The following is a 1,153,433-nucleotide window of genomic DNA, read 5'->3' on the forward strand; positions in this document are numbered from 1 at the left end:
GCTACAGAAAGAGATGTCTCACGAAAAGGAATTTTGGTGTCACACAGCTTCTATCTTCATGATATAAAGGTGGGGTGCAGCTAAATAACAAAAATATCCGAGGTGTTTGAACCAAGATCCATGCATTTGTTTATTTCTCACTGTAGCAAGATGGTAAACAAGTGAAATCCAATCTATAATGAGTTACAAATGATAGTAAGCCCAGGAACCTTGAGCATATATATCTATAACACAAACAAAGCAAATATTTTCCAGAATGTGGGCATTATGCTTTACCTAACGTAGGGAGAGCCACCTCAAGCTCCCAAAATCATGACACCAAGAATCATTCTCAATCGGTTGTTCTCCAAACAAAAAGTAAAAAGGCAAAACTGTAACTAAAAATAATAGAAAAAGAAAACTTTTGTCTAGAAAGACTGGACGCTCATCAAAGTCACATCTCTTCCTCCGAATCTTGTTCTCGTTCAGCATTTTTCAGGAGTTCAACTTCTGAAGGGCAGAACCTCGTAAATCGAGATTTAACCAACCTGAGGAGAATGAAAGTCATCTCACATTATTCCATTTAAAATTAAAACCCCAAACTATCTGTATCTATAGTATAACAAACTCCAAATTATCTGTGCAAATGGAAGAGGCACCCCCAAAATGAAAATCACTTTTATTTGACTTTGGATCTACCTGCAAACATTTTGTGGATTAAAGCAGTCTATAAGCAAACAGACACAATAAAGCTCTACTATGTAACATGATTGGTTGCATCATATTCAAAATTCATAACTTTAATCATTTCTAAGACAAACAAGAGAATCTCTGGACTGTAGTAAGCCCTGAAGAAAGTGAACTCAGCTGAGTATTACAAAAAGGAGCCCTGTCCTGAGAACAAAGCCCATGAAGCCATCTCCTTCCCCACGTCGAGCCCCACGTCAAGTCTGGGCTGTACTGCAGCCCTTACTGCATCTTCAGAGAGCTGCTTCTGTGCTGGCCCCAGGCTGTCCTTTTGCACGTGATGGTCCCCAATGCACTAGGAAGTTGAAAGAAGTGACCTCTATCCTTATAACTGTTACCATAGATTAAGAAAATCTGTAGGTGCTGGGGGGGGGCGGGGATTACGATTTCAGCATTGGAAGATGCCAAGTTTCTTGGTAGCAGAAACTCAGCAGGCTGTCAACTTTTCTGATGTAATCAGAACTAGGTAAAGCTTTTCCCATGCAGGATTATCTGTTAAGAAATGGTGCTGTGCCTATGTCAATAAAAGATTGTTAACTTGCAAAAGTACATAAGGATATGCGAACAAACTGATAAACCAAATCCAAAATCATTATTGTTTTACGAAAAATGTCACCAGCCTATCTGTAACTTTACACTTGCTTTCTGTCTTTCCCTCCCAATGAAGGTCTGGCCCATCCCTCTCAATACACCAGGCTTTTACTTGTATTCTGGGTCTCACTAGAATATGAACTTCCGAAGAGCAGAGGCTTCGTCTTATTTACTGCTCTAACTCTTGTCAGTCTAGAGCAATGTCTGGTTCATAATACTGGTTCACCATGTACGTGATGATTCAGTGGGCTGTGGAGCAGTCCTGTAGGAGTTCATATCACTCATCTACCCAGAGATAATTCTTCAGTCACTTCCAACTCAACATTAATTCCTCCAACACGCAACAATTGAGCGGTATCCGTAACATCTACTGACTCATCAGAAAGCCGAGAAAAACTACTCAAAATCATTTGCCTTGATAATTAGTTGACCATTGACCTTGTTCCCAACGTTCTCAACTCTTCAAGACACTGTTTTCATGAAAAGCTAATAGTTTTAACTAAGGTTAAAACTGGGACAGGGTGTCATTTTTTAAACCCTCACGGTTATCTCCACAATGCACAACCTGTGTAGGTGCTAAATGAAAGGGACTAATTAGTTAGCATACTCATTAGATTCATTCTTGATGACTCTTCTGGAAAATGAAACAAAGAACTAGCTATTTATTATAGGAAATTGCCTACATGTGAAACTTCAAGTTGAACACTTTCAAATATGTGAATGTGTGTGCCAGCCCCCATATGCCAGCTGTCGTCCTATACTACTGTACTTTTCAAGGTACTGTATTGTAAGGTTAAAAATATTTCTTTATTTTTGTGTTTGTTTTTTATGTACATATTACTTGTGTGAAAAGTATTATAAACCTATTACAGTGCAGTATTATATACAGATATATATACACAATTGTGTGAGTTGGATTCCTAGGCTAATTGTTGACTTGCAAATTGGACTTTATAACATGCTCTCAGAATGGAACTCGCTTGTCTGTAGGGAATTTGCTGTAGAAATTGCTTTCACGGTTAACAGTGTTAACACAGCGACGACTCCTGTTCCGGATTCCTCCTCTCTGAGTTGTATCTGCTGTTGTTAGATGCTATCAAGCTGAGGCATATTCAGGCTCTGTCGACACCCTGAAGCCCTTGGTATTAGCACACACAGAAATGGCTACTGGGGACAGATTGAGGGATGGAATAAAAGAGGAAGTGTAAATAATTGCTAGTTCCTGGAATGGTGCAAGTTCAGGAAACGAAGATCAGGGTGTGTCTGGGCTTTTGCGCCCACATGGTCTCGTCAGTTAATATAAGAGCAGAGCTGAGACTCTGGGTATACTTCCAGAGTTGAAGTGGAAATCAAACTTCCAAAAGGAAAACTACCATCTGCCATGAATTTGGTCATTTCTATTTTGTTCTTCAAAATGGCTCACAAGAATCGTCTGCTTGAAAAACCTGAAAATGGTTTATATTTCTCTGTCCATCCAGAGGGGCTTTTGAAATACTTCTGTCTCACAGTGATGTTTATGTAAGTTTAAATGTGAAATACAGTAAAACACACAATAAGATTTCCCAACAGATAGGTCTCTCCTATGAGCTGTTACGAGAACAGCAAGCATGGGACTAGATGAGGCAAGCTTTAAACCATTATTCCATTATTCAGGGAAGCTGGGAAGCACAGCTTCATTTTTCAGAGATTTGGGGGCAGGAGTTCCATAACCCAGTATTGTTTCCATGGTGATCTTTGTGCTCTGTCAAATAAATTCAGATAGAATGTCCTTAAAACCTATCACCTGTGATTGAGTTACAATCCACTTCACAGTCAAATGCAGATGAACAGATTTTCAAAGCTCTTCATGACTACAAGGTCGAATTGAATTATCCTACATATAACTGCACTGTAAGTCAATATTCAATCTTCGTGATATTGTTTAATCTACTGCCTAATATTATTTAATTATATATATTATATTATTATATATATTATATATATTATTATATATAATATAATATATTATATTAAAATATATCAGAAGCTCTTGGCCTTATATTTCTAGGAGGTATATAGAGGTATATATAAGCAAGGAGGTATATATAAGCAAAACTTAAAAGCAGATAAAACATGACTTCCAAACAACTGAATCCTGTTTGAGTAGTTCTGAAACAGAGCTGTTAAAATAGAAAATAAATGTTTCTTGAGAGTATACCAAGAGCTGTGAGAGATATGAAAAAGGTCTTTTCCTCCAGGTAACACAATCTAGTTAGCAGATAAGCCTAACATGAGCTAATAGTAAATATCACAAGATAGATCACCACTGTTAAAATGTGTGATCAGACTAAAGTACTGTAAAACTCATGCAAGGAAATAAGCAATCATATGAGTTTTCATAGAAGAGATGAGCATTTGATTGGATATACTAGGTAGAACTACGTGGTCAAGAAGTCAGGAGTGCTGGGGGAGAAGAGGCAGTTGAAAAAGTAAACATGGAGTTTCTGGTTTCTAGAAAACTATACGTGGATAAGAGGTTCATTAGGGGTCTGAAGGTTCTTAAAACAGAAAGAAACAATAGTCTTCTTTGGCTCTAGAACTGACATGGAATAGAGAGGCTTCTTGAATGCCAGCTTTATTCTTGGAGGCTGCCCAAACCCCAAGGAGATGAGGGCCAGAAGTCAGCCTAAAACAATAGAGGAAGAAGTCAAGTTTCACTCACAGCAGAGTGAACCTTAACCACCAGTGCATACACATGCTTTGAGAGAACTGAATAGGACTAATAGAAATCATTCAATGAGAAGGTAGAATCTCAAGCAGCCATAGCACTTAGACCTCTAGAAGGAGGAAACTACAAATCAAAGCCTACTAGAGACATCTGGGAGCTAGACAAGGAAAAGGTTTTTTTACCCAGAGACACAGCACCAAAGCTTTTTAGCAATAAAGCTCAAAGAAGCACAGAGCAATAGAGGTAGCTGGGGAAACATCTAGAGAGAGGACTAGAAAGCTAGTTTGAGCAGAGGCTGAGACCCCATTGGGCCTCGAATCAACTACTGAATTTAGGGATCTAGAGAACATGCTAGATTTGTACCATCCAAAATGATAGTCACTATGTATATATGAAAGCTAACATTAATTAATGTAGCACTGGGTTGGGAAGATCCTCTGGAAAAGGAAATGCCAACCCACTCCAGTATTCTTGCCTGGGAAGTCCCATGGACAGAGGAGCCTCAGGGGCCACAGGACAAGGGGTCACAAAAGAGTCAGATAAGACTTGGCAACTAAATAGCAACAACAATAACTAAGCACATGTCAAGTGTGCAATAATCACACATAGATCAAGGCTACATGATGGAGACTGCAGATACAGAACATTTCAATCAATGCTAAAGTCTGAAGGATTGGAGCCTGCATGGTTAATAGCTGGAATCAGCCAAGCCAACTATGGCTTGGCATTAGCTACCATACTAATGGAAATAAGGAACCATGCTCATTGCTCTCTACTCCTACTCATCCTTCAAGCTGCAGCTTATTTCTCAATTGTGAGGAGGCCTCCTCTGTGTTCCAATAGCGCTTTATTCTTACACTAGTTCTATTTATCGTACTATAATTAAAATGTCTCTCTCCCCCCATAGGGTCTATACGTCATACACTTTTTGATACAGAAGAAGGATGAGAACAAGAACAAGAGGAATAATAAAACGAACAAGGGTGGGTGGGGGAGGTGTTTCAAGATAGCAGCCTAGGAAGGTCTTGAATTTACCTCCTCCCATGGACACAGCAAATCGACAACTACATAAAGAACAATTCCCTATAGAAAAAAAAAAAGAAAAAAAAAAAGACTTGAAAACTAGCCAAACAGTTCCTCTACAACAAAGGACAAGGTCCACAATGAGATGGGTAAAAGAGGCAGAGACAAGGGGTCACAAAAGAGTCAGATAAGACTTGGCAACTAAATAGCAACAACAATAACTAAGCACATGTCAAGTGTGCAATAATCACACATAGATCAAGGCTACATGATGGAGACTGCAGATACAGAACATTTCAATCAATGCTAAAGTCTGAAGGATTGGAGCCTGCACCCAGTGTGGAGACCCACGGTCAAATAGATCTCACAGATAGAGAACTTCTTCCTGAGGAGCAAGGGTTTCTGCCCTATATCAGGCACCCCAACCCTCGAGACTTGCATTGATGAGATCAGCCCCCAAAACATCTGGCTTTGAAAGACCACCAGGGCTGATGTCGAGAAGAACCAAAGGGGTGTAAGGAATGGCGATTCCACTTTTAATGGGTTTGCATGCTGACTCACCCACCTGGCCATACAGCACAAAAACCACAGTTTGAAGAGTCCAGACCGTATGTGAATGGGATTCGTTTGCTAATCTTAAAGCATCTGCCAGCAAGGAAGAAATTTGTTAGGATTCTCTCCAGGAATGGAAGCACTGGCAGGTACCACTTTCGCTTTCTTCCGGCTCTACTTTGCTAGTGCCAGCACTTTCGCCACCATCTTTGTACTCGCATCCTAAATTGCTAGCACCAGTGTGAGATCAGAGGAGAAATTAAAAACCACCTGGAGACAAGTGGAAAATGGAAATACAACACACCAAAATCTATGCAATATGCAACAAAAGCAGTTGTAAGGTGGACATTTATAGCAACAGGCCTACCTCGAGAAATAAGAAAAATGTCAAATAAACAACCTCACTTTTATACCAAAGGGAACTAGAAAAAGAAGTGCAAACAAAGCCCAAAATTACTATAAGGAAGGAACTAGTAAAGATCAGAGTAGAAATAAATGAAATAGAAAGTGAAAAGACAATAGAAGAGATCAATGAAACAAACAGCTGGTTATTTAAAAAAATATAAGCAAAATTGACAAACCTTTAGCTAGACTCACTAAGGAAAAAAGAAAATGAAAATGAGATGTTAGTCATTTAGTCATGCCTGACTCTGAGTCCATGAACTGTAGCCTGCCAGGCTCCTGTGTTCATGGGACTCTCCAGCAAGAATACTGAAGTGGGGTGCCATTTCCTTCTCCAGGGGATTTTCCCAACCCAAAGATCAAACCCAGGTCTCCCACATTGCAGGCAGATTCTTTACCATCTGAGCCACCAGGGAAGGAATAAAAGAGAGAAGGCTCAAATAAAATCAGAAATAAAAGAGGAGAAACCAGCATTACCCTCACACCAAAATCACAGAAAGATATCACATACGAAAAAGAAAATTATAGGCCAATATCACTGATAAAAATAGGTGCAAAACTTGCAACAATGTAAGTAAACTTAATTAAAGGCTATATTAAAAGGATCATATAACCTGATCAAGTGGGATTTATTCCAGGGATGTAAGGATAGTTCAGCATCACAAATTAATCAATGTAATATATCACATTAAGAAAAAGAAGGATTAAAATCATATGATTATTTCAATAGCTGTATAAAAACATGCGACAAAATTCAACCTATGAACAAATTTAACCAAGGAAATGAAAGACCTCTATGCTGAAAACTATAAAACATTGATAAAAATAACTGAAGAAGACACAAGTAAATGGAATGATATTCCATGCTTACAGGCTGGAAAAATTAATATTGTTAAAATGTCTACATTGCCCAAATTGATCTACAGATTCAATGCAATCCCTATCAAATTATGAATGGCATTCTTCACAGAAATAGAACAAACAATCCCAAAGTTTGTATGGAATCACAAAAGATCCTGAATAGTCAAAAAGAAGTTGTTGTTCTTAAAAAAGAAGAACAAAGCTGCGGGGAATCATACTTTCTAATTTCAGACTATACAACAAAGCTATAAAATCAAAACAGTTTGATATTGGCACAAAAACAAACCTATAGATCAATGACACAAAATAAAGAACTAAACTCATAAATGCATGGTCAATTAACTTATGATAAAGGAGGCAAGAATATAAAATAAGAAAAGGTCAGTCTTTTTGTTGTGCTGGGAAAACTGTACAGCCACATGCAAAATAAGGAAACTGGGACACTATCTTATTCCATCCATAAAAATTAACTCGAAGTGGATTTAAGTCTTGAATGTAGGACTAAAATTGTAAAAATCCTAGAGGAAAATATAAGTGGCAAGTTCCTTGATATTGCTCTTGTTGATATTTTCTGGATCTGACTCCAAAGGAAATGGCAACAAAAGAAAAACTGAACAAATGGAACTACATCAAATAGAAAGCTTCTGCACAGTGAAGGAAAACACCAACAAAATAAAAAGGAATCACTGAATGGAAGAAGATATTCCTAAATGATATCTGATAAAAGGTTATACCCAAAATACATAAAGAAATCAAACAACCCAATAACAACAACAATGAAAATTCAATTTAAAAATTGTCAGAGAATCTGAATAGACATTTTTCCAAAGAAGACCTACAGACAACTAAAAGTCACACCTGCAGAACAGCTGTTATCAAAAGGGCAAGATATAACAAGTATTGGCCAGGATATAGAGAAAAAAGAACTCTGATGTACTGCTTGGTAGAAATGTAAATTGGTATGGTCACTATGGAAAACAGCATAAAGTGTCCTCAAAAAATTAAAACCAGAAGTACCATACAATCCAGCAAATCTACTTCTGGGTATTTATCTGAAGACAATGAAAACACTAATTCAAAAAGGCATCTCTAGGTTCACTGCACCACATTTATATATAAAAACCAAAATATTTGGGCTTCCCCAACGGCTCAGTGGTAAAGAATCTGCCGGCAGTGCAGAAGATAAAGGAGAGGTGAGTTTGATCCCTGGGTCAGGAACATCCCCTGAAGAAGGAAATGGCAACCCATTCCAGTACTCTTACCTGGAGAATCCCATGGATAGAGAAGCCAGCAGGCTATATTCCACAGGGCCACACAGAGTCAGACACAACTGAACACATCCACACACACAACCAGGATATGAAAACAGGTGTCTATTAATTGATGAATGGATAAAGGAGATGTTTTATATATGTGTTTATACAAGATAAATATTTCATACTTATAAGTATATAATAGAATATTACTCAACCATAAAAAAGAATGAAATGGACCTTGAGGTATTACGCTAAACACAATAAGGCAGAGAGAGGAAGACAAACACCAAATGATTCCACTTATCTGTGAGATCTAAAAAACAAAGGAACAAACAAAACAAGGAATAGATTCATGGTTGCCAGAGTTGGGGGAGGTAGGCAAAAATGGGTGAAGGTGATCAAAGGTACGAACGTCCAGCTTTAAAATAAGGAAGTCTTGTAGTTTTTGGAATACAGGTCTTTGGTCTCCTTAGGTAGGTTTATTCCAAGATATTTTATTCTTGTAATGGGGTTGCTATTGTTATTACCAAGATGTTATTCTTGGTAAATGGAGTTGTTTCTTGAATTTTCTTTCTGATCTTTTATTGTTAGTGTATAGATAAGAACAGACTTCTATGTATTAATTCTCTAACCTGCAAATTTACCAAATTCATAATGAACTCTAGTAGTTTCCTTTCAGTGTTTTTAGGATTCTCTATGTATAGTGTCATGTCATTTGCAAACAGTGACAGGAATTTAACTTCTTTCTCATTTGAATTTCACATCATTTCTTTCTCTTCTCTGATTGCCGTAGCTAGGACTTCCAAAACTAAGTCAAATAGAAGTAGCGAGAGTGGACATCTTTGTCTTGTTCCTGATCTTAGAGGATACGCGTTTTGCTTTCACCGATAAATATGATTGTTAGTTATATTTTGTCATATATGGGGTTTATTATGTTGAGGTATGGTCCCTCTATGCCCACTTTCTGGAGTTTTTATCATAAATGGGTGTTGAATTTTGTCTAAAGCTTTTTCTGCGTCTAATGAGATGATCATATCACCTCACACCAGTCAGAATGGCTATCATCAAAAAATCCACAAACAACAAATGCTTGCGAGGGTGTTGAGAGAAGGTAACCCTTCTACACTGTTGATGAGAATGTAAATTGCAGCCACTAGGGAGAACAGTATGGAGATTCCTTAAGAAGCTAAAAATAGAGTTACCATATGATCCTGCGATCCCACTCCTGGGCATACAACCAGAGAAAAGCATGATCCAAAAGGATACATGCACCCCAATGTTCATTGAAGCATTATTTACAGTAGACAAGACATGGAAGCAACCTAAATGTCCATCAGTAGAAAAATGGATAAAGAAGATGTGGTACATATATATACAACGGAATATTACTCAGCCATTAAAAAGAATACTGCTATCTGCAGCAACACGGGTAGACCTAGAGATTGTCATACTTAGTAAAGTAAGTCAGACAGAGAAAGAAATATCATATCTTATTTATGAAACAGGAATAGACTCACAGACTTAGAGAAGGAACCCATAGTTACAGGGGAGAGTAGAGGGGAGGGAAATTTAGGGAGTTTGGAATTGATATGTACACACTGCTGCCTCTAAAATGGATAACCAAAGAGGACCAACTATATAGTATAGGGAACTCTGCTAAATATTCTGTAATAAGCTAAGTGGGAAAAGAATTTGAAAAAGAATAGATACATGTATATGTATAACTGAATCACTGTGCTGTACACTTCAAACTAGCACAACACTGTTAATCAGCTGTACTATAATATAAAACTAAAAAATTTTAAAAACAGAATAAAATAAGTCATAGGGATGTTGTAAATAACACAGTGACTATAATCAAAAATATTGTATTGCAGATGTGAAAGTTGGTTTAAAAAGTAAATCTCGAAAATTCTCATCACAAGAAAAAAATTTTGTACCATTAATATGGTGACAGATGGTGTAACTATTAATACACTGACTGTGGTGGTCATTTTGCAATGTACACAAAAGTTGAATCACTATGTTGTACATAATGAAACTAGTATAATGTTGTATGTCAACTGTGGTTGTTGTTTAGTCTCTGAGTTGTGTCTGACTCTTTGCAACCCCTTAGGCTATGGCCTGCCAGGCTCCTCTGTCCATGGGGATTCTCCAGGCAAGAATGCTGGAGTGAGTTGCCATTTCCTTCTCCAGGGGATGTTCCCAACCCAGGGACTGAACCCCCATCTCTTGCACTGGCAGGCTAATTCTTTACCACTGAACTACCAGGAAAGCCTATGTCAATTATACTTCAATGTAAAAAGAAATCTATCATAGGAACCTAAGCGGGGGAAAAAAGAGCAAGGGTAAGAAGAGTTTCTGTTGAGCTCTTATTACATTAAGGGCAGTGTAATGATATGATCTCATTTAGGTACCATCATTATCGCCATTTTGCAGACAACAAAACTGATGTTTAATGTGGTTAAATAATTTACCCAAAGTCTTTCAGCTGACAAGAAGCTGAGCTGGAAACATGGGTTCTTAGCAATCTGTTACACTGCTCCTCACCCATCACGAAACACTGTATCAAAGTCCTTGTAAAAACATGTAACATTCAACTTAATCTTACTGTTACAAATATTATAGTAAATATCAAATTAATCAGCTATTTAAAGTTAATGAGAGGCATACATGTTGGTCGAAAACAGCACCACATTTGGGAAGTGTCATAACTGATATACACGTGGGCAGATGGAGGGGGCTCACTGCAGGCATGTTGATGACCATTTGGAAAAGAAAACAGAATATGCAAAGACATGAAGGCACAGAACATATTGAAGGGTGATGCACAGGTTCAGAGTACAGCAGAGACACTCTTTAGCTATTCCAACCTTAAACCAGCATTTATTATTTTAATTGGAAATGTTTGTGTTTGTAGATAATTTTCTGCTATATTACCCTGTTTGTGGAATGCTAAGGAATAAAATACCTCTTTGAACTTAAAGTTCAGACTGTCGAGTCTTGATGATCATATACCCAAAAAATAGAACTTCTATGAACAGAAATCACTAACTTACCAGGTGACAAAGGCATAAATTGCTCCAGTGATGATAATGGCTGTTGCATAATGCCAACAAAAACATATGGAGAGAAACATAATATTGTTATGATCCATTAAATCCCATGGAGGGCCTCCATTGAAGGGATAAAGGACAAACCCAATCTGTAATTTAAAAGAAAAAGAGAATATTAAAGCACTTGCAGCCGTATTCCCAAAGATGGCGCTGTTCAAAATGCTTTCTTTCAAGATTAATGGTGACAGATAATTCCCATTATCTGAGATGCTACAGATAAGGAACTGCTATCTTTTTTACTAAGATAGACAGTACCTACTAAATCATATTTTTGCAAAAATGTTTAGGATATTTACAGATAAATTTTCAAAATATGACTAGTAGTCATCCCTGTAGATTGGTAGACTTTCAGAGAATTTGGTAGGATTTTAAGTTGCTCAGTTTGACTCAGTAATGTCAAAATCAGAGTTCTTTTTTAAAAGTTTTTGAAATAAACAAAGCCCACTGGTAACATTATATTTATACTGAAAGCTTGTATCCTAAGATCAGGAGCAAGACAGAGTGTTTGATTTTACCATTTCTATTCAACACTGTACTAGAAATTCTAGCCAGAGCAACTAGTAAAGAAAAATAGATAAAGGGCATCCACACTGCAAAGGAAGAAGTAAAACTATCTATATTCACAAATAAAATGATCTTATGTACAGAAAATTCTAAAGAATCCACAAAAAGCCTATTAGAGCTAACAAATGAATTTAGCAAACTTGCAGGATACAAAATCAACACTCAAAACATGTAATGGACAATTCAAAGAAATAAATCAGGGAAACAACTACACTTATAAGAGCACTGAAAAGAATAGAATATTTAGGAATAAATTTAATATAGGAGGCTCAAGTCTTGTAACTTGCAAACTATAAAACATTGTCAAAAGAAATCAAAGATCTAAATAAATGAAAATATACTGCATGTTCATGACTGGAGCATTTAATATCGTTAAGATGGCAATAGCACCCAAAGAAATCCACAGATTCACTATGATCCCTATCAAAATCCCAATGCTCTTTTTTTTGCAGAAATGGAAATCTGATTCTAAAATTTATGTGGTATTGTAAGGGACCCCGAATAGCCCAAATAGCCTTGAAAAAGTAAAGCAAAGTTGTGTTTTACCCTTAGTGATTTCAAAACTTATAACAAAAACTACAGTAATCAAAACATTGTGGTACTAACATAATGGTAGACATACAGACCAATAAAATAGAATTGTGAGTCCAGAAATAAGACCATAAACCTGTAAAAAATTGGTTTTTGACAAGAGTGCCAAGGCCATTCAATGGGGAAGTTAAAGTCTTTTCAACAACCGGTGCCAGGACAAATGAATATATACATGCGAAAAAAAAAATATTTACCCTTATTTTACACCATATATAAAAATTAACTCAAAATGAATCAAAAACCTAAATATGAGAACTAAAATCATAACTGCTACAAGAAAACATATAGGAAAAGCTTCATGTCCTGGGTTTTAGTGATGATTTCTTATACATGACACCAAGACACATTAAAATTAAGAATTTTTGTACATCAAAGGACAGTATCAAGAAAATAAAAAGAAAATCCTCCACATAGAAGAAAATCCTTGCATTCATGTATCTAATAAGGAATTGATATCTAGAGTATATAAAGAAATCCTAAATCTCAACAAAAAGCCAAAAAATATTTTAATGGGCAAAGGACTAGAAGACTTATTTCCCAAGAGGCATACAAATGGTTAATAAGGTCAAAAAAATTATGAACATCATCAAGTTATTAGAGAAATACAAACCAAAACCACTATAAGATACCACTTCACTATGAGATATTAGTACCCCCTAGGATGGTAGTAATAATAAGTAACAAGTATTGGTAAGGATATGGCAAAATTGGAATCCTTATACATTGCTGGTGAGAATGTAGAATGGTATAGCCATGTGGAGTTTCTCAGAAAGTTAAATGTAGAATTATCACATGACCTGGCGATGTTATTCTAGGTACTATATGTGCCCCACATAATTGAAAAGAGGTATTCAAATAAAAAATCCTCCACAAAATTACATGGCAGCATTTACACAAGGGCCAAAAGCTGAAAAAAATCCAAATGTCCATCAACTGACGATGAGTAAGCAAAATGTGGTTATTCCATATAACAATGTTATTTAAACATAAATAATGACATATTAATACATAATACAACATGAATGAATATAACATAATGAAAACGTTATGTTAGAGAAAGAAGCTAGACACAAAAGGTAACTGCTTTAACATTTTATTTATGTATTTATTTTTGGCATTGCTAGGTCTTCATTGCTATGCATGGGCTTTCTCTAGTTGCAGCAAGCAGGCGCTACTCTTGGTTTTGGTGCATGGGCTTCTCATTGCCGTGGTTTCTCTCATCAGGGAGCACAGGCTTCAGTAATTGGGGAGCACAGGCTTAGCTGCTCTGTGTCGTGTGGAATCTTCCCAGACCAGAGATCGAACCAGTGGTCCCTGCACTGGTAGGCGAATTCTTATCCACGGCGTCACCAGGGAAGTCCAAAAGATAACATGTTGTATGGGGCAGTGTGAAGGACAGTGACTTGGACACAAAGGTCTATGTAAGTCATCTCAGCAGTTTGATACAGTTTGAACAATTGGTACCGAGACAGAAGTTGGTCCCATGAAAATATGGTACTATTTCTCCCTTATACCACAGATTATAGACTAGCAGATCCTGAGTCAAATCTATATCACAGACATGCTTTGCCTGCCCTGCACATTTTTTAAATAGTTTGAATTAGTTTACAACACTTCAAAAATTAGGGAATTTTGCCCAAAAGTACGTCACAGCTTATTCCCAAAAATAGAAATATCTGACCACACCAGACCTGTGTTCCAAAGCATGAACAGCAACAGGTGCTCTCCATCGATTCATCATTCAGGTTGGTAGCTGCCTGACCAAGTGGAGTCTTTTCCAACACCACAATTCATTTTTTTTTTTTTATTTCATTTATTTTTATTAGTTGGAGGCTATTTACTTTACAATATTGTAGTGGGTTTTGCATACATTGACATGAGTCAGTCATGGATTTACATGTGTTCCCCATCCTGATTCCCCCCTCCTGCCTCCCTCCCCATCCCATCCCTCTGGGTCCTCCCAGTGCGACAGCCCTGAGCACTTGTCTCATGCATCCAACCTGGACTGGCGATCTGTTTCACACTGGATTATATACATGTTTCGATGCTGCTCTCTCAGATCATCCCACCCTCGCCTTCTCCCATAGAGTCCAAAAGTCTGTTCTGTACATCTCCAACACCACAATTCAAAAGCATTAATTCTGCTGCGCTCAGCTTTCTTTATAGTCCAGCTCTCACAGCCATACATGACTATTGGAAAAACCACAGCTTTGACTAGATGGACCTTTGTTGGTAAAGTAATGTCTCTGCTTTTTAATATGCTGTCTAGTTTGGTCATAGCTTTACCTCCACAGTGCAAGCATCTTTTAATTGTATGTCGGCAGTCAAGTCACCATCTGCAGTGATTTTGGAGCCCCCCAAAATAAAGTCTCTCACTGTTTCCATTGTTTCCCCATCTATTTGCCATGAAGTGATGGGACCAGATGCCATGATCTTAGTTTTCTGAATGTTGATCTTTAAGCCAGCTTTTTCACTCTCCTCTTTCACTTTCATCAAGAAGTTCTTTAGTTCTTCTTTGCTTTCTGCCATAAGGGTAATGTCATCTGCAAATCTGAAGTTATTGATTTTTCTCCCAGCAATCTTGATTCCAGCTTGTCCTTCATCCAGCCCGGCATTTTGCATAATGTACCCTGCATATAAGTTAAATAAGCAGGGTGACAATATACAGCCTTGACATAATCCTTTCCCTATTTGGAACCAGTCTGTTGTTCTCTATCTAGTTCTAACTGTTGCTTCTTGACCTGCATACAGATTTCTCAGGAGGCAGGTAAGGTGGTTTGGTATTCCCATCCCTTTAAGAATTTTCCACAGTTTGTTGTGATCCACACAGTCAAAGGTTTTGGCATAGTCAATAAAGCAGAAATAGATGTTTTTCTGGAGCTCTCTTGCTTTTTTGATGATCCAGTGAATGTTGACAACTTGATCTCTGGTTCTCCTCCCTTTTCTGAATCCAGCTTGAACATCTGGAAGTTCGCAGTTCATGTACTGTTGAAACCTGGCTTGGAGAATTTTGAGCATTACTTTCCTAGCATGTGAGATGAGTGCAACTGTGTGGTAGTTTGAACATTCTTTTGGATTGCCTTTCTTTGGGATTGGAATGAAAACTGACCTTTTCCAGTCCTGTGGCCACTGCTGAGTTTTCCAGATTCACTGGCATACTAAGTGCAGCACTTTCACAGCATCATCTTTTAGGATCTGAAACAGATTCCAGATCAACTGGCATTTTATCACCTCCACTAGCTTTGTTTGTAGTGATGTTTTCTAAGGTCCACTTGACTTCACATTCCAGGATGTCTGGCTCTAGATGAGTGATCACACCATCATGGTTTTATGGGTCATGAAGATCTTTTTTGTATAGTTCTGTGTATTCTTGCCACCTCTTCTTAATATCTTCTGCTTCTGTCAGGTCCATACCATTTCTGTCCTTTACTGTGCTCATCTTTGCATGAAATGTCCCCTTGGTATCTCTAATTTTCTTGAAGAGATCTCTAGTCTTTCCCATTCTATTGTTTTCCTCTATTTCTTTGCATTAATCACTGAGGAAGGCTTTCTTGTCTCTCCTTGCTGTTCTTTGGAACTCTGCATTCAAATGGGTATATCTTTCCTTTTCTCCTTTGCCTTTAGTTTCTCTTCTTTTCTCAGCTATTTGTAAGGCCTCCTCAGGCAACCATTTTGCCTTTTTGCATTTCTTTTTCTTGGGGAAAGTCTTGATCACTGCCTCCTGTACAATGTCACAAGCCTCCGTCCATAATTCTTCAGGCACTCTGTCTATCAGATCTAATCTTTTGGAACTATTTCTCACCTCCACTGTATAATCATAAGGGATTTGATTTTGGTCATACCTGAATGGTCTAGTGGTTTTCCCTACTTTCTTCAATTTAAGTCTGAATTTGGCAATAAGGAGTTCGTGATCTGAGCCACAGTCAGCTCCCTGTCTTGTTTTTGCTGACTGTATAGAGCTTCTCCATCTTTGGCTGCAAAGAATATAATCAATCTGATTTTGGTATTGACCATCTGGTGATGTCCATGTATAGAGCCTTCTCTTGTGTTGTTGGAAGAGGGTGTTTGCAATGATCAGTGCATTCTCTTGGCAAAACTCTGTTAGCCTTTGACCTGCTTCATTTAATACTCCAAGGCCAAATTTGCCTGTTACTCAGGCAGCTCTTGACTTCCTACTTTTGTATTCCAGTCCCCCATAATGAAGTGGACATCATGTATGGAGAAGTAGCGGGAGAAAAAAATTGTGAAAAGCAAATAACAGTGTAATTTTATTAGCTTGAGATAGAGTTTGGGGCATAAACATTCAAAGCAATCAAACATAGAAGCATAATAAAATCACCTAAGTCCTTGAAACATTTTTGTTTCAAAAGAATCCAGCACAGAGGGGATGAGGGACTTTCCTATCCTGACAGTATGCTTGCTTGTACTGGTATCAAATATTCATTTTTCTCTAAGTCTCAAATGTCATTTAGTCTGACCACCTGGTAAAGAAAAATACTAGTCTGAACATAATGATGGATAGAAAGTTTTAAAAATAATCTCAGATTTATACCCTCAAAATTTAACCTCATGTATCTTCCTTAGAAAAGTTCTTGGGGACATATGAAAACATTATTACTCTGCCAAAAGGGACAACATTAAACCAACCTTTGCTCAGTTGCAAAAGCTCACAGCTTCCCCCTCAGATATTTAATTAATTAATCATTAACTTTTAATGGAACACTAATTAGTTTCATCAGTTCTGCTCTTAATTGTATTATTACTTTATTCAACTATCTTTGGGTTTCCCCCTTTTGTCTTACTTTCTTTATTTGAATATTTAGCCCTTTAAGAATCTGGATTGCATAAACATGTGGATAATCTTCAGCCCAAAAGATGGAATATACTTTCTTCTCTAATATATAGATTATTTACTACCACTGACACTGGGCTACATCCCAAAGAAATCTTGACACATTTCAAAGGGAACACATACAAAGCAATTGAAAACAAATAATAAAAGAAAAAGATATTTTTGGAAATTGAAAAGAGTGTTTCTAAATAACTCATAAATTAAAGAGGAAAGCACATAGAAAATGCAACACTCAAAATCATCCAAGGTGAAAGCTACGACATACAAAATCTCATAGGAGGTAGCTATACTAGTGTATAGGAGGAATTCTATAGTTTTAGGAATATTTATGTAAAAATAAGAAAAATTAAATATAAGTGAATATTCAACTCAAAAAACTACAAAGAGAGGAAAAGAATATAGCCTCATGACCTTAAAGAAAAAACTGAAAATTAGGAGAAACTGACAAATCCATAAATATAACATACAATTTTAAGAGACCTCTATCAGAAAGTGAATGATCAACTGGATGGAAAGCAATTAGAAATAGAGAATATTTAGAAATATTTCATTAAAAAGAGTTCAAAGAGCCTGACTTTATCCCTACAACCAGAGAAATCTTTAATTTCCTTTTAGTTCCCCTAGAGACAAATAAGCAACCATCATGCCTACCCCAGACCTGGAGTCCAAAGGGCTGCAGCCCAGTTCTGCTCAGTCTGTGAATTTCTATTCTACTCTATTTCTATTCTATTCACTGGTGGCTTGCCCTGTTTTTGTTTGTGGTATTTAACGTGCAGCTATGTATTTTTAAACTCTCTTACTTTCATTTACTTTTCTATTCTTTTAACTTACTTTTTATTTTAGAGATATTTTTGATAGTTTATGTATCATTGTCACATATGTGAAGCAGAGGTGATACACTGAAGCATAAACTCACTGTGTCATCTTGACCTGAAGTTATCACTGTTAAATTTATTAAACTTTATTTTTAGTTTTGAATCAGCAATGCTAGAACACAGTAAAATATTCCAATCAAGAGATAAAGAATGCATAATCACACCTTACATGCCATTCTATTTAGCTTCCCAACTGAAGATAAATAATATCACAATACAACTATCACAATACATCTATATACCAACTGGTTAAATTCACTGATTATCAAATTATACCATGATAAGGTATTTGTTATTTTTCCAAATCATTTTGTCTTCAAAAAATCCCTGAATTTCGGCCCCTATTTACTAGCCTGTGCTGCAACAACCTTTCTACTCCCCCACAAGCTTAAATATCACATCTTTCCTAGCCCCGATTTTGACCACGATGTTTCTCTGAGTCTACCAGGGCTTTCTTATCAATCTTCACTGAAATGCAAATCCCTGAAAGAACCTCATCATCCCAAATCCCTGCACTTTACTGACTAAAAATCTCCTCTAAGAAATCTTCTGTGATTAAACCACATTCTCCTTTCATCCCAGACTTTCCTTATATCCATGAATGTATGTTCGGACAGAGGATTAGATGGTTGGATGGCATCACCAACTCAATGGATATGAATTTGAGTAAACTCCAGGAGTTGATGATGGACAGGGAGGCCTGGTGTGTTGCAGACCATGGGGTCACAAAGAGTCAGACATGACTGACTGAACTGAGCTGATAAAGTATATGTTCACTGATTGGAATACATATTTTCAGCAACACTCCAAGGTTAGGGAGTCAACAATTAAAGTGCCTGGGATTTGGAGTCAGATAGACCCACATTTAGATCCTAGTTCCAATACTGTGTGATCCTGAGAAAGCAACTTGCTCTCTCTGAGTCTCTTTATCAGTCAACTGGGGATGATAATATCTAACTTCCAAGTTGTCATGAAGACAAAATGAAAATAAAACAATATGTATGTAAAAGTCGTGTCAGGGGCTGGCACACACTTATTCCTCAATACATAATAATTCCCTCCTTTTCTGCCTCCTTTTTGTTTCTCGAGCTTATTAACCAATAGGCTTTAAGTGACTTTAGCATCGGGAACTGCTTCCAGCTAAGCACCAGCTCAGAGTTCCTGCAAAATGGATATCCAGGTGTGTGATGAAGGTACACCTCCCACCTCCTTCCCTGCTGCTCTGCCACTATTCCCACCAGGGCCGCTGGGCCCCTCAAAGGCCTGCATTCTCACTGCCAGCAGCATATCAGAAGGAAGTCTCTGGGTTTCAGGGCACAACACCCACAATCAAAGAGAGAAGGTCATCAGTGCAGACACCAGGCACACAGACTGGAGGCCCCAGCTCACCTGCCAGAACCAGCTTCCCTGAAGCAGGAAAAGGCTTGTCCGCAGAAGTTCCACAGTTATCCTGGCCTGTATAAAGAGCTCCAAGAAGGCAATCAGGCCTGTAAAAGAGATGACCAAGACCAGAAGCTTGTGCACAAAGATGTCCAGCATTTCCCGGCCATGAGTGTGATTGTAGAAGATAAAAGCTGTCAGAGGCAGAAAAAAATGGTTTGTCTTTCTCAGTGAAACTACTGTTCCTCCCCTATCTCCACACAGCTTTACATAAAACACACACATTCATCCAAAATATGAGGTGCCCACTGCTTTCCATAATAATGGAAATCTCTAGCATTTTTGGAGCCATCATTATACCTCTTTAGGATGTAATCTTTGAAATCTCCTTTTCCCTTCCCCAGTCTTTAGTCTCTCCTCCAATACATCATGACATTTTCAACTAACTAAATTTCAAAGCATATTTTATGAAAAAGGATAAGTAATAAGCATGATGAAGGCAGGGGAGCAGGAGTTAGGGCAAATGGACAGATGAATGAAGTAAAGTCTTTCCTTAAGTAGTTTAGTCTACTGGAGGCAGCAAATATAAACACAAATCATAAGAGTAGACTTTGATGGGTAGGGCAAGGTTCCCTGGAAGCTTCCAAGAAGTAGTATATAACTGTATTTTTAATCCTATGGACAGATACTGGCTTCAACTTCATCCTTTTCATTTGGATGAGGAGGAAAAGATGTTCATTCAAAATATGGTAACATCTGGAGAGTAGTTTCGGTGTGAATGGACACATGCAGATATGTATAGTTGAGTCCCTTTGCTGTCCACCTAAAACTATCACAGCATTGTTAATTGACTATATGCCAATATAAAATAAAAAGTTTAAAATAATATTATAACATCTGAGATGATGAGAATCATGCTGTTAGTGACTGTTGCCCAACTTTTATCTATCCCTTGTTCTCAGAGAGTATTTGGCAAAAGTGCTTATCTTTAGATGTAGGAGGCAAGGTAGACATTAGAGATGACTGCCTCTTGATAATTAGGGGCTTTTTAGTTCTATGACCAATCTACCCCTTACATATAAAATGTTGTGGTTCAGTCACTAAGTCGTGTCCAACGCTTCTGTGACCCCATGGACTGTAGCCCACCAGGCTCCTCTTCTATGGGATTCTCCAGGCAATAATACTGGAATGGGTTGCCATTTCCTTCTCCATACATATGAAATAAATGAAAACAAATCATTAAATATTTGTTATCAGTGTTTTCTTACACAGTAACAGGAAGGCCAACTGAACAAAAAGTGTTAGAACCTCAATTTTATGTGACTGGATTTTTTGGACTCTGCTTGTCATGTAATGGTGGAGTTTCAATTTATCAATATTAAAAAGGCTACTCCGTAGGTACAGAAGCTACTCTGTTTTGAGTGGTCTCTTTGTTGGAGGATATTTATGCTTTACTAACTCCAGAGAAGGAAATGGCAACCCACTCCAGTATTCTTGCCTGGGAAATCTCACGGTCAGAGAAGCCTGATGAATTTCATTCCATGGGATCACGAAGAGTTGGACACAACTGAGTGATTAAACAGCAAAAACAATGCTTCACTACTCTGAGCTCAGTTTGTTGTGTTAAAAATGGAAATAATGATCATCTCCAGGATAAACCTGAGATAAACATGCATAGCAGGTGGTTCTTTAAGGTATATGTGAAATTTGAATAAAATACCTGAATGATTGTGCTTGTACAGTTTTACTAAGTAAGTTAGTAGGGAAGGGAAATCTTCGGCATCCTGTCTAGGACACCTCAATAGCTTACCATGGCCCGAACCGCTGGCCTGCGGGTCAAGGCTGTACCAGGACACCAAAGGCAAAGTGCCCTTTATTGTTGTAAAGGGCTAGACAAATGTCCAATAATAATGAAAGGTAAATGAAAATACTCATACTTACCCTCCACAAATAAGGCATTTAATAGCATCAACTTGTTAAAGGAGGCAGGAAGTGACCTGATGGTGGAACATAAGATGTTTGTCACACCCAGCAGCCCAAAGAAGAGGTACATGGTAAAATGATGCCAGTCTAGGAGTCTGACCCACTGATCCTTTTTATAGTCGTATAAGATCAAGTGTGGTCCTCCAGGAACAAACTGTCCTCCAAGGATGCCTGCAGAGGGATATATCACACTTTAAACCATCTTTCCACAACTTCACTGAAAACAGAAGATGCAGAAGGATCAGCCTACAGCTTAGTCCAATATATTGTCTTTTTATGGCACTGATTCTTCTTTCTGGGCCATTACTTAACAGCTGAGCACTGGTTCTTTAGACTAGTTTTAGAGCTTCAAAGACTGGTTTGGATAATCCCGTTTAGTCAAAGATAGCCAATTTTGTCAAACAACTATGTCAGATCTTCAAAGCTAATGTTCTTAGTTCCGCTGAGTTCCCTGATCAGTTCCACTGATGGACTAAGTTCCTATTTTAATCTAATGACTAGATAAATTCTGAGTAATTTTAGATTTAGATTTGTGAGATTAATCCTATAGCATCTGATGACTTCCTTCTTACACAATAAGCCTTTGGGTTGGGAGTTGTGCTTGGTTCAGGATTAAAATGCTTGAGTTCAGCTTCTCCCCACTTAAGGATAACCAGACACAACTGAGCAACTGAACTGAACTGTTAGAAAACCAGGCTTGAAAAAAAAAAAAAAGAAAACCAGGCTTGAACTGAATTGCTACATGACCAAGCAATAAAAAACAGAAATACAATTAGAATATGCATTCAGATGTATTTGAATAAAAAATTTATTTTAGTATTGTCTTGTTTTGATATTCAATCTTCTCTTTGCATGTGAAAATACTCCAAGAAAACAAACAGAATACAGAAAAGGGTCACTCACCAATTGCAGCCATTCCAACTAGTACAATTCCCTCCAACAGATCTATTCGACAGAATAGTGCTTTGGAATTATAGTAGGAAGTCCGCTTCTGCTTTTTGAAGGCATATTTCAGAACACACTTGGTAGTCCACCAAATCCCCAAAGTAATGAGGAAGAATCCAGGGAGAGCATGGCCTTTGAAATCCCCCATGACTACCAAAATAAGAGCACAAAGAAGATGAAGGCATTTCATTTCCAGAACTTGACTTAAATGTCACTTTTTCTGTGAAGTATACTATCTCTGATAATGGTAGATATACCACTGAGTCAGAGGATCCAGTATTATTGCTGACAGTGGTAGATCCATTACAATATCAACAATACCAACAAGTAGGAAAATCCACATTTGTTGAACACTTACCTTTTTCTAGGCACTATGTCAAGTGGCTTACATGTGATCTCTAACTTAATTTTCACAACATACCCATGAATCAAGGGTTAAATCACATTTTTCAAAATTTACCAAAACCTCACAACTGTTGAAAAAAAAAGTTCATTGCTTTTAACAGAGAACTCAAAAGATCTCTTAAAAATGATAGTGTACTCAACCAACACATTTTAAATATATTTGAAAGAAAGTAATGGGAAAGTTTTATCTTTATGTTTAGAACTTGAAGTGAAATAAAATTGCCTACAAGAATTTTTAAATAGGTAATTTCAAAGTATCAAACGTCAAGAGCATGGAAGAGATCGTTAGTACTCATCAAATATCTGTGTACTCTTCCACACTTTTCCCAGCCTCTTTACCTATATGATCAGAATCACATTTCCAGTTCTGAGCAGTGTATTGTGGCATTTGTCACTTCCAGGCTGAGTCAGTTAAGAACCTACATGAATCCTTTAACTTGCTTCTCCCCTGCCTTGGCAACCTGGGCAAAGCATTTCTACAAGATAGAAGACCATCAAACATCAGATTTCTGCGAGAAACAACCCTTTATTGGGTTAAGTCATTTAAATGCTGAGGTTTAATAGTTTAATCCAGATGGTCCAGAGGGAAACCAAGTAAAATAAATTGTAAATTCTGTTCATTCCATTATACATGATTGAGCAATAAAAAGCAGACATATCCTCCTTTTTAGTCAGCACTATACAAAACCACTGCACTCATCTCACATGCTAGGAAAGTAATGCTCAAAATTCTCCAGGCTAGCCTTCAACAGAACATGAAACAAGAACTTCTAGATGTTCAAGCTGGATTTAGAAAAGTCAGAGGAACCACAGATCAAATTGTCAACATTGGTTGGAACAGAGAAAAAGTAAGAGAATTCCAGAAAAATATCTATTTCCGCTTCATTGACTATGCTAAAGCGTTTGACTGTGGGGATCACGACAAACTGGAAAATTCTTCAAGGGATGGGAATACCAGACCATCTTACCTGCCTCCTGAGAAATCTGTATGCAGGATAAGAAGCAACAGTTAGAACTGGACATGGAAGAACAGACTGGTTCCAAATCAGGAAAGGAGTACGTCAAGGCAGTATATTGTCACCCTGCTTATTTAACTTATATTCAAAGTACATCATACAAATTGCCAGGCCAGATGAAGCATAAACTAGAATCAAGGTTCAGTTCATTTCAGTCACTCAGTCATGTCTGACTCTGTGAGCCCATGGACTGCAGTACGCAAGGCTTCCCTGTCCATCACGAACTTCCAGAGCTTACTCAAACTCATGTCCATTGAGTAGGTGATGCCATCCAACCATCTCATCCTCTGTCATCCCCTTCTCCCACCTTCACTCTTTCCCAGAATCAGGGTCTTTTCAAATGAGTTAGTTCTTCGCATCAGGTGGCCAAAGTATTGGAGTTTCAGATTCAGTATCAATCCTTCCAATGAATATTCAGGACTGATTTCCTTTAGGATTGACTAGTTGGATCTCCTTACAATCCAAGAGACTCTCAAGAGTCTTCTCCAACACCACAGTTCAAAAGCATCAATTCTTCTGTGCTCAGCTTTCTTTATAGTTCACTCTCATATCCATACATGACTACTGGAAAAACCAAAGCTATGACTAGATGGAGCTTTGTTGGCAGAGTAATGTCTCTGCTTTTTAACATGCTGTCTAGGTTGGTCATAATTTTCCTTCAAAGGAGCAAGCATCTTTTAATTTCACGGCTGTAGTCACTATCTGCAGTGATTTTAGAGGTTCCCAAAATAAACTGTTTCCCCATCTATTTACCATGAAGTGATGGGACTGGGTGCCATGATCTTAGTTTTCTGAATGTTGTTTTAAGCCAACTTTTTCACTCTCCTCTTTCATTTTCATCAAGAGGCTCTTTAGTTCTTTGCTTTCTGCCATAAGGATGGTGTCATCTGCGTATCAGAGGTTATTGGTATTTCTCCCAGCAAACTTGTGCTTCATCCAGCCTGGCATTTCTCATGATGTATTCTGCATACAAGTTAAATAAGTGGGGTGACAAAATACAGCCTTGACCTACTCCTTTCCCAATTTGGAACAAGCTATTGCTCCATGTCCAGTTCTAACTGTTACTTCTTGACATGCATACACATTTCTCAGGAGGCAGGTAAGGATGTCTGGTATTTCCATCTCTTTCAGAATTTTCCATAGTTTTTTGTGATACACAGAGTCAGAGGCTTTGGCATAGTCAATAAAACAGAAAGAGATATTTTTCTGGAACTTTCTTGCTTTTTCGATGATCCAGCAGATGTTGGCAACTTGATCTGTGGTTCCTCTGCCTTTTCTAAATCCAGCTTGAATATCTGCAAGTTCATAGTTCACATACTGTTGAAGCCTGGCACGGAGAATTTTGGGCATTATTTTACTTGCATGTGAGATAAGTGCAACTGTGTGGTAGTTTGAACATTCTTTCGGATTGCCTTTCTTTGGGATTAGAATGAAAACTGACCTCCAGTCCTGTGGCCACTGCTGAGTTTTCCATATTTCCTGGCATATTGAGTGCATCACTTCCAGAGCATCATCTTTTAGGATCTGAAATAGCTCAACTGGAATTCCATCACCTCCACTAGCTTTGTTCGTAGTGATGCTTCCTAAGGCCCACTTGATTTCACATTCCAGGATGTCTGGCTCTAGGTGAGTGATCACACCATCATGGTTATATGGGTCATGAAGATCTTTTTTTATATTGTTCTGTGTATTTTTGCCACCTCTTCTTAATATCTTCTGCTTCTGTTGCTGCTGCTGCTGCTGCTAAGTCACTTCAGTCGTGTCTGACGTGTCTGACTCTGTTCGACCCCAGAGATGGCAGCCCACCAGCCACCCCTGTCCCTGGGATTCTCCAGGCAAGAACACTGAAGCGAGTTGCCATTTCCTTCCCCAATGCATGAAATCGAAAAGTGAAAGTGAAGCCGCTAAGTCTGTCCGACTCTCAGCGACCCCATGGGCTGTAGCCTACCAGGCTCCTCTGTCCATGGGATTTTCCAGGCAAGAGTACTGGAGTGGGTTGCCATTTGTTTCTGTCAGGTCTATGCCATTTCTGTCTTTTACTGTGCTCATCTTTGCATGAAATGTCCCCTTGGTATCTCTAATTTTCTTGAAGAGATCTCTAGTCTTTCCCATTCTATTGTTTTCCTTTATTTCCTTGCACTGATCACTGAGGAAGGCTTTCTTGTCTCTCCTTGCTGTTCTTTGGAACTCTGCATTCAAATGGGTATATCTTTCCTTTTCTCCTTTGCCTTTAGTTTCTCTTCTTTTCTCAGCTATTTGTAAGGCCTCCTCAGACAACCATTTTGCCTTTTTGCATTTCTTTTTCTTGGGGAAAGTCTTGATCACTGCCTCCTGTACAATGTCTCAAGCCTCTGTCCATAATTCTTCAGGCACTCTGTCTATCAGATCTAATCTTTTGAATCTATTTCTCACCTCCACTGTATAATCATAAGGGATCTGATTTTGGTCATACCTGAATGGTCTAGTGGTTTTCTCTACTTCCTTCAATTTAAGTCTGAATTTGGCAATAAGGAGTTCATGATCTGAGCCATAGTCAGCTCCCCGTCTTCTTTTTGCTGACTGTATATTGTTTCTCTCTGGTCCCATCACCTCATGGGAAATAGATGGGGAAACAGTGGAAGCAGTGTCAGACTTTATTTTTGGGGGCTCCACAATCACTGCAGATGGTGACTGCAGCCATGAAATTAAAAGACGCTTATTCCTTGGAAGGAAAGTTATGACCAACCTAGTTGCTGCTGCTGCTAAGTCACTTCAGTCTTGTCCGACTCTGTGTGATCCCATAGACAGCAGCCCACCAGGCTCCCCCGTCCCTGGGATTCTCCAGGCAAGAACACTGGAGTGGGTTGCCATTTCCGTCTCCAATATGTGAAAGTGAAAAGTGAAAGTGAAGTCACTCAGTCGTGTCCGACTCTTAGCGACCCCATGGACCGCAGCCTATCAGGCTCCTCCATCCATGGGATTCTCCAGGCAAGAGTACTGGAGTGGGGTGCCATTGCCTTCTCTGATGACCAGCCTAGATAGCATATTAAAAAGGAGAGACATTACTTTGTCAACAAAGATCCATCTAGTCAAGGCTATGGTTTTTCCAGTGGTCATGTACAGATGTCAGAGTTGGACTGTGAAGAAAGCTGAGTGCAGAAGAATTGATGCTTTTGAACTGTGGTATTGGAGAAGACTCTTGAGGGTTCCTTGGACTGCAAGGAGATCCAACCAGTCCATCCTAAAGGAGATCAGTCCTGGGTGTTCATTGGAAGGACTGATGCCGAAGCTGAAACTCCAATTCTTTGGCCACCTCATGCGAAGAGTTGACTCACTGGAAAAGACCCTGATGCTGGGAGGAATTGGAGGCAGGAGGAGAAGGGGATGAGAGAGGATGAGATGGCTGGATGGCATCACTGACTCGATGGACATGAGTGAGTAAGCTCCGGTAGTTTTTGATGATGGACAACGATGTTTTGTGTGCTGTGATTCATGGGGTTGCAAAGAGTCGGACATAACTGAGCGACTGAACTGAATTGAACTGACATAGTTTCTCTATCTTCAGTTGCAAAGAACATAATCAGTCTGAATTCTGTATTGACCATCTGGTGGTGTCCATGTGTAGAGTCTTCTCTTGTGTTGCTGGAAGAGGGTGTTTGCTATGACCAGTCCATTCTCCTGGCAAAACTCTATTAAACTTTGCCCTGCTTCATTCTGTACACCAAAGCCTTATTTGCCTGTTACTCCAGGTATTTCTTGACTTCCTTCTTTTTTTCAGTCACCTGTAATGAAAAGGACATCTTTTTTGGGTGTTAGTCCTAGAAGGTCTTGTAGGTCTTCATAGAATTATTCAACTTCAATTTCTTCAGCATTACTGATTGGGGCATAGACTTGGATTACTGTGATGTGATTGGTTTGCCTTGGAAATGAACAGAGATCATTCTGTCTTTTTTGAGATCGCATCCAGGTACTACATTTCAGACTCTTCTGTTGACTATGATGGCTACTTCATTTCTTGTAAGGGATTCCTGCCCACAGTAGTGGATATAATGGTCATCTGAGTTAAATTCACCCATTCCAGTCCATTTTAGTTTGTTGATTCCTAAAATGTCAATGTTCACTCTTGCCATCTCCTGTTTGACCACTTCCAATTTGCCTTGATTCATGGACATAACATTCCAGGTTCCTATGCAATATTGCTCTTTACAGCATCAGATTTTACTTCCATCACCAGTCACATCCACAACTATGTGTTGTTTTTGATTTGGCTCCATCTCTTCATTATTTCTGGAGTTATTTCTCCACTGATCTCCAGTAGCATATTTGGCACCTACCAACCTTGGGAGTCCATCTTTCAGTGTCCTATCTTTTTGTCTTTTCATTCTGCTCATGTCAAGAGAAATATTAATAACCTCGCATATGCTGATAACACCACCCTTATGGTAGAAACCAAAAAAGAACCGAAGAGCCTCTTGATGAAAGTGAAAGAGGAGAGTGAAAAAGTTTGCCTAAAACTCAAGTTTCAAAAACTAAGATCATGGCATTTGGTCCCATCATTTCATAGCAAATAGATGGAGAAACGATGGAAACAGTGAAGGACTTTATTTTCTTGGGCTCCAAAATCATTGTGGACAGTGACTGCAGCCATGAAATTAAAAGACACTTGCTCCTTGGAAGAAAAGCTATGACAAACACAGACAGCATTTTAAAAAGCAGAGACATTACTTTGCTGACAAAGGCCCTTGTAGTCAAATCTATAGTTTTTCCAGTAGTCATGTATGGATGTGAGACTTGGACCATAAAGAAAGGTGAGCACCAAAGAATTGATGCTTTTGAACTGTGACGTTGGAGAAGACTCTGGAGAATCCCTTGGACTGCAAGGAGATCCAACCAGTCCATCCTAAAGGAAATCAGTCCTGAATATTCATTGGAAGGACTGATGCTGAAATTGGCCACCTGATGCAAAGAACTGACTCATTGGGAAAGACCCTGATGTTGGGAGGGATTGAGGACAGGAGGAGAAGGGGACGACAGAGGATGAGATGGCTGGATGGCTTCAGTGACTCAATGGACATGAATTTGAGGAAGCTCCAGGAGTTGGTGGAAGACAGGGAAGCCTGGCTTGTTTCAGTCCATGGAATGGCAAAGGGTCCAACACGACTGAGTGACTGAACTGAACTGATGGAAAACCAGGCTTGAACTGAATTGCTACATGATCAAGCAATAAAAAACAGAAATATCCTCCTTTTTTAGTCAGTGCTATAGAAAATCAGAGTCTTCCCTAGTGGCTCAGACAGTAAAGAGTCTGCCTACAAATTGGGATACTTGGGTTTGATCCGTGGGTAGGGAAGATCCCCTGGAGAAGGCAATGGCATTCTGCTCCAGTATTCTTGCCTGGAAAATCCCATGAATGGAGGAGTTTGGTGGCCCCCAGTCCATGGGGTGGCAAAGAATCAGACACGACTGAGTGACTAACACACATAGAAAATCAGTCTTTAGTCATGTATGTATTGAGTTACATGAGCAGCTTTTTGTTCAAAGGTATTGTATCATCTACAGAATAACAAAGAGAGTGTTCAGAATCACCCCTGTGGATCTTACAGTGGGCCAGTGCAGGAGAACTCATGAAAGGGGATTTCAGGATTCCCTTCAGCTCAGCAGGGGTGGGTGATGGACCTCTCAGTTCAGGGCAAATCCCTTTGAGTTACTTCCACATCCCTCTGACAGAATTGTGACGTTTGAGTTACTTCCACATCCTTCTGACAGAACTGTGAAGTTTCAAAGGTGAACTGTGAAGCTGACTCAAACACTAAAAGGCTCTTAAATCTCCAGCTGAGACCCCAGACAGACATTTTAGCAACCCCAGAATCATCCATACCATCCTAGAGACTCTGCCTCAGTGTATCCCAAAGTGCCAAATGCAGCTTCTTATCCAGACTGACTCTGATGAGGGGTGTGACCTAGATGAGGTCCCTTAAGCTCTCTGAGCCTTGGTCCTTAATTAATAAAGAAGGCGGTGGCTACCTGACACCTGGAATTACTTCCTGCCCTAAGAGATTCACTGATTCATTATTCTAACCACCATCTTTATCACAGTGTTACTGAGTCCTGTTGCATGTAAGTCATGGCTTAGACGATCACATGAGATTGAAATACACTTCTATGTGGGATTGAGAAGTACACCTGGACTCTAAATATTTTTAACTCTTCTGAAAAAGAATCTGATATATTCTAAAGGAGGCTTAAATTTTACATTGCTTGGTTCAGGGAATCCACTTCCAGGAATTTATCCTAAACATCTAATCAGAAATCAGGGACCAAATTAGAAGCAATATACATGTCTGAAATTAAGAAAGAGGGGATATATTTACTTAAAAAAAAAAAAAAAGATTGTTTTTAAAACTGAGAAGAGGCGAGTTTAGATTCAGATTGGCTAGAGATGAATCCTAACTTTACTGTTTAACAGTTCCATGACTTTGGGAACGTTGTTTAACCTCTTGGGGTTTTAGCTTCCCTTTCTTTAAAAATAAAACAAAGTTTCAACCTTATAAAATTAAAATGAGTTGTTCCAAAGCAAATAACCCACAGTATTATTAAACAAACTCTGGCTATACTCAACATCCCAAACTATGAAAGTAAAACCAAATGAGAAATTCTACTTGTATGCCAATTGCATAAAAGCAAGAAGCACCTATACAATTCACTTAGCACTCATTCACGTACTGCCTGTAACATTGCTCCTGCTATCGACTTAGAGAGTTACTAGCATCTTCTGTGGATATTTAACTCTTTGACTGGAATTAGAGAATAAGCGCCTTGAAAGCAGGAACCGTAAATCTACCCTTCCATTACCCACTGGCCCTGTATAGTGCGCTGGATACTCTGAAGTTTTAAGTTAAGAGAAAAGAAGTCCTTCTTGTAACGCAGCATCACATATTTACTCAACACCGCCATTAAACTAATCATCTTATTTACCGCCCAACACCAGAAAATAATTTTTCCTCCACTTACCACCATTCACCCGCTTGCTCAAACCCAAAATATGCAGGTCATCCTAGAGTCCATCTATGTCCCTGAAAACTAGCTGGGATTTACTGCCTCTGGTGCCTCTGTGAACCCTCTCCTGCCGCAACAACGCTGACTTCCCTTAGCCTCTTGAATTTTTCTGCTTGGTGAATCTGCCCTCATGGCCCAGACAGGAGATGCTAATACCTTCTCAAAGTACTGAGTTCTTGCTTTACTGAATTCTCTCTGTAATTAGCCACTGGAAGTTGGCCTGCTCCATTAGTCTCTACATTTGTTACTATATTGTCAGTGCCTGTGAGGCAGGCAATTGAGGCCTCTCAGAGGTTAAATGCCTAAACCATCCTTATTTATTTTTTTAGGCTTCTGGTACATGGGAAAAAGGGGAAGAAAATCCCAAAACAGGTTACCAAAACTGGCTGCTTTTAAATGTTTAGCTTTCCCTAGTAAATACTTTGAATCCACACATAAAATGTATTGCCTATCTTGGTAATAACTTGAAAATTTCTGAATTGTGTAGCTCTAGTCCAAACCCACCTCTATGACCAGCTAACAGATTACCACACTCTCAAAGGCTGAACATACCAGTGTATCTCAGAACAGCCCCTGGGATGTGATAGGGTGGCAATGAGGAACAGTTGAAAGATTTTGAGATGATTGTAATGGGGTGAGAAATGACTTCTTTTCCTATGTCAGTTTCAGATCTCTTGTATCTTTAGCCTTTTAATCTGAAATACTCTGATGGTTCCAATCTTTCTCTGTTTAAAAAACCCAAACAAAATGAAGTAAGAGCAGGTTTGCTATATTCACCAGATTCAGGGACCCAGCAGACCCAGTTTCTCCTAGCAACAAAGATGGCACTCACTTGATTTCACTTCCATTGTGGAGAGAGAAAACTCACTCAGAACCTCAAACATCACTCCAGTCAACTTCTAGAACCCCACCACCTGTATATCTGTCTATTCTTCCCTGCTTTACTATTGCCTGCAGGTGCAACTGCTGGTAAGAACCTAGTAATCCAAGTTTAATTAGATCTCAATCCCAAAAGCAGATATGTTGCCCTTGGAAGGAGACATGGGGCCCTCCTCCACAAAGCAGAGCATACTTGCCAGACAGACAGCAGAAACCCCAGGGAAGTCACCAGGCTAGCAAACCAGATGGTCCTTCCTCAGCATCCTCCCTGCTTGATTGCACCACTTGTGATCTTGTGCGGAAGAGGTTCAGGCAGCCCTAAAATGGTGGGCTTCAAGATTCAACCACTAGCTTCCAGCTGCCAGCCATCCTAAAAATTTATACCCTTCCCTATCAAGAAAAAAAACCTCTGCTCCTAATGATACCAAACATCACCCCCAGAGCTAAGACAAGAAACAATATCTGCAATCCACATTGGCTGCTTTTTTCTGAACACCCCCTGATATACACAAATACTCACTCACCACTCAAAAGGGAACTGTTTTTAAACTCTTTCACTTAAGGATAATGGGCAAATCTCAAGATCTAAATCAGGTGTTACATATCCATTCCCATTAACTAAAGTCACTTAAACCAATGGCCAGGCCTGTGTGTGGGAGAACTCAAGATAGCCTAGAGATAGAGATTCTACAATTTACTTGTTGGATTTTCAACTTCAATATAAAATGAATACTATGGAGAAAAATTTTAACAAAAAATTCAGCTCGAACCATCACCAAAATGGAGTATTCTTAAATCTTAGTGATTGATATTTCAATACATTTACATATTCAAATACACTAAACCAATTTGAACTATTTCCTGAGCTCACTTTACCACTTGTCTTAATTCTCAAAGCAACGTATATACAAGTATATGTAGCTTTAATTATATTTTATTTTCCATCATTCCATACCAGTTCTTTCTATCCCAAATTTCAACTGTTTTTAAAGACTTCTTATTTATTAGTGCTATTATGAATAAATGTATTATTAATAAGTTATCCTTACATTCACACTTTCCTCAGTGTCAAGTCCTATGCAATTCTCTTCTCCCAGAAGAGAATTTACAATGGTCCCAGTCTCAAGAAGGAAAAGCAGAAACTGACTGAGTTAAATCTACAACTGCCCCCTCTTCCTTCTTGGAGACTATACCAATGTGCTCATATCTTCCTAGCTTGAACCTGAGCAGATACGTCTTCAGAATATGTCACAATGCCTGCATAAATGTGAACCTAAGGACCACACCCTTTTGAACACCCTACCTTCAGTCCAAACGTTGTGCCATAGAGTATTTCCCAATGAGACTCACCTTGACACCCCACCCACATGACCACAGTTATGTCCCACCTGCTGTGAAAACCAGACCCAGGGGAACATGTTTGATCTTTACCCTCTCTCTTCGAGGTCATCAAGATGGATAGATGACAAAGCGAATGGCAATAGCAGCAGTAACATAATAAAGCCTGACTGATAAGACTGATAAGGACAAACCATCTTCCAACATACAGTACCTCAAGCAAGAGATTGGCACAGGTGCTTAAGTTGGCAGTCACAGCCAAATCAAAGTTATAGAAATAAAAAAAGATGATGGGCAAACATTTAAGTACGTCAACACTGAAGGTCACTTGTCCTCAAGGAGTACACAAACTGAGGTGGGTGAATAAATAATTTAGAATAAATTTTTCTAAATCAATATGAAGCTTGCACCAAGTGAAATGTGAGCAAGAAAGAAGCAATGATCTGACTCTAACCTGGAGAGCCAGCAACGCTGCTACCCTATCTGCATTCGAGTCTTATTTCCTCCTTCAGTGTAAACTCTTGGTGAACAAGGGCCATGTCCCCTAGAATGTGTCACACCTAGTTAGCACTTAATAAATAACCAATGAATGATGAGCTGCTACTTGGGACCCAACTCCCTGAAACACTGGCCTGGGTGGCAACCAGGATCAGAAAGATTCAGGTGACTACTTGCAAATTCCTGCGTTCACTTCATATCTACTAACTCAGATTTAAGTGTGGCCTTCCCATCAGCATACCCAGAGGCATTTGTCTCCCATCAGTACATAAGCCGTGATGTATCTGCTTATATCAGTCTTCGTATTAGACAAGGGTGAATGGTGCAATAGCTACTCTTGAGACCAGATGATAATCTGGCTCTGTCAGATGACAATAACCATTCTAGAGTGCTTCCATTCTATTTATTTTACTCTATTTCATCATGTATTATTAAGACATTATTTTATTTGCTCTCTTCTATACAGCTCAGTTAGGTCCAGTCACTCTTTGCCCCCACCACGGACTGCAGCATGCCAGGCTTCCCTGTTTGTCAACAACTCCCAGAGATTTCTCAAACTCATGTCCGTTGCGTCAGCAGTGACATCCAACCATCTCATCCTCTGTCATCCCCTTCTCCTGCCTTCAATCTTGCCCAGCATAAGGGTCTTTTCCAGTGAGTCAGTTCCCTGCATCAGGTGGCCAAAGTACTAGAGCTTCAGCTTCAGCATCAGTCCTTCCAATGAATATTCAGTACTGATCTCCTTTAGGATGGACTGGTTGGATCTCCTTGCTGTCCAAGGGACTCTCAAGAGTCTTCTCCAACACCATAGTTCAAAAGCATCAATTCTTCAGTGCTCAGCTTTCTTTATAGTCCAACTCTCACATCCATACATGACCACTGGAAAAACCACAGCTTTAACTAGATGAACTTTTGTTAGCAAAGTAATGTCTCTGCTTCTTAATATGCTATCTAGGTTCATCATAGTTTTTCTTCTAGGGAGCAAGTGTCTTTTAGTTTCATGACTGCAGTCACCATCTGCAGTGATTTTGGAGCCCAAGAAAATAAAGTCTGACACTGTTTCCACAGTTTCCCCATCTATTTGCCATGAAGGGATGGGACTGGATACCATGATCTTAGTTTTTTGAATGTTGAGTTTTAAACCAGCTTTTTCACTCTCCTCTTTCATCAAGAGGCTCTTCAGTTCCTCTTTGCTTTCTGCCATAAGGGTGGTGTCATCTGCATATCTGAGGTTATTGATATTTCTCCTGGCAATCTTGATTCCAACTTGTGCTTCATCCAGCTCTTCTGTACACCTGGCTCTTATTCCCATAACTCTTTGAGTTAAACATTGAGATGTTTAAGTAACTAAAACCATCCATGTCACATACATGGGCTATTCTTGACCAAACATTCAGAACAACAAACAGAACACTTAACCTGAAAATATAAGACAGGATAAGGCAATCCAAAGACTTATATCTTGAAAAATAAAACCGACAAATAGTAAGAACAATATCATGTCACATTACCTGCCTGTAGCCAATTCTTCAAAATATAGAAGCCTAGATTGTTTCTGTTAGAAGTGTTGCACCTGAGGTAGGTAGGAAGCTAGCATCTACTATGTGCTAAACTTTTCATGTATTTGATTATTCTTTGAGAAAACCCAAGAAGTATTCTTTCTACCACAGGCATGAAGAATATGACACACCAAGAGATTAGCTAACCAACACTAGGGCACAGAGGCTCCTCCCAGGTAAAGAACCCTCCTGCCAATGCAGGAGACCTGGGCTCAATCCCTGGGTCAGGAAGATCCCTTGGAGAAGGACATGGCAACCCACTCCTGTATTCTTGCTTGGAGAATCCCATGGACAGAAGAGTCTGGCAGGCTACAGTCCTTCGGGTCACAAAGAGTCGGACATGACTGAGTGACTAACACAGGGCACAGAGTTGGTTAAAGATCAGAGCCAGGATTTCAAGGTTTTTATATGTCTGACTCCAAATCCCATTCTGTCCCCCTAGACCAGGGCAAAGACGAGAAAAGCCTTCTCAGCTAGCTCCAGAAGACAGTCTTCATCAACTGCATGTGTGTAGGTTAAACACGGTAGTGAGAGGCTCCTCCTGCTAGGACCATCTATGACTGAATTGTCAGCACATGTGAAGGAGGTGAGGCTTTGCACATTGTCAGAGTACTTATTTACCACTGTGGTAATCAAAGTCAGAATGCACAGGGTTGCCAACAAAAAAAAAAGAACTGAGTAGTCTGAGACATCATTTGACAAAGGTCTAGACATTGAGATGAGTATCAGTGATGTGGTAAGAATCTAAAGCAGTCATCTATAGTTCCAGGCTTCATGCTGCTTCACAAATCACATCAATGAAAGATGTCAAAAATATTGTCAAAAATCATCAAATTACATACTTAAAATTTAGGGCTAAACTTTATTGTATGTAAATTATACTTCAATGAAGCTCATTGAAAAGGGAGAATGAACTCTTCTGCACTTCCTTCTCTCCTGGCAGCCGGAACACAATTTTGATGGATGGAGCCTTAGCAACTATTTTAGATTATAAGGTCCATGTTGAAGAGAAAGAGCAGTGAATCTGAAAGAAGCTTATTCCTGACAACTTTGTCAGGATCCATTCCATTCCTGAATACTTCTGTTTTCATGAATATTTTATGTGATATGCAAGTAAAATTCTATTGTATATAAAAGAAAAATATTTAACTCTATCTTGTATAGCAAAAAAAATAAAAATTATATGTGTCAAAATAATAGCTACCATTTATTGACTGCTTTCTGTATACCAGTCTCCATTCAAGTAACTGCTTTGCATTTTAACTAATTTAACCTTCATAAGAAGCCTCTGAAGTAGATACTATCAGAAAGTATTATCAGTCTGATATTGCAGATGGAGAACCTGAAGCAAAATTAGGAACTAAAATGTCTACAAACACAGAGATGATAAGTAATAGAACTGGAATTCATATCCAGCCCTGGGTCTATAGTACCTCTATGACAGTATACCATAAATACAGTTAAAAGACACATGACCAAGAAGATACTGACAATTGATGTAAAACTGACAAAGGATGAGTAGCCAGAATGTCATTTTTTATCAGGGATCTGTTAAAAAGAAAAAAAAAAATCTGCTCCCCTACACTCCTCTACCATAGGCAAGGAATTGTTCTTAACAGACAGTTCAACACAAGAGAAAACCTTAATGTCTGATAATCAAATGAAAAAATGTCCAATCTCATGAGAAATCAAAGAAAATTAAATTTAAATCAGAGCTATTTTTCTACTTATTAAATTAGCAAAATTAAAAAGATCTATTATATCAAGGGTTGGTGAGAGTATGAGGAAATGGGAATGCTTACACACTGTCAAAAGTATAAATTTGATTGCTGACTACAGTCCAGCACTTCCATTTGTACTATGTACCCTAAAAATCATAGATATGTTCTCTTGAATATATAAAAAGTTTTATTGCTGCATTGGTAGTAGTGACATGAAATTAGAAATAATCTAAATATCCATCAATAGAGAAATGGAAAAATAACATGAAGTAACATATACAGCAGAATATGATGTGTCTGTGTGAAAGTCGCTCAGTCATGTCCGACTGTTTGCGACCCCATGGACTATAAAGCCCATGAAATTCTCCAGGCCAGAATACTGGAGTGGGTAGCCTTTCCCTTCTCCAGGGGATCTTCCCAACCCAGGGATCAAACCCAGGTCTCCCTATTGCAGGTGGATTCTTTACCAGCTGAGCCACAAGGGAAGCCCAAGAATATTGGAGTGAGTAGCCTATCCCTTCTCCAGCGGTAGAATATGATATTAGAGTTTAAAAAGACTTTTTTAAAGATAAAAGCATTAGATCTATATTGAGCAACATAGATAGGTTTTTTTAAAGCATTAAGTTGGATGAAAATTGCTAGTTGCCAAACACAATTATGGTTTGATGTAACTTACGTATTGTTCTTAAACACCTGAAACACAATACAATTAATTGCTCAAGCACATATATGAATATAAATACATAAAAGCAAGGATAGGCATTAGTAATAGCAGTTTCCTTTGGGGAGAGTGAAGGAGACTAGAACTGAGGGATGTCATGGAGTGCTTGCTCTGTAATACCTTATTTCCTTTATTTAAAAGAAAAACTTGAAGCAAATAATACAAAATGTCAGTTCTGCATGGTAGGAAGACTAGAGTATGCCATATTATTTTTGTACTTTCATTTTTTTTCAAATTAATAGACTTAATTTTTTTAGAAAATTAAGAGAAAACTGAGCAAAAATTACAGAGTTCCATGTTTTTTCTCCCCAACTCTCACAGTTTCCCAATTATTTACTTCTTGTATTAATGTCATGTATTTACTACAACTGGAGAACCAATCATGATACATTTTTATTAACTGAAGTTCATCATTTACATTAGGGTTCACTTTGTGTTTTACAGTTCTTTGCATTTGACAAATGCATCATGTCATGTATCTATCATTACAGAAACATGCAGAATGTGCCACAAAATCCTCATTTGTTCCACCTACTCATCACTTTCTTCCTGCCCCTGAGCCCTTGGCAGTCTTTTTACTTTTTCTATAGTTTTGTCTTTTCTCAATGCATTTAAAGTTCATCCATGTCTTTTTCTGGTTTGATAATTCATTTCATTGTAGTGCTGAATAATATTCCATTGTATGAGTGTATCACTGGGTTTTTTGTGGGGTTCTATTTTATTTTTTTTGCTGTTGTTGTTGTTGCTTGTTTTTGTTTTTTATCCATCCCCCTATTGAAGGACATCTTGTTTGCTTCCAGTTTGGAGTGACTATATTATACAGCTACTATAAACATTTAAATGTTTATGTGCAGGTTTTTGTATAGACATTAGTTCCCAACTCATCTGAGTAAACACCTAGGAGCCTAATCCTGAATCGTATGATTAGAGTACGATTTGTTTTGTAAGAAGCTGCCAAACTGTCTTCCAACATGGCTGTATCATTTTGCATTTCCAACAATAAATGCAGAGAGCTGTTTCTCCAAAGCTTCTCTAGCATTTGATTTTGTCAGTATTCTAGATTTCAGCCTTTCAAATAGGTGTACAATAGTACCTCATTGTCATTTCCATTTGCAGATCAATCAAGATATACAATCATCTGCCTATCTCCTTTGATGAAGTGACTTACTTTTTGCTTGGCCTATTTGTTTTCTTATTGTTGACTTTTAAGAGTTCTTTGTATATCTGGACACCTATCTTTTCATCAGACACATGAATTGCACGTATTTCCTCCCAGTTTGTCTCTTGTCTTTCCAGTCTCTTAAAAGTTGTCTTTCACAGATTAGAAGTTTCAAATAATACGGAATAATTTATATATGTTTTTCTTTGATGGGTTGTGCACTTGATGCTGTATCTAAAAACCTCATACCCAAGGTCATCTTGATTTTCTCCTATGTTAACTTCTAGAAGTTTTATAGCTTTGCCTTTACATTTAGGTCTATGATCCATTTTGAATTAATTTTTGTGAAAAAACATAAGGATTATGTATAGATTTCTTTTTTGTGTGTGTTTTCATGTGGATATACTGTTGTCCTAGCACCATTTATTGAAAAGATTATTCTCTCTATACACAGAATTGCTTTTGCCCCTTTGTCAAAGACCACTTGACTATATGTGAGTCTATTTACAGGCTCTCTATTCTGTCTCACACATCTATGTGTCTTTTTTTTCACCGATACTACATCTATTCTGTCTCACTCATCTTTGGGTCTTTTCTTTTACCAATACTACACTGTCTTGATAACTATAGCTTTAAACTAATACCTGAACTTGGATAGTGTCAGTCCTCTGATTTTGTTCTCAAGATTATGTTGCTTATTCTGGGTCTTTTGCCTTTCCGTATAATACTTAGAATAAGTTGGTCAATATTCACCAAAAAATTGCTGGGATTTTAGCTGGAATTGCATTGAACCTATAGAGCAATGACAGCACTGAATCTAAGAATGACCGCTTAACAACACTGATTCTTCCAACCCATAAACATGAGTATCTCTCCATTTACGTGGATCTTTGGTTTCTTTCATTAGAGATTTGTAGTTTTCCTCATAGAAACCTTATACATATTTTGTTAAACTTACATTTCATTTCTTTTCCCTCTTCTTTTGGTGCTAAGGTGAATAGTATTATGCTTTTAATTTCAAACTTCAATTATTCATTGCTGATATACAGGACAGCAGTTGACTTCCATATATTAATTTTATAACTTCAACTATAATCACTTTTTAGTTCCAAGCATTTTTGGTTGTTGTTGATTCTTTGGGATTTTCAAAATAGACAGTCATTATCACCTACTAAGAAAGATAGTTTTATTTCTTCCTTCTCATCTTGTGTATTTTATATTTCTTTTTCTTATATTATTGCAGTAGCTGGAATTTCCAGTATGATGTTGAATTCTAGTGGTGAAGGGGGGCAACTTGCCTTATTCCCAGTCTTAGGGAGAAAGCACTCAGTGTTTCACCATTAAGTAAGTTTACTGTGGGTTTTTCTGTAGATATTCTGTATCAAATTGAAGAAGTTTCTCCCTTTATTCTTAGGTTGCCACTTTTCAGATTAAAAAAAAAAAAAACTTTTCTAAAAAATTTTTTGAAAACTAAGATGGTCTTTAGAACCAGAAAATAGAGAACCTTAAATGCTAGGTTAAGAGCATTTAAACTTTATTTCTTGGACAATAAGATGCAACAGAATGCTTTGAGCAAAAAAAAAAAAAAAAAAAACACAACAGAGATATGCATCAGACCCCTTAAACATTTCCACAATACAAGAATATAATTTCTATCTAAAAATGTCCTGCAAACTCCTCCAATTCCTTCAATACCTCATTCTGTTGACATTCAAATCTCACTCTCCTTTAGCCCTGCCTCATAACCAACTTGAGTCCCTTGGAGGTCCCAGGGAAGATGCAGAATATTCATCAGTCTTGATAAACTGCTTCCACACAGACCTGACTTGCAAACTCAGTATTCTACTACCCACTCCCTGCCCAGAAGAGAAAGTTAGGTCACTCTGGTTCAGAGCAAAGGCACAGGCACCCCATGGCCCAGACTCACTAACCAATGTGCAGTCAAAATGCAGTGACCACATCTGAATCAAGTGTTGAACACTCATTTGCACCATATACTCTAATGAAGGAGTTGTTGTCAAGATCTCTATCCGTAATGGTATCTGGATGCCTATTTATAGAGAACACTCTGTACCCTAGTTCTATCCTCTGGGGACATGAGATCAAACTAGAATCCTCATTTTAGCCAGATTGCCATGTGACTCATATGCACACTAAAAACTAAAAACACTTGTCTGGTCTAGGGCAGAATTTCCACGGTACTATTGACATTTTATGCACAACTATTTGTTTATTGTGTAAGGTTCTCCTGTGCTTTCCAGAATGTTCAGCAATATCCCTGGCCTCTACCTACCAGATTCTGACAGCACTTTACTCCCAACAGTGACAAAGATATCTACAGATATTGATAAATGTCCCCTGAAGGGCTAAATCGTAATCCCTTCCCAACAAGAAGTACTGGTTTAGAAGATCCTTGGTCCAAACTTTTAACATAAAAAAATTTTTTTTCTTTTTCTTTTCACTTGAGAAAAAGAGAAATGTAACAAGTTTAGCTGTTAACTACTGTAAAAGTCCAAACAATATGATGTACACCTTCTCAAGAAGATAAAATATATGTTATTGCAACTACTAGAACAAAACATCCTTTGGAAAAAAATGACTTGCAAAATTCCCATGACCTTTCATTCAAAAATTTTTGAAGTTTAAGTTTGATATTACTATTGAAGACAAAGGAGGGCTAAGTGTTAAATATTCCATACGCGAAATAAGGTCCAAGGACTTATCCTTTCATGTCATCACTGCAAAAACTTTTGCCCTAGATATCATCATATAAAAGTCTATCTAGAACATCTCATTTTGAAAATGATGATCTATGAGGCATCATAACCTGTCAGTTTATAGTGTTAAAGTGTTAGTCGCTCAGTTGTGTCCAACTATTTTTGACCCCACAGGCTGTAGCCCTCCAGACTCCTCTGTCCATGGAATTCTCTAGGCAACATTACTGAAGTGGGTAGCCATTACCTTCTCTAGGGGATCTTCCCCACCCAGGGATCAAACCCAGGTCTCTCTCATTGCAGGAAGATTCTTTACCATCTGAGCCATCAGGGAAGCCTGTCCAGCCTCAAATAGTGGATGTGGTGACAAGGTAGGGGAAGTCATGTTCAAATTCATTTTATGAAAAAACATATTCACAGAAGCTGAAACCAGTGTGGTGATATCTGAACACTGCACAATTTTTGTTGGCATAGAGGAGGAAAAGGTTGCAGAATAATTCTTTGGTCTCCTAGTCTCTTGGAGTTAGTGAATTTAGGTCTCATATTTATTCTAATTAATTTTTCCATAGAGCCCATCTAGGAAATAATGGCTCCTAGTTTGGGTGAGTGACTATGGCAAATAAAAAAAGAAACAAGACAATTTCAGCTATTGATAAACTAGCTCAGGGCATCATGAGGGAGGATGGGGACTCTGGTTCTGCTTGGAAGTGCTAGCTGGGCTGTGCTGAGTCGAAGGATCGAGGCCAAGGCAGGGGAAACATCTATGCAGTGGATGAAGCCATCGGCCCAGTACTACCCTCAAATAGGTATGTATGGTCATATTGATTCCATTACACAGAAGAGACAGCTAAGCTTAGAGACGTTTGCCACTTGTCTGAACGTTTGTAGCAGGGCAGAAAAAGAAGCCTAATCTCCCGAGTACTAGTGGACAATGTTCTTTCTATCAATACAACACCATATACCCCCATTTTAGTTTCCTGTTGCTGCTCTAACAAATCACCATAAGCTATAACAAAAGATTCAATATCTTACAGCTCTGGAGCTCAGAAGTCGGAAATGAGCCGCACCCAAATCTCAGCCTCTCTCTCTGACGCTGCTCCCAGTCTTCTGTTGCTACGTGTCCTTTTTGACTCTGATGATTCTGCCTTCCTCTCATAAGAATCCTTATGTTTACATTGGCCTGACCGGTATAATCCAGAGTATAGTCTCCTTATCACAGATCCTTAACTTAATCAAACCTTCAAAAGCCCTTTTATCATGTAAAGGAAAGCAGAATACGTCACCCCAAAGTATGCCTCTTTGACATAAAAGTTATTTTTTGCTGAAGGCTATTAAGAATGCAGGGGAAGCTCTCTCTACCTCCCCTTTCCTACCTAAAGACAGAAGACACATTCTCCTTCCACTGGAGAGTCTTACCAGCCCAGAGATGGCCCCAGAGGAATCTGTAAACGAACATTAGCCACTAAATTCCCTGATGTATATTTTTCTTCCCAGTTTGCTGCCCTCAGAAGCCTAAAGTTCCTTTCTTTGTCCTGTCATTTCTCTCCACAGTTATTGTTGTTTGTTGAAGATGATCTAGAAATTATAGTTATAAGTCACTGCTTTGAATTACTTTTAACTGAGATTTCTCCCACATGCCACGCACTGCATGAGTTAATAAACTGTTTTCCTCTTGCTTGTGGATCTTTCTGTTACAGAGTCCAGGCAGAAAATCTAAGATGAGTAAAAAAAGTTTTGTCCACCCTACTTCCTGACATTCCACATGGAACCAGCTGGAGTGTCCCACACTCTCTGAAACCTGCAGATTGGATCCTGGGATAAAAAGCCAGCAAAAGGAAAGAATTCTTACCCATGTCTGCTCTCTCAGTCCCTCTGTAGTTCCTGGGCAAGAAAGAAAGGTAAAAATTTCCCTTATCCCCTCCTCTGCAAGTGTTTTTCCAACGAAATATTTGTAAAAGCTAGTTCTTTTCATTGTGACTCTGTGGATTTGGTGGCGCTAGTAGTAAAGAACCCACCTGTCAATGCAGGACACATAAGAGACTCGGGTTCGATCCCTAGTCTCTCGGGAAGATTCCCCTAGAGGAGGGCATGGCAACCCACTCCAGTATTCTGGCCTGGAGAATCCTCATGGACAGAGGAGCCTGGTGGGCCACAGTCCATGGGGTCACAAAGAGTCGGATACACCTGAAGCGACAGAGCATGCACGCATGCACGCTGTAACCAGACCTCCTCACCTCTAGATCTTCCCATTTTTTGGGCCCCCATCACACACACACACACACACAATCATGGACTATCCTTAAAATTTCTTAAATAGCAGTTGCTTTACATTTCTCACAAGGAAATGTGCCCCTGAATTTCTTTAAAATCTTTCTGGTTTCTGCTGATGTAAATTTTACCACACCTCCAAAATATAAACATCAGAGGAGTTAATTAAAACAACTGCCTACAACCACCTGAGATTGGAGGGGGAAGAAAGAGAGAGACTTCAAAAACAAAAACAAAAACAGCTATGAAAATGCCCTTGTTCAAAATCTAGTCCACAGCCTCTATGAGATTAGCTGTGAAAAGTAAATTTTAAAATCTTAAAAGTTTTCTCTACAAATATTTGTAAAAAGTTTGAACTGTGTAAGCAAACAACCTTAACTTGTTCCAACTGCCAGAAATGCAAATTGAATTCAACCTTCTGGTATAAGCTAATGAGTTTTATATCCCATAACTGTTTTTAGCCATAAATGGCTAAAATTTTTAAATGAAGCTGCAGAAGGGCATGGCAATCCACTCCAGTATTCTTGCCTGGAGAATTCCATGGATAGGGGAGTGTGGTGGGCTATAGCCCAGGACTGCAAAGAATCAGACAAGACTGAAGTGACTTAGCACACACGTAAGATCTTTATTTGCACCTGTCTGTATATTTATGTATGTCTATTCCAGTTGAGCTATTTCAAATCCTGAAAGATGATGCTGTGAAAGTGCTGCACTCAATATGCCAGCAAATTTGGAAAACTCAGCAGTGGCCACAGGACTGGAAAGGTCAGTTTTCATTCCAATCCGAAAGAAGGCAATACCAAAGAATGCTCAAACTACAGCACAATTGTACTCATCTCACACGCTAGTAAAGTAATGCTCAAAATTCTCCAAGCCAGGCTTCAGCAATATGTGAACCGTGAACTTGCAGATGTTCAAGCTGGCTTTAGAAAAGACAGAGGAACCAGAGATCAAATTGCCAACATCTGCTGGATATTCAAAAAAGCAAGAGAGTTCCAGAAAAACATCTATTTCTGCTTTATTGACTATGCCAAAGCCTTTGACTGTGTGGATCACAAAAAATTGTGGAAAATTCTGAAAGAGATGGGAATACCAGACTATCTGACCCACCTCTTGAGAAACCTGTATACAGGTCAGGAAGCAACAGTTAGAACTGAACATGGAACAGACTTGTTCCAAATAGGAAAAGGAGTATGTCAAGGCTGTATATTGTCACCCTGCTTATTTAACTTATATGCAGAGTACATCATGAGAAGTGCTGGGCTGGAAGAAGCACAAGCTGGAATCAAGATTGCTGGGAAAAATATCAATAACCTCAGATATGCAGATGACACCACCCTTATGGCAGAAAGTGAAGAGGAACCAAAAAGCCTCTTGATGAAAGTGAAAGAAGAGAGTGAAAAAGTTGGCTTAAAGCTCAACATTCAGAAAACTAAGATCATGGCATCTGGTCCCATCACTTCATCGGAAATAGATGGGGAAACAGTGGAAGCAGTGTCAGACTTTATTTTTTGGGGCTCCCAAATCACTGCAGATGGTGACTGCAGCCATGAAATTAAAAGATGCTTACTCCTTAGAAGGAAAGTTATGACCAACCTAGACAGCATATTAAAAAGCAGAGACAGTTTCTGGTCTTACATTTAAATCTTTAATCCATTTTGAGTTTACTTTTGTGTATGGTGTTAGAAAGTGTTCTTGAATCAGTTCTAATGAGATGGATGAAACTGGAGCCCATTATACAGAGTGAAGTAAGCCAGAAAGATAAAGAACATTACAGCATACTAACACATATATGTGGAATTTAGAAAGATGGTAACGATAACCCTATATGCAAAACAGAAAAAGAGACACAGATGTACAGAACAGACTTTTGAACTCTGTGGGAGAAGGTGAGGGTGGGATGTTTTGAAAGAACAGCATGTATATTATCTGTGGTGAAACAGATCACCAGCCCAGGTGGGATGCGTGAGACAAGTGCTCGGGCCTGGTGGGCTGGGAAGACCCAGAGGAATCGGGTGGAGAGGGAGGTGGGAGGGGGGATCGGGATGGGGAATACGTGTAACTGCATGGCTGATTCATGTCAATGTATGACAAAACCCACTGAAATGTTGTGAAGTAATTAGCCTCCAACTAATAAAAAAATTTAAAATAAATAAATAAAAATAAAAAGCAGAGACATTACTTTGCCAACAAAAGTTCGTCTAATCAAGGCTATGGTTTTTCCAGTGGTCATGTACAGATGTCAGATTTGGACTGTGAAGAAAGCTGAGTGCAGAAGAATTGATGCGTTTAAACTGTGGTGTTGGAGAAGACTCATGAGAGTCCCTTGGGACTGCAAGGAGATCCAACCAGGCCATCCTAAAAGGAGATCAGTCCTGGGTGTTCATTTTAAGGACTGATACTGAAGCTGAAACTCCAATACTTTGGCCTCCTGATGCAAAGAGTTGACTCATTGGAAAAGACCCGGATGCTGGGAGGGATTGGAGGCAGGAAGAGAAGGGGACGACAGAGGATGAGATGGCTGGATGGCATCACCGACTCGATGGACATGAGTGAGTAAACTCCGGGAGTTGGTGATGGACAGGGAGGCCTGGCGTGCTGCGATTCATGGGGTCGCAACGAGTCAGACACGACTGAGCGACTGAACTGAACTGAACTGAACTGAGTTGTGTTATGTGTATGTGATATTCTTGTACCTTAGGATGGTACTGCCAAAAATAACTTATGCAAGAGCTTAATAATCATGTATATAAATTAAATTGTTCTGAAAAGTCTCAGAAATATAAAAACTAACCTAAATGTCTTTCAAGTTCACATGACTGGGATAATCTTCATTAAATAAAAGCTAGTTTAAGTTCTTCAAAAAACTGGCATGTCTCCAGAGCTTTCAACATCAAATTTAATGCATACATATGACTTTTTTTCCTCCCTGGATTTAATAGTCAGACAAGTATATGTTATCTCTATTAGATATTTAAATTATAAAATTATAAATTGAAACCAAGAAAAATACACAATAAAAATAAATTGCTTAATGTATGTTAAGCACAACAGCCAAAAAAGGAAAGAAAGAGAAGCCATGTGTTTAAATTTTTAGGTACTTTACCTCTATGATGTTTGATGCTTGCCTAATATATAGATGTTACAATTATTAGCAAGAAAAGTAATTTAAGATGATGGCTACTTTTGTTTAATATTATGAAATTGTCATGAGTAATCTAAACATAATTTTTTAGAACAAACAAATAAAATAAAAATATGTGGAGAAAAAAGCTTATAAATGAACTTTTCAACACTGATTATGTTTTACTTAAAAATAGTTTCCAAAAATCTTTTTGGTAAAATAAAGCCTTAAAGCTATCCTGTATTAAGTGATGCATAGTTATTGAATATCTAGATCATTTCCAGATAAGATAAAATACTGTAACAGTATTACTAAACATAAGTTTATTTACTTTTGACTTCTTATAACAGAGGGACAAAAGATATTTGGGTCTATTAATAATATGTTTTTCTTGCCATGTTAAAAATTTGTAGTATAATAGAAGGCATATGCATCTAGAAATTATGAAATGGTTTATTCATAGTTTGCCAATCTGCTGTAAAATGTTGGTATGTGACAGTTCAAAGTTGTGCTTCTTGCCAGACAGGATGGCTGCTATCCAAAAGTCTACAAGCAATAAATGCTGTGGAGAGGGCGTGGAGAAAAGAGAACCCTCTTACACTGTTGGTGGGAATGCAAACTAGTACAGCCACTATGGAGAACAGTGTGGAGATTCCTTAAAAAACTGGAAATAGAACTGCCATATGACCCAGCAATCCCACTCTTGGGCATACACACTGAGGAATCCAGATCTTAAAGAGACACGTGCACCCCAGTGTTCATCACAGCACTGTTTATAATAGACAGGACATGGAAGCAACCTAGATGCCCATCAGCAGACGAATGGATAAGGAAGCTGTGGTGCATATACATCATGGAATATTACTCAGCCGTTAAGAAGAATTCATTCAGTCCTAATGAGGTGGATGAAACTGGAGCCTATTATACAGAGTGAAGTAAGTCAGAAAGAAAAACACCAATACAGTATACTAATGCATATATGTGGAATTTAGAAAGATGGTAACGATAACCCTGTATGCGAGACAGCAAGAGAGACACAGATGTATTGAACAGTCTTTTGGACTCTGTGGGAGAAGGTGAGGGTGGGATGATATGGGAGAATAGCATTGAAACATGTATATTATCATGTGTGAAACGAATCGCCAGCCCAGGTTCAATGCATGAGACAGGGTGCTCAGGGCTGGTGCACTGGGATGACCCAGAGGGATGGGATGGGGAGGGAGGTGGGAGGGGGGTTCAGGATGGGGAACACATGTACACCCATGGCTGATTCATGTCAATGTATGGCAAAACCAATACAATGTTGTAAAGTAAAATAAATAAATTAATTAATTTTTAAAAAATAAAAAAGAGTATCAACAGCTATCTAAAGCTTAAAAAAAACAACAAAGTTGTGCTTCTTAGTTTTCACTGAAAATTAGGGTTACTAGAGATTAAAATTTTTAATAATATATGTAATTAAAACTATTAAAATAATAAGAAAGCTCTGTATGCAAAGTATATAAGGAAAGTAAGATGTATTTTTGGTAAGAAAAGGCATGAGGTATGAAGATACTTTTTTGTTCATGGAAATGGGGAGTAATTTTGTCCTGATTTAGAGGTTATTTAAAGGCTGTTTCAGAATAATAAAGGAGAGAAAGAGAGAGAGGAAAAAATAAAGGAGAACAACTGAAAATATTTAGAAACTTTGAAATAGAAAATCTTGTGTGGTCAAGATGGTTTAAATTGAATGAATTTATCAGAAATTTCTTTTTAATAAGCTTTAATATAAAATTGTGCACATATAAAACTAAAATTTAATTTTCTTTCTCTGTTCAAAGAACAAAGTCTTTTTGGGGTTTTTCTCTTTACCTTTTAAGAAATCCGCTTAGAAAAAAGTCCATAAAACCAAGACTTTATGTCTTATCAAAATATTTCTTATGCCTCATGTTATCTTCACCTGGTATTCAATTACTTAAGAAAAACTGAGTCAATATTAAGAGAGCCAAGATTTTTATTACAACATGAGTAATTATCTATATTTGCCTTTGAAACATTTTTATTGTCACCTTGGTTAAATGGATAAATATTAATTCACTGTGATCTGTGGTCCTATTAATATTTCAAACCTTTTGACTTTTTTTTTTAATAAACTTCCCAAAACCAAATTCTAAGTGAAATCTTTTATATTTGGAACTAACTGTGGGATTTTTCCAGAAAGTCCATGGAAAACCTTAAAGAATTTGTTCTCTCAAAAGAAAAATGTTAAATTACTTAGGCTTATTTGATATGTTAAATTACACGAGAATAAGAAATGATGCTAAACTTTCTTTAGGTCACATTTGTATGACTGCATGTTACTATTTTAAGTGTTACCGAGTCCAAGCTCACTCTGCTCACCACACGATAGGCCAACAAATCCAAGAAATGAGTTGCTGAGGCAAAGAATGCAACTTTATTCAGAGAGCTGGCTCACAGGGAAGATGGCAGACTCAAAGTCATCATCTTGTTGGAGGCCTTGATGTCAGGTTCTTTTATGGATCAGAGATGGAGAGAGGCGAGGAAACAAAGTAAAAGGGCCATTGAATTCTTGCAGGTATCTCTGAGAATGACATGCCTCAGGCAGGCGCATGTGTTAGGTTTTTTTCCTATTCACAGGTGGGCAGGGTCAGATTGTCTCCCTGTAAGCTAAGTAAAGGGTCAGGCCGAGGGGGCTGGATTCTCTGAGGCATGCCATTGTGTGTGATTTTAATAACAAAAATGGCAAAAATAAGGTTAAAGTCTTAGCATCAAGTCAAAATTAACCCTTCCCAGTTACAATTCCCCACTGTCAATGGCCATCCCACAATCTTGTGAGAAAAGGGGGTGACGACTGTTCTGCTCGTCAGATGGATCTTTCTGGGAGTGTCTGTCTTCAGTGCCAGTGCTTCAAATGTCATGATTTGTCTTCTTTTGGTTCTTTTCTGAAAAGTGTCCACTTTACACCTGTAGACTGAGAAATATCGAACTTCAAACCCAAGAGGCAGCATCTCAAGTTAAGAAATTTAGCGCTTTTCTATGTATGGGAAGATGCAAGAGTCAGGGCTGATTCAAATTATTTCCTTGGTGTGTACCTTATCTGTCTGGGGACCGCACGCCTGTATTCTCAGAGTTTCCTCAGGGTCACCACAGGAAGTGACTGCAGTCTAATTCGCCTTCCTCGGGGCTCATTGGCTCACGTTGAAGGGCTGCAATCACTGATTCCATTTCTCAGGTCTTCCTTCTTGGTCATGGATTTGACCAATATTTGGGAAACATTTCCTGATCAACTTTTGTCACACGGTCCTGAGAGGCTCATCCCAGATCAAGCAAAGATGCTTGATACGTCACACCAGTTGGTAAATTTTGGACCAGGCCCCATCAATAATTAAAATTCTCTGGTTTCTGTCTAACTGTTAATATAATCCAGGAGACATTTTCCCTTGTTGCTTCTTCTCATACCCAGAATCATATTATTACTATTATTTCCTCAAAAGATGAAGCCACAGAAGTTTCACTGGAGGCCTGATTTACACATTGGTTACTGAAAGAGATAGCAATTTTATAAATTGGACAGAATATAAGTTGTGTAGCCAGTAACATTGATAATGACATAGCACAGCAGTGACAAAGCACAATTTGAAGACAAAGAACAAATTTAAACAATGATTACATTTATAATCCAACCACAATAGTTGAGATACCAAAGGAGGCATAACTGAATTGAGCTGTTTACAGTTTCAGCGTACTGGCCATGTGTACTTAGACATGCATGGCTTAATCTTTGAGACAAGTATATGTGACTGGTAGGATCAACAAAGTAGAGAGAAAAAGATACATATTTCAATTTTGCTCACAAAAGATATAATTTACCAAGTTGTTATAAGCCATAACTTAAGGAGAAGAATTTCCTTACACTTGGAAAACACAGATTTAAATCAGTCATCTTTTTAGATAAAAACCATAAAAATTACAACCATATTTACCAGTTTACTCAGTCCTAGGTAACTAACCCTTTTTGTTAACAGCTTTATGAGGTCATCAACTTTCTCTTCCTATGTAACTAATCCTTTTTGTTAACAGCTTTATGGAGTCATTAACTTTCTCACTAGAATTCTTTGATTTCTTACTCTGTTCATCATTATGGTCTGAAAGTCAGAAACTTGTATTTATCCAAAAGTTCTTTTTATAAATCTTGAAGAGGAGACATTTTTGCAAAGGTATTAGAGTGAAACCATAACTGTGTGCAAATAACTTTTAAAAGGCACAGTTTAAATCTGATTACAACGCAGTTGACAAAGCCATCTGGTTACTACTGTGACATTCAACACTTTCAGAAAATAACTAGAATTATGACAGACAATATTCCACTAGGATATATCAGATTATTAGGAACTCAATATAATCTCTAGACTATCTGTACCACTTATCATATAACATAAAATTTATTAGGTGGCAATAGTGTTAAAGAACCCACTTGACAATGCAGGAGACATTAGACATGCAAATTTGACCCCTGGGTTAGGAAGATCCCCTGGAGGAGGGCATGGCAACCACTCCAGTATTCTTGCCTGGAGAATCCCATGGACAGAGGACCCTGGCAGGCGATAGTCCATGGGGTCCCAAAGAGTTGGACACGACTGAAGCAACCTAACATGAAAATTTATAATTCATTTGACATCTCCCGTACAGTTAGAGCTTCCCTGATACCTCAGCTAGTAAAAAATCTGCTTGCAATGCAGAAGACCCCGGTTCAATTCCTGGAAGATCCCCTGGAGAAGGAATAAGCTACCCACTCCAGTATTCTTGGGCTTTCATGGTGGCTCAGATGGTAAAGAATCTGCCTGCAATGTGAGAGACCTGGGTTCGATCCTTGTGTTGGGAAGACCCCCTGGAGGAGTCATGGCAACCCACTCCAGCATCCTTACCTGGAGAATCCCCATGGACAGAGGAGCCTGGTGGGCTACAGTCCATGGGGTCACAAGAGCCAGACACGACTGGGCGACGAAGCATGGCATAGCACAGCCCTTAGAGATAAATATACCAAGTGAGCATAATTAATGTCTCCCTTTGGTGTGCCTCAGGGGCCCTTTGAAGCACACCAAAGTTAGCTTGAGGTCAAAGAAACTTTATTATAATTTGATATGTGAAGTTTCATCAAAGGAACACCAAAAAACTTTTTTAAATACATAGGACCATGAGGGTGAAAGTGAAAGGGTTAGTCACAGAATCCTGTCAGACTCTTTGTCACTCCATGTACTACAGACTGCCAGGCTCCTCTGTCCATGGAATTCCGTCCACTAGAGTGGATAGCCACACCCTTCTCCAAGGGATCTTCCCTATCTAGGAATCGAACCTGGGTCTTCCGCACTGCAGACAGATTCTTTACCTCCTGAGTAGCAACGGAAGCCCATAGGTCACTGTGAAACTTAGCCAAAGTGACAATAAAAGACTTCAAAGGCAAATACAGATTACTACAGAGGTAAATAAACTTAAAATCTGTTATCAAAGTCAGCTTAGCATCTTCAGAAAACTTTTAACAGGGAGCAAAGCCCAATTTATGTTTTGCCTCAGTTTACTTTAAAGTTTCATTTAATGAATTAAAACTTGTTTTAAACTTGGTCAATCCTGACTGATTATGTACAAAACCCTTTTGGGGGGTTCCATTTTCCATAAACCTTTCATCCCTTCAGTTATTTTAGCACAGTTTTAACTTTTAAGTTGTAGATTGTCTGGAGAGATCCTAAAACATGTATTTCTAAAGGTCTACTCAAAAACTCTCTTCTCATTTGCACTTTCTTTTCTCAAAAGTTTCTTCACATTAAGTTACTTTCCTTGCTGACAAATTTGCAACAGATATAATAAATCTTATTTAGCTGATACTGACTGGAAGAAGCACAAGCTGGAATCAAGATTGCTGGGAGAAATATCAATAACCTCAGATGTGCAGATGACACCACCGTTATGTCAGAAAGTGAAGAAGAACTAAAGAGCTCTTGATAAAAGTGAAAGAGGAGAGTGAAAAAGTTGGCTTAAAGCTCAACATTCAGAAAACTAAAATCATGGCATCTGGACCCATCACCTCATGGGAAATAGATGGGGAGACAGTGGAAACAGTGTCAGACTTTATTTTTTGGGGCTCCACAATCACTGCAGATGGTGACTGCAGCCATGAAATTAAAAGACACTTACTCCTTGGAAGGAAAGTTATGACCAAACTAGACAGCATATTAAAAAGCAGAGACACTACTTTGCCAGCAAAGGTCCATCTGGTCAAGGGTATGGTTTTTCCAGTAGTCATATATGGATGTGAGAGTTGGACTGTGAAGAAAGCTGAGCGCCAAAAAATTGATGCTTTTGAACTGTGGTGTTGGAGAAGACTCTTGAGAGTCCCTTGGACTGCAAGGAGATCCAGCCAGTCCATCCTAAAGGAGATCAGTCCTGGGTGTTCATTGGAAGGACTGATGCTGAAGCTGAAACTCCAATACTTTGGCCACCTCGTGTGAAGAGTTGACTCATTGGAAAAGACCCGGATGCTGGGAGGGATTGGAGGCAGGAGGAGAAGGGGACACCAGAGGATGAGATGGCTGGATGGCATCACCGACTCGATGGACATGAGTGAGTAAACTCTGGGAGTTGGTGATGGACAGGGAGGCCTGGCATGCTGCGATTCATGGGGTCGCAAAGAGTTGGACACGACTGAGCGACTGAACTGAACTGAACTGAAAACTTGATGTTGGGAAAGTGTGAAGGCAGGAGGAGAAGGGGATGACAGAGGATGAGATGGTTGGATGGCATCACTGACTCCATGGGCATGAGTTTGAGCAAACTCAGGGAGATGGTGAAGGACAGGGAAGCCTGGTGTGCTGCAGTCCATGGGGTCTCAAAGAGTCAGACATGACTGAGCAAGTGGACACAAAACCTAGGCACAATGAAAGTATTATACTTAATATTTTATTTAAAGTTGATATAAGACATGCCTGTTAGATCAACTAACTTAAATTTAATGTGCATGCATGCTAAGTTGTTTAATCATGTCTGACTCTGTATGACCCCTTGGACTGTAGCCTACCAGGCTCCTTTGTCCATGAGATTCTCTAGGCAAGAATACTGGAGTGGGTTGCCATTTCCTTCTCCAGGGGATCTTCCTGACCCAGGGATCGAACCTACATCTCTTACATCTCCTCCATTGGCAGTCGGGTTCTTTACCACTAGCAGCATCCGGGAAGCCTAGTATTGAATATTTCCCATTCATGTGAACCTGAAATTTACTTTGCTTAATTTCTCTTGTATTTAGAATTGTTTGGTTTGTAAGTGCTAACTTTTGTTTAAGTCAATTAAATAAAACTCTTTTACAGATCAACCACCGCAATGTTATCCAAAGACAAAGACATGTACAGACACGCAAACAGTGAGGTCTCAGTTCTTATTTTAAGACTTTAATCCTGAGTCAGGTACAGCAGTGTAAAACCTATGTTTAAAAAAGAGGCTGGATTAAAATTGGGTTTTTCACAGTTGGAACAAATCAAGCCCACTCAACTAGACAGCTAAATATTTGCAGGAAAAAAAGCATTTAGGATTTCTATTTGTCTTCAGTTCAGTCACTCAGTGGTGTCTGACTCTTTGCAACCCACGGACTGCAGCATGCCAGGCTTCCCTGTCCATCACCAACTCCCAGAGCTTGCTCAAACTCATGTCCATTGAGTCATTGATGCTATCCAACTATCTTGTCCTCTCTCATCCCCTTCTCCTCCTGCCTTCAGTCTTTTCCAGAATCAGGGTCTTTTCCAATGAGTCAGTTCTGTGCATTCAGGTGACCAAAGTATTGGAGCTTCAGCATCAGTGACCACCTCAGTGAAACCAAAGGACAGACACACCCATTCACCCCTCTTGGACAGCTTCACCCCCTCCTACTAAAGTCAAGGGGAGAAGGCCTTCTGCTAAGAAACCAGCCTTACAGGAAGTACTTCTCATTTTCCCTTGAGCAGTTAGTACCAGAGGTCTGTGTTAGCAAACCACACTAGCAGGAAATCACCAAAAAAAAAAAAAAAAAAAAAGCAAATAGCAAAAAGATGCCCAAAAACCAAATGGCAAGAATGCCCCAAAGGTGACTCCAAGTCCCACTAAGCCTTGGACATTTCTCTAAAATTTGTAGTTTTCCTTCACTGGGAGAACTCCCAAATTGGAGCTGAAGCTCCCACTGCCAAAGTTACCTGGGGCTCCTGTAGGGAAAATTATAATTGGATGTCTCAAGTCCAAGGGAGACCCCAGGCCTGTATTATCAGAGTGTTCCTGTCCTTGGCAAAGCACTGCTAACTGCAAGCTTGTATACTTGCAAGTCACTCAGGGATCTTCTGATCTTAACATATCTAATATGCTCCCCAAAGAGCTATCCTTTGGGATAGATGAAACATTTCCCATTTTTATAAGTTTGGTAACAGGAAAACACAAAAGACATAGGCAAATCTCAACAAAAATGGCACAAGCAGATTGCATCATTGCACAGATGAACCAGCTCCCAACTCAGGTAAATAAATTTACCCTACCAAAAAAAAAAAAGAAAGAAAAACCAATGAACTAATTCCAACCAGGTCTCTCACCACAACGAGACTAGCTCCCCAATGAACTGGTTCCCACTCAGGTAGAATCCAACAAAACCTACCCCCTCCAACAGGGTGCCCCAACCAAATTGGCTTTTCCCATAAAGAAAAAGCCCAGACTGAGGGGGAAATATGTTCTTGATGTGCACACCAGAGCAACTTAGCCTACAAAATTGGGTTCATCAACTTGCATCACAAAAGGATACACAAAACCACAAATAAACAAACCGGCTGAACTGGCTATCAAAGTGGGTAGACTTATCCTACGAACAAGAGGCTTCCCTGGTAACTCAGTGGTAAAGAATCCGCTTGCAATGCAGGAATCATAAGAGAAGTGGGTTCCATTCCTGGGTCAGGAAGATCCCCTGGAGGAGGGAATGGCAATCCAACCCAGTATTCTTGCCTGGAGAATCCCCATGGACAGAGGAGCCTGGTGGGCTACAGTCCATGGGGTCGCAACTAGTTGGACATGACCGAGCACATACACATAGGAACCTATGAATGAAATTGAGCCTATTGACTCTCTGTTTTGTCAGTTCCTTACACCAACTGCCAAACTGTACATCCAGTGCCGCTTCAGGGTGTCTTGAAGGAAGGGTCCTCAGGACAAATAGCCCTGGTAGATGCTTAGGGTCTTAGAGCAGTACTCCCGGACCAGGGCCAGCTAGCCACAAGCAGCAAGACTCCTGGCTGGCTAAGCCAAATTCGTTATCGAGTCCAAGCTCGCTCTTCTAACCACGTGCTAGGTCAATAAATCTGAGAGACGAGGTGTTGAGGTAGGAATACAGCTTCAGTTGGAGAGCCAACTTTTCTTTCTTATCCACCTATTAATAATTTAAGCAAATTAAATTATACTGGTAAATTACATCTTTGTAAACAGAATTTTCTCTCTACTTGATCCCTCGAGAATTTAGAAACTCTTACTGAGTGTTCTTATTTTCACTATAAGAAAATATAACTATTTGCATAAAATTATGCCACATAATTATTTGCATAGACTGAGGGATAACCTGTTTTCCTTATTACAGAACACAGTGGGCAATATTGGTTATATTACCAGGACTTTGACTGGAATGTTATATTTGGGAATGATGTAAATAGACTAAGGCATGACCAGACAGTTTTTTTTTAAAAAACTAAGATTGATTTTATGGAGCCATTAAAACTTCCTTTCAAAAAACTATCTGGTGGTAACAATGGCCCTATATGCAGGGCAGAAGAAGAGACACAGAAGTACAGAACAGACTTTTGAACTCTGTGGGAGAAGGGGAGGGTGGGATGTTTCGAAAGAACAGCATGTATATTATCTGTGGTGAAACAGACCACCAGCCCAGGTGGGAGGCATGAGTCAAGTGCTCGGGCCTGTTGGGCTGGGAAGATCCAGAGGAATCGGGTGGAGAGGGAGGTGGGATGGGAGACCGGGATGGGGAATTCGTGTAACTCTATGGCTGATTCACATCAATGTATGACAAAACCCACTGAAAAATAAAAATAAAATAAAAAAACAAAACTATCTGGTATCTTGTTTATAGGGTTCCCAGCCTAACCAATGAGAATGGGAAGTCATTTCCTAGTAGACCCAACATCTTATGACATCTTACATCTCAAGAAAAGAGGAGTTCACCTAAATCTACAGGCATTGCAAGTGAGTCCTTGACTTGGCTTCCAGAATAATCTTATATTCTCTATCAAAAATTCTAGCAAAACAGACTTAGAAGAGCTTACATGATCAGTCTCTATTCTTGCTTCACTTATGTAAATAATCAGACCAAGTTTAATGAAATTAGACTTATTTAGCAAAGCGATTTGTCTTATTATGACTCTCTTTGGTAAAAATGGGGGTAACTGTAGAGATAAAAAAAAATGATGTTTCAATGGAAAACTATGACACACCTTTATGGATATTAGATCCTAGTCCTCTTCACTATCATTGAGGTTTTGTCATTTACCTGTGAATCGAAGTGGATCCCAAATTCTTTTAGATTCTGACAATATCTGGTCACAACTCTCCGAACTAACATTTCCAGTTTTTCTCCCACCCTTCTAACTTGTAAACACTAAGAAATAAAACTGCCCTTTTCCCAAAACGCCTGAAACTAGACAACCTGATATAAACAGAAATATCACCCACAACAGCTCATGAATGAATAACCTTCAAGCCTGTTGCTGTGTAAGTCACTCCAAAAGGCTCACTGGAACATACCTGATGAGAGCCTCAGAGACATTCGAATTGCAAAACATACCTTGAGCTCAATATCTTGAAATCTGCTCAGCTGGCGGCCATCCAGACTCAAAAACCAGTTTCATAGTCTACTCCAACCATTAAACTTAATTTTCCTTTTGTTTCTATAGAAATGCCTCTTACTAAATACCTGATTGCTCAAATCGTATAGTGGAAACCAACCCACAACATCACCTTCTGAAATGAGACACAATTGTCGAAGCAAACTGATCTATTACCAAATTAACAGACTGACTCAATCAAACAGAAAACAATGTTCTTAAATTCACTCTATTCTGCTTGTTCCTGTCTATATTTTTCTCCCCCTGTGCTGATCTCTTATCTCACAACTTTTAACCCAATTCAGCTTTTAATATGTTCAGTTCAGTTCAATCACTCAGTTGTATCTGACTCTTTGCAACCCCATGACTACAGTATACCAGGTTTCCCTGTCCACACCGACTCCAGGAGCTGCTCAAACTCATATCCATTGAGTTGGTGATGCCATCCAACCACCTCATCTTGTCATAATTTTCTCCTGCTGCCTTCAATCTTTCCCAACACCAGGGTTTTTTCCAATGAATCAGTTCTGTGCATCAAGTGGCCAAAGTATTGGAGTTTTGACTTCAGCATCAGTCCTTCCAATAAATATTCAGGATTGATTTCCTTTAGGATGGACTGATTTGATCTTCTCACAGTCCAAGGGACTCTCAAGAGTCTTCTTCAACCCCATAGTTCAAAAGCATCAATTCTTCAGCGCTCAGCCTTCTTTATAGTCCAACTGTCATATCCATACATGACTACTGGAAAAAGAGCTTTGATTATTTTAACATGTGACACTTTCTAAAAATAAAGCTACAAATTGGGAACTAAAGGAAACTAGAACACTCCATCCCAAAGTATGCCTATTTGACATAAAAATATTTTTGAGCTGAAGGAAATTAAGAAGCAGCAAATGGAGGAAAAGATTTTTCTTTTCCCTCCTTTCTGCCTAGAGGCAGGAGATACATTCTTTCACTAGAAACAGATTCTTGTCAGCTCAGAGGTGGCAAGTGGAATCTGCAAACAAATCTTAGCCAAACTTAAACAAATCTTAGTTCCCTCCCATATGTTTATATTTCCACAGTTCACTGCCCTTGAAAATCAAAATTGCTTTCTTATGTCTTATCATTTCTCTACAAATTTATTTTTTTGTTGTTGAAGATGCTCTATAAGTCGGAATTCTAAGCCTCCACTTTGAGTTATTTTTCACTGAGGTTTCCCTTGCATGATGTGTGCAGCACATGTTTAAACAAAAACAACAAAGACTGTTAGCTTTTCCTCCTTTTAATCTTTTTGTTAAAAATACCAGTTGAAAAAAAAAAAAATACCAGTTGAAAATCTAAAATGCGTAGCGGTCCAGTGTTGCCTTCCCAATATGTATTGTTCTTGTTGTTCAGTTGCTCAACCGTGTCTGACTCTGCAACCCCATGGACTGCAGCACGCCAGGCCTCCCTGTCCATCACCAACTCCAGAGCTTGCTCAAACTCATGTCCATCACGTTGGTGATGCCATCCAACAATCTCATCCTCTGTCGTCCCCAATACATGTAAGACAACACATTCTAATTTCCAGAGATTAGAACTTACCGATTTGGGGGGCTGGGGGGAGGAGGGCTTTGTTCAGATTGCCATAACCCCTTAAGAATGCCAGTCAGAAGGAGGGCCTCTGACTGCCATAAAAGTAAAAACTTTAAAAATCACCAACAGATGGTGGGGGGAGAAGAACAGGACTAGAAATGTTACAACAGAAATGGGAACTGGGTTTTTCTGCTAAGTGAAAGTGAAAATGTTAGTTGCTCAGTCGTGTCTGACTCTTTGCAACCCCATGGGCTGGAGCCCATCAGGCTCCTCTGTCCATGGAATTCTCTGTCCATGGAATTCTCCCAGGCAAGAATACTGGCGTGGGTTGCCATTTCCTTCTCCAGGGGATCTTCCTGACCAATGGATTGAACCCAGGCCTCCTGTGCTAACGAGCAAGGAAAACAAAGGAATGAGTATAGAAACCCCCAGAATAGGCCTGTAGGAATTAAGCAAACCTAGTTTTACTTTGACTGTTTCTAATCTTCGGTGCACATAACTAGACTTGTCCTTCACAAAGTTAATTTCTTAATCACTCTCTGACCCTAGGCATCCTGCACCTGCATTCTTCCCCCACACACCCTTGTAACACACCCTTGTAACATTCTTCAGAAAGAAAGTCACAGGCCAATAACCTCAGGGATGACCAAACCCAGTGGTATGGCTATGTGAACTTTGCAGAAGAAAGAAGAATGTAAAACCATCACTGCCCTGATCCTTATCATATGCAGCTGATGAAGACATCAAACTGTAACACCTTTCCCTATTTCCCAGGGAGTGAGGCACAGTTGAGGTGCTAGCCTGATGCATTCCCTCCTTGCCTGGCAAAGGAATAAAGCTATCCTTTCTTTCTCCTCCATAACTCTGTCTCCGAATTTCTGTTTGTCATCAGCGCACAGACAGCCAGATTTTGGCAGCAGAAGGAGCCTCTTTAGACTCTCAGATTCCATCATTGAAGAAAACTCAAGGGCTTAGCATTGTTTACTTCTCAATCCTGGCTGCACCAGAGAATCTTCTGCAGAGCTCATAAAATATAATTAATGCCTGGACCTCAATTCCTAGAGATTCAGCTTCAATTATATCAAAGTCTGCTTTTATATATATAAATAAGTCTGCTTTTGTATATATATTTTAAAAAAAAACTAAGATCATGGCATCCAGTCCCATCACTTTCATGGCAAATAGATGGGGAAAAAACGGAAGCAGTGACAGATTGCCTCTTCTTGGGCTCTAAAATCTCTGCAGATGGTGGTTGCAGCCATAAAATTAGAAGCCAATTGCTTCTTGGAAGGAAAGCTATGACAAACCTAGACAGTGCATTAAAAACCAAAGTCATCATTTTGCCGGCAAAGGTCTGTATAGTCAAGGCTATGGTTTTTCCATAGGCTTGTATGTATGTATCCAGCCTCACATGTATGGATGTGAGAGCTGGAACATAAAGAAGGCAGAGCACCAAAAAATTGATACTTCTGAACTGTGGTGTTGGAGAAGACTCTTGAGAGTCCCTTGGACAGCAAGGAGATCAAACCAGTCAATCTTAACGAAAATGAACCCTGAATATTCATTGGAAGGACTGATGATGAAGCTGAAGCTCCAATACTTCAGCCATCTGGTGTGAAGAGCTGACTCATTGGAAAAGACCTTGGTGCTGGGAAAGATTGAGGGCAGGAGGAGAAGGGAGCGGCAGAGGATGAGATGGTTGGATGGCATCACTAGTTCAATGGACGTGAACTTGGGCAAACCCTGGAAGATACTGAGGGACAGGGAAGCCTGGAGTGCTGCAGTCCATGGGGTTGCAAATAGTCAGACACAACTTGGCAACTGAACAAAAACAAAGAATATCTACATCTCCTGGCTCCTCTTTGAAGCAGTTCCTCAGAGCTTTGGCTATTTTCCAGACTAGACTATAGCCTCAGTAAGACCCTGAATAAAGCTCAAACTCACAACTCTCATGTTGTACATTTTTGTTAAAATGGACAGTTTGTTAGCTCTCCAGATGATGCTTGTTAACTAGAGATTAAACTGCTAAGCCCTCTTCTTATGCCTGGTATCTGAGTTTCATTAGCCTCACTAATTTCAACAGTAAATTCAGGAAGGGAGGGGAGAGAGGGGCCCACCATGAACAACTGGTTCCTATTATGTGCCGACACCTAATACATTCTGCAGGCACCAATTAAGTTAAACCTCTTGATTATCATTCCCATTTTAAAGATAAGATGATGATAAAGAGGTGCATTTCATAAGGATTACAACACCTATCACAATAACGTGACAGAACCAAGATTCAATTCCAAAGCCTAGGTCCAAAGGGGACAAAGAGGAAAAATAATATTTTTTGAGCATCCACCCATCTAGGAGCTCTATAGAATCCTCTCAATTCCATGAGGTAATAGTTTCCTCCCAGGTCAGTAACTTGAAAGGCTAGCTAGCTTGTCCAGGCCACACTGCTGACTACTTTTTATCCTCCGGGTGAGAAAGCACAGCTCCTATAAGATGTTACCTTGAACCTCACAGACACTCTCATTTCAAATATATAGTCTGAACATTGCAGGTTCACATGGGAGTGTCCCCTTCACCCTTCAAACTTATTTTAGAGGAATTCTTATCCCTCTGCTGCTGTCCATTAACGCTCTGCTATGCTCAAACAAAATAGTGGCACCTAAAGTTTCCCAAATATTCCAAACTCTCTAACATGCTTCCTTAGCTGTCTACAGTTTTACTGCTGCTTGGAACCCTTCCTTTCCTCAACCAATGACATACATCCTGAATGACTCAGTTCAAGAAAAAAGGAGGAAGAAAGAGATAGAAAAACTCCATTCAGCAGTCATTTCATCTCAACGAAGCAATCTCCCTGATCCACCGAGCAAGTGTGAGGAACCCTATTCCGTGTTCCCAAGGCACTGTCACGGAAATTTCCTGAATGCCATCATTACACATCTAGGGTTTCTCACCGCACTGTGAGCTTCTAAAAAGTAAGAACTATGGCTCTGTCTTTACGTTCTCATTGCCCAGCATTTATTGAATGAGTTGTTAAACAGGTAAATAAATGATTGGTTGGGTCGGTGAGTGTGCTTATAGCTCTGTCTGAGTATAAGAAGCAATACCTAATACCACACAGTCTTAAGAGTTAAAAGAGAACTAGAGAGCTCTTGCAACATCGGCATCCCAACACACCAGTAGACAGGGTATTTGTCATAGTGACAGGAGCAGACAGTTTCTACAGAGCATCTGGTGATGCCCTCAACCATTTCATAAGAAGCAATGTTCTAAGCCACCAGTCCTCAACCTTTTTGGCACCAGGAACCAGTTTCACAGGAAATTTTTCCATGGGCGGGAGTGGGATGGTTTCAGGATGATTTAAGCACATTACATTTATTGTGCTCGAGAATCTGCTGCTGCCTCTGATGTGACAGGAGGTGGAATTCAGATGGTAAAGCAAGCGATGGGGCGTAGCTGTAAATACAGATGAAGCAGCCCTCCTTGGCCACCGCTCACCTCCTGCTCTGCAGCCCCGTTCCTAACAGGGCCCAGACCGGCACTGCACCATGGCCCAGGACTGGGGGATCCCTGCTCTAAGCTGTGCAGAAGATGTAACAAGCCTGGGACCAGCCCCATGTTAGCTCCCAGGGGGCAGGCATATGCGGAAATGGTGAAATCCCTAATAAAGTAGTGAGTAGGAAGACGTCTGCTAAGCATCACCGTGTGGTCACAGAGGCAAGGAGCCCAGGCTCGCTGACCTGGAAGGGAAAGGGGCCAGGAAGTGTTGGCATCCATCTGCATCTAGAATGGCAGATGGTGGCAAACTGCACGGAGCAAGGGGCAGGACCACAGGAACTTAGTTCTCCTTAACTCACGACACTTGGGTAAGTATGTTGAGAGATGTTTCTAGATACCTTAAAAGACGTTTAGAGATGTTGACTGCACTGAGATAGTGGTCTATACTAGGTCTCGGACCTGAACCTCTAACCTTCGATGCAGCATGCTGGTGTGCCCCTGAGGGGTACTGCTGTGGCAGAAGAAAATACAAATGCACTCGGGCCCAGGAGCAGTCAGGTGAGTGTAAGGGGAGCCAAAGCCTATGAAGCCAGACCTCCTCTGGCCTGTTCTCCAAGAGTGAGCCCTCTCATCTACATGGTGTCATGTTCTATGTATACTGTGACAGAAATAAATGACGAGAATCGTTGGGATAGACTGTATGAGACAGATGATCAGCACCAGGGGTTTGGGATGTCAAAAAATGGATTTCACTTTGTAGCTAGGACAACAATTGCAAACTCTCAAATGTACAGACCAAGGTCATCCTATTTGTGTGAGTGTTTCTGTGAGTTCAGATGGAAGATGGAACACTAGAGTGTTGTACCATTAAAAAGGACTAAACAATAGTAACCCACAAAAGTAAGGCCCATGTTCTCAGCGAAGGTTCTCAGCGGGAGTTATTTGCTCCTGAAAAGCAAATAAATCAATGTGAGTGACATGTCCTCCCCCAAATAGCCCATATTTCCTCATCCCAAGAAGAAGATCAGGGGCCAGAGCAGCCTACAACCACTGCTGGCATCCACTCGCTTGCCTCTACTGCAGAATGGCCCAGGGAGAAATTAGTTCTTAGGAACTGGAAATTCTCATGGGATTTCTCATGAAAACCATCATTATAGCATCATGGGCCAGGTGGCAAGTGAGGGGGAAGAGGCCACGATTGTCAAGGAACTGATGGCTCAGTGGTAGAGAATCTTCCTGCCAGTGTAGGAGATGCAGGAAACATGGGTTCAATCTCTGGGTTGGGATGATCCCCTGGAGGTAGGCATGGCAGACCACTCCAGTATTCTTGCCTGAAAAATCCCATGGACAGAGGAGCCTGGTGGTCTACAAAGTCCATGGGGTAGCATAGAGTCAGACATGACTGAGCCACTGAGCATGTACCCATGGGCCATAATCCCCATGGCAATTTACTCACCAAGCTCTGTTTGCCTTTTCTGTTTCTTTTTTTTACCTCTGCTTATGGGTTCTCAGTTCCCAGACCAGGGATGGACCCAAGCTTGGCAGTGAAAGCCCAGAGTCCTAACCACTAGGCCACCAGGAACTCTCTGCCGTGGTCTTCTTGAGGGCAGATCTGAACTCAGGATTGGACACCGCTTGGCAGGGATCCAACCAGAGAACCAGTGTTCCCTGAGAGAGGCCTAGAGGTGTCAGGCTTCTATTGAAATCCTGTTCAACCGGAAACAGCAAATAACCAACAACAAACACCCCCCCACACACACACATTACTACACATTGTGAAGATTAGGTATACTCTTCATAAGTCATGCTAAATGGGCTTAGAGATACCCTGGAGCCAGGTGCAGGAGCCAAAGCTGGCAAGGAGGCTCCGGTCACTCCCGTAGGTGCCAGAGCAGTCCCTCCTGTCAGAGTGGTTCTGGCTGCCATCGCTCTGCTGTGGCCTGAGTGGGCAGGAGAAGGCAAGATCCAGCTGGTACAGAGTGATAAGAGTCAATAGCCCCAGGGGTCTGGGTGTACGTGCTGTGGCACTATCACAGCCCTAGCCAAGAAGCAGCTAGCTCAGAATAAATAAATAAACAAGTGGGTCATCTAAAAACGCAACTGACAACTGAGATCCAAATACACCCTGCAAGGGTGGGGCTGATACCAAATGGAGGAGCTAAAGCTAATTCCCACACATCCAGCCTCGGCCAGAGGTGCCGATGTCACCTGTACTGCATCTGTAGCATCTGTCAAATACTGCCAGTGGGATTTAAACTCTTCTACATCCCACGTTAAAAGACATCCAGGGCTTCCCTAGTGCTCCAGGGGTTAAGAATCTGCCAGCAAATGCCGGGGACACGGGTTCGATGCCTGATCCAGGAGAATTCCATGTCCCGTGGAATATACATGCGTCACAATTTCTGAGCCTGCACTCTAGAGCCCATGAGCCACAACTACTGAAGCCCACGCACTCTACTTCCCATGCTGAGCAACAAGATAAGCCCCAGCAATGAGAAGACAGGCTCCCGCTTGCTGCAACTAGAGAAAGCCCACACACTGCCATGAAGACCCAGTGCAGCAAGAAATTAATAAATGAATGAATGAATAAATAAATAAAGCAAAAATACCATGTGATATAGCAATTCCACTTCTGAGTGTTTACGCAAGAGAAACAAAAGTCACTATCTCAAAAAGACATATGTACCCCCATGTTCCCTGAAGTATTATTTATTGTAGCAAAGACATGGAAACTATATAAGTGTCAATTGATATAAGTGTCAACTGACAAATAAATGGATAAAGATGTGATACACATATCACACACACACACATACATACAATGGAATATTATTCAACAATAAAAAGGAAGGAAATCCTGCCGTTTGCGATAACATAGATGGACCATGAGGGCATTATGCTAAGTCAGACATAAACACAAATACTGCTCCATGAGAATATATGTAATCTTAATTATACATGGAATCTAAAAAACCATAAACTCATAGATAGAGAACAGGCTGGAGATTGCCACAGGCTAGTGGGAGAGGAGGGGTAAAATGAATAAAGGTGGTCAAAAGGTACAGCTATCCAGTCATAAGATAAATAAAACCTAGGAATGTAATATTCTGCACAGTGACTGTAGTTAATAATACTATAGTGTGTATTTGAAAGTTGCTTAGAGAATGGGGTTAAAAGTTCGCATCTCACACACAAAAAATATGTACCTGTGTGTGATGATGGATGTTATCTAAGTTTTTTGTGGTAATCATTTCTCAGTAGATATGGGATGGATAAAACTGTTCACTTCGAACAGCTTATGAAAAAAGCCAAACTTTTTGGTAAACCCAATACATATATCAAATTATTATCTTGTATACCTAAAACTAATATAATGTAATCTGTCGATTTTATCTCAATAAAAAAGGAAGGAAAACAAAACAAACAGCCAGTTTAAAAGTTGCCAAAAGGGCTTCCCTGGTGGAATCCACCAAAGACACCAATTGTCTCTGCCAATGCAGAGACACAGGTTCAATCGCTGGTCTAGAAAGATTCCACATGCTGCACAACCGTGCCTGTCCCCCAGCCCCGCAGCCTCGGGATCAGGCAGGTAGTCACATTTTTACCACCAGATGTGAAGGGAAGAGACCACAAGCTCTGTACCCCAAGAAAGGCTCCCTGTTTGGAGTAGCACCCCATCCTGCTGGCTTGGCAGCCCATTCCAAAAGAATTGAGGATTGCTTACAACGATTAATGGAATTGGCAAAATAAGATTAAGATGAATCAGAAAAATGGGAAGTTGGAGGGCTTGGTTCCTCTGGATTGGGAGTGAGGATGACTTGGAGCAATTTAACAGTCACTAACTTCATTTCTCCCTACTTCAACCTGTCTCTTCTTTACTGGACCTACCTGATTCTAGCTCCCTTGTCAAGGTCACTGGAATCCCAGCTTGCTGCATTCAACAGCCAATTCTGTCCTCAGCTTACTTGCACCACTAGCAGAAATTCACAGAGTGGATCAGGGCCTTCCGCTGGAAAATATTCTGCCCCTGTTTTTCCTTCTCTCTCGTTCCTCCTGCTTTCCTGCTTTCTCATATCTCACAGGTCCTTAAAATTAGCAGGTCCTCTGGCTCAGTTTTTAGAACTGTTTTCTCCTTGCCCTCAGCACTGGGGGATCTCATTCTGCTTCACAGCTTTAATTACTACATCACATGTCCACCACTCCTAGGTTTGTATCTTGAGACCAGCCTTCACTGCTTAACTCTCGACTTCCATATCCAGCTTCCCACTCAGTATCTCCACTCAGATGTCTGAGTGGACACCTCAAATCCCAAACCATCCAAAACAGATCTCCTAACATCCCGGACGAGATCTGCTCCAGCTTCTCCCACTCAATGACAACTTCATCTTTCTGGCTACTCACCCCCACCCTAAAATGTAGAGTCATCCTTCACTCCTCTCTTTCTCTCACTACTCACATCTAACCCACTAGAAAATCCTGTTGGCTCTATCTCCAAAATATTCCCTGGGGCTGTCTACTCTTCACCCCTTCCCTGTAACCACTTTTATATAGGTCTGTGTTATTACAGTGGTCGAAGTAGACTCTGCTTCCACCTCTGCCCTTCACATTGTTCTCAACAGAGGAGCCGGTGTTACTCTATTGAAGTGTAAGTTGCACCCAAGATTTCACAAGAACCTTCGTAGCCCCAAGTGATTTAGCCCTTGTCACTTCCCCAGCCTTCTCTCGTCTTCCCCTCCGTCAGCCACACCAGACTCACTGTTTCTCCTTGCACACCAGGCTTGGCTCCACCTTCCAGCCTTTGCACTTGCCGCTTCTCCTGCTTGAAATGCTCTTCCCCTTTGCTCCTCCTTAATCTTTGCTCGAAAACTTTCTCAGGGAGGCCTTCCCTGATCACCCTATTGAAAAACTGCAGAGTGCCTCAAACCCCATCCCCTTTTCTTGCTTTACTTTCCCCGTAATAATTCCCCATCTAACACACTACAGACTTTGCTGATTTATTTAGTTGATTGCACAACGGCTCACTGGAATAAATGCTTCAGGAATGCAGGATTTTTTTCCCTGTTTTTCTTCACTTAATCTCTGGCTCTTAGAACTGTGCTTGGCATACACGGATTCAGTACACAAATGTTGGATTGATAAAAGGATGAATGGATAGATGGATGAGTGGACAGATAGATGGATAAATAAATGGATGGATGGATGGCTGACGGGCTGGCTGGCTGGATGATGGATAAATGGAAAGAGTGGGCAGCAGAACCTAGGCTTTAGTTGCCACATCCTGAAAGATCTCAGAAGGGAAAAATGCTACAAACCAAACGAAGTAGAATTCAACATTTGAGACACATTCCTTCCCACATTTACTCTGCCTATCTAACTGCGATGCTAGATTCTAACATAAAAAGAAATGAAACATCCATATAATCATTAAATTAGGCTAGTCTTAACTTTGTCTTAATCAGCCACAACCTACAATAAGTAGGCTGTGGAAACACCACTAACGGAGTTGAGACTGGCAGGACATGACCCCAGCGCTAGGGAAGCTGAGCTAGAGAAAGAGTTGATAAGCTAGAGGTAACCGTTGCTGAGTTTCTACCAGGAGACAGCTGCCACACTAGGCTCTTTGCTGGCATTATTTCATTAAATTCATACCACTCTGAAAGTTCAGGAAGATTAAGTTATTTGCACAATGTCACACATACACAGAAGAGTCAACCTAGGTCAATGTGAATGAAAAGTTCTTGCTCTTTCACACTAAAGACTTCTCTAGAAATGGTGAACTACTTTTGACCATTTCAAACCAGTTCTCCCTTCTACCCATTCATCATCCATGGTCTGAGTAATACCTTAGATTTGAGGCAGAAGAGTTAAGGAATAAGAAGTTAAGACAAAGCCTTCAAGTGTCAGTTAATGCCAACAATTTGCCAACAGAATAAAAAAAATCAATAGACTGTAACCTGCCACATTTCAGCCAGTTTTATACACATACACACATCCAGGTGCACACCAAACCCAATGAGTAGGAAGAAACAATATTAAAATATACCACACTCTTACCTTTGCCCGCATTCCCCATAGCTCACGAGTACGGAGAAGTGCTTCTTAGTAGCTGACAATCCTGGCAGATGCTGCTCTAATGCTCGAGAAAGACAAGCATCTTTCACCAGCACCAGCCTTGGAACAGCTCCAGAGAAATCCTTTTTCTTCCTCCCACGCACACATTTCTCTCTGGGCATGGCATACATTGCCAGTGGCCTCCACCTCCACCCAACCTACAGACGCCTGGCCCATAACACCCTGTAATTAATGTCATCAGACGAGCCAGACCGAGTGTCACTCCACTACACATGCTCTCTGCTTGGCAGAAGACACTGTCCTGCAATCAGGGAGGCATGCCCCAGCCACGGTCAGCAGGTGCTTCCCCAGGTCCCGAGAAGGACTGACAGCCTTTCATGCCCACTCTCACCAAGGCTGCCTCCTGACTAATCATTTCTATGAAACTGCTCAGTCGTCCAGCTTAGGTGGCCAGTGTGTAAGCACAGGAAAAGTGGAGGCTTCCACGCAGATAAGGCCCACCCATGACCCCGCTTCTCTCTCCTGGGCCAGTCCACTAAGCCAGGCTACTCACACCCATTCCACCCAAGGGGAACAGATGAAAGCTGCAGAGAACACCCCTCATCTGAGCACAGCCTATGAAGATTAAGAAAACTCAGGAAAGAATATTCACAATCATTGCGGCTAGTTTTGGTATTTGGACCCAGTAGCCAATAAGAATATTTCTTAGTTCTTGCTTAAAAAATAAGACACATTGAACTGTGTGTAAAATGCACCCATGAAATTGAGATTATTCTAGATAAATAGCATAAAACAAAGTAAACCAAGAAGATGTAGAAAATTCATCTTTTCAAACGATGTTGCCAAGACCTAAATCATTCTATTAACTAGAGTTTCCAAATCAGTATGGAAATAGTTTTAAAAGGGGAAAAGAGACCTCCAAAAACTTCCTCTTAAAAGTTAAATATGCTATCAGTTAAGATCAAGGGAAGGAAAAAGTGAAAGTAGTGACAGATTTTCTCTTCTCGGGCTTCAGAATCACTGTGGATGATGACTGCAGCCATGAAATTAGAAGACGCTTCCTCCTTGGAAGAAAAGCTATGACAAACATAGACAGCATATTAAAAAGCAAAGATATTACTTGGCTGATAAAGGTCTGTATAGTCAAATCTATGGTATTTCCAGTAGTCATGTACAGATGTGAGAGTTGGACCATAAAGAAGGCTGAGGGCTAAAGAATTAATGCTTTTGAAGTGTGGTCCTGGACAAGACTCTTGGGAGTCCCTTGGACAGCAAGGAGATCAAACCAGTTAATTCTAAAGGAGATCAACCCTGAATACTCATTGGAAGGACTGATGCTGAAGCTCAAGCTTCAATACTTTGCCCACCTGATGCAAAAAGCCAGCTCACTGGAAAAGATTCCGATGCTGGGGAAGATTGAGGACAAGAGAAGAAGACGGCAGTAAAGGATGAGATGGTTGGATGGCATCACCGACTCAATGGACATGAACTTGGGCAAACTACGGGAAATAGTGAGGGACAGGGAGGCCTGGCGTGCTATCGTCCACGGGGTCACAGAGTCAGACACGACTTAGTGACTGAACAACAACAGAGATCAAGGAATGGTTAGCAGTTTCATTAGGTGTGTATCTGGATACATAAACTTGGAGGAAGGTGACAATAGAGGTTCTTGATATTTTTTTCTCACTCTTGTTACACTTGTGTGACCTTGGATGCATAGAACCAGAACCAGCTTCAAGATTTGTATGTCCAAGAACAAAAATGAAAATGTGGGTCCCTTGTTTATAAATTGTTGGGATGTTGACAACAGTAACCGCAGAGCATTAAAATAAGACTGAGGCTCTCCCATCTAAAACTGGACACGGTACAACTATACAAGTTGCACAAACATGAAGCTGGCCCTGAAGATAAAGCATTTCTCTTCTGGTTGTTGAACAACCTGCATGGAAACTACAGTGTTAATAAATGCTCCTGGGCATCATCCATTCTGGGTAGAGTGCCCGAAAACTCAGTGTCCCTATGAAGCATCACTCCATGCTGGTATCACTTGGAGAGAAGAGTAGTTCCTGCCATCTGACAAAATCCTGAACTGGACTTCCACAAACATGGCTGTTCCACTGGAGATTCAAAAGCTTTCTGCCCCCTGAGACTAAACAGACATTTCTCCAAAGAAGACATACAGTTGGCCAATGGGCACAGGAAAGCATGCGTGACATCACTAATTATTAGAGAAATACCAATCAAAACACAGTGAAGTACCACCTCATACTGATCAGAATGTCCATCATTAAAACTTGTAGAAACAAGAAAAACTGGAGAGGATGTGGAGAAAAGGGAACTCTCCTATATTGTTAATGGGAATTTAAATTGGTGCAGCCACTGTGGAGAACGGTATGGCGGTTCCTTGAAAAATTAAAACAGAATTACCACAAGATCCTGCAATCCCAGCCCTGGGCATCATACAGAGAAAACTATCATTTGAACAGATGCATGCCTCCTAGTGTTCACAGCAGCATTATTTACAATAGCTCAGACATGCAAACAAACAAAACGTCCCTCAACAAATGAATGGATAAAGAAGATACGGTGTATATATGCAATGGAATACTACTCAGCCATAAAAAATGAAATAATGCCATTTGCAGCAACATGTGGACCTAGAGATTGTCACACTAAAGGAAATAAGGCTGCTGGCGGAGGGCGGGTTGGGCAGGGAGGTCCCTTGGGCTGAGCCGCGCAGCAGGGTTTTAGCCAAATTGGGCGAGGGCACAAAATAACCACTTACCCTTTCTCACCGAGGAGGAGCGGGAGAAAGGGCATGGCGCAGTCCCAAGGCTGGCTGAGAAGGTACTTCAAGGCCTTTTGTAAAGGCTTCCTTGTGGCGGTACCTGCGGCAGCGACTTTCTTGGATCGAGTTGCCTGCGTGGCAAGAGTGGAAGGTATATCGCTGCAGCCTTCTTTGAATCCTGGGGGGAGCCAGTCGTCTGATGTGGTGCTTGTGAATCATTGGAAAGTGAGGAATTTTGAAGTACAACGTGCTGACCTTGTGTCATTAGTATGTAGCCTCCCAGGCTCCTCTGTTCATGGAATTCTCAAGGCAAGAATACTGGAGCGGGTTGCCATTTCCTTCTCCATGGGATCTTCCCAACCCAAGTACTGAACCCACTTCTCTTAGGTCTCCTGCATTGGCAGAATTCTGCCTATAAGGATGCTTTATTGACAACATTTAAGCATTAAAATCATAGAAAAAGCAAGAGAGTTCCAGCAAAACATCTACTTCTGCTTTTTTGACTACGCCAAAGCCTTTATTGACTCCATCAAATCCTTTGATTGTGTAGATCACAACAAACTGTGGAAAATTCTTAGAGCCATGGGAATACCAGACCACCTTACCTGCCTCCTGACAAATCTGTATGCAGATCAAGAAACAACAGTTATATCTGGACATGGAACAATAGACTGGTTCCAAATCAGGAAAGGCATACATCGAGGCTGTATATTGTCACCCTGCTTATTTAACTTATATGCAGAGTACATCATGAGAAACACTGGACTGGAGGAAGCACAAGCCGGAATCAAGATTGCTGGGAGAAATATCACTAACCTCAGATATGCGGATGACACCACCCTTATGGCAGAAAGTGAAGAAGAACTAAAGAGCTTCTTGATGAAAGTGAAAGAGGAGAGTGAAAAAGTTGACTTAAAACTCAACATTCAGAAAACTAAGATCATGGCATCTGGTCACATCACTTCATGGCAAATAGATGGGGAAACAATGGAAACAGTTACAGACTTTACTTTTGACGGCTCCAAAATCACTGCGGATGGTGACTGCAGCCATAAAATTAAAAGATGCTTGCTCCTTGGGAGAAAAGCTATGACCAACCTAGACAGCATATTAAAAAGCAGAGACATTACTTTGCCAACCAAGGTCTGTCTAGCAAATCTATGGTTTTTCCAGTAGTTGTTTATGAATGTGAGAGTTGGACTATAAAGAAAGCTGAGCACAGAAAAATTGATGCCTTTGAACTGTGGTGTTGGAGAAGACTCTTGAGAGTCCCTGCAAGGGACTGCAAAGAGATTCAACCAGTCCATCCTAAAGGAAATCAGTCCTGAATATTCATTGGAAGGACTGATGCTGAAGCTGAAGTTCCAATACTGTGGCCACCTGATGTGAAGAACTGACTCATGTGAAGAGACCAATGCTGGGAAAGATTGAAGGTGGGAGGAGAAGGGGACGACAGACGATGAGATGGTTGGATGGCATCACCGACTCAATGGATGTGAGTTTGAGCAAGCTCTGGGAGATGGTGATGAACAGGGGAGCCTGGTGTGCTGCAGTCAATGGGGTCACAAAGAGTCGGACACGACTGAGCGACTGAACTGAACTGAAACATAAAGAGATATAAGATGACAAGCATGCATAGTCATGATCAGATGTGTGTTATGTGCTGGAAGTATGAAAAGTGATGTATTCCTGACTTAAGCAGTTATGAGAACAGTCTTATTGAAGGTCTCTACCCAGTTTTTGTCTCTTTAGATATTGACTTTATAGACACATATATGCCTGGAACTCCTTTCTACCACTGTTCTTTGGGACTTCCAAAGGAAATTGTTGGTAGATAACAGTTTTGTTCAGAACAGATTTATATGATGTGTGTTTTCTCTTGGGTGCTTAAAAAAAAAAGAAAGAAAGAAAGAAACTGGCTCTGAAGGTAAGCCTAAAAGAAAAATAAATAGACAAATAAATGAAATAAATCAGAAAGAGACAAGTACCATATGATATTACTTATATGTACACTCCAAAATATGACACAAATGAACTTATTTACAAAACAGAAACAGTCTCAGAGAAATAAAAAACAAACATAGATACCAAAGGAAAAGGGAAGGGAGGATTAAATTAGGAGTTTTGGATTAGTGGATACAAAGTACTATATGTAAAATAAATAAACAACAAGATCCTACTGTATAGTTGTGTGTGTGTATATATATATATATATATAAAACTGAATCACTTTGCTGTACACCACAGATCAACACAACATTGTAAATCAACTGCACGTCAAATTTAAAAGAAAAAAAGCTTTCTTCATTGCCAGGAGAAATATCAACAACTTCAGATATGCAGATGATACCACTCGAAAGACAGAAAGTGAAGAACTAAAGAACTTCTTGATGAGGGTGAAAGAGGAGAGTGAAAAGGCTGGCTTAAAATTCAACATTAAAAAAATTAAGAGCATGGCATCCAGTCCCATCACCTCATGGCAAATAGATGGGGGAAAGTGGAAGCAGTGGCAGATTTTATTTTCCTGGGCTCCAAAATCATTGTGGATGGTAACCACAGCCATGAAATTAAAAGACACTTGCTCTTTGGAAGGAAAGCTATGACAAACCTAGACAGTGTATAAAAAAAAAAAAAAAAATGAGGAGACATCATTTTGCTGACAAAGATTTGTATAGCCAAAGCTATGGCTTTTCCAGTAGTCATGTATGGATGTGAGAGCTGGATGACTAAAGAAGGCTGAGTGCTGAAGATACTTTCAAATTGTGGTGCTGGAGAAGACTCTTGAGAGTCCTTTGGACAGCAAGGAGATCAAAGGAAAGGAAATGAACCCTGAATATTCATTGAAAGGACTGATGATGAAGCTGAAGCTCCAATACTTTGGCCACCTGATGTGAAGAGCTGACTCATTGGAAAAGACCTTGATGTTGGGAAAAATTGAAGGCAAGAGGAGAAGGGGACAACAGAGGATGACATTTTTAGGTGGCATCACTGACTCAATGAACTTGCGTTTGAGCAAACTCAGGGAGATCATGATGGACAGGGAAGCCTGGCGTGCTGCAGTTCATGGAGTTGCAAAGAGTTGGACACGACTTACCAACTGAAGAAGTAATATTCCTGATGTCCTTGGGTTTACTAGAGGTCAAATAAGACCTTATTCTACCTGTTACAAATTTGTCAACAAGAAAAGTAACAAACTTTAAGAAAACTAAGATTTGTCCTTTCAATAAAGGGAAGTATGAAAAATAAATAAAAATACGGAAATGAGCACAAAATTCCTTTCTCAAGATCCACTTTTCACAAAACTTTCTGTAGCATTCACTTAATTTATTCTAGCACAATTTAAACTTTTTAAGTTGTAGAATATCTAGAGAGCTCCTAAAACACATAATTATATCTAAACATTCACCCAAAACTCTTAACTCATTTTCACTTTTTTCCCTCAAAAATTTCTTCACATCAAGTTACTTTCCTTGCTGACAAATTTACAACAGATGTAAAATCTTATTTAGGTTATATTAAATGTAAGGAAAGCATTTTGCTTAATATTATATTTAATGTTGATGACTCAAGACATGTCTATATTAATTAGATCAACAAACTTAAACATCAATTCAGTTCAGTTGCTCACTCAGTCTGACTCTTTGCAACCCCATGGACGGCAGCATACCAGGCTTTCCTGTCCTTCACCATCTCCTGGAGCTTGAAACTCATGTCCATCGAGTCAGTGATGCCATCCAATCATCTCATCCTCTGTCGTCCCCTTCTTCTCCTGCCTTCAATCCTTCCCAGCATCACCATCTTTTCCAATGAGTTAGTTCCTCACATCAGGTCGCCAAAGTGTTGGAGCTTCAGCTTTAGCATCAGTCCTTCCAATGAATAGTCATGATTGATTTCCTTTAAGATTGACTGGTTTGATCTCCTTGCAGTCCAAGGGATTCTCAAGAGTTTTCTCCAGCACCACAATTTGAAAGCATCAATTCTTTGGCGCTCAGCCTTCTTTGTGGTCCAACTCTCACATCCGTACATGGCTACTGGAAAAACCAGAGCTTACCAGGTACTAATTTAATATCGACAATTTCACAGTTCACATGAATCTGAAATTCAATTAACTTAATTTCATTTGAACTTAGAATTGTTTGGTTTGTAAGCGTTAACTTTAAGCCAATAATAATTTCCAGTTGCTTAGAAACCTCTGGAGAAACCTGGAGAATCCCATGGACAGAAACCCGAGTAAAAAAACAAAAAACTGGCTTAAGGAGCTTCATTTGTGGTCTTTGCTTCAGTTCAATGGGTCTTACAGATGCTAATAAAAGCATTATAATAATTAAAAGTTAACAGAAAAAGTTTGTAAGGAAAGTCTAGGTATTATTTCCAACAAGGAAAATTTTTAAGGAATTTTCTCAATGAATAAAGAAATCTTTGGATAGTTATTTAAAATGGGAAAATTAAAATGGACAGTTATGTGATTAAAACAAGATTGGTATCAGTACGCTACATAAGAAATTAAATGGGCCAAAAGGGACCCCTGTCCTGTGCTATGCTGAGTCACTCAGTCGTGTCCAATTCTTTGCGACCCCATGGACTGTAGCCCACCAGGCTCCTCTGTCTGTGGGGGTTCTCCAGGCAAGGATACTGAAGTGGCTTGCTATGCCCTTCTCCAGGGTAACTTCCCAACCCAGGTATCGAACCCAGGTCTTCCACAATGCAGGCAGATTCTTTACCATCTAAGCCTCTAGGGAAGCCCTAAGAAAGTGGAGGAGGACAAAATCTAAATTTGGAATGTTTACTCTCAAAAATAGTATGGCAAAAGCCACGTTTTCAAAAAATGCAAATGAGCAAAATACACAAATACAGAACAACCCAAGAAGATCAGATAGAACATTTACATCTCAAAGATACAGAGAAATGCAAGTGTTTGCCTAGAACTCCTCTGTTTGAAGTCTGAAAAGATATTTTTACTAAGCTAGCTCATAACATTAATGTAACTTAACTACATATGCAATGAAAGAGCCCCTCAATTTTTAGGGTGAGATTTCCTTTAATTTCCAATTAAGTGAATACTTATAGGTTTTGTACATACATTAACCCAGCTTGGGTGTTGGCAATCTGTTGTTCCTTTTTCTTTTATTTTGAAAACTTTATTACCCATTTTGAAGTCAATGTTTCAAGATAAAATTGCTAGTGACAATCATGTGATGGGCCAGTGTGTGCTGCTTCGGAGCTTAACTTCTATGGTTTTGCTCCAGAGTTGTTTTAGCCCCCTCCTATGTGTCTTCGGTCTCCCAGTGGAGTATAAGACTTCCTCAGGTGCTCAGATCATGGAATGGCCAAATATTGTGCATGTCCATGGTTGAACGCTTTGTTAATTACATGAGTGGGTTTCCCTTTAGGGATAGCGTCACAACATGAGGTCTTGCCTCAACCTTCAATTTCCTTAAAATTTCTCAGTTGCCCGAGGAAGCTGTTGCTGGCGAGGAGGATAGACTCCCTTCTTCAGAGCTCAAAACTACTCATAAGATTTCTGTTTTATTTTGACACGCTCTACTAAGGCAACCAATTCAAGAAAACACAACGGGCCAGTTTGCTCCCTAATAACTTGGTCCCCCCTTGGTCAGTGTTTAACTATGTGTTTAAATAAAGTATTCCTAGTCTCTAAATCGAGGCTAACAACCACGCAGTGTCCAAACTGAGGCTTTGCAGTGCCTTGCACACTGAGGATCACCTACTCAAGGAAAATCTTCCCAGTGCCTTTTTACACTGAGGGTACCCACTCAGTACCTAAACTGAGCAAAATCTTCCTAGTCCTACAACTGAGGATAACCCACTCAGTGACTAACCTGAACAACCCAGGTAGCTCTTCTTGAAACCAAGTTTCAAGGATAACCTCTTTTCCCACCAAGTAAATCTTAGGATCATCAACCAAAACGGGAGATCTGGGAACCAGGAGAGGCTCTTTCAAATCCGTCTGGACTCCCCGAGCAGGCAGATAGGCATGAAGGGCCTCTGCTGATACCAAGGTCCAGGTTTTCCCACAGCTCAGGTGGAGGGGAGAAATCTACTCTGGTCCCTTCATGGTCACCATAACTGTCGACTTGAAAAACAGTCACAACCTAAAAGTTGAGAGCTGTTTCATTTGGTGGGAGTTTTTAGGACTTCAAGCCCGGGAGACAGCATCTCAAGTGACCCTGAAAGAACTGTTCTGAGGAGGCAGGGGGAGGAGTCAGGCTATATAAAAGCTTGCAACAAAGGGCAGGTAAAAGAATGTTTGTGAATTAAAGAAAATCAGATATCTCAAGTTAAGGAATTTAGCACTTTTCTATATATGAGAAGATGCAAGAGTCGGGGCTCACTGAAAGGATTCCTTTCATGTGCATCTCAGCTATCTAGGGCCAGTATGTGTGTTTTTCACATTCTGAGTTCCTCTGGGCTCGCCATAGGGAGTGGCTGCAGTCTGATGGCTGCTGATCACAGGGATTCTTCTCCTTCCTGAGTATCCTGGAGGGCTGGAATCACTGAAGACTGAGACATCTTTGTTTATTGACATGGCAGGAAATATTCCAGTTCTCAATAGAGATGACCACAAAACTAAACTAAATTAAATTAAAATCTTAGCAAAGAAAAGGAAATGAGGTCATGCATTTTGTGGTAGCAAGCAGTAGTCTTCTCACCTTGGTGAAGAGAAAGCTCATGAGAACAGCAAAGAGAGACAGGGTAGAGATCACAGCAGGAAAAATAGGACATCTAGCACATACCCAAAACTTACTCAACTTGGTCTTACTCAACGCTATTTGTCCCACTTTGCCAGTTTCAAATTAGACAGCATCTAGGCTTTTGGTTGTTTGGATCCCAAGAAAGTTCAACTGTGTGTTGGATAGGATCTTGCCCCATCTCACATTAGAGGGGGAAAGTTTTAAACTTGGATTTCTCATTGCTTCTCTGGGAGAATGAAAGTAATAAGTTACAGTACACATGCTTCTCTCTTGTGGGGCCCAGGCTCCAGGGTGCATGGGTTCAGTAGTAGTGGCGCATGGGCTTCGCTGAGCCTCAGCATGTGGAATCTTCCCAGGTCAGGGATCAAACCCGTGTCCGCAGCTCTGTCAGTTGGATTCTTAGCCACTGGACCACCAGGGAATTCCTGCACGCTCATATTCTTAAAGTTTATCATTGCTTTTAGGGAGCCCAGCACTAAGGCAGTATCTCCTACCATTAGCCCCAGCCTACAGTGGATGGCCACCACTTCTCTAAGACCCACTCCCTTACTAGTGCACTTCTCATTATCTTAATGAATAGAGTATCCTCTGCCTCCTCTTGGATAACATGATAATGGATGTGTTCTCTGGTCTTATAAAATGAGACCACTTATAAAACAAGACCACTTAGTAAATCCACTTTAATATTCTCAAGTTTTGGGGCCCTCTGGTGCCTTCTGCAGTGCTCTGCCAAGGCAGTTCTATTTGTTACCTTTATCATGCCCAGGCTTTGAATACTCATGCCTAGTGGCTTCTAAGACAGGCTCCAGATATCCTTGCCAGGTCATTAAATTCTGAGTCACATAAGTTCCCATGTCAATAAACTTTCCCTATCTGACCAATACCCATGTACTCCAAAATTCAAACATATTCTTCTGGTTCCTGTTGGTTAATATTAGCTTGGTCCCCCAATTTTGGGGGGAGGCAAGGTATTTCATCTTGGTGACAGAAGTGTATTTCTCTCCTAGGCTGTTGCCGTACAGCCAGTGAGGTATAGTGGTGCAAATCCTGAGAAGGCTGATCATTCTGTGAAGCAGCCACCTCGGGGAGTCTTCCATGGTTTCAGGTGAAGAGAGGCGATTTTACTCTAATAAAGAAAAGGCAACTGCTTCTGCCAACTCTAAGGGTTTAGAAAAAGAAATCAGGGAGGTCCAAATTCTGGGACCTATCCGCTCAAATACCTTCACTGCAGGTCCGAGACCCACTTCTTGGTCAAGGCTCTGACTTCACCCTAAGAGACACATCAAGGCTACTTTGCCGCTCTGCCGTTTTCAGTCAGATTTTGGGTTTGAGTTTTATCACCATCTTCTGATCCTTGCCAGTGATGGAGGTCTCTATGAACACTGCTGTTGAGGCCCTCGGTTTTCACAGCTTGGACTGAATTTCTAGTTGTCTGAACTGAGCCTGTCATTCTCTTCAAGGTTTTTGAGGCAATTAAAATATGCCATCTCTTCTCCTAATACTATTCAAGTGCTGGCCCTATTGCATATTCTGTTTCCTCTTCCACTTATACCTCATCTTGTTGCATGAAAGAGGAGGCTCTAAGTAATGTGATGTGAGAACATGCCAGAGATCCTGCTCCTTTTCCACAGCAATGGAATCCTTGCTGACATCTCACCAGGAAGTGATCTGACTCTAGACTTTCATCCCAACTATTGGCTTTTCACTAATGTTTCCAGGAACACGTCTTACTTTATGTCCTTCTCCACAGTCAAAGGATTTCGTACAGTTAATGAAACAGAAGTAGATGTTTTTCTGGAACCCCCTTGCTTTCTCCATGATCCAATGAATATTGGCAATTTGATCTTCGGTTCCTCTGCCTTTTCTAAACACAGCTTGTACATCTGAAAGTTCTTAGTTCACATACTGCTGAAGCCTAGCTTGAAGGATTTTGAGCATTACTTTGCTAGCATGTGAAATGAGCACAATTGAATGGTAGTTGGAACATCCTTTGGAATTGCCTTTCTTTGGGATTGGAATGAAAACTGACCTTTTCCGGACCTGTGGCCACTGCTGAGTTTTCCAGATTTGTTGACATATTGAGTGCAGAGCTTTAAGAGCATCATCTTTTAGGATATGAAATAACTCAGCTGGAATTTTGTCACTTCCACTAGCTTTGTTCTAAGTAATGCTTCCTAAGGCCCACTCAACTGCACACTCCAAAATGTCTGATTCTAGGTGAGTGACCACACCATCATGGTTGTGCAGATCATTATGACCTTTTTTTCATATATATAGTTCTGTGTATTCTTGCCACCTCTTCTTAATCTCTTCTGCTTCTGCTGGGTCCTTACTGTTCCTGTCCTTTATCATGCACATCCTTACATGAAATACTCCCTTAATAGCTCCAATTTTCTTGAAGAAATCTCTAGTTTTTCCCATTCGATTGTTTTCCTCGATTGTTTTGCAATGTTCACTTAAGAAGGTCTTCTTATTGCTCCTTGCTGTTCTCTGTAAGTGTGCATTTAGTTGGGTATCTCTCTCTCTTTCTCCCTTGCCTTTTACTTCTCTTCTTTCCTCAACTGTTTGTAAGGCCTCCTCAGACAACCATTTTGGGTTCTTGCATTTCCTTTTCTTTGGGATGGTTTTGGTCACCGCCTCCTGTACGATGTTATGAACCTCCATCTATAGATCTTCTGGCACTCCGTCTACCAGATCTAACCCCCTGAATCTATTCATCACCTTCACAGTATAATCATAAGGGATTTGATTTAGTCACACCTGAATGGCCTAGTGGATTTCCCTACTTTCTTCAATTTAAGTCTGAATTTTGCAATAAGACATTCATGATCTGAGCCACAGCCAGCTCCAGGTCCTGTTTTTTGCTGACTGTATAGAGCTTCTCCATCTTTGACTGAAAAGAACAAAATCAATCTGATTTCAGTATTGACTGACTGGTGACGTCCACATGTAGAGTGGTCTCTTGTGTTGCTGTTTCCTTCTCCAGGGGATCTTCCAACCCAGGGATTGAACCTGGGTCTCCCGCATTGTAGGCAGACGCTTTACCGTCTGAGCTACCAGGGAAGCCCCGAACACACAATACCATGTATCAACTACACAGAAGAGAAGTTAGAAAGATTTAAAAAAATAAAAATAAAAAAGGAAGGGAAGAAGGGAGAAAGAAGGAAGGGAGGGAGGGTCAGAGGCATGCAGGAAGCCTGGGAGGTACCTGGCAGACCCATTGCAGAGGGAGCTGTTGCCTCAAGTAGGAATTTGGATGAGACAGTCTTGAGTCAGATGACCCCTCCCTGCCCCAGTTTTATTCAGATATAAATGACATGCATCACTGTCTGAGTTTCGGGTACACAGCATAAAGTTTGACTTACATATTTTGAGAAATGATTACCCAATAAGTTTAGTTAACATGCATCCCCTCATATAGATACAATAAAAAGAAATGGGGGGGGGGGAGGCAAAAAAGCATTTCTCTTTGTGATGAGAGCTCTCAGGATTTACTCTTAATAGCTATCATATGTAATACACTTGTCCTTATAAAAAGCCACTTGTTTATAAGAACATAATGAACAATCTTTACATACACAATTTCTAGTTACGGGTGACAGATCTATTAATATTTGAGAGATAAGAGAGTCCTGGGAAAGTACTTCACTGGCTCCTTGGTCAGGTTAAAATGGTTCATGGCAAGTACATTATTATTACCCCTTCTGAGTCGCTAACCAGCACCCATTGCAAATGGAAAATCCAAACAAAGAGACATAGTAATCATTATGAAGACTTAATTTGTTTGCATTTATCTCTCTACCAAAACACCTGAAGGTGATTTACACAATAGCAATGAAATCACCTATAGCAATTGCAATGAAATCGCTCTTAAGAGTCCCGTGGACAGCAGGGAGATCAAACTGGCCAATCCTAAAGGAAATCAACCCTCAATATTCATTGGAAGGACTGTTGTTGGAGCTGAAGCTCCAATACTTTGGCCACTTGGTGCAAAGAACTGACTTATTAGAAAAGATCCTGATGCTGGGAAAGATTGAAGGCAGGAGGAGAAGGGGACAACAGAGGAGGAGATGGTTGGATGGCATCACCAACTCAATGGACATGAGTTTGAGTGAATTCCGGGAGATGGTGATGGACAGAGAAGCCTGGTGTGTTGCAGTCCATGGGGTCACAAAGAGTCAGACATGACTGAGCAACTGAACTGAACAAAATCATCTGCTGTGAAGAAAGATGTATAGGACACAGAACAATGAGGAGGGAGGAGAAGAAAGAGGAGGTAAGAAGAGTTGGAAATAATATCTTGGTCATCAAAGTTTGAAAACCAGCTCCATGGGGTGTTTGATGCCATGCTGGGAAGTTTTACTTCTGTAAGGAATGAGGAGCTTGCTAAGGGCTTCAAGCTAGAGAGTGATACAATCTTTTTTTTTTTTTTTAATTAGTTATCTCTGAGGAAGTGATGTGTAGACTTTCATTGACTGTTTATCTTCCTCACTGCAGCGTGAGCTCCTGAAAGAGTTTTTTATCTGCTTTGCTCACCGTTGTATACCTAACACAGAGCAGGAAGTAAAACAACAACAAAAACTTCTCATCGAATGAACAAGCAAATCCTGGCAATTAGTAAAAAGGGAGAGACTTAGATCATGAGCCAAGGCGAGGTGCGGCTATGCTCTGTGGTGTAAATCACTCGAGAGTTTCTGGGCACACACGTGTGCACAGGCTGAGAAGAGGCTGGCTAAAATTAAGGAGCTTCACAGTTCACTATTGAATTTTGTTTGTTTGCTTGTTTTTTTAATCTAGATAAAATTGACCTATAGCAGAATACTCATTTAAGGTGGACAATGATTCTATATCTGTATATAGTGCAAAATGATCACTACAATGTCTAATTAATATCCACTACCACACACAGTTACAAATTTTTTTCTTGTGATGACAGTTTTTAAGATTACTCTCTTAGCAACTTCCATTTATACAGTATAGAATTGTTAGCTGTAGACACTATGCTGTACGTGACATCCCCAGGACTTATTTTATACCTGGAAGTTTGTACCTTTTGACTCTCTTCACCCATTTCACCCACTGCCTACTCACACTACTTCCAACCTCAGGCAACCACCAGTCTTTCTGTTTGTTTGTTTTTGGCTTTGGGGGAAGGGGTTGAGGTACAACTGACATGTAACATTATATTGGTTTTAGGTGTTCAACATAATGATTTGATATTTTTATTTATTGTGAAAAGATCACTACGATGTCATTAACATCCATCAGCAGACATACTTACAAAATTTGTTTTTCTTGTGATAAGAACTTTAGGATCTACTCTTTAAGCAACTTTCAAATATGTTTTACAATGCTGTTAACTATAGGCACCATGCTGTACATTACACCCCGTGACTAATTTTTTTTTATAAAGCTGAAACTTTGTACCTTTTGACTATCTTCACCCATTTTGTACACATGTCCTGCCCCCATTCTCTCCACATACCCCATCCCAGCTTGTTTTTTAAGATTCCATATGTAAGTGAAATCATACAGTATTTGTCATTTCTAACTTTATTTTTCGGGGCTCCAAAATCACTGCAGATGGTGACTGCAGCCATGAAATTAAAAGACGCTTACTCCTTGGAAGGAAAGTTATGACTAAACTAGACAGTATATTAAAAGGCAGAGACATTACTTTGCCAACAAAGGTCCGTCTAGTCAAGGCTGTGGTTTTTCCAGTGGTCATGTATGGATGTGAGAGTTGCACTGTGAAGAGAGCTGAGCGCCGAAGAATTGATGCTTTTGAACTGTGATGTTGGAGAAGACTCTTGAGAGTCCCTTGGGCTGCAAGGAGATCCAACCAGTCCATCCTAAAGGAGATCAGTCCTGGGTGTTCATTGGAAGAACTGATGCTGAAGCTGAAACTCCAGTACTTTGGCCACCTTATGTGAAGAGTTGACTCATTGGAAAAGACTCTGATGCTGGGAGGGATTGGGGGCAGGAGGAGAAGGGGACGACAGAGGATGAGATGGCTGGATGGCATCACCGACTCGATGGGCATGAGTTTGAGTAAACTCCGGGAGTTGGTGATGGACAGGGAGGCCTGGCGTGCTGCGATTCATGGGGTCGCAAAGAGTCGGACACGACTGAGCGACTGAACTGAACTGAAGTGATTTGACTTATTTCACTTAGCCTAATGCCCTCAAAGTCCATCCAAGTTGTCGTGAATGGCAAGATTTCATATATATATACCACATCTTTATCTATTCATCCATCAGTAGAGACTTAGATTGTTTCCATGTCTTAGCTGTTGTAAATAACGCTGCAGTGAACATGGGAGTGCATATGTGTTTTTGAGCTACTGTTTTTTTCCTTCATATCAATACCCAGAAGTGGAATTGCTAGATTATATGGTAGCTTTATTTTTAATTTTTTGAGGAAACTCCATACCCTTGTCCACAGTGACTGTACCATTCACCGTTGTTTTTCCCTCACATCTCCATAATCAGATGGGGCAGAACTATGCTCAGTCAACTAGTATAACTGGCTCCAAAGTTAGCAGGATTTCAGTCAAAACAGAGTTATATAATCCCAGGTTACAACAGAATGTTAAAAACTCCAAAGACAAAGAAAATTAGCGTTTATAATCCCTCCCTTTGCTAGTTTAAAATCTCCCATTGTGTAAACGTAAACAATCTGCACAAGTATTCTATGCCTTCTTCCTCTTCTTGTGCCCCATGGAGAAAACCAGTTCATCATTCCCCTCATGTGTACCTTTAAATACTTTAATAAGTCATAAAAATTACCCAGTGTTTAATTAGATTAATCCAGCCTCCATCAGTTTTGATAAGAAATGCTGCAGTTCTTTCCTTTCTGTCTGAAAGCTATGGGAGTGATTCTGTCACTGCCCAGCAGGGAGGTTTCTCTGTGTCCAGCGTTACCGTCCAAAGCTCAGCTCAGGTCTGCCCCCTAGAGCGGAGTAACCAGTATGCCCTCACAGTGATGCTCAGCTGTGTTCATTTCATTTTCGACACTGGTCCTTTCTGGAGAATAGCCACTTCCTATTTTATAAGCTTCTGCATCATTTGAAAGTGTGACAGGTGCTGTTTTTATCAGTGAAAGAGTTTCCATGGAGGGGAGAATATTATTTACAAATGCAATTTTTCATTTCAAGAGAGTAATATATGACAGTTTCTTGCCTAAAATAGGCAGAATTTATTCAAGTTATAGAACTCTGTTCAGAGTCACATTCTCAGACTATATATATACATATATAGCCTCAGTACTATGAGATAGGCACCTATGGGGCTCTGGGAATGCAAAGATGATTAAGATATGGTTCCTGTGAACTCAGAGTTCACAGTCTAGATGGGAAGACAGACTTGTAAGTAAGCCATTACATGCTAAAACCGACATGAGCTATACTACAGCACAGAAGAGAATATGATCAGACAGAGGTATTTTCATTTGGAGAGAAGGATGGAAGGAAAGAAGGGAGGGAGGGAGGAAAGAAGGAATCAAGTATAATAAACTTTAAAATGTTATAACTACTATTAGGCCAGTTAACACAAAAGGTAACACCATGGATTAATTAAATTCTGACTCTTTTTAAACTCCCTAGAATTTAAAAAATAAAATTCAAGTAATACAAAAAGAGGCTTGAGAATCAGTCAGAGTAAAGATCAGTATGGCCCCAAAGAAATGAGACAGAGAGGTAAATTTAAGTTTTCTAATATCCATGTTAAAATAGGGGAGGGACTTCTTTGGTACAGTGGCTAAAACTCTGTGCTCTCAATGCAGGGGGCCCAGGTTTGATCCCTGATCAGGGAAGACATCATTTTGTTGGAATCAAGCCAAGATATATTATTATCTTTGTTGCAATCAAGGGGCCTGAAGTGATGTGGTGGCAGTGAAAATGGAATTTAGTAGGTCCCCAGTGATATTTACAGGCAAAATAGGCAGGAGTCGATGATTACCGGAATGGAGAGCAAAAGAAGAGTACAAGATGGTTTCGACTGTTCTTAGTTAGTTAGTAAATGATACTAACCATTTACTGAGATAGGGAATGTAAGAGGGGAGAAAGACAGGGGGCAAGAAATAATAATTTACATTTTAAAAGTGAGTTTGAGGGACTTTCCTGGCAGTCCAGTGGTTAGCACTCCATGATTTCACTGCTGAGAGCCCAGGTTCAATCCTGGGTCTGGGAACTAAAATCCCACCAGCCTTGTGGTATGACCATAAAATTAATTACAAAATGAGTTTGCAATGCCTATGAAAACTGCAACTAGATATATGTCTAAGGTCCAGTTGTGTGTGTGGGTGCGGTGCTCAAGAGAAAGGTCTGCATCACAGGAAGAGATTTAGGGACCATTTGGGGCTTCCCTGGTGGCTCAGATGGTAAAGAATCTCCCTCAAGGCTGGAGACCTGAGTCCAATCCCTGGGTGGGGAAGATCCCCTGGAGAAGGGAAAGGCAACCCACCAGTATCCTTGCATGGAGAATTCCATGGACAGAGGAGCCTGGCGGGCTGCAGACCATGGGGTCGATTGGACATGGCTGAGTGAATAACACACCACATAGGTAGCTGACCCCATGGGAATGTTTGAGATTGCTCAAAGAGAATAAGGGGAGTCAGACACAGGCCTAGAACACACGCATAGACAAAGTCTAGAGGAAAGCCAGCATTTAAGGGTTAAGGATTCCTCAACAAAGACTAACCAAGAATGATCAGTGAAGTCCAAGGAACCAGAGGAGAATACAGATCATAACAGCCAAAGAGAGGACTTCAGAAGGGAGAGAGTGGTCAGCAAGGTCAGAAGCTGCCAGATAGTCAAGCTAAGGAAGTAGAGCAACGCTTTCATACAGTTTGACAGTAAAGGGGACAAGAGTGACTTCAAAGCGAACAGCTTCCAAAGAAGGTAAGGATAAAAGTCACATTGCCACAGGCTGAAAATCTAGGGGGAAATGTAACAGATAGTCTTCAGGAAGTTTTCTGTGAAAGGAAAGATAGCTAAGGTATCAGGGGAAAAAAATGTTCGTCACTCAGCCATGTCTGACTCTTTGCAACCCCATGGACTGTAGCCCACCAGGCTCCTCTGTCCATGGAATTCTCCACGCAAGAATATTGCAGTGGGTAGCCATTCCCTTCTCCAGGGGATCTTCCGACCCAGGGATCAAACCTGGGTCACCTGCATTGCAGGCAGATTCTTTACCATCTGAGCTACCAGGGAAGGCCAGGGTGGTAACTACTGGCTATTAAAAGTGGTACCTACTGGTATGTTATGAGGGAAACTTTCTAAGATAGAACAGACTTGAGCACCTTCTAAGCATGTTTCCTTTGAAATAGCCATTAAAATTATGTACTCAACTATTTTATTGACTTTAAAATATGTTATATTGTTAACTGAAATGAGTTTATGTTTGGAAATAAGGGGTGTGTGTGTTTGTATGTGTGTGTCTGTACACAAAGATAATATTCTGAAAAGACAGAAAATAAAGTATATCTCTGATTAAGTATAATAAGAATTTTTAATTTTTATTCTTTTTCTTTTATATTTTTATTATGACAAGTATTGTTTTATTTTAAAACAAATTTTAAAAAGGCAATAAATAGGCAAAGTCATATTCAGAGAGTCCCCACAATGGTCCTGAAAGTGTGCTGAAAATGGACTTTCCCCCAATTTGATAAAATGTAGAATAAAATTCCTAACTCCGATTTTTCCAGGCACCATCATCCTCGAAGGGGAAGAACCTTCACATGCATCCTGGCAGGAGTGGAAGGTGGCTGCTCCCTCAGCCAGCCAGTCAACGCGCCCCGAGAACTCCAGGTATTTCTCCTTCCCATGGGTGGGCCACTTCTTCCCAGACCTTTATATTGGGGCCACAGCAGATGTGTAGACCATCCCCCCATCTGCAATCTGGTCAGCAAGACTGAAAAGTACCCACGCGAAGGTGGGGAAACCAGTATCTTCCCCACAACTACAGCAGAACACAAACCTCGAAGGCAGTCAGGTCCCATTCTCCCCCTTGGCGGCAAACACACCAGGTAATAGAGTGAAGTCATCTTTTCCTTGTGTGAAAAAGCATCACCGAGAGGCTATATGAAAGGATCAACCCAAAATGGTGATGGTGCAAGTTGTAGGAATTCAAAGAATGCAAGTCAATGATCATCAACATTTTACTTTTATTTCACTGTTTTCCTCTTCTCTTTTTCTTTCTTTTTACTAACTATGCCAAAGTTAGTTTGCTCTTACATAAGCAATCAGTTGTGATATAGTTCTGGGAGATCTTCTTTACAAAATAGAGACTCTTGCTTCCCGTGGGCATGTAAAGATCCAAGACAGAGATAGAGAATAAACAGGGGGCAGGAACAGAGACCCAGATGTAGAGAAGAGGCTTGTGGACGCAGGAGTGGAAGAACAGGGTGGGACGGATCTGAGAGAGTGGCCCTGAAACCTGTACATTACCATGTGTGAAAGACAGAGCCAGTGGGGAGCTGCTCTGTGACACAGGGAGCACAAATCCAGTGTTCTGTGACAGCCCCGGGGGGCAGCCTGGGGAGGGGAGGGAGGCCCAAGAGAAGGGGACATGTGTATATATATCCAATATACACTTATGGCTGATTCACACTGTTATACGGCAGAAACCAACACAACATTGTTAAGCAATTATCCTCCAGTTAAAATTATATTTTTTAATTTAAAAAAAAGAATAAATAGGGAGATTTCAACTATCTCTTCTTCTAGGGAGAAAAATAGAATATGGGCTCAATGTGTTTAATTAACCTGACGGTGGTGATGGTTTCACAAGGAATGTCATATACATACACGTCGATCATCATGCTGAACAATTTAAATATACACAAATTTATTCATCAATTATACTTCAATAAAGCTGGGAAAAGAATAAGAAGTGCCTGCTTCAACAGCATATACAGTAAAATTGGAACTTCTCTGCAGACAGAGACGCTTGGCACAGCCCCTGTGTAAGGGCGACGTGCAGAGACGTGTGAAGCATTCCATATGTTTCAAATAAGTCATGGGATGCCATGTACAGCAAGGTGACGGGAGTCAACAATACGGTATGGTATATTTGAAAGTTGCTAAGAGAGTAAGTCTTAAAAGTTCTCATTATCAAAACTATAACCCAATTCCAAGTCCTGCTTTTCTCATTCGCATCTGTCCATTCACAAGCAAATCACACACAAGGTCTGGACCCACCGCCAAAGGGAAAGGACGCCCTGCCTCAGGTTAGGAACATGAGCCAGAATGAGCTGAGCTCTGGCCCTAACTCTGCTTACCACCTCTGCAGTGAGAGACGGAACTTTCCTAAACTACTGCTTCCTCTGCCAGCAAGTGAAAAGACAACGTCTCACCTCGGGAGTGGTGAGGACCATTTCAGGTCATGCATTCAAACTCTCCTCATGGTACCTGGCACCTTTAATTACCAGTTCTCATTAAATGATGGCCATTAGACATACTTGTATAATCACTTCTAGTAAGGAGTTCGAGTCACATCAACGACTTTTATTTAAGATTATTTGTGAGGCTGATGTGCAAGAAGGGTTGGTGAAGATGTGTGGGTGGCTCTTTAAATATCTCTCTTTACATTTTCAAGAATAACTTTATTCTATTAAAATATCTTTTATTCTTTTTAATCCCCTAAAAGGGCAATAGAGTAGATCATACTCTGAAAAGCAGGTGGGGTATGATGCAAGCTGTCTTGGGGTGCAGCTGAATCAACCACCCACCTGAGTCACTCAGCATCTGCAGACCCTCTCACAGGTACCGTTCCTGGGTCTGGTGAATTGGGGCTCAAAAAACACAGCAGCATCGGTAGTCGTGGTGTAGAAGCAAAGGGTTATTTGTGCGCTTTTTCAGAAAGGGTGGGCAGGTACGCGTCTCCATGCTCTTCCTTCCTAGAGCTCCTTTTTTCCTCCGCTTTCTTGCAAGACCTCACTTCCAGAAACTGGCGTTCTCTCTCATTTCTCTCCTTTCTGCTCTCTGGTCCCTGATAAAGAAAGGTTGGAAAAAGGTAGAGAGCTGACAACATTCAACATTTTTCCTAATTATCAGAAATGTAGGAAACTCTAATCATGTAGCAGACTTTCACATCTTAGTTTTTAGTAATAAATTAGTACAAGCCTAAGGGTGTTGCTAAAGCTTTAGTCATAAAAAAAGGAAGAAGAGCCTTGGGCATCAAGCAGATGGTCTGTGGAGGAAACTCAGCCTGTACATGACTCTGCCTCTAAGATACAAAGGGATGGGATTTCACAGTAAAATTAATATTCTTCTGGTACTTTTTGAAAAAGACTGTGGCAAGGGAATCATACATTGCATGATTCTAACCTCCATATGGTCACTGAGGGTTTGCACTAAGTTGTCAGATAAGGACTAGGTAAAGAAGGAAGCGCCAAGAATGACATTCAACCACACCGACATCCCCCAACGAGTTGCCCAGGGGTCCACAGTCAATGATCAAATGAACACATGCTGTTGTTCTAGGATGGGGCGCTATGACGCCAACTAGACTAGAGGTCCCACTTCCTAGATTCTACACCCAGACGGAGGGAGACAGACAATCAACCAATAAGCCTGAAAGGATATAAAAAAATAACAGGTGGTTATAAATGCAACGCTAACTATAAATAGGGTGATGTGACAGGGAACTGTGTGGAGACGGGGGGCAAGGGGAGAACTGTGCTTCTTTGGTTTCCCTGGTCAGAGGGGTACTTTCAAAGGAATTACTTCCAAAAGACTAGTATTGATAACGTGGTGATGGTATCTATTTACACTTCAGTTTTTTAAATAAACAAAATCATTACTCCCCTTCGTCCACTTGAACTGGAAATGCTGCAGAACTCCTCAGGGCCTATGAAGTGAACATACGCAGTGGCACTCAGATGAGCAAGGTCATGACGAGCCCAGCAGGGTGAGTTAATGGGGATGTCTGGTTACTGAGGGGGTGTTATCCGCTGTAGAGTGTTAAATTGTTTTCATACTGAGATTAGTTCACTTCTATTTATAATGGTCCATTAGTCAAAATCAGAAAGCAAAACAAATGATGAAGCTGAGAGACAAGTTAAGAGGGGCTTAAAAATTGTACTAGCCCTGTAAATATGCCTCCAGATTATTTTCATTAGTTCCAGCACTTGTATTAAATCCATCAATCTGATCATAATTCATATTTAGCAGCCGTGAATGTCTCTAATCCTTATAGGAACAGTATAAAACAGAGAAAATATAGTGATGATTATTTGCAATTTGGCTTTTCCCTCATTGAGAATAAAGACTACGTGAAAATTGCTCATAATAATGACATGAAGTATTTTTTCTTATCAGTTAGAAACAAAGTGAGAAAGATTATTTTAATAAGCCAGTTGAGTTTTTCAATGTCAAAAGGAAAAACTTTAATGTTGTTGGTCATGGACAGATCACAAAAGCAGTTTTCTGGCTCTTCTTGATTCTAAAAGATGTAAAATTTAAATCTACATAGTCGTATACACTTGGCCCCCAAATAAAAGGCAATATACATCGTTTTTAAATTTCCTGACAAATCACGCTTTTTAATGTAGTTAGTTTCAGAAAACTGCATCAATTGTTAAACAGAAAAATGTTTTAAAGTATGCATTGTTCCAAATTTTTTTATTTGGAATGAAGAAAAACTTTATAATATACTGTTAAAAAGAAATATAAAATTTTAAATATTTAATTTAAAATTATTTATCATATATATTGATCACATAATATGAAAAGAGTTTTAATGATTTTGTAAATTCCTAGCAAGTTTCTAGGTTATTATACACTTGTCCCTCAGTATCCTCAAGGGGACTGGTTCTAAAACCACCCGTGGGTACCGAGATACACAGATACCCAGTTCACAAGTGCAGAACCCAAGGATGCAAAGGGCCAACTATATATAACTATGAACAGAGTTCTTGAGTCATAAAAGTTGAAAAGGCTGCCTTGGTTATCTTGGCACTCAAAAGGAAGAACTTGAGAAGTGAATGAAACAAACATTATTATATTTTAAGGATAAGGTAATGACATCTCTTTAAGTAAGAAAATTGATTTCACATTTACACACTTCTGTAAACATGTGATATGAATTTTTTCTGTGGCCATCGGAATCAACAAAGAATTGTTCTGATTAAAATTTTTTTCAAAACATATTTATATCCTTCCTTGTTCTAGAAAGAATTTAAAGCAAGTCAGTTCCCTGATTAATATAATTAATGACTTTAACAAGCAGTTTTGAAGCAGATGTGAAAAAAAAAATTTTATTCCTGCCAAAAGCTCATCATGTGAAGCTAATCATGAGGAAATATCAGAAGATTTCAAACTGAGTGTCATTCTAAAACATAACCAGCCAGTCTTATCAAAAATAAAGACTGAGGCATTGCTGCAGAAATACATTAGCTTAAAGGGACACGAAAATCGGTTGCAACACATGATCTGGAATCTTGATATAAAAAATATTATTGGGACAACTGGCAAAATATGAATAAGGCCAATAGATTGTATTGGTGTTCATTTCCTGAGTTTAATTACCACACTGCATTTATATCCTTGTGCCCTTGTTCGGGGGTGGGAAGGAAAGAGAGAGTAAACGTAAACGCAATAATATGTTCCCGTTTAGAGGGAATCTAGGTGAAAGGTGTAATCCTGGCACTCTTCTTGCAACCTTGCTCTAAGTCTGAAAGCATATCTTTAAAAAAAAAAGTAGTATTTTAAAAAAAGACAAACTAGAAACCCTTAATAAGGTTTAGACGCAGTAAGTGACAGCTGTTCACTATTCTCCCTTCCTTCTTCCTTTTTTGATCCTGTAGAGACAGCACTTACTGAAGGTGGTCAGAGATACACAAGGTCACCGTGACAGAAGTGATGTGCCACTGTGAGGCAAAGATGCACAGTGACAATCCCAGCAGCCATCTCAGCTGGGCAGAAAGCAGCGAGCTCGGGGGACCATGAGGTAGGAAGCCCCTGAGTGTCCTCCCCAGCCAGTCACAGAGCACAGCTCAAGATCCAGGTGGATCCAGCCTTACTATTCGCTCCATCTACTACATGGCAGAAACATATCATTGTTCTTCGTTTGCAAAATAGAACCAAGATCAAAGACCTACCAAAAAAGAAGTAAGTTGCTCCAAGGCTGCTCAGTGAACACATTGCAGAGCTGAAAACTAACCTGCAATTAATCGGTCTCTAGTTTAGTACTTTGTGTATCAGCTTTGGCATCATCAGTGGCACTTCTATCCTTGCCCCGTTCCCTGCCTGCGTTTCCCTCATGCCTCACTTGGGTTCCCACGAGGCCACTGTGACGGCTCCTGCTCCTGCTCTCCATGGGGTCCACAGAGTTCCTTCCACGTGCTTTTTAAAGATACAGGGGGCACAATGCCATCACAGACTGTTTCCTACCAGGTTACATAGGCGAGGACAAGAGCATTAGGGGCAGTGTTTTCTTTTTCAGATAGTGAAAGGAGAACATATCACAATTATTTGTAATAAGGGTGGTAGAAACAGTCTCAAAGAACTAGAGGACATTGGTAACAAAAACATTCCAACCGGTACTTAATTCTTCCTACACCTGATGTCTTTAAATAATAATAATTTAAAACCTTTATGTACATCTGGGCTATCTAAAACAGGTATCATTTTCCAAAGATCTCAGTGCCAAACTGTAAATAAGAAGTTAGATTTGTTCTCCTCAAACTGGGAGAGTACGAACGCTTTGAGTTTCCTTTTCTAAGACAGCTTAAATATTCAATAACTCTGTTACATACCAAAGAGACGGAACGTTTGGTTCTAAAGCACAGCTGCTGTTCAGAGGAGTCTGCAAATGACTGAATTTTGGAATGGGATCTTCCTTTTGAATCCAATGGTTCCTTGAATGACCCATCCCCTGAGCACTTTCTGTGATCCCGCACATGAGTGTGGCACCGGAATCCCTGGTCCTCATAAGAATACCTTCTAGGATGGCTGGCAGAAGACATCATTCTGGGAAGCACAGGAAACTGGGAATACAGAATGAAAAATGTTACAATATAAAGAGACTGCACAATATTAACACGGAGACAGAATGTCTATAAATTACTAACCAAACGAATCTCATGTTGAACTGAAATTTTATCTTCTTGATCAGTAGGACCTTTCTACAGCAGTGAGGCAGTGGAATCAATTGGTCAAAACATTAAACATCCTAAGATTAGCTTTGTTGCTCCTGTATTATTAGGGTGGCATAATCAAGTGTCCCAAGCCTTAAACTGACATGTAAAAAAAAATTTCAAGATAATCAAATGAAAATTTTAAAGAAGCCATAAACATTAAAAAAAAAAATACAAAGATGAATAGTTGTGTGATTACTGTATGGAGAAGGAATTTCTAAGAGCAAAGAACAATATAAGAAGTCAAAAGGAAAAAATTAATTACATAAATAAAGCTAATATACATGAAAACAACATAAAATTATGCAGAGGACAAAAAAACAAAATATTTGCTGCAAGTTACTAATATTTAATAAATACTCTGAAGACAAGTATATTCACATATACATACAAACATAGAGGTCAGGTAACACAATGACAGCAATAGAAAATGATCAATAACAATTGGAAAATGATCAAAGACAGGGTTCAGAGCAGCCAAACTTTTGAAAGAATTGTGACATTTGTTCTCTCAATTTCTCTTACTCTCCAAACCACTCCAATCCAGCTTTTGCAACCACATGTTAGTTAGGGTATTGGTCTCCATGTTGCCAAATACTGTGATTGTTTTAGCCTTTTGTCCTTTACGTAACCTTCAACCCAGGTACCCAGGCAGCCGTTCTGGAAACAGTCTTTCTCTTGCCTTCTGCCATGGCACCTTCTTGGTTTCCCCTTCACCCTTCTGCCACTGTGTTTCAGATGTCTGCTCACTTCTCCCTCCTGTCTGCTCACAGCTGTCGGAGTCCCCCAGCGCTCTAACGAGTCCTCCTCCCCTTACTTCGCTTTCTCACTTACCACTGTCTCCCTAAATGTCTCACCCCCAGACTTCAATTTCTATCTATAACCTAGTTTCCTCATTGATACTGACTTCTCCTCTGAGCTTCTGCCCACTCAAAACTTCCCCTCTTGGTTTCCCATAGGCACACAGTCTGACCTGTCCAAATTCAAACTCATTGCCTTTCCCCCCCAAACCTGATTCTCAGTTCAGTTCAGTTCGCTTCAGTTGCTCAGTCGTGTCCAACTCTTTGCAGCCCCATGAATTGCAGCACGCCAGGCCTCCCTGTCCATCACCAACTCCCGGAGTTTACTCAATCATGTCCATCGAGTCGGTGATGCCATCCAGCTATCTCATCCTCTGTCGGCCCCTTCTCCTCCTGCCCCCAATCCCTCCCAGCATTAGGGTCTTTTCCAATGAGTCAACTCTTCGCATCAGGTGGCCAAAGTACTGGAGTTTCAGCTTCAACATCAGTCCTTCCAATGAACACCCAGGACTGATCTCCTTTAGGATGGACTGGTTGGATCTCCTTGCAGTCCAAGGGACTCTCAAGAGTCTTCTCCAACACCACCGTTCAAAAGCATCAATTCTTCAGTGCTCAGCTTTCTTTATTGTCCAACTCTCACATCCATACATGACCACTGGAAAAACCATAGCCTTGACAAGACAGACCTTTGTGGGCAAGTAATGTCTCCGCTTTCTAACATGCTGTCTAGGTTGGTCATAACTTTCCTTCCAAGGAGTAAGCGTCTTTTAATTTCATGGCTGCAGCCACCATCTGTAGTGATTTTGGAGCCCAAAAAAATAAAGTCTGACACTGTTTCCACTGTTTCCCCATCTATTTCCCATGAAGTGTTGGGACTAGATGCCATGTTCTTAGTTTTCTGAATGTTGAGCTTTAAGCCAACTTTTTCACTCTCCTCTTTCACTTTCATCAAGAGGCTTTTTAGTTCCTCTTCACTTTCTGCCATAAGGGTGGTGTCATCTGCATATCTGAGATTATGATATTTCTCCCAGCAATCTTGATTCCAGCTTGTGCTTCTTCCAGCCCAGCACTTCTCATGATGTACTCTGCATATAAGTTAAATAAGCAGGCTGACAATATACAGCCTTGACGTTTTCTGCTTTTCCTTTTCCTGCTTCTCAAGTGCCCCTCAATTTAGAATAGGCACCACCATTCACCTGGCTACTAGGGCCACCTTCCACATTCAATTGCCAAGTCAGTAGAATCCACCTCTCAAGTGTCTCTGAAAACCATTCACTCTTTTCCAGTGCCCCTGTTACTACCCTAATCCAAGTCATCGTTACCTTTCGCCCAGATTACAGTAGCAGCCTCCTTCCTGGTTGGAGCTATCCTGGGTTCACTCTCACTCACTTTATTTCACTTTCCCCACAGCGGCCAGCACAGTTAAAACAACTGCAGCAAACATACCCCATCATGTTTCATCTTGCACCACCCTCACCTCTCAGGGACACAGCCTCACTGCGCACTTCCCCCTGCTCACTTGCTCCAAGCCAGCCAGCGCAGGCGTTTTCCCAAGAGGTCCTCTCTGGCTGTGGCCCCACCCCTTCACTTCATCCCCGGCCAATCGCGCTTCACTCACGTGGAAACCACACCCCGCAGAAAGCCCTGCCTACCCCCTGATTGGTCCAGGCCCCCGCAGCACTGTTAGACGCTCTTCCCGAGGTCTCATACCTCGTGACACTTTTCACCACCGCCGTCGGCCTTTTGGTTAATTTTGTTACACGTGTCTCTTCTCCAGTAGCCTGTGCGCCACCACGTCAAGGGCCACGCTTCATTCTCTCCTAGAAACTCAGTACAGCACTTTGCTGCCTTCACAGCGTGAGTTTATTAAATAGACATTCAGTGAGTAAACGTATAACGAATGAGAGAAAAAGAAATACCAAGTGGTGAAAACTGTTTAGGCTTATTAGTAGTCAAAATTGTGTTACAATGAAATAACATATAATTTTGCCTTTCGGGTTAGCAAAAAAAAAGTTCTGTGTTTTTTTTTAAATAATACTACCACTAGCAAGAGTGCAAGGGGACAGGCACAGTCATTCCTTGCTGGTAGCAGGACTATAAATGGATACAGCCTTCTTGGAAAGCTGTTGACAATATGAATCCAAAGTCTTTAAATAAGGTCCTCATTGCACATGGGCCAAATTGTATCACCCCTCCCCCACAACCTGCCCCAGCAAATTCACATATTGAAGCTCCATGTGAATAGGTCACAATGTGACCGTATTTGAGGGTAGGGCCTTGAAAAATTAACTTAAAATGAGGCCATCAGGGTGGCCCTAATCCACTCTAACTAGTGTTCTTATAAGAGGAAGAAATTGACACACCAGGGACATACTCATACGGAGGAAAGATTATGAAAACACAGGGAGTAGACGGCCGTCGACAAGTCAAGGAGAGAGGCCCCAGCAGAAACCAAACCTGCTGACACCTTCGTCTTGGACTTCCAGCCTCCAGAGCGGTGAGGAAGTGAACACCTGTTGTTCAAGCCACCTGGTCTGTGGTATTTTGTTATGGCAGCCTGAGCAAACTAATATACATGTCTAGAAACTTACTCTCAAACAATAATCAGAAATATGGCTAAAGATTTATAAAACTGCTAAGATACATGAGGTAAATCTGTACATATTGGCCCATTTACTCGAGGTCAGACATGGTACTTGGTGGAAGATAAATTGAGAAGCAAAACAGGGTCCCCCTCTCAGATCATATGTCTACATGGGAGATAAGTAATAAATGGGGCACGTGCCTGCATCCTTGGTCAAATGCTGTAAAGGGAATGTTCGGGGTGAAATGAGAGGGTACAGTAGGGTAAAACCACGAATGTTTGGGTGGGTGTTGGGGCAGCTGGATCAGCAGAGACTTCTGGAAGGCCTGACAATTAAGCGACAACCTGAAGCATGAACAGGGTTCATTGGGGAACAGAGGATGCTTGAGGAGGAGACAATGTGCGCAGAAGTCTGCCGCAGAAAGAGCCTGCTGGCGTGGAAGGAAGAGAAGCCTGGTGGGGAGCGCCTGAGGGGAGTGGGGAGTCTGGCATGTGAAGGCAGTGAGGGGGGGCTGGAAATCAAGGGACATCATCAGATGGGTAGTCCTGAAACATATCCAGGTGTGATAAAAGGCTTTGTCTGTAACCTGGGGTCATTTTCTTGCTTTTCCTTTTTAGTATTGTACGTGTTTTCTATACTGATCACTTACTATATTGTCAGTAAAAAAGAATAATAATATGCTAAAAAATTGAGACTGGTACACAGAAGGACAAACACTTCATGATTCCACTTACATAACGTATCAGAAATGGTCAAGCTCCTAGAAGCAAGGAATAGGATGGTGCTTGCCAAGGGCTGGGGAGGGGTATACTGGGGCAGTTGCTAATTAACAGGTATAACATTTCAGTGCACTGGTTAAGACTCCACGCTTCCCCTGCAGGGGGCGTGGTACCACCCTTTGTCAGAGGACTAAGATTCCACATGCCTCAACGGTGCAGCCAAAATAAACAAACAAATAGTAAGTTCTAGAGTTCCACTGTACAACATTATGCCTAAAAGTGACAATACTGTATCGTACACTTAAAAATCTGCCAAAGAGGGTAAATCTCATGATACACGTTCTTACCACATCAAAAATCTTAAAAATAAAATTTAAAAGATGTGAGACTGGGAGTGAAATGTACGTGTTTGTACAAATGTCCTCTTCCATTGACAGGCATGAAAAAAATGGCAAGGGTTTCCATCACAATGTAAATAAAGTGTACCCTGAACATCTCCTTATGGCAGATGAAATTTCCAGTTAGTCTGTTTAGGTGTGGAAGCTTGTGAGAAACAAGCGTTAAAAGCGCTCTAATTGGTAACATGGAACATGTATTACCATATGTAAAATGGATAGCCAGTGGCAATTTGTATGTGTCTCAGGGAACTCAAACTGGGGCTTTTTGACAACCTGAGGGGTGGGCTGGGGAGGCAGCCGGAAGGGAGGTTCAAGAAGGAGGGGACGTGAGTATGTGTATACCTACGGCTGATTCAAATGCAGAAACCAACATAATACTGTAAAGCAATTATCCTTTGATTAAAAATAAATAAACACACACACACATAAAAAGCACTCTAATTGGTTACATGGAAAAACTTCTCACTTTTAAAAATGTTTTCTTATTAAGCAAGCTCTACTTTTGGAATTCTATATGCCCTTCTAATGCAATTTCCCCCCTGCCCAAAGACTTGAATCAATGCCCTAAATTGCTTATATTTTTTTCAAGGTGTGGAATGTCATCTCCATGTCCATGGATCAACCTTATCCATCTATCTCCCATGCTGTGACACAGGTCCTCATGTGAGGCATGGGATCCCCCACAATCTAAGCTCACGACCTGGGCTCCCCGGCTCCCAGGCTACAAAGCCTGCAGCAGGCATGGACGTGTGGAGCAATTACCACCCAGCAGTTAATAGTGCTGACTCTCACTAAAAAATAGTGCTCTGAACAATCCTGCTATTTCCCACAGGGATGCCAGAAAACCATTTCTGTCAAAAAAAAAAAAAAAAAATCCTATGCACTCTTGACTCCAAGCCATAGGTTCTCGCCTTTTGAAAATATAGTTATGTAACACCTTCACTCCAAGAACTACTTGAAGGTTTTTATTCTGGGTTTAATTATACTGCTACTGCTGCTGCTAAGTCACTTCAGTCATGTCCAACTCTTTGCAACCCCATAGATGGCAGCCCACCAGGCTCCGCCGTCCCTGGGATTCTCCAGGCAAGAACACTGGAGTGGGTCGCCATTTCCTTCTCCAATATGTGAAAGTAAAAAATGAAAGTGAAGTCGCTCAGTCGTGTCCGACTCTTGGCGACCCCATGGACTGCAGCCCACCAGGCTCCTCCGTCCATGGGATTTTCCAGGCAAGAGCACTGGAGTCGGTGCCATTGCGTCCTCCGGGTTTAATTATAATCAGCCTTCAATTGTACCCCTCTGGCCTCTGAGTAAATGCAGGCACCTGAACATGATGGGAAATAAGTGGGGAAAAGATCCAGGTGTGAGATAATTAAGAGCCACGTGGAATCTTAGTGCACTGTGTGTACCAGGCACTCTGGGGACCAGGCCTTATGTCTAATCTCTGAACAAATCCTACCAGGGAGTCATTCTTTCCTTCTCACAGATGAGGAAAATGAATATTAGTTTGGCTAAGAGACTTGCCTAAGACTTACATGATTAGTGACTTTACGGAGAGGTAAATGCTTCAGCATAAGACGTCTCTTCCTTGGATTGTTGTTGCTGTTATTTAGTGACTAAGTCATGTCTGACTCTGTGACCCCACAGAATGGAACCTGCCAGGCTCCTCTGTCTATAAGATTCTCCAGGCAAGAGTACTGGAGTGGGTTGCCATTCCCTTCTCCAGGGGATCTTCCCCACCCAGGGATCGAACCTGCATCTCCTGCTTGGCAGGTTGATTTTTTACCACTGAGCCACCTGGGAAGCCCCTTCATCGGATTAATAATCCCAAACTTTTATCTTCAACAACAGCAACAAATTCATTCTATTTCTAAGTGAAACACGGCTTTATATAATGTACCGGTTATGACAAAATCCTATTACAAAAGTAATAATAATTTGTAGGTCTTTAGGAAATAGTCTAAATGAATTTTATGTGAGGAATATTTTATAATGTAGTCTAACTGCCTATCAACAGAGCCAAGAGATTTATAAATTAGTCAACCAGCATTATATGGAAACAGCATCAGGGAAGAAAGATTCAAGTGTTCAACTGGTAAAATGGTAGGTCAGTACCATCCACTGGACATCCTTTAGGGAAACTAAAAGACAATTTAAACTCTGACACATAAGGAAAAAGAGGAGGAGGAGGGAGAGGGGGTGGGGAAGAGAGGGGAAGGAAAAGTGCTTTCTAGGTCCCAGGCACTGTTCTAAGCGCACTGCGCACATTACTCACTGAATCCGAACACCATCTGCAGATGTATGTACTATTTTCATCAATCCCATTTACAGAGAGAGGTTACGCTGCCAGTGTAGACACTGGGAGGCACCTTGGAGCCCTCACTCTCACCCACTCCACTCTGCTCCCTTCCCAGAAACTCCTCCATCTTGGCCTCTACTGATAGTAGAAGAGAGGAAACCAGTCCAGGGAACATTATGATAAAAGCTCCCCTGTAGAATTGTCACTAATGCCTGAAATTTATTACTAATTTTTTTGGATCGTTTGTCTCCTCTTTAAATGGAATACAAACTTAAGCTGATAAACAAGAACCACATTAGTCACGAAACTTTCGGGCATTCCCCTCTCTTCAGGTGTGAGCAATCCTCCAAGCGGGCCAAGGCCCACCCTGCCCCTGCAGCGAGCAGCTAGTGGAGAACCACCGGTGCAGCGAGATACCACGATGGCGAGAGTGTGTAACAACCTGAGGTCAATCAGGGCAAAAACTAAAACTAGATACATCTTCTACAGCTTCCTTCCCTGGTAGCTCAGCTGGGAAAGAATCTGCCTGAATGCAGGAGATCCTGGTTCAGTTCCTGGGGCAGGAAGATCCCCTGGAGAAGGGATAGGCTGCCCACTCCAGTGTTCTTGGGCTTCCCTGGTGGCTCAGATGGTAAAGAATCTGCCTGCAATGCAGAAGACCTGAGTTCGATCCCTGGGTTGGGAAGAGCCTCTGGAGAAGGGAACAGTTACCCACTCCAGTATTCTGGCCTGGAGAATTCCATGGACAGAGGGGCCTGGTGGGATACAGTCCATGGGGTCACAGAGTCGGACATGACTGAGCGACTTTCACTTCACTTCTGCAGCTTTAAATTGAGACTATAAAGACAGGATATAAAATTGGCTAAAGGTGATTGTTTTTAAAAAGAAAAAAAAAAACCCTTGGGGTACAGATAGCTGAGGTTTATTTTGAAGCCCCTCAAATGAGATGATGTGGACCAGTGCATGTTGGGGAAGCCCAAGGCCGGGAACCCAGTTCCTCCTTGAAGAGGCTTGTCATTCAGCATAATCCTCACTTCCACTAGGCCCTAACTGTGCAGAACAAGGCTAAGAGAACCACATTAATCTGAAGATGAGAAAGTCAAATCAACTATTTAAAGTTCACTTTCGGTGAGTAGAATAAATAAGGGATATGGAGGTTTTTCTACTTCAAGTTTGTGTTCATGTGACAATGGGGGAAGGAAGATTCGTTCAATAATGAGAGAGGCGAAAATATCTTTTTTTTTTCACCCAAGTACCTCAGGACAGTAAAGTTAGATTTTTAATTTGATTTAAATCAGCAATCACAGATTATAATGAGCCTTGTCAAAAAGTAGTGTGTGTTCTCTACTCATCTAAGAAATTAGTAATAAGTTTCAGGCGTCAGTGACAATTCTACAGGGGAGCTTTTATCATAATGCTCCCTGGACTTGTTTCCTCTCTTCTGCTATCAGTAGATGCCCAGAATAGTAGTGTTCTCTAAGATGGGTCAAGCTTTATGCCTTGTCTACCTCATTCTTTCTGCCAAATTTGTATTTTCCACTAGCTTGGACATGCCACAAGCAGACACCATATATGTCTTCTCCCCTGTAATCCTATTGTGCCTTGAACACCAACTGGCGCACAGTAGGTGTTCAGTAAATATGTTTAATGATTTAATATTCCATCACTATGGTTCTGCAGGAATCGTGAGGCTGAAGAGCCACAGTGGAAACCACATGCAGATAGGAAAGAAGGGGAAAATTCTTCACATGAATATGAAACTGATGGATGCAGGCTACTAATAGGCTGCAAGGGAGGAGCCTTTGAGTGGAGCATTGGGGAGAGAAAGAAAAAGATAAGGCTAAGAGTAAGCTTTTTTAAGTTATTTTTTCTGAGTTCAAAGCAAAACACAAAACTTGAAAACCTAATTGTTTTCGTATCTCAAAAGGGAGAAAAATTTGAGCACGCTTTAGAGTTGGGAAAAGTTAAGCAACCGACTATAGTCACTGCAGAAATCCGCGGCATTGCGTGAGCAGGGGTGAAGAATCAGGCCCTCCTCTCTCTAGGGCTCTGCCTACTTTGCCCCGGGCCCCCCAGTCTCGGTTCTGCGCCTTCTCTAGTCAGCTTGGTCATCATGTCTCACCTGCACTTCGTTTCCTTAAATAAACACGTGCTTTCTGCCTGCCAGTCTGCTAATTATGGAATTCACTGTCAACTCAGAGAATCTAAACAGGTTAACTCAGGCAAGTGCCCAAAGCCAGTATGAGCAGGAAGACATATGGACCCTCTTTAGAAATGTTATACAAAGAAATTCTGCTATTCCCCGAGAGTTTAAGGCACGCAATATTGTAACGCACAAGTGGATTCTCTAAATGAGGTGGATCACCCTAGTTTTTAAAGTCTAATAAATGCTAAAATCTATTCAAGAGACTATATTTTATGTCCTGTTTCTTTGTTTTCACATTTTGGTGGCTCCAGAGGGCTGCTGTGATAAACAGTGAACCTCACTTTTTTCTCCTTGTCTCTCCCTGGTTCTCACTGTTTGGCTAAACACGAGTCATATTCCTGGTTCACACATCAATAATACCTCCCTCAGTGTGGGCCATAAAAGATTAAAGCATGAGCACAATAAGCAAGGGTTTATTTTATAACAGAATTATGGAAAGTAAGACCAGAAGGGTTCTTGTAGATCATCCAGTGCAACCTCTGTCCGTTTTCACTTAAAGAACCTGGAGTTCAGTGAAGTGTTGAAACGCTCCCTTGGCCCCCGACTACACTTTTTAAGAGAACTATTTTCAAATATTTGTGTCTCAAAGAGGTCTCATTCCTCAAACTTGCTGACCATTGGGAGTAAAAGACTGCTTTTCATGCTTTAATATACTTCACATGCATTATGCTTCTGGGAACTTTAGAGCTAAAAATAAAATAACATCACCCCCAAAACTTATCTGGTTCTGGAGTTAGCATAGCAGGGGGTTGGGGAAATATTCCCTGGTAGCTGGAATTCTAAGTGCACGTGTGCCCACTGCCGAGTCCACCCCTGCTCAGGTCCACCCATTCCCCTCTCAAGAGCTCTCCTGTCCCCTGCCTAGCCGTGGAAAAACAGTGCTGAGGGTGGTAGATGATGGCTGTCTCTCCCACCAGGAAACTAAATGAGAACCAGAAGAAAGAGTACATCAAATTTATCAGGGGTAGTGATTTATTAAGTAGCATCCCCAATTCCTTAGATGCCACCAAACAGTCGAGCTATTTTCAGTATTTCAAAAAGAGTGCTGGAGATCAAACAGTGATCCACATCAGTGCTACACAGACTATAACATCAGGTTTATTTCCTTTGGCTTGAATTATATTACCACTCAATAGGATTATCCCAGGCTTATCAGGAGCTCGGAGTAGCAGTTAAATATATCTTAGGTTGCTAAAAATGAAGGAATCATTACTTAATGGATGAAAATCAGGTCCCTTGGAGGACAAGATAAAATGATAAAAGGGTTTTTTGTGAATATAAAAAAAGGTTTGGAAGTACTCATTTCCACCAAAGAAAACTTCATATCATAGGACCCTCAAAAAAACCGAAGAGAAACCCCCCTCCCCTGGTTTGGTTCTCCCCTGGTTCCATTGTAACAACTCACTGGGCAGGGCAGGGAGCTTTTCCTGTAACCGGCGTCTTGTGATCCACGGCGGTCCCGGAGTCCTCGCTCATCCTCCTCTATCCAGCTGTGACCCCAGAAGCTGCTCATCCATTTGGCAAAAGACACATCATCATCATCATCATCATCTTTGTGCTCCATGTAAAGGCGCTTCAGAATATCCAAGGCCTGTCCCTAAATCTAGCAGAGAGAAATATCACCCAACAGGGCTGACTTGATGAAACCCAGGATCTCCCCAAGAGACAAAACGAAACTGATGTTTTCAAATGGTCTCTGATAATGGAATCCTTAAAGGAGAAAGATTTACTAAACAACCACTTCACAATCAGGCAGCCTCTGGTAATGTCTATTTATAAATTGTGCAGCCCACATTCCCCTCCCCTCCCCCTGTCTTTTTAAATTGAGAGGCTTTTTAATCCTTCCATTGCTGGGGTTGTGCCTCGCAGCCGAAGGGTGGGAAGTACAGTCCGCCGCCTGGTTTTCCCTCTGCTTTGTTGCTGATGGCATGTGATGGCCTCTCCAGCTGTCAATGGTGATAGAGCATGACCCTCGTAACATGCCTGTCAGCTCCAGGCCAGCTCTAAAACGGGGCCACTTACAAGGGACAGACTGCAGCCTGCAAGATAGCCGGCTACTGGCATGTCACATCTAGAGCCAGAGATTCTCCTAATAAACAAATTTGATACTGATATAAAATCTAGCTCCTGGGGCAAAAAGAAGTTTTGTCTTGTTTTTTTTGATGTGCTATTTATACATGTACAAAGGTAAAGGATGTACATATGCAATGTGCAAATCTTAAGTATACAGTCTGATGAATTTGTACATACGTATACCCCTCCAATGACCACAACTATGCAAGTGACGGCAACATTTCCAGTACCCTGGCAGTCTCTCTCTTTCCCCATTCTAATCTCATCTCCCTCCAAAAGGTCAAGATTTCTGACCTCTATCACTGTAGATTAATTTGCCTGTTTCTGACCTTTCAATGGACTTATATAGTATGTATTATTCTGTATCACTTAACATTATGTTAGCGAGATTTATCCTTGCATTTATAGTTTATGTTTATAGTTATAGTTTATGTTTATAGTTTACTGTTTATGAACAGTAGTTCATGCTACAGAGTATTGTATAGTATGATTATTCAACTTTTTAAAAATTCAGTCTACTATCAATGGACTTTTGGGGCTATCATATTTGGGTTGTTTCCATCTATGAACATTAGAGTCCCTGTCTCTTAGTAGGCTTTTTCTTCCCCAATGTAAGAAGAATATTACATTTATTGAGCCCCTACTTTGTGCCAGGGATGGAGTCAAGTATCTTACATATGTTATTTTCATTATTAACAACCCTGTGCTTGGCGTATTTTCATTACATTTTTAATAGATGAGGAAATTTAATTCATAGATCATCACTTTGCCAAAGTGAAATTACTTCTGAGCAGCATAGCCAAGTTTGAAGCAAGAAGTAAGTCCAGGTTCTCTCCACTGTTCTGCCAGGATTCCAAGAAATTTTTAACAAATCTTATATTTTTAAATAGAAGCATTCTTGGACATTTTCTATATAAAGTTTCTTCCTTGAGCTGTAAAAATTGACTTAACTGTAACCAATGTTCCTAGAGTACTATTCTACAACTTACCTTACTAAGGGAAAGTAACCAATGCACAAGATGGCTTACATTTTTATTTTTTGCTTTAAATTATAGGGTTCATGCCTGTTACTTTGTAATATTTTTATTAAAGAATGGAGGAAGCCTGACTTCTCAGTGACCCAGATGAGAAAGGAAAATATATAATTCTATGTCATCATTGTTGGTTGTCTCTGTTATTAAAGAAAGAAATCAGATAATTTTCTTTGGGGAAATAGAACCAGATCTATCCATAAAAAATGACTATGGATGGACTTCTTTTCTTCTGTTTCTCTTAAGACAAAACTGTGCTTTCTTCCAATTTCTGGGGGAAAAAAAAAAATCTGGGCAGGGGGTGGAGAACCCAGAGCAGATATCTAATGATTTCAAAGTATTGTAGGGAAAAAGAAATAGGACTTTATCTTAAAATCTCTTTGAATAATATCTGTCTCTTGCACTTCTGAGTGTGAAAGTCACTCAGTCAAGTCCGACTCTTTGTGACCCCATGGACTATACAATCCATGGAATTCTCCAGGCCAGAATACGGAGTGGGTAGCCTTTCCCTTCTCCAGGGGATCTTCCCAACCCAGGGATTGAACCCAGGTCTCCCACATTGCAGGTGAATTCTATTTTTTTTTTTTTTTTGCAGGTGAATTCTTTACCGACTGAGTCACCAGGGAAGCCCCAAAATACTGGAGTGGGTAGCCTATCCCTTCTCCAGGGGGTCTTCCTGACCCAGGGATTGAACCAGGGTCTCCGGCATTGCAGGCGGATTCTTTACCAGCTCAGCCACCAGGGAGCTCTCCCCTTAACACCTTATGTGCCCACTCAGTCGCATCCAACTATTCGAGACTCTATGGACTATAATCCCCCAGGCTCCTCTGTCCATGGGATTTTTCCAGGCAAGAATACTGCAGTGGGTTGCCATTTCCTACTCCAGGGTATTTTCCCAACTCAGGAACTGAACCTGAGTCTCTTGCATCTCCTATCTTGACAGGCAGTTTCTTTACTATTAATGCCACCCTTAATGCCTTACAGGCAAAAACAATTCAGATATTGGAAATGTGCAGAAAAAAGGTATGTGTTTATATGTGTGTGTGTGTGTGTGTGTGTGTGTGTGTGTGTGTATTTATCATGAGGAATTGGTTCATGCAATTATAGACTGGGAAACCCCACAATCTGCCAGTCTGCTAGCTGGAGACCCAAGAAAGTAAGTGGTGTAATTCAGTCTGAGTCCAAGGGCCTCCATGGAAAGCAAGGCTATAAGTCCCAGTCTAAGCACAGAGAAGATGAGATGAGATAGCTCAGTTCAGGCAGTGAGGAAAGAAAAAAGGGTGACTTTCACCTTCATTTGCCTTCTGCTCTATGCCAGTCCTCAACTGATTGATGCCCACCCACAGTGGCCAATTTACTTTACTGAGCCCACTGATTCAAATGCTAATCTTATCTAGAAACATCCTCACAGATATCCCCCCCAAATAATGTTTAGTGTAGGTACCCCCATAGCCAGTAAAACTGACATATAAAATCATCACAAAGGAACTAATCCCATTCCCGAGACTCCACCCTCAGGGTCTACTTATCTTCCAAAAGGCCCCATCTCCAAATACACAATGAGGGTCAAGCTTTAACACAAGAACTTGCGAGGACCACAGACATTCGGTTCACAGGAAGCTGCCTACATGACCATTACCCAGTAAGAACTCTGGGCATTAAGTCTTTAATGAGCCTTTGAACAATGTTTCACACATGTTACCACAACTTATTGCTGGTAAAATTAAGCACATTTTACGGAAGTGAAATGGAAAGGGAATTTTGGAGGCTTATTCTTGGTATCCTTCAGACTTCACCCAGTATGTCTTTCCCTTTCTGATTCTACATCCTCTCAGTGTAATAAATTTTATCCGTAAGTACAATGAAGTGACCAGTCTTGTGGATTATTCCAGCAAATCCCTCAACTGGGGGGTGGCAGCTGGTGTCAAAAGTGGGATTCACTAAAACAACCCCAACTCACTGAAATATGGCTAAGCAGTGTCTGGAAAAAGGATGAAGGGGACATAATGATAAACTTTTGATGCAAACTGGCTACCTAGTCATCTGTGGTATGAAACATCAGCAGAGATGGTGTCTGTTGTGAAAGGTAAACATTACCTATGGAATTTCAAAATGATACACGCAACTCCAGGAGAATCATTGAATGTCTTGATTGCTTTTGGCAATGGTAGCTAAAGTGATAAGATTAAAAATTGCAATTGCAAACTGGATGATGCCTTAGGGTTTTGTTCTTTCCTCCCAGTGGGAGGGGAAAAGACTGTCAGTGCCAAGGCTAAAGCAAGCTTCAGATAAACCAGAAATAAAGGAGAAGGGAAAAGCAATACTCTGTCCTCTGATATAGCACCCCTTACATTCCGGCTGGGATTTCTCAGCAGCTGTAATGCCAGTCCTGAAAAGTGTTGAGGGGGTTGTACAAACTTGCAATGAAAAAAAGAAAGAGGGAGAGAGAAAGAATGGGAGAGACTTTTTAAAAAAATGACTTTTTTGTGCGTGGCTACTACTTCTGGATGTATGACAAAAACTGATTAAAATACTATACGCCTATAATTTCATATATGTTAGAGGGATTATCCCAATCAGGGAAAGCTCCCCAACAAAAGGTGTTGGTAGAACATAAAATCCTTGCTTTTTGCTGCTGGTGGATGGGTTAAAATTTAAATGCTGGCTATTAAAACCTCACAACTGATTATTTTTGCTAAGATTTTTGCCTGTTGAAGCCTATGAGAAAGGTAGACAACATAAAAGGAGAGAAAATCTCTATAAGAAAATCTACTTTTGAGTTTTAAAAGTCAGGTTTTAATTTGCTAATAAGTTCTTGCAAAATCAGATGTCTAATTCTTAGAGGCTGATGATTTTCCAGCCTAATGTGCATATTTTTGAATGGGTCAATTTGAACTTTAAGTTTGGCAGGATAAAAGGGACTTGGAACCTCACTGTCTGACCCAGTAGTCTCTTGGTTCTGCTGCTGCTAAAGAAAAAAAGTCCTTTTTGGAGTCCTGGATTCAGAGATCCTATTTACCTGAACCTAACCCACTCCAGTACTCTTGCCTGGAAAATCCCATGGACGGAGGAGCCTGGTAGGCTGCAGTCCATGGGGTTGCAAAGAGTCGGACACGACTGAGCAACTTCACTTTCCCTTTTCACTTTCACACATTGGGAAAGGAAATGGCAACCCATTCCAGTGTTCTTGCCTGGAGAATCCCAGGGATGGGGGAGCCTGGTGGGCTGCCATCTATGGGGTCGCACAGAGTCGGACACGACTGAAGCGCCTCAGCAGCAGCAGCGGTAGGCTGAGGGGCTTGCCAGCTGGCTCAGTGGTAAAGAATCTGCCTGCCAATGCAGGAGCCACAGATGTGGGTTCAGTCCCTGGGTCGGGAAGATCCCCTGGAGGAGGAAACAGCAACACACTTAAATATTCTTGCCTGGGAAATCCCACGGACAGAGGAGCCTGGCGGCTCCATGGAGGTTGCAGTGCTGGACACAACTGAGTGACTGAACATGCATGCAACATCACGTAATGACTGCGATAGACTGCTCCAACTTCTGAAAGCAGACATAGACTCAATGAATAGAATTCAGGCTCTGGGAGATCTAAGGCATCCTCCCCTTCCACCTTGTGGAGCCATAAACTATAAAGACATTATGGATGCTACTGAACCCCACAGGTCACTTGCAGATGCCCATGGGAAAGGGTTTGTTCTCTGACAGGACCATCTGAAACCAAGATGCTAGTAACTCTATCTGATGTAGGGACTAATTGCATGTGAGATGATTAATCATAAGAAATTTGTGATTCCTGTCAAAACTCCAAGTTGGGAGACAGCATATTACGGGGAGTGGTACTCTCCACCTACTCCTAAAAGATAGGGTTCTCACCCCGCTTCCCAAGGATATCTCACAGTTACTGACTTGTGTTTGGGTTTTACTAATAACATTACTGGAAATTGACAACAGTGGACTGGGAACCTGATTCTAATTCACTCACCTTTCTTTCTTGGTTAGGAATTTTTAGTATTAAATCCCCAAACAGAGATTGAGCTTCTCCAGGCTATTTACCAAATAAATGATCAGGATGATAGGGATTGGGGTTATGTAAATCACATTCTGCAAATTTGAAAATTTAGGATTTTGTCCTACAAGTTCCTGAACATGATGTGTCTTTCTGGTTAAGTTTATTAAAAATGTTTTTCTATGTAAATTCATCTATTCCTCTGTTTGAATGTATTAATTTAACACTTATTAGGTGGAGTGCAGGGTGTCAGTTGTGAGCCTCACTTCAACAACAGATCACAAGAGGAATTAAAATAGAGAAAAATTAAATACTTACAGGTCTTGGAGGAAGTACCTGGCATGCCTTGAGAGGTCCCATGGGTAGGTCAAGGCAGAGTGCAGACGGAGAGAAGCAGGGCCTGCGGAACACGTTTTTATGAGTCTATAGGGTAGAGTGCTTTGCAGTCCCCAGGTAAGGCCAGATTGGTCAGTTCAAACCAAAAGAGCAGTGCTTTGATAAGTCCCATGAAGGTCTTATTGGTCTTATCTAGGAAAGTGTATGGAGAAGGCCATGGCGCCCCACTCCAGTCCTCTTGCCTGGAAAGTCCCATGGACGGAGGAGCCTGGTGGGCTGTGATCCATGGGGTCACTAAGAGTTGGACATGACCGAGCGACCTCACTTTCACTTTTCACTTTCATGCATTGGAGAAGGAAATGGCAACCCACTCCAGTGTTCTTGCCTTGAGAATCCCAGGGACGGGGAAGCCTGGTGGGCTGCCGTCTATGGGGTCGCACAGAGTCGGACACGACTGAAGCGACTTAGCAGCAGCAGCAGCAGCAAGAGAGTGTAAGGTGGTACTGGGAAGCAGGGGAGACCGTTGATTGCAAGGGCCTTTGAGGAAGTCGTATCAGGAACTTACACTTCCTTGTGATTCTGTGAGCTGCCGTCTAGGGCATGGGTTTACCTAAGGGGGCTACTGTCAGTTTCAGGTCACTGCTGGCCCGTTGGCCAAACAAAATGGATGTTGAGACACAAGAGCATGGAGTAGCTTAGCTAAATTCTCAACACTCTCCTTATTCCAAACCCTTCCTGCTGAAAAGTCTAGATCAGAAGAAAAAACTGATTGGGAAAAAATGTAAAGTTAAGATGACTGCATGAGACATACTGATTAAGTGATAACAGAGGAAAAAACAAAACGCCAACACCTGTGAGATGCAGGGATAGGTGGGCATCAGTGATTTCTATTTTCTATAACTGCTGTCTTTCAGAACTGCTCCTGGGGGAATTCTCTGGCAGTCCAGTGGTTAGGACTCTGTGCTTTCCCTTCCAGGGCCTAGAATTCAATCCCTGTTCAGGGAACTAAGACCCCGTAACTCTCCTGGCACAGCCAAAGAGAGACAGAGAAAAGAACTGCTCCTGAACGCCAACATTGCCTTCACAAGATGCTCTGAGGTCTCGGATGCAGACAGACTGCTGAGCCTACGATCACACCTAACAATGCTGACCGTGACACAGCAGGGAATGTCCTCAGCTTCTGCATTTCCAGGAAGAACACCTGTAGATGCTGTCCCCACTCATGAAGCAAATGAACTGACGTCAAAGACAAGCAAAACTGATTGAAACTGCCTGCCTCCTGGAAATGCTTCCAAAACTAGGGACTTGGGATGTTCCTGGCGGTCCAGTGGTTAGGACTTGGAGCTCCCACTGCAGGGGGCATGGGTTCAACCCCTGGTTGGGGAACTAAGATCCCGATGCTGAATGGTGCCATCTAAATAAATAAACTAGGAACTCAACTGAATTATCTGGACCGGACAGAAAGCCCTAAGCTCAAGGACTCACAGTGGGAAGCCGCACTGGAGGCCCCGTTAACCTGTCTTGCCTGACTAATGTGTGCCTGCACTGGTGTGACTTAACAACCACACACTTTTGTTTCCAAGGGTGCTCTCTGGAATTTATTTCTTATATGTGTACCCTGACTATTATGGACCACCTCAACGTACCAGAATTGTGTTGTGCCTAAATTGATGGCTCAGGCCAGGTTAAGAAAAGGTTAATATAAAAACTTAAGGAGAAAGCCGCCTAGCTTTCTAAGACTGACCTTTATTTTTAATAGGATTTGTTTAAATTGGCTAAATCCAGGATCCCTGGAGGGCCACAATGAAGAGTCAATATTGCAGCATGCTTTCATCCTACTGCATGGGCCCTACAGATAATAATTTTGCTCTAAAAATGCCTTGACCAAGAAGGTGGGTGCTGCAGAAAAAAAGGTAACACAGTAGTCTGATGCTGCCTATCCTTAGAAAGGACTCCGTGCAAGGTTGGCCCTTACCTGGTATCTGGAAACTTGGCTGGCCACCCGTCCTCTGCAGTGATGTAAAACTTTCCCTAACTGGAACCCTCCTACACTGTTGGTGGGATCACAAATTGGTGCAGCCATTATGGAAAACAATATGGAGGTTCCTCCAAAAACTAAAACTAGAGCTGCCACATGATCCAGCAATCCCACTTCTGGGCATATGCCGTTGCTGCTGCTAAGTCGCTCCAGTTTGTGTCCGACTCTGTGCGACCCCATAGACGGCGGCCCACCAGGCTTCTCTGTCCCTGGGATTCTCCAGGCAAGAATACTGGAGTGGGTTGCTATTTCCTTCTACAATGCATGCATGCATGCTAAGTCGCTTCAGTCTCTGTGCGACCCTATGGACAGCAGCCCACCAGGCTCCTCTGTCCACGGGATTCTCTAGGCAAGAATACTGGAGTGGGTTGCCACTTCCTTCTCCATCTGGGCATATATCCAGACAAAACTATAATTCAAAAAGATAAACGTAGCCTTCTGTTCAGAGCAGAGCTGTTTACAAGAGCCAAGACATGGAAACAACCTGTCAGTTGACAGATGAATGGATAAAGATGTGGCGTATATATACAATGGAATATTACTCAGTCAGAAAAAGCACAAAATAATGCCATTTGCAGCTACACAGATGGACCTGGAGATTATTGTACTAAGTGAATAAGTCAGAAAGGGAAAGACAAATACCATATCATAACACTCATATGTAGAATATAAAATATGATGAGAATGAATTTATTCACAAACAGAAGCAGAGTCACAGACGCAGAGAAGAGACTTGCTGTTGCCAGAGCAGGGGGCAGGGGATGACGGGACTGGGAGTCTGGGAGCAGAAGATGCAAACTGCTATGTATAGAGTGAATGAACAAGGCCCTGCTATATAGCACAGGAAACTATATCCAATATCCTGCAATAAACCACAAGGGAAAACAATATGAAAAAGGATACATGTATAACTAAGTCACTTTGCTATACAGCAGTAATTAATACAACACTGTAAATCAACTAGGCCTCAATAAAAATAAATTTTAAAATATAGATATACACAAAACTAAATCAATTTGCTATATACCAGAAACTAACACAATACTATCAATTAACTATACTCAGTTTAAAAAGAGAGAAAAGAAACAAACTTCCCCTAATGGAGAAGAGTGGCCTAAACTGCTTATACAACCAATGTGATTTATACTGAGCAACTGCCTTTCTGGTGAAAGTCTAGAGTTTCGGTACATGCCAGGCGGCGCATGCCTCCATGGCCAGCACCCAGTCAAAGCTCTGGGTTCTAGGCACCAGTGAGCTTCCCTGGGGGACAGCGGCTGGCACTTGTAGTTACACCTCGTTGCTGGGGGAATTAGGCACACGGTGTATGATCCACTAGGAAAGGACTTCTGGAGGCCCGAGATCCGTTTCCTCTAGACTTGACCTAGGCGCGTGTCCACTTTGCCGATTTTGCCTTGTCTCTCTTCACTGTTATAAATCTTGGCTATGAGCACAGCTACATGCTGAGCCCCATGACTTTCTCAGTAAGCCAGCAAACCTGGGGGTATTTTCTGGGACTGCCCAGGGCAGGAAGGAAAGACAATTCTTCAAACAACGTGGCCAAAAAATTTTCCCGAACAGATAAATTTACCACCAAAAGAAAAACTATTTGGCCTACATTATATGAAATTAGTCCATCTCCATTTCCTCCCCGCCCCACTCACCCCAGTTAAGCCCGTTTCTTTAAAAGTGTGAGCGAAAGATGGTTCTCCACTCTGCCTGTCCTAGAGTTCTTACGACAAACCTAGCACCGCAGAGGAGCCGCAGCAGAGGCCGAGTCTCAGCAGCTGGGGGAGACAAGCTCGTCGCCCCGTCCTGGAAGCCAGGGCCCGAGAGGAGGCCACGCAGCGCTCCGGGAGCCCAGCTGCCAGCGTGACCGGGCAGAGGTTTGGACGCCGGCCTTGGGAGATGCCGCCAGGGCCGCGGGGCCAGAGGGAGCCGCCCTTAGACCCTGCTCCGCCGCGCTGCCTCGCCACGCCGGTGTTCGCACAGTGCCAAGTGGCTGAGCCAGCTGCAGTTTCTAGACAGTTTGAGCGTGCATCTTTTAATTTTTCTTGTACTTATTGTGAAAGGAATTATCTTCTCATAGAGGGTAGGACACTAGTAGTGTGTGTGTTCTCATAAAGGGATCAGACACAAAGGATGCCCAAGTGACCGGGATCCTTGGCCTGCGTAAAAATGAAGTGGCTTCTTTCACACTGCCCTCTTTCACATTTGCTACTTCAGAAGACTGCAGTAATGAAAAGATGATCTTGTTTTTATTTCATTCTTCTTTTATTTCCTTTTGTTATTTCATTTCACTCCCTTTATTTATTTCATTCTCCATAGCCCCTACCTATTAATTTATTTTTCGTTCATTTTTTCTTTGTATTCTTGACAGTTAAAAGGAAGAATTATTCATTACACTGCTTTCAAGTTTGCCAAGCCAGTTTCACTCTGGAAAAGAAATGCTATGTACAGAGTTAAGCTGCTACCTTTTTTTTTTTAAGTACATCAATGGTTTTGAGACAGTTCTCACTGGCCAGAGAGCAGCGCTTGACTTGACACTGTGTGCTGTGTTCTATTGATGTCCTGATTATCAGAACGCTCTTTTTCATGCAACATATCCTAATATCATCCATTTCCATGATTCTTATCCAGTTACACTTTGAAATGTGCAACCCTTTTGAGGTGACTAACCAAAGATACTGACTGTTGCCTAACCAAGTGTCCTAAAGCATGTATATGAAGGTACGTCATGATTTTTTATTCTACAAAGTTTTGTAATTTATACAATGAAAACTATTTCAAAAGTATTCAACTACAGATCACCAGCCCAGGTTGGATGCATGAGACAAGTGCTCGGGCCTGGTGCACTGGGAAGACCCAGAGGGATCGGGTAGAGAGGGAGGTGGGAGAGGGGATTGGGATCGGGAATACATGTAAATCCATGGCTGGTTCATGGCAATGTATGACAAAAACCACTACAATATGGTAAAGTAATTAGCCTCCAACTAATAAAAATAAGTGAAAAAAATATTCAACTGTTGATGCAAAAACATATATGAGGGAAAGAAGGTATATTTTCAGAGGTTTGCCTACTAGATTATTGGTTGTATAAATATCCAGTTACTTTGGCATTAAGCATCATTAAGTTTTGCAGGACTTTGGCTAATGAGACTTTGGGATAGTCCAAGTTTTTAGATGTTGTAATAGGTTTTTAAAAAACAATACCTCACCTGTTTCACAAGAGACCTTGAGAGACAGCATTAATTCTCATCTGCCAGAGATGGAACCTCTGCAGCTTTGTCTTCAGGAGTATTATTAATTGTATGATTTCTCAAGATCTCTTTGATCTCTGAGCACCTATTACTCTATAAAAGACTAAACACACTATTTGTTAAAATTTACCACTTTGTAAAAAGCTTTATCAGTTCAGCTCACCAATGTGTCATACATACTTCAGAAAAGACTTCTTCCCAGTTATTAACTGCAATTTCACAGCGTATAAGGGCAGTGCCTTAGCACCTCCTCTTGTGTCCACAAGCCTCCCCATAAAAAGTGCTCCAGAGAAGAACTGGGGGGATTAGACTCCTCTGAGCCTGACTTCCCTTTTTTTCTTTTTCCACACCGAGTAGCACGTGGGATCTTAGTTCCCAGGCCGGGGACTGGACCCGTGCCCCTGCAGTGGAAGCGCGGAGTTTTAACCACTCGATTTCCAGGGAAGTCCCTGTGAGTCTCACTTCTTAATAGGGTCAAATTTTGCAATGTAAAATAAAGAAGTGGGTCACCAAACATTTAACAGAAATTGTGACAAAATACTTAAGACATTTAGAAAAATAAATTGGAAAGATTAAAATTTGAGTCAATCGACAATGGGAAGTCTTCAGAATATTTAAAAGAAAAACTTTAATGAAGCTCTAGAACAATCTCTTCTGAGGATCAAATGCCGTATACTATTAGTCTGAACACAGCTTTTCTGAAAAGAAATATTGCAAGGTTTATTAAGAAGCTTTAAAAAATATTCTCATCCCTTGACTAAAAAATTTCACTTCTAAGTATTCTAAGTATATAATCAGACGTTCATACAAAGGATATTTGTTTACCATAACATTATTTTAAACAGCAATAATGTGGAACTATCTTAAGAATAAAATTGACGATCAGGCTAATAAATTATGACATACTCATATGATGGAATTCTATGCAGTCATTAAAAAAATCTTAGGATTTAATGACACAAGCAACTTCTCAGAATAAAATATTTGGTGACAAAATCAAAATATAATATAGTGTGATGGTTAATTTTATTTATCAACTTGGCTAACCCATGGTGCCCAGATATTTGGTCAAAAATTATTCTAGATGTTTCTCTTTCAAAAAAATATTCCAATTGGGATGGGGAATACATGTAAATCTATGGCTAATTCAAGTCAATGTATGACAAAAACCACTACAATATTGTAAAGTAATTAGCCTCCAACTAATAAAAATAAATGAAAAAAAGAAAATAAAAGCAAACAAAAAGAAAAAAGAAAAAAAATTCTGAAGAGTGTTTTTTGGATGAGATTTAAAATTAAATCAATGGACTTTGAGTAAAGTAGATTGATCACCATTCTGTGGTAAGTCTCATCCAAATAGTTGATGGCCTGAACAGAACAGAAGACTGAACTCAGAGCAGGAGGTGACTGTGCCAGCAGACTGCCTTTAGGCTTCACTACAGCACTGCCTCCTCCGGGGTCTCTGGCCTGCGAGCCCACCCTGCAGACTTAGGACGTACCAGCTTGCACGGTCACGTGAACCAATCCTAAAATCAATCAATCAATCAATCTGTCTCTCTATAAAAAGCAGTGGTAGTCGCACAAAGCTATACATGTGTTAAAATGTCACCGAGTTCTGTGTGTGTATTGCTGGTGAAATCTGAACAAGTTCTCCAGATTATATCTATGTCAATTTCCTGATTTTGATATTGCCCTATGGTTATGAAAGTTGTCGATTTTGGGAACGGTGGGGGTGAAAGGTACATGAGACCTCCACATACATTTATTTGCAGCTTCTATAATTATTTCATCGTAAAAGTAAAATGAAAAATTACTGCTACCAAGAAAAAGTTCTCTAAATGGATAGCGACTAGATCAAAATGCTATTAAACTACAGGTATTCTTGGAATATAATAAAGATAGCATAGCTTTTCAATATCTTTGAATCCCCACAGAAAAACCAATAGAGCAACCTCTAAATGAAATCATCCATGGACAACTCTACAACAGATACAAGATGTCCCCCCACCCCCAAGTGGAAGGGGTGGGGTCACACAACCAACTGTGAGTTGTCCACGCTGAAGGAAGAAGGAAGTAAAAGGCCATCTGCTAGATTTAAGAATCAGAGAATCACAAAACAGTAAATAGTTCAGAAAGCACAAGTAATCAAGCTAAGAACAGTGCTATCCTTTTATCCACAGTGTTGTTGAGCTGTTTCTTTTGATCTAGATTATAGATTTTCTTGGATTTTCAATATGGAGACATATTGTCTGTGAATAATAAAAAGTTACTTCTTCCTTTCCACTATTCTTTTATTTATTTATTTGTCTTATTAACACCTTCAGTAACATGTAATACACCTAAAAAGCTTGACTGGCTCTTAACTTCATAAAGACTACTACTGATGTTTCATTCTTAGATATGATGTTTATTTAGACTTTCAGATGATCTTTATCAAGGTTCTATAATGAAAATGTTTTCTAATTGGATCACAGGTAGATAGGGCAAAACACAACTTTGGTTAAATCTGGGTAGAAGATCATGGTATATTAAAAATAACTGTAATTTTTTGCTACTTCTTCCACTGAGAGTTGCAGTCTAATTCACTTCCCCATGAGTCTGTGCTGGTCTTACTAACATGCTTGACCCACAAAATGCAGTAGAAGTGAAGTTTTGGAAAGCTTTGCAACTTCTGCCTGCAACTCTTCAGACACACTCACGGGGAACCATGAGACACCACGGAAGTCTGACGACCCTGACTCCTACGCTGAAAGACCACTTGATGGTCTCAAAGGAGTCCAGTCTCCAGGTCATCTTCACCAAGGTGTCAGACACCGAGGGAAGCCGCCTGGAACCCTCCAGACCTGCCCATCCACCAGGAGAGTACATTCTGCTGACACCAGCAGAAGAGAAGAATCAATCAAGCCCTGCCCAAATTCCTGAGTAACAAAATTGTGAGATATAGTAAAATAGTTGTTTTAAACCACTACCAGGCTCCCTAGGTGTCGCTAGTGATGAACCCACCTGCCAAAGCAGGAGACATAAGAGACCCAGGTTCGACCCCTGGGTCAGGAAGAGCTCCTGGAGGAGGGCAAGGCAACCACTCCAGTATTCCTGCCTGGAGAAGCCCGTGGACAGAGGAGCCTGGCGGGCTATGGTCCACAGGGTCACAAGAGTTGGACAGGGGTGAACAGACTTAGCACAGAGGAGCAGAAACCACTACCACTCAGGACAGTCTGTCAAGCAGCAACAGCTGACTGGAACACAGATATATAAACTATTTTTATGGTTTTACATTTTTTCATAATTTAACAAAATTGAGTCTCCTCCTCATTATTGGAATTGAGGCAATTTCCCACTGGTTAGGAAAAACAACAAAAGGTAAAGACAGGCGAGTGTAGCACAGAGGATCTCAGGGTCAGTACCAGACCAATGCTAAGAGCGGGTCTGCATAACAAGGGCTACTAGTCTAGTAGGAATGAATTAGCAAATGGGAAGCTACTCCACCGCAGGCCCATCACTTGGTGATGGGCCAGCATCTTCATGCAAATCAGAAAAGTGAATACCTTTTTTCCTAGCCACAGTCTGACACGAGACTGGGATGAACAAAGTGCAGGCTGAATCTCAGCCTCCACTTCTTCCAGCTTCCTAGCACAAGGCACAATTAGTATAACCTATATGCAATACCTTTGATAAAGCACAAAGAAATATTTCTATATTTGCAAATGACATAAATTCTTGTGGGCGGCAATGAGCTAAGTTGATGAGGATGGAAAGATCTTAGGAATCTGTGTGAGTGGGCAGAAAGGTGGCAAATGAGTGCACAAAGTATAAATATGAGCTAACAGTCACAGGTAAGGAGAAGATGTAAGGCTGTTGCAGATTGTTCCTCAGATTGTTCCCTGAAGATAATACAGAGGCTTCCTTTGACAGCAAAAAAAGCAACTACTTGATTGAATCATTAAAGTGACATTCCCCCTGAGAAGTAAAGTAGTACCACCCACTCAACTGATGCTCTGATGGAAACTGAATAAGGCAGAAACCATTAAGAGTGGAGAAAAATTAATAGCATGAGGGCTCAGAAGAAACAAGGCCTTCTGTATATGAGTAGAATATGAAGGACAAATTAATGAGGTCCCAGGGAAAGGAACTGCAGTGGTGGAGGAGGTAGCTGTGAATACAGCAAGCCTGGGACTGGGAACTAGTAGCTATGATGATGGTGGTGATGGAAGCAGACAATTTCTGGTGATGGCAGGAGTTGCAGCAATTGAGTTGGTTTCCCAGCTCTATCAGTGGTCTTGACAGCAATGTGGCACCAGACCATCAATGCTGACAACAGCAATGCAGATAGAGCAGTAACAAGGAAACTGTCCAAAAAATACTTCATTAACTCTTTATTCAGCACTGACCATATTTCAGGTTCAGTAGATAAATGTTAACAAATAATCATTATATGCCCAGTCCCGTAATAGATGTGGGAGTACAAAGATGATTAGATTAATGGTCCCCATCCTTCACAAACTCAAAATTGAGTATGGGGAACACACATGAAAAACAAAAAAATTATGGCAATGTGATAATTGTGAAGAAGAACCATAAACTTTTGTGTAAGCCAAAGTAAACAAAGAAAACATATTCCTTTGTTCTGACACATGGCATTAGAGCAGGCACTGTATTAGGCACTATATAAAACACAAAACAAATCAGATATATACTCTGATCTGAGATGCTTATTGTCCAGTTGATGAAGGAGGACAAATACAATTCTTAAAAACAAGTAGGAAAGTGATATGTTTTAGAAAGTTTCCAAAAAGTATTTCAGGTTTTTAAAGGAAAGCCTGCATATAGTACTCAGTATTGTCTTAAGTAAAGGTACATTCTACCTACTCAATCTTGAATACTACTTTCTCCGTCTTTGATGCCCTTTATTATAGTTTACTTCAAAAAATGTTTACTGAGTGCCTCTTATATTGAGTGCCTGCTCTATACTGAATATCCCCCCTCAATCATATATTGAGCCCTAACCCCCAATGTGATATATTTGGAGGTGGGGCCTTTGGGATGTAATTAAAATTATATGAGGTCATGAGAGTGGGGCCCTGGTCCACTGGGATTAGTGTCCTTATAAGGAGAGACACTAAAGAGCTTGCACCTTTCCCTACCTTGAGAAAAAAAAAAAAAGAGAAAGAAAAGAGCAAGGAAGGGAAGGATGGAGCAAGGGCAAGAGTGAGGAAAAAAAGAAGAAAAAGAAACAAAGAAGAATGAAAGAAAGAAAATCACCTGAGGACACAGCAAGAAGGTTGACACCTGCAAGCCAGGAACAGAGCCCTCACCAGAAACCTAACTAGCCGGAACCTTGATCTTAGCCTTCCCAGCTTACAGAACTGTAAGAAATAAACTTCTGTTCATTAACCCAACAAGTCTAGCACATTTGATTATAGCAGTCTAGTACCAATAACCTCAGATATGCAGATGACACCACCCTAATGGCAGAAAGCAGAGAAGAACTAAAAAGTATCTTGATGAGGGTGAAAGAGAAGAGAGAAAAAGCTGCCTTAAAACTCAACATTCAAAAAACTAAGATCATGGCATCCGGTCCCATCACTTCATGGGAAATAGACGGGGAAACAGTGGAAACAGTTTCAGACTTTACTTTTTTGGGCTCCAAAATCACTGCAGATGGTGATTGCAGCCATGAAATTAAAAGACACTAGCTCCTTGGAAGAAAAGCTGTGACCGACCTAGACAGCATATTAAAAAGCAGAGACATTACTCTTCTGACAAAGGTCTGTATAGTCAAAGCTATGGTTTTTCCAGTAGTCATGTATGGATGTGAGAGTTGGACCATAAAGAAGGCTGTAGAATTGATGCTTTCAAAATGTGGTGTGTTGGAGAACACTGTTAAGAGTCGCATGGACTGAAAGGAGATCAAACCAGTCAATCCTAACAGAAATCAACCCAAAACATTCATTGGAAGGACTGATGCTGAAGCTGAAGCTCCAATACTTGGGTCACCTGATGTGAAGAGCCAACTCATTAGAAAAGACCCTGATGCTGGGAAATATTGAAGGCAGGAGGAGAAGGGGACGACAGAGGATGAGATGGTTGGATGGCATCACCAACGTGATGGACATGAGTTTGAGCAAGCTCTGGGAGATGGTGAAGGACAGGGAAGCCTGGCATGCTGCCGCAGTTCATGGGTTTGCAAAGAGTCAGACACAACTGAGTGACTGAACAACAAGCCATCCCTCCCAGACTAATGTCCTTCTCATCCAAAATTCACATCCTTCTCACATGCAAAATACATTAATTCCATCCCAATAGCCCCCAAAGTTAACTCATTCCAGCATCCACTCAGAAACCTAAGGTTCCAAGTTTCACTTAAATATCATGTAAGTCAGGTATGGGTGGGTCTTGAGACATGAATCGTCCTGAGGCAAAAATTCCTCTCCAGTTATGAACTTGTAAAACCAGACATGTTACATGCTTCCAAAATATAAATGGCCCTTGAACAAAAGAGTTCTGAACTGTGAAGGTCCACTTACACATGGATTTTTTTCAATAAATGTGTGTAACACTATGGTGCTTCCCTGACAGCTCAGCTGTAACAAATCCGCCCGCAATGCAGGAACCCCAGTTCAACTCCTGGGTTGGAAAGATCCCCTGGAGAAGAGATAGGCTACCCACTCCAGTATTCTTGGGCTTCCCTGATGGCTCAGATAGTAAAGAATCTGCTTGCAATGCAAGAGACCTGGGTTTGATTCCTGGGGTGGGACAATCCCCTGACAGAGGGCATGACAATCCACTCCAGTATTCTTGCCTAGAGAATCCTGCTGGACAGAGACTGGCCGGCTACAGTCCATAGGGTTGCAAAGAGTCGGACGTGACTGAGTGACTCAGCATAGCACAACTCTTCAGAGGTAGTTGAATCTGTGGATGCGGAACCACACCCGTGGAGGCAGAGCCAACAGTAAAGTCATATTCAGATGTTCACCCGCACAGGGTGGGGGCAGCACCTCTAACCCCCACACCGATCAAGGCTGAAGTGCACAATGACAGGCATATTACAGATATGCCCATTCCAAAAGGGAAAAACTAGGAAAGCAGGGCTGATGGGTCCCTAGCAAGCCCAAATTTAGCAACGCAAATTGCATTGTATCTTAAAGCTCAGTAATGAGCCTCTTTGGTTTGACACTCTGCCTTCCAGGCCCACAGGGGCGGCAGTGTCGCCTCCACAGCCTGGAGTAAAAGGCGGCCCTGCTCATGAAGCTCTCCGCAAGTGGGGTCCTGTCTCTAAGGCACTGGGCAGACGCATCCTGGTGGCCTGCCCCCGGGATCTGTGGTAGGAGTGGTAGCCCTGCTATCTGAACAGCTCTTAGCATTCTTCCTTTTTCCTGAACATAAAGCAGGTTCACATCTGAATAACTGTGTGGCCCTATCCTGTAAAAGCCCCAAACTACAACAGCCTTCTTCATTCCACCCTATTTTGCAGGGGGGGGGGGTCCTCTTTAGTTCCAGCTGGCGGTGTATCTGCTGATAAAATCCTGTTTCTATTCCTGGCTTCTGCTGATATTGACAATTAAGTTCATAAGTTGTACTAATGATCCACCAAATGATCTTTCGGCCACATCCTAGTGTTCGCTTCAGAATAAGGTTCTCTCTCTCTTTGTTTTTGCAGAAGGCTTGGAATTTTTCAAATCTCCTAGTTCCTTTACACTTTACTATAAATAGTAAGGACTACCCAAGGCACACCTTCAATACTTTGCTTAGAAATCTTCTCTGCTAAATATGCAATCATCACTCACACTTCTAACTTTTACAAAACACTGGGACACAATTGAGCCAAGTTTTTTTGGATGCTTTACAAGAAGGATCTCTTTGCTCCAATTTCCAATAACCTTTCCCTCATTTCTACTTGAGACCTCACTGGAATGGCCTTTATCATTCATATTTCTACCAACATTCCAAGACTTTTCATGTATTTCTGTAAGATGGAAGTTTTGTCTCCTGTTTGCCTCTTTTCTTTCTGAGCCCTCACCAAAAACACCTTAATGTCCTCATATCTATCAACAGTTTCTTCATAGTAATCTCAGCCTTTCCTAGCACATGCCTCAAAACTCTTTCAGCCTTTACCCATCACACAATTCCAAAGTCACTTTCACATTTTTGGTATTTGTTACAGCAGTACTCTACCCTAGAACCAAAATATATAGGTACTTCTTGGGGCTCTCCAGAGAAACAGAACCAGAAATTTATAAAAAGGAACAGGTTCATGCAATTATAGAGGCTGAGAAGTCCCAAGATCTGCAGTCAACAACCAGAAACCCAAGAGAACTGACAGTATAAATTCCAGTGTGAAAGCTGGCAAGTTCAAGACCCCAAAAGAGCCAATGCTTCAGTTCAAGCCCAAAAGCAGAAAAGATCAAAGTCCCAGCTGAAGGGAACACTGAAGTTCCCTCTTGCGCAAGGAAAGGTCAGTCTTTTTTTCTATTTAGGTCTTCAACTGATTAGGGAAGGCAATCTGCTTCATTCAGTAAAACTGATTCAAATGTTAATTTCATCACCACCAACAACAGCCAAAAACCCAACCCTCTCAGAAGCACCCAGATAATGTTTCACCATATACCTGGGCACCTTGTGGCCAGATTGACACATAAAATCAGTCATTAACACTGACTATTTTTTGGGCTCCGCAGGTAAAAGATGAACAAAGTTTCTACTGGTATGGAGCTTATGTCCTAAATAAATAATTTCAAACACTTGTGCTAAGAATGTGGACCAAGGAAACAGAAGTGTGAGTAAGGAGGTGGGGGTGGGTAGAGACATTTATAGGAAGTGGAGCAATCCTGAAAGTCTAAGAGCTAGAGAATGAAATCGGAGTTACACTTTGGGAAGAATAATCTAGTATCAAGCTGCAAAGTGGTACCTGGGAGAGGTACTACAAACAGGGAAGCTAATACAGCATACAGGAAAGATGAAGGTAATGGGAAAAAATAGAGGAAGAAGGGAAGAAACTATTTATTGAGCATATACTAGGTGTCAGACATCAGTGTTTTCACATATTTGAGCTGGAAGTGGCAAAAAGCACAAAGAGGAAGAAAAATATCAGAAAAATATCACCAACGATCAGCAGACAAATGTCTAAGGTTTCAAGTATGAGTAACCAGTAAGACAATAGAGATGTTATGAGAAAAAAAAAGGATTACACAAAAGAAGAGAATGAGGAGCAAGAGAATGTGTTATATTTTTTTAAAAAATGAGGCATCCAGGTAAAGCTGCTCAGTAAACAGTAGGAAATTACAGGGCTAGAGGTGAAGAGATAAGTCATACCAGATGTGAAGATAGAGATTATCTTCAGATAACCTCTGAAGTTGAAGCAATGAGATGTACATCAGTTACTAATGCAGATAAAGAAGAGGATATATTTTTATGGACTCTCATACTTGAGGAAGATCTATAGGTGTGCTGTCCATAGCAGGAGCTATTAACCACATCAATTTAAATTAAAATGAAAAATTTAGTTAGTTGTACTAAATACATTTCAAATGGCTACCATATTGGATATCAGAGATAGAAAACATTTCCAACATCACAGAAAGTTTTACTGGGCAATATATATCTAGAGGTTTGTCAATAAATGAAAGAGGAGAATTTAGTCTCATGAAGAGACCAACCCAGACAGCATATTAAAAAGCAGAGATATTATTTTTCCAACAAAGGTCCATCTAGTTAAAGCTATGGTTTTTCCAGTAGTCACGTATGGATGTGAGAGTTGGACTATAAAGAAAGCTGAGCGCCAAAGAATTGATGTTTTTGAACTGTGGTGTTGGAGAAGACTCTTAAGAGTCCCTTGGACTGCAAGGAGATCCAACCAGTCCAACCAAAAGGAAGTCAGTCCTGGGTGTTCACTGGAAGGACTGATGCTGAAGCTGAAGCTCCAGTACTTTGGCCATCTGATGTGAAGAACTGACTTATTGGAAAAGACCCTGATGCTGGGAAAGATTGAAGGCAGGAGAAGAAGGGGATGACAGAGGATGAGACGGTTGGATGGCATCACCAACGCAATGGACGAGTTTGAGCAAGCTTCAGGAATTGGTGATAGGGAAGCCTGGTGTGCTGCAGTCCATGGGGTCGTAAAGTGTTGAACACAACTGAGTGACTAAACTGAACTGACTCTCCTGAAAGCCAGGGAAAACAACATTTCAAATAGAGAATGACCCATGGTATCCAGTAAAATCATATGAAAACTAAAAACAATAACTTGTGACCTCTAAAGCAGTTTCAGACTAGTAATAAAGTTAGAAACTGCTTATAAGAGATTTTGGATGAAATGAATGATAAATAGGTTAAGCTAACAAATATAAACAATTCTTTCAAGTAATTTTTCAGTGAAGAAAAACAAAGAATGGAAACCTAAGGAAGAATTGAAAGAGAATCAAGCTAGATGTATACCTAAAACAAGCACGCTTGTGGTCTCATTAGAAGGCTTGGCCATCAACCAATCAACCAGCTATCCACTAACTTTACCAGTCAAAAAGCCTTTCATATGGCAATGACAATTGAAAGGACAGAATTATACAAAGTTAAAGCTATGAGAAGCTTTGTTCTTAGTCACTAAGTCGTTAACCACTCTTTTGAAACCCCATGGACTGTAACCCACTAGGCTCATGAGTCCATGGGATTTTCCCCAGCAAGAATACTGGAGTGGGTTGTCATTTCCTCCTCCAGGGGACCTTCCCAGCCCAAGAATTGAACACCTCCTGCATTGCAGGAGAACTCTTTACCTCTGAGCCACCAGGAAAGCCCCAAAAGAAGCTTTGAAAGGGTAAGTTTCCTCATCATGTCCAACTCTGTGACCCTATGGACTATAGCCGCCAATCTCCTCTGTTCAATTAATTCTCCAGGCCAGAATGTTGGCGTGGGTAGCTGTTCCTTTCTCCAGGGGATCTTCTCAACCCAGGGATCAAACCCAGGTCTCCCACATTGCAGGCAGATTCTTAACCATCTGAGCCACCAGGGAAGCCCAGAAGCAGCTTTAGGAATCATCTAATCCACTGGTTACATCATAAGAAAGCAGGTGTCCGGTCACACCCACAGCCTAGTAGTATTAAACTCTAGATTAAGAACTCAAGTGTTTTGCATCCAACACTATTAGATGTTCAGCCTCATTCAAATGCCTCCTAAGACACAGACCAGAGAAGTGAAGAGAGTTTCATCTATTGAGTTCCTTTAATCTAGCAAGAAATTATCTGTTCACATACATAAAACTTCAATTTTTTAAAAACGTAACATAATTCTTTTACTTCTCTCCTTTAAAATTTAGAGAAACAGAGAACTAAGCATTGAGTGTCTACTATCTTACAACAAACATTACACTAAAAAGACCTTAAATACCATCTAATTAACTCTTTAACATATAACCTGTTTTCAGTATTTCACAGCTTAGAAATGCATGCATCAATTCAATGAGGTCACAAAGGTAGTGACACTTCTACTCAGTTTCACATTATATTCAATTAGGAAATGGAGAAAATGGGAGGAAAGAGATGAAGAGGCTAGGGAATGGAAACTATATGTTTAACAAGGTAAAAAAGTAACAAGGACAAATTCACTTACTGATGCCAATCTTATTAAAAATAAAACCAACTCTTTAGATAAATAATAGCTACTTAAATAAAATGTTTCAATGTTAACATTGTCTTTGGAGGGAACCCGGTGGCTGTGAAACCGGGTAGAAAGGAGACTTCACAGTAACTTTTGTAACTTTTGATTGCAACTATAACAATCCACTGCCTATTCCAATAAATAAGTTTCCTTTAAAAATTTTAAATGTTTTAGTTCCTACCAATAATTTGTAATTATTGGCATTCAACAATCCCCTGAGGCTGCAGAAAAATGGAAATTTCAAGAAAGAGAGAGTCTAACTTTGTTCTGAAAAGGCTAGGGAAACATTACTTTAAGGGACCAAGGACTTGCCTTGGGGGTTGGGAATCAGGAAGTGAGAGAAGCATTGCCTGCAACAATCACTATTTGATCAATTCTACTGCTATTATTTTTAGCTCATCTTTTTAGCCTGTTGCTAAGGAACTCTACAGCCTGAAAGCAATGTACCAATAGGAACCCATATGAAGCAAGAGAAAAGCAATTATCCTGACTTTCAAATTAGGCCATTCAGTCTATTTTGGTACCATTTAATAAATTATTTCCTTTCAATCTTTATGCAGCCGCTATAGTGTGCACATACATATTTTCGCTGTGTCGAAAATCCTCGGTTGTACCCAAAAGCAAAATCTTCATTTGTAAATTGTTATTATGAGGGTCTGCAGATCAGCGTACCTGAAATGGAGAGCCATAGTTCTGGACTCTGATTTTCTATTAATACTTGTCTTTTATTCTCGCAAATACTTTGAACTCTAAACTTCTTGCAAGGAAAATTTTTGTATTTTAAGGAATTTGGTGCAGAACGCGGTGACAGGACTTGACAAAGCTATTAGACACATAAAGCTGAAATTTCTACTTGGGAACATGGCATGACAGTAGGTGGATCAGAGCATTGGGGAGGGCGCGGAGGCTGCAAAGAGCGAGGTGTGGGCTGGGGTGTCAAGTGAAATCCGGTATGACACAAATACGTACAGGAAAGATGGGCACTCTGGGTCTTCTCATTTCTACCCACTCACTTCGAGAACCTCGCAACACCCAGACGTCATCGCTCTCGTAATTGGTGCAGAAGGTAAGTCGCAGGGACCCCGTTCAAGCTGTTTCAACTGGAGCCAACCTAGATTTCCACCGAGTCTGATTTCTGCCACCCGCCGTTGCCCTCAATAACCTCAAATTCTTCCAGACTAAAATCTGACCATGGTAGAGCTAAGAAGACCGGTGGTATCGGGCTATCTTCAGCTTTTGGCTTTCCTCCCACATTTTTAAAAGTCCTTCCAACCCTATGGTTTCCCGGGACACGCGCACAGACAGCCGAGCTAACGGCCGCCGGGCTCTAAGCAGCGCCAACGTGGCGGTAACGGGAAAACGAGGGGTCCAAATTCCACCAATGAACAAGGCAGCTCGGCCTATGCCCCGCCCACCACTCCTGCCAGCCAATAATCTTCAAAACTCCTGTGTTACTCCCGCCCATTCTTAGCGCAGCTTAAGAGCCTGAAGCTTCCTCTGCTCACCCGAGCACTTTAACCCGCTGTTTATGCGCCCTTCCTCCGCTTCGCTAGCTCAGAGGGCCCTCGGCCCTTCTTTACTGAAGGCGAAGGGAGCGGCATCGGCTATCACCGGAGGCCCCGGACCCCAGAAGTTAGTCTTACGATCAGCAGCGGTACGAAAGGATTAAAGAAAAAAAGGGCTGCCTGGGACGTTCACATCACGCCCAGTTTACCTTGACCCGGAAGTGATTTTCCACTCCTCTTTTCTCCCTGCCCCCCTCCCTTTTTGAGAAGGGAAAAAGGACAGCTAGGTCTGGCCCGGCATGCCTTGGGCTTCCGGTGACCTCTGGCCCTTTTCTGTCGTCCGCTCTTGCTGCCTAGCGTGCTTGTTCGCTCACTGCTTTCCTTCCCTCCCTCTCTCCCGTTTTCCTTGGGACGCTACCTGGTGACTGTGGCTCCCGCGACCAGCAAGGAGGCGGTGGCGGAGGACACTCGCTATGGCCGCCTCTAAGCCTGTGGAGGCGGCAATGGTCGCAGCGGCTGGACCCGGTTCCGGGAATGGGGTGGGCGGCAGCAGTGCGACTTCGGGCCCGGGCACTGGGGGCCTGCCGAGATGGCAGCTGGCGCTGGCGGTCGGGGCGCCCCTGCTGCTAGGAGCGGGTGCCCTGTACCTGTGGAGCCGGCAGCGGCGGCGCCGGGAGACCGGGGCCCGAGGCGACTCCGGCGGCCTGAAGCGCAACAGTGAACGGAAGACCCCGGAGGGCAGGGCCAGTCCGGCCCCGGTCAGCGGACACCCCGATGGCCCCGGTACTCACCTGGAAATGGTGAGAAGCAGCCCCGGGCATGGAGGTGGAACCCGGCGGGTGCAGCCTTTCCTTGACGGGGTTGTGCCCCTCAGGGGGCTTCCCCTCAGGTGGAAGCTGCCGAGCGGCCGCGCATGGGTTTAGGGAAGCTCGGTTCTGGCCGCCGTTGTAGGGAACGGAGTAGCCCGAGGGCACAGGTTAGCACCGTTCGTTGACAGTTTCCTTTTGGTTTCAGAAAAGTATTTGCTTTTCTTCTCGGTGACACAGCGTTTATCTCTATCGTTGTGGGTAAGGGGTCATTTGCTAATGTGATGATTGTCTTTAACTAGTGAAGGAAGCCAAATTCACTTAAGGATCGGTACATTGTGATGTGAATTGCCCTGATCATTTCTAAGGCCTAGGACTTAATCAGTTAGTAATCTTTTAGTAACCAATGACTCCCTTGGTTGGGGAGTAAATACAGTGACTTGGTGGACAAGAGTAAAATGGTGTTCAGAGGCATTTATTTCATCTGTGGGAATGAGTTCTTAAACTTGGGGTAGAAGCATCTTAAATTTATTTTTTATTAATTTTACCTGGCAACTTAACATGACCAAGCCTGACTGCGTAATAACGGATTCTCTGACGTTAAGCCAAGCTTCGGAGTGCCTGATAAACTGCTCTGTATGGTTTTGTTGGAACTATTAAATCCTTCTGGTATCTGACAGCTGTTGGGGGAGGTGGGACGGAGTGGAATTGGCCTGGCTGCATTTAACAATACAGGAGTGAGCTGAGGGGGGTGGGGAGGATTTTTCTGAGTCTGAGATTGTATAATGGCAGTTACAGAGTGAATCAGTTCAGAGGGAACTTTGGTCAGAAAACTCCCAGTTATATATATTTTCAAGTTATTTCTATATTATACTATCTTCTCCAGAGGATCTTTCCAACCCAGGAATCGAACCGGGGTCTCTTGCATTGCATTTGAATTCTTTACCAGCTGAGCTATCAGGGAAGCTCCTAATAAAAGTATAGCAAAGATGCAGTTCGACTGTGCTGGAAAGAACCTATGGGCCGTGAGAACCAGGAAATGTGTGTTCTATATTGGGGTCTCCAGCAGTTAAAAGTCATTTTCTCTCTCTGCTGTTGGTGTCATCCCTGTAAGAGAAGAGAATTAAAATATTAGATCTCTTTTATTTCAGTCCTGGGAGTGGTGATCATGGCAGCATGAATTGGTCATCATTTGTCTTGTTTTCATGTTTCTGAAATCCTCTGGCCATTTCCTGTTTTGTTTTTAAACCCGGGAGAACAGTGGCTGAATAAAAACACATAAAAGTTCTCAGCTGTGTGTGCTGTGCTTGCTAAGCTGTGTCAGTCGTGTCTGACCCTCTGCGACCCCACGGACTGTACCCGCCAGGCTCCTCTGTCCGTGGGGATTCTCCAGCCAAGAAGACTGGAGTGGGTTGCCATGCCCTCCTCCAAATCACCAAAAATGGTTTCTATTTAAAAAAAAAAAGTTAGGGTTTGATATTGCAGTTTCAAAAATGACCTACTCCACCTCACCTTTATGGCATTTGATAGGATTTAGCATACTGTCAGATTTTAGATTTCCTTTAGCCCCCATTTTCAGTTTTTCAGCATTGTCTAGGTCAACACTGTGATAATTTTTAAACTTTATGGCGTTTTGTAGTTTTACCAGAACAATTTTCTAGTTCATGTCATTGCTGCTAAAAATTAAACTTCAATATTGACTTCTTTGTATAACTTGAACTGCTTTAAAATGATTACTTCTGACCCAAAATAAAACTGAGCAAAACACTTGCACATACTGTTCTTGTGGAATTTATGGAGTTGTACGTATAATCTTACTTTGAGTTACTAGATGATACTTTAGTAAAGCAACAGTAAAAATGTCTTTGCCATTTTTTGATGGAAGTTTGTATTGTAACTGATGATGATCAGTGTATACTGAAAGACTTTGTTCGTTTTTTATAGCCTGGTCCTTAGAGTTATTATTAGACTATTAGACCACAAATGGTAATTTATTATTTTCTGTGGTTGGAGAAATTGTTTTATATTTGAATAGCACCTTTAAATTGTCAACCTCAGTGGGCTTTGTAAATAAGAAAACATTTGTTTGAACTGATGGGAAAACTGGCAGAATCCTGATGCTCAATTCTTTTCCACCTAATCAATAGTTTTAATTTAAGGGAATGCAGGAATGGACAAATATTGTCAGTTTAGGGCTCAGTATCAGTGAGCAGAATGGAAAATCAGTGGTTATTGTTTGTTGGCTTATGTTTGCCTTAATGTAAAACTGAACTAATTACTGGGCTTCTGTCTATTGGGTTTGTGATACTCATGTACAAACAGCCTATACCAAATTGGCTTTTTCTGGGATAGCAAATACTTGTAAAGCAAAAAATTCATATTTTTGTTTAATTAATGGGATTTCAGGATATCACCAAAGGAAGGCATCTAATCATAGTTGATAGTGTGAGACAGAGGTAAAGTATTAAATCATCTTCCACTTTGGGTCATTATAAAATCTACCATGACATGCCATTTTGTGTCAGTAATTTATTTTGAAAACTTGAGAATTAACAGATTTTTCAAAGTTCATAAGGTTCTTTGTGACTCATCTAATCCACAGGACTTCTCAGTCTCTGGGCCTGAGTAATCACAGGGCAGCATCATATTCAGATATACACCAGCTATGGTATCTGGCTGCACAAATGTCTTACATATTTCTTTTTTCAAACAACTTGTGAATTTTTAAAATGTGTGTTTATTTACTACTGACTTTATAGTAGTGTTTTATCCAGTTGTTCATTTGATTACTTAAAAAAGCAGTTATTCCATAAGTTCAAGTTTTTTTTACTGTTGCACAAGAGTGAAATATATAGGAACCAACATGAAATGTTTAGAAACCACTAATCTAAGTCAGTCCTTTAAAATAGGAAGGGAGAGATGTGTGTAAACATTTTAATAAAGAGGTCAAAAACTGATAACCTGCTGTTATCAGTCATGGTTGAAATTAAATAATTCCTACGCCAGCTCCAATGATCTATTTCTAATCCTTTTTTTTTTTTAAATCAGGATCACCAGTGACATAAGACCAGTGAACACCTTTCACTCTTCATCTTACTTGAGCCTTCAGAGTATTTTCTCTTAATTTTGTGATTTTTCTTTTGGTTTCCGAGACACTCTGTTCTCTGATTTTAGTTGGTTACTTTCGTGGTTCTATCACAGGCTTTCTTAATGTTCCATACCTTCCCTGGATGCTTATTTGCCCTCCAGAAGCTTCACTTAACACTTACATAATGATGACCCCCTAATTTCTTGTTTATAGCCCAGACCTCTCAAAAGACACAAATTTAAAGAAAATCTTCACCTTGTTACCTTAAGTGTTTAACATCAGATTCTCTTGAGAATGTTCCTTATTAATGTGGTTCATCTAACTAGTTTTCCAAGCCAGAAGCTTGTATATCTATCTTCCCTAACTTTCTATTCTTTTCATGTTCTCCACATCCAACCTAGAAAAATAACCAGAACATTTTAGTTCTTGAGTATCTTGACTACTCTTCCATTCCCACTGCTATTATATCTTGAATGAATAACTGATACTCTCTTTATTGTCTTCCTCCAATCCATTTTGTCACTGATAGGGTAAATCCTAACAGTTCCATGCTTAAAACTGTTAAGTGGTATTCTGTGCATTGCTCACAGATAAGTTCAAATTCATCATGATTTAAAACTATGTGGTCTTGTTCTCATTCATCTCTTATCTTCATTTCTTGCACTTCCTCTTGTTTCTTGCCTTTGGATGTTCTGTAACACTGTCCATTATGCCTACCTTCTTATCCCTCAAGTCACAGTATGTAGGTCATTTCACCTTTTCTGAAACCCTTTTATACCTAAGCATACTGTTGTGTGATTGATTACATCACACTCTGAACTTTTCTCTTCCTTAGCACTGGAGTACTAGAGTCATTTATTCATGTTGTTGCTACTAAACTCATGAATCTGAAGACTGGGACTTGCTCTGTCTTTGTCATTTTTCAGAACTGGCACTTAGAAGGTGTGAGTAAATGAACCAGTGAAGCTTCATTATTTGACATTTTTTTTAAAAATTCACGCAAATTGAATATTATTTCAAAATTTCCAGCTTTTTGTTTGTATTCTATCTTGGGGAAATTTGTGTTAACAGTCTTAAGCCTCATTTAGGCATTCTTTTTATAAATTGCTTGATTTTGTATGAATTCAAACCATAATCCTGCAGAGGTAGCACCCTTACAAGTGAAAGTGAATGTCACTCAGTCATGTCTGATTCTTTACCACCCCATGGACTATAGCCCACCTGGTTCCTCTGTCATGGAATTCCCCAGGCAGGAATACTGGAATGGGTAGTCATTTGCTTCTCCCGGGGATTTTTCCCAACTCAGGGATTGAACCCAGGTCTCTTGCAGGCAGATTCTTTACCATCTGAACCCCAGGGAAGCCCTTCTTACAAGTATATTCTTCTTAAAGAGTTCTCTGTATTATGATTTTGTAGGTGGGGTTGTAGATTTGTTACATTTCAGGACATAATCTAGGAAAGAACTTTCTTGTTATCTTTAGGTATCTTTTATCTTGATTTTTATAAAAGTAGCAATTGGTCAATAAAGTATTGAAAGATTGTTTCTTATGTGGTAAGTGTTCCAGACTTGATTGCTACTTTTGTAAAGCTATGTAAAGTGTTAGGTAAAGTTTCATAATCACTATGTTTTGTGACATAGTAGAAGGCTGGTGTTGATTGATAAGCTCACATTTTGTCCTAAATTTTATCATTGGGCCAAAATAATTAGTTTTTCTGTATTGTCCCTGTGGTGATGCCATTCTTTCTCTTCATTTTTATTAATGAAGGGAAGCAGTTAGAAAGTAATGTGGCTGTGGAGGGAGAGTGTGGTGAGCAGAAGGTGACAGGTTCCCAGAGACGTTGCTCTTCTCAGATGTGGTTTGGTTGCCTTCTGGAGTGACAGTGGATGAAAATTTGCAGTTTGGTGATTTGCTTGTGTAATTTGATCCTTGTCCACTCTGGCATTTTTTCCCCCCTAGTACAGTAAGGAAAAGAAATTAAGCACATTCTGATTTTGATCCTAGGAGACAAAAAATCTACAATAATTTTTAAAGGGAATCTATTGTAAAACTTGACTAAATGGAGGGAAATGGTAAGTGAAAGAAGTAAACAGTCCATAAGTGTTCTTGAATGTTTATGTTCAAAATGTCTTGGTTGGTTTTAGGTTGATTTAGACTTTGCTGATAGCTCAGTTGGTAAAGAATTCGCCTGCAATGCAGGAGACCCCGGTTCGATTCCTGAGTTGGGAAGATCCCCTGGAGAAGGGCTAGGCTACCCACTCCAGTATTCTTGGGCTTCCCCGGTGGCTCAGCTGGTAAAGAATCTGCCTGCAGTGTGGGAGACCTGGGTTTGATCCCTGGGTTGGGAAGATCCCCCGGAGAAGGGAATGGCTACCCAGTCGAGTGTTCTGGCCTGGAGAATTTCATCTGACTACAGTCCATGGGGTCACAAAGAGTCAGACACAGCTGAGCGACTTTAAAAAAAAAAAAACTTTGCTGAAATAAAAATAAGAAGTACCCATCTTTCTAAGGAGAGGAAGCCTTGTATACCTTTCCATATTTCTCTCTATTCTTTTAACTTACCTGCACTCACATGACTACCTCTCCTTGTATTCTGTGTGATATCTTTTATGTAGCTTTAAACTTCCAATGGACAGGAAAGAGCTCACTGCCTGTTTGTGCTAATGAAACAAAGTCATTACTGTGACCCAAGAAAGTTCTTAATGCTCAAATCTTTAGTAAAAATAATATATAGTCAAACATACTTCTCACAGGCATTTAATATAGCAGCTTATTTTCTGTGTCAGCAGTCCCTAGTGTATTAGGTTGTGTATTAGCCATGTTCTCAATGACTTAGAAACATTGTAAACTTTTTATAAGAAATTGAAATAATGTTTATCTTGTATTTAACATCAAAAGTAATTGAGTTTCATTATTTTGAAGTTTTTTTTGGAGCACTTAAAAGTTTGTGGTCATGATGTTCTCTTGGTAGATTGTTCCTTGTATCAGTAAAACTGCCCTTCTGTGCTCCATCCCTGGCATTTGAATGGTATTTGTCTGATACTGCCTTCTTTGTTTTTTGCAAGAACTTGTATTCTGTAACTTTTTTATGTTCTTTTTTTGACCTGTCATTTTGTTTTAGCTCATGCCTGTAGGTAGCATGTAGTTGTTGGGTTTTTTTTTAATTTTAAATAGGTTATTTTTAATAGGGAGATTTAAGCTACTCACAGTTACTGTTGTTACTGACATGTTTGGTGATTCTTACCATATTTACTCCACCTTTTTGTTTCTTCCTTTATCCTCCCCTTCCTGCTTTTTTGTTTTATTGATCATCTCCCCCACTTTGGAGTTCATTTTTAGTGGTAAGAAAGTTGTACACCTCAGTTTCTGTTCTTGTGTTAAACCTTAAATGCTAATTTAGCTAGGTATAAGATTTTAAGTTCAAGATAATCTTTCTTCAGAACTTTGAAGTTGTTGCTCCATTGTTTCTTAATACATGATGTCGGTGATAGTCTGACTTCAGTTTGGTTCTTTTTTCTTTGTAGGTAATCTGTATGTGTGAGTGTGTGTGTGTGTGTACATATAATTTTTTCCTACCTGAAAACTTTAAGGATTTTTGCTGAAATTTGCATGAAATTTCACCATGATATATCTAAAAATGTGTGTCGGATATTCTGATATTTCCTCAAGACACTCCTTTCTATGCTTTTCCTTCTAACATAGATAGATGTTGGAACTTTGGGATTTATACCCCATATCATCTGACTTTTTTCCAAACTTCTCATCTCCCTGCCCTCTGTTCTTCTTGCATTCTGGCAGATTCACTTGCCTCTGCCTGCTTGTTTGCTCCTCAGTTATGTCCATTCTAATATACAGTCCATCTATTTTTATCATAATTCTTTTTAATTTTTAAGATGTCTAATTGGTGCTCTTTAAAAGCAGCCTTTTTTTAAATGAGTGGAGTTACCTCTTATTCCTCTGATGTTAAATTTTGTTTGCTTTGTTTATCCTGCTTCCTCAAATACTAGTTTTTTAAATATGAGTGGGGTGCCTCTAATGTTCCTTTATGTTAGCAATTCTTGACAATATGGTTTCTTGGAAGACAGACATAGTGTGTTTGTCACTGGTCTTCCTGGTGGCGGGCTCCTCGCTCCTTCTGAATGATGCAGACCTACTGCAGTCTGACTTCTGTTTCTCTAGTGGAATGGGAGGATTGATGAGGTTGCTTCAAGTGCAATTTTCCAGCAACTGGAAACCACAACTACATTAGAAAGTACTAGTTGTCTTCTATCATGAATGTGCTAAGGATTTTTTTACTGTCAAAACTTTTGCAAGATGGTGAAGGCTCTTTACAGGTAGATTTCATGTTCGTATGTTACTCTTTTTGTGTCTTTTTTGCCTCCTTTCATCCTTCTGCATCTCATTTTAAAATATGCATGTGTCTTATTGGCTTCTCTGGTGGTTCAGCTGATAAAGAATCCACCTGCAATCCGGGAGACCTGGGTTTGATCCCTGGGTTAGGAAAATTCCCTGGAGAAGGAAAAGGCTACCCACTCCAGTATTCTGGCCTGAAGAATTCCATGGACTGTATAGTCCATGGGGTCACAAAGAGTTGGACACGACTGAGCAACTTTCACTTCATTTCACTTACACAAGCTATCTTAAACTAGCTATTATATATTCTGAACTTAGAGTTCCCTACCCATCCTTTGCAAACTATACTTTTGAAAAACTAACTGTAGTTTCATTTAGACTAAAGGAGAAGGGAAACAAAAGGTAAATGGAAGAAAAAAGTAGCAAAAAAAAAAAAAAAAAGAAGAAGCATGAGTAAGGGAAGATAACAGATGCAAAAGCTTACTCTCCTCCCATCATCTCTTCATGACCGAGATGCCCTAGGTCCCAAGCAGCTTATCCTTCACAGGGGCTCTGTGAGTTCATTGTAGGGGCAACCGCTTCTGCTTTTGCTTTGTCAGTGTTTACCTGTTGGAAATACATGAGTTCTTTCATAATCACATATTTGTTAAAGCTGAATGATGTTGACAAAGTTTGGGGTGAAGATATGCCACAGAGCCCTTGGACCTAGTAGCTTGAACCTGAATGACTGGATTTATCCACAAAGATGCTTCTCAGATGTTGACTGAAGCTTTTGCAACTGTCCTCAGTGGCTATTAACTACCAACTCATGAAGTATGTGAATTGGGTCCTCTAGGAAGCAGATTCTGAGACAAAGATAGGACTGCCAAAACTTTATTCATTTGCAAACAATAAATTTGGGATAACAGTTGTAATGAGGATGGCAAAGTGTTTCTAGTGTCTGTTCTACACTGTTGACCAACAACCTAATTGAGAAACACCAATACATGTGATTAAATGGTTTTCAGAATGAAAAAGTCAAATAACCAATAAACATGAACAGATTTTCAAATTCATTTATAGTGGAGAAAAATGTGAAATAAAATAATATCAGAATATTATGTTACACTGGGTTTTGGCAACTTGGCACTATTGACATTTTGGATTTGGTAAGTTGTACATCACAGAATGTTAGCAGCATTCTAGTATCTACCTACTAGATACCAGGGGCATCTCCCCCGAGCCCTAGGTGTGAAAATCCAAAATGTTTTCAGACATTGTGAAATGTACCCTAGAGGGAAAATCATCCCTGATTGAGAACCACAGTTTTATGCCCCTTAGACTGGTTATGAAAACTCTTCCTAGCAGAGTTTGGTGGAAAAGTGGTATACCTTAAAGCAATACAGCCTTTTGGCGGGGAAGAGCGTGAGTGTTTTTCAGGTTAAAGATTTATAAATTTTTGACTTAGCAGTCCTATTAAAGACTCTGTCTCCCAGGAAGATATAAGTATGAGTGACTTGCATTGTGAACACCCATTCTGCCCTTCCGTTGTTTTCTCCAGTATGTCATTTGGTCACTGTGATCTGAATCTGTTACTGCGTATTGATAAGTGTTTCATAATTGTTCCCTTGTGTTTCAGAACTCTCTTGATAGAGCCCAAGCAGCCAAGAACAAAGGCAACAAATATTTTAAAGCAGGAAAATATGAACAAGCCATTCAGTGCTATACCGAGGCTATCAGTTTATGTCCTACAGAGAAGAATGTTGACCTTTCCACATTTTATCAAAACAGAGCTGCTGCCTTTGAGCAATTGGTATGTATCGTAGGTTGGTGTTTCTTCTTTTTGTTTCTCTTTATTTGCATAATGTTTCAGCTAATGCCACTCAAATATATCTAATACACTTTTTGAAGTTGTTTTGAAATTATAGGGTTTTTTTTGTTTTTATATCCTTTAATTACATAGGTTTTTAAGAACAAATTTTAGTTTTGCTCGTTCCACATATAATCCAAAGTTGTATATATCAAATTTTATAAAATTAGATAATAAAGTTTCTGGTGACCCCATTCTCCTCAGCAGTTTAAGTCTATTTCTTCAACTTTTGCCTCCATATATGTAATAGTAGCATATGTGGGGGGATAAAAGACCAACAAAAGATTAATTCCCATTACATTGTTTGCAATGTATTTTTCCAGTTGCCACTGTATCTGGTACAACTTTTTATAGCACACATAGATCTGTTTCATTCTTTTTAAAGCCTATAAGTAGTAACTGTTACATAGCTGTATAGTGGAAAACATCTCCCTATTGATGAACATTTGAATTACTTCCTCTTTTCCCTGTTGCATTTAGTGTTGCGGTAAATATTTTTTAAATACTTTTTTTGGCATACTTTTCTGAGAATAAAATTCAGAAATGGAATTATAAAGAGATAGTATTAGTACCTATTCTAATAATATTTGAGCATGCTTGTTTTCTAGTATCTCACTGTGTGAATTGTCAGTCTTAATATTTTCCACTCTAGTAGAAGAAAAATACTGTCTCCTCATTTTAATTTGCCCTTTTTGAGATGTTGGTGAAGTGGACCATCTTCTTCTGTGTTTATTGGTCATCTGTAGTCTCTGCATTTCTTGTTCAGCCACGTTTTGTTGACTGTTATATACGGAAGGTTACTGTAGTGGGAGCGGGGTCTGTAAAAGCAGACGGTTATGCATAGAGCTCAAAGATCACTCAACAGTGAACTGTTAAATGACATTTGGATAAGCCTTTGATTCTCTAATAGAGGAATGATTGAGGTTGGTGTATCAAATAGTGGAGAACAGAGTGTTACAAATGGAGAAAACAGTGTATGTAACTGCTTCTGAGGCAGAAAAGAGTTTGCCGTGATTAAAGAAGTGTGGATAAAGGATCCTGGGATATAGAGAGATTAAATTGGAGAGGTAGCAGAGGCCAGATCAGGCAAAGCCTTGACATGGTGAGAAGTTTGGATTTGATTCTGAGTGTAGTGGGACGTATTTAAGGATTTTTAATAGGGCAGGAGTATCATCTAAAACTGTCTCACTGTTCTGTCAGTATATTGGAGGGAGGCAAGAGTGGAGGCAGGGGACTGAGGAAGGATGTTGTAGTTGCCTCCGTGAGACAGGAGGGAAAGTTGAAAACGATAGAACTTGCTATTGTATTGGATGTGAAGGGTGAAGAGAAGCAGGAGTTTTAATAACAGTGGAGTGAGGAATGCTTGAGACAGCTAAGCAGATGGTTGAATTGAGAAATGTCTGTATTTTAGGAGAGTGATTTGGGTTAAAGAGATAAATTTGGGAGTCCTCTAATTTTAGATGTTATAGGACCATAGATGTGATTACCTAGGAGAAGGGATGCGCCCTTGAGCATTCCAGCAGAAATCAGATAGGGGGGAGAAGTCAGCTACAGAAACTGGGAAGGAGCAGCCAGTGGAAGTAAGTGGAAATTAGGCAGAGTGACTGCTCGTTGGAGGTCTGGCAATAATGACAGCTGAGAAATGGGGTAGTAACTGTAGGGAATTACGGAATCAAAGGAGGGTTTTTAAAAGATGGGAGATACTAAAGCAAGTGTTTTTTATGCTAATAGGAATGATTCCGTAGAGAAGCAGATTGATGCAGAGGCAGGAGAGCTAACAGTGAAGTCCTTGACGTGGGGGGAGTGTGCATCCTCCTGCAAGTGAAGGGTGGGCCTTTGATGAAGAGGGCGCTTCCTTAGTTTGAAAAAGAGGGGAGAAGGAGATGACATGATCACATAGATGCAGGTAGGTTATAGATGTGGTAGTGGAAAGATGGCTTATTTTTAAAAATCAGATGCTTATCTTTATTGCAGTTATTTGTATGGAGCTATTATAATGTGTTGTGGATATTAACTCTTTGTATGAATTGGGAATATGTTTTCTATTGTTGGACTCTTAATATTCAGCTTGCTGAGTTTAGAAAACTGATTTCTGTTGAACAGTGCTTCCTTCAGTGTGACTTTTTTTTGTTTTTTAATACTTTCGATTACAGCAAAAATGGAAAGAGGTGGCACAAGATTGTACAAAGGCTGTTGAACTTAATCCCAAATATGTGAAAGCTCTCTTTAGACGTGCAAAAGCCCACGAGAAGCTAGACAATAAGAAGGAATGTTTAGAAGGTGAGGGTATTTTTGTGTTTACATGTAAAATTACTAAAGGTTTTGTAGTCACTGGTAAATTTATATGCAACTCTGCCTATGAGTAGAGAAGTCAATTGTGTTTAAAAGTTTGACTCTTCCCCAATTGAAACTTTGTTCTATAGTTTCAGCTGACACTGCTGATACTTGCGTACCATCTCTGTTCCCAACTGTGGAATTAAATGATCTAAAGTTTATATGCTGCACATTTTAAACTTGGCAACAGCATCAGTGCAATTTCATGAATAAAAAATCAGAAGAGAGGTTTAGTTGAGTGTTACTAAGATCCTGCATATTTTCAATTAATATTCTGTATCAATATGAAACAATTTTGAGATGAATCATTAAAGAAAACATTTGTTTTTTGCCCTTGCTATCTTCAAACATTATCCTTTACTCAATTAGAAATTTTGTAGTTGATACAAAGCATCAAGTGAATTTGCCGTTCTCAGTAAATATCATAAGTAGCCCTTGGCCTCTTATTAGCCATGTCTGTTGCTAAAACCTCAGTTAGGGTGTTGGCCGCTGACCTACAAAGTACATGGTTCCAGTTGATGTAGAGCTAACCCAAAATGCAGATTCCACAGTCTAAAAGTGTTTTCCTGCTACATATTTAAATCTGCTTTAAAAGCATCAATAATCAGAAATTTAGCCATAATTATTTTTTTTAATAATATCATTATTTAAAAGGAGAAAGCTATTTTGTTTTTTAAAATATGGGTTACCAGTTGAGAGTGGTTTTAGAGAACATTTTAGAAAAAACTTGAGGTTTGGCGATATCATATACTTTGGTGATGTGTAGGAGGAGTGTTGCTTTTTGAAAAAGAGATTTCTAAGTTTTGAACCAGACCTTGAAGTTATTAAGAGCTAATCATAGAGAGGCGTTTAAATGGGTTTTAGATGGAGAAATGGGATGGGGAAAAGACACTGACATTGGCACTAGCCAGAGTCTCAGGGGAACATGCAGTAGATTGGCTTGTTTGGAGGAGCATGGGTTTGCAATTGTGAGAAATTGAGTTCAAAAAGAGAGAGACTGTCTTGTTGACTACTTTGAATGAAAGGTTGGGAGGTTAAAGAAACATTGATCTTTTTCATTTCAAACCACTGTATATTGAGTTATAGCATAGCCAGGTTAAAATGATATTTTGAAGCAGATTTCATTGAGAGTTCTGTGGCAAGATTGCTTTGGAGACAAGGAGTAACCCTGAGGCCTATAAAACAAAAGTAAGACCAGACGTGAGAGAGCCACATTATGACTTGGCCTATGCTTACTGTCCAGAAGAAAATATTCCTGGGTTACTTGTTTTATTTGCTATGTACAATGTTAGAACAGTGAGAGACATCACAGATCGTGTAGCATAGTCCCTTTCCTTCCACAGCTGAGGAAAGTGAGTTCTGGAGAAGTAGAGTGACTTTCTGAGCTTTGAGTTTGATTGTAAAGTATGTAAAACCAAAGTGTTAAGAATAAATTTATTGAAAATGATAGCCACATAAAGCTATGAATGTAGTTTGGCTTTCTGTGGTAACACTGAGCCCATTTGATGCTGCTAGTCATCTTTGCAATAATTTTCATACTCTTTATTTTTTTGCATCATTTCTAGATGTCACTGCTGTGTGTATATTAGAAGGATTCCAAAATCAACAAAGCATGCTGTTAGCTGATAAAGTTCTTAAACTTCTTGGAAAAGAGAAAGCCAAAGAAAAATATAAGGTAAATTAACCTGCATTGGTTAATAAAAGAGGAAATAGGCATTGTGAAGGGTCATTGCTAATTTATACTGCTTAAATTGGGGCATAATGGTAATGACTGAAATTAGATCTGGATTATATTTATTTTCCCTATAATATTGGGCTTTTGTGGCCTTTTAAAATAAGAATGTGAACTTTGTCTGGATTGTACCTAGAGAATATTAAAAGAATTCACGTGTATTAGGGGTTTCCAAACAGTGGCCTACAGGCCAGATCCACACCACCACCTGTTTTATAAATGTGCCAGTAATGTTTTGTTGGAACTCAGCCATTCACACATTGCTTTTGGCTGCTTTTAAACTACAACAGCTGAGCTGAGTGGTGGTGACACTATATGGCATACAAAACCTAAAATATTTACTATCTGGCCTTTTACAGAAAAAAATTGCCAACTCTTGCTTTTTAAAGTTTTTAAAGGTATACTGTATAAACTGGCACTGGTCTTACACAATTAGTAGATGGTTTAATTTACTGTGTGGTTATAAGAGTTCTTGACATTTTACATCTTCAGAGAGAAGAAAGGCTGTCATTCAAAACGTTTTTTGAAAAGCTGGGACCGGCAGCATTACCATTCTCACTGTCTATTACCCTACAGTTTGGAGCCTGATATTCTTCAGTTATTTGAAAATGAGGTGCCAGTTTTTATGGCAGTGGTTCTGTGTTCTACAAATACATCTGCTTCTTTGGTTAGTGTTTTCTATTTTGATGTATTCAAACATGATTAAATTTCAGAATCGTGAACCTCTGATGCCATCTCCACAATTTATCAAATCTTACTTCAGTTCTTTCACGGATGATATAATTTCTCAGCCAATGCTTAAAGGAGAGAAGTCAGATGAAGATAAAGACAAGGAAGGGGAGGCTTTAGAAGTGAAAGAAAAGTAAGTGTGTCTCAAGTATAGTATCTGCTTAATGCTTTTTGTGGGGGAATTGGATTGTGGGTTTTTTTGCTGCCATAAAGCCAAAGTGGGACTCTGAGTCATCTCTTTAAAAAACCTATTTATAAGTAGATATGAATATAATAAAATTATAATATATAATAATAATATGATTATAGTAAAAATACTTCTTTTCTCACACATATCTATTATACCCTGAATGTTACGTCTTTGGTAACTCAAGGATTTACTGCCAGGAGTCTGCCCAGCTTTTAAGGTCTACATAATATTCTCAAGATTGAGTTCCCAGAGAGTCAAGTGGTTAAGTATATTTGAGCAGGGGGACTAACTTAAAAAATGATTGTGTAGGTCAATATCCAGATGTTTTAGTGCAAGGAAGTTTCTAATTTAATTTTTAGGAGTGCCCAAAAGAGTGACTGTCTTCAAGGTTTTTCCTGCATGCCTAGGAAAATGCCATTCTTTGGGTTTGTGTTTACTCTTGTAGAGAGCTGAAATCAAAGTACAAGGTGCTGTGTTTACAACTGGCAGTCAAGTGATGTAATGTAATATATAAGCTATCTAGCCTGCTTATCCATTTATATTTAGCAATACTTTTATTTTGCTGTTGAGGCTAGATCACCTCTCCAAGAGAAGACACATTATTACCAACATGACATTTTCTAATGAGTTTGGAAGAAACGGGAATGCTGTTCCTATAGCAAAGTGTAATTTTGCCTCTATAGCATATTGGGATGTTTAAGGGAAAAGACTTCTTTTGGTTTGTATCTCTCAATTTTTCTACCATTATTGGCCACCTTTTAAGGGAGGATACTACGCATAATTGTGCCAAGATGTTCTGATTTGTGTTAGTTGATGGACAATCTCTAAGAAAATTGTAGATGTGAAGTAAATGTTAAGGATGATGCCAATAATTGCCTCTTCTGATTAGGAAGTAGTTCTTATCCCAGAAAAATGACAATGAAGTTTTAATACCATTATTCTAAAAGCTACATTGAGAGGTGGTTGGAGATAACTATCTCACCAGAACACTAACTGGAGTTGGTCCTGAGTTTTTAAATTCTACTTTACTCTGAGCCTTAGCTTTATCAATTTTTGAATGGAGAGATAATAATTACCTTTGAGGCTTATTGTGAGGTTTACAGGTCATGTTTGTAAGCATCTAGAACTTAAGGTTCTCAGTAAATAGGAACCATTATTACTTCCGATCTAATTATTTTGCCTTAACCCTGCTGACCTGAGGAGTAAAACAAAGAGTGCAGGAGTATTAGAATGTTAATTATGGGAAAGGTTAGCACAGAGTTTCTAAGTTTTAACTGACATAACTTTTAAGTCACTTGCCAATTCTCTCTATTCAGAATAGGTAGCAAATGAAATAAGAAAACATGATTTTCTTACATAATGTGCCTTATATTGTTTCTTACGTAATATGCCTTATATTTGTGAGACCCCTTAAAGACCATCTAGTGTAATTTTCCTGTTCAGTTCAAAAACTCTCTTCTACAAGTGTTCTCAATAAAATCATCCTAGACAGGTGATGATATTGTGGTCACTGCTTTTTAAAAAAGTAAGAGAAGGGTGTTTTCTTTAAGTCCTATTTGATGGAAGAGTCTGCTGCTTTGATATTCCCACCTACTCATTCTGAAAGTGATGGGCTTCCCTGATAGCTCAGATTATAAAGAAACTCCCCGCAGTGTAGGAGACCTGGGTTCGATTGTTGGGTTGGGAAGATCCCCTGGAGTAGGAAATGGCAACCCACTCCAGTGTTCTTGCCTGTGAATTCCACGGACAGAGGAACCTAGTGGGCTACAGTCTGCTTCTTTGATATTCCCACTTATTCATTTTAGGTCTGTTCTTCTAGGTGAAATAGCACTGCTAGATGAGAGCCTTTAAGCTGTTCCCTTTGCTTAAATTCTTGCTCCCTTAATGTTCAGTTTTCACAACACAGCTGGAGTAATGTTTACAAAGTACTACTCAGGTCACACCTCTTCTCTGGGGTTCTGTACCCCCAAGCCCTTGATGACTGTCTCTCTCTGCTCTCTCTGTCCATCATAAAGTAACTGCTGAGTGCCATCTGCGCACTGCAGATAAGAAGGTGAATAAGACAGGATCTTTCCTGTGTTGCATTTCAGTCTGTCATTGGCTTACTGTTTCATGTGTCTAAATGTTGAAGCTGGACAATAACCCTAGGTTTCTGCCATTTTCTCTGCTGTTTTTTTTTCCTTTTTAAAACCCTATCTCCAAGGCAGCAAGAAGATCCCAGTCTACATCAAAAATCCTAAGGTGTTACCCCACATGCACCCCACCCCCACCTCCAGTCCCGCCCTGGCTGGTTAACTTGTTAAGGGGGAAAGGACAGTTGTTTACCTCAGGTATACTGAGTGTGGCAAGGTTCAGCATTTGATCCTTTCTTGGTAATTTTTTATGCTCATTTTATTAGTAATAAATGATAAAATTTGTAATTTCCTCTGTTCATTTTATTTTCAGTTCTGGATACTTAAAGGCCAAACAGTATATGGAAGAAGAAAACTATGATAAAATCATAAGTGAATGCTCAAAAGAAATAGATGCTCAAGGAAAATACATGGCAGAAGCATTGTTACTACGAGCTACTTTCTACCTGCTTATTGGCAATGCCAACGCGGCCAAACCAGATTTAGATAAGGTCATCAGCTTGCAAGAAGCTAATGTGAAGGTACTTTTAAAACTCTGTGTGTGTGCATGTGAAAAAAATTAATAATAAAAATGAGGCTTTTAGGTATGTTTTGCCAAATTTTTGGCATTGCAGTTGCCATTCTCCAAAAGACTAATTTTTTATTTTGGAAGGAAGTGCACCTAACAATGATTGAATTGATGCGGTGAAACTAAAACAGAGATATCAGTGATAGTTACCTTTAACTAAGAAAGGATTGTTTTTTCTACAGCATCTTTTGGCTTCAGCTTCCCTAGACAGCTTCTGCCTACTGTATTGGACTATATTTGGGTAGGAGTAAGGGTGATGTAGCAATGCTATAGATAGTATAAATAACTTGCAATATGTCATAACACTATAAATAACATGCAATATGTAGTAAAGAATATACAATGCATTTAATAAAAAGTAAGCACATTTAATGTATTCTGAAAGAGTTTATTTACATGAGGAAAAAAACAAGATCTAAAAATATATTGTAATATAGAAACATACCAAAAGTTTTTGCAGTTGTGTGGTTGGAACAGCTTTTCATTTTCAAAGTGTTCTTGTGTATATGCAGTTGTTTTCATAATTGAGATTTGGTAGGGATCTGTTAAATTATATGAGCCCTCTATTTCAGCATAATAAGAACAGAGGTTGGCCACCAAAGTACTGTTGGTTGATTAACATCTCTTTTTCCTCACTGAATTAAGTAAACTCTAGGTTCCTTCACCTCCAAAAGAATCATTCATGTATTGTGTGGAAAATGAAGGCTGTTTTCAAGGCTTAAGTATTTGCTAGCAAATTTTATCTTAACTTCTTGTAAACAAAAGTAATTTAAACTAAGTATTTGTTAAAAGTCCTTTTCAAAATGAGATTTTCACGTTGAAGATAGCCTTTTAATAATTCTTTTTTTCCTGATAATTACAGATATGTTCTGTTTTTTGTTATTACCATGGGGGCATTCTTACTTGTTTCATTGAGGACATTTGTGTACTTTTGCCTTGAAAAAAAATTTGTAGAAGAATCTTATTTCTTATTTCCTGATCATGACTTTGTTATAATGGCAGGTAGTAATGTACTTACCATGCCATGTACAAAAATGAGCTCAAAATGGATCAGAGACCTGAATGTAAGAGCCAAAACTATACAACTCAGGAAAAAACATAAGGAGGAAATCCTCAGTGCTTTAAATTACGCAGTGGTTCCTTAGGTGTGACCCAGCAGCACAAATGACAAAGTGGTGGTGGGGGGCTCATCCACAGAATGGGAGAGAATGTTCACAAGTCACATATCTGACAATGCGCTCGTATGCAGACAATGTTAAATCATCTTTACAAGGCAGCAATAATAGGAAAGGATCTGAGTAGACATTTTTCCAAAGAATATGTACAAATGACTAATAAGAACAAGAAAATATACTCAGCATCATTAGCCCTAAGGGAAATGTGAATCAAAATCACAATGAGGTTTAACTTTATACCCACTAGAATGGCATAATCAGAAATTTGGACAGTTAAAAGTATTGATATAGATGTGGAAAAAATTGGAACTCTCACATACTGATAATAGGAATGTAAAATGGTAAAATCCCTTTGTAAATTAGTGGAGGGTAGTTTCTAGAGTTACCATGTGACCCAGAAGTTACTCTCTTAGGTATATAACTATGAGAATTTATGTCAAGACAAAAACTTGTACATGAATGATCTTAGTAGCATTATTCATAAGATCCAAAAAGTGGAAGCAACTCAAATGTCCACCAGCTGGTGAAGAGAGAAATAGACTGATTTAGAAATAGTCTATTTAGAAATAGACTGATTTATCTATACAATGGAATATTATTCAGCCCCTAAAATAGAATGAAGTACATATTAGAACTTAGATGAACCTTGAAGACCTGCTGTTTGTGAAAGAAGACAGACACGAAAGGCCACATAGTTTACGATTCCATTTGTGTGAAATGTGTGGAATATACAAACCCGTAGAAATAGAAGATAGAATGGTGGTTTCCAGGGACTGAGAATTAGAGGTGAAATAGAGAGTGCCTGCTAATGTGTTTGACGTTTCTTTTGGGAGCAGTGAAAACATTTCTAGTGGTGACTGGCTGCACAACATTTTTAGTCATATACTAAAAATGACTCTTACAGTATGTGAACTATGTCTCAAGAAAGCCATTATTTAAAAAAAAAAACTAAATTAGAATAAAAAGTAATGATGACTCTTTCCTCATTTTGGGTGTGTAGCTTCGAGCAAATGCGCTCATCAAAAGAGGCAGCATGTACATGCAGCAGCAGCAGCCTTTGTTGTCTACTCAGGACTTTAACATGGCTGCCGACATCGATCCTCAGAATGCAGATGTTTATCACCACCGAGGACAGGTAAATTAATTTTCTTAAGGCATTCTGATCCTTGAGGGGTTTGATAGCATTTTTGAGAATGTCTTAAAGTTTTCTTGTATCACTTATGATAGCTGTGAACAAAGTATCAGGGTGGTTTAGTTTGGGTTGACATTTTGAACTTTTGTCCTGATATTTACTAGTTAAAAAAAGAGAGGGAAGAGGAAGGCTGCAAGTGTTGGCTTGCCAGTTCAAGTTTGGTTTTTAGGCATTTCTGCTTCATAGGTTTTCAATGAGTAAAGCATTAAAAACTTAGTGACAAATTAAAAAAAAAAACTTGTAGTGAGCATTTTGAGTTAACACTTAGAATCAATAGAATGATTTTTGTAGGCATCTTGTAAGGAATTATTAACTTGAGCTATCTAGACAGTATCACAAAAAATCTCTTCTGAATAGAGTTTTATAATTCTATGCATATTTGGTTTTTAGTAAAAATTCATAGTGAAGAAAACAGTTCCCAATTTCAGCCTCATCTGGAAAAACATGGCTTTATAAATCTGTTTGTGTGATGTGGCTTCTTGGAGTGCATTAGAATGGAAAGTATGGACTAATCCATATAATAACAGAAAAGTTCAAGTCCTTTCTAATGGAAAATTTTACCTAATATTTCTGTCTGGAGCATCTTAAGAAGTATCGAGATAACCTTAAAATTCTTGATATTTTGATCCTTACCGGGTGTGTCTTAAGATTAATATGAAATGTAATTATTTAATGCTTGATTGATCCCTCCTTTAAGTTTGAAAGTACAGACATATTCTAGAAGAAAAATCATTTAAGAGTGATTAAAAACTGGTAGGTTTATAGTGCTTTTTTAAAAAATTGAACACCAGTTCTGTTTTAGCGCACCTTTCTTTTAAAATTATAAGATTTTCTGATTCACGGTTTCTAGAAAGTAATTCTATATTAATAATTCCACGCTTAGCTTTTTGCTGATTGTGCTAAAAGTCACGGTACATGCTTAACTGGTGTAGTTTTTGTTTTGAACCGCGCTTATTTGCATACTTTTTTTCCTTAGCTGAAAATACTGCTTGATCAAGTTGAAGAAGCAGTGGCAGATTTTGATGAATGTATTAGATTAAGACCTGAGTCTGCTCTGGCACAAGCTCAGAAATGTTTTGCTTTGGTAGGTTCTATTTTCTTTTGTATTTTCCTAAACATCAGTATTTCCCATTGTTAACAAAAATGAGTATCTCATTGTCTACAAAATCTTCTGTTTTTTCCTTCAATCTGTGATGAACAGGGAGAAAAACGTCAGCTTAAAGAAATAGAAGTGTGTATGTTACTTGAAGTACTGCTGCAGTATTTCTCTGGGTTCTTTATTTGGTTCATCTTGGTAGATGTTTGTCCCTGATTTTATGTGCCCCCTAAACAACACTCTTCTCCCTACTCTTTACCATAAGCCAGTACAAAGAACAAAAGCATTTCGAGGAAATAACTTGGCGAACATGACACCATATAATGCACCTCTCATTTCACCTTTGTAGAGCTATTCAGAAACACAAAGTTGGAAACCAGGTAAAATAAGACCATTTCTAATGAGATGAAATATTTCCAATTAGCCCCATACCCTGAGTCCTAAAAGAATTTTCCTTTTAAAGAAAAAAGTCAGTTTACAAACAAGTGAAAATGTTATCAGATGAAGGATACTATCATGCTTTTAATAAAATGATAATAAATTTCATTGAGTTTAATATTCCCCTATTTATATGCAAAGTTAACTTCAAATTAGTCTGTCTTCTAGGATATTGAGCATCTGGAAATTGTATAGTGGCGATGAAGCCCTAATTGTACATAACCTTTGAATCCCTGCTCTGCAGATATTCCTGTGGAACCGTTTTAGATGCAGCAAATTATGTTAGCAAATTACCTGCTTTTCTGGAAATACTTATGTAATTTTGTGTGACCATTATGTTAACATTTCCTGAGTTTTTGAGTTCTTGATTTGACAGACCTGTTTTGATTTTTTACACAGTATCGCCAGGCATATACAGGAAACAATTCTTCACAAATCCAAGCAGCTATGAAAGGTTTTGAAGAGGTCATAAAGAAATTTCCAAAGTGTGCTGAAGGCTACGCATTATATGCCCAGGTAAATGTCATTTTTCGTTTTTTTTTCAGTTGCCAGTTCTTTTGTAAAGAAGTGCATTTATATCCTGAATCCTAGAGTGGAAATCAGAAAACAGTGCTCTTGTTGCAGCTTTTGTGGAAGCAAACGACTTTGTTCCTGGTTCCCAGGATGGTCCTGAATCACCTCAACAGGGCTTCCTTTCTGTGTTAGATAATTTGAAAACTGTGGCCCTAAACTTGTAACCTGGGGAAGCTTTAATAGAGCATTTCCCTCATGTTTCCATTTGGATTGGATTTATAAGAAGTTAATTACTTTAGGAAGATTTACTGTATGCAATTGGTGGGGAAGATGTCCTTGGAGACAGTTTTCTTTCTCTTTGATTACTGTCTTTTAAATGGTTAGTCTGTAACAGCTCATTTTAATCTATGATTTGTCCAAAATTCTTGAAGCTTTCCTTGATTTAGGATTGAAACTATGGAAAATTGGATTTCAATTTGCATTATTTTCACTTTTAATCATAGTTTGAACTCTTTAAAAGTTTATTAACTTTAAACCATCCATTTAGAGGAAAATGATTAGCTTCTTATACCCACAGTTAGAGTTTTCCCTCTAACTAAATGATATCTGAATGACTGTTACTTACTCTTTAAGTTAAAAGCTGCTTATGATATCTCAAAACCCAGCCATCTCAAAATTCTATGTATTTTGTCTTTTCTTTTTATTTTTTAGCCTAAAGAAATTTGTCTCTCCTTCTTCCTTATCCCCCCAAACATCACAGAAACAGGAAGCACTTAGAAATGACCATCCATGGTAGACTCCTACCTCCAAACATCCTTACGGTTTATTGTCTTGTTTCTCATTTCCTTCATCCCATCATAGGTCAAGTTATAAGAAGATTTCCACAGGGGCAAAATTTTCTTTTTCAGGGATTATTGAGAGGGACTGTGAGAAGACTGATTTCTGTTGGATCTATTCTGTAAAAGTCCTACATACCCCTGCATAGGGATTGAAATTCTGGGATATGAAGTACAACCCAGGAATTCTTTAACCTCAGTTTGAAATCTTATCTGAATATTCAGTCTTTAATTCCTAGACAGAATGACAATTAAAAAAATGATACATTGGTTGCTGACTGCATGCTGTCTTAATTAATTGTGAAAGCATGTACTATCAGTTCAGTTCAGTTGCTCAGTCGTGTCCAACTCTTTGTGACCCCATGAACCACAGCACACCAGGCCTCCTTGTCCAACACCAATTCTCGGAGTCTACCCAAACCTATGTCCATCAAGTCAGTGATGCCATCCAACCATCTCATCCTCTGTCATCACCTTCTCCTCCTGCCGTCCATCTTTCCCAGCATCAGGATCTTTTCAAATGAGTCAGCTCTTCGCATCAGGTGGCTGAAGTATTGGAGTTTCAGTTTCAACATCAGACTTTCCAATGAACACTCAGGACTGATCTCCTTTAGGATGGACTGGTTGGATCTCCTTGCAGTCCAAAGGACTCTCAAGAGTCTTCTCCAACACCACAGTTTAGAAGCATCAATTCTTTGGCACTCAGCTTTCTTCACTGTCCAATTCTCACATCCATACATGATTACCGGAAAAGCCATAATCTTGACTAGACAGACCTTTGTTAGCAAAGTAATGTCTCTGTTTTTTTAATATGCTGTCTATGTTGGTCATAACTTTCCTTCCAAGGAGTAAGCCTCTTTTAGTTTCATGGCTGCGGCCACCATCTGCAGTGATTTTGGAGCCCAAGAAAACAAAGTCAGTCACTGTTTCCACCTTTTCCCAATCTATCTGCCATGAAGTAATAGGACAAGATGCCATGATCTTAGTTTTCTGAATTGAGCTTTAAGCCAACTTTTTCACTCTCCTCCTTCACTTTCATCAAGAGGATTTTTAGTTCACTTTCTCCCTTAAGGGTGGTGTCATCTGCATATCTGAGGTTATTGATATTTCTCCCGGCAATCTTGATTCCAGCTTGTGCTTCCTCCAGCCCAGCGTGTCTCATGATGTACTCTATATATAAGTTAAATAAGCAGGGTGACAATATACAGCCTTGACGTACTCCTTTTCCTGTTTGGAACCAGTCTGTTGTTCCATGTCCAGATCTAACTGTTGCTTCCTGACCTGCATACAGATTTCTCAAGTGGCAGGTCAGGTGGTCTGGTATTCCCATCTCTTGAAGAATTTTGCACGGTTTGTTGTGATCCACACAGTCAAAGGCTTTGGCATAGTCAATAAAGCAGAAATAGATGTTTTTCTGGAACTCTAGCTTTTTCGATGATCCAGCGGGATGTTGGCAGTTTGACCTCTGGTTCCTCTGACTTTTCTAAATCCAGCTTGGACATCTGGAAGTTCATGGTTCATGTACTGTTGAAGCGTGGCTTGGAGAATTTTGAGCATTACTTTACTAGCGTGTGAGATGAATGCAATTGTGAGGTAGTTTGAGCATTCTTTGGCATTTCCTTTCTTTGGAATTGGAATGAAAACTGACCTTTTCCAGTCCTGTGGCCACTGCTGAGTTTTCCAAATTTGCTGGCATATTGAGTGCAGCACTTTCACAGTAACATCTTTCAGGATTTGAAATAGCTCAACTGGAATTCCATCACCTTCCCTAGCTTTGTTCATAGTGATGCTTCCCAAGGCCCACTTAACTTTGCATTGCAGGATGTCTGGCTCTAGGTGAGTGATCACACCATCGTGATTATCTGGGTCATGAAGATCTTTTTTATATAGTTCTTCTGTGTATTCTTGCCACCTCTTCTTAATACCTTCTGCTTCTGTTAGGTCTATACCATCTCTGTGCTTTATTGAGCCCAAGATATCTTTGCATAAAATGTTCCCTTGGTATCTCTAATTTTCTTGAAGAGATCTCTAGTCTTTCCCATTCTGTTGTTTTCCTCTATTTCTTTGCATTGATCACTGAGGAAGGCTTTCTTATCTCTCCTTGCTATTCTTTGGAACTCTGCATTCAAATGGGTATATCTTTCTTTTTCTCCTTTGCTTTTTGCTTCTCTTCTTTTCACAGCTATTTGTAAGGCCTCCTCAGACAGCCATTTTGCCTTTTTGCATTTCTTTTTCTTGGGGATGGTCTTGATCCCTGTCTCCTGTACAATGTCACACACCTCCGTCCATAGTTCATCAGGCACTGTATCTATTAGATCTAGTCCCTTAAATCTATTTCTCACTTCCACTGTATAATCATAAGGGATTTGATTTAGGTCATACCTGAATGGTCTAGTGGTTTTCCCTACTTTCTTCAATTTAAGTCTGAATTTGGCAATAAGGAGTTCGTGATCTGAGGCACAGTCAGCTCCCGGTCTTGTGTTTGCTGACTGTATAGAGCTTCTCCATCTTTGGCTGCAAAGAATATAATCAATCTGATTTCAGTGTTGGCCATCTGGTGATGTCCATATGTAGAGTCTTCTTTTGAGTTGTTGGAAGAGGGTGTTTGCTGTGACCAGTGCATTCTCTTGGCAAAACTCTATTAGCCTTTGCACTGCTTCATTCTGTACTCCAAGGCCAAGTTTGCCTGTTACCCCAGGTGTTTCTTGACTTCCTACTTTTGCATTCCAGTTCCCTATAATGGAAAGGGAATCTTTTTTGGGTGTTAGTTCTAAAAGGCCTTTTAGGTATTCATAGAACCGTTCAACTTCAGCTTCTTCAGCATTACTGGTTGGGGCATAGACTTGGATTACCATGATATAGAATGGTTTGCCTTGGAAACAGAGATCATTCTTTCGCTTTTGAGATTGCATCCAAGTACTGCATTTCAGACTCTTGTTGACTGTGATGGCTACTCCATTTCTTCTAAGGGATTCTTGCCCACAGTAGTAGATATAATGGTCATCTGAATACTATAATATATAAAATTTTATAGCACGTACAGAAATTAAAATGAGACAAACACACATAATTTTATGAAGTATGTACTGAATAGTACACTTGGATTTAGGCCTTATGTTTAATTCGAAACAAACCAGAAGGTAACCATCCTCATCACTGAAATAAAATTCAGAAGGGCTTTTTTGGTTCAGATTTCTATAAGCAGCTAAAAGAGCAAAGGCCACTGACTAGCTTTTAAAGAAACCAACATTAGGAACAACTCTTTAGCAGAGGTTTCATAATTGTATATTTCTGTGTCCTTGTGTTACCGTCAAAGTAGGTTTTGCCTTCCTTGAGCATTGTCTTAGCAGCACTAGCACTATTACAAGTTTGTTTGCACTAAATTTCTATCTTTTGGTCCCTCTTCTGATGTTTGCAACTTTTAATTTATATATATTTATAGAGAGTTATATTTTAGTTACATAGTGTGACTTTTTGCTTTGAACTCAGAAGCTTGAGCTTAGATGTCAGCTCACTCTCAGAGTTACAGTTTGAATATGGTCTGGTTTCCACATAACCAGGCCTTCCATTTCTGCCATGGGATTTGCCTTAAAAGTTGACTGTAGCTTTTTTTTCTTTCACCAGTTATTTTTAAGGATTGACTTTGACAACCATTAACATACCTACCTGAATTTATCTTTCCAAATAAGTATTGTTTTTAAGGTTAACATTTTTAATTAAGTTTAATCCCCTAAACAGGACTTCCCAGGCGGCATCAGTGGTAGAGAACCCACCTGCCAATGCAGGAGACATAGGAGACTCCCTGGGTCAGGAAGATCCTCTGGAGAAGGGAATGGCTACCCACTCCAGTATCCTTGCCTGGAAAATTCCATGGACAGAGAGCCTGGCGGGCTACAGTTCATGGAGTTGCAAAAGAGCCAGACACGACTGAGCAACTAAACAACAGTCACCCCAAAACAGTAATTTGGTAATGAACAATTAAATGAAGTAACTTTTAATGATTAATAAGCAACATAATTTTAACTCCTTAGGGATACAGTTACCTAAATTTAACTGAAGTATCTCTTCACATAGGCATTAACAGATCAACAGCAGTTTGGCAAAGCTGATGAAATGTATGATAAATGTATTAATTTGGAACCAGATAATGCCACAACATATGTTCATAAAGGGTATGTATTTTTGGGGCCTCTTTGTTCCAGTAAAAAAGCTTAATTGCTTGCATAGTAATAAAATGGATTTGTTTTGCTCACTGAAAAAGGGGATTGTGGTAGAGTCAGTGAGCTAACTGAAATTGAAAAATTTTTTCATTGCTATGAATGCTCCACTGTTACTTTTTTTTTTTTTAACTTTTATTTTTTTAATAATATTTCATTATTATATAATAATTACTAAATGTGCTACTTGAACTCTAGCTTAAGGATTTCAGTTCTGAACATCCTGTCAAATATTACTTGTATCAAAATAAGAGACACATAAATAGGTTTTTCCTGTTCCAGTATACTTATCATTTGTAAAACTTTACTTAAATTATACAAATTAAAACATTAAGCTGTGCAAAGCAAGATAATAATAGACCCTAGACCATTATAATAGGGAATTTAGACTACAAAACCACTATAAGTTGAGGGAGAAAAAACTGATTTGGTGCTGATTCTGTACTGTTTTAGATTTTGTTTTTCCTAATTAATTGAAATAAAATTCATTGAGAGCAGAATTGATACTGGGCCATGGTCACATCTGACTGCTGTTTTGTATTTGCAGTTTACTTCAACTGCAGTGGAAGCAAGATCTGGATAAAGGCTTGGAGCTCATCAGCAAGGCCATCGAAACTGACAACAAGTGTGACTTCGCCTATGAGACCATGGGGACTATTGAAGTGCAGAGGTAACTCTGTAGTCTGGCCTCAGGGAAGCTAGGGAAGCTACGCAGATGTTCATTTGTGTTTTTTTATTGTATATACCTTATTGTCATTATTCATTGAATGTTTAAGTCTTAACATGCCTTGGGAGGCACGATTCCCTTGAAACTATACAACTTTGATTTGCTTGGTTTCATATTTTTTCAGTTTAAAAATCAAACTTACGAAAGTTGTTTAAGTCAAGCATACGCATTAAAGGGGAGCTTGAGTTTTCTTTATTCGCGTTGTTTGGTTGTACCTCCTGTCACCTGTGTCTCTTCTGTCGGAGGGGAAACGTCTGCACTGTGCGTAGGCACTGCTCTGTAGCATGAGGCTTGGCGGCCACATTGCCCAAAGACATAGATCTTGCTTCAGCCACGTGGCTGAGCAGCTTGCACCATCACCTCTGAACCCTCAAGTTTTCTTTCAAATCAGGGAGTTGGGTAAAATTTTTGCAGTTCTTTTTCATAACTTCTTAATTTCTGTAAATGTTTATCCAGAATTGCACTTGAGATTCACCATTAACAGATGACACCTGCATATACCATCGACTTTAATGTAGTATGCCATCTTGACACTGGCATTGTCACCCATTTGAGTATGTACTCTAGGCCAGGTACTGAACTTTAGGTGCTTTCCAAATATTTCAGTTGGTTTTTATCTGTCTTTATAAAGGTTGAGATTATATGGTCCTCAATTTAATTGAAGACTATAGAAACTGATTCCTCAGTCAGTCAGTTCAGTCGCTCAGTCATGTGCAACTCTTTGCGGCCCCATGAACTGCAGCATGCCAGACCTCCCTGTCTGTCACCAACTCCCAGAGTTTACTCGAACTCATGTCCACTGAGTCAGTGAAGCCATCCAACCATCTCATCCTCTGTCGTCCCCTTCTCCCAACTTCAATCTTTCCCACATCAGGGTCTTTTCAAATGAGTCAGTTCTTCATATCAGGTGGCCAAGTATTGGAGTTTCACCTTCAGCATCAGTCCTTCCAATGAATAATCAGGACTGATTTCCTTTAAAAAGATGGATTGGTTGGCTCTCCTTGCAGTCCAAGGGATTCTGAAGAGTCTTCTCCAACACCACAGTTCAAAAGCATCAATTCTTTGGCACTCAGCTTTATAGATCATCTCTCATATCCATACATGACTACTGGAAAAACTACATCTTTGACTAGATGGACCTTTGTTGGCAAAGTAATGTCTCTGTTTTTTAATATGCTGTCTAGGTTGGTCATAACTTTCCTTCCAAGGAGTAAGCCTCTTTTAATTTCATGGCTACAGTCACCATCTGCAGTGATTTTGGAGCCCAAGAAAACAAAGTCAGCCACTGTTTCCACCTTTTCCCCATCTATCTGCCATGAAGTGATGGAACCAGATGCCATGATCTTAGTTTTCTGAATGTTGAGTTTTAAGCCAACTTTTCACTCTCCTCTTTTCACTTTCATCAGGAGGCTCTTTAGTTCTTAGCTTTCTGCCATAAAGGTGGTGTCATCTGCATATCTGAGGTTGTTGATATTTCTCCTGGCATTCTTGATTCCAGCTTGTGCTTCATCCATCCCAGTGTTTCTCATGGTGTACTCTGCATATAAGTTAAACAAGTAGGGTGAAAATATATAGCCTTGATGTACTCCTTTTTCTATTTGGAACCAGTCTGTTGTTCCATGTCCAGTTCTGTTGCTTCCTGACCTGAATACAGATTTCTTAGGAGGCAGGTAAGGTGGTCTGGTATTCCCATCTCTTGAAGAATTTTCCACAGTTTGTTGTGATCCACACAGTCAAAGGCTTTGGCATAGTCAATAAAGCCGAAGTAGATGTTTTTCTGGAACTCTCTTGCTTTTTCAGTAATCCAACGGATGTTGGCGATTTGATCTCTGGTTCCTCTGACTTTTCTTAATCCAGCTTGAACATCTGGAAGTTCACGGTTCACATACTGTTGAAGCCTGGCTTGGAGAATTTTAAGCATTACTTTACTCATGTGTGAGATGAGTACAGTTGTGCGGTAGTTTGAGCATTCTTTGGCATTTCCTTTCTTTGGGATTGGAATGAAAACTGACCTTTTCCAGTCCTGTGGCCACTGCTGAGTTTTCCAAATTTGCTGGCATATTGAGTGCAGCACTTTCACAGTAAGATCTTTCAGGATTTGAAATAGCTCAACTGGAATTCCATCACCTCTACTAGCTTTGTTTGTAGTGATGCTTCTTAAGGCCCACTTGACTTCACACTCCAGGATGTTTGGCACTAGGTGAGTGATCACACCATCATGATTATCTGGGTCATGAAGGTCTTTTTTGTATAGTTTTCCTGTGTATTCTTGCCACCTCTTAATGCCTTCTGCTTCTGTTAGGTCCCTACCATCTCTGTCCTTTACTGAGCCCATCTTTGTATTCCTAGACTGGTTAAATTAATAAGGTGACATTGTGAGCCAGTAGTAGAAAGAGGAGATGAACCCATATTTCACTGATGCCGAAAGCAGCTGATCTTCCCACCATCACTTGTCAGGAACCAGTAGGAGTTGTCTTAATAACATTCAGTCACTTCTGGAGTCCTCTTCTCTCTCAGCTCCAGAGGAAGCAGAATATATGTGTGTGTGCGTGTGTATATATATAGGCCGATGAAAATTTTTGTGATTCTTTTGAACCATTCTGACAGTTGCATATAAATATTAAGTTACTTCTTAATTTCCAGTTAATGTGAATAGAACATTCCTATGCTAGAATATGATTGGGTAGTAGTTCCTAATCTTTTGAGCAAAGATGTGGACTTTTCCTAGAATAACGCATATATGGAAGCTCTCTGCACTTAAGTTGTTCATAGAGCCTGGGTTAAGGGCCCCTAATTTATGGAGTTTGATGAATTGTGTTTGAATTGTACTTTAAGAAATCCACTCTAAATCCTGCTTTACAAATAGATAAATGTTAATGAATGAAATTGCTGGTTAATGTAAGATTCAGCACATCTTCTGTCGACCTGATATCTGAACATGCACTGTTAGGTTTTAATTGTCTCATGCACCATATCGGTATGTGTAGCAGGAGATTGACTGCAGTCACCCAGCAGCACATTTCACTTCTTAGAGTGTGACTGTCATGTGTGTGTGTGTTAGTTGCTCAGTTGTGTCCCCCTCTTTGTGACCGCATGGACTATAGCGCTCCAGGCTTCTCTGTCCTTGAAATTCTTCAGGCAAGAATACTGGAGTGGGTAGCTGTTCCCTTCTCCAGGAGATCTTCCCAGCCCTGGGATCAAATGCAGGTCTCCTGCATGGCAGGCAGATTCTTCACCATCTGAGCTACGAGGGAAGCCCATTATATATATAGTGGGGACTTAATATTTAATGTAAGATTATAGGCACATATGCATGTATACATATCCAATACTAGTTACTTTAAAACAGCTCTTGCTTCTTAGTAAGTATATAAAGCCTAGTCACAGACTGTAAGAGGTAAATTTTAGTTTTTTGACAAAACGTATTCATCCATTTATTCAAAAAATGGATAATAGTTACCAAGCATTGCACTTGGTTCTGAAAATTGAAAGGTGTCCATTAAGGATCTACTTCTGCTTCACTGACTACACTAAAGCCTTTGACTGTGTGGATCACAACAAACCATGGAAAATTCTTAAAGAGATGGGAATACTGGAGTACCTTACCTGTCTCCTGAGAATCCTGTATGCAGGTCAAGAAGGAACAGTTAGAACCGGACATGGAACAACTGACTGGTTCAAAACTGGGAAAGGAGTATAACAAGGCTATATATTGTCACCCTGCTTGTTATATGCAGAGTACATCATGAAAAATGGTGGGCTGGATGAATCACAAGATGGAATCAAGAATCCCAGGAGAAATATCAATAACCCCAGATATGCAGATGATACCACTCTAATGGCAGAAAGTAGAGAGGAACTAAAGAACCTCTTGATGAAGGGGAAAAGAGGAGAGTGAAAAAGCTGACTTGAAACTCAACATTCAAAAAAACTAAGATCATGGCATCTGGTCCCATCACTTCATGGCGAATAGAAGGGGAAAAAAGTGGAAGCAGTGACAGTTTTTATTTTCTTGGACTCCAAAACCACTGTGGACAGTAACTGCAGACATGAAATTAAAAGACACTTCCTCCTTGGAAGGAAAACTATGACAATCCTAGACAGCATATTAAAAAGCAGACATCACTTTGCCAACAAAGGTTGATATAGTCAAAGCTACAGTTTTTCCAGGAGTCATGTAAAGATGTGAGAGTTGGACCAAAAAAAAGGATGCGTGCTGAAGAACTGGTGCTTTTGAACTGTGGTGCTAGAGAAGACCCTTGAGAGTCCCTTGGACTGCAAGGAGATTAAACCAGTCAGTCCTAAAGAAGATCAAACCTGAATATTAATTGGAAGGACTGAAGCTGAGGCTTCAGTACTTTGGCGACCTGATGGGAAGAGCCAACTCATTGGAAAAGACCTTTGATGCTGGTAAAGATTGAGGGCAAGCAGAGAACGCAGGCAGCAGAGGATGAGATGGTTGGATACCATCCCCGACTCGGACACAGACAGAGGCAGCTAGCATGCTGCAGTCCATGGGGTCGTAAGGAGTTGAACAAGACTTAGCGACTTACCAACAAAGACCCATGTAAGCATATATTCATCTGAATGTGCATAGAGTGGTGATAGAATTACGGGAACAATGAAGAGGGAGCAGCCAATTCCTGCTGGGAAAGGGAAAAATATTTTTCATGAAGATATTCTAGTCAGTATTTGAACTGGGCCTTAGAAAGGTGAGGATTTGACTAGAATCAGGCAGAGAAGCAACAAGTAATCTGACCACTGTTAGCATGAGTGTACTCAAGGAGACCTGTGTGACTGGAGCAGAGATGTGGGGCTAACGATTGCTGGTAAGGGTTGCACAGATCTGTGAAGGTGAGGTCCCTGAATGCCCTTAATGTTCTCTCAGCTCGCATCACTGCTTTGTAAAGGAGCCTAATGATGGAGTAGAAATGAGCAGAATTTACGAACCAGATGTGATTAGGATTATAAGTCATTGAATTTTTCTAGTCTCACTGTTCTTATCTGTAAACAAAGGCCACAAGAAACATAATATAAGCACATACAGTATTCAGTCATGTCCAACGCTTGGTGACCCCATGGCCTGTGGCCCACCAGGCTCCCCTGTCCATGGACCCCTCCAGGCAAGCGTACTGGAGTGGGCTGCCACTTCCTACTGACCCGGCAGTCAGGCCCGGGCCTCCCGCGTCGCAGGCAGATTCTTTCCCTCTGAGCCACCGGGGGAGCTCTGTATTTGTAATAGTAGCTAACAGTCACTGTTTCCTATATGATGGGCATCATCTTGTTACAAAGAAGCATTTTATTAGTATCATGGTTGAAACTTAAAGGTCAGCTCCATGTAATTTTTGGTTTTGTTTTTCTTTTAGAGGAAACATGGAGAAAGCCATTGACATGTTCAACAAAGCTATTAACCTGGCCAAATCAGAAATGGAGATGGCTCATCTGTACTCACTCTGTGATGCTGCCCATGCCCAGACAGAAGTTGCAAAGAAATACGGATTAAAACCACCAACATTATAAAACGTGGGGGAAGGAAAATGACCCTCTTTTTAGAAGTTTACCCCTCTCCAGCTGAACCCTGAAGACACTGTTGTGAACTGTGCTGAACGGCGGGACTCCGTGTTTGCATTTGCGCTGCTGTCCTCTTACCGCGGTCTCCTGTTTAGGTGTGGGAGTGGCTGCTGGAGAAAGCTTGCGGGGTGGCAGCTTTTATTCCCTGTGCGACAAGAGCTTAGAACCTGTTAAAGGGATGTGAAAATAAAGTTGCAAAGAGTACAAATGACAATTGGCCATGCAAATAAAAACTTTGATTTGTTGATTTGACTTTTTTTTGAGGGGGTGGGAGGGTGAATATGTGCTGGTTGATTTTGTCTTTGTGTGTGTGTATGTGTATATATATGAATATTCTACAGTTTTACAGCATGTTGGTTTTTTAATTAACATAGTACGTGCTGTAAAATAGGATTCTTTTAGATTTGGTTAATCCCTTTCAGTTGATTCCTCTGAAGGAAACAAAGCTTAAGTGGGGATTTTGTTTTTACGGCAGCAAAATTGAGACCCTTTAAACCACTGTCAGCATGCACAATGCCTCTGATTGTGCAGAATGTTAGACACGGTGGCAACGCTTAAATCTTCTGACCCCCTTCAACTCTAATAGATAATGTACATCATTCTTAAAGTCTACAGTAGCTCTTTTTCACACAGTAAATCATGCAGAAGCAAGATATTCTAGTTGATGTATGTGCAGAAGACTGAGAATTAGAGGGAGAGCAGACCAGGCATGAGGTAAGATGAAATGGAAATGTGTTTATAATTGCCCATGGTTATTTTCCCCTATTTAATAGGTACTACTATTTAATAGTGTACTTTTTAAAGAAAACAAAGATTGGTTATATATATATATAAAGATGAAATGTAATAAGTAATTAGCTTAAAATTTCTAGTGAAGAAACTGTGGCTAACAGTTCAAAAAGGATGAAAGTCTCATGTCTAGAAGCATACTATTTCCTGAAGTGACAAGTTTAATGCTTCTTAACTACGGCTATGTGTACTTAAGGGATTTTGAGCCAGTATTTTCAAAGATGCTGAGGACATGTGGCCTGTATTTTAGTTTTGAACTAACTTTGGTCTTTAAGTATGTCCAGGTCTGTACTGGGGATACCGATGACAGGTTTTTGTTTTATTCATTTTACCTTTAGCTCACCCTCTTCCTTAGCAATCACTTTGTTTTTTCAACATGTCACTTTGATAGATCATCCTTTTCTTATATGCTGGATTTTTCTGGTGGGGGGTGGGGTGTTCTTACAGAATATCCTCCTTTGAGATATTTATGGTGGTTTTGAGATATTCAGGGTGGGAAGAGGTTTACTTAAGTCTGAGTAGAGTAAAAGAGCAAGCTGTCAGTTATACTTTTCTGGAAATATTATCTAATTAGAGTTTACATTTTTGGGAGTAAATGAGCATTTTACCCCTCTTTAAAAAGGTGCTTTATCCTATTGAAACCAAAAAGATTTTGTCAAAAATGCTATCTTTTTAGAAGCTACTAGAAATGACTCCCTTCCAAAGTCAGAGTCTGGAAAATATTGAGAGGCCTCTAACTAACTGGTGGGGGCAGTGAACATAATTTAGGATGGCTTGGATAATGGACAGTGGGAGAGCTCCGCACTGTAGTTTTTAAATTAAGCACCTACTGTAATAACCCCTGAATACAGAAATGCTCTACATTTCTGAACAACCTCTGGCTTAAAACAGTTTTTATTTGCATGGCTGTATTTACATTAACACTGATATTTTCTTCTCTCTTCCTACCCCTTGGGGTTTGGTAGAAAACACACAAAGGAGACAAGCATGTACCATTCGATACGATCATTCCAGATCCTCATGGATATTGCCTGTTCTGAAAAATATTTGAAACTGCGCTGAAAGCTGCATCTGTCTGTATCTTTTCTTTTGTAAATGACCTCACATGTAAATTCACCAAATAAATATTACCATCAAGCTTTTCAATCTATTCTTTAAATAGAAGGATAGGCAGTTTATTCATTTGCCATAGTATTCGGTAAATTCAGTCATTCTCTTGTGGGTCCAAGCTAACTTTGACATGTTGGACACGTTTGATTATGAAACACAGTAAGTTTTGGGTATTAAAGATGGGAGTTTCCCATTCTTCCTCCTGGTGAAACAAAAGCTCTAAGGAACAGCTAGTAGAACCAACTTACTCTTCCTACCTTTACCTTACTTGCACTGCACAACAGCCTGGAAGGTTACCAGGCAGACCTGAGCCCCGTGACTCAGCTTATCCTCAAACTGGTTTCACCAGTGAGGGTTTTTTTTCCCCCCACCAGTGAGCTTTGATCAGTCTTCAGTCACTTGTTTTGTAGTCTGAAAAATCCTACCATCCTTAGGTATTTGTGGTATGAATAAGTAAGAGATCTCAGTGCAGTACTAAGCAGCTTTGGCTTTATAACACAATTCAGGTAGACGGAAATTCACATTGTAAATAGTCATTTTTCCCAGGAGAGCTCAACTAATTGTCATCTTCTTAAGGCTGTTTATAAACAGGAAGACTGTATAATTACCCCAAAAATTTTTGCGTAATAATTAAAGTAGTAATTACCCAAGACTGTCCTGGGTAAATTGAGTTGTATGGTCTTTGTATTTATAAAGAAACAATATTGGAATGGTGATGGTAATGGGAGAGCTAATAACTAATCAACCCTACCTTTAAATCTCTGCAAAACTGTTTGAACAGTCAGTTCAGTTCAGTCACTCAGTCGTGTCCAACTCTTTGCGACCCCATAAGCTGCAGCACGCCAGGCCTCCCTGTCCATCACCAATTCCCGGAGTCCACCCAAACTCATGTCCATTGAGTCGGCGATGCCATCCAACCATCTCATCCTGTCACCCCCTTCTCCTTCTGCCCTCAATCTTTCCCAGCATCAGGGTTTTTTCAAATGAGTCAGCTCTTTGCACGAGGTGGCCCAAGTATTGGAGTTTCAGCTTCAACATCAGTCCTTCCAATGAACACCCAGGACTGATCTCCCTTAGGATGGACTGGTTGGATCTCCTTGCAGTCCAAGGGACTCTCAAGAGTCTTCTCCAACACCACAGTTTAAAAGCATCACTTCTTCAGCGCTCAGCTTTCTTTATAGTCCAACTCTCACACCCATATGTGACCACTGGAAAAACCATTTCCTTGACTAGACGGACCTTTGTTGGCAAAGTAATGTCTCTGCTTTTTAATATGCTGTCTAGGTTGGTCATAACTTTCCTTCCAAAGAGTAAGTGTCTTTTAATTTCATGGGTGCAGTCACCATCTGCAGTGATTTTGGAGCCCCCAAAAATAAAGTCTCTCATTGTTTCCACTATTTCCCCATCTATTTGCCATGAAGTGATGGGACCAGATGCCATGATCTTAGTTTTCTGAATGCTTTTTTTTTTCTGAATGTTATTAACTTGGTCTATTTTTAAGGCTTTACACACAGTGATAGAATGAATAGTGGTCCTCCAGAAGATATTCATGTGATCCCTGGAACCTGTGTTACCTTATAGGGCAAAAATGGACTTAAGGGTGTTATTCAGTTAATCTCGTGATTGGGAAAATATCCTGGGTTATCTAGGTGGAGCCCAGATACAGTTACAAGTGTCTTTGTAAAAGCGATTTCAGACAGAAGAGAAGACAGCGTGACAACAGACAGAGATCAGAGTGCTGTGGCCTCGGGCCAAGGAATGCTGGCAGCCCCCAGGAGCTCAAAGCGCAAGAATGGATTCTGCCCTAGAGCAGAGCGTGGTCCCGCTGACACCCTGACTTCAGTCCAGTGAAACTGATTTTGGACTTCTGGCCTTCAGAACTACGAGAAAGTAAGTTTCTGTTGTTTCAAGTCACTAAATACGTGGCAATTTGTTATGACAGCCGCAGGAAACCAATTCTTTCGCTATTATGTACAAGGAAGCCTATAATTGAATTATTTTTGAGTACTGCGAAGTTCAGCATGACCTCACGTGCACTTACACTTTGGCCAAAGGCATTTCAGGCAGAGTGAAGATTTAGTCAAGAGATGGGGCGTTTGTGATGGAAAATCCATGTGATCATGGTAAAATCACCAGGTCAAACGCCTGCTCTTCATGAGGTTAAAAAAATTGAGACGCCTCTGCCAGTACCAAGAAGAAATATCAAAAGTAAGATGCTATTTCCAAATGTTTTCATTTATTTCAAGGAGACAGTGCACAAATTCTGTTGGGAGTTGAGAGCTTGTATTAGTAGACCCTTCTAGACTACCTTCCTGCCAGCTGGGACTCAAGGGACAGGAACTATGCCAACCAAAGGAGGGAAGTTCAAGGTGAGAAGAGGCTGGGGGCAAATATGACAGCTGCCTTTCAGAGGCCAGGGACATGACTCGGTTTCTCCAGTTTGGGTTTTTTGTTTTTTTTCTTTTGCTAGCACTGGAATACACCATGAATCTGCAAGTGCTGTCCTAGAGGCCACGGGAGGGTTTGGCAGATAAGATTTCTATGGCATAGAGGGGAGGAAGACCACAATTCAAACAGACTCCTGGACAGCATCTGGGGGACTAGAAACTAAAGCAAGGGGGGACCAGATAGAGCAGGTGGGCGCCTGCACAGATGACCCATGGTCTAAATTATCCATGAACCGCTATATTAAGCAAATATTACCCAATTTTAATTCTCAGAATACCTGCTTTACATCAATAACTGGAAAGGGTCAGATTGTGCCCTACTTACTAAGTAGTTTCATGAAGGCTAGCAGAAGATGTGAGACCCTAGGGTAGAGATGATGGATCTACTTACTTAGAACACGCTAAGCAGCTGAGCTTCATGTTCGCTTTGCACCCGCGCCTCATGGAGGTGCCCTGGAGTAACCTAGGTGGAGGTCACATGTGGAGTGGGTCTGTGTCACAGCTGAGAAACTCTAAGCTTGGGAAGCCCAAATCTTAATGAACTGGCCCCTTGAAAACCTGCCTAACTTTTGCATCAGTGGGAAACAAGATTATTATTGTGCTGATTTATAAACAGACCTGTCTAATCTTATGCTTCAGAAAAGACAGTTTCTGTCTTCTAAAGTTGTTCACTTTATACAGACGTCTTTGAAAGGACAGTCTGGAAGAAAAGCTATCAGTGCCTCTGTTTGCAAGGCATGCAGAAACTTTTAAAGCGACCTGTGGAAAATGGGACTGCTCATCTCTCATGTTTTTAGCTTTCATGACTTCATCTCAAGCTTAACCTTCATGAGTTTAGAGGATTACAGTGTCTATTCTGGGCAACAGCATAGTGCAAGCAGAAGCATTATTGGCCTGAGCATCAGTGACTTTGGTTCTACAGCTTTCCACTGGCTGTGTGATCTTAAGTAAATGAAGGTCTGATCCAGTTCTAAATTATATGAAGCTACCCTATGTCCTGGATCGTCCCAAATTAGAATCCCTTAATAAGGGAACCGCTCCAGAATATGAAGTTGATATTTCACCAGAAAACCTGCACATGTCATGTCCAAGTACAAACTGTAGGAATGAATTCCTTTCAACTCAACACTAACCAAGAAACCCATCAGGTGGCTCCAGGAGCTCCAACACTGAGCTCCTTTTATGGCACAGAGTTTTGGCGCCATAAGATCATATAAAGTTACATGCACCACAGCATGGAGACACAGGCAGGAATAACTTCCGCCAAGCCTCGCGTAATGACGAAGATTTAGGTCAGGAACTTTCTGGAAGAGGAGGACACCACAGAACAACATGGAAGACTAAGTGAAGGGATGTTCGTCCGAGCTGAAAATAAGTCATCCAAGCTGAAGTGGAGTCCAACAAGATGAAGCTGTTTTTTTTAAACTGGTGAGGAGACACCAAGAGTAAAACTACATATGAGGATTACCAGCATGTGGTCTTGAATAGACCATGTATGTAAAGGAGACTACACCAGCACAAAAAGTACTAAAACTGGGAAACATGAACATCTAAGGGACAGAGACGGCCATGAAAAAGTGCTCAGAGAGACGGTAAGACCAAGGTCAGGTGGATGGTGGCCAAATGGACAGGTCTGCAAAGAGATCACCAGTAATCTGACAGAGAAGTGTGACTAGAATGGTGAGGGGGAGAATGTGGCTTCAAGGACCTGAAAAGAAACTGAAAGATAATAATTAACGAGTAGAAATGACTCCTTTAAGTAACCGGGTGAAAAACAATGAGTTTTTTTACAGATGGCATGGTTTTTGTTTTGAGTGAGAAACTTTGATCATACAGACAGGATATTAACAGCACACAAAGGAATACATTTGAAAAATTATGTCAAAAAGAGCTCGGATCACAACACTGCCCCTTGCCCACCGTATTCCATTCTTCCAGATTCATACTCATTTGGGGAATTATGAACTAGCTACCAAGGAATCACTGAACAGGAGGCAATGTTCTCACATGTATGTGTTTTAGTGATTTGACTGTAGATCTGGGGCCAAGTTTCTACTTCCTGGTTTTAACAAGACCACTTTATCCCTAAAGTGAATTTTCTTCCACAGCTACCTTCTGCTTACCCTCCAGTCTCCACTCAGGAAGCAGCAAAGGTAATCGGTCAGGATTCTGACACGAAGGCGTACGCATAAACGGTGAACGCCCGAACCAGGCCTGCTGCCCCGGCAACGCGTTCAGCCAGCGCGGACATCACCGGACACATGCCTCGTCCCTTTTCATCTCCTGGCTTTCTTCAAACCCACTCACGTCCAAAACCTACACAGCAGTGCGTAGGGAGCAGCATAAAAGACTAAAAACCAAAACCAAACCAAAACCCAGCGCCCGCGCAGAGGACATTCCCTCAGAAACCTTCCCCACTCGGAGTACTGTGCGCAGACCTACCTTGGGGGCAGCAAGGAGTCCTTCCCTACACGCCCACTTGACGTCACGACATGACCGCTGCTCAGTCATTTTAAAACATGGAATGCTAGTAATTTATCAATTTGTAACCAACACTACACCTGTCATCTGTTAGCTCAACTTCAAACACCTCGGCTAGAGTCAAGTCACATTTTCATGACTGACGGCACATCCTGGCTTATTTCCGCATCTGTTATCAAGCTTGTGAGGGAATCAGTTCCATTAGCTAACGTATTGCCTTACCTAAACTGCAGGGGACAGATGCCCAAAATGTGACGGCATACTTCAAAGTATTCACACAAAAAAGCATCATTGCCTAACTCATTGAAAGTCAGGGAGTGAAGGAAAGAGAGTTAACACCTTTTTCATGGCCTTATATTGCAATGTTCTTCCAATTCAGGTGGACCAAGTTCAAGGTTCATTTCGGTCAGATAACACTTTCTTCAAGGTGAAATCAGAGACTGTTGCCACTTAGTTTCTAAGAATACAAACAATGTTACTTCCTAATAGGAGATGCCTACTTCATTCATTGCAAGGTGTTCAAATGCACCAGAAGGCAAGATGACCTGATAATAATAAAAGGACGATACGCACATTTAGTAATGAAATACAAAAGCAAGTTTTAGAATCCATCTGCTACTATCTGTTGTAGGAATCCTATATAAAGGGAAAATGTCTTTTCAAAGAGGAAATCAAGAATACTTTAGACATATAAAAATAAAAACACAACATTCCAAAATCTATGCGATGCAGCAAGCAAAACAGTTTTGAGAGGGAAGTTTATAGCAAAACAGGCCTACTTCAAGAAGCAAGAAAAATTTCAACCTACATCTAAAAGAATTACAAAGAACATACAAAGCCCAAAGTCAGCAGAAAGAAGGAATTAACAAAGATCAAAAATGAAACAGAGACCAAAAATAAATAAATAAATCAATATGCCAAGAGTTAGCTTTTGGAAAAGAAAATTGACAAGCCTTTACCCAGGCTCTTTAAGAAAACAGAACCCAAATGAAAAATGGAAAAGAAATCAGAACCAGTATCACAGATTTAAAAAATTACATGCAAGAAAACAAAAACAATTATATGCCAATAGGAAAACCTAGTAGAAACATAAATTTCTAGAAATGTACACTCTTTCAAGAATGAATCAAGAAGAAACTGATAAACAAACCAATCATCAGTAGTAAAATTTAATTAGTTATCAAAACTCTCAGCAAAAGTTCAGGACTGGTCAGTTTTACAGAGGAATTCTACCAAACATAAAAAAGAGCTAATATCTATCCACAAGCTACTTTTTAATTTTAAATTTTTTAAATTACTTTAAAATTGAAAAGGAGGGAACAGTCCCCTAAATTCATTCTATGAGACCAGCATCACCCTGACACCAAAATCAGAGAAACACAACACACAAAAAGGGAATTCCCTGGCAGTTCAGTGGCTAGAATTCCACTCTTCCATTGTGGAGGGGTCACAGGTTCGATCCCTGGTCAGGGAACTAAGACCCTGCAGGCAGCACAGTCAGCCAGAAAAAGAAAAAAGATATCACATAAAAAATTTGAGGCCAATGTCTCTGATGAATATAGATGTGAAAACCCTCAACAAAATATTAGCAGACTGAATTCAACCATGTACAAAAAGATCATACACTGTGATCAAGTGGGATTTTTATTCCAGGGATACAAATTGTTAATTTCATAATGAATAAAAATGACATTCAACAAGATGACATACCAGCCCTAAATATGCACCTAATAAGAGCTTCAACACACCTGAAGCAAAATGAAAGAATTGTAATGAGAAATTGACAAATCCACAATTATGCTCCAAGATATCAACACCCCTCTGTTCATAACTGACAGTTGTTTTTTGTCTTAATTTTTCTAAAGATACAGAAGACTTAAAAACACTATCACCCAGTATGACTTAATTGACATTAATAGAAAACTACATATAACAGCAGCCAAATACACATTCTTTTCAAGGGCACATGGAACATTTACTAAAAACACAGTATGGGCCATAAAACAATCTCATAAAACAAATTTAAAAGTATTTAAATTATACAATGTATGTTATCTGGCCACAATGGAATCAAATTAGAAAGCAATAACAGAAAGATCTGGAAAATCTCAAATATTTCAAAATTAATATACATATCCTTGGATCAAAGAAAACATTAAAAGGGAAATAAGACAGTATTTTAAACTAAATGAAAATGAAAATATATCAAAGATTTGTGATGCAACTAAAGCAATACTTAGAGGGAAATTTATAGAGTTTCTAAAACAACTCTATTAGAAAGGACGAAAGGTCTTCAATAAACCTAAGCCCCACTTTAAAAAACCAGAAAAGAAAGAGCAAATGAAACGCAAGCAAACAGAAGAAAAAAGAATAAGAGCAGACCTTAATATACTGTGGTCAAGTGAAGTTTATCCCAGAAATGCAAGGCTGGTTCACCATTCCAAAATCAATACAATTCACAAAGTATAAACATAGACTAAAGGAGGAAAAAGATGTTTGTCTCAATAAAGGCAGGAGAAGCATCTGAAAAAAATCCAACATCCTTTCCAGATAAAAACTCTCAACACACTAGGAACACAAAGGAATTTCCCCAATCATAGAGGGCATCTTTGAAAGACTAAATGCTTTCTCTAAATCAGGACCAACACAAATACATCCATTCACGAGTCTATTCAGAACTGTACTAGAGGTTCTAGACAATGTTACAGGCCAGAAAAAAAAAAAAAAAAAAAGAACCAGATTGGAAAGGAAGGAGCTTATTTATTTTGTATACTGTATTTGCAGACATGATCATCTATGTGAAAAATCTTATAGAATACAAACATAAAAAGCTGCTAGAATGAGTTTAGCAAGGTTGCAGAATAAAAGAGCACATATAGAAATAAATTCTATTTTATACACCAGCAATGAAAAAACAAGAAATTAGTTTACAGAACTTACTTTGTCAATAGTGAGCATTAAAAAACTTGTAGGCTTTAGGGATAAAATGGACAAAAGATCTGCATTACCTTCACTCTGGAATTAACAAACACTGTTGAGAGAAATTAAGGAAGGCCTAAATAATTGAGGAGATATCTCATATTTCTGAGTCAGTGATTCAATATTGGTAAGATGTCAACTTTCCACAGAGTCAATGCAATTCCAATGAAAACCCAGACAGGCTTATGTTCTATAGAAATTTACAATCTAATTCTGAAGCTTGTTTGGAGATAAAAGGACTTAGTCTAAACCATTTTGAAAAGTAAGCTGGAGGACTGATACTGGCTTCAAGACGTACTACTAAGTTAGAGTAACCAACACAGTTAGTTAGTTCGTATGTATGTAAGAATATATATGGCCCATTCATTTTAATAAAGATGCCAAGGCAATTCAATGGAACAACTGGATAGCGAGAGGCGAAAAACAAAACAAAACAAAACTGGACTCTTACACCATATACAAAAAATTACCAATTCAATATGGGCCGTAACTCAAATAGCCAAAGCAATCTTGCGAAAGAACACAGAGCTGGGGGAACTAGGCTCTGACTTCAGGCTACACTGCAGAGCTACATTAAGCAAAACAGCATGTTACTGCCACAAAAGAGAAATACAGATCAATGGGACAGGATAGAAAACCCAGAAATAAACCCACGCACTGAGTCAATTAACCTATGACAAAGGACGCAGTGGAGAAAAGGTAAGTCTCTTCAGTAAGTGGTACTGGGAAAGCTGGACAGAAAAGCGTGAAATGAGGACATTCTCTTAACATCATAAACAAAAATAAACTCAAAATGGATTAAAGACCTAAATGTAAGAGCAGATACTATAAAACTCTTAAAACAGGCAGAATACTCTGACATAAATCACAGCCAGTATTTTTTTGGATCCACCTCCTAATTAAAAATAAAAACAAATGTGACCTAATTAAACTTAAAAGCTTTTGTCATGAGCAAAGGAAACCATGAACAAAACAAAAAGAAAACTCACAAAAAGGGAGAAAATACTTGCAAACGACGTGACCAACAAGGGATTGACCTCCAAAATAAGGACCCAATACAATTCAGTGTCAAAAAACAAACAAAAAATTCAAACAACCCAAATTTAAAAAATGAGAAGACCTGAACAGACATTTTCCCAAAGACATACAGATAGCCAAAAGGCACATGAAAAGATCTTCAATGTTGCTAATTAATAGAGAAATGCGAATCAAAACTATAATGAGGTATTACCTCACACCAGTCAGAACAGCCATCAAAAAGGCTACAAATAATAAAAGCTGGAGACGGTGCAGAGAAAAGGGAACCTCCTGCACTGTTAGTGGAAATGTAAATTGGTGGCGCCACTAGGGAGAACTTTAAAAAACTACATTTGTAATTTGCCATATGATTCAAGACTTCCTTGGACTGCAAGGAGATCAAACCAGTCAATTCTAAAGGAAATTCTAAAGGAAATCAATCCTGAATATTCATTGGAGAGACTGATGCTGAGGCTGAAACTCCACTACTTTGGCCCCCTGATGCCAAGAGCCAAGTCACTGGAAAAGACCCTGATGCTGGGAAAGACTGAGGGCAGGAGGAGGAGACGACAGAGGACAAGATGGTTGGATGGCATCACTGACTCAATGGACGAGTTTGAGCAAGCTCCAGGAGATGGTGAAGGACAGGGAAGCCTGGCGTGCTGCAGTCCATGGGGTCTCAAAGAGTCGGACACAACTGAGCAATATGATCCTACAATTCCACTCTAGGCCATATACTCAGACAAAACTAGAATTCAAAAAAATACATGCACCCTAATTATAACAATACAACAGCCAAGACATGGCAGCAACCTAAATGTCCGTGAACAGATAAATGGATAAAGATGTGGTACATATATATAATGGAGTATTACTCAGCCATAAAGACATTTGCAGTAACATGGATGAACCTAGGGATTATCATACAACTGGAAGTCAAAGATAAATGTCATATCACTTATATGTGGAATCCAAAAAAAGATACAAATGAACTTATTTACAAAACAGACAAAAAACTACAGTATGATTCCACTTGTAGGTAATTTTGGAAAATTCCAACTAGTCTGTAGTGACAAAGCTGACCAGTGATCACCTGGGGATAAGAGTAGCAGCCAGAGAGATTACAAAATATACAAGGAAGCTTTTAGGGGCGGTGAGTATATTCATTATCTTGACTAATGTGGTTTCACGGACATATTCACGTCAAATTTTGCCAAATTGTACACTTATTTTTAAAAGGTCATTTGATTTTTCACTGTTGAACCCTTCTGCATATACAGTGCTGTTTTTCAAAGGTTAAATTAAACTCGATAATGTCATTATTCTTTTTTTTTTTTAATATTTATTCATTTATTTGGCTGCACCAGGTCTTAGTTGCAGCATGTGGGATCTAGTTCCCTGACCAGGGGTCGAGCCTGGGCCCCCTGCATTGGGAGCTCAGAGTCTTAACCACTGGGCCAGCAGGGAAGTCCCAGATAATGTCGTTATTCTTACAGCTAATGGGATGCACATTCATGTATTCTTTTGTTTTAAATTTTACTTTCCAATATGGCAAATATCTATATACATGTAAACAGTGGTGTGCGACAGCAGACTCACACCAGCTCACAAGAGCTAATTATACTTCCAGCTATGTGTTTCGAGGTGCTGTATTGATAGCTTGAATTTGGCAGTAAGTACACCTTGGAAGTTGGGAAATACTTCCACAGAATCGACTTTCTCAGACTGCTGGTCGTTAAAGATCTATCAACCCATCACTAGCTATAATACACATAAAGAAAAGCTCAATGGAATTCTTCCATTTTAATTGTGTAAAAGGATTCTGAAAACCACTAGGCTAAAAACTTGACTTTATCAAGCTAAAAGTGTTACTAAGGAGAAGGGGAAAAAAGAGACTTTCAGACATTCAACCATATTAAGAGAATCTTGCAGCTCACACTTCAGTTGCCTTGACCAAATTATGCCACTGCCAGGGGGCTCATTATTGAAACGTTTCCCTTAAAACTAGCTGGGGGCGGGGGGGGGGGGTCTTAAATCCTTAGCTCCTCCCTGAATTTGAAGAACCCTAAGGGTGCCAGGGAGGGCAGGGCTGCCATCTCCTCTAGCAAACATCAAGGATCCATCCCACAATTACTCACAGACCAAAATGTTGACATTAAGATACTGCTCAAAGACCACTCACAGACCAAAATGTAACATTAAGATATTGCTCAAAGACCAAGGTTTCTGCATAATGTATTCCAACTTCAGCAATCAGATAAGAGATTCACCACACAAATACACTTGTATCAGGTGGATCAACCATCAAGGATACCAGGATCTGATATTTTAATAACTGCTTGAGACAACTTGAATATGGAGGATTTAGAGCCGCCCCCCACTCCTCCTCCTGCTCTCCAATGCCAGCCTGAGTCCTTTTTGACGGTTTTATATGGTGGGGAGAATACCAGCATCAGCTTCAGCATCCCAACAGAGCTTCCCTTTCCAGGAAGGGAAAAGGCTGAAATTATTTAACAAGAAAAAAAAAATTCCATTAATTCATAAGATTGTTGATTATCATGTAGAAACATATCTTCCTGTTTCATGACATGTTGGAAACATCAGGATTTTTTGGCCTCCACTGCATAGAGGTCTGATCGCTTCTGGCTAAAAATGGGGATTTGCTGGCGTATTTCAGCCAACTTCTTCAGGTCTGCAAAAACAGAAAAGTGCACTATTAGTAGATGTGATTCCTTACTCGCTAACAGGAAATTCTTCCCCAAACAGTATAGAAACAACCAGAGCCAGTAATTTACTCATGAGCCTTGTCTGGAGGCACATTCAGCCTGGCACTGCTCCTGGTGTCATTTCAAACCAAACCAAGAAAACTCAGGCTGAGACAGAGCCCAGGGCTTAGCCAGAGAACCAAGGATAAATGAGGAGGGCGGGGCATAAAGGAGGCCCTCCCTGTTCTACAGCTAGAGAACCTAGCCTGGGGCAGCAGGGACACCAGACACCTAAACTGGGCCAGAGTGAATCTTACCTATATCTGCATACACGATCGTTTCTTCAGTGCCAGCTTTGGCGAGGATCTCCCCCCTGAAAAACATCCAGGGGACAATGAGTCAGTTCCCTGATGTTTGCTGTTATTTACTATCTCTTTTTCCTCCCTATCTCACAGGCCAAAGAGGAAGGAATCTGAGATTTAAAACAAGAAAATATGGGCATAAATTCCTGTGATGCTTTTGAATTGTGGTGCTGGAGAAGATTCTTGAGAGTCCCTTGGACTGCAAGGAGATCCAACCAGTCCATCCTAAAGGAGATCAGTCCTGGGTGTTCATTGGAAGGACTGATGTTGAAGCTGAAACTCCATGAAGCTACCTCATGCGAAGAGCTGACTCATTGGAAAAGACCCTGATGCTGGGAGGGATTGGGGGCAGGAGGAGAAGGGGGCGACAGAGGATGAGATGGCAGGATGGCATCACTGACTCGATGGGCATGAGTTTGAGTAAACTCCTGGAGTTTGTAATGGACGGGGAGGCCTGGCGTGCTGTGATTCATGGGGTCGCAAAGAGTCGGACACGACTGAGCGACTGAACTGAACTGAACCACTTAAGTACCTATGTGGTATTCTGGCAAGCCATGTGGAATCTCTAACTTTCTAATCTATAAAGTGGAAATACGAACTCTGTGAGGGCTTAGAAAATAAATTTTTTTTTAATCTTGAAGGAATGTGCCTGTTGTGTTTGATGTTCCTTGCTCTGATAAGATACAAAAGTGCTGCAAACAATGCTTCTTCAGAACAATTCCTCACAGCTATCTGAGAAGCTGTCTCTTGGGCTACAGTTCTCAGTTTGGCTTGAATAAAACTTTCCTATTCCTACTATGAAAGTGAAGTGAAGTCGCTCAGTCGTATCCGACTCTTTGCGACCCTATGGACTGTAGCCCACCAGGCTCCTCAGTCCATGGGATTTTCCAGGCAAGAATGATGGAGTGGGTTGCCATTTCCTTCTCCAGGGGACCTTCCCGACCCAGGGAACAAACCCGGGTCTCCCACATTGCAGGCAGGCGCTTTACCGTCTGAGCCACCAGGGAACCTACTTCCACCCTGTCGTGAGAACATTCAAGACCCCTCTCCAAGGGCAGTGTAGCTCTGTCTCCTCACACCTCCCAAGGCTGCTACATAACCCTGGGGGTGGAGAGCGAAGGCGTGGGTCTGCCTGCATCTCTGGGCTCGTGTCTGTGATCCTTGGATCCCTACGCTAACGGCTTTGGGGTTTGGAGGGAAAGATTTCAGCCTACGAGGGCTGAGTGGAACCATGCGCCGCAGGAACCCCACACTGGAACCAACAACACTCCACAAAATCTGAGGAGAAGCTGATTGGGAAAACCATTTCCAATGCTGAGTCTCTTGGCCCAAAACAGGCCTCCAAAAACAGAGCTGTGGGACTTCCCTGATGGTCCGCTGGTGAAGAAGCTGCCTGCCAAAGCGGGGAACACGGGTGCAATCCCTGGTCCAGGAAGATCCCACCCGCCGCTGGGCGACTAAGCCTGTGCTCCACAACATGTAGCAGCCCCCACCTGCCACAACTAGAGAAAGCCTGCGAGCAGCAACGAAGACCCAGCACAGCCAAAACTTAATCATTCATCTAAAACAACACTGTCTGTGAAGTTTACCCAAAGCACAAAACAAAATGATCTGATACAGCAAACAACCTGATAAAATAATTGGTTCCATCTAGGGCCACAGATTTTTGGCACAATAAGCTACAGGCATCATCATTCATGCCGCTTACCTGAATCCTTCTCTAGTCTCTTTCTTTTATTTTTTCCCCATTTGCCCCAGCATGCAAAGATCTCTACGTTAACCCTAGGCACCTATCACAATGACAAATAAGTCACACAGCTCTCAACCAAATGGGGGAAATTTTGCAAAGGAAGAAATACAGGCAAATCTTATGTAACCAACTATGTCAAAAGCAGCCAGCCTGATGAGTAAGGGTTCACCAGGAGAACCAGCTGGGAAGCAGAGCTGCCCAGAAGGTCAGTAAGCTGATCACTAATGTCTGCAGAGGAACCCAGGTCAAGTTTAAGAAAATTCTGAAGCCAACTTGATCCTTCCAGCCTTCCAACGCACCCCAGATCCTAATGTGCGGGAGGCTCACGAGACTCTCCCACTGGCCATATCTCCCAAGGCCTTCCCCACCACACACATCATCTGTGAGTCCTACAAAGTCAGAAGAGAGAAACTCTGGGAACCCCACAGTGACGTGGAAGCCTTTGCAGCCTTGTTACTGATATGTTTATCCTGAAATTTTAGAAATACATATCTGTGTGCGTGTCTATAATCACACAGACATACTGAGAAGTAGTGTGGAATAAATCCAAGTTCTGAATTCAAAAGTCTTGGCTCCAAACACCAATTCTAGCCACTTCATCCTGTGAACTTCAAGTCTACCATCTATTAACTGGCCTAAATAAAGATAAGTCCTTGAGAGCTCAAATTGAGATAATGTGTGTGAAAGCACCACGTAAGCTGCACCAATGCCGGTGAGACACGTCTATCACCATACGGCTCTGTGTGGATCTGGGCAGACTTCCGTGCTGATTTCCCTGAGTGACAGAATGCTTTACCCTCTCACAGCGCACAAGTTCACCGTCCCCCTCAATCCAACCCATCCTCCACTCTCCTCTACGCGTTATGCTGGGAGCAAAATCCTTACCCTCAACTCACTCCAGCCCTAGGTCCAGTGACCCGGTCTAAATTTTAACCCAAAGCCAAGAGTTTGGGAGCCTCTTTTACGAAAAAAACCACCCACCCGTGACTTCTGCCTCATTTCCAAGTTTGGCTGAGAGTGAACGTCACTCAGAAGCTCAGAACGGGGCTGAGGCCGAGCACTCAGCAGGAGAGCTGGGCCACTTCCCTCGCGCACGGAGGGAAGCTCCTGGCACAGAGGGACCGAGTGCCCGGGCAGGCCGGTGGGGAGACGGGAGCGGAGGGAGGCGCGGGGTCCCCCGGAACCAGACACCCCACCTGCCGAGCACCTCTCTCCCCCAGCGGGCCTGCCCTGCAGGGCCAACTCACCACGGACTCACCACGGTGCTGTGCCCCCAGGCCACATAGGAGGCGCTCTGGTCCCGGGCAGGAGATGCCGTGGCCACGTACACCTGGTTATCAACAGCCCTGCAGTAACGACAGAAAAGAGGCAAGCCGCAGAGAGCAGATCTGAGACGCGTTCATCCCGAGTGTCCGGACGCTTCTTTCAAAAACCAGCACAGGACAGGCGGGCTCGGACATGGAAGAGACATTCAAAGCCACAGAACCCTTTCTTCAAAAAAGACCTTTCGGCACAAGCTAGTTCTCAACCGGGGCCACTCTGCCCAGCAGGGGACTTCTGCCAGGGTCTGGAGCCATTTCTGACCAGGGGAACCCAGGTGACCAGAGAGAACGGCCTGGCCTCGCTGGGACAACACCCCGGGCAGGGTTGCAGGGCCCTTCCACGCCAATGGGGCAGTCCCATCACCTCAAATTAGGCAAGAATCCCGGATGGGAGCGCGGCTACACCAGGCCACCTGACCCACAGCCCTCTGGGCTCAACAGACAGATTCATACCAGGTCACCCCCGGCTCTCTCCAGCTTTTCCTGCTTTCAACAAAGCAGCATTTATTAATACTCACGGGATCACATACCCCTACCACCTTCCATCATGCAACCAGCCAAACACTTCTACGTCCCCTTCCAATAAAAACCACTGTCATCTCCAGATGGGAGCCTCGTGGCCATCCCTGGGCAGAGAGAGGAGAATACTGACTGGGACGGAGAAAAGGGGAGTACTCCAAGGGGCTAGAAATGTTCTAGACTTGATCCTGATCACAGGTGAATCCATATGCAAACATTCGCTCATCTGTAAACCTAAGCTAGTACACTTTTGTGTAAGTATCTAATACCTCAATTAAAGAACTCTTCATGAACCACCATCATCTCTGAGCAGCACGTCACGGTCTGCAGAGCACCTCACGCATTCCTGTCCCCTCCTGTGTTACACCCAGCTCTGCTATCTGCCCTCTGCCACTCCTCGGGCGACTAAGGAAGCAGGACCTGTCCCACGCACAGCACAGCCACGCAGCGCTCAGGACTCAGAGGCTAGAAGGACAAGAACCTATCACACGCGTCTTGGCAGAGTACCGAGGCTGGCAGGAAACCATGGAGGATGCGGTAGCACAAGCGCCCCATCACAGCACAGGGACCGCTGAGTGTGACCGCAGGCCTCCCCCTCGGGCTGTCGGACTAAAGGACCCTTGCCTTTGCCTTGGCTCCAGCCGTGTACACTCCGTGGGTCTCCAATTCTCGGTAAAACCTGCTGGCAACTCTATCAGAGACACAAATCCATATTTGAACATAGGAAAACCAAATCACTGCCCGCTTGATGCAGTGAACGCTCCTGGAAATGCAGACATCAGTCCTCAAAATCCACAAGGCTGGTGCTGTGGCTTCTAGGAGGAGCCCACAGCAGACGCCCTCCCCTCAGACGGGAAGACAAAGAGTCGCCTTTGGGAGCTGCCTCTGGGGGCCAGGGCAGCCCGAGTCAGAGGCAGCATTCTGTACGGGGAAGGCTGATGCTTCCACCTAACTGCAAACATTTTCGCAGAGAGACACTGAGATGCTTTCTTACCGGCCTCGCTGAAGCAACTCCCAGTGGGCTGGCCCGGTGGTCAGATTAAAAGCTCCAGGATACACCAGCAGCTGGCAGCCTTGGGGCGAGAAAGGCCAAAGACGACGGATGCAGGTGGACACCCGCAACCACATTAGCCCTCCCTCTGCTCCTTACCTAGCGGGGACCAAACTCAAACTCCCCCAATGTGAATAGATACAGCAGTGTTATGCATGGCTCTGAATTTCTCTAGAGACACACACAACACATACACACAAGTACAGCGGTCCTGACAACCACTATTCAAGCAAAGGTGACTCTGCTTGAAAAACGCGGAGAATCTGTCACTCAGACTTCTCTCACACCGTGTGGACGGCTCCCAGGGTCAAGGACCATGTTTTGTGACGTTCATCAGCTGAAATGAGGAGAAGTCGAATTGCTCTGCTTCTCACAGCTACGACTCCACTGAGACAGCCAGCCTGGAGCCCCTGCCCCGCCGTCTCCTGCCGAGCAGGGTGTCAAACCGTCTGCACCCACTTCACTTCGCAGTGACTCAAGAACTAGGGTCAGAGTGCCTCTGGCAGTCTAGTAAGGATGCTAGTACTGTGGAGTACCGTATGAGGAGCTTCGAGAGTTCTCTGTCTGTAATCCTCACATCTTTCCTATGAGAAAACGGAGACCCACAGTTCTCCAAAGGTTAATTTACCCAAAGCACTGTGCCAATTAAGGGGCAGAGCTGGAACCAAAACCCAGGACTTCTCCCCTGACCTGGGCTTCTCCAGGTCGGCAGGATGGTCCTCTGGACCGAGGTGGCACTGACTACCTTTTTGCTGTTCCCAACATCAAGGGCGAGTGAGTGGTGAAAGCCACGTGCAGGCAGACCTACTGCTGGGCCCAAGTGCCTCTCCAGACACGGCAGGAAGGGCTCTGACGGCGGAGCAGGCGTTTAGTTTAGGAACATGGCTCCTGCCTTAGCTGTGTGGTGTGTTAAACCACAACCTCCGGAAAGCCGCACTGCCCATTCGCAGAAGCAGTCTGAGAACTCACACAGACGTGGAGGTTAAGACCTCCTCCAGGTTTTCTGACCAAGGACTCCCGCCACCCGCAAAGCCCAGAGCCAACCGATCCGAGCACCTACATGACCCGACCCAAGGCAGCCTCACCTCTCTGTGCGTAGATCTGCGCCAGCTCTGCGAAGCGGATGTCGTAGCAGATGCCCAGGCCCACCTTGCAGTAAGCTGTTCTCCAAACAGAAAATGTACAAAGTTAAATCTGCAGCAGGTGCGGCCAGGGAAAGTCTCCAAGATCCAGTGGTCCCAGAACACTGGCGGGAGTACATGCATGCAGGGGCCGTGGAAGGACAGAACGTGTAAGTTTGCTCCTGCGCGGATTTTGCCTCCTGAGAACATCATTTACGTCGGTAGAGCAGAAATGAGAAATTCACTCTAATTATTAATAGATGTTTCTTATCTCAGTGGGAGGGGTTCAGTCATGGCCTAACAGGTACAGGCCGGAAGCTATCACAGCAATAAAGGCTGTGACCAGAGGGAAAGCACAGTCATGTCAAACCCTTAGCTCTCCATTAAACGCCCCGCTCTCCAGACCTCGCACCATTCTCTGCCCTTCTCCCCCCGGCCTTGCAGTCAGGTCTCTGTGAAGAAGTTGGGAAGCAACACAAGGAGACACAAAGGACTGCCTGATCCTGGTCTACGGTCCTGCTGAAAGGGGAGAATTTATCTGGTACGTACGGGTGTCAAAGACAGAGAAACTATCACCAGGACTCAAGGTTTCCGATTCTTGAAACGTGATTTTCCCAGGAACATCGATGTCAAACAGATGGAGCTGAGACACAAACACAGGATTCGGTTACCTCCTTTCCGGCAGGGCTCGTGGCAGTAACAGCAAACACCTTTCCATGGCCAGTCATATGGGGGGTGTTCTAAAATCAACTGTGCAAAGGGCAGCCCCAACCTGCCCACAGCCCACCCCACAAGCTGACTGACATCCTATGAAAACAACTTCTAACACAGGGAACTGGAAAAGTCATGCTGTAGATTGTATGATCCTTCTTCCCTTGGTGGTGTGCAAATCACCGTCTAGATTTCTTACAGAAAGCAATTAATATGCTGCTTTTTTGAATGTCAAAGGACATACACAGGTGAATCATTAGAATGAATGAGTTTAAGCAAGGGTATTATATACAAGGTCAATATTTTAAAAATTTGCTGTATGTCTCCTGTAAGACCAGCTTTCTCACAGGTAACCCTGAACTCTGGACAAAACAAAACAAAAATACAACTACTTAAAAGCACTTGACAATAATCAAAATCAGGCAAAAATTAGACAGAAGTCGACTTCTGGAAGACAGGATCTAGTGTTGGGTCAGTTTCCCACTTGTTTACAACTTTTATTTGGAAGCAAGGCCCCAGCTGTTGCCGGGAGTGGTGATCACAACTACCCACCAACACACCAGCCAAGGAATCAGAGGACAGAGCTTCACAACAGCTGGAAAGTGAGGGGGAAATACTTAAAAGGAGAAAGCAAAAGAAGAGCCCTAAATTTTACATATAAAACCTGTCCAAATCTCTGACTAACCAAGCACTAAAGGTGTCTGGGGCAGACCCTGAGCAGCCCAGCTAGAGCTAAACTTTACAAGAGGCAGAGCAGCTGCGGCTGCCACCCACCTCACCACGGAAGAGTTTGGTCTGTGAGTACGCCCCACCTCCCCACCTGCTCAAATAAAAAACTCAACACTTTTCGGGCGAATGCAATAGAAGTTAAGAGTCTCAACAACATATAATCCAATATACAATCCAAAAAATTGGACACGCAGAGGTATGAGCCAAACTCTTGGAGAAAAGGCAGCAATGGAACAGACCCAGTAAGACCCAGATGTGATCACTACCAAAGACGATAAAGCAGCCACTGAAACTAACCTCAAGAAAGTAAAGAAACAGATGCTCTTAACAAATAAACAAAGAGGAAACGCAGGGGAGAATAAAAGTTGTAAAAAAGAGAATGAAATAAAAATGTGAGAAATGAAAAATTCAACATCTGACATTTTAAAAAAATTTCACTGGATTACAGGAGAGGGGAGATTACAGAAGACTCAGTGAACATGAAAGATCAATGGAACACATGCAATCTGAAGAAGACAAAGTGCTGCAAAACAAAAACAGAAAACCACAGCCTTGGTGACCGGGTTTGGTGAACAGTATCAAAACTGGAGTGCCGTAAGAATCTGAGAATGGGACAGAAAAACATTTAATACTTATTAAATATTTCATTCTAACAATCTCTGCCTTTTAACTGGAGTGGTCACTCTATATTCAATGCTCCCAAGTTTCCCAAATATAGTGAGAAACTAAATTTACACATTAAAGAAACACAAAGCAGGATGGATAAAAAACAAACTTGTATCAGGAATATAAGAGTCAAAACACTGAGGACTAAAGATTATGAAAAGACCTTGAAGGCAGGTAGAAAAAAACACGAATTACATGCAGGAGAATAATACAAATCACCACTGACTTCACACGTCTGTGCATGCTCAGTTGCTTCAGGCATATCTGACTCTGCAACCCCATGGCCTGTAGCCCACCAGGCTCCTCTGTCCATGGGATTCTCCAGGCAAGAATACTGGAGTGGGTCACCATACCCTCCTCTGGGGGATCTTCCCCAACCCAGAGATCGAACCAACATCTCCTTCATTGGCAGGCAGATTCTTTTACCCACTGAGCCACCTGGGAAGCCCTCCTAACTTTGTATCAGGGGGAAAAAAAGAGGCTAGAAGATAACTGAATAATGAATAGTGTCTCTCAAACATCTGAGGGAAAAAAGAAAACTATCAACCCAGAATTCTATTCCACCAAAAACATCTTTTAAGAATGAAGGCAGAAACTGGAGCCCATTATACAGAGTGAAGTAAGCCAGAAAGATAAAGAACATTACAGCATACTAACACATATATATGGAATTTAGAAAGATGGTAACGATAACCCTATATGCAAAACAGAAAAAGAGACACAGAAGTACAGAACAGACTTTTGAACTCTGTGGGAGAAGGTGAGGGTGGGATGTTTCGAAAGAACAGCATGTATATTATCTATGGTGAAACAGATCACCAGCCCAGGTGGGATGCATGAGACTGGTGCTCGGGCCTGGTGCACTGGGAGGACCCAGAGGAGTCGGGTGGAGAGGGAGGTGGGAGGGGGGATCGGGATGGGGAATACATGTAACTCTATGGCTGATTCATGTCAATGTATGACAAAACCCACTGAAATGTTGTGAAGTAATTAGCCTCCAACTAATACAAAAATTTAAAAAAAAAAAAAAAAAGAATGAAGGCAGAGACTCCCTGGAGGTCCAGTGGCTAAGACTTCACCTTCCACTGCAGCTGGGTGGGGGTTCGACCCCTGGTCAGGGAGCTAAAACCCCACATGCCTTTTGGCCAAAAGACCAAAACATAAGCAACAGAAGCTATACTGCAATAAATTCAAAAAGATTTTAAAAACAGTCCACATCAAAAATATCTTTTAAAAAATGGCAAAGTGAAGATATATTCATAAATAACACTGAGAGAATTCATACCTAGCAAATGCTCACTTAAAAATGCTAAAGGTCTTTTTGTTTGAAGGTAAACATACCAGACAGAACTAAGATCTTCAGGAAGAAAAGAAAAATACCAGATATGGTAAACAGTGGGGTAAACATGAAATATTTCTCTTATCTTTAAAATACAAATGACTACTGAAATTAAAAATTAGTATTTTGTGGGATTTATAATGTATATAGAGGCAATAGGTATGAAACCATAGCATGAAGAATGGACCAATATAATTGCAAGGTTCATAAATTTCACATGAAGAAGATTATTAACTAAGAAGCCTATGACAAGATAAACGGTGTATATTGTAATCCCTAGGGCAACAACTTAGGGGGGAAAAAAAAGCAACTACTCAACTCAAAAGAATGCAGGAAAGAGGAACAAAGGGAAACAGTAATTAAATGTCTACATGCTTAAAATCCAATCATATCAATAATTACATTAAATACAGAGTGACCACTCCAGTTAAAAGGCAAAGGTTGTCAGAATGAAAAAAGACCCAACTACATGCTGTCTGCAAGAGAAGTATTTAGATGTAAAGAGACATCTAGATTGAAAATAGATTAGAAAAAGATGTACCATATAAACAGTAATTAGAAGAAGGCTACAGTGGCTTTACTAATATCAGAGATAAACATCAAGGCAAACAGTATACCAGAAAAAAAGGACATATCATAATGAGAAAAGGATCAATTTACCAAGAAGACTTAACAATCCTAAGTGTATATGCATGCATTACCACTGCAAAGATGTCAACTCTCCCCTAAGTGATCACTATGTGTTTAACACCATCCTAATCAAAATTCTTGCAGATTTTTCCTTGACCAAAATTGATAGGCTAAGTCTACAATTTATATCAGCAGGCCAACAGCCACGTATAAACACCTGTGCCAACTCATCCAATGTCTGATGGGTGTACCACGGGGCAGGTCCTGGGAACCTCAGCGCAGATTCTAGAGAGGCAGTGAGACCTGCACATCCTCTACCTACCTTTCTGTGCCTCACCAGCAAAGTTCCGTCAGGCCCGAACACGGCGCAGGTGTTATACAATCTCCCAGCATCCTCTTCAGGAATGGACCCTTTCGTAGAGAAAGAAACACAGAAAGAGACGCAGAGAGACACAGAAAACATTCTGAATGAAGCATCCTTTCGTAAAGGACAGAGCCTTGTTAAAGTTTACTCTCTTCTTGGGTCCAACAATAAAGTTTACTGTCTTCTAGGGGTTACGTAATCATGATTTTTTTCTTCTGGAGTACCATTTTTCAGAGACCAACTTCAGAGTGTGGGTTGAAATGTAATTAAGTCAGAGGCCAAAGAAAGGTTTTAAAACAAATCAAACTATTTCTCAGTTCAGCTTTGCTCTTGAGCAACACTTAAACCGAAGCATTAGTGCAACACAGGGAGCTCACAGTTGCTCAACTTAAATCCACCAGGTCCTGCAACATAACTGCATCCAAAAAGGCCTTAACGTGGGAAGGGATGCCAGTGTTTCCATCACTAAATAGGGTGCCTGTTGCTCCATCTCTGCTTGCTCTGTCCTCTTTTCTCTACCCCTTATTTGTGTCTAATTCTCACTCTGTCAGAATACAGAAATAATTTTGTTTACTGTATTAAACAGAGTTTTACTGTATTTTTATGTAAACAAATAGAACATTTTTATTTAAACAAGCCACATAAAAAAGCTACTTCTTAAAAATTATAGTTGATTTACAATATTACACTAGTTTCAGGCATACAACATAATGATTCAATTTTTTTTTTAAATTGCACTCCATTTAAAATGATTACAAAACGGTGGTTTTATTTCTAAGTGCTGCACAATATATTCTTGTTACCTATTTATTTTATACATAGTTGTTTCAATCTCGTCCCATCCCTAATTCCCCCTCCCCTTTTCCCTCTCCCCACAGGTAGCCACTATTTTGTTCTGTGAGTCTGTCTCTGTTTTATTACGTACATTTGTTTTCTTGTTTTAAATTTCACATGTAAATGATAGCATACAGAATTTGTCTTTCTCTGATTTACTTCACTAAGCCTAAAACTCTAAGCTACCTTCGATGTCAGTGGTCTCTTTATGGGGGAAATAAAAAGAAATTCTTAACACTGTATTAAAGACTTTCAGATACAGTTTTTCTTTCCACATTTCCACCTGCCCTTGTACCCCCAGAGAATATTTTCAGCCGTTTGGTGTGTGTCCTTGTACAATATTCACTATGCCTTAATACATAAATACATATAAAAATACACAGCCTTTTATGTGGATCATTAATCTATAGGGAAGGACCTGTTCATTTCACACCAAACTTGCTCGTTTTCCACCAAAGTGTGTCTTGAAAATCCCTCCACAATCCGACATAGACAGATCTACCTCATTGTTTTCAATGGCTAATTTGTATTCCATGGTTCAAATGAAACAATAGTTTCTCGGATGTTTTTTCAGGCCATTATACCTTGAAGGTAGGACGTTACCTCCAATGACATACATGCTGCACTCCTTTGCCACTTCAGAAAGCTTCTGTGTGGAGTCACCAGGAATTTTCTCTGCATATTCAGGAAAATATTTTGTGCCATATGGAGAATTAAAGCATTCCTAGAATAATGTTGGAAGAGAAAAAAGGGGGGTGGGGAACCAAACTTATTTTAAAGTTCTGCTGTAAAAAGACATAGTTCTCAAAGAGGTAAAAAAATACAACTGATAAGAAAAACACAGACATCTTAGGCTGAAGAGCCCGTGGCCACAGACAGGACTCGGCCCCAGGCTCAGATGGGGCTGGAGTCTGTGCTCAACCGGAAGCTGTCACCTTGGCAAAAAGCTGCACGTGTCTCTCCCTGAATCCACAGAACCACGACTCCCCAGCGTCGGGCATCCAGGACCCACTACCACGGGGCTCACTCGCAGGATTGTAGGTGTTAAGATGAATGCCGAGTCTCAAAACTATTATTAACTACGTAAAGCAAGAAAGCCTGTGTTTTTTTAAAAATACAGAAGCTGTGAAACCCACCGAGGTTAAGACATTTCCTCGTGTATATGGGGGACACGAGGGGATGTTTCTAAGCTCCCTTCCACGCCATCATCCTGATCCTGCAAACTCTCTCACTTCCCTCCCTGAATGTGTCTCAACAGCTCTGTGATAAAAGAAAACTCATGGAATTTCACCTCCGGTTCATTCATTTACATTCACTGAGACTGCTTGTCTGTGCTAGGGAACTCAAGGCCGAGGATCACCAGTTTATAGAAGACCCGTTAGGTCCAGGGGACACATGCAGAATTCAAGTGCTTTCACTCCTGGCCTTTAGGCTCTGACCCCCAGCAACCTAAACCAGCAAGAGGCCATGACTGGATACAAGCACAGGTGAGTTCCACCACTGGAGCGACATGAAGACCTCAAGCGCCCCTGCTGACGACTCCTGTTCACTGGCCTTACTGGTAAATCGCCCCGGGAGCCTAGAATATCAATACAAGCTAGCCCTGAAGAGTCTCCAGGGCTTGCAGAGGGCTGCCTCCTCCCCACCAAGAGGGCGGGGACGGTCAGGAACAGTTCCACCGCTCACCCCTGCAGGCCTCTGCCAGCAGAAGGGGCCGGGAGGTGCCTCTTCTGACCAATGTGGGACTGTCCGTGGGGCTGACCCTGTACCTGCTGACAAACAAACGTGGCCCCATCTTCAGCTGATCCTGTCTTAAACAGGTCACCTAGCGAAGCGGTGCAGCATCCTTTGGCTCACTACATAACTACAGGCTTCCTAACAATTTTAACAATTTTCAACAATTTTTTTTAAAAATGTTGGAAGCTCAGTGCTAAAATCAGTGTCCTGGTCTCGTGAAGACTAGATTATACAAGCAGAGAAGATAAGTACCTGAGGCACTGAGTATTTTGGATTTAGGTAAGTCCCTCTGACTCCGAGGCTTCTGAACAGAGCAGGTGACCTGAAGTTAAAAACCTGTCACCAAGCTGGCATGTACCATCACAAAGACCCTTGCTAGGTCACCTTCCATATGAACGAGGAACCATCCTGGAGTCCAAAGGGAGTAAGCAGACACCGCAGTACTGGGACGACAGTGCTCAGAAAAGGGGTGGCCACCCCAGACTTACAGGCAGGGAGACTATCTGGGCTCCTTTCTTCGATGCCTCCCGGATGAGGCCACAGGCTCGAGTGAGGTTCTCTGACTTGATGGAAGACACCTGAAGCTGGATGAGGGCCAAGCGGAAAGCTGAGGAGGAAGATAAAAGAGAAGAGCGGTCAGGAGATCTGACAGCAGTTCTCAAAGGAGGGTAAGTCTGACCCCCAGGACATGTGGCCGCATCTAGAGACACTGCTGATGGCCACGACGGCTGGCGTGCTACTGGCTATATCCCGTGGGCAGAGGTCAGGGACACTGCCAAACGTGCCACAAGGCATACGACAGCCCCCGATGACAGAGAATTATCCACCCTGGGTTGCAAAGATTCCTTGCAGGAGGGCAGGGCAGCTCACTCCAGTATTCTTGCCTGGAGAATCCCATGAACAGAGGAGCCTGGCAGGCTACGGTCCACGGGGTCGCAAGGAGCCAGATACAACTTAGTGACTAAAGCAATAGCAGTAATAACAGTGCTGGGGCTGAACAAGCTTGAGACAGAGCCACAGCCTGAGCAAGCCTTCTCCAGGCACAAGAATCTGAAGTGAAGCCAGCAGGGCCGGCCTCTCCTGTACAAGGAGAGGGGAGATTGGGCTTGAACAGGGAACTATCCCTTATCCTGCGACCCCGGGCCCTGGTCCATCCTCAGCGCTGCAGGTGAAGCCTCTCTGGCGGTCCCCGCCCCACCGTGAGCCCGAAGGAAGCCGCCACGCCTAGCTAAGCGTCCCCATCGCCAGCCGGGACACGGTGCATCGGTCCAGCCACTGGCGGACGGGGAGCCTGGCAGCCGGTGGGCTGCACACGTGCCACAGGGGGGGACCCTGGGAGGGCCTGCCCACCCCCCGTGAATCTCCCGGTACCCAAAGGAGCACATCATTAAGTAGTAAACGAAAAGCACCATGAAAGACTGAAACACCGTGGAAGGAAAACCAAACAGCACTTCCTGCTGTCTGAACTAGCGGCTCCACACTTGCATTGGAGACCGAGTCCCACAAATCACGCAAGCGGACCTGCTGTCAGCCTGGGGCAAGGTCACCGGTTCCCCCGGGCTTATTCCCTTCTTGAGGCTGTCACCACATCCGACACTTGCTTTTCCCATAGCGCTCTCTCTTAGCTCTTACAATAATCACCTTTACTGGTTAATACTCCTCTATATAAATTTTTTCCTGTTCAAGGGACTAGTGTGGTTTCCAAGTCCCGCCTGGACACTTACTGACAGTTTCTGCTCACGGTCTTGATAGAAGACTACATTAAAGGTTCCCAACCAAGATATAACCCACAAAGCTCTGCAAAACTTCCGGAATTATCTGTAATGGCCTGGCCTTGCTTCCCTACCCCAACTCTGCTGAGGAGTCTAAAATCCCACCCTTAGTGACTTCCCTGAGTATCTCTCCTGTACCTGTAAAAACATCCCCAGGGAAGCAACACTGACAGACCCTGGCCTTTGATGAAGACCTGTTTGGCTCGGGGTTAACCCTAAAAATAGGAAAACTCAATGTCCATTCCTTGTTGTTGTGGTTCAGTCACTCCGTCGTGTCCGACTCTTTGAGACCCCATGGACTGCAACACACCAGGCCTCCCTGTCCATCACCAACTCCCGGAGCTTGCTCAAACTCATGTCCATCAAGTCGCTGATGCCATCCAGCCATCTCATCCTCTGTTGTCCCCTTCTCCTGCCTTCAATCTTTCCCAGCATCAGGGTCTTCTCCAGTGAGTCAGGTCTTCATATCAGGTGGCCAAAGTATTGGAGCTTCAGCCTCAGTATCAGTCCTTCCAATGAATATTCAGGACTGATTTCCTTTAGGATGGACTGGTTGAATCTCCTTGCAGTCCACAGGACTCTCAAGAATCTTCTCCAAAACCACAGTTCAAAAGCATCAATTCTTAGGCATTCAGCCTTCTTTATGGTCCAACTATCAAATCCATACATGATCACTGGAAAAACCATAACTCTATTTGGATGTTTGTTGGCAAAGTAATGTCTCTGTTTTTTAATATGCTAAGTTTGTCATACCTTTTTTTCCAAGAAGCAAGCGTCTTTTAATTTTATGGCTGCAGTCACCGTCTGTGGTGCTTTTGCAGCCCAAGAAAATAAAGTCTGTCACTGTTATTTGCCATGAAGTGATGGGGCTGGGATGCCATGATTGTAGTTTTCTGAATGTTGAGTTTTAAATCAGCTTTTTCACTCTCCTCTTTCACCTTCATCAACAGCCTCTTTAGTTTCTCTTTGCTTTTTGCCATAAGGGTGGTATCATCTGCATATCTGAGGTTATTGATACTTCTCCCAGCAATCTTGATTCCAACTTCTGCTTCATCCAGCCCGACATTTTGCATGATGTACTCTGCATAAAAGTTAAATAAGCAGGGTGACAATTTACAGTCTTGATGTCCATTCCTTGGTTTCTCCTAAATACAATGAGAAGAACTAAACTGAACCTGGAACGTAGCTTGTCAAATAGTTTCAAAGAATGGATGAAAACAAAACAGGAAATGAAAGCTGGGATGATTACTTTGGGGCAAACAGCCCAAGCTGTCACCAGAACATCACAGACCCCACGAAGTCCCCACTGTAACTGAGAGGTGGGGCTTTGTCTCTGCTTCTGCGGGAGGGTCAGCTGAGACCCTCCACGGCTCTCGGATGGCCTCCTCTCCCCGCTCCCACTGGGAAGGTAGCTGTCCAGGACCAGGGTGGGGACTGGCCGCCATCGTGCAAAACACCCACTCCACAGAGGGGCCAGGGCAGGACAGTTTCACCACTGCAGAGTTCCTTGAGGCAGAGGATGGGATCCCAGTCACTTCCTCTCAACTCCAAAATGAACACACTTTTCACTTTCCGGTCCCTAGTAGTAGTGTTAGTCACTCAGCCATGCCCACCTCTTTGCAACACCCACGGACTGTAGCCCACCAGGGTCCTCTGTCCGTGGGATTTTCCAGGCAAGAATACTGGAGTGGGTTGCCATTTCCTTCTCCAGGGGATCTTCCCCACCCAGGGATTGAACCCAAGTCTCCTGCGTTACTAGTAGATACGTTACCGTCTGAGCTACAGGGAAGTCATCAGGACCCTGACTATACCATACTAATCCTTGATTGTTAGATTACAATGAATAGTGTTCATGTCCCTGGCTACACTAACATTCATTGTAATCTAACAATCAAGGACTCACCAAGGGGAAGGATAAAATATCTTAAGCAAAGAGACCAACAGGGAAACAGCATAGGGAACGCACAGGTCTTTTACACACATAAGCATCCGTGGATTATCGTTGGCGGTATTTTGTATGAAGAAATAAGAGGCTTGCAGAGGGAAAGGTCCAAGAAACCAGTCAAAAAATTAACTGGCACAGCCATGATCAAGCCAAAATCTGCACTGCAGACAGGAGGGGCGCCTTGTTTGTTGCTGGATGCGTGGGGGAAATCCTGTAACTTGAAAACACTCCTCAATGGAGTCAGATCAACGCTGCCCTCAACCTCACCAAGAACCACAGCTCTTAAGTTCATTAGTCTCTTCTGAAAGACACAGTCACACTCAGAAGGAGGTGTGTTAAAGGACTTCTATACTCCAGTCCTGAAGGTTCATTCAGGCACCAGCTTGCACTGCACTCCAGGATGTTGAAATGAAAATCAGAGAGCACTCCCACAAACACTACCACCTTGGGAGAGCCTCGCAAGACCTCAGTAGGAACAGTTTATGTTCATTTTAAAGACGGGAAACTGAGGTCCAAAGCGATCAAATGACTTACTGACATGGCCTGCGCCAGGACTGTAATAATCCAGGTCTCCAGGCTTCTAAAGCCCAGAGCACTCCACGGCCTCGTGTCAAAGAATCAGGCACAGACTTGGGAACAGAGCCAGAACGTCATCCCTGGGGCTGATCCTGAGTGGGGATGTGTAAGCAACCCGTGACACCAGCGTGCTCTGCTGTGTCCGACTCTATGGACCCCGTGGACTGTATCCCACAAGGTCCTCTGTCCGTGGAATTTCCCAGGCAAGAATACTGAGGTGAGTTGCCATTTCCTTCTCCAGGGGATCTTTTCCACCCAGGGATCAAACCTGCCTCTCCTGCATAGGCAGGTGGATTCTTTTACCTCCGAGCCACCTGGGACGCCCCCAAGAAACATGTTAATACCTAACCTGAACGTTCAAGGTCCAGGGGCAGAAATTTTTGCCCATTATTGTTGTCGTTGTTGTTCCAGAGAAGGCGGCACTGCCCAGTGGGTGTGAGGGGGGCGCAGTGTGGAGCAAATTAACGAGTTCACTTACCACACAAGCCCGAATCAAAAACAGGCGCTTCATTTTCCCCTGACAGGGCTCAAACCACAAATAATCAGGGCTGGTGCCTTTGCAAAACCCAAGTCCAAACAATCTAACACTAGCAGCAAGCTCCAAGAATCCCACGGGACAGACTCTCACCCTTGAGGTATCGTGAGTACTGAAAGCCTGACTGAAAGTGCACAGTCTTCGGGTCGTGGAGCGGGGGTGGCGGCAGGGAATACGAAAGACCAGCTGGGAGGGTGCGGAATTTGCATTCGAAACAAGCACCCTTCCCGCGCCGATGAAGCCGGAGCGAACCGGCCCGGAACGCTCGTGGGATCTGCCTCACGTATCACACGAGCCCGCGGGGCCGGGAGCAAGGTGCGGGCCCTTCCGGCGCGCGGGGCCGGCGCTCCCGCGACCCCGCTGGCGCTTTCGGAAGCCCAGGGCCCCCGGCGGGCGCCGCGCTGCGCTCCGCGGCCTCCTCCTCCCCGCCGTGCCCGCGCCCACAGCCCCACGAACACCAGAGCAGAGAAGGCCACGGGCGCGGCGGGGACGAGAGATGGAGAGAGGGGCTGAAGGGCGAGACGCTCCGCTGGCGTCGCCCCCGAAGCCTCCACTCCGGCCCGAGCCTGGGCCGCGGCGCTACTTACAGGCCATGGCTCTGCCGAGAAGCACCATGGGTACCGCCGGCGGAGCACTGGTCTCTGGGCCAAGGCCGCGGCTCCGGAGACGCCGCCGGACGGGGCGGGGCCAAGCGGCGTGAGGGGCGGGGCTTCATCGCCCGATGCCCCGCCTCTCGCCCCGCCCCGTCCCTGGGCCTTTTGACTGGGCTCAAAGGTTGTCTTCTTTCCAGCGCGCCTCAAATACCTGCTAATCTCTTGCTGTTTCAGTAACATCCTCGTAGTCAGATACAGAAAGGCCAGGGACAACCTAAATCGGGGTGGTGTGCTAGTAACTGCTTAACAACCGGCCTCTCCGAGTCTCAGCGAAAGGATTGAACCTCTTGCTAGTTGAATCACGTCTGTGGCCAGGGGAGATACTTTACCTTATACTGATTGTTGTTTGGTCGCTCAGTCGTTCGTGGCCGATTCTGTGACCCCATGGACTGCAGCAGGCCGAGTTCCACTGTCCCCTATCTCTCCTGGAGTTTGTTCAAATTCATGTCTAATGAGTTGGTGATGCTATCTAACCAGGTTGCCTTGGGGGATTTGAACAAGTCCCCAAAAGGAGTATAGAATTATATCAGTTGATTTAGGCACTCTGGGTTTGGAGTACAAGGCTGCTATGTGATGCTGCTGCTGCTAGTCGCTTCAGTCGTGTCCGACTCTGTGCGACCCCATAGACGGCAGCCCACCAGGCTCCCCCGTCCCTGGGATTCTCCAGGCAAGAACACTGGAGTGGGCTGCCATTTCCTTCTCCAGTGCACGAAAGTGAAAAGTGAAAGTGAAGTCGCTCAGTTGTGTCTGACTCTTACTGACCCCATGGACTGCCAGGCTCCTCTGTCCATGGGATTTTCCAGGCAAGAGTACTGGACTGTGTTGCCATCGCCTTCTCCACTATGTGATGAGAGGAGGGGAAAAGAGAAACTAGGTTCAGACAGAATATTGTCAACAGCAGTTCAGTCTTGCAAGGAAATCCAACCAGTCCATCCTAAAAGGAGATCAGTCCTGAGTGTTCATTGGAAGGACTGATGTTGAAGCTGAAACTCCAATACACTGGCCACCTGATGAGAACAGCTGACTCATTGGAAAAGACCCTGATGCTGGGAAAGATGGACGGCAGGAGAAGGGGACGACAGAGGATGAGATGGCTGGATGGCATCACCGACTCAATGGACATGGGTTTGGGTAAACTCCAGGAGTTGGTGATGGACAGGGAGGCCTGGCGTGCTGCGGTCCATGGGGTCACGGAGAGTCAGACACGACACAGCGACTGAACTGAATATGCTGAAATCTGCTAATGCTGTTTTAGGATATTTGCATTTATTAGGACTGATTTTTAATTTTTGTGTTTGCACTTTCGTCAAATTCGGGGAATCAAAAAATAATAAAACAAAAACTTGCTACTCTTTAAAATTTTTTAAGTAATTTATTTTTGGCTGTCCTGGACCTAGATGCCGCACAGGTTTTTCTCTAGTTGCAGTGAGTGGGGCTACTCACTTGTTTCAGTGTGCTGGCTTATTGTCGTGGCTTCTCGTCGTGGAGCACAGGCTCTCGGGTGCAGGGTCTTCAGTAGTTGCAGGTCCCAGGCTTTAAGGCACAGGCTCAATAATTCTGGCACACAGCTCAGTTGCTCCATGGCATGTGGGATCTTCCCGGATCAGGGATTGAATGCGCGTTCCCTGCATTGGCAGGTGGATTCTTCACCACTGAACCACCACAGAAGCCCAATTTGCTACCCTTTTTGATGGTATGGAATAGTTCAAATTATATTGAAATATATCTTAAGTTTTTAAAAGGATACTATAAAAAACATTTTGAGGACAATTAAGGGACATTTAAATATGAACTGGATATTTGATGCTTTTATTGACTTTTGTGTGAAAACTGTGATAATGCCAGACAGTCTTCATCGGAGAAGATCCATGCTGAAGTATTTAGGGGTGAAGTGTCAGAATGTCTGAGTTGAGAATGATCAGCAAAAAAGAAAATATGTTCTTATATAGAGATGTCAAATATGGCCAAATAATTACCAAATCTAGGAGAAAGTTAGAAAATTGTTCATGGTACTATTTTAAGACCTTTTAAAAGCTTAAATTTTAACACTTTCATGATAAAAACTCAAGAGAAAACACATAGTAACAAGCTTTTTGAAGCTTTAACAGACTAACTGAACTTGGCTTTGCAGCAGGAAGATCTTTAATAACCTTCTAAACTCTATGTGCCGCGTGTCTAATCGCTCAATCATGTCTCTTTGTGATCCCATGAACTGTAGCCCGCCAGGCTCCTCTGACCATGGGGATTCTCCAGATAAGAATACTGGAGTAGGCTGCCATGCCCTCCTCCAGGGGGTCTTTCCAGCCCTGGGATAGAACCCGGGAATCCCGCATTGCAGGCAGATTCTTTACCATCTGACCCACCAGGGAAGCCCAAGCATATTTGCAGTGGGGAGTCTATTCCTTCTCCAGGGGAACTTCCCAACCCAGGAATCGATTGGGGGTCTCCTGATTGCAAGTGAATTCCTTACCAGCTGAACTACCAGCTACCAAATTCTGCTATTCTTATGGTCTACTGAGGTTCCATATCAATAACCTCAGATACATAGATGACATCACTCTTATGGCAGAAAGTGAAGAGGGACTGAAGAGCCTCTTCATGAAAGTCAAAGAGGAGAGTGAAAAAGCTGGCTTAAAAGTCAACATTCAAAAAACTAAGATCATGGCATCCAGTCCCATCATTTCATGGAAAATAGATGGGGAAACAGTGAAAAATTAATAGACATTTACTCCTTGGAAGGAAAGTTATGACCAACCTAGACATCATATTAAAGAGCAGAGACATTACTTTGTCAACAAAGGTCCGTCTGGTCAAGGCTATGGTTTTTCCCATGGTCACATATGGATGTGAGAGTTGGACTATAAAGAAAGCTGAGAGCAGAATTGATGCTTTTGAACTGTGGTGTTGGAGAAGACTCTTGAGAGTCCCTTGGACTGCAAGGAGGTCCAACCAGTCCATCCTAAAGGAGATCAGTCCTGGGTGTTCATTGGAAGGACTGATGTTGAAGCTGAAACTCCAATACTTGGGCCACCTGATGCAAAGAGCTGACTCATTGGAAAAGACTCTGATGCTGGGAAAGATTGAAGGCAGGAGAAGGGGACGACAGAGGATGAGATGGTTGGATGGCATCACTGACTCAATGGACATGGGTTTGAGTAAACTCCAGGAGTTGGTGATGGACAGGGAGGCTTGGCGAGCTGCGGTTCATGGGGTCACAAAGAGTCAGACACGACTGAGCGACTGAACTGAAGTGAACCAAACTCATAATACTGCAACCCCTGCAATCCTGGAGGGTACACAGAGGTGGGTATTCCAGAGTAAATTCTAGTTCTCTGGGTATCAGACCAGTGGAGAGAGGATACAGCTACATAAGTGCCTGGTACAATCAGTGACAAGTATTTTCATTTGATATTCATGAATAATAACTGGGCTATTCAGATGAGTAAACAATTTTAGATGAGTAGTTCAAGGGAGTAATTGACTACATGTAGAATGTAATGCCATTAGTTTTAAACTCCCTCGTTCCTCTTCCCCATGTGGATGAACACAAAGAAGAATCTAATACTTTCAAACCTGAAATTGGAACACTTAAATTCCACTGTAAGGATAGCTCTCAATTTCCTAATTTTGTGGTATCTGTAGAGATTTACAAATGGGTGGAAAGGGAGAAAGAGAGAGATACTGTCATTAAGAACAAAGTTTTGAGGACTTTCCTGGTGGCCCAGTGGTTAAGGGGCTGCACTTTCAATGCCTCCAATGCAGCAGGTACAGGTTCTATCCCTGGTTGGGGAACTAAGATCCTAATGTGCATGTTGGCATGGCCAAAAACAACAACAAAAACCCACAAGATTTTGAGCAAATTGTACTGATTTATTTACAACTGTAATTTATAAAGAGTAACACAAACATCTTTACATTAGTATTATGAAAAAAGTCCCATGGCTGAAATGGGCAAAAAATGAGACTTCAGGACATTTCTAAAAGGGGCACCAAAAGAAAGGGGGAAATGCAACACAACAGTCGTGGGGAGTTATAAACATCAAGTATTGTACCAGGTGCAGTTTCATGCAAATGTCTTCAACCACTCAAACTGTTTTTATTTAGATACGAGAATAAAATATCTTGAACTATGTTGCCTTTTACTCACGTGATTTCCTTTAAGTAAATTAAAATAACTGGCTGTAAACAGGATACATATGAATATTTCTATCAACCCCTAGAGATAATCCATGACATTTTAGGACATGGCGGGCTGTGAGGATTTGTTACTTCCCAAACAGATTTTTGTAAGCAGTCATTCCACGGCCCCAAATGTGTTCCTGGATTTCTTTCCCCAAATGTGTCTAACACAAACCTCAATGAATTAAACTGAGAAAGCTGCAAAATAAAGCAGACCACTTGCAGTTTTGTCATATTAGGAGAATAAAAATCATTTCAAACCACTAGAACTTTAATAAGAAAACAAAAAACAAGAGAAAAATATTTCATGAAGTGATGATAAAAACTAGTTTATACAGATCTCCGATCACCTAGCTTTTCTTTAAATCAGTATTAGTGTGGTCACAGACATAATCTCACAGAAGATAAATCCATGTGTGCCCAGCACCTGTTTTGAAATATCCTAAATCAAATACTCCTCTTGTAATAGAGACCAATGACACTTTTAAAGATACAATTTTGTCCCCCAAGTGTTAATTTTAATCGTAACATGCCTACCTACTTATTATAATGCTTTTAACTGCTCCTTTGATACAATTAGGATGAAGTTTAGTATCTAAAGCACTCAGTGTTAAGATTATTAGCTAATGGTACAAAGATGACTCAGAAACTGACGTTTCAACATTTTACTAGCTGGTCTGAATTTGAGTTGGCTGGAATCTTCACCCATTTTATTAAAAAGATTTCACTCTTTTTAAGAACAGAAACAGCAAGCTAATTATTGATCTATATAATACTTTTTAGTTTCTGATACTGCTCAGTGGGTAAAACTAAATGTAGCCATTAAAGGGGTCTCTTCAGTGAATTCTATCTCTAATTTTCAGTGAAGACATTGCAAATACACATGGGAATGGTTGTTTTTAAATCTGAAACTGATGCATGTTCTCTTAAAACAGCTCTTCAAAACAGAACTGCATTCTGCACCCTTAGTTTATAAGGGCACAGGGTCAGCTACTTTAAAGTCATTTGATAACTGACCTTTATAAGAAATCATTTTACAAAACCAAAAACGCAAAAGAAAATTAAAAAAAAAATTTAACTGTCCAGAGTTTGATTATAATAATTTACACTTTCTTAGGCTTGCTATTTAAGCATCCCCATAAGCAAATGAAAGTCTCCAATTAGTATTCAGTCGGGGAAATATGTCCATATTTCTCTTGGTTGCCTTAATTTCTTTTGAAATAATTTTTGTTTGCATTAACTTTCCAAAGCATCCAAAACTTTCATGATCTGTTGTTTTATGGCTTTGGTAGCATCTCCTGCATTTGGAATCAAATACCTGAGGGGGGAAAAACACACATTAATAACGGTGCCTTCTGCTGAGGACTCAAGAGTCACTTCCAATGGGGAAGTAACCCACACATCCAGCACAGATGCCCGCCTATGTACTCCCCCCATCACTTATCCCAACATATACTCAAAAGTGCTATTTTGAAAGAAAGAAAATCCAAATGCAAACTGATTTTTCTTTTTGTGTAGAGCAAGGTGGAATGAACGGGAGATCAGGAGTCAGGAGGGCTATACTTGGTTCTAAGACAAGCTAAGTGTGAAGATCTGGAAGTCACTCAACCCCTCTGGGCTTCACACTGTTACCTGTAAGATTAAAGGTGATTTAGCTTCAACAGCAACGTGGCTACAGCCTTGGTGCCAGTCCAAGCACTGTTAGTCACTGGTTCACAAGGAGGCGAGGAGGAGCGTGCCCCAGGCTGTGAACTAACTACATCATCCAGCACACTGCTCAGTTCACTGAGACTTTCCAAAACGAGAATGTTTTGACGAAGGAAAATAAAAACACTGACTTACATTCCAAGAAAAGCTCATTTAATTGCAAAGCAGCATGTAGCGAGGCACTGGTGTAGAGTATTCCTGAAGACCCTCCTGTCAAAGTCTGTGAAGTTAGCTATGGCATGTGCTAACCTAATGAAACCATGTGCTAATGCCTAATCCATATATTACAACAAATTTGTAAGGAAAAGATAGCAGGAATACCAATAAAAGTGGTTCAAGTATCCTATTCCACCATCCATTTCCCCAAAGAGAGAAACAAATCATGTTTAATAATGAACTAATTCAGTAATTCAGATAATATCATCCTGAGATAATCTTACCTTTCGATTGCCAAGATTTCTATTCCTGAAGCGCTGCTGTTTCCATACTTGAAGGTAATTAGCTCAGGATGTTTTTTTTTGGATGTTATTTTAACTACAGAATTTAGTGCTTGTCGAGACTGTATATAGGCCAATCCTTTCCGTGAAAGAATCTCCCTTAAACAGTACATATGTGTTGCGGTAACCAACAGATGACTTGAGAGAGACAAAAGATTAAAAAAACAAAAAGAAATGTCATTCAGACAGCTGTTACTTCAACAGTCCCAATTATAAAAAATGTTCAACTCCAGATGAAACTATTTTTGTAGGCAAAGGATCACTATTGATTTAAATAAGCTACCTAGTAAGAGCTTTTAATTTTCCTTCAGTTGCAGGCAAAATAAGTGTTTTATTGACAGATAATCCTGTAACTATTTAAGAGTAAAGTTTATATTTAATACAATAAAAACTATAATTAGAAATTATTAAAATAATGGATTTTCAGAATCTATTCTACATGGTTTTTGAAATATACTACCTTTCAGACTTTTAACAGCAAACTACCCTCATGCGACGTACCACAGCATATACTTTATATCAAAGACCACCAAGCAATACCTGGAATGCCTTACATATTTAGTGATATTCTGAAATGGGTCCCCAAGACAAAACAAGGATAGAATTATTAACACCCACCCATGCCTTGTGTCTCGGCTCACTTTTAGTAAGGGAATAGTACTCACACACTTTTATGAAATACACTAAGACAGATATCCAGAATGAGGGACATTCTGCAGAACAGCTGACCTAGACTCAAAGGATTCACTCATCACAAAGAAAAGCGGGAAGTATGATGAGGGGAGCAGTACTGTTGTTCAAGGGGTGAGACTAAGGAGAGAGAAGGCAAATGCAATGTGTAAAACAGGACTAGACCTTGGATCAGGAAAAAAGGATAAAGACTATAAAAGAAACCTTGGAGACACTGAAAAATTTCCAAGTGGTCTGCATGTTAAATGATGCTCATTTTTAAGGTTTTTAAAGATGTGACAGTGTTATTGGAATTGTGGAGGAGACTATTCATATTCTTGAGAGATTTACGCTAAAGCACCTATCATATTTATAAGCTTCTCCTGAGTGGTTTGACAAGAGGAAAGTGTGTATGTGTGTATGTATATACAAAGATATTTAAACAGAGAGATGGGATAGTGTGAAAATAAAGTTAAAAGTAGGTGAGTCTGAGAGAGGCTTATATTCAATGTACTATTCAACTTATCTGTTTAAATTTTTCCCAAAAAATTACCTAAGAAACATTTTTTTAAAAACCAAGATATATAATACAAGCTGACAGAAGAAATTATATCTTACTGTACTTAGATACATACAATTTCTTTTGCAGTTAACCTTCATATCATGACTTCCCTAAATTCAATTTTACTTCTGAACAAGGCATTTTAAAAAGTACCGAGGGACTTACCTGGTGGCACAGCGGATCAGAATCGCCTGCCAACGCAGAGGACACAGGTTTGGTCCCTGGTCCAGGAAGATTCCATTTGCCATCAAGCAACTAAGCCCAGGCGCCACAACTAGTGACGCCTGTGAGCCCCACCGCTCCAGGGACACAACCACCGAGCCTGCGTACTCCAACTACGAGGGGGCCTGTGCTCCGCGAGGAGAGAAATCGCCGCAATGAGGGGCCCGTGCACAGCCACAAAGAGCAGCCCCCACGCCCAGAAAGCCCAGGCGCAGCAACGAAGACCCAGTGCAACCAAAAATAAAATGTAGAAAAAAATTCAACTCAGATAAAAAGTACCTAGGAAACATGTGTCCACTTTCTTTCACTTCTTTACAAGGAAAATGATGCTTGACATCTGGCTTGTTTATCCAAGTCTGAATGTTCACAACCTCTTTTCTATCATCATCTGACATTGAAGAACTGTCAATTTCATCTGTAAAGAATTTAAGATGTTAAAAGTGGGTATCACCAACTTTAAAAATGACAGCCTGAAAAAATTTCACTAGTATTTTAAACACACAGGCTGAAAAACAAAACAATCAATTCTAACCCAGCTACTATATTTCCTATGCCAATGACACTAATATAAAAGTATTATGATGAAACATCACTACATATGGTAAGAAAATCAAGTGAAAATATTACATATATACTTTTATTATAATATTAAACTACCTGAAGGATTTCAACTTTCTTGATTTATACAGCATAACTCTAATCTATGACTGGTCTGTAGGGGATGGTGGAATTGTCCACTAATAATATTATCACCTATCTTGAGGGCAAAAATGGCTGAGTTCTTTTTCTCTTGCTGGTTTCTTTTTCTTTTTTGTTTACTGAAGTAGTTGATTTACATAATTATATCAGTTTCAGGTGTATAACATAGTGATTCAATATTTTTATAATAGATTACACTCCATCTACAGAATTATTGGCTTCTGACTCTGGGGGAAAATAACAACAAAATAATCCTGGGATAAGTAAGTCTATTTAGTGGGGTATTTTGTGAGAGAAATGTAAGACATTCCTGTTATTCTGTATTTCTAATTTAAGAAAGGAAATTACACTCCCTAGAGTTAATTGCAGATGTTCTCCTCTTCACTTTTCAAGAAATCAAAATACAAGAGACACAGTAAAAAAATGAAATCTCACGTAACTATTCACTTCTAGCTTAAATAAAAAAGTGAAGCCCTCATGGGTTTCTGCTCAATCACATCTCCATTTCTTTTCCACTAAGAAACAGTGACTATCTGAATTTGGGGTCACATCTTTACTTTTAATCAAACAAGAATATTCTTAAATAATATACAGTACTGTTTTGCATTCTAAGTTAACATAAATAATAGACTGTTCAACTGTATTCTTCTCCAACTGCTACCCTACGCCCAACATCATAAACTTTAGCTATGTTGATAATCATAGCTCCAGTTTTCTTATTTTCATTTCTGTGTAATTTTTCAGAGTGTAAATACTTATGTATATATATACAAATATGATATGTGAAAATACACCAACATTTATTCATCCATTTCCTTCCTCCCTTTGTTAATGGAATAACAAGTATTTAGGGAAAGAGAGAGACTGATCGGTAACAGGAAAGTGACAGAAGACACAGAGGAAAAAGGAGAAAGGCAAACAATTACAAGTAGCATACAGAAATGTATGAAACAGAAGAATAGCTAGAGAAGGTGTTGGGGGAAAAGCTATAAAATAAAATACAAAGTACTGATTATTTGTTACACTATAAAAAGAGAAAATGTACTTTCAGAGTTTTTATACAGGAATATAAAAATATTATACAGAAGAAAAATAAAAATTCTGTGTATTTGCTTCAAAAAAATTACATATAGAAAATTATCTTCCCTTCAATGCAGTTTTCAGGAAAGTGACTATAATATCCATTAAAATGTCAAATGTGAGTCCATCTAACCTGGCAATCTTACTGTGAAGTATTTACCCTCTAGATACACTTGCAAAAGTTCACCTAGATAGATGTGAATATACGTTCATACACACACACACACACACACACATAAAGATAGCCACTGCTATTTTAAATAGTAAAAAAAAAAAAAATTGGATAACTACCAGGGTCAACTGGGAAAAGACTGATTTAATTATGGTGCTTTTGTATATAACAGGAAGTCAGCTGTGGGCTGAGGTGGAAAATACACAACATATATTACTAAGTGAAAAAAGCAAGATGAGATTTGGGAGTATTCTTGTTTTGTACTTTTATATACAACATATACTTAATATACAATATATATTTTTTCTAACTCAACACACATTAATACTAATTATGATCACTTAATCAGGGTAATCTGAGCAGTGAGATTATGAACAAAAACAAATTATTTTTTAAAACATAAAGACTATCACGAATTTCTCTGGCACAATATCCCCATCTTGTGGCCCTTTAGGATATTGCCTCTAGTTTCAAAAGGCTCTTTTCAGATGTCTCAATTTTGAGATTTCCTGGACTTTAGTCCCACAACTCTTAATCCCCTACATGGGTGAATCAAGGGGATTTACATCCAATCCCATGGATTTAAAAACTATTTATACACTGATAATCCCCAGATTATCACCAGCTTAGACATCTCTCCTCAACTGGACTCCTATAATTACTGCCTATTCAGCATTTCTACTGCATAATTTAAGGCATCTAAAACCAAACTCTTAATAGAAAAACCACAGGCTCTCCAATCTCTTCTACAGAATCTCACTGTGTCTTCTGCCTGGTCCCAGAATGATCTCTACAATCACCCCTGATGCCTGAGGAAAGCGGTCTATATACAGAGAAGTGCAGTACTACACCTGTGTCGTATTCTTCCTCATCCCCGATGCTGAAAACAGGCTTCACGCCACGGTAAGGCTTACCCACTCTGTCACTGCTGCTCACATGCCTATATTCAGAGAATTGTAAGAGGGAAATCATCACTTAAGTTTCTAAAGATTTTCCCCAAGTATCATCTGAATCTTAAACAAAATACAAATGTTCTTTGTCCACCCCCTACCCCACCATGAATCACCCAGTTTCAGGACAGCTATGTTAAGGAAATTGAAACAAGATAAGGAAATTATGTTAGCAAAAGTGGCACAAGGTCTTGGTGTGCAGAATGCTTTCAAATCTGTAAAAATTAAGTTTTAAGCAATTTTAATGTTCATGTAAACCAACGCACTGGGACATTCCTTCACCTCTCTGTGCCCTGTGTCCTCAGCTGTAAAACGGTAAGGACAATATCTACTCTTCCTGGTTACTGTGAAAATTAAATCAGTTAATATTTGGTAAAGCTCCTGAAATAATGTCTGGCATACAGCAAGTGCTACATACATGTTTCTTAAGACAAAACAGTTTATGAAACCAAATATTCAAATTCTAGTAGGAGTGCCTATCGGTTTCTCATTTGAGTACATATGTCTTAAGGTTTTGCCTCCCATTTTTTCTTATTACTGCTACTTCTGTTTCAATAGAAACTAAGACGCTACTTCTTTTACATAAATAAACCATGAAAATGAACTTGCCTTTCACTCTCAAGTGGCAGAAACAACCAACATGTAAACTCAAACTTAATTAGTTCTATAGTAAGTTCTCTTTTTAATATAAAAATCAACACCTTGTTACTTTTCAGGTAATCTCCAATAAAACAAGAAGTAAAATTAAAATATTTAGACAAAATATTACATGTTTTTAGAGAAAGAGTACTGTATTATTTGTAGGATAAGGTTCAGCTAAGATAATCTATGATGAAAGAAGATTGTGGCTTGTTTTTTCCTTTGTCATGTATCAAGAGAGAGTTCAATTATGTGTCTTAGAATTCAATTTTTCCAAAAGACAGAGATCAAATCTATATTTTAAATAATTTCTTAATACATAACATAAATAAAAATCATGACATAATTTGGTTAAAATATGCTTAAATCTTTACTTCTCCCAAAACAACAGTCCTTAATAGAAAACCAACAAAAGTTAAGGGCATGACAGAATTGTAAGTTAATCAACATACTGCTTACAGTTTAAGTTAAAATCATAAAATCATTTGATTTTTATGCTAAAGCATATCTAATGTAAAGTTATCCTGTAAATTAACAAATTATACTCATTAAAGACAAAAAAATGAAAGCAATAATTGAAGTAAATCTATGCAACTCAGATTCAGCTTTCTTACAAAAGGCAAAGACAAACATAGCTTTATGTAACAATACATTTGTGTCATCTAGATTATAAAACTGTATGAGATTGTGTTATTGGTTCTCTCCTGATATTAAAGCATAATTAAACTTCTATAATATAGAAAGTAACAAAGATAATGTTTACAGTAAATGCTTGTACCAGAATGTAATATGAATAAAGTGACATCCAAAAAAAGATACCAAACTATACATTATTGAGCAAAATGTATAATACAATGCAGCTTTTATAAACAAGATGGCTAAAGATAACTAGTAAAGTTCTTAAAAGACTATCAAAAACTGAAATTCAATGGCTGGACTCTTTAAAAAACAGTCTGTCTATGCTTTTTTGCAGAAACAAAATCTACAAAATAGTCTGAATAGATTTTAACTTTATTTACTGGGCTCATATTTATTCTAACTTTTCATTAAATTCTGTTTTCAAAATGGATATATCTCTAGGAATCAGAAAAGATAATTCTAATTTTTTTAAAATTCTTTGGGATAAAATTTGGAAATTAAAAAAAATCAGAATAATTCGATGGTCCTGTACGTAACAGGAGAAAACAGAAAGATGATTCACAAATAGATTATAATTTCAAAAGAAGCCATCCCCTTTAAAATTATAAAATTGTAATAGAAGCTCTGTAACTGGCATCACTCAGGAGTAGTCATAGTCAATAAAATCTTATACATAAGTTGAAAGTAAACTATTGCTAAAAATGCTATTTCTAATTCACTAAAAACATTGAAATGATCTGCCAAAAAAGTCAACTCCATTATTCCAGAGCTTAACTTACTTTTCAAAGTATGACTAGAATTTCTTTTTAAATGTTCATAGGTCTTGCTATAATTGATATTCAAATTAAAATCATAGAAAAGTCATGCACATAAAAATGTGAAGCCATATAGTATAATGTTCTATTGTTTATCCTAATTGAAGATCCAGTAGATTTCTAAACTTTAAACCTATGGAATTTAATAACAAGTACCCTATTTTACCGGGATCAGAGAAGAGATGCATTACATATTAACATGTCCACTGTGGCCTAATTTCTTTCAAGGAAAAGCAAAGGCAGAACCCTAGAACTGGAGTTCTTTGGAACTAATTTATATACTGTTGACTCACCAACTTAAACACATACATCTTATTCAGAAAATTCTAGTGATATTATCAAATTACATACTGTACATGAAATAACAAAAAATTTGAACCACAAACTATGCTTTTCTTCACGTGCTACAATTTTCCCCACTGTTAGGGCATGAGACAGAAGTGAATCATCTCCAAAGCTAACAGCCTCCCAACTCTGAGACTACGTAATTTCTTTGTTTCATCTTCCTGTCTTAGAATAAAGACATGAAATTTGTTTTATGAAATTGGTGAGTTTGAATGTATGTGATTTTCATCTGAGGAATAGGAGACATTGAGGGGGAGGCAAGGACAAAAATTTAAATGATGGAGCAAAAAACCGAAAGGAAAGCACATTGGCATCGCACACTCCTAAAAGCAGAATGGGGCGAGTTCAGCATCTGAGACAGCTGCGCGGAACCTGAGCCGGGACAGCAGGAGGCTGAGAGCGTGAGGCATGCGACAGGGAGAGGGTGGGCCAGAAAGCCGCGCTACTCGTAGGCTTACCGCTCGGTACACGTTCTGTCTGGCCAAGGAAGATTGAAAGACATTCTACAGCAAATCGAGGCAGAGGACAGAACAATACGATTATTAAAAACACAACAGCTTTAAAACAAAAATATAGAATAATCAGTTTTTCTAACCCAGAGTGTATATCAAAAAGAAAATGCTTTGATGATCCCAAGTACAAAGAAAAATGAAGAAAAGCCAGTTTCAAGTGATTCTTTAACAAACAGTATAGTCTTTTCAACTTAGTATTATCACCAATTCATTTTAAAATAAAATTTAAGTGTTCAGCTACAAAATGTAGCAGTAATAGTACCCTAATTGAGAATGCACTAACTAAAAGTATTTTTAAAAATAAAGCTTTTGAAAGCGGACACAATTTTAAGGAGCAAAAAAAACTCTCAGGCTTGATTAAAAAACTTATAACATTATTTATCAGTTGCCCATTTTAGACAAAGTATAGTTTTCTGGATTAGTGAAAAGAACCTACATCTTGTTATTTACTAAATGAAAAAATATATATACCTCTGTATGCATATGTACTTTACTTAATAAAATGAAAAACAGTACATTCCTTATATTTAGTTCTTAAAGTCAAATACTTCAACTCTCCTAGGATATTGCCAGTAAGATATGAGATGAAGTTAAATACTATAACACATTTGCAAGATCAGGCTTGCTTAGAAACGAATTTCACCCAGGAATTATTAGGTTAGCTTTGAATTCTAAGAACAAGAGAGATCAATGAAACCAACATGTGGAGAAAAAGAAAACATATTGTGCACTCACAATCCCAGTGAGAAGTAATATAATAGACATTCTTAAACTTCTTTATCATTTGTGAGCTGGTTACTTCATTTGTAATTCATGGGAGAAGAGAGGTCACACATGCTGTGAACAAAATTCTATGAAGATCTATGAACTCAAGAAAATGGGGTTCTGCTTTATTTAGTATGACTAAATTTTCTAGGTTTTAAATTCCTGAAGCCAAGAAAGAGATTACTGCTATGAGATTACTGCACTTAACAGATGATTCCAACCACCTGACAGGTGGGATATATATAATAGTGTTGGAATATTTTTTTCTAATGAATGGCTTGAAGGGGCAGAATTATTATATGCCACCTATTCTGGGCAGTGGGAGAAGAGAGTAATCTTCATAGTCAGACTTTACAGCAATAAAGAACATCTCTGTGATGATAATGAAAACTGGAGTCATCTAATTAAAAAATGTAATTTACAATCCTTTTTTAAAGTACATTCTATTCAACACTAACATTTACTGTAAGGTACTTTTTTTCAGTTTGAATTACTCATCACAAATTCATACTATAAAAGTAACTCACCGGTCCACAGGAGTTGATGTATTCTCAATAAAGCTGATAACTTTTTCCCTGACATTAACGGATTTTGTCTTCAAAGCAACAGTCATTTTATTAACTAATGATTTCATTCCTCTATCATTTGAACCATTAGAAGATTCACCCTGGGGGGGAAAAAAAAAAAAAAGAACTTACTGACGAATTAACTGCTCTCCAAATGACTAGCAAGACACACTACTGCTGAAGGTTAGCTTGATGTTATGCACTGAACTGGGTGCACCTCTTCCCACAAAATCATATTTCAAAGTCCTAATTACCCAGTATACCTCAGAAAATGACTGCAGGTGGAGACAGGGCCGTTAAAGAGTAAATTAAGGTTAAATGAGGTCATGCAATAGGCCCGATCCAAAATGACAGATGTCCTTACAGGAGGAAGGAGAGACAGGGACTCACAAGCCCAGAGAAAAGGCCACGTCATCTGCAAGCCAAAGACAGGTGCTTCTGGCGAAATTAAACCTGTCAACCTTTGATCCCAGACCTCCAGCCTCCAGGACAACGAGGAAATAAATTTGTTGTTTAAGTCACCTAATCGATTGTATTTTGTGAAGGCAACCCGAGCAGACTGACGCGCTGGGTGAACCATTTTAGGAATCGAAGGCAGAAATGAAAAGTGAGGGTATGTATTACACACATAAATGTGTGGAACCTGAAACTACCTTTTATTCAGTAAGAAATAAAATTATTGACCTCTTCTTAACTCAAATAACTCTACAAAAATAAGTAAAATTACCGAGTATCATTCATATAGCTAAATTTTGAAGCATTTATTCTTTGTAAATTTTTGCTGTTTAAGACATTATTACTTAGGTCTCTATTTCTCAAGAAGTCATCTTTCTGTACCCAGCGTAACAGATCTGAGTGCAATTCCTGAATCGTGTACAGCTGTTCCCTTACATCCTACAGCAGCGGCTCCCAGTCCTTCTGGCCCCAGGGCCCAGCTTCGTGGAAGACGCTTTCCCCACAGACGGGGGCTGGGGAAGAGCTCAGGCGGGCGGGACGAGCAGATGAAGCTGCCTCGTGGCCCGCCTGCCCGCCACTCACCTCCTGCTGTGCTGGGCAGGGGGTCTCTAACAGGCCTTGCACCTCTGCCCTACAGGCAAGCTGGTAGCAGATGTCAAACGTTTAGAATTTGCCTGTCTTCTGCCCATTAATTCCTCTTCAGGATTTATGGGAAAGAAATAATCAGAAAATGCCCTAGGATTTAGTCACTAAACTACTTTTTTAAAAGTTTAAAAAACAAGCACTTAAAAATGCTAGGCTTTTCTGGTAAGCAGCCTGAGCTGACCCCTAAAAACGGTGCGCTATTCACTTGACCCAGAAAACCCCACAAAATCATGCAAATCAAGAGGTTCAAATCTTCATGTTCACTTGAAGAACACTCGTGAAACTGTCCAGGCATGCATATCTGAAAAGCCACCAAGTGTCTGAAGGAGGTCACTTTAAAGAAGCAGTGTATGCCATTCCGTCGTTACAACGGCGGAGTTGGTAGGTGTGCACAGGCCGAACAGTGGGGCTGGACGCAGGGTCGGTGGCCCAGAAAGAGTGCTGAACTTTTACTACACATGCTCAAAACTGCAGAGAGTAATGCTGAACTTAAGGGCTTAGATGGAGATTCCCTGGTCATTGAGCACATCCAAGTGAACAAAGCCCCCAAGGTGCGGCGCAGGACTTACAGAGCTCACGGTCGGATCAACCCCTACATGAGCTCTCCCTGCCACATTGAGATGATCCTCACTGAAAAAGAACAGATTGTTCCTGATCCTTACTGAAAAAGAACAGATTGCTCCTAAACCAGAAGAGAGGCTGCACAGAAGAAAAAGATATCCCAGAAGAAACTGAAGAAACAGAAACTTATGGCCTGGGAATAAATGCCACAGAAAATAAATGCAAATAAAAGTAAAAAATAAATAAATAAATAAAAATAAAAATGCTAGAAAATGCTCAAACATTCAGTGAAAAGGCAGAAAATAAACCTATTTGTACACTCTGAGCACTACTTTTAAAATATAATACTAAAAAAAAGTATTATAAAAGATGTGAAGAAAATATTTCAAACTATGAACAGTTGTTATCCATGGTTAGGTAACAATTAATTTTGCTTTCTTTATATTTTTAATATTTACATATGATGCTACAATGAAACATATTATTTTTTATTTTTAAAACAAGTCATTAATTAAAATGTATTATTTTTACTTTTAAAACAAGTCATTAACTAAAATGTTACTTTTATTTTTAAAACAAGTAAGGTATTAAATAACATAAAAATCATGTTTCCATTTTCATATCCAACTTCAAAACCAAATTATACTGACCATGTGATTCTTTGGTACTTTAGAAGATAACACATCTTTAAGAGTTTCTTTAATAGCCTCAATCATTGCTTTTCAAATCTGAAGATAAAAACTTCAATAGAGAGACTATCCAATGCTGTGGGTGGGAATATAAATTAGAATGATGCTTTTTGCAGGGCAATTTGATAATAATGCAGAATTCTAAGGATTTTGATATGTAATCTTTTGATCAAGTTATTTCACTTCTAGGACAAAATAATCATGTCATATGCAAACATTAGTACAAAAATTAATAGTAGTGTACACAACAGAAAAAGACTGGAAGCAATGTAAATATTCGATAAGGGACTAACAAAACAAATTATAATATATCCATAGTATTTAGATATTAAAAACGAAAACAGCAAATATTTATTAAATAAATGGTGAGCCCTTAGATACCTAAAAGATCATGCTGAAAACCTAATTCTCAGAGGAGCTTTATCTGCACAATTTGACAACAACATGCTTTGACTTACAAGGCTGAAGAAAAGCCTCAATTCATCATCTAATGAGTTACAAAGTTTATCTGAGCCACCAGGGAAGGAAAAAGTATGTCAGTGACAGGTACTACACTTTACATTCACTTGTACATTTAATCCTCATGTCATTATTGTGAAGACAGTTCTGGTATTATCACCCCTATCTGCACTGATGGAGAAATCAGAATGTAAATGATCTTGCTGGAGATCATGAAGAAAATAAGTTCTGGAGATAAAACCTGAGTATCCAGGTAAGTCTGACTGGTAAGCCCAGGACGGTACTGGACTTTTCCTTCTATTTCTGATTTAAAGAATGATCATCAGGTAGATGAGGACCATTACTTGTTAAGGAAACAATTTAATGACAGATCCAGGCTTCAGCAATATGTGAACCGTGAACTTCCAGATACTCAGCTAGATTTAGAAAAGGCAGAGGAACCAGAGATCAAATTGCCAACATCTGCTGGATCATCGAAAAAGCAAGAGTTCCAAAAAACCGTCTATTTCTGCTTTACTGACTATGCCAAAGCCTCTGATTATGTGGATCACAACAAACTGTGGAAAATTCTCCAAGAGATGGGAATACCAGACCACCTGACCTGCCTCTTGAGAAACCTATATGCAGGTCAGGAAGCAACAGTTAGAACTGGACGCGAACAATAGACTGGTTCCAAATAGGAAAAGGAGTACGTCAAGGCTGTATATTGTCACCCTGCTTATTTAACTTATATGTAGAGTACATCATGAGAAATGCTGGGCTGGAAGAAGCACAAGCTGGAATCAAGATTGCCAGGAGAAATATCAATAACCTCAGAAATGCAGATGATACCACCCTTATGGCAGAAAGTAAAGAACTAAAGAGCCTCTTGATGAAAGTGAAAGAGGAGTGAAAAAGTTGGCTTAAAGCTCAACATTCAGAAAACTAAGATTATGGCGTCTGGTCCCATTACTTCATGGCAAATAGATGGGGAAACAGTGGAAACAGTGGCTGACTTTATTTTTGGGGGATCCAAAATCACTGCAGATGGTGATTGCAGCCATAAAATTAAAAGACACTTACTCCTTGGAAGGAAAGTTGTGACCAACCTAGACAGCATATTCAAAAGCAGAGACATTACTTTGCCAACAAAGGTCCATCTAGTCAAGGCTATGGTTTTTCCAGTGGTCATGTATGGATGTGAGAGTCAGACTATAAAGAAAGCTGAGTGCCAAACAAGTGATGCTTTGAACTGTGGTGTTGGAGAAGACTCTTGAGAGTCCCTTGGACTGCAAGGAGATCCACCAGTCCATCCTAAAGGAGATCAGTCCTGGGTGTTCACTGGAAGGACTGATGTTGAAGCTGAAACTGTAATACTCTGGCCACCTGATACGAAGAGCTGACTCATTTGAAAAGACCCTGATGCTGGGAGGGATTGGGGGCAGGAGGAGAAGGGGACGACAGAGGATGAGATGGTTGGATGGCATCGCTGACTCAATGGACATGAGTTTGGGTAAACTTCGGGAGCTGGTGATGGACAGGGTGGCCTGGCGTGCTGCAATCCATGCCTTCGCAGAGTGGGACACGACTGAGCAACTGAACTGAACTGAATGCAGATGATACAAAATACAGAAAACACACAAAAGACTTATTGCCCAAATATTTCCAAAGTAGAACAGAATGGATTTACCCTCACTATTCTCCTGGGACAAACTAATTGGGAGAGTCTGAAAATCAACTCACTTTAAAGTCCAGGTTAGTCACAGGACTCAGAATTATCTCCGTTGATGTTTAAGCAGAAGTAGAAAACTGTCACTAAGTGATGCCAAGCTGCAGCTGGGGAGGGAGAAGTCTGAATCCAGCAAGGAGACCACAGAACTCCTGACTAGTTCAAATATGCAGGTCTGCTCCTGCGATTTCATTCACCTCACAATAATATGCTTCCTTAGTGTATGTGTTTGAAATATTTTGACTCCATTTCTGTTACGGTGAGTATTTGGATGTTTATCATCCTTTCTGAGCATTCATCCAAATCTGGTGACATATTCTACATACACACTTACATCCACAGAAGAATTGATGCTGCTCCTGGAGCCTGAGGTGCTAGCAATCCAATGGCCATATCCGTTTTCTGGCCCATCCACATTGATGTCTGCCAGGTGCTGCTGCAGTGCTTAAAGATAAAGAGGAGAAAGGAAAAAAAAATCCTGACATATCAACCCCCCTCAGAAAGATTCAATACTACAGAAGTACGATAAACACGCCAGACATGACTTAGCAACTGAACAACAGAAGCGGAACAAAAAAGATCCAAGGGCACAATCGCAGGTATTTCTTTCACAGCACCTCTGTAAAGAATAAAAGATGCCAGGCTACAAAAAGTTTTCCTTTCCCTCCTCTTCCTTCTAAAGCCCTCTCTCCACACACATATAACTTTTCTTAATTGGCCCTAAGGGTGACAGTAACCATGCACACAGGTTTGATGTCTTCCTCTTTGGAAGGCAATCTTTCAAGTATTAATAAATAATTTTACCAACATTCTAATGATATAAAGGATTAATGGAAAACCTATAATGGCTTTTGTTTACCGTAAGGAGACATCAGTTAATCCTTCCAAGTAATAAAGAAGCAATCTTAGGCATTAACTGCTATGGAAAGCGAGATTATTCTTGAAAAAGAAATAATTCATAGTTTAAAAAAATTTTCCTAAAACCTAGCCTATCTGTGCTATATAAAAGAATGCTTTTCAGACACTTTTGAGAACAATAACCAAGTTTTGCATTATGCTGTCAGAACTTCCAATAAATAACACTAGGACTTAGGACAATACTTGCTTAATACCAGTACTTATTAAAATAAGCCCTTTTTTTATATCACTCTGGGTATGAGCCTCAAGGGTAGTTAGATAGTTATCAGGCCATGATACAAAGTATCTCCATGATAGGAGATAAAAATTCTTGCTAATATCAACAAAGACCAAGTTGAAATAACCTATCAAAACTTCTCATTTATAACATAAGATCATATTAAGGCAGAACTTAAGCCTGTTAAGACTTTATGATTCAAACTCAGGATTCTACTGCCTCCAACAAATATTAATTTGACTTTACTATTAATTTTCCTAGTAATTACAGATTCAATATTTTTATATCTCTTTTACTAATGAAAGGCTCTCTATCTTTTAATTAAAATACATTTGACATACAACACTGTAAGTTTAAGGTATACAAAATGTTGATCTGATATATTTATATACAGTAGCAACAGGTACACCTCTATCATGTCACACAAGTACCATTTCTTTTTTTGTGGAGCAAATAATTAAGATCTAGTTTCTTTGCACAAGTTTGGCGATTATAATACAATATTGCTGCCCACATTCACTATATTATGCATTAAGTACTCCAGGACTTATTTACCTACTAGTTGCAAGTCTGTATTCTTAAGTAACAGAATTTGTTTAAAAAAAAAAAAAGTCTCTATTTGGACTCTTACTACCATGACCTACTCCTTCATAAACTCTCAAATATTTGCTGTAGCGATTCTGTTATCCTGAATTACCAGATTATCTGCAGTCGAAAACATCAGTTTATTTCTTATTCCATTCAGTCAATGTTTTTCCATCAGCTAATACTTTCAAGTAATTAAAAAATGAGAACAAAACAAAAAAGCAAACAGTAAGAAGAGTTTACAGTGAAAAATACCCCTCCTACTCTTGTCTCCCAGTCTTAACTACCCCTCCTTCTCCATAAAAACAAACCATGTGGGCAGTTTTTCACTCATCTTTACAAAAGTATTTTTTACAAATTCAAGCTAATTGGGGCTCTTATTTGTAAATACAAGCTGGTGGCTCAGACAGTAAAGAATCTACCTACAATGCAGGAGACCTGGGTTGGATCCCTGTCTTGGGAAGACCCCCTGGAGGAGGACACGGCAACCCACTCCAGTATTCTTGCCTGGAGAATCCCATGGACAGAGGAGCCTGGTGGGGTACAGTCCATGGGGGCTGCAAAGAGTCGGACACGACTAGGCACAGCACGGGACATCCATTTTAACAGTCTTCTCCTGAATATTCTCTCACTGCAACTGCCTACTATATTTGTCTTCATCTATCTGTCCTGCTGGCCTTGCCTTTTCTGAAAACAGTGAATGACTGAAAAGAAGGTGTACCCAATAACTAATTTGGTCACTCCAAATCAGCTCCAGTGATCATATAATTTCCTCTGAAAAGTAGGGTCAAAGGAATTAATAAATTAAAATCTTACCCATAAATCCTCCACTGGCAATGCTCACGTATTCTTTGTTTTTCTAAAGTGGAAAATAAAATTTAAATTACTTCAAAATGCAACTCAATTAAAATTTCTTAAGGTTCTATAAGCATTGACGAATGTAATAAAAGGTTATATACTAAACTTCTGGATATTTTTTACATTTTAGACTTTGGCACAGAGAAGTACAAGCATTTACCTTGTATACTATAAGATCTGGCGCTTGCAGAGGAACCAGGGGACACCTTCGTGGTTACTAGTGAGACTGTACTACAGTCCCAACGGTGCAAGAAGTCAAACAAAATCAGCTACACTGTATGTTCAGATGTAATGAAAATGGTTTAAAAGCTTTCAAAAATATTTTGGGTTCTTTATTAAAAAGGAAATACAAAAGCAAGTAACACAGCTAATTATGAAGAAATGACAGAATGTCAACATTTTACAAACTATTAAACATTAATGAATCTAAGTAATGATAAAAGACACCCGAACGGTACCCGGGCAGTATTCACTGCCTGAGGAAGTACACACTATCCAAGACCTCCTGTCGCCCACCCTCAAAAGTCATCTAACGAGACTCCAGGTCTAATCACTAGCTTACGGGAAACACCAGGGGTGGAACCTGATAAACAACACAGTGTGACACAATCAGTAAAATCCAGATAGTGGGAAACTGTAAGACAAAGTAACCAGTTTTTCCAAACAAATAGATGTAAGGGGAAAAAACTGGAAACAGAGCCAATAAAAAGAGACGCAAAAGATATTAACCAAGTGCAATGTCTTGTTTTAGATATTGAGAAAATCAGGAAACTTGAATACTCATTAGATTTTTTATAATCAAGTGTAATAGTTATAATGTAATTATATCTTTACAAAGAATTTACAATTGAATTCTCCCTACTTTTGAATTTGTTTGAAATTTTCCACGTTAAAAATTGGGGAGGGGGAGGGATTTCTAAAACCACATCAAGAACTCAAATTATTAAAAGAAGTCCACAATATTCCAAATTCTTGCCATCTGACACCCTTTGTAATATATAGCTTGTTTCAGAGCATTTTTAGAACAGGTCAATTAAATTTATAAGAAAAATGAATTTGAGTCCCTATTTCTGTTATTCTGTTTAAAGTACTAAAATATCTTTACTCCAGTAAAGCATAAAGTTATCTTATAATCCCTCTCCCAAATACTTCGTTCCCTTTCTGATTTTGTGTTTCAAGGGTTGTCCTTTCGACTAATTTTCTCAAACCAGATTCCCACTTAAGTGGATACAAATTGAGTGGCCTGTGTCTCCTGTCTTCCTGATGCCATAGTTCAGGGTCACACAAAATGAGGACTTTAATATATAAACTCTAAGGAATAACTAATAAACAACTATTTTTATAAAGCAAGAGCTGTCACTGAGTGAGGCTTTGTATAAAAGGTAGATGGACAGGGTGCATGAAATCAGTGATACAAATTAGTTGTGCTAAAGGACAACACTGAAACACAAAAAGGAAAGGTGGTTAAGTGTAGACATATACATGTATATTTATTCAATTTCAAAGTGAAGATATTAAAATGAATTATATAGCAACTGTAAAAAGTATTAAGGCATGAATAGGCACAGAGAACAAACAAAAGCATAATCCAGAAATGGACCCTGATGCATTGAAGAATTCAGTCTATTAAAGAGGTGGTATTTCAAACTGATAGCACAACTGGTTAGCTATTTGGGGAATTTTTTTCGTTTAGTCCTACCTCATTTCTTACAGAAAAATAATTCTAGATGGTCAAGAAGATTTAAATATAAAAAATAAATCATAAAAGCATGTGAGAAAAAAATGAGGGAGAAGACTTCTTGGCAAGCCACAAAACCAATAAAGTGTTTAAAAGAAAAAAAAGATAAATTTAACAAGGTAGACAACAGCACAAAATTGTCTAGGAGAATTTCCTAAAGGTGACAGCAAAAACCAAGGAAAGACTGAAGTAACCTGTCAGCATACCTGTAAAAAGTGTGCGAGGACCATGTTCATATACATGTCTTCTTCCTCTCTGCCGCTGCCCATGAAACAGAGGTGCTCCCCACCAGCGATGGAGCCAGACTCAATGGACTGCTTCTGTGCTTCCAGCAGGGATTTCACAGACTGTGCAAACTCGGATGGATTCTGGAGCATCTGGACAATTAAAAAAATTTACTGTGGCAAGCTTGTGTTTTCTATACATCTGCAAAACTTGAAATATTTTCCCAGGGGGCTGGGGAGAGAACAATGTTTATATTCCCACCATGAAAATTTTTTAAAAAAAGGCTTTTTTTTTGGCCGCACTACACAGCTTGTGGGATCTTAGTTACCTGACCAGAGACTGAATCCAGGCAGTGAAAGCTCTTAAGTCTTAACCACTGAATAGCCAGGGAATTCCCAAAATAAAGGCTCTTATAAATAAAATCCCCGGATAAAATAAATGTGTATAAATGTATCTATAATACATCAGAAAACAAAAGCTGCCAATTCATGGAAAGATTAAATTATGCAAAAAAAAAAAACAGGAAAAAAATGGTTTTGCTGTTTGTTTTATAAGTTTCAGTGTCTTTAGGGTATCATGACAAGAAAAGTTTAACAATGAGTGGAAGGGTCCGTGACAAAAACAATCCATTGAAACAAGCTATATTTTTTAGTCTCCACTTACGTGGCAAACCATGTTATTTCTTAGAGGACAGTTAGAAATAGTGGAAGCATTTATCAGAACTTATTCTAGGTACTAGAGATATGACGATGAAAAAATTCATTTCTCACCCTCAAGTAAATAAACTTGCCAATAAATACAAAAATTTGTTAAAACTGTTTTAATAAAAAGCACAGTGAAAATCCAAAAGAAAAATGGACAAACCACAGAAAAGCACTTTATAATAAAAAATATACAAATTAACAGCACACTCAAAAACATATGTGCAACATCACTAGTAACGACCACTGTTTTCCACCCACCACTCTTGTGTGATGTCCAATAATGCTTAGGTGTGAAACAATCATTCTCACTTACAGTTGTAAAGTGTAAGGAGATACAGCCTTTCTGTATGGCAGTATCTACCAAGGGCAATATGGCAGACTCTACCAACAATTCTATATACCCACATTCTGTATGCCCACATTCTATAGTCTATATTCTATAACTCTTACCCCAACAATTTTACTTTTAGGAGTGTATTTTACAGAAATATTTGCACAAGTCCACAAATGTTAACTACATTAACTAAATGTTAACTGCAGCATTGTTTTATTACAAGAAAACTGAGAACATTCTAACTGTACATCAATCAGGTGATAAACTGTGGTATATCTATACCAGGGACCACCATACAGCCATTAAAAGAAATGCGCCAAAGTGAAAAGACCTCCTAAGAAACTGTTAAGTGAAAAATCAAGTGGACCAAAAAAAGTGAATAAGAAATATGTAAATATATGTTAAAGGTCAGGATGATTAAACAAGCTGACAATAATTGTTAACTCTTGAGATACTCTCTGAGCTTTTTTAAGAATAATTAAAGTTATTCACAAACGACTTGAATAATAAGCATAAAAGATGGACCATCTAGGTCCTCCAGGGCTTCCCAGGTGGCTCAGAGGTAATACGCCTGTCTGCCAAGCAGGAGACATGGGTCTGATTTCTGGGTAGGGAAGATTCCCTGGAGAAGGAAATGGCAACCGGCTCCAGCATTCTTGCCTGGGAAATCCCAGGGAAGGATAAGCCTGGCAGGTTATAGTCCATGGGGTCACAAAAGAGTCGGACATGACTTAGCAACTAAACAACAACACATCTAAGTCCTCCAAGATGAATAAAGGATGAGAAAGTCACAGAATTTACATTCAGGATGCAGACAAGCTAGAATCACCTTCTTCACCTATAGCACCCCAAACTCTCTGGGTTGTTTTACCTCCATTTTCCAGGAGCTTCCTCCTGACGCCACTGAGGCCTTTCCACATGCCCTTTCAACCTCAGCGTCAACTTTTTCAGATAGGTTAGGGACAAAGTTACTCCTCTTACTGTCTTCCCCATTCCTGAGGCTCTAAAAACTCCAGAAGAGCTTAAATGATGTCAGTCCCAGTCTTACCAAACGCTCTTAGCATCTCTGACAATAACTATCTACATCTATTCCTTCAATCCAAGTGATCCTAGGACAGTAACTTTAACAACTGAGGCCCTATATGCCAGAGACTACCCTTATTACATATCACTTTATTACATGCACAAGTACTCATGACAGAAGGAGGCTTACAGTGAAAACCTTCAGACTGACTACCCAGTCAGAGCAAGAGCGAACATTCACAGAGTACTTACCAAGCTCGAGGCACCACGCTGAGTGCTGCTTGAGGCAGCTCACAGCAAGAAGTTTAGAATCTACTGACGTAACAATGCAAGCAACAGTAAGCCACACCTAACAGGGCTCTCAGCCACCCTTTATGGTGCCAAGGGGGTGTCCGTGGTCAAAAGGAAACCTGAGAGCAACACTTGAGTAAGGGCAGAGACTCCCTCTTTAAGCAGAAGGAAAAGCGTCCCCAAATCTGGTACATGTATATTTATTCATGGATTAAAGGAAAAAATCCATTTTCTCCTTATTTTTTCAAATGTTAAATCACACTTATACTAACCAGATCTGAATCTAGATGGAAAGCAGTCGATAAATGCCCAGCATTATACTGCTCTGCAGGACGGCAGTCCACCACAAAGAACCGGACTCCTTCCTAAAAGGGAAACATTTGATATAATAAAATTTGCCAGAAGGAGCACATTTTACACAATATAATATTAACGATTAATCAAAAAGGGGGGAACAAATGGATTAAAAAATGGATCTCACATATAGTTAGGAAGTCCCATACAGTATAGACTCAAGAAAATATCCTTAAGATCTTAAAAGAGTTGTATTCATTTTAAACAGTAGTTAAAACAGTTTGTATATATTATCCTTGATAAAAAGTCTTAAAATATATAGCAGGAAGAATGTTAGTTTGGGCTATAAAACTAATTTGAATTTACTAACTTAATGTGCATCACGTTAAACACTTTCAAAAACACTATACATAAACACAGATGTAGATACAATTCCTATTTCTGAAAATAAGCCCACAAATTTATCAACAAAGTAATTCACATAAGGATTAAATAAATGTCTTCTGGGGTGACAGCAGGTTCTCCAATGCCAATCTGAACTGGAGATGTTCACATGGGTCTCTTTAAACTGGATTACAAGTTTTTTTTTAAATAATGGTTCTAATGAGAAAACCACACAAAACTCTTGTTTTAAAAATATCTATTGTAAAAGGCCTATCTTCCCATGTTCTTTCCTCTTCTGTCTTTGAAATACATCCCACCTTTCATATATACACACATAATTAACTCCTGCACTATTAGAAATAAAGAACTTATATTGAAAAAACTGGCTCATCAGATTTTCATAAATACAATAGAGAAAAAATTATGGTCCTCAATTATCCTCAATTCTCCTTTGTAAATGCCTTTTGGCATTAAACCATGTAATTCAATTATCTATATAAGTGTCTAGAATTTAACTATGAAATAGTAAATTCACCCTTTCAAGTACTTTATATAACATTCAGTTGCCCTGTTAAAACATGAAATACGATTTGGCAATTTACAAAAACTAGTGTCAAAAATAATGAGTTGTTTGACAAATAAAATAACAGACGAGCTGGTAGTTTAAAAATGATCATAGGGACAGAAGATTTAACACATCAATCATTCAAAAAAAGCAAAAACTACATTGTTATAATAAATGATTTTGTGATAATCCAGGGAGGAGACATTGATTCCTTGCATTTAAAGGGGATCATCCTTTAACGAACAGTAGGCTTTTTTAATTTACCCCTTGAAGCTGATTTGCTTGAAGGATCTCTGACACTGAGATGGCCAGGCAAAGAGCCTGACTCAGATCTGCATCATCGTCCTTAATTCCCAACAAAGTACTGCCAAACAGGTGGTGATTATCCTGTGTGAAGAGGAATTTTTAAAACTTTATGAAGAAAAAAATAAAACCAAACTTCCCTCCTAAAACGATTCTCAGCAGACCAAGATAAAAGGTAAAATAATTATATAACATCTTTGAGTCATGTGATTTAACTTATTATATCAAATCTTCTAGGCTAAAAGCTACAAAAATGTTACATACAAAGCCCGTGTTTGAGTTCACACAAAATGAAAGACTAAGAAAAAAACAACACATTCTACACAGCTATTTTCTATACTATTACATACATTTAAATAGCAAATTTTTAAATGGTTACTCACAACATTTTACACTTTAATATTGAATAAAAATTGAAATATGGCATAAATTACATAATATGCTAATAAAACCTGCTCTAATTAGCAATTGCTAGTGCAGTTTATTTACTATGTCTGAAGAATAAAAACTATTCTCTTAAAAGGCTGGAAAGTAAAGGATAAGATGTCTTTTTCATCTAGTATCATAACCACTACCTCGCCATCTAACTTAGTCAACATTGTTTGGATCTGAGGTAATCTATATAAGGCAATTATTAAAATAACTGAAATTAGTCCTGAAAAACAAATCTCTTTTATAATTAGTTTTGAGGGAAATGTTCTTAAAAAGTTTCCATCATCTGCCTCCTGGACACACTATACTGAACATAATTTAATCTCATCTTAATATTTCAGGGATATGATAACTTCCAACTAACAATCATGATTACAGAATGCCTTAAAAATCAAAAAAACACAATAATGTTCTCATGAGCACTTGAGGTCACAATTTGTTTATAAATGGTACTTCCATGCTTCCTCCATTACTAGCTTTAGAATCGATAGTTTTAGTTTCTAGAAGTTCACAGCGCTTGGACTTCTAATCTGATGTCATTTCTCTTGAAAGCACTTGACTGACTGAGAAGTTCAAGGTCTCCATGAAGCTTAAGTGACCCTTTTTTTGCATAAAAGACAGCTCAGCATCATTAAAAGTTGGAGTTTTAACTTTAACTGCAGATAAAGAAGGCATAATGATACCTCCTCAATCAGATTTCTGTAACACAATTTTTGAAGTCAAGGAAGCATTAATTTAAAAAATACCTTATAGTCAATTTTCTTATGATGAGAAATAATAATCAGAGGAGAGGTAAAATGGCTCCTAGTATATTTGTATACTATCTTTTTAAAAAGTCTATTCCACTACTAAGAATATTTACAGTGAAAAAAAATCACACAAAACTGTAATACGTAGAAAGAATGACAACCTAGAGTATTTTAACTGAAGTGGATACAACATAAACATAAAACAATGCACAAAATGTGAAATACTGAAGTAGGTCATTTCCTGTCCGATACCTTCCTAAATGAAGCTGGTGTTTTACTGCAATAATACTGAGCCAGAGAGAAAAGGTCTTCTATATCTTCTAGATTCAAACTGGATGGAGTATTTTCCAAGAACTCTGAAATAGGATTATAAATAAATTATAATATTTTCAAAAAATTTTGCTTGTAAAGTGTACAACAATAAACATTATTTACATATCAAAGTTGGTTTATCTTCAACATTATAGTTTTATAAATGGAATTTCAACAGTGATGCACAGAAAACTGCTTGAAGAGATGTGGATTTTCCCCAGAGGAGCTGAAACTCTAAATATAATCCTGCTATTAGTGACTGATGGTGTCTGGCAATCAAATCAAATTCATTAACCTTGATTGGAATACTGTGATTTACTTAACAGACACAAATGCATGGGCCCCTGCAAAGAAAAAACAACCAAGAAATGGTTATTTCTTAAGGAACTTCAATGACTTAAGGAACGTCAACTAAATCTGTGCGGGCTGGAGTGGGGAGAACCCAAAAGGAGGATCAACGTTTCAACAATGGAGATACTTACAAGAGTCGGGTATTCAAAGGAAAATTAAGGAAAGAAGGGAAAGGGAGAGAGAGAGGAGACCAGTTTATTTAAACATTGAAATCAAAGAAATAGTGTACAGAAAAGAACTGAATGAGTGAAAAAAAACATGTAAGGGATAAATGAGGGTAGCAAATCAGGGGAGACCATCTTTAAGGCCTGTATGTGGACAGTGTGTAAGATTTGAAGGGAACCTCAGAGCACTTCTAGACTAATCTTCTAAATTCACATAACAGATGAGAAAACTTGAGTTTTAGAAAATTAAGTGACTTGAAAAATGTCTTCTCCACATTAAGTTATACTTACGGATCACTTCTTCTTTGCTGTCAGACTCCTGCCCTAAAATGACTTCTCTGTAAAAGAGAATCACATGAATTTGAGTTAAATATTAAGAGAGCACCCTGAGAACAGAGAGGAGAAAAAGCCAGCCAACTTGACACTTACTTTGCATTAACAAGGATTATTAACATTAAGAAATAAATAAAAAATGGATCCGCCTGCTGTAGATATCCATCCCATATTGTCTGAGTGACTTCAGTGGAACAGTAACAGGCAAAAAGGCTTCCAAGCTATAATCAGGAAATGAAATGAGAAATATAAACCACTGGAAATGACTTGCTCTTTTTAAAGTATTAAGGCAAATGCCTAAGTAACCTTAGAACAAACTGCCCGTACCTGATATTTAACGTGGACCTTAATCTTACTGTATGTAAGCCAAAGGAAAGACTACGTGGATTCAAGGCACAATGAAGCCCCTGACCAGCTGTGTGCCTTAGGGCGCGTCACTGAACCTCACGGGCTTTACAGTTCTACTTCTTTTTTTTTTTAAAGGATTATTACCCATGCTCTACCACTGCTGTGGTGAAGAGAAAGATAACTAACCCTTAATATCTAAAGTAACTTAAGTTAGCACGTATCTGCCACAGCATAATAACTAGCGTAATTACCGATGAGCTCTATAAGGTAACTACTACAGTACTTAACTCACTAAGTAATTGTGAAGGTCAAGCATGGTAATTTCAGTTAAGAGCACCAAATGAAATTCTAATAACAATTTAAAGGCCAACTGTGCCCCAAGCTTACTTGTACATAATTTGAAACAAATGAGACAACAGTGATGTCCTGCAAAACGTTTCAAGAGCTCTATGGTTTTCTATGTCAATTAAAGAATTGTTAACGTATGTAAGTTTCTCTAGGGCCCAACTGTGTTTTAAATTCATGAATTTAGGGATATTTTTAGTTTATTCCATTTTTCTTAGATACAGAAACAATTCCATCTAGAGGTTTAAATTTAAAACATTTTTAATGGATAAAGGAAGCTAACAAGAACACATACATTTAGTGAATACTTTGTGCCAGGTACTAAATTACTGCCACATATCTTTTATTAAACGTCTCTTATTTTAAATATTCTCATCACAGGTAGACATTTTCCTCCCTGTATTAGAGGTAGGAAAATAAACCTGTATGAAATAAACTTTCTAACATCACAGAGCTCGTGAGTGGTGATACTTGGACTAAAAAAAAAGGCCTGAGACTCCACAGCTGATGTAACAGCTGTTACAGTTGACCACAAAACTTTTAAAGTACAATACATAATGCTTCTAATGTTTTTTGTAGTTGTTTAAAATTTACTATTAGAAATCAGGAAGATGCAAATACAGACAGAAAAGGTACGGTCAACATTGACCTCACTTAGCCAAACTAAAGCTACCTCCGCATCATCCTCAGAGATGAGTTCTCAAATCACAGGAACTGGTTTTGCTTTATCCCATGACTGGACAATAAAGATTCCATTCCACAGACAAGATACTGGAAGCAAGAATGAACTACGTGGGAAACTGACAAAGAGAAACTGGTTGCTTCCAAAACCAGTTAAAATCTACAACCAGCACTGAGTTCTAACCCAGAGTTCTGGCCACAGAAATGGCATTTCTCAGGCATGATGTGACCAGAAAGACGTCTGTGAAAATATTCAAATTCTTAAAAGAAAACTCCTTACTTCGATACAAATAAGTAGATTTAATAGCAACATATGAATCTCAGAGAACCTACAATTTTATTATTTTTACTCAAAGTGACAAGACTGTAGCCATGAAGGAACGAAAGAGCAGGCGACTGCAGCCTGAGGCTTAGTACGCCAGAGCTGAAGCCAGGTAGGGTCTCTGGTCAGCATCTCCTGCTGGTGTCCTCATCCCATCACCCTCTGAGATAGATCCTATTACCAGTCCCATTTTACAGATGAAGAAATCAAAGTTCAGAGGCCAAGTGTATTAAATAACACAGTTAATAAATGGCAGAAAAGTTAGGTAAGACATCATCAAGAAACATGTTAAAATTCTTGAATATACATGTGTTTTCTTCTGGAACCTAAACACTAACAGCAGTTCTCAAAGTGTGGTCTGAGGCGCCTCGGACATCTCCAGGAGCATTCACAGGGGCCTCTGTGAGAGCAAAGCTGTTTTCACACTAACACTCAGATTCTGCCCTTTTCACGTGCATTCTCTCACAAACGAACAACAGAATGTGCCAAAGGCTACACGAAACTTGGTATCATCACACTGAATAAAGAGCCAGATATGAGAATGCACAAGCTGCCTGTGATCTAACCAAACGTCAATGAGGTTTGCAAATTTTAAAATGCCGCTATTCTTTCTTTTTGGGAAATAGTTCATTTTCATTTAAAATATTTATGTTAACATGTATTGGATTTATCACTACTTTTAAATGATTACCTAAAATTTCTTAATTTCTAACCAATGTGATCCACATGAATTATGGATCCTCAAAAAATGTTGCATGTAAGAGGTCCTGAGACCAAAAGGCTTGAGAACCACAGACCTAAAATAATAAAACTTACCATTTAAAATATAAATATAGAATGACAGAGTACTGAGATGCATTTTATATTTTTTTATATCAATCATTTGATAATCTTAAGTTATTTTCTTCGTGACTGTAGATCAATTCTCAAACACACTATCAACAATTTAATCACACGGTTTTAAAGTGAACTGATAAATACCATATATATATTTACATATATTTCTAAAACAACAAAGGCTAAACTTCATATTAAATAATTTAAACTAAAGGAAGAGCAAAAAAAAAAATCTTTGAAGTGCTAAAAATTTTAATCCTTTGCCTTAAATAATAATGGTCTATAATTTAGCACTTTTCTTTTTCTTTGGGGGGGGGAATTAACTATAGTTTCACAGAAAGCTATTTTTCATTAAGTGTTCCTACTTTCACTTTATTACCCAGTTGAGTGCATAGGAGTCTGGAGTAATTTTCTTTGTATCAAGAAAAGAACAAAGCTCAGGCTCATGGTATTGGATGAGTAATCGGAAAAGATGAAATGGTCTCCCCTTCAGGGAACAATCCCTAAAAGACAAGAGAAGCAAAGTTTCTTGCATTAATAGGTCAAAAATGATCGCATCAGTAACCAGTACTCGTGCAATACCCTCCTCCCCTCCTTACCCCAGAACATCCGACGTAAGAGCGTTCACGGCAAGCCTAGCGGCCACAACCGGGGCAGACCCCTCTTGCTTACACCTAACATATCAGACCTGACAGGAAGAAAGGGCACGTCTACAGCCAACTCTAGGAAGATTCTCTCCAGGTGAACCCAGGCCGCACTCAGGAGAAAGGACTACAGGGACCAATGAAAACAGAGGGTCCACTCAGGTTGTTTTGATAAGCTTTGGATCCCAAAGGGAGATCTGGAGAGCCCCGAGGAAGTCCAGCTCCCTTATTTTTCTGCCAAATAAGAAAGATCTCCCAGGAAGGCTTCGGGTTAGCGCCATAGCAAAGGTCCAAGTCTGAAATGGCCACAGACAAACATTCCAAAAGAGTGGACCCAGAGCTGTGACTGAAGTGGCCTGAGTACCAGAAGCTCAGAGAAAATCCCAGGAGGTGCCAAACACTGACCTTACTGAATAATTATACTACTTCTTGCCTTGTTCCCTGGTGTCTAATAAATCTGTCTAATAAATCATTAAAAATGTACACAGCTCAAATTGCAGGCCACCTTAATAAAAGTCAATGAGGAAACATCATGTGCCAGACACTACAATAGACAGTTTACAATGTTATCTCATTTTATCTTTACAAGAACTCTATGAAAGATACTATTATCACCCTCAATTTACAGATGAGAAAACTGAGGCTTCGCTGTGGTCAAGCAACTCAACCAAGGTCACGTAGCTAAGAAGTGACAGCACTAAGACTTGTACACAGAGACTGGGCATTAAACCATTATACCACGCTACCCTTCCATATATGGAATTTAATATCTGAACTAGTGGTATTTTGGTAGACATAGTCTTTAAAAAGCAAATTGTAAAAAAAAAAACACTGAAGTAAGGTGAAAGATTTCATGTAAAAACATTAATGAAAAGCACTGATAAAGAATGTTTCAAAATGCTATTCAAGTGGGAATAATGAAAAATAATCTCTGCAAAACTAAGGTCTAGGGTCAATGCCAGGATTTGGTATGACCATTCATCTACCATTTTTAATACTGCAGGTAACAGGGAAGCTTTGAAGAAAAGGCCCTAACTTGCTAATTCAGATGCCCAAAGATAGAATTGGATTCATACTGACAAGACCACCTCCTCCTTAATCTGAACACTCTCCCCACTCTACAAGGGCAAGGCAGTAGACTGCTCAAACAGAACACGCAGACACAGTGGTCAGAAGACTAGGGACACACAGTAAGGACAACTGCCTAGTCTGTGTGTCTCATCCTCGGAAGAAGTGGGACATCTCAGGGGGTCAGCCACTGCAACAGCATCTGTTCATTTAATAGCTGTGCGCTGCAAGTTACTCTCCACTGCAGAGCACTGTGCCTGACAGAATTCCACTCATGTTACATCTGACTGTCTAGTAAGATATTCTACAGTGGGGTTGTCTGAGCAGACTTCCTGGGGCTGGGCCCTGTGCAGGGGTAGTAACACTGACGCTGGCTGGAGTACTGTGTTACACCTGGCATTCACGGAAATAGTAACTGGAATCACCTGACAAGGTATGTTACAGCCCAACGTAAACCTCTACAATGTAGCCTTTACTAGTAACTGCCACCGCCACCACCCTGTAGAGACACAGCTGGAGCATCAAGTCCCTTGCTATCACTAGTTCTGTTACACTGAGAAGGGGTAAAAACATAAGCAGTTGCGAGGCTTATACTAACACAGTCACTCAGGCGAGTCCGACTCTCTGCGACCCCGTGGACTGCAGCCCACCAGGCTCCTCTGTCCACGGGACTTTCCCAACAGGAATACTGGAGTGGGTTGCCATTTCCTCCTCCATTAGTATAACAGAATGACTCCCAAATGTGAATTCTAGCTGCTGCTTTACCATGAGCATAGCCCTGAATTCTGGCATCTCTAGGTTTGCTTTCCTTACATGAAGCCCGATCGCTTCAAGGTCGCACCAAGGTTCTCCACTCTGGTGTGTATTAGAATTGCCTGGGAATTTAAAAATCGACATGGCTCTACACAGTCTACTTATATTTGAAACATCAAGGGTCAGTATGTTTTAAAAGTTCTTTGACTGAACAGACATTTCTCCAAAGAGGATATACAAACTGCATCTAGGCACATGAAAAAAATGCTCAAAATCATTAGCTGTCAGGGAAATGCAAACAAAAACCATGAGATACCACTTCACCCTCAGTCTGGCCATAATTAAAAAAAAAAAATATTGGCAAGAATCTATAGAAACTGGGATCTTTTTATTCACTGCTGGTGGGATTGTAAAATGCTGCAATTGTGGAAAAGTCTGGCAATTCCTCAAAAGGTTAAACCTAGATTTACCATATGATCCAACAATCCCACTCCTAGGTACATATCCCTAAGCAATGTCCACACAAATATTTGTACAAAAATGTTCATAGTTGCATTATTCATAACAGTCAAAAAGTGAAAACAATCCAAATGTCCAGCAACCATTACATGAGTAAATATAATGTGCTATTTTATTTCACTGTACATACAATGAAATGTTACTCAGCAATAAAAAGAAATAAAGTAATGGTATTAATGTATGATGTAATACATACAGATGAATCTTTAAAAGACAATGCTAAGTGAACAAAGGTAGTCACAAAAGACCACATATTATAAGGCTCTATTTATATGAAATATCCAAAATAGGCAAATGCACAGAGAAAGATGAGTGGCTGCCTAGGGCTGAGAGTGCTGGGGGAAAATGGAGCTGACTGCTATTGAGTTCAGGGTTTCTTATGGGGGTGACAGAAACATTCTAAAAAGGATTGTAGCTATGGCTGCACAATTCTGTGACTATACTAAAAGTCATGGAATTGTACATATTAAAAGCATGAATTTTATATTATGTGAATGATATCTAAAACTATAAAGGAAAAAGAAAAGAAAAACAAAAAAAAAAGTTGTTTAGTTGATTCTAATAAGCAACCAGGGTGGAGAAACTTGTAAGTTAAAGCACAAGTGTCCAATCAAACTTAGGTTCAAATCCTGACTTAGTCATACACTGGAAATATAATGCTGGGTAAGTCATTTAAAGTCTGTCTTTGCTTCAGTTTCTGTAGTTGTAAATCAGAGATATCTACCTTATAGTGGTCACTGTTAAGTGAGAAAATACAAAAAGCACCCACAGCTAACATAAGTGCTTTTCACACGAAAAGCAGGGGAAAAAATGGTAGTCATTTAACTGTCAAGCTCTAGAATAGCAGTCCTCTTACCTTAGGTGCAAACTGCAATCAACCAAGAAGCTCTACATCTATCTAAACAAACATCAGGGCATGGCTGGCCCCTTCAGAGACCTGGTTTAGTTAGTCAGGTATGTACGAGGGCATCAGGACTTTTTAACCTCACCCCCAGTGACTCTCCAGTGCTCTTGCCTGGAGAATCCCATGGACGCAGGAGCCTGGTAGGCTGCAGTCCATGGGGTCGCAAAGAGCCGGACACGACTGAGCGACTTCACTTCACTGCCAGTGACTCCAATGTGTATCCGAGGTTCACTGCGCAGCCCAACCACTGCTCTAGATTATGTCAAAAGTGCCTTTCGGCACTAAAACTCTGACTACCTGATCCACACCTGAGAACTACAAGAATTCTTTCTGAATTCCACCCCTCCTCCTACCCACCTCCCTTCTTCCCACACCTCTTCCACCCCCCCAAAACAACCCACACATCTGTCTAGACTCAATTTAAGTGTCACTGTCCCAGAGAAGACCTTCCTGACCTCCAGGTTGAGTCAGGTCACCCCCACTGTACATTCCCACAGCACTCTGTATTTCACCTTCCTAACACTCTGCACTTCCAGTTACTTCTTCAACATCTGTATTTCTAGGACTATATTCCAGGCCGTAACCCCAGCACCTCACTGAAGATAGGAGCACTCCAAAACTTTTACTTAGACACTATAATGTTATTTTTATAAGTAAAGAAATCAAGATAGAGATATCATCCAAAAAGTATGAAAAGTTATACTGCACACATAAACTCTAGAAGCACAAATTCTTAACTAAAGAATCCTTTAAAAAATATTTGTGACCACAAAAATAAAGTCAAATAACAACTATGGTACAAAATTACTATGATTAAAAATTACTTGAACCTTTTACTTTACCATCAAAATATACCTAACAACTTTACTTGAAAACAAACTAGAACTTCTTTCATTTTACAGCTATAATAAAAAATCATGTCTTACCTGGGAATGTACTTATTCATGATCGCATAAAAGCAGTTGTATAAATCGCTGCGTGGCAGCTGAAGATGCACCAATGGTTTGAGGAGATGTATCCAGCTAAGGGTTGAGCTATACTTAATGTTACGGGATTTACAATAAAAGGTAATTACAGATTCAATATCCAAGAGTAATTGTGCTGCCTTCTCTTCTGGCACTGAAAGCTGATCTAAAAAATAAGAGTCAAAATTACCAAGGGGCTGCCAGACGCTCAGTTATTGGACAAAATACTTGCTTACAAAATATATAATATGATCTTACTGCATTTAGAGCATGTTAAGGAAAAAATAAAACTATATAAAAGTATATTTTTCCTTATACCTATTCATATTCACTAGCTATTCAGGATTTATTAGCCTAATACTGGACCTACATACATGTTTCATATATGTATACATCATATGTGTGTGTACATGAAAGTAGTGAAAAGTGAAAGTGTTAGTCACTCAGTCATGTCCGACTCTACGCAACCTATGGACTGTAGCCCACCAGGTTTCTATGTCTATGGGACTCTCCAGGCAAGAATACTGGTATGGGCAGCCATTCCCTTCCTCAGGGGATCTTCCCGACCCAGGAATAGAACCTGGGTCTCCTGCATTGCAGGCAATTACCAGCTGAACCACCAGGGAAGAGGGGTGTGTGTGGGGGTGGGGTGTGTGTGTGTGTAAAAGAATGACAATGTGAAGCAGGCATCACCCACATTCCTGGAAAGCAAAAACGCATTTTCCAAATAGCAGATTATGAGGCTTATCCTCTACCCCAGGACGGGCAGCGGCCACTATGGCTTTGTTGAAGGGAGGGAAAGTGATTCATTCTCCACCACTAAATTCCCTTTCCTTCACCTAGCAATAATGTTTCTGTTGAGGTTAGCCCATAAAAAAGTCTATTTAGCCAATAATCTAACTAAAAAATGACAGAGAAACAAAAAGACACCAATGGACTATAGATGAATTAAAAAAGAGAAATATAGACCAAAATAATTTAGTCTTCAAAAGACAGTGTGGGGGATCTGAAACCTATTCACCCATGATCTATAACACCTTTCCTATAACAGATCATGACTTATGACTTACAGAGAAACTTTTGGAACAGCTCCTTTTAATCACACAGATCATCAATAATACAAAAAACAATTTAAAAATACTAAAAATCAGACTCTCTTTCTTAAATGTTGACATTAATTCATAAGAATTTCTAAAGAGATGTTCTAAAACTATGCCCTTTCAATATATTCCAAATTCAAGAAATCCCCAATTTTAACAAGTTCATTCTACTTAACAGTGACTCCTCCATCCAAAAATTATTATTTGCAGAATTTATCACTGTTTGAAAACAATTATTAAACTTACCAATGAACTCCACACAATCTTTGTGAATAGTGTTCTGTTCTGGCAGGTCTAAAATACCATCCCATGATGCCAAACTATCACCTTTTCCTGCAACATTTAGAGCAATCTGGAAGAAAGACAAAAAAAAGCAACTGGCTCCTTATGTTATTTCTCACTTCTGAAAAATATGTTATAACAATAATAGAAGCCTGGATATAGGGATAATAATGTATACTTCAAAAATTACAAAGTAAAATGTCTATATCAAATTTTACTACTTTATGTTAAACCAGTGAATAAAACGAATTACACAAAGTATTTACATAATATTTTATGTAAGCCAAACATTATTAATGCTATAGAATGAACCTTTGAGTCCCCTGCCCCAAATTCATTTATGTTGAACAAATTCCCGATGTTTGGGTATTTACAGGTGGGGCCTGTGAGAGGTGATTACATCTTGAGGGTAGAGCACGCCATGAATGGGACTGGCCTCCTTATACAGAAGACCCTACTTAGCTCCCTTGTTCCCTCAATCATGTGAGAACACATTAAAGAATTACAATTCTTTTTAATAGTGTTATGATTATTTTTAAAGTCTTAGACTTTCATACTAAATATTTTAGTGCCCTGCCAAGGATTTGCTTTAAAATAATACAGTGGGTGGGGTGGGGAGAAAAGGATAGAATTCTAATCAAATAAGATCAGCCAAATGTTCAGTCCAGTCACTCTGTCATGTCCATCTCTTTGCGACCCCATGGACTGCAGCACGCCAGCCTTCCATATCCATCACCAACTCCCAGAGCTTGCTCAAACTCATGTCCATAGAGCTGGTGATGCCATCCAACCATCTCATCCTCTGTCCCCTTCTCCTCCTGCCTTCAATCTTTCCCAGCATCAGGGTCTTTCTAAGCAGTCAATTCTTTGTATCAGGTGGCCAAAGTATTGGAGGTTCAGCAACATGGCCAAACGCTGACAACAGTTACAACTCAGTGACGGGTACATGGGGGTTCACTAAACAAGTCTCCAAGTTTTTATATGAGTTTTAAATTTCTGTAACATTTAGAACACTAAGCACAGGTATAATTCCATTTCTGTTACATATATATATATGTGCAGAGGGGAAAAAATAAGATGTGACACTGAGCTATTACTATGTGTTTTACCTGTAAGTGGTAGATAACAGATGATTTTTTTATGTTATCCTTTGCTTATATGTTTTAACAATGGGAACTACTTTTTTTAATAGTAACAAAATCTTAATTTAAAATTAAAAAATGATAATACACATGTTCTAGAGAACAGCTGAAGCAGAAAATGGAATAAAGGAAAATCTCCTGTAATTCTAACACCTGGAGACCTATTTCCTCTCCCACCTTTTTAATTTTTTTTTTAATATAGCTGAGATAATTCCATATCTGCAATTATATATCCTATTTTACTCACTGGTTGCATTTTCCCATTTCACTGAATAATCTGCATAAACATAAATTCTAATGGTTACAAAAGGAAGCACTGCCTTTCAAAACCTAAATTATTAAATATACCAAACACTACAGAGACATGGGCTTCCCTGGTGGTTCAGACAGTAAAGAATCTGCCCACAATGAAGGGAGACCCAGGTTCAATCCCTGGGTCAGAAAGATTCCCTGGAGAAGGAAATGGCAACCCACTCCAGTATTTTTGCCTGGGAAATCTCAAGGACAGAGGAGCCTGGCAGGCTACAAAGTGTCAGACATGGGGTCTCAAAGTGTCAGACACTAAAACTTTCCACTTGCACAGAAACACACACTTTAGCAATCTGCTCTATTTGATAAATTTTCTATAAATAAATTGCTCTATTTGATTAATGTGGAATGCACATAACATTATAAAGTCCTCTGCAACTAAGATAGCTGAAAATCAAAATTCTAAAATGTTGTTCTTAAGTGATTACATTCTATTTGTTTCAGTTTCCAGTTACCTTCCAAACTTTAGCCCTCAGATCAGCAGGCAGTGGCCTCCCTTGAATTATATTTCTCAAAGTTTCAAGATCACAACCTCCTGCTTCCAGAGCTTCTTCAAGATCTTTTTCCCTGAAAAACAAGTCCTCTTTATTAAGACAAATCTTTGGTTTTTTTCCTTCCTCAGTACTTCCTCAATAAATATTGGCCTATTAAAGGTTAGCCTGCAATGCAGGAGATGCAGGTTCGATCCCTGGGCTAGGAAGATCCCCTGGAGAAGGAAATGGCATCCCACTCCAGTGTTTTTGCCTGGAGAATCCCATGGACAGAGGAGACTGGGGGCTACCTTCCACAGTGTTGCAAAGAGTTGGACATGGCTGAGCGACAGTACATACCAAGGAAAAAAGGTTCTCAGGAGCCAGAATGCAGTTTCTAAGCATATACTGCATTTTGTTTTCTTGAAAGGAAATCTCAGGTTTCAAATAGTCAATCTACTCTTATTTTACACTTAGTTCTAGCAAGCTTAGTTATCTGTTTTCTAAGATTAAAGAAATTTAAAAAGAGTAAACAGGACAAACAGTATTAAGAATGAACAGTAATAGTAATATTCACAGTAGTGATAATGACCAATACCTTCTGTAGGACTGCCCTTGTGCCAGGCACTGTTCTAAACATTGCGCGCACGCGCGTGTGTGTGTGTGTGTGTGTGTGTTTTAATTCCTGAAATAACCCTATGAAGTAGGTTATATTCTGTAAACTGGTGTGTGTGTGTGTGTATGTGTTTTAATTCCTGAAATAACCCTATGAAGTAGGTTATATTCTGTAAACTGGTCCCAGTTTTGAGACCAGAAAAACTGAGGTGAAGGGAGGTTGTATAACTTATAGTCAAACATCCAGTAATAGCAGAGCCAGGATACAAATTTTAACAGCCTAGTTCTAGAATTTATGCTCTTAACATTATGCTCAGATAGAGGCAGGAAGGAGAAGCCATAAAATTGGGCCAAGAATTCAAGGTATGGAAATACTAGTACAAAACCATATAGATATCATGCCCAAAACAGTGCCTGGCTTATAGTGAACAGTCAATAAATGTCAGAGGAACAAAAAAATACTCTAATGGCATCCCTGTATTGATTACATATGAAAGCAAACTAATCCCACATCAAGTACATTATCAAGTAAATCATCAAGCAGTTACTATGTTTAAGGAGAAAGTTCAGTTCAGTTCAGTCACTCAGTCCTGTCCGACTCTTTGCGGCCCCATGAACTGCAGCACGCCAGGCCTCCCTGTCCATCACCAACTCCCAGAGTCCACCCAAACCCACGTCCATTGAGTCGGTGAGGCCATCCAACCATCTCATCCTCTGTCATCCCCTTTTCCTCCTGCCCCCAATCCCTCCCAGCATCAGGGTCTTTTCAAATGAGTCAGCCCTTCACATCAGGTGGCCCAAGTATTGGAGTTTCAGCTTCAGCATCAGTCCTTACAATAAATACCCAGGACTGATATCCTTTAGTATGGACTGGTTGGATCTCCTTGCAGTCCAAGGGACCCTCAAGAGTCTTCTCCAACACCACAGTTCAAAAGCATCAATTCTTCGGTGCTCAGCTTTCTTTATAGTCCAACTCTCACATCCCTACATAGCCACTGGAAAAACCATAGCCTTGACTAGACAGACCTTTGTTGGCAAAGTAATGTCTCTGCTCTTTAATATGCTGTCTAGGTTGGTCATAACTTTCCTTCCAAGGAGTAAATGTCTATTAATTTCATGGCTGTGACCACCATCTGCAGTGATTTTTGAGCCCCCCAAAATTAAGTCTGACACTGTTTCCACTGTTTCCCCATCTATTTGCCATGAAGTAATGGGACCAGATGCCATGATCTGAGTTTTCTGAATGTTGAGCTTTAAGCCAACTTTTTCACTCTCCTCTTTCACTTTCATCAAGAGGCTCTTTAGTTCTTCTTCACTTTCTGCCATAAGGGTGGTGTCATCTGCATATCTGACGTTATTGATATTTCTCTTGGCAATCTTGATTCCAACTTGTGCCTCATCCAGCCCAGCGTTTCTCATGATGTACACTGCATATAAGTTAAATAAGCAGGGTGACAATATACAGTCTTAACGTACTACTTTTCCTATTTGGAACCAGTCTGCTGTTTCATGTCCAGCTCTAACTGTTGCTTAAGGAGAAAAGCATGAAATAAATTTTATTTTCATTTATATATGGTCAAAATTTGTAAAATTATTTGTAAGTTGAAATAATAACTTAAAAACCTTCACAAGGGTAGGGATTATTTTTTAGCTGGGAAATAACTACTTAAAATAGCTAATTCCCTCAGAGTTCTCAAAAGCTACGGTTCCAGTCATTATTTATAATTTTAGTATACAATGCATAAGAAATGTGTAAATAAAAATCCCTAAACCAGGCAATTTCTAAAATTCTTTGGAGTAGGCCAAAAGGCAAAGCATTCCACTAGGATCAGGAAACCAGGATTTTGTCACATGTTTCTGGTTCTTGAAGAAAATAAATCACACCCATTACATATTCTCTCAGTAAGATAACATAAATCTCCTCTATTCATAGGATTCCAAGAATATTAGTTTAAATATATAACTTTCCTAAAGTGCTGTCCCATTAATGGGAAGGAATTAAATGAAAATGTAATCACTTGGGATTATATCTGACAGAAAATCTGGGATCAAATCGGAAAGATTTTAACAAAGCTACTACAAATTCGTATGTTTAAGAACATAACTAGTAACCACACAAGAAACATTTCATTCTTTTGCTATTTGGTCACCAAAGTGTTGGACCAGAAAATGAAAGAAAGAGACTTCAGTCTACAGTTGAGAAATAGTTACGGTCTATAATTGATACAGACTGGGCTTCATCTATTTTGTTTGGCCAAAGTGTATGAGACAACTCTTCAGAATCTGAAGGACTGCTTGTAACTATTAAACAGAGAAAATTTAGTGGCATCTTTGATGAATAAATACAATTAATTTTAAATGATTAAATGTGTAAGTGAGCTGAAAATACCATTTAATGAGATGAAATTATTTTTATCAAATTAATGAAGAACTAAAATTTTTTTTCATTTTTCAGTGCTAAATCTTTGGTTTCTTTTTAAACTTTGCCAAATTCCCTACTACTGCAGACAACAAAGTCAGTACTTTGGGGCAAAATGTCCAATTCTCAATATACTTGATGATAATAATAATGCACAAGCACCTCTCTGTTGATACAGCCGCTACTAGATTCTCTGATGCTGTCCCCAGGGAACCACAAATGCGGTTTCCTGGAGCACAACCATAATCAAGAAACCAGAAAATGCTCCACTGTAAGTAGTCAGAGGCACTTCTCACAAACTAAATAATTAAAAGTAATGTTATCTTCTGAACAAGGAGTTCAAAGGCTCAGTTATCAGAACTTCCAACATTACAAATGTGCTTATAAATGTAGTAAAAAAGCTGAAACCAGTGAAGCTAAATAATTCATTTAAGAGTCAATTTCCTATCAAGAGACAGTATTTAGCTCTCAGAATTTTCCTTCCCCCAGAGCAAGTTTCTTCTCATTTTTGAACAAGCAATACCTATCATTCAAACAAAAAACGCATGTCTGGTGGAGTATGACCGAGTGAGCTATGCTTTTTAAAGTCTTCTTTGATTATGGTGGCTTCCCACTATCCTTATAAGCTAAAAGTTGACAGAAATGTCCTAGACAGTCTGACAGGCCTTAAAAATAGACAAGAACAGGCCATGTTTAATCGTCTTAGTAAACATAAAAAACAATTGTCGTCTTTGCTCAGAAGGTCTATGATAAAACAAATCCAAACATTTGGGGTTGCAAAGCAGCAGGAATGCATGTCTTCCTGCCTCTGTGACCCTGAAACTATAACATTTGTTTGCATAATGGTTTAGGGCTTCCCAGATGGCGCTTGTGGTAAAGAACCCACCTGCAAACGCAGGAGACACAGGAGACAAGGATTCAACTCCTGGGTCGGGAAGGTCCCTTGGAGGAGGGTATGGCAACCCACTCCAGTATACTGTCGATGATCTATCAATGATATATTTTTGAAATTTAGATAAAATCTAACAAAATTTCTCCGGAGTTGACGTTCTGTAGCAAAATCACCCAATCTAATAAGCATTGTAACCCAAGCTGCTTTAGAATTATAGCAAGGCAAACAGTATATGACAAACTTTGAAGGAAGTTAAAAGATGTAAAAATATTTGGTTCTATTTTTGAGCATGGAAGAAAATTAATTTTGGTGAAGGGGTGTCCTCCCCATGTCCTCCTTCCTGTGTAAGGAGTTAAAAGTAGAGGGTGAAAGGTAGCACAGATTTGTTAGAAGAGTTTTCATGTTGCTTCATCAGTATTAATTCCATGGCCTAAGACTTCAAGCACATTCTTAACACCCTGAAGTTCACTCCTTTGCCTTTCTAACACATTCAGAAAGCTGCAAACTCCTAACACTGGGTTATTCTGACCAGCTCTGCCTTCTCTGTTCCCATACTTTGCTCTAGAAGGACTTCATCAGGAAACAGAGACAACTTCATGATGCTATCCTAGATTCAGCACCATTTATTTCTTTTAGGCATCAATCTACCTGAAAATCTCCTATCTACCACTTTCTTCAGACTCCCTCACCCAGTCACTTTACTCCAGGTGACTTTATTTCCGATTCCAAAGAGAAAATACAGGCCAGCAGGCTTCTCTTCCCTTTGATCTCAGCCACTCTCCAAAATAAAAATAAGTAACTGATCTTTATCCCAGACATCATTTCCTTCTTTTCTATATGCACAGATGTCTAGGGATTCTTTCTCCAGTCTAACACTGATAACTTCACTTACCTCCCTGACCCACCACGCCCGCCCCACCCTGACTCCTCTGGAGCCATGGGCCATCAGTTATCCCCTCTCTTCTATCTTCTATTTTCTCTTTTGCCATTGCTCTTTCCTCTGAGCCAAAATGCTCAAGGACTGCTATCAGAAACAGCATCAATAACAAGCACAAAAACTCCTCCAAACTTTCCTCTCTGTCCACACTCCTGGCTGTTCCTTTCCCAGCAAAGCTTTTTGAAAGTGTTCTTGACAACATGTTACCACTTCTCCCTCATCTCCACTCATCTCCTCCTCTTACACACCCAATCATTCCTCTTGCTTCTGTAATGCCCACAACTCCAGTGGGACCACTCTCCCTATGCTACTTCGAATGATCAAATCTTTACCTTGATATGACGTTCCCAACACATCTGACTACTTTTCTTTCTCCGAAAAAAAAAAAAAAAAAAGATACACACCTGGCCAATAAGCACCCGAAAGGCACACGTCATCATTAGCCATTCAAGTGTCAAGGGTATCAACTGAAGTCGCTCAGTCGTGTCAGACTCTTCGCGACCCCATGAACTGTAGCCTACCAGGATCCTAGGTCCATGGGATCTTCCAAGCAGGAATACTGGAGTGGGTTGCCATTTCCTTCTCCAGGGCATCTTCCCAACCCAGGGATCGAACCCAGGTTTCCTGCATTGCAGGCAGAGGCTTTACCCTCTAACCCACCAGGGAAGCGTTAGCCATTAGGGAAACTCAAATCAAAACCACAATGAGGGACTTCCTTGGTGGTCCAGTGGTTAAGAACTCATCTGCCAATGCAGAAGATACGGGTCAGTCCCCGGTCTGGCGAGATCCCGCATGCCCTGGAGCAACCAACCCAGTGCTCTAGAACCCAGAAGTCACAACTACTGACCCCGTGCACGCTAGTGCCACGGTCTGCAGCAAGAGACGCTACCACAATCAGAAGCCCACACGCCACACAGCTACAGGGAAGCCCCAGCAAGGACATGAAGATCCAGCACAGCCAATAACAAACAAATTAAAAAATGTTTTTTAATCCATAGTGAAAACAACAACAACAAAAAAACAACCCACAATGAGACACCACTTCACACTCATAAGGACGGCTAGTATCAAAAGGTCCTAATGGAAACTGGAAGCATCATACATTGGTGGTAGCAATGTAAAATGGTACAGCTATTTTTGAAACTGGTTTGACATATCCTCAAACTGTTAAACATATATTTTTAAAGTGTTGATACAGCCACTATCAGATTCTTTGATGTGGCCCCCAAGGGAACCACAAATGTGGTTTACCGGAGTACAACCGTAAGCAAGAAACCAGAAAATGCTCACGTAAGTAGTCAGAGGCACTTCTCACAAACTAAATAGTTAAAAGTATGACCCTCCCATAATTAAAAATATGACCCAGCAGTTCTATTCCTAGCTTTGCAGTATACCAAAGAGAATACAAAACATACACCAAAAACTCGTACATAAGTCACAAGATACTACATAACAGATTCATTAGAATAGCTAATACCCAAAAAAGGGGAGGAGGGCAAGAATATGGAGAAATTAGAATTCTTGTGCACTGCTGGTGGAAATGACGCAAAGTGGTGCAGTCAACTGTGGAAAAGTTTGGCGGTTCTTTAAAAAGTTACACAGAATTACCATATAACCCAGCAATTCCACTTCAGGGGGATATACCCAAAAGAAATGAAAGCAAGAACTAAAACAGGTGCTTGTACATCCATGTTCACAAAAATATTATTCACAAAATGGCCAAAAAGTGGAAACAACCCAAATAATCATCAATGTATGAATGGATGAGTAAAATGTGGTATATATAGACAATGAAATGTTAATCAGTTTTAAAAAGGAAGGAAATTCTGACACATGCTACAACATGAATGAACTCTGAAGACAAATGCTAAGGTGGGGGCGGGGGGGGGCAGAAGTCACAAAAGGGCAAAGAGTGTATGATTCCACTCACATAAGGTACCCAAAAAAAGGGAAATTCAAAGAGAAAGAAAGTAGAACAGATACCAGAGGCTGGAGGTAGGGGACAATGGGGAACTATTGCTTATTAGGTAGAGAGTTCTTGTTTGGGATGATGAAAAATTCTGGAAATGGACAGTGGTGATGGCTGTACAACACTGTAAATGTACTTAATGTCACTTGATTGCACCTGTTAAAATGGTACATTTTATGTTATGTATGTTTTACCACATTAAAAAAGGTAACAACAAAAAACTTTTAAAGAATATCTGTAACATTAGTTCTATATATTGTTCATAATAGCCAAAAAGCAGAAGCTAATTTGTAACCTAATTTGTATGTATTATCCATAAAAGCCAAAAAGTAGAAGCATCATCATCTGATGAATAAATGTGTACTCATACACTAGAATACTAAGCAATAAAAAGGAATGAAGTGCTGACAACATGCAATCCATGCATGAACCTTGAGAATTATGCTCAGTGAAAGAAAACAGACACAAAGGCCACAAATTATAAGATTTCATTTACATGAAATGCCTAAAATAGGCAAATGTATACATACAGAAGGTTCATCATTAGGACCTGAAATGATAGGGGAATAAGAGGGATACTAATGGGTATGGGGTTTCTTTGGGGTTAATGAAAATACTCTAAACTTAGATCATGGGTGATGATTGCTTAACTCTGGAAATATACTTAAACCACTGAACTGTACACTTGAAATATGTATTTCATAATTCATAAATTACATCTCAATAAAAATACACACTGAGGAAACCAGATCTGAAAGAGACACGTGCACCCCAATGTTCATCGCAGCACTGTTTATAATAGCCAGGACATGGAAGCAACCTAGATGCCCATCAGCAGATGAATGGATAAGGAAGCTGTGGTACATATACACCATGGACTATTACTCAGCCGTTAAAAAGAATTCATTTGAATCAGTTCTAATGAGATGGATGAAACTGGAGCCCATTATACAGAGTGAAGTAAGCCAGAAAGATAAAGAACATTACAGCATACTAACACATATATATGGAATTTAGAAAGATGGTAATGATAACCCTATATGCAAAACAGAAAAAGAGACACAGAAGTACAGAACAGACTTTTGGACTCTGTGGGAGAAGGTGAGGGTGGGATGTTTTGAAAGAACAGCATGTATATTATCTGTGGTGAAACAGATCACCAGCCCAGGTGGGATGCATGAATCAAGTGCTTGGGCCTGGTGGGCTGGGAAGACCCAGAGGAATCGGGTGGAGAGGGAGGTGGGAGGGGGGATCGGGATGGGGAATACGTGTAACTCTATGGCTGATTCATGTCAATGTATGACAAAACCCACTGAAAAATAAAAAAATAAAAAAATTTTTAAAAATGTTACAAAAGAGTAACAGAAAAGGTTTAGAGACTCTAATTTAGGGCTTTAAGAGGAAGCTTGTGTGTCTTCATTTACCATTTCAATGACACGAGCACATCACCATGAAGGGTCCAAACCACATACCTTAGGGTTGCTGAGGGAAAGAGTTTGCCTTGCCTCTTTAACTTCTCAAATTGATACTACTTGTTAAATAACTACCAGTGTGGGAAAGAAACAGACTCCCAAACAGTTGCCATGGCAGCTCAATAGCAAAAGCATCAAGAACCAGGAATATAATGGCTTAAAGACAGTGTGGTACAGAGAAAATTGTACAAAGTTTAAAGTCAGAAAACGTGACATCAGATTCCACACACCTTTAACAGCTGTGTGACCTAAGATACAAACTCAGTTTCTTCTCCTATAAAATGGCATAGAATCAGATACCATCTAATCAAAAGAAATGGAGAGAATTTATACAGCACATGAATTATCTTCTTTTCTACTATAATATCACTCCCACTCTCTGCATTCTATTTCGTCTTAATAACTACACCTTACCTGACTCTGTCTTTTCCAACTTTCTTGCTCAGTCTTGTATAAGACGCCAAAGGCAGAGAAGATTCACTGTTTCCCCAAAAAGAAGAGTGTCAGACAGTGAGTTGCAGCTCACATGAACCACTGCTGGGAACATGTGTCACAACTCAGGAGGCACAAATGAAACAATAGTAAAATGTGGAAAAAAACTGAAATTAGAGGATAAGAGCAAACATGAGTGTAGGAATACTAAGTCACTCTTCATTTAGTCAAGATTAAATCTTCAAAGACAAAATAAGCATTCAAGAAACGTGGGTTTTGCTTTTTTTTTTTTTCCTATAGTTAACACACATGAAGTAGCTCTAGAATTAGGCAATCATTCCCAGCAACTTATCACACGGCCTATATGATTTCGTATGGCGTACTCAACTTCAGAATAGACTCTGTCACCCGAGCTTACTGAGATAAGTTGCTAAAACACTTAAAGTAGAATATTTTCTAGGTTGGAAACCAGTTGTCTTAATTCTCAGTCTATCAAGTAAATAATACCAACTTTATTAGCTTTCAAAATTCTTTAAAATCTAACCCTTTTCTATTATTATTTTAAAAATCAAAGATTATAGTAGTTCAAAAAAACCCACTTAGGACCTAGAATGTATATACTCACCTAAGCTTAAATGCAGAGTACAGAGAAACTAGAGAAAACCCAAATGACAAATTTTAAAAATAAATTAGTTTTGTGTCCAAAGTGGTCAAGATCTAAGATACATTATTATTTGATTAAAATAAAAAGACAAAAACTGCATTACTGGGGAAATCAATAAAAGCCAACACTTGCTGTGTAGACACCTTAAGTATGTTATTTCTACTGCACAGGATATCGTCCAAACCTCTGACTGCCAGCAGGACGACAGTCGTCCCTTGGTGTGTTTAGAATGGAAGCCTCTATGAGCACAGGTTAAGCAATGGGAGGCCAGCTTCTCCATGCATACATGGCACAAGCTTCTGATCAGTTATTTAAAACTAAAACAGTAGCCAGCTAACTAGTTGGGAGCATCAGCAAACTGTGTAGCAGTGGCAAGCTGCACGTGCTGAGCTGTGGCTGCAAGACTTAACTAGCGCCATCGCACTTCGGGCGGTCCCTAACGCCCAGGTCAGGAGACAGCAGCACCAAAGCTCCGTCTGAGCTTATTTTCCGTGACATTTGTCAGAAGTGAAAACAAGAGAACTTCGTTACAGATTCAATTGTACAGTAGATATGGATGGAGTTGACCATAATATGTAACATGCAACATGTTTTTAACTACCAGCCCCAAACTACCAAAGCATTCCAGAACAAACAGTATGATGACACATTTGGAAATGGCCATGACACCTCACAGTCCATGAGAGCAAAATGTGTTAATTGCGAAATCTTGAATTTATCTGGATTCTTGTCAGAGTCAGCCACACTTGTTACAGTATTTTAACAAAATGTGTATTTGTTAAAATATACAGATGGGAAAAACACCACTCCACCAGCTTGAAAGAAGAAACAGTGAAACTGTTATCAGGATCACATCTACCAAAGCAGTTTCGGGAGATTCCACTATCAAACACTGTAATCCTCTGCAGAATTTAACCAGGAGCGGGCTTCCCTGGTAGCTCAGACGGTAAAGCGTCTGCCTACAATGCAGGAGACCTGGGTTCGATCCCTGGGTCGGGAAGATCCCCTGGAGAAGGAAATGGCAACCCACTCCAGTACTCTTGCCTGGAAAATCCCATGGACTGAGGATCCTGGTAGGCTACAGCCCATGGGGTTGCAAAGAGTCGGACACTTCACTCACTCACTCACTCACTCACTCAGCCAAATAAAGCAAGTACTAAATCTAGTCCTCCTTGTTTGAGAGGGCAAGCATACATGATAGCTGCAACATTTCACCACTGTGTTGCTCTGTAAACTACTAAAATCAACTACAGTACAAATGGACCAGATGCTTTAAATTTTCATACACTTATTTTTGACCCATAATCCATGTAGATCAAATTGCACCAATGGTGTACCAATGGTGCCCCTTCCTCTGCTAAGAATAAACTCAGGAATTTTTGTGCAAGCATTAAAAGAAAAAAGTGCAATGCGTTTACTGTAAGACTTGGCTCACAAAAGGGAGGACTCCTCTCCACTATTGAGAAGTTAACTTTAAGAGAGTGTTCTAAATCCTTTTCCTCTTCTATGCTTCCTCAAAGCAAAAAGTCCCCAACACTCTGTTCTTTTCTATACACATAAGGTGATTTTCTAGCACATTTAGTGCACAAAGAAATGCATCCCAGTCTCTCCCCAGCCCAACAACCAAAGCACTAGCTTATCTGGAAACTGAAAACAGTGCACCTCTTTTGCCCCAGAGAAAGAACGGGAAGAAAGAGCACAAGTCAACACAAAACAGCACCTTACCTGCTTCTCATACAAACTTCCACTTCACTCGAACTGGATGAGAGAAAGACACAAGCATCCCACTGTCCACTGCAGCACTATTTACAATAATCAGAGCATGGAAGCAACCTAGATGTCCATCAACACATGAATGGACAAAGAAGTTGTGGTACATATACACGAGAGAATATTACTCAGCCATAAAAAGGAACACATGTGAGTCAGTTCTAATGAGGTGGAGGAACCTAAAGCCTATTATACAGAGTGAAGTAAGTCACAAAAAGAAAGATAAATATCGTATACTAATGCATACATACAGAACCTAGAAAAATGATACTGAAGAATTTATTTGCAGGGCAGCAATGGAGAAACAGACACAGAGAACAGACTTATGGACATGGGGAGAGGGGAGGTGAGGGTATGTATGTGAGGTGAGCAGTAGGTGAGGCTGAGATGTATGGAGAGAGGAACATGGAAACTTACATTACCATATGCAAAACAGACAGCCAACGGGAATTTGCTGTCTGTCTCAGGAAACCCAAACAGGGGTTCCAGGTCAACCTAGAGGGGTGGGATGGGGAGGGAGATGGGGGGCGGTTCCAAAGGGAGGGGACATACGTGTACCAACGGGTGACTCATGCTGAGGTCTAACAGAAAACAGCAACATTCTGTAAAGCAGTTCTCCTCCAATTAAAAAATAAAGAAAAAGAAACAAAAACTGGAATGAGAAAAGAAAGACCACCGATATTCCTTTTCATGAAACCACTATTTTGGAAGATAAAAGAACAGTTACTGCAAATGAGGTGACAATATTCTGCAACATTTAGGCAGCTCTTCCCAAAGATATTTTACCAATGGTGATCAGAGATGGGCAAAGAAACACATAATGGATTTCTTTTTTTAAACCTGAATTCCATCTATCAGTGATAACTTATTCAATAGAAAAGGAACTCAATTTATTTTCATGTCAGTGGTTAGATGTAAATGGAATCTACAAAATAAGTTCAAGAATGTTTGGTATTCAACTGCTCATAAGATGAATACATCCTTCTATGTGTCACTTTTATGCCTCAAAACAGAGAGTGGAAACTAATTAAAGGAGGATAGTGACCACAAGGAAGCTATTTTAAAAGCAAGTTTCTTATTTCCCTAACATCACTGAATATAAACAACAAAAAAATTACTGAGGTGATAGTAATTAAAACTATATAATTATTTATATGTCCTAATTAAATATCGCTATTGAGTCTCACAGACTAAATAAGTAAATAAAAATAAATAATTTTATTTCCAAATGATATAGATACATATATATTACTTATATATGCACATATATTTAATATATAATTACACACATATATTTAGTTAAATATATAAAATATTAAATAAATAATCTAGATGATATTTGTAACAACAGTATCTCAAGACAAAAAACTAATCTGTTTTAAGTGATTTTTGGCAAGAGGCATGAGAACAAATTATGAAAACCAAAGAGATAGGAAGTGATAGTATATAACACTCTGTGTCACATCCCACCACAACAATCATGAATTATCCCTTCCTGTGGATGCAAGAGAGACAATGTGGCACACAGCCTATGCATTTCCTCACAGCCTTACAGGTTCCACAGATAATACACGCCCGTGACCAACAGAGCACATCTTTAAACACTGTATGTTCAAAACACATGGGTGATTGAAAATAAGATCAGCATATTTCTAACTGGGTTCTCTCTAGCTGTCTGTTAAAGTATCTGTGAACTATACACGGTATATGCAATCTACTTGAGAAAGAAAGGGCTTAAAGAGTCACGAGTTTAAGTCCCAGGTTTTCCACTAACTGGGTCTACTGTCTAAACTCCCTATCCCTATCATCTCATCCCTAACAAGGAAAGGACAGTAACTCACAATTTCCCTTTCTCATAGAATTGTTCTAAAAGCCAAAATGAGATAGTATATATAAGCATTATACAAAGGATAAAGTTCTGTGCAAACATATAGTATTTTCTTACATGTTTCCTTCTTACTAAAATCATTAAATACTACTACAGCAACTAGTTTTATGTAACAACTGCTTTAAAGTAAGGAACGCACACATTACAGCATCGACTTGGAATGAAAAAACCAACAAAATGCTATGTCAGCTTAAAGACAAGGAAAAACTCCTTGAATCATCAAGAAGAAGGAAGATGTGAAACAAATTATTTAATTAGTCATCCTTTTCTCAACTCAGGTGAAAAAGGTGAGACAGACCCTTAAAAATAAATATACATTAAATTTCAGGAAATAGGTTTTCTTCTAATTGGCTCTTACTGCTCTTGCATTCCCAACAAACAACAATTTGCTCTTATGAACGTAACATATGGGGCTGATTTGTTTTCCGTATGTAATTCTCAGTATCTAAATATTTAAAGTCACTGCAAGCACTGCCCCTTTCCAAGTTGTAAAATCCTATTCTACTCTGCTAGAGTATGTAATTTTCAATATCACATGTACTTAGGTATCTTCAAAAGATATCTTCAAGTATTATTCCTAGGGATAAAATGATGAAAAAACTGAAGTGCCAAAGCAAATCAGAACAATGCACCGTTCTGGTTTTAAATGTTTCAATTTTTAAACACTACAGAGCAGCTTGAATATAACCAGTATTTAGTTAATGTTAGCTGAATTAATTAAGAATGCTTTGCTAACCTCTGTTTTGCTTTTTAATTAATGGTGTGGGAGGATTGGACTGCCTTTGATTTATATCAAGTAGAATCCACATTTCACCATAAGTAGCAGAAATGACTTGCCAGGCATCCTTTATCAATTCTGCTCAGAAGACACCTACTTATGAGTTGGCTGTGTATCGGAGTACACTTCATTAGTGCAGAACTACTTGAATTGCCTCACTGTACTTAGATAGGAATGCATCTGTACTCCTAGCAGTGAGTACAAATACATGGAAATAAATTAACTGCATACATTTCTTTAGCATGCAAAAACCAATTACTAACTATTACCTGTGGATATTAAAACATCCACAGGAACAAATGAATTCTTATTTGGGAATTACCTCCAAAATCAATAAAACCTGAATCATAATAGCATTCATATAAACAGCATAAACAGAATAAGTCTTCATAATTTCTAACTTCTGTCTGCCCTCACAAAATCAAACAGTTGTCAACTTAAAAACTCCTAATTTGAACCAATACTGTTTACGTTCTCTTCATTTTATGTAAGATAATATCTAGTCTTCCCAGAGCTACACGCTATCAATATTCTAAGCAACAGGGTTCATTCTCTTTCATATTAAATGTATTTCTTTATTGATTATATCATTCTGAAATTGCTACCACTTAATCCCTGAGTGATCATTTAAATCTCTATTTTGATGCTTATGAAATGGAAAGCACTGAGAATACTATTTACAAAGTGCACAAAACTTCAAAAAAGACCTCATTGTCCTCAACAATTCCTATTCACATCTCAAATGAACAACAACAGAAGCCTCTTTATGAAACTGATATTTCTACAATTTTAACAAAAGTTTAGCAACAATTTAAGAAAAGCTGTGCAAAAAATTTAACTTAGCAAACTCAAAATATCAACAGTTGTTGCACAATGTGTTCACCAAAAAAAATCTTTTAATCAAGACTTTAGATTTTAAGGAATTATTTCAGAAAGAAAGCCTCAGAAAATGAAAGCCACAAACGCAAACCTGGTTTCTTCGATACCGAAAAGAATGACCAAACATCGAACTAATACAATAATTTAATACAATATTTAACTTACAATACAATACAATAATTTAATACAATACTTAACTACAATAATTTAACACTTCTTTTATTTTCAAATCTGTAGCTTATATTATTTAATTAAATTTAAGTCATTTCAAACTGTAAACAATTTTCAAGGATTTCTCCATGCTCTCTGAGTTTACGTGGCTGCAATTTCAGAAAGTTTGAGAGCTGAGGCAATTTCTGATAACCCTAGATTTCCATAAAAAAATGAGTATTACACCAGCAAACAATAACACAGCTTACAAAAACCCTGGAGTCAGAAAATTTATATGAAATGACATCTTGGTATATTACTGCACGTGATTTTACAAAACTCTGTATCTTCAGACAATAGACACTTGCGCCGCCTGCCATCAGCACCGCCCTTGAGAAGTTCTCAATCTAAGAACAGTAACTGGACTTCCCTGGTTTTGTCGTGGATGAGAACCCGTCTGCCAATGCAGGGGACACGGGTTCGGGCCCTGGTCCAAGATGTCACATGACACAGAGCAACTAAGCCCGAGCACCCCCAAGCACCGAGTGCCCGTGCTCCGCGGCAAGAGAAGTCCCCGCGATGAGAAGCCCAGGCGCCGCAACCAAGAGTGGTGCCCGCTTGCCACAACTGGACAAAGTTCTCCCAAAGCAACGACAAAGAAAGAAAGAAAATACAGAACAGCGATAAGACACGTAATCAGATTAAAACTAAAGGATAATTATGTAATACATACAGTATAACATGTTAGATGATACAAAACAACATAGCAAAGAGAGAAAAATTTCCCTGACCAACTCATTGGAGATATACATCACCTCAAACTATGAACCAGAAATGCCATCACCCAGTAGCTGGTCAGTCAGAAATATGGAATTCAGGTCCCAAGCAAATCTACTGAATCAGAATCTGAATTTTAATAAGCTCTCCAGGTAATCCCATTTAAATTCTGAAAAGCACTGATCCAGAACATAACTAAAAACCAGTAAATAAGTAAAAGTGACATGTTGTACTTGTAAGTTCTTCAGGCCCCACCCTGAGCCTCTTTACAAATGAACAGATAATTTAACAAGTTCAACTACCGAGTTTCACAGCCCAGGATCAAACACCACTGACAGCAAAGAATACAGGAAAAACTATGAAATGCAAACTCACAGAGGGATGGCTACAGGGGGCCATTCAAAGAGCAAGTCTACCCTTTCTGCCTAGATAGGCCTTAATGGTCTCAATGCATCACAGACATATAACAGTAAATGATGTTCTTAAACCTGCCTCCTCTAACTAGACCACAAATTCCTTAAGGACAGGGACCTAGTTTTATTCTTATACACTCACATTTGTAAACTGAATGACCCTAAATCATTGAGTTCGGTTACACAATGAGATGTTTAACACATTTCAGAAAATTTTCTATCTAAAAAGATTACAGTAAATATTCACAGCATTTTTTTTTTTTTTAAAGAATAAAGCTGCTCCAGTGTATACAACAAGCACTCTAGGGACAGAGGCTTTACTGAATTTGTGGCTCCAAATGCAAATGTGTTTTCTGACTCTATTCAAATTCACTTCGAGGGGATCAGTGAGTGGAATGAGTAGAGAAAAAGGATAAAGGTTAGAAGAGAATGGAGGGAGAATAAAAATCAGAGAACATTCGGGGTTCTTCCACCCATGAAAATGAAAAGAGCAAAAATGGGAAGCTTCACCAAAGAAACAGCAAGGCTGCTGCTGCTGCTAAGTCACTTCAGTCATGTCCGACTCTGTGTGACCCCATAGACGGCAGCCCACCAGGCTCCCCCGTCCCTGGGATTCTCCAGGCAAGAACACTGGAGTGGGTTGCCATTTCCTTCTCCAATGCATGAAAGTGAGAAGTGAAAGTGAAGTCGCTCAACAGCAAGGCTAGAAGATAACAAACGCTACCACCAGCAACCATTCACTCCACGGTCCTTACCTCTCTGAACCAGACACACACTCACAATCCTCCTAACCTAGGAACTGCTCAAAGACACCTTATCCCTAGAAATACTTTCCCTCCTGGCCTTCAGTCAGTTGATGACAGACAGTTTACACAAATTCACTCTTCCAAAACAGCAAACTTTATGACATTCTAGTCATTACTCTCCAAACAAATCATCAATTTTCTTGCCTATGTCCTTGCTCATGCTATTACTTCATTCAGAGACCTTTCTGCTCTGTTAATCTGACCCTGCACCTTAGCTGCCAGTCACGTGTGGCTATTTAACATTTGAAACATGGCTAGACCGGACCGAGATGTACAGTAAGCGTAAAATACACATCAAATTTTGAAGACCTGGTACAAAAAAGACATGAAAGTATTGTTTGTTTGTTTTTAACAATGATTACACGTTGAAATGTTTTGGATATATTCAATTAAAAAAGATAATAATTAAAATTATTTTCACCTGTTTATTTTTAGTTTTTAACATGGCTACTAGAAAATTTGAAATTACGTATGTGGTTCACATTGCATTTCTATTGGACAGCACTGGTCTAAATCCTACTCATTCTTCAGTGGCTAATTCAAACACCCCCACCTCCATACAGCTTTCCCCAATGACTCCAAGTGGACGTGGTTTCTGTCTCCCAGAACTTTCACAACACTTTTATTAATACTCCAAAGAACTAGGGCAATTTTATCTTCTTACCGAGCGTACCTGTTACAGCTCCCCAACTCCAAGATAAACCAATTGAGAAAAGAAAGTACATCTTGGTAAGTTTTCATCTTACACCTTGCACATCAAAAATACATATATTGATGCTAAGGTGATGCCTGATGTCTGCTAAGTGACAGCTGAATTTTTCAATTACTATTACTATATTATCTATCCCTTTCAACGATTTCCATTTCTTTCAGAGGGATTAAACTCCATGTCTACAAATGTCCTGGATTACTATTAGACAAATGGAGTGCTAGTGAGTTGTACATATATGATCAACAAGCAAATTCAAAACTAATACCTGTGGTAAATGCACTTAGATCAATTGTAAAAATTCGACAAGCCTCTAAAGATTCCACTTTTTAAATCATGTTATCCCTAAAAGTGTACTATGAAGATCAACTATTTCAAAAATAAGGGATTTTCTCAGAGATTAACAACACTGGGTGACTAAAACCTACCAAAAACTGTCAGAAGTCCTCCCCACAACCCTGACTGTAAATCAGGTAAGCGCGCAAAGGCTTGGGGACACCAACAGGGGTGTCCTACACCGCATCCAAAGCTCTGATAGCGTGCTGTGAGCAAAGTGGCAGGAAGGAAAAAGATGTGTGAAAGAGACGAAAGGTACAAACTGTAGGAATGAGAAATGAAAACTAGGACTGAAAATGTCTCAGTTATGTGGGAGGGAGTCATCCCTAGGTGTATCGCTCACCCTCTGAACCCTCAGGCAAAAGCAACGGCAGTCATTTCAAATGGTCTTTTCTTCAAATAGTATTCCAGTGCCTGAGATCAGCCCCGCGAAACTTCCTTCCTAACCAGCCTACTCTGACTCCCCGGGCCAGGGACTCCGGCCAAACCCAGCCCCGAAGCCATCCTTCTCCAGCACATTTTGGAAGCCGGCGGATGAAGCTGGAAGGCCGAACGGAGGCCCGGCACCGGGACGAGACCCCTCTCCCTCCGAGTCTGGCTTCAGCCCCTAGGGCAGGACCGAGCTGGCAGGCAGAGGGGGCGGGGCAGGGCTCCGGGCTTCGAGCACCGGCCTTCCCGTTCCACGCCGGCGCCTGCCGGGGCCGCGGGGACGGGCAGGGTGGTGACAACGCGGAAAAGAAGGGCAGTGCGAGGCAGCCCGGGGCTTCCACTCACCAGCCTTCGTCGCCCGACGTCGGCAGTGGCAGGACCTCTTCTCCTTCCGCCATTGCTGTTGACGTCCACGTCACTTTGCCGAAAAGTGGACCCGGCGCCGAGACCGACTCATACCCAACGTCGTAAAAGGTCCTCGGAAGTCTGGGACCAAGCTTCAGGAGAGGGAAAGGAAGAGGGAGGAGGCGAGCGATGGGAGGAACGCGACGTCACGACGTCCCGAGGGCGAAAGGCAGCTTGGCGGAGGAGACTTGGAGCGCCGCTGCCCTTCCAAAGACTACACGTCCCAGGATGCCGCGGGCCCTGGGCCGGGCGCGGTGGGCGGGGTTTGGCGAGAGCGCGGGTCCCAGTAAGAGGCCCTTGGGAGCGTCCCTTTTCGGCGTCCAGTTAGCGTCTTCCTTGCGTCTTAGCGTCCTGCTTAAAGTCATATTTGACAGTTTTAGGTAGTGGAGGGAGAAGTGGAGAGGAAATGTCACAAGGGAAGGTGGAGCGGTCAAAAGTGCAAATGGAGGCCACATACTTTATGTCTGAATGTTTTAAAAGTTGTTGTTGTTGTTGTTGTTTAAAGCTAAACAGTAAAGGAGATATGTTCTAGGCTCCCATCCTTATAAACATATTTCATATATAAACATGGAAGTGAAAGTGAAAAGTGGCTCAGTCCTATTCGGCTCTTTGCCACCCCATGGACTGCAGCCCACCAGGATCCTCTGTCCATGGAATACTCCAGGCAAGAATACTAGAGTGGGTTGCCATTCCCTTCGTCAGAGGATCTTCTCTACGCGGGGATCGAACCCTGGTCTCCTGCATTGCAGGCGGATTCTTTACCGCCTGAGCCACCAAGGCTAGAATGATAAATTTGGACTTGACATTGCATGTTTATAAACATATTCCATATGTAAACACAGAAAGTCAAGTCCAAATTTAGAATCTAGAACTCTGGAGTTCCAAGCAGAGAGAGCTGCCACGTTTTGTATCTTCCCACCCTACTTGCCCTTTACTCCCCGTTGGTGGCCACCTCTGCCTGCACATCCAAGCTCGGTTCCCACCATCACCGCCAAAGCAGGGGCTTTTTGTTCCACTTTGACCATCCATGGACCTCGGAGACTCCGGAGGATGGACCTAGGGAAATGCTTCTCCCAACCCTGGACACAGTACTGATGTAGTAGAACCACATGTAACAATACGGATAAATCTGGAAAATATGATGTTAAATGAACAAGAGTAGGTAAAGTATGGTGTCATTTATATTTGATTTTAAAAATAGGCAGCACAATATATTTTTTATTCAGATACATGTCTGCTTTTCTAAAGAATGTAGCAGAATGATACACAGAACAATTGGGATGGCAGTTCTCAAACATAAACACGGACAGCCCGTAGTTAAAGCAGTGAAAACCGATGTTATTCAGAAGCTACTGGCAGTAGGGGAAACGGCTGACCTCCATTCTGATTTTTGTGATTAGGGGTTTTAAAGGGAGAATGAGGAAGCAGGGAGAGCTGGACTCATTAGAGTCAGACAAGTGAAAAATCACAAAGCATCGGTCAGTGTCATTGTGATTAAACCCGCAGTGTCTGCTAGCTGGCAATTTTCAAGGTTAGGATTCTTCCCTCCCACAGAGACTGGGAAACAGAGACCCTGTTCTTCTCAATGATTACATTTCAAAGAAATGGCTCTCAGGCCTTGAGAAAGACACTTCTAAGTTGTAGAGATACAGATTCACAGTTGTGAGTCTTTTCTCTCTCCAAGAGAGATCAGCAGCCTAACATCAGGTGTTGACTTGATCAAACAGTAAATTCTCCTGACAGCCATCGCACTTCCTCAGTCAGGCATTTTAATGGGGTTCAGTGGGGACCCAGGTCATCCTAGGGACACAGTCTTAAGTTGCTAAAAAATGATGCTAGCGTTTAATCAGGTCTCTAGTGCAATGGTTTGGACAGAGCTGTTAAGTTCTGTGGTTCTCACAGTTCCATTTGTGGGAGGAGAGAAAATGGCTTCAATTATATTTTTAATATTTTGTTTCTAAAGAGCTGAGAAGAGGCTATGTAGGTATTCTGTATTCTTTAGAGAGTCTATACTTGGTATCTAAAATGTTTCATAGTTTTTACAACTATTTGATTAAATAAGCTCTTTCACTTCTAAGCAAAAACATGTTCATTCTCTTCCCCAAAGGAAAGATAACACAGAGCCACATTATTGCATCCACTTGTAAGCCCAGGATGTCTGCATGATGATCAGTCCTATGGGGAAATTTCTCTTAATGTGGAATGAGAGTCTAGATGACAGCTTTCAAAATGAATAAAAGGCATGGATTTGGGTCAAATTACCATCCCGATATGCAGGATCTCTACTGGGTCTCTTCAGTTGTTGTCAGTGGGTTTTCAGAAGCTTTTCTAAAATGTTGTTTAAAACTGTGAAGCCGGTGACATAACAAACAGTTGCTCATCAGTTAAGGTGACCCTAACCCTCAACTGTAATTCATCTGGAGAGTAATTAAGCCAGTGACTGCTTTATACTCCATGTGGTAAAAATATTATTCCACTAAAAATATATCACCTGACATTTTCAAGCATTTTTTTCATTCTGTAGAAGATGAAACTCCCAACTTCCATTCTCTTGAATAAGGCCAGGGTCAGCTTCATGGGCGTGTCGTCTGTGCAACAGCACAGGGCTCCGTGCCATCTGGAAATTCTTTTTTTTAATTTTATTTATGTATTGATTGATTGATTTTTTGACTGTGCTGGGTCTTCCTTGCTGTGTGGGCTTTTCTCTAGTGGTGAGTGGGGGCTACTCTCTAGTTGCCATGTACACACTTCTCATTGCAGAGGTTTATTGCAGAGCCTGGGCTCTAGGACAAGCAGGATTCAGTAGTTGCAACTCCCCGACTCCAGAGCACAGGTGGCTCATGGGCTTAGTTGCTCTGAGGAATGTACAGTCTTCCCATATCAGGAATCAAACCCATGTCTCCTGCATTGGCTTGTGGATTCTTTACCACTGAACCATTAGGGAAGCCCCGGAAATTCTTAATAATTTTGGAACAGGAGGCCCCTCATTTTCATTTTGCACTAGGCACCCCCACAAATTATGTAGCCATTCCCAATAGGATCAATATGACATTGATATATACCCCCATGGGGACAAGATTTCAATAGAAATTATTTAGTGATGTATCTTCTGCAGTATTTATATCATCTGTTCCTTACTCATCAAACCTTTCAGTGTCATACCAAGTACTCACTCTGAATTCATGATATCCACCAGGATGACATCCTCTTCCTCCAGTGGTAATTCTAGGAATCTGGTTGTTAGCTAAAGTCTTTGAAACTTGCTACGCCTTTGGTTCCTCTTGCTTGAACATGTTGCACTGGTCACACTACACTCTTTGCAGTGTTTGCTTGTGTTTGGCTTGTGGATATCCAGGTTGCTGAATCCTCCAAGCAAGGCTTCAAAGGTCTGTGAACCAGGACTTCCGGATGTTCAAGCTGGATTTAGAAAAGGCAGAGGACACAGAGATCAAATTGCCAACATCCACTGGATCATAGGAAAAACAGTTCCAGAGAAACATCTGCTTTATTGATGATTTATATGATGATTTATTGACGCCAAAGCCTCTGACTATGTGGGTCACAGCACACTGTGGGAAAGTCTTCAGGAGATGGGAACACCAGACCACCTGACCTGCCTCCTGAGAAACCTGTATGCAGGTCAGGAAGCAACAGTTAGAACTGGTCATGGAACAACAGACTGGTTCCAAATAGGGAAAGGAGTACATCAAGGCTGTGTATTGTCACCCTGCTTATTTAACTTATATGCAGAGTACATCATGCGAAATGCCGGGTTGGATGAAGCACAAGCTGGAATCAAGATTGCCGGGAGAAATATCAATAACCTCAGATATGCAGATGACACCACCCTTATGGCAGAAAGTGAAGAGGAACTAAAGAGCCTCTTGATGAAGGTGAAAGAGGAGAGTGAAAAAGCTGGCTTAAAACTCAACATTCAAAAAAATGAAGATCATGGCATCCCCTCCCATCACTTCATGGCAAATAGATGGGGAAACAATGGAAACAATGACAGAGTTTATTTTCTTGGGCTCCAAAATCACTGCAGATGGTGACCACAGCCATGAAATTAAAAGATGCTTTCTCCGTGGAGGAAAAGCTATGACCAACCTAGACAGCATACTAAAAGGCAGAGACAATACTTTGCTAACAAAGTCCATCTAGTCAAAGCTATGGTTTTTGCAGTAGTCATGTATGGTTGTGAGAGTTGGACCGTAAAGAAAGCTGATGCTTTTGAACTGTGGTGTTGGAGAAGACTCTTGAGAGTCCATAGGACTGCAAGGAGATCAAACCAGTCAAAAAAAAAAAAAAAAAACAGTCCTGAATATTTATTGGAAGGACTGATGCTGAAGCTGAAGCTCCAATACTTTGGCTACCTGATGCAAAGAGCTGACTCATTGGAAAAGACCTTGATGCTGGGAAAGATTGAAGGCAGGAGGAAAAGCATCACCGACCTGATGGACATGAGTTTGAACAAGCCCTGGGAGTTGGTGATGGACATGGAAGCCTGGTGTGCTGCAGTCCATGGGATCGCAGAGTCAGACACGACTGAGCGACTGAACTGAACTGAACTGAACTGAGTTATTGCAGATCTCGGTGGTGGTTGAGTCTTCTGCCCATAAGCCCTTTTTCCTTTTTCTCTTTTTCTGGATCAGGGTCATCCATGCTTCCCCTTAACCTTGTCTTGTCTTCTGAAAGGACAAACACCACATTCAGTTGTTGATCTCCAGTCTGCTAAGTTAGTTTTCTAACTCATGAGTTAGAGAAAATGAGAAAATTCATTTTCATGAGTTTTCTGATCTTTCCTCTTGATCTGGATCCAGTTTATCTGCATTTTCCCCAACATGCCTCACTTCCTGAGATGACAACAATATTACTATGCCCAGAAAACATTCTCTAGCTGGCTACAAGTTTTTATGCTTGTAACTTTCCTAGTATTTTTGTGCTTTAAAAAAAAAATCTCAAAGTCTGACCTTTCACCTAGATGGTTGTGAACTTAAAAGATATATAAGCATGAGGTTACAGTAAAATTTCTTAAATTCCAGTAGTAAATCTCTGCTTAAATTTTTTTTCAAGAGCTAGAGAAGATTTTATTATGAAATTATCTAAATGTATTTTCTTACATTACTCTTTTCTCCTAATTATAAGAAGGTCCATCAATGATACTAGGAGCTCTCTCAGCTTTTGTACATCTTTGGTATCCTTCTGGAACAGAAGGAGTTGGAATTTCTTTTTCCATAGACCTGCTAATGCTAATAGTGGTGACCACCTGGTACACAATGGAGCCATTCCAAGATATGTCTTCAAGAAATGCACATCCAGTCATCCACATAGAGTGTATCATCTGCCCGTGCTTCACAGCTATTTGTATTTTCTTCCCCAAATAGGAAGGGGTAGTGTTATTCTATATTATCCTTCGATAAAACCAAATGCATAAAGGGAAAATTAAACTTTGTTGTTTTGAATGAAACTGTAAAAACCAAAAATATGTTTAACCTCTTATTGGTGTTCTGTGCCATATAATTATGTAATTCCTATTGTAGTAGATGTACATAAGTCATATTATGACACATAGCCTATTCTCAATACATACTTGTGAAATGAACTGAAGAATGTTTTTAAAGTATTTTGGAATGGATGAAGTCATTCACCAATATAGAAACAGCTGGTTGGGACTAGAGGCAGGTGAGGATTATTACCTCATCTGTGTGGTCAATTTTTATGTTAGGGGTAATAGTGTTTACTTCAGCTTTCATTATAGTATTATCATAGCATTTCTTTTAAAAGGGTAGACAGAAGCAGTCATAGCTCTTGATCTTTTATTCCTTCTCAAGCAATCTTTTCTAAATTCTCATGCATTCTTAGGTGAAGATGAACACCTAGTAATGTGTATTAATCCATTACTACATAAAAAATTATCCCCAAACTCAACATCTCCGAACTGTAAGCATTTATTTATCATGATTTCTGTGGGTCAGGAATTTAGAAGCCACTTAGCTAGATGTTCTGACTCAGGGTCTCTTGAGGTTATAATCAAAATATTGGCCAGGGTTGCAGTCATGCAATCATCTGAAGGCCCCCCTGGGCTAAAGAGTCTGCTGGGACAGTGGCTCACTCACATGCCTGACAAGTTGGTGTTGGCTGCTGGCAGGATTCCTACGGTGCTCTCCAAATGAGCCTTTCCATGGGCTACTTGACTGTCCTTTCAACATGGAGGCTGGCTTCCCCTAGATCGAGAGTTAAGAGAGACCAAGATCAAAGTTGCAGCATTTTTTTTTTTTATTACCCAGCCTCAAAAGTCACACTCTATCATTTCTGCCACATCATTGGTTACCCAGGTCTGCCCTATTCAGTGTGGGAGGAAACTACAAAGAGGCTTAAAGACTCAAAGGCAAGAATTATTTACGGCAATCCCGCAGGCTGGATGCCACTTGAGGTAACACTAGACCCTACAGATTCTTCATTGCCCAATCAACTGACCCCTGAGGTTCCTGCCTAAATTATCTCAGCGCTCCTCAAGTTCTGCCTCGTCTGAACTTCTGAAGGACTAGCAGCAGGCTCTCTTATCTGGGCACTGGTTCATATAGCATCTTATTTTCTTTAACTCTGAGAATGACAACTAGCTTTGAGTTCTTTTGTGTCCTCCACTACACCAAATGCAGAGCTGAAAGGGTAGATGGTGTCCAGAAGTTTCTGTTGAATAATATAAGATTGATTTTTGTTCCTTCACGTATCATGTGAGAGTTTCAGAATTCTAAACTTTCCCAGGAATTTTCCTTATCTTACAAGGACAAATCTTTCCACAATTTTCAAAATTACTTTAGTTATTTGTAATTTTAAAACCCCATCAGGAACAGCATTCCAAGACTCTTTAAACTACTGAAGCCTAACATTTAATTTAATGATGAACAAAACCAAGTTAATTCCCTTCCACAGATGACAAGTGTACAGTTGGCAGCAATTTCAACATCTGCTTTTAATTCATTTAAAAGTGTTGAGAAAACAGTGATTTAAAAAAAAGAGCTGGAAACTATAACATTTCTCCATTATCCTTCTAGTAGTTGTTTTTGCTAATTGAAGTTGACTCTTAATAGGCTATATGGATGGACTCAAAGTAAACATTTGGACAGGGATTGACCCATTCTTGGGTTTGGGATGGTTATGCTTTAAAGTGGGAGCCTGTTTTACTCTTTCCTCTTTCCAAATTTGTTCCCAGATGTTCCAGATAAAAGGCTTTCATTAGGCTTGAGACATTGCTGGTTAGAAACAGAGATAGTAAACAATATGTTAGCTGAAATAAGCCTTTATTTTAAAGACAACTTCCTGCTTTTTGTGAGTCCACACATTCACAATATGTAAACAATATCCTTAGATAATGACCGTGCTGTTCTTTATGTATCATCTGTCTCCATTCTCCTCATACACTTATACTCACCCTTCCTTTTGGGCATATGTCTTTTCAAATAAAAGAGTTAGCAAGTAACCACCTAAGGTAACTAGATGAAATTGCATTATAAATGCTTTTAACAATATGTGTAAAAATACAGGTATGTATCACAATTTTTATGAATATGTTATTTGTAGACTGATTTCTCTAATATCCATGCTAACTTGTATAGCTTATCTCACTCCTGGGCATATACCCAGGCAATTCAGAAAGATATAGGCGCCCCTATGTTCATAGCAGCACTGTTCACAATTGCCAAAATATGGAAACAATCTAAATGTCCATCAACAGATCAATGGAGGAAGAAGATGTGGTACATACACACAGTGAAATACTACGGGCTAAGTTGCTTCAGTCGTGTCTGACGCTCTGTGACCCTGTGGACTGTAGCCCACCAGCCTCCTCTGTCCATGGGATTCTCCAGGCAACAGTGCTGGAGTGGGTTGCCATGCCCTTCTCCGGGGGATCTTCCCAATGCGGGGATCAAACCCGTGTCTCCTGCAGCTTCTGCATTGCAGGTGGACTCTTTACCGCTGAGCCACCAGGGAATAATAGTCAGCTATAAAAAAGAATGAAATGATGTCACCTGCAGCAGAGATTATCATACTGAGTGAAGTCAGACAGAGAAAGACAAATACCATATGATATCAGTCGTGTGGAATCTAAAATGTGGCACAAATGAGACCCCCCTGGTGGTGCAATGGATAAGACACCCCCTTGCAATGCAAAGACACCAGTTGGCCTCGGGCTCTATGCTCCACAACAGGAAAACCCACTGTGCGGAGAAGCCCATACACTGCAACAAACAGCCTCTGCTCAATGCAGCGACAGAAAGCCTGCGGGCAGCAACAGCACCACAAGGGAGAGTCGCTCCGTCTTGTCCAGCTCTTTGTGACCTCACGGACTATACAGTCCATAGAATTCTCCAGGCCAGAATACTGGAGTGGGTAGCCTTTCTCTTCTCCAGGGAAATCTTCCCAACCCGGGGATCGAACCCAGGTCTTCTGCATTGCAGACGGATTCTTTACCAGCTGAGCCACAAGGGAAGCCCAACAGCCACAGCCAAGATAAATAAATAAATCTTTTAAAAATATGAATAAAACACGGCACAAATGAACCTATCTACAAAGCAGACTCAGTGACACAGAGCTCAGACTTGTACCTGCCCCGGGGAGGAGGGCAGGGGGAGCGGATGTGGAGCTGGTAGGTGCAAAACGCTACGTTTAGAAGGGGTAAACAGCAAGCTCCTACCGTACAGCAAGGGAACCATATCCAATCTCCAGGGTAAACCGTAATGGAAAAAGAATATTTAAAAAAAAAGAAAGTGTGTATATATATATACATATGGATAACTGACAGAGAAGCAATGGCACCCCACTCCAGTACTCTTGCCTGGAAAATCCCATGGATGGAGGAGCCTGGTAGGATGCAGTCCATGGGGTCGCGAAGAGTCAGACACGACTTCACTTTCACTTTTCACTTTCCTGCATTGGAGAAGGAAATGGCAGCCCACTCCAGTGTTCTTGCCTGGAGAATCCCAGGGACGGGGGAGCCTGGTGGGCTGCTGTCTATGGGGTCACACAGAGTCGGGCACGACTGAAGCGACTTAGCAGCAGCAGCATGTATAATTGAGTCACTCTGATGTCCAGCAGAGATTGGCTTAACACTGAAGTCAACTCTACTACAATTTTAAAAATGAGGAAAATAAAGAAAAGAGAAACCGTACAGCTTATCATTGTCATTTCTACATTCCAAATTCACCCAAGAATTTAAAAATTAAGTAAAAAGAATTCTTAGGATGGGATGAATGTGAACATTACCACAGAAAACAAAAGCATTTAAAACATTTAGATGAAGAATTTCTTCTCTATAATTTTGCTCATACTTTGTTCTGGACAATATCAGCTACTTCTCTGTTGTTAATTACCATCTGTAACCTGATAACTCCTAGGTCTGTATTTCCAACGCTGGCCTTTTATAGTTTGCATCATAAATCTGGCCATCTACTGGAGCATGCACTTGGATGACCCACAGACACTCCAAACTCAGTATTTCTAAACCTAAATTCATTATGTCTACCTGCTCCCCAGTCCATGTCATTTCCATAGAGGTAAATGGTTTTATTACATTTATTTATCTAGTCATCTAAGCCAGAAACTTGGAAATTCTTCTAGCTTTCTTCCCTTCTTCCTTCCCATGGGTCATCATGGGCCTATCCATATTTTCCTCCCTAGAGAGTTTTCAAGTCAGGTAGTTCTTCACCAGTTTTTCCTCTTGTTTTTGCTCCTCATTATGTTTTACATGAACGGATTCCTTAATTAGTTTCCAAACTTCTTCCACTGTCTTCCCCAGTCAACACAGACTCTATATCCAGTGTTCATACTGACAGTCCTCAGATTTGCTTAGCAACTTTTATCCTGTCATTTTTAATCACTTGAATATCTTTATACACTTTTCAGTCTGTCTCCTCCACCACTTCAGACCAGCCCCCAACTTACACATTTGTCATTTGCTTGGTCTTCAGAGGTATTTGAATTTGCTCCCTTTGATGGAAATCTACCTAAAATCCTTCAATTGCTCATTATCCCCTACAGAGGATGTCTAATGTTCTAACGTTCTTTATCATGGAAGCAGTACTCTCAGAACCTCAAGTGTTTTCCCTTCCCTTTCAACATGCGCTTCAGTCATTCTATGTTTACAGGCCCCCAACATGTCCTGCTGCTCCAGGACTTCATGTCTTTGTTAAAACTTCCTTCCTCTGCTTTGTTACCTCTAACTTCCTTCAACTGGTTACACTTAGCCATATGGTTTGAGCAACTTTCTTTGTAACCCTCTCTCTCAAGCAGAATTATTCACCCCTGCCTTTTGACTTTGGAACTTCCTTCAACTGGCTACACTTAGCCTTTGGTTTGAGCAACATTTTCTTTGTAACCCTCTCTCTCAAGCAGAATTATTCACCCCTGCCTTTTGCCTTTCACTTCCCCTTAAATATACGTCAAATTTTAGATGCTTATGTATTTGTTTCTCTGCTAGACATGATATCCTTAGGACCAGCTAGTGCCTAGCATAGTATAAAATACTATAGCTGTATAAAATACTATGTATAAAATACATAGCTGTAATCTGTTGTATGAGTAAATGGATGAATGGATTGTGTGTGTGTGTGTAACATTGTTACTGCAAACACTTAAAGAGTATTTACTATGTGTTAGGCATTGTTCTGATTTCCCAGGAGGCACAGTAGTAAAGAATCTGCCTGCCCATGCAAAAGATGCAAGAGATGCAGGTTCAATCCATGGGTCTGGAAGATACTCTGGAGAAGGAAATGGCAACCTGATCTAATATTCTTGCCTGGAAAATTCCATGGACAGAGGAGCCTGGTACAGTCCATGGGATTGCAAAAGACAACCCCAGAAGTGAGTGACTGAGCACACATACATACACTCACACAGAGGATTGTTCTAAGCACTGCTAACTCATTTTATCCTCCCAACAACCTTATAAATTACTAATGAATAAATATGAAACCTGATACAAGTTAGATCAAATAAGTGAGTACTTTCTATTACAATTTAAGAAGCATTTCTTTAGAAGTAGAAATGATTGTCATGTTAGTATGAAACAAAAAAAAAATAAGTTAATGAAGACACACAAAAGATGAAGAAGAGGCAGGCCATTACATCAGGGTCCTTATATATCACAAGTAGGTGCTGTTGCTCAATTGGATGTTCCTGCTTCTGCTTAATGAAATCTTTCCTGGGAGAGGCAAAAGTCTTGTGTCATCATTTTTAACCTGAAGAAAAACAATTTCTCCTTGCCATAAAAACTTTTATTATTTTTTTAAATCATGGATTTGTATAAAGCACTTGGTGACAATCTATCAGCAGAGACAAAGCCTGCATTCACAGATAGTGATAATGCTTAAATTTTATCTAGTCACAGTCTTGACAATGTCCTACCAAGCTCTACATAATCAGCAACTCCAGTGGTCCCTCCATCTAGAAAGCTCTTTCCCCAGATATGTTTATGGCTCACTGGGTGGACAGTGCCTAGGTAGGCAGAGATAGATACAGAAAAGAACTTCAAGGAAGAACTGATGCCATCAAATGCAGAAAAGCCCCAGGCATGTCGGCCAGTGACAGGAGAGACAGCTCAGCCAGGATCTGGCAGGAATGAAGAGTAACTGAAAGTTCTCAAATAGGAGAGGACTCTGTGACCCAAGGGGAGTTTTACAAAGATGTCCAGGGGACTGGGCTCAGTTGGACTGAAGGTAAAAGAGATCAGAGAGAGATAGGGTGGTCAGCCCGGAGCTGATAAGATCCTAAAAGGGGATATGATCCACAGAGCCACAAGAAAAGTGATGAGTGAGAAAGATTGTGGGAAGAGAAAGATGATGAGAGACCGAGTTCCTGATCAGATATGAGAGACAAGAGAAGCGGGGGTGTGGTCCAGATGCCAGTGGCCACAGCAGGACCAGAGCCCTCAGGGGGGATCCGTTGGGGATGGAGGTTTGATGGAATTCTGGTATATTAGGCAGCTGGAAATAACGCTGTGGCCCAAAACATGGGTTAGGTCTAAGGATACAAATTCTGTGAAATTCTGATTCTGGTTCTTTCTGTAGGATGAGAGCTAATGAATCAAGAGACAGAGAAGGAAATGGGCACTCTCACGTGCCACTATGGGAGGTGAACTGATGCAGTGTTTTGGGTTAGAACTTGGAAATACTCATCAATGTCTAAAATATGCATACCCTAAATATTCTCTGGAGAATTTATCTTATAGAGATATTTGTACAATTGAGCAAGAGTATGGACAAGGATGGACTTTCCAGGTGGTGCTTGTGGTAAAGAACCTGCCTGCCAATGCAGGAGACACAAGAGACATGGGTTCAGTCCCTGGGTTGACAAGATTCCTTGGAGAAGGGCATGGCGACCCACTCCAGTATTCTCGCCTGAAGAATCCCATGGACAGAGGAGACTGATGATCTACAGTTTCAGGTTGCAAAGAGTCAGACACAACTGAAGCCTCTTAGCACGCATGCATATACAAGGATGCTCATTGATGTATTGTCTGGCTTGTGATGGCAAAAAAAAATGAGTCAACCAAATTGTCCATCATCAGATGGTACCTGTATATGAGAAATACCATGTTGCTGCTAAACAAAATGACGTAAAGCTATGTTTAATGATACAGAAAGATGTCTATGATATATTAAGTTGGGGGGAAAAAAGCAAGTTGTAAGTTGTAGATATGTTAAATAACTAGGTGTGAGGAAACTTTTTTCTTTTCATGATGTGGACCATGTTTAAAGTCTTTATTGAATTTGTTTCGATATTGTTTCCACTGTACGCTTTGGTTTTTTGGCCTCGAGGCATGTGAGATCTTAGCTCCCCAACCAGGGATCAAACCTGCACCCCCTGTATAAGAAGGCGAGGTCAAACACTGAACCACCAGAGAAGTCCTGGGAGGAATCTTTTCACAGTGAATATGTACATCATATTATCACCACATACACTCCTTTTCCATGTACATTTTAAATATCTTTCCATTTTACTTGTCAATTACATCTCAATAAAGCTAAAAGATTAATTTTTTTAAAAAAACCCTCTTAAAATCCCCACCCCGGCCACTGACAGAACAGTTCAGTGGTGTCTGTTCTTGTTCTACCTAGCCTTGAAAAGCTGGGTCCAATAGCAAGTCACTTCTCCGTCCGCCAGGAATCGTGTTAACCATTTTATTTATTTTTAAGTAAAACAAAGGGGTGGTGAAAAAGCAAGTTGCAAAATGATGTGCCTAGTGCAATTCTACTTCTCAAAAAGACAGTGAGATGTGTATTTGGACATGCAGCTAGGAAGGTCTGAGAGAATATGTGGAACTGTTAACTGTGACAATTCAGGTTGGGCTCGACTTGAGTGGGCATTGACCTTCCACAGCTATAAATTGTTAGACTTTCTTCCACTAACCGTGCTTGATGCTTGTAATAAGAATAGGAGTTTGGAATGTCAGGAAAACCACTTTCAGACTTTGTTAAGGAGGTGATTCAGTCGCTGGCACTAAAGGTGAGATAAAAGTAGGTCGGAGCAAGGCAGGAAAAGGTGAGCTGAACTCACTGCACGAGGTACGCGGGGTGCACGTTTGAAAACAAGAGGACAGCGCCCTACCCGTCTAGCCTCCCCTCTCAGCACCTTCCCCACCCCTCACACCTGCCTCCTCTGTGCCTGGACCAAGCCTTTCAACACATGGCCTCTGCACACTCTGTCTCTGCCTTGAAAACACCCCCAAGCCCCGAACACACACAGCCTCCAACATGCACACAGCTTGCTCTTACTTCGCATCCCAGCTCAGCTGTCACTTCCTCCAGAGAAGTGATAGGATAGGGCAGGCTTCCAGAATATAATAGCAGGCCCCTTTGTTATATGAGTTCTTGGATATGTCACACATGATTTGAATGGGGAAATGAGAAATTTACAATGGGAAAAGAGAAGGAAGGCAGAGAGTGCCTTCCTTTAATAGGATTCATATTTTGAAAGCTTTCTTCTTCTTTCAAAAGATTCACAGTATTTTTTAGATAATAAAGCAGAATCCACATAAACGTAGATCCATATTATTTACTCTGCCTGCTTCTCCTACTTTTAAGTGTATCTGTGGTTCTTCTTAGATATTTCCCATGAAGGACAGCAAGAGAACCCAGAAATTGTTAGTAGATTGTTAGTTCCTTCAGCGTCATTTACAATTTCTCTTTGGACAAGTTCTGTGGTTGTTTATTGAGCACTTTAGCGTGCATCAATATTAACTTCTATTTGAGACCCTGGGTGGAAATGACCTTATCTGTCTTCCATCTTCCTATTTATACCTGTTCTACTCTCTTGTGCAGTGCAAGCTCAGCCCATCACTGTGATTGTCAATCTTCTGAGCAGTGGAATAACCCGAAGGGAAAGGGAAAGTGTGTTTTTTTTTTTTCAGTTGCGTTTGACTCTTTACGAACCCGTGGACTGTCTCTGTCCATGGAATTCTCTGGGCAAGAATTCTGGAGTGGGTAGCCATTCCCTTCTCCAGGAGATCTTCCTGACCCAGGAGCTGAACATGTGTCTCTTGCATTGCAGGCAGATTCTTTACCATCTGAGACACAAGGGGAGCCCAAGGAGTTTTTAAGTGTGAGAATATACCCACAAGGATTCTGACTCTGCTGGTTTAGGGTCAGACCCAAGCACAAGGGTGTTCTGAAAGTTCCTTGGGTGATGCTAATGTGCAATCAGCATTAAGTACCATTGGCCAAGATTAATCTTGAAACAGAAACTCTACTTGGAGAACTGCAGAACACCGGACTCCTGGAAATCAAAGCCTGGGTGGTTGCAGTGGCCCTTGTCTCTTAGATGGTATCTGAGTTGCTTTGTTCACAAAGGTAGAGGCTGAAGGCAGACGTCACAAAAGGGGACGGCTGAAGCATCACCCTGAATCAAGGCTGAGGATTTTGGACCCTAGCACTTGCTTGTAGGAAAAAGCTTGATCACTTGTACAGCTGGAGTAGGGGCAGGTGCTCATGGACCAGCAGGCTAAACGCTTCTGGGGACCTTCACTAACTTTCAGGTTCTGTTCTCCGTCACTCATGTGTCTCAAAGACTTTCAGAACAAGCAAGCATGCTTTTAACAGTTTAATACATGGGGCACCCGAGGCCCTGGAAGGTTTATGTTGAAGAACATTCTTCAGCGCAGTCCAGCTCCCAGGACTGCTGACTCCCAAACTCCAGAGCTTATCACCATTGTCCTGCCTGAAGCAGGGCCTGAGTCCTAGTCCTGGCTCAGCCGCTGAGCAGATAGATGTGGGCCGCTTAAATCACCTCTTCACTCAGGGCTTTCGCTCCCTCGGATGAGGTCAGTTAAACCAGATCCAAATCCCCTTCAGCATGAACAAGGGACGCTAGGTGGCACTCGTGTAACTCCAATGGGGAGCGGTTGAAACGTGTTGTCTGCCAGGCTCGTGCCCCTGAAAAGACCCGAGGACATGCTAAGTGCAACTTGGGAAATGATGCAGTTTTATGAGGACTTCTTGGGCCTCCTTTCATCAAGAAGTTTTGAATCGGTGAATGTCTGTTGTGTTTTACCAGCGACTTTTTACTAATGCACTTCAGATTTCATAGTCCTCTCCTTTGCATCATCTCAAGTTTTTAAATGCTGTAGAGAGAACTATTTCCCATGGCTGAGCTGCACACACGTGCTTGTGTGACGTAAAAGCACGTGCTAGGACTTTAGCAAGGGCCAGGTTCTCCCTGTCATGTGCCAGCACGCTAGTGACTTCTAGGACAGAGACTCCCTGTCCCAGCAATGAACTTCAAGCCAATGGGATTCTTCCCTGCCATGAGTCGCTACTGGACAGGGAGACCCAGACGCGGCTTTTGTTTGAAGCCTTGCTCCCCACCGCCGGTTTGTTCTCATGTTTCCACATGTTCATTCTGGTCCAGGTTCATTTCAAGTATACAGTCTGGCTCAGCTTGAATTCAGGCCTTGAGCTTCATGATCAGGATATTATCTCAAAGGGGATGCTTTCTTCACTGACAAAAGTCACCTAAAACATCTTTCAGATGCTTCTTCATGCAAGGACCAGAGTGGTAGCATCCAAGGATAAAAGTGAAAGTGTTAGCTGCTCAGTCATATCCAACTCTTTGCAACCCCATGGACAGTAGGAACAACAGACTGGTTCCAAATAGGAAGAGGGGTACGTCCAAGCTGTATATTGTCACCCTGCTTATTCAACTTATATGCAGAGCACATCATGAGAAACGCTGGGCTGGAGGAAGCACAAGCTGAAATCAAGATTGCTGGGAGAAATATCAATAACCTCAGATATGCAGATGACACCACCCCTATGGCAGAAAGTGAAGAAGAACTAAAGAGCCTCTTGATGAAAGTAAAGAGGAGAGTGAAAAAGTTCGCTTAAAGCTCAACATTCAGAAAACTAAGATCATGGCATCCGGTCCCATCACTTCACGGCAAATAGATGGGGAAACAGTGGAAAGAGTGACAAACTATTTTGGGGGGTTCCAAAATCACTGCAGATGGTGATTGCATCCATGAAATTAAAAGATGCTTACTCCTTGGAAGGAAAGTTATGACCAACCTAGACAGCATATTAAAAAGCAGAGACTACTTTGTCAACAAAAGTCCATCTAGTCAAGGCTATGGTTTTTCCAGTGGTCATGTATGGATGTGAGAGTTGGACTATAAAGAAAGCTGAGCGCCAAAGAATTGGTGCCTTTGAACTGTGGTGTTGGAGAAGACTCTTGAAAGTCACTTGGACTGCAAGGAGATCCAACCAGTCCATCCTAAAGGAGATGAGTCCTGGGTGTTCATTGGAAGGACTGATGCTGAAGCTGAAACTCCAATACTTTGGACACCTGATGTGAAGAGGAGATTCATTTGAAAAGACCCTGATGCTGGGAAAGATTGAGGGTGGGAGGAGAAGGGGACAGCAGAGGATGAGACGGTTGGATGGGATCACCGACTCGATGGACATGAGTTTGGGTGAACCCCGGGAGTTGGTGATGGACAGGGAGGCCTGGCGTGCATGGGGTTGCAGAGAGTCGGACACAACTGAGCGACTGAACTGAACTGAACTGAACTGGACTGTAGGCTGCCAGGCTCCCTCTGTCCATGGGATTTCCTAAGCAAGAACACTGGAGTGGGTTGCCATTTCCTTCTCCAATCCAAGGGTATAGCAACAAAAACAAGCATAGAGGAACTACGTTTGGCCTCCAAACCTGTGAGATCTGAGAAGAGATTTAAGAAGTTTCATGCTGTTGATTCATGTTGGAAGTAACAGATAGATTTCAGTGACTTCACCATTAATATAAGGGACCTTGGAATCGCATGAATGTCCTGCTGAAGTGCAGTCACGACTTCCCGATGGAGCATGGTGGTAGAGTCAGGGTAAGGGAGTGAAGGTACGTATGCATGCGCACTGGTAGATGTAAAGATCTAAAGCCAAAATACTAAAAGCAGTGGTGTTACGGGTAACTTTTACTGTCATCTGTATACATTTCTGTATTTCCCAGATTTCATTTAATGACTATGAAATTGTTTTTGCATTTTATTATTTCAAAGTTCAAGAGAAAAAAGAGGGAAAGAGAAAAGAATGATCAAGCAGGTTTCAGCAAAGAAACTGCTATTTGTAACTTACCTTGTTTGTGGTTTAAAAAAAAAGCTAATAATAGTATGATTTCGAAAGAGATAGTACTATTTCGCTAGGATGTAGAAATTACTTGACTCTGGTGTGATCCACTGATAGTGAAGTAATACCTGAAAGTCTCACATTAACATTACAATTTTCCTAAACATACATGAAAGGAACTGTTAAAATGAATGCAAGTATTTAGAATAATTTATAATTCTCCTCTTGTTTAGACAATACATACTAGGTTAAGTGTGAGACTGTTTTCAACCATGATGTTTTACTTTTCAACTTTATGCTAATTCTACAAAGCTTGGCAGATTCCCAATTGTGACTTCTTTTAGGACTTTTTGTTACCACTCATTATTCTGCTTAACATCCCCCAAGATAAAGAGCACCAAGCTTGGAAACGATTTGGAGCACGGTTCTAATCCAGCTTTGGTACAACCCAGCAGTGTTAAGCATCGTCAGTTTACTTAAGTGCCCTGGGTTTCAGTTTTTCCATTTGTAAAGTGAAGCATGGTTCTTCTTACTAGCTCTACCACCTCAGTTATTATAGGGATAAAATAAGATAATGGACGTGATAGGACTCAAAATTCTATAGTGAATTCTTTCTTAAACACATGGTGAGATAAAGTTAGGAATAAAAAAGGTTTTCTGAGGGTGTGACCCTCATAAAAGGAAAGGGAAGTGAGCAGGATTGAGGCGGGGAGCGGTCAGAGTGCATTGCTGTCTCAGCAGCCCAGCAGAGAGCACAGAGCTCTGACGGCCAGTTCCAGTTCCAAGAGTCCATGTTGGATGGGAATGGCCAGTTCTTACACCACTGCCTCGCTCAGTCATGGCCTCGGGGGCTAATCTCATGAAGAGAGTGACTTCAGCTCCAACACAGAGCAGGTTATGGAAGGAGCTAACAGCTCGAGGCTGTCAGCTAACCACACTTCTTGAAGCTGAATAGCAAGTCCTTTCTGGAAAGGAGGATGTGAGCAGTAGATCTCACGTCTGCCACACTGGGCCCTAATACGATTCTACTTGGGGTGACCACTTGAGACAGGTGTAGATGATATGTCAAGATTAATTGAGTTCCCTTCCTCTGACCACAGACTTCTGTCCTTTGATACTGTCCACTCCTTCTCGGAGCAGTGAGCATGCCCCTCCACCTTCTGTGACCCCTCTCCTTCTCTCCCTCCCTATCGTGACAGTCATCTCCTTCTGATTTCCCTGGCCTCTCTAGCAAGGTTAACCAGCTTGGACTCGAGGGTCTGGCATTTTTAACGCTGCCTTCTCTTGCTCCTCTCGACCCTTTGACTGTCTCTCCTGCTTGCCAGACTGATTTCTAATTCTGAGTCACCCCACAGTCTTCTGTCCTCTGAAACTTGAGTGCCAAAACTTACTGGAAAAATTCATGTAGGGAATTCCCTAGAGATCCAGTGGTTAGGACTCCAAGCTTCCACTGTCCGGGGCCAAGTTCCATCCCTCGTTGTCAGGGAACTAAGATCCCACAAGCTGCATGGTGCAGCCAAAAACAAACAAAAATAATTCATGCAAATCTACTGAGTGGTAAACTATACTTCAATGACAGCCAAGTTCACCAACACATGTACTGTACAATCCTTTTATCCAGGTCTAGTTGTCTTCCACACAGTCGAAGGCTTTGGCATAAACTGCAAGGAGATCCAACCAGTTCATCCTAAAGGAAAGCAGTCCTGGGTGTTCATTGGAAGGACTGATGCTGAAGCTGAAACTCTAATACTTTGGCCACCTCATGCGAAGAGTTGACTCGTTGGAAAAGACCCTGATGCTGGGAGGGATTGGGGGCAGGAGGAGAAGGGGACGACAGAAGATGAGATGGCTGGATGGCATCACCGACTCGATGGACATGGGCTTGAGTAAACTCTGGGAGTTGGTGATGGACAGGGAGGCCTGGTGTGCTGCAATTCATGGGGTCGCAGAGTCGGACACGACTGAGTGACCGAACTGGACTGAACTGACTGAGTTGTCTTCCTGTTCCATTTAAACCGTGGGATCCTCCTGCAGACCAGGGATGGAAACCCGTGTGCCCTGCGTTGGCAGGCAGATTCTTAACTGCTGGACAACCAGGGAAGTCCCTATATGGTGATTCTTGCGGGTTGAGCTATGACCTTTGCTATCTTGACTCTTGTTCATCACCCAGAACAGTGCCATAAGCTTATCTGGCACTAAAAATAATTGCTGAATGAATAGCTGGATGAAGAAGAACAACTAAAGTTGTTTTGCTATATGCCTATTACAAGTTAAGGACAAAGTCAAGTAATTTATGGATGTCACCTCAGTCTGCACAGGACTCCTATTTTGTAGGTTTTATAGATTTGTTTGTTGCCTGTTTCATGCTGCTAATATAAATTCCTTGGGGGCAAATAACAAGTCTGATATGTTTCTTTGAGCTCCACTTTCCAGGTGATGCCTGACACAAAGATGATGCTCAATAAAAGTTAGATGAGGGCTCAGATAAGTGACAGGATGACAAATGAAGGGTCAGTGTTAGGACTCTGCTCAACATCAAAGCCTGTATGCTGTGTGCCATGGCATGAGGCTCTGTCTGTTTTAAGTGTTGTCAATTGCACAAAGCGTCACAACAATTTCATGACCAAATATGAATCAGAAGAAAATGATCCTCCGTACCATACTTCAGTCAAAATGGTGACAGAAATTATAGTTGTCACTTGCTTTATTTACTTCTAAAGAATGCATCTAACGACATAGGAAGGATAATGGGCCAGCTCATGAATTTTCTGTTTCTACCTCAAACATCTGACTGTAATTGTTTCTTTACCTTGGTCTGAGGTCATTCATGATTCAGTGTATGTTTGGGTATCATTTGGGAGCCATTTGAATTCATAAGTCTTCTATTTCTTACCATGAGAATAAGAGTGGACAATATTTGCATATGCTAACCTTAGTGAGAAAATTATAAAGAATGGGTTAAATAAGATGGTACTTAGCAGATAGTGATAATTAAGTTCTTAATTAATCTTTCTGCCAGAATTTGGCTTTTAGTCAACCATTTGATAATAGTGAACATAATGTGGCAAGTACCAGAAAGATGGTTCTAGACAGCTCATGGATCCTAAAAGTATGCAAATCTTTGAACCGATTGTTGGAAATTGAACAACAATAGAGGTGATATTCTAGAATTCCATTCTTACTACTACTTATAATGGAACCAAACAACTGTGAACGCATTTTAGAGATTACTGAGGCCTTCATTAATAAAGCATTTTATGAACATTTTCATGTAAATACCAACTATTTTTAAATCTTATGATTCCATAATGAAAATGTTTTCCCAAACAATTTGGACCACTCCATAACAGTTCTAATGGTTTCCCTATTAAGTACCTTTCAAAAATAGCCACAACATGTCTTTTTTAAATAGACGAGTATTAACCAAATGGAAGCATGCATTGAAAGTTTCTGCTAAAGCAATGAAACCAAAATAGTCTATAGAATAAGGAACTCAAACTAAATGACCACTAAGGTTGCTTTTAGTCATGGGGAAAAGAAATCTATGGCTGTAACCTTGAAAAAGTTTAGTCAATGCTAAAACCTGAATACGATTCACATGCTCTGTTATTCACGCCTTACATGATAAATTCTTGCCCATTTAACTCAAATCTGAAAGGAAGTTAGCAACTCTATGTGAATTCATCCATTTGTTTTTATTAACTCGTCATTCTATCTACATGTTTAATAAAATGGTCATAACCTAACAAGAACTTCCAGTTAAAGGAAGAGGCATTTTCAGAAATGTTTTTTCCTTGTTTTTAGCACAAGTGATGACATATTTTCAAAATCCAGTTTTATGTTCCACAGTTATAATTTTGTGCCATATTTCCATGTAAAAAGAGCTGATATTGCAGTACCTCTTCCGATAATATCTTACATTCCTATCACACTTTACAGTTTAACAAATTTATGTTTTATTTATTTATTTTTTGGCACTGAGACAGGATCTCAGTTCCTTGACCAAGAATGAAACCCAGGCCTTGGCGATGAAAGCGTGAAATCCTAACACTAGGCGAGCAGGAAACTCCCCAAATTTATTTTTTCAGTTTTTAAATTTCCTATCACATTCACCACACTAGCTCCTCTAAACCTTCTCGTCACTCCTTAGGCACCCAGTCTCCTTGACGCCTCATTCTCCACCTTTGATCCCCTCGGTGACCCTGAAGAGAGAGCTTGGCAGGTATTCTCAGCCAGAAATGAGCAAACCAAACCTCAAGGAATCAAGGAAGCTAGCTTGTGAATGATGATGCCTTAGATTACAGTTTATATTGCATCCGTGAAGTTAATTTGAATAAAGTCTTGAATGAAAAATAGTCATTTGGACAACTCAAAGTGGCTAAAACCATTCTAGGAAAGTTGACAATTGACAGATCCGTTTCAAGACCATTTGCCCACCCACAAGGACCCACAGGGACTTGTAAACTGAACTCACTGTCTCCTGACGTATATTCTTCCTGCTATAACGTAGTCGGATTGCTCAGATGGATTTGAGTTTAGACACTGCTGACTCCCTAACTCTGAGACATGTTGGATGGATGGCACATAACTAAACAAATATATGTTGAATTAATAAGTGGACTTAAATTCTTAATAAGCCCTCATTTTTTATTAGCTGTTTCTTTGGTACAACTATTTTGGAAAACAATAAAACAACATATAGCAAGAACCATAGGAATATCTGTGTGATACTGTTTGATTCAGGAATTCAACACCAAAGAATTTTTCATAAAGAAAAAATCCTATAGGAGTAGCATCCTTGAAGGTATTCTCAAGATTATTAATCATAGGCAAAAATACTAAAACAACTTCAAAGCCCAGGATACAGTATCTATGAAGGATATGATTTCTGGCTGCTAAGCATGTTTCTTCCCTATCACTTCTTCATTCCTTTCAAACATAAAGGTAGACACAGGACCCAAAGTGGCCAATCAAATTGTCGCATTTCCACAGGGCACAGTGATTGCTTTAAGGATGAGCCAATAAAAGTCCTTTCCTAGGAATTTTCCTTTAGAATTAGTTAGGAAGACATTCTTTTGCTTCTATTGTCAAGGATTGGAAAAATACAACTCCACATTGCCAGCCACATGGGGAAATTCCGGCTGGCTGCAGCAAAATCAAGCAAGGCCAATGCACAAGTAGACCCAAGAGGGGAAGAGAGACACTCAGCTGGCACATTCCCGAAAACAGAATTTGAGTCCCGAATCCTAACATCTCTCCCCCTCATGTCTACTCCAGTTACATAGGCCATTAAGTCTCTATTTTTGTTTAAGCTGGGTTTCTGTCACTTACAATTAAGAGCCCTGATTACTACATCCACACAAAGGAATGCTATGTAGCCTTTAAAATAGCAATTTTGCAGACACATGAGAAAATGTTTACAGCAAATGTTAAGTGGTAGTAACAGAAGACAAAATAGTAGGTGTGTATGTATGAGTATACAGGAAAGAGGTGGATGTGTTAACAGCGCTTACTCCTGAGAGAGAGCGAGAAGGAATAGAATTTTCCTCTACTTTTGTATGCTTCCACTACTTAAAAATATTTCAGTGAACATGTGTAATATTGCTACTGTCACTTAAAAAGAAAAAAAGTATATACCTTGGGATTACCATGAGGTAAATACACTTAAACCACCTGAAAGATAATATGAAAATAGTAATTGGGCTAAAATGTGAGATTTTCGTTGTTTAAATTTTTCAAAAACATCTTGTAGATGACTTTACTTATTTATTGGCTTTTCGGTAAGAAAATAAACATTTTAAAGAATAAAATGAATAAACTCTTTCAGGTGATAACTTGAAAGATTAAAATTAACAAAGAAGAGGAGTAATCCCATCTATTGGGAATTTGTTTATAAATTTTAATTCCATTTCAAATTAACATTTTACTTTAACTTTATAGTGTTTGTGGGGACATTCAGTGCTAGACTGTTGATTTTCCTACCATTTACTTTCCACTTTCTCCTAGTTCATTTTGATGATTGTATAATTGTAAAATTTGTCCAAGTTAATTTTATACCAAGACTGGTTGTGGAGGAAATCATCTTTTCTTTTGCTTTATTTTAGTATTAGCCCTGGTAGTTAATTCCAAGTACTATATCTCAGCTCTCTACTGCTTAGTTTTTCTCACGTGAAAAATGAGAACTTCAGGTGTACACTTTTGTATATGAAATAAAGATTTTACCTGATGATGTGATTGGTTGTTTGGTTTAGAAAAAAAATTTACTAGTCAACGATTTTCGATGGTTACTTCTTTTGGTAAATTTAGAATAATAAACTTCTATATACTTTATTTTTACTTCTACTAAGAGAAGTGAAATATATCTTTACTCATTTTTTCTACCTGAATATCGGGATATATGAGATGTTGGTATATAATTAGTAACATATGATTCTGAAGCACCACTTCCTACTGAGAGCGAAAAAAAAAACCATAATTAAGACAAGGCGTAGCATTTCTTCACCTTCGATACAATAAAGCACTGTTTTAGCCCCAATCCACAAAGTAAAAAGTAATTTATGTACTTTTAAAAGGTTATTTATCTTCTCTTTCCCTCATTTTTCTTCGGTTATAATACAGAGACATAATAATAGCTTCCTTGACAAGTTCCTAGGGTTTGTGTATCTACTGAGATTATAAACGAAATATTATTAGAGTATATTGCAGAGAAAAGTGCACACTTTAGAAGTGTACAGCTTGATAAATTTTTACCAACTGGAGCGTGCTCATGTGATAAACATCTGAGAAACAGGATACCACCATAACCCAGAAACATCACCCACTCCCCTTCAACTCACCGCTGCTGCTAAGTCGCTTCAGTCGTGTCTGACTCTGTGCGACCCCACAGACGGCAGCCCACCAGGCTCCTCTGTCCACGGGGTTCTCTAGGCAAGAGTACTGGAGTGGGCTGCCACTTCCTTCTCCTATTCGAGTCACTAGTCCCTTCCAAAAGAGTGTTCACTACCCTGATCTCTAATACTATGGATTTTGCTTGCGCTTGAACGTCGTATAAAAGGACTCACATGGCTGGTTGTCCGTTTTAAACAGAGCAGTCTGTACATGTCCATCCCAAACTCCCTCACTATCCCTCCCTCTCCTATTCCCCCGCACACAACCATAAGTTCTTTCTCTAAGTCTGTGAGCCTCTCTCTGTTTTGTAAGTGAGTTCATTGACATCACTAAGGCCTACTGCAAACTCTGCTCAAAGTTATGTGGCAGCCTGGACGGTAAGGGAGACTGGGGGAGAACGGATACATGTATGTGTATGGCTGGGTCCCTTCGCTATCAACCTGAAACTATCACATTGTTAATTGGCTATACCCCAACAAAGAATTAAAAGTTTTTTTAAAAAGGACTCATATAGTATATACTTTTACACCTAACTAGTTTCACTCAACATTCTATTTATGAGGTTCATCCATACTGTTTATGGATAATTCCGCTTCCTTGTTGTATAGTGACATTTTATGAAAGCATATACCACTATTTATTTATACGCTTCTCTGCTGATAGTCATTTGGATAGAGTTTACTCCTGGCTTTATGAATGGGAGAACAAATGTTTATTTCTGTTGGGTATATACCTAAAAATGAGATTTCTTGGTCATAGCTTATATGTCTGCTGGATTTCAGTAGATACTGCCAAGCAATTGTTCAAAATAGTTGACCCAGTCAATCTCCCCCACAAACAATATATGAAACATTTGGTTGCTGCACATCTTTGAGAACACTTGGGATTTTCTCTGTTGAGATTTCAATATATATAAAATAATTTCATAAGCCATAAATCTCCTCTAAATCCAAGATGTTTCCTAGTTTTATTGTACTTGCTTGCCTTGTTCCAAAGTAACTTAAGGTAAATTGAAGGTAACTCCGTGTATTCCATTTCACTACTTGCAGCTTCTCTTTGGACTGTTACTGCCCTCTGGGGCAGTCTTAATTAAGCTACGCCTTTATTAATCTAAATAAAAGCAAGTCCAGTAACCAAACTGAATTACATTTCCCTAATTTTACTAGAATGTTTCTCAGAGATGCTAATTATGTCCCTCAGTTCTACAGACAACAAAGACTAATTATTTCCAATTTGTGAAAACTAGGAGGAACTCAACTTTATACCACAGGCTAGGAAAATTTAGCACACAGCAAATATACTCATGTAAATGCAAATCTAATTTCCTCTGCAAAGTTAGTACTTAAACACTAAGAACAGAATCCACCCCATTTCTTTAATGCCCACTACTTGACTTCACTACTCTGACTTTGCCGGCTCTTCTGAGTAATTCGGTCAAAGTTTCTTTTCAAGAATTAGAGCAATGTTGGCTGTGGAGAGGAAGGGGAAACCCTGTGTTTAACAATGGCTATCTATGGTTTTCACAGAACAAGAACGACTGAGGGTCTATTCTGTAATCTGACAAAAGTGCTCAAGCTCTGGGAAATCGAATGACCAATTGTAATCTTCCTCCTCACTTTTTGCACTTGTTGGCCCTGACCTTCCTTCCTCACTGCCAGTCTTGCTTTAAATCAATGAGGGTTGGTCAGTTTAGTTCAGTTGCTCAGTTGTGTCCAACTCTTTGCAAACCACCCTGTGGACTGCAGCCTGCCAAGCTTCCCTGTCCATCACCAACTCTTGGAGAGTACTCAAAATCATGTCCATTGAGTCAGGGATGCCATCCAACCATCTCAACCTCTATCATCCCCTTCTCCTCCTGCCTTCAATCTTTCCCAGCATCAGGGTCTTTTCCAATGAGTCAGTTCTTCACGCCAGGTGGCCAAAGTATTGGAGTTTCAGCTTCAGCATCAGTCCTTCCAAAGAATATTTAGGAATTATTTCCTTTAGGATGGACTGGTTGGATCTCCTTGCAGTCTAAGGGACTCTCAAGAGTCTTCTCCAGCACCATAGTTCAAAAGTATCAATTCTTTGGCACTCAGCTTTCTTCATAGTCCAACTCTCACATCCATACATGACTACTGGAAAAACTATAGCTTTGAATAGATAGACCTTTGTCAGCAAAGTAATATCTCTGCTTTTTAATATGCTGTCTAGGTTGGTCATAACTTTTCTTCTAAGGAGCAAGTGTCTTTTCATTTCATGACTGTAGTCACCATCTGCAGTGATTTTGGAGCCCCCAAAAATAAACTCTCTCACTGTTTCCATTGTTTCCCCATCTATTTGCCATGAAGTGATGGGGCAGGATGCCATGATCTTGGTTTTCTGAATGTTGAGCTTTAAGCCAACTTTTTTACTCTCCTCTTTCACTTTCATCAAAAGGCTCTTTAGCTCTTCTTTGCTTTCTGCCATGAGGGTGATGTCATTTGGATATCTGAGGTTATTGATATTTCTCCTGGCAATCTTGATTCCAGCTTGTGCTTCACCCAGCTAGGCATTTCACATGATGTACTCTGCACAGAAGTTAAATAAGCAGGGTGACAATATACAGCCTTGACGTACTCCTTTTCCTTTTTGGAACCAGTCTGTTGTTCCATGTCCAGTTCTAACTGTTGCGTCTTGACCTGCATCCAGGTTTCTCAGGAGGCAAGTCAGGTGGTCTGGTATTTCCATCTCTTTCAGAATTTTCCAGAGTTTGTTGTGATCCACACAGTCAAAGGCTTTGGCGTAGTCAGTAAAGCAGAAATAGATGTTTTTCTGGAACTCTCTTGCCTTTTTGATTATCCAGAGGATGTTGACAATTTGATCTCTGGTTCCTCTGCCTTTTCTAAATGCAGCTTGAACATCTGGAAGTTCACGGTTCACATACTGTTGAAGCCTGGCTTGGAGAATTTTGAGCATTACTTTGCTAGCGTGTGAGATGAGTGCAATTGCGCAGTAGTTTGAACATTCTCTGGCATTGCCTTTCTTTGGGATTGGAATGAAAACTGACCTTTTCTGGTCCTATGGCCACTGCTGAGTTCTCCAAATTTGCTGGCATATTGAGTGCAGCACCTTCACAGCATCATCTTTCAGGATTTGAAATAACTCAACTGGAATTCCATCACCTAAACTAGCTTTGTTCATAGTGATGCTTCCTAAGGTTAATTATCCTCATTTATGTAACAGCCACTCCAATGGAGAGTGTGACTCTATCCTGAGATGCTGTTTTGATTAGTGAATTAACAAAACATATATTTACAAACTGCATCCCATGTCCTTGACACTGAGATCTCAGAGGTGAATAAGATGAAGGAAGATAGGCACATACCTGGCTACATGTATTAAAATAAAGCATGTGTAAACAGAAAAAGGACCTTATTTTATCACACAAGTGGATATGGGACACATGGAAAAGATCCTTCCTGCTCCCTCCTACGGCACTTTCATTTACTTTGTCACCTCAGTTTCAGGTTACAGTAATTTATTCAAATAGGAAGCCACAATCTGGCAAATACACTAATGTAACATCAAGGAGGGACAATGCTCATCTTTCATATTCTTGTTCTTTATTTTGGGTTGTTTTGGTTTGGGTGTGTGTGTGTGTGTGTGTGTGTGTGTGTGTGTGTGTGTGTGTGGTTTTCTTGCTTTTGTTTTGTTTTTTTCTTTTTTTTTTGGCATCTTTCCTAGCTCTTCTTGGAAATCATTTATTACTCCTTGACTTGAAGCTTATGAGCTATTTTCCACTGGTCATTTCTGACTGATGCAGGCTCACAATCTTCTCCAAACAGCTGTTCATTGGCTTCCATTTGTATGTGTCCATTCCACCCTTTCCATCCCCAGCTCCCAAGTTCACAGACTTGTTACATATGTAAGAATTTAGTGAACAAAAATAAAAAAATATATAGAATGCCAACAGATTAGTAGAGTATAGCGATTGGTAGAGTGTGCCAATTGGTAGATTGCAGGTTGGTATGGGGCACACTAGCAGGTCATAAACCTTAACTGGAGTGTTAAGTCACTGGAGTGTTAAGTCACTGGAGTGTTCCAAATGCAGATTTCCACGTCCCACTCCAAGAAACTCTGATTCAATAGTTTTGACTCAGGAGTCTTCATTTAATAGTCAACCCAGTTGATTCTGATGGAGGTGGTTCTTGAACCTCATTTTAAGAAACCCCACTTTTTTTCCCACTTAATAAACACACAAATACTCCACAGAGAAGATGCAAATCTCCGCTTGGCTCCTTCTTTATGCATATAGGCATTGTGCGTGTTTGTGTGTGTATGCGTTCTCAGTCGTGTCCTGACTCTTTGAGACCCCCTGGACTGTAGCCCATCCGGTTCCTCTGTCCATTGGATTTCCCAGGCAAGAATATTGGAGTGGGTTGCCATTTCCTCCTCCAGGGGATCTTCCTGACTCAGGGATCAAACCCGTTTCTCTTGCGTTGGCCAGGGGATTCTCAACTCTCTTGTCAGCAGCTCTTTCATGTTTTTTTTTAATACATTTGATTTTTTTTAGAAGAAGTTTCAGATTTATAGAAAAATCAAATCAAAGTACATAGAGTTCCCATGTGTGTGCACTAAGTCGCTTCAGTCGTGTCTGACTCTTTGTGACCTTATCGACTGTAGCCTGCCAATCCATTGGATTATCCCAGCAAGAACTAGAGTGGGTTGCCATTTGCTCCTCCAGAGGATCTTCCCAACCCATGCATAGAACTCTGTGTCTCTGGGATCTACAGGAAGCCCAGAGTTCCTATAGATCCCTTAAAAATCCTGTGTGTTCCCCCTATTCATCCTTCCCTTCACCAAATCTGTGATGACCACTGATCTTTTCAATTGTTGGCATTTGGCATTGTCAATGCCTGGACTTTAGCCTTTCTAGGGGCTTCCCAGCTGGTGCTAGTGGTAAAGAACTGGCCTGCCAATGCAGGAGACATAAGAGGCTCAGGTTCAATCCCTAGGTTGGGAAGATCCCCTGGAGAAAGTCATGGCAACCCACCCCAGTATTCTTGCCTGGAGAATCCCATGGACAGAGGAGCCTGGTGGGCTATAGTACATAGGGTCGCAAAGAGTCAGATATGATTGAAGCGACTTAGCATGTATGCAAGAGGTATGTAGTGCCATCTCATTGTTTTAATTTGCAATTCCCTAATGACATATGATGTTGAGTATTCTTTCATATGCTTATTTGCCATCTGTATATGTAACTGCTGCTGCTAAGTCGCTTCAGTCATGTCTGACTCTGTGCGACCCCACAGATGGCAGCCCGCCAGGCTTCCTCTGTCCCTGGGATTTTCCAGGCAAGAACATTGGAGTGGGTTGGCATTTCCTTCCCCAGTGCATGCATGCAAAGTTGCTTCAGTTGCATTTGACTCTGTGCCACCCCATGGACAGCAGTCCATGAGGCTCCTCTGTCCACGGGATTCTCAGGCAAGAGTACTGGAGAGGGTTGCCATTTCCTTCTCCAGTGTAACTGCTAACACCATATAACTCCCATTCTGTTTATTTATTTATTTTTTTTATATATGTACCACAGCTTTCTTTTATTTTTTTTTAATTAGTTGGAGGCTAATTACTTCACAACATTGCAGTGGGTTTTGTCATACATTGACATGAATCAGCCATGGAGTCACATGTATTCCCCATCCTGATCCCCCCTCCCACCTCCCTCTCCACCCCATCCCTCTGGGTCCTCCCAGTGCACCAGGCCCGAGCACCAGTCTCATGCATCCCACCTGGGTTGGTGATCTGTTTCACCATAGATAATACACATGCTGTTTTTTCGAAACATCCCACCCTCACCTTCTCCCACAGAGTTCAAAAGTCTGTTCTGTACTTCTGTGTCTCTTTTTCTGTTTGCATATAGGGTTATCACATTACCATCTCCCATTCTGTTTAAATATCTCCCTTGGGATGATGTCTCTTAATTCTAATCCCAGAATGCTGTTGGTTTAAGGCTGTCTGTCCCCAATAGACACCTTGCTCTTTACATCCTCTTTACTCCTACATTTCATTGAAACGAAGGGCCCATGGATCTTTCAAACAATATACCAGTTCCTCTAGAGGCCTTGACTTGGGTTGCTGACAGAGAAATCTTTATTAAACCTTTAAAAATGATATTATTCAAGACACACGCAAGGGAAATGAATGATGAGAAGAGGAGGTACTATTACAAAAGTGGTCCCAGGATATTAGGTTTATCACAAAATTCTTTCCATGAGTCAGTTCATCTTTTCCATTTTCATTTCAAGGAAGATATTTGACCCCTTGGAATTAGAAGTCTTCTCCTACTATAACCAAATCACTAAAGCCAATGAATATTCAAGTGAAATCTTGTCCAAATGCGGGGCTCCCCTGACCACAGAGGACCCTCTGCCTGAATTATTGCTCCTGAAACTCACACAGCTGTCTCTGGAGAGCACAGATGGAGGCCAAGTTTCTTGCATGAGATGCAGTAAGTTTTCCAAGGAGGTGGTTGATCCCAGAAAACACACAGCTAATTCATAAGTAAGCAGCCACCTTGAGGATAACATATGAAGAATTCAAGAGGTCGAAAACTGACCTCTGTCCATATGGGAAACTCACTGGTTTTGACTGAAGAAGCTTACATGAAGCTATAGGCTCTCTAAAACCCCTGATGATGTTCCTTTATGTTTTAGACAGAAAGAGGTCAAAGGTAAAGATCCTGGCTAGAGATTCTCCCTCTGCATTGGCTGGGAGACTCATGGCCCCTGAGCTGGCTTGAAGGAGGCTGGGGAGTCGGAAATGCATGCCTAATGCAGGCTAGTCCTAATCCTAGGATTTAACTGTTATTTTCAGTTTAAAAGAGTCCAGCAGGTCTATATATTTTAATAGAAGGGAATTTTTCCAGTCTTAGAGTCTCTCTAGAAGCCAATAAATCATGTTAAAAGAGGCTGAGATTATCTGTCCTCCTTCATCCTAATGCCTCCACAAGATCGTGCATGACCTCATAGGACTGGTATGTGACAGATTCTATTCTGAGTCTTCCGATGAGCCCTTCATTTAGTCTTTCTTGAGAACCAGAGTTCAGAAAAAATCTGTGCAACTGGAAGTCACCCCCAGTCCCCTGGATCTTGCAGCCCCAGTTTCAAAGAGGTCAGTGTCTTCTTAAGGGCCATGTGGAGGCTCCGGCGTGTTCCCAGGAAAATGCATTCCTTGTACTAAGAACTTATCTACAGAGCATCTTAGATGGAGTTCTGTTCGGTGTTGTAGTGACATAAGATGTCTGTGGCTGAAGAACTTTTTGAGTTGCTAAATAATGGACTGTTTTAGTGAACCCAATAAACCCTAGTTAATAAAACTCTCCATTGATGTGGACAATATTCATTTCCAATGAAACTAGCAAGACAGGACTCATACAACAAGCATGCTGTCCTAACTTGTTGGAAGATAACTACAGCTGAAAACTACAGCCAGTTTTACTCCATCTTCCTTACTGATATTTGGCTTGATCAGATGCTTAGCACAAGTGCAAAAAGCCACTCAAAACGGCCTTTTGCCTTCATTCTAAATTCCACGCAGGGCACACTGACTTTGAGATTTTTGTTTGTTTTGGTAGTAAAATACATATAACATAAAATTTACCCTTTTAACCATTCTTTAGTGTACAGTTCAGTGGCATTAAGTACACGCATACTGCTGCACAATCATCACCAGCCTGTATCTCCAGAACTACTTCATCTTCCCAAGATGAAACTTTGTACTCATTAAACGACAACTTGCCACTCCCTTCTACCTCCAGCCTCTGGCAACCACTATGCTACTTTCTGCCTCTATTTGACATAAGTACATCTAAAAAGTAGAATCCTACAATATTTGCCTTTTTGTGTCTGGCTTATTCTTTTCACTTAGCATAATGTCCTCTAGGTACATTCATTTTGTAGCATGTGTTATAGAATTTCATCACTTTTAAAGGCTCAGATAAATACTATTGTATGTATATACATACAAATATACATATACACACACAGTGGACCCTTGAGTAACATGGAATTGAATTGTGCAGATCCACCTATATACAGATCTTTTTCACTAAATATGTGCTACAATATTACATGATCTGTGGTTGACTGTTCCTTGGATCCTGAACGGCAGATGTAAAGTCATATGCAGATTTTGACTACTCCTAAGGTCAATGCCCATAAACCCTAAGTTTACAAGGATCAACTATATGTATATGTCTGTCTGTCTGTCCACATACATATATACATACACACAAAACAATACATTTTGTTTATTCATTTGTCTATTGATGGACACTTGAGTTGCTGCCACCTTTCGGCTCTTGTGAATAATGCTACTATGAACATATATCTGGTGTACAAATATCTGCTAGAGTTCTTGCTTGTTTGGGTACACACCCGGAAGTGGAATTGCTGGATCATTTTGTAGTCCTATTTTTATGCTTTTTGAAAGATCACCATACCATTTCCCACAGCAGCTGCACCATTTTATATTACTACCAGTAATGGGTTCTACTTTCTTCACATCCTTGTCAACACTTGTAACTCTGCTTTTTTTTTTTTGGGACAATAACTATTTTAGTGGATGTGAAGTGATATCTCATGGTTTTGATATGGATTTCCCAACTGATTAGATATTGAGCATCCTTTCATGTGTTTAGTGGCCATTTGTACACTTTTAGAGATGTCTATTCAAGTCTTTTGTCCATTTAAGATTGGATTGTTATTTTTTTGTTGTTGGGATGCATTTTTAAATTATATATTCTGGATATTAACCTTAGACATGTGATTTTTGTGACTATTTTATCCCACTCTTGAGGCTCTCTTTTCACTCTGTCAGTGTGTTTTGATGTACAAACGCTCTTAAATTTGACAAAGTCCAACTCAACTATTTTTCTTTTCTTGACAGTGCTTTTGGTGTCATATTTAGGAAATCACTGCCAAACCCAATATCATAAAGCTTTTTAAATTATGTTTTCTTCTAAGTTTTAGCTGTAACATTTAAGTCTTTGATCCATTCTGAGTTAATATTTGTACATAATGTAAGGTAAGGGTCAAACTTAACTTTTTTGCATTTGCATTTTTCTGCATTTTGAAATGCAGTTTTCCCAACATTATTTGTTAAAAAGACCATCTTTTCCCCATTAAATGGTCTTGGCACCCTCATAGAAAATTATCTGACCGTATTTATGAGAGTTTATTTCTGGGTTCTCTATTGCACTGCATTGTGCATATATCTGTCTTTATGGTAGTACCACACTGTTTTGATTGTCATAGAATTATAGTCAATTTTGAGATCAGGAATGTGAGCTCTCAAATGTTATTCTTTTTTTCCAAAGATTGTTTTGACTATTTCAGGTCACTTGATAAAATTCCATAATAGATTCAGGATTAATTTTCTATCTGAAAAAAGTGTTGAAATTTTGATGAATCTGTAGATCTTGTTGGGTAGTATTGACATCTTAACAATATTAAAACTTCTAATCTGTGAACACGGGATGTCTTTCCATTTACTGGTGCCTGTAATTTCTTTCAGGAATGTTTTGTAGTCTTCAAGTGTAATTAACCTCCTTGGTTAAGTTTACTGCCACGTATTTCATTCTTTTTGATGCTGTAAGTTGAATTGCTTTCTTCATCTCCGTTTAGACTGTTCATTGCTAGTGTACAGAAGCAAAACTAATTTTTTTAAAGCATGACTGGTGTGTGTGTGTATGTGCACACTCGTGTGTGTATATGTGTGTGTGTGTGTGTCTGTATACACATGTGCTTGTGTGTCTGGTGTGTATGTGTGTGGTGTTTGTGTCTGTATACATGTGTGCATGTCTGTCTGTGTGTGTGGTGTGTGTGTCTGTGCTTATGTGTGTGTGTGTAGTGTGTGTAGTATGTATGTGTGTGCATGTGTGTATGTGTGGTGTGTATGTGTGTGCATGTGTGTCTGTGCTTGTATATGTGTGTGTAGTGTGTGTGTGTGGTATGTATGTGCGTGTGTGTGTGTGTGTGTGTGTGTGTCTGCACCACACAACATGTGGGATCTCAGTTACTTGACCAGGAATCAAACTCATGCCTCCTGCGCTGGGAGTACAGAGTCCTCACTGCTGGACAACCAGGAAAGTGCTTGTGTGTTGATTTTGTACTCTGCAACTTTGCTGAATTCTTTTATTGGTTCCAACAGGGTGTGTGTGTGTGTGTCTGTGTAATCTTTAGGGTTTCCTACGTATAGGATCTTATAACTTGTAGACTGAGATAGTTTTACTTCTTTTCCAATTTGAATGCCTTTTATTTCTTTTATCTTGCTTAACTACTCTAAACAGAGCTTCTAGCACCACGTTGCCATGCCCTTCTCCAGGCGATCTTCATGACCCAGGGATCAAACCCCCGTTTCCTGCATTGGCAGGCAAGTTCTTTACCGCCAGTGACACCTGGGAAGCCACGATGTCGGGTAGAGGGGGCAAAAGTGAGCATCCTTACCTTATTTCTGATCTTGCGCCATTGAATATGTTGGCTGTAAGTTTTTCATCTACGGCCTTTACTATGTTGAAGTAACCTTTTCTAACTCTAGTTTATTGAGTATTTTTATTAGGAAAGATGTTGAATTTTTGCAAGTGCCTTTTTTTTTCTACATCAGTTGAGATCATGGACCCTGAGATTCTGTAACAAGGGAAATGGCTTTTTTTCTTGCTCTACCACCCACTGCCCCCAACTGGCAGAAGCCTCAGCAATTAAGAACTTGCAGCTTTATTTCTTGAAACCCTGTTCTCTTCCACATCTCCTAGTGAAGCCAACCACTGTTGTCAGTTACAGCAATCAGATCTAGGTATTCCCTTCCCTTACCGAGTTACTGTTTTTCTTAAGCTCAACAACAGCCAACTATAGCACATCCTCTTTCTTGTTCACAATTATATAAAACAGTAAATCAATTTGGACTTATTAATGAATGACTGCCTAGAAACTCTTTCTAATGAGATGAATTTAATTTGTAAATAATCACATAGTGATCATGTACAGTGTGGGGCATGTATAGTCCTAGGAATAATCACAGGTACAGAGTCATGCAACTACCACCACAATCAGTATAGAGCTCATTTCCATTACCCTAAAAAGGCTCCCGCATTCTATTCTTTTATTATTATTCCCCTTCCTTGAATCACTATTTTTGTCTTTTTGAGAATGTCATACAGTGTAAAACATGTATTTGTGAAGGGAAGCCTAAATGTAACTGATGGCTTTGCTAGTAGCCATTATGAATAACAGAACTATACTAAACCGTGAATCTGGAACCATCAACACGGTAGGAGACAATAATCACAGATTCATACATTATATCAGCCTCAGAACTTCTACCAGTTTGCTAGGAAGAGTGTTAGCCAAATTATAAGACTAATGGTTAAGGACTGGTGCCAATCTTTTAGCGACTGAGTCACAAGAAATAATAGGATATAAGGTTACCATCTGCAGTACGCGGTCATTTCACGGGGACTGTTAACATGTTATCATCTACCCGTGGGCAGTGAGGAGGAAATGCACTAAGCTGAAAACTATAGAACTGCACAAGAGATGATTTTCAACAGATTAGAGAGCAACTAGGTTTCGTTTACACTGCAGTGATCAGCAATATAATTTTCTGGTCAGATGACACACATTTAGTGCAGTAATATGGAAATCATCACATTTTTATCTATGAGAGTGATTTTGGCTGCAAGTAATAGAATCTGAAAGTGGCTAAAAAAATGTCTCACATAAAAAGTCTCTAGAGATAGGTAGTTTTAAGACTGAATCAGTGGTCTCAAAAATATCATGAGGAATCCAGTTCTTTAAAAAATACCCCACAAGATCATCTCAATAGATGCAGAAAAAGTATTTGACAAAATTCAACACCCATTCATGATAGAAACAAAATCTCACCAAAGTAGGTATAAAGGGAACATATCTCAACATAATAAAGGCCATTTACATTGACTCCACAGCCAACATAACACTCAAAGGTGAAGAGCTGAAAGCCTTCCCACTAATTGAACAACAAGACAAGGATGCCCAATCTTACCACTTCTACTCCACACAGTATGGAAAATTCTGCCCACAGCAATCAGATGGGAAAAAAAAATAAAAGGTATCCAAAATGGAAAGGAAAGAGCTAAACTGCTACTATCTGTGGGTGACACTTGGTTTGTCATCTGACCAGGTTTTTGTCTCAACACAAAACCCATTGGAACTAACAAATGAATTCAACAAGATAGCAGGAAATAAGATTAACATACAGAAATCTGTTGCATTTCTTTACACTAACAATGAAATACCAGAAAGAGATGGTAAAGAAACAATCCCATTTAAAACTGTCAGGGAGTTCCCTGGTGGTCTAGTGGTTAGGATTCTGGGTTTTCACTGCCGTTCAGTCCCCAGTTGGGGAACTGAGATCCTGCAAGTTGTGTGATGTGGCCCCCCCTCCAAAAAAAGCCACCACCAGCGTAAAAAAAAACAAACAAAAAACACCTAGGAATAAACGTAACCAAGGAGGTGAAAGACCTAAACACTGAAAACTATAAACACTGATAAAGAAAACGGAATATGATTCAAAGAAATGGAAAGATATTCCATGCTCTTGGATTGGAAGAATTAATACTGTTAAAATGGCCATCCTACCCAAAGAAATCTACAGATTTATTGCAATCTCTATCAAAGTACCCATGACATTTTTCACAGCACTATAACAGCTAATCCTAAAATTTATATGGAACCACACAACATCCAGATTTGCTAAAGCAATCCTGAGCAAAAACAGCAAAGCTGGAGACATAACCCTTCCAGACTTTAGACAATTCTACAAAAGTTACAGTAATCCAAACAGCATGGTATTGGCACAAAAACAGAGATATAGATCAATGGAACAGGACAGAGAGCCCAGAAATAAACCCACAAACCTATGGTCAATTAATCTACAACAAAGGAGGTAAGAATACAATGGAGAAAACACAGTCTCTTTAACAAGTGGTATTGGGAAGCCTGGAAACAACTGGTGTTGGAATTCAGCTACATTTAAATCAATAGAATTTGGGATACTCCCTCATATCATATACAAAAATAAACTCTAAATGGTTTAACTACCTAAGTATAAAGACACGGCACCATAAAACTCCTAAAATAGAACATGGGCAAAACATTCTTGGACATAAACCAGAATATTTTCTTAGATCAGTCTCCTAAAGTATAAGAAATAAGAGCAAAAATAAACAAATGGAAATCTAATCAAACTTAGAAGCTTTTGCACAGTCAAGCTTATCGTAAAAAAAAACTTAAAAGCTTTTCAATAGCCAGGATATGGAAACAGCCCAAGGGCTCATCAACAGATGACTGACTTAAGAAGGTGTGGTTATATATACAGTGGAATATTAGTGAGTCATTAAAAAGAATGAAATATTGCTATTTGCAGCAGTGTTGATGGACCTAGAAAATATTTATACTAAGTGAAGTAAGTCAGACAAAGACAAATATATGATATCAGCTATATGTGGAATTTTTAAAAAGTAATACAAATAAATCTACTTACAAAACAGAAACAGACTTACAGACATAGAAGAAAATGTATGGTTATCAAAGATTATAAACTAGGAGTAGGGATTAATACAAACTACTATACACTAAACAGATAACCAACAAGGATTTACTGTGAAGCACAGGGAAGTGTGCTCAAAGTCATATAATAACCTATAATGGAAAATAGTCTAAAAATATAGATGTATATATAATAATCACTTTGCTGTACCCCTGAAACAAATACAATCTTATAAATCAACTATTCTTCAATTAAAAATAATTTATAAAAAAAGAATCAAGCTCTTTCCATCCTTCATGCCACCATCCTCGGTATGAAAACTTTGAGCCCTCAGATCTTTTACCTCTTGCCACAGCTCCAGGCATCATGCGTTTATATGTAGGAAACAGGTGGCGGGTGGGTGACCAGAGAGCTCTTCCTTTCCCAGTTCCACCAAGAATCTTTCTCTTATGTCCCATAGTCAGAACTGGATCCCTTGGCTATTCCTACCCAAAGGCAAAGAATATCTCTAGTGGGCTTTGACGGGAGGGAAGAAGGGTAAGGGAAGTGATTCATGGGAGGGTAACAGATCTGTCTCATCCCTTTTTTGTGAAGATGAAATGCAGTAATGTAGGTAGCGGGCATCTAATTGGGCCAGAGACACCCTTAATTCTTTGTTTCATTTCCCCTCTTTCTCCCCCTTCAGGGGAGAGCTTATTTTTCAACTTGAGAAGAAAGACGGAAATCCAGAAGATCTGCTCATCTTTCCTAAACCGAGGTACTGCTTGTCTCATCCTCCCCAACCTACTTCATGCAGTTCTGTGGCTCTTGTTTCCACAAACCATTTGGAATCTCCCCGACCTCTCAAGAAAGTCCCTGACCTCAAATTCAGGAATATATTTTTATGGTCAACCCATGGATGTTGATTATAAGAAAGAAACAGAGAAATCTTTATAAACAAAAAAAGAGAAAAAAAAATCGGCAGAGTCTAAGTTATTTCTGCCATGTTAGCCTGCACGAAAAATCATCTGTTTCAGTGGAGTGAAGCTCTTTCCATAAAGAAAAGGGGCGAAAGGCGCCCCCATGCCTGTCTGCACAGACTGCTGGCTCTGTGGGTGCTGCAAGATGTTTCTTACCATCAGAGCGATGACTTCAGTTTTTCCATTCCAACTGCGGTGAAAATGAATAAGAAAACTGGATCCTGTCTCTGGAAGCAGGAGACAGGCTCCACTCTAATCAGAAAGGGAAGATTCAGTGTAAGACAATATTTCACTCCCCAGACTTTGAAGAGCTCCTACGTTTGTCGGCGTGGCCCTGAGTCATGTCGCTGAATGCCACAGGATTAGAATGGGGACACCGCACAGGCCTGAACCTTTGCAGGAAAAGTCCCCCTCCCCACCCCCCACCCCCCACAACCTAAAGAAGCTTTGCTTGCTACTGGGTCATTGCAATCCAAATCTCCTCATTTGACCTTCTTTCTTCTAATCATTTACCAGATAGCTAGCTATTTTAAGGGAACTGTCGGGCAGGGCAGGGAGGAGTGTAGATAAAGCATGGCTCATCCTACGTTGCATTTATCTAAGAAGTGTCAACGATACTGACACTGTAAACCGGTGCAAGGAGAATGAAGGGTTTTGAAACCTGGTTAGTAGGGATAAAGACGTCAAAGTGCTGCGCTTATTTGCCAAGCTAAGGCTGATTTAGCTACAGACTCGTGAGCCAGTGCTGAGGAGTGGGACCCCGGGCTGAGAGCCTGAGCGACTCCTGGCAGCAGGAAAGGGGCATGGGCGTCCCCGTGCTGCACCCAGTAAAGAAGCCACAGAGACCTGCTCTTCTGTCCTACCACTCGGGAATATCCAGAGCCTGAAACGCTGACGACTGCAGGCTGCGGCGCGGTCCTGCGACGGAAGACCACCAGCAGCTGTCTGAAGCTGGTTTTCCTTTATTAACATTTGGTTAATAAAGCCTCTACATGAAACAAGCCAGCTGAAAACCCAGGCTTCACAACGAAGGCTTCAGTGCAGGCTGGGAAGGATTGTATTTTTTATCAACTTAGGAGCACCTCTGTGTGCCCAGCGTGGACTTTGGGGTCCTGGGATCACACCGCGGAGGTGGGGGGCTGGTGCTACCCCGAGGGGGGATGGTCTCTCTTCAGTGCTGGAGGCCTGATTGACATTTCAGCAAGCTGCGTGAAACCCACATTAGGCGACTGGGGGATCCACGCTCAGCTGGGCGAATGGGACTGGAAGGACAGAGAGACCCATGAGAGAAGAGTCCCTTGAGACCAGGGCCCCAGCTGGCTCACTTTGGTATCCTTGGCATCGTGGATTTGTCACGTAAGCAGGGGTTTAATCGGTTAAATTTCCAATAAAGGTTAACTCTACACTTTTATTCCTTGGTGGCTCTGATGGTAAAGAATCTGCCTACAATGTGGGAGACTCAGGTTCAATCCCTGGGTTGGGAGTATCCCCTGGAGAAGGAATAGGCTACCCACTCCGGTTTACTTGGGCCTCCCTTGTGGCTCAGATGGTGAAGAACTCACCCGTAACGCGGGAGACTCAGGTTTGGTCCCTGGGTTGGGAAGATCCCCTGGAGTAGGAAATGGCAACACACTCCAGTATTCTTTCCTAGAGAATTCCATAGACAGAGGAGCCTGGCGAGCTACAGTCCATGGGGTCGCAAAGAGTCAGACACGACTGAGTGACTATCACTTTCACTTTGACGGGGCCATGGCGCCTAGATATTTGGCCAAACATTGTTCTGGATGCTTCTGGGAGGCTGTTTTTTAGAATTAATTATTTATGCACACTTTGGCTGTGCTGGATCTTTGTTGAAGCTTTCTCTAGTGGGCTTTCTCTAATTGTGGAGCACAGGCTCTAGAGCATGCAGGCTCAGTAGATGCGGCAAGCATGTGAGGCTGCTTTTGGACGAGATTTATATTTAAATCAGATTAAAGCAGATTGCCCTCCATATGTGAGTGGGTCTCATGCAGCCAACGGAAAGCCTGTAGTACAAAGTGCTAACCTCCCCTGAACAAAGCGAATTCTCCAGCTGACAGACTTTGGGCTCCACTTGCAACACCAGTTCCCACTGGCGTTCTAGCAGACGGTCTTCTGGCTTGAACTGCGACCATTTCTTAAGCATCCAGGCTGCTAGTCTCCCCCATCACATTTTGCACTTGCAAAGCCCCCACAATCATGCAAGCCATTTCCTGAAAAGAAATCTCCCTACACACACACACACACACACACTCACACACATCTCCAATCTGTTTCTCTAGAGAACCTTGACTAACACAGCAGTTTATAAGCTGACAAACTAGACTGAGATGTAACAGATGTCTCCATGACTTTTTCCAATCAGCATCATAACTGAGGAGTGTGGACTGAAGGGGCGAGAGCCCAGAGTCTGGAGTTGCTGGGTTTGGTTCCTGTGTGAGCTCTGCTCCTGCCTAGCTCTCTGCCCTGGAGAGGTCACCTAAGCTCAGGAAACCACAACTGTTCAGACGACAGAGCATTGCGAACCCACGGTGTTAATATGTTAGTTTCCTATCGCTACTATAACAGATTACCATACTTGTGCTAAAAACAGCATAAACTAATTTTCTTACAGTTCTAGAGGTCAGAGCTCTCAAATTTAGGTGTCAGTAGGACTTTTAGCAGCTTGTGTCTCTTGCTTTTTTTCAGCTTCTAGAGGTTGCCTGCATTCTTTGGATCACAACTCCTTCTTTGTATCACCCCAACCTCTTGATTCCATAGACACTTACCCTCCCACTCCTCTGATCTCCTGCCTCACTTTTATGAGGACCCTTATGATTACATTAGGCGCACACAGGTAATCCAGTACAGTCTCCCCATGTCAGTATCCTTAGCTTAGTCACACCTGCAAACTGTCTTCTGGGCTTCCGAGGTGGCACAGTGGTAAAGAATCTGCCTGCCAATGCAGTAGGTGCAAGAGACGCAGGTTCAATCCCTGGGTCGGGAAGATCCCACTCCAATATTCTTGCCCAGAACATCCTATGGAAAAAAGCCTGCGCCTGGCAGGCTACAGCCCATGAGGTCACAAAGAGCTGGACACGCCTGAGGGACTGAACACGCAGCCACACTAGTGTCTTCTGGGTACAAGGTCACACTCACAGGTTCCAGGGGTTCGGATGTGGGTATCTTTGCAGCGGGCATTACTCAGCCTACCACATCCTGGTCAAGCGAGGTCAGAGGTTGGTACCTGAAACCATTTTGGTTTGTTTGGGAAAGTACTTGACCGTTTGGTGAACATAGAAAGTTGCAGCAAAGAAATGCTTTCTTGGCTGCTAAAAAGACATCTCTGGATTGGTGCTACATTTCCCTCTAACAACGAAAATTCTGCTCTTAGAGTCATCACAGAGTGAAGCTTCCCCCAACCTCAAGAAATAAAAATAATACATAAACATGCTTTTTACAGTACAGTACACTGGTTATCTAGTTATGCGGATCCATCAAGTCTCCTGCCCTGGCAGCCTGACCAAGTACGGCTGATCCTCTAACAGCACGGGTTTGAAGGGCAAGTGTCTACTGCGACACAGATTTTTTTCAGTAAACACTTCAGTACTACATGATCCACAGTTGGTTGCATCCGTGGATGTATTGATAGAACCATAGGTATTAACGGCCAACTGTAAATTTATAGGTGGATTCTCGATGGCGTGGGGGTTCACACCACTAACCCCTATAGTGTTCAAGGGTCAGCTGCATGCCATTCAGTCTCCTCTAAAGTGGCCTTTAGCAGGACTTCAAATCTTTTAAGATGGACCCTAACAACTCCCTCAAAATGTGTAATTCAAATCTGCATCACCACCCACATTCTACCTAGAGTGTCATTCCGATGTGAGTTTCAGAGCCATGTTGCACCCTCACATGCTGAGTACAGCTTTTGAGAGCATCAGCCACTTTCAGTACTTCCTTTTCGGCCTCATGGGTAGCTTTAGGGAAATTCCTGGACTTTCTTTTTGGTGTAGCGATGTATTTTGGGTGCTTTGAGGACTACTGCCATAACCTTCACTTGGCTTACTCTTAGTAAGAAAACTTCATTTTGACCCACAGAAAGAAGAGAACATTGAATAAATCCATTTTCAAAAATCATCCCAATTGCTCAATTGAGTGATCAAAAATTGTGGCTGGGGAGTCTATAATTTCAACCAGCCAGGGAAGGCACATGGTCTGAGCCTGACTGATGGTTAAAAGAACTCACCTAATCTTGGGGCCCCAGTTTTACTTCCTCTCATCTGCTGACGCTACCCTCCTAGGCATTCACCTATTTTCAGGCACAAGGGCTTCAAATAAATACCCGAGACTTGGTTTAGAACTCAAGGATGATTTATCCTCCCCATCGCAAGGACATTTTACTATACCTAACTATGCCTCCTCCTCTTCTTTTTCTTTACTTTGAAACTCTTATTACGTATGTCTCTGGAAGAGTACTTGGTCGGTCAGTCCAGCTCCCCTTGGTAGTAGACCCCATTTTGAGATCTTTGGCTCCATTACTTCACTGTCCACTTCTGTATCTTCCGTTTTTCTTTTTAGTGCTTGACTTTACTACTGGAGGAAGAACGTTTTCCTTTCTTTCAGCTTCAGGTGAACTGCCATCATGGAAAAGAAGGCCAACAAAGTCACAGCTCCCGTCACCAGATAGGCGAGGCCTAAGAAAAGGCTGCTGCCTCCACTCCACGTCAGGGTGGAGAGAACAAGTGCTTTTTGTCCTTGGAACTTGCTTACGGGAAAGTCTAAGGAAAGAAAATTTGTTAAGGATCTGTCTCAGCACTTCTCAGCCCCACCTCGACACCTAATATTGCTGTTTTTGTAGGTGATAAATGGTTGACTATTCAATTTCATTTAGCCTAATCTTTACCAAGCAGTATGTTTTATCTTGCTGGAAAGAAACTAAGCAAAAACAAGCTTTCCCTCTACATAGTTGTCATCTACAAAAGAAATGGACACAAACGGATCTGAATGACTTACAGATAACTCAATAATATGAAAAAATACAGTTAATTTACAAACCCAAGGAAATGAAAAGCCTATAGACAGATTGTGCAGCAAGCCTAAATTTGTGTTTGTGGATCAGGACACCCAGGGTAGGCTCAAGTCCTTTAGAGGCTAAGGTTTAAATTTGTACCTCAGGGAAAATTCTTCAAGAGGAGTGAAGAACAAAAAAAGTAGTGAGAGAGATGGCAAAACATTTTTGGTGGTATATTCAAGTTTTGAAAAGGCCAGCAACCCTCACTGCTAGGGAGAAAGTGTTTGAAGTGGCTTTGCTATCATTAGTATTTGAATTATGTCATTTTGATTATGCATGTGGCCTGAGGTTTTTAAACATCTGGTGCTTTTTGTAAACCGAACTAATAAACAAATAAAGGCTTCTCATAGCAACGGCATTTCCCAGCAAAGCTCTTAAAAGGCCTCAAATCACTTGGCAACATGCTATTTAAAGGCACAAAGAAACTAGTTAGGAAAGCTAGCTTGCTTTCTTTTCCATCAAAATTCCTCATGGTCCCCAGGTCCCTGGGCTCCTTGGGTGCAGGTCCTCAACGAGCCCTCTGATTCTTTCCTCCCCCAGCCCCCCGGTTTCATTAAGAGGGTCTTTTCCTCGCACGGGGTCAGTGGGAGAACTATCTGCAGCTCAGGCTTAGTTCTCTGCATATTAGCCAGGCTGTTAGGCTGGATGGGTAATACTCACACAAGGGTTCAACGTAGGTGGTACAGGCATAGGGCTGGAGCTCAGGATTGAGGTTCTGAGCTCAAGATGTAGGTTGGAGAGGTGTCAACATTAAAATATGGCGGTGAATAAACACATCCCAGGAGAGCGTGTTTCACGCAGAGAAGTGGTGTCTCCTTTGTTTGGAAGCGGACGCCCTCTTCCATCAACCTTACACTCACTGCAGTGCCTTGTGAGAGTGACAGCACCCAGGGGGCTTTTCCCCTGTGTCTTGATTGCTCCCCTAACTGCTTTACTGGTAGGGTCATCACAGAAAAGGCTGGTGAGAACTGAAGGTCCAACTTGAACGACTACTGTTGAGCAGCTTTCAATCTCAAATGTTCTAGGAGCGAGAGAGGGGTGCTGAAGTCCTGTTGCAAAGGTCATGTTCTGTGGCCTGGTCTCTGGTCTGTACACACAGAGAGACATTTCCGACTTTCCTTTGCAGAGGCTAGCGTTAGCGACCATGCTTAAGGCACTGCTGAGGGCGAACCGTACTCCGGGTCAGCAGACACGAGGAAGCAATGTGCTGAGAGGCAGAGATGGTGCCTCTTCCGTGGAGGCATCTCTGCCCAGGGAACATCCCCACTCCTCTGTCAGGGAGGAAACCTCTGCTCTACGACAGAAAAGGAGAAAAGATGGAGCAGGGAACTGGAACACAGGTCATCATTCACCGACCCAAGAATGTTTCAGGCAAACTCCTCGAGTGGTAAAGAAACAGAAAAGGTAGAGAGCTGGGTGTTCAGATCCTCTAGCCTGCTGGGGGTCCCGTGAAAAACTCCAGGGGCCCTGAGATGCCACGGGGGTGGCTGACGTCTCAAAACTGTGTGCAAGTCCTGGAAAGACCTGCCTCCGGGAGAATTCTGCCTCAGAGAGAATCAGGAAGGGACGTGAAAACTAAGTCTGAAGACTAGAGCTGGTACAAATTATATTTATATATATATATATATATATATATATATATTTAAAGATAGTGTTTGGTGTCCTTTTGAAGTTAAGAACTGTTTGTTCTTAACTCAAGAGTGACATTTATATTCTTAAAGTAACTGAGAACACTCAGAATCTCACATTCAAGTATGTCTCCGAATGTGGGCCACATGTCCACAACCGAGGCCTCGGCGCCTGCTAGCCGGCTTCGGACCAGCAGAGGAAGAGCAAGGCCTCCTCAGCGCAGAGCTGGTGGGGCAGCTCACGTGGGCTGGAGGGACCCAAGCTGCTCCCTGAGTCCAGAGCTGCTGCCTTGGCCCCTGAGACTTCCGCCTAAAATCAAAGGCTCTACCATCACTCTCAGTTTTCACTGCTTTGAGTCCATATTCAAATCCACTTCTTCGTAATCCTCTCTATCTTTATTTCCAGGGTCCTCCATGTCATCCCATCCTATATGACAGGCTTTTCTCCTCGCTGTTTTAGATCTCTAGGCCCAGTGTTACTCAATTTTTCTCCTGGGGAAGAAACAGTCCTGCTTTACTTACCCATACCTGCTTACCTAATGTTGCTACTGTTACTCCTTAAAAAAAGTGCACATTTGATTATATATAAAGTAGAGACAAATAGCTATGTGGTGATGGAGTGACAGTATTGTCTATAAGATAAATATGTATTTCTTTTACAGCGTATATAGATTTGACTGGAGAATAGAGAAGTATAGAATGAAATAGCTCAATAACTAGTATGCAGATGGACACTGATTTTCCTTCCACCCTGGAATAAAAGGATACTGTAGTTTATGATGAAACTATAGCTACCAGCAGGCAAGCCTTCCGTAAAATTGTCTATTCGATGGAGTCGCCGGTGCAGTTTCTTGAAAGTGGGAAAAGCGGCTGTCCGCATCCACACGATGAAGTCATCATTGATGAAGCCGTTGTTCCTTGGGTCCTCTTCATCTAGTTCATAGACAGGCTTGGGCCAGTTCGGAGGCTTTGCAGTTCCTGTGGGAAGTTAATAATGGATGTGGTTGAGAAAAATCATCTACCGCCTTCAGTTTTTCTTAACAGGTAGAGAATGAAACAACTTTCATATTCTTGAGGAATTGAAATTACACTTTTTTTTTTTTTCAAGTATGTGTGTGTAAGCTACATGAACATGCAACCTTTAAAGACAACGATTACAAGGCTTCCCTGTTGGCCCAGGAATAAAGAATCTGCCCGCCAGAGCTGGAGACCCAGGTTGTATCCCTGATCTGGGACGATCCCACGTGCCAGGGAGCAACTAAAGCCTTGTGCCACAGCTACGGAAGCCCTCCCACTCTAGAGCCTTGCTCTGCAACAAGAGAAGCCGCTGTGATGAAAAGTTCGTGCCCTGCATCTAGAGAGCAGGCCCTGCTTGATACAACTGGAGAGAAGCCCGCTGGCAGCAATGAAGACTTTTGACTCAGTGCAGTCAGAAATAAACAACTATATAAATAAAATAATAAAAATTTAAAAAGATAATAGCTATAAAGACTCTAAGGAAATGTCCAGGGCGGGGAATGCTGATGATACTGTTACGGGGTTAAAAAAGCAGAATATCATGTTGTCTGTGTTTTACACACCCAGCTATGTGCTGTGCTGCGCTCAGTCACTCAGTTGGGCCCGACTCTTTGCGATCCCACGGACTGCAGCCCGCCAGGCTCCTCTGGCCAGGGGGATTCTCCAGGCAGGAGCACTGGAGTGGGTGGCCATGCCCTCCTCCAGGAGAGTTTCCCAATCCAGGGATTGAACCCAGGTCTCCTGCGTTGAGGGTGGATTCTTTACCATCTGAACCACCAGGGAAGCCCATATTAAATGTATAACAGCACATTGAAAAAATAGGTACAGCAAAATGATAATCGTGGTGGTTGGTACTCAATGAGAGCATCATGGGTAATGTACATTTTCTTTAACCTCACTGGTAATGTAGAGAACAAATTCAAACAAGATACCATTTCACCTCAAAATGGGCTAATATTTAATGAAAGAATGATAACCACTAATGAGGCAGTGGAAATGGGAATTCTTGTACAGAGCAGACAGATGCATGGATTAACAACATCTTCGGTAACCTAGGAACAAGCAGTAAAAGATCAAATGTATTTTGCATATATTTTAGTCCAGGGATTCTACTTCTAGGACTGTATTCTAAGGAAACGGCCATGGGAAGTGCATGAAGATTGTGTTACACAGATATTCCCTGCAGAACTGCGTCTAAGAGCGTGAAGTTGGAAGCAAGGAAGAGGAATCAGTAGAAGGGAGGAGGTGGAAAGCAGAGGTGTGGCAAGCCTGTTCTGAAGCCAGGGAGCCTGGTGGGTCGGGAGCAGGCACTCGGGGTGGAGGGCTGGAGGGCTGGCTCCTTGAGTCCAGTCTGTTGAGTTTACACTCATCCTCTACTTCCCGCTTTACAGTGGTGGCCATGTGTCTCTACCACTGGACAGTAGACTCTTGAGTTCAAAGTCTTCCTCATTGTTGTTTCACTGGCATTTAGTCCAGTCCCTGGCACATGGTAGGTGTTCAATAAATGCCTGATAAAGGGATGAGCGATTACGATGAAAATTGACAGAAGTTGATAATTAAAAAGCATTCTGAATTTTGAAATAGTCAACAAGAAGTTGTTCAGTGAGCCTTTCACTTCTATAAAAATGGTTCTACTATTTGTAAGAAACCATTCTTTCTTAACTCTGACCACTGACTATTTTCTCTTAAAAGAAACACAAGTCTTATTTCTAAGCATGGGCTGTAGTGCTTATAAAGGCATGTGCTAAGTTTGGTTGGATTAATCTGCTGAAGTCTGTTTGTAGACTTATACTTCCTCTGGAAATAACCCTTTGCTGGAGAAACTTCCTCTCCAAAAACTGTGGAGATGTTGGCTCTCCCAAAGACCTCAATGGTTGTTGGTAGAAGAATTTTGATTGACACTGAAACTGTCTTTGGTGCCTGCATGTGGATGAGCTTCTCTGGTAGCTCAATGGTCAAGAATCCACCTACAATGCAGGAGACACAGGAAATGTGGGTTTAATCCCTGAGTCTGGAAGATCTCTTGGAGAAGGGCATGGCAACCCACTCCAGTATTCCTGCCTGGAGAATCCCCATGGCCAGAGGAGCCTGGCGGGCTACAGTCTATGGGGCTGCAGAGTCAGACGTGACTGAAGGGACTTAGCAAGCATGCCTGCACATGAACCACACACTCTTAGCCAGAGCTCATGCTCCAAGACAACGTGTCCTGTGGACCAATGACATCCAAATCACCAACGGAGTGAAAAATGCAGGTTCAAACATGCCTTTCCTTACCAACCTCCAATCCCACCCTGTCCCATGTCTCCAGAGAGTATGAGAAGCATAGTATAGGGAGAACCAATTTCTTTCCTTTTCCAAGTTCAGCTGGGTCCTTGGTATCCCTCCATTCACTCCACAATAAGCATTTCTTGATTGCTCACTTGTATCAAGCACCAGGGATATAAAACTGTATGAGATCTAATCCTTTTCCTCAAGGAATTAACACACCAAGTGGGAATGACAAGCATTCAGACGGATAATTACAGTAAAGCATGGTGACTCCTACAACAGAAGTTAAGAACAAAGTGCGGTGGGAGATAGCCAAGGATGCTTTATGTTACTGGCTGTGGTTACGGTAGGACAAAACAATAGCATGTTGCCAAGTTCCTCTCTAGGGATTTAATTACAGATACAGTGACCATACCTGCCAGTTTGCCTAGGACAGTCCCAGCTCATGTTTGTTGTCCATTATCTCATCTGACTTAGCATTTATCCCAAGCAAATAATGTAAGTATAATTCCATCCTTCCTATTCTAGTCATGGTCTTAGCTAGTAGTGAGAGATACCTATGTATGGTGAACAAGAGTGCTTCCTTTAACATGTTATTGATGGAAGATAACCAGAGGCTTTTCACAGCAAAACAAAACATATCCCCATGACCCCTGCCACTGTTTGGCAGGACAGCCAGTTAGACCACAGCCTCTGTTCTAATCTGTGTGATGTATTAATATGGAGCTGCCAGGTTGCAAGTCATTGGGCTTAGTTAAAAAGTGGGATGTTGCAGTTTATGTTACATGGACATAGCATGAAATACAGATAGTGTGAAAATATATAGTGTGAAAAAAATATACAGTGTGAGAATAGCATGAAAAACAGATCCTGAGCAGTCTTGCTGAGAGTAGCTGGAACTCTCTTGCAACAGCATTATTTATTATATGGTGTAAAAATATAACTATTTTATTGTTCAGTATCCATTTTTTTATTTGCTAGTAAATTCTTTTAGCTGCGAAGAGCTAAAAAAAGAACACACATGTTCAATGAAATATTAACTACAATTTTTTCAAGGAAGTAGATGAATGTGATACTTGCAATGTTGGTTGACATTTACTCCCTACCACAGGTACCATTATGATGTCAATGATCACGTGAAAATCAAAAGATATAAATCTGCTGAAGAATATCAGAATCTACTTCAAAAGTTTGCACTTATTTTTAAAAGCGTATATTCAAAACAGTGCTTTGCCTCATGCAGTTACAGAAAGTTCATTTATATACCATTATGTGAACATGACTTTTCATTTAGATCAAATAAGTTTCTGTCTAGTGTCATTTAAAAAAAATTTTTTTTTGTAATCAAAGGAAAGTTTTAATGTTTTGGCTTTCTAATCACATAAAGAACCTTGTAAATGGTTAAATGAAGCCAGTTTTACATCAGTCTTTTCAGATGTATTCATCTCTGAATACATTGGTTTGATTTTATTGATTTGATTTTTCACGGAATCAAAGCAAAGATTTTCAATATTCAATACTGGAAGACAAAACTTTTGACACAGTTATAAATATTACTATAAATTCAGTTAAAATATTCGACAATCAAGTGTAAATTTTTTGGTTTTATAGTGATACTATAAATGCAAATTTGGTAGAGTACAGGCAGAGTAAATAAAACGTTCTTAGTAAATTAAGAAATTTATGGAGAGATGGGGCTTAAAGTTGGTTGTGAAACATAAATAATTAATAACTATATCCAAACAAGCTACAATATTTTGTTAATCAAGAGAGCTGTAATTACACAAATTTAAATATTTTTATATATTCACAGAGAAAATGAACTGCGAAGTTTTTACAATGACAAAGATGTTAAAGAAATGGTTCAGCATGATAGTACTTGTGGTCTATCTTTGCTACACATCATCAATCAAAATTTTAGAAATCTTTGAGCCTTCAAAGAGCTATTTTCGACATCAAACGATGAGTCCTACAATTAGCCTGCACTTTTTCTTGGTAAATGAGACCTCCAAATTTTGGTGAAATTTTATTCAAAATAGCTGAAAAGTTTTAGACAAAGTATTCTAAATGTGGAATGCCAGAAATCTTAGTTTTTGAAGGTATAGTTAATTGTAATTATCAAAAATCAAGTTTGCGAATGAGAAGGTATTGAAATTTACCCCTATGAAAGCAAGGGAACAATTTAACATATTATATAATGATATCATATAATGATAGTTCAAAATGTGTACAAGATTTAATTTTTAAATTCTATAATTGGGCTTTGGAAAATCTCAACTTATGTGAAAAATATTTTGATGGAGCTCCTGTTTTAATAAGATCAAATTTTCTTCTCGATGAGACTTAAATGATATCCAGAAAGTCTAAGATTTCGTACCATCTAAAACTAGTAAAACATTTAAAAAATCATAGAAAAAAAGTGAAGTTAAAAAAAAAGACCTATCCTATAAAAACACTTGGGTTGCAATACTAGCATATTCTAATACAAAAGAATTGGAAATGAGAATATCCTCCATTTGGTAAAATGACTGTGAGCGTAATAGGTATCTCAATACCTATAGATATTTTCTTAAAAAAAAAAAATGGTCAAAGGAGAAGGATCAACTAGAGGTGCTACAGTTGAAAGTGATTAAGCATAAAATGCGCTTCAAAAAAGACTGCGGCTCAGACAGGGCAGGGTCGGAGGAGGACCGCGGGCGGGGATCCGCGCGCCTGCAGCCGGGGGCGCGCAGGGGCGCGGCGGCTCTCCGCGCTCGTTCTCCTGCCTCCGCAGCGGCGACCCGGCCTCAGAGGCCCTCGGGGGTGCAGCCCGGTCCCCCCTGCACGGGCGGCGGCCGCGAGCGAGCTTCACAGCAAAAAAACATCCTCAGCACCAACCAGGCACCTGGTCCAGAGGAAAGGGGGAGAGTTGGTGATGCCCAGAAGGCTGAGGAGGAGGAGAGGTCCGACACTGATCTGCCAGAAGCAGAAGGTCTTCCTCGCTGTTGAGAACTTGAGGGCAAGTTCTGGCCATTGCAGAAAAGGAAGAAGGATCCCAGCTCCCGAATAACCAGCCTTACCCTTCCCTCTGCTCCCTTCTCTGCCCTCTCCACGGCTCTGACTCCCGGGACTCTGTGTCTCTTGGTCCCTCTAGCCGCTGGGTGAGGCATGTCCAACCCTTAAACATTATTTTCTCTGCCCCGCCAAGCCATCTCTGGCCCCTTAGCTGCAGAGGCACAAGGAACGTGTGTGTGTGGAACATGTGTGTGTGTGTAAAGGTGTGTGTGTGTGTGTGTGCGCACGCGCGCGCTCACTCGCTCTGTCCTGGGACTCTCTGTGACCCCACGGGCTGTAGCCCGCCAGGCTCCTCTGTCCATGGGACGCTGCAAGGCAAGAATATTGGAGAAGGTTGCCATTTCCTCCTCCGGGGGATCTTTCTGGCCCAGGGTCCACCAGGCATCTCCTGAGTCTCCTGCACCGGCTGGAGGATTCTGTATCACTGAAACACCAGGAAAGCCCGCAAGGAACGTGGGGAAGATGAACACAGGCATTCCTTTGTCTAAGGGTGGGCCGTTTTCTCCTGGAGATGTAGCTCCTACGCATGCACGGTGCCTCTGCCTGCCCTTTGAGGCTGAAGAGCAAGAGGTTTTGAGGTTGAGAGAGGGGCCCTCGGCAATGTGGGAGGGAGGGAAGAGCCTTCAGAGTAGGGTGTTTGAGGGTGGGGCATGTGCGCTGTTCCGCTAGTTACAACATTCTCATTGCAGATAGCTTTCTTTCCCCTTCACGTCCCCTTAGTCCCCCAATGAACTAAGCCACAGTGGGACCTGGAGTCTGTTTCCCCTGCTGCTGCTGCTAAGTGGCTTCAGTCGTGTCCGACTCCGTGCGATCCCATAGATGGCAGCCCACCAGGCTCCCCCATCCCTGGGATTCTCCAGGCAAGAACACTGGAGTGGGCTGCCGTTTCCTTCTCCGCTCTTTCCCCTAGGCAGACCTAAAGAGCTGCTTCCATGTTAGTGCCTGATGAGGGACAAGGAAAAGCTCCCTCCATCCTCTAGCCTAGAACCGTAAGAAGCAGAAGTGAAAGAGGTTCAAGGAGCCACAGGCAGGGAAATGGGAAGACTTGGGAAGGAAAGGAAAATGGAGGAGGAGATCTCTAGACACAAGCCACTACGGGTAAAGGCGTGCTATGTGAGGGATTCCCGGGGCTTTGCTAACCTGCCGACCTCTAACCCCTCACGTCCAGCCACCCCCGGAGGCCACACAAACCACGTGGGCCCTGTACCTACCACCTGCCCCGCTGTGGCGTCAGAGCCAAGCTGGGAGCCAAGCTGAACAGCCACTCTATGAAGACAAACCCAAAGAGCCTCAAGTGGGGCCATTGGGGAAAAAGAAGAAAAAGATTGTAGATAATTTTGTGAATTTTTTTTTCCACAAAAATTCAAATTTTTCATTAGAAAAATACAGGGGCATGTAATTAAGACTTATATGGCCAAGAAACTGATTAAAGTATGTGACTCCATATCCAGAATAATTATTCTGTTATCTTTTAGCATTTAGGTAATATTTAAAGCATTTTTAAAGTTGGTTTAATGTACACAGATATATTCTTTTACCTTTGGAAAGAATTGCATTTTAGAAATAATTTTTAATATAATTACTTTATTGGACCATCAATATGGTAATATCAACTTGTTGATCAATAGACACCACTTTCTAATAAATATGTAACTTTAGTTATTCCTGTGACCCCTTTGACTCTCAAGAGTGCACTAGTTTGGACAGTATATTATGTGATCACTCTAATTATAGATGAAGGAACAAGTTTCTTAAAACATTGCCTTTTTCCTGAAGGTAATATAGAAGGAACCAGGGTACCAATCATTTTGTGTTTCTGACAGGTATGTGATGGAGGTGCTTACAGGCAGGAAAAGTTGGAAACAAAGGTGATCAACAAAGAAGTAAAGGAGGAGGAATCATAAACATCCCCCCCAGACAGCAAAACCAAAGTTTCCACAGAGAGAGGGGAATACTGAGCTAACGTACGGATCTTACCTTCAAATGCATGAGAAAGATTTTGGTAAGTTGGATTCTGAAACTTGACGTACTTGTCTGTCCACCATGCAGTTGCAGTCCTTACCATTGGGACTTTGATCTGTGTAGACGAATTAAAGTTGTACAAAAAAACAAAGGTGTCTGTGGGGAAATTAAAGACAGTGTTAAGAGATTCAAGCAAGCGTTTTGCCACACTTGGAGGTGCACAGCCAGACACAGCTGAAAAAGCGGGGTTTGAGTAGCCTCTCTGCATGCCTGCATGCCGTAGATGCTGGAACCAGAAGACGATTCCTTTTCTTTCTAAGGCCCCGATTATTGAGAAATACTCTTAGGCTCCATTTAACTAATGTTTCCTGACTACTTCAAATCTCCAGTGAAGAACTTACTTGCCAATGAAGTTATCATAAATTAGTGGATAATGCATACAAACATTAAAAAAAAAAAGACCTGCCACTCAGCTGCAGGACTAATCCTCTGGACATTAGGTTTTACACACTCACGAAAGGAAACATGCTGGAGACAGGAAAAGTCACCCACCGTTGAACAGGCTGTTGGCAATCGCACCGCACGGAGCGATGGGGAGCCCTTCGTCAGAGGTTTTGAACGGAGCACAGTTTCTAACATCCTGGAGGAAGAATGACGCAGGAATCCGTGATTTTGGTAAACTCTTACCGTGCTGGAAGTGAAAACACTGGCGGTGTGAGCCAGCCCACGCTGATCCATTGGCACAGCCCGAGGTCATGGACCTGTTGTTCCCAGGCTGCTGGCTCACCCAGACTAGAAAACGTTTGCGTTTTGAAGATATTTATGTGTGTATACACATGTGTGTAGTTTCTTTCCTCATTAGCAGTACATAGCATACTGAATACGTCTGCAGGAAGAAATTTTACTTTCCTGGCTGTGCTAAATATCACGCTAAGCCTACCTTGGAATACATTTTAAGAAGTTTTTCTTATTGGAGTATAATATATTCTAAAAACTATACAAACTGTGGGTCTACAGCTAGATGACAGGCCACAGGGAAATCCATCTACCGAGCTACCAGAATGTATTTTAAAAAGAATGGCTGCTAAAAGCCGTTTGGTTATCCCTTGTATATAGTGTCAGTACAGAAAAGGTATAGCTTTTCTTGCCAGTATGTTGAATATCATCTACCTGGAGTAAAGTTTTGTAATCTCAGGCCTGAAAGGATATTCAGTAAACCAAAGGCTTTTATTCAATCAAGTAGAGCCCAGTTTCCTTAAACCAGGCTGCCTGAAGGCCCCAGTTATAAAAAAACAGTGGTGGATACAGAGGGAACCAGACAGAGATGAACCACTCAAGGTTACTGTCAAAATGGTTGGTGCCTCCATCTACTAAAATGGGGAAGTTTAAAGAAAACTACAGAAATCAAGTGTGCAAAAATAATACTGAAATCTATTTGATATGTCAGTCATTCAAAGAAGCAAGCACTCTGCTGTTTGAAGCAGCTCCAGTATGCCATCAACTTATTTACAGAAACAAATCCTGAATTGTGGTTGAAAAGGTACTTGCAGATTTGCCCTTCTGACACAGTCATTATCACCAAGACTCGGACAGTCCAGTATGTATCTGGCTTTAATATAAGATGTTGTTAAACTAAAAAATGGGCGATGCATGAAAGGATAACCATCTCATTGGAGAAGACTCACATTCCTGCTCTGAGGAGGGAAAGGGCTCGTTCTCAACAGCAGTTATCCTGAATACTCAGCCCCTTCAGTTCACAAAAGAATGAAATGAGCATTTCTGTCTTGTAAAACCTTAGCTTTTAAGTTTATTTTCTATACGCTCTTTTAGACTGAAAGATCTATCTGGTTTAAAAAAAAAACACAGAGTATTATACCAAATTTAATAAAGCCCTACCTTTACATCCGTACCCACCAGCTGGATATTACTTCTGGACAGAATATACCGATAGAGGTTCTGATAGAAGCCATACAATTTATAGTACAGATAAACATTACCCTGTGGAGGAGAACATCAAGATGTAAGAAGAAAGAAAAATAAATGGAAATATTAATAAACATGGATGGGATTTTTTAAATATAAGTAGTACCAAGAATATTAATTGGGAGCTGAAAGCTTCCTTATTTCAAATAGAAACCCAAGAAATTGTTTCTAAAAATCAATGTTGGAAAATCCTAGTATATAGTATATACAGAATTATTAAAATGAGTAAATAACTTATTTTTAATGTTTATGTAAGGGTTACTACATTCCTGCCTTGAAAGAAAAATTTATAACTAGGCTTTGTATTCTCAATACATAAAATTTGATTCTTCAAATATTTTCCCAAAACACTAAGAAAGATGCTTTGCCTAGGGGTTGTAGTAAGCATCAAGTTCACGCTTCAAAGCAAATCCATGAAACATAATTTAAAACTGGAGCCACTAAGCATATTTAGGTGCATGTGCCCGCTGTCCAGAGACAAAAACCAGCTCCGGTGCTGTGCCCGCTGTCCAGAGACACAAACTCGGCTCCAGGGTTGTCCTTTTATCTTAGGATCTAACACAGACCCATGGCATGTAACGCTTGACCAAGAAATGGTGATCCATTTGTTATGGAAAAAAAGATGGAACAGTTTACTAATCTAGAAGAAAGATGATTTTCCTCTTAGCAATAAGTAGTCTTGGTGCCATGAGAGATATGCCTGTTCATGGATGCTGCCTCGAGACTGCCCACTTACAAGCTACCGTCACGCTTCTACCTTTGTGGTGACATACCAGGGCCCTAAGTCTTCTCTGGGAGGGCTTGATACCGATTTTACTAGCAGCACATATGATGCAAATGTAAATGTCCAGTGTAGCTACTTAATATACTATAGGCCTCCAGGCTCCTCTGTCCATGGAATTCTCCAGGCAAGAATACTGGAGTGGGTGGCCATTCCCCTCTCCAGGGGATCTTCTTGACCCAGAAGCCAAACCCAGTTCTCTTGCTTTGCAGGCAGAGTCTTTACCATCTGAGCCACCAGGGAAGCCCCAAATAATATACTACCTACCTCCAAAATAATAAAGGCGTGCATCTAAAACTATGAAGGTCTAAGTTTTTATTATGTGGCTCCTAAATGTTAGGTGCTACATTCAGAGCTAGAAATACAAAAGTATTCCGTTACAGTTCCCTGAGCCGACTGATTCTCTTATGCTATGCAAATCTGCCCTTGCCTTTAAGGACCTTTAAGAGGATGAGTATGGGAGATGGGGTCTGGGACCCAGGGCAGGCTGAAAAGCAAGGTCATAGTAAGTGTGGCCAGTGACAGAAAACCACAGAGCCTGAAGGGCTTCGTCCCTGGTAAGAGAAAAGCCTCCGGGACGCCGAGAAGGGGAGATGCCGGGCCCTGACAAAGAGGCAGTTTGCAGCATCATAAACGGAGAGCATGGAAGAGGGCAGACAGGCCGGGCGTAGTGGGAATGATGGATTACGTTTCCTCACACAGAGAGGTCACCTCTCCTGGTGACCCATAGCTACAGAAAATAGGAAGTCCATGGAATGGAACTTACCATACATTTTCTTGGGAGCTAAGAAGAGAATTCTACTTACCCAAAGTTATATGTTCGTATAAACATGACAAAATAAGCAATGAACACTCACACTTTAGAGACAGGAGTGTTTTTAATAAACTTTTTTCAGTGATCCTTTGTCCAAGATTTCACAAGGCCTCCTTGATCGTCATCTTTCTGATTAGTCCTGGAGGCAAATGCACTGCATGGTATTTCTTTCCTTTAGTGCCGGATTCCTAGTTCAAGGCCGAGAGCCTTGCATGGATTTGTCATCTAGCATGTGTAATGTGTGTGAACTGGCGAGGGGAAGGTGCCGTGGTTGCCCTGAACAGTTTGGTTAGATTTTTATGAGAAAGACTCTGTCTGAAAGAAATGGTCAGCAGCTGGTAACACTCATTTGCCTTTAGGATTTCCAAGGACACAGACAGATGGGAAGTTGAAGCCTTTTAAGGTTTTATCTTTTGGATTTTTTTCTTCAAAAAAGCACACCGAGCCCCTAAGAAGAAACCAATCCTGCTGACACCTTGATTTCAGACTTCTGATTTCTAGAATTATGAGAGAATAAAAGTCTAATGTTTTAAGGATGAAAAAAAAAAGCAGCGCTAACTTTACTTTTGGGTGGTAGCAGCACGGTGAGCTGAGGAAGGCAAGAAAGGACACAATTGTAGACAGCTAGAATCTTGACCTCTAACAAAAGAACACAGATATAAAACTTCCCCGTGGACTTTATACACACATCACTTATGACCCAAGTACTGATTCTCCTATGCTACACAAATTTGGCCTCGCCGTAAGGACCTTTAAGAGGATGAGTATGAAAGATGGGAGCTGGGACCCAAGGCAGGCTGAAAATATAGGTCATCGTACATGTGGCCAGTGATTCAGTAATTTCCCTGTAATTTCCATCTGAATTACTCAAAAAATGATTAAAGATACAGTTGTATTCATACTATTACTGATGCCAACACGCTTTCATCTGGGATCAAGGGGGAAAGGGACCCATAGAACCAGAGCTTCCTAGAGCATAAAGCCGTAACATTAAGCACTTCATCTTTTTTCCATTTGTAAAATGTCAGCGTCTACCGTGTACACGGTGCTATGCACTGTGGAGGAAGCACAGGTTCTTATGTTCACCCCATAACCAGTAACTGGGAAACTACAGGTTGCCAGGCGTAGTTAGGGGTGAGCGCGCATGCTAAGTTGCTCAGCTGTGTCCGACTCTTTGCAACCTTATGCACCATAGCCCACCAGGCTCCTCTGTTTATGAGGTTCTCCAGGCAAGAATGCGGGAGTGGGTTGCCACGGCCTGCTCCAGGGGGTCTTCCTGACCCAGGAGCTGAACCCAGTGTCTCCTGCATTGGCAGGTGGGTTCTTTACCTCTAGCACCACCTGGGAAGAACAGGTATAGGGGAGAGACAGACAATAAACAGTACATATAATAATCTGTTCATTTATATAGTAAGTTCGAAGGTGATAGCATTGTGGAAAAAATGGAAATTACAGCGAGGTAATGGGAATCAGGAGTGCAGGGGCAGGGTGAGTGGACAGGCAGCAGTATGAAATAGGAAGGTTAGCTGACACCTGAGCCAAGCAGGACCGGAAGGCAGCAGGGGCGGGCGTGAGCCGAGGGGATGCCAGGCATGGGGACGAAGAGAACGCCTGACTTGTCCGAGGAACAAAGAGCCACTGTGGTCAGAGAGTGGGTAGGGAAGAGAATGGAGAGAGGAGGTCAGAGAGGAAATAAGTAGTCAGATCATGTAAGGCCTCAGAAGGACTTGTGGTTTTTCATGGATTGGAAAGAGAAACCATTGCAGGCATTTTTGAGCAAAGGACTAATATGATAGGACTCAATGGTTTAAAAAGTTCAGTCTGACTGTTATCCAAGATTTGGATATAACAGGGAGATCTGGTAGGAGGCTATTGCAGAAATCCAGGTGAGAGGTGAGTGTGGAGCTGAGAGGTGGGTAGAGGTGAGCAGACTCTGGATATATTCCAAAGATAGAGCCAAGAGGATGGATTGGATGTGAGCTGTGAGAGGATCAAAGTAGTCAAGAATGACCCTGGGCTTTTAGCCTGAGCATCAGAAGGACAGAGTTGTTGCCAGCTGAGACTGAGAAGTCTGTAGGTTAGAATGGTATATTTTTTGGGTGGGGGGAGGGCATGGAATAGGCAAGGGGGAAAAGTGGATAGTCATTCAGTTTTAGAAACATCAAGCTTCAGATAGCTATGAGACACCCGGATGTTGACATCAGGAAGGCAGCTGGAAGTACAAGTGTGGATATTGGAAGAGATGTTTGGGATAGGGAGAGAAAAGAGAGTGCTGGTGATGGAGAGTGTTTAAATCTAGGAGGTAGGTGATGTTTCCTAGGGAGTGCAGACAGAGAAGAGAAGATAAAGACCAAGGCTGCAGCCCTGAAGCTCTCCACAGAGAGGGTCTGGAGAAAACAAGAGGAGCAGCAAAGGAACCAAAGAAGGGCAGTCAGGGAGAAAGGAGGAAGACCCAGGGAGTAAGATCTCTGAGAGAAGATGTGTCAAGAGGGCGTGATCAGCCGTGTGCAGTGGGTGTGCCAAGGCCCCGAGGACTGAGCCCTGGGTTAGTCCAGGAGGAAGTCACGGGTAAGTCTGCAGCTTCTCTGAGTGACAGAATGAGAGGAATTAGGAGTAGCTACCACAGACGCCTCCTCTGGCGACTGTTCCTGCTCATCTGAGGAAAGAAACGGGCAGCCAGCAGGCTGGGAAATTTGGGAGAATAGAAGAGTGCTTTGTTTCGTAAGAGATAGGTGAGGGACTTCCCTGGTGGTCCGGTGGCCAAGACCCTGTGCTCCCAATTCAGGGGGCCTGGGCTTGATCCCTGGCTAGGGGATCACATGCCACAGCTAAGAGTTCACATGCTGCAGCCAAGATCCTGCACAGTCAAATAAACAAAGTAAATATATATACATATTTTTTAAAAGATAGGTGAAACAATGTGTCTGAGAGCTGGTGGGAATCATCCAGTAGACAGGAAAGGTGAAGTATGAGAAGTGAGAGCTGCTGAGTTAAATCTGTATACAGGCAAGCAAGACTGGCATCCACCGCACAAGTGGAGAGGTGAGCCTTCAGATGGGAGCATGGGTGGTTCACCTGTGATCGCAGCTGGGAAGGCTGAGCATGTAGTACAGAGATGAGTGGGTGTGTAGCTGTGGTGTGGCATGTCAAGCACGGTCCCTATCCTCAGGGAGGTTCCTGTGAATAGAGGGAGTACAGGATATTATACGGCTGATTGTTAAGTCCATCAGAGGAGAGGAAACAGTGCTCCCAGAATACAAATGTGGGCAAATTCTTGCTGGAGGCATGAGTGAAAAGGAGGCTCAGAGAATATTGGGGGTGATATTAGAGGCTCAAAACTAGTGAGATCTTATAAGTGCAAGTGAGAGGGGAGACTTTCCAGGCAAAAGAACAGCAAGAACATAGTTATATCAAGGAAAAGCAAACTGGTCAGTCTGGCAGGAGTACCAGGTCTCTTGCAGAGATAAAGATGAAAAGGTAGCTGGTCCTCAGGTGTCGAAAAGCAATCTGAAAGAGTGCACATTTTGAGGGGGTGCAGGGCGTGGTCTACCGATTCTGCAAATAACAATGGGAGACAAATAGGAGAAGCCAAAGGCTAGACGTGCAGTTAAGGATGCCAAGACACAAGACGAGGAGGGCCTGAACTCGGGTGATGCCAAGAGACTGGAGGGAGAAAGTGGTTGGGAGAGACACAGAATATAGACCGATGCTTACACATCAGAGGTGATGAAATGAGAAAGGAGCGGGCAGGGTGGAGTTAAGGAAGGAAATTTTGAGTCTTGGTGATGAGATCTTTCCCAGAAGTAAGGAGTCTTTCCCAGAGGTAAGGAGGATTTTTTTCAGGAGATGATGCTAAGTCTGGTTTGGGAAGGAAGCAGGGCCTTGAGGTTGGGATGGTCAGTGATCAACGCAAGAGAAGTCCTGCCCACAAGGGAAGACCCCCACGCAGTGTCCATGCAGGGGAAGGAGAGGGGATGAGGCAGTTTGGGGAGGGGGGCGCTGCCGGGGGAGAGGTGTGGAGTCCAGGGGACAGGATCTTCGAAAAGTTGAAGGAAATACATTTTAATTTGATCATGTCTTTGCCACCTAGAAAGACTGGAGGCCCTGAAAAGGAGCCTCTTGATCTCCTAACTGCAGGGCGTGGAATCAAGGGACCGCCCTGGTGGCTGCGCTCCGAGGTTGTCCTGTGTTTGCACCGAGCTCATGCTGCCCATGGCGGGTCCCAGCCATCGGCTCAGCAGTAGCGATCCTGAGGCAAGGACTCTCCGCTGGCCTTGCTGAAACTTTCCTAAGCATACACTGCATCTAAGACCTTCCTCCCCTCCTCCCTCCTATCCTCCCTGTCTCTCTACCCTCCTCTTCCTCTGTCCCTCCATCCTCCCTTCTCCCCATCCTGCTCCTTCCCCGAGGGGTGGGAGCTGTGTTGTGGCTCGACAGCTCTCCCAGCCTGCCCCGTATTTTCCTCAGTACATCTCCTGCATGTCTAATCCTGTCCTGGCACCTGGTTCTCAAGAGGACCTGGGCTAACACGAGACTTTAATCAGCGCAAGAGCAGGGACGGCTCTTAATATTTCTTCGGCATTTCTCAGTGTCTGACAGCCAGGCCAAGAGTCGCCTTAGGGATTAGGCAACTGCATGCAAGGAATGACTTGGAGAGGGGCCCAAGAAGAGTCCCACCAGGTGTGTGACCCTTGACACTAACTCAGTGTGACCTTGGCCAAGTCACTTAGCCTTTCAACCCACTAATTTTCTCACTATAAAACGAATGGCCAGATTCAGAGATTTCTATGGTCTCCTCCTGTGCTGCCATTTGCCATACAATCTGTTTGACTACAATCTGTTTGACTGATGTTAAGAATTATGTTACAAACTTGAGTAAGTAAAGACTGGAAATTTAGACATAAAGGAGAAGAATGAAGATTCCAAGGTGAAAAAAAAAAATGGGTAAGGAAGAGAGTTGCACACAAACTCAATACTTTATAAGACCCGCCGCCATTCCCGCCCTGCTTGACTTTTTTGTATTTTCAGTTTTGGAAAGCATTCGGTGGAGATCACAAACTCACTGCCGTGTGTTAATTAGGAACAGAGAAGCATAGAGCCAGATGAAGGCTCCTGAATCTCACCTCCATTTTCTGCGGAAGGTAAAAGGAAACAGAGCAGTTGCATTCTTTGTCAAAATTAGTGGCATCTTCTCGAAGTTTTGCACAACTTGCACATTTTTCTGTATAATTAATCTGTCAGACAGGGAAAAAGATAATTATTAATTAAAAAGGGATGTGAGTACATATCTTAAAATCCTGAGTCCACTCAAGTCTCCAGGCTCGCCGGGTCAAGGGCATGCTGTCTGGGACATGAACCAGCTCCCTGGATGCGCAGGAGGAGGGGGCCTCCTTTCATTTTGGCACCTGGCAGTATTCTGCCATGTACTGGAGCTCAGACTTTCTACTGCATGTCTAGCCTGTTGTGATGAAGTCACCATTAGGAAAGTATTAGCCAGTGACTCAGGAGAACTGGGCCCATGGCCCAGGTCGAAATCCGCTTTCTGGGGAAGTCACTCCACTGGTTTTCCATGTTAGCCTATGGAAAATACTTATACTAGTGAATTCTTCTGCATGATGTCTTGAGGAAGTTATTAAAAAATGACCAAACATAGAAACAGAAGTGTTTCAGAAATGTAGAGTTGCTGATGTGTGTGAAGCAATTGTTTTAAAAATGCCGTTGTTCTGTAAAAGTTAAATTCTGTGCAAAATGGAATAAGTGGACTCTTTAAAAAAAAAAAAAAGGGTAGTGTGTCCCACATGGGCAGATCCTGTGAGCTCTGGCTCAACTCAGTGACGTGAAGATGGAGTTGCAAGGAAGGTTGGGAAAGGAGGCTCAGAGAGAGGCCATGGGGCCATGCACTTCCCTCTGCTCCAGGGAACACTCGTCTTGGGCACCCAGGGGTGGTGTGGGTGCTGAGGAGTAATTAGAAGAGTCTGCAGATGGGAGAGGAACAGGGGCTGGCTTTCTTCCCAGTAAGTTACCAATCAGATTTTAGATTCTTTGGGAGAGAAGACTAACAAGAAAGAAGGAATTTTGAATACTTGCAAAGCTGCTGGGTGTTTGGAAGTCAAATGGGTTACGTGTGAATACTAAATTAAAGATTAGCCAAAAGGCTACTTAGCTGTACTCAGTTGCTTATATTCACTTAAATCATTCTTTAAGTATGCAGAAAAACTCGAACGATTATTTTTAAAAATACTGACACCTTTTCTGTTTGTGAAACTGCATTCTAATTTTTTAAAAGCAATGAAGAACAGGGCTGTATCTAATCGAGAGCTAGCGCACGGAACTGTGTTCATCCAGTCTCTGACCTTGAGTTAAACAGTTAACCTCCAGGGCCCACATTTTGTTCATCAGCATCACTTTGGCTAGCAATGAATTGATTTGTGAGCTCACTCACAGCAGTGTACATTCTACTTCACGGATTCTTGTGAGAGTTCTATAATGCCAAAACGGAAACAGTGTCTTTGTTGATGAATACATTTTTGAGTAGATGACATCCAATGTGCTTTCTGGCTCTAAAAATCTTATGAGGAAAACATATCAAAAATCAACGTGTTTAATCTGCTTTGCTGCATGAGTGCTTCTGTAAGCGTGTAGCTCTAAAATGACAGCAAAGATCATAGTCTGCTCCTCTTAGGATTTTGGAGAGGCAGGAATTATCATTCTTGCTTAAAGTGAATTGCAAAAAGGGCCCTTTCTTGCTGTGCCTCAGGGCTCACTCATGAGAAGAGAAAAACCAGCTCAGGACTCTTCTACTAAGTGTGTGTTGACAACACTGGCCTGAGATACACGCTTCATCTCATCACCCATCATAATGAAACACTTTCATGTGCAATAGAGGACCACACTCCATGGGCGGCTTCTGGTTTTTCTGTATAAAAACTAAACATTTAGAAACAGTCCTAGCTGAACTGGATGAAAACAACAGTTGATTGAAAAATCCTCTGAAAATCATGATAAAACCACTCTGTTGGAACTTGTCTGCAGAGTGGCCTCGGCCAACCGTGGGGTGAGGTTCTCCTCTCACGCATAAGGCGACATCATTCAGCAATGGCTGCCTTGTAATGGAGGCTGCACTTCATCGTGGGTGGGGATGGGTCCTCAGAAGGGAGGAAGCGGGAAGGAAGTGGGAAGAGGAGGGGAAGAACGAGAAAGAAAGGGGTTGGTGAAGAATAAAATGGAAAAGGAAACAGGATGCGCTCTTTGTGGGAATGAACATCAACCTTGCAGGTCAATTACTTTGCTGCCGCCTTCAACAAGGCAAGCTTACTTTCCTCCTCCCGTCTTGGCCTCTGCCACATGGGAGGGCCGGGTGGTTTATATGATCGCACTGGCGGACTCAAGAGGAATCAGGGGCCCTGGGAAGACAGCCTGCCAGGAGGGGGAGGGGAGAGTAGGACATTTCAGGGGAAAGGCAACAGGGCAGGATGTGTGGGTAGGAGGAGTGGGACCGGAAATGGCATTTTTCTTCTTTGAAGTCCCACTGCTTGCTCAAATCCGTTCTTTTGATAAGTGAGTGCCTGTTACGCACTGGCAACCTGCAAGGAAGGGGCTGTGGGTACAGCAAACACGCCAGCCGCAGCTGAGCGCCCTCTTCCTGGCACCCACTGTCTTGCTTACTCTATCATCTTGTGCTCACTGAAGGCAGGAACTGACTCTTACTTAGAGTTTACTCATCTGCACACCCAAAAGAACCCTGAGCATGTGCATACACTCATGGATGTTAAATCAGTGTTGCCAGACTTGGCCTCCATGGTAACTTTGCCACTAGCCTATGGGGAGAGGGACTAGACGAGCTTTCCACGGCAGCCTTCAGAGTAGAGGTCATATGGTCTTGGTAATCTGCTCAGAGCTGATTGGCGTGAAGCATTTACTTAATTTATGAGACCAAATGTAGGCATGGCATCAGGCCAGATCTGAGCTCCCCTCCCCAGACCAGCTTCTGGGCTTCTCATTCTCCAACGGCTTGTTAGTCAAATTGGCAACAGGCTTATGACTGAGGGGGTCACAGCTTAGCTTCAGCTTTTCTCACTCTGAGTAGAACCTGATTTATTTTAGTAAGAATCCTTTAGAGGCCAGAAGGATTTGCGATCTTTCCTTTCCTAGATTAAGACAATGATCTGAGGGAGTCTGTTTGCAAAGGGAGAGGCAAACGCTTGAAAGTAGCACAAATTTGAAGACCTGGGTCTTTGGCTCTTCACACTTTTTATCAATATGATTCACAGGTGTCTGCAGTCCTCTGGTCTTGCCTCTCCTCCCACCTCCACCGTCGCTTGCTCGGGTACTCCGCCAGCATACAAAGCTCCTGAGTTTGCCAGGCCCCTGTAAACAAGTATGGCTGAACCGACCAGGCTGAGAGTGCCTGTCCTCAAGAGAGAGGAGGGATGAGTACAGCACACAGCGGCTCTATCACCATCTGCAAAAGGGAAGCTCCAGGCTTGTCTAGTTCCCTACGAAGGGGCTGAGTTCTCTCTAACCATTCTTTATAGTCCCAAAGCTCAAATCCTTAGAATGCATTAAAATGTCAGATGGGACAAACCTCTATTTCTCTGATGCTCTTTGCAGACAACAGAAGGATGACGCCCATGCCAAGGCAGAAGACCCCTGTGGCAAAAAAGCCAGAGAGGATCTCATTGGCTGAGAGCTGGAGCCGGAAGGCAGGCAGCTGCTGCTGCTTCATTGCAGAGTTGTCTGGCAATCTGGACTTGCAGTCCTGGGATTTCCTCTTCATTCTGGTCCTGCAGGTGATCCACATGTACTTCTCAGACATTTATGACATTACTGCTCAAAGTAACACCACTTAATGTTAAGAATTATGTGACTCTGCCTTTGTGGTGGCAAAGTACCTCTGCTTCCTAGAAAGATGCCTTAATCAGAGCTCTGTTCAGTGAGAGCGTGGCTCCTTTCAATCAGCCATGGCTTCGTACATTTTTCTTAGGTTCAAAAACCTTGTGCTAAGTACCCTGCCTAGGAGGAACAGTCCCCAGCAGGTCAGTATAAACCCACATCTGGTGACACTGGGAAGCAGTTACAGCAGGCTATTTCCGGGATGTGGTGACTAATTCAAGACAAGCCTTTTCTGAAAGGGGAAAATGGATTTATCTTTAAGAACATGCCCAAATCCTTGGAGATTAATACAAAAAATAGAAGTGAGTGCAGTCAACTTTCAACAAATGTGACTGTCCATTAACATGAATATAAACCTAAGTTGGGAAAATGCTCTCAGGCTATAGCTAACTTTGCTATTTGTGATAATGAGGGAGGGAGAAAGAAACAGGAATTGCAGAACATAGATGTCTAATCTCAGTAGTTTCCAACTCTCTCATACATAAGAAGGACTTTGGTAAGAAGGTGTAGATGAAAAACATCTCCTCCTAACCTTTCTCCGAGCACCTGCTTTGGTGGAGCCCAAATTGAGATAAGAGAAAGCAAGAGGAAAATAATCCTTTAAGTGTTCAATATTGTAATATGGTATCATTGTTTGGTTTGGTTTTGCCTTTTCACATATTAGAAATCTACTAACATTATTTTCATTAGGCTACTAATAGTTACTTCTTCAAGATGCATTCAAAATGTAGAATTAGGATTTTCAAAAAATTAGGCAGCATGCGAGTTTCTAATCTTTTTTATTAACATTAGGCAGAGAAGCCATGCTGGACTCTTTTTATATTAAAGAAGAAAATGACTTTGGCAAATCTACCTAGTTTAAAAGAAAACAGAACAAATGCAACTACTTACACTGGGATGTTTCCAATTCAGAGTCAAAGTTTCCCCTTGCAAGACTGGAAAAAAGCAGAACACCAATTGGAACTTTTCAGCAAGCCATTTGAATCTGGCTTGAGGGTAGTGATGAGTACGGCTGTTGGTATCTGATTTGTGTGAGGAGACAGTAGTGAACACTTCTAGTTCACACCTACTATTTGTTTTAATAAGTAAATGTGGTCAAGAACCTTAGTTCAGTAACAGCTTGTGAGATTAGATTAAGTGTGCAGAGTTGGCCTACAAAATATCAGATGTGTTTGCTATCTAGGTACTTGTTTCAACATTGGGTGAGATTACAGTAAACAGGTAACGTCTACCTGAGGGGTCATTACGATAACAAATCAAGAACAGTTTTTGTTACGCTTTTTATAAAGCAACAAAACCAACCTAACCAAAATCCATAAGGTGCTTCACAGGAGTACATTAGGATTGCCAGAGAAAGAGAATAGATCTACCACAAAGAATTGGCTCACAGGACCATGGAGGAGGTTGACAAGTCCAAAATCTGGAGAGCTGATGTTCCTCAAGTCTGAGTTTGAAGGCCAAAAGCTGCTGAAGAACCAGGAAATGGCGGCATGTCAGTTTGAAGGTCATCAGGCAGGAAGAGGTGATGTTTCAGTTGGAAGGCGGAATTCGCCCTTGCTTGGGGGAGGGTCAGCCCCGCAAGGGTTACGCTGAGCTATGTATAGCTTGGGTGAATTTTCATTGTGTGGAGGCTTTCTTTCTTTTTCCTCTAACTTGTGGAGTTTGATCCGGGGTCCCGCAGAACGGCACTTGCTCTGTTAGCCTTGGAATTCGTGTGTGTGGCTTCTAGCCCGCAGAGGTGCATGAGCAGCAGGCGGCTGGTGGGAGGAAGCAGGTAATTTGCTGGAGTGTGATTTGCCATGCTGCTAGGCTCGTTTAAAATTTCACAAATTTGAATGTGGAATGCACTAATGTTTGCTTCATTTTCTCGTTTGTTGTATATGGCTGACTATCCAAACAGATAACCATGGTGTCCTTAAGTGAGTATGGGAGATCTGGCTTTGCCTTCTGGTTCTGCTGCTTAAACTAATGTGTCCTTTCTGACATTCAGTTTCATCATCTAGAAAATACAAATAATAAGCCATTTCTTCCAGAATTAATGATTAAATGATTAAATGTGACAGATTATACATATTTTTCTAAATATATTTTCTAAGGAATGACAACTATATGCAATGTGGGATCCTTGACTGGATCTTGGAATAGAAAAAGGACATCAGTGGGAAAACTGGTAAAAATCCAAATGAAGTCTGTAGTTTAGTTAGTTGTACCCATGTTGATTTCTTAGTTTTGATAACTGTACTACGTAATTATACAAGATGTTAACATGGGGGGATGCTGGGGGAAGGGAATATGGGAATTCTCTACACTATTTTTGCTACTTTTCTGTAACTATGAAATTATCTCAAAACAAAGAGCTAAACAGATGAATAAGGTAGTTGTAGTTATACTGTTGTCTTTTATTAGTTTATAAATTGCCGCATGTACTTGCAGCTCTTCCCACCACTACACCCTCCACACTGGGACGAGGCATTGCAGTTGACAAATCTGTCCCACATGTGCCGTCTCATGAAATACTCAGCAATCCTGCAAGGAGGTAGTCCCATTTCATAGATGATGAAACGGAGGCTCAGAGAGGGAAGGGGCTTGCCTGAGGCTGCCCGGATGCTCTTTCCCTTAGCAGGTAGCCATTGCTGCGCATCGTGACTCTGCATCCTGTTACCAGGCAACAGGTCCTGCTCACCCATTGGTCCGTGCCTCAGTGGGGCCCTGCCCACAACCAACCGTCAGTGGGTGACCATTAGGGAAGTGATTAGCCGACAGTCAGCGGAGTGGTGGTCGTCAGGTACAGAGTGAGATGAGAGGCGAGTTCAGGCCTTCTCCGGGAGGCCCTCCAGTTCAGCCAGCCCTGGGCCAGTGGGCAGACTGGGGCTGTGTCCAGCAGGACTCCAGAGCCCCCCCCAGGGCCACTCATGGTCTGGAGGCTGTGGTGAACCTCTCCCCCACCCCGTCTCTGCTACCTGATAGCAGTGGCCTTCTGCCGGGGTCGCAGTCTGAGGAACCTGGTCCCCCCTGCCACGCCCGCCATCCCGTGTTTGGATGGCCTGAGGAGCCTGAGGGCCAGCGGGGTTGGACATCTGGCTCCCTCAGCAATGACGGCTGGGCAGGGTGTGGGAACCTGGCTCTGAGGAAGCTGCCAACTAAGATCTGCCTCCTCTTAGCCAGGACCAAGACCCTGAAGGATGATAGCTATTCCTTGGGACCTTGCCCTTTCTTGTCAGAACAAAGAATAACATTTGTTTGGTAGAGATTTATAGGAACATCGTGACCTGATCATGACCTGACCTCAAGAACAAAGGATCTGACACCAAGAAGTCTGCAACAACTAACCACACTTATCCCTCACCTTTCCTAGAAAAGGGCTTTGCTGGAAGCTTTCAGTAATTTTGGGGTTCTTAAGGGATAAGCTACTCATCTCCTTGCATGAACCTGTAATAAACCTGTATCTGTTCCAAACTCCCCTGTTTCAGTATTGTTTGGCCTCACTGTGCGTCCGGCATATGGACCTGTGATTTGGTAATACCGTCTCTTGTATAGTCATATCAGAGGCCAGCTGGTGAAAGAAAAACTCAGTCTCCTTAGCAAAAATCACACACAAGCCAGTGATGCTTTATTACACAAGGGATTTGGCAAAGGACACATTCATTTTGTAAAAAAAATCCCCACCTAAGATTCCTAGTGAGCCATCTGGTGATACAGTCAACTTAATAAACAATAGCTGGTATTTACCAAGTGCTTACAATGGGCCAGAGCCATATAAATCCCACCAGGAAAACAGGACTTTTCATTAGGATCCAGATTTAGAAAAGGCCCAGCTTCAAAGATTCTGTCTTGCACAGACTGAGGATTCCCATTTCCAGAAGTTCAAAAACCTCCTTTCTTATCTAAGGGAGGGAAAAGAAGAAAAAAAAAGGTTTAAGATCAAGAGAGGATGAACTTGGTGAATAAATTCAACTATCTGGATCCCCTGGTATTTATGCAGCTGTTATGGCTAGAATCAGGAAAAGCAAAACCTGCATTTTATTCGGGTTTGAAATATTTACATAATTAAAGGAAGAGGAACTACATAAGACATCAGTTTCATGTAGATGTCCTCTTGTTTGTAGCCCTTCAAAATAAACTCTCATAGAAAAAATCTTACACAACGGTGTTTCAAGATATCCAAAGTATGTCTAGACTATACACAGTATTTTAATGCAGGGTAACTACTAATAATGACATCATCACAATAAAAATAAGTCTGGGTTAAAAGGGTTTTTGTGAATCCCATTTCTTCCTCATTATTATACTTAGAAAACTAGTGGTGGCTTACTCAGATTTAACATTATAAGCAAAATCATCAAATATGCCCTCATGTGCCTTACATCAAGTTGGTTAAACTGGTTTCAAGAAACCAGTCAGTTCGGGAGACTCTGTGTGTGTGTGTGTGTGTGTGTGTGTGTAGGAAACTCAGACAATGGTGTGTGTGTGTGTGTGTGTGTGTGTGTGTGTGTAGGAAACTCAGACAATGGTTTTTAGCCTAACTCACTAACCAGTTAAAATCAGGTTTGGCCATTCTGAGGATATAGTTTTAGACAGCAAATTAATTCAGCATATTTGGATTGCAAGCGTCTTTGATTGTCACTGTCATGATTTATTTCTGGCTGGGGACTGGCAGCCATGTATGTTACTGCACAACCCTCTTCCCTCCAATCGCTACTTCTAAGCATCAGGCTAGATTGAAAGATCAGTCCCATGATAACATGGTGGGTGTCAAGTCAACTGTCACATTATGTTGATGATGGATGACTTTCATAAATATATAATCAGCTAGTGCTGGTCCCACAAAGGTATTCAATCAGTTTGTTAATTCACTGAGACATCAAAAAAATTTCCCCACTCTTCAAAATGTAAATTGCTCATTATGTAAGCAGGCTTTTGGGTATGTGGAGATGCAGGCAATGAGGCAAGTTTGTGCCCCTCACCTCCAAATGCACTTCTAAGGATAAAAAGGCAAAGATGATCATGTCTCTAAAACAAGGCACAGCGAAATATGCCAAGTCCTCCAGACCTGCCTGTTTCCCAAAGGTATAGATGTGGACCCCAGTGGGGCAGAGTCCACTGGGCATTTAATGAAGAACCAAAGCTGATTCCTATGAAACACATGGGAAGGATACAGTTATGTGTAAGGGGTGAGATGGCCTCTATAACTGTAGTTACTTCAGAGTTAAAAGAAATCATTTCAAAGGCCAGAGTGTGCTGGCTCCCCATGTCAAAGACTTTATTGCTGTGTTTGAACTCAAGTTCAAATTGAAAAGAAAAAGATTAAAGGGAAGTGCTGGATTGCTGGTTACATGGTACCTCGGGAATGTCCATCATCCTTCTCAACTTCTGATCTCTCCAGTTCCAGTCAAAAATCAGAAACTTTAAGGGGTTCAAATGAAGGCCACCTGAAAGAGACAGAGAATTGCTACATTAAAGAACTCATGACATAAGCTTATTAAAAGGATTTTTTATTCCTTTGGTTGCTTTTTTTTTTGGCCTCATTTGTTCTTTTCTCCCCATCCCATCCCCCCAACACTGGCAACTAATCTCTGCACATTAAGTGCTGTCCCTGTCTGATGGAAAACAAATGCAGCACTCTGAGACTTGCTCTCCTTATAATCTTATCACTGATTCTCGGGGAAGCTGCTCTCGCTAAGCTTGTGAAATGCTCAAGGGCTGGCAAAGAATCAATCCCAGGCCTCCATTTCACCAAGCCCCAGAGGGTGAAATCTCATTCCGACAGGAATTTGGTAAGATGTATCCTATAGTTCATGAGTTTGAGTAAACTCCAGGTGTTGGTGATGGACAGGGAGGCCTGGCGTGCTGCAGTCCATGGGATCGCAAAGAGTCAGACACGAGTGAGCAACTGAACAGAACTGATCCTACAATTCAGGGCAGGGACCCTTCAGAGCAGTTGAATCCAGTAGAGTCTGCCTGTCTCTGAAAAGGTGAATCAGCAGAAGGTTGAGGACAGGGTTGGGAGGTTAATTTCAGGCAGAAAAGAGAGTTAAGATGAATGAGCTCTAAAGTCTGCTGTTCTTTGAAAAGACTGGTAAACGACTCATTCCTACTGTCTTCCTATCTATCTGGTGACAATATTGAAATGTGGGGTGGAAGCGGACCTCAGAGGTTGTCTGTTCCTCAGAGGTCCCAGAATTGGGCAGTTAGCTTTTCCCCACTCCCCACGTTCTGCCCACTGCTCCCAAGCTGTCACACCTGGAAATGTAAATAACAAAGCCTTCTTTTATCCCACAGCCCTTCGCCTCAATACTGGTTTATTTCAGTAATTTCCTCTCTCCCCAAAGACTTTTTCATGCTTCTTATAACTACATTGCCTCTTATTTAAGACTTTCTCTGTAAATTAAAAATGATATAAATGAAGAAAGACAATGGGTTAATAGTGTTCCCTTAAAAATAATTGACCTGATGGTGGGATAGCAAACAGGTACAGCCTCTCTGGAAGGCAACTGGACATGATATAACATGAGCTTTAAAATGCTTGGAGTTTGATAAAATAATTCTTCCATTTCAATAAAACACCAGAAACTTAAGCATGGTTACTTAAAATGATGATAAATGTGTACCCACTTACATGAGCAAAAAAATTAGAAACAACCCAAATATCCTGCCTTAATAGAACTGTTAAACACCCATGTAACTTGGAATCAATATTCAAAATATATAAAGAACTGGTACAACTTCATGGCAAAAAAAAAAAAAAAAAGATGATTTGATTTAAAAATGGGTGTAGGAACTGAATAGATATTTTTTCCAAAGTAGACATCCAAATGGCCAACATTTATATAAAAGGAGCTCAACATCACTAACCAACAGGGAAATGCAAATCAAATCCACAATGACCTATCACCTTTTACCTGTAAGAATGACTATTACCTAAAGACAAGAGCTAACAAGTACAGGCAAGGATGTGGAGAAAAAGAAATCCATGTGCACTTCTGGGGTGATTGTAAATTTGTGTATAGCCATTATGGGAAACTGTATAGAGGTTTCTCTGAAAATTAAAAATAGAACCACCCTACGGCCCAGTAAATCCACTTCTGGTATATATCCAAAGGAAATGAAATCATTATCTTGAAAAGATATCTGTAGCCCCATGTTCATTGCAAAATTACTGCTAATAGCTAAGACACAGAAATGACCTAAGTGTCTACTCACTGACAAATGAATGGATAAAGAATGTCAATGTTCTTTGTCACACACACACACACACACACACACACACACACACACACACACACACTATTCAGCCATAAAAAGAAAATCCTGCCATTTGTGACAAGATGGGTGATCCTTGATGGCATTAAATTGAGTGCAATAAGTCAGACAGAGAAAGACAAATACTGTATTATTTCACTTACATGTTGAGCCTAAAAAAAAAAGAAACAAAACCAAAAAATGAACTCATAGCTATAGAGAATAGATTGATGGTGGTTGCCAGGGGTGAGAGGCAGGAAAAAAATAGCTGAAGGTGGTCAAAGGGTAAAAACTTCCAGTTATAAGATAAATAAGTGCTGGGAATGTAAAATATAGCATGGTGATTACAGTTAACAACACTGTACTCTGTATGTGTGAAAGTTGATAAAGAGAGTAGATCTTAAAAGTTCTCATGACAAGAAAAAAAAAAATCGTAACTACATGAAGTGACTGATGCTAATCAAACTTACTGTAGTAATCATTTCACAGGTATCACATGTACCAATCATGCACACCTCGGTTGATACAATGATATATGTCAATTATATTTCTGCTAAACTGGAAAACAGCTCAACGGGATATTATGCAGCCACTAAAAATGAAAAAATAAAACTATTTCATGACATGGAAAGTTCTCATGAGATACTGACATATTGAGTATTGTACTCAGTCATGTCCCACTCTTTGTGACCCCATGAACTGTAGCCTGCCAGGCTCCTCCGTCCAGGGGGATTCTCCAGGCAAGAATACTGGAGTGGGTTGCCATGCCCTCCTCCAGGGCATCTTTCCAACCCAGGGATTGAACCCAGGTCTCCCACACTGCAGGTGAATTCTTTATTGTCTGAGCCACCAGAGAAGCATATTAAGTAGAGAAGACAATTATAAAGTTATGATATGCAGTATGATTTCCATTTGTAAAAAGACATAGACAAATGCATAGGAAAAAAGACTGAAAGATATATAATTAATACTAACTGATAAGTGGTATCTCTAAAGTAACTTATTTTTTTTCTGTATCTTTTTGCATTTTACAAAGGCTCTTATAATTAGAAAATCCCCTTATTAAGCAAAACAATACAATTCTGTCTGTAAGTGTTATGGGATAGCTTTGGCGTTTAGAAACTCTCCTTAATATAGCATATATATAAACATCTCAAGTCATAAACAGCTACATAAAGTGTGTTATGTGCCATTTGAATTACTTTGTTAAATTTTCAGTTTTTAGAGTGATGGAATTGTTTCTCTTTAAACACTTTGTATATAGCCTAACATCTGTAGTCAATGAATATTAAACCATTGGTTCAGTCAGAATCAGAAGAGTTATTTTCCTTTTATAAAAAAATCAACAGCTCCTTAAATGATTTTTCCACTTCTTAGATGAAGTAAGCTTTCACAGTGAGTTTTCACAACTCTGTAGAACTCTAATTTCAACAATCTGGACAACTTTGCTTTCTCTGCCTCCCTCTCTTTTAAATATTAAATATGGAGAAAAGTGACCCTGCTGCCTGGGGTAGGGGGTGGGGCGGTGGTGGTGACACATACAAAACCTGTGGAATACAGCCAGGGAGAGGGAGCCTTCGGCTAAGCGGTGGCGAACATCGGCGCATCCCTGGGCCTCCGGCTGCCCCGCCAGCCTCTCCTGACTCCCTGTCTCCTGGATGGACTGTGAGCACTCTCATCTGCTCTTTCACTTTCAACACCCTCCTGGGGCCACAAGACAAAAATCCAGCCAATCACTGTGCAAGGCCTTCCTCCAAAATCTGACCTGCTTTCCAACAAGTACAGGCTACCACAGCCAGTAAAGTCTCCAACCAAGAAAGGCGGCCTCTTTAATAAAAGTAGTAACTAGTATTTGCTGAGTTCCTAAGGAGTGACACTCACTGTGTTTAGCTTTTTACTGGCATAACATATCCCTTACTGTTCAGTCGCTTGGTTGTGTCCCACTCTTTGCAACCCCAAGGACTGCAGCACACCAGGCTTTTCTGTCCTTCACCATCTCCTGCAGCTTGCTCAAACTCATGTCCACTGAGTCAGTGATGCCATCCAACCATCCTGTCCTCTGTCGCCCCCTTCTCCTCCTGCCTTCAATCTTTTCCAGCATCAGGGTCTTTTCTAAGGAGCTGGCTCTTCCCATCAGGTGACCAAAGTACTGGAGCTTCAGTCTCAGCATCAATCCTTCTAATGAATACTCAGGATTGATTTCCTTTGGGATGGAATGATTGGAACTCCCTGCAGTCCAAGGACTCTCAAGAGTCTTATCCAACACCACAGTTCAAAAGCATCAATTCTTCAGTGCTCAGCCTTCTTTATGGTCCAACTCTCACATCCATACATGACTACTAGAAAAATCATAGCTATGACTAGACGAACCTTTGTTGGTAAAGTAATGTCTCTGCTTTTTAGTATGCTATCTAGGTAGGTCATAGTTTTTCTTCCAAGGAGCAAGTGTCTTTTAATTTCATGGCTGCAGTCACCATCTGCAGTGATTTTGGAGCCCCCCCAAATAAAGTCTGCCACTGTTTCCACTGTTTCCCCATCTATTTGCCATGAAGTGATGGGTCTGGATGCCATGATCTTAGTTTTTTGAATGTTGAGTTTTAAGCCAGTCTTTTCACTCTCCTCTTTCACTTTTACCAAGAGGCTCTTTAACTCTCCTTCACTTTCTGCCATAAAGGTGGTGTCATCTGCATATCTGAGGTTATTGACATTTCTCCTGGCAATCTTGATTCCAGCTTGTGCTTCATCCAGCCTGGCATTTTGCATGATGTATTCGGCATATAAGTTAAAACAGGGTGACAATATACAGTCTTGACATACTCCTTTCCCAGTTTGGAACCAGTCTGTTTTCCCAAGTCTGGTTCTAACTGTTGCTTCTTGATTTACATACAGATTTCTCAGGAGGCAAGTAAGGTAGTCTGATATTCCCATCTCTTTAAAAATTTTCCACAGTTTGTTGTGATCCACACAGTCAGAGGCTTTAGCATAGTCAATGAAGCAGAAGTATATGTTTTTCTGGAATTCTCTTGCTTTTTCTATGATGCAACGGATGTTGGCAATTTGATCTCTGGTTCTTTTGCCTTTTCTATTTAAATTCAGCTTGAACATCTGGAAGTTCTTGGTTGAAGTGCTGTTGAAGCCTGGCTTGGAGAATTTTGAGCATTACTTTGCTAGCATGTGAAATGAGTGCAATTGTGCAGTAGTTTGAACATTCTTTGGCACTGCCTTTCTTTCGGATTGGAATGAAACCTGACCTTTTCCAGTCCTGTGGCCACTGCTGAGTTTTTCATATTTGCTGGCATATTGACTGCAGCACTTTAACAGCATCATCTTTTAGGATGTCCTTCTCTGGTGTCTCAGCTGGCAAAGAATCTGCCTGCAATGCAGGAGACCTGGGTTCAATCCCTGGATTGGGAAGATCCCCTGGAGAAGGGCATGGCTACCCCCTCCAGTATTCTGGCCTGGAGAATTCCATGGACTGCATAGATGTAAAGAGTCAGACACAACGGAGCGACCTTCACTTCTTTTAGGATTTGAAATAGCTCAGCTGGAATTCCATCACCTCCACAAGCTTTGTTCATAGTGATGCTTCCTAAAGCCTACTTGACTTCACACTCCAGGATATCTGGCTCTAGGTGAATGATCATACCTTCGTGGTTATCTGGGTCATGAAGATCTTTTTTGTATAGTTCTTCTGTGTATTCTTGCCACCTTTTCTTAATATCTTCTGCTTTTGTTAGGTCCATACCATTTCTGTCCTTTATTGTGCCTATCTTTGCATGAGATGTTCCCTTGGTATCTCTAATTTTCTTGAAGAGACCTCCAGTCTTTCCTATTCTATTGTTTTCCTTTATTTCTTTGCATTGATCACTGAGGAAGGTTTTCTTATCTCTCCTTGCTATTCTTTGGAACTCTGCATTAAGATGGGTGTATCTTTCCTTTTCTTCTTTGCCTTTTGCATCTCTTCTTTTCTCAGCCATTTATAAGGCCTCCTCAGGCAGCCATTTTGCCTTTTTGCATTTCTTTTTTTGGGGGGTGGTTTTGATCACCACTTCCTATATAAAGTCATGAACCTCTCCACAGTTCTTCAGGCAGTCTGTTTATCATATCTAATCCCTTGAATCTATTTGTCACATCGTAAGAGATTTGATTTAGGTCATTCCTTAATGGCCTAGTGGTTTTCCCTACTTTATTCAACTGAAGTCTAATTTTGCAATAAGGTGAGTGCACTCACCATCTCTGTCATCCAGATAAAGAAATAGGCTCAGAAACATTAAGAAACTTGCCGAGTCACAGAGATGGTAGCTGCCAGACCTGGGATGTGCATCTAGAGGCTTCAGTCCCTAGCAGAGGCTCTTCTCCCTGACACGGTATTGCTTACACACTGCCTCCTCTGGATATAGACTGTGTATCTACCTATCCACTTCTGATTCCGCTGTTCTCTCATTCCTGAATGCTTTTCTCACATCTCCATACTTCAGAGATCCTATCTGAATCCTATCCATACTTCAAATATCAGTTAAACACTCCTTTCTCTATAAAGCCTTCCTTGCAGATTCAGCCGCCGAAATAAGCTCTCCCTCATTTCAACTCATGCAGACTCAAGAGCTGGTTTGGCCCTCGGCACTTACTGCTGTCACCCCCATTCTATGTCCATGCATCTCTTCAGCCAGATCAGGAGCTCTGTAAAGGGGAAAGGCTCTGGAATCAGGAAGGCCTAGAATGAGAGGGTCTTGGGAGGGGCTACGTAACCCTTCCAAGCTGCAGTTTCCTCTCTTAAGAAATAAGCATGCTAGCCTGCAAGGATGCTGTGTGTGCTCAATGAGATATGTAAGGGTGTTTAGCATAGCACTCAGAACAAGTAGGAATGCAAAAAATATTTGTTTCCCTCTCCTTGTCTGGGTCTACCAAGATTGCTACTTGTAATTGCACAGACTTCTGCATATAGTGGGTTCACTTATGCTTGGTTTTCATCTGGAGAGAAATAACAGTATTTTTAGCTCTTTTTTGCTTCCATGTAAAAGACCATCTCTATACTGAGATACTATGTTGATGAACGCATTACTTTTAGACACACAGAAATCAAGGAACAGCTCCAGACAGTTATAAAATAAAGTTTTGAGCAAGTCATTTGGAAATGAGCATTTAAAAGAAATACTTTAATCTGTCTGGCAGGTAGAAAAATGTACTAAGATCATCAGGAGGCCAAAAGGTTTTTAGGCTACTGGCTTTGAGAAAGTCATCAAACTATAAAAACCCACCAGTGGATGCTATCTGGAATACTTTCTGGGTAAAGTACTAAAAGGAAATGAACTCGCGAGAAGTGTTCTAGAATACTTGAATTTCATCCATAGAAACTGCATTTTCTTTCAACATATTTTCTATACCAGCCCTCAACTGGAATGGGAGCCTTGGGGAGCCAAGCCTCAATTAAGTGAGAGGGAAACACCCAACACATTAGCTTACAAAGTCCAGGGGCTGCAAACGGGTGTAATAAACTGTGACTCTACCAACCCGCTTAAGTCAACGGAATGTGAGTATTTAGATGGGCACATACACTGTCGCTTGCAACAGTCCTTATCATTCCCCACTGCACTACAGCTGCTGGCTGCTTTCTTGCGACTAAAGGCTGAGTTTCCAACCCTGAATTAACTAAAGACACAGAGGTCTGGCATCACTGCATCACAAACATGATTTCCCAGACTCACACAGGGGGAAGCGGACACTCAGCTCTGAGTAGGAGTATCACCACCTCTTTTCATACCTTGTTTGATGAGTTCTTTAATCCTCCCTGGGGTTCCTACACCCAGGTGTACTACACGCTTCTCCAGCAATTTTACCTGCTCCTGGACCTATTTCAACATGGAGGAGAAGAGAGAAAAGAAGAGTCATTGGAAAGTTCAACCACAGCCCAATTTTAGAGAACGTCTCCCTAGAAAACGGGTCAAGCCTCAGCTTCTGGACGGGAGTATCAGAGCGCAGAGGACTGGCGACTGGTGTGGGGAGAAAGGCAGGGGACGCAAAGAAACCAGACTGGGTGTTAATGTGTAAGCGAGGCACCAAGGAGCTAGCTAAGGGGCTAAGGTGAAGCGGCTGAAGTGAACAAACAGGTCTGAAGGGGCCCCGAGGCATCACTTCCACTCCTCACCAGGAACCGCAGGCCCTTGCTTACCTTTATGTGTTTGGCAAATAATTTCATAACTTTGCTGTCTCCTTTGAATGCGGTCATTGACCTAATGAGAAGAAATAGATTGACTCGTAAGAAAACTCACTCATTCAGGGTCATGCCAACTAACTTTTGTATTACACTTTGATTTATTTAAAAGCATATGCACATTTATGTGTGTATATATGTATATACATATGTGGATATACACACATACACAGAAATACTGATTTTCAGCCCGTCTCTGGAACAAAAGTGGGGTGGCCTTTATTCAGGTCTGCATCTGGGTTGGCTTTTAACTTTCAGACACAAGGTTAACTTTACTTAGGTTTCCGTGATTACTGAAACATGTGGACTTGCCTTTTACTGGTATTAAAATGAAAACCACAGTCCCAATATGGTATCACTCATGCTAAAAGCTCATGATACTGAACCCAGATTTAATATTTGGTCTAACTACAGTTTCAACTTCTCTCAGAAATGTAATCTTAATCAACCAGTCTGAAATTTCTGGTCAAGCCCCAGCAAGGTACCCTGTTCTGTGGGCCTCTCCAACCCCCAAAGGAAGCTAAAACCTTGCTACTTTCTCCCTCACCCCAAAAGATGTTTTGGCCTAAAAATAAGTCGTTCTGCTCTCCCCTTGCTCCATCCTTTTTCCAAAAAACCTTCCACTGTGCACAGCCCCTCAGAGTGCCCTTCTAGTAGCTAGATGGGATGCTGCCTGACCCATGAAACGTCGATCTGATCTTTAATTTACTTGGTTGGATTTTGTTTTTTAATACCTTTAATACAAAAGTTCTGTATTTTAGATCCCTGGCAGAGAATTTATCTTCAAACTCTGCAGTATAGTTCCCACCCAAAATCTGGCTGTGAGAATCTCAGCAGTGAGGTCAGCCTGTGCTCCCCGGAGCCCGAGGCCACGTGCAAAGGCCTGTGTGTGGCTGCCCAAGGACTCAGGGTGAGCGGGCTCGTGTCCTGCATTCAGAGGAGCCCCCCATTTTTACTGACTTTGCAGAGTGAGCCTATCTGTAAAATTTTATATGTGGAAATGCTTCGGGTATAAATGTCTAAAACTGGGCATAAAAGAACAATCTTCTAGTTGGTGTTTGGGACGAGAACGTGGGAATACTGCTTGGGATAGTACTCTCCTTTATATATCACTATTATACTTGGGAAATATTACTGACCAGTGGGAATATGTGAATTTACAAAGTGGTGACTCATTCTACACAAATTCTGTTACAGTTGAGTTTGCACCTACACGTGAGCTTTCTCCGTGGTGAGGTTAACTAAGAAGACAATTTAGGGGACATATTTAATATAGCTCGTGGTTCTCAAGAGAACAGGTAATCTTGCAAAATTTAGAATTATTCAATATTCGCCTTTATGAATAGGGTTCATTGTGCCTGCTCAGAAGTCACCTTCTGCAAATCACCTAACCTTGGCATGGCTCGGAATATTACTGAAGACACAGGAAAACACTGAGGGCTGGCTAGTGAGGCCCAACACCACAGTGCTCCCACGCCCTCAGAAAGGCATTTGTGTACGCAAACCAACGCGATGACTTGTGTTTAAGAAGCCACCTTCAGGCCAACCCCTTTGTCACTAGTGTTTGAGTCTGAAATAAGTTCTGCAGCGGTAGTTTTTCAAACACTGGAAAGTCAATGTGAACTCTTACGATTTCAGAGCCAGCAAGTACAGCTGTCCAAAAGCAGTACGAGTCTTGAGGATCAAGATGTTTAGAGCAGAAAAAAGGAACACTTCTGTTTTACTGAGAGGGAATTTTACAATTTAATGTAAGTGCCGAGCAGGAAAGGATTTGAAGGACAATTAACAATCGTTAAAAACTACTCATGGTCAGATTACTTCATTTAGAAAAATAGAGGCTAAATAACTACCAAGAATCTACTTTGCACCTTAGTCTATTTGATCAAGTTCCTTTTTCTTCAGGACTTGGATTCTACTTTGTTTTGTCTCTAGTCAAAGCTAAGCAAAAGCCTGGCTCCCGGAGAGGGTTGAGTCCCAGTAAATCCCATTTTGCTCTGACGGCTCTTCTTTGAATACTGAATGTTACTACAGATTCAGTGGAAGCCTTTTTGTTTATTCTACAAAAGCTACAGTAAATGAAAAGGTATGTGAAAGCACTTAGTAAAGTACCTACAAATTATCTATAAAATGTAATTTTTATATTTAAATTTTTGGTCCATTTGGCATTTATCTTGGTATAAGAAGTGAGATGTGGATCCAAGTTAATTTTTTCAGATGGCTACCTGGTTGTTCCAACACCAATTATTAAAATCTATCTTTCCCTACTAACTTGTCACTTTTGCCACATTCTGTACATATACATACGGGTCTGCTTATGAATTTATAATTCTGCTCCACTGTTTTGACCTGTCATGCACATGCCAGTTCCATACTGTTGTGATTACTGAGACTTTGCAATATGGTTATTAATAAAACAATCTGATGGATACTATAGGCCTTCATTAGCATTCTCTTTTAGAATTTCCACAGCTATTATTTCTTCTGTATTATATGAATTTAGAACTACTTTATCTAGTTTAAAAAACACCTTTATAGAAGTTTCATTGGAAATCTATGAAATGTGTAGATTATTCCAGGTAAACAGATATATTTACATCAAATTTTCCAATTTAACAACATGGTTTCACCTTTCTGTTTAAGATGTTCTGCATCCCTTGTGTAATATTTTCTTTATCTAAATTTTGAGAGGTTTATGAGTTGGTATTCTATTTTTTCTTGTTATATGGTTTTAAATTAGATCTTTTCTTTCATTTATTTCTCCAAGTTGGTTATTGCCTGTATAATCTCCCAGCTTTTACCCTTGCCCTCTACAAAGCGTAGAGGCTTACACAGGAGCCGAAGTGATCCTTTAGAATGATAATTCAGATCACATGACTCCTCTGCTCAAAATCTCCAGTAGCACTCCATCTCAGGGCCTTTGTACCTACTATGCCCTCTGCCTGGATCACTCTTCTTCCAGACATCTGCTTGGCGTTCTCATTCACTGTGTTCAACTCTCTGTCCAAATGTCAGTCTCCTAAGAGAAGTTTTCTGCAATTATCCTTTTAAAAGCAGCCCCCATTCTCTTCTCCTTTGCCATGATTTGTTTTTTTCTTACATAACTTATCACCACTTGACATTATAGTATGTATTTTATTTGTTTATCATCTGTCTCCCTCACTGGAGAGTAAGTTCCATGAGAGAAGGGACTCTGTGTATTTCGTTCATTGCTACGTTGCCAGCAAATAGAACATATCAGCTTGGCATACATCGGTTACTCAGAAAATATTCACGAAATAGAGCAGGTGGAGCTTCCAACCAACCTAATGAGCTCCAGAGCTCGGACGGCAGAGCCACAGACAATCAGCATCAAGACTGATTTCTTCTCACTGTGGTTTCTCCGAAGTTTCACCCATTTGGGGCAGACTGAAAAGAGACCGTAAGAAAAACATTACCCTACATATAGCAAAATAAGGCCTCCAAAGTTGAATATTCTCCAACTACTTCATTATTATTTAACATAATGAGCATTGTTTAGATACTATTCTCTGGTTATTCTAGATATTAAAATGGAACATCATTAATTTACACCACAATATAATATGCCAAGTAGCTAAATGTGACCAGTTTTAGGACTAAGTAAAAACAGTTTGTACCAAAAAAAAAAGAAAGAAAGACAAAGAAAACTTAATAATCCAGTGAGACTGATTCTATTACAACCTGCATTTACATTAGGCTAAGAAAGGCTTATGAACTCAAGTTGAGTGTCATCGGAATTGGTTAGAATTTGAAAAAAGAATGTTAAATGTATCTAAACTAGTTCATTATTGGTTCACAATAAATGACTATCTAGCATGAATAATCTAATTATTACTGCCTACATACAATTAAAAAGACAAAGTCAGACTGAGCAATAGCCATGGTCTGAGTTCTGAACATGGGAACAGAATTTCAGAATCTCAGAGTTGGGGTCAAGATTATAGTCCCACTTCCTTGTCTTTCAGATAACAAATAGAATTCTGGAGGAGTCCTCAGTAACTTGTGCCAAGTCAAACATCAAATTGATGAGGTACTTGGGACGAGAACACTAATATAATTCTCTGGATTCCAAGAGCAATACATCTAATGTGCTGTACAACAAAAACAAGACCGAAACTCAAATCCCCAAAACCAGAGAAAAACAAGAAAAAATTAAAGTAAATAAAAATTAATATCAAGATGGACCTAAAAAACATTAATTTAAAATCCACTTAGGATGGAAACTTCATTTTAAATTTGAGGTTTTAAAAGTTTTTATTTTAAAGAGACAGCCCTCATGTTTTAATGGAAATAACAATTTGATGAATAGCTTTTTAAAAAATGAGTTTACTTACCTTCTTTTAGATATGATGAAAGACTGTGAGTTAAATCATTGGCCTTGAGGAAGCAGGAGTCTAGAAATATGAGAAGCATACTTTGTAGAGGATTTTGCAAACACAAACTCGAAACATTAAATGTGAATGATGTATTCTTGAATAGTTTGTACAAAATTGGTGAGTTGAGGACTCATTTATTTTAAAGTGTTGTCTAGCATTTAAAACAACAGCAGCACCAACAATAAGACTTTTAACTGTCCATCATTTTTTAGAGTAGTGAAATAGAAGCTTGTTGTATCATTCAATGGACTAATGAAACATTTGTATTTTCATATCCATGGAAATAGGCAATACACAAAGTAAACCTGAAGGAGCTCATGGATCTATGTGGAGATGCCCGAACTCACCAGTCACCATAGACATGCAAATTACTATAAGAGGAGATAACATTTTGCATATACATTAGAATGGCAATTGTTAAAAAAAATGTATAATCTACCAAGTGTTGCTGAGAAGGTAGGATGATGGAAATTCTTGTGAGCTACAGGTGGAAGTGTAAAGTGGTACTGCTATGCTGGACAGTAATGAAATTAAGGTGCGTATATCCTATAAACGCAGGATTACATTCCTGGAGCGTAACGGAAAGAAAGCAACATTATGGAAAGAAATTCTCGTGTAGTCTACAAAGACACACTCAAAACATTGTATGAATTATTTGTAATGCTGGAGAACTAGAAGCAACCTAAACATCCATATAGGAGAAAATGCATGAGCAATAAGTGGTAGATGAAATGATTGGAATAGTATGTAGCATTTTATAAGGAATGAGCTACAAGTACATAAAGCTATACCGGCATCCTGAAAAAGCGTTAAGGGGGGAAGGAGAATGAGAGGCTCAGAACAACTTCATTTAAATAAATTGTAAAATGCTTCCACATGCAACAACATGACATATGCATATTTAAAAATGAACAGTAACCCATAAGAGTTGATGCCCATGGAGAAAGGAAATTGGGAGTGTGGGTGGGGAAGAGCAGGAATAATACATCAAAATACAACATTAACACAACACAGCACAACACAATGAAAGACAATGAAACAAACTGCAATAAAACATAGGGGCCTTGATCAACCAATGATGATCATGGTCTAGCAATTAAATAGCATTATTAACTCTGTACCTAAGATGTATAAAAAAGCATGTTTATCATCTAAATTCTTTATACCAGAAGAAGTATGTCTATAAATACATCAGAGTGTTAGGGAGTAAACTACTGCTGAATTAAATGAGACTTATGTTGTGACCCAGTGTATACAAATTCACAGTATGTGAGTAACTTCAAAGGTGTTGCCCTCTATATCCTGTTGTAGAGGCTCTGATGATCTTTAAAATTGTAATCTCCCAAGTCTGGATGTGATCAGACTCACCTGCAGAGCCTTACAATAGATACAGATTCCTGGAATGGCGTCCCCTTGGCACAGTAAGTCAGAATTCCTTGGGGCTGGGCCTGGGAATTTGCTTCTTAAGTTCCTGGGTGATTCAGGGCTTACAGGCACTTCGCACTGATCTGAACTACAATGCAGCTCTCAGGAGGACAGCTGAGTTAGCTCTAAGTGATCTTGCTTCAAAACTCTAATTACGTTCCCATGTATATGACATTAACAATGTACAGTGCACAGTATTAATTGAAAAGACATGCTCCTGCCCTACAGACACAAACAACTTGCAAACCACAGCCAAGTCAGACACTGGGCAAACTAAACAGGAACAATATTTTATTACTTATATCCATATAAGTAATATATGCCCCTTCCTGAGACTCTTCTGATAACCTGTGGCATGTCCCTCCTTCAAATAACAGAGACGACCTCTCTGTCTTGGCCCTGACAGTGTAGTGAAGGGCCTTTTCTCTAAAACCTTCTTATGATGTTTTCCTACACTGTGACTCAGAACGGCTTAACTTCTTAACTAAAAATGAAAACCTGTTCCCTTTGGCTACAACAGTCTTCTTTTAACATATTTTAAATATTTTCCCCTAAGTCAATCATGACCACATATTCTTATCTAACTATATTATTGAACTCTAATGATGATATAATATAAACTCACTATGGAACTCAAGTGACTCCTTAAAGATTTCTTCTGACTTTGGACTCTCTGCAATTCTAACAAAGAACTAGAAGGGAAAATTGACTGCTGAGTCACAGTGAAATCAAACTTAAGTTAAACCTTGAAGAGGCTTCGTTACAGCACCTGGTTCCTGTACAGAGGAGTCAGGAGGAGTTGCTATGCTTAGAAGAGCCGTCTCTAATTGCTCCTGGGGTTTCTGAGCTCAGTAAGAAGGAAACTTCAGGACTCAGTCATGTGGAAATGAGTTCCTTCAATTCTCTACAGGGCATTTCTTTTGGAAAAGGAACAGACAGGGGAACTGGTGTCGTCAATCCAGTGTGCATTAAAAAAAAAAAAAATCATGCACACATCATTTTATAAAAGAATTATAAAAATTCAGGGAACGGGCTGTTTTGCAGCTTCTCAAGTCTCCAGAAAGTATACAGTTGAAATGGAAAAAGGAAATCAAGCTGCCTTTGACTTTTTCCAAAAGCGGTGTTAGATATTCCTGCTGCTGCTGCTAAGTCGCGTCAGTCGTATCTGACTCTGTGTGACCCCACAGACGGCAGCCCACCAGGCTCCCCCGTCCCTGGGATTCTCCAGGCAAGAACACTGGAGTGGGTTGTCATTTCCTTCTCCAAGGCATGAAAGTGAAGTCGCTCAGTCGTGCCCGACTCTTAGCGACCCCATGGACTGTAGCCTACCAGGCTCCTCTGTCCGTGGGATTCTCCAGGCAAGAGGACTGGAGTGGGGTGCCATTGCCTTAGCTCATCTGAAGCAGTGGTGCCCGACCGACTTTTTGTGGTTTGATTTTATGACATCTTTTTTCTTCAGTCTCAGAACAAAAGAGTAATAGATTATGTCATTATTTTGAAATTAATTAAAATTGGTTTTAAGAAGAATTTTCCAATTTTTTAACTTAATTATAAATATTCTAAGGTAGTTGATCTCATATAATAGTAGATTTAAGAGTCATACAGGGTGATTTGTCAGCCTTGCTAAAAAGTGTAGAATTTTGTTCATCTCTTTAGATAGTTTACTTGAGAAAGTCTTGGTTGGAAGCTAAAATACTACCCTAAAAGCAGAACGATAACTAGATATCCACGATGAGGGCAACAACAAAACTAAAATGTTATTAAAGCTAAAATTCTTGTCTATAAAGGATGAGTAAATTAATCATCTATACTTTTAAATGTGTGCTTTATTTTTATTTAACTTCTTATTCATTGAAAAATCTGCCCCCAAAACACACCCAATACCTTTGCAGTAAAAAAATTTACAAATCTATTAGACTGAACAAATACCATTTAGCATCTTCATGAAGAAATTATCCAACAGTTAAAAGGATAAGGTTCAGGAAAGGAGTACTAGCACACGGAAAATACATTCATTGGAGGAAGAACAACAGGAAGCCTGGCTGTACCTGGGAGGGTTAGTTCTTCTAATTCAATCACGGAGCGACTGGTGCTATAATAGTCCTTCATCAGCTGCTGTAGGTCTTCAGGTGTCCCTGGTTTGGGCTCTGATTTTGCAAGAATATCAGTAATTTTCTTCTGATAAGAAAGAAGTAAAAATGGGAAGACAGATTTTTAGAGTGGCATTTGGCTGAGGATAGGTTGATTCCTCTGGCATTTAAACTGTGAATAGGTTCTGGTGATGGCCAAGCGCGAACGGGAGTGCTCATAAATACACTAGAGAAAACTTGAAAGATACTTTTTAGACATAAGTACTGCTTTGAAAAGTGAATGATCTAAAAGACTCCTTGCTCTATGATTTCTAGGAGAACTAAAAATCTTGCAGGAGTCTATAATCGGTACTATTTTCTGTTAAAAGTCAGTAAGTGTTGATTTTGTGATTCTTTCACTTACTTGTGTTATATACATAGAGCTTGCAGTCAGTATGATACTATTTCTTTAAAAACTGTTATTGATATTTGCATTATGCCCAGGTACGTGGTCAGCTTCTGTAAATGATCCTTGCGGTTTTTTTTTCTTTTTTAGAATTTTTATTTATTTTACTATTGATTTATGTACTTTGGCCATGCTGGGTTTTCAGAGTGGCACAGGCTTTTCTCTGGTTGCAGCAAGCAGGGGCTGCTCTGAGCTGCGGTGTGCTGGCCCCTCATTGCGGTGACTTCTCCTTCTGCGGGTGTGGCCTAGGGTGCTCGGGCCTCAGCACGTGAGCGGAGCCGCTGTAGCCCCGGGCTCCGGAGCACAGACGCCACGGCTGTGGCGCACAGGCTTATTGCTTTGGACATGTGAGATCCTCCCGGATCAGGGATCGAACCCGTGTCTCCTGCACTGGCAGGCGATTCTTTAATCCCTGAGCCACCTTAGGCTTCCCTGGTGGCTGAGATGGTAAAGAATCTGCCTGCAATGTGGGAGACCTGGGTTTGATCCCTGGGTTGAGAAGATCCCCTGGAGAAGGGAATGGCTACCCACTTCAGTATTCTTGCCTGGAGAATTCCATGGACAGAGGAGCCTGGTGGGCTAGAGTGCACTGGGTCACAAAGAGTCGGACACGACTGAGCAACGTCGACTTTCACCGAGGAAGCCCTAAAAGCCCTAAACCTTGTTGCTTATGGAAACCCCTTTCTAAGCTTCAGACAATGTGTATTCCTGGGAGAGTAGAGTTTGAGAATTTCTTGTGTTACCTGGTTATTAAGGCAGTGAGTTTCAGTTTGGCTTTCTGGGATTAAAGTAAGAGCTGCAGAAGTAATCTCAGCAAAGGAGCACGCTGAAAAAGGGCACTTAAGACCCTCAACGCTCAAGTCTTGGCAGAGACATCTCCAACTGGCCCCATGGAAAGCAGAACAGGAAAGGCTCTACAGCATCTATTTTGATTTGGATTTATTTGTGTAGCATATACTAAATGCCTGCAATGTACTCGGAACACAGATTGTTCATTTAACTTTCATCATGAACTTCCCTTCTATCTTTCTAATGTTTCACCAAAAATTCAGAAAGAGCCCTTCCTTGCCTCCGACACCACCTTTTCCCCCTCGGTCCATACTATCTTCTGTTTCATACCACTGCCAAGAACAAAGTTCTGTCAAATGAATTAACTTAACAAAAAAAAAAGAAAAAAAATGTCATCAGTGGGCACATTTCACCCAGACCTCAAGCCAAGGCTAAACTATCTAGCCACAGTTCTGACCTTGAGCCCCAAGAACGTAACACTCTTGAGGCCATTAGTGTACAAACTATCAAAGAGAAGTTAAAGTCATTTCTTTAAGGACTTGCCAAACCTCAGCCAATTTGGCATCTCCCATCTTCCCATTTGGCCATATGCAGGCAAGGAAAACATATGCACACACACTCTCAGTTTTCTAAAAGCTTGCTGTTAAGTAATTGGTTTGAGTCCATCTTCTTTCCTCTAATCCCAATCATATTTCCTCTGCTGACTACAGCAGTAGACCCTTCTTGGCAGGGAGAGAATTACACTGCTGTTTTCACAACGGTGGTAGAAGGTCAAAGCTAACCACACTTTCTTCAAGGCTGAGCCATAAGAAAGTCTGTATAGGAGCAACAGTGTTTCCTATATGTTCACAGGCAAGTCTGAAAATGCAAGGGGAGTCTTTGCTTTAAATTATGGTTCAAACTTAAGAGTCAGAAATGCCTTATACTTACACTACTTTCATCTGCTTAATCTTTTCTTATTAATACTCTAAGATATAAGATTTTTAAAAAATGAAATGGTTAAGAAAAGAAGGTTGGTAAATTTCTTTTCTTGGATAAATCCAGAGGGGCCAGAGGGCAGGACAGCTCTGAACCCCTTCTAGAATTAGAAACCCATGTCTGACTTCTAACCACAGTGAAAACACAGGGTAACAAAGATGCCTGGTAATCCACAAGACTGAAATAGGAATTCGAAGAATTTATTTTTAGCTCCAGCAGAAACACTTCTTACTCCTGACCTTAAGAGAGTCACCACACCTCAGTGAGTTTTACAACTTCTGTATCTCTGAAGTGGGGATTACAATAACTGCCTCACCAAAGTACACTATATGACAGTGTGACGGGAACCACGCAGGGCCACACCACTGTAAAAAGTGACTAATATTACCTTTTTCCTCTTCCTGGTCTTGGCGGCATCTTCATTTGTTTCCTTCGGTTGTATCAAGAAACATTCTTTAGGCTATAAAGAAACATAGATGAGAAAACTTCATCTTAGCATGATGAGCCATTCCTTGGTGGCTCATCTGGTAAAGAATCTGCCTGCAATGTGGGAGACCTGCATTCGATGCCTGGGTGAGGAAGATCCCCTGGAGAAGGCCAGTATTCTGGCCTGGATTTCTGGAGAATCCCATGGACTGTATAGTCTATGGAGTAGCAAAGAGTCAGACACGACTTCACTTAGCATGATGAGGTGTCAACTGACGGTATGAATCCCGAAGTACCTATTGTCATGCATGTATTCTTCAGAATATCTTGTTAATACGGACAAAGAAATGTTGCAACATCCACTGTAGGCTATTTTGCTGGGGCTGGCTGAGAGAATTTGTAAAAGTGAGAAAGTGCAGATGACCTAAGACAGGAAAATCTATTAACAAAGGTCAAAATGTGTGAGTGAGTGAATATATGTTTTGAGGTGGTGGTGCAGGGTATTAAAAGTGGAAGACAGTGGCCAGGTTTGTAAAATACAGGCAGAAAGAGATATGGTTAAAATTAACATGTAGTAAAAATAAGAGTCTTTGACTAGCATGACTGGTGTGGTCTATGAACTAGCAATGTGTGAGACTGTATTTCCAAGTTACTGACTTATCATTTTGTTATCCATTCCTTTCCTCTTCTCAATAGGTATAGAAAATCTGAAGGATATATTTTCTTACATCTTTATAAAACCAGCTGCACCAAATGCCTTATCTATAGTGACTGCAAAATGAATGTTTCTGCTAATGGTCTGACAAAAGTCTCAGCACCATGGCATCTTGAGTAATTGATTTTGCCTGTTGCCTTGACCCCTGAAGTACCCTATACAGTTTAGTGCTATTTTTACCCTAAGGGTTTTTTTTTAAGTGTAGAAAAACAGGAAATTTGGGCTAAGACTTTGATTTATAAAATGGAATGCTTCAAATTCCATATTTATTAATCATAAGCAGTTGTATAAAATGTTTCCTGTGTTGGATCTTTTATGCAACATTTTCAAACCCGTTGCCAAGTAAGATATAAAATGTAAGTGAAAACTTATTCTGAGTTTTTTCTTCATTGAGTTTCCATTCCAACTAGAGAGTACTCAGTTTGAGCTGGTAAACTACTAACTAAAGCAATTTTGTCTCCACTGGTTCTGTTTAAAATGATTACAGATGAAGCTTTCTATTAAAGTTTTCAGACAGTCTGAAGATTAAGAATGCCTAGGGCCTGAAGCCAGAGAAATATAACGCTATATAATTTCTTCAAGACATGGGGCCAGGACCAGCAGTTTCTAGACTCTATTTCAGTGATAGAGAAGTAGATTCAAATGGGAATCTTGAAATCTCAGCTGCTTCTTAGTTAAAACAAAAACCCTGTAAAGTACAGATGCATCATAGCTAAAGAAAGAAAGATATTATGATCTCTCTTGTGTAGAAAGTTAAACTGTCTTGTGGATGCAGATACACTCTAATTTGATGCCAATTAGAACTGGGGCCAAGGTTCTAATATGTTACAGAAGCTGCCAGACAGTCCTAAGAGTCCAGTTACAGATCAGGTCAACATCAGCTCATGCTCCTGTGGCAAAGCCTGCATACGATTAGTAGATCCCTAGGTGCCTCAAGGCATGCTGCAGTATCTTGTCACCAGTAGCAAGGTTTTGGGGCAGCCTATGTAGAATCTATTTCATTTCCCTATTTAGCAAATGGAGGTGCTCTCTGAGTGTATGTTCAATGTGCGGAATTGTATTCAAGCTAGGTTTACAAAGCCAATTAAACACAACAGAAATTAAATGTGGAATTGAGCTCAGTTATAAGGACATGGATTCTCCAAAGGAAAACAAAAACAAAAACAATAATTCTGAATCATGCAAAGGAAAAAAAATACAGGCTTGACAATTGCTTTTGTAAGATTCTGTATATTAGGTTCAAATTCCTACATCATCTTAAAGGGAATACAGTATGATATTTATTTTCTGGGAGCAGTCACTTTAGCTGAGTGCAGTAGGATGCTAAGGAGGATGCAAGTTTGTGGGGTCAATTTCCACAGAAGTAAGATGACTTTATGAAGAAATACAAATCCCACAGTATTGAAACTTCTTAAACTTTGCTAACTGCCTTTCCAATGCTGATGTTTCCCCTCAGAGAGACTAGGTAAGAAAATGAGGAAGCATCATAGCAGGCCAGGTAATCATTGATAGAATCAATTCCAACAGCATCTATCTTTGGCAGGTAATAAGCAACATCAATTGCATATCTGAGGTTATTGATATTTCTCCCGGCAATCTTGATATCCAGCTTGTGCTTCTTCAAGGAGATTCAACCAGTCCATCCTAAAGGAGATCAGCCCTGGGTGTTCACTGGACGGACTGATGCTGAAGCTGAAACTCCAATATTTTGGCCACCTCATGCGAAGATTTGACACATTGGAAAAGACCCTGATGCTGGGAGGGATTGGGGGCAGGAGGAGAAGGGGACGACAGAGGATGAGATGGCTGGATGGCATCACTGACTCGATGGACATGAGTTTGAGTAAACTCCGGGAGTTGGTGATGGACAGGGAGGCCTGGCATGCTGTGATTCATGGGGTCGCAAAGAGTCGGACACAACTGAGCGACTGAACTGAACTGAACTGAAGTCAAGTCATTTCTTTATATAGTGATTTTTAAAATATGTACTTGGAGTATGAAGTTAAAGATTTAGAAGAATCACATTTGCTCCAAAACATTTAACAGAAAAACATATTAAGCATTTAGAAAAGCAATTAATTGGGGGTACGCTTTCAACTACTTAAAGTGTCAAAAATTATATTCTTTAAGAATGAGGCTTCTGGTTTTAACCATGGCAAATCATTTTTCAAAACATTACTAAAACGAAAATAAAGGAAACTGAAAAGATATAAATCTATAAGGACCAAGAAACCAGAAGAGAGGACAACAGTAGTGGAGAGATTTCAACAATTTTTTGAAAAATGGAAAGTGGCTGAAACTGGATGGACACTATTTAGCAGAGGGAGAGAGACAGCGAGGCCCTGGGTTTCTAGAGAGGCGGCAGATAGCAAGAAGTGTGTCTGTTTCACTTACTGGGCCCTGAAAAGGTTGAACAGTGGGTGGTGCAAGGTACTACCTAGGGGAAAGGGCTTGAAATAAAGAGACTGGATGAAAGTTTACACTTAAAATGATGTGCCTCCTTCCTACTCCCATCTGGCTCTATCTTCTGTCCAGGCAGCCAAGCAATTATCCTATTACTGCTTCCTCTCATCTTGCTCTTCCTGACGGAAGACTGGAGATTTATGCTCTGGAGAGAATAAGAAGACTGAGAAGTCTAGCACAGGGGAGACAGGGCGGAGATTGAGACTCAGCTCCTTTTCTCGTCCCTCTTTCAGGGTGTCTCAAGCCAGGTTATACAGTACAGGCAGGAGACTACTGAATTCTTCTCTGGAAAAATAAAATAACCTGAGACAAATGCTCCAAGAGAGTGACTTTGGGGGTTCCATAGTAAAAGTCCTGCTTTCTTTTCATATCACCCTACCAAGAGCTCTACCAATTGGCAAGCCCCACTTACGTACAAAAGTTTTCCATCAACTTTTTAGCGTATCTCTCTTTAATATGACTAGACAGCTAAAGTTCATCAGACATCTAAGGAAAGTCTCTAACATGAGAGCAAATAAACAAAAAGAAAAAAGAACCCCGAGGAAACAAATTACAATTACAATACTATTCTTAGAAGTACAATTACAAACAAAATGATTACAAATTATTCAAAACAATTACAATTAGTATTCACAGAGAGATGAGGGAAGAATTTCCAGCTATGAAACAAAAACAGGATGATATCCACATGGGAAAAAAATCATAAAAAAATTAACCATTAAAACAAATAAGAAAGTTGGAATAAAAATACAGGAGGAAGGCTTAAAGAAAAGTAGAAAAATCTTCCAGAAAGATGAAAAATAATAAGAAAAAAGTAGTAACAAAATTAGAGAATCAGCTTAAGAGAGTCAACATGACAATAAAAGGTATTATAGAAAGTAAGAGTCACATAAAACAGTGGGAAAGGAGTGACAAATAAGAAAAACTTTCCAGAACGGAAAGAAACTTTCTAGAACGTGAAACTCCAAATTCAAAGTCCATTAAGTATACGGTACAATGGATAAGAAAAATACCCACACTAAAGAAAATTACTGTAAAATTTCAGAACATCATGGACAAACAAAAGACTCTAAGAACTTCAAAAGAAAAACAGTAACATAATAATAAAGAGTTCAAAGAAAAGAATAGTGTCAGACCTTGCAACAACAGTAATGAAAGCCAGAACTCAGTGGGACAAAGCCTTCAAAATTATGGGGAAAATTTATCTACAAATTAGATTTTTTTATACCCAGAAAAACTATCAGTCAAGTTAAGAGGAAAATGTTTAGATCTCAGTAAACATTCTCAGATATTTAAGGTCTCAAAAAATTTACTTCTTATTTGCAGATACTAAAGGCTCCATTCTAGCACAATAAAGGGCTAAATCAAGAAAGAGGATGATACAGGATTCAGTAAATAGAGAGACCAATCCAGATGACAACTGAGGGAATAGCAAAGAGAAGTCTCAGTTGCTCTGAAAGTCTAGAAAATAACCAACTCCAAGTGGAAAAAAAGTGTGGAGAAGCGTAGGAAAGAACAATAACTGTTCTACTTGAGCATATGGAAAATATTATTTATGGGCATGTGGAAGAGATGTTGTAACATATGGGAGCAATTAACAATAGGAACACAGCAAGTCAGGCAAATGAAGAAATGAGGTAATTATTAATGCCATGAAAATAAACAGTTGTATAAGAAAGCAGAGATGATTATAGCTTCTCTTTTCCTCAGCATTGAACAGTGTTTCCATGGTCATAATAATCAGAGAGTGACAACTGTTCTAACCAAAATATAATATCGTGTTGGCAGAGGAGGCAGCAGCTGGAGAGGGAATAGGGCACAGACGACAGGATTACGCCCTTGTGTGCCACCTCAGGAAGATAAGGTCAAAAATTGGTAAACCAAGAAACTGCAGTATGAAATATAAGGTAGCAAATAAGAAAAACAGCTAAAGACTGAGAGTGGTTGCCACTGAGGGAAGACTCAGATAAGAGAAGGGAAGAGACTGCTGTTTTTCCACTAAAAACCTTTAACAGTGTTCGATTATTGCCTTGGTAAAAAGATAAAATTTAAATTGTCATTTTATAACAAAAACAAGCATGTTCACTGTAAAAATTAAGACAAGTTAGGGGCCTCCTCGTGGCCCGGTGATTAGGAATCTGCCTGCCAGTGTGGGGGACGTGGGTTCGATCCCTGGTCCGGGAAGACTCCGCGTCATGGGGCAGCTAAGCCTGTGTGCATGAGTGAGCCCTCAGCTCTGGAGACTGTGGCCCGAACAACAGACGCCACTTCGATGGGAGGCCCACACACCCTGGCTAGAGAAAGCCTACGTGCAGCAATGAAGACCCAGCACACCCCAAAATAAATAAAATAAATGAGTAAATAAATAAAATATTTTTAAAAAAAGCAACTTAGAGCTGCTTATTTGGTTTGGTCAAAAGTTATTCAACATACACTCACTGAAATGTTTAAATTAAAAGATTGATAACTCCAAAAGTTGATAAGAGAATAAGGCAAGTAAAACTGATACACTGACAGTGGAAGTGGAAAAATGGAACTCTCATTTTGAGAAAAATTCTAGCAGTTTGTACAAAACTAAATATGATCCAGCAGTTCTATTCCTATGTGTTTACTCAAGAGAAATAAAGATTTATGTTAACAAAAAGGCTTGTATATGAATGTTGATTGCAAATTTATTCATAATAGACCCTAACAAGAAATAGTCACAGGCATCCATTAACAGAAGAATGGATAATAAATTGTGACACATTTATATAATTGAATATTATTTAGTGTTATGGACTGAATTGTGACCCCCCATAATTTATATGCTGAAGCCCTAATCCCTAATGTGACCATATTTGGAGATAGGGCCTTTAAAGAGGCAATTAAAGAGATCATAAAGATGAGGTCATAATCCAGTAAGACTTGTGTCTTTGTAGGAGGGGGAAAAGATACCAGGAATGTACGTACACAGAGAAAGGCCACATGAGGACACAGTGACAAGGGAGCCATTTACAAGCCAAGGAGAGAAGCATCAGGAGAAACGACACCTGTCAGTACCTTGATCATGGACTTGCATCTTCCAAAATTGTGAGAGATGAGTTTTGGTCGTTTACACCACCCAGGCACTTTGTTATGTCAGCAGTACAGACTCACACACTCAGCAAAACAAAAAAGAAAGAGAAAACAAGAAAAGACCTCCATCATCAACACAGATGAATCTGAATAACACTGTGCTGAATAAAAGACGTCGAGAGCAAAAGAGTGTACCCTGTATGACTTAATTTGTGTGAAATTCTAGAAAAAGGAAAACTGATTATGGGGGGAAATCATCAGAACAATGGTTGCCTCAGGGGCAAGCAGTTTTGAAGAGGACTTTCGACATTTCTGTATTTTTTTGTATGTTAACTTTACTTTAAAAGGGAAAAAAAGAACTTTAAAATTTTTATTTACTTATAAATATTTTAATAATATTTATATTAAATATTAAAATAAGTATTTTCAATACTTATTTTAAAGTAAATATTGAACTTTAAAAAGTAATATGCATGCTGAAGCATCTGAGCAGGCTGTACTGATTTTTGCAAATAACTTTGAAATGTATCAAAAATAAGGTGATAGATGGATAGTATCTGAGCACACTGTTCAAAACTTTTGGACAGAGACACAATCACCTAAGAAATCTTGAAAGGGAATTCCCTGGCAGTTCAGTGGCTAGGGCTCTGTACTTTAACTTCTGAGGGCCCAGGTTTGATACCTGGTCAAGGAACTAGGAGAAGGAAATGGCAGCCCACTTCAGGGTTCTTGCCTGGAGAATCCCAGGGACGGGGGAGCCTGGTGGGCTGCCGTCTGTGGGGTCGCACAGAGTCAGACACGACTGAAGCGACTTAGCAGCAGCAGCAGCAGCAAGGAACTAGGATCCCACAAGCTCCACACTGCAGCCAAATTAGCAACCAAACAAAAGTCTTTAAAGAAATTAAAGGTGTGCCTTGGTGATTCTCTCAAGCACGAGTCTAGGAAGCTTGAGGGGTCTTGTCTAGTAACTGTCTCAGCTGAGGCCCAAGGTACAGAAGACTTTATCGAGTCTCTTTCTGTTGTGTAAGTTCATTTGTATCATTTCTTTTTAGATTGCACATATAAGGGATGCCATACAGTATTTCTCCTTCTCTGTCTGACTTATTTCACTCAGTATGACACTCTCTAGGTCTATTCATGTTGCTGCAAATGACATTATTTCATTCTTTTTAATGGCAGAGTAATATTCCATTGCCTACCTAGCACATGGAACTCTACTCAATGCTATGCGCCAGCCTGGATGGGAGTTGGGTTTGGGGGGAATGCACACATGTATATGTATGGTTGGGTCCCTTTGCCGTCCACCTGAAACTACAAACATTGTTAATTGGCTATATCCCAATACAAAATGGGCTTCCCTTTTGGCTCGGCCGATAAAGAGTCTGCCTGTAATATGGGAGACCTGGGATTGATCCCTGGGTTGGGAAGATCCCCTGGAGAAGGGAAAGGCTATCCACTCCAGTATTCTGGCCTAGAGAATTCCATGGACCATATAGTCCATGGGGGCACAAAGAGTTGGACATGACTGAGCGAATTTCACTTCACTTTGATACAAAATAAAAAGGTTAAAGTTTGAAAAAAAAAAAAAAAGATGGTTTATCTGGAAAAGATTTGTGGGTGTGACTTCTGTCTAATGGAGCAAATCCCAGAAGAATCATAGGAAACCCACAAAATTCCTAAAGGAGTTATATATTCAGAAACTGAGAGGATCAGAGATGAACCCTCAGATTTCTATTGTCAAGAAGCAAGCTGAAAGAGCTGCTTAGTTGCAAATACATGTTACCTTTCTTGTCTTTTTTTTTTTTTTAAAGAGAGGATGACTCAAAGGACAGAACAAGAACCCAAACAGCAGAGCCAAGAACCATGAGACCCTAAGCCTTAAGACTTAATCAAGAAACTCCCAACACTTTCTGAATGTTGTGGACCAATGACTCTTTGTTCCTCTGGTTTGAACAGAAATGTCTATAAAGTCATCCAGTGTTTGTCTCACAGATTGATGTTGGATACATAGAGGTTAGATAACTTGTCTCTTCAGTTAACACAGGTTGAGAAGAAATATACTCAAAGAGCTATACTTAAGGGACTAAATCCAAGGAAACTCAACTGCACGTGGACTTGAATACAATGAAATTCTGGGCACTGAACTCACACTGTAATGGCATGAGATTTTTGCAAGCCTTGGGAGGGGTGAATATATTCTGCATATGTAGTAGAAGCAGTGTTAGTCGCTCAGTCGTGTCCGACTCTTTCCGACCCCATGGACTGCAGTCCGTCAGGCTTCTCTGTTCATGGGATTCTCCAAGCAAGAATACTGGAGTGAGTTGCCATGCCATCCTCCAGGGTATCTTCCCAACCCAGGGATTGAACCCAGGTCTCCTGCAATGCAGGCAGATTCTTTACCATCTGAGCTGAGCTACAGGGAAGAACCATTCTGCATATGGGAGGGATCTAAATCACTAGGGGTCAGAGGGCAGACTGTAGCCAGACCCTAGGAAGTGTGCAGTGAACATTATATCCTGGAATTCATCCCCTCCTCTTAAATATGGATCGGATTTACTGATCTACTTCTAACAGCATATGGAGGAAGGGATGTGATGTCAGTTCTGAGTTAGTCTGAGATTAGTTCTGGTTTCAGTCTTGAATGATCTTGCTCATTCCCTCATGGGTCACGTGGCCTGGAGGAAGCCAGGGGCAATGTTTTGAGGCAGCCATAAGGAGAGGCTCATTTGATGAGGAAGTTCAGTTCAGTTCAGTCGCTCATGTCCAATTCATTGCGACCCCATGAACCCCATGGACCCCATGCCAGGCCTCCCTGTCCATCACCAACTCCCAGAGTTTACCCAAACTCATGTCCATTGAGTTGGTGATGCCATCCAATCATCTCATCCTCTGTCGTTCCCTTCCCCTCCCACCATCAATCTTTCCCAGCATCAGAGTCTTTTCAAATGAGTCAGGTCTTCACATCAGGTGGCCAAAGTATTGGAGTTTCAGCTTCAACATCAGTCCTTCCAATGAACACCCAGGACTGATCTCTTTTAGGAGAGACTGGTTGGATCTCCTTGCAGTCCAAGGGACTCTCAAGAGTCTTCCTCAGCACCACAGTTCAAAAGCATCAATTCTTTGGCACTCAGCTTTCTTCACAGTCCAACTTTCACATCCATACATGACCACTGGAAAAACCATAGCCTTGACTAGACAGACCTTTGTTGGCAAAGTAATGTCTCTGCTTTTTAATATGCTGTCTAGGTTGGTCATAACTTTCCTTCCAAGAAGTAAGCGTCTTTTAATTCCATGGCTGCAGTTACCATCTGTATTAATTTTGGAGCCCCCCAAAATAAAGTCTGCCACTGTTTCCCCATCTATTTGCTGTGAAGTAATGGGGCTGGATGCCATGATCTTAGTTTTCTGAATGTTGAGTTTTAAGCCAACTTTTTCACTCTCCTCTTTCACTTTCATCAAAAGGTTCTTTAGTTCTTCTTCACTTTCTGCCATAAGGGTGGTGTCATCTGCATATCTGAGGTTATTGATATTTTTCCTGGCAATCTTGATTCCAGCTTGGGCTTTATCCAGCCCAGCGTGTCTCATGATGTACTCTGCATATAAGTTAAATAAGCAGGGTGACAATATACAGCCTTGACGTACTCCTTTCCCGATTTGGAACCAGTCTGTTGTTCCATGTCGAGTTCCAACTGTTGCTTCCTGACCTGCATACAGGCTTCTCAAGGTCAGGTAGTCTGGTATTCCCATCTTCCAGAATTTTCCACAGTTTATTGTGATCCACACAGTCAAAGGCTTTGGCGTAGTCAATAAAGCAGAAATAGATGTTTTTCTGGAACTCTCTTGCTTTTTTGATGATCCAGCAGATGTTGCCAATTTGATCTCTGGTTCCTCTGCCTTTTCTAAAACCAGCTTGAACATCTGGAAGTCCACGGTTCACGTATTGCTGAAGCCTGGCTTGGGCTTTACTTGGGCTTTACTTGGGCATTACTTTGCTAGCGTGTGAGATGAGTGCAATTGTGTGATAGTTTGAATGTTCTATGGCATTGCCTTTCTTTGGTATTGGAATGAAAATTGACTTTTTCCAGTCCTGTGGCCACTGCTGAGTTTTCCAAATTTGTTGGCATATTGAGTGTAGCACTTTCACAGCATCATCTTATAGAATCTGAGATAGTTCAACTGGAATTCCATCACCTCCACTAGCTTTGTTCATAGTGATGCTTCCTAAGGCCCACCTGACTCACATTTCAGGATGTCTGGCTCTAGGTGACTGATCACACCACTGTTGTTATCTGGGTCATGAAGATTTTTTTTTGTATAGTTCCTCTATGTATTCTTGCTACCTTTTCTTAATACCTTCTGCTTCTTTTACATCCGTCCCTGGAGAAGGAAATGGCAACCCACACCAGTACTCTTGCCTGGAAAATTCCATGGACAGAGGAGCCTTGTAGGCTATAGTCCATGGAGTCACAAAGAGTCAGACACGACTGAGCAACTTCACTCACTCTGTTAGGTCCATACCATTTCTGTCCTTTATCGAACCCACTTTGCATGAAATGTTCCCTTGGTATCTCTAATTTTCTTGAAGAGATCTCTAGTCTTTCCCATTCTATTGTTTTCCTCTATTTCTTTGCACTGATCACTGAGGGAGGCTTTCTTATCTCTCTTTGCTATTCTTTGGAACTCTACATTCACATGGGTATATCTTTCCTTTTCTCCTTTGCTTTTTGCTTCTCTTCTTTTCACAGCTATTTGTAAGGCCTCCTCAGACAGCCATTTTGCTTTTTTTGCATTTCTTTTTCTTGGGGATTGCCCCTTTCTCCTGTACAATGTCACGCACCTCCGTCTATAGTTTATCAGGCACTCTGTCTGTCAGATCTAGTCCCTTAAATCTATTTGTCACTTCCACTCTATAATCGTTAGGGATTTGATTTAGGTCATACCTGAATGGCCTAGTGGTTTTCCATACTTTCTTTGATTTAAGTGTGAATATAGCAATAAGGAGTTCATGATCTGAGCCACAGTCAGCTCCTGGTCTTGTTTTTGCTGATTGTATAGAGCTTCTCCATCTTTGGCTGCAAAGAATATAATCAGTCTGATTTTGTTGTTGACCAACTGGTGATGTCCATGTGTAGAGTCTTCTCTTGTGTTGTTGGAAGAGGGTGTTTGCTATGACCAGTGCCTTCTCTTGGCAGAACTCTTATTAGCCTTTGCCCTGCTTCATTCTGTACTCCAAGGCCAAATTTTCCTGTTACTCCAGGTGTTTCTTGACTTCTTACTTTTGCATTCCAGTCCCCTATAATGAAAAGGACATCTTCTTTGGGTGTTAGTTCTAAAAGGTCTTGTAGGTCTTCATAGAGCCACTCAACTTCAGCTTCTTCAGCATTACTGGTTGGGGCATAGACTTGGATTACTGTGATTCTGTCATTTTTGAGATTGCATCCTAGTACTGCATTTCAGACTTTTTTGTTGACTATGATGGCTACTCCATTTCTTCTAAGGGATTCCTGCCCACAGTAGTAGATATAATGGTCATTTGAGTTAAATTCACCCATTCCAGTCCATTTTAGTTTGCTGATTCACTCTTGCCATCTCCTGTTTGACCACTTCCAATTTGCCTTGATTCATGGACCTAACATTCCAGGTTCCTATGCAATATTGCTCTTTACAGCATCGGACGTTGCTTCCATCACCAGTCACATCCACAACGGGGTGTTGTTTTTGCTTTGGCTCCATCCCTTCATTCTTTCTGGAGTTATTTCTCCACTGATCTCCAGTATGATATTGGGCACCTATCAACCTGGGGAGTTCATCTTTCAGTGTCCTAAGTTTTTGCCTTTTCATACTGTTCATGGTGTTCTCAAGGCAAGAATACTGAAGTGGTTTGCCAGTGGTCCAGTGGACCACATTTCGTCAGAACTCTCCACCATGACCCGTCCATCTTGGGTGGCCCTACACGGCATGGCTCATAGTTTCATTGAGTTAGACAAGGCTGTAGTCCATGTGATTAGATTGGTTAGTTTTCTGTGATTGTGGTTTTTAGTCTGTCTGCCCTCTGATGGAGGATAAGGAAGTGAGGCCTGCCAACAGCCACCTGAATGAGTGTTGAGGAGCATTCTTCACAGTGGAGCCACTAACCCTCAGCTCATAACCTGACTGACGACTGATGAGATATAGGTAACAGAAGCTGAGATTAGGAATCTTTTCTGTTTGAAGCTACTAACTTTGGCGGTAATTTGTTATGCAACGAGAGATTACTACTAAGAGAGACAGAAATGAGACACCATATAAAGGAAGAAGGTAAATCAGAGAGTGGACAGGACACAGTCCTCTTTCTTCTTCATCAAGAATAATACTGAAGTTAAAGAGTAGGAGAGATAATGAAACGACCACTGTGAAAATAATTAGTAAAAAAATGCTGCAGTGAGAAAGGTAAGTAAGAGGGGAAAGTGATAAGTACTCTGCTGAAGATTCTTCTATGATCCAAGGAGATAAACAAAAAGCTAGTTCAATAAAAAAGTTCAGTGTGGTCTCTGAGGGGGAGAGGATGGGTCATGGAACCATTAAAAGGCTACTGACATCATGGAGGCATCAATGAAAAGTCATGAAATCCCTCATAAGGGATTACATTCTGGGAACCATAATTACAAAGTCACTAGGGCAGGCTCTGAAATGACTGATGTTTAGGAGGAAAGAGGGTGATGCAATCTCTAGAAGTAGGGGAGTTCATGATTTATTTTGGAAGCAGTATTTGGAAAAAAAAGAAAAAACAGAACTCTTGGCAAATCTTTATACTCACATTATTAAGGAGGCCAAGGATGATTATTCAGATGTAAAATGGTTGCTAGAGATGATGTAGTTTTAAGGGTAAAAAACTTTTATAAAGTTATAAATCTGCTGCTTGAAAAACTGGACAGATGGGAGATGTAGACTCAGTAAGAGAAATGCAGGCCCAGCCATGGCAAAGGAGGAAACGCCATCCAACTGGACACATACTCTCACCTGGTGATATTAAAGTCTAAACGCACAGTACAGCTAGCAGCATAAGGCCAGGCAGCTGCTATGCAAGTTTAAAAAAACAAAACAAACACAGAAAAAACCTTAAAGAACAGCAAACGATTAAGTGAATTTGAAAAAAAAATTCAAAACTTAAATAATTTAACTTAAATAATTTCTTTTATTTTTCTTTTTTATCCAGCAAAAAAAAGTAAAATTACTGTTAGAAAACCAAGACTTGGTTATATGTGCCAAAGGCACCTGTGGCGGAGCTAGGTTACCACAGCAGACACAAATGAATGCTGGTCCCTAGGGTGCTCATGGACTAGTTGGAGACTCCGGCTTTATGTGCATAAACAACTCGAGAAGGACTCGAGAAAGCAGTCAGCCTGACGAAAAGGCGGTCCTTGGGGTGGTGACATGAGTTCCGGAGGGAGCAGAGCATCAGGAGACAGGACGGGGAGGCCAGAGAGGAGCTCGAGGGACTGTGTGGTATTCGGGCTGGAAGAGGGAAGATTCCCAGCTCTAATGTCAAGGTCGGGGACCCTTCAAGGAGGGGCTGATGACAGGACAAGGGTCAGGGAGCCGATGCCTCACAGCTGGGACATGGCGGGTTGAGATGGGAAGAGTGGTAAGAAAACTGGGATTCCAGGCTAGTCGTTCATGCCTCCTTTTCAGAAATGAGTGTCAGCTCAGTGAAGGTTCTGTGCCAGGGGCAGTGGAGATGCACAGAGGTATACAGCCTGGGGGGGAGACCAGGGAGTGAGATGGATAACACTTAAATAAGGCAGAGGGCACAGGGGATCCCCATGTGAACTCTGATCAGGGCAGTAAAGACAGGCCTGGGGGAGGGATTAGGGCACTGTGTCTATCTAGGACCTTGATTCTTCAAAGCAATTTGTTAGCAAAAGAAATCAGAGCAGGTTGAAAGAGGTTAAAGTGAACAGTAAAATTTAACTTTTTGTGATTTTTTTTTCCCAAATACCACTGGTATGTGACCAACAAAGCCCTTGATGACACAGTAAATCTAATTTTTCCAAGCTGAACGAGGAAGGACAGGTGGAAAGAGAACTGGAAGCAATGTCATCCTCAGGAGGCGCCCTGAAGGCAGTCAAATGGGTCACGACTCCTGGCACCCCTCACTCTGAGCTTCAGGTTCTTTGTCAAATGGGATCTCCCTGCCCTCCCAGGGCAGCTGTGATGATTGTGAGTCATGACCTTACACAGCGCCCGTGCTGAGTGCTCAATAATTGTTTTATTAGTGTTGAAACTTGGGTTGCTGAAATACAGGTGAACGCTCATGGCAATTAAGAATGTGCTTAACTTTTTCTTCCTCAGTTTTTCTCTTTTCTTCCTGTGGTTCCCTGTCATTTATCTAACTTGATCGTGGGAAAAGAAGACTCAAGGAGGAAGAAGGTAAAAAATAGGTGGATATACAGCAAGGCGAAGGCTCTGCCAATAAAAAGACAGTAAAGATTCATACCTGAGTGAGTTTATTAATGCAAATTTATTCTTTCACCAAAGAGCCCAGAAAAAGTGAGGTGCAATCAAAAAGAAAATCACGGGAGAAAGTAAGGAAAAAGAAAGTCAATGGCTACAAAGGATACTGGGAAACAAGTTCTGCAGGGAGGCATCTATTAGAGGCAGAGGTTAAAGAAGGCACGACTATGGTGTGGTCAGTGGAGTAAGTTAAGATAAAAATCAAACCCCATCTTGGTGAGATCAATTGAAAAGCTAAAGATGTTAACCTGTAGGTCTTAGAAAGAATGATTAAAACTGAAATTTATATAGGACCTTGGAGTTAAATATTTAATGGCTGGAGAGAAAACCAAGGTGGATTATACATTAACTATGTAAATTTTTCTGCATCCCCCACCCCACAAAGAAAAAATAAAAGACCTGAAGTATATTTCACTATAATATTTATCACTTCAGTGCTTACTCTCTGCCAACCACTATTTAAAGAGCTTAATAAGTATTAATCATTTAATCCCCAGAGCAACTCTGTGAAGGAAATACAATTAACACCATTTTACCAATAGAGAGATGAGGCACAGAGAGTTTAACTTGCCCAAGGAATCACAGCTTGCAGGTAACCACAATGCAAAAACTGCTTCCCACAATTATCCTAAGTCTGGTCACAAACTTTGGGTAGAGTCACCCTCTAGTGGAATGAGTTTAGGGCCACCTACAATAAGAATGGGCTTCCCTGGTGGCTCAGTGGTAAAGAATCTGCCTCCCAAAGCAGGAAACTCGGGTTTGATCCCTGGGTTGGGAAGATCTCCCAAAGAAGGAAAGAGCAACCCACTCCAGTATTCTTGCCCGGGAAGTCCCAAGAACAGAGGGGCCTGGCGGGCTACAGTCCAGAGGGTCGCAAAGACTAGGATATGATTTAGTGAATTCACAACAATGAATAAGATCACAAGTCATTCCTGAGAAGGAGATGGTGACTTTGGACTGACAGTAGGTAGTCCTCTAAAAATCACACATGGTTACCAATTCGGTTGGAGGGACACATTAAGGTGAAAAAGCTGCAAATGGATGTGAGTGGCCAATAAAAAGAATGAAAAGGCAATAAAAAGAATGAAAAGGCAATAAAAGACCGTTAAGTCCAAGAAGCAAAGTCTATCAGATTCCCACATGTGGTAATACGAAGGTGGAGAATCTCTGATAAGAATTCACACAACAGACATGATGCTAGGCAGTCATGAGGCCCTGAGAGCCTCCTCACAGCATGGTTTGTCCCTATGATCATGCATTGATTGTGGGGCTCATCTTGCCTATATTTATGCTATTTGTCTCCTCCTAGGAACTATACCCAAAAGAATAAGGCGGGGTCTTTGGTAAAACTATACTACAAGAAACTGAGATATCATTATTGTACATTTCTCTTATAAACAAACAAACAAACAAAAAAAAGCATTAGAGGGAAAACAGACCTTGTTGGTCTGTAATTAATGAAGCCTGACTCTTTCAAAGGCAGAGAAGGTACAAGCTTCCCTCAAAGCCCACCCACAGCTGGCAATGCAACAGAGGGAACGCTGCAGGAGGGAAGAAGAGGCTGATTGCAGAGCCAACAACTGTGACTCTCACCGGTTTGCTTTTCTTGGACAGGGCAGGACCTGGAGCTGTCTCCTGCTGCGCCATTTCCGTGTCTCCTCCTCCTTCACCATCTGATGCTCCTAGGAAACAGAAAGACTAAAAATTAGTGAAGCACCTTGCTCTTTCTCCCATTTCTAGCGTAATCTTGGTACCATCTTTTCAGAAGGTTCTGTCCCTTGACTCGATAATTTCACCTCTAAGAAGCTGAATTTGAGAAAATGATCCAAAATGAAGATGGCGATTGAAGAACCAAGGTGGCAGCGTTACTTATAAAACTACACAAATGAAGATTATCCAGATGTCTAAAACTGAGACTGTTTAATCAAGGAACACACACTGAGTTACTCTCCCTTTTCAGATGGAAAAGTTGTTGCTTGGAGGGATAAAGTAATTTGCCCTAGGTCACACACCTGGGGACCCACATCTCTCTGAGTCCAAAGTCTTCCCCCATAAGCGATGCTGCCTGTACTGAGACCCAGCCAGCTCTCAACACCTGTGTGTTGGCCCCAGAGGTAACGAAAGAGAACGTGACAAAAGGATTATACATCGTGAGGAATTCTTATTTTAAATTTATAAAATCTTTCAACACTGGAAAAAGTAAATTCTTATCCTAAGAATCAGGAAAAAAGTTTTTAATAATAAAAGTTTTTAACAATTTTTCTGTTTAAAAAGTTCTTTTAAAGAAACATGGCAAAAAAAAAGAAAAAAAAAAGTCTATAAATGCACTCAACTTCCATTTCTACTTGACAAAAATTTTATAAGAAATAAAGAAATTTAACATTTCATTTGAATTTGTACTTCAGATTTTCAGGTCTATTTCAGAATAAAAGTTATATTTTCCACTCTAAAAAAAAAAAAAAGAAACATGGCAACCATAAGCTTTTTGCTTCCCATAATGCTATCCTGTCTTTCAGATTTTAGTGGCTGTTCTCTCTGAACACATTTTTGAATCTTTGAAAGACTTCACTCACTCCCTTTGAGTTTTTCTGTATATCTCCAAGCCCAAAATGTGAGTCTTGAGTAATACTGGTCAGAATTCATATTTAGGTACAGATTAACTAGTCCAGTGGTCCTGAGATGGTTAGTTCTATGTATCAACTTGACTGGGCCACAGGGTGGTCCGGATACTTGGTCAAACATTACTCTAGATGTTTCTCTGTAGGTGTTTCTGGTTGAGATAACACTGAATGGGCGGACTGGAATAAAGCAGATTGCCCTCCCTACTGTGGAAGGGATGGCCAATCAGGTGTGGCTGGGATAGAACTAAAGGTATGACCCTCCCTGAGTAAGATAATTTGTTCTGCCTTTGGACTTGAAACATTTGGCTCTTCCTGGGTCTGGAGCCTGCAGGCCAGTGAGCTGGAACTATCCCATCAGCTCTCCTGTCTCTCAAAGCCTTCTGACTAGAATTGCAGCTAAACCATTGGCTCTCCAGGATGGCCAGCTTGTTGTCCACACTGCTGATCTTGGGGCTTGACAGCCTCCATAACTGCATGAGCTAACTCCTTTACACACACACACACACACACACACACACACACATGACAGAGAGGCAAAGAGAGAGAACAATAAATATAGATAGATATGTAGCAAAAGTATCTATTTCCCTATTGCTTCTGTTTTTCAGGAGAAGCTTGCCTAATAACTGTGTAGAGTGAAAAAAAGGACTCTACTCAATGAAGCAGTAGCAGGTAGAAGATTAACAGGGCTTTTTAAATGAATGATTAAGTTGGCATTAAAAGTATTTATAGAACTGTTTCTGGGAAGAAAGCAGTAGTAGTCATATTTTCCCCTATTCCTCCTGTTAAGTTACAGCAAAAAACCCTGAACATTATACATAAAACAAACAGAGGAAATCTCTGAAAGGTGGAGAGAAGAAGTGAGACGGGCTAGGGATCTGGAGGCCCACAGGAACAACACAGTGGTGAGCTCAGTAGGTTTTCTTTTAGCTCATTATCTCAGACTTGGAGCTAAAGAAGCTAGTAACTTGGAAATGCTGAGTGAGAGCAGAAAAAAAAAAGCCCCTGCAAATAAATGTATGCTCTATTTAACAAAATGACCAGGAAAAGGACAGCCTACCAAGACTGAAAACCTTTAGATAACAACTACTTATTCCAGCCAGACACAACGGAAAAGCTGTGACCCTGCCTACACCAGCAAAGGCTGAGTGGGGAACCGAAGCTTCCACCTTTGTCTGGCTGTAATGAGGCATCCCGACTTCTCTTCCACCTTCCGTCAGGGTGGTGGTCAGAAGTGGTCAAGTAGGGACTGAACTCCTGAAGAGATTTCCGTCCCTGAAGGGTGGTGGGAAACCCCTGTTCTCCAGCACCACCACCTCCAGTGCACTTCGGTGGACACGTCGTGAGCCTGGACTTACACCTCCTCCTGGTAGTAACGAAGGGCATCTCTTTCCCACTAGGGTCAGAGAATCAGGACTCTCCAAACTGCCCCGTGGTAATGAGGCCAACCCCCACACGAGTGTTCTAGTAACCACTAAAAAAGCTATACAAAGAGGTACACTCAAAAATATTAAGACAAATCAAAACAGAATTCTAAAAAGTTCAAGTAACTCACAAGAAGGCAGGGAAGATAAACGAGAAATAGCAAATAAACAGAAAAGATGAAATAAAATGACAGATTTGAATCCCAACATATCAATAATTATATAAATTTAAATGATCTAAACACACCAACTTAAAGACCGAGACTGACAAAGCGGATTAAAAAACATGACCTAACTATATGCTGGGGCTTCCCAGATGGCTCAGGGGTAAAGAATATGACTGCAATGCAGGAGACACAGGTTCAGTTCCTGGGTCAAGATCCCCTGGAGTAGGAAATGGCAACCCACGCCAGTATCCTTGCCTAGAATATTCCATGGACAGAGGAGCCAGCCAGGCTATAGTCCATGGGGTTGCAGAGTTGGACATGACTGAGCATGCATGCGGCTATATGCTATTTATAAGAAACTTATTTCAAATATAACAGTATAGCTAAAAGCAAAATGATGGATGAAATGTAATATATATTGATAAAATAGCAGGGGTTATATTAATACATTATACTCTATTAATTATATTAATATCAGCTTATATTAACATCATATCTATATATATCAGATATTAATATCAGACAAAGGTTGAATAAATTGTTTCTTTAGCCTGTGATGCTTTTTAGTTCCAAAAAGAAAACTGCTTTTCTGAAGTCAAGATGCTAGTTCTGTGATTTCCATTAAGAAAGTATGACAAGAGCAGCATGGGGACCCAATCTAGCCAGCATGGCTCCAGCCGCTGGATCCCTCCAGGACTGCCGGCATTTGAGGAACTGAAGCCAGGACCGTGCCGCTCAGTTCTAGCGGGCTGATTCAGCCCACGGTGTGGAGTCACCACGACGGGGTCGCCTTGTTTCCAACTCCCGGAGGGGCCACATCAAAAAAAAAGGAAAAGAAAAGAGGACACGACCAGATGGGATTCGTTAAATTCTTCCAGAAGTGCAGTCAAGTACACTGTTCTTTTTCAACCCCAGGCGAAAAGAGCAAAAAGCTAAAATTAAAAGTTGCACATATCTTTTTCCTTCAATCCCTGTCTTTGTCCTCTTTATGAGAAGTATCAGAAATCTAATTTCTCAGCAACTTCTGTAAGCTTCTAAGTATTTGCTTGCATGGACTCCTTCAAGGCCCTAGGGAGAGTACTGGCAGTGGCTCATAGTTAATTTTTCTTTAAAAATTAGCAAAAGAAAGCTATATGGGGACTAAAATAAGTACAATAGACCACTGTCTATTTCCACTCAGAACTCATCTCTGTCGCTCTCCTACTGAGTGATGTTGGAGCTGGAGTGAGCATTCTGGGGATCCAATTAGAGGGAGCTGATTGGACAGACTCTGAGTTTAATGAAATATTATAACCTTATAATAAGGTTCACAATCACAAAGCCTATAATTAAACTACTGCTAGCTGTCCTGGTGTAGGAATGTTTTCAGGAATATTCCTACCACCCTAAGCCAACTTACCAGACGTCTGACACAGAGTGTGCAGGGCGAGAAGTTGTGGATTGTAACACAAACACACTTGTAGCCTCCTTCCTTGGAACAATGCAGGAAGTGGAGGAGAAAGCAGATTTAGGATGAACAAAACCAGAAACTAGTCAGTGGAAAATTCTTCTAATCATCAAAAATGTAAAACTGTAAGCCAAAAATTAGGTTCTTGTTTCGTGTGTTCAAAATGGAAAGTCTCTCATATAGGAATATATTAGACAAAGCATTTTACAGTTTAAAAATAAACACAGTTTTTTCTTATCTAATGAAAATGAATAAAATAAAACTTTTCAGAATTCTTGTGTTTATAACAGTACTGTTTTAACAATTTCTTTCGTATCTTATTTTGTATCTGTAGTTTTGTATTCTTTTCCTGAGAGGCCTCACCCTGCCACACTGCGTAAGCTTTATGCCTCACAAAAACCTAGATCTGCCTTAGCTATAGACCTGCTTAACTCTCCTATGGTTCTCATATTTTCTCAGCAGAATAAATTACTGAAACACACAACCTGGTAAGTTTCAAAAGCATGACGCTAAGCAAAAGAAGCCAGAATCAAACGCCTGTATAATGTGTGGTACTGGAGAAGGCAAAACTATAGGAATAAAAAACAGATCAATAGTTACTGGGGACTGGAGATGGGACACTTCTGGGGCTGTTGGAAACATTCTATGTCTTCATTGTGGTAGTGGTTACACAACTGTCAGTCATTCAATATGTGATCAGTTGTGTCTGACGCTTTGTGACCCTATGGACTGTAGCCTGCCAGGCTCCTCTGTCTATGGGATTCTCCAGACAAGAATACTGGAATGCGCTGCAATACAAAAAAACTCATGGAATCATACACAAAAATGGGCTAATTTTACTATGTAAGTTATTTACTATGTAAATTATTCCTCAATAAGCCCAACTTTAAAAAATAATGATAGAAGTTAACTTTCTAATGTCTGAGTCCACAAGCTTAACCCTCACACTACCCTTGCATGAGAAGATGGTGCTTATCACTAAATGTTTAGCTAAATGATGCTTCCTTCTATTCTGGTTGCTAAGAGGTCTGTTTGTCCTTTTATTTTAAAATCATGAATAGGTGTTAAGCTTAATGCAATGCTTTTTGTTTTTGCATTTACTGAGATGATCATATAGGCTTCTCCTATAATCTGTTAATGTGGAAAACTGTAAAAATATGTTGTCTAATGTTAAAGAAATCATTCTTGCTATTCCTAGGACAAATCCCAATTTGTCAAGATATATTTCTTTTTTAATAATGTTGGTTATATTGTGGCTACCATTTTATTTTAGACATTTATTTACATAATTTTCCTTCCTAGTATTGTTTTTGTCTGGTTTAAGTACTGAGGCTATATTAGCTTCATAAACGGGCTTCCCTGGTGGCGCAGATGGTAAAAAATCTGCCTGCAAGCAGGAGACGTGGGTTCGATCCCTGGGTGGGGAAGACCCCTGGAGAAGAGAATGGCTACCCTCTAGTATTCTTGCCGGGAGAATTCCATGAACAGAGGAGCCTGGTAGGCTACAGTCCATGGGGTTGCAAAGAGTCAGACATGACTGAGCGACTAACACTTTCACTTTTTTTAACTTCATAAAAGAGTTGGGAATGTCTTGGAGATGTATTTCTTAAAAAAAAAAAAACTAGGTTCTTTATTATGTTTTCTATTGCTTCTTTGATTTCTAGTGCACTAATTAAGATTCTTCACTTTAAGTATACTCTTTTGAGTTCTTACTTTTTGTAGCTGGATGTTTAGCCCACCGTTTTTCTCCATCTGATGTAAGCATTAAAGATATAAAATTTCTTGTGTGTGTGCTTAGCCGTTCAGTTGTGTGCAACTCTTTGCGACCCTTTGGGCCGTAACCCATCAGGCTCTTCTGTCCATGGGATTTCTCAAACAAGGATACTGGAGGGGATGCCATGTCCTTCTCCAGGGGGTCTTCCCAACCAAGGACCGAACCGTTGCTTTCTGTGTCTTCTGCATTGCAGGTGGATTCTTTACCTCTTGAGACATCGGGGAAGTCCATATATTTTCTTAATGCTTTATAACTTAATCTGAATACCATACACTTTAATATTATAGCATTTTCATCATTATTTAATTCTAAATATTTTTAAAGACTCTATAATGACTTTCTTTGACTGATGAGTTATTTAAAACAGATTTTTCAAAAGTTACCTTTTTGTTATATTGTGGTTGGAAAAATGGCCTGCATTTTTTAATAAAAGATTTATTTAATAAAACTTTTTAATAAAAGGCTTGTTTTATTTTCTAGCACAGGGATCAGTGCACTTTTTAGGTTTCTAGTGCCACACAGAAAATAACTGTAGGATTTGCAGAGCAATAAGGTCTCTGTCAGTAATTATTGGATTCTGCTATTATGCAAAATCAGATTGGGTGTGGCTGTTTTCTGACAAACTTTATTAACAAAAATATACCCAGGCTGGATTTGGTCTATGGGTCATAGTTTGCCAGCTCCTGACCTAGTAGATAAATATTTATTTAACATATATGTATTTTTTTAAATAGCTGACATACAATATCATGCTGATTTCAGGTAAATTACATAGCAGTTTGATATTTGCATACATTATAAAATCATCACCACATAAGTAACCATCTGCCTCAATACACAATCAATTACAAAATTTTAAAAACAGAATAAGGGGCACAGTTCTATACATAATTATGGATAGACTTTAATTATGTTTTTCAAATCTTCTATATGTTTATGAATTTCTATGTTTTATCAACTGGGCTTCCCTGGTTGCTCAAGTGGCAATTACTGACATGTATATTAACATCTTCCACTCTTGTTTTGAATTTCTTCATGTTTTCTAGTAATTCTATCAGTTTTTAGTTACACATCTTATAGGTATATTAGATATATGCAAGGAGAACTGTTACAAGTGCCTATTGGTTGATTCTTCCTTTTATCATTATGTAGGGACCCACCTTGTTTAAAAAATCCATCTCGTTTAATTTAGTTCAAATTCACTAATTTGGGGAGGGGTGTTCTATATTTCTAGCGGTGGTCAGCTGTTCTCTGGGAATTCTAACTATACACATTGAAAACTCATGTTGGAGACGCAGCTGTAGTTCAACAGTCTAAAGTGTTTTGCTAAAATTACTCATCCCTAGGAACCAGAATGTTTTATTTGGCCAGGCGAGGCCAAGCTGGGAACTACTCGTTAAGAACCGTGTTCCCAGCTCATTAAGGGACTCCCACCAGCATCACTGAGAAGGAACACAATTCCCACATCCAAAGAACAGGACCCTGTGAAAAGTGAACTCAGTGAAGGCCCAAAGCAAATAACACGGGGCAGGAGGGAGGAGGGGAAGGGAGAAACAGTGAGAAATGTAGCCAACGGCAGAAGACGGCTCTCAATTCTGACTCCACGTGCACTAACAGTCATGCAGTGAAGGAAGCTCCATCCAAAATAATTACTACAGGTATGCCCAAAGGTAAGGGCTTACAATCAACGAGTCCCTGCCAGAAAAGAATCCGACACCTGCAAGTGCACCTCTCATTGACTCTTGGTGTGCAGAACGCCTGCTTCTCCCTTTATCTCTTGTCATTTCTTCTCCTCTAACAAAATCTTAGTCCCACCTTCTAAAATTCAACACAAGTCATGTTCCCCCACCCCCCATCGCCACCCCATGTAGAGACTTTCCAAAAACAGAAACAAGAATATCTTAGGGCTATAATCTAGCAAACAGCTGCAACTTTCGCTGGTTAAAGAAAATGCTGAGAAAAGAACAGGAGCCAGCATGCAAACGAAGAATTACATGATCAGCAGCAGGAGGAATAACAAACCCTAGGCCAAGTCTATCGAGCCCGATCCAGGGCACCTGGCTGTGTGGAAGTGCTGCTCTGAGAAGCCTGGGCAGGTTGGATGCTTAGCCTCCTGGCCTTCTCTGACCGCAGAGTCCCCACCTTGGATACAGGGACACTGGACCACTCAGAGTCTTCGGTAGCCTAGTGGTGGTGCATTAGACTTTACATCAGCATGGCATATGCCTCTCCGATTTTTTTTCATTTTTCTGAGGTACCATCGGCTTCTTTCTCATTTGCATATGCAGCAAGAAACTGGGCATGATTCACCTTTTCCAGCTCTCAGGCTCTTTAAGATGTTCTCTTCCTTGCGCCAAAAGATTTGACAAAACAAATGCTTCTGAATGTAAATCCCCTGTGAGTGAGTTCTTCCCATCAGAACTTTTCCTTGCATTGTGAACTGGAAGGGGGAATGGGGTGGGGAATCCCTTTTCCCATTAAATTTTGCTATTTCCAGTGGCAACTGCTATAGCCAATAACGTTCCTATAAAGTTCCTATTTTCTGAAGATGTCCCTAGCAACAGTTCCAGACTTTCTTTATAAAATATGCTTCCAGTTTCCGCAGAAAACTTTAAAGTTAGATGGTACAACTCTAAACTCTTGTCATTTTAAAACTCTGAAAGAAGGTAAAGTACTAAGACCAATAACATCACCGCAAAAATACATGACCAAAGAAAAATATTTCACCTTCTATGGGAATCTTAAACACTACACAATTTGCTGCCAATTACTTGTAACTATACATTACACGTTGTAATGTATAGAACTATGTAATCACTCTGTTGTGGACTGGGAACTGACAGAATGATACAGGTCAGGGAAAAGTAAAAGCGTTAGTTGCTCAGTTGTGTCTGACTCTTTATGACCCCTTGGACTGTAGCTGACTAGGCTCCTCTGTTCATTGAATTCTGCAGGCAAGAATACTGGAGTAGGTAGCCATTCCCTTCTCCAGGGCATCTTCCTCACTTAGGGATTGAACCCGGGTCTCTTGCATTGCAGGTGGACTCTTTACCATCTGAGCCACCGGGGAAGCCCAATTATACTTCAAAAACACACACACAGAAAAAGGGACCAGCTTTGTGGTCATCTGAAGGAGGGGGTGGTGGGAGAGAGAACTGGATGAAGGTGGCCAAAATATACGAACTTCCAGTTACAATGAACAAGTATTAGGGATGAAATGTACGACATGATTATTTAACACTTCTGTATGTTATATATGAAAGTCGTCAAGAGAGTAAATCAGAAGAGTTCTCATCATTAGGGAAAAAAATTCTTTTTCTTTCTGTTTTTATCTATATGAGATGATGAGCTTCCCTGGTGGCTTAGTGGTAAAGAATTCATCTGCAGTGCAGGAGATGCAGGCTCAATCCCTGGGTCAGGAAGATTCCCCTGGAGAAGGGAATGGCAACCCACTCCAGTATTCTTGCCTGGAGAATCCCATGGACAGAGGAGCCTGGTGTGCTCACCCCATAGGGTGTCAAAGAGTCGGATGTGACTTAAGCGACAGCACGAGCGTGCATTATGCAATACCGCTGCCCCTCTGACTTAGAAAGAGAACTAAGCGTCTCTCAGGTGGTACCCGTCATTAAACTGGGTACTGGAATCACAGGCCTTTGTAAGCAGAGCCCAGTTTAACAATAACACATGTTCTTACATTTGAGTAACACTCATCTGACTGGAGAAGGAAATGGCAGCCCACTCCAGTGTTTTTGCCTAGAGAATCCCGTGGACAGAGGAGCCTCATGGGCTGCAGTTCATAGGGCCGTGGAGTTGGACACAACTGAAACGACTTAGCAGCAGCAGCAGCAGCATCTAACTGAGGCAGAAGCTGCTGGTCTGGTGACTAGCTCCTCTCCTCCAAAACACACACACCCAGAACCTGTTAGCAACTCTCCCCCACCACCCCTGCTTCCACCCTGTACTTTGGCTTGGGAGAAAATATATCCTGACTTAGCGAGGGTATTCCTCATTTATGCTTGCCCTTCCCACATCCCATCTGATTTAGCATGTCTTATTGCAGGGATCCCTTAATGTGTTAATACGCACTACTGCTCTCCAAGTGTGAGGACAGAAATGAGGTCACCCTTGGGTTTATGTAACCCCCGAACTCTGCTCTCTGCAGCGCAACTGTCAGCAGCTCCCAGAACAGCACTCTCTGCACACCTTTTGGGAAGTCCCAGCATAGACGAGTGAAAAGGGAAGTTCTGGAAGTCTCAGTTTCTAGTTCCAACTTTTGCGATCTTGGGCTAATCACTTATTTTATGCCACAGTCTTCCCATTTATGCAATGATGAAGTCATACTGCTATGATTTATGATTCTCTTCTGGTTCAGGCCAATTTCTATTAAGAACGGTGCATGCCCTGGACAAGTCAAAATTTCCAGAGTGAGGTGAAATGTTGAAGTACAGAGGTATAGGGTAACATTAAAAAAAATATAGGTGAACGTGGCCTGTTACATGATTATGTGAGTTACGTCATGTCCCCTGAACAGAAATTTCATAAGGAGAAGGCCTATGAGGCTGCAGTTAGACCTGCTATCCATTCACCCTTGTGAAAAAGTATGAGCCCAAGAGGAGAAATGTTCAAGGGAAAAGCACACTGTTTCTGTTACGGCTGCCCTAAGCCTTCACGGAGACTTCAGCTACCTGCTAGATGACTTCCTGTAGGCTGTTAATGTGCTTCCTGTGAACTGTGAAAGGTGGGGGTAATTAATGTTCACATGCCCTGCCTGCTCCAGGGTCCTTAGCCTTCTCGCCCAGCTTTCTCAACGGAAAACCCAGATCTTAACTGCCTTTCTGTATACCTTAGGAAAAGGTACTTTATTGCTTTAAAGGTACTTTAAAGCTTCCTGCAGGCAAACTGGGCTTAAGGATGCTAGTGAAAGTTGCTCCGTCATGTCCAACTCTTTGCAACCTTGTGGATTGTACAGTCCATGGAATTCTCCAGGCAAGAATACTGGACTGGGTAGCCTTTCCCTTCTCCAGGGGATCTTCCCAACCCAGGGATCGAACCCAGGTCCCCCACATTGCAGGTGGATTCTTCACCAGCTGAGCCACAGGGGAAGCTACTTATCAACTAATTACCAGCTACATGGGAAACATACCGAGAGGGGTTTGTGTTGGGAATGATCTTCCAGAACTGTAACTCTGAGAGGTCTTCCACGATAGTGCGGGATAAATCTCAGATTTAACAGTTAAATGGGGTAAATAAATAAGAGATTAAAATAGGACTTGATTTGTCAACCTTATGCTATCATTTTGATGGGGTCATCATTAAAATATTTTTTTAAACCTATTTCCTTGATATAAAGTCATACATGCTAATCAGAGAGAGTTCAGAAAATACATAAAAGTAAAAAGAAAAAGTCTGGCACTACCATAAAAAGATAGTCCCGCTATAATAAGAGATATATTCCTATAATTGTGATACAATACTTCTACTTTTAGTTCCGTCTCTGTGTATATGAGTATGTGTGCACGAGTGCTAAGTCACTTCAGTTGGGTTTGAGTCTTTGTGACCTCATGAACTGTAGCCTGACAGGTTCCTCGCTCCATGGGGATTCCACAGGCAAGAATTCTGCGAGTGGGTTGCCATGCCCTTCTCCAGGGGATCTTCCCGACCCAGGGACTGAACCTGAGTTTCTTACGTCTCCTGCATTGCCAGGTGGGTTCTTTACCACTCGTGCCACCTAGGAAGCCCATGTATATATATACTATACATATGTGTGTGTGTGTGTATACACACATATGAGTATGTGTTAGTCACTCAGTCATGTCCAACTCTTTGTGACCCCAAGGACTATAGCCCACCCTCCAGGATCCTCTGTCCATGGGATTTCCAGGCAAGAATACTGGAGTGGGTTGCCGTTCCCTTCTCCAATATATGAGTATATGTATGTATATATATGGGGCTTCCCTGGTGGCTCAGACGGTAAAGAATCTGCCTGTAATGCTGGAGACCTGCGTTTGATTCCTGGATTGGGAAGATCCCTTGGAGAAGGGAATGGCTGTCCACTCCAGTATTTTTGCCTGGAGAATCCCATGGACAGAGGAGGCTGGCGGGCTACAGTCCACGAGGTCACAAAGGATCGGACAGGACTGAAGTGATTTAATACAAACAAATACATATGCATATACATCTGGAACTACATGTTATATACAAATACTTTATCTTTTAATATTATATCATGAGCATTTTCCCACGTCAGTAGTACTGAGAAGTATTTTTAATGGCTATATGACAAACTATTGCTTACTTACAGTATATTTAACTTGTTCTTCTATCATTAGTTATATTATTTCTAAACGTTGCTTTTGTAAATTTATTGTAATAGACATTTTTATAACTTTTATGCATTTATTATTAGAGCAGAATTCTAGAAGAGAAATCACATTGTGAGAAAGTATGCATGTTTCTTAAGAGTTTTAACAACTTCTAAACTGTAACTCATCAACATGTATAAAAACACTTTTTGCATCACACTACAGCAAATACTCAACTTTTGGACATTGCTAAGAGGTAAAAATGATACTGTATTCTAATTTGCATTCATTTGACATGACAGAGAGAGAGAATTTTGCTCTTTTTATTAGCTTTGTGTATATCTTATAGGAATAGAATGGTCTTCACCTCTGTTCATTTGTCAAGAAGGGTTTTAATGTTTTCTTTGTATAAATCTTAGTATTTGAAATACAAAATACAAATTTTTGAAAGGTTTGTATAAATCACTCAATGTTAAGGTTAACTTAAGAAGTTGTTTTATCTCTTAATTTTTAAAATTATTTTTGACCTAGAGATGCTATCAGTTGTAATGAGATCAAATATGTCACCTTTCTTCATTGCAATTATGCTTTGCAAAGTTCACCCTAAAGTAGATACTTTTATTTAGTTTAAAAAATTATTTGATCCTTTTTTAAACATTTAACTTAAATCCTATATAGTAGACTTTGTTGTATAGTATAAAGTAAAGCTCTAAATTTATTATCTTTTCACATATTTAATCAGTTGTCCTAACCTCTTACTGAAGGATTCTTTTTTCTCTCATTATCTTATTCTAGCACTTTCACTTAATGAAAACACAAATCATACACATTCTTGGGTCTGGTTCTGTTGATCTGCATGTGAGTCTTCTATAGGTACCACACCATCATGTTATTTAAAAGATATACTGAACTTTTTAAAAAGTTTTCTAAGTGGCTAAAGCATTGGGGTGCAGTGAGTAACAAAACAGGGAGCACCAGATTCAGGCCAAGATCTCTGGTAGAGGTAGAAAGCGCCATGGATGATGGAGGTCAGTAAGAATGCAGGGACAGAAGTTGAGCTGCTTCTCTCCAGAATCTCACACCACACCTCTGTCACTCCATAGCTGCTTGGCTTTGGGTAAGCTAATTCACCTTTCTGTGCCGTGATTTCCTTATATGTAAAATGAGGTTGATAAGAGGCTAAATGAATTAGTGTAAAACTCTTAGGACAATGCATAGCTCATGGCAAATATTATTGTTAGTTATTTGAAGCTATCTTCTACTTCCATCGGGCTTCCCTAGTGGCTCAGATGGTAAAGAATCCGCTTGCAATGTGGAAGACTCAGGTTCAAGCCCTGGGTTGGGAAGATCCCCTGGAGAAGGGCAAAGCACTCCAGGATTTTTGCCTGGAGAATTCCACGGACAGAGGAGACTGAGGGGCTACAGTATTTGGGGTTGCAAAGGGTCAGACATGACTGAGCGACTGATACACTTTCCGCTTCCATCATGCCACTGACATTACTCTTGCTAAGGACATCAATGATTCCTTAATTGTCAAATTAACAGGGGACAGGGATTAAAAAGACAGGCTCTCTAGAATCAGGCTGCCCAGATTAAAACAATACCTCTGCATTTTAAAGCTGTGTGACTTTGGCAAAGTTACTTGCTCATTCTGTGCCTTAATTTCTTCATCCATAAAATGGGAATACTAATAGAGCTAACCTCACAGGGGTATTACAAGGAGTCCAGACACAATAAAGGTAAATTGCTTGATGCACAGTCCTGACATGATAAACGCAAATTTCTTGGTGCACAGTCTACCACACAAGTAAATTCTCAGGAAATGGTCATTATAACCATCACCTTACCTGACTGCCTTGGGGAATTTGGCACTGATGCTGACCCTCAACTTTTTGATGCCCTTTTCTCCTTTGTGTCTGGCACACTATGCTTTGGTTCTCAATCCATCACTTCTTGCACTCTCTTCTTTCATCTAGCCGGTGAAGTGCTGGCATTCTCCAAGGTGTCCTCCACTTACCCTATTCTTTGGGAACCATACACTTTTCCGGTGTTCCTTCTTCTAACCCAGGGGTTGGAAAAATTTTTATTAGAGGATCAGATAGTTAATAGTTTAGGCGTGTGGACTCTACAATCTCTGTCAAAACTACACATTGATCATGTAAACATTCACTGAAGACATGTAAATGAATGGGCATGACTGTGTTACAACAAAACTTTGTACATAGAAACAGGCAGTCAGAAAATGGGCCAGAGTTTTTCAACTCTTCCTCTAAGTAGCTGCTACAGCTCAGGTATCCCTTATTTAGACTACGCATCACGCAGTGTCTGTACTCCCTTCTGGACTGTGGGCTACCCAAGAGCCCAGTGTCCTTCCAGCCTTGCACGCTCTGAATGCAGCGTAGAATCTGGCCGCTACAGTAACTCACCGTCTGCTGAAAACACTGCCGGAGATGAGCGTGTAATATCAGTCTTAACAGTTAAAAACTTTGTTGTGCTGTGAGGAAGAAGGCACTTCTTCCACACGGACCCTTCAGCAGCTACCAAAACAAACGATAGAGAAGACCTCATGGCCTGTATAACACACTGAAATGCCTACTAGAATTAATCTTTCTTTCCCAAATGTGAAAGGGAAACTCAGGTCCAGGAAATTCGTAATTTCAAGGACCAAGTAATATTGCAGACATCAAAACAGAGCTGTCCAGCATGATCTATAAAACAGGACACACTTTATAGGAATTGAGAAACAGCTGTTTCCCCATTTCTGCCTTAAAAAGGAATAGGCTACAGGGCTCAGGGGTATATGGTAAGCATATGGAAAAAATTTATTTGCTTAAAGAAATGTGACATGGAGCTGGCAAAGGGCTCAGTTTGTAAGAGATAATGTCGTGGTGGGTAAAATTAAGAGTATTAGAAGGATATATACAGAGTCATTTCAGCATTGTGATTAATGAAAGAGGAAACACCAATAAACACTGGAGGGAAAAAAAGAAAAGCAAAGCTTAAGCTGAAAAGAACTGAATATACTCCAGGGAAGACAACTGGCTGGAGGAACCAGGTATCACTTGCAATAATAATGACTTTAGTAAAATAAATTTTAGATAAAGGTGACACTGGTTTAGTGGAAAATAAGGAAACCAAAACTTGAGTCACAAGTAATAGTGTGACTACTGAACTTCTCTAAATACAGTGCAGAGAATACTTAGAGACCTAAGAATAACTGGAAAATATATTACAGGCTCTGGGAAGAATTTTAGACTTCTGAAATACCCTCAGAATAGGTAATAGGCAAAGAAGCATGTTTAACTGTTTCCTTTTAATTTCCATGTTTAAACTTAACCTGTAGTAATATTTTCAGTGTAATCAAACATTTGTTGAACTCCTTTTAGGGGTGATTACTCATTTGTGTGACTCAACATAATCTCTCAAGTGGCCAATTACCAGGCCGCACTCTTTAGAATTTCGTAAAATTATAAAATTATTATTGCTATGAAAAAAGGACCTAAAGATTTTCTTAAAAAGAACAGAGTTAATATTGATTTTCTTCAGCTTTCTATTTACTCTTGCCTCTTAAGAATTATGAGAGGATTCATTATGTGGCCGTGAAAGCTGATCAGTCGTGTTCAGCTCTTGCAACCCCATGGACTGTATACTCCATGGAATTCTCCAGGCCAGAATACTGGAGTGGGTAGCCTTTCCCATCTCCAGGGGATCTTCCCAACCCAGGGATCGAACCCAGGTGGATTGCAGGTGGATTCTTTACCAGCTGAGCCACAAGGGAAGCCCAAGAATACTGGAGTGGGTAGCCTATCCCTTCTCCAGCAGATTTTCTTGACGCAGGAATTGAACTCGGGTCTCCTGCATTGCAGGTGGATTCTTTACCAACTGAGCTATGAAGCCCTCATATGTGGCTACATGGACATTAATTCATTCATCCTTCAAGTAATTAATAGGCACCTGCTTATGTACCAGGTACTGTGCTAAGCACAGATGAGGCAAGAGGAATAAGGTAGGATCCTTACTCTGTGAAGTTGATAGTACAGTGAGAACAACAGGCATGTGTATAAGCAATTAAAATGCAATGTGGTTAGGGACTTGGGGTGGGAGGAGGGTAGGACTATAAAGGGAGCACCAGGGAGCTTTCTAAGATGACAGGACTATTTGCATACTGATTGTCGTGATGATCATGTCTGTCAGCATGTTAAGATTCACAGACCTGTATGTCAGAAGAAAAAAAGGATAATCTTACTGTACAACCACTTAAAAAATAAGATGAGAAAACATAATAGATGTTCAACAAAAGGAGAAGAGATAAATAAACTCTGGTATATTCGTATGATGGAACATTAATGAGCAATAAAAGGAATGGACTATTGATAAATGCAACAAGGGAGATGGATCTCTGAAAGCACGGAGTGAAAGTTGAGTGAAAGAAATAGGATACAATGAAACACAGCCTGTTTGAGTTCATTTATATAAACTTCTAGAGTAGGTGACATTAATATGGGATGGCAGAAATCAGATCAGGGTTGGCTTTGGTAGGGAGGGTGAGGGTGGGCCAGGTATTGACTGGGAAGGGAGCTCAGGGAACTTCAGGTGTGACTGGAATGCTCTGGGTCAAAACTGAACCTTAATATATGTAAATTACATACCCCATTAAAAAATATGCATTGAGCTATCTTCTCTTTCACAACACAGAATTTATAATTGTGTTTAAAGTTGTAAAAAGAAAACATTAACAACCTGTCTATTATATGTTATTTTTTCTTTTCAAGATAAATTAGAGTTCCTTTTGATTTCTTAATGAAACAAATATAATAGGCAATAGCAAATCTCACGACAAACATAAAATGCAAGGCAGAGTATGCAGCAGTAGGAGGGCAAGGAGGTCAGAACCCTGCGTTCTGCTGGGTTAAGGATGTGTTACCAGGGAGGCCTTCAGAAAGACGTGAATCTCATTGGGATGCTGAAGAAAGAGTAGGAAATGCTCAAAGCAGAGACCAGGGGAAGAACGGCCTTCCAGGACGACATGTGCAAAGTCACAGATATGAGGGTGGGGTATGTCCTTCTGGGTGAGGTGCACTCAGGGGACATGAAGCTGTAAAGGAGGGCTGGGCCCGGACCATAAAGACCACCCCCTTCCCTCCGCCACCCTCGAGCACACCAGTGCTAACTAAGCACTTTATGTGGACAGTTTAATTTAATCACAACCATCTCCAGTTTTCAGAACTGGGGTTTGGCAAGGTGCAGGGCCCTACGCAGGGTTCTTGCCCGATAGCCTTCCCACACAGACAGCCCAGCTCCAGATTTCACTCTCATCCTCAGCTGTGTGCTGCTTCCTATTCCCCACGCTGAGAAGTCTGGCCTTGATTATGACACTGATGGGACCTAATGGAAGCTTTTCCTTGTCCAGAATCCGCTTTACAGAGACAACAGGCCTCTCACAAGGATGCATCATTTGAACCGTGGTTCTCAGTCTTTTTCCCCCTGCCTCAATTCCCTTGAGAACTATTTTTAATATCATTAGTAATGATGGTTAAGCAGTGAACACCAAAGGCTGTCTCCATGCCTTTCTCACCATTCTACAAATATTCCCCCGCCAAGAGGTTCTAATTTGGGGACTGGGTCAGCAACAAGATGATCGCTCTGTAAGTCTTTAAGTGGGAGATGGGATATCTTTGGAATCTTCAAATCTACATGGGAACATGTGTGGAGTGGAGGGGATGGGACTGGGGAATTCTGTGCAGAGTCTGAGATCCTAAGGTAAGTGGATTTGTTGATCAGCTATTTTCCAGGCTTGGTGACCTAGACGGTCCTGGCCCCTGGCCCATTTGAGCTATGGAACTCTGTCAGGTTCGGGGTGTGAGAGACATCCTTGAAGAGAGGACATCGGCTCTGTGGTGCTTCAAGGATTAATGTAAGGAAGCCCAAGAAGGCTCTGATCTCAGAGTAGACACTTCCTAAGAAGCGCCACCTCCTGGGCGGAGATGAAGACGGAGAGGGCTTGGCACTGGCATTGGAGAATTGCCTTAATCGATAATGGATTTAAAATAATCACAATAAAGCTTCACAGAGCTCTGTAACCTATCAAGTGTGTTTACATTCGTTATCTAAAAATAATTTTGAGGCCCAAGAAAATGCTGGAGGGCAGATGAGGAAACTGAGGCTCAAGGAGGTTAAACTGCTAAACCTTGCATGGTTTGCCTGCCTGCCTTCTTTTTTTCCTTAGTTCTCTTCCTTCCTAACTTCCTTCTTTCAGTTTAAAAAAATATCTAGCTATTTGAGTTAACTATGGGCCATCTTATTCTAGAAAGGATTCAAGGCAACTTGAGTGAGTGAAGTTGCTCAGTTGTGTCCGACTCTTTGCGATCCCATGGACTGCAGCCTACCAGGCTCCTTCATCCATGGTATCTTCCAGACAAGAGTACTGAAGTGGGTTGCCATTTCCTTCTCTTCAAGGCAGCTTACAAGGTTACAAAAAGGAAAAAAAAAAAAGATAGTATAAAAGTGGGAGTGAATATGAAAGAAAAATAAGTATTAGAACCAAAATCAATCCAAGAGTTACACTAAAGATGTTATAATGACATATATATTTGTTACTGATAGGGCACAAACTGGACTCTAAGTTTCTAGTTGTCAATGTGAAAAAAGGAAACCATAACACCATTCAGAGTGGCCACTGGCTAAAAACTAATAGCAGTAGCAGAACAATCAATTCCTTAGAAATATGGCTTTGGGTTCTTAATTACAACACAAGCCAAAATGCATAGCAACTTTCTTTATAATTTAACAGCTTTGAATTAGGCCTTAGGGGGCTTACCTGGTGGCTTAGATGGTAAAGAATCTGCCTGCAATGTGGGAGACCTGGGATTGATCCCTGGGTCAGCAAGATCCCCTGGAGAAGGGAATGGCTAGCCACTCCAGTACTCTTGCCTGGAGAATCCCATGGGTGGAGGAGTCTGGTGGGCTACAGTCCATGAGGTCACAAAGAGTCAGACACGATTGACTGACTAAGCATGCACACAACTAGGCTATAAAAGGTAATTCTGATTTTCACACGAGAGAAACTACCATGTCATGTTTTAAAGAACATGAGAAGTAGACCATCTCTCTGAACTCCTGTAGCAAATTCTATTTACAGAAACTAAAGCAGGTGAGACCCCAGTGAACTCACTAGTTGTTGAAACAGCTTTAGGACCAAGGGAGACAGGCAGGGTGACTATTTCCATACCTGCTAAGGGGAAGAGACAGAAAAAAAAAAACCCACCTACCTACCAGGCTACAGGAATAAGTAGGTCTTCGTAGTGATAGTTCATCTTATTTTGTAAATTATTTTAACTTCATGATTAGCACTTGGTGGCAAATATTAACATGACCTTTTTTTTTTTTTTAACATGACCTTTTTAACTCTTACGTTTCTAATGATGACTATGCAGGACTGCCAGTTTCTATACTGTACATCTTGGGCCTTCAGGTCCCCAGGCCAGGTTTTATTTCTACTGGTTATTTTCTACTTTCTTCACTCAACCATCCAGTTTCCCTTACTTTTACGACAAGGAACAAGCACAGAGTTTTTCCTTTCTATAACTTATGTATGCAGAAAAATAAATCCAGGTCTGGAATACCCCTTGCATCCACAAGAAGAGTCTGGAGCCACCTGACTCATTGACACGGCAAGCCCAGAAATAGAAAAAGCAATCTGGATGAAAGGCAAAGATGAGTGGAAACTTCTAAGCCAGCACGAAGGAGCTATGTCATATGAAATTAATTCTCTGAGGTCAGCGATTAGAGTCAGGTTACACCCCAAATGTAATTCTGCCTGCTAATTACTTGACCCAATATTTATTTCGTTGAGCAAGATGCCCAGCCACAACTTCCCAATGTGGGCTTGGGGGCAGAGGGAGGGGAGCAGACAGTCAGAGAAAGAGCAGCTCCTTTCTTTTACAAATAGATGTGTCTCCCAGGTCCCTAACTGAAACGATTTACCTTCCTTTCTAAAGTGAGAGATCAGATGTGTCATGCTCTTCCCTTTCCAGCAAAATGAGGCACTTGAGATCAAGGAACTCTATAGCCAGTGGATAAGATGCCACAAGAAACAGTGTTCTGTTGCAAGAAACCTGGAGCTGAGATGCTAACAAAACCACCCTTTGTAAGGCAAAGAGGAGGGAGCCAGGTGGGAATGGAATGGTGGATGTATGTATCTTTTGACTTCTGAAGATGTATTTCCCCCAATAAAGACACTCAGAGTGGCAGTAAAAAGGAACGCACTCTCCAGATGGAAATGTTGGATTAATGAGAGTAGCATGAACAGGAATGACTCAAATACAGGGAGTAAATTAGGACAACAGCCCTTCCTTAAAGGAGGTGTCACACAGTTGCCCGAGGGGTTGATGAGGGTGCAGAACAAACAGCAGAAACAGGATCAGAAAGCTGGAACCTGACCACGTGAGACTCATCAATAATAAAAATAATGGCGTCAGCAGGTGCTGTCACCCTGCGCTATCTGACTCTCTGGGCCAGGCATTGCACCAAGAGCTTTATGTCTATGACCTGCTGTCCCCTCCCTTCCCACATGGCTACCAGGGGGCATTCTGCCATCTGGGGACGTTTCTCCCCTTACGGGATGTCCCTGATATTCAAATAAGCTAGTGGCACCTAAATAACAATGGTGGACGGAGAGGAGACATCTACCCCATGACTGCTTTGCTGCTGGCCCTGAATCATGAGGCTGCTGAGAGAGTCAAGGTCACCAGCTGTGTGACCTGGGGCTGATGGGAAGGCCAGAGTTCCCCAACCTCTTTCTTTCTCCCGTCGTTCTCATTTTTGCCCCTAAATCAACACACAGTGAAAGAAAAGAAGGGAAAGACTGATGCCTATAGCTGAAGTGTGCAGTTTAATGGCCAGAAACCAGACTTGTCACATGTAATCAAATCATCATAGTGTTGGTGACAGAGTTAAGACAGTTGAAAAAACAGTTGCTATTCCAACTTCCAATTTTCAAGTTATTGTTGGGGCTGAAATTTCTCTCACCTCAAGAGTTTTTATTTTGGAAAATCTCCAAAGCACACTTTTAGCCATATTTGGGTAACTGAAACATGAAAAAAACAGCCATGCTTTTCAGTCATATTAAATTCTAACCAGATGCTCTTAAAAAACTTTTCACACGTACACAGCACCTTTTATTCTAGAGGAGTCATTTTCTTTCACCCTGAATGGTATTCACCATAGACTGACATACTAACTCTTTAAGAGATCTGTCACCCCGGTGACGCACGATCTCCAGAGAGGAAGTAAAGAGGACCTCATCGGCCCTCCTCATTCTCACTCTACTCACACTACTGGGAATCCAAGTCAAATCAGTCTAACAGACAAAACATTTACCGAATACTTTCTGCATGCTGGGAACAAAGCTGATGAACAGTGGAAAGTTGGCATGAATTTAACTGACCTGCAAAGTGAAAATGACATGGAGGATTCCTATAAAACAGTGCTAGGTCAAGAACCCTATCTGAATAGCTCATCTATCTGACTGTTTGACTCACCTAAAAGACAGTGCTTCTGGCATCTTTTCATCTATGAACCTCTAGGCAAAGAAAGAAATGGCTTGGGTGTTTGGAGGAAAAGCATATTGGAGAAAAATGAATGACATTGTCTAGTGTCCATGGGATCTCAGGTCACTACCCTCAGGAAAACCCCAGAGCGAGACCCAGCAGTACCTTGCCTGATCCCCCACTAACCACTTTAACCTCTTCTATTCTCTACATGAAAGCCAGAAAGACCTTTTGAAAATATAAACAGGACTACACAATCTTCCAGTTTAAAACTCCACAGAAGTTTGCTTTTACACGTAGAATTACATCCACATTCCGTACCAGAAACCACAGGCCCCGCCGTGCCTGGCCTCCACTTTCCCCTTCTGCTCCCTTGGTCTCCTCCATGGCCCGCTGCACCCCAGTCACACTGACCTCCTGAGGCTCCTGGAGCATGCCAACCCCCTTTTCGCCTCGGAGCATTTACGCTTCTTGTTATCACACCTGGACTGCTCCTCCTGGCCTAGCTTCTTCACAATACTCAGGTCTAGCGTCAGTGTCACCTCTTCAGAGGTCTCCTCTGACATCCAAAGTGGGCCCTCTCCTCTGCCTCAATTTTCTCTTATTTTCTCCCATAGCACTACTGCAAGTTGTCATTACCTGATTTATTGATTTGATCCATCCATGACTTTAAATTCCAAGATGGCAGGAACCAATAACATCTGTTTTTTTATTTGTGTGTGTGTGTTATATTTGCAGGGTTCAAGATAGTCTCTGGACACAGCAGAAAGGCAATAAGTAACTGTCGAATGGACAAATGAAGTGAATATAATTGCAAATAGTAAATCGGAAAAAACAATAGAAGAGGGTCATCTTTTTATGTTTTTACTACCATAAATACTGTTATACTACTGCAAATCTTGGATTTGTTTGAGGTTTTTCATGCATTCATTTTAACCAGGACCACCCTCACTGAACTTAAGAGGCTAAAAGAATGGAGACCTAACTTATGGCTACAATTAGAAAGTTTCAAAATGATTGCTTTATAACACCAGGTTTGGCAGACAATACAGTTTTACTGAGTAAGAGGGGGATTAGCCCTTTCTGATTCAGAGATACTTGTGGTTGAAAGCAGAGCTGCTATTATGCATGTAGCACAGTGTTCCTCAAGAAACATGACAAAAGAGTCAGAGTCAGGCCCGGAACAGTAAGGATGGTGATGGTACAAGGCACTCCTGGGAAGCTGCTAAGAAGCGGGTCCGAGGGGAATGTCCTTGCATCCTGCCACGCGGCCCTGGCCTGGGATGCTGAACCACGGAGCTGCCTGGAAACTCAGACGGACCCTGGGTAGCAGGACTTCCTCCCCAACTCTGCCCAGTGACTGAAAAATAGCATCAGGACTGTTCTGCCTGGCTCTTTGGCGTGTAAGAACCATGACTGGTCTGGCCATCCTAGAAAGGGAGCCTAGAATGGCCTTCCTGCCTGGGGACGCTCCCCAGAGGGCCTGCAGTGGCCCCAGCTCCTTGTCCACTAAATGTAGAGCAGACTTTGTCCAATCACCTCCTGATCTGTCCAGCCCTTCCTTTGGATAAAATTTTCTCCTTGGTTTCCTCAGCATATTCGGCTTTTCTGCTGGGACTACAGCCCTCGGCACCTAGTTATTTGGATGAGGTTCAGCTTCCTTGCACAGATCCTGTCTCTCCCTGTCTCCTCCTCCCCATTTCCTAGCTGCTGCTTGGGATCTGGTCCCGCCTCAGGCAGCTCACTTGGCACCACGCCTCCCAGGTTCTCCCGGCAGGGCTGAAATAACTGCACTGTAACGCACGCTGCCCGGCCCCCACGCTGGGGCCGCGTCCCCATTCCTCATTCTCCGCCCCACAGAGGTCCTAGCATCCTTCATCAGTCGAGTGCCCAGAGGTGACATCTGTGGTCCCCTCAGGTCACAGGGACAACCTTGTTTAAACCCAGGAATGACTCTGGGGAATCTGTGACGTAGTGGCTTCTTTAAGGCTTCATGTCAAGTAGAGGGCAACCCGGGGTGTGAAATTTAAACCTGAGTTACACAATTTTCATGAATAAAACATGAGGCTAAAATTAGATGAGCACTGAGCTTCTTTTCAGGAGAAACATCCCGGAGTCCCACACAGAGCCCTTCCGGGTCCAAGTCCTGAAGGTTTCCCACTGTACCTCTCTGACCGTGACTTTCCGCTAAAATGCTTCTGGTGGCCCCCCACTGTCTGTGCGGTTGTAACATCTGGCATCAGTGCACCAAGGCTCCCCCAAATAAAGACTCCACTTTACCTAAGACAAGGCTGGACACCATACCCCTGTCCTCGGGGCATGGGAGCAGCTCTCCTGCCAGCCTGCCTGCGCTCACACGGTGTCCTCTGCTGAGAACGCTCTCCTTCTTAACCCTGCCCCTGGCAGAAACCCACTCCTCCTCCCTCAGGGCGTTCAGTTCAAACATTTCCACCCCGCCTCCACTCCGTGCAGCTTCCCTGACCTGCAGTTTGAGTAGACTCAGACGGCATTACGTTAAGCCCTATATTACAATGCACAGCCCATCAAAATTATAATTGTGATGACTGTCTCTCCTACTACATTCTGAATTTTGCATGGCATATTGCGGGCAACTCAGTAAATATCTGTGGAAGTGGGCTAAAAACTGTGTGCTTACACTTGCATAACTGGCTATTAAAGACAAAAGTTACTCAGCCAAGATTTGAGCTGAGAAAGGAATCAACTTTTTGCTGATATGACATGTCTTTGTAAGATGTGTCATTAGAAAGGAAAACAAGACTGGACTAACACAACATTGTCAGGAGAAGAAGGGCTGAGAGGGGAGAAATTCTTCTAACTCAGGCATTTTCCTGTTCACAAAGGAATTTTCTAGTCAAGGAGAAAACATTGATTCAGTTTGAGATGTTGCTGGAATTCTCTCCTTTTTCCTCTAGTTTTGGGACTAGTATCCATTTGGAAAAGTAATGGGGATGTAAAAGTGAAGACAGCAATGCAGCGATATGTATAAACAAGGCTATTGAGTGATGATATAGCTATGTCAAGAGAGAAACCTTACAGAATGACATTAAAGCAGGACATTTGAGGAATGCCTTAGAACTAAGACAACTGTCACCTGATATTTTGGCATTCTTGAAGTATATGAAGAAATAACACCTGGAAACTGAAAAGTACAAATGATTTGTAACAACGACATTCTGAAGTCAAAAGTATATTTTCCTCATCTTTTAAAAAAGGTTAACCTGTTAGCATCATTCTCACTTTAGAAAAATGTGAAACCCTAAAATACGTACAATTCTAGAACATTGTCTACAGGTGGCTTTCAAAAGAAGAGAGAGCTGCCCTTCACTGTACCAGATTTTCCTAAACAGGCCTGTTTACCTGGAGGTACTTTTCTGTTTTGTGGATTATCCAGAACATTTTTTCCCACCTCTTAAATTTTTTTAAAAAATTGGAATATAGCTGCTATACAGTGACATGTTAAGTTTCAAGTGTACAGCAAAGTGAATCAGTTATACATGTTATACAGGTCTTTTATTTTTATGTATTAAGTCATTAATCCAACCCTTAGGGAAGATGAAAGAAAGGATAATATGTGAAATTTAAATCTGTCAATTTCTCTGCCGATAAATGTCTACCAGGAAAAAACGTAAAAGCCTGGAATTTAAAAATGACTGATGTGATAGGTTTAATATGTGAGCTTTCTTCTTTCGTGACCTTTCAGCTCACTGAGACACTATTCTAAAGCTGCGTTACCTGAAGGTTGCTTCTTCCTCTATCCACCGACGTGGCCAGGGATGCTGGCTCCATACAGTACATATTTACCGAGCTCTGACTTTGTGCTTGGGGCTGGGGCTACAGCGTTAGAAGGTGCTCTCCGCTCTAGGGACTCCTAGAGCGGGAGGGGGAGAGACAACTGTGCTGGCAGTTGCAATGAAACTGGGATTGAGGGTAAGGTACACTTAAGCTCTGGGTGCCTCGGGAGTACCAGGGAGGAACACAGTCCACGTGGGCCGGGAGAGGACAGTGGGAAGGAAGGGTCTGGAATGTGAGTCAGCATGAAGTGAGGCATGCCCCGGGAACACTGTCTTGGACGCCCGGTGATCCAGCTCTGCTGCTGAGACCCCTGCACTTCTTCTTACAGTTCACAGAAATAAACAGACAAAAAAGGACAAACAGTTTTAAAAGAGTTTAAATCTCACTATATTTTTAAGAACTGATACTGATACATCTCTCAATACCCTGCAGACATCCACAATGATAACTATTAGTAAGAGTTGAGCAAAAGGCATAGCGTCAGTGTCTTCCTGGATCATTTTCAGGTCATCAATTGACAGGGTCATGGAATATTAGTGCTTAACTAGAACCAAGATCTTTCAGTCCAAAACCTTCACACAGGGGGAAATTGAAGCTCAGGGTCAGTGAATTATTTGCCTAAAGTTAGTCATGTATGGATGTGAGAGTTGGATTATAAAGAAAGCTGAGCTCTGAAGAATTGATGTTTTTGAACTGTGGTGTTGGAGAAGACTCTTGAGAGTCCCTTCGACAGCAAGGAGATCCAACCAGTCCATCCTAAAGCAAATCAGTCCTGAATATTCTTTGGAAGGACTGATGCTGAAGCTGAAACTCCAATACTTTGGCCACCTGATACAAAGAACTGACTAATTTGAAAAGACCCTGATGCTGGGAAAAATTGAAGGTGGGAGGAAAAGGTGATGACAGAGGATGAGATGGTTGAATGGCATCACCAACTCAATGGACATGAGTTTGAGTAAGTTCTGGGAGTTGGTGATGGACAGGGAGGCCTGGTGTGCTGCAGTCCATGGGGCCGCAAAGAGTTGGACATGACTGAACAACTAAAGTGAACTGAACTGAACTTCTTTGCATTGTTCATTTAAGAAGGGCTTCTTATCTCTCTTTGGTGTTCTCTGAAACTCTGCCTTCAGTTGGGTATATCTTTTCCTTTCTCCTCTGTCTATAGCTTCTCTTCTTTCCTCAGCTATTTGTATAGCCTCCTCAGACAACTCTTCAAAAACATCACCAAAGACATCACCAAAACGTCACCAAGGACGAAGAAAGACTGAAAAACTGTTCAAGATTGAGGGAGAGCCATGACCACTAAACGATACACATAATCTTGGAACAAAAGAAAAAATAAAATTTCCCTCTGCAAATGATACTATTGAGACACTTGTTAAAAAGCTGAATGGGGACTATGGACTAGAAAATAATATGGTATCAATATTAATATACTGAATTTGATAGTCATACTATAGTTATGCAGAAAAGTGTACTTGCTTTTAGGATAGTAACACTGAAGCACAGAAGTTGATTCAGAAAAACATACACACACACATATATAAACACAAGGGGATAGGTGGGAAGAGGGAGATTAGAGGGAAAAAGGGAGAGAGACAGCAAACATGGCAAAATGCTAAAATTTGGAGAACCTGAGTGAAGAGTATACAGTTCTTTACTATTCATGTGTCTTTTCTGTAAGTCTGAAATTATTTCAGTGATAATAGCTAAAAACAAAGAGCATGAGTTTCGGTGTGACTCAGATCCAAGTTTGAATCCCGAGTCTGACATTTATCACCCAGGAGACTGTGGAGGAGTTAATTATCATGAGCTTTGGTTTTCTTATTTGATCACCAATTCGGGACCAGCTTGGTGGTCCCAGATGGCGCTAGTGGTAAAGAACCTGCCTTATGTAACACAGGAGACATAAGAGACGCAGGTTTGGTCTCTGTGTCTGGACGATCCCCTGGAGGAGGGCATGGCAACCCACTCCAGTATTCTTGTCTGGACAGAGGAGCCTGGCGGGCTACAGTCCATAGGGTCACAAAGAGTCGGACGTGCCTGAAGCAACTTAGCGTGCACGCACAGGACTAACTTAAAGGGATGCTATGCTGATTAAGGAAAATAATACATAGAATGGAGCACCTGGCTAGTGGTCAGTCTGCCTGGCAGAGGACCTGATACCCAACTGGTGAGGAAGTAAATACCTGCTCAAGAAATGAACAAGCTCCTTCCTCCTGCCCCTCCCTACCAATCAGATTAAGTGATAGCCCTTAGAGAAAACAAACAAATTTTAATGAAGTATGAGATTTTTCTTAACATCTGCATAACACAAAACAGAAACCTTGATTAGTCATAATAAATATCATCATACATTTGAATGCTGCTCTTAGGTTTCCTCAACATTTTGCCCTCATGTCTCATATGACACTGAATGGAACAGGCAGGCATTCAAGTTGAAGTTCAACACAGCGTTAATAACAGCGAGCCTCTGCAGTGCCTTGGGTTGTGACTGTCACAGAAGAGGGCATGCCCTTGTTACTTAAACCTCAAACAGGGCTTGCATCAGTTCTTGGCTGCAGGGTACAAAACGAGGTGCGGTCTCACGTCCATCTGGGCATCTGTTCCTCAGATGCTGGCACCGCTGTCTGTTGTGGTTCCCCGGTGTGTCTGGGGCAGTGACGGGGCAGCACAGAAGGGGGCCCAGGTTGTGCCTGGGAGGTTCCTTCTCTCGGCCAAGATGTGCACATAAATTTGAAATCACCCAAGAGGGTGGTTTCAGAGTTGCCTGCCAAAGAGTGGTGTCTTCTAATCTGGAGAGCAGCTGCTGGGCATAGGCATGCAGACACACACACACACAGACACACACACACCCAGGCACCCCCACGGAGCCTATACCTGCCTCTACTGGTCTGCTCTGGGCAGATGGCTCCCGGGTCTTGGGTCGCCTCATTCTGCACCTCAGTCCAGCTAGACCCTTTCTTCTGCGGCGGCTGGCAAGCTGTGGGGTGAGGGATTCAGCCAGGTCGCCTGCCTTCTGAGTATGAAGGACACTGCCTGGAGAGGCAGGAGGGTTATATTTAGTATTTGGGCCCAGGCAGAGCTGGGCTCCCCACTGCCTCTCCTCTGCGGAACTGCCAGGGGACCCTGGTTGCAAGTTCTCCTTGACTTTGAAGCCCACGAAACAAAAACTGAGAGACTGTCCAAAAAGAAAAGAAGAAAACGCTGTTGGTCCCTGGATTCCACTGTCGGATTTGGCGGGGATGAGAAGAGAGGACCAGCAGGTGTGAGCAGCAGAAGCACCTGCGCGGTAAGGTAAGCGTCCCCAGGGCCACTGAGAGGCTTTGGGGACCTGTCTGTCACATGCAACGTCCAGGAACTGCGTTATGCAAGGGAAGAGAGTAAATCTCAGGCATGATTAAGGGCTTGTGAAGGGTGATGACTTTTTTTTTTTTAATATATGAAGAAGAGCTGCTTGCAAAATAGAGGAACTATCCTGACAGGAGATATGAAAGGAGATCAAAATAAAATCTTAAATTGCTATCCTCTTTAGAGTAAGACAAATAGTCAAAAATTCTTTTAAATGGTTTGGGCAGATGACTTTTGCTTGGTAATAGCTTGATTTTGCAAACTGATGTAAATGATCAATGCATAATTTGAAAATCATCCCAAATGTGGTAACAATGGAGAAGTGTATTGGATAGGCTAGACTGGTTAGGAGGCATTTTCTTTTTATGGAAAGACAGAAGGAATTAACATCTTAAAATGGCAACTTAGAGGTATTCCGTTTCATTTTCTTTTGTTCATATATCTTTGGTTGCTAAAGATTTGATGAATGGGGAAGATCTGATGGATAGGGGCCAGAGAAGAGAAGCAGATTCTTGAGGTGGGGTTTTTTTCGAAGGTCTTGGAAGATACCTCTCACCCCAAAGCATGACTGGATATTTAAGGCACAGCAAACCTCGGTGTCAATGGGAAATGAAGCCTGATTGCTGCCAAACGATACCAGAGAAAGTTCTGCTCACTGTACTTGCTCAGTGGGAATATTAGTCAGTGTTTAGGGTGAATGCATAGTTTTGAATACAGATCCAGTTCAAGAAATACGTGTTCAGCTAAAATTTTTGTGACACATTCAATCACTCTTTTTCATTACACCTGATGATCACATCTTTCTTCAGTATCTATGCAACTCTTACGAAGGACTGCAAGAAATGCAATGCATACACTGCTTGGCTACATTCACCATGTTCTATGTGTGCGTTAGACTTGTAATAAAGAAGGGCAAGCGGAAGTGTACTACTGGTGAAAACTTTTCCAACCTGTGGCGATGCTCCTCTTGCTTCAACTAAAAATACTTTTCCTATGATGATACTTTCTAATACATCAATCTTATATCCTCCCAAAACAAATATTCCAAGTAAATACATCTCTACAGTCATCAGTTGACACTATTATGAAACTCATATTATACTTAATTAAAAATCAGCATAAATACTTGAAGAGCTCTTTGCTATTGAAAATTTCTAAAGGCAGCAATAATATTCATGGCTATTTCTACTTCTTTAAAACAAATACGTTGGGCAATTAAGGACAAGTCTATGCTTACAAGAGTTTTTCAGGTAATTTCCCAGAGCAACGTTGAGTTTGGCTTCTTAAGATTACCAATGCAAAAATATTCTGTAAAATTCTAGGACAAAGAAAGTATTGATTATAAGCAAAAAAGTGTAAAAAAATTTTTTTTTAAAGAGTTTAGCTTCTGTTAAAGTTTGTATGTAGTTTTCTTTTTTCACTTAAACTGTTTGTTGAATAAAAAAATTTGTTAGCCAAGAACTGGTCTTAGGTACTGACATTGTTACTGGAGATACAGATAATTTATTGCAGCTTCAAAATGATGATCCATTTACCTATTGTATGGGATAGAGGCTGCAATGTGCCAAGAGTTCAGGGGTGATGGGGATGAGCTCCAGGGATGGGGAAAAACAGAAGTAAAGGGCCCTGTATTCTTCAGAAGAAAGGCCATGTTATTCTTGTCTTAACATAAAAGAAAATTTTCATTACTACTGAAATACATGCCTCGCCTCTTCAATATGTTACATTAAAAAACCTGTAAAGAAAAAAATGGTGCTTTTATTTGCCTCTGGACAGAACTAAGTGACCACCAGCATTTAATAGTCATTCATACAGAGAACAACATAATTTTTTTGTTTTGTTTGTTTCATTATAATTAGGTAAAACACTCTTATGGTAGGGCTTAATAAGCTTGCTCACTTGTTCATTCATTCAACAAATGCTTAGAGTGCCTACCACATGTTGGGTTACCAGAGATACAGCAGTGAATGGAGGAAGAGTGGTTTCCATATTCTCTGAGTATAGAGATATTTACAGAGGGGCCAATTATTAGTGATTTGAACCTTAATACTGTTCATGTTGCTTACTATGATATTTTCTCCTTTGTTTCTAATTAAAAGACTAGGAAAAAAAAATTCCTACTTACAAAGGTTTATTTAGTGTCTGCAAGATAGGAAGAGAATTCCAGGGACCAAATAATCAGATTGGAATATACATTTTACTGAAACTACTTGAGCCTTCTTTGAGGGATGTTAACATTTCTGTTCTAAATTACAGATGTCAGACAAAGATATCAGATATCAGACATACTGATCGTTTGCACCTTCAGAATTGGGTTAGACAAGATGTCTCTAAGGAGGACAGTAGAGCAAAATTTGTATTAGATAGCCGCATGGCTATCTGGGGCTCAAATCTGATGAAAGTTCAAGATGTTTCTGTCTCACTTGTCTGACAGAGGCAGACAATCACCGGGGGCTACGACAGAAAGAGGGGCAGTACTGAGCTTCTCACTGTGGCTGAGGACTCTTTGGATAATGGTGCTATTCGTAACCACAGGGTCATTTTATACCTGGGAGGGGTCCTACACTGTGTACAGAATTCGAGGATCAGTCACTCACTTGATCCCAAGGTGACCCTGCATGATAGGAAATGCAAGTATTATTCCCTGTTCAGCTGATGGAAAAACTAGGTTTTAGACCTTTAAGGAACCATCCCAGCTAATGTTCCCTCTAATGCAATCTCCTTAAATAATTTCTCAAATGAAGTCTAGGAAAATTCTGAGTTTTCAACATGAGTACCCACAGCTCCGAGCACTGGCTGAAGGCGGCGGGGGCCAACTGGAAGCTGCCAGTGGGAGAGTTTCAGGCCTTCCCGAACCCCACTGTCTTCCTGCCTCCACTTCCCTTCTACACTCACCCAACAGTCCTTTCCTCTGGCCCTCAAACTAGTGTGGTTTCTAAACAAGATATAAGCTACTGCTTTTTTCTTCTTTTTACGATGGGAGCAGGATAGTATAATAGTATACTCATCTACATGTGAAAGCAAATAGAATTTTAAACTGCTGGTTAGGGCCAAGAACTCTGGCAACATAAAAAGCCGTCAGATCAGATTAGATCAGTTGTCCACCCAGCCCAGATCCTGCTACTGGGGGATGCATAAGTGGGCCCTTGAGAGAAGCAGTTTATCAATGGTAAGTGAAGATATCACAGGACAAAATTATGGGGGAAAATGGTAAGCTGACAGCTATATCAACTGAGACATATGAGCTAACTGAGAGCTCTATCAAGATAGGCAGAGCTGAACAAAGTAGTCTTGAGTGAAGGTCTTCCTGATGGATTTCAAGACAGTAAACTGATCTGCTGGTAACTGGGATACTGAAGATAAGAGGGTGCAGGGTACCACTCATAGCTAGTGTTCTCTGTTACTACTAGCTATGATCAATCAAATGCACTTTATTTCTTCCTTACACTTTTTCCTGAAATTTAGTGTACCTATTTCAGGTTTATTATAATTGTTTGGAGGCGTTTAGCTATTGGGTTGGCCAGAAAGCTTATTTGGGTTTTCTCGTAACATCCTATGGAAAAACCCAAACGAATTTCTAGGCCAACCCAATACTTTGCTCTCGCGGCTTGGACAGAATGTCCTAGATCCCCGTGATGGACCCAGGGACAATCCTCTGACTAGGAAAGTAGAGTCCAAGGAGGACAGGAATGTGGGTAAAGTAGAGTCTGTTTCTGCGCTTCTTCTAGGAGCTGCTGCTCCAGGCCTCGAGACAGAAAGAGACAGAGGCAGCTGCCTCTGAGCCGCGGTATCAACTGCCAGGTTGTGACTAGGGACACCAGCTCCTTGGTTTTCAGCTGCTCCAAACATCTTCACCCGGAGCTATTTTAAGAACCTTTGCACTTGATCAGGGAGCATGTGGGGTTAAGCCTTGTGTTTTCCATTTCAGTTTTAGATCCCAAGCAGGTGCAGTTAGTAGTTCAGAGTTTAAAAACTTATTATTGTATTTATCCCCAATCAATGCAAAAATAACTTCATATTAGGGGAGAAAAATCATGTAATTGAGACGGAGACTTGTTTCTTAAATAAAACTAAAAGTATTTAGAACTTGAATTAAAAAAAATCACTAGCATTTTCCATTATAATTCTTGTTTGTCAAACTTGGCTAAAAATATGAAAGAATAAATAAAATCATTTGCCTAAAGTAGTCACATATGGATGTGAGAGTTGGACTATAAAGAAAGCTGAGCGCTGAAGAATTGATGCTTTTGAACTGTGGTGTTGGAGAAGACTCTTGAGAGTCCCTTGGACAGCAAGGAGATCCAACCAGTCCATCCTAAAGGAGATCAGTCCTGAATATTCATTGGAAGGACTGATGCTGAAGCTGAAACTCCAATACTTTGGTCACCTGATGCAAAGAGCTGACTCATTGGAAAAGACCCTGATGCTGGGAAAGACTGAAGGTGGGAGGAAAAGGGGACGACAGGGGATGAGATAGTTGGATGGCATCACCAACTCAATGGACATGAGTTTAACTCTGGGAGTTGGTGATGGACAGGGAGGTCTGGCGTGCTGCAGTCTATGGGGTCGCAAAGAGTCGGACAGGACTGAGCAACTGAACTGAAATAAACTGAAAAGTCAAGACAATACATAACTATTTGTGCTACTGTCCATTCATCTCAGCGTGCTCAGTTGCTCAATCATGTACAACTCTTGCAACCCCAGAGACTGTGGTCTGCCAGGTTCCTCTATCCATGGAACTTTCCAGGCAAGAATACTGGAGTGGGTTGCCAATTCCTACTACAGGGGATCTTCCCTACCCAGGGACAGAATCTGCATCTCTTGCGTCTCCTGCATTGGCAGGTGGATTCTTTACCACTGAACCACTTGATAAGTCTCAATCTAACCCTACATTCTACTTATTATGCTTGGAATACTGCTGATAAGGACATCTTTGTATATTAGGGACATTTATGATGGTCTGACAATCTCAAACGGTGATTTACCACTTGAACTTTGACAATCAGAGAAAGGTTTCCTCTAAGACTCAGCCTACTCCCTGAAGAGACAGAGTTGAAACAAAAGTGAAGGCAATATAAAACAAAAAAATTATTTCTTTTACAAATCTTTTAAGCTAAGTATCTGAAAATTCCTCCAAAATTTATATAGGTCTTTCTTGGTCTGTTCAAGTTCTGTATCTCTAATGGTCCACTACACACTTACGAATCTGAGCCAGAGTTTCCCAATTTGTTAGTTTAAAAGATTTATTTGTACTCTTTAGGAGATTCAACAAAGCAGAAGTGCTGGAATCTGGGGCTTGGATACAGCTCTGGAAAAATAAAGGAGGTAGGACAATCATTGGTCAAATTATATTTGGAACTGAGGAATTTTCTAGGCTTCAGGACTTTCACCGCTAAAATCAGGATTGTCCTGGGAAAACTGGGGCAGTGGGTCACCCTGAATGGAGAACACACAACTGAAATGATCAAATTATAGTGCCTTACTGCTGTAAAGGATTGGGGTATAGAAACCAGGTGTCCTAATTCTGTTTGGGGCACCGTATACATGGCAGACTCCTTGTTTAGGAAGATGTGGGGAGAGGTTTGGTCATAAGATTCACCTGCTTATGGAATCTCATCCTTCCTAACACAAGAAGAGATCAGAAGACATAATAATAAAGTGCCATCTTGAAGCTTGGGAAGTTCAAGTTTCCCAGCGAATTGGCTCAGCTTCCCACCAAAAACAACCAAGACTCCAAGATTATACAGGCATTCCACAGTTATAGTTTTTGTTTAAAATTTTACAAGGGTAACATAAACATGTTCACACAAATTCAAGGGGAAACAGTGCATAAAGTGTACAAGTCCGCCAAACTTCTAGACCAGAGTAGGAACAGAGTAAGGGCTATCTGAACTGAATATACCAATATCAAACAAAAGCCAGTTATTACAAAACCAGCAAATGGATGTACTCCTTAGCATAATGCCTAATGCCTAAGAGCATGGATTTTTTCCAGATGACATCATGGGCTTTAATCTCCAAAAAGTTACTTAGCTTCTCAAAGCTTTAAGTTTCCTCATAAAATGAAGATAATAACTGTATTTGTCTTTTGGGGAACAATAAATGAGAAATATATAAAGTGTTAACTATAGTTAGTGACAAATAATAAGTGCTCAATAATCAGGATATACTTATGGCAGCCCATTCCAGTATTCTTGCCTGGAGAATCCTATGGATGGTGGAGCCTGGTGGGCTGCTGTCCATAGGGTCACATAGAGTCGGACACAACTGAAGCGATTTAGCATGCATGCATGCATTGGAGAAGGAAATGGCAACCCACTCCAGTATTCTTGCCTAGAGAATCCCAGGGACGGAGAAGCCTGGTGGGCTGCCATCTATGGGGATGCACAGAGTTGGACACGACTAAAGTGCCTTAGTAGCAGCAGCATTAATATCATTATTAATAATATAGAAAATTCCCAGTCTTATAGATTGGGTCTAACAAAATTCAGTCTTGAAAATGTGGCATGTAATGTCTTCCTGAAAAGCTGGTAAACATTACAAGATCCCGGATACACAAAGACAAAATTTGGGCCCCTTGAAACAAATTAAGAAGTCTTGGGCTAGAAGTGTCATCTAGAAACCAAGGGAACTGGTATTTGAATAATGTATTTTCTTAGGGACCCTAAGAACCACTGCTTTAGATACTACATGCCCACAGACAGGTATGAATTTAAAATGCCTAATTTTGTGGTTTGGGCATAAAAAAATTTCCAGAAAGTTGATTATTGAAAGTAAACCACAAATTTCCTTGACCTATGTTAAATAAGCAGGAATATTCTTTTCCTTTCCTTGAGATTCTCTAACCATATGCAAGTCACTACTTTTTTGCAATTCTCTTGCTCTCTCCTTCCATAAAAGTTAGATCGTGTAATGGAAGTTCCATCAAAAATGTGATAATTTATGGGCCCACAGCCCAGAGGATTTTGAGGAGACAATGAAATTCCTAAATGTGTGCAAATTATTCCAAGAATGGGAAATGACTCTTCCGGTGTGGCAGTAATTATTTATGTAACATTACCTTGGGAGAATGTTAATGGTAGAGCATTAAATTCCTCCTGTTAAAACAAAGGCATTCTACAGGGTTCTATATCTTCTTTCCTAATTTGGAAAGACAGCATTTGTACACACAGAATAGCAAGTTTTACTATTTTACTGTTAAGTGGTTAGGTCAGGTTTCAGACTGACTGTCCTGACACATTAAATACCTGCAATTTGTGTGAAAGGAAAACTCTAGTTCAAATTGTGACAGAGTTGCAGATCCATCACTTTTAAAGTAAGCAAAGTAAGCAGCAAATTCCAATACCAAAAAAGTGCCAAAAGAGGCCATAATGCCTACTGAAGGGAGAAAAACTTCAATTTACCTCAAATTCACATGCACTTAGTAATTTCCCCAGATGGCATCATAAAACTGCAATCATGACCTAAATAATCTCAGTTATTTCAGCACGTAATTCTATTATTATGTTCCCATCCACATCTGGATAGTTCATTTGTACAAGGAAATTTCAGTTGAAAAAAGAACTCCAAAAGTTCAGCTAGGTCTAGTGGAACTAATCTGTGTATAAACAAGGATTTTTTTTTTTAAAACAGGATGGAAGAATATAAAGATTTCCACCTGCACTTGCAGCACTAAAACAGTAGTTCAGTCTTAACTGGGAGCTACAGATTTACTTCTCTTGACTCTGTCACAAAATTCGTAAGAACTTAATACTTTCAGGGTTAGATCAGATACAGTCAGTGGCAAAACGCCAGCCACCATCTTAGTGGGGTTCTTGCATTTCAACCCATTGCCCTAGTGACCAAAAAACATTTTCCTTAGAGTTTCCTTTAGTATACTTGTGTTATCTTATTAAATTTCAGCAGTTTTTTTTTTTAAACAGTAAAGTAACCTCTGGCATTTTAAAATTTCCAAACATGTGAAAACATACTATGGGGATCAGAGTATCAACCCGGGATTACAGAACAGCCAGACACCACTTGAGTGAATCAGATGGTGCTGAACTTATCTAAAGGATTCCAAAGGAAGCGAGCATTCCCAGCAGAAAGGTGAGCAACACGCCCTAGCACAAGCAAGGGTACGAACTTCTGAACTGAGAACTCTCACAAGGACGTGCCTGCGTGCTAAGTCATTTCAGTCGTGTCCAACTCTTTGCAACCCTATGGACTGTAGCCCGCCAAGCTCCTCTGTCCATGGGATTGTCCAGGCAAGAATACTGGAGTGGGTTGCCATGCCCTTCTAACAGGAGGATCTTCCCAGCCCAGGAATTGAACCTGCGTCTCCTGCATCTCCTGTACTGCAGGTGGATTCTTTACCACTGAGTCACGGGGGAAGCCGCTCTCACAAGGACACACAGTTACAGAAGATGATGCCTGTGCATGAAGGCAGAACTTAAAAAACAACAACAACAAAACCCACAACTCAGTGATCATTCTCTAGCTTTTAACTCTTTTCTGGGTAAAAAGCCAAAGTAGGGCTTCCTGGAAGAATCCTTCACCAGGTAGCTCTAGATTTCCTGCCATTCTTTCTCACTATTTCCACCACAGTCCTAGAAGTCACACTGAACCCTGCTTAATCTTGAAATTAATGAATCTGTCCACATGGGAGCACAGTTAGAACAGATCCAGATTAGCAGGCATGCAGAATGGATTTAGTCTACACTGGCCTGGAGGAGAAATGAGCTTCCAGCAAGTCTGGCATTATCTGCAAGGGCACAGCTCTGGTGGCATTCTGCAGTCTGGAAGCAGGTACCCTGCCTGTCACAGCATCCTGGCCAGACCGACTTGTTTCTGTGTCCTATGATGATCAACCTCTTCAGATTTACTGAGGTGGTGTCTAGGTCTGATTGTTCCATTAGCCCCAGCCTACCACTGACAGTGACTGCAGCCATGAAATAAAAAGATGCTCAGTCCTTGGAAGAAAAGCTATGACCAACCTAGACAGCAGGTTAAAAAGCAGAGACCTTACTTTATCAACGAAGGTCCGTCTAGTCAAAGCTATGGTTTTTCCAGTAGTCATGTATGGATGTGAGAGTTGGACTATAAAGAAAGCTGAGCGCCAAAGAATTGATGCTTTTGAACTGTGGTGTTGGAGAAGACTCTTGAGAGTCCCTTGGACTGCAAGGAGATCCAACCAGTCCATCCTAAAAGAAATCAGTCCTGAACATTCATTGAAAGGACTGATGCTGAAGCTGAAACTCCAACACTTTGACCACCTGATGTGAAGAACCGACTCATTTGAAAAGACCCTAATGTTAGGAAAGACTGAAGGCATGAGGAGAAGAGAACGACAGAAGATGAGGTGGTCGGATGGCATCACCAACATGATGGACATGAGTTCGAGAAGGCTCCAGGAATTGGTGATGGACAGGGAAGGCTGGTGTGCTGAAGCCCATGGGGTCACAAAGAGTTGGACATGACTGAGTGACTGAGTGACTGGACTGAACTGAACTGACAGCAACTTCATATTTCCTGCATATCTTATGCCTTGAATGCACAGATAGGTTATTTAACTGAAACTTTAGGAAATATATTCTGATTGCTTGGATTTCTAGACTCCCAAGCACAACTATGTTCACACCAATCAATGAGTCTGATGGTGAGAAGCTATGTGAAAACAAAGGACTTCCAAGATGAGTTTCAGTTGAGAAAGAGTGTGAAGAGGAAGCCAGCTAATAAAAAAGATTTTGTTTGTGGAGAAGCGGGATAAGAACAGTAGTTAAGTATGGGCTTCTGCAAAGGTAACATCTTCTGAAACATCTCCTGGGACTGTATCATCTTGACCCAGCAGTTGTTTTTCATTCCCACTTTCCAAGCTACCTTTGTGTAAGGCTTAGTGACCTTCCCTCAGCCCATTAACTCACAGTGTCATTAGTCTCCAGGAAACACCTTGTCAGTACTGCCTGAAGGATCCATGAGAAATGCTATATTTGAAGTTAAAAATGGCTAATCGTACAGCTCTTTAACTACCCTTTCCAACGATTATGGACTCTTCTTGGAATTCTCTTTGCCCCAGAATTTAATATTTTAATTAAGAGTCTTAATGTGTAAGCTGTGACGTTGTTAAATAGGGACTGCAATTGATTCAAAAGAAATGTCTTTCTGGAGGGTAAACTGAGTTTTCAAAGACACATGTGAAAAAGGATTCTACCAAACTAAATTCCTGTAATTCCTATGTGTCTTATGAACTTGGAACCTGAATGTTGCCAACCCCAAATCTGCATTGTTGGTCAGCTCCAGTCATGGCCTATTTCAATTTTAATCTTTGGCAGAAGAATACATCATCTACTAAATCAGCTTTGTAAAATGTCTAGAAAAGTTGATATAGGCATAAATATCTGTATACTTTTAGAGGAATGTTTAAGAGACCTAAATAATACTTCCTGTTAAATGTTCTTGAGGGTACTCCAAGAAGAGGCTAAAAAGAGTAACAGCTACAGTCAACAACAGCAGGAAAAAAAACTCATAAATGAGATTTCCTATAAATGTAAATTATCTCCTGAGGAAAAAGTTAGATAAAGGGAGATTATTTTAATAGAAATATTAGAATGAAAGCATAGCGGAGATTCTGGCTGTTACAGAAAGAAGTGATGACAGAAGCTGAAAGCATACAAGAACGAGGAAGCCAGTGGTCGGGCAGTGAACTAGTTATGCTAAAATCGGTGGCTCGGTCTCGAGGTAAGGGAAAAATACCCGAAGTGATTGTTTTCATCCCCACTTTTCCTGAATTTCTCTTCCACTTGAGGAGAGTTAACAAGCTGAGGGCACTGGTGTCAATCAGCTAAGCAACAGGGCCAAACTCACTGCCATCCCAGCCCAAAGGGAAGAGGCCCTCAGTGCTAACATTTGGATTCCCGGCTTTTGCCAGAGCAGGTCTCAGCCAGCCAGCTCTGAACTGGATTCTTCTTTGCTTTGGTCACTGTCCTCTGGGTCCTGAGAAGATTGGCCTGTGCTCCAAAGCCATTGTTCTTTAAACAAAGCTGTGAACCGCTAATAGTTTTGTTTAAAAGTTTATAAAATGGTAACCACATTGCTACATCTTTCTGGAATATCTCAAACAAAATGTGGTTCAAATTTCTTGTTAAAAAAAAAAGAAAGAAAAAAAGAAGTTCGGAGTTCCCAAATAAACAAAGACAGCCAATATAGTTAACAGGCTTTGTGTGGCCACGCAGAGTAGGAGCCCCTGATAGTCCCACCGCTCAGGAGGAGCCTGAGCAAGCTTCTACGCGGCCCCCGTCCTGCCCCTCGGCAGGACTGGTGGGGAGGGGTGGGCAGAGAGGCTACCTTCCCTGGAGCCTGCCCCCTCCTACCTAGACACATACACAGCAGTTATCTCCATCTCGGGCAAGTGAGAGGCCAGCTCCTTGCGGAGGATCACGAGGAGCCCCAACTTGGTGATTTGGCCTCTGTACCTATAAGCAAATAAGAGGTACAAATGGACACCTCTACTAACTGAAAACCGGTGCATTGATGGAAATCTTGGCAGGGTCCTGCTCATGGCTTTTATTAATAGACATTGATCTTTATATAAAGATCACTGATAATGCCTTAAACACACAGGGTACAAAGATTCTTTTCTTTAGGGTAGATGAGACAGATCCATCTTAGTGCAGCAATCTCTTATTTGGACAAACATGCTTACCCCAAAGCCAGGCCACCCAAACCCGAGCAACCACTGGGTATGACCATCTTGGAGCTTCTTGTACAATGCATGCTGCAGGCAACGTGCATTTCCCCATCCCAACTTCAGTCCTTCACTGTCCATCCCTCCTTTCCGCTGGACATTCAGGATGACTGTGGTTACTTGCCCAATCGATGCTTCAACTTTCCAAGAAAGGCCAAATTCAATATTTGAGGGGGAAAAAACCCCTAAAGACTCTAGCTCTTTAGTTTCACAGAGGGACTCATGCTCAGAGTAGATTCTGCAAACATTAAAACGGCTGTCCTGTGGCTGATTTGGTTTCCTGTCAATGTCTGTGCAGCAGTTCCTGAAGGAGCAACAGTAGCCCTCAGGAAGGAGCTCTTCTGCCTAGGACTTGGGTCTCCACCTGTGTCCTCCTGGCTGGCTCCCTCCGTTCCCTCTCCTCTTGCCATTCTGAGCGTCTGCCATCTCCCTGGGCTAAGTGGGTCCCTCTTAAAGGGCCGCTCACCCTGCTTATACAGTGAGACCTCTAGTCATCAGCTGCTTTCGGAAGACTCTGAGCCTTGGATCTATACAGAGCTTGGGGAAGGTATTTCAGACGCACGTAGATCTCTGCACACTGCTTGGCTGGTCGGTTGGCTCATTTTTACAGCACTTAGCATCCCGAGCTGCGATCACACGCATTTTCCTTCTCCCCTGGCACCTGTGCTGCTGAGAGCAGAAGGCATTACACTGCTTTTTCCTTTGAAACCACCCTTGCCAATCTGTTCTGCCCTGACGGAGCTTGGACGTAGATGGAAAGGCTATTTTTGATGAGAGGGCTTAGCAACATTCCCTAAACAGAAAGGATCTCTCCTGTACACTCAAAGCATTATAGCACACTTTTTATCTACTTTAGTCCCTGATCCTAGAAAAAGGAGAAAGCTGGATTTGTCAAGTGTCATCTTTGGTGGCCAAGTAAAGAGCTCAGTAAAGAAATTTAGAGGAATCACAGTGTCCTTGGGTTCGTTCTTTCAGTCAAACACCGAAGAGCTACTGAATGCAAAGTGCTGCAGATGGTACAAAATGGAAAGCGTACTATCGCTGCCTCTGAAGAATCACCAGGTCAGTAGAAGCAAAAAAAACAAAAACTTCAAAAGAGTGTGGAAGGTGAAACATGTCACAACAGAGCTGGAGATAAAGTGCCAGCATGATTCAAGGGAAAAGAGAACCTTCCGCCTGTGAAGAAGCAGGGATCACGTTTACAACAAGGATCCAGCTTCTTCTGCAAGCGGCCCATGCCAAGCACAGGCTTTTAAGGCTGTTTCCCCTTCTGTTTCCTTGTTATCCCCTTTCTGAGGGCACGTCTTCATGTTCTCACTGCCCCAACCCCTCCTGGGATGAACGGGATCAGATGGGACATGTGTTACTGTGAAGGGCATGTTTATTTTTACTTCCATCAAGAATTCCAGCAGGAAGACCTTAACTGAAAGCAAGGTTGTGAGACTCATAACTCTTCTTCAGTTCCTTACTTGTCCCCTTTGCTCTTCTTTGGGTCTTCTAACCTGATCTCTCTCACCTGAGGCCACTCTTACCTGGCTGCAGAGCTGACTGCTACCACTCCCCTCAGATATCAAAACCTGATTCCAGCAAAGTCTCTGGTCCTGGCCTGTACCCATAAATGTCAATGTATAATACTATACGTGGGATTGCTGTTTTAGCTGCAGCATTAACTGTCCTCTAGTAAAGGAAAGTAGGACATTAGCTGTGCCAGGATGCTGAGGAAGGAAAAGAATACTTTCTTCCCCCGCCTCTGTTAAAAAGCTGTCTTGGACAGTAACTACTAACTGCCGCCTGGGAGAGGCTGACACATGTGTCTGCTTTTCACCATAGTCTAATGAAAATTCCAGCTTGCCTCACACAGCTCCAGAGGTCCCCAAGCACAAAGTGGCCAAGGCACCTCAATATCGGATGGGCTCCCACCCTGCATGCAAGTGAGAGGTCATCTCACACGTTCTTCTCTGCCCTCCATTGTCTGGGCTGCAAGACTGATCACGAACACTTAGGAAGCTAAGCCTCTTTGACCACCCCTCCGGGAGTGAAAGAGCCAGGAGAGGTTGACCTTTGTCACTATCTGCCTGGGAGAATTTTCTTCAAAAGACATTAGAATACCTTGACAGTCGTGCTCCCCCGGGACCTGCAGCAAGGCAGGTCACTAGCCTCACCAGGTCTCATCTCTGCCAGAGGTCTCAGTGGCTCTCATCTTCACAGCCCTGTCATTCTCAGCCACCAGCAAAAATGCAAGCATCTCTAGGCGATAGTCCTCTATTGTATCTTCATTCCCATGTGACTCTGCTTCCTCCCTTGGGGTCTTCCCTTCTCTGATTTCCCTCCGAATTCCTCCCATGGTGCTCTCTGAACCTCTCTGAAGACACGTGAAATGGTACAAAAGCTCAGCTTTGCAGTCAGGGAGATCTGGGTACGGAGATTCTAATGTGGACTTGCCGTGTGACCTTAAATGATACATGTGACCTCTTTGGACCTTATGCCCTCGTTTGTAAAATCCAGAGGACAGGAACTAGCTTGTAGCATCCTGTGAAGGCTAACTGTACAAAACAGCCAAACACAGCTCCTGGTACGTCCTAGGTGCTCAATAAACAGCAGTTATTGCTACTACCGGAAGCCCTACAGCTCAAGGGCTGCCCAGGTGGCTCAGTGGGTAAAGAATCTGCCTGCAACGCAGGCGACACAGGAGATTAGGGTTTGACTCCTGGGTCAGGAAGAGCCCCTGAAGAAGGGCATGGCAACCCACTCCAGTATTCCTGCCTGGAGAATCCCATGGACAGAGCAGCCTGGCGGGCTACAGTCCGTGGGGTCACAAAGAGTTGGACACGATTGAAGTGACTGGGTATGCACATGCAGGCCACATGCTTACCCTTCTAACATACTCGTCTTCCGTCCTCCTGTTCCACTTGCTGTCCAGCTCTTCCGCCAGGACTTATACTCTTCCAGCCCCTCAAGAGAAGACTGGTCATGCTCCCATAGCCCAAACACTAAGCCTGGGGCAGTACCATTCTCCAGGCTTCACAGTGATGCTTCCTCGCCATTCCTTGCCATCTTCACATCATCGGCCACCCGCTTCCCTTGAGGTTCATGTCTTCTGCCCATGCACGCTTGTCCAATTCCCAGTTCTGCCATCGACTGATTTTTCTTCATCATTCCACCTATTTAATAAGGACTGGCAACTGGATCAAGCTTTTTTTCCTCTTAATTCCCTCCACGTTGAGGGTAGTTTCAACTTGAACATAGATGATCTTTACAATCATGTGTCTTCAGTGTTTCTCACCTCCAAAGGCACGGTGCACCTCAGTAATTCAGTTCCACTGCTACCCCTGGAATGTTCTACCTTTGCACACCTGTGATGTTTCACTGTGGCTCCCGTGTGTCTCTCCTTGGTGAACTGTTACCCAGTAAGTGTCTGCACACAGTAGGTGTTTAATAAATATTTATGGAATGAATAACATGGTACATCGGTATAGTTTTTTTAGAGCTTACAATATGCTTCTCTGTCCATTATCTTATTTGATCATGATTTTAGGAAGGCAGAGACATGATCACAATTCCCCTGTATAAATATGGAAATGAGGCTCAGAAAAACTAATGACTTACTCAAGGTTACCTGGTTAGACCACAACAAATACCTATTTATTATATATAGCCCATAGATGCCAGCTGGGGCTTTTCTTGCCAACCTAGCAATGAAAACAGTCCTGTTCTTCCCTGCCTTCCTTATTCCTGTGTACTTATATCCTTTGAAAACTTAAGAGGAAAATTGGAAACACGATCGCTTGTTCATTTTAGGTACATACAAACAGTTCTAAGAGGAATATGTCTCTTTGTGTTCCCAAGGGTCTCCTGCCATCAGACTGTACATTAAACTCTCAGGATCTTCTTTAAAGAATTATGTAATGTTATATTTCATTGCCCCACTGTGAACACTAACATGATAAATGTTCAGTCTATTACTAACATTATGTAGATTTCAAAACTGGAAAATGCAGAAACCCAATCTTGCGTTCTCTGATTAATTCAATCCTGGATTTAAGCTCCCCGATAAAGCCCACAAAAAGACAACTCAAAACTCCTCTGGTTACCAATGAAAAATGATCATTGGCAGAAATATGAAAACTCTCTTTTAATATATAAAGATGAGTTCTGCAATTGGCAAAGCAAAAACAGCTTCCTGAACCACTCTGCACCACGTCCCACACACACAGCTGAATCCAATAAGTTCTTAACTGGAATTTGATTTACAATCCCAAATTACAAAGTATCTAGTTTCAGGCAGTGAATGAAAAGTCTTTCTTATCTGGGCCATTTGCTATCTTTAAAGCATTTTCCTAGTTTAAGGAAGCCATTTAAAAAAAAAGGGGGGGGGGATTATAGCTAATGGGTTCTTTTCATGGTAAGATTCCACTCCTGTATATGGCAATGATTTTTGTGAAATTCAACATCCCTTAGGAAGGTACTGTGCTAGACACCTAGACGTAAACAAAGTCTGTAAAGTACTTGTTCCCTGAAAACTACAAAATGCTGATGAAAGACGTCGAAGATCTACATAAACAGAGATACATACTATGTTCATAGATTGGGATACTCAATACAGCAAATATTTTATTGTTTAAGTGCTCAGCCGACTCCTTTGTGATCGCATGGACCGCAGCCCACCAGGCTCCTCTGTGCATGGGATTTTCTAGGCAAGAATACTGGAGTGGGTTGCTATTTCCTACTCCAGGGGATCTTCCCCATCCAGGGATCCAACTGGCATCTCCGGTATTGCAGGCGGATTCTTTACTGCTGAGTCACAGGGGAAGTTCTGCAAATATTTTGATTTGCCCCCAATTGATATACAGGTTTAATGCAATTCCAACCAAGATTTCAACACATTTTATTTTTTCTGTCGATACAGACAAGATAATTCTAAAATTTACGTGGGAGGTAAAGAAATCAGGAAGCTAAGATACTGTTGAATAAGAAGAAAATCGGGAGCTATCAGTGTACTTAATTTCAAGATTTATATAGCTGCAATAATCAAGACTGTGCATATTGAGGGAGGGACAGACACACAGATCAATGGAACAGAACAGAGGACCCAGAAATATTCTCATGCAAATATGACTGACTGATTGTCAACACAGGCGAAGAAGGAATTCAACAACAACAAAAAGATATGCCTTTTCAACAAACAGTTCTGAAGCAATTGGACATTCAGAGGAAAAAAAATGAAACTCAACCTAAGTCTACTGCCTTACACAAAAACTTAACTCAAAATGGATCACAGACTTAAGCATAAAACATATATCTGTAAAACTCTTAGAAAAAACAGTAAGTGAAAATCTTTGGGGTTGGACTAGGCAAAGAGCTCCTACATTTGACACCAAAAGCACAGTGCATAGAAGCAAACATAGAGACATCAGGTTTAATAAAAATGAAAAAGCTTCTGCTCTGTGAAAAACTCCTTTTAGAGTATGAAAAGAATCTTGAGATTGAAGGGGAAAAAAAAAAAAGCAAACCACACATATAACAAAGGACTACTGTCTAGAATATAAAAAGCCTCAAAATTTAACAGTAAAAAACCATACAATCCAATTAGAAAATAGGCAAAAGACAGGAACAGACCATTTCATCATTGTGGATATTCAGATGGCAAATAGGCATATGAAAAGATAGTCTACATCGTTAACCATTAGGGAAATGCAAATTAAAACCAAAATGATGTATCACTACATGCCTCTCAGAATGGCTAAAATTAAAAAAAATAGTAACAATAAATGCTGGTGAGGATTCAGAGAAATTAGATTACTTCCCACTGCTGGTGTGAATGTAAATTGGTATAACCACTCTGGAAAACAGTTTGGGTTTCTTAAAACTAAAACACGGCTCAGCAATTGCATTTCTGGGCATTTATCCCAGAGAAATGAAAGCTTAGGTTCACACCACAGGTTATACACAATGTTTATGGCAGCTTCATTTGTTAACAGTCCCAAATTAGAAATAATGCAAATGTTCTTTGAAGGTGAGTAGTATGGTATATTGGAGAAGGAAATTGCAATCCACTCCAGTACTTTTGTCTGGAAAATCTCATGGACTGAGGAGCCTGGTAGGCTACATACAGTCCATGGGCTCGCTAAGAGTCGGACACGACTGAGCGACTTCACTTTCACGTTTTACTTTCATGCATTGGAGAAGGAAATGGCAACCCACTCCAGCACTCTTTCTTGGAGAATCCCAGGGACAGAGGAGCCTGGTGGATTGCCGTCTGTGGGGTTGCACAGAGTCAGATATGACTGAAGCGACTTAGCAGTAGCAGCAGTGTGGTTTATAACCATGCTATAGAATATTACTTGGCAAATAGAAGGAACAAACCATCAAGACACACAGCAACCTAGATAAATCTCCAGAAGGTTACACTGGATGAAAAAAAATTAATCTCAAAAGGTTATATACTACATGATTCCATTTACACAACATTCTTGAAATAATAAAATTACTGAAATAGAGAACAGAATACTGGGTGCTAGGATTTCAGAAGTGGAGGTGGCAGGGGAATGATTGTAACTATAAAAGGTCATGTTCTGTATGCTGGCGGCATCGATGTTAACATCCCGGTTGTGACGCTATACAGCAGCTTTGCAAGATACTACCACTGAGCGAAATGGGTAAAGGACACCTGGGGTCTCTCCACGTCACTCTTACAACAGCATGTGAATCTGTAATGATCTCAGAGTGAGAAAGTTAACTAAAAATATCAAAGTATATATTTCATTTTTTTTTTAAATAAGAAAAAGAATGAGAAGCTATGTATCAGAATCTTTACCCTTAGGTAGTGGTGAACCAGTGACTCTTATTTTCTTCTTTTGCATTATCTGACTTTTTCTACAATGAACATTAATTGTTTAGTGTTTTTAATTAATTAAAAAGGAAGACATTGGTTGTAAGAAAAGAACTAAGTTCTTATGTCTTAAGCTGTCCAACTTGGAATACTTGGTAATATGTTAGACCAGGGGTTTCTGCCTTGACTTTGAGATTTTAAAGGGTCTCGTTTAAAATGAGCCAAGCTTTCTTTTTTAAATTTCATATTTCAATATTTTCAATTCAGTATTCTATTTTTTTCAGTTATCCAGTAATATCTAATCTATTAAGGTACTTACGAAATTGCACAGATTCCCAATTTATGGTACTTTTAGCATTAGGCTGGATCCATACATCAAGAAAATTATGTGTATCTAGGAGAATAAAACACTTAGGAACAGCCAAACTAAATGGAATTTGACCAGAAAGTTTCAGTAGTTATACTTGGAGTGAGTTTGTCTCAGGAGAAGAATGAAACTGTGATCCTAACAGAGGTAACAGATTTTTCTGATAGTGGCTTAATTCTAAAAGATGCTGAATGCAGACAGGTAAGGCTTGAGGACAAGGTAGAAACTCAAAGTAAGTAGGTATAATTCTTTCTGGAGGGGGAACCTAACAATAATAATAGTTACAATAACTTACTCTTTGCTCAGGGCTTATTAGATAGCAGGAAATGTTCTAAGAGCTTAACGTTTACTGATTCATTTAACCAACTTGTGGTCTTCCTACCGAGGTACTAGATATGCAAAGGCAAGGGTATTTTAAAGAAATAAGTCTCCAGACCTTAACTTTCATTTGTGCTTTATTTTTTAACTGCTTGAGAATTCACCTTGCATTCATATCAGCCCTTTCTCTTTATTAAACGGCAAATGCTTCATCCAAGACAAGTATTATAATTACTGCCTTGGACTGCACTGTCTTTGGAGTGCACAAACTCTCTGGAATCCAAACATGCTGTGATTAGCAAGCGTCCTGTCTTCTATCTCATACTCATTTTTATTGAGTGTGAGACTTGGTCAATATTGAGGTGTTCTGAATTCTTAACAATGACCAGAGTAGAATATGTAAAAGATGCAGATTTTTTTTACATGTTGTGTGTATCATTTCTGAGAATGAAAAATTACTCAAATACAGATTTAAAAAATATGAATACCTTTTTTCATTTCTTTCCAGTTTTCTCTGAGTTACTCAGCAAAGTAGGTCAAATGATTTTTCAAATCATGTTAACTATTTCAGCCTTATCAAATCTCATCTTAGTTCATGTTATACTCCTTTATGCCTGTGCGTGTGCTAGGTTGTTTTCAGTCGTGTCCAACTCTTAAGGACTCCGTGGACTGTAGCCCCCCAGGCTCCTCTGTCCATGGGATTCTCCAGGCAAGAATACTGGAGTGGGTTGCCGTGCCCACCTCCACGGGATCTTCCCAACCCAGGGATTGAACCCAGGTCTGTTAACTGTCCATCTGCATTGGCAGGTGGGTTCTTTACCACTGACACCACCTGGGAAGCCTGTTTACCTCTTACCAAAAATACGCTTTGAAACCTATGATGAAAAGTTTTAGATCTCAACTTGAAAATGTGTGAGGATGTATACGGGTCTTAAAATTTATTTTGGGAGTACATTTTTCAAGACTTCTCCTCATAACACTCTATGAGGTAGATATAAATATAAATAGATAAGATATTAATATCCCCATACCCATTTTACAGAACTAGCGTAAATGAAGCCCAGAGAGGTTGAGCAACTTGCCCTAGAACACACAGCTTTTAAAGGTCAGAGTTAAGATTCTAACTGGTAGAATCTGGCTCAGAACCTGAGCTCTTAACCACAAGACATACTATCTTCAGGGTTTCAATTATATTTACTCAGGCCTGACACGGAATCAGAACTGTCTACCTCTGATTCATGATAGAAGATACTGAAAAAAGACTCTTTCTTAAGGAAATGTTGGAGAATGTCCATAAAGAGAAGTTTAACTCGTACCTAATGATACTGGTAGAAAATTGTTAGTTTTCCAAAATTACTCGTCTCTTCCTGAGATGACGGAAACAGGAATTTGGGATACTCAACTGGGCTCAAATACAAGAAGTATTTGGAAAATTGAGGGGCCCATGTGTTTTTCAAACATGCCAGGCACTTACGTTAAAACATGTTTATACTTCTAGTGACGGAATAACTTGCGATGCTTATTACTTGGGGATATGGAAGAACCCATACATGCTAAGTATCTTTAAAACTGGATGCTCTTTTCTTGTTAACATTTTTCACACTTTGCTTCTTCCCTTACAAAACACTAGGTCTTTCTAATCAAATTCCACAAACATTCATGAAAGCATTTTGTTTTAAGGGAAGTGGACACACACACATACACATATACAGACAAACACACACCCCTTAAAGACAAGGTACCAAGAATGGCATTTTCCAAATGACCATGGGTTAAAATTATTTGTAAGCCCCAGTCTCTTTGCAAATGTTTAACCTCTACACTAAGTTCAAGTTTTAAGATATACTTTAGACTATGTGGGATGGGATGAAGTAGGCCAGCCTGGGGAGGGTTGGGGACACCTGGGGTAAGACTGATCCATCACACCGGTACAGCGGCAGGGAGCCCTCTCTGCTCAGAGAGTGCAGTGAGACAACTTCTGTGGTTCCTTTAGAGAAGTTCTTCTCAGCATTCAGACAGGCTAATCATGTAGATCTCGTTGTTCATGCTGACAAAACTCATGCTCAGAGTGAGGCAGGGAAGGCAATGGGAAATGCTAGAGGGAACATGACTGTAACCCCCAAACAGTCTGCCGTGGCTCTGGAAAGGCTGAGACCGGTAACCCAGGGGGAGGGCCGGTCGGAGGTCCCAGAACAGCTTTACAACCGACCGTCCCAGAGGCCCTGGGCAAGTCACCTATCTCTAGGGCCTGCCTTACTCTCGAAGTCTGTGACTCAGAAAATCCGAGATGGAAGTTTCTCTAAATTTATTAGAAAACATTAGAGAAACAGAGAAACAGAATAGGTAGAGAAATAACCTTTTCCCTGGAAAAGCACGCTCAGCATGACAGAATCGCATGCTTGCATTCCCAGCTGCACTTTCCCAAAAGGTGTTTTCAATTATTCTCAGTGAGCTAATGTTCCCCCGACTATCTTAAAGTCTTAGAAGCACAGGACAATTAAATCTGAGTCTTACAGAACAGCTGCACAGTGGCCCTGCCTGCGGCTGGACTGGAAGTGGCCCTCACAGAGCGCTGCCCGGTCCTCGGAGCCACGGCCCTGCAGCATGCCCCCCGTGAAAGGAGCTCCGGTGGGGCGCCCACAGTGAAAAAGCAGAGCAGAAAGAGCTCTGAGAACATGTGAAGGTCTTCTGTGGCCGCACGCACCTGTACTTGTATGATGAGAAACAATGGCTGGCTTTGGGGTGGGTGTAGGGGAGGAAACTCAAGTGTGTGACTTCCACCCTCCTTGAATTTTGTTAAGAACCAGGAGACCTTAAAGATCATGGAATTTACTTCCTACATTTCGCAACTGAGGAAATGTAAAATGAAGGCCTAGCTGATTGGCCCTAGGTCAGCTAGCCAGCTGGTTAGTAAGTGACAAATGGAGACCAGAACTGGTTGTTTTTACCACTCATGCCACTTAAAGAACATGCCCAAATCTTCCTCAATTTTGCACCAAGTGTTTTCTCCTCCAGATTACTAAGGAACAATGAAACATTACTTTATATAAATGAAATGGATGTTTATACTATTTATATTACTTGCATAGAGAGGTATCTTTTCCACCAAGGGTAAGATATCAAGTGCGTGTTGCAGTCATAGAAGACCATATAAAGAATCGTAATGAAGAATGCTGAATTCCACTTTGTTAAACTAAAGCATGATGATTTTAGAAATGTTTCCTGCTTCACATGCTTTTTGCTTGACATAGGCTTTGACCTACAAGTGAACACAGAAAAATCTTCATATCGCCATTTCCTCTTTAATGCTTTTAATTAGGTTACTTCATTATTTGTATAAAGTTCAGTTCAGTTCAGTTGTTCAATTGTTGTCCGACTCTTTGCGACCCCATGGACTGCAGCACACCGAGTTTCTCTGTCCATCACCAACTCCTGGAGCTTGCTCAAACTCATGCCCATCGAGTCGGTGATGCCATTCAACCACATCATCCACGGTTGTCCCCTTCTCCTCCTGCCTTCAATCGTTCCCAGCATCAGGGTCTTTTCAAATGAGTCAGCTCTTCACATCAGGTGGCCAAAATATTGGAGCTTCAGCTTCAACATTAATCCTTCCAGAGAATATTCAGGACTGATCTCCTTTAGGATAGACTGGTTGGATCTCCTTGCAGTCCAAGGGACTTTTAAGAGTCTTCTCCAACACCACAGTTCAAAAGCATCAATTCTTTGGTGCTCAACTTTCTTTATGGTCCAACTCTCACATCCATACATGACTACTGGAAAAACCATAGTTTTAACTAGATAGACCTTTGTTGGCAAAGTAATGTCTCTGTTTTTTAATATGCTGTTTAGGTTTGTCATAGTTTTTCTTCCAAGGAGCAAGCATCTTTTAATTTCATGGCTGCAGTCACCATCTGCAGTGATTTTGCAGCCCGAGAAAATCAAGTCTGTCACTGTTTCCATTGTTTCCCCATCTATTTGCCATGAAGTGATGGGGCCAGATGCCATGACCTTCGTTTTTTGAATGTTGAGTTTTAAGCCAGGTTTTTCACTCTTCTCCTTTTTCTAACTTGTATAAAGTTAGTAAAACTAAAAAGATTTAGTTTTTAAGAAATTAGCCATTATTAAGTTGGAAAGAATTGGAAAGTCATGTAAACATCTTGGATGGTTTAGACTGTGGATATGCATGCAGTAGTATGAGGAAAATGAAACTGAGGCTCAATAAATAAAAAAAACTTCTGTTGGGAAAATGCAGTCAGAAAATTGGAAAGCAAAACAGTAAAATGACTAAATTTCTTTAAACTGCTAAAAATAAAGGTTAGATATTGGAATGTATTAACAAAGTAATCATGTCTAGAAACTGTTAAACATAAAAGAAGGAACAGAGTGTCCCTCACCATCCAGAAACTCAAAGGGTTAAGTTACAACCCACTGCCGCTGCCCACCAACAGGGCAGTGCACCCCAGAAGGGAGCTCTGATGGAAAAAAACCAGGATGAGGCATGCAGTGCTTTGAGTAAATGGGCCCGCAGACAGTTACGATGCAGATCTTAGGAAGAACTTCAGTGACTCCAGATTTCTGCATCTTTCCATACAAAGAAAAGCACTAAGGTATCCACCCCAGAAATCTGCTCTTTGTGAACAGCAGTAATCTTTTACCAAGACACTTTTTCCGCTACATGTTTTTCCGAGCCAAAAAAAATTCATATACATACTGGTTCCTCCCCTACTTCTCCGGAACAGTTTACTCAGCGCTAGCTGAGAGGCTGTCTCCCAGGCTACAGTCCTCAGTAAGACCTTGAACAAAACTTAAACTCACAACTATCATGCTGCATGTTTTCCTTTAAGCCAGCAACACCTAATGTTAATGATATCAGACAAATTTTTAAACTGGGATATTTACTGGCAGAAGATGGGTAAAAGAATCCTTGATGGCGCTTTCAAACATTGATGCTTTGCAGAGCAGAATAGCTAAAACAAGAGAAAACAAACAAAACCTAACCAACCAATCAAACAACCAACCAACCAACCAACCAAACACTGACAATGCCAAATGCTGGTGAGGATGTAGAGTAACTGGAACTCTCATACACTGGGAATGCAGAATGCTACAGCCCCTTTGGGATACATCCTTATAAAATGTTAAACATACAGTTTACAACAAAATACAATAGTCTTACTCCCGGAGAAACACCCCAGAGAAATAAAAGTTATGGTTACTTAAAAACCTGTTCATGAAAATTTATAGTGATTTTTATTCATGATGACTCCAAACAGGAAACAACCCAAATGTCCTTCAACCAATGAGTGGATAAGAAAATTATGGTATGTCTATATGATGGAATATTACACAGTGGCAAAATGGAAGAAGCTATTGGTATAGACAACAACCTGGGTGAACTGCAGGTACATTATGCTAAATGAAAGAAACCAGATTAAAAATGCTATTACTTGATTCATGTGACGTTTAGGAAAAGGTGAAATTGGAGGAGGAAACAGAGTGGTTGCCGAGGGTTGAGAGTGGGGGTAGGGGTTGGCTGAGAAAGCCAGCAAGAGGGAATTTCTTGGGTGTGATCAAAGTGTTCTGTATTTTGATTGTGGTGGTGGTCACATCACAGTATGCATTCATCTGTATCACAGAACTACACATAATAAAGTGAATTTAAGTCTATGTAACTTTTTAAAAAGTGAAAAAACGGGTTACCTATTGCTCTCAACTTTCCAGGGAATTTATTAAATATTTTTAAGAGGTTCTACACTAAATGGCTGTAATGATCCATAGGAACAGACATCATATTTTGGACTACAGCCTGCTGGGTAATATATTAAAATTAAAAAAAAATTTATTTAAATTGAAAAAAAAAAGTGCTCACTGTGTCGGCTAGGGGTCAGGTACTGTTATTAAATGGTAAAAATAGAGCCATGAATAGGATTTGTTTGGGGCCTTGTGCAGTGTTAGAATTGGAAGGTGATGGACTAGGGGGGAAGCTGAGTCAACGGTGTTTCTCTAGAGCCAAACTTGAAATGACACAGTCATTGTTGTTGATGTCCAAACAAGCACAGGCAACTCCGTGGCTTTTCGCTCCCTTTCATATGTAGTGCTGACAATGAATTGTTCTGCTAATCAGCTCAACAGGTTAACTATGTGAAAGTGAATAAAATAAAGCAGCATGTGGCAGGTTAAAGATTTCCTGCCACTGCCAGTAAAGAAAAGTAACTACGCTATGTGCTTTACGCTGGTCTGCTGCAGAAAGGTACACGTTTATTTCATTAAAAGTTATTTTATTACCTGGGGGAAACCAAACGTCAAGTTTAGCTCTCTAACACGAATCGTATTTTATCCAAATGCAGATGTACTTTTGAACTATGGCAGTCATTTGATTAACTTGTCCAATGACAAAGCTCATGACCTTCTATATTAAATGTAGTGATCTTTATGCCAAAGAATCTAACCCAGAGCACAGTTATCCACTAAAATCCAACTTGGGACTCTGTTACTCTTCACGAAAAAGTAACCTCCTCTGTTTCTGCTAGTGGGGGTCTCCAGAGAAACACCAAATGAATAAAAGACATATGTAATTTCTTTTATTTGGCCATTTAGGAAGGGGGTCATCAACACACAGAGCTCTGATTCTCAGGTAACAGACAAAACTGACAGGACACTGAGGTGGCTGGAGAAAACTTCAGAAACACTTCAGCGGGAGGAAAGGCATCCAGTGTCCTCATGAGAGTCCGGAGGCCCACGTGTGAGGAGGTCATTTGCTTGCATCTTAGGGCTGTGTTGACATGCAGGATAGAAGAGGACCACAGAGGGGCCCTGGGGATAAGGGAAGACGGAATAGGAACCTTTTTGCCTCTGAACAAAAGAGGAAAGAAACTCTGGACTGACACATAGTTTTGAGAAATCATAAATGCCTATAAAAAGCATAGTCCCAAATGGGCAACATATATATGAAAAAGACTCTGCTATATCGTAAAACTCAGTCATTTTCCCCTAAGTGAGTAAAACATAGTAAGAAATGAATTCTTAAAGAGAACTCACGACGTCATCTGTCTTGCTATGGTATATTCTCATTAATTTACAGTCACATCAAGTATTATAATAAGCTATCCCCTCCAAAAATCCATGTTCTGTTCAGGAATAGTTATCCACTCTGCCTGCACAGTAGAATCACATTAAACACCTAAAAATATTCCACCACCAGTGAGTCTAAAGCCATTGATCCAGGTTGTGTACAAACACCAGCAGTTTCCAAAGTTCCTCTTGTGATTCAATTGAGTAGTCTAGGCAGTGAACCGCTTTAGGGGATAAGACTTGATTATAGGACGATCAACTCTGAATCTAAAGAAATGGACAGGGAATAAACTTCTACACTATGAAATGATTCCTGGATTCGTTCCTTAAAAGTGGCCCTTCATATAGTGGCTATTTTATAGTTCACTAACTTAATGCTAAGCTGGGGATAATTGGGGATAGGTGTTTTAGCTGCCATATTCTAGCTAAGCTAGCAAAAGGGAAGATACAGCATCTATAAGATGATAATATGAGCCAACTAAAAACTATGATTTGATTTATAAATATTGTTTTCATCTGACTTTTTAGGAATACATCTAAGTGGAAAAAGTGAAGAACACCTGTATATCCATATGCTTGTGTTTATACATAAGTGATGATTTCTCTAACTTATGATTTTTATAACCAAATCCCTTGCAAATATAGAGTAAAACCACAGCAGTTCCTGTTTATAAAGCTTCCTTGAATAGACACAGTCACCATAAGGTTCTTATTTCCCATAATATCATATTATCTTCCAGTTTTTAGAGGATGCTTCCTTGAAGCAAACCTTTGAATCTTTAAAAATCTTAACTATTCTGTGTGTATTTCTTTGTATCTCAAAGTGAACCCAAAATGTGAATTTGCAAGCAACCTGATCAGAATTCACATTTAGGACCAAATTAACCTGGTAGGTTGATCTGAGTTTATCAATGCTGGCATACTTGAAAGAATGTAGCATAAAAAAAAAAAAATCTCTACCCAATGGGATAGTGAGAAATAGTGGGTGGGAAAGTAAGAAGGCATTTTAAAAAATGAGCCATTCAAAAAGTTTGCATTAAAACCATTTATACGTGTGCATGAAACAACAATATGGAGCTTTTGGTACACATGAAGAATCTGGAAGCCCAGACATGCAGTGAATGAGATGAATCTCAGGGTCCAAAGTTTTCCTTTAAAACTGAGCACCTTTCTGGGGTTCCCATGGTGGTCTAGTGGTTGAGAACCTACCTTCCTGTGCAGGGGATGTGGGTTTGATCCCTAGTCGGGAAACTAAGGTTCGATATGCTGAGGAGCAACTCAGCTCGTGCATCACAATACTGAGCCGTGCACTCTGGAGCCTTCATGCCGCAACTCGAGAGAAGTCCATGCGTCAAACAAAAGATCCTGTGTGCTGCAGCTAAGGCCCGATGCAGCCAGATAAATAAATAAATATTTTTAAAAACTAACCCCCCCCAAAAAAACCCCCCAACCCCCCAAACTGAGCACCTTTCTGTTGGCATGAAGTAATTGGATCCTTAATGCAAGTACTATTCTTATAACTTTAAGAAAGGAAGGAGTAACACAAATTATCTATCACTTAGTGAAGTGAACCTTATATACCAGTTGTCAACTTCAGAATACATAATTTTTACAATTGTGTTCAGAACTGTGATACTTTTGTTCAAAAAGCTACTGAAGATCATCTATGGCAGTATCAAAGAAATGGTGATGCTTAACGTTTTTTGTAAAGTTGAAAACAGAACTTAGTTAAGACTGATTATTCTAGTATCCTTTTTAAACATGAGAGTAAATGTAGACCTCATTTATTGTGTGTGTGTGCTCAGTCATGTGTCCAACTCTTTCTGACCCCAGGGGCTGTAGCCCACCAGGCTCCTCTCTCCATAAAATTCTGCAGCCAAGAATACTGGAGTAGGTAGCCATTCCCTTCTCTAAGGGATCTACTTCTAAGTAAATTATATTTTCTTCTTGATAAAAATCTGCTTTTTACAGCATCAGAGAGAATGACCATCAAGTCAGGTAGGGGAAAAAAGTCACACTGATTTTGACAGTCTAAAACAATGGTTCTCAAATCTTGGTGTGTACCAGAACTGCTCAGAGAGCTTGTTAAAATACAAGATTTCTGGGCTTCCCTGGAGGCTCAGTGGTAAATGGTCCCCTGCCAATGCAGGAGACACGGGTTTGGTCCCTGGCCGGGAAGCACCCCGTGTGCCCCGGAGCTGCTATGCTGGTGCGCCACAACCACGGAGTCTGCGTTCCAGAGCTGGTGAGCCGTAACTCCTGAGTCCACGGGCCTCAACTGATGAGGCCCGCATACCCAGAGCCTCTGCTTGCAGAGAAGCCACTGCAACGAGAAGCCAGAGCACAGCAACTAGAGTGGCCGCCCTCGTCGCAACAAGAGAAAAAGCCTGCACAGCAGTGAAGACCAAGCATAGCCATACATAAAAATACACAAATAAAAATTATTTTTAAATTTAAAAAGTTTCTGGCTCTCAACCCCAGAGTTTCTGGGGTTGGGTGCAGAAATTTTCACTTCTAATAAGTTCTCAGGTGATGTTAAGTCTACTGTTGGAAGTAACATACTTTGAGAACAGTTCATCTACAGTAATCCTTTTGCAATTAACTAGTTGGTAAAGATTTTTTCTTTTTTTTTAAAAGCAGCTACAGGTTCAAGCACCCCTGAGATTCAGTAAAAATCCTTTCCTTGAATCATTTTCTAGACAACTTTGACCCCAGTAAGGCATTGACTACCAGCATGTCTGACCCTGAACAGTAAAACCCACATAACTTTTCAGAGATTTAAACTGCTGCTAAAGAATTGCAATTTCATAAATGTAGCCAGTCAGATGTATACACTCTAAATTACTATATTAAATTTGAACTTTTCTAAACAGTAAATAAAACCACAAGGGCAAAGAGTTCTCCATTTATTCTTTTAAAACCACAGGCAAGTCAATCCTACAGATCGTGGAATGTACGATGGGTCATTCTTACAAAAGAAACCCCAACGGGTGAATTATCTCTTCAAACTAGGTGGTGTCTTAAGTCAACAAGGATAAGTCTTTGAATATCATGCTGACAAGCAGACTTTGTGACATTTATGGACCTCACAGAAATAGAAACACATAACAATAAATTTAAGCAAGGGTATAAAAAAGTAGGTGTGTTTGTGTGGTGTCTATAAAGTTTCCCTAAGGAAAATTTGTTGCAGCTTGACTGTAACTAAAAAGTGGCTACTCTGGGGAACTGTTTCCCAGAGCTCATTCTTATGACCAGAAACGTGGATACCATGTTGCTATTATCGGCCTTCCTAGTTGGCTCATGTTTCAGCCAGATTTTATGGGCCATCTTCTCCAAGACGTTTCTGCAAATGAATAATATTTTGCTGATAGAAGGGAATAAAAACCATTAACTAATTACCAGCCTTAAGCTATTAATGAATGAGTTTTCTCATCTGTAATGATAAAAAATTTTTTTCTCCCTAACAGTATAGAAGAGTTCCTTTAAGTTTCTGCTATACTGTATTTGTAAATTTTTGCCTGTGAGTTATATGATTGCTAGGTAATATTTACTTTTTACATGTGCAGTTTCAGTGGATTAAACAAAAACAAACACTATTTTAAGAATTCCACGTGGCCTACTTTATTCTATGACACTGGACTCCTTAGTTTAACAAGAATGTTCTTGGCGTGTTAGAAACAACATGATGAAGAATCAAGAGGGTACTGTATTTTGCACCTCCATTCTAAAGATTCAGTGGAACTAAAAAAGTCTAGAAGCATGCCATCTTTGGGTAACAATACTTTCAGAACATTACACAGTACTTTTTTGAAGAAGGAGAGGGAATATAGTAAATTCTTTTCCCAATAGCCTTAGGTCTAAATATGCCATGCCTCATGTTCTAAAATAGTGGTTCTCAGCTGCAGGTGACTTTGTCCGTGGCAGACCTCTGGCGGTATCTGGAGACATTTTTAATTGCTGCAATGGGAGGGGACTACTTGCTTCCGGTAGGTAGAGGCCAGGGATGTAGCTAAACATCCTACAATGCACAGAACAACTTCCCTACCCCCACAACTTAGATATATCGAGCCAAGATTTCAACAGCACTACTGCTGAGAAACCAACTCTGCTCTAAAACAACTAAGGGACGACATCATTAAAAAACATGATGTAATGTAGTAACAGCACCAGCTTGACCATCCTGCTAAAGATTCTATTATTTTCTTGTGTTCATGTATATAAAAAGTACACTTCCTAGAGAACTTTTGGTGACAGTCACACTAATAAAATCAAACTACACTGGCACATAGGCTTTAAGGGTGCAACAGTTAGGGTGCAGAGGCCAAGCTACAAGATTTCAGTCCCAAACCAAGAAATCTTCATGAGCAGTTAATCCCTAAGCTACCCACAGAAATCTTTCTACACAAATCTATATATGGGAGATAAGGGGTGCCAAGTACTGTTTCAAGGGATTGACATTGAGAGATAAGATTAGTCTGAGCAAGAGTGTGACACTGGGCTTTCAAAGAATACTGTTAGGTTTCCAAGGACATAAATTAACTATCAGCATATCTGCTGGATGATAATAAAAGGTGGTTATATAACTTGCTTGATATGAAAGGTGACCCACTGTTCTCCACTGTTATTGCTGAGAAAAAATAGAAAGTCTTCTTTAATTGCATCAATGTAGATTAAGATTAGTAGAAGACAGGCAGAGATTGTGAAAAATGTCAGATTGTAAATTATTTTAAAGAATCTTCATCTCTTGAAAATGTTAGGAGCAGAAGATGGACTCTTGGGTAGTTTAGGCAAGGTTCACTTTAGGAGCAGATTATGTACCATGGAAGTAGTGTGAAGTCCCTCAACTTTTTCCCTAAAATTAGGGAGTATCAGATGAGGGCCCAGAGTAACAGCAAGTTTAATGAATAAAACACTGGCTGTTTACAGCACCTAAACAACGCCTTCCACATACAAAATGCTCAACAGAAACGTCTTGAATAAATAATAATGACAGAAAGACATGAATCTATCTTTTGCAAACAAACCTAAAAGCAGTCTGTGGTCGAAACTCGTATTTTAAGACAGCAATATGAGCCAGTTGCATGTGGACTGCTTTGGGAACCACGGTGGGAAAGCATACATATATACCCCAAAACAGGGCCAAGCAAGAAAATCCAGTCTATGCCTTATTTGGGTAATAAGTGACAGCATTCCTTATCTATCCTCATAAGCCTTCCAGCTCCAATGCAAATAAATAATTAGGTGAAGAAGCCCAAGAAATAGTTAGCCCAAGAAATGACATCATTGTAACTATTCATAGACCCATACTGTCTTCATGTCACTTTACTGCATCGTGTCAGTGAGGGACCAGAAAGAGGCATCCACCTTCCAAACCTCACCAGTTTCAGTCTTTCTAGGACTGGTAGGGAGAAATTTCAGAGGGATTTCTCAAAATGAGGCCCACAGATTAGCTCCACCTGCATTACCCGAAGGATTACATTCATATTCCTGGGCTCCACTTCTTACTACAGAACTGGAGATGACTGGGGTGGGGTGGCGGGTGGGGGTCCTTCCAGGAATTTACATTTTAACATGTTCCCTGGTGATTTTGATTTTTGTAAAGAGAGAGTCTGCTCAGGGAGATTTAGAACCCTAGAATTAGAAAAAGTTTTTTTTTTTTTTTTACCCCTCTAAGCTAGCTTATGAGAGCTTTAAGGATAGCGGCCAACTTAGTTCAGGAGAAGGATGCAGTAAAGGTTAAAAAATACTGTGGAAGACCCAAAGCTGAGACTATCTATCACTTTTTAAATGCAATTTCTCACATGGTTGCTTGATTGATCCACTCCAAGATTCTACTCTTTCTCAACATACCATGGGAATCTTTGATGGAGATTACATTACACCACAAGGAAGTTTGTTATACTTTAATAAAGTAAAAAAAAAAAAAAAAAAAAAAAGGAAAACCACAACCATGTCCATTTTATTCTGTGTGAATTCTTTTTAAATAATGGGGATATCAAACCTTGATTTTTATTTTTTAAGGTTAACATAAAGGTTATGAGCCATAGAAATTTTAAAATGGCAGTAACCACCCCAGCCTGGGCTTCATCAGGGAATTTTTTTGTTCTGCAATATGAACATAGGTATTTAATATTTTGGGAATTCACATGATCTCACTAAAAGTAATAGAATCCACAAATGAAGAGAAAATCGGAAAAATTTGGAAGACTGTTTTCATTCCACACACTTATAAAGAATTTTAATAACCAGAAGTGACATTAGCTGTAGCTATTCAAAAATTTTAAAAATCTACTTTCTTGCTGATATGCTGAAACAATTTTGATTTTTCATGAAATACAAAATAAATTCTTCCCCTACAAAGTGACAACATAAGCATCACCTCAAATGCAACCAAGGACATTAAGAACTTCAAATATAACATTCATATAGTCAGTCAGTCAACAAATATTTACTACGCAACCATATGATAAATTAAAGATGGCCACAAATTCTTTGCCATTCATGACGTCAAGAGATATTGGATATTTCCTTTCCCCTTGGATCTAGGCTGGCCTTTTAACTGCTTTGACCAATAGGAAGTATCAAAAATGACCCTCAGCTGTTTCTGGCTATAAGTTAGCCTTTTTTTTTTTTTTGGCTGCACCGACTCTTAGCTGTGGGACGCAGAGTCTTCAGTCTTCGTTGAGGCATGCAGGATCTAAGTGCCCTGATCAGGGACTGATCTCGGGCCCCCTGCATTGGGACTGTGGAGTCTTAGCTACCGGACCACAAGGGAAGTTCCCGTAAGTCAGCCTTGTAACGACTTGGTGCTTCCACTTTTGCACTCTTGGACGCCAATCACCACCCTGTGAAGAAACCTGCTACAGGGCGCTGGATACTGAGAAGGATAGGGATAGAGTCCTTGGAGGAGGAGGGGCTATTTTATATGTTTTCAGCCTCAGCTGAAGTCTCAGCTGAATACTACTTCAAGAGACCATGGCCACACAATGTGGAGAAGAGCCACCTAGCTTAGCCCTGTCAATAAATAAACTGTTGCTCTAAACACTTGGCGTGGTATGCTATGCCGCAACAGAGAACTAAAACAACCACCATGGACCACATTCTTTGTTGCTCCCAGTCTCAGAACTAAAACAGAGAAAAAAGTAGACAAATGTTTCATATTTGCTCTGATTTAATCTACTGTGGGCTAAAATAAAAATATGTTAACTATGAAAGGTTGTTATTTCTGGTGAGCATTTAATTTTATTAAGAACTGTAATCTTCTCTGCAATATACTGAGACTTTGAGAAGTTCATTTTTCTCTATCTTTAGTTGTTCCAACTGAGAAGTGGGTCTAAATATATTAACACCAATATAATGTTTATCTCCTGAAATACTGAGATGAAATGATCAAACCAGTATTTATTACCATCTTAAAACAAACCCGATTCTAATTTATCAATAGAATAATATTGCTAGTATAATCAATAATCTTCTAGCTGGTCATTACACTGTGCTGTGCTTAGTCACTCTGGTGTGTCTGACTCTCTGTGACCCCGTGGACTGCAGCCCGCCAGGCTCCTCTGTCCATGGGATTCTCCAGGCAAGAATAATGGAGTGGATTGCCATGCCTTCCCTTCAGGAGATCTTCCCAATGCAGGGATTGAACCCAGGTCTCCCACATTGCAGCTGGATTCTTTACCATCTGAACCACCCACTGACATTCTATTTTAGAGTCTGAATGAATGAAAGCACATTTCTCCAATTTCTATTTTAATAATTCCTTATTGTTAAAAAAATCCATATTCTTGTTAACAAACTTACTTCATTCTGTATTATTTACACAGCAAGTTAACTCAGGAATACAGGTTATTTTGTAATTCCTCTACCTGGAATGTTATTCTCCCCTCTTCATTTGCCTAAATCATCCTTACCTTAAATATGCACTGCCTTGTATTAACTTTTTATACAATAAACTCCTTGAAGGTGGAATCCAGCCGTGGTCTAGTAGCTAAACACCTACGTGTTTAAGAGCTATCATTTGTCGAGTCCAGTTGCTGCCCTGAAACACTCTAGTGATGAGCAAATACACTTTGCTTCTCAGACTGTAACTGAGAGCCAACACTGGCACTTTCCTGGCGGTCTGCTTCTTAAAAGCCTCACGCCCACAGGGTCTCTGCATGAGGGTGCGCTGCCGTTTGCTCCCACAAACCTGTATATCTGCGAACAAAGGTGCATAACTGGTTTTCCTAAGGTCTTTGCATGTCAAACGAGAGCTGTTCCAACATCTACTCTTCTTTCAAAGGGCCCAAATTTCAAAACACAGCTGTCTGTGATGCTGGGAGACCTAACCAGAATTTGCAAACAAGCTTACGTAAGCATACACTGGTCAGCCTTGTACTGAAAGGCCTATGTGAATGACGGTTTTGGTTTCTCTTGTGGACAGCAAAGGATCTTCTTGAAAGAGGCATATCCTGTCTGAACTGTAATCTGAAGAGTACTCTTTCGATTTTATTCTTAACTGTACAGGACAAAATGCTGGGCAAGAAACAATAGCAGAGATGTAAAACACTGAGTCTGGATGATGTCCAAGCTGCGGAACACTTTCACTAACAACTTTACTGATGACCTGGAAGCTTGAGTGGATGAAGTCCCTCAGATGGCACTAAATGTAGAGTTGGCAAAGGAGCAGAATTGAAGAGAAAGTCGCTCTGTCATGTCCGACTCTGTGAACCTATGGATTATACAGTCCATGGAATTCTCCAGGCCAGAATACTGGAGTGGGTAGTCTTTCCCTTCCCCAGGCAGGGATGGAACCCAGGTCTCCCACATTGCAGGTGGATTCTTTACCAGCTGAGCCCAAGAGAAGCCCAGAGGAGACAGAGGTGAGGCCAAATAATATTAACGGACCTGTGGAGATTATGGGCAGTAAAGTACACCGTGAGTTCAGTTTGGGAAAAACACAGTCAAGTACGAGCATCAGGGAAAAAATAACACAGAAGACTGACATTCACTGGGTAGATGGAACCTCAAACACATGTCAAGAACAGCCAGAGAGATATTATAACCCAAAGAAGAGATAGGATTTTGCTGTGTCATAGAAATAGCAAAGTAAGAAGTTTATAACAAGCTTTTCGTCAGAGGGCCTTAACAAATGATGGTGGTGGTGGGGAGAAAAAAGTTAGTAAAAGAACTCAGTTCTTGGGTACAAGAGTCTGAGCACTTGGGCTTCTGTTTTGGATTTAAACAATCTTTCAGGAAGATGAAAGCGCCTGAAAGAAGTAAGGGATTTTTTTTTTTTTTTAAATAGAAATAAGCTATAATGGGGTTTCCCTGGGAGCTCAGTGGTAAAGAATTTGCCTGCCAATGCAGGAGATATGAGTTCGAACCCTGGGTTTGAAAGATCCCCTGGAGAAGGAAATGACAACCCACTCCAGTATTCTTGCCTGGGAATCCCCATGGACGGAGGAACCTGGTGGACTCCATGGAGTTGCCAAAGAGTCGGACAGACTTAATGACTAAAGAACAACAAAGCCTATGATGAGACAGTAAAGAAATCAGACAAAGCTCTGATGAGTAATGACCGAAAGGGGTACTTAACTTTGATAAAAGCTGTTATTTACATTTTAAGGGTTTTCCCAGTAAGACAATAAATAGATTTTTTAGTTATACATATGGCAGACAAAATACTGAGTTTATGGGAAGCAGCAGCCTTGTACAAAGCCATGCAGTTGAAAGAAGACCCAGGATCACAGAATTTTACAGAAAAGGGGATGTGAGAGATAATCTATTTTGTTGTCTTCAAGGCAAGGTCTGAGGGCCACCTAATTCAGAACTGCCTGGAGAACCTGTTAAAAATTATTTCTTAGCTCCTACTCAGCCCTCCTGGATCCTAATACTGAAGAACTGCCTTAAAAAGCTTGCAGCGCTTAAGGGCCTCTTCCTATTAATAAGGAAACTGAGACCCAGATGCGTAAGCTGCCCAAGGTCAGGCACCAGTGAGTTCTGGTTCCTGGTCCAAGGCTGTTACCACCATTTGGGGGTGAAACTTTCCTGAATCTGTAACTTGTCTTTATTATCATATTATGCAATTTTCTGAAAATATAATTTATAATTCATATTCTAGATGTTGCTTCAAATAATACGGGAAGGAAGATGAAAGAAAATAGAGAACAAAGATTGGGGTAGGAGGAAGAAAGGAAAAACTCAGACAGGCAGGAGCAGCAATCACAAAGAGTCTCTGATGAAGATGACATAATATCTACATGGGTGAAGTTAAATCACAGTCTGAACAGAAAGGCCTTGCATCCACTCCACAACTAACTCCCCCCATCCCTCACCAAAACACTTAGAAGAAAAACATCTGAGGGAAGTTGGCCCTAAAAGGAACCTGAGGTTAATAAATAGGTTTGGGTTTTGGCTTAATCCTCTGGGCCTTGTCCAAGTTGTGTTGAAAGAGATGGACACGAGATGGGCTACCACACAGGGGTGGTACTGTGAGGCCCTCTTCTCCAATCCTAAATTGTTTCTAAGCACAGAGTGCCGTGTAAAACACACAAAGACAGAACCAGATGATGTGCTGCAGTCAAAGACTTTTCTTACAGCTTTTCAACTCTCACAGACTTGTTCCCACAATTCAAGAACTACTGGCCAAAGTTTTAAAGAAATTAAATCAAACCTCCCATCTTCCTGTTCCCGTAATCGCATGACAGTTTTAGAATTCCACCACCTTCTAGATTCTATGATTTATATTAGCTTTTAACTTCTCAAGAAAAAAAAATTTTTTTTAAGTGTAATAAAGCTTCCATGGAAAGAGAACATAGGAAAAAAAAAATGAAAATACTGCCTTATAATCACACACCTTTTGCTCCTATGGGGTGAAGGTCATAGGGATAAGACGCAGATTGTGGGTTATGCCTGTTACTATTTCTGCGGCAGCGATTGGCATGTTCTTGATAGCTCTCCCATCTCATTAGGGGCCTGTTATTTGAAAAGTGATCGTGTTGCATTGACATGGTATCAGAAGCAAGAGTTGGCCAAGGAGAATTTCCAGGTTGGCCATTTCTGGTTTGACAGTTTCTAATCCTATAATGGGAGTCTGGGTCTGTCCCCAAGGCAAACCAAAACAAAAAAAAGTGAAGTAACATTGATCAATAACATAAATCATGAAAAATACAATAGGTTAAAACAGGCTTTATTAAAAAAAAAAAACACTTATTATCAGAGACCTTATGTTTGGCATGCATAGAAAATGAGATGATTAAAAAAAACCGTAAACTGAACTTTAAAAGAAAGATGTGTTACTAAAGGCACGGGTTTTTATTAGTTTTCAGGAAAAAAGAAAGCTCATTGTACTATAATTTGCCAAAATTACTGACTATAAAATGGACTTACGAAAAGATTTCTGTAACATAATAAAAAGATCTATAGAGAAAATAGTGGAAGGAAGATTATGCATTCAAGTTACATTTTAGAGTACAAAAGGCCTCTGGAAAACAGATCTCAAAGAACATATTCATACAGAGGAAGAAGAGCCTTGATTTCTTATAAAGGCACAAGTCTGACATCTTGTCTGTTCCTGGAGGGCAGGAGGCAGATTCCGTAGCAGAAGTCTCTGCCTTACGTTTTGGAACAGCCTTGGGAGAGCAGCAGAGCTCGCCACAGTTGGCCTGGAGGGCCCAGGGGGGCTTTCCGATTTCGAGCTCTGGTACTCTTCTGCAGGATAAACAGCTCCAAATTCTTCTTTAATGACAACAGCATATCAGCTCCTTTTGAGGTTATAGCATACATAAACAGGATCTGCCTCATATTTTCCAGTTGTGGAGAAGGGAAGGCCAAAAAAAGAAAAAAAAAGCCCCCACAAACCTTTTCCTGCAGTTGAGTATGGAAGACAGTTGACCCACATGCAAGATTAAAAAAAGGTAAGAAGGGAGAACCACAGAACAGAAAGAAACTATTTCCAGAAAGGAAACAGGAAAAGCATTACTTCCTCTGTGTGTGAGAACATCAGGGAGCAATCAGAGGGAGAAAGGTGATGCTGAATGAACGCTAGGGTTTTAAAGTCGCTCGGTCGTGTCGGACTTCATGACCCCACAGACTGAAGAAAAGCCTAAGAAGAGTGAGCAGAAAGGGTTCCTAATCAAGTCTTCTTGGTGCCAAAACCCAGAGACACCAATTGGGAAGTCTTGCCAACACGCCCCCTGCTCTTCACTTTGAATGTCAGAATGAACACCGACTGTCAGGTTAAGGAGACACGCAGGCTATTTCCCAGGATCCCTTGAGGAATCAGCTTGGCCCTGAAAACTTCCTGGCTTTCAAGAAGCCCTAACAAAATGTGCCAAATGAAGATATTTGCTCACAGGACTCACTTTCTTGCATCCTGAGCCCAAATTCCTTATTTGGTTTTGCACATAAGGTTTAAAGGAAAAACCTCAAGATTTCTGTTTTATTGACCTAGGCTTATCAGTCTCCCTCCTCACCTCCCCGACCCCAACATTTTCCAGAAAGCTGCAAAGGAAAGCTATTTCATTTGTATTTAGTGAAAGTTTGCTTCATTTTTCTATCAATCAGGGGTCAGCAAACTTTTTCTACATCATTCAAAACAGTGAGTTGACAAAGTAAGAGTCACAAGAAAAAAAGAGAAACCAGTTAGTTAGGATCAGAAGTAGAGAAGATACCAGCCAGAGACAAATCTGAATCCCCAAGCCTGAGCCAAAGGGAGCTCTCAGATTCAGGCTCAAGTTAGAGTCTGGATCTGGAAATGCAGGGGATCAACTAGGGCAGATGGCCATTGAGAAAACTGTCTCCCACCTCTAAGAACATTCCCTTCACAGCTGAATAATCCATGGGCCTGTGGAAACAATAGGTGAAGGATCTTCGCATATGAGATTTGAAGTGGCTAAGATCAGTGAGCTTCTAATTCACAGATTACTGCCGAGTGCTCGGTCCTAAAATATGGTCCGTGCAGCACTCAAAGAGTGGTAACTACAACTTGCTTATCTAGAAGAGTGACAGTTTAAGGGTGACATTTTTACCCTGACATGTGCTAATTAGCTTGCCACAGGAAAGACTAGTCCTCTACCTCTGCAGGTAAGAGTACTCTGTATTTCAGCTTCGGTCTGTGGATCAAGTTTTGGTCTTGCATAACAAGTTATAAAAATGCAATTAATTAGTTGATCTGGCAAAGCCCTCCAGAAGGCACTTGATTGAGAGCTCACTGGTTCACAGTCGGGAAAAAATCCAGTTGGGGGCCCAATCCGTGTGAGAACTTTAATCACCTCTCCAGATGGAAAGCTGTCACAGGGACTCTTCTAGAGGAAATCAAGAGCCAGTGGCAGCTAAGAGAAAGAGAGACGAGAGCAGGAAGAAGAGGACAGGAGTTGAAATCATAGGGAAGGCAGACATGGATCACTCAGGGAGAAAGCGTGTTGGCTGGGATGGTGAAGCAGAGTGACAGAGAGGCCTGAGCATGGACCAGGAAAGGCGTGATCAGCGTCAGCCTCCAAGGCCGCCTGTCCTCCCGCAACACACACACACACATCAAAGACGTGCCTGGGCTCTGACCGAAAGCAGGACTTGGAGACTGACACCCTTGCTCTTTCTAAACTTCCTCTATCTCCCTTTCCAAGGAGGTTTTGATGAATGCCTTGCAGCCAGGGAAGGCTTACCAAGAGGCTGAAACAATGTCCACTCTGAGTGCTCTGCTCAGGCGGGGGCATATGGGAGAGGTCGACAGTCTTAACAGGGACTGAACACCTACTGACGCACTTCGTCCCCAGAGAAGAGCCCTATTCCGGACTATCTTCTGGGCCTATACGTTTCTCAATTACATCCAGCTATTGGTGTGACAAGTGCAAGATTTTAATTAAAAGATGCAATGGGCGAGAGAAAATCAGGATCAAATATACTTTCCCCTATTTCTCCAACGTAAATTGATGGTGATATATCTGAAACAGGGGCAATCATAAGAACTTGACATAGAAAGGGAGTTTAGAAATGTTAGTGCACCTAGTATCTTTAAAAACAGAAGTTTCTTAAGTCTAGGAGAGGGGTACTACATAGGAGAGAGTTCAATAAGCAAACTCACAAAGAGAGAAAACCACAATATTACTGGTGTAACATATTTTTTCATGGGCAACTTCTGACAGGTTTGGGGTAGCAACTTATCACAACCCCATATATTCTCTTAAATTGGCACAATTGATCTTTAGGTTATATAACCTTGTGATGTACTTAGGCTGACGTTTAAGCAGATTAGGAGAGTAAAGCAACATGCAGAGTATTGGAAATCAGTGCTAGTGTGAAAAAATACTTCTAATTCACTGTTTGGAAGAGAGCAGAAATCTTTTCTGAGGTCTTTTATCAGTTTTTCAGTCTTGACCACAGTCTTTTAGTATTACGGTGATCAACTTCCCTCAAAAACTTGCATGGGAAGAGCAATGAGCATCCTTACCCCAGTCAAAAACGAACTTCAATCAATGTCCTAGAGCAACATTCACTATCTCTTACATTAATGAGATTCAGATCTGTGCTCTGGCCATAACAGGGGTGAGCAAAGAGCGCCCAGAGTTAGCCATTTGGTAATAATTATCCAAAGCCGTGGCCTCTTTTATGCATACCTTATGGCAGTACCACATGCGCATCCATAATCAAATGCTATTAATTTTTAATGCGTGAGTTTTCTATTTGAGGATCAAAAGAGTTCAGAATTGTGTTTGAAATAAGAAGGCAGAAAAAAGAGGGAAAAAAAAAATCTCCCAGTGAACCATAGACTTGAGTTGCCTTGTCATATCGGATTTTTTTTTTAAGTTTGCCAGAACGAGTTGGAATTTGTTTATAGCTTTAGAGCCATCTACAGCTCGTGTTCAGGGCAGGCATCACCTCTCAGTCTTCCGGCAAACGCACGATTTCTTCCTAGGCACCCACAGATGGACTGGCGTGCCATTGCCCCGCTCCCTACGCCAGTCTGAAATCTCTGGCAGAAAAGAGATCTGTCAAAACACGTTACTTGTATTTTTATTGGTTCCTCCAGACCATGACGACATTTCCTGAAAGGCAGTGCCAGGAAACTGTTTTTGCCTGTGAAGAAGAAGTGAAAGTTCTTATGAGCATAAACTGTCTGGTGGCCCAGGAGACTGCAGCCTGAAGGAACCACTGGTCTCAGACTACGACACTGATTCAACTGGCTGATACACTGGACCTCCAAAATAAACCCTCAGAGGAGAGGAGGGAAGAGTCCTTCCGAAAGGAGAGGCCTGGCAGACACAACAGGCTACTTCCTTCCCCCTTTCTCTTAACCACTTGCTTGCTTAGAGGATCTGGGCGGGCAGCTGGTAATGACTGGCTCGGTCAAGGCCGAAACACCAATTAGTTATTTCATTCAAGTAGTTAATGGATCCCTTCCCAAGCAGGAGGGGGAATAAGGCCTACACCTGGAAGAGGAGAGCGTGGCCTTCTCCACAAATGGGAAGAGAGAATCCATTCTAACATCCAGGGGCAGAGCCAGGATTGTACCTTTTCATAGGACCTCAGCACTCTGGTTAAGGCTAGAGTTACAGTGCTGTGAGCACTTCACACGGCTGATCTTAAAGGAAGAAGGAGATTTACAGAAGACTGGAAACTAAACAGAACTTGTTTGAGGCACTAGACCTTTAGGAGACTTTCAAGTATTTCAGCTGATATGTTATTAAGTGCCGAAATCACGTGGGTCCTTGCTAAGGTTGTAACCGGGTTTGTGGAGCAGAAAGGCAGCTCGCTGCACTGCCATATCCCTCTGTTTCACAGCGCCACCTGCTGGGGAAGGGTGGAAAGAGCTGAACTTTGTTCCTTGGATTGGTGAATAACCTATGAATTCAGAAGGGGACGACAGAGGATGAGGTGGTTGGGTGGCATCACCAAGTCCATGGACATGAGTTTGAGTAAACTCCGGGAGCTGGAGATGGACAGCGAGCCCTGGCATGCTGCAGTTCATGGGGTCGCAGAGTCAGACACGACCGAGTGACTGAACTGAACTGACTGACTGATAATGAATTCAAAGAAAGAAGAGAAGTCTTCACCCTTTCCACTGTATACAAACACTGGGAAGGTGCTCTCCACAGAGGCAAGTTCACAAAGAAGGGGACAGCTCTGCTCATCGTTGCTGCTGTCCCAGCCACCCACAGTCCAGTGATGTTTTCTTCTGAAGTGTCCAAACAGGAAACAGGAGCATTAAAACCAAGAACATAAAATTTGGGCTTTGGCATGTTGACTAACTACATGCCTGTCTTAACAACCAGGTCTTCTGAATCATGACCTTTAATATAGGAATGTTTTTTCTTCATTATCTTTAATAGAGCATTGTGTTCTTTCCAGATGAAGTTAATTTTATTCTCATAATTAACCCTCTTTGGTTTCCCTGATAGCTCAATTGGTAGAGAATCTGCCTGCAAGGCAGGAGACCAGAGTTTGATCCCTGGGTCGGGAAGATCCCCTGGAGAAGGAAATGGCAACCCACTCCAGTATTCTTGCCTGGAAACCCATGGATAGAGGAGCCTGAAGGGCTATGGCCCATGGGTCGCAAGAGTCGGACACAACTTAGACACTAAACCGACACTAACCCTCTTTAGGAGAATATTTAATATCCAGCCTCAGCATATGAATAGTGAACACCTAAACTCAGGGAAACTAAGAAAAAAACTGTGGCTAGACAAACATTCACTGTCACACAGAGCACTGGGTTCCATACCTGGAATGTTAAAAGTAAGTTAATCCATATCTGAAGCCCTATTGTTCAACCTTGAATAGAGATGCCAATTTCTCCTTGCTGAAGAAGCTATAGGCCCCAAATGCCTCATCAGAAACTCCTAGGCCAAAAAATCTCAGAATTTTTTAGATTTTAGAAAAGTAAAATAGTATATACATTATTATATAACACTTCCAGCGGGTTCTTGGGCAGGACCCACTAATCAAACAATATTCCTGCAGTGAGATAAATGAATATTCACAGCCAATGATTAGAGACTCAAAACAGAATTGTGACAGTTCAGATCAGGTTTTGTTTTCAAATGAGTCTGTATAAAACTTAACAAGTTGCACTTTGGGGTACTTTTTGAATTTCAGAATTGAGGATAAAGGATTATGGACCTGTGGCAAGTCAGTCTTGGTTTTAATGAAAAAGAGGCAAAGCAGCAGAAAGGAATCCTTTAGAAGGCTGAAACCCAGGCATTTATCTTGATTATTTGATTTTGTGGCCCTTACTTACTAGTTTTGGCCTTGGCTTTCTTGCTGGTTGCACTGTGGTGGGGATAGAGGTGGGAGTGGCAGTGGATGGGGGTTCCAGGAGAGGTAGGGGTGAATCAGCATTCATCCAACGACTACAAAGTTTCAATCCTGTGTTAATTGCTTCTCATTCTTCAATATTATAAACAGTAGTGTGATAAGCAGTAGCTAAATCTTTATACATGTCCCTTATGAATTCTTTGGGATAAATACCTTAAAATATAATTACTGGATCAAAAGACTAACTGCCTAATCGTCGTCCATCCATCATCCATCAATCCGGGTTTATGCTAACATTGCAAAACCGCCTTTAAGGTAACTTACACTAACAGCAGAGTGCAAGAGCACCTATTTCCTGTACCTTCAGAAATGACAGGTATTCCTGTCAATGCCAGGAATGACAGTAACAAAATTCGACCCAACTGAAATGTGAAAAATCTATTTCTTTGATTAAACGTGCATTTCTCTGATTGTCCTGCATTTTCACACGGGCTCCATGTAATCTTCCATAATTTTGCGAAGCAGTTATTCCGAACTTTGCATCATCAGCAGTAGATCCAGGTCTGTTTGACTTCAGAGCTTAACCTCCTTCCAGACTCCTTCCGTGAATCTTAAGCTGCATTGCAGAGGGGCTTGAAAGCGGCCCAGAGGTGAGCAGGGTCCTTGGAACACAAGGGCACGAGGAGCTGTGGGGACAGCTGTGACTGTATCTGTGCACTGCTGTGCTCCTATACGGCGCTTCTCTGCCTGGGGGCTTCCTAGGGGGTCAACAAAACCTCTTTGAAACGGCAGCCCTCATGGCCTAAGGCTTGGGGAGAGGCCCCGGGGAATGTATTTTATATTACTATTCACCAGAACTCAGAGCAAAGTACATAGTTTTAAAACTAGCTAATCATTAATTTATTAACCCAAACTAGTATACCACTGACTTGTTGGATAGGCTAGATAATCTTATTAGTTCTAGACATTCCTCCCTCCCCATATGGGTTTATACTGGCATTAAATAAACCTGTAATACAAAGCTCAGATGATATGACAGCATTTTAGATAAAGTGACTGAGGTCAGACTTCACCTGCAAATCACACACTATTCTCAGTCATATACCCCCAAGGAAGAATGGGATGAACCAGACCCAGGGATTCAACAACATTCCAAAAGCCGTCATCTTTCTTTCTTATAAAACCCTCAGCAGGGTAATAGCCACTAGCTTTCCAATGTATGAGTGTCACATTCTTTCTCTACTCTGACCTGCTCCACAGGAGAGCCATAAATAACTTGTGAAAATGCTGAGAAAGGGCAAGAAGGTAAAGTGTCAGTGTAAATCAGGCTGAGTAAGAATCTCCCACGTTAGGCCAACTGTGAGCCCTGGCAATTTTTCTATTTCACAAACGCAGGCAGGGCGACAGGGGGGCAGAACTGCTGCAACTTACGGGACTGGGAGTGTGAAACGTGGAGCCCGTGTATTGGGCAGCCCAGTCACAGTCCAGGCTTGCTCTTCTGTATACAAAGCCCACCTGAGTGGGAATCTGTGGGGATCCACATTTTCAGGTGTCTCTCTGAAGAAGACAAACGCATTTCTCTTGAAATATAATATCCTGAGAAAAAAACCAGCAATGACTGGCTGTAAATATATCAACCAAAAATCTTTAACTGTGACCCAGGATTTCAGGAGTTGGTCTGGCCTCAGGTTATTTAGGGAGCACAGCCTTCTGCATTATCTTTGCTTTAATCCTCACTGTCCATGACGTCACCATCCAGACCATTTATTTAGTCTGTTTTCAAGCTCACCACATGGCAAATGACTGCCTACACAACAAAACACTTCTGTTCTATAAGAATTCTTTGCAATTGAGACCCACGGAGAGAGGGGAAAAAAAGTGTAATTGTCATCTAAAATGTTGAAATTTCTGTAACTGGTTTTATAAATAAGTGACTGACTCTCATTAAAAGAGGAAGGAAAAAACCCCACAAACTGCTGCAGAAGGCATTTCTGAATCTTGCAGACACAGTAAAGCAAAATCATAATTCCCCCATGAGCTCTTAGTTATCAGAAATCCCAATTTGAATTTAGCCATTCACAGGTGGGCAAGGTAACACAGATAAAGTCTTTCTCAGGGAAGACTAGGTCTCTAACTTCTCATACCCCTTCCAGTGCTGCATGTGTGTGCACGTGCTAAGTTCCGAGAGTTTGCATCCAACTCTCTGTGACCCCGTGGGCTGTAGCCTGCCAGGCTCTTCTGCCCATGGGTTTCTCCAGGCAAGAATACTGGAGTGGGTTGCCATGCCCTCCCCAGGGGATCTTCCCGACCCAGGGATCGAATCCACGTCTCCTGCACTGGTATGCAGGTTCTTTACCACTAGCACCATCTGGGAAGCCCAACCAAGAAAGAACTCTTCAAGAGAATGTTTTTCATGGTTTTCAAACTTTAGTATGCATTGGAGTCATCTGGAAGAATTTTAAGAACAGGCTACTGGGCCCCATCCCCAGAGTTTCTGACAGAAGGCCCAGGTAAGGCCCAATATGTGCATACGTAACAAGCTCCCAGGTGATCCTGCTGGTCCAGGGACCACATTTTGAGCTGTTGCTGCTGCTAAGTCACTTCAGTCGTGTCCGACTCCGTGCGACCCCATAGATGGCAGCCCACCAGGCTCCCCCGTCCCTGGGATTCTCCAGGCAAGAACACGGAAGTGGGTTGCCATTTCCTTCTCCAGAGCATGAAAGTGAAAAGTGAAAGTGAAGTCGCTCAGTCGTGTCCGACTCTTAGCGACCCCATGGACTGCAGCCTACCAGGCTCCTCCGTCCATGGGATTTTCCTGGCAAGAGTACTGGAGTGGGGTGCCATTGCCTTCTGCCTTATAATGCGGAGCGCACCATTAGGCAAATGGTAGGTGGAATATATATATAAACATATGATGATTAAATAGAACTCATCTTCAAAAATGAGGTTTTCTTCCTCATCCCAAATCTGATTTGTATGGACAGGCTGGTGCACCCATCAGGCACAAGGATGTAGTTGTTGGAGATGTCAGCTGATCATCTGATGATTACGTGGCCAGGAAAACAAACCTCAAGTGTCATCTGCACCTTGGCCTCACGGTGACGATAGCTATGGGGCACTAGGGCAGTGGCAAGGTTATTAAAGTCGGTGCTTTCTATGTAGGCAGAGAGAGGAACACGAAAAGTGGAAAACCAAGAAAGAACTCTTTAAGGGAATGTTTCTCATGGCCGACGCTTTCTAGGATGAGGCAGTAGGTGGTGGCGTGAGGTCGCATGACATAGATTTGGTTTTATGAACTGTACATGTGTATATCGTTCTATGAACTGGTTCTGAGAACCAGAACTGTGTTAACAATATTAATACTGTTGATACTATTAACAGTAATATCAGCTGTTACTTTTGGCAAAATTAATCTCTGACACTCCCATTTCCCCTCACCTGTAATTTGGATGATAATAACTACCAGGAGAATTAGAGTAGCCTGAGGAACTAAGGCGTGGAATAACGGTTCTCAAATTTTAGAAGGCAAAAGAATTACCTGGAGAATCTTGTTAAGACATAAAAACTTCTTAAAATACAGACTACTGGGCCATCCCCTACCCAGAGAGTCGGAACCAGCAGATCTAGACTGGCCCTGAGAATCTGCGTCTCCGATGCTGATACAGACAGCTCTCAAGACTACACTTTGAGTAGCGCTGGGGCGACAACCCACTTCCAGTGCCACAAACACACCAAGCAGACTTCTCAATGTATATCTCAATTATATCACTTTCCACATTCTATTTCATCAATTGGGCTCATGGGTTTCATCCCTATCAGACTTACCCTAAAGCAAGAACAGAGTCTGGTTCTTCCCTATATCAAACACAACGTCTAGAATAGTGTTTTGCTATGCACACACAGGGCTGAGTGCGTGACGTATGCTAGGGTTGATATATCCTGCATACATGGGTAAGCAACAAGAATAAACGTATTGTTTATTTAGGTTTCTTTTGGTTCAAATCTGCCTTCTACCAATCTGTTTACTGCATACAAATCTAACCGCTGAACTTCTTAAAAAAATTAGTTATTTGGAAAAATCAGTCTTATGTGGTAGATGGCAACATGGACCTTATTAAAAGCATTCTTACGAGTGTGATCTGCCAACATGGCCTCAGTGAATCTGAGGCTGAAAAAAGCCAGCCGTGGAGACCACAAGTCCCACTGGGGCTGCGAGCACTCTCCAAGCCCTCTGCCAGGGTCTGCCTCCCTCCCTTCCAGGGCCTTCTGGCCCCAGAGAACCAAGGGGTCTTTAGGTCAGCTCTCTGCATTTAATACTGGGCTGCATATGTCAAAACGTAAAGAATGAAAACTGGCTTATACCAGTGGAGTGGCTCATAAAGTCGCCTCTGGAGGGGCTTTAATGTTAAAAATAAAAAAGTGTGTGTATGGGTGTGTGTGTGTGTGTGTGTGTGTGTAGTGGGGGGTCAGATGGGTGAGAAGTTGAAAAAAGACAGGCAGTGGGTCTGGGGAACTGGTGACAAATTTGTTCCTTAAGATATACAGGAAATAGTCTGAGGTTTTATCTACTTAGTAAGTAAACTGCAAAGCAGAAGCTCGTATAATGTTTACTTTGGTATATCCTCTGTCTTCCCAGTCCACTACATTGCAAATACATTCTCAGAAGAAAATCTGTAACTCCAGAAGAGAAGAGTCCTCGAAGGTTTAAAGTAGACTGAAACCCACTTTCAAAATCTCCCTTACTAAAAGAAATTTTTTAAAATAATAAAATAAAATTCCACTCTTCTGGGATCTCTGACATCAGAAATAATAAAACGAAACCCAAACAAAACAAAAAACAAATAACAACAATGACAAAACCAAGGACTCTACCACCTGATTCCAGAAGGTCCAGGAGTCGAGTGTGAGAGGAGGACTAGAAGCGACCTCTCTAGTCTTTGGTGTGAGCACTCAGTACCAGCAATGGTTATGATTGATAGTATTGATTTGCAGTGATCTTGGAGGTGGGGGGAACATGTGGAGAGATTTTAACATTTGATTAGGTTTCATCTCCATGCTTCAAACAACAGGACAGACCGGTTTCTCTCTTCAACTGGAACCCTCTTTACAGAGGGAAGGAATGAGACGGTTTTAAAAATTATTTTTCCCACTGTGCCCCGAAGCCCAGAGTTTTAATGAGATTTTTTGCAGACTGACTTTTCTTATAACCGTGTAAACTAGAAAACAAAAACTAGCTAATCAAGTTTTTTAAAATGAAAAGTAAAGTCCCCAAATTAAAACGATCCTTAAAATAACTTCTAAAGACTGTCAAACTCTGGACAAGAAGGTATTCATCTCTGTACATTAGTTGCTAGTTGTTCGGGGTACAGTAGAAGCTCAAGAGTTTTTAAATTTGGCTTATAAAGTTGCTTTAAAAATAAAACTATATGTATGGATGTGTATACACACCGCCCCCCCCCCCCCCAAATTCGCCCAGAGAAAATTAAAACTATCATTCTTTGAATTATGATGATCCAGTCACTAAGTTGTATCTGACTCTTGAGACCCCATGGACTATAGCCTGCCAGGCTCCTCTGTCCGTGGGATTCTCCAGGCAAGAATACTGGAGTGGGTTGCCATTTCCTTCTCCTCTTTGAATTATAGTAGTAAGCTGTTTGCATAAGACAATAGTAAAAATAATAACACAGTAACAATAATTATATTCACAGTAATAACACAACTATTCAGATATACAGTAATAAGACATTCAGATTCGTACTGGTTGACTGAAATCATTATTAAGGATGAAGTCAATTTTAAAATTTTTTGTTAAAAATTTTTGCTTTAAACTGGGAAGACAGGGGAAAAGGAAAAGAAATACCAGGGGTTGTTTGAGAATAAACAGAACAGAGAGAGCATCTCGGGGTGAACAGGTTTTCAGTGACCAACAAGCAGGTAAGGGCCCTGGTATTTTGGCAGTAAAGTAAACAGGGTACTAAGGGGTACCGTAACGACAAAGCTTTACTCTAGCTTGAAGCTCTTTTGACTTTGACAGCAATGCCCTCCAAATTCCATCTTGAAGATGCTTGAGAACGCCTAGAATCTTAAGTCTCATGACTCAAAAGGAAACATCTATTTCTATGCTCCTCTCTTGCTGAACAAACTGCCTACTGGCTCAGAGAGATTAAACGAGCTGCTCAAGCTTATAGAACCAGAACCAGGTTTTAAGATGTCTAGTCTGTCCAAGCAACTCAGAACTGGGAGGCCGGTTATGACAGTCATCTAGATTGGAGAGATGAGGCTTGGATCAGAGTGGAGGTAGGGGGAATGCTGAGGAACCACAGCAAAGCTACTTCAAGCGATACCTTGGCCTGGAAGAAGACTGGATTTCCTCAAACCTAAGACACATGGCTCTTAAACTTCTATAGTTTAAGAAATTTTGAGATCAGGATGCAGGTTGCAGTTAACTAAAAGAGAGGCTGGAGAGGTAGTGTAGCTGTCAACACCTGTGCAGGTGCCAACACGAATTTCTAGGAAGAGGTGTGCATGTGAGTGCTCAGTCATGTCTGAATTTGGGCAACCCCATGGACCGTAGCCCGCCAGGCTCCTCTGTCCACGGGATTCTCCAGGCAAGAATACTGGAGTGGGTTGCCATTTCCTACTCTAGGGGATTTTCTTGACCCAGGGGTCGAACCCTTGTCTCTGGCGTCTCCTGAATTGCAGGTGGATTCTTTACCTCTAGTGCCACCTGGGAAGCCCTAGGAAGAGGTAGGGGCATTTTTAAGCTTGGAGGGGCTGGTGTGACTCTGTGAGGGACTGACTGTAATGCACACAGTGGCTCAGAGGGCAGGTCGGGGAGGAATGGATGCTAATAATGGTAAGTATTAAATCCTCTGTATTAAAAGAAGACAGTTTTACCACAGAGAGTGGTGGACTGTTTCAGACCTCTGAGTATCATTAGGCAGGCAAAAGAGATGGTTAAAGTGAAGTAAAGCAGAAAGAATAAGGATAAGTAAAATAAGAGCCTCAGAAAATTAATATCATGCATGATCCAATCTGGAATAACCAACAACTGCCTACATCAACTGGACATTTAGATTCCAACCGCCAAGCAAAATTGTGTAGGGTCCTGAACCAGCTATGAAGATGTTTAAAAGTCCACAAGCCTGGCCCCATCTGAGCTAACCAACGCCGAGCGTCTGAGGTGGGACACTGATGTACAAGAAGAGCCTGCCACCTCACAGACACACTCTGTACTTAGCAATGACTCATCTTTGGTACTTTACAATTATCTGCAAGACGGCTATATATTGTAACATCGGAAAATGGGTGCCTTCCTCTCTTATAATGGCACCTTTCTGTATTCTGTGTGCACATCTATTGGTCACTTAAGTAAGAAAATTTTGCTAATACATGTTAGGTGGTTTCCGACCGTGGTGCTGGCTGAGCTAGTCCTGATTAGCTAGTATACCCAATGAGAATGCAGGTCTGTGCCTTCCCGTGCCCATTTGAGAGCCATGTAGGCCTTGCTTATTACATAGATCTGTGTCTCAGAGAGATGCCCCATTTCTTTTTTAAACTGTGTTCCCCCTCCCCGGCCCCGCTTAGGGAGAGGCGGTGGCTAGAGTGTCTTTTTATCCTTGGTGCGGGTGCCATTCTTATCTGGTCTGATTTCATTTTCCTGTTCTGCTTTAGGGCGCTGGCATACTTTAAAGCTATCTTGCTAGAGGGTGGCTTCTTCTCTTAGAAGTACATTAGGTGGACAGTTTGGGGATGTGTGCAGAGAGGTGGAAGAGGAAGTGGCGTGGAAAACAGGAAAGCACAATGGCAAGACTCTGCCGATGGTTTCTTCCTGCATGCCACTTTACCCCTTATGCACCGACGGCTTTCATTTTCTGAAACAGCACATCAACAAATCCTCAGTGGCTCCCTGGGACCTGGGAAGTCGAGTCCAAGCTCCTCAGCCTGGCCCTGGAGGCCTCCCACCTCCACACGGCAACAGTGGGTCTCCACATGCTTCACACACACACACCCCAGTTTTCTCACACCCCTCACCTGCCTGCTGCAGCCCCCGGGGCCCCCTTTCTCCCGTCTCCTTGGTCCTTCTTCTCCTTTCTCTGAACTTCTCCAGCAGGCACTGTCTGTGTCACTCATTAGGCCTTAGTCATAGAAGCCACATTTTAAATTAGTGATTTCATACATGTATGATTTATCTCACTAGCCAGGCCAGAACTCCCCAAACTGGAGGCCCATGGGTTGAATTCAGCTCACCAACATGTTTTGTTTGGCCCACACAATGTTTTTGAAGAATCTGAATTAGTTGCCAGAATTCTTTAAAAATCGGGAGATGGCATATCATAAAAATTTGATTTTGTGACTTCTCTCGACAAGCCGGAGGCTCTGACAATGCTGGGCTGGCGTTCTAGGATGGCTCCAATCAGCTGGAGCTGCTGAGTGGAGTAGTGATGGTCCCTTCAGAGTGATGGTGTCCTTTCCACCTTGGCAGGGTCCGAACCACGCCTCGGACCTGCGCCAGGCCCCTTCCTGATCCCACAGGCCTTCCTGTCTCCTGCAGTCATTTAAACTTGCAACCTCTGAACTACACCCCATGTCCGTGGAGGACACGGCCTTTGTCTTCATTTCCTCACCTCCTCAGTGCCTGGACCGAGGCACTGTTATTTACATGACAGGTGCTGGGAAAATACTTCCCGAATGGAAGGCCAGAATTGAAGAAGCAGATGAAAGTGACAGGGAGATGAGGGTTAAAGGAGGCCGAGGCTAAGGACAAATGATGAAGTGTTTTCCAGGGCCTCCAAAAGGATGTGAAACCAAGACTTTAGAAATCCTACAGATATGATCAAAATCTAAACTGCTTTGCTTCAAATCTTTTTTAATATATCAAAAGTCCTGCTTTAGTGACATGTTAGTCCTACCATAAAATAACCCCAACGCCCCCTTTATAGCTTCAAATGGCAGTGATTTATAGTTTTTTTAGAAAATAAAAAGAGGTACCTTGTTTTTAAAATGATAATTTCCCAGAAGCGGGACAAGAGAAACTCAGATTATCTAGTGAGGCTCTTCAACTCTGAGTGTACTTTACTATGTCAATGGTGAAATGAGTCAGTCTGTCCTTCTTAAAAGAAAAACCACAGCACTTTAAGCCTTACTTTGTACTGCTGACTAGGTAAGAGAAATGACCCTAAAGGCTGCCTTCACTTCACATCTGTCTACAAAATCTCAAAAGAAACACACTGTTTAAGAGATGCGTGTTGCCAAGGACGTTTTCCTGAACTTGCACCAAACTCCTCCTGGGTGGCATCCAAGCTGCCCCTTTGCACTCAAGCGACAGTGAAGTTCAGAAGATTAGGAAGGGCAGGGCTCCAGAATACTGGACACGCCATTCAATGACTGAACTTGAAGTGAAACTTCACAGATGAACCTGTGGTTCCAGAGAGGTTGGGCCTTAACTCAGCGTTCTAACACCGGAGGTTTTACAGCCTTCCTCTTCTCTAAAAAGTCTCTGAACTCTGTTTTGAAGGGAACAGGAGGGAGAAACTGGTCTTACTGATGCCTCGACGCCTCTGGGTTCGAAGGCATGAGTGGAGCTGGCACTGAGGCGCTGGGGAGAGACGAAGTGGAGAGACTTCAACTCGTCCACTATGAGAGTTCGTGTTTGAGCTAGAAGTTTGAGGAACCAAAGCTGAGAGAAGCTTTAGGTCTGGGATGTGAGTATCTCAAGCTGCTGGGAGAGAGGAACTCACTAATGGGAGACGTGTAGCGGCGTCCAAGAACAGACATCTGCCTCACTTGACTCTTAGTCAAATTTTTTCTTCAGTCTGCCTGCTGAGGCGATCTCATTTTTTCATTTCAAGAAATTACAACTTAAAGCCCATACCCATTATAAGCATCAGACGGTGCAGTTTCATTCTGCAGGCGGGGGCTTACCATAGTCTTCCCAAATCCTGGCGCCCTGAGCGGCAGCAGTGCGGCGGTAACAGCACGCGTTCTGGGGCCAGGCAGGACTTGGGGCGGAGTCCTAACTCTGCCCGTCAGAGGGTCTGCAGCCCTGGCAAAGTCAGGTAACTTCTTCCAGCCACGCTTTCCTCACCCCCAGAAGGAGAATAAAAATAGTACAATTGCATGGGATGACTCTGAGGTGTGAGTGAGGAGCGCGCGCAGACGGCTTGTCACAGCGCCCTGCAGGGAGCTGGCCACCCCGAACACGCTGTTTTCATCAGGGTCTCTCACAGAACAGGAAAACTCAGATGGTCAGCTGGGTGAAAGGTCACCAGGATCTTCGAGGAGTTCATAAATTGGCTGGGCATATTGCTCACAGTTCGTAATTCTAAACAAGGCTGAGGTCAGTAACTCCTGTCAGAACTTGGGCTGGAAGTGATTTTTCCAGTAGGAGGGAGGTTATGCTGAGCTGGCCACGCTCACACCTCTGCCCTCTGCGATCAGATGTACGCATCTCTGAACCAGCCAGGCAAGGCGAAGCTGCTCTGCAGGAAGCCAGCTGTCCCACACGGGGCCTGTCCCACAGCCCTGAGTTTTACCTAGTGGAGCTAACTGGTAAGAGATAGCCAAAGGCATGCTCCCAACTTGCAGAAGACCAGCAGACTTTTACAGGGACATAGCACGAACACTTTAATAAGATGCAGAACACGAAATACATTTCGGTAAGACCCAAGAACATGTAATCTTTCAGAGTTTGGAAAAGACACAGCTACTCTGTCCATTCCAATTTATAAGCAGATTCTACAGCCTGAGAGGTCTGGGCTTTTACTGGCCTTTTTCCCTGATGATGTAATGAGTGTCTGAAACTGACAAATCTAAGGCTGTACAAGAAACTCAGAACTAGAGATCACGTCATCTTTCCTTAAAGTAACATCTCCACTGCCTGCTTACTTTGCTGCAGAAAGACTGGACTGAGACTCCCCACAGTAACCAGTCATGTCACACGTTCAGCCAGTAACAATTCTTGGTACCCTAACATTTTCTATTTAAAATGCACCTAAATGGCTTTTCTCTCTATTCCCTGCCTTTTCTCTTTAAACCCCACCTTAAGATCTTGGTCCATCATAGCTGACACTACCATGCATCTGGTTCTACATACTACCTTTCTCAAGTATGAATCTTCTTATATCCACAACCACATTAGTCAGGATCCCTTTCTTGAATACTATCTTAGTTTAGACTGCTCGAATAGAATACCATAGACTGAGTGGCTTATAAACAACAGAATTTTATTTCTCACAGTTCTGAAGGCTGGAAGTCCAAGATCGGGGTGTTAGCATGGTCACGTCCTGGTAAGGGTTCTTGTCTGGATTGTAGATCGCTGACTTTTCATATCTTTCCACAGTGAAGAGCAGAGAGAGGAAGGAATCTCTCTCATGATTCGTTCAAGGGCACTAATCTCATTTATGAGGACTCTGCCCTCATAACCTCATCTAATCTTTATCACCTTCCAAAGGTCCTACCTGCTAACATCATTACATTCAGGAAGAGGGTCGGGGTTCAACATGCAAATTTGGGGAGGGGAGCACAGTTCGGTTTATAACAGAGGTCTAAGTCAGGAATCTACACACATGGGTTGTCCATGATATAATCTATCCTATACCAGAAAAATGAGAGGACTATACAGATCATCTGTAGACTCCTTGGGGGTAGTCATGAAAAATCTAGAATCACGTGGTGGAAGGCTAAAATAATTTAACATAAAACAAGCAAGAATGTATATAATGTTGAGAACATTCTGAAATGGTTAAGGCTAGAATTTTCTCGAGTTACATAACTATTTCTTCTAAATTTTTGGGCTAATCACAGAAATTATCCTTCTCTCAAGGACAGCCTGTGGACCCTCCTTTAGTCTTATTTGAGGACTAAAGAAGTGGGCAAGGAAGAGATTAAAATGTAAAAGAGGTTAAAGTGAAGATGAAATTAAAATAAAAACAAACATATCAAAATGCTAGCAGTCAGTTGTTTCTAGGTGCTATGGTTATGGGTAATTTTGATCTTTTTCTTTGCATCTTTGTGTATTTTCCACATCCTCTACAGTGGACATGTGACTCTGATAAGCAGAAAGAAATTCCAAGAAGCTGTAAGGTAAAGATAAAGATGAGGTCTTCCAAACATTTGATGAAAGACAAATTAGGGTTCTTCCATCATCAGCTGGTGATTGCCATAACATGATAATATAACCTGTGAATTTCTAGGAGGAGTATGTGGTCACAAAAATCATATAATAAATACAACTTTCCATGGGCCATAGGGATTGAGCACGCCAGTGGTGTTGGGGATAATGAATAACTGAATCTTTTAGTGTTATCGATACTTTTGGGGAAAGCAAGAGAGGCACTGTTCAGGACTCCAGGGGCAGTGCCTTAGGTAACAGGCTTCTACTGAAGCGCTGTGAGCACAAAAAGAAACTGGGGACAAGACAGGGAGAACGGGAGACCCTAAAACCAGACATGTTCTACAGGGAAGACACTAGTGAGAGTCTGAGATAAGAGACTTCCAGAAAGACAGCTGCGACGTAAAGTCAAAGTACTGTGGGACAAGGGGAAAAGAGTGGAGCGTGGAAGCAGTGCGGATGCGTAAGAAGGGCCAAAGGAGGGTCCACAGGCTAGAAAAGGGCATTTAAAAGTGTCCAGAAGGGCCTATGCTGTAACTGATGAAGTCCAAACTTCATTAGAGAAATATGAGGCTGAATCTGAAATTAATTTGAATTTGAAAATTTCAGTTCTTGCATATGAATTCAACTGTAACACCACAGATGGTGAGAAAAAATAAGGGTGGGAAGGCTATGGAATCCAGAGGTCCTGTAAAGGATACTGAAGCGTCCTTGAAGGGTATTAGTGGAAATTTGCCAAAAGACGGCGCAAAATAGAGGGAGGGAAAACCAGTGATTTGTCCTCCTTCGCCCTCGTGTGTTCCATATAGTTTCTTCGAACAACACGAGGAAGAAATGAAGGCTGGACTCCTAAGCCTTTGGGTCAGACAGGTGACATGAGCAAATGAAGTAGTCCAGTCCAGAGTGGTCTGCAGTGTAGGCAAGAGCCCATTGTACTCTGCTTGAAGGGACAGCTCTGGAAATATGGGCCCAGGGTGGCCAAGTCTGAGTTTTCAAGAAAAGCCAGATACCTAGATTTCTCTGAGAAATGTTATTGTTAGTAACTAATCAAATCTCTAAAAAAACCACTGAGTAAGTCAAAGAAAACATACATGGGGAGGAACATGGGGTTGGGGGCCTGAGTGAGTTTTCGACCCATTCCCGGACCCCTTCCTCAGTACAACTGCAACTTTGGCTAAGGAATGGATTTAAACATGACATGCTATCTAGAAATCACGCAAATATCTGACCTTTGGCCAGTCCTGAGACTTCCAGGGACACTCGAGTGGCAAAAGAAATTGGTATAATGGAACTCATCACTGCTAATACCTTGGGGAGAAAATTACACAAGTTTAAGTAAGCCTAATGTCCAGATGTACAAAGAACAAAGTATAGAATCTGGGAATGACTTAAATGTGGGCCAGAGTCAATGCCTGAAAGCACTTGCACGCTATTTTCTAGTAGAAAGTTGCACTTGAATACTGAAGAACAAAACCAGCCCCTGGGGGCAATTTTACAAAATAATACAGACTTAGCATACACCATGCTAGTGACCAGAGGACTGATTCGTTAGGATTTCTGTGGCTTTGGATGCATTTCCAGGTTAAGAGAGATATTACAGTGAATACAATTATCCAGGTCCCAAGTGGATGGAAAGCTCAAGACTGACTGCTCTGTTTCAGGTTTGAAAGTAGAGGTGCTTAAGTGCAGACCCCCTAAATGCTCAGAGGAGTGACAAAATTCAACTAGATTCCTACCACCTACACCAGGTTGACTAGTGCGTCTCCCCTTCTCACTCCATTCATGTTCACTGAGACCCTGTAAATCTGACTTCATTTGGAAATATGGTCTTTCCAGATACAAACAAGATGAGGTCATACTGGACGCGGCGGGCGGAGGCGGGGGGCCCTGATACAATGATTGGTGTTCTAAGAAGAAGAGGGAATTTGGACACAGACACACATTGAAGGAAGGCAACCACGTGATGGCAGAAGCAGATTTTGGAGTTGCCACCACCGCCACCCAAAGAATGCTAAGGATTGCTGGCAACCAGGAGATTCCACAAGAGTCAAGGAAGGATTCTTCCTGCAAGCTTTTGGAGGAAGAAGCATGGCCCTGCTGGCACTCTGATTCCTAGCCTCCAGAACTGAGAGAGCACATTTCTATTGTTATAAAACACCCAGTTTGTGATAATGTGTTATAGCAGCCCTAGGAAACTGAGATTTTTTTCAAGCTACTTCTGGAATGAAAGGCTTGCTGTGGTGGATTATACAATGACTTACAATTACGCCCCAAACTAGAGCAATATGGAGGGTACAAGATAGAGGCACAGGAAACATTCTGCCAACAGAGCATGAAAACCCTTGCTTTTGGAAAGAATGGAAATGAGGAATAATGACTAGTAACCAAATAGAGAGCAAGAGAACTTCCAGTTCCAATGGTGTTATACATAGCATTTATCCCAGAGTTGAACTAAATTTAATTTCATTTAAGGGAAACTACACATTACAGATTTAAAAAATTCTAGTCATCTTATCCTTTTCCAACTTAGTTTCCTTTCTGTGAAGAAAAAAACAAGCCCTGAAAAAGAACTACAAGTCATTTTAGGTTCTTTACATATCTGAAGAACAAGATTAAATATTAAGTTATTTATAACTTTATCCCACTTCACATGCAGAAAGTTTTCCTAATATACCCTTACATGATTGCTGAGGGATGGGGTGCTTTTCATTTGCCTTTGTAAAAATTTAAAGTATAGCTATTTTTAAATCTGGTTATATTAGAAATAAACATAGTATTGGTTTACCTATGGGTTCGCGGTGTTACTTTTTCTTTGGTTTTGTATTTCATGTCTCAGGCCTCTTTTCTTATATCAGCTAGTCTATGCCAAGGGAAAGGAAGCAGAGGCTTCATTTACCTCACTTAGAGGTTCAATTAATAAAACCACAACAATAACACGTACCAAGCCATTAAGGCCTATAGTCCAACTAGATGTACTCATCCACATTATCACCACCAACTATAATTACCACCACCACACAGACCTTGGACCAAAAGCCTCTCTTACAATTTTGGTACATGTAAGTGAATTTCTTTTAAAAGTGCTGTTCATTAGGAAGGGTATTGCTCTATATCATACTTGAATGATATCTAGACTATGAGTGTCTGCTCATGTAAAGCTCCTGGGTACTTCGCAACCATAACATACGTGCACCATACTCCGTTACATATCAAGAAAGTTTGAACACATCCACCTATTTACAGGGGTATATCATATGATCCTGGCCAGCTCTGTGAGAGCTGACACCTCAGACCACAAGTTATGCCTACTGATAGCCTAAATGACATGACAGATAACACATATGTCATGATAATACTACAGATCATTTAAGGGTGTATAGGTAAACTGTGTGTGCTTCCTGTGTGATATGTTTGTATTTATTATACATTTATAATATATATGTATAAATGTTAATATTTGATATTTAATATCATGAAAATATCATTAAACAAAATATATGCTTATAAATACATGATATATAAAATACTGGGGCTGACAGAATGATATCCATTCAAATTTCTGATTTGTGGAAAGGGTTTCAGTGGTTTCAACAATTGTCTTGAAAATAAATAGTTTTGTGACAATCTAAAATTAAATTTAGAGTAATAAAACATCACTTACGTGTATTCTGTATGTTGAAGGTAGACGACTGTTTGGAGGAAAGAATCTTGCTCCCTAGAACATTTGAAAACGTTTTGTGGAGGGCATTCCCTTGCTGCCTTTGGACCAAATTCTGACTCTGAACACTTTCATCCACAAGGAACCACGTCTATGTTCCAAGAAATAAGGCATCTTCCAAGGTCCTATGTGATAATTAACAAGACCCGGGAGGACAGGGGGAATTTACAGAGACTTCTCTTAAAAAAAGAAAATCATGAAAATGTACCTGATCTAATTTGGATTTAGCCATAAACAGGTAAACATTCCATTTTAGCATTAAAACATGGCTAAAATCAATTTTAAGAGATTTTACATTTACATACAGAGCACTTCACACAAATTTAATAAAGATATGCTTTTCTCTGAAATTGCCTGAAAGCTCTGTCATTAGAAGCTCCTAACACATTAGAAGGTGCTCAAGGAATGTTCGTAAATGAATGAATGGATAAAAAACCACTGCTCCTGAACATTGCCCTGTGATGCCCTTAATAAATTTATTCCACGGGATGACTCTGGGTGATTAAAATGGTATGCTCCCTTTCACTTAGGCCACTAGGAAGCTTAGAGCTAAATTTGTGATTTACTTCTAACAAACATAAAGGACCAGACAGTATATTTCGGTTTCTCATTCTCATCTCTGGTTTTATATTCCAATTACTGATTCCCTCAACTACTTATCTTATTCTTCTGTATTGTATGTTCTTTAGAAGTGAGGTATAAAAGAGACTAATAAAAAGAAGAATCTTTCTTAAAACCATAACACCTTACTAACCTATCCTATGACACTCAGTGATTTTTTTTTAAAGAGCTCTCCCTAAATTAACCATTCTGCTCTGTTCTTAGTTGCTCAGTCGTGTCTGACTCTTTGTGACCCCATGGACTGCAGCCTGCCAGGCTCCTCTGTCCGTGGGGATGCTCCAGGCAAGAATCCTGGAGTGGGTTGCCATGTCCTCCAGGGTTCTTCCCAACCCAGGGATTGAACCCAGTCGCCCACATTGCTGGCAGATGCTTTACCGTCTGAGCCACAGGGAAGCCCGATTAACCATTCTATCTTTGGTAAATTCTAGAAAACCCTAGGGTTTAATGGGAAAGTTAGAAAAGCAATGGCCTAAGCCTCTGATCGTTGTTGGATCTGCTTGTCCCTCAAAAGGGAGGCTATTCCTCTGAAGCAGTATTAAATGAAACAAGAGATTGAGCTGTTTGCTCTTGTGGCTTATATTTGCCACTTTCCTATAGTGTACATAAGCCATATGTTCCCAAAGGCTTAACTTTAAACACCAGGGTGAGAAGGTAAGAGAAACGAAAGAGGAGAGAGAACTGTCTGTGTCAGAGGCAGCTCTCTACAGTTCTTTCCCACTGAATGTAGACATCAGCTTAATTTTGGCCTAACAAATTTATGCTTAGTTTTTTTTTTTTTTTTTTTTCTGTGCTCTTTGATTCTCTTTAAGATGCAATCCATTTAGGTTTCAAAATAGACTATTGTGTATGTGGTAACTTTCATTCCAAGACACAAACAAAAGTGCTTTTCAACAATTGTCCATGTCCACATTTAAGCAATTAGTTTAGACAATCATGTCAAGCCTTATACAATTCTGCACAATGGATTTTCTTTAAAGAGTAAGATACAATTTAAGAAGCTGAAAGTAAGCTTAACTACTACGAGAAAAACCCCAGGGGGCTAGCCAGGAAATTCTGGAAACCCAGTCTCTCTTCACATACAGGAGTTAAGAAGCATAAAACCCACCTGGACTTGAAGGCTGCCTTTAGCTGATACGTCAAAGAGAGGAATGGATTCCTGACTTGGGTTTTGTTTTCCCTGTCTAAATGGGTCCAAAAAAGTAGAGTAAGAACGTGCTGCTTTGGCTCTCTGCAGCCGGCTCCACTGTCCCTTCCTTCTCTTCTCCCCTGCACCCCCGCCCGCCCCCGCAACTAAAGTTTCAGGCAGCGGCTCTGAAGATGAGGGAAGGAGGGAAACAAGGGGAGCTCTGTGACTAAGGCAAACCCAACTCGGGGACGGGTACGTGAGCTCAGTGTAAGCCTGCTGCTAGTCTTCCTGGTAAAACTGAGACCACAGAGAAGGTATGTGGCCCAGACTTGTCTGTCTGCTTCCATGAGGGCTGCTTAGCAGAGCTTGGGATTCCAGTGTTTGAGAGGAGGACAGCACAAGAATGGAGGAAGGCAATGGAAACAAAAGTGGACGTGGACTGTGGCTAGGTGCTCCGTACATCCCGGTCTGCCGGAGACAGCTCTGGCATTATTAACTGTCTCCCTTTGACTCTCCACAGCTCTGACCCGGTGCTTCTTAGGAGCGCGCATTTGTGCTGGATGGAGACAATTCTTCTTTTCAGGAGACAGCTTTGCTCAGTGTAGAAAATTTAGCAGACCCACTTCTGTCCACTAAATACCAACAGCTTACCTCCCTCCACCCTATCATTTTTTGCACACCCTGTCATTCTGACAAGCGTAAATGTCCTCCCTCTTTTCAAATGCCTTCTGCGGAGAGTAGGAAAGCCCTGGTGAAGCCACTGAATGCTTTCTCAGTGAAGAAATGAGTAAGGTGAGGTTCAGAAAGGTGAAGTGATTTAAGGCCATTGCTAGAAAATCACCCAGGAATTAACTGTTTCTTAATTTTACATACTGCGCTCTTTTCAGGACAAAATTCTACTGTTCTATGATACACCTGTAGCTGAATCACTGTCTACAGAGGCCCAAACTGCAGGGAAGAATTTACATGTGGTAAAAGCAGTGTTTAATTTGTGACCACTTACTGGTATGTAGTCAGTAGTCAAGCTTCATCACCTTGAAAAATACCATTATTATTAATAACCTTTGAAACTAGCAAGGGTTAGGAAGCTACTGACTTTATACTTTAGACTTTAAAACACATGACATTTGGAGGTAAGTCACAAATACTTTCCAGAAAAAGCGTAAGGTTGTCATTATTTTTTAAATGAATGAAGCTTAAGGAGGGATTTACCAGTTAACAACAATGGCACCTATAAATATGCTTTTGAAGAATCTTTTCTTCAAGGAACTAAAAATCTTTTTTTCTTCTAAAAATGTTTAAGATTACAGTATTCTCAAAATGAACCAATAACAACACCTTACCTCCCATGGTTATTAGTTTGACTTTCTGAATAAGATTTAATCCTGAAACTGGCTCTAGGAGGCAGGCTGAGAAAGTATTAGTCCCATTCTGTCTGCATGCGTGCGTGCTCAGTCACTTCAGTCGTGTCCGACTCTTTGCGACCCCATGGACTGTTGTCTGCCAGGCTCCTCTGTCCATGGGAGCCTCCAGGCAGGAATGCTGGAATGGGTTGTCATGGCCTCCTCCAGGGCATCTTCCTGACCCAGGGATCGAACCCACACCTACTGCGTCTCCTGCCCTACAAGCGGATTCTTTACCGCGGAGCCATCAAGGAAGCCCAATGATCAAGAAACGGGTTGAGAAAGTTTAGGGGCTTGCTAGAGGGTCGGACCTCCTCCAGCACCCTTATATCTTGGAAACTCAGGTCAGGAGCACTGTTCAGAGTCAACTATCACACTTGCCTAAATAATTCCACCTCTCTCTCCAGCATTTAGGAGAAAACATTTTTGTCCTTCACATCATTACTCACGGTCGTTTGTAGTCAGTAGCAGCAGGACTCCTGAGCCGTGGGGAGCGGGCAAACCGGGTCGCTGGCACGCTCACCACTCACTGGGCATTTTCTTTGTCTCAGGCCTTGGTTGAGGCACTGAGGCCTCAGAGGCTAATCAGAGCCAGCTTGCCTTTGATGGGTTCAAAACCATCCTGAGAGCACCTTTAGTATTTTCAATCAGAGCTGACTCACTTCTGTTACCCTGAGCAGATGTGGCCAGATGGTTCACCATGACTGGCTGGCCGTGCCCAAGCCAGGATCCTCCCCTGGGATGCCTAAGTGACCCCTCTTTCGCTCAGCCCTCCCCTCACAAAACCCTCAACAACAACAGACTGTAACATGAACTCCAAACCCTGGGACAGTCTTTGTGTAGATAAGTCCTAGAAATACACCTATGGCACACCAGTTGGACTACTGCTGCTACATTAAGAAAAACAAAAAGGCAGTTTATTTGGTTTTGCTGACGACACTGAGAAGCAGATGAAGAATGATCTGACACTTTTGTCTACTTTGCCAAAGAACGATGATTTTCAATTTCTCTTTTTTAGACACATTTTCAGTTGGAGATGGAGAAGGCAATGGCACCCCATTCCAGTCCTCTTGCCTGGAAAATTCCATGGGCGGAGGAGCCTGGTAGGCTGCAGTGCATGGGGTCGTGAAGAGTCAGACACAACTTCACTTTCACTTTTCACTTTGATGCATTGGAGAAGGCAATGGCAACCCACTCCAGTGTTCTTGCCTGGAGAATCCCAGGGACGGGGGAGCCTGGCGGGCTGCCGTCTACGGGGTCGCATGGAGTCGGACACGACTGAAGTGACTTAGCAGCGGCAGCAGCTGGAGAAGAGGCGGAGTGTCTAGAACTAGGCTTCTATACAGCTCTAAGTGGTCACTGGGATCTAAGCTGCTGCAATATGCTGTGCTGAGCAATGTCAAATATTCTAGAGATTAGATTCATGGGCTTACCAGTACCCTGGAGATTTGATCCGCTTGTTACTGTGAACACTGGTAACTGCAGCTTCGGGCGGGGCAGAGGGGAAGCTCCCATGAAGCAGTTCCTCACCATCCCCTAGTCTCTCCATTCCCTCTTAATAAACAAAGCAAGCATGTGGCGAATGTGTTTCTATTTTTCCACCAAGAATACAGATGTAAAGCTTCTTCCCCTTCTCTGCCCTCATCCTCCCTGCTCAGCCCCATCTTTCCCCTCCCTACCAAATGACCTCATCCCTGCGCAGAAAGGACACCAGCTGCAGGGAGGGTCTGCCTGCACCAAGCGGGATCATTATCAGGAGGAATGCCAAGAAGCTCAGACGGCCTCGTCCACAGGGCCACTGTGTTATAGCTCTGCGGTCTCCCAACATCCACAGCCAGGCTGCTGTCCGGAACTGGAAAGGCTCGGCCTTCTTGAAAATAGTGTTACTAAAAAACCATTTAGGTATCTCTTAACAAATCCACCAGTGACAGGAGCAACAAGGAAGAGAACCTGCCAGGATGATGCACCTGGTGGCAGCCTCAAAAGTCATTTGGGTACAAAATTCCCATTTAAGAAAAGTGTAGGAGCTTGTTTGCAAGGGGAGGGCTGCCTAGAAAACAAAAATTAGAAAAAGAAATCTAACATACAGGCAATAATAGAAGGTAACGTTATGATCTCTGTTTTCACAGGCACATTCCCATAGATCCAGGTGCGTTTCTTCATGGGCTCATTCGCTCTTCTCCACACTATTATCTGTTCATTAGTGCTAACGCATTCCAGAGAATGAGGCTGTGAGGTTTTATGAGACACAATGGGAATAGCAATTACCATACACTGCGTGCCTACTATGAGCTGGACATAGCGCTACGTGCTAAATGCATGCCTCTCAACCTCGTTGCACAGACAGATCATTACTTCCATGTTACAGACGAGACAGCTGAGACTCAGAGAGGCTTCCTAGGTCCTCTTCTCCAAGCAAGCACTCTTTCTCAGGGGTCTTGTTTACACTAATAGCTTTAAATGTCATTTATAAGCTATTATCCAATTTACATCTCTAGCCTAGAATCTCTTCTGAGTTCCAAATCTGTCCTTATAATTAAATACCTGCACGACATCGTCATTAGGATGAATCACAAACATTTTAGATCAAACATACCTCAAACTGAATGTGGGATCTACTCCTGCCCACCTCCCCCATCTCACCCCACCCCCAGGCTAGGTTCTACTCCAAAAGTTCTCACATCAGGAAATAGCACCTCATGTCAGAAAGTGGAAGTCATCAGGGACACCCTCGTCTTCTGCAGTGCCACCAATCCAGGGAGCCATCAAGTCTGGTAAACTCTATCTCCTAAATCTGTCTTGAATCCATCGATCTTGCCATTGACTGCCACCATCGATCAAACATAAATATGATCACGTTTATCCTCCTCCCACCCCTACAAAAAACCTTTCAATGCTTCCTCCTTGCTATTAGAAAAGACCCGAAGTCTCACCAGTGCCTGCAAGGCCCTCTGTAACACCCCTGCCCCCAGCCCTCAACTTCACTCCGGAGTCTCTCCGCTTTCCTCTCATTTACCAGGTTCTAGGCTGGCGTGTCCTCTCCCATTCCTTTCTTGCATCAAGCTCCTTCTTGACTCTGGTTTTGGACGCTTGGCCCTCAGCCCGCGATGCTCCTATGCTGCCTTTTCATCTGGCCAAGTCCTACTTATTTAAGTCTCAGCTTAAATATTACTTCACAAAATTGTTTTCCCTGCTCCTTTGACTCAATTAAATATCCTGTGTGTTTCTTATTTTTTATATTTACTATTATTGAAGTATTTATTTGAAAACTTATTCTTCTTTGGCTTTCCCAACTGGAGTATAAACTTAACGAGGTAAAGAAAGACCATACCTGTCTTGTTAACAACTGCATTCATCATGCCTAATGTAATGCCTGGAACACAGAAGATAATCAATATCTGTTAAATGAATAGAAGAGGCAAATAACTTGCTCAGGGTCACAGGATTTGAACCCAAATCTCTCTGTCCTGAAGTGCATTCTCTTTGAAATCCTTGCAAAGCAGAAAAGAGGACTTTATAAATTCAACATATCATAATCAGTTTTAGGGATGTAAATTTCCCAAGTCTCAAAGTACTGACTGACTGAAACGGATGGATGGATGGATGGTTATATGGCTGAAAGGAATGGGGCCTGGGAATAAGGTGGGGTTGGGAGGAAACTACCTCCCACAGTCTACATGACATAAAAACATCTACCGACCTTCATGAGTAATAATAATAGACAAACGAGAGTATGGATGAGAGAAGGGAGATCATTAGAGATTGCTAAGCTGCTATAAGCCTGAACAAAAAAGATTTAAAACCAAGGGAACAAATCTTTAATAAGGCTGAAAAGAGCAAAGGTGGAAGATTTTGAAGAGACAAAATATCATATTTTATGAAGGAAGAAAAATTACTGAAGGTTGTTTTTGCATATATCTTCTCTCCATGCGTGTGTGTGTGCGTGTGTGCGTGTGTGTGTGTGTGTGTGTGTGTGTGTGTGTGTAGGATGTGGTACAGATAAAGTAAAAGAGGATGAAGAATGGACTGTTGGGAATGCCTGAAGAAAGCTTCTTTGACCTTTGAGGAATGGGGAATATTTCTTTTCCATCTGAGACCTAGGATAGTTGCCTCTATCAATACTTTTCTAAAAATGTTTTCTGCTTGGTGGGTTGTCAAGACCAACACAGGGTATTTAGGCCCTTATTCCTTGAGTCTGGTCATGCAATCCAATTTCCTTCTAAAAAATGCAAGACTTCACATTTTTCGACAATGAATGTGGACTTCTTACATTTGCCCTAGTTGTCAAGGTCTGGGAACTTTGGCTTTGTTCCTCGACTTCAACCCTTTTATTTTCTTGAACTGTCCTAGCTTCTCCCAAGTTTTCAATTATTAGGAACTTTTAAAGGAAAGTTTACTTCTCATGTTGCTGTCCCTTTGTGAGGATGAAATGGTGTGATAACACTTAGGTTATCAGCTTTTTGGCAAAAGAAAAAAAAAAATCTGTTCTCCATTTCCTCCTTATGTTCTCCATAAAAGGTAACAAAACTCTTCAGTAAATTCAGTGTCATCCAACATGGTTGAAATTGCTCTGATTAATTACATACTCTGGTTAATAGTGTCTCAACCACACATGGAGCACCAATTTTCAAAGAATTAAAATAACATATACTTAGTAGTAAAATGACACAGGATTCTAATGTCATCTTTTGATGAATCAGAAGGTGCATAAGATCCTGTAGTTTGAACATTTTGATCATTTTACTGCATGATTGTGCTTAGTGGCTGGCTAATGAAACATTAGATAACAGACTTTACAGTATCTGTTATTGGCTGGTCATACAGCCAACTGCATTTGCTACTAGTTGGTTTTCTATTAGAATAAAAAAAAAATGAAGCTATACATTGAGTTTGACATTTATGGTACTAAGTTCTGTAATTGGATAATTCTGTTTGTTTCAAGGTTTGGGGGGCATTTTCTGATTTCAGTGACTAAGTTTTTTTCCTTCAGTGTCATGATTTTTGCCCTTTTCAGCTCCTTTAATATTTGATAATAACTTTAAAGACAAAGGTCTAGCATTTCTATTGATCCGACAACATTTTAGGAAAGGATCAAGATCCTGGGCTTATGGCAAGAGAAAAAAAGACATAGAACGAGATCTATGTTAGAGGAAGAAGTGACAAAGAATGCACTTCCCAGGTGGCGCAAGTGGTAAACAATCCACCTGTTAATGCAGGAGATGCAAGAGACGTGGATTCTATCCCTGGGATGGGTGATCCCTGGACTGGGCCGATCCCCTGGAGAAGGGAATGGCAACCCACTCCAGTTATTTCTTGCCTGGAAAATTCCATGGACAGAGGAGCCTGCTGGGCTACAGTCCACGGCGTTGTAAATGAGCACACCCACGCTAGACGAAGCGACAGAGACGCTGGTACAGAGAACAGAGGAAGAGACGCTGGAACAGAGAACAGAGGAAGGAAGGACTCACGCCCTCACAGCTCAAAAGCTGCAGACTCTGCCTTTCTACTGAATCGTCCATGGCCGCTATTTTAAAAATCGAATTGTAGCTGGGGTCTGTGTACACGAGAGAAAAGAAGAAAAGGCTGAGAGAAACCAAGGCACAAAGTGAATTAGATTTCCCCTGAATTTTATAGTTTAAAAAGATCCCCAGAAGACTTAAAAGCATGCCATGTAGCCAGAAAAATACTCCATTTTGTCCCACAGCTTGGCTGTCTGCACTCATTCCCCACTCCCCAAAATGAATACATACAACAAATTCTATTTTCTTTTTTTTGGGAGGGCAATTGTTGATTAATGAATCATCTTTCCTGTAATTTTTATTTTTTGTGGACTTTGTTTGGCTAGGCTCCCTGGCATTCCTGTTGAGATATGTAATGGAAAATTTGACCTCACACTCTTTGCTTTTTTGTAACATCACAAAACACTGATATAACAGTTACAAAAAAAGTAGCTTGGAAATGAAGCCATGCACACAAAAGAGAAAACTCAGGGTGGAAAGGAACAAAGATACATTAAATCATCTGGAAAGTAAACAGTTAGCTTTACAGACATGGAGTTACATTTATCTTTAAGAACAGCTCATTTGTTACAGCCTAGGATGTCACAGTGTTTCCATCGTAATTCTGCTTTTCTAAAGAGATTATAAACCAGACATAAAAAGTCATTCTCAAAATTCACTTGGAACACAGGCAGCCGGTTTTGTAGATCTTATAGCTTTTTCCCAAAATGGTGATTTAGGGAGGGGCAGACAGAATAAAGGTGTCAGGAAGTGACTTCTTGCATTTAGTCATATCTGAGTTGAAATAAAAGCTTGGCAATCATCCTTCTGTGATCGCATCCAAGGGTCTATGGAAAATGTAACAGGTCATACAGAGTCAACTTTGGTACCGTGGAACTTGGGATCTGGCAGTAGAGACATGCTTTAGGACAGGTCTGTCAGCAGAAGTCACGGAATGAACAGGCTGTTAAGACTGTCTTTTTACATTTTAATATAGTGAGACTGTACTACTCAAGATGAGGCTATACTCTCTTCCCAAAATTAAGAGAATCAGTCCTTTAAATGTACAATCCTAAAAAGTTTCTAGGTCTTATTTGGTCTCTGGCTGTCTGATTTACTCACACTGAAGCGGACATTGACCCAGCCGCTGACTATGAGCTGAGAAATGACTGACTTCAGAGGCCCACAAAGCTCCCACCACCAACCTCTCCAAAGGGCACAGTGCCCTGGTATAGGGCATCCAGTGAGGTGTTTCATGATAACAACACAGGGTGATGTGTGTATTCTCAACCTTCACCAGTACCCATGGTTGTCGGGATGCATATACAGAGAGTTCAGTTTATGAATCATCTGGACGTGCTGAAGAAGGAAGAGAGGGAAGAGCAGGTGCAGGGAAGGCTGTGCACATCACTACTGGTTACTCAGGCTGCTGGGAAATGCACAGATGTTTTCTGATGTCACCTAAGTTGTTTCTAAAACCACTGCCACATTGTGTAGTCTTCCCTATAAAAATGCATTATTAACTGGAACTATACAAATAATTTTCAGTGGAAAAAGTTTTATTATATACAACTGATGGACTGGATGAGTAGTCTTTATTTCAATAATAATGATTTTTATTTTTTTTTAGAAGAGGGAGTTACAACAGGAGAACCATTAAGTATGCAAATAAGCCACAAGAGAAGAGTTTCTCTTTGTTTTTATGTTGTAAGTGGTAACAGATGGCTACCTATTCCAGAGAGTGTCTTAGGCTTTACTTCTCACTGATTTTGGCAGATGCAGACTAAAAATGTATTCAGACAGCTTGGAATAATTGTATTTATCCACTTATAAAATGCAGGTGGACTGATAAAGAAAGCTTTTAACTGCAAAGAGAACCACTAGGGGAAAAATTAGTATGTGCCACTTAATACCCTGTTTAAGGGAAGTATGAGATTTTGGTTGAAAAAAAATTGGTGATATATTAAAATATCAACTCCAGGGAGGATGTTCTTCTAGAGTCTTCTGGATTCCTAAAAAAATTTCTAGGTCTTATTTGGTCTCTGGCTTCTTTGATTTACTTACACTAACCTTACATTAATTTGAAATAAATTTTACCCTATACTTTTCATGGGGTATTAAACCAAATTGGTATTTTGGTAGAACCCCACTTAAATCAGCTTTATACTTTTCAGCTCTTAATAGTCCTGTGAGTCTTGTGTTCATTCATGGGATGTACTCCTATGACCAAAAACACTTAAAAAACAAAAACTGATCAGTCTTTTTTGCAATCAAGTTATGTGAATTGAAATAATTGAATCAGACAAAAAGCATAATGATTTGCATCATTACAGTGAAAGAGCTGGATGTTTTTGATAAACTATCATTTTAAGAGAGCAATTTTCACAACAATAAAACAGAGGTGAAAAGTACCACTTCTTATTTTCTTCTATAAGTATTAAAATTAGGAACAGCTATTAATGCTATAGGGCTTCCTGGTGGCTCAGACAGTACAGAATCTACCTGCGATGCAGGAGACCTGGTTCAATCCCTGGGTCGGGAAGATCCCCTGCAGACGGGCATGGCAACCCACTCCAGTATTCTTGCCTGGAGAATTCCATGGACAGAGGAGCCTGGAGGGTCACAGTCCACGGGGTTGCAAAGAGTCGGACACGACTGAGTGACTAACACTTTCACTTTTCTCTCACCAATGCTATTGGGCTTCCTAGGCGGCTCAGTGGTAAAGAATTCACCTGCCAATGCAGGAGATGCAGGACACATGGGTTTGATCTCTGGGTCAGGAAGATCCCCTGGAGGAGGAAATGGCAACTCATTCCAATATTCTTGACTGGTAAATTCCATGGACAGAGGAGCCTTGAGGGCCCCGGTCCATGGGGTTGCAAAGAGTCGGACACAACTGAGTGACTGGGCACGCATCAATGCGGAAATCAAGGAAGTTGTTCCCCAACGTCAAATTCTCACTTCCTTACGCAAATAATTTTGTATTCATGTATTTTTTCAGAGACATTTCATTCATATGCAGACAAACATACATATACATAGGTACTTCCCTGGTGGCTCAGACCATAAGGCGTCTGCCTACAATGTGGGAGACCGGGTTCGATCCCTGGGTCAGGAAGATCCCCTGGAGAAGGAAATGGCAACCCACTCCAGTACTCTTGCCTGGAAAATCCTCTGGATGGAGGAGCAGTCTACGGGGTCACAAAGAGTCAGACACGACTGAGCGACTTCACTCACTCACATATATATACACATATACATATTATTTCCTCCTTTTATTATATGCAATTAGTGGCACTCAAGATACACTGCTCTGTCTGTGCTTTTTGGACTTAGCATTATACTTTGGAGAACTTTCTATATCAATATATAAAGACTTTTTCAGTCTTTGTTTATTGTATTCCACCAATATTAAACATCCTTATCAAAGTACATTTATTTCCAATCTTTTGCTATGACAATGTTAATTTTTAAATTAAATCAAACTGTTTATAAGAAAATACATTTGTCTTATGAGTTTTTGCTTGCTGCTACATTCTAACCCAATTCTCTATGAACAGAAAATGAGCTAAAAAAAAAAAAGAGGAAGAGGCAAGATGGGGTCTTGGCTAATCGGTTTTTGGATAACATCTTACTTTTTTTTGTGATTAGTAAAGCAATATTTTTAGGATAGCCTTAAAATAATAGACATGTTATCTCATTACCATTCTTATTATTTCTGTAACAGTTATATTTTAATGAGAAGAAGACAGAAAGAAGGGAAAACTGAAGAAGTTCAGAGCTAGTTAGTGCAAACAGCAGCTCTCCTAAGGCATGGGTTCAAATGACCTGAAAAAAACTACTCAGGTAATTGGAAAAGAGAAATCTGAAGTACAGCCTTAGCTCTGCAAAAGCCTTAATCTGTATTTTGGAGCAAGTTATCAATCACCCTCATTTTCTTCAAAAGCATTTAAGCACAAATATAGAACCAACTCTATGTTGTGAGGAGCTTCACAAAGCAAGTCAGCCAGATACAGCAACTCTTCGTGGAAGAGAGCTAAAAGAAATGTAGCTATACCTTTCTTTACAGATGGGGTTTGGGAAATTGTCTATATTCATCACATTTTTAAAAATCTTATACTGTTAACAGAAAAATTATTAAATGATTTCTGTAGCAAATTTGCTGGGAGAAAAATTTTATATTCCTCAGCTCATCTTTTAGTATGAATTTCAGATTTCCATATTTTGAATTAGCTTTATTTAAAGTGAAGACAACTAACGTTCTGTGCCTGTGTGTATGCATATGTGTGTAGCTGCTTTGTTTTAGCATTTAAATTTTTAAAATTTTGAATCAACTTCAAACTTGAGAGAAGTTGCAAGAATAGCATAAAAAACTCTTCCATGTTCTATCCAGATTCACCAAGTGGTAAAAATCTGCTTCTTTTGTAATTTATTCTCTCTTTCCATACATACATTGTTTTCCTAAGCCATCTGAGTTGCAGATATCATGTTCTTTTGTCACTAAACATTTCAATATATATTTCCCAAGAACAAAGGTAATCACTTAGTTTATGACAGTACAATAGCAATAAGGAGACTTACATAGTCACATTATTATTATTTAATTCACAAAAATAACTTGACTTTTTACCAACTATCTCAATAATGCAACTTTTTTCCTAGTCCAGGATCCAAACTGGGATCAAACATACGTGTAAATATTCCTTTCTCTTTGGTCTTCTTTAACCTGAAATAGCTCCTCAGCTTTTCTTTGGGTTTCAGGACACTGACACTTTTGAAGAGCATCTTTCACTTTGCATTTGTCTGATATTTCCTTAACATTAATTTTGCATTTGGGGGAGCAAGGATTTCACAGATGTCTTTCTCAATGCATAACATCAAGAGGCACATGATGTCAGTTTGTTCAACTACTGGTGAATGTAATTTTGATCACTTGGTTAAGGTGTGACTACCAGGCCCCTCCACTCGAATGCTACTATTCCCCATGGATGTTATTAGGTTGGTGCAAAGTAATCGCGGTTTTGCATTGTTGAGCTTGGCATGTGACATTGGAGTACATTCTTAAATGTGGTTGTGTTTACATCATTTTAATGCACATTCCCTCGCTTTATCTTTTTTTTGCTAATGACTTATTACTTGCTGTTTACTTTATATTTATTTTAGACCATGGAAATAATGTTAGACAAAAAGCAAATTATAGCAATTTTTAAATTCGATTTCAAAATGGGTCATAAAGCAGTGGAGACAACTCACAACATCAACGATCCATCTGACCCAGGAACTACTAATGAATATACAGTGCAGGGGTGGTTCAAGAAGTTTTGCAAAGGAAACGAGAGCCCTGAAAATGAGGAGTGTTGTGGCCAGCCATTGGGAGTTGACTATGACCAACTGAGAGGATCATCGAAGCTGATCCTCTTACAATTACATGAGAAATTGCTGAAGAACTCAATGTCTACCACTCTACGGTCATTTGGCATTTGAAGCAAATTGGAAAGGTGAAAAAGCTTGATAAGTGGGTGCCTCGTGAGCTGACCACAAATCCAAAAAATCATCATTTTGAAGTCTCATCTTCTCTTATTCCATGCAACAACAATGAACAATTTCTCAATTGGTTTGTGACGTGAGACAAAAGTGGATTTTATATGACAATCATTGATGACTAGCTCAGTGGTTGAACCAAGAAGCTCCGAAGTACTTCCTAAAGCCAAACTTGTACCCCAAAAAGGTCATGGTTACTGTCTGGTGGTCTGCTGCCTGTCTGATCCACTACAGCTTTCTGAATCCTGGCAAAACCACTACACCTGAGAAGTATGCTTGGCAAATCGATGAGATGCACTGAAAACTGCAAACCTTGTAGCCAGCATTGATCAATGTAATGGGCCCAACTCTTCTCCATGAAAACACCCCACTATACGTTGCACAACAAACAGTTCAAAAAGTTGAACAAATAGGGCTATGAAATTTTGCCTCAACTGCCATGTTCACCTGGCCTCTCACCAACCAACTACCACTTCTTTAAGCATCTCAGTAACTTTTTGCAGGGAAAATGCTTCCACAACCACTAGGAGGTAGACAATGCTTTCTAAGAGTTCATTGAATCTTGAAGCACAGATTTTTATGCTACGGGTATAAACAAACTTTTCTCCCAGAGTTTGTTCAAACTCATGTCCATTGAGTCAGTGATGCAATCCAACCACCTCATCCTCTGATGTTCCCTTCTCCTTTTGCCTTCAGTCGTTCCCAGCATCAGGGTCTTTTCCAGTGAGTCAGCTCTTCACATCAGCTGGCCCAAATATTGGAGCTTCAGCTTCAGTATCAATCCTTCCAATGAATATTCAGGGTGGATTTCCTTTAGGATTGCTTGGTTTGACATTGCAGTCCAAGGGACTCTCAGGAGTCTTCTCTAGCACCACAGTTTGAAAGCATCAATTCTTTGGTGCTCAGACTTCTTTATGGTCCAGCTCTCACATCCGTACATGACTACTGGATGAATCATAACTTTGACGATACGAACTTTTGTCTGCAAAATGATGGGTCTGCTTTTTCATATGCTGTCTAGGTTTGTCGTAGCTTTCCTTCCAAGGAGCAAGTGTCTTAATTTCATGGCTGCAGTCACTGTCTGCAGTGATTCTGGAGCCCAAGAAAATAAAATCTGTCACCACTTTCCCTTTCTCATCATTTATTTGCCATGACGTGATTGGACCAGATGCCATGATCTTTGATTTTTGAATGTTGAGTTTTAAACCAGCTTTTTCACTTTCCTCTTTTACCTTCATCAAGACGCTCTTTAGTTCTTCACTTTCTGCCATTAAAGTGGTATCACCTGCATATCTGAGATTGTTGATATTTTTCTTGGCAATCTTTATTTCAGTTTGTGAGTCTTCCAGCCTGGCATTTCACATGATGCACACTGCACATAAGTTAAATAAGTAAGGTGACAATGTACAGACTTGATGTACTCCTTTCCCAATTTTGAACCAGTCAATTGTTCCATGTCTGGTTCTAACTGTTGCTTCTTGACTTGCACACAGATTTCTCAGGAGGCAGGTAATGTAGTCTGCTATTCCCATCTCTTTAAGAGTTATCCACAGTTTGTTGTGAACCACAAAGCCAAAGGCTTTAGTGTAGTCAATGAAGCAAAAGTAGATTTGGCATTTTTTGCATATCTCTTACTTTTTTGATGATCCAGCAGATACTGGCAATTTGATTTCTGATTCCTTGGCCTTTTCTAAATCCAGCTTGTACATCTGGAATTTCTCAGTTCACATACTGATGAAGCTTAGCTTGAAGGAATTTGAGCATAATCTTACTAATTTGTGTCATTTAAAAAATTCCATATATAAGTGATATTATACAATATTTGTCTTTCTCTGTCTGCCTCACTTTAATCTCTAGATCCATTCATGTTGTTGCAAATGGTATTATTTCATTTTTTATTTTTTGTGGATGAGTAATATTCCACTGTATGTATGTATGCATATGTGCATATATATATATATATATACACACCTATATATAATTTAAATAATTGATAGTCAAAACATTAAAACCAGAAAGTAGAAAACTACAGTCATTTAGATACCCTATTCTCGGGTGAAAAAAGCCACCCCAGACAGATACACACACACACACACACACACACACACACACACACACACACACACTGATGAGTGCGAACATTCTCCTGAGGCTGCTTATTTAACAGGAAGTCTTGGCTTGTAAAGCATAGCGCTCCTTCCCATTAGGAAAACTGACACTGATATTCTTGATCAGCATAACTTCAAGAAAGCTGGTTTATACACCATAAATCTGAACTGACTTACTAGTCAATATTTTCTGTTACATTTAAAACAACATGTCTGCTTAATCTGACTGATAAGGAAGACTTAAGTGACCAAGAATAGCCAATTCAGATGGGATTTGAGGCCCCCAATCATTTTTTCCTTTATTCAGGCAACAGAAAGAACCTTTTAGGGTTCTGAAACTAAATGACAACCTTTTATCCAATGTTGATTTAAAAGGTGCATTCCTTACAAAAGCTAGTGTTAAAATGCTAGTGAATTCTTTCCATCTGGGTACAATCAGAATGCTCACATTGTGAAGCTTGCACATTTTAAATAAATACAGACTAAATAACTTCTTATTGCTGCCATGAGCATAGATTTTCTCCAGACAGTAAGTGGTACATTAGCACATATTTGTTTCCCGGCTGCAGCTGTTTCTTCCTCCCTGATTTCCTTGACATACTAGTGGGACAGTCTAGAAAAATCAATGTTGTGATACATACAGATCAGGAAATTATCTCCTGATGGAGTCTTGTGTCTGTAATCACCAGCAGCCAGTCTTGCCAATTTCAATGGATGATGATGCAAATATACTTTTTTTCTTAAGTGTATTAATAAGTTATTAAGCTGCGATTCATGGGGTTGCAAAGAGTCAGACACGACTGAGCGACTGAACTGAACTGAACTGAATTTAAGCAAAATAAAGCACAGCAGGGTGAATAATAGCAACCATATTTCTTCAACTGAATATCCATACTATACGTCTGGTTGTAGTTTCAAAGAAATCTGGATTAAATAACAAGATTCACATATGAAAAGACTGCTAAAAACTGGACTTCGGTTTCATTCATACACAAAACAGCTACTTTTGCCACATTTAGAGAAAATGAAATTGCTTGCTCTGAGACATGTATACTGGACACCTGAATCCTGAACATAACTCGTAGAAAGAATACAGTTGAGAGGGATAAGAAGAGGGCTAAATCACCTCATATTCTTGGTACACCAGGGATTTTTATTTAATTCTGATCTGTCAAAGAGGCACTATCGGAAATTCATTAAGCTTTCCAATTTTGCTACTGAATATCTGAAATACTCTCATCCTAATAGCTGGCTCTCCAGACTACTGGGTAAAAATTTAGGGTCTAGCAGTTGAGGGGCAGTAAATGTCTTGGTGTGGAAAAGTTAACACGGAGCTCAAGTTAAGGAATCCTGGTCTTGCAGACAGTGCTTTGCAGGGGAAGTTTTACAAAGTTACAAGCATTAGTCATAACCTTCAAGATAACAGCAAGCTCTAGGAACTGTGATTTTCAAAGGGGATGTGGGAATGAGCGTTTCGATGGAAACTTTCCAGAGCTGCAGCTGCCGAGCGTGTGGGTTTTGCATTGGCTGTCACTTGATAGAGGTAGGGTGGGAGAAGAATTCTTTGAGGGCAAGTTCAGACAGTGAATAGTTCAAGGCTGCAGCCTGCCTAAGACCTGCGAGCAATAAATGGACACGCAAAACACAAATGTTAAAAGACACAATTGGTTTGATTTCTGAAGGTTTTAAGGGGCTGAAATCATTCTATTACTGCACAATAACCATGCAGAGTAGAACTAACATGAAATAATAACCATCAACAACAGAGCTGAGGACGGTTTCTCCAAATTCTGTTCTTTTTGGACACCATTTCTCATCACGGTAATGGTGCAGTGGAAACAGCATCAATTTCTGTGTCAGGAAGACAAAGATTTGGCCCTGCTGCTTCGTGTGTGTGTGGCCCGGTCTCAATTTCATCTTCAATAGGGGAGTAATACCATCTTGCAGGGTTGTTGTGGGAATAAATGTATGTTAGGTAGCAGCAGGTAGTAACAGCAGCTCAAAAAAAAGTATGTATTACCATTATCATAAAATTGATGCTCTTTTGTTGTAATAAGTCCACTACCACCTATGCAGTTGCTATCAGTAGGCTGACCTACAGAGCTAGAAAAGCTGTATTCAACAGCATGTAAATCATTCATACTGTTTTTCAAAAAGGTCCTTTATGGTTTTGAGTTTACAAGATTTTTCAATTTAAATTTTATCAGTATAGCTTTTATGTCATTAAAATAGAGATTTTTATGGGTTCTTTCAACACAGTAGAAAACATATTCTGTGAGTTTTACAATGTCATTAACTAGTTTCTGCCAAAGAAGAATACACTTAGCTGTTTCCTCCCTGCCTCAGACAGATTTCACAATGATTCACCAATAATGAAAACCACCAGCTGCCATTCCTAATAACATGGTCTACTGGAGCTGCACGCCTTATGGTAAACTCTAAGTCACGTGCCCTCTTCTTATTTCTGCCTTTCTTCTCGAAGGCCAGTTGAAACTTGTCTTTCACAAATCTTAAGAGAGTAAATCAAAATAACCAACCTGGAATTTGACCAAATACCAACCAAGATTACCTAAAATAGAATCAAGGGTCAGCACATCTCCATATATGCATAGTTGCCAGTCATTTCCCTGACGACATTTAAATCATCTGTCCTTCAGGTATCATATTTTGTCTCTTCATGTTTTATCACCTATAGTCTTGTATTTTATTATTTATTCCCAAAGGGCAGGGGTTAGCAAACTGTGGCCAGTGGTTCAAAATATGGATCACAATCTTTTTTTTTTTGTATAGCCCACAAGAATGACTTGTACATTTTTAAACAGTTAAGAAAAAAAAATATCAAATAATCCTTCCTGACATGTGAGCAATATACAAAACTGAAATTTCAGCGACCATAAATAAAGCTTTATTGGAACACATCCATGCTCATTTGTTCACATATTATCTGTGGTTGCTTTTGTGTTACAGTGATAGAGGTGAGCAGTTGTTATAGAGACCATATGGCTGGCAAAGCCTAAAATATTTACATCTGACCTTTTACAGCTGAAGTTTGTTGACACTGCCTTAGGAGGTCTTTCTCTTGAAAGAAAGTGAGGCAAACACACATAAGCTTGACCTCCCTGTCTAGTCAGCCTTGGAAAGGCAACAGAGCCTAGCCTGACTTTTCAGTAAGGGTGGAACGGAACATTAGAAAAAAAAGAACTGGCATAGGAAACACGAGACATGGGTCTCAGGTTTTATTTCTATGGTTGCTCTGAACAATCATGTACTCAACTTCCCTAGACCTATAACAGGGCTTCTCTCTTGCTGCGTTCAGTTTGTTTGGAGAAGTCAGTCCTTCACTGCCTTATAGAATCACCAGGATAATATGTGAAATATTACCCTCATCCTCTCCCTTACTCCATTTCCTCAAATCAATCCAGGGTCAGCAGAATCCAAGGAAATGAGGTATTCCCAGAGGACTATGGGATGGAAGTTTAAAACTCAGTTTTCAGCCTATGGAGATAAACCCCCAATCACATATTTACAACAACGAATAATTCACCTTGGTCTCTACTGTATTATGACAATAGTTAGGGCATATGAAACTTTCTGGAAATTCCCTATTATAAATATGCCTGCTATCTACATAGTCTGAAAATATTGATACCTGAGAAAATATCTTCTAAATTACAGCAGAAAAGCAGATCTAAAGCTGGACAAAGGGATGGTGATGGGATGAATAGAGATAACTTAATATTCACAGTAGAGCCGTGTGCAGACATATGTACATTCATACAGATATCATCAAATGTCAAATACATTTCTAATCAGAGTTCCTATCTCATGCATTTTCTACTGCAATGAGAATCTACACATTCTCATTCCTAAGCCAAGATTAGGCTATATAACTGCACAGTAAAGAGCTTTTTACCATCATCTAATTAAAAAATACATTTTACATTATTGGGTTATGAAATACCCAAAACTTTTTATCATTCCAATTACTTGCTATAGAGTAGGAGAGGTGATTGATTTCATTGCATAGATTTTCATTTTGCTAACTATCCAACCAGTGTATATTGTGTGATAGAAAAAATCATTAATTATTGGATACTAGTTTAATGTAAGGAGAAGGCAATGGCAACCCACTCCAGTACTCTTGTCTGGAAAATCCCATGGACGGAGGAGCCTGGTAGGCTGCAGTCCATGGGGTCGCAAAGAGTCAGACACGGCTGAGTGACTTCACTTTCACTTTTCACTTTGATGCATTGGAGAAGGAAATGGCAACCCACTCCAGTGTTCTTGCCTGGAGAATCCCAGGGACAGTGGAGCCTGGTAGGCTGCCGTCTATGGGGTCACACAGAGTTGGACACGACTGAAGCGACTTAGCAGCAGCAGCAGCAGTTTAATGTAAAAGGTTAAATGAGTTATGGGTACAATGACTACTCATCATTAAACAGGGCAGGGAGTCTTGGCATTCTTTCTGGTAACACTGCATTACTAAGTCACTTTGGAACAGGTGCTCTCAAAGGGAAAGCAGGTTCTGAGAAAAGGCTACAGTGAATGACACAAGAATAGACGAGAATGAATAATAATTTCTGTAAGTTGGGAGGACAAATAAATACTCTGCTACAAATATTATTAAAATCACCCAAACTCATTAAAATAGAGTTGGAAAAGTTCTTAAAGGACTCTGCACCCAAGTTTCCTTCATGGAAAGTCAACATGCATGTCGGTAGCCATTTTTCAGTTTCTACCTCATTATTCATTTCTTCCCTTCCTCATGCATACCAACGCACTCCCTTTTGGTACAACTCCAGTGATTACACAGTCAAAAGTGCACAAGAAAGTAGATAAAAGAATACTGAAACAGAAAATAGGAGTTCCAAATTCCAAATTCAGTCTCCATTAACTCTAGTTGTGTGGCACCGAGCAAGTCTCTGGTGCTCTCTGGACCTCAGTTTCCTCACTGTAAAATAAGGTCTTTTCCAGTTCTCTCTGGCCTTTTCCAGTTCTGAATTTCCCTGTGTCTATAATGTGCACCTTATGCTATAGAAATGAAAGCTACACAGAGCTGTAGACTTTCTTCTTACATTTCTTATTTATGTCAAACTTAGGCTGCCTCTGTATATTCCAACACTTTCTAAATTTCATCCTAACACTTTGTCTTTACCTCAGCTTTCCAGATTACCTATAGCTTGATTTTTCTAATCAGAGTTCCTATCTCATGCATTTTCTATATCTCAAGGCTACCATGATTTAGAATTTGCCCTTTTATAGTCACTCAATAGTCAAGGCTTAACTACAAAACCCTTCATGTGGCTTAGTTTGTCTTGCAAAATTTTGAAGTTACAAAAACAAACAAAAGATCATGAGAAATGTTTTACTGTTCTTAAACAAAACTAAAAATGTCTTCGGTCTTCAACAGACTGTTAGTAAACTGCTCAATATTTAATTTGACTCTTTTTTTCATGATGAGAACGGATGGGTCAGAAAAAACTGTGAGCTCAAAGAAATGCTATCCTTTTTATAAAAATGACAATGTACATTTGATATAATCTAAGTATATATAAAAATTTTTTTGGAAGCAAAAATGCTGTATATTTTAATATGATAGTAGCTTGGCAAAGGTTACAAATGCAACAGGAGAATGACTATTCGGCATTTTCTTTTTGTAACTAGAGTGGGTAGAGTTAAAAAGACTAAATGTGTCTGGGGAATCTTCCTCTACTAAACAACCATTATAACCTATATCTACAGTGTTATATAACTAAAACCAAATTTATTTTTTTGCTAAATAAATACATTTAGTTATGGAAATAAGATATTTAAAAATTAACTTCAATATTTTAGTTATAAATGTGAACATAAACAATATTTCTCAGCTATTTAAGTTCAAAAACAATTTTTTTAAAGCAAAAGGAATGGAGTCTAGGTGATAAAATGACTGCTAACAATTGACTGACTTGTTTGAAAAACATCACCAGGATATAAATATGCCATACTTCAGTAAAAAGCTGCATCAAATAAATTACCATTATGAACAGTTTATAGTAATGTAATGAGTTTTGAGTCTTCCCACTGAGCTGAAGAATCAAAACTCCTTATCACGGCCTGTAAGATTTGACCCTGCCTGCCTCTCCAATACCTTTTTCTATATCTTTTCTCCTTCACTTCCTACTTACTCTTAAGTTTCACTTGATCTATTCCAAAGAATCAAACTTTTTTCTGCCTGTGTGTTTTTATATATGATTTTCCCTCTGTTCCCGTGGGCTTGCCCACGGTGGCTCTAGTGGTAAGAAACCTGCCGGTCAATGCAGGAGATGTAAGAGATAACGGGTTTGATTCCTGGGTCAGGAAGATACCCTGGAGGAGGGCATGGCAACCCACTCCAGTACTCTTGCCTGGAGAATCCAATGGACACAGGAGCCTGGTGGGCCACAGTCCACAGGTTCAAAGAGTCGGACAAGGCTGAGCGACTTAGCACACACTCAGTTCATGGTGCTCCTCCTCTTAAATCATTGCTTGTACAACTCTAAACTCTGATGTGAAAAAGCAAGTAAAACTGTTTAAATGTTTCCTACCTTCAGAGGTTCGGAAGTTCACACAGGAAGCTGAACTAATCCACCTACCATTTTCTAGATTCTAAACAGCAGTGCATCAGGACAAAGAGCGTTGAGGGTAAAAGAAGCAGCAAGCTCTGAAGTTCAGCGGGGTGGAGCAGGAGGACACCGTGTGCAGGGATGAGGGAACGCTTCTGTTGTTTTCTGGGCGGGGCAGGTGTGAGGCAGTCACGAAATCTGTCCCCAGGCCACTATATGCAGCTGAAAAAGTCTCTCTTCTTGACCCTGTGTCAGAAGGCGACTTGTGTTTGGCCCACTGAAGAGTTTTGTCTGGCCAGAAGTTGAAAATCGGGAAAGGAGTACGTCAAAGCTGCATATTGTCACCCTGCTTACTTAACTTACATGCAGAGTACATCATGCGAAATGTGGGGCTGGATGAATGAAGCACAAGCTGGAATCAAGATTGCCGGGAGAAATATCAATAACCTCAGATATGCAGATGACACCAGCCTTATGGCAGAAAGCGAAGAAGAATTAAAGAGCCTCTTGATGAAAGTGAAAGAGGAGTGAAAAAGTTGGCTTACAACTCCACATTCAAAAACAAAGATCATGGCATCTGGTCCCATCACTTCAGGGCAAATAGATGGGGAAACAATGGAAACAGTGACAGACTTTATTTTGGGGGGCTCTAAAATCACTGCAGATGGTGACTGCAGTCATGAAATTAAAAGATGCTTGCTCTTTGGAAGAAAAGCGATGACCCACCTAGACAGCATATTCAAAAGCAGAGGCGTTACTTTGCCAACAAAGGTCCATCCAATCAAAGCTATTGTTTTTCCAGTGGTCATGTATAGATGTGAAAGTTGGACTATAAAGAAAGCTGAGCGCCGAAGAATTGATGCTTTTGAACTGTGGTGCTGGAGAAGACTCTTGAGAGTCCCTTGGACTGCAAGGAGATCCAACCAGACTATTCTAAAGGAAGTCAGTCCTGAATATTCATTGGAAGGACTGATGCTAAAGCTGAAACTTCAATACTTTGGCCACCTGATGAGAAGCACTGACTCACTGGAAAAGACCCTGCTGCAGGGAGAGATTGGGGGTAGGAGGAGAAGGGGACGACAGAGGATGAGATGGCTGGATGGCGTCATTGATTCAATGGACATCAGTCTGAGAAAGCTCTGGGAGTTGGTGACGGACAGGGAGGCCTGGCGTGCTGCAGTCCATGGAGTCGTAAAGAGTCAGACATGACTGAGTGACTGAACTGAACTGAGAAGTTGAAAAAGTTGCTGTTGTCTTTTTAAGATTCATTTATTTATCAAACATTTATTGAGCATCTACCATTTATTGAGGCACTTTTCATAATGTTAACTATACAGGAGGGACCAAGCACAGAAAAATATACAAAGTTCCTACCCTTTTGGAATTTACAGTCATGTGGAAGACAGGCAATAAACAAGAAAAATGTGTCGTGCATTAGATCATGATACGTGCTAAAAGCAAAGCCAAGGGGGAAAGCAAGGCTGTGAGTCTGTGTGCGTGTGGCTACAGGTTTAGAAAGTGTGGCCAAGGAAGGCCTCACGGAGAAGGTGACATTTCAGAAAAGGGTTGGAAGGGATGAAAGGGTCACGGAAATACCTGAGGAAAGAGCATTCCAGGCAAGGGAACAGCAAGGGTGAAGGTCTTGAGGAGGTAGTGAGTTGGGATATTTGAGCAAAACTGGCAGGAGGCCGCTGTGGCTGCAGAGATGACATCAGAGAGCCTCACGGGGCACCGGGAGAACTCCGGCTTTCACCCTGAGTGAGACGGGAAGCCAGAGGCTTGTGAGCAGAGGAGCAACATGATCTGACTTGTGCTTCAGTAAATAGATCCCTCCGGCTGTAAGAGAGAAAGCATGGGTGGAAAAAAAGTTGGGAGACTACTGCAGTAATCCTGGAGAGAGAGGATGGCGGTTTGGGCTACAGTAGTGCAACAGGAAATCACTAGCAAGTGATCAGATTCTGAATATATTTTGAGGGAAGAGCCAACAGGATTTCCAGATGGATTAGATGTGGGTTTTGAAAGGAAGAGAGGGGTCAAGGACAACTAAAAAGTTTCTGGCTTAAGCAAGTGGAAGAAAGGAGTTGCCAACATTCAAAATCAGGAGGCTTAATAATCCACACTTCTATCTTCTCTCAAAACACTAGAAGATGCAGTCAACGGTCTATCTGCGTTTTTCACAAGACGAAAATCAGCTGGAGCTGGGAAGCAGCTGGTCCCTGGAGAGGGGCCCCTGGCCCTTTGGTGCATCTAGGTCTCACTCCCTGTTATCTTCAACCAGGCTTTTTGTATGAGCAGCTGTGTGGGCCAGCCTGACTGCAGCAGACAGCTTGGCTTCGGGACCCCTGACCAAAGCTGTCTCACAGCTCTGCTGTCACAAAAGTACACTGTAAACTTGCCCATAATTCTGGCTGAAGAAAGTGAAGTTTTGAGAAAGTATTTATTTAAAAACAGGGTATAAACAGCACACCTCTTATTCTAGCTTTCCCCTCCATTAGTGATTTGACAGCAACCTGGGACAGAGGTCTACCCTCTGTCTCTCTTCTCAGTGAAAAGAGAAGAAAACCCTCTTCTGCACATTCTGACTTCAAGTCTAAATGCCACTCACTTGATTGTCTGTGGCTCCAATGCCCAGCAGTGACTCTGGTTCATGTGGTTCTGCACCACACCAGGTCAAGCACCACATCTCACTCTACCCATAAATTACAATTTCAAAGTGATCGTAATTCAGAATTTGACCATAAAAGAGTAAGATTTATTTAAATGCATCAATATGACCTTTGCTCAATGCAGCATACATTTATAAGGCCTCCTCATGTTTAAGACATGTTATGAATATTTTCTATTTGTAAATTAGATTCACCATAAACATGTTCTATGATGATTACCTATTTCACTCAGCTCAGTTCAGCCGATGAGTCGTGTCTGACTCTCTGTGACCCTGTGGACTGCAGCACGCCAGGCCTCCTGTCCATCACCAACTCCCAGAGTTTACTCACACTCATGTCCATGAAACTGGCTGAGCATAAAGTGCCTGGTAACAAAGGCTCTGTGCAAGACCTGCTGTGTTTCCCTTTAGCAAATAAAAGTAAGGTGAACCCAAGCATCTTGTTTTGCTTTATCTATCAGGAAGCTCAGAGCTAAATGTAATGTTCAACAATAGCTGAAACAATAATACTAACTTAAGTACAACATTTCCCCCTTTCCTTCATATTCATCCTAATGGTTTTATTTTTAGCTGCTCAGTTCTAAGCACATTTTGACTCTCAGTTCAGTTCAGTTCAGTTGCTCAGTCATGTCCAATTCTTTGCGACCCGATGAATCGCAGCACGCCAGGCCTCCCTGTCCATCACAAACTCCCGGAGCTTGCTCAAACTATGCCCATCGAGTCGGTGATGCCATCCAGCCATCTCATCCTCTGTCGTCCCCTTCTCCTCCTGCCCCCAATCCCTCCCAGCATCAGGATCTTTTCCAACGAGTCAACTCTTCACATGAGGTACCCAAAGTATTGGAGTTTCAGCTTCAGCATCAGTCCTTCCAACGAACACCCAGGACTGATCTCCTTTAGGAAGGACTGGTTGGATCTCCTTGCAGTCCCAGGGACTATCAAGAGTCATCTCCAACACTACAGTTCAGAAGCATCAATTTTTTGGCGCTCAGCTTTCTTCACAGTCCAACTCTCACATCCATACATGACCATTGGAAAAACCATAGCCTTGACCAGACAGACCTTTGTTAGCAAAGTAATGTCTCTGCTTTTTAATATGCTATCTAGGTTGGTCATAACTTTCCTTCCAAGGAGTAAGCGTCTTTTAATTTCAAGGCTGCAATCACCATCTGCAGTGATTTTGGAGCCCCCAAAAATAAAGTCTGACACTGTTTCCACTGTCTCCACATCTATTTCCCATGAGGTTATGGGACCAGATGCCATGATCTTAGTTTTCTGAATATTAAGCTTTAAGTCAACTTTTTCCCTCTCCTCTTTCACTTTCATCAAGAGGCTTTTTAGTTTATCTTCACTTTCTGCCATGTTGACTCTAGGCAACACCAAATCTTTCCTGATAGCGGGTGGGGCAGGAGGGACACACTGGAAGGAAGGGTGGGGAAAAGGAAAGTGATTAAAAAAAACTTTCCTATTTGATATTAGAAAAGTCAGCATATATACGTCTGTGAAAGAGATCAAATAATATAAACCTCACTGCCCTGCCTCAACCCCAAAGCAGCTTTGTCTCACAAAAGCAGTCATGAACAGGCCAGGGCTGTAGATTGGGGAGGAGGGTAAGTCCTGCCAGGAAAACTCTTCCCCACAGTCTCTCTCTCTTACCTAATTATGGTCATTTAGACACAGAAACAATAAATCTCATGACACATATTAACTCCCTATAATAAAGAAGGATCATTTTTGATATCAAGGAGAATTTAAAGAAAAACATGTGCTAATCAGTAACCCCAAAACTATGGGTAACATAAGTGTCAAGACAGATACTTTGTGGTAATAAATCAAAATGCACTTTATAAAGCTGCATTCGGCCAGCAGAAGGACAAGCACAACAAAGGGCTTGGATATCAGTTCTCCTCTGGTGTCACAGGAGAACTGTGGCTTGGGAGTCAGGACACCCAGCTCGGCTTCCATTTAGTCTCGTGACCTTGGGGAAGTCCTGCAACCAGGCCAGGTCTTGTCTGTAAAATGAAGCGTGTGAAGAGCATAGACACAGAAGCTTTCATACCTTAGAGCGCCACTTATAAAATCTGGTCCCTCTGTTTAACTCAGGGACGAGCCCACACATACTGAATGCTGGAGGCTGGAACCTCACCAGAGTTACAGGGCACAGAAGCGACACGCAGGCCTTGCTGACACTGCTGTCACCAGCATCCAGCTCTCTGAGAAGGAGATTAAGTCCGTCCCCCTTCCAGCAGCAGAGGAAAGGGTCCGATACCCGGGGACACGCAGCCGGGGCCTCCGGGCAGGTTCTTACCCTCCCTGGGCTCCGCAGAAGGCTATTCTCCACTGAGCCCCCTGCAACTTCTTCCAACTGTTTAAAGAGTGGTGTTTGCTCCCAAGGCTGGTAATGCCTGTTGAACTTTCAGTTACATAATTTAATCAAATATTATGTAATTTGATGAAACATGACAGTGAAAGGCAGAGTCGTTTTCCACACAAACTACACGTAGTAATTGAGAAGACCTGATAAAGGCACATCACTTAAAATGGCTATCAAGGCAGATAAAGGTCAGACAATTCTACAAGAATGGAAAACGCATTGTAAAAACCTAGGATTCTTTCTAAAGCCTTTTTCTACTTTACAAAATTGGTATGGGAAGCCACAGAAAATGCAATCAGTAAGGTATAATTAATGCGAGGAAAATGTTAGGAAATTATAATCAGCAGATCTATAATCGAAGAAAAGGTCTTGACCCTACATCAAGGTTTCTACTACAATGGAAAAAAGAATAAGAACCATGGAGAAATGTTACCAAATCCCCACGTTCTTATTTAAAACCAGATGAAATAGGCAATGACGAAACTGAAAGAGCTTTCCAGTAAGTGGCTAGGGAGGGAGAGGGAACGGGGAAGACTGGGTTAGGGTCATGGGAAGCAGGGGCAGACAGACACACAGACACTACTTTTGACAGTCTGGCATGTCCTTGATCCACTTCTTCAGAGAGTCACAGGTTCATCTCTATTACCTTTCCAAGTAAAGATTTCTTTAACTAGAAATCTTAGTAGATTTTAGTTAAAAGTTACTAACTGTAAAAAGTTAGTAACTAAACTCTGCCCCTGCATTCTCAAGATTTAAAATTATATATTTGATAAATTAATGAGTAATAATGTTAGTTGAACTTACTTGGGAAAGGAGCATTGAGAACAAGAACCCCAGATGCTTTGGTTTTGTAAGAGTAAGACATGCAGAGTGTGAGTAGTCCTAGGTAGAAATAATAGTTTTCAACAGCAAGACCAGGCCTATAATTTTCTGCAGCACACTATGACATCATGGTTTACATGAGGCCAACTCCATAAATCAAGATTTACCTAATTAGAGATTCTTCTGCAGATCTATTCAATACATCATTAGAGCAAATAATTAAAACTGCCTAGGCAATAATACAAGCCAGATCTGTTTACAAAAACATTCTTTTCCCCCCAAAAAACTTTTAGTCTCACCACCACTTACAGACCTTTCACATTTAGTAAATTATAGACTTAGAGCATTTCTTTTAGTCTGACTTCACTTTCAAGGAATTCTTCAATTAACTTTACGTTGCTTTAAGCTGTTCATCCAACGAGAAAACAATCTGTGGCTTCTGACTCCTTTGCGTGCCAATGGCTGCCATCCATGTTTGACTTTCAGACACACTGTCTCTTGAGAGCCAGGCTCTGTTTGCATAAAACCAGTCAGTTGTCATAGCATTCTGACAAGCAGTATAGAAAAACAAGGAACAGTACTCCAGAGTGGCTACACTGGGAGAATTACCACTGCAAAGCTAACTGCATGCGGGACGCACAGGACAGCCACACCCAACCACCTGGCCCGAGCCAGAAGGTAACACGTACTGCACTTCCATCTGTGAACTCTCCATTTTCAGGCGTCATCTCTTTATCAATTCCTTCTTGTCCCTTTTCCTCTTCTTTCAAAATGGATAAAACACCAGAAACTCATGGAAAAGTGTGGTTACTCTAACAGGCAAAAATGCCAGTGGTGATCTAGGAAGCAAGAGATTGTACTGCCTTTCCAATGGTTACAATGCATCTAGTGTCAGATCATCAGCCAAATACAAGTTAGAAACAAAACAGAAACAGGAGCTCAGAGGTGGGACCTTAGTCGCAAACTTTGAATTTTCTGAGTCTGGTAGAGCACCTCAACCTTCTTTGTTTCTTAAGGCTCACTCACTGATGTTTTTTTTTTTTAAAAAGAAGAACAAAAATAACAATTGGACAGTGGAAGATAACCATGGGAACAAATGAAAACAAATGATGATCACTGAAGAAGAAAGATCTTTAGGCTTTCTACCCCTTACAGCTGACTCAGGCAGCATGGAATCTCTCTCTTTCCTTCCCCCTGGGTTTTGGCAGTTTCTCCATGTTCCTCACCTATGTCTGTCCTATGGAAGCACCCGTGAAGCCAACAGAATAATAAACTGAGAATGATGTTTTGAAGGACTCTTGAATACTCAGGCTCAATGTAAGAGGCACAGGAGATTCCCCCTCCCCCCAGTTAGGCTCAGTGCTGTTCCCATAACAGGCTGTGCAACTGTAGAAACTGCAGGCCTTTCCACAGCAACAGAACGAACATCTGGCAGAGCCAGGCCCACCAGCATGCAGGCAGAGCCGGAGGAACAAGAAAGAACGCACAGGCCCGGTGAAGCCCAGTGGCTGACAGTGGGCTTGGCCCTGGTTCACCATGGGCTGACGAGGGATGGGAGGACCTAGGAAAGTCTACTCTTCAGAGCAGAACAGCACCTGACCCCCCTTAATGTTACCGCTACTGTACCTGAATCAAAAGACCTGTAGGACTCCTGGTAGGACTCCCGAGGTACCCGAAGTTATTCTAATAGCATTCTTTCCCCTTGGTCTTGCCTCTCTATTTTTATTTAAAATCCCCACGTGAATTTGATTGTGTTTAGTTTGCAAGCTATTACAGTTTCTCCGTAGGAGAAGAGGATGGGTAGAACTGTGTCTGTCTCATGTCTGCTCTCTCTCACCTTCTGAAAGGGACCAACACAGACACACACACACACACATACAGAGCGAGCACCCAAGCTATACTTCCTTCTGCATTAAAAATGATAAGAGTTTTATAAAGTATCAGGTATTTTTTTCTTTAACTAACAAATAATCATATCTATAGAATTATCTTTATGTCTGTTCTGAGATTTTAAAAATACAAACCAATGATATCTGATATACTAATTTGTTCAAACTGCTGCTTAATGGATGGCCAGCACTTTTCTAAAGTAGGGGCATAATGCAGATCTTGCTTCAAACTCAAGAGCTCAAGAGAGCTCCTCTCCAACCACTTTGTTTTCCCTAATACTCAGACTCTTCAAATAAAACAAAATGTTCTACAAATTTTCTTTGAAATGAGGCAATCCTGAAATTTGGAAAAGGGTTCCTTTTCTCTTGAAGCTTCTTGCTTAATCTTGTGTACCATTAGCTTACTTCTGGAAGTAAAGGTGGTTGAGATGCCTAACTTGGAAGGAACAAATGAATCAAAATGGATAGTTGAGGGTATAAACATATTACATCCCATTTCTTGGAAGCTCCAAAGGATAAAGAACTTACACGTATAAGGAGAACTCTAGAGTATGCCACCAGCAATTCAAGTACTTGTAACAGCTTTGTTTGATCCCCAGCAAAAGCAGTGGCAAAGGGCTGACTGTGTTCTCGATTTCTAGGTGAGAGCAGTGAGCCGGGGAATTCTGCATTGGTATTTGAGGTCTAGGCAATGGACAGGCCTTGAAAAATAGAGCACATTGATACAAAGAAAACCCCATTACCTTCTAAGGAAACAGCTCTTCCTAAGTAAATAGCAATACATTTAGTGACTTAATAAGTTTTAAGTCATTAAAAATAAACGGTTTTAAAACACTTTAAAACTTATGTGCAAAAAACGTTATCAGTTACTATTCAACTCTAACTTGACGTCCCCCTTGGTGAGAGACAGGTGAGAGAGGCTCCTCTCTTTTAATTTACATCTTTATGTCTTCTAGGCCTTGGCAAAGATACCACCCCATCTGCAGTTCTCAAAAAAGAATGGTCAAAACAATGTTGGGCCTCACAAACTCCGTATCAGACCTTCAAAATACTACAGAGCTTAATAAATCAATTCTGTTTCTTTGCCAATGGCATCTAACTTCCTTCGGAAATTCAGGGGCCAAAGAGAAAATATCTTCGCTTTCTAGTGTAAATTTGCACAAATTTTGAACTTACAGTTTCTGGCTATAAAGCTGTCTTTCACCAAGAAGCCACGATACTAGACCATTAAGTGAGATGAATCCACTTTTAGAAAATCTGCAAATGATTTAAGATTTACTTGAAGAATAGAAAAGTGAATTGCAAAGAATTGTCTGAAATAGAAAAGAGGGTATAGGAGCAAATAAGATATATGAGGATACAAGGTTTTTGAAAGGTTGCATGGGGAAATGAAGACATCAAACATCACGATTTCAGAAAATAAAAATTACAAGGTACATGATATGCTAGCAAAGTTCTCCATTATAGTAAGGCTTTCCAGGAAGTAAGAAAACCTGTATGGCTGTTACCCAGGGTGATTACTGAATCAGAGATATTACGCAGAAAATAAAACTGCATATAATACACAGGCATCTCAAGCCAGTCTCCTTATACCACACTCCCCCTGCCCTTAATCTCACACTAGCCATTTCCTCTAACTGAAACAACAAAACAAAACAAAAAACACTGTGTAGCTTTCTGAGATTTATGCATAAATTCCAAGTGAATTTTAAAAAAATGAAAACAATCCATGAAATCAGATGACAATATGGTGAAAATTCTCTTACTCTTTAAGGCTGTGATAACAGCTTGAAAGAAAGATTATACTCCCACAGAATATAAATGGCACTCTAACACCCTCATGTGTTTACCTTTATATCATTTAAAAAGAGAAGACTTAAATAGAAAAGGGGTGGAAAGAGACATTCAAACATTACAGTTAAGAAATCCTAGAAATAATTTCAGAGAAAAACGGGTCATTAAGTAGACCAAAATACAAAAATGGCAGATGACCCATGACTCAGGTTTCTTTATTAATTGACTCTTCAGAAAAGACCTCAGTACACGTGTTGCTGGTAACACAAAGTACATAGAGAGGAATTTCATTTTTCAGTTACTGTGTCGCCTCTTGCTCTCATATGGTAAGGTGGGTGTGGGTGCCAGGTGGGTGTGGGTGTCAGGTGGGTGTGGGTGCCAGGTGGATTTGAGCATACAAATAGGGCAGAGGGTTAAAGAGGATACAAAGGTGCTGAAGAGATGCGAGGCGCTAACCAACAGCTAGCAGTGACCGGTGATACAATAGCAGTACCGTCATGATTAACATGAGGGCTTCCCTGGTGACTCAGTGATAAAGAACCCGCCTGCCAACGCAGGAGATGCAGGTTCAATCCCTGGGTGGGGAAGATCCCCTGTAGAAGGAAATGGAAACCCACTCGGGTATTCTTGCCTGGGAAATCCCATGGACAGAGGAGCCTGGTGGGCTGCACTCCATGTGGTTGCAAGAGCTAGACACGACTTAGCGACTAAACAATAGCAGCATGATTAACATACGTTAAAAAGCTCATCTAGCTTTTTTTTTTTATTGTTCTAAACCATATCAGACCCTCAGAATCCTTTGCTGATCTAACATGTTAGTTCTTTCAGCTCTGTATAATATACAGACTGAGTTCGACTTTTCCCCAGAACTTGCTTCATTTTCAGCTTAACTGGTATTCAGAGCCATAAGATTTTTAAAATAGTCTGTAAATACTGCTTTTTAATGATAGATATTCTCAGGACATATCATTTTGACAAAGGAGAAAATCAAAATGAACCTCTTAAAGGAGACTTTTTAAAAATGGAAGTGTACTTGATTTATAATATTATATTCATTTCAGGTGGACAGCATAGTAATTCAGTATTTTGGGAGATTATACTCCAGCATAGGCTATTACAAGATAGGAATAGTTATAATTCCTTGTATATAAAGTATATCCACATTGCACAACTATTTCATATACAGCAGTTTGTATCTGTTAATCTCATACTTCTAATTTGTCTCTCCCCCAAAAGCCTTTATTAAGAATATACACACACAGTCTCACAAACTGTGAATTTGAAAAATGAATACAAACTCATTTAAAAGTCTCCACTGTAGCTCAAAATTAAAAGAAGTCTCAGGGAAATATGAAATGGTTCATAAGGAAGATGTGGACTATAATAATTTGATGAGAACACTAGGATTAATATTTTAGACACAACTAATGCTCACTTGGTCCTTGGATAACAAAGGCCAAGGTGTTGTAAAACCTGAATCTGTTTCTAGAAGCACTATTAAGAAAGGGAATAAAGGAAATGTGTGCTTCATAAGCTCATAGCAAGATTTCACGTAAAACAACTCAAAAGATTCAAGAAATAAGCAAAAGGATAAAAAGGAGCCTTGAACAAGCATAATCTACAAATTTCATGGAATTTACATATACTAGAGAGCCTCTTAGTCTGGGCTTAATTTACATGCATCTTTGTATGAACGGCTATTTTAGCTTCACACTCATAGAAGGTTAGAAGTACAGACTAGTGAGGAAGGTTCAAAGAGTTACCCTCACCGGAATATGCCAGTCTGCATACCGACAGTCCCAAAACACAGCAATCTGAAGCTGTGTAGTATAGTGGTAAAAAGATCTATGTTTCCAAAAGTGGCTGGGAGGGCCATCACACATAGGGGGTGCTAAATAAACACAAGCTGAAATGAACTGAATTATGACCTTGAGTTATCAAAAAAAGTTTAACTGTGGTTAGTGTATGTTCTTTTAAGGCACATGAAGGGCAATATTTTAGAAAAATTTTCATCTCAATCAGTTAAAATAATATGCATACTCTTGAAATGGCAACCCACTACAGTATTCTTGCCTGGAAAATTCCACGGACAGAGCAGCCCATGTGGTCACAAGAGTCAGGCATGACTTAGCGACTAAACCACCACCAATGTGGTTGACATTATTTCACATTTTTGGTACCTCCTCTCACCTATCAGATCCTCAGTGAGTGACTCCTGTGCCCTGGCAGTAAGCCAACTGTCACAGACACAGAAACGAACAAAAGGAGACAGTCTCTAAACACGCGGCTTTGGCCCAGTGAGCGTAAGAGCCCCTTTCTCTTCTCTAATGTCAGTCATAGCTGCAGCAAATTTTACTTCCATAATCTCAGCATTCAGTTTCAAGGACCATTAGAATTCTAGGAGCAATGCACTTGAGATTGAGAATACTTTAAAAATATTTTTCAAATGTTTAGAAATAACTTATTTCTAAACACAAAGAATATGGTCATTCCATTTTCTATTAAATTTAATTTCAAATATTTTCCGTATATAATTTATTGATCTTAACGTGGGACTGCTATCAAAATCTGCTTGGAGTGGAGTGAAAGCTACTCAGTCGTGTCTGACTCTTTGTGACCCCATGGACTCTACAGTCCATGGAATTCTCCAGGCCAGAATACTGCAGTGGATAACCTTTCCCTTCTCCAGGGGATCTTCCCAACCCAGGGATCAAACCCAGTTCTCCCTCATTGCAAGAGGATTCTTTACCAGCTGAGCCTCAAGGGAAGCCCCAAAATCTGCTTAGTGGATACAGAAATCAATCCACCACTGGTGTTTTAGTCTCAATAAGAGTTGATAAATCAACTCATTTTATAATTATCAGCCATATACATCTTTTTTTTTTCCCCCGAGGGCAGTTTAGCTGAGCTGAAACTGAACTGAGTGTCTACTTCATGAGTGCATACTTACTTTGGCATGGGGTGGGGAATCCGGAGTCCTCTTTAAGCATAGAACTTCTCCCAGTCTTCACAGTATTAGGAAGGATTCTTATCACTAGATGATCTAACCCTTTGCTAAGTGATACATATTCTTCAAAAGGCTTCTGTTTTTCTCTAAAGCTATAACACTGGAATTTTCCCTGGATGACCAATCTCTTTGGAAATGCAAAAATAATTTTCTTGGTTTTAGGCTTTTAATAATATTAATGAGAAACCAGAGAGATTCTCAGCAAAGAAAAAGGGGAAACAGTGTTGAAATTAATTTATATTTATACAACTCATATCTAGCAGACTTTATGAATGGTTGACAAGATAGTAATTTTACCAATCTTCTTTCTAATAAAGGGACCAGACAGAATTTTTAGATATTTTATCTTTTTGAAATATAGAAGATAAATGAAGATGTTAAAAATTCAACTTAGGTATAGAATCAACCAACATTTTGGTTTTGCTTAAATTGTTTTTTGAATACTTTGAGTTAAATCCATTTCTGCTCCTCACCTAACATTCCTCTCACAGAGGTTTTCAAAACACATCTAATTTAGGTACATGCTTATTGATAGGGAATGGCCAGAATCTCAATATGAGAAAGAATTCACACAAAAGGATATGCCGGACGTAATGTAGCTATGACTAAAATGGGAAGTTCTCCATTAAAAAATTCCAGCATTGCAGGCCAATATCACTAATGAACATAGATGCAAAAATCCTCAACAAAATTTTAGCAAACAGTATCCAACAACACATTAAAAACAGCATACATCATGATCAAGTGGGCTTTATCCCAGGGTTACAAATATTCCTTAATATATGCAAAGCAATCAATGTGATTGAAAAAGAAATAAAAGAAGGCAAAGTGGTTGTTTGAGGAGGCTTTGCAAATAGCTGAGAAAAGAGAAGTGACAGGCAAGGAAGAAAGAGAAAGATATACCCAACTGAATGCAGAGTTTCAGAGAACAGCAAAGAGAGATAAGAAAGCCTTCTTAAGGGAACAATGTGAAGAAACAGAGGAAAACAACAGAATGAGAAAGACTAGCGATTTCTTCAAGAAAATTAGAGATATCAAGGGAACATTTCATGTAAGAATAGGCATGATAAAGGAAAGAAACAGTAAGGACCTAACAGAAGCAGAAGGGATTAAGAAAATGTGGCAAGAAAAGACAGAAGAACTATACAAAAAAGATCTTAATGACCCGGATAACTATGATGATGTAGTCACTCACCAAGAGCTAGACATCCTGGAGTGTGAAGTCAAGTGGGCTTTAGGAAGCATTACTATGAACAAAGCTAGCGGAGGTGACAGAAATCCAGGCGAGCTACTTAAAATCCTTAAAAAAAAAAAAAAAAATGATGCTGTCAAAGTGCTGCACTCAATATGTCAGCAAATTTGCAAAACTCAGCAGCGGCCACAAGACTGGAAAAGGTGTTTTCACTCCAATCCCAAAGAAGAGCAATGCCAAAGAATGTTCAACTACTGCACAACTGTGCTCATTTCACATGCAATCAAGATATTGCCCAAAATCCTTCAAGCTAGGCTTCAGCAGAATGCAAACCGAGAACTTCCAGACGTACAGTTGGATTTAAAAAAGGTAGAGGAAGCAGAGCTCACATTGCCAACATTTGCTGAATCATAGAAAGCAAGGGAATTCCAGAAAAACAACTACTTCTGATTCACTAATTACACCAAAGCCTTTAACTGTGTGGATCACAACAAACTGTGGATAATTCTTAAAGACATGGGAATACCAGACCACTTTAGGTATCTCCTGAGAAACCTGCATGCAGGTCAGGAAGCGACAGTTAGACCCAGACATAGAACAACTGGTTCCAAATTGGGAAAACAGTAAGATAAAGGCTGTATATTTTCACCCTGTTTATTTAACTTATATGCAGAGTACGTCATGTAAAATACCAAGCTGGATAAATCACAAACTGGAATCAAGACTACCAAGAGAAACATCAATAGCCTCAGATATGCAGACGAGACCACCCTAATGGCAGAAAGCAAAGAGGAACTAAAGAGCCTCTTGACAAGGGTGAAAAAGAAGAGTGAAAAAGATGGCTTAAAACTCAATATTCAAAAAATGAAGATCATGGCGTTCAGTCCCACCACTTTATGGCAAATAGAAGGGGAAAAAGTGGAAGCAGTGACAGATCTTTTCTTGGGCTCCAAAATCACTGCAGCCATAAAATTAAGACGCTTGCTTCCTGGAAGGAAAGTTAGTTATTACAAACCTAGACAGTGTATTAAAAAGCAGAGACATCACTTTGCCAACAAAGGTCCATATAGTCAGTAGCCAACAAAGGTTGGTATAGTCAAAGCTGTGGTTTTTCCAGTAGTCATGTATGGATGTGAGAGTCGGATCCTCAAGAAGGCTGAGCACCAAAGAATTGATGCTTTCAAATTGTGGTGCTGGAAAAGACTCGAGAGTCCCTTGGATTGAAAGATCAAACCAGACAATCCTAAAGGAAATCAACCCTGAATATTCATTGGAAGGACTGATTTGAAGCTGAAGTTCCAATACTTTGGCCACCTGATGAGAAGAGATGACTCACTGGAAAAGACCCTGAATCTGGGAAGGACGAAGGGCAGAAGGAGAAGGGGGTAACAGAGGAAGAGCTGGTTGGATGGCATTACTAACTCGATGGACATGAGTTTCAGCAAACTCCAGGAGACAGTAAAGGAGAGGGAAGCCTTGTGTGCTGCAGTCCATGGGTTGCAAAGAGTTGGACATGACTTGGCAAGTAAACAACAACATATTCACAAATTGAAAGATAAAAAACCATAAGATCATCTCAATAGATGCAGAGAAAGTTTTTGACAAAATTCAACACTCATTTATGATAAAAACTCTCCAGAAAGTAGTCATAAAAGGAACATAGCTCAACATAATGAAGGCCATATACGACAAACCCACAGCAAACATTATTCTCAATGGTAAACAAGTGAAAGCATTTCCTCTAAAATCAGGAACAAGACAAGGGTGCCCACTCTCACCACTATTATTCAACATAGTTTTGGAAGTCCTAGCCAGAGCAATCAGAGAAGAAAAAGAAATAAAAAGGAATCCAGACTGGAAAAGAAGAAGTAAAACTCTCACTGTTTGCAGATGATATGATACTATACATAGAAAACCCTAAAGATGCCACCAGAAAATTACTAGAGCTAATCAATGAGTATAGTAAAGTGGGAGGATATAAAATTGATACATGGAAATCCCTTGCATTCCTATACACTAACAATGAAAAATCAGAAAGTCACCTCTGTGCCACAGAATCCTGGTTTTATGCTTCTAAAATTATGTTTGTTTCTTCTACTTAATAATAATGTTTCAAAATGAAACAGATTCTGAAGACTTACAATTCTGATTCAAAAGAAAAGCTCTCTGATGATACAGAATGAATTTCCCAAGATGTAGATCAACATTTTGAGGAATGTCAGATTTTCACCAAATATAATCAAGAAACTACAGGTCTAAAACTTAACTGAATTGTCTGAAGTAAGCCCAATCTTTTCCAAATACAATTAAATATAATAACTCTTTCAATTCCTGAAGTTATAATGAGCAAAACTGATGAAAGTAGTTATAAAGATGTAGGTTTCTTTCAACAGTGGGGTTTTTTTTGACATAGAAATAATCTTTAGTTGTTTGCCTTTTCACTTATTTCCTAGTTCTTCTCCCTTTCTCTCTCTCTCTCTCTAATTTTTTTGTCCTTAAGACAGAGCATATTCTAAAGGTCAATGTTGTGGGAAAACACAAATTGAGAAATCATAAAAACCAAACTTTATATCATTTGATAAAAATAGTAATACTTTACCAAATGGAAAATTCCATCAAATGAAATGTCTCTCCAATCAGATGACTTACCTAAAAAACAAAAGTTTAGAAGAAAGTGAGCATTTAGTATTGTATTCAACCCTCAGTAGACTAGAGTTAAAGAACATGGCAGTTATCTTAAATTGATGGACTATCCAAAACAAATAGAAAGTATACCAGGTCAGGAAACACCAATTCCTTCAGAAATGGTAATTAATGTTAGGAAGGAAATGCCAAACGGAGCAAAAGCAATGAAGAAAGGAAGTGGTATCTACTTTCAAATCACTTGACTCATATATATTTTAAGAGGTCAGTTTTGAAAATGTGGACACATATGTGTATAAATGCCATAGCTAAACTGTGGCGGTATCTGCATGTTACTTTCTCTCCCAAGACTTCCGGTTACTGTCTTATTAAAGAGAGGCTGTCAAAGCTACAAACTTTCAGGAAATTTCACCTCGTATGACTCAAGAAAATGGAGCCACTGTGTCAAGTGCTCCTGTAGTTTCCTCTGTTGATTTTCTTTCCCTCTTAACACTTAGATGTTTTGGGTGTTTGCTTTTTTATTTTCCAAAGCGAACACTGATGTTCATGAAAGGTGCCAGATTAACAACCAGGGGAAATTAAGAGCTTGCTCTATCGAGAGAAAAGGCTCAGGGTAGCAGAGGTGATGAAAGCTTCCCCTATACTGTGCTTGCCTATGTGTGTTAGCTCTGACCCATGGTCACCCCAGCTCTCCAGTGTTCACGGTCCATTAATGCCTTTGATTACTCACATTGCTAACAGGGGCAGGCAATCTTGTTCCTGCTCTTAATGCTATCATTATTGTTACCACTACCGTGAGGTCTAACTATGTGAAAATTTGTATCAGCCATCATTTTGTTTAAGGATAACAGAAAAATAAACTGCAGATGAATCTTGTATTCTTAACTAAATTGCAAGTTTGGTTAAAAATCCCGTAATTTCTTCAAATAAGAGTGAAAGTCCTGAGTGGTCAAACTGAAACAGGTCTTGCTAAATTCAGTCACCTGCACTCAATCTGAACTCCCACTCAGGGGCATCCTAACATCTAAAGACCACAGATCTTTTATTTTTCTTTTGAGTCTACCATAAGCCAGTCAACTCTATTACTCATTAGCAACTATGGTAAAGGTTTGGTGGATGTTGAGGCTAAAACTGTCATTATATATGAGAACTGGAAATCACTGTCAGCCAAATAGAAAAAAAAACACCTTTTCCTTGTATTTATGGGTAGGTGTTCCAGGTTGCTGGATGGTCTGAACATCTGTGAGCATTGATTATTAATTAACCTTCCCTGTGCCCAGGGGTCTATGAGTCCTTCTGCTCCCTCCAGTCAGTTCCCCAACAGCTGTTTATTTTGTGTTGGCACTTTCTGTGCTACCCTCTTCTTTATGCAAAACATAAGGGCCAGAGCAAGATTACAGTGCTGCCTCTATCTAGACTTCATAACAATAAGGGAGGCAAAGCTAACAAGCATACACAAGATATGAACCTAACAATGAAGTACAACATTGAATGCTGCTAACAGACAATTATTTGGAATGATCACAGTATTAATCCCATCATTGTTCCATCTGCCTTTCTGTCAAATTCTCTGTAGCTAGAGTAGATGTCCATTTTGACATGGCTAGCACTTCCTATAATTTCTAATCTCTAGAAGAGCTGAAGAATGAGAATTGCAGGGTACCAATGACTATGGCAAACACAGGGTAACTATTAGATGAAGGGTGTCCTAACTGCATCTCATATGGAAATCTTGAAAAAAAAATTGGGAATTTTGTTTTTTCCTCTGCCATGCATAGCCTTTATCAAGTGAGTCCTTATGGCATTAAAACATTTGGCACTCACTCAAGTCTATGCTATTGCTGGCAGGGGATCTAACTGGGAAGGAGGGGTGGAGTCGTTACCTTTATCAGGAAAGACCTTAACTTTATGGAAAAGCTCTTTCCTCCCCATTGCTTAAGTAGCTTTACTTAAAGAAAGACTTAAACCCAGATATGAGAAGAGAGATTATCTTCAAGAGCAGCAACAATTTATTGTAATTATATTAGTACAAAGATTAGGAAGGTGGAAAATATTATGCTAGTGGATGAGAAGGGCAACACCCTGTATAGGGCCCATGGCAAGGTTGTGCTAGGAAAATCAGCTCTAACCCTGAAGTCCCAGGGAGGCCTCAGTTTCCCAAACTGCAAGAAAGTAAGAACCTAACTACTTACAAAACCAATTAACCCACAGTACGTAGTAACCAATGGGTGGGGGCCATAAGAATCTGCTTACCAATAGATATGACTTGATATCTGCCTCTATTCTCTCAGGGGCCAGCTCTTGCCAACTCCCTACTGCTCCCAGACGACTCATACATCTCCTGTCCGCCCTCTATGACAAGTCATCACGGTGGCTGTCAAGGTAACAAGGTAACAAGGTCCATTTTGCCTGTAGGACACTCTAGCTTCCCTCAGTGAAGCACTGGTCTGATTTAAAGTACTTAGAGGTTGGCCTTGTATATCGCTCAGTTGTGTCCGACTCTTTTCGATCCCATGTACTGTAGGCTGCCAGGCTCCTCTGTCCATGGAATTCTCCAGGCAAGAATACTGGAGTGGGTAGCCATTCCCTTCTCCAGGGGATCTTCCTGACCCAGGAATCAAACCCAGGTCTCCTGTACTGCAGGCAAGTTCTTTACTGTCTGAGCCACCAAGGAAGCCCTGCAACTAGAGCAAAATCTGTATATATTCTGGGTCAATTCTAGGCTTACTGTGCCTCAGCCATCCAGCTGAGTATATTTGTCCCTAACTCCTTTCTGCATTGCATACTGGATCTCTCATTAGTTTCTCCTGACTGAACTTTTGCTTCCTTCATCATTTGATTTGTCTCATTGTACCAACTTTTTATGGTGGGAGCTGTATAAGCATAAATTTTCAGAATTTGGTATTTCATACAAAATGGATCAGTGAATACAGCTAAAACTTTTCTGTGGACAAGTCAGTCTACTCTCCATGGTCTTCTAGTTAAACGAAAATCTCAGGCAATAAGACATTTTGATTTTGGTAAGCAAAGATAAAAAGGCTAAAGAAACCCAAATTATCGACTCTCATGGTCATGAAGATAAAAACAGGAAAAGTAATAAAGCCTTTAGAGCAGAAAACAACAGGTGATTTCTTCTTTTCTTCCCATTACAAACATCTGACAATAGGATAATGGATGCCAAGGACACAAGAAACACAGCGAGTCAGAGAAAATTATAGGCCACAAGATGGTATAAACTTTATATGAAAAAATACTAGCTAAGGCACCACGAAAGTCAGTAAATACTGAAAAAGTAATTAAGATGATTATGCTCAGGTTATGAACAAAGAGTACATAAAATAAGACCAGACAAAAATTACTTTAACAACAAGTTTGGGCTTTGTTTTGCTTCTTACAATGCACATTAGAGCTCAATTTTAACAGCTTGCAGAGGTTTAGTAATCAAACAGCTCAAGACAATGCATCACGGTTCTACCTATCAAGAATGCTTGCTCACTTTGGCTGACATGCTGCAATTATTAATTTGATTATCTGATGCTAAACAGAGTCAGGAACACTTGCTCTTAGCTTTAATTTCTTCGCTTAAGGAGCAAATTCTAGGAGTTATCACGCTAAGGGTTGAGTGCATTTAAAGTTGGAATTTTCTTACGGGAAGAGAAATTATAAGATAAACAAGCTGAATTCTCATCATTCCAAAGCCAAGTTTTAATAATATAAAATTAAAAGGGTAAAACTAAAATGTCTGGAATTTGGATGACGGATGCCATGACTATGTAGAATAAATATTATTTTAAAAGGAGCCTTTAGAGCAGAAAATTGCAGATGATTACCCCCTGAAAAGGGGTGAAAGGAGGGACTCAAACTGACCAATCTGTGGGTAGTTAAGGATGTTGATTACAAGGAAGGAGGAAAGGAGTATGCTGCTGAATGTTCTCAAAGGAGCTACATAATTTAAAGAAACTTTGAGATTATTTAGGGAAATGACTTATAAAAAGGTAATAATCAAAGACAACAAAAGCAAAATTTAAAATAAGAGCCAAAGAACCGAGGAGGGTTGAGGAAGAGATTAGTTTGGGTTAGTTTCTGAGGCTATCAACAGGAGCAGTGGAATTGGAGCCAGTCTTTCTTATTGCCTCTACCCCTAGCACTTCCCCAAAACGCCTACATCCCATGTAGTTTACAACCACAACACACGGTTTTATCCAAAGAGCTATGGCTAAGGGCTTTCTGGCTTAAGGCTTCAAGTCTCTTTAGAAACTAGAAATCTTGCTTCCCTCCTTTCTATAACTTATACAACTTCAATTCTATTTCCTATCAAATTGCTTTTCCCTGTTCCAGTACTATCCACTCCAGTTCTGGTGCATCAGGGTTGAAAAAGCTGTAGTGGAGGTGGGGATGAATGGGACACAGCTGGCTTGTGGAAAAGGACTGTGAGTAGGAAGCAGCTGTACTTTAGAGCAAGAAGAACAAAGAATTAGGATCTTCAAAGCTAAGGAAAGCTTCTCCCTGTGTTCTTCCCTCCTTTCACCTCTTCCCCTTCTTGGGAAAAGACAGAAACTTTACAAAACATACAGTCTTTGTGAATTCATAACAATCTTATTTTCTTCATACCCACATGTTTAATTTATTACTACTGCTAACATTTTACATGTAGTTTGTATTAACATTTTTCTCTTAAAGAGTTTCAAAGAGGTTTATAAATTTTCATTGAAACAAATATGCCTGGGTATATTTTTATATTAATAAAATTTAACTTTAGAGTAATGGGAATTCAGTCTGTTAAAATGTTACTTTTTAAGAATTTGGTTTATCATGCCACACATATATTTCCTAGGTCAGTGGTTCTCACATTTTAGGCTTCATAAGAATCCTCAGGGGCACTTATTAAATGCATATTCTTGAGCCACATCTGATCATGGATTTATATTTAGGTGGTCTAGAGTGGAACCCTGGGATCTACATTTTTAATAAGCAGCCAAAGAGATTCTCATACACACAGTGTGGGGGGGGGGGGTTGAGGGGCCCCCAGAGGCCCTGTCCTAATTGGGGCATCCTGGCCTCCCAGCTTCAAGTTTTCCAAGGCAGCCTGTTTCTTAGGGGCAGTAGTCAAGCAAGCAATCTCCTATAGTCCACGCAGAATAGTGAGTCAAAAATACAAAGTGAGCAACCCGAGAGAAAGAAAATGATCAACAGCCAGATTTCACTTTTAACAATGCAAGGTGCTATTAGCTGCACAAACCCAGGAAAGAGAGGGAGGTGTCCCCGTTTTAACTCCACTTCCCTGAATCTGATGAGGGTTGGTATTATGAATGAGCTGGTTTTCTATTCATGAGAGCTGAACCTTTACTGGCCCTCCAGCTGCGTATGCTGCATTCTGGCACCCCTCTCCCTAACCCAATGAGAGCCTTGCACAGCCAGCTTTGATTTCTCAAATTGCAAGCAAATTGGAACCTAACTACTTAGAAAAGCAATTGTGTGAGATCCAAAGTGCAGGGGTAGAAAGCTAGGAGAAGCAGCTTGTGAGCACACACCCAAAACCCCCTGCCTCTGCTCCCCCCGGCTCCATGCTTGCCTACCAGCACTACACGGGGAATCTCAGACAAACCCAGAAGCCAGGATTCTTCTTGAGGATACCATGTGCTTCTGCTTTTAACCTCCAAATCCTACCTTTTAGGTGCTACTGTCAGCAACTCCTGTCCTCAGCTCTGTGACCCCGTGCCCTGACTCCCTGCTGGCCCATACCTTGCTGACGACTTTGCCCTGCTATTAGATGACGATGAACTCCTTGTGCTTCCCTGCTGCCGCCGTGGTAGACAATCCACCTGCCAATGCAGGGACATGGGTTCGATCCCTGGGTCGGGAAGATCCCCTGGAAGAGCAAATGGCAATCCACTCCAGTATTCTTGCCTGGGCAATCCCACAGACAGAGGAGCCTGGCGGGCTACAGTCCAAGAAGGTGCAAAAGAGTCGATACGACTTCATGACTAAACGATATAACTCCTTGTATCTTGCTTCTGACCTTATGGCTGGTCACAATGACTCTCTCAAAGGTAACCAGTGGCTAAATTCAGTGGACTTTTCTTAATCCTCTCTCTCTCCACCACTGTGTTGAGTGACTCCATCATACTTTCCCTTCCATTGATTCTCTTCCCCTGATTTCAGTGATGACAAAACTCTCTTGACAACACAGTTCTTTCATAGTGAGCATCTGATCTGCTTGGTATTAATCCTCCCAACCTGGCACAATACATAGAAAATGAAAGATACGTTTAGCCACCAATATGTACAATGTTGACGAGCCCAAGACAGTTTCAGCTCAACCTAAAGAAAAATTCCCTGCCTGATTATATGCAAGCCAATGTCAACCTAGAGGAGTTGCATTTCACTTGGGGTTTGGGTTTTTTAAATAATATGTAAGGAGAAACAAACAAACAAATAAGTTGTGTCAAAATTACTTTGAAAATACCCTAGGAAGGCCCATGCTGGAAGCCAATATACTGTCTCTCAGTGGGCCCCATCCAGGTGGGGATGGGGTTGGTATAGATTATTACGTCTTTGGTTGACTACAAAATGGAAGAGTTGGCTTGTATTTAAGATGCAGGTTATACCAAACAGGACACTGAGCAAGGCAAGATACTCACCCTGCGAGAGAACATGGGAACAGACATGGACTGAGAAAAAACAATATACATCTCAGGTTCACTCCTGGGCACAGACTCATTGAATGTAACTTATACCTGAGTAGACTTGTCTGCAAAATGCAAATTATTATCCCTCCTCTTTTTATTTATATTTATATTCATTTGCTGAGCAGGTGTAGTTGAATCCATGCAAATTTAATGTCTGTATGCTACAACTCTACCAAATGACTTGAGTGGCTGGTTATTTTGGTAAATATACACATGCCTACTCTCTTGACTTCTAGTATCCCAAGGAAAAAGAACAGGGGCGGATACTAGATCAAGTATGAACATCAACCAGAGAGAACTGGATATTTTTCTGGCAAAAATTTTTTTGATTATATAAATAAAAGTCATTTGTTAAGTAGCAGGAAAAGTACTATATTTGGTATAGACCGGGACTCCAGTCCCAGTTCCGACACACATTAGTTGCACTGGGCCAGGGTCCTCACCTCTAATCCGAGGATGAGCAGTAACGGCTCTGAGGTCTGCAAGAGAAGGCGTGGAGCGTGCATCACAGTCACTGACACAGCTAGGTACTTGCTGCGGGTTTGTTCGCTGTGCACCTGTTGAACTGAGGCTGAGACAAAACAGCCATCTGAGGAAGGAGACCATCAGCAATAACACTACGGGGCTCAGAGTAAGTGCCATGTACGCGTTCAACGATCCTTGTTGGGAGATCGAGCTGATCTCACCAAGTCAGTACGTCATTCTCCCATTCGAACATTCTTTTCTTTTTCTCCACATGGCCATCGGTACAAGTCCAGTTATGGCTTCCTAAACATGGGCTCAAAACAAAAGTGCTTCTAATCAGATCTGGCAAGGAAAGGAGAGAAACACGGGGTGAGGTAAGCGCGAGGCTCCAGCGCGGGTGACAGGGACGGCAGTGCCTCACACTGAGTCACACGGACACAGAGCCTGCTCCGCTAGGGATAACTCTCAGGTAAACGCCGCAGGAGCCACGACGTCATCCCTCCTCGGCCCTTCCTTCATCAGTCACGTCGCCTAGACTCTGATGCAACCCAGCAAGAATGTCTGATTTGCAGACAGTAGAGAGAGCCTTAGAACACACACATACTCATCACGGAGAGCAATATGAACCCAAGCTAAAGCTTCTGGCATTTCCTTTTGTTTAAATCAAGCTTTAGAGGGGAAGTCTTATGGGTGGGATGTGTAACTACAGGTTAAGCCATCTGGTCTGAAGGCCTCAAGGACTAGGCTTCATCATTTCAGACAAGTCACTCCACGTCTCTAGGCCCTTTCCACATCTGTACAATTAGATGATCATCAAGGTCCCGCCCAGTTCTGTGATTTCATCATTAAAAATCCAGGCCAATCACACCCATACAATAGGCAGCTAAACATTTAGCTGTATAAGTCAGCTTTATTCGTTCTCAGCCAGACAGGTCATTCAAATATTTGGCTACCTCCATCAACATTCTGAAATACTGAAAGAATGTGTAGCTATGTACAAATCTTGTTAAAGCACAGAAAAACTGGTGGGTAGGAACTGGTGCTTCAGAAAATATGAATGTTCATACCTGAGGCAATGTGCCTTGTCGCTTAGTCGTGTCCAACTCTTTGTGACCCCATGGACAGGGGAGCCTGGCCGGGAATTCTCCAGGCAAGAATACTGGAGTGGGTTGCCATGCCCTCCTCCAGGGGATCTTTCCAACCCAGCAATCAAAGCCTGTCTCCCGCATTGTGGGCGGATTCTTTACCACATGAGCCAGCAGGGAAGCCCAAGAACACAAGTGGGTAGTCTATCCCTTCTCGAGGGGCTCTTCCCGACCCAGGAATCGAACCAGGCTTACCTGCATTGCAGGTGGATTCCTTACCAGCTGAGCTACTAGGGAGATCCTTCAAATCACATAAATGTAAAAGTAAATGCTCCTCAGGGGATATAATGCATTAACACCTGCTTTTCTGCAGGGGCGATGGTTTAAACAAAAAAGAAGAGTCGCAAGGGATGCAAACAAGAAACGGGGGTACGAAATGGGCAGTCTAGCTTCCAGATAATTCAGATTTAAGAGAGATGTTATAATCCTAACTCTAAGCCAAATGCAGGGCCAGTATGTACAGGATTTAGTCAGGAGCTACCGGTTTGTAAGCTCACACACCGCCAGTCCAAAGGCGGCGCTCGGCAGAGACCAGGAGGACCTGGAGAGCCTGTCTCACCATAGCGCTGTCCATCTGTCACGGCGCCACGTCCTTCCAAACCGACCAGTGCAAACACTTTAAGACCTATCTCTGCAAGGTTTGCAATGGAATCTCCGGAGAGGCGCATTTTCAACAAACTTGATCGGGGCGGGGGTGGGGGGGGAATGGACAAGCTCAGTGAAGAAAGGACCCGAGGACCTTCCCTGGCAGCCGACACTGTGTGGGGCCCACCCTGCGTGCTGAGTGTGGGGCGGGTGCGGGGCGCTGCACCTGGAGCAGCGTTCAGTGAAGCGCCCAGCCCTGTAACTGTTCAGCCAAAGATTTATGAGGCTCGGCAGCCAAGACAGGGCAGGCTGGGTTCAACTCAAAGGCTCCAACCTACAGGTATTTTGAAAACTTTGGGCGCATCTGTAACAAGTACTGTCCTCCTTGGGAGGGGAGAGAGGAGGAAGGAGAAGATGTGACCTGTGGGACCCAGCTAGACAGAACATGCCTGCCAACCCCTTTCCTATCCTATCACTCACCCATCCTCTGGCAGACTTCCTTGCTACAGAAAGCAGACAGACATATACAGTCAGTTCTTTCTTTAGCTAGAAATGTAAAACCTCAGAACCATCAACACATTCTTAGCCACTGGGCTCCTGTGGCTTATTCTGATTGTTTCCTGATTGTATAATATTTTTAATCAACTGGGGCAGAAATCAACCAACTTTCCCCCCAAAGAACCAGACAGTAAATATTTGAGATTTTGTGGGTTTTGTGATTTCTGTCACAATATTCACCTCTACCATTACAGCGTAAAAGCAGCTATAGATGATACATAAATGAATGAGCACAGTTCATTACTTACAAACACAGGCAAAGGGTTAGACTTAGGCTGCATGGTCCAGTGATCTTTGAACCAGTATGTTTCCAAAGAGCTAAACTGTGATAAACTGAGGAAGTACTACCAAACTTACCACCCTTAATATAATTTAAAGCTAAGACTCAATTTTCAGAGGACTCACTTTAAAATAACCTTCATTATTAGTAGGTACAGTAAGAACTCATTTTCAGGAAGTGTGTGTGTGTGTGTGTAAAATACAAGATGAATCAAGATAAACTGAACACTTTCAATCATTCAGTAACTTAGGTTTTTTGTTTTTACAAAATCATCAAGTTACCCTGACAGGTGTCTTGCCAAAGGGCAACTCCAGGCTTTAACTACATGTTTACATACATCACAGTTACTGAGTAATACATTTTTTAAAGTGTTCAGTTCTGTTTTATCCAGCTTGTATACTATTTGTGTACATATTATAAAATACTTTAAATGATAAACACTAAACTACAAACAATGGTTACTCCTGGAGAATGGGGGTTAGAAGTTTCACTTTTAGCAGTGTTGCCTGAATTTGTAACCACTATATACTACTTAGCGAATAAAAAGGTATTTTCTTTTTCTTTTATAAAGAAGTGGTCACAGTGGGTAATCTTTGGCATTGCAATTTATATCATCTACTGAAGGCCAACTGTGACTCTCTTCTAACAGTAGATGCCAATAAATATCCCAAGAAGTTCATAACTTAGCAACAGGGCCAGATAATAAACAACAAAAAAAATCCATAAATACGTAAGTTATTTTCAGATTATGGTAAATGTCCTGAGCCACAGGGTAAGGGAGGGGGCCCACAGAAAAGCTGACACTTAGGTAGAGACCTGAAGGAAAAGGAGGAGGCAGTCATGTGAGGTAAACTCCCAGCTAAGGGTCAGGTTTTCTGGCCTGAACCACATGCCAAGTCCTGGTTAAACGTTAAAAGCAACTGGGGCACTTTCAGAAAATACTGATGCCCAGGCACTGATGCAGGCCAGTAACTCTCTGGAGGTGGGGTCAGGTATTGCTTTTCCTTTTTTTAAAGCCAGGACTGAGAACTGCCTAGACACCTCTATGTCAGCAGAGGCCTTCAGAGTTTAGAGCGAACAACAGTATGGGTGAAACTCACCTGGCAACCTTTAGAATGGTGTGGGTGTTTTTCTGCTTTGTTTTAACCTATCAAGATTAACTGGATACATTGTTCAGCAATGTGATGAAGGCCTGGGGATTCTCCCCTTAACAGTTGAGCAAGAGACCACAGCAACACATAGATCTTTTAATTGGGACCTTTTGCCTGGGCCTCTGGCAAGCTGTAAAGCAAATGAACCATCAAGGGACAGCCTTTGATGTATTTAGAAAAGAGCTGACTGAAAAGGCGAGGCCCTGAGCTCCTCCCTGAAGGCTAACAGATTCATAACTGGCTGAACCGCAAAGAAGAAGTTCCCATGGCAAATATCTACCCTATAGAGTGATAGGGCATACACATGCTCATATTCATACTAACCTGTTCACCTAATTCTCAATGAATTTGGCAACAGATGACAAGGAGGGTAAGGATCATGAGAATTTGACCATCATCTCAATAATTTTAGGCAGCTGCTACAATTTCCTTTCATTCACCTATCCATCCATCCATCCAGCTGGCATATAACTACCATTGCACACCTACTCTGTACTTCCCACTGTGATGTATGGGATATGCATGCCTTGTGTTCCACTGGGAAACATAAGTAACAATCACAAAAAATTGTAACATGAGCTATGAGACAGTGTTCAGAGTCTTCCTCCCTGTTATTTCTTCCTCCCTGTAATTTCTCTTCTACAATGCAAAACTTATTACACTTTCTATAATCTGCTTAAATATGTTTTCTCAGCTAGAGGTCTTTAAAAAAACAAGGGCTGTTTTATTCGGTATTCTTAATGCTAAATATAATTCACAGCTGAATCCAATATGTATGTGTGTGTGTGTATGTATACATATATATATATATGCATGTGTGTATATACACACAAACGTGTGATCAAATCAAGATTATACAATATAGATATACATACAGTGGAAAAAGTGCCTATAGAAACCAGGGAAGGCTTCACAGAGTGATGTCTGAGAAAAACCTTAAAGGATAAACCAAAAATCTTCTAGCAGAGGTTTCCTCTCAGAGTGTGTGTGGACTTTGTTCCAAAGGCAGTGGAGAACTACTGAAAGTTTCTAAGGTGAAGGGGAAGATGGTGTGGTGTAATCAGATTTGATTTTAAGAATCATTTCTCTGGAAGCACTGTGGGAAGTGAATGGGAGGCTGGGAAATCAGTCAGTTTGGGGCAGGGAGGGTGAATAGAGAGGCTGTGATATTGCCTTGCTGGCAAAGAAGAATCCAGAGCAATTCAGGATGTTGAACTAACTGGCAGGATGTAGCTGGCTGGACTTCATGGCATGTGTTCTGTGTACCTATCTCACTTCTGAGTTCATCTATTTTTCTTATTTCTCTTTTGCCCAGATCCCCTCCTTTACTACCACTGTGAGAGAAATTATTCTGTCCTGTCCTATATACATATTGTTGCATTGACTAAATCTTCTGTGAAACACGGTGGAGACATCCATATATCAATAGATGCAGAAGTGCTGGCTTTCTGCAAGGATGATAGGAGAATGGTGGGGCTGTTAGCCAAAGCATGGACTAGGGCAGGAGATCGCTGGATTGGGAGAAGATAATGAGTTCCATTTGGGCATTCAAGAGAAGCTGGCCAGAAATCAGCTGGAAATAATGGCTGGAGCTCAGAAAGTGTGAGACACAGGTTTGGAAACTGGCAGCATACACGTCATTGCTGAAGCTAGTGGTATGCTGCTAAACTAGCTCTCAGAAAATAAAACAAAAAATTCCCCCTCCCCGGTTTGTAGCATTTGCCTGTTTCTGGGGCATACATCCTCCCACATGGACCAATTTCAAACTACCAAGATGATGGTTACTGAACAAAAAGTTGAGACGAGATGTGCACAACCGGTTCTTACAAACTGGCTCTAACACACCACTGACTGAAGCCAAAAATGAACAAAAGTATCCAGGGACTAAATGCAAAGCAAGGGAGCTGGGAATAAAACTCTGGGAAGTACGGACATTTACGAGATGGACAGAAGAAGATGAGCCATCAAATGGACTTGAGAAAAAGCAGACATAGGAGTAGGGAGAAAACAGGAGCAAAAGAAGTCATAGAGGACAAGGGAAGAATTAATTCAAGATGGACAGAGTGGTCTATGGTATGATTAATAAATGTTATTAAACGGTGAAGTAAGATAAACAAGGGTAAAAAGTATCTACTAGTTGTGACTACAAGGATACTAGAGGTGACCTGCATGGTGGGAGCTCAAGTGTTAAAATGGAAAAGTCTTAGCCATGTTTTTAGCTTGAGAGGATGATGGGAAGAAAGAGGCTGAAGCTACATGGGTGAGAAGGCCAACTTGAAGTTGTCTGTTTTAGAATAAATCAGCTGTTATGGAATTGAGAATGCTGATTACAGACAAAATGAACTCACTGTGGGTAGGAGAAGGAACCCTTCTTTTTCTAGAAATGGGATACCAAGTGATTATTAGGAAGACTAACAATGTTGAGTTTCATCTCTCTTTAATTAGCCCAAAGAAATCTCAGTAAGTTATATGATCAAAAGACATCAGGAGATGAAAGGAATAAGAGGCTAACAAAAGGTCTACATAATCCACAGAACTAAACTCTAAAAAATTGTAAATAGGCTGTACTTTTCCCCGAGAAAATCAGCACCACCCATAAACCCTACTTCCCTTGGAAACTGTGGTTGGTAAAAGTCTAATTAAAAGATGAACATTCTCTATATATGTATATAAATATAGCTCTTCCTCTCCATTTTAGAGTATATTTAGAGACTGTGGTGGTACACACACATTTAAACAGGCGCAAAATGGATTATAACTCATCTTATTTAAAGATGCTTCCAATAGGCTACCATGATAGAAAATGTCACCTAAAAAAAAAAAACCTTTTTAGACCTATAATCCTAGTCTAAACTAGGACTATCTAGGCTAGATCTATACTTTACAAATAGTATTACTTTATGGAATTAAGTAATTTTTCAGATAGAAACAGATCTTGCTTAAATACTTTCTTTTTTTTTTTGATTAAATACTTTTCAGTAATGCAATATGATTCTGAATTTCCATACAAGACTAAACTGGTTTCAACTCTATGGTCTAGCAAGAGCCTGGAGTGATTGGTCTGAAAAGTTTTATTCAATTTGATCTTGACTCGTGATGTGGAAAGCCTTAGCCCACATTGTCAAAGCCATTTTCTTCAGGATACATTACATTTAATTTACATTTTAATATGGTTTATATAATAAAAGAGTGACTTGTGACTTAGGTTACCAGACATTTGGTATGTATGGGATATCAAAAGTCTGTTACTTCATGCTACCCTTATTTTATTTCTTCATAAAAACTCTCTAGTTTTATAGCTATGTACAAAGTTTTAAACTATTAACTAATCTATCCTAATGTTCACTTCAAAGGAGGTAACACTAAGGCTCACTGAAATGACACATATTTTTGAAGCACCTATGTTATTTCCCTGCTGCCCTCCCCGTCTTCATCTCCCACTGCTCCGTCCGTATATTACAGGCAATACTGATGAGCTGGTCCCTGGTAATTTTGAAAAAGTTCCTTGAGTATTCTGAGGTGTACTTAAGACTGAAGGCCACTGGATATTTGAAAGAACAATGGACTTGGAAGATTTAAACTCAAAAACTAGATTTGTTACTTAACAGTGACTAGTGGCTCATTTTCTCAATAATGTCTTTGTTGAGGATTAAATAATATGTGAAATCACTTCATGTATTTTCAACAGTAGGAATATTTCTTGAAATAATTATTATATTCCTAAATGTATTCCTATTTATAAGTATTATTATGAAAGTGAAAGTTCAGTCACTCAGTCATGTCTGGCTCTTTGTGACTCCATGTGCTGTAGTCCACCAGGCTCCTCTGTCCCTGGGATTCTCCAGGCAAGAATACTGGAGTGGGTTGCCACTCCCCTCCCCAGGGGATCTTCCTGACCCAGAGATCAAACCTGTTATTATTATATTTTTCAATAAATTCCTATTTATTCCTAAAAATATCACTGGGAACATTCATTGACTGTTGTCAGCCTTTGGAGAGGCATGTGACCTGCAAGTAGATATCACAATTCACAAATTGGTATTAATAGATCAGCCATTTGAAATGGTTATATTTATTGCTAATGAGAGCATCTTCTCTTGCTTCTGGAGTGAAAGGGCATGCTTTATACTTTTTCCAACTCCCCTCCATTCGCAGAAGGAGTCAAATGTTTATTTACTGGATAAAAATGGAAGGAAAAATAAGTGTCTACTCCCCCACCTTCTTCATGAATTCCAGAAAGGTATTATCTTTTATAAACATGAATGGATTTTTCTTCTTTTTAATTTATTCTCCCTTTGAGCACCTGATGGGAAACGCATTCTCAACCCAGGAGGTATATCAAAATCACACCAGGAAGCTTTGGAGAAATACTGATGCCAGGATATCATCTCCAAGTTCTGATTTAATTGGTTTTAAGAGGAGTATGTGGGAAAGTGTTAGTTGCTCAGTCATGTCCAACTTTTTTCGATCCCACAGGCTATAGCCTGCCAGGCTCCTCTGTCCGTAGAATTCTCCAGGAAAGAATACTGGAGTGGGTAGACATTCCCTTCTCCAAGGGATCTTCCCAACCCAGGTCGGGAATTGAACCCGGGTCTCCTGCATTGCAGGCAGATTCTTCACCAACTGAGCCACCAGGGAAGCCCAAAAGGAGTATAAGCATTGTCTGTTTGTTTTTTTTAAACGGTTCTGTTGTAATTCTAATCGTAGCCAGCAGTGAAAACCTACAGGAACACATAATAGGTGTCCACTAAATAAAGAAGTTGAGAGGTGTGGTTGGGATTAGGGGGGTAGAACACTTGCCCTGAAGGCAGCAGCTCTGTTTAACTCTGGTGGGACAGTAAGCAGGTAGGTGAACAGATCAATGTTAAACTCTCTGATGCGCTATAGTTCCACCGTGGTTGTGGGTTCAAGTTCTGATATGGAAACTCTGTGTCTATTTCTGTTTTTACCTTTCTCTCTTCTCTTGACCTCTTTCTCCTGCCTCCCAATGGAACTGTCAGTAGGGCTGGCACTTTCTGATTTATTCGTCACTGTATTTCTAGGGCTTACAATAGTATCAGACATATAATTGCTGTTGGTATTTAGTCACGAAGTTATGTCAGACTCATTGCAACCTCATGGACTGTAGCCCACCAGGCTCCTCTGTCCATGGGATTCTCCAGGCAAGAGTACTGGAGTGGGCTGCCATTTCCTTCTCCAGTGGATCTTCCTGACGCAGGGATCGAATGGACAACTGCTGCTTGGCAGGCACTTTCTTCACCACTGAGCCACATGGGAGGTCCCATCTGGCATATAATAGACACTCAGAAAATATAAGTTCAATATACTTCTCTTTCTCTCTCACATATAAACATAAAATGCAAATAAGGAATTGCAAAAATAATCCTTTTATGAGATTTTAAGACCCAGCCTTCTTAATATTACATTCAGATACAAAACACTGGCATTTCTGCTCTTGTAAAGTAAAATTCATTCTTCCACTAGCAAGAAGGTGCCAGATGATTTAGAATTAGTTCTGGGGAAGAACTACCCCAGTTTCTAGAACTATCTGAAACATAGTCAGTCTTAACATAGAGTCAAAGAGTCAATCTTAACATTGACTATGAATAATATGTCTTGCTAAGACTAATCTGAACAAGTCAAAGTTTGTTTTTTCTACTTTATTTTCCCTCACATTAATGCCTAACTTTTAATAGTAACACACCAATACCATATTAGTATATTAGAACTTGACTACTCTTGCACCTTAACTATTTTTCTGTAGGAAAAGATACAAAGGAGAATAAACTGATGAATATTAATAAAAACACTGCTTTGGCTGTAACAATTCCACAACTTAAAAAATGTTTCATTACACGGGCAGAGTGCCTTGCAGGAACAGCGAAAGGCAGGAAGAGGACTAAGAGGACAGGGTCGAAGCTTAGAACAGTGAGTGGGACTGAGGGCTGGAGTCACCTGCAGAAACCAGATAAAACGCAAGTGCTGCAGTGCTGGGGCCTCAGGAGAAACAGGCTGTTACATAGGAAGAGATGCTCTTCTTGACCAGGGGGTTTTCCCTGTTTGTCCCCTTGCCGCCCCTGCCTCCCCCCACTCCCCTGCCCCCTACTGAACTGCCTATAGGCCCAAACACGTGGCCTGGAGTCCCTGAGAAGTCAGAGCAGAGCTCAGGACTGGAGCCCAAAAGGCAGGAACCAGAGCACCTGGCTGTTAACTTCCGGAGGCTCAATTTGGACTTTGTGAGTTTCTGAGCCGTAAGCCTCACTTAAATTGACAGTTCATTTATTTCCAAGAAGAGTATAATAATAACAGTCCCTTCATACAGTTGTTGCTAGATCCAGACAAGAAAATGCTCTGTAAACTGTGAATCATTAGGTAAATGTTATTCTCACTGTTAGATTAAAGAATTTGTTGAGGAAAAAAAATCACCACTAATTTTTCCTTCGCAATCCACAAGAAAATGTACCTGTGCTAAAGGTATAATCATAGTTACACCACGTTACTAACAATCCCATACAAAAATCTGAAAACACAGAAAGTTTCCAATTACTTGGTACTATGAAATATGTTTCAATAGAAACCAAGATAGCTGCTTTTAGCCAGGGGAGTGAAGGCACCTGCCAGATGTAGGACTAAGGCACCGATTACTGACTGGAAGTACTGGTCCCTACAACGAACGACTGGCCATGAGTGCGAGTTAAGGTGCATACATGTATAACAAGTGTTCCTGTAAAAAGGACAGAGCTAATCTACACAATTCCATGTGTCCATGTTTTGAGAAAGCTAACAGAAAGGGTTATTTTTGTTTATTTGTACCATCTAGCTACCAGTCAGAACTAAACTGATAGAAATGGCTTTTAAAACAGTTTTCCTTACAAGAGAAACTCAGAAGACTGAAATTTCAGACTTTCTAAAGAAGAGAAAACATATGGTTTGGATTAAAATCAAAGGCCTCATAACAATGCTTTTAGTTTTTATTCATTTATTATAGGAATAAAAAAAGTTAAAATAGAACAATAGTAAAAAAAAAAAACTAATTATGAGCATGTATTGACAAACAACGAAATTAACCCATCTTCGCATTCTGATGTACCAGCTTTTAACTTTAATTTGATTAGTAAAACATAGATATTCCTCAGAAACAGACTAATGACCTAGACAAATATAATCTTTGAAATCTTTTAAGAATCTAACAGGATGAGAGATTGGTGGCTCTTTTTTAAAACTATGTGCATTATTGTTTGCCAGATCAAGTTAATGAAATGTTTACTGCTAGAGTGTTATTTTTAAGTTAACAAAAGCATTTTTGCTGACTTGCTCATTGGACATACGCATGCAATTTAAAATGGAATTTCAAAATACTTTTATTACATGCACCCATCAAGAGAACAACCGAGGTCTCAAGACTGTGCTAAACTAATTCTGACTTTGTGTTAATAACAGAATTATTAGGATTGTCAAAAGTGTGGCTTTCTGTTTTTAATAAGATTAATAAGGCCTCAGGGTTTAGGCTTCTTCAGTTTGAATTTCTTGCACCTCACGATTCCTTTGTACAGTCCCCCAGTGTATTCTTGCTCTCTCAACTAGATCAAGCTTTCTCAGCCTTGGCACTCCAGATGTTTTGGAATGGATAATGCTCTGTCGTGAGGGGCCGCTCCGTGCACTGTAGCATGTCTAGCAGTAACCATGCCAAATGCCCCGTTCAGCAGAGGAAGCCCCATTCCCCTCCCTCGACTGGAGTTCTTGGGTCCACACCCATGACCACTTCATTTCTTCCTAGTAAGTCTCTCTCGCCCCATCTGCCACCTGCGCTTTCTCTCTTCGACAAACTAACATCTCAATTCTTCCCACTAAGCGAATGTAAACATGCTAACCAGCCAACCTCAAGTAAATTCTATAACTCGTGTAGCTACTCTCCCCTTGTTCTCTTTCACTAGAAATTTTTTGGAAGACGAACGTTCACCAGCACTTAAACTGAGCTGTTAAAAATAACCTATGCCAGTGATATACTTCTCCTTTACTTTTTTAAAAGCAACAAAAAGCACCAAACACACACATATCTTTACTCTCTTTATTTTACAATGGTATGTCTTTATGATCATGAGATGGAGGGACGGCCATATATTTCACGTACCAAGCTTCATGAAAGACTCCCTAATCCAAGATGTATTTATCATAATCAACTTACACACTGATGCCTAAGCACCATCCATCAAGCACTCTGTTGATGGAAGCCATCTGTATGTATTATAATCTCAGTACATTTGGCATATTTGGTTCTTATTAAAATAAAAATGATCAGAGTTTTCTACTTTGTATCCTGTTACAAAACTCAAAAGAGATATAAAAGAATATAATATCTTTTATGAATACATTTCTTGCTATTGACTTAGATCTATGTGCAAACTGTATCTCATTAAGGTCGTATTAGTATCAAAAGACCCTGATGCTGAGAAAGACTGAGGGAAAAAGGAGAATGGGAAAAACAGAGGATACGATGGTTGGATGGATTCAGTGATTCAATGGACATTGAGTTTGAGCAAACTCAGGGAGATAGTGAAGGACAGGGAAGTCTGGCATGTTGTAATTCATGGGGTCTCAAAGAGTTGGACACGGCTTTAGGGACTGAATAATAACAACAATTAGTATCAAAGCATTGTGATACAAATATGTCCTGGGATCACAATGGCTTTAGTCTTCAATGTGCTTCATGGATATATGCAACAGGAGTTTAGAAATGGCCTCTGAAACAAAGCTTCTTATGATGATAAGACACACTTAGAAGGCTGAAGGGAAATTTCAGACTTACTTTAAAAGAACGGTTTGGCTAGCTTACTTTCCTGGCACTTATATCTTACCAGACAACCAATTCCATTTGGGAGCTCTTTAAATATTTTGAATCAATGTCTCTTAACCTTAAAAAAAAAAAAAAAAAAAAAAAACTATGACCCCTACTAGGATTTCTCACTCAACTCTCTTTGCAAGTCAATGAACCCAAGTCTTACTGAGTTTAATTTTGGCACTCATGTTTTACAAAGAAAAAGGCATTGAACACACTAATTCTAACTACATATATGTCCTGCACGCCCACCTCCCTATACCTTCCTTGTGGCAATCACCTTAAACATTTATATTTCACTAGATTTATTTTGCTCCCACTAATTTTTTTCTTCCACAATCAAAACCCACAATTTATCTCACTCTGGAATCCCAGCTGCACAAATTCCCTGTCACTGTGGTCACTGGCTTGTTAATACACCTTCTAAAATATGGCACCCAGATCAAAGTGTGTTATTTCATATGCACATTGAATTAAGAGATGACTTCAGTATTTATGCTTCCCCGGTGGCTCAGCTGGTAAAGAATCCGCCTGCAGTGCAGGAGACCTGGGTTCAATCCCTGGGTTGGGAAGATCCCCTGGAGAAGGGAAAGGCTACCCACTCCGGTGTTCTGGTCTAGAGAATTCCATGGACTGTATAGTCCATGGGGTCGCAAAGAGTCAGACACGACTGAGCTACTTTCACTTCAGTATTTATTCTGTACACTATGCCTTGGGCTGGTACTTGGCAACACAGAAGGTCTTCAATAAGTATTAGCTGTATATGACTTTAACTGAGCTTCTCAACCAGGAAGGATACTGAATAGAAAATAGACTTTTCTGTTACTACTGCACAAGCCTTTCCTTTCGACACACTGGGATTCTGCCCCCATAGTGGTTAAAATGGCTGGTCAGAGAGGAGACCCATTCTTTCTAAAACAAACCCAAAGGAGGAAATTCTTGGCAAAGATCCTGAGAATAGAAGTCCCTTGCAGTGACCAGGGATAGAGGACAACTGACCACATCAGAAAGCTGCAAGAAAGTTAATGCAAGTGATAGAATTTCACAAACCTTTAGAGCTCACAAAAAAGTTATCCAGGGCTCATGAGCTAATGCAGACCAATTGGTGCCTTCTGCTCCTGCTCTGCCATTATCTATCAGTAATAAATGGTTTAATCCTAAAAATATATTATGCGGTTTTCATTCTTGGCTCTAGATTACTCGTGGAGAAGACAAAATACAACCTTTAATTTGATTTGACAAGACATCCTACATAATAAATAAATGAATAGCTACTAGTAAAATTGCACTCAAAGAATGCATTTTTGGCTCCCAAACAATCACATTCCAATTTCACTATATACGTATATAAAAATCTGCTTAAGTCAATTTGTGATGTACTTCCAGAAGTATGGATCAATCATACTATACCTCAACATTTGGTAAAACTCAGTTTTATGTTTCCCTGTGTTTTATACCTGAACACACACACAATATATATATCTTTTTCCTTCTGATTAACATATCACAGAAAACAAAACAATAAAAGAAAACCTATTAGGTAACTGATTTATATCATGTAGTACAGGAATTTTTCCCCATCTGGCCTTCTTCCAGCCTGTTCAAACCAAATCCACATTCTTACTTCTTTTGGCAAGTTATTCTACATTCTGAAATTATTCCATCAGATGGTCTCTTCTGTACTTTCATCCTCTGATTTTACTTCTCTCAGTAACTGCTGTAGGATCCAACTGCTTTGAACAGTTGATAATGGAGATTGTAGGTGAACAATGGGATGCTTCAATTTGTCTATATCAATACTAAAGAAATTTTTCTTGGCTACTTCAATAACTCAGAGAAGTCAGAGAAAAATATCCTTGAGAAATTATTTTCAAAAGTCTTTAAACACACTTGCTGTAAAAAAGGTTTTGACCCATCTGAAAGGCATTTTTGATTAGGTTCATTATCGTGGTTTTCATTCCTCATGGACACAGAACAATGAATTCCCTCATATTTGTAGAGTGGGTACAAAAGCTCGGCTAATATGGGGGTACTTCAAAGACATCCTCCCCACACATTCTCAAACAGCACTGTATGTATTACTTTGATGTAAGAGACTGAAAAACACGCTTAACACAGCTGCCTTCAGCTGCAAGCCAACATTACATGGATTTATTTATCTTTTTATTGCTGCATAAATTACCATTTCATAGGGTTGGGTTGTTCAATTGTCATCACAAATTTTATAAGCACATTTTTGAAAACTGAGGATGGATCTTTCTATGAAATACTACATATGGCATTACAGAATCATACAAATGAGTGGTGGTCTGGAGAGTTCCATGGTTAAACAACTTAATGGTTCAAAATAGTTTTAAAAATCACCTGAACAAAAATTTGCACTCACTCATAAAAATAAGGTCTCAGATTAAATTGGTGGCTGCAAAATGTATAATAAGCATGACTGGCATAAGAAAAAAAGACAGCACAACAAAGAAAAGGTAATATTTGTACTTCTATACAATTAAAGAGCGTGTGTGTGTGTGTGCGTGCGTGCTAAGTTGCTTCCGTCATGTCTGACTCTGTGACCCCATGGACACAAAGCCTGCCAGGCTTCTCTATTCATGGAATTCTCCAGGCAAGAATACTGGGGTGGGTAACCATTCCCTTCTCCAGGGGATCTTCCCGACATGGGGATAGAACCTGCCTGCACTGCCGGCAGATTCTTTACTGTCTGAACCACTAGGGAAGCACATATACTACAGAGCATATATCAAAATAGTTCTATGGTGTACCACTCCAAATTTCTACATGTCTTCATAGGAATAGAATCTTTAAAACTAGACAACAAATATTATCAATTAGTACTAGAATAAAGCATGGAGAATGAATTGCTCGTAAACATCACTGACCTGAGCACTCATCTCTGAATTCTTCCAGATAGGCTGATAAGTCTACAGGACAAAAGCTTTAATTATCTATGAAGCATTTTAGCATGGGATACGTTCAGATATGAAACATATTTTATATAGTCTCAAACTTTAGTTTCTATGTAGCAATCTCCCAATAGTACCAGTTTCAGAAACATACAGGAACAGCAGGACGATTCGTTGTCTTTTCAGTAAAAAATGAAGATATCTGCTGCTCTAATTACTGAGATCACTAAAGAATTTATCAGTTCATATATATTATATATATGATATAGTCTGCTGGGTCTCCTGTATTGCAGGCGGATTTTTTGTCATCTGAAACACCATAAAACCCCACTTATGTAAATTATGAACACAGGTCTTCGTGTATGGAGAAATATCTAGAATGAAGCTCACTAACATCTTATATTTTAGCTCAGTTCAGTTCAGTTACTCAGTCGTGTCCGACTCTTTGTGACCCCATGAACCGCAGCACGCCAGGCCTCCCTGTCTATTACTGACTCCTGAAGTCCACTCAAACCCATGTCCATTGAGTCTGTGATGCCATCCAACCATCTCATCCTCTGTCATCCCCTTCTCCCAGCATCAGGGTCTTTTCAGATGAGTCAGTTCTTCGCATCAGGTGGCCAAATTATTGGAGTTTCAGCTTCAAAATCAGTCCTTCCAATGAACACCCAGGCCTGATCTCTTTTAGGATGGACTGGTTGGATCTCCTTGCAGTCCAAGGGACTCTCAAGAGTCTTCTCCAACTTCAGTTGGACTCCAACTTCTCAGTTCAAAAGCATCAATTCTTCGGCGCTCAGCTTACTTATCAGTCCAACTCTCACAACCATACATGACCACTGGAAAAACCATAGCCTTGACTAGATTGACCTTTTTGACAAAGTAATGTCTCTGCTTTTTAATATGCTGTCTAGGTTGGTCATAACTGTCCTTCCAAGGAGTAAGCATCTTTTAATTTCATGGCTGCAATCATCACCTGCAGTGATTTTGGAGCCCAGAAAAATAAAGTCAGCCACTGTTTCCACTGTTTCCCTGTCTATTTGCCATGAAGTGATGGGACCAGATGCCATGATCTTAGTTTTCTGAATGTTCAGCTTTAAGCCAACGTTTTCACTCTCCTCTTTCACTTTCATCAAGAGGTTCTTTAGTACTTCTTCACTTTCTGCCATAAGGGTGGTGTCATCTGCATATCTGAGGTTATTGATATTTCTCCCGGGAATCTTGATTCCAGTTTGCGCTTCCTCTAGCCCAGCGTTTCTCATGATGTACTCTGCATATAAGTTAAATAAGCAGGGTGACAATATACAGCCTTGACGTACTTCTTTTCTTATTTGGAACCAGTCTGTTGTTCCATGTCCAGTTCTAACTGTTGCTTCCTGACCTGCATACAGGTTTCTCAAGAGACAGGTCAGGTGGCCTGGTATTCCCATCTCTTTCAGTATTTTCCACAATTTATTGTGATTCACAGAGTCAAAGACTTTGGCATAGTCAATAAAGCAGAAATAGATGTTTTTCTGAAACTCTCTTGCTTTTTTAATGATCCAGCGGATGTTGGCAATTTGATCTCTGGTTCTTCTGCCTTTTCTAAAACCAGTAATAGGAGGTTATTTCTGGGTAGTGGATCTTGCATGGTTTTTACTAACTTCTTCCCATTTCTCTATATTGTTTTAGTGTTTTAAACTAATGCTCATATTAGATTTACAAAAATTAAAGGAGGTGTGAAAGGACAGGTTAGGAGTCAACAATTATTTCAGGGACTTTTCTGGTGGTACAGTGGTTAAGACTCCATGTTTCCACTGCAGGGATTTGATCTCTGGCTGGATAACTAAGATCCTGCAAGCCATGTGGAGTGGTAGGAAAAACAGGAGGAGGAGGAGGAGGAGGAGGAGGAGGGGAAGGTGAGGAAGAGGAAGTAGAAGAAGAAGAAGAAGAAGAAAAGAAACAACTATTGCAAAGCATAAACTTCTACTTATATTTACAAATGACTAAAAGGGCATATTGTACTGCAGGAAAGTACAATACAAAAAACATACTTGGCTTTATAAGACTCTACCATGTACCTTCACTAGTATTCACACATGTACGTGTCTGAGTGAGTATCTATACACATTTTTTTCATCCATTAGGTGAAGATGAGAAAATAAAACGGACTTTACAAACAGGCATACCTGGTTTAAACCCCAATTCCAACCAGACTGCACAACGTTTTTGAAAGGCTCTGACTTTTCCACTTGGAAAGTGGAGATTCACACAGTGATTAAATCTGTATTAAATGTCAGTTGTGTATTGTTGAGGATGCTGGGAATCCTAATGGGAATGGGAAGACTGTTCGAACACACAGATGAGGAACAAAGGCAACATGCTGTGACAGAAGCCTGGATGGAGGAAGAAAGCGGTGACTCCTCCTAAATCATTTAAGGAAGGCTTCACTGAAGAGGTAACATCCACGCTTTGTCCCTGGTGATTAAGCAGGAGTAGGCCAGGAGGCTGGGGGCAGAGTAAAGATTGGGGCAGCAGAGGTAACACGGTTAAATGTAAGGAGGTGTGAAAGGGCAAGGTCGGGTGCCAAGAAACTACAAGCAACACACCCCAGCATAAGATGCTTGTGAGGGTCACCAGAGCAATGCTCGGGACAAAGCTCTTGACGGTATACCCATGCAAACCCGCAACGTCATGTTTCCCAAACCTTGGGGTCCTTTTTACTTCCTCCTCCACCCTCATATCTCCTACCAAGCCCACTGCCTCTTCGTTCTCACTGTTCTCCCAGGCTCATCACATGTAATTTGGTTGGAAGGACTGTAACTGTGCAGCAAACACAGTATGTACTTCACCAGTGTCGAACGCTTTCAACTGCCTGACTCTAGCCTGGCTAGGGACTGTGGAAATGTCATTTACTCTCTCCTGCCACTTGCAACTAGGAATGCACAAAGAGTAACAGCGAACACTTACCAAGTACCAGGCAGCCTGTGAGCCCTTCAAATACACTGTTCCATCTGAGTCTTACAATAACCTTCTGAGATGGAACCACTACAGGACTCGAATCCTTTATCCATAATTTTGAGATCTAAAAAGCACTGAAATCCAGGACTTCTCCCTTAGTTTGTAGCAAACTCATTTGGATAAAACCTGAATTGAATGCATATAAGGCCATGTATCATTTTTATTCCACTTACAAATTCCCACGTTGCCTGCTGTGAAAACACAAATGCATTGGTTCTGAGGCTCTGCCTGAGCCTTGTTGGGGAAGTTATCTAACACCTCTAGTCACTATGGAATATAATCTTTCTGAAAAATTCTGAATTTGAAAACATCTGATGTAAGAATTTTATTTCTTATCATAGATGAGCAAGCTGAAGCACAGAGAGGTTAAGTAACTTGTCCAGAGTCACACAGCTAATATTTAGCAGACCCAGGTCTCAAACCCAAGCAATTTGACTAGTTCCTAGACTCTCTTAACGTTTTAGTTAAACTTGGTCTGAGTGTCCAATAAACTCCAAAGACTTCCAAAGACATCTATAAGGTACCGTTAAGTCTCACTTTATTATCCTTATTGCTTCATCTGAAATAGGCTCTCATCACTTCTAAGACATATTCTCTGCGTTCCAACTTCTACGTAATCTTGGCTCAGATTCCCCTTCACTCCATTGCCGCGTTAACACTTTCTTCCCATCCCTTCAGGTTCAACTTCAATGTCAGGTTTGTCAAGATAATGATCTGGTTTCCCTCAGCCACAAACGAGTTTAGTATCTCACTCTTTATAGTATTCTGTATTTCTTTTTTTCAGGCATTGCGTGTGTTTTAGTCGCTTGGTCGTGTCCGACTCCTGTGATCCCATGGACTGTAGCCCATCAGGCTCCTCTGTCCATGGAATTCTCCAGGCAAGAATACTGTAGTGGGTTGCCATGCCCTTCTCCAGGGGATCTTCCTGACCCAGGGATCAAACTCAGGTCTCCTGCACTGCAGGCAGATTCTTTATCATCTGAGCCACCAGGGAAGCCCCTTGAATGGAACTTTGTTAGGAGACAATTCTCTCCTGCAGCTGAGCTGGGGAAAGGAGGGAGGAAGCCTAAAGGTGCTGGGGTGCCCTGAGAAGGAGGCCACCTTGGGGAAGCTGAACCGGAGGTGGAGGGGGCCGCTGAGCCTGACAACATCCCTGAGCCCCCAGACAAACTCAACTCCGTGTCACTGTTATTTGTGAACCTGTGTCCCAAATAAACTGTGCCCTCTTTCAGAGCTGGCAGGAACCATGTCCCATTCATTTTTATATCCCCAGAGCACTAGTCAAGTGCTACGGATATTATCATTGCCCCATAAATGTTGGTTGCAAGAATAAAAAGCTAACCATATTTTAATTAACGAGTTTCATATTGATGTACAAAGGTGATGTTCTAACACTCACACAATGACAGACTTAACCTTTCTCTTTTAAAAACATTACCATCTTCAAGTGGAATTTTCATGAAGAAAGAATTTTCTCCTGTTTCTTATGAGACTGAACTAAAAAAGCAAAACAAAACCCCCCAAACAGGGAAAGAAAAATAAACCATTTCTACTTATGAACATCTAGACTCCAATGCTGGCTCGTCACCGTAAACTTTAGTTCCCAAGAAGAAATTATCCTATTAGGAAAACGAACATGATATAGCATCTTATTAGAATCTTTCCATTCTGATGAATTTAGTTGGCAGAGGGAATTATTGAAAGGAGCAGTTCATATTTATATTCTATTCTGAGTATACAAATTCTAAATGCTTTACTATTAAGAATTTATTTCTAATATTTTCCAGAGGTAGGGCTTAAAAATATCTGCTTTTGAAATGTCTGTTTCATATTTAATGTAAAGGATGGCTATAGGTGGAATTATGAGGGGCTTCAAAGTGGAATAATAATCTTAAAAAGGACCAGCTGATATAATAATTTGTACATGGAAATTTTGGCCTGTTCCTATTTTCCTTGCAATTTTTTCTTTTAGGTTAATGATGTATATATGGATATTATGTGCTTTGAACTGGCTTTCTAGCAATGGCAATGGATTCCTCTTATTCCATCTACATTTATATTCTATTGTATGACTGGCTAGGATTAGGCCATCAAATAAAAATAAGCAAACTGTTTCATAAAGAAATCCATCCAACAGTTCTTATCTCAGAAATCTCATGCTCCATTCAAAAGATTCCATTCTATAATTTTTCTGAAAAAATTTGGAAGTTAAATAAACTTGGTTAAAATATACTATTTGTGATATACATTTTATAGCCTCTATGCTAAAATCAACTACTACTGTTGTTGAAATGTATTTCATGGAAATACCAAAAAAGAATTTTATTCCTTTTAAAGTCAAAACCCCATGAAAACAAATTATTTTGGGTATATTTACTAACTTCCTTGGGCTTCCTCTGTAGCTCAGTGGTAAAGAATTTGCCTATAATGCAGGAGACACAGGAGACCTGGGTTTGATCCCTGGGTCAGGAAGATCTCCTTGGAGGAGGGCGTGGCAACCCACTCCAGTGTTCTTGCTTGGAAAATCCCACGGGCAGAGAAGCCTGGCGGGCTACAGCCCATAGGGCCACAAAGAATTGGACATGTCTGAAGCGACTGAGCACGCACACACTATCTTCCGTAGCATCTCTCATATTCAACTCATCCACCTCCTCTCTGACTTCACTGCTATTGCCTACCGGCTCTCATCATATCATGCTGAACCACTGGAATATAGTTTCAATTTGCTTTTCCTGCCCTGGGTCTCTCTACCCTCCTAAGCTGTCCTCCACTTAGATGCTAGGATGACTTCTAAAATGTGAACCCATTAATGTTGCTTTTTGATTTAAGTCTCTTCCCTGGCTTCCCATCGTCTCTGAGATGGTCAGCTGCACTGTGTGGCATACTTTCTTTCCATGCTGAGCTGCCTTCCTGCTCACCTAGTTGGACGCTCCTTATAATGAAACTGTGTGCAATTCATGCCAGTGTGCCTGTTCTCTCCATCCAGAAAACAAGAAATAGCAAATTTAAACATTTAACGAGCTCTCTTGACATTTGTTGATTAGCACTGGTTGGTGTGGGGCTTCCTAGGTGGCACTAGTGGTAAAGAACCTGCATGCCAATGCAGAAAACATGAGACATGGGCTTGATCCCTGGCTCTGGAGGATCCCCTGGAGGAGGGCATGGTAATCCACTCCAGTATTCTTGCCTGGAGAATCCTATGGACAGAGGAGACTGGCTGGCTACAATCCGTAGGGCTGCAAACAGTTGGACACGACTCATGTGACTTAGCACGCATGCACGCACTGGTTGGTGTGGAGCTTCTGGTAAACATTTATTCTCAACTCTAGAGGTCAGATGACACCATCCTTATGGAAGAAAGCGAAGAAGAACTAAAGAGCCTCTTAATGAAAGTGAAAGAGGAGAGTGAAAAAGTTGGCTTAAAACTTAACATTCAGAAAACTAAGATCATGGCATCTGGTCCCATCACTTCAAGGCAAATAGATGGGGAAACAATGGAAACAGTGGCAGACTCTATTTTTTGGGGGGCTCCAAAATCACTGCAGATGGTGACTGCAGCAATGAAATTAAAAGACATTTGCTCCTTGGAAGAAAAGGTATGACTAACCTGGACAGCATATTAAAAAGCAGACATTACTTTACCAACAAAGACCCATCTAGTCAAAGCTATAGTTTTCCCAGGAGTCATGCATGGATGTGAGAGTTGGGCTATAAAGAAAGCTGAGCGCCGAAGAATTGATGCTTTTGAACTGTGGTGCTGGAGAAGACTCTTGAGAGTCCCTTGGACTACAAAGAGATCCAATCAGTCCATCCTAAGGGAAATCAGTCCTGAATATTCATTGGAAGGACTGATGCTGAAGCTGAAACTCCAATACTTTGGTCACCTGATGCGAAGAACCAACTCATTGGAAAAGACCCTGAGGCTGGAAAGATTGAAGGCAGGAGTAGAAGGGAATGACAGAGGATGAGAAGGTCAGATGGCATCACCAATGCAATGGACATGAGTTTGAGTAGGCTCCGGGAGTTGGTGATGGACAGGGAAGCCTGGTGTGCTGAAGTCCATGGGCTCACAAAGAGTCAGACACGACTGAGCGACTGAACTAACTGACAAGAGGTCCAATCTCTGGCTTCCCTGGATTTAGATCATTGTCATCACGGCAACTTCTGTTGGTCCCTACCCCATATGAAAACTCATTAGGATTACCTTCATCAGTGCTTGTAATCCAAACATTTAATCAGAAATGACTTTTAGGAGAAGCCTACCAGAAATAAAAGATGCTGTATACACTGCTTTTCTCTAAAACTAACCCAGAGTTTAGTATTCAGCACAAAAAATTCTGAAATGCTCTACAGTAACAAATCACGCTATCATAAAAACACTCATTTTTTTTTTTCATTCATTTAACAAAGTTTCACAGTGTAACTAGGCTTTTTAAAATCATTATTTGGAGAAAAAATTTCAGCAAAATTTTCCTATGGAAAACGTTAGCCAACAAAGAGGCATGCTCTACAGCAGAAAGAAATTGTCAAATTATAAATGAAGTTTCTTAAAAAATGTGTAGAATATCTTCAATTTATGCTATATATGCCAAATAATAAGAGTTAATCTTTTGAAAGAAATATGATTTCTCTAAGTATATCTTTATTTTTATTATTACCATCTAACCCTTATGAACTAAAGCTTGTAAATCCAGTCTCCTAAGATATGGAGATTTCAATAGCTTTCTATGAAAGTGTCCATTTTTGACTACTTTGTGATGTTTTCTATCAAGGATAAACCACCAGTTGACATTCAGAATGAAGATGTCTAGAACTATAGAGAAATACCTGATAGCAGGAGATTCAATGTGGCTTCCCCTCCTGTCCATTATATCATGTTTACCAAAAATAAAAAAGTCCTTTCAAGCCCCAGTCAACCATAGTTTAATTTGATTCTCAATGACTTGGCTTTCCTGAAATGCTACTTTACTTAAAGGAAAAAAAAAAAAAAGGTACTTTGCTTAATTTCTTCACTCTAGAAATATTATTTTTCCATTTAAAAAAGCCCCACCTCAAAACTATAACCATTAAAATTAAATACTATCCCTTAGGGACTTTTCTTCCACAGCAAAGACTTTTGACTGTCACTTAATAAGCACACACAATGCCTCAACTGTGAGCACCAAGACAAGGAACGCCTACCAGTAAGGGAACAAACCTTAAGCGACTTAATTTTCCAGACCTAGCTGCTCAGTGCCTCTGGCACTCAATAAGTGTTCAATGAGAATATGTTCAGTGAAGAATGAATGAAAATGTCTGCAGTAGCAAGTGGAGGTAGTGGAATGAATAAGACTCTGTTGATACATATGCTATCCTAAATTTACTCTGAAAAGAAAATAGAAATAGACCAAAACAAACCTGCTTTCCATAATTATGCTACAGTCGTCTGGCCTTTACTTTCCGACTCCTAAAGCATTTAAAAAAATATTTACTGTATTAAGTCTCATTGCATCCTGAAGGGTAATAGCATAATTATCACTTAATCTATAAGTGGAAAAATGAAAGTATAGCTAGAAAAAAAAAAGGCAACATTGAGAGAGACACACACAGAGACCTCTATTGTATAGGAAAAGAAATAAAACTTCACAATGAATTCAGACTCCCACTTAAACATTCTAATTACCAGCATGGTCCATGGCCCATGGTCTACGGTTTGAAATCCACACTCTGGAGCCAGTCTGCCTAACTGTGAGTCCCGAGTCTGCCCTTTACTGACTGCATGCCGGTGCTAAGTCTCCTCAGTCATGCCCGACTCTTTGTGACCCCTCCTTACCCATGGGACTCTCCAAGAACACTCGAGTGGGCTGCCATGCTCTCTTCCAGGGGATCTTCCCGACCCAGGGACTGTGTTATCTCATATATACCATATACCTATTCCCTCATCTGATTAGTAAGAATGATAATAGTACCTACTTCATAGGCTTGATGTAAGGATTAAATTAATAATACATATGTAAAATGCTTAGAAAAGTAGGTGGCTCATTGTAAGGTCTATTTAAGTATTTGCTAATATTATTATTCTTCCTACTAAATCAGTGAAAATTAAATTTATTTCTTGGGGCAGGCATATATGGCAGTGGAATTACTGAAAACCAAATATGCAGAACCCCAATAAATAAACAGATAAAAGGAGTTTTGACTTAAAAAATTATCTCATACATTAAAATGTATAATGCAGTCTAAAGTTCACTGGGTTCATAATGAGGATGTTTTGTCATAAAAATTTATAATTTGTAAAATGATAGTCACAAACTTCAGTTATCCTCAATTTCCGTCTTACTTGTTTTCATACTTCATTTTTGTTGCACCATGTCAAGACAAGCTTGGTTTACACAGATAAGTAGTTGCTTTTTTTAAAGTCTTCAAAGAAATTGATTCAAGGGCTTGACAAAGGAATAGAAGGAACTTTTTCCCAAGTAGAATTATGAGAAATATTTGAAAAATTCTTACACTCCTTGTGATAAATCAAGAAAAGAACAATATGTGCTAATGACATAGAGTCATGATGCAGCATGCTAGCCATTCACTTGTTCCTGCATGACTAACCAGCGGACAGTGAAGGCGGGTGTCACTGATGCTGCTGGCATTTAACTGACCGCTGCGTATGTGTGCTTGCAACAGTAAGCCGTGCCTTTGAGTTTTACATGTGCAGACGGGTACAGGGCTGGACTTGGATACGCAAGGTTGTACCCTTCCTAATCAATGCCATGGGTACTACAAGTTCAAAGACAGTGTGAAGTGGTGACAAGAGACTTCTTAAGGTCTGAAAAAAAATAGTTAACAAAGCAACACAGTTATTTAAGTTGGCAGTTCTCCAATGTGACTTTAGAATATAAGACATTTTAGTGATTTATTTTATTACAATTTTTAGACAGTTAAAATATTTATAAAATAAAATCTGAATTACATGTTTGTGAAGCTCCTAAAGCACATCTGTAGAATAATTTAAAAATCACTGGATTAGGATTCTAATTCCACCCAGCATATAGAAAGCTGGAGTGACACATTCACCATAAAAAGAAGAAAAAGTAGAATAAAACATAAAAACATAACTTTATTTGAGTCCAGAAAGTTCAGAAAACAGGGTAAGCAGTCTGAAATCCAAGAAGGAACAGGCTCCTCCAAGGAAATTTGGAAACTGTAGACTGGTTCACTGCGGCAGCACAGAGACACCACACGCTACACAGTTAAGAAGAAACCAGCTAAAATATCTAAGAAACTGCCAAGGACAAGTACAGGTTAGACTGAGAGCATAGGGCTTTTGGGAGCTGCAATCACCAGGGCATTCAAACCCACTCTCCACCAGGTGCTCATGAGAAAGATGGGGGAAGGGTGGGAAAGAATAGGAGAGAAGAAGAAGAAAATGGTCAAAATCTGCCCCCCGCCACCCCCGCCCATAGAATTAAAGACATAAAACCACAGGTCCGAGAAACTCAGAGAACCCTGAGTAGGATAAATAACAACAACTACAAAATCATACAGTCAAATTCCCCAAAATTAAAAATAAAGAGGAAATTTTGAAGGCAGCCAAAAAAGAAAGGATAGTATATTGAGAGGAACAAGCAAAAGAATTGTACCAAACTTCTTGCCACAAACTATGCAAGCCAGAAGACAATCAAGTGACATCTTTAAAGTGCTGAAAGAAAATCACTAGGCTAAGACTTTTTCTTGGAGTCTAGCTTAGATCCTGGAGAAGGGAATGGCAACCCACTCTGGTATTCTTGCCTGGAAAATCCCATGGACAGAGGAACCTGGTGGGCTACAGTCCATGGGGTCACAGAGAGTTGGACACAACTGAGTGTGCACACACAGCTTAGACCCAACAAGAGTCCTACTAGTAATCTGGCTGCACTTCTCATGAAGAGTTACTTTTCCTGTGTCTATATATTTGCTTTGAACATGGCTTAATGATTTACCTAAAATATCCAACAAATAGACAATACCACAGTGTTGCTGTTGTTTAGTTGCTAAATTGCATCAGACTCTTTGTGACCCCATGGACTGCAGCCTGCCAGACTCCTCTATCCATGAGATTTCTCACACAAGAATACTGGAGTGGGTTACCATTTCCTTCTCCAGGGGATCTTCCCGATCCAGGGATGGAACCCACGTCTCCTGCATGGGCAGGTGGGTTCTTCACAGCTGAGCCACCAGGGAATTCATATTACCACACTACCATTCAACTGTATTCTATACGTATGGTTTCTTGCAATTGCTGTTTAGTTATAAACAGAGATGAGTAGTGTATGTAGGTTACAGTATCTTTGTACTATCCTCAGATAGACTAAAAACAGCACATACTCACAGAGCCTCCCCATGTTTTCCTTCTAAGAGTTTCATATTTAATAAGAGACACTATAGTATTACTGTTCGCATGCTAGCCCAAAGCAAATATACACTAATATATGTTCTTGATTTTTCTAACCTTTCTTTCTACAACTCACTGCATATTTGATTTCCACAACTGAGTAAGAATGTTACTTTTGGAATGACTCTGATACTCAGGCTGCTGAAATGTCTCTTTCCCTAGATTATACTATCCAGAATAGAACTTTCTTCCTCTTCCATGCTCCTGGTATTGCAGTCACTTTCTATCTGCTTCTCTATTATTTTTTTTTCATAGCACTTATTATTACATGACATACAACATCTTAGGTATATTTACCTGTCCACTGTCAGTCTCCTGCGCTGGCACGTACAACAGTAGGGACTTTGTTTCTCTTAGTCACTCACTGTTGTATCTCCAGCACTTAGAACAGTTCCTGGAACTAGGTGGAATTCACTATGTATTTGTTGAAACAGCGTGTGCAAATGAATGGGAGAATACATGAACGAAAAAAGCACGATCCCTTTTGCCTGAGGAATCTGGTAAGCTTGGGATGGGAAAGAGCAGAAGTCGGTAGAAGGTGAATGCCTGCTCTTGAAAGGGGCTTCACTGCCTTCAGCTGAGATGTCCAGCATAGTCTGTGGAGCATTAGCAGACATTCAATATTATTAGTTGTAATTACCAACTGTCCTTATCTCATGAACTCCTCTTAGCAAAGTTGTGAGGACCATTTTCTGGTTTTGCAAATTCATAAAAGTCCAACAACACGTTCATGTTTACAGAGGACAGAAGTGGTTGTGCTGAATCCACCCAGATGTGGCAGGCACCAGAGCCCATACCCAGAGGTGGGAAAGAGAACACAGAACTGTTGATTGTCTATTTCCTTGAAGTTTGCTTCATGCATTCATTACTTCATCTTGCTTCCTGAGGGCTAAGTTGATCTTTAGTTGAATAAAACTGAATGAATTTTTTATTATATGTCAAAAAATAATAGGCTCTTTACTCTAAATTTGGATTTTTATTCTTGTTTCTAACTTGTTTGAGCTGACAGTGATAACTTTAAAGTCAACAAGGTTTAAAAAAAAAAAAAAGGACTTTACTAAAGTTACCCAAAAAATTCAGTTTAATGAAACCCTCTAAAAACTGCAGGTCCATACCATAATAAATCAACCCTGTATTTGAAAGCACAAACTGTATATACTGGCACCCCATTCAGCTAAGATAAAAATGACAAGCACTTCAATGATAAATTGTCCTCTCCATATTATCCAATGGAAATATTCAAATTGTCCAATACCTACAAGCAACCAGAAGGATTGAGTTTAACTTTCAAATTAAAAGGACATTAAGATGGAGCACAGTCCCTCAATCTGTCTCTGAAAAAATATTCACAGAACCTGCTTGGTCTTAGAGCTTGGGAGGAATATGGTACGTTTTCAGATAGCAATTCAGCCAGCTATTACAACTGCAGACCACAAGAAACTAAGGGATAAAATAAAATGAGGAACTATGCAGGATCTCTTAACAGTTGCCTGGAGTGGTGGTGGTTTAGTTGCTAAGTCGTGTCCGACTCTTGCAGCCCCATGGACTGTAGCCCGCCAGGCTCCTCTGTCCATGGGATTCTCCAGGCAAGAATACTGGAGTGGGTTACCATTCCCTTTTCCAGGGGATCTTCCCAAGCCAGGAATCAAACCCGGGTCTCCTGCATTATCAGTCAAGGAGAGCTAAACTTTGAGCAAACCTGCTCTCTGCCTCCCTGGACCACAAAACTAGGCCTAGAAAAAGAGGTACCAAACACGTGACAGGATACCTGCATCACCAATCTCTGTTTTCCTCATTGTTCCCCAAACTAGGAAAGATGTGCTGAAAAAGAGGTTTGAGTATAAGTCCATTTATCTCTTATAATGTGTGTAGTGTGTTCTCTACTCCCTTTACTATGGTGGGATTTTGCTTTTCAATCTCTGAGCTACCTACAGGATGAGAGTATGAACTCTATAAGGCATGAGGGGAGATGTTGATAAGTCCCACACAATGAAGCAGATAACAGATGTCTACCAAGACTTGGCAATACAATTTGAGTATCTACCCATTGATCTCAATAAGGAGTTCTCAAATGAGTATTGAAAATTTATTAACACACCCACTAACTCCTATAGAGATCACAGGAAGAGAGATAGAGAACATTTTTATTTCTTTCCTTTATGCTATGTGTACATAATGCTCCTAAATTCTCATGAAATTCATTGAGTTCTAATACCGATCTCCAAATCAGCTTTACCATTCAGGTGGACTCTTTTTGCCCTTCAACTTTCTTAACAATTGTCATTTCATCCACTGTGCCTATAGTTCTGCACCCAATTCTGTGAATAGATAAAAGAGAAGCCTTTAGTGGTGTCTGCCCCAAATTCTTTGGCCAATTTCTGGCTCTCAGCTTTGATTGCCAAAGGCGTGAAGATCAAAAGATGTTCTCTGCTCAAGTGTTTACTGTCCTCTCACAACAAAGGAGTTCTTTATTTACATCTAAGATGAAAGAGTAAGTTACAAAGTAAAAGGCCTACATCAGACAGATGCAGGTGACAGAATTTGCTTGCCCCATCCTCAAGAAAATTCACATCATTTATATAAAGTCAACCCAAAAGCCCTCCAGAGCAAAATACACCTCTCAGGGAGGAGGTGCGGCTCCGGCTCTCAGGGATTTCCTTGGCTTTGCCCTAACTTCAATCTTCCCCAGCAGGGTGGTGACATGCGCTCATTTCACAAGTACAGCAACATCTCGCGACAGTCCTGGAAACACGAACCACTGTTTACACTGGAAAGAATGACTGGGAGCAGCTGTGCCCAGCAGCAGACAGCACTCGGGGCAGAAAACGGGCTGTGTTGCCAATCTGCTATTACGGTAATAACTGATGGAGAGGAATAAAATGGATTACCAGTGCTAAATCAAACCGGGAGGTTTCTGATGCTGCTGCAGGACATTGGCTTCTCACAGTTTATGATATCATCAGGCTTCCTGATGAATTTACAGTCTGGTAATCCCGCCATGGCATTAGTTTTCCACATGCAAATCCTTGGAATATAAGTCAACTCCGCAAATGAACAGGACTAGGGAACTCCATTGGGCCAAGTTTATTTCACCCTCAGGGAAACCTAAGACTGGTTGTCTTCCTGTTCCTTACCATGTTTATTAAGCCCATGAAATGATTTGTTTGAGTGGCGTCTTTCCCCATGCTTTGTATATTCGTTGATTCTTAATATGTCTGAGCAATCTTGTTCTGTTCCTCTCAGAACCAGGCCCCTTCCCATTAATAACACTGGCACTGACTCACTCACTTCTCAGCTAGACTGCATTATCTGTACTTCACCATTGCACCCATTTGTTGACTGTATTTCTTGCTGGTATGCTAGTTATATGCCTAATTCACAGTTTCCATCTAGGCTACAAATCCTGGGCCAGGAACTAGGTCTACACAATTAACTTGTACCAGACCCACCAAAATAGTATACAGGTGGCTTTTTAGGATGACTTAAATTCAGTGACTTCAATGTGATTATTCACTCATTCATTCATGCTAGTGTAAAAAAAAAAAAACCCCAGAGTGTTGCTCACCATCCAAATATGTGAAGGGTTAAATCTCATCCCACTGCTCCCTGAGGGGAATTCAGGTTGGGGTGGGGTAGGGGTGCACAGGTTGAGGTATTTCATGCTAAGGATAAAAGGCTCTTAGATAGTTAAGATGCATATCTCAGGAGGAATTTCAATGACCCGAGATTCTTGCATCTTCCCACACACACAGAAAAGTACTAAAATCATTAACTTCAGATATCTGTTTTTCCTGATTAGTAGTGATCTTTTATCAGAGATGTGTGTTTGACTACTTGTTTCCTTCCCTATCTCTTTGGGGGAGTTCCTCAGAGCCATCTGTGAGGCTGTTTCTCAGGCCACAGTGCTCAGAAAGAACCTGAATAAAACCTGAACTCACGAGTTTCCTGTTGCACATTTTCCTTTCAGTAGGCACTAGGACGCTGCTCTTCCCCCCTTTCATGGGAATGATGTTGTAGGGAGACAGCTGCTCTCAGCAGCTGGAGGCTTACTGGGTGTCCCAGACCCTACCCTGGACCCTTCCTTGCATGATTCCACAGGGTGAGGCCCTGAGGAAGGCACCTAGCCCAAAGCGACAGGCCACTCAGGTCTCTGTCTCCACATTCTGGTACTTAGAACAAGGAATGGCCACAGGGAAGATACTGATGGAGACAGTGGCAATTTTGGAAGTGACTCTCAGAAATACCAGGGAATACTAACATATTTTCATTTGCATCTCCTACGATACCTGGTTCCTGAATCCCAGATCTGTATTTCTACTTGGATTCTAAAGACATCTTGCACTCAACATACAGGAAAAGAGGACTCCTTCTAAATCAACTTTTCTTGCATGGTGACCTTAGTTGCTGGTTTCAGGAATCCACACTCTCTTAGGCACCAAAATCTGCCCATTCTTGCTGTTAAGTACCTCGGGGAATAAACCCCTCCTTTTTAGTTACAAAGCTAGGATCATTGCCAAGCCCTATTCCTTCACGAATGGGCTTCCCAGGTGGCTCAGTGGTAAAGAATCTGTCTGCAAATGCGACGGACAGGAGACATGGGTTTGATCCCGGGGTCGGGAAGATCCCCTGGAGGAGGAAATGGCAATCGTACTCCAGTATTCCTGCCTGGGAAATCCCAGAGGAGCCTGGCGGGCTCCAGTACACGGGGTCACAAACTGAGCAGCTGAGCACTCAGGTACTCCTTCACATGGATAACTGCAGCAGCTTCCTAATTAATTTCCCGCCTCTAGTCTTTCCCCCCCTTAAACTGCATTTTTACATTTATCTACAGTTGACCCTTGAACAAGGTGGGGGTCTGGGGAACCAACCCTCCCCATAGTAAAAAAATCTATGTTTAACTTACAGCCCTCCATATTTGTATTCACTCCACATCCACATTTTTATGACTGTGGGTTCAACCAACTGCAGATCATGCAGTACTGTAGTACTTACTGCTGGGGAAAAAAAACTCCATGAATAAGTGGATTCAGGGAGTTCAAACGGTGTTGTTCAAGAAGCACCTGTATAATTTGTTCATGGTATTTCACTGCTTAAAATCTTTCCGATGGTTGGCTACAACATGGAGAATAATGTTTCAGTTCTTCAAACTTGCAAAAAGTCTTTCAAGACCCACCCCCGCTTCTGGCTTAACCTCTGTCACTCCGTCTTACAAACTCTACCTCTCCCACTATCCTGACTGATGTCCTATAATATAGTATGCCTTGTCATTTTCTGAATGAATTCTTTGCTCTTTCTCAAATTCCTATGACCTGGTAAATAAGATGTTTGGAATTCTCCTCCCTGTCAACTAGTAAACCCCTTCGAGTTTACTAGAAAACCAGGGACACTTCAGTTTCAGTTAAGGAGAGAGAGAGCACTCTCCCACTGAGTCTGGGAGTGAAGAAGAACACAGTAGAAAGGGTGGGGAAGCCCAGAGCATGTTGGTATGAGATCCTGTGAAGGACTAGACTATGCTCATTTGCCTTTATGGCAGGGGTCCCCAACCATATGCCAAGGATGCATACTGGTCCATGGCCTGATAGGAACCTGGCTGCAGAGCGGTGACTGAGCAAGCAAAGTTTCATCTTTCCTGACAGTCACTCCTCTTCACTCCTATTACTGCTTGAGCTCCGCCTCCTGTAAGATCAGCAGCGGCATAATAAATGTAATGTACTTGAATCATCCTGAACAACCCCTCGCCCCCAGCTGGGGAAAATCTGTCTTCCATGAAACTGGTCCCTGGCGTCAAAAAGGTTGGGGACTGTTAGGTTGTTGTTGTTTAGTCGCTTAGTCCTGTCCGATTATTTTGTGACTCCATGGACTGTGGCCCGCCAGGCTCCTCTGTCCGTGGGATTTTTTGAGGCAAGAATACTGGGGCGGGTTGCTATTTCCTTCTGCAGGACTGCTGCTTTATGGCATTTATCTCAGTTTATTATACACTCGAGAGGAATTCAGTCTCATATATCTCACTCCCTGCTCGGGTTTAAAGGGCAGTGGGGGAAGGATGGGCATTCTCTACTGAGAGATAGACTGCAAGCTCTGGAGCCAGACTGCCAAGGTCTTTAGCTGGGCTCAACTTCTATCAACTTCTCTTCTCCAGTTATCTCCACCACTGCTATTAATACTTATCAGATGACCTTGGGCAAGTTACTTATTATTCCTGTGGTTCTGCTAAATGTGTTTAATTGCTAACTGGCAATCTACTTCAGAAGGTGGCTGTGAGAATGAATGAGCTAATACATGTACAGTATGAGGCTGAACAGTATGAAATTACCCTGGTGGCTCAGACAGTAAACAATCTGCCTGCAAGGCAGGAGACCTGGGTTCGATCCCTGAGTTGGGAAGATCCCCTGGAGGAGTGGGCATGGCAACCCACTCCAGTATTCTTGCCCGGAGAATCCCATGGACAGAGGAGCCTGGTGGGCTACAGTCCGTGGGGTCGCAAAGAGTCGGATATGACTGAGTGGCTAAGCGCAGCACAGCCACATGAGGCTATTGTATGAAAATTACCATTTTTATAGATCAAAATGCCCAAATCTCAGCAGGTGCATATGGTTCAGCCAAACATTTAAAATAATGTCTAATGAACAGTACACACCCCAAAAATGTGATTATTTCTTCTCATAGATGCTTCTAAATGAGCTGTTGAGATTTATATCACCCAATGGTCTTTTCTCAAGGATGTCCTCTTACTAATCTCCTGGTTCCTTTAAAACAAGACTAGGCCACTTGGCTATAATCTTTAACACGTCCCTTGTCAGATCACATCCTGGATGACTTCAGTATTCATCTAGAAAACCTATCCAACTCCTCACCTCCTTCAGCTCCAGCATCACCCACATCAAGGTCACCTGAAATAAATCAGCAGGTGGGGCTCACTTGCCATCCCACACCCAGAGATAGTGACAATCTGATCCTTCCAGTCCTCCTCGGCTTTAAGGACCTCCTTTCTTTGTCCCTGGAGAGCCTCAGTTTCTTGACCCCTCTCCTGGCCTCACTGCTTTACTCAACTGGGACAGCCTGGCTCGTCACCCGAACCACCCACCAAAAGCTTCAACTACATTGGACCTCACTTCACGTGTTTAGCAAAATCTCAACACAGGATCAATTCAAAAATATACTTTCTCTATTTCATGACCCAGCTGTTAAACCCAGCTGGTGAAATTCAGTTTTCAGACTGATGCCACTATAAATCTGCAGCCCTCAATCTCTGCTCAGTCTCTCACTCATCTTTGTTTAGCTTGCTTTTATTTTACTTAGCAACATATCAAAATTGTCATTATGCCCAAGACTCCAGCCAAAGCCACATCCCTCTCAGCATATGACATCACTTTCTACTTCAAGGAGACAATTACACATATACACATAAACACACATACACATAGGTCAGCATCTGCCTCTTCCTAGATATCTCTGGACCCATTCTTAAACTCTTTCTTCCTGTTGAGAAGATGATGTATCCCTTACTCTGCTTCAAGGCTCTGCTCTCCACACATGGCCCCAATCTCCTTTCATCTCTCTGAGGATCTTGTTCTATCAATCATCTCCCCCTTTCCCTAAATATTCAACCTATTTGCTTTTTCCCTTAAGCCTAGAAGCCTACATAAATCTTTCATCATATTAAATTTTCTCTCCTTCTTGAACCTAGTTGCCCCTCCCAGGAACCATGCCCTTCCTTCTCTTTTCTTCCAAGTGATCTGAAAGACAGGTCGGCACTCACTATCTCAATTTCCTGACTCTTTCCATTTATCTTACAACAAACTATAGTCTAACGTCTACCCTGTCCATTGGGCTGAAAAACTTTTCTCATGAGCCCACCAAAGAACTTCACAATACCATCCTGATGGACAAGGATCAAATGTCTGTTTTCTCTTTTTCTCTGCTTTTTCTTTCCACTCTCCCTCATGGGTTCCTTTTCTTCTTCTTTTTAAAAAATTTTTATTCTATTTACTTTTAACTTTTGCAGGATTTCTCAAGTTGCAGCAAACTGTGGCTATTCTCCAGTTGAGGTGCTCGGCTTCTCATTTCGGGGGCGTCTCTTGTTGCAGAGCGCTGGCTCCAGGGCGCTCGGGCTTCAGTGGGTGTGGTATGTGGGCTCAGTATTTGGGGCTCTGGGGCTCTAGAGCACAGGCTCAATAGTTGTGGCACATGGGATCAGTTGCTCCATGGCATGTGGGATCTTCACCATTGATCCTCCAGGGAAGTCTGGTTCCTCTTCTTTTGTTTGCCCTTGAATGCATTTTTCAGGGCTTCTCCATTGGTATTTTACTCTGCTCATTCTACATACTCTACTTGTACAATTTCATTAGCTCCTGATTTTAAATATCATTGATAAGCGGTGACTTCCAAATGTGTATTTCTAGTCCAGAGTCTCTTCCAATGCCTGTCACATTTATTTACTTGGAAAGCCCACAGGGACTTAAACCCAACATATTTTTCATTCGGTCTGTAAAAAAATATTTATTGACGACCCACACTTCATACTAGTATTTAGTAGTAAATAAGAGCAAGATAGACCCTTTATCTTAAGCACTGTTTCTCACTCCCACTTCCAATTAACCTTTGAAAAATGAAAGTGTTAGTCACTCAGTCATGTCTGACTCTTTGCTAGCCGATGGACTGTAGTCCGCCAGGATCCTCTGTCCATGGGATTCTCCAGGCAAGAATATTGGAGTGGGTAGCCATTCCCTTCTCCAGAGGATCTTCTTGACCCAGGGATCAAACCCGGGTCTCCCACATTGCAGGCAGATTCTTTACCATCTGAACCACCAGGGAAGCCCCAATTAACCCTTAGGCCATAATGATACCGGATTTTCTGTGGTCTGCCATTTTCTGTTGAAAGAAGGCTAAACACTGGGGGCCTCTGAATCTTTCAGCCTCGAATTTTGGTTTTGCATTGTTTTCAATTTTTAAGACTTTAAGAGAAGTCTTGCTCTCCAGAAGCCTTCTCTAAATTCCCAACCTGAGCTAAGTGCCCTTCATCACAGCATTGGCTAGGGTGCGCTAAAACTAGGTATTTGCATATGTGTTCCCCACTGGATCTTCAGGGCAGGAAAGATGGCTCTCCAGAGAACATGCTTGGTACATAGGAGATAAATGCTTGGGATTACTCAGCTAAATGCAATCTTTCCCCTCTTCAAACACCTGAACTACTGTGATGTGTTTCCAGCCCTCCGGTATGGCTGCACATATCAGCTTGTAAATCTCATTCTCCGCCCCTTGTTAATACCAGGTAACCTTCTTGAGTACGCTGAGCCTCTTTCGTTCTCTACACTCCTCAAAATGATGTATATAATGGACACTCAAGAAACAATGGCTGAATTGAGCTGAAATGAACAGAGAAAACATTCTCATATTATCCTTTTCTATCTCTGGAACCCTTTAGTGGCATTGTGTATTCCAGGGCTAAGATTTTCCAGGTGTCTTTCTGCCACAACCAAGGTCCCAAAGTGCTATCAAATGTGTTTTGATTGTCCTTCAAGATCTGGATAAGTCCCAAGAGACCACTCTGATGGCATATATGCTGCTGCTGCTGCTGCTGCTAAGTCACTTCAGTCGTGTCCGACTCTGTGGGACCCCATAGACGGCAGCCCACCAGGCTCCCCCGTCCCTGGGATTCTCCAGGCAAGAACGCTGGAGTGGGCTGCCATTTCCTTCTCCAGTGCATGAAAGTGTAAAGTGAAAGTGAAGTCGCTCAGCCGTGTCCGACTCTTAGCGACCCCAAGGACTGCAGCCTACCAGGCTCCTCCGTCCAGGGGATTCTCCGGGCAAGAATACTGGAGTGGGTTGCCACTGCCTTCTCCAGATAGCATGTATAGAATCTCCCATTCATGTATACAGACTCTTGTATTTTCTCAATTCACAAAAAAAAGGAGGAAAGATGGAACTCTTATGGAATAAAAACTCATTTGGTCACTGGATCACTATGTACCATATGTCCTCCTGCAATACATTAAATTCAGACTCTTATGACTTAAGTTCATTTCCAAAAAATGAATACTTGCATTTATTTCTCACAAGAAGCTTCATTCTCAATATACATAAAATGCTTTGAGCTCTCCATGAAAGGAATGACGTAAATACAAGATATTATTACTAACATTCTCCTCTAGATAACCTCATGAGGTAAGTATTAATGTCAGAGGGAATATTATTTTACAGGTGGATAAGTCAGTTGACTTGTTCAGAGTCAAGGGTAGTGGTAAGAGCCAAGAACATACTCCAAGAGTCCTATGCTTATATTTATTGCCAGACTTAATCCAAGCTTTTCAATAAGTGTTCCTTCTGGTGTGAAGGGAATCTAAGAACTTTATCTCTGCTTCTTTTGACTGTTTTTGCCCTATTCCTCTTCACTTCTTATCAATTTTCCTTCTCCAGAGGGAACCAAAAGAGAATGCAATGGTCACCTAGCAGTCATCAAACCCCCCATCTGTGTAGCATCTGGTATAATACAGACAGTCTATCAGGCTTACTCCATTTAACTTCTTATCCAGGGCTCCCAATCAAGGCAGCTCAGAGCTTTGCCAGCTTGAGTTAATTCAGTTCTAATAAATTGCTCTGTCGTGCAAGTGCGGCATGCTCCACTGCATTCATCCTTCAGTTACATCTCATGCAGGTGGCCTGCACAAACTAACAGCGATCCCACTCTCCAAACAGCTTTTCAAATCTGACACACTACATTTATTAGGACAATTCTGACCAAGTCTCTGAACTATTTTGATGGGCCCTGTACAACAGCAATCATTTATGGGGAAGTAGAAATTTGCTAGACTGAATTATATCTAGATCCATGCTCTCAAAACTTTACATAGTCAAAAAAGTCACTGCTGTCTGGAAGGATTCAGGTCTTAGGCTGAGAAGGAAAAAGAACAGAAAGTGGAAAAAGTAAAGAAGATAAAAGGAATAACACTTTTCTTGGTAATAAACAACAACAAAAAATAAACAACAAAAAAACAACAAAAAAGCTGATAACTTGTTTCTTATATTTAAGAAGAGTTGCAGAAATTAAAGTGTTAAAGTGCTATAGTTGATCAATGGTATGTTTAGATTCTGGGAGAAGGGCACACATATCATTTCCTTATAAATTATTAAGGGCCCATTGTATACTTTACACTGGGGATACAAAGATAAATAGAAATGTGAACTATTACTGTTCACCGAGGTGGTAGCTTTAACTGCCACTAGGCACTTTTGTACACAACGGAAACAGAGAGGAGGGAATCTGAAAGTCATTATGCCTCCACGTTGTCTTTTTTGGAGAAGGAAATGGTGACCCACTCCAGTATCCTTGCCTGGAGAATCCCAGGGACAGAGAAGCCTAGCGGGCTACAGTCCAAGGGGTCACAAAGAGTCAGACATGACTTAGTGCCTGAGCATGGCATATTGTCTTTTTTAACCTCAACCCAAGTAGGCAGCACCGTCTAGGATGAAGATATGTAACCTAGAGACAACACACTTGGTCTCACCGGGATAAACACCACATCCCTCCTTCCTACTTGTTGGCACACGGTCATAACATCCACTGGTGTGATGTTAAATGGTTAACAACTGGCTCTCTGGGAAAAAGCTGATTTGCTACATTTGTTGATTTCCATGGTGCAAATATTCCCATGATGGCTGATTTCAAGCTATCAACATGACATCACTGAATACAGAGCTGGGAAGAGAAGAGGCAGAAATAACCTTGAGAGCACAGTGTAGTAACTATTAATAAGTGACGAGTTTGAGCATTTCTTAGCCCTGTTTTCAAGAATTTGCCCATTTATCTGACATTAAAATTATTTAATTTTTAATAATGACTGTGCTTAACAAAGCTTACATAGTTCTTAAAAACTGAATAGCTGTGAGTCAGTAAGGACCAGCTGCAACATACCACTGGACTCACACCCTTGGCACGCCAGGGGGCAGGGACAGTGATCCAGATCCATGTTTACCAAAATGCTGTGCCTTGCTTCACTCCCTGCTGTCCTCTTCCCACCCTACCCCAGGCCAAGATAAGAAACAGCTATTCCAGGTTCACTGCGGCACTCTCCACCCTCTTCTCTGCCTCCAATGACCTTCAATAATGTGCACCACCCTCCACGGGAAGAGAGACTTCACATCCGGGTGCTGAATACCAGACTGCATTTGCTGATCACTAGTAACTTTATAGATGAAGGTGAAGTTGCTCAATCATATCTGATTCTTTGTGAGCCCATGGACTGTAGCCTACCACACTCTTCCGTCCATGGGATTTTCCAGGCAAGAATACTGGAGTGGGTTGTCATTTCTTTCTCCAGGGGATCTTCCCGACCCAGGGATCAAACCCTGGTCTCCCGCATTGTAGGTAGACACTTTACCGTCTGAGCTATCAGGGAAGTCCCATTAACCTTATAAACTTTTGGCAAATGGGCTCTTATTATTACTGCTCTTCAATGCCCTTCCCTCTCTATTTACAGTCTGATTCAAGATGCCAGCATATTTAAGTGGCATTTTCAAGGTTTAAAGTGAGTCAGTATTAGTATCAGCAGATTTTCAGTCAAGGTGTGTGATGGAGCAGGCAGAAAGAAGGGCCACTGGTGGGGGAACCTACTTCACTCCAGAAGATTTGCCCTTTAACTCCCAGCCCCTTTCAAGTTCCTAAGCCCACCCTCTACAGTTGGCTTAGGTGTCCTCTCAATCTACAAGTTCTCTAAGGACTCATATATCCTATAAACTGTGAAAATTTTATTTAGCTGTCTTAAGAGATATCGTGGAGAGATATCCCTATAAATAAGCCATTTATCTGTTAAAATACAAAGGATCCAGAAAAGTACCTGAGACGAATTCAGAGCTACAAATTTATTATTTATCTCAGTTCTAACGGCCTGGAAAATCAGTCACGACCTTCAAAGAATAAGGTCCTACATCCAAAGAACACGTACGATGCTGGACAAAGCATGTGCCACATACTCGACTGAGCAACACAGATAAACGCAGCAGCCTGCACTGATAAAAAAAATGAGCTCTAACCTTTCTTCTCAGACTAAAAATATTATATAGTGCCCCCCCCTAGATGAAGAACACAAGAAAGCAGGTCATGAACTGCTTAGCCTCGAAAGAAAAAAACTGACCCATGTATTTGCTGTTTCACAATCTAAGCTTACACCCTTAATCTCATGGTGGACAGTAGGATTTATATTTTTTCACCACCACAGTGAGAAGCCCACAACCATGGAGTAGCCACCACTTGCTGCAACTAGGGAAAAAGCCGGTGTGCAACAATGAAGACCCAGTACAGTCAAAGATAAATTTCTTCAGAAAACATAGTCTCTGGAACCAATGTAATCTTTCAAGGCATTTACCAGAAAAGTTGGGTCCGAGTGATGTAATGTTAATTTAGGGAAGCGGTTTCCAACTGTTGCTGGAAACTCAGTGGATGAGAGAGAAGTGTATGAAGATCTGATCCCTGGATCTGCTTGGCAGTGCCTGGGCCAGTGAGCGTCCTTAGGGGCTCCTTGCTTCAGCTGCCCTCCAAAAGCCTTCATTGTTTACCCTAATGTCCTAAATAAACATCACCATTTTCTCCGTGAGCCAAACTGGGAAATACAGGCTGGGAAGCACCAGCTTAGTGAACATCGGCTTCCTATGGGTGCTTGGCACAAACCCAGGTCACTGCAAGAACTTGACTCATGAGCTGTGTCAGCATGATAGGGTATGAAGAGCTGAGGTGGGAATAAAACTTGGGTTGTGGCTCAGGCTTCGTCACTGCTGAGCCCTGATGCCTTAGCAGATCACTTTAAATGTCAGGACCTCAACTGCTTCAGCTGTAACATAAGCTGATTGGCCTAGATCCCTGTGATGGTGAGCGCCATAAACCTTGTATTGGGCTGGGTGTCGTAGAGGGAAACTTACAGGAGACACAGATGCTGCCTCTGATCTTAAGGAAGCTGTAATCAGCTAGAGATAAGATCGTTAATAAAGATAAACAGCAAGGAGTAAATATAAAATCTAACTGAACTATAATGAGTTTCGAGGCCTGAGAATTATCATGGCTTATAATACCTCAACAGCACTTTCCACTGGGCATATAAATCTATAGAGTAAAATTTACATCATAGACTAGTCTATGACCTCTCATTTTATTTTGTCATGCAACAGAATAAACAGCATGTTCAAATATTCAAACATGTGCTCCAAGATTACAAAGTCACATGAACTTAAAAGATCAGCTTCACCTTGGCTGTACCTAGGAGCTCTGACCTGACCTATTTTAAATAGGTCATATGACATTAAGACATACTTTAATTAAGTTATTAACAGACTGGTATATGTTCAGATAATAATGACCAAGTCAAGGATGAGTGCCAAGAGTCCTCTTCTGAAAAAAATTTTAAACATTTTAAACATCTTGTTCATGGAAGATTTGTCACTATTTCTCCAGTCCTTTCATGCAATTGCTCCTGCCTCACTTCTTTCCGGACCCAGAGACTCCAGTCCCTCCACTAGATCCTTACGCACCAGCCCACACCTATTTTCATTTCTTTTCCTATCCAGCACAGGCTCGATGCATCATCACTTCAACCTCTCTTTTACTTATTTTCATCCCTTCTGTCCCCAAGAAACACTTGTCTGCACATATTCAACATGAAATCAATCAGTTTAACAAAGAAATCATGCATGCTAGAAAACTGGGATAGCTATACATTCATGGTTACCGGCACGGCCTGGCCTGGGAATTCTGTAGCCTTAGAATTAAGGGTATTTCAAACTTTTTCTGATTTGAAAGTGAAAGTGAAAGTTAAGTCGCTCAGTTGTGTCTGACTCTTTGCGACCCCGAGGACTGTGGCCCACCAGGCTTCCCTGTACACGGGATTCTCCAGGCAAGAATACTGGAGTGGGTTGCCATTTCCTTCTCCAGGGGATCTTCCCGACCCAGGGATGGAACCCAGGTCTCCCGCATTGCAGGCGGACGCTTTAACCTCTGAGCCACCAGGGAAGCCCTACTGTTACCCTAATTCTCCTTCCCTCCCTAGGCAGGCTAAGCCCTCTTTGAAAGTGGCAGGAGGCAGGGAGGTCAACTGAGGTTGCGGGCAACCGTAACTTCTAGTGAGACACGTTCAGGGTGAATCCCTGAATGCCAACGGGAGAGTGGTCTCCTCCATACAGTAGTGCCTGTGGATTAGGTATGAAGTGTGGAGTTATGAATAGGTGCTCTGTTGATTCTGGCCATGACCACACCAGCAAGTGCGTGGCTCTGACCGTCAACAGCGGCCAGGAACCATTTCCACAGATGTTTTGAGTCGTGCGGGCTCAGTGAGCTTCCTTTACCTAGAACTTCCGTCTTTCTCCACGTGTTCTTAGGGCTTGAAATCAAATCCTAGCTCTGCCACTTAGCTTGCTATCCTCTGGTAAGTTATTTAAACTCTCTGTATCTAGGGATGATACTTAACTTGTAGAGTTAATGTGGGCATCAAATTTGTTACTATTAACAGGGCCAAGCCCATACTAATATAGAAGTGTTTGCTATGCTTACTCTTGTTTGTCCTATGTATAAGAGTCATCCACATTTTCTCACCGTCATAAGAATGTTACAACTGTGTTATCTCTTTCCTCCTCTTGTTTCTCCAAATCCAGTTAAGAGAAATGGTCTTTCTACTGAAAGATCCATACCTGTCTAATCCTGATGACTGATGACATTCTTTCTCTAACAAGAAAACATAATGCACAAAATATTTCCAAACCTGTATGACCTCATACAGAACCTGTTATGTTCCCATAGTTGTTGGGTAACCAAGAGAACAATAAACAGTCTTCCTAATCAGGACAATCTCTCCTGTAATGTCTGATTCCGTCCCCCACCGTTCCATCTGTTGGCTCTGCTTTCTGCTTCCAGCACTTCTGCATTTTCGTCTCCACTCACCACCTCCCATTTACTGCCTTACCTGAAGGGAACTACTCTCACTTCCCTGAACCCCCGTTCGGCCTTTCTGGCAAGCTGGTTCTTTCACCTGAACCCCCTTCCTCGCCTCATTCACACTGCTTCCTTGGGACACTCCTTGTACCTTCTGGCCTTCAATTACACAATGCCTCACCAGAGAACTCTCCTTGACAAGTTCAACCTCCAATCAGCAAGGCTGACTTTGGTGCTCCTCCGATAGCCCTTATCACTCTATAATTAATTAGACCACAGGTTCCCTAAGGGCGGAGATCACAGCCTACTTTATTCGCACAGGCTCCCTAGTTTCTGCACCTAACATATACGCAGTTTGTACTCTACAAATGGACAAATGACTATCATGTAATACTTTCACAGACGTACGGATGTGTGACACCTAAAAGGGAATGGGGCAAGACCACTGTCATCGTCTTCAAACACCTACAAATACCATGGAAGGAGGAGAACACTTCTTTTATGCAGCTTCAGAGAGAGACATCCAGAGCAACACTGTAGACTCTGGGGAGTCCTATGTCAAAACAACACAACAGAGAACTTTCTAAAATGCCAAGTGTGAGACAGTCTGGTCAGTATCCAGCTGCATATAGCTGGGCAGGTTTACACAGGAGCTGGCAAAATGAACTGGGTAATGCCTAGTCTCCTTGCAGAGTTAAGAATCTGATTCACAAAATTCTGCTTTGGGCACCTGGGCATGCATGCATAGGATAAGAGTCATGCTGAATATATAAAAGAGATCAAAGGTTATATATTAATGTTACCACAAGACTGCCACACCATCGAGTACTGGGCAAAGGAATAGTTAGAGAAGTTTAAATAAAACAAAGTAATCCAACCCAAAGCCAGCATTCCAACCCAGGGGACAAGCCTGCTGAGGGGCAAAGCCAGGTCCCCTGGGGCATTCTCCACACCACCTCCCTCATCCTGGAGGAGGCAATTTAACTTTACAACTTTCGAGAAACTTCCCATTAGAAGTGGTTTTAGCTTTAGATTTATTGCATTTTCCAAGGTTACGTCATTTGGGCTGTGCACAATCCAGAGTGACTCCAGGGGCTGCACTGTAAACTGTTACAATAAATATTAACGAAGAGTAGGCCTGATAAAACCTGTAATCTGCACCCACGCACCCACACAAAAAGGGACTTTTCACCTTATATGGTTACTTTGAAAAATCGACGCTTTTTCCGTTCCACTTTGTTGGTCTGCCAAACACGCAGAGTACATCTACTTTAAAAACACCAATTAAAAACATTAACAACACAAAAATACATAAACGGTGGTTCAGAGCCAAGGGCGCATAAATTGACATGGATTGAGATGGTAAGTAAACATAAAATGAGTAACAGAAACTACTACATCATCCAAAAGGAAGCAGGAACAATAGCCCTACATGTACAAGCAATCCTCCCCGCCCCCCGCCCCCACCCTCAGCACTCCAACTCTCCCACTCCAGAGGGCAAGGTAATGATTAGGAGGCAGGCAAAATGATTGAATGAGGGAGGGAAAGAGGACAGACCTGCAGGAGGTGGGCAGAAAAGCAGACAACCTCATTTCACACTGTAAGCTTGGACAGCCCCACGGGCTTTTTTATTCCTTACTAGAAACACTGCACCCCAAGTGCTCAAACACGAGGGTGGTGGGTGTAACTGAGGAGCAGCCGTGGAGAGGAAGCTGGGTTGGGAGTCACAGTCTCTGGACTGGTATTACTATTATCATCCAGTTCCTGCCACAACTTTTCTAAGTTTTGTTGTTCTCGCTCAGTTGCTCAATCATGTCCGACTCTTTGTGACCCCAGAGACTGAAGCACGTCAGGCTTCCCTGCTCTTTGCTATTCCTCATCTTTAAAATGGGGATCCTAAAACCCACCTCATTACAACCTTGACAGGAATAACTAAAACCAGATAGGCAAAAGTGAAGAATCTAACTAGAAAAATACAGAATCCCTCAATGATTCCATTTGTCTGTTCAAAGAGAAAAGAACTACTTCCCTCTCTGGTACCTGACAGGTTGAGCTATCACTTTTCCAAAACTGAACTCAGCCCAGGACAGAGTGAAGCTCATCAGTATAATACGAGAGGCATGATGTTATACACACTGCAGACAATTAAGGTGTGATGATAGGAGGGAGCCAGAAGATGAAAGGTGAAGGAAAGAACTAGGCATAATCCCAACACTTCTTTCTGCAAGAGGAACAGACATGAACCCTCAAGGCCATTCCCCTGCACTTCCTAGGGGTGGTCTCAGTCTTACTACTACCAGTGAATGAGCTTGAGGTCTTGGCCAGAGAACCATGTTCAATGTTGTTCATCATCTTACTGTTAGGTAGTTCTAAAAGAAATCATATTAGTACAATTCTTTCCTTTAATTGTTCTCTACACAATTATTCCAGACCCTCTGGGAGTTAATCTGGAAAATCACTGGAGACCCACTACTATTCTATCTCTGGAGTCTGTTAGAAATAAAGTGTTTCTATTAAATCTAATTTTGTTTCTTCCATCGCTAAAGCCTCTTTATGGGCTGTCGCATTTTGATCTATGGATTACTAAATTCGATTTATCAGTGTGGAAAAGAAATTTTACATGTGGAAAACTAAGGCTTGGGAAAGTCCAGAGAATTGATACAGCCCCTATAATGAATTAGGACTGCCTGAACATTTATACAATATATTTTTAAAAATTATGATCATATCGTAATGTGCTTTCTAGTTAGATTAGATTTACAAGATATTCTTTTTAAAAAGCACTATTTCTCTCTTTTTAAAATTGAAATATAGTTGATTTACAGTGCTATGTTAGTTTCAGGCATACAGTAAAGGGGTATACACACATATCTATAATCTTTTTCAGATTGTTTTTCATAGGCTATTACGAGATGAGTATAGTGCCCTGTGAATAATATATTCCAGTAATTTATCTGACAGAAAAAAAAGATGAAATGTCTATTAAGGCATGACAATTTGCTATACTATTACCCATAAGATCTCAGTAATGCAGAGGTCATTATCCCCATCTCACAGATAAAAAAGACTACATCTGATGACTTCCCACTGCCTTAAGCAAAAAGGAAACAACTCCTGAAGATGATAGGTTAGTCCCAAAGAATGGCTCTCTCTTCAGTTCATTCTGACATCTTCCCCTGTTCCTCCCGGGCCTCCTCTGTATCACGAGCCCCTCCATACCCTGCTCCTCAGTTCCAGAACGAGCTCTGCTGGTTCCTGCCTCGAGGCTTTACTCTGCCCCCAGCAGTCTCCTTCCCCTGCACAGACACTGAGATCCCAATGAAGCTTCACTTCAGGATTCTCTGAAATGCTCTCTCAGTCCCCCATGCTCCATGACAACTTCCCCTAGGGGCCCCGCTGACTCTTCTGTGGCACCTGCAACTGGCACAGTGCTTCTTGGCACAAAACCTCTCCACTCTGTTAACTTCTGCGAAAGGAAGGGTGGGGTCCTACGGCAGCACTTTCCCGCTGGGCCTCAGCAAAGCCTCAGCCTTTGACGAGTTGGCTGTGCTGAGCCCGAGTTCTATACAGTCATGACTGCCCCAGAAGGGCAACACGCTCTGGGTGAAAACAGTCACACACACTGAAAACACACTCTGGGGAGCTGACTGTTCTCCTTTTTTGTTACTATTCCCCAAATAAAAATTAAACCTTCTTCAGTCTGCTTCGAACAGAGAAACACCAGACTCATAGGGTATGGGGAAAACGAGGTCAAAGGGGCAGATGACAGTTTTGTAAAAGGAAGAGGGAGAATGGCATGCAGGCTGACCACTATAGCTTCACTTTCAGGTCAAGGACTGAACAGGTTTCGAGAGGTTCACGGATGGCCCCACAGTGAGGGCATTCCAACTATACGGTACAGAAAAGTGATTAAAAGACTGCTTTCTTCCTTACAGACTTCTGATGATAACGTGACACAGAAACTTAATGAGGATCTTGTATACATATGCAAATACATAAATTTTGTGCTGGTATTTCAAAAAAATGTCATAACTATTTGTGAAAAGCCAGAACACTCTGGCTCAAAGTGTTGGTTGGGTTGGCCTTTCTTCAACTAGATACTTTCTGTCAGTGCTTAGAATGTGGAAATCAGAATTTTTAAGAATACACTGCTATGCATACAATGCATGTGGTTCATTCATGACTTTTACTGCTTTCCATACTTTCTCACTGGCTTGGCCTTTTGCTTCTATCAACATCTTACTCCCAAATGAGATCACTCTGATGAATATTTTTAAGTCACTCCTCTGCTTTATACATTATCTTTTGTTGTATTGTTGTTCAGTTGCTAAGTCATGTCCGACTCTGCAACCCAATGGACTGCAGCATGCCAGGCTTCCCCGTCCTTCACTATCTCCTGAGGTTTGCTCAAACTCATGTCCACTGCATTGATGATGTATACCTTCTAAAAAATAAACTTACACATATAAACACAAGTCTTTTTATTCTTATAGAGGGGAGTATGTTAAAGGGAAAGGGGTGAGTAGAAAATGACACCAAGATTTCTAGCCTGGATAGCTGGGGAAAAGAGCATAATTAAATCCAGCTAGAAGCTTGGGCTGGAACATGAAGACCAAAAGGAATTTCCTGGATCTGGAAATTCGGAAGCCACTGGTGAGGACAGGAGCTACATGACAAATAGTGGGGTGGGAAGTTAAGAGGCTAACAGAATGAGGTCACAAAATATGAACACGGAAGATAAACTGGCAGTTAGCTATGGGAGCAGTGAAAGCCAAGATATTAGAAAAAAGGGCAACTGGGCAAGTTATGAAGTTACAGAAAATTATCAGCAGTGAGAAAAAATGATAGGTGCACAAGGGAAAGGAGGTATCTGAGTGGCAAGATTCCAGAGGTGATGCCTGTGATCCAAAGCTCAGATGAGGGGAAGGATCTGGAAAGCAAGAGGAATATTCTGTTAAGACAGGGAAAGAAGGAAACGTCTAAAGAAGGGGAGAGGTTTTGAGGGCAGAGGAACTGGGCAAGACAGGTGAGTAAGTGGGCAGAAGGGAGGCAGTGGGAAGAACGGAAAAGATGTGAACTCACAGTTTAGCAACGAGACAGATTCCAGCAACAAGGAAGGAATGAATCTATTATTGATAGTAAGGGTCCACAGAAGCTGGAAGTTTAAAAACATGTTCTTTAAGTCGGTCAGTCAGTTGGTGAATGAACATCTACTGAGCAGCTCCAAAGGTGCAGGCACCCTGCAGCGGTAGTCGGAAAGTCGGGCAAGAACACAAGCCACAAGGCAATAGAGCAAGCTCTTTGTTAGAGGCCAACATAGGATACACGGGAGAAGGGAGAAGAAGCATTTAATCCAGGGGTATAGTTTCCTAGAGGGGGAGTTGCAAATTACTAGAACAGTCCTATCTATAAACTGTTGAGAACGAAGGACGGGCCATTGGGAACGTCATCTCCTTACCCTCCTCGATACACTAATGAGGACGGTATCTGACCACACCCCGTGTGAAACCAAGTAATTCCACACATCACACTGAGGGGTCCTGACCATCGGTGCTTGAGGATGCAATTTCATGATCACCAATAAGTTAAATTGATGGAGTTCCTTAGGATTATGATCAAAACAAAAACTTTCACGGACTTTCCCAAGCAACAGAGTTTCTGGCTGTGGCTGAATATCTTGTTAGAGTTCTCAAACTTTGCTGGAAACTGTTCTGGGGACCTGGCTTCCTGATTCAACTTGGGCTACTAAATTCCGGGTTTAATAATTACTTATATTCTATTATTCCCTGGAGCCAAGCCCAAAGCAAATATTTCCTTAAATGCCTTTGCTAAAAAAAAATCAATTATCTGGCTTTTGTTTCCATCTTAAAATGCTGTAGGTATCTTATCTTTCCATGAGAAACAAATACTCCCAAAATCCTCACTGTTTATACTCCTTGTCATTTACAACTCTGAAAATCAAAGCCAGCACTCAGCTTTGCTAATGGGCTCTGTTCACTCCTCTGTGAGAGCAAAGGACATCTTTAGTGTGGAAAGCACTGGAGGTTCGACTTCAGATTTCTTAAAGGAAAACGCGGCCCTCCATTGCTAGAATGGTATAGTTACACAACTGGAAGACACCTCAAAGCCACCTGTGTAATTGCTTAGGTGATGAAGGACAGATTACCCAACGCTTGATCTAACTTGTTTTAAATGAGAGAAGGCACCCTTTCGTTTACCATTAATATAATACAATCTTTGTAATATTGAGATAGATAGTGGAATAGCAGGACTTTTCTATTCAAAGTGATTCTGCCTTTGCTATGCTGAATTAATTATAGCTAACATTTATTGAGGGGCTTATTATGTGCCAGGCACTATGGTAAGCACTTTACAAGAATGATCTCATTTTGTCCTGAGAGACTGGTGCCATTATTGTTATTATCTTTACAGTGAGGAAATTAAGGCTTAGTAGAGAAGTTAAGAGTTAGAGCTCCTGTTCCGAATTTGCCCTTAACTGATGTTGTGACTGTCATCGGGTTACCTAAACTCAGATGCCTGTGAGTAAACTGGGAATAATTTATGATACCTACCTCACAGGGTAGATGGGAGGATTACATAGCACACCGGCCCAAAGCACGTCTGCCATGAATCCAATTTTCCTTCTTGGAGGGACTGTGGGTGTACTAGAGAGAATTTGGGCTGTGGAATCAGAAGATCTGGGTGCAAAGCCCAGCTCTGCTTCTTGTTAGGATATGTGATACTGGGCATGTACTTCACTCCTCTGAGCCTCAGTTTCCTCATCTATAAAATACGAAGACAATACCTCATGAAGTTACTGAAGGATCAAGTGAGATAATCTCTCACAAAGAGCTTGCTTAGCTTCAGGCTGCTACAAACGGCAATGCTATCTCCTTTTCTTCTTTGAGGGTCACATAGTAACTCTCTTAAGAGCATAACAAAACTGAGGAATGTGACTTCTAAGAAGACTGCAGGGAGTTGGTTTAAGAGAAGTATTATGTGGGAAAGGATGCACTGGTCAACCACAGAGTGGGTCAGTATGGAAGGTGTTCCTTGTTGCCTTCTGATCCCAGCATCGGCAGGTTATCTGGGCATCAAAGAGGAGACAGGAGTCCCCATAAATGGGTATAACTGAACAAGCTAGCTAACTGCTCATGTGGACTGCTTCAGGCAGTTCTCTATCAACATCAATGGAATTCTTAGGAAGACTCTCACTGTGATTTCACATCTATGAAAAGCACATTCCAGCAGAAATGATGAGTAAGAAGTGTTTCAAAGATATTTATAGCATCTTCCTATGAGCAGGACAATTGGATAGTCACCTGTAAAGTCACCTTAGACAAGACAGGTTGGATTTGATTTATTCTTTTGAAATGTAGAAATTTAGGACCCTACTCAAAGGTAATATGGTCCACTATGTCATGATACAGACACACATCAACTGCCATCTTCCTGGGACACAATTTTTATACAACTTCAATCTAGATAGAGAGATGTAAAGATATCTGCACTTCAAATGACTCTCAGAACTTCTACACCAAAAACATTACTTCATCCTTTAGAACCTTGCTAGTTACCTGATTTCTTAGCCCATGGTAGATCTAAAAGCAAAAACCAGATACAGGTGGAAGGTAGAAGCAGGTTAAGAGGAGCAAATAAATGACTGGTTATAATATGATACAGAGGAGGCAGAAAACAAAATAAAAACTTAATACTTCAGTAGCTGTTCATATAACTAACAGTGAACTGCAAATAAGCAGGAAAGTATGGCTTTACCTTTAAAAATATCTATCAAACTTTAAACTTTATTTTTTAAAAAAGTTCTGGCACTTGACAGTGTAGACAGTTGTGGGAAAACCTACCTTTGCTGACAGCGTGGTTTAATGACAAAAACCAAATCAATAAAATATTATTGTGGATTCTTTCTAAACCAACCTACAATTCTATTGCCCATTTTGGGAATACATTTCTATAGTGTATACTTTGTCACTATGTAGCAGGAAATCAATTAAAATATAAAGATTAACATCCTCAACCACCTCAAATTAAATTCAAATTAAATACATGAGAAAAAATTTCTTGTGTTTCCCTTTAGGAATATTAATGAGCAATTTAATAAAAAATGTAAGTGTTTCTCTGTTTTCTTTCTTCTTCATTCAAAACTAGTAAATAAAGATGTAAGGGAATCTGGGGTGGGAGAAGGAAAGTTGTGCTTCTTCTATAGCTCTCTTACGTGTGTGTGTGAGCTTAAAAAAGCAGTGTATCTATTTCTGTAAGAACTGTGGCATAGTGTTTTCCAGCACCAGAAGTTTAAGAAACTGAGAAAATAAACGATCCATCTCATTTGGCTTTTATTCCACAATGACCAAACCAACCATGAATGAACTCCACATAGATAATTCTTTACACAGGTTCTAAGAGTCGAAATTTCTGGGCTGTGTGTAGGATGAGCCAGAAAATTCTTTTGTTTTCAGGATTTGAAAAGACAGAATGACTACTCAAGAACAGATGAGGAAAATGTTCAAATTCTGTAGCACAATACCATAATTTGCTCATTATGAAGACACTTTAGGCATCTAGTTAAAGCCAAAAAGAATTCCACTGAAATTGCCCTCGTTTGTTTAAGACACAGATTTTGTGACCAGAGACTATCAGATCTCAAATATAAATTGCCCTTTATTTCCCTTATTCAATCAATGGGAAAAAACAGAATCACATTGACAGGAGACAATGGTCTATGAAACATCATAGCTCTCACAATCCTAGGTGATGCCCATGCCACATCTACATCACCTATTTAAGAGTTTCATAGTTGGCCCTAGGTCTTACGCATAGTTATACACATCCTGCAGGAACAAATAAAGACTTTGTGAATAACTTTCATCTAAGGGGATGGAGAATCATTCTTTCAGATCGACTTATTTGTAGGTTCCTTCATGATTGCTTCATAATATCATCTAAAGCAGGGGTCAGCAAAAACAGCAAAACATGGCTGTTTCTGTAAATGAAGTTTTACTGAAACACAGCCATGGCCACACATTTGTTGCCCAGTTAGTGACTGAATGTCATTAGGGAACAGATGTCATGTAGCCAAGCTAAATATAGTGGTGGGGGTGTGTGGTGGGTGAAGTATCAGAAGAAAGAGTGCCCTGTTAGTACTCGTGTCATTGCTTTTTCCCCATCTTTCTCCATTTTATATCCAACTGCTTTGTAACACATCAATTCTGCTAGGTCAAGTCTGTGAATCTGGCCATAAAGATTGGACTAAAAATCTGGTCCTTTGATGATGAAACAAACTCATTCGGGTATTCAGTAAGTCATTCAAAAACTGAGTACATACTATGAGCAAAGTACCAGGGACATAATGACAAGTAAACGTACTATGTGTGTATTCATGGAACTCACAGTTCAGTAGGAGAGGTCAAAATTCTCTAGCTAATATAGATGTATATAAAATTGCTATTTTAATTGGTATAACAAAGAGGTCATAGTGCCACTAAAGTGTCTAATAGGGTCATGACCTAGTCAGAGATATCAGAGAGGCCTTCCTCAGGGCCTCACTAGAGCTGAGGGTGGAGGGCTGAGATGGAAGGGCTAACTGGGTGACGAGCGGAGGGAAGGCGTCCAAGCGGAGAGCACAGGGCAGGCCTGGAGGTGGGAGGTAGAAAGGTGTACTAAGTGGCCAGCATATTTGGAGCAGAAAGAGTGAAGAAGGGAGGAGAATGAGGTGAAACTGTGGGCCAGATCAAGCAGGGCCTTGGGAGTCCTATTAACAAGTTGTGAGTTAACCAGGGTTAAACCTAGTAATTCCTGGGTGACAGTCTTTCTCCCTTGGGCCATCCTGTTTTCCTGACCAGCGAGTGGTTTTCTCCTTTTTCCACTTTTTTCTCCTTTCCTTCTTTTTAAAATCCTGAGACAAAAGACACTCTATTTTGAATATTCACTTAAGTCTTCATCATAGTCAATGGGCATAAAAAAAGGGGGGAGGGGACAAATAGTAAAAAATTTACTTGCACATCTTTAATACAATGCTATATATCAGCTATACCTCAAAAAAAAAAAAAACGGAGAAATATTAAGTTGAAAAGCAAAAACAAGAATTTACTCAGGAGCTTTCTGTGAATATATTAATAATACATAAAGGGAACTGTGTGGGCTACCTCCATCAATCTTTCTAATTGGGGAGGAGAGTGGGTAGGAATATTCATCTAGCCGGGGGCTGCCTCTGCTGGGAACAGTGAATTTTAAAACCTCAATTATACTATTTGATGAACAGTACTTTGTAGCTGACAGGCAAAGAAAGGCACCAGAGGAGATTGAAAATAGGAGGTAATACCAAAAAGAGAAAAAAATTCTAGGAACAAGGCATTTGCACCATGGCTCAGTCATTTAGTAACTGTTTGATCTCGGGCAAGTTACTTAATTTTTTTGACTTCTGGATTCCCCATTTGTAAAAATGAGAATAATCAGGTGTCCACCACAGAGTTGTCATGAGGATTAAGTCAGATAATGTACAGGTTTCTAACAGGGCTTTCCAGATAGCGCTAATGGTAAAGAACCTGCCTGCCAATGCAGGAGACATATGACACGGATTCAATCCCTGGGTCGGGAAGATCTCCTGGAGGAGGGTATGGCACCTCACTCCAGTATTCTTGCCTAGAGAGTCCCATGGATAGAGGAGCCAGGCGGGCTACGGTCCACAGGGCTGTACACAGTTGGACATGACTGCAGTGACTTAGCACACAGACATGCAAGCAAACGTTTCTAATACTTAGTATGAGATCAGATATCATTTCCTCCCTTTCCCAATAGTAAAGTCTATTTCTGATATATATTATGGGAAACCAGGGTAAGTGGTAATAGAAGCTACAGATAAGGAAGTAAAGGTGGAAAAAGTTTTATCTGTAGTTATAGTACGTGGCTTCCTTGTTGGCTTATAGTGCTTTGTAACCTTTACCAACTTTTGTTCTCTAGTTTTGTGACTGAAAATGACTAATACCTTAAAATGACCATATTTCCAATCCTATTAAGTAGGTAAAAAAATAAATAAGTAAACAAACCATAGAGTCAAAGGTAGAGATGTATCTTTGGTTATGGAATTAATTTATTATGGGTATATTTATAAATTAAAAAACAGCAACATGTGTATATGCTGCCATGTCATTGTACATGAAGTAATGTAATATAACTACAGGTAAGGCTTTTTCCACCTTTACTTCCTTACTGGTATCTTCTATTACCACTTACCCTGGTTTCTCTGTCCCATAATATATATCAGAAATAGACTTTACTATCAGGAAAGAAAGAAAATGATATCTGCATACCCAACTGGTAAGAATGTCACCGGTAATCACTGTGATTGACTTTAAGGTACAATTATCAAAGGAAATAATTATTTCTATACGTGAAATCAGTCTTACTCTGATTCTCAGAACTCAGAAGAACTAAAAAGTAAAAATTATGCTTTAGACATAGAGTGGCCTAAAGAACCACTATAGATGTCTTATTGTGCAATTCTAACCCTCTTTTAAGTGTATTATACCTTTTGATTAGGAAATGCTAACGTAAGCACCATGCGGTCCTTTGTACCTTTTAGGAAAACATTAAGTGCTTTGAAATGTAGCCAAGTTAGTGCTCTGAAAAGGAGCCCAAGGTTGCTATTGGATTGTTCTTCATTCTTTCAACTAATGAAGGACACAGAGAATGAAGTGGCTTATTTAAGGTGGTAACATAGATGGAAACATGAACAGTCATGGATTTCTGGCTTCCCCAAGTGAAGATTCAAACCATGCTGTACAGCCGAGCATTCAGACAAAGTTCAAGGACAAAAACTGAAAGCATATTTAAATATTTCAGCAGGAAGCCAGCTGTCAATTATGCAAGGTTTTACTTAAAGTTATTTTATTAAAAACGAATAGACTGAATAGTACCAATATGCCAAGACAGAATTTGGGGAAACAGCCTAAAGTTTCTTGGTAGGCTGAGCGATAGCATTTTTAGAACCAGGAACTTACAATGTCAAAATTTTCTTTTAATTATATCCTTAATGAAAATCACTCTGGCTACTTGCTCAGTTTGTGGGAAACCTTCCCCATCTTTCATATTTAGGAAATCTTCCTTCCTTGAAATTTACTCAGCATAATTTATATTATCAGGTGGCATTCAGTGAATAAGAGGGCCAGAGGAAGTATAAATGGCACAAATATTTTGGACACATCTTGAAAGAACTGGCTACGTTTTCTAAAAGCACAGAGTTATGAGAAATGAAGGCTCACAGAATGGATAAATGCTTGTCAGAGCGGTGTCCCTTCCCCACTCACTGCCTGCTTGCAAGAGCTGGGCAAGCCCATCTCCCAGCTCTTCCCACTGCAATGCTGTTTTATGATTTATGTTTTATGATTCTGAGACTCTTTTCTAGACCATTTTGGTACTTCTCTGCACATCCTAAGTCATGAAATAATTGAATATTTGGTACATTGCTTGGTAACCATATTTATGCACAAAGTACTGTCTTTTGGTAACAAAGGAATATTAAAATGAGGACACACTCACTCCAAAGATCAGAAATAGAATGTTGTTGTTTTAAAGGAAAAAATATTTATCTTACCACCACCAGTCTCTAGTCAGCTTTGCTTCTACTCTTTATGAAATATACTCTCCAAGCCTGATTCTCATTTTTTTGAATTCAAGTCTACGTAACAAAGTAAATTGTGAATAAAATAGTAGCCTTTTCTATGAGGAGAAAACATTTGTGAAAGTAAATATCCTTCAACTGTTAAAGATGAATTACTTGAATACATTATTTCAATTCTTATTTCATCTTCAAACTCTCAATTTTCAGGGCCTGAAAAGTTGTTAGAGTGGACTACTCTAACAGTATCTAATGATTTCTATATTTTTTTTACCTTCTTAAAAGTATTCAAACATTTTTCATGTTTAATTTGGTAAAGGGGAAAGAATTTAGAGAGGAGATAGAATAACAATTATGAGCTATGATTAAATCCTGCAGAGGCCAAATTCATGACTTTAAAATACAAACAGAGATTTTTCTGAGCCAAAGCCAGTTTTTACAGATCCCAGCCAGTTTCATTAAATCCAGACAGTGGTCAAGGATTCTTGTTAGTTCTGGATCCTTTCTGGATCCATAGGATAAAGGCTTCTAAAGTGAAGGTTGGGGAGTAGGAAGGAAGGACTCAAAAGAGGATGGTAAACTAAATATCCAGAAGGAGGAGAATGGTTATTAATAATGACGCTGTCATATAATGAAATGCAACCATTAAAAACTGTGGCTTGGAAAAATGACAATGAATACTATTCTCTAAACAACATGCACGTTAAAATAGATACAGAAGAGAAGAAAGTGCAGAAGAAATTACACTAAAAGATGAAGAGCTCAGCTGGATTAATGATGAATTTTTTTATTCTTTATGTTTGTGTCCCTGTTTTCAGTGCTTAACATATATTGCTTTTTAATTAGGACTTTTTTCTCTCTTTCTTTCTTTATTTTGAAGTTACTATTTTCATTTTTTATTATTAATCATGTATTTTGAAATTCTCAAATATTTATTAAGAGCTTATTATCAGGCATAGCATTTCTTTTTCTTCCTCTTTATTTAGAAAAGGGAAATGTTGACAGAAAAGGAAGAAGAAAAAAATACAACAATAATAAATCAATCAGAGCAGAAGGCAGGCATTTGTCAGTGCCTATGCAATGAATGCTGTAACCCCCTGAAGAAGAAAGTGTCTATGCTTGGCAATTTGGTCCTTTATATTAAAGAGCCAGCAAACTTCTATTTTAAAAACTATAGCCAAGATGCTGGAAGAAGCAGTCCCTACTAAAGTCTAAAAATAAGAAGCCACCACCAAGTTAAACTGCAATAATTTCTCACCTGAAAGTAATTACCTTGTGTATGATAACTTGTACTAAAGAGAGGAGATGCATGAATTCTCTTATTATACTAAAACAAACCTCATTTATAGTTTTTAAGATCAACAACTGGAAAGATCAAATGTCTTCAGTCCACTTCTCAGCTTCAAATGCAACCAACAGGGGGTTCTGATCCAGATGTGAAATGATGTAGGGTCAGGAAACACAGTAGTAGAAGGTTCAGTAACAAGAAAACAGGAGCTTCCAGCTTAGCTGCTACAAAAAAGTTCACATACTTTTTACTCATCCTTTCCGGGATAATTCCTTTTCCATAATAAAAAAAGTTTCCTAATTCTCCACTGACAGTAGTTGTAGCTTTTCCCATCCACAGAATGAAGACAGACATAACCACACAAGCCTACAACAAATTCAGAAAACCTTTAAATGACTTCTATGCTCTCAATCACAACAGCCTCCAATCTGGAGAGACAGCACACTTGGTTTCTCTCAATGCGTTTGGAAGATGACTGGAAGCCTCCTTAGACAACTTTGAAAGTTCCTAGGGGTTCTGGGTTCACAGGCTGAGAATCACTACTGCAAAGCATATGTTACATAAAGAATCTCAAGAACTTTATCTTTCCAGTGGTTGTCACTGGAAATACAGCTATCAACCATCTTCAGGCACAGACTCACAAAAGAAATACACGATTTCATGGTGAAGTGCTAAGTGGAGGAAATGAAAACAGTCACGAATGAGTAACATGCTGAGGGCTTCGAAGTGTGTGTGGCACTTCTGAGCCCAAGGGGTGCTTCTGTTGGCTCTGTGGCAGAGGTTTAGCATAGAGGGTAAGGGCTGAGAACCCTGATGGGGAATTTCTTTTCTAAAAAATGCAGGGTTTTAGTTGCCTTCTTTTTCCTTATAAAGGCTTCCTGTGTCAATAGGCGATCCGCCTGCACCGCCCCCGCCCCCCCCCCCCCCCCAGCAAAAACAAGGGTGGCCCCTACATGCCAAAAGAATAATTGTCTGGGCTTTGCATGCTGAAATTGACTTGGCAAGCTCTCCGTCTTGCAAAGAACACAAAGAGCTTAGTTTAGTCTCTGTGTTAATGCTTTACAATCATTACCAAAATACCCAAAGCAACATGCTCAAGGGAGGGTAGTGATTCTTTGTCTCTTCCCCACCCCTCCCCTCTTAATTGTAAGCTCTGACATCCATTTATTTACTTATAGCTCCTAGCAGAAGCCGCCCTCTTTGGTTAACACACACTCATGGCTGCCTTAGGCACTTTCAAACTAAGGGTTATATGGAACCACACACAGTGGGTAGAACCTCCGAGCTCAATCTATCCCAGTCCCATGTCCTCACGTCTGAGGTCCAAATCTATTCAATAGGACTGGGAAGGGGTCTCCCCTAATTAAAAAGTGCTGGAAATGTATACTTTCATAAGATTAATGGGACTAGGGGCTTGGTGAACGCTTCTTAGAGGACACAAAGAGAGTTCTGACACCAGTTAGAAGAACACTGATAATTAGTCTGACCCAAGCTCATAGGATCTAGGCCAGTCACACTATCTAGGCTGAGTGTCCACCCTGCTGCATGTGGTTGTCTGGACGCTTCTGGATGCTCTCTGATGCTTCCTGACTAAAGAAGAGTCAGGAAGCATCCATAACTGCTCCATAACTCCCAAGCTAATACTCAGAAAAGTGAAAGTGAAGTCACTCAGTCGTGTCTGACTCTGTAACCCCATGGACCGTAGCCTACCAGATTCTTCCATCCATAGGATTTTCCAGGCAAGAATACTGGAGTGGGTTGCCATTTCCTTCTCCAAGAGATCTCCCTGACCCAGGGATTGAACCCAGGTCTCCTGCATTGTAGGCAGATGCTCTGAGTTGGATAATGGAGAACTGTGAAGGAACAAGAACTTGATTCACACTGGGCTCCAATATGAGATCCGACCTAGCCTAAGTAATTTTTCTTACTCCCTGGAGATATGTTCTCTTCTCTTACTGCTTCATCATATAGGTTTTTGGTGAAAGGATTCTGACCCTTTTTTATTTTGCCAATGTAGTCAAATTTATGCCATGAGTACTGAAGAGACTTCTCCTCCCCCTTTACACAGATCATTATTCCGAGTGAGAAAGAACTCAGGCAATGGAACATAAGCTTTGCAAAGACTAGGTGGGTTCTAAAGTCAGCAGGAATTCCTGCCCTGGTGTAGTGTTCTGTGGCTTGGGGGCAGACTGACTTTACCTCTTTCAATTTAAATTTCCAATAAAGCACAGGTTAATAGTAGTATTTGCTGATAGCCTGTTCCAGTAGCAAGGGAATAGTATATCTAAAGTGCTTTAGCAGAGTGCCCAGCCAGGAAGACAGTAAGTTCTATGTTGCTGTGGTATTACAGATTTAAACGTCTTGGTTGGTGGAAGAGGCACACCAGTAAGAGCTTGGGTGCGCCTACCCGTTTGAATCAGCAGCCTTCGTCATCTTGTTTGGGATAGTTACGCCAGTTTGGACTGAGAAGCTAGTCACTTCATGTAAGTCCCTCCAGACTGGCAGGATCACGGTTCCCTCTTACCTCTCTGCTAAATAACAGGCACTGGTTCTTGGTCAATTTCCAATTTCTTCAGCTTGCCAATCTCCATCTTGGCAAGGAACAGAATAACACACTTTCTGAAAATACAGGTTTAGTAGTGAATGAAAGAACTCCCCTTGCCTTCAGCGATGTTAGGCTGAGTAATATATTCTCCTCATGAGGCTAAAAGGCAAAAATCCATTTGTTATGTTCTTATCTCACTTGATGTCCCAAGAGGAAAGGTATGTCTGATGAATCAAGAGATAAAATTGTATCACTATGTCCCTACTGAGATAAGTCACATGTCCCTGTTGTACACACAGCATTTTATACATATGATCTCAAACCCTCCCAACATCCCTGCAAAGACACCGAGCCCGAGAAGTGAGGTAACTTGCCCCACACTGGACAGCGTGAAGGGATGGCGACAGGCCCGCCTCGTGGCTGGCCAGCTCCAGAGCCTGCACTTCTGCCCCTGCCACACACCATGTCGTCTCCTACTTTTTGGCTTGTCCGGAAGCTTTGGACACCAAAGATCTGACATATAACCAAAGTAGATGGAATATTAAAAACAAAACAAAAGCTCCAAGTGATAAATCCATTTGTGTCACTCTGTCAAAAGTTTTTCTATACGAAGCTTATTCTGATAATGTGTCATGGCTGACAGGTTTTGGAAACATCTTCAAAATTGGTTCAAAGACCACATACAAAACCCAATTTCATTATTTTAAGGTCACAGTTGGTTCTTTGACCAAAAACAGTTTTCAGTTCAGTTCAGCTCAGTCACTCAGTCGTGTCTGACTCTTTGTGACCCCGTGAACTGCAGCACGCCAGGCATCCCTGCCCATCACCAACTCCCGGAGTTTACTCAAACTCATGCCCATCGAGTTGGTGATGCCATCCAGCCATTTCATCCTCTGTCGTCCCCTTCTCCTCCTGCCCCCAATCCCTCCCAGCATTAGGGTCTTTTCCAATGAGTCAACTCTTCACATGAGGTAGCCAGACTATTGGAGTTTCAGCTTCAGCATCAGTCCTTCCAATGAACACCCAGGACTGATCTCCTTTAGGATGGACTGGTTGGATCTCCTTGCAGTCCCAGAGACTCTCAAGAGTCTTCTCCAACACCACAGTTCAGAAGCATCAATTTTTCGGTGCTCAGCTTTCTTCACAGTCCAACTCTCACATCCATACATGACCAATGGAAAAACCATATCCTTGACCAGATGGACCTTTGTTGGCAAAGTAATGTCTCTGCTTTTTAACATGCTGTCTAGGTTGGTCATAACTGTCCTTCCAAGGAGTAAGCGTTTTTTAATTTCATGGCTGCAGTCACTATCTGCAGGGATTTTGGAGCCCCCCAAAATGAAGTCTGACATTGTTTCCACTGTCTCCTCATCTATTTGCCATGAAGTGATGGGACCGGATGCCATGATCTTAGTTTTCTGAATGTTAAGCTTTAAGCCAACTTTTTCACTCTCCTCTTTCACTTTCATCAAGAGGCTTTTTAGTTTCTCTTCAATTTCTGCCATAAGAGTGGTGTCATCTGCATATCTGAGGTTATTGATATTTCTCCCGGCTATCTTGATTCCAGCTTGTGCTTCTTCCAGTCCAGTGTTTCTCATGATGTACTCTGCATATAAGTTAAATAAGCAGGGTGACAATATACAGTCTTGACGTACTCCTTTTCCTATTTGGAACCAGTCTGTTGTTCCTGACCCAAATCCTGACTTCATTCACTAGATTTGGCTCCAAGGAACTTTTCCCTGTGGTAAGAAGTCAAACTCACCTTCAATGAACCAGATTTTGCCATGGCTGAGAGATATTCCAAAAAACAGAAAACTCCAAAAGTAGAGTTCCAAAACTGTTCTGAGCAGTGGCAATGTTGTTTAAAAAAAAAGTCACAGCAGCTCTCTGCTCCTTGAAATCATTTTCTTTCTTGGTTCCTGGGACACAGCTCAGTTTTCTGCTTCTCTGTCTCTGGCAGACACCCCGAAATTAGTGTCTTCTTTCTCTTTACCTTGCACCTTTTGCTCCCCTCCTCTTTAAACTTCTTAAAAAGTTTATGTATCCAACACTATGTCTCTGGTGTGTGTCTATTTAAATCTTTAGTCATGAACATTTCCAAATTTATAGAAAGTAAAAAGAATATAACAAAGACCATGTACTCACCCACGCTTAAACAACCGTTAATATTTTGCCAAACTTATTTTGCATCTACTTTCTGCCTTTATTTTTTCTGAAATATTTAAAAGTAAAGTGCATGAGCCACTCCTGTCTGAGGCCTGTCTGTCCTCCATAGGTGTTAGAGTCTGCAACCCTAGGCCTGCAGTCTTCTCATATGTGAACATATGAGAAGGACATCATATCATTTCACAGTAGAATACTTCGCTACGTATCTAGAAAAATAAAAAAGGACATTCTCTCACATAAATATGATGTCATTAATACAGCTAACTAAATTAACAGTAACTTTTTATTAACATCTAATACATAGAAAACACATTCAAATTTCCTTGCTGGTCTTCTCCTTTACTTCATATCAAGGAATGACTTGGTATTTGCCACACACTATTCTTCATCCACATTCAGCCTGTACATATGAGCCAGCTACTCTTATCCTCCAAGGTTCAACTTAATCTCTGAGGTGCTTTCACTCGCCAATCTTTGGCACAGTTAGACATTTCCTCTCAAATGCTCCCAACACACTTTTTACACTGGACATTATTTACAGCATTTATTGGTATTCTGTATTTAGTCTTGAACCTATATTTCTATTCAATTGTGAATTTATCAGTGTCTCAGTTTTTTCATCTTTAAAATAAGGAGAATAATATCAAGTCCATGAGTTTGAATTTTTTTAAAAAAGAGATGTAAAGAATAGAAAGCATGAGTCATATCATCTGGCAAATAATCGGAGTTTTACAAATTTAGTTTCTTTCTTTTCTCCTAATAAGATCAAGGGCACATGAGCCAGACTAGACGCAAATGCCTAGCAAGCAGGAGGCAAGCAGGGACCTGTTCCCCAGTACAGGAAGATAGACTAAGTAACGGTAGATGTGGGAAAGGAGAAATAAAATGGCTGCAAGGTTGAGTACTGCTCTGGGACGTTACCAGCTGCAACATTTGTTTTAGTAACACACTATTGCTCTATTCCAGTCACAGGTCAGTAGATAAAAGAAAAAGGAAAGATGTCATTTGGAATCTGTAGATGGAAACTCCTGATCTCAAATCTCCCATTCGTCTCTGAGCTCTTTATCACACTAGCTAGGTCTAGGCAAGAGGAGGCCGAAAGGCAGTCAGGGTGACTTACTGTCAACTAATGGGTGAGGAAGAGGCTGAGAAAGTCAACAAAAATTTGTGGGACACTTTGGGTTCTATGGGCTCCAAAATCACTGCAGATGGTGACTGCAGCCTTGAAATTAAAAGACGCTTACTCCTTGGAAGGAAAGTTATGACCAACCTAAATAGCATATTAAAAAGCAGAGACATTACTTTGCCAACAAAGGTCCGTCTGGTCAAGGCTATGGTTTTTCCAGTGGTCATGCATGGATGTGAGAGTTGGACTGTGAAGAAGGCTGAGCACTGAAAAACTGATGCTTTTGAACTGTGGTGTTGAAGAAGACTCTTGAGAGTCCCTGGGACTGCAAGGAGATCCAACCAGTCCATCCTAAAAGAGATCAGTCCTGGGTGTTCATTGGAAGGACTGATGCTGAAGCTGAAACTCCAATAGTTTGGCTACCTCATGCGAAGAGTTGACTCATTGGAAAAGACCCTGATGCTGGGAGGGATTGGGGGCAGGAGGAGAAGGGGACGACAGAGGCTGAGATGGCTGGATGGCATCACTGACTCCATGGGCATGGGTTTGGGTAGACTCCGGGAGTTGGTAATGGACAGGGAGGCCTGGTATGCTGCGATTCATGGGGTCGCAAAGAGTCGGACACGACTGAGCGACTGAACTGAACTTGGATTCTATAAACATGCATTTTTTATCTTTTAAGATTCATATCTTTCTAGGGCTGAAGATGTAGGGGCTGGCCTGTTGAACATAATAGTTTTGCTAAGGAAACAGCAACAGAGCTGTAGGCAAGAGTTCTGGCTTCTGGGTCTGCATCTGGTCATGACCATGGGCACATTAACTTCCAATGGGTTTCAGAAAAAGGAGATTGGAAGAAATTGGTTCCAAGAGCCAAAGAGACAAAAATTCAAAGAGAATAGAAAGGTTAAGTGACTGGCTCAATATCACCATGCTTCTAAGAAAAAACAGAGAACAGACTTGGAAGAAATATGAAAAGTGATGTAGTTTGAAAACTGTTAAAAGAATCATATGATTTTCAAGAGCGCTGATCTAGTGCTGGGAGTGTGGCATTTTAAAATGCACTTAAAGTTAACTTGGACTATATGAAAATAATTTTCTTCTTCTGTTCTATTCCACACAGATCTGGAAAACATTCCCAGTCCTGTGTCAACCTTAAATGAGAAAAGAATATTTAAAGAGCCACTGATTTGTAATGGAAAACTTGGTTAAATCAACTATTTATACTCAGAGATTTTTATATTTCTTTTTGTCCTTTCTTCAGAACACACAGCTAAGAAAAGCCATGATGTAAGTCTGCTCTATTAGACCCCACTGGCAGGCTGTTTATTCTGTATCTACAGCATAGCAGCTTCTCTGACTCGAGCACTTTGCAGACAAGCAACCAAAGAACATATTCAAGTTTATAAAAAGCACAGTGTTGAGAAATCTAGCATGAGATGGAGAGAAAGGGATGTCAGAATGCCTGAGCTTTCAGTTTTGGCTCAAGGTTTATTAACCAAAGTTATTTAAGCTTTCTGAACCTCGAACTCTTCATCTTAAAAAACAGGGTGAATATCTATTTGCTGATATAAAGAGCAATGTACACATGAAAGGTATTACAAGCACTCATCTGATAGGCAAAACTGGAATAAGTCTTCATTAAATGCCTACTATCAAATTATCTGATCTATACTGAGATCCAATATCAGAAGACTGAGGTCTTCCCTAAGTATATATTCTTACCATTTCATTACTTTAGTTGTGTTTATTATCTGGGAAATCATGCCCAACTCTATGCATTTCTTTAAGAAACACCTAACGTAATGAAGTGTAATTCAAAAGGGATGCAATCAAAATGTGTGGTGAGATGGTGTGTTGGATGAGGGAGACTAAACCACACAATGTGAGGTGTGGTGAGTGTTACATCTGGAAAAAAGAACAGAGTACTTCCCACTGAAGGGCCACCATGTGGCAAGAGAGGCAGCCTTGCTTGACTTAGCTCCTGAGGCAGGAGAAGGATAAATGAATAAAGATCCTGGAAGCTATATTTCAGCTCACAAGGAAGCACTTTCAAGACACTTGTGTGTGTTAGTCGCTCAGTTGTGTCTGACTCTTCGCAACCCCATGGATTGTAGCCCATGAGGCTCCTCTGTCCATGGGACTCTCCAGCAAGAATACTGGAGTGGGTTGCCATTTCCTTCTCCAGGGGATCTTCCCAACCCAGGGGTCAAACCCAGATCTCCCACATTGCAGGCAGATTCTTTACCATCTGAGCCACCAGGGAAGCCCTCAGACACTTAGAGCTATGTAACAATGGCATAGATGGGCACAGGACAATGTGTAACAATGGCGTAGATGGGCACAGAAAATACCTAGCGCCTGATATTATGTTGACTTTGTCAACAAAGGTCCATCTGCTCAAGGTTATGGTTTTTCCAGTAGTCATGTATGGATGTATAAAGAAAGCTGAGCACCAAAGAATTGATGCTTTTGAACTGTGGTGTTGGAGAAGACTCTTGAGAGTCCCTTGAACTGCAAGGAGATCCAACCAGTGCATTCTAAAGGAGATCAGTCCTGGGTGTTCATTGGAAGGACTGATGTTGAAGCTGAAACTCCAATACTTTGGCCACCTGATGTGAAGAGCTGACTCATTTGAAAAGACCCTGATGCTAGGAAAGACTGAGGGCAGGAGAAGAAGGGGACGACAGAGGATGAGATGGTTGGATGGCATTACTGACTCGACGGACATGCGTTTGGGTGGACTCCGGGAGTTGGTGATGGGCAGGGAGGCCTGGCGTGCTGCAGTTCATGGGGCTGCAAAGAGTCGGACACAACTGAGCGACTGAACTGATTGAACTGACTGATACTATGGGAGATGGATGAGATGACTACACTGCCTTCTGAACCTCAAATTTGATGTGAAAGTAACCCTGAATTTCTTTTAGGAATCAGAATTCTTAAGAATATGGACCTGAATCACAGATCCCCAAGTTCTATTCCCCTCTCTGAAGCCCTATTCATGCCTTCCCTACAAGTAAAAACACCTTTAAGGGAATGTGTCAATGACTTTTACTGAAAATGGAAGAAAAAGATAAGGGGGGGGGGCATTGCTAAATTAGGTTATCTGGTTTTCAATGTGTCTTTTTTAGCCATCAGATAGCTCTGCTTAGCTGGCTGAATTTAGTGTCTTCAAATGTGGGTGACTAGGGCAATAAAAGGAAACAAACTTTTTTTTCATTTTAAGAGAAACCCAATAAAATACTCAACAGGATTTTTCTCCCAAATGTGGCCATGCAAGCACAACCTGGCTGATCTGCAACTGAGCACTATTAACATCTATTTATAGCCAGTATTTTCATAGATGAATCACATTTACCACGGGACAGTTAATATTAAGGGCTCAATCAGCTCTGCTGAGAGCCCCATAATCTTACTACTTCTCTTTCCATTCTCCTTTCAGGGAACTAAGTTATAGCTTTATGGATCCACGCAGAGAGAGGGGGAAATCCAAGTGGAAATGTAAAGCCAGCCGACAGTCTGCTCCCTAAATGTTAAACACATTCAAGCTTAAGGCACTGAATCCCTTTCAAGGTTGTCCCTTGGTGAAGAGCATCCTCCAGTTGGCACAGACTGACTGTGCGTTATGCAGCCATCTTGCCATCAAAACAGTTCATCCCCCAAACTTCCTACAAATGAGTTTAAATGGCACTGCATTATGTCACAGGCATAAAAACAGGACTAAGGACTGTTCAAGGTGCCGTCAAATAAAAAGGGGTGTGGCAGATGTTGAACTCATTTTACGCATGTGAACCTGTAATCAGGGAGGTGAGGGTGAGGTGGAACCAAGGGTCAGGGTATGTATGATAAAGGTTCTGAGAATTCAGTGACTTTAACTGCAATTTTCTAGTCAGTCTTGGGGACCGAGTGTCCCGTCTCCACCCACATGTGCGCAAACACACACTAAACTTTGTGGAGGTGCCCGCACTACCCTGATGGTTGTTGTTCAGTTACTAAGCTGTGTTTGACTCTTTGTGACTCCATGGACTGTAGCATACCAGGCTTCCCTGTCCTTCTTTATCTCCCGGAGTTAGATTAAACTCATGTCCATTGAGTTGGTGAGGTGATGCCATCCAACCATCTCATCTTCTGCTGCCTCTCCTTTTGCCTTCAACCTTTCCCAGCATCAGGGTCTGTTCCAATGAGGTGGCTCTTCCCATCAGGTGGCCCAAGTACTAGAGCTTCAGCTTTAGCATCAGTCCTTCCAATGAATATTCAGCGGTAATTTCCTTTAGGGTTGACTGGTTTGATTTCCTTGCACTCCAAGGGACTCTCAAGAGTCTTCTCCAGCACCCCAATTCGAAAGCAACAGTTCTTTGATGTTCAGCAGAATTCTTCTTTACAGTCCAACTCTCACATTGTATATGGGTACTGGAAAAACCAGAGCTTTAGCTACATAGAACTTTGTTGGCAAAATGATGTCTCTGCTTTTTAATATGCTGCCTAGGTTTGTCATAGTTTTCTTTCCAAGGAGCAGTGTGTTCTGTTTGTAAAATTCTGCTAGCCTTTACTTTACTTCATTTTGTATTCCAAGGCCAAACTTGCCTGTTATTCTGGGTGTCTCTTAAGTTCCTACTTTTGCATTTTAATCCCCTTTGATGAAAAGGACATCTTTTTTTAGTGTTGGTTCTGGAAGGTCTTGTAGGTCTTCATAGCACTGGTCAACTTCAGCTTCTTTAACATCAATGGTTGGGGCATAGACACGGATTACTGTGATGTTGAATTGGCTTGCCTTGGAAATGAATCAACATCATTCCACCGATTTTGAGATTGCACCCAAGTACTGCATTTCGAACTCTTTGTTCACTATGAGCGCTATTCCATTTCTTTTAAGGGATTCTTGCCCACAGTAGTAGATATAATGGGCATCTGAATTAAATTTGCCCATTCCTGTCCATTTCAGTTCACTGATTCCCTAAGACGTCCATGTTCACCCTTGCCATCATTGTTTGACCACGTCCAGTTTGCCTTGATTCCTGGACCTGACATTACAGGTTCCTATGCAGTATTGTTCTTTACAGCATCGGACTTTACCTTCACCACAACTGAGTGTCGTTTCCACTTTGGCCCAGCCACTTCGTTCTTTCAGGAGCTATTAGTAATTGTCCTCTGCTCTTCCCCCGTAGGACATTGGACACTTTCTGATCTGGGGGCCTCATCTTTCAGGGTCATATCTTTTTGCCTTTTCATACTGCTCATGGGATTCTCCAGGAAAGAATACTGCAGTGGGCTGCCATTTCCTCCCTCAGCAGACCACATTTTGTCGGAACTCTTCACTATAACCCATCTGTCTCAGATGGCCATCACAGCACTATGTCCTTTTGCCGCTACAAGGCTGTGATTCATGAAGGGGACTACCCTCATCTTGATATTAATTTTTGTCTTTGAGAGTCTCCACCCTTAGTTTAGCTTTACCATGCCCTTTCCTACAGTCTTTACTAAGGGTCAAACTCTTTAAGATTAAATGATGACTTACACAAAGCATTTAAGATAGCACCCGGCATGTGGTAAGAGGTCTATACACATTAGCTGCTTCTATCAGATTCTCAGTGCCATTTTTCTGAATTTCTAGCCCGGGGTTCACAGATGACTCATCTTTACTATGAGGCAGTCCCTATTGATACTTATAGCCAATCAGCTCTATGGAGGACTGCATGATTCAGTCATTCCAATGAAGCCCTGCTGAGGTCCAACTCTGTTGAACACTGCAGAGACAGACATGAACAACAGGAACCCTAAGCTCACAGAGCATGAACAATAAACTCATGACCATGTAGCATTATCTCCATTTTACGTCTGAAGGCTCACAGAGGTACAGTACATTGTTCAAGGCCACAGAGCTAACATGCTGGAGCAGTGATTCACATCCAGATCCATGTGAGCCCATAATCTCAGTCTTTCTTCCCAAGCCCCCTCTGCCCACACCCAAGACGCTAGCCAAGTGTCTGAGAAAAGTCACTTTGTAGCTTAGTTTCTGCACATAAATGATGCATGAAAACAAAATATCTCTACTGAATAGACCAACTGCTGAAAGGGCCAGAAGCTGTGAATTCATTAATATTCAGATTTTTGTGTAATTCTGGGTAGCCAGAATTAACTGTACAAAAAACTGTACAAACACATCAACAAAAGACATTAGTCCAGATACAAAAATAAGCTTGCACAAATTAGCAAATATGATAACTGATAGAGTAGGTACTTCAAAAATGTTTATTGAATAACAGTGTTGAAGCAGGGTATTTTCCTTTACTAAGTATACCTTCTTATGAGACCCTAAGTAGATACAGCATAGTGATTTGCTGAATTCTAAAGCCAGACACCCATGCTGGGACCTGGCTTTGCTACCTTCTAGCAGTATGACCTTTAGCAACTTAGCAGCTATGCCTCAGTTTCCTCTATTGCAAAACAGAGAAAAAGTTTTTGAGAAGACTAAAGGAGTTAACCAAAAGAAAGCACTTAGTATTTATTTACTAAGTACTGAATGTAAGCTATCATTGTTATTTTCTTCTTTAAATTGGAGTAGTTTTGATTGGTTACCCAATATCATAGTAAATGATCAAGACCACAACCAATTTCTTTCACTGAGGCATTTTGAAGTTCTTTTATACAGCCAAATAACCTCTTTCCACCATTCAAACATGGAAATACAGAGGTATGCAGAGACTAAATTATGTCTAAGTAGCATCCAATTATGTAGAATAAGCAGTTTTTGTTATACAAAGAAAGATGATTAAGAAAATTCAACATTTATAATAAGGAGTTGACTAGGGGCTTGTATGCTGGGGGGAGGTGGTAGTTAAAATGGGCCTCAAATGACATTTGGCTATTTCCTGTAACTAAATTAAGTAAATAATTGCAAAAAATTCTATTTGTCCTTCTTCTGCATGAACACATCCTTACCAAAATATATCACAATTTCAACCAGCTTACGCCAAAGAAAAACTGACCGAGGTCACTGCGTAGGAAAACAAAGCAGAATCTGCTTCTCAGGGCCAACTGCACTGTATTTGTATCCATAGATACAAGACAACAGAGAAGCACAAAATTCTAAAGCGGGAAGTCCCAGGACCTCAGAGATCATCTACTCTCAGGCACAAATTCTGTAGTAAGGGGGGCCCATTAGGGAGTGAGGACCAGGGTAGAGGTTAAGGAAAATAAACCTTGTTTCATCCTGAATGACCTCATGGGGCCAACCCAGCCTAATATCCTTATTTTACAAACTACGACCCAGAGCCTAGCTAATTAAAAGCAGAATTGAGATCAGAAGTCCTGTTTTGTGATTCCCAGTCTATCACTCTCTTACATTTCTGAAGGAGAAAGAAGGAGCCATTCTATGGCTCCGAGAGTCACAGATAATCAACACATTAGGCTGTGTTAAACTTGACAGCTAGGCAGGTTTCCTCTTTGCAAAACCATCAGGCATGATGTCACTAGCGACAGTTATGCAAAGAGCAAGGCATCATAATTTGTTATAAACAAAAGCAATTTTCCATTCCATTTTTTCCCTTTGCAACCTGAAAATCCCAAACCACCGCTGCTATTACAAAGTTTTTCTTTTCCTCAGTACGCACCCCTGGGCCAAGCCCAGATGCATAAAAATTTGCCAAGAGAAACAATGAAGTCAGTGATAATACAAAGCATGAGAGAATCATGAAATCCACATCTTTGTTGTCTTCCTCTCGATACTTAATTACTTCTCATTACTGGTCGTTTTGTGGTTGTTGGCAGAAGCATAAGGAAACTCCACCACTGTAAACACGCGGAGACACACACTCCTCAGTCAACCCGAAGTCTGCACACGAAGGGTCTGCTCACAAACCCAACTGAGCACCAGCCAGAATGCTGAAGCTGTTTTCCCTAGGCCCCAAAGAAGATATATGGTTTCAGAAAAACTCTAAACAATTTAAAAAGGATAAACATAACATAAAAATGTTTCAGCTCATTCCTTTTTAAAAAAAAAAATCATTTATAAATAACATCATTGGCAGATGATCTGTGCACTCCTGGAGGATTTCACTCAACTCACTTTAACAACGAGGTGAGGAGGAATATAGCCAATATTTTATAATAACTATAAATGGAATACAACCTTTAAAAATGATGAACCACTATATTTTACACCTGTAACATATAATATGTATATAAACTATAACTCAGTTAAAAAAAAAAGAATGAGAGGTGAGGGAAGACAGCGCGTATATGGAGATCCGTTCAGTTTGCTGTAGCAGTCTGTGCTTCATGCTAAGTCGCTACAGTCGTGTCCGACAGTGCGGCTCTACGGACTGCAGCCCGCCAGGCTCCTCTGTCCATGGGATTCTCCAGGCAAGAAACGTTGCCATTCCCTCCTCCAGGGGACCTTCCCAACCCAGGGGTGGAACTTGCGTCTGTTACATGTAACTTGCACAGGCGGGTGGGTTCTTTTACCATGAGAGCCTCCTGGAAAGCCCTGTAGTAGTTCAGAGTTGCCTTAAACTCAACGAGCACTGCTTACGAGCAATGCTTAGCAAGCTACCCTGCTAAACAGAAACTTACATTATCTTGGAATTCTGGAAGGCATACCTTGGATAAGATTAATGGTGACAGAGGAATCCTTAATAAATAGTAACAGAATACAAGTTGATTCTTATCAGTAGGCCATTGTTCCACATTTGACTACCTGGCTAAGACAAAAGCACAGAAATGCACCATAGAAGTCACAAAAATAACCCTATGCTTCAAACTAAAAGAAGTAAACAACCAAACATATCTGACCTCTTTTAAACTAGGCTTCTATTTGATTTTCACAGCAATATGAATCTGTCAGTGTGACGGACGAAGCATTTTTCAAAAATGGCTGCAGTTAATTCTTCCCAGTCCCCTGCAATGTGACTCTGCAGCTCCTTCCATCAAGAAGTGGAATCTGTTTCTCCACTTCCTGAATTTGGGGTGGCCTTGTAATGCTCTTTTACCAAAAAACCTGAAGACTTGGAGTAGGGGAGAATAAGTGATGCAGGGGAGAGTCGGTGACAACTACTGCCACAGATCACCGTTCATCATACTCTTGGGATGCTGCCCTGAGTCTGCTGTATGGGGAAGCCTGGTGTAGCCCACCGGAGGCTGAAAGCCCACGTGGAGCAGAGATGAGATGATCTGGCTGAGATCAAGTTTGTCTAGCTGAGAGTCAGATATGTAGTGAGCCCCATCTTAGTCCATTCACACCCAGTTGAGCTGTAAGATGACTGAAAATGCAGTGACCTACAGAGTTTTAAGCCACAGTTATTTAGCAATGTTACCTAAATTGTGGACAGCCCACAAAGCAGAAGGAACAAATCAGTCATTTTCTTGAATAGCTGTTAGGCATGAAACACCGGGTCAGAAATTCCATGGGACACATGAATGGAGACTATTAAATTAGACAGAAGAAACTCAAGGCCTGTCTTTCATGTGAGAACATTTATATAAACAAAGTGGTACATAATATTTAAGTGTTTTAGACATATCTACTCTACATTAACAACCTTCCGTTATGCCTATAGGCCAGAGTAATGATCTCCCTGAGGTGATCAAGATAATCCAATGGGGTGGGAGAAAAAAAACTGGATTTCTTATTTTTTATTCATATTTTTCCTTTTTACTTTTGAGTATGTTTTCATAAGGTACACGGCATTTATTAATATGCTAGTATAGGAACATTAATTATTAGTACACAAATATACACATAATAGGGCTTTCTACAGTCAAAAATTCTATATATCTTAACCTTCCATCCCTACATAAAAATATACTCCCTTTATGCCTGTGCATTTCTCAAATAAATAAATCCTTTCCTGGACTTATTATATGTAGTGGAGTGAAAGTGAAAGTCGCTCAGTCATGTCCAACTCTTTGCAACCTCATGGACCATACACTCCATGGACTTCTTCAGGCCAGAATACTGGAGTGCGTAGCTGTTCCCTTCTCCAGAGGATCTTCCCAACCTAGGGATCAAACCCAGATCTCTTGTACTGCAGGCTGATTCCTTCCCAGCTGAGCCACCAGGGAAGGCCAAGTAGTGGACAGTCAGGGACAACTACTGCCACAAACCACTGACCATCTCCACTGTAGTTATTCATGAGTCGTCTCTTCAGCATGGCTACAAGCGTTCTTCACACATGATGTCTGTGCCCGTCTCAGACAGGGTGTTTATAAGCACCTGTCTTTGGCAGTATAGCCAGCCTGATGTCCAGTACAGTATGACAGCATGAGACACGAGTTTTAAGAGCACAGCTGGTAGAGCCAGGTCGTCTGGATTCAAATCCCAGTTCTTCCACTTACAAGCTGTGCAGGCTTCGTTGGTGCTTCCATTTCTTTGTTGTAAACAGAGATAATAATATCCCCACACTTCATAGGGCTGTTGTGGAGAACTGAATGAGTTAATAAACGTAAAATGCTTAGAAGAATGCCTGGCATGTAGTAACTACTCATTAAGTATTAGCTATCATCAACATTACCACCACCATCACCACCATCACTGTTGATCTCTAGCAGCTAATAGAGGAAATAAATGTGTGATGGAGGGAAGTCAGAATGAACACGAATTATAGAGAAAACATACTACATGACTTGTTAAAACTTTGAAAATGAATGTTTTAAATTTCTCCAGATAGACACTGTAACTTTAAGGCAGGGTGTCCCACTAGTACCACTTGATAGTTGGTTTGTTACTGACAAAATACATAATAAATGGGTAAGCCACTAACACCTTCAAGTTCTGCTTTTACAGCCTGATTATTAGGATGAGGCTACTGAACAATTCTCAGTTGGAAATTAATTCTGGGACTCTTTCCTTAAGCGCTGTCTTTTACCTGTGATCTCTACTTTGGTGAAAACCATTAGTCACAGGTTTACTGCATATCCATATGCAGCGTTTAGATTTCTGTGGATTTCCTATAGGGTGCAGACCCACAAATTCATGTCTTTGAAATACACTATTGACAATCTATGCTAAAAGAAAGGCACAGTGGCAAGAATCATTATATATCCTAGGAGAAAGGGGGCCGTAGAGATCACCTCCTCACCCCCCTCACCTCACAAATCAGGATACTGCACTCAGGAGGGTCACGTCTTAACGAAGTCCCACAACTGATTTGCGACAGAATTCTTTTCACCTGACTTCTGTCTAGTTCAGTGCACTTTTCATGACCCCAGATTTACAAACTATTTCCATAAACTTTACACTTGAAAGTGTGCCACCTGTATTAAGAAAATTAAGACAGTCACACCATAAATAACCAATTTAGTGCAGGACACACAGTGGGCCTTCAATAAATGCTTGTTGAAGGATGGGTGGAGAGATGAATAGAGGCTTAGCTGGTTGGTTATGAAGTCCTCAGGGTTCCTAAACTCTTCTGTACTCTGATTTCTCAAGTGATGCCAGCAAGGTGGAACTGACTTCTTCAATAGAGTACCCAGGAAAGACACAAAACCATTCTTTCAAACTTCTTTTCTTTCTCCCTGAATTCATGGTTCACAATTCATTAGATAAAACAGATAATCAAATAAACTTGCTTTAGTTCTTAAATTTTTTTCTAACTATAAAGGTAATACAGAATCACTATAAAATTGGAGGGAATAAAAGTAAAGTTAATAATGCTAATAATAAAAGCTAATGTTTATTTGGTGATAACACTGTGTTAGGCATGCGGCAAGCATATGACATGTATTGACTAATTTAATCCTCACAGCAACTTTAGGTTATGAATATACTACTATTATCATCCTCATTTTACAGATGAGAAAGGCAGAGAGGTATCAAGTAACTTGCTAAAGTTTTATAGCCAGTAAGTAATGGAGGAGAGGTATGAACTCAGGCAGAGTGGTTTCAGAGTTCATGGTCTTAACCATTCTATTATACTGCCACTGCTCAAATTTTGGTTTCCAATGCAAATTATAAAGAAAAGAACTGATTTATTATTAGAGAAATGCAAATCAGAACCATAGTGAGGTATCATCTCAAACCAGTCAAAATGGCCATCAAAAAAAAAATCTACAAACAATAAATACTGAAGAGGCTGTGGAGAAAGGGAACCCTCTTGCACTGTTGGTGGGAATATAAACTGATACAGCCACTAAGAGGGACAGTATGGAGATTCCTTAGAAAACTAGGAATAAAACTTCCATATGACCCAAAAATCCCACTACAGGGCATATACCCTGAGGAAACCATAACTTAAAAAGACACAGGTACCCCAACGTTCACTGCAACACTGTTTACAACAGATAGGACATGGAAGCAACCTAGATGTCCAATGACAGATGAATGGATAAAGAAGTTGTGGTACATATATACAATGGAATATCACTCAGCTATAAAAAGGAATGTATCTGAGTCAGTTCTAATAAGGCAGATGAACCTAGAGCCTATTATACAGAGTGAAGTTAAGTCAGAAAGAGAAAAACAAGTATCATATATTAATGCATGTATATGGAATCTAGAAGGGTACTGATGAGCCTATTTGCAGGGCAGCAATGGAGATGCAAAAATAGAGACAGACTTGTGGACACAGAGGGGAAAGGAGACAGTGGGAAGAACTGAATGGGTAGCACTGAAGCATATATTTACCACAAGTCAGATGGCGAGCCAGTGGGAATCTGCTGTATGATGCAGGGAGTTCGAACCCAGTTCTCTGTGACAGCCTACAGGCGTGGGATGGTGGGAGGAAAGTTCGAGAGAGAGGGGACATGTGTATGCCTATGGCTGACTCACGCTGACGTATGGCAGAAGCCAACACAATATTGTAAAACAATTGCCCTCCAATTAAAAAATAAAGAACTGATTTAAAAACCGATTAACTTGACTAAATTAAATTGAAAACTTCTTTACCACAAAAGACATAAAGTGAAAATGTTTAAGCTACTATCAGAAGAAATAACAGCAAAACATTTAATCAACAAAACAGTAATTTATAGAATATGTAATGAGTTTCTATAAATTCAGAAGAAAAAGACAACTAATATTTACAAAAGGAAAATGGGCAAAGACTATGAACAATCAATTTATGAAGAAACTCAAATGGCTTCTAAACACATAAAAGGATGCTGCTCTTATTAATTCAGGATGCAAATCAGATACCACTTCATTTACCAGATTGGTATAAATTCCATAATAGCATGTATCGTTGAAGATTCGGAGCAAGGAGAACACTTATACTCTGCTATAAATTGGTACTCCACTCAGGAGAGCAGTAATCCCTAGCAATGTTGAGAACACAATATGGCAGAGTCCAAAAATCCCACTCTTATGCCATAAAGAATACCTGAAGAACTGCATGTACACAGGAAGAAAATATAAAAATATGTTCACAGCTGCATTTTTTTCTAATATTAAAAACATGTAAATTATTTAAATATCCATCAACAGTAAAATGGATAAGTAAATGGTGGATTATTCATACAGTGTAATACCATATAACAGTCAAATATGTAAAATAAGTAAAATGGAACAAGTAAGAATCTCAAAAATATAGTACAAAAAAACTTTCAGAATGCTACACTCAATATGCTATGTTTACATTAGGTTTGAAAATCTGCAAAGTAATACTATAAATGGCTCAGCAATATATACACATGCATTAAAAATATAAAGTATAAAACATGCATGGGAAGACTAAACACCAAATTCAAGACAGTTACTTATGGGGTAGGATATGTAGAAAGTGAGTTAAGGAAGACGTACATAGGGGATTCTACTTTATCTATTATATTTTACTTAAAAAACTATTTTCTGATGTATTGGATTCTTTGGGTTAATCTGTAAGATATTACCCAAATATGTAATAAATAGAGATTTTACAAATCTGTGTGGTAGCATATAATGATTCATTATATTTTCATACCTCTCTGTATGCTTGAACTTCTCCAGATTTTTTTCTTTCTTTTTGGCCATGCCTAGTTCCCCAGCCAGGGATAGAGCTGTGCCCCTTGCAGTGGACGCCAGAGCCCCAGTCACTGGACCACCAGGGAATTCCCTCCAGAATTTTTTTTAATGTCATTTTGGCTGTAGGGGTCTCTGATGCAGTGCACCGGCTCTTCACTGCTGTCCGTGGGAGTTCTCTGGCTGTGGTGAGCGGGGCTACCCCCCAGCTGCGGTAGTGAGGGCTTCCGGCTGCAGTAGCTCATCTGATTGTGAGGGACGAGCTCTAGGTGAGCGGGCTTTAGCAGTCGCAGTGCACGGGTTCAGTAGTTGTGGCACGCGGGTTAAGCTGCCCTCCAACATGTGGAATCTCAGTTCCTAGGCCAGGGATGGAACCCATGTCCCCTGCATTGGCAGGCAGATCCTTTTTTTTTTTTTTTTTGGCAGATTCTTAGCCACTGGACCACCAGTGAAGTTCCACCCTTTCTGATTTTTAAAGAAATATTATTACAAATGAAAAGCAAGCCACCAATGATGATGATAGTTTTTTGACTTGTAGGAACGAGTAAAACTAACAATCTCTTTGAACATCACTGAAGTAGACTGTAAATTCAACTGATATTTTCCTTTTTCATTAGAAACCTCAAAGGTGGAACAAATTATTGTGCTATTGTAAATTAATTTCAATACCTATATACTAAGATGTACAGCTAAAATTGTCCCTCAAGTATTACTTTATTTTATATTGTTTTCATAAAAATCAACTACCATAGGCACTAGGGTTCTTATTTTGGAGATAAGGGTTCTAAATATAAAACCTTGACTTATCCAAGGACAGTTCTGGAATTTTAACAGAATGTCAGGGATGCAGCCAGGAACCAAGCCTTCATTCCTTTAATATTAGACTTTACCATCATAACAAAATAACCCAAAGTATTTTGTAGCAGTAATTCTTATAATTCTATCTTAAAGCACCAAAGGCTAAGAAATTTAAAAACATTTTTTAAGTTACACAAGGGTTTCCTTGTGGAACCACAATGTGAATCTGCAGAAAGTTAGAATAATTAGCAAATTTACTGTTTTATAATTATGTTAAGCATGTCTTAAGTAGGCACTTAAGCCAAGGTTGGAGGTATGACCCAGGTCCCTCAGGTGGAATGCTTGGTGGACGAAGTTCAAATACGGTCTGTTTACCCATGGACATAAGTGGCCTTAATCAAAGCAGAACACATTTTTTAAAATGTTGATTTTAAAAACAGAAGTGTAAATAAGACTGTGATTTATGAATCTGCTAATGCCCTTCTCTGCTGTAGACTTCAGAATGACTGAGTCTTTGGCTGCGGTAAATATAACATGAGTGCAGACTTGTCAAAGCAGTAATAGGTTCTCCTATTAAAATTCCACTTCCACTAAGCGTTACAAATTGTCTTTCTTCTTTCCAGCCCTTAAAGAATGCGTTCCAAAAGCAGTGACAAGGAGGGCTCAGCCCCAAAGCAATTTCCAAGACCTGGAAAAGACCACAGTTTCCAAGGGCCTGAAGACAAGAAGCAGAGACAGCAAGACAAAGACCCCACCAGTGAGTCGGATGCAATCCTTCCATATCCTAAGTCACACAGTGGTAATGGCCACCAAGGAGAAGACCTCTCAAGAGATGACCTCTTATTTCTTCTCAGCATTCTGGAGGGAGAACTGCAGGTCAGCTGGCTTAGAATTATCGCCCTCATGCTTCCAGGGGAAGGCTGCTTATGAATTTGGCGTCTAGGCGGCCACAGACGTAGCTATCTGTGCTCCATACTTGTATGCACATGAAAGCAAAGCGTAAGGACACATACCCAGAATTCTCTTCTGGCAACACGAAGAGTAATTAATCACATCTAAAAGGGCTGTCATGATGACACGCGATTGGCATGCACATGTGAAAGGTCACATCCTGCGCTCACCCTGCTTCAGCGCACAGGCACGGAAGGGTAACAATAATAGCTGATGACTTCTGGGTCAGTTTTAAATGACAGTAGGTGCTTCTATACCTCACATGCACTGGCTCCTAGATTTGCCCCAGCATTAACCTACACAAAATAAACAGCTGCTATATATACAGGACAATCTTATTTCATATCCCTGAATATGAAAATACCAGTCCATTGAGGAATATCATGTTATCTACTTGTCAAACACAATGAAAAATGTAGAATTCTCTCCATGTTGTCTAGTTACCACAATAAAAAGCATTATTCATGTGTAACTAGAGTGTAAGAAGGATAAATGGACATAGTTTTGCTACCTTTTCTAAAAGGTGCTATGCTATAACGGAATATGATGTTTATATTTGAAAGAGAAGAAAAAAGAAAAAACATTCAACACAAGAAATCACTTGCAGAGACTGCTCGTAGATAAAGTGGGCTTTCTGAAATGCCTTTTGTTCCTACAGGCTCGAGATGAAGTCATAGGCGTTTTAAAGGCTGAAAAAATGGACTTGGCTTTGCTAGAAGCTCAGTATGGGTTTGTCACTCCAAAAAAGGTGCTAGAAGCTCTCCAGCGAGATGCTTTTCAAGCAAAATCTGCCCCTTGGCAGGAGGACATCTACGAGAAACCAATGAATGAGGTATGTATTGTAATCAGGAGTGTGCACCTAGGGAGATGAAGTAAGCGCCCCAGCTAGTAAAGCACTGGGCCTGGCAGGTGAGCAGGACATGTAACTCCTTTCTCGGTTATTTATAGTTGTATGTTTAAAACCTACCCAAGGTAGATAAACACTGCATGCTCTACAGGAAAGAAAAGGAGAATAAATCATGGACGGGAAGCAGGATGTTCCCACTGGGTTTGTTTCTTGACATCAGACTAAAACCTAATAAATGCAAGAGAATTCCTCCCTCTTTCTCTCTCCGCCTCTCTCCTTCTTGTACAAACACAGACACAGACACACACACATGCAAAGAAACACAGACACTTGGACCCAGACACACACACACACACACACACGGGTCTGTACTTCTTTTAGAGATCTGAAGGCAATAATAAAAAACAGATAAAGTTCAACCATGGAGGTTAATTTATTTGAAAACACTGGAGTATTATGTCATAGAAATTCTGAGCATGAATGGAAATGATCTGAAGAACTGTCCAAGAAACAGAGTTTTAGGAAGTATACATTGTAGATGAGTACACATCCTCCTTTTCTTTCAATAGTTTAATGACAGTGACGACTGTGCCCTCCACCAAGTACGCCCAGCAAGGACAATGGCAAAGATGAACAGTTTCCACACGGCCATCACTGCCCAGATACAGCACTGCTTGCTCTTTTACTTGCTGACATTTCTGAAACTCCTTTGCATCCTTAGTTTATTCTTCCATTTTCCTCTGAGACCTTGATGGAAAATTTCATAATTTTTCATTTTTATAAAAAAGAAACAACTAGGAGCATAAGCTAAGGCTGAAGAGAGTGAAAGCAAGTTTTGGACAAACTTCCCCCATGGTCTGGCAACCTACCTCAGGAATGACCTCTAATGTCCCTGCTATTCTTGTCTTGGGTGTCTCATGAGAGAAGCCTACCGTCTTGCCAAATTGTTAAGGAGTTTGGTCATATGGATCTGCTTCTCAAAGGGGAGAAGATGAGACCACCCAAAGTATGTTGATTGAGCTTTAATCCAAATTTTAAACAAGAGGAGCCGAACCCGCATTCAAGTCAATAGTGTTAAAACTGTATCCAAGCTCCCAACACAGTGACTGTGAAACAGCATTAAGCACAAATTTCACAAATGCAAATTAATGATCACTGAACATATCCTCACAGAACTCCACAAATGGCATAGCCCCTCAACACTTCAGTGTAAAATGAAACAGAATAATCTCAAACTTATCTTGAAATCAGTAGAAAAAGTTTTAGTTACAAAAACTACTGCACACTGCAAAACTGGAAATACCCTCTCTGCAAAGGCTTGCAGTCCTAACTTTGCAGTGTCCCTGAACGTTAATCCTCATGTGGCCCTGCTTTATAAATCCAACCTTCCCTGATTACTCTTCCAAGAAATACCCTCCCCCTGACATACACCACACACACACACACACACACATCTTATATTCCCACATCTATGATTTGTCCGTTTTCTTCTCTTGCCTACTACGTCCCTCCTATAGATTTTTCTCCTCAGCTACAAGACTCTCTCAGTTCCTTGAAGACCATATACACCCAGTTGCCTGCCCTCTTCCTCTATCTAGGAAGTGATGGATGAGGGAGATATTTAGACAATAAACAATAAAGGGAAAGTATGACAATGAGTCCCTAGATAGGGCTGAAGAAAAGAAAGGGCAAGTGTTCCCACTACAACCAGGGAGCACCGTAATTATTACATCAGGGTAAGGATGCGCATACTAAAAATTTATCATTTAGTTTTCGTCCATCCTTCTCCTCCCCACCCCCCGCCATAATGTTCTTTTAAAAAAATGTAAAAAAATCTCAACTATGTCTAGGGCAAACTAGAGGAGATTTATCTATTCATAATGCAAAATATCTCAGAAAAACAAACTGTTCTCAGCTACGTCACATGTTAGGAACACTGACTTAAGGTGGAGGTCTGCAAGATAGGCCCACAAAGGGTATGGATAGGGAGATAGTGAGGGAAGAATACCGAGTCCAGGACTGTTTCAACCTCCTATTTCTTTCCAACCTGCTTACCTTATTAGCATTACCTTAAGGTAATTCTTAAAGTACTTATTTTAAGAAACTGTATAATTTTGCTTTTAAATTTTATTTTATAATTTTCACTGTATAAAAATAGTTGTGGTTTCTCTTCAGAGTGCTTAATGTCTAAAAGAGTGACAGACAACAAAAGACCATACAAAAAGTATATTTTACACACACACACACACACACACAATGTTAATTTTTGTAGTGAAAATCACAAGGCAGTATGAGAAAGTGTAACAGGGGATCGAGTTTAGTTAGGAGAATCAGGAAAGCCATGCACCAGAGAACGAGCAGGGGTTAGTCAGGTACAGCATAAAGAAATTCCACCTCCAGCAACGCTGTGGATGACATATGAGGAAACCGTATCACTAAAAAATACATAAAAACACTAGAGAAAATATCTAGCATACGCTCACGTGCATGGATGAGCTTTACATGGAGCTAGAGAAATCCTGAAGCCAGGAACTAAAAAGGGAAATTTCCAGAGACTAGCTTCTGGTTCCACATATTTTGAACCTTTCTCTTTAACAATCCACACACTTCCAGTACTAGGAGCCAAAAGACACACAGTGTTCATTTTGCAATACACTGGTCTTTCATTTCTGATGGTGGCTAGGTGAGCTGGCACACGCAGCATGCTCCCAAGATTGACAGGAGAAAGGTAGATTGCAAGAGTGACCTGAAGCTCAATAGCTGACTGCATACGAATGACAGAGGACCATCACCACTCAGGGGACAATAAAACAAGGAAGGGCTTTCGGAAAGTCTGGCAGTGGTAGTGCAGAGCCAAGACAGTCATGCCCCCATTTCCAGCGCCTCAGATACTGAGGCAATGGGAGAATTAACAGTCTCTATTTTAGGATTCTACTATTATCCAAGAAGACCAGGTTTCAGTAGAGACAGAGAAGAAGAGGGCACATTTTATGAGTAGCATATTTGGTTACCTTTGATCTACTAAAACAGCTGAATAATTTCTCAGCTGTCTGAACTAGCTTTATCTCTACCACTACATTCAAGGTAAGCAAAGAAAAAGACAATCTTCAAAGGGCCAACCAAAAAGAACAAAGAGAACCAAAGCCATAGCTCAGAAAGAAGATCAAATCCCAAATTAGGGTGATCTGTGACTCAGGAGTTATTAAAACAAAGGTCATTATTTTCTAAGCATATATTAAGTGACCAAAAGCAAAAAGATTGACAAATTCTCTGTTCTTCATTCTGCTTAACCACTGGGACAATCCAACCTATTGGAACACACTGGATTTCCTTCATCCTGGGCAAGGAGTTGGATTGTGTTAGGGTCTGCGGGCAGGATATGACATCAAGGAGACTAAAATGATAAGCAGGAAGGTTGTCACTGCATGGTAAACATTAAGGAGCCACTGTTAAATCTTTCTGCACCTGCTACTCCCTTAAAGTGACTAAGTCTTCCTGTTTTCTTCCCCAGGCTTCATTCAGTCTGCAAGTGGGGCCAGATCAAAAAGGGGCAGTGGTTCTCTGACAGTCCCATAGTGGTTAAGGATACACCACCTTACACTGCTCGTAATTGTTTCATGTGTATATCTTACCTGTCTGGTAAGAGTATAAGCACTGAGACTTTAAAATTCTCCCATGGCAACTATCATAGTACTAAGTACATACAGCATAATAGACACTTAATAAATAGTTTTTACCTTGAGAAAACTGTGGCAATACAACTGCTTTTAGAAATCAAGCCCAATCACTAAATTTATAATTTAAAAAACCCCCAGAAGTACAGAACACTTAAGCGGTTTCACCAAGTACACACACACAACTGGTGGGAAAAGAAATGAGTTCAGAAGAGCTCGGGTCCATCATCTGAGGTGGCAGGAATGAAGAAGAGACTGAACTCAGAACCAGTGGCATATTTCTAAGAAGCATTTGGGGTATGGAGAAATGAAGGAACAGAATAAAACGTCAAGCATAAGCTAAAATAGCTCTAGAATCACTTACACTTCCTTCAGGAACTTTCCCTCTGCAAGGTCACTATTCAACACCTTTCCAATTTCTGCTGTTGACCAGCATGAGGTCCTTACATGTTGCACCAAACAGCATGCAGTAAATTTAGGCCTTCCTTCAAGAGTCATGGAAGGTGAGAGAAGGAAATCCCAGAGAATCCGACATTTCACTGATGTGAAGGAACACACAATTCTACGCAGGAGTGAGCAGAGAAAGTTATAAAGGAAGAACGGGAAAAATTTGGGGTGGAAGGCAGAAAAGGTTTCCATGTTCCAACACTGAAAAAAAGCAGTACTGAAGCACCGCCGTGTGCTTTAAGAACTCCTTGAAGTCTGGTGTGGCTAAAGACTAAGTGAGAAAGACGGGAAAGTATGGAATAAGGATGGGGTAGAAAGGTCAGGGGGCCAGATGGTGAGAGACGCTCAGCTCTGAATAGGAGAGCAGAGTAATCCCACCAGTGGAAGATCATGCTATCACTGATGAGGAAGGCCTGCGGGGGGCAGTGGGTTGAAGGAAGGGACAGCCCTTACAAAGTTATGTAATAAATAACAGGTAATGATTCTTTCCAACCTTCCTTCCTTGTCCCTACAAACAAACTAAGTAGGGAAAAACACAACGGAAGGTAATAATAGATGAACTAAAGCTTCTCTTTTTTCTTTTTTGAGCTGAACAAAGTTTCATATTCATGTCCATTTAACTACAAGAAGCTATCTGAGGAAGCTTGAGGAAGCTGCCCTGTCATTCATTTATGCTTTACTAAAATACCTACTGTGAGCTTCTCTGATGGCGTAGATGGTAAAGAATCTGCCTGCAGTGTGGGAGACCTGGGTTAGATCCCTGGGTTGGGAAGATGTCCTGGAGGAGGGCATGGCAACCCACTCCAGTGTTCTTGCCTGGAGAATCCCCATGGACAGAGGAGCCTGGTGGGCTGCAGTTCGCGAGTTTGCAAAGAGTCGCACACAATGAGCGACTAAGCAGATACCTCAACAGTAATTATTCATTTATTAACTTTAGGGCCAATCTTGTGATAAACTGGATGTTTCTCTTAAGTCGAATGTCAAGATCTCCAAATGAAGGCTGATTCTATCACTATTTCACTTTCAAATTCTAAAAGCAGTTGATTTGAATTTCCCTTATAATGCATTCTAATGTTTGGGCAACTGGAAGGAGTTTTCAGAGAGCTATTGTTTCTTGAGACCCAGGACAGTTAACACTGCAACCTCCCTCTCAGAAGGTGGTCATTAGTTAAAAGTGACTCTGCCAGCAGGCAATATAACCAAGCAATTTCAGCTCCACAAAAGGCCTGGTCACATTTATTAAAAGTCATGAACACCTGTATGACATGAAGTATTTTTTTGTGTGTTAAATCGTCATTATAAACTCATATTAGAAAACTAGACAGCCAGCTTAAACGTTTAGAGGTCAGCTGATTCTGTCTGCTGGGATACCTATATTCCCTTCTTTTTCCAAAATGATTTGGCCATTTTTGTGCTTTGGATGCCTATCAAATACGTGCTTTTTAAGGATGTACAATTTAAACTGGCTTCAAATTCAAGAATCACAAATTTTAAATCTTCTATGATAAAAGCAAACGGCAAGATTAACCAGTATTATGGGTTATAGTTTTGTGTTTAGCTCATCTAGAAAGCCACATGCTTTCAAACCCATGGTCTTATATGGATTTGAATTTATCACTGGCCAAAGCGCCTGAGCTACTTTTGTTTTAATCAGCCTACTTCCCTCTTTTCTTTTTTTTAAGTGTTTAACTGGAGCTTTACAGTACTGTGTTGGTTTCTGGCATACATCAACATGAGTCAGCCATAGGCACAGGAGTTCCTTCCCTCTTGAGCCTCCCTCCCACTTCCCGCCCCATCCCCTCCTCTCGGTTGTCACAGAGCACCAGACTGGCGCTCTGCGCATCATACAGCAAACTTCCACCGGCTATGTATTTCACAGATGTTGATTTACACGTTTCCACGCTATTTTTCCAATTCATCCCATCATTTCCGTCCCCCACTGTGTCCACAAGTCTGCTCTCAGTGTCTGTGTCTCCACTGCTGCCCTACAAATAGGCTCATCAGTACCATCTTTCTAAAGTCCATATATACGCATTAATATGCAATACTTGTTTTTCTCTTCACTCTGTATAACAGGTTCTAGGTTCATGCACCTCATTAGGACTGATTTAAATGTATTCTTTTTAATGGCTGAGTAATAGTCCACTGCATGTATGTACCACATCATCTTTATCCAATCATCAGTCAATGGACATCTAGATTGCCTCCATGTCCTAGCTGTTGCAAATAGTGCTGCAGTGAACAGTGGGGTACATGCATCTCTTTCAATTATGGTTTCCTCAGGATATATGCCCAGCAGTGGGACTGTTGGGTCATTCGGTAGTTCTATTACGAGTATTTTAAGGACTCTCCACACTGTTCTCCATAGTGGCTGCATCAATTCACATTCCCACCAACTGCAAGTGGGTTCCCTTTTCTCCACACCCTCTCCAACATTTATGGTTTGTAAATTTTTGATGATGGGCATTCTGACCAGTGTGAGGTGATACCTCATCAGTGTTTTGTTTTGCATTTCCTCAATAATTAAGTGGTGCTGGGAAAACTGGACAGCTACACGTAAAAGAAAAAAAACTAGAGCACTTCTTGACAGCATACAGACTCAAAATGTACTAAAGACTTAAATGTAGGGCCAGAAACTATGAAACTCCTAGAGAGAAACACAGGTAGTACACTCTTTGACGTACGTCATAGTAAGATCCTCTTTGACCCACCTCCTAGAGTGTGTGCTGGGTTTCCCAGCTGGTGCCAGTGATAAAGAACCTGTCTGCCAATGAATAAGACAAACACTAATGGAAATAAAAATAAACAAATGGGGCTGAATTAAACTTAAAAGTGTTTATATAGCAAAGGAAACAATAAGCAAGATTAAAAGACAACCCTAAGAATGAGATAAAATAATTGCAAATTAAACAACTGACAGAGGATTAATCTCCAGAATACATAAGCAGCTCGTACAGCTCAGCATCAGGCTGTCTTTTCTCCACTGTATATTCTTGCCTCCTTTGTTAAAGATAAGATGCTCACAGGTGTGTGGTCTATCTCTGGGCTTTCTGTCTTGTTCCATTGCTCTACATTTCTGCTTTTGCGCCAGTACCATACTGTCTTAATGACTGTTGCCATTGTAGTGCAGTCTGAAGCCAGGAAGGTCATTCCTCCAGCTCTGCTCTTCACTCTCAAAACTGCTTTGGCTATTCAGGGTCTTTTGTGTTTCCACACAAACTGTTAAAATTTTTGTTCTAGTTCTGTGAAAAATACCATTCGTAGTTTGATAGGAATTGCATTGAATCTATGGAGAAGGCAATGGTACCCCACTCAGGTACTCTTGCCTGGAGAATCCCATGGATGGAGGAGCTGGTAGGCTGCAGTCCATGGGGTTGCTAAGAGTCGGACACGACTGAGCGACTTCACTTTCACTTTTCACTTTCATGCACTGGAGAAGGAAATGGCAACCCACTCCAGAGTTCTTACCTGGAGAACCCCAGGGACAAGGGAGCCTTGTGGGCTGCCGTCTATGGGGTCGCACAGTCGGACACAACTGAAGTGACTTAGCAGCAGCAGCAGCATTGAATCTATACATTGCTTTGCATAGTATAATCATTTTCACGAGAGTGACTCTTTATCTCTCCATCTGTTTGTGTCATCTTTGATTTCTTTCATTAGTGTCTAGTAGTTTTGGCCTTTTGTCTCTTTAGGTAGGTTTATTCCTAAGTATTTTGTTGTTGTTGTTGCAATGGTGAATGGGATAGTTTCCTTAACTTCTAATTTTTCACAGTTAGTGTATAGAAATGCAAGGGATTTCTGTTTTTTAATTTTATATCCTGAAACTTTACTATATTCATTGATTAGCTCTAGTAATTTTCCAGTGGAATTTTTAGAGTTTTCTACACATAGTTATCAAGTCATCTGCAAACAGTGAGAGTTTTACTTCTTTTTTTCCAGTCTAGATTCTTTTTATTTCTTTTTCTTCTCTGATTGTTGTGACTTGGAGTTCCAAAACTATGCTGAATAATAGTGGTGAGAGAGGGTACCTTTGTCTTATTCCTGATCTTAGAGAAAATGCTTTCAGTTTTTCAGCATTGAGAATAATGTTTGCTGTGAGTTTGTTGTATATGGCCTTTATTATGTTGAGGTAGGTTCCTCCTACACCTACTTTCTGGAAGGTTCAATATACACAAATGAATCAATGTGGTACACCATATCAACAAACTGAAAGATGAAAAACCACATGATTATCTCAATAGATGCAGAGAAATCTTTCAACAAAATTCAACACCCATTTATGATAAAACCCTCTTTTCTTTCTTGATTCCTTGTTGCTTATTTTGTTTTCAATCTGTAACCATATACTAGGCACCTATTGTAGGCAAATCACTCTATTAGATGGTAAGAATTTAAGAAAAATAGAACGTAGGCCCTGCTTTCAGGGAGTTCACAGTCCAGTAGAGCAGACAAATGTAAGACAGAGAGGACTTGGTGTTTGTTTACATTGGGTCACATTCACACTCTATACCATGACAGAACTGATTCTCAAGTATTTCAAAAGAGTACGCCAACAGTTTCATACATAATGCTGTGAAAAACTGACTGTGGGCCCAAGAAACATACATGGGCAGAGAACTTTAGGGAGGGCTGGGGCAGGATCCATCAGCTAAGGGAGTGGCAGAATCAAACACTGTCTTTCACTTTCCATCATTCCTCTAAAATGGTTTCTCTGGAGAGCAAAAAGCAGAAAGATATTCAGATATCTACAGAGGCACTGATTTTTATTTTTGGTTAAGAAAAACATGATGATGTGGGAACTAAGATCCCACAAGCCATGTGGTGTGGCCAAAAAGAAAAAAAAATGACAGGTTACACTTGTGTTGAAACATACCAAAAAGTATCGGAATTAAGAAGAGTAATGATAAAAGCTAAACAAGGAAATCAGAAGCCCATTGTTGAATTTGTTAAAACTTGGACATTTCTAAAAGCAGGAGAGATGGCAGTTTTATGAATGCTTTCTACTTAAGATTATTAATGTATTTTCTTTTGTAGTTGGACAAAGTCGTGGAAAAACATAAAGAATCGCACAGACGAATCCTGGAACAGCTTTTAATGGTAGAAAAATCTCACAGGCAAACCATAGTAGAATTGGAGGAAGAAAAGAGAAAACACAAAGAATACATGGAGAAGAGTGATGAATTCATAAGCTTGCTAGAACAGGAATGTGAAAGGTAAGGCTACTTTGGACAAGACAGTGAACTGTTCTGCAAAGTCTTCCTAACCTCTCCCTATGGTTTGGTCATTATACCAAGGGACACAGGGACATACAATGAAGATGAAGCCTCTGGTCTCAGAAACCTCATGGTACAGAGTGAGGAAAAGGATATGTTTAAAAACAGTATCAATGTAACACAAGAATAATCAGGTGTGATAGGACTGTGGAAATGTAAGTGCTGGGCACCTCACCTGCTGCTTCGGGGGGGTGCCCTGTGAAAGCTGCAGAGAGGAGGAAATGGGTCTAGTCCTTACACAAGTAAGAAAGGAAACCACACACGAGGCAACAGCAGAAATTAGTGCCACAGCATGGAGATAAGACAAGAGTATGCGTACTGAGGGAACGCAAGCTTTCCAGATGGCGATAGCATGGGTGTGAGCAATGGAAAGGCTGGTCACAGGCGCTGGATTTTATACTGTTGGCAAGAAGGAACAAATGACAAGTTATGAGAAGGAGAATGAGTTGCTTAGGGATGTTTTCTTAATGAACCATTAAGGAAAGATAGAAGAAAGACAGGAGGAGCTTTAACCTGGAGGCCAATATGTGTTCCAATGGCTAGAGAGTTAGGGATAACGGGGTTTAATGAGAATTATTTATGAGGTATAGTCAATATGAAGTCATGACCAATGTGAGTAGAGAACCGAGCAAGGAAAACAGAAGGTTACACTCCTGGTTATTCACCAGGGTTCACAATGTAGGCGTGGCACACAGCTTTTCCTTGTTGCAGCGTTTCTGGTTCAAAAGGGGGAGAGGGTCTTGCTTCAGACAAGTTGAGCATGAGGAACCTGGAGTGTTCCACTGTCCAGTAGGGAGAACAATATATCTAAATAGACAATCCATGGTTAGAAATGTAGGTCTGGGAAAGGCTGGGCTGGTAATGTGTATTTGCAGCTGATGAGAGCTGATGCTATGGGTGTTGGTTTGGTGAGGGGAGAGAATATTGAGATGGGAACTCTAGAAAACAACACAAAAACCCATCAAGTTAGGGTTTTCATCACCCCCCCAAAAAAATGGGTCAAGAAAGGAAGCTGAGAAAGAATAAAGAAGGGTGGAGGACTAGAAGAATCAGAAGAGAAAGCAAAGAGCCAAACTAGAAAGGACTCTCAAGAAAGAGTGAGCAGTCAAACAGCCCCAGATAATACAGAAAAGGATGGGCAATAAGGAAGACACTGAAGAACTTAGTGAGGCCTTTCAATAAAACAGTGAAAGCAGAAGCCAAATCACAACACTCTGAAGAATAAATAAGAAATGAGAATGCAGAAGTTTAGAATGTGAACTAGTATTTAGAGAAAGGAGAAAATGGTTAGTAAATATTTTATAACCATATGGAAGGCAGATTATTTTGCTCAGCTTTGACCCTCTATTCTAAATCTCCTTAGAAAGTTTGCACATCCCTGTTAAATTCAAAGGGACTCTTTCTATTAGTATTGCAAAGAGGGAAAATAACCAATCTCAAATTTTTACTAGATCTTCATTTCACTTTTGTTATTCCATGGATACTTCTCTTACAAGTTACAGGACTAATGAAGCTAGATTCTAACAATCACAGGAAAATACAGAAAAAATAATTACTTGTGAGTTGCCTTTTCTAAAATACTAGTAGTCTCAACTATTGTATTTGACTACTTACAATTCTTATTTTAGCGAGATATCCAAATTACATCAATGGCCCTCCCATTCAGTTTCTTTCTCTACATTCATCAGGGGTTTGTTTTCTACTCACCACATAGAGAGGGGTCTTGTTACTTTGCCCCTCATGAACCTGAAGTATCTTCAGGGGCAAGTTAAATGAGCAAAAGAAGTCTGGCACTGAGGGAAGATTTGATTAAGACATTACAGTATACAATTTGGTATTCAATAAGACAATGCCATATTAAATACTATTTTGAACCCCTGTGGTTTGGCGGCCATAGCCTCATTTGGCCTCCACACTTACGTGGCACTAACTTGTTGAACACAGACACTTCCTTTCATCTCTCATTATTATGAATATTTATTCACCAGGGTCAGAGTGCTGCCCACCACAGAACAAAGAAGTAGGCAGATAAAGCCCTGTCCCAGGGGCTTACCAAACATTAACAGAGAAGACAAGAGGATACAGATTTAGCGTGGAAATGTGGAAGGCTCTTGGTGGCATACTCCTAATGCTCACGGTTGTGTCTCTACTGTCTTCTGAAGGAAGGTTGAGAAGGGCTATCCAGAAGTAACACTATAAAGTTGGGAGGCAGATGGTGAAGATTATTTAGATCAATAGAGAGTAAAAGGTAAGCACTGAGAAATGAGAACACAAGAGCAGTAGGAATAAACGTCGTGGCTAGAGCAAAAGGAAAACAGTGAGATGAATGTAAATTGTATGCCATGGACTCAGTATATTAAAAATGGTATTTCCACATGAATCAAAGTAGTTTAAGGGGGAGAATTTTAAAAGATCATATTTTTTAGCCATATAGGACACAAAGTTTTTCTCTCTTTAAGAATAATGAAAGCAAACAAGCTATTAATCCCCAAAATTGGAAAAAAATGACTGCAGTGATTCTCATTCCGTGTTTAGCCATTCCAGAAGACACGGGAATATCCACCTATTTCTGTTTGCCCAGGTACAGCTTCCAGATGGAAGTGTTAAGCCTGTTCTCGACTCACACGATGACACAGACAATACTTCTGCTCCGCCTGTACATCGCAGTTCCGTAGCTTGGCGGTGTTGGTGCACTGGCCCTTCCTGCCACCATGCTTGGAGCAGGGAGACTGTGGGCCTCATAAGGCATAACTGCCTTCTACTTGCTTTAAGGCCATGTGCATAAAAATATTAAATGAACACCACCTCATGAAGAGGAAATGGGGGAACTAGCAATTTCAGGTAAATATATACTGAGGAGGTGTTTACACAAGAGAGTAAAGTACCATTCACACGTCTCATTCTATGACAACAAATGACAGAACACAAACCTAACTTTAGTGAGAGTACTTTCTCTCAAACATACAGCCACCCCTCACAAAAACAAGACTAATTTTTTCTTAGAAGTCAAAGAATAATGTTTACTTCCTTCCTCTAACAGAGTGATGTAAGCCACTCCCGAATCAGTGACCCTCAGTACAAAGAAACAAAGAAATCATAACCCCCATAAAAGTGGTTTGAGTGAATACAGCTATAAATATAGCTCTATAACTATAACATAGTTTCTGACTGGAACTCTGAAAAAACACTGTGAACGTTCAGAGCTCCTATTTTTAGTGTTAGATAACCTCTACTTGGAAATTAAATAAAAATTAAGAAATACATGATGGAGATAGTTAATGAGACCTTAGAGGGTGTAATAATGGATTTCAAATTCAGGCTCCATTTCTGTGTTTTCTTTGGAGAATTCATTTTATGTGGAAAACCCTAAAGGAGGCTGATGTCACATACTGAGTTTAGGCCAAAATGTCTGCCAAGTGATGTCGTTGCCGTAATCAGTAAACAATTGGCTTTCCCACTCAGAAGGGTGGGGGCGGGGAACAGCTCAGGAAACCCTGTTCCCAAGTGTGTTAATGCAAAGTTTCCTTCACTGTAATCTGTGCAGTTTGGTCTATCCATAAAATAATATTATGTCCACATTTCATGACAACTTTCTGTTCACCAACCAGCTCCAATGTGTGGATATGTGTGTCACTGATGACCTGAATTACGTACTTGGCTGAATTACAAGTGGAGTCTATGTGAAAGGTTTTATACAAAAGCAATGCCAGTAAGTTTTGGCCTTTCTGGAGGGCTTCACAGGAAAGCCAAAACAAAAATCACTTTTAGTCAGTGCAGTTTTGCAAAATTTTCCCATAAGTGAAATGCCAATTTTGTCTGTACTTTCAAAATAGCTTGCATAATTTTTTTTTTCCTTTTTCAGTTTCAATGGGGGAAAAGGCTGTAAAGAAAAAAAAATGTTTCCTATTTTTTTTTTTAAATCATATTTTCTTTCTTAGAACACTAAAGCAAACCATGTATACTAATCATATATATTATTGCACTTCCGGCCTTGAAACCAGATTGGGAAACAAATAGTGTTACGGCAACTCTGTCTAAAACTGTGACTTCAACTATGGATTTTTTGAAAACCTTAAATTACTTTTCATAATATCTTGGCCAAGAAGGTTAGCACTGATAATTGTGATCTTATAAAGCAGGACTTCAAATGGTAGCTTCTCAAAAGCCACGTAGTAAGGAACGAGTCACAGGCAGAATTAATTTATTGCTGCTGTCCTGCCCAAGTGTGACTATACAGAACAATGGCTCCAGGGGCAGAAGGGTCTTTGCAGTAAAGTCAGCAGGAACCAGCTTCAAGGCTGTTGCCTTGACCACATCTTGGGTTAAGTCGTTAGTAAAGAACAAAGCATTTACACCTTTCTCTTTGGCTGAAGCAACTTTATAAAGATTTCTATCATTAACTCTTTTCTACTATGACAGGCCTGTTTTCTAAACGGACACCAGGAAAGGTGAATGAAACACTGAGCCATGTTTGACTCTCCTGTTAACTGAATGCATTGGATTACTTTCAAAGGCTTCTCTCAAAAGACATCAAATCTTCTTTCTAGAGGTTTTGAATACTCACTTGAAATATATATAAATGAATGAGTGTATTAATCTATTTAATTTTTTAGTTAAACTAGTTACATAGCTATTTACTGCTGCCAGCCACTTACTCATTCACTAAAACCAAAACCAAAAAGAAAAAAACCATCCAAAACCCAAACCAAAAACACGCCAATTAATTAAATGCTGCTACATGCCAGGTCCTACACTAGATACTAGGAGAAGGAAGTAGATGAGTCCTCACTGGCATATAACCCCAACTCATTTGTGCATGTGTAAGACAGAGACACCACTGTAGCCTTTATTACTTGATACCAAGGCTTTCAGGGCACCATGAAATCATGATGGGTAGGGACAAAAAGCACCAGTATGGTATAAAAACATAATACATTAAATACTCATGAAAATAAAATAGTCAGGAGAATTCAATAAACACATTAAACTACAGTACTTTAAGAGGATCCAGTATCTTGCAACTATTACCATTAGGATTTTCGAATTTTTTGGTCTTAAATCCCAGCTTTTAAAAATATCCCACAAAGCATAACACAGAGGGCATAATGTTTTTAAAAAAATAAATAAGCTATAGTCTACTTTTTAAAAATCCTATTTGGAAAGCCAGCAGTTTTAAATTTCATGCACACTAAACTATTGTTGTAGAATGCATTGTACTCAAATGCAATCATTTCCTTTCAGTTTTCTGGCAAGGAGTTATATGTATTACATATTCTCGAGGCTATGTCTTGCAAGTAGTGGAATGGATGGCAGATCTCCATTTGACCTTTGTCAGAACAAAATGGAGACCACCACAAACATATTTTATATTTAACTCTACAGAGACTCACAATGTGATCAGCCCAGTGTTCATATACCTCAGATCTAACAGGAGGTAAGGGTAGGGATGCAGAGAGATTACCTCACGAGGATAACCAAAAAACCCATTCACTTAGGACTGTACATCATGACTTAACTTTCAGCAGATGTCACAAAACCATACCCTTGTAACTGCATAATTCAGTGGTTTCTATACAACACCATTTAATTATAGAGGTCAAAACTCGGCTACAATGATGACGCTATTTGATTGCTTTTCCTTCCCAGAAAGCTGAACTAAATTTTACAAATAATTCCGGGTGGGTATTTAGATGTACAACGATTCATGAATTTACTGCTCACAAAAGAATACTACAAATGTTAAAAAGCAGTCTAAAAGGAAATATAACAAGCTCAGAGAGGGATGAACTGGGAACTTGGAGAAAGGGGATGCTGGTCTGCAAACTGGATCTGCAGCTAGACCAGATTTGGGCACATTCCATTTCTCCAACCTTGTATGTAAACAAATGGAACAGGCTATATTTGTGTGTCTCTTTCAGATTTAAAACACTGTGATTACGTGATACTATTATGAATAAGTATCTTTTACTTCAACCCTATTATTCTAAGTCACACTAGCAACACAGGTCAGTGAGAATGATAGCACCTCAACCACCAGATTCAAATCTACGTCGGCAGTATTTCCATTTTTAGAGGATATCTAGATTTAGGTACATCCTATCGCTTCTTGAATGTTATATATTAGAAACTGAACTTAATATCACCTTTGCAAATTCAGGTCAATTTACAGCCTTTCTATTCCGCTTATTCCACCACAGAGAATCAATCTATGAGACAGCCATAAAAGATTACAGAAATCTCTCAATCCTAAATTTAAATGAGTAAAGATCTAGCAATAAAGACCAGTCCTCTCATTTCTGAATTGTGAAAAGTGAGGCCTATCAAGACTCAGTTAGAAACCCCTAATCTTGCTGCTAAACAGAAGTAGGGCCAGACCAGAGACTAGCTCTGATAACATAGTGAGTGATATTCTCCCCAGAATCATTACTAGGTGCTCAACCCTTGTGGCTACTATTCCAAAGAAAGTTAAGACGTAATTATACCACAATTGAAAAGATAAGACCTTCATAAAACATCTACAGAAGATGCAGGTGTTCATTCTGTGGTACTGACACTGGTGTTGCAACATTATGAAAGGTCAGTCAAAAAGGATATTAAAAAGTGTAATTATCCAACAACCCACATAGTTCCAGGAAAGTGCAGGACATACAGTAAGTCTTGGATAAATATATCTAACTGGTTCATAGCTACTAGCTTAACAGCTCTATAAGACAGGAATTCAAAAACTGAATGTGGAAAGGCAGCCCCAAATTTCTGTTCCATCTGGCTATAAAATACCAAGAGGAAGAAGAGTCATTAAGCCATATCAAAATGGAAAATTCTGCCTCATAAATGGAAATCAAGGTGGAACATTAGAAATAAGCTGTATCCTGAATTTCCAACTTATAGGTAAACTTTGCTGGCAAATATATTTATTATATCTCATGAGAAGATGAAGCCAAACAGCTTTGGCCAGCCATGAGAATAGGAAATGCCCGACATAAATGATGAGTAAATATCAGTGCACAGGAAGGCCTTTCCTTAGAAGGGTGTACATATAGTATTGGGTCAAAGCATAGGCTCTGGAATCAGAACCAACAGGAGTTTGAACCATGCTCCGATCCTCTCATCTGGTCCTACTAGCTATTTAACCTTGAACAAAGTACTTAGTCTCTGTTAAGTCTCAATTTTATCATCTGTTAATAAAATGATATGGATCTCACAGGTTGCTGAAATTACTAAATTATACAATGCATAGGAAGTGCTAAGTATGGTGGCTGACAGTCAGTTATGCATTGGCATCTTTCTGCAAATTTACCTTTCTTCAAGTTAGTTCATTTGCATATGCTTTACTACACCACTGGGCAGATTATGGATTGCTAGGAAGAAACCTAATTGGAACCTATGCTGGTGCTAAGGATGTGATGACGAATAAGAATTTCCAAAGGACACACCCTTTGGTATGGGGAACAAAGACACAAAAACAAGTGTCATGTTGTGCTTCAGGTAGAATGACAGCTGAGAATACAGAGCAGGCACAAATAAGGGGTAATTTTCTAGGCCTGGTTGTATCTTATTCCCTTTAGATAGCGGTGTTGCTGAACGTCCTAAGGATCTAACTCTAACACTGAGCTGGCCACCATAGTACTCAATAATTTCCCCCTCATCTCCTAAACCATGGAGACTTATCTCCCCCTTATGGAAATCATAAACAGAAAGGTTAATGCAATGATATTGTGAAAAGCACAGTCTATCACATACTCAAAATGAAGCCTAACCTCAAATGATGGTTTTTAAGTGCGCCAACAGACTCCACTGGTCCTCGGGTAAGACAGTGTCACAAGATCCCCACACTAAACACATCATCTTGACTAAAGGAATTATAAAAAATCAAATATTCCCATAATAAGCAAAGTGGGCTTCTGATTTACTTTGTTCACAATTCCTTCTATAGGGCCAAGTGCATGGAGAAGTTTAATAAATATTTACTGAAAAAGTGACTAGAATGTAGAAAAAGTTGTTACATTTGAATTTTGTACTTTCCATTAATATCTTCTCAAAAATTATCTTCTAGATTAGTTCTTTTCACTTGGCCCAGCTGTAGAGAATAATATATAAAACAAGTCAATTTTGGTAGAGGAAGCAAAATAAGCTTGAGAGCTTTGGGATTATTCTATTGAAAGCAGATATAAAACAGGATGGGTCCTTTATCAAGGCACTGGAGGAGAGAACCATCCAAAGGTAGAATTTTGGTTTAAGAACATCAGAAATATTAACTATTTAAAAAAACTAAAAATAACTCTAAAAATAACTCTCTCAACTCATACTTTGCATAGTTTTTGTATCTTGTTTTTTTCACTGACGAAAACACGAACATTTTCCTAAATCACCAACTACTCCTGAACGTTATAATTTTTAAGTACATGAATACTACTGTCATACAGATGTAATTTATTTAAATTCCCTATTGTGGACATTTAGCTTCATTCTACTTTTTCACTTTTATAAAGAACACTATGAAGAAAAGCCTCACACCCCGGTTAATTTTTATGCCTTCCTGACTGTTGCCATAGAATAAAGTTTTCGATGTGGAATTGCTAGGTCAAAAGTTATAAAACTTTTCAGGATTTTAAAAACTGTAGCTAAGTTACATTCTACTGATATAAATAGACCATTTATATTATCACTTTCAATGAAGGAGAGTACCCATTTCTTACTTTATAACTTTGCCTGAGACTAATCCTGAATCTGATTTCGTTTAAAACATGTTAAAAAGCATGTAAAGTGAGTGAATGTTCATAACCCGAATCAGACTTTCCCAGTGACTTGGAATTTGATTTTAAAGATGTATTACTTCTGACAAAAAAAAAAAAAAAAAAATCTGACATATCATAAAAAACACACTCAAACATAACATTTTCTTGAAGGAATATTTTGCCAATGTCAATATAATTTCAGTGTATTTCCTTTTCCTCATCAAATTCAAATTCTAATTAATGGCCTACCAGCACCAATCCTCCAAAACACTGCTTCTGTTGCTCTTTCTCTGAAAGGTCTGAAACCCTCTGTACAATCCCACAAAAGCTGTAAAGTCCCAAGTCAGGAACCTGGCTCACCTTTCCTACCACATGACAAATCTGGCAATAGTTCATACTGCTTATAGTACTGGCCTTCCACAGACAACTTTGACTTGTTTAACACTGTGGAATCCAAAGTACACTTTGTCAAATTCCCTTTTTAATAATTTGGTTGATTAGGAGTATGTGAGAATTTTCAATCAATTTCTTCTATTTAACTCAATTTCTACCCACCAATTCTCACTTCCTCACGTATCTTCCCTATTTATCATGCATAATACATTATGACCATAGCATTTTCTCATTTATTTCCATGACTTGCCTAATGACAGCATGAAATATTTGAGATGCCTGGTGAACAGATAATTTATATCTTCAGAAAATGTTTCAGAAGAAACATATTTGCAGGATTTATGAGGCTGAGTATGTGTTTCTTCAATATAAGTAATTTCTACCATATAGTTTGTCACTTTATAGTACGCTTTTTTTTTTTTTTTTTTTTTTAGTTCTAACTTCCCTGATAGCTCATTTGGTAAAGAATCCGCCTGCAATGAGGAGGAGACCCTGGTTCAATTCCTGGGTTGGGAAGATCCCCTGGAGAAGGAAAAGGCTACCTACTCCAGTATCCTGGCCTGGAGAATTCCATGGATTATATAGTTCATGGGGACGCAAAGAGTCGGACACAACAGAGTGACTTTCACTTTTTTGTTCTGAATACATATGACATTCAAAGCATTTCATGTCATAACAAACACTGCAATATATATGTATGTATACAAACATATGTATACATATATGTGTGCATATATATGTAAAGAAAAAATTTGGGGAAAAGAGAATCATATGCAGCTGATCTCAAAATGCAATATTTATCAGTAATGACATTAGTGAGGATCAAATACAAATGGCCATAAAAAGACCATTTCCCTGTGAGGCTCATCTGTCATTTGCTTTATGTCAAATTACTTCTTACTCTAAACAGATTTGTCAATTAATTAAAACTCCACTTAATAATCTTCTCAAGCACACTCCAGCTGTTTTACAGACATACTTCCAAGCATGACAGCATTGAGCCATTAGGACAGCACATAGATTAAATGAATGGTCTTTTCATGTGTTTATTTGTGGATACAAAGATAGAGAACTCGCGTGGCTTCTTCATATAGAAGAATTCAGTGGCTTATTCTCACCGTTCCTCTCAAGGATAAGAGTTTATCATTAAACAAAGTAAGAAGCACAAAACAACAAAAATGCTAGAAGAGGGAGAAATCACTCCTTAATTTTCACCTGTGTTGAAATCTAAGTGAGGATGCCTCAATGATGACAAAGCAGAAAAATGAGAGAAAACGTCATCCTGACAAAACATCTGGATGGCAGCAAATGAATTCTCTTCTAGACTGGAAGAGTTTAATCTTGAAACATGTCTCCTTGTCTTCTCTGTATAAGTCTGTATTCTTTCAAATTGATTTTATTTTGTTAGGGAACATGTGGGGCAGTCAGTCAGTTCCCACTTCCAGTTCCAAAAAGAAGCCTCAGGAATCCAAAGAGGTTTGTGGCTTCAGAATGAATTGTTCCTGTACCATGACTGAATGCTCACAACTCACCAAATCATGCAAAAAACCCAAAGAAAGTTTCTTTAGATTTCAGATCTTCAAATTCTCCTTTTTATTAAATAGTGATAGCTAATTTGTACTTTCTTACAGATAGTGTCTTATTAACAATTATTTTAATTTAAAATATGTAATGATTGTTATTCTTTAGTCACTAAATCATGTCTGACTCTGTGACCCCACAGACTGTAGCCCACCAGGCTCCTCTGTCCGTGAGACTTCCCAGGCAAGAATACTGGAGTGGGTTGCCATTTCCTTCTCCAGGGGATCTTCCTGACCCAGGAATCAACCTGGGTATCCTGCATTGGCAGGCAGATTCTTTACTGCTGAAACATAAAAAGGCATGGGGTGGGGGCAGTGTCACAGCCTCGAATGCCTTCAGCGGACAGCATAGTAAGGAAAATGACAGGAATAGGATGTTTGGGATTTGCTTCAAAATAATCCAGATTGAGAAGCATAGCATAGTGGAGGAAAAATAATTCCCTCTCTACCCTTTCAAGATCTTGGCTGAGACCCATTGAAATAAAAGACAGATTAAGAAGAGAAAACCAAACAGAAGTTTATTAACATATATACCTCATGTATACATAGGAGATACCCAGGGAAAATGAGAAACTCTATAAGATGACCTAAACTACAATTCTAAATACCACCTTCAGCTAAAGACAAAAGAAAGAAGAGTAGTGAGGAATGAGGAAAAGGGTAGCCAGTTTTGGGAAGTTACCAGAAAAAGCTTGTGTATGGTTGTTATTCAGATTTAAGTTGGTGCCTTCTTTGCTGATAAGCTTCTCTTATGATTTAGTCATCCTTCTCTGGAGATACCCTTACACAGAGATTTCCTTCATAAACGTAAATTTCCCTTACAGAAGAGTAACTCTACTCTTGTTTTCAGAACTTTTCCTATACCTGCTGTTTATTTAAACAGTCAGCTCAAAACATTTCTTATACTAAGGAGATATATTTTTGGTGGCATATTCTGCTACCCTTCAGTAGGGTGATACAGAAGAAACAAGACTGGCCAAGAGTTAGTGACTGAAGCTGTAAGAGGGGCCCAAAGGGGTTCATCATATTATCATCCCCACTTCTTTATGTGTTAGAAATGACACAGAAGTGAACAAACAATAAGACAAGAATGTAGTTAGAAAATTTAAATCAACAGAAAAGCACAAAATAAAAATTAAGTATAAAGTGAAGATTTATAAAAGTAAAATGAAAATTAACCTTTCTCTGACTTTTCCTCACTTCCGACTCCCCAAAAGTAAACTGGAGCTAATAGGTTTCCGTGTATATTTCTAAAAATTTACTGTAAGCATATATCATAAGTAATTCATAAAAGAGATCTTTCTACCTTAAAAAATAAGTGGCTGCATATTATTTCATTCTAGAGATGCAATTCATTTGGCCAGGCTTTAGATAGTATTCTTTTTGCTTTTATTTGCTACCATACATTGCCCGGTCAATTGACTCTCAATAAATTCAGATGTAGGTTAATTCCAACTTTCTTTCAGAAACAAGTTACTCATTAGTAACTTTGCATTTTTTTTCTTTTTTTTTTTTTGGCATAATGAAGAACTAAAACCCACAAGAAAAGAAGCCTTTGCATGGGACGCTCAAGACAACACAGAAGAGTAGTGGGGGTGAGGACAGGGACAGCACGGGATGACCCTTCAGAGTCAGGCCCACAGACCACACCCATTTACTGTCAGCACTCCCCGGGAGGGCTTCAGAGCCATCAGGCGATGGTGGCGGCTTAGGTGCTAAGGTGTGTCGTCTTGCGACCCCATGGACTGTAGCCCGCCAGGTTCCTTTGTCCATGGGATTCTCCACGAAAGAATACTGGAGTGGGTTGCCATTTTGTAAAAGCTACAGAGCAGGGATTTGATGCAAGAGCAGAAGCTCAGGCAGTTTAAGTGAAATTTGTACTTATTTGCAGTAGTATCTGCCCGATGCAGTGAACAAAGTGACCTCAGACACATCAAAGGTAACAGATTGTAGAAGTAAAGCCCACATACACTTTCTTTATGCTGTCCCCAAAACAAGGAATGCTACTTATCTGGATATGGCACTGCCTGTGAGGGGAAAAGGACATGATTCATGAACTCCAAACTGTCCCTAGAAATTTTCTGGAAAATCAGAAATAAAGCAAAATAAGAGATAAAAACTATTATGAACCTGGGAGCCACTGTAATCTATGGCCACTTTCTTCTTTCAGAGAAAATGATACAGGAAATTTTTTCTTTTCTAAACTAAGTTTTACAAAAATACTATAAATCTCAACAGATAATAGTGTTAATGTATGCTCATACAGCTTATAGGTGGAATAAAGTTTTCTTCAAACTATAAAACTAAGACAGATGATATATACATATAAAGCATCCCTGCTAAGTTGCTTGGGAGAAGGCAATCGCAACCCACTCCAGTACTCTTGCCTGGAGAATCCCATGGATGGAGGAGCCTGGTAGGCTGCAGTCCACGGGGTCGCCAGGAGTCAGACACGACTGAGCACTTTTTACTTTTCACTTTCATGCATGGGAGAAGGCAATGGCAACCCACTCCAGCGTTCTTGCCTGGAGAATCCCAGGGATGGGGGAGCCTGGTGGGCTGCCGTCTATGGGGTCGCACAGAGTCGGACACAACTGAAGTGACCTAGCAGCAGCAGCAGCTAAGTTGCTTGAGTCGTGTTTGACTCTTTGTGACCCTATGGACTGTGCCTCACCAGGCTCCCCTGTCCACGGGACTCTCCAGGCAAGAACACTGGGGTGGGTTACCATGCCCTCCTCCAGGGGATCTTCCCGACCCAGGGGTTGAACTCACGTCTCTCACAACTCCTGCATTGGCAGACGGGTGCTTTACTACTAATGCCACCTGGGAAGCCAAAAGTAGCCCACAAGGTCATATAAAAACTTAGATCTAGGCACAGATCAAATAATATCAATGTTTTTTAGGAAAGATGAACAATCTTGGAACATTTTTGTTAAACTGATAACAATGATAATAATAGTAGTAACAATTAAACCCTAAGAACCCCACTGAGAAAACTACTAGAACTAATAAATAATAAGCTCAGCAAGACTGTAAAGTACAAGCTAGATAAATACACAAAAATCAACTGTATTTCTACACAGTAGCTGTGAGCAAACTAAAAATGAAATTCAGAAAACAATTTCATTTACAATAGTACCAAAAAGAAATAAAGCATTTGGAAATAAACAAAAGAAGTACAAGACAAACTCTGAAAACTACAAAACAACATTGACAGAAACTAAAGAAGCCCTAAGTAAATGGCAAGAAGACATCCATCCCACGTCAGTGAATCAAGACTTAATACTGTTAAGCCAGTAATACTTGCCAAATTGATCTAGAGATACAACATAATACTTATTAAAATCCCAGATGATTATTTTACAGAAATTGAGATGCTGATCTTAATTCATATGGAAATTCATGGGGCCCAGAATAGCCAAAACAGTATTGAAAAAGTAGAGCAAAGTTGAATATTTGATACTTCCCAGTTTCAAAACTTACTACAAAGCTACAATAATCAAGACAGTATGGTACTGGTGAAAGGATATGAAAATAGATCAGTGGGATAGAATTAAGAGTACAGAAATAAACTGTTATGCTGCCAGTCAACCGATTTTTAGCAAGTGTGCCAAGACAATTCAGTGGGGGGGAAAAACAGTCTTAAAAAGACTGTTTTACAAAAGAGTAGTGCTAGTCACAAGCAAAAGAGTAAAGTTGGATCCTATACCTCACATTATATTCAAAATTTAACTCAAAATGGATCAGAGACCCAACTAAATATAACACCTAAAATGGTAAAACTCTTAGAAGAAAACAGAGGTATAAATCTTTGTGACATTGATTAGGCAATGGTTTCTTAGATATGACACCAAAAACAAACAAATAAATTTGACAAACATCATCAAAATTTAAAATGTTTGGTCTTCAAAGGACTCCATAAAGAAAGTGAAAAGTCAGCCCAAGATTGAAAATATCTACAGATCCTACATCTGATAAAGGGTTTGTATCCAGAATAAATAAGTCTCTAACAAATCAACAATAAAAAAGATTTAAAAATTGGCAAAGTATCTATAATGCCAGTTCTCCATAGAACACATACAAACGGGCAATAAGAACAGAAAAAGGTGTTCAATATCATTAATCATTAGGAAAATGTAAATCAAAACCATGAGATGTTACTTTTTGCAATCAATGTGCATGCTTAGGTGCTCAGTTGTATCTAACTCTTTGTGACCCTGTGGACTGTAGCCCACCCAGCTCCTCTGTCTGTGGGATTTCCCAGGCAAGAATACTGGAGTGAGCTGCCATTTGCTACTTCAGGGGATCTTCCTGACCCAGGGATAGACCAATTTCCCTACATCCTCACTAACACTTGCTATGATCTGTCTTTTTCAGTAAGTCATACTTTATTTTTTTTTTTAATTTTTTTTTATTTTTCAGTAGGTTTTGTCATACATTGATATGAATCAGCCATAGAGTTACACATATAAGTCATACTTTATAGCCACTAGGATGATAATAATAAAAAAGACAGATCATAATAAGTGTTAGTGAGGATGTAGGGAAATTGGAACCCTCACATACTGCTGTAGGAATGTAAAATGATGAAGCTGCTCTGGAAAATAGTCTGTCAATTCTTCAAACAGTCAATTATGACATTAGTATATGACCCAGCAATTCCACTCCTAGAGAAATTCCTCTTCAAGAGAAAGGAAAACATATACCCACACAAAAACTTAAACTTGAATATTCATAGCAGCATTATTCAAAATAGCCCCGAACAGAAATTATTCAAATGTCTATCAACATAAATGATCAACAAACCTATGGTATATGCACACAATGGACTACTATTTGGCAATAAAATGAAAGCCTGTGTCCATTAGCAGTCACTCTCCATTTCCCCTCCCTGCCCCTGGAAACCATTAATATGCTTTCTGTCTCTATGGTTTTGCCTGTTCTGGACATTTCACATAAATGGAATACAATATGTAGCCGGTGTATCTGACTTCTTTCACTTAGCATAATGTTTTCAAGCTTCATCCATGTTGTAGCACCTAAAAAGCACTTCATTCCTTTTTATGGTTGAACAAAACCATTCCTGGTCCTTGTGGATAAAACTTGACTGATCTAAGTGATCAATATGATAGATATAAAACTATTAATGACAATAGATATTTCTCATGAGTTATAGGTTAGTTGTTTTCTTAAAATTTTACAAGGAAGGCCTTTTAATGCCAGATCACACTCTTGAACCAAAGGGCAAAGACTTGAAAATAAGGCAATGGGGATATACCAAAGGGAAGTGTCCAAAGGCAAATGAATATTTGCTGGAGGTGGGGAAGGGGGGTGCCAGGGAAAGATTTTTGTTCTATACGGAAGGAAAAATAAAAAAGGGACAATGAGGATATCTATTATCCATTCATCCACTCATTTGATATTCATTTAACTGAACACTATACATGGAACCAGGAACTTAGGAAAAAGTAATGAATAAGATATGGAGGCTGTATTTGCGGTCTCAGTAGAAAACGTTAAGTAGGATGAGGTAATTAATTGTGGGCTGCAATGAAAGCATGCACAGAGTGCTCCAGAATCCCATTTGAGGGATGGATTAGTTCTGCACGGAGAGAATGCGAAAGCATCCCAGCAGGAAGCAATTAGCCTGAAGGCCTAGTGGACTCTTATCCGGCAGAGAAGAGAAGAAATGGTATTCCGGGCAGAAAAGTATACCCATAGGCACAAAAAGACTGAAGAAGAGGAGTCTGTGGAGTTAAGTCTTGTTGAAGATGAGTAGTTTAGGGCCAGGGTATACACACCCTATGTGCCATTACCCTGGGATTCCCCTTTATTCTGAGTCCAAGAAAAATCTCAACTTGACATGGTTGATCTGTCAGAGAACCTACAGCATACCACAAAACACTGTGTTAAGCGTGTTCAGAGTCAAATTTGGAAAGAACATATGGTAATACAAATATTAACACCACCACCCATAAACTACTACTATAAGTCAAACACCAAAGAGGGTAAGGCTCTTGAGAAATGGATTCCACGTTACCAGTTGCTATACAACTTCCTGATAAAGACTTAACAGTAAAATGGGATTGGAGAAGTACATGCTCATTTAACTAAAACTGATGGAAAAATAAATCTCATTCCATCCTAAATCCCAGGAAGAGAGATGTGGGTGTGTAATATGCTAGCTAATCCCTTTTGCCTGGCCTAAACTTGGCTAATTACAGCAATATGTGAATAAAGGGCACAGAGATAGAACTAATTGGAAAGCAGAAAGGAACAGGCGCATCTATTTATTCTGAATGTAGCCTGAGCTCTGCCAAGAAAACACTCCAGTTCCATCCCTTCATCCTTGAAAAGAGTTACTTAGCTAACCTTACTTACAGAATATCCCTGTCTCTGGCCATCTTTTGAGTTTGGTCCCAATTTTCCTGAGCAAACTTGATAAAAAACAAAACAAAAACAAACGAGTTCTGGGCTGATGTATCCATCTGCAAAATGAGCAGAAATAGTCTTCCTAACTACCACTTCCCTTGTTGTTGTTGTTTAGTTGCTAAGTCATGCCAGACCCTTTGAGACTCCATGGACTGGAGCCTGCCAGACTCCTCTGTCCATGGGATTTCCCAGGCAAGAATACTGGACTCGGTTGCCATTTCCTTCTCCAGACCACTTTTCTTGCATGAGGGCTAATTAAGAAAAATAAGGACAACTATTTGGGCAAAGAATTTGAGATCTGTGGATCAGAAGTGAAATATGAATCAAATGAAATATTTATTTACATATAGGAATTATCAGTCCAAGGGCTAACTACTAATATTTCCCAGATAACCTTTAAAAATTGCTTCCTTTAGGGGCTTCCCTGGTGGCTAAGTGGTAAAGGATCTGCCTGCCAATGCAGGAGACACAGGTTCAATCCTTGATCTGGGAAGATCCCACATGCCATGGAGCAACTAAGCCTGTGTGCCGCAACGACTGAGCCTATGCTCAAGGGCTCACAGGCCACAACAACTACTGAAGCCAGCGCCCTAGAGCCCATGCTCCACAACGAGAGAAGCCACGGCAATGAGAAGCCTGCACACCGCAACCAGAGGATAGCCTCTTCTCTCCACAAATAGAGAAAAGTTCCTGCAGCAATGAAGACCCACGACAGCCAAAAATAAAATAAATAAATTTTTAAAAATTATTAAAAATTACTTTCTTTAGAAACCATAAACAAAATGAAAAGACAGCCCAGAGAATGGGAGAAAATATTTGCAAATTAAGCAATGGACAAGGGATTAACTCTCCAAATATACAAACAGCTCATGCAGCTCAACATCAAAAAAATAAATCAAACAAACCAAATAACCCAATCAAAAAATGAGTGGAAGATATAAACACACATTTTTCTAAAGACATACAGATGGCCAAAAAGCACATGAAGAGATGATCAACATCACTAATTATGAGAAAAAGGCAAGTCAAAACTATAATGAAGTATCATTACCTCACACTGTTCAGAATGGTCATCATCAGAAAGTCTATAAACAGTAAATACTGCAGAGAAAGGGCCTGGAGAAAAGGGAACCCTCTTACACTGCTGGTGAGGATGTAAACTGGCATAGCCACTGTGGAGGAGAGTATGGATATTCCTTAGAAAACTAAAATTGAGCTACCATGTGATCTAGCAATCCTGCTCCTGGCCATATGTATGGAGAAAACCACAATCTGAAAATATACAGGCACTCCAGTGTTCACTATAGCACTGTTGACGACAGCCAAGACAGGAAAGCAACCTAAATGTCCACTGTCAGATGGATGGATGAAGATGTGGTACACATACATAATGGAATATCACTCAGCCATAAAAAGGATGAAATAATGCCATCTGCAGCAGCATGGATGGACCTAAAGATTATCATACTAAGTAAGTCAGACAGACAAAGAAGTATCATGATATCACTTATATGTGGACTCTAAAAAGATGACACAAATGAACTTATTTACAAACAGACTCACAGAATTCAGAAACAAATTTGTGGTTACCAAAGGGCAAAGGCGAGGGATTAACATACATACAGTAATATATATGAAATGCATAATCAACAGGGACCTACTGTATAGCACAAGAAACTCTTAGTAAATATTCTGCATTAACCTATATGGAAAAGGAATCTGAAAAAGAATGCATGTATGTATATGTATAGCTGAACCACTTTGCAGTACACCTAAAACTAACCCATCACTGTAAATCAACTATAGTGTTCGTCGCCCAGTCGTGTCCAACTCTTTGTGATCCCAAGGACTGCAGTCTGCCAGGCTCCTCTGTCCATGAAATTCTCCAGGCAAGAATACTGGAGTGGGTATCCATGCCCTTCCTTCTCCAGGGGATCTTCCCCACCCAGGGATCGAACCTGGGTCTCCCACATTGGGGGCAGATTCTTTACCATCTGAGCCACAAGGGAACCCCTAACCTTTTGGTTAACAGCCGAAATCAACTATTTCCAAACATAAAATAGAAATTGAATTAAAAAAAACAACTGTGTCCTTTAAGAGCCACAAAGAGGTAAGGGATACGGTAGTATGCCTATGGCACCTCTCTAGCACGTAACAACTGTAAAGACATGAATTTGTTTATTTTGAAAGCTCTTGGTGATAGGAAGATTTATTAGAGACATGAAACACTTCACCTCTAAAAGCTCAAAGAAGTCTGTTTTTATTGCACTGGTCTTGCCAGGAGAATTCTGAATGTGTTTGTATTCTATCAGTTGACAGTGTGAGTCAGTCTGTCCCAAACCGGTTTTCTAACCAGAAAACTGAGAAGTCTGATGACACATTTAGGTAAACATGCTCACTGGATGAAGTTATTTAAAATTTTATAGCCTTTTTAATTCTCTCTAAGCCTCTGAAATCCAGATAGGTTTTTAGACAAGATTTAAGTTCATATGAGTCAAAGAGTAGAAATTAAATATAAACCAACTCTATTAAGAATCCCACAGGTTCTGGATAACTAAGAAAGTCTAATGCTTGAGAGAGCAATGAGGGTAATCTGAACCCCAAATGAAGCCTTTAACTGTTAACTAATCAACCTTCTTTTTAATTAAAATTTCAGCTCTAAATACAGGTCTTACCCCAAGAACTAAAGTTTTTCTCATCTGTTCTGGTCAGATGACAACAGTTCTTTGTTGACAGTGATAAATGAACTCCGTGAAGGGTTTACTAAAGTGAGAGTCATAGACCATGACTCTCATCACCTATTCTCCAGGCAATTTGAGAATTCAATATGTAGTTGAATGCAAATAGAATCAGAACATGGCAAAATAGAAGTCAATCTCAATTATCTAACTAGAAATGATAGCAATAGTGTTATTATAAGAGCTAACTAATCCACATAGATCAAAGGCATATAATGCATGAGGCACGTGTAGAAATTGCTGACTATAACCTATAGAGGGATTTTTTTTAAAAATTGTATTGGAGGGTTGGTGCCCCCCCACCCTGTGTTATTCAAGGGTCAACAGTCTATTTCCCTTGTAACACCCTACTTTTAGCCATAGCATTACTTTTTTATGCAAAGAAGACTGTTAAGATAAATCTACTCATTCTTTTGTTCTAGAAAGTTTCTGCTTTACCTAAAAAGAAATCTTCTTGTTTCTGCTCCAAAGTTTAACTTATTATTCACTGATACCCTGGGGAGTAAATTTAAACAATAACTAAGGTACAAGGGAGTGGCTTGGAAACCTTTTGGTGCTGTAACTCTCACTAATCCCAGTCCCGCCCTCTTGCTCCAAGGATTCCATACCCATCACTCCTCCAATGACATGAAACACACATCCCAGAACTCAGGTCACCTTGAAGTTGCTGTGCTGTGCTTGGTCGCTCAGTCGTGTCTGACTCTGCGACCCCATGGACTGTAGCCCGCCAGGCTCCTCTGTCCATGGGGATCCTCCAGGCGAGAATACTGGAGTGGGTTGCCATGCCCAGGGGATCTTCTCAACCCAAGGATCGAATTCAGGTCTCCTGCATCGCAGGTGGATTCTTTAGCACCACCAAACCCTAGGTCAGATTATCTCTGCTCCATTCTCTGATGTTGGACCAGATAGAGAATTTTATAAACAGAGACCAGAATTTGAAATAGGTGACTCTGTACTTGTTAGCCAAAGCCTCAACTTTGAGCTCCTAAGTTTTGATAGCATTAACGTTCAGTTCTTAAACATTCCAGGAAAGCATTTCTTTGTAATACTCCCCTATACAGGCACAAACACAACCCCAGAGTAATAGTCCCTCAGTACTTAAAGAAAAAAATACACAAAAAAACAGCAGGGGGTGGTTAACGGTAAATTATTCATGATGAGTAACTGGGATCAGAGTAATCCTACATGCTCTTTTAAATAATGCCTGAAACTAAGAACTCTATCAAAGACCACACATACTCACATATAACACGAATCTTTTTTTTTTTTTTTTTGTAGAGACAGTAGATTCTACTTTGTACATTTTATATAAAAACAATACAAATTCTTTATAAAGAACTCAATAATTAGTGATAATACTAATAGTAACAATAGTTATATTTTATTTAATGTTTACTGTTAAACACTGTCCTTAGTATAAGAAATGCATTATCTCATATAATCCTCATAACAATCTTTTAAAGTAGAGACTGGTATTGTCCACATAATATTCAAATAATCAAACTGAAGCTTAAGGACATTACATAACTTCCCCAAAGTTACACTACTGCTAGTAACTGTAGAGAATTATAACTCAAGTCTATCTGACCCCTGTATCTGAGTTCTTAACCTTTCTCTGTGAGTGGTTCCCAAAATTAAGTAAGTAATCATCAAAGTTGACAGGGAAACAATTTAAAAGTACAGACTTCTGGGCTCATCCTAGATATCCTGAATCAGAATCTCCAATGGGAGCATTTAGAAACAGGAATACAATGGCATCTCAAACATGGTTTAAATGTTCTGTTAAGATGCCAAGAGAACCTGAGTGAAGCCAGTTGTCACATAGTTGTCTATGTCAAATCATCAGCTTTGAAAAGAAAATAGCATCTCTTCTACCATGTGAACCTCTTTTCACTATATAGCAATGAGAAAGGTCTTGTCTGCTGAAAGGTCAAATGAAGTCATGGTCACACTATGTCAGCAATTAGTATCAGGACAGCCAGCTATACAGGCTGGGTTATGGAAGGTCAAAGTGATACAGCACAGCAAAACTACTGATTCAGAACTGCTGAGTCAGAACCACAGCAAAGAGAAGGCATAGAACCAGTGTGGAGACAGCTTAAATTTCCAGTGAGGCTACACTCATTAAATGACCAGATCAACATTTCTTAATATTATATATATAGTTTTTTTGTTGTTTAGTTGCTCAGTCATGTCTGACTCTTTGTGACCCCATAGACTGCAGCATATCAGGTTTCCCTGTCCTTCACCATCTCTCGGAGCTTGCTCAAACTCATGTTCATTGAGTCAATGATGCCATCCAACCATCTCATCCCCTGCTGCCCCCTTCTCTTCCTGCCCACAATCCTTCCCAACATCAGGGTCTTTTCCAGTGAGTTCTTCACATCAGGTGGCCAAAGGACTGGAGCTTCAGCTTCAGCATCAGTCCTTCCAATGAATATTAAGGGTTGATTTCTTTAGGACTAACTGGTTTGATCTCCTCGCTGTCCAAGGGACTCTCAAGAGCCTTCTCCAGCACTACAGTTCGAAAGCATCAATTCCTCGGCACTCAGTCTTCTTTATGGTCCAACTCTCACCTCTGTATATGACTAGGGGAAAAACCATAGTTTTGACTAGATGTCCCTTTGTGGGCAAAGTGATGTCTCTGTTTTCTAATATGCTGTCTAGGTTGTTCATGGGCTTCTTTGGTAGCTCAGATGGTAAAGCGTCTGCCTACAATGAGACCCGGGTTCAATCCCTGGGTCAGGAAGATTCCTCTGGAGACGGAAATAGCAGCCCACTCCAGTATTCATGCCTGGAAAATCCCATGGGAGGAGCCTTGAGGCTACAGTCCATGGGGTCGCAAAGAGTCGGACATGACTGAGCAACTTCACTTCACTTCACTTCAGGTTGTTCGCAGCTTTTTTTCCAAGGAGCAAGCATCTTTTAATTTCATAGCTGCAGATACCACCTGCAGTAATTCTGGAGCCCAAGAAAATAAAGTCTGTCATCATTTCCATTTTTTGCCCTTCTACTTGCCATGAAGTGATGGGATTGGATGCCGTGATCTCTGTTTTCTGAATGCTGAGTTTTAAGCTAGCCTTTTCACTCTCCTCTTTTACCTTCATCAAGAGGCTCTTTAGTTCCTCTTCGCTTTCTGCCATTAGGGTGGTATCATCTGCATATCCAAGGTTATTGCTATTTCTCTTGGCAATCTTGATTGCACCTTGAGCTTCATTCAGTCAAGCATTTCACATGATGTACTCTGCCTACAAATTAAATAAGCAGGGTGACAATATACAGCCTTGTTGTACTCCTTTCCCAATCCTGAAAAATTCACTTGTCTAATTTACCCACTAATTTCAAAACAGTTACTGAGTGTCTAACGTGTTCAAGGCACTAAAACACAAAAATGATCCTTGCCCTCAGGGGCAGAAAAGCATTCAGGTGGCAGAAAAAAGAGGTGAATGCTAATCAGGGGACAAGATTAGGTTTCATGGAAAAAGTGGCACTTGAGCTACCTTTATTGAATAATTGAAAACATTATTTGAATAAACTTAAGTATGCTCAGTGCCACGAGATCATTCAGAATGTTGTCTTCCTCTGCATGATCAAAGCTGAAACCCCACTATGCCTCTCTCAAAGAGCAGGGAGGATGCAGAGGATGGGCAAGGAGGGTAAAATACATGAAAAGTACTTTGCTTTCAAGTTGGAGTTGACCATCTCTATTATTCACATTCCACTAATCGAATCCAAACTCACATAGCCTCTTCTCAATACAGGGAGAGATAGAAATGTCTGGCTGGGCAGCCATATAGGCCCAGGAAGGAAAAAAAGCCAACTGATGTTTCAAAGATAACTAACAAGTCTGCCCCAACCTTAGCACAAAGCACTTAACCTCTCTGTGCCTCAGTTTATCTTCATGATCTTGAAGAGGGTAACATTTTCTTAAAAAGGACACAAGAGCACTAATCATAAAAGACTAATTATTAGACTTTATTAAAATCAATCAATTCATTATAAATTAATAAATTAATCTAAATATAACAATAGTCAGATGAAAAGGTGTCTTGTCAAGCGCTGAACCCATGGTAGGCAAGGTGCGAGCTGGGAGACTAGAGGAAAATGAGAGAAGCCCTAGGAACTGCAGACATGCTTTATTCACCAATGGCTGACGCACCAGAAAGGGCTGTTTCAGGTGGGTTCAATCTAGGTATACGTGAACAAAGGTGGCAATTTGCCAAGCTATTACATCACGATGTGTGCGCAGTGCTGTGGATGACCTCAGCTGTTACATAACCATGCAAAGTCATTGTTTACAGGAAGTGGGGCGAGAGAGCCTGACCATCACCATCTTGGCTAATTACTATTCCTCTACGAAAGGCAAAGCACAGATCCGGAGAAGATACCTGCATACATATAACCAACAAAAGAATAACATCCAGCATGTACAAAGAACTTGTAAAAATCAATTAAAAAGAAAAGACTGGCAAACGAATATAAAAAAGGAAAAGACTTAAGGACACTTATTTGGATAACCAAAGAATCATGTGAAAAGGAATTTCAACATTATTAATACATCAGAGAAATGCAAACTAAACTATAATGATACCACTACAGTCCTACCAGAAAGGCTAAAATTAAAAGGACAATATCAAGCATTGCTGAAGAAGTAGAGCAACTGGAACTTATATATATATTTCTGGTAGAAATATAAGTTCCATTTATATGAAGCTGAATTTCCATTAATATGAGAGTGAATTTGCATGAAGTTCAGGAAAGTAAATTAAACCGTGGTAATAGACGTCAAAATGGTGGTTACTTCCTGGGAAGAAAGTGGCTATCAGCGGAAAGGTGGCACAGAGGAGGTCTACGGCAGACTCTGACATATTCTACATTTTGATAGTGTTTATACAAGTATATGCATCTATAAAACCTCAGTAACCTGCATGTTTAATGTGTGCACATTAATAAAGTATACCTCAATAAAGGAAAAAAAATGAAAGAACACTACTTCTAAGTTGTGAAATGAGATATGCTACACATTCTGAAGGTGCAAGAAGTAGAAATGACTGAACTCAGCAACTCTTATTGGCCTGGTAACAAGAAGACTGGTTCTCATAACAGTAACTGGAAGATTCGGAGAGGCAGATGAGTTTGACCTTGGGATGCTGCGCTTGAGAAACTGAGAAGACATCTAGGGGTAACTGCACACATGGGACCAGAGAGAATTCAGGCAAGCAGCAGCTAAAGTCAGAGATGTGGGAATTCCAGCACGGAAAGGCGGACTGAAACACTCTGAGCAGACTGGAGTATCTAGGAGCGTGGAATGCGAAGCGCTAGGTTGTCCTAGCAAATGCCTACATTCAGAGGATAAGAAAAGGCGATGAGCTATCACAGAAAATAGAGAAGAAGCAGTCTATGATATTGAAAGAGAATTTAAAGAGCCCAGTGTCTTAGAAGCCAAAGAAAAGAATTTCAAGGAGTCGAAGTCCGAGAGAAGTAGCAGAGGTGAAGTTTGCTGGACCTGATGATCAAATCGCCAATGACCTCTGAGAATAATTTCATCAGAATGGCAGGTGCCAAAACCAGATTTGAAGGAACCACAGCATAGTTAGGATGTAGACACACTGAGTATAGTGATAATTTTTCAAGAAATTCATCAGGGATGGGAAGGGAAAAGGCTGTTCACTTGTAGAAATAGCAAAGTTCAAGGAAAGGGGCCAATTAAGACGGAAAGATGATGAAACAAGAGAGGATGACTAGAGTCAAGTCCCAAGGAAGACAAGTGGGCGTGGGAGGCAAGAAAGAGATAGTTACTACAGACACTGATGGGGAGTTAAAATAAGCATGAATCTCAGGTTGACTGAGAAGTAAGGAGCAGTCATTAAAACAACGGCAAAGGAAAAGTGTGGAAACCTCTAAGCTTCTTAGGGTTAGAACAGGAAGATGTCAAACTAACAAAATTAATGTTCGGAAGGTTCTTTGACCTCATTTTAATGGAATAGCCTATTTTAAAGGCTCATGTTCAATATATTTGTAAAAGGTCCTATTTTAATTTGGTCATTGAAAAAATGCCAGTGCCAACAAAAAACTGCCTTAACAGAAACGAAATACATTTTTACCAGGCAGGTTCTACTAAACCGGTTATAAATATTTGATTGGAAAACAATGTTTTTCTCTTCCTACTGAAAGATCTATTCCAAGATTAGAACAAAAATACTAGCAAATGATGGAAATAACAAAATAAGCACATTCTAATGGTTAAACAATCTGGCCTATGGTCCTTACAGACCGTTCTTTCTAGTGAGAATAAAAACCACACACTTATCATTTAGAGCAACAATAACAAAAACATTCATCACACTTACTGCTGCCAGAAATGCAAAGTGCTTGTCTGAAAACTGGGCAACTCAAGCCAGGTAAACAGATTAAAGCCCACTCAGATTCCAAAGTAGGAGCATTTGCTTGGAAAAACAAGATGCATATCTCAATAGTTACGTTTCCTGGCCAAAGATCTTGTTTAACTCAATTAGCTTGGGCTTGTTTCTATTACTGGAAGTCATACTTTTTTATTACCAAATGAAGAGTTTTTCATTTAGGACAAATTAGTACGAGCAAATGAAGCAGCAGGAAGGAGAGCTTTATCTTTATCTCATTATTTCAGCCTGGGAAATAGCTGCGTGGTTTTCTGTGTGAAGCATTTTAGTAAGAACAGAAACAAATACTTTTTGGGTCAGGTCACTGATCAAACCAGCCAACCGCTCCAAGATTCCTGTCTCTTATGGAAACCTCTTAGGGGCCTGTGAGGATGCAACCTTAAAAAATAAATTACTCTAAATAGCCAATTTTGGATTTCAAATGTAAGTAATTCTTCTAAAGTTACTTATTTTTTTAAGCCACCTGATCTATATGGCAAATGCTTTAAAACGAGCACATGTACACACACACACACACACACACACACACACACACACACACACACACACACACACACACACACCTGATCTATATGGCAAATGCTTTAAAACGAGCACATGTACACACACACACACACACACACACACACACACACACACACACACACACACACACACACACACCCCCCTTACTCTATGCCAGCTGCTTTAAGAGCTTGTCACTCAATCTTCAATCCTTGTAGCAGCTGTACGAGATCGGTGCTATTATCGGCAGCATGTTCTAGATGGAGAAACTAAAGACTGAGACGATAAGGTGATTAAGGCCACAGAGTTAGAAACGGACATGGAGCTGAACTGAACCCAGCAGTTTGACCATTTGTCTGTATTCTTAACCACGAGGCGGCCACGCGCTCTAGTGCACTGCTCTTTGAGTAAATGCATTTCCTTCAAGGCTCCAGTTCTTACAATTCTAGGCTGGGTAAACAAGTGTGTTTGCCCTGCCACACTCTTTATGATTTCATACATTTTAGTCATATGCTTTTTTCTTCCCAGTTTTACTGAAGTATAATTAACATATAGAGTACTGTATAAGTTTAAGGTGTACAGGATAATGATTTGACTTACTTACATCATGAAATGATAATCACAGTAAGTTCAATGAACATCCTAGGTTTCCCTGGTGGCTCAGATGGTAAAGAATCTGCCTGCAAGGCAGGAGACCGAGGTTCGATCCCTGGGTCGGGAAGATGCCCTGGAGAAGGAAATGGCTACTCACTGCAATATTTTTGCTTGGAGAATTCCACTGATAGAAGAGCCTGGCAAGCTACAGTCCATGGGGTCACAAAGAGTCAGAAACAACTGAGTAATTAACACTTTAGTGAACATCCATCATTTCATATAAATATGACATTAAATAAATTGGAAAATTTTTTCCTTGTGATGAGAACTCAGGATTTACTCTAACTTTCATATACAACATACAGCAGTGTTAATTAAATTTGTAATGCTGTACATTATATCCTTTGTACTTACAAGATAAATAACTGGAAGCTTATATCTTTTGATTATTTTTGTTCAGTTGCTAAGCTGTGTCCGACTCTTTGCAATCCCAGGGACCGCAGCACGCTAGGCTTCCCTGTCCTTCACTGTCTCCCAGAGTTTGCTCAAACTTCATGTTCATTGAGTCAGTGATGCCATCCAACCATCTCATCCTCTGTCATTCCCTTCTCCTCCTGCCCTCAATCTTTCCCAGCATCAGGGTCTTTTTCAATGAGGCAGCTCTTCACATCAGGTGGCCAAAATATTGGAGCTTCAGCATTGGTCCTTCCAATGAATATGAATTCTCTTATCTTCTCTAGCACCACAATTCAAAAGCATCAATTCTTCAGTGCTCAACCTTCTTTATGGTCCAACTCTCTCAACTTTTGACTCTCTGCATCCAATTCCCCCTCCTCCTAACACCACGCCCCTACCACCACCACAGTGTCTGGTAACCCCAGTCTGGTCTCTTTTTCTATAAGTGTTTTTCTTTGTTTTTGAGGTATAACTGACCTACAACACTATGTTAGTTCCTGGTGTACAACATAGCAATTTGATATTTCTGTATATTTTTAAATGATCACATAAGTCTAGTTGTCATCTGTCACCAAAGACATTATGTAATTATTGACTATATTCCCCATATTGTACATTTTATATGTGATTCTTTCATTTTGTAACTGAAAGTTTATACCTCTTAATCTCCTTCACTTATTTCACCTATTTTTCTCCTCCCCCACTTCCCTCTCCTCTATCCTCTGTATCCGTAACTCTGCTTCTGTTTAGTTATATTTGTTCATTTGTTTTGTTTTTTAGATTCCACATGTAAGTGTAAGTGAAATCATACGGTATTTATCTTTCTTTGTCTGACTTATTTTACTTATTGTAATAGTCTCTAGGTCCATCCATACTGTCACAAATGGCAAGACTTCATTCTTTTTCATTTTATGGCTGAGTAATATTCCACTGTGTATATATACCACATCTTCTTCATCCATTCATCTATTGATGGACACTTAGGCTGCTTCCATATCTTGGCTATTGTAAATAATGCTGCAATGAACATATGTGAGTCCATATACCTTTTTGAATTCATGCTTTCTTTTTCTTTGGATAAATAACCAGGAGTGGAATTGCTAGATCGAATGGTAGCTTACCACTTTGCACTTACATGAAACCTCCAACTCTTGTTAAACCTTTTTTCAGGACAGAAAACTAGTATGACAGAAAACATAACATTTGGATATGCTACATTTTAAATAAAAAAATAAGATCATGCTATTAATTTAGTGTGAATCCCTTCCCATTTTGTTGTTAGCCCTTTCTGGCTGTCCAGTTTTTTCCCTAGATCAAAACTATAGTTTTCAGATGCAGCTTGAATTACCACTCTTCACACCATTTTCCATCTTAGAATAGGCTAATAGCTAGATATCCTTATGAATGAGGATAATTTCCTTGGGAATGATGGTCCATCACCCTGTCACAGAATCACTCTGAAGGTACTTAGTTTTCACTACCTTTTCCATGTCCTCTCATGGAGCTACACCTGAAACATTGGTTCTAATCATGTAAGAGGTGGGTATGAGTAGAAAGTCTGTTCAACAAACACCTACTGAGCACCCACTCTATCCTAGGTGCTGGGCATGCCGCAGACTTTCACGAGTAGGCCCATACTTTTGGTTGCCAGAAGATCGTGCTCCCAAATGCCTATTCAGAAAATGCCACATGGTACTAAGAAAGTCTCGGTTACCAATTCTCGGTCAACCACACTGATGAAAATGTTTCCTAAAAATGTCTCACCTAACATTGTAAATATCCTCTTTATTTAGGAAGTCAGTGAAAGCAAGCCTATCATTAAATATCTTGTTCCTAAAAAATATGATATAGTTAGCTTAATGCTGATTCTTAAGAGAGCTCATATAGTATTGGCAGACAGGCCATAGGACATTAATGAAAATGGTCTGTTTTGTTCATCGGTATCATATATTATCAGCAACACACATACACATATGTAAACTACAAACAAAACATTACACTGAGCTCCTCTGGGGACAAGATATTTGATACTACTTACACAGAAACAAATATATTAACCTTTTTAAAAAGTATATATATGTATATGTGTATATCTGTATACATATAACACACACAGAAAACTATTTTTAGGCTTCTTGGAATCTGTGCTACTTACCAATAACATAATGTAGAGAAAAGTACTTTACTTGTGAGGTATATTCTGCGCAGAGTTTAACAAAGATAAAAATCACTTGTCTGGGAGTGGAGTTACGCAAATTATTTAAGCAAAAAGACTGAGCTTTGTTTGACTATTTAGCTTTAGAATACACACCGCTGATATTTAAGCAGCGTAAACTGTGTAGGATCATTGTCAGCACAAATCACAGGTCTTTATGTGCGGTAAGCTTTCCCAAATAACATCTGGCTAATAGCCAAGCAAAAGTACGTAATTTAAAACATTCAATCAGTTTCATTCTGAGGCATTTTTGTTTAGTGTTTAATAGCTTCTCCAGGGACAGGAAAATTACAAAAGCGAATTGTTTTGACATGAGCTAAAATGAGTCATTGCTCGTCACTACATTTTTGAGGATTTGGCATTAACCTTCTGAGACGATAAACCATAAACATTTGAAATAAATATCAATTTTCCTAAACAGTTTAGTAAAGTCAGTCTACTCTTCTCAGTGGAACAATAACTATAACCTGAAAGGAAAGCACAATCCTTTTCCCACTTATAGCAATTTTGTTTTTTTCCAAATGTTTTCTGAACATTTTCAATGGCCATGTATTGCCCCATGACGAAAGCAATAGGAAAGCTTAACCGATTTTTTAAAATAACAAGTTAAAAGAACGACATATACAATGTAATCCCTGGGTAACTTTCAAATTCCTTGTTACCTAGTATCTCCACTGTATGCTTGCAGAGGAAGGAAGCCTCAACAAGACACCATGCATGCGCCAAGGTCTCCGTTTACCTCCAGGCCCTACGCCCTCAGACGTGCTCTCGGGTCCAAACAAATTTCATTTTCCTTTAGATCAATGAACCTAAAACTTTGCTAGATATCAGAATCACTAGAGGAGCTTTAAAAAATTCCAGTGCTCATGGCACACCAGTTAAGTTAGAACCTCTAAATCTTACGGATCAATGGTGCTGAAAGCTCTCCGAGTAATTCCAGTGTGCAGCCCCGTTTGAGTATCAGTGCTTTTAGTCTTGCATGGGAGAGCAGAAAGAGGCAGAGTGAGGCGATGATCAACACCTTTTGGTACTTAATGGTTGTTAGGATGAACATTAAATCAGGAAAAAAAAAGGCTGCACTAAATAGCTATAACGAAACTATCACTTATTTACAACAGAGTTAAGTGCACAGATTCCACAGCCAAACTTTCTGGGCTGAATCCTGGTTATTTTAATCTCTTAGACTCAGTTTCTTTACCTATTCAATAGGGATAATAGTACTCACCTTATAGGTTGCTATAAAGATTCAATGAATTAATCTACATAAATGTAACATGTTTAGAACAGTATTTTACACAGATATATTTTAGTTGTTATTAATGTTCTTATTATCATCTATGTTACACAGATGAGAGTTGAATAATCTCTCCTAAACTTAAAAGAGTTGAATGGATTTCATTTCCAGAATTTATTATGAATTTTAAATTTTTAAGAATGACATCACTAATGTTTATGATATGCTCAATTTAACATAACACTATGTATAATGTTTTCAATTGTAATTAATCCTTTAATTTTAATAAACATTTTATTAATATTTATTTCATCCTAAAATACTGTCAAGGGCTTCCCCAATGGCTCTGCAGTGAAGAGTCAGACTATTTGCCAAGCAGGAGATGAGGATTTGATTCCTTCATCGAGAAGATCCCCTGGAGGAAATGGCAACCCACTCCACTATTCTTGCCTGAAAAATCCCATGGACAGAGAAGCCTGGCAGGCTACAGTCTATGAGGCCACAAAAGAGTTGGACACAACTTAGAGACTAAACAACAAAATACTGTCACGCTGATTCTGACCTTAGAATTAAAAGGGTTTCAAAGATCCAAAACAACCAGGACACCGCAGATGGCATCTTAAGAATGTATAATAAGAGCTAAATAGTTGAATGGAAAAAAAAAAAGGGAAGTGAAAGCATTTGTCACTCAGTGGTATCTGATTCTTTGTGACCCCTATGGACTGCAGCCCACCAGGTTCCTCTGTCCATGGAATGCTCCAGGCAAGAAAACTGGTATGGGTAGCCATTCCCTTTTCCAGGGGATCTTCCCCACCTAGGGATTGAAGCTGGGTCTCCTGCAATGCCGGCAGATACTTTACTGTCTGAGGCACCAGAGAAGCCCAACTAGTTGAATACTTACTATGTTTAGGTGCTATTCTAAGCACTTACAAGCCATAATTCATTTAATACTCAACAACCCTATAAGGAAGGTACTCTGTCTTCATTTTATAGAAGAAGAAACAGATGCACAAAGAGGTTATAAAATCAATAAATGAAGAGCTTAAGATCAAATGCAGCGAGTCTGATTTTAGAGCCTTGCTTATCACCCTTGAGATACTAACGTGCATTGAGGAAAAATGCCCTGAAGGTGAACTATGGTGGAGTCATAGTCAAGATAGAAGTAGAAGTCCAAAATGTCCATCATAATAATTTTAAAAACAGTGCACCTTCTATGTTATTCCTCATACTTTATCTTAGAAATATTCTGTTAAAGAATGTAAGAGGGGCTAGGAAGCTGCTAGAAAAAAAAAGTAACAACAGTAATCACAACAGCTACCACATAGATTTCACAAAAACCTAAAACCTTTATATTTAATAACTTTTAATTATTTTAGTTATATAGTCAATATAATTTACTGAGAACTTCTTTGTAGACACAATTATTTGGAATACTTAATATGGTCTTAAAATACGTGTTGTTAATGCCCATTAAGGTTAAATGGATATATCACAGTAAGAAACCACCCAAACACCTGCAAAATGTAATAACTTGGTATCAGAAGACAGCAATCTGCTTTGAAAAACCATAACCAATGGTTTATTTTGAACCAAATGGTTCAAAATAAAATTGAACACAATTCTTATATGATATAAACATTAATGAACACCAGAATCTACTTTCTCTAAAATGGTTTTTTTGGATGAAAAGAAATGAGTTTTTAGTTGAGGCCTCTAAATAAATGCACACATAAAATTTTCATCTAATATAACCAAAGCATATCTATTGTAGCTGTCTTTAAGGCCCTAAATAAAAAGGAGTGTTCATATTTTTTCTTTACGTATATTCAGCCTTCTTCAGGTGATCTGAAATACCAAGAGAAATCCAATGTGTATGAATTAATATTAACAATCATCTAATAAATAATATTAACACACATTGGATTTCTCTTGGTATTTCAAATAAGAGAATAGCTTGCAATGAATACTTAAACTTCTCTAGTGTAGACTCTGTGTTCATGGAATACACCTCATTTAACTGTACCTTATTCTGACATTCTTGTGTGCTATTCCAAGTCATATTAAAATATACAAAACTACTAGGACAAATGTATATACGTGTTTATGTGTGGGTGTGCATGTTAAAAGTTGATCTGTAAGAAATCTGTCACTAGTGAAGAAAAATCTTGTTTAGTTGAAATTTCTAGGTTTCTATTTTTAAAAGAAGTGAGTTTGAAAAGGATGAGATTGGACATAAAGAATCAGAGCAAACCTGGGCATTGTGTAATTCCATATAAAACAATTTACCTGAAACATCTTTTAATCCATATGCCTATGACATGACATACCTCTAAAAATAATGCTATCTATAACATAGAAATACAGTCTTTGTCTAACAACCTTTTAAAAATGAAATGAAATATGAAAAATATGAAACAAAAGATGAAATATGAAAATATGAAACAAAATATGAAACAAAAATAATAATGCATCACATCTTAACTCTCAAATAAGCAACCAAGGCTTCTTTTGAATGTTTCCTTCTGTTTTGAGAGTCTGACAAATTATATTAAGTCTATTTAGAAATACATATTAATGACTATTCAGGTATAAAAAAGTCCAGTGTTCGAACAATAATGACAACACTCGTATGAGGACTCCGAATTGGAGTCAGGCCATCTTTTATCAGCGCTCGCACTTACGGTGATGAGACGACAAGGAACGCTCCGTTTAGTCATGAGCGTTCACATACTCCTCTGGGGGCTTGTTTTGCCACGTGCGCTTTAGCAGAAAGCTCTGACACAATACACGGGTGTCTCTTACAGAATGCCCCTATAATCTCCATCACTCACTCTAGACATCCCCTTCCAGAAAAGGTAAAATAAGAGAAAGCGGTCTGACTGGAACATATGAAACTACACAGAACCAGTTCAAAACCTCACAGCTTCCCATTCATCTCAGAAACAAAACTTTGGTTTTCTACTTTCACTGTCCTACAATAGATTTCTCCTCAAAGGTACATCAACATCACCTCAGTACTCCACCAAAAGGCATCCATTATCTTGACAATAATGGATTAATAAACCTTCAGAGAATATAAATGATCGAAGATCAAAAAAAGAACTAGTACAGAAAATTTTAAATTTGGTGTCGGGCAAATGAACACAAATTAGTTGAGATACAGAAAGCCAAAGTTCCAGGTGCCCCCACATATTTGTTTCATTTTGAACTGTACTTATTGCCAAAGCTATAGAACAGTGGTCAGCAACCCGTCTTTTGTAAAGGAACAGGTAATAAATGTTTGAAGCTTTGTAGGCCAGATGGTCTTGTTTCCACTATTCAATTCTGCTGTTATACCAGGAAAGCAGCCAGTAATATAAGCAAATGGGTGTGGTTATCTTCCAATCAAGCTTTATGGATGTTAAAATCTGAATTCCATATAATGTTTGCGTTTGCATATTACCAAATATTATTCTTATTTTGCAATATTATTCTTATTTTCCAATTACTTAAAAATATAAAAACCATTCTTAACTTGATACCAAAATTGATAGTGGGCAGGCTATAAAGCTTAGTCATGTCTTCTCTCTGCCATGCCCTGCTTTCTTATACATGTAAATGTATAAAGAAATTTCTGACTACAAACAAAACACTTTGTTTACATTAGCTTCTTAGGCATCCATTTTTAAAGCATGAAACCAGACATAAAAAAATATGTACCATTGATACCAATCATAATAAAGCAGGATACTTGGAGAGAAGGTACAGAATAATTGGGTTCTGCAGCACTGACACATTTACAAATATATATACATATTAGTAAGTTCTTTGTTCATCTTACTATTATTCATTGTCAAGGCCCAAATCAATAATAACACCAACGGCTTATTCCCCAGAATCTAAACAACTGAAGTTAAGTCTTATTAAGAAATTAATTAAATTTTAGGCACATAAAAGTTGGTAATATCTTTTGCCATAATCATTTCTATGCAAACCAAGTAAACCAAAAAATTGTGCTGAGAAACAAATTATGCTTCTCTCTAGCGTGTGCGCGCTCAATCATGTCGGACTCTTTGCGACCCCATGGGCTGTAGCCGACAAGGCGCCTCTGTCCATTGGATTCTCCAGGCGAGAATACTAGAGTGGGTGGCCATTTCCTCCTACAGGGTTCTCTCTCTAGTATTTATCTCCAATATACTAAAAAGCCATAATTAAATTTTAGAGACTTAGAGCACATTCTTATTTACTAGTCATGTATGATACACAATTGGAAATGGGCTTCTGTGCATTTAGTATACACAGATTTCTCTTTAATATTTGAGAAAATTACTTTTTTCAAAGTAAGTTATTGTGCTTTCAGTTTGTTAGAAGGTAAATATTGATTAATTCATAGTTTGTGAAATCAAAACAACAACTTTCCCTTTAAGGTAACTTGTGAAATCTCAAACTACTGAGCAAAGATTTAGTTGCTATGGCAACAAATAAACCCTAAACACTGTCACTGCAGAATTATTTAAAAGAAGAGGATGCCTGAAGACAGTAATTTGGGGCCCATTCTTCTATTCTCAGGTCTTCAAAGTGACTGTTTCAAAGTGCTTTCCCACACTTCATTTTTGGTATTTTAATAAAACGTCCTATTTCCTGATTAAATTCTGTCTTTCCCCTCTGGGAACCTTTCTCTCAAGACCTTTCTGTATGGAATGAGAAGGTTTAAGGTGACTGCCATTAACAAAAAAAAAGACACCACCACCGAAAATCCTAGAAAACCTACACACTCCATACACAGAAATGATGTACTAATGGGGCATGCAGACTTTTTAAAGCAAAACAGTCCCTTGACAGAAGAGCACACCAATTGTGCAGCTAACGTTAGTGCTGCAGTCCAAGGGGTCGCAAGGAGTCGGACATGACTGAGCGACTGAACTGAACTGAACGTTAGTGCAACAAATTTTCCCTTACCTTCCTATTGCCATATGCCTGTCATTTTCTCCCTATAGTTTCCATTCACTGTTTCAAACATATGTTGCCACTTATTTGCCAGGAGAGGAATCTCTGAACTCCCCGCTTTATGTATGATGAAATGGCAGACGGAACGGAGCCAGAGACGGCACCATTAGTAGTTATTCACACTTCTGTTTTCTCTTAACTTCCTTTTCTCCAAAGTTTATTCCTCATATGTTAGGAGGGATGTGTAATCATAAAGACATCCGTGACTCATACTTTAGAATAGGGAAGCACAGCAATCCCCTGTGGAGGCAAACAGTTCTCTCCTCCACAGAACTGCACGGCTCCGCTGCAGAAAGCCTATCTTTACAGCTTACAGCTTCACAAACACGGGCGAGGGGCTTCTTTGTCAAACACTCATCGACTATCAACATTCTTTTCTTTTCCAGTAATCACTGCTAGAGTTTACCCAACATTTAACCTCAGTCTTTTTAATAAGGCACCTGCTCCATGGGTTCAGGTTGCTAGGTGATCAATTGCCCTGAGTCAAGAGGAGAAAATGCCACGGAGATTAGTTAAGAAGAAGGGGTTTTCCAGTAAAGATAAAGGGAATTTATGGAGATAAAGTGGGGAAGTCTGGTGTTAGAAGTACAGTAAAAAGAAATGAATGCTATTTCATTCTGTATTGATTATCCTCTTCTGGCTTACTGAAACCAATCTATAGGCCAAGAAACACTGCCATGGATTAATAGCTATGCCACTGTTGAACTAAGTTCCTTGAACTATATATCTGGCAAACTCTACCAGGAACTTGGCCTCTTGTGGAAAAGTAGGTGAAAAAATAAGCTCTTGTCCATAAGCAGAAAGGAAATACAGTACCTTGAAAAAGCCACAAAATACTACCACTATTCATATGTGAATACTGTACAAAAAAGATCTTCACAACCCAGATAATCACGACGGTGTGATCACTCACCTAGAGCCAGACATCCTGGAATGTGACGTCAAGTGAGCCTTAGGAAGTATCACTACGAAGTAAGCTAGTGGAGGTGATGGAATTCCAGTTGAGCTATTTCAAATCCTAAAAGATGATGCTGTGAAAGTGCTGCACTCAATATGTCAGCAAATTTGGAAAACTCAGCAGTGGCCACGGGACTGAAAAAGGTCAGTTTTCATTCCAATCCCAAAGAAAGGCAATGTCAAAGAATGCTCAAACTACTGCACAATTGCACTCATCTCACACGCTAATAAAGTAATGCTCAAAATTCTCCAATCCAGGCTTCAGGAATATGTGAACAGTGAACTTCCAGATGTTCAAGCTGGTTTTAGAAAAGGCAGAGGAATCAGAGATCAAATGGCCAACATCTGCTGGATCATTAAAAAAGCAAGAGAGTTTCAGAAAAACATCTATTTCTGCTTTATTGACTACGCCAAAGCCTTTGACTGTGTGGATCACAGTAAATTGTGGAAAATTCTGAAGGAGATGGGAATACCAGACCACCTGACCTGCCTCTTGAGAAACCTGTATGCAGGTCAGGAATCAACAGTTAGAACTGGACATGGAAAAACAGACTGGTTCCAAACAGAAAAAGGAGTACGGCAAGGCTGTATATTGTCATCCTGTTTATTTAACTTATATGCAGAGTACATTATGAGAAAGGTTGGGCTGGAAGAAGCACAAGCTGGAATCAAGACTGCTGGGAGAAATATCAACAACCTCAGATATGCAGATGACACCACCCTTACGGCAGAAAGTGAAGAAGAACTAAAGAGCCTCTTGATCAAAGTGAAAGAGGAGAGTGAAAAAGTTGGCTTAAAGCTCAACATTCAGAAAACTAAGATCATGGCATCTGGTCCCATCACTTCATGCAAATAGATGGGGAAACAGTGGAAACAGTGTCAGACTTTATTTTTTTGGGCTCCAAAATCACTGCAGATGGTAATTGCAGCCATGAAATTAAGACACTTACTCTTTGGAAGGAAAGTTATGACCAATCTAGAGAGCATATTAAAAAGCAGAGACATTACTTAGCCAACAAAAGTCCGTCTAGTCAAGGCTATGGTTTTTCCAATGGTCATGTATGGATGTGAGAGTTGGACTATAAAGAAAGCTGAGCGCCGAAGAATTGATGCTTTTGAACTGTGGTGTTGGAGAAGACTCTTGAGAGTCCCTTGGACAGCAAGGAGATCCAACCAGTCCATCCTACAAGAGATTAGTCCCGGTGTTCATTGGAAGGACTGATGCTGAAGCTGAAACTCCAATACTTTGGCCACCTGATGTGAAGAACTGACTCATTTGAAAAGACTCTGATGCTAGGAAAGAATGAGGGCAGGAGGAAAAAGGCACAACAGAGGATGAGATGGTTGGATGGCATCACTGACTCAATGGACATGAGTTTGGGTAAACTCCAGGAGTTGGTGATGGACAGGGTGGCCTGGCGTGCTGCGGTTCATGGGGTCACAAAGAGTCAGATACGACTGAGCGACTGAACTGAAATGAAGTGACTCATATGTGATGGGGTATGGCAAAACACAGCCCACTAAATCTATGAAACCAATTGCAAAGCTAGTTGAATTATGATTCATTCTTTAAAGGGGGATGTTTTCAGATTTTCCAGTCATGAACATGGGTGACTGCAAGTTGCTTAAAAGAACATGTTGTCATTCTTGAACCTGGGAGAGCTAAGAATAAAATATACTAAACTTAACCCTCCAGGTCACATAAAATACATACCAGCATTCTCTGGGTTATGAACACCTGACTCGTGAACATTCCTTCTATATAAAAAGCCAACCTACATTCGGCTCAAAAGGATGATACCTGGAGAGCAAGAGTATTTCCAGAGCTACTTCATTTTCCTCAGGCTAGTTGGCCAGGGGCTGCCATGGACGTGGCAGGGAGGTGTTCACTGAGAATCCTAAGTGGGAACCTGGAATGCATTTACTAATAAGCATTATGTTCTATGTAAAACACAGGCTCCCAGCTACTCCACAAAAAGCTAGCTGACCCAAAATATAGTTTAAATTTCTACACATTTGCAAGCATATTGTTCTCCACTACGTGCTATAATAATCACATTACATGTAAGTCTTGTGAGCTATGATATGACTGTGGTACAATATTACCATACTATCACAGTTTCCGAAATACAGGTTTTCAGCTTTATTATGGGTTTAGTAAATCTCCCTGTGCTAATCTGGGAACCAATTCTCTAGTTTGTAACTTAATAATATTGTATCTGTGGGAAAGATCTTACAAATGAACCTTTCAAATAATCTTTTTGCAAAATGGGGCAATTCTTACATTTGGAAGATGAACATATTCACTTTACTTCTTGCTATAAGAATCCAAGTTGCCCTAAAATCTACATAAATTCTTGATTGTCCCAGGTTTCTTCCATGAGCAAAAGAAACCATAAGCAACATAGACTTTAAAAGCAAAAAAAAGCAAGCAGTGGTTGTCTGTGGAAAGAAGAGAGCAGCACATGAGTACACAAGAGTCATGTGGACGCTAACTCTGCCCTCCAGCCCCCTGGGCCCAGCCCTGCACCAGGCCAGCTCCTCTTCAGAGGCTGCACATTTTACGTGGCCGCAACAGAGGAGCAAAGTGGGTGGAACTTTACCTCAACTCCTCATTGCCACCTTGACTCACACCTTCCCAGATGCCTAACTTCTTCATCTGCACATGAAGGCACTTCTTGTATGCACCTTGTGTATCACTTAGCTTTTAACCAGTCTATCTCTTCTTCCATGTTAATACCTCCCTAACCAACTCCCAGCTGTAAACTCCCTGAAGTGAGGAATCTGTCTTATTTTCCACCATATAGCACAAAACTTTGGCTACAAAAGCGCACAGGAAAGGAGCCTGTTACATCCTGGTTGCATATCAAATGGCTTTCTTCCCTCAGATTTGTGTCATTTAACTTAGGTAGGTACTTAATAAATGAAAGTGAATGTCTACTCACCCAGCTTCAATAAAAAGAAAACTGTAAAGAATCTGATAGAAACATTTGTGGATTCAGAAAAGAGGTAATCAGATTTTTTACCTTCAAAATGCCTTTGATGTTGGTGGTAAAATCTAACTATAAAATATCTACACATTCTATGATGGATGCTGGCAAACAAAAACTGTTCTCAATTAGCTTGGAACCCTACTTCTATTTTACAGTGATAAGTATAAAGTAATTATCTATAGAGCATAAAGAGCTGTGGAGATTCTACAAAAGTGGACAATATTTTTATGCTTCCCATTCAAAATACCTAGACTCTAAAAATACTGTTGCTGAAGATGGAGATACTTGAGAGCAGAAGGATGTGTCCTGGGAGTCCCGGACTTCCTCACAGGAACGCCCTGAAGGGACAGACACAGAGCCTGCTACATCCGTCTGAACAAGGCATCGCCAGCCCGAGGCCACAGTCACCACTGCCCACCTCACCCACTCGGTCTTCTGCGGGAATGGCCCGTAGAAGACTGACAAAGGCCACAGAACATGAAGACCTGACTTGGGATGAGGACTGCAAACCTGTTCACCCAACTGTTAAAGACTTCAAATCATTCCTTCTTGAAAACCATCTTCAGAATCTCATTCCCTCAATTCTTAAGCTGAGGACAAGGCACCTGCAATACAGTGATGAGGAAAACATATGCACACACAAACACCTGCTCACACATGCAGGCACTCACACCTAACTAAAGATGCACAAACAGAAATAACAGTCTCTATGATACTTAAAACAAACTTAGTCACCATATCATATCAAAAAGAGCAATGATCTAGCAATAAAATATGGTAACATCTCAACAAAAAGTCTTTGGCAAATGATTTTTTATTTTTTTTCCGACTAGACAGTTCAGGCTTTAACAAAATCAGAAAACACTGTCAGCAGAACCCTCAATAACACTTCTATCCATTCAAACTCTTCAATTTCGTTACCTCTGTTTCTATTCTAATACTAGTTTTCATTTTTAAGGGTAAAAGAATGATAGTGAATTAAGAGCAAGGGAAAATCTGGGGAGATAGGAAATAGGGAAGCTTATTACATGAACTTTTTCTAAATCAGAAGTATAGCGGGGTGCACAAAGAACAAAAGCTTGCTTTTGCTTGGGGAGCACTGTTTGAATGCTATGACAGGGAACCCAAGCTGGCTTTTACTTGGAGAACACTGAACGCTGCAAATTTTTTTTATGGCACCGTAGGGCACAGATGACAAAGCCCAGGGTCCTCCCAGCTCCACATAAAGTTGAGATTGCAAAGAGCTAAGCCATCGGTGTAAAGGTGTTTAAGAAACAAAACCAACCTTTAGGAATGATAAGAAAAACTACTTTTCTTAAACTATGGCATTGGGAGGAAGTGAAGACATAAACTCCATTGAGTACTTATAATAATGTTATCCAACATGAGAATTTGCAGTCCAAATTCACTCTACCTGGGTGGTCCAAAAACTAAAAATAAAAAGCCTACAGATTCTGGGCTGACAATATCCCCTGGCACCTGGCAAAAATAAATGTAAATCCTCTCTAGAGGAAGCCATCTTAAACCCAAGGTTCAAAGAATTCCCACATACAAAAGTCTAAGGTGTTTAAGTTCATATTTTTAAAAGTATCCAAAAACACACTAGAAAATAATGCATAATGATTGAAAGCCAGAGAAATCAGAATCAGTGCTGCTGATATTTAAAGACCTCAGATATTTAAATTATCAAATAGCATGTAAAATCTACTTAATATATTAAAAAGGGAGATTGAAATTTCTAGTTAAAGAGTAACAAACTACCAAAAAAATCAGATAAATTAGGGGGAAAAAAAGAAAAGTTTGGAAACGAAAATTATAACTGCAGATCAGCAAAGGGAATTGTCAAGTCAAATGTCAGTCGCTCAGTCACGACCAGCTCTGGGCGACCCCATGGACTGTAGCCTGCCAGGCTCCTCTGTCCATGGAATTCTCCGGGCAAGAATGCTGGAATGGGTAGCCATTCCCTTCTCCAGGGGATCTTCCTGATCCAGGGATTGAATCCCGGTCTCCTGCATTGTGGGTGGATTTTTTACCACATGAGCCACAATAGTGAACTGAAAGAAAAATCTGAGGAAATAATAAAATGCAGCCTGAAGAACTAAAGAGATGGAACCAGTGAAAGAATAGTTAAGGGATATGAAGAATAGAGTAAGATAGTCTAACATGTGTCTAAGTTTTAAAAGGCAAGGAGACAAAAAGTTATTTAGAAGTCATATTTGACAAGTTAACACTGACTGAGAATTTTCTAGAAGTCAGGAAAGATGCCGATTCATGCATATAGGAATCTTAATGAAGCTCAGAAAGTATAAAATTAAGAAATCTATACTTCAGTATATCATATGGGAGAATAACAAAAGACAAAGGAAAAATCACAAAAGCAGAGACAAAAGGAGTAACAATTAGACTGATGACTGACTTTTCAACAGTAACATGGGAGTCAGTGGAATAATACTTTCAATGTCCTGATAGAAATGGTGTCAACCTAGAAGTCTATTTGCTATAAAAATCTTCCTAAGAACAGGGGTAAAATAAAGATGTGTTCAAATAAATAAAAAGACGGAGTCTGAAAAATGCACACTTCCACTAAAGAAACTTCAAAAGTATGTATTTAGGTTGAAGGAAAGTGATCCCAGATGAAGTATGGAATACAAGAAGGGATGATGAGCAAAGAAAGTGGTACATATGTTGGTACATCTAAACCAACACTGACTAAAAGAACAAAAATAGATGATGATGATATCTTACAGAATTTAAAAAAAGAACTGTTTAAAAGGTATTTCAGCAATAATATAAAAATTGGGAAGATATGCTTAAAAGTGTTCTTAAGTCCTTAAAGTTTCTGGTGGGATTAAAATAGTGATTAGCTTTAGATTCTGATAATTTAACTTGTGAGGCAGAATGTATAGGTTAATTAATTCCTAATAGAATAGAAACAGTGTATAACTCCAAGGAGAGAGGGTGAAAATGAATAAAAATAAAATCCAAAAGAAGCCAAGAAATGAGACAAAACAACATCAAAAATGGTAGTAAAAAACAGAACCATCAAATAAGATGGCAAAAGTAAATCCAAAAACATCAATAATCACTGTAAGAGACTAAATACATTAAAAGACAAAGATTGTCAGGCTGGATTAAAGCAATTCTAGCGATAATAACCCCCAACTATATGGGAAAAGAGACACTATCAGGCAGCTACTAATCAAAAGAAAGGTTATACGGCTACATGAATACAAAGGGGCTTTATTCAGGTGGAAAGCATCTATAAAGAGTAAGTATATAATGTGAGGAAATTCCATTTCCTAGGAAGAGATTGACGGTCACTAGCGCTGGGGTCACACAGAGTCGGACATGACTGAAGTGACTTAGCAGCAGCAGCACTGGACAAAAAAAGTAACACAGACAGCCTTTGGGAAGTAGATTTTCATTCCTGACCGAAAAAGCTGAATTTTATTATTCTTCATTTTCTCTTGTAGCTGTGAGTGAGCACACATAAAAGCCAGAATGTGGACTCACACAGTGCGTGCGTGTTTTAGGACCAGGGGTAAGAAGCTGTAAGTAATGAGGAGGGAAGAAAGAAGAGTTAGACATCTGTTCCACAAGGTTTCAGCAAACAACAGCCATAGATAGAGGATGGATGGTTGGATAGTCTGCTTTTAACCAAAAGTTGTTCAGCACATATCAGAGATGAAGCAAGATCTAAGCCATTTTCATGTTTTGAACCTACTGATATACTAAAAAGAGGAAATGAAGAAATGCCAATATAAGTTTATGAACTCATACTAATTTAAAATACTTGCATTTATGAAAGAACTTTTAATTTTTGTAATGAAAGGTCAGGTAATGAAATATAATTGAGCTATTCACAGGATTTATTCGAAAATTAATTTATAGCACAGTCTTAAGTGGAAAAGACTAATAATAAGACAAATAAGTAATCTTATGATAAATGCATCATTTTTGTCAATCTTATCAGAGTAGATCAGCATTTGAAGATAAATCTCAGAGTCCAAATTTAAGGTCACGCAAAGTCAACACCAGCAACTCTCCAGATTCCCAGTGTGAGTGAGCTGGAAGACGGACATTCTGGCATCACTAGGGCAGAAGCCATTCATGGTAACTGAAAATTGATTCTATGTGTTTCAAAACTCAACTGGATCAGTTTTCATTAGAATTTATTATATTTAAAAAGAAATCAGCTCAATTTTGAGTTATGTTTTGCCAAGAGACAAGTGCTAGGAGGAAACTCTGTCCCTGCAGTTTTTACTCCTCATGTTCTCAGGCTGTCTGCACTATCATGACAGACTTTTTCCTACTTGCATGATTAAATACAATCCCATGGGGGAACTTCCCTATGGAATGATATTTGTGATCAAGGAAATTAAAGAAACTTGATTAAATGTAATAAAGTATAGCTTCTGGATCAAGACTTAATCAGTATCATGTTGAGTTAAAAGTACAAGGCCAAAATCTATCACTGCAAATAGGATCCCATAGCATCCTGCACACACATGTGCCTTCACAGATGTGAAATAAATGGCACATAAAATGATGCAAAAGCTAAGAGTCAATGAGTGTTAATAGTGTGCACATGATCAGCACCTCTTTCTCTTTCTCCTGCTGGATCCAAAGCACTTCTTTCCCGTCATTTCCTCATTCAGCAGGCTTGTGGAACGCTCACCCTATGCAGGGTATTGCGCCAGTCCTCATATAGACTCTCAGAGAGCGGAAAGCAGGTTTGAGACATCAAGGTAGAGGACTGGGTAGAGTAATCACCACTTATGAGGCTCTCAGTAAATGACAGCAGTTCTTTGCCATTCCCTTCCCACTCCTTAAATCTTCTTTGAACTATGAAACTTAAGTCAGAGAGATTCTAAGAATATATTTCATAAGATTCTTAAACCTATGTCATAATCTGAAAAGATAAAGAACTTACAGATTCAGAAGCTGGCAATAAATGAAAATAGTTTAAAACACAGTATGGTAGGATTTTTAAGTGGTCCTTTCAATGTGATTTGTATTACTCTTATTGTTTTAATGCTTTAATGCCAAAAATAACTGGAGAGGGAGAGAAGAAGACAGGAAGGAAGAGAGGGAAGAGGAAAGGGAGGAAGGAGGAGAGAGAGGAAACTGTACAAAGCAGAAGCACTTCAGAGTTCTGCGGCAGAGAAGAGTGGTGCACACACAGGCCTGAACTGTGCCCTCTGCCTGTCCCTGAAAGGCTACGGCACAGCTGAGTTTCAGTTATACAGACTACAAGATGAGCGAAGCTGACCAGATGATCTCCAAGATTCATTCTCACTCTGCTAGCCCATGAAGCAAAAGGGAAAGTGTCAGTCGCTCAGCCCTGTCCAGCTCTTTGCAACCATGATCTGTAGCCCACCAGGCTCCTCTGTCCACGGAATTCTCCAAGCAAGAATACTGAAGTGGGTAGCCATTCCCTTCTCCAGATCTTCCTGACCCAGGTATTGAACCTGGGTCTCCTGCATTACAGGTGAATTCTTTACCTTCTGAGCCATCAGGGAAGCCCCTGCTACCCTACAGGGCAATAATGAACTAGATGGCAGATAGGAGAGATACAAAGGCTTAGTACTCCAGGCTTAGTACTGTTTGCCTCCAAGACCAAATTCTACTACAAAGACACTGAGTGTGATATCAGAGGTTGCTGAAGTCAGTCTGCAGTTCAAATCCTGGTGCCATTCTTTACTAGCTTTGTGATCTTATATAAGTTACTTCACCTCTCTGCTTATCCCTCAGTTATTTAACTCACAGAGTCATTATGTGGACAAAGTTGCAATTATATGTAAAGCATACACTTCATGGCATCCATTAAATAATAAATGTGTTATATATAACTGTTGTTATTAAACAAAGATATGAACAAACCCAACACAGGATAGAAGTGATTAACCCAGATTATCACAGGAGCAGTGCAAGATGAAAATACTTAAGTGTGGGGTTGTTCATTAGGAGGCTGGTGATCAGGAAGCTCAATGACACAGTAGTTTGATGTACGTTGTCTTAGATAATTATCTTAAAATGCTTAGATAATTTAGGTATACACACAAAGTCTATAAGTCGATGAAGAGGAAGATGATCCTAAGACACAGAAGTAAATTGCTCATTTTGAGCTCCAAACCATTAGAGACAAGGTGTGAAAGGACTCATATCAAACAGGCACAGCTGACAATTGAGGACAACTGTCTTCAAATACTTAAAAAAAAACTGTCATGTCAAAGCAATGCATTTATTCAACACAGCTCCATGGAAAGATCAGGAATGTCAGTGGAAGTTGGAAAAAGCCAGTTTTTAGATTGGAATGGAGTGGACTTGTTGAGGAAGTAACAAATTGCTGGGGCTATTCAGCTCTAGTTACAACTGAACTGTGTATGCACCAATTCCTGGGAAGAAGGTTGAAATTCTCACTTGAGAGCGATTCCAATTTAAGGGTGAACACAGAACTTTTTATCTGCCTCCCAAACCTGTATTTTATGATGCAGATTGGATGCCTAGTGGCATAAATTATAAAAGGATTTCTCATGTACAGAATAAACAATTGGCAAGCATGTAAGACAATGTTGTTATATGATAACGCAGTATTAATATTAAAAGTTCAGATATTTTTGACCAGGGTTGTCAATCCATTACCAATCTTGGTGGCTTGGGTTGATTACCAGTATTATACAGATCTTTAATTTAAAAGATATGCAACAAAATATTGCATTTTTAATCCATAAAGTAAATAGCTCGCTCATTAATGTTCCATATTAGTTCTGTAGTTAGTATAAACCACAGTAGATTACATTAGTATCACAATAACTAGGATTTCAGATACATTCTTTTTGACAGTTCTAATCACATTATTTAGTTAGTCACTTTTGATTTTTCATGTTTCCCAACAGAGGCATGCAGACCCACTAAACACCGTGGCTGGATCACCAGTTCATTGTTTGACCTTGGGGCAAGTCCTTTAACCTCTCTGAGCTCCAGTTATCTCATCCACTTAAAGAGGGAGAACAAAGAGTGGTAATAAGCAGAGTAGATGTTTTCCGAGGTCTTTTACACTATAAAAAGTGAGTTTATGAAATAATCATCCTTCCTAGTAAAACTCAAAGCACATTTCTTAATTTGTCTGTCATTTTATCCTGGTGAAGATATCTTATCTTTAGCCATAATGTAGGGAAGTGAAGCATTTAGTCTATACCACTACCACTGACTGCTCCATGAGAAAGTTTTATTCTAATCCCTCTAGGGTTTGGAAAAAGCTGCCTGACTGAGGGAAAGAATTTAACAACCAGAAATCACCTTCACAACAAGCAATAATCAACTGTAAATAATGGACAAAGCAGAATCAGGGACAGGCGGGAAGATCATAAAAAGTCTCTTTCATAAAAATAACCTTAGAATGAGCCATTTTACTCTTATTTCCTCTTTATTTCCTAAATGCTTTATTTCCTTAGGCTTTCTAGACTCATTTCAATGAATTTACGTAATTAAAAGTTTATCCTCATGCACTGTTGTATTTGACTTTCCAGGGATAAGAGAAAACATAAATTCAACTCACCCATCTGTTTTATCCTTAGTTAGTCAACTATCCTAGTAACATCCTGAACTGCTCCAATGAGTTTCAACTAAAAAACCTGTTTAACTGTACTTTGAATCCATAGGCCTTCCTCCAAAAATACTTAGCCTGAAATCAAGCTTCACAATGATACAGAAAAATCTGTCAGAGAAGTTGCTTTTAAAATGCCTTACTTAAAAAAAGGCATGAAGCATAAACTAGTTTACAAGGTCCCTTTAAAAAAATGGACTGAGCAAAGTATTGAGAACAATCTGTACTGGCAAGGGACAAAGAAGATGACCTAATAGGTCTTTTCTGTCTAATTTCTGTGATTCGAGGATTTTTTTTTTACTCTTGCAGTAATACTTGTGAGTGCAACAATTTCTCAAAACTATTATTAGTTACCAAGGAAACACAAAAAGTTTACAGGAATAAATAAGCAAAAGGACTGGACCTAAATAGCAGGCTTCTCCTGCTTCCCATTTAATAATCTTACGGTGGCATCCTATTATCAATACTCCATCCTCTCCAAGTTATCCTGCTCACCAACTGGCATGCTCCCTAGTGTCCTGTAGTCAACCCGCAGCATCCCACGTAAACCAAGAACAGGAGGCCTCTGAAGCAGAGGCGTCCCCATTAACTACGCATCACCTTGTTTCACTTATTGAAGAAAAGCAATGGTGATGTCAGTGGCTGGCTTTGTGACCCACCATTTCTAGGGAAAATACGTAAATAAATGCTTTTAAATGACCCAATGCCTATAGAAAAGACAGGAGCATAATTAAAAAATATACATAAAAAGGTAAAAGAGTAAGAAACAATACACGATTATATACCACAGTATGAAAACAATCATGCTTTACAAATGCTTAGAAAAAGACTAAAAGGAAACACAGTACATGGAATTGTTAATAGCTGGCAGTAATCATGTGGTAGGACTAGTTGTAAAATGTCTTTTTGACTTTTTTGCATTTTCCAAATTATGACATGGGCACTGAACTATTTTTAAATTAATTTTTAAAGCCACAAAATAGCATTCATTTTAACGTGAATAAAGGGTTTCCCATTTCCTAACATTAGCACTGATACTGTTGCTATCAGCCCAAGTTATTTCTCAAAGGGATTGGTCCCTTTTTAAAGTCAAAGTCAGCTAAAGTATTAATGGTCTTCCCAGGTGGCTCCATGGTAGAGAACCTGCCTGCCAAGCAGATGTGGGTTCGATTCCTGGGTGGGAAAGATCCCCTGGAGAAGGAAATGCAACCCACTCCAAAATTCTTGCCTGGAGAATTCCCATGGACAGAGGAGCCTGGTGGGCTGCAGTCCACAGGGTTGCAGAGTCAGACAGGACTGAGTGACTAAGCATGCACGCAGATGGAGGCCTGGGACAGGAGACCTGTGCTGCAGGTAAAAGTGAGACGACCTACATGTAAACTGAAGTTCACTGCAGCCCATTAACTGCTGGTGAAAGCTCTCCGTGTACACGTTAAATGCGGTGCTGCCTGGGGATGTGGGATATTTCATGTGGGCATTTATGTGTACAGAGTAAGGCAGATATCACCAGGAAACTGAAAGAAGGGTAAAAAGAAAGAGGTAGGTCAGAAAACTGATTGTCCCTGACATGGAGAGAAGCCGTTTTCACCCTCAGACTTCTCTTTTGGCTCCATGTTCCACAACTGTCCACCGTGGGGCTCAGTCCCCTTAGCCTTCCTCCTAAATTGTGGAGTAGCAGAGAAGCCATCAGTACCACATCCATGTCAGGCTTGTCCAATGCTCAGCAGCAAAGCCATGTGGCATGAAGTCTGCCCATGAGATGTTAGAATGTTCTGTCAGGAGGAGTGTCTTAGCACCAAAGACTCACGCTCTGGCCAACCCAACTGCAGCCTGATGCAATGGAGAACCACAGCATTCTGCCTCGCCCCATGCCATCCTGGATCTGTCCCCGTTCCCTTCAGCTTCTCATAACAGGACCATGCCCATAATAAAAATTGTTGCTTTTCTTTGCCTGTTACAGTGTTTCCACGTAAACTCTATGAGAGGCAAAGGGGCAAATGTGTCCCATTCAAAGCTAGCGTTACCATCCCAGAGCTTACAGCAGAGCCTCACAGAACAGTGTACATCTCCCCTTACCTGATAAAAGAGCCAACAGCGAAAACTGTGGGTGGCCCCAGAAAAGGTTCAGCTAATGATGAATCCCGCTTCTCTGGCACTGACTCGGGTGACTAAAAGGCTTTACCAATCACAAGAAGAAACAAAGGCACGGAGACAGGGCAAGAAAGAAAGAGCAGTCACTTCACAAAGAGAAACTGGCTGTTAGGTTCAGTAACATGTTAATGGTATTTTAAAACAGCTAAATAATGATGACATTGTGGACATTACTAATAACACTGGTTGCTGTGGTCACTGTAATAACCTCCTGGCAATAGCTTAAACCATGGGAAACTGCTGATATTCAACTGTTTTTGACTATTTAACAAAAGTGACCTCACACAGTTCAATCAAATCAATATATCCTAGTTTCCAGCCTTGCTGCCTACAAACCCTACTTCCACATTAGACAGCAATTAGCTTAGAAAAATTCCTTTGTGCCATCTCCAAATGATAACTTAAACTATTGCTGATTTAGATTATAAATCAGCTTACTCACCGTAGAAAGGACTTTTATATGTAGGTATACTTATTTGTACAAAATTCTTGATTATAAAATGAAGAGTCATCTGGGAATTGGGCGGTAAAGTTCTCAGTAAAAAGGGAAGTAACAACTTTCTTAGCCAAGACTGTGGCACAATTGTCACATCTCTATTCTTTTCGTAATAAATATATGTTAGAAGCTAAAAGAACAAAAATTACATCACAAAGAGAATGCTGAAAGGAAGAAAGGAGATAAAAGGCTACTCATTGACATCTGGCAGGGGAACCCAACGCCGATGGCTGGCTGAAGTGTGCACCGTAAGACGCAGGGGGCCCTGGTGTCAGTTAGATGAAGATGCTCCTTCTTCAAAATGTTCCACTTTCAACGGCTGGAGAACTGTTACAACATTCTAAGTTTATTAGAACGTGTTGCCAGCATCCTCAAGAAAACTATCCTAGTAAATATACAAACCCACAACGCCTCCGATGTAAACACTCCGGGGGTTACTCAGCACACAGTCAGGGCGGCTTTGGTGTGTAGCCCCTGAAGAGTTTTAGCTTTCCCAGTTCAACTTTCAGTCTGGAAAATAAAGACACAAACTTCTCAGTTAAATCTGATTATTTCTTTACTAACAACACCTCTGAGAGATTCTGAGTAAATCCCTAAGGGAGGGTAAGACTAAGCCTGTGTACATATAAACACTGCTTCAAATTTTTCTTTTCATTACTTTATCAGCAGTGTGACTGGTCAAGCAATTTTACCCCTTCCAATGTGTTTTGTCATCTGAAAAGTATGGATAAACCACCTCAGAATGTTATGTAGACTGAATGATCGCGGGCGTGCAGAGCACTAAGACGGGCTGGTGTGTGCTACAAGCTCAACCCACGAGAGTCACTCACTGGTTCCTGAAGAGAGTGGTCACAGACCATGACCTCAGCTGCAAGGCTGAGTCAGAGCTGTGTCCCGGACCAGTGCTCCAGCGAGCAACAGCATAGGCAAGGAAGGGGAGCAGGAGCACTCATCTTCTTTCCTCCTGCTCCAAGAATCCTACACAAGTCTTGCAGCCATTTAACTTCTCTAGTCTTCAGTTACTGCAACCAAAGAAAAGGAGGAAATAATCCTGACAAGTTTTACAGGGAAACTGGGAAGTCAAAAGCATAGACATAAATGCAAAGCAGAAATACAAAAATATAAGAAAGAAATAAAAGGCAGTGTCAAATGTGAGGAAGTCTCTGTATCTATCAGAGGGGAAAGGAGGCAGAACAAGTCACAAAAATGCTAGCTTTGAGTAGACAAACTTTACCTTACAGTTTGGAATTGAGATTCAGAAATTTGTGCCTCATGCAACTTTCATAACAGTCATTTTGTCTCATTTGTAACAGTTTAAAAATCTCAAAGTATGTTTAATAAGTACAAGGTAAGCACAGGACACCAAAAAAAAAAAAAAAGATTTAAATACACTTCAAGAGCTTCCCTAGTGGCTCAGGTGGTAAAGAATGCAGGAGACGCAGGTTCAATACCAGGGTCCAGAAGACCCCTGGAGAAGGGAATGACTACCCACTCCAATATTCTTGCTGGGAGAATCCCATGGACAGAACAGCCTGACAGGCTATGTCCATGGGGTCACAAACAGTCAGACAGGACTGAGTCAAACACACACACACACACACACACCAGAAGGCAAAGTAACACACACACACACACACACACACACACACCACACATACACACCAGAAGGCAAAGTAACACACACACACCAGAAGGCAAAGTAACACACACACACACACACACACACACACACACACACACACACCAGAAGGCAAAGTAACACACACACACACACACACACCCCCCCCCCCAGAAGGCAAAGTAACCATTAAAACCAACAAATTAACATCACACACACACACACACACACACACACCAGAAGGCAAAGTAACACACACACACACCAGAAGGCAAAGTAACCATTAAAACCAACAAATTAACATCTAATATGTTAATACAAAACTGCAAATCAAATATTAAAATTTAAGTTCAGCTGAAGTGAATGGTCATTCACAGCTCTTAAAAGAGTATATACAGAAAAGCAGGGTTTAGTTTAATATGCCTCTCAGTAGACAGGTAGAGTGACCTAGAACTGTCAACGTGAGCCCACTATTAAAGATGATACACACTTCTTTTGGGGCCCTGCATCTTTTCTCCACACCATTTTCACTAACTATAAATCCTCTGCAAGCAGCCTTTCTCCACTCCATGCTAAAGAAAAGAAACAGGCAGACTATTTTTATTATTTCTGTTTGACAAAACATATGGAAACAATAATTCCATAGACATGTACATTATAATAGGAAGCAATCCTATTTTAATGTAATTTTAAAAATTAAACAGACTCAAGTTATTTAAACTACTCAGTTTATTTGAAACTCACAAATGAGGCAGCCACGTCTCTAATTTACTTAGCAGATTCATATAGTTGGCTAGGACTTTTTGAGATTACTTCTCTTATCGATGTGCAAAGCAATTAGGAGGTTAATCCTCATTTACTAGAAAAAGTTCTTAAACAAGTAAATTTGTCCCAGAGTAAAGGGTAGCAAGCTTAACTCAGTCATACTTGGTCGGTTTCTTTTTTCCTCTCAGGTATTTTGCATTTTGTTTTAATTTGTAGAAAAGAACAGATGAATTAAAACTAGTTTTGAAGTTCTATTTTTATACTATCTTGAAAGTACAGCACAAAACATTAAATTTCTTTAATAAATACTGTCCCTGCCAAATAAACTGATTAGTTTTAACTACTTTGATTAAAACACAGGCATGCAGAAATGAGGAATGAGGTTCTCCTCTCAGGAAAAACACTGAAAAAAATAAGATTTCATCTGGCCTTCCCATCATCACTTGAAGAATTGTTTGGTAGTTACATCATCAGGAAATAAAATACTATCCTCTGAGGACCCCAACTCTTTACAAAGAGGACAGAGAAGGTTTGAAGTCTAAATCACTCCCGGAGATGTCTTGCCCCACCACCAAAAAAAGAGAGACTTCTCGCTTCCCTCTCCCGCCTCCCCACCCTGCCTCGGCCCCCAGCGAGCAAAAAACAAACTTAAGAAAAACGTATTTACAAAGCATACACAAGAATAACATGATGTATATTTAAGAATCCCAAGCAACAACAGCAGCTTTAGCGCCCCAGAGGAATAAAAGTTACAAGCTGATCGACCATGACCCCCAAAGACTAGATTAGCCCGGCAGGAGGGCGCCAGCGTCCCCGGCCCGCCGCCCATTCCCCTCCGCGGGGAGCCGGGACCGACGGGCCGTTCACACGGTCCGAGCGTCGGCGGGGCCGGGGCGCGCTGCAGCGCCGCCGCTGCGGGTCTGGCTGTCACCGGCGCCCCCGCCGCCCGCGCCGCACACGCGGAGCGCCTTATAAGGCAGCGCAGTGACGTAACGCCCATAGGCCGGGCGCGCTCGGCGCCCCGCTCGCATTGTTCGGGCGACTCCCGGAGCGCGCACAGCCCGCTCGCGACGCCGCGCGACTGCGGCCCCCGCCCGGTCCCCGCCCGGCCCCGGCGACTCAGGTAAGCCCGGGAGAGCCGCTCCGCTCCAGCAAGGGGAGCGGAGAGCCAGGCAGTCTGTAGGTGGCTTTTAAAGTTATCAGCATCACGAACTGCAAACAGGTTTCGAAAAGCGCGTCCAATGAACTCTAGAACTAAAACCTTTCCCAATTCACACAAAACTTAAAAAGTTTTCTCTGACGGAGAATACAGATTTGGGATCTGTTTTTAAATGTGGAGAGGTGAGGGATGACTATATATTACAGACGCCTTCCAAATAAGTTATGCATTGTGTTCTGCCTCTACTGAGAAATCTTTGGGGGAGGGGGGAATATGCTGTAATGCAACCACTCTCCTGGTCTTCTCTCTCCTGGGACTCAAACTCCTTGAGGTCTTACAAGAGCTCAAAGCGGAAAACACCCACCACAAGGCAGTGGTCTGCTTCCCACCCGGTGTCCTCTCTCTCTCTTATAACTCTTCATATGAAAGGCTAGAAAACGCTTGTTAGGAATGTATCTTGTAATTAGGATGAATCTAACTTTAAAAGTAAAGCACTTTTTAAGATTCACAAAACTCCTACAAATGCTAATCTGTCTTAAAAACAAGTTTTAATTAGTACAAGAAAGTAACTATCACAGTTTTGTGTTCTGACTTTTTACTTCAACTCCAGTCAATGGGTAAATGACAAACTGCACTGCAATGAAACATAAAGCTAGTTTCTGTACAGTAATATGTTGCACAGTAGTTTATGATGTAGAAATACATAATAAATTTAAAAAGTAAAGCCTATAGAAGGATTTTGTTAATCAGTGGCATTTTGAGCCATTATTTATTACCTCTAAACCTTGAGTAGACTACTGCTATAAATGAATCCTTGCACTATGATAACTGAACAAGTGGCAGATGCTGAATATCGACTTATTTTACTTTACTTTTCAGAATAAAAATCAGCAGAGGAATTAAAACTAAAATATGCTATGTCAAAAACATTGGAATATGAGATGAAAAAATGATTTATCACTTAAATTTTATTTGGTCTTGAACATATGTTATAAAACAAAACTTAAGAAAAAGTGTGTGAAAGAATTATTTTCCTTGTAAAATAGTCTTTGTTTTATTTATCATTTGAAACATAGATTTTTTTTTTAACCTGGTCAAAATGTGGAATATATCTGTATTTCTAGTAATTCTGTGGTTGAGTTTTTTTTAAGTATATGACATTGGTGCCTGCCATTTTTGCCTCAGAAGATTTTTGTTTTGTTAGCTAATTTTGTTTGGAGCAATGCAGGCCTTTGGTTTTAGTATTCTAAAAGAAAAATTATATGTTCCTTGGCCTGAAGATAGGCTTTATAAACTGCAGGTTAGTATTGAGAAGCAGGATTTCCTCAAAACTATTATTTCAAATCCAGGGAAGCCTACCATAATGAGAAGAGAGTGGGGACAACACCCAGGTTACTGGGGAGAAGTACAGAATATGCAACAGCAAAGTTGTTTATTTGATATATGCTGTAACTGGAAACTGAAAAAGATTCCTGTCTTGGGAAAAAGGTATTCCACTCTTTTGAATCTAATAGAGGAGGAGGGAAACAGAAACCATCAATTATTCTTTTAGCTTTACCCAAAGTACCATCTGTATCATAAACTATAGCTCAACTGTTGAAAATCATAACCTCTATCAAAGTTCTAACAGCTGTTTCCAGAGTCTGCATTTTACTTTTTTTAAAACAGGCAAGCATCAATTTGTAAAAAAACATTTTAAATGACACACTTCAATATTCCACACTATTTTCCATTTATTAACTTTAAAGCACAGTTCAAAGAACCCGTTAGAATCCCTTTTAAAATTGAAAGTTAAAAAAGATTTTTCATGGATACATTATCTCACAGTGTACTCTCTGAGTGAGCATTTCTTAGTCCTTGAGACAAATTATATAATGGAAAAAATGTTTTGGATTGAATCAGTGTGAATTTTTACATCTTCAATAAAACATATTAATTTTATAATTAATAAACTCATTTACCTTTCTATGGTGATTAACCTTACCTTTTAAGCCCTGGTATTTTTGTGATATTTTCCTAATGCTGTAATGAAGTCTGTAGTAACAGTCAATATGAAAATACAAGTCAAACTTAGAACTTCTCAAGTCCACTTGGAATTCCCATTAATCTGCTTTCTCAAAATGCTGTGAATTTTGTTTTAGGATTCTTTGCTACCTCTCCCCTTCCAAAAATTGCCTTTAGTAATAAATGGATTTTGAGGTAAAAAATGAAAATGGGAGAGAGGAAGAATAAAATTCCATTAATTCTTCTTAGATCATGTTCTGTCTATATCTATTGCTTCAGGGCAAAGTGAATGCTTTTACAAGGTGAATGGAGAAAAGAAAATACAGCCTCCTATTAAAAGGAAGAAGGAAGGGGGGGCAGGAAGAGAACTGTTTATAAAAGACTGGATATTATGAAGTAATATCAGGGTATGTAAAGCAATATTGGTCTCAACCTGCTTCAGGAATTGAAATCTGTTATCCACATAGACAATCATTATCTTGGAAAAATCGAACACACCTTATCTTCTTGGGCTTATCATTAATTTTAAATGATTTTTAGAGTTTAATTTACATTTGACTGTGAATTTCGCTTCAATAAAAACTGATTTAGTTTTTATAAACTGTGTTTAAATGAGGATTTGAAGATGAAGAGACACCGCATACATGCAGCATAACACTTTCAGAGAAACATTTTCATGGCTGCCTCTGCCATCACTACAGTCTATACGGGCCACCAACCCAACCACTTACGTTTCTTTCACGTGTGCTGCAAAGACTTAGAAAATCCACTGGCCAGTTAGTTTCTGCTTGGAGGGTTAGGTGCACCAATTCCTTAGCACATCATCACCACCACTGTTGTAAGTCCTCCTGCATTCCTTTTTTTAAAAACAGAGTTGAGATTCTCTCCCCTGGCCTTCTTCTGCACTAACATTACCTCTGACTGGGAAAGCTGCAAGGCAAGTAAAAGTGGGAAGGCTCTCCAAGGAAAGTCACTTGGTTCTTTTTCAGATATGGGAGGACTCCCTTTTCATCCTTGTTCCAGGAGATTCTAAGTTAGCAGGTTAGATAGGACAGCAGCAGTTTTCATTCTGAGCCCAAGAATAGAGAATAACACATTAGCAGCATTTTTTCTCCAATCTAACCATCCTCACATTCCTCTGCCCTACTGGTTTCAAAATAAGGTTAACTCTTAAAGATACAATTATTATTTTTTTAAAGACTAGCTTAGGAAATGATATGTCTCTGTGTGGGGGAAAGGATAAGAAGGTATGCAGAGGAGTAGGTAGGTAAGTGTATCTACCACTGGGACAGGTAGAAGTGCAAATTCCTTGTTTCTGTTTATGACAACTGATTCTAGCCTAAAGGACAGTTACTATCGGTAAAAGAGAGTGTATATTATGTCAGAATAGCAAACACTCAATCCCACAGATGTGGTTTGAGAAGTGCCTTGATAAATTCTTATGGACTGTGGGATGCCCCAGGCCCCAGAGAGTGAGTGCGCACACACACACATACACACACACACACACACACACACACACGCACACATACACCCACCCACACACACCCTAGCAGGGAATGTCCACAGAACTTGATAGCTGGAAGAGGCCTTGGAGGCCATCTGACCCAAATTCCTCACCTTGCAGAAGAAATTCATGTCCACTGTGTGACTTGCCTCAGAGACACAGAGCTGCTCAGAGGCAGAGCCAGGGCCGCCTGCATTTTTAGACTGCAGCCTTTGGTTTCCCCTTAAATGAAGGGCAGGAAAAGATGAGAACAGAAGCCCCAGAAGAAGCCTTGGTACTGTAGGTGTTAATTTGGATATGAAATCCATTTTAAAAAAGAGAGTAGAAAGGTTCAAAGTTCTTGTTAATAAGTACAAGTAGTAAGAAGACAAAGAGGAAGGAGGTGAAAATCAACACAGTTTAACCAGGCTACAACAATGGAAGGGAGGTGATAAAGGGAGAACAAAGAAAACAAATAATAAATGTGCTTCTAGGTCCTTTAGTGGCGAAGCTCGCTGTCTGCCCAGAAGCTGAGAGGCGCCCTGCAGAGAGTGTGTGTGTTCACAGGTAAAGTCACTCAGGCCCGGACCACTGACGTGGTGAAGGGGCCCCTTCTCAGCACCTCCCAGCTGTGCGCTCTGCACCCCCACACCTCCCCTGCCGGCAGGTCCCCTTTAAACCCGAAGTGACTCAGCGCCTTTGAAACAACCCTCCCGAAACGTGCAGAGGAGGTTACTGTGGGCTTTAAGCTCCAGTGATACTTGCTTTTCTTTCCTTCATATCAGGCATTTCTCATGACATTAAACTGCACATTAACTGCTAATTTGTTTATCATCTATCTCCTGGACTATAAATTCCTCGAGGGTGAGTTTTGCTACCACTTTATGCCTAGCACCTGGAGAAAAGGAAGACCTAGTTAAGTTAGTAGGTATGTCACAAGGCCAAGAAGGGTATTGAATGAACATATGAACAAATTACAACCTAGAAGCTTCTTATTTGGTAAGAAAAGAGGATTTCTGGGAACAGTGGACTAGGAAGGGTCCCTTCAGACTCTGTGCAGAAGCCCTAAACAGATCTCTGCCACTGTTTCATCAAACCACATAGAACTGACTTACAAACAAAAACCAGAAAACAAATTAGGCTCAGATTAAGTCAAGGCAGTGAAGTCAAAGCAGTCTGCTTTTACTGTACATTATATGTTGTGTAGGCAGACTTCAAGTCAGATGCTTCTCTGTCGACCCACCTCCACCTACTTCACTTAAACATCCTCCCCAGAATAATGAGAATGAAGATGGTGAAACAGTACCAGGTGAATTGCCTCTGGGCAAGGAGTGGACGGGAAGCAAAACATGAAAGAGCAGAGTGCAGTGCTTTTGTCTTTAATGAAGGGTATTCCTCTGTTTCCCCCTCATCTCTGTGCCTCAGCTGAATGCCCGCCCCTACTGCATTCATGGGGACCAAACAGTTTGTCCTTACTGTGATTAGAAATTAGCAGATTCCCATTTCCCAAATATATACTTTGATTCCAGAGTTTCTGTGGGTTATCCAGTGCATCTGCCAGGTTTTACAGAAAAGGAATGATTTTTCTGTAGTTTCAAAGTTAGGTAATGCCAGTGACCACCTGTGAAGCCAGCCTAGGGCTTGTGACTCCTCATCAGTGCCAAACGTTTACTGAGTATCTACTAGGCACTGGGCTCAGTGCAAGGCAGGACAAGCCCAGCAACTAAGTTCTCCATGCGCCACACCATGTCCCTAGCACAGCCACACCTACCATTGGTGACAAGGGCTAAGATCGTTAGTAGCTCTTGCACAATGGTTTCAATCATTGGTCACTGTCCTGTTTAGGCTCTTTTTTAATGAATTGATAAAGCAGTACAAGATAATGTAGGTCAGCTGTACATAAAAATTAAGTAAAGATAAACCATGTGGGACTATTTTTTAGAAGAATACAACACAAATGTAGTCAATCTCCAAGCTTATTTACTAGTGACACTAAACTGATAGACAGATAGTGTTATCTCAACACTAAGACTACAGAGTAGGAATGATGGTTCGTAAATCAAGTTCTACTCTTCTTGGCTCTGCCATCCATGCTCTGCATAAGCCTCCTGTAGCCTTGGCTTCCATTAACTTATAAAAGGACATGATGTCATCCACTATAAGCATCTCTCAATACTAGGTAAGGACAGAAGAGTGTGCAGTCACCCCCGAGGGAATTCTGGTCCAGTAGAGCCAAAGACTATAAAAATACAACCCCCTGATCGTTCATTACAGAGACAAATCAGCTAAAGAAAATGGGAAAAATGTGAGGGGAAAAGTCCAATCTGAAGCCAGAAGCAAGATTCACATAACTATAGCCCTGAGCCTGTGAGAGCTCCGAGTCATCCTACCAAGAGCAGCCTCAAGGATGAGGTCAGACCTTCGAGATGAGTGATTCTGACAAGAGTGAACCTTCTAGATTTATCATATCTCATGGCTCGCCAGTCTCAGAACAAAAGTTTAAAGGTGAACCAAGTTTTTCTCTCTCTTTTTAAAATTCTTTTTTAAGTGAATCAAAACAAAAACAAAGCTCTGAGCAGAATCATAAGAGGAATGTAAAATATTCATCACATTTGGGCTGACAAGACTTAAGTGACCGCTGCTGTTACCTTTGAAGACAAGGAAGGAGCTGCTTGGGGAGAGCATAAGAAAGTTCCTTCTTGCTGAAGACAAAGGGCCTGCAGCGAGACGCTGTGTAAGTCCCTCGGCCTCAGCAGGGACTGGTCACTTAATTGGGAATGGCAGACCACGCGAATCCTTCTGTGGAGTTTTGTGAAAAGTAATCCTTTGCTGCTAATGAGATTAATTATTCTTTAAGAATAATATCAATTCACTTATCATCAAAGAAGTTAAACACTCATTTTGTTAAAAGAAATACATTATGTTTGAGGTTCCATATTATCCTTTGGGCTTTCATACAACTGCCTACATGGGGCAGACCAAGATCTTTTAGATAAAGATGAGAGCAACTTTGTTAAATGATTATGGTTCTACTCATGTCCCCTAAAATTATGCTACACAGGAATCTTCTAACAGTCCCATAAAATTCACTGGCCTAAGCAAAGATGCAAAGAAACAGAAAGTTAACATTCTCTGGCTAGTTTTCCCACATCTGAACTTGATTTAAATTTGTGTTGAAGTGACTTCATGTCACTGAAGGATTCTCCCTCCTCAAAAGTGACAGGAAAAAGAGGAACAAAATTCTACTTCTCTTTCTTTTGCTCTAATAATAATTAGAGTAAACTCTGAGAACTTTAGGTGGCATTCAGTCTAAGACGGAGTCATGCTCCCCTTAGAAATGGGTCTTCTTACCTCTCAAATCGTTTGGTCATCCAGTATGTACCAAGTTCAGACCCATGTGGAGAACACAGAGGTATCAAATCTTTAAGGAGCTTATAGTTAGTTCAAGAGCAAAACTAATACAACATAACAAACTAGAAAGTGGTATAAAATGATACACAGTATTTGTGCCACAAAACCGTTAAGAGCTGTGGGAACTCAGCCAGGGTTAGACAAGTTAGGGAACATTCATGGAAAAGATATAAAATGAAATGTAAATGTAGCATTCTAAAAAATGATGACAGATTTATTCCTTGGAAGTCTACCCTGAAAAGGGAATCTGAGGTAAAAAGAGAAAGAAGGCTTGACCCAGCATCAGAATACCTGAAATCTGATTTTTAATTCCATCGTTTGGCCTTTAGAACAACTTAGACCCCCATAGTGGTTTCAGTCCTTAAAATGAAGATTAAAAGTGATGATAAAGCAGTTGGCCCAATGCCAGACCCATAGGAGACACTCAGTAAATGGTACCTATTACTATTCTAGATATTATGCCAGTCTGCTCATAAGAATGATGCTCAATCGGTATCTGATGCTATTGGGGTCCGCCAGGCTGAGGTGCAAGGGGCTGCCTTAGGGCCAAATAGGAGGTACTTTGCAGGATGCAGTCCCGAAGAACTCATGGTTTTGTAATCCAGCCATGGGTGAGGTAAAGGATTAAGCTTATTGGAGAAAATCCATGTCTCTAGTGCTTAACTTTAGCCACTCTGAAAAATGAGGTTATCCTTTATCCTAATTTCTCTGCTGGTAAGGAATCCCTAGTATGAGAAACCCACTTAAACTTTCCTAGAGAAGTTGTAGTCACCTGAAAAAAAAACCAAGTCACTGAATAAAGGATCAAGGAGAGAGAGCAAAAGGCTTAAAAGCTAATCTGGAATCTCCCTGTTTTACGTTGAAAGTCCTACCAGGCTGGAGAGGCACACATACAACGCAAATAGGTGAGACAGACGTTACAGCATGAGCGTAAGTGGCATATATTATGTCCTTAGCCACAGACAATAAAGATTCCCTTTCAAAACCTACTAAATACTTCTTAGGTGTTCAGTTTGCAGTTTAATTATACTTTCAATTTAGCATAACATTTTAGGTGTCAGACACTAAAATGATTTATTTCTGTACTTTTACAGCACACTTATAACCTAACTACAATAAATGCCTGACATAGAAAGAACCCAAAATAAATGTGAATCCCATGAAATTCCAGTAAAGGTTCCCCTATTATGAACCACAGATCAGATGAGTCACAAAATCTCTTCTGATAGAATGGAATATACATTTTTGACATGTGAATTTGTGTACAGTGCTATATAGGAAAGAAAGGAGGGAAAGGACTTTAAAGGTTGATGAAAGTGAAAGTCAAAGTCGCTTAGTCAAGTTGGACTCTTTGCAACTCCATGAAATCATCCAGGCCAGAGTACTGGAATGGGTAGCCTTTCCCTTCTCCAGATCTTCCCAACCCAGGGATTGAACCCAGATCTCCTGCATTGCAGGCGGATTCTTTACCAGCTGAATGAACCACAAGGGAAGCCCAAGAATACTGGATGGGTGGCCTATCCCTTCTCCAGGGGATTTTCCCATCCCAGGAATGGAACTGCATTGCAGGTGAATTCTTTACCAACTGAGCGATCAGGAAAGCCCTTTAAGGTTGGTAGTGGTTTTTATTCTGTGCAACTGGGATTTGAGGATCGCTAAAGGCTTTGTAAACCATCGAGATGAAGGTGTATTACTTTCCCCATGTTGCAGCTGAGGTAGCACGCAGATGAGCCAAGGTCACAGTTAAGTGGATGGCAGATTTTGGTCAAATATTCCTGTCCATTGAATACATGGCTCCTCCGAAAGTGGCTTGTCTGTTGTTTGAGAATTGGGGTTTTGCTTTTTTTCTTTGTTTTTAGCTGTGAACTTTAAGAGAGTGAACTTTAAAAGTGAGGGAGAGTGAAGTGAGTGCTTTTTTTCAATGACTTGAAAAAACAATGACACTGTTTTCAACTACTGCAAGCGTGAAATAGTTTGCCCTTTCTCAAAATTCAAATCTTAAAATGAAATAAAATTCAAAAGTAAGATATGGTCAGGGCAAAACAGATTGGTCTTCATATAGCAGACGCAGAGGTGTACTATATAGCCGTTTCTTCAGTTCTGCTACAAACAGAGTTTCTCATGCAGATAAATGTAACTAAACGGGGACACTGTTGCCCAAGGACAAAACCCAGTGCCAACAGGCCAGGGGCCCCGGGGAGTAAAGTACTAAGTCACTGCTCTCGCCTCTAGCAGTCCTGTTGCAAACCACCGTAACATCTTGATGGAACTGCCCCGTGCTGCACAAGCTAAATATTCTCTAGAATATATTCATCTTAAAAGAACCCAATTTCTAAGAGAGAAAACAGGATCAAACTCTGTGTTCATGCTTTCTGTCTTCTCAATGCTCAGAAGTGGCAGAAAAGGGAAATACAACCCAATGCTCTGAATTGTTATGGAAAATTAAACAAGGTTAGATGGCCAAAATAATTTTAATTTTTAAAATGTATGCAAGAGGACATGCACAGTCCACAAGAAAAATGGTCTTTTATATTCTAACAGATTTTAGAATGAAACTTTCCCACCTGTCTGTAATTAAAATCTACATGTGGCCCAGATTCATCCGAACATCATGTAGAAGACAGAAACCAATCACCTTCCGGAACTATTAATAGGAAAAGTGAGTAAGGGTAGATGGAGGATGTTCACTGTGTTTCACGAGTCAGTTGTTCAGCATGCAGTCAGGCCAAGCACCAAGCCTCATCTTCCAACTGCTCTGACCTCCAAATACTACTTAATGGTATTAAATGCTCCTACTGCCTTTGCCTTCCTTACTTACCGATTTACTGGAGCTAAAATGGAAAGGGGGAGAGAAGGACGTTCTCTCGGGATCACCATGTCTCACATCTTACACTCTTGGGGTTCCTGTCTAGCCTGTTTCTCACGGCAAGCTTTGTGACTTCAGTAGTCACAATAAAACATAAGCGTCTGTTGTTGTGGTTTATAAATTTCTGGAGTCTAAATTTCCCACTAACAAGTTAGGAAACGTTTGGTTTCCCAAGCATACCACGTTAGCCGCTGCCTCTGTACAGGCAGCCAGACTGCAGGGAGGTGAAAACCAGTGAACTCATCCACTCTGGCACATGGCTGCTCCATGCTTTGGCCTTTTATGTTAAATGTGAATGCCAGCGAATTCAGTATGAAAGCCAAATAAAAGAGGAAGACCTTTTTTTTAAAAAAAAAAATTTATAGGAACTAGGGGCTTAAAAATTTTTTTTTTTTGGCTCAGAGTAAGATTCAGAATAGGATTATTCTTTGTGACTTTTTAAAAAAGAGAATAAAAGAAAGAAAAACAACCTACCAAGGAATAAGCTTTAAGAGAAAGGAATTATACTAATCCTCCAAAATACCAATTTGCAATATATGAATGAAAATAACCTGTGATCTGGGAAGAGAAAAAAGGGATGAGAGATTAAAAACAAAATTCTGCAGCTACATCAGAATGCTTTTCTAAAGAATTTATTTCTGTTTTCCTCAATCCACTAAAGGAACATCTGAAGATAAATGGACTTTGCAATAGGACAAATACATATAAATATTATTAATAAGATAAAATACATACAATACACATTTAAGGGTATACAGCATTATGCCCTTGAAGTCTGAGAAAAGGCTGCCTGTTAAAGATATTTTCCGAGAACTTTAAGTTCCTTGAAATGTTCTACGGAAATGGTATTTATGACAAACCTACCTCCTCTAGGGAACATGAGATGTTATTACTGGCAAAGTCACAATTTTTTTAAACTATCCAAAAATAATCATGAATTTATGCCAGATGACTAAACGTGTTTTATTATTACAATGATTAAGGGAATATTTGCTAATGTCTCATGATCAAGCTCAAAGTAGCCTTATAGAGAGCTTATAGAGAATAACAGTGACAAAACAGTAGATTGCAAGTGGTAATGATTCTCTGTGCCTTTCATGAGCAGAATATTACAATACATATATTCACTGAAGATGGTACATATGAGATAGGAGGTGTGGATGTATGTCATGGTGGTGACAAACTGCTTTTCTGTAAAATGAGAATAATAATAGTTGCTTCTTATGACTGTTTCCAGAACTAGTATGGCACATGGCATGTAGTAATTGCTCAATAAATGATTAACTGCTTAATCAATGATTGTGGAAGAAAGGAACTATTAACAGTCAGTCGTCCCTCGGTATCCAAGTGGGAGTGGTTTCAGGACTCCCACAGATACCAAACTCAGCAGACGCTCAAGTCTCTCATATAAAATGCTGTAGTATGGTCAGCCCTCCTTACCGGTGGGGTCTACACCCGCAGATATAGAGGGTGGCAGCACTGTGTGTCTATTACTTACAGTCACAAAACTCTAGTTCAAAGGTAGATTCTACTCTGCCTATTAGGTATTTGTTCAAATATGTAACAAATACTTAATGAGTACCAAATACATACTAGGCACTGTTCTTGAGCTAGAAAATACAGCACTGAAGAAAACAGGCCAGTACTTGAGCTGTCACTGAACACACACACACACACACACACACACACACACACACACAGACATCCCTACCTCCCTACTCACACAAAGTTTACATTCTAGTTGGTAGGAGAGACAGCCAGTGATCAAACAAGTGAAATACAGTAAGCATGCCAGTGGCACGACAAGAACTGCGGAGAGGCCTTCCCTGGGAAGGCAGGGGTGCGGAAGCCACAGGCCTCTGTGTCAGGGAACAGCGTGGAAGCCGGTGTGCCTGGAGTAGGCCGAGCCGAGGCAGGAGGGTCAGGGGGCCGACGGGACAGGGACACAGCGCGGGGGTGAACAAACGAACGCGGAGAGCATGAGGTGAGAGAAAGAGGAAGCTTGTGAGGTCAGTACTGGCTGGGCTTTCTAGCACGTAGACTCTTTAGTTTCAGAGCACATGCTTTGCAGACAGTGACTTTTTATTCTGGCTTGGTTATTTGTGCTATTTGGCAATTATTTAACCTCTCTATATTTTAGTTTTTTGGTCCTTACCGTCATCTGTAAAATAGGAATAATACCTCATAAGGTTGTTTTAAGGATCAAGTAAGATCAGCAGGCACGGACTAGACCCTCAATATGCTTTTTTCTTTTCTGCTATAAACTAAATCACACCCTGGATAGCGACTGGGAATCAGAGTCGGTGTTCCAGTACCGGGGTTACTGTAATAATGGCCTTGCATGGTATTTAATCTTTCTGGGCCTCAGTTTCCTAACTAAGAAAATGTAGATGCTACATACAGACATTATAAAAACAGATATAAATCAGTTAAGCTATTGTTATAACATGATAATCAAAGAATATTACTATTACAATTTATCTTAATGTTAAAAATGCAAAACTTCAAAAATATATGACTCCTCTTCCTCTGTTACTTCATCTCAAAAATCCTACAAATTTTAATTTTTTAAGCATGAAGTTGTCAAGATTTAGTAGCCATGTTGATTTTTATTCCCATATCCTGCCCCTGCTGAAGAACACTGATCTACTAGAAAGATCTCCAAAAAATGCTTAACTGCAAAAATCAAGGTGAAGGATAAAGAGTAAACTACTTTTGTATAAAAAAGGGTAGATAAGAATCTTTATTTGTATTTTCTTGTTTACTCATAAAGACACTATAGAAGTACATGTAAGAAGCTAGTATCAGTGGTTATAAGTTGGGGAAGAGGAACTGACAGATGAAGGATGAGGTGGGATCCTGTACCTTTTAATATACATAGTTTGAAATGTATTTTATATATTTAGGAATGCTAATCTAAAATCAAAGACTGAAATTCAGACTTGTGAAGAGTTAAGACTGAGCAAAGAAAACTTTTAATTACAAAGCTAAGTATACAACAGTATGAAAACCTCAGACGACCTCCTTCTTAGATAATCTGGGTATCCTTCAACCTGTTTGTACTTTTTTTTTATGAAATGCTCAAAAAGAATTGAAAATATCATCAATAGTCTTCTTCACATTTTCCACTATGAAAACTAAACCCAGCAGTAGCACATACAGAAAAAGATCTGTCAGCCCACCCCACCGCTGAGTCCCCCAGTAGACAAGTCTACTTGTCTAGGAGCATATTATCTCAGCAGAGAAAGTGCACTGCACATTTACACGCAAGAAACGAGGAACAGGAGAAACATGAACAGAACATCAAAGAGGCTTTGGGAGAATCAGCTATTAGCATCCATTGTGGTATGATGGCATGTCACTGGATAATGCACATTCAAAGTATCGTACTCTTCCAGGAAGGGAGAAGAGCTTGTGGTGTAGACCTGTGAACAAAAGAGAAATGGAAAATACTGATCCTAAATATATTTCAGAAGCAAACAGTTAAAAGAGTTATGAATGTTAGATCTCTTTGTTGTCTCTGACACTTGTAAGTTTTCAGAAACAATCAACTATGCCCTAAAGTGGTGGTTACCAGCGGCAACTCCCCGCTGTACTGTGCCAGGCAGTGTACTAGGTGCTTTTGTGTAGACTGTTTTACCTAATCCTTAGAACAGTGCTGTTATGAGGGAGGTTCCAGGATTATCTCTGTCCCACAGATGAAGAAAATGAGACCTGTAGAGGTTAAACTGCTTGCTCCGTCACCCTGGGTAGAAGTGCGGAAACCAAGACTCAGCTTTGAAAACTGAACTCCCAAATCTCAGTTTCTCCCCCAGCACTCCCCTGCCTCCCACAGGATTCCACTGCCTCTTTCCCGTTGGTGAATCAGTGCTGGGGGGTGTACTGGCTCCCTGTCAGTCATCCTGCCTGCCCCTTGCCCTTAGCCACCTGCACTGCCTACTGCCGCCTGCTGCTGGGGCAGTGGGGAACAGGCAGCAGAGAGGACCTCATTCCTATCCCAAAGCAGGCTACTGCCATCGTGGAGCCAATAAGATACAGAGGAACACAGATCACAGCGGGTACCCAGTCACCCACCGAGAGGGGAGGAAGAAATGGAAAGAATGATACACAGTCAAAGTGTTAGCAACCTGGGGACAAGCCAGTATCATCATTATCATCAAGTTAAAGATGGCTCTGCATGCTATCTACCAGGCAAGGTGCTCTTGGGAATACAGATGCATAGTTCTATCTGTGACAATCCAAGGCATCACATGCTGGGTGACTTTTTTACATGCTTCTCCTAGAAAAGAAAAAGGCAGCCAGGGAAGGCGCCATGGCTGTGGGAGCCCCAGGCAGGCCTTGACAGATCAGGGAAGTGAAACTTTCAGTTGGCCAAGCACCTGAAGTCTCAGTCTGTTAAAAGACAGGCTGGTTTGCCTTTTCCTCCCTAAGTTTGTTTTTTAGTGTAGCAATCAAAACGGAAAGTCTGGAGAAGAAAAAAATGTTAAAATATTGATCTGAGGAACTGCTTTCAAATAATTAAGAACCACATTCAGAGCGGTGCGGAGGGAGAACATGAAACATGAATGGCTCTTCAGTGCATACTCAAAGTAATTGTTTTTTAAAGTTTCTTCTTGATGGCTATAATATATTCAAAGCAAAGGAAAAAAAAAAACCTATTCAGCAAATGGCAAAAAGAAAAATTCATCCAAGAAGACACTTTTCAATATGAAAAATTAAAATGGGCGTCAAGAAAGCACAAGCTTACTGGTATTCAATGAACATCTATCACCCGACAGTTCTTTCTAGAAAGTGACTCAACTGACCATTCAGCGCTGAGGAAGTAACAACATATAATTCAGGCTCTAAGTAATTATCCTGGTACACATTTGCACACGCTATCCTTATTGTAACTCCCTTGTTAGCTTCCGTTTCCTCCCCTGGCCCTAGACTGAGCACCTTTTTAAGTCTCCACCGGGCCGTTTGATTGGAGGGTGCAGTGTCTCCTAGACTAGATTCCATGGTCTCAGAAGGAAACTATTCTCCTCAAGTTTTGTGCCGGTGAGCTCTCAGGCTGACCTTTTTCTGCTTCTGAAACTTTTCCTTTCACTAGTTTTTCTTTCTAGGAGATTCTTTGTTTGAATTTCTTTAAAGATTTTCTCCCAAAGCTGGTCCCTTTGCTCAATCTGAGGATTTTATAAGCTCCTCTTAGGATCCTGTTTCTCTGCTAAAAGCTCCTTAACCTCCTGATAATTAATAGGTTGTTCGACTATTCGCATCTTATTAATTCACTTCCTATGACCCTTGGGGAGCCAAACAAGACTGTTCAGATGCTGAAGAGTCCTGACTCACCGTGCCCCATTTTTACTTTATATTTCTCTGACACCAACTAAAGCCTTCTCTATCACCTCTTGCCCCAATTCTTGTTTCACAGTGAAGGAAAATAGCAACCCAGTTTTCTGGATCTGGACCCATTTATGGTGTCTCTAAGTGATCTCAATGATGATGACAGTATCTTCAGTAATAAGGACATAAAGCAGACACAGATTTATACTCATACACGGCTAGAAGACGCCAAAAAACATGTTACTGTTCTTCTGTATCTTGCTGACCAAGTCAAATGAATCAAGCATTACATTATGACTATGGTATGCTGGAGCTGTAATTTTTTTAAAAACCTTTGACTTCTGAGAGAAATAAAAGGAAGCAGCCTACATAGAATAAAAAAGACTAGTCATAGCTATTTTTATGAGTGCTCCTAAAAATTAGACTAAACAGTGAAAAGTCCCATTGAAAAAGCAGAGAGTGGAGCAAGGAAATATAAATTACTGGTTGATTACCAAGAACCTATTTCAACCTAAGGAAGCTTTCTAACAAATTCCATGTAATTACTCTAAACTGCTCAGAATTCTGTGGTTATTTAGCCATAAACCCAGCTGCTATCAATACAATGCAACAATTACAATTACATATTAGATAAAAATTGCTAAGAGATATAGGGGGTCATCATCATAAGCAGACTATCAAAGTCTAGCCTTGAGAGCAAACATAAAACTGAATAAAGCAGAGTATGTAGTTTCTTGCTTATCAGTTAACATGTTAAATCAAGAAGAAAAAGTAATGTATTAAACTAGCATGGAAAGAATGAAAAGCAAATATAGGCATTAAGAACCATCAAGGTGAGGTTACACAGTTAGGTCTAGGATGAGAGATACACTATTTCGTCTATCTTCAGAAAAGACCAAACAAGATTTGGTATCATCACACTATCTGGTTGTTGATGGGCAACTATTTTAAATTCTGACTAGAGTGATATCTGCAAATATACAGGCAGGTTTTAACAGAAAAAAGGTAAACTGTTAAGTAACAGGCACGGTACTTGGCACACAGTAGTTGCTTACTACAGTGGTATAATAAAAGTCTGAAATGAATTAATGTCAGCTGACCTGCACAGCACTGTGGATGAGCCCGTTTTAAGAACCAGGTAGTTCAGTGGTTTGCATGCCCTTATTTCAAATTGTGGTTTCAAACAAAACATGATGTCTTATGGAGAGAGCTTTGTCATTTAGGATTTTTCTAAGAACTGGGAAAGAGGTATTTTCTGAAGGAAGGGAATCTTCCACCTAGCTGTTATGGGGAACAATTAGTTTCATTAATGACATAAACATTGAAGCAGTGACTAGGCCAGTGAATCTGGGAACTTCATCAGTGTGTTATGAAGTGAAGGGCTCACTCAGTAACAGCATGCAGAAGTGACAGCCTAAACCAAAGACTTTTCCAGAGAAAGACACACTTGCCATTTATGCTTCAACCACCTATCCTCGAGGTAAAGAGTGATTCTCAAGGGATGGCCCCTTTCAAGAGGTCTATGAGGTTAAAGCTATTTTCACAGTAACACTAGCTTTTTCACTCAGTCCCTCACAAGGAGTATTCCAGAGATATGACGTGTGGTGATGTCACTGTTCTGACAGCTGACGGGATGTATGAAACAGATCTGAGAATCCAGCTGCCTTCAATTAAGCCAGGTATTAGAGTTTGTAGAAATACAAAACAACACAGTCCTTTCCACCAAGTTTTGGCATTATAAAAAGTGACTTTTCATAAAAAAATATGTTATTAATGTTTACTATTTTAATGAATAAATATATAAATATTTTAAAATATCTTGGTGTGAATTTCTAATACTATAAATATTGGTAGACATAACCCACACAATCAAAAGCTCTTCAGAGTCCTCAATTATTTTTAAGAGTATAGAGGAGTCATAAGACCAAGAAGTTTTAAGAACCGCTGCTATGGAGATGTTACTGAGTTGCACTGAAATTATCTGCTCATCTTTCCCAAGAGCCTACAAACTCTGGAGAACAGGATCCTCCCCTCTTCATCCCAGTATAGCCCAGTATTATATTCCTTTGTTGTTTGCAAATTAAATGAACAAAAGTGTTGCTATATTCATAACATCAAAAACTTTACATTTAAGATCCACACAGTATATTTGTCTCCTAAAAGATGACAGATGAGAAGCTAAACTGACTCTGAAGTTTTTCACTACTTATAGGTTGATTTCTGCAGCTACCAGAAACAACACAGTGCCACTAATGGCTTGTGAAACTGGTTTTATTGGTCAATAATCATGCTAAGCTTATTTATATGGGCCGGTTGTCTGAAAAATTAGGAAAGAATCTGAAAAAGCAGAGCCAGAATTGGTGTGTTAGGGTGGTCAGGTCAGAGATGAATATTTCCTTTTCAGTTTCATTTGTTTGTTGATGTAATGTTGTTTGTGTAGTAAACAAGCATATTTGTCCAGTAGAGCTCTAGCTCTGAGGAAAAATAAAAAGAACCACTCCTTTGTGTGCAGAGATGAAATTAACAAAGGAGAGTGAGGGACTAGGATGTGGACGCTAGCAACCATCTCCCTTCTCAAACAAGCAAGCACATAGAGTTCTAACACAGGGCTCTGAAGAAGGAAGAGAAGATATTCCAACAGTCTCGATTCTTTCCAGAGGCCACTGTACTTAACCAATCATACATAATTTTCTTAAATACCTAAAACCATGCTCATGGTAAGCACCAGAGCACCTTCTTTTAAAAATGAATAAAATTAGTTAGGATAATAGTACAGTATTTTCCACAGGAAAATGTTCATTCATTCATTTAAAAAACCATTCATTTGGTACCTTCTACATGTAAGGGCTTTGTAGTAGACACTGTAGAAGACACAAATGAATCAATCAGACATATGTCCTGTGCTTAAGAAGCTTATATTTTAATAGTGTTGATTGTAGTATACATAAATAAAACAAAAATAAAAAGTGATGAGAATTATATATAAATCATTATGGGTATGACTGGCATTATAGCATTTAGACACACCATCTGTTTCCTATGTCTTATGTGATGCAATTACTAACAGTCTTACATAGAGGAGATAAAATACAGTCATACATGTGTGCTGACATGTCTCTGTGTAAATAAAAACTGCAAAGATGCTCTGAATGTATAAATTATAATAAGGAGCCAGCATTATGGCTAGTACCAAAGAACACTCAAGATGACAGATGTGATTATTTTTGAAAAAACAAGGAGCTGGCGTTGCACATAATAATAGCGATAAACCGCAGTAAATTATAACAGTTCCTTCCGAGCCATAAGAGAAACTGTAAAGAAGAACTGTCATAAGCCACTGCTGTAAACCAGTTTGAATTTAACTACCTCGCATTTGTGTCCATAAAACCAGCTTCTACAATCTGTTTTCATTGGACAAGATTCAGTGACTGTTCCTATAATCTTCTTGTGTCAGTCCTTCAACATGAATATGAGTACTCCAAGACAAGATTCTTCAAACTGGAGTACATATACTCTTGAGCATGCACACAAGAATTTTTCAGAGCACAAGCATGAAGATCATGAAGGAATCAGTGTCTATACCTGCAGTTCTCACACATGCTTTCCAAGACTGATCTGCCAGGGGTAAAAAAAAAATGCTTCTGCTCTAAAAGCTTCCTTTTCAAAAAAGTCATAGTTAACAGAATCTCACCGAATGCATCTTCCTGGGTTGGAAAACCCTCAATGGTACAGACGTAGGGACAGCTCTAGGAACACTTACTTCTTACACAGTCCCATGAGAGCAGAGCGTCAGCAGCTTCAGGACCAACCACTGGATGGAGATACACAAATAACAGTACCTGTCATTTCTTCTGGGCCTCATCTCTCTCACAAGTGAAGTGGTTGCCAGAGGGATGTGTATTTACACATTGGCTTAAGTTGAAAAAAAAAAAAAAAAAAAGCCAGACTTTTCCTGAATGTCTGTTTTGGCTGACTGGTTTGCCAATGATGACTTTTAGATTATATGGCAGATGTTAATATGTATCTTCTGCAGTTATTTAAACCCTGAATACAAAATTCCAGATTCCAGCAAAGTGGTACTTAGTTTAAAAAATTATTTTAGAACAAATTATCAAAAGAGAAGCTAAGAAAACCCCATTTAAAATAGCATCAAAATGAATAAAATATTAGGAGTAAGTTTAATAACCAAGAAGGTAAAAGATCTGTATATTAAAAATTGTAAGACACTGATGAAATAAAATGAAGACGACACAGAAAAATGGACTGATGTTCTATGTTCATGGATTGGAAGAATATTGTTAAAATGTCCATACTACCCAAATTATGAAAAGATTCAATGTACTTCCTATCAAAATTACAGTGTATTTTTTCACAGAAATGGAAACATCAATCCTAAAAAGTGTATGGAACCAAAAAGATGTTGAATAGCCAAAGCAGTCTTGATAAAGAACAAAGCTGGAGGCATCACGTATCCTGATTTCAAAGTATACCAGAAGGCTATAATAATGACAACAGTTGGTATTAGCATAAAAAAAGACACAAGAGACCAGTGAAGCACAAAAGAGAGCCCAAACATAAACCCATCCATGTATGGTCAATTAATCTTCAACAAAGGAGCCAAGAATATACAAGGGGAAAAGGATAGTCTCTTCAATAACTGAGGCTGGAAAAACAGGACATGCACATGCAAAAGAATGAAACTGGACTCCTATCTTACATTACACATAAAAGTAAACTCAAAATGGATTAAAGATTTGAACCTAAAACCCGAAACTAACATTCCTAGAAAAAAATACAGGGGATAAGCTCCCTGACACTGGTCTTGGCAATGAGTTTTTAAACTTGATACCAAAAGCAAAGGTAACAAAAGCAAAAATAAGCAGATGGGATCACATCAGACTGAAAAGCTTCTGCACACAGAGGAAACCATGAGCATGATGAAAAGGTAACCTATGGAATGGGAAAAGTATTTGCAAACCACATATATCTGATAAGGGGTTAATATCCAAAATATACGAACTCATACAACAGCAGAAAATCCAAATAACCCAATTAAAAAATGGGCAATGAACCCAAATAGACATTTTTCTAAAAAAGATACACAAATAAGCAGGTGTATGAAAAGGTACACAACGTCACTAATCATTAGGGACATGCATAACCACCAGGATGAGATATCATCTCACATCTGTGAGGATGTCTGTTATCAAAAAAGCAAGAGATGACAAACGCTAGAGAGGATGTGGAGAAAAGGGAACATCTCCTGTACACTGTAGATGAGAATGTAAACTGGCACAGTCAATATAGAAAACAGTATGAAGATGTCTCAAGAAATTAAAAACAAAATTACCTGAACAAAATGAAATCTCTATCTTGAAGACATATCTATAACAATGTTCACTGAAGCATTATTTATTCTAGCCAAGATACGGAAATAGCCTAAGTGTCTGACAACGAATGAGTGGATAAAGAAACCGCATGTATTTGTGTTTAAATACAAATGTATTTTACATATGTAAATATGCAAACACTTTACATATATAAATATATGTGTGTAAAGTACATTTTATAAAATGTATATAAATGTATAAATAGATGTATAACATTTATATTGATGGACACATGTCACATATGATACACTATATAACATATATCTACAGTACATAAATACATTTTTATATATGCACACACACATATATATGGTGGAATATTAACCAGTCTTTAAAAAAGAAGGAAATCCTGACATTTGTGACAACATGGATGAACCTAAAGGGCATTACGCTAAGTGAAATAAGCCAGGCAGAGAAAGACAAATGGCACATGGAAATTGCTTAAATGTGGAATCTAAAAACAAGCTGAACTCACAGAGTAGAATGGTGGCTTCCAGGGCCTAAGGGAATGGGTGAAATAGGAAGGAGCTGGTAAAACTACAGTTACAAGATGAATAAGGCCTGAGGTTACAATGTATAACATGTGACTACAGTTAATACCATATTTTATAATTGAAATTTGCTAAGAGAGTAGAACTGAGTGTTTTACACACACACACACAGAAGATGAATATGTGAAGTGATGGAGCTACTGTCGGGAATCCTTTCATAATTCATATGTATATCACCACATTGCATGCTTTAGATATTACCTTTCAATTATGCCTCAGTAAGTAAAAAAGAGTATTTAGTAAAAGAAAGTGCTATAATTGGGCTTCCCTGGTGGCTCTCAGTGGTAAAGAATCCACCTGCCAATGCAGGAGACACAGGTTTGATCCTTGGGTCGGGAAGGTCCCCTGGAGAAGCAAATGGCAACTCACTCCACTATTCTTGCTTGGGAAATCCCATGGACAGAGGAGCCTGGCGGGCTACAGTCCATGGGGTTGCAAAATAGTCATACAGAACTTAGCAACTAAACAACAAGATCATTATTCTTTACATGAACAAATTAATTGTACATAATAGAAAATTATTTTAGGAGCTATAAGAGGAAACATTTGAAAACCACTGCTCTATGAGATAAGAACTAAAAAGAATGTAAACACGATGATAAATGAGAATTTTTATTTAGGCTGGTAAGTTTCTCTAATACACAGAATGTCCCTTGAGAAAGACACCAGATGTGGAGCAGGTCCATGAAGTAGCTGGTGATCCTGTTAGACAGGCAGTGTGGCTGGGGAAAGAGAACAGGCTCTGCCCCTTCCTGATCTTTCTGACTCTCCATTTTCATTTTCTCTGTAAAATAGAGAATAATCTCAAATCCTGTAGGCTTACCATGAGAATCAGAACCAACAGCTATAGTAAAGACTCAGCTCATTGCTTGGCAGCACGTCACCAGCCCTAAAAGGTAGCCATTATACAGTCTCATACATTTTAGTCTTTGGGTTGAAACTAAAATTATTTACTGCCTTTTTTAAAGGGGAAAACTTAGTTACTAACTCAAACACTTCTGATATGCATTTTAAGTCATTTTTTCCAGTAGTAACAACAGATTTAGATTAGTCACTAGTCCTACTGGATATTCTCTGTGAGAAAAATGGACCGCCCTGTAGGTCAGGAATACAGGCTGTACCCACCCACAGTTTGGGATATATTATTAATAATGAACAATTGAGTAAATTAATATTCAGCCAGAATACCATTACTAGAAAACATCTGACACATAAATAGTAAAGTCTTAGTCAGTCCTGACATCACCTGGGAACTTGTTATAATGCGAATGTTGAGGTCCACTCTTTGCCTTCAGAATTGGAATTCACCATTTAACAAGATTCCTAGGTGATTCAATTGAACATTAAACTGTGAGAAGCACTGGTAAAGAACAGGTAAAGAGCCTAACTTCTAATGACAGACTGACAGATACACATATCTATAAACACACAACATGTACACAGGTGTAGGTCACCGTGGTTTTCAATGGGGGGTGGTTCTGCACCCCAGAAGACACTGGGCAGTGTCTGGAGATAATCTTGGTTGTCACAACTGGTGAGATGCTCCAGGTGGGTGTCTACTGAGCAGAGACCAAGAACGCCGCTAAAACATAGTACAAGGCCCCCCACCATAAAGAATCAGTTGGCCCAAAATGTCAGTAGTGCTGAAGATGAAGAACCCCTAGCATAGATGACACAAACCTCTCAACTGGAAAAGGCACTAAGGCATATTAATTGGAACTATTCATCGGAGAAGGAGCCATAATCTGACCCCACAGTTCTGACGGGAAGAATTTCCTATCTGGATATCTCAAGATCTGTGCTGCTTTCAAGATTATGAGTATCCTGATTAAAAGCTCTCAGACTTACTTCCCTGCTGTTACTAGTAAAACCAGAGTCAATGATAACCTTGTTACATATAAAGTCAGTCAGCTTCAATACCTAAAACCCGTTAACATGTAAAGAAAGATAAAAGAAACAAAACTATTACTGTTTGGTTTAAATCCCAAGGAAGGAAGCTGCCTCAGGGGACCCTCAATTGCCAAGTTGTGACAGCAAACCTTCTTACCTGAACTAATTTGTCTGTGAAACCCGAACAGATGTGAGGCTATTCATTATCTTAATTACCCCACTTAGTGCACATGTCTAGGTAGCTCACGATGGAAGTATTCAAAGGTCTGCCTAGCTGATGGTGTGTAACAAGCACAGTGTGTAACAAGCACCCAACTGGCCCTGGGATGGATCCATCAGGGCTCCCTCCTAACATGGACTCAACTGGTTGATGGTTGGGGGTGTAACTCTTTCTGCATATAAATTCCTGTCTTCTTCCCTGAAGGGCTTTACCAGACTAGCCTAAGGTGTGCTCATGGGACTGGTCCAGGGAAATAGCAGGTTGTTAAGAAACAAGTAGTAAGGAAATGCTGAGACATATGTATTCACATTGTCACTTTTATGTATCTAACCATGTAAAATGGAGCTTGGAAACAGATGGGGATACTAGCTGATTTTCAGAAACTACAGAAAAAGATAAATGAACTTGCACTATGCTGAAAAAGATGCATCATGCTTGCTCCAAGAAAACACTGAACACAGTGGAAACAACTGAAATGTCTTTAAACTCTTTTTTTGCCAGTTTTGGCAATGCCAGGGTCCACTGATGGCCATTCAGTTTTAATGTTCTTTTCCTCATACTCCACACAATCTTCCCTTCCTCGTATCCTAAGAAAACATACCTTCTTCTCATGAAAATGAAACAGCACTTGGCATTGTTTAATAAGCTGAAAAGAAATCCTGAAAAGCTTTTGTGAAACTGTTCTCTAATAAAATTCTAAGAACTGTGATGTAGAGAGGGGAAAATATTTCACTGCAGCATTGTTAAATGTCATCCTAATGCTCATGTGGGAGGAAGAAGCTCTTTGCCAGTTTCTGTAATGACTTCACCACCGGCACAGTTTACCAGGGACTCTGCCGCTGAGCTGTGAAGTCCCACTACCTTTCAGGAGGGAGCCGCCATGCTTCTCTTCTCAGGTTCCCATGTGTATCAGATGGGAATGGGACAGGGCCAGAAGCCCTGCGCAAACCTCCTGCCAAGAGTGTGGATTAGATCATCAACCTACCCCACCCCGGCTTCCTCAGAACTGCACAGGCCACAGCCCTTGGGCCAGCCTGTCAGGTTCTCAAAACAGGAAAAACTAAAAGTGGATCCTCCCCGTAAAAAAGTTTGAAAGTTCTTACATCATACAATTATTTTAAACACATAGCCTCTTGCATAGTGTTATTACAGAAGAGCAGATTCGAATCTCAAAAAGGACTCTATTTCCAAGAATACCCCAAGTTAATTTCCCTGTACAATATTCTCTCACATACTTAAACAATTTTAAAAAGAAAGTTCTGTGGCAAGGATTAAAGACTTGCATTGGATAATTAACTCATTCCTAGTAGATAAGATACACTAAAACTCTCTATGCTTGATCAAAAAAACAAATATTTACAGCTTTTCACCCATGACAAGTCCTTCAGTTAAATTCTTCAGGGATTCCATCCTATTTTAGCTTCTCTATAACAATACTGCAAAGCTGTAATTACATCCTCTATAATCAGGCCATTCCCAGTGTAATTAGGAGTGCCACAGATTTAAAACTGTGACCTCAATACTGAGGGAAAAAGTGTGTGGAAGAGAGAGTTTATACTGCATGCAATATGTCTTCCATGTTTTGTTGACAAATTTAAAACATAAAGAAAAAAAATAACATGTTATCAAAGTCATCATTCAAAGGACTCATGATTCAAAACAGTTCCTGATGAGAGCTTTTCCTTCATCATTTCTAATATCTGACACTCATCAAGCTCTTTTGTATCAAATCCCATGCTCTCCCGTATGTTATGAAGACTCTAAACCCCTTCAGGTACTTGTCAGTTCCTCTCATTCAGTTACCATCCACTGTAGGAATAAAGATAGATGTGTATGGATTCCTGACACAATGTCAGGCTAGTGTAAACCAAGTTTAAACTGGCAAATAGGTCCATTAGTAAAGTGCCTAACTTATAAACAATGTGAATAAATTTAATCTTAACTAAGAATAAGGAAGCCAATCAAACATTAGTAATCACATATTATAATGTTTCAAGCAAACCATTTGATAAATACAATAATAACCACATTAATAAAACAAAACTCAAATGCTTATGGGTCAGCACTGTGAGAATCTTACATGAATTATCTCATTTAATTTTCACAAATGGCCCCTGGATAATAAAGTTATCACTTCCAGTTTTCACAGAGGAAACTGAAGCCCAGGGGATGTTAAATAACTGCCCAGGTTAATTAGTTGGTATGAGTAGGGCCAGTCTTGAAGTTTGGTCCAAGTGAGTCTCAAGCTTATGCTTATTTTTTCAACCTTCAGGCTACAATGTCTATTGATTATATGTTACACAAGCAATTTAAACCAAACATTCATGTCCTTACTCTTTTACTGAGGCTCCTGGTGAACTAAAACTGTTAGCAATCAATGAGGGGTGAGAAGAAAGTAGGAAGTGAAAAAAAAAGAGCCAAGATTCCCCATCCCCATCAAATTCAGGAACTCCTTTCCATTACTGTATGAGTTGATACTGTCTAAATTACATACATGTTTACTCACAGCCCATAAGTTACTAAAGCACCAGTTACAAAATAGAATGCACTCTTGTATTTTTCAGATTAAAAAGGCTGATTGACCAAGAAACTGAGTCCCAGGAGAAGAAGGAGCAAGAAAAAGAGAAGAGGGTCACCGCCCTGAAAGAGGAGCTGACCAAACTGAAGTCTTTTGCTTTGATGGTGGTGGACGAACAACAAAGGCTGACGGCACAGCTTGCCCTGCAAAGACAGAAAATCCAGGACCTAACCACAAGTGCAAAGGAAACACACGCAAAACTAGCCCTTGCTGAAGCCAGAGCTCAGGAAGAAGAACAGAAGGCAACCAGACTAGAGAACGAACTGCAAACGCAGACCACAAAATTTCACCAGAACCAAGAAACAATTATGGCGAAGCTCACCAATGAGGACAGCCAAAATCGTCAGCTTCGACAAAAGCTGGCAGCACTCAGCCGGCAAATTGATGAGTTAGAAGAGACAAACAGGTCTTTACGAAAAGCAGAAGAAGAGCTGCAAGATATAAAAGAAAAAATTAACAAGGGAGAATATGGAAACTCTAGTATCATGGCTGAGGTGGAGGAGCTCAGGAAACGTGTGCTAGAAATGGAAGGGAAGGATGAAGAGCTCATAAAAATGGAGGAGCAGTGCAGAGATCTCAATAAGAGGCTAGAAAAGGAAACATCACAGAGTAAAGACTTTAAAATTGAGGTTGAAAAACTCAATAAAAGGATAATGGCTCTGGAAAAATTAGAAGATGCTTTCAGCAAAAGCAAACAAGAGTGCTACTCGCTGAAATGCAATTTGGAAAAAGAAAGGATGACCACAAAGCAATTGTCTCAGGAACTAGAGAGTTTAAAGATAAGGATCAAAGAGCTGGAAGCCATTGAAAGTCGTCTGGAAAAGACAGAATTCACCTTAAAAGAGGATTTAACTAAATTGAAAACATTAACTGTGATGCTGGTAGATGAACGGAAAACAATGAGTGAAAAATTAAAGCAAACTGAAGATAAGTTACAAACTGCTGCTTCTCAGCTTCAAGTGGAGCAAAATAAAGTGACAACAGTTACTGAGAAGTTAATTGAGGAAACTAAAAGGGCACTGAAGTCCAAAACTGATGTGGAAGAGAAAATGTACAGTGTAACCAAAGAGAGAGATGATCTAAAAAACAAACTGAAGGCAGAAGAAGAGAAAGGAAATGATCTCCTGTCCAAGGTTAATGTGTTGAAAAATAGGCTTCAATCCCTGGAAGCAATTGAGAAAGATTTCCTAAAAAACAAATTAAATCAGGATTCTGGTAAATCCACAATAGCATTACACCAAGAGAACAATAAGATTAAAGAGCTTTCTCAAGAAGTGGATAGACTGAAACTGAAGTTAAAGGATATGAAAGCCATCGAGGATGACCTCATGAAAACAGAAGATGAGTACGAGACTCTGGAACGAAGGTATGCTAATGAACGTGACAAAGCTCAATTTTTATCTGAAGAGCTGGAGCATGTTAAAATGGAACTTGCCAAGTACAAGTTAGCAGAAAAGACAGAGTCCAGCCATGAACAATGGCTTTTCAAAAGGCTTCAAGAAGAAGAAGCTAAGTCCGGTCACCTCTCAAGACAAGTGGATGCACTGAAAGAGAAAATTCATGAATACATGGCAACTGAGGACCTGATATGTCACCTCCAGGGAGATCACTCAGTTCTGCAGAAGAAGCTCCACCAACAAGAGAACAGGAACAGAGATCTAGGAAGAGAGATAGAAAACCTCACCAAAGAGTTAGAGCGGTATCGTCACTTCAGTAAGAGCCTCCGGCCCAGTCTCAACGGAAGAAGAATCTCTGACCCTCAAGTATTTTCTAAAGAAGTTCAGACAGAAGCAGTAGACAGTGAGCCACCTGATTATAAGAGCCTCATTCCTCTGGAACGAGCAGTCATCAATGGTCAGCTATATGAGGAGAGTGAGGACCAGGATGAGGACCCTAATGAGGAGGAGTCTGTGCTTTCCTTCAAATGCAACTCATCTACTCCCTGTCCTGTTAACAGGAAGCTCTGGATTCCTTGGATGAAGTCCAAGGAGGGCCATCCTCAGAATGGCAAAATACAGACTAAACCCAATGGCAGCTTCGTGCAACCCGGAGATTTAGTCCTCAGCCACACACCTGGGCAGCCACTTCACATAAAGGTTACTCCAGACCATGTGCAAAACACAGCCACTCTTGAAATCACAAGTCCGACCACAGAGGGCCCTCACTCGTACACAAGCACTGCAGTGATACCAAACTGTGGCGCCCCAAAGCAAAGGATCACCATCCTGCAGAACGCCTCCATGACACCAGCGAAACCGAGAGCCGCTGCTGAGGGCCTGGTGAGCGTGGAGCACGGCCTGCCCCCAGCTTCCGCGGCGGCCTTTGCCAGGGCCCAGACCCCGGAGGCCTGTGGCTCTGTAACTCCGGAAAGGACAGTGTCGCCTATGCAGGTTTTGGCTCTTACTGGTTCAGCTGGCTCCCCTGAGCAGGGCCGCTCTCCCGAGCCGATAGAAATCAGTGCCAAGCACGCAGTTTTCAGAGTCTCCCCTGACCGGCAGTCATCATGGCAGTTTCAACGTTCAAACAGTAACAGTTCAAGTGTGATAACTACTGAGGATAATAAAATCCACATTCACTTAGGAAGTCCTTACATGCAAGCTGTAGCCAGCCCCGTGAGACCTGCCAGCCCTTCAGCACCACTGCAGGATAGCAGAACTCAAGGCCTAACTAATGGGGCACTAAGCAAAGCCACCAATAAAGTCACCAGCAGTATTACTATCACACCAACAGCCACACCTCTTCCTCGACAATCACAGATTACAGTAAGTAACGTATATAACTGACGACCCTTCCTCAGCCGGTTTACACTGTATTATTGCAAGGAACTCAGTCCTTTTTAATGATCCCTCCACATCCCCCCAAAGACTGCTGAACTTGTACTTTGGGAAGGTTTATGCATGAACTATCCAAGAGTATCTGAAACTAACTAAGTGTTGCCTGCATAGTCATATCAAGTGTGCACTTACTGTGTATCTTTTCATTTACATACCCTGTATGGAAAATATTTAGTCTGCACTTGTTTAAATACATCTTTATGTATTTCATTTTCCATAACTCACATTAATTTGACTGCAACTTGTCTTGGTGAAATACTTTAACATTATAAAGCAGTAAATAATTTGTTATTTTTACCATTGCTTGCTGAATTTTCTTTTGGTCATTCTGTGTGTGTCTGTGTTTTTCTTTTTGCATGTATAATACAATTTTATTTCCTGTTTATAATCTCTGTTCATTCTTCATTAAAAACAAACAGGATCTATTTCCCATTTATAGTCAACTTCTGATCACGTATTAGAGGAGAAGGAAGTAGTTGAAATAAATAAAATTTCATGGCTCTTTGATTTCAAGGTGAACTACAAGATCTCACAGGAGCAAACTTGACTTCACGCTTGAGATGTATCCTAATATCCCTGGTGCCCAGCACAGTATTTAGCACATATTAGAAATTTAGGAACTTAATAAAATGCTTACTCATAATTGCTGGATAAAATAATATTACTTTGCTTTTGTGAACATGTATGAGCTGAGGCATGTCAGGTGAAAGTAAAAAGTATGTTAGGAAGCCAGAAAAAGCACATTTGGAAACACAAGCTACCTTGACAATCAAGAGTTGACTGTCTTTCTACCATACATTAAAAATCCCCTTAAAATGTTTGTCTACATCTAAACCTAGAATCAGCCACTAAAACATATGCTCTTGAACACTCTGCTTCAAACCAAAAATGTCATTATTGTTCCTTTCTCCTATTTGGCTCCCAGAACAGTTTGAATTACTTAAGGTAGCTGCTTCCTACCTTGCTTGTTAGTGGTCTGCATTCCGAAGCTTAAACTTAATTGTAGGTTGTTGCGTTTTTTTTTTTTAACCTCCCAACAAGCAAATAAAAAGCAAAGATAGTTACAAACATAAGTTACAGGAAAGGCATATTTTTTAAAATACTGCATGTTAGTTGAGGAAGTTTCTTCTGTGATTATTGTTACATGATTTTCAAAGTAGGTGAGAAATACTCAGTAAACCTTAAAAAAAAATAAAAGCATCCTAGGAATTCTGATACTGAGACTGTCAGCATGATCTGCACCTCTGTAGCAGAGAACAACAGCTTTCAGAGGAACATTTCATATTACAAACCTGGTCCCCAAGCCACATTCCAAAAACATGATTTCAGACAGAGTAGCTCACTGCCGTCTTCCCTTTTCCAACCTCATAACTGTTAATTTAGTGGGGTCAATTTTACTGCCAGTTATTGCTTTTAAACGATTCATTTAGACACCCAGGAAAACTGTGAAGATCTTTAGAAGTAAGAGGCATCTTTCACAATTATCCTCCTTTCCCTGCAAAATCAATTTCATGATAGCAAAGCAAGGATTTGTTGACAGAAACACTTCCATGGTGATGAACTGCAACACCAACACTGTGGGCTTGCATCATCATTAAATAAATTTGGATGAAAGCTGAGGTTAGTGATGAATGAGAAAGCTTCTGTTTAAACACATTTATCTTGGGAATCGGCAGTGACCCAACTGTATTACAAAATACATGACAGTCTAAATGTTTTCCAAAACTGTTTTTATTTTTAAGTTACCTTGAATTAGAACTTTAGAAGAAACTACAACTGTTATTTTACATCTTTTAAAGTAGACACTGATAATGTTGCTACATGGGATATCTTTTAAGATAATAATCAAGAGAGTACATATAAAGTTTTGGTGAAGAGTGATCAACTAATAAAAAACAGAAATAGTTTATAATCAACTAATAATAAACAGAAACTGGAAAGAATTAAAATACAAAGTCTTCCCAGCACTTACCAGCTTTTGTCACATAATGGCACAAACAGAACACACACTGGAAGGATGAAGAGGCAGAGGCGATGAGCTGAGGGACTACCGTCACTCCCGGGTTCCTCCCGGCTGCCCCAAGTACTGAGGAAAAGATCCATTTTTGGCACACTTGTAACTAAGAGTTTGAGAGGCTCTGGACCATTCATTAGTTGCACTGTCTTGTAAGGATTCAATTTCTTATCGTATGTGAGCCAGAGCAATTTTATATAATAAAGTTAATATCCCAAGTCCTGTACTCTATGATTATAATGCACAAATTCTCATTTCATCATCCTGCTCCAGATATTAACTATAAATAGGCTTCCCAAGTAATTTAATATTATTGGAAATCTACCTGACTTTCAAGGAACTAAACCTCTTTTAGAGGTTCCTCTACTAGGACTACTTCAGTGTAACAATTCATATCCACATGAAAATTTATTAACACTGTTGTATTAATAACATATATAGATTACTAAAAGTGCTACTAATCAAAGTTTATGGTAAAGAGAGGATCATCTCTTTAAAATGTTTCTTTTCCATAAAATCATACAAAGAATGACACAGACTAGATTATTGGGCTTTAATTTCAAAAATAATTCTTCATAACTCTGTGTGCTTGTGTGTGCATATGTGTATGTGGGGTTCCAGGACTTCCTTTTTATTTCACATAAAGTCACAGACAAACCCTGAAAATTAGGAAGGAGAGAGGAAATGTCACTGGAAAATCTTCATATGAGATATGTGAAAGTGGAGGGTTGTGTTCTTGATGAAAAGAAGGCCCTTGAGAGGTTCATAGGAGACATGACTATTTCTATAAACATCTGAAAAAATATCTTCCTTTCATTTCATCTGAGGTCCTAGCTTCAGAACCAAGATTCATTTACTCAGTCCCTGATCCTTTTAACTTTTTGAGCTGCAGCATTCTATCATAGTTTTGAATGATTTTATTTTGTGGCATTTTATTTTATTTTGTCATTTCATTTTAATGACATTCTTCTTGCCTTTTAAGACCATTTGCAAAGCTTTCCCAAGGAGGCCACTGCTCTCTAAGTCATCCTTACAAGAAGGACATTGTACATTACAACAACTGGATCTTTACATACAAAGTAAAGTCTCTTTATGTGTTCAAGATGATGACAGGATTATATAAATTCTATTAGTAGTTAGAGAGTTTCTACAACTACATTTCAGAATGCCAAGACATTAGGCAAAGGATAAACTAGATTGCACTGTGAGATGACCATAAAAGGGGTATTTAATTTAAAATTTTTAGACTTGTAGTATAAGGATTCTGTGATCTTTATTGACTAAAATATAACTCTACACAAAAACATTTTTCACAGCTGTTTTGATTCTTAATCTTTACCAAGTGAGTCTCCTTTGAAACTTGTTAGACAAAGGCAGGGAGAGAGCTTTAATAACACACTAGTTTCCCTACATGTTGGCTTCTGATGTTGTCTTTTCCTCCAGATAATCATTTTGCTTTGCAATCCTAAGAGAAAAAGTAATTAGGCAATAATGCATGCCCAAAACAATAGGATCTACATTTCCCAAAGTAAAATTCAAAACACATTATGAAAATCCCGATGTCCCACCCAGGGCTATCAAATCCCAATCTCTGAGGGTAGAGCCCAGGAAGCTGCATTGTTTAACAAGTTCCTCTGCTGATTACTATGTACCTAAAGAAGGAATTGGGCTTCCCAGGCAGCACTGGTGGTGAAGAACCCACCTGGCAATGCAGGAGACATAAGAGACACAGGTCTGATCCTGGGTCAGGAAGACCCCCTGGAGAAGAGCCAGGCAACCCACTCCAGTATTCTTGCCTGGAGAATCCCATGGATAGAGGAGCCTGGTAGGCTACAGTCCATAGCACTGCAAAGAGTTCGACATGACTAAAGCCACTCAGTGCACACACACACAAAGAAGGAATTCCATTGTTTTCGACATTTCTATTGATATATTGATAAACACTAGCAAATACTTCTGACTCTAGTCTTGCTCTTATCAGAATGAATTACACCTGTTTCAGGAAGTGTGACTATTCTACCCTCTAGTGGCTGGCAAGACAAACATGGCTTATTCTCCAGGTTTTCTTTTTATTCAAAAGAAGAGCTCAATAAAAACTGCCATCTTATAAGGTGGGAAGGTTCCCAGTTTTACAACAGTAGCAAAGCAGAGATGTCTGAATCTTTGAGCAGTAGCAGGCTGTCTGACAACTACAAACTCTGTTTCACCTTCAGGTCCCTGGGCCTCAACATAACCCTACAAGCATTTCTTGGGAATGGTCCAGAACACACATTAAAGAGAGCAGTTTGGATGAGCCAAAACAAAGGACTCCATTCACCTTTGGCCACAGTGAAGCAAATCCAAGAAAGAATAAGGAAGATAAGTGGTTCAATAAAATCCCCAGACCTTAAAACTCCTTAAAACTCATTTTCATTTAGATTAAGCTCCAAGTCCTTTCCTTTGCAACTGGTGGATCCTTCTACAGTGCAGTCAGAGCAGGTACCCCCGAAGGCACGGCTGTAGGATAAAGAATCCTTAGGGAGTTGAGCAAGTCAACCAGCTAACACACTTCTAAGTACCTTATAATCTGATAATAAATTAATGCTGTTCATATGGCAACACATACAAATCTGTCAATATTCTATCAGGATACCAGGTTTTACAACAGTTAGAACAGTGCCATAAAAATGTAATCTGGGCTAACCTTTAGCACTGCAGTCAGCAATCTGACAGATAATCCTCTTGTGGCCTCATTTTAAAATTTATTTTTGTCACAGAATTATTGGTAAAGAGAAATAAAATTTATCTAGTTATGTGAGATAATTTTTTTGAAAGTCTGAAAGTTTTATTTTAGTGAGTTCCTTTTTCCCCCATAGCCAAATGGTTCTGTAGGATATTTTTGTGAGATTACCTAAAACAGACCCTTTTTTTTTGCCTATCAATTTTGTTTCTTTTTCAAAGGCTAGTCATCTCTGAATAATCAACAATAGGCCTTACAGACCTACAAAGGCTGTCTTACTCTCTGCCATTCTTCAGGCCTCTGGAAGGGTGCAGTAGGTTTACTGACATAGCACCCCTGTCTCAGTGACATGCACAGCATCTCAGCATTAGTGTCTCCTCTTCAAAGAACCACAACGGACACAACGGATCAATCCACTGACTGACAAACGGAACGGGGCGGGTACTAAGGAGAAAGACTCACTGTCCTTCAAGAGCTTCCTACATCCGGAATACAGAGATAAGAATCTTGACCCAGACTAAAACAAGCCTCAAAGCAACTTTAAAAATCTGTGCTGAGGAGTTTCATTGCAAAAGGCTTGCTTCTACTAATTTGATAGATAGGCCTGGAGCACATGCATATTTGAACGTTTTTATTTGTATTAATAACTTTTACCTTTGTCTCTTTCAAAGATACCATACTACAAACCAGCATTTTCAGATGAGCTTTCCATTCTCCACATGCCTTTGGAAGAAATAGAGAGAACCCTAGACAACAAACCAACTTTGCTTTGGTTGGCAAAATGGGGGAAAGGTGGGTTTCAGCAGGATTCCTAAGAACTTAGGAAATAACCCTTTACTGTTTAGAACTTTCTAAAGTCTCCTCTGAGGAGTTTCAATCCCATTTGTATTAGCATATAATCACCACAAGTGATTCTACATCTTCTATGAGGATACAAGCACCATTCATTCCTCAACAAAGTACTTACAGAATGAACCCACAGACATTTATGAAACACCTAATATTTACTCATTGCTGTGCAAGACAGCTATGCAGGCGATGAGACTTAGAATCTAAGGCAAGAGTTGAGAACTACCTTAAAAGGTACTTAAGAGCACACCACAGAAAAGGAATCCTATAGACAGCAAGTTCTACAGGCCTTTGGAGGAGGAGGAGATTACCCTGGACAGGGCTCAGGGGCCAGGCTTCAGACACAGATATGATCTGACTGGAGGAGAGGTAGCTGTCTGCGAGAGAAGGAAAACTGGGATAGAGATTCTAGGAGGATCTCAGAGCAGAGGTGCGGGGGGCAGGCAGGAGAGCAGAAAACCAGCATTCAAGGAACAGTGAGTGATGCAGTGTGGCTGATGTCGGCACGGCTGGGGAGTGGTCACAAAGAATCGGACACAAGTGAGCGACTGAACAACAAGATGCAAAGGGCACAGTACTGTCAGAACCTGGAGGTCCTTGACTACCATGCTAGGGGCACGCTGTCCTCAAAGAAGTTCTCTGGCTAGTGAGATCAGAGAAAACTAATGCTTTATAAACTGTTATTTTATTTCATAATAACCCTGTAAAGTGGATATCATCACAATTTTAGAGATGAAGCTATCTTAGCGCAAGGGGGAAGCATAATAAATCATATCTAATCCTGCTCAGAACACAGACAGGGCACCTAACATCAGCTGCCTGTGCTCTGCCTAACAGTCTGCCGCTTCAGCCAGAACACTGGGAACACTCCTGCATACACACACGTCTGTGTGTACACACACCCTGCCTCCTCTCCGCTGCTCTACCTGGAGAGAATTCTCTGCTCCAACCTAGTGATCTACAGCGAAAGGTCTGGCTCAAGTCTGACCTTCTGAAACCTTTCAGGATTACTACAGATGAGAGCAGCAATCTGCCTCCTCTTTCACCTCCTCCCATCTGCAGACCACTGTTAAGAGATAATGAAGGTGAAAGCCACGCCCCACACCAATGGGCAGGCATGGGGAAGACTGACTGGGGATGATGCTGTGGATAGAAGATGGGAGAAAGCAAGACCAAGGAGAGGTACAAGTTGTCAGGGTGCACTAAAGCTGCAGTCCAAGCCCACTCTATCCTAAAACAGGTGTCTGTAAGCAAAGGCACAAACTCCAGGAGTGAAGAATGAATTTGCATAGGCTATCAGTCTGTGAAGAACAGAGGTACCTGATCTCCTCAGACGTGGCTGGAGTGAAAAGCATCAGAAATGAGTGACAACGATTCACAGAAGCAACATCACAACCACACACATCGAAGTTTATAAGCAGGTGGCCACACTGACGGTCCTGACAGTGACCCAAAACCTCCAGAGAAGGCAATCTAGGGATCAAGGTCTAGTCATCAAAAAGACAAGCATCACCAGCTTAGCCCAGAGGTGGTGAGACTTCTGCCTTTGCAGAACCCTAGAAAATCTTCCTGGGATGGCATACCCTAATTTAGGGTTTACATTTCTCAAGCAGCATGACTTACAAGGAAAGACTTAAGGTCCCAAAATCACTTTACAAAAAAGAACTGTGAATTTCTTGAGCTCAGGGGGAGAAGTGTTAGGGTTCAACCTTGCATGCATGCATTTTCAGTCGCTTCAGTCATGTCTGACTCTTTGAGACCTCATGAACTGCAGCCTGCCAGGCTCCTCTGTCCATGGTATTCTCCAGGCAAGAATACTGGAGTGGGCACCCATGCTGTCCTCCAGAGGATCGTCCTGACTCAGGAATCAAACCCACATCTCCAGCATCTCCTGCACTATAGGCAGATTCTTTACCCATTGAGTCACATGGGAAGCCCAGGGTTCAACCTTGTCAGTCTCTAAATTCTGCTTCCAATTCAGAATTAAATAACTGTAAACTTAGGGAGTTATCACAAATAAAATTGTCATTTTAGAGAAAAATATTCAAGTTGATCTCCAAGTATCTCTCACAATAATTGCTGTTTAGTTGCTAAGTCGTGTCTGACTCTTTTTGCAACCCCATTGACTGTATCCTGCCAGGCTCCTCTGTCCCTGGGCTTTTCCAAGCAAGAATACTGGAGTGGGTGGCCATTTCCTTCTCCAGGGGATCTTCCAGACTCAGGGATTGAACCCAGATGTCCTGCATTGCAGGCAGACGCTTTACCCTCTGAGCCACCAGGGAAGCCGAGCTACTAGGGAAGTCCCTCGAAACAATTATGTGTATATAAAGACCTGCTTCAGTGCCGCCACTCAGAGCAATTCCTCAAGAACAAATTACCAGCCTTTACAATGTAGTCAGCTGGCTGCTTTTTGCCCCTTCTCTTTATTCTTTAAAAAAGAGCTATTACTTTTCTGCTTTCTGTCTTTTAATGGTGTTCTTGCTTAAATTCACTGATGCCAGTCAGTTTTGAGGCCTCAGAGAAGTATCATTTTATAGAAAGAGGAGTTAACGAAAAACTGCAACAGATCCCTAAAGAGTCCACTACATGACAAACATTTAAACACGTGACGGGTCCCTTCAGGGTAGCAGGGATCACTCTGAGAAGGACGATCTCTCTCACAGTGACAGACACAAGCAGCACAATTTTTTATATAAAACTTTATTCTGATTATAATAATGCATATATATTGCAAAAATTTTAGAAAATATAAAAATGCTGCCAGAGTTGCTGATTTTAGCTTCTAAGAAGCATAATGAGAGGACTAGGGAGAACAATGGACAATTAGTACTATTTTCTTAGGCCAACTTATCAACTATGGCTCTATTCCAGGCGTTCTCAGACTGCCAATGAGGAAGGAAACGTGCTACAGGGGGGCCATCCCGTAATTACTGAACACCCCTGTGCTAGGGAGTGGCAGACCCCCTCAGAGACTGCAAGTTTAAGTAATCTGTCTGTGCAGCCCAAACATGACGGCCCAGAGGCCAGCCTGGTAACTACACGAGAGGGGCAGGGTTTCCCTCCTCTCAGAGAGCCAATCAGAGCTTGGGAAGTGGCTCAATCACTGTGCACTGTTCAAGGACTGGAAGGAAACGTCTCCTTAGAGGGCTGCTCTCAGAACTAGTCACACTCTTACCACTTAGTAAGACAAGCAGCCTTGTGGAGGGAATGTGGGCATAAAACTCACCTCTCAGACTCTGGGAAAAGTATACAGAAGTGCCCACTTCTGTGGGAGAAGGAAAAAGTGGCAGGTGAAGAGGAATCACATTTTCTCCCTGGGCTGTCTCAACCACTTGAATGGTATCAGCAGTTTTTCTATGATGATTCTCAAAGCAGCATCTCCAAGTTTCCAATGCCTACCAACCAGCTGCACATGGAAGATGGGGCTACACTTCAAACCTGGCATGTGCCCACACCCCGGGCTCTGCCCCGCTTGGATCGCTCTCTGGATTGCTTTGTCTCACTTCTGGTGGTGGTCCACCACCTTCCCCTGTCACCCAGGGTCAACATCTGAGTCCCGTTCTCCACTTCTCTGCTCATCCTCTAGATCCAGCCGACCACTCTGCCCTGGTATTTCTCCCTCTGCCCTCTCTTTTATTTGTGCTAGTACTCCCTAAAACCAGACTTCAGAACAGATGCTACTGTAAAATAGTTCAGCTATTGCATTTAACCCCACACCTCTAATTCCAACCTTCACTTGTGCTGCTGGTGATCTATCTACAACATTGTCCTGACCAAGGCAATTCTCCAGTCCCTCACCTCAAAACTGCACTTGCTTGGCACTTAAATCACTGAGTGGCCCAAACCCAAACTTTCAGTCAGGCCTCCGCCTGTCACCTCCCCTCCCTCTGAAACTCTGGACATAATGTGCGCCCTCCCCAGGACACTACACTGATCATCTCCTCACACACCATCAGGCCTCCTCACGCTATGCCTTTGCTCAGGCTGCTCCTCGGACAACAATGCTCTTCTTTCTTTGTTCCTTTACTGAAATCGTACTCCTTACCTCAAGTGTCAATCCCTTCAGAACATTCCTTTTCCTCACTTTTCCTCTGAGTTTCCAAAACATTTCTGTTTATACTTTTATTATAGCACTTAATTTTGCCTCATTATAGTCTTTTGTCACCCCTCTTACACTATAATCCTATAATCTCTTGAGAGTAAGAATAAGCTGTCATTTATTTTTTGGAACTCTCATATTAACATTTCTCAAAATGCAGTCACTGATCACATTTATCAGAATTACCAAGGCCACCACAGATTTCCACATACCCAGATCTGTGAAATCCAATGCAAGGAATCTGCATCTTAACAAGCTGCCTGGCTCATTCTTGGGTTTATGAAAGTTAAGAACCACTGAACTACATTATCCAGGGCTTAAATACTGCTGGTAATAGGTGCTCAGCAAAAGTGCACAGGTCTAACAGCACACCTGGGTGGACTTGCATTTGTTGTTTTCATAGAATCACTGAACGTCAGGGTCAAAGGACTTTATAGATGGTATAACAGTTTCATTTTTTGAACAATTAAAAGAAAAAGACAGGATAGAATATGTTTTCAAATAAACTCTAAAAAAGAAAGACAATAAATAGACTAAGTCAGATGAGGACAGAAAAGGATATGTGAAGGTTTTCTGGGCCAGAGGTGGTTAGAAACACAGCCCAGTAACTGGCACTGCCTGGTCAGCTGCTGCGACTGCTATGCTTAGCAATATGTCTCCAAGAATTAATTGGAGAGAAGGGAGAACAAGAGATAAAGTAGAAAAACAAGAAATGTAAAAAAACCAAAGAAGACAAGTTTTCATCATGATCAAGAAATGAGTACCTTAAGAACATATATAAAGAAAGAGACAAATAAAAAAGAAAAGAAAAAAAGGAAAAAAGCAAAGATAATAATGCTGACATTAGTAAAAACTGGCAGTTTGGATGCGCCAGGGACTTTCCTACACAGTATCTCTGCCCGCTAAGGAACTTGCAAGTAGGCCATCTAACCCGAAGGGTTACAAGATGAGGAAGCTAAGGTCAGCCACAGGCTGACTGGCTTGATCAAGAACACACAGACTGTAAAAGTTACATGGGTGTATATGAGGGGATGAGAAAGAGGGGAGTGGATACCAAAACAGAAGAAAAAGGAAAAAAAGCTGAGGTGAAAAGCCTGACAGATGAATAAAAAGAAAGGGGATAAACAAAACAGTTCAAGGTTAGTAAATTTAACATTCTGTTATGGGAGGCTATGAGTCTGGACACAAAAATGGAAGTAACTAGGTTAGGAAGGATTTTTGAAAACTGTACTTCGATGCTTATTCTTGTACTACCCATGGTGTAATTACCACAGAAAGACTGGGAGGTGACTAGGTACAACCACAAACCATGTTACATTATAAAATGAAGGCATCAATTTCCTCTAGCCTTCACCTCAGAAACTGGACAACTCTTAAATATAAGTCACAGCACTGCAGTTCTATTTAAAACCAAACGTTCTCTCACAAGACATTAGTGGGAATGAGCTAATGAAACTACAGAGTATCCTTTTGAAGGACCGTTTGCCATATAAAACTAAAATTTTAGTGACGAAGTTTTATTGTACAATGAGGAAGTTCTGAGAAAATCAAGAGAAAAAAGCCAAAGCAGCATATGGAATTCTGGGCTATCTGCCAGATTCATTATCTGTTGTTTCCTTTAAAAAAAAAAAAAAAATTAGCAGTGATTTACCAAACAATACAAAAGACAAAATAAGGCAATAATATTCCAAAGACATTTTTTCTCAATTTAGCATTTCCTTCTTTTCATCACCATATCCATCATCATTACTTATGTACTTTCCCATAAACAGAGATAAAAACAAAAATACAAAACACTGATTCTGATAACACCAGGGCCTGACCAAGCATCCCAGAGCCGGGTCCCTAAGCGGGTCAGGCAGCCCTGCATCCGCCCCTCCCTTGCCTACCCCAGTGACCGCAGATGAAAACCACTCAAGGTCTCTGCAAGTCCTGAGCCTTTCAGCCTCTAGAGTTAAAGGTGTAATGAGGGGCCCTGCAGTCCCTGGAGTCAAGAACACTCCTGAGGGAACACAGCTTTCTTACAGAATATGTTGCCAATACATCTCCAAAAAGTTCAAAGTACTTACAAAATTAATTTCATTTAGAGGAAAGGAAACATCCTGACTCCAGCTGTAAAACTAGGATCTGACAGTTGCCTCATACAAGGAAACTAATTTTGTTCTGGTGTTTGCCCTCCAAGATAGTGTGCAAGAGAACAAGGATCAAGTAGAAATTGGATTGCAGAATTGAGATTTTGAATAAAACATTTTCACCTTTCAGTACTTCTTTTGGTCACTAAGGCTCACTGCCATCTAATGACTTGCTATAATCATAATCATATAGACAGCTCCGTTTCTTTTAAGAACCTACAGGCTAAACAAGGTAAAATTTTAAGAACTTAACGAATTTTCCTTTTCTTTCTACTGTTACCTAAATATAAGTGAGGCCTCTGCCTCACTGAACTCAGCATCTTTCAAACTTGTAATCCATTCCAAACCCCAATCTCCATGTTAAACTGAGTTAAATATTAAAAAAAAAAAAAAAAAAAAAAACCCACAAACTTTTCTTCTATGAATGAGCTTTCCAACTTGCTTAATCTCCTCCAAGACATCTGCTTTCTGATGAAACCCAGAAACCGCCAATTCTTATTCACTGTGTGGTCTTAAAAGAGCCATATGCATTGATTCCTCTTGCAATATGGTCTCCAAATTTGGGTAAAGTTTTCTTGGAGCTATTTGACATAGTATTCTATAAAAATGATCCAAGAGATGACACATTTTAAAGCTCTCTACCTCATTTACTGAAACATGTCCAAGTATAAAACTCATACAAACAAACAAAAAATTGCTTTTTTTTTTTAAGATTTGGGAATGAAATTTAGAGTTGTCCTAATAATACAACTAGCCTCTGCTGCCATCTAAAGGTAAAAACTATGAAGTGAGATCAAGAGTTACCAAGAAAACCAAAATTAACTTGCAGCATCAATGGTGTAGAAACAATGGGAACCCAAGAACTTCCAGGTAGCTGAGCGTACCAGTGACCATGCCAAGTCATGTTGTCTTTACAAACACGTATCAGTGTAGCTCACCAGAAACAGGACCCATCAATACTGTCTTCAATATCGATTAGTTTATTGGACAGATTTCAGTTCTGAATAACCTGTGGTGCTCATTCCACATTCCTAGACAATCTGAGTCGGGAGATTTTGAGAAGGGATCTGGGCATCTGCAGTGCTTTAAAAGCCCCACAGGTGGTTCTGATGAGCATCTAGGACCACTGGGCCATGAAACACTGGCCTTCTACAGTACGAAACCTCCCACACCCAAGCAGACAAGAGTTCTAGGTAGAAAGAGACCTTAAAGCGTGTATCTAAATGAGATTCAACTAAGGCATGTTTATCAAAGTGTATCAGGCTGACTACCCTGCATCAGATAAATCCCCTTAAGAGTTTATTAAAAATGTGGATGCCGGGGTGCATTCGTAGACATTTAAATGAATTGCAGTTCCCAGAGGTAAGGCCCAAGAATCCACAATTTAAGTAGAATCCCAACACAGATTTTTGTACACTAAACAGGACAACCAACCTCAATCTTGGCAAAGTTAAAGGACATCACCGAAACCTATTTTGTAAAGGCTATTAATGCTGTGGTTATAAAGTCAGCTGACTTACTCATGGTTTGCACAATATGCTGATAATCACAGAAATGTCCTGATCTCTTAAGTATTTCGTTCCTTTTTTATCCTTTAATATAACTTAGTGTGTGTTTTTTTAATTACATACTTATTAATTACAGAAAACGTAGGGAATATAGAAGACATAAGAAAAATAAAAAACACCATAAATCCACTAACCAGAGTTAACCACTGATTTGTTGCTGTTCAGTCACTAAGCTGTGTCTCACCCTTTGCGACCCCAGGGACTGAAGCATGCCAGGCTTTCCTGTCCTTCCCTATCTCCTGGAGTTTGCTCAGACTAATGTCCATTGAGTCAGTGATGCCATCCAACCAGCTCATCGTCTGTCATCCCCTTCTCCTATTGCCCTCAATCTTTCCCAGCATCAGGGTCTTTTCCAATGAGTCAGTTCTTCGCATCAGGTGGCCAAAGTACTGGAACTTCAGCTTCAGCATCAGTCCTCCCATTGAATATTCAGGGTTGATTTCCTTTAGGATTGGCTGGTTTGATCTCCCTACTGGTGTATTTTCTCCTAGGATTTTCTCTTCAAATATACACAGTTAAAGCATGTATAGAGTTTTAAAGCCTGCTTCTAACATTTCCAGTAAACACCCTCCTGTATCTTCAAAAGCATCATTATTTAAAGACAGCATAATATTTTCATGTGATTACAGTGTAATTCATTTACTCTATACTGATTATTACAGCCTTAAACTATGTCCGTTTTTCATTGTTACAAACAATGCTAAAACAAAGAGCCTCGCCGGCATCTGTGACTACTTCCCGGCAGGACACTGGTATCAGAGCATCGCTACTGCAGGTGCTGTGCTCGCGCGATGCGCTTAGTCTCCCGGTCGCGTCCCACTCTCTGCAACCCCATGGCCGGCAGCCCACCAGGCTCCTCTGCCCATGGCGATTCTGCAGGCAAGATACTGGAGTGGGTTGCCATGCTTAGGATTAAGTATTTAAAAATGTCAGTAAGAACACCACAGCCTAACAACTCTCCTCGTGCCTAGGCATAGAGAAGGCTGTACCAAAAGAAAGCATAGTCCTCATATAGTTTATACTTCATTGAAGGATTCACATCTTCTAGCCAAGTCTGTGTAGTATTTATTTGAAAACATAAACGTGGTTGCTATTAATAGTTAGGGGACATTTAAAATGTGAATGTTTACATAAAGAGACCATGGACTTTACTGTACTTTTATCAGTACATGTGTAAACAGATTTCTATAGAATAAAAAACAACACAAAAAGGGTTTCCATAAGAACACTATTTGAAATCTATGATGAAAACTACAATGCATTTGTAAAAGATTTCTATTTTTGAGGGCACAGCAAGGGAAGAATGATGCAACAAAATGGGGGAAGTTGTCTTCATCATCGTCATCACTGTGGGTTATAATGGGAGAACTATAGTTACCTGAGACCTTTTTCCCATCTCTTTACCAACACGTATTCTTAATCAAGAATATTTTTCCTAAATAAATAAGAGTATATTTCTAAGCAAATATGAACTAAATCAAGTCTTTAACTCTTTCACACTCCACAACCTACTTTCCCAGTCAAGATCATTCAACCTGTGACTCCTCTCTCACCCTTCATATGCTATGGATAAATATTAATTCAATTGTACCTCCACAATATGTCTTCCCTCAACCTAAGTCCTTACTATTCCCCTACCACCATCACCCCCGCCCTCCCCCCACCCCCACCACACACACACACACACACACACACACACACACACACACAGAGTCTATAGAATCAGGTACAATTTTCCCTATCTAGCCCTAGTCTACATTCCCATTCTGTTTCTCAAACACAATCTAATTTAAAGTCATTCCACGTCTCAACTGTATCCAATTTCCTATCTCAGGAACATTGTCAAAAAAGTATTCCTTTACTTTGGAATGCTCTCCTATTCTGCTGTTAACAATCCTACTAGTCTTTGGAGTGAGTGAAGTTGCTCAGTCATGTCCGACTTTTTGCAACCCCATGGACTGTAGCCTACCAGGCTCCTCTGTCAAGAGTACTGCAGTGGGTTGCCAATTCCTTCTCCAGGGAATCTTCCCGACCCAGGGATCGAACCCAGGTCTCCAGCATTGGAGGCAGATGCTTTACCCTCTGAGCCACCAGGGAAGCCCCTAGTCTTTGGAGGCCCAAGACAAATGTTACTTTCTCAATGAAGCTCTCTTAGATCTCTCAGTTGAAATTCACCTTTCTCTGGCAATCTCATTAAACTCTGAGATGAATTTGGGACACTTCTCTTGTTTATCTCCCACTATACCATGACTGCTAAGAAGCAAGAAACATAACCTATTTATCTCTGTATCTAACATTATCTACACTTGAGGGTCTTGAACACAGCACACACTTAACTCATGCTGGTGAACTGTTTAACTGAATTTTTTTTCTTCAACATGACAATCCTTAATCTGATATGTCCCTAGAACCTAGTGTTTTCAAAAAAGCCAAAATCTCCAATCTGACTCTATGTCCTGAACAATGTCTGCTTCTCTACCAACTGTACTATTAACTACCTTCTGTTTTTCTGTTTAATTCAAGATCAAGGAGGTATGCAAGCAGAGAATTCCAACACGGATCCCTAAACCAAAATCTACAGGCATCACTAAGCCTTCCCCTAAAGCTCCCCCAGGCCCTATGGATAAGACTGGCTGTGGGAAGCTACACATCATAAGGACTGTCACCTCTAACACTTTCCTCCACTTGGGAGGGAAAAGGTAAGTCACGCCAATGCAGTGCCTGGATACATTCATGACAGAAATATCTGGGAAGCTGGAGTTATTAACATGGAAGGACAAAGATGAAGGGCCACCTCTCCAGGAAATGGCGAAGAAGCAGACAGACAGATGGTTCATTCACAGGTTGCTGGGCCAGATGAATACCATCCTGAAGGAGAAGCACAACTACAATTCTCTTACCTATGTGTGTATATGCATACACATATACATAAAATCACAGACCCAGACACACACCCCAAATCCTCCCAACTCGTCAGCCTTCTTATAATGCAACCCAAAGCTGGACATTAGCCCAAAACAGGACTGGATGTGTTGGAATAGTTTGAAAATTTTCTGGCGAACCCGGAAGTAATTCTTCACTCCACAGAACTTTGCTAAGAATATGTGGTAGCAAGAATTCCTACTCTGCTCCAAGAAAGTCAGATTATCTTCATCAAAATGGCAAGCTGATTAAATCATACTTTAAGGTCTAAAAATATGACTTCTTTTGACCCAGGAGGAGAAGAAAAAAGGTGGTTCTTCTCAGTTACAAGAAGGAAAGGAACAACAAAAATGAGTAACAGCCAAACACGCCCTTTTTGTGGCCTGCCTGGTAACCGCTGGGGTTGTGTGTACACTTGGCTGCCGGCACTTAGTCTTCTGTCTTTCTTTTCCTAGTAAGTTGCCCACCCTGTATATACCAGGCCATGGAATCTCACTGCTAGGCTTGTAAAGCAAACCATTTTAGATTGACATCTCTACTTTCTATAGCAATCAGGACACCTGAGAGTCAAAGGTCACTAATTCTGAGATCTTTTAGGGAGATATGAATCACTGTCTTGGATATTTTAAAAAAATTTTTATCATCTCATATGACATTTTTAAACTACATCTGAATCAACACTATAGAAAAATCACTTGATCCAACAAAAGCTTGTGATCAGGAGACTTAAGTTCCAATTCAAATTTTTCACTCATTTGACACTGAGCTTGGCATTCATTAAACTAGGCCCTGAGTTTCCAGAATGTAAAAACAGAAAAGCTAAATAATTCTGGTTCCTTCAAGTTCTGATCATCCATGACTATATCCAACTACAGAATACTGAATTCAACCAATCATCTATGAGGCAGAGCTCAGGTTCCTGGCAGTAAACTAGTTATTTTCTTCCCACTAAAAACTCACTGAGTCTAGAGAAAGGTGTGTCTGTAATTTAGCGTGGGCAGAGTGACACAATGATGTTTTAAGACAAATAAGGTATTTTTGACATGGGACACAGTTATATCTCACAAAGCTTCAGTCAAAAATAAATAAATTCTAGAAGAGCACGACCCAAGGTTTTCTGTACTTTGGCACCAAGAACTGGAGGCATGATCCTGGAAGAAATCCTCCTGGTTAAGGACAGTGCTTTAGCTCACTGTCCTGGGATGCAGTCAGCCAAGCAGGAGCAAGGGAACTTCCATTTCCACATTCATCCAGCCAAGCCCGCTCCAGCGCACTGATGTCAGTGTACAAATGCCCCTGGGGCCCGCTTCAGTTTCAGGGAAGAGGAAAAGGAGCTGAAAGCCTGGGCAGCACTGAGCCATGCAAGTTAAAAAGAGGGATGCCGTGCAGCAGGCAGCAGGCAAGTGGCATAAGGGGAGGGTTAACTGGATTAAAAACACCAAGTGGAAAAGTCTAAGTTAAAGGAAAGCAGTAAGAGAACAATGGAAGGAATGAACTACAAAAGATGATAACCCTCTGACATGACAACAATATGAGACAGTTCAGAAGGAAATACAGGGCAGTAATAGGGAGATGGTGAAGAGGGAAAAAGTGGAGGGTGCTTATGACTGTACCTGATATTAGCAGGTAATATTTCAGCAAACAGAGAATGAGTGAATGAGGGACAGAAAAGCCATTCAGTCAAGAATTAAGTGAGAAAATGTGCTGAGATGGCAATGGTACATGACAGGGTCAGGAAAAGCGGTTATGCTGCATAACATTCAACACTGATAATTACGCTAATACAAAGAGGAAACAATGAACCTCGTAGGGTAGAACCCAAACAGACTGGAAAGAAGCATGAAACAAAACAGGAAAAACAAGCACCAACAGTAGTCACAGAAAAACACAACACCCTGGGAATATTTTACCTTGAGGATGAGCACACAAGCAGCAGAAATCCATCTTTAAATGGATTTTATTTTCTTGGACTCCAAAATCACTGTGGACAGTTACTGCAGCCATGAAATTAAAAGACACTTGCTCCCTAGAAGAAAAGCTATAACAAACCTAGGCAGCAAATTAAAAACAGAGACATTACTTTGCCAACAAACGTCTGTATAGTCAAAGTTATGATTTTTCCAGTAGTCATGTATGGATGTGAGAGTTGGACCATAACGAAGGCTGAGTGCCAAAGAATTAATGCTTTCGAGCTGTGGTGTTAGAAAAGACTCTTGAGAGTCCCTTGAACTTCAAGGAGATCAAACCAGTCAATCCTAAAGAGAATCAGTCCTGAATATTCACTGGAAGGACTGATGCCAAAACTAAAGCTCCAATACTTTGACCACCTGATGCAAAGGACTGATTCATTGGAAAAGATCCTGATACTGTGGAAGACTGAAGGCAGGAAGAGAAGGGGCCAACAGAGGACGACATGGTTGGATGACATTACTGACTCAATGAACATGAGTTTGAGCAAGCTCTGGGAGTTGGTGATGGACAGGGTAGCCTGGCATGCTGCAGTCCATGGGGTCGAAAAGAGTTGGACACGACTGAGTGACTGAACTGAACTGAATACTATTTAGACAGGTCTTTAAAATAACAAAATCTATTCCAACAAAAGGATTACCAGCCCCAAACTATACTTCTTATTTTAAAGCAATGTGTAATACAGCAAAAATGCATGAACAACTTACAGCCAGGGTAAGTTCAACAAATGGTGTTTGACCTGTAACACAACCAAAATATAAAGAATTCTGCCTCTTGAGCATAATCCTGTTTCTGCAGAAATATGGTCCTTCTAAAAACAAAAATAAAAGAAGCTATCCTAATAATTTTAGAGTGCTTTCATTAGGTTAAATTTTTAAAAACAGATAAAAATACAAGTGAACAAAGATACATTCAAATTGTGAAAAAAAGTTTAATAACCTGATATTTGTATGTTGGAGTCTTTTCTCAGCTCTTCATTTATTTAACTTCAATGATTTCTGAACTGATCTCCTTATAACTTTTTAGAATCAAGTGTCTGATTTTAACAGGAAAGTGACCGATCTAATACATGACTGGCAATTATGGGCTAAGCAATGGAGTAACTGATGTGATGCTGGAATTTTCTTTGGGACCTGTTTCAAATGATACGTGTCGTAACACTGGTGGTCTGACACTGCGTCAGAGGCAGGGATCTGCAGCTCACAGGCCAGATTCAGCCCACTGCCTTTCTGCGTGTTCTGCAGGTTAAGAATAGTTTTTATACTTTTAAACAGGAAAAAACATCAAAAGAAGAATATTTTGTGAGATGTGAAAATTACATGAAATTCAGATTTCATTGTGTATAGATGACATTCTATTGGAACACAGCCATGTTCATTTGTTTACATATTGATTATATGATCACTTTTACGCCACAATAGCATCAAAGTTGAGTGGCTGTGACACCGACTGGCCAACACAGCCTAAAACACTTACTATCTGGCCTTTTACAAAAAAAGTTTCCTTACTGCTGTTCTAGTGTGATCTAGACTAACAAGGAACTTAACAACTTAAGAAAAGTTTTATCAACTAATTGTTAAAAGCAATGCTAGCAATTTAAGAATGTGACTAAAAATTCCATAAAAGCTGATGAAAATGAAAAAACTGTATTTCAAGCTTGCTTGTGATATCTTTTGTAAAATCTATATTTCCACATTTGCACTAAAGTGTTCAACTAAAGAACATCAGATAAGAACAGGTCAAAGGATTTAGGTCACAAAATAATGTAATGTGCAACTGCTGAATCTGAGTGGGGAAGCAAACTATTTCTAGGCCTTCTAAATACCTGCTATTTTCTAAGGCAGCAGAACTACTATACAGGTTATTTAGAGAAAGATGTGTAAATCTGCACCTTTAAATTGTTGTCAAGAAACACTTCTTTAGGGATTCCCAGGTGGAGCAGTGGTAAAGAATTCGCTTGCTAATTCAGGAGATGCAAGAGGCATGGGTTCAAGCCTGGGTTGAGAAGATCCCCTGGAGAAGGGAATGGCAAACCACTCAAGTATTCTTGCCTGGAAAATTCCATGGACAGAGGAAGCTGGTGGGCTACAGTTCATGGGGTCTCAAAGAGTCAGACATGACTGAGCATGCATGCATACATACGCATTCCACCTGTTCAACCATTTACAAGAATCAAAGAAATTGTGTACAGTGAAGTAAAACTTATGGACTTCCCTGGTGGCTCAGACGGTAAAGTGTCTGTCTACCATTAAGGAGACCCGGGTTCGATCCTTGGGTCAGGAAGATCCTCTGGAGAAGGAAATGGCAGCCCACTCCAGTACTCTTGCCTGGAAAATCCCATGGACGGAGGAGCCTGGTGGGCTACAGTCCATGGGGTCGCAAAGAGTCAGATACGACTGAGCGACTCCACCACCATCACTACAAGTAAAACTTGGTCAATTTGTTACAATCTTCAAGAACAGAACAAAAATGTTGTATGCTCTCTCCTCTTTCTTTTTAAAATTTATCCTACCCCTGTTTTCTGCCCTTAAACATCTGTCTTAAAATAATATTACTTGCATTTTGATTGAACCATATCAATGTGTAAATCTCATAAGGTAAACAGATTATGTTTTTTCCTCTAACTCCATTGCAATTTCTAAAAGAGGGCCAAGCATGAGGGCTCAATAAATGATTTTGAAAACAACATGCTCTGAAATTGATCCTGTGATGTACGTTATCAACATCAACTGTAAATATTCCAAGTCTGAATTTTACATGCAGAGGCAATGCTTTATAACATCTACCATGCATGGATGCCTATAGGTAAAATTAATGCTGTAAGGCCTAACTTTGGTGTTAGAAAAGCAAAAAAAAAAAAAAAACCCACAAAAAATTAAGCTACTTATGCTTAAAAAATCCAAGATGTGCCCCAACTTCACCATTTCCAGAAGGAACTTAGCATAAAGCAATGTGATTTTTTTTAAGGATAAAGTAATATTACAACAAAAATATTTATAATGCTTACTTCAGTAATTTCAAACAAAATGAACAATCACAAAGATTTTAGGTGATAAAAGCCATCACCAGTGGGAATTATCAGCTCATTTACAGAGCAAAAGTCTTCAGTTCTTTCAAATACAGAATTTCAAAACATAAGTTAAAAACTAAACCCAAATGTGGTTAGCATGAAATGGTAGTAGACACAGTTGTAAAACACCAACTTCTAATATGTTTTCAGAAAGAGAAAAACAACATCTGCCAAGTTTAACAAAAGCCTGAGCAGGATGTTGACAACCCTTCCAGTGGACCAAGTTTCTTTAGATGTGGAAATCCTATGTTAAAGTCTCCAAGATGTGGCTGGGAAATACTAACAGCTAATTTCTTAATGAACAAATTTTTAATGAGTGTCTTCTAAGCACCCACATACTATTACAGGCCCTGAGGATACAGCAAAGAACAAGATAAACAAATCTCTGCTCACATGGTGCTTATGTACTAGTGTGGGGAGACTGCAATAATTTAATAAGGAAAAGAATAGTTGGTGATCAATGCTCTGATGAGAATTACTATAACATGATAATGTGAGTGGAGAGCTACTCTAGACTGGCTGAACAGGAAGGGCTTCCTATTTAGTATGTTTGAACTTAGCTCTTAATGTCAAGAAAAGGCCAACCATTCAAAATTCAGGACAGCCCAGAAAGGAAGAGTAATAGCTACTGCAAATGGATAAGACAGAACGAGCTTGGTCAGTTGCGGCACAGTATGAAGGCTGGTGTGGCTGGTACAGAATAACCTAGAGGAGAGTAAGTAGGTTCCAGCAGATAGCAACCATGGTAAGCAATCTGGGGGGGAAGCCACTGACAGGTTTAAGGAGGAATGTGATGTGATTGATCACTACAGCTGCTGAGTGAAGAACAGAGGGACAAGATGGAAGTTGGGAGCCCTGTTAGTTTACTGCAGAGGTTTAGGCAAGTGAGGATGACAGCACATATTCAGATGATGTAAACAAACAAGCAAAAAAATAATAATAAAAGGAAAAATAAATTCAGGAGGTGTTTTGGAGACAAGAGACAAGACTGGACAGATCAGATGTAACAGGTGAAAAAAGTAAATGAATAAATCAGAATATTCCTAGGCCTTTGTGAAATTGGTTAATTGGTGACTGAATTTACTGAGACAGGGAAGTCTGGAGAAAAAGCAGCTTTGGGGAAAAATTCAGGAGTTGGGCCTCATTTACATTTAACATTTTTGTCAAATAAGTAAAGACTTCAAGAAGACAGCCAGGTATATGAGCCTTGTGTTCTAGAGCCAAGCATGAGTATCTGGGAAGAGACTGCTCTGAAAAGTCCAATGGTGCAACCAGATTATTTGCATCTCAGAGTAGTCAGTGTTCTTTAGAACAGTACACTTTGCAAGACTGAGAGTTAACAGACAATTTGACAACAATGACATATATAAACAAAAGGTTTTTTAAACTATTATTTTAGAGATGAAATTGTTATCATTGATAATTAAATAACTTTGAGAAATTTAAGTGCACAGACTGGCTTCCTGACTGCCTGTCTATGAATCTCTGCCTCTCCACTTTATCACTTAACTACTTAGGGCCTCAATTTCCTCCTTAAAAAAAAAAGGAGATAACAGTACCTATATCATGGTTATAGAATAATCTGTGAAGATTAAATGAGCCAGTACATGAAATGCAATCAAAACAGTATCTGGCAAAAAGTCATCACTCAACAAGTGCAAATCAGTATTGTTACCTGCGATCTCCCTGCACCATACACAGAAATGTCTTCATACTTCAGTTTTCTAGTTAGATGCTGAGTAAGATGGCATCAAAGGTTTAGAATAAGCCAGGGAAGCATATGAAAAACCCTCCTCAAAAGAAGTGGAAGCGAAGAGTCCTGCAGTTTGCTAAAAATATTCTCTTTAAAAGTAAGTTATATATGTGCCAGTCATTCCTAAATCCATGTCTCCAGATGCAACCCTGGAGCTGCAGACTCATAAACCCAGCTGTCCACTGGACTCTTGACTTGATAATTTAGTGAGCATATTATTGGAATAAAAAGGGAAAACAATCAGTGTTCTCTTCAGTAAGTGAATGACTGACTGCCTCCAACAGCAGGAATTCTCTGCTCTGCTCCATAAGTCACTAAAACCGTAATGTGAGTAACATTCAGCTTCACACTGAGAAAGTGCCCAGTTTGGTCAACTGCACCCGGTCACTTTAGCACTGCTGCTGCTGCTGCTGCGTCACTTCAGTCGTGCCCGACTCTGTGTGACCCCATAGACGGCAGCCCACCAGGCTCCGCCGTCCTGGGATTCTCCAGGAAAGAACACTGGAATGGGTTGCCATTTCCTTCTCCAGTGCATGAAAGTGAAAAGTGAAAGTGAGGTCGCTCAGTCCTGTCCGACTCTTCGAGACCCCATGGACTGCAGCCGACCAGGCTCCTCCGTCCATGGGATTTTCCAGGCAAGAGGACTGGAGTGGGTTGCCACAGCCTTCTCCACACTTTAGCACTAATGTTTTGGAGCCATGATTCTGCTGCATGTATGTTTACTGTACGTACTTCAGTAATTATGTGTTATGTAGGATTACATGTGGTTGTTTAATCACCAAATCGCATCCCACTCTGCAACCCCAGGGACTAGAGCATGCAAGTCAATAATTTCTTAAGGTAGGCAAGGAATAAAGCAGAGCAGAAAGAAATAAGTGAAATGAAATACTAGAAATCATGAGAGGATTCCTAGGTTCTGTTGCCTGAGGCAGACTGCGCAGCACCCACCTCAGCAGAGCCAACTCTCGGTTGCCTTGTCCTGGGCCATGACTCCAATCCCCAACGATGATGCCAACAGGGTAACCAGACATCTCAAGCAGACAGTCCTAGCAAAATTCTAAGGCATGGGTTTCCACTCTCGAAAGTGTCTAGACTGGATGAGAAATTGTATGTCTACTTGTGTGCATTACCACAAGAAGTCCTGTAGCATGCATTCACTCATTCAGCTAACATCTACTAAACATCTACTAAGTGCCAGGTCCCATGTTGGGCTCTAGTACGATTCAGGATTCTAGCATAGGCATACCTTGGAGATTTTTCAGTTGAGTTCCAGACCACCACAATAAAGTGAGTGTCACAATAAAGACAGTCACATGTATTTTTTGGTTTCCCAGTGTGTATAAAAGTTACATTTCACTATTCTGTACTCTATTAAGTGTGCAATAGCATTACATATAAAAAGAGTACATACCTTAAGTAAAAAATAATTTATTGCCAAAAAAGGCTAACCAACACAGGGTCAATGCAAACCTTCAATTGTTTAAAAAAATGTAGTATCTGTGAAGCACGACAAAGTTAAGTGCAAAAAAAAGGAATGATGCTAGAAAAACAACAGGTTATGAAAAGTCAAACTGCTGCTGCTGCTAAGTCGCTTCAGACGTGTCCGACTCTGTGCAACCCCATAGAGAGCAGCCTACCAGGCTCCTCCGTCCCTGGAATTCTCCAGGCAATAATACTGGAGTGGGTTGCCATTTCCTTCTCCAATGCATGAAAGTGAAAAGTGAGAGGGAAGTCGCTTAGTCGTGTCCAACTCTTCGAAACCCCATGGACTGCAGCCTACCAGGCTCCTCCGTCCATGGGATTTTTCAGGCAAGAGTACTGGAGTGGGATGCGATTGCCTTCTCCATGAAAAGCCAAGAGATGTATGCAAAAAAAGGTCATATGTAGATCAAGACCTTTAGTAATGGACTCTGAATTACAAAGCACATCCAAGAAGTCATGAAGACACCAATAACAACAGATAGCTGGATAAGTATTTTATGCAATATGTGTCAGGGTTTGGGCATCCATGTGTATATATAGCTTCCTCTTAGAAAATGTACATAAGAATTCATAACCACGAATGTTAGGCTTTTGTGGTAGATAAATGTAGACTTCTGAATAACTGACTAAATGCTACATCACCTTGCCACCATAAGCATAAACTGGGAACAAGGGATCTTCAAGGAAAGATGTTTACTTTTATAGACAAGTAGCATAACACATCAGTTTTAAAAAGAACTCGCCTGCCAATGCAGGAGACGGGCATTCGATTCCTGGGTTGGGGAGATTCCCTGGAGTAGAAAAGGACAGCCCACTCCAGTATTCTTGGCTGGAAAATTCCATGGACAGAGGAGCCTGGTAGGTTACAGTCCATGATGTCCCAAAGAGCTGGACATGACTGAGCATACACACAGTGTAACACATACAGGAATAAAGACATTTTACAACTTAAAACTATCTTTTCTTTCTGTGACTTAAGGCACTATTTCTCTTTTGACTTTCAAAACAAAATATAATTCACACATTTTAGACTGATGGAGATTGCAACATACCTTGATGGGAATCCTGGCAACTTAGATGAGAGAGGCTGTAGCACTTCACAGTTCTATCTAGGTTCAGAGTTTAACACTCTTGGTTGGTAAGGTCCTTAAAAAGGTGATCTCTAAGGATCCCTCACTTTACAGTTTGTGACACTGAGGACCAGAGAAGCCACACAGTAATGTGAGAAAAGTGTGACCTTGAAAGTCAGGTGCTCTTGACTAACCTCTTGCCAGATCTCTCCCATGTCTGTCATTCAAACATGAAGATGACACTTACCTTTTAGGCATGTTATGAATATTAAATTGAAATGCTTACCTTTTAGGCATGTTATGAATATTAAATGAAAATGCTTACTTTTTAAGCATGTTATGAAGACTAAATGAATTCATATTTATGAAAACATCTGGCATACAGTAGATACTCAATACATGTTAATTTCCTTCTTTTTAAAGGGTGACTAACTTCAGAGACACATAGCTGGCAATGGGCAAGAGAAAGGACTAGAACCAAGAATTAAGATCCCCTTCACCACTCAAAAAATTTTTACTCCTTAATTAGTCTTTATCCTTGAATCATGCCATGAAATATAGTTTTTAACACCTCAGTTATGAGAGGCAGGGGTTATTAAACGTGAGCTACCACAACAGGCAAAAAAAGGTATCTGTGCCTTCAAGCACATACATCTGCTAAAACCAAAGCCACAAAAAGGGTCAAGAAGTTTAATCAAGGAATTATTATATAGTCAATCTTTGTAAAAATGCCATCTGCTCTGGATGTACCTAAAGCCTGTCCTTCTGGAAACAATGCTGTAGAAAATAGAATTCTGTTGTTTTTAATGGCTATTTCTCAACTGATATTTCAACATTAGTATTTGTAGCAAAAATGTATCAACTGTCAATCACGTGGAAGGCCCTGTGGACTCTACAGACATAAATCAGGCTTTGGCTTTTTCTTCAAAAAATCTTAGAATCTAGTAAAGAAGAGAGGCAGACCTTGAAGAATGATTTTTAAAAAACAATTGTATATTAAGCCAGGGACTTGAAAAATTCAAGGCCAGCTTGTGATTAGAAATTATTTAATGCTTTATTTAATGCTATCTACTCAAGGATAAAATGTTCACTGCACTGGCAGGGGGTACACACAACATAATAAACACCATCCAAATTGTGTTAACTGAATTCTAGTTTTGTTTCTGACACCAACCAGCTCTGTGAAATTGTCATGTTATTTGATATCTTTAGGTCTCATGTTCCTCAACTGTCAAATGCGTGAGTCCAAGCGAATCTCCAAATCGCAGGTTCTAAGAGTCCAAATTACATGATGATGATGATGATGATGATGATAGCAAGAAAACCTAAAGCCTTTATTTACTGCGCACATGTTATGTACCAGGCACTGTGCTAAAGGGCATCATTTGTGTTATCTTCATTTAATCGTCACGACAATCGTACAAAACTGGCATCATTACCCTTATTTTACGGATGAGGGAAAGGAAGTGAAACAGTATTAAAAGGTTGTAGGAGGGACCTAACAGAAGTAGTCTGAATCTAATCCAGGAGTTAACCCCTAACCGCTACGCTCAAACTCCCAGTCTTATCCATTAAGAAATAAGGAAAAACAGAAAACAGCTTGGGAAGGGACTCCTCCTGGCTAGAGGGCAGAGCTGGGTTACTGTCACACTCGTGTGTTTCACGTGTTAGTAGATCTCTTGCCCCACCTGCTCCGCAGCGCTCGCGCGCTCCCAGAGCGGCGCGCACCGCCGCGGGACCGACCGCGGCGACCGCCAGCGGCTGCGCCGGCCCGGGCTGAGGCTCGCGGAAGGGCTGGGGGTGCGGGAGGCCCCGCAGGAGCGCGGGCAGAGTGGGTACCTGGGCTGCTGGCTGCTCCTGCCGGCTGGTTCTCCCACCACTCGTCTCCAAGGTCATCTGCCATCTCCACGCGGGACTCGGCCGGGGCGGACCACCAGGGACGAGCGCCGGGATTCGCGCTGCCTCAGAGCCGGGTAGCGGGCGTTGCAGCACGCGGAGCCTCTCCTCAGACACGGTCGCCTCCGCCCCGTGGCGATGACGTCACAACATCGGCCCCGCCTCCCGGGCCGCCGAGTCCAGCTCGTCGCAGTTTCCACACCCGTGTGGAGGAGCAGGATCAGTTTGAAGACTTAAAATAAACCCCTACAAAAGCCAAAAGAAGAGAGGACACGTAAGCAAAAATAAAACTGTATCAGCTTTTTAAAATGCTTTTTTAAAACTTTTTGTTTAGGTTTTATTCCTGCCGAATAGATATTGTCGAATGTGGGAGACAGAATGCTAAGACAGTTTTTCTCCATTCAGTTTCAAAGGCCTTGGGTCGCGGGAGAAGACCGTAGCACGTGGATGTGTTTTCGTCCGTCTGTTACAGTTTGGGCGTCAGTCTTTTGCACTGTTTGGTTTTTTAAAAAAACGTACCCAAGTCATGACCATGAATTTTGGACCTTTGTGGTAGATGAGAGTACTGTTGTTGTTGTTTTTTAATACGGTATGAGGGAAGAAAATGTTTACTGGTCCAGAAGAGATTGCCCACGGACAGACCCGAGAAATCAGGGGTTCAGAGTCGACTTCCCCACATGCCCTTCGGTTGCGCCGACCCCTCTCGGTTTTGTGAAACAAGGGAAGAAGAAAGGAGCCAACTGCTGCCCAAGTTTGGGTAAGAGACCTACAATGCTGGTCTCACGTCCTGAAGTGGCAGAGATGGCCGCTTGGCGCCTTGTGCTGGGGCCAGCTGGAAAGTAAGTGTGGACGACACTTTTCAGGACAGGCACTGAGGTGAAAGCCATACAGAAATGCATTAAATACACGCGGTGTGCCTGGCACTGTGTTTTGAATACTGGTTTAAAGATGAATATGATATGATCCCGCCTTCCAGAGTTCACCAACTTGAGAAACTACTGCATGTAAGAGTAAAGGTCTAAGCTAATGATGGGAATGCATTCTCAGAAAGGATGGAGACTCTCAATTTGATGAGGATGAATCAGAATCAGTTCAGTCACTCAGTCATGTCCGACTCTTTGTAACCTCGTGGACTACAGCAAGCCAGGGTTCCCGGTCCATCACCAACTTCCAGAGCTTACTCAAACTCATGTCCTTAGAGGTGGTGATGCCATCCAACTATCTCATTCTCTGACGTCCCCTTCTCCTCCCGCCTTCAATTTTTGCCATACAGCATCAATCAGGGTCTTTTCCAATGAGTCAGTTCTTCAAATCAGATGGCCAAAGTATTGGAGTTTCAGCTTCAGCATCAGTCTTTTCAGTGATTATTCCTGACTGATTTCCTTTAGGATGGACTGGTTGGATCTCCTTGCTGTCCAAGGGACTCTCAAGAGTCTTCTCCAACACCACACTTCAAAAACATCAATTCTTAGGCTCTCAGCTTTCTTTATGGTTCAACTCTCACATCCATACATGACTACTGGAAAAATCATAGCTTTGACTAGACAGAACTTTGTTGGCAAAATAAAGTCTCTGCTTTTTAATATTCTGTCTAGGTTGGACATAGCTTTTCTTCCAAGGAGCTAGCGTCTTTTAATTTCATGGCTGCAGTCACCATCTGCAGTGATTTTGGAGCCCAGGAAAATAAAGTCTCTCCTTGTTTCCATTGTTTCCCCATCTATTTGCCATGAAGTGATGGGACCGGATGCCATGATCTTAGTTTTCTGAATGTTGAGTTCTAAGCCAACTTTTTCACTCTCCTTTTTCACTTTCATCAAAAGGCTTTTTAGTTCTTCACTTTCTGCCATAAGGGTGGTGTCATCTTCACATCTGGGTTATTGATATTTCTCCGGGCAATCTTGATTCCAGCTTGTGCTTCATCCAGCTTGGCATCTCACATGATATAGTCTGCATATAAGTTAAATAAGCAGGGTGACAGTATACAGCCTTGATGTACTCCTTTCCCTATTTGGAACCAGTCTATTTTTCCATGTCCAGTTCTAACTGTTTTTCTTGACCTGCAAACAGATTTCTCAGGAGGCAGGTCAGGTGGTCTGGTATTACCATCTCTTGAAGAATTTTCCACAGTTTGCTGTGATCTACACAGTCAAAGGCTTTGGCGTAGTCAATAAAGCAGAAGTAGATGTTTTTCTGGAACTCTCTTGCTTTTTTGATGATCCAACGGATATTGGCAATTTGATCTCTGGTTCCTGTGCCTTATCTAAAACCAGCTTGAATATCTGGAAGTTCACGGTTCATGTACTGTTGAAGTCTGGCTTGAAGAATTTTGAGCATTATTTTGCTAGCATGTGAGATGAGTGCAACTGTGTGGTAGTTTGAACATTCTTTGGCATTGCCTTTCTTTGGGATTGGAATGAAAACTGACCTTTTCCAGTCCTGTGGTCACTGCTGAGTTTTCCAAATTTGCTGACATATTGAGTGCAGCACTTTCACAGCATCATCTTTTAGGACTTGAAATAGCTCAACTGGAATTCCATCACCTCCACTAGCTTAATCATAGTGATGCTTCCTAAGGCCCACTTGTCTACAGATTCCAAGATGTCTGGCTCTAGGTGAGTGATCACACCATCATGGTTATCTGGGTCATGAAGACGTTTTTTGTGTAGTTCTGTGTATTCTTGCCACCTCTTCTTAATATCTTCTGTTTCTGTTAGATCCATACCATTTCTGTCCTTTATTGCGCCCGTCTTTGCATGAAATGTTCCCTTGGTATCTCTAATTTTCTTGAAGAAATCTCTGGTCTTTCCCAATCTATTATTTTCTTCTATTTCTTTGCACTGATCACTAAGAAAGGCTTTCTTATCTCTCCCTGCTAGTCTTTGGAACTCTGCATTCAAATGGTTATATCTTTCCTTTCCTCCTTTGCCTTTCACATCTTCCCCCCACCCCCCGCCCCCATTGCCTCGGCTATTTGTAAGGCCTCCTTGGACAACCATTTTGCCTTTTTGCATTTTTTTTTTCTTGGGGATGATCTTGATCACTGCTTCATGTACAATGTCACAAACCTTCATCCATAGTTCATCAGGCACTCTGTCTATCAGATCTAATCCCTTGAATCTATTTGTCACTTCCACTGTGTAAGGGATTTGATTTAGGAAAAGTTACTGCATCTTTTATTGACCACCTACTACCTATGCAAGAAATAGAAAACAGCATTTGGTGCATTTGTTTAGATTTTGCACCTAACCTATGCCATACTGGGAAATACTGCTCTAACTCACTGATCAGTGGAGTCAAAAGGCTACCAGTTTTTGAGTAGGGCAAAAGAAGAGAAAACTCAGCAGTTGGTCCCGGCTGTGAACAAGCTGCTCTTCTCCTTAGTTCATAATGATAAGGCAGATTCCATGGTGCTGGGTGACAGGTAATGATGCCGTGTAGAGACTGGCAGGACCTGAAAGGAGAACCACAGCACAACTCCTAGGGTTTCCGAGGATGGTCATGCCTTCAGTTTTTCCAGTGGTCACGTTTGGATGTGAGAGTTGGACTATAAAGAAAGCTGAGTGCCGAAGAATTGATGCTTTTGAAGTGTGGTGTTGAAGATTCCTGAGAGTGCCTTGGACTGCAAGGAGATCAAACCAGTCAATCCTAGAGGAAATCAGTCCTGAATATTCTTTGGAAAGACTGATGCTGAAGCTGAAACTCCAATACTTTAGTCACCTGATTTGAAGAACTAACTCATTGGAAAAGACGCTGATGCTGGGAAAGATTGAAGGCGGGAAGAGAAGAGGATGACAGAGGATGAGATGCTTGGATGGCATCACCGACTCGATGGTCATGAGTTTGAGTAAGCTCTGGGAGTTGGTGATGGACAGGGAAGCCTGGCGTGCTGCAGTCTAGGGGCTCGCAAAGAGTTGGACACGACTGAGCCACTGAACTGATCTGAAGTGATGCCTTGATCAGCCAACTATTCAGAAGGCAGTTACTGACATGATACAGGGTTCTAGCCGAAACTAAGCATTTGACTGTGGGGCATCAAATGAATAGATTACCAGAGCTGCCCTTCTGGACCTAGGTTTTGTAAGTGAAAAACAGAAATGCTATACATGGGATCATATCTAAGCAGGTCCAGAGGTTGTAATTTACATGAACAGGTGACAAAGATCTCTGTGTCTTGTATTCCTTACTCATGCCTATTGCTTCGTGAGGTGTTCCCTGTGACCAGCTGTTGATAATGGTGGAAATATTCACAAGTGATTCAGACCTGATATGTTATTAGAGCTGAAAATGGACTGCTCCTGCACTGCAGCCCCACGAGGGAGGGGTCCTGAAGGATAGTAGTGAGGCGAATCCTTCCAGTAGGCAGAACCTCAAGGTGTACATTTAGTTATCTCCTTTGAATGGGGAGGGAGAGAGCATGAGCTCAGGATAAATTGAGCCCTGAGCAATAGTGGATTGTGTGGTTGAGTGGGCCAGGGGCCTAGAAGATACAATGTTTGAAGTTCAATAGCAAGGAGATCTGGGAAGAGACATGTGCAGGGAACCGGGTAGTGGGCAGAAGTGTGTGCATCTTTGCGTCCCACGTCAGGGTCCACTGGTGAGCATCCGCTGCGGATGAGTCACTAAATATCCAGGAAGACAAACTGCCGGTTATATTTAACGAAGAAGGCCACCAGTGCTTCCCATCCCACATACTCTTCTTACAATGTGACCTTGATGCGCTTTCCATTGAGTAGCGGGGTTTAGTTCCCTCTCTGTGAATCTGGACAAGCATTTGGGCTTCGCAGGTGGGTCAGTGGTAAAGAATCCACCTGCCAATGCCCAGTACATGGGTTCCATCCCTGGGCTGGGACTATCCCCTGGAGAAGAGAATGGCAACCCACTGCAGTATTCTTGCTTGGAGAATTTCATGGACAGAGAAGCCTGGTGGGCTACATACAGTCCATGGGGTCGCAAAAGGGTTGGATATGACTTAGTGACTAAACAACAGCGGAACAACTGATAGAATATGGTAGGAAAGCTATTCTGTGACTTCTGAAGCTGAATCTTGAAAAATCCCATGCATTTCCACCTGGTTCCCTTAAAATAGGAGCTCGGAATCCAGGTGTAATACAGTGAGAAAGCCGCACAGAGAAACCACATGAAGAAAACATATGTAAATATTGTGGCCCACTGCTCAGCTGAGATCCCTGTGGACCGCCAGGTAGACCTGTAAATGAAGATGCTTTCAGATGATTACAGGCCCCAGTTGTTGATTTCCCTCCAGCTGTAGCCCCAGACATGGAGCAGAAACAAACCATCCCTACTCTTGTCCTCAGAAGTGAATTATAGACCCACTTTTCTCATGTAAGGAAAAAAACCTGCTTGTGGAACTGTTGTTTCTCCTCTGGCCACAAGAGGGAGACCTTGTTCCTTGGGAAACCTGTAAGTTGCAGAACCCATGCTTGCTTCCAATCTCTTATGGCCTGCAGGGAACCCTACTTAGAGTTGCAATGAATTTTCCATCTTTTTCCCCACAGGGCCTGGTGAAGTCAAGTGGCTAAAGTAAAACTTACAGTTAAAAAGAGTGCGTATCTTGAATATGTATGAGCCCTAAAGATCCCCTCATTTAGAAGAAACACAGGCTCTTTAACTTCACCTTTGGAACCAGAAAATTGCCATGGAGACTGCATGTTTAGGCTTGAAAAAGAAACAATTCTAGTTTGCCCTTTGGAGTCATTGGGTGAAAGTGGACTGTCAGCCTCTGGCTGCTGGTCTTAAGCTCCCTAAAGGTCACATCCACTGAAGTGGAGCAAATGCAGTAGGTATCTGCAGAACTTCCCTGGCAGAGGCTGGGGCTTCTGCTTGTGGTTTCTGGACCGCCACTATACTACTGCCAAGACTCCTACCCTTTTGGTGAACACTGTGGTGAACTTTGGTAAAGGAGGCTGCTGGAGGTCATATTAACAGATGTTTTCCCTCTAGGTTTTTTTTTTTTTTTTTTTAGATTATTTTTAGATCCATTGTAAAATATACATCACATAAAATTTACCATGTTAACTACTTTTGAGTGTACAGTTCAGTGGCATTTGATATATACACATCGTAGTGCAACCATCACCACCATCCATGTCCAGAAGTCCTTTCATCTTGCAAAACAAACTCTACACCCACTAAGCAATAATTCCTCATCCCTTTCTCCCCCCAGCACAAAATCACCCTTCTGCTCTCTGTCTCTGGATTTGACTTCTCTATGTGTCTCATGAGTGGAATCATACTGTTTTTGTCCTTTTGTTATTCACTCATTTCTGTTAGCATAATGCCCCCCAGGATCATCCATGAGGTAACATGTATCAGAATTTCCTTCTTTTGTGAAGTCTAAATAATATTCCACTATATGTATATACCACATTTTGTTTGTCCACTGACCCCTCAGAGAACATTGAGGTTGCTTTTACCTTTTAGATATTGTGAATAATGTTGCTATGAATTGGAGCATGCCAAATAACTCTTTGTGTCCCTGCTTTCAGATCTTTGGGGTATCTACTCAGAACTGGAAATGTTCGGTCACACACTAATTCTGGTTTTCATTTTTCGAGGGTCCTCCATAGTGTTTTCCACAGCCGCTGCCCAACTTTACTTTCCCATAAGCAGTGCACAGGACTTCCAGTTTCTCCATATTCTCACCAACACTTGTTATTTTTGGTATTGTTTTGTGTTGTTTCCTAGTAGCCGTCCTAATAGGTGTGAGATAGTCCCTTTAGTTTTTAAAGCCAGCTGCCCTCATATCTCTTAAGGGAGAAGGATGTCACCATGACGCCTGTCAATAGATAGTCTTTGGGTAGCTGGCTGTCTCTGTTGTCTCTGCTAAGGACAGTAACTAAGAAATAACTGAGGTCATCACTCTCTCTCTGGGGGCAAGCTAATATTCTAAGCCCTCACTGGCAGGGTTTGCTTCTTAGGTGGCTGAGAACTTTTCTGTCGTGCCTTTAGGCAATATGGTGTAACAGCTCAGAGCGTGGACTCTGGAGCCAAATGCATGGGTTAAAGTTTTGGCATTGCCTTTTATCAGATCTCGGACAAGTTACCTTGCCTCGGTTTCTTCCCCTGTAACATGGAGCTAATAACAGAGTCATTATAAGGAGTAACTAAGTTAATACATAGACACTTAAAGCATTCTGATCCCTGGTTGTCACTCAGTAAATAGTGGCGGTCGTTACCCCTCTGTAACGCACCATAATACCAGCCACAGCTTCATCCAGCCTCCCAAGTGTCGAAGATAGTTACTGTTACCACCTACTGTTTTATAAGTGCAAAAGCTGAAGTTTAGAGACCTTCAAGATATCACAGCCGGTGGAGGAACTGAGCTTGGTTCTCTGAGCCTGGCCCCAGGACCCTCTCCTAACACGTTCTGTGTTGGTGACTCTGATTTTGGCAGAACAAATGACAAAGAGAGCTTTGTCCTTGTGAGGAAAGGCAGCTCTCACCAGCAGGCAGTTGGAGCCTCGTAAGCATTCCATCAACTTCCCCTTTGTGTCTGTCACCCACGAATGAAGAGCAGATGGTAACGTTGCTCCCAGCCACTCACTTGTCAGATGAGCACCGACTGGGCCATGCTCGTTATAGAATTAATTTGTAGGTCTTGGTGGTTTTTAACGAAGCATGTGAATTGGAGGTCTCCGCGAGAATCATCAAATTTAATTTAGAAGTGCCTTTGAATCTAATAGTCCATTTTTACTTGCATTAAGATAGCAAAAAGAAAAAACCTCTGAAAAGGTTCTGGATGGCTTGAAGGAAAAATCAATTAGATGGTTCTGTGTTTCAGTAACATAAATGAGAAACTTCTGAGTAATTTGTTAAAATGGGATAATATGCCCCACTTTTAAAATTCAAATTCTAGTGCACTTATCTCTAGGAATTAGCGAAAAATAATTTTCTAATAATAAAAATCATTAACAAGTATTTGACATCGTAAAGATTAGCTTACTTGAGAATAAAATTGATCCTGATACAAGTATTGGTTTTGAAGATGAAAGCATCAGAAATCCCGTGTAACTCTTTGCCAGAAGAAGGATAACTGTAAGGCTATTCCATAGATATTTTTCTTGTTTGTAATATGGAATGAGTAAGATATTTACATTTTAGAGTCACAAGGACCATTAAAAAGAAAAAATTTTCTGAAATATAGTAAAACATGATTAATTTGCACTCTTTCTTGGCCCTGTGTATTTGGAATTCATTGTAATTCCATGTGGGTTGGGATGACATTTCCCTTTGCTGTATCTATGATGAAAGGATTTGTCAAATACAGTCCTGCAATGAGTAAGGGAGATTTTAAAGCAGTTTTATCATTTTTGTCTGCAAATGGTGCCACTGACTTTGAGTAAGTCTTTTCTCTCCCTCTTATTACCACAGGCCACTAGGTCTCTCTCCAGGCTCATGACTCCACCCTTTATCTCCTCAGCAAATACATGTTTGGAGCACAGACAGATCCCACAAGTCTGTGTATAAACCAAGCATCTCTTCTTTCCCTGCCTAGAGCAGGCTTCCCTGCAAGACTGCCTGTTTCTATCAGGGGAACCATCTCCAAGTGTATCAGTGAGAGGAAACCATCTTGGAGTCAAACTTCCATCTCCCTCATAAGGTCTTTCTGGGATTGTCCTCAGGTTCAGTTCAGTCTATCAACTGCCTCTTCAGTTTCCAGTTCTTCTTCATTCCATTTCCTAGCCCTTGAGATAGCTCCATGGTTATGCAGTCCTTACACCCTGACACTGACCTGACAGTTACTCTCACTTTTGAAACTTGGTTAGGCTCCCTCAACCTCAAACCATCATCCCATTCCTGGATTAAAGCTGTTCTGACCTATTCAGTGGTTTTGATACCTGTATCATAGCTTCTCCATAGAATTATCGAAGTAGCTTTTCTAAAATGCTTATGTTCATACCATTTTTTTCTGCTTAAGGACCTACAATGTCTTATTGAATATTAGATAAAATATAAATGTATCTTCCCTATATGTAAAGCCCTGCATCCTGTGATTCTACTTTGGTTATTAAATATTTCCTTTATTAGTTTTTTGAGTAATTCTGCTGGTCTAGTTAGGCCATTTCCTTTATCTCTGCTCTTTCCCCCACCCCCCTGCCCTTCCTGACTCTCTCTCTCTCTCACACACACACACACACACAATACCAGCTTCCTCTTCTATTAGAGGAAGAGAGGTTATTCTTCTTGGGATGCCCTATGCTCCATTTATCCAAATTCTATCAAATTAAAGATGATTTATTTAAAAGTCACCTTCTCAAAAAAAAAAAAAAAAAACTACCTGAGATTAGATTTCATCTCACATTAGGCTTCTAAATAATCTTGGGACATATAATCTTCTGTATAGTCTTGGAGCTGGATTCAGTCACACCTCACATCAAGTTTAGCACCACCTCCCACAGCAGCCCTGAGAGGTTCTTTATTCCTCCAAGCTGGCGCTGGACCAGCACTCTGTCATGAGCTGTGGATGAAACAATGAGGTGCCTGCTCTCAAGAAGCGTCCACTCTCTCAGTAGGGGACACGGACAGTTCAGTGGCCAAGCAGGAAAAGTGAAGCGACAGAAGATGGTATAGGCAAGGTCGGAAGGAGAGGTGATGCCTGTGTGTGTCCCGAGGGCTGAAGAGGATTTACCCCTCACCAGGGGTAAATCAGAGAAGCAGACAGGCCAGAGAAGCATTCCCAGGAACAGAGCAGCGTGAAATGGCCTGCCTTTTTCTGAACTTCGCTGGCACGTATCCATTAGGTCAGCTGTATACCACCTGTGTTTGCAGAACACCTGGAAATCAACTTGTGTAACAAACCCTGATACCCTCTAAACAGATGATACTTTTTAAACGAATGGTCATGTTTTCTGTTCTTTATGTACCCCTCACATTGCCTGGTAATATCCGGTGCAAAGTAGGGGCTACTCTGTGTTGTAACATAAGGGATACAGTAGACACATAGTAAGTAATAATGGATTTGCCCAGCTTGTCCAGCATTCTGAATCCCAGCCATTTATCCCTTCCTGCCTCTGTCTCCTGTATCTGTCCTTCCATTGCCTTTTGTGACCAGCACTGTTTGCATAAGAGATAACTGATGTGTGTCATGGAAGCGCCTTTAGCCATGGGAGGAGATAGAGCTGACTGGGCCACGTGGGAATGGAAACTATTGTCTTGAGCTTTCAGGTTGAAGGGTTTAAACAAGGAAGTTAACCAGCCACAGAGTGGTGCTCCATAGTTGCTTATTGAATGATCCCTTTATAATAAGTTATGTGATAAGTTATGATCATTCGGAGCTTGATAAGTCATCGCGAAAGAATTCTTTCCTTATCAGTGATGCTTATTAAGACCCTTAGATTCTTGAAACAGATCTGCTTCCCATCTGAAGCTTCACCCACCACTATCTCCCTTCAAAATTTTTGGCTCTGGTGTGGCAAACTGTAGCAGAATTTAGTACTTACAGATTAGTTTTGTGTGGGAGAGGGGTGGGGAGAAAAGAAATTTGTGGCAGTTTTTTCTGTTAGGATGGGTGTGACAGATGCAGCAGCTAATTGTCCCCCACTCTCAGTTATACTTTCTTCTGTATTAATAGAACCTGTGATTTTTAGTTGGATTTATTTGGTTGCCCTAAATAAACACTCCATTTCCCACACTCCCTTGCAGCTGGTTGTGGCAATGTGACTAAATTCAGAGCATGGGATGTGGGTGGGTGATTTCAGCAGCCCTTCAGGTGAGTTCTTTAGGAAGGAAGCATGCTCTCCCCTTCCTGACTTGTCCTCCTTCCCTCGGACTGGAGCAGGCCTGTAGCAGCTTGCTCTCCTGGCCCCTGGAGACAAGGCCCACACCCTCGGGGTGGAAGAGCAACGCGACAGAAGGAGCCTGGGGCCCCGACTGCGGCGACCACGGCCACCCCAGCCTGCTTACACTTGCAGCTGCTCTGTCACAGAGAAAGAATTGTCCCCATTAAACCAGGATCGGGGCTTCCCTAGTGACTCAGACAGTAAATGATCTGCCTGCAATGCAGAAGACCCGTTCAACTCCTGGGTCGCAAAGATCCCCTGGAGGAGGGAATGGCAACCCTCTCCAGTATTCTTACCTGGAGAAGTCCATGGACAGAGGAGCCTGGCAGGCTATCGTCCATGGGGTCACAAAAAGTCAGACACAACTGAGCGACTAACACTTTCACTTTCAAGCTAGGATTATGGTAGGTCTCTGTTTCAGCAGCTAATTAACACATTAGGGGATAAACAGTTACGAAGTTCAGACAGTGTCAGCTGAGTGATATGAACAAGAGGAGAAACAAACTTTTAAAGGTATTTAATAAGACTCTTTTTTTCAAATCAGTACAAAATTTTAAATACAAAAATGATTTGTTATTGACATGTCTCAAATCTATCATGGAAACTCAAGAAAAGTTACCAGTCTGTTCACCATTCATGGTTACCTGTAAAATATTTTGAGGACAGTCACCCACTGCAGACATTCTTCTCCCCTGTGGGATGTTACCCTGCATTCAAACTCTGTATTGAAATAACAATGTTGTCAGTTTGGTCCATTTCACATGGAAAAGTTCTAGTTAATTTTGAATTACTAGGAATTGTAGCACTGTCCCTAAACTTTAGCACATGCGCTTATTTCATCTGCTTGTACACTCAGAGGGTTAACATGATGTGTAACGCTCCGAAGGGAAACACGGATACATAGATAATTACTTAAAACTCTTTTTTAAATTAAATGGAGTAATTCATTTAGCTCTGAGATTAGCACCATTGTATAATAGAATACACAGTATCTGGCATAGATTTTGCTCCTCTCCTATCTAAAAGTTAGAAGCATATGCCTGATAATACACAAACACACACACACACACACACACACACACAGACGCAATTGAGTAACAACCAATAAATAAGTTGGAAGGTATTTGAAAAGTGAAATTTGGTTTTGACTAAAGAGGTACTTCCTCTCTTTGTGGAAATAAAAAGCCCATACATGTACAGATAAATACAGTTTTATAAACGAGCTGAGCTGACTTGCTTCCGAGCCATTTCCATGCAGCTCTTCGGCAGATGGAACCCAAGTGGACCCAAGCGGCAAGCAGCACCCTCACGACCAAGCCCAAAGATGCTTGGTCACATGGGTGCTGTCTGCTTTGAAAATGAAGGTTGAGTGGGATATGTTTCTGATGGAAAAGTTTGTCACATGTTTAGCCATGAGTAAGAAACCACGTGATAATGAACGCATTTCTCATTCTAACGAACTGAGAACAAATGGTGCTTCTATACCACATAAGGAAAAGAGGGAAAAGACAGATATTAGGCTGAGAAGAACATTCTCGATGGTTAAAGTGATTCCGATTTCACGTAGACACAATTCCATGTGTGTTTATACCGTATTTATTTGTGTATTTTCCCATCTGTACCTATCACCTTGTTTCCTCGCTCTTAATTTTGAGGAGGAGATACAAGACGTCACCACCACAGCCCCACATTACTCCCCCCAGTGGCTTATAGTGTCAGCAGCGTGCTCATAGCCAACTTGAAATGCTCTGTCTGTGTTTTGAGAGCAGATTTTAATGTGCAAAGCAATTCGTATGTAACTAAGTGAAAACCTGGAAAAATATTTATTTTTCTCTTTAAAATTGTGTTGATTCTTGTCCTTGTGGGGAGACATAAAAAGCATGTGCTATCATTGCCCTTCGACATTCCACATGGCTCTTTCACAAGTTGCTTCCTGCATTTTTGATACTTATAGCAGGAAGTAACATCCATTTGTTCATTTAAGACTTCAGAAATTATTTTTTCAGAAAAATTTATTTTCCTATATAATCCTGAAACTCCCCTTTCTTTCCCCAAGTAAAGGATAGCTTAGATTTAGGGAATTCACTCTGGAACCTCAGGTGACACACGGATTTGTATGTATACTACACGGGGAAATTTCATTGACATTCAATAGCTACTAAAAAGTACTGATATCCCGTTCATGGATGAAACCTCATTGTAGTTATGTGTGTGTGTAGCCAGAGGAAGGGGATTATTATACGCATGTAAACACAGTTAAGAACTGCTATTGATAATGAACTTTCCACAAAACTGGAAAGTTCGGCGGGGAGAGGGTTATTTTTTTTTTCTTATGACTTCTAGGTGTTCATATTAGTTGATTCATAGTGTCAATTACATGGAGACAAGAAGAAAGAAAAAAAATCACAGGAAAGGAAAATACAAGCAAATACATTTGTTCCTTGAGGAACAAATGAGTTACTTTCCGCTCATGTCTCCCAGCTGGTTTGTTAGCTTCTTGTGGGGCACTCACTGTCTTAAGCCCCGCAAAAATGTGTCATCCAAAAAAAAAAAAAAAAGAAAAATGTGTCATCCAGTGCTCGGCACAGAGAAGGCATGAGTAAATACACTACAGTTGTTCTTCCAGGGACACTAGACATACAGTTCTGAGTAGAGCTCTTGTAAAAGACACAGCCTCCAACAGGGGAGAAATATCCTGTGGACTAAAGCCTACCCTGGTTCTTCGTCCCCGTCTCACTGGGGAAGAGCACTGCAGGACACCCCCACATCCCAGGGCAAAATATCTGCACAAATACAGAGGAAATTATGCAAGTAAATACGGTATGTAATTGTTATCACTGACATTTCTTTAAGCCATATTTATAAATATTTTAAAGTAAACAATATGAGTGAGTGACTTTCATTACCTATGATGCTCTTTCATACTGAAATACTTCGATCTGAATTAAGCAGGTTATCATGGAAGCACATAACATAAGCAGCTAATACAATTCCAGTGGGTACAACAGGAGTGTCAGTACTTGATACATAAAATCTATCCCATCATTTTCAATCACAGGCTGCCGTGCAGAGCACTAAGCATGCATCTTAGTTTTTATTTGTACATGTCGGTTCAAATTTTCACTTAAATATAACTTTCCAACTATATAAATGTTTCGAAGCAATTATGTTTCTCATTTGGACTTTTGGGGGTGCATCATTTTCTTTTCTTCTATTAAATCTCTCTCTTTCCTTTTTTCTTTTTTACATGGGATACAATAAATATCCTGAAAAAGAGGAGTGGACGTACTGCCCCGCGTACAGCCCGGCGGCCTGTTCAGAGGGCATCTGCAGGAAGACGCGGTCTCCCGGCCGGAGCAGGAGCACCGCGCTGCCGGACGCCTGGTCCAGGAAGCCCTTCTTGTACTCGTCGTAGGTGTACATCACGGGCTCGTTGTTCTTGAACAGAGCAACCCACACGTTGCCCCCCTTGCAGTGAACGTGGTATACGAAGTAGTAGACCCCGGGGACCTCGCAGGTGAAGATGCCCGTCTGCGGGTTGTAGTTCTGCCTGCCGTTATAGAGCAGTTTGTCGAACTTCACCGGGGCCCCCACGGGCGGGAAAGGCGCCGTCAGCTCGGCGGTGAACGCGGGCATCTCGTAGGCCGGCCCTCCTCCGTTCTTGGCTTTCTTAGCCCCGTAGGCGTGCGGGGGTTTCGCTCCGTCGATGCCCAGCCCCATATCTGGCAGGTACTCTCCATGGGGTGGTGGTGTCGGGGGCATCACAGCTGGGGGCCCTGGGGGTCCCGGAGGGCCTGGGGGTCCCGGAAGGCCAGGCTGGCCTTGGGGACCCAGGGCACCAGGCTTCCCCGGGGGGCCATGAAGTCCTGCTACTCCAGGCTTCCCTACTCCAGGGAACCCCGGGGGCCCTGGGAGACCGGGTTCTCCTTTGGGGCCGGGAATTCCAGGTGGTCCAATGGGGCCACTCGGGCCTGCAATCCCTGGGATGCCTGGGGGGCCCTGCAAACCCTGGTCCCCTGGGATTCCTGGCTCTCCCTTTGGTCCAAGCAGCCCTGGGGCGCCCGGTAGCCCTGGCAAGCCTTTGAGCCCAGCCTCCCCCTTGGGCCCTATGGGACCTGGCAAGCCCCTCATGCCAGGGGGCCCCACTTCGCCCAGGAAACCTGGCTTTCCTGGGAAGCCTTGAAGACCTGGCTCACCCTTTGGTCCTGGGGGCCCCTGTGGCCCCACAACCCCACCTTCTCCTTTGGGTCCAGGAAAACCGATAGCACCTGGAGGACCCATAGGACCTGGGATTCCAGGCAGGCCTGGCTCTCCTGGGGGACCCCCCAATCCAGGAGCGCCTACTGGGCCTTTCTCCCCCCTTGGTCCCAGAGGCCCAGGAAGACCCCCGACACCCCTGTCACCTTTGGGTCCAGGGAAGCCTGGTTTCCCGACCCCTGGGAGGCCTGGGGGTCCGGGCAGCCCTGGCAGGCCTTGCTCCCCTTTACCACCTGGAAATCCTGGCTGTCCGGGGATCCCGTCCTGGCCCGGTTTGCCAATTCCAGGTATCCCAGGAGGTCCTTGAACCCCTGGGACCCCGATAGGGCCTTGTGGCCCAGGTTCGCCTGGAGGGCCTGGCTTTCCCAGGGGGCCCTGGGGCCCAGGGAAGCCTGTCACCCCTGGTTTACCTACTCCTGGAAGTCCTACAGGGCCAGGAGGGCCGTGCATCCCTGGAGGACCCTTCAGGCCTGGCAGACCCGGCATCCCGAAGCCCTTCTCTCCTTTAGGACCCTGAAGGCCTGGGGGGCCTGGTGGTCCTTTGGGTCCTCTCTCACCTTTGGCACCTGGTTGCCCTGGTAACCCTGGCCCACCTGGCTTCCCAATGCCAGGAAGTCCGTGAGGCCCTGGAGGCCCTTGCGGTCCGGGGATCCCCATGGGTCCGATCTCCCCTTTGGGTCCGATCTCACCTTTGGCCCCAGGCATTCCCATGGCTCCTGGCTTTCCTGGCATTCCGGGCATACCTGGCTTTCCAATTCCTGGATACCCCTGCGGCCCCGGTTTTCCTTTGACTCCAGGTATCCCCTGACCTGGTAAACCAGGGGGCCCAGGTGGTCCTCTTGGGCCAGGCTCTCCACGGGGACCTTGCTCCCCTCGCAGACTGGCTAGTGGTATTTCTACTGGGAGAAGGGAGAGAGAAAGAGGAGGGCACAAGGACAGAGCGGGGAGAGAGAGAGAGAGAGATTAACACTGGTCATCCTTCACTGCATTTCAATCATTATTTAGTTCTAACACTTTGGCCCGTTAATTATCAAGAGAAAAGATGAGGAGTAATATGTTCATATTCCAGGACTGTATGACCTGTATTTAATGGACAGTTAAGCTGTTAGTTTCTTTGTCACATTTGAGATACTGTTTTGAAAACTGATATCTGCGGCTGCTTTTATCAGTGTTCAGTTCAGTTCAGTTCAGTTGCTCAGTCGTGTCCGACTCTTTGTGACCCCATGAATCGCAGCACGCCAGGCCTCCCTGTCAATCACCAACTCCCAGAGTTCACTCAAACTCATGTCCATCAAGTCAGTGATGCCATTCAGCCATCTCATCCTCTGTCGTCCCCTTCTCCTCCTGCCCCCAATCCCTCCCAGCATCAGGTTAGGTTAAGTAAAAAAGCTAACAAGTGAGGAAGAAATATTTTTCCCAGTACAAACTTGGAAATATTATGGTGTGTTCACTATAAAGAGTTCAAAGAAAGATAAAGAAAAATCAAAGTTGTGTGTAAGCTCAACTACTCAGAGATAATTGCTTGACATTTATGTGTATTTCTATCTCATGTGTTCTAGATATACATATAAATGTATCTATGTGTACATAAATGTGTGTGTGTGTACTTTAAACAATGTTGGGGCCATTTTAATTTTTTCTCTTTTATCCCTACTTGTATTTTTCTATGTCCTTGAGTTTTAAATGTAATAATGTATGGTAAAATAATGTTTTCTCTTGTGCTGAAGTATAGTATGATGTAGGATGATAGTCATTATGATGTGGACACAGGGAAGAATAGAAGCATTTTATTTTGTATGTGGTTTAATGACATCTTAAAACATCTGTGTTCTGGAGTCAAATTGATTTATTTAATTTCTTTAATATGCTATAGGATTTCCTAAGCCTCAGATATGTCTTTAATTTAATAAGCTATTTCTCACTTGCAAATTTGGTTTCGAAACGGGAGAAATGAATTAGGTATGTTAGGATGATAAGCAGTACAGATAAGGGACCGAGCTGGGATCAGCAGCAAGAAGCTTTCTGGCCTTGAAATGAGATCTTGACTGGGTTACTTAAGCCATCGGCATCTTTGCTTGCTTGTCTGTATGGCAAGTGTGATACACCTGCACTGCAAGCTTGGATAATAGATGTGAAAGGCATTATGCTTTCTCAAATTGTTATCAGAATACAAAGCACATGCTGTTACACTGACCTAAGCTATGCCTTGCAGAGAAACAAAACTCTGGATCTCCCGTGCTCCTGGGAGTAAGGAATAACATCAAGAAAGGAAATTCATGGCCCCAAAGTCTTATTTTTAACCATTAGTTGCATCTTAATCCTGCTGTTGTATTTTTCACTGACCTACTGGCAGGGAACAAAATAGAACCACAGAACTCATATGTTTTTCTAAATTCCTCAGTTGCAATCTGGTACCCATCTGCATAAGTACGGGAAGTTTCAAAATCCAGGCCGGCCATTCGAGAAAGGAAGGAAAACAAATGACTGAGTAATCCCCCAAGTGGAATAGCAGCTCCCAAAGAGAAGAAAATATAGCTCCTGAAAGAAGGAAACACTTCTGTGGTGCTAATAGACCTTGCTATGTGTGATGAAGGTGTGCCATTTCCAAGCAGGGGCTGGGTAGCTCCTGTATCGAGGAGCGTCCTGGGCGGGTCATGTCACATTCCTCAGGGGCCCCCAGTGCCGGCCCCGCCTGGAGTTCACTCTGTCCTTAGTTAGGCTTTGTCGAATGACCAGCTGTAGCAACTCAGAGTTCTTAGGCGCCTTTAGCATTTATTCAGTACTTACCTTATGTCATCAACTCTCTCAATAATCCTACTTTGCAAGTGAAGAAAAGTGGCTTCAGAGAGGTTGAATGACGAGGCTTCTCTCCTTTCTGGCCTCTGGGCACCCAGGCCTACTGGCTCCAAGCCCCCCAGTTCCCCGCAAGTAGAGCTCCTTTCTGCGGGGACCATTGGGAAGGGTGTTCATTCCTCAAAGGGAATTGCTACTCAGAGTGCAGTTCCTTTGCTGTGAGTGTGAGGTTTCCTAGGCTTCTTATAAACCACCTGAGTGTTTAAGAAAATGTCTCTTGGGAATTCCCTTGGGGGCCAGTGGTTAAAACTCAGCACTTTCACTGCCGAGGGCCCTGGGTTCAATCCCTGGTCGGGGGACTAAGATCCCATAAGCTGTGCGGTGCGGCCAAAAAAGAAAAAGAGAATGTCTCTCACAGTGATAGGTATTTAGCAGGTGTTGAATAACTAATGAATATGCCTAGAAAGTAATGGAGAGATTTTCAGGTATCATCCCTAGACGCTGTCTGTGCTCTTCAGGCTCCTTCTGTTGATTATTGATTGACATGTGTAGCAGCTTCCTTTGAGCTGTCTTAAGAGCACATTTATCTGGCATCTAGTTACATATTTTCTTTTTTAACACCACAGGTTCTTACCACATTTCTCTCCTAGTTCTGAAGACTGACATCATACATATATATAATTTTTTTCAGTGCTTTATCCCTCAGTGTTTAGCTGAGAGCCTGACACTGGAAGAGATGCTCATTAGTTGCGGTGTGTTTGAATAAAGAAATAATGAATCAGGGAATGAACTATCTGTTATTAAATCCATCTTGTGCCATTTGATGCTGTTGAATTAAAGCACAACATAAAATGGTAACTTTGTCTTTAAGAGTTGAACTTTTTCAAGGATAGTGTTTAAAACACAGTAGGCATTTAATGAAAGTCAGACATACAGGCTGAAATAAAAACACCCAAAATTGAGTTCTCGCCACCCCCACCTCATTCGTGGGGTTTGGGGAGGCTGCTATTTCACAGCAGTTCCGAAGCGTGTTACCTTTGCCTTTCTTGGGCGCCGCTTCCTTGCCCATCCTCGGTGCCGGCTGAACTTCCTTCCTATATTGGGGTAGGTGTGGATACTCTTTGCCATACTGCATGTGGGGCAGCTCCTTGCCCACGTTCAGGCCATCTTTGCCCAAAGGCATGTGAGGTACTTGCTGGCCCAGGGGCTGGTATTGCGGAATTTGCGGTGGGATCTGCGCGGGAATTTGAGGTGGCAGCGGCTTGATTCCATAGTAGGCACCAGCATGGATGAGCCGGACGGAGCCCACGGAAAGGGTGAGCAGGACTCCCAGCAGCTGCAGAGGGGAATGTGGCCCAGCCATCACCTGTGGGGAAGACACGCACCCAGATGGTGAAAACCGGCCGGCCAGGTGACCAGAGCTTACTTGAGAAAGAAAAGGAAGCCTATGTAGTCTTTATCAGCAGAGCCTCATGAGTGGAAGACAAATGAAAGGGGAAATGTCACCTTTCAATAGAAAAGAGACAAAACCCAGGGAAGAGTAGGATCTACCAAGTGAAGGCAATTGGTGAGACTGTAGTCTATGCGCGGGGACTTCCCTGAGTCCGCCTCCCAATGCAGGACACATGGGTTCGATCCCTGGTCCGGGAAGATGCCCTGGAGAAGGGAATGACAACACGTTCCAGTCTTCTTGCCTGGAAAATTCCATGGACAGAGCAGCCTGGAGGGCTACAGTCCATGGGGTTGCAAAAGAGTCGCACAACTCAGTGACCAAACAAAAACAGGCTATGGGGAGCCTGCTAGCTGTCTCTGAACATGACCTCAGCCTTCTTCCACAGTATTGGCACCTCTGACTCTAAGCTGGAGCGAAGCAAGCCTAGACCGAAGATGTTTCAATTAGATGTGGCCACGTGACAAAGTTGTGGCCTATTGGGTGTAGGTGTAATGGGCACAGCTTCCAAAAAGGCTGTAAAGGGGGAGTGGACATGTCTAGGGCTATAGAGTGAAAACTGTGCATCGAGGAAGGCAGAGCAAAAAGCTTGAAGAAATCTCGGCCTTGGTTGAACTTGGTGGGGTTATAAGCATGTGTAAAGGTTAAAGAGCAAACAAGGACAATGAAAACCAAAGACATCTTCTGAATTGGAAAGAAGGTACTTCATGTGACAGCCCCGAATGTCATTAAATAACAACAACAAAAATTGCTGTTATAATTACATACACACAAGGATACCATTTCTTTCTTCTAATTATGTACTGTGAAGTCATTTGTTTAGAATTCAGTTAATTGGACCTGGAGATCACTGAAGTTTCTCTTTGTACTATTATGAAATAAAGGAGTTTTCAAAGCAAATTTGTTGCATAAATGAAAGATGTTTAAACAACTCACAAGGATAAACTGTTTTTAAGCCTTTTAACAGCACCCTTTGAAAGTTAGTAATTAATAGAATAAATATAAGTGGGGCTTATCTGTTTATTAAAAACAGCTTGAGAAGACATCTGTTTGGAGACGCCCAGGGCTGAAGATGGAACAGCCCAGGGAACTGCAGTTCTCACGAATTCCCACTAGAGGGCAAGTGTGGTGCACACCGAGGTCAGCTCAATTACTCCCAGATCTAAAACCACACACAAAGCTTTGTTCTCACATCTTGTTAAAGGGCTTACCAAAGTAGAGTGTTGTGGTAATGCTGTGGAGAGACAGACAGACAGACACGGGGAGGAGGGGTGGTGGGCTGGAGGAGAAGTGGCAAATTTCTCACAATGTTTAATGTAAATGTCTTCTGGAAAACTTTGAGTAAACTTGTGTCTACGAATTTTAATTTCCATTCTCCTGAGAGTTTGTTTTCTTTGTTTCTGCCTTACTTAATCCTGGATCTTTTCCACTTCTCAGAAAATGTGCGTTGACAATGCAACATCTTATTCAAGTGTAATGCTGAGAGTGTGAACAGGCTATAGAACTGACTAATAAAAAGCACCTAAGAAAATAGTTAATAAGCAGCTTTACCATTAAATTCATTGCATTACAATTTTTTAAAAAATATACTAATCATTTCTTCCCCTTCGGGGAGGAAAAAATGAAGAAATATCTGTCAGCAAAAAGATTTATAAAACTTTCTCCATTTCATAAATCAGAATAGTATTTAGGAACTATTTGTTTCAAGTATACTATAGATGGGAGAAGACAGAAAACTGGTATTTTATGTCCTTATGAGAACAATTAATTGTTATAAACCATTTGGAAAGAGTCACAAAATTAATATTGATTTATACTCGGTAATAGTCAAATTTATTTTAGATGAAGAAAGAACATCTGTTCTAAGTACTCAACAATGGCTTATTGAGTACTTACCAGACACAGTGAGATACCTGTCCATGGATTACAAGGATAACGATAATATGGTCAATAGGTCCTGCCATCAAGAAACTTATACTGTTTTAGTAGGAGTGACAGATGTGTAACCTATTAATGAGTAGCAAAGGATATCAGGAAAAAGTAAATTTTCCTCTCACTTTTGTTCTTTAGTGTCTAAAATCCCTTCCCTTTGAAGTAACATTTTCCTTTGTATTTTCCGAGAGATAATCTATGAAGATGCGCATTTAATATGCACCCATTTAAGACAAACTACACTTATTCTACACACCACTCTTTCTTACTATTTTCATGCAGAAGACCGTAAATTCATTGTAGTTCTGTGTATCTGAACAGATCCCTTCAGCTTCTTCTTTGGTTAAAAATGAGAGTCAGTTGTTCTCTAAGCCCCATCTGATTCTAGCATTCGGTGTCTCAGGCAGTCATCAGGGATTTGACAGTGGTAATCCATACTAGAAATAGCATGGTAATATCTGATGATGTGTATGTACCTGGGACTTAATTCTACCTTTGGTGGTTGATGAGTTTCATTATTCAACCCTAAGCTTGTCCTTTGTAATAAGTTAGCAGGCCTGGCCCTTCACCTGTCCTTCAATTCAGTGGATGTGTTGGATTTACTCAATCAGCTTCAAACCAGGACGGCCTAGTGAAACACCGGAGCATTGGAAAGGGGCGAATTCCTAGAAGAAGGCCAGTTGAGTATCAAAGGCCCACTGGAATTCTGCTCGACTGTGATTATTTCCTCTCACAGACTTGGCCTGTTTCTCCTGAAAACCACCCCTTTCGGTCTGCCATCTGCCATTGCTCTGGATCTTTATTTAAATAAACTCTGCTCAGTTGTAGCGCGAATATTTACATAGGGGCCCTGGTTAGAATTTAGCACTTGCCTTATCCTTGCTCATTTCCCTCTTGTCCCTGAGGATGTTTTTGGTGGCCAAAGTGTTGCGGAGGTTCTCCCCAAATCACTCAGAAGAACATCAGGCTTCTGTAACGCTGTACAGACTCCTGGTGGGAAGAAGGAGCCTCAGAATTCCTGCTGGTGAGAAACGGTGGTACTGGGTTTTCTTGCCTCTTCCCCACCCCTCCCCAAGGATGTAGAATGCAATCCTGTGAGTCCTATTTGATGTTCTCTTGGATTTCTATTTGGAAACTGATAGTGGTATGTGTGTGCACGTGAACATGAACATTCATACCGTGTGTGGACACGGGATTTTTGCCAGCCAGGCAGACTTAGTGATGGGTGTCATGTCATACATTGAAGAAGCAGCCAAAAGACTAGGAGCTGAGGTGTAGCTCTGCCATTCTGCGTGTTCATGTTTCTGCAAGTCCCTTATCTTCACTGCACCTCGGTTTCCCTGCCTGTAAAACAGAAATTATGATCTCCGCCTCTCCCACAGCACTGTTGAAGGGCACACATGATAATATGAATTCTTTGTAGGCCGAATAGCACTACGATTCACATTTATTATTAATGGAGTGTGACCAAAGAGACAAATCCAAACCAACTGAAACGTCAAAAGACTTTCAAAGAAAGATGCTAGCCAAAGTAAATGTGAGGTTAACTGCAGTAATGATAAACCTAACATGAAGAAAACAATAATGGCCATTAAAATGTACTTGTTAAAAATGGGAAAACAGAACAGCTGAACCAAGACAGTTATTCATTCTGGGGTGGGAGTTGCCAGTCCTAACATTCTGAACAGCCCTAAATGCTTCCCTGTATTTGGACTGGGCTGCTGCAGAGAGTTTCAGTTTCCTCATGTGAAATCTGCAATGTAAATAACAGAATAGTGTGATCTGTATTATTTTAGACGCTCTTCGGCATTTTCTTAGTACGTTGATCCTCATGAGATTATGGCTTGCTGTCCGAAAGAATGTGTTAAGTATTTAAGCCTTCAAGTTCAGTTCAGTCGCTCAGTCGTGTCTGACTCTTTGCGACCCCCCCAGGCTGCAGCATGCCAGGCCTCCCTGCCCATCACCAACTCCCAGAGCTTGCTCAAACTCATGTTCATCAAGTGGGTGATGCCATCCAACCATCTCATCAGTCCTTGTGCTAAATCCAACTCTGCCTTTCCCATGGAGAGCATCCTCTTTCCCAGCATGTCTGTATGTGTATATATGCATGTCCATGTCGTCTGTGGTGCAGACAAGCCTTCTCTCATTCTGCCCCTTCTGTGCCCCCAAATCACCCTATCACACAGGGTTTGTAGTTTCTCAGGCCTTCAGATTCGCACCTAAAACAGGGGAAAGTCAAGCAGCACCCTAGTCCTCCAGTATTCAGCAGGATTGTTTAGAAAATTCTCTCACGGTTGATTACACTTCTCGGGGCACTTCATTCACTGGATATGGATATTTATGAGACAGCTACTAATCATTACAAACTGCTTGGAGATTGAAGAAAGAGAAGTGAATCAGGTAAGTCCCTGATCTCATGAACTCACAGTCTAGCCTTGGGAGACATGTAATTAACAAGTTAAACATAAATTTTGTAATCTCAGATTTGGGGGCTTCCCTGGTGGCTCAGTGGCGAAGAATCAGCCTACATTGCAGGAGATGTGGGTTCGATCCCTGGGTCAGGAAGATCCCTTGGAAGAGGAAATGGCACCCCACTCCAGTATTCTTGCCCGGAAAATCCCATGGACAGAGGAACCTGGTGGGCTACAGGCCATGGGGTCGCAAAGAGACATGACTGAGCAACTAAACAACCCAAACACCTCAGACTTAAATGCTGTGAAGAAAACAAAGATGGGGAAAGTGCGTGGGAATGCCTTGGGGAGGCAGATGCTGTTTTGGAAGGGTGATGGGGAAGACATCTCTGAGGAAGTAAGTTTTCGATAGAGGTGTGAGGATTGAAAGCTTTATTTATCTCTCTTTAAACACAATACTGGAAAAAAAAAAAAGAGTCCTATTAGTTACAAGACATAGCTATATTAGTTCCAAGGTAGTTTTATACAACATCCATTAATGTAAACCCCTGTTTCAAAACTCTGTTCCTCATCTATGTCAGTCCTCATTTTGACCTCTTTATTGAGGGTATCCTGTTCTCTTTAGAGGATTCTTATTCTATTTTTCTTGTTTTGCTGTGCCAGGGCTTAGCTGCAGCACTGGGGATCTCTGTTCTTCACTGCAGCATGTGGAGTCTTTAGCTGCAGCTCACGAACTGTTTTAGTTGCGGCATGTGGGATCTATTTCCCTGAGCAGGGATCGAACCCGAGCTCCCTGAGCTGGGAGCACCAAGTCCTAGCCACTGGACCACCAGCATCCTTATTCTTTTTAAACCCCTCTCCAGATTTCAGCCCAACTGTATTGGTTTGCTGGGGACAAAGGACCCCAGACCGAGTGACTCAGACAACAGAAATGTATTTCCTCACAATGCTGGAGGCCAGAAGTCCAAGATAAACGTATTGGTAGGGTGAGTTTCTCCTGAGGCGTCTCTCCTTGGCTTGTAGATGACTGTCTACTCCCTGTGTCTTCACCTGGCCTTTCCTCTATGTGTCTGTGGCTTAATCTCCTCTTCATATAAGGGCACCAGTCATGAGATTAGGGGCCACCCGTTTGGCCTCATTTTAACTTAATTTCCTCTTAAAGACCCTATCTCCAAAGGCAGTTATGTTCTGAAGTATGGGAAATTAAGACTTCAGTATGTTCCGCTTCTTTCAGGGGAACACAACTCAGCCCATAACACGTATAATTCCTCTAGCCGGCTCAATGCCTACCTCTTCTGTAAAGTCTTCCCTGCCTACCTCCTCAGACATCATTATTCTGCTAGCACTGTTGAAAGTTTAACAAAAAGCTAAATGCAGTCCCAATCAACGTTATGCTTTTTTCTACTTGTTCCCACAAGACCTCAATATGATCGTGTTTCCTGAGAACAAGGAAAATGTGTGATATTCTTTGACTTCCTCAATATTTATCGACAAACCCTTACAATAAAAACTTGCAGTGTCGATAGGGGCTTTAGAAAAATACCGAATTCAGCCTGACTCCCAGTTTGGAATCCTTCCTACAACAGTTGTTGACAGAAGTCTTGCATATTTCCTACTTGAATATTAATTTGATGGAAATATTCCTAAGGCAGCTGACTACCTTCTTGTGCAGCTTTTTTTTCTTTTTTTTTTTTTTTTTGCTATTTTTATTATCTGAGCAGCTTGTAGGGGAGACCCACCTTTTTTGATTCATAACTGGCAGTGCACAGGTAGCTTACTTTTAGTGAGGGGTGGAGAAGGCTGAAAGAAATGTATCCCCAAATTGGCTAAGGCAAAAGATAGATGGTCACATGATCTTTTATTGCCATGCCAATAAACCCACCTTAGGGTCATCAAACTAGGGATATGTAACTTGTTGCACAATTTATTAGTATTACAAGACATTAACCACTCTATATGTTGATTAAACCCACTCCGGTTATGGTTTTATTGCCCTTAAGAATATTAACCAGTATTCTAATGCTAATTTTGTAAAATTTAACATTATCTCAGCATACTTTTTATCTGCTCATTACAATGAAAAATGCAGAGTTTTAATATTATATTTCAAATTGACTTTGTCATTATTTAAACCTTGACATGTTCATGTACAAATGAATATTGTGTTTTTAACATTTTGAGTATTATGCTTTGATGGGGACACAAATTAAACAAAAACACAAATGTATGGGATGTTGGATGATATGGAGGAAAACAAAAGGGCGGTACGGATGTTGAGATGATGAGCTCTGAAATCCACTTTACTGTAGAAATTGAGCCTTCTGCACTTGGATGGGCTGGCACCTGGGTTTTAAAGAAACAAACAATACTAATAGAGGGTACAGAGAGTTGGCCTGGTTGGGAAATCTGGAGGAGATTGTGATTGCTGCATGATAAAGAGAGGAAAGAAGATCTCCAGGGGAGGAAGAGTCAAGAAAGGAAAACATAATTTCAATTGAGCTCTTCTTGTTTATAATAGGATACCTATTATAAAATCCCTCCTCCATGTCCTCAGAGATGAAGAAACTCTTCTTCTGTCTTTTTTTTAAAAAAACTTTAAATTTTGTATTGGGGTATAGCTGTGTTTTGTCTTTTCATACTGTTCATGGGGTTCTCAAACCAGTCCATCCTAAAGGAAATCAGTCCTGACTATTCATTGGAAGGACTGATGCTGAAGCTGCAACTTCAGTACTTTGGCCACCTGATGCGAAAAACTGACTCACGGGAAAAGACCCTGGGGCTGGGAAAGATTGAAGGCGGGAGGAGAAGGGGACGACAGAGGATGAGATGGTTGGGTGGCATCACTGACTTAATGGACATGAGTCTGAGTAAACTCTGGGAGTTGGTGATGGACAGGGAAGCCTGGCGTGCTGCAGTCCACAGGGTTGCAAAGAGTCAGACACGACTGAGTAACTGAACTGAACTGAAACGATAGCTGTATTAACAACTTATGTACTACATTGTATTATGTATTAACATTGTGGTATCGACAAATGTTTTGATAGCTTTAGGTGAGTGGTGAAGGAACCAGCCCATACATATACGTTCTCCCCCTGAATTCACCTCCCATCCAGGCTGCCACATAGCACTGAGCAGGGATCCATGCAAGAGGTACTTCTTGGTTATTTGTTTTAAATAGAGCAGTATTACATGCTCATCCCAAACTCCCGAACTCTCCCTTTCTTCATCCTTTCCCCCAGCAACCATAAGTTCATTCTCTAAGTCTGTGAGTCTCTTTTTGAAACTCTTATTGTTCTGATGACACCTTCAGAAAACCTAATTCTTTGGGGGATGCATTTTTGAGGGTAGGTAGACAAACAGTTCAGAACTGCTCCGTATTAGCACTGGGCAAAATCAGTGACTATATTTGAGAAAACCAGAACTGCAGAATGGTTGGGGGAAGAAAAAAAAAAAAAACATCGAAGTTATAATAATATTAGCTATGTGTTTAAGCACTTACTTTATGCCAGCACCATGAACATATTTCAGATACAAATCACTAATCTTTCATCCATTTACTCGGCTTTTTTTAATGCTAAGCTCTTTCATATGGTATCTCCCCATCCTGTATTCATATACTAATAGTTGATTATTTTACTGAAATTCGAGACTATTACATTCCAAGTTAGAAAGTTTAAATTCTTACTTGAAAAGAGACATCATGTGATATCACTTATGTGTGAAAACTAAAAAGTGATATAAATAAGCTTATTTACAAGACAGAAATAGACTCAGGCAGAAAACAAAGTTATGTTTACCAAAGGGGAAGAAGGGGAGGGGATAAATTAGGAGTTTGGAATTAAAATATATACACAACTATATATACAGTAGATAACCAAGAAGGAACTACTGTATGGTACAGGGAGCTATACTAAATATCTTATCACAACCTAAAAAGGCAGGGAATCTGAAAAAGAATATATTATATATATATATAAATTATATATAAACATATAAATTATAGACATAAATTTGAATCACTTTGCTATACACCTAAAACTAACACCACATTGTAAATTAACTATATTTCAATAAAATTTTTAAAAAGTATTTCTTATTTGATTATTGTTAGGAGCCTCATCAATATATTAAATAACCAGGTACAGATCTAACTATATTTCCATGTTTTTCCATCTTGTCCTCCAAATTCCAAGGCTGCCTTTTTCATTGAAATAAAGAGTTTCCCTGTTATATAGTATAAGATCCTGGACTAGATCCCTTACTTTTTGCTTTCTGGACTAGGGACACAAGCTTGGGAGGTATTAATGATGGCAAGGTGAATATGCTGAGATGGAACCCAAAGAAACTAAACCATCAGATTTTAGTCTATCAATCCAGTAAAGGCAGTGGGCAGAAAATCCAATAAGCATTCATTAGTTTTAGTCAATCTGCCCAATTATACCTCTTAGGACTGATATATATATGTAAAATTGAGCTTGAATATGTGCCTCACTGATGAATCCTGAATCTGCTATAGTTAAGAGGAGCCAACAACCCCACCTACCAGCCGTAAGCAGAGCATGACCTCTCGGGACTTACAGAACTTGAGATGTCAATTAGGTTGTGTCCTCTGCCCTAGAAACGGGCCACCCACATAACCCCTCTGAAACGGATGGCCAACCACCACATTCCACAAGTCCTCCAGAAGAGATTTCACAACCTCCCCAAGTAACCAACTGCAGGCTTCACAGACCTGCATTTCCTAACATCTAATCTGAATCTTACTTGCTGAACTTTAAACTCATTTCCTCTTTTGTATTCTCAAAGGAGGTGGGAAACATCTGGAGAAAATTTTTCTTAAAATAATAGCTCACATACTTGAAGTCTGCAATTAACTCCTTTTGTTTCTCTAACTGAGATCATGTCAGCTGCCAAAGAGTTTCTAAAACTCTTGAGAGAACCCCTAAAAGGGAAGTGCTAAAGCAGAATCCTGTCTTGTTTTGTTTAGCTTTTCTTCCCATAATATGAAGACATCATCGTTTATGGTACCTAAATGCTGGTACTGACCTAAGCAAGTCACCCCTAAGTGGGCATCCGTTTCCTCATTTGCAGAACAGGGACACTGGCTAGATGATCTCAAGGTCGCCTCTAGCCCTAAAATGCCAGGGTAGCTGTGAACCTGAATAACAAATCCACACTTCATGGACAAATGCTTTCACGAAGGTGCATCATGCTTAAGCGTTTGCAATGTCATCTCACACATCTTTTTAGTATTTTACTCTCCTCATCTTCTTACAGGTGGAGATGGAGCAAGAAGAGTTTGAACAGCCCCCTGCAAGTATCTCTCTAATGAAATAAGCTATACCTGACAAGAAACCAAAGAAAGAACCTCAATAAGAAATAACATTTACAGACAAAACAGTGATTTATAACTTTTTAATACCATATTCAAAGATTTGCTAAAAATGGAAGCTTAATGAGAAATCTTTAAAAAGTGGCTATAAATGAAAAAACCTTTTTACAATATATAGGCTCAAAATGTCCCCCAGAGTCATTCAGCAAGGATTGATGTATGCCTCCTGTCATAGGAATGACAAATGAATACAAACTATGCATCTCAGGAAGGAGAAGTAGGCAGTGAACAAGTATGACATAGAAAAATGGAGGATCCAAAATTTAGAGGCAGATCTTTAGTAGACAAAGATGAGAGCTTCCTAAGAATAAAGCCTTCGCCTTTCCATGAGCCTGGGAAAGTGTAGCAAGGCAAATTCCTCCCTGGTGTGACCCAAGGAGGGCTGGAAAGAACTCTACCGTTCACACAAGCATCTTTCTGCCTTCTCTGCACTACTATGGTTTGTGTAAATGACACAATGTAAAATAATGTGTTTTCAGGCCATTGCAAGGGAGAGACATGTGTGAGGAAGTCTTTTCTGACCTAATATTGAGCTGGACATTGTGAAAATATTTATCTTGAGCAAATAACTATAATAATGTATTTTGTAAAATATAAATATCACATACACAGAAGTACAAAGTTCCAGTTATGAGGTAAATAAGTACACATGATAAATGCAATTAACACTGCTGAACGTTATGTGTGAAAGTCATTAGGTAAGTACATCCTAAGAGTTCTGATCTTCTAATCCTTTTAGGATTAGGAAAATTAGAGGATCTTCTAATCCTTTTAGGATTAGGAAAATTTTTGTTTTTGTTTTCTTTTGTATCTTTATGAGATGATGAATGTTCACTCAGCCTCTGGGGAAATCATTTCATGATGTATGTAAATCAAATCATTGTGCCCTATACCTTAAACTTATACAGTACTGTGTGTCAATTATATCTCAGTAAAATTAGAAGGAAAAAAATGTAAATTTCATGGAACATTTGTTCACTGCAGACACTTTCATTTCATCCTGAACTCTTGTATAGACCAATGGGATTACAAATGAATTTTAACCAAACAAAATTCAGCAATGTCCTTGTCATATGCATAGCTAAAATTTGGTATTTGTGGTAGAAGTTGTTCTTTATAAATAACATGAATGAGTTGAATAAAGTAAAGTGAAAAAAAATTATACTCATTCCCAAAATATCTAAGGCTACAGAGGCTAGAAAGTTTAAACCAAATTTGGTAAAGAGACAAAGGCACATAACTTATTTCCTGAATGACCTTTATCCAGGTCTTGAACTTGTAGAAGTTGGGGTCCTAGGGTAGCCTCTAGATGTAGGTCCTAGGGTAACCTCTGGGTGTGGGTCCTAGGGTAGCCTCTAGATGTAGGTCTTGGAGTAGCCTCTAGATGTGGGAGGGAGTGATTGGGAGGAGGAGATGGCTTGTCTTTAGACTCCAACTTTTTCTGAGGAAGCCTGCCATATTAGAAGCTCTCGCCTTATCTACTTTTCTGTAGTTCTGCATATTCTAGGTGCTTCACCATTGCTCAGCATCTTACTCGAGAAAAGTAGAGAGATTAGGTGACACTCAAATGAGGTGGCTCTGGTCAAGGTTTTGAAAACTGAGCAAGTTGAAATATAAAGTCCAGCAGGGTCAGTTCCCAGCCAACACGGGCTCTCCCTGGAAGCAGGGGGCAAGGAGTGATTTGCCACGTGGATGCTGCTCCCAGTACTTTCCTAGGACGGTGGCAACGAAGGACTGAAAATTACAGAAGGGTCTCCTGTCTCTGCCCCATTCTGCTTGGCACTTAGTATTTACTCTATCAGCATATCCAGAAGATGAAGCAAGCAAGCCAGTCTCCCATGCTCACGTTTTCTTTTTATTAGCCAGCCATTATGGAAGTAGACTGTTTATTTTTTTATAGGAAACTGTGAAACAAACAAAAATTGCCTCGACTGAGCAACAATCCTAGCCTTTCCTATCTTTCATAATACTAAAATATTTATTAATGAAATTACTATATGGGTACATAGGCGTCTTCGTGGATTGAAAGACAAGAGATAGAGGACGTGAGGCTGCCAATTAACATTCCCCACCACCACCACTTTTGAACTAGTGATTTAGGGGATTCTGTTGTTGAAGTCTTATTTGGCTAAAATTACTTTGAGTCACATAACCTTGAATGACTTGATGTTAAAAGTTAAGCTCTAGAGTTTCTATCACACATGGGCAAAACATTAAATCAAATCAACAGCACTTGGAAATAAAAATAATTAATAAATTTCTTTTAAAATTGCTCCCCCCTCATGCCCACACACACTCACTTGGCTAATCTCCAGTCGGAACAGCAATCCTATTAAAGTTGCAACATGTACCCCTGGAAATTTCTGAACTATATAAGTAAAAAAAAAAAAAAAAAAAAACCTCGACAATTTCTCAGGCAGTAAAAATGTGAATTTGTTCTCTCTCTGTTGTGTGGTTTAAGAGTAGCAGAGATCAGTCCATAGGACTGTTCCCAAAAATGAATTTAAATATGAAAAAAATTTCGCTCTCTACCTGGGGCTAAGCCTAAAACGCCAAGCTGTGATAAATTGTCAGCCACAGAGAGGGCAGTCTCTAAATCCACCGCTTTTCAACCATGGCTTCATCTAGATAATTAGCCTGTGTGGTAGCATCCTGTCCTTTGAACAGAGGGAAAGTGCTGAGGCAACTAAACCGCAGCTATCTTGGTGTTGGAAGTCCTACTTCTTTCAGGGGTAGAATTTATTTTGAGGGAGAAAGAGATGGATGTGCTGTCTGGGAGGAAAATCATAAGGTTTTCACAGTTAATCCACCAAACATTTTTCAGAGAAAATGGAAGTGGAGAAAGGGAAGGACAAGGAATTATGTAACAAATGCCAGTTCTTGGAAATGCTAAAGTGGAGGAGGTGGGGAGTGTGGAAGAGACTTTCGGGTTTTTTGTTTTTTGTTTAAGCAAACCTCGCTACAGGGCACAAAGAATTCACAAAAAAATGAGGGATTGCCCTGATAACCATGCTTCACAAATGCCATTTCTTAGGACTTGGTGGGAATCGGAAACTGAATTGGTGATGACAGACGTGGGGTATATGCAGCCACTGCTCTGTCACGGATATATTTCTGTACTTTTCAGGCCCTCCTCTTCCTAAACTGTAAGATGAGGGGAGTGACTTAGAAGGGGAGGGAGTCCGAATACCCGGAGGAAGCAGGGAGACGGGGGAGCGAGTGGAGTCGGCTAGCCAGAGTTTGCGGTGAACTAGGGAGCTCTGCCCTGTCTAACGGGGCAGAAGTTCAACTACTCACTTGTGTGCCGGGTTTGGGCAGGTTTTCCAGTTTTTCAAGACAAGCCACAAATTGGGACATTTTGTAAAACCCCTTCATCTTGAAATTTTGGATTGATTTAAACAAAAATAATGTCTGGTAGAAAAAAGAAATACCTCTCTGCAGGCAGAATCCAAATGTTGGGCTGCTGCGTGCCTTTGGGGTCAGATGGTTTCTAACATATCTCTCGTCCTAAAATATTGTATAGGGGATTCCCTTACCTTTATTTGCTACAGTTTCTAACTCCTGGCATGGTTTCTCTCTACTGTGGCTGTTGATTAGTTTAATTATTAACTTTAAACCCAACACTTTATATATTGAATTTTTAGGCACTACTGTGTTAGTGGCTGGGACTTCCCAGGTGGCGCTAGTGGTAAAGAACCTGCCTGCCAATGCAGGTAGATATACCTGGGTTCAATCCCTGGGTCAGGAAGATCTCCTGGAGATGGGCAAGGCAATCCACTCCAGTATTCTTGCCTAGAGAATCCCATGGACAGGAGCCTTGCAGGCTGTAGTCCATAGGGTCATACAGAGACGGACATGCCTGAAGAGGCTGAATCCGCACATGTTAGTGGCAGGCGATGTATAAAAATAAGTGAAATACAAGGACCTACTCTCAAGAAGTTTCTAGTCAACTGTTGAAAGTTAGATCTTAATCTGATGTAAGTGCTTCAATAGAGGCAAAAAAGAAAAAAAGACTTCAACCTGATTGCGATGTATGGGTGGCAGGGTTGGTCAGACATGAGGTCTTTGAAGGACAGTGTTAGAACTAAGGTTTGAAGAATAAACAGGCATTGTTTAGCAGAGTAAAGAGGGAAGTAGAGGCTATAATCTAGAAACAGACGTTGGCAACTACAACAGTTAAAGGCCAACTGAAGGGGAGAGTGGTTGAGAGCCGCAGCCCTGAGCTAACCTGCTTGAATTAAATCCTGATCACGTGCCTTCTAATTCTATCGAGCTCTGTGGCCTCAGGCAAGTTACTTAACCTCTCAGTGCCTCCATTTCCTCTTGATAAATTGGGGATGATAACAGCATTGTCTCACGAGGCTATTGAGGGTGGGAAGAGAATTAATACAAGTAAAATGCTGAGAACTGTGCTCAGAGGTAGCTAGCATTATATAGGTAGGTGTTAGCTACTATTTAGAGGAGGAGAGGAAGGGGGAAGGAGGAGAAGCAATGAAGGAGATTCTGAGTATTTATTCCCCCACACTTAACTTTATTGCAGTCCTGCTTCTGAACAATTTGAAAAGACAAAGACTCTTGTCTTTACTTTGCTCCTGACCTAGTATAAAAACTAGGCTGCCCAACTGTCCCGTTGCCTGAGATACCAGGACAGATCAGGTAACAGAAGATCCTACTATGTGCGTAACAAGTAGTGTCAGCATTCCCACCCCTCAGCGCAGCCTGGGCCCCCACCTGCTCGTCACGGGAGCACTGGTTCAGATTCTGGGTCCCTTCCTGCTTCGTATCCCACGCAGGACTGGCCGCTCTGCAGCCTCTCTTTGTATTGACTAAGAAGGGCTTTGGCTATGACATTCGGAGAAGCAAAGAGATTTCTCTAGGCAGTGGTAGTAGAAAGTTGGCCTTGTTGGAGCGGCTACAGGATTTAGGATACGTCTTACTGTTGAAGGAAGTAAGATTCACAAGTTAATAATAGAGTTATTTTCAGGTCAGAAAAATAATCAGCTTATAATCACTTTCTTTAGAAGCTTAATCTTTTCATACTATTTTCAGGGAGTTTAGGAATAACAACATTTTTATAACATTTATTATAACATTCATTTAGTGTTTACCCTTTTATCACAACAAACTGTGGAAAATTCTTAAAGAGATGGGAATACCAGGCCATTTTACCTGGCTCCTGAGAAACATGTATACAGGTCAAGAAGCAACAGTTAGAACCAATGTGGAACAATGGCCTGGTTCCAAATTGGGAAAGGAGTAGGTCAAGACTATATATTGTTGCTCTGCTCATTTAGCTTATGTGCAGAGCACATCATGCAAAATGCTGGGTTGGATGAATCACAAACTGAAATCAAGATTTCCAGAAGAAATATCAACAACCTCAGATATGTAGATGATACCATTCTAGTGGCAGAAAGTGAAAGTGAAAGTCGCTCAGTCCTGTCTGGCTCTTTGTGACCCCATGGACTATGCAGGCCATGGAATTCTCCAGGCCAGAATATTGGAGTGGGTAGCCTTTCCCTTCTTGAGGGGATCTTCCCAAACCAGGGATCAAATTCAGGTCTCCCACATTGCAGGCAGATTCTTTACCAGCTGAACCACCAGCGAAGTGAAGAGGAACTAAAAAACCTTTGATGAGGGTGAAAGAAGAGAGTGAAAACCTGGCTTAAAACTCAACATTCAAAATACAAAGATCATGGCATTTGGTCCCATCACTTCATGTCAAATAGAAGGGGAAAAGGTAGAAGCAGTGACAGACTTTATTTTCTTGGGTTCCAAGATCACTGTGGACAGTGACTGCAGCCATGAAATTAAATGATGCTTGCTCCTTGGAAGGAAAGCTATGAGAAACCTAGACAGTGCATTAAAAAAGCAGATACATCACTTTTCCAGCAAAGGTCTGTATAGTCAAAGTTATGGTTTTTCCAGTAGTCATGTACAGATGTGAGAGCTGGACCATAAAGAAGGCTGAGTGTGTTAGTTGCTCAGTTGTGATGTCCAACTCTTTGCAACCCTATGGACTGTAGCCTGCCAGGCTCCTCTGTCTTTGGAATTCTCCAGGCAAGAATGGGTTGCCATTCTCTTCTCCAGGGGATCTTCCTGACCCGGGGATCAAACCTGATTCTCCTGCATTGCAGGCAGATTCTTTACCAATTGAGCCACCAGTGAAGAATGCTTAGTGCTGAAGAACTGATGCTTTTGAACTATGGTGTTGGAGAAGACTCTTGAAATTTCCTTGGACAGCAAGGAGATCAAACTAGTCCACCCTAAAGGAAATCAGTCCTGAATATTCATTAGAAGGGCTGATGCTGAAGCTGAAGCTCCAATACTTTGGCCACCTGTTGGAAAGAGCCAACTCAGTGGAAAAGACCCTGATGCTGGGAAAGATTGAGGGCAAGAGGAGAAGGGGTGGCAGAGGATGAGATGGTTCAATAGCATAACAAACTCAATGAACATGAGTTAGAGTGAACTCCGGGAGATGGTGCAGGACAGGGAAGCCTGGACTGCTGTAATCCATAGGGTCACAAAAGAGTTGGACACAATTTAGCAACTAAACAACAACAACGACAAATATTCTAAGACTTGTGTCTGAAAGATTCATATTACTCCCACCATAGATCCTTGCTGAATTCAAGATTATGTTGGGTTTTGGCTTCTCTGGTAGCTCAGACGGTAAAGAATCTGCCTACAATGCAGGAGACTTGGGGTCAATTCCTGGGTAGGGAAGATCCCCTGGGGAAGGGAATAGCAACCCACTCCAGGCAACCAGGTAAGTATTCTTGCCTGGAGAATCCCATGGACAGAGGAGCCTAGAGGCTATAGTACATGGGGTTGCAAAGAGTCAGACACAACTGAGCAACCAACACCTTCACTTTTATATCTGAAAAAACACAGACTCAATTCAATATATGCTTCTTTTATAGTTAGTGCAAAATAGTAACCTCAGATTCAAAATACCAAATAAATCTCTAAGCATCTTTTAGCCATGAACACTTATTTCAATAGAAAATATTAATTTCCCTCCAAATGAAATTTGTAATGTATTTTATTTTGAACATGGTGGTAAATTTTAGGAGCTGGTTATGGGGGCAGGAAGTTCCATGTAAGAGCACTCTGAGGTGTCTGAAACCCTGGCGTCAGATGTTTGTCTTTGGGAATTCTCTGCACCTAGTTCATAAGTGTGGACAGAGTAGACTTTATGAAGCTTATTGAACAAGTATATGAATGGTACCATATTTTCATCTCCTCCCCTCCTGCCTTTTCTAAATGTTCAAATAAGGTCTTAGGTGATGTGAAGGCTGAGAGAACATTACGGTTTCTGAATACTGGATCAGCATAATTCTCTCTGTCTTCTGTTTTTATTCTTACTCCTGATCTTGTGTTCTAGTGTCTGCTGCCAAATCACAAGAAGGAAAAATCCTACATAATAGCTTTTCTGACTTAAAAGTTAATTAAGTGCTCTTTTTGATTTAAAAATACAAACTTTGTAAAGATGGGGAAGGGTTGGTTGAAGGTAACCTAGTCTCAAGATTGGTGGTTATTGTCATTCATCGTAGGATACTTGTTAGAGTCTCTATGGCTGCTCTATATATGGTCTATATAAGGTCTTAGACTTGGCCTGAGTTGAATGACAGAATCATGGAAGCAGTTTTGTGAATCCTCCATCTTAACATTCAACTTAGACAGTGGAGCTCAACTGAAAAATCTCTGAAGTTCTTGCCCTCTATAAAAGTAACCTCTGAGCCTCCACTTCCTTGTTTGGAAAACCAAGAGTGTCGCATTAAATGATCCTTAATGTTCCTTTCAAGTCTAAAGACACACTGTCCTTGGCTCTACGCAGTCTAGTCCTTTTCTGTTCTGTCCTAATTATGCCAGATGCTGGAAGGTGTCAGGCAACAGGCTGTGGAGTCAAGTATTAACAAGAAATTGGATGGAAGGTGAGGAGGAGGAGGAGGGATGGCCATGTGATGATTTCATACTCATGTGAACGCTTCAATAACACTTCACAAAGTCCCACGGTTCTTTTCTCTGGGATGGCCCGTGTCGCGGGCCACATCCTTGCATGAATTTCTGTCTCCTGACCGTGGAAACCGGCCAAGGACACATTACTAACCACCTTCTCACTTTCTTACACAGGACGACTCGCCAGACTTATTTTCTTTGCTTTCCCCTCCTGCTGGTTTATGGCGCTCTCTTATGTAGCAATAAAACTCTTGGAGAGTCCTCTCAGGGGTGAATGAGTGCCACTTAAGTATATTTCCGTTAGCTGCTCTTTGATGGTTCTGCTTGAAAATAAAGGGGAGTTGGGGCAGCTTGGTTCTTATTGAAAATTTTCCTTCCCTTTGCTTTAACGTTACCATTGCTGAAACTCTTAAGTTACACTCCAAGGGAGTTTTGCTAACAATAAAAAAATATCTGGGAGATACTGTCAGACAACAAACTCACCATCTTTCAATAATTTTTCCCCCATTGGAAAACTGTTTGCATTATAAAGAGGCCCAGCCTGGCCTGTGTGAACTTTCCTTGTATCCCTTTTAAATATTCAAATTTATAAATAATAAATAGAAAGTGTGACTGAATTCCAGTAAGCAAAGCGCTATCTTGTTCTCCACCCTAATAGCAAACAGATTCAGGATCAGGTGTCACGATCCCCTTTCAGCTTTGTGTAGTCTGTAATTTATTTTCACTTTCTCCATGTTTTGTTTTAAATTGTATTAATTCATCTGAATCTTATACTTAATCTGTGTCTGCTCTGGAACAGAACAGCCTATGGCTTCAGCTTCCCCTTCTCACAGTTCCTGCCCTGAGAGCTGGGAAACAGCACTGTTTGTCTCTGTGTGGCCTTGGGTAAGCCACTCAGCTTTGGTAGGCTTCTAGCTTCTCTGCTGTTAAGATTAATAGAATCTGGATATTGGGGGGGGGGGGGGGGAGGGGGGAATCCCAGGAGAGAGAGGGCTTCAGCTACTGCCATAGAAATTACCACTAAAATAAGCGATTTTCATTTTTCCCTTCTTTGGTTTGCTTAATAAGTGATGTTGACCAGATGACATGCAATGAGGATTGGGGTGGTGTCACCAGGACCCATGACCCATTTCACTGAGGTCATTACCACACACCACTTTAATTTTCTTATTTATCCCATTCCACAGACATTTTTTGAACTCCCATGCTAGAGACCATGAAAGATTCAAGCAGAACTAAGATATCACTTCCACCTCAATGACATGCATGCTAAGTCGCTTTAGTCATGTGTGACTCTGTGTGACCCCATGGACTGTAGCCCGCCAGGCTTCTCTGTCCATGAGATTCTCTGGGCAAGAATATTGAAGTGGGTTGCCATTTCCTTCTCCAGGGGATCTTCCCTGACTCAGGGATCGAATCTGAGTCTCTTATATCTCTTGCCTTGCCAGGCAGGTTCTTTACCACACCTCAATGGCAACCCAAGACAAAGACAAAGTCTGCAAAAAATGCAAAGAAACTGATCTTGCTTCCTGTCTTGATCCTACTTCCTGTTTACCCCTTTTCTCTTATACTTTTCTCTTCCATTGTCCTTCCCCAACTCTATCCCTAATTCCCCTTCTCTTTTCCAGGGTTTTGAGTCCCACTTGGTGGTTACAATTTCATCAGCCCAATTTGAACCTGCTTCTGTGAGCTTACTCCCTCAGTCGTGTCTGACTCGTTGCGACCTCACGGACTGCACCCCGTCAGGCTCCTCTGCCCATGAGGTTTCTCCAGGCAAGAATACTGGAGTAGGTTGCCATGCTGTCCTCCAGGGGATCTTCCCAATCCAGGGATCGAACCCACATCTCATGCATTGCAGGTGGATTCTTTACCAGCTGAGCCATCAGGGAAGCCCAGTCTTTTGAACCTAAGAGGGAATAAAAGCTAATATGTTCAAAGGCCACAGTGAGGCACAGGAACCAAATCATCTTCTCTCTTCACTAGATTCAAGGGCAGAGTTCTTATCAGTAAGGAAGAAAGGCCATATGGGATGATTAGGGTGGCTTTAAAAGGAACCCATCCCCACTTGGGACCAAAATGCCTCCTCCATAATTCTGCAGAGTACCTGAAATTTCTGTTAAAGTTCCAGAACCTGGGAAAACGGATACATTCCAAAGACTTTTTTTTTTATGACAGATGATTGGTCTATAACAAAGAACAAACAGGGCCCAAGGCACTGGGACTCAGGCAGTTTAGAAGAATGGGGCCTGGACCATGTAGGAGCTCTGGGGGTTGCCCTAGCTGGGAATGGGTAGATAGTAAGATGGAGGTACAAGGTAATAGGTATTTCGAGGAAGTCAGAGGCATGAGATAGAAGCATGAAGCTTAGCCTTACCATGAAGAATCTCTAGCAGCTCCTGGAGAGAAGGGCTGGTCATTATGGCATGATGAAATTTATCTACCACATCATCGCTGAGAGGCAGAGCTCATGTGTTCAAGAAAGCTTCCCTCCAGTAAAGTTCCAAGGAAAGTGACTATAGCCCAGGCACAGCATGCTTGAGATGAACAACCTTGGTCATTTGCAAGACTCAGACCCCAGCCCTCCTTTCCCCCAAATCCCTGGAGTGGGTTGCTATGCCCTCCTTCAGGGGATCTTCCCAACCCTGGTATCGAACCCAGGTCTCCTGCATGGTGGTGGATTGCAGGAGAGGTACTTGTTTCTCAAACATGCATATGGATGGGGCAAATCCTGCCAGCATCTCACTGCACTGTTTAGCTGGAGGTGCAAGGCTAGGACCTGTCTCCCCGAGATATGTCAGTGCTCCCCTCAGCCATGATTGCTGCGTATACAGGAGGGGGCTGGAGCCAAAGTTCTGCCACATCATCGAGCTATTTGATCTCAGCCTCTGATCACACCAGGGGAAGGGCTGGTGTGTCCCTCGTCACACAGTTTAAATGCCTCACAGGCCAAGAGCAGTTTCTTCTCTGGGAAGTCTGACTTTCAGGCCTGCTGAACTTTTATGTATGACCCTTGCCTGGAACATGCCAAGGACAGGGGGAGACCTTCACACCTGTTACTGCTCCCCTCTTTGTAAAATTTTCCTAAAACACTCCTTGGTCATTTGTCTTTCTTTGCACAACAACTTCCACATCCTCCCCCCAGTACTCAGTTAGGGATGGAATTCTACGATATAAAGGCTGCAGAGTGATGCTTTCACCCATTAATTACCTAATTCATTGATTCATCCATTCAACATTGTTCGGTGCTTAGCAAGTGCCAGGTGCTGTAGACACAACAGTGCGTGGAGAATGAGGTCCCTGTCCTGGAATGACTCACAGTCTAGAGCGGTTGGCTGGCTGAGCAGGCGACGGCTCAGACTTCCTCCCTGGCTCAGTTTCCACCTCTGTGAAATTAGTCACAAGGAAACATTCAACTCCTGTTCATGTGTGCTGGGCTGACCAACTCACTTGGAGGATAACTGCCAGCCGTTTTACAATCTCATGCTGGCTTCTCTCCACCTTCCAGTGTGTGATTGGGCTCCTTCTACACTCTAGTCCTTGATGTGCATCCACAAAAAACAAACTTATTTTAATATCAGTCTCAACAAGACTTGCGAAGAATGCAAATGGAAGACACCGCATAGCTAACATAACTTTTGAATTATCTCTATGAACGTCTGGCCTTATACAGAAGCATATTAAAAAAATAATGAGTTATCCATGAGAAGTCTGAGGCAGGCAAAGAATTCCTCAAACTACATATTATTTAGCATATAATAATATTCTGAGTTTCTTTCTTTTTAGAGGAATCAGATTCTCTCGGCTGAACACTCCTTGTTCTAGCCACTACCAAACTCAAATAACAAAACATTTTCACGAATATGTGAAGAAAATTCCTTTTGATACATGTTTATCATCTACCCACCCTCCTATTCAACTTCCAATCTATCACTTTTCTCCCCATCTACCTGTAGTTATCAATGAGTGCACAGTCTATAGAGACACAAAGGCTGGCTGTTTGCTTCGTTCTAAGTTCTGATTGGATAGAGATGTGGGTATTTCTTGCACTTGTTAAAGGAACTTCTGGATTGAACACAAAAAATGTAATTACGTATTACAGTTTACAAGAGAATTTTCCTTGCAAGAGCTCTTACTATAAAGATATTTTAAAATAAATATCCTCACAGTAAAAATCTTTTGCAACTAGAAATTGTAATAGACTGAATTTTAATTTACTTTGTATCCTGTGAGATTCATGAAACATAGGTATAGGCAACAATCAGGGCAGAAATATTATATTAAAGTTCAGCAGAATCCTGTTAAGAGGGTTTGACTCACTCCTGGCTACCACACCTTAACATCTGGAATCGTCACTGTGAAATGGAAACCAGACATTATCCTTTGCCCCGACACTGGCAATACCAGCGGTTAACTGAAGTCTCGTTATTAATTCATTGAACACATTTTGTAATGGCTGAGAATGTTTTAGGCACTGCTAACTCTATTATTAGTAATATCCAGAGTAAAAAGCCTTGAATAAATGTTTACCAAGTGCTAAACACTGTGCGAGGTACTTCACATAAGTTATCTCATTTAATACAATCCTACCAACTCTGGGAGGCCGATGCTACTGTATATATTTTGCAGAAATGGAAATGAGGGTCCAAAGTAACTTTGTGTGTATGTGTGTCTCATCTTTTGTATCTTGGCTTTTGTAAATAAGGATGATAGCATATTTCTTTTTACTGCTGAATAATATTCCATTGTCTGGTTGTGCCCTGGTTTATTTATCAATATGCTTCTATAGAATTTTTTATTTTATATTGGAATATGATTGATTTACAATGCTGTGTTAATTTCAGGTCTATAGCAAGGTGATTTAGTTATACATATACACATATCTGGGCTTCCCTGATGGCTCAGATGCTAAAGAATCTGCCTGCAATGCAGAAGACCCCGGGTTTGATCCCTGGGTCGAGAAGATCCCCTGGAGGAGGGCAGGGCAACCCACTCCAGTATTCTTGCCTGGAAAATCCCCATGGACAGAGGAGCCTGGCGGGCTGCAGGCCATGGGTCACAAGGAGTCAGACCCGACTGAGCAACTAACCACACATACATATATCTATTCTTTTTCAGATTCTTTTCCCATAGAGGTTATCACAAAGTTCAATTTGCTCCTTTTAAAACCATATTTTTGACTTCCCAAACTTCTCCCCCAACTTAAAAAAACTGCATATGGACTCTGCTAGCCACAGACAGGTAATTTAAGAAAACAGTGTTGGAGGGTATTCATGACTGACCATGGTGTCATGGGTTACTTCTCCAGGATAGGAGGTTTGTCTTTTGATAGAGTGCTCATCACCTCAAGGAGGAGTTTGTGCTGAGGAAGTCCAGGAGTGCAAGGATCACTAGGAGGATCTTGGAGGGGAAGGTGGCCTCTCGATGCCTCTGGGGTCACAGCATAGGGGGCACCTCATCCCCAGAGGGCAGGCAAGCTAAGATTCTTTGAGCATCAGCTCGATGCCACACTTTGGGTCCATCAGTACCCTCACAGTTAGCATGCTGGGATTCATGAATGGAAGCCACAGAGGAGGCCCTGGCTTACTTTCAGCTGGGCAGGATTAATATTAATCACAAACCAGCTTGATGAGCTAGAAAGGTTACAGCTCAAACCTGCTGTTTTGTAGAATGCACACAAACATGGAGGAGTATTCATTTCATATAGTGTTTACTTTGCCTGGCATCTGTTTGTTTAGAACTTACTAAAGGGTACTTTTTTTTTTCCCACCATTTGGGTCACCTTGGTCATTACTGACCCCTGAGCTACTGAATGTTCCCAGATTACCGAATCATAGCATTTAATCTAGTGATGCTGAAACTATACTTCTAGTTATAATAGTGTACAGTATTATAATTATTTAAAAACTGATGATCATTGTATGTATAATGTGATAAAAGAATTACTATTATTATTTTTTGAGTCTATTTAACCTTATTAGGCTTCCCGGGTGGCTTAGTGGTAAAGAATCTGCCTGCCAATGCAGGAGACGAGGGTTTGATCCCTGGGTCAGGAAGATCCCCTGGAGAAGGAAATGGCAGCTCACTCCAATATGGTTGCCTGTGAAAATCTCATGGACAGAGGAGCCTGGTAGGCTTACAGTCCATGGAATCGCAAAAGAGTTGGAGATAACTTGGCGACTAAACAACAATTAACAACCACCACCTTATTAGAGTGTGATTCTATAAATATTATCACTGAAACAAATGTAAGTCAGAGCACAGTACTCTTTGGCTGAAATTCCTCCAATGTCTTCCTACTATTCTTCGCATAGAATCCAAACTCCCTTCACTGTTTTCAGATCTTGATCTCATCTGGTTTCTGCCTGTCCCTCATTCTACCTCTCCCTGTTGACTAGCGGAGTTCCTCTGCTCATTTAACTTACCATTTGCTCCTGCCTGGGACTTTGTACCATCTGTTGTTTCTGCCTGAGCAGCTCCGCACACGTCTCCTTTTCATGTCATGGAGGTCTCAGCTAAATGCCATTCCCCAGAAGAGCTTTCCCTGACTGCTCTGGTGGAGGAATGTTCAAATATGGTCATTCTCTATCACTGCTTCATTCACAACATTTCTCAGTAGCTGAAATTATCTTGCTCGTTTATTATACGGTCTCTTCCTCTTGCTGTGTCTATAAGCTTTGTGAAAGAAGAAACCTGGTCTGTCTCACTCAGACAGACATGTAGTTGTTGGCATGTAGTTCATGAGCAATAAAAATCTGGAGAATGACTAATTGCATGGGTGATAATTCTTGTGTTCTGGGTTTGTTTCTGTCTTGTGAGTGTGTGTGTATGCACTTTTGGGGGAAGCGTTTCACTGTTTTTTATCACCTCTGCTACCTGGTAGCACGTGGCAGTACATTGGCTGCTTTCGTTTCTGCTTTCTCCAGGGCTTAGTACAACACGTGGCGCATAGCAGAGAGCTCATTCATGTTGTTGAGTGAACGGATGAGTTTGTAGGCGATTTTGATGAATCGCTTTAAAAACCAGGCTATGCCATGCTGACATATGACCCAACATCATGAACGCTGGTCTCTAGAGAAGCTGCAGTCTCACCGGCTTTCCAAAGTCTTTGCTGACTCCTTCTCCTTCTCGAGTGAGTGCAGGCTGCCAAGGAGGCAGATAGCAGGGTGGCTGCCTTAACGGAGGAGCCTTGTCGAGCCAGCTTCCCTGGTGAAGTGATGGCAGCCTACATCAGGGAATGGCCCTATGGACCTGTGTTGTGTGGGGAGGACAGGAGAAGGACTGACATTTATTGAATGCCTACCAAGTGCAAGGCAGTATGTTAGGTGCTACACGTACCTTACGTTACTTAGCTGTGACAATACTACTGTGAAGAGTTATTGCTTTTGATCTTTAAAATAGGTGGGGAGCCAGAGATTCAGAATATTAACTTACCCAACTTTACATAGCTGATAGGGGCAGAACCAGGATTGCATCTTCTTTCTGACTCCAAAGAGTGTGCTTTTTGTACCATAGGCACCAAAAGAAAAGAAAAAAAAAAAAAAAAAAAAGGAAAAGCAAAAACAAAATAGCAAAGAAGTCCCCTCCTATATGATCCATTTGGGTTAAGAGTCGGACACGACTGAGCGACTTCTTTCTTCTGAAACGCAGGTGGTCTCAGATAAAGTTATCCTAGTAAATCATTTACATATTTGTCCTAACAATGTTGAGAAGATGGACTATTACCCATTCTCTAATAGAAGTCATTATTGCACGAGGAGGTACAGGTGTGAAGGTGGGCAGGGGAATTTCTGGGAGGCTGACAGGTCAGGGAGCAGAGCCGGGTGAGCTGGGAGACCCTGGACAATGAGAACGGAGGGGTGGAAGGGCGGTGGTCTGGGGAGCGAGCGGAGCTGCGTGCACCTGACATTTTGTAACAGGTATTTGGAAGGGAATTTACTAGGAAGTCTGACTGGCAGGCTGACCGGAGGATGGTGAGTGTGAGACAAGCGTGACAGGGTGGTCACATGTAAGGGATCTAAGCCAGGTGCTTAGGGTTAATTACCCCTTCTGCTGTTCACGGTCTGGGTGACCCTGGCAAAGTTACTTACTTCCTTGTACCTCACACTCTTTACCTATAAAAACGGTGCCAACTGGTGTTGCATATTACCCTCGGGGGTTGTAAAGGGTAAATGAAGTTTTCCCACACACAGCGCCTGGAGTTGGTGATTCATAAATGCCAGCCCTTCATCTGCAACTGCCCAAGGCGGCTGAAGGCCTCACCCTGCCGTCAGCCGGTGACAAGCTGGGGTCTCGTGTGGTCGTTTTAGTGCGTGGAGAACCAGAACAGACGGTTCGGTGCCTGACGGTGGGGACAACTGGGGCAGAAAGAAAGAGTCTCCTTTGGAGCTGGTGAGCTCTCTGGAGTTTGGGTTTGTGGGGTTGCTCATATCCAGGAATGTAGTAACTTTTTTACTAAAATGAATTTCTACTTTGCTCTTGCAACTCTGCTATTAATTAACCTTAATGTCACCAAAGACTTTTTCAGTTTGAGAAAAGGAAAAATTTCAACTACCTGAAATACTTAATAGTTCATCTTATTTAAGATGAGAATGGTTATGTGCCAATTTCAATCAAATTTTAGTTATGTGTAGATGAGCTTCCACTGTATTTGACAAATGATGACAATCTCCTTATATCATAATTAAAAGGAGAATGGGGGCATCGTTCCTTTCATATATCCTGGAATTTGAAATTATTCTAGTGTTGGTTCCTCACGCTGATTCTGAGATACGTGTCTTATTATCATTAATATTATCTTACTTGCAGCTCCTTTGCTTTGACTTCTGCTTTGTCTTTTGTAGTAATTGGACTTCTATAGTTTGCACATTGTGATTCCAAGACCCAGTAGCAGGGTGCATTATACATTGATCTGCTTTTTGATAATCAACTTAAATGGTGATGATGGTCTGCAATGTATTTGGGTTGGAGTAAAACGTTCATCCTAATGAAATGTAACTTTATGAAAGAAGTGCTCCTAATCCTCTCAGGTACTGAGCCAGGTCATCATGGGTAAATGGGAGGTATTTGAGGTTTCTTCTCTTCTTCTTTTTTTTTTCCTTTTCCTTCTTTTTTTCCTTTTCCCTTTTTTTCCTCCCACCAAACATGTTGGGTACACCAGCTGTTAGCAAGAACATTATTAAAAATCGTGTCAGCTCAGAGTTATTGCTGTTTCTGAAGAAAAGATAAATGTATTTATTTTTAAATCTGGACATATGAAGGTTTAAAAAATATTGTTGTAGAGTTCTCCTGGCTACTTTTACTTAGTTCTTTTCCAAGTTTTGGGCTGGAGAAACTTAAAAATGTCTCCATGCCAAAGTTAAATATTAAATGAAAACCTTGTGTCTGAGGAGCTCCAGGATTAATAAACTGCAAAATAGGTAAGATCTCAAATCGCTAGAGAAAGAAATTTCCAAAGGGAATGGGGTTGCATTGTAAATGGTGTCAGCTCTGAGCTGTGGGATGACACCCACAGGAAAAAGATGGACCGTGGCTCATTTTAGGCTCGGAGGAGGCACCATCTTCTTGAAGATGTAGGGGTAGTACATTTATCGTTAAGCTTAGTATCCATTTGAAGGAGTTAAAGAAATTAACGCTTTACACAAATGTGCAATGTGATATCATAAGTCTCCCTCCCCAGGAAGGCATCATCCTTAACTATTAGGAGCACAGGTTTCCTAAAGTCAAATCCAATTATTATAGTGAATATTAATTTTAGTAGCCCCATATTTTGCCTCAAGATTTATTACCTTTTTTCTTAAAGAAAACATGAGGGGCAAGTGAAGCATCATTGAAAGATGATATAATGAACCAGGAATATAACAGTTGAGTTTTCATTTTCTAGTTAATTCTAGAGATAATTTTCATCCCAGCCTTGAATGCATGGATTGGTGGAGCTGTCTGAGTTTCAGTTCTTTCCTGTCAAATGTGCTGCAGTTGCTGGGGGCCATGTGCTGAGAGGGGTCTTCCAGCTAGAAGGCTGTGGGCTGGAGAGTCTGCACCGCCTGGATTGGGATCCTGGCTCTGCCACTTACCATCTGTATAACTTTAGGAACCTCCACTCCTTAGCCTGGAACATGGAAATAATTCTTTGGGGGCTTATATTAGATAACAAGTGTCTAATAGGGACCTGGTAAGTAGCAGAAACTCAAGAGAGGGTAGCTATTATGATAAGGATTTATATGGCTTTGCATTTTTTCTATTACCATAGTTCCAGGATACAATAGGATATTAACATATCTTTAACCAGCTGATTCTAGTATCTTCGGCACATCCATAAACAAAACCATCCTTAAAAGATATAAACTATCCTGGGCTTGTTGAGCAAGCATCTGATATTTACATTTGCTTGCCCTGAATGATGTTTGAAACACTTTCCTGAAACAAAAATGTAATTTTGATACTGTTGAGTAGGCATCAGAAGAGAAGTCTGTTGTGTTGAATTGAGGATGTTGAGGATATCTAGAAGAACTAACGTAAAATTAAGGAAAAACTGTAATAAGCCAATGCGACTTGGCTTATTTACAAGTGGAGAAATTTACAGAGCAGGAGAGAGCTGTGAAATGTTAACATTCTTGGCCTGGAAGCCAAAAACACGAACACAACCAAAGGAGTTAAAGGACCAATTGAACATGACTCTGGTTATCTTGTCAGAAGGGACTCCTGCCTTATGCTAATGACATTACAATGAGAAACTCAAGTGCCAGCGAGGCAGACAGTAACTAGAAGGAGCACGGTGAGTGTTCCAAGCTTCACTGGGAAGCATGGCCTGGGGAGGAGTCTGGGCAGGGTTCATGCAGCAAAGGTTAAGATCTTGAAGAAAGGAATTTGGGCTCCAAAAAATATTAAAACTGGTGTGTGTGCTTTGGAACATGTTGGATATGTATTCCTGCTGTAATTTCCTCTGGCTTCATTGAATAAACAACAGAAAAAAATAAGTGCTTGAGGATTCCCACTGAACTATCTGTCCCACCAGAGACACTTTGCTGAATGGATGCAGTGTTGGTCTGGGAGCTGCGCAGTTTATTCCACTGGTGTTTCCTGTGGGACTCTAAGCAATTGTGGCGGACTACAGCTAAGACTGATGTGTCTGCTCCCTAAATTCTTAGAAGGGTGAAGCCTGCTCCGAGGGGAGAGGGGGAGAGTGAGTCAGCTGATTCTGTGACGGCCAGGACCTTGCCTCTGAGAACCATATTTTCATGACAGAACTTAATATATTGCCTATGCTCAGTGGCTAATGCAGCAGGTATTATATTCTATTATTCCTGGTTGTGCTTTGTTAATTGTTATTATCAACAACTGTTCCCTTAACCATTAAGAAAAAATATGGTTAACTACTTTATCAATTCCTAAAAATATAATTATTTTATGTGCTGAAAGAGACTGTATTTGTTTTTAAATTATGGAACGGTTTGGCATGACAGCTGACATTCATGGAGAACTTACTATCTGGGGCTTCCCTTGTGGCTCAGAGGGTAAAGAAGCTGCCTGTAATACAGGAGACCTGGCCTCTATCCCTGGGTCAGGAAGATCCCCCAGAGAAGAGATTGGCAACCCACTCTAGTATTCTTGCCTGGAGAATTCCATGGACAGAGGAGGCTGGCGGGCTATAGTCTATGGGGTTGTAAAGAGTTGGACACGACTGAACGACTAACATATTTTATATTAATTAATAAATATGTTATTTTTTATATTAATATATATATTATATAATTATATATATAATATAATTAATATATAATATATTAATATATATGAAAATATTTTATATTAATTAATTCATTTAACCACTTTGTGTTGATTAATTTATTTAATTCTCAGAAATCTGCCCCCCCCCCCCGAGAATGGAAGCTATTATCATAAATATTCCTATTTACCTATACAAAACTGGGCATAAAGGGTTTGAATAACATGCCAAAAGTCTCAAAGTCAGCAAGTAGCTAGATTAGAATTTGAACTCGAGGAGGCTGCCTCCAGGGTCTAGGCACTTAACTGCTACAGCATATCATTTCTTTGAATAGGAATTCTGAATATAGAATAGACTCTGGAGCATACATAAACTTTCCATATTGATGTCCACCCACAACAGTTGCATTTGGAGTCTTTATGCAAATATTATTCTGTTTTTTATACTCATTGAACAGACAGATTTAAACCCAGGATTTCAGTGTTCAAATCCCCACTCTGACTCTTATTACCTGTGTGACCTTGGGTAAGGTTTAATTTCCCCACCCACCCCCAAATCTTTTTATGCCTCACTTTCCTCCTATATAAAATGAAGATAATAATAATAGCTACCTCATAAGGCTTTTGGGTAGACTAAATGGGTAAATGTAGATGCAGTGTTTAGAATGATGTCTGGCACAGAGTAAGCATTACATAAGCTGTTTTGTTGCTATCATTACTGACAGACAGGAGTGAATTCAGGGCATTAGGCAGGCAGGAGAATCAAAGTGTACCTCACTTGAAACGAATGTAAACCCAAGGAACCCTGTCTCTCCTCCCTCCCATCTCTCAGAGGACATTTCTCTGGCTCTTGCTTGCTTCATCCTCTAAGGAAATTTATGACAATGACATGTGTGCTTATTCTCCTTCCTCTTAATTAAAGTTATTTCTACGTTGGATTATAATCCATTGTTAATGACGTCTCTTTTAGAATATTTAACAGATTCTATTTCTTCACTGGCTTTGGACCACAAAAACTAGAACAGGAAATCAGATGACTGGGCTTGCAATTCAAAGAGCAAATTGCATAATCCTCAGTGATATTGAGGTGTAGAAGCCTTGCCTTATGAAAAACCATGGGTCTGGAGCCTTCAGTTCTAAATATCCTTCTGAGATGCCTTTCACTGTGACTTGGAAACTATGGATTAAAAAGTGTCCAGTATAAGGTTAACCCTCGCTTAGCCATTACAACAAAGGGGACATTAAGTCCAAGCGCTGCTTCCATCAGGCCAAGAGAGACCTCTGCCTTGGCCTCCCTGAGGCTGTGCCGCCTCCGTCTGCCGTGGGGGGAAGGAACCCAGAGATCGCGCCGTCCAGAGCCCACTCCCTGCTACACCAGACCCTAGAGTTCTCTACCCAGATGATCCTGAGCTCCTTCTAGTGACTCTGAAGGGTTTATCTCAGGGCTCGGGCTCCTTAGATTGCCCCTCTGGGTCCAATGAGGGGCCACGGAGCAGCTGCTTTTTGGGGGCTGTGGATGGAGTTGACTGTGCAGGTGGGGTGTTCACGTGCCTGGCTGTGAAATCTCTTGTGGTTTGTGGCCAAGCTGGAGGTGAGGACAAAGGAGCCAGGGCTGGGCTGATCTCCCCGTGCCTCTGTGTCCCTGGGCAGCACCTCTAGGAGTCTGAGAACTCCAAATCTGAACATGGACTTCCAGGTTGCCATGAATGTACACTTGTCAAGAAAGGGATAGAACATAAAGCTTTTGACGTTCTGTCAGTCTTATCCATAACTTTTAAATACTTAAATGTAGTACGTGAGAGCCTCCATATATAGTAAACATGTTAGGAGTGGGCCTAATTAACATGGATACACATTAAAAAAAAAATTCTGTGCTAGCACTGTTTACAATAGCCAAGACATGGAAGCAACCTAAATATCCATTAACAGAGGAACAGACAAAGATGTGGCACGTATATACAGTGGAATATTAGTCAAACATAAAAAGGAACAAAATTGGGTCATTTGGAGAAATCTGGATGGATCTAGAGAGTTTCATACAGAGTGAAGTAAGCCAGAAAGAGAAAAACAAATATTGTATATTAATGCAGACATGCAGAATCTAGAAAAATGGTACAGATGACCTAATTTGCAAAGCAGAAAGAGAGACACAGACATAGTAAACAGATGTATGGATGCCAAGGGGAAAGAAGTGGGAGGAATTGGGAGACTGGGATAGACACGTATACACTATTGATCCCACGTATAAAATAGACAAAGGGCAACATGCTATATAGCGGAGCCAACTCTACTTAACGCACTCTGGTGACCGAAGGGGAGGAAAATCCACAGGGGACAGGATATATGCGTATGTATGGAAGATTCTTTTTGCTATGCAGTAGAAGCCAACACAACGTTGGAAAGCAGCTATGGTGCAATAACACTGACTTTAAAAAACTGAAGGAAAAGTCAGGATCAAAAGTGAGAAGCTTTACTTTAGAAATGTTCTTGAAAAGTGAATCAGAACACTTGGAAAAGCAGAAAAAAAAATCCCCAACGAAAGCCATCTCCTGCAAGCACACACACAGACATTCCATGATAAAATGCCCATGATTTTCTTTGCTGACATAGGAAGGCCTAAGAAATAGAGCAGGCTGTTCAAAAGCAAAAGCCGAGGAGAACGAACAAAAATAACCAGGAATGGCTATCCACTACCATTTTTAGTCTTTTCTTTTCAATCTTGCAAATAAGATTTCTGAAAAGGAAAATATGATCATAATTAATAAATCAAAACCATTAAATGGGACAGTTTCATTGGAAGAAAAAGCAGAAGAAAGCAGAGGGAAAATCCCCAGACTTTGATTGCACCCAACTGGGTCTGTATCTGCCCTTTGTCAGTCAAAGTTTGGTGTCTGAGAATTATTGCTGGAGTATCTGGAATTCTTAATAAAAATTCCAGGAAACCTGGGGGCTTCTGGGCAGCATATGTGAAGTTAAGAGGCAAGAAATATTTCATCTTCTGTGAAAGTCAACAAGAACAAAGAACAAGGTGTTAGCAAGCTGGTGGCTAGGCATGGCCAAGTGAGTCTGTTTTCATGTTTCTTATGCTTTCTGTAAATGTCTGAAGCCAAAGCTTTTTAGAGAAAGGAGAGTGCCTCTTCCTTCTCCCCTCAAAGTTTCTGGGGGGAAGTTGCCTGAGCTTACTTGGCATGGTGGCATTTCTGGCATGCACGCAGCTGCCAACCACTCCTGTCCCATCTTTAACATTTATTCCTGGGACACATGTGAGGACTAGCAAAAGTCAGGTAGAAGAAAGATAGATCTCAGATGCTTTCTGTTTGGATCTCAGTCCTGAGGACCAACAGGGGACTGTTTCTTCATTTATAATCATCATGGCTCTGGCAAATCACCAAGTCTCAAGAAGCCTCTGTTTCCTGGGGCTATCACCGGAATAATGACAATGCGCCTCAGAGGATCATTGGGAAAATTGCCAACGCAGTGCCTAGTTTACAATAGATGCTTCCTAAAATGTTTTGGAGCCTCTTCCAAATAATGTAGTATTTTAAAACTGGCTTGCAGGTTTATCAGACACATACTATTTCTTTTTGTATTTAAATACAACTATTATGTAAATAAATTTTAAATTATGATTTAAAGAAATTCAAATTATAATTTAAAAACACTTCTACCTGTACCCTTCCCGCAGTTTATTCCATCATTTTCTCTGCATACATTGTCAGAGGTATGGTTCAGGACAGCAGGTCTAGGAGAAGGGCCAGAATGGAACCAGAGGATGTTGTGTGGTTATTTTCTACCCGTCTTCCAAGGAACTCCTGAGTTAAAAAATGCATCTGGCTCCCATTTCCTGCAGAATTTTGCTTATTTGAAATGTTCAAGAAATCAACTGATCCGACTTCAAACAGACGAGGTTTAGCTGGCCGTGTACAAGCCCAAACCCCCGTTTCTGTCACTCCCAAGTCTGGACTTCACCAGCAGCCAGTTTCTTTCATACCTCAGGAAAGGACTTCTCTTTGGCCGCGCACTCTCTGTTCTGAGCCAAGTGTCAGACCAGGAATGGAGGCCATAAATCTCTGCGATTCTTCATATTTGGAATTTCTCCTGTTGCTTCTGATAAGGAAATGACAGAGTCTTTCAGCTCCATGCGTGAGCCTCGGAGAAATTTGTAATCCAAATCATGTTTTGCTCACAGAGTGGAAACAAAACGTGCTAAACCTGGCTTTGAGTTAACCCAGACTGTTTTGAAGGCCTGGGTCATGAACATAGAAATTATCTTTGCTCTTGATTGATTGCACTTGAAAAACTTTTCAATGAAAACAAGTTCCTCTCTTGCTTTAAAAATTCGGATTCTTTCTCAATGGGGGTGGGGCTGAGGTGGGTGTGTGCTACCAGGCTCCTCTGTTCTCCAGGCAAGAATGCTGGAGTGGGTTGCCATTTCCTTCTCCAGGGGATCTTCCCAATCCAAGGATCAAACCTGCATTTCCTGCAGTGGCAGCAGATTCTTTACCACTGAGCCCCCTAGGAAGCTGGGGTGGGTTGGGTGGCAGCAAAATTCTTCATAGGTGAAGGTATGTGCAAAAGATCTTTGCCTTCCTGCAGTGAAAATGGACCTCACTATTGGTTGTACACCCTCCTCTGGCCCTTTCCTCATTTTCTTCGGTACTTCCAAGTTCGAAGTTTCATACTAAGCCTCAAAGACTGACTGAAGTGAATGTGATGGGGGAACAGCAATTTCTCAAAGATGGACGATTTTCCCATGATCTATCCACATTCTCTGAGATGACTAATGAAGCCAGCTCAGGCCTGGCTATCTCCTGGCATGATCACAGTGAAAAGATACTCTCAAAGTAAAACAATGAAAACTTTTTTTAATGTTTCTATTTGAGTTTGAGTATATTCTATCCAACAACATGCCTGACAAAATTTACCGTTTGGCATTTCGGTGGAAGTGGTAAAAAATGACTCGGAACAAAAGGCTTCATTCAGCAGCAGTGCCTCAGCCCTACCTCTTATTTGCCTGAGACCTGTTACCATAAATGAAGAGAAGGAGGTTGATTTGATCATCCGTGATCAGAGTCTTGCCGGGGTTTGTTTAGCAGTGATATGACATCACTAGCAACTGGCCTTTTTCAAAGACCATGGTGTTGAGCCATGCTATTTGAGAAATCCATTTTAAATGAGTTTCTTTCTCTCTCTAAAGTCTACAGTCAGCTCCTAATTTTAATTTTGTTGGCACATGGTAAAATGGTCAATGATTCTGACACATTCACCATTTTGAGTGACCCGGTCTACCCATTCTTTTTACTATTGAAACAATTGACTTGAGTTTCATTCATTTAACTAGCTCTTCAAGTGTCATGTAGATACAACTTTTTAAACTAGTAAAGCAGAGTCATTGTGTGGCTAATGAAAACACTGGTTAATCTAAAAATCATGTACATTTAATCTTGGAATGTGCTTTTTACTTACATTTGAACACGGGTGTGTCTGATGTCCTAAGAATTCATTTCAAACAAAATATTGACATCCTAGGCTTAAAAAATCTCCCAGACTTTTCATTTAAACCCTTACTGGTTCTCCCTTTTTCTCATGTCCAATCTCTGACTTGGGACAAGGTAGATCAGGAAACCGTCTTCAGGACATTTTTGGGTTAGAGGTTTTTCTTTTCTTTTTTTTTTTTTGCTTTTTACACTTACCATAGTTTTGAAATCTCTGAGAGAATGAAGAAATTACATAGCAAACACAACTCCTTTATTTAACATTTACTGTGCATTTTAAACATGTATTCATTTAAATGTTTCCTTGATATCTACTGTGAGTCATGCATTAAAGATACAGTGACAAATAAAACCTGCAAGATTTCAGTCCTCGTGGAGCATATATTGTTTTGGCTAAAAAGTTCATTTGGATTTTTCTGTAAGATGGTACAGAAAAACCTGAACAAACTTTTTTGCCAACCCAATATTTTACTGAAGGAAGTCACTAAGAAAAGAAAAAAATTAAAAAAAAAAATTAAAACAACCAAAAACCAAACCAGGTATTTTAGACAGAGGGAAATGCTGTGAAGAAGAGGAACAGGATCTTGTGATGGGGTGGGTGTAAGACTGATGCCACTTTGTTATTTTTTGTTTGTGTGTTTGTTTGTTTCTGATGCTACCTTAGAAGGCCGGTAGGGAGGGTTTTCCTGAGGAGGTGGCAATTGAATGCAACAAAGGAACATGTCACATGAGTTTGGACAGAGTATGAGCGTAGTGCCCAGAAAGTGTCAAGGCTAATGATAGACCTTTATTGTGAGTATTAAATGGCTTAATATGTGCAGAGTGCTTACAACAGTGCCTGGTATCCATAAATGCTCACTGTCTTTAATTCATTCAATAGTCATCAAGTATCTAGCAGGTTCCAGCCAATGTTAGGTGCAGGGAACTAGAGCTGGAGAGAATTCTGAGTTCATGGAACTGGCTCCACACCCCAATGCAGTGATTCTTAATGAATGCTGATAGAAGCACTGCATCTCTCTCATTGGTTTCCCTAATTCCTGCTCTCCTCCCTTATGGAGGAGTCTAACTAGACAGACTCAGGGTGAGGACCAAACACTGGATTTTCTACAAGCTTACTCTAGTTGATGGGTAGGCCCACAAAAGTCTGAGAACCACAATCCTACTGCACAGATTGTAGCTAATTGGTCCTTTTCAATATGGTACACTCACATGCTAGTAAAGTAATGCTCCAAAATTCTCCAAGCCAGGCTTCAACAATACGTGAACTGTGAACTTCCAGATGTTCAAGCTGGTTTTAGAAAAGGCAGAGGAACCAGACATCAAATTGCCAACATCCAGTGGATCATCAAAAAAGCAAGAGAGTTCCAGGAAAACACCTATTTCTGCTTTATTGACTATGCCAAAGTCTTTGACCATGTGGATCACAATAAACTGTGGAAAATTCTGAAAGAGATGGGAATACCAGACCACCTGACCTGCCTCTTGAGAAACCTGTATTCAGGTCAGGAAACAACAGTTAGAACTGGACATGGAACAACAGACTGGTTCCAAATAGGAAAAGGAGTACGTCAAGGCTGTATATTGTCACCCTGCTTATTTAACTTATATGCAGAGTACATCATGAGAAACGCTGGACTGGAGGAAGCACAAGCTGGAATTAAGATTGCCAGGAGAAATATCAACAACCTCAGATACGCAGATGACACCACCCTTATGGCCGAAAGTAAAGAAGAACTGAATGGCCTCTTGATGAAAGTGAAAGAGGAGAGTAAACTTTTTAGTTGGCTTAAAACTCAACATTCAGAAAACTAAGATCATGGCATCCGGTCCCATCACTTCATAGCAAATAGATGGGGAAACAGTGGAAACAGTGTCAGACTTTATTTTTTTGGGCTCCAAAATGACTGCAGATGGTGACTGCAGCCATGAAAAGCCATGAAATTAAAAGATGCTTACTCCTTGGAAGGAAAGTTATGACCAACCTAGACAGCATATTAAAAAGCAGAGACATTACTTTGCCAACAAAGATCCATCTAGTCAAGGCTATGGTTTTTCTAGTGGTTATGTATGGATGTGGGAGTTGGACTATAAAGAAAGCTGAGTGCCGAAGAATTGATGCTTTTGAACTATGGTGTGGAGAAGACTCTTGAGAGTACCTTGGACTGCAAGCAGATCAGCCAGTCCATCCTAAAGGAGATCAGTCCTGGGTGTTCATTGGAGGGACTGATGCTGAAGCTGAAGCTCCAATACTTTGACCACCTGATGTGAAGAGCTGACTCATTTGAAAAGACCCTGATGCTGAGAAAGATTGAGGGCAGGAGGAGAAGGGGACAACGGAGGATGAGATGGTTGGATGGCATCACTGACTCAGTGGACATGGGTTTGGGTGGACTCTGGGAGTTGGTGATGGACAGGGAGGCCTGGCGTGCTGCAGTTCATGGGGTCGCAAAGAGTCGGACACGACTGAATGATTGAACTGAACTGACAGCATCAAATATAAGCAATGGCCCCAGTGGAAGGAGTACTTCTTGTGCTCAAGAGTAGCTGTGTTCAGCCTCTGGAGCCATAAATATCATGGGATTATATTTCACAATTAACATCCTCGAATCCCCAGGCCTAGTTTTGTTTTCTTGATCTTGAGCTGGCTGAGGATGCTGAGTGTTTTGGATTAACCTGCTTTTGGTCATGGTTTGGAAGGTTTGCCTGACACTCTTAAGTATCATTTAAAACCTGCCAAAGGGGGAGAAAAAGGCTTTTACCTTTTAGGAAGAATGTGCCAACCAACGTTTGCCAAAGACTCCTGTAGCCTGGAAGAAATTCTACTTGTAAGTAGTAGCTTAACTGAAATTCCTCCCCTAGGCTCCTCCCCAAATCTATTTTTACAATGTAATGTCACCAAAAATGGGATGGGAAAGATTTACATTCTCTCCCCTTGACTTTCCACTAGAATGTATCCTATTCACTTTCTCACTTTGGAATGACTTATACACATTTCTAGAAGGTCTTTGAGTTAAGGATCTCAAAGAACATTGGATACAAGAATAGATGCACGTGGATCCAGTTGAGGCTGAGTGATAACGGCCTCTAAAATCCAGACCAGATTTCAGACAGGTCCATACCTTAGATGTTTGAGGCTTCTGTTTTCTCATCAACTTTCCAAAAGGATATTTTCTTTTTTGTTTCATATTTTTCTCTCTCTACTAGCTTCAATCCATTGCCTTATAATTCCTGTGGCCAGATACAATGACAGCAATTGAAAAAAGGCTCCCCTTGAGCTTGAGGTCAGAGTTGGTTAGGGTGAATGGACTGATGTAAAAAAAAAATTTAAAGAAGAGTGAACTGATGTAAATTTAAGGCAAATAAGAATCTTAGAATTGAGTGGGTGGTCAAAAGAAATGAACACTTGTGGTTGCCAGCCTGTCAATTATTCAATTTTTTTTTAACTCTTCAGTTTGGTGATGCTCATTTGTCAAAGATGATAAAGATGGGGTGAAGTATGTAGACTACATAAAAACTGGTGAAACTCAAGATAAAGATCTATTATGCTCTGTCAATGCCAATGTATATTGTAAATATGTGGGTCAATCCCAAGGATGGCAGCTGAGAAAAAAAGTACATTAGATAAGAGCTGCTCTCCAGAAAGAAAATTTTCTCTTGTAATTTTTATTAGATTTCAGCTGACAATATGGCTTTTTACATAAAAACAATTAGAAAGAGAAGATTCCTTCTTACTTCCTGTATTTTCCTTTGACTTAGCAATTTATTCCAGTTTTTGTTCATTCATTCAACAAAAATGTGCTGAGTACTAGCTGTATGCCAAGAACCACTCTAATTTCTGGGGACACAACAATAGAGAAGATAGAAAGGTCCTTGCTTTATATGCTGTTAGAATTTCATGTCTTTATCTATAAACAATTTATAGCTAATTATAATAGTATCCATCAGACATGCTACAGTGTGGTAAAGGAGGCATTCTCTGAAAAGGGGGACCCGACAAAGAGACCATATTTCTTTGGAATTTGGGGTTCCTTCTGTTTCCTTTGCATGTAAATCAAATAATTCCAGTTATCGATTTGAAAAACACTGTTTACTTAGTTTGGGCTATATGCAGATTTACAGTGATTTTGGCGACACCCTCAAAGCATTTCCTCGTTCTTAGCAATCATGATGTCATGGCACTGTCCCCAGACCTTTGTGGCCATGCCCAGCATGACCCGGCTGCCTGGAAGTTCAGGACTCTGGTTCTCACAAAAGAGCCACTGGCTCCAAACCAAGCACATTGCTTCCTTTTTTCCCTCTGTAACATTCTTTCCCAAGAGTATAAATCTCAGGCTGATATTTAACATTCCTTTGAACTGAACCATGGACTTTTACCTTGTACTTCTTGAAAGAGTGGAGAGCTAAGCTTCCATTATGCATATTTATAAACATGTCCTAAACAGAAGGCATGATTTTGTAATTCTCTAGTCATGGGTCTTTGAAACTATTTTATAAAAGAACATCTAGCGACATCGCACTCGATCAGGCTGATTGCCTGGCTGAGGATTCTCTCTCAGAGTGGAGTCCACGTGGCAGTGGAATATCACTGTTGCCAAACGTGGCTCAACCTTGAAAAGGTGGCGACATGTCCCAGAACCTCTGGAACTGAAAATTCCTTTCACTTAAAAAAATTGATTCTGAAACTGAATTAACTAATACAAGTAGAGGTTTATAAGTTTCAGAAAACTAATTTTACCCTAGGCTTCCCTGTTTTGGAAAATGATATTACCACTTAATTCCTGGTTGCTCAAGCTCAAAGTTTAGGAGATGTTCTTTTGGTTTATGTATTTGTTTTGCATCAGAAATTATGAGGGCCTCTGTAGTTCTTTTAAAATTTAATACTTATTTTGATAAATGCATAGTGTTTTAAATGTAAGTTTTGAAGAAAGCTATGGTTATATGACATTGCATGGATCACAAAGAATAATGTTGAAAACTAGTCCTATTTCCCTAAAAAACAGTATCTCAGAGGAATTAGATTTTAAAGTCTGCCTTACACGGACAGCAACAATCTTTTGTTCCTTTCTTCTTTCCTCCCCCCCTTCTTTCTTTCTTTCATGGTAGGAACAGATAACACAAGATCTAATCTCTTAAGTTCTCAAAGATATAATATAGCATCATTATGGAGTAGGAAATGGCAACCCACTCCAGTATTCTTGCCTGGAAAATTCCATGGACAGAGGAGCCTGCAGGCACAGTCCACGGTGTCGGAAAGAGTGGGACACGGCTGAGTCGCTAAGCACGAACACAGAGCATCATTAACCATCAATACAGTGTTGCCCAGCAGATCTCTAAGACTTGCTCATCTCACATAACTGAACTTTTGTGCCCACTGAACAGCGACTCTCCAGTTTTGCTCCCCTCGGCCCCTGGCAATTACCATCCCATTCCTGTTTCTTTGAGTTTGACTGTTCTAGATACTGAGGAAATATTTTTGACATCAGCCAGTTTTAGGATCTCTCCATAAAGACTTACCCTGAGTCACTATTACTTAGGCAATCATTACCTTACTTTATTTTGAGTATCTTTATTTTAAAAGTAACTTTATAGAAACTTGAGCTCTTTGAAGGAAAAGTATGTACACTGTAATACATAATTACATTCATGTGTTCTGTCCAAAAGATCCTATATCAGGTGCGGGAAATATCATTTCTCTCTCCGGTCAGAACTCAGCACCAGGCAATAGCCAACACGTGTATCTCTGGACCACTAGTGTCAATATTTTGGTTTGATAACCATCTTGTAGTTATTGAGGTTAGACATGGTTTGGTAACTGAGAAGTCTTAGATAGGGAGTTAAAAGGATTAGCATCGACCAGGTTTTTAAATCCAAGGAAATCTCTGATAAAAGAAGTCTGGAGTGGAGGGGCGGGGGGCGGTTAGACCTCAATCCACCAGCAAAGAATCAGCTTTTCTAAAGCAAAAGCGCTTTCGTGAGGACTCTTGGAAGGCAGGGACATGCAAGGGTGTCAAGTTCAGGTGTACAAGCTGAGGGCAGCACCCAGGAAGAAGAAAGAAACGCAGACCTCCATTATTGAGCTCCTTACTTCTCTGCATTCACCGCGAGTGTCATTATTACCTCTAGCACTTCTGCATAATCGACCAGGAGATCAAACCTGCGGTCCTGTTGCCTTTCCTCTGTGCAGGACAATCTGAGAAAAAACCAATCTGATTACTACCCACTGTCTCCCTATTTGCTCTCATGACCACATTCACTGCATAAGTTGAGTAGTGACTCAAAAATGTAATCTAGCTTTAAAGGACTTCCAGCCATGTAAATTACATTTTAACTTTTTCTACTTCATAGATGAAGGAAGCAGGGCCCAGAGAGGTTAAGCATCCTGACCAAAGTTGCAGAGCAGGTTCGAAGTTGATTCCAAGTTGGTTCTCCTGTTTTTGCGTTGTATTATCTTTTGTAGGTAGAAACGTTTCTTTAGTTATTACACATAAGCTGATTTCATTTGGAAGAATTGAAAAAAATTAATTGCTTCTATATATTTTATAAAAATTTCAAACCCATATCTGGGAGCTGATAACTGTTCATAGCAGTATCCCCTTATCTGTGGGGGATACAGTTCAAGACCCCACTGGATGCCTGAAACCTTGGACAGTACCAAGCCGTATGGACATTTTTTCCTATATCTACATACCTATGATAAAGTTTAATTTATAAATTAATCACAGGAAGAGATTAACAATAGGATCTAATAACAAAATAGGACAATTATAACAATATGGTATAATGAAAGTTATGTAAATGTGGTCTCTCTCTCAAAATATCTAATTGTATAAAGTTCATGTCTTTTCCATCTTAATTGCGTACTTATCACACACTGGGGCCATAATTTTTACAGTTTATAGTGTGGCCTGCAAAACTTGCATGGATTTCTTTTTTCTTCTTCCCAATTTCATAGATAGAAGATTTGTTTTTACGGTAGATCTTAGCAGCCTCAGCCTGTTTTCTTTTTTCCTTATGAAGCCAAGAGCTTCCCCTTTATCATTTAGAAGGAACACTTTTTAGCTCCTCTTGTGCTGTGCTGAGTTGCTCAGTCGTGTCTGACTCTTTGTGACCCCATGGACTGCGGCCCGCCAGGCTTAGGCATATCCTAATTACCAGCATAACTGCTCTGGGGCTCTGAGGTCATTATTGCGTAAGATAAGTGTGGCTTGAACACAGCACTGAGATACCACCCCGGTTGATCTGATAACTGAACCGGCTCCTAAATGCCTAACTAATGGGGCAAAGGGGTAAGATTAATACTGTCTTGGGTGGGTTGGGGCAAGAGGGCATAAGATTTCATCCTGCTGCTCAGAATGGCACGCAGTTTAAAACTTATGAATTGTTTATTTCTGGAATTTTCCACTTGTTGTTTTCAGATGGTGGTTGACCGTAACAAACTGCAGAAAACAAAACCATGATAAAGCTGGGGCTACTGTGCAGGTATCAACTGTTTCCATTATCTGTGCATCTAAATGGATGATACAAGAGAGATTAGCTAAAACAGAATCTCTCCAGCAGCTGTCTAGGTTCAGTCCCAGCTCTACCACTCTACTGGCTGGGCAGCCTCAGGAGAGCTTAATTTCTTTGCATATCTGTAGCTATAGTTCCTGTCTATAAAGTGGGTGTAATAATTGTGTCTATATTATTGGGTCGCTGTGAATAACTGAACACAGATACTGTGTTAGAACAGTGCCTAGCACATCGTAAGTGATATGGGCCTGTTTATTTCTACAGTGCCGGGGTACAAGTGTAGACAAGACCAGCGTGCATTAGAGTCTGTTCTCGGAAGTTCTCATCTTAAACACTTCTGTAAAAAATAGTTTCCCAATGAAAGCATCCCTTCATTCTGTAGTCTCTAGATGCAGTAACTCAAAGCCGTCACTAGATGGCGACTGTGATCCACTATGACTTGAGAAGCAGTCGGTTTTAACAGACGGATCAAACCCTGGGATTTGTTTTCTGTGCAGGGCAGCATTGTGATCTCCGGCTGCCCCTTCCCCACAAGTTGGGCCTTTAACAGAACTGTTCCGGTCAGGATACCCTGTGTTAAGAAGATTGATCACTGGTTCTGGAAGTGTGGGCGCCGCACCCCCCCACCCCCCCCACCCCATAGCAGCCTCAGCATCACCTGGGACCTTGCTAGATATGCAAATTCTGGGGCTCCCTCTCAGACCCGATAAGCAGGAATCTGTATTTTCACAAGCCCTCTGGATGATTCTGATCTCTGCTAAAGTTTGAGAACCACTGAGATGAACCAGTGTTTAGCATCACTTAAAAGTTGGCATTGAGTGGGTCTTCAGAGACCATTTTGCCCAATTCATTCATTCTACTAAGGAGAGTGAGCCCAGAGAGTTAAATGACTCTTGAAGACCGCAGGGTTAGTCTTGTGGCAGGGCCAGGGGTGTGGAGCCGTGTCCCCAACGTTCCCCATGACACGCCTCACCCTCTTTCCCTTTCAAAACTGAGGTCACAAGATACACATTCTAGTCTCATAACTACTTATGAAGGAAAAAAAAAAACCACTTGTATAAATAGATATTTCTATAGGGATACAAAAATGTGTGTGCAATGCATTGAGTGTGATGCATTTCCAGTTCGGTGTGTACGTGTGTGTGTTAGAGGTGAGAAATCAAGCTTAAAAAAAAAGTCACGATTCAATCGCTGCTGCTGCTGCTAAGTCGCTTCGGTCGTGTCCAACTCTGTGACCCCAGAGGCGGCAGCCCACCAGGCCCCCCCATCCCTGGGATTCTCCAGGCAAGAACCCTGGAGTGGGTTGCCATTGCCTTCTCCAATGCGTGAAAGTGAAAAGTGAAAGGGAAGTCGCTCAGTTGTGCCCGACTCTTCTCGACCCCACGGACTGCAGCCCACCAGGCCCCTCGGTCCACGGAATTTTCCAGGCGAGAGGACTGGAGTGGGGTGCCATCGCCATCTCCGGATTCAGTTGCTAGAAGAGCCATGTTACAGGGCACCTTGGGAAGTGAGTGAAAGCAGCTAAGTCAGGCAGAGGGATGAGGCAAGACAAGTAAGAGGAGGAGGTTTCAGAGCTGAAACTTCTGCCAGCGAAGTAGGGAAGGAACATGTGGAAAGAGGGGTCAGCATGTGTGAGGACAAGGGGCCGTGGAACAAAGAGGGGATCTCAGGAGTTTGGTTTGCTAGAGGGGAAAGGTATGTGTGGAGGAGTTAGTGTGTTTTAGGTAATCTCACTACTGTGACGACTATCTGACACTTAGCGAATGTTAACTATGGGCCACACACTGTACTAAGCATTTTACATCTATTATTGATTTAATCCTTAAATAGTTCTGTGAGAATCTACTCTTATTCCCATTTTATGGATTGCATGCTCGGTTCTATTTTCCTTACAAGTGTTACTATATCAGTTTCTTAGACAAATTTAGAAAAAAGAGCCTTAATATTTACTTGTTGCAGGAGAATCTCTATAATGTGTAGTATGTATTTTTTTAGGAGAGGGATGAGGAATATGTTTTTAATACATACAATTTTATTATAAGCATGCTTTCATAAATGCATAAAATCAGGAGGATTTTGACATTCTTTTTAAACTCTAGGAATGAATGTTCCATTATTTTTTGGTCTACCAGCAACTGTGGGAGTAGCCAATTTCTCATGATAACAAACAATTTGTGTCTGAAAAGTGGCAAAGAAAGTTCCTTTCAATTATTTAACTCACTGAGGAAAGGAAGCTGAGTAAGGAGTGATCTGGTCTGAAATCATTGGCTTTGTTATGCTTTTGGTTTTTACTTTATAGGGATTCAATGGAAATGTGCTTTTAACATATGATATAAATATTAGTCAACATTAGTATATCTTCTTTCTTGCACAGGAGTACGCACAACTAAACTGTCAAGTTCTGGTAGCATTTGAAATACCTAGCCTTTCTTAGGTGCTGCTGCTGCTGCTAAGTCGCTTCAGTCGTGTCCGACTCTGTGCGACCCCACAGACGGCAGCCCACCAGGCTCCCCCGTCCCTGGGATTCTCCAGGCAAGAACACTGGGGTGGGTTGCCATTTCCTTCTCCAAGGCATGCATGCATGCTAAGTTGCTTCTGTCATATCCAACTCTGTGCGACCCTATACTGGAGTGGGTTGCCATTTCCTTCTCCCCTTTCTTAGGTAAGCTTCCAGAAATTCCTAGATACTTTGGGATATTTTTCAGTGATTTCATTTTTTCCTGAGGAAATAATTTTTACGCTCCTTAGCTTTCTCATCTGTAGAATGTTGGTATTGGATGAGATAATCTAGAAAGCCCCTTTCAGCTCTAATGGTCTGTGGATTTACGATTTAATGATTAAATGGCACAAGGAACTAATTTCTGAGGTTTCTTTGTAGTTAAATTTTAGTGTTGTTGTTATCAAAGAAGTTAGCTGGCCAACTATTTCTCTATGAATATTTGAAATGGAAGCCTAAAACAGCTCTGTATTCCACTATTTTTTAGGATCCCTACCATCACTATCCTGCTCAGAGGTATGATTATATAACATATTCTCACATGACGTCTTACACGTCTCAAGGTCTAAGACGAAGGCCAGCTTGTAGACACCATTAGAAATGACTGATAGGCAGTTTGTTTTATAGGAGAGGTGCGCTTCACACGATGCTCTGCTCTTCTCGTTGCTGTAGTAACAACTTTGAACTTTAAGCGCACATATTACAACCCTGATCTTTATACTCAAGTACATGGCTGCGGGGAAACTGCTTTCTTAAGAAAATCTAGAAACTCCAACCTAGGTTTTACCCTCACTATCTATCTAGAGAAACTGAATAAATAGTTCACAGGATGTTATATTTTGAATCAAAGGAACGGCAACAATGCCTCAAAAGAAGAACCTATAAAATATATAATTATTTTAAAATTTTATGGTTGAGAACAAAATTTGTGTTTTACACCAGCCTCTCACCAAGATAATTTTGTCTTTCTTATTTGCAGTCATTTTTGGAGTTGATTACAACTTTTCTATTCACTTATTACAAAAGCAGTACATGTTTATTCAAGAATGATTATAAAAAAAGTATAAATAAGGACAGAAATATCTAAAATTCTGCTACCCAGAGTTGGCTAGTGTTACTATTTTTCTTTTTATTTCATTCCAAGTTAAGCATGAACATTAAGAAATTGGTAACAATTTGAAATCTTTAAAACTATTAATATGTAATTAACTTACATATTACAATTTTTACATATACAATTTTTATTGTCAACCTTCAAAGGTAGCATTTTATTTTTATTGTATAAAAAGTTATAAAGCTCTTTAGTTTTCACTGTTTTGTGATTATCAGTGCCATTTTGATTTAAACCCCCTTTTAGTTTATTTATATTCATTTCTTATTTTTCCAGAAAATATTTAAGGTTGAATCCTCTAAGTGGTTACAATGCATAGAGGAAAACAAATCTCTGGAACTCATATAGTTATATTTTGTTTAAATGGGACTTTTGCTTTGTAAATGATAGGTAAATTTTAACACCTTGGAGAACGTTGTTGTAAAGATTTCTATTGTACCATAAAGAAAGCTTTAGAAAGTGAAGAGTAATTCCTCCTTTGTATAATCTTGTTTTTAAGTATGTATGTTTCAGAAGGCTTCCCTGGTGCAAAGCAGGAAATGTGGTTCGATCCGTGGGTCGGGAAGATCCCCTGGAGAAGGGCATGGCAACCCACTCCAGTATTCTTGCCTGGAGAATTCCATGGACAGAGGAGCCTGGAGGGTCTCCAAGAGGTGGACGCAGCTTAGTGACTAAACGATAGCAACTATTTTCCAAAAACATGTTCTACTCCCTTGTACCCTCTGTGATCGCTGATTTTTGACCTTTTTACTCAACATTACCTTATATTCTAATATTGTCTCCATAGCTCACACTGTGACTTCAAACAGCATGGAAGTAAGAGGCAGTAATACTTAAGAGCTACGTTTCTGCTCGTTGTTGCTAATCTTCCAATCTCTAAATGAGATAATCTTGGTTTAACTCTTAATATAGTGCCCAAGACTACATAATAAATGCCAAATAGATGTTACTTTTCAGTAATTTGAGCTATTTTTTTTTACCATATGTAGTTTTCTGCTAAATAAGAAATTTTCATTTACCATTTTTCCTGAGGACTTTCACTTAGATTTTTCAAAACAGAAATAAGCTACTTCTTTAGGGATTATACATAAACTATCTTAAAGAGTTGGTAGGAGGAATAAAATATACTACATTTTATAATAAATTTATATATAGTTATCATTTTACATTACTTGTATCACCTAATTGCCCAGTGTCTCATTCACTCATAATGTTAGTGGGAACCCATTTAAAAATAAGCTGTGCTTCAGAGTCACAAATATAGTTAATTCTTCTTTCCAAGGTATGTTTAAGCTTTCCAAGCATTCAGCAAGTATAAAATGAGACCTTTTAATGAATGAGCAATTTGAGGCATCGACTAATAAAGTCTGACTTTTTACCTGCCTGTGGAAGATGGGCGAGAATTACTAAACCATTACTGCAAATCCACACCGCTCTGCGTTTGACAGAAGTTTTGGAAATTGGTCTCAGCCACACCACGGCAGGTGTATAAAGAAGTCCAGGACCGTGAAATCCAGCCTGTGGGCTCTGACCGAGGGAATCCTCTAGTCCAGCTCTGACCACGAGAAACACTGAGCCATATGTGTGACTCGACATTTTCTAGCAGCCACGTTAAAGAAGTTACGGGGACAGGTGAGATTAATTTTAATCATAGAGTTTATTGAACTGAAGACAGAAAAAATATTATTTTGGTCCACATAAAAATCAATGCAAAAATATTAAGGAGATAGGTTACACTCTGATTTTTTTTTTTGTTCAAGGTCTTAGAAATACTGTATTTTATGCCCAATGTATGTCTTAGTTGGGACTAGCCACATCTCAAGTGTTATATCACCACCTATGGCTCATGGCTATGATATTGGACAGTTCAGCTTTGGAGGTTCTGCAGCATGCTAATGTGGTGTATGAGACAAAGGCCAGCTTGGAATCATCACACATGTCTGCTCCCGGCTCTGACATTTGATATTGAGATGACAAGTGATTTAGTGTCTCTGGGTCTCAAATTTCTACTCTCTGTAACAGGGACTCTTAATAACTGCCAGGCTCCTCTTAGAATGCTGTGAGGAAGAGTTAAATACTACATTGCATTTGAAAATGCTGTGTAAGATCATAAAGCACCAGACATATGTAAGGCATTATAGCTCTCTTTTATTGTAGATTTACTCTCATGACTTGCCCAAGGCCACCTTCCCAGTTGGTAGGAGAATCAAGGATAGAATCTGGGACTTCTGACTTCTAGCCATCTGCTTCAACTAAAGGCTGTTCAAAATATGCTAGCTTAAAAACAAACAAAAAACATTTTTATTTAAAGAAAAATTAGGAAGGAAGAGAGTGGCAACAAGAAATAAATTACATATTAAATGGTTAGGGTCTTCTTAGACACTGTCATGATGTTCTTCAGTAAAATGATACATTGAGGGTATTTATATACTTACATATCATCACTACAACCAAAAAGGATTGACTTTATTGCTGTCCTGTAATAGAATCATATGTTCTTCAGCGTTTCAAACAACTTCTAAATTGACCTGTGGTTTCCTCACTCTATTTATCTCCAAAATATAGTATAACCACAAGAAAGCCCTTCTGTACTGGGCTTGATTAATAAAACAGATATGGATCAATTTATCAGGTTTTCCATGGACATTTTTGGTTACAGATGTAACTCATTAATCCCCATGTGTGAGACACCACCTCTCTAGTGTCAGTCCAAGAGACACACTAATCTCTGAACAGAAAGTGGAAATAATTTAGTTCAATTCACCATATTATTTGGGGCTTACTGTGCATAAGACACATCAAGTATTTTTAAGGAGCAAATGGACTTTGTTTCTATGATAATCGTCACTCAGAAATACATGCTTCAACTTGAGGAAAAATATGGAGCCTAACAAACTTTCTATGAGATATGATTCAGGAATCTATATTTTTGGAAGATATAAAGATGATCAGAAAGAAAATTCCAGATTTTCCAAAAAATAATTTAAAAAGCTATCTTCTTTACTTTTGGAGGGCACAGAGCAGATTAGTTATTATGATCTATTTCCCTAATTGTAAGTTTATTATAGTTTTCATATTTAAAATTTTAGGGTCATTTTCTACATTTATTTCAATGAATTTCTTCCTAGAACTTAAAAACCACATAAAATATTTATCTTTATACTATGTGAAATTAAGCATAAGCCAAGTTCATTTTTGCCAAGAAGAATGCACTCAAGAAGTTCTTTACTTCCTTTTCAGTCAAAATTCCTTCTTAAAAATGGCTTTCATCTTGTCATCTATTTTTTTTTTTACTAGAAAACTATCATAAGCTTCAACTTATGATAGTTGAACTTATGCCTGAACTGATGACTAGATTGAATAAATATAATTTTTATTTTCACTTGTTGAATGATTGCTGTTGATCATTGAGTGAAATCATTTATTGAACAAATGTTACATTTTCTTGCTTTTACACCCTAGTTTAGAAACAAAGTTTAATTTTTTAAAAGTTCAAAAAAATGTATTTTTGATATTTCCATCATCACTTTATAACTTTCCTTTCCTCTTCCCTATAATAACCACCTTCTGTATTTTTATGATTTACTTGAACATTATTGTAATTTTTTACTGTGTGAACCCATCAATGCCCTTGGCTGCAAGATTTTGTTACAACAAAGCCAGAAGTAGCTGAGCTTTAGTAACAATTATCAAGTTTCTCGGGGTTGAGTTCAGAACCTTACCCTGACATTATGAATGTAACCCACATCATGCCTCCTTCTTCAGCTTCTCCAAAATGTGTGATTGGCTTGAGTTCTACAACCTGTTGCTTAAGTGAGCATATATTTTTTATTCAATGGTTTTACATTATAAATATTTCATTCAATTAATATCTAGCCTTGACGGAATGCAGCCAAAATAATTAGTGGTACCTGTAGTAAAAAATGTGATACATTAGGAAAATGAATAGTGTATTTGCATTTCTCCAGGAACTCTGAATAGATTCATTCTAGACAGGATGTGGTCATGTGGCATTAAGTATAGGCAGAGATGCTGTTTTTCTTTTTGTTCAAGTGCACCTCCAGCAAGAACACAAAAATCTAAGGAATCTTAACTCTTCATTCTTTAAATTACTAAATAAAATTAAATAGACTATAAAAAGCCATTGTACTATTAAATATTAGGAAACATTGAGTTGTGTGTCCAAAAGTCACACTTAAGACCAGGCAAGGGTAATAAGCATGAGATGGCTGTGGGTACTATGAGATAATGTCTACTTGTCAGAAATGGATAGAATTTTTTTTCTGTCGAAGTTCAAAAGTTAATGATTTACTTTATATTTTAATTGCTTCGACTGAGAGATCTATTAAGGAATAAAAGAGATTCTGTCATGCTGTTACTATTTTTCACTGTTGATATATTCAATATTGCATGTGAATAAAACCATATTTGTTACACCACGCTCTGTTTCATACATCCTAGATTGTCTTTAGGAAAATTTAGTACATGTCACTTCAGTCATCTGAAAGGAATCATTTCTTCATTACAACTCATAACTTAAAACTATAAAGTATCAGCCAGAAAAAAAAAAATTGGCACAATTAATAGAAATTTGATGATGGTAGAAAAGCACATACAGACATGACTGGGAGATGATAAGATTATTTTAATTTTCCCATTTGTGCTAGAATTATTTATTTTACAAATCTCCAGATCTTTTATTACTTAAAACCCTCTGCTGAATCATGAAAAGAAGCTTAAGTTAGCAATTTTCCTCTGCAAATCTAGCTGCTAGCATCTGGCGAACACTTGGATACCTAGTCAGGTCCTATGGAAATGATTATTTTAAGACTCTATTCAGCATGCCTGGGCTTAAAAATCAGCTCGAATCACACTCTGCACATGTATTTTACTCTCAGGGATTTTAAAACCTGGCATTAGTAGCGGCGGTTTCAAGGCTTTTGCAGTGGAGATGAGGGTGGGAAATAGGACAAGCAGGCAGGCTGGACACCCCGGCAGCCCCCGTGCTCCCAGGAGAGAGTGACTTCTGCAGAGGCACCCGCAGCGCCTGCGGACCACCCGCCCCCAGGCCACCGCGCCCCCCGCGGCGTCCCACACTTACATTTAGACTCGGCCGCCTGCGGAATCCAGGACCGCTGTCCCCGCCTGTGCCTCCCTGGGGCACGTGTGGGGCTGGTTTCCGTCCCTTCCCCAGATGCTGCTCCACTTCCAGAACAGCTTCTGAGGTAGGAAAAAAAAGAGAATACTTTTACTCAGTTGGAAAGGCAACAAGAGTCTGGATTATTATCAAAGTGCACTGTTCTGGGATCATAGGAGAAATTACATTATAGCAACGTATAAATACACACTGCAATAAAAGATGCTGTTATGGACCAGAATTTAAGTGACTATTTAGTTGATATTAGAGATATTTGTATGCTGATTAGGAGAGAGAATAATTTTGTGCATTTCTATGTAAGCAAATAGGTGCTTATTTATTTTCACTCACCACCATATATATAATTTTTATCCAAATAAACATTTCTTGTGTATGTTTATTGCTTTTCATGGTTATATTATGTGCTAGGTTCCCATTAATTTAATTTCTGTTAATACAGATTGCAGATAATTTAGAAAGGATGCGGGCAATTGCTACAGTGGGAGGAAATTTATGGAAGTAATACCTCAGGGAGCAATGGTAGGTTAATTTAAGAAAATTGATCTCTGCCATCAACATATTTCCATCTAATTTGCATACAATAGTATTTGAGTTAGAAATTATTTTCTATTATTTATCAAATCAGGTCTGGTGGAACTTTAATTCAGCAGCACTTTCAGGTTTTTGTTTGAGATTTTTAACTAGAGTATACTTTATAAACCATCTGTAATTTAGACTTTTTACAAGGCATATGGACACTTCTCCCCATTTAATCAGAATTTTGGAAATTTAACTCTGTGTTTTGCATATTAGTCTCTATTTTGTTTTGGTACATTTCACAGAAACTTGTTTAGGAAATATTATTTATATTTGATGTTCAAAAAATGATTTAAACAGGGAAACTTTAGACACTTTAAAAGATTTGAAAGCCAGGATTGGTTGATTAGGAAATAAACGCAGAACTGGGTTTCTAATTTAGAATTTCTGCAATATGACATAAGTGATATATTCTGGAGCAGTACTATTCAGTAAAACTTTCTGTGATAAAGGAAATGTTCACATTTTGCAATGTTCAATATGACAGCCACTAGCCACAAATGGCTATTAAGCACTTGAAATGTGGCTAGTGCAATTGGGGAAGTGAATTTTTAGTTTTATTTAATTTTAATTAATTCAGATTTAAATGTTCACTTGTGGGTAATGGCTACTGTATTGACGAGCATAATTCTGGAGTTTACATATATTTTATGTTCAACACAAAATGAGGAAGGACTTGAATGGTTCTAGTTGCTGAAGGAACATACATCTTATGTTCCCCAAACACAAGGCCCAGGCTCTGACACCTGAGCTTGTGCCAGATGAGTGGACCCAGGAGCATTCTGAATTTTGGCTCAACTTGGGGATATTCTGACATAAAGTTAAAGTTTGGGTTAACCATAGATGATCTGAGAACACGTTGTATATAGAAACTGTGGTATCTCAAGTGATCTCCCATAATAGAGTTCAGACTGTAAGTGGACTCAAGGGCTTGACTTTCCCAATCCATTGTTTGTGTGGTATGACTGGCAGGCAGCGGGGACAGATATAGAAGAGATACTCCATAAATGTAGCTGCCTCCATGAAAAAGAAACTCTCCAGATTCAAACTAGATCACAGGAACAGGCTGGTAAATACGTTTGTGCCTCTACCCAAATCATTCTTCACTAAATATTCATTGAGCGCTACTAGGCAAAAGGCACAATGCTTAGTGCTGGAGATAAAATGTTAGAAAAAAAAGAGATATGAAACCCCACCCTGGTGATTAACTGCATTAGACAATAAAATTTTTCCCAGTGTTTTCTTCTTCCAAAATTCCTTTTTCTTTTCCTGAATGTGGTGAAAAAAAAATAGGAGAAACACACACAGGATAAATAGAAACACTGAAGATCGTGATTATGTGTATCATACATCTTATTCAATTTACTTCTTTCCACACAGCTTTCACAGTTCCATACTGAGATGGCAAAAGCAGTTTTTGAAATGCACCATTGGAAACAGAAAATAACTGAAAAGATCTCAATCTAAATTTTTAGAACATGAGATGACCATTATCATTTAGCATTTATTAAGTTTTTACAATATATGTTAACATAGAGTTCTTTCCTCTCTATTAACTAGAAGAATGTCCTTTAAAATAATTGCCAATTAAATGCTGTTATGGGAGGACACTTCTTTTTTTTTTGCTTTGCCACTCAGAACACTGTAAGAAAGAGTGCTACAATCACATTTATGAAATGAATCAATTTTTTCAAAATTTGAGCACCATTGGAACACCTGACGGGAACTACTAGCTCCACAGACCACATGTAGCTCATTGTGTTTCAGTTCATTTCGGAAGAATGAACCAGAAAAGTGCAAAGAACCAAGCAAGAACTATTTAGCCACACTTCCCTCACTGTCTAGAGCAACTGAATAATTAAATGTATGGTTAGCCTAAATTTTTAGATGAATTTTCCAGTGTATCACTGATGGAAATTTAAGGATGAAAAGGATTAAAAACTATAGTAAATGAATGCAGCCAGAATACATAGTACTTAAAGCATCGAAAAGGCCCTATAGTCATTTCTCTGAATATAGTAACTGATAACGTCCTTAATATTTTATACATACAGTATGAAAATAATTTTTAAAAATGAATTACAAAGCAATGGAAGAAATCACAAAGAAGAAAGAAATTAATATAAGTACTTAAAAATCAGTTGCTCTTTAAAAACATTATAAGCAAACGAAAGGTGAAGTGGAATTTGTTTTAATCTTTAAAATATTTAATCGCTATGGAAGTTTGAAACAGTCACAGATTGTTTAACCCACCTCTGTGTCCCCTCCCAGTTAAATCTGGAAGGATTTGTGACTGCTTTGACCCATAGAACACAGTGGACCTGATGCTATGTAACTTCTGAGTCTGCCTCAGGAAAAGGCAATTGCTGCTTGGTTTTTAGAATACTGTCTTCTGGAATTCTGAGCCAGAAGACATCTGACTACCCCTAGGCCACCTTGCGGGAACAGCCAGGTTTAGGTGCTCCAGGGGCAATTCCAGCAGAGCTCAGACTTCCTTCCATCCCTGCCATGGCGCTGGATGTGTGAGTGAAGCCATGTGAGGCCCTCCAAGTCAGCCAATCTATAAGATAAATAAGCCAAGAGAGAGAAAAAGCTCCCAGCTGAGACCCATAAAATTGTGAGATACAATAAAATGTTGGTTATTTTAAAGTCATTACATTTTCATGTGGCTTGTTATGCAGCGATAGAAAACTGGAGAATACCTGCATGTATGTGTGCTGTTTTTACAGTAAAAATCTAAGAAATTGAATGTAAAAGACACCCTGTGAAGTTGTTTGAGAAATTGACAGAAATTGACAGTCAATATCCTTTGTATAGAAAGAGCTCTTAGGAATTATCAGGGGAAAGAATTGTAACATTGTGTTAAAAAATGAGCAATTAAATGAACACAAAATTCACAAAAGAAAAATAAAAAGGCTAAAAAAATGTAAAAAAATGTTCAACCTACTAAGTAAAGGAAATGTGAATTACACAATGGTTAAAATTTTGGTTATCAAACTGGCAAAAATAAAAAAAAATATTAAACACTGGTTTGGGTAAAGTGGAGTGTACATAGTACAAATTTTCTGGAAAATAAAGAAATATGTCCAGAGTTTAATGCCGTGAAGTTGGTCATTCATCTAGAACCTGTTTTTGCCCAAGGACAAGGAAAAACCAGAAACCTCCGTCTCACCCTTTAAACTAGGACATGCCAATCTATACAATTACTTGCAACGTGTCTCAGCTCAAAACTGGCCTTCTGCTGAGTCTGAATTTCGCTAAGTTGTGTCTGACTCTTGTGACCCCATGAACCTGTAGCTCCAGGCTCCTCCGTCCATGGGACTTCCCCGAGTGGGCTGCAATTCCCTTCTCCAGGGGATCTTCCGGACCTAGGGATCCAACCCTCGGCTCTTGCACTTCAGGCAGATTCTTCACCGCGGAGCCACCGGGGTTCCCAAGTCTGAAGTACGGAAGACATGTAACGCAGCTCTTCTCTTTAAGTCCAAGCTTTAACCTCCAGCAAGACACCTGCCGAAGATTTCTAACTGAGAGGCAGCAACACCTGCGGTGTGGACGGACGCTATTGAAGTAATTCCAGGAGGCTGAGACCGAGTTTGCAGAACTGATCGCTGTTCCCTGTGATACCTTCTTCCTTCAGAGTAAATTCAGAGTTAAGGTCAGAAGCGTCTTCCTTCTTCAACAAACCCGGGTTCGGGTCTTGCCTCTGCTTCTTTCGGTGAAAGTCCTTTGGGCTCCCCATCACGTCTGCAAAGCTGCTGTCCTGGGACAGAGAGACACTCTGCAACATCAGGGCTGGCAGAGCAGAAAGTCCAAGGAGTCTGCTCGGTCTCCTGGGTGATGTCACCGACGAGGGAGGAGGCTGTGGGGTGAAGATCCAAACCGAGGTAACGGGGGAGAGGCCTTTGAACTTTCCGGAGATAAAGAATTTGTTGTTAATGAAGCCAAGCGGCATCGGTTGCCAGGATTTTAGCCATCCGTTGGCGCAGAGGCGCGGCTCCGGAACGCGGCATGGGGCTGGCCGCGCTGCTTCAAGGCCAGGAGCCTCACCCTGGTCCCAGGCAAGCTGGGCCCCGAGACAGCGCACCGTCCGACAATCAGGCCCGGGCCTGCAGGCATTCCTCAAGGGCTCCTGACCCTTGTAGAAGGCTTTTCTCCATCTGTAGCATCCAGGCGATGTCAGCAGGGTAGGGCGCGGGGCATAGCCCTCAGACCCAGGCCAGGGATGCTGGGCCGCATCTCCAGGATGCCCGGGAACGTGGCTTCAGCCGCAGGTTGGTACCCAGGCTTCTCACCACACTTCGAACGGCCTCCTGTGGCTTGTTCTACCCGACTGAGACGGTCACATTGTCTTTCCATTTTCCACATTTCATCTGGCTCCTGCACTTGAAGGACCAGACGGCCACAGGGCAGTTCTGGGCGCTCGGGGATGTGGGAGCCTGTATGAGGGCCTGTCAGCCTCTATAAGGACCACCGGCTTCTCCTCCTCAGACCCCGGCTCTGGACTTCCTGCCCTCACGGCGCCTCCCTCCACAGTGTCGGCAGCCTCAACCACCCTCACTTTCCCTCCAAATTTCCTTATGCATAACTCTTCCATGGTTCCAATTGCATGAAAAATGTATCTACTTTTGGTCTGCCGACAAACACAGCAGATGAGGTGAATTTTGAAAAAATCTGATCCACCATTCTGCCGCTTAACACCCCCACTCTTGCACCTAATAGCTCCCCTCAGTACTTAGCCTGCCAGACACCTCTGTCAATGGAATTCTCCAGGCAAGAATACTGGAGTGGGTAGCTGATCCCTTCTCCAGGGGATCTTCGCAACCCAGGGATCCAACCAGGGTCTCTTGCATTGTAGGCGGGTTCTTTACCAGCTAAGCTACCATGGAAATCCCACAGCACTTAGGTCAGATCTAAACTGCTTTTTCGCTGCCAGGCCCCATATAATTCTTACTCCGCCGACCTCCCCATTCCCGCACACCTCTTTCCCCCTTGCCCTTTATTCTCCAGCCACACTGGCCTTCTCCTTGTGGAAAATATCACACTGGTCCCCATCTTCAGGCCTCTACTGTTCCCATGTCGGGAATGCTCTTCCTGCAGAACCCTGAATGCTGGGCTCTTCATTTAAATCTCCACTTACAGGTCACTTCTGCAGAGAGGTTTTTCTTGACCATCTAATCTAAAGTCAGCCACTCATTTTCATGCATCTCTAATTCCCTTTCATCACACAGTAGCCCTTGTATACCCCCTACTTCATCATACATATTATCTGTTCATAGTCTGCCTCAAGAGCAGCCCTTCCTCTCTCTCCACTCCTTGAGAGCAGAGAACTTGTTTGTTTCATTCTTGGTAACATGCCTTGCCTTCTCTCATGGCTCAGTGGTAAAGAACCTGCCTGCCAATACAGGAGATGTGCGGTTCGATCTCTGGGTCAAGAAGATCCCCTGGAGAAGGAAATGACAACCCACTCCAGTATTCTTGCCTGGGAAATCCCAGGGACAGAGGAGCCTGGCTGGGCTGTGGTCCATGGGGTCACAAAAGAGGCAGATGTGACTTAGTGACTAAACAACAAACAGCAACATCCCTTGTGATTGGAACTAGGATGGGCTCATGGTAGGTGATTCATAAATATTTGCTGGATGCCTTGCAAATACTTTTTGTACTTTTGAAATACAAAACTTAGCCGTGCAGAAGACACAGCATTTGAAACCATTAAAAAAAAAAACCCTAGACTTTGTATGTTATATGGGCATTTTTCAAAGCTTTGATGGTTCTGATTAAAGTACATTGCTTCAGTTTAAAAAAGAAGAAACAGCCAGCACAAAAATCACAACATCGTAAAATCATTTCAGGACCGTGATGAGAGCTCCCCTGTCAAATCAGATACTTTTAAGACTCGAGCACCACTCAACAGGCTCCTTGCTTTGACTTGAAGAATGTGCACCTCCCACCCATGTATTTTTTGCTGCTGAACATATGATTTATTTACTGGGTAAGGAACATGTCTTGAAAAACTTCCCTTTCAGCACTGAAAGTGTTGAAAACAGAGTTTCATCTTTTGAGCCTGGTTTAATACAAACCTCTGGAATGAGGAGATGTCTTAATTGTCCCCTTGAGTGGATGAGAGTTAAATTAAAACTGTTCCTCTTGGTGTCATTCTCTCTGGAATTGCAGGAACCTTAGTGGCTGGGTCTCAGTGGCCAACTATGATTACAAGATTCTACAGAAATGAGATCTGTTTCTATAAAATTCATGAGAAAAATCTGAATTGCTATTTATAAATAGGCTACACCATTTCAGAAGTGATATAACATTCAGACACTCAAGCACAAGTTTTGATATGTGTTTCAACATAGCCTATCCTTACTAGTTTATAATTTCCTCCACATTCTTATGATTCTTGAAGGGATGGGAAATAACACATTTACTAAACATGTCCTTTGGGCGAGTCTGCTTGCTAGTTGTGTTAGTTGCATAGACTCATTTAATCCTGAGAAGTGTGCAACACGTGAGTGAGGCCATGAGAAGAGACCTCCTGTTCTCTCACACAATATTAAAGAAGACTGATGAATCAGGAATCAGCAAAACAGAAGAACTGCCTATTCTTATCCCACTGACATTGTCTCAGGGTTTAGTTCCAAGTTTTTCAAGGGACAGTTGTCTGGAGCTTGGAAAATGTTCATTGATTTTATAGTGTTATTAAATTGGGCACAAGATTTGCATAGTAACTGTGTATTTGAGTGGTTTAGGAATGTCAGGGCTTTAGAAGACAACTGGATAAGGTGCCTGGAGGCTATTTTCACAGTCCCACAGAGTGGTACATCTGATTTGGTTTCATTAATAATGTTTGGAGAGCTGGAGGAAGGGGTGGGCAGACCATTTCCCTTTCTCCACCCATCTGAAGGAACGCCTTCACCCTTCAGCTAACTTTTTATAAAAACTTAAGGTTGTATGTCTCAGATAAAACAAGGATTGTGAAATTTCATATCTACTGAGACAGGATTAGTTCTGAATTGATGACTAAATCCTGATGAGAGAGAGGAAAATAAATCTCCTAAGGTTGTACTAAGCCACCACTGAGGGTCTGGATTGTGGATAACTGGCCTTCTTTTAAGTACCTTGCAGTTAGAGAGACACTCATTTTTCCTTTTTTTTATAAGACCCACATTATAGTCACACAGTTTACAAACACACAGTATACTTCAAAGAAGCCAAGTATAAATGACCTGGTAGAAAAAAGCATTGAAAAGATCTAAAGATCCAAAGTATATCTGAAATTCCTACTAGTTTGGAATAATGAAAGACAAAGTGAGAAATTAAAACTTCCATATGCAAATAAGTTTGAGAAATAGTGACTCTAGACAACTGGAGAGCAGAAGTTTCATTGGTCGCAATCTAAAATTAGGTTCTCATAATGCAACTTAAGAAGAGATCATTGACAGGAAGTAGTCAATGAAATTTTCATACTAGGTATATCCTCTTGACACTTGCAATTGATAAAAATATATCACCCTTTCCTAGAGGTCCCTTATCCTTACTGAGAAATTATAGCCCCTTTAAATGAAACCGTTACATAAACTTTCAGACAGGATAAAATATTAGTAATATAATGGTGATTCAAGGTATGTTCAGAGGTCTTCTAAACAACTGAGTTCAGGAAAAAAGCTAAGGCTGTGTCTTTGTAAGGTCAATATTCAAGGAGAATCTAGCATGGAGTCTCTTTTCAGTTATTCAGATATTTTGCATTATATAGCAATGCTTAAACCGAACCAAAAACTGCAAAGTAAGTGAATTCGTTTGTTAGGGCTGACAATATTTTGACCACTTTGCATTCAATCATCTGGTCATTTGCATCATGATTCATTAATCTATTCATCCAAATAATTAAATAATAGAGTAATTGATTAATTAAACATCATACATCATCTAAGATGACCTGTGAAGTGATTTGTTTGAGGCAAGTGAAAAAAAAATGCCTTGGGTGAGTAAAATTTGATTTAGTTTCACCTCCAGTTAAAAGTGGATTTATTCTTATTGAGGACTAATTGATGATACTGATTCAATAACAGCTAACAAATTAAAATGATGCCCCCAAATAAGCATTTTATGTACCTTTGAAATAAATGTGGAAAACTTCAAGTGTCCCTTGTCACTTGCCTGTGGAATAACTTTGGTGCAGACCATGGTAGAAAGAAGCAGGAAGGAGAAAAAAATGTGCTGTGCATATTGAGGTGTGGACAAGGTTCTGAAACACTCCAGACAAAGATGGCAACCCAAATCTCAGGACGTTGGAACCTGGCTGAGCTCTATTTTAATGGCAAAATACTGACTTCAGGGTTCTTGATTATAGTTTTTTTGATTTTGCGTTTGAATGTGATGGTTCCTCTTACTCCCATAACAATCAAACATATTGCCCATAATCCAAGGTCAAGTTGGATTTCCAGAGATAACCTTCTCAGAAGAATTGCTCTAAATTAAGCTATAATTCAGCAGCAATAGTAATAGCTATTACTTATTGAGGATGTCTTATATGGCAAGCTCTGTGCTCAGTATAATTTACATGTATATACATATATCTTATATTATTTAATCCATACTATGATTCTACAATAAAGCAATCTCTTATGTTTAAGATAATCTAATAACATTTCAAATTAACTCATCACACACACACACACATGTTTTGAAGACAGAGTTTATGTTTTACTCCCCTTTCTCTCCCCAGAACACAAGTGGCTCATAATTGGTACCTAGAAAATATTGGTTGAATTAAATGAAATGTCAGTCCCTGTGCTTTTCCTGAGGGATGGGCTTTTATCAATCATTTTGTCCTTTGATGTAGCTTTGAAGACGCTTAGGGATGAACAGGCATTGGAAATGTTTAACCCAACTACAAAACATGGATCAACTTGTCTCTGTCTCTTATGCCATAAGGCTGGCATAAAGTAAGGTTGAAGGGGGATTGTGCAGGGATTGGTGGGAAGGGAAAAATACTGATTCTGGTGAAAATATCTGGGTTGTAAACATAAAGAAATAAGAAAGCCAAGAGACTGGACTTGACAGTCTTCTGTGGAGGGTCTTAAATCTGACAGATGGCTCTCTGAGCTGACAGCATCAGCAGGACTGGGTTTATACACAAGAGAAAGGAGGGTCATGGTGTTGGGAAAGCTCCCAGATGAATGAGGTCTTACTTTCTGTACGTGTCACACCCTGGTTTATCAGATTTTCCTGTTGTTGATGGGACGCTCATCCATACTGCTCAGTTCCTGACGGCCCCTGACTGTCCCTATGGCTTTGGTGTGCTGCATATTGGGAGATTATGGGATGACAGAGAGTCTAAGAACCGAGTCTTGGTCATCTCCCTCCAGCTTTGATTAGTCCATGGAGTTTATTGATTGATCGAGGATCCAGGCATGCCAGGAATTGTCACTGTCAGGCACAGAGTGCATGTGCAGTGTTTGGCAAAGCAAATTAAACAGACTCCATGTGTCTCCTCCAGGAGCTCACAATAAAAACCAGACAATAGATGTGTGAACACAATGGGCAAACAGATGCTCAGCTGTGTAAACAAAGAAGTACAACAAATTAGAGAATTTGGGTATGAACCATAAGTGCAAGTGCTCTTGTTTCTGCGCTGGAAGTGATGGGAAGTTCCACAAGTTGCAGAGAACTTGCTGAAGTCTGTGTGAGGGTAAGGAGCAAGTGGATGATGCTCAAGGTGGGATCACCCTGCTTCTTTCAGTTAGGAGGGAAACAAGTGTTCCTTTGCAGTGGGGGGGGAGAATTTTTTTTTCCTTCCCAGGTATTTGCTCTGAAGGCACGTGTATTTCTATTTAGGTCTAGGTTCTTCTAAGATGTTTGGTTAGAAGGAAAGTACAAATTATTAAGCAAGGAATACCCTGCCAGAGAGATTTCATAAGCCTTCTCTCCACTGGAAACCAGGCTAAAAAGAAAATAAAAACCAGAGTCTATTATAATTGTACATTCCACTTATAATCAACTAAGATATGCCAATTGATTTTTCAAGGAAATGATTACTTTGGGTGGATTTTTTTTTTTTTTTAATAAGGGGCAACACTTTTTGTCATTGTCTAGCACTTGCTGTCTCTGACTTCTCAAATGTTGTCAGGATTTAATCTGGATTTACAGAGTTCAACTGAAAGCAAATTCCAGATGGGTCTCTACCTCAACCACCCTGGACTGATGGGTATCTCTCTTCCCTAAAATATATCCAGATAGGGGATTCCTCCCCAGGAGCCTTTTACAGGGTTTATAAAACCTTCACTGCCAATAAAATCTTTCAATCTAACTTAAATTCCTTGGGTTGTAATTTAAATTCATTTCCTATTCTGTCCTCATTAAAAAAGAGGCAACTATCTGCAACAGTCATTCTTCTGAATACAGTGGTTAAACACACACCCCAGGCTTCTTTCTTTCCTGGATTTTCTTTCTATTTCAGATGTCATCTATTTAAATATATTTTTTCCCTGTCTCATTTATCTAGTTCTAATCAGGTCTTATTTATTAGGTCATAAAATTATAAAAGAGCATTGGAATTTATATTTTGGTTTTTTTGGAACAGGTGAGATGATAGTCTCAACCTATTAATGGCCACTTCCTAGCTCTTAATCTCTTGGGCAAGAATTTACCTGTATATATCACAGTGGGTTTGGGTGGGGGGGGGGGGTATCGTGTTTTTCACAACTATAAAGTGAGACAATGGACAAAATATTTTTAATAAAGTTTTGTATACTTTTACTGTTCAACAATCCCATGGCTAAGTTCCAAGTATCCTTTGGCCCCAAAGAGCAGCTATTTTCCCTTAACTAACAGTATTCTTACAATAGCAGTAATCCTATGTGTGTTAATGTGTCATCCAATGACTGATTTCTACAGCAAGAACCTCTAAACTCTGTTTAACATTTTTTTATTGAGGTATAACTTACATAGTTTAATATAGGTCTTCTTGGGTACCTATTTCTGCTTCTATGATACATTAATGTCAAAGGGTATGCATTTTTGTATATGCTAAGTCATTTTCCAGTTTATTATTGCCTGAATATTTTTGCAAGGCCACTGATATCATATATGAGTTTTTTCATTAAGTTGGTTTTAGGCTCCTGGAAAGGAGTCTATAATTCCCCATCTTCTCTATCCGCATGGATATGCTTTCCATCTTTCTTGCCCTGGGGTCTTTTAAACCACATACTAAACAAAGTATATTGAGAATATGATGACACATAGGATTCCCTTTAAAAGACATTCTTCTATTTCAAACACTTAAGTGGCATGGAATATTTTATTTATTTATTTTTATTTTTAAAATTACCTAAGTATGATAATGCATTTACAGGAGATTTGTATATAATGGAACTATATGGAACTTTGTTCTGTATTTTCCAAGCATGGAATTAAAAAAAATTTACATTATTGAAAGAATTTTCAAAAGTAGGGCATTGAAAAAAGTTCATGGCAAAAATATTTTTGGGGTGGATCTCTTTCTCCAAGTGATTATATATTGAGTGATCAATTTTCACTTCATTTCCTTTTAAACTTCTGCTGAACTTTGAATTAAGCATCAAAAGCCATATCAGAGTTAGCCACAGCACCTCCCTGACTTAAGAAACCCAGCGTCTGCTGAAATATTCTCAGAGATTTTTATAAGAAAGATGGATACTTTCATCTTCCCTTTTGCATTTTCCTGCATTAGCCTGGTTTTTGCTTGCTTGACTTGAAAAATATTCTTCAACAAACCTCATGACTAATTAAGGAAGGGAAGTCTGTATTTAATCATATTCCAGATATCAAAAAAGAATAGACATTTGTATAAACTTGAGCCATTTTTCTTCTATGGCCGGGTTGTCAGCAATTTATTTTCTGTCTCAAACAACAAAATCTACCTGGGTTTGAAGCCTATCTTTTGCCCTCCTGTGGGGACCACCAGGCCCCTCTCTTCTCCCTCTCAGCCCTCTCTACCTAGGCTGTGACCACAGCTTACAGACTAACTGAGCACAGGGCATGTGCTCTGGACTCGCTGGCTGGCCGACTGGACTGCTCGGCAATCAGCTGACACTTTTAACAGTTCTCTTCATGCCTTTGTCCCATCTTGCACCACATAACTCACATAGCATGTCCCTGAGTGATGTTTGCACTTTTCACCCAGTAGGCGTTCCTCCTGGCTTGGTGTTAGAGTTGATGGTGAGCAAGGGGCATGGCGTGCCTGAGCGCCTATCTGCAGTGCTACTCCCTAATTCTAAATGGCCTGAGAATGCTCCCTGCCACGCCCTTCATCTTTTCAGCCCTTTCTTTCTGCCCAGTTTCCCACTCTTCCTCTCCTGCCCCTTGTTTGCCCGTCTTCCCTCCCTCATTCTCTCACCACACCAAAATCACAAACAGGACAGTACAGAGCTACGTGGGGCTAAAGGAATCATGATGCAGTCTTTCCTCCCATTTATGTTCATTCTCCAAAATTCCTTACCATTCTTCTAAGGCCTTGACTTAAGTAACTTGCCTTCCTTTCTGGTTTTCACTTCAAAAACAAAGACTGCCTTTTCTTACAGTCCAGGTGGTGATAGTGGTAAAGAACCTGCCTGCCAATTCAGGAGATATAAGAGACCTGGGTTCAATCCCTGGGTTGGGAAGATCCCCTGGAGGAGGGCATGGCAACCCACACCAGTATTCTTGCCTGAGAATCCCATGGACAGAAGAGCCGGGCAGGTTACAGTCCATGGGGTTGCAGAGAGTCGGACACGACTGAAGAGATTTGGCACACACACAGACTAGTACTAGGTTCCAGTTTTGGAACCTAGTATTTTAAATACATAGCCTATTATTTTTTTTTCAAATTTTTCCTAATACCTTAACCATTAAGGAGATCACTCTGCAAAGATAAACCAATTCACACATGGTTTAGTGATGGAAAAGATTGTTTGAATTTAGGTTTTCTCAGATAATTATGCCAACTGACCTGACACATTTATATAAAAGGCTGCTTTTTGGTGAATATAAAATTGCCATGAGGTCTCCAGCTGAAAGTCTACATGTCATTATTATTATTGTGTTATTCTTATTCAATGTTATCACCTTGAATTCTAAAAAGAAAAATTCAGGTTAGCTGGGCAACCATCTAGGAAGTCCAGAGTAATGTGGTATATACATGCACAATAAGAACTGGAATTAAGAACATGTTAAGTGGAAGGTCGGTAGGATTACAAAACTTTTTTTTTATTCCACATCTCACCACTTATCTTCTTCCCTGAAAATTCTCTGCCTGTCATTTAATATTAGAAGATAATAGAAGATACACTCATTGATGAGGTTGAGTCAGTCATGTACAAAAAGTTACCCAGCCTCTTTTGCTATAAGTTTCAGAGAGAGATTAACTGTTGAATCATAGTATGGTATTGTGGCGGTAATCATATGAGAAATTCTGTGGCAAAAATAACACATCCTATTGGATCTACTCATGATAAGAACTTCTACACACAGGCTTTGGGTTCAAAAGGTTCAAGATAGCTTTGGGCTTAGAAACCACTGTCACGAAGATGGTCAAAAACAGGCCTGGATCTGAAAACCATAAGTGATTATTGCTCTAGCAATGTGGACTTGCAAATAGGCAAATAAATGTCAAAGTTAATGCTTCTCAAAGCAAATGGTAGAACTCTGAGAACCAGTGGGACGGAGGAAGCCACCAGTCATCGCTCTAAAGCCACATAAATGGGTGCATGGCTATCAGGATGGAGTCCCCACTGCAGTCGGAGCCCCACTGACCTCTGCGGCTCCTCTCTCTCCCTCACTTCATTGTGTTGAGTGACGCCGGTCAAAGGCAGTGATCATGCCTTGTTGCATGTTAACAGACCCTTCACGTCTCAATCAGGATGTCATTTTTTTTCCAGAAGGCATGTGGTTTCCTTGAGTTTGAACTAGACGTTCCTGATGCTGTTGTCCAGTTGCTAAGTAATGTCTGACTCTTTGCGACCCCATGGACTGCAGCACGCCAGGCTTCCCTGTCCTTCACTGTCTCCCAGAGTTTGCTCAAACTCCTGTCTGTGGAGTTGGTGGTGCTATCAAACTCTCTCATCCTGTTGCCTTCTTCTCCTTCTGCCCTCAATCTTTCTCAGCATCAGGGTCCTCATACCTTCTCCCATATGCCCTGTACTACCTTACCAGAGCTATCAACCTGGATCAGAACTGCTGTTGACTTGCCTCGCTTCCCTGCAAGGCCCTGCTTCCTCCTGAAGGTTAGGATATCGTCTTGCTCACTGTTGTATTCTGGGTTCCTGCCACATTGTGAAGTTTTCGTGAGGAGTGAATGAAATCAGTTATTCATTCATCAGTTATATACTCAGTGCCTGTGTGGGCTAGGAGCTCCTATTGGTGCTTGAAACATGTTAATGAACACACACATTTTTGCAAAAATTATATCTGCTAAAAAATATGAAAACTGCTTAGCACGGTGCCTGACATATAAGTATTTAATAATGATTATAATAGTAATGATAAATAATATTTATCGAGTGCTTACCACGTGTCATACATTTAAAGTGTTTTTTCATGTATTATCTTGTTTTAATCCTTATAACAAATCTGAGTTAATATTATTCTTTTCTCTACTTAATAGATGAGGAAAGTGAGGTACAGTAATGTTGAGTGACTTGCCCACATCGTTACCAAGTTGTGAGCCCAGAATTCAAAGCCAGATAGTTTGACTCTTGAATCTGGGCTTTTAACTTTTTATTATGTTTATTTAATGGTCTGTAAGTATTACCATCATGATGCACTCAATAAATGCAAGCTAAAAGAAAATAAGCGAGGATAAGAAATATTTTCCTAAGATGTGCCAAGTGTCACTTCATGTCTATATAATGAAGCTGTGGCATTCTGGTACAACTAAGTAGGCAATTGATTTTTTAAATAATTTTGGCTCATAGAGGTTCATATTATTCATCTTTCATCACATGGATTCAATAAAACTTTTCTTACCCCACGAGAAAAGTTTCAAGTCTAAAGAGCAGACTTATTGCCAGAAATTGATGCTACAGAAGTGGAAATCTCATTTAAAAACAGCTATCAGTCACCTGGGAAGTCTCAAGTGGATTTTCTCCACATTTCAAAGAAAGGATTGTAGGATGGGATTAGGAGTGGCATATCTGCTGTCCTTTCCTGCCCTCCCTAATTAGTTCTAATTAGTTCAAAACCTCAATCAAACTTTCCAGTTTTAAGTTTTTGTATTAGCTTTTGTGGATTCTCAGAAGTTAATCAAGAATGGTTAGAGACAAGTAAAAGCTTGTTCTCCTCTCTGCCCCCAGCCCAATCAACTGAGTGTTAATGAAATACCTCTGAGTTCATCCATCACAGTGTTCTGCTCCACTGCAGTTAGGTAAGCCTAAGTCATGGTACTTGTCTTCAAGGGGCCATAAGTCTAATTGAAAAGATAATATGTACACAGGAAACAATGAGGAAAATGTCATGCCAGTAGTAACTGTGTCCTCCTCTCTTGTTAGTTAGCTTTGGGAACTGTAGGAGTTCAGAAGACAGGGAGATTGATGCCGCCAGACAAGTGAGGGGCGATATTGTGGAAGAGATGGAAAACTGACCTTATAAACACCACTTGTCTTAGCTGGGCCTCAGCTGTAAAGAATAAACTGAATCCTTTCATTTCTAATGACACTTTGAACTCAAAGACTTGTGACTTTATGACTCTTTTTGCATTTTTGCACCCGTGTGATCTTTTATGGTGGATAAACTAGGATGGATTTTTCAGATTAAACTCAAAACAGCCTGAGTTTCTCTTAAATGGATTGTTCTAGGAGGTATGTTGGGTGTGTCATACCTTTGTGTGGTCACAAACAATTCAATCATAAGATTAAAGATTTTAAGCCTTTCCAGGGTTAGGCTGAAATGGAAAATAGTGTTCAGTCACTTCCTACCTTTACATAAATGGAGTGATGTTGTTGATGATAATAATATACACTACTTATTGAATGCTGATTTTGTGCCAGGAGTTTTATATGATATAGGTATCATTTATATAATAGTCCTCCAAATACCTTCCATTTATTGTGCAAAACACAGAGTTTTGATGACTTTCCCAAAGTCACCTAACTCACCAGTAGCAATGCTGAGATTCAGTTCCAGGGCTGTCCACACACAAACCTATGCATTTAAAAAAAAAGAAACTAGGAATGTCTCCTTGCTCAGTGAAGGATTCAGGGGCAAACACTGCTAAAACATAGGTGCTGGTTCTGAATACAGCCAGGAAAATTTGGAGCACACAGGAAAGATGAAAGAGTTAGGCCCCTTAGAAATAATTAGGACTTTTGTGTTCCCTATTATGTTTAGGCCAGAGAGTCAAATACCATAGCTGGAATTTAAAAGGGACTGAACAATCTTATGACTAATAATAGCATTTGTAGTCATGAGGATTGAGGCAAAAAGGGAGCAAACAGTAAGCTTTAAGGTCAAACATTCAGCACCAAGGGGTTAGCAAAATACTTTTCTTCCTAAGTTCAAATGTCATGCAAAGAAATGCTGAGGGTTGACTGCAGCGTGGCTTGTGCCATTGAGAGGGCTTCTGAGGGGGGTGATGTGAGTCATCTGGTATGACAGGAAGACCACCTACTTGCTACATTTTTTCATCTGGGTTTCTATTTTTTCCAGCATTGTTGACAAGGTGTGCTGACTGAAATTCTTATTATTTAATAAGCTTCCTTCTTGTGGCACATTTTAGAGCATGCATAAAAACTGTCATTATTGTTAGAAAAATCTATGTGTCATGTTCACAGAGTTAATGAATTTGCATTTTGGTTCTAATCATTTGGACAGAATGTTTCTCTTAGAAGTAATTTTTTCCACTGCAACTCCCTGGGTGCTTTTTCAAGAGGCTGGTCTGAGGGATAAACTTTCACAGGCTGAAGGAATTCAGATAAACAGGGTGCTTCCCAACCAACATGCGAATTAGAGTGCTCAGGGCAGTCTTTTACTCATGTTCAAGGACCAATCAGTTGCAGTTAATATGTTTACTAAGAGAATTATTACCCTACTCGATACCAGGCTAACCATCTCCAGTATTATTGCCTGGAGAATCTCACGGGCAGAGAAGCCTGGTGGGCTATAGTCCATGGGGTCACAAAGAGTTTGACCCCATTGAGTGACTGAGCACACACATTCCAGTCTACTTCTGGCCCGATAATTACTAACCTGTGTAGGCCAGGGTAGGTAAACTGATGTGACACAACAGGTTTAGTTCAGATTCCAAAAGGTATCACCTAGTGAATGAACAGTTTGCTGATGGTAAATTCTTCCACCTTTAGATCAACAGGGTTATACTAGTATAAAGTGTTCTTATTTTAATAAAGGCAATCTAAAAAGTGCCTCAGAATGAGTGCATAAGACCTTTTAATTCTGTTTCCCAGACTCCAAGGAATATGGAAATGCAATAGGCTGTTCAGCGAGGCAGTCTCCGGGAGTCCACTAATCTTTGCAGATTGTTTAAGAGAGCATACATTTTAGGTCCTGACCCTAATCCTACTTTTAGCATTCCCTTTTAATGACTTAATCAGGTTGCTCGTTTTAAGGAGCAAAAACCTGCAAAATCAAAATGCAAGCTTTCATTTATTCTTTCATTTCCTTAGATACTGAGGGGAATTATTTTCTTTTTGCTGACAGTTCATGTATCTCTGACTCCAACACATTTTTTTTTCTTGTTTTGAGATACATGCAGAAAAGATCTGCATTGAAAAGCTGTCATTCTAGAGGGGTAGGATGGGCGGGAGGAGGGAGGCTGAGAAGGAGGGGATATGTATATATAATTACGGCAGATTCGCATCATTGTAAGGAGGAAACCAGCACACTGTAAAGCAATTATCCCCCAATTAAAAAAAAATGCTGTCATTACAAAGGCCAAGGGCTGAAAGCATAAATAGCATCTTGTATCTCAAGAAAGCAAGAATAAAATAAAAGACCAGTTAACAGAACTCATTCTACCTACCTGGTTTAGGATTATTCATGCGGAATCAGTGTCAGGAAATGGCTCAACCACCTACCCCATTGTGGAAGCCCAACTCCAGAGTCCTTCTTGGTTCTCTTCTTTCCCTCATCTCCTGCATCTAAATCACCATAAGACCTCTCAGCTCTCTCTTTAAAATGTTTCACTGCTATGTTTACCTCCAATACTAGTCCAAGCTACCATCATTTCTCATTTGTTTACTGTTTAACAATCTCTTAAATGTTCTCCCTGTCACTCTTGAACTTTTGTCTTGATCTTTGCTACACTCCTGAGCCTAAAATCATGCTCAAGTATTTGTTGAATGAATGAACGGATAGATGGATGGATAGAGAGATGAACGATGGATAGATGGATGGAAACAGATCCTTGGGATTGTTGCCATTGAACAAAAGGCAGTTGCTTGCAGGTGGCCAGTAGGTTGCAGACATGTGTTTAAGCTGCAGGAGCCCCAGAACAAAGGTCAGTTCCTCAGATAGATTCCAGTTCCTCATCTTGTCTGCTGAAGTTTTGGGAAGCACTGGACACCTACATAAAGGGCTCCATGAGTCACTTGTTTCCTTGAGAATCTGGAAAGTTTATGGGACTGGCTTTACAAACTGCTTCCCTCCAGCCAGCTGGTCCTAATGCGTATGCTTTACTTTCATGGTGAAGGGTGCCCTTGGGGGAAAAAGAATGTCATCTTACTTTGAGGTGGGTCAGGTTTTAGGAAGTCCAGTAGAGCACTAAGTTGAAAACAGATGGTCTGGATACAAAAAAAGACAGAGCTACTTGCATTTCAGCCGCAACTGTGTGGTGGCGGTCTCTGGCCCACTAGCAGTAAATACATGTGTTTTCGGATGTGTCCAGGGAGAACAATGTCAGGGGCTCTCAGTTAAAATGTGGAAATCTGAATTTGTCATCCACATGTATCAATGGTTAGACTCCCAGTTGGATGTGTTTTCCATTTGCCTGATTTTAAGTGTTAAACTGGAGGTACATCCAGACTGCCTTTTTTTCCTCCCCTCTCATCAGAGCCAGAAGCTCTCGGCCTCCTCTTTTTATGCAGGAAATCAGCTTAAGTAAAACAGCTTCTCTCCATAAGATCAATCCTCTGGTGACCAGTCTGGGGCAAGCTGTCTCCTCCTGTGCAACTATACACTCCATATTTCAACAGAATACTGTTAACATTTCTTCTAATTGTATTTCCCCCCACCCCCACCCCCCCCCCCCCCAGAAATCCATTCCCAGAGCCTATAATACTCTTAAGTGGTAAGCCAAGCAATTACACTGGCACCTCTATTCAAACAACACCCCCGGTCTTTGAGAGAGGGATTAAACGGGGCTCCTGGGCAGCTGTCTGGCGAGGTGCTTAACTCCAAAGACGTTGCCCAGCGCCTAGGATCAATGACTGAAGGAATGCTTTAGACAAGTCACCGAAGGTCTTAACTCATGCAGGAGGCAAGTAACTTTGCTGTAGAGTTTATAGCTTTATTCCATCGAAGCCCGTGGATTCTGTTTTAGGAGGTGCTAAACCAACTGCCATTTAACAAGCGTTAGCTGTACCGTTTTCTCTCTTCCTTGAAGGAGCATCTGGTATCTAGCAAGTTCTTAGGATAGCAAACGAAGAAGTGATATGTCCTGTTCTGCATGTGTGGGTGCTGTCACTCCATGCGACCCTATGGACTGTAGCCTGCCAGGCTCCTCTGTCCAGTGGGATTCTCCAGACAAGAATACTGGAGTGGGTGGCCATGTCCTTCTCCAGGGATCGTCCCAACCCAGGGATTGAACCCGTGTGTCTCATGTCTCCTGCCTGAGCAGGTGGGTTCGTTACCGCCAACACCACCTGAGAAGCCTAATTCCATCTTAAAGCTTAAAGAGGCTGCTCGTGGGGCATGAGAAGATTCTGAATGGTGGAAAGTGGAAGGGAGAACTCTTGGTTAAGCTCAATGTACTTTGTGCTATTCATTCAGGCTCTTGCCTTACAGCGTGTGTGTAAACTTGGGCAAGTTACTTGAATGTCTCTGTTCCTTAGTTTATGTAAGATGGGGACAAGAAGAAGTAACTTTCAAGGCTGTAATTGGGGTTAGCTGAAATCAGGTTTGCAAAGCACACAGCAGAGGCATGGCACAAAACAGGGGCTCTGTGAATGTCAGCTGCTATTATCAAGAGTTTTTATTTCTATTTTCTCCCTTGCTCACACTGAACAAACTTTTCTCAGTATCACTAGGATTTTTCTTTCTCAAAATTTGAGCCACAAAGGCATCCAAAGTCTCCTACTGGGGTGACCAGTCTCCTCCTGTCCCAGTTTGCATGGAAAGAGGGGTTTCCAGAGATGCTAGACCTTCAGAGTCCAAATCAGGAAGGACCTGGGCCAATCAGGCTGGAGAATCACTCCACCTTTGGAAAGATCCCATGTCTGATTCCCAGTTCTGTGAGGTCTTCCTTAGGCTAGGCAAGCCTTCAAAAAACAGTCACTCTGATGCTCTTTGAAATTCACCTTGTTTCTGGAAAATCTTTAGATCTTTTCCCTTACGTCATCTCTGCAGACATGGGGCAAAAAAAGTGCCAAGGAAAGCGGGGTTGTCCATGCATCTTCAACTGCTTGGTTTTCAATTCAAGGCTTAGAAATCATGGGCCCAGTGTCCGGCAGGCTGGGAGGTGGACCACGGAGAGGATTCAGGATAAACTGAAATGACTTTTGCCATTGGCTTGGCCAGTATACCTTGCCAAGTGGTTTTCTCCTCAACTTTAAACAGATCAGTGTTATAAGAGGAAATGTGCTCCATATGTTACTCATGCCTTTGCCCTCAATTCACAAAAATGCCATCTTCTCAGAGAAGTAGTGTTTCCAGGAATTGTTTGGGATCTTTTTCCTTCAAGAAAGTACCACTTGAATAATCACAAATAACTCAGTTTTTCTTCACTGTTCAAGGTGGGGATAATAAGATCTGACTTTGGCTTAGCAAATTTTCTCGTAACCTTTCAAAATTTCTCATTCCAAAGTATAACTTTGTCTTTTTCCAAAGAATATAGATTTTGTTCACTTCCATGTTTACTTGAATTTAATAGAGGTTGACAAAAACATCTGACAGCCTCAAGTATATTTTATTAGTGGAAAGAATAGTTGCTTCTATTTATTGATAGCATCAAAATGTGTTGTTTCTTTTTAAACCATCCTCAGTTTGGAGAAATAAACCATCATTAAGAAGGTAGATGGGTAGAAAATATTATCCCTGCTTTGCTGTTTTTTCCTAAAAAACATTCTGTTAGAAAGGAACCAGACTACTTAGCTTATTATTAAATTCTATCCCGTGTTCTTTCCCTCTGATCAAAAGTAAAATTCACCTGTTTTCTCATGACCTCATCAAATGCCTCTAAGTTCTGATGTGGTTCAGTCTGTCAGTGGTCTAGGACCAGACAGGCTTGGCGTTCTTTGTCATTTATAAGTCAGGGGTACCACCCCCACCTCCCCCAGGTATTAGGTCACCTCCATTTGTTTGTCTGGTGAGAACTGGCTTCCTTTTCTGAGACTGGACGCCAGATTGGTTCAACACCAGAAGAGGAACCTGGAACTGATATTGGTTTTGCAGATGTGCAAAAAAGTCCCAGGAGTTTTGAAAAAAGAAAGAAAAGGGAGAAAGGGTTTTGAGAAGAGAAGCGAGAAGGTTTTCAGAGGGCTGAAAACAAAACAATTAATCATATGGTGACTATTACACTTGTTTCTATTAAAGTGACTCACTTTCTCTGCATTTTCAGACCATAATTCAATTCCATTTTTATGTAACTACTGAATAACTATCACATTTTTTCTTTGCTTTCTCTTTTTGTTGTTATTGTTGTTTCCCAAAGTCAAAAGGCTTTCAAATTGCCTCCTTGCTCCTAAACCAGAAAAGGAAATGATTTCATACAGGAGATAATGAAGTGAAAAAGCAATGCCTGATCACTGTAAAGATTTGCAATCGGAAAAATATAAGTCCAGAAAAGAGTCTTATAATTTTCATAATAAATTGCCCAGGGCAGCCAAACTTTCTCGGGACCCTCCCCTTCATCATTTCTGGTTTGAGGACAGATTTGCCTTTTGGTACCAAGGTAGAGTTCCAAAATAGTGAATTTTATCTTCTATAGGTAAGGCCCTGGAGCGGGGCCAGAAATTACATAAGAAAATATAGCATGTTTTTCTACCTCACATTCATTCATTTCATTAAAAAATTTATAACATTAGCAGAAGTTTCCAGATTTTTGACAGTGCAGGAGGCACAGGCCCTGGATGCCCAGCCCTGACATCAATTTTATCATTTGCCGTTTGCGTGACTATGAACTAGTTACTTAACATCTCTATCATCTCACCTATAAAATAGGAATAATAATAATAGTAGTCATATCTGTGTCTGGTACAGATGTTATCCTATCTATGCCTGGTGCAAACCTTGTTCTTGAAAGTCAACAGACTGACCATTCCTCTTGACAGAGTAGCTGACCAAGTAGATTAAACTCTTGAAAAGTTGGTGAAAACCTCTTCTTTTATGCTTGCATTTCCTCAGCTTCAGTTCATTCATTGCTCTTTGGAATTTTGTTTATGGGGTACTGAAAACGTAGTTTAACAATGTCCCTTTTATTTGATCATAACTGAATTCCTTAAAAGAGTTATCATGTTGTTGCTTTTCTGTATTGGAGTCTGCTCTTGGTGCTTGGAGAACACAAGGAAATCACAGAGCTGTTTTATTTCAATGCCCTGTGGCTTTCCCTCTGTCATAACCTGTTCCTCTCTCATGGAGGCCACTTTTCTTTGGGCGGGGTAAGGACAGAATATTTGGGGAGTAGCCCAGTTGAGGCCTGGGAAATATCCCAGTTTCATAGATAACAGTGCTTTGCTCTGGGATCCTGGAGTCATCTGGTTTTTTTTTTTAGTTTAACTCAGAATTTTCTTTCTTGATAACATTTTAAGTGAGTTAAATAGCCAGGCTCTCCTCACACATGAGAAGGGAGTTGGGTGTGAGATTAAAAGGGGTTTTCCTATGTATCACTGTCTCTCTGAATTGATCTTTGATATAAAAACTCTTGGTGCTTTAAGCTTTGTTTTTGAAAATCTTTCAAAAAATTGCAACAAAAAGCTCACCTTCTGGGCCATTGTTGCGGCTGTTCCCTTGCTCAGTTGTGTCTGACTCTTTGTGGCCCCATGTACTATAGCCCACCAGGCTCCTCTGTCCTTGGGATTTCCCAGACTAGAATACTGGAGTGGGTTGCCATTTCCTTCTCCAGGGGATCCTCCCAGCCCAGGGATCAAACCTGCTTCTCCTGCTTAACAGGTGGATTCTTTACCACTGAGTCATCGGGGAAGCCCTTTCTGGCCAATAATTAATTGTTAATCACTGACAACGCCTCTATTTCTATTCAGTACATTCATGGAAAATACACAGGTCAAATAAATGAATGTGAGGTCAGATTCAATATGGAAAGGCAAGTGAACATTGTGTGGGTTCTGGTTTTTGACTAGATGCTTCTTATAAACTTGTTTTAATTGCTTTATCACTTTCTGCTAAAAATGGAAATGGATAATTTGAGAAATTGAATATTTCCTATTCAATTCAATATTTCTTAAAAAAAAAATGTTTTGAAGAACTGATTTGCTTCCATTCAAGTCAATACATATTTAATGAATGCCTACCAGAAGCCAGAAGATGCCAAGACCTTAAAACTCAACTATGTCTCTGCCCTGATGGAGCTGATAATGGGATGGAGAGGACAGACATTAAGTCAATTAGCACTAGGATGAGGGAGTGGACAGGGGTTATGAGAAGACAGAGCACAGAATTAACTCAGTATAGAACAGAAGTTCTCAGACTTTCAGGTGCATAAGAATCGCCTGGGACTTTGTTAGCAGCACAGTTTTCTGGGCTCTGATCATTCTGATGCAGGTGGTCGGACTTGGAGAGAGAAGACTTGTCTAGTGAGTCAGGAAAAGCTGACTTGAGGACTGAAACGCAAACACGGTCTAAAGGATGGAAAGGCAGTTACCTTTCTAGTTGGTAGCTGGAGAAAGAGCTGTCCAGGCAGACAGGAGCAGGAAGACATGTTAGAGATGGGACAAAAGGGACACAGAATGGCGGGCAGGTTCCCCTGGGGGCCCTAGACCTCGTGGGTGCAGGAAAAGGGTCCTCATTCTGTCAATTCCAGGTGTTAATTGGGGGTGGAGGGGTGGAGGCTGGGGGTGGGTGGGGGGACAGCATTTCTTTAGGGCTGCTTTCTCAGGTAAGCATGTAGAAGGCAAGACCCAGTTTTCTAGGCAATACTTGCTAATACCAAAAAGGAATAAAAAGAGAGAGAGATAGAAGGGAAAGGCAAGTATGCACCCTGGGTCTAATTTCATCCTCAGACTATTCTCACCACTGCAAACAGAGTGGTTGGAAAATGCCTTCCTAAGCAGACTTTGGTGGTATAATTAGAAAATTATCTCTTCCTAGAACATTTTGTGAAATTCTGCCGTGAGGTGTCAACAGGTCTTCGTGGCGTTCTCTCCAGGAGAGATCGACTGACATGTAAAATACAGCGGCGTTCCAAAAAAGCCACTGTAAAATCCCAAGTATGTGGAAGGAGTTTGGTGTGCTTGCCAGTATGGTTTTTCCAAAAAAGAAAAATTCTGCAGAGATCAAAGATGGGCGGAGGAAGTAGGCTCTAGCTTCGGGCGGAAGGTTTTATCATCAGAATAATTCAAGCTGGTGATTTTCTGGCAAGGCGAGTCAATGGGCCAAGTGAGAGGAGTGAACGTCTGAGTTTTGGATGGGAGTTGGAGGAACGGAGACGCAGCGGTGAAGGAGAAATGAGGAATTAGGGACAGCCACGCCCCCGAATTTAAGTCCCTGACCACAGACTGTCTGTCTGAAGGCCTCTGGCATCTTGTGGAGTTTCCAGTTCTGGGAGGGAACTTGCTCAGCGCTTCCTCAGATGCCTGCTCACCACACAAACCCAGCAGCCTTGTCTTGGAGAAAGAGGATGGGGATGATGGACCAGCAGCACAAGTAACACTCTGAGACTTTCCTTTAACTTTTTTTTTTTTTTTTAAATGGAAAGGGCATCAGGATAACCCAGGGAGAATAGAAGTTCCAAGTGGTGAAGGATGAGGTGAGGTGGATGTTGGAGTTCATAGATGGGAGGTTAGCTCTGAAGTGGCATCTTTAGGGTTCAAGTCCTGAGGGCATCACTTATTAGCTGTGTGGTTTGGGGAAATCACCTAGCCTCTCTGTGCCTCAGCTTCTAGGTCTGCAAAACATGCAACAGTATTTACCTCATAGGGTGGTTGAGCAGATTAAATGAATGAAATGTGAAGCTCTTGGTGCAGCATCAACACATAGCAGGCCAGATCAATGTTAACTATTATTTTATTAAGGGCTTCCCTGGTAGCTCAGATAGTAGAGCATCTGCCTGCAATGCAGGAGACCTGGGTTCCATCATCTCTGGGCCAGGAAGATGCCCTGGAATAGGAAATGGCAATGCACTCCAGTATTCTTGCCTGGAAAGTCCTGTGGACCTGGTTCATGGAGTTGCAAAGAATTGGACATGACTGAGCAACTGAGCACACATTTTATTAAACATGTTAACATGTTTAATAAATTATTTGTATGTTTATTTTATATTTTTCTTACTTGATAGCATTTTCCTCCAATTTTCTCTCTAGGAATAATGCCTCAAGTTAGGTAGGGCCTGGGCAGAATCACCCGGACTCTTTTGACTTTCCTGTGCCTCTGCCTAAGGCATCAGGACCAAAATGATACAGAAGCAAGGGACAGCCCAGTGACTTCTTCCTGAACACACTTACTAGGCTCTTCGGGGAGGTAGCCATGCACTTGCCTTCCCAGAAGAATGATGGGTTGTTTTAGGCAGAAGAAAGGAGGATACTGTCTCACTTGGTGAAGTTTTGAAGCTTACTGGTGTCGCCACTAATATAAAGTGAAAGGTGCTCTCCACTTAGATGTAAAATTGAACTAACTCTTGGTGTCATCTTGGAGCTTGAGAGCCTGGTGATTCCCCCTGGATTGCTGAATTGTAACCCTTCTCCCGAGGTCTACACAATTCTACCTGGCAGTGTCAGCAATGGTGTGAGCAGCAGGTTAATTTCGTGTGTGTGTGTTTTTTTGTGACTGACCATGTTTCTGTTTTCCCATGGTCTGATAGAAAGATCTAGGCCCTATCTGTGGCCTGCCTGTAACAACTATACAGAATGTCATGATGCACGTTTGGGCAGCCTTCCTCCATATTTCCATATCATGTTTTCATCCTTGGTTCCTCTTTGATTCCTCTTATATCATCTGTGTCACTATAAGCTGACCTGAATCCTTTTGGAAAAAAGAAATGCTAAACATTTAAAAAGCACATATTATATAAATCAACTCAAGGCCTTGGTCATTCAGCAAGACTTATACAGATCCAGGCAGCTCTCTTACTTAAATTTAGCTCTCTTCCTTGATACTTTATATAAGAATATCCTTTTTGCAGTCATCCCAAGAGAACCCAATATTACTCATGGACAGCAAAATATATATCCCTTTCTTAAGTAGCTAGTGAATCACCATTGCAGATATATGAAAGTTGGATCTGAATTAATTATTTAGAAGTGACACAAAAATATGCACATTAAGGTGAGAGGTAATCTGTGTTCTAATGAAAAGGCAGCTGACAGATTCCAGATTTACCAGTCCCAACCAGTCAAGCAGTTACAACTGTTTATCATGGACAAATATAATGGTCATTTGGTAAGAACACAAAACCACCAGTCTGAAAATGTGTTTAGAGTTTTGGAGTTCTAACTCTGGAATTCTAACAGGGAATTTCATCCAGGGTCCAGCAGTTTTCCTCCACTTTTTCTTGGGAAAATGACCACATCAGATATGGTTGAGCACCTTGTGTTTTAGAAAATGACTCTTAACTTCCAACTGCTTAACTGGGTTCCAGGTAAACAAAAAAGAAAGAAAGAAAGAAAGAAACCTATTCTAGAAACAAAACTTTTTCATTGAGAAAATTTCCTCCGTTCTTTTAAATATTGTAAGATCATGTTAGGAGAATGGAAGCCCTGACCTGGAGATTAAGATCCTTTCTGACTGTCAAGAGCTCACATTGTTGCCATTTTCCAGTGAGGAGGGCAAATGCAAACTCAAACCTGTGTGATGTTTGAGGTGGGTGGCATGAGGTTGTTGAAAAGATAAGACTACATTGCCCTTTGCTTTTCTGAAGTTGTGTGCATATTTTTCCTGACTTGACACTAATTTATGAACCTGTCCCACAGTTCACTGTAGTTATGGTTAAGCCCCATACAATTTGGACTTTCTCCTAACATGCCTAAGACATTTATGGAAACAGTACAGAAAGAGATAAAAAAATATATAATGTGTGCTGATAAAAATATATTGACATTTTAAAACAGGTATTGTTATTTGTCACCACATTCTATGCTGGGAAGATGTTAAAATTGGGTGAATTGAATAAATAAATATTCATCTTATTCACCTTTTATTTGTTTATTATGCCCCTGAAAGGGTCATATCTGCGGGTAGGAGTTTATTCATCCCCTGAATCCAAACAAAGTTTCCTTGCTTCTTGAAAAAAAAGTGAGTTTTTTTTACCTCTTCCAATTTTTGAAACACAAACCATGTTCTTTATTTGCAGACTGTTATGTAAATCAAGTGACCTGCCTTGTATTACAGTTTTCTCAACCACTGCTGTGATGGATATCTCTCTCGGGACTTTTATAAAAATGCCATCCCTTGAGCTTTTCCCAGAATGCAAATAATTCAAGTACAAAGAAAGGGAGAGAAATAAATAAAATCAAGCGGTGTGCAGCCCTTTCTTCTGAACCTTCATACTGTCCTTAAATTAAGGAAAAGGCAGCATGCAAATTGGAATACAGAAAGGATACAAGAAACCCTCTATTTACTACTGGGAAGAGTTCCCAAAGGCGTAAATCAGTAGTCGGGAACTCCAAACACAGAATGCCTATGGAAATGATGGAAGCTGCGCTCCAGGTTAGTCCTCAGAGGCCTACTTAATTCATAACAGAGGCTCCATAAATTTGTTAAATGAATAAATAAGCTCTTGCAGTGAGTCAGTACATCAGAACTACCTCAGGATTCTAATGGGAAACCTGGTTTTGGAATCAAATAACACTACCATTAACTTGTCTTGTGTGGGAGACGCAGAATAGCATGTAGATAAAGTTGTCCTCTATTGAGTCCTTCCTGTCAAGTCTGAAAGATAGCTCCCCTCCTACTGCCTTGCCAGGCAACTCTTCCACATTTGAAATCCTCTTTCTCAAACTCGTAGACTTCTAGTGCCTTGTTACTGTCCAAAGCTGCCTCTTGGGTTCCTTGCCTTGGACTGCTCACCCTATTCATGGGGTCCATGTTCAGAACTGCCTGCATCAGCCTTTCTTCTCTCTGATCAATCAAAACTTCTGCTCTGTGGGTGTAAGTGGCCTTCTAACTGGGTGAGAAGAGAAAGCCCCTTCACACTGCTAGAAGTGTGTGGATGGACTTGACAAGATTCACATGGGGAGTGCAGGAGTGTAATAATATACGGTAAAATGACCCAGGTTGTTCACAGTCTGAAGGGCTCAGGGAGAAATGGAAGAAAATTGACCGGCAGGAGGAGTGAGAGCTGAGGCAGGCCAGGGCTGCCTGGGAGCTGAGCCCAAGACTGCTCTCGGTGCTCTGGGTATTCAACACTGTCGCTAACTATTATCTGCATTTTTTCTCCTTTTTGGTATAAGATTTGAGTTTCCCAGGCAGCGTTAGTGGTAAAGAGCCTGCCAATGCAGGAGATGTAAGGGATGCGGGTTTGATCGCTGGGTTGGGAAGAACCCCTGGAGGAGGGCGTGGCAACCCACTCCAGTATTCTTGCCTGGAGAATCCCATGGATAAAGGAGCCTGGTAGGCCCTAGTCCATAGGGTTGCAAAGAGTTGATGATTAAAGTGACTTAGCATGCATGCATATAAGCCTTTGAGATATATATCATATAAGCCTTGTCCTCTGACAAGGTTGTAAATTCTTTGAGTGTAGAAATACCCTGTATCTAGTTGCTTCTTTACCTTTTCCTTCAAAATTAGGGCTTCCCTGATAGCTCAGTTGGTAAAGAATCCACCTGCAATGCAGAATACCCTGGTTCGATTCCTGGTTCAGGAAGATCTGCTGGAGAAGGGATAGGCTACCCACTCCAGTATTCTTGGGCTTCCCTTGTGGCTCAGCTGGTAAAGAATCCACTTGCAATGTGGGAGACCTGGGTTCGATCCCAGGGTTGGGAAGATCCCCTCCAGAAGGGAAAGGCTACCCACTCCAGTATTCTGGCCTGGAGAATTCCATGGACTATACTGTTGCAAAGAGTTGGACGTGACTGAGTGACTTTCATTTTCATACTTTCTTTCAAAATGTTAAGGCACTGAACAGATTCTCTTTGAGCTAAACTGGGTTTTGGTTATTTGGTGGGATTCATTTAATTTACTTGAAAATCTCTTAAAAAATGAACTAGAGAAAAACACCATGCTTGAAGTATAATTTTTATTGCATAATTACTTGTATATATGGCACTATATTCTCCCGTAATTATTTGTAAACATTTTATGCAATTTTGTGAAAAGATGAATTTTTACTAATATTACACATTCTAATTGTGATAGTTCTAAAATTCTGGCACATTATAGAGGATGTTATGTTTCTAATTATGTTTCTTTGTGTTCAAAAATAGTGTTGAAGAGATATCATGGTGGTAACTTTCTCTTTAAAGGTTTGGTAATCAGGTATTTAATTTTTTAAAGAATTTGTAGAGGTGAATTGACATGATTATGATAAAAATTGGGGAAGGATTTCTTTACAAGTTTTAAATAATTAGAGAAACCCAAGTCATCTGGAACTGATAAGTAATATCGATAGAATAATCCCAAAAGGGAATCTTAGTCCTTTTCATATTCTTGACTTCACATTAGGTAGGAAAATAAATGTGCAAAGCTCCTTTCCAGTACTGCAATTGACAGTTAGGCACCTGCTGCAAAGTTATTAATAGGTTCTACTATAACTCTTACATTTCTGACTTGTAACATACTGTTTTTGAACAACTGACATAGCCAGATATTTCTGACTCATTTGTCTACAAAGTGCAACTCAGTCCATGAAATAATGGAAATAGAATGAAGCAAAATGATGTTTCTTTCCCTAATCAGAACTACCCCTAGTGGTCCCCAGCCAATGATATTTGCCTCAGGTTTTCTTGCCTCAGCCTTGACATCTTTCTTGAGAAGTGAGAGTGTAGAGGTTAAAAGCATGACCTCTGGAGCCAGCTTGCCTGGGTTCTTATCCTGGTTCTGCTATTTGCCATCTGCATGACTTCTCCCAGCTCTGTCATGTGCAAAACAGAAATTTATAAAAATCTCATAACTCATGATGCATAACCGAATTAATACAAGCACCTGCTTTTGCCTCTAAAGTCTAATCTAAACAGAGCAGCCAGAATGATTTTTTTTTTAAAAAACATGAGTCAGATCCTATCACTCTTCTACTCAACACTTCCATAGAATCCCCACCTCTATTGCTGTGAAAGCCAAGGGCCTGATGATGGCTTATAAGGATCTGCATGGAGCACTCTGGCTTCAGCTTCTACCATTCTTTCTCTTGCTTACTAAACTCTAGTCCCACTGGCTTTCTTGCTATTCTTCAAACACATCAATCATACTTCCTATATAGGGCATTTGTACCCACTGTTCCTTCTGCTTGGAACACTCTTCCCTAGAAATAATCATAGCTCACTGTCTTGTTTGCTTTAGGTCTTTGCTTGAATGTGGCTTTTACACGGGCACCTTCCTTGACCATGTCTATAAAAAAGCAACTCCATGTTCTGGTTCAACATGAAGATATAGGAAGATCCGGAACTCACCTCCTCCCACAGACATGCTGAGTCTACAGCTACAAAAGGACCAATTTCCTCTTAAAAATCTAAAGACTGCCTGAGCGACAATTGCACATTGGGCAAATGAGAAGAAAACCACATTAAGGCAGGAGGGGGGACTTTCCTGGTGGTACCGTGGCTAAGATACCACACCCCCAGTGCAGGGGGCCCAGGTTTGGTCCCTGGTTGGGGAACTGGGTCACACATGCTGCAACTAAGAGTTCACATGCCACAACTCACGATCCCACATCCTGCAACAAAGATTGAAGATCCGATGTGCCACAAATAAGACCTGGTGCAGTCAAATTAAAAAAAAAAATTATAATGGCAAGTAGGAGAGGTTGAGACATATCTTTCCATAAACCCTATGCCTGGTACAGTGACCCACAACTGGGAGGAAATTCAAAACCTGGAGCCTCTCCCTGAGGAGCAAAGGGTTCAGACCTGTCATCAGGCACCCCAACTTTTAAGACACCCACTTGAGAGAGGATCACTCCAAATATCTAATTTTAAAAGCCAATGGGGCTTGCATCCCCAAATTCACAGGATGGCAGTGAACTGGCTGACAGCTCTTAAAGGGCCAGGGGGGTTCAGGATGGGGAACACATGTACACCCATGGTGGATTCATGTCAATGTATGGCAGAGCTAATACAGTATTGTAAAGTAAAATAATAAATAAAGGGCCAGTGCACTCCGACTTACCTGCCGAGGACCCAGCTCAGAAGTAGCTGATCACGCCCAGACTTAAAGTGAAGGAGTCTCATCTACTGCATTAACACTTCACATTTCTATGAGCCTGCTGCAGCACTCTGTGGACAGAGCCTGGGAGATTCTCCTTTTGCCATGCGTAGGGCACCAGAATCTCCCAGGAGAGAGCCTTAACATGTGGCTGGTGCCTCAAATTTTGTGACTGCCGCTCAGGGGATGTCTCTGGGTTGCCCGGCCCTGGAGGCCAGGGGAACTTGTGTTCCTGGTCACCTGGGACTCTAATAATCAGTGTCACCCAGCAAGGAGCTCCTAGCCCTGTCTGGCACCCTGAGTTTTATGACTGCTGCCAGATAGCACCTTTACATCACCTGGCTCTGGTGGCCAGTGCATCCCACAGGACTGTAACCAGTGTAGAAGGAGTTCTTAAAAAGCTACCACCCACAGGGTTACCAAGAGGTAACAGACCTAAGAGTTTGATCTTGCTGTGAATAAGGTATGTTAGCTAATCATGACTGTCCAGAGGGGCAGCCTTCTAATCAAACATGTACCTAGGGGCTGGCTGTAATTCTTTCCAGAGACCTTGGAGGGTGGGTGCTATATTCACTCTCCCTCTCCATTGCACTCCAGAGTGCCAGTGTCTCTTGGAGGGGAGATTTGCAGGTGGCTGGTGCCTGGATTTTGCAGCTGACACCCAAGGGACAGCCTTTGATTGCCTGGTTCTGGTGGATGAAGAAGCTTGTATTCTGGTGTCCCATGAGACTATGGTGATCAGAGGGATGGTTCTTGGCAGCTTACAATCCCCCGGGACACAGCTCAGATAGCAGCCTGAGGCATATTTTTCAGTCTTTCTGTGAATGATGCCACTTTTCCTGTCCTGTAGCTTCCGCCTGAGGTGTTAGGTCTGGCACATATTTAGTGACCTATAGAGCCGCTCTCAAGGAAGACAGGGTGTGAATGCCATCTTGGCCTTCCCCTTCTACCTTGCTCCAGCTCAACAGCATCTCAGGAAAGGAGCTCACACACTCATCTGGGGTGTGATTGTAGCCCAGGGGACACTGCCAGATCACCCGACTCTGGTGGCCAGCAGGGGCTCTGCTTGCTTACCCTCAGAACTGCATATATTTGCATATTTTTAAAAGCAGCTGCCTGAGGATCTGACTTCCTGTCAGCCTGCTCTAGATGTTGAGATCTTTCCCTTTGGGACTCTGAAAGGTCTTGGCATGTGTTCAGCCACTGGGAGGTATTAAAAATATATTAGGCTGCTTAACAAGCACAGATGTTTGAGAGATGACCAGGAGCTGGGACAGAACTGAATTAAAAAAAAACTCATCTTCAACACAAGGCTACTCTTTCAAGACTGGGAAAGATGGTTGTTTTCTTTACTATATAGAAACCAACACAGAGAATCAAACAGAGGAATATGTCCCAAATGAAAGAACAAGATAAACCCGCATAAACAATCTTAATGAAGCAGGTACTTTACCTGATAAAGAGTTAAAAGTAATGATCATAAAGATTCTTACAAAACTGGGGAAAAGAATGGATGAACACAGTGAGAATTTCAAGAAAGAAATGGAAAATATAAGAAAGCACCAAATAGAAGTCACAGAGTTCAAGAACACGGTAATTGAATTTAAAAAATACACTAAAGATATTCAACAGATGAAGCAAAAGAAAGGATCAATTGACTTGAACACAAGGCAGTGGGGTTCACCCAGAAGAGCAAAAAGATAAAAGAATGAAAACAGATGAAGATAGTTTAAGGGACTTATGAGACAACATCAAACAGTAGGGAGCAGAAATCTTACTTGAAAAATTAATGGCTGAATTTTTTCCTTCTCTGAATAATTTCCTTCCTTAATCTGGAGAAGGAAACAGACATCTAGATCCAGGATGCCAAGAAAGTTCTGAATAAAGAGACTTACAATAAGACACATTGTAGTTATAATGTCAAAAGTTAGAGAGAAGGAAAGAATATTAAGAGCAGCAAGAGGAAAACTTTTTATGTACAAGGGAGACCCCAAAAGGTTATCAACAGATTTATCAGAACAAAATTTGCAGGCCAGCAGGTAATGGCATGATGCAGTCAAAGTGCTTTAAAAAACCCTTAAAATCAAGAATACTCTACCCAGAAGAGTCATCCTTCAGAATTGAAAAAGAGGTAGAGTTTTACAGATAAGCAAAAGATAAAGGAGTTTATCACCACTAAACTGGCCTTACAAAACCTATTAAAGGGACTTTTTTCAATCTGAAAACAAATGATGACAATTAGTAATGAAAACATATATGAGAGAATAAATCTCTTTGGAAAAGTAAATAGTAAAGGTGCTGGTTTAGTTACTTATAAAAGCTAATATAATCATAGTAAAAATGTCTATGATTGTAATGCAGGCATACTAGTTTTATTGTGCTTCTCAGATACTGCATTTCTTTTTTAAACAAATTGAAAGTTTGTGGTCCTGCACTGAACAAATCTGCTGGCACTAGTTTTCCAACAGCATTTGCTCATTTAATGTCTCTTTGTTGTATCTTGGTGATTCTTGCAATATTTCAAACTTTTTAAAAAAAAGTAATATTTGTTATGGTGATCTTTGATGTTACTACTGCAAAAAGATTACAACTTGCTGAAGTCTTAGATGATGGCTAGTATTTTAAGCAATAAGACATTTTCATAGTGAGGTATGTACATTTAAAAGACAAAATGCTATTACACACTTTATAGACTACAGTATAGTGTAAATATAACACATGCCCTGGGAAACCAAAAAATTCATATGACTCACTTTATTGCAGTATTTGCTTTATTGTGGTGGTCTGGAACTGACCACAGTATCTTTGAAGTATGTCTGAAATTAGTTAAAAAATACACAAGATAAAAAAAAGTAGTAAAATGTGACACCAAAAACATGAAACATGGGGAAGAGTAAAAATGTTGAGCTTTAGAATGGCATCAAACTTAAGTTATTACTAACTTAAAATATGGTGCTATCTAATTATATAAAATATGATATGTTACAGAATATAACTTGTTATATGTAAGATTCATGGTCACCACAAAGCAAAAACCTATAGTAAATACTCAAAGAATAAAGAGAAAGAATTATAACCATACAACTAAAGAGAAAGTCATCAAACCACAGAGGAAGAGAGCAAGAAAAGGAGAAAGAAACAGAGCCACCACAAAAACAGCTAGAGAAAAATTAGTAAGGTGGCCATAAGCACGTACTGATAAAATGTTATTTTACCTGCAAATGAACTAAATTTTCTAATCAAAAGACATAGAGCCGCTGAATGGATAAAAAAATTACTCATCGATATGCTCCTACAAGAGACTCACTTTAGGTGTAAAGACACATACAGACTGAAAGTTAAGGGATGGAAAAAGATATTATATGAAAATGGAGACCAAAAGGTTGGAGTAGCTATACTTATATCAGACAAAAACACTTTCAAACAAACATAGTAATAAGAGACAAAACAATGTTACATAATGATAAAGGGGTCAATCCAACAAGAAGATAAAACACTTGTAAAAATTTACACACCTAACAAGAAGCACCTAAATATATAAAGCTAATATTAATGGACTTAAATGGAGAAATAGCTATCAATATAATAATTGTAGGCATGAATACCCCACTTACATCAATGGATAGATCATGCAGACAGAAAATCAATAAGGAAATATTGACTTTAAACAACATGTTAAAAAAGATAGGCTTAACAGATATTTACAAAATATTATATTCAAAGAGCATCAGAATACATATATTTAAAGGCACATGGAACATTTTCCAAGATACGTCATATGTTAGGCCACAAAACAAGTCTAAATAAATTTAAGAGGATTAAAATCATGTCAAGCAACTTTTCCAATAACAATGGTATGAAACTATAAAAATGTATTTCTTTATTAAAAATGTATCCTTTAATTGATTCATTTTTGTTACATAATTTTTAAAGGTTATATTCCATGTATAGTTATTTTAAAATATTGGCTACATTGAAATTGTAAGTTAATTACATGACAAAAACTGGAAAATTCGTAAGTATGTGGAGATTAACCAACATGTTACTGAGCAGCCAATGGGTCAAAGAAGAATTCAAATGGGAAATCAAAAAATACCTTGAGACAAAAGTGGAAATGTAATATACCAAAAGTTACAGGATGCAGGAAAGTAGTTCTAAAAGGGAAGTTCATAGCAATAAATGCCTGTTTCAAGAAACAAAAATAATATTAAATAGATGACCTAATGCTATGCTTCAAGGAACTAGAAAAAGAAAAACAAACAGGCTCAAACTTAGTATGAGGAAGGAGTTCACAGAAATTGTGGTTTAGTCACTAAGTCGTGTCCGACACTTGTGACCCCATGGACTGTAGCCTGCCAGGCTCCTCTGTCCATGGGATTTTTCAGGCAAGAATATGGAGTGTGTTGCTATTTCCTTCTCCAGGGGATCTTCCCGACCCAGGGGTCAAACCCAGGTCTCCTGCATTGCAGGCAGATTCTTTACCAACTGATCTCCCAGGGAATTCCCATTAGAGCAGAAATAGAAAGAGACTAAAAACACAACAGAAAAGATCAATGAAACTAAGAGCTGGTTCTTTAAAAAGATAAACAAGATGGACAAACCTTAGCTAGACTCACCAAGAAAAAAGTATTATGCCTCTCAGGATGTTTGAATTTTAAGGTGTGGATAGGGTGGTGCGAACACTCAGAATACCTCGTAGTGGAGACTGTTGGTGTGTGGTAGGACTGGGGAAGCAGACAGAGATCTCTCCATCACCCTTGAAATGACATTGTGGGGGGCTTCCATGCATGGTTAGTGGCTTAGATCACCTCGTGACAGGACAGAAGTATGAGAGGACAGAGGAAAATCATGGAACCCAGTAATACCGAAGTACCTTCCAATTAATGCTTCCATTCTTTCGTGTAAAGCTGGTGTAGTGAGAAGGGCATGGGCTTGAGTGTTAGCCCTGTCTCTAATTAAGAAATATTAGAACTTCACTGCCAAAGACCTCAGCCACACGTGCATGCGGTATGACTGCTCAAGTTTTTCAGGTCTGAAATTAATAATTTCTGAAGCTCCATAACTAACTGGAAGTCCATAGTTGAGATTTTTTTTTAAAGGGAAGGACAGAGGGTGGGCATAAACTTTTGTAGATATTATTGGTTAATGGTGCACGGGATTCAGACATAGACCGGGAAAGGATCTGGCAATTCAAGAAAAATCACTAAACTATTTAAAGAGGAAAAAATTGAGAAGATAATTTGTATCACTTCTGCTTCCTCAGTGTGTCCAATTTCCTTTTACATACTGGTGCAGGTGGGATTCCCAAAAGTTAAGGAGAATGAAGATCCTTTGGGGTATGTGTTATATCCTACCGATTGCAAAATAATGCCAAAGATATGCTTCTCTTTTTCTTAAGGAGAAATCTCACCCATGAAGTCTATGTGTAAGACTTTCTAAGGGAAGATTTGTACTGAGTCCACCCATTTTATGCTTGGCTCTGGTCAGCACCATTATTGTTCTCCTTTTTTGTTTTAAATGGGGTGAAATTTGCAAGCAGCAAGGAAAACACAAGCACGGGATCTTTCACTATATATGTGTCTTGTGAAAGGTAAATGGAAACCAAATGAATTTAACGCTGATATTAAACATCTTGCTTAACAGACTAAACTAAAAGTGAGTGGGGTTTCCCAGTTCCCTCAGCCAGGTTTCAGATGCTCATCCACTGGCCCTCACAGAGGAAAAGAGACATATACTATTATCTGAGTGGTCCTCTTGTTTTGCCTTTCTTCTTATAAATGAGTTCCTTCTAAACTTAGGAACTGGATGCAAAAATCATGAAGTTATGGGGAGAAGGCTGGGGAAGCCTATATACGGGAAGCTACTAGAACTTTCTAAGTGGAAGACAACCCACATGTCTGTAGACATTGGGCTTCCAAGTAAACAAAGTGATGATGCCCAGGTGCCCAATCTGTTGAATGCTTCGACTCTTTTATGTCATCATTTCTGGTATTTCCTTTAGGCAAGTATTTGCATTCCGAGCTGGCCAGGTAGCAACGGTGCTATCAGTATGGGGGAGACATACAGTTGGGTCTAAGGAGGGTCATGTGCTAGGAAGTAAAGAACAAGTGGCATCAATATGCATCCACAAATCTTCTCAAAGAAACTGGCCTCCCTGAGGTAAGCACCCGTGCTAACTTGAGTATCTCCCATCTCCTTTGACTCTCTGTTGTCAGAATTTATAACCCTCATTCTTAGAATTGTGTATTTTTCAAGCTCTAGATGCTGAAAGATTCTCTCTCATGCCAAAGCCTTTTCAGTTAACTCCCTAAAACATCCTTTCATCTCAGCTTCCCCAATCTCTTTAGGGATTTAAAACAATTTAAAACAAGCATTTAAAACAATTTGCTTGTTTTCCTTTTAACTTCCTAGTCTGACTAATTTAATTCTGACTCACAAACCTATAAAGTTTATTAGCAGATCTAATCATCCCAAAGATGTCTTCATCATAGCTACTCCTTTGACATCACTTGCGGTGAACAAGAACCATTTCATACCTCAAAGAGGCACTCAGGTTTATTTTTTTTGTGTGTGTGGTTTTAAATTTTTATCTATTTCAGGCAGAGAGTATAGCAAAATGATTAAATTATTACTTAGTAATTGTTTAAAAAAAAACACTAAAATAATGTGAGATTGAGGGGAATATGGTGAAAATATGATACACAGGTCTGAAGAAGTGATGCATAAATCTGTCACGTGAATTCCAAAATAAATAGCCCTGTTTCTACCTTGGTAGCCAGCTTTAGGTCTGGTGCCCATAGTCGGCTGTGAGTGCAGCTGGCCTTAGCTTCTCTTGTGACGGTGAGGTGACCCTGTGACGCTGGGCCTGACCACGGGCTGCTCCGGGTCTGCGCAGCGCAGCCCTCCAGGTCTCGTCAGAGCTGCTGGCCGTGTGCGAACAGGCCCCTCAGGTCCTGGGACCCTTGTCTGCCCCCTCAGAAGGACTTTCAGACATTCACTTGGCCTTTCTGCGGATTCTACCTGTAGTCTCGCTCTTTGGACCCTTCCTGACTGAACTGCTGTTGGCTGCTCTGACGGAAAACACCCCAACTCCCAGAATCTCTCTTCTTGGCCTCGGCGTCTCGTGGTAGGTGCCCCTACCTAGCACAGACCCTTTCACGCTCTGAGGTGGGACCCAGACAAGCCTTAAATCTTGTTAATCTTTTTTTTTTGTAATGAAAGTTATTATTTTTTTAATTTAGTTTTTGTCTTTTGGCCCCAACACGGAGCATTCAGGATCTTAGTTCCCCAGCCAGGGATTGAACCCGTGTCCCCTGCAGTGGAAACAGAAACCCTTCACCGCCGTGCCACCCGGGAAGTCCCATAAATCTCGTGAATCTTGACATCTGGAGGAGGAAGTGATTCTTAAATACCTCGGAATTTGTGCTACAAAAGTTGAAACTTTTGACATGCTTATTCGCTCGGCTTTGTTCAATTCAGTGGTGGTGGTGGTTTCGTCGCTAAGTCGTGTCCGACCCTTGTGACCCCATGGACTGTAGCCCGCCAGGCTCCTCTGTCCATGGGATTCTCCAGGCAAGAATACTGGAGTGGGTTGCCATTTCCTTCTCCAGGGGATCTTCCCGACCCAGGAATCGAACCCTAGTATTTAGAATTCTAGTGTGTGCTATTAATGAAAAAGACCCTTACTTTTATGCTGACCTAGCCGATGTTTCTTAATTTGCTTTATAATTCTTTTAACAAATATTGAGTGACTCTCATTGCCAGGATGGAGGGCAGGTACTCTCGGAAATAACAGTGGACATAACATAACATGACATGACGTGTGGTTCCTGCTCTAACAGAGCTTATATTCTGTGAAAAGGAAGGAAGGCAACACATAAGTGAATGATTACAAACTGGTGCTGTGATGGAAGCAAATACAAGCGGGAAAGGGAGGGAAAGAGGGAATAGCCAGCTGGTCTTATGATTTTAAATTATCTTTATTTTAAATTTTTTTATGTAGAAACTTTTTGCTAACTATCAATGTCACTCATAAGTAGTGATGAGAGAAACCTTCCGTTTTATTTTGAGATTTATTGATACAAAAGGTAAGAGGCTATTATAATTCAATTATCTTAGGACTTCTGCTAGTTTATTACTGAGAATACTTTTCCAATAAGTTTTCAACTGTTTTTATTAATCATTCTAATCATTTTCTCTTCCTAATCTTTTAAATTTAAAATGAAGACTAGTACAATGAATGTAAAATAGCTTTTTGGTAAATTTCTATTTTGATTATATGTTGAAATGATACTACTTGGGACACATTGGCTTAAATAAAATATAGTACTAACTTAATTTTACCTATTTTTTAAATGTGGCTGCAAGAAAATTTATATTTATTTATATGACTCTCATATTTCTATTGAAAAGGTTGCTGTAGAATCTTGGTATGAAAATTTGTAATTATTTTGGATAGACTGTGCTTCATAACGTGTACCCTTAACAATCATTACTAAAAAAGAAAAGAAAAGATAAGATTATTTGGTTGGAGTCCTTAATTATATCCCTGAACATCTGTCTTTTATAAGGATCCACAGCAATTTTTACTTCTGCCATAAGTTAAAAATTTCTTGAGAAGAGGCATTATGCATTTTGAACTATATTTTGCTTCCCATCCACAAGCTAGATATTTGTATTATTTGGTTAAACTTGGTAAATCACTTAATGTTACTACACTGAATGCTGCTGGTCTATCAAAAAAAAAAACTTATAATTTTATATGAGTAAAAGAAAATAAGAACAATTTACAAAGATTTACAGACAGCAGGAAACTAAAGAGTGAGGAAGATACTGGAGATTTATTAAGCATAAAAGAAATAATGAAATTAACTTTTGGTTGGATGCCTTTGGATTGACAGTTCTCAGATGATAATGCTATGAGGGAGAAGACAAAGAAAAGATCATTTTCAAAGGGTGAGGATGCAGTTATATTTCCCCCATTTTAAATATAATGCTTGGGACTTAAAACCCAGAGTAATCTGGAGGCAAACTGAAGAAAGTATTTGACAGTATGACTACGGCCAAATATAGTATGCTTGATTGTTCTTTCAAGTGGTTTTGCTATTATTCTTGACTTTGGACAATTAATTTCTCTTGTTTCTAGGTCACCATTCAGTGGGAATAGTGGAAAGAGAAGTGGGAACAAAATGGAAAGGAAAGATTGCTGGGAAACATACAAAGGCTCACTATACTCAATAATGAACCAGTGAAAATTTTTTTTAATGCCACCATATATTATTTATTCTCTACCCATTTCTTTATGGTTACTTTAGATAAATTTGGTTTTCAAGTTGTAGAAGCTTGAAAAGCCCCGTGCCTTAAGGCACCGGGGTTTCCTGGTGGCTCAGATGGTAAAGAGTCTGCCTGCAATGCAGGAGACCCCAGTTCGACCCCTGGGTCAGGAAGATCCCCCAAGAAGGAAATGACAACACACTCCAGTATTCTTGCCTGGAAAATCCCATGGATGGAAGAGTCTGGCAGGCTACACCCTATGGGGTTGCAAAGAGTCGGACACGACCGAGTGACTAACGCACAGACACAGACAAGGCGCAATGCTGGCTGCTAAGAGGGATTATTGATTCACACTGGACTTGCAAGCATCCTGGGTCATGGGCTTATCTTGTTTCTGCTGTTATTCATAATTGAATTACACATTATTGGTGTTGGCCCTGCATGTGTGTGTGTGTGTGTGTGTGTGTGTGCGCGCACACACGCTGCACATTTGCTTGGGTAGAGGTGGGTGCCTCGGGGAGGAAGCAGGAAAGTAAGCATCTGGCCTGAGTCTAGAGGTCTTCCTACCACCTGGAAGAGGAATGAGACACCTGTAACTTGATTCTTCTGGTTGTACCTCCAGAAATAACATAATTTCACTAAAACCCAGTCATTTTTAAACTAAGAAAAGCTTTTTCCAAGAGAAGAAAAGCATTGCTGTTCATTTGTTATAACATTAACACTTGGCAATTCAATCACACCATTTTGGTAACATTCTCATGAAACTGTGTAATCAACTGCACTGGAAAAACTAATAACAAATTCTGTGTTCTGCTGCTAATTAGCTGTATGGTTTCAGGAAATCTGCTTTACCTGCCTGGGCCTCAGTTTCCTTCCCTGTCGAAAGAGAGGGCTTGGAATCCTGGCACTTAAAAAAGGAAAAAACAAAAATAATCCTTACTGCAAATTCTGCCTTGAGGGAGGTTGGGTGGGGTGAGGATGGTTAGGATTGGTATGGTCTTAGGTACTAAGAGGGGCTTCCTTTGTGGTTCAGCTGGTAAAGAATCTGCCTGCAATGCGGGAGACCTGGGTTCGATCCCTGGGTTGGGAAGATCTCCTGGAGAAGGGAAAGGTTACCCACTCCAATATTCTGGCCTGGAGAATTCCATGGGCTGTATAGTCCATGGGGTCGCAAAGAGTCAGACACGACTGAGCAAATTTCACTTCACTTCACTCAGGTACTAAGAACAGAGTTACAAAACCAGTGTATTAGTTTATCTAGGAATTTCATTAAAATGCAAATTCTGACTCAGTAAGTCTGGGGTGAGGCCTGAGTTTCTATATTTCTAACAATATCCCACGTGATGCTGATACTGCTGATCCCTACAAGGTGTTGCTGCTGCTGCTAAGTCACTTCAGTCGTGTCTGAGTCTGTGTGATCCCATAGACAGCAGCCCACCAGGCTCCCCCGTCCCTGGGATTCTCCAGGCAAGAACACTGGAGTGGCTTGCCATTTCCTTCTCCAATGTGTGAAAGTGAAGTTGCTCAGTCGTGTCCGACTCTTAGCGACCCCATGGACTGCAGCCTACCAGGCTCCTCCATCCATGGGATTTTCCATGCAAGAGTACTGGAGTGGGGTGCCATTGCCTTCTCCGCTACAAGGTGTTAGATGATTATTTTTCCCAACTGTCTCATTCTAAAGAAGAAAGTGGGTCATGAACAGGTAGAATGATTTGCCCAAGCTCACCTGGCAATCGAGTAGTGCACCCCATAGAAGAATCCCTGGTATCATGTTATTAGTTTGATGGCAATACCACTTTCTACATCTCTCATATATCCCTTCCAAAGCTAAAACTCTGTTTGATAACATTTGGGGCTTTACATTTCTTAAGAGTTATTCTGGGTTTAATATTTTGGCCACACTATCTCATTACATTCACAATTTCATGTCAAACCATCTGCAGTAGTTGCTAGAAAAATCAAATTTGAAAAATTTACCACTTTTCAATTCTTAGCCTTAGTCTCCATTTAGAATGACCCTTGCATGTTTATGTACTGCTCATGTAGAGGAAGTAAGAGTCTGCTAAGGAAAAAATCCTGTTTGCTGATTCCATGAGCTGTGACCACTGTCCATTTGCAATCTTCAGGTGATATTAACTTCAGCAATGGTTGCTTTTAGATTATCAGGGTGCACATTCTGTGCCACTTTATGAGTTAAGATAAAAAAGATGTTAATTACTTCTCAAAGCAAAGAAGTAATGAGTATAAGCCATGCTATAGCCAGTAAAATGATTTCCACATTGTCTCTTATATTTGTTTGTCATTTGCATTCAGTAATGTTTTTGAGTCCCTGGGGGTGCAAAACAGAGATGAACAAAGTTAATCCAGAGAAGACAGTCTGTTCTTCTAGATAGTTGTTAAATTATAAGGGAGTGTACATTTAAAAAAATATCCATTATCCTAGAGTTTGTTCTTCATCTCAGGAAAATACTGTTTTCTCTAATCTAGATTTATCAGCATTTCCCAAAATATGTTCCTCTGAATACTAGTTCCAGGGAATGCTCTTAGGGAAAAAGAAGATATTTGTCATTAAATAAATTTAAGGTTGCATGCTTAATATCTATTTCTCTTAAGTTTTACAAAGCACAATAGAAAATGAAAGCTTTGACAAGTCTTACAATAGAAAATTAATTTTGTTTAACAACATTTCCTCAAATTATTTGACTAGATCTCTGCCAACTTCCCCCCTTACTTTTTTCCCCCCATGTAATGTCTACTGAGATCATATAGAATTAGTGTTCTGTGAAATACACCGTGGGAAATCCTGGCCTGGATTACTTTCTCCAGTGTTTGAGTTTGCTTTTTTGGTAGTTATCTGACTGATGTGATACATTAAACATATCAGTACGAACTACCTGATATTGCTGTTTTTAAGGGCATTATCTTAACTACTATCTGTTTTTAAAGGAAAATGAAAAGGAGGATGTTTAGGAAAGTGTAAATGCAAGCCTGAGATTTTCCCTCTGATTGCGAAAGCAATTGGTTTTCTGAACTTTGATGGTCCCTCATCTGTGAGCAACTTGAGTAGATGGGAGAAACCTCTTTAGATCTAGAAATAAACGTCAGGCTTTTCCTGATGTTGGTTGCCTCCAGGACAAAATTTCTTAAGCTTTTGTGTATGTACCTAGGAGTGAGATACTTTTAGATAGCATGTGGATAAACATGAAACTCTTTATAGTTATTATTTAATTCAGTGTATTTTAGAAAAATTTCAGTAGCATTATGAAACATGATTTCACTTATATTATTGTTAAAACATTGATGTTTGAAAATCATAAGCTGATTTAAAGATAAATACCGAGTAATTAATAATAAAAAGAAATCATGAAGGAGTTGTGTGTGTGTGTGTATGTGTGTTAGTAGTTCAGTCATGCCCAATGCTTTGTGACTATATACCTGCCAGGCTCCAGTGTCCATGGGATTCTCCAGACAAGAATGGCGTGGGTTGCCATTCCCTTCTCCAGGGAATCTTCCTGACCCAGGGATTGAACCCAGGTCTCCCATACTTCAGGCAGGTTCTTTAGCATCTGAGCCACTAGGGAAGCCCCTATGAAGGACAAGTGACTAAAACTTAGGAGGGCTTCCCTGATGGCTCTGATGGTGAAGAGGAACTAGAGAGCCTCTTGATGAGGGTGAAAGAGGAGAGTGTAAAAGCTGGCTTAAAACTCAACATTCAAAAATCGAAGATGATGACATCTGGTCCCATCACTTTCTGGCAAATAGATGGGGAAACAATGGAAACAGTCACAGACTTTATTTTCTTGGGCTCCAAAATCACTGCAGATGGTGACAGCAGCCATGAAATTAAAAGACGCTTGCTCCTTGGAAGAAAAGCTATGACAAACCTAGACAGAGTATTAAAAAGCAGAGACATCACTTTGCTGACAAAGGTCCGTTTAGTCAAAGCTATGGTTTTTCCAGTGGTCATGTATAGATGTGAGAGTTGGACCATAAAGAAGACTGAGAGTCGAAGAACTGATGCTTTTGAACTGTGGCGTTGGAGAAGATTCCAGAGTCCCTGGGACTGCAAGGAGATCAAACCAGTCAATCCTAAAGGAAATCAATCCTGAATATTCATTAGAAGGACTGATACTGAAGCTCCAATACTTTGGCCACCTGATGCGAAGAGCTGACTCATTAGAGAAGAATCTGATGCTGGGAAAGATTGAAGGCAGGAGGAGAAGGGGATGACAGAGGATGAGATGGTTGGATATCATCACTGACTCAACTGATATGAGTTTGAGCAAGCTCAGGGAAATGGTGAAGGACAGGGAAGCCTGGCGTGCTGCTGTCCATGGAGCTGCAGATTCAGACATGATTGGGGAACTGAACAGTAGCAAAAGCTTGGGAATCAATGTGGGGAGGATTAACCAAGAAGTGAATTCTGGGGCCTGGCCTGTATCACCTCAGAGGCACCATCACCCCTGTGTTTGATAACCATCATAGTAGAATAGAAAGTTTGAAAGATGTAGGCTGAGATTATGCTGCTGCTGCTAAGTCACTTCAGTCGGGTCCGACTCTGTGCGACCCCATAGACGGCAGCCCACCACACCCCCCCGTCCCTGGGATTCTCCAGGCAAGAACACTGGAGTGGGGTGCCATTGCCTTCTCCAGAGATTATGCTACTCATAATGAAGTGAAAGATGGTAAGACATGGGTCCCACTGCTGAAGAGCTCATGGCTCTTGTAAGACACTGTGTTCCGAGGCACTCCTCTCTGCCTGATATCCAAAGCCCTGAAAGCCTCATAACCCACACTGGACTCATCAGATGCATGAGTTACTACCAATGAATAAGACAACTCTGAGCTTTGTGTCTTTTGGACAAATACATTTGGCAGTAAATTTAGTCTGCAAGGCTAAGATGTATGACTCACATTTGCCCCCTTAAGATTAGCGATCGGTCTACATATCCAAATCTTTTGCCTTCTATGAACTATTGCCTTCAAAGAGGCAATGACAATAATTTGGCTGCTTTCTATTACATGAGTGGGTCTCCACTGAGGGTAAATTGTTTCTACCCAGGGGACATTTGTCTATGTGCGGACACGTTACTCTTTGTTATCACAACCGTGGGGGCAGTGCTATGAATATCTAGTGGGTAGAGGCCATAAATGTTTCTCAAATTCCCACAATGCGCAAGACAGCTCCCCACAACAGAGAAATATCTGGCCCCAAATGTTAATAGGGCCAAGGGTGAGAAGCCTTGTGTTAAAATGACATAGGTAGGAAGAATTGGATGTGATTACAGAACTCAAATAAATACAAGGCTCACTGGGCATATGTGAACACATTTTTTATGCTCCCAATGAGTTTTTCCCCCAGTGAAAAAGTAATGATAACACAGTAAACTGTCTGTGGTATGCTGGGTACTAGACCCCCCAAAATATCCAAGTGTTAAGCCCTGAACCTGTGAACGTATTATTTTACAGAACAAAAAGGATTTTCCAGATATGATTAAGTTAAGGACCTTGAGATGGGGAGATTATCTTGGATTGTCTGAGTGGGCATAATCTAATCATAAGGGTTTTTTTTTTTTTTTTTTAGTTGGAGGCTAATTACTTCACAACATTTCAGTGGGTTTTGTCATACATTGACATGAATCAGCCAGAGTTACACGTATTCCCCATCCCGATCCCCCCTCCCACCTCCCTCTCCACCCGATCCCTCTGGGTCTTCCCAGTGCACCAGGCCCGAGCACTCGTCTCATGCATCCAACCTGGGCTGGTGATCTGATTCACCCTTGATAATATACATGCTGTTCTCTTGAAACATCCCACCCTCGCCTTCTCCCACAGAGTCCAAAAGTCTGTTCTGTACATCTGTGTCTCTTTTTCTGTTTTGCATATAGGGTTATCGTTACCATCTTTCTAAATTCCATATATATGTGTTAGTATGCTGTAATATTCTTTATCTTTCTGGCTTACTTCACTCTGTATAATGGGCTCCAGTTTCATCCATCTCATTAGAACTGATTCAAATGAATTCTTTTTAACGGCTGAGTAATATTCCATGGTGTATATGTACCACAGCTTCCTTATAATCTAATCATAAGGGTTTTAAATCTGTAAAAAGGGAGGCGAGAGGGTCAGGGTCAGAAAAGGAGATGTGGTGATGAAGACAAAGGTGGCAGTGATGTGATTGAAAATTGAGGAAGGGGCCATACACCAAGGAATGCAGGCTGTCTCTGAAAGATTGAAAAAGGCAAGGAAATAGATTTCCCCTCTAGTTTCAGACGGATTATATCCCTGCTAAGACTTTGATTTTAGACCTATAGACTTTGGACTTCTGACTCAGAGCTGTAGGATACTGAACTTGCGCTGTTTTATGCTCCTAAACTTGTGGTGACTTGTCACAGCAGGAATAAGGAACTGAGACACGATCATTTGGTATGCTTTGAGAATGGATATTTCCACATATTATTTCCACTATATGTATTTCCACAGATAGTAGAAATGGATTTCAGATTTTACTGCATTAGAACAAAAATTGTAGTTAGCACTATAGCTATTTGGAACACTTTTCCTCTAAGAGTAAGGGAGGCACTTGGGGGTTTTGCATGAGGATGGATGATCTTACTGAGGAAGAAGGGTTGGTGGTATAACAGCTGATTGATAAAATCTTAAATAAGCCAACTTTATGCTGCCTTCTTTTACAGACAATTTATGGGCAAAATAACCCATCAAGTGGTTTGGAAGCTGCAAAAGTATGAGGAACTATTGTCAGAGTAGCTGTAACAATTCTTCATGAACCCTCCAAGATTATAAACTTTTGTTATGCTCTCACCTGAATGGTTTTATTCATTTTTACAACAACCATATTAAGTTGGTTGGTATCATAAGATGATCATGATGTTTCTCACTGCAGCCTCTCTAAAATCTTGCTTTCCAGTTTGAACCCTGAGTACGAGGGCTATCCTGTTTTTCTCTGGCCCCTATCCAGTACGGTTCTAAGCAGTCAGTTGATGTCCAGGGTGCAGCATGGAGGTTTGCAGCTGTCAACACACTGTGTGTGTACTCACTGGTGTGATGTGTGTATAGCCTCCTGCCTAGGCACAGTTCACCACAACCAACCTAATCACGCCAAGGGCAGCATTCTCATCTACCCTCTCCATCTCTGAAGTGTGAAAAACTTAGACTTACATAATAAATAGTACACACATCCACGGGGGCTTCCCAGGTGACTCAGGGGTAAAGAATCAGCCTTCCAATGAAGGAGACGTGCATTTGATCCCTGGGTCGGGAAGATGCCCTGGAGAAAGAAATGGCCCCCCCCACTCCAGTATTCTTGCCTGGAGAGAGGAGCCTGGTGGGCTATGGTTCACGGGGTCACAGAGAGTCAGACACGACTTAGCGACTAAACAACAAACACACATCCACACAAAGACACATGAACAGATAAGGGTAGCTGACACTCCAATGCTGCCCAATAGCTCGCAAAGTGCCTTTTACCTCCGTTGTCTTACAGTCCTTAATTGTTATCCTGGTCTGTTTTGCTGATTAAGAAATGGGAGCTGAAGTTTCAGTGATTGGTCTAATGTCATAAAGGCAGTAGGGGCGGTGGGACTCAAATCTTCTTTCTCTAATGTGGCTGTCCACCTGCTGCTGATGGTTCCATGGCTTCTGGACTTCCCAAGATGGGCAGTTACAGAGCATCGCTGAGGTCACTGTGGTGATCACGCCGAGCACTTATATAGTAGCAGTGCCCTATATGTGGCCCCGTCAGCTGGCACCCAATGTTCTTCTGCTTTTTAAAAACATATTTCTTTCTTTATTTGGCTGCACCAGGTCTTGGCTGTGGCCTGGGGGATATAGTCCCCTGACCAGGGATCTAACTCAAGGCCCCTGCATTGAACACGTGGATTCTTGGCCTCTGGACCACCAGGGAAGTCTCTCTCCGGCCTTTAAGACTTAATATTTCTGCCGCTGGGCCTTGGGAGACCTCTGCTTGAAACTTCACTGTTCTCATCAGTCTGGCGGAGGGAAAGTATTTCTCTGTCTCCTGGCTGTGGTATAGCTCTCTCCCCAGGGTCCCCTGGTTCCTACTTCGTTGACCCTTGTATGGATTTGCACTCTCTAAAATCTGTTTTTTTAAAAAATTGAAGTATAGTTGATTTATAAAATTGTGTTAATTTTAGATGTATAGTAAAGTGATTCAGTTATACACACACACACACATATATATTCTTATTCATGTTCTTTTCCTTTATAGGTTATTGCAAGATGCTGAGTATAGTTCCCTGTGCTACATAAGTAGGTCTTTGCTGGTTCTCTATTTTATATATAATAATGTGTACATGTTAATTCCAAGCTCCCAATTTATTCCTCTCTCTCCTTTTTCCTTTTGATAACTGTAAGTTTGTTTCCTATGTCCATGAGCCTATTTCTGTCTTGTACATAAGTTCATTTGCATCATTTTTTATAAAAAAAAATTCTACATATAAGTGATATCATTTGACATTTGCCTTTCTCTGTCTGACTTCACATAATATGATCATTTCTAGGTCCATCTGAAATCTATAGAATAAACTAGCAAGAAGTGAAATGAATGATTAGCTACTTCATTGTTCTCTTTTTAAAATTTTCACATACTATAAAAAGGTTCATACTAAATTGAATAAAGCATCCCACTAATTATTTAATATTGTGGTAAATTCTATCAAATGTTGAATGCAGATCTTCAATCAAAAATATAACCCATGACTATTGTTTTGAGGATGCAGCCTATTGTTTAAATTTATTTTGCCTCATCTGGGAAATTTTAGGCTGCATATGGTTCTGAAATTTTCAAAAGTTACTACCTTTGGGATATTTCTCTTCCAGCATTTGATAAAGAACAGAGATAGCATTAAAATATTTATTAGAAGCAAGTTATTTTCTGTAATACTGAAAACAAAAATGGCAAAAATAAAAACCTTTGTATGATTGAAAAGGTTGCCAAGTCCCCAGCTAAGTACCCCACGTGGGTATATCACATGCTCACCCTCGCATGGGCCTATTATATCTGTATTTTTGTTAATCATGGAAAATTGCCGCAGTGAATGAATTATCACTCTTATTAAGAACTTATTCTACTTATTGCCATATTATGGACTTAAATAAGCAAAAATCAACATGACTCGGCCATATGCTTTTAGTAGCCAGAGATAAATTATACATGTTTGGATTGAAAATATAACTTTTTACTCTATGTGGAAACCCATTAGGAGAATTTTTTAAGACTTTAAAATTCTAGAACATAGAGAAAAGGGGAGAAAAATGTTTAGTGACATAGTGTATGGTATAGACAGTGCAGAGAAGGGTCACTCTCGTTTCTTTTCTTCGAATTGACACACTTTTATTTGGCAGATTTTTAAGTTCTAGAGTAAACTGAGAAAGAAAAATTAGCAAAGATGGAAATAACATACTAATTTCTTATTCAGTAGAACATGGCTAAATTAATACTATTTCATAGTTATGAATATAAAATACAATTCCAAAATGAAAAACTGAAATGTGTGGCATTTGAAAGATATTTATATTCTGGACACACCATGGGTATAAAAAATTCTTATTCTTTCTTACTGCTTTTGATGGCAGCAGAATGGTGGTATCACGCATGCCTTTCCATCAGCTTTTTATACTGTATTTTGTATTTTTTGCATTCGTCGTCTTACTGATTGAGCTTTCAATGTAGTTGATTGACATATTTTTTATTTAGAGTTTTTATTACATTAAGAATAAATTTATTTATTCCTTAGAGTGAGACATTAAAGTAGTAAATTAACATTTTTTTCAAAGATGTTAAAGTTTGCAAAATACTCAGAAATATTTTCTTTGTGAATAGCATAATTCAGTTGTAGGTATTACTGGAGAAGCTGGGGAGAAAAGTGTTGCCTTGTATTCTCCCTTTCCTGTTGTAGTTACACCGACAAATAGGATGACAATTCAGTCCAAAAAATTTCCATTTCTTTTAAGAGTGAGACCTTGAGGGCCACTTGAATTTTTGCACTGCCTCCCCTTCCCAGAACCTTTTAAAATTTTGGCAACCTTTTGCAATTAGGTAATGGAAGCACAATTCCCGTTCAGAAAATTATTCTGCAAGGTGCCAAATTCAGACATTTTAAAGAAAATACTCTACCTTAGGAAATGATTCTATCATTATAATAATACTGACAATTCACAGAGCAATGGAAAATGGGTGGTTGAGATCTGACACTCTCCATTTCAGTAGGAAAAAATGTACAGCTGATTTAAACCAAATGTCAAACTACTCATTCAAGAATTCTTTGTGTCTACTTTCTATCTTTTCAGAGCTTTGGGGCTCAGATGCTTGTAAATGGTCAACTGTGTGCCCCTTTGAAAGGCAAGCAGAGACAGGCATTTGACTTTAAATCCTGACTCTGACTTAGTAGCTGGACAGTAGTGGGGAGTTTCTATAACCTCTCTGAAGCCCCTTTTTATAAAATGGGAATATGATATAAAATGGGATATAAAATGGGAATAATGACCTCTGCCTTTTTTAAGGAATATTTTTAGGATTATAGAGAATGTATATAAAATGTCTGGTACAGTCAGACTCACCCAGAAAGTGCTCCATGCACAGTGATAAATGTGACTGCCCTTCTGGTAAACTCATATCCTAAGTGTGGTCCCCACGGCTTGTTTGGCTCACATCACCTGATGCTGAGAGCCTGAGTGAATGCAGGACATTCTGACAATGTGGCAGGTTCCCAGGACCTGAATCTGTCTGACTGCTCTGGACAGTCAATCTGAACTTAGCTAATCCACATAAAAAATTCACTCCCTTCAGATCTCAGCCCCCAAGCCTGGTTTCAGAAAGTGTTTGATTTTTCATCCTACTCTTCTGATCATATGGAGGCAAAACCACAGATGCTCCTAGTTGACATTCATAGTGCTTGTGCTTGGCTGCAAGAATCTACTGATATAAAAACAGGATGTTTGCCACATGACAATATTGGGTTAAGTATCTGGACTCCTCTTTTTATAGGAGCTTGTTTAAGGTACAGTCAGGGTAACTGGAAAGAATCCTATGATTGGAAGGGTTCCCCAGGGTTCATTTGGGATCACTGAGTCACCAAAGCCCAGGATGGAAGAAATCATGTGGTTTTATCCACCTGATTCCCAGAAGGCCCACCCACTCCCTCTCACTAACCAGAATTTGTCCTGCCCCTTAAGAGCTGCTGCAAAGGGAGTTCTGGAAGTTTTGAACAATCATGAAAGATGCTTCGGTATTGTATTTAGTTATAGCTCTTCCCACACCTAAGTAAGGCAAAAAAGAATTTCCATCTTCAGTGAATGGTCTATCAATCTTAGTAAAGGAAATAAGATTCAATTTATATTTTTTCTCCTGTGATTTTGTTCTTTTTCCAATTAAGAACCTTCATTCATTCATTCAACAGATATTTTACAAATGCCTATAGTCTACTAGGCTCAGGTCTCGGTATGAATTTGGTAAATATGGAACAATTCTAGAATCCAGAATCTCACTGGGAAGAAAGACACGTGAGAAGATTATTAGAATATGATAAGCATCGTAGTAGAGGTAGGAAAGTACAAAGGAGAAAGCAAATAATTAAAAAAAAATGGTGCTTCTTCTCTTTGGACTTTTTCTGGAAAAGTCATCTTTCTTTCAGAAGATAACAATTCTCTAGTCTCCCTTTCTGCACTTAGCATATTTCTCACACATAATATCAAAAGTTCTTCCTCTGTCACCTTAGACCCTTGTGCAGAAGGGAGACTGGGAAAGGAACTCTTTGAGTGGTAACCACAGCAATGCAAGGTGTAGTTAGTATTGCTCTCATTTTCCAGATTTTCTTCACCATTGAATTCTGATCTATGTAAGTGCTTAACGGATAGTGTTGAATAAGTTGAGAGAGGAAACAGCACCAGAGAGGGTAAGTGATACCTGAAATCACAAAACTCTTAAGTTCTCATAAATTCTGTGTTTACACACTGCTAAGTCACTGAAGCCTTTTCCAATGATTTCATAGTTGACAGAGAATGTCAGATTATGAGGGTCTTCCTACACTTGAACATCAAATCTAATAGCTACTCTTTCTTGTTGCATCGCCATTGCATCAATCCTAATGATGGAGAGAGTTGGCCCTGGAGTCTAAATCTTTGAGTTCGCATCCCAGCTCCTCTGCATGGGAGCTCCTTAACAAACCGTAGTCTTCCCGTTGATAAAATGAGGACAACAATATTTCTCCCATAGATTTGTTGTACTGACACGAAGACATAAGGAATGTACCATGCTCAGTGTGGAGCCTCAGTGTAGAAGCCCTTCATACACATGGGCTATTATTTATCCCAGTGTCAAGACATCCTTGAGAGGCAGTGACAATCTTACTTAGTAACTTGTTTCACAGACCTAACCAGGAAATTCTTCTTTGGGTCTAATCCAAAGTGCCACTTTCTGCTGTAATTGAAGGCGGTTTTCTCGGGTTCTAGTCTCTGAGGAAATTCAGAGCAGCTGGTCTTTTGTATTCTTGATGACTTTTATTAAATCAGCCACACTTCAGAGGTTTTGTTTCTAGACTAAATACACTCCCCAGTCAGAAACTGTGTCTACATAATTTTTTTCTCACTCTAGTCTTTCAGGCCCCTTTGGACCCTTTAAGAAATTAGGCCATTGGTGTAAAAATTTTGCAGATGGAAAATACAAGAGATTTTTCTTTGAAAATAGAGTCTATAATTTCTGACCTAGATTTACAGGAAAATTTCAGCCAAGGATAGATGATGAAACAGTTGCTAATGAAGTAACTCAGGGATGAAAATTTTCCTGGATATTAAAAATACACCCCAATCCATATTTATATATCTTTTATCCACAATAATCCATCTTGAAAATGTGTAATGTGTTGGCCTATTTTTCTTACTATCTCAAATTGAGATTCTGACTTGGCCATTGCCATGCCAGAAACAGATTGAACCTTTTCTACAAATATAAACTGATTTGCAAAAAGAATAGAATAATTCTGGAAAGACCTGTGGAGATAATTTATCTCATGTCTCATGACCATACGCCAAGTTAATGGGAGTGAAGTATTCTGACTTCAAGGCTCTTTATTTGATATCAAGAACTGCCTTTTATGTTGATTTCAGTAAACTGATAGGCTACTATTGATAGATGAAATGAAACTGCCTAATAACGAGCTGAAACTATGTCATAGAAAGATAGGGGAAGACTGTCCGTAATGTTCTGAACAAATATAATTTTCCCCTTTTCTGGGGGATAAAGAGCAGATAGTAATAAAATCCTACAAAGAGAATATAGGTGGGAAGATTGTTCCCTCGTTCTCCTTCTTTGTTATACAAATATCAATTCCTACGTGTCCAGCTTCTGTCTGGATTGAACCCAGAAAAGGGCAGTTGGCCGTAATATTATTTCATATTCTTAAACTGATCTCCCTTGGCCTTTACAATTACCTGATGACTGTTTTTTAAGCACATCTTGGACTTAGAAGATTGCAACCTTGGCTCAGAAAGGAGCAGTCTTATTCCTCAGGCTATTTTCTTAAGCTCTGAAAGCTTTAGTGAAATAATGCACTATTATGTCACATATGGTGCTCATCTCAGATGAGCTAGAAGCTGCTGAGTTTTATACCAATCAGAGATATCCATTTGTGGTTGGAGTGAATTTGTGTGTCAACATTTATATGGGGAATGATCTCCTGTGCTTTCATCCCTCAGTATTTGGAGCACTTCTATTTGTAGTGGGAGAAAAAAAAATATAAACATATCTTTAAGTCTAGAACACTCTAGATATGTGTCCTAAGGTGTTGGTTTTGAATAAATTATCTTATATTTCTTAATGTGAAAATGCTACCCAATGGCTTTTTGGTCTTAAAACATTCTCTTTCCCAATGAGCTCTCCTCAAAATTATAATTATTAGTAACTGTTTTAATGGCGAATTTGAACAATTCTGCCACATTTCTTTTAAGTACACAAAGGGAGGAGTGAAAAATGTCTTGAGAGGCAATCTAGTTGCAAAAATTAAAAATACCCAGAATAATGGTTATCCAGTTTACTTTCTGAGAGAACTTCTGAATACTCAATGTGCTAACTACCTCGTCTTAACTTATCTTCTAGATGAGCATAGTGCTGGAGACATATCCTTCTATTACAGAAGTTGAAGTGACTCCTTTTCCATATTCACCACTGTCTTCCTTTTCTTAAAAGTCTGCTGTAGGCCAACGAGGAAGATTTCATCCCAGGCACTTACGTTACATGGTGTATCAAGTCCAAGTCAGAATGGCCAAACAGTGGTTGAGAAACAAACCAGCAGTTGTCTCAGAATATCGCTGGCTGGTGACTCAGTCCCCAACATTTCAGACAAGTTGCTTGGGGAGTTGTATGGCCTCAAGCAGAGAAAGGCAAACTTGTTCACCCACATGTTGAGAGGAAGCAAAGAAGATGGTAATTTGTTCCCTGTATAAATGTGTTCCACCCACGCATACCCACAAGTGGGAGTGCAAGATGGGGCTTTGGGCCTAAAGGGTGGAGTTACTTTCGTCCCCCTCGTTTCCTTGTAAGGATGTTGAGGAGACCAATGAGATCATGTCTGTGAAGTAGATTGACTGGAATGTGTTCCTATTGTCCAGTGTAAATTATGCCAGGAAGGTTTTTGCTTTTCTCACAACACTCACAAGCCACTGGCAACCTGGGTAGACTGTCCCATGTCCTTAAGTTCAAATCCCTCTGCCAGCCCACCCTGGGTAATTCATTTGTGGTTTGTGTGTAAGTGACCAAATCTTAGCTTTTCATCTTGTAGAGCTTTCCCATAGATAGCTGGAGTTTTTCCGAGTGAGGAACCCTGTGGAAAACTAGAAAGGAACTCTTGCAGGTCGCCCTGCTGTCTAGCAAACTCATCAAAAGGTCACATAACACTGAGTTCTTTAGACCTTGCTTGAGATGGTATTCAGAAGTTTTCTATTCAAAATTGCTTCTATGGACACATTGTGTATTTTCATGTGATACCCTTTAAGATGTTCTGCTTGAAGAAGCTATCTGATTACATGTTTTTTAAGAGAGCCAGAAAGACCCAGACCATCATGAGTTATTTCCTTTTGGGACTCTACTTCTATCTAAGACATAAAACCAATTTAAAACCAGTGACTTTGATGGGAACTGTCCTAAAGTCCATTTCTATTTTCTGATGTTATCAGTGAATTACAATAGCCTGCTTTTAAGAAATGTAGCAGCTAACAAAAGAGAGAAAGAGGAATAAAGATTTGGAGATTGGTTTTAGAAAATTACTATCAAAATTTAGTTATATTTACATGGGTTTTGGATCTATTTTTTTTCAGCACTTGTCCCATCAGATTATTACTTTTAAAATAGTCATTTCTTGATGTCTGTTCTCTAAATTTCTTTGCACATAACTAATAAGTTAATGCTTTAAATGCTATTGTAAATGATATCTTTTAAAAGTTTCTAATCAGTTCTAATGAGATGGATGAGACTGGAGCCCATTATACAGAGTGAAGTAAGCCAGAAAGATAAAGAACATTTCAGCATACTAACACATATATATGGAATTTAGAAAGATGGTAATGATAATCCTATATGCAAAACAGAAAAAGAGACACAGATGTACAGAACAGACTTTTGGACTCTGTGGGAGAAGGTGAGGGTGGGATGTTTCGAGAGAACAGCATGTATATTATCAAGGGTGAAACAGATCACCAGCCCAGGTGGGATGCATGAGTCAAGTGCTCGGGCCTGGTGCACTGGGAAGACCCAGAGGAATCGGGTGGAGAGGGAGGTGGGAGGGGGGATCGGGATGGGGAATACGTGTAAATCCATGGCTGATTCATGTCAATGTATGACAAAACCCACTGCAATATTGTAAAGTAATTAGCCTCCAACTAATAAAAATAAATGGAAAAGAAAAAGAAAAAAAAATAAAAGCTTCATTTTCTATTTGTATAATGTTTATATAGAAATGAATAGTTTTTTGTATATTGAAACTTGTATCCAATGGGCTTACATATGCATTATTAATTTTAATAACAAATAATGAAAATTATATTTCCCCTTTCCTATTCTTATGCCTTTTTGTTTGTTTGTTTGTTTTTTGTCTTATCGCATTGACTGGGACCTTAAGTATAATTCAAACAAAAATGATCATAGTGGGCATCCTTGCCTTGTCCCAAAATTCACAAGTAAGGATAATGTTGTTGTAAGACTTTTGTAAATACACTATCAGATTTAAAAAGTCCCCTTGGTTTGCGAGATAGTTTTATCATCAATGGGTGTTGAATTTTATCAAAAATTTTTTGAAACTATTGCATGTTACATGATTTCTCTTTTTTTTTCTGTAAATGTGGTGAATTACATTGATTAATTTTTGAATCATAAACCATCCTTGCATTCCTGAAAAGAGCCTATTTGGTCATGCTACTGTTGTTTATGATTTTTGCTTCTCTATGTTTGCTATTTTTCTTTCTTGTAATGTCCTTGTAAGGTTCTGCTGGGCTGATAAATAATAGAAACATGCCTCTTATCCCTTTTTTCTATTCTCTGGATGTATTGGTGCTAGTGTTATTTATTCTTTAAATTCTGAAATAATTCACTGGTGAAACTATTTGGTAAGTAGAGTTTTCTTTGTGGGAAGGCTTATAAAAATAGGTTTAATTTCTTTTGTAATATCAGACAATTCAGGTTTTCTCTTCTTTTTGGTGTCAGTCTGGTAATAATTTCACATAAGTAGTCATATTTACTGGCATAAAGTGTTTCATAGTATCTTCTAATAATCTTTTAAATGTCAGCTAATAGTTTACAATGCTATTTCTACAGCCAATAATAACGCCAAATACGATGCTCACTCCTTGAAGTTTGCCAAGCCATTTCCTATTATCACATAAGTTTATGCAATTAGATGAAATAATGTGGATGTAAATCACAGACTCTTTCCTATCCCTGTGACATCAAATGTTTACATTAATATGAAAGTACTTCTTCAGCACAAGGGGAATCAAAATGCTATTAATAATAGTTATACTTGTTTTTAGAGACTTGTTGCTTCTATAAACTGAGGCATACTGCCAATAGCTCATAAATATTACCTTTCAGTTACCTTTTGTTCTTGAGATTATTCCAAGGATGTGTTGGTGAATGCATAGTTTCCTTGAATGGAGAGTGTGATGTTCAGTGGGGATGATAAGGAGAGTTTTTAACTAAAATGCTTCTGTTGTCAGACATTTCCATTTTAAGCAGTACAGGCTAGTAATTCTGTTACAGAAATAAGTGTGTTTACCTTCATTAGTTACTGACTGGGTGACTTGGACGAGTAACCTAATTAACCTGTACTACTCTTTTTCCAGGGTATGAAGTTAACCTGATCTTCCTTTTGTGCATCATTGGTACGCATAGCAAATAATTAAATATTGTATGTAGTACATTATGCTCCAGGAAACCATTCAGAAAGAAGGTCTTGATCTGTGAAGTTGATAGAAGCAGTTCTGATCTTTGAAAATGATTTTACTCTGGACCAAAAATAAAGCAGGGAAGTTAGCAATGGGAAGAGATCTTTGAGGATCTTCAAAATATCAGTTGACTATGGCTGTAGCTTTCTAGGCCATTGTGAAATGTCAAATGGAACTGTTCCACAAACTGTTGGTGGAAGCATACTCTTCCTTAGACTATGAATGGAGTGATAAAATCAGAAAGAATAACCAAGAAAAAAAGACATATCTCCAATTATGCCTAGACAGCCTTGGTAAGAAAATGAATTTCAAGCTGGGAGGGATTGGAGAGGTCATTGAGTCAGGTGCTCTAATATTCCCCTAAAGAAAACTGAGCTCTCAAAGATTAAGTGACACCTAGATGACACCACCCTTATGGCAGAAAGTGAAGAGGAACTAAAGAGCCTTTTGATGAAAGTGAAAGAGGAGAGTAAAAAGTTGGCTTAAAGCTCAACATTCAGAAACTAAGATCATGGCATCTGGTCCCATCACTTCATGGCAAATAGATGGGGAAACAGTGGAAACAGTGTCAGACTTTATTTTTGGGGGCTCCAGAATCACTGCGGATGGTTATTGCAGCCATGAAATTAAAAGACGCTTACACCTTGGAAGGAAAGTTATGACCAACCTAGATAGCATATTAAAAAGCAGAGACATCACTTTGCCAACTAAGGTCCATCTGGTCAATGCTATGGTTTTCCCAGTGGTCATGTATGGATGTGAGAGTTGGATTGTGAAGAAAGCTGAGCACCGAAAAATTGATGCTTTTGAACTGTGGTGTTGGAGAAGACTCTTGATAGTCCCTTGGACTGCAAGGAGATCCAATCAGTCCATCCTGAAGGAGATCAGTCCTGGGTGTTCATTGGAAGGACTGATGCTGAAGCTGAAACTCCAGTACTTTGGCCAGCTCATGAGAAGAGTTGACTCACTGGAAAGACCCTGATGCTGGGAGGGATTGGGGGCAGGAGGAGAAGGGGACGACAGAGGATGAGATGGCTGGATGGCATCACCGACTCGATGGACATGAGTTTGGGTAAACTTCGGGAATTGGTGATGGACAGGGAGGCCTGGCGTGCTGGGATTCATGGGGTCACAAAGAGTCGGACACGACTGAGCGACTGAACTGAACTGAACTGAACTGAACTGATGGTAGAAAACTGGAGCTTCCCTGGTGGCTCAGACAGTCAAGAATCTGCCTGCAAAGCAGGAGACTGGGGTCTGATCCCTGGGTCAGGAAGATTTCCTGGAGAAGGGAAAGGCTACCCACTCCAGTATTTTTGCCTAGAGAATCCCAAGAATGGAGGCGTCTTGTGGGCTACAGTCCATAGGGTTGCAGAGTTGGACACGACCAAGCGACTAAGCAGACAGAAAACCAATGCTAAACTTGCTTTAAAGAAGATCATATTCCAAAATTCTAAATGTGAAAACAGATAAACTAAAGGGTCATTATTACTTTAAAAAGGGATTTTATTATTCAGTAAATAACCCGCTGCAGCATTTATTAAGCAGCAAATTCCCAGTGCATTCAAGAAGTGATTTAACTTGCAAACACTTGATTTTCATGCAGAGTTACAGCAACACATTGTTGAGGGAAGCAAAGTACATGAATGTTCTTTCTGTGACTGGTCAGGGTGGGCTCAGTCATCTACCTGGCTGTCTGCCAGGGCACACACAACTAGGGACATTTTATGGCATTTTCCCAGGTGGTAAGGTACATAGGTGTTGTTGGTTTTACGGCACAAAATGCAGAGCCTGAGCTATACAAACCAGACTAGAGAGGGTGGGCCATGAGCTAGGGCTGGTGGGCCTTTCAAGTCTGAACCTGCGGCAGGACATTGCTTTCCTTGTCAGCCACACCCTCAAGACTTTTTAAAAAATGGATACAATTCACTTTATCACAAAGCTAAATTAAAAATGGAACAGAATTTGGGTGGAGTAGCAATACCGCAGTTGAAAACCTTCACCTTCAAGTTGGCGGGGTGGAGTGAGCAAGGCATTCCTTGCCAAGCTTGTTTATCTTGGCTCACAGGACCAGCAGGGGAGTGTGGGGGCCCCCTCTGACCACAAAACTAGAATGTTCCTCTTTTCCCTCAACTCCCTCCATTCCCAAGGGATTTCCTGTCACCAGCCTCAACAAAGGATTTTGATTTCAAAAAGGAAGGCTTATTTGGATTCATTCCCTTTAAGATATCCATTCATGAAAAAAAAAAGTAAGATCATGAAAAGAGATAGCATAGGATTGATTTTTTCTTATGTGTATGAGTGTGTTCAGTTGCTCAGTCATGTCAAACTCTTTACGTCTCCATGGACTACAGCTTGCCAGACTCCTCTGTCCATGGAGTTTTCCAGGCAAGAATACTAAAGTGGATTGCCATTTCCTAATCCAGGGGATCTTCCCAACCCAAGGATCAAACCCACATCTCTTGCACCTCCTGCATTGACAGGTGGATTCTTTACCTCTATCACCACCCGGGAAGCCCTGTTTTTCCTTTTTTTAAAAATATGCTTCAAGATATTGTACCTTGAGACATTTCCATAAAACTATGAAATCATTAGGCTAGGTTATAGCTAGAAACAGTCTCTTAGAGATGCCTGTGTCAAAAGCCTTATGGAAATTTGAAATATAATAATAATAACATCCACTGAGGACAGTTTAAACTTTTCTCTCTATATTAATTCATTTAATCTTTATAACACCCTGTGTAATAGGCACCATCATTCTCACTCTTTTCATCCCTGTTGTCTAGATGTGGAAGGTGAGGGACAGAGGTTAAAAAACTTGCCCACAGTCACACACTTAGTAATAACTGGTGGAGTCTGGATTCAGACTCAGTCAGTCTGACTCTAGAACTGGGAATCTCAACACCTATGCTCTGCTACTTCTTTAAACTTGAACATAAGATAGATTTTTTAAAAAGTAATAGCCCAAAGTCAACAGTTGTTTCAGAATCATAATGAGTGAAACAAAGGCAGGAAAATAAAACAACAATGAAAAACAAAAAATATTTTTTTCTCCTCAAATACTGTTGTTTAAAATTTACTTTCGTATAAATGTTAAGGACTAACAATATGGACACTGCTTAATTCAATGAATAACAAACTCAAGTTATTTACACCAAAGGCAAAAAATATTTTAAAACTATTATAAAGAAATATAGAATAATTTAGGCAAATTGATGCCTAAATTATGATGTCTCATAATAGATTTTGAAGGGAAGAAGGGTGTCTCTAATATCAGAAGCTGAAAATTTACTCAGCCTGTTTTTCAATAGAAAATGCAAGGAATTTTTCTCTTAATCAAGGAAGGCAACCAAACACTTCTCCCTCATTATTTTTTTGTGCTAAAAGTAAGTATACTAAACTATGTACTGCCCATTAATTAAGTACATGTAGTGATTCTTATAGGGCTTCCCTGGTGGCTCAGAGGTAAAGTGTCTGCCTGCAATGCAGGAGACCCTGGTTTGATCCCTGGGTCAGGAAAATTCCCTGGAGAGGGACATGGCAACCCACTCCAGTACTCTTGCCTGGAAAATTCTTTGGGCTACAATGGGGTCGCAAAGAGTCAGATATAGACTTAACACCCTTGTATCATTTTTTACTACAAAGGATATCTTAAATGTTAAAAAAAATTCACCAAAAATGGAAGAGTCAACAGAAGTGAAAGTTTGATAATTCAAAAAGTGAATCTGTTTCTTACATGCAAAGCACACTTTTATAAGATATCTAGTTACAGAATCCCCAAATTTATTTTTCTCAGCATCAAAATTGATTTCTGGGATGGTTGGCTGACTAAGCAGATGTAGGAAACATATATTCTAACTCAAAATATGTAGTAATGCCAGTTATAATAGAAATTAAAAATTATTATCTACAAAGCTGAGTCCAAAAGCCAGAAAGAGAAATCTTTTAAGTAGTAGGAAATAGAGGGAACTTAAGTCATTGCAATGAGTGATGGTTGATGCCATGCAGGCCAAGGGTATTAGCCTGGATATATGCTTTAAAAGCTAATGTCTAAAGCACTTTGTACAATGGGGAAATATATCTGGGAATATCCTGTCCAATTCATACGGGGAGATAGAAGTCCAGGGTCAGGCTGGGGATAGAGCATGGGGATATGGCTTAGAACCAGATCATTTCCCTGGCCATGATGGAAAATAGAAGTCCAAATCCAGGCTCTTTGTGGGACCTGAGTTTGAATAGCCCAAGCAGTGCAGAAATACAGTCTTAGAGTCTAACCCAAGAGATGAGTTAAACAAAACCTAGATAAACTGAAGACACAGGGAAGGCACTCAGAATGAAGGCCAGAGAGAAAAAGAGACAGAAAATGTAAGCGCAGTTAAGAAAACATGGAAGATAGGAAAGAGTAGCTTCAAAATATATCTAATAGAAGTACAGAAATCTTTCCTATAAATCAAATAGTTACTTTTGTACAAAAAAGCAGCAATGCCATCTATATAAGAAATATAGATAGTGTAGCTAATAATTAGAGAAATGTAAATCAAAATTACAATGAGGTAGCACTTCATACTGGTCAGAATGTGTGACTAACATTTAAAATTATACAAATAACAAATGCGGGAGAGGGTGTGGAGAAAAGAGAACCTTCCTATGCTGTTGGTGGAATGTAAATTGGTGCAGCCACTATGGAGGACTGTATGGAGGTTCCTTAAAAAACTAAATATAAAGTTATTGTATGATTCAGCAACCCTGCCCCTGGGCATATACTCAGAGAAAACCCTAATTCAAAAAGATACACACATCCCTATGTTCAGAGCACTATTTATAATGGCCATGGTATGGAAGCAACCTAATGTCTACTGACAGATGAGTGGATAAAGAAGATGTGGAATATATATATATAATGAAATATATATATAATGGAATATATATATAATGGTATACTGCTCAGACATAAGAAAGAATGAAATAAGACCATTTGCAGCAACATGGATGCAACTAGAGATTATCAAAGTCAGTGAAGTAAGGCAGAAAGAGAAAGACAAGTACTAAATGATATCAACTGTATGTGGAATCTAAAATATGACACAAATGAACTTATTTACAAAATAGAAGCAGATCCACAGGCATAGAAAAAAATTATGATTACTGAAGGAGAAAGGGGGTGGGGGATAAATTAAGAATTTGGGATTAGCAGAAACAAATTACTATGTATAAAATATATTAAAAAACGAGGTCCTATCAAATAGCACAGGAAACCACATTCAATATCCTGTGATAAACCATAATGGAAAAGAATATGAATAAAAATCTATACATGTGTATAGCTGAATCACTTTGTTGTACACCTGAAACTAACACAACATTTCAAATCAACTATACTCCAATTAAGAAAAAAGAAACTTGGATATTGAAATAGAGAATAGGTTTTCTACCTGTCTTTCCAATTGCTTTTCTGGAAGTGTGAAAGTTTAATTTTTCCTGCTCTGTGCTGTGGAGATTCCCTATGAATTAGTTTTCTGACTGCCTCTGTGGAGCTCTTCAGGTTTCAACAGTTCCAGATTACTTATGTCTTTTCTCTTTAAAAGCTCTCAGACTTTTAAGTGGATGGCTCAGATGACAAAGAATCCGCCTACAATGCAGGAGACCAGGGTTCAATCCCTGGGTTGGGAAGATCTCCTGGAGAAGGGCATGGCAACCCACTCCAGTATTCTTGCCTGAGAATCCCATGGACAGAGGAGGCGGCAGGCTACAGTCCATGGGGGCTCAAAGAGTCTGACACGATTAACTAACACTTTTCTAAAGTGGATAGCTCCATTTAATTCAGCTAGTGTGTTCTATAGAAGACAATCTCTTGAATAACCAAAGTTCCCAAAGTCCTGTTTTTTTCTTTTGTAGCAGATTTGGGAGAGATGATTTAGATAATTGAATACTTACTCCTCTTAAAACTTGGTACATGAAGACTTCCCTGGTGATCCAGTGGCTAAGCTCCCAATACAGGGGGCCTGGGTCTGATCCCTGGTCAGGAAACTAGATCCCACACTCTGCAACTAAAGAACCCACATGCTGTAATGAAGACCAAAGATCGTACATGCCACAGCTAAGACCTGGCAGCTAAATAAATAAATAAATATTAAAAAAAAAAACCTGGTATACATCATCAAGAGTTTTAACTTTTCTGCTTTAAAGCATCCCTCATCAAAGAAATTAAAAAATATTTCTGAACTGTAAAGAATATGAAGAATTTTCTCTTCTACAATATGCTCCAAGAAGGTTCTGATATCACAAACATCTTAGTTATTATCTTTACTTTTTCGTATTTAAAAATAATTTCATTCCTATTCCTTTTAATTCATCTTCCTTCCCCTTTGTTCATGTTCTATATTCTGTTTCACTTGTTTTTTCGTTTTTAAATTTATATTGAAGTAGCACTGATTAATAATATTGCATTAGTTTCAGATGTACAGCAAGGTGATTCAGGCATATATATATATATATATATATATATATATATATACATGTATCTATTCTTTTCAAATTCTTTTCCCTTTTAGGTTATTACAGAAAATTGACCAGAGTTCCCTGTGCTATTCAGTAGGTCCCTGTTGGGTATCTATTTTAAATATACATGCTCCATATTCTTTAAACTTTTGTTCTCAAAGATTTTTGGCTGCAGATTTGTATAGAATTGGTAAAAAGGAGTTACACATTTTAAACACTCTCTCTGTATGAGTCACACAGACTCACAGACACACAGACATACAGACATACACACAAACACAGACACACACACACAGAAACACAGACACACAATACACACAGACACACACAGACACACACACATAGACACACACAGACACACACACAGACACACACACAGACACACACAGACACACACACACAGACACACACACACAGACACACACAGACACACACACAGACACACACACAGACACACACACAGACACACACACACAGAAACACACACACAGCTACACAGACACACACACAGACACACACACAGACACACACACACAGCTACACAGACACACACACACACAGACACACACACACAGACACACACAGACACACACAGACACACACACACAGAAACACACACACAGCTACACAGACACACACACAGACACACACACAGACACACACACACAGCTACACAGACACACACACACAGACACACACACAGACACACAGACACACACACACACAGACACACACACACAGACACACACAGACACACACAGACACACACACAGACACACACACACAGCTACACAGACACACACACACAGACACACACACAGACACACACACAGACACACACACACAGACACACACACACAGACACACACAGACACACACAGACACACACACAGATACACACACACACACAGACACACACAGACACACACAGACACACACACAGACACACACACAGACACACACACAGACACACACACACAGCTACACAGACACACACACACAGACACACACACAGACACACAGACACACACACACACAGACACACACACACAGACACACACAGACACACACAGACACACACACAGATACACACACAGACACACACACACAGCTACACAGACACACACACAGACACACACACAGACACACACACAGACACACACACACAGCTACACAGACACACACACACAGACACACACACAGACACACAGACACACACACACAGACACACACAGACACACACAGACACACACACAGATACACACACAGATACACACACAGACACACACAGACACACACACACACAGACACACAGACACACACACAGACACACACACAGACACACACACACACAGACACACACACAGACACACACACACACACCCCAGGAGAGACTGGACGTGCCACAATGAGAAGGACAGAAGGCAACCAATTGAGCATCTTCGGAGGCAGTGAAATGAGGGTCTTCTCCAACAGACTTCACAGTCCCCTCCTTTCTCTTTAAAAGCTGGTTGCAAGCGGTCTTACCCATTAGCCTGGGGCAACAGGATGACTCAGTTTGACTAACTTTAGGCTGACCTTCCATAGTGGCTCAGATGGTTAAGAATCTGCCTGCAATGCGGGAGACCCAGGTTTGGTCCCTGGGTCAGGAAGATCCCCTGGAGAAGGGAATGGCAACCCACTCCAGTATTCTTCCCTGGAGAATCCCATGGACAAGGAGCCTGGCGGGGTATAGTCCCTGGGGTCACAAAGAGTTAGACACACTGAGTGATAACACTTTCACTTTCAGGCTGACTTTATGAGTGGAAGAATTGTAAGTGTATAATTCCATTCAGTGCCTTTTGGGCAATCATAACTGACATGCAATAAGAGAAATGATTATTGTTACTTAAATTCCTCTTTGGTTCAAAAGCTTCCAATAATGGTTATGACTTTAAAATATTTGTTTTTTAGGTAATTACAGCTAATGTCTGAGTGGTAGTACTTTGGTTTTTTTAACCTCATTTGAAATAAAAATTTCAGCTGAAATATAAAACGTGTATATTTCAGACCAAGGCCAAAAAAAAAAAAAAAAATGCTAAGCCTGATATAAATATGTGAAATATAAGCCATCTCTCTTTTTTTGGATCCTAGAGGTGATGTATTGGTTTTGAGTCAAAAATTGTATAGGAGTTTGGTAAATTCAAGAAAAGGGCTCTGGGAAACTTTTTTTCCTCTGGAATGAGGTGAAAGAATTAATTGCCAAAATTTCATTATTACCTTATATGTCTAAAGTTTTTTTCTTTATTTATTTCTTCTTTTTTTGTTTCCCCAAAGAACTGACTGGTATCATACCAAAGGAATTTTCTCTTTCATTTTCACTTCTATGAATAGAAACTAGAATTGAAATCTAATTTTTTGTTTCTTTCCCAGTAGCTTCTGGCTATCTCTAGATTTCTTTGTATTATAGAACATGCTTTTCTTCTATCTCCCAACACTCGTAATTTTCTTTCCTAATTTTCTTGAAGATATGGAGGTTGACGTATATGGTTACTATTTGGGGTGTGAGAGTGGAATCTCAGTTCTAGTGCTACAAAGACATTTCATTTTGTTCAACATTCTTTGAATATCTACCATGTGCTGGGCATAATGTCTCTAAGCCTTAGTTTCTCCATCTGGAACCTTCAACATTAAAATTTGCTGATCCTGACCAAACATCATCTTTTCCAATTATCTGATATTGTGCCATTCCTACTCACCTTTAAAGACTTTTAAAATGTAGTTTTTAATGCCTCTGTGCATTTACAGACCTGACTTCTGCCTGGAATGATTGTCTTTCCTTCTTCATTGATCTGACGACCCCTCATTCTTTAAAATTCAACAAATGATAGCCTGGCCTCCTTAGTCTGGTTTAGAGCCTGTCTTCTGTGCTCCCACAGCCCCTGAGCCTTTCTCTTTCAGAAGATTTATCATGTTTTACTATAAAACTGTGGTGAAGGACGAAAAGACAACCCTCAGAATGGGAGAAAATAATTGCAAATGAAGCAGCTGACAAAGGATTAATCTCCAAAATATATAAGCAGCTCATGCAGCTCAATATCAGAAGAACAACACAATCAAAAACTGGGCAGAAGACCTAAACAGACTTTTCTCCAAAGAAGACATACAGATGGCTAATAAACACCTGAAAAAAATGCTCAACATAGCTTATTATTAGAGAAATGCATATCAAAACTACAGTGAGGTATCACCTCACACTGGTAAGAATGGCCATCATCAAAAAACCTACAAACAAAACATGCTGAAGAAGATATGGAGAAAAGGGAACCGCCTTACACTGCTGGTGGGAATGTAAATTGATATAGCCACTATGGAGAACAATACGGAAATTTCTTTAAAAACTAAGAATATAGCTACCATATGGCCCTGCAATCCCACTACTGGGCAGATATCCTGAGAAAACTACAATTCTAAAAGACACATGTAACCCAGTGTTCAGTGCAGCACTGTTTACAAAAGCCAGGACATGGAAGCAATCTAGATGTCCATTGATAGATGAATTGATAAAGAAGTTGTGGTACATATATACATATATATACAATGGAATATTACTCCATTAATATTACTCCATAAAAAGCAACAAGTTTGAGTCACTTCTGGTGAGGTGGATGAAACTAGAGCCCGTTAAAATGAATGAAGTAAGTGAAAAAAGTAAGTAAAAAAAAGAGAAAAAATCATATATTAACACATATATGTGGAATTTAGAAAAATGACACTGATGAACCTATCTGTGGGCCGGCAGTAGAGACACAGACATGGAGAACACACTTGTGGACGCAGTGGGGGAAGGAGAAAGTGGGACAAATTGAGAGAGAAGCACTGAAACATATGTACATTACCATATGTAAAATAGAGAGCCAGTGGGAATTTGTTGGATGATGCAGGGAGCTCGAGCTGGTGCTCTGTGACAACCCAGAGGGGTAAGATGTGGCGAAGGGTGGGAGGGAGGCTCAGGAGGGTGGGGGCATATGTATACTTATGATTGATTCATGTTGATGTATGGCAGAAACCAACACAACATTTTAAAGCAATTACCCTCCAATTAAAAAAAAAACGAAACAAAACTGGTGAATAAACTTTAAAATGGCCCCCAATTAGGCCTGCCTTCATCCTATGAGCAGATTCTGGCTGTTGCCCTTTTGACTTACACACCTTGATAAAAGAAGCAGGCCTGTTGGGGAGGTTCATGTGGCAAGGTATTGAGGATTGCCTTCAGACAAAAGTCAGCTAGACACGGAAGACCTCAGTCTGACGGGCCATGAGGAGCTAAATCCTGCCAACAACCACATGGGCTTGAAAAACAAATCCTTCTCCAGCTGAGCTTTCAGATAAGACCTCAGCTCTGGCTGGTACTTGACTGGAACTTTATAAGAGACCCTGAAGCGGAGGATCCAGCTAAATTATGCTCCATCTCTGATCCTCTGAAGCTGTGCAATAATAAATGTACACTGTTTTAAGCTACTAAGCGTGTAAGCTATCTGTTACACAAAAATGTACTTACCAATTTATTTACTTTACTCTCCCATTGGATTGTGATATTCTTCAACCCTGTCTTTTTCACTTTTGTATAATCAAAACCCGATACTATGCCTGGCACATAGCAGTTAGTTAAATATGTATTGAACACTGTGTCAGTGAAGCCAGCTCACCTCTGCTTTCTACTGCTAACTTTGTGATCTTCATTTTGTTCAAGTTCTGAGTCTCAGGGTTTTTTTATGTGGAAAATTAGGTGGTCAGACTTACTGTAGCTCAATTCAGCTCAAGTAGTTTCCATATCAGTTTTTCTCTTTAAAAGTAACTATCAGTGATATGTGTGAAACCATATTATATTTTGGTATATGATCTTAGTGAATTTCTGTATTCTGGTATATTTTTAGCTCTGATGTGCAAAAAGCAGTTATAGCAAGAATAGTGTATCTTTGACTTTTTTTTAAAATTTTTTTTATCTTTGACTTTTAAAAATGAAAAATCCTAAAGGATTAAACAGTGAGAACACAAAAACTGGATGAACTCATGAAAAATTGAAATCAGTTTTAAAAAGGGCATTTGATGACATGTAGCATGACATTTAGCAGCTTTCTTAATTAAGTGGGCTAAAAACCAGATAACACAATTTTAGACAGGAATTTCTTTTTCCATGCTGACAGGAAACATTTGTTTTGTTTTAGTCAGACAGCCTAAAAAATGCTATTTAAAATAGCTTTGCCAAAGTGAAAAAAAAAGACATCTACAAATTCTCATTCATTTCTTTCTTTTTTTTAAAACTTGCTCTATTATCTTCTCAAGTGTTTCTTTGTTTCACTGATAAGAAAATCATGATTCAATTCTTCAAAGACTGATGGACAAGACATTTTTCATTTTCTGGGCCAGCACGTATGTAGAAGATAATTCTTATTAAACACATTAGATAATCCTTGATGAAATCAATCAGCTATCAGTTGGAGCTACCTTTCCTTCCTCCCCACCCTCTTCCTTATGTGTTATTTCTCCAAGTCCAGAAACCCTAGGCACAGATGATATTGAAATTTTGTTATTTAAAAGAAAAGCAGAAAATGAAGAGTTTCCTTTTATGTCAGACTAGCACTTTTCATCTGTCCATCTATAGACATTTCATTCCTTCTGTGTTTACTCTGTGCAGACACCCCGTGAAACACTGACTGCAAGGTGGAGTTAACATTCCTTTGGTGTCTCGGGACAACATTTTTGTATCTTCCCTTAAGCATATTCTGTCCTATTATTTCTCACCAGGAGAAAGGGATAAGAAACAATGATGAAATTCACCCTGAAGGACTGAAAATGAATTAGAATTGAAGGGAGCCACATCAGACAGAGGAAAAAGTCCTCCTTTCAATAGTAAGCAAGTAAGCAATAGACGATCTTCTAAGGGAGGCTATATCACCTCTATTTGAGAGAATCTTTTAAAAAAGGGGGGAAAAACATTTGTTTGGGTCGAATGCTTTTGGAAGAAAAAGTCAAAGGAGATGAAGCTATCTGAAAGTTCTTTTTTCTCTACCATTCATAATATAAAAGTCATTACAAAATATTGAATATAGCTTTTTTATTCTATATAAAATCAACAATAATAACTTACTGCCAATACTTCTCGCAATGAAATGAAATAGTTCCATGGATCAGGACATAGAATCTGAAGGACTCATTTAGGTGCTCAGAGCTCATTTAGGTGGTAGCCTATTTCAGCAGTTAAAATTAGGACTTTGGAAGGGGAAGAAATTAAGGTTTAGATTCAGGTTCTATATTTGAGTGGCCAAGATACAGGTTATGAAAGTTGCTTAACCTTCTAAATCATTTCTTCATCTAAAAAATGCAGATTATATGAAAGTGAAAGTGAAGTTGCTCAGTTGTGTCCGACTCTTCGCAACCCCATGGACTGTAGCCTACCAGGCTCCTCCATCCAGGGATTTTCCAGGCAAGAGTACTGGAGTGGGGTGCCATTGCCTTCTCCATAACTCAAATAGAGTTACTGTGAATACAAAATAAAATCTCTTCTGCTTCTGTTAGATCCTGATCATTTCTGTCCTTTATTGTGCGCATCATTAGCCCTAACAGAAGCAGAGGAAATTAAGAAGAGGTGGCAAGAATACACAGAAGAACATACAGAAAAGTTTTTAATGATTCAGATCACCACAATGGTATTGTCACTCATCTAGAGCCGGACATCCTGGAGTGTGAAGTCAAGTGGGCCTTAGGAAGTATTACTATGAACAAAGCTAGTGGAGGTGATGGAATTCCAGCTGAGCTATTTAAAATCCTAAAAGATGATGCTTTTAAAGTGCTGCACTCAATGTGGCAGCAAATTTGGAAAACTCAGCAGTGGCCACAGGACTGGAAAATGTCAGTTTTCATTCTAATCCCAAAAAGGGAAATGCCAAAGAATGTTCCAACTACTGTACAATTGGGCTCATTTCACATGCTTGCAAGGTAATGGTCAAAATCCTTCAAGCTAGGCATTAGCAATACATGAACCGAGAACTCCCAGATGTATGAGTTGGGTTTAGAAAAGTCAGAGGAACCATAGATCAAATTACCAACATCTGCTGGATCATAGAAGGAGTCAGGGAATTCCAAAACAAACCATCTACCTCTGCTTCACTGACCACACTAAAGTCTTTGACTGTGTGGATCACAACAAACTGTGGAAAATTCTTAGAGCTGAGAATACCAGCCTGTCTTACCTATCCTCTGAGAAACTTATATGTGGGTCAAAAAGCAACAGTTAGAACTGGACATAGAAGAACAGACTTCATCAAAACTGGGAAAGGAGTATGACAAGGCTGTATATTGTCACCGTGTTTATTTAACTTATATGCAGAGTACTTCATGCAAAATGCTGAGATCAAAATTGCCAAGAGAAATATTAATGACCTCAGATATGCAGATGATACCACTTTCATGGTGGAAAGTGAAGAGGAACTAAAGAGCCTCTTGATGAAGGTGAAAGAAAAGAGTGAAAAAGCTGGCTTAAACTCAACATTCAAAAAACTAAGATCGTGGAATCTGATCCCATCACTTCATGGCAAATAAAAGAGGAAAAAATGGAAGCAGTGACAGATTTTCTTTCCATGGTCTCCAAAATCACTGCAGATGGTGGCTGCAGCCATGAAATGAAAAGACGCTTGCTCCTTTGAAGAAAAGCTATGACAAACCTATACTGTGTACTAAAAAGCAGGGACATCACTTTGCCAACAAGGTCCATACAGTCAAAGTTATGGTTTTCCCAGTAGTCACGTATGGATGTGAGAGTTGGACTGTAATGAAGGCTTAGCATCAAAGGATTCATGCTTTTTTGAATTGAGGTGCTGGAGAAGACTCTTGAGAGTGTCTTGGACTGCAAGGAGATCAAACCAGTCCATTCTAAAGGAAGTCAGTTCTGAATATTCATTGGAAGGACTTATGCTGAAGCTGAAGCTCTAACACTGGCCATCTGATGCGAAGAGCCGACTTATTGGAAAAGACCTTGATGCTGGGAAAGATTGAAGACAAAAGGAGATGGGAGTGGCAGAGAAAGAGATGATGAGATAGCATCGCTGACTCAATGGACATGAATTTGAGCAAACTCTGGGAGATAGGACAGAAAAGTCTAAACTCCTCCAGGGCAGAGAAACTGGCCGTGCTGCAGTTCATGGGGTTGCAGAGCTGGACACGATTTAGCAACTGAACAACAATAACAACATAAAATAGTAACATGATAAACGCTCTCCATAGAAACTGGTACAGAATGGACAATAAATGGACAATGCATTACCTGGTCTAAAATTGACAGATGAGGAAAATGATGATTAGAGGTTAAAACCTGCCAAAGGATGTGTGGTTAATTACAGAACTTTAGCAGAAAGAGAGATTTCTTCCATAAACTCAAAGTTCTCTTTTACATCTAGTCTTCTATTAAATTGCCATAGCATTTGTTTGAGAGAAGATGTCTCATTGCTGAGAGAGCAAGGAGAGTAAAGAAAGGGAAATTGATTTACATAAAGATATAAAACAAATTTCAACTGAAAGTTGAAACCAACAAAGTTTCTCCCCTTCCTATAACTTTCCACACTGATCTGAATTTTTGTTCCCTGAATGCATATATTACAGAGAAAGTGAACGTGTTACTGGGTCAGTCATGTCAGACTTTTTGCACCTCCATGGACTGCAGCCCACCAGGCTCCTCTGTCCATAGGATTCTGCAGGCAAGAATACCAGAGTGGGTTGCCACTTTCTTCTCCAGGAGATCTTCCTCCTCCAGGGATCAACCCTGGGCCTCCTGCATTGCAGACAGATTATTTATCATCTAAGCCACCAGGGAAGAGGGATGAACCTAACTGAGGATCCAGGAAAGTTGATGAAACTATGAATTTGAAAGCAAAACCACATGGACCACCATACTTCTTCCCAGTTGGGGCAGAGAGAAAACTTGGGGACAAGAATTCTTCATAGATCCCGTGGATAGACTCAGGTCTGAGGTTGCTGCTATATGGAGTGAATGTTTGGTAATTAGAGGTAGGCCTATTTATTTTGTAGCTTCCAAATCAATGAATTGTGATGAGATTTCCATCCTATGCAGAAAATTGTGGTAAAGAATTTATAGAATTGAGGCAGGGTTAGGAAAAAACTTAACCAATTGTTTTTTTCTTAGATATACGAGGAAAAAAAAATTAGTTTGTATTTTTTAAAAATTCCAAAGAAACCTGGCTTCAATAGGGATACAGGTATAGCCCTTTCTGGGGGGGGGGGGGGGATTCTCATCATCTCCACCCCTTTTTAAAATCAAGCTTGTTTCCTCTAGTGTAGATTTCCCATGGTTTTAGAAGTCAATTATAGGGAAAAAATGACAGCGAGTATTGCTGGAAAATACAGTGTCAAAGTGACACACATCAGCTTATCCTGGGATTTAATAAACTCATAGAGCTTATTGCAGTGAAAAGACAAAACACCACCATCACTACCATTTTGATCAGAATTACTTTAAAAATTTTTTACAAAACACAACTGTACATTTGCTTGAGCTCTGTAGATCAACGTAGAGAAAATGGGGACAGGAAACAAGAATTCTCAGGTGATTTAGAGAAACCAGAGCCCTATTGCCTTGGCATGTGCAGTGCCTGAGGAAATTAACAAACATGCACGCCAAAGCCTTACAAAGGGATGCTTCGTGTTTGATGTACTGGTTGGTGAGAATGTGGAGTGGGCTGTGATGGATATTGACTCTGATGAAGAGGGAATAAATATTTCTCATTATGCTCAGGCTGTATGATCTAGTATCTGACTCCTTTTACACCTAGCCTTGGCAAAGTGGGTTCTCCTATGTCCAGTGAAAACGTGGCACCATCCAAAAAGCTGGAAGAATGCCTCCTGGTTTGATATGACATTATTTTTCTTCATTGATCAGCTGAAGCGCAGGGGGCTGGTTACTCCCTGCCTGAGCCCCGCCCCTCCCCAGCAGCCGTGGACACAACTGAAAGACAAAATTCTTGGAAAGCTAGTGGGTAGGGGGCAAATTTACCGAAATCATGATTTAAAAGCTGAGCTGATGCAATTCTACGAAAAGAAGACTTTTGGAAAACCTTTTGAGTCTGAGTTAGGGTTCCTTAACTCAGAGAACCAGGCTTCCCTGAGCACTCAGAAATTCTTTTACTAAAACACAGTCTATACTGTCTTGTAGTTAGGTGTTTTCTTGACCTTGTTCTAATAGGGGACTTGTTTATTTTGCTGATCAACAAATCCCTAGGACCTGGTGTAGTCCTGACTCATAGAGGGTACTTAATCATTACTTCCTGATTGAATGGAAGAATGAAGAAAGCTCTGAAGGACTGACCTAGGTTTGTGGGGTTCAACTCTGTTCTATTGGGCCTGCACTGGAAACTGTCTTTCCAATAGCAGTAGCAAAGGGTGGCACCGACATGCTTCAGAGGCAGAATGGAATAATCAGGCTGCTTGATTATATAACAGATCGTCTACATGTTGTCCTTCAAACACACAGCTCAAATCAAGGGCCTCTGCATTCAGATCTTTGTCTAGGAGAAGCAACAGTTGGCTATTTTTAGGCTCAGTCAAATTTTGTTGTGACGTACAATATAAGTGTCTGAGCCAGATAGAAATAAACATAGACCAAGGGATTGCATATCTGGAATTCACAGAAACATTTAAAGATGAAAATACAAATGCCAATGTGGTTAAGAGCCTAAGGTCACATGGCCAACTCGTGCCAGAAATGGAGCTCCTTCTGGACCCCCAGTGCAGTTCTATTTCTACTCTGCCATTGACTCAGAAGCCCTTTTAGGGGGAAAATATGAAATATTACTGTTTTGCAATTTGACAGCTGAGAAGGATTCCAACAACTTTGGGTCACCTGATTGTTGTAGTTCCCACTTCTTCCCAAGGCAACCTGATTATCTACCTTGATGAACACCTATGTGTGTGCAGGTGAGCTCAGTCATGTCTGACTCTTTGTGACCCCATGGACTGGAGCCTGCCAGGCTCTTCTGTCCATGGAATTCTCCAGGAAAAAAAATACTGAAGTAGGTTGCCATTTTCTACTCCAGGGGATAGTCCCGACCCAGGGACTGAGCCTGAATCTCTTGCATTGGCAGGCAGATTCTTTATACTGAGCCACCTGGGAAGTGGCTTGTAAAACTCTCACTCTATATCCATTAAATGATAACTCGCCATTCCACTTGGGAAGCCTACCAGTAAACCATCAGAAGCTAATACAGAAACATGAAACATATATTCTTCCTCAGAGCTCTCTGGAGTAATTAAATTTTGACATCCTGATCTTAGCCTTCTGGCCTTCAGAACTGTGAGACAACACATTTCTATTGTCCTAAGTCATCTAGTTTGTACTACTTTGTTATGGCAACTCCAGCAAACTAATACGGTCAATGTAAGCATGGTGTTCTGAAAATTGCTTTTTGACTCAAAACATAGATCCTGGACAGCCTTATGAGTTAATAAGTTTATAGACACAACAGTTTTCAATGGTACGTGGAATTCTATTCAATGGCTGTTTCCCATTTGGAGGATTTGCATGTGTTCTGTTTTTCATGATGACTATAATTCACACCATTATTCTTTTTTAAAAAACTGTGGTAAAATATGCCTAACATAAAATTTACTATCTTAACCACTTTAAGTATATAGGTCAGTATTCTTAAGTACTTTCATATTGTTGTACAATCAATCAACAGAACTCATTTCATTCTACACCCATTAAATAATATCTCGCCACTCCCTCCTCCCCTCAGCCCCTGGCAACCACCATTTTATTTTCTGCCTGTATGAATTTGACTACTTATGTATCTATTTAGGTACATAGCTTGTTTCACTTAGCATAATATCATCAGATTTCACCTGTGTTGTAGCATGTGTCAGAATTTCCTCCCTTTTTAAGACTGAATAATATTCCATTATATATGTATATCACATTTTGTTTATCTACTCATCCTTCAATCAGTGGACTCTTGGGCTGTTTACACATTTTGGCTATTGTGAATAGTGTTGCTATGCAGCAAACATGGATATAAAATATATATTTGAGACTGTACTTTCAATTATTTTGAGTATATACTCAGGGATAGAATTTTCTGGATGATATGGGAATTGTATTTTTAATTTTTTGAGGTAGTGCCATACTGTTTTCCATAGCAGCTACACCATTTTTTCATTCTCACCAATGGTTCACAGGGTTCCAATTTCTCTGCATCCTCACCAATATTTCTTATTTTCTGTTTTTTAAATATAGTTTGCCATGTTAATGGTTATGAGATGGTATTTCACTGTGGTTTTGATTTGCATTTCCTTAATGATTAGTTATGTTGAGCAGATTTGTCATGCATTTGTTGGCTATTTGTATCTTCTTTAGAGAAATGTCTATTCACTCCTTTGCCTATTTTAAAATTAGGTTGTTTACTTTTTGTTGTTGAGTTGTAGGAGTTCTCCGGATACTGATTTTTGGGATGGAATTATTGGTTCAACTTTGAAAAGTTGTACCAACTTAAGACTCTTACCAATAATGTATGATCATCTCCCTATCTCTGTTCTCTTGTCAGCACTGCAAAAGAGATCTATTTTTACAAATGGACATAAACATAGACAATGAAAAGGGTATATTTATACACAGCTATTCTGTTCTTCAAACAGTAAAAGCCTGTTACCTCATGGTTAGCTATTAAGCAAATTTGGGTCAAATCAAATCACGTCCCCTGGAACTTTAACACATACACACAGTAAAAACCTATGATTCAGAAATTGGTTCTGCCCCCAGCTCTAGGGTAAAAAGCTTTTACTTTTTTTTTTTTATTAAAAGCTCTATAATTAGTTCTTTTACATCAAGTGATTTACTTTAATGAATAGTGCCATTTTATAAATTGAATAAATAAATCTGCTCCAATTCATAGCTAGAGGAATTATAGGAGAAGCTGGTGTGCCAGAATGATCCAGTGTGTGCCAAGGATTCAATCTCACAGCCCAGACTCCTCCCTCGTGCCAGGCCCGCCGCACCAGCAGAGACACCCAGTTTCAGGGGCTGGAAAGACCCAGCAGAATTCTTGTCGCTAAGAAGAAGGGCAACACTATCCCACAGAGTGAGCGGGAGTTGTGTCAGTGCCACTGAGAGAGTGACCTGGCCCAGGGGGACATTTCCTTTGTAGTGATATTTTTAAAAAATTATAGGAAAATAATCATGGCTTTAGATCTGGGGGGCCAGAGGGACAGAAAGGCAATGAGATTCTCCCCCTTAATCTTACCGCCTGTGTAAAGGCTTGTGAGGGCCCCATGTTAATGTAAGGGAGGTTGTACAGAGCCATGGGGCTCTGATATACTTGCTCTTCTTTCCCTGGTAGAGCTTCATTCATAGCGCATGTGTGAGAGATGGACCATGCTTGTGGATGAGCACTCGTCCCCCCGTGTGACTCCAAACAGGGACACAAGCCCCTCACTCATCCTAAGGTCCTCCACGGAAGAGCATTAAAACCAGAGAAGTGGAGCCTGGCGTTTCCACGCTGCTTTTCTAGTTTATTGGCTCTCTTTGCTTGTAAAGTATGTTTTCAATTATACTTAAAACATTTGATTCAGACGACTTCAGGAAAGTCAAGATGTATTGTTTCTCCCGCCCACATCACATACGTTCTAGTTTATTGGGGGCTTAAAGTGTTGTATACTGACGTCAAATGGCAGTGATAGAACAGAGTCTTGGGAGAAAGGTGAAGAATAATCTTAAGCTACAAATAATAGAACAGTAACGAAAGTCGGTGTTGGCCTTGGACTCAGTGTGAGCATGACAGATTATAGGCATGACCGTAAAGGACAAAACTATATGTAAAACCTGAAGGAAAATAATGAGACTGCTTGGAGCACAAGCCCAAATCAGGAAATGCGGGTTTGAGGTGAACTTCTTTTACTCAGATAGAACTTTCTAGATTTTCTTTTTTTTTTTTTTCCAGTCATCCCTATCTAATTATTTTTCTTTGACAATAATGCAAAATTGGACAGAGTTTTAAAACCACAGGCTTAGTGGGGTTAAAGGGGACATTTTTGTTTTCCTCAGAGGAGTGATAGCTTACAATGGACTCTTCATAGTTATTATTGTTATTAGCCCTTTGTCCAGGTCATGGACAAGGCAATATGTTTTATTGAGCATTGGTTAAATGGTTGTTGTCCAGATAGAATGTGGAGATGAATTATACTGGGCCATGCCCCAAGTAAGAGAAGGGAGGCCACAGTGAGACGTTAAGTGGGAGCTATGAAAACATGCCCCCTCCTCCCTACACATGACCCTTGTTGGAACTTTTAAGGGTCACACATGGACCAGCTGTGTGTTAGCTCATTATGAATGAACCAGAGCAAAAGGGATCCTTATCAATGAGTCATGGGCCGCATGGACAGCAACTGGGGCTCACGATACCGAGCTAGACACCACCAAGGAAGGGTATTTGCTTCCCACTCTTGCTCTCCCTACTCAACCAGCTACTGTGATTGTACTTCTGGCCTAGGACCTTAATGTACATAAGTATCCCTCGGGGGTGCTGGTTGAAAGTGCAGATTTCTGGCCCCAGCCTAGACAAGATCCGGAGTCAGCAGAGCTGGCTGGGGACGTAGAATCATGATGTAGCTAGTCCTCATATCACAGTCGGAAACTTTGGGGAACTTTGCTCAGGATGAGCGTGAGAGGGACTGGCTGGTGTTGTGACTACCAGATTCTGTTTGCTGTTATGGGTAAAGGCCTGTCTAGACCTCTTCTTCCTCCACCACCTTGCACTGCTGATTGTTCAAGACTTTGATTTCTGATTTCTTTGACCAGTCTTTTGACCACTCACTTTTTCAAGAACCCTGGTTAAATCTTGAATCTGCTGCTTTACGTCTGATATTGGTGCCTCTCTGATTATCATTTATGTGTCTTTCATTCATTCTTTCATTCAACAAATATTAAACATCTGTGCTTAGCTTCAGGCTCAGGAATGGAACACGCTGCTTAGTAAGACAAACTCAATTCAGATCATAATGGGGTTTATAATGGGGCCAGCAGGAGAGATAATCTGTTAATTAAATAGTTACGGTGATAGTGTTAGATGCCACAGAGGAATGTTGGGGTAACATGTGAGCATACAGCAGGGCCACCTAATCCAGTTCTGGGGTTCAAGGATGGCTTCAAGGGGGATGGAAATGATGAGAAGGCAGGGTGTTCCAGACAAAAAGACAGAATAGTGTGAATGAAAGTCCTAAAAATTAAGAGCTATGGCATGCTCAGAGAAAACTGTTGGCTACATCTGGGGGGGTGGGTCTTTGTGACAGCGGGTGATATGGGAAGAAATGGAGCTGGAAAGATCGGCAGGCCCAGATGATGAAAAAGGACCTTGTAAATCCTCTGATGGTGTTTGGATTCTATTAATCTGAGGGCCATGAAATATCCCCGAAAGGTTTTAAACAGATGTGAGTCATGATGCAATCTGGGTTGAGAGAGATCACCACAGCTGTAATGGGCAGATGGTGCAAATGGTTCAGAGTGAAATCCCCAGAAGGCAGGAGGGCTGGGATGAGGAATGCCAGAGAATATGGAGAAATTTAGGAAGAAGAATGTCTGTAACAGAGGGGAGTCACGGGGGACAGAATGGCCTGCAGGTAAGGGGTATATTTGGTAACAGTGAGTGGACAGTGTTTCTATAGAAACTTCCTCCCAGGGAGATGAGTGAAGACACTTTTGAGATGTCCTTAGAGCACTTTAGATAATGAGATTTTAGTACTGAGATAAACTTTTCAACTGGGCAATATGGAGGAACAGCCAACTTCTTAATCTTCTCAGTGAAAGAGTGACAATAGCCATTTTAAAATGTACCAAAATGGATATGTATCTTTTTCAGATTGTGAGTGTCTTTAAGAATTAAAACAGGGACTTTCCTGGTGGTCCAGTGGTTAAGAATCTGCCTGGCAATGCAGGGGACATGGGTTCAATCCTTGGTCAGGGATCTAAGATTCCCCATGCCATGGAGCAAGAAAGCTCATGCACTGCAACTTTGGAGCCAGTGCGTCCTAACAAAAAATCTCATCTGACACAGTGGGGATTCCGAGTGCCACAACGAAGACCCAAGGCTGCCAAATAAATTAATAATAAAAAATAGTCAAAACCAGAAATAAAATACAACTATAAAATACTGGGAAATCAGAGGCATACAGGTCTCACAAATGAATGAACATACATGAAAGCCCTTCAAACACTACAAAGTTGTATGTTAGACTGTGACAGACTTTAAGGAAACTGTCTCGAAGAAAACAAAAAGCGTGATATCTGCTCATTGCTGGGATGTAATAACCAATTTCAATATCAGAAATCTCTAAGTGAAGGCTCTCAGTGAACCTTCAGCTTTCTGAACCACATAGAACTTTTTTTTTCCCCTGAAAGAAGGATCGAGCCAGCTTTTCTAGGCACAAAGTTATAGCGTTTTCCCCATTTGTCCTAAAAGCAAGTTTAAACTGAGAAACCATCTTAAGGACCAAATGAGTAAGATCTCAAAAAGAAACCAGACTCAAGATTTCATTGAAAGGCAAAGTTCAGCCCCTTCTTTGGTCAGAAAGTTCTAACATCAGAAAAGGACTCCGATGGGGGGAGCTGTGTGCCCAAGTGGACTTTTCACAAACGCATCACACTGGACAGATTCGGACAGATTGGGAACGTGCCCTTCTTTCTGCTAAAGATGTTTTTCCACGCTTGGCCTTCCAAGACCCGGAGTTCAAAGCTTCATGACTACTTTTTTATGCGGGAGCAAATTGACCACAGCACTATTAGAAAAAATTGTGAGTCAGAGTGCTTGGCTCCTTTATTTCTCTCTTGTGTTCTTTGGAAAGGAGAGATTGTAAGGATAGAAACCGGGAAAAGAAAGACTGACTACCTTGCCTCTTTTTTTTTGAAGGGTGTTTGCTTAAAAATAATAACCCAAACCAGGCTATTATTGGGATTTATATTAAACATTTCCAAGTTTTGAAATGGGAGCAGTCCACCAGACCCTTGTGAGCTGAGTTTTTGTTTTTCTCGTTATACCAATAGATAAATTGAGTCACTGAGCAGTGAGGTAATTTCTCTGATCTCAGTTGTATTAGATGAAAAGAAAGCATGAACTCAAGGTTTTGGATTCCAGGTAACCACTTTGATCATGCTTTTATAGGAGGCCAACAACCAGAAAGTTAATAATCCGTTATACTGCATGTTAGGGGGATGAGGTTTTCTAGTGTAACAAAAATTCTACTTCATATAATTTATATACATATGTGCACATATGCATGCATACATACTCATATATAGTAGAATGACCTCAACTTTCCTGAGTCTTCAGGGAATGAGACATTCTGGATAAATTAAAATTTTCCTAATAGCTGATAATTTTACAACCACCAGGACCAACATAGGCTTGTTTTTATATGATATATTTGAAATACAGAATTTCCTTTATTCTTAAATGATACTACTAAATATGTCAATATTTTTATTCAGCTGTGATTCAGTGGTTCCCCCAGGAACTTCCTAAAGCTATGCAACTATTTATCTCCTCCACGAATGCCATACACCTTAGAAATTCTGATCATTTTATAGCTCTTTTCCTCCTGGGCTGCTAGGCTTCCATGATTCTATTCCTCCCTGCTGTCAATGCATTTGTTGCAATCCCTTCCCCTATTCAAATTAGGTACTTTAAGTTCGCTGTGTTCTTGTGGTTTAGGGCTAAGTCCGGTTCAACTCTTTTGTGATCCCATGGACTAGAGCCCGCCAGGCTCCTCTGTCCATGGGATTTCCCAGGCAAGAATACTGGAATGGGTTGCCATTTCCTTCTCCAGAGGATCTTCCCAACCCAGGATCAAATTTATGTCTCCTGCATTGGTAGGTGGATTTTTTTTACCACTGAGCTGCCAGGTAAGCCCTGTACTTAGGGATCAGAGAACCAAGTTTGTTAGCATTATTTGCAAAGTAGAGGTAATTAAAGCTTGAAGTGAGAAATCCTAATTGCTTATGTTTTTATTTATTTATTTATTTTTCACTTATTTTTATTAGTTGGAGGCTAATTACTTTACAATATTGTAGTGGTTTTTGCCATACATTGACATGAATCAGCCAACAGAGTGAAGTAAGTCAGAAAGATAAACATCAATACAGTATCCTAATTGCTTATGAATACAAACCTTAGTGGCTCAGTCGGAAAGAATCCACCTGCAATGCAGGAGACTGCTTGTAATGCAAGAGATCCGGGTTTGATCCCTGGGTTGAGAACATCCTCTGGAGGAGGAGCAACCCACTCCAGTATTCTTGCCTGGGAAATCCCATGGACAGAGAAGCCTGGCAGGCTACAGTCCATGGGGTCACAAAGAGTTGGATACCACTTATTAACTAAACCGCCACCATACCATGAACCTTAACAACCATCTTCTTTTCATCTCTGAGTACCTTTGACTTACTTTTTGTCCTCAGTTGTGTTCTGTAGGGTTGAAGCTTTCAGAATGTGAGATAAATGAAAAGTTACCTTAAGCGTATTTTAATTCTGAAATTCAACTTGGAATAATTTATTTTTTTTCTAGTGATTCAGATAATATTCATCCACCCAGCATTTATTGGAAAGCAAAGTGCCTGATTCTGTTCCAGGCCCTTAGGATTTCTCAGTGACTTGGGGTCATCCCTAGGACACTCACTCATTTTATCTTGTTGGCAACAGAATTAAAAGATTTCATAACAATTTTAGTTGAAAGAATACCAGATAAAAGAGAGTTTACTGCATTGTACATTTTTATATATGTGTGCTGAAAGTCTGAAGTATATCTATTAAGGTGTTGACTTGTTGGGTTTTTGGCACCTCAAGAGTAGGTTGGGGCTTGAATCTTTGACAGCTATTGAGTGAAAGCCTTTTCCTGAGTGAGGATGGGTATGTTGTGAGAGAATGCTGGTCCCAGGGAAGGCTCAGGACACCCTGACCAGCATGAAAAAGGCACAAAAATTGGCCTCCCCTTTGAATAAAAAGGAGTTCTCAGATTCCCTGTACATTTATGCTTCAGATAGCTTTTTACTGGTTTCTGTACCTTTCAGCTGCTAATCCTAAATGCAGGTGAAACAGTTCTTGATGGCATCTAGCATCTAGGGCTTAGCTTGTAGTAGGCCCCCAAAAGCTATATGTTGAATTGTTGAATGAATGAATAAATGAGGTTGAGATCAAAGTCCTAAACAAACAAAAGTAGTATAACTGAACTGGAATGACAGTCTTTTAAGATTCTTATGGCCCTCTTTCCTTTGTCTCATAAACAAAAGTACCTTCTTCTCCAGTAGCTTATTATTTTCCTTATTCTAACATTTGGCTTCTTAGAGCCAGTTTTTGAGGGAGTGAAAGTTTTCTTGATAATTAAGGCATAGAGATAAAAAGGCTAGGGCTTTTAAAATAGGAAAATGGAATTCATATAAGATAGGATTCTGATGTGCTGCCATTGAATGTTGTAGGGAGAATGTGCATGACTTAAGAAGGTAAATGAAAAGTTACCTTAAATATATTTTAATTCTGAAACTTGGAATAATTTAGTTTTTTCTAGTGGTTTGGATAGTATTTACCCAAATTCATCATTCATATATATAGTCTCTCTATGTAGAATACATATAAGAATCACTTTGCCATACACCAGAAACTAACACAAAATTGTAAGTCAACTATATGTCAATAAAAAAGAAGGTATATTACTGCATCAAAATGCAGGGATCAGGATGTATTTGGAATGCCAGCACCCTAAATGGGAGTGTACAGAGCACAGAAGCATAAAGCTCCAGAGCCCATGGGATGAGCTAAGGCCTTAGATGAAGCACTAGGGACAGCCGTCTCTTTCCTGATGATACCCACAGTTGCCTATATGTTATCTACATTGCCCTGGTAATGGAGGGAGGTAGCTTGGGACTGGAGAGGGATTATGCAATCACAGAAATTTCCTCCACTGGCGAACTACTGGGAACACTGATGTAATGCCATTTAGTACAAGCAAACAAACAAACAGCAACAACAGCAGAACATAAACAACCTCCTTACTCTCCAAATCCCAAATCCTCCAAAGACCAGAAAGAGAGATGAGCCAAAAAATATCCCACACTGCCACCATGGCAAGCTCACTGAAGCACCCTGGAGCAGGAGTCTAGAGTTCATCAAATGAACTGCAAAGGAAAGAGGTCCTTCGTTTGCCCTTATTTGCATTATGTATAGAGCAGTATTTACGTAAGTATTCAATAATTGGGAGTCATTATTATCAAATAACTTTAACTAAATGCCTTCTCAAAGACAGATACTTTCTCATATGTTATCTTATTAGACTTCATAACAATCCAGAGAGGCAGACTAATTCTAAAGCCAAGAAAGTGAACACTAGCTGAGACCCACAGTCTTGCCCAGGGTTCTGCGCTGCTAGATAGCAGAGGTAGTACATGACCCTGTGACTTCTTCTGCCAAATTCAGTGCTTTTTTTTTGTGACAGTGGCTTCTCGTCTATGGTTTAAGGTGTTTTGTTATTATTTCTTCCATTAACGACATGCATTTTGGCCTTAATTAAAAGGGGATTTAAAAATACCCTTTACAACTTACAGGCAGGTTTAAAATTAATTGTGTGTTCTTTAAAATCATCAACTGTACAGAAAACAATCTATGAAACTATTCTTGCTGATTATTCGTGGCATTTCTATGTTGCTGATCCTGTGACCGTTGTTTGTCCACAGATTATTAATAGGGTGTTGTGAATAATTTGGGGATAAAATGTCAATGATGTAGCAGTTAACGAGGAGAGCTCAGGAATATGATTTACTGGTTTCATATTCTGGTTACTTTACTTCTAGCCACTCGAATTTGAAGAAATTACTTCACCTCTTTTACATATCCTGTCTCATAGGAAATTGATCAGGATAAAATACACTAATATATAAGATTAAAAAAAAGAGAAGCTTTTGGCATTCTGCACTGTGCCAAGTAAACCTTTATTACACATTAACTGCTATCATTGCTGGGAGTTTGAGTTCTATCTTCTTGAAAAGCACATTCTCAATCACTGAATCTGGTTTATGAAGTAATCTTAAAGATCATTCAGCTTTCCTTTGTTGCAATTTCTCATTTATCCTGCCAGGACCATACCTGGGTGTGATACTCTAAGCCTAGGTGAGTAGAAAGAAGAGGACTTCAGGAATGGGATGATCTAGGTTCATATTCAAGCTCCATCACTTACTGTCTAAATGATGTTGTGAAATTTGCTTAATCTTTCTAAGTCTCCACAGACTCATGTGTGAAATATAGATAAAAATCTCTAGTGCAAATATAGGAATGTATATAAAGAATATATGTCATAAACTGCAGATTTCATTGCAAAGGTTATTATTATCATCATCAATACTTTCTTGTTTAAAAGGCCTCAAATTAAGATACTTACTAATACTCTCTTGCTCATGTGGTAATAATGAATTCTATTTTATAAAAGCAAGATCTCACACCTCTCCGGTGTTCTTGCTCTGTTACAAAGGAGTCAGTGGATTCTTTCTTTAGCCACTGGCTCCTGTCTGCAGATGAAAATTTTATTTATATGTATTCAAATGTGATTTAAACACATGGTGATATCTTTGATGACTAAATATTAAAAAAATACAGTTGAAATATTATTGCTATCTTTATGATACTCTAGGGCTTGCTTATGCTACAATTTGTAAATATTTTACAAGGCAGAGGAAAATACCGACCCATAATTATTTCTCGATGTTGTCTGGCTGATGATCTCAGGGTAAATTCTTTTATTTTATTATTTTTTAAAAAAAGTTTTCATTGAAGGTTTTTCCAGTCACTCCAAATAAACTTAGCTGTGAATGGAAAAGATACAGCTGATTGCCCTGGCTTTGTCCACGTCTTTTCTGCCCTGTCCTGCTCTTCACTGAGTCAGAAGGAAAGCATGCGGTATGGCCGACCTCTGAAATCATTAAACAACTCCTGTAAACTGTTGCTGCTAGAGACACATTCTGGTTTATTTTCTGAAAGCTTATTAATAAGTCAGAGTCTAATCTGCAGCCAGACTGTTTGATCACTTTGCTCTTGGCTTTGCAGGCACAGGATTTTATTGTGTGGTTGGCCTGTCGGCATGATGATTCCTGAAGGGCCGCTGGTAAGCCAGCAAATGCCAGGGGCGCATCAATGTCAAATTCCAAAGACCTGTGACCTTCCCTGACCTGCTGGGAGAGGTTTAGCCTTCTTCAAAGAGCCTCAGATTGGGCACTAGAAATAGAGACAAAAATGCTATGGGAAAGTCTATCATTGAGAACTAACTTCCTTCAGAAAGTGATGGGACTTCAGGGGGTAATAAAAATCTGGTGGCTGAACTTGTTTCAGATTCTCAGGGACAGTCTTTCTCTGTAGAAAAGACATTTTGAAAATTAAAGAAATTGTTTCAGTAGGTCTGAAATATGTTTAAAAAACATTTAAAGCATATTTTCCCCCCAAAGGGAAAAGAGAAGAGATAGTTATGCATAATGGAACCTTTTCTTTCAGAGACTCAGTTCAAATCATTCTTCATCTCATTTTGGTTTTATAGTGATAAAGGATCCAGGTAGTGATACAGTGCCATTCTGAGTGAGTTTAAACCGTTAAAAAAGCAAAGGCAATCTGTATTATTTTATTAATATTATGTATGTATGGGAGAGGACGTCTTTAAGAGATTATAACTACTAGAGGCAGACCCAGCAGTCTAGCAATGCACTGCGCACATTTGTTGAATACTACCGCAATTATGGCATTAGCTGAGGATACAAAAAAGAACTGAATTCAGTTTTTTTCCCAATAGTTTATATGCTCATCAAGGATACAAGACATAGCATACAAAAAGTTAAATATTCTGTGTTGTCCAATACAGTAGCCACTAGCCACATGTGGCTATGTCATTTTAAATTAAAGAGACTACAAAAATATAAAATAAAAGTCCATACCTCAGTTGCACTAGCCACATGTCAAGTACTCGGTTGCCGTATATAGCTGGTGGCTACCATATTGGATGGTTCAGTTATAACACATTTCTATAATTGCAGCAAGTTCTAATAGCCCCAATTTCTTCAATACCGGGTACAGGCAACACATAAGTAATACTTACAATAACTACCAACCAGTTGAGAATAAGGAAGAATCAATACAGGCTGCAATACTTAGGAAGATCTTAGTAGGACCTTGAATTTATAGTTATTTTGACAAGTGTAAAGAACAGTGGGGCCTAGTCAGTAGACAGAAGAGGAAAGAATATTTGGGGGAAGAACAGTCTATCTGACTTAGGTCAAATTCCTGGTACAGACTGGAGAGTGGTGAAAATGGAAAGCTGGATCGGGGTAAGAGGGATGGAGGGACTGGCTGGCAAGCTAAGGTGTTTCATCTGTTTTCTAATGCTAATGAATAGTTTTGAGCAGTTTACAGATAGTCCTGGGGAGTGGCACCACCCAGCAAATAATCTTGCCTCATGCTTGGACTGCAAGGAGATCCAACCAGTCCATCCTAAAGGAGATCAGTCCTGGGTGTTCATTGGAAGGACTGATGCTGAAGCTGAAACTCCAGTACTTTGACCAACTCATGCGAAGAGTTGACTCATTGGAAAAGACACTGATGCTGGGAGGGATTTGGGGGCAGGAGGAGAAGGGAACAACAGAGGATGAGATGGCTGGATGGCATCACCGACTCGATGGACATGAGTTTGAGTAAACTCCTGGAGCTGATGATGGACAGGGAGGCCTGGCGTGCTGCGATTCATGGGGTCGCAAAGAGTCGGACCCGACTGAGCGACTGAACTGAACTGAACTGAACTGATGTAGTTAGGTATTCAGAAGGCTCATATTTAATATCAGTCTCCCACTGAGGGTTCATCCTGAGCCTTGTAAACAGCTACAGAGTTGAGCCTAGTAATACTCTGTGTGTGTGTGTGTGTGTGTGTGTGTGTGTGTGTGTGTGTGCACTTCTTGGAACAACCTACAGGGATAGGGAAAAGCATATTTAGAGTCTTTCATGTATCATCACTGCATTTTGTCCCCTCATCCCTTTTTTCTGTTCACATTTATCAAGTTTCTCTTGTGTGCTAAGCATCGAAGGTGCAGAGATAAGCAGCACACGAATCCCACAAGGGGATCACTGTCTTATACAAAGACGTGGCCGTGACGGGGCTGTGCAGAGAACAGTGGTGGGCGTGGGGAGATGTACATGCATCAAGACGGGCCGGGTGCAGGCAGGTCTTTTCAGAGGGGAAGTTTGCTGATCTGAACCTCAGAGGAGGAGGACAAATGAAGTCAGCAGGTCACATGGGGAATGCTCCTGGCAGAGAGGGAAGATCAAGCACAAAACTACGACGTAAAGCAGAATGTGACCATGTGGAAAGACCTAGACCCTCTCTCCTCTTTTGTCTTTGGCACAGCACAAAGGAAGGGCTCAGAGTGTAATTATTTTCTACATACAAGCTTCCTCTGCTCTCTGAAACGAGAGCGTGCGTATGAAATCTTTCATACGGCAAAATGGGGTTAAGTGAAGAAGCAGCTACCTCAGGACACATCTTGTTAATGGATGCAAAAAATAAATCCGGAATAAGCACAGATGCTTACAGACACAGTTCAGAGCTATGGCGGCTTGATGTTGAGTGTAATTCCTGGGGAAGGAGCTTGGCAGTGCGGAATGCTATTAGGTTGGCCAAAAAGTTTGTTTGGATTTTCAATACCATCTTACGGAAAAACATGAATGAAATTTTTGGCCAACCCAACATTGTTGCATTTCCCCCCCTCCCCATGAAGGTGAAAATCTTCTTTGGATTTCTTTAGATTAGCAGAAACAGGTAGTAATATAGGTCTTTCATAGAAGTGAAGTGGCATAAAGTGAACTTTTGGAAAGGGGGGTTATCTGTACACCCTCAAATAGGTTAAGCAGCAGGTGTAAAGACAACAGACGTTTGTCTAGGTGACTCATGTGGCTTGGAGCCTCAGTTAAACTGTCTTTACTCTCTTCACCTGGGTATGGAATACAGCAAGAGTCAAAGAATGATCCAGGGAGCTGGATTCAAGTGTGTTTCACATGCCAGAGTACCTTTGTTCTAGGCTGTTCCTCCTATACTCATGGGAATTTCTCCTGCCTGAGGAATGACATGCTTGCTTGTCACTCTTTTTCCCAGACTCATGCCAAGCAACTTGGGATCACTTGGGGAGAATTTATGGAGAAACCTTAGCCCTTATAAATTACCCCAGGGAGAAATGATAGCTTTTTTTGTTTATTTTTCTAGTTACACAGACCTTACTTCTTTGGCTCTGAAATGGCAGCATGCTTTTAGGAAAAAAATACAAAAAAGAAAAAGAAATTAAAATCACAGTATTAAACGAAAAACAGAGCCAGTCGGCAGTGTCTAGGAACAGAGCCATTGGAATTCTCTCACTTTCTTTATGAGTCAGAGGTAGTGACACAGGAGTCGATATTTTTTCTTCCTTTTATGATATGACGAGACCTCAGGAGAGGCACCATGAAGGAGCAGGAAACCTATGGCCTTTGGAGCATGACTGGGATGGGAACCCTGGCTCTGCCACTTCTAGCTGGGTGACCCTGGGCAAGTTGCTTGACCAAATAGATGCTCAGTTTTTCTCATCTTTGAACTGGGAATGATAATACCACCCTTGTACTGCTGGTGTAAGAAATAGAGATAATGAGAGCAGTACAGTGTCTGGTTCTGTGAGCCACTTACTAGGTCGTGTCTATAATTGTAACTAGAAATGGTGAGTTTGAGTTTTCCCCTTGGATGACTGTGAACTTATTTTCTTAAAGGAGAGGATGCTACACTGCAATACTGGCCTCCAAGCATGATCTTTGTCAAGGGGAAAGAGATGTCCCAGAGTAGAACCCTAAGAGAAGTAGTCAGTTTGATACGGGTAGGAGGTCTGAGTGTCATCGGTAAACCAATAAGCCCTGATGTAGCAAGATATACTAGAATATCGGTGTGTTCCTATTCCAGGAATTAGCTCCCTATTGATGGTGATAAAGTAAATTCTCAAGAAAAAATGTTTGGTTAATGATCTTGATTAATTAGTGGTGTTTATGTTGAACAGCTCAGGGGTTGTTGAGCTAATTCATGAAATTATCCAGGCTGCCCATTTACTGACTTATTACTCATTATTGGCCATTTCTCTATTTGTATCACAATATCCTGACCCTGAGAAAGATGAGGGAAGGAAGAGATCATTTCAGTCTACCCAATATTCTCCCCGCTTCCCCTATTTTCTTTCTTTCTTTCTTCCCATCACTCCCTCCCCTCTTTTTCTCTCTCATTTACTGTTTAACTTAACTATTGGTAAATTATTTTAACACTTCTGCTGTTCTTATCATAAAGAACTTAGTCATGGGGCCAAGACATGTTCACTTGCTTCTTTTCTCCCCTTTTCAATTGGGTTTGGAAATCACACTGGGATTGTTTCTTACTTTATGGTTTGACATAGCACATAATCTATATTAACTGGTAACACTGAAAATATCATGTCCCAGTAAGTCTTGGAATAATTTAAACTGAAAACAGCTGAGGCTTGTGATTCCTAAATTGTCCCATAAAATACCAGACCCAAGAGATGCCCTCAGGTTGAGAAGATTTGTCATCGAATATGTTGGGTGCACACTATTTACTGTAACTTTTTTGAAGAATGAAAATACACAGAGCATATTAAGGTCTTTATGAAATCTTGTAAGTAAAATTGTAAAATAATGAAGCAATTGGTAAAATTACTTGTATTAATTGTAAAATAATAAGTAAAATTGGTCATGTTATTTCACTGAGTATTTCTAAAGTTTATTTGACCCTAGAACCTTTTTCTGTATAAACATGTTAATATCCCATATATTACTGGTTTTGAAACACACTTTGGAAAATGCTGAAGAAGTGGCATTTAGAAATTTTATACTATAACAGTTACTATTAAAATATCTTTCTCCAGTAAAATAATTTTAAAAATCACAAAAACTTTTTTTTCTGTATGAGGAATTTTTTTGACTGGTGTCAAGATAATGAATAGGTGAACATATAGGCCTCTTGAGACTCTTGAAGTCATAGTTTAATTATTGTTTCTTTCCCTTTTTCTACTTACCCTAGGCCTTATCTGGCCCCTTGAGACATGTAATATTGTCCTCTGTACTATAAGAAATAAAAATGCTCCTAGTATATCTTGGAAAGCTATGTGCTTGTTTGGCACTGTATTCCATTTTAACTTGGTTTTTTGTAAATGCCAAGAGCCATCTCCAGGTGTCCTGAGTACAATCAATTAACTACGTATGCTTAAGTAGCACCATTCTGTAAAATATTTGGCAAGGCCTTAATTGCCTTTAAAGAGAGTGGTTCTTTGAGAATTGTTCTTCTATTCAAGATAAGTAAATTAAGGCACAAAGATGATCAAGGCCCCAGAAACAGTCAAGATGTTCTGGGGACTAAAACACTGAAAATTCCTAGAATAGAGGATTCTCAGGCCACATGCATATCATCTTCACAGCTTCATCTCTACTGAGATCACTAATAGTCCTAGAGAGAGGATTGCTCTGTTTTCCTGTGAATGTCATAATTTTTACAAAGCAAGCTGCCCTTTCCTGGTATGCCAGGGATTTTTTTTTTAATGGTCCTAATTGATCTCTCTCCTCTAGAGGGTTCTGAATTTTGCAATTGTCTCAAGTCTTAACAAGCCACCCCACACTACTGTGCAATGGAAATGTTCAACAGAAAGGTATTCACTTCGGTCTAGGTAAGACTCTGACTGCTGCCTGGAGAAACGAGGATCCTGGAGTGTAGGTTCTGAGCCATCTTGATTGGACAAAGCCTTTTTGGCCCATTTCTGCCTCCCTCTCTCTTGCATTTCCCTTCCCCTCTCCTGGGGACCAGGAGTTGATCCTGGCAGGACACTAGGGCTTCCCTTTGGAACCCAAGAGGTTTTCTCAGCCCTTGACTCTGTGCTTGTCTGCTGCTGACCCCCAGCTGATGTGGTTTATTTATTGCTGAATTGAGCATTTAGTCCTGAACGTTTAAGTCTTGGCTGGTGGTGGCCTCGGAAAGAACATTTTCTAAGATTGCCATGGTTTTCTTTCAAATAAACTCCTACATGCCTGGACATTTCTGGCATTGCTGAAATGCAGGTGATTTATTTGTAGAGGCTTAAATTGGGATTTTTTTTTTTTTTTTAAAGGAAAACCAGCAATGTGGTATACTCCTGTGCTACATTTTAGCCACTGGGTGTAGAGGACACCTTGTTCTGTCTTTTATCAGGAAAATGAAAATCTGGAGGCTCCCTCTGGGAACAAATCAGTTTTCTGTTCTGAGACACTCAACCCCCTGGCTCCCTCTACTGGTCAATAACCTCCCTCCCCACTCACGGGACAGCAGGGGACTAGGGTCAGCTGGGAGCTAGCAGGGAAACTGGACGTGAAGTCAGGGACTGTGGATCCAATAGCCTATTTTTGCTGCAGATCCTTTATCTTCCTTCACTCTTCCTACCTCAACAGTCTTGGTCACCCAAGCCTCAAATTCTTAGCTCCACCTAGCGTCTCCCTTCCTGTATTCCTCAGGCTTGTCTTGTATGTGCCCTTTAACAAGAGGCCACTTGTCTGGCTTTATAGCACGGATGAACACTATGACCTCTCGATGGGAAAGCTGTTAAGTACAGATCTTCAGAGAAATATAATAATGTACAGTCATCGCTTTGAATTTACGAACCAAGTTTAGATTTATCTTTAGCGTGCATGCGGTATGATAGAGGAAACATACTAAATGGGATGGGAGCTCACAGAATATCTCCCAGCTGCCCCAGGACAACACCCCTCAACCAGCTCTGAAGGTCTGCTGTCCTGCTGCTGAACTGAGGGCAGCTGTGGCTTAGCCATGCCACTGCTGGGTGGCCGAGTATATTTCTAAACCGGCCATGGTTCCCTAATACATGAAACCTTAATGGTGGCCCAGAATTTCAGCAAAACAGCTGTTTTATCTAGCTAACAGAGAGGACTAGAAACGCTCCCCAACAGGCTGATACATTTTGTTTCCTGGAGAAGCCAACAGCTGACATCCACACCCAGGCCTATTCAGTTAGTTGGAAAAGTAGTGCGTGAAGTGACTAATTGTCTTTAATCTCAGTACATCAAATGATGCCAATGCCTAAATATCCTGAGATGTAAACACATCAAGAGAGCTTAAGAAAGACAGTCTTCAAGAAAGACTTACTTAAAAGTATGTTTTCACAGTGAAGCTTAGTCACGGACCATATAAATTTTAACATACGATAAACCAATTTCAGAAACACAATGACTATTTCAAAGTTTTGCAAACAATTGTCAGGCATGCTTTAGAGGAAAGTGAAGAAGCATCTGAGGTAACATCTTTCTCTTTCTCAGTAAGTTCTTTCTAGAAAAGATACAAGAATATTCTTTTCTACCTTTATCACTTTCCACATTGGGGTAACTTCATGTATTATGAAAAGCTGTATTTTTATCTTAGCAGAGAACATTTTGATGTCATGATATCCATGGAGTTAGTACTCTGGGTCAGGGTCAAGTTTTAAAATGAGGTCAATGAGGTTCCATTCTCAGCGGAAGTCCAGTTAAGGGTTAAGAAGAGTTTTAATAGATGTAAAATTTATAAAGCTTTCCCCCCATGTGAGCCATTCCTAATATTGTACTATACAGAGAGAAGTCTGACCCAAATAGGGTTTTACTTCCCAAACATTTGAGTGGGTCTTAGCTCTGACAATCATGTTTAAAAAATCTCTTCTCTGGAGTTTCTCCCTCTTCTGTTTTAGAGGGATGGATCCTCTTAGCTGCCCTATCTTCTCTCTATACTCTTGATCCCTTGATAATCCCTCTCTGGTGTCATAACACTTCTCATGCCTACACCCCTTAACCAGTATTTTCCTTAATGGTCCATTATGCATATTTTGTCCTTTCTTTCATTAAAGACCTGAGGAGATTCCAGGTATATTGATAACACACTGTCAATGTGATGTGAGAACAGGAACGTTATGCTGTAAATCATCACATAAAAATAATACATTTGTTCTGTCATGGAAAAGCTGGAACTCAATCTTAAGCCTGCTGCAAAAAAATAGCATTATTCCTAGAACTCAGGCAAATGTAAGGATTAATGAAATCTCTGTAGGCAGGGAAATGACTCAGCCATTGATAAGGCTAAATGAACTCTCCTGCATTACTTAAAGCACCAGGGAATCTTAAATTTGATATACTTGAGATCTGAGTCTCTGTAAGTACCTATAGACTTGTAAGGATTTTTATGGAAGGAGTTAAGAAATATGGATATTTTATATTTAGCCTTTTTTTTTTTTTAAATGAATCACTCACTTTCTCAACATGGGTTTACCAAGCAGCTATTACATATAAGACCCTGGTATGAAGAGAAAAAGACCATAAGGTGCCTGTGATGGAGACAACCAGTGACTTCACTCTTCACAAGGGATTGTACCAGTGTTTCTAAATGTTCTGCAGGAGAGGTACAGCTGAAGCCCCAAACCTCTACCAGTTACGGTTTTTGAGAACTCTGTATTTTATGTTTCAACAGAATTCTTGTCACAGTCAGAGACATCTTAGATACATACTATATGGGGAAGACACATTATAGTTATTCAAAATAGAGCCCTGATCAGAGAGTTCGGTCATGTGAACTCCAGTCCTGCTTCTCCTACTCATGTCTGGGTGACCTTAGCAAAGACATCAACCTCTCTGACTCTTCTCATCCGTAAAATTAACTTTGTTAAAATTACCTCCAAGGATTCTTTCAGCCTTTGTACTGTGTGAGTCCCTAAATAAATTTTTAAACCCCTGAAAGTTAGACTAGAGCCTAGATAAATAAAACTGCTTGGAAGCTTCATTTCACTTTGGAGGCATGGAGCAAGTTTAAATTTCCTATCTTCTAGGTATAGGAATTAAGATTTAGAAAAAATGTAAAGGTTTTTTATTTGTTGGAGTGAAAACCTACATCACCTGTTTAAGATAAGTATGAGACTTTTGATAATGAGAAATGCCACTGCTATGAGAGGTACTCCAGAAACTATAAGATCTATAAGGATTGAAAAAAGATTTCTTTCACTGAAAGAGAAAAAAAGGAGGTGGCACAAAGAGGCATGACTGCATCTGTTAATCCTCTACTGAAGGAGAGAAGGACAGCTTTCATTTTCCAGGAAGGACAGTGGGAGTGAGCCCAAAATTAACAGAGGGGATTGAAGGCAGACCATCAAGGTGTTTTAATATTTGACATAATCAGTTATAGGTGTCCACAATAGCTTTCGCTGTTATGTTACACTGAGAAGTGAGAATTCATTATTATTTTAGCAGATTACTCTATGATCAGTTTCTGGGAACATTTTTGTTTCAGTCACTTCGGTTTGATTCCTTGCAATTTCAACAGCTTTGTGGATTTGCGTTCACAGGGCCCCCAGATTATAGACATTCCGACCGTGTGTGACTCCCTTTAGCCCTCCTGTTGCAAATCTATTTGCTTGAAGATAGACTATAAGAACCTCCTTCCTCAAACAGCAAATGTAGTTCCAAAGTTGATAGTGGAATGTCTAATTAGTGGCTTCTCTGTTGGTGCTGAAATGTGGTTACTATTCTTTCCCAGTCTTCACTCCTTGGGTTCTGCAAAGGGGAAGTTTAGCAGAGCTCTAAATTAGTACTTGGGGGTATAAACTGATGTTAATGACTGTCAGGTCATTGGAAGATCTTTTTCATTATATCCTTAGCATTTTGAAACAACCTGTAAGCTGGCCTTTTTATTTTTTAATTTAAATTTTTAGATGCTTTTGGTAGTAAGGGGTTCTTTTTCACACAATGCTAAAGTGATTCTCTAAATTCCATAGGGCACTCATTCTTCTCTCTGTATCTTTTTTATCCATTTCACTCAGTAGCTAGAACAATGAAACTCTCAGAAGACTGCACTTTAGTCTTGAGATCTATACTTTCCTTGAGTTATGCATATGGATGTTCATGGGGGCCTGGTGGAAGAGAATGAAGCCAATGCCTGTAGAAAGACCTAATTTTCAGAGGGTTACTTGGAGGACCAGAGATTGGCAAATACTGCTGCATCTCAATCACGCTACAGGTTGCCATATCACAGTTGAAGACCATGGATAGGTAGGAGTAGACAGCTGCCTCTAACTTCTAACTTTCAAATAGTTACTGAACATTGGGCCCTGTGAGAGAGTTAGAGGTGGATTTGTTGACATGAACAACCCATTAGTTAAAAATGTGTTCTGAGGCTTTTTATATTCATAATGTAGCTTTTATTATAAAATTATAACCGGCAAAGATCTAAGGGTTTTAATGTGGGGCAGACCTGAAATCATGTTGGTCTTTAGAAGGGCTGTTCTTTTCTGTTACAGAAGGGTGTAGTAGAGATGAATCTTAAATTATTAGAAATACTATCATTGATTTAAAAACAACAACAACAGCAGATATGGATTTTGTTCCCCATATTCCACATAAAAAAGAGCAAAAAGAAGTTGCATTTGTTACAGAGATCCTGGGCTTTCTCTTCCAGGGCACTTTCTAGGAGCAGCTCTGCCCAGCTTCCCCTCTCAATTCTCTGTTCATTCCATCCCCCTCTCCTTGATTCTTGTTTCACAAATGGAATTAAGGTAGGATATACCTTCTGATCATGGGAAGAATACTGTTTCATAATTTGGGGAATAGCAGAGGATCTAAAATGTGTGTTTCCCTAATTGTAACAGGCCCTCCAGATCAACCAAGCACCCTTCCCATGTGTCTCTAGTGAAACATGCAGTCACTTCTTTAATAAGAAACATTAAAGGAGTCATTCACATCTTGCTGGAGTGGTATGGGGTTGGTATGGCCATGAACCAACCCAATCCAGGGGCAGCTATACAATGGCACAGACAAGACTCATGCCTCTATATCCTGTGCAAAGGGGGAGCCATTGCGGGGACTCCAGGAATCCCCACCACTGATTTTTCTATAAACTTAAGGAGGAAACTATGGAGAAAGTATCATTTTTAGTGTCTGGTAAAGACCCCTGGGAAAGTGAGGTCATGAGCAGTCTAGGATGATCTCATCCAGTTATTTAGGGTGTTGAATGTGATGGCACATGGGGAGAGAGGTTTCTGTGAAATGGTTCATAGCTGGTAGAGTGGATTAAGTGCCAGGAAAAGCAGAAGCAAACCCTGGGGGAACACTTTTCATCCCCACATTTAGGAATAACAGGGAGCTCTTTTACACTGGCAGCACTTTTTTTTTCCTCCCAGAAAAGATAACTTTCCTCAAGGGGATCTGGTGAATGAAGCAGTGTATTTTCACCCTTGTGATGATGGGCGTGAATCCGGCACTAACATAAGAGAGGAATTAGCCTGGACATACCACACACTTGGTTTGGCCCGGTCCCATACCTGTGCTCTTGTCATGGTTGATTACCCACTTACAGCAAATATGAAGCAAGCATTCTGCACTGTGGCTTGAGATAAAAGGTATTTTAATATGCTCAGGTCACATATTATCATGGCCAATAGTAATTTTATATCATTTTCTTAAAGGAAACCGCACTCCTCATAATAATTTTTTCCAATGAAGCAAAATTTCACATGACAGAAAGTTTTACATATAACTTTTTCATTTGAATAATAACATTGAATCCTCTCCATGCCAAGTAGAAATTTTAAATATCTTTATTATTTCTTTTGACATGCAAGCGATAAGGAGGAGAGGTTTGGAAGACCCTCAGTTAAACTTCTAATGATTCTAATTTCTTTAATAGTGAAGAATTTTTTACAGCTTTGGAGACGTTTCCTTTTTCAAGTGAAACAATATAAACAAACCAAAAAAAAAAAAAAGGAAAACTTTTCGTCTCTTACTTTAAGAACCTTGAGGGTTGAAACAGTGGTTTGGTTTCCTGACTGCCAGCTTTGGTTTGCCGTCTCTCAGCTGTCTTGTGCAATTCCCCAGAGGAAATATTTGAAGAGGGTTTTTCTCCCACATGAGAGAGTTTCATCCCACACAGCCCGCAGATTCTGACTGCAAACTTCATGGACTAAGTGTCTGGTTTTCCAGAAGTAGCTGCGGAGGACGTTTTTCCTTCACAGGTGCATGGCACACATTCTCAGACCTCAGGGATCAGGATGTAAAGTCCGAAGTCTTTAAAAATGAGGGTAGCTTAAAGACTCTATCTCTCTGCCAATCAGGTCCATTTTTACTAGGTAAGGGAAAAGAGGGTGACAAGCAGGGATCCAACTTCCAAAGCCTTCGAGCTGATCGTTCTTTACAACCCTCGGGTGTAAACAGAAGTATTGGATAATCTGGCCTGTATTTTTCTCTGACTGTGAAACACATTGAAATGCTTTATGTTTAGGTGTGTGTCTAGAAATCGTGAAGTTCTCTTATACACTTTTCTATTCCAGCACAATTCTCATTTTAGGACGACTTGAAAAGACAACTTTGTGCTCTCACCGTTGTGCTGTAGCTTGTCAATTTGGATTTGTTCTTTCCTATCTACAGCCACCTGATCATGGTCTCTGGGCAAAGGGTACCCGCTGGCATCATTTTTTCCAAGCACTTAAACCTGGAAAGATATTTTTTAAAGGACTCACAGAAGCTGTCTTGGGGGTTTGGAAAACATGGCAAAATTGTTAGCAGACCTTTGTGCTATTTTTAGGAAACTAATTGTGTTCTTTTAAAGTACATTTTTGACAATGGGACAGAGTTTTCCTTGCCCCCACTGTTAGGTGAAATATTTACAATGAAAAGCGGTCAGGAAAACACCCCAAACAGATACACTTTAACCTCGGCAACAGCCAGCAACCCGGGGCAAAAGTGATTTAAAAGGAGAAAAGGTTTTTGCAATATTTATGCTGCTGTTTCTGCCCCAAACGAACTTTTATTTTACCGTTCAAACAGAAGTTTGTTTTCAAACCAGTTGCTGGTTTAAAGGAGCAGCCGATCTGGCATCCATAAGGATCAGCTCTAACCAAACAGTAAGCACGTTGACCAGGGGAAAGCTGATTGCCCCGGAGCAACCCCCAGTAGGTCAGATGCCTGCAGAAGGGTTATCTTACCTTGAGCACGTAAGATCCAGGAGAGAGGCTCGGGGGGCTCCCGCAGGAGAGGACCGGGAAAGTGCTCTGATCCGCTGCGGGTAACATGCACTTGGCTTTTATGGGCAGGTGGGAGGAGCCGCTCCTCATGGTAGGTGGGCAGAGGAGCAGCGGCGGGCGGGCAGCCCCGGGAAGCTGGACACTCTTCTCTGGGGAGGGGTGGGGAGGGCAGAGCCAGGAGCTCGGGAGAGGGAGGAGGGGCGGGGAGGGAGGAGGGATGAGGAGCGGAGGAAGCGGTGGAAACGGGGGAGGAGGGAGCAGGAGAGAAAGAGAGAGAGAGACAAGAGAGAAGACTCATCAAGGGATGTAGTCAGTCCACAGACAGGGAAAGGATCGGGGAGAGAAGGAATAGGAGACCGAGGCAGTCCAGCAAGCCAGATACGGAGGGAAAGGGGAATTTGATTGTTTTCCACTTTGCAGGACATTTTAGAAGGTAGTGGTGTTGGGGAGCGAGTTGGGAGGCCGGAGATAACAATAGGTGTTTTCTGTGAATTTGAAAAGCTAAATAACGGTTCAGGAATATCTGAAATGTCACAGGCAAGGGCAGGAGGGGCAGCTGGCCGTCGGAGCAGCACATCCCCAGCCCTGGGTGGGCGCGGAGAAGGGCTGCCCGCCCTCGGGGCCCGTCTCCGCCACCCGCGGGTGAGCGCCGGCCCTTGCCTCATCACTCCCCTCTGTGATTTGTGACCCGCGAGTTCTCCTGGGGCTGCCGAAAGTGCGCAGCGTCCAGAGGCCCCTCTTGAGACTTCTGCAGCATTAAGGTAAATCCAGCAGAGGTTGGAGAGGATCAGCGGAGATTGGCTTGTGGAGAAAGGAACCTCAAAACCAGCCTCGGTCCTCCAGCATCTGCTTATGTAACAGGATTGCAGGGCTCTCTGCCCTCTGGTTATTTTCGGTATTTTAAAAACCCTCATTCCTAGCAATTGGAAAACGTCTTGGTGCCATAGCTCGCTCCCTGTGTGTCTTAAACATTAAGAGGATTCAACCGACAAGAGGCTGAAGGATCAGGCTGAAATTCTTAAGAAATACATTCAGAGAAAGAAAAACAAACTCCTTTAGCTGCTGAGCTGTGACTCACTTCCTAGCCCAAGTTTGATTTTTGCCACCACAGGAATTAAAGCATTTGAAAAGAGAGAACCTGAGCCTTGGGGATGAGGGGTACTGACAAGGGGAAAGAGAGGGGCAGGGAGATGGATGGATGGGCCTGAAAAGAGCAAGGGAAATGACTTTTACTGACAACATTGATATATAACTATATAAATGTATAGTAATATATACATATATGAAACTTGATTCATTTCACCACAGCCTTATGGAGTTAGATATGATTCATATTGTGTAGTAGTTTTTTTTTTTTTTTTTTTAGAAAGGAATTTCAAAGTGTTAAGCAACTAGCTCAAGCTAACAAGAAGGGGAGCCGAATTTGGTGAGCCTCCAGCTCATGTGCACTTTGCACATGAAGCCACCATGTAGAATGCCTGACCTGGCCTTGGGTTAGTCCTGATATCTTTGTGTGTGGAGTGGGGAGAGGTTATCAGACTCCAAGAGAAGGAAAAATGACGGCCAAGAGCAGGATATGTTGAACCGGGTACTGTTGACATCTTGGTCCAGATAATTCGGGTGAGAACTTTTTCTGGGTATTATAGGATGCTGAGCAGGATCTCTGGCCTCTACCCACCAACAGCCAGTACCACCCTCCTTCTTGAGTTATGAGAATTGAACATGTGCCTACACTTACCCAAACTGGAGGGGAGGAGCAAAAAAATCCCTTCCTCCCTTTAAGAACCATTGGTCCACAGTTACAAAAAAGGATTTTAAAGAAATTCATTAAGAAAATATCCAACAGTGGTATTTGGATAACAGTAATATCAGTTGCCATATGTGTTAAGGTTACATTGAACATAACTTTTACATTTTCATAATCCCATCTGTCTGCCTCTAGACTTCAAAGCCTCAACTGCTTTCTTCATAACTAATCTTATTCTCATTTGGATACATCTGGGAGTCAACAACCCCGTGCGCCTGGGATATGAGGAGAATTAATGATATATGAGGTGAAACATTTAAGTTCTTTATTATAAACGCAAGCTTGACGTTAGAACAGTTACTCAGATGTTACTCATGATGTTTCATGACATTGATTATTTGTCTTAATAATTATAATTTTTCATCTCTAGATCCTCTTCACAAATAGTATGTTTGTGCTCTGAGAATATGCCTAAATCCATGGAAGGAAGTCTATGAAATGAACAGCTTTGTTACTGGACCTAGAAATAAAACTGCATTGAGTCTTCTGGGGTTGACCCTTGAAATCAAATGTGATTTCACAGGAAAGCTACCACTTCTGGAACTTTATAGTTTAGTGAAGAAATGTTTTCTGGGAAGACTAATTAAGACCCAGTTAGAGGCACCTCTGGGTGATACACGTATTAGTAGATATACTTACCAGATTACAGCAAATCACCTTTTCAATTCTGATTTAATGCCTTCAGACATTCCAGATCCATCACATAGTTGTGAAAAATAGAAGCAGAAAAGGCAAGAAAAGCACATTCAAAGGGAAGGCAATTGACAGCTGTATTTTCTTTCCCTTTTTCCTCCATCACTCCCTCCTTTCAAACTCGAATATCCAGCTATGTAACAAAAGAGCTCCTTTCATTTTGTTTGGAAGGTGCTAACAGTTAGTTCATTTCTCCAGTTCACACTTGCCTGAATCTAACTAGCAAATCTGGACAACAAATCAGGAATCCAGGAATGTGATCTCTTTGCTGACTCTTCGAGTGCCCTTCTAGAATCTCTTGAAGGTGACTGAGGTTTGAAATGACCTAGTTTGGTCTTTTGTGGAAAGAAAGGAATCCAATGACAACATACTAGATGGCTCTGAAGTTTCCATTGTGTGAATGTAATAACAGCGACAGATTATTACCTTATTTTAAAGAGCTTTGAAAATGGAAACTTTTTTTAAAATTTAGAATTAATCAATTAATAAATACCTATTAAGAATGGATACAGACAGTGTGGGGTATTCAAAGCAGAGGAAAATAGTACGAATGTAGATCTACTCTCATGGAAGGAAGAAAAAAAACATGAAATTCCTGTTAGTTGGGTAGCAAAGTGGTTTCAGGGAGGTGTTGGCATTTGGGTTGACTGTGGAAAGTAGAATTGGAATGGGTGAGTGATGAATTCTAGGACAAGGGGGGAAATGTACACAACTAGGGGAGTCACAAGAATATGTGGAGGATGGTAAATGGCCAGCATGACTTAAGGGAAGGGTCTGTGTAGCAGAACAATGAAGCCAAGAAACAGGAAAGCAGAGATGGAGTTAGCCTGTGGGTGGCCTTCAATGTCACCTCAGTAGTCTGAACTGTAACTCTAGGCAATGAGAAGTCCTTGGAGACTTTTGAGCCATAGCATGGCATGCTGGAAATGGCATATTATTAAGAATTTGCTTTTTTTTTTGGTATAGGCTGTTTATAGTAGCTTTGCATATACATACCTTCCAGTCTCTCCAGGGCCATGAGTATACTTAGAAAAAACTGAGTGTCTGAGTCCTGCAGACTTGGAGGTCTGCGCGAGGTGGCAAAAATGACGGTGGCTCTACCTACAGATGTCCCTACGGTTGTTCTGGGTGATTCTTAGGAGATGGGAAGGCAGAATTCTCCCAGAGTGTGGCCAGGACGATAGATGAGATTAGTGTGAAGGTTGGTGCCTGTTTTGTGTGTCAAAAGGGCCAGTCTTTAGTTCACCTGCTGTAGCTTTAATGTTATTGAAAAGATAATCTTTTACTTTTACCTAGTTTATTTCACTTTTTCTATTTCACAGTGCTCCTGTTTCATTTAGTTTAGCTTTTCCAGTTTCTCCATCTCTTTTCTTTTTCTTTGACGGTCTTACTCAAGCCTTTATCAAGCATGGTAGAAAAGTTTTTGTTTACATGTTTATAAGTAGTATGTATAATATATATATTTTAGAAAACTTATGAACATTTGCCTAACTAAAAACTTTATGACAGTTTGATTCCACTTGTTTGACTTAGTATGAATAGAATGCTAGATTTCTAGTTCAAAAAAATAGATCTGCAACAGGCAACAAAGGTTTACTGTGTAGCACAGATAACTATAGTCAGTATCTTATAATCACCTGTAATGGAAGATAATCTGAAAAATAATGTAGGTTATATGTATATACTGAATCACCTTATTTTGCTCCTGAAACATTGTAAGTCAACTATACTTCAATAAAACATATATACATTAAGAAAAAAAGTATCAGTCCAGAGATAATAGGTCTCATGTAGAGGTCCTTGACTTTCGAAGGGTTTCTGGATGAGGAAACAGTGGATCCTGGTATTAAAAACTTATGCCGTCACACTTATGTTTTTTAAAATACTTTGAATTACTTCCTATGTGTTATCCTCGGCAAATTTCACCCTTCAGTTTTTCCTACCACTCCTCCATTGCTTCACAATGCAAATGATCATGGCTTTCGATCCGAACAAAAATCACGATGATCTGCAGTTCGATGTACAGAAATTTGCTCTTTGTCTATCAGCTGACCCGTCAGTCAGTCAGCCTAAGCTTCTGTGAAGTATCACCAAATATGATCTTGGACTGCAAGGCACTTAGAATTGCCAGCTCTCCTAGGACATTTAAAGTAGGGTTTTATTTACAAAAATTGAAAAGGTTCACAGCCCAGAAGAAAAGCATACCTCTCCTACATTCCAGAGGAACGTTGGATTCTGTGAGTCACTCTTTTCCTGTTGGCCCAGATGGTAGAGAGCTGACTGACTCGGGTGATCCACAGATGACTGCCTCACAGCTCCCGCTGGCTTTATAAAGAGCACTGGATGGAGGGTCAGGAAATATGGGGTTTAGTCCCAGCTGGGCCACTAACTACCCATACAAACTTGCGGCAGATGTTTTATCCTTTTTGGATTCAGTGTCTGTATGTGAAACAAGGAGGCTTAACCAGCTCTTTCCACTTTTCCCATGCCTGCTCTGGACTAGTCAGTAGATGCTTCTTTTATTCAACATCCCCGTGAAGTCAGCTTGATGATCCATGATACACATGCTCAACTTGAGTCATAAGAGTAAAGCTCGTAATGTATTAGTCCAGTGTTTGCTATAAGAGGATCACATCCCAACCTTAAACATTGTCTGTATTCTAGATCCAGAATCCCCAAAGGTGGGGTTTAACTAGCTCTTAACTGTAATCATTGTCTCTCTAAGTTTCAGGATTGGGAAGAAGTCTCCCAGGTTTGGGCTTCCTAGTGGCTCAGTAGTAAAGAATCTGCCTGCCAATGACCAGCTGCTAGAGACTCGGGTTCAGTCCCTGGGTTGGGGCTATCCACTGGAGGAGGAAATGGCAACCCACTGCAGTATTCTTGCTGGGAAAATTCCATGGGCAGAGAAGCCTGGTGGGTTACAGAGGGGTCACAAAGCCAGACACCACTGAGCAAATGAGCACTCCCAGATTTAGCCATCAACCTCTAAACCTTGAGGCCTTTTAATTTTTTCTTCTAAATCAAGTAGTAATTCTCCTTTTAATTGGTGGAAATGTAACCACACCATACAGAGCTCCAGTTTCTGAAAATTCTCTTCGTTGTGCTGAATTTGTTTGATGTCCGAATAAATTGATTTCCTGAGAAGCTATCTATTCTTCTCCCACTATGAATTCTTCCCTTGCCCAAGTGCTCCACCTCTTTATTTCTTTAATTAGGAAAAATCTGGTTGCCTTTTTCAATATAGACTAAATGATTGTGATTCTTTTTAGTTCCCCAAACTGTTAGACTTTTACCAGGGTCACTGGACCTTTTTTCAGCTTTTACCCTCTCCATTACCAGTGGCACCTAAAGCCATTCCATTCTTTTTCTGTTTGTTGAAAATTTCAACGTAGGGATTCTCTCATGGGGGCAGTGCAATGGAGAGGGAAAAATATAATCAGGGAGAGTATTTTTTCCTTACTTCAGGGTGGAAAAGTAAAAGCTTTCCAGAGTACTAGAGAAATATATTCACCCTTACCATATGCCATCTTAAATCCTATCTAAAATATGGGAATGTCTTGGTCCTAGACTTCCCTTGCTGAATAATTTGTAATCCTGCCTTATCTTCTATCCTCCATGCTTTCTAGTTGTGATTTACTCTCTTATGCTTTTATTAATATTTACCTCATGTTCAATTTTAATAAATCCCATACTTCCTGCTTAGAGTTATACAACCTAAGATTTTCATGAAAAACTCCAGTTTGACAGGCAAAAATGTTTATCTGAGACAAGACGTCTAACAGGTGATCAGACCTTACCTATCCCAAATTACCTGGCCTGTTGCCCCTATAGCAATCTCCCTAAACCCAGGAATGATTGTGTCTTCATTCAGACGCCTTCAACGATACCACTCTGTTTGTAAAGATAACCATATGTTATACAGCACAGGGAATATAACTAATGCTTTATAATAACTATAAGTGAAGTGTAACTTTAAAAAATTGTGAATCACCATGTTGTACACCTGAAACTTCATAACATTGTAAATCACCTATTGTTGTTTAGTCGTTAAGTCGTGTCTGACTCTGCCACCCCCTGGACTGTATCCCGTCAGGTTCTTCTGTCCATGGGATTTCCCAGGCAAGAATTCTGGAGCGGATTGCCACCTCTTTCTCCAGATCTTCCTGACCCAGGAGTCAAATCTGCATCTCCTGCATTGGCAGGTAGATTCTTTACCACTGAGCCCCCTAGGAAGGCTGTTAGTCAACTATATTTCAATTGAGAAAACACCCAAATTCATATCCTGGCATTAAAGAGCGCCCCAGATTCAAGCCCGGTCTTCACTTCATTTACACACCCTGTAAATGTGCTTCAGTCAGGAGAAATCATTTGTCTGTCGTAATATCTGTGCCTGTAGCTCTTCATCTTCTATGTTATTGTCAATGGAGTGCTTGTTGCCAGGTGAATACTGCTCAAATCCTTTAATCCTTCAAAACCACCTTCTTTAGGAAATGTTTCCTGATCCTTTTTTGAATCTCCCAGGGAAATTGGTACTTAACGACATTTTCTACTCTTCACACATATGCTCACTTATTTTCTCCTCAAATTCATTGCTCCCTCCTTGGAGCCCTAACTCTTCCCCCTGACACAGGGCCTATCATGGAATAGGTGGTCAATAACTATTTATGAACTGTGGAACATTTTTTGGAAATAAATCCTTTCCTGCCTTTCTCTGTTCCTAGCCCTCTTACCTGATTCGACTAAAAAAAATTTTTTTTTAGAGCTGCTAGTATGTTTCTGGTCAGAGAAACTGTGTTCAAAAGACCAATATAGCTTCGTTACCATTTTTTAGGAATTTAAACAGTCTTGTTGGGGAGCAGAGATAAACAGGCAATTTCTGTTCCACATGGTACATTCCGTGGGTGAGCTAAGTACTGGGCACTGCAGGAGCTCCACAAGCAGCCTTGCTCATGAGAGGGCGCTTTGGGTGTGTTACTCTGAATGCCCGGTGTACGTCGGGATGGCACGGAGAAACACACGGGAGAGCCAAGTTTGGTCCTTCTCTGCGCCGCTTGGGAGGACAGTACGATATGCTTTGTGTTTGGGGTGTGGGATCAGGGGGGACAGTCTGCCCACTGGCCTGACCACTGTGTCTTCCTGCCTGGTCATTCAGTCAAGGTGCGGGGGTTGTTTGAGTAGATATGTTTCAATATTGCTCTGACATAAAAAGGGCTTGAGTACACTCTTCTGGTGTATACCATCACATGCTGAGAATCTTGACTGACTTAGACTGCACCTAATGCTGAGTGGGCTTCCCTGCTGGCTCAGACGGTAAAGAATCTGCCTGCCTTGTGGGAGACCCAGGTTCGATCCCTGGGTTGGGAAGATCCCTGGGAGAAGGGAATGGCTACCCAGTTCACTATTCTTGCCTGGAGAATTCCATGGACAGAGGAGCCTGACAGGCTGCAGTCTATGGGGTCACAAAGCGCTGGTCATGACTAAGTGGCTAGCACCTTCACTTTCACTACTGAGTACACTTAAAGGCTTTGGACTTCCTTAGTAGTCCAGTGATTAAGAATCTGCCTGCCAATGCAAGAGACATGGGTTCTAGCCCTGATCTGGGACGATTTCACCTGCCACGGGGCAACTAAACCCGTGGCCCTTGTGCTCCATTACTGAGCCTGTGCTCTGTACCCCGTGCTCCACAAGAGAGGCCACTGCAATGAGCAGCTGTGCACTGGGCCTGGGGAGTAGCCCCTGCCCTCCACAACCAGAGAAAGCCCGCGTGCAGCCACAAAGACCCAGTGCAGCCAGAAAGAAATTAATTAATTAAAAAAAGAATTGGTGCATGTATCTTTGGATGCTCTGTGATGGATGCTATCTCAGGGCATCTGGTTCCATCTGTTTCCTTTAAAGGAAATTCTCTCTAAGATAGCCTTCAACAGCCTCCATGACAGCAAGGGGGAGAATTTAGAATTCTACATTGACAGTGTTAGTCCTTTAGTCATGTCTGACTCTTTGCAACCCCATGGACTGTAGCCCACCAGGCTCCTCTGTCCATGGGCTTCTCCAGGCAAGAATACTGGAACTCGGAAGACCCAGAGGGATGGGATGGAGAGGGAGGCGGGAGGGGGGATCGGGATGGGGAACACATGTAAATCCATGGCTGATTCATGTCAATGTATGGCAAAAACCGCTACAATGTTGTAAAGTAATTAGCCTCCAACTAATAAAAATAAATGGGAAAAAAAAAAAAGAATACTGGAGTAGCTAGCCATTCCCTTCTCCAAGGGATCTTCCCACCCCAGGGATCGAACCAGGGTCTCCTGCATTGTAGGCGGACTCTTTATCAGGGAAACACAAAAGCTTGTATTGTCCCCTCTGAGCTTTGAACTCAGGACCTTTGGGTTATGAGACTGACATGCTGCATACTGTGCTAAGAAGGCACCTGTCAACCTTGGCTTCTATATTATCTGCAATTTTTCCCCCTAAATGTGGACATAAAATGGTTGCCCCTTATAATTTGTGCTTAGGGCCACTGTATTATTTTGTGAGCACACGCAGTGTGCCAATACCAGATCTCTTCATCTCTGTTAGTTCACTTGTTTTCCTAGAAGGAAATTCACAGTCCTGGAGTTTCACTCTATGCATAAGGAAATAGGCAAGTCTATTTACAAGATAACATTACAGACACCAAAGTTATTAACATGTGGTTAAATGGGCTTTAGATGCCTATGTAAGGGAATGGGAAGAGAAATGGCCTGTTAAGAAGCAAGACTTAAATGTCTGTGCAAAAATTGACCTGATCCCATGAAACTCTTGTAACTTGTTATTTATAGATTTGGTCCAGTTGGATTTTTGGAAAAGGTGTCTGTTTCATACTATCTTGGTTTCATCTTGTTTTTCACTGTCCTCATTTCTTCAGTGTTCCAATTTCTTCATTTTCCTACTTTTTCATTAAATTCCATCTTGTTGTATGTGTTTTGTACCCTTTCTGGACCCTTCATTTTGATTTGACTTTCTGTGCTGGGTTTATTACCAGAGATTTAGGTGAGTACTCAGATTGCATCTGGCCATGTGGTGTGGAGGAACCCTGTTCAGGATCAGATGTTTTTCCCCATTCCCCACTTTCCTTGACTAGACTAGGAGGATTCCTACTAGACATTTCTGAAGATAAGTTATGTGTTTATCATCACAAATGGATATTGCTTTCTACTTTAATTTGTGGAATCTTGTCTTCACTTCTGCTTTCTAGTTTATAAGTTTCTCAAACCAAGAAATCAAACCGTCTCTTGAATGCAGGAAACAGTGTAACTCAAAGTACCAGCATAGGGGTGACTGCCTCAATAAACACGTGTTGATTTATGTCCCTTTTGAGACCATGAAGATGATACATCTATAAAATCCATGAATATATTTGCATCTGACTATTTCTCTTTATGACGGAAGTATTAATAGCATCTGTGTTAAAAATAGTGATTGGAGGTACTTGGGGCCCTCTTTTTAGGTTTCATCCTGGGTCTTAATTTTTGAAGAAGTCAGTATCTGCCTTTACTCATAAATTAAAAATCTCACCATTCATGCTGTTCGCATAGGGTCTCACAAGGGGAAGGAGTTGGCCTGTTACTCGTTACATCTCATTTTCAGACCCTCTGTGATGACTGGGTACCATGAGCATTTGGTCCAGATGGGAATCTAATCTTCTGTCTCCTCTGAATAATAATAATGTTCTGTGGGACTCTGGCACCTTGGAATATTAGTAGGTGTTAGGTATATGAAAAAATATGTCCAATTCATTATGTTTCAGAAATCCTGGATTATTAAAATTAGATAGATTTCTTTATTGCAGGGCTATTTATTGCATGGCTAATGTGTTTTCTCATATTCTAAAAGGTAAACATACTATACATAGTGTTTCCTAAGATTATTTGACTTACAGGACCAACCCCATACTAAGCCCTCTTTCCAAGGGACTTCCCATAGAACTAACGCTCTGTGGTCCCTAAATTTGGGAACCCTGCCAGAGAACTTGTCACACCCCCACCACTAGGACCAACAGTAATATCACCATTATTTCCTCTTAAGTACAAATAGCACTTGATGCTTTTCAGAGCATTTCCACATGTATTATCTCATTTCATTTTTGTTAGCTGTGCTGAGGCTAGGACAATCTTCCCAGGTGGTGCTAGAGGTTAAGAACCTGCCTGTGAATGCAGGACACTGAGACGTCGGTTCAATCCCTGGGTTGGGAAGATCCTCTGGAGGAGGGCGTGGCAATCCACTCCAGTATTCTTGTCTAGAGAATCCCTCGGACAGAGGAGCCTGGAGGGCTACAGTCCGTGAGGTCGCAAGGAGTCAGACACGACTGAAGCGACTTAGTACGTTGAGCGTAGGCTAGGCAAGTCTAATTTTATCACCCTAGTAGATGAGAAAGGAGAAACATTATCCCGGTTGTGTGTCAGAGAATTTTTGAACTGCATAGAGGTAAAGAGAACACAGGTCTATGGTTAGAGAATTCTTGATATTAAAGAGTAGAATTTTTCTGTTATTTTATTTTATTTTTTTTTGAAAACAATTTCTCCCCTTCAGCACTCTGCCCAGAAGAAACTCTTCTACGGCATGAGGTGACATCACATAATTTCAGATACTGTGGAGGGTGATGCACTTAGATGGTTTGATTCAGTGTTAGGGTGCCAAATGCATTTGCCTGTATAAAACAGATTGATTCAATATTGGACCTTGATGCAATTGGGAGAAAATTGAAGGAAAAGGTTGAAATCTGACCACAGCATTTCATTTATAGCAAAAATTTTGTACAGATTTGTTAGAAATTCTGAACACACTCATTGGGATGCTTTAGAAACTTCCTTCTGTCCCCAATTTCTACTTGGAACTTCATATACTTTTGATGTGTGTAGTCTGTGTTAAATTTCTGTAACTGTTTATGATTTTCTTCACTTGACGCTAATGTGAAGCTACTTTCACTAGGTGAGTGTAAACAATATGTTGTGGGTAAGCAGAAGTTAAACAGCAATTATCTAAGTCTATAGATTTAGTTTAGTAACCAGAGTTTTTATTTCTTATTTTCTTTTGAAAGGGCATTTGGAGAGAGAGAGAACAGGGCTTGTGAGTAATGGGAGTGAACTTCCAGACAACATTCCTTTGAAAAGACATTCCTTTCTATAGCTAATCCACTTCCCCCATATAGATCCCTCTTCCTTGGAAGCAAAATAGTATTGTATAAAGGGGGTGAGTGGTACCAAAGAGACTCCTTTCCTCATTCCCAGAATGGCACAGATTTATGCAAAGTCATTAGGAGCAGAAATTAAATAAACAAATAAAAATTACCTAAGAGCAATACAGTTCTTCTATCAGAGTTTAGGCATTGAGCTTTGAGCAATTGCAGGCTGAGTGGCTATGAATCTTTGTCAAATCTTCATTGATACCAAAAAGAGATAGTGCAGTGTAGGGTGCTGAAGGGCCAACTAGGGCAGGGCCCTGACGTTCTGCAGATCTTCTCTATGTCTCTGCTAATGGAGCAGGGTCAGCTTGGCTGTGATGCTTGCGTCATGATCTGTATCAGGGTAGCAGGCCAAGTGGCCCTCTTGAACCTTTCAAGACTGAGGGGGTAGAGCTGGAGGAACCAGGTTAAAGCTTGATCTGTTAGGGAGAGCTGGGGTCTAACATTGGTGTCTTGCGCTCCAGTGTATTTTCAGTACCTACCAAGAAACAGAGAGTCAGGTTCAATAAATATTTATGGGAAAATATGGATTGACGAATGAATATGACAAGGGTATCAGCTAAGAATGCCAAGTCTGATGGGGAAAACCAGGATGGAAATCAGGTGTTGTGCTGAGTCTGTGAGGGCATCAGAGATGAAGTCTTATAGTGCCAGGTTTTAGATGGATTAAAAGTGACATAATTTTGGAAACAGAAACAGAAGAAAACCAAGAGTGTGTTGAGTGTGTGACTCTAGCCACCCTCCTTAAAGCGAGATGGGTTGGCGGTAAACTCCAGACATACACTCTCCTGGTTGCATGTTAGATGTACTGTATACTGGCATATACTTGTTAATGATTCCACCGTGGGAGATCAGTTCTTCATGACTGATGTTTATAAAATCCCCAATTATGCAAACCCCTTTAGATACTGATTAAAAAGTAGGAAGACCCAGTGGGAGTTTCCAATCTTGTTTCGTTTCCTGTGTAGATAGTTTCCCTAGGTAAGCCGCACTCTCGTACACAGATGTACTGTAAAGAAGGATGTATTGTATGGCAGGGAAAACCAGCATCCATTTAAATAACCGGAGACAATTTACATTAGTAGGATAATCTTTGTGGATATCTGGAAGAACTCCTAATTCAAGTGGCAAGCCAAATTGATTCTTTCTGGTCCTTGTTTATTGATGTTTCTCAAGCCCCTAGAGTAAGCTTCAAAACACAGGAGGTTTAAGATTTGTGTCACGCTCATCCACTATCATAATGCGTTAGCAGTGCTTATAGCTCTGGTTTCTATTTATACCATGGGACTGATTTGAGCAAATTCAATGTGTGGCAGTTTGCCCATTATTTACATGTTGCTCTGAAACACATTGGTAATGGGGAATGAATGACTTGATTTTCCGGAGATGAGAATAGAAATGTCTGGGTTATCATGGGACTGACCATGTACACACTTCACTTGTCACCATCTTATTAAATCCGTTTCTGAAAAGGAATGCCAAGCTTCTTGGCATGCACATCTATCATCCATACACGGAAATCATTAGGCTACGTCAATGCTGCCTCTTTGTAGTCATCTGGGCTTTATGTTCATGGGTAGAGTTACTCAGTAATATAAATAAGTCACAGCAAAGTCTTAGGCAAAAAGTTCTTTGGACTGGGGAATAATAAAAAGTTTTTTTAATGTGTTTGTTGCTTCCATATGACTTTTTGTTTATGTTCTGGATTATAGCCATTGCCATCATTGTGCAAAAGCCAGAAAGAAATTTAATCGGATGTTGCCCACAGGGGTTGTAATTTAGTATAGTTTTCAGTTTCCACCACATCTTACTAAGTCAGTGGACCCAGATGCAGCAAACCTCCACTGGGGAGACCTAGGGTAGACATGCTCAAAGCCATCATTTCATAATTAAAACATGGTTCTATCTCTTTAGGTTTCTTTGAAGATAAAATCTCCTTTAAAGATGATCCTATGCTCCTAATTAGAAGTTCCCCCAATTCTTTCCCACAAATATTATGTCTAGTTTTTGGTTTCCTGAAAAAATCTGCCCAATAATCCTTTTCTAAACATATAATTAATATATTTTCTTAAACATCTCTCGCTTTCTATCTGTTTGCCAGTATGTTTACCTCTTCAGCTCTGTAACAGAAATTCTGAAAAACAATGAAATTTCAGAGCACAGTGGGGAAGATATCCCACATAACCCTCCTCCATGCTTTCTTCACTGTCCGATCTTGAACTTCTAGCTGCTTCCTTGGTTGTCAGCTTTTTTCATTCTTCTCTCTCTTTATCACCTTTTGTATCCAGACTGTTGTCAAGTTCTGTTTATTTGGTCAATATTTCATTTACCCCTCCATTCATTCACCCATTCACTCAAGCCTCTACCTTGTACACAGAAAGGATTAATCTCAGGTTATCATGGGCACTACTGTCTATACCATTCTCTACCACAAGCAAAGTGCAGGTCTATCATTTTTTATTTAGACCACTGAGCCTGCCCTTTAGGGGTCTCAGAGAAAGAGCCACTGAACACAGGGTTGGCCTGCTATAGTGCAGAGTGTCAGAGAAGGCTGTGGCGCCCCACTCCAGTCCTCTTGCCTGGAAAATCCCATGGACGGAGAAGCCTGGTGGGCTGCAGTCCATGGGGTCGCTAAGAGTCGGACATGACTGAGCGACTTCACTTTCACTTTTCACTTTCATGCATTGGAGAAGGAAATGGCAACCCACTCCAGTGTTCTCGCCTGGAGAATCCCAGGGACGGGGGAGCCTGGTGGGCTGCCATCTATGGGGTCGCACAGAGTCGGACACGACTGAAGCGACTTAGCAGCAGCGGCAGTGTAGAGTGTTTTAAATGAGGTTGTTCTCCTGCCAGTCCCACACTCTTGTTTCTTGATACCTCGACTCTTCCTCATTCTTCATAGGTGACTACTGTGGTAGGCAGAATTGTGGGCTTCCAAATGTGGCCACATCCCAATCCCCAGATCCTGTGAAAATGTTACTTTATGTGGCAAAAGGTAGTTTACAGATGTGATGCAGTAAAGAAAGCTGGGATGGGGAGATCGTTTTGGATTATCTGCTTGAGTCCAGGAGAATAATAAGTCTCTAAAAGCAGAGCACTTTTCCTCGTTTGTTCAGAGAAAGAGATGTTACCAGAAAAGTGTCAGAGGGTGGCCACCTTGTTGACTTTGAAGATAGAGGGAGGGGGCCATGTGCCAAGTAATGCACGTGGTCTCTAGAAGCTAGGAAAGACAAGGAAATGGATCATCCCTTCCTCAGAAAGGACCTGGTGATGCCTTGGTTTTAGATAGTGGGGTCCAGGTCAGACTTCTCATATAAGGCCTGCAGGATAATAAATCTGTGTTGTTTTATGCCACTAATTTTGAGATAACTTGATATGTTGGCATTGAAACTTAATACCGCTCCCTTGACCATGGGCTTCTATACTTCTCGGGTTGACTTTTGGTATCTCCTGTCTACTGGCCCCTCTATATTGACCTCAGTTATCTACTTCAGATCTTTTTGCATCTCCAAGTGGGGACATCATCCATGCCTTGGTATCTCCTATTGACTGTGCTTTTCTCAGCTTTTAGATTCCTTTCTGCCAGTAGTTTCTATGGGCTTCACGTAACTATTTTTCCCTCCTGTAGTACTTTCCCCCTTCAGTAGACCTTCTACGCTAGACTAGGTTTCAAAGCTTTGGATTATCTGACCTCAAACTATCTTTCTGATTCTCTCCTCTAGGTTGTCATGGTCAAGCCTGTTTCAGTTAAATGGTACTTCTATTTTTGCATATAATCTTGACTTTAGAGACTTGGATCAGCCAGGAGAGGCCAGATCATGCTGGAAAAACAAAAACAACTTCAAAATTTTAGTGACATAAAATATTCAGGTGGTTCTACTGCAAGTTGGGCCCCATAGTTCCTTGTGTGCCTTAGGGAGCAGCTATTATCTCAGCAGTTGTTGGCCATGATGCAGCAGAAAGGAGTTGCACATGAGGTCAGCAATTACACCTGGTCCAGAAGTGACATCTGCCCCTTTGACTTTCAACCTAGCTACATGGCTTCATCGCATGAGAATTATAGAATTAATGCCTGTCATCTATGGGCAATTAAAGCCCATTGCCGTTGGTCTGTGATCCTCTGCAGATGGATTGGGGAATCACTTCATATCTATCAAGTCTGTCCACAGCTGCACTCTCCTGCAAAAGATTTTTTTTGGGTGCCCCTGGTCATGGAATGGTAAAGTGGTGATTTTACTATGTCCTCAGCTTACACCTCCAACGATGATAAGATTTTAAATAAGGGGAAGAAAAATGTTTGTTTACTCAGTCACCACAATCACGCCTGGACTCCACTGAATCCAAAGTGCAGTTGGGTGTTTGGGAACTGTAGTGATGAACTAGCCAACCCACAGGGGTACAGGGTCCACTGGCTGTAGGAAGCGCTCGGGGATGAACTGCTGTCCCCAAGTTTGGCAGACATGCAGAAGGTGGTCAGGATGTGTGTGCTCAAGTCGCTTCAGTTGTGCCTGAGTCTCTGTGACCCCATGGACTGTAGCCCACCAGGCTCCTCTGTCCATGGGATTCTCCAGGCAAGAGTACTGGAGTGGGTCGCCATGCCCTCCTCCAGGGGCTCTTCCTGACCCACAGACTGAGCCTGTGTCTCTTATGTCTCCTGCACTGGCTGGCAGGTTCTTTACCACGGAGCCACCTGCAAGTCTCTGGTCAGGACGTCAGGTGGGATAAATCAGGGAAAGCTCTGGGCTTATTTGCATAGGCTTCTGAAGATAACGCTGCTCTAGTTTACTTCACAACTTCTGAAGGAACTTGCAAGTATGAATTTTATGAAATTTGAAAATAGCATTTTAAGGAATTTTGTGCTACAGTGCTAAAAATACTTGCTTTGGAATTCTATAGTTCTGAACAGGATTCCCAGGTCTGGTCTATACTACTGTGTAATCTTGGGGAAGTTATTTAAATTCTCTGAGACTTGGTTTCCTCTTCTGTATAGTGAGTAATATTTTCCTCAAAAGATTAATAAGAAAATAGGAAGTGCACTTATGGTCGTATCTGGCCTAGGTAGGCTCCAAATAAGCAATGGTTCCCTTTAGTCTTCCTCCTAAGACTCAGTGGGCAGTTAATATTTCATTTTTCTTTGTATTAGGTTATATACATCTCCATTAAGCACTGTTTTATAAAGATTACTTTGCATAAGTTTGCCATTTTATGTAGTTTGCTTTCTTTTTTTTTTCTTTTCATGTTTTTTCATTGTGGTTTAATTCACATACCATAAAATTCATGGCTTTAACGTATACAATTCAGTGATTGTTATTGTATTCACAAAGCTTTACAACCAAAACCACTATTTAGTTCTATAACATTTCATTACCCCTAAAAGAAAACACATACTCTTAGCAGTCACTACCCATTTTATCCTTCTCCAGGCCCCTGACAACCACAAATTTACTTTCTGTCTCTATTGAATTGCTTGTTTTGGACATTTCATATAAATAGAACCATACATATGTGGCCTTTTGTGTATGGATCTTTTCCCTTACATAGTGTTTTAAGGTGCATCATGTTTTAGCGTGTGTCTGTATGTCTACTGCCTTTTTATTACCAAATAGGATTCTGTTGCATGGATGTACCACTTTTTGCTTACCAGTCATCAGTCAATGGACATTTGGGTTATTTTAATTATTCAGATATTATGAATAATGCTGCTATGAACATTGATGTACAAGTTTGGTATGATCACATATTTTCTTTTCTTTTGGGTATATCTTTTAAGTAGAGTTTCTGGGTCACATGGTGACTCTATGTTAGCTATTTGAGGGACTGTCAGACTGTTTTCCAAAGTGGTGGTCTTCTTTTGGCTGCTTTTAGTTGCTCAGTCATGTCTGACTCTTTGCAACCCCATGGACTGCAGCCTGCCAGGCTCCTCTGTCCCTGGGGTTTCTCAAGGGGATCTTCCCAATTGAGGGATTGAATCCAGGTCTTCCACTTTGTAGGCGGATTCTTTACTATCTGAGTCGCCCAGGAAGCCTATTTTATATTCCCACTAACACTGGGGTCGCACAGAGTCAGACACGACTGAAATGACAGCAGCAGCAGCAACAACAATGGATGAAGGTTCCAGTTTCTCCAAATCCTGATCAACATTTGTTATTGCTCGTCTTTTTTTTTTTTTTTTTTTATTACAATCTTATTTTCTGTCATTGTGATTATGGCCATCCTAATGAGTATGAAGTGGTAACACCAGTGTGGCTTTGATTTGCATTTCTACAATGACTAGTGATGCAGGACAGCTTTTTGTGTGCTTGTTAACCTTTTGTGTATCTCCTTTGGTGAAATATCTATTGAAAGCAGTTTCTTTTTCTTTTTTTTTTTTAAAACACTATCTCTTCTTGTTTTAAATTTTGTTTTTTCCCTTATGCTGCTTTGTTGTTCAGTCACTAAGCTGTGTCTCACTCCTGCTGCATGTCAGGCTTCCTGCCTTTCACTATCTCCCAGAGCTTGCTCAAACGCATATCCTTTGAGCTGGTGATGCCGTGTAACCATCTCATTCACTGTTGCCCATTTTCCTCCTGCCCTCAATCTTTCCCAGCATTATTTGTACTGCTAGATTTTCTGATTACTCTCAGTTTAACACAGAGGTGGTGTTTGAGTGAGGTACCTATTCTTTAGCTGCAAGCCATTGAAGGCAAGAACACTGAACTATGAGCCCGAGATCTGGGACCCAGCCCAGCTTTGCCACCCCTGTCTGTGAGACCTAGGACAAGTAACTATAATCTCAGCCTCCTCATCCTGTTCAACTAGGTTAGTTCATCTCAAACTACAAAACACAGCTTTGAGCTGTATATCAAATGTGGTACAAGGTCCCAGGAAACAGATGAATAAGGCTTGGTTTCTCTGCATGATACCCCTTAACATCTAGACATTTAAATGAACATTACACTATAACAAGATGCAGTCACAGGGAAGAGAGTCAAATACTATGGAAGCTCCACCAAGGGGACAGCTGATTGTCCCCAAGGCCATCTGAAGAGGTTTCAGGGAAGAGAGGCTCTGAAGTGTCTTCCTATATTAAAATTCCCTGAATATAGGACTCCATTCCCTTTTGGTTTATATGTTTTATTGTATTAAATGGAGGGGTTATATTGCCTATCAAAATTTTCAGACCTACAGTAATTAATGTTTATTGAGTTCATCAGAAAAACTAAGAGTTCTCACCACTGCTTGGTACTCTGAGGTGATACAAGACCTTGTGTCTCAGTCCCTGGGGTATGTTGGATGAAAGAATCATTTTAGAAAGAAGTGGGATGTGCAGACTACATGTTGGATGCCTCAGCTATAATTTTTCCTTTTATACTTGAGCCCCCAATAAGGATATTTTAATCCTTAATAGGAAAACTTCAGCTTCCTGGTGGAGAGATCTATAATGCTCTTTGTTAACAAGAAATCACTTCCTCTTAAGTTAGTTTCAAAGTTCTTTAGAGATTTAGCCAAACTGACTACAGATCTGTTCCTTTCCCTACAATATTACAAGGCACTTTTAGATTTAAAGATTTAGGGAGTCTAAATAGATGGAGGGAAGTTTTGGGATCTTCAAAAACTGTCAACCCTTCATATCATACAAGGGGAAACAAGCATGGCTTATGTCAAATAATCTTGGCAAGTGTGCATCTAGAATCCAGGCATTCAGTCTCCCCCTCAACAGATTTCCTTCTCTTTTGCATCTTTGTTTTCTCTTCGGAAAAAAAAATCAAAAAGTTAAAACTAAATAAGTGGTCTGGACAAACATGAACCTGTAATATATTTTAAATTGACTGGAGATGTGCAAGAAAGTATTTTGAGCTCCTAAATTCCTTGATACACTTCAAAAAAGTCTTCCTTAGACTAACTGTATTAGTCAGGTAGGGCTATTGCACAACATATAGAATGGGTGGCTTTAGCAATAGAAACTTATTTTCTTGTATTTCTTGAGGCTGGAAGTCTGAGATCAGGGTGCGAATCCAGTCAAGTTCTGGTAGGAGCTTGCTTTCTCGTTTGCAGATGGCTGTCTTCTTGCTGTGTCCTTACATGATAGAGTGAGACATCTCTTTTTTCTTCCTCTTCTTATAAGGCCACTAATCTTATTGGATTAGGAACCCTCTCTTAAGATCTCATTTGATCTTAGTTACCTCTCCAAAGGGCTTCCCAGGTGCCGCTAGTGGTAAAGAACCAACTGCCAATGCAGGAGACATAAGATATGTGGGTTCGATCCCTGGATTGGGAAGATCCCCTGGATGAGGGCACAGTGACTCACTCCAGTATTCTTGCCTGGAGAATCCCATGGACAGAGAAGTCTGGCTGGCTGCAGTCCCCTTGGGGGGTTGGAACTTTAATATATTAATGGGGGAGGCAGGAGGAGACACAATTCAGTCCATAGAATGAATGAATTTATTTTTTAACGTTTTCTTTCCTCCCAGCCTCACTCTCTCTTACCCTTTCTCCCTTACTCATAGGGAATATTGGGGGTGAGGTAATTATAATACTTTGAAAGAATTCTTTTTGATTGAGAAATATTTTGTGTGTATATGTGTGTAATAAATAAAAAACATGTTACTACTCCCTAACCAAAGTTCAATATTGTTTCCAATTGCTCCTTGCATTGCTAACACAGAAAAAGAGTTAAACCAGGGACTATAAAATTTATTATTGGGGTAACAGGACATTGGTTTTGTTATTATTCAAAATGTTCAGACAAGATCTGGCTTGGGTGAATATCTGTCAGGGATAGGCCAGAGGAGATTCCAACACTGGGTGGGAATTGGAAAAGATAACACTGGAGACTGCTTCAATTTTAAGATTTTATGATTCTCAGCAGAGTATTGGATGGGTTTGAGTTTTACCTACTCTTTTGACTGAACACCCTTGATTGCAGGTGCTAACGAATAGTGAAGTGAACCTCAAGCAAGAAGCCGGAAAGTGCAAGGACAAAGCCAGGTTTCTGGGAAAACCACTGTCAAAATTGAGAGTTGGCTGTTGTTAGTGTGGGTCAATGAGTAATGATGATTTTGGAATATTAATACCCTAGCATTGGAAAGGAAAGCTATCAGTACTATGACCAGCCAAGGAGTAACAAAGTGTGAGTAACAGAGAAACAGCTGCTGATGAAAGAGGGCTTTATGTAAAAGGAGTTTTAACATCTTTTATTATACTTATTTAATATTTTGATAGAAAAGAAATGTAAGGAACATTAATGACCATCTTTGAAACAAAAATCATGTCATGTATACTCTTTTCCTCTGGATTTTTTTCACTTGGCATAATTTTTTTTGAGATTTGTACATGGTGACATGCTGTTGCATGTGTCAAGAGTTCATTTCATTTCTTTTTTAATCCACTAGTTATTACTGCTGAATAGTACTTCATTATATGCATATACAAAAGTTTATTTATTCCCTGTTGATGATTTGGGTTGCTTCTAATTTTGGGCTATTACAATTAAAGATACTATGAATAATGTACCTTGTTCATAGTGTACATAGTTAGGTGAGACTTTAACTAGATGTGCAGATTTCTGTATGGGTCCTTATGCTTTCTTTCCTCTTGGGTAAATACCTAGGAATAGAATGGCTACATTGTGTGATATAATATTTAAGTACAATTTGTTTTTTTAACTTTTAAGATACTTCCAACCTGTTTTCTAAATTGATTGCATCATTTTACATTCTCATCAACAGCAGTTTATGATTCTGATAGTTTCTCATTATCTTTACCAAGCCTAAGAAAGTAGGGAAAACCACTAGACCATTCAGGTATGACCTAAATCAAATCCCTTATGATTATACAGTGGAAGTGACAAATAGATTTAAGGGACTAGATCTGATAGACAGAGTGCCTGATGAACTATGGATGGAGGTTCGTGACATTGTACAGAAGACAGGGATCAAGACCATCCCCAAGAAAAAGAAATGCAAAAAAGCAAAATGGCTGTCTAAGGAGGCCTTACAAATAGCTGTGAAAAGAAAAGAAGAAAAAAGCAAAGGAGAAAAGGAAAGATACACCCATTTGAATGTAGAGTTCCAAAGAATAGCAAGGAGAGATAAGAAAGCCTTCCTCAGTGATAAGTGCAAAGAAATAGAGGAAAATAATAGAATGGGAAAGACTAGAGATCTTTTCAAGAAAATTAGAGATATCAAGGGAACATTTCATGCAAAGATGGGCTCAATAAAAGACAGAAATGGTATGAACCTAACAGAAGCAGAAGATATTAAGAAGAGGTGGAAAGAATACACAAAAGAACTATACAAAAAAGATCTTCATGACCCAGATAATCACGATGGTGTGATCACTCACCTAGAGCCAGACATCCTGGAATGTGAAGTCAAGTGGGCCTTAGAAAGCATCACTATGAATAAAGCTAGTGGATGTGATGGAATTCCAGTTGATCTATTTCAAATCCTAAAAGATGATGCTGTGAAAGTGCTGCACTCCATATGCCAGCAAATTTGGAAAACTCAACAGTGGCCACAGGACTGGAAAAGGTCAGTTTTCATTCCAATCCCAAAGAAAGGCAATGCCAAAGAATGCTCAAACTACCACACAATTGCACTCATCTCACATGCTAGTAAGGTAATGCTCAAAATTCTCCAAGCCAGGCTTCAGCAATATGTGAACTGAGAACTTCCAGATGTTCAAGCTGGTTTTAGAAAAGGCAGAGGAACCAGAGGTCAAATTGCCAGCATCCACGGGATCATCGAAAAAGCAAGAGAGTTCCAAAAAAAGCATCTACTTTTGCTTTATTGACTATGCCAAAGCCTTTGACTGTGTGGATCACAATAAACTGTGGAAAACTCTGAAAGAGGTGGGATTACCAGACCACTTGACCAGCCTCTTGAGAAATCTGTATGCAGGTCAGGAAGCAACAGTTAGAACTGGACATGGAACAACAGACTGGTTCCAAATAGCAAAAGGAGTACGTCAAGGCTGTATATTGTCACCCTGCTTATTTAACTTATATGCAGAGTACATTATGAGAGGGGCTGGGCTGGATGAAGCACAAGTTGGAATCAAGATTGCCATGAGAAATATTGGTCACCTCAGATATGAGGTTACTACCCTTATGACACTACCCTTATAGCAGAAAGTGAAGAGGAACTAAAGAGCCTCTTGATGAAAGTGAAAGAGGAGAGTGAAAAAGTTGGCTTAAAGCTCAACATTCAGAAAACTAAGATCATGGCATCCGGTCCCATCACTTCATGGCAAATAGATGAGGAAACAGTGGCTGACTTTATTTTTTGGAGCTCCAAAATCACTGCAGATGGTGACTGCAGCCATGAAATTAAAAGACGCTTACTTCCTTGGAAGGAAAGTTATGACCAACCTAGACAGTATATTAAAAAGCTGAGACATTACTTTGCCAACAAAGGTCCATCTTGTCAAAGCTATAGTTTTTCCAGTAGTCATGTACGGATGTGAGAGTTGGATTCTAAAGAAAGCTGAGTGCCAAAGAGTTGTGCTTTTGTACTGTGGTATTGGAGAAGACTCTTAAGATTCCCTTGGACTGCAAGGAGATCCAACCAGTTGATCCTAAAGGAGATCAGTCCTGAGTGTTCATTGGAGGAACTGATGTTGAAGCTGAATCTCCAGTACTTTGGCCACCTGATGCGAAGAACTGACTCATTTAAAAAGACCCTGATGCTGGGAATGACCGAAGGTGGTCGGAGAAGGGGATGACAGAGGATGAGATGGTTGGATGGCATCACCGACTCAATGGACATGGGTTTGGGTAAACTCCAGGAGTTGGTGATGGACAGGGAGGCCTGATGTGCTGCAGTCCATGGGGTCGCAAAGAGTCGGACATGACTGAGTACTGAACTGAACTGAGGTATGGATAACCTTTCTACTTTTAGCCATTTTAATAGTTGTGTAGTGATATCTCATTGTGGTTATTTTTCACTTCCCTAATGTTTAATTATGGCAAACATTTTTTATATGCTTGTTTGCCATCCATATATCTCCTTGGTGAAATATCTGATCAAATCTTTTGCCTATTTTTAAATATTGGGTTGTTTTTTAAATTGGATCAGAGGTCTTTCCATATTCTGCATACACATTGTTTATCAGATTTATGCTTTGTAAATGTTCTGTGCATTTTGATTTGTAAACTTATGAACATAGTCCTAAGTACTTTTTAAATACATAAAACAGTACTTAATAATACTTCAAGCTAAGCTTATAAAAATAATGCTAAAGATGAATGAAGATAATCAATAGGGGGGGATCATAGGTTTTCAGGTTCTCATTTGATTACCTTTGATTTTTCTGCTTGCTAAACACTTTGCTCAAATGTTCCTTCTTAATGCGTTGAGAATTATCTGTCTTATCTATACAGGGAAGTTAGAAATGTAAAACATAATTTTTGTTATTACAGATTATCTCATTTTCTTGGCATAATATTTACATTTTTATCAAGGTAATGCATACACATGGTTAGATAATACAATATTTATAGGCAAGGCTTATAAAGATCATCATTAATTCTCTAACCTATCCCTCAATTATTGCCACCCTCTGAGACAATCACTTTGAACTCTTTTAAAAATATACTTCTGATAATTGCTTCCATATTCCTAAATAATTGTCTTTATATGCAGTTATCTATTTTAGCCTTTATCTATTGATTTTCTCTTATAATAAAGGAAGGTTGGATCTTTGACATGCCTGTATTTTTAGTTAAATCAGCAGATAGTGGTCATACCAATAAAAACACCAAAATAGCAATAACAAAAATAATGCAAATATTTCCGCTGTTCTTTTACAATGTATTGTGGGTGCCTTTACTTTCTTGTGCATCTTTCTACTGTTATTTGAGTTAATTATTTATTTTTATTTTATGCTACACAGTCTCTTATACCTATTATTTCTTTTTCTTGTTTGTTCTATCAGATTGGTCATATACCCATCACTATATTTTCCCAAATGCTGAAACATTTTGTGTTTTTTTTTTTTTTGAAACATTTTGATTAACATACCACATTAAAAAAAAAATCTTTTGGGACTTTTCTCCCTGAGGTCTCTATACTTCTGTTCCATTCCAGATGGTTATTCTTCAAGCCTTCTGCATAGCTGTTATGCTGGGTTTTACCTCCATATTAGTTTTTTTGTGTTCAATGTCTGCATGCTGCATCTTGTCTTTTCCTCTTCAGCTGGAGCACATCCTTAAGCAGCTTTCCCAAGAAGACTTTGAGAAGGGCAAAACTTATTTTTCCTCATCCTTGATTGACAGTTCAGCTAGATATAAAATTCTGGGTTGAAAATGATCTTCCCTCAGGACTTTGAAGGCATTTTCGCAGTGTCTTTTAGCATCTAATGTTCAGCTTGAGAATTTCAATACAATTCTAATTATTTTGCATGTACTGCACCCCTGCCCCTCTTTCCTCTCTGGAAATTTCTGCACTCTTTATCGTGGATGCTTGTGGATATTTGATAAGTACTCTATAGGTCTTTTCATTGTGTGAGCATTTAGTGGATTTTCTTAATCTGTGGAGGCATGTACTGCTGGGAAATTTTTCTTGATTATATCGGTGATAACTTTCCCTCTAACTTCTTCTGTTCTTTGTTTCTGGAACTCTCATTCATCAGGTGTGAGAATATTCTGAACTTATTCTATCTATTCTATTTTTCATTTTTCAATAACTTTATGCTTTTTTACTGAGGTATGATGATGTGTAACACTGTCTTAGTTTCAGGTGTACGGCCCAATGGTTCAGTATTTGTGTATATTGCAAAATGATCACCACAGTTAGTTAACATCTGTCACTATACATAGTCACAAAGTTTTTTCTTGTGATGAGAACGTTTAAGACTTCCTTTTAGCAACTTTCAGTCCATTTAATATTTTTTATTTTATTTTTGAGAGGTATCTTTGATTTATCATCTAATCCTTCTACGGAATTTAAAATTTTGTCTGTCACACTTCTATTTTCTCAGAGTTCTTTATTATTTTTGGATTGTTTCTTTTTTAATGCCTCCTTTCTGGTTGAATGAGTACCACTTCTTTCTTACCTTTTCCAGAATTTAAACTGTGTGATGATTCTTTTTGTACTCTGTCTTACCTGTTTCCTTGGACTTCTCAGCCTTTTGGAGTTTCCAAACCATGGATCAGCTCAGTTTTCAGTTCTTGGTGACCTTCCCGTGGCAGAGGCTGTAGATGCCCTGCCAGATTCCCTTTAACAGGTTGGTGCTTGCATCCCCCAGGTTCAGGGGACGTTATTTTGCTGCTCATTTACATCTGCTGCCTTCTCTAGGTGCTAACAGCCTGATAGAGCCCTGGAATGACCTCTTAATGGCACAATTCAGCAACCTGTTGACTCACGCAGATGGCGGACACTGTCCTTTCAGATCTAGTATTTGCCTTAAACCAGTGACCTTGATATGTTATTTTGCCCCTAGCAGGTAGTCTATAAGCATCTGGGACTTCTGGGATGTATGCATGATCCAGCGCACAGTCACTAGGCAATCCTTCACTCTGTGGGTCTGGGGATCCTGGTTCCTGGTGGAAGGGGAATTCTTCCACCTGGGAGTATCAACCTAATTTAAAACTACAGAGGCCACATTATTCATTCTGTTATCCCAATTCCAGTAGGACAGCAGGCAAAGGAAGGAACTGCCACGTTGGCAGAGGTGATGCTTTGTCTAGCATTTTAGCACATTTTTGGAGAGAAGAGTTGTATGTGAAAGTGAAAATCACTCAGTTGTGTCTGCCTCTTTTCAACCCCATGGACTGTAGCCTGCCAGGCTCCTCTGTCCGTAGAAATCTCCAGGCCAAAATACTGGAGTGGGTAGCTGTTCCCTTCTCCAGGGGATCTTCCCAACCCAGGGATCGAACCCAGATCTCCTGAATTGCAGGCAGATTCTTTGCCAGCTGAGCTACCAGGGAAGCCCAAGAATACTGGAGTGAGTAACCTATCCCTTCTCCAGCAGATCGTCCCAACTGAGGAATTGAACTGGGGTCTTATGTATTGCAGATGGATTCTTTACCAGCTGAGCTACCAGGGACGCCCTGAAGAGTTATATACATATGGCCAATCTTATAAGGAAGTTAAACTCTTGGTATATAGAACTTAAGGTTTATTCTTTATTTTCTAATAATGTGCCATTTCTACTAAAGATTTTAAAAATTTTGTTAAAAATTATTTAAGAAACAAAATCAGAAATTGTAAGGCTTCAAGTTTTAAACAAGACTGTCAGAAATTCCAAGGAATAGTGTGTTGGGGTGGAGTCATTCATTTTGCTTTTAGTCTAGTGTTTCCAAGAAACATTTCGCTTACTAGAGGGACATGTTATGAAATGATTTGAACAGATTTACTAATTTCTGCTAGAACAAGTGTCAGAAGCTATTAGTGAGGTAAAACAGGGTCATTAGGGTTATAATTATATACCTCTCTGAATTTTCACAAGTTTATCTAGTTCATTATTGTTTTCTTAAAATGTTTAATTACCATGATCATACTTTATCTGCAGCATGTGTGTACCTATCATTTATGTCTATGTGATATATGTATCTATTGGCCTATGTCTTATCCCCCCCATAGAGTTGAAGGCAAATGTTATGTTTTTTTTTATCCTTCTATCTCTGCAGAGTCTGTTACCTGGTAAGATGCTCAATTGGATATTGGTTTACAGTAAAATAAAACAGAAAAACCTAGAAAATATTTCTATTTGAGAAATTCACTATAGTCACTAATGATTGCAAGACAGTAGTGATTTCTCTCAATCTATAATCTCCTGCAAGTAAATAAAGTATCTCCTTTGCATCGCCTAACACTTTCTTGTTGCAAATAAAATTGGATCTGAGATTGTGCACAGCTGGTTTGAGTACCAGCTACGAAAGCCCAGCTCAAGTGAAGTCATTCTTGGTGCAGCTGTCTGCTTCACAGTCATTCAGTTTCACTTCACAGAGGCTTGAACAGTATTTATGTTCTTCCTTCCACATCTGCAGAACTCCTTTTGGAGTCAATGAGAATCACAGACTTGTATTTAGCACGCTGGAGACACTGTATGAGATTTTATTTTGTGCTTATGTGTTTTTTTTCCTCCCTTTATTGCCGGAGGACAGGATTAATATTTGGGTTACACTTATCATATGACACAAACAGAGTTACAGAATTCACGCAATCAAATAAATTTACATTTGGAAGGGACTTTAAGTGTCATTTAGTTGAATACCTACCAGTCCTATTTTACACATGAGAAAATTGAGTCTTAAAGACCTTAAATTACTTGATTAAGTATAGTTACTGGTAGATGCAAGATTAGTGGTATCATTCCAGTGCAAGCATATTTTAGGGAACTGGCTGGCATTCAGTTCTCAGCTACAAAAGTCATTTAACAAATTATGTTTTACTAACTTCCCATTGTATTCAATATCTTAAAATATTTAATGTTGAATTCATGTTGTATATTAAATGTTTTAAATAAATATTTTAAGATCTCAGTTAATTGAAATATTAGAAGTTTGTGTTGTCCATTTAATTAGTTTTTCTGAAAAATTAAGGGTCCAAACTTTTGATATTAAAAATTATTTCAACATTCATCAGTGTCTACTGCAACTTAATGTCTACACAATATAGTGGGGCCATCTTGATCTTAAGTCAATAAATAAAAGACTATTGTTGCTCCAGGATCCTTGGTGTGAGATTCTGGTATTGAATATATAGAATGTAAGAGCTCATTCTGAATATATACTGAATGAGGACACATATCTAGGGAGAGAATTTTTAGACTAATTCCTTACATAAGCTTGTTAACTTTTCTAATAAAAATTTGAACATGTTAAAAAAAATGTTTGGATCATTTGAAAGTAAGAGTTGGGTTTTTATGCTAATTTACTATCTGTTCTACATCTTAATGAATGACTTTTGATCATGCCTGTGCCCCAGGAGGTTTTATGCACAGCCTGATATTCTTTATGACCTCACTCACGTGTCTTCTGTTTGTTCATATTAATCTTTCTCCAACATTAGAAAAAAAAGATACTGGAAAGTCAGAAAGGTGCTATCAGTTACCACATCAAAAGCACCCTATGTCAAAGTCAAAGAAAGTAAGTAAGAAGGTGTCTTGGGTTAAAGTCGGTAAGAAACAGGGGAACCCAGGCCAGGAAAATGATAGACCATAAAGACTCAAGGATCCAGACATCATCAGAAGATACATTATTAGTAATACAAGCAAAGGGGTTGTTAAGGATCTAACTCAATGGGTCTGAAAAAGTGGGCCACACACACCAGAAGCAAGAATGAACTTCAGCATAGAATAAGTATTGAAAGGAGAAATTTGAATTAGAAGTTTCTCTTCATGCATTTCCTTCTCAAAACCTTGGATGTATGTAGTCTAAGGCAGATGAGACAGTTGGACGTTTGAGGTCTGAGCAAGGTGGCTTCTAATATGGGACTGTGCTCTCATTTCTCTTGCTTCTTGAAGCCTCTCTATTTTGCACACTGTGGTTCCACAGATTCTCACTAAGTGAAAGTTGTGTAGATGAAACACACATACATGTATGCACACACACAGGGACATACTGGCTTTGAGGGGACCCTGGATCAGACTTAAGGCACATGTATTAAGTACTGCATGGATTCAGTTCAGTTGAGTCACTCAGTTGTGTCCGACTCTTTGTGACCCCATGGACTGTAGGATGCCAGGCTTCCCTGTCCGTCACCAACTCCCAGAACTTGCTCAAACTCATGTCCATGGAGTTGGTATTGCCATCCAAACATCTCATCCTGTCGTCCCCTTGTCCTCCTGCCTTCAATCTTTCCCAGCATCAGGACCTTTTCCATTGAGTCAGCTCTTTGCATCAGGTGGTCAACGTATTGGAGCTTCAGCTTCAGCATCAATCCTTCCAATGAATATTCAGGACTTATTTCTTTTAGGATGGACTGGTTGGATCTCCTTGCAGTTTGAGGCACTCTCAAGAGTTTTCTCCAACACCACAGTTCAAAAGCATCAATCCTTCGGCCCTCAGTTTTCTTTCTGGCCCAATTCTCACATCCACACATGACCACTGGTAAAACCATAGCTTTGACTAGATGGACCTTTGTCGGTAAAGTAATGTCTCTGCTTTTTAATATGCTGTCTAGGTTGGTCACAGCATTTCTTACAAGGAGCAAGTGTCTTAATTTCATGGCTGCAATCACCATTTACAGTAATTTTGAAGCCCAAGAAGACAAAATCTATCACTGTTTCCATTGTTTCCACATGTATTTGCCATGAAGTGATGGGAACCAGATGCCGTGATCTTTGTTTTTTGAATGCTGAGTTTAAAGCCAGCTTTTTCACTCTCTTCTTTCACTTTCATCAAGAGGCTCTTTAGTTCCTCTTTGCTTTCTGCCACAAGGATGCCATAAGATATGGTCATCTGCATATCTCAGGTTATTGATATTCTGGCAATCTTGATTCCAGTTTGTGCTTCATCCAGTCTGGCATTTCGCATGATGTACTCTGCACACATAAGTTAAATAAGTAAGGTGACAATATACAGCCTTGATGTACTCCTTTCCCAAATTGGAATCAGTCCATTGTTCCATGTCCGGTTCTAACTGTTGCTTCTTGACCTGCATACAGATTTCTCAGGAGGCAAGTCAGGTGGACTGGTATTCCCATCTCTTAAAGAATTTTCCAGTTTGTTGTGATCCACACAGTCAAAGGCTTTAGTATAGTCAATGAAGCAGAAGTAGATGTTTTCCTGGAATTCTCTTACTTTTTCTGTGGTCCAGTGGATGTTGGCAATTTGATCTCTGGTTCCTCTGCCTCTTCTAAATCCAGCTTGAATGCTTGGAAGTTCTTGGTACACGTACTGTTGAAGCTTAGCTTAGACAATTTTGCACATTACTTTGCTAGCATGTGAGATGAGTGCAATCATGTGGTAGTTAGATCATTCTTTGACTTTGCCTTTCTTTGGGATTGGAATGAAAACTGACCTTTTTACTTGGATTAAATATTTGGATAAAATTGCATGTTTTCCTTGTCTGGTTTACCAGAATTATTATTGATCATTCTTGCATATAGTTTTGAGGCTTCCCTCACAGACTTCCTGACCAATGCAGCTCTCTATTCACTGAGTGAATTCACAGACTTATGTGTTACTTTATGACTCTTTGGGGACTGGTGATAGGGCATATTTCTTGGGACCTAAAAGATCAGTGAGAATTTGAACAATGAAAAAAATTAAAGAATTCATTAGCTTTCTTGTTAGAGTTTGCCTTTGTGGAAAACATTGGGAAGATAAGGCATCAATAAGCATTTTCAAACAGGATAAAATTTTTTAAATAGAGGGGACTGTGTACATTTAAATGGAAGTGTTTTGGGGTTATGATGTTATAGAATTTAAGTTGTCACTGCAACTCTGTTGGAAGCCGCATGAACATGTGATAGCTCAGCAGTTGTAACCAGAACTATTTTAGGGTTCTAGTCTTCCGACAATATTGTAGGATGACTTGAAAAAATTATTTTACCTCTCCTGATCGCCATTTCTTTGTATGAAACTTGACACATTTAGACTAAAACTGTAGTGTCCTGTTTGCTCTGTTCATGATATATATTTTTTTATCTAACAAAATTTTGGCAAATAAAGGTAAATACTGACTGATCCTGGACTCGTAAAACCTTGTGTTAGTAAGAGAGAGAAGTGGTCCCATGGGTTGGATAAACAAGAGGAGAAGAATGTGGGTGAATATATCTACAAGTTGAGCTGAACTGTATCGTGATGATGATCTGCTGGCCTCGAGACATCTAATTGCACACACAGCTGCTTTTGACAAGTAGAACTGCAGGTGACAAAAGTTATGTCAACATCTCAGTGAGGTGTAGATTAGCAGTACCTAATTTCTTAGGCAGAGCTGATAAATGAGACACAATGGAAATAAGGTCAACAGGAAGGGCATCCAAGTAAATTGGAATAAAGTCCAGCCTAAGGTTGTTTCCAGCAGAGGTGTAAGGGATTCAATTGTGATTGGCAGAGAAAGTATTTTCTCTGTCTATGAGAAGAGCCAGCAAGAACAATGGAAGGGACCTGACAAAAGAAATGAGATATTCCCCAAAAGTGTCTATGGGGAAGACATTCCCCAAAGAGGGCCAGCAGAAGCAGACCCTCTCCTATGACATTTTTATATTATCTTTATCTCTTTTTTCTCAGAAAAAGTTTTCTTTTTTTCCTCTTCCTTTTGTCTTCCTTTCACCTCTTGAAAGACTTGAGATTTAGATTATAGCCCCTGTATACCAATGAGAACTTGTACTTGAACCCTTAAGTTGGAAGATTCTTACTCAGAGGCCCCTGAGAGATCCTCACAGCAGAGTTGCTTCTGGGGACTTGGGAAATGACCAGTCTCTTTGATTTCCTGGGGAAAGCCACCACAACAAAGTCCTTGAGGTCAAAGCTCAGGTTTACACTGCACAAGAAGTTGCAAATTTCGACTTTTCGGTGGGTTCACAGAGAGGTCACCAGGACTAGTTCCTGCACACATTGCCAGTAACAACAGACTTGTCCACAATGAAAAAATAAAAAAAAAAAAAAAGAAGAAGAAATTGGAATAATGATGCAAAGTCTCTGTGGATGAATTTAAAAACTTGATGAAATGATTGATCAAGTGGCCATACCATTGAATTAAATGGATCAAAGCGTGGCTTGGCGTGTCACAGCAAACACATAAACTTAGGTGAGCCAGGCAAGATTTCTCCTTTGTGTGGCTTTTTTGATATTGAACTCACAGGCTTGTTGTTGTCTTCTAAGGAGAGGCCCAGTTGTCTGAGGCCCCTCCCTGTGTCCCCTTTGCCCCCACATGTGATTTGATGTCCTTCTGCTCTCTCGCATCTCTTTTCACTCTTCCCTGCTATTTCAGGCAAGTCTCAATGAGCCTTGAAAACCAGGTCCAGAGCTGCATAGACAGACTGTCTGCAAAGCTCATAATGTTGCTGCCAGTCCAGGTCATCACTGTTCAACATGGGCTCTCGCTAGATCTGGCAAAGCATCACAGCTATCTCTGTGTTTAGAGGACCCAGGTTGTCTGAAAGGAAGCATTGTTCACTTATAGCACTCTGTCTGAAGCATCCTTCTTGGGAAGGCTCTACCAGGAATCACTAGACTCTTTCCAACTATAATGCTTGGGCAGGAGGGTAGAAGCTTCCTAGGCAAGGTTGTGAACGTTTCACCCTAGAAGAAATTTTTTGTCTTCTAAAAATAAGGGGATGCATTGGAAATAAAAGAGACTTTTAATTCAAATTCAAATGATAAATACAGTTTTATAGCAGTGAGGAGAATTTACCAAGACAAAACGAAGTTGAAAGGCCCTCATGGATTGGAAAGAGGGTTACCTATGAAGATGAACTTGTGCTCCTTCACATGGCCTGAGTTCTATTGGAGGAAAATCCCTTCCTGCCTCCCAGTCACTTTATGGAGAAAAAAGTCTGATCTCAGTTTTCAGGCTTGATATTTTAATACATTACACTGTTTTTAATGCAAGCATCTCAAAAGAGTTTAAACCCTCTTTGAGACACTAGAGCTGTTGGCTCATTTCATATCAGTCAGGGGCTAAAGCCTGTGAGTACTTGGTTTTGTTTTTCCTTTTGCTGGGGTTGTGGCAAACTGCACTGCACAGTTTGGGCTTTGGGAGTTGGCCCGCTGAACTCGCAGAAGATGGCTCTCGCAGGGACACAGGGGACAGCTGAGAACCAGGCAGCCTGCAGAGAAGGCCCTTCTGAGGGTCAGTTTGGAAGAAGCCACAAGAAAAAAGGGTGAGGGTTAATGACTCCCTTCATGAGGCTTGTTGGCAGGGGTACTTCACCTCAAATGGAAATTTCAGAAGTTTCTGTACTGCTCGCAAGAGCATTCCTTGAGTTGAGTAGCAGAAAGTTAGGCCAAGCATAATGTAGTGACTGCCGAACACAGCTGTCTCCAGGAACTCGTCGTCATCATCAAATAGTATTTATTAAAAGCCCACACGCATATGGTTCAGAACAAACCACATTAAACAAGCAGGGTTGAGTTGCTGTTCCTCTGGAGGGCCACAATATAAGACACACCAAAAATCAACTCTTGTTTCTATTAAGCTATGTTCTGACAACACAAGAATACTGAGAAAGGAAATTGCTTACACGGTGATTAATATTAATATGAATAATAATAATTAGTGCACTAAATACAATGCTAATTAGTGTGAACGTGAATGTGTCAGTCAGTCAGTGTAGGTATCATTAATTAACTACTTTCTTTGTGTCAGGTCCAACACTATTTCCTTATGCTATTTCAAAATGATCTTTATTTCTACTCAGTGAAGTAGGTATCATTACTAAGACTAATTTATGAAAGAGGTAAATGAAGCATAGACAAGTTAAATAATTTTCCCATTAAGACAAAGTTACAGGCTAGCAGAGGTGGGGCTTTAACTTAGGTTTATTTAAATCCAAAGACCATGCTAGGCCCTACTGTTGCAGAAGAATGGGGCTTGAGAGGATGGTCATAGCCCTGGTCTCTGGTGAGTCTCTAGGATGGGCTGCCCAATGAGGGGCCTTGGCTTTGCTCAGGAAAGAATTTAAGAGTGAACCTCGGTAAAGTGAAAGCAAGTTTATTTAGAGAGATACACACTTGGACCTTTCCCTGGTGGTCCAGTGGTTAAGATTCCGAGCTTCCAATGCAGATGGTACAATTTTGATCCCAGGTCGGGGAACTAAGATTCCACATGTTGTGTGGTATGGCCAATTAAAAAAAAAAATAGAGATGCCTACTTCATAGGCAGAGTGTATGACATTTCAGAAGATAAGAGGTGCCCCAGAAATATAGAGTGATTCAGTTTTCTTATTGTTCAGTTGCTAAGTCCTGTCTGACTCTTTGCAACCCCATGGACTGCAGCACACCTGGCTCCTCCTTCACTATTTCCCAGAGTTTGTTCAAATCCATGTCCATTTATCCAGCGATGCTATCTAACCATCTCATCCTCTGCCACCCCTTCTCCTGTTGCCTTCAATCTTTCCCAGCATCGGGGTCTTTTCCAATGAGCTGGCTCTTCGCATCAGCTGGCCAAAGTATTGGAGCTTCAATTTCAGCACCAGTCTTTCCAATGAATATTCAGGGCTGATTTCCTTTAGGATTGATGGGTTTGATCTCCTAGTCCGTAAGACTCTCAAGAGTCTTCTCCAGCACCACAATTCAAAAGCATCAGTTCTTTGGAGCTCAACATTCTTTATGGTCCAACCTTCACATCCATAACATGACTACTGGAAAAATCATAGCTTTGACTCTATGGACTTTTGTTGACAAAGTAATCTCTTTGCTTTTTAATACTCTGCCTGGTTTGTTATAGCTTTCCTTTCAAGAAGCAAACGTCTTTGAATTTCATGGCTGCAGTCATCATCTGTAGTGATTTTGAAGACCAAGAAAAGAAAATCTGTCACCACGTCCACTTTTCCCCCTTCTACTTGCTATGAAGCAATGCGACCAGATGCCATGATCTTAGTTTTTTGAATATTGAGTTCCAAACTAGCTTTTCACTCTCCCCTTTCACCCTCATCAAGAGGCTCATTAGCTCCTCATCACTTTTTGTCATTAGAGTGGTATCATCTGCCTATCTGAGGTTGTTGATATGTCTCCCGGAAATCTTTATTCCAGTTTGTACTTCATCCAGTCTGGCATTTCGCATGATGTACTCTGAATGTATAAGTTAAATAAACAAGGTGACAATATACAGCCTTGACATACTCCTTTCCCGATTTTGAATCAGTCAACTGTTCCATGTAAGGTTCTCATTGTTGCTCCTTGACCTGCATATAGATTTCTCAGGAGACAGCTAAGGTGGTCTGGTATTCCCATCTCTTTAAAAACTTTCCATAGTTTTCTGTGATCTTCAGAGTCAGAGTCACAGTGGAGATTTCCCGGCGTCGGGCTCATTTTATGGTCAGTGTCAGCGCTGTCATGGTTCCTGTGGATGTGTCATTTAGCATGCTAGTACATTACAACACGCATAATGAGGCTCAAGGTACAGAAAGCTGCCTCTCTTGCCATTTTGGGCCTAGTAGGCTCTAACCAGTCTTTGTTGTATTCTGTCCCCAGTGGCTGCGTCGTTCTTTTAATGGGTATGCCCTGCCCCCTTCCCCTCTTGTCTCAATATTGCCGGTTCTCATAAGAGTTGAAAGTTGGCCTTGGGTGGGGTAGTAGAATATTTATAAAATAATAGTGCCTATACTTTGTAAAGCAAGATATTTTATCTATAACTTTAATAAATTCAGAAACTACTTCATTTGACTCTTTTTATTCCAAATGGTGTTGCTTCCCTGGGGCTCAGACAGTAAAGAACCCACCTGCAAAGTGGGAGATCTGGGTTCAGTCCCTGGGTTGGGAAGATCCCCTGGAGGAGGGCATGGCAACCCATTCCAGTATTCTTGCCTGGAGATTCCCCATGGACTTGGGAGCCTGGTGTGCTGCAGTCCATGGGGTTGCGAAGAGTCAGACACGACTGAATGACTAACGACAGCACAGTACATTTAAAATGGTGTTGTTCCTACCATTAAGGGGGTTAAGAATTTTCTTTGCCATGAAAAACAGAAGAAGTGGGGCTGGTGAGTCAGGAGTATGTCTAACTGAAGTAGTTTACACACCAAATTGGATGAAGAAGACTGGTCTAGATAACTGATCAGAATCACCTAAGCCACAGAATTTTGAAAAACATGCTCCTGAAACCAAGCAGCGTCTATGGGTCCCTCCTAGGTACAAAAACCTTTCTGTGTCCCCAGTCCCTGGTTTGTAGGATAAAGGCTTTGTTCTCCTATACCTTCCCTAAGTTCCAAAAGGCAAATTCAAACAGTTGCTAATCAGGGAAATGAAGAAATACAGAAACAAAGGAAAAGCAGTCAAACCTAGTTCCTCCTCAAGGAATAAGCATAACAATACATCTTTGAGTTCTTCTGTAGAAACTAAAACCCCCGCCCAGGAAGAGGATGGTAATTTCAGGCTGAACACAAGATTCCTGGAACACTGCCCTGTTACCTCACCACCAATCAATCTTCCCCTGTAGCTCAGTCGCTAAGGAAACCACCTGTGGTGCTGGAGACCAGGCTTCAATCCCTGGGTCAGGAAGATCTCCTGGAGAAGGAAATGGCAACCCACTCCAGTATCCTTGCCTGCAGAGTCTCATGGACAGAGGAGCCAGGTGGGCTGCAGTCCATGGGTTGCCAAAGAGCTGGGCATGACTGAGCAACTAACACTTAACCTATCAGAAGTCACACACCCTGCAGCCCTCACTCCAAATTTTGCCTTTAAACATTCTTCCCTGTTTGGGTCTTTTTGAGCACGAGCCACTAATTCTTGCTTGGCCCTTGCCATAAACATTTCTCTGCTCCAGACTCTGACATTTCAGTCTATATGGGCTCACTGTGCATTGGGCACACTGAACTTGGATTTGACAACACTTTCTACAATAATCTATGCTGATTGGTAGTCGTCGGATGATGGATAGATAGATAGATAGATAGATAGATAGATATAGATAGATAGATAGATATAGATAGATAGATAACTGATTCACTTTGCCATGCACCTGAAACTAACACAACATTGTAAATTAACTCTACTGCAATTAAAAAAATAGCACTCAGGAGGGAAGGAGAAGGACTCAATTAATTTCAACCCCTTTTCTTTAGTATTTATACTGCTTGTTGTGCTCTGAACTTCCTGGAACCGTGGTTTGGTATCTGACGTTAATTTGGGGGAAATTCTCACCATTATTGTTTCAAACAATTCTTTTGCTCCTTTCTGTCTTTCTTCTCCTTCCAGTATGCCCATTACTCGTATGTTACACCCTTTGTAATTATCTTACAGTCCTTGGATATTCTGCTCTTTAAGTCTTTGTTCTGTTTGCTTTCAATTTTGTACGTTTCTTTTGAGACATTCCTCAAGCTCAGAGATTCTTTCCTTAACTGAGTCCAGTCCACCAATAAACCCATCAAAGTCATTCTTTATTTCTGTTAAGGTGCTTTTTATCTCCAGCGTTTCTCTTTGGTCCTCTCTTGGGATTTTCATCTTCCTACTCACATTGCTCACCTGTTCTTTCGTGTTGTCTGCTTATCCATTAGAACCCTTAGCATATTAATCATAGTTTAAAATTCCTGATGTGATCATTCCAACAGCCCTGCCACATCTTGTTCTGATGCTTGCTCTCTCTCTTCAAAGTATGTTTTTGCTGTTTGGCATGCCTTGTTGTGGAACTTTCCTCAGTGGTAAAGAATTCACCTGCCAATTCAGGAGACACAGGTTTGATCCATGGGTTGGGAAGATGCCCTGGAGAAGGAAACGGCAGCTCACTCTGGTATTCTTGCTGGGAAACTCCCATGGATAGAAGAGCCTGGTGGGCTGTAGTCCATGGGGTTGCAAACAGTCAGGCATGACTTAGTGACTAAACAGCAGCAACAATAATGTGCCTTGTTATTGTTTCCTGGTAGCTAAACACGACCCTAACAGGTAAAAGGAACTGCTGTAAATAAGCCTGTAGTGATGTGGTGGTGAGGTGTGGAGGAGGGGAAGCGTTCTATCAACCAGTCATGAGGCCTCCGTCTTGGTGAGCCTGTGTGTGCTCAGTTGCTCAGTCATATCTGGTGTTTGACTCTTAGTGACCCCATGTAGCCCGTCAGGCTCTGTCTATAGGATTCTCTAGACATGGGTACTGGAGTGGGTTGCCATGCCCTCCTCCAGGGGATCTTCCTGACCTAGGGATCACATCTCCTATGTCCCCTGCATTGCAGGCAGATTCTTTACCCCCTGATCCACCAGTGGGAAGCCCCTTGGTGAGCTTATGCCTCACCAAAAGTGAACTTCACAAGAGCCTCTTGGCTTTTTCCTCCTCTCTTAGGTGAGACAAGATGGCTAGAGTGGGCTTGAGTTGGGTATTTCCCTCCCCCCAAGTCAGATAGGGAAAGGAGTATGTCAAGGCTGTATATTGTCACCCTGCTTATTTAACTTATATGCAAAGTACGTCCATGCAAAATGCCGGACTGGATGAAGCACAAGCTGGAATCAAGATTGCTGGGAGAAATACCAGTAACCTAAGATATGCAGATAACACCACCCTTATGGCAGAAAGTGAAGAAAAAGTAAAGAGCCTCTTGATGAAAGTGAAAGAGAAGAGTGAAAAAGTTGGCTTAAAATTTGACATTCAGAAAATGAAGATCATGGCATCCGGTCCCATCACTTCATGGCAAATAGATGGGGAAACAATGGAGACAGTGACAGACTTTATTTTCTTGGGCTCCAAAATCACTGTAGATGGTGATTTCAGCTATGAAATTAAAAGACACTTGCTCCTCAGAAGAAAAGCTATGACCAACCTAGACAGCATATTAAAAAGCAGAGACATTACTTTGCCAACAAATGTCTGTATAGTCAAAGCTATGGTTTTTCCAGTAGTCAAGTATGGATGTGAGAGTTGGACTATAAAGAAAGCTGAGCACCGAAGAATTTATGCTTTTGAACTGTGGTATTGGAGAAGGGAATACCAGACCACCTGACCTGCCTCTTAAGAAATCTGTATGCAGGTCAGGAAGCAACAGTTAGAACTAGACATGGAACAACAGACTGGTTCCAAACAGGAAAAGGAGTATGTCAAGGCTGTATATGCAGAGTACCTCATGAGAAATGCTGGGCTGGAAGAAGCACAAGCTGGAATCAAGACTATCGGGAGAAATATCAATAACCTTAGATATGCAGATGACACCACCCTTATGGCAGAAAGTGAAGAGGAACTAAAAAGCCTCTTGATGAAAGTGAAAGAAGAGAGTGAAAAAGTTGGCTTAAAGCTCAACATTCAGAAAACTAAGATCATGGCATCTGGTCCCATCACCTCACGGGAAATAGATGGGGAGACGGTGGAAACAGTGTCAGACTTTATTTTATGGGCTCCAAAATCACTGCGGATGGTGACTGCAGCCATGAAATTAAAAGACGCTTACTCCTTGGAAGGAAAGTGATGACCAACCTAGACAGCATATTAAAAAGCAGAGACATTACTTTGCCAGCAAAGGTCCGTCTGGTCAAGGCTACGATTTTTCCAGTGGTCATGTATGGATGTGAGAGTTGGACTGTGAAGAAAGCTGAACATCGAAAAATTGATGGTTTTGAACTGTGGTGCTGGAGAAGACTCTTGAGAGTCCCTTGGACTGCAAGGAGATCCAACCAGTCCATCCTGAAGGAGATCAGTTCTAGGTGTTGATTGGTAGGACTGATGCTGAAGCTGAAACGCCAATACTTTGGCCACCTCATGTGAAGAGTTGACTCATTGGAAAAGACCCTGATGCTGGGAGGTATTGGGGGCAGGAGGAGAAGGGGGTGACAGAGGATGAGATGGCTGGATGGCATCACCGACTTGATGGACATGAGTCTGAGTAAACTCTGGGTTGGTGATAGACAGAGAGGCCTGGCGTGCTGCGATTCATGGGGTCGCAAAGAGTCGGACACGACTGAGCGACTGAACTGAACGGAACTGAGGTCAGTCACAGGTGTTGATAATGCCCTGCAGGTAGGCTCTGGTTAAGCAGTTTCCTCTGCGGGCAGGCTTGTTAAGAAGAACAGAGCATTCTGGGATATTTCAAAACGTTCCTTCTCTCCTTTCCTCTGCTAGAAGCAGGAGACGATATTTCTCTGATGTTTTCTGATGAAATCTGGTCGGGCTGGCGGAGCTAAATCCCCCTGTCACTGGGTCCTCATGGCGTTTTTAACTCTCTGGCTTGTCTGTGCTAAACTGTCATCAATTCATCATTCACAGCTGCTGGCTTCCTGCCCTCTGCTTGGTTCTCAGAGGTTATACCTTATACTTTCCTGTCTCTCTAATCTTGGCAGCAATGATTTGCTCTGTGCCTTCTTGTTACGGATACAAGATGAGTTGCTGACGTTGGTCTTTTCAGTTTTTCACTTGCTCCTAGAATGAGATTATGGTTTCCAAGCTCCTGACGTGAGCAACCAGAAAGCAAACCCTATCCTCCACTCCCTCATCATCCCACTTAAAGCAGAGAGCTGGCTGAGCAGTGTTGGTATTACACAAAACTATATCCATTTTGGAAACCAAGACCTCACCCCATCACTGCTGTTCCTGCCCGCTGGGCTAAACACGGCTAGTAGTGGTGTGGAAGGGAGACAGGTGAACATTTGTATAGATGCAGCACAGCAACTTTAAGATAGAGACTGATTCAGGGCTGGGGAGGTTGTGCAGCTTCAGAATATGTCTGGTGCTTAGGAAAGTTTATCTCCTAGCCAGAGTTTGATCCTATTTTTGTTGCTAACTGGTCAGTCTTGTCTGACTCTTTGCAACCCACGGACTGTAGCCCACTAGGCTCCTCTGCCCATGGGATTCTCCAGGCAAGAATACTGGAGTGGGTTGCCATTTCCTTTTTCAGGGGTCTTCCAAACCCAGGGATTGAACCCGGGTCTCCTGCACTGCAGGCAGATTCTTTACCATTGAGCCACCAGGGAAACCTGGACTTATTAGTAGCTATCTAATGTTAATTTCTCCATTTATAATACAGCTAATCCTCCTACCTATTGATTATGCTGATTTGTATGAACATCTTTTCTGATCATTTTAATATTCAAACTCTCCTTTTGATTGGGCTTGTTGACTTCCCCATGTGTAACACCATTTTTCTGCTACCTGATCAATATTCTGACCTTCATGAACATCTTTTTCAACTACAAATTTGTGGTTGTTGTGGAAGTGTGTAGTGGGTGTTCCAGCATGTCACCCAGATTCTTCCTACAGGTCTGCGGGCAGTGATGGCTAAAGACCTCTCACAGCTGGGGAGCTGTTTGGAAATTGCTCTACAATAAAGATAGCTTCTTTGCTCAACGTTATACCCTCTCCCTGGAGACAGCTCACCAACTGGATAATTGATCTATATGGGTATGGGCTTCCCTGGTGGCTCAGACCTTTCAGAATTTGCCTGCAATGCAGGATACCTGGGTTTGATCCCTACGTCAGGAAGATCCTCTGGAGAAGGGAATGGCTACCCACTCCAGTATTCTTGCCTGGAGAATCCCATGCACAGAGGATTCTGTTGGGCTACAGTCCATGGGGTGGCAAAGAGTCAGACATGATTGCGTAACTAACACATATGGGTATACCTTAAAGACTTGGTTTCCTTGCCTTAATTCTAGAAAATTGTGAAGGGCCATCGTGAATCCAGGGCTTCCTGAAGGATTAACTGAGGCCCCTGTTAGAACTGCCCTGTACAAGTTCGGCTGCTCCCTTTGTCCAATCCTACTTCCTTACTCCTTAATATATGTTGTTCAGCCTTAGACTGTTTTATGAGGAACCCAACTTAAATGTTAGTTGGTTCCAGGAGTGGGCTGAGGATCCAGATTGTCCAGCAGAGTTTTGGAGCTGGATTACCTGCTGTCTGCAGGGCAGTGAGAACTCCATCCCTGGTGGAGGGAGGGGCAGTGAGCCCCTGGCCTGCTGGAGCATGCAGTTAGAACTTTCACAAGTGGTGAAGCAGGGTAGGATTCAGCGGAAGGAAATGCCCTGCCAGAGGTAACATCTCAGGCATTTGTGAAGTGTGACCGTCAGACCAATGCAATCAGATGGCTTTTCCTATGTGTAAGCAGTGCATTGAAGGCCAAGGGCCAAGGGTTAATAACTCATTTAAGGTGAAGTATGCAAGCCAGATTTCTTTTTTTAAATTTTGCTGCACCTGGTCTTCCTTGCCATGTGCAGGATCTTTAGTTGTGGCATTCCAACTCATAGTTGTGGCATATAGAGTCTAGTTCCCTGACTAGGGATTGAACTTGGGGCCCCTGCATTGGGAGCACAAAGTCTTAACCACCGGAGAAGTTCCAGGGTCTTTTGACAGAGTATGAAAAGAATTTTATCTCTTACAACCAGAGGGGAAAAAAGCTGAGGATCAGGCCCAGGGCTTGATTATGAGGATAGTGAAGCTTCAGGGAAGGTTGAGTTTTCAACCCCAGCAAGTCAAGTATCCTGAAATTAGCACCCTAGTTAGAACGTAGTTGAACTCTGAGACTTGAAATGGGGACATCTCTGTTTGTCTTCAAAAACCTTGAGTGCCCAGATTTCCTAAGACTGCAAGCCCACTGATGTGGCCCACTGTGCACTATTAGATACTAGTCCCTCTTGCTGTTTGAGGATGACATACAGTCTTTGAGAGACAACACAGCCTCCCTGCGGTGCTATCTTTACCTTCGTTTCTGGACAAGGGCCCAAGTCTAAGACTAGTTCACAATCAAGGACAGTCAAGGAGTGCTGGATCTGCTAAGGGATGAAGAGGCTTAAACCCAAGGAGCACTTTGGATAGGCCATTATGTATTAGCAGGAACTAATAGGGGGTGTGTGTGTGTGTGTGTGTGTGTGTGTGTGTGTGCGTGTGCGCACGTGCACACGCATCGTTAGGATGCTGGATCAAGGCATGGAGCTCGATTAGGTTACATAAGGGAAGAATCTGTCTCCAGTAGAGTACTCTCCCAGGCTACAGGATTTAATACCCCATCCCATCAAGAACCTAGGAGATGCTGCTAAGATGGTACTTGGAGAAATGCTGGCCCACATGAGGTGAAGCAGAAATGTCAGGACTCTGACAGTAGATGGAGGAGGCAGGATCAGAAGACTGAGAGGAAAGAACCGTGAGCCAAACCCATATATATCTCAGGCAGAGGGATGGTGACGGGTATGAAAGCCACATTTAGAGATTTGAAGGATGCAGCAATGTCTTATCACATCTTCACTTAATTCACCTCTCTGGCCCCTACAAGAGAGACCTGTATCCTAGAGGATGACAACAGATTCCATCAAGGGGTAATTCCACTTATAACTTCTGTGTCTGCTAGAACAGACTAACAAAACATCTCAGATACAAAGCATACAACCACTGATCTAAATGATGCATTATTTCACATACGTATTATGGAGGATTCGAAGCAGGTCTCATTCACATGAGATAAAAAGCAGTGTACAAAGCAGTATACATTTGTGACCTGACCTCAGGACTCTGTTATAGTACCTCTCCCACCTTCTGTCATGATACAGACCAACAAGATCTAGACCTCCTGGGTGCTCCGTAAAACATCACATTGATCTACTGATGATACCATGTTAATTGTACCAGACGCACAAGGATGTTGGAGGCCTTGGTGAGGTACACAGTGGGAAGTAAACTCTGAAGATTCAGTGACCCAGGACATTGATAAGGTTACTTGGACTTTGTCAAATGAAGGAAACTCCTACCATTAGATGTGAATCCTAATACATGGATGGCCTCATTGGTTCTGGAGGCAGCATATTGCATACTTGGGTATATACTGCTCTGACCCATTTCCCAGCTCACATAAAAGACTGCCAGCTTTTGGTGAGGCCCGGAGCAGAAAAGGCCTCCGTGAAAGCTTCGGCTATGGTACAGCAGCCTGCCAGTTGGGTGAGATCTCCAGGAGACCTTCTGGTAATAAACTATGTGGTGAGAAAATATGTCATATGGCAGGTATGAAGAGCTTCAGTAGGGAAGACCTCTAAGGTTTTGAAACAGGGCCATATCATCTATAATTATTATAATGCAGTAGCTATTGTAATACATCTTCATCAGTGAGCTATAGACTTTGGAAAACAGCTCTTGGCTTGCTATTAGGGGTGAGTGGAAGTGGGATGTTTTACCTTGAGACACAGAGTGATTGTGCGGCCAAAACTGCTGGTGGTGAGCAGAGTATTGTCAGACTTGTCAAGCTGTAGGGTCAGATAGCTATCAGTAATCTGTTAGAAAAAGGGAGTGTCACTTCTAGGTGGTTTATACACATGTGCTGTCTAAGACTCTGCACCAGAACTTCATGAGGGTTCCTTTATATCAGCCAATGAAGGGAGGAAAAAAAAGAATTTGTTTCATATAAGTGTAGGTTTGATATGTCAGGGCAAGCTACAGAAGGATTCCTGCTGCCCTGTAGCCCTACTTGGGATAACCCTGAAAAGCAGAAGTGAGTGAAGATTCAGTGAGCAGAGCTTTAGTCACCCACTTTACACGGAAAGAGAAACAGCCTGAGTTAAGAATACACATGGACTCCTGAGCTGTTAATGGTTTGGTGGTTGAGCTCAGAGAGGGTAGATGTGGTGAAAGGAGACTGTAATCCTGGAGGGAAGTCTGGGGAAGAGGCATGTGGATAGATCTATGGGGTGGGAAAAAAAGTGTGACAGTCTTTTTTATCAAATGTTCAATCTTACCAGGGAACATAAACCATGGAATAAGTACTAAACACAGATAGATACAATGCCTTGGCCAGTTGTTCTCAGCCAGCCCTTTCCACTGGTCCTCCTAGCGCTGGCACAGGGAGCCACGTGGCCGTGATGGAAGTTATGCATGAGCCCAAAAGCGTGGGCTCCCACTCTCTAAGACCGATAGAGCTCCTGTGGCTGCTGAGTGTCCAGAACCCCACCAGGACACTTCCTTCTTATGTACTCCATGGAACAAAAGTCTTAATTTATGTGTGTGGGTGGCAGAAGGGAAGGGCAACTAACATTATTGCCCATAATATGGGCTTAGTCACTCAGTCGTGTCTGACTCTTTGCAACCCCATGGACTGCAGCCGGCCAGGCTCCTCTGTCCATGGGGATTCTCCAGGCAAGAATACTGGAGAGGGTTGCCATGCCCCCCTCCAGGGGATATTCCCAACCCAGGGATCAAACCCAGGTCTTCTGCATTGCAGGAGGATTTTTTACCTACTGAGTCACCAGGGAAGCCCTTGTTAGGGCACTGGTAAAAAGCCTTTGATCTGGGGGGAGTGAATAGAAAAATATCCTCTATCCTTGAGGAAGGGGCAGAGTCGTTGAGAATAACACACCCTCCAGATCCGGGGACTTAGTGCCGCTCTGACCCTGAATCTTTATTAAAACAGAGGCTTCTACCTCTTTCCATCACCTTACACACACACGCACACCCAGGTCAGAAAGTATAAAGTGGCAAATACGTATGGAAAATTCCTGGGGAAGTTGCAAGAGTGTGGATACCTTCTCTTAAGGTTAATGAAAAGGGAAGACCTAAGACTGAGGGTGAATTAGGTGTGGAGAAAACCCATCTGCAGAAACTATTCTCACCCTGAACGCAAGGTATTTCTAGAATATCTGAAGCCTGAGGTTTACTGAGGGTAACCATAGCAACATCAACTCTCTGAACACACTCTCGCCCAAAGAAGATTATGCAGGCTTGTCCAAAGAAGATTACGCAGATGGTAAATAAACACAAGAAAAATGCTCAACTTCACATGAATGCATGGTAAGTCGCTTTAGTTGTGTCCAACTCTTTGGATCCCATGGACTTTAGCCTGCTAGGCGCCTCTGTCCATGGGATTCTCCAGGCAAGAATTCTGGAGAGGGTTGCCATGCCCTCCTCCAGGGGATCTTCCTGATTGAGGGATCAAACCTGTGTCTCTTAACGTCTCTTGCATTGGCAGGTGGGTTCTTTACCACTAGTACCACCCTGGGAAACCAACTTCACATAGGGAGATGCAAATTAAAACTGTTGTAAGATACTACTTCATTGGAATGGCTAAAGAAACAGTAACAGTACTAGATACTCACTAGAATTGCATAATTGGAACTCTTAGGCGCTACTGATATATCGATATGTGCAAAAATTTACTATTACTTGGAAAACAGTTTTGCATTTTCTTATAAAGTTAAACATGTAAATACAATAGACTTACTACATAATTCAGAATTTACTATAGGTATTTTGTTGTTATTCAGTTGCTCAACTGTGTCTGACTCTTTATGATCCCATGGACTCCAGTATGCCAGGCTTCCCTGTCCTTCATTATCTCCAGGAGTTTGTGAAAACTCATGTCCACTGAGTCATTGATGCCAACCAACCATCTCAACCTCTGCTGTCTCCCTCTCTTCCTGCCCACAATCTTTCCCAGCATCAAGGTCTTTTCCAATGATTTGATTCTTCGCAATAGGTGGCCAAAATATTGGAACTTCAGCATCAGTACCAGTCCTTCCAATCAATATCCAGGGTTGATTTCCTTTAGGATTGACTGGTTGATCTCCTTGTTTTCTGTATGGAAATGTTTATAGTTGCTTCATATTTGCCCCAAATTGGAATCAACTGAGATGTCCTTTTTCTAGTTAAGGGATTAAAAAAAAACCTGTAGTACATTCATACCATGAACTTCTACTCAGCAATGAAAAGAATGAACTATGATTCATAATAACAAGGATGGATCTCAAATTTGCTTTGCTCAGTAAAATCAGCCAGACCCCAAATGTTACAGGTTGTGTGATTTCATTATATGACAGCTGGGAAAGGAAACACTACGTGGATGGAAAACAGAGCAGTGCTTGCTGGGAACTAGGGCTTAGGGGTAGGAGTTGACAATAAGGGAGAGCAGGAAGAACTTTTGCTGTGATGAAACTATTCTGTCATGACTGTGATGGTATCAGTTCAGTTCAGTTCAGTCACTCATTTGTGTCCAACTCTTTGCAACACCATGGACTGCAGCACGCCAGGCATCCCTGTCCATCACCAACTCCTGGAGTTTACTCAAACTCAAGTCCATTGAGTCGGTGATGCCATCCAACCATCTCATCCTCTGTCATCCCCTTCTCCTCCCACCTTCACTCTTTCCCAGCATCGGGGTCTTTTCAAATGAGTCGGTTCTTTACATCAGGTGGCCAAAGTACTGGAGTTTCAGCTTCAGCATCATACCTTCCAATGAATATTCAGGACTGATTTCCTTTAGGATGGACTGGTTGGATCTCCTTGCAGTCCAAGGGACTCTCAAGAGTCTTCTCCAACACCACAGTTCAAAAGCATCAATTCTTTGGCCCTCAATTTTCTTTCTGAGGGCCATACATGACTTTCTCACATCCATACATGACTACTAGAAAAACCACAGCCTTGACTAGACAGACCTTTGTTGGTAAAGTAATGTCTCTGCTTTTTAATATGCTGTCTAGTTTGGTCACAGCATTTTTTCCAAGGAGTAAGCATCTTTTAATTTCATGGCTGCAGTCACCATCTACAGTGATTTTGGAGCCCAAGAAGATAAAATCTGTCACTGTTTCCATTGTTTCCCCATCTATTTGCCATGAAGTGATGGGACCAGATGCCATGATCTTCATTTTCTGAATATTGAGTTTTAAGCCAACTTTTTCACTCTTCTCTTTCACTTTCATCAAGAGGCTCTTTAGTTCTTCTTCACTTTCTGCCATAACAGTGGTGTCATCCACATATCTGAGGTTATTGACGGTTCTCCAGGCAGTCTTGATTCCAGCTTGTGCTTCATCCAGTCCAGCATTTCTCATGATATACTCTGCATATGGGCTCCATTTATTTTTCAACACCCATAGAACTATACACTAAAAGTGAGTTTTACTGTATATAAATTGAAAGATTAAAAAGAAATCCTAAAACTGTAAGCAAGGTGAAGGGACCAAAGGGAGACTTTGACAGATCTCACTAGATAAATATTTAAACATGTATTCATTTTTAATTGAAGGATAATTGCTTTGCAGTATTGCATTGGTTTCTACTAAGTATCAGTGTGAATCAACCATAGATTTACCCCTGTTCCTTTTCACTTGAACATCCCTCCCACCTCCATCCCCATCCCACCCCTCTGGGTTGTCACCTAGCCCTGGTTTGATTGCCCTGACTCCTACAGAAAATTCCCATTGGCGATCTATTTTACATGTGGTAATGTAAGTTTCAGTGTTCTCCTCTCCATACACTTCACCCTCTCCTCCCCGCCACCCCAGCCACGTCCATAAGTCTGTTCTCAATGTCTGTGTCTCCACTGCCGCAATGTAGATAGGTTCATTAGTACCATCTTTCTAGATTCCATATATATGCATTAATATACAGTAACTGATAAAATTTTTAAACTTTAAATTCTCTAATATTATAAAACCTCATAAAAATAAAAAGATGAACAATAAACTATCAAAATATTTACAGTAAATACTATAGACAGAGGATTAATACAATTAATATGTTTAAGTTGCATATATCAATAAAAGGCATGATATAGAACCTGAAAATTTTCAGAAGAGGAAAGAGAGTGCTTAATGGGTTGAAATATTTTATTCTAACTGGTAGTAGAAATGCAAATTATGTAATAAATTATGTAATGTTTCAAACATCAAATCAAGATAGGTTTACATAATATTAAAATAAGGTTTAAGTGTAGGTTTGTAGATCTTTGAAAAGGAATTTTTCAAAATATTTCATTAGCCGTAATTCTTTATGTTTGAGAAATTCTCCTTGGAAATTATTCTAAAGATGTAACTGCATATAACTATTATATATATATATATATATATATATATATATATATATATATATAAAAGAATCACATATGTATTTTATATACATACAAAGATACCAATGGAAGAGATATAATAGAGTATATTTGAAAACAATCTAATTTTTAATAACAGAAAAATGTCTAGGTAAATTATGGTACATTGTAAAATAGAGTATCATGCAGACATGAAGTGTTAATAAGCAGCACCTTAATGATAATGATGACACGAGTAGTCAAGGTAAACCAAATACTACATGATGTCATAACACATGGACATAAACCATCAATATATTAAAAATGGTTTTATCCACTCGGAAGAGTCATTAGTGAATGTATTTTCTTTCTCTCTTTTATATAGTTCAACGTTGTTCAAAAGAGATTAACAAACATTTTTTTTAAGCACCTGGAGAATCTTTTATTTCTATCCATTAGCAGCATAGCCAGAGGTGAAGGGCAGATAAATAGGAGTAGCTTTCTTCCTTGATTTTCCCAGGAAATGCCTGGTCCTTTAACCATTTGTTTGCTTTGACTAGTACAAAGCAGGTTCCTGGGTCACTGCTTCGAATTCAGAGGGCTGTTATCTCAAATTGATGAATAAAGGGCTGTAGAGCGTGGGACTGAATTGTTTTCTCTGAGGATACAAAATAGCAAATATCTTTAAATTGTTAAAACTGATTAGGATGCAATCTGGCAATATCTAAAAACCCACACAGGGCACAAATCCTTCAACCCATCAGTCTCTATCTTGGAAATCCAACCCATAGGAATGAAAGCACTGGCATCTAAAGATACCTATGCAGTCACTTCTGCTAGAACACTTTACTTTGAAAATGTGAATTTGTTCCAATGCAATTGATATATTAGGGAACACTTGAGCATAACGTGAATTTTGCTTTGGCTTATGCACAATTTCCTTTGCAAAAAAACCCACTAAGAGATGGCAGGAGACTGCACCCAGCTGAACCCAGCTGCCTGGGAAAACACAGAACACATCTCATACACGTCTAGCTACCTTAGTTCACTGTGTGTGCTAGCAGCCACGCCCTCCACATCTGGTGTTATACCTTTCCATCTGATTCTAAATAATCCTTCTCCCACTGCTTCACAACTTGTAACAACCTTTCTGATGCCAATTTCCTAAAGCAGATTTCATGTCTTTTTCAAGGTTGAATGACCTATTTTTTATAATATTTATGCATTTCTTAACTATTTATCATATGTGAAATGGTACTACCAGTTTTTAGGGTCCTAGTTTTTCAATATGTTGCTTTCTGGGATGAGGTTTCTGTACCTCCCTAACCCCATACTTGCCAGAAGTGGTATGGTTTTGTTTTTAAAATATTTTATTTATTTACTTTTGGCTGTGCTAGGTCTTCATTGCTGTATTCAGGCTTTTCTCCAGTTGCAGCGCGTGGGGACTACTCTTTGTTGCTGTGGTGAGCTTCTCCTTGAGGTGGTTTTTCTTGTAGAGCATGGGCTGTAAGCGCGGGGACTTCAGTAGCTATGGCACACAGGCTTAGTTGTCCTGAGGCATGTGGAATCTTCCCACACCAGGGATTTAACCATGTCCCCTGCCCGGGCCGGCAGATTCCTGTTCACTGCACCACCAGTGAAGTCCCAGCCCTGTGATTTTTATTGCACAATTTTGTGTAGCCAGGTGATTTTTTATGGGTGCATTTATCATGACATAGCAGAACTTATATATGGAAGGCTGTTTATTGCAGCTTTTTTTAAAATAGTAACTGAAAACTGGAAATGTAGAACCCTCAATAGAGACATGATTGGGTAAAGTGGGTTTATTCATGCTATGGAATACTGCACAGCTTTTAAAAGAGTGGATTAGTGTTACAACAGCACATTAGAAGGATTTCCCCAGTATTGTGGAGCTATATTTTTTGAGCACCTGCTAAATGCCAGGCATGATGTTATTTTAGCACTTAATTTCCCTAAGTGTGTGTGTGTGTGTGTGTGTGTGTGTATTTGCTCAGTTGTGTCTCATTCTATGTGACCCCATGGACTGTAGCTCACCAGGCTCCTCTGTCCATGAAATTCTGCAGGCAAGAATACTGGAGTGGGTTGCCATGCCCTCCTCCAGGGGATCTTCCGGATGGAGGTATTGAACCCAGGTTTCCTGCATGGCAGGCAGACTCTTAACCATCTGAACTCTAGGGTATGAAAATCAGTGCAATGAGAGCTTTTCAAAACAACAAAGGACAAAATTGTGGACAATCAGGACTTCCTAATTTGTTGCAGGATCCAGATCCATAAGTAATTCACTACAATGCAAATCAGATAATGGCTTTGAAAGGACTAATGGGCTTACCAGAAGACAGATGTGCTTTAGAAGCATAACTGAGGGAGAGTTACTGTCCTGACTTAAACTCTTGAGTGTTTTAGACACAGTGAGGCAGATGAACTGCACTTATGAATAACAGCGATACAAGGAAGTATGCAACAAATGCTAAATAAGAGCTGTAAATTAGATATCCTAGGACTTAGAAGGTTCCCTTTCTGGCTAAAGACTGCAGGAAATCTTGGAGGAGGTGGGTTTAAGATATTCATTAAATTATAAGTGAGACTTTAATTTTAAATTTTTAATTCTTATTTTTTTATTGGAGTATAGTTGATTTATGATGCAGAGATTCAGTTTTATATATATATATATGTATGTATGTATCTATATATATATACATTCTTTTCAGATTCTTTTCCATTAAATATTATTACAAGCTGTTGAATATAGTTCTATGTGCTATATAGTAGGTGTTTGTTGATTATCTATTCTATATAGAATAGTAGTATGTGGGAATTTTATGTCAGAATTTTAGGAGCAAGGTTATAGAATTTGAGGGAAAAAATAAATACTTTAAATAGAAATAGTCTAGAGGATTTGAGTTTAGGTTTATTTTATAAACGTGTATCAACTCAACATGATAGCTGAATACCAACCAAGAATCACAGGCGAAACAGAAAATTCAAGTAAACATCTAGGATTCACATTCTGATTTCAGGAAGAACAATCACCTCACCTATGTCCTCTCACAGAATAAAAGAATCAGTAGAGAACTCCACGAGATTGACCTTCAGAGTTCTGGTTATAAACCACACTTTACAGTCTGTGCTATTGAGCAACTTCTCCAGGCTTCTCACCTTTGAAGGGAGGATTTTGAATAAGATGGCCTTGAGCTTTAGGATTCTGCAGTTCCTTGACAGGTAAGCTTCCATGCTGTTATGTATCTGCCCTTCAACTTTACTGAAAGATATGCTTTTCATATCTGGATTTATTTGGTGCAGAACAGTTACCAAATGGAGTCTCTTCTTTGGGTGAAAGGAACTCCATGAGCTGGCACATTCTAATGTATTGTTCATGCTTGCTTATTTAATACATTATCTCTACAGGAAGAGAGCACAACCGGTTGGTGTAATTTATGATATATTCACTATAACTACTTAGGTATTTAGAGACATTTTTCCCTTCAAATATCACAATGATTTCAACAGTGCAAATTCTTTACATGCAGCCACAAACACTAGTCCTTGCTTTCTTCCAATAGCCACAGAGAGGCATCTGCTCAGATTTCCTTTGTGCTCATGATGTTTTTACCACCCTCGACATTTCCCATATACAACTTTGAAAAAGATCTTTAGTGATGACAAAATAGTAATAAAATTGTATGAGAATCAGAATTAGCAAGAAATCTCTGAGTGTACATGTGACTTCTTACATTAAAGGTGCAAGTTATAAGATGTCAAATCTGATTTCTTTTTTTGGAGTTAGTGGGAAAGGAATTGAAATTTTAATGGAAGAGCAAGATTCTGCAACATGTTTTAAAAGGGTCATAAGCAAATTGCTGATAGGTTTATTTTCTATTGAGTCTGTCGTGTTGAAGGTTAGCATTTGGCTTATTAACCCAGTTTCCTTTTCTATTGGGGAATTTTATAAGTAATAGGAGGTCTCCAAACCCTTTAGCTTATCGAGTTTATGCTTCTATGATCCTTATGGATCATTTTCTTTTTAAAAATCCTGTATTTGTAACAGAGGGGATACTAGTATATATGTGAACAGATAATTTCTTTGAACAGTTTTCAATTTAGAAATCTATGAGCTGTATAAAATTTGATTTTACATACTTTAGTTTGCTCTGAATTCTTGAACTATTCAAAATGCACTTTACCGTTCAAAAACATTTTCAAAATGACCCCTCAACTGAGGAAGAATTTATCATGAAATGCATTGTAAAGTAGACAAAAAATTACACCTGTGCGTAACGAACATTGCTGAAGGAAGGGAACAGTGTGTTTGAGCTAGGAAGTTAGAATTTTTATTTCTATTGCTATTATTTTTAGAGGCTTACAATTGATTGCTTTGACATTGTTATTTATGTTTTTTTTCTAACTCTTAACCTATTAGGATAGTTTTTGAGGCAGAAATAGTCTCTCAATTTTAGAATTAAAAGTCAATTCCTAATTATGCAAAGTTGCTGTAGGAAATAATAATTTTTGAATGAAAACATAATGGTATGTAGCAGTAGCCACAGACCAAAGAGCCCTCAGAATCCAGTCTCCTCTTGTCATTGTTCCAACTTCTCGTCCCAGCATAGGGGAGTGCTGGGAAAGCTCACTTCCCCCTTATGATTTCGCTAGTCCTTTTTGCTTTTCTTGGTATTTTTCTCAATACAGAAAATATCTGATTGAATACTTTGTTGACTCTTTTTCTTATTTAAATGGAGGTTGAGGGTTGGCTGTTACTTCCCACGGGACCTGGTGCACAAGGCGGCAACTCCATTTCAGATGGAGTCATTTGACTACCTTGGTGGGAGAGCTAGAGGAAGGAAGGACATGCAACCCTGGGGTCCACCACCTCATTCAAGGGAGAAGGCTTCTCCTCAGTTATTTTGTATCGCAGCTTTGTGATTTGCTTTGTCCTGGTCAGTTTGGAGCCATTTCATGACTCCATTAATGTTTGTTTTGATTTTTGTTGGATTGAAAGACATGTTGAAGCTTTTTCTTTTTTTCCCACCTGCTAAACAGTTGCATGCTTGGATTTTGGAGTTTTACTGTCAGAATCATTATGTAGCCTCAGTCAAATTTATTTGGTTCTATCGGCTTTTGATTTCACTCATGCCTATTAGAAGGAATCCCAGCAGTCCTTGTCCTGTTTTTAAAAGCAGTTCATTGTTTGTCAGAGTTCTGCTCATGCCTGGAGGGTCTTCTAAGGCAACTCCAGAAAACTCTTGTAAATTTGGAATTTGGAAACATGAGTTCTGTCTCTGGACTCAATCACTGAATGTTCTGAATCCAAGTTTCCTCTTTGTGCCTCAGCTTCTCCATCTGGAATATGGGAATGTGGAATACAACAAAGGGATGGTGTTGTAGTAGACCTCAAATTTACAATAATTAAAAGGCCTTAGCAGATTCTTCATGGTCCCTTTTATAAGACGCACATTTGAAGCTATACTTACATAAGAAAAAATTATTTAAGAGGCTCATCCTGAAAAAGCACCCATGGGAATATACTAGCCAAGAATCATGCCTGAAACATTATCCTAAAACAGCCAGCAGCAAACTGTATATAGAAAATCAAGTATCGTGCCCATGAATTCTCATCAGGCAAGTGAATTACATGGCAGATAGATGTATAAATCTTGGTACGTGGGGAAATTTAAAATCTAGTTGTTCACGAATTTTTTAAAAAACATTTTTGATTGGAGGATGATGGCTTTAGAATGTTGTGCTGGTTTCTGCTGTATAACAATGTGAATTAGCTTTATGTATACAAGCATTCCCTCCCTCCCCCTGCATCCCACCCCTCACAGAACACCGAGCTGAGCTTGCTGTGCCATTCGGCTGCTTTCCACTAGTTATCTATTTTATATACAATAGTGTATATTGACTCCTTGCAACTGCATGGACTGTAGCTTGCCAGGTTTCTCTGGCAGTGGGATCTCCAGGCAACAATACTGGAGTGGGTTGCCATACCCACCTCCAGGGATCCTCCGGGCCCAGGGACCGAACCCAAGTCTCTTAAGTCTCCTGCATTGGCGGGCAGGTAATTTATCACTAGTGCCACCTGGTGTGTATGTGGGGCTTCGCTGGTGGCTCAGACAGTAGAGAATCTGCCCGCAGTACAAGAGACCAGGGTTTGGGCCCTGGGTGGGAAAGATCCCTGGAGAAGGGAATAGCTGCCTACTTGAATATTCTAGCCTGGAAATTTCCGTGGACAGAGGAGCCTGGTGGGCTACAGTCCAGGGGTCACAGAGACTCGGACACGACTGAGTGACTTAACACTTTCACACTTTTTATCAGTGTATATAAGCCAATACTACTCTACATTTATTAATTCTAAGAAAGGGATTTTGTGGCTAAATTTTTCATTGATTTGGATTAGTGCAAATATATGATACCCATGTTATTGCTTTTCCAATATTTCTAATATGGATAGGATATTTTGTCTCTGATATGAACAGAAGTATATTAAGTTTGGGGCTAGAAATTTGGACCTCATTTTATGCTGAATTCTTTACAGGAGTTCTCATACACTTTTGGCTATTTCTTTTGCATGTGCTTCAGTTTCCTGAGCCTTCCTGCTTCTTGATCTGACCTTTTCAGTACAGCATTAAACTGTCAGTTTCTAGTGCTTATTTGGAACTTGTTCAGAGTGAGCATATGGATTTTATAGTAAGTCTTTATAACACCATTTGACTCCTTGGTAACTTTTTCTCATCATCATATTATTTGCATTATATTGAATCATGTATATTTTGCTGGGCCAGAATGAGATTAGGATGTAATATAGAGAACGTGTTTTAAAACCATTTATGTAAAAATGAAAATCTGGATGAATGCCTTTACAGTCTAGCTATTGACTGGCAGGGTATGTAATGTACACTGCTGGCATGGAACATAATTCAAAATGATTTAATAGGCAGAATAAAACATCTTTACTGAAATCCAAGGGGCAAAGGAACACTTTTCACAAGAGTTTTCTAGAACCTGAGCAAAGAACATGAATATTTATGTACATTCTTAAGAAATACACAAACTTACATAATTTAATTTGGCCTCTCCGAAAATAATAGAATACATGAAACAGACAATTAATTCCCAACAGTTTAAGGACCTAAACTGATATAAATATGATTTCTCTCCCAATGCTTACTTTTGAAAACAACTCTAGGATTCTAATTATCAGGAGATCTGTCAGAAACAAGAACACAAATTTTGGTCTCCATTCATATTCAGTGCTGGACTTAGGCAATGGAAGGTCTGCCCAAGGACTGGATGGATAGTGATCATGTCAGGACCAATGAATTGTTGAATGGTTGGTGGAACTCAAGCAAATATCATCAAAGGAATCCCACCAACAGCTAACCCATTTAATATAATTTCTTGTGAATTTCTTTATAATTGACAAAATGCTTTCACATCAATTTCTCCTTTTGAGTCTCACAAAGCTCCTTTTGTCTAATTAAGGCATATAAAAATACTCCAACTTTGTAGATGGGTTGCGGGTGGTGAGCAGAGTTCAGGCTTAGAGAGATTAAGAAATTTGCCCAAAGTTACAAGGTAGTAAGTAGTGCTGGAGCTGAATTGCAGTTCTTGGAATTCTAAGTGCTCCACCTCTAGAGGATGCAAGGAAGATAAGAAGGGAAATGCATCTTCAAATTGTGAAAACTACTTTTTAAATCTGTGCTTAATAATTGACTGATATATTCTGGGCCATCTTAAATACCAAAGATGCTCAAAATTCTCTTCAGTGGTACCTACTCATGTGGCCACTTCTGCTTTTGTTTGAGGGATTGGAAAAATCTTTCCATAATCCAGGTCATTCATAAAACCAAATGTGCTAGGAAAAGCACACAGCAGCTTTCAGCTATATGATGCAGATTTTCTCAGGTGAAAATGGCCTCTGTTATGCTCATCTTTAATACAATAATGGGCTGTTGCTTAGTTAAGGGAACATCTAAAGAAGAGAGGAGCCATTGGCATGGTAAGCTTTCTTTAAGAACTTCCCCTCTTTCTGTCTTGCCTCTTCTCTTATTGTCTCCTCTCCAAAAATTCTGGGCATGAAACAAAACGGATAGGCTTTCAAATGCTGTGTGTGGAGTCAGAATTGCTTTCCAGATGGCTACTTACATTTTGATCAGTTCTGCTCCAGCTTTTGAATGCTTTAACCTTCCTTCTGTACACTTGATTCCCTCCAATGACCACAGTTCTGACTTAACCACCTCAAAATGCCATGCCATATAACCTTGGAAAATAGCTCACAAAGCTCAATTGTTCCTCAGAGGAACCTTATGTCTGCCCTTCTGGTAAATTAGGGTTTTCCTCTGGGGGGTTTCTTATGGAAAGTAGGAAAGTCACAGCCTTCTGACCCAATCTGAAAGGGACATTTTTTAGGAAGACTTAAAATGAAGGAAAGTGAGACAGGAAAGAAAAAGAAAAAATGACTCTAAATGACAAAAGTAACCAGTTAACAGTTCTGTGGTCAAATAGATAGCTTTGATCACAGAAAGGTAAAAATAAATATTGTTCCATTTATAAATATTGGTATGTATATATATATATATATATTTTTTTTTTTTTTTTCACAGAGAAGACATTTATGACTTTTTGAAATCCTTCTCTTAATTACTCATGAATCAATAGAACAGATAGTTAAAATATACATGAAGGCAAAAGTAATCGATTTATTTTTCCTGGGCATTCAAATTTTATTACCTAACTATTGGTCTCCTCCTAAAGGAGATCAGTCCTGGGTGTTCATTGGAGGGACTGATGTTGAAGCTGAAACTCCAATACTTTGGCCACCTCATGCAAAGAGTTGACTCATTGGAAAAGACCCTGATGCTGGGAGGGATTGAGGGCAGGAGGAGAAGGGGACGACAGAGGATGAGATGGCTGGATGGCATCACCGACGCATGGACAAATGGACATGAGCTTGGGTGAACTCTGGGAGTTGGTGATGGACAGGGAGGCCCGCGTGCTGCGGTTCATGGGGTCGCAAAGAGTCGGACACGACTGAGCGACTGAACTGAACTGAACTGAAGTTCAAACCACTGTGTACTTTGCTGGGAGGGGCAGACTAAGGGAGGAAAGATACAGGCTGATTCTGACCCTCGAGGAGCTACATTAAAGGAAGGTAAGTGTAGCACATTTAAAACAGATTCAGAGTAAATTGTGTCAAGGCTGTGAAAGAGCCTTGTCAAGAGCAGGGAGACAAGTTTCTGTAAAAAGCACTGACTTTTCTTGAGCTCTAGTAGTTTATGAAATTGACCAGATATGGCCATTTTCCTCATTTCATTGAGTCTTAAAACCTCCCTTATTGTTTTGCTTCTGTCAAGAATTATTTTCAAATAAAGGTAAGTATTTGGGGTGTCTGAAATGGAAGATAGAGAAGATTCTGCCCCTTCAGCTGAAGCGGTGTCCTAAATGCCAGGCAGCTGAGGGAGAGGTCTGCTCTTCTCTCTGGTCAAGCTGGGTGAGATATCTCTTGTGATTACAGTTGAGCAAGTAACACCTTGGGACTCATACTTCATTGAGTTCTTGTCAATAATCGTGCTGGGATTCTCAGAATTAGCTGCATGTCCCAAGGATAATAACTGAAGACATCTGGCCACATCATTTAGAGACCATTAGAAAAGCAGAGAGTTTTTCCATTATCCTCCTGCTTACATTTTGTAGGCTGATTTCAGTATGAACAGGGGTCTCTGGCAGTTGTGAAGGCATTGTCAAGCCTTGGAGGTTCCCTTTTTACTTCAGTCAATAGTTTGACAAGATTTTTGTTTGTTTTTTCAAAAACATGTCAAAGGTGAGAAATCACTTGAATCACTAACTTTGGAAGTTACTAAAATGATCTGTCTCTAAACGTTTCATCCTATTTCCAAAGTGACTAATTAGTTGCTACAGGTTCCTTGCATGTTAAAAAGGTGGTAGCTATTCTTAGGACTTGAGGCTTTTTTTTTTTTTTTTAACACAAAGCCCAAACTTCCTTGGTTGTCCATTGGCTGAGACTCTAAGCTCCCAACGCAGGGGGCCTGGGTTGGATCCCTGCTTGGGGAACCAGATTCTACATACTGCAACGGAGACCCAGTACAGCCAAATAAACAAATAAAAATGATTAAAAACAAACAAAAAGTCTGTGAATTCTCTCAAGTGAGAAAATAATAGAACATTGGAATTGTCTTTCAGTTCTTAATTCTTTGACTTGTGCAAGATATATTTTATACCCAACAACAAAGATAACCAGAATTATCTTCCTATATGTGTGTGAACATGTATCTCTCTTTGTGTGCATTACATACACCCCTCATATTCATTAAAAGGAAAGTAAAGAGTACTAGTAGAATAATTTCTGGTAAAGCATTTGTTTTCTTTGGGTGGGGGGTGTAGCCTGTTACATGGATAAAAAGAAGGCTTAGACCAATAGCTTTTTGCTAATTTTTATCTGCCTCAGAGGAGAGAAGGACTTTCTGAGTGCAAACATATTTTGTGGGGTCTTTGAAAAAAAAAAACAAAAAAAAAACAGTGGAAAGAATGGAAGATTTGGAAAATACATATTTTAAACAGTTGGACAAAGACAGCTAGTTCATTTTTTTTCTTTCTGCCAAGCCATTTCCACTTAGGATTCAAAAAAAACCACAGCTTGATATTGGAGTTAGAACCAAATTTTCAAAGAAATACGTTGCCAGGGAACATGAGTGGAATTCCCACTGATAATAGCATGAAACACAAAAGGATGGAATCTGACTATCCGGTGTGATCTCTTCTTATGTTGTATCAGTTGACAGCTATCTTTGTACATATTAAATATGTTACTAGATTGTAAGCTACTTGTGGATAGGTGCTTGATTGATTTCTCTTGTCTTTTCTAACAATTCAATAGAGGACACTCAACAGATATTCAATAATCATCCATAAAATACTATATTTAAGACTAAAATTTCAGTAAGACTGCCATGGTCTGTGTTAGTAGGGTCTGCCAAGAAGCAGGTCTGCCAAAAAGTAGACACCAAGGCAGGATTAAACTTACAAGAAAATTTTAGGGGAAATGCCTGTGAGCAAAAATGAGGAGGAAGCTGGGAGAGAGGCTGAGAGAGGCATCAGAGTATAATGCAGGTCTGACCCCAAATGAAAGAGAGAGAGAGAGAGAGAGAGAGAGAGAGAGAGAGAGAGAGAGAAAGAATGAAGAAAGGGAGGGAGGTGGGTGGAAACATCTTAGACTGAATTGCAGTTCTAATAAAAGTTTGGTGAGGCCATTGGGAAGTCCTGAAGCCAAAGCTGCTTATCAGAGGAATTCCACATCTTCCAGGAAAGGGTGTGACTTAGTATCCTTCTTGTATTCAGTCACTGAGAGTAGCTGGTGGAAAGTGTGATCTCAGAGCAAAGGCAGGGTTGACATTTCAGAGTGTGGCCCCTGGGGCTCTTGGTCAATTACACTCCCTAGGCAGGGAAATCGGAGAGGCAGGTTCTCACGGTCACCACGCAGTCCTCGGTCAAAACTTGTGTATCTTTTCAGTAACAAGGGAAATTTTCCTTCTTGGATAAAATCCATTGGTGGCTGTGAAGATTAACTGAGATTATGTATGTAAAAGGCTTAGTATAAAGCATAGTTTTGCATAATAAGAAGCAGCTCTTTCCTTACCATCTTGAATAGCATTGCTTGTCTGAGCTCACTGTTGACCAAGCACAGTGATGGGCACTTTATATGGAGTGGGACATCCTAGAAAGAATAGAACGGAGTTGAAAATCACGATGGGACACTTATCAGCTGTGTGACCACACTGAGCAAGTTACTGAGCCTCCGAGTCAGTTTTCACATATGTGAGATAGAGATTCTTTACCAGCTGAGCTACCAGGGAAGTCCATAAAATACGCACCCCAGAGGGTAGTGAAGGGAATAGAAGAAATAAAGTACAAGTGCCTAGTACATACCAGAGACGCCGTATATGGTCATTCTTGTTACAATTTCTAGGCATCACAACCCAGCAAAATTATTGATCCTAAGAGGCTGATGTGTATGAACTCAATCAAGAGGGTTCTCCATGTCCTCAGACTACCTTTTACTTTTGGCCAAAGGAAAGCCCTTGAAGGAAGCTGTGTGAGACGGTTGAATGCAAACTCAACGATGTCTTCCCTTGGCCCCTTCGTTGTGAGACCTACCTCTGTCCTCCTACCAAAAGTCACCATTCTTCACAAAATAGACTCCACCCAACTCTCTCCTTCTGGACTATTTTTTAAATTAATTAATTTATTTTTGGCTGGATTGGGTCTTCGTTGCTGCATGGTCTTTCTCCCGTGGCAGGGCCTGCGCTCCTCATTTCCACTGCTTCTCTTATTGCAGAGCGTGAGCTGTAGGTGTGTGGGCTTCAGTAGTTATGGCTCATGGGTTTAGTTGCCCCCTGGCATGTGGAATCTTCCTGGAGTGAGGATGGAACCATGTCCTCTCCACTGGCAGGTGAATTCCCAACCACAGGACCACCAGCGAAGTCTTCCCTCTGGATTCTGACAACACGTCCTCCCTTTAATCCTCAGTCTCACTGGTGAGACTGTCCCAGCTGCTTTCAAGTTATTGCACTCGCCTTTGTGGCTCTCCTAAACCCACACATTTGTTAACCTTGCCTCTGGAATACAGCCTTGCTCTGAATTACCCTATTTTGAGTATGTCTCCACTTATTTGTGGGGGCGGCCAACTTATTTTAGTCCCTCTTTCTTCAACCTTATACCTTTCCTCTGTGAAATATGAGCACTTTATGTTATTTTAATTAAAAAAATACACTTTTAAATGGTGGTGGTGGTTTAGTCGCTAAGTCGTGTCCGACTCTTGTGACCCCTTGGACTGTAGCCCGCCAGGCTCCTCTGTCCATGAAGATTCTCCAGGCAAGAATACTGCAGTGGGTTGCCATTTCCTTCTCCAGGGGATCTTCCCAACCCAAGAACTGAACCCAGCTCTCCTGCATTGCAGGCAGATTCTTTACTGACTGAGCTACAGGGAAAGCCCCCTTTAGGGAAGATGAAAAATAAGAGGTGGTGAAGTAGTCCTATATTTGGAATCTGGCACCAAGATAGTTGGTTTGATTTAAGAAAAGCATGCAACCTCTTTTGAAGAAAATTGTGTTTGTAAACAATCATGCTGAGCCTTACAGAGAGAATTAAGGACAAGAAACCCCTAACTGCTGAAGCCCTGGCTGGCTTACGGTGCATCCCTTACTCTCTCTGACCTTCAAATCAGAATGTAGGCAAATGTGTGGCTGGGACTATTTTGGCTGTAGTGATACTGGCCAACAAAACATTGTCTATGGAGGGAGATTTCATCTTTTGATATTGGAAGAGTGTTTTCAAATTCTTGGTCAAAGGACAAATGTATTGGGGCAGATAATTTTGTCTTCAATGTGAACTTAAATTTCACTTGGATGTATCATCTAGCTGTGGGCATTGCCAGGCAAGATCATAGTCATTGCTGTTGAGCCCCTGGTGGGTGGTGGGTGCGTGGGGGAAGCCTGGTGCCCAGGGAGGGGGGTTTTCCTGTTTTTCCAGCTGGTATGAGTCTTAGCAGCTCTAGAATAAAATAGTTTGAGATCAACAGCCCCAGGTAGAAAAACGAAATTAAAGAATGGAAAATCAGACACCATTGGTGTGAGTGTGAAAACTCCAGTCAATAGACAATTTCAAACAGCTTGGCAGAGGATTTTTCAAGAGCTACTTAGATGAAATTCTGTGTGTTCTTGGACCTCAAAGACCAGACATGGGTTCTGTATGACACCTATGGATTTAAGTCAGAGGACCTGCTCGCACTGCACTTTCTGGCATTGAGGACAAGCAAGAGGAGCTTTCTCCCTCAGAGGCAGAAGTTTTCCTAATGGTTACAGGGAAAGTTTTGTCCCCAGGTTAGGTGGGGTATGACCACACACCACCCTGATTCATTATACTTTAAAGGATGTGAGTGAAACTATGTAACTGAAGAGAAATTGGATTGGCCTTGCTTTTTTTCTTGGGGAAGAGACTCAAAAGTGCTCAGCAGCTGAAACAATAGATGCCAAGAATTAGAGAAGTGAAGCGTAACAATATAACATAACCCTGAGAGCCCTGAATGCAGTGAGGTCTTCCTTACTTCTTTACACACCTCTGGCCTGCTTCATCCCCCGCTGTCTTTACTTCATGATGCCATTAGTCTCCTTTTTGAAAGAAAAGACAGCTTGCCAGAGCACAACACACTTCCTCATTACCAGTCGCTCTCTTTAATCTCAGGCTCCAAACACATTTTCCAGATAAATACGAGACCAGGTAGGGAGGGGACCCACCTTTGCAGGGAGGTTGTGTTTAGAAGAAGAAATAGAGAACGTAGATCAAATATTCTTGTTCTGTGACTACTAGCCATACTATTTTGGGTAAGAGTCTACCTCTCAGAGGCTCATCTGTAAAATGGGGCTGTTGCCAACTCACCTTGCATGATTGTTTTAATAAGGAAATGAAATGATATATGCAGACATACTTTGTAAACTGTAACTTACTATGTAAATATTAGTTGTAATTAATGTGATCCATATAAGCAAAACACTTCTATTCATTCCCAATTTGTCTTTTAAATAGTAATCACTTGTGGGGGGAGTGGGGGGTGGGGATTACTTTTGTGAAATGGACCCCTCATGTTTGTTAAATATCTGTGTTGTGCAAGGCCTTGCGCTACCTGCTATGGAAGATATAAAAGTGAGTAGAGCAGAGTTCTTGCTCTCCTGGATCATGCAAACTAGTCAAGGATTTAAGACACTCAAAAGTCACCACTTTTCCCATCACAACTATTTTCTCTACTCCATGTGGCTTCCCAGGTGGGGCTAGTGCTAAAGACCTGATCTGCCAGTACAGGAGAAATGAGACAAACCTGAGACAAACAAATGGTCCAAACTCCAGGTTGGAAGATCCCCTGGAAGAGAAAATGGCAACTCACTCCAGTATTCTTGTCTGGAGAATCCCATGGACAGAGGAGCCTGGCTGGCTACAGTCCATGGGGCCGTACAGAGGTGGACATGATTGAAGCGACTTAGCACTTGTGGCTTTAGTGGGATTGTCGTGAAACCCTCCCCTTTCCTCTCTTCATCGGTTCTCAGGATAGTAGTTGGGGTTCCTGGATTTTAAGCAAGAGAAATGAATTCTGAGGAGAGGAAACACTGGACTTTGGGTGGGACATTAGGCAATCAGCAGAGTTAACAGGAAGTGTCTTAGTATCTGCTTCCCTAAAAGCAGAATCTGAGACAGAGATTGAGGAGCCTGTGATTCATTGAGGGTTTGCTCTTCAGGAAAACTTGTAAGGAAGGACGGACCCAGTACAGGTAGGAGCAAGGAACTAAGCGAGGATGTGGTCTCAGATGATGTCTCCTCTTACTTTGGAGCTGTGTATTTTAGGGTGAAGAGGATGAAATGTCATACCTCCCTTAGCTCGTACAATCAGTTGTTTGTTGTCTTGGGGTAGGGGATACTGAAACCTCCCAGACATCTCTGAGTGAGGCGTCCCATTCAGCCGTAGGTGATGTTCTGGAGAAAGTTGCAGGTATCCATATAAGCTGCTAGATGCAGTACACACAGCAGCTGGATAATGAATACACTGGTTGGTAAAGAGGGACTGGTTAGGGGACCACCACATCTACTAGGGAAGGTAAGGAGGTAAGACTCAGAAAAGATAAAAACCCAGACTGCTCTGGAGGACATAGTGGGTCTCAGTGTCAAGGATGAATTATTATGGTATTTGAATGAATGAACACCAACCATTCCCCCATTACTGGAACACTCTGCTCACAACCAAAGTCCAAAAAGATGCACTACTTGGACATTGAAATAGAGAAGCTCCCTTTTTCTGCAGGTCACTAATCTGAGAACATACAAAATTAGAATTGAAGAAGATCAATCTGCAGTGGGAGAGAATGAAGCCACACTTAAGAGGGTGTACAACTGAGAGATGGAGTCAGAGGTCCAATATCTTCAGTCATGGTTTATCTGTGATGAAGACCACATCACTTCTAATTTCCCCGTTAGCTAATAACTTTCCTTTTGGCTTAAACTACTTGGGACAGATTCATGCAATCAAATGAACTGTGCTAGGCAGAATCTTGATCCATTGATGTTACTGCTGTTAGTATGTGATATTACATGGCACGATGGGTTTTGCACATGTATAATATTAAGGCTACACATCAGTTGACCTTAAAATAAGATTATCTTTGATTATGTTGTCAGACCTAATCAGATTACATAACTCCTGAAAAGTAGAGATCTTTCTCCAGCTGGTAGCAGAAGGGAAAATCAGAGATTAGAAGTATGTTGTTGGATTGAAGGGCTTCCCTGGTGACTCAGATGGTAAAGAATCTGCCTGAAATGTGGGAGACTTGGGTTTGATTCCTGGGTTAGGAAGATACCCTGGAGAAGGGAATGGCAACTCACTCTAGTATTCTTGCCTGGAGAATCCCATGGACAGAGGAGCCTGGTGAGCTTGAGTCTATGGGGTTGCATAGAGTCCAACACTACTGAGTGACTGACGAAGGGGCCACATGCCAGGAAAAATGGGAACTGAATTTGACTACAAAGTGGGGATCTTCCCCAGGCTTCCAGATAAGATCCCAGCCCAGCTAACACCATGATTTCTGTTTTGTGATCCCCGAGTAGAAATACCTTGAGATATGTAGTGCCCAATTTCTGACCCACAGAACTGTGAGATAGTAAGTGGGTATTTTTATAAGCCACTGAATTTGTCATTAGCTGCACTTCAGCAATACGTGAACCGTGAACTTCCAAGTGTTCAAGCTGGTTTTAGAAAAGGCAGAGGAACCAGAGATCAAATTCCCAACATCTGCTGCATCATAGAAAAAGCAAGAGAGTTCCAGAAAAACATATATTTCTGCTTTATTGACTATGTATTTTTGATACTCTGGAGTGAGGGCCCACCATATGCCAGGCAGGTGTCTAAAGCCTGCCTCCTCATTCCTTTGATCCCCACTGGTCTCAGTTATCAGTTTCTCTCCTGGGACTAGTGCTAGAAACCTCCAAATGGTCCTGGACACTTTGCACTGACTCTAAACTGTCTCCTGACTGGCTTAATTCCCTTCCTCTTACTGCATATCTCCAGGTTGGGGATGAGCATTCACCTTAAATGACCCCAAGCTCCGCTTCCCTTATGAATCCTATACTTGTGAGGAAATATCCAGGTACTCTTAATATCCAGATATTCTTTATTGGTTAGCTAATGACCATTTCACATGTCAGAACTAGGAGAATTTAGGGTTTTAGTAACCTTGATCCATGTAACATATTTGTGTGTTAAGGTGCTTCAGTTGTGTCCAACTCTTTGCAGCCCTAAGAATCGTAGCCTGACAGGCTCCTCTGTGCAGGGGATTATCCAGGTAAGAATACTGCAGCAGGTTGCCATTTCCTCCTCCAGGGGATCTTCCCAACTCAGGAATCAAACCCGAGTCTCTTACGTCTCCTTCACTGGCGGGCAGGTTCTTTACCACTAACCACCTTAGAACCTCTGCTTCATATCTGAAAGGGGACCACAGTATTAAGTAACAGCTTGAGTCTCTCTTTGACATCTTCCTTTGAGAAGTGTTAAATGTTGCCATTATCCTGACAGTTCAAAAGTTAGTCATGTGGTTGATATTTTACCAATGAGATAAATGTGGAAAAATGTCACTTTTCCTCTAACTAGTTCTGTCAGTATAAACTTGGCAAGAGATAATAGGAAGGAGATATTGGCATTTAGGCATGTTCATATTTACTTTTTGTGATTTAGGATTATGATGACTTTCATGTATCCTTACAGTGACCCTGTCTGGTTTAGAAGTTCTGAAAAATTATAATGTCAAACTTCTTTCCTAGTCCTGTAGACAGACAGTAACATTCACCAAACACTGGAGATTTGATCAGATGCAGCCACACAGCAATGAAAAACATTTTATTTTATATTAACCAATTGATGTTTGTGATTTATGTGGAAAAATGCCCGTTTCATTTTCTTTTTCTGGAAAAGATTTTGATGCATAATTTGATCTGTGTTTTTTTTTTTTCCAATTCTTCATTGTATTTTGCATGATCAAAGATATTGTTTTCAAATCTAAATAAAGAGGGCTTGTTCTCTTTTCCTGTCTTATGATTAGAGAGCCCTGGAACACATGTATGGCCGTGGCTTTTTACTTTTCTGGTTCAAATTACTAGAATTCAGGACTTAGCCTTGGCATTCTATTAATAGAAAAAACCAGTGAGGAATTAGCTCCTTACTGATTTAAAAACATCTACTTTTTTTTTTTTTTTTAATGCATGATGCTTCCATGAGGGAAACAAGGTAACAGACATACTGGTTAGGCCAGGAGAATAAACTGTAACAATAATTAATAATAGCTACTATTTATTGAGTGCCTAGTCTATGCCTGATAATTACATGAACAATATCATCTTCTATTTCTGATAATATGGTGGGCCAGGTACACGGTCCAACCCTCCCATTGAAAACTACTGAAAATATTTGCAAGGGTACTTAAAAGCATCTGTGAGTAAGCAACAAAGGAAGGAATGATCATGCTAAAATCTTGGTAAGTGAAGACAGAGACCCAGAGAGCTAAGCTAGGTCTAAATTTCACTTTCATTCTGAGGACGTTTGTTGAACCTAATAACCTTCAGCTTCAATTTCCTCATTGAGTTATGAGACAGGAAACAAAACTCAGGTGTGGAATCTAATAAAGGAACCTCTTCCCCAAAGCTGAGACCAGAGCACTGTACTCTCATCATAAAGATGAACTGTAGATGCTACCCCTTTACTTGGAGAGACAAATATAGGGAACATATGAAACAGATTAAGAGACACAAAGGAGAGAGTGAGATATCACACATAAAAGTACTTTTAGTTTCATAAAGAAGTAATAAAGAGAATGGGAAGCAGTATCCAAAGAGATGATGGCTGAGAATTTTCCAGAATTATTGAAAGACATAAATCCTCAGATGCATAAACCCCAAAGAATCCAAGGCAGATATTAAAAAAGAAATCCTAACCAGAACACATTAGCTTGAAACTAGAGAGCATGAAAGATGAAAAAAAAATCTTTAAAGCGGTCAGAAGGAATAAACTGGCCACCTACAAAGGAATAGTTGACAGCTGGTTTCTTACAGTAGTAATGGAAGCCAGAAGCCAGTATAGTGATATCTTTAGTACACTGAGCAAAATAGCTGCTAATTAGGAATTCCTAACTCAGTGAAAGTATCCTATAAAACCAAAGGAAAAATGACATTTTCAGGCAGGCCTGATCTGAGTTTACTTCTAAAATATTATCGTAAACTAATATGTAAAGGACATATTTCTAAACAGTGTATTTCAGAAATGATGAAAGTGATCCTAGATGAAAAATATCTGAGCTTCAATAAGAAATGGCAGGCAAAGATAATGGTAAATTTAAATAAAAATGGGAATGAGGAGTAGGTTAAAATACCAAAAGGGCAAAATCTAAAATATTGGGAATCATTAGAACTTACATTGGGAAGAAAGTAACTGAAGTTGAAATTGTGCTCTTTGTAGCAGGTGAAAACCAGCCTGGCATACAACTTTTGGTGTGAATAATTTTTTTTTACAACTTTATTAAAATATGCGTTCAGCAAAGTAAAACAAAAAGAAATTATTTTGTTTGAGAGGGAGGTGAAGATGCTGATTTTTGTGCTGTACATGCTATAGTTTATAGGAAGATCACTATAAGTATAAAAATAGAGTATGTAACTTCAAAACTTGCAAAGGAAAATGAAAGTGAGAAAAAGAATTTTAAAAAGTCAAGAAATGAGAAGAAAAAGAGTATAGAAAAGGCAGAATAAATATAAAATGCCAATTAAGATAGTAGATACAAGTATAAATGTTAATAATTACAAAAGATGTAAATGGAATAAATGCTTTAGCTAACATGTAAAGGTTGTTAAACTGGATGACAATACAAAGGGAGGATTGAAATATGTATCAGGCAAGTGTAGTCAAGAGAAAAATGCTGTAACTATTTTAATATCAGACAGATTATGCTTTAAAGCAAAAAATATAATTAGGTAATCTCTTCTGAGTGATAGAGTATTTAATTCACCTGGAAAATATAACTTAAAATTTGTGTGTGCCTAATATATCTCAAAATAAATAGACATAGGTTGAAAACACTAGAAGATAAATGAGTCCACAATTATAAAAGGAAGTTTTAACAAAGCTCTTAGAAATTGAGTAATGGGACAAAAAGAAATCAGTAAGGAAAGTGAAGAATTAGATAATGATTAATAATCATGCCCTAATGGGCATGTATAGTAACATGTCTCCACAAGAGAATATGCATTCTATGTAAGAACACAGATATTTGAAAAAATTGACCATAGAGCAGTCTCAATAACTTTTAAAGTCCTGTATTGTTCTTTGAGCAAGTGCAGTTTAGCTAGATATCAATAATCAAAATGTAATAAACAAAACTCCACATATTAAGAAATGAAGAAATATGTTCCCAAGAAAATTATGAATCAAAGAAAATATAATAAAAGTAGAAAATATTTAGAATGGAACAATTCTAAAACACTACTATCAAAACTTATATGCACATAGAGCAGCATTTAGAAATTTTAGGTTTTAATGATTGTATCAAAACAGAAATAAAGATTAAAAATCAATGAGTGATACATTCAACTTCAGAGGATAGGGAAAGAACAACAAAGTAAACCTTAGGAATATGGAAGGAGGGAAATAAGAAAAACTTGGGCTAAAATTGCATAATAGAAGATGAACATTGAGTAAAAAGAATGAACAAAAACAAAATTTGGTTGTTTGGAAAGACTAATAAAATTGACAAATCTTTGGCAAGATTAATCAAGAAAAATGAGCTGTCCCAAGTAAACAATATGAGGAATGAAAAAGGGGATAAAGCTGTAAGCATTAAGGAAATAAAGGATAGTATGGACAGCTTCATGCCAGTTAGTTTGAAAATTTGAAGTGAACAAATTCCTAGAAAAAAATAGCTTAAGAAAAACTGGTTCAAGAAGAAATAGAACACATGCTAAGTCATCTAACCTTTAAGAAAAATGACAGATGTCAGATCTTTCTGCAGAGAAAACTCTAGGCCTTACATGATTTTACCACAGAGTCCAACCAAACTTAGAAGGAATGAATACTTCCAATTTTATGGAAACTATTCCAGAGCAGAGTAAAAGAGGGAATATTTTTCAACTCGTTTTATGAAGCCTGTATAACCTTGCTACCAAAAACCTAATATGGACAAAACAAGAAAGGAAAATTGTGGGTGAATCTCATTCAGGAGCACATGTAAAATGGGGCTTCTTTGGTAGCTCAGATAGTAAAACATCTGCCTGCAATGTGGCAGACCCAGGTAGTCTTGGACAAATACTAGCAAAGCCAATCCAGCAAAGTCTAAAACAAAACAAAAAAACACATCATATCCAAGTTGCATTTATCTTAGAAAGCATGGTTTTTTAAAAGCAGTAAGGAAATGGCAAACCTCTCCATTATTCTGGTGGTCCACAGTTCATGGGGTCACAAAGAGTCAGACACAACTGAGTGATTGAGTACATAAAAATCAACCTTATTTTCCACATGAACAAACAGGTCAAGAAAAAATATTATTGTCAATAGATACCAAAAAATTATCTGATAGAACTCAACATCCGTTGATGAAAAAATTTTAGCATGCTAGAAATAAAAGAGTTTGTTACCTTGATAAAGAACAACTTAAAAAGTCTACAAAAGATATCAAATTTAAAGATGAAACAATGTTTTCTCTTCAATATTAGGAATAAGACAAGAGTGCCCATTTTTAAGATTCTAGTCAATGTTATATTGACGACTCTAAAGGAGATCAGTCCTGAATATTTGTTTGAAGGACTGATGCTGAAGCTGAAACTCCAATGCTTTGGCCGCCTGATGCGAAGAACTGACTCATTGGAAAAGACCCTGATGCTGGGAACGACTGAAGGTGGGAGGAGAAGGGGATGACAGAGGATGAGATGGTTGGATGTCATCACTGACTCAATGGACATCAGTTTGAGTAAACTCTGGGAGTTGGCAACGAACAGGGAGGCCTGGTGTGCTGTAGTCCATGGGGTCACAAAGAGTCGGACGCGACTGAGCAACTGAACTGAAAAAAAGTATAGTTGGAAAAAAGTGAAAGGTATTAGGATTAAAAAGTAAGTACTTTTAACAGTAAGTAGAAAAGTATAAAGAGCATGTATGATTCTTTGCATAGAGAATTTTAAAAACTACAGATAAAATATTAACATTAATGAAAACTTAGCAGGTTGCTTCCTATGTTCAGCTGCACTAATTAACAAAAATAAAGTTTAAAGATACCATTTATAGTAGCATCCAAAATATAGTAATATCTAGGAATAGGTCTAATAAAAATGAGAAAGGTGAAATTTTTAGAGGAAATTATTGTTCACTTTGGAAGGCTTTCTTATTTCTCCTTGCTATTTTTTGGAACTCTGCCTTCAAGTGGGTATATCTTTCCTTTTCTCCTTTGCCTTTTGCTTCTCTTCTTTTCTCATCCATTTGTAGGGCCTCCCCAGACAAACATTTTGACTTTTTGCATTTCTTTTTCTTGTGGATGGTTTTGATCACTGCCTCCAATACGATGTTATGAAACCACTGTCCATAGTTTTACAGGTACTCTATCAGATCTAATCCCTTCAATCTATTTCTCACTTCCACTGTATAATGGTAAGGGATCTGATTTAGGTCATACCTAAATGACTTAGTGGTTTTCCCTACTTTCTTCAATTTAAGTCTGAATTTGGCAACAAGGAGTTCATGATCTGAGCCACAGTCAATTCCTGGTCTTGTTTTTGCTGACTGTAAGAGCTTCTCCATCTTTGGCTGCAAAGAACACAATCAATCTGATTTCAGTATTGACCATCTGGTGATGTCCATGTGTAGAGTCTCCTCTTGAGTTGCTGGAAGAGGGTGTTTGCTATGACCAGTGCATTCTCTTGGCAAAACTCTGTTAGCCTTTGCCCTGCTTCATTTTGTACTTCAAGGCCAAACTTGCCTGTTACTCCAGGTATCTCTTAAACTTTCTACTTTTGCATTCCAGTCCCCTATGATGAAAAGGACATCTTTTTTTGGTGTTAGTTCTAGAAGGTCTTGTAGGTCTTCATAGAACTGTTCAACTTCAGCTTTGTCAACACTAGTGGCTGGGGCATAGACTTGGATGACTGTCGTGTTGAATGGTTTGCCTTGAAAACGAATAGAGATCATTCTGCCATTTTTGAGATTGTATCCAAGTATTGCATTTAGAACTCTTTTGTTGACTGTGAGGGCTACTTCATTTCCTCTACGGGATTCTTGCGCACAGTAGTAGATATAATGGTCATCTGAATTAAATTCACCCATTCTGACCCATTTTAGCCCAATTTAGAGGAAATTGTAAGCATGTTATTATACTTCATCAAAAAGGTAAAGCAGCTTACACAGATACTATATGCTGAAAGTGGAGATGGATGTGTATGAAGCTGGACCCTTCCCAACTCCAAGATCTGTGTTTTCCCCAACATAGTGTTCCTGATTTGGAGGCATCCCAAGTGTGCTCAGTTCTACATGGCTCCTGGGACTTGTTCCCACTTTCTGGCTAAACAACAGTGACAACTTGCATCATCTCCAGGTTTAAAGACTGGTTGCCATGGCCATCCCTTCATCTCACATTGTCAGGCTCCCTTGGGGATGAGATATGGGCATCGGCATCTGTATCATGGGCGGGTACCCCGTCCAGCTGCCTTAACACATGATCTTAACACTGCTTTTGCCCAGGTGAACTGGACAATATAATCCAGAAATGTAAGGGAGCTGGAATGGGGTGAATTTTGACCAGTGAGAGACTACTACATGTGGGAAAGAGCACAGTCAATAGCTTACCTTCCTCCTTCACCCTCTACAAAGGGCTCTTCCATGTAGGAGATGTTTCTCTTCTGTGACTGAGCAACTGGCTGTGTTTTCTTATGAAAAGGAGGCCATATCAGGAATGTACCACTTTATACATGTTCCTCCTTTTTCACTGATTCACTGTTTTTCCTCTCACTCTTGCTTTCCTGATATAAAAACTCTCAAAGCACTAACACTTTGCCTTGGGGTCTGATTTCCAGGGAACCTGGACTTTGATATCCACTAAAGTTGGTGTTAGTGGTAAAGAGCCTGCCTACCAATGCAGGAGACATAAGAGACATGGATCTGATCCCTGGGTGGGAAGATCCCTTGGAGGAGGGCATGGCAAGCCACTCCAATATTCTTGCCTGGAGAATCCCATGGACAGGTGAGGCTGGCAGGCTACAGTCCATAGGATCACACAGAGTCAGACACGACTGAAGCGACTTAGCACGAACACACTCACATGGTTCAAGCTTTCCAAAATTCAGGTAGGGATCACAACCTATTAGCAGGCTATAAAATCACTTAAAGCACATTACTATTAGCAATCAAAAACATTAAAAAAAAAAAAAGAGAAATCATCGGAGTGTACCATATGTAACGAGAGTAAATACAGATTTTCTAAACCTGTTACTTCAGTTATTGTGTGTGTGTTTGAGGATGTGGATGTGTGTATTGTATTGTGATGTTAAATTATGTTACTCGGTGCCAAAAAAGTTCAAAAGCTAGCGGTCTCGGCAGCAGTTACATGAAGTAGCAAGCTTATAACTGTGACTTCTGTTTGCATGTTCACAAATGTCCTGTCTGTGGGAGTTTTGGGTCATCTGGCTTTACTTCAATAATTACCAAGATGTCTAAAGAACTCTCATATGATTTCCTCATGTATGGTCAACTTATACTTGTAGTTGCCATATTAGAAAAAGAGTATTTTGAAATACTACTCTTGGAAGCTAGATGGCATGCCTTATTTAGAAAAATAAAGGGGATTATCTAGAGAGGGAAATTTTGTTTATTGTTGCTAGATGTCTTTGTGAGACTATGGTTATACAGGCAGATCTATTTTTCTAGTAACAGTGACTGATAATCCAAGTAACTAACACAATATCCATTGTGTTTTTCCTTAATGATGTTTTTATCTTTGAAAACTATACCCAGTCTTTCAAGTGCAATGACCTATTTAATCTCCCTGGAACATCCTGACTTGGAGAATCCGTGGAGAAAATGCAAGTCTCAGAGCTATGCATGTACTTTTTGACTTTAAAAGCAAACTCCCAAAGCAGGTTTTCATTTGCGTTGTATGTACTGACTTAATCTATTAACTGAGAGCAGCTGCTGAGTTGCACTTGGTGAAGTATTCTGAGATAAAATTCCCTGGCAAGACACATAAAAGAGAAAAAGAAGAAAGTTTGTGAAGACACAGAACAGTCTCTAAGGTATGATCCAAAAATCAAAGAAATGGAAAGTGGTGTCTTAAATCCTCTATGATTCTATGAAATCTACAGAAGGGCAATTTGAATGGATTCACACTCTATTCAGAATTCAAGGATATGGTTAATTGCCAAGACCCATTGAGTTGCTTTTAATTTTATACTAATTCCTGAGTAGCCAACTGATAGACTTAGCTTTCTCATTTCGTAGTCATAACACAATTATTTTTACAGTTACTGCCAAACCTACTGAGAATTTAATTCATTTGGAAGTCTCTGAAGAGAGATTTTGAAGTTCATTCTGTCTACACCCAGATGGCCACATCATTAAAGCCTGGCAAAGACAGAGAGGTTGTTTATTCCTTCTTCACAAAATTATCGTACAATAGGTAATGAGCCACACTCTATGTCCAGATAATAACTGACTTGTTACTCAAAGTATTAGTGATATGCTAATTCACAAGTATTAATGATATGTTAAATGAAGTTAAAGAGTAACATTTAAGGGGAAGAATGAACACTGGTTTCATTCTTGTAGAGTTATTTCAGGAGGTATATATTGACCAGAGGAGATATGATTCAGTATTCATTATTCTTACTTTGGAGTCAATAGTATTAATAACAAAGATCAGGTGTCATGTGAAGTGAATTCATTCTGCAGAAGAAGTCTGATCTAGGATGATAGGTCAGGTGGTCACCCTCACATCTGTGCAGAAGTCCATTCATGGTCTGCTTTTCATCTGATACGCTTGTTGATCACCTTTGTGATCACATTACCTTTCATGCATTCATCTGATTTGCCATATGGCTGTTCAGTTTCTCCCATTAAAGGTCTACAGTTTACTTTCCCACCCCTTGACTTTGGAATTGGCCATGAGACTTGTTTTGGCCGATAGCATCAGGTACAAATTCACCGTGCCAGTTCTGAGCTTAGGTCTTAAGAGACTTTGTGTGTATCCATTTGCTCTCTGTGTCTCTGCTATATTCATGAGAAGAACATTCCCAGACTAATGCTAGTCTCAGGAGAGGGTTGAGAGGCATGTGGAATAAACCGTCCAGCCAAGTTCAGTCTGGATTAGCTAATCCAGTCAACCTGCACTGAATGAGCTAAATAAGGGCTTATTGTTGCCAGTGATGTTCTGTAGCTGTTTGTTATGCAGCATTATTGCAGTAGGGGCTTCCTTGTAGCTCAGTCAGTAAAGAATCTGCCTGCAACGCAGGAGACCCGGGTTTGATTCCTGGGTCGGGAAGATCCCCTGGAGAAGGAAATGGCAACCCACTCCAGTACTCTTGCCTGGAGAATCCCCATGGACAGAGGAACCTGACAGGCTACAGTCCATGGTGTCGCAAGAGTCGGACATGACTTAGCAACTCAACCACCACCACCACATTATTGCAGTAATATTTGACTGACAGACCTTCCAAATTCACTTGTGGTTTTTTAGCGAAATTCTTGGCTTTGTCAGATTTCTTTCTTTTTTTTTTTTTTTTGTCATATAATACCTATTTCTTTTATTCTAGGCTCTGTCAGATTTTGGAAGCTAATTTTTGCCCTGTGAATTAAATAAAGAATTAGGTGGAAGCTCTGGCTTTCTTCTTGAGCTCCAAATTCATGTATACACTCTTTCTGGGGTTTATAGGAAATTCAGAGAGGCTGATTCTGGCAGAGTATCACTTTACCTCTATACACTAATAATTCTGAAGTACATATGTTCAGCTGATTTGGCCAAGACTTTGCCTGGAGTCAGTCAGCTTCTGTGGATCATACCTGCACTAGTGATCTTCCTTCCTCATCATGCCTGAAGTTACGGAAAGTTTCATTTTGGAACCCAGGTGAGCTCTAGGAGCATTCAAAGACATCAGTGCCACAGGTAATTTTGACATGTGAAGAAGTTACCACTGGGTAAATGGAAAATGTTAAAGTGACGAATACAGTTCTTACAGGAAAACTTTTTTCCCCCTAGACATTCTTTCTGGGATCATCTGGGAGTTTCATGAGTAAAAATCTAGCGGCACAATCACTGTGCTGTACATCCCTACCTTGTAATAAGTACATGACTTCTCACCAAAGGAACTCACATGTGAACGTGCCATGTCTTATTCAGCCACAGATATGATACTTCACTAAAAGTGCCTGGAGAGGTCCTTCTCTATCTCCTGAGATCTCTGTAGCTGACAAGCTGCTCCTGACATTTTTCTAGAACATGATTCACCTCTGCTCTCCTGTCAGAGAAAGAAGTGAGTTTAGTGGTGGGATAGGATATGCCCTACAATCACAATGACACCCCTTGAACATTTGGGAAGCATCTACATCGCAGTTTGATTTGGTATCTTGGAGCCCAGAACAAGCTCTCATCGTCTAGACAATGTAAAGATATGAAACCAGGGTAATTTTATTATTATGGATGCCTGGGAATTCTAGGAATATCTGTTCCTTCGACTTAAGATGGAAAAGGCACTGGTATACTCACCTTTCAGATGACTGCCCGAGATGGACGGGTTCATAAAAATTCACATTCCCTACTGGTACTTGAAGCCCTGCCTTGAACCTAGGCTTTCTAAGGTTTTTAGTTGTGTTCAGACAGGTTTTGGGTGTTCTCAGGAGAGGAGGTTATTCTAGAGATGGCCTAAAGAAAGCTAAGCCATGCCCTGTTCTCCTTCCCCATGGAGACCAATCTCACCATGCTCCTCACTCTAGGACTAGAGACCAGCTCAGTTATACCTCTGGAGGTTTTAGTGCAGTGGTTCTCAAACCACAAACTACAGATTTACCTCACATGGTGCATGATAAAAAAAAGCTCTAACACACAATTCAAAGAGATGTATTGAATCAGAATATTTGGGTAGAGACTCTAGAACATGCATTTTAACAAACTACCAGAAGTATCTTGATGCTCAGAAAATAGCAAGACACAGGTCTTATTTACCTGGGTTTCCTGAGGCTTTAAGCCTCCTTTGAACATATCTGTCAAGCTTATGGGGCCTTTGAATTACATTCTGGATTGTCATGTCAATCATCAACAAACATTTCTGGGCATTTACTGTGTTCTGGCATATTCTAGGATCCAGTAAATAGCTAAGGGAAGCCCCCCACCTGCCAAGAAACTTTATGTACTGTCCCTGAAAAATACCTTGATCCACCAGTAGCAGTAATTCCTAAATCCAGATCCAGAGATTCCTTGGAGTCCCTGAAATTGATAAAATGTGCCTCTTCTCTCAACCTAGAGATGGCCAAATAAGACTCCTTCTTTTAGCTGGACTCATATCACTGAGTCCAGTCCTTAAACTGTAACTAAACTTAAACTCACTTTACACTCTTGCTCTGGTAGACTTAGATTCTCATTTTCTGAATTCCATTAAATGATTCTTAACTGAATCCTGAATTCCTCTAAATGATTCTTAACTGAATCCTCTATTACACTTGAGAGCAAGCATCAATTTACCCACTTAGCGCTGTCTGGCTTTGTCTCAGCTGAACACATTGAATCTGAAAAAGTCATTTGTTATTGAAAGTGTTTTTAGACTAGGAAGTCCATACCAGCTATGCTCTTGCTTACTTCTCCTTAAAAATACATACAAAGATGTGCTAGACCCAAACATGAAAATCTGCCAATAATCTTCAAGTGTTTTGTTATTCTGGCAGCAAAGTTGAAGTATACACTCATAAATCTGTTTTTATGTGTCCTAAATTTCTCAGTGAGGGAGGACAGGTATTTGGAAGAATATAGTGGCTTCTCTACAACAACCTAATCTTCTATGTTAAACCTGGAGAAACCAGTGTTCCCAAATATTCTCGTGAATATCTTTTGAAGCCCCTTCTAGTACCTGCAGAGTCTTAACTGTCTCCCTAAGCTTTCCCACCACACATGGACTCTGCAAAATGTAACATTCCTTAGTTCTGAACCACATTCCAACGCAGTCCTCTAGATGCCCACAAAGGACTTTTAAACCTGAGATGGTAATCCAGGAGAGAGTCTAAATATCTCAAAGAACATGGGGGTATGTCCTGAAACATGCTCAAATAAGCTAGAATTGCTAGCTCAAGCTTCCAAGGTCTGTCCAAATATACTGGGACAGTCTGTCCTCTTGGAAGTTTCAGGAAGCTTCTACAGAACTTGCTGAGGACCTAAAGGCAGTGAGGTATTCCAGGAGTCCAGCCTAGCAAGTTCAGCTTGGATCAGGATGAGTTCTCAAATGCTGACGTGGAGTTGTTTATTCCTTCTCACTCTTCTGTGATTCTAAGTGTACTCAGCATCTGAGATTTATTAGATTAGCAAATGGTCTGCGAAGAGTCTTTGATTTGCGAATGCTAAGACTGGATGTTTCCTGTGAGTCTCTACTGACTTCATTTATCTACCATTGGACCATAAGAGCATGGAAAACACTGCAGCAGGCAAATTTAAAGATTCAGCCAGACGGATAATAAAGGCCACTATGAGGGTGGGAGATCGGAGAACCTCTTAGCTACCAACTACAGTAACTGGGAACACGGCTGGGAAGCCCCAGGGAAAGGAGCTGTCCCGGGTGTAGGTGCTGACTGCCCATAGCTCCTTTGCCCTACAAGGAACAGGAAGAAGTATGCAGTAATAGGCTGGTGGCCTTGGTGTGTCTCAGTTAGAGACACCCGAGGAGAGAAGAGACCAGGAGGGGAGGGGAAGAGAGAAGACAGAAGTGAATAGGAACAATATAAAGATACAAAACTGACCTGGGTAAAGATGCCCAGTTTGGCTACTGTTTTTTTAACCCCTTTGTAGGTAATCAAGAGACAATCGTAATACTTATTTGACTGTATGATGGAAATCAGATTCTACCTGACTCTGAGATTTTTTTTTTTATTGTCATTTATCCAGTAACCCATTGCAGGAAACAACCTTTTGAGAAGTCAGAACCATGGTAAAACAAGTTTAGTTACTACTCCACAACCTCAAACTACTGTCTGGTTTAAGAAGAGGAGTGAATGTTGTGCAAAAAGAGCAGGCCCTCAGAGGTTTAGAAAAAGGAAACCCCGAAGAAGCGTAATCTTTTATATCTTAATTGGAGCCACAAGTCATACTTCCAATGAGCAAACTCAGCCAAGCATAGCCAGATGAATATCTTATATCTGAAACCATCATAAGGTACTAATCAGTGGAAAGAAAGTATAAAATCTTCTGCTATTGATAGAGGGTAGTTTGAACAAATCCTATGGATGGTGTCCTGGAATGGATGATACCGGTCCTTACTTTGATTTCTCTTTCTTTAAGGTCTATAGCTGTCTTCTGTGTATCAAGTCACTTTCCTCACCAACCAGCCTTAGGAGTCAGGGCAATATGGGGCCATCTCTTCCCACACAGCCTGTAGTTGAAGCCTTACCTGCCTGGCTATAACCTGCTTTGAAGCTTCACTCTATGAGCACTGGACACCAGATAGAGGTAGACCTCCCTAGAGATTTTTTCCAGTCTTTCCTGCCTCTTGACATTCTTTCTGGTGTCTATCTTTGTATGGACACATCACCCATAACAGCAAGTACTGTCTGTCTAGATCCTAATGTTGACTTCTGCCTGACATCATTGTTGCTATATCCTCTTCTTTTCTACCCACTGGCTAATTTCTGTCCCAGATTTAATTCCCGTTTCAAAACACCTTTCAAAATAGAGAACCACGCAAGGTAGATTTTTGTAGTGGTTAGGAGGACAGACTCCAGAGCTAGACTGCTTGAGTTTAGATTTCTGTCTCTGGCTTTGATTAGCTGTGCATCTTTGAGCAAGTTACTCAAACTCCCTGTGCTTCAATTTATTTGTCTATAAAATAGAGACGGTAATAACAGAGCTTACCTCATAAAATTGTTCTGAATATTAGCTGAGATCCACGTCCTCCTTATAAACTAGGCCAGCAAAAGCGTAGCGCATGTTTTTATATGCTAATAGCCTTAGGTATATTCTCCCTTTTGATTCTTTCTGAGGTATGGCCATTTTTATCCCCATCTCATTGTTAAGGCCAGAGAAATTGAATTGCATTTTAAAGATTAAACAGCCATCAAGTTGTGTAGCTAGGACCTGAACATAAGCTTGACTCCAAGACTGAACTTTCATCTTTGTTGCGTGACTTTTATTGGCTCATTGCCCCTGTCCTGGCCCATTTTTGCATCTCAGTTGTACTCCAAGCCTTTATGTCACCTGCTCCTGGGTTCCTCAAATTCCTGGTCAGCATCCACGTCGTGTGACTAACTTGGTTACAGTAGCTCCGATGCAGGGCATCAATCAAGGAAGAGTTAATTTATGGAACAATATTCCTTTTGTCTGTTTTTCCTGCTGAATTCAGCTCATTCAAAAGAGTAGTTACCTAGATGTAATCTTAGTTGTATTGGAGAATAGGACTTCTGATTCACCCAAAGAAATCCAAATGAGTTCAGGAAGCTGTCATCTTGTGTGTGTAATGAAGTTCCTCCAGAAAGCCAATGGAAGTGTAGATCAGCAAAAAGGGTAAAAGAAATTAAGCAGGGGGGATGAAGGAGACTTTTTATTTTGAGAGTCAGCAAAGATTTTTAGCTAGGCAGAATGTGTTGAACCACTTTGAAAGCATTCTATTAAGACCTGAATTAGCACAATACAAGATGTGTTTTATTTTACATTCATTTTGAATTTAGAATTAAAAAAACAGTTGTGAGGACACTTCCTTGCAATAAAAGCTAAAGGATAGGCAAAGACTTGTCTTAAATCCCTGTGAATTTGGAAAAAGCTGCAAAATGTTTGTGTGTGTGTGTGTGTTACCGATTGAAGGTTTGTGTGTCCCCTGTCCTTCTGATTGATGTGTTGAAAGCCTACCCTCCAATATGGTGATATTAGTGAGGTAGGGTCTTTGGGAAGTAATTAGGATTAGTGATGAGGTCATGGGGGTGGAGCCTTCGTGAGTGGGATTATAAAAGAGACCCCAACGAACTCCCTTACCCCTTCCACCATGGGGGGACCCTGCCAGAAGTCAGCAGTCTGTACTAGGCCCTGGCCCTACCGCCACCCTCCTCTGAGACTTCTGTCTCCAAAGCTCTGAGAAATAAATGTTTGATTTTCAAGCCACCTAGTTTAAGATACTTTTGTTAAAGCAGCCCCGAAGGAACTACGACTGAGTGTGTCTGCGTGTGTGAGTGTGGTTTGTTTTTTAATCCCCTCCCTCACAAAGTAGTGTGAGAAGCCAGTTTGAAAATGACAATGTGGTGGTTCCTTTACCCAGGGGAGGTCAAAAATTGCCAAGCTATTTATATTGCTTTTCTTGGATCTACCATTGGAAACTAAGTGCTTTAAAAGTGTTGAAGGAAAAAGGAAACCTTCAAGCTACTCAAAGATTTGAATTGCTCTGCTATCTAAAACTGTACTTAAGAGGGACATTTATAAAACAGTAAGGGGAATTAATCAAAACCTTCCATTGAGAAAAGAAGCAGGTAGCTAAAAATAAAGCTACACTGAGAATAAATAGAATTCTTCAGATTAAATGACTCTTTCTGGTTCCTACCCACTGAAGCACTCAGAGAACCTATAATTCTGTCATTATTACTGCTGCTATTATTGTTATTATTAGGTAATGGCTTCAACTTAACAAGTTATTCATTTTTTTGCCTAGGTAAGATGTATTACTACATAATTAAATAGCAGATCCATGGTTGCTGGTTTGTGGTATGGCCTTATATTACTTCATGATGAGTTATTCAAGTGAAAGAACTAATGCTTTTAGGTGACAAATGTTTTCCTCCTAAATTCACAAAAATATACTTGTTGCTTTTTAATATTTGCATCTCCACAAAGAGCCGCATTGATCTATTCCGTCTCGATGTTCTTTTCCAAATTTTTGAGGCAGAACACCATCTCAGATGCTCCCGCTTCCTCTTTCTGCACCTCTTTCTTGTTTGGAGGTACCACTTTCTCTTAGCTGCCCACCCCCAGCTCCTGAAGCGTGCCTCATTGTCTGGCAACTCAGTGACTGAGTTTGTTCCTTCAAGGCTGTTCTATTCTATGCTGGTGCTGCGTGGAGCGTCCTGCTGGGAATCCATCTTCTACAGCTGTTTCCTCATTTCTCCATTTTCTTTAAGAAAAGAAGCAGACACTTCTCCCTACTCCATGTTCTCAGCTGACCGCCTTTCTTGCTATGTCACTGGGGATAAAGAAGCAATCAGGGCAGGACTTCTCTTTTCTACCACCAAGTCGTATCTGCCCTAGTGTTTTCTGCCTTTCTTCCCTTCCACAGTCACTGTGCCGACTTGCGTCTAAAGCTACATCCTCCACTTGTGCCTTGGTCCCATTTTCTTGTCTAACTCAGACTTTTCTCTTTCAAGTATCCCATTTCTCTCCTACATAACTGCCTCCTTTCCTACTGGAGCTTCCTATCAGTATGCAAGCTGATAGGAGCCATCAGAAAGCACATCGAAAAACACAAAACCCAAAATCCCTCTTTCAATCCCCTCATCCTCTTCCAATTCCTTCTTCATTTCTTTACTCCTTTTGTAGCAAATTTCCTAGAAAATTTGTCTATTTTGTCTCCCATTTTCCCCTTTCCTTTGAACTCACTCCAGTGAGGGTTTGTCTCCATCATGCCAGTGAAACTGCTCTTCTTCTTATCACCAGTGACCTCAATGTGGCCAAATCCTGTAGGTATTCCTCAGTCCTCACCTTGACTGAAACATCTCACCACTTCTTCCTTTGGAAACATTTTTATCTCTTAGTTTCTAGGACACCTCATTTTCTGGTTATCCTTCTTCATACTTCTTTGCCTGTATTACCTCCTGTTGGGGAAAAAATCCTTTGCTGATTCTTCTGCCACTACCTACTCTGAAACACGGGAATACCCTAGGGCTCCTTGGACCTCTTCAGTTCCCCATCTACACTTATCCTTTGGGTGACCATATGGTGTTCAATAGTTTTATGTGCTAGCTACTTCTATCTCCAACCTTAACCTCTTTCATTAGAGCTCTAAACACTTCTATTCAACTGCTTACTCATTATTTCCATTTGAAGGACCAGTACACAGTTCAAATGTAACATGGTAAAGACAGAATTTAAAGATTTTCTTCACTCAATCTGTTTCTCCCTGGGAAGTTACCACTGTCTACCTGGGGGGTTCAGACAAAAACCTAGAAGTCATTCTTGAGTTCTTCCTTACTAAATATACTTAAACAATCTTCAAACTTTTTGTCACTTCTACTTTTAAAACATCACCTAAATCCACTCATTTTTCACTGTCTCTATTGCTATTATCTTAGTCCAAGCCACTGTCAACTTTCTTCTTGATCTTACCTTTCAGGCATCCATTCATTTAACAAATACCTCTAACACTCCAACATGTGTCCATCACTATTCTTGGTACTTATTTTGTAACAGTGAACAAGCCAAATAAAAACCCCCTTTCTCAAGAAATTTAAGTTCTATCTTAAGGAGATACCTCCTTATTGACTTCTCTGATCTTCTCTTTCTCTCCACCCTCTCTTTAGTCTATTCATCATCTAACAGCCAGAATAATCTGTTAAAAAAATAAAATCTAAAATCAGCCCTCTAGTGGCCCCTCGGACCTCATCTCCGTTGTTGCCCTTCGCTTAGTTCATGCATCCCCCCAACCTCTGCCAAGGCACACTAAGTTCGTTCCAGCTCCCTGGATTTTGTACTCACTGTTCTCTGCCTGGAAAGTTCTTCCCTCAGCTATTTGTGTGGTTTGCAACTTCACTTTATTCAGACTCTGATCAAATGTCACCCCAGAGACTTGCCCTTATCATCCTCTCTTAAATAATTGCCCTTTATCACTCTGTTTTTTGACCTTTGTTTATTTTCTTTGGAGCATTTAGCACTACCTGACATACTCTATATTTATTTCCTTATCTGGATTTTATTTTCTCCCACTAGAATATAAGCTATTTAAGGTAAAGCTTTTGTTTTTCTTGTTCCCTGTTTGTTTGTTTGTTTTTTCCCAGCACTCAGAATATTATTTGCAGTATGGTGGACACTGAAAAAAATATCTGATGTATGAATGAATTAATGAGTGAAAAAGTTATGTGTTAACAGGGGGAGAAAACCCACTAAACTTGGAATCAAGAGAGCTGGATTAATAACTCTGGTTCTGTCATTGACTAGTTATGAGACAGTTGGCACGTCATTTTGACCTCCTTGCCTCTCAGACTCTGCATAATGAGAAGTCTGGACTGTGAGTCTGAAGATCCCAGTTCTAACATTCTCAAGTTCTGTGCGCGTGGTGTCTTCACTCTAGAGACCAACTCCCACGCCTCATTTGGCCCAAGCAAGACTGAGGGTTTTTTTTTTTTTTTTTTTTTAAGAGCTGCTGGGAAGTAGACAAGGCTTTTACTTTTCCCTGTATTCTGTCAGGGTTGAGATCCCTGCCAGGAGGGAAGTCACAGCACTTGCATCTGCACAAACATTTCAGTCCAGAACCTCCCCAAGTTGCCTACTGAAGGGAAGGAGCCAGAGTGGGGAATATCACAAGGGAAGAGATTCAGTGGGGCTTTGATCAGAAAATTCATTACATTTGCTCTCGCTCACAATGCATACTCACTCAGGTCTGCAATCACTTACTCTGTTAGGCAAAATTCCTAGTGGGGAAAAAATAGCATGTGTGCACGACTCCATCTGTGTAAGACCCTGCCAGAAGCATTTATGAATCACTCGTCTCCTGATCGACAACTTGCTCTCCTAGTTTGCAATCATCTTTCCCACAGATGTTGCTTTTGAATTAACCATTGTCTCGTTTTGAATGTTTTCTCCTATCTGAGACTGTCATGTGGGCAAATCTCCGCTACCGTCAAAGTTGGCAGCCCTTACTCGGCTTAAAGCAAGGAGGACAAGCCAGAGAGCTGGAATCCAGAATCAGGGATGGACAGTTCGGACAGTCCGGAGTTTGGTATTTCTCAAGTTCTGGCGTCTCTGGGATGTTTACTCTCAGGTTATGCAAAGTCCCAGCTTGGGTTCTGGAAAAAATGAACTGACTACTTTGCCTGAAAGGAGTTTCTTTCTAGTTCCTGGGGACATCTTGCTTTTATTAGGCCATATCTATTGCTTTGTTGTCTATGCTGAGCGATGAGGGTGCCACTCACTGTGTGGAACACGTTGCTGTTGTGGCCTTGGTTGTCTGTGATTTGTATTCTGTTTTACATCAGACCTGCTTATGGTCATCTTGTCTGCACCTCAAATGTTGCTGAGAAAATTTGGAAGGTAAACAGATTTTCTTTGGGGCATATTTAGAAGTTAGCCTCCTGTGTTTACAGAAATGTATTAACTTCACTTTTCAGTCCTTGTGCCATTCAGTCTCTGTTGATTCTTCATGAACTTTGATTAGATTTTCTTTCTCTTTTCTTTTTAGAGATGAAATATTAAACAACACCCTATAAAGCAAATTTTATTCTTTTTAAAATACCATGTCTGAATGTGCCAATGGTGGGTCCAGTTTTGGATACATGAGTTTAAAGTTAAATGCAAATTTTAATTTCCTTTATAAAGGAGCTGATGAAAATCCATTGTGAAAAGGTTATGAGAAAACTCTTATCTTATAATTGCAGCCAAGATTCAAGTCATTATTTAAGACGTGAAGCATTTGGCAACAAAAAGATTGTTGTCATTAAAAAGGAAGCCCAACACATTACTCCTGGGCTGAGAAAAAAAATAATTCAGCTGTCATTGTTACTGAAGGAGCGACACAGGAAGATGGCAGAAATGAAAATGAGCAGCTTTACCTTAAATAGTGTGATATATATATTTTTTCACCTAAGAAGCAGAGATAAACATTTGATGATTGGTTTAAACCTCTCAGACAGATTTACTTATTGGTTAGTACCTGACATTTAGCTAAGTCTGTATTCCCCTAATGAATGTAGCTCAGAGAAAGCCAGTAGAACTTCACCACAGTGGTAGCAAAGAGGTAAGAAGTTCTTTTTCTCTATATTATTAGCAGCCTGAAGTCTGTAATTTAATGACATTCTTGCCAGATTGCTAGGTGGCCTTGTAAATTATTTATTTTTGGAAAGAAGGGTTAGAGTGAGGCCACTGATGTCATCCTGCCTGGGCTTACCTTAGCCTGGATAAAGCGGAAAATGGGCACTGGGGATTTGCATAGGTAAGTATTTGGAAGGCTTTACTAGTTTCAGATGCTACAGAAAAGTCCAGTGTGCTTCTCATCAACTCTTTCCAAATAGTTCCTCCAGATATTCTGTCCCTTGTTGGTTATCCTAAAAAACACTGTCTAAAATGGTTCTGTCTCTTCTCTCTTCTCCCAATGCAGTGTTATTTCTCTGCCTGATATGAGGGAAAATTTGATGGACATACTCCAAAGATGTTTTCAATTAGGTTACTTGTTCTAACACACTATCTCATGAATATGCCTTTTCCTTGTCAATCATGCTTGCCCTGAGCCTGCATTGCACTTCTGTGTAACTAGACTGTCTTTTTCCACTGGGGTAGTGGAGAAGAAAGAGATGGCATGTTGCACTTAGACCAGCAGCAATTAATGAAGGAGCTGTTTTCGAGGTTGTGGGCAAGGTTAATGGAAACCAACCAGGGATGGAGAAGCACCTCTGTCTCCGTGGTCTTCCCTCCTCTGACTGCCTACTCATACCTCCTGTTGACCACAGTCAGTTGAAAACCCAAGGAAATGCCGTGATGCAGGTCAGCCTCTTCAGCGAAGAGAAAAGTGGGGAAGATTAATGTTGGTATCTGGATAGACATGAAGAGAATATTTAGAACATGAATTACCTCTGGAAAACGGTCATTTTCCTCTTTTCCTAGTACTCTTTGGGGTGCTTTCTTATCCTATTAGTTGGTGTCCTTAGCAATCCCAACCTAAGACTCATGTGAGTATTAAAAATCTGGGAGCTAACTCATGAAGTCAAGGAAAAGAATCAAGAGTTCAAGTGTAAATTCACTTTTTGTTCCCAAGCTTAACAAACCTAAGCAGAACATAGGAAAGTAAATCTGTTGCACTCTATAGTCTTCTCTTGCAGTATTGAGTGTGGTATAAATTGGAAATAATGAATAAGAAGCTGTGGAATTTTCAGGCCAGGTGAAGGTAACTGAAAACTCATCTAATTGAAATGTAAAATTTTCATTGCTTTGATTCTATTTCATTTAGGGTATTCCTTCTATATTTACATCCCTACCCAAGTCATCTTTCTTTTTCTATTTCCATTTTATCTTCTCACATCCATTTAAGTGAATACCCTGTTTTTTTCCCCTGACTTCAATAAAACCACTATTGTAAATAGCTGGGAAAATATCAGTGTTTCCTTTGTCCTCCTTCCAGAGTAAGGGAGTTAGAGGTTAGTTTCTTGAGTGTGGGGATTCTTGAACAAGTAAGGGAAATATTTTAAAGATGGACTATATATATTTATAAATATATTTGCATATATATGTAACCTCCCTAGTGGCTCAGATGGTAAAGAATCTGCTTGAAATGCAGGATACCGGGGTTCAATCCCTGGGTTGGGAAGATCCCCTGGAGAAGGGAATGGCAACCCATTCCAATATTCTTGCCTGGAGAAATCCATGGCTAGAGAAGACTTGTGGGCTACAGTTCATGGGGTAGCAAAGAGTAGAACATGACTGAGTGACTTAACACTTTCCAGTCCTATATAACCCCTCCTCTGAACCTTCACCCTGGAGTAGATTCTGGAAACCTTCATCTCATGCAGATACCCTTGCAAGTTTCTGAGTGACTGCATTTCTGCTCCCCAGGTTCTCTCTTCCCTGGGTCCTCATGCCACTTCTTCATCAGATGGTCTTTGACATTCCATTGAGATTCATCTAAATGTTACTTTTTTTCAGGGAAGCTTCTGATGATTCCCAAGACCAGGATAAATCCTCTGTTGTGGAACTTAATACACTAGAATTAATCTCTTTTATCTGCCTTTGCCTTCAGTTCGTAATCTCCTGAAATGCAGGAACAATAAATGTCCTCTTCACCACTGTATCCCTCAACATATAACATGCAGTAGGCACTCATTAAGTGCTTGCTGAGTAGAAATCAACTCTGATGTAGCCAGCGACCAACCAATCTGCAACTAGGGTGGTTTGGAAACTGAAGAGCTTTATCAGTCACGTAGGCCACCCTACACAGTCAGACTTTTCAACAGTCTTCTTTATTTTCTTTTTAAATAACTTTTTTGTTTGTTTTTTGGTCAGTAGCAGGTTTAAAGTAGAATTTTGCATCTAGCTGCTAGTATACTGGGATTGCAACATATTGCAATTTACAAAGGCTCAAGAGTTTGGCAAATACTTTTGCCTGCTGCATTTTTGTAAGTATTTATTTTGGGAAGAGGCTGCAAATTTAACTTTCTTTTCATGGTCCCTTTCTTACTTTATTTTTGTCTGAAAGTAACTGATATGAAATGAACTGGAAACTTTAGCATTCTCTTTGTTCTTTTTAAACTCTATTATTAAAACAATGTGGAAAGAACACTGGACTTGGACTCAGAAGCCCCAGATTCCAGGCCCCAATCAACCATGTTTTCTCATCTGTAAAATTGAGATGATAATAATACCAATTGCATAGAGTTGTTGTGAGGGTTAAGTGGGATGCTCCACATAAAACATTTAATGTGGATCTTGGCCAATTGTAAGTGCTCACTTTACTGATAGTGGAGGTAATCATAATGATTAATAGATGCTAAACTAATATATCTGAACACTTGTTATTTTACCTACAAGGATTGGAGAGGTCATGTAAGAATGAGGAAAAAAAAATATGTGAGAGTACTTTGTAAACTAGTTAACTCTAATGTATAACATTAATAATAGTAGGAATGGTAGTGGTAAACAATGCTTTAAATAAATGTGTATGTATTTAACCCCTACTCCAAATAACTTTCCGTTCTGTTCTGAACATACTGTACTATTTCTCTTTCTGTTTCCTTACTTAGGGAATCAGGAGCAATGATTGGGGATGGAGTTTAAATGAGCTAGCCAAACACTCATCCAATGCTTTATTTTTCTAAAAGTCAATGTATCCATTTCAAAACCTGAAAAGCTAATTTCAGAGGCTCTTTTACCTATGGTGTGAAGAATGCCAAGAAAATTGTTGATGCAATTTTACATTTGTGAATAATAAGACTTAGTTGGCAAATAAATACTGAACTCTTTCTGAACTGAAGAAGATAAGCTTGCTGCAAACTTGCAAGTCATTGCTTCTGGTTTCTGGTTTTGCTTTTCCAAAAAAAAAAAATGTGTTGGTTGCTTTCATTCTTATCACAAACAGCACTGGTATCCAGATTACTAGCTGTGTTAGAGTCCCTGACAAGAGAGGTTTTATTGTATCCTCTGCCAGCATTTTCCTTCCCGAAAGGATTCACGAGGAATCTTTCAACCTAATCAAATTTTAACTATAGCTAACTCTTCAGATGCCACTGAAGAAAGAGGTATTTTCAGAGAATTTAAGTATGTTGAAAGTTCTGTGGATAGTCTTAGAACTTCTACTTTTGATTTCATCAAGTGTGACTTAGTGGAATTTCTCTTTCTTTCCTTTTTGCATAGCAGTATTAATGAGAAATGGATACATGATAAAAAGGAAAAAGATTAAACAGAATGTGGAATACTGGGAATTTATAATCAGCCTTTGAAGGTTTTTGAACATCGTGTTATTTAGTAGATGCCTTCTAAAAGGTTTTCTGCTAATCAAAAGTCATAAAATCTTAGATCTAGGAGATGCCTTGAAGTCCATGAGTTAGCTTCCTTCCTTCGCCGAGGCAGAAGCAGATACTTCAGTTGCTGACTGGTACCCCTTATACACAAATGATATGTTTGCTGTGCTTTTATGCATCTTTCTTGTTAGGTCTTGGTTAGCACATAAACATTTACCAGCAATGAGTATAATCAGTGTTGGCAATATATAAATGTTAACGCCTTTTAATCAGCTAGGTTTTAGAAAACTTGGGCCGAAAGCTTAAAATAATCCTACTTAGCTCTATTGCTGAATGGTGCACCAAATTTTAAGAATTTCTATTCTAACTAATTGTGGTGATAGAAATGGCAGTCATGGTCACCGTGACAGAAGAAACTGCAAAGTCATGTGAACTGTGGGCATGTGGGGGTGTGTGTCCTGACCTCACCATGTTTCACATTCCCAACTTTCTGGTTACATTTCCCTCTAGCTGGTGTGTTATTTAGCAATAAATCTAGGTGAAAGGCAATATTGTTGTTTAGCTGCTAAGCTGTGTCCGACTCTTTTGAGACCCCATGGACTGTAGCCTGCCAAGCTCCTCTGTCCACAGGATTTCCTAGACAGGAATATTTGAGTGGGTTGCCATTCCTTTCTTCAGGGGATCTTCCTGACCCAGGGGTTGAACCTATGTCTCCTGCACTGGCAGGTGGATTCTTTATCACTGAGCTACAAGGGAAGCCTGAAAGGCAATATGTTAGCTACCAAACGTTACCAGAGCAAATAAACCATATTACTGTAGAAACTGATCATTAATATGTCATTGGTACTTGAGGATCTGGGCAGCTAGCCAGTCTGCCCTTTCTGGATGCTCTTGCATGGATTGAAATTGACCAATTCTCATAACTAAAGTGTTGGTCATGGAGCTAAGTCCATTCCTTCTACTTCCTTTTACCACTTTCTGATAAAAACTATGGAATTGGGCACTCTGAGGACTAAGAGAGTTAGGATACTTCTACTGCTAGCAATTTAGATCAAAATAGTTTTTTGTTTTTTTAAGTTCATTTAGCCACTCAGGCTTTGAGTTTACAATGAATTTGTCATATGTAATCAAGGTGAATGTTAAAATGGATTTTAGTAGGTATAAGAAATGACTTACAGTTCAAGAACTGTGTTCACATGATATCTACTTTTGGGATTTTAGAACATCACATCGGAGCACATACCAGTGATTGACCTAAAAACCTTTCCGTGGACAGATTTATGTCCACGATATAACAAGCACTGTACATACCACTTTCTAGTTTCACCCACGTTCTCCTGCCCAGGCTGTTCCCCACACCTCCATAGCCTTTCTGCATGACAGGAGCTCAACCAGACTCTTTTCAAGGGGAGCTTACAGTATCCCAGGCTATAGAAGATAAAGAAAAATCTGTGTGGTACCTTTGGATGAGGGGCAACAAACTCCAGGTGTGGGTGAGCGTCATTTTCCTGGACATGCTCAGTATGGCCTTTGGCCAGCACTCACGGAAGGCATCCTCTAAGACAGAAGGGTGTCAAGCATGTCTCCTCAGCTTAGGCAGCATGGGAGACTCACTCAAATAACCTTGAGACGTGAGGAAACTGTGATGGGTGGGCTGCTCTGGCTTCTAAGAAGGTTCTCTGTACTGGACAAACAGGAAGGGCTGTTTTCTAACAACCCTGCTCCTTCTGGCTTTCCCCTCAAGCTTGCTGACTCACTGTTCTTTGAGAAACATTTTTATTTTTCTGAGACGGTGACCTTTTCCCATTTTTACTGTTAAAATGCCTTTCTTTAATAAAATGATGGTGATAATAGATGGCATTTCTTGTTTTTGACGGCCTGCTTGGCGAAATCAGCACTTGGCAGCCTCCCGCCAATTTCCCACATTGTTTTCGTGTTTGTTTAACTTACTGGTCACTGAACTCCCAGTCTGGAATACCAGGGTGTGCAGGCTCTCCAGGGCCGTGTGGCCAGGAAAGCTCTCGGGGAAGGAGAATCTTTTAGACACTGGAGATAGGGTGGTCAAGGGCATGGAAGGCCAAAGGCAGGGAGGAGCAAGCCGGAAAGAGTTAAGCCAGATGACATGAGGTCAGGCAGCAAGGAATGGGCCTTGCAAACCTCAGAGCCTGGCAGGGAGAAGAGCAGCCAGCTTCGAGGCAGGGCTGGAGCACGAGAGAAAGCTGATAGGGCTCTTTCCCTGAAGGACCTGGGCGGTCCTGGCTTTGGAATGGACACCAGGTAGCTCAGAAATCTCAAGATTCCCCCAGCCTTGTCACAGCGGCAAAATGAGTATGGCAGACAAATGAATCCTGCTGCGGATAAGTGTTTGTTTCAGCAGACAAGGACCTCAGATTCAGTGTTTCCCTTCAACTTAGAACACGTGTGGCGGGGAAGCTGTGGGATTTTGTGTGTTGTCACAGTGAGGAAACATGATAGCAGTATCCCACATCACCAGGACAAGAGGAAGCTGACACCTTCCCCCAATCCCCTGAGAGTTAAGAGAAAATAGGATGGTTAGAGAAGAATACAGTTAGTGAGAAATAGGCACGATTTCAGCTGACTGCATCCTTATGATCTACTTCTTAGTTGGAATGTTTTAAATTATAGAAGGATAATCTGACTATATTCTTGTTGGAAAAGATTGAGATAACCCAGAAAAAGTGTGAGAGAAAATACAGGGTAAATGGGTAACATTTAAAAAATATTATCCTTCATACATATTTACATTTTTTCTTTCTGTGCAAAATGTTAAATGTCCTTCTAAATGGAAAGTGTCAATTTTCTCTAAAAATCTTACCTGGTGTCAGTCACAAATAATAGCAACGTCTTCACCTGATTTTGTTACTGTTTGTAACGCTTGCATGCAAAAGTGATGGATGAAAAAACAGATAATACATTGCTGTTTAAATATGCATTTTCCTAATTAGTAGAGAGAAATATAACACATTTTCTCCTGTTCAGAGTCGTTTGTACTTATGAAATTTCCATATGAAATTGACCTTTCAGTTTTCTAATGTTTCATGTAGCAGTCGGCTCCTGGTAATTAAAGTTTATCAAGGAACAGAACTGAAAGATGAACTCCCCAGGTCGGTAGGTGCCCAATAGGCTACTGGAGATCAGTGGAGAAATAACTCCAGAAATCATGAAGAGATGGAGCCAAAGCAAAAACAACAACCAGTTGTGGATGTGACTGCTGATGGAAGCAAGTTCCGATGCTGTAAAGAGCAATATTGCATAGGAACCTGGAATGTCAGGTCTATGAATCAAGGCAAATTGGAAGTGGTCAAACAGGAGATGGCAAGAGCGAACGTTCACATTTTAGGAATCAGCGAATTAAAGTGGTCTGGAAAGGGTGAATTTAAATCAGATGACCATTACATCTACTACTGTGGGCAAGAATTCCTTAGAAGAAATGGAATAGCCATCATGGTCAACAAAAGAGTCCGAAATGCAGTACTTGGATACAATCTCAAAAACGACAGAATTATCTCTGTTCGTCTCCAAGGCAAACCATTCAATATCACAGTAATCCAAGCCTATGCCCCAACCAGCAACGCTGAAGAAGCTGAGTCGAACAGATCTATGAAGACCTGCAAGACCTTCTAGAACCAACACCCAAGAAAGGTGTCCATTTCATTACAGGAGACCGGAATGCAAAAGTAGGAAGTCAGGAAACACCTGGGGTAACAGGCAAACTTGGCCTTGGAGTACAGAGTGAAGCAGGGCAAAGGCTAATAGAGTTTTGCCAAGAGAATGCACTGGTCATAGCAAACACCCTCTTCCAACAACACAAGAGAAGACTCTACACATGGACATCACCAGATGGTTAATACTGAAATCAGATTGATTATATTCTTTGCAGCCAAAGTTGGAGAAGCTCTATACAGTCAGCAAAAACAAGACCAGGAGCTGACTGTGGCTCACATCATGAACTCCTTATTGCCAAATTCAGACTTAAGTTGAAGAAAGTGGAGAAACCACTAAACCATTCAGGTATGACCTAAATCAAATCCCTTACGATTATACAGTAGAAGTGAGAAATAGATTTGAAGGACTAGATCTCACATACAGAGTGCCTGAAGAACTATGGATGGAGGTTCGTGACATTGTACAGGAGACAGGGATCAAGACCATCCCTGAGAAAAAGAAATGCAAAAAAGCAAAATGGCTGTCTGAGGAGGCCTTACAAATAGCTGTGAAAAGAAGGGAAGTGAAAAGCAAAGGAGAAAAGGAAAGATACACCCATTTGAATGTAGAGTTCCAAAGAATAGCAAGGAGAGATAAGAAAGCCTTCCTCAGTGATGAATGCAAAGAAATAGAGGAAAACAATAGAATGGGAAAGACTAGAGATCTTTTCAAGAAAATTAGAGATACCAAGGGAACATTTCATCCAAACATGGGCACAATAAAGAACAGAAATGGTATGGACCTAACAGAAACAGAAGATATTAAGAAGAGGTGACAAGAATACACAGAAGAACTATACAAAGAAGATCTTCATGACACAGACAATAATGATGGTGTGATCACTCACCTAGAGCCAGACATCCTGGAATGTGAAGTCAAGTGGGCCTTAGAAAGCCTCACTACTGCAAAGCTAGTGGAGGTGGAATTCCAGTTGAGCTATTTCAAATCCTGAAAGATGATGCTGTGAAAGTGCTGAACTCATTATGCCAGCAAGTTTGGAAAACTCACCAGTGGCCACAGGACTGGAAAAGGTCAGTTTTCGTTCCAATCCTAAAGAAAGGAAACGCCAAAGAATGCTCAAACTACCACACAATTGCACTCATCTCACACGCTAGTAAAGTAATGCTCAAAATTCTCCAAGCCAGGCTTCAACAATATGTGAACTGTGAACTTCCAGATGTCCAGTTGGTTTTAGAAAAGGCAGAGGACCCAGAGATCAAATTGCCAACATCCTCTGGATCATCAAAAAAGCAAGAGAGTTCCAGAAAAACATCTATTTCTGCTTTATTGACTATGCCAAAGCCTTTGACTGTATGGGTCACAGTAAACTGTGGAAAATTCTGAAAGAAATGGGAATACCAGACCACCTGACCTGCCTCTTGAGAAATCTGTATGCAGGTCAGGAGGCAACAGTTAGAACTGGACATGGAACAACAGACTGATTCTAAATAGGAAAAGGAGTACCTCAAGGCTGTAGATGGTCATCTGCTTATGTGCAGAGTACATCATGAGAAATGCTGGGCTGGATGAAGCACAAGCTGGAATCAAGATTGCTGGGAGAAATATCAGTAACCTCAGATATGCAGACGACACCACCCTTATAGCAGAAAGTGAAGAAGAACTAAAGAACCTCTGGATTAAAGTGAAAGAGGAGAGTGAAAAAGTTGGCTTTAAGCTCAACATTCAGAAAACTAAGACCATGGCATCTGGTCGCATCACTTCATGGCAAATAGATGGAAAAACAGTGGAAACAGTGTCAGACTTTATTTTTTTGGGCTCCAAAATGACTGCAGATGGTGACTGCAGCCATGAAATAAAAAGCCGCTTACTCCGTGGGAAGAAAGTTATGACCAACCTAGACAGCAGATTAAAAAGCAGAGATGTTACTTTGCTAATAAAGCTCTGTCTAGTCAAGGCTATGGTTTTTCCAATGGTCATGTATGGATGTGAGAGTTGGACTATAAAGAAAGCTGAATGCAGAAGAATTGATGCTTTTGAACTGTGGTGTTGGAGAAGACTCTTGAGAGTCCCTTGGACTGCAAGGAGATCCAACCAGTCCATCCTAAAGGAAATCAGTCCTGGGTGTTCACTGGAAGGACTGATGCTGAAGTTCAGCTCCAATATTTTGGCCACCTCACGTGAAGAGCCGAGGTGAGCTCAGCTCAAAGAGCTGAGCATTTGAAAAAACCCTGATGTTAGGAACGATTGAAGGCTGGAGGAGAAGGGGACGACAGATGATGAGATGGTTAGATGGCATCACTGACTCAGTGAGCATGAGTTTGGGTAAACTCTGGGAGTTGGTGATGGACAGGGAGACCTCGCATGCTGCAGTTCATGGGGTTGCAAAGAATCACACACGACTGAGCGACTGAACTGAACTGAGATGGACCGTTGTTGGCAACGTAATGTCTCTGCTTTTTATTATGCTGTCTAGGTTAGTCATAACATTTCTTCCAAGAAACAAATGACTTTTAATCTCATGGCTGCAGTCACCATCTGCAGTGATTTTGGAGCCCCCCGAAATAGTCTGTCAATGTTTCCATTGTTTCCCCATCTATTTACCATGATGTGATTCAATGGACATGAATTTGAACCAACTCCGGGAGATATTGAAGGACAGAGGACCCTGTTATGCTGCAGTCCATGGGGTTGCAAAGAGCTTGACATGACTGAATAACAGCAACAATCTACCCACTTACTTTGAGAGATTAAAGTCTTGATCGTGGGGTCAGAAAGACTCAGTGTACCTATTGGCTCTAATGTACCGTGTGACTTATCTCTTAGAACTTCTTTAGACCTTCATTGATAGAGGAGTTATGAAAATTTGGCTAGGAAATTCCATGTTCAGGGCTTAGTAGAAGATCTGGCACATTAGATAAATGGTAGTAATGGAATTCAATAAGAGAGATTCCATATATTTATAAAGACTAACTCCCCTCCTTCTCTCCAGTCAATGTGAGTCAACCTCAAACTTACACCAGGTATAGATACTCTAGGGCCTTTAAGTTTGGGTTGGCCTGAATTAGCTGTAATTTCTTTTGAGATATTTATGTACATTCATTAAGTGCTTACTTTGCACACTTGCAAACAATTTAGGATTTGAAAATATATTGCCAGGTTAAAAGATTTGGCAATTATTATTGTGTGGAGTCTTGACTGAAGAAAAGTACAGAATTAACCAGAACCACATCAGTTAGTCTGGGTTTTGAATTATTAGAGCAATAACTAAAGAGTACATAAAAAAAGAGAATGAAGTTTCACAGTTTTATGCTAGAATTTTCTCAAGAATTATTTGTCATTATTGTCAATAATTTTAATAAAATTGAAATAATAATATAATTAAATATTACCTTTATATAATGGATTATGGCTAAGGTCATTTCATAAAATTAGAGATCAGTAATTTCTCCTAAGAATTCTATTAAGAAAATATGCTACTCTGAATATTATGAGAGAAAATATGTGATGTTTCTTTTTCCCTCCGCTTATTAATGAGTTATAATGTGCAAAACTGTAAAACATTACATAAAGGACTTATAAATGTCACTTCAGTTGCTCTACAAATAGTTTTTATTTTATGAAATTTGAATTTCTGTTAAAATGCAATAGGTACAACTAGGAATTTACAATTTTATCTAGATAGCTCCATGTTCCAGAGATTTTCTTCCCATTGTTCTCTGAAGCTTACATGTTATTTTTGAAAGAAAGCAGATGTTATGTTCTCTTCATGGATATAAAGTGCATGCGATCATGAAGGGAGTTGCGTAAAAGCACACACAAGCCAGGCTGGTATCATAATCTCGGTCCCTCAGCTCCCAGAACTGGATGCTTGGACCTCAAACAAAACCAAGGGTTGAAACAATCAGAGTGATGAATACCTCAGATGCCCAGCTTCTCGCATCTCTGAATGCTGCATCCATCAGCTCTAGGAAGATGAACAATTATACAACAGTGTTGGGATTCACTTGTAACTCTTGGGGGGCCTTTGCTCTTTATAATTGCATATATTAATGTAAATTATTTAATATCTATTAATCTTCAAATTATTGTAGAATGAAGAATGGTCAAGTAAATGGACACATTTATTCTACAAGGAATTTATTTTCTAGGTAGGATGATCTACTTTCTACATGGACAGAGAGGGGCCTAGTATCAGGCTGGTGCTTAAGGGAACCAGGCATCTGAAGGCTACAGGGACAGGAAATTGGTGGAGACAACACTTATTTTAGTAGCCTCACACCGTGAGGATCAACCCTCCTGATCTGGGGGTTGGTTGTTCAATTTGGATCACAAGATGAAGTGCATCATGGCAATTAGTAAACGCCTTTACGGCTCCCTTGTTACACCAAAGTTCTGACTTTGCCTCTCATACGCATTGCTCTGTCATAGATTTGACAAGATCCGTGAAAATTAGATGAGATACCATTTAAAACATACAAACAAAAAGATGTGGAAAAAGTGTACAAAGGGGAGTGTGTTAAGAGAGGTTTCCTGGACAAATATAGTGAATATTGCTACTTAGGAAAAAAAAAAACACCCCAAAAGTTGAAATGATTTTAAGTGAAAGATGACTTTTAGGTAAGTGTGTTCGAAAACCGTTTGTATTATGTAACAGTACAAAAATGGTCGTGATTGTGTTTGACACAGGGTGTCACAAGTGAATGACGCAACTGTAAGAAAACCAAGCTTCCACACACTCATCCGGGTCCAGGTGGTAAAGCTGGTAGCAGCTGTGAAGAAACTCCAGGGCACTTGGAGTCAGGCTTCCAGGCATTGCCTTGCTTCTGCTCTGCAGCCCCAGAGCCCTAACGAGGGGGCTGAGTACGCCAGCCCACGGAGCACACTCTCCTGAGGGTGGGCGGCCAGTACAACACCGTAGCCAGACAGCATGGAAAAATGGAACATGGAGGACGCCCGGGAGAGGTGGGTCTGGGACTTGGCTTCGTCCTCCAGTAGCTGTGAGACTATCGATCAATCGTTATACTTTTTAGATTCCCAGTTTCCTTGCTTGTGAAACCAGAAGATGGGACTAAATTTCCCCCCAAGTTTCCTTTTAGCTCTAAAAACATTAATGATTTGCTAGTCTTGACAGGCAATGATTATCCCCTTTCCTTTTTTTGGAAAGACATCTATGCTGTTCATTTTCAGTGTGAAGGGTTTCAATGTATATTGTTTTCTGTTGGTTTAGTCACGTGTACTTTAATTTCAGCAAATGAAGAAACACAATTGGCATTTAAATGTAACATTATTGCAGGTATAGTGTTCTTCTTTCTTGAGGCTATGGTTCTGTAAGAATAAAGAATACTCTGATATCTGGGATATGACCAAAATTCCTCAGAAATAGGACAGAACAGTGCTTAGCCTCGTTGCCAGAAGATTGGCTTTCATTAAATGCATAATATTTCTGGTGTTTTTGATCTCAAAACTCCACCCTGCTGCAAAAATGCATTTTGGGCCAAATACCACATCCAGGGATGAGGTAAATTTAATCTGTTTTTGTTCTGGATGAAATACAACTGATATATTTTTTACTATTTTGGTGAAGTCTTCAATGAGAATCATTATCCTATTTAATTGACTATATTTTTCAAAACTGTGTTGGCAGTAAAGATGGTATCATAAAAATGGTATCTACCAAAGTAAATCTTTCTAATAAATAACTGGCAGATATAAACTGTAATGAGAGCCTCTAATTTATTTTGGGCCCCTAATCTATTAGAAATGCTTAAAGGGATAGCATGTATGTTATATTTTACCATTTTTCCTTAAGTCTACAATCTATGTCAGACATTTCAGTTAGATTGAAACAGACATTCCTTCTTCCCCTAAAAATGTACTGTTTACATTTTTCTCTGCTCCCATTTCAACATTTTACCAAGTGTAATGTTTATGTTTTCTGTGAACTTACAATCACTGAAAATCCTCTTCATAATAAAATAAAGATACATGTGCGTGATGTGGTCATGGATAATCATATATGACATCTGCATGAAACATAAACACACGTGATTGAATTTACTCACTTATCAGATAGTAACTGAATGTCTGCTCCAGATCAAGCATGGTATTAACACGAGATACAACAGTTGTGATGGTTAACTTTATGCGCCACCTTGGAAGTCCCACAGGGTGCTTGGAATAAACACTACATCTGAGTGTCTGTGAGGGTGTTTCTGGGTGAGAATAGTATTTGAACTGGTGGACTCAGTAAAGTAGCTTGCCTTCCCCAGTGTGGTGGGAATCCTCCAATCTGTTGAGGACCTGAGTGGAACAAACAAATGGGGGAATGAGGAGTTGACCCCTTTTGCTTTCTGCCTGCCTGACTGAATGGGGCTATCAGCCTTTTCCTGTCCTCGCTTTAAGTGGGATGTACACCACTAGCTCCCCTGGTTTGGGGGCCTTTGGACTTGTACTAGAACTACATCACCAACTTTCCTCCAGCTTGCACAAGGCAGATTGCGGGACTTTACAGCCTTCATCATTGCATGAGTTGATTCCTCATAATTAATTTCCACATAAATGCATATACGTATTTCAATAGGATGTATGTATATGAACTATATGTACATATATATATTTATGTGCACATGCATCTCCTATTGGTTTTGTTTTTCTGAAGAACCTTCATAATTGGAGCACAATTCCAAGCTCCAACAGCTTTTTATCAACAGGAGATTGGTTGTTTCAGCAGCATGGGAACTCTTTCCTTCTCACTTTCACCCAAGTCTAGAAAGCACAGTGCGCATTCTTGCTGCTTCTGTGGCACAGTGATGCCACGTCTGTGAAAGAGAAGGAGCCTAAAGTTGCATCCTGTTAACTTTTAGTTGATCTGTGTGTCCACGTATGGAGTCCAAAAGGGAAAACTGGGTATTACAGACTCCTGTGGGAATAATTACCAGTATGCAAATGTCAGGAGGTTTTTAAACGTATGAATTTGATGTTTATATCTTTGTTTGGCTTTCTAGGCTTTAGTAAGCAAGAACGGTGCTGTGATCAAATGGCTAAGAATCTGAGTGCTGGAACCTGCCTAGATGGAGTCAAGTCACAGCTCTGCTATTTTTAGTTCCGGGACCTCAGATATGTAACACACCAGTTCTCTCACCCCCTAAAGCAGAGATGAGACTGATATCTACCATTTGATTTATTGAGGCTTCTTATGGGAATTACATAAATGAATATAAGTAAATTACTTAGACTAGTGCTTGGCACACAGCGGGCACTCAGCAAATACTAGATATTACACACAATAAAAAAAATCCACCTCCCCTAAGATATATACATTTGGAAATTGTTTTCTTCATCCTCCTTTTATAGTATGTTATTTGGAGTCTCTTTTTTTCCCTTTTGGTGTTTAGAGGGACTTTTGTCAAAAATGAAAAGAATGCCCTCATTTTGGTAAATAGCAAGATGGAGGCAGTGTATTGGGTGCCTCTCTGCCTGAAGATTCTTCCTGGCTGAGTTCCTGCCTGTCACTTTTGTTCTGAGAGCTTCGGTTTCCCCATGCACCAGAATCACAGAACAGATGTTAGGAGCTGAGTTAATGGTGGCCCATAACCCTGAACACCTTGACTGATAGGTTCAAAAGCTGCCTCCTAGCAATTCAATAGTGCCAAGAACGAGTGAGCCAAGAGGGAGAGTTATGGCCCTTTGCAAACCCATAAGGAGTAGCTCTCAGTCTGCGCTTGACAAGTCTGAGGGTTTAGAAGACTGTTTTGTGGTACAGCTGAATCCCCAATGTGCTGTGTTCCCAGGGAAGAAAACCAATAACAACAGATCCCACAACTCATACCATTTGCTAAATGGGCTTCCTCGCAAGTGGGGCTCTGGGAGGAATCTCACAATTTCCTGCGCTTTGTCTCTGAAGGGTAAGCAAGGAGAATTGTTCTCATTTCAGCTGCTTTCATTTCTTGAGACTGTGGAGAGTGTGGAAATGTCTTTCTTTTCATTTTTGCTTCCATTCCAATGCTTGCTTTTATCAGCTTTATCTTTTTTGTTGCCCAACAGCCTTCAACCTTGACATAAATTGCAAGTCAATTTCTATATTTCACTGGTTTGGGGTTTTTAGCTGGAAAAATTTTCATAGCTATCCTTCAGTCTCTAAGAATACAGAAAAGTGGAGGAATCATAATGACAGTGACCAAAATAAGGCAGGAGGTCTCAATAGCTGATGTGTTGCAGAAATACTGTAGATTCTTATGGCTCACGCCAGAGTCTCCAAAGAACCATTTGTTATCTGATTTTTATTAACACTAATTTTTTTTCATTGAAATGTGCTTTCCTGTGACTCTAGAATAAACAGAATTTAATAATTCTCTAGGGACTATATTCTGGTTTTTGACAAAATTTTGCAATCAAATCCTTGAAACAGATTCTGTCTGACAAACACTGGTGTCCTAAAGACCTAACTCACCACATTTCTGAAGTCTGAGATAGCCCGATTTCATCTTCCAAAATGCAGGAGTTGATATTCAATAAGCCCTTGACCCTAACCAGCTGATCTTTGATGTTAGTTTTAATATTTGGGGGTCCAATTCATAATTTGAATGAATCTCTGTGGCTTGTTGGTTTACCCAGCAGGGAAAATGCTTGGAGTCTGAACAACTTGAGTTAATGACTGTCTTGGCCTTGGGTGTGTAATATTTACATCATGATTTGAGTGTCCTCACTTCTCACTTAGTCACTAAGTCGTGTCTGATTCTTTTGCGACCCCAGGGACTGTAACTCGCCAGGCTCCTCTGTCCAGGGGTTCTCCAGGCAAGAATACTGAAGTGGGTTGCCATTTAATTCACCAAAATTTAAGGTATACATTATGTTAATTTGATGCATTTATGTACAGTAATATGATTGCCATTGTAGTGATAATTACCACCTCTAGCATGTTATATAATTAAACTTTCATTTTTAGTGATTGGAATAATTAAATTCTAGTCTCTAGGTTTGTTTATAATAAAATATTGTTTATATTCACTATACTGTGCATTAAATTTCTAGGGCTTATTTACTACTCATTGTAAATTTGTAACCTTAAACACCATCTGTCCTATCTCCCCCCACCACCATCCTTTGATAACCATCATTTTATTCTAAGTTCCTATGAGGTTGGCTTTTTTAGATACCACAGGTGAAATCATACAGTATTTATCTACCTCTACTAACTTAAGCACCTTAAAATTGATGCTTTTGAACTGTGGTGTTGGAGAAGACTCTTGAGAGTTCCTTGGACTGCAAGGAGATCCAACCAGTCCATCCTAAAGGAGATCAGTCCTGGGTGTTCATTGGAAGGACTGATGTTGAAGCTGAAACTCCAATACTTTGGCCACGTCATGCGAAGAGTTGACTCATTGGAAAAGACCTGATGCTGGGAGGGATTGGGGGCTGGAGGAGAAGGGGACGACAGAGGATGAGATGGCTGGATGGCATCACTGACTCAATGGACATGAGTTTTAGTAAACTCTGGGAGTTGGTGACGGACAGGGAAGCCTAGTGTCTGCAGTCCATGGGGTCATAAAGAGTCGGACACAACTGAGCAACTGAACAATACAACAGCTAATAATTAGTGATGTTGAGCCTCTTTTCATGTACCTGCTGCCTATTTGGATTTTGTCTTTGGAAAAAATGTCTATTTCCTTTGCCCATTTTAACTGTTTGTTTTTGTTATTGAATTTTATAAGGTTCTTTGGATACCAACCTTTTACCTGATATGTATATGGTTTGCAAAAATTTTCTCCCATTTTGTAGGTTGCCTTCATTTTGTTTCTTTTGCTGTAGAGAAGCTTTTGAGTTTCATGGTCCCATTTGTTTATTTAGCTTTTGTTGTTTGTGTTATTGGTGTCATAGTAAAAGAAATTGCCCATTTTTATAGTGCCAGGTTTAAGTCTTTGAACCATTTTGAATTAATTTTTTCGAATGGGGTAAAGGATACTTCTGAATCTATTTATGCAATTTCCCAACACTGCTAGCTGAAGAGACCAGCCTTTCCCCATTGTGTGTTCTTGACTATCTTGTTGAATATTAGTTTGCTGCATGTGTATGAGGGGCTTTCCTGGTGGCTCAGCTGTGAGAGTTTAATTCTGGGCTCTGTACAATTGTATTGGTTTATGGGTCTATTTTTATGCCAATACTGTGCTGTCTCTATTACTATATTGGTAGGGCAGTTTGAAATAAGGAGGTGTAATACCTCTGATTTTGTTGTTTTTCCTCAGGATTTCTTTGTCTACCTGGAGTCTTTTGTGGTTTCTTACACATTTTAGGATTGTTTTTCCTGTTTCTGTGAATAGTATCACTGTATCTCGATGATATTGCATCGAATCTATAGATGGCTTTGGATAGTATGGCCATTTTAACAGTATTAATTCTCCTGATTCATAAACATAGGATGTCTTTTCCTTTGTGTCTTCTTCAATTTCTCCTAGCAAAATTCTGTAGTTTTCATTCATTTCCTTGGTTAAATTTACTTTTAGGTATTTTATTGTTTTTGATGCTACTGTGAATGGTTAGTTTTATTTTTCACATGTTTCACTCTTAGTGTATAGAAAAGCTGTTGATTCCTGAATGTTGATTTTTTGTCCTGATACTATACTGAATAGTTCCAGCAGTTTTTCAGTTGAATCTTTGGGGTGCTTTTTTAATACATAAAATCATAGCATTTGCCAATGGTGACAATTTTACTTCTTCCTTCTTGATTTGATGCCTTTTCTTTCTTTGTTGTACCAAAAATTCTTATTATTTTTTACCCAGTGTTCGAGAAGGACTAGAGAACTGATCCTGAAAATGTCTCCTTTTGTTAGGTGAGAAAACCAAGTCAGAAGAACTTTTCATGATGATGGTAGTGATGCTGTTTTTATTCCTTATTTATATATATTTTTTAAGGCTTTGAGATTACCAGGGAGAATGCTGAGTTTCCATGAGAGGAGTGTTTGAAGAAAAAAAGTTGTAGTGGAAATAAGAAAACATAAGGATATTGATAAACCCAGCGAAAGCATAGTATAGAGCTAGGAGAGGACGAAAACAGGGTTGTATGAGACTGAAGTCTCTAGACAAGAAAATGACAGACCTCTGAGTCTAGACTTCAAATTAATTATCTGATAACGACTGAGCAACTAACTGAACTACTCTGCCTAGTGATTGGTATGTTCTAGGTGTTCAATATACTTTGGCTTTATTCTATCTCTCAGCCATGTTCAACTCTTTGCAATCCCATGGATTGCAGCGTGCCAGGCTTCCCTGTCCTTCACCATCTCCCAGAGTTTGCTAAAACTCATGTCCATTGAGCTGGTAATGCCATCCAAACATCTGATCCTCTCTCATCCCCTCTCCTCCTGCAGTCAATCTTTTCCAGCATCAGGATCTTTTCCAATGAGTCAGCTCTTTGCATCAGGTGGCCAAAGTACTGGAGCTTCAACTTCAGCTTCAGCATTAGTCCTTTCAACCCATATACCATTCAACACATTTCTTGCTTTTTATATATGCTCAGTAATGCTTGAACTGTGGGAGAAGAAATGGGTAAAATTCAAATGGACAGGTTGGATAAAAAGCATGTTGAAGAGAGTATGAGCACAGAATTGGGCCAAAACCAGGATATGTATGTGTAAGAATGAATATAACAGTAGGGTAGGGAAAGGGAGAAATATATTTACAGACACTGTACACTTGATTCTAAAAGAAATCAAAGCTGCTTTGTGGTTTCAGAAACTGAAGGGCCTTGAAGCTTTGGGAGTCCTAGGATTCTCTAGGACTGTGTTATTTACATCTTTCATGGGTGTGCATCCATTAGCCATTGTAAAGATGTAGAACTCTCCAAGACATGGATTTAGCAAAACCATTTTACCCCATTGGGCATTAGTTTTCATACAGTCTAAAGCTTTTTAGATGCCAGAAAAGCTGAGGTTCAGCTTATTCTAATGTAAATGTAAAGAAAGTGTACTTCTTGGCATCATCTTGCATACTGGTATTCTGAAGACTGAAACAGAGAATGTTTGAGCCATTGTCATAGCTGATTTTTTTTTTTTTTCCAATTTCTTTAACATATGGTCATTAATGTGCTGTGATAAAACATACGGCTCTATAGTTCACCATGCTTTCTTGTTATTGAAGAAACCAGGGTGTTTGAGCAGACCTCAAATTTCACAGTACATTGTGGTCCCACCCCTACATTCCTGCCTGGTTTCCTCTTACTATCCATGTATATTACATTACAGAAATAACACTAAACTTTCCTTTTTTTCCACCAAACGTGCCTCAGTGCCTTTGTACCTACCATTCTCTCCTCCTTTCCCTCTTTTGTGACTGGGAATTTATGTCTTATTCTTCAAAATTTATTTAAAATTTGTCATATTATGTGGAAACTTTCCTGACTTTCTTGGGCTAATTTAATGAATTGCTCCTTTGGAATTGCCTGCTCTATATCCTTATAGTAGTTTTCTAGTTTTTCTAACTCAGTAGTACATCATTTGAACATATTTAAGCTAACTATCATATTTCCTTAATGCAGATACTTCTTTAATGCGCTAAGTCTAGGGAAAACACTGTATGTAATGTAGACACCATTTTTAAACCAACAATATTTTACTGTTAAAAGCAAATCTACATTACCACTTTTCTTCAGTGTCTCAAAGTTGAGTCTGCATTTTTCACATTCCTAGTCTAGAGATTCTTCAGGATTACCTTTGTCCTTTGGCAGTGGTGTTTAATAGCATGACAACATTGTTTTTCATCATCCATGCTGGTAATGTAGGCAGTTTTACTGTTAGAATTGATAAAATAGCTTTGATATGTGTTGAAAAATACCAGAATTTTATCTTAATTTCCTATTTGATTAAATTTTTGGTTTATTATTAATTGAATTACATGTCACTGGAAATTAAACAACTTCCTTCAGAGTTATCTGAAATCTTTAAAAAGCCAAATGTTCATAATTTTTGTGATAGTCTGTTAGGATTTATGTATCCTCAATAAACTCTTAGTTTTGAAAATTCTATGATCTTTTCTGAAATTTGGCAATTTCTACTGCCTTATTCACATGGCCTGTCATGAAAATGCTGTTGACTGCATATAGAATTTTTATTTTAAGGTTACATTATAGTCTATTCTTTTTGAAGACAATAAAACCAACAGCAGTCCAAATTTATGATATGACAACCTCAATTTTACTCAGTGTCAAAAAAAGAAATATTTTATGATATCGCTTATATGCAGAATCTAAAAAGTAGTGATACAAATGAACTTATTTACAAAGAAAAACAAACTCACAGAAATTGAACTTATGGTTACCAGGAGGAAGTGGTGGAGGGGAAGGATAGTTAGGGAGTTTGGGATTGACATGTACACACTGCTATGTCTAAAGTAGATAACCAGCAAGCACCTATTTATAGCCCAGGGAACTCTGCTCAATATTCTCTAACAACCTAACTGGGAAAAGAATTTGAAAAAGAACAGATATATGTATAACTGAATCACTTTGCTGTACATCTGAAACTAATATAGTATTGTTAATCAACTATACTCCAATATAAAATTTGAAAAGTTAAAAAAAAGCCAAAACACAAATTTTTGGTATTATCTAACAGATTCAGCCTCATGCTCTGTGTCCAATATTTTATTCTTTTAGTTTCTTTGCTGGGAGGACATTTAAAAAACCTACAGTGTTTCACAAGGATCAGAGGAAGAATAAAGGGATTACAGAAAGAGACCAATGTAAAAAACCTGAAATATTAAGAATGTGTTCCCAAGATTTCTTCCCTTTAATTCTGAAACTTATTTTTTTAAAAAACGAGTATTTATTGGTTGTTGTTGTTCTTTGCTCTTGAAAATATAACAGCAAGAGCTGTATAGAAGAGTAGAGTTTTTAATTTTTTGAAAGTCGGATAGATACCCTCATTTTAATAATGAATAAACTGAGGTCCACAGAAATTAAGGCTTTGTCCAAGTTCATCCAACCAAACTATTTCCAAAACCTGAAAAGTTTCAGAGGCAAGCGCACTGGCCTGGCCAAAACAGAGGATCAGGTTTTATTTAGTTTTGGAAGCACAGGAACATTTGGTATGTGCTGTTGCCTTGGGGGTAAAGATGTGTATACTGGTTACATCTGCATGTCCCTCTAAACACTCCCATACATATGGGTATAACTCACAAGTACGTTGACTGTGAGATATACATGAAATGAGCTCTGCGTTCCAGTGACAATTTTAAATCTCATATCCCATTGAGGTCCTGTTTTTAAGCCATATTGCTCCTGGCCCAGCATATGCTTCCTGAATCAATTCAGATACCAGACATGTAAAGACAATAGCCAAGAAGTTTTATCAGCATTCCTTCACCTTTGTAATATATTGTCCATAACAACAAAAACCTGGAAACAGCTTATTTCTTCATCAAATGGAGACTTTAAAAAATGAATTATGACAGACTTTCCAATACACAGTGTAAAATGAAACCAGAGGAAGAATAATATGTATATTATGCTTGTGGGCATTTAAATATATTTATATATATATAAAGTTTTTACAAGTATATACAAAGTAACTTAAATGGCCTCTGTGGAGAGAAACTGCAGGTATGAAGCAACCAAGAAACTCATTTTTTTTTATTATATATCATTTATACAATGATTTATATAATATGCCTTTTTCATATTTAAAAATAAATAAACACATGCATTGCCTATGACATGTGTTAGTCACTCAGTTGTGTCCGACTCTTTGTGACCCCATGGACTGTAGCCCACCGGGCTCCTCTGTCCATGGAACTCTCCAGGCAAGAATTCTAGAGTGGGTTGCCATTTCCTTCTCCATCCTATAACATATTTCCTATTAAAGGCCTTTAAGTGCAGTGTGGGAAATGGAGGTAATTTTCCCTTTTTCTTAATTAAAAAAAATATTCTGGTTACTCTGTTTTGTCTTTTGTCTATTTGCTTTCAGATCCATTTCTTCCCCTTCCTGTGGATTTGCATTCACAGGGTAGGACTCCATGTAAACTTTGCCCGTTGGCTTCCGTTTAAGTTTGGCCAATGGGAGGCATAGGAAAGATAATGAAGGGAAAGAGCAGGGAAGAAGCTGATCCACCCCTCTGCTCCTGGTGGCTTCTTGATTATCTTCTGTGGGTCCAGCTATATCCTTAGTCCTAGCTTCCACTCGGCAGTCCTGTCAGTTTCAGTGTCCTTGTGGGACCCTGGTCTGGGGCTCTCAGGACATCATTCCCTCCCTTTGTCCTTCCAGCTTGGGGACCTTAGCTGCTTTGTGCTATTACTGATTTTTAGGCAACATTGGTTGCTCTTTCAGCTATTCTAATACCTTCACAATTTGTTCTCGCCTCTATATTTGATTATGTGATAAGACACTATTTTGCTAGCTAGACCCTGACAAAATTACTATTGAAAATGATATTTTCTACTTCCTAACCCATATTTCAAAGGAGTTATTATTTGTACATAAGATAGCAGTTAATTTCATATACAAATGTTATTATTTGTAACCTTATTTCCTTATTTTCGTTTTGAAGCTATTTCTAAAAGCTTTAACCTGGTGCCCTTGCCTTGGGTATTGGAACAAGAATCCACAAGGTCTCCTGATCTGTCTATATCAGTTTCCTGCCTAAGTGTGGAAAATATTTCATTTCTGCTTGTGTCAGCCTTAATTTATTATTATTTTTAATTGAGATATAGTTGACATGTAGCATTATATACATTTAAGCTATTCAACAGATTAATTTTTATTTTAGATTTCTAATATTATGTATTATGGTTATAAAACATTGCTTATGCTATTTCACATTGGGGAACTTGTGAGATTTTCTTTAGGGACTATTGCACTGCCAACTTTAATACCTTTTTCATGTTTCCTTAAAAATTACTTCCTTCAATTTTATTAATATTTGCACACGTGTGTGCTCAGTCACTCAGTTGTGTCTGACTCTTTGCGACCCCGTAGCCTGTAGCCTGCCAAGCTTCTCTGCTCAATCTGTGACTCTTGTGTCTCCTGCCTGACAGGCAGATTCTTTTTTTTTTTTTTTGTACTTAAAGATTTGATTTTATTGTCTTTATTCCCAGTTGTTCCAAATTCATATTCTTGTTGGATATTATGGTTCCATAATTTTCTCAGTGTTCATCCAAATGTATTGAAGATATACATTTATAGGATCTCAGAGGCTTCCCTGGTGGCTTAGATGCAAAGCATCTGCCTGCAATGCAGGAGAGCCAGGTTCAATCCTGGGGTCCAGAAAATCCCCTGAAGAAAGGAATGGCTACCCACTCCACTATTCCTGCCTGGAGAATTCCATGGACAAAGGAAGACAGGCAGATTCTTTACCAACTGTGCCACCTGGGAAGACCTTGTTGATGTTTATGCATGTATATAAAACATCCACATTATTAATTATAGTTTTTTTCTATATTGGTACTTATTTTTTATCACCTGTCAAGGGTTATTTTTATGTCTTTAAATTGCTATTCATTTATGTCTTTTTTATTTTTTATTTTTTCAGTTTTTGCCTTATGCATTTTGATGATAATATTATCTGGTACTTAAAGATTCAGAATTGTAGATCTTCATTATAGACAATATATTTCCTATCATGAAATCCATTCTTAAATTAATTTAGCACTCTTTACTCTAAATTGAAATTTTATTCTTTATAAACACAATCTGAAGCTATTTTTCTCTAATACAACTTTAATTTTTTTTTCTAATTTGGTTTCTTTTCTTCAGAGAGCATTATTTTATGTACTTGTGGGATCTCATTCGTTTTACATATCTATTTTAATTTCTTTAAAATTATTTTCTCTAATGAGTTTTAATTCTTTATTCTTTTTTTTTTTAATTCTTTATTCTTAATCATTTTACTTAATTTTCTTAAGACTGGCCTCCCTAAGTCAGTCTATATTTTTGGTGGTATCTATTATGAAAATTTCTGCTTCTAAAGTGGTCTTTATATCTGGATAACTCACTGTTTCCTTGCTGAATCTGCCAGCTCATTTATAATATCCTTCTATTAGCTTATCTTCTTTAAGCCATTCTCTTTTATTCTAAGTACTTTCTTTTTTTGAAAGACTATTTTCTTTAATTTTTTAATGTCATGGAAAAGTATTTGAGGAAGTCATCTATTTTTTCTATAATTGTTACATGTGATTTTTGTGTGCCTCTTTTACTTAAAAATTTTTTTTTCTTAAATTATATATATATTGGTTTTATGCCAGTTCCTTTCTGTTATTTTTTCTCATCTTTAAATGGGGCCATTCTTTCAAGACTAGCTGTGTGCTGAACACCAGTCTGAGAAGGAGCCAGGGGATATAAGCTGGAGGTAAGCTGGGGGAAGCATTTAGTTTCATTATGCTTATGTTGTCTCAGTCCTTTCTAAAATTTCTTCCAGGGATGAGAATTTTGCTTACTTCCCTCAGGGATATCCCCGTTCAGTTTGCATGTTGTGCCATGAAGCAACGTTTTGGGAGTTTGAGTTCATTAATTATACTTGACCAGTTTTTAACTGCATCTGACCGTCACCCATCATCCCTCTTTGCTATATTGCCACCCTACTAGTTGCAAACATGGATGTGGTTTTATTTCACATCCTTTATTCTATATCTTATTCCTCTTGTGGTCCTGCGTTTTTTGTCACTCTCCACAGCTTACTGTTTCAAACAAGAAATCATGGGTCAGGCGCCTTAAGGCTGTGTCTACTTCCTTTGTGGAATTCCATGCCCTGCCTGAGGTCTGTTAAGGTATGCATCTATTATGCTCAGTTGAATCCAAATCTTACTGTATTCCTCATAGTTTTTGGTTTGGTATTATCATTTTAAATGGAATTTCCTTCTTTTTGTTCCTTATTGTTCTTTTCAGCCCGTTTCAGAGAAGAGATTGGAGGTAGAAGCACCCTTCCTCTGCAATCTCTAAGTGTATGTCTGCAGGACAGTGGAACATGAATTCTGGGCCTGCCTCAAAGCTGATTCAGTTGATTTAGAGTGAGGCCCTAGAATTTGTATTTCTGATTAGTTCCCAGGCAGTGCTGTGCTGGTGGACCAGGAACCATTCTTCATTAACCCATTCCTAAGCTGTTTATTTAATGGTACAGTTAACCCTGGGCTTACCTACTAGGAGACAGATCTGAGTCCTATGTCAATTGGAATTTTGCTTAACTATTTATGTAAAAATGGAAATAGGTATTTGGTGACACTGCTGTCTAAGGACTTTCTGAAAGTTTAGGGAAAATGTTTAAGGCTATTGACTCAGTGGGAGCAGTGTCGTTCATTGTTTTTCATTTTCAAATAACTTGGTTTTACTCCAGATCGAGCAAGTTCTTTTTCCAGTTAACCTCAAGCTATCTAAATGTAATTAACGTAGAGTTTTATGGTTCGAAGTCTACACGAACAGGCACTTGGCTCTGAACATCTATCCATAGTTTTTAGCCCTGAACTTTTCTATAGATCTTTGACATATTGAAATGAGCTTTACCACATAGCTAAATCTATTCTGTCTGAATGCTTTTCACTCTGGCCAATGCATTCTCAAATTTGACATTTAGATGGCTTTTTCATCTCTATCTCGATTTCCCTCCCTTCCCCAAGATATGACAGAGACTAACCGAGTTACTGCCCTATTTCATATGGCAGAAAGCCCAGACACATTTGAAACTTCATGATTTAGATTCATCTGGAGGAAACTGTAGGTTTGACAATGAATTTTTGGTTACATGTTAGTAATGAAACCTCTGCAGTTTTAATAATCTTAATTGAACTAATGACTCATTAAAACTTGAAAATTCAGAAACTGCCTTGGGAACATAATTTAATGTTTTGTTTGTGGTCCGTGGTCATTTCTTTCAGTGATGTCATTTCTACTGCCAAATTGTAAGCTGTTGTACGGAGTTCAAACCTGAACCTGTGCAGGGAGCTAAAGGATAATTCTAGCACTTGTTAATCTACACCAGAAACACTGATCTGTAATAATGGGAAGCTTTCATCAAAGCTGGAAAATATTATAATCCCCTTTCAAAAAAACTGTAATGATGGGAGGAGGGCAGAGTGGGTCTTAATTTCAGTGGAGGTTCCAGGAGAAGTTACTGAGTTTAAACTGAGTTCAGAGCCATGTGCCTGGGAAAGCTATTTGAAGATGTGCACAGTTGTCAGAAAGGTTCTCACTTTTTTCCTCTTTATAATCCTTGTCTAACACACACAGCCCACAACTATGCGTATCACTGTAGATAATTTACAGACATACTCATTAAGATCAAGAAGCAAAATAACTAAGAATAAAGTAGGAAGGTGGCTTAAAAATCAGCCAGAACAAATGAAAAAAAAAAAATGTAAATACCAAGATGAGCCCTTCCAAAATATTGTTGATCTTGTGCAGCCTGACCCCTGCTTTTTAACCTCGCTGGAGTGTGGATGCTGCCCTGGGTCTCCTGCCGCACTTTCTCCACACCCTAGTCAGCCTTCACTCCCTCCATCAGTAACCCAGGGGATTCTTTTTCCTCTTATTTGATGAAAAGCTGCTGTTGCACTTGATCAGATTGGAGGCTGAAGGCATACAGTTACATGATATTCTTACCTTCTTCAACTGCAGAGCCTTTAAAAAATTTTAATTGAAATATAATTGATTTATAATTTTGCATAGTTTCAGGTATACAACCAAGTAATTCAGTCATACATATATACATAAATAAAGATATATGCTTTTTTTACATTCTCTTCCATTATAGATTATTACAGGGTATTGAGTATAGTTCCCTGGGCTGTATAGCAGGTCCTAGTCGATTGTCTTTCTTATATGTCTTTCAAACCTCTTTTTAATGTGTCATTTCACATTTGTGCAATGTGGCCTGGCATTTCCAGGGAGGGCTAGAGACTTCCCAAAACACGGCCATAAAATTTCTGCTGGTTCTTGGGTTAAATTAAGCCTGAGCATGAAGACTGTCTGCTTTGAGTCCCCACCTGCATATTTTCTCAGTTGTGCCATTATCTGATAGAATTGTTTACTTTCCCACTTGAAACATAATACTATGATTAATGATAATAACAGCTGCTCTATTGCTTATTTATTGTCTTTAATTTTCATAGCACTTTTCGTAGTATGGGTCTTCACAGGAAGAAGGGACTTACTCATGGCCCCAGAGTAGACCCTGCTATTTTTCAAACACCCCAATCCAAGCTGCGTGATGGAAGTTGAGCCCACATAAAGCACCTGAATGAACGCTGTCCAAGTTTTAGGCAGCCAGTTTTGTACAAGTGAACTGACTTACGGCTTAGGATAGGAACATCTGACTCCATCAAGGGGCTGCACAGTTGAAAAAGTCCACTGTCCTTCAGCAAATCTCAGAGATTTGACCAGGGAAGTAGAAAGCGGATTTAGCTTGGCATGTGAAGCTGCCGATTGAAAACATTTCAAGTATGCAACCTAGACTTGTTTTTCCCCCCAAAAAAAGGACTAATATGGAAATCTCAGCTCATGGAGACCCCTCCGGAAGTTCCTCACATTACTATGAATATCATTCTTTCTCATAAGCTAAATGTACAGGCAGCTAAGGAATAAAGCATTCTAGCTATGTGTTTGTTAAAGATTATGCCTTCAATGGAATTTTGCAGCATCAATGGGAATAGTAATAACAAAAAAGAATTCATTGAATCAAAGTACAGCTACTAGTCTGTGAGTGCTAAATCTCACAATTAACCAACTAGTCCAAAACTAGGGCCCGTTGGCTTTACCAAGGCCTGGGTGTTCACTGTATTTAATTAAGACAGCCAGGAGAAAGTTATAAATATTGATGTCTTCATTTTTAAAAAGTGGGAAGGACTACCAGGAAAAAGGAAATCAGAACATTTCATGAAAACCTTGTAAAATATCCATCTAAAAATAATTATTGAGCCCATGAATCCAGAATTAGCTTCTCTTTTCCCAGATATTCTTTCTACTTTATAGTACTTCTCACAGCAAGAAATTTTGGCAGTAAGAGCATTTGTTCCCAGAAAGAATACTTAGAATTTCTCCCCAGAACTTGAGTTTTTATGAAAAATGAACACACATAAAAACAATGACAACAAAACCCCAGAAGAAAACTGAGAAAAAAGAAAGAGCCATTGAATTCCTTTAATCCCTGTGGCTAAAGTAAATGTGATTTTTAAGTGAATATGAGACGTGCTGATCTTCTCTGAACCCTCAGAGTTTACTACAAGTCTGCTGGAGCAGAGGTGAGGATAGAGGCCTGACCTTCCTGCCTCCTCAGCTGGCCTGGCTTCTCCCTTTCATGTGGGTTCACAGCCCTCTGTATGTAGAGCCGTATTAGCATTTACCACGTGTAGGTACAAGTTCATCTCTCTCGGTTTCCAGAAAGACATGGAGGTCCCATGCTAGATCTTCCATAACTTTCCACAGCCTCCCTCTTCTCCTCAATTACTCGCTGCTGCTGAGGATCTTGTTACATTCTTGATATCCCTTGTCATTTTTGGTTTCATTTTGAAGTGGGAGGAAGATGAGGTCCAGTCGAGGAAGGCAACAGGGAAGCAGCGTTGATGACAAGACCCACTCCCCTTTGAATCAGGGAACTGCTTGCAATTCCTATCCTCAGAGGAGTGAGTCCTGAAGATCTGGCTATGCAAGCTTTGGAGATCCTGGCTGGCAGAGCTTCCTTGGAGCTCAAGGGGAAAGTGCGGAGCTGGGGAGGGGTTATTTTGTGCCTTGCAGATAGAAAGCCTGGGGGCTTCTGGAGGCAGCTCCTTGACAGGCCTGTTGGAGTGTTAGCACTGCCAGAAGTGAGGCTGCTCAGGCCTGGGGATGTACTTCCCGGGATGTCATGCTGTGATTTGAAGCAATTGAATGTCCCCTCTTAGCCACTCCAAGATCTTCTCCATGAGGAGGGTCAGAGAGGAGATAGCTTCAGACACAGAACCCCAGGTGGGTCAGACAGCCATGGATTTCACCTGTCTTTGCTGTTCTGGGGCACCCGGATCATTCTGATGACAGGACAATACATAGAGAATCTGCCGTGGAAGTGGGGAGCATCATGGCCAGTGTTGGGCAAACTTGCTTCCATGTTGGAGTAAGTGATGAAAAAAGAAGAAGGCCTAGAGCGTAACTGTACAGAGAACAACACTGAAGCCTGTGGAGGCACGTGGGGAGAGATCTCTCCTTCCGCTCCTCTCCTTCCTCTTCCTCGTTCTCCCCTCCCTCCCCTCCCCTTCCGCTCTCCTCCTTTCCTCTCTTTCTGTCCCCTCCTCCGCTCCTCTCTTCCCTCCTCACTTCCTCTTAAGGGTTTTGGTTTCTCTGAAGTCTCTGTGAGGGGTTATAGAGCACAGTGGGTTATAATTCTTGTCAGCTTTGGTTTAAACTATTTGTGTTAGCCAGTATCCAACCAGGGAAATAGAAACCACTTGAAGTCTTTTAAAAAGTGGGAATTGAATAAGGAGACTTGGTTTTATATACATAAACAATATAAAATTGGTTATGTGTGTGTATATATATACATACACACACAAACACAAATATACATATACATGCATTTATATATATACATATACATACACATATACATATAGGCTTCATATACATATATGTGTGTATATATGGGGCTTCATATACATACATACATATATATGTGTGTGTGTGTGTGTGTGTGTGTGTATACATATATATATTCACATATATGGGGGCTTCCCTGGTTGCTCAGCTGGTCAACAATCCAGCTGCAATGTGGGAGACCTGAGTTTGATCCCTGGGTTGGGGAGATTCCCTGGATGAGGGCATGGCAACCCCCTCCAGTACTCTGACCTGGAGAACCCCACGGACAGAGGAGCCTGGCGGGCTGCAATCCACGGGATTGCAGAGTCAGACACGTCTGGGTGACTAAGCAGAGCATATAGCACAGCGTATGTATATGATGGAAGTTTGGAGAAACCAAATAAGAGGTAGAGTGGCAACCTGGAGACTAGCAACAAAGGAAGCCATAACACAAGAGACAAGGGTATTTTTGAAAAAATTGAGATAGTGTTAACAAAAAACCTGTGTAAGTTTAAGGTGTCCAGCATGTTGATTTGGTACCTTTAAATAGTTTGATACAATTTTTATGGGATCTCAGAGGTTGGGGTCATGCAGTGGAACTTTGAACTGCATCTTGCATTTCCTTCCATGAAGCTGTGCAGGCGATGTAGACTGGAGTAGAAAGGTCTAGGCGTTTCCTCTTCTCCTGCTTTCCAATTTCTCTACCTATTCCTTCCCTTGGCTGAAGCCAGAAAGGCAGCTGAGAACTCTGGGAATGCAGCCTGCAGGGGGCAGCGCCTCCTTGTTTCAGAGCAGCCTAGGGGCGAGGAGAAGAATTGATCTGAGAGCAAAAACCAAGTCAGCCCACTCTTCCTATAGTAAATCTTCTGGGTAATACAATGGAGGAAAATACGTGTGTGTTATGGGGTGGGGTTTGGAGGAGGGGTGGTCTGAAATTGAGAGAAATTCTTTTCTTTCCTGCCAGAAGAGTTGAAGTTTATGCTGGCTTGATACTCAGCTTTCAGACAAAAATATCATATTCAACAGGAATTTATTTCACAGCCTTTAATAAACATTAGAATTTGCCGTCAGTTCAAATGAGCTTATCTAAGACTATTCCAAATGACTAGTAGCAGATACAATTTTATTCTAAAATATACAAATAGCCAAACGGTTTAATCAAGTTGTACTCAAAAGTCACATTGAAATAATAATTATCTCTCATTTTAGTAATCAAGGAAGCATTAAACTTAAAAGACGTAGATGTATTTATTTTAATTTATTCATGTTGTTTTCACCAGGGATGGGCACACTTGTTTGGGTTATACAAATTGGATTAAATGCTTAACATAAAAAGCAACTATTGGAGGGCTCAAAATATTTAATTAACTTTTTTTTCTTTGTGTTTTTATGTGTTTCTTGCTTTTTCTTTTTTCAGCCAAGAGAGACAGTACTGAAATGTCATTAAAAAATGTTGATTTTGCAGTATTTCTCTGCCCTTGGGAACAGGAAATACCTAGAATTCTGCTAGTAAGATGGTTCTTATGAAATTTCTCATGTAATTTTTATAATGAAGGGGATTAAATATGTTTGGGTGAGCATCCAGTGATGGGAGCTTTGTCACTCTGATGCTCCAGACCCATTGACATTTTCCTCAAGTGTTCTCTCTTCCATACGTTAGGGAATTACTTTTAAGATCAAGTAATGAGTATGGTTTAGTCTGTGCTGGTTTTGGATTTCATATTCCTTGTGTATGTGAAATAGATCAAATAGAGGACACTTGAGAAGTAATGAATTCCAAAAATAATATCACTGGTGTAATGAAGAGGCTGAGCAAGACTTTTCAACAGTGTTGAAGTGGCATTGGCATTTTCAAAAAGACAGGAGGACAGTCAGCTCTCCTAAGGCCTCCCAGGCTACCTAGACAGCTTTTTGGCTTGTGTGGTGAACTGGTCATCTGAGCCATGGAACCACTTAGCAATGAAGTTCGTGACATAATGTCACCTAAAGGCCAAAATAGAAAAGTTATGCTGTTCTCCTACTTTCCTTGAATCATGGGAAAGAACCATGTCTCTTCTTGATATGTAGTTACTTGAGGTGAGTGTCTTAGGTTTACTTTTACACTCTCATGGATAATTTGATTGGCTTAGTCAACATTTGAGAGAGAATGAAAGACCAACATCGCCAAGTGCCCATTATGCGTGAGGTGATTGGCCTTGCTTAGGATAAAGAAAAGACATCATTCAATTGACATGTGGATAACTTGTGCATTACAGCCACAGGCTGCACCAAGGTGATCAACTGTTGTTGTTCAGTCTTTAAGTTGTGTCTAACTCTTTGAGACTCCGTAGACTACAGCATACCAGGCTCCTCTGTTCTCCACTATCTCCCAGAGTTTGCTCGAATTCATGCCCATTGAGTCTGTGATGCTATCCAACCATCTTATCCTTTGAATGTCATCCCTTTCCTTTCTCCTTCCATCTTTCTCAGCATCAGGGGATTTTCTTATGAATTGGCTCTTCGAATCAGGTGGCCTTCAGCTTTAGCAACAATCTTTCCACTGAATATTCAAGGCTGGTTTCCTTTAGGATTAACTTGTTTGATCTCCTTGCAGTCCAAGGACTCTCAAGAGTCTTCTCCAGTGCCACAATTTGACGGCATCAATTCTTTGGCGCTTAGCCTTCTTTATGGTCCAACTCTCAATACTGGTTGCAAATAAAGGAGCACAGTAGTCATGTCCTAGTGAAGTCAGCATGGACTCTGGAGTCAGCTAGACTGTTGCCTGTTTTTTATCAAATCCGTTTCCTGTCTTGCCTCTGCACCCTTTGTGCTGCTGAGAAGTTATTCTTTGTTATTTCCAAGACTTCTTCACCAGTCAGCATCTCCCCATAAGTGGAACTGGGAGGTACAGTAGGAGACATTGGGGATAGGGGAAGGAATAATCCAGGACATTTATGTTCACCTCTCTGATCCAGGGAAGTCTTTAGTAGTGACTGCCCCGTGTGAAGCTCCAGCTCCTGCCAGACAGCTTGTTCTTCCATGACCCTAAATTCTAGTGTCTGAGCCAACTGGCTTCTAGCTTCTACCATGTCTTCAGTTCCTGAGCTCTGGTTACATCATTTCCTCCTTGGTCCAACCAATTCTGGGGATGACAGCAGCTTCTTGTAGTTGGAAAGTCCTGGTTGCCTCTCCTCCCATGTTTATTCTTTTGGGCTCTTCTCACAACTTTGGGACAAATACCCTATGATTAACTCCCTCTTGAATTACCAGGTACAGACATTGGCCTCCTGACTGCACCATGAACGATGCTGAAATGTAGGTAAAGGCTACATTTGTTCCACCATGAGCAAGCCATTAGGGTAAGTCATTTAACTGACTGAGGATGTTTCCTCATCCGTATTATGAGATTAATAGGGACCTCCTCAAATTGTCAGGGAACCTAAAGAGTTCTATCATGACTCCTAGCACAATACAAGTGTCCAATAAATCTTAGCTCTTAAGCCTATGATTTAAAAACCAGGGAACCGCACTCTAAAGTCTCCAATACAGAGAATCCGATGGAAACAAAAGCATCATGATTGTATGAGTAAAACATCCATTTAAGAGGGTGTGTGGGTTGTTGGAAAAGTCATGGAATACAAATTGGAGTTGTTTGGACATACTGTCTACGGAGAAGAGCAGATTATCTAGGAGAAAAAGATGAGGCTAGGGTGTATTCCAGGGAAAGAGTCAACTGGGAGACAAAAGTTGGCTGAAGGACCGCAAGGCGTGACTATGGAACAAGAAGAGTGGGCAGCAAGTAGTTATAAAAGCTGAGGGCACATAAGGATAGCTTCTGGCTGTGGGAACCGTCCCCACATTAATGCAGATCCAAAGTACAAGGAAGAATACTCTTCGAGTGAAAGAAAACAGTGCTGTTTATTCCTTTTTGCAAATCTACATGGAACATGACATCAGAGCTCGTCTATAACATATTTGGTGATTGAAAATGGGCAACTACTTCAAGGAGAAAATACTTCCAAGCTTACCCCGGTTTATAAAGCCAAATCCAAAGAAAATCTTAGTCATCCAAAGCTTGCTAGATTTAGCTATATTTTTAAACTCCTTTCTTTTACTGAAAATGCCATATAGGGAGGTATAGTTTATTAAGGTGACAGACATGAGACTTGTGATATAATGGACCCATTTGTCTAAGGTTGTGATGAAGAAACCTAATTTTGGTTTTGGCTAATTTTAGTAAATATGCTTAGAGTGTGGCATGAGCATGGAAAATAGTAGATGTTCAGTTAGTGCTTGTTGAATTAAATGTGTATTAAATACAAATATTGGCAACATGAAATGACACATTTTCCAAAATTTGACAAGACGATCACACAGAAATAGCACACTATGAAATAATGAATATGAAGTATAAAATGTGATACAAGTGTAAGGTTGCTATTCTAAAAGTCCCTTGTGAATCATTTCAGGAGTTGTTGGTATTAAGTCATGAGTCAAGTTTTAATCTTGTAAAGAAGACAGTGTCCATTATTTGTACCTCTGATTTTATCTTACTAAGTCATGGAACACTGTAGGGGGCCTGGGAAGTATAAATCCAAAGCAGACTTGAATCTGCTTTTGATGATACTGTATTTGGGTGGAATGCAAATAACCCAGTTTAACAGTATTGAGACAGACTTTGTTATGTACACAACAAAACATGTAGGTTGTGTTTTTCAAAGGGCTTGCCCTTTATCTAGCCGCTGGAAGCGAGAAGCTCCCCCTGCCCCTCTCACAAGCTGGCTCTTAACATCTTCAGGCTAAATTTAACCTCAAGTTATGTCTGGTACCAAGAAGATGCAAAATGGGTGCTTTGGATCCAGTGTTTGACAGAGGAAACCCTGCTCTTTGTGTTTAAGGTCAGACAGTACTTCCCAGATAACTCAGTTGGTGAAGAATCCGCCTGCAATGCAGGAGAGCCTGGTTCAACATCTGGGTCGTGAAGATCCCCTGGAGAAGGGATAGGCTACCCACTCCAGTATTCTTGGGCTTCCCTTGTGGCTCAACTGGTGAAAAATCCACTCACAACGTGGGAGACCTGGGTTCAATCCCTGGGTTGGGAAGATTCCCCTGGAGAAGGGACAGGCTATCCACTCCAGTATTCTGGCCTAGAGAATTCCATGGACTCTGTAGTCCATGGGGTCGCAAAGAGTTGGACACCACTGCGTGACTTTCACTTTCAGTACTTTTTGCTCCTGTGGAATACTAGGGGAAACATTGCTCTGTATAGTAATCACCATTAGGGTCCACTCATCAAGAATATTGGACTATTAAGAAATGCAGGTTGGGATAAAGACATGGAAACCTGAATTCAGAAGAAAATTCCAGTGGTTCAGTCTTATTTGCACTGTCATTGAGGTTGATGACGTTTAGTTAACCACCATCTTACATGATCTTCCTTTAAATGAACTGACACTTTTTCACGGGACTCTTGCTAATTCTCCCTCCCTTACCTTTTTCAAAATTCCAGATAAAGTTTTACTGAAAAGGGAGCTAATTTAATATACTTAGAGAAACACATAAAACACAGCTTGGGGAAAACAACAGACAAAATCCTAAGTGAAAACAGAATGGCATTTCTTTTTAATACACCAACATGCTTGGATTTTCACTTTCAATAAGATTGCCCTGAAAAATAAATACAGTTTCAAATAGCCACTCTGAATATCCTAAAATGCTCTAAGACATTTTGGCATCATGAAGAGAAAATTAATTTGTGGTTTATTCAAATGACTCTACATGAGGAGAGAATAGCTCAGTAAAGGAGTGGAAACCAAATTCTTAATGTTTCTTATTTGCCTAATTGCTTTCCCAAGGAATAAATAATAAACAAAGAGAAAGTTCATGAAAGATACAAGACATGCTTATGGCCACAGGGCTTCCTTTCATGCTTTAAAAGCTTTACACTGTCTTTTTTGAACCCACCACCTGTCATTAAGGGCACCAATAACACATAATAGTCACCCATTCTACATTCTTTTCACCTTCTCTTATTCTTTCTTATCTCCTCCTTTTCTTTCTCTTTCCTCTAAGTGCCTCTTCTGCCTTCTCTTTTTCATCAAAAGAATCTTGATCACACAATTTCTAGGCATACAGTGCAGTCTTGTGGAATCAAAGGTGGGCTGTATGCCATGCACTGAGAGAACAGACAGGGTTTTAGAAATTAGGGTTCATCGGAGAGAATCTTTGGGGAGGAGGGATAAGGGAGGCATGTGAAACTGTGCATCAATCTGGCTGGAGGAAAATGAAGTGGTAGAGATAATGAGGGGGAGGTGGGTGGGGACCTGGTTGGGAAAGCCCTTGACTGTCAGGCTCAGATATCACTCTGTTGGCGATGGAAAACTGTCTGTGGTTTCCAAATGTGAACATATGCTGAAGAGTGATTTGGGGAGATAAACATGTTAAAGTAAAAGTTCTGCTGCTCTAAGAGAGATCAACAATAAAAGTGGCTTAAATAAGATTAAAATTCATTTCTTAGTTTATTAAGTCGAGAGTTAAGTAGTTCAGAGGGGTGGGATGATTACACAGAGTCAGACTCCAGGACCCTTCTATCCTGTTGGTCCACCATCCTTAGGCTTGTCCTGGTGCACATGGTCCACAAATAGATGGTCTTCACTTTCATATGCTGCTGTGGAGAAAGGGGATGGGGAGGCAGGTGCCCAACTAAACTACAGTTTTATTAGTATAAAATAGAATACCAGGGAACACGTGTCAAATTTGGTAGGCAGCAGTATACATAGAATATACTAGAATAAGTTATCTAGCTTTTGTCCCTTTAGGCTTACATACCCAGAGTTCTGAACATGTTCCCTGGCCCACTGGGGGTAAATTAAGACCATTACTTGGATAAATGCTGGTAACAAGAAGATGTAAAATGGTGCATGGAAGAAGTTGCCAACTCAGTGTCAAAGGACTTAGATTTAAGTCTTAATTTATAACTTAATTGAGTGACTTTGGGCAGGTTATCTAACCTTATTTAATCTCAATTTTATTAACTATAATATATATGAGATTACTAATACTTCCTCTTCTTGTCAGAATGTTTTGTCATAAGAATTAGAAAACAGCAAAGTATTATCTATTATCATTGCCTTGCTGTTAGCATAGGATATAGATAGATGTTTGTATGGGTATACGTGTGTGGGATAGACAGATGGGGGAAGGGTGGGGATATATGTATACATATAGCTGATCACTTTGTTGTATAGCAGAAAACAACAAAACATTTTAAAGCAGCTATACCCCAATTAAAAAGATAAACCACCTAGAAAGAGTAAAAAGGGACAAGGGAATAGTATCATCATAAAATAAGCAAGAAAATGAAAATGAGTATGATTGTGATCTTTACTCATTACTTGGTCTCCAGTGCATTGCATATAGAAGGCTCTGCATATGTCAGTTGAGTTTGTTTTATAAATTGCAAAGATTTGCTTTGAAACATCACATCCAAATGCTTATAGGGTAATATTTATATTTACTTGGAGTTCATCATGCCATTCTTTGTCTCATTTCCCTTTATCAACTGTCTAGAATAAACCATATTGTAGAGACAGGGTGATTTAGTATAACACTTCTGTTATTTCTCACATTATAAAAAAAAAAATCTGAAAGTGAATCAATATTATGAAAATATGTAACAGTTGTATTTTTCATTCTTTTAAAAATCACATTTTTCTGAAGGCTTCCTGTCATTAAGATTAGGTATAAAGTTTTGTTGTTATTGTTGTTGTGTTACTGTTTTTTGCCCTGGGAATGAGCCTCAAAAATGACTTTTTGAGTCCACAGTAATACGATGGTTTTGAAATCTTGTTTTCTTCAGAAGGAAGAGGATTTACTAAATTTCTAACTCTTCCTCACTAGAAATATTAATATCAAAACCCAAACCTGGCACACTTACTTCAATAGGGTTTTATTAAAAGTCATTGTATAGAAATGTTGGAATCTGTTGCAAGGAAGATTCCCATCAGGGTACTTAGGTTTTTTTGTTTTTGTGTTTTCTTTTGCTTGGCCTCCCCACAGAGACAGGAAGGTAGGAGGAAGAGAAACAAGAAGTCAGATGTTATTGCCCTCGTTTTCCTCTCTTGGAGAAAATCCCAAGAAATGGAAGTGAGAAGCAGAAACACTGAGATTGCTTTGGGAAGCTCCCAGTGTAGAGGGCTTGCTTCTTGCTTCCCAAAGAATGATGAAGGTAGCCCCTTAGAGACTCTGAATTCTTCCTGCATGTTCTGGAGCATCAAGTGCCAACCATGAAAGTACTGCCTGTCAAGGCAGATAGGCTAGCTTTGATGTGTTCCTAACCTAGAGACTGGTGTGGCCTTTAGGGGATTTAAATATTTCTGTCTGCCTTTGGGAGGAGCTACCTAAGCGCTAAGTCAGGACAAGGAATCAGCAGAAGTTAAAATGGTGCCCTTCCAGAGAGTGCTTTAGGCTCAGCAGATGCCATAGATGGGTTCCTAGGAAGAAGACCAGGTCAAGCACAGTATACTCCAGAGGAAGAAAAGAGCCGCGAAGGACATGTAGATATGTCAGCCTCCCCTGCACCTAGATGCCACCTTTGGGAAGGTGGAGCGGGGTTGCGGGTTGGTTCTCACTAAAAAAAGTGAGAAACTCAGAGTTGACTGAATTAACCCAAAGGAAATGATTTTAATTTGGAAAAGAAGCTGTTTCCCACCCCCACCTCTGTACTTTAATCAGGGTTCTAGAGAAAGATGAGATGAATTAGACATTATAGAAAAAGGTGTAGTGTATATCTGGATTATTGCACATGTGTTTCAATCCTACTGCAAGTATTAATGCTTAAAATATCCAATAGTGTCTGAAAGCAAATGTTGAAATTCACTGGTGCTTAATGTTTTTTGCTATTTCTGTCAGCGATTGTATAAAAAAGCAGCCATTGATTCCAGAACTTTCATAACTTCTGAATTTCTTCTTGACTAGGTATGTGGAGAAATTTAAACTGTGCAAGAAAAATCCAACTGGCCTCCATGAGGACTTGTGAAAGAACTTGGAACTGCCACTGGAGGTCAGTGAGCATCATGTGGAAGGTGTTGGAAGGAGGGAGAAGTCGCCTGTTGCCAGTCCTCAAAGGTAGGGCCCAGAGGCCGAGCCAGGGCACCCGCTGCATTTGCCTTTGTGTCTGCTGTTTGGCTTGGCAAACTCAGGCTCCTTTGCAGGAGGGAAACGGTTTCCACACTGGTCCACAGACGAAAAGGACGTGGACTTAAAAGAAAGGAGGATTGAGCTGTTCTAGCTAAATAGGTTTGGTTCATTTCCCTGAGACCTCCCAAAACACATTGATATTTTCATAAGAATGAAATGAAGGCAGTGATGACAAAGAAGACTAAAATTATAACTACTGTCTGAATTGCCAGTTAGTATAATATTTACTTGTTAATGCTTCTGAAATGGTGCAGTGAAGCCGGAAAATTCCAATAAGTCATCTAATCTGTCTTCCTGGTGGTACAGGATCACCAACCTACTCTTTATGAAAGGTCAGGTAACAGACTGAAAATTTTCTAAGTTTATGAAGGAAAAATAATTTTGGGTAATCCGAAAGGAGACAGTTGGAGGAACGCATCACCACTGGGCAGCCTTGTCCTATAATTAAATCTTTTTGTCAAGGAACTCATAGTCTAAAGTAATAGTCAAGGAACATACACTAATCCTTTGGTGTTTGATCATTCATATGTCAAAGTGTTATCAGATGTCTTTGTGCCAAGTATTAGCCTAGATGCTGAGCATGCAAAAGAGTTTGCTATCTAGCTGGGATGATGAACTTGAATGAGTCATCTGAATGAAGGAAGTGCTAAGAGAGGGCTGAGAAAGCCCTAGAAGAGCATGAAGGTGTGATGATGGGGGAGCAGTGTTGTGAACTCAGAGAAGGCTTCATGGAGGTGGTGGTATTTACGAGACACTTACACAAAGCCACATGGAGTCACGTCTATACTATAGCAGGTATCTTGATGGGAAGGCAGTTTACAGAATTTTCTTTAAAAACAAATGAATTGATCAACAGCAGTGAGGTTTTCTTAGTATTCTTCTGAGGATGACCTGAAAGGAGGAGAGCAAGTCGTTTTTTAATGGTTTTGACAAAATTTGCTTTGATCACTGCTAACGTAAAATCAGCTCTACCAAGCTGTGTTTTGCTAATGATTACGTGTTTGTTGTTGTTGTTGTTGAGTCGCTATGTCGTATCCCACTCTTTTGTAACCCCGCGGGCTGTAGTTCACCAGGCTTTTCTGTCCGTGGGATTTCCCAGGCAAGAATACAGGAGTGGGTTGCCATTTCCTTCTCCAGGAGATCTTCCTGACCCAGAGATCAAACCTATGTCCCCTGCATTGGCAGGTATTTTTTGTTTGTTTGTTTGTTTTACCACTGAGCCACCTGGTAAGCTATTATGCTTTGGGAGTGATCGTTACGAAAGCCAGAGTTTACTGAAGCAAAGATGGAAAGAAAAGTGGAGCTTGTGAGAGACATGACCTATGACTTCACTTTCTTGTACCCTTCCTTTCCTGGCCCCTTCACCTCTTCTGCTTGACCACCCTCATGTCTATGTAAGATTCCTCCATTCCTCTCCTGTTCTCTTGTTGGGAAGGAAAGATGTAGACAAACTCATTGGCATTTAGCTTTTAGAACTGAATGGTTTACTTATTTTCTGGGAACTCTGGTTGTTAAAAAGAACTTTATGGGAGGAATACTATATTTAACCAAAAAGAATGATAGATAACATTTCTAATACGAAGACACTTGGGTGGTAGGGATCTATATATGTATCTATCAAAGAAATATCATTGTCACAACCACCTCCTTTTCCTAGGTGTCAGACTAACGTTGATTACAACCAAAAACATACTCCCCCAAAGGAATACTAGAATATTTAGTTGAGCTATAAAGACAGAGCTCATATGACTACACGATCCTAGTCATGGTATTACTTATACTTTTAAAACCCATGAATGAGATTTTCTGTCTGCTTGAGCTCTCCATATATATATATATGAAAATTCTACAATTTTATTCCCAATGTATATTTGAGTAATGAAAGTAAAAGAAACAGGGTTAACAGGAAAATGTCTTTGTATATGCAAATATACACATCTAGAATATGCATGTGTGTGTTATACATGCCACAACATGTTCTTATGCTAAATGGTGTTGAATGTGTTGCCAAGAAGCAAAGGAAAAGTCTAGAAAATTTTAATTCAGTTCATTATTATTTTTTTCTTTGCATCTGTCACTGTCATTTTCCACCCCCAGAGCAGGTGAACTTTTCAGCTTCTGAATTGATTGTTTGCTTTAGCCATTTAACCAGTTGAACTCTGGTTTAATGGACTCAGAGCAGCCTGATTCTGGGGTGACTTCCTGGAAGAATGTGGTGCTGACACTTTTTTAGAGAAGGCACATGATTAACTGTATTGACAGGATTTTGGTGGTTTTCAGTTTCCCTGCCATGAATATTTCTGTTGATCATGTGTATTCCTATAATTTTTTCTTTGTTATTTCAGCTTGTTGTCTTTTGTTGTATGCAGCCCATTATACCGTTTATGACAATTCTTGTTCATCTTAATTCCCCACTGTTTATTTCTGGAGAATTATTACTATATTGATCAATATTGAGCCCAGCTATGAAGTATACTTTTCCCCCCTTCCACATGTTTATTTTCTCTTTTTATAATTTTGCCAAAACTCTAGATGGCTTCCACTATATCTAATGAAAAAATTCTTGCCCTATTTAACATTGTATTTGTTTATTACTGTTCTTTCAGTTGCTTATGATTTCTTAGGAATGTCAAGTAGAAGAAATCATGTAAAAAATTTAATATCTCTGCAACTCATAAAATCTTAAAATCTAATTTTCAGTTTGACACAAAATTCAAAAGCAACCAAAAGTCCAAATGCAACTTCTTGGAAGCATTTCCAAATTGATTCCAAATATTCTTTTGTAGCTCTGAGTCCCAGTTCCTGCCACATATTTGTTAATTTTCCCCTTTTCCCCAAGTTTCAAAAAAGTGAGCATTCAAACAAGGATCATATGATCATTGACACACATACTCATTAACTCAGATAAGACCTTCATAGTTATTTTATGTATCTACTTATTGTAGTTTGTGATCTCCTTTATATACATCTGTTCCTGTAGATAATCTGGTTTATTCTTGAATGCCTCCTTTTAAAAAAAGAATCACTAACTTTCAAAACAAACACTCTATACTTGAGCAGCAATTCAGAGATTTTCTCCTACTTGGACTTTTCTCCCCTTGGTCTTAGTTCTGGGGTTATAACCCCTTTGGGGTTATTTTGAGCAATTCTGTTTCCTCAGTCACTTGCAAACCTTTCACTATTTTATGTCGGCAACTATAAGCTGACAAAGTCTTTATTTCTTCCCTCACATGTCCAGGATTTCCCATTTTCTTGGTCATTGCTTACATCATATGAATGAATAACTATTGCTCTTAGAACATATTCCAGTTCTATATCCAGTTCATATTCTTGCTGAAGGAGAGGGGAGGGTGTAGTGCCTTAGACTGGACACAAACTCCGGGTGTGCCCCAATAGAACCGTCAGCTGTCCTCATTCTAAAATGATACACTTCCATCAGTATCTCTCAAGCTTGCATGTTAGGAATTTTGGACATTATATTTCTTTGTTGACTCATATGAGGCATACTGTTGACTTAAACCATAAGTCATGTTCTTACCTCTTTGCATTAAGCCCTGTATCCTTCAATACCCAAAACAAACTGGTTTTTAGACTTCAGTTCAGGACCTTAAATTTATCTCCTTTAAGACTCATTATATTTAGCCTGACTTGGAAAGATGTTTTTAGTCTTTATTGGTTCCTAAATCATTATCACTCATGGATTTATAATCATTTCCAGCTTTCTACAAATTTAGAATGCCTACCTCCCATATTTTTGTGTGAATCATTGATAAAATTATTTGGGGTGAGAGAACCAAGGCAAACTCTCTCTAGCTTTCCACTGACCCATTGCATGGATTTCTTCAAAAACTGCAAATGTAACTAATGAAGGACCATCTCATCCCCATTTTCCCACATTATCAACTAAGCTATTTAAAGAACACTTTGTAAAATGTAGACATCATATGTTCTGTACCTACCATGTGTTTTTGGCCTGAGAGTAGGAAAAGTAGGTGGATTTGATGTGACCTATTAATGAACTCATGCCAACTCCAAGTAGAAACTGAATTGTCCGTGTCCTCACCGTACCTCCCGAGGCTGGAGTCTCATCAGCATTGTTGTGTGTGCAGGGTCCTTTGCTAGGTGCTATTTCCATCTCCTCCTCTGTTTTGGGACTAAGACATTTGGTGTGTCTGCAGTCCTCTGGCTCCTCTGCTAGTCTTCCCATTTTCTCACTGGCACACCTCATATTTGCATTCCCTCTAACAGAATCGTGGGTTCTTGTTTAGAGAACAAGATATTCTATTAAAATTTATTAAAACATTGGATGTTTCAATCCTCTTCTGCTAGTGTTTGCAGGATTAATATTCATTCTAGGGAGCATTCTCAGCAGAGAAGATGGGGGTCAAATAAGAATTATGAGCTTTTACCATTTCTGTTTTATCTCTCAACCATAAATTCTGGGCTTCAAAAGTAGCCCTATCACTCTTCAAAATTCACTGTTAGGATAATGAAAAGACAAGCTGGGGGAAAATAGTTTCAAGTCACATACATATCTGATAAAGGACTTATATCCAGAATATAAAATAATAATGGAAAGAAACAATAAGGAAATAACCCAGTTAAAATTGGGCAAAAGATCTGAACAGTTACTTCACCAAAGAAATATATGGATGGCAAATTAGCATATGAAATTACATTCAACATCATTAGTCATTCAGTCAGTGAGTCAGTCAGTTCAGTCGCTCAGTCGTGTCCGACTCTTTGCGACCCCATGAGTCACAGCACACGAGGCCTCCCTGTCCATCACCAACTCCCGGACTTTACTCAAACTCATGTCCATCGGAGCCAGTGATGCCATCCAGCCATCTCATCCTCTGTTGCCCCCTTCTCCTCCTGCTCCCAATCCCTCCCAGCATCAGGGTCTTTTCCAATGAGTCAACTCTTCGCATGAGGTGGCCAAAGTATTGGAGTTTCAGCTTCAGCATCAGTCCTTCCAATGAACACTCAGGACTGATCTCCTTTAGGATGGACTGGTTGGATCTCCTTGCAGTCCAAGGGACTCTCAAGAATCTTCTCCAACACCACAGTTCAAAAGCATCAATTTTTCGGTACTCAGCTTTCTTCACAGTCCAGCTCTCATTAGTCATTAGGGCAATTCAAATTAAAACCACATGAGATATCACTGCCTGTTTATTAGAAATTCTTAAAGAAAAACACTGATCTTACCAAGTGTGGGCAAGATCATAGAGAAACTTGAACTCTAGAACAAAGCTGGTGGAAATGCCAAGTGATTCAGCCACTATGGAAAACAGTGTGGCAATTTCTTATAAATTTAAACATACACTCAGTATATTGACCTAGCAATCTCATTCCCTAAGTACTTGTTCTCGAGAAGTTAAACCCTACATTACACAAAAACTTGTATGGGAATGTTTATAGTGACTTTATTTGTAATTGTCAATAACTGAAAACAACCCAAATGGTTCTCAACTGTGGTCTAACCATGCTACACAGTGATAAAAAAGAATATATTATGGATACCTGTATGACATGATATAGCTTATATTTATTGTGCTAAACAGGTTCATAACTAAGACAAACCAGGCTCATAAGGTTGACTTCTATGCAATTTTGTGTATATGACACTCTTTCAAAGGCAAAAACCATAAGAGAAGAATAGATAGGTTGTTGCCAATGGCTGGACAATGAGGGAGGGATTAACAACAAAGAGGCAAGGGAGAATTCTTTTGGGTGATAGAACTGTTCTTTAACTTGATTATGGTGGTCGTGATGCATGATCATGTGTGTTTGTCAATTTAAAGAATTTTAACTACAATGGGTGAATTTTCTGGATGTAAATTAAACCTTAATTTTAACAAGTGGATGTATAACTTCTTTGCTCTTGTTATTGGAATACATTTCATTTTTTTTTTTAATTGAAGGATAATTGCTTTACAAAATTTTGTTATTTTCTGCCAAATATCAACACGAATCAGCCATAGGTATACATATGGCAGCTCCCCCTTGGGCCTCCCTCGTTTCTCTGTCCCATCCCACCCCTCTAGGTTGTTACCTAGCCCTGTTTGATTTCACTGAGCCATCCATCAAGTTCCATTGGCTGCCTATTTTACATATGGTAATGTAAGTTTCCGTGTTACTGTCTCCATGGATCTCATCTTCTCCTTTCTCCTCCCCCACACCACCATGTCCATAAGTCTGTTCTCTATGTCTGTTTCTGGTACTGAAGAATACATTTCATTTTTTAAAAACAAAGTCATTTTAATTTTCCTAACATACGGTGAGCCTTAGCCAAAAATACCATGAATTGTAGTCACAAAACTTCTAGACTGAACATTCTGAGTTCTTTCCAAGCTCTTCCCTCAAGGACTCCTCTTTCAGAGTCTTCCAGTATAGATCTCATGGTTGCCTTCAGGATTTTAGTCACCTGTTTGCAGAATCTTTACTATGTCTCCCTTAGGTTAATATAACATAAACCAAATAGCCAGGACCTTTCTGTGATGTTTTTCAAATGCCCCTGAACCCTAGTCCCAGTTTAATGTTTGGGAAGGCTCAGCAGTGATGAAATATACACAAATTAAATGTGTCTGGAATGACCACATTTTCCTGGTCCTTTATGGAATCATGAGGTCTCAGAAACCACCAGTCCAGATCAGATTTTCCTTGTTTGTCAATGAATATGGAATGTGGGGTGGAATCATAGAATCACAGAATGTTCAAACTGGAAGACTCCTAAGAGTTCATCTAGTCCAATTCTTTATTTTACAGAATCAAAAGCTTTATTGCCTGTTGGCCATTATCTGGTAACTTCAGGCACTCTCTGATCTCACATTCCTTGGGCTCCATCCAGACCCAGGTCTGAGATATGCTGTGCTCCTAGAGAAATGCATTCCACTTGGATAAAGCAAAACAAAAGCCCAGCCACCTATTCTACCAGCAGACAGGGGTATAAATATGCAGTTATGATGGTGCATCAGTGATCAGTTATGCTTCGGTTCATTAAAATGAGGCTTATTTAAGTAGCCCTTACGTTTTCCCCTAAGGTCATGCATTTGGGTTCCCTTAAGGTTTTTGTTGGTCCCAGTAGTTAGATTCTCTATCTATTTTACGCATTTATTTGTTGAAATGTAGCTGCAGTTCAGGCTGAATATCATGGATGTTCTGATTCTTTTAAATACCTATTTTCAAGTCTACTTTATCTTGTTTGTCCTCAGAAAATTTCTATGCTGGGTGTTCAAGGCTCTCTCTCAAAAAAAAAAAAAAAAAAAAAAAAGAAAGAAAGAAAGAAAACGTGCAGTTAGTTTTTCTGCTGGTCTTGGCTTCTCAAAAATAAAGTTTGTGGCAAAACTACAGAACCGCCAAGGTTTGGAGTTCTCACTACTGAGGACGAGTGGGTGATATTTGAGAAGGTAGTCTTAGCTGGAGGAAAACACAGCCACTGGGCTCAGCTGTGTTTGTTTCTTTTCCTCTCCACAAGTTTACTAGGAGAAGCTTCTGGGTCTTCAGTGTATTTACCTTTCCAATTAATTTCCTTGCAATGATGCCTCCCAAACATGAATTGTTGCTTTTAATTTTCACCTCTCTCTTAACAGCCAGGGCTTCCCAGGTGGTCTTAGTGGTAAAGAACCAGCCTGGAATGCAGGAGACTTGAGAGATTCATCCTTGGGTCAGGAAGATCCCCTGGAGGAGGGTATGGTGAACCACTCCAGTATTCTTGCCTGAAGAAATCCATGGACAGAGGATTCTGGCAGGCTACAGTCCATAGAGTCACAAAGAGTCAGACACGACTTAAGTGACTTAGCACGCTTAACAGCCAAATGCAGATTAATCCTGTTCATACTGTCCTTCCTTTCTCTTTTTGGGGACAAGCTAAGCCTCTGTCCCTGGGCATGAATTTCTCCTTGAACTGAACTGACCACAGCTCTGGTGTGTGGGACTTCTGCTTGCTGAGAAAAAACATGGGTATTGTCTCCAGGGTATACAGGGGAGCTAAAGAAAGTGATTGTGACTTATACTGAAACTTACTGTTTTCTTTCTTTCTCTTCCGATTTTGAGACAGTGGATAGTGTCCTGTTTGAATAGAAAACTTTTCATTAGACCGTGCATGGGGGACCCGGGCTGAGTTTGTCAGAGAGCATTCATATTTCTCTGGGATGCTCTTCCCAGCAGTTTGTGATGCTGGCTGACTACTTCCTCTTCTGAGCTCCCCTTTGGAATTCTTTGACACGCTAATATCTCTCTGCTGTGATCTGTTGGTCAGAACTCTGGGGGATGTGACTGTCCAGTGAGAAGCTCCTGTGAATAGATCCCTGCCATTCTCTGTCACACAGGTCGTGTCAAGGCCCCATCTCACCCACCACCCCATCTCACCCACCATCCCATCTCACCCACCACCCCATCTCACCCACCACCCCATCTCACCCACCACCATCTCACCCACCACCCCATCTCACCCACCACCATCTCACCCACCACCCCATCTCACCCACCACCATCTCACCCACCACCATGTCCCCAAGACACGGCCTCCTGTTCTGAGTTCTTTTAAGGAGCTGGTTTAATCTGATAGATAAATGAGAGGTAAGGAACACCTGGAGATTTTAATCCATTATTGACTGGAAACGTATTAATACATCTTTTGTACCCCAAATGTTATTGACCAGAGATATATCAACACAGTTTTAGGAGAGGGATAAAATTAATATCACTGTGCAAAATTGTTTGAGTTTCAAATAGATCACGGGTCCATTATACAGCTTGTGATTGTTGTTATCATTCATATTCTGTTCCACTAGCCTTTTGTTTCAACCTTATGTATATTACAAATGTAAAATTAAAAAAAATGATGGATTGTGAAGTTTTGAGTGAAGAAGAATATTTTGGTGAATTTTATACAGAGACTTTCTCTGATTGTCCGAGTGACATATATATATATATATATATATATATATATATATATATATATATATATATATACACTAGTGTCCCAGAAGATGATAATTCTTCAGAATATAGTTCTGATTAGACCAACAAAAAGACAAAAAAACCTTAGTGATTGATTATGACATGGAAAGTGAAACTAAAACTCATGGTGCTGGAAAATATATGTTCCTTTCCTTCTACAGAAAAGTGAATTGAGAACAATGTTTCATGAAAATTAGAAGACTCTACAGATGTGTCTGGTGTAACTATTAAATGTAATAATCGGCAAAGTATTAGTGAAATAACAGAATTAATTTTGGGCCGGCCAAAATAAAATTCACCGACTAGAGGCATTAGTTTCTGCAAAAATCTCTGTCCACAGTGATAGCAACTATCTAGAGATGGTCAATGTGCTATTGCCCTCTGACCTCAAGGAGCACCGCTAAGGGCACAGCTAGGAGACTGAGGCGGGCATCTTGCCTGGTGAGAGGCTCAGAGCGGCCTGTAGGTAGACTTGCTCCAGCCCAGTGAGACTTAGACCCTGCCCTTGGACCCTGCATGCGGCTTTCTGTGTTTACCTGGGGCTCTTCTGGTTAATGTTGCTTGTGAGTAAGACTCCCAAAGCACAGAATGGGGCAAACTCCCATTAAGAGAACAAGCCTTTGCAGTATTTACTTACTTCCCAAAGTCACTTGGACTGTATGTTGACTCAACCTTAGGGAAAGTAAAAGTAGAGTAAGAAGTTGTTTATTAAACATTAAGAAAGTTTAAAAGTGAAAATTAAAAAGTAGCTGTTTATTCATATGTTTGTCTCCTTTCCTACCTCTTGATGAAGAAAGGACCAACGTTTATACAACAGTGACATGTGCTTCATGCAAGGGAGCCCATCTCATGAAATCCTGGCTTCAGGCTGAGCAGCTGGGAGCATCCTGAGTGGCTCAGACCCAGGCCTTCGAGGCAGGCGACAGACACCCTGGTACTTACTTTGCGGTAGAAGATCTGGAAAGAGCACTGGTTACATATTTGTAACCCTTGGCTAATGAGTCCCAGTCGGCAGAGGCTGAGCTGAACACACCACACCACAGGCATCAGACCATCAGCTTGCTTCTTGCGGATGCAAAGATGTCAGCGGAACAGGCCTGTCTCTTCATGTAAACTGGCAGCTAATTCCCCCCTTAATTAGTTACAACACCGCTAACACAAAACAAAGGATTTTGTTATTTTCTTACACAAAAATGGTGTTGGAATTCCAGAATTTCTTTTCTAAGTATGTCATTAAGCATTTTTATTTTTTTAGACAAGCTTGAAGGGCAGAACATTCGGAGATTTTCTAGTGGGAACTGTTGTCCACACGTGCTATCAGTGTTGCCTGAAAGAAGGCGTGATGACAGGAGGATACGGTCCATTTCTCCCAAGTCCTGTCCTTATGTTATAATAGCAAACAATTACATTGTAATAGTTAGCTATTGTTCTACTGCTATAATTACTACCAATGTAGAAAGTTGGTATTTGGAGACTGCAGAGTTTGGATACATAGAATGTTCAGTGGAAGTCCTTACTAGGATAAGAGGAAAGAAAGTCACAGAAAGTCAAAGAAAGTCTCACCCAAGAGAGTCATAGGGTGAAATTTCAGAATATTACTCTTTGGAAGGACTTTGGGAGCCCTGCAGTTTGGCAGTTCCTAAATTCTGTCCAGTAGAATACTAGTTCTGAGAGATGGTATTTGAAAATAGGGTTTAACCTCATATATGTTTGGGAAACATGGAACTCTATTTCTCCTCCTCATGATGCAACTTAAAATAGTTATAGTCCCCGAGGAGTTCTAAAACTTAAAAAAGAAATTGTTTTAATGCATAATTTCCGAGTTTTATTTGATTATGTAATATCTTAATATTTCTCACCATTTTTTTTTAACACTTACGGAAACCAAACCAAAACCTTATAGATGCACAGCTAATTGTTTGGTGGCAAAGCCCACCCTCACGGTTCTCAGGGTCCAGATCACTACATAACTCGCTACAGTTTGTGACTCGCTCCTTCCGTGACTCACAGCTGAGGACTTGGGACTGGGCCATGTGTGTGTGGTCTGTGCTCTCTAAGATTTTGGTTTGCTAAGTTATTCTGAATCTAATGATGTTTGGGTGATTCCCCAAACTGAGGAGGAGATGACAGCAGTCTCTGTATGTGAAGAACCGTCACAGTAAGTCTGGGCTTCTGCATCTGAAAGGGCTTTGGTCCTGCTGACCACAGGTGAATGCAGGGGAAGACCTCCTGGCTGCACTCAAGAGCAGGCCAAGGCGGGTCAGCGAAGAGGGGCCAGTATGTCTCCAAAGAAATTCTATTTTCATTTTACTTATTGATCCTTTAACTTCCCCAGAGTCTTTTAATAAAATTCTACTGTGGGAGCTTTTATTCACGCTAAAGTATAAATTATTGATGACCATAATCAAAATGTTATCTATTCCATACTAAAGTATAAATTATTGATAACTATAATTAAAGTGTTACCTATTCCATAGGGATTTACATTTTAATCTAAACCTCATGCTAAGAAATATAACTCTGAGAGTGCATCTTGAGGCAAGTGGTGGATTGGAGAGAATTAATAGGAGAATACATAGAATCTGAAAATCATGTAGGATAAATAAGCATCTATTCTATGTTTGAATTTGAATAAGGATCCAAAATAGAATCCAAAAATACACACTGCTAGCCCTACCCAATATAAGACACATACCATTTAAGATTTCTTTTTTTTTTTTAATTTTTATTTATTTATTTATTATTTTTTTTCAGTGGGTTTTGTCATACATTGATATGAATTAGCCATCGGGATGGGGAATATGTGTAACTCTTAAGATTTCTTAAAAAAATTTTTTTAATTAATTAATCTTGCAGGGCTAACCTAGGTCTTCATTATTGCATGCAGGCTTTCTCTAGTTGCAGTGAGCAGGGGCTACTCTTCATTGCAGGGCATGGGCTTCTCAAGGTGGTGGATTCTCTTGTTGTGGAGCATGGGCTCTAGGGCATGCCAGCTTCAGTAGTTGTGGTGCACAGGCTGAGCTGCTCCATGGCACCTGGGATCTTCCCAGACTAGGGATTGAACCCGTGCCCCCTGCATCAGCAGGCAGATTCTTAACCAGCGGGCCACTAGGGAAGTCCTAATTTTAAGATCTCTGATAAGGCACCCCTTTTCACAGGATGGGTTAGCCTTGGTGGGTCCTCAGGCAGCTGTGTGACTTGACTAGTCTACTACTCAAGACGGTGGGTGAGCACGCTCCATGCCGCTCAGTCCTACCCCCATTCATTCTGTAATAGTGAGTGGCCGTCATGTTCGAGGCCTGGGGTGAGGACGCAGGGACACACAGAGACCTGAGTCTTGGCTCTTTTGCCCTCAAAGAGTTTTACTTTCAAAGTGAAGCTGCTCAGTCATGTCCGACTGACCCCAGGGACTGTAGCCTACGAGGCTTTTCCATCCATGGGATTTTCCAGGCAAGGGTACTGGAGTGGGTTGCTATTTCCTTCTCCAGGGGATCTTCCCAACCCAAGGATGGAACCCAGGTCTCCCGCTTGCAGGCAAACACTTTACTGTCTGAGCTATCAAGGGACCATCAATTTGTTATGTAAACAGATGAAAGAAAGTGAAAGTCGCTCAGTGGTGTCAACTCTGATTGTATGGACTATAGAGTCCATGGGATTCTCCAGGCCAGAATACTGGAGTGGGTAGCCAGCCATTCCCTTCTCCAGGGGATCTTCCCAACCCAAGGACTGAACCCAGGTCTCCTGAATTGCAGTCAGATTTTTTTTGCCAGTTGAGCCACAAGGGAAGCTCTTGTAAACAGATAATGACAACTTAATAATTTCTATAATGGAAGCATGTACCTGTAATGTGAAAGTGGGTCTTCGTGTCAAGGTATTCTGAGCTCCTTTGATAAAGTTAATTCTATCTGATATTCAATTCTGCACAACTCCAATTGCACGCTATTCTTCAGGCTCTTAATCTAGGCCAAAGTCATGGGTAGTGCTTACAACAGATCCTTTGCTTGTATGATGTGTGTGTGTGTGTGTGTGTGTGTGTGTGTGTGTGTGTGTGTGAGGTAACAAAGCACCTCCCCCCAACATCATAAATAGCCAAGCTTTTAAGGTGATATGTATGTTCAGGTTGGTCTGAAGTCTTTTGTTATGGACAAGAAGTGACCCATGAACTTAGGGAAAACAATGCTTTTGAAACGTAGTAAGAATTACTTAGTCAGCAACTTCTGAGTAACATGCAACAAAAAGAAAGGCTTTTTTTTTTTTTTTTTAAGCAAAAAGTTAGCTTTTAGTGAAGTCATTTGATCCTGACATTTCAGTTATGTTCTTCGAAGCTAATCCATACAACAAAGATGCCAAGATATTAGTTAAGTACATTGGGAAGCATTGACATGGAAGGAGTCCTCTTAGCTTTCTTCACTGGGCCTTTGTGGAACATCTCAGTTACGAAAAATTCTGGATGGGGGATGCAGGCAATGATCAGTACCCCCAGGAGTTATGCAGAGTTGGAACAGTACTCCATCTGTATCTTGGTATACTCTATGTCCTTCTTTCTGTACGTACTTTGGGTTAAACGGTAGAACTCCAGACACTCTCTGAGAAGTAATAATGGAATAATTTAACAGTCAGTCTTAGATGCAGACATATTTTGTTTTGAACTTTCACTAGCTGTGTGACCTATGAAATACAGAAAGTGACACCGATGCATTGTGAGATCATGCAGGTGAATTTTAGAACCTGGCACAGTATGGACGTATGAATAAACACAAACCATCACTGTAACCTTCTCCTCCTGTCCCTCCAGTTAAAAAGATATTTAAAAATCAACAATGTGAAATGACTTGTCCAAAGTCTCACAGCTGGTCAGTAATAGTCAGAACTTAGTGCTGACTTGATTAGGACCCTGAGATTTGCTCAAAAGTTTTCTATTTTAAGCCACCTTTCAGTGCATGCATAGAGTAAGGCTTCCTTGGGGTTCTGGTTCTTCTCCTCCTACTGCCTTTCACTCTGACACTGTGAGATACTTTTTGTATATATTCCAATAGTTTTGGCCTGCAATTTTGAAAACTTAGCCTTAATATTATTTTTCAAAGCCTGTTGTCCACAGAGCCAAACCCAGACTGTGGTGTCATCACTTAACCCAGATCCCCTGGAATCCTGTTTTCTGTTTATGTCTGTGGGCTTCCCTCTTCTGTGTGATGGGTTTCTTCTAATGCTCCTCACTTGCCACTCGCTTCTGGAGCCTTCTACATGCAGACAGCGGCAGTGCTTGGGACAGATGTTCCCCACCCCCAAATCCCCATGAACCGTCTGTCGGTGAGTGTATCTGCAGGAAGAGGAGAGCTCAGCCCTTGTGTTTCTGGTGGGGACAAACTCTGAAGTGTAATTTCTATTCCTGAGCCTGACTTCGTCTCACATCTCACCTTTGTTTGACTGCTCCCTTTTCCCAGTCCAGCTTCCCCAGACTCTGTCTTTGGAATCCCAGGCATGCTTTTACTGACCTACTGTTAATAAAGAAGAGCCTTAGGTGAGAACAAGCCACCTTTTGTTTCACATGTACGTTTTCTCATTCTAGAAACTCTTACGGAGAATGGAGTCACTTGCTGATTTAATGAGATCACATATGGGAAAGTTCTTTGTACACTGTAAGAGCTATAGACATGTGGGTTATTATTACCCCAATATGTGATGACGGTATTTATGAGTGAGGGAAGAGAAATCTGACCTGCAAAATGCCTATCACACATCGCACAGCTTCCAGTTCTCAGCTTTCAACTGCACATGAAGTTTCTATTTCCATTCCAAACTCTTTGGTTCTTCTGATGCCCTGCCTTGCTGCTGATCATATGGGGCTAGTGTTCTCAGAGGCAGGGCTGCAGGACCAGATGAGTACTGCACCCAAGGTTAGGTGTAGAGCGTATCATGCGAAGGTTGTAGATTGTGTTGGGTTGGCCAGAAAGTTTGGATTTTTCGCTAAGATCGTATGGAAAAACACAAATGAATGTTTTGACCAACCTAATACTTTTTGTCATAATACTTAATATATCTTTATTCTTTAATTTATTCTCAACATATGGAAAGTATGTGACAGAATATAGTACTTCATTATAATTATCAGTTGCTCTTCTCATCTGTTTCCCTTCATGTTTGAAAGGGTTATTTAGTTCTTAATTTTAAAATAAATGAACAAGGAAATACAAGCTTACTACAACTAGACTTTTTCTCTGTTAAATGTATTGATATAAATTTTTGTCCACTTTTTCTACTCCATGCCCTCACTGATCACAATAGCAAATACTTTTCTGTTTAAAAGTTCAAAGGAAATTAAGAACTTTGTTTTTGCTGTAGATTCTCTGTGGTTTCTGCAGCCCCACAACACCTTTTCTCATTGCATTTGTAGTGGTTTCATTGGGTTGCACTGGGATACAGTGTGGGCTGGGAGTTCTCCAGTAACATAGGCATTACTGGGCCAGTCTCTGTCCTCTATTCCCATAACCCGCCATGTGTTTTTAAATAATAAATGGGCTCTTTAGTAGCACTTGCAGGAGTAGAGCTGAAAGTCCAAGCCAGTCATTTTTCTTCTATATAATATGGTTTCCTTGCAAAAAGTGACAGAGTTCAAGGTAGGGCCTCCTATTCCCAGCCTGTTCTTCCCTGGTCATAACCAAGAGCTCCAGACTGTGGAGATTCTGATAAGTGCATTCGAGGGTAACCAGCTCTTTCCCCGGATGACCCACTTCAGAATTTACCTCTGGTTGAGAGTTGACTGGGAGAGATTTCAGACACAAAAAGCTGGGGAACCACAGCAAGATGCCATTGCCTCAGATGTCCCGGGAACCAGCCCAGGAGGGCCTGGCCACGTGGACTTGGGCAAAGGGCCCACTGAGACTACAAGTGATGTCTAGCCCACGAGAGACTCCCGTCCCCGCACAATAGGTCTTTCTTTCTTTCCTAGTGTTTATCTGATTGCAAACTCTGTACTCTTATTTGAGTACTCAATTGTTTTACTTATTCTCAGTAAACCAAACTGTGAGGTTCCTGAGTCATCCATTTGATACCAATCCAAAGAAAAAAAAAATCATCGTTGAAATGTGTAATTGTTATATTGGTGAAAATAAGAAGAATAAGATGACTCTATTTCTGACAATCCTAGTTCATCTTTTCTCTCATTTTGAGCTTGTAGTTCTGGCTTTAAATCCCAGCTTAATACCCCAGCCAAAACGTACAGTCTCTGTGCCTGAAGGGCTCAGAATACTTTTTGCAGTATCCTGGAGAACTCCCTTATGCCATCCAAAGGATTATACAGCCTCAGTGTGTATCTGATTGCTGAACTATAGATCCTTAAAAAACAGTTCTGGTCACTGTGATTTATCTGAGGTTTTTCACCACCTCCAACTCCACCCTTATTTTGTACATATTCTCAGAAATGACCATGCACATGCCATGAACACTAGTTGGATGGGCTTGTCCCCCAGCCCCTGGGCATCCAGAAATCCCCACGGAAAACTGTTCTTGAATGGCATGAGTAGACTTTATTGAATTAGGTTCTGATTTCCTGATGAAGAACCTCATCTGTATTGTATTTTCCATAAGCAATGCAACCGATATGCTTCAGACACATGCACGACTGTGTCCAAAGTCTGTGCTGTGTGATATTGGTTTTTAGGTAAGTCAGGCCTGAAATATCACATTTCCGTACAGAGGCATACCTGACGCCAAGCTCCTGGCACAAAGCTTCATTAATCTGTTAGAGAGGTGGTGGCCAGGGGATTGTAGTCACTTGCAGATCATTGTGGTCAACTTGAAATCATAAGCCAAAATGTATCCATTTCATTCTTGTTTACGCTTTCTCATCTGAGTTGATATAAATTCATAACATGCCTCGTCTGGTAGTCCAAAGGCACACACACACATGCCTCTGCTCTTCCTCTTGGTCAGCCCAATGGCATCAGATTGCTGCCTGAAAGAAGAATTGATAGAAGTTTCTGTTCCTGCATGTAGGTCTAGGTTTACATGCTGCATGGAGTTGGCTTCAGAGGGGCCTGCTCTGTTCTGGATTCCTCTTTTTCTAGATTTATCATGGATTCTGGGAAAAAAAAAAATAAGGCGTTCCTCGTGCTCAGCAATACCACTGGGCCTTCAACAGCCAAGCATTGTTCTTTCTACCTACGGAAGTTTTGAGGGAGCCAGAGAGGAAAGATGGAATGGTGTCTTTGGAGACAGGAAGCCCTGTATTTAGATGACCTGCCAGCACTGGTGCTTCTGTTGAGAAAAGTGAGGCTGCCAGACACCCCTCATGCAAGACGGACAGTAGAGAAAGACAGATACACTCGCGTTCATACTCTGGTTTTACCACTTGCAGCTCTGAGACATTGTACCACTTTCCTAGCATCTCTGAAATAAGGCAGGTGATACTTACCTTGTAAAGATATTAATGTTATTGTTGTTGTTCAGTTGCTGAGTTGTGTCCTACTCTTTGCCACCCCATGGACGGCAGCACGCCAGATTTCCCTGTCCTTCACTAGCTCCCTGAGTTTGCTCAAACTCATGTCCATTGAGTTGGTGATGTCATCCAACCATCTCATCCTCTGTTACCCTCTTCTCTTGCCTTCAATCTTTCCCAGCATCAGGGTCTTCTCCAGTGAGTCAGCTCTTCACATCAGGTGGCCCGAGTATTGGAGCTTCAACTTCACCATCAGTTCTTCCAGTGAATATTCAGGATTGATTTCCTTTAGGATTGACTGGTTTGATCTCCTTCCTGTGTAGAGCATGAAATTTTCCATTGTGGAGACTCATTACTATTACCTACCCCATTGTATTTGTGCTAGAATCTGTGCACATCTAAGTAGCATTATATACGTGTTTCTTGGAGTGTCTTATCTTTTGGGTAACTGATGTTTCTCTTACATCAATATTTCCTGTTATCTTTAAAGAGAGAAGTGCACGCAAAAATGAATCTAAATGAAGTTCTTTTACCTCTCTATTTTTGGAGTTTTGTTCACTCAGTAATTTTTTTGAGCTTAAGTTATGTTTGTTAAGTCTGTTTTGTGCCAGTCAATGTGCCATGTGCTGGGAATACAAGAATGACTGGGTCACTCATCTGCCAGGCACTGTTAATCCTGGTGGGAGGGGAGACACAGAGAGAAACAGAACGTTTCAGAGCAGTTTGATCAGTGCTATGCATGGGGTGTGGCAGGTAGTGTCAGCTGTAGCCTTAGTAACTTCTTCCTTTTGTAGTTGACTGAAGCCTAATTTTGTTTGGGTTGGCAGAGCCTCCAGCTAAATGGTCACCTCCCTAGGTTCCCTTCATGCCATGTAAAGCTGTGTGATGGAGATGTGTTGAATGGGACACACACAGAGGTGTGATGGAGATTCTAGGGGAACTGTTGTCTGGACAAATGGAGATTATCACAGAGGACACTGCTGTGTCCCCGTTTTCCTACTTTGACCATAGCCTAATGCCCAGTGATGCAGCAACCATCTTAAATAAAATTATATGTATTTAAGGTCTACATCATGATGTTTTGATACACATAGGCATACTAAAGTGACTATTGCAGTTAGGTTGATTAATAAATGGATCACCATACACAGTTACCATAATTACTTTTGCTGTCAGAATGCCTGAGATCTATGATCTTAGCAAATTTCCAGTATATGGTACAATGTTATTAATACATTGTTTATTACCATGCTGGGCATTATATATATACCGTGTTCATCCTAGATAACTTTAGCCTTATACCCTTTGACAAAGGTCTCCTCATTCACCCCTATTTTCCTACCTTTTGTAGCCAAGTTATATTACCTACTTTTATGTAGATTTCACACATAAGGAAGATCATGTGGTATTTTCTTTTCTGTGTCTGGTTTATTTCACTTAGTATCACATCTTCCAGTTTCATGTAACTGTTGCTAATGACAGAATTTTCTTCCTTTTTAAGGCTAAATAATATTCTAATATACATACAGAGATACATCACAATATCTACCCATTCTTCCATCAGTCAGCTTGTGACTATGAAAGAGGGAAAAGGTAAGAGAATCCCAGAGATGGTAGCCCTGATGGTACTGAGCTTCTGAATCAATGCCAGCTCCCATCTAGATCCAAGATCTTGTTAGGTGAGACAGATACATCTGCTTTTGTTGGAGCTGCTGTAAATGGATTTCTGTTACTTGCAACCAAAGACGTTCCTAAATGAGACAGCTCCCATGGGTGTGAAGATAAGAGGTGATATTTCTTGCAGAATACTAAGTAGCTGAGAGGAAGCTACCCTTTATGGCCTGGGAGGAGTGCTTGGCAAAAACCTCTCCTTTCTCAATGAGGGGCTTCTCATCTACCACCTGTACTGCAGAATACTATTCAGGCTGCAGTTGAGAGAGAAAGAAGTCTTAGTTAGACCTTCTTCCTGAGAGATTCCAATCCAATTTGAGACATGTTCCCCCAACTTCTCCCATGAACTAAAGACAATCTGTGAGCAAGGACCAAAATAGTCAGGATGTCACCTGATGGACCTTGTGTTCTGAGGGACCTAGATAAGGAACTCAGTCTCCTCTGACAGATCACACCAGAGCCCTCCACAGGCCATATTTCAGGTTAAACCCTTGCCACATTTTTCAGAAGCAGGTCCTTAGAAACCCTGACTGTGGTCAGATTCACAGATATGCAGCTTCCAAGACTAACAAACTAGTAGACAGTGTTTTTGCTGCCCTCCCAACTCCCAAAGAGATATCTGCTTTTCCCAGTAATTCACTTTTCTCTCTCTCTGTCTTGCCCTTTTCTTCCTCAGACACAATTTGAGAGTCTCACAGCTGGCTTTGGGGAAGAAACTGCTTGTTCTCAAACATGCTGTTGGGAGACACATTCCTGCTTCCTCCCTTCCCCTTGAAGACTCTTTGGCCTGCCTTGGCCCTTTCTCCAGGAGATGATGACACTCCAGCCTTGTCTGCAAGTCCTGGTAACTTCCAGTGGCCCTACTGGCAGCCTGGGCTGCTGGCACTTACATTCTTCTTCTAAGTAGCTTGGAAAATAAGAGCCTTTACTTTCTGTTTTAAAAGACTGGCTTTTAGTTTCTGGGCTGAAGGGAACATTCAGTGTTGTGCCCACGAACACATAGATCCCAAAGGAATGCTCTCACTCCTTCCTGCCCTGCCTACCTGTATCACCAACGTGTTGAGTGTGCAAAACCAGGCACATGGGGAGAGCTGATGTGAACTGGAGCCCCATTCATAGGCAGCTGAGGCAGGGCAAGTTGGGTTCCCACAAGGCATGAGTTGGCATGGAAGGGCTAGAAGAGAAGGTTTGGGGACCCAAGCCTTCTCTAATAATCCAATATGAGGTCAATCAAAGTTACCAGGTTTAGTTTTGATGGGATTAGAGGCACATGAGGAGACCAGGGACCTTAAAGAAATCCTTTTAAAATTAATCTAGATGCTGTCAAAAATTAAAATGAGCTTTGGGATAAAAAGCATGTGACATCTGACATTCAGAAAAGACCAGGCATGTGTTAAAACATAGTCTGGTCTTTTGGTTTCAAAAGGTCCTGAAACTGCATCTCATTAAGCTTTACGTCTGTTTCTGCTAAATTTTACTTTGTTAATCCTTCTGAGTTTTAGTCTCCTCACTGATAACTTGCAGATAAATATATATATTCTTCTACAGGTTGTTTTGAAGCTCATGTGAGTTGATGGTTTTGGAGGAACTTTATAATCTCACAAGTACTTTCTGCTTTCTCTCTTCCCTCTCCCTCTTTCTTTCTCTCTTTATCTTTCTCCCTCTTTTTCTCCACCTCTTCTTCCCTTTCACTAGCATCAATAACTAGGAACTAGAACCAAATAAGATCATAAAACAAGAGGCAGAAAGTCAAAGCCCAGGGTGACACAAGTCAGTTCTTCCTTCCGAGCATTACATTAATGGGGTGGAGAGGCAATGCATGCATGCATGCTTTCTTAGCTGCTCAGCTGTGTTCGACTCTTCGCAATCCTATGGGTCTACAGGCTCCTCTGTCCGTGGGATTCTCCAGCCAAGAATACTAGAGTGGGTTGCCATTCTCTTCTCCAGGGGAATCTTCCCAACCCAGGGATCGAACCTGGGTCTCCTGCATTGCAGGCGGATACTTTACCGCCTGAGCCACCGGGAGAAGCCTTAACCTGTGGTACATTTTTTTGGTTACCTTTGCCTTTGCAGACTTTTAGGGAGCCATCACCCTGTTTTCAGACTCCACAGGGTAGACACACTCCACGTATTTCTCTCCTGTCTCTTTTCTGGAAGGGAGACTGGAATCCAGATGTGAGAACAAAGACAGCTAGACCTCAGAGAATGGGTGCATGCATTCTCTGGGAAAGTGGAGGCTACATTCATAACTAGAGCATAATTTTAGGGCTTCAGAGAGAGCACATGGCTCTAATATTCATCGATACCCACTTCCGAATACACGCCCTCTGAGGTCAGGCATTGCCTAGTGGTGACAGGAGGTGGTCAGTGAAACAAGAGCAAGAGTGCCAGGTATCACTTGGGGTCCCCACGACTGGGTGGGACTCCCCTGCTGTCTTCCAATGCCCCGCCGACCACAGCGTCTACTTCCTTAGACTGTGCAGCGGAGGGAAGCAGAGACTGCAAGTGTGGACTGCGTTATCAGCACAGGAGGGACAGTTGCGCTGGAGAGTGTCCCAGACTGCAGACGACTTTTTGGCTAAGCAAGAAGTCAGCCTTTGTGGTACGGGGTGGAGCAGCAGAACAGCTTAACAGCCTACGCGGAGGAGTAGAGGGCATGCGCGGAGAAGACGCCTGCTCTTCCCTTGGAGGCGCTCCTTCCACTCGGCCTACTCCTAAGCAGCCAAACCACTGCAGAATGTCCCACTTCTGCCTTGTTTTTCTTCTATCCTGAACCCAGAGTAGCAGCTGTGTGGAGGGTTGCAGTTGTTGGAGCCGAAGAGGGAAATGGCTGCTCCTCTTCCCTTTGGAATTAGCCTTGTCGCAAAGCGGTTTACACAGCGGTGGTCTCCGCAGACGCCAGGCGTGTGTTCCCAGGTGTTTCCCCTGTTCTGCACGCACCGCACCCTGCCTCCATCCCAAGGCCGAGACAGGAGCCACGGACCCCCCACAGAGCCGGGAAGTCCCTAAAGCTTCAGGAGGCCTAGGTTCAGGCTGGAAACTGGCAGATCTGATGCGTGCCACCCACACGCCCAGCTGTTGCAGAAGCGATGTAGCCACAAGCAAAGAGAATCTGCAGAGCTGTTTCCTGGAAAAGATGATGAATGTGGTTTTCTTTTTTTTTTTTTTTTCCCCTCTCAGAGTATGAAAATTGTATATCTCAAGTGACTTAGGAAGGGATAGTATGCCTAAAAGGTAGTTTAAATTATTCCTGTGATTTTCTTACCATTATGTCTTCATTCTGCCTTTTTATCAATTACTCGCCGCCCCTGAGGCTTTTAAGAATGTGAATCACTGTCTCAAATGTGGATGTTATTTAGATTTTTATATAATCAGATCTAATCATATTTTGATGTAATCTATAGAATTCTTTTAAAAACCTATTGACATATTTAAAAAAGATGTAAAATGTAGTAAATGTGTAGACTGATTAAAAGATGTTAGCATTTTTAAACTGTCCAAGCTTTTAAAATATATTACCAAAACATAGACCTTTCTAGGAAAATCTTGGCCCTTAATTACTTTTTTCTGTCTTTACCTGTACAAAGGGTAATGATAAGAAAAAGAGTTAGAGTATGCCAACATACCTAAGCCATTGGCTGTTAAAATGTATTGATGGTCATTAAATTAGCTAAACATATAGGCCAAACTTGGAGCGGTGGCAGGAGAAGGGGATGACACAGGATGAGATGGTTGGATGGCATCACCGACTCAATGGACATGAGTTTGAGTAAATTCTGGGAGTTGGTGATGGACAGGGAGGCCTGGAATGCTGCCAGGGGGTCACAAAGAGTTGGACACGACTGAGCGACTGAACTGAACTGAACTGAATAGACCAAACTAACTGAAATCATGTTTCATTTTTTATTCATATTCATCCAATAGATGAGAAAATTTTGTCAGGTTTGTTTTGTTTGAACTTACTCCATTTAATAGGTTTTAAAGATTTATTTTTTTCCTATTGCTAACTAAATTGCATTTTTTTCTTTCTCGAACAAATTCTTAGCTCTGCATTTCTGATCTGGAGAAAAAAAGTTAAGTGGAAATCAAAGGATACAGACCATTCTGAACTTGAGTATAACAAATTACAATTTATATGAGGTGTGATAACCCAATGTTGATGGTGGTGATGACCACACCTACTCTGTACATACGCACTGGATTAATTCTTGTTTATGTAGAAAGTGAAAGTGAAGTCGCTCAGTCGTGTCCGAGTCTTTGGGATCCCATGGACTGTAGTCTACCAGGCTTCTCTGTCCATGGGATTGTCCAGGCCAGAGTACTAGAGTGAGCTGCCATTTCTTTCTCCAGGGGATCTTCCTGTCCTAGGGATTGAACCCAGGTCTCCTGCACTGTAGGCAGATGCTTTACCCTCTGAGCCACCAAGGTAAATGCACACCTCTGTGTACAGTTCTCATTTACTCAAATTTCATCTTCAGAAATTCAACCCCAATTCTTTAGGGTAAATTTCAGTTGAAAAATTAACACAGAAATTAAGTTAAAACAAATTTTGGCCAAACTACCATTAGCTGTGCTCAAATAGTCTTCGTGCTTTGATAGGAAACCTTGCCAGCACATGTGTGGACAAGATTTGGCTTGGATCTGAGTGGTCATCACGTACAGAACTGGAAATTGCTTCATCTATGAATGAATTCTCAAATTATTCACCATAGTCATCTTTCGCCTGGGAATGCCATTTGAGACTAAGAAAGCTCAAAGGTACCCTGAAATCTGTGAAATGAAGCACCCACTCCCCTAGGCTGGAGGAGAGTAGAAGTGCAATAACAGAGTATGTCTCTCCCTCTGTTCACCCTGGAATAGTTTGCCAAGATTAGTGCTTGTCTAAAGTCTCTAAGTACTGCATTTCAGACTCATGTGTTGACCATAATGGGGAGACAGTGGAAACAGTGTCAGACTTTATTTTTTGGGCTCCAAAATCACTGCAGATGGTGACTGCAGCCGTGAAATTAAAAGACGCTTACTCCTTGGAAGGAAAGTGATGACCAACCTAGACAGCATATTAAAAAGCAGAGACATTACTTTGCCAACAAAGGTCCATCTGGTAAAGGCTATGGTTTTTCCAGTGGTCATGTATGGATGTGAGAGTTGGACTGTGAAGAAAGCTGAACACTGAAAAATTGATGCTTTTGAACTGTGGTGTTGGAGAAGACTCTTGAGGTTCCCTTGAACTGCAAGGAAATCCAACCAGTCCATCCTGAAGGAGATCAGTCCAGGGTGTTCATTGGAAGGACTGATGCTGAAGCTGAAACTCCAATACTTTGGCCACCTCATGCGAAGTGTTGATTCATTGGAAAAAACCCTGATGCTGGGAGGGATTGGGGGCAGGAGGAGAAGGGGACGACAGAGGATGAGATGGCTGGATGGTATCACCAACTCGATGGGCATGAGTTTGAGTAAACTCCGGGAGTTGGTGATGGACAGGGAGGCCTGGCATGCTGCGATTCATGGGGTCGCAAAGAGTTGGACACGACTGAGTGACTGAACTGAACTGAAAGTCTCTAAAGGAGGAATCATCTAGCTTGTCTCAATAGGGAGACTTGGTCTTGAAACTGTGATCTGTGGAGACAGCTGAGATGGGTGGAGGGAAGAGGGAGATTAAGGTTCTCATAAATGTAGTCATTCCTATCCTTCCTCATAGGTATCCTTATGCGTATAACTATCCTTGGAATTATTTCTTCCACTAGTTTATTTTTCAGTGTCAGACTGCAATACTTGTTGAAAAGCTTATTAGCAATAAGCTAGCAAGGAGCCTTTGAATGTTTAATAGTCTTAATTAAGAACAGTCCACACCCTCATTTCATAGCTTCAAAAAGACTCCATTAACATGTTATATTCAGCATTACCACTGAATCGGAAGAACATATTATAGTAAGTATACCAGTTAAGATAAGCTAAGGCATCTAAGTTATGCTTGCTCAGAACTCTTCACATTTTAGAAGTTTTAAACATTTCCTCACATTACATGCCCACTGAATCAACAGGTTTGTTTTGTGTGGGAGTAGGGTGACTCAATGGACATGAATTTGGGTAAACTCCAGGAGTTGGTGATAGACAGGGAAGCCTGGTGTGCTGTGGTTCATGGGGTCGCAAAGAGTTGTACACAACTGAGCGACTGAACTGAACTGAGGGCAAGGAAAGATCTGTTTCTTGTCTTAAATGGGTAGGGGAGGCTTCATGTCAACACTATCAGATTGTCTATTCAAAAAAAGCCCAAAAAAACCCACACCTCTAAAATCAAGGTGGGGTACAGGTCATGCTCTGATTCATAAAGCTCCTACTTGGAAGTAACACATCACTTCTGCTCACATTTCACTGGTGAAGTTTTCTGCCATGGTCATACCTAGTTTCAAGTGTAGGCTTTAACCCTACAAAAATTTCCCAAAAGGGGAACTAAAAATATTTGATTAATACTGTTCAGTTCAGTTGCTCAGTCATGTCTGACTCTTTGCAACCCCATGGACTGCAACACGTCAGGCTTCCCCATCCATCACCAACTTCCAGGTCTTGCTCAAACTCATGTCCCTCAAGTTGGTGATGCCATCCAACCATCTCATCCTCTGTCATCCCCTTCTTCTCCTGCCTTCAATCCTTCCCAGCATCAGGGCCTTTTTCAACGAGTCAGTTCTTCACATTAGGTGATCAAAGTATTGGAGCTTCAGCTTCAGCATCAGTCCTTCCAATGAATATTCAGGATTGATTTCTTTTAGGATTGACTGGTTTGATCTCCTTGCATTGCAAGGGACTCTGAAGAGTCTTCTCCAACACCACAGTTCAGAAGCATCTTTTCTTCGGTGCTCCGCATTCTTTAAGGTCCAATTCTCACATCCATACATGACTACTGGAAAAACAATAGCTTGACTATATGGATCTTTGTTCGCAAAGAGTGTCTCTGCTTTTTAATATGCTGTCTAGGTTTGTCATAGCTTTTCTCCCAAGGAGAAAGCATCTTTTAATTTCATGGCTGAAGTCACCATCCATAGTGATTTTGTAATACAAGAAAATAAAATCTGTAACTGTTTCCATTGTTTCCCCCTCTATTTGCCATGAAGTGATGGGACCAGATGCCACGATCTTAGTTGTTTTTTTTTTTTCTTTTTTTCCCCCAATTATTTTTATTAGTTGGAGGCTAATTACTTTACAATATTGTAGTTTTTTGAATGATGAGTTTTAAGCCAGCTTTTTCAAAACTCTTCTCTTTCACTTTCATCAAGAAGCTCTTTAGTTCTTTACTTTCTGCCATAAGTGTGGTGTCATTTACCACCCTTTTACATATCTGAGATTTTACGTATCTGAGATTATTGATATATCTCCTGGCAATCTTGATTCTAGCTTATGCTTCATGCAGTCTGGCATTTCTCATGATAAACTCTGCATATAAGTTAAATAAACAGGGTGACAATATACAGCCTTGATGTACTCTTCCCAAACTGGAACCAGTCCATTGTTCCATGTCAGGTTCTAACTGTTGTTCCTTGACCTGCATACAGATTTCTCAGGAGGCAGGTAAGGTGGTTTGGTAGTCCTATCTCTTGAAAAATTTCCCACAATTTGTTGTGATCCACACAGTGAAAGACATTAGCTTAGCCAATGAAGCAGAAGTAGATGTTTTTCTGGAATTATCTTGCTTTTTATATAATCCAGTGGATGTCAGCAATTTGATCTCTGGTTCTGAGGCCTTTTCTAAATCCAACTTGAACATCTGAAGGTTTTGCTTCATGTACTGTTGAGGCCTATTTGGAGAATTTTGAGCATTACTTTGCTAGTGTGTGAGATAATTGCTACTGTGGGGTAGTTTGAACATTCTTTGGCATTGTCTTTCTTTGGGAATGGAATGAAATGAAAACTGACCTTTTCCAGTCCTGTGGCCACTGCTGAGTCTTCAAAATTTGCTGGCATATTGAGTGCAGCATTTTCACAGCATTGTGTTTTGGGATTTGAAGTAGCTCAGCTGGAATTATATCACCTCCACTAGCTTTGACCATAGTGATGCTTCCTACAGCCTACTTGACTTCGGACCCTAGGATGTCTGACTTTAGGTGAGTAATCACACCTTTGTTGTTATCTGGGTCATTAAGATCTTTTTTGTACAGTTCTTCTGTGTATTCTTGCCAGTTTTCTTAATATCTTCTGCTTCTGTTAGGTCCATACTTTTCCTGTCCTTTATTGTGCTCATCTTTGCATGAAATATTCCCTTGATATCTCTAATTTTCTGGAAGGGATCTTGTCTTTCTCATTTTATTGTTTTCCTCTATTTCTTTGCATTGAGCACTTAGGAAGGCTTTCTTATCTCTTCTTGCTCTTCTTTGGAATTCTACATTCAAATGGGAATATCTTTTCTTTTCTTGTTAGCCTTTTGCTTCTCTTCTTTTCACAGCCATTTGTAAGGCCTCCTCAGACAGCCATTTTGCCTTTTTGCATTTCTTTTTCTTGGGGATGGTTTTGATCACGGCCTCCTGTACAGTGTTATGAACCTCCTTCCATAGTTCTTCAGGCACACTGTCTATCAGATATAATCCCTTGAATCTATTTGTCACTTCCACTGTGTAATCATAAGGGATGTGATTTAAGTCAAACCTGAATGGTCTAATAGTTTTCCCTACTTTCTTCAGTTTAAGTCTGAATTTTGCAGTAAGGAGCTCATGATCTGAGTCACAGTCAGCTCCCAGTCTTGTTTTTGCTGACTCTATAGAGCTTCTCCATCTTCAGCTACAAAGAATATAATCAAACTGATTTCGGTATTGACCATCTGGTGATGTCCATGATGAACTCAAGAGTCGTCTCTTGAGTTGCTCGAAGGGGGTGTTTACTATGACCAGTGTGTTCTCTTGGCAAAACTCTGTTAGTCTTTGCCCTGCTTCATTTTTACTCCACAGCCCAACTTGCCTGTTACTCCAGGTATCTCTTGACTCCCTACTTTTGCATCCCAGTACCCTATGATGAAAAGAACATCTTTTTTGGTGTTAGTTTTAGAAGGTCTTGTACATCCTCATAGAACTGTTCAACTTCAGCTTCGTCAGCATTAGGGGTTGGGGCATAGACTTGGGGTACTGTGATATTGAATGGTTTGTCTTGGAAACGAACAGAGATCATTCTGTCATTTTTGAGATTGCATCCAAGTACTGCATTCCAGACTCTTTTTTGTTGACTATGAGGGCTACTCCATTTCTTCTATGGGCTTCTTCCCCACTGTAGCAGATATAATGGTCATCTGAATTAAATTCCCCCATCCTGGTCCATTATAGTTCACTGACTCCTAAAATGCCGATGTCCAGTCTTGCCATCTCCTATTTGACTGCTTCCCATTTACCTTGGTTCATGAACCTAACATCCAGGTTCCTATGCGATATTGTTCTTTACAGCATCAGACTTCACTGCCGTTACCAGTCATGTCTGCAACTGGGCGCTGTTTTTCTTTGGCTCTGTCTCCTTGTTCTTTCTGGAGTTATCTCTTCACTCTTCTCCAGTAGCATATTGGGCACCTACCAAGCTGGGGAGTTCATCTTTCAGTGTCCTATTGTTTTGCCTTTTCATACTGTTCATGGGGTTCTCAAGGCAAGAATACCGAAATGGTTTGCCATTTCATTCCCTTCTCCAGTGGACCATGTTTTGTCAGAACTCTCCACCATGACCGTTCCATTTTGGGTGGCCCTACACAGCATGGCTCATAGTTTCATTGAGTTAGACAAGGCTGTGATCCATGTGATCAGTTTGGTTAGTTTTCTGTGATTGCAATATCATTCTGTCTGCCCTCTGATGGATAAAAGTCTTGTGAAAGCTAGTGAATACCAAACTAAGCTTTAACTCATGCTAATCCACCTAAATCCAGCAAATGCTGAAGTGCATTTAATAAGGAGTTCATTCAAGTCCTTGTGTTTCACAGAGACATCTAGAGTTCAACCTGAACTTCAGGTAGCTTGGCTTCTTCATAGGCAGAAAATAAGCTTAGATGTAGCAGCCAAGTGTAAAGGGCCAGATGATCAGTCAGCACTCAGAGTATCACTCTTTCGGGGGTAGGCATATTGAGAGGGGGCCAGGGAAGAAGTATGTACAAGAAGATGTGTTCTGTGCTTAGTTGCCAGTCATGTCTGACTCTTTGAGACCCCGTGTACTGTAGCCTGCCAGGCTCTTCAGTCTATGGGGATTTTCCAGGCAAGAATACTGGAGTGGGTTTCCATGCCCTCCTGCAAAGTATCTTCCTGACACAGAGGTTGAACTCAGGTCTCCTGCATTGCAGGTAGAGTCTTCACCATCTGAGCCACCAGGGAAGTCCATGAATACTGGAATAGGTAGCCCATCCCTTTTCCAGGGGATCTTGCCCACCGAGGAATCGAACTGGGGTCTCCTGGATTGCAGGTGGCTTCTTTAGCCGTTGAGCTACCAGGAAAGCCTGTATAAGATAATTATCTGTGGTTTAATAAAAAATAACACAAAGTCAAACCAGTTTTAAGCCCTAACTTGGCAATTTACAGGCTAAGTAATCATGTGTGCACTATTTATCCTCTAGGAGTCTGAGTTTCCCTGCCCTGAAAGATAAGGAATCAAATGGATATTGCAGATAAAGTACTTTGTGACTCATAAGTACTATATAACTGTCAGAGAAGGATTAAGTTATTTTATCCCTGGGCATGTCTGAAGTATATCAAGATTTTAATGAGTCCTTGACTCTGTCTTAGAAAATAGAAGTTGTATTTGGCATGGCATCAACCCATATCATTTTAATATGTCAGCAACTCTATTCTAAATCTACAATATTTAGTAGTAATAAAGATAAATAATTGATAATGCTTTACAGAATTATTTCTCACCAGGCATCCAAAATCCATACCAACTGCTGTCATTGTACAGAGAAAAAGAATCTAAGAAATGAGATGAGGAACAAAGCAACACAGAGGGTGAAGAAATCCTGATCAGGAAATGAACAGAATAGAAAATGAAGCCTCATTGGAGGAAGGCAAAATAAAATTAGGGAGACCAAAATGTCATTGGTTATATATGAGCCTGCACATTATGTACAAATTCCGTTCTTTATTATATCACTGTATTTTGAATATTTAAGGACCCTTAATCTTTTAAAATAGTATTATGAGCTTACTAATTGAAAATTTAGATTCTGGATATTTTGGGGGTCATATTTAAAAAGTGTAAATTCTTTCTTTGCTCCCTTCCTTCTTACCCTCTGTGTCTCTTTGGTCCCTCTACATTTATTAGCTGCTGTTTTATGTTTCAGATAAAGTACTGGTATTAAAGCTTCCCTTGTAGCTCAGTTGGTAAAGAATCCACCTGCAATGCAGGAGACCCAGGTTTCATTCCTTGGTTGGGAAGATTTCCCTGGAGAAGGAAATGGCAACCCACTCCAGTATTCTTGCCTGGGAAATCTCATGGACAGAGGAGCCTGGTGGGTTACAGTCCATGGGGTTGCAAGAACTGGACACAACTGAGTGACTAAACCACCGCCACTGGTATTGAGGAAGTCAGTGTTCTTAGGATATTTTCCTTCCCTAGAAGGATGCAAAAGCTAAAGAGAGTAATCAGGTGGAGGCTATAAGACATGTATGAATAGAATGCTGTAAGAACAAGAAGAAAGAAAGTGTCCAACTGTGGTCAGGAGTTTAGAAAAGAATTCATGCTGAGGATGACATTTCTCACCATAAGAAGGAAAGGCAGGAAAAGAAATTCTGGGTAGAAGAAACAATTAGTACTGAATGAGAATTAGCATTACACTTTTAATATCAAGTGATTTAAAGTAGCCGAAATGCAGGATGTTTGGAGAGAGGTCAAATTACAAGAATGGATAGGAACTTGACCTTGGTGGTCTTTATAGGCCATTGCCAAGAGTTTGTGGGCCATCCTAAGTGGACTTTAAGTAGGGTGATTGAAAGAAAAAAAAAAAAGGCTAACATTTTTACTTATGGAATATCCACATTACCTACACTTAGAAAAAATACTGTTTACTCTCAATTTATGAATTTGTGAATTACCATGTCAAACCTTTTATTGGTTACCATTTATTGGTAACACCCTACTTCGACTCAATCAGCGAATCTCCTTTCCTGATCTTAAAGTCATTTCATGAAAATACCAGCTCCCATCAGGGAATCTTTTCCACATACCCAATATTTTAACTCCAAAGCATTTGAGTCCAATTCATTTGTTGGAGCTGTGCTTGACTTCCATGTAATCATGACAAACACACGGACAGAGGGAATGTCCTTGAGATTTTTCCATTGTGTAACCCAGTGCTGAAAGCTTTCAAAATGAACAGAGTTGGCATGCAATTTCTTTTCCATTCTTATGCCATCTCAGTATTGCTAACAATCTTAACAAGATAATTTTTGATAGTCAAAAGAGCCAAAAGCTCTATGGTCTAAAGTTTTATTAAGTGAGTTCAATTTGTCTCATGTTATGATGATAAATACCTTTGGAAAAAAGCAAGCATAAACTAATAACCATGATCCAGAATGCATTAGCAACCTGGAAACATTTCAGTCATTGTAGTTATATGCTTAAAAAAAAAAAATCCGAATGCCTCAGTTAATACATGTTCTCTCTCTCTCTCTCTCTCTCTTTTTTTTTTTTTTGATGTAGGCTTTATAGGCTAGAATATGTTTATGATATATTTCAATTTAACATAAGCTATAGTAATGAGCATTTTGTTTGAGGATGAAACCATAATCTTAATATGTACTCCATGTTTCACTGAAAATGGATAAGACCAAAAAAATAGATGACCAAGTGACCAAGTGAAGTCACTCAGTTGTGTCCAACTCTTTACAACCCCATGGACTGTAGCTTACCACGCTCCTCCATTCATGGGATTTTCCAGGCAAGAGTACTGGAGTGGGTTGCCATTTCCTTCACCAGAGGATCTTCCCAAGCCAGGGATCGAACCTGGGTCTCCTGCATTGTAGGCAGACGCTTTACTATCTGAGCCACAAGGGAAGTCAATAAAATAGGTAGTACCTTCTAAATGAAATAGCTAGTGATTGTCCTTGAATTCTGTTGTGTCTGGGACACTACATGAGGTTCTTTCTATAGAAGGGTAAATAAAAGCAAGGCTTGAAAAATGGTCATTAGAAAGAAAACAGTTGAGAGTGAAGTTTTAGTTGAGTGTAGGCAGGAACCATATAATAATGCTGAAGGATGAAGAAGAAAATATTAACATGATTTATTCTTATCTCTATAAGCTCTTTGTTCACTGTAACTTAACTTGTTCCTGTTAAACCTTGGTTTCTTCTGGCCACACCTGAAATGAAGAATGGTTAATACTCAGCATTTGTAATTCTAAGGTCTTAGAACCTGGTTTACCAAGTAGAAGTGGAAAAATACTTGGTTAATCAGTTCACTCATTACCCAACCCTCCTCACTCCCCACCCCCCAGCTCTGCCACCTTGCCTGGGGAAAGAGGATTAAAAACTGAGCTGAATCCCCCACCCATCCCACCCTTAGGGACATTTGCTGGATCCTGGGGGTTTTTCCTTTTGGGGCATTTAACTGATTTGTGACATGATTACAGATTGGGTTAATTTAGGCATGAACCCACTTCTAAGCGAAAAATAAACCAGCAAATTGTTGTTGTTGTTTTGGCAGTTGTAGGAGGCTAGAGAGGCAAATTGGAAACTTTAGGGGCTTCTTCAAATGCTTGGTTAATTTACCCCATGTGACACAGGCTAATTCTGGAGATCTGTAGCAGCACTGGAGATAATGAAGGAAATCCAAAATCTTCAAAAAGGCAAAGTGAAATCTAAGCCACTCCAGGGAGAGTGGGCCTGCCTTAATCACTTCATTGTTTCTCAATCAAGACATTTGCTAGACAATTAAGCTGTCTGAAGTGGGGGTGGAAGAGCTGGGCTGGAAACTTATGAATGGCAAAGCTGGAAATCCTAAAGTATTTCATGATCAAGGATAAAGAGAACAGCTTGGCTCTCTATCAGAAAACTTCAGATGGCCATTCCCAAGGCAGTGGGTTCGAACAGATGTAAATTGATTCTTATTCTGCAATCCAGCTCTGACTCATGTAAATTACTGATTAGATTAAATGATCAGCCTCTTACCTGAGCTACATAACAGAGAAAAGGGGAGACCCTTTCTGATTAAAGATAGTGTTATTCAGATTCTCTTCATTTCTTTTATACTCAGTGTGTGACATACAGTAGAATATTGCTACACATGAAAAAAGACATGAAAATATGACTGATGATCAAGAAGAAAAAGCTGGAATCTAGTGGGAGATAAATAGATAATCTAGCTATCAGAGTTATCATGAAGGTCTTTGAAATAACTATGATTGATGTATTAAATAAATTAGAGAAGATGGGAAGAATAGATGAAAGTATGAAGATTTTCTTCAACAAATAATACTCTGTATAAAAAAGTAACATATAAATAATCTAAAATAGAAAATTTAAAGTTAAGAACTCAGTAGGTGTTCCTAAGAGTAGATTGCAGTCTCCCTGGTGGCTCAGAGGTTAAAGCATCTGCCTGCAATGCGAGAGACCTGGGTTTGATCCCTGGGTCGGAAAGATCCCCTGGAGAAGGAAATGGCAACCCACTCCAGTATTCTTGCCTGGAGAATCCCATGGACAGAGGAGCCTGGTGGGCTACAGTCCATGGGGTCGCAAAGAGTCGGACATGACTGAGCGACTTCACTTCACTTCAAGAGTAGATTAGGAAGATAAAAATTTCAATTCAGTTCAGTTCAGTCACTCAGTTGTGTCTGACTCTTTGCGACCCCATGAATTGCAGCACGCCAGGCCTCCCTGTCCATCACCAAATCCTGGAGTTTACTCAAACTCAAGTCCATCAAGTCGGTGATGCCATCCAGCCATCTCATCCTCTGTCATCCCCTTCTCCTCCTGTCCCCAATGCCTCCCAGCATCAGGGTCTTGTCCAATGAGTCAACTCTTCGCTTGAGGTGGCCAAGGTATTGGAGTTTCAGCTTCAGCATCAGTCCTTCCAATGAACACCCAGGACTGAACTCCTTTAGGATGGATTGGTTGGATCTCCTTGCAGTCCAAGGGACTCTCAAGAGTCTTCTCCAACACCACAGTTCAAAACCATCAATTCTTTATCTCTCATCTTTCTTTCTAGTCCAACTCTCACATCCATACATGACGCCTGGAAAAACCATAGCCTTGACTAGATGGACCTTTGTTGGCAAAGTAATGTCTCTGCTTTTTAATATGCTGTCTTGGTTGGTCATAACTTTCCTTCCAAGGAGTAAGCGTCTTTTAATTTCATGGCTGCAATCACCATCTGCAGTGATTTTGGAGCCCAAGAAAATAAAGTCTGACACTGTTTCCACTGTCTCCCCATCTATTTCCCATGAAGTGATGGGACCGGATGCCATGATCTTAGTTTTCTGAATGTTGAGCTTTAAGTCAACCTTTTCACTCTCCTCTTTCACTTTCATCAAGAGGCTCTTTAGTTCTTCTTCACTTTCTGCCATAAGGGTGGTGTCATCTACATATCTGAGGTTATTGCTATTTCTTCTGGCAGTCTTGATTCCAGCTTGTGCTTTATTCAGCATTTCTCATGATGTACTCTGCATAGAAGTTAAATAAACAGGGTGATAACATACAGCCTTGATGTATTTGGAACCAGTCTGTTTCCTATTTGGAACCAGTCTGTTGTTCCATGTCCAGTTCTAACTGTTGATTCCTGACCTTGCATACAAGTCAGGTGGTCTAGTATTCCCATCTCTTTCAGAATTTTCCACAATTTATTGTGATCCACACAGTCAAAGGTTATGGCATAGTCAATTAAGCAGAAATAGATATTTGTCTGGAACTCTCTTGCTTTTTCGATGATCCATTGGATGTTGGCAATTTGATCTCTGGTTCCTCTGCCTTTCCTAAGTCTGGATTGAACATCTGGAAGTTCTCAGTTCACGTATTGCTGAAGCCTGGCTTGGAGAATTTTGAGCATTACTTTACTAGTGTGTGAGATGAGTGCAATTGTGCGGTAGTTTGAGCATTCTTTAGGATTGCCTTTCTTTGGGATTGGAATGAAAACTGACCTTTTCCAGTCCTGTGGCCACTGCTGAGTTTTCCTAATTTGCTGGCATATGGAGTGCAGCACTTTCACAGAATCATCTTTCAGGATTTGAAATAGCTCAACTGGAATTCCATCACCTCCTCTAGCTTGGCTCATAGCAATGCTTTCTAAGGCTCACTTGACTTCACATTCCAGTATGTGTGGCTCTAGGTGAGTGATCACACCTTCGTGATTATCTGGGTCATGAAGATCTTGTTTGTACAGTTCTTCTGTGTGTTCTTACCACCTTTTCTTAACATCTTCTGCTTCTGTTAGGTCCATACAATTTCTGTCCTTTATCGAACCCATCTTTGCCTGAAATGTTCCCTTGATATCTCTAAGTTTCTTGAAGAGATCTCTAGTCTTTCCCATTCTATTGTTTTCCTCTATTTCTTTGCACTGATCACTGAGGAAGGCTTTCTTATCTCCTTGCTGTTCTTTGGAACTCTGCATTCAAATGAGTATATCTTTCCTTTTCTCCTTTGCTTTTCACTTCTTTTCTTTTCACAGCTATTTGTAAGGCCTCCTCAGACAGCCATCTTGCTTTTTTGCATTTCTTTTTCTTGGGGATGGTCTTGATCCCTGTCTCCTGTACAATGTCATGAACCTCCATCCATAGTTCTTCAGGCACTTTGTCTATGAGATCTAACCCCCTAAATCTATTTCTCACTTCTACTGTATAATCGTAAGGGATTTGATTTAGATCACACCTGAATGGTCTAGTGGTTTTTCCTACTTTCTTCAATTTAAGTCTGAATTTGGCAATAAGGAGTTCATGATCTGAGCCACAGTCAGCTCCAGGTCTTGTTTTTGCTAACTGTATGGAGTTTCTCCATCTTTGACTGCAAAGTATATAATCAATCTGATTTCTATGTTGGCCATTTGGTGATGTCCATGTGTAGAGCCTTCTCTTGTTTTGTTGGAAGAGGGTGTTTGCTATGACCAGTGCATTCTCTTGGCAAAACTCTATTAGCCTTTGCCCTGCTTCATTCTGTACTCCAAGGCCAAATTTGCATGTTACTCCAGGTGTTTCTTTCTTTTTTTTTTTTTAATTTTTTTATTTTTTATTTTTTATTTTTCAGTGGGTTTTGTCATACATTGATATGAATCAGCCATAGAGTTACACGTATTCCCCATCCTGGTCCCCCATCCCACCTCCCTCTCCACCCGATTCCTCTGGGTCTTCCCAGCCCACCAGGCCGGAGCACTTGACTCATGCATCCCACCTGGGCTGGTGGTCTGTTTCACTACAGATAATATACATGCTGTTCTTTCGAAACATCCCACCCTCACGTTCTCCCATAGAGTTCAAAAGTCTGTTCTGTACTTCTGCGTCTCTTCTTCTGCCCTGCATATAGGGCCATCGTTACCATCTTTCTAAATTCCGTATATATGTGTTAGTATACTGTAATGTTCTTTATCCTTCTGGCTTACTTCACTCTATATAATGGGCTCCAGTTTCATCCATCTCATTAGAACTGATTCAAATGAATTCTTTTTAATGGCTGAGTAATATTCCGTGGTGTATATGTACCACAGCTTCCTTATCCATTCATCTGCTGATGGGCATCTAGGTTGCTTCCATGTCCTGGCTATTATAAACAGTGCTGCGATGAACATTGGGGTGCACGTGTCTCTTTCAGATCTGGTTTCCTCGGTGTGTATGCCCAGAAGTGGGATTGCTGGGTCATATGGCAGTTCTATTTCCAGTTTTTTAAGAAATCTCCACACTGTTTTCCACAGTGGCTGTACTAGTTTGCATTCCCACCAACAGTGTAAGAGGGTTCCCTTTTCTCCACACCCTCTCCAGCATTTATTGCTTGTAGACTTTTGGATAGCAGCCATCCTGACTGGCGTGTAATGGTACCTCATTGTGGTTTTGATTTGCATTTCTCTGATAATGAGTGATGTTGAGCATCTTTTCATGTGTTTGTTAGCCATCTGTATGTCTTCTTTGGAGAAATGTCTGTTTAGTTCTTTGGCCCATTTTTTGATTGGGTCATTTATTTTTCTGGAATTGAGCTTCAGGAGTTGCTTGTATATTTTTGAGATTAATCCTTTGTCTGTTTCCTCATTTGCTATTATTTTCTCCCAATCTGAGGGCTGTCTTTTCACCTTACTTATAGTTTCCTTTGTTGTGCAAAAGCTTTTAATTTTCATTAGGTCCCATTTGTTTATTTTTGCTTTTATTTCCAATATTCTGGGAGGTGGGTCATAGACGATCTTGCTGTGATTTATGTCAGAGAGTGTGTTGCCTATGTTCTCCTCTAGGAGTTTTATAGTTTCTGGTCTTACATTTAGATCTTTAATCCATTTTGAGTTTATTTTTGTGTATGGTGTTAGAAAGTGTTCTAGTTTCATTCTTTTACAAGTGGTTGACCAGTTTTCCCAGCACCACTTGTTAAAGAGATTGTCTTTTTTCCATTGTATATCCTTGCCTCCTTTGTCAAAGATAAGGTGTCCATAGGTTCGTGGATTTATCTCTGGGCTTTCTATTCTGTTCCATTGATCTATATTTCTGTCTTTGTGCCAGTACCATACTGTCTTGATGACTGTGGCTTTGTAGTAGAGTCTGAAGTCAGGCAGGTTGATTCCTCCAGTTCCATTCTTCTTTCTCAAGATTACTTTGGCTATTCGAGGTTTTTTGTATTTCCGTACAAATTGTGAAATTATTTGTTCTAGTTCTGTGAAAAATACCGTTGGTAGCTTAATAGGGATTGCATTGAATCTATAGATTACTTTGGATAGAACAGCCATTTTGACAAAATTGATTCTTCCAATCCATGAACACGGTATGTTTCTCCATCTGTTTGTGTCCTCTTTGATTTCTTTCATCAATGTTTTATAGTTTTCTGTGTATAGGTCTTTTGTTTCTTTAGGTAGATATACTCCTAAGTATTTTATTCTTTTTGTTGCAATGGTGAATGGTATTGTTTCCTTAATTTCTCTTTCTGGTTTTTCTTGACTTCCTACATTTGCATTCCCGTCCCCTTTAATGAAAAGGACATCTGTTCTGGGTGTTAGTTCTAAAAGGTCTTGTAGGTCTTCATAGAACCATTCAACTTCAGCTTCTTCAATTTTGCTGGTCTGGGCATAGACTTGGATTACCATGATATTGAATGGTTTGCCTTGGAAACGAACAGAGGTTATTCTGTCATTTCAGAGACTGCATCCGAGTACTGCATTTCGGACTCTTTTGTTGCCCATGATGACTACTCCATTTCTTCTAAGGGATTCCTGCCCACAGTAGTAGATATAATGGTCGTCTGAGTTAAATTCACCCATTCCAGTCCATTTTAGTTTGCTGATTCCTAGAAACTCCATGTTCACTCTTGCCATCTCCTGTTTGAGCACTTCCAGTTTGCCTTGATTCATGGACCTAACATTCCAGGTTCCTATGCAGTATTGCTCTTTACAGCACTGGACCTTGCTTCCATCACCAGTCACATCCACAATGGGTTGTTGTTTTTGCTTTTGCTCAATCACTTCATTCTTTCTGGAATTACTTCTCCACTGATCTCCAGTAGTATATTAGGCACCTACCGACCTGGGGAATTCATCTTTCAGTGTCTATCTTTTTGCCTTTTTATACTGTTCATGGGGTTCTCAAGGCAAGAATACTGAAATGGTTTGCCATTCCCTTTCCCAGGGGATCACATTTTGTGAGAACTCTCCACTATGACCCATCTGTCTTGAGTGGCCCTACATGGCCTGGCTTAGTCTCATTGAGTTAGACAAGACTGTGGTCCATGTGATCAGATTGGCTGGTTTTCTGTGATTGTGGTTTAGGAGAGGTGCTAAGAGAGGGCATAAGAGGGTAGACAGACTGAAACCACAATCACAAAAAAACCATAGCTTTGACTTTTGTCAAATTGTCCTATATGGAGCTTTGTCAGCAAAGGGATGTTTCTACTTTTTGATATACTATTTAGGTTTGTCATAGCTTTCCTTCCAACAAGCAAGCATCTTTTAATTTCATGGCTGCGGTCATTGTCTGCAGTGATTTTAGAGTCCAAGCAAATAAAATCCACCGCTGTTTCCATTGTTGCCCTGTCTATTTGCCATGAAGAGGTGAGACTGGATGCTATGATCTTAGTTACTTGAATTTTAACCCAGCTTTTTCACTCTCCTCTATCAACTTCATCAAGAGGCTCTTTAGTTTCTTTTCACTTTCTGCCATTAGGTGGTATCATCTGCATATCTGAGGTTGTTGATATTTCTCCCAACTATCTTGATTCCAGCTTGTGAGTCATCCAGCCCAGCATTTTGCATGATATATACTGCATATAAGTTAAATAAGCAGAGTGACAATATACAGCCTTGATGTACTCCTTTCCCAATTTTGTACCTGTCAGTTGTTCCATGTAAGGTTCTAACCGCTGCTTCTTGACCTGCATACAGGTTTCTCAGGAGGCAGGTAAGGTGATCTGGTATTCCCTGCTTTTTAAGAATTTTCTACAGGTCATTGTGATCCATACAGTCAAAGGCTTTAGGGTATTCAACATATTCAATGAAGCAGAAATAGGTGTTTTTGTGAAATTTTTTGTTTTTTCCTATGATCTAATGGATGTTGGCAATTTGATCTCTGGTTCCTCTACCTTTTCTAAGTCCAGTTTGAACATCTGGAAGTTCTCAGTTCACATACTGTTTTGAAACCTAGCTTGAAGGATTTTGAGGGTTATCTTGCTAGCATGTGAAATAAGTGCAATTGTACAGCAGTTTGAGCATTCTTTGGCATTGCCTTTCTTTGGGATTGGAATGAAAACTGACCTTTTCCAGTTCTGTGGCCACTGCTGAGTTTTCCAAATTTGCTGATATATTGAGTGCAGCACTTTCTCAGCATCATCTTTTAGGATTTGAAATAGCTCAAATGGAATTCCATCACCTCCACTAGCTTTGTTCATAGTAATGCTTCCTATGACCCTCTTGACTTCACACTCTAGGATATCTGGCTCTAAGTGAGTGACTACACCACTGTGGTAATCTGAGTTTTAAGATCTTTTTTGTATGGCTCTTCTGTGTATTCTTACCACTTATTTTTTATTTTTTCTGCTTCTGTTAGGTCCTTGCCATTTCTGGCCTTTATCACCCAACTTTGCAGGAAATGTTCCCTTGGTATCTCTAATTTTCTTGACGAGACCTCTAGTCTTTCCCATTCATTGTTTTCCTCTATGTCTTTGCACTGATCGCTGAGGAAGGCTTTCTTATCTCTCCTTGCTATTCTTTGGAACTCTGCATTCAGTTGGGCGTGTCTTTCTTTTCTTTCTTTTTTTTTTTTCTTTTAAATTTTTCATCTATTTTTATTAGTTGGAGGCTAATTACTTTACAATATTGTAGTGGTTTTTGCCATACATTGACATGAATCAGCCATGGATTTACATGTGTTCCCCATCCTGATCCCCCCTCTCACATCCTTCCCCACCCATCCCTCTGGGTCTTCCCAGTGCATCAGCCCCGAGCACTTGTCTCATGCATCCAACCTGGGCTGGTGATCTGTTTCACCATAGATAATATACATGTTTCGATGCTGTTCTCTCAGATCATCCCACCCTCGCCTTCTCCCATGGAGTCCAAAAGTCTGTTCTATACATCTGTGTCTCTTTTTCTGTCTTGCATATAGGGTTATCATTACCGTCTTTCTAAGCCAGAAAGATAAAAACCAATACAGTATACCAACGCATATATATGGGTGTGTCTTTCACTTGTTCCTTTTGCTTTCACTTCCCTTCTTTTCTCAGCTATTTGTAAGGGCTCCTCAGATAAATATTTTACCTTCTTGCATTTCTTTTTCTTTGGAATGGTTTTGATCATCACCTCCCTAACCCTTTCATTGTTTGAGGGTCAACGGCATTTTGGAAGGGAAAGAAGGCTAAATATAAATTTGTTTAAACTTACGACTGAAGAAGCAAGATAACAAAAAGCAAATATAAACTAAGAAGAATAAAAGGACAGAAATAATAAAGACCAGAAATAAAATAATAATAAAGAGAAATCAACAAAGAGTTGGTATTTTGATAAAATTCATAAAATTGATAAACTTATCACATGATTGATGTAGAAAAAAGAAGCCACAAATTTTCAGGAATGAAAATGTACAGATCATAGTACATCAAATGAGAAGATATTATAAACATTTTTCTCTGATAAATTTGATAATTTGGATGAAATGGATTAATAATTCAAAATTCTCTTATTAAATTTTTCATAAGATGAAATAGAAAATTTAAAAAATCAGATATGTATTTTAAAACTTTGATTCCTAATTAGAATGTTTTCATAATCTAATTCTTAGGCCAAGATAGTTTCAATGGTGAATTCTTCCAAACATTTGAGAAAGACATAACAATAATATTATACAGATTCTTCCAGAGAACACACAAATAGGGAACAGCTTGTAATGCTTTTCAAGAGGCACATTTAAGAGATCTTTAATTGAGAAAGACATAATAATAAAAATAATAAACCAATTTTTTCATTAACATTGATGCAAAATTAAGAAAATATTAACAAAGTCTACACTCTATGACATAAATCACAGCAAAAATCCTCTGACACACTTTCTAGAGTAATGGAAATAAAGTAAAAATAAACAAGTAGAACCTAATTAAACTTAAAAGCTTTTTCACAGCAAAGGAAACTATAAACAAGGTAAAAGGCAAGCTTCAAAATGGGGGGAAATAATGGCAAATGAGACAACTGACAAAGGATTAATTTCCAAAATATACAAGCAGCTTATATAACTCAATAACAGAAAAACAAACAACCCAGTGAAAAAGTGGGCACAAGACCTAAAGAGACTTCTCTAATGAAGACATACAGATGGCTAATAGACATATGAAAAGGTGCTCAATATCACTCATTTTCCAGTTCAGTTCAGTCGTTCAGTCGTGTCCAACTCTTTGCGACCCCATAAATCGCAACATACCAGGCCTCCCTGTCCATCACCAACTGCCGGAGTTTACTCAAACTCATGTCTATCGAGTCGGTGATGCCATCCAGCCAACTCATCCTCTGTCGTCCCCTTCTCCTCCTGCCCCCAATCCCTCCCAGCATCAGGGTCTTTTCCATTGAGTCAACTCTTTGCATGAGATGGCCAAGGTATTGGAGTTTCAGCTTCAGCATCAGTCCTTCCAATGAACACCCAGGACTGATATCGTTTAGGATGGACTGGTTGGATCTCCTTGCAGTCCAAGGGACCCTCAAGAGTCTTCTCCAACACCACAGTTCAAAAGCATCAATTTTTCAGTGCTCAGCTTTCTTCACAGTCCAACTCTCACATCCATACATGACCACTAGAAAAACCATAGCCTTGACCAGACGGACCTTTGTTGGCAAAGTAATGTCTCTGCTTTTTAATGTGCTGTCTAGGTTGGTCATAACTTTCCTTCCAAGGAGTAAGCATCTTTTAATTTCATGGCTGCAGTCACCATCCGCAGTGATGGTGGAGCCCTAAAAACTAAAGTCTGTCACTGTTTCCACTGTCTTCCCATCTATTTCCCATGAGGTGATGGGACCAGATGCCATGATCTTAGTTTTCTGAATGTTAAGCTTTAAGCCAACTTTTTCACTCTCCTCTTTCACTTTCATCAGGAGGCTTTCAGTTCCTCTTCACTCTCTACCATAAGGGTGGTGTCATCTGCAAATCTGAGGCTTTTGATATTTCTCCCAGCAATCTTGATTCCAGCTTGTGCTTTCTCCAGCCCAGCATTTCTCATGATGTACTCTGCATTTAAGTTAAATAAGCAGGGTGACAATATACAGCCTTGACGTACTCCTTTCCCTATTTGGAACCAGTCTGTTGTTCTGTGTCCAGTTCTAACTGTTGCTTCCTGACCTGCATACAGGTTTCTCAAGATGGTCTGGTAAGGTGGTCTGGTATTTCCATCTCTTTCAGAATTTTCCACAGTTTATTGTGATCCACACAGTTGAAGGCTTTGGCATAGTCAATAAAGCAGAAATAGGTGTTTTTCTGGAATCTTCTTGCTTTTTTGATGATCCAGCGGATATTGGCAATTTGATCTTTGGTTCCTCTGCCTTTTTTAAAACCAGCTTGAACATCTGGAAGTTCATGGTTCACGTATTACTGAAGCCTGGCCTGGAGAATTTTGAGCATTACTTTACTAGTGTGTGAGATGAGTGCAATTGTGCGGTAGTTTGAGCATTCTTTGGGATTGCCTTTCTTCAAGATTGGAATGAAAACGGACCTTTTCCAGCCCTGTGGCCACTGCTGAGTTTTCCAAATTTGCTGGCATATTGAGTGCAGCACTTTGACAGCATCATCTTTCAGGATTTGAAATAGCTCAACTGGAATTTCATCACATCCACTAGCTTTGTTCGTAGTGATGCTTTCTAAGGCCCACTTGACTTCACATTCCAGGATGTCTGGTTCTAGGTGAGTGATCACACCATTGTGATTATCTGGCTCATGAAGGTCTTTTTGGTATAGTTCTTCTGTGTATTTTTGCCACCTCTTCTTAATATCTTCTGCTCTGTTAGGTCCATACCATTTCTGTCCTTTATCGAACCCATCTTTGCCTGAAATGTTCCCTTGATATCCCTAATTTTCTTGACGAGATCTCTAGTCTTTCCCATTCTGTTGTTTTCCTCTATTTCTTTGCATTGATCACTGAGGAAGGCTTTCTTATCTCTCCTGGCTGTTCTTTGGAACTCTGCATTCAAATGGGAATATCTTTCCTTTTCTTCTTTGCTTTTCACTTCTCTTCTTTTCACAGCTATTTGTAAGGCCTCCTCAGACAACCATTTTGCCTTTTTGCATTTCTTTTCCATGGGGATGATCTTGATCCCTGTCTCCTGTACAATGTCGCGAACCTCTGTCCATGGTTCATCAGGCTCTCTGTCTATCAGATCTAGTCCCTTAAATCTGCTTTTCACTTCCACTGTATAGTCACAAGGGATTTGATTTAGATCATACCTGAATGGTCTAGTGGTTTTCCCTACTTTCTTCAGTTTCAGTCTGAATTTGGCAATAAGGAGTTCATGATCTGAGCCACAGTCAGCTCCTGGTCTTGTTTTTGCTGACTGTATAGAGTCATTAGAAAAATGCAAATCAAAACTACAGTAAGATATTACCTCACACCATCATAATGGCCACCATCAAAAATGTACAAATAGTAAATGCTGGAGAGGGTGTGGAGAAAAAGGAACCCTTTTGCACAGTTGGTGGGAATGTAAGTTGATACAGTCACTATGGAAGACAGTATGATGATTCCTTTAAAAAGTAGAAATAAAATCCCCATATGACCCAACAATCCCACTATTGGGCATATACCCTGAGAAAAGCATAATTGAAAAAGACACTATACACCAGTGTTCATTGTAACACTACTTACAATATCTAGGACATGGAGGCAACCTGGATGTCCATTGGCAGATGAATGGGTAAAGAAGCTGTGCTACGTATACACAATGGGATATTGTTCCTTGTTAGTTGCTGAGTCGTGTCTGACTCTTTGTGACCTGGTAGAGTGTAGCCTACCAGGCTCCTTTGTCTATGGGATTCTCCAGGCAAGAATACTGGAGTAGGTAGCCCTTTCCTTCTCCAGTGGATCTTCCCAACCCAGAGATCACAGCCAGGTCTCCTTCATTACAGACAGATTCCATACCATCTGAGCCACCAGGGGACCCCAATGGAATATTCCTCAGCCATAGAAAGGAATGCATTTGAGTCAGCGCTAATGAGGTGGATGAACCTGGAGCCTGTTATACTGAGTGAAGTAAGTCAGAAAAACAAATGTCATATATTAACACATATATATGGAATCTAAAAAGATGGCGCTGATGAGTTTATTTGCAGGGTACCAGTGGAGATGCAGACATAGCGAACAACAGTCTTACGGATACGCGGTAGCAGGGGGTAGGAAGGAGAGGGTGGGGCAAATGGAGAGCATAGCATGGGAAAATATACACTAACAAACGTAAAGTAGATAGCCATTGGGGATCTGCTGTATGCTCAGGGAACTCAAACCGGGCTCTGTAACTGCCTAGAGTGGTGGAATAGGGTGGGAGATAGGCAGGGAGGTTCAGGAGGGAGGGGACTTAAGTATACCGATGGCTGCTCCATGTTGATGTATGGCAGAAACCAGCAAAATGTTGTAATTATCCTTCAATTAAAAACGAATGAAAAAACAGGAAAAAAAAAAAAAGAAAATATTAACAAAGTCAATCTAGTAAATAAAATGGATACTGACTTGCTACCAAGGGGAGTTTATTTCAGATATGCCAGTGTGGTTTAACATTAGATTCATCACAGCAGCACATTACAGAATAATAAGAATTTACAAGTAGATTTAGCAGTGCCCCTAAATACAAGGTTAGCATGCATAATTTTATAAATATTTTAAATACCAGAAGAATATGGAAAATTAAAACATTGTCATTTATAATAAAATTAAAAAAACCATATACCTAGCAACTAATGTAATGAAAAATGTGCACACTTCTACAGTCAAACTACAAAACGTTATTGAGAGAAATTACACAGAACCTGAGCAGATGAAGAGAATCTAAACAAATCCATGTTCACAGATGGAAGACTCAATATCGCTAAGATATTCATTCTGCCCAAATGAATCTACCAATTTAGTGTAATCTTGGTCAAAAATATCAATGTGTTTTTGTTAAATAAAATTTGGAAATGTAAGAGCCAAGGATATCCAAAGCATTTTTCGAGATGCACTTAGCTGAAGAACTTGCCAGATATCAAAATTTGTTATGAAATTATAGTAAGATAGTGCAGCTTTGGTGATAGGATAGACAAGCTGATGAGTGAAATAGAACAGAGAGTCCAGAGTCCAGAGTTGATTTTAAAAATATGAAAAAAGTGCAACAAGGAATGAATAGTCTTTTCAATAAATGATGCTGTGGGTCAATTGTATATCCATATAAAAATAATCAAATTAAGATAGATTGTATATCTAAACATAAAAGGAAAATAATAACACTTTTAGAGGAAAAGTCAGGTGATGATCTTGATGATCTCAAAGCAGGCAAAGACTTTTAAATAGGACACAAAAAGAACTAATTCTAAAACGAAAATAGTAATTCAGTTTGTATCAAAATTAAGACCCTCTTTAAGAGACTCAAAGTACTTGTATCCAGAATAAAAAAGCACTCTGACAAATCAGTAAGAAAAAGGGCAGATAAACGAATAGAAAAATAAACAGAGCTTGAACAGAATCTTAGAAGATATTCAAAGAACTAATAAGCTTAGAAAAAACGTCAACCTCATTATTTATCAGTTCAGTTGCTCAGTCGTGTCTGACTCTTTGCGACCCCATGGATTGCAGCAACTTCCTTGTCCATCACCAACTCCCAGAGTCTACTCAAACTCATCTCCATTGAGTCGGTGATGCCATCCGACCAGCTCATCCTCTGTCGTCCCCTTCTCCTCCTGCCCTCAATCTTTCCGAGGATCAAGGTCTTTTCCTATGAGTCAGTTCTTTGCATCAGGTGGCCAAAGTATTGGAGTTTCATCTTTAGCATCAATCCCTCCAATGAATATTCAGGACTGATTTCCTTTAGTGCAAGCTAGAGGCCAGCATGTAGCAATACCACACACCTATTAGAACGTTTCAGGCAGAAAGATGGAGGATACTGAGTGCTGGGAGGATGTGAAGCAGCAGGTATTGTTGCCATGAGGCGCTGCTGCTGGAGGTCCAAATTCATACACACACGCTGGAAAACAGCTTGACAACATGTTATATCCCACCTACATACATAACCAACAGAAATGTGTACACAGCTTCTTCAGAAGCCATGAACTAAATGATCTCAGTAACCCTAAGCAGTAGTTCATAGTAGTAAAGAGCTGAAAACTCTTTGAGTTTGCATTCTTCTGCAAGAGTAGAATGGACCAATACATTGTGGTGTCATCACAAAACAGAATACAGCATAGTACCATGCTACTGGCAAGTCTTCACCCACGAAGTCTTTCCCTTCAGAAATACGTCGTTGCTTCCAGAGTGTGTCTAATACTGTCGGAACACCTGTTTCAGAAGGAAACGAGAGGCCCAATCTGTGTAACTCCATGGAAGGCTTGGTACACCTCTCTAGTGCAGAATGTGGCCTGTGAGAGGTGGCGTTCCTGTCATTGTCAACTCGGCCTTTGTTATCCCCACGTGGCTTGCCGGTATCTGAGCAGTTTGGTCTCATGTCAGCTGGAGACACGGGTGGCACATCCCTTTGGTCACAGAGGCCCAAAAGGGATCAGTCAGTCCCTCCAACCACGTAAATGGTGTTTACTCAATGGATTTCTTCAAGGAGATAGAATTAAAATATGCTTAGATACTGAAACTTTTCTTTTTTAGGTTGGGGGGACAGAACTTGAAAACATACTCCCCAGATGTTTGAAGAATGCAATCAGATGTGAGGAGTCTCGCATGAAAAATCTGTCCCTGAGGCTGAAACTGCAAATTTAGTATGCTTTAATGTGGCATCTAAGATGCATCAAGAAAAAAAAACAAAACCAAAGAGGGTTGTTTGTCTTCTGTGACAGTGATTTAGACACCAAGCCTTGATTGTTAACTTCACATGCAGTCACAGATTTTGTCGTGTCTTTTTAAGTTCCAGACAATTCTACCACTAAATAAAATATTTGTCTTTTATCCGCATTACCATACTACTGACAAGTCTTCACCTCAGAACTCACCATTCAGCAATGTGTAGCTGTTTCCAGACTGTGTCTAATACCGTTGGAACACGTGTTTCAGAAAGAAACGAACGGCCCGGTCTGGGGACTCTGAGGAGGGTTCACACACCTCTCCAGGGCAGGGTTTGGCCTGTGAGGGGTGAGGTTCTTGTCATTTGTCAGTTCAGCCTTTGTTATTCTCACATGGCTCTCTGGAATCTGAACAGAGTTTGGCTTCATGTCAGCTGGGGATAGGGCTGGTATATCCCTTTAGTCAGAGAACACCCAAAAGTTATCAGTGCCTCCAGTCACTTTAATGATGTTTTCACGCTAAAAAGAAATACTCCGTTTTTAAGAACATTAATCATATTGACTCTTTTGCATTTTTTAAACATATTTTTCACAGCTCCTGGCCTAGAATGGAAATATTACTACTGGGCATCTGCAATCACAACCTTGGCTATTTTAGCAGAGTAGGGAGAAAACGGTGCTGGCGGCCAAGTGAGTTGCCCGAGTTGTGAAGAGTTGGACCAAGTTCTGACAGTGTCAGGGTGAGATTCCTGCTACTCACCACTATTGCTGGCACCCTGACTTGTTGTGGCTGCACAGGGGGCCTCTGGGCCTTGGGAATTTGCGACTATAATGGCAGAGGGGCAGTCCAGATCCTCCCCAAAAGGAGATGTCTCAGGGTAACTTCACATGGCCAGCATATGCCCAGCCCTATGCCAGGGCGCACGCAGCTGAGCCCCAGTTAATCCTTCCTTTGTCTGTATGGAGTTCTTTGGCTTCCAACAGGGAAGGCGCAATCAGGACATTGGGGCTATTTATCATGGTTTCAGAGCAGGCTCAGCTGTCTTCACTTCACATTTATTATATAACTCCCACAGAAGGAAGCAGAGCATGTCTCCAAATAGAGGTGAGGCAGGGGATCGGGGGCGGGGGATATAAGCAAGGAGTCAGTGCTATTTCCAGGTAGAATTTTATAAGCTGAGAATCACGAGAGGTCAAAAAATCCTAGAGAGATGGAAAGATCATAAATAAAAAACCACCCAAATCTTTTAGTTTATATCTGTAGAAACAAAAGCTCAAATAACTGACTTATTCAAGGTCATAGTGATAATAATGTTGGGATTAAGGTTTTTTTCAAAGATTGAGTTTTCTGTTTTTCTCTTATTCTCTGCCTACCTGTGATTATAATAGACACCTACCTTTGGGTTCAGTTAAGAAAATTATATTATTCTCAAAATCCGTATTATGTACTCATGCAACTAAAATTATGTAATACTGAGTAACCTTTTCTTTCATGCTTATATATTAGTTCCAAAGATTGTTTGTTTTTGGCTACAGCAAAGCCATCATTCTCGAGTTTCCCCACCTTAAAAATTAAAGAATTTTCTTCTCTTTCCCTCTGTTTGCCTGGAAGCATCCTCAATCGAAAACAAACAAGTTGTTAATCGGTGAAAAAAAAAGGAGAGGGAAAAATCTTCAAAAATTGTGTTTAGCCCCATTTGGCCTTAAAAAAACATGGGAATTGGTGATCAAGTAAATTCAGCAGGATGGCTGCCTTTCAAGGGAAACAATATCTGGATATTTCTATGTCTAGACCACAGAGGAAAAATGCTTCCTTGGTAATTAACCCATTGAAAGCAGAACAGGCCCACGTGGCCCTGAGAAACAAAGATAGAGAAGAGTTTTAAAGATGCAGTCTCGGAAGATTCAGTCTACACTTGGTATTGTTGGTGATATGTTTATAAAAACTTGTTCGCCAGTCTGTATTTGAGCATTTTTGATCCAGATACTATATAGGGTGAAGAATGAATAGGGGATGGTAAGAAGTTATTTCTTTTCTTAATCAGCCAATGATATTTTTTATTTTACTGTTCCCACTTCACTCCGCTTTTGCATGCCACTGCTAAGAATCTTTTGGAATCCTCCTTCCTCCTGGAATGTGAAGCAAGGGCCCTGTAGTTCAGGCCTAAAAGATGTTTTCTTTGAGAGTTAAGGGACGAGAAGGTTATGTAGAAAAGTGATTTGTCTGGGTGCTGGAGGGGAAATTTATGTGAATCCTGGTAGGATTATGAATCAGTTTGATAATCTCAGTCTTTGAGTTCTGTTTCATCGTTTGTAAAAACTAGATGTGTTTGTACTGATGGCCATCACTACCACCTGGATAGTTTATATTTAAAAATATGTTTTGTAGATAAAGGCTACAAAGTAGACCAGATTGCAGTGAAATATTTTGAACTTCTTGTGTGGATATTACACATAGAAAAGGAAAGAGTTCTTTTTACATTTAAGTTTCCTAAGTATGATTTGCATATTCCTTCCATACTTGTCATGCTTATGCTCAATTTCTCCATCGTGTTTAACTCTTTGTGACCCCATGGACTGTAGCCCACTGGACTCCTCTGTCCAGTGGATTTCCCAGGCAAGAATACTGGAGTGAGTTGCCATTTCCTTCTCCAGGGCGATCTTCGTGATCCAGGGGTTGAACCCATGTCTCCGGCATTGACAGGAGGTTTCTTTACCACTGAGCTACCAAGGAAACCCATTCTTTCCATGAGCATTTATTAAATGCTGATACGTACTCACAGAGGTGTTTAAAATCATGGGGATCTGAAGAGATAAACACAGTGTTTACTTCTGAAATGTAGCCTATTTGTAGAAACAATATACATACAAAAGTCAAATGTGCATATTATAATTAATATCATGTAAATGATATAGCAGTGCTGATAAATACACAACAGAGACATGACAAGTATATGTTGAAGATAGTTGGAAAAGAATTTTTATAAACTTAATTGAAAAAATAGAACAAGGAATGTTGACATAAATAAAATCACTCAAACTAATCTTTTATCTTTTTTCACATTCTTTTGTGATCTTTTTCTAAATTTAGGCATAATTTTAGAAATTTCCAGTGGAGCTTGAGTCCATCCGTGATGTAGCTGTGCCTTCCTTCCCAGTCTCTTCCACACCTTGTACCCTCTTTCCTGCCTCCTCTTGTGAATGGTCCCCCTTTCACTACCATGTAGCTCTTCGCTGTGGGACCTTCAGCTTCTGCCTAGAATCCTTTTCTTCACCACCATCCTCCATCTCCTATCCTTTCACCTCACAGACTCTTTCTCACACTTTGAAGCTTTGGCGTAACATCTTTCAAGAATTCTTCCTGAAACTCCCCCTCCTACTCTTTCCTGCTTCTCTGTCTTTTCTTAATCTGACTTCCACCCTCCTCCCATAGATTGTATTAAATGTTCCTCTTTGGTAAACCTATAAAAATCCCTGACAATTTTAACCAGTATATTGGCCATAGTAGATTTTAATGATCGGTTTCTATGTCTGTCTTTCCAACTATGATGTAAGCGCTTTCATACCTTATTAATGTTATATTCTTTCGTGTTCGTGTCAATAGGAAGGGTTCCATAAAGTTTGTTGAATGAACCAACAGAGGAACTTCATATGTGGTTCTGAATTAAAAACTACAGAGACTCTGCTCTCAGGGAGTTTATAATCTAGTAGAGAAGATAGACAACACACAGACTTGACTACAAGATTGCTAATGAAATTGAAGAAACAAAATGAGTTTTGAGATAGAGAATAATAGAGCAGATTGCCTTAACTTGGAGATGACAAATGTTAGGTTGCAATGAAATCAATCCCCTGTGGTTGGTTCTAGAAGGAAAAGAATTTATTGACATATAAAAGTGGTTTACAGAGTCTTAAGGAAAATTAGGGATCCAAGATCAATATCAAGATGGGTTGTCAGGAAACTACAATTACTGCCCCAAAGACCTGTCACCTCTGTCACCTCTTTTTGAAAGGTGAGTTAGAGAGAGCCCAGATTCACATGCTGGTCCCTTCTCAGTGTAAGACTCTGGTGCAAAGGACAAACAGACTCTGGGTCACAGATATGCACTCTAGCTGCCATTATAGCTGGGAGGTTGAATTGTGATAACTGCCTTGAAGAGGCAGAATTTTTAAATATGGAAATCTCCTACATTTTAACAATTGCCATTAATATAAAAGATGCTACACAGCCACAAATGTATATTATAATTGTCGCTGCAAGTCAATAAAGTGCCATTTGAGAAGGTAGCAAGTAGGTTGCCTGAAGGATGACAAAGAACTCACCAGGCGAAATAACCAGAGGTTAGAAGGAAAATGGAAAATGTTTTATTTATGGCAGATTCTCAGTAACTTCCAAAAACTGAAAGAATTCTGTATGACTGAAGCATGGTGAATAATGGAGAGGGAGACCCGTGAGGAGATTAGAGAGGATATCTATACTAAAACCCTAGTGGTAAATGTGAAAGCATGTGTATTTAATTCTAATTTCTATATGTTGTTATTGTTCAGCCACTGTCATGTCCAACTCTTTGTGACCCCGTGGACTGCAGAAAACCAGGCTACCCTGTCCTTCACTATCTCCTGGAGTTTGCTCAAATTCATGTCAGTTGAGTCAGTGATGCTATCTAACCACTGCATCCTCTGTTGTTTCCTTCTCCTTTTGCCTTCAGTCTTTCCCAGTATCAGGGTATTTTCCAGTGAGTTGGCTCTTCCTATCTTCAAAGAGCCAAATATCTGAGGCTCAGCTTCAGCATCAGTCCTTCCAATGAATATTCAGGACTGATTTCCTTTAGGATTGACTGGTTTGATCTCCTTGCAGTTCAAATGCATCAGTTCTCTGGTGCTCAGCCTTCTTTATGGTCCAACTCTCACATCCATACATGACTACTGGAAAAACCATAGCTTTGACTAGACAGACCTCTGTTGGCAAAATAATGTCTCTGCTTTTTAATATGCTGTCTAGGTTGGTCATAACTTCTCTTCCAAGGAGTAAGCTTCTTTTAATTTCATGGCTGCAGTCACTGTCTGCAATGATTTTGGAGCCCAAGAAAATAAAATCTGTCACTGCTTCTAGTTTTCCACTTCTATTTGCCATGAAGTGATGGGACTAGATGCCATGATCTTAGTTTTTTGAATGTTGAGTTTTAAGCAAACTTTTTCAGCTCCTCTTTGACCCTCATCAGGAGGCTCTTTAGTTCTTCACTTTCTGCCATTAGGTGGTATCATCTGCATATCTGATATTGTTGGTATTTCTCCTGGCAGTCTTGATTCCAGCTTGTGGTTCATCCAGTCTGGCATTTTGGATGATGTGCCCTGCATATAAGTTAAATAAGCTGGGTGACAATATACAGCCTTGATGTACTCCTTTCCTAATTTTGAGCCAGTCAGTGGAAGTTCTTGAAGGTTTGAAGCCAGGGCTGGGAGATGATCCAATGTATGCTTCACAGAATTTAGACAGACTTGTATGTGGAGATTAGGTTGAAAAAAGGCAAGAGAGGAAACAGAAAAACTAACAAGGAGTCTAGGGATTCTTCAGGTGAGATGACTGTGACTTAGGCTGGGTGGTGGCAATGGTTAAAAGAGAAATGGGGAGAGTGTAAGACATAATTTGAAGGTTAAACTGTTTGCACTTAATGCTAATCTATGTTGTGGGTGACTGGTAATAAAGAAGATACCTAGGTATCTAGTTTTAGAACTACCGGATGGATTCCTGGGAAGGGAAAGACTGGAGAAGGGTCATATTTGGGGGAGGAGGGTGTTGGTTGAATTTCAAGTTTGGTTTGGAACATTGCAGTATATACTGAGACTGACCACCCAGATCCCCCTTTAATGAAGAACTTGTTGCCCTGGCTATGAAAGTGCTGACAGAAGACAGCCTTCACTTGTCAATTCCTTTAGATATTCATACAGAAAACCACATCACACACAGCTTCTGGGGGTGTGGGAGTATGCACATCAGTGACTAGTAAAAAGCTGGCCATCCTATTCCAAAAGAGGAAAAAGTTTGAGATGCATATAGCTCCACAGCTCCTCATGGGCTTAGTCAACACTGTTGTTGGTCCTACTTCTCCCCCTTTTCATGCTTGCTTTCTACAAATACTGCTTCCAAAAGAATCTGGTAAATACCTTGCATGCTAAGACTGTATTAGAATCTAAAAATAATGATCCCATCACTGGTGGTGGGTAGAACACAGAGGTCTCTGGCATAGCCATCTAGTTGTTGAAAGTTTTGCTGGTGGTGCACTGGGATGGCATAGCAGTGTAGGGGAACCCATCAGCTGGTTCCATATAACAGACATTTGAGAAACGTGGGAAAATGGAAGCTAAAATAACATAAGATTTGGGTGGCTATTCCTATGCTCAACTGATGCTCTGAATGCAGATAACCAAAAAAGGAGAATTATAGAGGGCTTCCTTGGAGTCTATCCAAAGAAAGTCCAACTGCTTTTGAGAGGAATAGAGAAAACAGAACCTAGCTAAGGGTTTAATTGAAAGAACCCTAAAGAAGGGATGGTTAAACTCCCAATCAAGACAGTTTTGCTCTGACAGTCAGTGCTCTGGTGAGGAGCTAATAGGATCTTGATTTATTGAATGGAAACATATGGACTTATGGTATGGAGATATAAACTTGTGACTTATGAGCATATAGATAACATACAGAATCATGGGACAAAATATTCTCACCTTAATGAAAGTGGGTAGATACAGAAAAAAAATGTGCTCAGAACTGATTTTCAGTCTTAAAGTTTAATTGCAAAAGTTCAATATTGCAAGAGGATCTTGCAGAGAAGATTTTTTTAAAAAGTACTAAGAGATAGAAAGGAAAGTGGGAATTTGTAACATGGAAACCAAAAGAAGATACTTTAAAAAATATATGAAAAGAAAGTCAGGAAATATTTATAATGTTGCTAAAAGGTGAATGAATTTCAAGTACAACTAAGTGCAAGAAATCAAAAGGCTATATGCTGTTTGCTTTCATTATGGGACATTCTTGCAAAGACAAAACTATAGAGATAGAAAACAGTTTTGTGTACTAGGGGTTGAACATGAGAGTGAATTTACTACAAAGTGGTATAAAGGCTTTTGGGAGGTGACAATTATTCTATATATCAACAGTTCTTGCTATATGTGTTTCTTAAAACTTGTAGAATTCTGCTGCAATTGTACATATTATGTGTATCAGTAATTTGATATTTTTTAGTGCTGTATTGAAGTCTATCTGTGAATATATCACAGTTTTTTTTAATCCATTCCATACTTAATGAACTATTGGCTTATTTTAAATTGTTGGTGATTATAAACAGCATTATTTGTGTATACTTTTTTAGAGTGAACATAAAGAGATTACTTTATCGTATGATAATTGTACATTTAACTTTATAATAAGCTCCTGAACTATTTTTCATCTTGAACTATTTTGCATTCCTGCCACCATGATATAAGATTCCCAAGTGCTTTAAATCACTGTCATCATTTTATAACATCAGATTGAAAAAAATTATTTTAGCTGTTGTAAGAAATGTTTAATGGTGTCTCACTGTAGTTGGCATTTCCAAAATGACTATGGGCATCCTTTTATGTACTTATTTGCCATAAATTTGCCTTCCTTGGTTATTTCTGTTTTGTCCATTCTTTTTTTTTTTTTCATTTATTTTTATTAGTTGGAGGCTAATTACTTTACAATATTGTAGTGATTTTTGTCATACATTGACATGAATCAGCCATGGAGTTACATGTATTCCCCATCCCAATCCCCCCTCCCACCTCCCTCACCACCCGTGTTTTGTCCATTCTTATTGGATTGTTTCTTTTCTTTTCTTTTTACTTTAAAAAAAAATGTTTTGACTTCTTTTTTTTTCCATTTATTTATATTAGTTGGAGGCTAATTACTTTACAACATTGTAGTGGTTTTTGCCATACATTGATATGAATCAGCCATGGATTTACATGTGTTCCGCATCCTGAACCGCCCTCCCACCTCCCTCCCCATCCCATCCCTCTGGGTCATCCTAGTGCACCAACCCCGAGCACTTGTCTCATACATTAAACCTGGACTGGCGATCTGTTTCACCCTTGATAATATACATGTTTCGATGCTGTTCTCTCAGATCATCCCACCCTCACCTTCTCGCACAGAGTCCAAAAGTCTGTTCTATACATCTGTGACTCTTTTTCTGTCTTGAATATAGGGTTATCATTACCATCTTTCTAAATTCCATATATATGCGTTAGTATACTGTATTGGCATTTTTCTTTCTGGCTTACTTCACTCTGTATAATGGGCTCCAGTTTCATCCACCTCATTAGAACTGATTCAAATGTACCATTTTTAATGGCTGAGTAATATTCCATGGTGTATATGTACCACAACTTTCTTATCCATTCATCTGCTGATGGGCATCTAGGTTGCTTCCATGTCCTGGCTATTATAAACAGTGCTGCGATGAACATTGGGGTGCACGTGTCTCTTTCAGTTCTGGTTTCCTTGATGTGTATGCCCAGGAGTGGGATTGCTGGGTCATATGGCAGTTCTATTTACAGTTTATTAAGGAATTGCCACACTGTTCTCCATAGCGGCTGTACTAGTTTGCATTCCCACCAACAGTGTAAGAGGGTTCCCTTTTCTCCACACCCTCTCCAGCATTTATTGCTTGTAGACTTCTGGATAGCAGCCTTTCTGACTGGCATGAAATGGTACCTCTTTGTGGTTTTGATTTGCATTTCTCTAATAATGAGTGATGTTTCTTTTCTTAATATTGAGTTTTGAGAATCCTTTGCATACATTGATGAGGGTGAAAGAAGAGAGTGAAAAAACTGGCTTAAAACATTCAAAAACTAAGATCATGGCATCTGGTCCCATCACTTCACTGTATACAGATGGGGAAAAGTGGAAACAGTGGCATATTTTATTATCTTTGTCTCCAAAATCACTGCAGATGGTTACTGCAGCCATGAAATTCAAAGACATTTGCTTCTTGGAAGAAAAACTATGACAAACCTGGTGGTTTGGTGGTTTAGTTGCTAAGTCATGTCCGACTCTTGAGGCCCCATGGACTGTAGCCTGCCAGGTTCCTCTGTCCGTGGGATTTTCCAGGCAAGGATACTGGAGTGGATTGCCATTTCCTTCTCCAGGGGATCTTCCTGACCCAGGAATTGAATCCAGGTCTCCTGCATTGCAGGCAGATTCTTTACCTATTGAGCTATTAGGGAAGCCCCTAGATAGTGTATAAAAAGCAGAGACATCACTTTGATGACATAGGTCTATATAGTCAAATAGATGGGGTAAAAATGGAAACAGTGGCAGACTTTATTTTCTTGAACTTAAAATCACTGCAGATGGTGACTGCAGTCATGAAATTAAAAGATGTTTGCTCCTTGGAAGAAAAGCTATGACAAACCTAGACAGGATATTATAAAGCAAAGACATCACTTTGCTGACAAAGGTCTGTCTAGTCAAAGCTATGGTTTTTCCAGTAGTTATGTATGGATGTAAGAGTTGGACTGCAAAGAAGGCTGAATGCTGAAGAATTAATTCTTTTGATCTCTGATGCTGGAGAAGACTCTTGAAAGTCCCCTGGACGGCAAAGAGATCAAACCAGTCAATCCTAAAGGAAATCAGTCCTGAATATTCATTGGAAGGACTGATGTTGAAGCTTCAATACTTTGGCCACCTGATGCAAAAAGGTGACTCACTGGAAAAGACCTTAATGCTGGGAAAGATTGAGGGCAGGAGGAAAAGGAGACCACAGAGGATGAGTTGGTTGGATGGCATTCCTGATTCAATGGACATGAATTTGAGCAAACTCCAGGAGATAGTGATGGACAGGGAAGCCTGGCATGCTGCAGTCCACGAGGTTTCAGAGTTGGACGTGACTTAGGTACTGAATAGCAACAGCAAAGTCCTTTATCAAATATGTGATATGCAATATTTTCTCCCATTAGCTGTTTCATCCTCTTAACTGTGTCTTTGATGAGCAGAAGTTGTAATTTTGATAATATTTACACTGTGTATAAAATTGTAGATAGCTTATGTCTTTTTCATTCTAAAGATTTCACTCCATTGCTTCCAACTTTATAGATTTAATGAGAAGTCTGTTGTAATTTTGGCTTAAATTCTTCTGCATTTCTTTTTCTCTGACTTCCTTCAAGGTTTTCTCTGTGTTTGATTTTCAGCCAAAATCATTCTGTGTCAATTTCTTTTTTAAAAGCCTACTTCGTGTTTCTGAGCTTCTTATAATTAAAGTTTAATATTTATCAATAATTTTGGAAAATTGTCAGCATAATCTCTTTAAATATTTCTTTTTCTGTTTTTTTTTTTTCATCTTCTCTTTCTGATTACTTTCTAAAAATTTTTTATTGAGGTCTAGTTGATTTACCATGCTATATTTAATTTCTGCTATACAGAAAAGTGACACAATTATACATTTACATATTCTTTTTCATATTCTTTTCCATTATAATTTATTGCAGGATATTGAATATAATTCCCTGTATTATACAGTAGGACTCTGGCATTTCAATTATACTTATTTATAGTTTTAAATTTGTACCACAGCTCTGGGGTGTTCTTTCCTTTTCTTTTAAAATTCACTCTCTTTAATTTTTATGCTCTACTTTGGTTAATATTTATTGACTCATGATCACTGTTTCTTTCCTGAGTTATGTCAGGTTGATAAATGAGCCTTTTGAAGAATTCTTATAGTTATGAGGCAAATTTTAATTAGCTGATGTACTCAAATCTACTAATATTTTCTCTATTAATATATATTTTAAATGTGATTGTTCTAACAGTTTCTTATCTTGTATTGTCCATTTGAGGCTCGCTAGTAAGCTTTTCCTAGCATCACATAATAAATTGGCAGTTTCCCCTCTTACTCAGTGTGGTAGCTTGTGTTATATAGGTATTACTTGTTCCATGGGAATTATTTTTTTTCACTAAATTTTTTTTAAACTTACCATATTGATGTTACTGTGCAGAAGAAGTTTTTTCAGGTGACATTTATGTGATATACATTTTACAATGTATAATATACATTTAACCATTTAAAGTGTACTATTCAGTGGACATTAGGGTGCAGCTCTGTAGTATTTAGTATATTCATGATGCTATATAAACAACAGCTCTTTTTAGTTTCAATACTTTTACCTGATCCCATAAAAACTTCTCATGTACTGTGAGTAATTGCTCTATATTCCCATCTTTCCATATCTCACTTATCTCTTTAGTATGCCTTATATCTTGATAGATATTCCTATTCTGTATGTTTCATATAAATGGAGTCACATAATATGTGGCCTTTGTATCTGACTTTTTTTTCTTTTTTACTTCAGACAATGTTTTTGAGGTTAACCCAACTTTTAGCATATATTGGTATTTTGTTTCTTTTTATATCTGAATAAAATTCCATTATTTGAATATACCAAAATACCGTAATTTTAGTCGTTTGCCCACTGATGGACATTTGGGTTATTTCTACTTTTCAGCTCTTACAAAGTACATTGCTATGAAAATGTGGGCCCTAGTTATCGTGTGGACATATGTTTTCATTTCTTTTGAAATAAAATATATCTGGAAGTGGAAGTTGGATCACATGGTAATTCTGTGTTTAATTTTCTGATGAACAGCCAGACTGTTTTTCACAGCAGCTGTACCATTATGTATTACCATCAGCAATTTATGAGGGTTTCAGTTCTCCACATCCTTGCCAGTACTTGTTATGTTACATTTTCTTGATTAAAGTCCCCCAGTGGGTGTGAAATGGTCTCTCATTGTGGTTTTGATTTGCATTTTATTAATGACAGATAATGATGGATACCAGTTTTTGTGCCATTTGGGAATTTATACTCTTTGGAAAAATATCTGTTCATGTTCTTGCTTGTGTTTTTTGTTTTTAATAATTTTTCTAATTTAAAAAGGTAAAAAATGAAAGTATACCTGATTTATAATATTATATTAGTTTCAGGTGTACAACATAGTGATTCAATACTTTTTATAGATTATACTCCATTTAAAGTTATTGTAAAATAATGGCTACATTTCCCTATGCCTCACAATATATCCCTGTTACTTATTAATTTGATACATAGCAATTTTTACCTCTTAATCTCCTGCATATATCTTGTCCCCACCCCCACCCCTTCCCCCACTGGTAACCACTAGTTTGTTGTATATATCTGTGAATATGTTTCTGTTTTGTTATATTCATTCATTTGCTTTATTTTTATAGTCCATATATTAGTGATAGCTTGCAGTATTTAACTTTCTCTGACTTATTTCACTAAGCATAAATACCCTCCAGATTCATGAATGTTGTTGCAACTGGCAAAATTTCTGGTTTTTATATGGTTGACTTAGTAGTTCATTATATGTATGTAGGTGTGTGCGTTTGTGTGTGTGTGTCTGTGTGTGTGTACACACATAACATCTTCCTTGTGTAATCGACACTTAGGTTTCTTCCATATCTTGTGTATTATACATAATACCACTAAAAAGATAGGGGTACATGAATTAGAATTTTTGGTTTTTTTGAATATATACCAATAGTGCAATTGCTGGTCATATAGTAATTCAATTTTTAGTTTTTTGAAGAACTGCCATGCAATTTTCCATAGTGGCTGCATGAGTTTACATTCTCACCAACAGTATACTAGGGTTCCCTTTCCTCCACATCCTTGCCAACATTTCTTATTTATGACGTTTTTGATGGTAGTTATTCTGACAGGTGTGAGACAATATCTCATGGTGGTTTTGATTTGCATTTCTCTAATGATTAATGATGTTAAGCATTTTTCATATGCCTATTGACCGTGTGTATATCCTCTTTGGAAAAATGTCTATTCAGGTCTTCTGCCCATTTATAATCAGGCTGTTTGTTTTTTTTTCAGACTGTTTGTTTTTAATATTGAGTTGTATGAATTAACTCATCAGTTATACTTTTATAAATATTTTCTCCTATTCAGAAGGTTGTCTTTTCATTTTCTTAATGGGTTCCTTTGTGGTGCAAAAGCTTTTAAGTTGAATTAACTCCCATTTGTTTATTTTTGCTTTTGTTTCTTTTGCCTGAGGTGGGAGTTCCAAAAAATATTGTTGTGATTTATGTGAAAGAGTGTTATGCTTATGCTATCTTCTAAAAGTTTTGTGGTTTCCAGTCTTATATTTAGTCTTTCATTCATTTTGAGTTTATTTTCATATATAGTGTTAAGAAAGGTTAAAATTTCATTCTTTACATGAAGCTGTCCAGTTTTCCTAGCTCCACTTAAGAAGGGACTGTATTTTCTTCATTGTACATTTTTGCTTCCTTTGTTGTAGGTTAATTGATCATAAGTCCATAGGTATATTTTTTAGCTCTCTATTCTGTTACATTGATCTTAGTGTCTGTTTTTGGGCCAAACCATTCTGTTTTGATTACTGTAACTTTATAGTATAATCTGAAGTTAAGAAGCATGGTGGCTTCAACTATGTTCTTTCTGAAGATTGTTTTGGCTATTTGGGATCTTTTGTGTTTCCAAAGAAATTTTAAAGTTATTTGTTCTAGATCTGTGGAAAAAGCCATAGACATTTTGATAGTGATTGCATTGAATGTACAGATTGTCTTGGGTAGTATGTTCATTTTAACAATATTAATTTTTCCAATCCATGAAAATGATATATATTTCCATCTGTTTGGAAATTCTTCAATTCCTTTCATCAATGTCCTTATAGTTTTCCAAGTACAGGTCCTTTATCTCCTTATATCTCTTCATAGGAATTTTATTCTTTTTGTAAAGAAAGAATTCCATTTGTGATTGTAAATGGAATAGTTTCCTTAATTTCTCACTCTGATATTTCATTGTCAGCATACAGGAGTATAGAAGATTCTTGTATATTATTATTAGTTTTGTATCCTGTAAATTTACCAAATTCCTTTATCAGCTCTATAATTTTTGGTGGCATCTTTAGGATTGTCTAAGTGTAGTATGAAATCATCTGCAAACAGTGACAGTTCTTATTCTTCCATTACAATTTAGATTCCTTTCATTTCTTGTCTGATTTCTGCAGCTAGGACTTCTAGCACTATGCTGAATAAGTGGTGAGAGTGAGGATCTTGTCTTGTTCCTAATCTTGGAGAAAGTACTTTCAACTTTTTACTGTTGAGTATGATGTTTGCTGTGAGCTTAATATGTGTAGTCTGTATTATGATGTGGCATGTTCCCTCTATATCCACTTTGTGAAGAGTTTTTGTCATAAATGGATGGTGAAGTTTTCAAGAAATTTTCTCTCTTTATTGAGATGACCTTATGATTTTTATTCCTCAGTTTGTTAATGTGATTTGTCATGTTGGTTCACTTGCAGGTATTGAATCTTCCTTGCATCCTTGGGATAAATACCACTTGATCGTGGTTCATGATCTTTTTACTGTATTGTTGGATTTTGTTTGCTAATATTTTCTTGAGTATTTTTGCTCTGTGTATATTAGTTATATTGGCCTATAATTTTTTGTTTTTGGTCTTGTTTTGGTATCAGACTAATGCTGGCCTTTTAGGAGGAGCAGAAACATTCTTTTTTCTACAATTTTTTGGAAAAATTTGAGAAGGATAGGTGTTAACTTCTGTCTGAATGTTTGGTAGAATTCACCTATGAAGCTTATTGCCAAATTCATATTTAATTGAAGAAAGTAAGGAAAACCACTAGACCATTCAGGCACAACCATTTTCAATAGGTCCACTGTTCCATGTCCATTATACCAATCCATTGCTCCATGTTCCATGACCATTCAGGTATGACCTAAATCAAATTCTTTATGATTATAAGTAAAAGTGGCAAATAGATTCAAGGGGTTAGATCTGATAGAGTGCCTGAAGAACTATGGACAGAAATTCATAACATTGTACAGGAGGCAGTGATCAAATCCATCCCCAAGAAAAAGATTTGCAAAAAGCCAAAATGGTTGTCTGGGGAGGCCTTACAAAAGCGAAAGGCAAAGGAGAAAAGGAAAGATATACTCATTTGAATGCAGAGTTCCAAAGAATAACAAGGAGAGATAAGAAAGACTTCCTCAGTGATCAATGCAAAGAAATAGAGGAAAACAATGAATGAGGAAGACTAGAGATCTCTTCAAGAACATTAGAAATACCAAGGGAACATTTCCTACAAAGATGGACACAATAAAGGACAGAAATGGTATGGACCTAACAGATGCAGAAGAGATTAAGAAGAGGTGGCAAGAATACACAGAAGAACTATACAAAAAATATCTTCATGTCCCAGATAACAACAATGGTGTGATCACTCACCTAGAGCCAGACATCCTGGAGTGTGAAGTCAAATGGGCCTTAGGAAGCATCACTATGAACAAAGTTAGTGGAGGTGATGGAATTCCAGCTGAGGTATTTCAAGTCCTAAACGATGCTGCTGTGAAAGTGCTGCACTCCATATGCCAGAAAATTTGGAAAAGTCAGCAGTGGCCACAGGACTGGAGAAGGTCAGTTTTCATTCCAATCCCAAAATAAGGCAATGCCAAAGAATGTTCAAACTACCACACAATTGTACTCATCTCACACACTAGCAAAGTAACGCTCAACATTTTCTAAGCCAGACTTCAACAGTACAGGAACCGTGAACTTCCAGATGTTCAGTCTGGATTTAGAAAAGGCCGAAGAACCACAGATTAAATTGCCAACATCTGTTGGATCATCGAAAAAGCAAGAGAATTCCAGAAGAACATCTACTTCTGCTTCATTGACTACACTACTGCCTTTGACTGTGTGGACCACAACAAACTGTGAAAAATTCTTAAAGAGATGGGAATACCAGACCACCTTACCTGCCTCCTAAGAAATCTATATGAAGGTCAAGGAGCAAGTTAGGACTGGACATGGAAAAATGAACTGATTCCAAATTGGGAAAAGAGTACATGAAGGCTGTATATTGTCACTCTGCTTATTTAACTTATATGCAGAGTATATCATGTGAAATGCTGGACTGCATGAAGCACAAGCTGGAATCAAGATTGCCAGGAGAAATATCAATAACCTCAGATATGCAACTGACATGACCTTTGTGACAGAAATTGAAGAGGAACTAAAGAGCCTCTTGATGAAAGTGAAAAAGGAGAGTGAAAAAGCTGGTTTAAAACTCAACATTCAAAAAACTAGATCATGTCATCCGGTCCCATTGCTTCATGGCAAATAGATGGGGAAACAATGGAAACAGTGTCCGAGTTTATTTTCCTGGGCTCCAGAATCACTGCAAAATGGTGACTGCAGCAATGAAATTAAAAACAAAGGTCTATATAATCAAAACTATGGTTTTTCCAGTAGTCATGTACAGATGTGAGAATTGGACTATAAAGAATGCTGAGCATTGAAGAATTGATGCTTTTGAACTGTGGTGTTGGAGAAGACTCCTTAGAGTCCCTTGAACTGCAAGGAGATTAAACTAGTCCATCCTAAAGGAAATCAGTCCTGAATATTCATTGGAAGGACTGATATTTAAGCTGAAGCTCCAACACTTTGGCCAACTTATGCGAAGAGCTGACTCATTTGAAAAGATCCTAATGCTGGGAAAGATTGAAGGTAGGAGGAGAAGGGGACGACAGAGGACAGGATGGTTGGATGGCATCACTGACTTGATGGACGTGAGTTTGAACAAGCTCAGAGAGTTGGTGATGGACAGGGAAGCCTGGCACGCTGCAATCAGTGGAGTTACAAATAGTCAGACACGACTGAGCTGCTGAATTGATGAAGCTATCTGGTCCTGGACATTTACTTTTTGGGTTTTTAATTTTTTTTCTACCAATTCAATTTTTTTACTGGTAGTTGGTCTGATCATATTTTCCATTTTTTCCTGGTTCAGTCTTGGAAGGTTCTACATTTCTAGGGTTTTGTTCATTTCTTCTCAGTTAATCATTTTATCAGTGTATTATTTTTTGTGCTAATATCTTATCCTTTGAATTTCTGTCTTATATGTTACAACTTCTATTTCATTTCTGGTTTTATTGATTTGTTCCCTCTTTTTCATTGATGACTGTCTTAAATGTTTATTAGTTTTGTTGATCTTTTCAAAGAACTGGCTCTTAATTTCACTGATCTTTTCAATTGTTTTTTAGACTCTATTTTATTTATGTCTGCTCTATATTATGATTTCTTTCCTTCTACTAACTTTGGGTTTGTTAGTGTGGAACTAAATCACTAAGCAAACCAGTCCTGAGTCGGTGCTCATCTTATCCTGGGGCATGCATGGGGGCAGTCACAGGAAACTGACCATAGTCTTGTATAATTTTAACTTGCTTTCTCTGCCCTGTTTTGGGAATAAGCAAATGTTGTGTGCTCTTTAGAAGTGGAATCTAGGTTTCTTACAGCCCTCCTGTTCCTTGCACTGGTTTTCTAACCAGCTAAGGAGACTCATCTTTCCAGTGTTGGATCCCAGAGTTAGGTTTCCCAATATGTGGCTCCAACTGCTCTCTCCCTAGGGAGGACCTCTGCCTGCACAATCTCCCCACCACTATCTTCTTTGTTTCCTCCAGGGGTCACAGAGGAGGAGCTGATCTCTTCTCTTCCCTTCCTCTCTGATTTTGCATGGATTTTTCTTACAGCCTTGATTGTACTAGAATCTTTCTGTAGTTCTCTAATTTGTTTCCAGTGAGAATTGATACACATGTTGATGTATTTTTTGATGTATTCATGGGAGGAAGTGAACTCACATCCTCCTACTTCCCACCTTACTCTCTGTTTCCCTTGCTCTTTAAAAATTTGTTGCTTATCTTTTTGTTTTTCGGTTGTAAGTCAACCTAATTAAAAAAAAAACACATCAAAATGACAAGAGGTGGGGGCATAAAACTGATGTTATTTAAGGGTACAAACTTGCAGTCAGTAGTAAATAAGCCATCAGAATCTAATGCATAATATAATGATTTTGGACAACAATGTGTAATGGAGTAAACATTGTTACAATGGCAACCATATTACATATCACAATATATAAATGTGTCAAAGTAACACATTTTATACCTCAAATGTACACAATGTGATGTGTCAAATATATTCAGTTAAAATTATTGTATTTTTATTTAAATAAATATCATCACCAAGAGAGATGAGAGCCAAGAGATTTAGATTTTGCTATTGAGTTTGTCATAAATTCCGCTCTGGAACAAATGATTTTGCTGTCTGGTGTTAAGAGTTCCCATTTATGAAATAAGGAGTATTGAATACAAAACTTTGAAGATTCCTTACTACTACAAAATGATATGTTTCAACTTGCATGTGCAAACAGCTTTTTTTGTTGTTCTTTTTGTTTTAGTAATAAATCTAATAGCAAAGTCAGTGTCATCCAGTGACAAGGACTTTTCCATCATTCTTTTTTCTTTCAGTGGAGCAGAAGGGGGGCGCTGAAACTGTGCCCCTCATTTGTTCAGTTGTTTTCTTCTATTTCTCTCACTAGATTCTTGCTTTCTTTCCCATTTGCAGCTAAACTTGTAGGAGCTTCCTTTATTTAAAGTGTTTTCAATTTTCTGCCTCTCCTTCTCTCTTAACCTCATTCCAGTCAAGCTGTCACTGCGCTCAATCGTCCGAAATTGCTCTCACGAGTGTCACCAATCGTGTCTACACTGCTTCAGAGCAGAGTTCTCACCTTATGCAACCGATCACTGTGATCATATTGCTTTTCTTAGTATATTTCCATTTCTCATGTTCCAGTTCCCAATATATTTTTGGAATTTTTCTACCTTACTGGTTGTTCTTTCTCAGATTTCATCACCAGTTTCTCCTCATCTCCCACTCTTTCAGTGCTTTTGATGTGTGTTCTTGGTCCTCTTCTCTTCTTCAATTACTGGCTATGCAATCACATCCAGTCTCACATCTTTAAGTACTGTTCATATGCTGAAGACTACCAAATGTATATCTCTGCACCAAACCCCACTCTAAAATCTTAGACTCATATATACAACTACCTCCCCTCTTTGCTTGGCCAGCTAACAGGTGTCTCATACTCAACATGTCTAAAATTGGACTCTTGTTTTTTCATCTCATATCTGTTCTATTTGCAACCTTCCCCCTTTTGGTTGATAGCATATTACAAGTTGCTTAGACTAGAACTGTAGAGTTATCCTTGAGCCTTTCCTTCTCTCACATACAATAGCTGTTGGGAAATCCTATTGGGATAAGCCTCAAAATACATGTAGTGTAACCTTATCACTTTTTTTTCTACTTCTAGGGTCTGAATGCAATGGCTTCCTAACTGGTTTTCCAATTTCTGTCTTTGTTCCTCTGCTGTCTGTTACCAACACTGAGCTCAAGGAAATCAACTTGAAGTCAGGTCACAGCACTTTTGGCTCACAGTCCTCTCATGGATCCCTACTTCCTGCATGCAAAGCCAAAGTCCTTAAAAGCCCTACAAAACAGCTATAGGATCTGGCCTCTCATTGCTTCTCTGACCTCACCTTTTTCATTTGCCACTGGTCACCCTGTGATAGTCATACTGAGACTCCTGACTTCCTTCCAACATACCAGCATGCTGTCATCTTCCCAACCTTGCCTTAGTCATTTCTTCCCCTAGAATTCTTTCTTATCAATAATTACATCACTGACATTCACCACTTTTCATGTCACCTGTACATTGAGGCCTGCCATAACCATCCTATTTAAAATTGTAGACCCCCTTTTAATCCTAGCACTCTTTTTTTTTTTTTATTGTTTTAAACATCTACTTCATTATCCTAGCACTCATGACATCCCTTAAATTGGTTTAATTTTTCTTTTCTGTGTAGCTCGTACTGCCTTCTAACATGCTATATATCATTTACTTATTGTTATGTTTATGGTCTGTATTCTGCCTCGAGTCTGTAAGATCCTGGTATAGTAAACCAGAGTAAGGGGTAAGTATTTGTTGAATAAATAAATGCTTTTTAAAATAGATATGATATCTAATGTCTAAACCAAAGTTTTGAAAGACAAAATAGAACTTTAATAAAGAACTTCAGATATGAGAATATTCTTACCAAAGATTGTTTGTAATTTATCAGTCATGAGACCACAAATTTTTAATTTAAAACTATCTCTACCATTTTTCATATAAATACTCTATACGCTCTAACTTCCTAGTATCTGAATTATCCATAATATCATTTAATTGTCTTTAATTTTATTCAGTAGATTGCTTTTTATTATCTTTTATTTTCTTCTGACTCATTGGCCTATGAAAAGCTGCATCCCTGCTAAAATATCTTTAAAAAAAAACACAACAAACCATGGGGTAGTTGTGTATTTAACTGTGTTCACTCAGACTTTTATCCAGCATCTTTCAGAAACTTCTATGTAACCCCTTTCTTCAGTTACAATTACATTTTTAGAGAAAGACTGAGGAAATCGGTAAGTCTATGCTAGCTATTGTATTTCTGTGTCCTTCTTCAAGGAACCTGGCCCTGCCCTTCCTGAACCCTTTAAAACTAGCCTGCAACTTCCCTAGACCAATATGGTAGGATGAGGTCTTAGTCATTCTCCTTCAGTACAGGTAAAGTATTTAGCTCATTGTTGGAGTTTTTTTTTTCAACTTTCAGGTATATAATTGGAAAACATTAACATTTAAATCTTTTCTTAAAGGCCTTTCCCACAAGGCATAAGATACTTTTTTAAAGACATTCAATTAATGCATAGATACAAATTACTTAATTTTGTTTTTTTTCAAATTACTTAATTTTTACTTTATGATGAATCTGTGAGTTGATACCTTACATTAAGTGTTAGGTCTTTTAACGACAAAGAAAGAAAATGTAACTTGCATCTGTTCTTCTGCTTCTTGTGACCCTATTCATGCTCTTCACTTTTTCCTCATTTTTTCATTTTATAAATATATTAGCACCAAATATGCACTGACTATGGGCTTAGCACAGTGCTAGCCTCGAGGAACACTGCTAGCCTGGGAACGTTGATACACATCTGAACAAAAATAGTCCTTTCCATAAATTCAGCAGGTTTGCAATTAAAATCTGCAGCAGACACTTATACAAACAGAATTACTGAAGAAGTGGGGACCACATGTCTGACAGACTAGTGATATTTTAGATGATATACATAAGGTTTAGCTATTTTATTTTGTATTATTGCCTAATGCATGACAATTTAACAACCAATCAACAAAGAGAAATACACAGACAGTAAACAGTGAAAGGATATTTTATAAACAGCTTTCATACCTCTGTGTATGTGCTTGAGTAGGTAAACGCAGAGAAAAAGTCCATAATTGCCAATGCAAGATGTTTAAATCTGAATCTATGAATGAGCTAGCTAGAATTGCAGAAGAAATGCAAAAAGAACAAAAACATAGGAAATATTTTGTTTGTTCCCCCTTTGCCTGTTTTGGGCAGAGGAGAAAAAATAATAAATAAATCCAAATGTGCACTTTTAGTATAAAATTGGTTGTTTTCTTTCCTCCTGTAAGTAAATGAACAATAAATATTTTAAAGCTATAAATTCGAATTGGCACTGTGGTTGACAGAAAATTTCCCCATATGCTGGTGTCCTAGTCTATAGAACCTGTAAACAGGTTTCTTGTATTACGTGGCAAATGGGGCTTGTCAGATGAGTTGGCAGTTCCATACCATGAGATGAAGAGATTATCCTGGATTATCCAAGTCTTCACAATCTAGATTGGTCCTTAAAGAGCTTCCTCTAGTTGGAAGGAAAAGAGACATGAGTACAAGACTCAGAAAAGAGAGGTGGCAATCAAAAAATCCTGTGGTCAAAAGAGAGGAGGAAGCAAAAAAGAACACAAATGTGAGAAGGATTCAACGTGCTTTTGATGGTTTTAAAATGCAGGGGCCACTAACCAGACCTACAGAGGAGCTTCTAAAAGCTAAGGACAGTATTTGGCTGACAGCCAGCAAAGCAAGGACCTCAGTCTTAATCTTCGAGAAGCTGAATTCTGCCTACAACCAGAATAAGCTTGTCTTCTGATAAGCTTGGCCAACCGAATTGGCCAATACCTTGATTTTCACGTGAGACATAGAACAGAGAAACTAATGAGATAATACACTTGCATTATTTTAAGTTGCTACTCAAGACACTAAGGAATTGTCCTTAGTACTTCCAAGGCACCTACCTTAGTTGGTCCAAACATCCAATTTTATGTCAATGTTTTGGGCTATATAATCCATTTACCATAGAGATAAAGACTTACTGAGTGTCTGTCTCTAGACAAGCTCATAAAGCCTCAATTTACTGTAAATTATACCTCAATTACAGTACTTATATTGTGACCATGTGTATCCATTCTATAGATCATCATTTTTAAGCAATAAATTTGCATCAAGTCTTACTATGTCTTTTTCTTTCAAGAGCAACAGTTTCTGGAAGAGGCATTAGAGCACGTGGTCTCAGGAACCTGCTTAGGTAGTAACTCATGTATACAGAAAGAATTTCACCAAAGGATATAATCTCTCAGTGTTCTGAGTTGAACAATAATTACTTTTGCATGAGAAGTTTATTCCTTTGGTAGTTTATTAATCAGATACTTATTGACTACCTATTGCATGTTAATAATTACCTTAGGGATTGAGGAAACAAAGATGTAATAAAATTCTGTTTATGGTCATTCCCTTCATGGAGGTTATAGTCTGGATGAGAGATACAAAGAATTAAAACTTAAGAGAAGGAATATATGCATCCCTTGGGTTTGCTTACAGAAGGCTTCTCAGAGGACATGGCTATTGCGCTCAGACTGAAAGCCAATAAAGGGATAACTCATGGATAAACAGAATTTGGATTTGTTCCAGTTAAGTTATAGATCATGTTCAAAGACAAGCATAGGAGAGGTGCTACAATCAATGCAGAGTTTCTGGAGTGGAAGAGAAAAGAATAGATTAGTAGGAAGATGCCAAATCATGAAGAGTCTTGTTTAGTATGCAAAAGACTTGATAGCAGCTTGGAAATTTATAAGCTAGTTCTCATGAGTTTAAGATGTTTTTTTATGTTCTTGCATATGCACATATACACATGTGTGTCTATAATCATATGCATGTGTTAGTGTGCAGAGCAGATCCTCATTACATTTTTGAATAGATAATTGGAAACAAAACTAACTCAAAATCTGAAAGCAGAGAGGGGAAAGGAAAAGGACAAAATTAAGAACTGAAATCTGGATTTGAAAGGAAGATGTATTTGCTTAATCAGCGATGCAATTCAGGGGAAAATGGGATCAGAAGCAGACTTTGATTAGACTCAGTATACACCAAAAGAGAGAAAAGATCTGAAGTCAGTCATGAGAACTGGCTTTGTATTTATCATTTCCTGACATGGGTACAATAATGTAGGCAGTATGTTTGTAACCTCAGGGAATGACAGCTGCTTGTGACCATACTTGGTAAATTTATATACTATTACATATTCATATGTTCATATTAGACTCATTTAATTTCTTTTTTGGGAATTTGGCATTAGTATAAGTGCTATGCTACAGGAAACAATAGATGATGATGTCAATACTCAAATCTTTTCAAGCTGGTAAGCAATCTCCTTATTTTCAAACATGATAGAGTTTTATGATTTTGTTTGAATGTAAAGCTTGGCTGTAGTTTATTTTAACACTTAAGTTAGATTTAGTATGCCAGAAAATCAAACTATAGCTGAACACACTTAAACTGTCTGAATATGATGATTTATACCATCTGACCTAAAAGAGCAAACTAAAACCAAAAATTATAGCCAGTCAGGATAGACATGCTTATGCAAGAGTAACTTCCCCTCTTATCATTCCAAAAGCAATTATTTCTTAGAGGAAAACCTGCCATTTTCCCCTACTCTCCTTGGGGAAGTTTCTATAAATGTGGTGTATTACTTCATCCTAACATTTCTGGAAAACAAAGAAGTTTTTGTTCTCTGAACCCAAATTTGACTACCTCTTTTTTGAATCAAACCCCAAACCAGCTAGAATTGTGTCAATGGCAAAGTAGACACAAAATGACTTGATTGGAGTGTGTGTGCTCATTCGTGTCCAACTCATTGCAACCCAATGAACAGTAGCCCTCCAGGCTCCTCTGTCCATGGGACTTCCCAGGCAATAATACTGCAGCGGGTTGCCATTTCCTGCTTCAGGGAATCTTCCTGACCCAGGAATTGAACCCAAGTTTCTTGCATCTCCTGCACTGGGAGATGGATTTTTTTTAACCACTGTGCCACATGAGAAGTCCTTCAGTGATTTATATATTTAACTTTGGAAGAGGGTCCATGAAAAGCTTTTTAGGTGTTGAAAAATAATTATTTTCCTTCCCTATAAGTCCCTCTGTATAGAAGTTTAGAGGAGAAGCTTCATCCAGTCTTGCCCTAGCACTTCTAAAGACAGCTCCTGCCAATTCACCCTTAGCAATCTCTGCCAACAAAGATCAGAAAGGATCACTTGGTTCTCTCAGGCTTGGCAACCCAAAGTCATCCTATGTCACTCTTCTTTCTCCAGACAGATATCATTTGTTAAAAAAAAAAAAAAAAAAAAAAAAAACTTTTTTTTTTTTTTTTAATTTGGAATGAACGGAAAATGAGTTGAAAGAAGGGCTAGTTGGAAGAAGAACCTGAAGGTTTTGGTTGGTTTTCAAAATTGTAGTGTTCAAAGAAATGGGACTACCAACCATTGTCTTATGAGGCTATTTTCCTGATATGATGCCAACATGTTTTTGGATATTTCTGCCTTTCTAATTGTCATGCTTCTGGAAATGGTAAGGCATTTCTTTCTGAGTTTTTAACCATGTCCCATTTCTAGAGTTAGGAGCTTAGCTTCCTTTTACACTGAACAAACTTTTAGCTTCACCTGTCTGAGCCTCCATTTCATGAATTGAAAAAAAAAAAAAGCAAATTGAAGAAAGTCTCATATCTTTTCCAATTCTGTGAGTTTTTGTCTAACTATAATTGAGATCTTCAAATTGAGATCTTCAGGTACTGCACAATATTTCTTAGATAAAAGCCATTTATACCAGCCTATTTCTTTCCTCCTTACCTTCTTTTTGCATGACTTACGTCTACTAGAGGCTTTCCTGGTGGCTCAGTGGTAAAGAATTCACCTACCAATTCAGGTGACGCAGAAGATGCAGGTTTAATCCCTGAGTTAGGAAGATCCCCAGATGAGGAAATGGCAACCCACTCCTGTATTCTGGCCTAGGAAATCCCGTTGACAGAGGAGTCTGGTAGGTTACAGTCCACTGGGTCACAAAGAGTCAGACATGACTAAGCATACATTGAACCTGATATATCCACCAGGTGTCAAACATTTTATTATCTCTTTCTTTGTTCTGCTTTAAAGTTTATACCGCATGGGTTAGTTTGCATAGGGCTGCCATGACAAAGTGCCATTTACTGGGTGACTTAAACAACCAAAATTTATTTTCTCACTGTTGCAGAGGCTAGTCTGAGATCAAGGTGTTGACAGAATTTTTGGTTTCTTATGAGGCCTCGCTCCTTGGATTATACATGGCCATCTTAATGTCTTCACATGGTTTTTCTTCTGAACATTTTTGTGTTCTAATTTATTCCTCTTTTAAACATATGGCTCATATTGGATTATAGCCCATCCTAATGACCTCTTTTAACTAATTATCTGTTTAAAGACCTTTTCCCCAAATATAGACATATTCTGAGGTACTAGGGTTTAGACCTTCAACATGTACATTTTGCAGTGACACAGTTCAGCCCATAATACAGCATACAGATTCTACACCTTGTCTCCTTTTGTATATGTTAAATAAAGTGTCTTAACTGAGTCCAAACTGAATACTGTTTGTAAAAATAGTTGAGCTGTCAACTGCTGAGAAAATTTGCTTGAGTATGATACGCACAGGGACTTTTGTAAATAGGGCTGACCTAGAAAGTGTGTGTGTACAGGAGTGTCTAAGAAGGAACAAAAATGTACCAACTGAAAAAAATGCACAATGTGTGAGCTGTGAGTTGATTTCTTTGGGGTAAAATGAGGACTGTAGCATGGGAGACAGCACCTCAGAGAGCTCTGAGGAACTGCTCTGAAGAGGTAGGGGGAAAATCAGTATATATGTGATTCTGGTGAAGGAGGAGTACATGCAATCAGGCATACATTTATGCAGAAGCTGCTTCTAGTTTCCCGAAGGTTACTGCTAGTCACGAGGAGCAGACATCACCATGAAAGATTTTAGTGCTTTTCTAAATATGAGGAGATACAAGAATTGGGCTTATGAAATATCCTGAAAATACCTATTTGAAGACCTGTTCCACCAATTTTTCCGAAGGCACAGATTGCCTCATTCCTAATGTCCATCCTGAACTTCTTTCAGGGTGTGTTGAAGGTCAGCAGTTGCAGCAGCTTGTGATTTAATCCTTGTAGAGGAAGATGGTAAGTGTCAACTTAGTTGGCAGGTGGATATAAAAGTAAAGCAAAAGGGAGAGGTAAACTTTGTGTTTAACTGATCCTCAGTCCTGATCTAGTATCCTTCAACCCTGAAATAAAGTTTCAAGCTAAAACTGTGTAAGGCTTAGATAAGTCCATCTTCTTTTAAAGCTGTAGAGATTGAAAAAAAAAAATGCAATGTATTCTTAAGAGAAATAGTTTCTTCTTCACAACGTTCCCCCCAACCCATTTCTAACCTGATCACTTTGTCTTAGACCATAGGACAGCTTTGGTAAACTTGGGATTTAGTACAGTCCCAGGAGCAACTTGCTATGCATCCTTGTGATGGAGAGAGGAGCCTGAAAGAGGTAACATTGAGGCTGCTGGGTGAGGAGACCACAGTGGGAAAAAGTGGAAATGGTCTGAAATTCCCGGAAGCCTATGTAGGGATGAGATTGAAGTCATTCTTCCAAAATATGGGGTCTGCTAAGTAGTATATAGGGCTGGGCATTTATATAAATAAAACATCATATATGCCCAGCAACTGATGTTCTTCCAAAATATGGGGTCTGCTAAGTAGTATATAGGGCTGGGCATTTATATAAATAAAACATCATATATGCCCAGCAACTGATGAAGCTGTGGCAATTTGAGTCACACTTGTTAATAATCTCCTCCTCCAAACATTTTACTCCATTTTAAAATATTGAATATTAAGTGAGAATAACTGAATCACTTTGCTGTAGAGCAGAGATTGTGAATCAGCTGTGACATTGTAAATCAACTGTACTTCAATTAAAAATCTTTAAAAGATAGAAAAGAATATTAAGTTAAAGATATGTCACTTCCACATTCTGTGGAGCTGCCAACATATGGATAATGGTTTTGTGTAATTTTACTTACCCACTGTCAGCATTTTCTTTTAGTCTTTCATTATACAAGAATGTATAAAAATTCTATCACATCGTAGATACTCTGCATCTTTGTTTTCAAAACTTATGCTTTTAATGTTAGTAGTTTCTTTTTAGAAAGGGGACAGATGTTTAAAACTTGAGAATTTTGAGAACTTATCTTTAAATTAAAAATTGCCAAAGAAAAGTCTAAGTTATTTCGTTTCTACTCACTGAAAATCAGGAGGTGATATACATAAACCACAGAATTTGATCTGATATCTTAACCATCAACTAAATAGCAGATCAAGCCTCAGAGGCAGGATTCCATGCTGGATTTCATGGCAGGCACTTTCCTTAAGATGTAACAGATGGTGTTTGTGTTCAGTCATTAAGTCGTGTCTAACTCTTTGCGACCCCAAGGACAGCAGCACGCCAGCCTTCCCTGGCCTTCGCTATCTTCTGGAGTTTCCTCAAACTCATGTGAAGTGAGCTGATGATGTCATTCAACCTTCTCATCCTCTGTTGCCATCTTTCCCTCCTGCCCTCAATCTTTCCCAGCATCAGAGTCTTTTCCAATGTTGGCTGTTCGCATCAGGTGGCCAAAGTGTTGAAAACTTCAACTTTAGTATCAGTTCCTACAGTGAGTATTCAGGGTTGATGTCCTTTGGGGTTGACTGGTTTGATCTCCTTGCAGTTCAAGGAACTCTTAAGAGTCTTCTCCAACACCGCAGTTCTAAAACATCAATTCTTCAGCATTCAGCCTTCTTTATGATCCAACTCTCACATCTGTACATAACTAGTAGAAAAGCCATAGCCTTGACTGTATGGACCTTTGCTGGCAAAGTGATGTCACTACTTTTTAATATGCTCTCTGGGTTTGTCATAGCTTTTCTTCCAAGATGCAAGTGTCTTTTAATTTCATGACTGCAGTAACCATCTGCAGTGATTTTGGAGCTGAAGAAAATAGAGTCTGTCACTGTTTCCTCCCCCCCACCACCCCGTATTTGCCACGAAGTGATGGGACCAGATTCCATGATCTTAGGTTTTTAAACGTTGAATTTTAAGCCAGCTTTTTCACTCTTCTATTTTACCCTCATCAAGAGGCTCTTTAGTTCCTCTTCACTTTCTGCCATTAAGGTGGTGTCATCTGCATGTCTGAGATTATTGATATTTCTCCCAGAAATATTGATTACTGTTTGTGATTTATCCAGTCTGGCATTTCACATGATGTACTCTGCATAGAAGTTAAATAAGCAGAGTGACAATTTGCAGCCTTGACATGCTCCGTTCCCAATTCTGAACAGTCTGTTGTTCCATGTAAGTTTCTTACTGTTGCTTCTTAACCTGCATACAGGTTTCTCAGGATGCAGATCAGGTGATCTGGTATTCCATCTCTTTCAGAATTTTCCACAGCTTGTTGTGATCCCACACAGTCAAAAGCTTTAGTCAATGAAGCAGAGAGAGATTTTTTTTTTTTTCCTTTTTGAATTTCCTTGCTTTCTATATGATCCAACATATGTCGGCAATTTGATTTCTGGTTCCTCTGCCTTTTCTAAACCCAGCTTGTACATCTGGAAATTCTCAGTTGACGTACTCCTGAAGCCTAGCTTGAAGGATTTTGAGTATAACCTTACTAGCATGCAAAATGAGTGTAACTGTCAAGTACTTTGAACATTCTTTGGCACTGCCCTTCTTTGTGGTTGGAATGAAAACTGACGTTTTCCAGTGCTGTGGCCACTGCTGACTTTTCCAAATTTGCTGGCATATTGAGTGCAGCACTTTCACAGCATCAACTTTTAGGATTTGAAATAGCTCAGTTAGAATTCCATCACCTCCACTAGCTTTGTTCATAGTAAATCTTCCTAAGCCCCACTTGACTTCACATTCCAGGTCTGGCTATATGTGAGAGATCACACCATTGTGGTTATCCGGGTCATTAAGATCTTTTTTGTATAGTTCTTTTGTGTATTCTTGACACCTCTTCTTAATCTCTTTTGCCTGTTAGGTCCTTCCTTGCTGTTTCTGTCCTTTATTGTGCTCATCCTTGCATGAAATTTCCCTTGGTATCTCCAATATTCTTGAAGAGACCTCTAGTCTTTCCCATTCTATTGTTTTCCTCTATTTCTTTGCTTTGTTCATTGAAGGAGGCCTTCTTAGCCCTCTTGCTATTCTCTGGAACTCTGAGTTCAGTTGACTATATCTTTCCCTTTCTCTCTTTGCTTTTTGCTTCTCTTTTTTCCTCAGCTATTTGTAAAGCCTCCTCAGGCAACCACTTTACCTTCTTGCTTTTCTTTTTCTTTGGGATAATTTTGGTCACTGCATCGTGTACAATGTTACAAACCTCTGTTCATCATTCTTCAGGAACTCTGTCTAACAGATCCCTTGAATCTATTTGTCACTTCCACTGTATAATCATAAAGGATTTGATTTAGGTCATACCTGTGTGAACTAGCGGTTTTCTCTACTTTCTTCAGTTTAAGTCTTAATTTTACAATACGGAGTTAATGATCTGAGGCACAGTCAGCTCCAGGTCTTGTTTTTGTTAACTGTATAGAGTTCCTCCACCTTTAGGTATTAAAACTCAGAGTGGGACAATTCAAAAAAGGGTGACTTGAGATAAGAAATTTTACTAAATCTGTTTTAAATATCGTAGAATATTGGATGAATAATATCTTTTCTCCCATGTTCTTGGGTGAGTTAGGGATTTTAGGATTATCTGATACTAATAAAAAGTAAATGAAAGGAGTTAGATTTGAAACAGACAAAGCTTGATATATAAAATTTTGCATGTTGAAAATTCATTATGAGCAACATAATTTTAGAAATATGAAGGACAATATATACTATAAATGATAATGGGTCTCTGTTATTGGAGATGTCAATGAAAGCCCTATTTTTCCAAGTAAGAAAAAATGTATAGTATATTCTTTTCACTGCCTGTTTTGAGTAAGATGCCAAAAGAATTGCTGCACATCCATAATAGGAATATACAGTCCATCTGAAGAATATTCAAATAGTTCTCAAGAAATGAGAAAGGAAGTGATTTCAGAAGTGAAAATTCAATGAGTTTGGGGATTTTAAGAACTTTTCTAAGTTGAATATCTGACCACAGAGTTAGAATGTTTTAAAATTTGACAACAAATTTGTGTTAAAGTGAGTTATGGATGCCAGATGTAGATTTGAGTTCATTCTAAATGAGATTCAGCACGTTGGACAGGGAGGTCAGTATTGTCTGGGAAGGTTTTAAACAGCCAACTCCTTATTATTCATTGAGAACTAGAAATATTGAGCCATTAGGGTAGATAAAGGAGTCATAATCAGTAAGAAGCTTCACTGGGAACAATGGAATTTTGACTAGTGTATATCTGAGTAACTGACATTTCCACTAGCTAGACTGTAATGAAGAACTATATATACTAGCATTTTTCCAGATTGTTTTTTTTTTTTTTTCTATGTATGTGTGTAGTCCTTTCCATGTTCATTGTTCTGAGTATACTTAAATTCTTTAATCTGTAGTTTTATGCCCTTCAATTCTGGGCACTTTCTTCTTTTAAATAATTTACTGTTCATCATTTTCTCTTTCTCTCAATTACTATTTGCTGAATCCTGATCCTCTTTCATTTTTTAATTCCAACAGGCCTCTTCATTGTGTTTTAGTCCTATTTTCTTGGTGATCCTTTTACCTTATTTTCTACATATTTTCTTTTTTAAAAAATGTTTTGGCTGTTTGACATTAATTTCTGAGTGTTCTCACTTCACTTTTCCTCTATTTTTATTTTATTAAAAAAAAAATTTTTTTTATTAGTTGGAGGCTAATTACTTCACAACATTTCAGTGGGTTTTGTCATACATTGACATGAATCAGCCATGGAGTTACACATATTCCCCATCCCGATCCCCCCTCCCACCTCCCTTCTCCACCCGATTCCTCTGGGTCTTCCCAGTGCACCAGGCCCGAGCACTTGTCTCATGCATCCCACCTGGGCTGGTGATCTGTTTCACCATAGATAATATACATGCTGTTCTTTCGAAGCATCCCACCCTCACCTTTTCCCACAGAGTTCAAAAGTCTGTTCTGTATATCTGTGTCTCTTTTTCTGTTTTGCATATAGGGTTTTCGTTACCATCTTTCTAAATTCCATATATATGTGTTAGTATGCTGTAATGATCTTTATCTTTCTGGCTTACTTCACTCTGTATAATGGGCTCCAGTTTCATCCATCTCATTAGAACTGATTCAAATGAATTCTTTTTAACGGCTGAGTAATATTCCATGATGTATATGTACCACAGCTTCCTTATCCATTCATCTGCTGATGGGCATCTAGGTTGCTTCCATGTCCTGGCTATTATAAACAGTGCTGCAATGAACATTGAGGTGCACGTGTCTCTTTCAGATCTGGTTTCCTCGGTGTGTATGCCCAGCAGTGGTATTGCTGGGTCATATGGCAGTTCTATTTCCAGTTTTTTAAGAAATCTCCACACTGTTTTCCATAGTGGCTGTACTAGTTTGCATTCCCACCAACAGTGTAAGAGAGTTCCCTTTTCTCCACACTTTTCCTCTTTTTTTAAATAGATGTCTTTATTTCAAGGTTACAACATTATCTTAACTATCTGAAGATATTAAGTATAAATTTATTTAAATATTTTCACTCTGTATTATCTTTATGTCTTCTGAATTCCTTTTGTTAGGTTTTTTTGGCCTGCTTTGGCCTTCCTCTTCTATGTTGGAGGCTTTTCTTGAAAGTATATTGATCTTTGTCCTCTGTGTGAGTAAGGTGATGAAACGCTGATTGGAGTGATGTATACACGGGTGTGGCATGCCAACTGATGAGCTTCCTGTAACCAGCTGGATGAAAAGCTGATGTTTCCGTTGCAAGTACTATGAATTTCTACGTCTGTATCAAATTTCTGGCTCCTCTAGACACTGTTGGGGGCTGTGAGTCCTACTGCTGATGCTCAGGAGGCAGATTTGACAAAGAGGCTGGAGTCTCAGTAGGTACTCTGCAGACTTACACTGAATTTCCTTGTCATTAGTCCAGGACTCACCCTCTTTTGTGCTTAGAATTTCAGCCTCTGGAAACTTACTGACTCAGTTTCTCTGTGACAAACTCTTCCTGTCTCCTGAAGTTGTGGAAGAGATGCAGTCACCTGTCGCTGCAGGTTAGAGTGGACACCTGGGGCCTAAACACTCCATATACAACCTTTAAGACCCCTGTTTATTATCAGGTTTCTACCTAACTTTCACTTTGCGGTTCCCCGTGCTCCTAACTGAACTGAACTGATGCTCCTAATTGTTGAGCCTTTCCTGAAATCCTCTGAGATGTATTGGTTAAGATTTTTTTAGTTATCTCTACCTCCTCCACCACACACAGGTACTTAAATTTGACTTTTCCTGTCTCTGCTAAGAGTTTCATAATTCCTCTTTTTTTTCTTTAAATAATCATGACTTAAGATTGTAGATATCTTTGAATTTGATTAAGCATGAGGTTTATATTTTTGTTTCTTTACTCTTGTTTTTTATTATGACTTTCAACAGAAGAGGAAAATAGAAAGATCTCCACTTCACCTTCTTGAAACTAGAAACTTAAAGCAATACCTTGTAACTTCTGAAGATAAAAATATTTGAGGACAATAATATAAGAGTAGGATAGCTTAATGTTGCCAGCTCACTTTACTGGCAATAAGACAATAACTTTGTGTTTAAATTGTCCTGAAAATCCATCCAAACATGAGTCTTGATTTTTGACCTGATATCATACTTTTCATTATTCTTTATATTAAAGATATAACATACTGAGTCTTAGTAATAGAACTTTCGAGTTTCACAAAAGTGAAATATGGTCATATCACAAACATGCCCTGTTCTTTACAGACTTCTCTTCCCCTCAAACCTTTGGATTTGCCATGTCCTCACTCTTCCTCAGTAGATGGTGTCACTGTGGACTTCCTAAATCATCAAGTTTTCACTTCTTTGAAGTTTGTGCCACCAAACCTTTGTTCCTCCTTTATGATTATGGTGAAAGAAAGTTGCTCAGTCGTGTCTGACTCTGCAACCCCAAGGACTGTAGCCCACTAGGCTTCCTTGTCCATGGACTTCTCCGGGCAAGAATACTGGAGTGGATTTCCATTCCCTTCTCCAGGAGATCTTCCTGACCCAGGGATTAAACCTGGGTCTCTTGCATTGCAGGCAGTTTTAATAGTGTCTGTTTGGTACTACAGCCCCTGCCTGGATTTCATTCTTTTCTGCTTCCTCAGGACCCTACTTCTTTCATCATTTCCTCCTTTCACTTTTTATTACCTACATCTTACCAACATTTGAACATGCTTTAAGTCTCCATCCTGAAGGAAATCCACCTTTCTTAATGTCACATTTCCCTCCAATTACTAACTCACATTTCCCCTCACTTTCACAGAAAAGCTTCTAGAGTTTTCTATAATCATTCTTTCCACTTCCTCAATTCTTAACTCCTGAACATATTGCAGTCTGGTTTCATACTTAGCATTCTGTAGAGACAATTCTCATTGAAATAAAAACTTTAAAATGACTTTCCTGTAACCAAATACAATGGACATTCTTTAGCCCTTACAGTAGTTAACTATTCTTCAACATTTAGCACGGTGAATATCTCCTCTATTCTAGGAACACTCTTCCTCTGATTTTCATAATGCTATCAATCAGATTGGGTTAGCTTATGCTACAATAAAGAACACCCTCCATATCTGTAGCAGGTTGACTTAGGGCTATGATCTGCCTTGTCCTCTTAGCTCTTGGACACAGGCTGATGGAGCAGACATTGTCTGGGGCATAGCCAATCATTGCAGCAAAGGAAAAGAGCAGAGCAAGTCAGATACTAGCCCTTATATCCTCAATCAGGAATTAACAAATGCCACTTCTGCTCATACTGCCTTGGCCAAACAAATTAAATGACCCTGGTGTTGTTTAGCCACTTTTTGTTGTTAGCCTGTTGTTGTGTTCAACTCTTTGCAACCCCGTGGACTGCAGCAGGCTAGGCTTCCTTGTCCTTCACTATCTCCCAGTTTGCTCAAACATGCCCATTGAGTCAGTGATGCCATCCAACCATCTCATCATCTGTCACCCACATTTCCTCCTGCCCCCCGATCTTCCCCAGCATCAGGGTCTTTTCCAATAAGTCGGCTGTTTGCATCAGGTGGCCAAAGTGTTAGAGCTTCAGCATCAGTCCTCCCAATGAATATTCAGGGTTGATTTCCTTTAGGATTCACTGGTTTAATCTCCTTGCTGCCCTTGGGACTCTCAAGAGTCTTCTCCAGCACCACAGTTCTAAAGCATCAATTCTTTGGCATTCAGCCTTCTTTATGGTCCAACTCCCAAATCTGTACATGACTACTGGAAAAAACATAGCTTTGACTAGATAGATCTTCATCAACAAAGTGATGTCTCTGCTGTGACCCCCTCTCTCTCTCCAAGAGAAGTGTAAACTTATTAAGTGCTTACTGGGAATAATTTGAAAAGCACTCAAGAGAACCATTACCATCTTCTACCACAAAATTTCATAAAATAATCAAATCTAGGCAAGTCATATAAACCAGTATACACAATATTTATAAATATCACTTCAGCCATTTTGCCAACTGAATGAATCAATTGTGACTGAAATGATAGACATATATATTAGGAATAGATATGATTCAAATAATTACAAAGATTGTACTGAAATGCAAATATATAAATTCACCCATTTATTTGATAAAAACTTACTAAGTATTTATTTTATTTTCATTAAGTTCTTAATACCTACTTGGCACAGTGCTAAATGATGGAGATTAAAACAAGGCATGATAAGAATGGAAAATAGTGTATAAATCTTATAATTATTGATTCTGCCCCCTCTCAATGAATTCCTTTACAAGTATAAAAAATAATCTGAAAATATAGTTATTATTGCCTACCAGATAGAAATTTGAATATGTTAGCCTAAAACATCTTAAGAAAAGAAAATGGAGCTCTTTTAGTGAAGCTGATTCTTGACTACAGTAGTTAGTTAAATACATTCTGACTCTCGGAGATGGGTAAATAGGATATCTCTCCCAGTTATCACCTAAATCAAAATCTTGCTTCAAATTAACAAACATATATTCTTCAGAAATGTTGGCAATTTTCAGAGGGAGGACAATTTTTACTTGGAAAGAAGTCTCTGGTGAAGTTATTAACATGTTAAAATCATTTCAGTCATTTAATAATTTTAATTAACATTTTTAATCATTAAAAAAAAGTCCCCAAGTGAACATTCACAAGAGTGGGGCTTCAAAATGAGCAAGCTTGTATCCAGCTAATCCATGTCTGGAGCAGCTGCCAGAAGTTCTAGACCAATTCCACATAATATGTAGGGTCTATAATCATAAATATAAATGCTGAGACACTGTTTCACTTCCACCTCTCTTACACACTTGCTCTTTTTCTAGCAGGAAATGGCATGTGAACAAATGAGATAATAGCTGGAAACATGGAACCCTGCTCGTTAAGGCAGAGCGCACTCCAATTGTAAAAGCTCTTCAAAGTTTCTATGAAAAAAGAAATCACAGGGGTTTTCAAGTGCTTTTTGAGAACATGCTGCGATGGAAAGAAAGTTAGATGAAAGATAGTGCCTGGGAGCAGACAGTAACTCAGGAGTCTAGTTATACAACATTTTTAAGGTGGAAAAAACCATGCTAGCACTTCCCAAATCAGGCCAAATTCATTTTAGCTTATGCAGTTGTTTCCTACTGAGTCAGTTCTCTATAGAAGACAGAGACGTCCAACACTTCTGTAATAGGTCAGGGACAAGAATGTGTGGCTGGAGGAGAGAGCTGAGGCTCACTCTAGCAAGGCAGTGCTGCTCCAAGGATCGTTGCACATGGAGCCCTTAAAGAGCAACTGGTTTTTATTTCATGTAGGAAAAATATATATGAGTCAATCTACATGGATATGAATTCATTTAAACCTGTCTGTATTCAGTTACTTTCTGAAGGTTCATGATTATTTTAGTTGGAGCTTTAAGACTACAGGTGCCCTTCAAATATAAGCCTTAAAAAGTCTTATTGACATTGACATTTACTAAGTAAAAAGGACAAGTTGAGTTACAGGGTGCATATATACCATGAGGAAATGCAATAGTCATAAAAATACGGCATGATTGTAATGTTAAACTACGTCCATCCGCACACCCTCCAATTTGCTTTGTCTGGGAGTTTCTTGAAGGCTCACACAGGCATTCTAGGCTTAAAAGGCTCACTGGCTAAAATAAAGAGATCTCTGGCTGACTTCCCTCCCAGAGAGAGTCCGTGGTCTCACATCTCTCTTTTATTCAGAAATAACCCTGACTCTGTTTTTATATAGCTCAGTACATCATCATAGCTGACTCAAGGAAACCAGACGAAAGTGGCAAATGTTCCGCCTAGACCTACTTCTTTGGTTATTCCATTTAGGGGGAAACGTGTGAAGGCATGATCTCCTGTTGAGACTTGGCCCATGATAAGTAGAAGAAAATATCCATATTAGGAAAGGGAAAGTTGTTGCGAAGCCCAAGTTAAATATGACAGCCTTCCTCCCCTCAGGTTCCCATGTGTGGGTATGCACGCTTGACAGAGGGATTAAAACATCCCTGGTTTCATCTGGCTTTATTTGGCACATGTGAATGCTATTTCTCTTCTCAATATGATTCTTTCTCTGGCCCAGTTCCAATGATCTCACTGTGGAAATCTTCAACACTAAACTTCGTGCGTGAGAAATTTTAGAGTTTTAAAAATTTGGTTTATTTTAAGGAAAAAAGTCAACTTGAAATAAAACACCAGTAATCCTATGGACAACATAAACTGATATATACACATAATATAAGTGATATAGAATTTCCCTACAGAGCCCCTAAAAAGAAGTTCACACTCAAAACCTCTTTGTATATGCAGGACAGCCTTTCTGAAGAGTGGATATTTAACATGTGACCAGCCATGCATTCTGTCTACAAAGTGAACATTCCAATGAAGTGAATTACATCAAAATGTATTTCCAACTGTGCAGGATAAAAATTGTTCCATAATTCAATTCGATAAACATGGTGTGTACTTTTAAGAAGGTGTATAGCACAATGGTTAAGAAGACAGACTGTGACTTACTACTTTTGTGAACTTAAGCAAGTTTTTTCACATTCTAGGCCTCATTGTCCTCTTCTGGAAAAGGGATGATGAAAGTACACAGAGTTACTGTGAGGGATGGCGTGGTTAACATATGTAAAAAATGCCAACAGCAAGGCCTGGAACACGGTTAAGGTTGCATCAGCGTTAGTTGCTGCTGCTATTGGCCTGTTGGAAGCACCACCCCAGGTGCTGCAGGGCAAACAAAGGTGAATGAGTGATAGTCCTTACCTTCAGGGTACAGAAAACTGGGAGGTATCAGTGTGATAATTCAACACAGGCAGCAATAAGAGCTCCAACAGAGATGCAGATTGCAACTGGCAGTACACAGGAAGGACAAAGTTGGTGCAATTTGAGGGGGGGCGGCAATCTTAGATGATGAGTAGTATTTTGACAGGTAAAAGGAGAAGAACAGGGAACTATCCAATAAGATAGGAGATGCAGGGACAGCACCTATTCAAAATTGGCTAGAATGTAACATGTAGCATCAATGCAACTGACCCTCTTTTCTGTGCCCAGTACCCACCAGGACTAATCTATTCCAACATTCTTTCCTGCGGAGTCTGATTTGTCACAGAATCCTTCTTAACGTAGGGCTCAAGGAACCACTGCCTCTTCACTAATTTGGCTTGGGTAAGGCAATCTGTTTGCCACCTCAGATACATGTGATGAAGTTGTGTATATTAATAGATAAAGCTGAAGAAGTAAAAAGCGATGATAACTATCACATATTGAGTAGTCATGTGTACTTTCATATATGTTATCTAATTTAATTCTCACAATGAATATTCTTCTTATTTTGTATGAGACTGAGAAAGGGTAAGAACTGTTTTTAATATTACTTAGTGAGAAAAATGTTGAAGGCAGAATTTAAAACCAAGGTATTTAAAATTGAAAAGCTATGTTCTTAATCACATCTGATATCATTTAAAATAACAGGGGGATAAATATTAATCATAAGCCAGCCCTTAATTTCATGTTAAAAAAATTTAAAAATCTATTCCTCATGTATAGGGAAGCTATTAAAGGCTTTTGAACAAAAGAATAGCTGTTAGGTTTGTGCTTTGCCACCAAAACTCTGGTGGAAGGATGACAAATGTGTTGGCAGTAAGGAGATTAGACAAGGGATCATCAGTGTGTTAGGGGGGGAAATGAGGATATGAGTGGAAAGCAAGTAAGGAATCAAATTAATAGCTTCAAGTGAAATTCACAGGACTCGACTGCATAGAAAGAGGTGACATTTATGAAATTTGGAGTGTGGCAGTTTAACAACTGATATGAGCAGGAAGCAGGGAATTAAGTTTCAGATAGTGGTGGAATATATGGATGTGGATTTTTTTTTATCAAATCGTTTCTTTCAATACTGTCTTTGTATAGACAAGGTTTAACACGTTAAATTTTGTTTTTATAGTCAAAAAATAGTGCACACCGCTTTAACAAAATTCTGAACATCTTTTGGCCATATCAAGAATGGGCACATTCTTGATTATATTTGTGTGTGTGTGTGTGAGACAGAAGAGTGTTCCAGGACTCAATCTAAAATAACTGTTTGACACTATCAGAGACATACTCCAAATTTCTCATTAAATCACTTCTTTATAAAAGACAAGGTAGATTTATTATGTCTTTGTCATTCTTCCATGGTACTGAATCCTTGGCCAGTCAGAAATAAACTCAGTGCCAGGGTTTTCAGCAGTCTGACCTACTTAGCTAGGTGTTTTTTTTTGTTTTTTTGAGTTTGTAGTTGAATTCTGCTGGGAAGGTGTCAGAATGTTAGCTCCTGTGACTAGTAGACAGTAGAATACTCTGTATTGTTGGAAAGCTTGCAAGTTAGTGAAGCTCAGTCCCTGCTTTCCTTTAACCATATGGGAATTCCTTTCACTCGATAGAGCATGGCAGAGTGTGGATGTATTGATGCTTTTCTTCTATCTTTAAACATCCGTTACCATTTATATTATAGTGGTACCCAGGAACGTTATCATTCTAAATAGTATTTCCATGGAGCAGGTAGGTAATGCATGGATTGCCTTACAGAAATTTATTTCAGTAAAGTCATCAACACAGATGAGGAAATATTAAAATAAGAGGAATTATATGCTAAAATACAAAAGTGACAGTAGACATGAAAATATCAGATGGTGAGAAAACACCATCTGATAAGCTGACTAACTGATGAAAACACCATCTGATAAAGCTGACTAACTTTTATACTGTGGTGGTGGTGATGGTCTAAGTCGCTAAGTCATGTCTGACTCTTGCGACCCCATGGACTGTAGCCCGCCAGGCTCCTCTGTCCATGTGATTTTCCAGGCAAGAATACTGGAGTGGATTGCCATTTCCTTCCCCAAAATTAAGCTGTGGTCACTAATAAGCTTGATTTTATGGCAAATACTAATATTCCCAATAACTAGAGATATCATTTTCCATTAGAATAATTACAGTCTTTAATAATTCAATAAGCATTAAAAGTGATTTGTTTTTCTTAGAGGCAGCTGTTAAACATCCAGGGGTAAATCGTATTCAAAAAGTTTAGCATTTTCCTAGGCACTTACAGCTCATTATTCTTAAGGAATTTAGGAAGTAATAAAGCCATTGGAGACATAAAATAAGCATGAAGGCATACATATAGAAGAGTAATTAAAGAGAGAGAAGACTGCGGAGGCAAATGCTTATCTGTAGGTGCTGCAAATATTCATTAGAAAGAAAAGGCTCATCTAAAAACAACAGGTCCTGATTTACAAGCTAAAAGAAGAGTTAAAGAAAGGGGGTAGTCATTCACCTCCGAAAGGACTAAGGTTTGGAAATTGATCAGTGTTTGCTCTTAGGGTCATTGAATTTCTGTGTAGCATCAATATAACTTTGACTGAAATATCCTTAGCTTAGAAAATTTAAGCAAGTTAACGGCTAAAGATTGAGTAAAATGTGGCTGGCAATCATTTTATGAACATCTGTCTTCAGAGGAATATGATTACTGATTCAAAATTGTAGGGAAAAAGTGACAAACAATCAGGGTCTTGGCTGTAATGTTCATATTTGGGTTCTGAGCCAGCTTCCTCAGAAATCGGTTTGGTAGTTCCCTCCTCCCTCCCTGTCCTTGGCACACAGACCAGCTGCCTGTCCCCAGAGTCCAGCTGTGAAGAATTGCAGGAGGCCCTCTCCAGGGGTGCCAGCCCCAGGAATGTTCTCCGTGCAGATTTCTCCCAGAATCTCAGCGTGGCAAAGCACACCACGCAATCATCTTTTTATTTAGACTTTCAAATGAATGTAAAAATATTTGGCATGCTCTTTCCACCTTTGCTACTATTCATTTAGTCTTTGCCTCTGAAAAGTATTGCCAAGAGGAAAGTTTCCTGTGTTTATTTTATTTCTAGCATGACATCTTGCTTTGAAAACTTTGATTGTGTGTATAGACAGGGAATGAAAAACATAGGCTTCGTTTTTTTCCTTCTTTGCCTTAATACACAGTCTTAAGAGGAAATTCAAGGTGAATGATGAAAATCACAAGCTTATAAGATCTTACGGAAAGAGTTTATATGCTGTCTCAATGATAGACGTTTTATTGCACCTTCAAAGGCACCTGAACAGCAAACAACCTTTGCAAGAGCCTTAGTAAATCATTAAAACAACTAAACTTAAGGTATGAGTTTTTCCTTTATTCAAAAATTAGATAGGAGATTAGTATGCTTTTTTTTTAATTGTTGTTAGAAGTAGTAAGAGGTGTGGGAGACTTTTTGTGTGTTCATCTTAAATTTTGGTACACAAGTGGTTATGTTCAGTTACAGGTAACAAAATAAAGCATCAAATTTAAGGTTGAATAATTTTATGGGATTGAAGGACATGAATATCTTGGTGTGGGGGAAAGGGAGATATTTTCAAGAGCCGACTTATCCCTTGAAATTGACAGAGTAAGTATATTAGAAAAGGGTAGTAAATGGATATAAATTTAAACTTGGTGAGAAAAAGGCAATAATGAGTCTTCTAACTCCACTTAAGATTGCCCCTGTGACCAAGGAACTCTACATAAAAGAAAATGCTATGATCTCACAAACTGTAAAACCTGTACTTGCAGAAAACTAATGAATTTTAGTGAAAAGAAACTCAGCTTAAGAATGTGACAACCATGATAAGGTACTGAAAAGTCCACTTCCCTAAGGCAGTTAGTATGGACTCTATAATAAACTAAATACTGGGAAATTTAATTTGAGTTTTCCAAACTGTGTGCCCAGATATGTATGACTGAAGCATAGTTTCAGAAAGCTATAAAGCAACCATGTTTCTTGACAAGGACTGGTAGTCTGCTTACACATGAAACTTAAAGAAAAATCTGAGGATTTCAGAGAATATGAAAAGTGTTAACTGCCAAGTATCAAAATCTAGAATTAGGGAGAATGAATTGGTGGTAGGGAAATGATTAATTTGGAAGTCACATTGGGTCAAGTCTCATCTTTTTTTCCTACTTTTAATCTAGGATTACTACATTTTCTTTGTTTAAGATAGAATTTCAACTTTATCTGTGAAAGATATGCCAATATTTAAATTCTTTGACATATTATTTCAGATAATGAAAAATTTATCAAATTGTACTTATTTTGAAAAATTATTGAAACAATAAAATTCCAAGATGGCAAAATAACTCTGTTCACCTTGTAAACATCACCTCTGTGCCGCATTGCTACTGAAAGAGCTTGTCAGTAGGGGAAGGAAAGAGAACAGAACTTAGTGTGTTGAATGACTTGTAGACGTGAAGGAGGAAACAGACAGAACAGGCTCCATCTTGAAAGCAGGACTCCATCTTGGGCTGGACCGTGGACTTTGAGCTCTATGCCCAGTATCTATGGAAACAACAGGCCAACTGGAAAACCAGGCCCCCGGGAGGAAGAGCCCCAGGGCTCGTACCTAGACTTTCCATCGCCTAAAAGGATACCCCAATTATCTGTGTAACCGAATAGAATCATACATTCTATTATGCTTATTGGGGTGTGACCACAGGCCTGTTGATAATTGTCTGCTGTTAACTACCTAGGCTTAAGGCAAGTGAATCACAGGTTGACTTTGATTGTATCTTTCTTTTCCTTTGTTCAGACTAGTTTCAGGGAATTTGGGGAGTTGGGTTTGGGTACGTACACTTAGGGTATATAAGGTTTTCACAAAAAATTGGCTGGGGTCCTTGGCTAAGAGGAGACCCTGCCTTGGGCCTGTGGGTGTAATAAACTGCACTCCACTATCTTCATTGTCCTTCTGAGTGAGTTTGTTTCCCGGAACGCGTGGCTACAACCGAAGTAGGTGATATCTTCACAGAGATCCTGGGGAAAGTCAAAGGCAGGTTTACCAAAGGAGTGAAGATGTAGAAGGGGTTATATGAGGCAAGCTGCGTGAATCCCCCATGCCAGAAAAAACGTGTAGAAAAAGGATTCTGAATGTGAAAGTGAATTTTGGAAAGAGCGGGACAAGAACATTAAGACATTTAGAACTTTGTTAGTCTTGGTGTTAGGAGCATGTCTAGATTAACATTAAAGGAAGTCATAATAGACATGTCTCAGCCTCTACCACCCACATTCTGACTGTGTTGAGTTACAAGAAGACACTAATCCCTGTCCTTCCTTTGTGGCTGAGGAGCATGGACAAACCTCATTCCCTGAACCCTTAAAACTGTCAGTCATGGTAACAAACTCTTAATTTTCATCTTATTTGATCCTCACACTAACTTCAAAACAGTGAATAGTACCTTCCCCGCTACCTCCCACCATCCCCCTCTCTCCCCAGCTGCTGGATTGAGACTCTGACTTGTTAGATGATTTAAGGCAAGCCAAAACAAACAAACAAACAAAAAACCACCTCAAAAACCCACCAACAATAAAACTGGGGTTTAACCCTCAAGCAATCGGACTCCAGACTCCAAAGACTGGGTACATCCTGGTTCCTTGAGACACAGGAACTTCTATCAGAGAAATGTCTGGAGAACTGGATGCTATTTAGTCTTCAGGCTCTGCTCAGGCCAGAGCAGCAGCTCTCTCTAGTGGGGACAGGAACTGAAGAAAAATTGCTAGGATTTTAGGACTTCCTGCAGCCAGTCTCAGGTCCTTCACTTCTATTTTCCCTCATCTGATTCTGAGATGCAAATATTTGACTTCTGCTCCAAAAGAAGAAAAAGAGAGTGTAAGTCTCAAAGAGTCAAGGGAATGAATCCTGGTCTAGTTTCTCCATTTCTCCAGCTTCTCAATCCCTTCCTAGTTCCCAGCATCAAAGAGTATGTAAAACAGGGCAAGGTTTGGAAGGAAGGACAGCAGCTTTTCCCTGTCTGCTTTGTTTTCTGTCACCCTTGAAATTCATCGTATCTTTCTCTAACTGTGATGTAGCCCTTTAAAAGCAGACTACTTGTTCTCGGAGTTTGGGAGGGCAGGCGGCCAGAGGTCACTGTCAGGTATGTTAATTATTGTGCTCTATATGGATGTCTACACTGCAGCCCTGGTTGTGACATTTTCTGCTTATTAAGTAAGGTTTTTTTTTTTTTTTCTTAATCAAGTCTTGAAATTCCTCAGAGCAAAGGAAGTTTATAAATGACACTAATTGGAAAGAAGCTACCTCCAAAGCATGGCTCAACACAGGATTTTTCTCTTCCTAGATCATCCAGTGCTTTACCCCAGATAGATAGGAAAGTCAATCCTACTCCCCTCTTATTACTCTCCTGCCGTCTATGAGCACAATGCCTAACCTATCCCTGGGGTCTTGGCACACTCCTTCAGCAGAGGAGGTGATGTGGAAGGGTAAAACAATTACTCAAACGCACTTTGCAAAATTTCAGTAGTTGGCAAAACTTGTTCCGACCTTTCTGTTGGATTTTGCCATCATTTTAATTACTTTACCATCATTTGCAGGAGAGAAGATGTCTTTGAATGTGCCCCATTTAGGGAAATCTTTAGGGTCAAAACTAGGTGTACATTTTCATCATTTCACAAGTTGTCAAAGTAACCAGTATAGTGAAATGACAGGAATTGAAAGAAAATAGGTTTTTGCAAAGCTTTTAATTAAGGTAGGAGGGCATTTTATTGCAATTGTTTATATTTGATGTTAACTTTTTTATTGGCTTTTTATGTTTACATAAACAGAAAATATATGAGGTTATTGCATCCAAAATTTTGCTTTTAATTTCCTACAACTGTTTGCCAAAGCCCTTGTAAATTTCTTTCACAAGGTTTTCACCCAAGAATTTTTGGACCAACTACGGTAGTCTTTATGTTCCTATGTGTTTGACTGATTATTTCACTATAACTTGGGTCTTATTTGCAAATAAATTAATTTACACATAGCATGCTGAAGAATTTTCAGTGTATTTATTATCTAAGGTAAACTTAACTTCTCTCTGTTATGATGTCTAACACCCACAAGGATAAAGCATTTTATTTCATAACAATTGTTATTACTGTCATTCCTTTCATTTACTTTTCCATTGTTTTCTTTTGAAAGATATCAAGATTATGGAAAAGCTGCAAAAAAGGACCCTTCAGTCAGACTCATTAATTGTTAATATTCAGCCATTTGAGAGTTAATTGTAGACATCATAACATTCAGCCCAGTTCTTCAACACATCTCTCCTAAAACCAGAACATTCTTTCACAACCTCATTATAATGATCATAACAAAAATTGACATTAATATTATACTTTTATCTATGTATAATCCATATTCATATTTCCAAAGTTGCTCCAATAAAATCTTTCATAGTTTTTCATACCCTCTTTCCAGGTGCTTAGAAACAGTCATGTATTATATTTAGTTATGAAATCTCCTTATCATCCTCTAATCTAAAACAATTCCCAGCTATTTTTTTCTTTCACTATATTAACATTTTTAAAGAGATTGGATCATTGTTTTGCACACGATTACTGAAATGAATATTTTCTCATAATTAGATTCAGGTAAAGAACATTTTTGGCAGAACAACAGATGTGATGTTGTATCTTTCACAGAGTATCATATCAGGAAATGGATGAAATAAATATATCCTAATTTGGAAAATTAAGTTTGATGCCTTGGTTAAGGTGATGTCTGTTGGATTTCTTCATTGTGTAGGTACTTTTGTCTTTTGTGATTAGTAAATACTCTGTGGAGTAATATTGTGAGAGTGTATAAATATTTATTTTCTGGTAATTCTTAAATGGTTTTGGTATCCATTAATACATATTGTTTGAATCAATCATTACTTCGGTCTCAGCAAAATGGTGTTTTACCAATTATATTGTTTTTTCTACATTTATTATCATTTTTCTCTAAATAAGAGCTTTTCATTCTCCCTGTCCCAAACAATTGAAGTAGTTATATTGGGCTATCATTATGAGTGAGCTCATTTTTATTCAATGTATTATAATTTATTTCACTCATTATTTGTTATGAAGTATCAAGTATTCCAAATTTGGCCAGTGGAAACTCTGCTCGACTCTGTTATCTGTTTCAATTGTCCTATTCACATCATTATTAGAAATAGTCTCTGAAGATAATTTAAAATAATACTTCAGTTCAGTTCAGTTGCTCAATCGTGTCCGACTCCTTGCGACCCCATGAATAACAGCACTCCAGGCCCCCCTGTCCATCACCAACTCCCAGAGTTTACCCAAACTCATGCCCATCGAGTCGGTGATGCCATCCAGCCATCTCATCCTCTGTCGTCCCCTTCTCTTCCTGCCCCCATCCCTCCCAGCATCAGGGTCTTTTCCAATGAGTCAACTCTTCGCATGAGGTGGCCAAAGTACTGGAATTTCAGCTTCAGCATCAGTCCTTCCAATGAATACCCAGGACTGATCTCATTTAGGATGGACTGGTTGGATCTCCTTGCAGTCCAAGGGACTCTCAAGAGTCTTCTCCAACACCACAGTTCAAAAGCATCAATTTTTCAGCGCTCAGCTTTCTTCACAGTCCAACTCTCACATTCATACATGACCACTGGAAAAACCATAGCCTTGACCAGACAGATCTTTGTTGGCAAAGTAATGTCTCTGCTTTTTAATATGCTATCTAGGTTGGTCATAACTTTCCTTCCAAGGAGTAAGTGTCTTTTAATTTCATGGCTGCAATCAACATCTGCAGTGATTTTGGAGCCCAAAAAAATAAAGTCTGACACTGTTTCCACTGTTTCCCCATCTACTTAGCCCACTTATTTGTAGGAGTACTTCAACGCCCTTATCACATTAATTTTTACCTGTGAAAAATCATAGAATCTTTCATCTTCAATGTTTAAAGAGCTTAGAAGCTGTTCCTCCCATCTTCACAAGAAAAAAGATGAATATACGAAAAAAATAAAAAAAGAAACAGTACCCTTTCTTGGTCCCAGCAGTACACTTAGTTCTCAGGTCAATCTCTACCTTCAAACCAAACAAACCAAAGCTCCAAGAAAGTCACAACCAAGATCTGCCTACCTGCAGCACCAGTCATTGGGACATTACAAAGCTTACAGTAAGAATTAAACAGTAATTGTAATGAATTGTTGGATGCTGACCATGGACTTGCAAGAGAATGAGGAACTCTTAGAGGACACAGTCTTAAAGGAGCCCTCACACTTTTATAGTGTGCTTTCAGGAACCCCATCAAATCCTCTTGGTAAAGAGTCAAGAAAGATCCCCTGTGCCTCTTTCAGGGGAAGGCAACAAAAAAAATCACAATTTAAAAACTCACCCAGAACATACACCATGACAAAATCCCATTCTTCAGGGTATAAAACTTTACCAGAGCCTTATTCCATCCAGGGAAGGGGCATGTACCCAACTCTGACACTTTCTAGCCATCTTGTTTCATCTAAGATGGGGAGTAAAGCTAAGAAATATTGATAAAGTTCACAGCCAATTAAAAGGCCAATTAAAAGACAGATTTCATTGTAAGATTATTGAATAATCTCCCGCCCCCCACCACACACTCCAGTAGGCCACCAGTAAAATAACAGAGGATTACAACTGAAAGGCCTGGAAGGCATAGGCTGTCTCTGAGGAATTCTTAGGGAAGTTCAAAGACAACAGAGAGACAAAAATAAGGACAATAGATGTGTTCGAAGCCTCTAGTGTGTACACCTACTTTAAACATTGAACACAGCTCAACTTCTAGATAGATTAAACATAAAACCCTACACTGAAGGCCTATTTACCCTGGTTCTTGTTACCCAATACATCATATCTAACTTCCAACAAAAAAATTTACAAGGCATGCTAAATGACAAGGAAAAAACCATATTCTGAAAATATCTTCTCTTTAGGAAAATATTTTGACTTTTAGTCGAGTTAAGATGGACTTGCCCTGAAAATTCCTTTGTTATGTTTATGTTGTGAAATCCCATGTGTGATATCTGATTCCTGCCTATAAAAATCAACATGGAGACTCATATAACATGAAGAGAAACTTAATAATTAATCCAGCACTAGAAAAAATAAGTAGTTGACTTAAAGAGGTAAGATTAAAAAGACATCAGTAGACCAGAAAGCCGACTATTTTCCTTGGGAACAGAGAAAATAAAGTGAAATATTTGCATTGAAGGGACCTGCTGGTTTTATGGTCACATCTGCTAACCAGTCTGCATCCTTGGCTCACAGAGATCCCCATGACTGCTGAAAAAAAAGTGACTCAGAAACATTTCCCCTTCGTGTAGCCTAGCATATTTCAGCAGTCTGTGTTCCCAAAACTCGCGGTTGAAAAATACTCAACTTCATGCCTACATTTCCTGAAAAGAAGATCAGTCCAGAGGTGATTCAGTAACACATGAAGCTTGCTCTCCAGACATAAATATGAAATACAAATCAGAAAGAACACTGGCATAGAAATGACAGAAACCTCATCATGTCGAGTTGGGAAGTCAATCTCATTCTTTGTTAACGGAGATTGAGTGTTCCTTGGCATTGGGTAGTGCCAACAATGGGCTAGGTGCTGTAGAGAACATAGACTTAGACAAAGTTCTTGCCCAAGGGGCTCGTAATCAAATCAGACAAACCAGACGCTAACACAGTCCAGCAGTCTGGAGTGGAGAAAGTTGGGTTTATATGGGGAACCTAAGGTCACTCTGTCCACGAGTATACTCAACTTCCCTCCAACTAGCTTGGTCTCTTGTGTTGTAAGTCTGAGAGAAAATTTTAACATACTTTCCTATTCCTTTGCAACATCACCCAGGAAGTCTGTTTTGTGAGAGAGTAAAGTTGGGTTTTCATTGTCATGTGACAGGATTTAGGATAAATTCTATATAGCACATGGCCTGGTTTACTGGAGAAGGAAGGAAAAACTCAAAAGTCAGAGCCACTAGAAAGAGAAGTGCAGTTATGTAGGAGAACATTCCACAGAAAGGCCTGTGGAACCAGATTTCTGCTGAGCCTTGATACATATCAGTCATTTTGTGATGTGACCACTCTCATCTCTCCTCTGTCACAAGCAACCTTGACAAGGGAATGAACTGCTTGGCAGAAGACATTCTGGATTTAAATTTTTAGCTGTTTATAAATTTCTGAGTATACCAGTAAGCCAACAATTGAAACTCTTTGGGCCCACGTGATATTCCCAGTGTGGGGGCAATGTATGTCAGTGTTCACGGGGGGTTCTGAATTTAAAAAGCAATAAGTGGAAATTGAAAGTGTTAGTTGTGTCTGACTCTTAGTGACCCCATGGACTGTAGCCTGCCAGGCTCTTTTGTCCATGGATTTCTCCAGGCAAGAATACTGGAGTAAGCAGTCCACTGGAGTAGTAGTTCTCTACTGTCCATTCGCTTCTCCAGGGGATTTTCCCAACCCAGGGATAGAACCTGGATCTCCCATATTGCAGGCTGATACTTTACCATCTCAGCTATCAGGGAAGCCCATTAAAAAGAGTAATTCAAATGTGGGTTAGAAAAGTTCCTGTATCCTCTACTAGCACTTAGTGCTTACCTCTATCATAGCACTTACGATACTTATCTATTTGTCTATAAACCACCCTCCATCACTTGGATAGCACTTGACACATAATAATAAAGTGAAGTCGCTCAGTCGTGTCCGACTCTTTGCGACCTCATGGACTGTAGCCCACCAGGCTCCTCCATCCATGGGATTCTCCAGGCAAGAGTACTGGAGTGGGATAATAGGGTTCTAATAAAAATTTGTGTATTAGTAAATTCCCAAAAGTACCAAACCATCTCTAACTCTGCATTTTCTTTAAACTCCCAAGGAAAACTCAAGCATGATACCTACAAAGATCTTCACAGAGTCCCCAAACCCTGTTAAGTTTATTTTTCTTTACAGCCTAGGGACCCCAGTTTTATATTTAAGCATATAGAATGATACCCATAGTTAATTAGTTAGAATCACAAGTAGCCACTACCAAACCTTCATCTATTCCATAGTTTTGTGCACATTATACACACAGAATTGTATCACTATTAATTTGTGTATGTATCAGTACCAATGCAAGTCGAACTCAGAATAAGAGCATTCCAAGTATTTAAGAAAAACCTTTGTGAATTTAAGTCATGTGGCTTTTAAATAATTTTGTTTCTTTAAAGTTCCTTGAAGACCTTGTGGATTTTAATGGAGGAAATAACTTTAAAAAAAAGAATACTGTGTGGATATATAACATATTACAGACTAGCTTCTAGTAAGAGTGGTGGGTTTACACACAGATGTCTTGGAGTCAGTCAACTGGTGGTAGAAGACCAGAAGTGTGTCCTAAATGCCTGTAAATGTTTTAGTCCTAATAACTAAGCCAAACCCAACACTGCTGAAGTTAGAATGAATTAAAGGACCTGCCACACCTGTGTGGGTTGCCTCCCCTCCTCGTGAAACAGTGTCTGGGAAAAGCTTTGCTTTCTGAAAAAATAAAAAAAATTCTGTAATGCAAATATTTATTTAGACTTTGGATAGGCTGAGAAGGTAGAGTTTCTAATTTAATCTGAAACTAGTTTTTCATCTCTAACGTCATGGGGAAATGCTATCTTGGGCTGGGCTGAGAATACTTTAGAAATTTGCCTGTTAGTGAGCTAGAACTCTATTTTAGTTGTGTAGAAATGGGTATATTTTATGCAGATACTCTTTTCTAAGAAATAAAAACCTGTCAGAGACCTGTGTAACTGTAACTTGATTTCAGAGGGCAATGTGTCTAACCTACACATTGTACAAATTAGAAAACTGTGGTTCTGAAAGTTGAAGTGACTTACTCAAGGTCATGACTCCTGAGTAGTGATACTGAACAAAATCCTAGGTCTTCTGAATCCAATTCTGTGCTCCTTCTTTTAAAATCATTAATGATGTTTTCTAAACTTTTAATTTTGTGATAATTATAGATTCACATATGGTTATAAAATTATTATCCCCTCACTATTCCTTCCTTCTTACCTTTTATTTTTTCCCTCAATGTAACACCTGGCAAAACCATAGTGTGATATTACAACCAGGATGTAAAAATTGATATGATCCAGATATAAAATATATACAACATAACACAGATTCCTCATGTTGCCCTTTTATAGCCACACCCACTTTTTCTCTCTTCCTCATCCCTTTCTTAATCCCTGACAATTTTTTTTTCATTTATTGTTATTAGTTAGAGGCTAATTACTTTACAATACTGTAGTGGTTTTTGCCATACATTGACATGAATCAGCCATGGATTTACATGTGTTCCCCATCCCGATCCCCCCTCCCGCCTCCCTTTCCATCCCATCCCTCTGGGTCTTCCCAGTTCACCAGCCCTGAGCACTTGTCTCATGCGTGCAATCCCTGACAAACAATTTGTTTTTAATTTCTGTAGTTTTATTATTTTAAGAATGCTCTATGAATGGAATCATAGTAGCCCTTTTGGGGCAGATTTTTTGCACTTAGCATAATTCTCTGGAGATTCATTGAATTTGTTGTGTATATCAATATTGTATTCCTTCTTTTTCCTCCTGTGTAGTCCATGATATGATTGCACCATGGTTTAACCATTTACCTATTGTAAGACATCTATGCTGTTTACAATTTTTGGTTAATACAAATAAGTGTGCTGTAAAAATTCCAGTAGAGATTCTGTGTGAACATAAGTGTTCATTTCCCTGAAGTAAATACCCAAGAGAACAGCAGCTGGGTTGTGCAGTAAATGTGTTTTTAATTTTAGAAGAAAGTGCCAAGTTGTTTGTCATAATGGCTGTACCATTTTATATTCCTACCAGCAATAATAAGTCATCCAATTTCTCTGTATTTTTGGCTGCATTTGGTGTTGTCACTGTTCTTTTATTTTAGCTATTCTAATGGTGTATAGTGATACCTCACTGTGGCTTTAATTTGAATTTCTGTATGATTGATGATGTTGAGTTTTTCTCATGTGCTTATTTGCCATCTATACATTTTCATTAAATATGTCTTTACCTCCTTTGCCTATACTCTGACTAGTTTATGTATTTTTTGTTGTTGTTGTTGAACTGTTGAGTTTTGAGGTTCTTTATATATCATAGATACTAAGCCTTTGTGATACATGTGGTTTGCAAATCTTTTCTCCTAGTCTATAGTTTGTCTTTTTACACTTCTCACAAGATCTTTCACACACACAAAAAATTAACTTTAACGAAGTCCAGTTTCTAAGTTTTCCTTTTATGAATTGTGCTTTTGATGTGAAATCCAAGAATTCTACTAACATATCCATAAACTCAGCATTTAGCGCTTTTGTGTGTATGATGAGAACACTTAAACTCTTCTCTGTGCACACATTTCAAGTATGCACGTTTCAAGTACTCAATAATAGAGTATTATTAGCTATAGTTACCACACAACAATTGTTGCCAGAACTCAACCATCTTTTGTACTGAAACTTTGTACCCTTTGACCAACATCTTCCTAACTCCTCATTTCCCCAACCCTTGGCAACCATCACAGAGTAGGAATTCTTTTTTTCACATGTGTGAGTCTACAGTACTTGTCTTTCTATATTTGGGCTATTTTGTTTAGTATAATATCCACCCATTTCATCTGTGTTTATGCAAATAGTGGGATTACCTTTTCTTCTAAGACTGACTAATATTCTTTTGTTAGTTCACGTACTGTTGGAGCCTGGCTTGGAGAATTTTGAGTGTTACTTTACTGGCGTGTGAGATGAGTGCAATTGTGCAGTAGTTTGAACCTTCTTTGGCATTGCCTTTATTTGGGATTGAAATGAAAACTGACCTTTTTGAGTCCTGTGGCCACTGCTGAGTCTTCCATATTTGCTGGCATATTGAGTATAGCACTTTCACAGCGTCAACTTTTAGGATTTGAAACAGCTCAACTGGCATTCCATCACCTCCACTAGCTTTGCTTATAGTGATGCTTCCTAAGGCCCACTTGATTTCACATTCCTGTATGCCTGTCTCTAGGTGAGTGATCACACCAACATGATTATCTGGGTCATGAAGATTTTTTTGTATAGTTCTGTGTATTCTTGCCACCTCTTTTTAATATCTTCTACTTCTGTTAGGTTCCTACCATTTCTGTCCTTTATTGAGTCCATCTTTGCATGAAATCTTCCCTTGTATTTTTCTAATTTTCTTGAAGAGATCACTAGTCTTCCCCATTTTATTGTTTTCCTCTATTTCTTTACGTTGATCACTGAGGAAGGCTTTCTTTTCTCTCATTGCTGTTCTTTGGAACTCTGCATTCAAATGGGTATATCTTTCCTTTTCTCCTTTGCTTTTCATTTCCTTTTCACAGCTATTTATAAGCCCTCGTCAGACAGCCATTTTGCATTTCTTTTTCTTGGGGATGGTCTTGATCCCTGTCTCCTATACAATGTCATGAACCTCCATCCATAGTTCATCAGGCACTCTGTCTATCAGATCTAATCCCTTGAATCTATTTCTCACTTCCACTGTATAATCATAAGGGATTTGATTTAGGTCACACCTGAATGGTCTAGTGGTTTTCCCTACTTTCTTCAATTTAAGTCTGAATTTGGCAATAAAAAGTTTATGATCTGAGCCACAGTCAGCTCCTAGTCTTGTTTTTCTGACAGTATAGAGCTTCTCCATCTTTAGCTGAAAAGAATATAATCAACATGATTTTGGTATTGACCATCTGGTGGTGTCCATATGTAGAGTCTTCTCTTGTGTTTACTATGTGAGGGTGTTTACTATGACCAGTGCATTCTCTTTGCCCTGCTTCATTCTCTATTCCAAGGCCAAATTTGCCTGTTACTCCAGGTGTTTCTTGACTTCCTATTTTTGCATTCCAGACCCCTATAATGAAAAGGACATCTTTTTGGGGTGTTAGTTCTAGAAAGCCTTGTAGGTCTTCATAGAAACATTCAACTTCAGGTTCTTCAGCATTACTGGTCATACTGGCATAGACTTGGATTACCATGGTATTGAATGGTTTGCCTTGGAAACGAACAGAGATCATTCTGTCATTTTTGAAATTGCATCCAAGTACTGCATCTGCATTTTGGACTCTTTTGTTGACTATGATGGCTACTCCATTTCTTCTAAGGGATTCTTGTGCATAGTAGTAGATATAATGGTCATCTGAGTTAAATTCACCCATTCCAGTTCATTTTAGTTCGCTGATTCCGAAAATGTGGGCATTCACTCTTGCCATCTCATGTTTGACCATTTCCAATTTGCCTTTATTCATGGACCTAACATTCCAGGTTCCTATGCAATATTGCTCTTTACAGCATCAGACCTTGCTTCTATCACCAGTCCCATCCACAACTGGGTGTTGTTTTTGCTTTGGCTCCATCTCTTCATTCTTTCTGGAGTTACTTCTCCACTGATCTCCAATAGCCTATTGGGCACCTACCAACCTGGGGAGTTCATCTATCACTGTCCTATCTTTTTGCCTTTTCGTACTGTTTGTAGGGTTCTCAAGTAAGAATACTGAAGTGGTTTGCCATTCACTTCTCCAGTGTACCACATTTCTGTCAGAACTCTCCACAATGACCCATCCATTTTGGGTAGCCCTACACTGCATGGCTCATAGTTTCATTGAGTTAGACAAGGCTGTGGTCCATGTGATCAGAATGGCTAGTTTTCTGTGATTGTGGTTTTCAGTCTTTCTGCCCTCTGATGGAGAAGGATAAGAGGCTTATGGAAGCTTCCTGATGGAAGAGACTGAAAGGAAAAGGAAAGGAAAGTGAAGTCATGTCTGACCCTTTATGACCCTGTGGACTGTAGCCTAGCAAGCTCCTCCATCCATGGGATTCTCCAGGCAAGAATACTGGAGTGGGTTGCCATTTTTTTCTCTGGTGGAGACTGGGTCTTGTTCTGATGGACTGGGCCATGATCAGTATATCTTTAATCCAATTTCCTGTTGATGGGTGGACCTGTGTTCCCTCCCTGTTATTTACCTGGGTCCAAACTATGGTGGAGGTAATGAAGATAATGGTGACCTCCTTCAAAATATCCCAGCATGTACTGCTACACCCAGTACCCCCAACCCTGCAGCAGGCCACCACCAACCCACACCTCCACTGGAGACTCCTGGACACTCCCGGGCAAGTCTGGGTCAGTGTCTTGTGGGGTCACTGCTCCTTTCTCCTGTGTCCTGGTGCACACAAGGTCCTGTTGTGCCCTCCAAGAGTCTATTCCCAGTCCTGTGTAAGTTCTGGTGGCTCTGTGGTGGGCTTAATAGCAACCTTCTCCAAGAGGGCTTATGCCATACCCAGGTCTGCTGCACCCACAGCCCCTGTCCCTGTGGCAGCCCGCTGCTGACCCGCACCTCCGCGGGAGATGCTCAGACACAGTTCTGTCTCAGTCTCTCTGGGGTCCCTGGGTCCTGGGGCACACAAGGTTTGTTTGAGCCGTCTGAGCATCTCTGCTGGGAATGGGGTTTGATTCTAAATGAGAATTTGCCCCTCCTACCATCTTGCTGGGGCTTCTCCTTTGCCCTTGGATGTTGGGTATCTCCTCAAAGCCGCTCCAGCGCCTCCCATCTTACTGGGGTTTCTCTAACCTTGGATGTGGGGTATCTCCTCACAGCCATCCCAGTGAAGCGCAACAACCACATGCTCCAGTGCCTCACAGCCACTGCATCCTGGAAAATTCTGAAAGAGATGGAAATACCAGACCACCTGACCCACCTCTTGAGAAATATGTGTGCCGTCAGGAAGCAACAGTTAGAACTGGACATGGAACAACAGACTGGTTCCAAATTGGGAAAGGAGTACATCAAGGCTGTATATTGTCACCCTACTTGTTTAACTTATATGCAGAGTACATCATGAGAAACGCTGGGCTGGATGAAGCACAAGCTGGAATCAAGATTGCCGAGAGAAATATCAATAACCTCAGATATGCAGATGACACCACCCTTATGGCAGAAAGCGAAGAACTAAAGAATCTCTTGATGAAAGTGAAAGAGAAGAGTGAAAAAGCTGGCTTCAAACTCAACATTCAGAAAACTAAGATCATGGCATCTGGTCCCACCATTTCATGACAAATAGATGGGGAAACAGTGGAAACAGTGGCTGACTTTATTTTTTTGGGCTCCATAATCACTGCAGAGTGTGATTGCAACGATGAAATTAAGAGACACTTGTTCCTTGGAGGGAAAGTTATGATCAACTGAAACAGCATATTAAAAAGCAGAGACATTACTTTCCCAACAAAGGTCCATCTAGCCAAAGCTATGGCTTTTCCAGTAGTCGTGGATGGATGTGAGAGTTGGACTATAAAGAAAGTCAAGCACTGAAGAATCGATGCTTTTGAACTATGGTGTTGGAGAAGACTCTTGAGAGTCCCTTGGACTGCAAGCAGATCCAACCAGTCCATCCTAAAGGAGATCAGTCCTGGGTGTTCATTGGAAGGACAGATGCTGAAGCTGAAACTCCAGTCCTTTGGCCACCTCATGCAAAGAACTAACTCATAGGAAAAGACCCTGATAATGGGAAAGATTGAAGGCAGGAGAAGGGGACAACAGAGGATGAGATGGTTGGATGGCATCACCAACTCAGTGGACATGAGTTTGAGTAAACTCTGGGAGTTGATGATGGACAGGGAGGCCTGCAGTGCTGCAGTCCACAGGGTCGCAAAGAGTTGAACACGACTGAGTGACTGAACGGAACTGACTGAATATTCTCTTATATACATACACCCGGGCCTGCAGCACATTCGGAAGAGAACACCAAACACTCCAAAGCTCTGCTCAGGCTCTTTTGAGGAGGCACCATGCCACATCCTGCTCCATCATAAATACAGCACATTTTGTTTACTCATTCATCCACTGACAATTGCTTAGGTTGCATTTGTATCTTGGCTATTCTGAATAATGCTGCAGTGAAAATGGGAGTGTAGATACTTATTTCTTTTCTTTTAGATATATGTTCAGAGTAGAATTGCTATGAAATAGTCTATTTTTAATTTTTTGAAGGATCTTCATACTGTTCCATGATGCCTGTACCAATTTATATTCCCTCATATCTGTACCAAAGTTCCATCTTTCTCTGCATCTTCACCTACTCTTGTTTTTGTTTGTTTGTTTTGTTGTTTTTTAATTAATTGCCATCTTGAGAGGTATGAAGTGATATAATGCTGTGGTTTTTATTTGAATTTCCTTAATGGTTAGTGATACTGATCACCTTTTTGTATACTTGATGGCCATTTTTTGTCTTCTTTTGGGAAATGTCTATTCAGGTCCTTTGCTTATATTTTAATCAGGTTCTCTTTTATATTTTGCTATGAAATTATAGGAGTTCTTATATATTTTGAATATTAATTCCTTATCAGATGTATGATTTGCAAATATTTTTCTCATTCTTTAGGTTGCCTTTTTACTCAGTTGATTGTTTGCTTTGCTGTGCAGAAGCTTTAGGTTAGATGTAATCCCACTTGTCTATTTTTGCTTTTGTTGCTTGTGCTTAGGAGAACATATCTTAAAAAAAAAAAATCATTGCACAGGCCAATGTCAAAGCGCTTTCCTATGTTTACTTCTATAGTCTTATAATATCAGGTCTTAAATTTAAGCCTTGAATCCATCTTGAATTTATTATTCATATGGTGTGAGACATGGGTCCAATTTTACTCCTTTGGTAAAGGAGTAAAATAGATAGTAAGATAGTAAAATAGTAAGTAAGTAGTAAATAGATAGTAAGTAGTAAAACAGTAAGATAGATATCCAGTTTTTCCAACATTATTTACTAATGAGTGTTATCCTTGGCACCATTATTGAAGATCCGCTGACCATAAACGTATGGATTTTCTGTCTTTTCTCTTCCACTGGTTTATATATCTGTTTTTATGCTAGTACCATACTGTTTAGATTACTAGAGCTTTGTAATATATTTTCAATGGTCTAATTTCTCATCACTTTTTTGGGTAATATATTTTGAAATCAGGAACTATGGTGTTTTTAGCATTGATCTTCTTGTTCAACATTTGTATTTAAGAATTTAGCTGTTTGGGATCACTTGCAGTTCCATATGGGTTTTAGGATTAATTTTTCCCCTTATTTCTATGAAGAATGCCATTAGAATTTTGATAGGCATTGTATTAAATCTGTAAATGACTTTGAGTACTGCAAATACTTTAATAGCATTCGTTCTTCCAATCCATGAACATGGAATATTTTTCTATTTATTTATCTTTTTCAATTGTGTCCTTTTCAATTTCTTTTGTAATTTTTTAAAGATGATTGTTTTTTATTTATTTATGGCTGTGCTGAGTCTGTCGCTGAGAGCCAGCTTTCTCTAGTTGTGGGGAGTGTGGACTACTCTCTCGTTGTGATGCATTGGCTTCTCATTCTGGTGGCTTCTCTTGGTGCAGAGCATGGGCTGTAGACCACGGGCTTCAGCGGTTGTGGCACAACTCACTGGTTGTGACTGGCAGGCTCTAGAGCGCTGGCTCAGTGGTTGTGGTTCACAGGCTTAGTTGCCCCATGGCATGTGGGATCTTTTCAGAGCAGAGATTGACCCACCTCCCTTGCATTGGCAGGTGAATTCTTAGCCACTGGACCACCAGGGAAGCCCTATAAATATCTTATAGTTTTCAGTGTACACATCTTTCACCCTCTTGGTTAAATTTAATCCTAAGTATATTATTCTTTGTGGTGCTATCGTAAAGGTAATTGTTTTACCTTATTTTTTGGCTAGTTAGTTCATTTTTAATGTATAGAAATGCAGAAATTTTAGTGTATAGAAATTTTTGTAGGTTGATTATGTATCCTGCAACTTTACTGAGCTCATTAGTTCTAAGAGCTTTTTGGTGAAATCTTTATGATTTTATGTACATAAGATCCTGTCATCTGCAAATAGAGATGGTTCTACTTCTTGTTTTCCAGTTTTGATGTCTTTTCTTTTTTTTTTTTTTTCTCTTGTTCAATTACTCAGGCTAAGATTTTCATTACCATGTTGAATAGTGGTGCTGAGTGAGCACCCTTGTTTTGTTTCTGATCTTAGAGGGTAAGCTTTCAACTTTACATCATTGACTCAGATTTAACTGTTGGCTTATCATATAGGCATTTTTAGGTTTTCCAGATTTCTGGCTTCTTTCAGGTATAGGGTATGTGTGATAAAAAGAAAATCCAGGAAATTCATTACTATGTAATTCCTTCTGTCCTGAAGTCTCTGATCATCTTCTTTCCTCCCTCAACCTTTCAGAGACCTTTAATATTATTTTACACATATTGCATAGGGATTTTAGTTGTACTCAGTGAGAGGAATGAGAAAAGGTATATCTACCTACAATTGGAAGTCCTGCTCCTTCTTTCAAAACGAGGCATGAAATGACAGTCACCAGGAGGTGCTGGATGAAACAGTAAGTATATGACACTGTTATTATTAACAAATTAACCTTAGGAATACGTCTAGCCATTCTCAGCCTACTTTACCCAGGCAGTTGTTTTATTCCACAAAAGCAAATTCCAAGTGGGTGAAACTATATTTTTTAATTTTTGGTGGTTCACTCATTGCCTACCACTGCTATAAGCAGTGTAATGTAATGGTTAAAAATGAAGCTCTGAAATGAGCCTTCAAGGGTTCCAATTTGGGCTTAATAATGTACTAGACACTATGACTTCATGTGAGTCTCCTGACTTCTCTAGGTTTTCCCAACTCTAGAGATAATAATGATTAATCTCTCACCAGGCTGTGTAAGTAAGTGGGATGAAGCACTTAGCACACAGCCTGACATATCATTAGTTTGCAGTAAATGTTAGCTTGTATAATATGCTAACATATCATGTATAATTAATATAGAAACATTAATAAAGACTTGCTGAATAGATCTTATATGTTTTCCATTACACTTTGGTTTTAAGTGTTGCCTTGTAATGTATTTAATGCTTATTTGGTATCCCCTGCACAGACAGAGAACTCACATAATCTTGAGTAGTGATTTTTCTGCACTATGTCACCATATTCTCTACTGTGGCATTTTGGTCAGCATATTCCACTGGATGGTTGGTAGTGAAAACAGATTCCATTTGTTTCCTGCAAAACAAAAACTTTGTCAGAGAGGAAAACATTTTTATATACAAACGAATGCTTACTGATAATCCAGGTAATCCCAGACAGACAAGGCAAATTTTCCAGAGGAGCTGTCTGTACTACTCAGATTTATCCAACTTTTCCCCTCACTTTGGCAGTGTAGAGCTGATTCTAAACATACCATGAAATAAGCTGTACATTTGGCTCTAAATTTATTCTATTTGGTCCAAAATGACATCAAAATCATCAACTAAGTACACGTTGACTTGGAAGGAAAGAGGAAGAAACTCAAGTAAAAAGTGACTTTTGCTGCCAAAATTTGAGTTCTCTTTCAGTGGCTGCTACAACCTCACTAACACCCAAGGCAAGCAAGAGGCAGGCATCTTTTATGCTCTAGGTGTTAGTGATGACATGAATTATAGTGGGAAACAATACAGCACTCTTAAAAGTTCTGGCTGGTTTTAAAAAAGGGGAAATGGATTTTCAATATCAAGCCTTAAAATTGTTCATCTGGCTGGTCATCCTATTGTTCTTACTCCTCTGGTTTTAAATTAAATCATGTAGCTAAAATGATAGATTTTCAAAATACTCTAACTACCTTATGGTTTTACTTGTATGCTTCCAGTATTTTGGTGTCTCATTTTATCATTTACAAGGGAAAAAAATCACTCCCAGTCCATGCTGTTCTCTAATGTGTTCTCAATATTTTGGTCAAGTAATAATGGATAAGAAAAAAATTGATAGTGTACCATTATGGTGCTGATAAGACAATTGGATGTAGTTTAGGTGAAGCAAACAAACACTGAAAGTAGTGTAAACAGACATCCAAAAACCATTAATATTTTTAGGATGTTAATTTTTTTTAATTTTTATTTTTTATGGATGCATAGTTGATTTTCAATATTATGTCAGTTTCTGATATAAAATGTTTCATATATATATCATATATCAATATACATTCTGATTATATATATTCTTTTTCAGATTACTTTATATTATAGGTCATCATAAGATATTGAATATAGTTCCCTGTGTTGTATAGTAGTACCTTGTTGTTTATCTATTTTATATAGAGCAGTATGCATCTGTATTCTTTTTGATGTTGACGCAGATAGATTTGCTTTCCTAATTTCTCTTTCTGATAGTTCAACTATAGTATATGGAAATGCAACAGATTTACATATGTTAATTTTCTATCCTGCTAATTTACCAAATTCATTCATGAATTCTAGCAAGTTTGGGGGGTGTCGAGAATATTTTATGTGTGGTATCATGTCATCTGCAAACAGTACAGCTTTTGTTCTGTCTTTCCAATTTAGATTCCTTTATTTCTCTCTCTTGTCTCAATGGTATGACTAAGACTTCCAATACTTTGTTGAATAAAAGTGACAAGAGTGGTTATCCTTGTTTTGTTCCTGATCTTAAAAGAAATGATTTTAGGTTTTTGCCATTGAATATGATGTTAGCTGTGGACTTGTCATATATGGCCTTTATTATGTTGAGGTCTGTTTCCTCTGTACCCACTTTGTGGAGAAATTAGGTTATAAATGGATGCTGAATTTTGTCAAAAGATTTTTTTTCTCATTTATTAAGATGATCATATTATTTTTATTTTTTCAACCTGTTAATGTGGTATTAATGTGGTTCAGAATGGGGAAAGGAGTACAACAAGGCTGTGTGTTGTCACCCTGCTTATTTAACTTATATGCTTATGGTATATCATGCGAAATACCCGGCCGAATGAAGCACAAGCTAAACTCAGGATTTCTGGGAGAAATATCAATAACTTCAGATATGCAGATGACACCACCCTTATGGAAGAAAGCAAAGAGGAACTAAAGGCCATCTTGATGAAAGGGAAAGAGGAGAGTGAAAAAGCTGGCTTAAAACTCAACATTCAAAAAAGAAAGATCATGGAATCTGGTCCCATCACTTCACGGCAAATAGATGGGTAAACAATGGAAACAGTGACAGACTTTATTTTCTTGGACTTCAAAATCACTGCAGATGGTGACTGCACTTGCTCCTTGGAAGAAGAGCTATGACTAACTTAGACAGCATATTAAAAATCAGAGATATTACTTTGCCTACAGAGGTCTGTACAATCAAAGCTATGGTTTTTCCAGTAGTCATGTATGGATGTGAGAGTTGGACCGTAAAGAAAGCTGAGCACCGAAGAATTGATGCTTTTGAACTGTGGTGCTGAAGAAGACTCTTGAGAGTCCCTTGGACTGCAAGCAGATCAAACCAGTCAATCCTAAAGGAAATCAACATTGAATATTCATTGAAAGGACTGATGTTGAAGCTGAAACTCCAATACTTTGGCCACCTGATGTGAAGAGCTGATTCATTTGAAAAGACCCTGATGTCAGAAAAATTGAAGGCAGGAGGAAAAGAAGATGAAAGAGGATGAGATAGTTGGATGACATCACTGACTCAATGGACATGAGTTTGAGAAAGCTCCAGGAGATGGTGAAGGACAGGGAAGCCTGGCATGTGCAATCCATGCAGTTGCAAAAGGTCAGACAGGACTGAGCAACTGAAAAACAACAGCAATGCAGTGTATCAAGTGATTGATTTGTGGATATGGAGCCATCCTTCCATCCCTAGGATAAACCCCACTTGACCATGATATATCCTATATGATCTTTTTAATATATTGTCAAATTCAGTTTGTTGATATTTTGTTCCAGATTTTTGCATCTATGCTTATCAGTGATATTAACCTGTAATTTTCTTTTTAAAAATTATATCTTTGATTTTATTATCAGGATGATACTTGTAGAATGATTTTGGAAGTGTGCTTCCTCTGCAATTTTTTGTCAGTTTATCATCTCCTTTTTTACTTCTGACTTTATTTATTTGGATTGTCTTTTTTTTTTCTTGATGAGTCTGTCTACTAAATGTTTATGATTTTTTTCTTTTCAAATAAACAGCTCTTAGTTTCATTGATTTTTTGTTAGCTTTAATATCTATTTCATTTATCTGCTCTGATCTTTGTTATTTCTTTCCCTATACTGAATTCTGGTTTTCTTTGTCTTGTTTATCTAGTTCCTTTAGTTGTATTGTTTGTTTATTTCAGATTTTTCTTGTTTCCTGAGATGGTCTTTTATCACTATAAACTTTCTTCTTAGAACTGCTTTTGCTGAGTACCATTGATTTTGCTTTTGTTTTCATTTGACTCCAGGTACTTATTTCCTCTCTGATTTCTTCAGTACCCTACTGGTTGTTTAGTAGCATATTGTTTAGCCAACATGTACTTTTGTGTTTTGATTTTTTTTTCTTGTAGTTGATTTCTGGCCTCATAGAATTTTCTTTAGAAAAGATGTTTAGTTATGATTTCAATCTTCTTAAATTTACCGAGACTTGTTTCATGGCCTAGAGACTTGTTTCATGGCCTTGTTTCTGTCCTGGAGAATGCTCCATGTGCACTTGAAAAGAATATGTATTCTGCTGCTTTGGGGTGGAATATTCTATATTTATCTCTTAACTGCATCTGAACTACATGTATCATTTTAGGCCAGTGCCTCCTTATTAATTTTCTGTCTGAATGATATAAGTGGGATGTTAAATTCCCATGCTATTTTTGTAGTACTGGCTATTTATCTTTCATGGTTGTTAATATTTGCTTTATGTATTTAGGTACTCCTATGTTGGGGACCTATTTTTCTCAACAATTGTTATATCTTCCTGGATTGATTACGTAATTTATCATTATGTAATATCTTTCTTTGTCTCTTTTTTACAGTATTTGCATTTTGTCTCATGTAAGTACCTGGCTTTCTTTATGTTTCCATTTGCATGAAATACCTTTTTCATCCCCTCACTTTCAGTCTGTGTGTGTTTTTAGAGCTGAAGTGAGTCTCTTGTAGGCAACATATATGGATCTTGTTTTTACATCCATTCAGCTATTCTATATTTTTCAATTTGAACATTGAGTCTGTTTACATTTGAAGTAATTATCATAACTGTGTATTTATTTGCTGCCATGTTGTTAATTGATTGGGGGTTGTTTTTGCAGTTCTTTTTTGTTCCTTTCTTCTTTTGTGTTCTTCCCCTGTGATTTGAAGACTATCTTTAGTGTCATGGGCTTCCTGGGTAGCTCAGCTGGTAAAGAATCAGCCTGCAATGCAGGAGACCCTGGTCTGATTCCTGGGCTGGGAAGATCTGCTGGAGAAGGGCTAGGCTACCCACTCCAGTATTCTTGGGCTTCCCTTGTGGCTCAGCTGGTAAAGAATCCTCCTGTAATGCAGGAGACCTGGGTTTGATCACTGGGTTGGGAAGATCCCCTGGAGAAGGGAAAGGCTACCCACTCCAGTATTCTGGCCTGGAGAATTCCATGGACTGTATAGGCCATGGGGTCACAAAGAGTCAGACACAACTGAGCGACTTTCACTTTCACTTTTGGTGTCATATTTGTATCCCTTTCTCTTTTTGTATGTGTATGTATTATAATTTGGGATTTGTGATTTCCATGAAGTTTATATATAACAATCTATGTATATGTGCTTATTTTAAGTTGCTGATCTCTTAAGATCAAATGCATTTAATGACTCTGCATTTTTAATTCACCCACCCACATTTACTGTTTTTGGCATCATATTTTACATCTTTTTGTTTTGTGTAATCCCTTGACTACTTATTGTGGATTTAGATGATTTTACTACTTTAGTCTTTTAATCTCCCTACTAGCTTTATAAGTGGTTGATCTACTATTTTTACTATATATTTGCCTCTGCCAGTGAGATTTTTCATTTTGTGGCCTTTTCCTTTCCTCTTAGAGAAGTCCCTTTCACATTTTTAGTGCAGCTGTTTCGTGTTGATGAATGTATTTTAACTCTTGTGTACTCATGTTCGGTCATTTCTGACTCTTTACGACCCCATGGACTGTAGCCCGCCAGGCTCCTCTGTCCATGGAGTTTTCCAGGCAAGACTACTGGAGTGGGTTGCCATTTCCTTCTCGAGGGGATCTTCCCGACCCGGGGATCGAACTTGCAAGTTGCCTGCTTTGCAGGCTGGTGCTTTACCCCTGCACTGCCTCTTGGAGATAGCTCTTGCTTTTCTGGAAAACTTCTAGCTCTTAGTTACCTGTAAAACTTCTAATCCTTCAAATCTTAGTGATATATTTGCCAGACGGAATGTTCTTGCTTGTAGGTTTTTCCCTATCATCACTTTATGTATATTGTGTCACTCCTTTCTTCTGCTAAAATTTCAGCTGAGTCTTGTGGGATGGAGTTTCCTTGTACATAATTTATTACTTTTTCCTTGCTGTTTCTGATATCGTCTGTCTTTAATTTTTATCATTTTAATTAGAATGTGTCTTGCTGTGGGCTTCTTGGGTTAATCCTGTTGATCCTGACTCTACTTCCTGGACCTGAATATCTGTTTCCTTTCCCATGTTAGGGAACTTTTGGCTATTTTGTCTTCAGATATATTCTCTGAAATTTTATTTCTCTTTTCTCCTTTTGGGATCTCTTTTTTAAAAATATTTTATTTCATATTAGAGTATAGTTGATTAACAATGTTATGTTACTTTCAGATATACAGCAAAGTAATTCAATTATTCATATACATGTATCTATTTTTTTTTTCAAATTCACTTCCCATTTAGGTTGTTATATATATTGAGCAGAGTTTGCTGTGGTATAAGGTAGGTCTTTGGGAACCTCTTAATATGAATGTTGGTACACTAGACATTTTCCCACATGTCTCTTGCATGCACATCATTTTTAAACAATTCTTTTTTCCTTTTTACATTCACCTTGGGTGATCACTCTGTCTTCTAGTTTGCTATTTATTTTTTTGATTAATTAGTTAGGGTTATGGTTATACTGTTGATTACTTCTAGGATATTGTTTCAGTTATTGTATTCTTCAGCTCTCTTTGTTTTTTTTTTATATTTTTCTCTCTTTGTGAAACTTCTTACTATGCTTTTCCATTCTTCCCCTGAGTTCTTTGAGCATTTTTATGATTATTACCTTGAATTGTTTATCAGGTAGATTGCTTATCTCCACTTCACTTACTTTTTCTCCTGAGTTTTTATCTTGTTCCTTCATTTGGGACATATTCCTCTGTTGCCTCATTTTGACCAATTCACTTTCATTTCTCTGTATATTTCCTGAACTTGGAGACATAGCCTTATGCAGAAGACATTCTATGGGGCCCAACAGTACACTTCCCTCTGGTCACCAGAGCTATGTGTCCTAGAGGTGCCCTCTATTTGGGCTGCATTTGTCCTTCTGTTGAGATGGACTGACTACCATGGACGTTCTGATAGGTGTAACCGACCTTGTTCCAGTTGGTTGGTGGAACTAGGTTCTGGCATGGCTGGTTGCATGACCAGAGGAATCCTGATGCTGACCCATTAGCAGACAGGATCATGTCCTGAGTTGGCTGGCTGCAGAACCCTGGGTGGTCTTGGGGCTAGTACAGGCTTTCTGGTGGGCAAAGCAGGGTACCATGGTGCTGGTAATGGGGCTCATGGAGCCCCAGAGTTAGTGTCAGCCTACTGATTGGTGAGGTTGTGACCTAGGAGAGTCCCAGGTCTGGTGTCAACTGGCTGGCTGGTGAGGCTGGTTTCTGACATGGCTAGCTGCAAGGTGATGCATGCCCCAGAGATAGTGCTGGCCTACTGATGTGTGGAGCTGGGTCCTGGACCCTCTGGTGGATCCTATCGAGTCCTGGGATGACTGGGGGCTGCCAGAGGTCTTATGGTAGGTACCCTGCAGGTGGGTGTGACTATGACCCCACCCAAAACTGCTTGACCTGGGGCCTCCCCAAGATACTTCCTGGCTAGTGAGAGGAGCTGGGTCCTAGTGCCTATATGACAGAAGGAATGTTCCTAAATGCCACTTGCCAGCACCATTAGGAGCTAAATAGCTGCTGCCCCTAAATGGCTGCTGCCAGCATCTTTTTTCCCTGGATGAGCTCCAGTTTCCAGCTGCTTCTAGGAGAGGCTCTCCAAGATCAGCAAGTGTATCTGCCCCACACTTCTTTCAAAATGCTACTTCTGCCCTGGATCTTGGAATGTGTGAGAGTTTGTGTGAGTCCTTTAAGAGCAGAGACTGTGGTTTCCACAGACCCCTGACTCTCCTGAAAGTATACCCCAATGACCTTCAAATCCAAATGTTCGGGGACCTCACTTTTTGGTGTAGGACCTTCAGATTGGGGATCCTGATGTGGGGCTCAGAGGCCTTATTCTTTGGGGATAAACCTCTTTAATTGTGATTGTTCTTCCATTTGTGGGTTGCCTACCTGGGGGTATGGATCTTGACTCTACCTTACCTCTGCTCCTCCTCCCTGTTTTATTATGATTCCTTCCTTATTTCTTTAGTTGTAGAAGATCTCTCCTGCTAGTCTTCGGGTTGTTTTCATTGACAACTGCCCTGTAAATATTTGTAATTTTAGTGTGCTTATGAGAGGAGGTAGACTTCGCAGGTGACTCAATGGTAAAGATTCTGCCTGTCAATCAGGAAACCTAAGTTTGACCCCTGGGTTGGGAAGATCCCCTGGAGAAGAAAATGGCAACCCAATCCAGCATTCTTGCCTGGATTCGAATCCCATGGGTAGAGGAGCCTGGAGGGCTACAATCTGTGGGGCCTCAAAGAGTCAGACACAGCTTATCAACTAAACAACAACAGCAACCAGGGGGGACGGTGAGCTCAGGGTCTTCCTACACTGCCATTTTTGCCACTTTCTCACTTTCTTTTTTATATTCAATGATATATACAGCAAAGAACTGATATCATATTTCTAAGTGCAGGAAAATATTAACTTAAACTTTTAAAATGAGTGGCAATGTATCATGAGCTTTGTAATGTCAATATATACCTATATTATCATTTTCAGTGGCTACAAAATATTTACCATAATTTATTTAGCAAAATCTCAATAACGGACAGGCAAGATTTCTGTGAGCAGGAAGGACTGTTAAAAAAAATCTAAAATGAGATACTTATGCATATATCTTTGTGGAACTCCTTTGTCATTTTCTTAGAATAAGTTCTGGATCAAAGAGGAAGTATTTTTAAAGTGTTTGGCACATGTTGGAAAATTGTCCTCTAGAGAGTTTATATTTACTTATGCTTCCAACAGCAGTGTACAAGAGTACATATTTCTTTATACACTATTATTATTAATGTCATCCTTCAAATTTTTATTCCTTGCCAAACAAGTGGAAAATAATAGTATATTGCATCAATATAAAAGTTTCTAGTTTAATTCTAAAATGATATTATTTGTTCTTTACTTGACAACTGGCTATTGTTCTTAATAATTAAAAGCCTGCAGCTCATAGTTGACTTTTGGGGGATTTCTAGACCTGCACATATTTTAAATACAGAACACTTAACATTTTTAGCTCCTTAACTTCTTTCACATTCAAAATATCCCATAGACTCTTTTTGTGGAGAATATGTGTGTTTATTTAGACCACTTGCTTTGTCCGTTGGGAGATAAAAGAAGATTAGATGGTAAAATAGTAATTTCATATCTTGTTTTATTTTGTTATTTACTGAGAGTTCTCTGTTTCAGGCGCTGAATTAATCTTTTCACATGAACCATCTGTTTTTTTCCTTATACAATCTGACGTAGTGTTGATAAAGCATCCTCATTGTAAAAGGTGTTATGGTCCTATGAGATAAAATCATAATTTGAGCCCAGGTTTGCATGGGATCCAGAATTTCAATTTCTAATCACTACAAAGTACTACTTTTTCTAAAGTGGCCTCATGTTAATGATGATATGAATCGATTCTCTCTTGATGATGGAAGAATGGGATAATTAATGCCATCACATGGTACATTTGGTAGCAACATTTGATTTCCTCCCCAGAAAGTTAAAGAACGAGAGAGGAGAGCCTTGTCCGCTCTTTTCTGCTTCCTTTGGTCCCCTTTCTTGCTGCCGGCCAGATTTCTGTTTAACCCAGTCACGCAGGCCACAGTGGTGTGTGTGAGAGCTGATACTCTCCTTTTCCCACGGGCACTCATCCATCTCTGCTCTGTTTCTCTTCATCGCATCTCGGAATAACATACAGGCTGCCAGGCCGAACTCATTACTTGCCCTGGGGCCTGTATATTCTCCAGAAGTCAGAGCACTGGCCTTGGTGGTTTTGTGGTTCTTGGTCTCTCCCCTCTGGGAGCTGAGGGTGAGAGGCCCTGACATATTGGCTGTAATCCCACTGCCTCTCAAACCACCCTTCCTGTTATATTCGACCACAGGCCCAGTGTTCTCGGCATTCTATAGAAGGCAGTAGCATCCCAGCCAGGCTGTGGTGTGGGCTTCTGTTTGTATATCGATTCAGAACCCATGAAATGCGTATATTACTGTCCACAAATATCTCTAAATATTTCTTATAATTTATCCTTTATTTTTTTCCTTTATGATAATAAGTTTTCTATCATATGAATCTGGGTTTCTAGCATTCCTTGCAGAAAAATGTACATTTCCCCTCAGATTTTCCCATTTTCAAGCCTAAAACAAAATGGAAATTCTTTATAGCCAGAATTCTATTGATTTAAACAAACAAGAGAGACTTGATTCTTTTGCTCATTTAACAAATCTTCAGGGCGAACTGATTGTATGCTAGGCACAGCTCAAGGCATAGAGGGATGAACTAGACAGACTAGATCCCCATTCATAGGATGGCATCGGGGTTGTTGTTCGGTCGCCCAGTCATATCCAACTCTTTGTGGCCCCATGGACTGCAGCATGCCAGGCCTCCCTGTCCTTCACCATCTCCCAGAGTTTGCCCAAGTTCATGTTCATTTCATCACTGATGCTGTCCAGCCATCTCATCCTCTGACACCCTCTTTTTCTGCCCTCAATCTTTCCCAGCATCAAGGACTTTTCCAGTGAGTCGTCCGTTCACATCAGATGACCAAAATACTGGTGCTTCAGCTTCAGCATCAGTCCTCCCAGTGAATATTCAGGGTTGATCTCCCATAAGATTGACTGGTGTGATCTCTTTGCTGTCCAGGGAACTTTCAGGAGTCTTCTCCAGCACCACAGTTCGAACGCATCAATTCTTTGGCATTCTGCCTTCTTTATGGTCCAGCCGTCGCAATTGTACATGACCACTGGGAAGACCATAGCCTTGACTATACGGACCTTTGTCGGCAGAGTAATGTCTCTGCTTTTCAACACACTGTCTAGGTTTGTTGTCGCTTTCCTGCCAAGAAGCAATTGTCTTCTGATTTCATGGCTGCAGTCAATGTCCACAGTGATTTTGGAGCCCAAGAAGAGGAAATCTGTCACTACTTCCACCTTTCCGCCTTCTATTTGCCATGCAGTAATGGAGCCAGATGCCATGATTTTAGTTTTTTAATATTTAGTCTTAAACCGGCAATGGGGTCAGTTCAGTTGCTCAGTCATGTCCGACTCTTTGCGACCCCATGGACTGCAGCATGCCAGGCCTCCCTGTCTATCACCAACTCCTGGAGTTTACACAAACTCATGTCTATTGAGTCGGCGATGCCATCCAACAGTCTCATCCTCTGCCGTCCCCTTCTCCTCCCGCCTTCAATCTTTCCCAGCATCAGGGTCTTTTCAAATGAGTCAGTTCTTCGAAACAGGTGGCCAAAGTATTGGAGTTTCAGCTTCAGCATCAGTCTTTACAATGAATATTCAGGACTGATTTCCTTTAGGATGGACTTGTTGGATCTCCTTGCAGTCCGAGGGACTCTAAAGAGTCTTTTCCAACACCACAGTTCAAAAGCATCAATTCTTTGGTGCTCAGCTTTCTTTATAGTCCAACTGTCACATCCATACATGACTACTGGAAAAACCATAGCCTTGACTAGACAGATCTTTGTTGGCAAAGTAATGTCTCTGCTTTTTAAAACGCTGTCTAGGTTGGTAATACCTTTCCTTCCAAGGAGTAAGCACGGCATTGGGGTAGGGAAACAGAAATAATCAAATAAATAAATGAAATTTATTTATGAATGAGTAAGGAATGAAACCAAATAAATGAAATCAGTGATTGATGCTATGAAATAAGGGCTTCCCAGCTGGCACTAGTGGTTAAGAACCCACCTGCCAATGCAGGAGACATAAGAGATTCTGTTTCCATCCTTGGATTGAGAAGATCCCCTGGAGAAATGAATGGCTACCCCCGCCAGCATTCTTGCCTGAGGAATTCTGTGGACAGACGTGCCTGGCAGGCTGCAGCCTATTGGTCAGACATGACTGAAGTGACTTAGCACACATGTATGCTATGAAATAAATGGAAAGAGAAATGTTGTAATGGAAAGTGATGGCTTACAGTGGTGGAAAAGCGCTACTTAACAAGTGAATGTCAGTGAGAATGTGAACTGAGAATGTGAACATCTGAACTGACACTGAGTGACTAGGAGGGGCCAGATATGCAGAGATCTGGAGGCAAAGGCCCCGAGAAGGGAAAGATTGTGGCTTGTTCTAGAAGTATAAGGTGGTCAAAGCATAGGCAGTGAGGGATTAAAGAAGGAAAAGTCATAGAAAAGGGCAGGGTCATATCATGTGGCATCTAATTGGACATTTAGATCTTATTCAAAATTCAGTAGGAGGCTACCGAAAAGTTTGATGTGGAAGTTTGAAAAAAAAAATCTGTTTCACATTTAAAAGCATTTCTATGACTTTTGCGTAGATTATAGAGGAGCACAAGTAGCAGAGACACAACCAGCTGGGAGACTTTTGCAGTCATCAAAGCTGGAAATAACAATGACTTAGACCAGGGTGAATGTAGTATAAAGAAAGAGAAGTAAATGGATGTGGAATATATGTTTCAGGTAATTCCAAAAGCATTTGTCAGTGAATTGAATGGAAGCAGTGATGGTGGAATTAGGGGATAGAAGAATTAAGGGTGACTCTATATTTTTCACCTGAATAATTGGTTATAGTGATGATGTTTACTGAGGTGAAGAAGATTCAGGAAAGAATAATTGTCATGCAGCAGAAGTTCAGGCCTATGTTAGGCAGAATTGCAATTGACATGCCATTTGGATGTCCGAGTAAGAATGTCAGTCATATAGTTGTGATAAGTGAGACTTAGATTAAGGGAATCATCTTTTAATTAATTAAATCTTAAAAGTAGAGGGCCTCAAATGAAAAGTGTAGTTTTAAATGAGGGAAAAAATCTCAGTCTAACATCTATTTCTGTCAAAAATGACATTATTCTCATTATCCATTGGAGATCATATATTTAAAATATTTCGTTATAAACAAATAAAAAAGAAAACCGAGGTGGGGATCAAGTGAAACAAAGAGAATGGGTTTTGGAGACAGAAAGTTTGGGGGATTTTATGAGTTTTCACTAAGAAAATGTGTATAGAAATCCTTTACAGCCTATAGGGTACCATCCTAAATCATTCTTCATATCACAAATTTATTAAATGAAGTACTTGGATATACATATCACAAATGTTAATGGCTTAGATGTCTGGATCACACAGGACTTATTTTTTTTGTAGCTGAAATCCTTTCGTTTCTCATCAAAATGTCTAGAATTAAAAGAACTGAATTTATCATGCTTGAATTAATGTCCTGTTCTATCTCTTTGGATTGTTTTGCTCACCTTTTTCAAAGTGGAGAAACAAAGATGCACAAATGTGAATTAGTGACAAGCATGTTTAGTCTACTCTGAAGTATGCACCCTTACACTCTTTTCTGAATCAATGCACTGAATGTTCAAAAAGCTCAACCAACTTTTGAATAAGTCTGATTGAAAATACTGGCATTCTGCACCCTTTGAATCATGGCAGTTCACATATCAGCTCAGCTTCTTTGAAGTTTTCAGCAGAAACCAGAGAAAGCAAAAAAATCACATTTTATACTTCATTGTTTATTCCCAAGTAATGAAACACTTAAGAATATGTGTGTGTGTGTGTATATATATATATATATATATATTTATACATATATTGCATTGAGTTTATGCTGACAACTTATGGAGGAAAATTATAAAAATATATATCATCTGTGTGAAGAATGTACATTGGTACTTGGGCAATGGGCAGCCAGACAGAGTGGGTCAGATGAACCAGTGTCTTGCATCTACTGCTTTGAGGGTATTTCATTTTCACTCTCTGCTGTTGGTCTCAACAGTCTCTTAAAAATTAATGCCCTTTTTGATAGCTGGAAGAAAAATTGCTGGTATCATAAACAGTAATTAAAAAAAACTCATTATATAGGGTTATCGTTACCATCTTTCTAAATTCCGTATATATGCGTTAGTATACTGTATTGGTCTTTGTCTTTCTGGCTTACTTCACTCTGTATAATGGTCTCCAGTTTCATCCATCTCATTAGAACTGATGGATCAGGATGGGGAATACATGTAAATCCATGGCTGATTCATGTCAATGTATGACAAAAAAAACACTACAATATTGTAAAGTAATTAGCCTCCAACTAATAAAAATAAATGGAAAAAAAAAACTCATCATAATATACACCAAGTTAGGTCAACTATTATTAGTCGCTCAGTCATGTCTGACTCTTTGCGACCCCCTCAACTGTAGCCTGCCAGGCTCCTCTGTCTGTGGAATTCTCCAGTCTAGAATACTGGAATGGGTTGTCATTTCATTCCCTAGGGAATCTTCCCAACCCAGGGATCGAGCCCTGGCCTCCTGCATTACAGGCTGATTTTTTACCATCTGAGCCACCAGGGAAGCCCATAATGAACACCAAGAAAGTCAGTGCTAGGTTTTCAGTCCTATGCCTAAGGGACAAAGAGAGCTTTCAACAAAACAAAATCTTAAGTACAAATAAACAGTGATCTTTAATTTATAGATTCTCTGAGAGTGTGTTAAGTGTGAAACATTTCACGTGTATTTTGGTGAGAAAATGTTTCTTTCCATGGTCTCCTGCTGCCCTATCTCCCATCACAGAGGCAACTTTGCTGTCATCAGACTAAAGAGGAAAAGTTAATTTCGTCACTACTGGTTTAACTGGCTCTGGGTGTGAAGACTATCTTAGAATTCTATCACAACTGTTCTCTTTTAGCCATAGGCAGAAGAGGGCCTATGAAGAGATCAAATAGAATTAATAAGTTTTCTGCAATTATTCTGGATTCCAGGAGGAAATAAAGAGGAAAGTTATACTTTTATGGAGTGTCCCATTTACTAATCAAAAAAGGAATAAGAGTTATTATATCACTATTTTGCAACCTCTAGCAAATTAGCAATCTAGGTAACCATCACCAGTGACCTGTAACATCATTAAAAGAGAGAGAGAAAAAAAAAAAAAAATCTTTACATTGCAATACCTCTGAGGTATTTTCCAAAAAATTAAGCTTGAATCTGCTTATATCTCAACATCTAAATAGAGAAAGATTGCATGGAGCAGAGGAACATGTTAAATGACACCATGGGACTGCAATTAGCAGACTCCAAACTGCGAAAACCACATGGAAAAAACCTCTACTCTCTTCAGTAAATAAATTGAAAGGAAAATATTGGAAAATTTATAGATCTAAAGGAATATAAATTGTGATGTATAGACCTAATCTGGATTATGGTTTAAGGAAATTGTAAAAAAAAAGGCATTGCAAATGTGGAAAATTTGAATACTCTCTAGAGTTTTATCTTAATTGAAATATAGTTGATTTATAAAATATTAGTTTCAGATGTACAGCATTGTAAATATTTTTATAGATTATACTCCACTTAAGTTATTATAAAATATTGGGTATATATCCTGTTCTATGTATTATATTATTCTAGCTTATTTATTTTGTACCTAATAGTTAGACCTCTTAATTTCCTATCCTATTCTGTCCCTTCCCCCTTTTTGCTCCCCATTGGTAACTACTGGTTCTTTATGTGTGTAAGTCTATTTCCACTGTTATGCTCATTTATTTTACTTTTAGATATCATAATATAAATGATAACATACAATATTTCTCTTTGACTTACTTCACTAACCATAATACCCTCCAGGTTCATCCCTGTTGTTGCAAATAACAAATTTCATTTTTTATGAATGAGTAATATTTTATTGTACATACATTCCATTTCTTCTTTATCCATTTGTCTATTGATGGATACTTGGGTTGCTTCCATATTTTAACTGATGTACAGTGCTGCTATGAACATTGCAATGCAAGCATCTTTTCAAATTAGAATTTTCCTTCCTTCCAGATATATAGCCAGAAGTGGAATTTCTAGATCATATAATAGTTCCATTTTTAGTTTTTGAGTAAAAGCTTCATAACATTTTTCACAGTGATTGCACCAGTTTACATTCCTACCAACAGGGTTCCCTTTGCTCCACCTGCTCACCAGTATTTATTATTTGTAAACTTTTTCATGCTATCCATTCTGATAGATGTAAGACAATATCTCATTATGGTTTTGATTTGCATATCTCTAATAATTAGCAATGTTGCTCATCTTTTCATGTGTCTCATGACCATCTGTGTATCTTCTTTGGAAAATGTCTATTCAGGTCTTCTACCCATTTTTCAGTCAGGTTGTTGTTTTTTGATATTCAGTTGTATGAGTTGTTTGTATTTTTTTTATATTTACCTCTTATCAGTCATATCACTTAGGCTTCCCTAGTGGCTCCGGTGGTAAAGAATATGCCTGCAATGTAGCAGACCTGGGTTCAATCCCTGGGTTGGGAAGATCCCTAGAGAAGGGAATAACTACCCACTCTAGTATTCTTGCCTGGAGAATTCCATGGACATAGGAGCATGGCAGGCTACAATCCATAGGGTCACAAAGAGTCAGACATTACTATGGGACTAACACACACACACACACTCACACACACACACACACACACACACATACACACACACAGTCCTATCACTTGCAAATATTTTCTCCCATTCAGTAGCTGTCTTTTTGTTTTGTTGCAAAGCTCTTAAGTTTAGTTAGATTCCATTTGTTTGTTTTTGCTTTTGTTTCCTTTTCTTTAGAGGACAAATCTAAAAAAATATCACTACAATTTATGTTGAAGTATGTTATACTTGTGTTTTCTTCTAGGAGTGTTATGGTTTCTGGTCTTACTTTTAAGTCTTTAGTCCACTTTGACTTAATTTTGTATATGGTGTGAGAAAATGCTCTAATCTTATTCTTTTACATGTAGCTGTCCAGTTTCCCCAGCACCACTTATTGAAGAGACTGTCTTTCCCATTGTATATCCTTGCCTCCTTTGTCATGGATTAATTGGCCAGGAGTGTGTGGGGTTTATTTCTGGTCTTTCTCTTCTGTCCCACTGATCTATGTGTCTGTTTTTGTGCCAGTACCATGCTGTTGTATTTACTGAGGCTTGGTAGTGAAAGGTTGTGGCTGAATCATGCAAAGACGCTGGGGTTCTTGGCCTCCGGAGGAGAAGAATTCAATCTGGGGCCAGAGACGAGGCTGGATCGCTCAGAGCTTTTGTGTAATAAAGTTTTATTAAAGTATAAAGGAGATAGAGAAAGCTTCTGACGTAGACATCAGAAGTGGGTAGAAAGAGTACCCGTTTGCTAGTGTTAGCAATGGAGTTATATACTCTCCAATGAATCCAAAGAATGTCTGGAGGTTGTAAAGGCCTCACCAGACCTACTCCCATAATTTACATTTTAAGATAACAGAATTAGCCAGAAGGTTTAATCCAGAGACTGTCCTCAGGCAGGATACATGATTGTTATATAATCCTAAGGAATGTAGAGAAAAAAAAGTAAAGATTTTGCCCTTTCTTCCTCCTTGAGTATTCCAGACCTCTCTCCTTGGGGACCCCTAGACTTCTTACCAACCTGCCTAGGAAATGACTCTCTCAGTAGTATAGTTTGAAGTCAGAGAGTCTGATACCTCCAGCTTTTTTCTTTTCCCTCAAGACTGATTTGGCAATTTGGGGTCTTTTGTAATTTCATATGAATTTTAGGGTTATTTGTTCTCGTTCTGTGAAAAGTGTCATTGGTAGTTTGTTAGGCATTGCATTAAATCTGTAGTTTCCTTTGAATAGTATAATTTAATAATATTAATTCTTACAGTCCCAGAGCACAGTATATTTAAATATTTCTTTGCACCATCTTCAATTTCCTTTACCAATGTTTGGTAGTTTTCATAGTATAGATATTTTACCTCCTTGATTAAGTTTACTCCTAGGTATTCTTTTAGCTGCAATTATTACTTTTTACTTTCTCTTTCTGATACTTTAATATTAGATTATAGAATAGCAATAGATTTCTGTATATTAATCTTGTATCCTGCAACTTTGTTGAATTCATTTATTAATTCTAACAGTTTTGAGATGGAGACTTAAGTTTTTCTGCAGTTAGTATCATGTCATCTCCAAATAGTGACAGTTTTGCTTCTTCCCTTCAAATTTGGATAACTATTTTTCTCTTGTCACATTGCTGTGGCTAGGACATCCCAAACTATGCTAAAGAGAAGTGGTGAGAGTCGGCAACCTTGTCTTGTACCTGAATTTAGAGGAAAGGTTTTCAGCTCTTCACTTGTGAGTATGACCTTAGCTGTTGGTGTGTTATAAATATCCTTTCTTATCTTGAGATAGCTTTCCTCTATACCCACCTTAATGAGGTTTTATCATGAATGGATGCTGAATTTTGTCAAATTCTTTTTCTGTATCTGTTGAAATTATTATGTAACTTTTATCCTTCTCTTAGTCACTGTGGTGTATCGCATTGATTGATTTACAAATGTCAAACCATCCTTGCATCCCTGGAATAAATCCAATTTGGTGATGGTGTATGATTATTCTTATGTGTTGTTGGATTCAGTTTGCTGGTACCTTGTTGAGGACTCTTGCATCTATATTCGTTGGAGATATTGACCTGTAATTTGTTCTTTTGTTGTTTTTGTTGTGTCTTTGTGTAGTTTTTGTATCAAGGTAATGGGGGCATTGAAGAATAAATTTGGGAATGTTCTCTCCTCTTCAGTTTATGGGCATAGACTGAACAAATAGCTTTTAGTTTTTTATGTGTTTAGTAAAATACCCTTGTGATGCTGTCCAATCATGGACTTTTGTTTGTTCAAAGTTTATTTTTTTAATACAATTTTGCTACCAGTGATCAATGTGTTCAAATTGTTCATTTATTCTTTATTCAATCCCCAAAGGTTTCATTTTTCTAGAAATGTGTCCATTTCTTCTAAGTTTTCCGATTCATTGGTATATAATTGTTCATAGCATTATTTTGTGATATTTTGTATCTCTGTGATATCAGTTGTTGTTTCTCCTCTTTCATTTCTTATTTTGTTTGCTGGGTCTCTTTTCTTCTTGGTGAGCCTGATTAAAAGTGTGCCAATTTTTTATCTTTAAAAAAAATTATAGCTCTTGATTTCATTGATCTTTTATATTGCTTTTTTGATCTTTATTTCTCTCTGATTTTCATCATTTCTGTCCTTCTGCTGACTTTGGGCTTTGTTCTTCTTTTCCTATTTCCTTTAGGTGGTATATTAGATTGTTTGATATTTTCTTATCTCTTGAGGAAGGCCTATATTGCTCTAAACCTCCCTCTTAGAACTACTTTACTGGATCCCATAGATTTTGGAGAATTGCTTCTATTTTCATTTGTCTTGAAGCGTTTTCTGATTTCCTCTTTGATGTTTTCATTGACTCATTGGTTTTATAATAGCATGTTGTTTAGTCATCATGTATTTGTTCTTTTCTATTTTTTCTCTCTGTAATTGTTCTAATTTTATACTATTGTAGTATGAAAAGATGGAACCCTAGTACACTGTTGGTGGGAATGTAAATTGGTACAGTAACTATGGAAAACTTCTCCTGCATTGGCTGGAAGGTTCTTTACCACTAGCACCACTTGGGAAGCCTTATAGATGTATGCATTTGAATACTACCCAGCCATAAAAAAATAATGAAATTCTGCCTTTTGTAGCAACATGGATGGACCTAGAGAATATTATGTTTAGTGAAACAAGTCAGACAGAGAAAGACAAATACTGTGTGATATTGCTCATATGTGGAATCTTAAATATAGTACAAATGAATGTGTATTGCAAAACAGAAATAGACTCACAGATATGGAAAACAAATTAATTGTTACTATTAATAGTGGGCAAAAAATAAGGTTATATGATTAAAAGATACAAACTACTTTGTATAGAATTGATAAGCAACAAGGGTATATTGTGTTGCACAGGGAAGTATAACCATTATTTTATAATGACTTTTAACGGAGTATAACCTATAAAAGTACTGAATCACTGTGCTGTTTACCTGAAACTATTATAGTATTATAGTATTGATATTATGATAAGAAATATCCCTCCTCTTCAAAAATAGGAGTATTAGGAAAGCATGAAGAAATTATTGATAAAAGTTATTACGATGTTTTATTATTTACAAACACTAAAATTGCTGTACATACACGTTAAGAGTATATCTTGACGTGGACAGGAAATATTTGCAAATGATAAGCATATGATTAATTCTCTTAATATATTAAGAACACTCATGAATCAATAAAAGACACATTAACACTGTAATAGAATGTGAACAATGATTATATGGAAGATTCATAGGAAAACTACAAATGACCAATATGAATTTGAAAAATATGTTTCTTTAAATGAATGTAATTAAAATAACAGTGGTATACTATTTCATGTCTACCAAATAACTTAAGGTTTTTATAAAAGATGATATTACATTTTATAAAGAGCACAGTGATATACTCCATGATGGTATATAACAGGAATCTGAATTCTGGACAGTTAGGGGAGGTTTCCCTTAAAGAGTGATGATTGGCTTGAAACTTAAGGAATGATTAAGAGTTAAATAGATGAAGAATGTGAACTCTTGGAAGAGGAAACCACTGTAACAAAGATCCTGTGGCGAAAGACCAGAGAGTCATTGAAGAGTCCAGTGCAGATATCTGGGAAATTGGTGGTGGTAATTTAACAAAGGAAATTAATAGAAAAGTCTGTTACAGCTTTATTTTTCAAATTAAAAAAATGTCAAAATGCTCTTTAACCTGCATCCATCGAATATGGTATTATTCAATCAGTTACTGAAATTACTCCTTGGCTTTTGAAGAAATAGGCAAATAGGTGATGATATGAAGCAGAATGGAAAGTCATACTTACCTAATCCCCCCTAGTAGTGTAGGCACAGACAAGATAAATGAAGCAGTAGGAGGAAAAAGAGGAAGAGAAAAGTCTATGAAAATATTGCTTGTGTCTCTGTCAGGTATTATAAACTTTCAATTGTACAACTTTCGCTTTTCATTAGATTTCATACATTAAGTTCATATTGTATTTAAGACCAGAAAAGAAAAGATGAGATATGATAATATAATTTAGTTCACACTTCCATTTAGAAGAATAAAGCCAAGAAAAAATGAGTAAAAGAAGACCAAGAATCACATCTGATAGAATTACATGAGCAGTGCATTTAGATTAATTAGGTGGCAAAGAAAATATGCCACCTGGATAATTCAGAGTTTTGAAAGGAATGGTCTTGGTAACAGTATTTTCTAGAATATCACCAGCAAAATTATCCATTAAGTTCCCTTTAAGTGTCTAAAACATTTGTGGTCCTCTGAGGCTCATGATTCCTGTGAAGATTTTAAAATCAAATACAGATGCCAGATTGGGCATTTGTAACAAATGGGGGTAATAAGCTTCATTTGCATGATTTGTATATTTTTCACTCCTGATTCTTCTCATATACTCCAGGTTTCAATAATATTGCTAGTAAATAATGTGAGCAGAAGTTAGCATTGTTAAGTCATAAAGACACAAGTTCTCTATGAAAACCGCGAAGGATTGAATGATGTCTCTGTTCTTACTAGCTTTGTGACTTGGGACAAGACATTTAACATCTTTGTGTCTCAGATCCTTCATCTCTGAAGTGGGAATTATAGTATTACCCTCATAAGCTCTTAACAAGTGGTGGTATGGCTTGCATAAATGATGAGGAACATGATTCTAGAGTCTGGAAATTATTCAGTGCCTCCTCCACACAGAAGGAAGTCAAGTAGTCGTACCCTGGATTACTTTGTCCAGGAAATGGTTGAAGCTTCTGCATAGTCTCAAGTGCTTCCTTGAATATGGGATCCAGAAGAAAAGTCTGGAGTGTTGGCATGAAGCAGTTCACTGACTTTCCAGCTGTAATACATTTTCATTTTCCTAAACACACAGCAAGCACCAAGGGAAGAATGCACTGTATATAAAACCAGTCTCCCTGAGCTGTTCATTATTTATAAACAACATGAACTCACATACTTACACGTATTTCTTTATGTGTGTTTTATATTTATTGGTTAATTTAGATAGTGTTTGGATTAAATCTTCAAATTTAGCTTTCTGAGAAGTATTTAAATACTGCAGACAGCTATGAAGTTTAGTTCTCTGCTCAGTCCTTGACCAGTGCTCATGGTTTACTGGTTAACAGCAGTGCATGATTGCTTTCTTCTCCTTCATAGGTAGAACTATCCTACCAGTATCAAATGAAGAAGGGCAGAATGTGGCGCTTCTAGGTATCAGGAACTCACTGGTTATCTTTGAAGACTTCATGGGTTGGGATCTAAGCCGAAATGAATTCAGATGTTGAAATTAGAACAAAGAATTCGTTTCTGAACTTTGTTCATTCTTTAGTTCTAGGTAGTTGGTGCATCAATAAATTCTTACTAACTAAAAAGTACATAGTGATAGATCAGGTAAGTCACATCCAGCACATTAAATGTTGATGAATGAAATCCCATACTTTACTTTTAGAAGTCACTGATATTGCAGCAGTCCAATATAAAGGGCTTCCCTGATAGCTCAGTTGGTAAAGGATCTGCCTGCAATGCAGGAGACCCTGGTTCGATTCCCAGGTCAGGAAGATCTGCTGGAGAAGGGATAGGCTACCCACTCCAGTATTCTTGGGTTTCCCTTGTGGCACAGCTGGTAAAGAATCTGCCTGCAATGTGGGAGACTGGGGTTTGATCCATGGGTTGAGAAGATCCCCTGGAGAATCAAAAAGTCACTGCAGATGGTGACTGCAGCAATGAAATTAAAAGATGCCTGTTCCTTGGAAGAAAAGCTATGACCAACCTAGACAGCATATTAAAAAGCAGAGATGTTACTTTACCATCAAAGGTCCATCTAGTCAGAGCTGTGGTTTTTCCAGTTGTCATGTATGGATGTGAGAGTTGGACTATAAAGAAGGCTGAATGCTGAAGAATTGATGCTTTTGAACTGTGGTGTTGGGGAAGACTCTTGAGAGTCCCTTGGGCTGCAGGGAGATCCAACCAGTCCATCCTAAAGGAGATCAGTCCTGAATATTCATTGGAAGGACTGATGCTGAAGCTGAAACTCCAATACTTTGGCCACCAATGCAAAGAACTGACTATAGGAGAAGACCCTGATGCTGGGAAAGATTGAAGGCAGGAGGAGAAGGGGACAACAGAAGATGAGATGGTTGGATGGCATCACCGACTCTACCGACATAAGTTTGAGTAAGTTCTGGGAGTTGATGATGGACAGGGAAGCCTGGCGTGCTGCAGTCCATGGGGTCACAAAGAGTTGGACACAACTGAGCGGCTGAACTGAATTGAATTGAATATCTTATCATTTTTGTTGCCTAGAGGCACACAGGAGTGTAACAAAGCATTTTAGTTGACTGGCTGATGTCTTGACTACAAAGGGTTAACAGAAACCCCTGGCCTAAAAAGTTATATTGTGAAGGCTCATGGATCAAACTCAGAAGCTGGTGAGAGGGCTTTAGCTCTGCTGGTTATTCATCCACCAAAGGATCAGTTTTAAAAGAAGTTCAGTTATAGGGTTAGCTTTACTGGAAGCATACCAACTCATGCTATTATTCTAAATATTATGACATTTCTTCCTCACTTGTAAAATTGGAAGAGATGTTCTTGGGAAGAAATAAGTGGGTAATTATCTTGGATCTTTAGAAACAATTGTGAATTACACTGAAGGCAGCTGCAGTAATGTAAAACTCTTGGACACTCTTTCTTCTCCCATTTCTTTCTTCTCCCATTTTCTCAAAGTGTCTGCTTGATCACACATCCAAGAACTCTTTTGGCTCCAACTTTCTTTGTCACTTGAGTAATTTTCAAAGATGGATAGATGTTTTTATTCACTCAAAAGAAAATTCAATAGTGATGGTGTAAAGAATGCTGTACCATAATCCAAATATCACTGGTATAGAAGCATAGCATTCATTGCCTTCAATTGCAATGGTATTGGTTGCTAATAACTCTTAGCTGAGTCTTTTGCTGGGGATCCATCTCACTCAAGGTTATACTCTCTTCCTTAGGTAGTCTGCATTCAATAAGTCGTTATTGAGAGGAGTGCAATGGCCTAGCCTCATTGCTTCCACTTGGGACTACTTTTAAGGACCATTCCCAGTTCCAGAATTCCCAGAAGGACTGACTAAGTCCTCTAGTAGAGGAATGAATTGCCGTTCAACCAGTCCCAACTTCGCCTCCCACGAAATATTGTCGCTGGTTGGGTTTTCCAAACATACAGAGCATATCTCCTCTAGCCTGTTCACTTCTCTCTGCCATACTGATTGCTGTCTCAGCTGTTTGTCACAGTGGTTTTAGAATTATCACTTCATTTAGAACAGGCTTGTCTTTTTTCCAAGCTTCCCAGGATCATCCTAGCAGTATCTTAACATTGTTTCCCTAAAGTCTTGCCAGGGGGTTAAAGCCAATATCCCAGAAGAATGGCAAATAAAACTCTCACTTATCCAGCTTTGAGTTCTGCCCCCTGATCTAGAACCTCTTGACACCTGGTAATATATGTTAATGAGGTCTTATTGATCCTTTGATATATTCTCCTTTCTCTTTTTGAACAAACCTAGACTTCCCTGGTTGAGTAACATTGTAAATTGACCCAAGATATTGGTCTGGTGGTCAGGAGAAGAAGTGAAGACACATCCTGAGAAGAATGCATATTGTTTTGCAAAGCAGAAAAAGAAGCACCAGACTTTAACAGGGATGTGTGGGTCACTCCTGTGAGCTCAGCAAGATCAGGAGGATATAGGAATTCTAGGTCTTTGATAAACTGACCCAACTGGCCCCATCCCTAGATTCAAGATTCCTTGCTTTCCCAGTAGGGTTCCAATCTTGTATCCGATTTGCCACAGTTAAGAACTCAACTTTCTCTGGGGCTCTACTACTCTTATGATGCTGTTAGGACTGATGCTGGAGCTGAGGATGCAATATTTTAGAAAAGACTCTGATGCTGGGAAAGATTGAGGGCAGGAGGAAAAGGGGGTGGCAGAAGATGAGACGGTTAGAGGGTATCATTGGCTCAATGGACACGAGTTTGAGCCAACTCTGGGAGACAGTGAAAGGCAGGGAAGCCTGGCGTGCTGCAGTCCACGGGGTCACAGAGAGTTTGACATGACCGAGTGAACGACAGCTACTGCTACTTTTATAAGGTATTTTTCTTCCCTTCAAAAATGCAGAAATTGAGAGTCTCTTTTTGTGCAAACAAGAAGGCCCTTTGACTTTCAGAGTTCCTATTTAATTAATTATCATTTACTGTCAGCACTTGCCGTTAACCTGGCAAATGTGTTATTTTCTACCTCTATCAACGTGGAATAAGAAATACGGAACAGCACAGCCTTGAGTCAGGCTGTGTTAACTCTCTAGTTCTTTCTTACGATGTCAGTCCTGGAGACCCCAACCATTTGGATTCTCTGCATTACATCATTTTGTTCTCCTATAGTGATGACTCATGTTAATTGGCACAAATGAGCAAGAGATGATGAACATGTTGGAGGCCTTGGTAAGATTTATGAGCTCCTTGATAAGACATATATGCTCCAGAGGATAGGGGATATACACCCTCTGGAGACTAACACAACAGTGAATTCAACAGTCAGCAGGAGCATGTCTATGTATCATTTCCACACTAAGAAAATTTTTACAGTTCATACTTCTCACTACTAGGAAGCTAGCCTAATGCCTTGTAGATCTCTTTAGGTACTGAGTGGCAGAACATTTTACACTTGGAAATATTTCTTGGATCCATTTATCAAATGACATATATGCTTCCTGCTTTTAGTGAAGCTCAAAGAAGATAAGAGGTCTGTAGCAAGTTCAGGCCATAATATAAACAGCTCTAATATGTGGACCATAAGGTCCATCAGACCTTATGTAACTAGAGGTTTTGTATAATGAGGAAAAATACCATGATGGATTTATGGGCCAGCAGATATCAGATAGCATCTGTCATCCCCTAATTCAGTGCTGGGACAATGGGTTCATGAATAGAGTAGCCAGTTTGGCAAGATGGCTGTGTAAGGGTGCAAACGATCTGTTCCCCCCTACCAAAAGTTATTTAGCTACTGCCCTTTCTAACCTGCCAGCAAGAGAAACTAATACTGATTCCCCATCACTTGAAAACATCACCAAGGCAATTCATAGTAAATTGATTATATTGGGTCCCTTTTACCCTGGAAAAAAACATTCATTTTGTCATTCCTGCTGACATAGGCTTGGTCAGCATCACTATTTGAGGGCTACAGGACATTTAATCTGACGACCATGTAATTAGGTGTCCCAAAGAACATCAAATCAAGCCCCAAATCCCACCTACAACAAAGGGGGTATGGTAGTGGCTCTTGTCACATGGCAGCCCACTGCCCAGAAGCTGCCAGCCTGATAGGGTGATGCAATGGCATGTCACCCTCCAAGATGCACCATAAACTCCAAGTAAGGGGCCAAGTGCCGTATCTGATCTGCCATCTTTGTTGTTGTACTTAGGGGCTCAGTCGTGTCTGACTCTTTGCAACCTCGTGGACAATAGCCTGCCAGGCTCCTCTGTCGAATTCTCTAGGCAGTACTGGAGTGGGTTGCCATTCCTTTCTCCAGGGGATCTTCCCGTCCCAGGGATTGAACCCAGGTCTCCTGCATTGCAGGTGGACTCCTTACCATTTGAGCTACCAGGAAAGCCCATCTTTGTTGTTAATAAAGTTTTATTAGATCACAATCATTCTTTTTCATTTACATTTGCCAATGGCTGCTTTCATACTATAGAGGCAGAGTTGAGTAGTTGTGACAAAAAATGTATGGTCTGCAATGCCTAAAATATTTACTGCTTAGAATTTTGCAAAAAAGTGTGCCGATACTGCTCTAGATAGTATTAGGTCCACAATAGGTTGAATAAATTGGTTCATGAACCAAGTTATGGAAATCAGAATAGCCACACATATCATCACTTCCAGTGACCCACATGGGGGAAATGTATACTCTCCAATCCAAAAGGTTTATGCTCTGAGGTCAGAGACTAGAAGGCGTAATGCTTCCATTGGAAATATAGTAAAAAATTCCATGTAATTTTAAAGTACTGCTGTCTTCCAGTTACTATGGGTTCCCCATACAAGGAGATGAACAGAAAAGCATAATTGACCCTGAATACTAGGGGAAAGTAGAGCGGCTGTTATACAATGGGAACAGGGGAGAATATAAATATGACAACCAGATGAAATAATGTGACATCTTTTGGCAAAGCCCTGCAACTCTGCTTAGTTTCGATGGTAATAGTAAAGTCCATTAGTCACGGCCTGAGAATGTCTTGGTGACTAGGGACTTGGATTCCTCATGAATAAGTGTCTGGGTCATCTACCAAATAAGCTACCTTGACTAGCAGAAGTACTCACTGAGGCTGAAGGGAATCTAGAATGATTGGTGGAGAGAGATGCTGAGCATCAGTTTCCATCTTGAGAAAGCAACATGATGGGGCCTGTTGTTTACACATTAACCAACCCTTCAATGTTGTTAAGTCTTAGTGACTGAACAACATGGACATGGGGTCACTTCTGCGACCCCATGGATTGTCATCTGTCAGGTCCCTCTGTCTATGGGATTTCCCAGGCAAGAGTACTGGAATGGGTTGCTATTTTCTTCTCCAAGGGATCGTCCCAACCCAGGTATCAAACTCATGTCTCCTGCATTGCAGGCAAATTCTTTACCACTGAGCTAACAGGGAAGCCCCAACTCTTGTACAGTTTCTTATATAGAAAAAGACACCAGCTTTAATTCTGGAAAAGATGTTCTCAGATTGGAAGAATTTGCAGTAGGAAGAAAAAATGGATAGGAATGGCGTAATGGGGAATAATTTTTTCTTCTCTAACATCCCCTATATCATTTCCTACCATTTTTCTCTCTCACTACATTCCAATTACATCTGTCTCCTTTATCAACATGCCAAGACTTCAGACTTGTAGGCCTTTGGATTTTTTTATTCTTTCTGCCTAGAATGCTTTTCCCCTAGCTTTTGCCATGGTGGTCTCAATTTCCTCCTTCAAGTCTCAGTTCAGATGCCACCTCCTCTGAACAGGTTTTGCCAGACCACCCTATCTAAAGTGACCTTCCCAGATTATACCCTATATTATCAGTCTATTTAATTTATAACACTTGTTGCCTATTTATTTATTTTTGTCTTCCCCACTAGAATGTAAATTCTATAATGGCAGGGAAATTATCTGTCTTATCATTGTTTTCCCAATGGCAGACAGTGACAGGCATATATTATGGCATTAACAAGAAATACTTGTTAATTCATTCAATAGATAAATGAATTAAGAAAATCAAGAAGATCTGTGTGGGAGGCAGAATGCACATTATTAACAAGCACCTCACACCATGATGTTGATGTAAATTTTCCTTCTGCCACATTTTGAGAAAGAGTTGTTTAGTGGTTAGAAGGTTTAAAAAGTGACTTTTACTTATTTCTTAGAAAATATTTTGATAATGAAATGTACAATTTTATGGACTTGTCTGCCATATGTCAGCTTCTGTGCTCACTTATATGTGTATTACCACACTAAATCTTACACCACCACTGTTATTTTTTCCATTTTACTGATGAGGAAGCTGAAGCTCAGAGTAGTTTTGGACTCAGTCAAAGTTTATGCAGTGGTAAAGAGACTCAGGATCAGAACTGAGGTCTGTCTGACACCAAAACCAATGCTTTTCTATTTCTGAGTGACTCCCCATATCTGTTGTTCAGAGTTGATTCAATAATACTGTTCTCCGGTCCTCTTCACTTTTTTCTTTTTGCCTTGTCACTAAAAAGGAAAGTCACAGCTTCAGTCAGATGGCAGCCAGATCACATCTCTCTGACGACAAACTGACTGCCTTTACTCTAAATGACACATAAATCTTAATGTTTAAATCACCCTTTCAACATTGTGCCAGGAGAAAATACAGGGAAAATGATTGAATATATCAGGCATAGTCATAAATCCTGTAGTGTGGAGATGTTTGAAGCTTTCAAAAATGGAAAGGATATTTCAGGCTGTTAGACATCTTGCTTCAGACTGCTCGTTGAAAGACGATACCTTGTCAGCAAAGGTAGGCTTAGGGAATCTTAGGTGATGTTTCAAGAACTCATGATACTAAATTGAATTAGAACACTTGCCAAAGCAGAACTTTCCTAGGACATTAATTTTAAGTCCCCTATTTGTCATCATGAATATATGCTTGTTCCATAAATGTACACATAGTGAATGCTTTCTAATAATGATGACTGACTACTTCCCCAAAACATCCTGTTTTGTTCTTAAGGTGGGTTATGCTCTAGCTGTTAGGCTCATCTTAATCCTGAATAACTGTTCGTTTGGAGAACATAGAGCATGTCTTCATCAAAGGAGTCAACCAACATAAAAGTTGTAGAGTTGTTAATTGAATTTAGGACTTCAATGCAAAACATTATCTTTTTGTTGGCTATTATCACTATGGTAGTAACTGAAACCAGAAGAGGAGAGATGGAGATTGACTGTTAACTCTGCTGCTTAGAATTTAAAGCAGAAGCAACGTAATAAAGAACATACTAAAGAAACTTTCATTTATTATCTAAGAAGTAAATTTGTGTGTGTGTGTGTGTACGTGCTCACTTGTGTCCAACTCTTTGCGACCCCATGGACTGTAGCCAGCCAGGCTCCTCTCTCCTTGGGATTTCCCAGGCAAGAATCCTGGAGTGGGTTGCCATTTCCTTCTCCAGGGGATCTTCCCGACCCAGGAATCAAACCTGCATCTCCTGCAAGTCTCCTGCATTGCTGGTGGACATTTTATCACTGAGCCTAAATGGAAAACTATAAATGAAATAACTTTTGTTAGTTGAGTTTTATACACTTTATAACCTAGTTCTGTTAACAGGCTACTTAAAGTGAATTTGCTTCAATAGGGACCAAAATTCCACATTTAACAATGAATGAAAGATTTGTTGAAGTTTATATTGAAAAATAAAACTAAAAATTATGGAAGTATATTTATTAAACCAACTAATATAATTAGGTTATTAATTACATACACTTCAACCTATTCTAATATTAAGAAGAAATAAAATGAAGAGGGTATTGGGTGGAGAGGGAGGTGGGAGTGGGGATCGGGATGGGGAATACATGTAAATTCATGGCTGATTCATGTCAATGTATGGCCAAAACCACTACAATATTGTAAAGTAATTAGCCTCCAACTAATAAAAATAAATGGAAAAAATAAAATAAAATAAAACAACTTAAAAGAAAAAAAGATGTAAATCAAGTTCTCCTTTATTTCTGTGGGGAAATCAGACAAAACCATTTGGTGTAATATTATCTACATTTGATATTTACAAATATGAAGTGTCATTTTTGCAAAGAAAAATGGAAGCTTCCTTAATTTTCCACATAGCTCTTTTACAATTTGTTATTCAAAGCCATTTTCTTTTAGAGTATTTATTCTGGCATCATTCTTGTCTTTATTTTCATCTAATTAAACTGGACTAAACCTTTCAGACTCTTATTTCTCAATAGTATTACTTGTGATTCTTCAGCACCTTTTTCTTATACTCACAAAATTGGATGATCATCCATAAACTGGTAAGACAGTTTCTTAGACTAGGATAAGGATTAATGTGATTATTAAACAGAAAATTATATTTCAGTGGGAACTAATCCTTAAATTAATATTCTTATGCTTTGACTTTCACTCTCCTAAAGAATGAAATGTCTGCAGAGACTTAGTGAATAAATGGAATAGAGGAGTGTTTTAAAGAGAAGACTGTGGAGTAAGAAAGTGTCTGTTAGTCAGCTCAGGATGCCATAAGAAAATACTGAAGGCTGGGTAGCTTAAACACATAAATTTACTTTTTCAATTCTGGAGGCTGAAAGTGCAAGGTCAAGATACCATCAGAGTTGGTTTCTGGTAAGGCCCGTCTTCCTGGCTTGTAGATGGTCTCCTCCTCATTTGTGTCCTCACATGGCCTTTTCTCTCTGCCTGTAGAGAGACAGAAAGACATCTCTAGTGCCTTTTTTCATAAGGACACAAATACTCAGATTAGGCCCCAAACTTATGAACTCATTCAACCTTAACTCCGTTGGTGGCTTAGTGGGAAAAGAACATGCTTGCAATGCAGGAGACCTGGTTTGGATCCCTGGGTCAGGAAGAACCCCTGGAGAAGTAAATGGCAACTCACTCCAAGGATTCTTGCCTGAAAAATCCCATGGACAGAGGAGCCTGGTGGGCTACAGTCCGATGGGTTGCAAAGAGCCTGACACAGCTGAGCGACTGCGTAGCAGTGGCCTCTCCCTAGAGGCCCTGCCTCCAGGTAGAGTCACAGTGGGGATTAAGGTCTCAACACGTGGATTTGGGGACACACACTTCAGTCCTTTGCAATATGTGCGCATATCATGGCCCTATTGCTTAATTTAATAATCTGTGTGATACGGTCAATTACTCAACTCTTAGGATTTTGACAAGGGTTAAAATAAATAGTGTATTTTAAGAACTCAGCACTATTCTTGGCATAGAATAATCGAACAAGAAATATTGGTTGTTGTTATGGGCTCTTGTTTATACCCTAGTGCTGATCAACTCTGAAAACTGAAAAGAGATCAACTCCTTTTCTTCATGGCGGTGAGAAATGGGGAAGCTGGGTTTGTGGAGAGGGGATAGAGTGGGTAGAAAAAGCTACTAGGAGAAGGGAAAAGCCAACTGAGTCCCTGAGATTTTGAGCAGGAGTAAGAAGAAGAAACCTGTCCAAGCAAGAACCTTGGTGCTTAGCGACCAAAAGACATATGAAGTTTCCCAATCTGTCTGTCTTTCCAGTGGGCTCAAAACTCAAAGGGAAAAGTGACCATGTTTATGCTTCTTTGTATTCCTGACATTATCTGACATTGAACTTTACCTATAGTCAATGCTCAATATGTTTATAGAATTTATGTGGTATTTATTGATTTAATTATTATTTAATTATAATCAGCCTAACTCCTTGAAGAAAGCTGAGCACCGAGAAATTGATGCTTTTGAACTGTGGTGTTGGAGAAGACTCTTCAGAGTCCCTTGAACTACAAGGAGATCCAACCAGTCCATCCTGAAGGAAATCAGTCCTGGGTGTTCATTGGAGGGACTGATGCTGAAGATGAAACTCCAATACTTTGGCCACCTCATGTGAAGAGTTGACTCATTGGAAAAGACCCTGATGCTGGGAGGGATTGGGGGCAGGAGGAGAAGGGGATGACAGAGGATGAGGTGGCTAGATGGCATCACAGACTCGATGGACATGAGTTTGAGTAAATTCCGGGAGTTTGTAATGGACAGGGAGGCCTGGCATGCTGCGACTCATGGGGTCGCAAAGAGTCGGACACGACTGAGTGATTGAACTAACTGACTGAACTCTTTGCCTACCTAGTATTTCGGGGGCTCAGCCACCATAGATGATTAGTTGGATCACCTGGATTATTCTGAAGTATCTAGGTTTGCTGAGGTCATAGAGATCTGACACAACTGTGAGTCTAACTCAGGGATAATCATGACAGTCCTTCGGTTGCTTAAGAGAAATGTTGAGATGAATCTGGTATTTTATTGCACGTAGAAAACAAAAATCATTAAATAAATACCCAGCCTTTCTTTGAAGTCATTCCCTCTTCAGCCTTGCTTTAAATTTTTCCTATTTACTGAAACTGATGTGTTTTAGTGGGTTTTCTCTCTCATTTGTTCTTTTGCTCATCATGGCTGTTCTGTGATTTCCAGATAAAAGTATTTTTCTCCAAGATATTCTACCGGGTTTCTCTTTCAGTTTTCCTCCTCTCTTTCTTTTCCAAAACTATAGAAACTAAAGATGGAAAAAAGACACATTGCTCATCAAGTCCCTCTTCTTCCAGGGTTGGGTAGTCCTCTTTAAGAAAGCAGTGTTTCCACTTAGCTGACAATGATTCAAGCGATGGGGTTTCCACCACTTCCTGCGGATGACTCTTCCCCAGACTGACAGATCCTATTACGTGGTCATTTTCTCCCTTATGCTCTGCCTACATTTTTCTTTGCTCAATTTAATCCTGTGTCTGTTAGTTATACCTCTTTGGATAACTCAAAGAAATTCCTCTCCCCGTGTTCCATAATTCTTTCAAATATTTGCAAATGGTTATTATTTCTCCTTAGTCATCACTTGGCCCAACCATTTGAATTGGGTCTTTCATCTTTTCCTGTTATCCATTGCCTCTAGCTTTTTCAACTTTTTGGTATTTGTGCTCAAAACTTATCATTAAAAAAAAAAAAAAAAAGTTCTGACGGCTTTGAAATGGAAAGGTCCAAATCTCAGCATGAGAGTTTTCTCTCAGAAACTTCTAGTTGAAAGCCATACACACTAGGTCTCATGTACCTATACTTTCAGTTGTGGCATCAAACAATTGTGCTTCTTGATTTGAATGTTCCTGGTTCAGATTTTGTTTCGTGAAACCTCATTCACAGCACTTGGCATGATTAGGAGGAAGGACCAATACTGCACCGGGAGAAAAGGATACTTCTCTCACAGATCATGTAGAAATAGCCTAAAAGAGGTACCATTCCTCTGAAAGAGGGATACAATTTTCCCAAAAAGGAAGTTTTAGTTTAAGAAGATGGTTTTCCTTTAACATTTTTTGTTTCAAATCTGATTTACTCGCCCAATATGCCTTCAGATTTCCAGGTTCCTTTGTGGACGAGTTCCTTAACAGCCACTGCTAGAAATATGCTTTGAATTTTGTGTTTTGAGAAATGGATCATTTCTTTAGCACTGCCATATTATTTGTTAGCAACATAACTAAGGATAGTGTGAAAACTATGTTTCAAATATCAGCAAATATCAAAGGGCCCAAGGTCTGGAGAATTCCTTAACATCACAAATTCCTGGAGTCTCTTCCCTCTCGGTCTCCTGGGTGGTCACTGAATGAGTCAGATGTCCTTTTCTCATAGTTAACGCATTCTTCTTTTTGTCAGTGACTATTGCCACGAAATGTAATTCCCATTTCTTTCTTTTTCCTTTATTCTTGTTGTTTCACACTGATATATTGCAGTGCCAATTGAACTTTCAAGGGTAAGCTGTTTGTTTTGCTTTGCTTTCTGGTCTTGGAAATGATGAAAATGTAAGATAGATGCTTGTTAGCTTGGAATGTCTTCAGTATAGACCTGTTGGGATCACAGATAGAGGCCAAATAGTAAAAATTCATGAGTTTCAGAGCCAGATAGGCCTATTATAGAGACTTATTTCTGTCTTGCTGTGAAATCTAAAGCAAATACCTTCTCATTTTCTTTGTCAAATGTTTCTTTTCTCTCCCTCTGAATTGGGAAGTATGAGTAGTGATTTACTAGCGATTTTTTTTTTTAACTTTAATAGTTTATTTGCAATAGTCATCTCTGCAGAGTGTATCAAAATTAAGTAATGTTATGATCTTCATCCATTGTATTTATTTGGCCAGTCCTGCCCGTTATCCTCACTGAAATCAAATATTTGGGCTCATTACGCTTTAAAAGTAAATTCTTCACCTATCTTCCAGCTCCTGAGTTTGTTGAAGTAGGGTTTTGCTGCCTTGCTACTGTTTTGCCTCTCACAGAGTGTCTGTTTTATGGCAGAAATTTTTGCATACTACCCTATATTATATACGGGCTTCCTAGGTGGCTCAGTGGTAAAGAATCTGTCTGTCAATGCAGGAGAGCTGGGTTTGGTTCCTGAGTGGGGAAGATCCCCTGGAGAAGGAAATGGCAACCCACTCCAGTATTCTTGCCTGGGAAAGTCCATGGACAGAGGAGCCTGGTGGGCTGCAGTCCATGTGGTCGCAGAAGAGTTGGACACGACTTAGTGACTATACAACAACCCTATATTATAATTTTCAATTACATTGAAACCATTTATTCAGATTTCACTATGACTAACATCAGGGTCATTGCTCACCCTTGTATTCTATAAACACTTGTTCTATCTTGAGAGTTAGTGCATAATATTTTTGGTGAGGACGCTTTCCCAAGTAATTGCTTCAGTCAGAATACATGAAAAGAGAGGGCATGCAAATTTTAAATCCTTGAGATCTGATAATGAGGGATATTTTGGGGAAGGATAGAATCTCTATAATTGTACTGCTTTTCTTGTTAGCAAATCTATAGTTCTCTCTCTCGTATTTTCCATTATAGCAGATGGAAAATCGGGTGCTCTGTGGGTGGCCTCCACAAAGCGTGTCATCCAGAGAAAAGTAAGGTGGACCCCACAGTGTCTTTTATGGGACAACTTCCACAAGGGGTGAATACCAAGAGCGGCCTGAATTGGAGCCACCTTGGAGGCTGGCTCCTACCGTCATTTACCTTTTCATTTAATTGAGATTTTAATTGATAGAGATGTACATGCAATTATGAAAGACTATCCAGTGCATACTTGGCCAAGTTTTCCCCAATTTTGCATTTTGCAAAACTCTAGTATAATGTTTCAACATTGACATTGATATAATACATCATTTTTATTTAGTTTTCTCAGGTTTTCTCCTCATTAGTGTATGTATATACATTTTTGTGTATTAAGTTCTATACAATTAAGTCACATGTTGGTTCATGTATCTAATACCTCAGTTGAGATACTGAACAATTCCAACACCACAAGAATTCCTCCTCTTTTTCCTCCTCTTGGTTTTTTACAACCATACCTTCCTCCTCTTGTATTAACTCCTCTTGTCAACCCTGACTCCTGGTAAACACTAATCTGTGTTCATTTCACAGGCAAGTGATTAAACAAACTATTTTATATACACACCATAAAACAGTTCAGTTCAATCACTCAGTTGTGTCCAACTCTTTGCGACCCCATGAACCACAGCACACCAGGCCTCCCTGTCTATCACCAACTCCCAGAGTTCACTCAAAGTCATGTCCATTGAGTCAGTGATGCCATCCAACCATCTCATCCTCTGTCGTCCCCTTTTCCTCCTGCCCTCAATCTTTCCCAGCATCAGGGCCTTTTCAAATGAGTCAGCTCTTCTCATCAGGTGGCCGAAGTACTGGAGTTTCAGCTTCAGCATCAGACCTTCCAGTGAACATCCAGGACTGATCTCCTCTAGGATGGACTGGTTGGATCTCCTTGCACTCCAAGGGACTCTCATGAGTCTTCTCCAACACCACAGTTCAAAGGCATCAGTTTTTCTGTGCTCAGCTTTCTTTATAGTCCAACTCTCACATCCATACATGACCACTGGAAAAACCATAGCCTTGACTAGACAGACCTTTGTTGGCAAAGTAATGTCTCTGCTTTTTAATATGCTGTAGAGGTTAGTCATAACTTTCCTCCCAAGGAGTAAGCGTCTTTTAATTTTATGGCTGCAGTCACCATCTGCAGTGATTTTGGAGCCCAGAAAAATAAAGTCTCTCACTGTTTCCACTGTTTCCCCATCTATTTCCCATAAAGTGATGGGACCGGATGTCATGATCTTAGTTTTCTGAATGTTGAGCTTTAAGCCAATTTTTTCACTCTCCTCTTTAACTTTCATCAAGGGGCTCTTTAGTTCTTCTTCACTTTCTGCCATAAGGGTGGTGTCATCTGCATATCTGAGGTTATTGATATTTCTCCCAGCAATCTTGATTCCAGCTCCTGCTTCCTCCAGCCCAGCATTTCTCATGATGTACTCTTTATATAAGTTAAATAAGCAGGGTGACAATATACAGCCTTGACGTACTCCTTTTCCTATTTGGAACCAGTCTGTTGTTCCATGACCAGTTCTAACTGTTGCTTTCTGACCTGCATACAGGTCACTACTCAGCAATAAAAAAGGAATGGACAATTGATGTAAAGAACAACTTAGATGATGAATAAAGGCATTATGCTGACTGAAAAAAACAACTTTCCTTCGTATTTTCTCTCTTCATTTTTTTCTCTTTTTTTCCTTTCTATTGATCATTTCTTTTCTGTTTGTAGAAATTCTTTCACCTAATCTTTAACAGTCAGTTTCTTTCCCCTTAATTAATTATGTTTATGTTAATTATGTTAATTAATTAATTAATTAACAATGTTTGTTTCCCCTTAATTCCTGAATAATGATTTATAAAGATATAGAATTCACAACTGATCCTTTTTTTCCTTTTAGCACTTGAAAAAAAATTGTGTCACACCCTAATGGTCTCATGATTTCAATGAGAAACTCACTGTTATTTGAACTGAGATTCCCCTATAGATAATGTGTAGTTACTGTCTGGTTGCTTCCAATGTTTTTTTCTTTATCATTAGTTTTCAAGAGTTTATGATATGTCTTGGTGTGGATTTCATAGTTGATACCTTCAGGGGATTTGCTTAGCTTCTTGGAACTATAGGCCTATGTCTTTCATCAAATTTGGGAAAAATTCAGGAATTATTTACTCAAATTCTTTTTCAAACCCGCTGTCTTTTTCCTCTTCTTTTGGAATACCAATGATATGAATGTTGATTTTCCTTATTGTCTCCCAGATCCCTGAGACTCTGTTAGTTTCTTCTGGTCTATTTTCTTTCTGTTTTTCAGATTAGGTGAATAATTAGTCTAATGTTTCGTCCTCAGTTTCATTGATTCTATCTTCTATCATCTCCACTCAAATACTGAGCTCATTCGGTGAGTTTCTATTTTTGTTATTGGCAGTTTTCAGCTCCATGATTTATATCTTGTTTATTTTTTATCATTTGTTTCTTTACTAATATTTGCTGTTTTTTAATTGATTTTAAGAGAATTTGTAATAGATTGTTATTAGAGTATTTTTATGAAATTTCTTTATGATTATTTTCAGATACTTTGAACATTAGATTCATCTTTTTTGGGGGGGTGGTTTCAATTGATTGTCTTTTCTCCCTCAAGTTGCAGTTTTCTTTGTTCTTTGTATGGTGGATGATTTTCTATTACATTCTTGATGTCATTTGTCTATCATATTAGAGAACACTGGATTTCATTTAAATATCTAATTTTTGCAAATAATACCCTGTTTAGATTTATTGCATGAGGTTTGGTGCACTTTGTGGACTGTGAGTCCAATGGTAGTTTCACATTTAGAGTCTTATTGTTGTTCAGTTGCTAAGTCATGTCCGACTCTTTGCAACCCCTTGGATTGCAGCAGGCTAGGCTTCCTAGTCCTTCACTATCTCCTGGAGCTTCTCAAATTCATGTCTATTGAGTCTGTGATGCTATCTAACCATCTCATCCTCTGCCACTCTCCTCTCCTTTTAGAGTCTATGTGGTCTTATTTTGGTCTGCTTGGTTGACCTAGTAATACTAGGGCATATGTTGCTCCTCCCAGTGTTGCCAAAAGGTGAAGCAGTGATGTCCCGAGATGAATCTCTTGAGTTTTTCTTCCGTGGATGAAGACTGATACCTCTTGGTTGTTCTGATATCTCTGGGCAAGGATAGGAGACTCTGTGGCCCTGGGAGAGTGAGCTTCTCAGCCCAGGCTGAGTTTCTTTCGCCAGTTCCACTTCATGTCTACTGCAAAACAGGAGTATCAGGCTCTGCAGGGAAGAATACTTCCCCAGGCTCCTAATTTTTGGTGTGGTTCCCAATCCATCCTCCCTCCCTGAGGAGTCTGGCTCACTTGATGTTGTCAGAGGGACTCCTATTCAGTCCTAGGAAGAGATAAGCCTACTTCAGCTGCCTTCTTTTGCCAAGCTGGGGATCAGGAAACATTGGGCCTCTGTTAGATGGCAGATGCAAGAGAGCCTGTCATTGCATCATTCCCCAAGTCCTGGGCTCCCAAAATAACACATCTGCTTCTCTCCATCTTTTAGAGTTCTCTTTTCTTTGTACCTTATACCATTTCCAGGGTTCATAGTTTTACCTGCTAGAGCAGAGAAAAACACTACATCACCTCGTAGTGTACCTTTTAAATCTTTAGCTTGGGTCAACTTTCTTTTATTCATTCATCCATTCACTGAGCACTGAATGAATGGGCTTGGCACCATTCTAAGTATTGGCAGTAGTAAACAAATACTCGATTCCTGTCTTCATGTAATTTACATTCAGAGTTTCTCTAAATATAATTCTTAGGATAAGGATACCCAGCAGCTGTTTCATGTAGATTAGAAGAGAGACCATAAATGAACAGGTAAACTCATAGATTGTGAAGTTTGGTAGTGCTTATTTACAAACCTGACTTGATCAATTTGGTTCAGTTCAGTTCAGTTCATTTGCTCAGTCATGTCTGACTCTTTGCAACCCCATGGACTGCAGCATGCCAGGCCTCCCTGTCCATCACCAACTCCCGGAGTTACTCAAACTCATGTCCATTGAGTCAGTGATGCCATCCAACCATCTCATCCTCTGTTATCACCTTCTCCTCCCACCTTCAGTCTTTCCCAGCATCAGGTCCTTTTCCTATTAGTCAGTGCTTCACATTTGGTGGCCAAAGTATTGGAGTTTCAGCTTCAGCATCAGTCCTACCAATGAATATTCAAGACTGACTTCCTTTAGGATGCACTGGTTGGACCTCCTTTCTGACCAAGGGACTCTAAAGAGTCTTCTCTAACACCACAGTTCAAAAGCATCAATTCTTCGGTGCTCAGTTTTCTTTATAGTGTAACTCTCATATCCATACATGACTACTGGAAAAACCATAGCTTTAACTACATGGACCTTTGTTGACAAAATAATGTCTCTTCTTTTTAATATGCTGTCTAGGTTTGTCATAGATTTTCTTCCAAGGAGCAAGTGTCTTTTAATTCATGGTGCAGTCACCATCTCCAGTGATTTTGTAGCCCTGCCCAAAATAAAGTATCTCACTGTTTCCATTGCTTCCCCATCTATTTGCCATGAAGTGATGGTACCAGATGCATGATCTTAGTTTTCTGAATGTTGAGTTTTAAGCCAACTCTTTCACTCTCCTCTTTCTCTTTCATCAAGAGGCTCTTTAGTTCTTCACTTTCTGCCACAAGTGTGGTGTCATCTGCATATCTGAGATTATTGATATTTCTCCCAGCAATCTTGATTACAGCCCGGCATTTCACATGATGTACCCTGCATATAAGTTAAATAAGCAGGGTGACAATATATAGCCTTGATGTACTCTTTTCCCTATTTGGAACCAGTCTGCTGTTCCAAGTCTGGTTCTAACTGTTGCTTCTTGACCTGCATACAGATTTCTCAGGAGGCAGGTCAGGTGGTCTGGTATTTCCATCTCCTTAAGAATTTTCCACAGTTTGTTGTGATCCACACAGTCAAAGGCTTTGGCATAGTCAATAAAGCAGAAATAGGTGTTTTTCTGGAACTCTCTCACTTTTTCGATGATCCAGCAGATGCCAGTTTGATGTCTGGTTCCTCTGCCTTTTCTAAATCCAGCTTGAACATATGGAAGTTCACAGTTCACGTATTGCTGAAGTCTGGCTTGGAGAATTTTGAGCATTACCTTGCTAGCATGTGAGATGAGTGCAATTTCATGGTAGTTTGAACATTCTTTGGTATTGCCTTTTTTTGGGGGGTTAGAATGAAAACTGACCTTTTCCAGTCCCATGGCCACTGCTGAGTTTTCCAAATTTGCTGGCATATTGAATGTAGCACTTTCATAGCATCATCTTTTAGGATTTGAAATAGCTCAACTGCAATTCCATCACCTCCACTAGCTTTGTTCGTAGTAATGCTTCCTAAGGCCCAGTTGACTTCACGTTCCAGGATGTCTGGCTCTAGGTAAGTGATCACACCATCGTGGTTATCTGGGTTATGAGGATCTTTTTTTGTATAGTTCTTCTGTGTATTCTTGCCACCTTTTCTTACTTGCTTATAATTGTAAACATAGTTAACCTCTGAAAGCTAATTTTCTTATCTGTTACATGAGGATAATACTACCTATGTGGCTTGGAATAAATTCTAAAGCCCCAATCATGCTTTTAAAAGATTATTATAAGATGGCCACTGCCTCCACTTCTTCTCATTGCACATACCAGCTCAAGGACACCAGGACTCATTTTAATTCCTGGAATATTCTATAACCTTTCACTCGGCTGTAATCTTCCCAAAGATTGTTCCCATTGCCTATAAATCACTCCTCTGCTCTCTTTTCTCCCGAGCATAACTCCCATTCATCCTTCAGGCCTCAGCTTAAACATAGCTTTCCTCTCTTCATATCCCTCAATCTCATTCTCTTTTTGTTCTCTTATAGTGCCCTCTTTCTTTATTATAACATGCAGAACTTTTTCTTGTGATTATCTGCTTCTTTTCTGTTTGGGTTCTGTCTTTCCCACTGGGTAGGGACTGTCTCAGTCTTTCCATTATAGTCTCAGTGTTTATCAGAGTGCCTGTCATATGTGCTAATAAATATTTGTTAATTCAATAAACGAATGAGCAAATGATGCAGTGCCTAAAATGAAGAAAGTTTCCAACAAATGGTATCATTATTGGATCCTCTCAACTTCATAATTGGTATGATTATATTAGCCATTAAGATGACTGTAAAAAAAAGAGAGTGCTAGAGTTCCATTAATCTCAATATGCCCTTAGTTATGGACTTTCAACACTACAAAGTAAAATAAAAAACATCATATATTTTTTTTTTATCTAACACAAATAAAAACCCATGTATCATGTAGGGAGTTAGCAGCCCTTTTGCTAAAATGTATTCCACATGTCATATCAACAATAAGTCTAACACCAATATTTTCTAATACACTTAAAAGAAAATCTAGCAGTTGCTTCTAAACACCATGAAATCAATAATGGGGAGAGAAAGGCGCCGCTTGTCATACTTGAAATCCCAGGAGTCAATCGGATTTGCTGTTACCATTTAATTTTTCCTTCACAATCTTTCCTGCCTACAGAGCCCACTCATATGAAAGAAAAGCTTTCTCTTTTGAAACAGTGTACAAAATAACCATAGAAAATTCTACTGTTTCCCGCAAACCAGAACTAAGGTAGCTAAGTCACATTTATCAGACTACTGGGTAAGTTGCCAGGAGTCAAAGTACTTTCCAACTACTTAGCTCAAGGGGAAAGTTCAAGAGCCCATCAAACCCTCTCGGGATACAAGAAAAATAGCCGATGAGGACAGTTTCTGTCAAGGGTACTCTTGTTCCAGCTCATCATTCTCACTGCTGAATTAAGAAAGATTGAACAGCTCCTTCAAAATCTAGTGTGAGGAACATTATTTCTCGCAGGACCATTAATCTTTGGATAATTTTTGGCCAAAAAGATGGATCTGAACATGCCAGACAAATTCAAGTTAAGAGACTTGCTTAAATAAAGAGAGAGAGAACCTGGATATACTGTGAGTTGGAATGTAGCTTGCACAAGCAATGGACTTCATCTTTCTTGCAGACAGGGGAGTTGGGAAAGACTTCTAAATTGGGTGATAAGAGCCCTGACTACATATCCCAGGGAACTAGGCTCTGACATCCGAGATAATTCAAAAATCTACTTCAGTGAGAGTGCTTAAATCTCAGACTCACAAGTATCTTTTGTAATGATTTTTTGCCTTCTATCTTTTCCACTGTCCTGTAAGTTCCATGAGGTCAGGGACTGTGTCTTCTTTGCCACCAGAGCTTAGCAGTCTTGTCAGGTCGGCGTCCTGAGGTGAAACTGTGGTGTCCTCATTTTATCCTTGGCAGAGTGACCTGGGGTCCAAGGCACGAGAACTCCTCTCACGCTCTCAAGTAAAAAATATTTTTCAGTTCACAGTGGCTACAACTTTCTTGAAAATAAAGTTTCACATCTTCCTGTTAAATTGAAGTTCTGACTCTCCTTCCAAATGGAGGGCATGCAATGTCCCTTCCTTTAGAGGAGATAAAACACATCTCTGTACTGTTTTCAATCTCTCATAGTGAAGGGGTCAACCCAGGCTGTTTGAAGAACAGGATTTTATTTATGAAATGTCCTTCTTTAGACCATCTCACTGTTTTAGGTCTTACTGTTAATAGAAATGAATGTTATTTTATTTTATTTTATTTTATTTTATTTTTTTTTTAAAGACACCTATTTATTTGTTTTCTTTTTTTTTTTTTTTTTTAATATTATTTTATTAGTTGGAGGCCAATCACTTTACAACATTTCAGTGGGTTTTGTCATACATTGACATGAATCAGCCATATAGTTACATGTATTCCCCATCCCGATCCCCCCTCCCACCTCCCTCCCCACCCGACTCCTTGTACCACGTGCTGGAGGCCGTGTGGGATTATACTAGGAAATTTCCCTGCCAGTAGATTGCCTGTAGACCATTTTAGTGAGCAGAACTCAGTTTTAAAAAGTATAGCTTTTTATGGCCCAGAAATTCCTCATCTAGATATAAACCCCAGAAAGTCCGGAGAGCAGTGGTGTTGTTTGTGGCAGTGAGGTATTGGAGCTAAACTGGGGGTCTGCCGAGGTTGTGATTTACAGCACATCATGGAATATGTGCACCAAAAGAAGAAAGACTTAAAGGACACGTGAGTAGATTTTTTAAAGTTGATATTGAGTGGGTGAAGTTGGAAACATAAGCTATTCACCATACCATGCAGTCCCCACCCTCACCCCCAGGTCACATATCCATGCATGCATACACACACACACACACACACACACACACACACACACACACACACACATCAAAATAGCTTTTCTAAGAAGGCAAGTAGAATCAAACCCCAAACACTTTAAGATGGGAGTCTATCAAAGGGCAAGAGTAATAGAAGTGGGAAATTATATAAATGGGAATTTAAAAATTAAAGTAAGAAATGGGATGGTTCATATCTTTCATGAACTAATGGGGACAAAATAGGATAAAAGAATAGAGTGCTTCATACATGGCATTCCAAAAGTGAGGTACACTATTTGTATGGTAGCAATAGAGATGCAGGCATAGAAAACAGACGTGTGGGCACAGCGGGGGAGGGAGAGGGTGAGATGAATGGAAGAAGTAGCAGTGAAACACATACACTACCATACATCAAATAAATAACCAGCTGGAATTTGTTGTGTGATGCAGGGAGCTCAACCTGGGGCTCCATGACAGCCTAGAGGGGTGGGATGGGATGGGAGGGAAGTTCAAGAGGGAGGGAACAAATGTATACCTATGGCTGATTCATGCTGGTGTGTGGCGGAAACCAATACAGCATTCAAAGCAAGTATCCTCCGATTAAATATTTTTTAAAAACATCACGATCCTGTGATTTGATGCTAATATTATATCTTTCTAGATGAGAAGGCTGAAGCTCAGAAAAACTAAGAGACTCATCCAAAGCTTATTCAGATATTATCTAGAAGAATTTAAGCATACTTTCTCAACCCTCACAAAGAAACAAAAAAACAAAAATGTTTGAGCACATAATTCTTTTGAGGTATAATTCTCACACTTATAGATGCTCTCTGGATGGCTAAAAAGTGCCATTAAATGGATATAGCACAACACTGAGTTTTTCCCTTACTTTTGAGTGGGCCAGAAGTGGCCACAAATTGAAAATGGTATGGGTCAAAAGAGATATGGGGAAGGAAAGAAATAAAGAAACTCATCTTCTCATAATTGTGTAAAATGTTGACTCACTTGTGAGACATTTTTGAGTCATTTGTGAATGTATTCCCACTCCTTTCATGGGTTTAGGCTGTACAGTCTCTGAGAATAATTTATCTGGGGGAGCTGCGTTAACATGGCTCAACAGTTGCTCATCGACCAATCAAAGGAGGGAACAGTTCTGTCTGAAACCCATGCTGATGGACAGAGCCTAAAGAGAAGTTACTCAAAGGGTCCATGTCCCACCTGAGTTGGATTGCAGATGGTCTAGTAGCAAATCTCTCTCCCTCCAGATCCCTTTGTGGAGCCTGAAGTGTGACAATCACTCTTGTCCAGCAGAATCTCCCAGATGATTGCCTTAGAGTTGTAGTTCTCACCCCTGAATGCACGTTGGAATCACTTGGGAGCTTTAAAAGATGCTAATGTTTGGGTTCCACCTTGCACAGATTCAGATTCAGTGGTCTGAACACCAGTATCTTGGAAGCTCCCCGGATAATTCTAATGTTCTGCCCAGTCTGAGGACCACTACCTTAAGCCTGTGGTGCTTGTAAGCCTTGTCTGCAGGCACTTTGGAAAAAAGAAAGGGTCAGGGTAGAACTGCATCTCACTCAGCGTGACTACTTCCAGGTGACAAGTAGCAACATCGTCTCCAGTGGAGTGTGTCCTACAGTTCTGGTTAATGACCTGCATTTGTTGTTGTTTAATCACTCAGTTGTGTCCAACTCTTTGTGACCCCATGAACATCAGCACACCAGTCTCCCCTGTCCTCCATTATCTCCCAGAGTTTTTGTTCAAACTCATGTCCATTGAGTCGGTGATGCCACCCAACCATCTCATCCTCTGTCACCACCTTCTCCACTTGCCCACTTGCAATCGTTCCCAGCATCAGGGTCTTTTCAAATGAGTTGGCTCTTCCCATCAGCTGGCTAAAGTAGTGGAGCTTCAGCTTCAGCATCAGTTCTTCCAGTGAATATTCAGGGTTGATTTCCTTTAGGATTGACTGGTTTGACCTCCTTGCTGTCCAAGGTGCTCTCAAGAGTTTTCTCCAGCACCACAGTTCAAAAGCATCAATTCTTTGGTTCTCAAGTCTTCTTTATTAGGGAGATGGAAAATGGTCCTAGGCCAGAGGTAGAAGTGGTTTGGAGAAGCACAGAGACTAAGGAGGAATATTTAAGGAGAGATAAGTCAGGGGGCATTTTCAAACAAGTACAACTAAAATTTCTGCTTTTTCAGCACATATTAGAAGGAAGTTTAGGTTGTAGTGACCACAGGACTGGAAAAGGTCAGTTTTCATTCCAATTCCAAAGAAAGGCAATGCCAAAGAGCGCTAAGACTACCTCACAATTGCACTCATCTCACACACTAACAAAGTAATGATCTAACTTCTCCAAGCTAGGTTTCAACAGTATGTGAACTGAGAACTTCCAGATATTCAAGCTGGATTTAGAAAAGGCAGAGGAATCAGAGATCAAATTGCCAACACCCACTGTATCATAGGAAAAGCAAGAGAGTTCCAGAAAAACACCTGCTTCATTGACTATATTAAAGCCTTTTACTGTGTGGATCACAACAAACTGGGGAAAATTCTTAAAGAGATGGAAATACCAGACCACCTTACCTGTCTCTTGAGAAACCTGTATGTAGGTCAAGAAGCAACAGTTAGAACCAAACATGAAACAACAGACTGGTTCAAAATTGGGGAAGGAGTATGTCAAGGTTGTATATTGTCACCTTTGCTTTTTAACTTATATGCAGAGTACATTACGTGAAAGGTCAGACTGTATGAAGCACAAGCTGGAATCAAGATTGCTGGGAGAAAATCAGTAACTTCAGATATGCAAATGACACCACCCTTATGGCAGAAAGTGAAGAAGAACTAAAGAGCCTCTTGATGAAAGTGAAAAAGCTGACTTAAAACTCAAAATTCAAAAAAACGAAGATCATGCCATCTGGTCCTATCACTTCATAACAAATTGATGGGGAAACAATGTAAACAGTGGCAGACTTTATTTTCTTGGCTCCAAAATCACCACAGATGGTTACTGCAGCCTTGAAATTAAAAAGACACTCCTTGGAAGAAACGTTATGACAAACCTAGACAGCATCTTTTAAAGAAGAGATATTACTTTGCTGACAAAGGTCTATCTAGTCAAAGCTATGGTTTTTCCAGTAGTCATGTATGGACGTGAGAGTTGGACTATAAAGAAAGCTGAGTGCCAAAGAATTGATGCTTTTGAACTGTGGTGTTGGAGAAGACTCTTCAGAGTCCCTTGGGCTGCAAGGAGATCCAACCAGTCCATCCTAAAGGAGATCAGTCCTGGGTGTTCACTGGAAGGACTGATGCTGAAGCACCAATAATTTGGCCACCTGATGCAAAGGGTGATTCATTAGTAAAGATCTTAATGCTGGGAAAGACTGAAGGCAGAGGAGAAGAGGACAACAGAAGATGAGATGGTTGTATGGCATCGCTGACTTGATGGACACGAGTTCAAATGGGCTCTGGAAGTTGGTGATGGACACAGAGGTCTGGCTTGCTGCAGTCTATGGGGTTGCAAAGAGTCGGCCTGAGCAACTGTACTGAAGTGAACTAGGTTATAGTGGCAAAATCAGAATTCAGTCTCAAAACCTGGGCTCATTCTGCTGTACCACAGTCTTTTTCCATGACTCACACCCCAAATCTCAAACATATATCTTTCAAGCTCAGTGCGCAGACAGATATAATCATTTCCTTGTACCCTCTGAGCTTTTCACTGCCTCTAACTCTTCACACTCTCTTACTTAATGCCTCCTGCCTCCATTGTGTTCATTAAGGTATAGATCAAGCTCAACCTCCCTCTGAGGTCTTCTCCCAAATACCCCAGCCCACATTGCTTCCTCCTATCCAGATATCACATTGTACTTCCAACTGGCATCAGATAAACAATTGTTACTTAATATCTGCAAGTGCTGAAGTTCTATTTCTACAGTTAGATTTTGTTTCATGTGAGTAGACATCATGCTTTACTTCTTCATGGTTCTTATATTCCTTGGCAGAGTGCCAGGCATACAGTGGGTACTCCTGAAATACATGATCAAATGGTGGGTTATGATATTAGTCACCCTAAACTATCCTCAGTCTTTTCAAGAAAATAATATAAAAAGCAGGCAAGGCAGAGTCCCAGGAGGGGTATATATGACAAAGAATTATCATGTTAAACTTGATAAATGAAACTTTTTATTGAGAGTGGCATCCTTTCAGTGCACCTGTGTTCAAAAAATGGGTAATCACATCATGAGTTCAAGACACTCATTCCCAACCTAACATTTAGATTGGGACTCTATGATTCATTCTTTCCTATGATTCAGTTAGATTATTTGACCATTCAACTATCTATGACTATTTCTTCCAGAATTTTCTTTTCTTTTTTTAAACCATCTCCTTAATCTTCCCACTTGTTTGAAAGCTGTGGCTTCAGTATATTTTCTTCTTTACTGGAAATTCTAACTCTAAATGCCCCGCTGCAAATCTGGAGTTTGAAAGAGAGCTTCTGGGGCATTGAGATAGTTTTTCCCTCTTTTCCAAGAGCCAAGTTTCTTCCCCTAAATTTTCCCAAATGCCGCAGCCAATTATGACCTGAATACCTCAATGAATTCCAAGGAAAAATGCCACTTTGCTTGACTGACCTCATTGTTAGGACTGTCTTGCAAAAGGGCTAGTTGAACATTTGTTTTTCTCCTTTTGAGAAAATTCTATCATCAGATTGGTTTAAATAATTTCCCTTTACTCCAGTTCTTTTTAGCTATAATTTTAAACGTTTTTTTGTTTTGTTTTGTTTACACAGTATTACACTTTCTAGATTTCACTTAGTCCCTTCTGTTTAACTTAAGAGGACTGAGAAGAATGGCTTCATTAAGCCAGTGAAAGGTGTTGTGGATTCAAGCCTCATACCCATTCTATGATAGATCAATAAAAGGCTGGCAACATTTCAGCCTATAGGGGGATTTTGATTGCAGAGCATTGGTCATCAATTCTAGTGTGCACCCAAATAACTTCTGGACCTCTTTGAAAAATCTGGGTGTCTGGCTCATCCTCCCTGAGATGGACTTAGAGAATCCTGCACACCATCCGGGAACCATTTTGCCTTTTAATAAAACATATGGATTTAATAAACTATGATCATTGTTCTTAACTCACCCAGATTTCTGTGCCACGTCTGTTTCCATGTTATAGTAAGGAAGAACGCGTAACATTTACAGAGTTCCCATTCAAACTCCAGCTCTATTTAGATATGAATGCTCATTGTATTGGGTTTCTACTAGATAATAATAAAAAAACAAGGCCCTTAGAGTAAGGAAAGAGGTAAGAAGGCTATGGTACAGTATTCTCATGAATCTTCCATTTCTGGCTGTACGTGCAAGCACACGGACCTCTTCGACACAAGAACAGTTGTTTGATTGCCTGTTATTTTCTGTCTACCAAGTTTGATTGCCAGTTATGTGAAGAATTCCTTTGGGAATACTTTATTACTAGGAAAACCAGTTCTGCTTACAGTACAGGACTGTACTGACTCATGTCAGGAAACTAGAGAGTTTAGGGGGTATCATTTGCTTATTATGTAATATCTTGTTTAATAGGAAAAAAGAAGAAAGAGAAACCATTTGGTTTCTGTTTTGTGGTCTCCTGAAACCTGTGTTTCAATGGGATTAGATGATTCATTGTTAAGACCTGGTCCGAAGAGGGTCTTATTTATGCCCTGCAATAGCAAGACAAGGTACCAAGATATTTGAATTTTCAAAAGCTCCACAGGTGATTTGAATCTGTCCCAAAGATTTAAAGCCTCTTTCTAGAATCACTTGAGGAGTTTTTGAGAATGTGTGCTGTCTTGAGTTCTAGCTGAGAGATGCCTGGTGATGGAGCACAGAGGGAAGACTGTATTTGCCTTCATTTCACAGTCATTGCTGAGTACAGGCATTCTAGTAAGTGCTGTTGATACGCACAGTCCCTGCCCTCCAGGGGGCTACAGGCCTTGGATGCTGTTAGGGAAAAAGAGGTAGAGTTTTCTAATTACTACTTGGTTTAAGTCTGGGCACTGTTACTTAGTAACAAGTCATTGAACCTTTCAGACTTTGGTTTCCTCCTTGGTCAAGCAAGGATAATAAGACCTTCACAACATAAGTATTAAGTGTGACCACATATAAATAGGTGTGAAAAAATGTAAGGCATTATTTCTATTAACTCTCACTCAGATTCTTTTTTCCTTTTTTAACTTTTTTCATTTTGTTTATCTTTTCCATTTAGTCAGGGACATTTTAGCAATTCCAACTTCATTCTTGACTCACCATGCAGAATACAGGAAAGAAGTTAATATTTAGTCCTAGTTGTTTTTTTTTTTTTTTTTAATATCTTGCAAAAAGTGGGTATCAGACTCCAGGAATGCTATAAAAATAATTTTAAAAATAAAAACAAAGTTTTAGGATAATGTTTGCCATCACTAACATGCTATCATGAATGTATCTTTGTGATCCCAGAAACTTACTTTTAGCTACATTAGTCACAGCTTTGGAAAATGCCTCTTGGGTGTGTACTGTTTAATTCAGGGTTAGCCACTTTGCCAGCTTCTCATCTTGTATAATTCACTTATACCATGTGCATGGGCACCTTATTTTTGTGCAGCAGAGCCCCCAGGAAGATGGAGAGAGTATTGTGATACTACTTTGATGTTGCTATTATTTGTTACAAATCCAAAAGGAATACAAATCTAGAGTCAAGAACAGCTAGGGTGAAAAATAGAGTCAGTTTCATCATGCTGACCTTCATCAAAGATCACTTTGTGCCTCTTCTATAGCAATTGACACTCTCTGACTTGTATTAAAAGTATGTATTGTATTAGTTTTCTATTGCTACTAGAATAAATTACTACAAATCCAGTGGCTTAACTCAAATTATTTCATCTTACAAGTCTGTAAGTCATAAATCTGCCATGGTTCTCACTTGGCTAAGATCAAGGTGTAAGAAGGACTCTATTCCTTTCTGGAGGTTCTAGGGGAGAATTCATTTCCCTGCCTCAACCAGCTTCTAGAGACTGCCCACATTCCTTGGCTTAAGGCCCCAAAGCCAGCAACACTGTATCTCTCTGATCATGTACATCTTCTTCTCTTTGACTATGGGCTTCCCTGGTGGCTCAGACGGTGAAGAATCTGCCTGCAATGCAGCAGACCTGGGTTTGATCCCTGGGTCAGAAAGATCCCCCAGAGAAGGGAATAGCAACCCACTCCAGTATCTTTCCCTGGAGAATGCCATGAACAGAGGAGCCTGGTAGCCTAGAGTCCATGGGGTTGCAAAGAGTCAGACACAACTGAGCGATTAACACTTTCACTTCACTTTCTCTTTGATTTTAAAGAATCATGTGATTATGTTGAAGCCACCCCAATAATCCAACATTATCTTTCTCATCACAATATCTGCAACTTTTGTCACATCTGCAAAGTCCCTCTTCCCATGTAGGGTAACGTATTCACAGGTTCCAGAGATTAGGGAGTAGACAACTTTAAGCTATTAATCTGCCTACTACCTGTTTATATTGTTTTACTTCTTTTCCTAGATGGTAAGTTTCTTGGGGACCAAAATGTGTGTCTTACCTGTTGTTATAGTCACCACAGAGTCAATCCAAGTGTACTGCATACAACAAAGAGTTCAGGCAGCTTTCCTGAATGACTCAGCAGGACTCAAAAAATTTTAGATTCAGTGGAGCAAATGGCAAACTCATGGAGTTTCAAAAATTCCAGGAAGAATGGCTATATATTTTCAAATCCATGGGAAAATCCATTAGCACTTAAACGATTTTGTAAGTATAGGATTACAAAATGATTTTTTATCTTCAGTGCTTCTCCATGACTACAGTTATGTGACCATCTTATATATTCCAGGATGTTCTGATGGTATGACTTTCCAGTTGGTTTCCTGTCTGTCAGTAGAATTTCTGCCTGAGTGTTTTGCAGTGATGATAAGCAAAAGTCAACAATTAGAGATCAGGTGCCACAGGAAAGACTCAGTATTGCCTCTCAGATGTCAGCCAAAGAAGGGTCAAGGGGAAATTAAACATTATAAGGCTGGCTTGGGTTCTTGCCCTGAGCAATTAACTTGCTGATAATTTGCAGTGTTCACTTCTTGTAGAATTGGATATGATGTGCTGCTAGACTCCCCACAGGAGTAGCTTTTAAGAAATATGTCTTATATGGTTTGCATCATACAGAGTTCTGCAAGTTGTGCAAGGCAGCTTACAGACTCTGGAATCTATAGCTGGCAAGAAAAATAAATATTTCCGTATTGCATTTAGCAATTGCTATGTATTAAGGTAATTTTGTTTAAAAATTATTAAGGGCTTTGTAGCACAAAGATCGTGCTAAATTACACAGAAAAGATTAGATTTAGGGGGTGGGGTAGAATGGGGGATATTGGATATGCAAGCACAGATGGTCTTGATCGACTCAGAGCACTCCAGAGCCAAGAGGGAAATGTATGTTTTGTGTGGTTACATATGTTGTAAAGAAAATTGCCCCTGGTTCTTTCCTGTAAGAGAGTACAAGGAGGGAAGAGGGGGAGAGAACAAGATCATGCAGAGAAAGGTGAAGCAGACACAAGAGCTGCATGTGTAGCAGATGTCTGGCAAAGTTAGGAGCAGACAAAGGGCAGGGGGACTAGGGAGCCAAATTCCCTCCATGGCAAGTCAGTGACCAGTGAGAAGAGGGGTGTTCTGTGCCAAGGATCAATGGCACTGAGTGGGTATCGTTCTATGGACGCTTACCTTGGAATCTGCATTGACTGGTTTGGCAAATGGGCCATCTTCCCATGAAGAATAAGTTTATAGAGAGATGCTTCTAATCAACACAAATCCTTCCTTTTCCCCAAGGACCTCAGCTACCTGGGAAGGGCATGGACGACCTTAGTTATTCTGGACTCTTTTTAGATCTTACCTCACATAATCCTAACAAGTATACTGTGAGGTAGGTTTTACAGTTTTAGAAGACTTCCTTGGTGGCTCAGATGGTAAAGAACCGGCCTGCAATGCAGGAGACCTGGGTTTGACCCCTGGGTTGGGAAGATCCGCTGGAGAAGGGAATGGCTACCCACTTCAGTAATCTTGCCTGGAGAATCCTCATGGACAGAGGAGCCTATTGGGCTACAGCCCACGGCAAAGAGTCAGACACAACTGAGTGACTAGCACTTTCACTTACAGTTTTGCAGTGTTGCCCATTTTATAGATGAGAAAATCTAAGCACAAAGAGGTTCAGTAACTTGCATAGGGGCACTCTGCTAGTTGCAAGCCAATAGTCTGGTCCAGAATGTCCACTTTTAACCCTTCTCTGCTTCTGTCGATACTCTATGATACTATTTTTTTAAACCAATGAGTCCATTGAGTATAGTAATTGTGGATTTTCATCTTTGTAGTTCTCATAGAACCTGTCAAAACATCTATCCACAAAATAGGTGTTTCATTTCATAGAAAATAAATACTTACTTAATAAAGAAATTCATTTGTGGAATCAGTCAAACTTCAAAACATAGTAAAAATAAAAACCAAAAACCTGCAACATACCCTATGTACAGTTATTCTAGTTGCTAAGGTCTATAAGGCTTTTGAAAAATCACAGTCTGAATGATAAACACAGTACTCACTCTTGGCACAATATGTTAAGTATCATTTGTCAAAAACTGGAAAAAACCCAATTGTTTTTATCTCTGTTAACAGAGATGTGCTATAAGGACAGAAACCAGGCTCAGCAACTCCACAGCCAAACTGATAGAACGCTGGGGAGCCAATTAAAATGCAGCAATATCTTTAATAATCCACAGCTATGGTGATGCCTGACAACCCCAGTGGTATTCTGTCATGTTCAAGGTCAGCTTCCCCTATTCCTTGTTCTTTACTTATTTCTTACCGCCTTCAGCTTTTACCCTTCAGCTGTGCCATCTATCTTATTTTTCTCCTAAATTCTTTTCCCACAACTGATTCCAACTTTGTACATCCCTCAATCTGACTTCAGGTGACAGGTATGATGGGATCAGGGGTCAGTCATTGCAACATTTTGTTGAGTAGAGCTCTCCAGCTCAACCCCTTCTTGGACCTCACCCAGTCTGTGGATGGCCACCTTTGGGTTGGGCACACATTCTTTGGCTATAGCCAGAGCTGGGAGCAGGGTGGGGATTATAGGATATAAAGTACAACAATCTACGGATGGAGAACCACACTGAAGAGAGCTATGGTTTGGAAAGGACCATAAGTCTTCTCAGAAGGGTAAATTATTTGCCTTGTCTTACAGAGTCACATTGAAAATGGTCAACGTTACAACCCCTAGAGTTTTAAAATCTAAGAAAATGTGGTGTCCCAGCATACAGTACAAGGCAATGAGATCGACTAAGAACAACTTTGCAAACAGTGATTGGGGTCCTAGACCTTAAAGTTTCACTAAAGATTCTTTGAAAGTGTTGACAGGAAACTTGGATGATTTATCCTTCTTCAAAATTCATTTGTGGAATCAATAAATCAAACTTCAAATCATAGTAAAATTAAACACCGAAACCCTGCAACATAGCATATGTACAGTTATTCTAATTGCCAAGGGTCTATAAGGCTTTTAAAAAATCATGGTCCTAATGATCAACATGGTACTCACTCTTGGCACAATATAAATCAAACTCATTTAAGAAACTTAGCAAGTACGGAAATAGTTACAAAGAGCATTCTTTTTTGTCACAATCTTAAATTTGCAATTCCTTGTTCCCTTTCAGAATGCCATATGGAAAAGAAACAACATTTTAAATGGATTTCTAAAGAACTGCATTGGACAGGAATACAAAAAACTTCACAAAACCACTAAATATTTGGCTAGCAGAGAGTCTACTGGAGGTTTTAAAAAGTTTGAAGACAAATTGTTATGTTAAGAGAAAAAGTCTTCAGACCATGGCTGACCTATCAACTGACCAATAACTTTTCCCACTGAGCATTTAAATCACCCAACCCTCGAACTAGAGACTTCCCTAGTTAAGCAGCTTCCCCCCAATGGTTTGGAATGGGTCAGGGTGTTGTTCTGGCTCCCCTGGAACGAGCATGCACAGTATCTGGTCTGGTCAGCCATCCAAACCGCTTTCCCATACATCAAGGATCCAAAGTAATTTCACTAGACATTCTCAAGTGCAATCATAATCTGCCAATTTCCATCTCACGTATCTTCCTAGGAAACAGAGATCTACATATGGTCCATAATATGTTTGCCCATGGACTATGACACAGATAGATCTCAGCCAATGTTAGAAACATAGGAATGGGTATATTGCTAGTGACAGCGCTAAATGAAGCATCTTTCATATGGGGCATCAGTGAGCAATGACAAAGTTTACGTGATAAAGAAAAAAGGGGTTCATGTTTGGAGTTAGAGTTGGCACCTTTTTGAAAGTGTACTTAGTTGTAAGAGCAGAGTGAATTCAGAACCAGTAGGTGACAAGGTATTATAGCAATAGGGGTATAATACCAAAAAACTTTCCTAAGGCATAAGCTCTTGTAGAATTTTCATATAAAACATCCCTGCATTTCAAATTTCAAGTCAGCAATCTCAGCAAAATTGTGTAAGTCAAGAGAAAATATATCAACCGTGGGTTCATGTTCTGATTTCTTTGGATTTTGCAATGATAAGGTTCCTGCTGTTCTCCTTAGAAGGCCGGCCAAGGCTGAAACATACTTGTTATAGAATTTCAGATGGTAACAAAGCCAGTCTGGTTTATTCAGAGCAAGTACTGTGAAAGTTGAAGACATGCCACTTGAATTGGATGGTGGAGAAAAATGGGGCATCTCTTTGAGTATCAGTGGAGAAATCTGTAAATACTTAGCTGTTCTTCAGTCTGAGGTCACATGTGTGACTTAGACTTCCTTCTACGTTTTATGAAAAGAACTGTTTGTCTTTTGGGAAAGGAGAGAACAAGCTTTCCTACACCCCCACGGATTCTCTCTTTTTCAAAGCCAGTTCAATATTTTTTGGCCACTCTTCTTCTCTGACTTCATGGTGGTTGCCTGGATCTGAGCTTGCTTTATGCTCATGTGTCCATTGATGAAAGCTCTGGCTCAGCCATGGGCCAGAGAACAGGAACACCAAGGCCACTGTCAGATCCTGCCTCTGCTCAGCTACTTAAGCATCAGCCTTGTTCCACATGGATCAC

At 40.3% G+C, this 1,153,433-nt stretch overlaps 9 protein-coding genes, 1 non-coding gene and 1 pseudogene across 23 annotated transcripts; 3 read left to right on the forward strand and 8 right to left on the reverse strand.

Annotated features, from left to right (window-relative positions):
• Positions 1-396: 396 nt before the first annotated feature.
• On the reverse strand, positions 397-22,572 carry LOC136152473 (transmembrane protein 45A-like). The gene is made up of 5 exons (XM_065913779.1): positions 22,383-22,572; positions 21,438-21,650; positions 19,506-19,690; positions 11,178-11,323; positions 397-527 (listed from the first exon to the last, which is right to left on the reverse strand). The coding sequence occupies exons 1-5, from the start codon at positions 22,570-22,572 to the stop codon at positions 434-436; spliced, it is 828 nt and encodes a 275-aa protein (XP_065769851.1). The 3' UTR covers positions 397-433.
• A 49,111-nt stretch (positions 22,573-71,683) lies between these two features.
• Positions 71,684-72,025, forward strand: LOC136152319 (mitochondrial inner membrane protease subunit 2 pseudogene; annotated as a pseudogene).
• A 17,823-nt stretch (positions 72,026-89,848) lies between these two features.
• On the reverse strand, positions 89,849-129,599 carry LNP1 (leukemia NUP98 fusion partner 1). 3 transcript variants are annotated; one of them, XM_065913835.1, is made up of 6 exons: positions 129,400-129,599; positions 110,939-111,020; positions 104,913-105,110; positions 97,014-97,151; positions 94,123-94,353; positions 89,849-90,353 (listed from the first exon to the last, which is right to left on the reverse strand). In XM_065913835.1, exons 3-6 carry the CDS (start codon positions 105,069-105,071, stop codon positions 90,204-90,206), a joined length of 678 nt encoding a protein of 225 aa, XP_065769907.1. In that variant the 5' UTR covers positions 105,072-105,110; positions 110,939-111,020; positions 129,400-129,599; the 3' UTR covers positions 89,849-90,203. The 3 variants fall into 3 exon arrangements, with proteins under 3 accessions (XP_065769907.1, XP_065769906.1, XP_065769908.1); XM_065913834.1 differs by lacking the exon at positions 129,400-129,599 and adding an exon at positions 128,864-129,298; XM_065913836.1 differs by lacking the exons at positions 97,014-97,151; positions 129,400-129,599 and adding an exon at positions 128,864-129,278.
• A 9-nt stretch (positions 129,600-129,608) lies between these two features.
• Positions 129,609-163,189, forward strand: TOMM70 (translocase of outer mitochondrial membrane 70). The gene is made up of 12 exons (XM_065913833.1): positions 129,609-130,199; positions 139,264-139,437; positions 141,648-141,774; positions 143,394-143,503; positions 144,274-144,422; positions 146,925-147,132; positions 149,355-149,489; positions 150,523-150,630; positions 151,480-151,596; positions 156,504-156,601; positions 157,194-157,316; positions 162,740-163,189. The coding sequence occupies exons 1-12, from the start codon at positions 129,873-129,875 to the stop codon at positions 162,891-162,893; spliced, it is 1,830 nt and encodes a 609-aa protein (XP_065769905.1). The 5' UTR covers positions 129,609-129,872; the 3' UTR covers positions 162,894-163,189.
• Positions 163,190-175,555: 12,366 nt separating this feature from the next.
• NIT2 (nitrilase family member 2) lies at positions 175,556-195,139 on the reverse strand. 2 transcript variants are annotated; one of them, XM_065913471.1, is made up of 10 exons: positions 195,023-195,139; positions 190,096-190,214; positions 188,474-188,594; positions 186,995-187,083; positions 183,147-183,240; positions 182,562-182,636; positions 181,420-181,498; positions 179,832-179,930; positions 176,790-176,845; positions 175,556-176,459 (listed from the first exon to the last, which is right to left on the reverse strand). In XM_065913471.1, the coding sequence occupies exons 1-10, from the start codon at positions 195,048-195,050 to the stop codon at positions 176,368-176,370; spliced, it is 852 nt and encodes a 283-aa protein (XP_065769543.1). In that variant the 5' UTR covers positions 195,051-195,139; the 3' UTR covers positions 175,556-176,367. The 2 variants fall into 2 exon arrangements, with proteins under 2 accessions (XP_065769543.1, XP_065769544.1); XM_065913472.1 differs by lacking the exons at positions 190,096-190,214; positions 195,023-195,139 and having other exon boundaries at positions 188,455-188,579.
• A 3,798-nt stretch (positions 195,140-198,937) lies between these two features.
• On the reverse strand, positions 198,938-254,929 carry TBC1D23 (TBC1 domain family member 23). 2 transcript variants are annotated; one of them, XM_065913473.1, is made up of 19 exons: positions 254,774-254,929; positions 236,079-236,190; positions 234,137-234,242; positions 232,752-232,956; positions 228,317-228,440; positions 225,501-225,625; positions 225,363-225,409; positions 224,497-224,600; positions 223,025-223,147; positions 221,790-221,882; positions 219,147-219,317; positions 217,161-217,203; positions 214,959-215,068; positions 210,068-210,207; positions 208,722-208,766; positions 205,727-205,815; positions 203,204-203,339; positions 201,415-201,609; positions 198,938-200,585 (listed from the first exon to the last, which is right to left on the reverse strand). In XM_065913473.1, the coding sequence occupies exons 1-19, from the start codon at positions 254,824-254,826 to the stop codon at positions 200,504-200,506; spliced, it is 2,103 nt and encodes a 700-aa protein (XP_065769545.1). In that variant the 5' UTR covers positions 254,827-254,929; the 3' UTR covers positions 198,938-200,503. The 2 variants fall into 2 exon arrangements, with proteins under 2 accessions (XP_065769545.1, XP_065769546.1); XM_065913474.1 differs by lacking the exon at positions 208,722-208,766.
• Positions 254,930-298,424: 43,495 nt separating this feature from the next.
• On the reverse strand, positions 298,425-321,188 carry LOC136152276 (cell cycle control protein 50C). The gene is made up of 7 exons (XM_065913516.1): positions 320,997-321,188; positions 317,536-317,646; positions 310,731-310,832; positions 309,387-309,474; positions 308,850-308,990; positions 301,302-301,511; positions 298,425-298,612 (listed from the first exon to the last, which is right to left on the reverse strand). The coding sequence occupies exons 1-7, from the start codon at positions 321,186-321,188 to the stop codon at positions 298,425-298,427; spliced, it is 1,032 nt and encodes a 343-aa protein (XP_065769588.1).
• A 3,704-nt stretch (positions 321,189-324,892) lies between these two features.
• Positions 324,893-694,965, reverse strand: CMSS1 (cms1 ribosomal small subunit homolog). Of its 3 annotated transcripts, none has more exons than XM_065913767.1 (10): positions 694,802-694,965; positions 361,623-361,711; positions 345,264-345,335; positions 342,622-342,751; positions 339,107-339,166; positions 338,057-338,159; positions 334,713-334,773; positions 334,305-334,392; positions 326,645-326,733; positions 324,893-325,188 (listed from the first exon to the last, which is right to left on the reverse strand). In XM_065913767.1, exons 1-10 carry the CDS (start codon positions 694,863-694,865, stop codon positions 325,105-325,107), a joined length of 840 nt encoding a protein of 279 aa, XP_065769839.1. In that variant the 5' UTR covers positions 694,866-694,965; the 3' UTR covers positions 324,893-325,104. The 3 variants fall into 3 exon arrangements, with proteins under 3 accessions (XP_065769839.1, XP_065769841.1, XP_065769840.1); XM_065913769.1 differs by lacking the exon at positions 694,802-694,965 and adding an exon at positions 620,966-621,040; XM_065913768.1 differs by lacking the exon at positions 694,802-694,965 and adding an exon at positions 390,006-390,075.
• Positions 390,294-688,273, forward strand: FILIP1L (filamin A interacting protein 1 like). 3 transcript variants are annotated; one of them, XM_065913766.1, is made up of 6 exons: positions 390,294-390,422; positions 574,159-574,411; positions 575,145-575,318; positions 584,489-584,667; positions 664,469-667,244; positions 683,221-688,273. In XM_065913766.1, exons 2-6 carry the CDS (start codon positions 574,169-574,171, stop codon positions 683,398-683,400), a joined length of 3,552 nt encoding a protein of 1,183 aa, XP_065769838.1. In that variant the 5' UTR covers positions 390,294-390,422; positions 574,159-574,168; the 3' UTR covers positions 683,401-688,273. The 3 variants fall into 3 exon arrangements, with proteins under 3 accessions (XP_065769838.1, XP_065769836.1, XP_065769837.1); XM_065913764.1 differs by lacking the exon at positions 683,221-688,273 and having other exon boundaries at positions 390,299-390,422; positions 664,469-667,613; XM_065913765.1 differs by lacking the exons at positions 390,294-390,422; positions 574,159-574,411; positions 575,145-575,318; positions 584,489-584,667; positions 683,221-688,273 and adding an exon at positions 638,610-638,725 and having other exon boundaries at positions 664,469-667,613.
• An 11,193-nt stretch (positions 694,966-706,158) lies between the features above and the next one.
• COL8A1 (collagen type VIII alpha 1 chain) lies at positions 706,159-866,086 on the reverse strand. Of its 6 annotated transcripts, XM_065913570.1 has the most exons (6): positions 865,904-866,086; positions 865,299-865,410; positions 765,289-765,407; positions 716,962-717,110; positions 713,743-714,073; positions 706,159-710,813 (listed from the first exon to the last, which is right to left on the reverse strand). In XM_065913570.1, the coding sequence occupies exons 4-6, from the start codon at positions 716,974-716,976 to the stop codon at positions 708,901-708,903; spliced, it is 2,259 nt and encodes a 752-aa protein (XP_065769642.1). In that variant the 5' UTR covers positions 716,977-717,110; positions 765,289-765,407; positions 865,299-865,410; positions 865,904-866,086; the 3' UTR covers positions 706,159-708,900. The 6 variants fall into 6 exon arrangements, with proteins under 6 accessions (XP_065769642.1, XP_065769641.1, XP_065769643.1 ...); XM_065913569.1 differs by lacking the exon at positions 865,299-865,410 and having other exon boundaries at positions 716,962-717,107; XM_065913571.1 differs by lacking the exon at positions 865,299-865,410 and having other exon boundaries at positions 706,159-710,810.
• A 157,183-nt stretch (positions 866,087-1,023,269) lies between these two features.
• Positions 1,023,270-1,023,341, reverse strand: TRNAC-ACA (transfer RNA cysteine (anticodon ACA)). Its single transcript has one exon. It is a non-coding gene; the product is annotated as a tRNA-Cys (tRNA).
• Between the last annotated feature and the right edge of the window lie 130,092 nt (positions 1,023,342-1,153,433).

The sequence above is a fragment of the Muntiacus reevesi genome, chromosome 21, assembly GCF_963930625.1.
Source record: "Muntiacus reevesi chromosome 21, mMunRee1.1, whole genome shotgun sequence".
Lineage (NCBI taxonomy): Eukaryota > Metazoa > Chordata > Mammalia > Artiodactyla > Cervidae > Muntiacus > Muntiacus reevesi.

Coding starts and splice junctions, on each gene's coding strand:
- COL8A1 (XM_065913569.1), bottom strand. Junction 710,814..713,742: donor GGCGCCCAAGAAAGGCAAAG/GTAACACGCTTC, acceptor CCCTTCTCCCAG/TAGAAATACCACTAGCCAGT.
- CMSS1 (XM_065913767.1), bottom strand. CDS start 694,865: ATGGCAGATGACCTTGGAGACGAGTGGTGGGAGAACCAGCCGGCAGGA. Junction 361,712..694,801: donor AGGAGCAGCCAGCAGCCCAG/GTACCCACTCTG, acceptor TCTGTTTCCTAG/GAGCATCAGATGGTGAAGGA. Junction 326,734..334,304: donor TAAAGAACTCATCAAACAAG/GTATGAAAAGAG, acceptor TGTCTCTTTCAG/GTGGCCTTCATTTGAACCCC.
- LOC136152473 (XM_065913779.1), bottom strand. CDS start 22,572: ATGGGGGATTTCAAAGGCCATGCTCTCCCTGGATTCTTCCTCATTACT. Junction 19,691..21,437: donor AAATGCCTTATTTGTGGAGG/GTAAGTATGAGT, acceptor TGCCTCTGACAG/CTTTTATCTTCTACAATCAC. Junction 11,324..19,505: donor AGGGAAGCTGGTTCTGGCAG/GTGAGCTGGGGC, acceptor TTTAAATTACAG/ATTGGGTTTGTCCTTTATCC.
- TOMM70 (XM_065913833.1), top strand. CDS start 129,873: ATGGCCGCCTCTAAGCCTGTGGAGGCGGCAATGGTCGCAGCGGCTGGA. Junction 141,775..143,393: donor TAAGAAGGAATGTTTAGAAG/GTGAGGGTATTT, acceptor CATCATTTCTAG/ATGTCACTGCTGTGTGTATA. Junction 149,490..150,522: donor TTTATCACCACCGAGGACAG/GTAAATTAATTT, acceptor TTTTTTCCTTAG/CTGAAAATACTGCTTGATCA.
- FILIP1L (XM_065913766.1), top strand. CDS start 574,169: ATGCGTTCCAAAAGCAGTGACAAGGAGGGCTCAGCCCCAAAGCAATTT. Junction 574,412..575,144: donor TTCTGGAGGGAGAACTGCAG/GTCAGCTGGCTT, acceptor TTGTTCCTACAG/GCTCGAGATGAAGTCATAGG. Junction 584,668..664,468: donor CTAGAACAGGAATGTGAAAG/GTAAGGCTACTT, acceptor TGTATTTTTCAG/ATTAAAAAGGCTGATTGACC.
- NIT2 (XM_065913471.1), bottom strand. CDS start 195,050: ATGGTGCTTCTCGGCAGAGCCATGGCCT. Junction 190,215..195,022: donor TCTCGGCAGAGCCATGGCCT/GTAAGTAGCGCC, acceptor CTTCCTCCTCAG/CTTTCCGCTTGGCCCTCATC. Junction 176,846..179,831: donor AGCACCGTGGTGAGTCCGTG/GTGAGTTGGCCC, acceptor GATGTTTTTCAG/GGGGGAGATCCTCGCCAAAG.
- LNP1 (XM_065913835.1), bottom strand. CDS start 105,071: ATGGAGCACAAAGATGATGATGATGATGATGATGTGTCTTTTGCCAAA. Junction 97,152..104,912: donor AAAGCTCCCTGCCCTGCCCA/GTGAGTTGTTAC, acceptor CACGCTGTGAAG/GCAGCAAAGTGCTGTACTGA. Junction 94,354..97,013: donor GTGGTGAAAAGTGTCACGAG/GTATGAGACCTC, acceptor CTGTATTCCCAG/TTTCCTGTGCTTCCCAGAAT.
- LOC136152276 (XM_065913516.1), bottom strand. CDS start 321,188: ATGAAGAGGAAATCCCAGGACTGCAAGTCCAGATTGCCAGACAACTCT. Junction 310,833..317,535: donor ACCTTCCGCAGAAAATGGAG/GTGAGATTCAGG, acceptor TCTCCTCCACAG/GGTAATGTTTATCTGTACTA. Junction 301,512..308,849: donor TCTTTCTCATGCATTTGAAG/GTAAGATCCGTA, acceptor AACTTCCCACAG/GAACTGCAAAGCCTCCGAAC.
- TBC1D23 (XM_065913473.1), bottom strand. CDS start 254,826: ATGGCGGAAGGAGAAGAGGTCCTGCCACTGCCGACGTCGGGCGACGAA. Junction 208,767..210,067: donor ACATCAACTCCTGTGGACCG/GTGAGTTACTTT, acceptor GATTTGCTGTAG/AATGTCTTTCAATCTTCCTT. Junction 200,586..201,414: donor GAAATCTTGGCAATCGAAAG/GTAAGATTATCT, acceptor TTCCCCCCTCAG/GTATTTGATTCCAAATGCAG.